Here is a 1,153,433-nt window from a genome sequence, read left to right on the forward strand (position 1 = left end):
ATTAAGATCATGAAGAGGAAGCTTACAAAATGGGAGAAAATCTTTACCAGCTACTCCTCTGACAGGGGATTAATATTCAGAATATATAAAGAACTCCAAAATGCACGTGCGCGCGCACACACACACACACACACACACACACACACACACACAACACTACCCCAATCCATGAATGAGCAAAAGAACTAAAACAGAGATTTCTCAAAATAAGAAATACAAATAGCCAACAAATATATGAAAATTTATTCAACATGCCTGACAATCAGGAAAATGCAAGTTAAAACTACATTGAGATTCCATCTCACTCCAGTTAGAATGGCAATCATCAAGAATACAAGTAACAATAAATGCTGATGAGGATATGAGGGAAAGGTAGACTCATAAATTGTTGGTAGAACTGCAAATTAGTACGATCACTTTGGAAAGCAGTATGGAGATTCCTAAAACTACTAGGAATAGCACTACCCTATGACCCAGGTATCACACTTCTTAGTATTTATACAAAAGAATTAAAATCAGCATTCTATGCTGATATAGGCACATCAATGTTTATAGCAGCACAATTCACAATAGTCAAGTTATGGAACAAGCCCAGGGGCTTATCAACATATGAATGAATAAAGAAAATGTGGTACAAATATACAATGGAGTTTTTCTCAGCAAAAAAGAAGAATGAGGTCTGGGTCTGTGGCTCAGTGGTAGTGCACTTGCTTGGCATGTGTGAGGCACTGGGTTTGATTCTCAGCACTGCATATAGATAAATAAAATAAAGGTCTATCAACAATTTAAAAAACTTAAAAAGGCTTAAAAAATCTTAAAAAACAAATGAAATTATGGCATTTGCCAATAAACGTATGAAACTGGAGAACACCATGCTAAGTGAAATAAACCAGACTCAGAAAGTCAAGGTTTGAATGTTTTCTGTCATATATAGAAACTAGAGTACAGTAAAGTTAATAAAAAAGAGTATGCGTGTGTGGGGGAAAATCTCATGAAAATAGAGGACAGATCAGTGGAACAGAGAAAGGAGATCAAGAGGGAGGGAGGAGGGACAGAAAAAGGGAGGAAATGTGGAATGAATTTGACAAACTTATGCTACATATATAGATGAATATGCCACAGTAAATTGCACTTTTATGTTTATCTATAGAGTACCAAGTTTATCAAAACAATAAATAAGTAGAAGGAAAATTAGTAGAATAGAGGAAAGGAAATAGAGGGAGGGAGATGAGGATAGAAAGAGGATGCACTGGGGACTGAAATGGAGCAAATTAATTCCATGCACGTATGATTCTATCAAAATGAACCCCACTATTATGTATAACTCTAATGTACTAATAGAAGCAGTTTTAAACAGTCAGGTGTACTTACATTTAATTTACATGCATTATATTTCTCCTTTTTTAAGCATACCAAGAGTTTTGACAAATGCAGACAGTTGTGTAACCACCACATTGCTCCAAACAGTAAACAATACTCATTTATAGTCAATTTCCTTTTTCCCCTATTGATTTCTATCCCTATAAATTTGCTTTTTCCACAATATCATGTGGATGGAATCACAGAGTCTAAGTAGACTTTTGTGTCTAGATTTTTTTTTCTCCTTAGCATAATCCTGTAAGTGTTTCTAAAAATTTTTGTGTCCTTGGCCACTTAGGCAGTCTGATCGAGCCCCAAAACTTTCTTCTTGGAATAATGTATAGATATGCATAAAATAAAAAATAAGATCATATAATAAAATTATGCTGAAATATAATTATTAGAATATTAAAATAACCAATTAGTGATATAGTGACCTATACTTTTTATTAACTGCTGTCATATCAAGTAGTATTGATAATACTAGTTAATAAGTCTGAATCTCAGGTACAAATCCTGGTCTTCTCATGCCAAATCCTATATGCTTTGTAGGATGTTTTTGGTTTCTCTTATGATGTCATGTGATTGAAGAAAGACTACAAAGATCTGCTTGCATGAAAAATGTTCTTCCTTTTCTATGGAGCCCCTGTGCTTGTGGTTTAATATTCTGTGGCTGCTGTCTTGAAACCTTTAACAATCAGTCTGATGGGACAATGTAGCATTTGCTGGTGATGTTGAGCCTTCATGCACACAAAATGTTACCTCCTACTGCCTCCCCATTTGCCCTTGTCAGGTGCACTAGGATTCTTCTTTCCATCCCCTGATGCTCTAGGCCCACCTTGCGTCTTCCTTGCTAGTCACTCTCATAACCACTGCCACTCTCTCCTGGGCCAGCTGCCAGATCACCTCAGCAGATGGAGGAAACCTTATTTCTCTTGTTGCCTTCTGCCCCTGCAGGAGTTCTGAGTGTGGGTTCAAGGAGGGTCAGAATCTGGTACATGTCCTGTAGTGTTTCAGGGAAGGACAAGGTGGCAGCTGTCTCCATCCTAGAGTGTTAGTTAGTACCATCGCCTGCCTGCCCGGTAACTAGGCTGGGGCCTTTTGAATACACATAATCTAGGTACTGAGCATATGGTAGCAAGGAGGTTACAATTCTTTGGGGTTGTCTCTCTCCCATGAATTGGGGTGCTTGGTATGGGGCCCTGTTTTGGCATTTTGCACTGGACCCTGCATATTTAATGACTGGCCCTGCCCAAGGATCCAAATAAAAGCTACTATACTGAATTAGACAACAGAGCATCATCATTGTTTCCAGAAGTTCTTTTTTTTTTGATACATGGATTTATCTAGAAGGTGTGGAAGGATGATGGGTAACTCCTTTATCTGTCTTCTACTACCACAAAGCATTAGTTTTGCTAATTTTGATCAAAGAAGTCATCTTAGAGAGTCTGACCCTGAAGAAATTCAGAACTTACAGATTTCTCCAAGTGAGCTCATATAAACCCTGAGTGGCAGAGGCAGGAAGGGCCAAACAGCAAGGCTCAGGCAGAATGACTAGAGGACCCAGAGGATGCTGGCAGTTGGGACATGGTACAGTGCCTCAGGCATGCTGTGCAAGGGGAGGAAGGGAAAGGACTAGCCAAAAAGGCACTTCTCCTTTGCGTCACAATTTTGCCTGGATTGAATTTGGTTTTGAAGATTGAGGGAAATGACATCAGGAAGCCAAGGTGTACATCAGCAGTGTTTATATGCTCAAATAAAAAAAAATTTGGCATTAAAGTTTGGCTGGAACTTTGCATATAATCTCATGACAAGTAGCCATATCTCTATTGATACTATATTTTCTTTCACAAAACCCACTCTGACCAACTTATGAATACTTAAAATTGTTCAAGACTTCTGGCATTTTTCTTCTTCAATACCAAGAAGAAAAATAAGCAGGACTAGAAACTGAAAGTAGAAGTCATACTTGCTATACACTTCAAAAGCACTATTTTACTTCCTTTCCCACAGTCATAATTTCACAGATGAAAAGCATTGTTAACTTTTAGCCAAAAGGTAAATGTTATGGGTTGAATTGTATTTCCTTGCTCAAAATTTATATTTTGAGGTCCTAACCCCTAGTATCCCAGAAAGTGACCTTATTTGGAAGTAGTGTCATTGTAGCATAATTACATACTTGAGATGAGGTCACACTGGAGTAGGGTGGGTCCCTAATGTAATATGACTAGTGTCCTTATAAAAAGGGGAATTTGGACACATGCACACACAGGAAGAACACCCTGTGAGGATTGGAGGAGCTGTTTCCACAAACCAAAGAAATAACAGCAGCCAGGAGAAAGGCCTGGAATAGATTCATTTCTAGTATCTTCAGAGGGTTTCGTACTTCTTGCTTCCAGATCTGAGACAACAAATTTTTCAAGTCATTCATTTTGCGATACTTTATAATGCTGCTCCTGAAAACTGATACAAAAAGTAAACATTTTGCTGAATCGGTAAGATAAGAAGTCATATTCCATGAAGATTCTTCATTTGATCAAGAAGTGAGTGATTTAGACTAGAGAAAAGAAACACAAAGTATGTGCTAGTAAAGTAAACAGAATAAACCAGAAATTGTAATCACACAATCAGACAGAAAACGACCCAAATAACCTTAAATTCTTCTACTTAAGTTACTATTCTTAATGAATCACAGACTCCTCTGTCTGCAAGGGATAAAGAAATCTAGTACGTTCAGTTCTACCTATTTCTGAGAGAAACAAATAATTTTTTTCTTTTTGAATATTTTGCATGAAAAGATTCTCCAACCCTTCTCTGGATTTTCTTCTTGCTGGTAATCCTGACTTATATATTCCATAATCTATAATTTATACCCAACCCTTCCCCAAATAATTTGAGGCAGTTGATGACTCTCTCCAGTCTGGAATATCAGACACATGTAGGTGGCTGGATTAATAATACAATGTTTATTAAACAATTCACATGTACCAATGTGATTCTAGTTTCTGTAAAGCCATGTGATAGTTACTGGAGATGTTTTGATATTGGACTTAATACAATGTTATTAAATCATTTATTAAAACAAATAAAATGGGAGGACTTAGGCAGAGAAGGCAAGATGCGTAAAGCTTCAGTACTTCAAATTCATGCCCCAGCAACTGGACTCCTATTCTGTTTGGCTTTTATTAGTTGGAGGCTGTAGAGGTCCAGACACAGCTGAGCAACCACATTACTTAAAGATAATCAATACATAGAGTGAGGATATAAAGGAGTTAGACTTTTAAGATCATTAAGCCACTGACCTAGGTCTTTATTTAAATTCTAGTATTGTGCTGCTAATTCCATAAATCTCCAGATTCCTTTTAGTGGTAAAAGATGAATTTAATGATATCTGGTACCATGGGGATGCATAAGGTAAGACTAGGTACATTCATTTGCACAGGATTTCAAAGAAAACCAGAAAGGCTTTTGCGTGTCTCTTGAGTTGGTACTGGGCCTCTTATAGTCAATTCTCTGCAGAGCAGTTGGAGTTTATAGAATCAAACACGATTATGTTACCTCCTACTTTGCTTAAGTCCTTTATAGTTAGCAACCATTAAAGCAACACATTTTAACCTGTCTCTTAAAATCATGAGTTTTGTTGTTTTCCACCTCTGAAGCCAAGCCTTGGGGCTTGCTATGTTGGGGATGAGAGGGTAATTACCTGATTCCATTAATCTTGAAATCAGGCTTGGGTTAGAGATGACTATCTAAATTTTTTCAGCATATAAAGAACCAAGCACACTCACCTGACATCATAGAGCCTGCTGGTGCACAGAGAAGGTGCACTTTCCACCTATGAAAGTCAGAGGAGGATCTGTAGACCATGGGTTCTAACCCTGTCAGACCAAAGTCCCAAGTTCATAAGTAAGGTCTTGTAATGCTTCCTTTATTATTTTGAAAAGAAAACATAAATTACCTCCACAAATAATTCCAAAAAATCAATTTAATAATCTAAGCCTAATATAGAAGAGAAAGAAAGGGTAAGTAATTTATTGGAAAATAAAAAGTCTTTCAATGTGTTAATGCCTAGGCATGTCTAGGCAAGAAGATGTAATGAAGGGGTCAGCTGCTTCTATCTTGTAATAATGAAAGTTTGAATGTAAGAGAAGAAACTTTTCTATCAGACATCTGAGAAAATGAAAGAGCAGAAGTATGAGTGAAAATGAAAACATAAAATAGAATTATGATATATAATCATAGATCAGGCTTATTTGCATATGATAAAAGAAAGGGGATAATCATAGTTGAAGTATTGAAAGAGCGGAGACAAATTACAGGCAGTTGAAAAGGAAAAAATAAGGAAATATGATATTCATACAAATGACTTTGGTCTTTTTGTTAGTATAATGTAAAATAAGTCCATCTCCTGCCTTAAAATTCTACTGTGTCCAGTCTTTGGTATTTAAAAAGACCATTGATAATATATCTTTAGCTAGGCAAAGAGAAAGAAGGTAGATTGGAAAAGAGAATAGTATCAGAAAAGGCTACCAAGAAATTCTGTGAACAAAATCAAAGTAAGATTGAAAAACAACAGAATATTAAAAATTATATAATTTTAATATGTAATTTTCACAACATGGATTTTTATACAACATTAAATATGTCAGTTGGGAGTGATAAAATATTTTTTAAAACAACACTTTTTTGGGGGGGCAGGTACGGGGATTGAATTCAGGGGCACTCAACCAGTGAGTCACATTCCCAGCCCTATTTTGTATTTTATTTACAGATAGGGTCTTACTGAGTTGCTTAGGGCCTCGCTTTTGCTAAGGCTGACTTTGAACAAGATCCTCTGCCTCCCAAGCCATAAAACAACTCTTATTGTTAATATTCAATGAGATCTCTGTGATTCTATAAAGGCTGAAAAGGGTATCATATCTATCTGAGACATTTACATGTCACAGGAACAAATGCAGACTGATTTTTAAAAAAGGCATATTGCACTAAGCAATTCAAGTACCACGAAGGCACTGCCACTGATGAAATGATGTTCTGAAATAATGAATAAATCTTCCAAATTAAACAAGGTATAACCTATGCTCAGTTTACATGGTAATTGCTTCCCTTGAATTCACTGGATATTACAACCAAAAAAAAAATGCTTCATGATTCTATATAAATTGGAGCTAAATTCTAGGCTCAGATAATGGTAAGGAATGTTTTTACTTTTATAAAAGGATAGTGGGATATTCCAAAGGCATGATATTTCTCCAGAGAAGATAACCAAATGACCAATAAACATATCAAAAGATGCTCAACTTCATTAGCCATCAGGGAAATGCAAATCAAGCCACAATGAGATACCACTTCTCATCAACTAGGATGCCTACGATAATAAAAAATACAACAAGCATTTATAAGGGTGGAGAGAAACTGGAACCTTCATATTTTGCTGGCAGGATAGTAAAATGGGGCAGAGACTTTGAAAAACAGTCTGGCTTTTCCTCAAGAGTTAAATGTAGAGTTACTGCATGACCCAGCAATTACACTCCTGGGCATATACCCAGGAAAAATAAGAACATATGTTCATGCAAAAACTTGTACCTGAATGTTCATAACAGTTTTATTCAAATATCCCAAAGTGGAAACAACTCAAATGTCTATCAGTGGATGAATGGACAAATAAAATGTGGAATAAATATTAACGCAACAGTATATTATTCAGCCACAGAAATGAGGTACTAATGCATTACACACACATGAACCTTGAAAACATTATGCCAAGTGAAAGGAGTCAGACACAAAAAGCCACATAATGGCATTATTCAATTCATATGAAATATAGATAATAGGTAAATCCATAGAGATAGGAAGCAGATTTCTGGTTGCTTAGGGATAGGGATTTGAGGAGAAGTGAAGATTGATTGCTAATAGGTACAGGATTTCTTTTAAAATATTCTAAGATCACTGTGGTGATGGTTGCACAATTCTGAATACACTCAAAACCTTTGATAGTGGGGAGGGACAGGGAGAGGTTGATCAATGGACACTAAGTTGCAGTTAGGTAGGAGCAAGAAGTTCTGGTGTGCTCTTGCATGGTAGGATGATTATAGATAATGATAAGTACTATATATTTAAAAAAGCTAGGAGAGAGGAATTTTGATTATCATAAAGAAATGATAAACATTGGAAGAGCTAGACTGTTTAATCTGATTTAAACATTGCACAATGTATACATGTATTGAAACATCATGTTTCCCAGTAAATATGTATGACTTTTATGTTTTCTGTATCAGTTAAAAATAAATTTAAAATTTAATATGTAAGTAATTTTTTTGAGGTTAGAACTTTTCATTTTTTATTTGTTTTTTTTTTAGTTACGCATGACAGTGGAGTCTATTTTGACATATTTGTACAAATATGGAGTACATCTTATTCTAATTAGGATTCCAGTCTTGTGGTTGTACATGATGTGGAGATTCACTCTGGTGTATTCATGTATGTACATAGGAAAGTTAAGTCAGAGTCATTCTACTAGTTATATTTTAAAATTGAAAAACCAAATGCTGAATGTTTTCTTTGAAATAAGGAGGCTGATTCATAGTGGGATGGGGTCAGGGAGCATGGGAGGAATAGATGAACTCTAGGTAGGGCAGAGGGGTTGGAGGGGGAGGGAGAGGACATGGGGTTATAAATGAAGGTGGAATGTGATGATCATTATTATCCAAAGTACATGTATGAAGACACGAATTGGTGTGAAGGTACTGTGTATACAACCAGAGATATGAAAAATTGTGCTCTATATGTTTAATAAGAATTATAATGCATTCTGCTGTCATATATAAATAAAAATAAAAAATGAAAGAAAGAAATAGATTCTAAAACCCTGTGTGTGTGTGTGTGTGTGTGTGTGTGTGTGTGTGTGTGTGTGTGTGTTGGGGAATCTGTTGCTTTTGGTGTTAAGAATCAGATTTATTTAGTTTTTCTGTCTTTTTACATTTTGTATACTGTTAATTTCTGAATTAACCAACTTAAGAGTGTTCTGATTTTAGGTTACTATATAGCCTAAAGCAAAGATTTTTCCTAGTTTTGGATTTAGACATTTCAAAATCTCACTGAAGAGAAGCAATATTAAAAAAAAAACAGAAAAATTAAATAATTATAATGTAAAATTAAGTGATTATAATGTAAAGTGTGGTTTGAAATGGATTCCCATGTACCTATGATTCAAGTTTTTGAAAAAAAAATCCTTTGGCACAAGTGTCACTGACTATTCAAATTATTTTTCTTGAGAGATTTTGCTTATGTGAATGTAGTTGGTTAAAATAAAAATATGACTACAGGTTACAGCAAGGGTGAAGTGTTCATGGTGCACTTTTGTTTAAAACTCAAATTTTGAAAAAAATTACTTCAATGGACATATATTATTGTACCTTATTCTACATGATTTACACGGATTGGGCCTTCATTCTTCCTTTATAACTTTCTCCTTTATCTCACTACTCATTCCTCTCTATAAATCCATGAAGAAGACTATATTTATCAGATAAAAAACACTTAAAAATTAAATTATGGAAACTATGAGTTAAAGTGGCAACAGATAAGAAAGACCATTGAAGTTAAATAGCAGGAGTAAGCCATAAAAATATAGACAATGGCAAATATAGCATAAATTTGAAATAAAGTTTGAGTTCTTTAGTTCTATGGGAATCTGAGAACAGAACTTTAAAATATACATCAGAAATAGCAATGAGAGGAAAATAAAAGCCCTCAAGCCATTTTAATATTGAACATCTATTGCCACATCTAGAATCATCATAGCTATGTTAAATTACTGCACATTCCATTTAATCTGAAGAAAATGCAGAAAATAAAAGACCCTCTGAATAATACTTTACATAGGTGACTTATACAGTATGTGTATCTCAGTAAAGCTGTTACTTAAAAAAATAGAGCTGGGCATGGTGCCGCATGCCTGTAATCCCAGTAGCTTTGGGAGGCTGAGGGAGAACTATTGTGGGTTCAAAGCCAGCCTCAGCAACTTAGCAAGGCACTTAGCAACTCAGTGAGACTCTGTGTCTAATAAAATATAAAAAAGGGCTGGGGAAGTGACTCAGGTGTTAAGCACCTCTGGGTCAATCCACAGTGCCAAAACAACAATATAAAAAAGTAGAGGCAGAATGGTTCTAAACACTGTGAAAAGCATCTAATGCCCTTGATCCTGTTCAATTAAGTGTCAGTTGCACCACCCCATCATTGTGACAATACTACCATCCCAGAATTCCAAACCATCCTCTAATGAGAATCACTAAATTACAGAAGAATTTATTTTAAAAATCCATCCATTTTGGTGCACTACAAGGGTGGAAACAGAAATGATGGTGGGAAGATTTTTGGTCAAGTTCTCAACTCTTTATTCTGAGCCTTGCAACTCAAGAGAGGAGTTGAGACATGCTGGCCTTCTCCTCATCTCCCCTATTGTGGACAAATACATCAGATAAATGGGGGAGAAACACTAGGAGAAGATGGGTTAATTCTCTATTAGCTGTTGGGATTCTGGGAGGAAACTGCAGGCAGGGTTATCTGGTATCCACTTGGGGAGGTCATATCATAGTTAAAAAGGTGGTGTGGGCAGAGAGAGGTATAGTTTGCATTCTTGTTTTTCCCTCAGTTCCCATGTGGACTGGATGCTGAGTTTAGTGTTGGCAGGTCTGCTATGGATAGTCTTGGCCAGGAGCTGGATGAAGTAAATGGCTAATGCACAGTTGCCAGCATGATCCTAGGAGAGGCTAATCTGGGACCAAGGGGACTCTATTGGGTCTAAGCAGAGTGAAGAACAGGCCAGAAGTTCATTTTCTATACATGTTCATAGTGGACACTAGCAGAACATCCCACAGACCCAGAAATTCCACTCATTGCTATACATCCAAGAAGAGTTCAATGGCAGAATCAATGAAATTAGGTGGAAGATGGGGAAAAAAAGGATCACTTTGAAGTTTATTTTAACCCTGGCATTGTAAAAGAACCAAATTTTCATGCCTCTGAACTCATGAAAATTACTTGACCTGTTAATGCCAGTGCTGGCATTAATAGGTCAAACAATTGGTTTATGTCTCAGGCATTCATAAACTGAGACATAAACCGATTACTTGACCTGTGAAAATAGCCAGAAATGAACGAACACATAATATATCCACTTATATTAAAAGTTCTGTATAGGCAAATCCATAGATGATAGAGAGCAGATTAGTGGCTTCCAGAGACTAGAGAGAGAAAGGAATAGAGAGTTAACTGATAATGGCTAGAGGATTTCACTTTGGGGTGGTTAAAAGTTTCTGGAATTAAATACGAAAGGTGATGGTTGTGCAATTCTGTAAATGAGGTAAATCCCATTGAATTGTTCATTTTAAAGGATGAATTCAAATATATGTCAATTATGTTGCAATTTAAAAATATACATATGGATATATGTACATATATTATAGACACACAAGTTTGTTCAAATTTGCTGTATTTCTACCTATATGAGTTCAGAGGCATGAAAATTTGGTTCTTTTATGATGCCAGGGTAGGAATAAATTTCAAAGTGATCCTTTCCCCCGCCATCTTCCACCTAAGTTCATTGATTCTGCCTCTTCAATATAGCTTTTCTTGGTAATGTTGAATCAACTAAATCAAATAAATTAATCTTGAAAGTTTTTTTCCTAGCTTCTAACCTAATCCTACTACCAAACTTTCAACTCATCTGCAAATTTAATTTTTATAGCAAATCAAGCTATGGGGATCTTTAAGATAAGAACTAGATGTAATAACTATGAATGCTTTTACTGATTTAGACAAGCACTATACATCTGAAGACTGTAAAGAGCCGCGCCTCCCCTCGCGTACTTTGCACAGTGGGCGCTTCATGGCAGGCGCTGGAGGAGCACCTGCCGCTGGCCCGACCCAGGCCCACTGCACGGACTGGAAATGATTTTTGATTATTCAAATGATTATGTTCTCTTAATGAATCAGATTCATGCAATTAATTTGTATCTATATGTTATTCATAGTGAAGACTGTTATGCATATTTGTACAAACTCCATAAGTGTAACTGGTAATGAATTTTTGGTAGAAATATGGTTTCTTGAATTATGTAAATTGGGTACTCCTAAGTTGATAATGTTGGTTTTTCTGATGAATGAGAGACAAAATTTTTTATTAGTTTGATGTTTTTAATCTGAAATTATTGAAAGCATGTGCATGAAAATAGTAGACTTAATTTCAACTGTGGGCAATTAGAGTAGACTAAAAACTCCATGAGGGTAGGGATCTAATTATCTGTCATTGTTTTTCACTGTTGTATCTCCCAACCTGTAGTACTCTGAGTGGCAAATAGTAGGTGCTCAATAAATACCTGTTACCTGAATGAATGACAGTACTCTACTGTCACATTTGATATTTATAAAGGCTAAAATAACAATGCCTCCTACCAGTGCTGGCATTAATAGGTCAAGTAATTGGTTTATGTCTCAGTTTATGAAAGTCTGAGACATAAACCAATTACTTGACCTATTAATAAGAACAACTAGTGAGTAAAAACAATATATTCTAACTTAATCAGCTTACTTTTTCTTGACCTTTTTAATTCAGGTCTCTTATTGTGTAGTTCATGTAAAAAATGTTTATTTATTTATTTTTCTGCCTGTATGAGTTCAGAGGCATAATGATTTGGTTCAATTACCTGTATATCCCTTTCATTTCTGCACAATTCCAGGGTATGAATCAACTTCAAAGTAAACCCCTTTCCCCAGCTTTCCATCTAAGTTTGAATTTCTTTTATAATATTTCTACCGAGGGACCAGCCAATGGTTCTAAGTGATGGGTAACTTACCACCTCCTGAGGCAATCCATTCAATTTTAGGACAGTTTGGTTAGACAGTTTTCTATTCCCTTGCATTGATATTGATCTGGCTATGCTCCTCATACTCTAGCAAGGATGGGTATGCAGAACACATATATTTTCTTTTCTATCTAATACCCCTATGTGTATTTGCAGTGTTTGCTAGCAAAGTGAAACCTCTCCACTTTGTACTTCCACGAAGGACTTAAATTTCATGTCCTCTATATCTAAGCACTCTCCAAGTGAATGTGTCTCCATTTGTTGATTTTTTTAAAAAACTAGTTTGTGGTATGTAGACAAATACTGGTTTCTAGAGAGTTAGATGTGTCCCAGACATTATTCCTCCCCACCCCTCACTCCTGGAGTATAGTAACAATCTTGTGAATTTTCTAATTTCTGCATCTCTCATGTATCAGATCTCAAGTATTTTAGTTTGGAGAAAAATGATTCTTTCCTAGGTCACAGAAAAAGTTAGTGGAGGGAATATGTATCACCTTTTATTTCTATGTTCAGAAGACACACGAAAGCTAAACTAAATCTGATTAATGGTTTTGCTTTGCTTATAGGAGGAATAATGAATCTAAAGTGGCCAGCTTAGTGTCGGGTATGAAGAAATGACTCAATAAACCTTAGCTAGCTTTTCCTTTCTTCTTGCTACCTCTTGATATATTTTTTATTGAATTATTTTCTGCCTCTTTTTAACACAAGGATAATGCAGGATTAACTAGTAGACAATGAAATATCTTCTTTAGACTTATTTTTAATTCCCAGAATCAGAATTTCTGTGTTTTCTTTAAGTAAAATCCTAAGGGACAGTTAGATAAAATGCAAACCCAAATATGCTCAAAATTTTCTAGCCTTTAGACTTTCATTTTATCTATCTAGTTGTGCATTATTTTCTATCTTCATTTACAAATAAATACAAATTCATTTGTATCTTCATTTATCTAGCTGGGTTGAGTATTTAAAATGAGAAAAAATTTTAAAAGTGAGGGGTTTTTATAATACCTTGGTTGTATTATAGTTCTCAGTTTATCACGTGATTAAGATAAAAGAACTAACATTGACGGGGGAATTTTAGAATATTCTATTATAGTTCCTTCCCCCCCCCCCCAAAAAAAAAACTTCTGAGAAATGTAAAGAAACTTTGTTCCCATAAGTGAAACTGCCATCACTCAGAGCTCTGGCATGCTATCTCTTCTAGCAATAAAAGCATTAAAAACACAATAGTGACTCACTTTTTTCCCAAAGGTTATTTATTTTAGAAAAGTGAGTGACAGTAGATTTAGGTATTCTCTCACAAAGTACCAAGAAGAAAGTGCCATTGTATGCCAATGAAAACAGCAAAGATGTGGACTCCAGTATCAAGCGGTCACTGGATGATTTAGTGTCCTCTGACATCACAGGTTTTGCTGAGATTCTGAACAATGGAATCAGTGGGGCTTTCTCCTACCTGGAAACTATTCTTCTTGCATAGAAGGAGTGAGTACTTCCCTGATGTCCCTTTCAAATTCCCTCACCAATCTAACCTTTTCTTTACTCTTTAGATGACAGTCATAACACTGAAATTGCTTTATCAACAGTCTGCTGACTGTCAATAGCTAATGATTTGTAACTAGAGCAAACACTCATCAAGTTTCCTGATCTCCTGTGAAATATTTTCTTATGTTGATTCTAGAGATTTCTCAGTTACTACTTGCATTTGAGAAAATGGGAGTTTGATTGAGAAAAATTAATGTCAACTTAAAAAGATAAAATATGTGATTATTATGTTCATTGGGGTGCCACTTTAGAAACCATTTTAAAATAAAAGAACTAAAAAACACATAGGCACCATCATCTAATTAGAATATTCTATTCATGCAGTGTTTAGCTGTAAGTTATGGTTTTGTTGATGATTTGTTCCACTGGTGCTAAGTCCTGAGACGCGAGTATGGATTGTGAACTTTTAGCTTGGTTCCCATAAACCAAAAGTGAACATCTTTTCTTATACTTTGTCATCAGATAGGAGGCATAATCTCACTGTTCCAGAGAAGATTTTGGATTTGGTAGTTTCAATCAAGATGCTAATGAAGTCAGACTGACAATTTCATGCATATAAAAGAGCTAACTTCATTGTGTCCCACAGTCTTGAGCTTTAGCCTTGTTTTTACCCCTTGTAGATAAACCTCTTTGCCCATGAGGAAAAGCAGTTGAAAGAATGAATGAAAAAGTCAAAATACCTTTTGATGATATGATTTCAAATACAAAGCTCTGTAGTGATTATCTATTCAAATTCAATCACATAGCATTTACAACTTGTGATTTAAGATGAATTACTATCCAAATATATAACAAAAGGTTACCTACTAGGTTCCTTGACAAAATAGGTCTTGGTAACATTATAATATTTACTTGGAAAAAGTGACATATTATTCATCATCTATTATTTCTCTTCCCTAAATTCAAGTGAGTTGAAAAACTGATGCTATTTATATTCTCCTGCCCCTGTCAAATTCTGCTGTTGTCTTCCTGACCTACTTCTTAGAAACCTGATAAGTTCTATGGCCATGGTCATCTCTCTTGTGCTTATCTTGTGTTCATCATCATGAAATAATACACATTTTATGTACTTCCCTTATTAGACTGGGAGCTCTTCAATAATTAGACTAGAAATTCCAGGAGTATAAGAACATCCTATCTTATTCATAACATCCTAGGACTTAGTACACGAACACTAAGATTAATGTTTTTATTAACTAAAGGGAAAAATCTTGTCTTATTCATTTGTATATTCATGGTTTCTCATGATGTTGGAATATAATAGTCGATAAATGTGATTTGAATGGATTTACTGACAATAAATCAGCATCAGGGATGATTATAAACTTTGTCTAATTTTGTATTGTATGAGAAATACCCCTCCCAAAGTTTCCAGTTACCTAACTGATCATTAGTTCATTAGTTTCTTATTATATTATTGACTCAATTAACAGTTAATCTTTTATTTCTTTTTTGACACTGATAACTTCTAAAAACTAAGTAGGATTATCAAGATCATTTAAAAAAGAAGCTTCTGTAATAAAACATTTGTTACCTCCACACAAATTACTTACTAAAAACAAAAGGAAAAATAGTAACTATACAGGGGAGAAACTAAATAACCCCTTAAACCAGTGATCAAGATTAATACCTAATGGATATCACATTGCCTCTGGAAGTGATATCCTGAGAAGATACCACATCCTTTACATGGCATTTTATTTAAAAATATCTAAACTCAACAGAAATAGAGTCAAATCCATACTGACTTATATGACAAAACACACTGTTTTTTACTATTCAAAATATCATTGTCAAGTAAGACAATGAAAGGCTCAAGAACCGTTTCAGAATAAAGGGGAGACATGACACCTAAATGCAATGTGATCCAGGACTGATCTCCTACTTAAGAGAAAATTCCATAAAAGGTATAATTAGGCTAACACAAGTATGGATTGTGAACTTTTAGCTTGGTTCCCATAAACCAAAGTGAACAACTTTTCTTATACCTTGTCATCAGATAAAATTATAACATGGACTTTAGATTAAATGACAGTTCCTGAATTTGTACTGTGATCATGTAAGAGACTAATAGCCCTCCTTTCAGAAACTACACACTGAAATAATAAGGGATAATAATAATGGGCATCATATATACAACCTACTTTTAGATGTTTCCAAAAATCATATATGTATATGGAATGGGGGTGGAGGTAATGGAGAAAAATAAAATAATCATGAGATAATATTACAAAATTGATGATTCTGGGTAGAGGGAGCTTGGGAATTATTTATTATCATTCTCACAATTCAATTAGAAACAAAATCACAGCCTTTACATGATGCTAGTAGTTTCAAATATCCAGTTATGGCATATATTCTATAGCATTTCTAATTCTATACCATAGGATATTCCAAATTGTCTTTTTATAGTTGTTCATTACATAAAATGAATGTCATATTAGACACAGGATCTAACTACATCAAAACACTAAAGTTGATTTTTTCCCCACTAAACTTTTTAAAGTATGCATATATTGAAAAAATGTTATTAGTACAATTTTAATAAAACAATATACCAATATAACCCACACCTCTATCATCTTCCTTTGAAACTCCTTTGTGTTCCACATTCTCTACCTGCCCCTTTAATTCTTTGCTTTGTTGGTTTCTGCAAAGGGTAAAAAGTCCAGTGTGTTCAGAGCATAGTTTATGTTGTTATAATAGTGCATATTGTGTACTGTGTTCTGGGTCCTTCTGTGGCTTTCTTCATTAATTATTCTCTCACAACCCTGAAAGTACTATACAGCTGAGACAACTGAGACTCAGGAGAGGTTCTCACTTGCTTAAAGTCACAAAAATTGTGACTTTTGTGAAAAACTTTGGATTCCAAAATACCTGCTCTTCTTAAAGCTCCTTGATAAAATTTGGCTTATTCATGTATGCAGCTGGCAGTCAAAAGGGATTTTTGAGTTAAGCAGTAACATCAGCTTTGTTTGGATTTTAAGTATCTTGATATTGTGGGATATTAGAGTGAAGGAGATTTAGGAGGTAGAGAGATTCTGGAAGTCATTACTTCAGTGGTTCAAAAATGAGGATTGAGACTATAAGATTGATAGTGTGTAGGGAGAGAGAAAACTGTTTTATTGGTGGAACCAATAGCTTCAAGTTCTAGTTTCAGTGACACGGATGAGTGAGAAAAGAAACCTTGGATACAGGTATCCAAGGTTGGACTGCATCTTTGCACGTGCTCCTCTTAACTCCAAAGCTTCTACTTTGAGCTCCTGAGCAGATAGCAACACTGTTATTAAAATATGGAAGAGGAGGAACAGGTTTGGTGAAAAGATAAATTCAGTTTTGGTCCTGCTTATTTTAAGATGCCTGAGGATATTCAGATGGTCTGTCTCATGGGTAGTTAGAAATATAACTTAGAGGCTCCAGGGAGAGATCTGAGCTGGAGATAAAATTTTAGGAATCATCAGAGTATATGTAACTTGCTGCACAGGTTCTGAACTCAGATCTAGGGTTAAATCCTAACTCAGACATGGTTTTCTTGTTTGTGAAATATAATACATCCAACCCAGGATCATCATATGAGTTTGATGAAAAATGCATAGTACTTAATATGTCTGAAATCAGTGACAGATTTATCATTAGCTAATATTAAATTACATTGCAGAATTACTTATGAAAAAACTCTACTATAAAAAGTAATTTTCTGTGGAATTCACTTAAATGCTTTATGAAATACATTAGAATGAAATACCGGTAAGGTATGGTTTGGTGCCCACAAAACAGCATGGAGCCTCCATGCATCATGTTGTCACCTGGCCAGCAGGACTTAAAGAGTACCTTTAGTACCATGAATGGAGTATACAGAGCCATTATCAAGGGGTTTCCAGTGGGCACTTTATCTCCAGGGCAGACACCCTGTTTTAGTCAATATTTAGCTGCTGTAACCAAAAGTCCTAACAAGAAAATTTTAGAGGACAAAAAGTTCATTTGAGGGCCCGTGGTTTTAGAGGTCTCTGTCCATATTAGATAGTGGATTCCATTGCTCTGGGACGGAGGAGAGAAAGACCATGATGGTGGAGGGTTTGGCAGAGAAAAGCAGCTGGGAATATTACACCAGGAAGCAGAGAGCAAGCTCTGCTCATCAGAGACAAAATATGGACCCCAAAGGCATACCCCTAATAACTCATCTCCTCCATTCACATCCTACCTGCCTACTTGCTGCCCAGTTAATCTCTGTCAGGGGGTTAATGCACTGATTAGGTTAATACTCTCAAAACCTCATCATTTCACTTCTGAACTTTTTTGTATTGTATCGCACATGAGCTTTTGGGTGACATGTCTAAACCAGAACATACCCAGTTATAACCTACTCTTTTTCTTCCTTAAAATAAGCATTTTGGGGAAAGTATTATCTTCTTTTTTCATCTTATTTGTACTTAGATGTTAAATTCTACATAACTAAAAGCATATTGACAGTTTAATATATGTTCTCCTACATCAATTTGTATATGGCTCTTTCTAAATGCTCAGTCTGTACTGTGGGCTGTGCTTAGATTTGTACCTAATTATAGATTTACTTATGTATTGTAAAGTGTCACTTTATAATCAAAGCTAGCAAGAGTATATAGATCCTGTAAGAACTATGATTGGTTCTCCTTGATGCTGGATTGTTATTCTGTTATAGTGGGATCTGTTTAGAACAGATGGGAAACTAAGAATGGATCTAAAAGAAAGTAAAGAAATGATGAGAAAAACAAGACCAGTAAGGAAAGTTAAAGAATCACCAAAGTTTATCTTCAGAAGGTCACTAAATTGACCCAATGTCAATCTAAAGAACATATTTGACTAGTATTTGTTTTGTTGTTCCTGAAGGCATACTGAACAAATCAGTTCTAATAAGTTATCATTCTTGAGGTAATTATATATTGTGATAAATTATATGCAAAGTTCATTACAATAGCTCCTTCCATTCCTGAATGTGTACTCCTTTGAATGTGACTTTGCTGCTTTTCTCATCAAGAGGGAGGAGTCTCTCTCTCCAGTTTCCAAATCTCTGGCTGTCTTTTTACTCCTTTGATGAAGAGCATGGGATGGACATGATGTCATGTAACTGCCAAGCTCAGAGCCTCAAGAGGTCTTGCAGCTTCCACTCTACTGGCTTGGCTTGCTGCCACATGAGGAAGCCCAGGCTATTCTCCTTGAAGATGAAAGGCTACAAAGGGAGAGTTCCAGTCAACAGTCAACACCAGCTGCCAGCCATGACTGTACCCAGTCAAGCTACCAGATGACTCCAGCAGCTGCGTGACTCCAGACAGGGCTAGTCCAAATTACTGATCTAAGAATTGAGAGCACATTCAAAGGCTTTAAATCACTAATTATGGGTGGTTTGTTATGCAGCAATTACATATACACACACAGATATATATGCATGAATGTGTATTGAGGATAGTGTTCTCTCACCTTGAGAATAAGAGGCAATTACTTTTTAAACTTAAAGTAGACTTAGGGTTAATCATTAGGAACTAATTCCAGACTTTTAAGGATCAAAAAGTAATGCTATAATAATGTGTTAATGTAGGTTACTGCAGTGAACAATGAACAAATGGGAAGGCAAGATTTTTCTGGGATGGTTTGTACACCTTCTCAGAGGCAGGGTGATAAGTCTAGATGATGTCCTAAGGCCCCTTAAACTCTAGAATCCATGAAATTCAACTGAATTCTTATGACTGAGCAACCCAATTTCTACTTCATGAGCTTGGCACATAGTATGTTAGTATATATTGCCTTTCACCATTGGCAGGCTCCACTGGTTTATCTTTCACATACAATGTAATCCCAAACAATCACTAATCATGGGTGATTTTTATGCAGCAATTATATACATACATATACATGTGTGTATACACACAGAGATACATATATATGCATATGAAACAGGTATGGTTTAGTAAAAGTAACACAGTGAAGGAATACAGCATAATGGTTAAGTTAGCAGGTTCCAAAGCCAAGATGCTCCAGTTCAATTGCTGGCTTAACAGCCTATCAGCCTTGATAAATTATCTAATCTCTTTGTATCAGTTTCCTCACCATAGAATGGAAGGATAACAAAAATGCATTGGATTTATAAAGTTAACTGAATTAAAACCAGAGCTTAAAACATATAAACTATTCAGTACACTTCAGATATTACTATTGTCATTACAGTAGAGCACTAACTAGGTCCCGAACCCAGTTCTGTTACTGACTTTCAGCACATCAATATATTCTCTGGGTCTGTTTTCTCAGCTTTAAAATGAGGGTTACTTGATAAGTTCCATCATTTGTTTTCATCTTTTAAATTCTTTGAATCAGTGTTTAATATTTGTTTCACCCACACGCACATTTCAATCTTGTCTCCAATTTTTAAGAGATTGTCCGAAAGTTATGTTAGCAAGCAATTCTGAGGACTTCTAGTAATGACCACTTTGAACTTTAATGTCATGTATGACACAGCATATATTTACATTACAAAAAAACCTCCAAATCCAGTCAGCAAACATTTATACCTCTTACATATCTGACATAAAGTCTTTTCAGGTTTATGCGAATATTCATTTTCCAAGTCCAAACTCCCATAAATTAGAAAATATTGATTTTCTAATCTGTAACAATATCCTTATGCAAAAGTAGGAAAAGATCTTCTGAAAATGATTATATGCCTCCAATTTTACCATTCAAATACCTCAAATATTAGTTTTGTTTCATTTCAGTTTTTATGGCATAGTGTCACTCATAATGTTTTGTTATTTTGGTTGTGCTTTATTATTCTATACTATTTCACAGTACAGCCTAATTGACTTTTAACTTTTTTTTTTGCTCAAGGTTTTTTTTTATGTTTAATTAGAAATTTTGCAAAGTATACAAAAGCATAAAGAAAATAAGTCACATGTAATTCCACTGTTAAGGTGTCACATTTCAAAAAATACTCATTTTTATAGCTAAGCATATTCTATTCAACTATTAGACAAAATGTTATAATGGCTGCATAAGACCATCACATAGAAATGACATAATTTATTGCAAATCACTTTATAATCTGTGACAGGTAATGGGTGATGCCTCTTGACCACGGGACAGATAAATATAGCATAAACAGTACTTATGTGGCTGGTTAGTGTGTATCTAGATTATTTTTCTACTCCTTTCTGGTACCCCCATAATCAAACTGCTACAATTCTGAAAGACACAAATGTTCCACCCGACATTTTTACAGCAGCAAATTCATCAATTTACAAGCTTTCTTTTGGATTTTGAAAACGTATTTTGGTCTTTTTTTCCTTTCTTTTTCTTCCCAGACACACAGAGCCTGTATACTAAACTTTAGTTTTTCAGGCCCCTGAAAACTGGCAGCTTAAGTTAGATAACTGCGAAGGTTTTAGTGATATTGGTAAGGGGGGTGATAAACTAGGCAGACGCTCTTTTTTCTCCTTAAAGTTTCCCGACAGTGGACACATATTTGCTCTAAGTTATCAAAGGCAAAAGTTTCCTTCTCAGAGTTGGGGAGGAGGCAGAGGGGCTTCCTTAGCTCCCCTGAAGCAGCCTTGGGTTTGCAGATTTGACAGACGGTGGCGATCTTCGGAGATTTTCCGAGCAGGATTTGGGCACCACTGAAGAGGAGGGAAAGTGAGTACTATCCACGTGACCCAACTTCACTTTGTGATTTTAACAACAGAGCGCTCCAGGAATAAATACCGATCTACTGCCGATAGATTGTTTCTCCCCTGATAACCTGATGAAGATTCTCCCCCTTCCCAAGTTCCAGGACGCAGAGTTTCAAAACTGTTGGCTAGAGAAAAAAACGCAAAGTTCGATTTTTGCCATTTATAGACGCACGAATAGCCTTTTTGGATCATCACCATCCACAGCTCACATTATCTGCCAACCCCTTTCCTAAAGTTTTCTTGTAGTGTTTTCCCAACCCTCTCGGGGTCGGTTCCTCTTAAAGAAGCTCGGCGAAAGCAACAGTTTGGCACAGCAGCCCAAACCCCAGCGCGGCGCGAACTGGCACCACGGGCCTCACACCTCCCGGTGCGCGCAAAGCGGGACTTCGGCTCTGGGTCCGCCGGCGGGATGATGCGTACGCGCGCGCGCGCGCGAGATGCCAGCCGGCCGGACATCCCGGCCGCTGCCCCAGCGCCACCCGCACGGCCTCCTCCCCGCAGCCGGGCCGGGGCGGGAGGCGCGACACCTCCCCACAGGCGGGGGCGCCGACCGGGCGCATGCGCGCGGCGCTGCCGGGCGTGCCGGCCACACTCCCCCCACCCACTCCGTGAGCTTGTCACTTCCTGCCCTCGCCCCATCTCCGTCCGGGGTCAGTCAGTCGCTCTCCGTTGCTGCCGGAGAGTCTCTGCTTCCCCCTCCAGCCCGCTCCGCGGCGGTAGTTCGGACTCTCCGGGGAGGGGGAAACAGAGAAAAAGAGGGACTAACTTAATAAAGTTTCCTGAAACAACTGCTACCAGAAAGACCCAAGGTGGGGGTAACCCCCGTCCTTCCCCGCCCCTCTCCAAAAGCCTGAGGGACCGTTGCAGGTGGAGCGGCGCTGAGGGGAGCCGGGCTGCGGCGGCAGCCGTTGCCCTGGCAAGGGGCGCTCCGGATCTTGCCCACTCCGGTTCCGGCTCCTTCGCTGGTGGCCGTGGCGCTGCTGCCGGGCGGTTCCTCCTGTCAACTGCCCGCGCCCGCGCGCCGCCAGTCCTTCGGCCCCACAGCGCGGAGGGACGCCGTGAGCCGCCGCCGCCGCCGCCGCCTCCTCGGCCAGCGGAGGGACGTGGTGAGCTGTGGCGCTTCCGCGTCAGCACCGGCGGGGACTCTTTGGGAGCGCGTCGGCCCGAACCCCGCTTCCCCTCGGCGTGGTCCGCGGCGACTGCGCCAGGTGGGGCCCGCAGCCGCCTCCCCGCCAGGCTGTCCCCGCAGCCGCCCGGCCTCCCTACCTTCTTTCCGCCTGGCCGCCGGCCCGCCCCAGGAGTTAAGTAAGTTGGGCGCACTTGGTTTGGGCACCGGGGCTGCGCCAGGGAGACCCCAATGCACGTGCGTGGCGGGAGGGGGCGGCGTGGACCGGCCTCCGGCGGGAGTCGTACCTCGGCAGCCTAGGAGCCCGGCAGCCTAGGAGCCCGGCAAGGTCCGCCGCGCCCCGCGCCACCCTCTCCGCGCGCGCCCGCCCGCCTGCCTAGGACTGCGAGGCCGCTGCCGCCCGCGCAGCCGGCCAGGCCTTCTCCTTGCGCCGCGCTGCGCGCGCGAGGCTGCGTTTCCGGGTAGGGTGATGAACCTGTGCCGATACTTCGGGCTGGAAACTGGTTCGTTTGTCGGTCCGCTTCCTTTTCGAGAAGAAGGTGTGGGTCATTGGAGGGCAAGCTGTGATGGGAACATAACTGGAAGTGCAGTCAGAGCCCCCAGGAAGTTCAGAGTGAGTGACGGGTTTGTGTCTCTTTCTACAGCCCAGCCGCAATGAAGAGCTTCTTGCAGTGAAAGGAAAGTAGGTCGCACCCACCGAAAATGCCTTTGAGGGACAAATACTGTCAAACTGACCACCATCATCACGGATGCTGTGAACCAGGTATGTCCCTTTTTTTTCCCCCAGTGACTTTGCCCTCCTTCAGAGTCACTTTGCCTTTTGGTTCCTTCTGGTTTTCTTTGCCTATTGCCCAAGAAATCATTCTTAAGTAAAATAGGCTATAAGTTTCCCCAGCAAAAAAACAGTTATGAAGCTAAAAGCTTGTACAAACAAGAGGTCACCCCTGCTTGATCTCTTAAAGAAAGTACTGCAAGTGTCACCTTCAATCATTTCCACAAGATCAATCACTCAGTTCTTTTTCTGCTCTTTGAAGGCAGTCTGCAGTCAGCAGAGTACCCCTATGCTCTGAGTGTTTAAAACTGAAGAGATAGGAAAAGATAGTAGTAGAATACTAGCATGTATCTTTGTGAAAATTGTTTCATTTAAACTTAAATGCATTCTCATGCATTTTGATTAAAGAATAGTCAAAAAATGAGTATGTTGGGTTAAAGATGGTTGAACTTGCTGAGAGAATCAGGTTTTGTTAGGACAAAACTAACTATTAGTTTAATTTATGAAATGAAAGGTTTTTGGAGTCTTGTGAAGATTTAACAAACTTTAATTTGATAGATGTGGTATAAAAACCATTGTCAGTTCTTATAGTTAGAACTTTGATGTGCTTTGTGACATTTAGAGGTGCAGCTTAAAAGGAAATCAAGTATATACTGTCACTAAACCAAATAAAGATGACTCTCTTCTAGTTCAAAGGCAGGTGTTATCATTTTGAACTTAGAAGTTACTAGATTTTTTTTTAACTTTTGTTTGCTTTTTTTATTGGAGTAATTGCACTTATGTACTGAGTGTCATCACAATAAATTCATTTTTAACTAATTTCCTGATGGGGAAAAATAGCAATGCTAAAGGGAAAGAGCTTCCATTTCCAAAAAAATGAGTACACATGAGAATAAAATTTGTACTGTGGCCTTATGTCTACTTCACTTTGTTGAGATCAGTAATAATTCACCTGTTAGAATATCTAAGTAGTCAATCCCATGATGTGATCCAGTTTCTGTTCAACTGTCCCTGACCTAACTTTCCATACCCTTTCACACTGCATGTTTTTTGTATTTGAGGCTACATTGCTTATGTTTTATGGAGTTGAATGGTGTTTGCTAGTTTTAAAGTTTAGAATGTGAATGCCTTTTATACTATATTCCACTGACCTTGTATTCTAGTTTGTTTCTGAGAACACTTCAATTCATTTGAGTTAAATTAATGAAATTATCTTATTTAGGAAGAAGTGTTTGCATGTTCAGTAGACCTTTATTTTTATTTACCTACCTTAATTAAATAAAGATAATTAAATAAATTATCTTTATCTGAGAATCAAACCCAGTGCCTCACACATGATAGGCAAGTACTCTACCACTGAGCTATACCCCAGCCTGGTGTTTGCTCATTTATTTTTTTAACCAGTTATTGTTGAACACCTATTAGGTGTCAGGTGCTTTCCAGTGCAATCAGGGTATAAATGGTGAATAAGTCATAAGGTCTTTCCTTCATAAATTTTTTTTTCTAGTACTGGGGATTGAAGCCAGGCCCTTGCATGCCAGAACTCTATCACTGAATCATATCCCAGACCTTTTTATTTTATTTTGAGACAGGATCTCAGTATGTTTTTTGCCCAGACTGGCTGGAACTTGTGATTGTCCTGCCTCAGCCTCCTGAGAGCTGGGATTACGGGCATATGCCACTGCTGGGCTCCTCATAGAACTTTTGCGTCGAAAGAGATGGATGTAAATAAGATAATTTGTTAACATGCTTTACTTAATATATTCTAGTAATTGATGTTTACTAGAAAATTTTAATTATAAAAATTTTTTAATGTTTTTTAAACATAAAAAATGTTTTCTGAAATAGAACTTTTAAATGTATACTGAACTATTTTTGCTCTTTTGTCTTCTGTTGACAGGAAATTAGAAAAATTGCACTACTTTAAAATTTTATTTTTCTTTTACCAGAAACTTTTCCGTGTAGGTTAATACTCAGACTTATGAGATTAAAAGTAGTTATTATTTCTTTGCTTTCTTAGCTAGAATCAAATACTTTTTGAGGATTTAGTTCAGTGGAAAGCTAGAAGTTTTTTTACTTAACAGAGTAGTTCATTATTATTTTTTTTCAGGGGAAAGTGTTTGCTAAATGGGAGGATGTTTCCAGGATTGAAAGAAATGTGTTATGGTGTGATAATGTTTAAAAGGATGTCCTTAGTTGGAGGAAAGTAGATGACATGATGTTTGAGAAATTCTTTAATTGGCTCTCTTGAGCAGTCTGTCCTCATTTGGATTATGAATACTGGGTAACTCCTCAGATGAGAGCAGTATTCCTGTGATCATTGTGCCTTGATGGGATGGGTCAATTTATAGTGAAGAGTGAGTGGTATTTTAAGCCTGTCAGTGTATGTGAAATATTTTCTTAGTTATGTTTTAAGAATTTTTTAAAATAGAAATTTAAAACCTTCAAAATAGAATGTTTTAAGGAGTCTGATGTAATAATTAACACAACTCCATCAATTATCAATACCCAGACAATCTCTTTTCTTCTATATTCACAATTCCTTTCTCTACCTTCCAACTACTTCCCCAAACCCTATTATTTGTAAGCAAATCCCAGACATCATAATTAGAATGATCTTTAAGGAACATTTTAATACAGAAGGCAAAAATGGATGCTATATTCTGGGGAGTTTGTTCTTGGCAAGCTGTCTGAAAAGATGGCTCTGAGAGTTTGTTTTTTGGTTGGAGGCAGTTTTTTTCTTTTTTCTTTTTTTTTCTTTTGTTTAAATGGTCATAACGTGGATGGGCCTGATCTTGGGAAGAATGATAGGACATTTAAGAGGAGATTTATAGAGTATTAATCTATAAAGTTTTCTAGAGTTGAGAGTGTTTTTTCAAATGAAGAAATAATTGTTCTTTATAGTGGGAACTCTACAGATATGGATACATTCAGGCAGAGCTAGGTTAACCCTAGCTTACTTTTAAATGTTGTCTCAGGATGAATATGTGTTCTGGTGGTATCAGTGATCTGAGGGAGATGGGTAGGAAACTTTGTTCTAGCTTTAAAATTAGGTATTGTCATGTGGAACTGAGAGTTGGTGTACTATAGGTGATTTTCTGGAGCATGTACCTGAATGAGGAAAGGGGGCTGCAGGGTAAAGTCTCTTGTCATCACCACTCCCCCTCCAATGTCCCTACCTTATTTATTTTTTCATTCTCTAATACTAGATTTCTTGAATCCTATAGAGCAGACCTAGAACTGATTTTTCTTTACATTGGAAGGGGTTTCACCCTTTCTTTTGTAGTTAATTATTCTATTTTATAAACAGTTATAAATTGCTATGATGAACAGACACTGAAAAGAGAACCACTGAATTCAAATAAACAGTATTATCAATCTGCTAATAGACTGTCTAAGAGATTGACTTCTACTTGGATTTTGTAAAAAGACTTCAGTTTTTGGTGTCAGGCAAGCTGTTGATTTGTACATCATGAAGATAATGGAATGTTTATTGAGCACTTACTATAATCCAGCAGTTTTCTTGCACTGGCTTATTTAATTTTGACACAATCCTGTGATTTAGATGCTTTTATTGTCCCCATTTTAGAGAAGTGAAAGAATTCAGAGAGTTTATTTGTTCCAGTTATATCTAATAAATAGAATGAAAATGAAAATGCAGGCAGTCCAGATGTGTAGTATTAGGTTCTTTATCATTGCAGTTTTGCCAGTGTCATATGTTCTCAAAATGAGTTAAGTGTGTATATATTTTTAATTCACTTAAAACACTCCTAAAGTTTCTCTTAAAATTGGGAAAATTTTGCTTAATGAAATGACTTGATCCTGCAACCATAGTTCCTTCTGTCTGTGTACACTGAGCACTTGATTTGATGCATCTAAGGCTGCTTCTATATGCATAGCACAGCAGGCATCAGTCCCTTTGTCAAAAGCTAATTGCTTATCCAAGCCAAAGCCCTGAAGCAGTGGCAGCATAAATTATTGAAGTTATCCTTTTTATTTTCCCATACCAAGCAATGATCTTGGGTTATGGTGGTAATACTTGAGTAGAACACTTTACCATGTTTTAAAAAGAGATAATTAAAATGGCTCACCTTTCTCTACCACAGCCTCTCTCTTTGTTTGATAACTGATGGAAAAAGTCAGTTTTCCTTTTCAGCGACCTTGATTGATATTACCATGAGTAATTATATATTTATACTACTAATCCAAGAATCTTAGAAAGTACAGGTAATATGTAAAAATGAGAATTTTTATCTTAAAATGGAAAAATTATATAAAAATTTTGTTGCTTCTAAAATGTATACTTCTAAAAGCCCAGGCTCTGAAGTAATAGTGATGTGTGAGGCAGAAAGTGAACATCATTCCTATAAGCCAACACTGTCAGGAGTTTTGCTAACTTTTGTTTTTCTATTTACATTAGCTTCTATATACACACAAATATATATTGAACTTATATTTTTCTGTATACTTAAATGTTTTAATGTAAGTGGGGTCATAGTCTATGTCATTTTTGTTGCTTAATAATTATTGATGTCCTTTGATGTCAATACATGTAGTTTAAGCTCATGCTTTCAATAGTTGTGAGAGATTCTGTTGTATGAATGTTTCATAGTTTCATCTGGTGCCTATTGAGAGACTTTTTAAAAAGTTGCTTGAAATTTCTCTTTATTTTATACAGTATTGTAGAGTACTTCAGGTGAAAACTTTCTTGTAAATCCATCATTTTGCACTTGTTCAGTTACTTCTTAGAAGGTTTTTAGTTTGCTCTTATAATTGTCCAGAGAGATATACCAGATTATCCAAAGGCTTTTGGAATGGCTGATTGGGTGTAGCTAGCTTTATAATTTTTACTAAACGTAGTGACTCTTCTTTAATGGGAATAAAAAGGCAAATGTATAGCATGTATACTAAATGATTCTGAAATAGTAAGAAACGTAATTTAAACCTAATGTCTAGCCTTTTGTAGCCTTAATTTAGCCTTTGAGAATTATTTGCTTTTTCTGTTCATTGTTTCATTTTGCCTTACAAAGATGATGGTGAATTATATATGTGTGTATGTATATATATATATAAAAATATATGCAAATGTGATTTTCATTAACATAATTGTAGCAAAACCATTGTTTTACTTCAATAGTAAATCACTTAAATAACCCTTTTTTTGTGGGGTTTGGGGTGGGTGTTTGTCTTCCATGTAGTTTATATCCTGGAACCTGGAGATCCTCCTTTGTTACAGCAACCACTACAGACATCCAAATCTGGTATTCAGCAAATAATTGAATGCTTTCGATCAGGTATGAATGTTTTAGGATGTATTTTTCAGTCTTTACACAGTAGTTAAAAACTATCTAGAAATCTTAGACATAATTTTAAAAAATTAAGATATATATATTAGTTTTTAAATAGAATATTTTAAATGTTAAAACAAATGAATAAATATTGACTTGATATAGAAAATGTTTTTCAATACTACATACTATATATTAATTTTCGAATAGATTTGTTTAAAGAAATGTATTATGTGGCGTATTTGCTGGTAAAAATGCTTCCTTTTAAAAATCCATTGTTATCTTTTGTCATGTTTATAAATTTGCAAAAGGCATTAAATTTTTGGGGGTCTTTAAAAGCTTTGGTATAGTAGATTACTCTGAATGTCTGAGATATCAATTTATTCTAGATTAATTACCTTATCATCTCTGTTTATGTGACTCACCTCCTACCAAATTCTGGAGTTTCTGTATTTTCAATATATTTAATAGAGCACAGGATAGGGGAAAAAAAGACATTCCAGTTTCCATTAGATTATTATAAGAACTGGCTGTAAAATAAAGATATTTTTACAGTTGCAACTCAATGCTTTAGAATAGATGTTACTACATATAAATGATTAAGAATGATTAGCACCCTTGTGATATCAGTAATGTCCTAGGTTGTTGTGATTCTTATAATCCCCTTGTCAACATTTTTATAAATTTGGTTTCTCTGACATTACAGACTGTTCAGTCAAACAAGAACAAGCAAATAGACACAACCGATGGGCAACCAACTAGTGGACACTTAAAGATTTAGAATATCTTGTCATCATTTAATTTATTTATTTTTCTTGACATTTTAAAGCTTACTATCTTCCTAAAAAAATTCTGAAATTGAAAGTAACAGATAATTTATGTGTAATTATTGATGAGAATTTTTTTGAGGTGCTTGTTTTTAATAATGTAAAGGGGAAACGCATATATTTGTTTTACTTGAGGATTCTAAGAAATAGGTTATCCCTTAATCAAATGAAATTGTTTTCTCTGACTTTCTAAGATACATTTCTTTTTCATCTATAGTCCTTATGATTTTTGCCTTTTTGCATTCTGTATCCACAAATTTTTGCTGAATTAAATGTTAGATGGTGTTATAACCTTTTTCAAAATTTTTTTAACTTTTGATTATTGTCCTTGGTTATCAAATAAATTACAAGTCATATTCTATAATAAATACAGTATGTTTAATGAATAAAATTTTTGTACGATATTTATATCTGCATAACAGAATAATGATTTATTTTTGCTAATTTTAAACAAATATAAAAGTTCTTTTTGTTCTTTCTCACACCATGGAAATGAGATAAATAACTTTTCCTATTTAGTAATATTTCTTACCAAATGTTTTTTCTTTTGGAATATTTATTATTAAAGGTTATTTTATACTGCTTTAGCTTATTATAGTGTTATTTGAGAAGTTAGACTAGATTAACTCATAAATGCTTTATCTTGTTTAAAAAAGCCTTTTCAACCATATTCTGTACTCAATCCATGTGTTTTTAATCTTAGAAGATAAATATTTAAAGGTGAACTTGTTTTTTCATTGTACTCTGGTTATACCTATTTTCTTTTTGCCAACACTTTACTATGCAAGCTAAATATCAGGGACTAAAATGGTGTCATTCCAAAGCCATTTATGTTTATCTTTTGAAATGTGTTCTTTAAAAGAAATGTCCCCTGCAAATTTTCCTTTTATTTTTTATGTAGGCAAATTCTGAAAATATTATAATTTTAAATCTATAAATAACCAATAGTTTAATTTATAGGTAATGCTTAAAGATAAAGGTAGAAATGCACTGAATGGCACAGAGAAACTAATTTGGGATTTAAAAAGGATTATTTCTTTATTGTGTACCATAACTAAGCAATTTTAATTTCCTCAAGGTAGTAAACTCTTGCATATCTGGATAACCTAAATTCTATTAAAGTACCTCTTATTTAGTACGAAGATATTTAAGTCAAGGCTGACTAAAACCTTAAAGTTTGGGCCACATGACTTAGGGACTAAAATCCCTCCCAGTCTTAGGAGTGTCAGTTCCTCCCTGTCCCAATCTACTTCCAAGCACATCCTCAGTCACCCATCTCTTTCTAGGCTCTTTCCATTATAACTAGGTTATACACATTGCATTTAAACAATTTTTCTGGTGTTGCTATATATCTTATGCAGATATTTGAAGATAGAACTTGCAACTCCATGTTTTTGTTCTTGTTAACCTTCAGAGGCCAAGTCAGGTTGGGCAGTAATAATGTGTTAGGATAGCTACCTTTGTCTTTAAGCTCATTCAGTTATCTTTGAGTGTCTCAACTTCTACTTACACTGGGCTGTCCATAAGCTGGTATTAATTCCTACTTAAGCTAGAAGTTCATAAAAGGTTTCTGTCTGGGGAGGGTGTTGACTCATTTTTAAAGTCCACCAAGCCCATATGTATTATACCATTTGACCAGTCTTAACCTTTTCTCTTTGCCTTAGTCTTTAGTTTTTGTTTTGGACTCTTTCCCTGCCTTTAAATTAGAAATTCTTCTTCATCCCTGATATAATTTTATTTTATTTGTAAATTAAATAGATATTTCTTTTGGAATAAGTATTATGTGCCTATAGGTGGGGGGAAAAAGGATATAGAGCAAAAAGTAAGTTTCTTCACTATTCTATCCCCCAATTCCTCTTTGCTCAAGTAACTACTGCTAGGGGGTTTATGTGTCTTCTGCCAGAGACCTTTTATACACATACAAGCACACATCCCTCATTTTCTTCCCAGTACAAATGGTAGCAGACTGCACACTCTTGTGTACCTTTGCTTTATTGACAGTAGATGTAGCCGTTTTTTGACATTAGTCCAGAGATAGATGCCTCATATTTTTAAAAGGTGGCCTATTTTGTCATTACAGATTCTGTACACTGAAATCCCTGATGGTTGTCTGACTTGAAATGTGTTGTTTGCTTTAACTCTTCGTTTTATGGACTTTTGCCTTAGTTTTTCTAGGATCACATCTGTGATTTGGTGTCTTCAAGTTTCTGCCCTTTCTGTAAATACTTTTAGTTTATTTTTCTTACTCTTTGACTTCTCTCAAAACGAAAACAAAACAAAAGGTTTACTACTTTTAGATACTTATATCTTTTAGGTATTTATTAAATTGTTATAAGTAAATTTAGTATTCTTAATTTCTTATTTGATAGAGGTGAAAGAGCTATGGGATGTCTTAAGATTAGACGTAGAAAAATGGGAAGAAAAGAAAGGGACTCATTTTGGTCTTTAATATGAAGTCGACATCTTCTATTTATATTCGTGAGATGTTTAATATTGAAAAGAGAAATAATATAGAACATTATAGAAAAAAGATTATACAGTATTATAGAATATTCTAGACTACAATGTGCAATGAACTCCCTCCTGGAACTTTACCTTTTTTGATACTTAGGAATAAATTGTAACTTTCATAGTATGGTAGTGAAAAGTAAGAATTAACTTTGTATGATACTTGCTAGTGCCACTGTTGTTGTCTAAGTGTCATGTCTGTTAATTTAGATTTTTAGTGTGAAGAGAGAGGTTTTCCTAGGTTTAATCATTTAACTTCTTTGAAGTGTTTTATTTTTATTTTTATTCTTCTGCTTAAAGCCATTTTAATTGCACTTAGTATAAGCTGTGACTGAATAATAATGCCTCAGTCCTGACTCTATACAGAAAAACTTGGGATGGAAATATGGTTTAGGAGAGTGTCATGTTCTATAACATGAGTTTTGACTGTTACATAGCAATTGTAATAAATTTAAAACGGGACTAGCTATTTTTCTGGTTTAGTAAGAAAAAAATATAGATTATTGTTCTGATAGTCATCTTCAGAGCATGTCTTTTGGGTCTTTGTTTCTAGGAAAGCAGCCGTTTATATTAGTCTGTGAATTTCTCAGGGTCAGACCATCTTCATGTTGATATTTCTGGTGAATATCATTGTATCTGGTATACTTTTATATATACCTATATACATATATTTATTATATAAGTATTTGTTAGATTAAACTATAAGATTCATCAAGTAGATACTGTCCTAAAATAATTTGTACTCTACTATAAATTTATTGTGTTATGGAAGTGGTATCTTCTAAGATAATCTTAAAACCTAAGGCAAGAAAGAGAACAGTATGAGAAAAGAAATAATTTGGAGGAATGCAGCTTGGCTGTTTATGTTCTAGGATCAAGAGACATGGAAAACTTTTTTGTTGCTGTCTATATGACTGTGTCTGTTGTTCTTGCAGGTGTCAGGGAATTTTGGCTATTGTCAGAGGTATAGTTGGTCGGCTATGAGTAATTGTGAGAAAAGCAATCAGAAAATGGTAACTGATTGTGACTAAAGTCATTATTCCTACCTTGGAATAGCATAACACTTTAATGGTGATTGAAACTAACTTAGGAAAAAAAATTTATTGTCTATATTAAGGGAATAAGACACATCTTATTTTTCACATTTGTAAAATGTGTAAGATATCATCTTTAAGCCCCCGCCCTTTGATACCTCCCTGTCCCAATCTACTTCCAAGCACATCCTCAGTGATGGCATTGTCAAATGAATTTCACAGATTTAAAAAAGAAGGTATTCCTAAACAGTACCTCCCTGTCCCAATCTACTTCCAAGCACATCCTCAGTGATGGCATTGTCAATGAATTTCACAGATTTAAAAAAGAAGGTATTCCTAAACAGAGTTCTCCATTGTCATTTGACAATGCCAATCAGACATTATTATCCTGAGGACTGGGAATACGTGGTGAGGATCAAAGTTGCCTTCTGTGTTCTTCTAGAACTTCTAGTTTAATGGGAATACCTAAAAGTGATTAATTACAAGATGGTGGGATAAGTTTATATAGATATATAAGTTGCTATAGGAGTACAGATGAATGATTATTAACAAAAACAGAGGGGTCAGAGAAGACTTCCTGAAGGAAATAACATTTGACCTGGGATCCAAAGGATTACTGGAAATGAACCGGACTAGAGAAGTAGGAGAATGTTAGGGTTGGAGAGAAAAAAAATGTAGGTGAAGGCCTGAAAAGTGAGGGAGAAAAAGAACATTTGGTATATCTGTGAACCTGAAAGAAATTTGATATGCCTATGTCAGCAGTATCTCTGTGTGCGCATGAGCGTGTGTGTGTGTGTGTGTGTTGGGGGAAGCCTTTGTAATTGATGATTAAGATTGATGTGTAAAATTAGAGGCAGATACTTTTTTGCATGTTTATTGGGAATAAATACATATTCTCTACTGATATATCTACTAGGACTAATTAAGAAATTGATAATGTTTTTATTTTTCTGTGATTGAGAGAACTTGGCAGACTAAGAGATATGTCTGATTTAGGGATAATCTTACATTTTTACACCCGTGTATGTATAACCTAATGTTGTTTACAAACTGATTATTTTATGTTTTTAAATCTGATACTATGTACTTTCCAGTTAAATCTTCTATTGAATTAAGTTAAAATCTAGTTAATGTTATTTCTGTGTTCCTCTTAAGTCTTTTTTTTTTTTTTTTTTTTTTTTTTTTACCATCTATGGTATGGCTCTTGCAGGTTGTTTAATTTAGAATTAATATACAGAATTTTTCTTTTTTTCTTCCAGTGGAACTTAGCTACTTTTTTACATGTAGAACAATTAGAGAGGCTTAGGCTCAGAGAGCCAAGGCATTTTTATCCTTGTCTACTTCTCATAGTTTATTAATCACTTGTGGGGTTAACTAGTAAAAAAACTAAACATTAACTCTTATTGTGAAATGGACAAGAGAATATAAACATGAGAATTTACTTTCATATAAATAATGTGCACACTTTTCTCTTAATCTTTAAAATTTGTTTTCAAGTTTTGTACTGATAGAGTCTAGTGAAATAGTAATAGATTTGGATTTGGGAAATGGTGGAAATTATTTTTTTCCAGTAGAAACTCATGTATGTAATTTACTTGCTTAAGTTTGTATTATTTTTTTAATTCTTCAAGATCGATTTGGTTTCATTTGTTCTGTTTTACAAGATGGGTAAACAAAGTGCAAAAATTATATTTTTAAGGTCTTATAACTAGATAATATCAGATTTGGAATGTCTTAAGACCTAGTAATGTTCTGATAACTTCATAATCAATCTTCTTTGCCATAGAATTTTGAGGGCTGATCATCATTTTCAAAATGATAAAATACATTTTAAAAATTAAATGTGAAAAGATTACAAAAGATTAAATCAGAAATATTTATAATACTAAAATATTTATAATACTATATATTATTAATATATATTAATAATACTAAGAAATATTTATAATACTATATATTATTAATATATATTAATAATACTAAGATAGTTTATATTCTTCAGTAGTCCTAGAACTTAATAGATAGTCAAATTCTTGTTCAATGACAGAACACCTTGTACCTAGATGGGTCTTAACGGTATTTTTCAGTGAGCTTTGTAAATATTGAGTGATAAAATGAAATCAGTATTTTCTCTATTATTTTCTCTATTTAATGAAACTGAAGGCACATTTATTTAGTAGAGGACTGGAAATCAGTTTTGACTGGAGATCATTTTTGTCACCTTACCTGCAGCAAAGACTTGTAAGAAGTAGCAACAAAAGGTTACTTCATTTGTGTTTTATTCCTAGAGGATATTTTTATTTTAAAGACTGGATGTGGTCATGCACAGTAGCAAATGCCTATAATCCCAGTAGCATGGCAGGCCGAGGCAGGAGGATCTTGTTCAAAGCCAGCCTCAGCAAAAGTGAGGCACTAAGCAGCTCAGTGAGACTCTGTTTCTAAATAAAATACAAAGTAGGGCTGAGGATGTGGCTCAGTGGTCGAGTGCTCCTGAGTTCAATCCCTGATATCTCTCACCCCCCAAAAAAGATTGGATGCTCATTACCATGTTTTTTTTCCCCTTATGCCTTTGATCTTCCATCATAATGCTTAGCTATCACAGATCAGTAGCATTTCTTCAACAAATACATATTGAGTATTATTCAAAATGAATACTTTGTAGTTATAAATGTGATAGACTTGCTCTTGGCTGTTTTCAGGGTTTATAATTAAGTGTAAAAGACAGATGTTGAACTGGTAATTATATTGATAATTAGTTAATTACAATTGGGGTAAGAGTTCTGAGAGAGAAAATCTTTGAATAGATTTAAGTACTATCAAGAGAACTAAGCACAAATTGAAAATTCTATCTCAGTATGGACAGAGATTCTGTACTGTCACACTAAATAGCCATAATCCCATGTTGGTCTAGAGCCTGAAATAATGTAAACTGAATTTAAAAGAAAAGTTTGCAGGCAGCCCTGTCATGAAGTTTTGACCTTCTTTAGGGAACTAGGAATTGAAAAACTCCTTGTTCACTTTCTAGTTCAGAAAAGGCTGAAAGATCCAGCCAAAAAGTTTAGCAGGAAGTGATGGGGAACATTTTCCTGCCCTACTCCAGACCTGTATAATCAGAATATCTAGGGAAGGGTTGCATGCGTTTTTTTTCCGCAGCTCATAATAATGATCAACCAGATGTCAGGACGATAGTCTTGGGATATCCCAAGAATTGACTGACTGCTGAAGTAGAAAAAGAGTATCCATCTTAGCTGTCCAGATTTCCAAACGATACTAGGATTTTGCTTAAAACTTAGTTTTATAACTTATTTATAAATATGCTGTGGTAGAAGTTAAAAGTGCCAATATTTTGTTTTCAAGGAGTAACTATACTTTGGGATTGTCAACAGTGGTGGCCTAGTTTAAAAGTGCATGTAAAGTGAACTTTTGTGTTAAATTTTTCCTTTTTTCTCCCCCTAGGAACTAAACAACTTAAGCATATTTTATTAAAAGATGTGGACACTATTTTTGAATGTAAATTATGCCGCAGTCTCTTCAGAGGATTACCAAATTTAATTACCCATAAGAAATTCTACTGCCCACCAAGTCTTCAGATGGATGATAGTAAGTTTTATTCATATATTCAGTTATGCATTTTACAGTTGTATTTTTAGACTGCCACTATACTTTTGTATTAAAATGGTATTGATATTTAATTATAGATGATTTAATGATGGAGAATAAAATTGAATCTATGACTCAATGTTATATTTGATTTCTTAGATAAATACTTTGATATCAATGCTTTCCATTTGGGTTTGTCTAGATATCACAGAAGTTAGATTTATGAGTATACTTATTTGTATTAAAATATTGGATATTTTGAATGGCTTTATAGTTTTATATTCAGAATATTTATAAGTTGATATTAAGATGTTAGGATATTTATGTTAGGATTGAAAGGAAAAATTTATTGGTGTTTTTTTCTTTTTACTTTAACACTTGTTACCATATTGGATGATCACTTAGTTACAGATTCCTGTTAAGTGAATGAGAACATTGGAAATAAAGAGCAATATTTTTTAGTTGTTGATATACCTTTTTTTAATTATATGTGGTGTTGAGGTAAACCCAGTGCCTCACACATGCTAGGCAAGTGCTCTACCACTGAGCTACAACCCTAGCCTTGTTGTGTTATTTTATCCATCCTGGGTCATGAGAACTTTGTCTTTGCTAGTCTAAAACTTTCAGACTAAAATATGTGATACTATTTTTATTTTTTAGATTATCCATATATTTATATATTTTATAATAAGGGCACTTAGAAGCAGAAATAACACTTCAGATTATATTTATCTTTAACATTGTATACCATGATGAAAATTAAAATTAAGAAAATTTTAGTTTAGCTAATACTATTTTTTATATCCATAAAATACTGAAAAATAGGTAATGCTCTTAAAAAGTAAATTTGAGCAATAAAGTAAATTTTTTTTTCTTGTAGGAAACAACATACCATTTATTTTTTAAGAAGAGTAGCTTTTTGAATTGAACCCTTGGGTCCTACAAGATGTATATAATACAGCATAGTTTGGAGAGTGTGTTTTTCCTTATCCTCCCTCCTCATCACCTAAAATATTAACATAGATAGGGATTTAGAATCAAGTTGTTATCTCTGCATTTTTCACTTGGTGATCATTATCATCCACTTGCGAGCTTGAAATCACAATTTCCTGTAGTTCTTCAGCTTGAATTCCTCATTCCCCACAAAGTAGGGCCTATGAGAGTAGGGCAGATTGGAAGGGGGCACTACTATGGGGAATGGGAGGTTGCATCAGAATACAAAAGCTGATGATAGGCACAGAAAAAGGTTAAGCCTGCTGCACAAAGGGCTACTATTTCCTCATCTTTTTTTTGCTTTTTAGCCTGATTCTTTTTTTTCCTTTTTTTTTATTGATTGTTCAAAACATTACATAGTTCTTGATATATCATATTTCACACTTTGATTCAAGTGGGTTATGAACTCCCATTTTTACCCCATATACAGATTGCAGAATCACATCAGTTACACTTCCACTGATTTACATATTGACATACTCATGTCTGTTGTATTCTGCTACCTTTCCTATCCTCTACTATCCCCCCTCCCCTCCTCTCCCCTCCCCACAATAAAGTAAATTTTAAGGTAGAGTTTTATAATATATTTTAAAATATTAGAGCAGGCCAGTTATTTCAGATTAAAATGTTGATTTTTCCTTAACAGACCTTCCTGATGTAAATGATAAACAAAGCCAAGCCATAAATGATCTCCTAGAAGCCATATATCCAAGCGTGGACAAGCGAGAATATATTATTAAGCTAGAACCCATAGAAACAAATCAGAATGCAGTGTTTCAATATATTTCAAGAACTGATAATTCTACTGAAGTCACAGAGTCAAGCAGTACTCCTGAACAAACTGAAGTTCAAATACAGGAAGCTAGCACTGAGCAATCTAAAACAGTACCAGTTACTGACACAGAGGAGGAAACTGTAGAGACCCCTCCTGTTGAGATTGTTGCAGATGAAGTTGTACCTACATCTGATGAACAACCCCAGGAATCACAGGCTGACTTGGAAACTTCTGACAATTCTGATTTTGGTCACCAGTTGATATGTTGTCTTTGTAGAAAAGAATTCAATTCTAGACGAGGTGTTCGCCGCCACATTCGAAAAGTGCACAAGAAAAAGATGGAAGAACTGAAAAAGTACATTGAAACACGAAAGAATCCAAACCAATCCTCTAAAGGACGCAGTAAGAATGTTCTAGTTTCATTAAGTAGGAGTTGTCCAGTATGTTGTAAATCATTTGCTACAAAAGCGAATGTAAGGAGGCATTTTGATGAAGTTCATAGAGGACTAAGGAGGGATTCAATTACTCCAGATATAGCAACAAAGCCCGGGCAACCTTTGTTCCTGGATTCTGTTTCTCCTAAAAAATCTTTTAAGACTCGAAAACAAAAGTCGTCTTCAAAGGCTGAATACAATTTAACTGCATGCAAATGCCTCCTTTGCAAGAGGAAATATAGTTCACAAATAATGCTTAAAAGACATATGCAAATTGTCCACAAGATAACTCTTTCGGGAACAAACTCTAAAAGAGAGAAAGGCCCTAATAATACTGCCAACAGTTCAGAAATAAAAGTTAAAGTTGAACCAGCAGATTCTGTAGAATCTTCACCCCCTTCCATTATCCATTCTCCACAGAATGAATTAAAGGGAACAAATCATTCAAATGAAAAAAAGAACACACCGGCAGCACAGAAAAATAAAGTTAAACAAGACGCTGAAAGCCCTAAATCAACTAGTCCCTCGGCTGCAGGTGGCCAGCAAAAAACTAGGAAACCAAAACTTTCAGCTGGCTTTGACTTTAAGCAGCTTTACTGTAAACTTTGTAAACGTCAGTTTACTTCCAAACAGAACTTGACTAAACACATCGAGTTGCACACAGACGGAAATAACATTTATGTTAAATTTTACAAGTGTCCTCTTTGCACTTACGAAACTCGTCGGAAACGTGATGTGATACGACACATAACTGTGGTTCATAAAAAGTCATCTCGATATCTTGGGAAAATAACAGCCAGTTTAGAGATCAGAGCTATAAAAAAGCCTATTGATTTTGTTCTAAATAAAGTGGCAAAAAGAGGCCCTTCGAGGGATGAAGCAAAACATAGTGATTCAAAACATGATGGCACTTCTAATTCTCCTAGTAAAAAATATGAAGTAGCTGACGTCGGTATTGAAGTAAAAGTCACAAAAAACTTTTCTCTTCACAGATGCAATAAGTGTGGAAAGGCATTTGCCAAAAAGACTTACCTTGAACATCATAAGAAAACTCATAAGGCAAATGCTTCCAATTCACCTGAAGGAAACAAAACCAAAGGCCGAAGTACAAGATCTAAGGCTCTTGTCTGGTGAGGAACAGTTACAGAGTTTTGCTTTTTTCCCCCCATCGAACTTAAAAAAAAAAAAAATCATTTGACCATAATTTATAGCTGGTTCCATTTTAACATGTATTTGCTTCCATATATACCTTATGGCAGTGGGAACTGCAAGAGTGATGTGCGTATTGCATTTACCTCTTCAGTGACCTTTATTCCAGTGTCTTGGGAACAAAAGTTTACTTCAGAACTTACCTTCCACAGGACAATGCAATGTAGTTATAGATAGATGGCACAGGGTCAGTGCTTTGCTTTTTAATGTTGTAAAATATACACATTTATTTTGACTTATGTTTACAATAGAAGTCTTCTGTTTAACTAACTTTGCACAGGTTTAATTTGATTCAGTGACTTAGTCTACTAATTAATGTAGGAAAGTTAAATATATTAGAATGCATTTATGAAGGTGAGAATTATAGGAAATAATCTTTTGAGGCACTGTAATTATTGTAAAAATTAATCTGTGACGGCTAAATAAAGTGCTGCACTCAGAAAAAAAAATCCCCAAATTGAATTTAGAATGATTAGCATTTATTATTTACTTAACCACAGTGCTTCCAGGCAAAGAGGGAAAGTTGGTAAACAAAAGTTTGGATATTTTTCCTTTTCCGTGGGAGTGCGTGTTAGTGAATGTTTTTTAGTTTTAATTCATAGAAAAAGATGATATTTAGGTTCATATTCTCTTTATTTTTCCCTTTCTGTTTAATAAACTTTTTGGTGATAATATTGACATAGTTCATTATTAAATAGGGATTTTTCTTTCTTTCTGTTTTTTTTTTTTTTTTTTTTTTTTGGTGGTGGTTATGCATTGCAAGAAAAGCAAAATCCCTGTTTGGAAGAAAGGAAAACATTACTTTTTAAAGAAGGTTTGGAACAAAAGTAGGTTTTAAAAATACAGTGTACAATAAGGACTAGACTTCCTATACTTGTTTTTTACAAGTCTGTATATTTTTATAGCTTACCTTCAATTACCTGTGTCCCTCATAATAAGGCATTTAATGTATTTAATAAATATTAAATTAGCTTCAGATATTAAATTCAGGTTCTAAAGCAAAATACTTAGTTTGAGTGCTGAGTAGGTTAAATTGTGGTTTGATTATCACATTTAAAAAAAAATGTGTGGAAAACTTGAGATGAAACCATCCTTTAGAAGTCATTTACTGTTGTGTAATTTTAAGACCAAAATTTTATTGGTAAACTCAAAAGTGTTCATTTATTCCCATTTCTCCTCAGATAACTTCAAGTGATGTACGAAAAGGTTTGGAGTTCATTTTTGTGGAAAGACTTTAAATTGGTGTTAGAACCACTTACGTCTTCACATGGTACTATGAGGAAAAAAACAAGAGAAAAACATTTTCATAAAATTTCAACTGTAATTCTGTTTTCTGACTAAAATAATAGCCATCTAACTACTTATTTCTAAGGCAATGCCTATTGCATCACTTTCAAGTAGCTATGACATTACATACCGTCATCACAGTCCATCAGCTAACCACCTTGACCTTGTGAATTTGGTCTACAGTTTCTACAAAAATGTTGCAAATTTTTGTTTTCCACATACTTTGTTGACTAAAGTGATCAACATCCTGAAAAAAACATTGGTTTTTAATTGACAGATTTTATATCTTAGTGATTTTAGTTTTGTTTCACTGTATTTGGCAATTTTTTTTTCTGGATTGTACAGATATGATTTTCTAGTAAGTGTATATTAGGAACAAAAGACAACTTAGTGTCAGCACATTATAAATATTTAGCCTACTAAATATTTGTAATCATTTTCACATCCATTTATTTCTAAATTGTTTTCTAGTACTTGAATGTTTGAAGTTTTATTCTAAAGTATATACTTCAGAAAGTTCCAGCTCATTTTCATGCATGGATCATCACATTTTTCATTTAAACATCTGAGGTTTTTATGAAAATTAAACATTCCCCTATTTAAATTTTATATAAAGCACTTTAATGATAGATGAAACCTTATTTTTCAGTTTCTATTTTTTTAAAGATCACACATTTACTAATGTTAATATGAAGGTAGTAAATAGCTTCCTGATGTTTTATGGATGCAGACAATCCATGCACAACCACTTCTATGATACTAGTTTATTTCTTTAAACATTGCTAAAAAGGAAGATGGGGATGTAAACCCTGATTTTTTTTCCTCCCAAGAAAAATTTAAAATGACCACTTTAGCTATTATTTGATTTCTACTGTAAAATTTAGAGAATAATGAATTCTTGTCCATTTTTGTAATCAAGATTTTAGAAAAAACAGAAGTACATCTATCTTTATGAAATTTTGGGCAGGTTTTTGTGTATCAATATTTTGTACTTTTTAGGGAATATTTTATTTTTTAGTAATTTGTGTCAAATTATAATTTTAAAGGGTACAGCAGAAAATATACCATGTTTTTATATAGGTTTACACCTGTACTTAGAAGGGACCCTGTCCACCAATATACTTTTTGTATAAAATTTTAAAATGTTGGAGATTCACAAGGTCATAATAAAATGCTCTATAGCTAGAAAAACATTTACCCTCTTAGTGCTTTGCACTAAAATATACTGTGAAAGGAAATTAGAAAGACTGTAATTGTTGCTGGAAATGTTCTATATTGAATGTACATGCAATTGTTGGAAAAATGTACTATATGTGATGAAAATAAACCAGACTCAAAGTTATTTCAGCTAAATGTGCTTCAACAAGGGTGCATTGGTTGAAACTTAAATGTTTTGTTATCAAATTTAAACTTTCAGTGACTATGAACAGCTACTTGAATTATATCTTGATAGTTTTATTTTTAAGAAGTAATGATTTCTTTTTAATTTAAAAACAGATTACTTTTCCACAGATGGAAAATTTTTATTTGTAGGTTTAACTTTAATGGCTCAGAGCATAATATATTTAGGGTAGGTGGTATTTCATTTATAAATCTTCTTCATTAGTTGCACATTATTAAACCTGTATGTTTTCCCTTTTGCAAGGTGTTATCTTTTATGCATTCCTACACATAAGACATATTCTAAAATATTTTCCAGACTTAAGTAGCAATAATCAGTAAAAAGAATTCTTAAAAGGCTTAGAATAGCTCTTTGCTGTTTGCATCTTCTCATTTCTGTATTAGCCTTTTCCACTCTACTAGTAAGTGTAGGGAAGGGAAAAAAATAGCCTGATGTTTCTGGTGGGGGTCAATTGCTGGAAGACTCTTAATCCACCTACCAGTTTCCATAGGACCATTCATAATATCTCTTCTCCTTAATAATTCACAACAGGACTTAAGGAGAAAATGAGGGTTCCAGGGACTGTTGAAAGATTTCATCTGGGTCATATAGAAAAAACAGCACTGTCAGGTCTTGTCTGAATTAGAAAGGCTTAGAGAGATTGGGAACATTTTATAGTAACCATGTTAATGGATCATGACAGATACACCCGAGGTTATGCTGGGACCAGTTTAGAAAGGTAAAACAAACAATTAGTATTCTTATTTCTTTCTGATAAAATTCATCCTCATTTTTTGTTATTATTTTGACTCTTGAGCTCTCTCATTTCAGAATTTCAGGTGTGAGGCTCTTGAGGACAAGAGGTCTAAGAAATTTCTGCCATAATCTTTTCTGCACATAGATGTGTAAAGGAAATGTTTGTGTGACTGCTTTGTTTTAGTGAGGAGTAATTAAGCATAGAAAGCACCATGAGAAACTGCTTATTTTATATTAAGATATGTCTCTGGCTGTAAATTATATCCACTGCTGTTACATCAATTAATACGTTTTCTGTAGAATTCATCTTATCTTCATAAGGAGGCTTTCCATTGTTAAGTGTTGTAGAAGAGAACAAATAATAACATGTATGTATAGTTTGTATTTCCTAAGTTTGAATAGTATAAATGAAAACTGGTTGAGGCCCAGCTAATAGTGGCAAAAGTTCATTAGAATTTGTGGATATCACTTGTTGAATCACTTTTGGTTCATGCATCTGTTTTCCCCTTCTCTAATACTTACTTGAAGAAAGAAAACTTTGAAAAAACATATAAATTACCTATCCTTAATTTTTTTAACTGAGTTTGGTACATATGAACCGAGTTTTTTGATTGAACACAAATTATTTTTTATTGCTGGAAAGTATATTCATTTTTTTTTCAGAGAAATAAACTTGGTGTAAGCTGTTCTACTCAGTTTGCTTTAAAACTATGGATGCAGTAGCAGAAAGTATTATGGTTTTGCTGTGGCTTAAAGTTATGGGTAGAGAAGGTGCTAAGGCAAAGATGTATGGAAGTAAGCACAAATGGATATCAATCACTGTTGTAAACTTGCAAAAGATCTTTTTGAATAGCATGACTACTGAGTTAGAAATGCTTCTAAAGTTTTAGAAATTATGTTTCTAGGCATCCTGTAGTGGCCCCAGGAAATAGTCTAGATCCTTATTTTGGAGTTATAGAAATTATTTTTCCAATGGAGTCCATGGTCTGCCCGGATTATGATTTAGTTATGGCATTTAGCTGTTCTGAAGACAATAGGGTATATGCAGCATGATATTGATTGTGCTCTTAGACAAAATCCTTCTGTACTCTATGATGTTCTTAACCGTCTCTCTGACTTTAAGAGCCAAAAGGACTATGCATCAGCAATCTTATAAGCAGATGTTAGTTTGGTTTCTTAGGCATTAGGCACATGGTAGAAATACAGAATAAAACCACATTTTACTTAAACTTACCTTATCTAGGCTTTCCCAGCTTTCCAAATTCATTTCTCTCCTCATAATTTATTTCTATAACCTTTTCCTTTGAGCTTCAGCTCTTATCTTGTCCTGTTCTCTTCTGTTTAATTAAAAGAGATTCTTGGTACTGAGATAGCTAAAATGTTTTTTGGAAGGAAGGTAAGAGCATGGAAAGTACAGCTCAGTTCCTCTTGAATCTTTGTTGCTCTACACTGGATTTGGGAGGAGGCATATTTTTAAGTGCTTTTATGTATTTTAATACTATTCCACCAGAAGTAGGGGTGTAGGAGTGTTTAACAAAGACCATAGATGTCTAGTTGGAAAAAAAGCCCAAAAGCTGGACATTTTGCTGTTTGTGCCAATTCAGAATAATTAATTTACTTGATTATGTGTTTTTCATATCGGGGACTGTCTTGATAATTTCATTCAGTGCCTAGTATATTTTCATGTATACCAGGCACTTTAAATAAATGTTTGATGATGGTATTAAATAGTAGCCTTTCCATTTCAAAATTATGCTGTCATATACTTTGAGATTTTGAGTCTTAATTTTTCATTATCCCAAAATTGATGGATCTTGTTTATTTTAGGACACACCACCACTACTAAGATGTGAGTTTATGAAAATAAAGATAATTCTTAGTAATAGCTGGTAAAAACACTTATGGAGTGTTTGTTGTATGCCAAGTTATCCACTCTTTACATGCACAATGCCCCTAATCCTACCAAAAGTCCTACAAAGTAAGACCTGTTTCTTCATTATCCTTATTTAATAGAAAGAAAATTAAAGCTTAGAGAAGTTCAGTGATGTACTCAGGCTTACATATCTAGTAGGAGAGTTGGTCTTAAATCTCACAACAAAGTCTGTGCCCTTAGAACAGCCTTACATTTGCACATTTAACTGATTGCAAAGAACATTCCGTATATTATTGGCAGCCTAATGTAATGATTGGGAACTAGATTAATTGGTGAAAATTTTGGATTCACAAATTTTTTTCATTGTGACTGAGGTTTACTCAGACATTCTGTGCCTTAGTGCTACCTCACCTATAAAACGGAGATAATATTCCCTATTTCAGGTTGATTTTGAGGATAAGATGAAAATTATTTGTAAAGCACTTAGAATAATGCCTGGCATGTTACAGTAAATGTTAGATGTTGTTATTATAAGTCACTGCTTAGCATGTTCAAATGTGGAATTTTATTATTACCTACTAAAATTTAGATGGAAAAATTTGTGCATTAGGACAGAGAACTTCATTGCACATCAGATTTTATCTGCAGCTTTTATGTTTCATTGGAATATTGAAGATGACCAACCGTGTTACTTGCTACTAAATTCTTAGTCAGGCATTAATAGTTTATCATTCTTAGAAATTTGTCTTGAAAAGGCATTAGGAAATTTTAAGCTTTGCTTTTATGACTTCTTCCCAGAATAAACCATCTGTCTCAAAATTCTCATTAGTATCTATCACCCAGATATTTTTGGTCATGTGGAAAATATTGACATGGGTCAAATTTTAATTGAAAAATGTTGCTGAAATATTTCAAAAGCAACTTGGAGATGTGTAGTACTATTTGAAAGAAAGCATTCAATTATGGCAAGAATAGATTCCTCAGGAGAGTACCATTTAGCTGAGTCAGAAATTTCTTTGGTGAATGTGTCATGAAGAGATAAAAAGAAATGGCATTCATCAAAAGCGCTACCTGTGGTAGTCATTAGTGGCAGTTCTCCAAATTTCAGCTAAGACCTTACTACTGTTAAATTATCTGCTGGGAGAGTTTCCCCATATACCCGACTGTTCTTGATCTTCCTTTTTAAAGGGTAAGGGGATGATTTTAGAATTTCTAGTCTTCTAGGACTAGTATAATTTACATTACCATAGAACCCTTGTCTCTAGGTTTAGATGAACCTTTATATTTTGAACTTCAGATCTGATGCTGGGGTTCCTACACCTGAATTGTGTGGCCTTTTATGTGGTTTTTTTTTTTTTTTTTGGTACTGGGGATTGAACTTAGGGGCACTAGACCACTAAGCCACATCCCCAGCCCTATTTTGTATCTTGTTTAGAGACAGAGTCTCAATGAGGTGCTTAATGCCTCACTTTTGCTTTGAACTTTCGATCCTCCTGCCTCAGCCTCCTGAACCAGGCTTTGTGTCTTTTTAATGGTTTAAGTGTTTCAGGTGTCTGAACATATTCCTGACACACAAGACATTGTAATGTTTAAATGATAGAAAGATGCAGTTGGAAAAACAGCTAAAGCAAAATAAGCCCCCCACCCCAAATACCTCAAAATCAAATAAGTTTAAAAACTCACCACACTTTGAATGCTTGAATAATAGTAACTTGCATCCTATTTGGGTGTCCTGCTATATATAATCTAGTAACACTTTGAATACAAGAGTATGTAATGATGTTATATCCAGATGAAAAATTTTTACATCAGAATGAACCTTAAGTGCATATAGTTTTTAGTACAATTTGGCTTTTGAATATTAAACTTTAATCCCTCTGTTTGTGGAATTATACTGAAAAAGAATTATCTCTAAGAAATAGAACTGAATCTTTTAGTCAGACTTTCTTTCTTGGCTTTGCAAACATGTTTTTAAAAAAACAATTCAGATTTCCTGAGTAAACAGATGCTTTTGGCATACCTGAACCTTAAAATACCTGCTAGTTGTGACAGATAGCTTTTATTTTGACTGGAAAGAAAAAGCAAGGACTACTTGTAAAGCTTTTATTTTGACTGGAAAGAAAAAGCAAGGACTACTTGTAAAGAAAAAATAGTGAAGCACTAGGAACACAATGTGAACAAGTGGTTGAAATACATGAAAAAAGACTTTTAGGGAAAGGATTTTTATGTAGTTTAATTTTTGACAGAGAAGTTGTGTTAGGAAGGTAAAAGCTTCATATAGGAGAGTCGTCATGTTATTTTAATGCCTTTTGCTTACTAGATACATTGAGTCCCTTGAGATGCAACCCATAGGGCATTTGCAGGTGTTGAATATTCGGAGCATTTTCCTTTGTATGGGCAGGTTTTGGGAAGCTAAGCCAAGCTAATGGACTCATAAAGATAAGCATGAACACATTTAGTGAAATTTATGAATGATTTTCAAGACTCAGATCCTCAAGTTACACTTTCTACAAAACATCTGCATGATTTTCCTATTTGTCCTTTCTTTGCCTGGCCATCTTGACTAGTCAGCTCTTGTTTCAGTGTGATTCTAAAAAGAACCAATTCACTTATTTGCCACAAAATGCCAACACAAACAGATGTATGCATACATAAGAGCAAGAAAAAAGGAGATGCTTTTGTTTTTCTGTAACTGCCCTAGATATCTTTTTAATCTTTAACTGTAAAATTATTATGACATAGATTGTTAATTTTTAAGGTTTAGGATACTGCTTTGAAGGCTCTTCCCTAGGTTTGACTGTGTTCAAACCACAGATGGCACAAAATGGAAGTTAGATCCACAATACTTGGATTGCCAGCCACCATCCATGTTGTCTAATGACAGGTGTGTGCATGTAAACCCTAAAATAAAAATATTGTGTTATTATGGTGGTTTTTTCTTTTTCTTTTGGTTATAAGCACAAATTTTTACTTGGTTTATAACTAGTAATGGGTTTGTTAGGAGGCTTTATGAGCAGAAATAGAAGTGGCCTGGCCTTATAAGAATAAAGGAGTAATTGTACAACTTGGCTTCACCATAGAGATTTGGGTTGCATTGACTTTTCCTAGTTTCTAGGTGTTACAGGAAAATTCAATGGCCTGAGTGTTACCCTCTTAGGGGCAGAAGTATTGCTTTTCTGTTGCTATTAGCCCTTTTTAGATTCTGCTTTTTCTTAAAACAATAACAGCAAACGAATAACTTCACTCATATCTTCTCAGTATGGTTATAACCACCTCATTGCTTTCTCCTACCTGCCTTCTCTGTGTCTTTGAGCTACTTTTTCTCTCCATATAGCTTGAGTTCCAACTCTTGTGAGGAAAAATTCTGGTTGGTTCAGGTAGTTAGATTGCCTAGTGGGCAGATCTCTTATGCCAGATCTCTTTGTAGGTTGCTGGCCAGTCTGTAGCCTGGCTGCTCTTAGGTCAGGTACTCTATGCTGGTCCTATCATTTGTGATCATAGTAGCAGAGTCAGTGGCATAAGACATGGCCCTAATCCCAGTAAAAAGAATCTTTTGGTGAGCACTTTTTAAAAGGGCAGTGCTAGAAGGTAATAAGCTTTCAACATATGTTCTTTTCTTCCTTTTGAAAGATGATAGAGTTAAAGGTGGCCTATGCTCTTGACAGTTATTTGAATGCAGAATCAAAAGTCCTTCCCATACAGAGAAAATGTGGGGAATATTCCTTTGATCTGCACCTGCAGTTCCTTTTCTGAACTGCTTGGTGTCATTTTCATCTTTGGCTTTGTAGATTCATAGGCAGCCTGAAGTTTTCAGAGAGAGAGCAATTATATTTTCTGAAGCAACATATTAGGCCATTCTGGCAGTTGTTGCTATTTTCCAAATATGCTGCACAGTTTGCCTTGGTAATTTAGTAAATCCTCCGAAGTATTGTTTCTGCTTTTCTACTTGCATTTGGGCTTAGTCTCCATTTGTAGCTATATAAACTGACATTTATTCCTCCAAAATAGACACTGTAAAGTGTCCATCATAAACCTGGAAACATTCTATTCTTTTTGGGGAAAAGAATCAGTGGTTAAAGCATAGATTTTTAAGTCATGCAGACCTGAGTTCAAGTCCTGGTTCCTGTACTTACTAGCTATGTAGTTTGGGCAAGTAACTTTTTGCTTGTCTGTAAAATGATGGCATTAGAAACTATAGGTAGATTTGTTGCAAAATTTATCAAAGTTGTATATAATATATTTAGCATAATGCTTCATTCAAATAAGAACTCAACAAATATTACTGTCGTAGTGATCACTGAAATTGTATCAATTTGCTGCTGAAATATTTTCCAACACTTAGTTTCTGGTTATCTTGCTTTACCATTTCATGTTCGTTGCCTCCTTCTTGATATTAATCCAACTGTTTAATGAAAAGTCAGATGTAACATCTGGATAAAGCCAAGATACACAGCAGTTTATTAAGTTAAAGCATATCATTATTTTATGGACCTTTCATCTGTGCTGTAGTTTCATGCCATTTTTGGTGGCAGTAGCTTTTAATTGTCCAAGAATTTGTTTACCTTTTTGATATTTTTTTATTTCCTTGTGATTGGTGTCTTATTGAACAATACATCATTTTGAGTAGAGAAACTCAGGGAGGGTGGGTGGGTGGGTTGGTTGGTTGGTTCCTGCCTTCATTTGTTTCTTCCTCCCTCCATCCTCCTCTTCCCTCTCTGCTTGCATCTTTCCTTCCCTCCCTCCTTCCTGCCTCCCCTTCCTCTTTTTTTTTCTTTTTTGGTAAGCATCAGGCTGTGGATATATGAATGTATTTTGAGTTTTCAAGCAAATTATGTCTTATGTACCAATTCTTTGCAGTATACCTGGCACATAACAGGTGCTAAGAGAATATTGAAGGAATAAAGAAGGAAGGCCAGAACATTACTTCCATTATCTTCAGGTCTATCAGTAGTCTATAGTCTGTCTTTACTTTTACTTCTTTTCCCATTACTTCATCTTCTAATATGTGAGTTCCTCTTCATTTCTGTTACTCATGGCCTCCATCACCTTCCTCCTTTGTGTGCACCTCCTAGCTTCTGCCATTGTTACTAGTTCAAGCTCATGAACTTGCCATAACAAGTTCAAGCTCATGGCAGTGCTCTTTGTACAAGGCTCTGTTGGCTCCGCTTGAAATGTCCCTTGTATCACTCACCCTTACTCTCTCAGCACTCATTTCTTCCCTGTCTCCAAGGCAGGAGTAGATGTGCCTTCAGTGTACTCATCTCACTCTTGACCATATTAATCCATAATTAATATGGGTATGCATTTAGTGATTTTGGGGTAATTCTTTTTATGATTTACCTTTGTGTCTGACTAATACAATGCTCTCTACAGTGCATCTCACCTTCTTGGGAAACCAAACCTATCTCTCCTACCAAATTTGTTACTCCCTTTCTTTTCCCTATCTCGATTATTCTTACCCTTATCTTCCCAATTACTTAAGCTGTTAGAATACTGGCAAATACTTTATTTCCCTCACACTCTACCCAATCAATGATCAGTATCTATCCATCCTGCCTCTGAATGTTGTTCACATTTGGATCCTCCTTGCCATCTCCACCTTTAGTTGGTTTAGTGTGGATTTTTATCTCTTACTTTCACTGTTGTAATAGTTTCTTAACTCTGCTCTTTCCTAATATTTCTTCCATGCTACTGCCAGAACAATCTTCCTAAACCACAGATCTGTTATTATGTCCTCATCGCTTGAGTAATTTATCATCCTTCAAGCCTCAGCTTAAATGTCACTCCTAAATAAAATTAATTTAAACTATGTCTCATCTGTAGTTCTGTGTCATCTTTTTCTTGTCATCTAATGTAATTTGTAAGTATATTTATATTTATGCATTAATTTGTTTGATGTCTGTCTTCCCACTGAAAAGATTTATGTAAGGGTCTGTGGTGATTGTGTAGACCCAGTGCCTAGCACAATGCTTGGAACATAGTAATGCCTAAAACCTATTTGTTAAGTGAGTGGACAGATGATAACTTATCAGCTCAGGCAAAAAAGATAGGATTACACAGCTGTAAAAGAGTCCTAGATTTTCCTTCATTCCCGTAGACCTTGGTCCGTAGGTCTAGCCTTTCTAAAATAGTAGTGGCCTTTCCTTCTGACTTTTGAATTTATTCCCCTAAGGATGAGAATCAACAATTATGTTACCCCGACACTTACACTTTAGTGAAGACACTGTGTACCCTTTCTAACCAGAAGATGGAACCTGGTTTGATCTTGATTCAGTTTAAATCAGTTTTAATGTCACCCATCTCATGGGAACAATTTGCATTTCAGGAGTTTCAATCAAGTAATAGATCACTAGACCTTTTTTCTGTGTAAATATTATTTCTGTGTATTTCCTCCAGAAAGCTTTTTGGAAAGGTGGCTCTTAAGCTGGGGTATAAAATAATTGTAGGAATTGTGCACTGCTTGATGTGAGAGACCTCTTATTATGTGGGGTGTTCAATGTGTAGTGTCTTGTTTATTGAAGATCTTGGGAGATAATCCGTTTAAATTGATATTTCAGGTGACAGCAGCTTCCCCTCAAATTCAAAGCTTAAAAACTATACTGTTGAATGGGGAATTTTCCAAAAGATACACTTTCCTTCTTTATAAACTGAATTAATTTATCCAGAGTCATCAAAAATAGGTTAGATTTGAAATGTATGGAAATGAATAAATACTAATCAATGCATGCATTAGTTCATTGCTAAAGTTAATTGGCCTTTTACATTTCTTTATCTTTCATTTACCCATTTATTCATCCATTTACACTTAAGCAATTATTTTATGCCAAGGTCTATACCGAGTATTTGGGATTTGAAGAAAAATAAGACCTGGCCACTCTTAAGAAGTGTTTAAACTTTTTTTATGACTTTCATCTGATTTATGTAATCAGCTGTCACTATTGTATGCTGATTTTAAGTCTTTTGGTTATAGACCAGGAGTAGGATAGCTGGGTCAAATGTGGTTCCGTTCCAAGTTTTCCAAGGACTCTCCATAATGCTTTCCAGATTGGTTGCACCAGTTTGCAGTCCTACCAGCAATGTATGAGTGTGCCTTTCTCTCCACATCCTTGCCAACACTTACTGTTGCTTGTATTCTTGATAACTAGTAGTTTTTGATTTGCATTTCTCTAATTACTGGAGATGTTGAACATTCTTTTCATATATTTGTTGATTGATTATATTTATTCTGAGAAGTGTCTGTTCAGCTCCTTAGCCCATTTATTGATTGGATTGTTTGTTTTTTTGGTTTTAAGTTTTTTGAGTTCTTTATGTATCCTGGAGATTAGCATCTATCTGACGTGGGTGTAGCAAAAATTTGTTCTATTGGATGTTTCCATGTGAATGTTTCTTAGTCACCATATCAAAAACAACATATCTTCCCTTTGTTGCAAATATGCTACCTAGAAATACAAGTTTTTCTTGGCTTCTTCCACCCGTAACGTACATTTCATCATTCTTGTAGTCTGCTGAGCCTTGCCTGTTTCTTAGTTTAATTCTTCATCTCATACCTTCACTAGCACCAAGGTAATGGCTAACTGATCTTTCTTCCACTTGGCTCTTTCTTGCTCCATTATGCCAAATTAAAGCCAGAGTGATTTTTCTTTTCTGTTCTGTTCTTTTTTTTTTTTTAAAGAGAGAGCAAGAGAGAGAGAGAATTTTTAATATTTATTTTTTAGTTTTCAGTGGACACAACATCTTTATTTGTATGTAGTTCTGAGGATCGAACCCGGGCCGCACGCATGCCAGGTGAGTGCACTACCGCTTGAGCCACATCCCCAGCCCCAGAGTGATTTTTCTAAAGTGCAAAATCTTGAGCTGTGCTCTTTGTACAAGGCTCTGTTGGCTCAGCTTGAAATATCCCTTGTTTCACTCACCCTTACTCTCTCAGCACTCATTTCTTCCCTGTCTCCAAGGCAGGAGTAGATGTCCCTTCAGTGTACTCATCTCACTCTCTACCTATTCCTTTAGAGAAATTATTGCCAGATACACAGATAATTTGTCATTTCCCTAAATAGACTGAAAAGGACCTTTGAAGTAGGGCTGCTTGCATCCTTAGTGCCCAGTACAGTATCTGGTATGTGGATATGTGCCCTGTAGGATTTGTGGAGGGAATGAGTTTTGGATGGAGAATATCAGTTAATTGACCTGCAAAACTCTTCCAGAAGAATGTGAAAATCTTTATTTTTGACTATTATTGACATAAGTATTGCTAGTTTGTCTTTATTCCTAATTTAATTTAGTCTCTAAACACACACTTGCATACTTGGATTACATGCTAATAGTGATAATCTGTGAAGTTGATAAGTAGTTTTTCATATTTTAGTTCTTATGTTTTTGACTTTGTTATTGATTGGATTAAGTATTTGAATTGCTATTAGCATGAATAAAGTTGCCCTCTTGGTTGACTCTTGTAATAAAAAAATCACAAGTTTATGATAGTAGTTCCTGGTGATTTTAATGTATTGTCTTTCAACATAGAACACAATTTGGGTCTTTTGGAGAAGGGCATACTTCTAGGTTAACCTCAATTTTTCTATAGAGATTGATTATTGGATCTCCTGTGAAGAACTTTATGTAAATACACAAAGTAACATTTGTCTTCTTTTATTAAATAGAGTGCCTGAAGTATTTTGAATACATAAAATCTAATTTTCAATGTTTGGTATTTAAAAGAGTTCTATATACTGGTAAAGCCAAAACTTCTTGGGTTACACTAGTGGTTGTTTAATCAGAATATGAATTCAAATTGCATATAAAAATTGCAAACATAAATATTTGGATTTCCTTTACATCTATCAGATTGCAATATCTGGTTATAGGGACTGAGCTTGTATATATACAGATTGTGTATAGTTCATATATACTTAAGGTTGAGACCAGAAGAGTTTCAGATATTTTTCAAATTTTGGAATATTTGCATATACATAATGAGATATCTTGGGTAGGGACCCAAGTCTGATCATGAAATTCATTTATGTTTCATATATAGCCTGAAGGTAATTTTATATAATATTTTAGTGTTCCTGCTTTTGACTGTGATCTGTCACATGAGGTCAGGTATGGAATTTTCCACTTGTGACATCATGTCAACACTCAAAAAGATTACAATCTTGAAGCATTTCTGATTTTGAATTTTTGGATTAGGGATGCTCGACCTATATTTTATACCAGTTATCTAGCTGATTTGATAGTGTAACCAGAACTACTTGACTATAAACTAAAGAATCTCAAACCTTAACATATATAAAGATTTGAATCTTATTAAAATACATATTCTGACTTAGTAGTACTGTCTGGGGTGGGACCTGAGATTTTTCCAGTTCAAATAGACTTTTCAAGGGATGTCCATGCCTCTGGCCTATGACCCACACTCTGAACTATAAACCTATACAAAATACCTGTATATTTTTAAAGACTTTTTTTTAAGTATGATATACTCATACCTATTCCTATTCACAAGATATGAGTTTCTTGGGCTTCAGAACCAGTTTAAAATACTTGTTTTAGATATTATCTTTCAGTAAGGTTTCAATACACAAAGGCTGTACCTTTGTCCTTCTTTTTTTCCTTGAGTATCAGTTGTATAATAAATGTGAATCTGAAAGTTATTTCTCATTTCTGACCCTCCTTACAATGGTGCTTTTAGGTCAAATAAAGACAAGTATAGATAGAGCAGGTTGTCTGTTCAGGGACCAGTTGCCCTTAAGAATAAAACTTGACCCTCTGAAGATGACATGCATTTTATTCTCAGTATGATATTGTTGGGGTAGGCGTGTTTATTGGTCTTCTGGTACTGATAGTTTTGGTTTTTGGAAATTTTCTTTAAATTTCTTTTAAAAATTTAAGAATGTTTTGCTTGTAGGTCCTCTTCATATAACTTTTAATTTCATATGCTCAGTATAGCACAGACCTTACTGGGGTTGGAAGGAAGCTGAAGGGATCTGAGACTATGATGAGTTGCTGCTATGACTACAGTTGTTTTGGGGCTGTGGAGTTGAGGTAGCAAGATTTGTTTATCTTGTTTTGATGAATAGGTGGTGCCCTAGGTATGCAGGTCAGCAGGTATTTACTAGGTTGAATTAACCCAGATTCCTTGTTAGCTCTTGAGTGATGCAAGCCTTTGTATCACTTGTTAATGAAAGAGTTTATTACTTGTACAGCTAGTTGTGTTTGAAATGAGGTATTTATTTACCTTTTAAAGACTGAAGATTTCAACTTAAACTTTATTGAAAAGATGATGAAATAAATTGCTTAAAATATCAGGGGATAGATTAGTACCAATCAGCAAATTAAAACTTTTTTTCCCATAGAGCTTATTCAGGTATCAAAGAGCAAAGCATTGCATGAGATTCTTCAGATTCCAATTCTCAAACATGCTTCATTTTGTTCCATAGGCACACTGTACTCCAACGTTGTGGCAGGTGGAGTCAGACTCTTGCCTGGGGTTTCTAAACTCTTTTTGAGTTTTGAAAGAGTTAGGCAAAAAAATTTACAGGTCAGTACAGAGACCTGAAACTGCATTGCAGATTGAGGGAAAGGATATGAGACAAAGCAGTGGCCAAATTTAAAAAGACCTTATGAACCAAGTAAGTAGGTTGAACTAAATTTTCAAAATTAGGAGTAGCTGTTGAAAGGACAGGGATATGTCATGATATCAAGGAGAGTGAAGAATTGTGGTAAGGAAATCACTTAGGAACCAGTGTCAAAATTCTAAATTACAGAGTGATGGGGCTTGAATTAAGGTAATGGCAGTGAGACTATAGAGGAGGGTACAGATGGAATAGTTATTTCAGAAGTTAAGAATTTTTCAGACAGCGGAGATGAAAACATTTGTATGGTTTCCAGTTTTCATCATTCCAATTGGGCAGGTGGGTGTTACCATTCTTCAAGGTAGGGAATACAGGAGGTGGAACAGGCACTTTTCTAAGGAAGATCTTGGAAATTTTAGACATGTTGGTTTAAGGTGCTTGTGGGACATCTAAGTAGAAATGCTTGATAGGGGCAGGATATGCAGGTTAGCTGCAAGGAAAGAAAGCCCAGGGACTTGAGATTACCAGGAAGAATAAATAGGATCAGTTTTATCTACTACTCCTTACATCCTTTTGGCTTGTTAGTTAATTTAGCAATATCTACTTTCTGTAAATTTCAGTTTTTCACTTTAGAAGTGGTGTTTGGCTAGCACCAATTCTCTCATCTCTATCCCCCAACCCTTGTATAAAAATATGTAACATGACTTGTATTTGATATTACTTTAAGGAGTGTAATTGTAATATTAGGAAATGTGATTTGATTTGTGTGTTGTATTCAGAGGGCTTTTGAGATAAAATCACTGAGGCCTATTTAAAAGATTATTTTTTTTAAAAAAAAGGAAGTATTTTTTAAAAATAAAACAATTTATTAGTGTTCTTGGCCTAGACAATATTTGAATCTCATAGCTTTGATTTGTTCAGGTTGCATGATGATTTAATCTCTGTGACTCTTGCCAAGGCAGGAACTGTATCTGTGTCTGTTCCAGTTTAGGCGTCAAAACCAGAGAGAGCCATCTGAGTGATAAGATCTAACAGAATCAGTCATGGTCCATGTGATAAATTTAAGTGATTTAGTCTCCCTAGGTAGAATCTAAGGGGAAAAGAGATGCTGTTTAAAGTTAAACAGGTGACTTGAAATGAATTAATTTTACTTGCAAAGGTGCACTTTTGGGGCTGGTGAATACTTAATATCACAAATAAAGGTAGGTCTTGCATTGTCATATATCCTCTGGCCCTCACTGGTTCTCCCCTCTTTATCTCCTTTCTGAAGGAAGAACCTACCAATAAAACTTTTCTTGATTTTACCATGTAGACAGCCAGTAGAGTTCAAATGGAAATTTTTGTTCCTTGAGGCATAAATGAAGCAGCCTGTTTATTCCCCAGGCTGGTAGTCTTTAGGAGGGTGTGCAGAATGACTTTTTAAGAGTAAGCCCTGCTTATGATTGAAACTTCTGAATTAATACAGAGGGTAATAAGTCTGTATGCCATTTAAATTAACAAGTTTTTTAATTGTGCCAATAGAAAGAATAGGTAACTATTATAAATATCTATTCTTTTTTACACCTTTTCTTGGCGAATTATAGCTGTACATAATTCATTGTTATATAATCATACATGCACACAATTCAACACTATAATTCAGCCAATATCATTCCCCAGTCTTTACCCTTGCCCTCCTCTCCTTCCTCCCTCTGGTTGATCAGCTTTTCAGATTAACTAATTATCTTTCAATAAAGGAAAGAATTCAGTAGAGTAAATTTAATGGGTGAGTTATGATCCCTAAAAACTGGAGTTAGTGATAGAAATGCTGAGACATTAGAGAAGGATAGCTATAGTAAAACAATTATTTTGTTATTCCTTTGCAATCTTTATATAATAAATGGAAAAGCTCCCTCAGCAAATTCCCATTGTAATGTTTGAAAATGGTTACTCTTTCTCATGTTGAACTTTAATCAATAGGTAACAGCCTAAAAGCCTAATATTCCCACCTATAACCCAAGGCACATTGCCGTAGCATAGAACCGCACTTTTATTCATGTCTGTTTCAAGTCTCTTTTTAATTAGTTTAAACACTCGATTTTTCCCTCCAACAAGTCTCTACATATCAATTCCCACCTCAGTAAATTCCTAATAGATTATTGATAAAGTTAATTTTGGTGTTTCAAGTATTGCAACAAAAATGAACAGTGAATAGAATTTTGGAATCTTTGCTTTCTGCATTGAAGATGTCATTCATTAAATAGCTGTTATATTTGTTATTTTTTCTTGTTCTATGCCGATATTTTAGAGGTAAATTTTGTTTATAAATTTCTTACAAAGCTTATCAGTATGTTACCAATAACAGCAATAACAACACACACATATTCTTTATCCATTTATGGTGTGTATTTTGTGGAAAGTTAAATAGTTATAACATTATTCCTTTAGGTTTGCAAGATCACTGGGCAGTAGGACAATTTTTTGTTTTATTTTGTTTTAATTGACTATTTTTCATGTAGTAAAAGTCACAGTACTCTATGTCATCAACCAGGCCCAATCCATAATCTTAATGGGAAAGTAAAACTGGCACCTCTTGATTTCCTGGTTTTGTGTTTTTTGGGTGGAACCGACTCCTGAGTATGAAGATTTGATAGGAAATAATATTAATACCTGCAAGAAAATACGGGAAGAGGTTGCTAAACATCCTGTGTAATTTTCTCATATCTTGGAGCCCTGCCCTATTAAAAAGTTGGGTTTAGATGCCTGCTAATCTCGGATTTCAGCCTAATTAGTCAATTTTGATATATTACTAGCATGTAATCATTCCTGTATAGTGTTCTATAAAGAAAATTTGGCAGCCCAACGTTTGAAAAATAATTTCTAACATTTTTGCTAGGTTACTGACTTAGAACCAAATGATGACTAAAGGTAATCATATTACTACTGACTACTACCATCGCTGCTGCCATCTAATAGAACTGCTTTCTCATGCTGATTTTTTTCACTTTGTCCTTGCTGTCACCATAATTTTTTTAAAAGAGAGAAAAGAGGGAGGGAGAGAGAGAGAGAGAGAGAGAACTTTTTAACATTTATTTTTCAGTTTTCGGTGGACACAACATCTTTATTTTATTTTTATGTGGTACTGAGGATCCAACCCAGCGCCCTGTGCATGCCAGGCGAGCGTGTACTGCTTGAGCCACATTCCCAGCCCCACCACCATAACTTTTTATCACAGACTTAAAAGTTCTATTTCTTCTGTAAATCTGTTATTGACATTTCTAATTTGTGGAGACCTCTTCCTTTAATTAAAGCACATCATCTACTTTATTATTTTTCATTTTCATCCTTTGTGCTATTATTGAATTATTCTTAATTACATTATCTATGTGATTAGACTCTAAGCCCTTGGAAACCCAACACTAGCAGTTTTACCCCACAGTATGAATGATATTAGGGTTATGAATGAATGGACCACTAGACCTATCCCCATTTTCCCTGTCCTGTAAGGTGTTACAGTTTCTTCTCAGTGTCTTCTTTCTGTGCTACTTTTCCTGGTCTAAGCCATCTATTGTTCTACTTTGGGCTACCTCTGATTGTCTTAGAACCTTCTGTTTAGGAATTTTACAGATGTTTTGGGGGGTATTCCTGGACTAATTTTATAGGGGTAATTTATCAGCTTTCCCATCAGGATCTCCCACATAAATCCTACCTATTATACTCATTTTTAATATTGATTCATTTATTAGAATGTTTGAAGCAATAGGTTGAGTATGTAAAAATCAAGGAATCAACCAGATTTTTACTTCTGATACAGAATAATAAGGAAGAAGAAAAACATTGTCAAGTTCACAAACATGAATTTTCTTTCCCAACTCTTTTGCTTACTATGCCATTTTTATAGTTGGATAGGAATGGAGCAGGCAGAAGTACAAATAATTATAATATCTTGTTATGTATGTCACTGCGAAGTAAGGCTTATACTTATTTTGCCACCTGGCATTTTGTATATTCTTTCTTTTGAGCCATAATTCTGTTGATGTGTACATGGAAAATCTAGAGATGTAGTATAACTTAATTTTAAATGGAAAAAATAGAGGTAAGTGCTTGTACAAGGTCACACTAATAATTAAATGACGAAGTCAGAATCCAGCTAGGTAATAATATGTACATACAAAAAAAAAGACAAAAAGTAAATAAATAAGAGGTGTACTGTGAAAGGTAAGTTTGCTCCTATCTCATCTCTCAGTTCTTCCATTCCTCTCCTACTGGAGGCAAGCAGTGTACTAGTTTCTAGGACTTTCAAGAACTGCTTTATGTCTGTAAACCCATATAAATATATACATTCTCCTTCACATAAGTGGTAGCACATTGTATACATTTATCTACACCTTGCTTTTTCACTTAATAATATATCTGAATATTGTAGAATGCAGGCATTCTTATTTCTTGATCCATGAACTTTCCATTTTAGTGTACTACATATTATTTGGATAAGTGGTTTTTGCTAACATGAACAGACTGTTAAATAATTCTTTATTACCGGCATATCGGTTGAGTTCCTTGTGTTTAACATAAGTATTATTTCACATTTCTTTTAGACAGATAATGGTCATTGATTTGTTTTATCATAAATCACACTGAAGTCAACAAATAATGAGGTTTATATAGTAGCTATTTCTGCTAGTTACTAATATAGCTAATTGGGATGTTTACTTTTCAGTTTAAAAAAGAAATGCAGAGATGTAGTTTTTAGGAAAATCATTTACATTGAGATTTGTATAAAAGTCTTTATGTGGACAAATGGTATGCATAACACAGTTTATCTTAGGGCCAATGAGAAACATTGTTATAAATATCAATCACAAATGTTTATTTTCTAAATTTTTGAATCTACAACCTCATATGAAAAATGATAAAGATAATTTTTCATTTGTTTCTAAAATAAGTTTGTAATGATATACTCTTGATATAATTCATGATTATCTTTATAAAATACACTCTTAATTTTGATCATTCTTGTTTTGGTCAGTTTATTACTGCAATTATTGCTTTATTTTTCAGAGATTAATGAGCTTGTTATACCTAGTTGATTTTTAGATCTTTGGGACCATCACAAAAGATGAATCCTAAATAAATGTGTCCCATGCCAAATGTCCATTATAGGATTCACAGAACTTAAGTACTTAACACTTTAATTTTATTTTAGATAATTAGTTTGTAGTCCTGTATTCTTCCTAAAGATTATAGTTCTTCTCTGTGTTACTTATGGTATTTATATTACTGGATAATTCTGTGTGAAAATACTGTAGTGTTTTTTACAATTTCAATCACTGGTTGGGAAAAAAAGTTAATCAGACTAAAAGTATATTGTCACACCACCATCACAATAGTTAAAATTCAGTAGTAGAACAAATATGATTATGTCTTGAAAATTTATAGCATTAGTGTTATCCTCAAACATTTAGGACACATGGTCCTAATGTTCTTATTGCATTCTGACTTTGGAATTCTTGGTGTAAGATAGTGAATTAAAGTCTTGTCAAGAATTGTGATAAGTCATGTTCGAACTCTGCTATATTCGTAGATCTCTTCTTTATGGGGATAACATAAAAAAACAAAAACTGACAAAATATCCTATACAGAAACAATCCCTGAGTAAGAATGTTTTGCATATATTTGAGGACATCTGAAACGTTTTGATATTTATATTTATTCTGTGATGAAAGTTTATATGTCTTAAGTTCTATTTTAATTTTTCCTTTTGCTTAGGTAGCTAATTAAAAAAATTTTTTTAGTTGTAGATAGACACAATATCTTTAATTATTTATGTGTGGTGCTGAGGATCAAACTCAGTGCCTCACAGATGCGAGGCAAGTGCTCTATCTCAGCCCTGCTAATTTTTTTTTAATGAGCAAAACAAATACTTATTGGTGCTATTTTTAAAGTGAATACTTTCAGCCTTCTCCAAAACTAAACTCTAAATTCACAAAGTGGTGCTCTGGAACATAAAAAAAACACTAGATTTTGTCTTTTCCATCATTTTCATTTCTAAAGAAATGACTTTCATTTTTATATGTGCATGGTGAATGCATGTGTAAAATCATATGGAATGGTAATTCAAAGAAATTGCATAATAGGATAGAGCAGGCTAGCCTGCCAGACCAGCCTCATAGATAACTTTGACATGGCCACTATTTTCTAAGGATGTCCCTGATTATTGGTTCATCTAGAGGTGACTGGGTGCCAAAGGACCATGTCACTTACCTCATAGTTACTGATGAATAAATTCCACCATGCCAGTTCTTTAATTTTCAGTGAGAAGTTTCAGGAACAATAGCTTCTCACGTTTGTGGGTCAGTTCATTTTTTCCCAATAGGCAAATCTACAGAAAAAATATATCTGGAAGATTGCATGATGAGCATTGAATCAGATCTCAATGTGATACATCCCGCTTCCCATAGAAATACAATTGCCACTTGGACCATATATTAAATTTTCAGAGCATTCTTTCTGCTAGATCAGGCTGCAGATAACTCACCATCTTTTGCTTTCCTGATTTCTAATGGAGGTGTAACTTATTGTTTTTAACACATTTTTTTCAGAGTTTTTAACAATTGATTTTATTTATAAGATAGATCTACTGTATGTAAAACATTTAGCCCAATGCCTAACATACAGCTAATAGATTATAATTCTTATTAAGTATAACTGGTACCTGAGTCTACCTCACGTTGTTACTTGTAATGTCAAAGACAGTCTTTTAGACCATATCTGTAGACATCCATCCATCTCATCTTTTGCATTTTGAATTATTTTTATGCTTTTAATTTTTATTTTTGTTTACTTTCTTAATTCATTTATCCTCAATGTTGAATCTGTGAGCTAATTGGGACCATATTTTTTGGCTCTGCATGATTTGAGGTCTATTTTATTTTATTTTTGGTCCTCTTTTACAGTATTTTCCATTTCCCATAGTTCTTCCATCTGCAGTGTGAGTCTGTTGTAGGATATGATCTTGAAGTTACTGCTTGCCTCCAGAAACATTTGATTTTGTATCTTTATTTGAGTAGATAATGTTAGTTGTGAGTTTTTCTGTCTCACTGTTTACCTTCTTTACAGGCTCTGCTGAAATTCTCAGGGTGGAAAGTTAGTTTGAGAATGGTAGCAGCATCTTAGAAAGTTTGCCATGGCATTGGAAGGTAATGATTGAAATTCCACGGGTGGAGGTAGTACAGTAACTGCAGATCTGATAAGTACATTATTGACAAATCAAAACTTTTTCCATGAAAATGATTCAGTCTAGTCATCTTGGCAACAATAGACAGTCTTCTCTCCATCCATCAGGAGAATGAGCTATCCTTTTAAGAGCAGCAAAATAGATTTGGGAAAACAGTGGACAAATTGACATCAGTTCTTTCTGTTGTTTGTGAAAATACAGATCATGGGGCATTTTTAAAGCTAGTGGTCTCAGAAACCATACTTTGAGAAAATCTAAGAAGAACCATTATAAACGTTCAGAAGAGGGATAGATTATTTCAGACTGCAGTAATCAGGGAAAATTAAAGAGACTAGCTTTGGTCTTGGTCTTGAGAGATGGACAACATTTGAATATATAAGAAAGGGAGAAAACATTTTTTAATGGGTGAAATGCCAAGAATGAAAGCATACAAATGAGAAATAGCATATGTCAGGGGAATGGAGGATCAAATAATTTATCCCAAAGTTCTTAAACGTGTTCTCTGAAAGAAAATTGAGTTAGGGCTCTTCATAACTTACCAGATGCCTCTTAGTACATAAAGCTTCATGTTTCTATGTGCTTTCTGATGTTATCAAATCTGTTTTTAAATACTTTTTGGAAGCTGAAGACTGTCAAAATTTCAAAGTACTCTCTCATTCTTGCTCTTACTGAAAATATTCAGGTGGGGGGTGATATTAGCACTCAGGGCAGATGGTACACCTGGAATGTCAGGTACACAGCATGGCTTTGCTGCTTAAAGAGGAACGGCCTGAGCATGTCATTGGGCCTCATTACTTTTTGTATCAGCAGATGTCACCATTCTTCCAAGAGGTATTGCCAGGAAATTGGAATAGAATATGATGTTTTCCTCTACTAGTCAGAAATTTGCTGACTTTCCAGAAGTCTTATTTGAACTTGAAGGCTGAGTTGATAAGTTGAAATTTTTGAAGGAATTTGGTGTTCCATTATACAAGGCTACTTTAATCTGGCAAAGGATTATATGGAATTCTGCTTTAGTTCATAGAACTAGATTACAGATTTACCTTTGTGAATTAAGGATTTCAACACTTGTTGCCTTGGGGAGAAAAGTCACAATTGATTATCAAAGATGAATTAAATGTTCCCTCTGTCAAAGGTTATATATATCACAGTTTTATCTCATTTTACCTATATCATTGAGATTTGGTACTGAGAAGTTAGAATTTTTTAAAATTATGTACTTTTTCCAAGAGGTAATTTTTCTTTCATAAAAAATAACAGTGTAAGGGAGGATTATGCCCAGCATAATTCCTTGTAAGTTTTGCTTTTTATATATTGGTTATGTTCAAGAAATTAGTTTCCAGAGCATTTCTGTACATGGTTTTGAAAGATAAAGGCCACATTTTAGTCAGAGTCTCAGGCTGGTCCTTGGTTCCCCTCAAAGCTTAACTAACAACAATTGATTTAGCTAGTGTGGAGTCAGTGGGATGCTCTGGGTGAATTTGAGCAAAGGAATGACAGGAAATGAGAAAATTCATCTGTATGGGAAGAAAAGCTTTGGTAGAATCACAGGGTGATATGGGGATTCAGGTTAGCTCCCAGGTGTGAGTCACCCTAATGATCTGAAAATAATATTCTAGGCAGTGCTTCTCAAAGGTAGGAACCTTGTGTTATCTTTTTTGTTCTTAGTGTTTGAGCTTAGTGTCAAAACAAGACAGGCATTCCAAAAATGTTGAATTAAGTTGGAATCACTGTATGATCATGAAAACAGAACTGTAGTACTGCTAATAAATGCTTCTTGGTTTTATCTATATTTAATCCTGTTTTAAAGTCATTTAGTGAATAGTAAGGTTTTTGAGAGAGAAGGCTTATAACAAACTCTTACAACCTTCATTTTTCTGGGAATAATTAATACAAACTATTGGTCTCTTAGGATTATTCTCTTTGTAAATTTTATTTCTGATAATTTTTATTAAAGTATTCCTCAGACATGATAATTCTATCTAGTACATTTAGAGGGAAAGAAACTTGCAGGTCATCATGATTAATTAGTTGATCATCTATTTAAGCAGCAAAGTAGCATTCCCATAAACATCTAATTTTTTATTTGCTCATCATTAAATAAATTAGTCTGACAATTTTGAGGTAACTTTGACTTAAAGTATCTTTGGAACTTATGTGTTTTCTATTAAACCCCCTATGTTGTTGTTATTCCCTTTAGGTGTTTTCCTGGAATAAAGTTTAGCGAAACAGATTCCCTAGGTTTTAATAACTTAAAATTTAAATTCATTATGATTGAAAGAGGAGAATATTAAGTTCAGGCCCAAGTTCATTGTAACATTTTACTATTGCTTCTATTGAATTCTTTCAAACAGAGTAAAGAGAAAATTATTGAATTACTATAAAACATTGGTATTATCTAAAACACGTTCCAAAATATGGTAAAATTTTCTCTTTTTAGTAAACTGTTTTCCCAAGTCTGTGGAAATTACAAATCAAATTACATCTTTCAAAAGTCCAGAAACTTTTTTTTTTTTTACAGAAAAATAAAGTAGAAAGTAATAGAGACAATAACAGAGTAAAAGTATGGCTTCATAAAAGATACTGGTTTAATTGTGTTAACTATTAAGGGATAAATTACTCTGTGATGTTGATTTATTAGGAACTTTTGAGGAAGGTACATGACTATTGTGGGTTTTTCTTTTTTCTTTTGGTACTGAGGATTGAATCCAGGGGTGCTTTACCACTAAGACACTTCCCCGGCCCTTTGTATTTTTATCTTGAGACAGGGTCTGGCTAAATTGCTTAGGGCCTCCCTAAGTTGCTAAGACTGTCTGGAACTGATCTTCCTGTCCCTGTCTTAGCCTCCGGAGTCGCTGGGATTACTGGGGTGTGCTACCATGCCCTGTGGACCATCCATTCTTGAAAATCTTTTACTGTCCACCATTTCTGTATACAACATAAAAATACTATTTTCAAAAATTTTAATTGGGATAAAGTCAATGGGTATATAAGAATGGAGAAAAATTCCTTATTTAGTATATAGATAAAATGAACCTATTGTATAAAATTTGGGAGACATAAATTAGAAGATCACCTGCGGCCTGGAGATGACTGTTTTAACATTTTGGTTTGTTTTTCTCCATTGTTTTATACATGTGTGTTGCATGTATAAACACATAAGTGCACACATCCACACACAACAGAGGGAGATGAAACGTTTTCCCGTCACGTTTAGTATGTTTCCCTGTATCACTGGGCATTATTTCACAGCATTAGTTTAACAGGTTAGTATCCACTCTATGAAGAAACTAAGGCCTTTTAGTTGGCTGAACACTTTGCATTTTTGATCCCAGTCCTCTCGGTTTCGCCTTCCTTTTGCTCTTGCAGCGAAGCCCAGGGCGCCTCGTTTGAACTCGTGCGCGCTCCCTGTTGACTCCCCAGGGGACGCTCGCACGGGACTTCCTGGGCCGAGGGCACAGCTCTCTAGGGGTCCGGATGAGTCCTCACACTCGGTGGGAGTGTCGTGGGAGACCCCGGGGTACCGCCCTCCACCGCTCCGTCACGTGGGCACACCTGAGGGCAACGGTTGCACCTCGCCGCCGGCCAGGGTTTCGGCTCCCGCTGAGCTGCGAGGCGCTGGCGGTTTCCTCCGCGTTTCTAACCGGCGTGTCTTTGTCTTTCCTCCCTGGGGTCCGCTGCTGCCCGTGCCCGCCGGCCGAAGCCTGGCGAAGCCGTCGCCCCGCAGCGCCGCAGCCCTGCGCCCGCCCGCGGGCGCCGTCACCACGCGCCAGGCCGCCGCCAGCTGCAGAGCCAAGCTCCGCGGCGGCGCCGCCCGGGAGCGCCAGCACGCGCGCGGCCTCGGCAGGCCCTCCGTCCCCTGAGCGCCGCCGACCCGCCGACGCCGCCCAGCGCAGCCGCCAGCCAGCCCGCGATCCCCAGCCTGCCTCGGACCTCGCGTCACCCCTCGCCCTGCCGGGTCTACCCCAGAGTCCTTTGCCCCAGCCCCTCAGGACAACGTGCCTTAGGGCCGGGCCGGGAGGGGCGGCCCCGGTGCTAGTCATCACCTTACTCCTTCCCGCTTGCCTGACAGAATCCAGCTCCTTGGAGAATCTCGTCACCGCACATTCCTTTTCCTTCCTGGTGGTAATTTATGTACTTCCTATTCATAGTCAGTTTCTTTCGTTATTAGTTCTGCAAGGTCATCTCCCCCACCCCACCTCAGTCTTCTCCACCTCAAGCCCTGTCATCAGCCAACCATCCCCCGCTCCTGCTGCAGTCCTCTAGAAGATTGTTTTAATAACGTTCTAAATCCCCAGCGACTGTGGGGTGTTTGACACAATTTGAACTCTAGCTTTCAGTCCTCCCCGCCACCTTCCTATAACTTCATCTCCCAAGACTATTTCTTCCCTTCAGAAACAGCCCTTGCCCCCATGATTCTAACTTTGTCATCGTTAGAAACTACATCTTCCTTAGAATTTTGTCTGTGGAGACCAAGGAAATGCACCTTTCAGGTCTCTTGCCCCAGGTAGCTTTCTTGATTGGTGGCTCCCCCTGCCTGTTCAGGGTTATCCACCGGGGTTGCCATGGAGGTGGTGCTTCTCCTGTGCTATTCCCTGTGATAGCATAATTAGAACGTTGGTCATGGCCCATTCATGTGAGATGCAGGACTCTTCTAATGAGCAGTTTTGGCTTGGGTACACCTCAACACCTGACTGGAACTTTCTTAGAACTGTGCTGCATGCAGTCTGAGGCTCTTCCTGCCCAATCCCCCTTTCTCCTTTCATAGATGGTTCAGACTGCCTTTTGGTATGAGCCCTTCTTCCCCTCACCCTCCTGCTTCTTTCCCTTTATCCTTCACAGGGTAACCCCTTAATAGAACTTTTGTACCTTGAACCCTGTTGTGGTGTCTGCTTCTATGACCTGAACTAACACATTGTCAGACATTCCACTCTAATCACCTATTTCCTATCCTGGATTCTTTGCTCACTGATAGCTGGTTCATTAACCTCACACGTTCCATTATTAATCAGCCCTTGCCTTAGGTGCATGTCCTGTCTAGCCTAGATTCCGTGGCCCATCATCATAACCACTCTCCTTGAAATGCAGTGGTCTCAGCACTATTGAACCTCAGTTTCCTCCAAGTTATTTTCCGGACAAAACCCAACCCCAGATGAACCTTACCATCTGCTTTGCCTGGACCTGACTAGGATGACTCAGCACTTTTTTTTTTTTAAAAGAAAATCACAAAACTCAGTGAACTAGTCTTATTTTCAATCCATTTTCTCAAACCTCAAATTGGTAGTGTTGTTCCCAACGTAGTCTGTTTCCCACTTCTGAAACTACTGTTTATATTTTCATCTCCTCAAAATGTTTTGATCTCCTCCTCCTCCCTGTTTTATCTTTTTCTGAGAAAATGGGAGCTATTACATACAAATTTCTTCATCGTCCCACCACAAGACCCTCCAACCCAGCTTTCTTGGGAACCAGTTCTTCCTTTTTATAACTCTGGAGGAAGCTTCAAAAGACAGCTCCTCCTCCTGTGCTTAGGATACCAGGATACCACTCCCTCTGGACTTTTCAAGAACTTGCTCTTTAGGTTTTCCCTTTCTCTGTTCTGCGTCATCAGTTCCCTCTCCTCAGTGGATCATCCTCATCAGCTTGCACACATGCTCCAGTGTCCTTCATTTTAAATAAATCTTTCCTTATGTACATCTTTATCATCTCTAGCCATTTCTCAGCTCTTCTTTATAACCACACTTCTTTGAGAGATTGTCATTATCTATTGTCTGTATTTCCTAATCTTCTATTTGCTTTTTAAATTTTTTTTTAGTTGTAGTTGGACACAATACCTTTATTTTATTTATTTAATTATTTATTTTTGTGGTGCTGAGGATCCAACCCAGGGCTTTGCATGTGCTAGGCAAGTGCTGTACCACTGAGTCACAACCCCCAGCCCTTCTATTTGCTCTTCAGTCCACAAGGATGCTGCCTTCCCAGTACTACTACTGACCATGCCCTTGTTAGGGTCACCCAAACAAAAGAGCTTCTGTGAATGTTCTTTTTTTTTTTTTTTCCATATCTAAGCCCTTATTCTCTCTTGGTTTTCCTTCTGTATCACTAATCACCCCCCAGTTTTCTGCTCCCATCTTCTAATTTTGAAAAGTTAGGGCTGACTCCTTTCTGGTTTCTCTCTTCTTCTTGTATTCTTTCCCAGGAATCTTACCAACTTTCATAGACTTAAGTACTGTCTTAATGCCAAGATGAGTTTCAAATTTATGTTTCCCACCTACACCTTTTATCTCTGTTCTAGACTCACATATCTAATTGGTAAACTTATCTACTTCTTTTCAAATTCAGTGCCATCTCTTAGTCCTGATCAATATTTTTTTCTCACCTAACTACTATAATAGCCAATCTTATGGGATCATTTACTCTTGACCCACTTCATTAGATTTTTATTAAGTCATAGCTTTGACCTTTATTTTAAATTGAATCAAGTAAATTGTTGCTTAAAGGATAAAATCAATCCCATATCATGGTTAACATAGCCCTACACAATCTGATCCATACCTATGTCTCCAATCCCATCTGTAATCTTCTCCTTATTGCTCATGATCATCCAGACTCGTTCCTTCAACATGCCAAGATCCTTTCTCCTTCTCAGTGGCTTCGTAAATGCTGATCTCTCTGCTCATGCTGTTCTTCACAGCCACTTTTCCCCCCACCAAAACATATCCTTCAGATGAATACTCATACAATATTTTAAGAAAGGCCTGACCGGAGCACTCTATTGAAAATAGTACCCACCTTTTTCTTTTCCCATTTGCTATTTTAGTTCTTTATTTGTAACCTTATTTATTTATTTACATTTTCTTGGGGGCAGGGTGTCTATTTTCCCTACTAGAATGTTTGAGGAAAGAGACTTGTGTGCAGATGTCTACATCTTTCAATATTGTTTTCTCATCCCCTAACACAATATTGTGCATGTATTAAATGTACAATAAATACCTGTTTAAGGAATGAATGAATGCATAAGCTAATTTTTTGGAAGGGTTTATTTTTTATTGATTAGTAAGAGCTCTTTTTATAATAAAACCACTAACCATTTGTTTCTTCTGTATGCTGCAGACATTTTGCTCCTTCTCAGATATATAAAATTTAATCCATGATGTATTTGATATACAGAAATACTGCATTTTTCCATTTAGATAAATCTTTTTAAAAATTCTTCTTTTGGTGATATGTGCCAATGTTATATAAATATATGTCTATGTTTCCTTTTAGTTTTTTAGATTCAAATCTTTATTCCAAATGGAATTTATTTTTGATATAGTTGTAATTAAGGGTCAAAATATTTATTTAGTTGTTACATTATCATTTATTGAAAACTCTTTTCTACTGTTTTGAATATTTCTCATTTGTCAAATATTAAATTCTTACATATACTTAGAGTGTTTTCTGGATTTATTGTTTATTTTTTGGTATCTCTATTCCTGAACTATATTATTCTAATGTTGCCATTTTGTCTTTGCTTTACTGTGATGTTTAACTTTTCATTGGGAGTAAATATTGCTCTTATTCTTCAAAATACTTTTGGCTGTATTTGTGCATTTATTCTTCCAGATAAGCTTTAGTTATAGTCTAGTCAAATTAAAAAAAAAGAATTCTATTGACTTTTTAAAAAATTGCTTTAACATTATAGTTTATTTGGGGGATAATTGCCAACTTTGTGATAGTGTTTCCTGTTTCGGAAGTTGTCACATGTCAAGTTTACTAAAGATATCTTTTGTGTTCTTCAGTAGTTTTTTTTAATGCCCTGTGTATTTCTTCTTATTAGTTATACTATTAGATATTTCATGTCTTTGTTGTTTAAGTGGGATCACCTCCCCGCCTTTATAACTAACCTGAGTACTCCTTTTGGAGTCAAGCAATTGATTTTTTGTATTTGGCTACTTTCCTCAACCCTTTCATTAATCTTTCTTCTTGATTCTCTTCTAAATAGCCAGTCATTTGTAATTAATGATACTTAATGATACATAAATGTAACTAATGATACTTTTCTCTCTTCCTTTACAATATTTATACCTCATACACTAAATAAATGATGGTGATAACTTTGTTCTTATTCCTTACTTTTTAGGAATGCCATTAATATTTCACCAGCTTTTGATATTAGCTGTTGGACTGAAATATAGGTCTTTATCATGTTAAGGAAGTGGTTTCCTAGCTTAAGAATACTAACTATTTTATTGGAAGTTGAATTATATTAAACCAGGCAAATAGAGATCATCATCTGGTTTTACTCTTATGGCCTATTATCATGATAAATTGTCTTGGATTTCTAAACATTGTTTTATTTCTGCATGAGCTATATCCTGATTAATCACGGTGGATTTTTTCCCTTTTTCAGTATATAATGTTGAATTCAACTCTTTACGTTTAATTTGAGATTATTGCATTTATACTCATGGAAACAATTGGACTATAATTGTACATTTTGTATTCTACTTTGTCAGCTTCAAAAAATGATTTTTCTAGTGTGTTCTATGTTCTAGATTAGTACATAGTTAGGAATTGCCTGTTCTTTGATGGTTTGGAGGAACTTACCCATAACACAATTTAGGCCTCAAGCTTTTTCATAGTGGGTGAGTGAAAGATAATTCTATGAAAACTTTAAAAACTTCTTCTATGCTTTTTTCCTAAGTAGGTTAACTACTACTTCTTGACTATCAATTTTAAAATTATATTTTAGAATCATGAATTTTTCATAGAATTTTAAAAGTTGATAGCAGATTTGTACATAAAATTATCTTAAAATTAAAAAATTTTCTCTATATCTGAGAGTATATCTTCTTTCTTATTCCTAATCCTTTTAGTTGCATTTTTCTTTCTTTTATCAGAATTCCAGTCTTTTTAAGAAACCAACACTTAGAAATTTCATTAATTCTATTTTTCCTATTGTATATAGCAATATAATTATTCATCTTTAATTCCTCACTTATTTTTCATAGGTGTATTTTGTTGTTTTATGAATGTTTCTTTGTAATTGATGGTTTAGTTCATTTATTTTTATTTCTTATTTAATAATAGGACACATAAGACTATAAATTTACCTCTGGGTACAGCTTTGACTACATCTCAAAAGTTTTGTTATGTAGTCTCTTATTGTTACTATTTTAAAATAATGTATTATAATTGCTGTTTCTATTTCATTTTTGACTGGTGTTACTTAGTATAGTGTTATGAGGCTTTTGTTATTGTTAATCTTGCTTTCTTTAATAAAAAGTGAGTTTATTAATATTTATGTTGATATTTTAATAAAGAGCTAATTTTGTTCCTAAAAGGTGAACTCATTTGAAGGCGTCTAATCCAGAGTAACGCACTACTGTACAGTCTACCAATAGCACCAGCTAGTGGTGATTATACTAATTACTGACAACAGGGAATTGAGACATTACTAATATTAATTTGCTTGAATAGTGATTTCCTTAATGTCCTGTTTACCCATGTACAGGTCAAGAAAGAGATTTAAATATGTTTATGGCATCAGTAATCCTCAAGTAATATGAAACTTAGATCATCCCATAATTAGAAAAATTCATAATTAGAAAAATTTAGGAAATCAGGAAGGATTTGAATATTGTGAACATGGACTTTGTCACAAAATTTTGCAAATTTTGTGAGAAAGTCCATTTAATTTAAACTCTCAAAGAAAAAAAAATCCTTTTAGACTTGGCAAAAGTAATTTTTAAATATTTGTTTTTTATAGTTACAGATGGAATTCATGCACATAAATAAAATAAAAATTACCTGTGACTTCATCACCCAGAGTAGAGACTGTTAACATTTTGTTTTAGTTCCTTTCAAGATCAAGATTGTTTCTACATGTCTCATTTGTTTTTGGTAGAACGGACTCAAATTATTTTGCATTGTCTTTTTTTTTTGTTGTTTTTTCATCTATTTTTGAGCATTTCCCTAGGACATGAGGAAGTAGATATTGTTGGGAGTTAATTTATCTCAGTAATAGCATTATAAGGACAGGGTCCTTTCTGCTATGGTTGATACCCTCCATGTTGCTCACTTTCCAAGCCTGACTTGTGGATTCTCTTATTATTCTTCTACTTAATTCCTCTGTTTCTTATATTGGCCATAAATAGTTCACTTACACCCAAGAACTCTGATTGATAAAAGTGGTTGCATTTTACTTTATAGATAGCACTTTTAGAATTCTAGTGCCAAAAGGTATATTATGCACATATGTACAGGCATGTGTACACACACACAAGCACGCGCGCGCGCGCACACACACACACACACACACACACACATGCTTGTGCGTATGCCCCATTCAAACTTGGGAAACAGTGAGTTGGTATGTTAGTTTAACAACATCCTGATGGCTGTTTAGCTTGATTTCCACACATCATATCCATTAAATTAGCATTGATAATTTAAACTCTCATTAGTTTAGCATGTAGCAAGAGTTTATTTTGGGGTATTCTTATTGTTGTGTACTGAGAAGTTGCCTTCAGACCAAGGTAAGAGAGGTTCCTGTATTGGACCCGTGTTTCACAGGGCCCTCTGGCCTTCATTTGGTCACTTATATTCTGCCAGCATGAAGAGACAAGGCAACGTGTCCACCTGGAACCCGAGCCCTCTTAGACTACATTCTGGTTCCTGGGACTCAAATTAAGAATTATTAATTTGAATTTGAACTTCTAATAAAATAAAAGATGTATTTATGACCATAGAATGAGAGAACACTTTTTATTTAACAGCTCATTGACTTGGTTTGTAACTTTGAAAATATTTGGATATATACTATATAAGCCTCCATTTTTCTCTTGTGGTGGCCTCTGCAAATGTTATGGGTAAAACTGGTGCTTGGAGGCTAAAGTAGAAGTTGCAATCCTGGGGCACTGGGAAGTATTAGAACCTCAGAGGAAAGTGGCTACAGAGAGCCACTTGGGAAAGAATTCTGGTTTTCATGACACCCAGCCTGAAGGATCCCTAAAGCTTGGTGTGAAGCAGCAGAGCCATCTGTTTTGGAATGAACCACAAACTGGATGATGAGAAGCTCAGCAGGAATTGTGGACCACAGTGAATTGAAGACCAGAGACCCTTATTCCAAATCTTAACATGACAGAATCTTCCAAAATTGTTCTGTGTTCTAACAGCTTGCCATAACATGACTGATTTTGATTTTTTTCCCTGCTGGTGAGATTTTGTTTAGAACATTAAAATAATAATGCATCTTTTACCCCTGTGTACAGTGGCAAAGAAGTCACACTAAATTATAATAAATACAAAATGATATTAAAAGGATAGCATGGAAAAGTAAAACAGACGAACCTCTCTTGGTCTGCAAATTCAGAGAAATTTCCTGGAAGCAGTAACATTTAACTAACAGGTACAGCAGGATTCCCAGGGACAGAGTACAAGGAAGAAAAGAGGAAGAACATAGTATATGAGAGAGAAGATCCCACAGAAGTTTGGAGGTAGGAAAGAACATGACATTATTAGCACTGAATGAAGGCCTACCTGGTCTCCAGGTGAAAGCAAGCTGGAGAATGTGGCTGGATAAGACAAAAAGGAATTCAGATGAGTCCCGAACTTCTCCAAGAAAGCAATCAGAATGCAGTCTTTACCTTCAGTGAACTCATGGTCTCTAGTAAGAAAATAATTCAAAAAATCAAAGAGGTAAGTGCTTCAATAAAACTGTGCTCACTGTTATCTGGCAACATGGAAATAGTAGCACTTAATATTGCTGAGTGATTCAGAAGGGTTTTCAAGACTGGGTTGAGTGGGAGTTTTCTAATAAACTGAAGGGGCACAGGAGAAAGAAGCAGCAGGGCAGAGGCTTGGGGAAGAAATAATTCAGTACGGGGGGAGGCTAGGAAATTATGTCCTGTAGAACAGTTTGGCTGTTTTACTCTGGGTAATGCCTGGTGTTTAAAGACTTTTTAAAGAAAGATCATTCCAAGAATACTGAGGGAGTTTGAGGGCCATGAAAACCATGCAGGAGAACATAATAAATTATATTGCCATTAATGTAGATGAGAGGTGGAGTTACTGATAGACCTGGTATTGGGAACTGGGGAGAAGATGGGCTCAAGAGATGTTTTGGAAATGGAAGGGCCTAGCAGTCTTCCTCCAGATTTTCATGCCTCACTCTCACCTGGGCTTTATATAATCAGTGAATCAGTAATTGGCAAATCTGTAAAAGAAAGAAATCTGATGACCTTCACACTTGTGTATCAGTGACTGATAATAGTTCAGTGTCCTTTCTCATATGAGAATTGAAAGAGTGTGCCTTTAGTGGGCAATGATTGTGTTGAGTGATGGAGTTTCAGATACTTTGAATATTGATTGTGGGGGAGGGAGGGCTGGAAGAAGAAACTACTTCCCCTGTATTTTACCACCAGTATACATTTGGCAATGTCTGGAGACAGTTTTGGTGGTTACACAATGGGGTTACAGCATTCCTCACTAGGTATTAGAGGTGAGGAATGCTGTCCAATATCCTACAATGAAGAGGACAGGGCAACCCCCTCACAGTATAGAAGTACCTAGCCTGATACTGACATAATACCTGCCTTAAAGCATTGCATGTGGCTGCTTAAGAAAGTATGACCTGTCTCTAAGAGTTATGTAAGTATCAGTAAGAACAATCACAACTTGAGGAATGAAGCCATAAAATAATTTCCATTCTGATCTTCAAATGTTCCTTTAAAATGGTTCTGTGGGACTTATTCTTGTATGAAAACTTAGGAAGACCTCACTTATTGTGCTATGCAAAGCAAAAGCCCTATGTTCATTTTAAACCACATAGCACATTCCCGATTCAATAATTTAAATGTCTAGTATTTTATAATCTTATAATAATGAAAACTCCAAACCTGACTTAAAAGTGAGCTGCTCACCCCTCCTTGGGGAAGGCTGCCCTGGGGGAGAAGGAACTGCAGTATCCTCTCCTTTCCAAAGCTGAGGGAGTGCGTTCCTTAATGGACTAAGGGTGTATGTAATGAGTTGGTGGGCCTCCGTGAGCCTAGCAGGTGTGTTTAGAGCTTATTCTGTCTTCTTGGATACTCTCAGGGGATCTTTTACCCCTTTTGTGAGTAACATAGGGCTTCCTCAAAAAATCAGCCAGGTGGGGCTGGGAATGTGGCTCAGGTGGTAGCGCGCTCACCTGGCATGCGTGCGGCCCGGGTTTGATCCTCAGCACCACATACCAACAAAGATGTTGTGTCCGCCGAGAACTAAGAAATAAATATTAAAAAAAAAAAATTCTCTCTCTCTCTCTCCTCTCTCACTCTCTCTTTAAAAAAAAAAATCAGCCAGGTGATGAACCCCACAGGTTTTTTGTTTTTGCTTTGTTTTGTTTTAATTTTCAATATGCCACAGATTAACACTTTTGAAAGACACAGTAAAAAATAATTACTGGGAAGATGAAGTGAAATAAAAGTTTCCAAAACAGAGACCCACATTTAAATGATAATATTCAATAGACATAAAATTAATCTGTCAAACTGCTATAAAATTTTCTAAAAGCTTACTTTTCATTTCTGTACTTTTTCAATCATAGATCAGCAGTAGCCCTCAGGCCCCCACATGAAGAGCTTGGATCTGGCTGTTGACTCCCTTCTTCCCTAGTGCCTGGGTGATAGTCACATTTGGTCTCTCTACTCTGAGGCCTGTCTCTCCCCTCAGGCTGAATGTCTGTCTCTCTGCTGTAAGACACTGAGGCATCCCTTGCCCTAACATGGCCTTGGAGTGCAGATTGCCCAGTGGGACATCTCCCCTGGTTTACATCCCAGCAGCTAGCCAGCAGATGCTCCTCAGGCATGGTTGGCAGAATAATTGCTCCCTGTCCGTAAAGATATTCACGTCTAATCTCTGGAACCTGTAAATATGTTACTTTACATAGAAAAATGAACTGTGTAAAAGGGATTTGATTAAGTTAAGGATACTCAATGGGGAGTATCTTGAATTCCCAGTGGACCCAATGTAATTGTAAGGATCCATAAAAGTGAAAGAGTAGGTAATGTGGTGATGGAAGCAGAGGCTCAAGTGAATATTTCAAGGAATGCTGGCAGCTCCAGAAGCTGGGAAAAGCAAAGGCGTGATTTTCCTCTAGATGATGAATTTGTCTTATTTTGAGTCACTAAGTTTGTGGTAGTTATAACAGCAGTGGGAAACTAAGAGACACATCATAATTAATTAATATAGGTAATTTTTTCAAAGTTCTTCTACTCCAACTTGTTATAAACCAGATTTTAGTTTCATTTTTAAACAGTATGGTGCTTGGCTCATTGGCATAATTCCCTTTTAAGCAGCTTCATTGCTTGTTTGTGAGAAAAGAAAAAAAACCCCACAAAATTAAAACTTCAATTGCCAGAGCTGAATTGAAAAAATTCTCAAAATTGCAAACCTTAAATTTGATTCCACGTTTTTCTTTACTATCCTAATTGTTTTCAACTAAAAAAGGAGATGCAATTGGCAATTTCATTTATTCCTTTAATAATTTTCTCTGACACTTTTATCCAAATATTGTGAAGTGCTGTATAAAAATCAGATTTCATGCAAATAATATCATTAATCCCCCATGTAAGTTTTTGTTTGTAGCACTAGGAGCAATCTGAAAATGATATATGCAAACACACATTTCTTAGGTTAAAACAATGCTTAAAAGGAAACACAGTTATTGTTTTACTTACCTCTCACTACTCCATGATATATTATTTGTATCATTGTGCATAATAAATCAAACACAGTAGTCTACTACTAATCTTCTGAAAGTACTTCAACTATTATTTGATTCCATTTTTTTTAAGTCAGTAGAAATTCTGTATTTAATAGAGAAAGGCTGAGTTTCCGAAAGAAAGAACAGTGAGGGCAAGACTTAAAGTTCACTGTGCTCAGAAGTATTTCCATTGACACTTCATAGTGTAGATATTTGTTGATGATTTAGTATGTATGACAATACATTAAATTCAATAGAATGTCAGAAATTATTTCTCTTGATTAATTGCTCAGGAAATATCTTGAAATAATTGGAGGATCATCCTTTTGAATATAACTATTGCCAGTAGTTCCTCACATCAGCACTATGTCATAGGCATAAAATCAAAGAGTCCAAATTAAGAACTAAAGCTGAGTAACCTGAGAAAACCTATTATGAAAGGACTGATTTTTTTGGGGGGGGGGGCTGAAGCAAGTGCTTTAGAATAATGAAACTTTTAAAAAAGTGTTACACTTTCATTATTTTTTTTTCTTTTGGACCTCTGAGTTCTCATGTAAGTTGAAAAAATGATAAAGGAACTAAAAGAAGAGAAATGGTTTGCATGGAGTCACTTTTCTGCAACTCCCATTAAAAAAAATCAGTTCATTTTGATTGAACAAGTTAATAAAAATGAAGAGAACTAAGCACAAGTGGAAAGAGTATGGTTTAATAGGATAAGCCAACTTTGGGCACATGGATCTGTGATCTAAATTTTTGACCATAGACACCAATATTATTTTTGCTGCCATCTTATTTATGAATAAAGTAGAATCCATGGAGCTCACTTAACTCAGTTTTCCTAGAAAACACAAGCTAATAAAAGTGAAACTCTCTTAAGACAAAAAGAGGCATAGGAAGTCCAACTACTCCGTTATGGTTAAAGCCTGAAAGAAAGCTGAAGTTCACAGTTAGGCATTCAGGTGGTTTATCTTCAGCTCTATTCTTATTAAGCTTTGAATTTGCTCCAGTTATTCCACACATAGTTATGCAGAAGAACAGAGAGGCATTAGCTCCAAATGTTAAACCTTTTTCTGTTCTAGCAGCAGCCTCAGGATGTGGCACAGAAAAGAGATTAAGACCAGGGACTTTGGAGCAGTTAGGCAAGCATGGGTGGTACCACTGACTTGACATGTGGTCTTGATGAAGTTACTGTCTGTGTCTCAATAGTGTCACCTGTAGAATGATAATAATACAGGAGTTCCCATACAATGGGGTTGTGTGTTTAACACAGTATCTGACATGTAAGTGCCCAGTGAATGATATCGTTAGTATTAAAGATAGATAAAAATCATTGTTTTGCTCCTCAAAATTATCAGAGGAAAATGGATGGGAAATTATATGAGTGAGTTTTAGTCACCAGAATTATAAAAGCTGGCAGCACCAAGTGTTGGTGACTATATGGAGAAATCAGAACTACATTTGTTGTAGATGGGGGTGCAAAGGTATAATCACTTTGGAATACTTCTAGCACTTTCTTATAAAATTCAACAGAATTCTACCTGATGATGCAGAAATTTTACACTTTACCTAAGGAAAATAGGCATATGTCTACCCAAAGATTTTCTAGTATGTTTATATATTTTTATTTATGATTGCTAAGTACTGGAAAGTTGTTATGGATGGCAATTCTTTGGGCCATGCAAATTCCTGTTCTTAGTAGACATTAACCATATAAACTTGAGTCTCTAGAATTCTGCCAGGGCTCCCTGCATGGGATGGTTCTTGTTCCACAGCACCCAGATGACACCTAAGATAGCAGGTAGAGGGAAGAACCAGGGGCTCACCTGGTGGCTTGGTCCCTCCAATGTGACTTCTTAATGGATATATTTATGTGTGCTTGATGATGTGCCTCATGGTGGCATTTTTTTCACTCTAGGAATTAGAATATGAGATTTATTCCACCAAGGATAAGGATAGTATCAAGTATACTAATCTAGAGGTCAAGAGACTTGACTTCTTGCCCCGCTCTTCCACTAATTCTAGCTATACATCCCTGGATTGAATCATTTGCACTCTAAGAGTTTGGATTAGAGATGATATAAAGGCTGTTTCAGTCCTAAAATTACAAGGCCAGGTGTTTATATTGGGACCCACTTTACCACTTTTTAATTATATGGGTCTCAGGCAAATTATTTAAATTTTTGAAGACAGTTTTCTTATCTCAAAATGGTAATAATAATAACACTCATAGTACAGTTGGCCTTCTGTGTCTGCAGGTTTTGCATCCATGGATTTAAAAACAACTCTGGATTTAAAATATTAGGAAAAAATTGTGTATGTTCTGAACAGGTACAGATATTTTTTTCTGTCATTTCCCAAACAATATGCCATACAACTACTTATTTAGCTTTTACATCGTATTGGGTATTGTAAGTAAGATAGGATGATTTAAAGTGTTTTGGAAGATGTGCAAAGGCTATATACAAATTGCTATATTTTGAATCTTGAAATTCCCTGAAGGCCCATGTGTTGAAGGTTTGGTCCCCAGCCCATAAGGAAATTATGTCATTGGGAGTGTGCCTTTGAGACCATAGACTGAAACCTCTGAATCTGTGAGCCAAAATAAACCTTTTCTCTTTATAACTGATTTATTTCAGGTATTTATTATAGTGACAGAGAGCTAACACACAAATATTAGACAATTTATGTAAGACTTGAACACCTACAGATTTTATTATTTAAGGAGGTCCTGAAACCAATCAAGTGAGTATACTGAAGGATGACTCTATAGGTGGTCTCCAATTTTCCATTGTTTAAATTGAGATTTTTCAATTTTACAATTATGTTATGATTTGTACCTTGAATGTCCTTTGAAAAACTTATGTTTTAAAAGCATGATTTCCAATATGGCAAAGTTCAGAGATGGCACTTTTAGGTAATGTTAGATCATGGAGGCAGTATGCCCATCAGTAGATTAATCCATTTGGTGGATTAATGATTTGATGGACTACTAGTGGTAACTATAGGCAGGTGGGGCATGGCTGGAGAAAGGAGTGCACTGGGGTTGTGCTTTGGGGATTATATTTAGTTCTCACTCTTTGCTTCTTCTCTCTCTACTTTGCAACTGCCAGAGTCTGAACCCCTTTCCTCCACCACACTCTTCCACCATGATGTCCTGCCACACTTCAGACCCAGAGCAATGAAATCAGCTGACCATGAACTGAACCTCTGAAATTGTCCACCTCCTCTAAGTTGTTATTGTCATATATTTGAGTCACAGTGACACAAAGTTGACTAAAATGAATGGTGTAAAAGCAGTCTTTGAATTTTGATCTTTCTGTGGCCTAGAGATAGGTGGCACTGTGCTCCCTCCTGATACTGGGCAGTGACAGTAAGCTGCTGCTCCCAGTTAGCCACGAGGGTGAACAACTGTTCCTCCCCAGTGAACTATGCTAAACTATGATGTTGTGTAGGTTGGGTATATTCAATACCTTTTGGGTTGTAACCCCATCGTAAGTGGAAGAACATCTGTATTTTCTCTTAGTGTTTTCCTGAGGATTAAAGGAAATGAGTACCTGAAGACCTCAGCACATAGCCTGGCAAGTGGTAAGCAAGCACCCCGATGTTAGCTGCCACCACTATTGCTACTAGGGCTACTGCAACTTCTCTTCTATTAGGATGAACTGGAAAGCTATCACAAATATATTTCACTGCAAAAGTCCTCTAAGACCTTCATGTTTCTTTCTCTTTCTTGGAAAGACCGTCATTGTTATTCTTTTTCAATTGAAATAAAGTTAACTTAAATGTATTTGCCCTGATTTAGAATTGCCAGATGTATTTGCAGTAACTTTAAGGGATGTGATTAAAAAAAATCCATATTGATTTTTCAGAAAGGATATCATATTAAAAATAAGGATCCATTTTAATTCCACATTCTTTTCATGATCTTTCATCTTCTGAAGGCAAAAATCTTCATATTCTTTCTTCTGTGAATCATAAGGTCTAAACTGAAAAATCAATTCTTCCTGAGAAAGGAGAAAAGAACTGTTATTAAGAAGTAAAGAATAGTCTGAGGATGGTGTGAGTGGAAGATCAATGGAACCATCGGAGATGTTGTTAGTTCCTTACTAAAAAGTAAAACATCACCTTGGCTGTGGATGATGAATGTTTGTCCTCATCAGAATCAACCTGTGGAAAATATAGGCAAATACTCATCAGCCTCAGCCCTCAGAGCTCAGCCTTTTACTTTTCACTCAAAACAAACAAACAAACAACAATAACAACAAACAACTTACACACAAATACTAGGAATATTAATCTAGTTAGATAAAGGCAGTGTATTTAAAAAATAATTTTAGCCTAAGATATGGGTGTTTTCAACTGTACAATATTCTATTCTAATTAGTAGCATTTAAATAGAGCTTTTAGAAGCCAGAGAATATAACTTTTACCCCAAAAGTTGAATTATATTTATAAGAAATAATAATAAATTATCCCAGTGTGCTAGGAATCTAGAATCATATGTGAAAGTAGCAGTATTTTATCAGAAGTTCCTGATACATATCACATTTTTCTTGAAGCAACTTGCCATCTCTTCAAGAGACTTGAAGGAAATATAGGCACAGAGTTAGAATCTCTTTTTAACAATGGCTGAAATCCTGAAGTAAAGCCTCAGAGGGGAGAATTCCTTTGACTGTCACAAGAAGCAGCTACGAAGCTTGTGCCAAGGCAGGCTAAAAAGAATATTCTTTTTCTTAAGCTCATTTCCAAGTCTCAGCTTCCATCACCAATAGCAAGGAAAGGTCTATTCAGAGAAGCTCCTGGGTCCTTTCCTTGGTCTTTTTCTGCTAGCACGAAGTTTACTGGCTGGGAGGAAGGTTATACTTCAACTTGAGAAATACCCAGACCCCAGTGCACTAGACATAATGGAAATATGGGGATGGGGTAGAGACAAGATGGTAGTCAAGAGGGCAATGGCTATGACTGGGTCCTGAATGAGACTTCCCTTCATAACCCAGTGGGTGAGAAGGTTACTGCTATTGCTGCTATGAACACACTTGCAGGTAATTCCTGAGCTTACAGGTGAAGACCACCAGTCAGTCAGTTGGCAGAAGAGGCAAGAGAGAAAATGAATCAGGGGCAAATCCATTCCAACTATCTCTTTGTTCTTTTTCATTTCCATGGCTCACCCAGGAACTTGAGAGTGATAGTGGCTATATTCCAAAAGATATCCCAAGAAAACCTCATAGAAGAAACTGTAGAACATCCCTGACAGTCTGGGCCAAAGTTCTTCTTTCTTCTTTTTGCCCTTTGGAAGGGCAAAAAGCCACCCATTTACATTACTGCTATGGCTGGGGACTCATTGGGAGTCCAATATTGGGAACATCATTATCTTTTCTGAGGAGACTGACACAGGTGCAAATACATAGATTTGCAAGTAATAGGTTTTTTCTTTTATAAAGTTTAAATATAGAGTAACTTTAAGAAATAAACTCCCCAAATGCAGTTGAAATTTGAGTTGGTTTATTACATGATTTTTCAGGAATAAATGTATATCAGAAATGGCAAGAAAATTATGTACATAAATGAATATACCACAGTGAATTTCACCTTTATATATATCTATAAAGCATCAATTTAAACAAGTTAATAATGAATAAAATAAGACCAGTAGAGTGAAGGAACAGGAGTAGGGGAGGGAGGAGTGGAGAGAAAGGGGAAGCGAGGACTGAAGTGGAGCAAATCATATTCCATGAGTGTATGTCAAAATGAATCCTAATGTTATGTATAACTATAATGCACCAATAAATTTTTAAAAAATATATGTCCATTTTGAAAGTAGAGTTAAGATCTTGATTTTGGTGGGGGAACCCCTCCCAGTATGTCAGATGTATTACTAGATGTTTCAGAGAGATCAAATCAAAGCTTTGGTTCTCATCACGTATATGTTATGTAGACCAATTTTCCTAGACACATAGTCCATCAGGAACCAGAATAATATGACCAGAATAGTAAGATTCATTTGCCAAACCATTTATAAAATCAGAAGGCTTGTTAGATCTACAAAAAGACTGGAGATGACAGAATTCCTATATTATTCCCACATTATTTCTATAGGCCAAGTCAAGTCAAAATCACTTATTCTGTCATAAGACTAGTTCCTGACATTGTAAATGTGACTTGGAATAATATAACAATAGATATTAGCAATCATTATTATCATGAAAATCCCACAGAGCATTATGTCAGTGCTAGATTATATAAAAGAACAAAGGTGATGTGAATTGTACTCAAGTAACAGCTTGGATAGAGCAAGGAGTTAAAGCTATTCATTTTCATAAAGAATATAAAGTTTGAATTTGTTGAGTATAGACCTGTAAAACAAAACATTTATCCTTTATTCCTCAAGTACGAACAGAAGACTGTATACTTAATGTGAATCACTCTCACTTGGAGAAGGACATTCAGTGGAGAATTTTGTCTTTCCATCATTAGGTCCCCAGGCTTTCAAGGCACAAAAGCACATGAACTGTTGTGAGATAAAGGTGTCCTCCATCACTTGCCTGCCGCTCCCTCGCTGTCATGTAGACCACGTGTCTCTGCTAAAGGGCAGAAGCACAACTTGGTTTCCAATCTCTCTAATTCCAGTTTCCTAAACAACCATGTTGTTTCTAAAAAAATTTTACCTCAAGTGATTCTAAGAGAATAGACAAGTTGAAAGGAGTGGGAAAGTTCACAGTTAAAAGCAAAAGGCTGCAGTTTTACCAAGTTCATGTTCCTCTTGGGGTTGACTATGAAGTCTGAATTTCTGGTCTGCAGCACAAAGAGGGGTGAGATGTGAGAGAAGATGTGAGAGAAATATAAAATGAATGTTTTATTTGTGACAAGACATGATATTAGCATACTTATAAGATTCAAGTGGCCAAAACATATAATGGTCTTTAATCTAGAACAAAATAAATATGGGGAAAGTTATTCCTGCCAATGCAAAGTAACTCAACCATTGTCAAATGCAGTCCTCCTTCTTCATTTCCTTTTCTACTTGATGTAATCTAAGTCCCTGAGGGACTTGTTCATCACCCTGGCCACTACAAGGGCACATGGGCTACCTTGCTCCTCGATGGGCATCTGCATCCAAATGGTTCATCATCTGTTCTCTTTTAAAAACAGGGCACACAAAATGAGCTTCTCTAGAAGCTCAGCATCTCTCTATCCATTTTTGGCCCCAACCATGGTTCTTGTTGGGACATACTATTCTGAAAGTGAGCAACATCCTCCTGGTTCCTATGGTCCATCTGATGCCTCAGATAGGAGTCAGCTTGCCTGGAACCACAGTAGCTTTGCTGACTTTCAATTCTCTGCTACATTCAGTGCTTCCCTGGATTTTTTGGAGATCTCAAGTTGGGACCTCTGACATATTAGCTGCCAGCTTCTATTCTACTACAGTTCCACGCTGATGGGGAATATGCTGAGGCAATATTCATCAGAGATCTGGGATGGCAAGTAGAGCACAGTCCCTTCTTGTCTTTGATCTCCAACCTATTGAAGAATTTTAACTCATTTCCCTCTGGCTTTTACCCACAGGGCACAGGCAGGGAAGAATGTGTCTGCTAGTCCCAATGTTTATGTACTGCACAACAATATCACATCCAAGTGATTCTGATTCACATCAAAGACATCATTGATTTATACATTTATTTTGATGATTGACTGGAAATAGAAGCTGTTATGTCTTGAGGAGGGAGTGCTTTTTAAAAATTTATACAAATACCCATGTAAATGGTAGTTCAGGTGTCCTGGTCAGTATGGAAATCCTCCCCCTCCACTCTCCAGTCCAGAATCTGCTCTTGTGCAGTAGAAAGTTGTCTAGTGTGTTACATCTGCATATCTGGTTTATTGTTTTAATGCCTTCAAGGGAACTCTAAGCCTTTATCTTGGCCTTCAAACTAAAGTCTTGAAATCCAACCCCTTGATCCCCTATCCCCTAAATATCTTATTGCAAAAATGCCAGGTTCTTAAAATGAAGAGCCACAGACACTTCTCTGAAGATGATATAAAATAAATCAACAAATATATGAAAAATGTTCAATTAGAGAAATGCTAGCAATTCAAAACTACTCTAAGATTTCATCTCACTCTAGTCAGAATGGCAGCTATTATTCATTCAAACAACAATAAGAGGATGTGGGGGAAAAAGTACACAGTATGAAGATTTCTTGGAAAATTGGGAATGGAACCACCATTTGAACCAGCTATCCCTCTCCTCAGTCTATACCCAAAGGACTTCAAAACAGCCTACTACAGGGACACAGCCACATCAATGTTTGTAACAGCACAATTCACAATAGTTAAATTGTGGAAGCAACCTAGATGCCCTTAAATGATGAATGGATAAAAAAATGTGGCATATATACACAATGGAATATTACTCAGCAATAAAAGAGAACAAAACCATGGCATTTGCAGGTAAATGGATGGAACCAGAGAAGATAATGCTAAATGAAGTTAGCCAATCCCAAAAAACCAAATGCCAAATGTTTTTTGCTGATATAAGGAGGCTGATTCATGGTAGGGTAGGGAGGGGAGCATGAGGGGAATAACTCTAGATAATGCAGAGGAGTGGGAGGGAAAGGGAGGGGGTATGGGGTTAAAAATGATGCTGGAACATTCTTATCCAAAGTACATGTATAAAAGACAAGAGTTGGTGTGAATATACTTTGTATACATCCAAAGATATGAAAAATTATGCTCTATATGTGGAATAAGAATTGTAATGTATCCTGCTGTCATATATTTATATATATATTAAACAACGAAAAGCCAGATTTCAAGGCTCTAGTTTGGAAGTCAAAGCTGTGAATTTGACTGTTGTTGAACATGATGTTTCAGCATGGACAAGAGACTGGATGATGAAAAGACTAGAAGCCACACTTGCCTTAGGATAGATAAAGAAACCATCATGATTCTCTGCAACTGTTGAGCTGCCAGAGCAAGGAGAGACATTGCCCAGTGACAAAGGCAAGGTGCCGCTGGCTGGTGGGCTGGTGGAAGGGGGTCTCATGTGCTCTGCTTCACCAGAGCTCATTGAGAATGTGATAGACTAGGACCAAGATATGAGACACAGTACAATGATTCCATTGCAGTTAAAGTCACTTTTAGTCCATCAGGTCTTGAGACATGACATTTTGCTTTTGGGAAACAGCTCTGTAGGTGGAATTTGACTATGAGAATCAGGCTGTTTTTGCACTTAGGTGTGAGATTCATGGAAAAGCCATAAATAGAAATAGATGGGGCTTGTTACAGCTCCCAAGGATAACTAAGGCACACACTGAATGTACCAACAATATAGCACAGGCAGCAGGCTACTTGTGACCTTTGATCTCCTTCTTACCTGTTGGGAAACCACATTGCCAGGTGTTTGTTTCTTAAAAAGGAGGATGACATAGTATAATCACCTCCCTGCAGTACCTCTGCAGAAGCACCCGAACTCCATTGCTACTTGGCTTGCAGCCTAGGTTTGTTTGAAAGCATGGTTCTGGTCCTGCTTTCTTCATCTTATTTTTCCTCTGCTTTGTTCATCCCCTCCTACCTTACCACCAAGAACTAAGCTGGCCATACCACCTCCACACAGCCAGAAAGGGAAGTGAGGTTTCAGAGCTCCATTATTACCTGTACTTCCAGAGAAATACAAAAGGAACCCTGTTGTGATACAGCTAAGCTTTGCTAAGAAGTCTAAGCTTACAAAGAAGTCTTTCTAAGAAGATAAAGATTTAAAAAGTAACACAAAGCTTGTACTGTTTTAACTATTGTGCTGAAATTTTATTTCTTCTAATAATGGAAACAAACTAATCATTAGACTTTAAGGGAATAGTTTTTTGGAGTAGCTAGAAGATCAAAATTAACCTTTTCTTGCACTTTATTTGAATGTTGAATGTGTAATGAATGTTTGCAAGGACAAATTTCCATATACCGCCATCCTCTAAATTCAGGTTAGTGAGTCTCTTATTGGGGAGATGCCCTCATTTGGCCTTATCTTTTTAATTCTGGCAACTGTTGTTGCTTGTGTGGGAAAGAGAGAAGAGAATAAATAGGTGTTTCATGATGCAGTGCTACGTGCTTCACATTTGTTATCTTATTCCTTTTAAATGCAATTTTATAAAGTATACATTAGTATGCCCATTTTATAGGTGGGGAAAAGGAAACTCTGAAATTATGAACTGAATCAAGAATAGTCAGTAGGATTTGTTTTTTTTTAATTCTTTTTTTATTATTAGATGTTCAAAACATTACAAAGCTCTTGACATATCATATTTCATACATTTGATTCAAGCAGATTATGAACTCCCATTTTTACCCTGTATATATATTGCAGATTCACATCGGTTCCACATCCACTTTTTTTAATACTGCCATACTAGTGTCTGTTGTATTCTGCTGCCCTTCCTATCCTCTCCTATCCCCCCTCCCCTCCCCTCCCCTCTCCTCCCATCTTCTCTCTCTACCCCATCTACTGTAATTCATTTCTCTCTCTTGTTTTTTTTCCCCTTTCCCCTCACTTCCTCTTATATGTAATTTTGTATAACAATTAGGGCCTCCTTCCTTTACCATGCAATTTCCCTTCTCTCTTTCCCTCCCCCTCTTGACCCTGTTTAATGGTGATCTTCTTCTCATGCTCTTCCTCCCTATTCTGTTCTTAGTTGCTCTCCTTATATCAAAGATGACATTTGGCATTTGTTTTTTGGGGATTGGCTAGCTTCACTTAGCAGAATCTGTTCTAGTGCCATCCATTTCCCTGCAAATTCCATGATTTTGTCATTTTTTAATGCAGAGTAATACTCCATTGTGTATAAATGCCACATTTTTTTAATCCATTAATATATTGAAGGGCATCTAGGTTGGGTCCACAGACTAGCTATTGTGAATTGTGCTGCTATTAACATCGATGTAGCAGTATCCCTATAGTACGCTCTTTTAAGGTCTTCAGGGAATAGTCCGAGAAGGGCAATAGCAGGGTCAAATGGTGGTTCCATTCCCAGCTTTCCCAAGAATCTCCATATTGCTTTCCAAATTGGCTGCACCAATTTGCAGTCCCACCAGCAATGTACAAGTGTACCCTTTTCCCCACATCCTCGCCAACACTTGTTGTTGTTTGACTTCATAATGGCTGCCAATCTTACTGGAGTGAGATGGTATCTTAGGGTGGTTTTGATTTGCATTTCTCTGACTGCTAGAGATGGTGAGCATTTTTTCATGTACTTGTTGATTGATTGTATGTCCTCCTCTGAGAAGTGTCTGTTCAGGTCCTTGGCCCATTTGTTGATTGGGTTATTTATTATCTTATTGTTTAATTTTTTGAGTTCTTTGTATACTCTGGATATTAGGGCTCTATCTGAAGTGTGAGGAGTAAAAATTTGTTCCCATGATGTAGGCACCCTATTTACCTCTCTTATTGTTTCTCTCCTGAGAAAAAACTTTTTAGTTTAAGTAAGTCCCATTTGTTGATTCTTGTTATTAACTCTTGTGCTATGGGTGTCCTATTAAGGAATTTGGAGCCCGATCCCACAATATGTAGATCGGAACCAACTTTTTCTTCTATCAGATGCGGAGTCTCTGATTTGATATCAAGCTCCTTGATCCATTTTGAGTTAACTTTTGTGCATGGTGAGAGAAGGGGATTCAGTTTCATTTTGTTGCATATAGATTTCCAGTTTTCCCAGCACTATTTGTTGAAGATGCTATCCTTCCTCCATTACATGCTTTTAGCCCCTTTATCAAATATAAGATAGTTGTAACTTTGTGGATTGGTCTCTGTGTCCTCTATTCTGTATCATTGGTCCGCCTGCCTGTTTTGGTACCAGTACCATTCTGTTTTTGTTACTATTGCTCTGTAATATAGTTTGAAATCTGACATCGCTATGCTGCCTGATTCACACTTCCTGCTTAGAGTTGCTTTTGCTATTCTGGGTCTTTTATTTTTCCATATGAATTTCATGATTCCTTTATCTATTTCTATAAGAAATGCCATTGGGATTTTGATTGGCATTGCATTAAACCTATAGAGAACTTTTGGTAATATCACCATTTTGATGATGTTAGTTCTGCCTATCCATGAACAGGGTATATTATTCCATCTTCTAAGATCTTCTTCTATTTCTCTCTTTAGGGTTCTGTAGTTTTCATTGTATAAATCTTTCACTTCTTTTGTTAGGTTGATTCCCAAGTATTTTATTTTTTTTGAGGATATTGTGAATGGAGTGTTTTTCCTCATTTCCGTTTCAGAAGTTTTGTCAGTGATATATACAGAAATGCCTTTGATTTATGGGTGTTGATTTTATATCCTGTCACTTTGCTGAATTCATTTATTAGTTCTAGTAGTTTCTTTTAGATACTTTTGGGTCTTCTAGGTATAGAATCATGTATAGAATACTGATAATTTATGTTCTTCTTTTCCTATTTTTATGCCTTTAATTTCTTTCGTCTGTCTAATTGCTCTGGCCAGTGTTTTGAGAACTATATTAAATAGAAGTGGTGATAGAGGGCATCCTTGTTTTGTTCCAGATTTTAGAGGGAATGCCTTCAATTTTTCTCCATTCAGAATAATGCTAGCCTGAGGCTTAGCATAGATAGCTTTTACAATGTTGAGGTAAGTTCCTGTTATCCCTAGTTTTTCTAATGTTTTGAACATAAAGGGATGCTGTACTTTGTCGAATGCTTTTTCCGCATCTATCGAAATGATCATATGGTTCTTATCTTTAAGTCTATTGATGTGGTGAATAACATTTATTGATTTCCGTATATTGAACCAGCCTTGCATCCTAGGGATGAATCCTACTTGATCATGGTGCACAATTTTTTGATGTGTTTTTGCATCCAATTCGCCAGAATTTTATTGAGGATTTTTGCATCTAGGTTCATTAGAGATATTGGTCTGTAGTTTTCTTTCTTTGAGGTGTCTTTGTCTGGTTTCAAAATCAGGGTGATGTTGGCCTCATAGAATGAATTTGGAAGAGCTCCCTCTTTTTCTACTTCTGGAATAACTTGAAAAGTATTGGTATTAATTCTTCTTTAAAGGTTTTGTAAAACTCCGCTGTATACCCATCTGGTCCTGGGCTTTTCTTGGTTGGTAGTCTTTTGATTGCTTCTTCTATTTCATCCATTGATATTAGTCTGTTCAAATTGTGTGTATCCTCCTGACTCAGTCTGGGAAAATCATATGACTTAAGAAATTTATCGATGTCTTCACTATCTTCTATTTTCTTGGAATATAGATTTTCAAAATAATTTCTAATTGTCTTCTGTATTTCTGTAGCATCTGTTGTGATATTTCCTTTTTCATCCCGTGTGTTTGTAATTTCAGTTCTCTCTCTTCTTCTCTTCATTAGCATGGCTAAGGGTCTATCTTATTTATTTTTTCGAAGAACTAACTTTTAGTTTTGTCAATTTTTTCAATAGTTTCTTTTGTTTCAATTACGTTGATTTCCGCTCTGATTTTAATTATTTCTTGCCTTCTGCTACATTTGCTATTGTTTTGCTCTTCCTTTTCTAGGGCTTTGAGATGAAGTGTGAGCTCATTTATTTGTTGGTTTTTCTTTTTTTGAGGAATGACCTCCAGGTGATGAATTTCCCTCTTAAAACTGCTTTCATTGTGTCCCATAGATTCTGATATGTTGTGTCTGTATTTTCATTTATCTCTAAGAATTTTTTGATTTCCTCCTTTATGTCTTCTGTAACCCATTGATCATTCAGTAACATATTGTTCATTTTCCATGTGATGTAGGATTTTTCCTTCCTTCTTTTATCATTGATTTTGAGTTTCATTCCATATGATCAGATAAAATGCATGGTATTATCTCCACCCCTTTATATTGACTGAGGGTTGCCCTATGACATAATATATGGTCTATTTTTGAGAAGGATCCATGTGCTACTGAGAAAAAAGTATATCCATTTGATGATGGTTGATATATTCTATATATGTCAGTTAAGTCTAGGTTATTGATTGTGATATTGAGTTCTATAGTTTCTTTATTCAACTTTTGTTTGGAGGATCTGTCCAATAGTGAGAGAGGTGTGTTGAAGTCACCCATAATTATTGTGTTGTGGTCTATTTGATTCTTGAACTTGAGGAGAGTTTGTTTTACGAACGTCACAGCACCCTTATTTGGTAAAATATTGATAATTGTTATGTCTTGTTGGTAAATGGTTCCTTTTAACAGTATATAATATCCTTCCTTATCCCTTTTGATTAACTTAGTCTTGAAGTCGATTGTATTCGGTATGAGGATGGCCACCCCTGCTTGCTTACAAGGACCGTGTGTGTGGTATATTTTTTCCCAACCTTTCACCTTCAGCCTGTGTATGTCTTTTCCAATCAGATGTGTCTCCTGGAGGCAGCATATTGTTGGATTTGTTTTTTTAATCCATGATACCAGCCTATGTCGCTTTATTGGAGAGTTTAAGCCATTAACGTTTAGAGTTACTATTGATATATAGTTTGTACTTCCAGCCATGTGTGATTATTTATCTTTTTTTTTAATTTGGTTTGTTTCTCCATGATTAGTGTTCCCCCCACCCTCTGTCTTTACTGAGGTACTTCCCACTGTTGGTTTTGGTTATTGTTTTTCATTTCTTCCTCGTGTAGCATTTTGCTCAAGATGCATTGCAATGCTGGTTTTCTGGCTGCAAATTCTTTTAACTTTTGTTTATCATGAAAGATTTTTATTTCATTGTCATACCTGAAGCTTAATTTTTCTGGATACAGAATTCTTGGTTGGCATCCATTGTCTTTCAGTGTTTGAAATACATTGTTCCATGACCTTCTTGCTTTCAGCGTCTGTGATGAAAAATCCGTTGTTAACCTTATTGGTTTACCCCTGAAAGTAATCTGCCTCTTTTCTCTTGTAGCTTTTAATATTTTCTCTTTGTTCTCTATATTGGATATCTTCATAACAATGTGTCTTGGCGTTGGTCTACTGTGATTCTGTGTGCTCGGTGTCCTGTATGCATCTTCAATTTGTATATCTGTTTCCTTTTTTATTTCTGGAAAGTTTTCTGTAATTATTTCATTTAGCAGGTTACTCATTCCCTTGGTTTGAATCTCTGTACCTTCTTCTATCCCGATGACTCGTAAGTTTGGTTTTTTATGTTATCCCATAACTCTTGGATGTTTTTCTCGTGATTTTTTACCAGCCTTTCTGAGTTGGCTAGACTCTTTTCAAGATGATATATTTTGTCTTCATTATCTGACGTTCTGGCTTCTACTTGCTCCACTCTGTTAGTGATACTCTCAATTGAGTTTTTAATTTGGTTTTCATTTCCTTCATTTCTAGAATTATTGTTTGATTGTTTTTTATAATCTCTATCTCCTGATAAAGATGCTTACCTTCTTCTTTTATCTGTTTATGTAATTCATTCTCAATGTGTTCTTTCACTGCTTGAATTTGCTGTCTCGTATCTTCTTTAAGGTTCCATTCCATCTGTCTAAGGTGTTCCTTGAGTTCCTTATATGACCATTTTTCTGATGACTCTAGGTCCTCCTGAATATTTAGGCTGTCCTGCATTGTTTGTACTTCTTTTCTTCCTTGCTTTTTCATGGTGCTCATGTTACTTCTTGTTCTGTTTGACTGCTGAGTTACTGTTTACTCCTGTCGCCACCGGTTTAAATGAAGTTATCTCCTCTGCCGCATTCTGGTGATGTCAGTTCTCTGCCATGGTGGTATCCCATGCAAATGGTGACAGTTCGTTTCCTTTGCCAAGTGACCAATGCAATGGGTGGGTCCTGACTGGCTCTCCCAAGCCCCGTCTCAATCCTGTGGCCACTGCCTATGAAGGCTCAGTTGGTATTAACCTCCGCAGGTTCAGAAAGGCCGACCAGTTGTTTCAGTGGGATCGTTTAGTGTTGAGTCATAGCGGTTTGTCTGCGAGACGCAGGCGAATGGGAGCTTGAATTCAGCCAATCTGGGCTTGGTGTGTGTTCTGAGAGGCCCAGACTGTTCACCCCAGATCCATGTCAGCTCAGTGTTGCCTAGTGATCCTGAGCAAACAGCATTTAGACGGTTTAAGACTCCCTATGCCCACACAGCTGAAGAGGTCAGAGACTTGATCTCTCCACGCCCGCCGCCATGTTGGATCTCCCAGTTAGTAGGATTTGAATCTAGGACTGTTTGACTCCAAAGCCTATGATATTTTATTATTGGTTCTAAGTGGTCCAAATGGTCCAGCCTTGTACCAGATTGAAGTACATAGAGATATTTTAACATAACTTTGGAAAAAACATTAATCCCTCTTAGTTGTTCTTGGTTCAAAAAATTCATGTTAATTCTGTTCTAGTAAAAGATGTTCTGCATTCATCCTCTTTAGAGCTACCCACCAACTCTTAGGCTTGGACCAAGATTTTTAAAAATACTAATCTAAATCCTACAGAAACCTATTATTCAATTAGGACACAGATGTTTTATACTAATTAATCCCTTACTTAAATAACACTTGTTACACAATAAAGTTGTATTTAGTTTCTTTTTTCTTTTGGAACTAGGGATTGAATCCAGGGGCACTTTACCACTGAGCTACATCCCCAGTCCTTTTTATTCTTTATTTTGAGACAGGGTCTTGCTAATTTCCTGAAGCTGGCCTTGAACTTGCTATCCTCCTGCCTCAGCCTCCTAAGGTGTTGAGATTACAGGCATGCTCCACCACACTTGGCTAAGACATATTTAGTTCCATTAGTCCAACATTTATAATGATTCCCCCACTATTCCTCTCAGTCCTATCAATTCTTATCATGAGAAAATGATTGGCTTTGAGACAGTACATCATAAAAGGCACATGTATATATATTACTCATGAGAAAAATGCTATCTATGTAAATGAACTTTGTTAACATTTTTTATTTTAACATGAATTATACCATTCATAAATGGTATAATTTGTTAACCAAAAGATATTTGTTAATGTGAATGGTAAATTCTATTTGTTAACATGAATGGCAAATTGTTAATACTATTTTGATGCACATTTTTAAGGTTTATTTGTTTATTCATTCTTTTATTTATTCAGGTATTTATTTTGTTTTCTAAAGACAATTATAGTCTGGAATACTGGTCAGAAATATAGTAGAAGCTTTACTTAAGTGAGTAGACTGTTAGGACTTTTCTATCAAGGGCTTTATCCATTCCGTGGTGGGTTCATCTGCCAGGAATGGAATGTTGCCAGCAGAGTGGCCATACTTCAGAGATGCCATACTCATCTGCCAACTCTGATTTCCATTTTTAGAATTGGAAAGATAAGGAACCTATTTAGCCATCTAGAGAGCCTATGTTTTATCAGTTCCTCTCAGAAATCAGTGGGTTTTACTTGTAGAAGCTACAGTATGGTCTAAGTTAGTAAGTTCCCAGCTGTGATGGACAAAATAATCACCTGGGTGCTCTTTGAACTCATAGATTCCTAGACCCTATCTACAGAATTCAGAAGTGGTCATGCTGGGGTGGGATCTAGGAATGTTTCATTCCAAGTGCTCCCTCTGCCTCATGATCCTGAAGCAAACATTGGACCAACTGTGAAATACACTATTTTATGCATTTATTCTCCAAAGTTGGAGAAGACAGGGGGTTTGGATTCTGAGGTCTAGGTGCTGGTTCTCCTGCATTCTTTTTTTTTTTTTTAGTACCAGGGATTGAACTCAAGGGTACTCAAACACTGAGCCACATTCCCAGTCCTATTTTGTGTTTTATTTAGAGACAGTATCTCACTGAGTTGTTTAGCACTTCACCATTGCTGAGGCTACTTTTGAACTTAAGATCCTCCTGCCTCAGCCTCCCAAGCCATTGGGATTACAGGTGTGCAGCACCACGCCCAGCTCTCCTGCATTCTTTTGACTTTCACCAATTATATAACCACTTTTGCTTTGGTTTCCCAAAGAAGGAAGGGTGAAACTAATTAAAGGAGTGGTTGTTAAATGTGTTAATCTATTTAAAGCATTTAGATGAATGCTTGGCTCATAGTTGATGCTCAGAAAATGTAATTATTGTTCAGAACCAATGGGAAAATTCATTACTCTGGAACTTCATTGCAATTTCTCATTCCAGAATAGACCAGCAATCAGGTTTGTTATGGTTTGGATATGAGGTGTCCCCCCAAAACATGTGTGAGACAATGCAAGAATGTTTAGAGGCATCATGATTAGATTATAAAAGCTGCAACATAGTGGATTAATCCACTTGAATGGATTAACTGTGTGGTTGCTGTAGGCAGATAGGGTGTGGCCAGAGGAAGTCAGTCACTGGGGTGTGTCTTTGGGGTTTATATTTTGTCCCTGATGAGTGCATCTGTCTTTGCTTTCTGGCTGCCATGAACTGAGCAGCTCTTGAGAACCAGAGATATAGAATTGACTGACCAGGGACTGAACCTCTGAAACTTGAGCCCAAATTAACTTTTCCTCCTTTAAGTTGTTCTCATTGGGAATATTGGTCACAGCAATGAAAAATTGACTGAAACAAGACCACTCAAGAGGCTTGTACCTTCCTGGGGGAATGACTCCACAACTAATCGTGTACTTTTAAAGTTTGTTTTCCTTTTTCATTTAAGATTATCAGAGGCAGATGCAAAAAGTGGTGGATTTGGCCATGGTGAAAACCAGTAAAGCTCTGGGCTGAGCTGTCTGACAAGGGAACATTCCTATAATGAAATTATTTGGGCAAAACTGAACAACATTATAAAACCAAGAATGAGGTGCTGTAAGGTTTAACCTTGAGACTATGTTGGTCTAACATCCTCTAAAGAAGCACATTTCATCTCTTCACCTTCAGTGTGTGTATTTTATGTATATTGTCTAGGTTTTTATATTACTTCCTGGAGGATGGGGAAAAGTGTGTCTACTCTATATCCTGGAAGCAGAAGTCTTTTAAAAATTATCTTAGAAACAAAAGATTATTATATGTTTAATGCATTAAACTGATTAACACATTTCTGAAACCATGTTGCTGAGAGTGAAAAGTTCTGTTTTCTGGTAAGAAGGCCAGCTCAGCTTTTCACAGCACAGAACTCTAGGAGATCCATAACAAATCATATCATTAAAAAAATGCTAAACGCTTACATTGTTTCTTGCTTAAACAACCAACATATGGCTATAGCTAGTCTTGAACACATTGATAGTAACTAATTTTCACATTATTATTCATGCTTTTTCCTTTATTGTAACAGAAGAAAATAGCTTCTGCTCTGAAGTATCATAAATGTGAAGCCCAAGAGCAGTGCAGAACTCCACACATGCTGGTCTCCACCTCTCTTCCCTACCCTATTCCTCAGTCTGACTCTGAAAGTCCCAGAGCATGGGGGTTGCCTCCTTAGCTCCCCCCCCCCCAGCAAGAAACAAGCACCTAAAAGGAAGCTTTTGTCGTTGGTTTTCCTCTCAGTCTGCATGGCTGTACATCATGCAATCCATAGATCCTGAATTTGCATTGTTCTGGGCAGAAACTTGTTCTTCTATCCCCATACCATTGTCTGTCTCTTAAAAAGTATGGAAGTTAGGGGGTATGCTTACATTTTTCTGGAAGCATCTCTGAATACAGGATAGAGCTGAGAACTCCTAAGGCACTTGTTAATTTATTTTAATATTTATGTTGAAATAGGATATTATGTCCAGTTTTCACCTCTATATTAACAGGTAAACCAAGTGGTTATGTAACAGATTGTATAATACAGTCCCAAACTGTATTATAAAGAAAGTTCATCCAATAATACAGTCTTTTAAGATTGTAAACTCCTGAATTCTTTTCTTTTAATCATTATACTAGTCATACACACACACACACACACACATACACACACACACACACACACACACACACACACACTTTTTTGTGGTGGTGCTAGAGATGAAACCCAGGGCTTCCCACATACCAGACAGCTGCTCTATCACTGAGCCACGTCCCCATCCCTGAACTCCTGAAGCCTTATAGTTCAATTTAATCCAATAAGCATTTATCTAATATCTATAATATGTTATAGCCTGAGGCAATGAAAGATGAACAGGGGTACATGATCTGGTAGCCTTCCAGGGGTACATATTCTGGTAGGCAAGAGAGGTATGAAACTAGTAAAATAATTCTGATATAAAGAAAGTTTTGATAAATGCCATAGAGGCAAATATTATAATACAAAGATTACATGGGATTTACTGTAAAAGCAAATGTTTCAAAATATTTCTGATTAATCCAAAATGTTTATCTTGTCAAAATTATAAAACTATAAGAATATTTGGAAGTCATCTAGTTCAAATCCTTTATATGACCAAGAGATGGCACTCGGTTTTACAATTAGTTTCCTAGCTTAGTGAGACACAAAAGCTCTGCTTTTTTGATGAGATGATTATTTGACCCTAAAACTATATACCACCCCTAATTTTAGAAAAAAGGCCTATCTAGCAGAGACAGCAGCTAAGGTAAATTGTGCTGCAATTGTAGCCCACATATATCTCCCTTCACTCAGAGAAGACATCCACTGAGAAAAGAGATAAATTGGAGTTGATTTTTTTTTCTATGTGTGTGTGTTGTATGTGTGTATGAGAGAGGTGTGGAGGAGAGTGAGAGAGAGAGGGAGATGGGGAGAAAAAAAGAGGCACACACACACATACACACACACACACACACACACACACACACTCTTGATTGTCTATTTTTTTGGTCTTGATTTTTCAGACCTGGTTCTCCTTATACCTTATATAAGTCAGTTGAATTAACTGATAATGTGCTTGGCTGTATGTGGAAAGAGTAGACATTTGCTGAGCACCTATGCTGTACTGGTCACTGTCTTAGGTGTTGGGTGATGGTTGGTTACATGAGTGTTTGCTTTATAATATTTACTGAACTATACATGTGGTTTTCTGTTTTATCTTACAATAAAGAGGCAAAAGAAATTATATTCAGCCCTTGCTTTCTAAAATCTAAGCCCCATGCCATTCAGCTTCACTGAGAGCCTCAACCTCAAAGTGTTATCTTTATCCTCAAATTCTATTTTTTATTTTTCAAGTTCTCAGCTTATGTATGAGCTGGGGCTACTTAGGGTGGCTATACACACTGGTTTGCCAAAGACAAGTCCCCCCATTTTGCCTGTGGTCCTGAAGTAATTATTAATAGTGCTCCCTTTCTTTCTCAAAAGTATCTCAGTTTGGGCAATAAAGTATATGGTCACCTGCTAGTAAATATTATTATCACATCTCTGTCCAGGTTCATACCTATTGAGTAGTAGTCCAGAAATCAGACTGACAGCAAATTTGAGCTTCCTAACTGATAAGGCTGTAGAGGAATGCAATTCCTGGCCTTGCTAATACCATACCCCAGAATTAAGAGATGAACTATGTGGCCACCAGTATCCCTGAGCACCACCCCACCATTACTCTCCCCATTCACCCATTGTGGGATATGATCATATCATGTAAAGTAAAGAGGTGGAAAGAAAGGCCAGCAATATTACTCTGGGGAGCTTCCTCAGCACAGGAACATGGAGCTGTGAAGAAGAGGTCTCCTCTGCAACTATCACACATGTAACATGAGGGCTGTTGTATGGTTTTCTGAAGCGCCATTCCTGGAAGTGGATAACTGTTTAACTTGGGTTGAGATTTTGGTAGTTGACTCTTAAGAGCCAATATCAACCAAATGTAATCTATGAAGTCACTTATATCAGACATGTCAACTATATAAAATTTAAATAAGTGAGGAATTGAATATTTGATATTAAAAATTGAATACTGATATAATTTTGCTTTCAAAGTGATAGTGGTAATTGTGGTTATCTTTAGAGATATATAAGGAAAGGAAATAGTTATGAATGAAATGGTGCTTTGTCTGGAGTTGCTCTGAAAACAATCTAGTGAAAATGTGATTAGATGAACAAGATGGTTCACGAGTTAATAAATATTGACACAGTTTTTAAGAAAAAGCAGATGCTCATATTGCCATATGCTGAAGCACACAATGAGAGTGAAAGCTAAGAAAGAGCTCTTGGGTTGAGTTGCTAGGGAGTCCCTGGCCATCTTTACAAAAGGAGTTACATAGACTAGTAAGGAGTCGATGGGATGGGAGTATAAGCCATATTTCAAGTCTTAAGGAGTGAGAAGTTAGGAAATTGAAAAGCAAGTGCTATCATGAGAATTTAAAGATAAAGGGACATTGAATTGACCACAAATGGGGAAAAATAATGTGCAGTACATTTTTTTCCCTTTACTTAAAAAATGTACACAAAATAAGTTTAAATTTAGAATTGTTTTGACAGTAAACTTAACATTATTATGGAGGTAAATATACAATTAGAAAAATGCATATTTTTCTTACGTACAGTTAGTAAAAGGGATCTTGAAGTATTAAAGGTATTTTCTTCTGAGTTTCTTGGGATTTGAAAAAATTGTTCATTTTTTAACTTTTCATTTTGAAATAACTTCACACAAAGAAGTTTTAAAACAGCACAAAGTATTTCTGCAAGCCCTTCATCCCAATTCTCAATAGTATATACCTTACTCTGTAGAGGTAAAAATATTAAAATCAGGAAGTTAACATTAATTTAGTATTATTATTTAATACATATCAAATTTCATCAACTGTTCCACTAACATCTTTTCTGGTCCAAGGTCTAATTCAGAATTATATATTGGATTTACTTATTATGTTTCCTACAGGTCTTTTGTTTTCTTTGTCTTTCAATGGTTTTGACGTGTTTGAAGAGTGTTGACCAGTTATTTTGAAGAATGTCTTTCAGTGGGCACTCTGGTCGTTTCTTATGATTCTATTTAAGTTATGAGCTATACTTTGGCAAGAATACCACAAAAGTGACATTCAGTGGGTCACTTTGAGAAGCACATGCTATCAATTTAGTTCATTGCTACTGATATTAACTTTAATCATTTGTTAAGGAGGCCTCCTCTAAAAAGTTACTCTTATCTCTCTTGTAATGCAGACAAGTCTTATGGAGTGATTATTTGGAACTCTGAACCTGTCTTGTCTCTAATCAAACTTCCACCCACAAATTTAAGCATTTATCAGTGATTTTTTTGTCTTAAACCACAATGTCTGTGGTGTTTGCCAGATTGATTTTCTAGTTTAACCATTCCTTCATCCAATATTTATTAGTTAGAAATCTACTGTAAGGAAGATTTATTTATTTATTCAATCATTATGGACTTTGGATTCTTATTTTAGTCCATGGGTTATAATCCATTCCTATCATTTTATTCTTGTTACTTAAATTGTCTCTGATATGAATATTGGGAACCCTTCCCATTTGGCTTCTGTGTCCTTTTGATGCATTTTTGAAGTAGTTCCTATTTGAAACAAGGACATAGTAAAATTATTGGCTCAGAACCTGAGAAGATAAAAATCCACAGACTTCTGGATGCTCTTTCTTCCTCTCTTAAAAGAGAGACTTAGAAAGAACCTGACTCCACCTAGGAGCAGGCTAGAACACAGCAAGAGGCTGAACACAGCAGAGGCTCCCTCTAAGACATCTCATGTCTCTTGAAGACCCACTGTCTCACATGTATTCCAATGCCTCTGTGTAAAGTGGCACAGGCTCTAGGGCCTTCCTCCAGAACTCTGGCCATTCAGGACCCCAGGTTGCCTCACTTCAGGACAGCAAGAAGACAGAGCACATAACCTCTGCTTGTTCCTTTGCTTGTAAGATTCTCCTAAAAATCTTACTTTGCACGTAAATGGTATCCATCACCTGTTTTCACAACAGATCACTAAATACAACCCTATCACTTAGATGATATTCATGTAATGATTTTAAAAACTATTAAACTTTACTACATGAGGAAATTAATCATTGTAAGTACCTTATCAGACTAATACATACACTTAAACAGTAAATTTTATCAATATTTTATGTAACATTCTATATTGACTTAAAGTATTTGTACATTTTTGTGGCATAAAAATGAAATGTTTCTAAAATGACATGAAGGAGAAAGTAAGTCCATAACTAGTCTAAGTATAATGGATAATAAAAAATTGCCCAATCCAAGTTAAGACTTCAAGTTACTTAACATGAGATTATTTTCAGAGGGAGCTACTAAGAGGCAAACATCAAGTGCAAATTTACCAGTTTTTATAACAAAATGTTTTGTTCAATTTAATTGCTTTTTAAAATTTCTCATTGCTTTATGTAATAGGGCTCCACTTTCTAAAAATGATTTTTAAGAATCGAGAAGCAAGGATTGCAATTTCTATTTGAAAATTCTGATATGTATTAGTTTAAAATAATAAATTTAACTTAAGAATGCTCCTATTTTGTAAGGTCTTGCCTTAACTATTTTTTCCCAGTGCTGGAATTAAATCCAGGGAAACAGGGTACTACACATATTAGGCAAGCACTGTGCCTCTGGGCTACATCCCCAGAGCTTGAGGCTCCAGGCATTTGAAAGGGATCAGAGATTTCCTAAGCTGAAAGGAGAAGAGACATGCTAAAAAAGGAAAGAAGGAAAGATGTCTCAAGGTGGAAGATATAACATTTATTGAGGGTCAAAACCATATTTGGTTTTGAATTTGGGTCTAAAAAGTAGAAGAGAATGCAGTGTCTTACTGTTTTATTTAATTAGGTGGTAAAGGTAGTGATATGGTCTGGTGGGTCAAGAGTTGAGGCTGGGATCCAGACATGTTTAAATTTAGTCCCAGCACTGCCACTCAGATGTTTTCCAAACCTTCCTGAGGCTTATGTAAAGTGACCATGTTGGTGTGCTGAGCACAGTGAGTAGACCATAATAAACCCTTGGTTAAGTGTGAGCTATTACCTCTATCTGAGGCCAAACAATTGGGCAGCAATTTAATTATACATTTAATATCAGTCTGAGACTATTAAAATGAAAGTGATGCCAATGAAAATGATCAATAGTTTTGTGGTTTTACAGAAACATGGAACTGGCTCCATTTACATACATAAATGCATTTGAGATTTTAAAAGCTCTCTGCCTGGGGCATTCTCAAGGATCCTGCCTCTCATATATCATAATTAACTCCACTGTAACCACTGAGCTGAAGCTGTGGATTCATTAGTACCTGAAAAGCTGACATTTAAAACACGTGTTTGGAGCAGGTCAGCGGGAGAATGAGTGTCATGTTGAGGTAGAGCAGGACCTTTGAGAACAAGGTGCCACCTTTCCTTACACAAAGTTTGACCACTCCAAGTTCAAATGAATGTGGGTCAATTTAAAATGCCTGGTGGTGTCATTCAGCTGTTTCTTAAAAAGGCTTTTGAAGACTTTAAGCTGAACTTTTAAGCCTGTGGAGCAAAACATGCTTTCAGGGACTGTGTGAGTAATGTTCTCCTGTACCCTGGGTCATAACTCATCAGATATTGCCCTAGTGGCCTGGAAGAGGCAATATATCTCTGAGTATCATGCCAGATGATGTGGTTCAGCCTGAAGTGAAAATCCCTATGGGAAATCCATGATTTAAATAAACTTCTCCAACTACCTATCAGTTCCCAAGGCATTATGCTCAGAACAGAACAAAACTCTTTTAAGAGCAGAATTACTACTAACTTTAACTTTTAAGTAAAAACATTAGCATTTTTGTTCAATAGCAGTGATGCAGCTGAGTCCTGGTGGTGTGAGTTGTTTTTGTGTTGCAGATGGCCATGATGCACATATTTTAGTGTATTTTTGCATTTCCCCACGAGTTGCCTCAAATTATTGCTTTAATGGGATATTGCTTTGGCTAGTGTTAAGCTGCTGTGATGATTTTAGGAAATATTTGAAGCATGAGACAGGTGTAGCTAGTGTAGCCACCTGCCTGCTCTTCTGCCCACAAATGATCAGTCTAGTGGTTCAGTTAAGAGAAAATGTGTCCTGAGAAACTATCAGCCTGCTTTGCTGAATGGGGTGCTGTTGCATAGAAGACAGGATCAGACCTTGGGGTATTTTAATTGAATTCACCTTCCTAATATTAAATAACTTCTTCACTACTCGCCATAGGAAGAACATAGGCAGAGAAAAGAAGGCCGAAGCAGAGAGAAGGTGTCAGAAACACACAAATAATATTCTCTACCCCCTGACTCAGGTACTATCAATTTTCTAAGTGGGGTTCTCAGTGAACTGCACCAGTTCTTCCTTCCCAAACTATTCTCTCTTTCTTCTGAAGGTTTCTGATGGTTTTGAAAAGAATAGAAGAAAAAAAGAAAAACTAAAGGGACAGAAACTTTATTTATTTATTTTCTGCATTAAAAAAAGAAGAAATGTTAACTTTTAAACTTACAGGTATATTCTATCATGGGGCTCAATGCTCATTACCTTAGGGGAGGGACAAATGAAGACAGATAATTTACTTTTAATTTTCACTAGTTCATTTCTTGATGTTCATGGCAGAGTCAAGGATTTAAATAGGAGAAGTTTAGGTTTTTTTTTTTTAAAGAGAAAAGGAATTTTGAGTTTCAAAAGGCAGTCTGAAGAATTCAGAATATAATGTTTATACAATAGACACTAGATTGGAAAGACAGCATGAGGCAACAGCTAATTCTTCCACTAAACGGCTGGGAGGTAAATGCTGATCTGGTTCTAGACGAAGTGGGGGGTGTCCCATCCTGAGCCTTCACCATGGACTAAAAGCAATAATACCCAACACAGGTTGTACTTACTATGTGTCGGGTCTTCATCTAAATGGGTTTCATATTCCATTTGCTCTTTTTAGTAGTCTTCTGAGATGGGTCTCATTTTGCAGATGAGAAACTGAGGCATAGAAGAGTCAGCAGGTTGGCTCACAGTCACATAGCTTGTAAGGGACAAAGCCAGTGTGTGTGCTCAGGCAGTCTGACTCTAGAGTCCTTGTTGAGTAGGAAGCAAGGTCTGGGTGAGGATGAAAGTTCAGATTTATTTGGAGGATCCTAAGAGCAGGGAAGACCTTGGCTTGGTTCTTGTGTGAAGCCTGAGAGAGAGTACAACAAACCTCATGCTTGTATCAAAGCAGTAGCAAAGTAGAGAGAGCAGCTGGGCAAGGCCAGATGAGAAGGGCTCTGGAGGTTCAAAGTTTCCTGCAGCTCAGAGGAGAGCCCACAAGAATTTTTAGTGTCCCTGAGAGGATTGTGGACATGTCTGAGAAAGTTTGTGACAAGGGTTCATTATCAGCAAAATATAGAAAAACCAGAGGCCAAGGTGGTCCATACACATAGGCAGGTGTCTTACCCTATTTTCTGTTGTTTAATTGAATATCACAGACTGGGTCATTTATAAAGAATAGAGATTTATTTAGCTCATAGATCAGAAGACTGGGAAGTCTAAAAGCATGGTGCTGGCATCTGGTGAGGGCCTTCTTATTGCATCATAACATAGTGGAGGACATCACATGGTGAGACAGAGCAATGTGCGACCTTGGATCTCCTTTTTTTCTTTTTTAATAAAACCACTAACACCGTCATGGATGTTAGGTGCAGGACAGGATGAATAAATTGTCTGCAGGGCATGCCAAACAAAGTTAGCTGCTGGATGACTTGGCCACTCAAACCTGGTTCTTTATCATCTGTTTGCTTCAAGACCAAACACCCAAGCCCCCACTCAAGGCTGAACACTTCGCCCCCCCTGCTCAAGGCCGAACACTTAACCCCCTTGTGTGCCAACAAGGCAGCTTGCAGACCCAGAGACCCCATTATATTTGGGCTATAAAAACTCCCTCCTGCTGGGCCTCTCTCTTGCTCTCTTGCTTTCTCTCTCTCTTGTGCACTCTCTCTCTCTCTCTCCCCCTGTCTCCCCTTCTCTTTCTCTCTTTTCTTCTTTATTGCACTGCTGCAATAAAGGTCTCTTGGTCACTCCGAGTGTTGTGGTCACTTTCCTTTCAATGGAGGCCTCACTCTGATGACCTTATCTAACCCTAATTACCTCTGAAAGGTCCCTGATCCTATTACCTCTTCAAATACTATCTGCACATGAATTCTGAGAAGACACCCAATCCATACCAGCAGGGGGAGCTGCGGAGAGGCAAATCATCAAACACCAGCAGAGGCAATCTCACTGGATGCCAATGGGTGCCCATCACCAGGGCACATTCAGACCCACAGAACTCTGCTGCCATCCTAAGAGAATGAAGCAGATAGCATGAAACTGAATTTGCTCAATTTTGTCCTTGAAATGACTGAAGAATGACTAATTTGAATTAATTTAAAGTGGAGAGATTAACTTCCCTGCTAGAGAGGGGAGTAAGAGCTTGAGATAGAAGTTCAATTATAGAAAAATTCAAGGTTGTATTTTTATACACCTATTATTGGCTTGTAAAAACTGTATTCAGTATATAATTCTACTGAAACTATATAAATCCAGCACAAGAAGCCACCATAGGAACTTTCTGTTACGTTTCCAAATAGCAAGCACTTGGTATTGAGCCTGGGAAAACGACATGAAGTTTTGATCCCTCTCCTCACACTTCTAGTGCAAACACAACTCTTTGAAAAGCAATTTCTACTCAATTGAATTTGCTTTTCCATGGGTTGTAAGCAGTTAAGGGAAATAAGGAAATTGTGTTACTGATGCTATATTTGTTCCTAATAGGGAATTATTTCTGGATTAGGAGCACTGTGGTCCATGCTGTAGCAGTAAAAGTGCTTTACATTCCATCTATGGACAAGGCTAATGTGTCATTTTATAGATCTTACATTCCCCAGGGTGCCCTATAAATCTGTGAGTTGTTTCCAAGTGCTCTATTTTGCCTTTTGATTCTTGAGAGAGCTGGAAAACCAAATGAATAAGCACACACATGCAAAGAGGTACCTGGTTAATTGTGCATTTCAGGAACTAGACTTGCTCCATTTCTTTTTTCTGGTTTCTTTCATAAAGTTTTCAAAATTTGGGGGAAGGAAACACATTCTGATGCAAAAGTAACTTCTATTTCTGAATACAGGTGAACAAAATGCCTCAGTAAGAGTTGTTTTTGGCCTTGTAAAGGGCCAAAGTGGGCCTGGGATAGGCTCCCAAGCAAAGAACAACCAGATTCTTATTGTTGTTTAGTGATTTAATAATCATTGAGACTCTATTTTGGACTTACTGCATCATTATTTCTTAATTTTGTTGCTAGTAAATAAGCATGTTTTAAGTATTTTCCATCAAAATGCTCTTCATAGAGCTTACATGCATGATCTTTTGCTAAATTAATGTTCTAACTGGGGGCCGGGGGAGGCTCCAAGTTGTTCTCTGACTTTATGCTTCAATTTCTTCCTTATTGCTAAAATGGAGATAATATCTTCTACAGACACATATCACAGAGATGTTAGGGTAATTTGTGAGTTATTACCTGAAAAGTACTTTAAGTGGCTTAGGAGAAATAAATTGTAAAATGGAGACGAGCATTACTTTCACATTGCCCATATGGAGAGATTTTACCATATAACAGATCTCCCCAGGAATAGGTAGTGGTAATTCACAGGTCTCTGAATGCATCTCACATTTTACAATATCTCATCCCAGCACATGGAGCTGCAGGACCCAAGGGTACAGGTCCTCAGCCTGTGACATAAGCTCAGCATCTTAGTTTTCTAGTCTCTCAACCCAGAAAATGTCATTCACAGGATTGCCATATGTAGCAAGCAACCAGAGTGATTGGGAAGCCCTTTGCAAATAGAAAGTGCTGTATGTGAATGAAGAATAACACTCAAGTGCATACATTTTGAGTGCAGAGAGATGAGTGTCTGTTCAACCCTTTATTTGCAGGAAATGAGTATGCTGGCTGAACTAAAGCTGTCTGTAGCTTTTAAGATGACAGCTGTGAGATACTTAAAAACATATGCTGCTTCACATTTTGTCTGCTTGACACTGACACATTGAAGATTTAAAAAGAGTTTCAAAGAGTTTTATAGAATTTCCATGGCATTGCATATTTTGAAAGCTTTTTTTAAAAAATAAAGAACATAGTGATTAACAGTCTATTTTATATTAAGCCACCTTTATAACATGTCTGCCATGGAAAATCCTACCAAAGGAACAGTATGTGTACTGGGTGATCTAGGTCTCTTTGGACATATAAGAATTCCTTCAGCCTACAGCAGGGGCTTACAAACATAGCTGAAGAAGAGCACCAGGCTCTTCTGTTCCAAAGTAGCATGAATCTGTTGGTTTGGCAGAGTATGGCTCGTTTTCCTTTGTGGTATTATAACAGTGATAGTTTCTCCATTATGTTTCTTAGAGTTGGGAGTACACATTGCATTCTGGACTCAGGGTGCCAATGTGACTATTAGGTTGTGATCATATGTGAGGATAGTGAGAAGGCTCTGGAAAGGAAGGGAAACTTGGGTACAGAGTAGGGGTATTCCAATAAAAGAAAAATGCATCTAGCATTAGCAGTGGGGAGAGAGGCAGTTGGAAAAGGAATAGGAGATAGGGGACAAAATTTCAAAATGAAATAAAAGAGATACTTTTCTGGGGCCAACGAAAGCAATGTGTACTATCCAGTACAATTACCCAGTCCTCTGCTCCTGAGGTTTACAACAAGAATGAAAACAACTGGATGAGAGGTTTTGGCCCCCTACATCCTCTGTCTATGCAGCTAGGAGTGTTCCCAGGATGGGGCTCTGACATTCTGAATTACCCTGAGGCACACAAGGCAGAAGCAATTTCTCTTGGACAATGTCTTACATGTTGCTTTAAATATTCTAAACCTAATACCCCACCCAAACTTAATACCCCATCAGGACTTGATCTACTAGATGCAACTCTGTAACTGAGCTAAATGGACCAAGTGCAAGGTTTATAATCAGAGTACTATTTCCATTATTTTGATGTTTTTAAGCAATGCCCTTTTGGAAACTACTGTAGATTTGGGAATAAAAGTAAAAGCCTCAATTAAAATACATAAAACCAGAAAGAAGAACACTGTTAAAAAGATCCCAAATGACAGGGAAAGGCCCACTGAATAACACCGATGCTAATATAATCAGCAGGAGAGAAATAATTCTTGAGTTAGGCAGAGAAGTGGGACCCTATTCTGCTGTCATTATGAGGATCTGAATCGTCTTCCTTCATTTTTAGTGTCTCCCAAGATACTTTCAGTACAATTTTATCCATCCTCTACTTTTTCCTCCCTTTCACCCATTCCTAATATTTCCTAGAACAGTTTGTACCAAGAACAGAGTTGGATAGGAGCCTGGGAATTAGAATAAAACCTGTTTTTTCTTGCTAAGTTCACTTATTTTTTCCCCCCATTTCTTTCCATTAAAAAAAAAAAAGCAATCAGTGAAATCCACGTAGGTGGCCCATGAACAACATTATCTTTTCTTACTTGTGTGATGGTCTTTCCATTTTCAAATATTGTTCCATGAAGAGTTGACATTTTAATACTAAGTGATATTTCCTCCCACTTCCTGCCATCCAACTGAGAAAAGGTATCCTTTTACAAGAAGTTTGATGTGTGAGATTTTGTGCAAGGAATTGTAGCTAAGACAGCTATAAATTTTAGGTATGTATGCACATTTTTTTAAGTTTGTGAGAAGCTAAATGTGGCAACATTTATGTCTGAAAATCATGATATCAAACATTTATATGTATAAACAATGATTCATAACAATTTCAGTCCTGGGAAGATGGAAATTGATGCTTCAAGCTTGAGAATCCCATCAGAACAGCTATGCTGTCCTCTTATCTGCAAGAGATATGTTCTAAAATCCCCATTTGATGTCTGAAATTGAGGACAGTACCAAACCCTATACATGCTATGTGTTTTTTCATGCTTCCATTCCTGTAGTAAAGTTTACTTTGTAAATTAGGCACAGTAAGAGATTAACAATAACTAAAAATAACATAGAACTATTACAACCAGATACTGGAATAAAAGTCACATGAATATGATTTTTTTCCTCTTAAAGTATCTTAGTATCTTGTACCATCCTTCTTTTCCTGATGCTGTGAAATGATACAATGCCTATGTGTTGAGATCATTGAGGTGATTGGAGTGATTGAGGTGATTGAGGTGATTGAGGTGGAGTTCCTTATAATACAAGTTCCTGTTACCTCTCCAGGCAATCTGATAACTGGGAAGGTTCTGGAGGGACTAAGGAGTGAGTAGTTATACAGAGAGATACATTGGACAAGGGGATGATTCAAGTCCCATGTGGGACAGAGCAGGATGGTACAGCATGAGATTTCAACATGCTACTCAGAACAGCCCACAATTTTGAACTAATAATTTATTGATTTCTGGAAATTTCCATTTAATATTTACAAACCAGAGTTGACCACAGGTAACTTAAACTGAAAAGCAACATTGCAGAAAAGGGGGCTACTGCGAGGAGACTTAATGGTGTTTGTATACGATGCTGACTTTCTTTGGAGAAATAAACAAAGTTATAATATATGACAGGCTCAGATGAGTTGTTCCAAATTTTTGTGCCTAATTTCGGTCATTTTTATCTTATTAAGCAGGAAGTAAAATTACTTGTTCCCCTGTTAAAATTTCTGATAAGGAATAAAAAATATGATTTTTGTATCATATATGAGAGAGGTTTTTTAGAGCTCATGGCAACTCTCTGATAGGAGCTGAAGGTGCCCTTCCTTCATTTCTATGTGAGGAGAGGAGCTGTTGGTGTGCGTCAGGAAGGTCAGACACAGATATGGATTAGTAAGGAATAATGTAGGCAACATAACCCAGATGTTCCAGGTCACATTTGTCACTGGGGAATAAGCTGTGGTGCCTTGGGTTCCCCACCTGTCTGACCTGGCCTCTCAAATCCATTTGTGTTGCCTTGAGGTGTTTTACTCATATCTTCCCAGGAGCTCAGCCATGGTGACCACTGAACCTCCCACTGGATCATCTCTAACTCTCAGGTGATAATATCACTTGGTGTCCCTTGTTGCTGCCATGCCCAGCACAAGAATTCCAGGACCTGTCCAGGCTGACTTTACACATTTCCAATGTTTCCAGGGCTTGGTGTGCCTGCCTTCTTTCAAAGACTTGGGGAATGGCCCCTATGACACTGTACTCTGTCTCCTGGGTCACCAAATTGTCCTGCTTGCCTGGAGGTGCACCAGGTTTCTCTTGAACTCATCAACCAGGTTCTGGCCTTTCTTCCTTCATAGCAGGCCAATGAGGTATGAGGGGCAAAGTTGGAATATATACCTTGCCCTTTGTTTCTTCTTCTTTTCTTATTCCTCTCACCCCACTTCCCAGTCTCTCCCAGGTAGAAGACACAAATATTATGCATAATACATGTGAGTGAAGGGACACAGGGTCTGGGGTTGAGAGACAGTGTAAGCTAAGAGAAAAGGCAGTTTAGGCTTGACTGCACTCAGGATTTGAGGACCCCTCAGCCAGGAGGAATATTGTTGCAAAGAACCTGTAGTTGGTGAGAAGTGCTGGATTCCACCATTCATTTTTTTTCTTTCTCTCATCTCTTTATTTTTGTTTCTGGTGACCTCTGTGCTATGATGAGATGCAGACTCCTCTTGCTTGGGTCCCCTTACATTTTTGAAGCTCAGGGAAACCAGGGGATAGTCTGGCTGGCAGATTGAATCATCTCCTCCTTGGATGGGAGAAAAGGTCTCATGGTACAGCATGAGATTTCAACATGCTACTCAGAACAGCACACAATTTTGAACTAATAATTTGACCATGCCTTGCTCAGGCCTGGAGAGAGGGTATGGTTTCTGAGACCTCACATGGTCCAGGATAGCTAAATAGGCTGCTGCAAAGGCTACAGATTTTGAGAAAACAGAGTGGACAGTTGTTTTGCTGGCCCTGGCAATAGTGTACCCAGAGTTCGTGGCTGCAAGGTGTTCAAGGCACATCAGTGAGATCTGGTAAGTCTAAATAATATTTCAGAGATCATGTTGTAGCTATTTAAATAAACTTCTCCAGCATCTAAGAAATGCTCATTTACAGAAAGTCAATAGGCTAATTATTCTTAGTTATTTATAGAAAAAAATCTTGCAAGGACAGAAAGCTACTTGACAACATTTTATTGGATTATTGCATATACTTAATGGTAAAAAACAAATTTCTTTTAAAAATACCTTAAGAGTTTAATTGTCCTCCCTCCAGCAAGAGAAAACTGGAATGGCTAGAAATAATAATTACATCTCAACCTCTATAGAAATGTAATGTTGGCAAGGCACTTTCTAATATACAGTCTTGTCTAATCTTTACAATAGTCCTACAAAACAGCGAGTAACAGGGCCACTGAGGGCTTTGCCCAGGGTCATACAGCCAGCAGGGAGCAGAGCAGGATCATCAGCTTTCAAATCTTATTTCATGGTTCTTAAGTGCATCTCAGAGTGAACTTGACCAAGGTGAATATAAAGTACTTAGCACTTCCAAGGATCCATGAGCCACTGCATGCACAAACTGCAGATGGTTAAGCATCTTTATAGTTCTTTCCTTTCTCTGGGAAACCCCTAAACACCTCACTCACTTCCCCTCTTAGTGTATGTATATATATATATATATATATATATATATATATATATATATATATATATGTAAAATTTTTTTCCTGTGAACATTTTCAGAAATTTTTGCAATTTTGCTTCTGAGTTATTTGGCTGTGAACACTCATTTCAGTTAAACGTTGGCTCTGGTGCTTTAGCAAGCATAGCCAATACTCGGGAATTCTTGCAAGTGAGAAAAATCTATCCTACAAGCTGTTTTCAGATGTAATAAAAATTTTAAGTATATTAGATTCAATAATAGATTCTATATAATATTTTATATGGTAGACTTTTTTAAGCATTTATTTTGATTTTATATTTTGCTTTTCATATCGTTTTAGAGATCATATTTTTTAAGGTGTTCAAGAAACACATTTTTAGTTTTCTTATCTATATATTGGATATAAGAATAGTAATCACCTCATGGGGTTGTTATGAAGATTAAATCAATTTCAATTAATAAGCTTGAAGCTGTCAAATCAGTACCTAGCACATAGAACTCAATAATAGTTGCTTGTTATTATTATTACCCCTGTTAGAAAAAAAAAGTGCCTTCATTTTCACCACAGAACAGATTTATAGGGAACCAGTAATTTGACAATTTGAATCTTAACACATGACTGCTAGTTTTGCTGAATATTCAAATAATTTTGGAATATAAGTGAAATGATTTAAGAGAAGAGTGTATATATTATAATTGTAGTATCCGGCTACTGATGGATTCCAACATGGCGGCTGGCGTGGAGAGATCAAGTCTCTGACCTCTTCAGCTGTGCGGGCATAGGGAGTCGTAAACAATCTAAATTCTGTTTGCTCAGGATCACTAGGCAATGCTTAGCTGACGTGGATCTGGGGCGATCAGTCTGGACCTCTCAGAACACACACTGAGCCCAGATCGGCAGAATTCAAGCTCCCGTTCGCCTGCTTCCCGCAGATAAACAGCTGTGACTCAGCACTAATCCATCTGGCTGAAACAACTGGTCAGCCCTTCTGATCCTACGGAGGTAAATGCCTACCGAGCCTTCATAGGTAGTGGCCACAGGTTTGAAACGGGGCTTGGAAGAGACAGTAAGGACCCACCTGTTGCATTGGTCACCCGGCAAAGGGAAACGAACTGTCGCCATTTGCAAGAGATACCACCATGGCAGAGAACTGACGTCACCAGACTGCGGCGGAGGAGATAACTTCATTGAAACCTGCGGCTACAGGTGTGTAATTCCCTAGCCTTCCCTCTCCGCACATCGGGAAACCTTAAGGGCCCCTCCCAGCTCTCCCGTGAGCGCAATAGCCAGACGGAGGGAATCAGACGTGGTGCGGGACCCGCAGCACGGAACTCCCAGCTACCACTCCCACCAGTGCTGACACCTGAGGTCTCTTGCACCAGCTACCGGGGGTGTGGCTACTGGAGGGCAAGTAAAATTCGCTGAGGATTCTCAGTCCCAAGCTCTACAAACCTAGCGTCTGAGGGAATGGCAGACAGGGAGAGTGTGCCAAGTCGTTCATGAAAACAGGGCTCCCGGGAGCAGCAGACCTGGTGTGTAGCCAGTATTGTGGTGAGCGGCACCCGGGAGAGGGGCCTGGCTAGAGGAAAAGTGGGGAAGTGACTAGACACAAAAGGAGGCCCTAGGCACTCAGGATTGGAGACTCACCCAGTCTGGGAGGAGGAGCGGCTGCACAGTGATTGGTTCCCGCGTATTGACAGGAGAAACTTGGCCTGGTGGGCACAGCGCCACCTACTGGAAGATAAGTTAATCAAACTCTAAGACTGCATTTATTAGTTTTTGTTTTGTTTTTTCTTTTTTTTTTGATTTGGGTTTTTTCTTTCATTTTCATTTTTCTTTCTTGTTTTTTAAATTTTTTTTCAATTTTTTTCTTCTAATTTTTATTTTTATTTTTATTATTATTATTATTTTTAATTTTTTTCTTTTTTGTTTTCTATTTTTTTCTTCTTTTGTCTTTTCAATTTTCTTATTCCCCCTTCCTTGAATTCTACCTGCTTACTCTCATTCTCTTTAGTGACTTCTTCTCTTCCCTTCTAATACCTTTTCTCCCAAGCATCAAATAAATTTATAGGAGTAAACAGTAACTCATCAGTCAAACAGAACAAGAAGTAACCTGAGCACCATGAAAAAGCAAGGAAGAAAAGGAGTACAAACAATGCAGGACAGCCTAAATAGTTAGGAGGACCAAGAGTCATCAAAAAAATGGTCATATAAAGAACTCAAGGAACACCTTAGACAGATGGAATGGAACCTTAAAGAGGATACGAGATAGCAAATTCAAGCAGCAAAAGAACACATTGAGAATGAATTACATAAATAGATAAAAGAAGAAGTTAAGCATCTTTATCAGGAGATAGAGATTATAAAAAACAATCAAACAATAATTCTAGAAATGAAGGAAACGATAAACCAAATTAAAAACTCAAATGAGAGTATCACTAACAGAGTGGAGCAAGTAGAAGCCAGAACGTCAGATAATGAAGACAAAATATATCATCTTGAAAAGAGTCTAGCCAACTCAGAAAGGCTGGTAAAAAATTACGAGAAAAACATCCAAGAGTTATGGGATAACATAAAAAAACCAAACTTACGAGTCATCATGATAGAAGAAGGTACAGAGATTCAAACCAAGGGAATGAGTAACCTGCTAAATGAAATAATTACAGAAAACTTTCCAGAAATAAAAAAGGAAACAGATATACAAATTGAAGATGCATACAGGACACCGAGCACACAGAATCACAGTAGACCAACGCCAAGACACATTGTTATGAAGATATCCAATATAGAGAACAAAGAGAAAATATTAAAAGCTACAAGAGAAAAGAGGCAGATTACTTTCAGGGGTAAACCAATAAGGTTAACAACGGATTTTTCATCACAGACGCTGAAAGCAAGAAGGTCATGGAACAATGTATTTCAAACACTGAAAGACAATGGATGCCAACCAAGAATTCTGTATCCAGCAAAATTAAGCTTCAGGTATGACAACAAAATAAAAATCTTTCATGATAAACAAAAGTTAAAAGAATTTTCAGCCAGAAAACCAGCATTGCAAAGCATTTTGAGCAAAACACTACACGAGGAAGAAATGAAAAACAATAACCAAAACCATCAGTGGGAAGTGCCTCGGTAAAGACAGAGGGCGAGGGGAAAGATACTCATGGAGAAACAAACTAAATTTAAAAAAAAAGGATAAATAGTCAAACATGGCTGGAAGTACAAACCATATATCAATAGTAACTCTAAATGTTAATGGCTTAAACTCTCCAATAAAGCGACATAGGCTGGTATCATGGATTAAAAAAACAAATCCCACAATATGCTGCCTCCAGGAGACACATCTGATTGGAAAAGACATACAGAGGATGAAGGTGAAAGGATGGGAAAAAATATACCACGCACACGGTCCTCGTAAGCAAGCAGGGGTGGCCATCCTCATACCGAATAAAATCGACTTCAAGACTAAGTTAATCAAAAGGGATAAGGAAGGACATTATATACTGTTAAAAGGAACCATTCACCAACAAGACATAACAATTATCAATATTTATGCACCAAATAATGGTGCTGCAACATTCATAAAACAAATCCTCCTCAAGTTCAAGAATCAAATAGACCACAACACAATAATTATGAGTGACTTCAACACACCTCTCTCACCATTGGACAGATCCTCCAAACAAAAGTTGAATAAAGAAACTACAGAACTCAATACCACAATCAATAACCTAGACTTAACTGACATATAGAATATATCAACCATCATCAAATGGGTATACTTTTTTCTCAGCAGCACATGGATCCTTCTCAAAAATAGACTATATATTATGCCATAGGGCAACTGTCAGTCAATATAAAGGGGTGGAGATAATACCATGCATTTTATCTGATCATAATGGAATGAAACTGGAAATCAATGATAAAAGAAGGAAGGAAAAATCCTACATCACATGGAAAATGAACAATATGTTACTGAATGATCAATGAATTACAGAAGACATAAAGGAGGAAATAAAAAAATTCTTAGAGATAAATTAAAATACAGACACAACATATCAGAATCTATGGGACACAATGAAAGCAGTTTTAAGAGGGAAATTCATCGCCTGGAGGTCATTCCTCAAAAAAAGAAAAACCAACAAATAAATGAGCTCACACTTCATCTCAAAGCCCTAGAAAAGGAAGAGCAAAACAACAGCAAATGTAGCAGAAGGCAAGAAATAATTAAAATCAGAGCGGAAATCAATGAAATTGAAACAAAAGAAACTATTGAAAAAATTAACAAAACTAAAAGTTGGTTCTTCAAAAAAATAAATAAGATCCACAGACCCTTAGCCATGCTAATGAAGAGAAGAAGAGAGAGAACTCAAATTACTAACATACGGGATGAAAAAGGCAATATCATAACAGATGCTACAGAAATACAGAAGACAATTAGAAATTATTTTGAAAATCTATATTCCAATAAAATAGAAGATAGTGAAGACATCGATAAATTTCTTAAGTCATATGATTTTCCCAGACTTAGTCAGGAGGACACACACAATTTGAACAGACTAATATCAGTGGATGAAATAGAAGAAGCAATCAAAAGACTACCAACCAAGAAAAGCCCAGGACCGGATGGGTATACAGTGGAGTTTTACAAAACCTTTAAAGAAGAATTAATACCAATACTTTTCAAGTTATTTCAGGAAATAGAAAAAGAGGGAGCTCTTCCAAATTCATTCTATGAGGCCAACATCACCCTGATTTTGAAACCAGACAAAGACACATCAAAGAAAGAAAACTACAGATCAATATCTCTAATGAACCTGGATGCAAAAATCCTCAATAAAATTCTGGCGAATCGGATTCAAAAACATATCAAAAAAATTGTTCACCATGATCAAGTAGAATTCATCCCTGGGATGCAAGGCTGGTTCAATATACGGAAATCAATAAATGTTATTCACCATCTCAATAGACTTAAAAATAAGAACCATATGATCATCTCGATAGATGCGGAAAAAGCATTCGACAAAGTACAGCATCCCTTTATGTTCAAAACTCTAGAAAAACTAGGGATAACAGGAACATACCTCAACATTGTAAAAGCAATCTATGCTAAGCTTCAGGCTAGCATTATTCTGAAAGGAGAAAAATTGAAGGCATTCCCTCTAAAATCTGGAACGAGACAGTGATGCCCTCTCTCACCACTTCTGTTCAACATAGTTCTCAAAACACTGGCCAGAGCAATTAGACAGACAAAAGAAATTAAAGACATAAAAATAGGAAAAGAAGAACTTAAATCATCACTATTCTATGCATGATTCTATACCTAGAAGACCCAAAATGGTCTACAAAGAAACTGCTAAAACTAATAAATGAATTCAGCAAAGTGGCAGGATATAAAATCAACACCCATAAATCAAAGGCATTTCTGTATATCAGCGACAAAACTTCTGAAATGGAAATGAGGAAAAACACTCCATTCACAATATCCTCAAAAAAAAAAAATAAAATACTTGGGAATCAACCTAACAAAAGAGGTGAAAGATTTATACAATGAAAACTACAGAACCCTAAGAGAGAAGTAGAAGAAGATCTTAGAAGATGGAAAACTATACCCTGTTTATGGATAGGCAGAACTAACATCATCAAAATGGTGATATTACCAAAAGTTCTCTATAGGTTTAATGCAATGCCAATCAAAATCCCAATGGCATTTCTTGTAGAAATAGATAAAGCAATCATGAAATTCATATGGAAAAATAAAAGACCCAGAATAGCAAAAGCAATTCTAAGCAGGAAGTGTGAATCAGGCGTTATAGCAATACCAGATTTCAAACTATATTACAGAGCAATAGTGACAAAAACAGCATGGTACTGGTACCAAAACAGGTGGTTGGACCAATGGTATAGAATAGAGGACACAGAGACTAATCTGCAAAGTTACAACTATCTTATATTTGATAAAGGGGCTAAAAGCATGCAATGGAGGAAGGATAGCATCTTCAACAAATGGTGTTGGGAAAACTGGAAATCCATATGCAACAAAATGAAACTGAATCCCTTTCTCTTGCCATGCACAAAAGTTAACTCAAAATGGATCAAGGAGCTTGATATCAAATCAGAGACACTGTGTCTGATAGAAGAAAAAGTTGGCTCTGATCTACATATTGTGGGGTCGGGCTCCAAATTCCTTAATAGGACACCCATAGCACAAGAGTTAATAACAAGAATCAACAAATGGGACTTACTTAAACTAAAAAGTTTTTTCTCAGGAGAGAAACAATAAGAGAGGTAAATAGGGAGCCTACATCATGGGAACAAATTTTTACTCCTCACACTTCAGATAGAGCCCTAATATCCAGAGTATACAAAGAACTCAAAAAATTAGACAATAAGATAACAAATAACCCAATCAACAAATGGGCCAAGGACCTGAACAGACACTTCTCAGAGGAGGATATACAATCAATCAACAAGTACATGAAAAAATGCTCACCATCTCTAGCAGTCAGAGAAATGCAAATCAAAACCACCCTAAGATACCATCTCACTCCAGTAAGATTGGCAGCCACTATGAAGTCAAACAACAGAAAGTGCTGGCGAGGATGTGGAGAAAAGGGTACACTTGTACATTGCTGGTGGGACTGCAAATTGGTGCGGCCAATTTGGAAAGCAGTATGGAGATTCCTGGGAAAGCTGGGAATGGAACCACCATTTGACCCAGCTATTGCCCTTCTCGGACTATTCCCTGAAGACCTTAAAAGAGCTTGCTACAGGGATACTGCCACATCGATGTTCATAGCAGCACAATTCACAATAGCTAGACTGTAGAACCAACCCAGATGCCCTTCAATAGATGAATGGATAAAAAAAATGTGGCATTTATACACCATGGAGTATTACTCTGCATTAAAAAATGACAAAATCATGGAATTTGCAGGGAAATGGATGGCACTAGAGCAGATTATGCTTAGTGAAGCTAGCCAATCCCTAAAAAACAAATACCAAATGTCTTCTTTGATATAATGAGAACAACTATGAACAGAACAAGTAGGAAGAGCAGGAAGAAAAGATTAACATTAAACAGAGACATGAGATGGGAGGGAAAGGGAGAGAAAAGGGAAATTGCATGGAAATGAAGGGAGACCCTCATTACTATACAAAATTACATATAAGAGGTTGTGAGGGGAATGGGAAAATAAACAAGGAGAGAAATGAATTACAGTAGATGGGGTAGAGAGAGAAGATGGGAGGGGAGGGGAGGGGGGATAGTTGAGGATAGGAAAGGTAGCAGAATACAACAATTATTAATAGGGCATTATGTAAAATTGTGGATGTGTATCCAACGTGATTCTGCAATCTGCATTTGGGGTAAAATTGGGAGTTCATCACCCACTTCAATCTAATGTATGAAATATGATATGTCAAGAGCTTTGTAATTTGTGAACAACCAATAAAAAAGAAAAAAAAAGAAAGAAAATCTGGCTAAGAACAATAAAAAAATTGTAGTATTTAAAAATACTAATGGAAACCTTTTAATAAGAGGCAAAAGTCTATTCTTTCTAGTACAGTAAAATCAAATAGTTAAGAGGAGGAATATCCTGTTTCAAACTTGACTTTGTGTTTACTCTCTGTGTGGCTTTGGGAAAGTTACTTGAGTGTTGGAAGCAGCTATTTCTTCATTCATAAAAAGGAAGTACTAATAGCATGTACATGGCAAAGGTGGGGAAGGATAAGGTGAGAGCAAGCCCAGTCCAATCCCTGGCACAAAGTGATGACTCCAAATCTCAGCTGATACAACTACGATTGTGAACAGAGGGCCAGAGCCCAGACAGAGAGTGGACCCTTCATTAGATCAAACAGCTTTGATATTCACTCACCATCTTTTTGTCTTTCATATGCCAATGTTTAGAAACTCTTGGAATTTCTTTTCTACAATTGATTTAAGAAAATCCACATCTTTTTTCTCCTTGTTTTACGATTTAATACCCCTATTCCAGGGATGAAACAGAATCACTATATATTCTGCATGTTTCTTCCAGCCAAGAAAGGGTTTATTTCTGTAGTTTTTACTATGAAAAAAAGTAGAATATATACACACACACATGTTTACATTTCTGACTACACATACACACACATATACACACATATGGTTAAATAACATAAAAACATACTATATAATAAATTTTAAAAACTGTACAGCTATATCTTCTCATTCCTTTATACAATTTGGCTAAGTCATAGCCTATCTGCAGTAGAAGATAAAATGAAAAGGACATTACTCAGTTCATTAGGTTAAAGCAATTTATTTTGTGTATCTATACACATTCATATGTAAATGCATACTTAATGTGGTCATATGTCACTTTTTGTCATACTTGTTGTCAAAGGTAATTTTTCCTTTAAAAGATATTGATAATTGGGGCTGAGGCTGTGGCTCAGTGGTAGCACATGTGCCTGGTATGTGTGAGGCACTGGGTTCGATTCTCAGTACCATGTATTAAAAAAAAATAAAGGTCTATCAGCAACTAAAAAATATTTTAAAAAATATTGATAATTAATTTCTACTAGATATTTTTCTTTTTTTTCTGTGTAACAACTTTATATTTCAACCCCAAACTTCTTTCACTTAAATGCAAAATTTGTGAGTCAAATATGACAAATGATATAAAATGCAAAATTATCTTTAATTCATTACTCTTCAATTTTATTTGTTTCCATAATAGGCTTTATGGTGGGAAAATACTGACCAAGTCAATTAATTTAGAAAGGATTTCTACTTCTAAGACATAATATTGACCCTAGGCAATTCTGTGATTCATTACTTTACAGCATGATTAAGCCTCAATGAGATTTTGTAAGAAATGAAAATGGGAATAAAATAAATATGTAGACATTGTGTTGGGTAGAAATGTGTATATCACTGCTGGGCAGAGATATAGAAAAATAAAGTGTTCTGGAAAGAAGGAAAAAGAGAAGTCATGGCTTCATGCACTTGAGCCGGTGGAAGATAAAGGAATAATAACATTAGAGGCCCCAAATCATAATTATATATGAATCATAGAGAACACTGAGTTTTTTAGCCCATGTGAGTCTTGCCAAAAATCAATTGAAGGACAAAAGTAAATAATTTGGTATAAGAAACCATCTATGCTTAAAAATTATTTTTTCATGCTGATGTCAAATGTAAAAATATCACAAAAGTCAACACAAGATATGTTCCTGAGCCCTTTTCTAATATATCCCAGACCATAGAAAGGTTATCTGCTCATGAACTTCTGTGTAGATTTTACATTATTTGCTTCATGCAACAAATAGTTTTCTGAAAAACAAATCACAAAATAAAAACTTTTATAAACAAAAAAAATTTAAACATTTGAGGTGCTCTCAATTGAAAAGAACTCAAGTAATTATTCTTTGATTTGATAGTTCTGTAAGCTCAACTATATCAGGTTTTGAAACTGGGCAAAAGACAAAGCAAAGATACAAGAGCTCTATATTTATTGGCAAATGCAAAGTATCTCTGGAGGATGTGCAAGACAGTGATAACATTAGTTGCTTTTAGGAGAACAGAATAGGTGGGGGATGGGATAAGATTTTTCACTGTACATCCTTTGTGTTACTTGAAGGTTGACCCTCATGCATGTTAATTCTTCCCTTCCTTCAAAAGGAGGTGCTAAACACTGTACAATTGTTTTGTTTGTTTGTTTGCTTTGTTTTTCTGGCCTTGTGGCTTTTTGGCTAGATACTGTTTGGCTCTGTGAGAAAACAGATGATTACGTTAGCTATCTCTAACTACTTATTGGGTATCTTTCATGTGCCAATTACTGTTCCAGACCCTAGATTGATCACAGGTGGCCTTTGTAGAGGAGGGAATATATTATTTGGAATGAACTATTTCCAGGCAGAGGAACCAAGTGCAGAACTCACAGGAGGGAGATAGGCAGGAGGACAAACAATTTTTGAATGAGTGGTCACTGTGTGTGAATGTGACTGGATGTATGTGTATGTTGATTTGTACATATCCCTCTAGTTCTAGTTCACTTCAACACTGATTTGCACCCCTGTGGAAAGGCAGGATCAGCATTTCTACAGGGTGCCAAAGAGCTGTAGATCTATAAGACCATGTTGGGATTCTATTCTTCATGTCTTCAGGGTTTGTCATTCTAGGTAGTTTCCATAACACCACAGGCAAGCATATTAAATCTTCTTTCACAGAGACAAATCCTAGAGATTCTTACCCAATAATCAGAGAAAATGTTCAGAAAGGAAGAGAAGAAATGAAAGTTTGGCCTCATGTTCACAATCACTTGTGTGGATGCTACCTTTGCAAAGAGGAGGGTATAGGCCCCATACTTTTGAGGATCTGAGAGATCCTCAGACTATGTGGTAAATAGGGAGCCTACATCCTGGGAACAAATTTTTACCTCTCACACTTCAGATAGAGCCCTAATCTCCAGAGTATACAAAGAACTCAAAAAATTAAACAACAAGAAAAACAAATAACCCAATCAACAAATGGGCCAAGGATCTGAATAGACACTTCTCAGAGGAGGATATACAACCAATCATCAAATACACACAAAAAATGCTCATCATCTCTAGCAATCAGAGAAATGCAAATTGAAACCACTCTAAGATACCATCTCACTCCAGTAAGATTGACAGCCATTATGAAGTCAAACAATAACAAGTGCTGGTGAGGATGTGGGGAAAGGGGTACACTTGCACTTGCTGGTGGGACTGCAAATTAGTGCAGCCAATTTGGAAAGCAGTATGGAGATTCCTTGGAAAGCTGGGAATGGAACCACCATTTGACCCTGCTATTGCCCTTCTCGGACTATACCCAAAAGACCTAAAAAGAGCATACTACAGGGATACAGCTACATCAATGTTCATAGCAGCACAATTCACAATAGCTAGACTGTGGAACCAACCTAGATGCCCTTCAATAGATGAATGGATAAAAAAAATGTGGCATTTATATACAATGGAATATTACTCAGCACTAAAAAATAACAAAATCATGGCATTTGCAGGGAAATGGATGGCATTAGAGCAGATTATGCTAAGTGAAGTTAGCCAATCCCTAACAAATGCCAAATGTCTTCTTTGATATAAGGGGGTTGACTCAAAACATAGCAGTGAGGAAGAGCATGAGAAGAAGATTACCATTAAACAGGGACAAGAGGTGGGAGGGAATGGGAGAGAGAAGGGGAATTGCATGGAAGATGGAAGGAGACCCTCATTGTTATACAAAATTACATATAAGATGGTGTGAGGGGGAAGAAAAAAAGAGAGAGAGAAATGTGTTACAGTAGTTGGAGTAGAGAGAGGTGATGGGAGAGGAGGGGAGGGGAGGTGGGGATAGGAAGGGCAGTAGAATACAACAGACACTAGTATGGCAGTATGTATAAACATGGCTGTATGACCAATGTGGTCCTGCAATCTGTACACATGGAAAAATAAGAATTCATACCCCATTTGAATCAAATGTATGATATGTCAAGATCTTTGTAATGTATTGAGCAACTAATAAAAAAAAGACCATGTGGGCTATGATAGTAAGTGGCAAAATAATGCTTGAGGTAGCAATTTTCTAATCTCCACCTCCCCCCCCAACACCAGTTCTTCTTTATAGTAGGTTGTAAAGGAAGTAATTTGATTTTAAATTTTTTTCCAGTTATTTAACAACATATCTCATATCTCATTCTAATCTAAGTGCTTTCCTATATTAATTCACTTTATCCTCTTAACATCGTTATTGTTATTGTCATTTCACTGATAATGACACTGAGTCACAGAGGTTAGTTATCTTACCTGGGCTCTTAAACCTGTGGGACAGGGCTAGGCTTCAAGTTGGGCAGAAGGTTCCAGGGCCCATGCTCATATCACCCGTAATGGCAAAGGAATACATTTGACCTTCCATATTTTCCATCTTAAAGGATATCAATTCACTTTGAATATTGATGTAAACACCCTTAGAAAATAATTTAAACACCCTTAGAGAATCATTTGACAACAGTGTCAGCATTCAGATCCCATGACATTACAAGGAAGATAGAGAAGAGAGTTTATTAGCTTGTATGCTTGATCAGAAGATTTGACTTGGCTTAATTCAATTTTCCAGATGAATAAAAATTAGCATAGGGTGATATTTTACTGCACTTGACTTTTATTACATAAACATGTTGATATAATGCAATTGTTCCTTTCTGCATATGAAGTTTTAATAGTTAAAGAACAGTGCTCACCATACAGGCACCATGTAGTAGCAAACCAAGGGTGGGGAGCTCATGGTCCCCATTCAGTAGCCTTGCATTTATCTGTTCCATTGGACATATTTTATCTTACTGTGTCATTACATTTTATTCAGGGAATATTAGCAAGTACAATAGACTGTAAAGAAAAATTAATTTACAATAAAGATATCAGGAATGAAGTAAAATATGAGAAGTTAATAGCTTTGCTGTTAGGCTCTTTAAAATGTCCCACAAAGTTCTGGTAGTAAAATTTCTTTGAAATACATAGCACTCATGACAGGGCTTCTGTGGAAAAATTATATGTGAAGAATACCCTTTTACCCTTGCTAGCTGCTTCCCAATGTTTTGAAGATGGTGTGTTTCCTCCTAAATACTTGCCCGTTTCCTTCGTGCACAAGATCTAACATTATATCATCTTTCATTTAACAATGAAGAATGGATAAAATGCATAATTTATAAATCCTTTACAGAATATCAAGTAACCTATGTGTTTCTAAAGCTGAATTTTCATTTCTTGCACAGGTATAATAGCCCATAGCTAGACGTTTAGGGATTATGGCTTCTTCCTCAGACCCTGCTCCACACCCAGGAACATGAATTTACACCCAGATATCAGAGGCGGGTGGTATTTGGCATGAGATCCAGGTAGGGTTACAGCATCATTCAGGTATTAACTTGGGAATGTGTGAGCAAGTATATACCACATACACACCATGCACATCTATCATCATATACGCTTAGACGCACACATACCACAGACATTCACACACATCACATAAGCAGTCACTCACACACCTAGACACATTCATACTCATAAACAGCACATGATGCATTTGCACATACTTAGACACATTCACACATATACCATGTATATGCTTTCATACGTGTATTTAGATACATGCCATACATATATATTCACATACATACTTAGACATATTCATATAAACACACAAATGACACACACACACAGAGCACTCTCCAGAGATGTCATATTTAAAGATGGTTATGCAAACATGTATAACCCTTTGGCAAATTGAGTCTTAAAGTCCTGTTGGGAAGAATGATCACTGTAAGCCCAAGCAGAATCCATTGCTCTTGTAAAGTACTCATCTATGAAAAACTTTCTTGGACTAAAGATGTGTAATTGTAGTGCATCATCTTTAATATCCAGAACCCCATGACTACTATCCAGTCACCCAGAGGAGAAGCACAGGTTCTCACAGTGGCTTCTAAGGCACCCGTCCTGCTCTCCCCACTTAGGGCCTTCCTTCCAGCTGTTCTCTGCCTGGATGCTCTTCCTCTGCCTGCTCTGCTCCAGTCAGCCTAATCTCACTCTCTGAAAAGAGCATACCTTGACCTACCTCCCACTATTCCTGTGCTGATCCAATTTGCCTACCCTTTCATGTTTTTTTTTTCTTTTAAATTGCATTCATCACTTTTAACCTGTGGTATAATTTCCTTATTTATTTATTGTTCACTATTTAGCTTCTTTTTCTAAAATTACAAGCTCCACGGGGACAGGAACCTTTGTTTCTCTCACCTATGGATCCTGAGGGCCCAGCCCAAGCCCTGAGAATGCAGTGGTGCTCAGTAAAGATTTTTTAAATTTATGATTGATACAATGAACAAGCACATTATAGAAATTATCTTTAATCCTCTTAAAATCCAGAATACTACTATTACTATTTTCTAGATGAAAAAACTGGAGCTCAAATAAATTAAGTATCTAACCTGTGCTTTCTCTGGTGCCAGCCTCCCATTCTTTGAAACAATATTGTGGTTGATGAAAGCAGAGTTATAGTTTGTCACAATATGATGGAGGCAAACCCGCACAAACTGAGATAAAACTCGTGTGTGTGTGTGTGTGTGTGTGTGTGTGTGTGTGTGTGTGTGTGTGTGTGAGAGAGAGAGAGAGAGAGAGAGAGAGAGAGAGAGAGAGAGAGAGTTGTCTAGGTTTGACTATGACCTTTCATGTAGTTTTGTAATTTTAGAATGAGGCCTTTAAGATCAGCAAGAGAATGCTATGGTCTGAATGTTTATGTCCTCCTAAAATTCACGTTGAAATTCTACTCCCCTCATCTGAAAGGTGATAGTATTAGGAGGTAGAATCTTTGGGAGGTGATGATCTCATGGGGGATGGAAACCTTGAGAATGGGATTAGTGTCCTTGTTAAAGAAGCCCCAGAAGAGCTCACTCACCCTTCTACCAGATGTGAGGACACAGCTACAAGACACCATCTATGAACCAGAAAGCACTCACCAGATACCAAATTTGCTGGCACCCTTAATCTTGGATTTCTTAGCCTCCAGAGTTCTGAGAAATAAATTTATATTGCTTATGACCTAGACAGTTGAGGACATTTTGTTTTAACAGCCTAAAGGAAATAAGAAGGGATGATTTCAGAGAACTGAATTACATAGTCTTGAATTTGCATGTAAAAGAAACTAATCTAGAGGAAATGAGAGAAAGATTATATCAATGTTGTAGGTCAAAAAGAATCTGTAGTAAGAAATATAACATTCAGCCTGGTTTTTATTTTTAGGTTCTATTCACCCAACATCTCTTAAGATAGTGTCTCTCAAACTCTCATGTGTTCAGAAATTTCCTGAGTGGCATATAAAAGATATAGAATCCTAGGCTTCACTCCAGAGTTACTGTTTTATAAGTCTGTGAACCAAGAAATGTACATTATCAATAAGCTCTTCACTGTTTTTTTTTTTTTTTTTGAAGCAGCTGGTTCAGAGGTGTCAGCAAGAAACCTGGTGAAAAATAAGTGATGTTGAGATGTATCAAGTCCTAACTGTGTTCAATATTTAAGTTTTTATCCTTTTCTCTAAAAAAATGGTGTCATATTAAGACATTGAGTTCCTCTGACTAGCAAACCCTCGCTGGAGCTCAGACCAGGCCCAGATCCACCTACATCAAAGGTAGGCCCAGATCCATCTTGCCACCGGCAGACACCCACTGGAACTCAGGCTCCAGCACAGGACTGACTCTGCTGACCTGCACGGGACCCAGGCCCAGGGTAGGTCTGAGTCCACCAATCCCCCCACCCCCTCCACACACACCTTGGGAGCCTGGTCTAACGCAATTCCATCTGGGGACCCTGCAGACATCACCATAGCCTTACCTTTTGACAACAGACAGGGCCTAGAAGCAGCTGCATCTCAGAGTAGGCATCCCAAAGACAATGTAAGGTCCATCCTTTCAGTCCCATCTCTGAAAGATGTTGCATCCATCTTGGGGCACCTCCCCTGCTATCTTGAGTTACCTCTGCTATTGCCACCACCACCTTTAGTTGCAGTAGAATACTTCGAGGGTCACTTGCAGAGTCTGGAAGCCCAACATCAAGGTGAGGTACAGATAATCTGCACGGATACTACAAGATTTTAGGGTAGAAACTATAATATCTCAGATCCACTACAAGAAAGGAAGACACATAGACAACATGAAAAAAACAAGGAAGGAAAGTATCCCCAAACAAACCAGGGTACTACAATAACACAACCCATGGACAGCAAAGTGGATGAAATGTCAGAGAAGGAGTTCAGAAGGTTCATAATTAAAATGATCTGTGAATTAAAGAATGACCTAAGTGAGCAAATGAAGGCTAACGTTAACCATTCCAACAAAGAGATATGAGAGCAAATACAGGTAGCAAAAGATTACTTCAAGAAAGAGATAGAGACTCTGAAAAAAACAAAAAACAATCAGAAATCCTTGAAGGAAACAATAAACCAAACAAACAAACTCAATAGGAAGTATCATGAACACACTAGATCACTTGGAAAACAGAAAGTCAGAAAATGAAGACAAAGTATACAATATGGAAAATAAAGTTGACCACACCGAAAAGATAGTAAGAAACCATGAACAGAACTTCCAAGAATTATGGAATAGCACCAAAGGACCAAATCTAAAAATTATTGGGATAGAGGAAGGCACAGAGTTTCAAACCAAAGGAATTGTACAACCTCAGAAAATTTCCAAGCATGAAAAATGAATTGGAAAATCAAATACAAGAGGCTTATAGGACACCAAATGTGCAAAATTACAACAGATCTACACCAAGGCACATTACAATGAAAATGCCTAGCATACAGAATAAGGATAGAATCTTAAAGGCCACAAGAGAGAGGAATCAGATCACATTCAAGGGGAGATCAATTCATATCTCAGCAGATTTTTCAACCCAGATCCTCAAAACCTGGAGATCATGAAACAACATATACCAAGCTCTGAAAGAAAATGGATGCCAACCAAGAAGCTTATATCCAGCAAAATTAAGCTTTAGATTTAATGATAAAATAAAAACTTTCTATGATAAACAAAAGTTAAAAAAATTTACAACTAGAAAGCCTGCACTATAGAACATCCTCAGCAAAATACTCCATGAAGAGGAGTTGAAAAACAGTGATGAAAATCAGCAGAGGGAGGTATTACGCTAAAGGAAAAACTAATCAAAGGAGAAACAAGTCAAGTTAAATACCAAAACTAAACAAAATGGCTAGGAATACAAATCAAGTCTCAATAATAACCCTGAATGTTAATGGCCTAAACTCACTAATCAAAAACATAAACTAGCAGATTGGATCAATAAAAAAGACCCAACAATATGCTGTCTCCAAGAGATTCATCTCATAGAAACAGACATCCACTGACTGAAGGTGAAAAGTTGCAGGGGTTTCCATCCTCATTTCAAATAAAGTAGACTTCAAGCTAAAGTTAATCAAAAGGGATAGAGAAGGACACTACATACTGCTCAAGGGAACTGTACACCAACAAGACATAACAATTATAAATATATATGCCCCAAGCATCTATGTCCATCAAACAAACTCTTCTCAAGTTCAAGAGTCAAATAGAGCACAACACAATAATCCTCGGTGATTTTATTTTTTATATCCTTAATCTTTTTTTAAACATATTTCTTTTTTAGTTGTCAATGGAATTTTATTTTTATTTATTTATATATGGTGCTGAGAATCAAACCCAGTGCCTCACACATGCTGGGCAAACACTCTACCACTGAGCTACAACCCCAACCCCTATATCCTTAATCTTTATTAATCACTAAATTACTTCAATGCTGCTTAGTAAACAGCCATTGCTTTTAACTCTGAATAACCCATCAATTTCATTAATCTGGTCCCTCCAGGAGATATCTCCTCCTCTATCCTGGGTGACTTTAACACACCTCTTTCACCACTGGATAGATCTTTCAAACAAAAGCTGAACAAAGAAACCATAGAACTCAATAATACAATCAATAACTTAGACTTAATTGGCATATATGGAATATTTTATCCTTCAACAAGTGAATACACATTGTTCTCAACAGCACATGGATCCTTCTCTAAAATAACTATATAGTATGCCACAAAGCTGCTCTTAATACAAAAAAGTAGAGATACTACTCTGCATTCTATCAAATCACAATGGAATGAAACTAGAAAACAATGATTAGATAAAAAATAAAAGCTACTTCAACACCTGGAGACTAAGCAATATGCTACTGAATGAACAATGGCTTGCAAAAGACATCAAGGAGGAGATTAAAAAATTCTTAGAGGTTAATGAAGACACTGATATAACATATTGAAATCTCTGGGACACTATGAAGGCAGTACTAAGAGGAAAGTTCATTGCATGGAGTTCATTCCTTAAAAGAAGAAAAAGTCAACAAATTAATGACCTAACATTACATCTCAAAGCCCTAGAAAAAGAAGAACAAACCAACAACAAAATTAGTAGAAGACAGGAAATAATTAAAATCAGAGCTGAAATCAATGAAATTGAAACAATTGAAAAAACTGACAAAACAAAAAGTTGTTTTTTTGAAAAAAAACTGACAAACCGTTAGTTATGCTAACGAAGAGAAGGAAAGTGATGAAAAAGGAAATATCACAACAGACACTACAGAAATACAGAAGATAATTAGAAATCATTTTGAAACTTGTACTCCAATAAAATAGAAAATATCAAAGGCATTGAAAAATTTCTAAAGTCATTTGATTTGCTCAAGTTGAATCAGGATGATATACACAGTTTAAACAGATCAATTTCAAGCGATGATGTAGAAGATGCCATCAGAAGCCTATCAACCAAGAAAAGCCCAGGACAGGATGGATACACAGCCGAGTTCTACAAGACCTTTAACAAAGATCTAATACAAATACTCCTCAAGTTACTTTGTGAAAAAAAAGAGGCAGCACTTCCAAACTCATTCTATGAGGCCAGTATCACCCTGATTCCAAACCCAGGCAAAGACACATAAAAGAAAGAAAACTTTAGACCAATATCTCTAATGAACATAGATGCAAAAATTCTCAATAAAATTCTAGCAAATTGAATACAAAAACATATCAAAAAGATAGTGCACCATGATCAAGTGGAGTTCATCTCAAGGATGGAAGGTTGGTTCAACATACAGAAATCAATAAATATAATTCATCACATCAGTAGACTTAAGATAATAATCATATGATCATCTCAATAGATGCAGAAAAAAACATTTGACAAATACAGTACCCTTTCATGTTCAAAACACTAGAAAAAACTAGGGATAACAGGAATATATCTCAACATTGGAAAGGCTATCTATTCTAAGCCCCAGGCCAACATCATTCTAAATGGAGAAAAATTGAAGGAATTCCCTCTAAAAACTGGAATGAGACAGGGATGCCCTCTTTCACCACTTCTATTTAACACAGTTCTTGGAAAAATGGCCAGAGCATTTAGACAGACAAAAGAAATTAAAGGGATACACATAGAAAAAGAAGAACTCAAATTAGCACTATTTGCTGATGATATGATTCTATACCTAAAAGACCCTTAAACTTCCACCAGGAAACTTCTAGAACTAGTAAACAAATTCAGCAAAGTATCAGGATATAAAATCAATACCCATAAATCAAAGGCATTTCTGTATATCAGTAATAAATCCTCAGAAATGGAAATGAGGAAAACTACCCTATTTACAATAGCCTCAGGGCAAACAAACAAACAAACAAAAACTTGGGAATCAACTTAATGAAAGAGCTGAAAGATCTATATAATAAAAATTACAGAACCTAAAGAAAGAAGTCAAAGAAGACCTTAGAAGATGGAAAGATCTATATTGCTCTTGGATAGGCAGAAATAATTTTCAAAATGACCATACTACCAAAAGTACTATACAGATTTAAGGCAATTCTAATCAAAATCCTAATGACATTCCTCATAGAAATAGAAAAAGAAGTCATTAAATTCATCTGGAAAAATAAGATACCCAGAATAGCTAAAGCAATTCTTAGCAAGAAGAATGAAGTAGGTGGCATCACTATACCAGACCTTAAACTATACTACAGAGCAATAGTAACAAAAACAGCAGGTGTTGTGGGCTGGGGTTGTGGCTCAGGCAGGGTTCAATCCTCAGCACTACAAAAAAATAAACAAAGGTATTGTGTCTATCTACAAGTAAAAACATACAACAGATTAGAGGACACAGACCAAACCCACATAACTCCAGTTATCTTATATTAGACAAGGCGCCAAAAACATGCATTGGAGAAAAGAGAGCCTCTTCAACAAATGGTGCTGGGAAAACTGGAAATCCATATGCAACAAAATGAAATTAAACCCCTCTCTCTCACCATGCAGAAAACTCAACCCAAAGTAGATCCAGGACCTAGGAATTAAACCAGAGACCTGTGCCTAATAGAAGAAAAAGTAGGCCCAAATATCCATCATGTCACATTAGGCCCCAATTTCCTTAATAAGACTCCTATATCGCAAGAATTAAAATCAAGAATCAATAAATGGGATGGATTCAAACTAAAAAGCTTCTTCTCAGCAAAAGAAACAATCAGTGAAGTGAATAGAGAGCTTACATTTTGGGAGAAAATTTTTACCACATGCACATCAGATACAGTACTAATCTCTAAGATATATAAAGAACTCAAAAATTTTTACACCAAAAAAAAGTCACCCTATCAATGAATGGGCCAAGGAATTGACACTTCCCAGAAGATGATATACAATCAACAAATATATGAAAAAATTTTCAACATTTCTAGCAATTAGAGAAATGCAAATCAAAACTAAGATTTTTATCTTACTCCAGTCAGAATGGAAGCTATTAAGAATACAAACAAACAATAAGTGTTGGTGAGGATGTGGGGAAAAAGGTACACTCATACATTGCTGGTGAAACTGCAAATTGGTGCAGCCAATATGGAAAGCAGTATGGAGATTTCTTGGAATATTGGGAATGGAACCACATTTGACCCAGCTAAACCACTCCTTGGTCTATACCCAAAAGGCTTAAAAACAGCATACTGCAGTGACGCAGCCACATCAATGTTTATAGCAACACAATTTACAATAACTAAACTATGGAACCAACCTAAATGCCCTTCAGTTGATGATTGGATAATGAAAATGTGGTATATGTATACAATGGAATACTGTTTAGCATTAAAATAGAATAAAATCATGGCATTTGCAGGTAAAGATGGAGTTGAAGAATATCATGCTAAGTGAAGTTTGCCAATCCCCCAAAATAAAATGCTGAATGTTTTCTCAGATATAAGGATGCTGGGGTGGGGAGCATGGAAGGATTAGATGAACTCTAGATAGAGCAAAGGGGAGGGGAGGGAAGGGAAGGGGCATGGGGGTAGGAAAGATGGTGGAATGAGATGGACATCATTACCCTAAGAACACATATGAAGACATGAATGGTGTGACTTAATTTTGTGTACAACCAGAGATATGAAAAATTATGGTCTATATGTGTAATGTGAATTGTAATGCATTCTGCTCATACATAACAAATTAGAATAATAATAATAATTTTTAAAAAGGTGGTACTAGAGAACCTTGAGGGTGTGGCATGCCTTGATGGTGGTCGCCAAGGAGTGGCAGTCTCCGAAGGTGAAAAGGAAGAGGTTCCACTTGAAGTTCATGCCACAGTCTTTGACACCGTACACCAGGTCCAGCTCTTCCAGGTAGATCAGGCCAGCCACCAGATCGCCCAGCTGATAGTGGTCCATGCTGGGCTCCTCCAACTTCCCCTAGCTGCCTGAGTGGTATGGCTTCTGGGTCTGTGGCGAGGCTGGGAGTTGCACAGGTGGAAGGATCTGAACTACAGGGATCCTGCAAACGTAGTTCCCACAGAGGGGCAGCAAGTCGAGGATGATGCTGGGATCCGTGGTACCTGGGATGAAGTGCTTCAGCAAATTCTCCAAGTGCCTCTCCAAGAACATGTGTTTCCAACTGCTGCCCTGCTTGGCCACGTGGAGCGCCAGCCAGCGCTGCCTGCAGCAGTACCGTCAACAGTTCTCATCCTCGATCAAGTTGGCGGTCACAGCCAGCAGCAGATCAGGGGACAGGTGGTTCAAGACCTTCTGCTGGTGCAGCTGCTTCAGGAGCAGCTGCTTCAGGATAGGGTTTTCTTGGGGAGTAGAGGAAGGAAAACAGGGGCCTCAGTGTTGGGGAAATGACAACATGGTTCCCTGGGTTTGGCTTTCCTGGGGACACTGAGGAAAGGAAAGACCCTCTTTGTCCTTTGGGAGTTCCACTCTGAGAGACAGCCTTTGCTCTAGGAGGCTCACTGGGAGGGGAGATGAGAAGACACAGCGGGAGAATATTCCCTGCCTGAAGCTGAACAGCTCTTATCTGGTCTCAGGGAACCCCTGGTCCAGGATAAATCTCCAGTCCAGTCCTCCATTATAACCTAGTCAGATGGAGGAGATAACCCTGACTCACAGTCTGATATGATTCATTTATTTGAAAACAAATATATTTGCTTTAACACCTAAGCCGGGAGGGAAAGACATTGAGATTGGCTTACCTGCTTTCTCTAAGAAGCCTTTGCCGTTTGGCTGGTTAGTGACTGGAATCCACTGACAGCAGGAGTGACTGGAATGCAGTCCTTGGGAGTAATACACTTTTTGGAACTATTCCTTGACTTAAAATGCAAGTGCTCTGCAACCCCTCTTGAAAATGAAATATAGCATTTTCTCACTACTGTAGTTAAATTTAAATGCTAACATCTTATGCATCTATACTGCTAAGCTGCTCTCCCAAGTGCCACCATTTATAAGGAGCCTGCAGAGGTGGGAGTGTTGAAGCAATGCTTTTTGCTGTACAAAACTTCCTTTTTTTGAAATCTTTTTATTGTCACCACATACTTGAGAAATGTGCCTCAACTAAGGCATAGTTAAAGGGAAGCCTGATCAATGAGTTTGCTAATTTTATTTCTCTGCTTACAACTAAGCAGGCAACTAATAGCCCTGCACATACATGCTCACTGCTGGTGAGGGTTTGACTGGCTGCCCTTTTAAGGTAGACCCTCATAGGTGGTAGTTTTAGAATGATCTCCCTAATCCACAGTGAGAGCCTGATTTTTCAGAGTCAGAAACTTGAATTTGTCACTTCATGAAGCTTTACTCATTGTAGGTTTGATTAAATCAAGATGAATTCACAGGATCTTTGTTAACAAATCGGCATCGAGGTTTAGCTGGTTTCAATGGAAGCACCCCTCTGCTAGCTGGTTGAATGAGCAGTTCATTCCTGACCATATGGCAGCATTGCTGAGAAGGCTGCTTGGTGAACACAGGAAATAGTGTGTTGCTCCCATGATACTGCATTCAGGCTAATATTATTTGCTTTGTTAGCTTTTTCTAGATTAGGGATGCTTTTGTCCAAATAGTTCTGAGTACTTCTTTCTTCTGAGCTGAAGTTTTATGTATTTATTTTGGTGATCTTGCTGTCTGACTCCTCTATCAGTTACCCCAAGTTTTATCTTTATTTATTTATTTTGAGGTGGGTTAACACAATATTTCCCAGGCTGGCCTTGAGCTCATAAACTCAAGCAAACTTCCCACATCAGCCTCCAGGAGCTAGGAGCACTGGTGTGTGCCATCACTCTTGGCCCCAAACATTATTATATCATCCCCCTCCCATTTTTTTGTGTGCCAAGACCTGGGATTGAATGTATTAATACTTCTTAACAACACTTAATAATTTATTTTATTGTTACATTTTATCAAGTAACTTTATCAGCAAACTTTAAATCAACTGTCTTAATAATGACTACACATGCCTTTATTAGGGACCTCATCTTGAGGATAATCCTGAGGATCAGAGTGGTTTGTGACTTTTCTAAGGGCATCTAGTCTATTATTTGTAGAATCCAGATTAAAATCCAGTCTTTCTGACTTCTACCTATTGACTCTTTCCTTTAATTCACAGTACCCCACAATCCTATGACTAATTGGAAATATAGGAACAGTGTTCAGTGGCAGAATTGACAACTAACTAGCTCAACTCAGAAGAAAACCCATCAATGCTAGCTCTAATACAGTATTGTAACTGAGCTAAGCAGTCCACACAGGTTATTCCACATCACCAGTTTTGTACATTGTTATTACTGAAAGTATGGTGGATCAATACTTGGTTTCTGTAGACCACAATCTAATTACTACAACTTGAGAATTTTTTCTAAGAATTAGCAAGTGTTTTCATTGCCTCTATTTTCTTGAAATATTCAAATATTGCCAATTAGGTTCTGAACTCGTTTTCCCTTTCAGTTTTCAAAAAGCATTGGCCTCTTTGAAGCCATATTTTCATTGTTATTACAGAATTTTAAAAGTGTGTTGCTTTCCAACAGAAAGGGAACTATTGAATTTATGTTTTTTTGTTTGTTTGTTTTTCCGATTAGTTAGAAAAAAATACTGCAATGGCTCTTCAGGTTCTTATAATATCAGAACAATTGATTTTTAAAAATAACATTTCCCCATACTTCTTAGTACAGAAATATATAATATAGGTATTCAATAACTATTATGAATGAATGGAAAGATATTTACTTAGATTATTAAAAAGAAGTGTGTGAAGTTATATTTATATTGCTTATCACTCCTCTGGGTAGCACTGGATGCAGCTAATAGGACTTTTATGAAGAGACATCAAGAGACTAGCCAAATGGTACTTGCATTGTGGCACCTGAGAACCCATAGAACTGTAGGTGAAAGTTGTAGTTCCCTAGTCACCCAATGTTTCCACAATGATGTATTCTGAAGATCCTTGAGGAGTTTTTTTGTAAAGAGAAAATCTTGAGCCAATAAAATAAGTATTTGTTGTAAGGATATGTAAGGCTATGGATATGTACAAGGCAGTGTTCCTCTGGTGAGCAAACTCCTAGAGGGTAAGAGGGGCCCTGTTTGGAATATTCTACAGTTTCTCCCCAGAATACATGCCCAATGCCTGGTTGCTATGGTAATGCCCTTCAAGAGGAGGCTCTGTGCTAGAGTCTTATCAGCCTCCAATTAAATTAATCTCTTAAACATTCAACTTCTGGGAATAAAGAAACTCCCTTAGACAACACTGATGTGTCACTGTGCCTAAACTTGCCCACATAACGGTAACTTTATACAATGAGCAGTATGCACTAATGATGTCAATGACCTAATGTAACCTATGGATTTAAATAAAGCTGGCAGCTCAGATGAGCAGCCCCATTTACTTTGCCCCTGCACCTAGCTTGCTTCTCTCTCATTGTTATTCTTTACAATTTGTCAACAATTTCATTCAATTCACCAACCAATAAGGGAACCAGTAATATATTAAAACTGGTTCAAAGAGCATTACCAATGTAATGTAATGTATATTACCTATATACGTTTATAGGTAATGTTGAAATAAGATTGTGGGATTAAATACAAAGTGATTAATATCCAACAGGTTATCTATTCTACCAAAGGAAAATCTATAAGTTAACCTCTGTTCCTGCACAGTTAAAAGTGGCCCAGACAATAAAAAGTCCAGTTCAAAGCTATACTGGTAAGAGTTATTTTTGCATATTTCCAAGTTTCACATAATTTCCTGACCCTCTGGCATGCCGAGTCCTGCTTACCACACCAGTATCTTTGTCCAGGTTACTTCTTGCACTGATCTCTTTCTTCATTTTGTTTCCCACTTTCTGTCTCCAATATACATTTTTCCTTTTGATTGAAACTCTATTTTTGTTTGGGTAAAACTGAATTGTGGAATTTAATCTGTAATTTCCTTTGAAGTCCACTGATACCCTCCTCTTTTATTTCTATCTATCTAATCATCTATTCATTCTTTCATTCACTTTTTAATCCATATTTTGGGGGGCTCCAAGGATCAAGCCCAGAGCCTTGCCCAGATTAGGCAAGTGCCTTTCTACCAAGTTTCACCCTCAGATCCATTTTCTTATCCATTTTATTCATTCATCCTCACGTTTATTCAGCAAATGTGAACTGAAATTTGACTACAGGTAAGTGCTCTCTGAAAGAATGTGCTCTAAATGAAGAGAGTTTTGATTTGGAAATTCTTAATTTTGCCAACTTAACCATATGTCAATTCAATTCAGCAAAAATTGGGAGCATATTGTGCTATGGGAACTGGATGGACACTTGATGTCCATCATTCCAGAACTCTGCTAAAAGGCACATTCTCCCTTAGGATGTGTATCTTTTTAAACTGTCAATAGTCATTTCAATTTTGGGGTAGGCTTGTTCATCTTTTGAGATTAAGTTTTTAAAAAATATTTTTAGTTATTGATGGACCTTTATTTTATTTGCTTATTTATATGTGATGCTGGGAATCAATCTCAATGCCTCACATGTCCTAGGCAAATGCTCTACCACTGAGGTACAACTCCAGCCCCAAGAGTAAGTTTTAATTGGGATAGAGAATGTGAGGGAATTTAAATATTCAGTGTGTAAAAAGAAGAATTCCTTTGAAGTAACAATAATAAGCGACTTAGAAACCATTCTTGAGAAACCAGGTAGCTCATCCCTAAATGAAGGAAAAATAAAGAAAATCATATTCCTTCTGCATCCAATTAATATGCACATGGCTGCTTTTTGCATTATGTTATTTGGGTTCACAGTTGAGTTATTTGAACCATCTTCATTAATGGAGAAATAGTTGGCATATTCTATGCATTAAGAGTTTCCATTATTGTTCCTAGTTAAAATGTTCATATTTTTGTTCCTGGTGGAGAAGGAAATGGGGGACTGGCAAGAAGAAGGCTGGGGACTAAGGTCAGGTTAGTTTAGGAAGATGAGTTTTATCAATCTTTGCCAGCTTCTCAGCAATGCCTGGAATTAATCCTTTTCTCCAGGAGTATAGGTTATTATAAGATCCATCCCTTTTATTTGTATGTCTTGATAATAATATTGGAGATAGAAAGCTCTAGCTAGAACAATGTTGTGTTCAAGAGCAGTTAATGTTAAATATGTGCTTTTGAAAAATATAAATAAATTGCAATATTCATTCCTGTTGCCTTCATTTGTACTCTTGGTTAAGACTTTGGTCAGGTGAATTTAGAAACCCATTAGATTTTAAAGCATGATTTAGTAGAATTATTTCCTTAATAGTAACATTATTTTCTTAATTTGAAAAGTAAATTGCGCAGAACAATCCAAGAACACTGAGAAAGAAATCTATAATATTTTAGCAATACATACCATATATATATATATATATATATATATATATATATATATATATATATATATCATATCCCTAATAATATTACTCTAAACTCTGTGTGTATGTGTGTGTATAGTTGAGCATTCCTTACCTGAACTGCTTTGTGAACAGGGTGCTTCATATTAGGAATTTTTCCCCCTGATTTTAGAATATTTGCATATATATGAAGAGATAATTTGGGGGTAAGACTCATATGTAAAGATGACATTTGTTCATCTGTTATATACGTCTGATGCATACAGCTTCAAGATAATTTTAAACAATATTTTAAATAATTTTGCTCATGAAGCAAAGTTTTATGCTGTGAAATTTTCCACTTGTGGCATTATGTTGGCCCTAAAAAATTTCAGATTTTGGAGCATTTGGGATTTTGGATATTCAGATTAGGGATGCTTAACCTGTGTATATGTTTTTTTTTTCTTTGTGTAAGATTTGACTCCTTGCCAGAACTCCCACCAAATATGTCTACATACAGTCATAGTTAATTCCAAGTTCAATCATCCCAACCTCTGAGTTCTGTGGTGGAATGTAAAGAACTGGCCCAGCATCAGGGGCCAGTTTTCTACCCTGCATCCCTTCCTTTAAGTCTCTGGGGGACAATGGGCATCAACACTTCCTTGCCTTGGGCAAGAGTTTTTCTCATCACGATATGAAGGGTTTTGATAAGATCATCTCAAGTTTTTTCTAGCTTGGCAATTCTAGATCTGACCAAATTTTAGAAATAATGGTTCTGTTTTCTGGTCACTTTAATTGTGTTCTTTCATTCTGGAGAAAACTTTTGCCTCCCCTTCCTGCCTTGTCTCTCTTTTCTCTTACCTTTTTGTTTTCTTCTCCTTTGTCTTTTTTCAAACTGCAGGTGGGAGATGTAGTCCTCATTGATAGAAGGAAGATTCAAATTTCCTACCTCCCAACAATTTCAGTTTTTTCTTATAAAAGAAAAGCTCAGACATTCTATTCTAATTTCAGCTTCAGAGACGAATGTGTGAGAATGTATTTGTCTGAAAACAATTCCTCAGAGGAAGCCACACTGGCAAAATGGCTGGTCTTGCCAGATGGTAAGACGGCTGCCTGTGGGCTCTGCTACTTGGGCTCAGTGTACTCCCTCATGGTAGGATAGTATTGTCTTCTGTTTAATAAGGAGTTTGCAAAAACTCACCTGATTTGGACTTGAACAGTGAATTATCTATGTGTCTTTATGGTAGGACACCGGGTTTGTCTGAAGTGCTTATTGACTGGGGGATGTTGTGGACTTGCTTGGGGGTGGGAAGGGGAGGCCCCTCTTTTCTTGTGGTGGAGGGAGCACCCTTCACTGACATCCAGGGGTCTCTGGGAGTTTTCCTAGTCAAGGCACTGCTCTGACACTGTCCTCCCTAAGCTGCAACAGTGACAGGATCACACCTCAAAGCATAGCAGCTGGAGACTCTGCACATGCTGCTAAAATAGTATCAAAATTGAGGTGAAAGGTTTAATTTTAGACTTTTAAGAAGGAGGCTTCTCATCTCCCACCAAGTTTGACATCAGATTGTTGTTTAGGGTCTTTTCCCTCCCGGCTTGCTGGCCATAAAGCCCTTGACTGTCATTAATCAGGACACAGTAATATATTTGCAATACAGACTACTTAAATAGGGTTAACACCAAAGTTTCCTTTTTTTACTGTCTTTATATTGTGAGAAATCTTCAATCCTTAGGTCATCTGCAGAGATTTTAAATTTAGTTCAAATTTGACAGGCCATTCTAGTTTCCATTTGGAAACTTTGTACCTTTTTTTGGAAAAATGATTCTTTCACCAAGGAAGGATTTACTAACAGGGGTTCTCTTTTATCCTGACAGCAGAGCCCAAAATATAAAGACTAAATCCCACTATTTAGCTCATAGCAGGGATATGGAAAACTGTTTTTTTTTTCCTATCAAGGGTCATAGGAGGGGGAAAAATCTAGTGCAGGTCACACAAATTAAAAATAACTTAATGGGATTAGAACTGTAAGAATTTATAGCAAGTAACCATCTGTGAAGGTTATTCTGTCAAGAACAGGGAACAAGAAATTCTATTTTGAAAGTGAAACATAATAAACACTCTGTTTTGATAAGGTTACTTAAGGAGGGAGGATGAAAAGAAGTAGAGAAGGAAAGATGGAAGAAAGGGAGGTGGACAGAGAGAGGGTAGAGAAGCTGCCGAAGTGGAGAGAGAGAAGTGAGAAGGTCTGGGATATAGGAAGGGGACTTTCCATGGACCAGTCCAAACCCCTCCTAGTTTTGATCATCTGGTAACCAGTTTGGGAGAAAGATGACTCTCTCCTTCAAGTTCTTGTTTATCCTAATCCCTTACCTGGATCTGGACTTCCTCTCCAGCTATAGTGCTGAGCACAGTTCCCTTTCTTGTCTTTAAAGTTCACTGCTCTGTGGCTTCACTTTTCCCATAGGGACAGCTCTCCCTCTCCACAGCCCCAGCCCTCCCGTCTGCCAGTACACCTGCCTGTACCTCTACTTTCTCATTCAAAAACTGTACCCAGGGGCTGGGGTTGTGGCTCAGTGGTAGAGTGCTCGCCTAGCACATGTGAGGCACTGGGTTCAATCCTCAGCAACACATAAAAAATAATAAATAAAATAAAGGTATTGTGTCTACCTACAACTAAAAAAATTAAACAAATAAAAACAAAAACTGCACCCAGAACTTTCCCTTGACAATTCTCCTGAGTTCTACTTTCTAGTTCAGAGAAAACAGCTGAGGATCCCTCCCTCACTTCTAATTTATGGCAATAAAACCAGAAATGGCTACAGCCTTGTTCAGAGCTTTCATTGTCTTTCCTCTGTCTCTACCTCCCTCTTTGATTCCTTTCCCTTTTCTCTTCCTCCTTCGTCTCTGACTGAAATGGGAGAAAAATTCAGAAGTACCATCAGTCTGCCAAATGATGATCTCTTTCAGTCTTCTTCCTTCCAATCGAATTATCACTACATATCTGGATTTGGAAGAATTGAGAAGGAAAAAGGAAGAGGAGAAGAGAGGGAAAATAAGCCTGGTATCAGCTATAGACAGGAAAGATCCTTTAGTGTGCTTTGTGATTACACATTAATAAAAGAATAAAATTAAAGTTGTTTAAAGCAATGGATTCCCCGCCCACTGTTGTTTCTCCATCTCTCACTTCTTTTTCCCTGACAAATGCAATTATGTGTCAACTCCTTGTTAATTGGAGTTCTCTATAAATGGTATGTGCTGTGTTGTGTGAAACAGTTGATTTGAATCTTTGATCCAACTGTTGACAGGTATGTTTAAAGTTTTGTAAGTCCCTCTTCCACCCACCAACCATAGACCCTCTTTTGGAATCAGACTTCTACAATGAGTTCCCATAATCCCTACGCTATGGTTTGGATCTTGGGGTGTCCCCTGAAAAGCTCCTGTGTTAGGCAATACAGCAATGTTCAAAGGAGAAAATACTGATTATGAGAGCTGTCATCTCATCAGTGGATTAACCCATTTGGTGGATCAATAATTTAAATGGACTACTGGGAGGTAATTGTGGCGTGTGTGTGTGTGTGTGTGTGTGTGTGTGTGTGTGTGTGTGTGTGTGTATGGAGGAAGTAGGTCATTGGGAGCATGCCTTTGGGCACTCTATGTTGTGTGTTCTCCCTCCATATTTCTCTTTCTCTCCCCACCCCCCTTCCTGGCTATCCTGAGCTGAGCAGCCTTCCTCTACCATGCCCTTCTGCCATGATGCCCTGCTTCACCTCAGGCAATAGAGTCATCCAACCATAGACTAAACTTCTGAAACTTTAAGCCCCAAATAAACTTTTCCTCCTCTCAGTTTTTCCCATCAGATATTTTGGACACAGTGATAAAAAGCTGGCTAACATATCCTGATACCTGGTAATCCATGCCCCATGTAATCTCTTCCTTTACCTTGAGTATGTCCTGGACCTAGAGATTCACTTCTAATGAATTGAATATAGTAAATGTGATGGGATGTCACTTCCAAGGTGAGGTTACAAAGGGCCATGATTTCCCTCTTGTTGGCCTTCTTTTGTTTTCTTTCTCACTTGCTCATTCTGATAAAGCCTGTTACAATGTTGTGATCTGCCTTATAGAGAGACCTATGTGGCAAAGAACTAGAAGTGACCTCTGGCCAACAGCCAGCAAGGATCTAAGGCTTCCAGACCCAGAGCCTTCTCAACACCACAGAGTAAGCTGAGAACAGAGCCTGTCCCAGCCTATGTTCGAGACTCATTTTGAAATGACTGAGAAGCCAGCAACACCTTGATTTCTGCCTTAGGAGATAGATAACTTCAGCAGAAGATCTGGGTAAGCCATATCTGGATTCCTAACCAATAGAAATTACAAGATTAAAAAAAATGTGTACAGTATAAAGCTGTTAGTTTGTGGGGCAAGGTTTTATATGGCAGTAGATAGTTTTAAGTGACCTCTTCTTTAACAGAATCTTTTTTGTATCTCAATATCCTCAGATGAGGTTCATGATTTGTTTACCTTAGGCCATATTTTGCATTTAGAAAGCATTACTTAATAAGAGTCTTCTGAACTACATAGAAAAGGGAAATTTTCTCACTAGCCCTAGAACACTTGTTCCTTTTCTTACCCATCCTTCCTAGACCAGCTTCATCTTATACTCCCAAAGTCTTTCCAAGCCCTCAGAGCACCCTAATCTGGCTCATATGATTTAGCCAGGGGTTGTTTATTTCCCTGTATTTTCTCTCTATTTTTGCATATCTGTCAGGCTGGATTGGAGTGTTTTATGGTGTAGTGGTTGTGACCTCATTTGGGGCTGTGAGCCAAATAGGTAATCTTGAGTCACTTGATTATTAATCTTGGAAAGAATCAAATAGTTTATCTGGACTCACTATTAAAGTTCATGCTCATTTATATACTTTGGTTATTATTAACACCTGGTCATGGAAAGATAAATAATTAAACAAGTCAAAATATTTGGCCACTGGAAATCTCAGGAAACTAATAATCACTTCTGACATCAAGATTATCACAAGAAGTTTTGATTTGAACTTAAACTCATATGAAGTAATATAGATTTTTTTGGGACAATGTAAGCTAGCAGCTACAATATATGTTCTTTCTATTTGCTAAGCATTGTTGCATGTGCTTTTCTTGACTCAGAATTCAGAGATTCAGATTTAAAATATAATGAACAATTTAAAAATAATGTAAAATCTAAACAATTTTTAAACCTAAAGAGTTGAAATACATGAATGAAAATCACATGAGAGATTGAATTACATCCAGCAATTTTCACAAAGTGATTTTAAAATGTAGTATGTATTAAACTTTCTCTAGTGTCACCTTTTAGCCTTGGAGGGAGCTAAATTGTGTGAGCAAGGTGATGGTAGTGGTGTTGGCTGTGGGAGAGATGGTGGTGGTGATGGTAGTGGTGTATCTATTTGATTCCAAGGTTAATAGGTAACTCATGGTTACCTACCCATCCATGATCAGTCCTTGATCTGTTGGGCCATTGCTTGTGGGGCTATGGTGAAGTAGCATATCTCTTCAGGGAAAAAGCAAAACTGCTCACCTCATGGCTGAAAAGCAAAGAGAGGAAGAAGAAGGTGCTGGGTTCCCATTATCCTCTTTGAAGCCATGTCCCCAACGACCCAAAGACCTCCCACTAGGCTCCAGCTCTTAAACTTTCTACCACCTCCCAAGGCTTTTCCATAAGGACCTAAAGACACTTAAGATACAAAAACTATAGCATCTGCCAATCCTAGGACCACAAAGTTATCTGCCTTTGGCTGTCAGAAAGGGAAAGAAAGGATGAGAAGGCATCTACTCTGAGACTTCCTTGGACCCAAAGTGACATGCATCATTTCTGTTCATTCCATAAGAAAGAATTAGATGTCGGACCCCACCTAGATGCAAGGGAGGAAGAGGAAATGCAGTCCCTGAGCGTGTGGGAGTAGTTTCTCTCTACCAGTAATTCCACACTATTGAAAGGGGAGCATGAGTCTTGGTTGGAGAAATGTCTTTGACATATGAACTTTATAGATAAGGAATTACAATGCAGAAATATTAAAAATGATGATATAAAGACGTTATGAGTTGTTAATGGCAAAGTTAGAGCAGGAACTTGACCTCTTTTTCTCCTCAGAAAACACCAGATGGAATATTACTCTATGTAAACAGAGAGTAATATAAATGAAAAGGGAGCATTTGTGGCCATGAGCAGGTGTGGATAGCATGGGTATATGCTCCCAGGGCTCCTGATTTTTTTTTGTATGAGTGTAGTGCTGGGGATCAAACTCAGGGCCTCACACATACTAGGCAAGCTCTCGATCACTGAACTAATCTCTGCCTCCTTAGGCTTTGCAAGCAAAATTTTTAAAAATGCACTGACTGACTGTAGGAGACTGATTTCCTGAATGTAGTAATTTTCAAATTTTAGTGAACATCACCAGAATCACCTGGAATGTTTGCAAAACATGCAGATTCCCAAGCCCTATTCCAGTGAATCTCATTCAAACTGTTCTGGGATAGGGTCCAAGAATCTGTGCTTATAACAAGCACCCCAGAAATTCTGAGGCAGGTGGTCCTTGAATCACACACGGGACAGTGCCTTGATTAGTGTGTGTTTTGTGAAGTTTGCCTGGGAACAGGTGTTGTAGATGCTAACCTTGACCTGACCATTCTTTCTCTGCTTTACCACTCAGTTACATGCTACCCGACTACTAATTGCTGGTGCCTAAACTTCTTTGCCAGTAGGACTTTATCTGGCCTCTGTAGGCTGCTTTGCCACCCATGTGGTAGATTGGAATTCCTGGAGAATTAACATCACTGGGGAACAGTTCATAACCAAGAGCTCATAGGTATCTGTGTATAGATACTTCACCTCCCTCACCCTCAGTTGGAGCAACTCTGTGGTGAGTTTTCTATACTGGCTTCCATAGTTCCCCATTGGGATTTTATTTTGGGTGCCCACAGTGGAACCTAGTTTGATAACACATTCTTTATTGGCTCACTTCCTCTCCTGTTTCTTGTGGTTTCCTTTGCCTCTTAAGTTGTCTTGAATCTTTGTCTCAGGTCATGCTTCTGGGGAAACCCAAAATGAAGCTGGTACAGATGCACACACAATCTACTACCTCACCATCTAGAGGAATTTCTCCCTTGACTCCTGTGTGCAGATAGGAACTGATTGCAGGAGTGAGGAGCACATTGCTCTTATGAACCTCATTGGCTCTGTATTACTGTTAGTCTAACATGTCTAATCTTGTTTCCAGCAGCCAGTGTCTTAATAAACTGAGCAAAGCCCACATGATATACTTACTGAAACTTGCAGATGGTCTAGCAAGGAAAATATCGTCTTAGTTTCCAAAAGAACAAATCCCATCTCCACTGTTTCCTGTCAGTTTTGCTCCATGTGGAAACTTCCTGCTGGGCCAATATGCCTCCTGGGTGAGTGTCCTGCAAAGATTCCAAGCTTTAATGGTTATCCAAAAGCAGGAATTGTGGCATAAATCTCCATGTGTAGAATACATATCACAGCTTGAGTTAAATGGACCCCAAACATATGGCATTGTTTTTTTGCATTTTCTAACACATGGGCAGTTTCTCACATTTTAAATCAACCGAAAATGAGAAGATTACAGGCAAATCTTCTTGGAGGATTAACTACCAGGAGATATATTTGGTTTGCATAAATATTTGGACTGAGATGGATGATGAGGTCAGACACTTTGCAAAGACGTATTTCACGCTGTAGAAAGTGTGAGCCCAAGGAGAGGACAGGTGACTCTGGAATCACCTACTTTCCCAGATTGAACTGCCTGGGCTTTAGTCACTTTCCCCTGACTTGGACTGCAGGAAAGGGCAAGCAGAGTTATGGTGTCTGGGCTTGATAAATAGGGCTTATGCAGCTGATATCCTTTTCATGTGACTGTTACTGACAGGGACCCATCACTCCTGGAAACAATCTCTCTTCTTATGTCCCAGTGTTGCTATCAGTCTTATAACCTGTGTATGAGCCTATGTTGCTTGCTTAGGAACTACTAGGTAAAGTCATTGAAAACACTCAAGATTATGTTGAAAAGCCCTATTCCCTGTTAACTAGATTTCATGTGGGATTTGATTGATGGCTACATTCTGAGTTATCAAGAGTTAAGGATGATACAAAGCTAAGCACCAAAATTATACTTTCTCTAAGAGAGATCAAGCCTTCTTATCTTGATGAAGATAAGAAGGGCGGCAGCAGAAAAGGCAGGGATGTGCCTGTACAACACCAGTTCTCTGCAGGTAAGATCAATAGGAAAGGAGGAAAGCAGCTCGTTAAGCATTTCTGTCTTTAGCAAATCACTCAGCCTTGTCAGGGCTCCAAAGCCACAATGGGCTGTGTTGTCCTCATTATGAAAATGGGCCCACCACAATTATATTATGAGCATGTATGAATGTCACAATGAATCCCACTATTATGTATAATTATAATGCACTAATAAAAACATAATTTTAAACAGTAAAAAAAAAAAAGAAAATTAAATGGGCAAACCAGAGCAGTCTGCTGGGCCCACAGCTTACCCAAGAAGATGCTGAAGGCCATTGTATGGTAAATGGCTCTGTGTACTCTGTGTACTTTTAGGCTTGCTCCACCTGCCCCCTCTTTTATGTCTCTTTCCTCCCTAAACGTAATAACATAACATAATAAAGGATTTATTAATATCCCTGTTTCCTAGGATAACTCTGCTCAGACAGAGATCAACAGTAGGGAGTTTGGGGTGGGGTGGGATAGGATGCCTGGGCTGGAAACCAGGCTCCTGAGTTTACTTCAGTACTTCTGAGGGAGGAAGCTCTTCCAATTCCTAATAAAGCCCCTCCCCCAAGCTTCCTAGTAAACACACAATGAATAGATCCACTGAGCCCCATTTCTGCATCGATTAGAGATTCTTTCCTCTTCTCACCTTCCTTGTCCCAGCACTGTACTGTATATTCCCAAAAGAACTCAGATTCCTTATACAGGAAGGTTTGGGGGCCAGAGAGCATATATCTCTCTAAGTCTGTCCTCTTCCCTCCAGGTGGTTGTGGCCATAAAAGATGACTCTACACACAGGTAATTTCTCCTATGGAGGTAGGAAAGGGAACCAACCAAGGGAGAAGTTTCCCTGGGCTGGAAACCTGTAGATTTTTCTAAGTGACACAGGGTGAGGTTAGCTTTAGGAAACCAGGAAAGACACAACTGTCTTCTCAACCAAAACTTTACATTCTAATCATGGTCTTGGAAAAAGCAACAGCGCCAGAGAAAAAGTTGTCTATGGGATTCTGAAACTGATTTCTGCCTCTAGTACTCTCTAGCCGCGTCCATAAGCTTAGCTTTCCTTCTTCATCTGTGGAGTAGGATTAATAATTTTGATCATCTCACAGAGTTGATGTGAAAATTAAAGAAGTTTGAACAGGATAATAACTACATACAGGAATTAATGAATGTTACTGTCCTGGTATTTATGAAGTTCACTATGCTTAGGAATTCCCAATGGGGAAAGAGGACCGTCCTGCTCCAGTCTGTTCTCCCGTCTGTCTCCACTCTCCCTTATCTCCCAGCTGTGCCACTTTCTCCCATCGCTGCCCCCTTTCGCAGGCTCCCGGCCTCGGGCTGGAGCTGCAGTTGCGCACGGACGCCTCTAGATGGAACTTTCTCACCAACACAAGGCTTGGCTGGCCGCAGGTCCTCGGGCGCCGGGCAGCTAAGGGGCTCTCTCACTCTTTCGCGCTTGCGGGTGCGGGTGGGGGTGGCTGAGCCATAACTAGAGGGGAGGGGAGCTGGACTGTGCACAGGAATCGCGGCGGGCTCCCATCGGCTTGGCGCAGGGAATCCCGAGGTTTCCCCGCACCCCGCGGTGTCTTCAGGAGTTTTCCTGCCGCGTCTGCGGCTCTTAGAATCATCTCAATAAAACGACAGTCGCCTGTACCGCCTGTGCCCCTTCTTGAGCAGTGCCCATAGTGAGACCATACGTATCCAACCTCGAGCTTCAGGGGCTCAATAGAATCTGTCCTGGTTCACTCGGGGACGGGGTGTGGGGGAGATGGTCGCGGGAGACACCGGGCGGGATAAATGGCGGAAAGCTAACGCGGCGGGGGGCAAACTTTGCGGGGGCGGGAAACCGCCTAGCTTGCGGGATCTACTTTGAGCTTCCCCACAAAGAAAGTGTGTGGCGGGACACTTGTCATCTGTGATGTATTCTTCAAAGTGACCCTGCTCGGAGCCGTGCTAGGCGGGCGGACCTTTGCACTGCTGGACCGACTGCGGTGCTCCGCGTCGGCGTCGTGCCGCTCCTTCCCGTGGGGGCCCCGGGCTCGCCAGGCAGTTGGAGGCGCTCCGCTCCTCCACAGCCACGTTCCTCCTACCGGCTCCCGCTCCCCTCTCCCCGCAATCTTTGGGCCCTCCCCCTTTTTTGATGGGGGCGGGGCAAGTAGGGGTGATTTTGTGAAAATCAAAACTATTGATATTTCTGGTCCCCGCGTCGCTTCTGGCTGAGGCGCAGAGGGGGTCCTGATGCACGAGTATCTTTGCCTCTGTCCGCGCCGGGGCTTCACGGTGACATCGAAATCCAGGGCTCCCGCCCTTCGGGGTTCCTCCTCCGGCTTCCCGAGGTGACTAGTTGGCGCGAAGCGATTGGCGATCCCGGGCGCGATCCCGGCCGCGGCTCCCCGCACCGCGCCGGGTGAATGGCCGCGGGCGGAGGATCGGGAGGCGCCGGGCGCAGACCAATCGCGGCCGCCGGTGGGAGTATTTGTTATTCACATGGAAGAGACTTGGAGGCGGCTCGGCCAGCTCAGCCCCCTCAGCCCCGAGATCAGCCACAAGTGCGGCCGCGGTGCTCGCCTCGCGCGGCGGCGGCGACGGCGGCGGCGCTGACATGGAGCTGCGGGCCCCCCGCGGGCTTCCACACCGCGCCCTCTGCGGGGAGCAGGGTAAGACTCCAAGCCGAGCAGCAGACAGAGGAAAAGAGGAAAGCAAGTGCAGAACCACAGGAAGAAAAAGCCCTCAGCCCCCCAACTCCCTCAAACGTGGAGCTTGCTGAAAAAGGAGCCCCCCTCCTATTTTGTTACCCTTTATAATTTTCTCCCTAAAACCGTTCAGCTGACAGCCAGGTGCACTGTTCCTTCTCAGATCACTTTAGTGATTTGCTCATCCTGGGCACAAATAGATGGCCTTGCATACCCGGAGTCTGGGAGAGATCTGGTGGGCGAAGAAATGAGAATGGGGAGAGAGGGAGAGTGGGCACCAGGGGGCGAGGGGCTGGCCGGGCATTGGAGCTTGATTGGGTGTCTGTTGATTTTACGTTGCAAATAACAAGGCAGCCACCCCTCTTGTCTTCCCATGATTACATTCCAGTGGAGAGGTTCAGAATAGAGGGAGGCTTAGCTTGGAACTCTTAGGGCTTGAAGATGTGATCCCCCAAAAGTTTAGTCGGCGAATGGGAGATTGAAGGGTGACGGGAAAGGGGCAGGCGCGCCTGGGATGCTCTGATGGGGCGTTCGGCGGCAGGATTTTAAATCGCTCTGCTTCAGATTGTCTGCCCTGGGTGACCTCCTGGACCTGCCCTGGCGGAATCCGGACTTGCCCCGCCGAGATGACGAGGTACCTTCATTTTGCCAATATAAAGCGAGGGATTTCCGAAGTTGGCGGCTTCTGGGATGAGTTGGGGTAATCCCCCCGCCTTCCTGAGCTTGGGCTAGATGGATGTCTAACCAGGGTCTAGGGAAGATGGGGGTCGCTGGGGATGCTGGGCGGTGGGGGTCCTCGAGACCCGCATCCCCGTGTGGCGCACGCTCTGCCTGGAGTTTGCGTTCTCTGAGTTACCACGCGAGGTTGGGATTTCCGTGTTTCCCCCGGTTCCCCGCCCCGTTTTATGGCTCTCGGGAAACACTGGAGCTCCGTGCCCCCTGTTGGGGGTGGGGGAAGAGGAAAGGTCTCTGGGATCTTGAGTTTCACAAGCAAACGCGCCCGACAGCTCCTCGGCAGATCTACAGCCAGAGCAGCCCGAGTTTCGCATGGACTAGCGCGGGGTGTGGGCGCTAGGGGCGGCCAGGTGTGGCGGGGGCGGGGGCAGGGGCGGAGGCGCTCCTGGCCGGGTTGCTATCAGAGGCAGGGTTCCTCCGGCGCACTGGGGGACAAGGACTGCCCCGGAGATGCATCAGGAAAGCAAGAAACACCAGGTACTTCCCCTCGGCCCTAGATTCTACCCAAACTGGGCTTCTATGGACCAAGGAACTGAGAAGAAAAAGGAAGATGCAGCGGGGAAGAGGGGACCCAGGGCGGGGTGAGTGGCTGCTGTCTGAGTCGGAGATAGAGAAGAGATAGACCTCTCAGCTTTGCAGATGAGCAAGTCCATTTGTTCTGTCAAACAGCTCAGAGATCCTTTGAGGTTCATACAGTTAGTGAAAAATATAATAGAACACACACACACACACACACACACACACACACACACACACACACACACGCACAAATCAACAAAGTCGCCCCTCCTCCGCACCCCCTGGTCTGGCTCGCTCCTTGGTGCAAATGAAATAAAGAGGAGCCTGCGAGTCACCCAATTGCGCAAGACAGCACCCCTTCGTTCCCCTGAAGAATTGCTTCCCCAGTGGCCCAAATCGGGCAACCCGGGGTCACATTAGTCTGCACACCCAGACTAATGTGATGAAAATAGATCCACTCACAGATTTCAAAAGCCCCAAACCCTCAGTTTCTCAAGGAAGTCCCACTCCAGGAGGGAATGTCTTGTTTGCCAATTGGGGGTGATCCTTTCCCACAGACCTGATGGTGTGGGAGTCTGGTGAATGTCCATTAATACACTAGAGTCTGGGCTACTATCACGATTGAATACAAATCTTGCCCATTGACACAACTGGAAGATATGGTTTGTGGTGGTATTTACAAGAAAAATTACAAGCAGGAGAAAAGCATTCTGATGATAGCTTGTATTTTGCTTGAAAGAAAAACAAAAAGAGAAAAAGAGACACCAGCAGGTAGATCGTGGATAAACAGCTTATTATACTTGACTATAATTTCCATTTTCCATTATAAAATTGTTCGTCAATAATTGCAAATGGCTACAGAAACCACTTTAGTTTACCTTGGTCACTTGCTTGTGAATAATATCTTGGAATATTTCTGTAGGAAACAGAATCACTGTGTGAAATTCATTCTCTGGTTCTTGAAAATATATGGGTTGATAATTTTGAAAAGAAAAGCTTTATTCATCAGGGAAATGATTTCTAATGCAATTTTCCTATTTCAGAGTCAACTACAGGTTGTACCATTTGTAAGATAAAGACAGAATTTTTACCTTTAAATATGGGATGTGGAAATAATTCGATGAGGGGAAGCTCTCTAGGAGATGTTTACCCAGAATAAAGAAAAAAAAAATGCTGAGAACACAACTCAATACTGTTATGTAGGCTCAATTTGTTTTATTTGGTTTGTGCTAGCTAGTTCTGCCCTATTATGTCCCCGTTAGCAAGTTATGGCTGCCTGAATAATTCTAAAGGCATCCAAGTCCAAAAGGAGTAGAAAAAAGAAAGAGCTAAGCTCCAATGAGTGCAGAAGAAAGTTAGAAGTCTGGAGAGATGTGCTCTTTTCAAACTTGGCTGGGCAGGTTGAAGCTGCTTTGGGGCTTATTTAATTGGTATTTATGCAGCAAATAACCCAGCTGACATTCACATTGGTAGCATCATGTGCCAATCTTTGTGTAAGAACGTTCCATTGTCTTCAGGGCATGATGCACAGAATGCTGTACACACACTCTTATGACAGTGATGATGTTTTTCCTTCCAAGTTTCTTTCCTGCTGCCTGCTGCCTGTAGTTAGAATGCCCAACATGAGGAGAACTTTGCTTTAGTCTGGGAGTAGCATTGCTCTGTCTCAATGTCTTAAAAGAAGATGCTGCATGGATGGAACCCACACACAGCCCAAAGCTGGCTGCCATGCCTGTTGAACAAGCTGGGTGGCAAAGGTTCTGAAAACTGCTGCCGTTTTCTTGATAGTACCTGATTGGGTATCACCAGATTCACACAAGTAATTTGCCCAGTAGGAAAGGTTACTCCATGTTGTTCCAGGACAGGCTGTGAGCAGACAGCCAGCTGGACAATATTGTTTCCATCTCCAGAGAGGATTTCTCTCGGCTTGAAATTTAGATTTGGGCTTTATTTTTCTCTTTTTTTTTCCCTTTCTTTTAAATTTTTTTCCTCAAAGATATTTTATTTTAGTTTCTTCTTGGTGATTTGACAAGTTATGACAAACCCATGCAATGATTTGAGTATAGTGTTATCTCATTCCAGGACCCACCTCATGAGTGGTGGGTACTGCTGTTGGAGTGATTTGAGGAGCATTGTTGAGAGAAGGTGCCTGACTCATTGCTCCCTTGCTTTGGTTTGTTACATTGCCAGTCTTAACTACTGTTAATGGTGATCTATCGTTGGTGAAGGAATTATGGCTTTCCTAGGAATCATCTTTAAACTGCAGATGTTCCAATCGGGAGGAACAGGAATGCATCTTCAAGTTTTGATGACTGCTGATGAATTCACTTCCTGGGGAGTACACAGGTAATGAGAGAGCAAGGTCTTGAGGTCATGAACCATGGGACATGCCAGCACTGTGGGAGGGAAGAGATTCAGCTCTGAGAAAGGCAGAGCAGGTGAGGGGAAGTGGGAAGATGTAGGAGAAGCCCCAGAGGAGTGTGTGGAGGTTGTTGAATAGGGTTGGCTAATTTCTTACTTTTCCTGGCAGGATTAGGCCTAAAGATAGAGATGGTTTATTGGCTGGCTCTTCTAGTGTAATAAACCCTAGTGGTAGAAGCATTACATTCTTCTTACACTTTAGAAAGGTTTCCTATTGTCCTGTTTTTTGCTACAAAGGCTACCTGATCACTAATTCCTTAAGAATAGTCCTTTGGATGCTCATAAGTGCCCATGACCTTCATTTCCCCAGATCAGATATTGTACTTCCATGCACCTTCCTTATATGTCCTTTCCTCTAGTTTTCCTTTGAGGTCTCTGCTCTCAGTATGGGCTCTCCAAGATTAATTCTTGACACATGACTGTCATTAATGTCTGACTGGCTATGCATGTGATGGAAAAGTGGTCTTCTCAGATCTTTCAAGTAATAATACACCAGAAAATACTTTATTTCTAGAGCTGATGGCTAAACTAATAGCATCCCTGTACATTCTTATAACACTTTTATAAAGTACTTTTACACACAGTATGTCATTTGGTTTCTCAGCCTGAAAGATGGTCGGAAATTATTCCCCATTTTAAAACAAAGAAACCAGGATAAGTGACTTGCCCAATGCAACACAGTTGTGGGGAGTGAGACTAGAATAAGGATCTTCTAGGACCCCGAATATCCTACTTACACCCCAAATGATCAAAGTAGGGTTAGCTCCATAACCATTAGGGTCTCCTGCACCTAGCAGGCATGGAGAGAGGCAAAGGTGAATACTGCATTTGAACCCAGCCCTGAGAATTTAGAAACAGACGTATAATCTGTTTCCAGGTCCTCATATTCAGACCCCAACCTCAGGTAGACTTTAGAAAGGAAATGAGATGATGTGTAAGGCTTCGGGCATACCATAGGCATTCAGTAAGTATTAGTCTCAACTCCTTTCTCTCTTCTTACCTGTTGTATACTATAAAAGTGGCTTCTCATTTCTTTAAATATGGTCTTTTCATGCAATAGTTGTTATTGGAAAAATAAAGGTGCAGATTAAATTCTACTACATCAGAATGCACTTCAAATACATGGGATTTAGCTATTTAAAGAAAACCTGTGGTGAATTCTTTTGTAATGCAAATAATCACCTTCTCATTTATCTGTTTAGTAAGTTGAGCTTCTTGCAGCTCAGATTTTCTTAATATGGGGACTGCTTGTCTAGAGGAGCTTTCACAGCCCTCTTTCACTGATGGGAAAAAAGTCATTCAGCTTGCAAATAAAATCAGTGATTGTATTCACTTGGAAAAGCCTTGCTCTGATGTTTGAGCACAATCTCATTGTCCCTTATCATTAAATAAGAGAATCTCAAAGTGGGAAGCTGGAAGACACCTTAGAAATTGTATGGTTTATCTCACTTATTTCACAGATGAGGAAATGGAAGCACCACAGAGATGAAGTGACATGTTCCGTGTCACCAGCCAGTGACTGCCAGACAAGGATTCAATTCCAGGCCTTGGTTGCCAGGGGAGAACTCTGTCTGCCCCACCAAGGGGCACACAGTAGCAGCCTGGGAGATGGTACAGAAATGTAATGCATTTTTCAACAACCAGAAAGAGCTGCAAGTGTGGGCAGTTTCACGTGAAACTTCTGGTTTAGCAATTTGATGAGTTGGTGACAACATTTAGCTTAACCTTTTTGTTAAAGAGCTGAATGGCATGCAGTGTAGGAATAATGCTTTGGCCTTTTTAATAAGAAAAAAATTATGATTCTAGGCTAATGACATTTCTCAGCAAGGATTTTACCGTGTCATACCTTAATTTGCTCTTGGAGGAATACACAAAGGCTGACCCCGATAGACCCTGTGTGTGGCTGTGGTCCTGTTCCCCTTGGCACCAACCTGGCCAGGAAGCCAGATTTGAAGTACAGGTATTTGGATAAACAGAACTGGTTATTTCCAACACTTTGAGAGATTAAAAAACCACTCTTTTGGAATGTCCCCAGATTCTCCCACATTGTTGTTCTTAAAGAGCTGATCACTGAAGATATATACAGTATTGAAATATTTCAGCAGAAGGGCAGGACTCTCACCTTCTCATACTGCCATGGCCAGTTTCTGCAGAACTGGGGGATTTCTCAAAGAATAGTACCCACCTTGGGGGCCTGAGGATTTTGAGGGTGCTATAACTTGCAAGTTCTAGACTTGGGGCTATAATAAACCTTTTGGAGCCTTCTTTTCTCATTTATATAAGAATTAATGATCAATGTTTGGAAATTCATTGAGATTCTATTTTAGGTCAGTATCTCAGACTTTGGAAAAGAAGATACAGAGAAAATAAAAAGAAGCAGAATTCAGGACTTTGGCTCACTTGAGCTCTCTTTACTGGTCTTTCAAGAAACAGCTAGAACACCATTAGGGAGCCACAGGCTCAAGTTCCATATGGGGTGTCTTCCCCCAAGGAGACCAGGCCCACAGGAACATCAGTGGAACGGCTGGTGATGTATAATGTATGGTGTACTTGGAGTGGATTGAAATGTGGTGAACGGGAAGGACTAGGAGGGATCAAGGGTAAGCTTGCCTGCAGGGTTGCACAGCCCCTCCCTGGGGGCCCAGGAGTAGTGCTGAGTATCCCTTCTTCTCCGAGGTCATTTTCAGAAGGACAGTCTTCAAACCCCCTTGATAAAGTCCATCAGCATAGGCCAGTTCCTTCCAGCCCCAGAAAAAGGTCAGTTACTTAAAATCAAACATGGAACATGAAGCAGAGCTATTTGGATCTATAGTGCAGAAAGGTCATTATTTCTTTAAAATTCATTGATTCCAACTGGGATGAGTTTGGATTAAAGCTCACAAGAGTGCTATAAGAGCAAGATTAGGCAATGTAAGATCGTACAGTGAAACCTCGGTTACAAGGTTTTTCATGAACTTTCATATATATATTTTTCCTTAGAATTTAAAAGGGAAACTAAAACTTCTAGCTATCAAGCCATCTGTGATTTTCATGGCAATGTATCAGACTCTGCAATAACTGCAGTATTCAAATATTTTGTAAGTAGCTCTGATTTTATTTTTAAAATGACAAGCAAAATTCAGCAAAAACCTTACCAACTGGACAAAACCACAAAAAGTTGCTCAGTTTTAGTAGAAAAGGAATTAGAAACCAGATTAGCAATGGTAAAGCTGCAGTTAACTGAGCATGTCCCCTGTCCAGGTTCTGTGTTTACCATGTGCTCCTTTATGGGCAAGAAAATCAAGTGCTAGAGAGCTTGCGTGCAATTAATTCTATGTTGCAGAGGAGGAAACTCAAGCAGAAACTGAAGTGAGCTGTCTAATAAACTTATAACCCAAACAGAACCTCTCGTTTTTCATTTCAATGCATTCACTCACTAAACCAAAAGATTCTTGCTTCATTGCTCTCCATTCCCCGACCTTTTCCTTAAATTAAACTTCCAAACAGACCTAGGAGATGCTAAAGAGACTAAACATTATTACAAACACCAATACATTTTAAAGAAATTCATATTTATTACTTTCAGGACTGCATCGTAGGTAAGGATGCTTTGTGATTAGAAGATAGATTGTTTATATGTTCATTTATAATTGAAAACCACTTATTCTCTTAAGTGTTTGAGGATGTGGGGGGTGAGGTGGCATAAGGAAGGAAAGCTGATCTTTGGAGAACAGATTCTATCTGTTCCCCTTCACCTTATTTGTTTATTCTTGATTCTATCAGAAAAGAATGTATGGGACATCATTCCAGCCATGGGGACTTGGTTTCATTTTCTAAATAAGTGGTCAGAGTTACTGAGGTTTTACCATCATAAAACTGATCTTCCCTGTGAAACTGTAAAACACAGTCTTACTTCTCTTGATGGGTTGTATATGGTCCATACCTTAAATGGACTCATCCAGAAAGCTGAGAAGACTTTCCAAGTGTTTCCTTTGGTGGAATACTTGAGGCCAGGTTCTTGTGGAATCAGATTTTTAGAGGGAGAATGGCTGCTAGGAGAACTGAGTGGTGAGAAAAAACAGAAGAGGACTAAGTTTTGGGGGGCAGTGTAGAGACATCCAAGGCTTACCATGTGCCAGGAGACAGCAATACTTGTGGCAGGCAGCATAGAACTAAGCAGAGTGGGCCCTGGTTGGCCAGGCTCCAGGTAGACACTCAGAAATACAGCTCAACAGGCCTACTAAGAACCCCTTTCAAATCTGAAAATGAAAAAAAAAAAAAAAGCCTTTCTCTGAAGGCATTTGGGCATCTGTTCAGTTGTCCCCTAGGGAGGCACCATCCTTCCTTTTGGGACAAGGAGGATGGAAAGAAAATTTTATGAACTGGAACCTGAACAAGTGAATGGAAAATACAACCAGATGTTGGTTAGCTAGGGTAGAGGGAAATGGGCCAAATTTCAGGTTTCAAACTCATATATAAAATAGGTTAGAAATGAGCATTAGATTAACCATCCTGCCAAAATAAATTGGTCCTGTTTATTCCCTTAATTATCTGTACATTTCAAATCTCCCATTCCCTATGTTAAGTCAGTTCTCATTTTTCAGTTAAACCTCTTCAAAAGACTTTTGAAAGAATTTCCTGGAATTCTTTAAGGACAAAGGCCCTAGAATAAACTTTTTCTATAGATTTGCCTGTAGACTTTTTCACTCTAGGTTATTTCTAGTCTTGATGAAATAACTGTTTCCCCTACTGAGTCAGACAAAATTAAGAAGGTTTTCAATTGATCTCCAGCTCTGAAGTGCTCCTCGTGATTCTAGGATCAAGGCGTATTTACTTCAGAACTGTAAGCATGCTCTGACAAATTAATTGGGAACTCTGACAATGGTAATAGGAAGATCTTCACATATAACCCTCCCTTTGTGTTTAATTTTCAAGTCTTTGTTTTGTTATGAGAAAATGATAAGATGGCTTACAGGAAAAAGCTGGTATTCTATGTTAAAATTTTCACAAGCTATAAAACTTACATATTTTGAGATCTTTGTAGGTTCTTTCTTTTTTTGTGATTGAATAATCACTTTTACCCACTGGGAAATCTGGGACACTAAAAAAAAAAATGTCATTAACAGATGACTGGCTTGTTGAATATACCACCTTTCATTATGATTTTGTGGACAGAATTTAAATGCTGACTTCAAATAGCTGTAAAAAGTAAAAATAAAATTGCAAAGAAATAATGCCATTCATCACAGGGTATTTAGCTGTGTGGAAATAGGATTTATTGAAATAAAATGATAAATAAAATACTTTCTGTCTTGAGAGAATCAACCTAGTTTCTGATACTTTTCAGTTTCTCTTGCTCTAAAAGTGTCATCAATCTCCCTGTTTAGATGCAGTGTGGCCAGGTGTTCAGAATCACAGGGGGACAAAAAGAATTAGTTTTTTACTGAATAGGGGAAATTAAAAAAAAAAAAAGAGGTTGGTTTAGACAGGGCTTAAATATACGAAAATCAGCTCCACTAAACTGAACACCCTTTCTTCCCTCCCCCTACCCTCAGGAATAATTCTGCTACAGGGCTGACTTCAAGGACGTGAATCGTTGACCTCATGCCAACATCAGAACCTCAGATGTTATTCTAATTTTCACATCATTCCAGGCAAGTTGACTTTCTATGGGGTAAAACTGAACCTTAAGAGTCTGATGGAATTTCACTGTGAAGTTCACATCAAGACAACTTGCTGAAACCCACAGAGCCTTTCCCCCATGGGACCTGATGGTAGCCTCCAGAAGGTGCAGCCTCAGGTGGTCCCCCGTCTTCTGTGGCAAGAATAAACTTTGGGTCTTGGATTGCAACACCACTTGTGGAGAAAATGGTATGCGAGGGAAAGCGATCAGCCTCTTGCCCTTGTTTCTTCCTCTTGACCGCCAAGTTCTACTGGATCCTCACAATGATGCAAAGAACTCACAGCCAAGAGTATGCCCATTCCATACGAGTGGATGGGGACATCATTTTGGGGGGTCTCTTCCCTGTACATGCAAAGGGAGAGAGAGGGGTGCCTTGTGGGGAGTTGAAGAAGGAAAAGGGGATCCACAGACTTGAGGCCATGCTTTATGCAATCGACCAGATTAACAAGGACCCTGATCTCCTCTCCAATATTACTCTGGGCGTCCGGATCCTTGATACGTGCTCCAGGGACACCTATGCTTTGGAGCAGTCACTAACCTTTGTGCAGGCATTAATAGAAAAAGACGCTTCTGACGTGAAGTGCGCTAATGGAGATCCACCCATTTTCACCAAGCCCGACAAGATTTCTGGAGTCATAGGTGCTGCCGCAAGCTCCGTGTCCATCATGGTTGCTAACATTTTAAGACTTTTTAAGGTAGGTAAAGGCATTGTCTTTCTGATCCTTGTGAAAGGACAGTAAATGGTTGACTCCAAGCGGAGGTTAAAGAAGAAAGTGAAGATGAGGATGCCTATAGGTAGACCCTTTCTGTGTCACCAGGTTCCTCAAAAGGGGGATTCTGTGTCTGGGTTTCTACGTATGTTTTAATTCTACTATTTACAATCAATTGGATCAATCGTAACTGTTTTCCCCAAATAAAGAGAAAAATGGTAAGTCTGTGACATATTGGGTCCTTTACCATCTTGGAATGATATCCTCAGTAAGGCTCATTTTTAATTAAAGCAAGTATTTTTAGAGAATAATGAATACTTAGCACATTGATCATACAGCATGTTTCATCGGTGTTTGAGGTATGTATGAGATAATTTACTTGGTGAGACTTCTCTAAGGTGAGATGCTCTGTTGTGACAAAAGTTCCTGTGTGAAGAAACAGTATTTATTACTAAAGCGTAGATGGGAGTGACACTCTGGGAGATAAGATGGCCATAAAATTGTCAGGCTTATTATAACTACAATAGAGCAGAACCTCATTAATTCAAACTGCTCCAATGCAGACTTGGAATAATTACATATAATTCTTATTGAGTTAATAGCTCAAATTTAACAGGATAAATCAAGACACTTTGATTTAAGTCTGATGATCTATTACTTATACACTGAATTTATATGTTGAATAAAATTGGCAATATGAAATACTATATGTAAAAACAGTTTGAAAAGTATAAAGTGCTATAAAAATAGTTATTGTAACTCACCATTTTCATTAACTTTCTCATCTTATTTATTAATATCCATTTTGTAGTCTTTTGTAACAGGCATATTTTTTTAAAATTGAAAATACTTTTCACTCTGATTTCTTACTCAGTGGGACTTGATTTTTTCCAACTTAACCTGAATTAATGAGGCTTCTTTTTTTATTGTGAGAAACGATTCCCATGCATATTAAATTTAAAGTTGGACAGATGACAGACATAGTGACAAAAATGAACAAGTGATAGAAAACTTCATAAAAAAAGATGAAAGAGATTGAATCAAAGGCTTTCTGGTTTGGAAGATATCTTGGGGGGCCCCATCTAGTTTGGTCCACATCTCATGCTGGATCCTCTCCAACATCCCCTGAGAGGCTGTGCAGCCGCTATATGAATTCCTTTAGTTTAGAGGAAAGAATGCTAAGAGGCAGCTTTCATCAATTTCAGTTTGATGAAATTTCCTCAAATGAGGAGGCTATTGAGTAGAAGCTCTCTGTGTCTGAGGCATACTGGAGAGGCACAAACAGGCCCCAGAGAGCACACAGACATTTGAGCAAGACATTAGGCTCAGTCTCCTGGTAGTGAGGACATTAGGCTCAGTCTCTTGGTAGTGAGAGGACACAGGATCAAATAAACAGCCAAAGGTGCCCTCATCCTCTGTCTTCTGAAACCCTCAAAGGAAGCTAAGCATTTGCCAATAATCTCTCTTGGGCTGATGGACTCCTTTCCTGGAGGCAAGGTGCCCAGCCAGGATTCTCCAGGGTTCTCTCACCTCCTGGAGTCTCAGATCCTTCCCAGAGGTTCCAATTCTGTGCTGGGTGGCCTTTTCTGCTGTGGGGTCTTGTCTAGCTCAGCCATTTCCCCAACTGTTCTCCCCATGCTGATTTGACCTTCCTCTTTGCCTGCTCCAAAGCATTCCTTTTCAGTTCTTAACTCAGTGACTATGACTCAGAAATACTTAGAGGAAAACTCTAATAACGATCTCCTCCTTTCTCTGACCTTCTTCTTATATGTTAATGTCCATTGCCATCAAATCCCACAGTAATACCTATGAATCTGTCCCCTACCTGTAGTGTCCAGCCAAAAGCAGGCAAGGATTTGAGGAGTGGGGTGGAAGAGATAATGAGCTTATCTGAGGTTTTCAAAGCTTGTTTACATTAATTTCTACCACAGTGTCGGCTTGTCTGTAAGATGGTGAGAATAATACTGTAATAATAGTAATACCATGTTAGGTTGTTAGGTATATTTGATTAAGAGAAAATGCAGTTAAAGGGTTTTGTCAGGACCTTTGGTTCCTTGGGCTGCTGAAGGAAACTTCAGGCCATCTGAAGGTGAGAGGGGAGTTTTGTTTTGCATAGGCTGGACCTGGCTTCCTTCTCCTCTGTTCTTTCCTTACTCACTGGCTGATTCTGTTACTGTTTTGAATAATTCTGGAGGGACTCCATCTGACCAGGGGATAGGATTACTATTGATCCTCTCAGTGCTTCTAGGCCAGCTCCTGAGCTACTGCTCAGCACTCCAGGAGGCTGCTCTGGCTACTCTTGACTGACCATAGGGAGTGGGTTATATTTGGCCAGTGGGGGGCGCTGGTAATGGCAGAAGTCATAACTAACACCATCAGTACACTGGTGGGAGCACACATTTAACCCTCAGGAAATAAACCTGTTTATTAACCAAGCTACTGAATTCAAAAAATTGATCTCATTCAAAAGTGAGTCAGTGAGAGGGTGTAGGTGCTCAGCCAGTCTTTCGGTTGAACCTGAAACCCGAATTAGATAATTCCAATTTATTGTGTGCCTCATTAATTCACTTTGATGATTGATATACGACCTCCAGCTAGCACTCCACAGTGATTTTAATTATGAAATAATGATAGTTGCTCTTGGGATAAAAAATGGTCCACTTTACAATATGGATAACTTCTGTTTATACCCCACATGCTAGGACTGACATGAAATATTAGTATAGTTATCAAAGAAATGATTAACAAAGCATTAGAGATTGGGATTCGTTCCATTTTGAAAAATAATCATCTTTTTAAGCCAAACGCTATGACTTGAATGAAAGGAAATTTTAGGAAAGTTTATGACCCCTGCAGGTCAGCAGCACAAGACTTACAGAATCTAAAAAGATGCACAGAAATCCATGTGCTGCCACTATTCCTGTCTTTTAGTCTGAGAATATACAAACAATTAACCTTGATCAGGGGAGATAAAAGAGCTCTCATCTTGTGAATTTACTTTCCTGCTCAGCAATAAACATGAACTAGATTTGAAGAACATGGCTGGAACCTGTTTAAAATTTTATAGAAAATATTTGGGCCAAAACTAGAACTTACCTCTGAATGTCTTAGTTCTCTTTTTTGGACAATTTTGGAAAAGTCTGTCTCTACCTGCCAGAACTTATCTGAACTGAATTCTGAAGGAGGCTGCATCCTTCAGGCGTCCCCTTCTACTTTTCTTCAGTCTTGTCTCTCCTCTGACAACCTGTTCTGTCCTATGCCCCTCTATGTTCTTCTAATCAAATCTCCTACAAAAGATCCATGTATTATCTGGCATCTGCATGTTAGTGCGTCTGTATTTAAGTCAGAAGGGGATTTCATTTGCACAGGATCAAATGGAATGAAATGATTCCTCTTTGTAAAGGAGATTCCAGCCTCAGCAGGGGAGGTTCACCACCTCTGCCTGGAGTATTGAAGGCCCGGCTCATTTGATCTAGAGGGAATTGGTGTTGTCCTTTTTGTTTTTCTTCTTAGAAAGAAAACTCAGAAGCAAATTTAAAAAAAAAAAAAAGGTCCCTTTAATTTCAGAGATGAATGCTCAAGGGGGATGTCAGACACTACCTGGGAGCAAGAAACACTGTGTGGCTTAGGCTTACAGGATACTGAATGCTCAATTAGAACCATAGTTCTCAACCCTGGGGGGGTGGGTTATTGGGGTGGAGGTGGGGGGGTTGGGGTGTGGGGGGTGGAGGCTTATGTCACTCTCTCTTCCCCATCAAGGGGTGTATGTCAGGTTATCAAAACTATCTGCCTCTCCAATGGCAGGACCCAGTGAGTGAATCTGTGACTCCTTCCTGCTCTCTCTGGGAGCTACTTTTCTCAGAGGAGTGGGAGTGTCCCATATCCCTCAGATGTGTTGAGAGTGGAAGCAAGTTTGCAGAATAGTTCCGCCCAATACAAAGGTGGCAGTGAATTTATTAAAAAAAAACAAAAAACAAAAAACAAAGGTCTGGTAGTGACCCCTCAGGACCTCCTGTATTGTAGCAAGCTCGGGAAAGAGGTGTCTAGCTCCCAGAATTTGAGTAGCTTGAAAAAGTTTTTTTTTTTTTTTTTAAATGAGGTGTCTTCTGGGAAGCCCGTAGATTAAAATTATTTATGTTTAATAAAGAGGTCCATTTTATTGCCATTTTTTTCTAGACATTTCTAGCCCTTTCCTTTACATCAGGTCTATTCCTCAAAAACACTAATCATATGTCTTAACTTTGGGCAAAGGATGAACATTCTGAGTTAAAAAGAGCACATTGATGCTGCACGTAATGCAGGAAAGATGTCCTCAAAGATGCATTGGGTTGTAAGAGGACAGGGTCAGATATAATTTCTCCCTCTTGTGTTTTTCTAGTTAACTTCACCTGGATTGTTAATTTTCTACTCTTGAAGGATAGGGGTTAGATAGCCTATAATGTATTTTTCCTTCCCAAGCAATCAAATGAGACTTTTCAATAGCAATCCATTTGTGGGTGGGATAGATAATTTCTCCTTGTGAGGAACTGTGCTGGTTATAAATGGCTAAAATTGATCTTCATGTGAAATAAATGAAATACAGCGAAGTATCCCACTTCCCTGGAAGTCTTTGCCTACTTTGCTGTGTTAACAAAGATATATTTTCTTTCAAGAGACTCTACCAAATGTAGCAATCACTAAAGCCAAGTGTTTTGCAAGTTATTTATTCCATACAATGGATTTTATTAACTGTAAACTATGAAGAGGTAAATCTGCCATATCCAGGCTCATCTAGTTAGATGGACAGATAAATGACCACAATCAATAAACTCAACAGGAGGTAAACATTTCATGTAAGACTTATTTAAGGGCAAATAGATAACAGAAAATTGAAAGATAGACTCCTTCAGTCATTCCTTTGGCTTTGTAGCAAGCTCTAATTTAACTATGAAAAGAGCTCATTTACTTTAGATCAGATACTCTTTCCAGTGGCCCAAAAGCAGTGACATTGGATGAGAATGGGCCCAGAGAGATCTGTCAAAAGCATGCACTTCTCTCTCTCTCTTAAAACTCTTTAATGATTACCATTCCGAACCCTTTATCCCACAAAGGTTCACCTCAACTTTGCCAAGGAAGTCTTTTCTCACTTTCTTCAACTAGATTAAGTTTCTTGTTACCTGTACAAAGAAGCCTCCTGTACTTCCTCTTTTTAACCTGTACTGCACACTATTGTAGTTGTCTGTACTCATGTGTATCCCCCATTAGACCATAAGCACCTGGGGCAGGATCCATGTATATCTCCTTTATACATGTCCAGGAAATCAGTAAATGTTGAATGGATGAGTGAACCAACCATATCTCTCCACTCACTCCCTTGTCCTACTCCCAAATATTGGAAATAATATTTGGGTAGATAGGACAGAAATTGAATTTTGTGTATTCTACTTTTATACTTTTTTTTTTTTTTTTTTTTTTAGAAAAAGGAACAGAAGGAGGAAGAAGTGTGGAGAAAAAAGGAAACATGGTGTATTTTGGGAGTTCTATTTTCACATGCTTCCTCGTTTTCCTACGCATTCATATTCTCTCTAAATAGATTTTTAAAGTTAAAATTTAAGTAAGTAGAGTACACGAGTGCATTCTCATTTTGAAAGATTTAAGCAATAAATAATTTAATAGTGTAAAATAGACGGGGTCTATATCCCAACACATCTATTAATAAAATTACACATGCACACATAATTTTATTAATAGCTATGTGTCTTATAACTTTCTTTTCTACTTAATAATAAATGTGGGAGAGATTTCCATGTTGGCTAATATAGGTCTGCTCGGTGATTGTTAACCCTGGCAGCACGTTAATGTGACCTGGGTAGCTTTTTAAAAAATCAAAAGCCGAATATTCTCTCTGATATGTGGATGCTAACACACAATAAGTGGGTAGGATGGGGAGGGAAGAATAGGAGTACTTTGGATTAGACAAAGGGAATGAAAGGAATGGGGGAATGGGAATAGGAAAAACATTAGAATGAATTGGCATGTGCTCACATATTTCACACGATCAGTGAAACTCCTCATCATGTACAACCACAAGAATGGGAAGTTATACTCCATGTATGCATAATATGTCAAAATACATCTTACTGTTATGTATAACCAAATAGAACAAATAAAAAAATAAAAAATATGGATGTTCAACCCTGTCCAAGATCAATGAAATTGGGGTAGAGCCCGGCCTTTATACATTTTAAATAATTACCAGGTGATTCTAATATTTGTCCAGGATTGAGAATCATTAGACATTAATGGCTGCTTGATTTTTAATTATATGAATAGACCATAATTTATTTTAAAAATCCCTGATAGAGAAGCATTCAAAGGTTATATTCCTTTGATTTCTTTCTTCTTCTTCTTCTTTTTTGGTCCTGAGGATTAAACCCAGAGGCATGTTACCACTGAGCTACATCCCCAGCCCTTTTTATTTATTTATTTTAAAATTTTGAGATAGGGTCTTGGTCAGTTGCTTAGGACCTTGCTAAGTTGCTGAGGCTGGCCTTGAACTTGCAATCTTCCTGCCTCAGCCTCCTAAATCACTGGGATTATAGGTGTGCACCACTGTGCCCAGCTTCCCTTTGAGTTCTTAAGATCTTTTATCATTTGAAAAATAGTCCTAACAATGTTAGAGCCTCATCCAAACACTGTGAGCTCTCGAATGAAATTTGGTATCAGAGGGTCATTTCTTGGACCATTGAAGGGGCTGAATCAATGAATAAATAACCACAACCATCTTGCTATAGGGCAGACTCCTGGGACACAGGCATACATCACAGGCTGTGGCCCTTCATAACTTGGAATGGGTGTAGTGGAGATGTGCTCAGACTGTGAAAGAAGCTCTGTGGCTCTGGCTGGGTGGAACAGATTTAAACATGGTGAATTTAAATCTTTCTTACTTTTTTCTTTTCTGTAGTCCCAAATGGTCTGAAAATCCTACAGCAAATACAAAGGACATTTTAAGAGCTTATTTAGTGATAAATGCCTATCTTTTGGGTACCTGAAACAATGAGTTTGTTTTAAAAGTAGTGAGAAATCTTTCCATGAGAATTGCTTGTGTTTGGATGCTATATATATATATATATATATTTAAGTTGTCTAGAAACCTTTCTAGGACAAGTCAATGTAGCTGTCAATAAATAAATAGATCTATATAAGGAAAGTACTGTTCTTTCTACTAAATGACCCTAAAGATAACAGTATTTAAAATTTTATTTTATAGGTTTTATTTTTTTAGAGCAGTTTTGCGTTTACAGAAAAACTAAAAATTCAGTGATTTCATTTGATTTTAGTACAGGTATCTGTTTCACAGGTCCCCCCCCCCCCCAGCCAAAGGTTATAACTTCTCAGAAGACAAAATTTGAAGGCTGTCTTATGGCTCCAGTTCAGTGGCTCTCAAACTTAGCATGCATCAGAATCACCCAGAGGGCTTGTTGAAACACAGATTGCTGAGCCCACCTTCAGAGTTTCTGATTCAGTAGGTCCAGGGTGGGCTCCGAGAATTGGCATTTCTAACAGTTCCCAGGTGATGCTGATGTTGCTGTTTTGCAGGCCACGATTTGAGAACCACTGCTCCATACAAATTGCTTGCTGGCTGACTTAGCAAGTCAAAGGATGCAAAGCAAAAACAAGATTTCACAATATTCTGTCTGACAGCAGCCTTTTTTCTTTCGACTCCTACCTGGTTAGACTTCAGTTCATGTTGGTCATAATCACAGCAGCTGCTGTATGCATCTATTTTTAATTGTGCGCTCTTTTGGAAGTTGTGTTCCTTATTAAATAATGCATCGCTGGGGAGTCGTGATTGGTGTAATGGTCACTGGGACACGATTCCTAAAGCAGGGTCACCCAGATCCTGCCACTTTTACTCATTTTTGACTACAGAAACAGTAGAGCAAACTAATGTAAGAAACTTAAACTGCAAGATACACATTAACTGGGAATTGAAACAGTAAGAGATGAGGGAGGCTATGATTTGTCTCAGCTCCCAGCAATTTGTTTTCAGAAACCATGACAGCTGCCTCCTGATTTCCATTATGCAATGAGATTGCAAATAACATTCCACAGCAATCTTAATCAATAGAGGGTCACAAGAGGCCCATCTTCCCCATGGTGGGGAAAGGGCCTATTTACCCATTTAATTGATACAACACACTTTCTGGCAAAAGACAGAGACATCTCTTTTAGCTATAATTGAGGACTCTTCCTATCTATCTTAACAACATCGAAGCATACATGTGATTTTCATGTAGTTTAAACATATAATGAACACCAGGATGGTAAGGTGGAGGAGTTTAGGAATAGTATTTATCCACAGCCACCTTTATCTGTTTCCAGGATGAGGCCAATCTCTGCAGCTTTCCTTCATTAAGCCCAGCAAAGCCCATCAACATGTGTTCTCAGTGTTGGTCTTTAGTCTCCCTCCAAGATTCTTCCGGGTACCTCCTGAGCAGAGGGAGGCTGGTTTCCTTGGTATAATCTAACCCTAAATCTGCTGGTTAATTCAGAGAAGTCATGGCTCAGCCTCTGTGTATCCCCCACAGCCCCACAAAGCCCTGGGACATGCGGATGGTAACGTATCCTTGTACTAGCATCTTACTCTTGCTTTCCTTCACACGGGTTGAGAGTGAACTCTAGCTTTCTTCAGTTCGTGGACTATTTCTTATACTTTAAGTATCTACATCGTGTTAATTCTATTTATTTGAGTTCTCAGAATGCTTGTATTTATATTGCTTATAGAGCAAATGCCATATCCTATGCATGCAGATTTGTTAGATATTTGTGGTGTCTTGTAGATATTGTCTTTGTTATCAGAAGCTGTGTTTTCAAACTATAGAATATTATGAAGTACTTATCTAGTGATGCTGATATTCTTAAGAGATGAATATGAATTATATGACATAGCTCCGGTTATATGGCCAGACTTGCTGGGTTTGAGTTCTGATATAATATATATTAACAGTGTGACTTTAAGCAAGGTCATTATTCTCTCTAAATATAGCTTTGTTATCTCTAAAAATGTAGACAATAGTCCCTCCTTTATAAGATTTCTAATGTAGGCTGGTAAAATGAAATGCATAGAGTCCTAAGCAAATCCCTGATACAGAGTAAGCACCATGCATATTGGTTATGATGCTGTTGAAGAGGAAGGTATTATGTCTCCCCATCAGCTGGACATGAATTTTGAGTTGTACTTCTCCAATTTCTCAACCATTTATACTGACTTACCCTATTTTATGAATAATGACAGATTAACATTAAAGGTGTAGTCACTGGTCAAGAAACCAGAACAAAATGATAGGTCCAAATGGGTTCTGGTATAGAGCAAGGCTGTAGTATTCTTTAAGGCCAAACTTGAGACTGAGACCTTATCAGCTCATGTGCTAGCCAGGTGAGCTAATAAGTAGGAAAGTAGGGAAGCTATTATAGTCCAAGTGTGTGTGTTCAGTAGTGAGAGTCAGTTTTATTTAAAAAACAACAAACTAAGGAAAAGACTGGGTAGAAAAGTTTTGCTAAAATTCAGTATCACTTCTGCACCTGAACAAAAGTGCCCTTAGGATTTAGTTATGCAAACAAAACAGAACCAAACAAAACAGTTCTGGCTTGACTCTGCAGGACCCCAGTTTTTGATGGTAGAATTGTGGTTGAAGGTGGGCAGCTAACTAATCCCAGGGTAAATGGCAGGGTTGGAAAGACAACACGCTCACAGTCAACTAAGACAGCTACCCTTTGTTCTGGGGATGTTATGGTTTATATATGAGGTGTCCTTAAAAGCTCATGTGTGAGACAATGCAAGAAAGTTTGGAGGTGAAATGATTGGGTTATGTGAGCCTAAGCCTAATCAGTGCATTAATCTCCTGATAAGGTTAATTGGGTGATAACTATAGGCAGTTAGAATGTGGCTACAGGAGGTGGGTCATTGTGGGTGTGCCTTTGGGGTAGATATTTTGTCCTTGGTGAGAGGAGAAGCCTCTCTCTGCTTCCTGGTGCCATATCCTGAGGCACTTTACTCCACCACACTCTTCTGCCATATTGTTCTGCTCACCTCAAGCCCTAGGACTGGAGCTTGCTGTCTGTAGACTGAGACCTTTAAAACCATGAGCCCCAAATGAACTTTTTCTACTCTAAAATTGCTCTTGTCAGGTCTTTTGATCACAACAGCAAAAAAGCTGACTAGAACAGGGAAGATTTTTTTTTTCTTTTTCTCCCAGGGACATCTATGTAATACCAATTTCTGTCACCTGATACAAATGTTTTCAACGAAAGCACTAGTCAGAAGTAATTGCTCTAGAAGTCACATACCTTTTATTAAGTCAAACATATCAATTCTGCCCTAGTAAATTTTCATTTTAATAAAATATGGATAATTTACTCAAAGGCAGAAGGACTTCATAGGGTAGAGAAATTATGTTTACACAATGCAGACTTACACAGGTCCTTCCTAACCAGACCACTCAAGACAGAATCTTATGGTAGACTCTGAAATAATGCCGAATAGTGCTTGGAATAGCTCTTTAAACTCAGTGCTAAATTCCTTTACTCCCCCCCCCCCCCGCCAAGAGAAGCAGAATAGTGCTAGCAGTTTACCCATTTTTTTTCCCTCCTTCTTTAACCTAATGGTGAAACAGATTAATGGACAATTTGCAGTCAACTCACTAATAGGTATTTATTCAGACCCCTGTAGGTATGTGTACCATGTTTGACACTGCAGCAGATAATAGGAAAGAAATATAAGATCCTAAGCTGTCATGTTGCTTGGGATCTAGTTGAAGATAAATTACTAACATGTAAAATAACAGTGAACCACGTGAGTTGATCTCATAAGGGCTATACCATTGGGCAGCCTTCCAGGTTCAGAGCAAAAGCTGACATCATGTGAGTGAGCTGCAGTTACCAGCCAATCTCTCTTGGTCATCTTGGGCTGCTAGAACAGGCACCATAGACTGGCTGGCTTAAACAGCACATCTTTCTCATTGTTCTGGAGGCTGGAAGTCTGAGATCAGGTACCAGGATGGGTAGGTTCTTGGTAAAGGCCTTCTTCCTGTATGGATGGATCTTTTCATTGTCTCATTGCATCCTAACATGGGAAAGGGAGAGAGAGGAAAAAGCTCTCCCTGTTTTTTTTCCCCCTATAAGATCTGTTCATATTAGTGCCTTATGAGGGAACTAGTTCATTCATGAACACGCCACCCTCATGAGTTAATCACTTCCAAAAGGTGCCACCACCATTACATTTCAACCTATGTTTCTGGAGGGACACACATTCAGTCCACAGCACAAGGCTTTGTACAGTGATGTGGAATTGTGTTGGGCTTAGAGGTTTGTGTAGGGGTTTATAAACTTAGAGTCTGGAGAGAAGAAAGAATCTTCTAAGCCCAGGAATTCCATGGACCTTTGACCTGAAACCAGATCACACTCAGCTATGATGGGGGTGGAAGTAAGTGGAAGCTTCTTTTTCTCCTCACAGCACCTGTCTGCTATGAGAAACTTTTCGAGGATTATTTTAGGAGTCTCTTAGGAAGACACAAAATGAGGAAGATTGGAAAGCTATGTCCCCAGATCCCCGTGAACACAAAGTTGGGGGCCTCCAGTTAAAATCCAAGCCGCTGGGCATGGAGTATTCAAAGGACAGAATCAGGGGTGCCTTTGTGATCAGAGGTGGAGGAATAGGTAAAGGGGTGCATTGCTGTAAGATTTAAGGAAGGAGCCCAGAAACCCCCTCCACTCCCCATCCTGGCCACTCCATTCTTTCTGTTTGAAAATCTGTATAACCTAAGATCAAAAATTATGCTTTTTCCCCTCATTTGTCCCATGGGTATCTTGACTGTTTATGCTATTATCATTAAGTATAGGTATATAATTGCCAAATGAGAAATTAAATGTATTTTCAATGAATTGATTCTAATAGCCTCATTTCCATAGGACAAACCTGTCTTTGAGGGGCTCACAGTTCCATCTTTCTGCCTTTCTGATCCTGAGTAAGCAGAGCAATCTACCTGTCCTGCTCTCTGTTTCACAAGATAGTAAACAGATCTCAGCAAGATACACATTTGGAGGAATTGACAATTATCTGAGCAGAAAGGGTTTTGAGTGATTGGGAATAGATTTTGTATTGAAAATGGCATAAATGATAATTTTTCTGCTTAATGCTGCAGTGCTTTAGCCTTGATTTCTACTCTCCTGTCCCTACCAATTGGAATGGGAGCTCAATGGGAGGTGTTTGTCTTTGAAACCACGGGAATGGATTTTTCTTCCCCTCTGCCGAAGGAAAGAAGATACTGGAAAGTTCTCTTATTTTTAAAGTCTGGATTCCTTTATTTCATTTGCATTCATGTAATTCATGCAGTTTAAGCAGCTAGTGAATTTGGCTGGGTTATAAATTAATATTTACAGGTAAAATTTGCTGAAGATAAAATAGATTAAGTGGAGAATATTTTTCCCACAGCTTCCTTCTCTAACGAAAATGAAATAACCCAGCATCACTCCTTTACTGAATGGCCCATCTGTCAGCTCCAGTCTGATCTGAATCTGTACTGTCTTGGCAGTTTTGGGACCCAGGGTCTCCACGTAAAGCAGGATGAGTTTAACACATGCTGGGAGAATTAGGAATTTAAGATTTAGTCTTATGTTTTCTTTTAAATATTTCTTTGAATTATACTGAACTAAAATGAAAACCTTTATTTTGGAACTGCAATTATAGTTAAATTTCAGCTTCTTATCAGTTTTATGCATAGTATGTGATAATTTTTTTAGCTATTAAATCAGTGCTCTCAAATTTCATGTTACAGGATTAATGAATAAATATTTGGCACATTATTTTAAATTTTTTCACAATGTTCAAACTAGTAGCATTGGTATTTCAATCTAGTAAACTATTGCAAGTTTAGATGTAAAATATGAAAACTATAAATTAGGCTTATCATATCTACTTGATGAATTACCTCTAAAGTATCTATGCCCATCTAAAAAATGGTTCTTATGAAGGAAAAGTACATAGTTTTGCATTGTATTTTGTCTTAAGCAACTCAGAACTAAGTTCAGTAGAATTCCACAGTTTTTAAATGGGATGGATCTTAATCAATTATGATCCATGGGCATTTGGACATTTTCAAGATGTTTTAAGAATCTTGGTACAAAATAGTTTTTATTTTTTTCAAAGTGATTGTTTTCCCTGGTTACAAGTCCTTGAAATCATGGTCTTAGAGTTGAAAGGAATTTTTGAGGTCTTCTTTTATAGCCTCCCATCCAAAGTCAAATCTATTAAGACCCTTGGCAGGAGTTATAGGTAGATAGGATCCTTTGATCTCTTTGTTAAACTTATTTCTCAACCCACTCCCTCTCCTCTTGTCATGGGGTAGTCCTTTAGATGTCTGAAGAACCTTCTTGTCCCCAAGCCTTAAGTTTTCCAGGCTAAGTATTCCTGTTGTTTCACCTGCTTCTCCTGGTAGTAACACCAGACTTAATGTTTGCAGGCCTCCTATATGCACTATGCTAAACACTTAGCTTGCCTAATCTTATTTAATCTTCATCACAATTGTCAGATAAGGCTCATTTCCTCTGCTGAAAACCATACTTCTCTAAGGTTACCCATAAAGTGAGTAGCCAATGTGTTTTCAAAACTAGGGTCTGATGGACTCAAAAGTCTGTTTTCAACCATTGCCTTGTGCTGCCTTTAAGATGGTACACTTTCAGATTTTCTGTATGGTTTCCTTTCTTTGAACACACTCCTGCTGTTAGTTTAACACCATTCGGAGTTAAATCCATTTTTTCTTTGCCATTCTGAAAGACTGAAAAAAGTTAAGCCTTCCACATGGAAGACTTCAGCTCTGTAAGCCTCATCTTCTCAGTGTGTAGGTGGTCAGAATGGCAGATGGCTGTTCAGCATATCTATGGTGGGGAGTAGCTTCACTACAAGGACGAGGTCTGACTGCCTATGATTCAGTGTGCCTTTCTTGCCACTGGAGTGGCCACACAGCTCCCAGGAAATGTTAGGAAACTTGCAAAATTTTTAGCAGCATTGACAAGAGCTTCCTATTGTTGCAGATGTTTTCTGAGGAGGATATCTGATGGGAAGAGTTTGTATTATTACAGATGGTCAGAGCAGTTTATAGATCAGGAAGTTCTCCATGGAAGGACTAATATATCCAGAATTCATTTTTGAAGTTTGACGACAGGATGTGGTGAAATTACTTGGACTTTAGGAAAACACTGAAAACATCAAAATAAATGCATGTGTTTTGCGCCTACTCCTTTCCCAAACTAAAATGTGACTTATGACAGCATTTCCTCAACATGTGGGATCAAGTTCTAGATAAAATGGAGAGAAGATAAAATAAACCTATTTATATTAAGGTTTTAAAAATTTACTTCTCATTTCCATTAGAGTCTAGCTTAGAATGATTGGATGCACATATTGGCACCAGGGATTGTATGGTTTTATCAATATCAGAAAAGCAAACCATTCATTTTCATATTTGTGGGAAGAGGGAAGAGCACTTGCCCTGTATCTTGGTAGAGGAAGAGAACTGAATTCTTTCAGCCACTTTTGTGGGGTGGTCTTGGCCAGTGGCCCACTGTCCCTGTGTCATTCCAACCAGAGAAGTGTTTTACACTGTGACCCAGAGGGCTCTTCCTCTATTAAGTGTGTCTTGGGCCTCAATTCCAAGGCTGCTTTAAGCTATTAATGTGTTTGGTTAGACCTTTACTTTGAAAACACTTTTGATCTTTTTAGAGTTCCTCTAGGTTTTCCAATTAGATAAAACCAGCTTTTTATACCTTTTGTTTCCATGGTAATGGATTCTGGGACTGCTTTAGAAAACCACTAGTTTCATGTGCCAGTGTAAAGTTAGGATTATGGATTATGCAGTAAATATCTACGTGTACGAGGAGTCTAGGGCTGATAGAAGTACTTGAGAACAGAGTCAAGAAGGGATATGAACCTCTTTTTTTTTTTTTAAGCCACATTTAGTGGAATTTGGAAAGTGAGTCCTGCATTGCAGGCAAATGACTTGGGAACATCAGCGTGAAATTTAGTGTTTGCTAATCAGCTCAAGGCAGAAAGAAATAACTAACTTGAGGCACTGATTTCAAATTTAACAATATATAAGAAGCCATGGAACCCCATTCCTGTTTTTTTCCACAATCTTCCTGCATTTTTGCAACTGTCAGTTCTGCACTTGGGAGTCAGATGTGGGAAGAGAGGCTACCTCTAGTTATTTGCCTTTTAGTGAAAAGTAGGTTGTTCAAAAAACTTGAGGAAATCTACCTGGCATTGTCTGCAAATTCACCTTTTAGGAATCTGGGGTACAGATCAGAACTCAATAGAAAAATCTAATTAAGAGAGTTGGCTAAAGGCAGTACAAACATAATAAGTAGAGATTTTCTTAGAAAAATAGAACTACTTTTGTAAAAATCTTTAGGTGCTGTGTATGTGGAAGGAGGAATAATCAGAACTTTTTTGATCAACCCTGATTTTGCCCCCTACCATCTTACTGTTTGTTATATCATGGGATTGGGGCAGGGTAGCGGGGTGATAGGCAAGAGAAAAGGCAGAGAGAAGGAGAGAGGATGAGAGATTAGACAGGAAGACTGGAAGAGTGTGCCACATGGTTTGTGCTTATTTGGAAGGGGACAATGAATCAAAGTCCCCCTTTCCACTCTAATATAGATTTTAATATTTTAAGTTACCAGTGCCATTATTAAGTATATTAAGAGGCTTTTTATGTGACCTGATTATAATTCTATTTGGAATAATAAATGACATATAATTGACAGGTACCCTCCCCAGGACCCCCCCTTTTAAACATAAAAGTTATAAAAAAATGTAATGAAAAGTTTTCAGAAGCATTCTTCCAAGAGATAGAAACACAAGGCCAGCACGTTGTATAAAGTGATTTCCAATAAGACCTGGGGCTCCTTGCCTGCCTGGAAAGGTTTAGTATTCCTATCCCTAAGACAGCAGAATACAACAGACACTAGTATGGCAGTATGTAAAAACGTGGATGTGTAATCGATGTGATTCTGCAATCTGTATACAGGGCAAAAATGGGAGTTCATAACCCACTTGAATCAAATGTATGAAATATGATATGTCAAGAGCTTTGTAATGTTTTGAACAACTAATAAAAAATAAAATTAAATTAAAGGAAGGTTCATTCATTTCAGTACTTAGTATTCATTTCTTCTTAATATTGCTAAGACTGAAAATACCTGTTAAAATAGGTCTTTCTAGCTGGTAGGGAGAGTGTATTAAGACTGATTGATTTTTGAACCCGTGATTTGAAGTGTTGGGATACTTCTCTAAACTTGCTCAAGCTCTAGCAGACCTTTTCAAAGTCATCTTAGCTCCATCCAGCAGTGCAGCTTGCACACGGAGCAGATGATCAGAATGTAAATGTACCTATCTCCCCAGGAGGTTGCATCCACCATGCGGAGGTTAGCTGAGACCCAAGCATGGCAAGGATCCCCTTTGGGTACACTGGCTGGTCAGTCTGTTGCATTGAGAAGAACCTTCTGTAGCTACCAGTACAAACATTCACTCAACCACACTAATGTCCAAGGCAAAGCTCTGTGGGAAAGCCTGGTGGGATCTCCCCCCACCCATTCTATTCCAAATGTACCCCCAGAGCAGCAGATGGACTGTGCTCTCCTATAAAAAGGCTCTAGTTAGTTGTAGAGGGACTCTGCCTAAGAGGTAGAGATGCTTCTACCCCACCTCCCCCCTCTTCAGTTTCTCCTTTGCTCCTTTCCTGCTTTCCTGTGGGTTACTGGAGCATTTTGTAGAATTCCAAGTTGATTTATCTGCAGTGTTTTAGAGACTACCCTTTATCTAGCTTTTTACCTACATCATTTATTACAGTCTACTGGTGGTGTTTAATACTTCACTGGAAGTATAGAACTTCCCTACCTTTACCTTTCCTCATAATCATAGGATTGTCTTAAATATTTCCGATGCACATCTTGAGAACCATTAGATAGTGTTATGATTTTTTTGTTTTATTCATCAACAAAATTTAGAAAATTTAAGAGGAGAAGCAAAGTCCATTGTATTTTTTATCCACTTTTTGCTCTCTGTTGTTCTTTCTTCCTTTCTAATGTTCCAAGGTTTTTTCTTTGACCTTTTTCTTTCTGCTTAGAGAACTTCTTTAGTTTCTTAGTCTTCCTTCCTGAGAATGCCATCCATGAAGAATATTTTTTCTGTATACAGAATTCTGATTAACAGTTCTTTTCTTCCAGCCGTTGAAAAATGTTATACCACTTCCTCTGAGCCTTCTTGATTTCTTTTGAGAAATTCTCTGTCATGGGATTGTTTTTCTTCTTGTAGGTAATGTGTTATTTTTCTCTAGCTACTTTGGAGGTTTTTTCTTTGTCTTTGGTGTGACAATGACGCACCTTGGCATGGACTTCTTTGGGTTTTTCTATTCGTTGTTCACTCAGATTCTTGATTCTGTCTTTTGCCAACTTCAGAAAGTTTTTAGTCTTTATTCTTCAAGAATTTGTTTTTCTCTCCCACCCCTTTTCCCCACTCCTTCTGAGAGTCAGCTGCTATAAGTCCTGTGAGTCTCCAGAGGTTGTATTCTTTTTCTTTTTCCCTCAATCTAATTAATCTTTAATTTAGCTTGGGTATTTCTATTGTTCTTTTGTCAAATGTACTGATACTCTGTCCTTTCTGTTCTTTGAAGCCCATCCACTGAGGTCCCTCCCTTTGTTAAAAAAATTTCAGCTAAGCTATATTTTATTTAAAAATTTTTCTACTTGATTCTACTTTCTATCTTTATTTTTTTCCTGATGTCCCATTGTTTTGCTAACTGTAGCTTTTCATTGTTTCAGCAATGTTTGTTCTTGCCCCCTGCGGCTGATACTACTCAGTGCAGGGGTACTAGTGCCACATTACTGCTCCCAGGTGACCTCACTGATACCGCTAGAGATCAGACCTGCACTGTCAGTGGTGGAAGCGGAGACTGGACTCTGTACTAACCTTCCCTGATGCCAACTGAGTGGGCATTGCCATATAGCTGAGGTGGAAGCCAGACTCCTCACTCAACCCTCTGAAATCAAGCTGGGGTGTTGAGTGTTGGGTCTGTATAGAGGCCCCACTAGGCCTTGGCCTGTGTAGGAGGGGGTTGACCACAGGGTGGTTTTGTTTTTTTCTTTTCTTTCTTTCTTTTTTTGATGGTGGCATTTGGCTGTAGTAGAGGAATTATTGTCTACATGTTTTCTTTTTGCCTAAAGGGGCTATCTGCCCCTTCCTTGGTTCTTCAGATACAAAAATTGTTTTGCTTGTTTTATTTGTTTTTGGTAGCTATTGGCATTTCCAGCTTGCTGGTTTCTCCACAATAGACAAGAAAACATAAATGCACTATATGGGGAAAAACTAAAATCTAAGAATTTACTACCATGTCATTCCTTGAATCCTGAGGTGCATAATCTGCTTGATTTCATCTCTCTTCCTGAGTCTTCTTGTGTTTCTCTTGGATATGATACCCACAGTTTTAGCTACACCTATAGGAGGGATAGGGTAGCCCACATTTGCTCTATCTTCTTCCAAAGCCCCTTTGGATCCTTATCTTTATCCATTACAAGTGCCTTTTGTATTGCTACACTCTTTCAAGGCACAATTTTGAGAGCATCTAGTAATTCTTGCAGGAGACTTGGAACAGGAATGGCTGCAGTGTAGAACTAGTCTCTGTGTAGCTCTGGAGCCATAAGCAGGACTGGTCAACTCTTTGTAGTTGGAAAAACCTGGGTTCAAATCTTGTTTCTACTATGTATGTGTTACTTAATCTTGATCAAGTTATTTAACTTTTTCATGTCTTATTTTCTCTACCAGTTATGAAGACAAGGGGTAACATATTTCGGGCACCTGGCATATATTAAATACTGTATAAGAAGAGTCATTATTGTTACAGTACCAGTTATAAACCCTCCAGACATTTTGTCAGTAATCTGACCTCTATCAGGAAAGAAACCTGTCTAAACCCATATTCTAGGGTCTTAGTTTAGGTAAGCAAGTTATTGTTAAGTAATAATCCCAGAAATGACAAATCACCTCTCCCAAATCCTGCCTCTGGAGAAGAACATTAGTTAGGATACACAGCAAGGATTGGTTCCTCTTAGAAAGTGGGTAGAGTGATTTCAGAAGTGAAGGGTAGCTTGTTGGTGATACTATGTTGTGATGAGCCCCCATAAAAAGATTTCATCCTATAAGAAGCAAATTAAAGGATGCTGAATATTTCTCTGTTCTCTAAGGAGAATTGCAAGAATGAGTATTTTAGGGAACATTCTTTTGCCAATGACAACATAATCATTCAGACTTAAGAAAATATCTTTCAACATCTAACTGTAAGCCAGGGGAGAGATAAGAGCTGAGAGGGTGAGAAAAAGGTGCTTGGTGCTTTTCCCAGGAGGAAGGGCAGCCTTCTAAGCTGGAAGGGAGAAGGGGACTATTTTTTTATCCAGTGACTGCATTCATTGTTGAGGGACTCTTGATAGAGAAAGTTGTGGAGGCCATTTCATTTGGTCACTATGGGGGCTAAGCCAACATGTCATCTTGGAGCACTCATAGAGTGTCAGGTCAGGTTTCCTAGAAGCAGAGCTGAAGACGGGGAATCTCATGCAACTGAGTTGTTGAAGAGCATCCTCAAGATAAAGGAAATAGTTTCAGGTGAAGTCTAGTCTTAGCCTGATCCTGTGGGATGCTCCAGAGCATCAGTTATATCAGAATCTGTTTTGCATTGAGGCAAGGAAGTGTTATCTTTGCATCAATCAGTCCTGAGCTATAGACACCCTCATCCTAAGTTAGAACTCCTTCCCAGACACCTGTGGACAAGGTGGCTCTGTCCAGGACCATTCTCTGGAGAAAGTATGAGGTTAACAATAGCACTAGGAGTTGCTTCAAGAGCGATCCCTGGAAAAATAGGTAGGGATTTGGCTTAATGCTCCAGGTTTTATCCGTGGAACCACGTGAAAGCCACTGGTCTGGGTAATGGAAATCTTGGTTTATACTTCCAATTTGCTGTGTGACCTTGAGCAGTACTTCAACCTCTCTGCCTTATAGGTGGAAAAAAAGTGGAATAGATGGACTTTTAAGGCTCTTTTGATTGATCTGAATTTACTGAAAATATTGGACTTAGTAGGATCAGGTCTTCCTGGCCTAAGGACCATAGAAGACCAAATGCGGCAAGTGAAAGTGAAAGGCTGCCACCACATGACCTGAGCCCAAGCAGGCACCTTATGGGCCCTGAAAGTAAAGAGGCTTCCTTATACCAGGGGTCCAGGAGTGGACGAGACTGGATAGCTTGGTGATCAAGGAGACAACAAGGAAGTTCACATCAAAAACTAAGTCCAGAAAGCAGATTCTGGGAAGAACCAAAACTCTTTGTCCCTTGTCTGAGTGGTTAGAATGGGAATCTGTTCTGGTTCAAAGTTGGATTTGATGTTTAGCATCTAAACTTCAGTTTCTTCTATTTTGTCAACATGTTCTTTATATTCATTTTATCCATCTTATAAGAACCTTTTTTTCTAATTTTATTGCATTATTAGCAATATTTTATAATAATTCTTTGGCTCCTTACTGCAGCTTGTGCCATTAGGGGAAGAGGCAGATATTTCCATATTTTGGCATGTGCCTGTGTGCAGGGACTAGAGATCTCCAGGGAATATTGGGAGCAGGTGAAGTTGTACAGATGGAGTAAACCTTATCAATGTCAGTTCTGGGGTTCTCTGAGGACAAATGCCTTCTGGAGGATGGAGGCTTCTCTTGAGAATACTTTGTTGTCATCTAACACAAGTGGTTAATGTTTTGCCCAGTTACTCTTACTGAAATCATGCCATCGATTCACTGCTAGTTCCTGAGACTTGTTTGTTTTTTCAGGACATTATAGGTCAACATCCATCAAAATAGACTCCCAGAGAGACTTCTCCTTTCATGAAGGGCTTTGGATTACAAAGCTCTTACTCTTCTCAAACTTCAGCTCCTCCTGGGTATTATCCCAGGCCAGAAACCCTGCCCTGAGAAGTCGAACCTTAGGTCAAATCAATGGGCTTCATAAGACATTATGAAAAAAATCACGAGTAGGCTTTTTCTTTGGGCATGGTTGCTTCTGTTGGCTTTCACCGAAAGCCAAACGTTTATTGTGTGGAGTTGGATGTTTCAAAGAAGTTTTCAGGATTGATTAATTTATTAATAAAAAGATTGAATTCTTATGGGACAGTTTTCCAAAGGGCTCTGTGTCTATCAAGGCTTCAGGGCATTAGAGAGGAAAGAAGATTCCAGCTTGCTGGAGCAAGAGGCAGTCTTGCCAAGGAGTGAGCTGCTTGTTTGCATGGGTTTTGCTGAGTTTGGGTGCTGCTTAGTGTGTTGAGCTTTCAAAGGGAAGAGTCAGTTTGTTGACTAGTCAGTAGATCAGTGGTCTGCTGGGGCTCGCACCACTCAGATGCTCATCCCCTGCTGGGTGAAGTTTTTAGGGAGGGTGAAGAAGCTTGTCTGCATTACTGGATTTAAATGAGGCCAATGTGGCAATGTCACTTTTCCTGCTGACTCTCCTTTTCCTGGGTTCTTGAAATATCTGAGGTCATGAATAGGGACTTACTTAAAGTTCTATTATGTTCACCTCTAACAATAGTTTTATTTAGAAAGATGAACTTAATACTTTAAATACCTCCTTAAGATTTAGTAGTGTGATGGAAAGCAGTATGGAGATTCCTTGGAAAATTGGGAATGGAAGAACCACCATTTGACCCAGCTATCCCTCTCCTTGGTCTTTAACCAAAGGACTTAGAAACAGGATACTACAGGGACATAGCCACATCAATGTTTATAGCAGCACAATTCACAATAGTTAAATTGTGGAACCAACCTAGATGCCCTTCAGTAGATAAATGGATAAAAAATGTGGCATTTATACACAATGGAATATTACTCAGCATTAAAAGAGAATAAAATCATGGCATTTGTAGGTAAATGGATGGAGTTGGAGGAGATAATGCTCAGTGAAGTTAGCCAGTTCCCACACACCAAATGCCTAATGTTTTCTCTGATATAAGGAGGCTGATTCATAGTAGGGTAGGACGGGGGAACATGGGAGGAATAGATGAACCTAGATAGGGCAGAAGGGTGGGAGAAGAATGGAGGGGGCATGGGGTTAGAAATGATGGTGGAATGTGATGGTCATCATTATCCAAAGTACATGTATGAAGACACAAATAAATAAATAAAATTAAATAAACAAAATGAAAAAAAAAGATTTAGTAGTGTGACTGATGAAATAATTTTGGTCATGGAAGTAAAAAAGTTCTTTACTGAATTTCTGTATCTCAGTCTTGAGGTAGCAGCTGACATTCTCAGGATGTGGCTTCCTTCCTTGGCTGAGATGTCAGCAGGACAGATATCGCCATTTGCTGCTAATGATGATTGATGTTAGTCAAAAAAGTTCTTCTGTGTCAAGAGGGCACTTGGAAGCTGGCTGTAAAGAGCAGTTCTCAGCATCGGAAAGCATTTGTTATCACTCACGCTTTGATGCGGCAACACATTGCAGTTCTTGGCATAATGAGAGGCAGGTTTCAGGAATTACTGCCGCAACCACACTCATACCTGCCAAACTATAAAGACAAACTGTATTGAGGATTAAAGGATGGAATCCCTTTGTGCTTTGTTGCGGCAGAACTGAAAGGTTCATAATGACAGACGGAACCATTAGGAGGCATGAAAGGAAAAGCAGCAGCAAGGCAGAAAGTCTTCTGGGCTATAAAGGAGTTGACGCCCTTTGAACATTTAGGTTCAAATAATGTGCCGTCCTGTCCTTTATCTCCAAAGACAACACTACTGACCCACTGTCAGTAGAGCGCGTGCTGTGGGTTGTTTTCCAGCAGAGGAGATGGATTTCCTTCAGGTCCGTGTTCTCATGCTTGCCAGGGATCCCCTTTGGGAACAGTGACAGGCCCTGAGGAATCTGAAGCCTGGAGAAGAGGAAGGCTATTGCTTGTTGGGTCCCCTTCTCGACACTTTACTGAATCACCTTGATTATTTTTGTTGGATCCCCTTCTCGACACTTTACTGAGTCACCTTGATTATTCTTCATTGCCAGCCTGCCCTAGGATATGAACGCTTCTTATCCCCACCTACAGATCCCACTGAAGAGGGCGAAGAACTTGCCCGAGGTCATGCAGATCTAAATGGCGCAGTCAGGATTTGAACTCATTGAGTCTGATGGCAGATCTGAAGCTCTAAAGCCCTACATCCTATAGCAGTCTAGTTGGCTGCTGAGAATATAGACTCTGGAGTCAGAGAAATAGGGGCTCCTGAGTCCCCCAGCTGACTGTAGTGTGAACTTGGGCAAGTTTCTTAGCACTGTAAGAGCAATAAAGGAAGTCAGAGAGGCCACTGTTATTAGGGTTTTGTTGATTATTCTCTTTTTGTCCCAGGAGTGAAGCCAAGAAGTGGTAGTTCTTGAGGGTATGTTAGAAAGAGCTATCTGAGTGCTAATAGTTTTAACAGTGCAGTTTTACGGGCCCCACTGAAGAAAGATTTTAATTCAGTGGCTCTGGGGGAGTGGTGGCTAAATAGATCCAGGAACCTGCATTTTAAGCAAGAGCTTTATGTGATGCACAGGAAGTAATCATCAGGTACCACATGGAGAAGCCCTCATGTATTGGAGTCATAGTTCTGAGTTGCCCTCTCCTGCCCTAGTCCAACCTACAAAACTGACTGGCCACAGGTGGCATGCATGAGGTTTTAGAATTTACCAGAATTCAGAATTGCATTTCATTATTGGCTTGTGCATTTAGCCATAATTGAGCAACAGAGTGGCACACAGATATTCTGCAGATTCTCTTAATCTTAAAAAAAAAAATCCAAAAGGGGGAAAAAAACCCCAAACACCAAAAAGAATTGGTAAATTTCAGTGCTAGCTGGTTCAGAATAAGTGATGGAGCAAATCCAAGGGTTCCTAGGGGACTCCTACAGCTGGAGGGGACTTAACAGACCCTTCATTCACACTGTGGTTTTACAGATGTTGAGCCAGAGGGCTAGGGAGCGAAAGGATCTACTTTTTAAAAGAAATCACACAATTAGGTGGAGGCAGAGTCTGCAACTAATTTTATGTTTGACCACTTGGCCACCCCTAAACAAAAGGCCAAAACTGAACTCTGGGAAATTCTGCGTTCTCCAAATTCAGGTGATGGTGTTAAGGAAGGAGGAATCTCATACCTCCTTGTGGCTGCATGAGCTGTTTTTCTGGATGCCTTTCTCTACCACGTCCAGCCAGTAATGGCAGCTCATTCTTTAGGGCCTTTAGCTGCCTTTTCTGGAAAAGTCCTTTCCCTAGCTCCTGCACTTGCTCCCAATAGAGTTCATTACTTCTTCTTTGGCCACTATGGAACCTGATGGCATTTATTGCACTTCCTTGAAATTTTTGTTGCTGTCTTCTTTCCTGGGATGAACTAGGTGATATAAGTAGAGCCACTGTCCCTTTTTGGACACTTGTAGACATTATTTACCATTTATTTATTTATTTATTTATTTATTTATTTATTTATTTATTTATTTACATATATATGAATAGACCTCTAGGTACATTTAGAGAAAATGGAGAAAAGCAAAATATGGATATGATAAATGGGAAAATATGAAAATAATTAGATAATTTAAGAAACTGATATGGACAATGAAAAAAGTAAAACAAGATGGTGTGATAAATGATATGGTCAGGGGAGCTCCTTTTGGCTGAGGATGAGATGTGGGATTCATGTACATATCTGAGAGAAGAGTATTCTAGATAGGAGGAAGAGCGTGTGCCAAAGAACTGAGATGAGGATGACTAGGAGACCAGTGTGGATAGGCTGAGATAGTAGGGGAAGGCGGCCTCATCTCCATGGGCCCATCTGTAGACCCTAGCTTACAGTATAGGGGTATTGGGAAGCTTGTAATAGTAGATGCTTAAGTGGGGGAGTGGTATTTTTTACAGATCACTTTTATTTATTGAGCCTGGACTTGTCTCAGATTCTTAGCAAAATGCCCCAGGCATACTCTACTTGTCAGTTAGTTAGATTTTTATAGGCATTCTTGCTATATTCTTTGAAGGCCAAATCCGTATTTTAATCACTTTTATATGCTTATTAGTTTGAATTTGGCAAAGAGCAGGTTCTTGGTGAATATTTGGTGCATAAATGAATGATTTCTGGACTATTTTGTCCTTTGGAATAGAGAATAGGCAAGGCTGTCTCTGTTGGGAATTTTTTTTTTTTGTAAGTTCCCTAAATGGTAGGTAATAGCATATTGTGAATGGGTTGACTGAAACCCCAGCTTACCTCAGTTCATGTCAATTTTTTTAAATAGAATATATGGGTATGGGTAAGCTGGGAGTTAACAGAGTAGGGTCTCTCCAAAGCCCCTGAAGTTACAGCAATATTCTCACCAGCCTTTAAGCAGCAGTTAGAGAAGCGCTGGTGATGTCTGCCTCTGGCATCATAACAGACTGAATAATGAGAAATTCTTCCAGTAGCACACACACACAGAAATGTCAGGTATCATACAAACATCAACCTTTTAAATGCATATCTAAGCTCATAAAATAGAAAATAAATCCACAAGGGCTAAAAATGAAGAGGGAGCTGACACCAGGTGGTGAGTAAGCCACCAAGCAGTGGGCTGTTTTGGGGGTGTGTGCAGATTGCAAAAACCCAGGGCCATGTTTTCTAACTGCCACACAACAGGGGCAAGCAGGGGAGTCTTGTGGATTGGGAGACAAAGTCTTGGATTCTACAAAGTGGGCAGAACTGATTAAGAACCTGCAAAAGCCAGAGATCTTGAAGATGTGAACTCTCACGAAAAAGACGGACTAGAAAAATCCATCTAGCAGAGAATGTTGTTATGAAAAAATTGTTCCAGGGGATATGGGAATAAAAGAGTCTCTCCTGAGAATTCTGGCCTCATGAGAGATTCGGGCTCAACTTTTCATGGCCTGTGTATACAGTTCCAGAAACAGCAAGTAGAGGAGTTAAGTTGATTGCTGTGTGTGAGAGAATCAGAAGGCCTGGGCAGAATCTGAAAAGAATCCTCTATAGAGGCAGGCAGCCACAGCTTTTTGATTTTAACCTCTGAGAATCCTCTTCAGGATTCTCAGAGGTTAAAATCAGCCACCTAGGAGTTCACAGTGGAAAGTTGCCAATTACACAGGGTAAACAAACCCTAGGTGGAAACAACAAAAGATAGAACTAGACTTCCCAAGAACTCCCATGGAAGAATGATCAGAGTCAGAATATAAACTATATCCTTAAAATGTTTACTGAAATAAAAAATGGAATTGAAAATATGAGTAAGGAACAAAAGGCAATTAAAAGGGAGGAGGCAGTATTTGAAAAAGAACCAAAGCAAAATTCTAAAAATAGAGTATTATGTTGGAAATTAAAAGCTCAAAAGGGAAGGAAAAAAAGGTTTTAACCTCCAAATGTTGTTTTGAAAAATCACTGATTGGTAAGAGTCTGAGTGTACAATATGGCTAAAAAAATCATAATCCCAGAAAAGTGTAAAATTATTAGTGTACCATGATGGATTTCCACAAATTAATGTAGCATGTAACTAGTATCCAGGTCAAGAAATAGAACACAATTGGCATCTCAAAAGCCTCTTGCATGTTTCCTTCCAGACCATCTCCCTCTGAGGGGAACCACTGTCCTGAACCCTATTGTTGTATTACTTTTACCTGTTTTTAAATAAAATATAAAAAAATTTATATAGTATATGCTATTTTATGCATGAAATTTGTCTCAATGTAAGAAAATGATAAAAGTATGAAATTCATTCAGTTTTTTCAAAATATAGATATAGTTTTCTTCTTTTTTAAGGTAGGATTCCTTTGTCTAAGTATACCCCAATTTATTCCATCTTGCAATTGATGCACACTTGGGTCATTTCCAGTTTTGGGCTATTATTTATCTATATCAAGTCTTGGTTAAAGATAGCACCATGTTATAGGTTTATTTCTAGGAGTGGAATTGCTGGTCACAGAATATGCATGTGTTCAGCATTAGTAGAATTTGTCTAAACAGGTTCCACAATTTTTATAACCCAGATGAAATCTGTGTGGAAATTCAAGAAATTAAACCATTCTTAACATGCCAAAACTCACATATAAAACCTAACACGATGGATAGATTATCAATAGATTAGACCCCGTGAAGAATCAGTGATTTGGAAGATAAATATGAGAAAATTCCCAGGATGCAGCACAGAAAGACAACAGAAACAGAAGAGTTAGGTTAAGAAAAAGGTTAAAATTAGAAGACTCAATATGTTTCTAATTGAAGAAGACTCAGTGTAACTGAGTCAGAGAGCCTAAAATTATCAACTAGGTATTATCCAACAAGATACAATATGAACCACACATGTCATTTTAAAATTTCCAATGCTTTATTTAACCTAATATATACAAAATATTTGAACATGAAAAAATTTTTAAGTATTTTTACATTCTTTTTTTTTTTTCATATTAACTCTTCAAAATCCAGCAAGCAATTTTACAATGAGGTTTAGAACAGCCTCATTTCAAGAGCACAAAAGCCACATGTGGCTAGTGGCCACCATATTAGATAGCGTAGATCTAACAAAGGAAGGTATGTGAAGGTGGAGTTCATTAGGTATTAGGAGAAGTGAACCAACTGAAGTAGAGGGCAGGAGGAATGTGGGTTAGTGTAATGCCACTGTGGCAGCACAGAGCTTTGAGTTTCTACACTCTTGTGTCCTTTTACACATTTATTATATCCTTCAACATCCAGTGAATGGTAGAATTACAGCTGCTGAGTAGTTCCAAGACATAGTAAACAATGGCCTAGTACAAGAAGAGAAATATGTCCTATCTGTTGAATTCACAGAAGGGATTTGGAAACTGAAAATTTAATTATCCCCATGCAAATTTGACCAGAAGCCTAAAGTGAACATGTCTGACATTTACATCAAAGTTCACTGTGGGTATTAATAGAACCAGGCAGGTTGGAAGTGGTTTTCATTTCTTTGGCTCTAATAATGCGAAAACTTGACAATGAGTACAAGTAGGTCGTTACTTTAGTTTTTATGTCTCAGTTAAAAGATAGCACCATGTCCTAGTGTGCTCACACAACACAAAAGCTTTATTATTGGGATCTAGATCAAATACCATATAAATTTGACCTAAGTAACCCCAGGCTTCCTGGGAAATTCTATGTTTGGGTAAAATACGTGACTGTAGGCAGTTGGTTCACTTTTGCAACAACTTCAAAAGCCGGGAAGCAAGGCACTTAGAATCTGTCTAGCCTCTGCTGTTTGAAAAGTAGTAATAGAATTGAAAATGTATTTTTGTCCTTAAAAACACCTCTAAAATCTGTGCTTATTTGTGTAATAATGCTTTTTATGCTGGCTCTGCCAGTCCAAAAATAGGGGTGTGACCATTATGTAAGGTTGTGATCTTTAGAATGGAAAAAAAAAATCTTTCTCACACCCCAAGTAAGAAACAGATTCAGCCAAATCATTGCTGCCATTTTGTGTTTGATTGTGGGGTTAATAATGAAATTATTAGTTGAACCCAATTATCCCTGGTACTTGGATATAGCATTGTATTAGTCTAATCCCACTGCTAAAACAGAATACTTTGGGTTGAGTAATTGATAAACAATAGAAACTCATTTCTCACAGTTCTGGAGGTCGGGACATTCAAGACCAAGGCATTATTAGCATGTTTGGTGAGACCTTGTTGTCTGATCGTCACATGTTGAAGGGGCCTTGTTGCTGCATCCTCATGTTGGGAGGAGCCAAAGATGATTGGGCATGAGTCCCACCTAAAGTCCTCACCTCTTAATGCTATCACCTTGGGGATTAAGTTCCAATCTATGAATTTTGGATGGACCCAAACATTCATACCATGCAAACATTCCAGAAGGTTCTGCCATACCAAATCTGAGATCCTTTTTATATTGGCTCTTCAAAATTTTATGAAACAGCCTCAGTCTGATAATACAAAGTTGGTTATCTTACAAAATATGTGGAATCAAGTCTGTCTGATGTTGAGCCTTTTATTTGGGTTCATTATCTGTGAAACCAAAAGGAGCTTTATATAGCCAATGCCAGTGTTCCCTGGGGTCTTGGGATTGAGTTTATTGGTGGTGTGAAAGATCATTCAGTGGAAGGAGTACTAGACTAGAAGTGTAGTGCCTGATTGTGAGACTTGGGCTAAGTCATTGATCACTTTCTGTTTGAATGATTTTGATGTAATAAAGATTTATCATCTACACTAGGATTAGAAGAAATCTTAGGGATTATTTATTCTCATCTCAACTCAAAAAGCTAGAACTCCTTAAAGCATCTACAGCACATAATCACTCTGTTTTGGCTTGAATAGGCCAAAGTCACTCTTTTACAATAACATTAACTCTGTTGTTCATTTTTCCAGGGTTAGAATCTTCTTCTTCTTCTCCTTCTCCTTCTCCTTCTTTTTCTTCTTCATTGGAATGTTCTTCTTTGCATTAAGCCAGAACTTTTTTAGCTACTAACCAATTCATAAGGGGCTTAACAGGTAAAATATCATAAATATGAAATGTTTTTTAAAACAAAGTAAAAAATGTATATATCTATATCAGTCTAGTTTACTGACGTGGACCTACGTATATGGATCATAGCCTAAATTGTAAATGTCAGAATTCTTGTTTTTCAAAAACTTCAGCAACTCTCCAAATTGAAAGTATCAATATCTTTGTGGTTTTGACTTATAAACTAGAGTTTTGTGTGTCTGCCTTAAAAGTAGGGGAAAGAATTATGTCTTTTTTGACTAACAAGGAACACTCATGGTTTTAAAAGCTGGTTTCATTCATAATTACCCTCAGTTTTTAACACTGAAAGTCTTTGCATGGTTAGGAATTCTCTCACTTCTAAGGGCTTGCTTTCCTAGACACTAGAGCCTTTTAGCTTTCTCTAGTGCAGGATAGTGGGTGAATCACAGTCGTGGGGGTTCCACTGGTTCATAGGCAGTTCTAGAACTACATGCTGCCCCTGATTTGTTGCCTGTCAATAGAGAATATTCACTCATATTATTAATTCGTTCAGCTAATAATTGCTGAAAATTCAGCACTGTCTTGTTAATGCTCAGCACTTTCTTGACTCAGGAAACTCTAAATATCCTCTTCAACATGATGTATCCTTTCCAGAAGATCTTCAATCAAGATGGAGCTAGTCCAGGCCAGCTGTGGTGCCAGGGGACTGTGTGTACCCAGGAGACTTGAACATAGATCTCTATGATTTCCCCTTGGGTGAATTTGAATCTATCTAAAGCATCTCCCCTCTTTACCCTGCCAGGCTTTGTCCCTGGAAGGAATTTTATGGAGGATATGGGGAATCCCCATGGTTCACAGTCCTCTGGCTACTCTGGAAACTCTGGTCCTAGCCCTAAAGGTTTGGGATTTGGGCTCAGGCAGGGAAGGGTGTGCTAAGTCACTGAGCAGCAGACCTGGCAGACTGGAGTCCCAGGATTTGTGGGGTGAGAGCCCCTCGCTCACCTCAGCATTTCTCTTTCTCTGTACAGCAAACAGCTGAAATCTTGGCAGGCTGATGTATTCTTGGCTTCGAAAAATGTGGTGGGGTGTTAACCAGTTTCTTTTCTAACTTAGCACTTGGCTAATTTCTTTCTAACAGCTGCTGTATCTCCCTGTGCCTCATTGACTGAGTTTTCCAGGTGAATTTACCTCCTCAGCAATCTCCACGTGCAAATTGAAGGTGTAGTGTCTTGTTCTAGGTGCTAAACCTTATTGAGGCAGAAAGAAGAAATTGAACTATATTTAAGCAAACACGGTAGGTAAGTCCCTCAGCTCACAGCTGGCGAGCCCTTGCTGGCTCCCAGAAGTACAACAGCAGCAAACGGAATCTCCATTTTAGGTATTTTCTAAGACATTGAAACAAACACACAGTAGACATTCCAGAGTAAAACTTCTGTGGGAAATGGAACAGGAAACAATGTGTCCCCAAGGACAAGCCAAGCATTCAAGGCAAAAAAAAAAAAAAAAAAAAAAAGAAAGAAAATCAAGTATCAGGAAAAAAATTTGGGCTGCTCACATGCTAGGAAACTTGATGTTGTACTGTAATGAAATGTCTGAAAACAAATAGCTTCTATGATTACAGGCAAAATGAGGTGGAGTAGAAGCTGCTAATGCTAGAGGTGTCTAGTGCACTGAAGCAAGTGGTTGGGGTGGAGAAAGGGGCAGATTTGTGAGATTTGAGACCCTCAAGCTAGGTTGTAACTATAAAAGCTTTCTAATGATTCATTTATGGATCTGCCTCCCCAGGGAATCTTGAGTTCCTTGAGATGGAATAGCAGAGACTGGCTCTGGAGTCTCTGGATCTGTTACAAATCTTGGTTTCCTACTCATTAGCCAAGTGACTCAACACATTGCTATATCAGTTTCATCATCTATGAAGTAGCCATTGAAGTGACAATTTCCTTGTGGTTTGTGGTGGGGACTGTCAATGATAAGTTGTGTTCTTAGCATGGAAGCTGGTATTCCTTACATGTTAGGTTTTGTGATTGCTTTCTCTACTTCTGTGGTCTGTATTTGGCTTAGTATGTGGTTGATGTCCAACAAATGTTTGTTCAATAAGTGAGCGTATTTGATTAGCAGTTTAACAAAAATTTTATCTTCATTGGTGGTTGATATTATTCAGTGTACCAATAAGACAGGAAACTTTGAAATAAAGGATTCTAAAAATAATGACCAAATGCATAGATATAGATACAAAGATAAATATTTTCTCTTAAGAATATAGTAAGCACTTTTCTAAAAATCAGGGCTATATTCCCTACCATATGTCTCATCATTTTGCAAGTAATAAACCAGTGTGCAATTAGTCATATATCTTCCCAGGTCTGTTCCTATTAGTTTTAATAAAAATGGCTGTCTCTACAATCTGTCAGTAATCTTAGTGTCATTGCTGCTTCCTATTTTCCCCATATGCACTCCTAAGTTTGTGGACATTCAAGCCCTGTTCATTTCATCACCTGATTGTGTCTTGTGTGTCTTTCCTTACTTCCACTGCCTTAGTCCAGCTACTGTCAACTCTTGTCTACATTAATGTCATAGTGCTCGGACTGATAATTAAAGAAAAGTCTTCTAGGAATGTCCAAGGCAACCAGTGATTAAACTTCCTGCTGGCAGGCTCTCTGGTGTTCATGCTCATAGAACTTATGAATGATTTAAGTGGCTTGGGTTTCCATGGGTTTGCAGAATGTTGGAGGTGCTTGCTTTCTCTCCTACAGAATTGTGCATGGGGAGAGGGCTACTGAAGCTAGTTGGATGTGCATCTGAAGTGCACATAACTTGAGATTGTTCTTGAAGTTTGTTGTTATCATGGAGCTATGTTAATTGTAAGGAAGATCATGATTTAGGTGTTGAGAAATCTGACATAAGAAGATAGGAAAACTACACACACACACACACACACACACACACACACACACACACACACAACTTAATCCAAATTTATTTAGCAAAGTCTGCATGTATATGTAGAACAACTGTTGGTGAAGAAAAGTCTCATAGGACTAAGGAATCAATCACTCAGGATTCAGATGCTGAAAGTTTCTAGATTGATTAGGAAAACCCAAGTAAATGGATTAATAGACTCAAATCAGCAGTTCTAGAGGACTTTACCACATTTGGGCACACTTATTGACTGGCTTACCAGAATGGTTAGGGAATCTGACTTGGCAAGGAATCATAAAGCATGCTGGTGGAGTGGCATGACTCCCTGTCACCCACAAGGTCCAGTTATTCTAACTCATAGGTAGAGGTTGGGGAAAATGCTCAGTTGCAGTGGTTGGGTGGAGAAATACATTCATCAGGAAATAAAACTGAATGGTTTAAAGACTGGTCCTGGGACTGAAATTCTGGATGCCAGTGGCTCTCAATGTTCTCATCTATCTCCACCTGGGCTTCTTAATGGAGTCCAAAATGGATCGGCCTTTTAGAACATGAGGTTAGTCAATCTGTGGTGATATAATTGCATGAAATGATGCTTATAAGCATTCCTGTTTCTGAAGGAAAAAGAGGGACCTATTTTGTGCCTAGGAACCTGGAGAGATGGGTGGATAAGAGAAGAGGATGAAGAGGAATACATGGTGTCCAGTTGGAGAAATAGGTGAGGGTCAGAGGAAAAGAAGTAGTGTTTATAAAAAGACCGTGTGAAAGTTTGAGCATACACAGAACTGTAGGACTCAGGGGATCAACTGTGATCCTAGCAAGTGAGTGCTCCTCCAGCTATCTCTCCCCAACCTGCCACAGACCCCAGGCAAAGTGCAGCACACTGGACCCTCCTAGTGGACCCAGCAGAGTGCAGTGGAGAGCTGCAGAACAGCAGTGGGGATGATAACTCCCAAGTCAGGGACCTCATGGTGGCCCTGGAGACATCGTGGCAGTGTGCCAGGTCTTGTACTTGACTCAAGAGGCTACAACAAGCAAGAAGGGCAAAGTGGAGGAATGTGACTGGCTGGTTTTGTGCTTATTGGATGTGACAGCTGATGACATTCTCAAATGGATTGGAGAAGGCTTCAGAGCAAGCCTGAGACCTAGTAATTCAGGCATTAATGGAAATGCGACTCCATTTATATTCATGGGCTGGTGAAACTTGGAATATTTGGAAGTATATGCAGTACCTTAGTTCTAAAATGCTATGCTTATGCTATACTTACTAGCATTCACACATGGTGAGACAAAAAACTACTTAGCACTAATTTACAAGTGAGTCACAGAATTTTTAGCCCAGGAAGGAACTTTAGGAATCATCTACTTCAACCCCCACATTTTAGAAATTAGAGTCAGAGAGCAAAAGATGGGAAGTGACTAAGCTCTGTGATATTGGGCACGTTAGTGACAGAATTAGGACTGTATCCAGATCTCTTGGGCCCTAAATTTGGCCACTTGAGGACAAAAGGGAGGAAGAAGTGAAGTTTAAGAGAATTCATAAAAACATATCAAGTATAACTTGGTTTCACATAAGGTTAGAATTCTAAAAAAATTTCGTATTTACTGTAGTTATGTATCAAACCTGCCAGTAGTTCTCTAAGTAATAGTATATATGTAAAGAGAAAGTTCTGAAGCTTTAGTTCTATCAGTAGGCTCCAACATAAATTGTGTCTTTGGCTATTTCTGGGCAGCTCCTCCCTCTAGGTTGATTTCACTGCAAAAGGGAACACAGGCTCACATGCTGCTCATATAGGGTCACATGTCCATTGAACCCTGCTTGAGCTATCTCCTCTCTCTCAGACACTCTTTCTCTAAATCATCCTATAACTGTCTCCTTCTCATCTTTCATGTAAGAGTCACTTCTCATAGGACTGCCATTCCTTACCCTCCCCTTCCCAGACTGGTAACACTCTCTCTGTGACCTTCAGCTTTGGGTGCTTTTACCCCACAAGGAACATTTGGTAACATCTCAAGACATTTTGATTGTCACAAGTGGGATTCTAGTAGAGAGAAGCCAGGAATGGTGCTAAATAGCCTATAACCCACAGGACAGCTCCCCACCACAAGAAATTAGCTGGTCATATGTGTCAATAACATCAAGATTGAGAAACTCCACTCTAATCCATTGCTTTAGCTCCCCCCCCCAAGACTGTATTACAATATTATTTATTTGTTTACACATACATAGTTGTTTTGGTCTATTTCCCCCCATTCCCCCTACCTCAAATGAAAGCTCTGTAAGACCAGGAGATTTCTTTTGTTTATTGTTGGATAAACTTCTGGAACAGAAGCTTATATGGCACCTGGTAGGTGCTATATAAATATGTATTGAATTGATTGAATGAATAAATGTCAACACTACTAGAAAAACAAATTATAGGACTAGCTGTGCTATGGTGTGTTCTTCTAGCTCATGAAAGAAACTAAGGCAAAAGTACCAGGTAAAAGAGAATGCCTGAACTTTGTTGTGGTTATTTCCATATGTGTCAGCTTTTTGTTGCTGTGATTAAAATACCTAGGAAGAGCGACTTAGGAAGAACAGTATATTTTGGCTAATGGTTTCAGAGGTTCAGTCCATGATCAGCCAACTACATTGCTCTAGGCCTGAGGTGAGGCAGAACATGGTGGAAGGTGGAAGGATGTGGTGGAGAGAAGATCCTTGGTTCATAGCAGCTAGGAAGCAGAGAGAGTGAATGAAATGGGACAGGGACATGATATAGTCCCCAAGGGCATGCATTAGTGACCTCCTTCCTCAAGCTATGCCCCACCTGCCCACAGTTACCACCCACTAGTCCATTCAAATTATTAATCTATTAAATGGATTGATTCACCCATGAGGTTATAGTTCTCACAATCCAATCTCTTCACCTCTGAACATTGCTTAACACATTAGCTCTTGGGGGGATATTTTTAGATCCAAATCATATTTTCCTATAATCTGAATCAGCTCAATTCTGTCATTCAGAAAAATCAACAAAAGAAAAAGGTGAAGTTTATTGAAAACAAGTGGGTGACAGCTGTCGGTCGGTATAATCCCATGGCTCCCATAACTGTAGTTATCTCAGCTCCCATTGAGAAGGGGAATGAAAAGGAAGCCATTTGTACAGAAGCTACAATTGGCAAAGGGTAACAGCTTATTGATTCCTGCTGTCCAGGAAGGCCATGTTTCTTCTCCATGACTTTTCATTCCTAGTCTGTGTTGAATTGAAAACACAGATTCTACTAAAATGTAATAACAACTTCCTAATGTAAGCTATTGCTCATGAGGAAATGAAAAGAATTATTTAAAACACTAGAGAAGGCCAGAGTTTCAAGTTGGTTTATTTTATCTGGTGAGTTATAGTTAAAAAAAAAAATAAAGAGCAACCCTGTACTGGAGTCAGATTGAGATCCTCTCGGTATTGTTTTCTCAGTAGAACAAAATAATATATTAGTGAGCACATCTAACTAGCAAATGTGATCAGGAGTATTGTGGAAATAAAGACGGAAAAGTGCCTTAACAGCTTTAAAATTCACAGATGGCAAATCAAGTAAAAGATCTGTTTATCACCCTCTGAGCACTTGGTAAAATGTACATCGGAGGGCTGGGATGTTTCTAATGGCAACTGCTGCACTTTTTGAAACCTCAGTGGAACCCTTGACTCTCTGATATTTAGCTCTTCCAGTGTCTTGCGGCAGAACGGAGAAGCCACTTTCCTGACCACATGGCTCGGTGCAATCCAGTTGTACAGCCATTCTGCTTTGCCAGGAGTGTCTGAAGTAAAAAAATTAGAGAGTCAAATATGTATAATAATGCAATGGAGAGTGTTGTGCCATGTGCTATGTTTCATAATGTCTTGCACAAACAGCTTGATATAGAGCATTATGGAGTATTAAAATCTGCTTTCAAGTGTTGGGAGCTCTTTCTGTCGACAGTCCAGTGACTGTTACATACATTAACTGTGTGGCTGGGGTACCACTTCTTTTTTAATGGCATGAAAAAGAAAATTAATTAATGAATGTGACAGCCACCTAGAACTCTAATGCATTTGACCACAGCTCTTATATTTAGCCTATTTTATATTTTAAAAATACCTCAGCACCATCTTTCTTTATTCACATGACATATATTTAAGCATGCTATAAAATTTTAAAAAGTTGTGTAGAAGCCTTTTAATTTGAGGCCATCCCATTTGATGATTCTTTTATTTCTTGAGTTTTAAGAGTCAAGGATGTTATTGTCTTTTCCAATTTATTGCAGTGTTGACCCTTTGTTTTCTTCTAGCAGATGCAGTGTTTCTGATCTAGTTCTTAGGTCTTTAATTCACTTTGAGTTGATTTTTATGTAGCATCAGAGGGATCTAGTTTTATTTTTCTTCATATGGATATCCTGTTTTCCTACACCGTTTATTAACAAAGTTTTATTTTCTCTAAAGTATGTTTTTTGGCACCTTTGTTGAGAATCAGATGACTATCTATGTGAATTTGTCTCTGTGTCTTCTGTTCCATTGGTCTTCATGTATGTTTTTTTTTAATATATTTTTTGGTTGTAGATGGACACAATGCCTTTATTTTTATTTTTATGTGGTGCTGAAGATAGAACCCAGTGCTTTCCACATGCAAGGCAAGCAAGCACTCTACCACTGAGCTACAACCCCAGCCCTTCATATCTGTTTTTATACTAATACCACACTGTTTTTGTTACTAAAGTTCTGTGGTATAATTTGGGTATTGTGATATTCCCAGAATCACTCTTATTGCTCAGTGTTGCTTTGGCTATTCTAGGGTCTTTTATTCTTCCATATGATTTTAAGACTATTTATTTTATAGTTTTGTGAAGAATGTCTTTGATTTTTGGGTGGGAATTTCATTGAATCCATAAATTGCTTTTGGTAATATATTCATTTTTACAATATTAATTCTGCTTATCCAAGAATATGGGAGGTATTTCCATCTTCTAAGGTCTTCAATTTCTTTTTTCAGTTTTCTATAGTTTTCATTGTGGAGCTTTCCCTGGTTAGATTTATTCTCATGTGTTTTATTTGTTTAAGCTTCTGTGAATGAAATAGTTTTTCAGATTTCTTTCTCAGCAGATTCAGTATAGGAGTATAGAAAACCTATTCAGAGCCTGAAGATAAGACCTCCAGATTGGGAGAAAATCTTTTGTCAGCTACTTTTATGCAGGGATATCTAAAGAACATAAAAAACTTAACCTCAAGAAAACAAATAATATAATCAATAAACAGGTAATTGATCCAAGCAGGCACTTCTCAAAAGAGGAAATACAAATAAATGGCTGACAAATATATGAAAAAATGTTCAATATCCTTAATAATTTGGGAAGTGCAAATCAAAACCAAACTGAGCTTTCATCTTATTCCAGTTAAAATATCAATTATCAAGAATACAAATAACAATAATTGCTGGTGAGGATATGGGGAAAAATGTAACTAATGTATTGTTGGCAGGATTGCAAACTAACACAGCCACGTTGGAAAGCAGTATGGAGATTTCTTAAAATACTAGGATTGGAACCACCATATGACTCAGATATCCCACTCCTTGATATTTATCCAAGAGAACTAAAATTAACACACTATAGTGATACATGCACACCACTATATATAGTTCTGCAATTCACAATAGCCAAGTTATGGAACCAGCGTAGGTGCCCATCAACAGATGAATGGATAAAGAAAACATGGTATACATAAAAAATGGAGTTCTACTTAGCCATAAAGAAGGAAGGATGAATTATGGAGTTTGCTGGTAAGTCCATGGAAGTGGAGAACACTTTGCTAAGTGAAATAACCCAGATTCAGAAAAACAAGGGTTGAATGTTTTCTCTTATGCAGAGGCTAGTGAGAAATAAAGATTTTTTTTAAAGAGGGAAGATCCTATGAAAATAGAAGGGAGAACAGTGGAGTAGAGGAGGGGGACCAAGGTAGAGGGAGGAGGAATGGCAAAGGGAAAGAACTGTGGAATGAAATTTACCAAATTATGGGATGTGCGTGTATGAAGAAATCACAATGCATTCTACTTTTATGTATAACTATGATGCACCAATCAAAAAAAAAATGGAAGGAAGTCCAGAAGAGTAGAGGAAGGACATCAAGAGGAAAGAGGGGAGGAAAAGAGAATGAACAGGGGATTGAAATATTGTGAAACACATGTTTTTTTTAATATGCATCTATGGAAATGTCAAAACTCTACTGTTATGTGAATGTAGAAATAACAAATTTTAAAAAAAAGCTATCAAGGCATGAAAAAAACATGGAGGAGCCTTAATTTATATTGCTAAGTGAAAGAAACTCATTTGAAAAGCAGCATTCTATATGATCTTAAATATATGTTATCTGCAAAAGGCAAAATTATGGAGACAGTACAAAGATTAGTGTTTGTAGGGGTTAAGAAAGAAGGATGAGTAGGGAGAGCACAAAAAACTTATGGTAGTGAAACTATTCTGTATGATACTGCAATTGAGGATGTATGACCTTATCCATTTGTCAAAACCAGAGGTGTATACAACACTAAGAGTGAATCCTAACGTAAAAAGTGATCTTTAGTTAATAACAGTGTATCAACAGTGGTTCAAACAAATGTGCCAACAAATGAAAGCTGTTAATAATTTGGGAGAAGGGATACAGAAGAGGGGACAGATGGGAACTCTGTACTTTCTGCATAATTTTTCTTTAACCCTAAAACTGCTTTAAAAAGTAGTCAATTTTTATTGGAATCTAAAATATATTTGTAATTCTATATTTTATAAATATTACATTAAATATTTATAAAATTTAAAAAACACTATTATGTGTAACTATAATACACTAACAAAAAACATAAAAAGTAGTAAAATTAGGAAAACTGTTTTATAGTTATAGAAGGTTTCTTCTCTCTCTCTCTCCTTTCTTTGCCTTGTCAACTTCCCCTTTCTTCTTCCTTAAAACAGTTCATGCAAGTTCAGCCTTTAAAACTTCAAATTTAATCACCACCTTTAAAAAATACTTGTTGTCAGATACAAAAATGTGAAATTTACTTGTTAAAATTTACCTATCCATAACATAAATATGATAATTCCATTTATATCCTATATTTGATGCCCAATTATAATATGGATCAACTCATGTTCTTCTGAAACATAATTTATGGTGATTACCTGACATAGCCTTTGGATTCTAAGAAAGGTCTTAGGTCTGTTTCCTCACCAAACATGAAGAAATTGTCTGAATGGTAGAGATCCCAGGGCTCTTGCTTCATTGAGCTAAAAAAGATGAATTTATTCTGAAGATGAAGATTCTTACCTCTATAAAATACCTTTAGGTCATTGTAACCCTAACCCTAACCCTAACCCTAACCCTAGGTATCTTAGAAGACAAGAATGGCTGATTGAGTAAAAAGAAAATAAATGGCATATTTGAAGATGTTTATGATCTTATAAATCAATGAGTGAATATTTTTCTTGTGTGGAGGGGGGGGCTTCATAGTTACAGAAACTTGAGTCCAAATTCTGGCATATCCATTTATTAGGTCCTAAATGACTTCTTAGAGGAATGTGATACTCTGGTATCTTTCGCACACGATAAATTTTGTGTATTCTTTTGCCTGTCGAGAAAATAAAGCAAACTTTTTGAAGTCGATATGGTAAAATGGGGACTAGTAATAAGTACCTTGTAGGATTATTATAAAAATTAGTAATATGTATGGAAAATGCTTCTTTATCTGATACCCAGGAGGCATTCTATAGATGGTAATTATCAGGAATATTAATTTGTAAATAAGCAAAGTAGAATACCTTGAGAATCTGGAAAGAAAGTTCTGTTTTGTGGTGATGTTTATAAGACAAGATAGAACTTGGGGTGTTACCTCTGAACATCACTGCACTGGGAACCCAGCCTTCCCCACAGGAGACTTGGGGGCACAATCCAGATGCAATCCTAAGGGACATCAGTGTTGTCAAAACATTTCTTCTGTATCTATTGGGATTCTTATATATTTTTTTCTTTATCCTGTTGATATGGAATTGCATTGCTTGATTTTTGTGTGTTGAACACCTTTAATTCCTATAATAAATACCACTTGGACCTGAAAAAAAAAATAAGAACTTAGGGTGTTAAATATGTACACACCACACACACTCACACACAACACACACACACACACAAATGTGCATATACATATACATTCTAAACCAGAGCCTGTCCTGAAACATCAGATGCAAGAGGGCATCTTTCAGCTATGAATTTTAGCTTCTCAGTGAAACTGCAACTCCTAAAAGTCAGGATCAGAATTGTCGGTTCTCTCCAGGGCCTTGTCAGGAACACGGAAAGGTTTAGCAAGGATTAGTTGATCAGGACAGTGGTTCTTCCTACTTTTATTTCCTTACTGATATGACAACTTATTTTTCTTTCTTCCTTAGGATTTGGGGTACAAAAAGAGATGAGTCTTGGTCACTCTTTGTGCACAAAATGATAGCCATTTCCTGACTTCACTTCCTTGGCCTCACAAAAAAGAAAGCAAGCAAGTCCTACAGGGATGGCTGTGTTTGAGGCTATTCAAATAGTTCTTGAGCACCTTTTGGGATTTCCTTACTGCCATCATGCTTTTTATATTTTCAAAGTTAGGAAAGTATATGCATTTCATTGCAATATCAAGAATAACAACAACACGCCTGTAATCCCAGTGGTTCGGGAAGCTGAGGCAGGAGGATCTTGAGCTCAAAGCCAAGACCCTGTCTTTGAATACAATACCAAATAGGACTGAGGATGTGGCTCAGTGTTTGAGTGCCCCTGAGTTTAATCCCTGGTACCAACCCCAAGAAAGCTACAAAAAGTAATAAAATCACCATCCCCTCTATGTGTCTTGGTGAGTGTCCCTGGATCCCTCTGGGTAGATCCTTTTGTCAGAACACTGAGTCTCTACCTTGACTGTCATCATTAACATATTTTAGCAAATCCTGACCTGAATAAGGCTACAGACTTATTAGGAAGCATGCTTAATTGAGAAGGAAAAATGGAAACATCAGGAACAGATGAACTTGAGTTGTCATCCCAAATCTACTGCTTATTAGCTGTGACCCTGATAAGTGCTACTTTATTCATCTTTAGAAGAGGATTTATGCAACTTACCCTTACCTTTTGGTTTTTATATGGATCAAATGAGAACTCAAGAAGCACTAAGGACAGTATATAGCACAGAATAGGTATTTGATAAATGTCAATCTTCCATCCTTCTCCCTAGACAGGCCTGTAGGCCTATCTGAGGATATTTTTATTTGTGGGTATGTGTTTTGGAGTGTCAGATGAGACAATATGAAAGCACTCTGCAAACCTAGAGCACAATATCCACATAAATGATGAAAATGACAGATTTTATGATCCCAGATATGACAAAGCTGTGCATCTGTTGAGAAGTTGGCAAAGATTCTAAATTAACTTTGACTCCCCTAGAAATTCCTTGATAATAGATGAATAGTTTTGCACCCCATATATATTGGAATGAAAATATTTCCCCGAATTCATGTCCACCTGTAATCTTAGCATGGAATTTTACATTTGGAAATATCATCTTTACATATTAATTAAGTAAAAGTGGAATCATACTGGCTTAAGGTGGGCCCTAGTTCAATGACTCATGGAAGAAGAATGACTTGTAAGAAAAGGAGGACACAGAAAGACACATGCAGGGGAGAAATCCTTGTGAAGTTTGAAGAGAGATTGGAGTGATACATCTAAGAACCAAGGAATTCTATGGATTGGCAGCAATCACGAGAAGCTGGCAGAAGCAAGGAAGCATTCTTCCCTAGAGCCTTCAGAGAGAGAACATGGTCTTGCTGACACCTTGATTTCAGACTTAGCTTCCAGAACAAAGAGAACAGATTTCTATTCCTGTAAGCCACTCAGTTTGTGGTGTTTTGTTAGGGCAGCCTTAGGAAACTAATACACCCTCTAGGTGGCCCTGACTTGCCATGATTCAACTTAAGATTTTCTGGTTTGATGATGTACCCATGCAACCAGTTCCCTTTTCACTTTGCAGTATTCAGTTAATTGCATGAGATATTTGACACTTTATTTTAAAATAGGCTTTGTGTTAGATGACTTTGCCCAACTATAGGCTAATGTAAGTGTTCTGAACACAGGCAAGGGAGGCTAGGCCAAGCTTTGATGTTTGAGAAGTAAGGTGTATTAAGTGCATTTTTTTGGGGGGGGAGGGTACTGGGGATTGAACTCAGGAGTACACAACCACTGAGCTGCATCCCCAGCCTCATTTTGTATTTTATTTAGAGACAGGGTCTCACTGAGTTGCTTAGTGCCTCGAATTTTCTGAGGCTGGCTTTAAACTCTAGATCCTCCTGCCTCAGCCTCCAGAGCCACTGGGATTATAGGTATGCACCATCACGCCCAGCTATTAACTACATTTTTGACTGGTATTTTCAATTTATCAGCATGTAACTGCAGCATGAGTCAATAAGCATCTGTATTTCCCCTCTTTTTATTAGTCAGAATTTTTCATTGTTTAAAATTAAATCACAATGTTATTTTAACTTGAAAATAAAGATTAGTAAGAGGTCAAAGAAATCCTGCTAAGTAGAAATCAAATCTGATATAATCCACATGCAAAAGTTCCCAAAGTATTGGCATTTTGGTTTTGTTTTTCTTAGAAATCCACCGAAGAATGTGGGATGAAATCAAAGCTGGGGGAAAACTTTGAGTTTCTAATTAGTCCCATTTATTTTCAAAACAGGTAAATTATCTAGACCAGAAAAGGTGTGTGTGTGTGTGTGTGTCGGGGGAGAGGTGCTAAGAATGAAATTCAATAGAATTTTTATAATGGAACTCTTTTTAATACTAAAATCATGTTGGGTGTCTTGACTATGGTCAAGATATGATCTAAAAGTTCTATTTTACCTACCTCCTAAATAATTTTGGGCTATGATGTAGTCTGCAGAAGGCAAGGAAATTAATCTAGTTTGTCCTATGGTTGGGTTTGTTCCTCCAGGGAGGGATCTTGTTTTCTTCTTGATACCACCCCAAATCAAATAAATGTAGATCCTCCTTCAGGCTTATGGTAGACGTCTGTTGAATCAATATGTGGTTGAATAAAGGAAATGGCCACTGAATTGAGTTGATACTTTCTGTGGGAGTAGAACTGCACATTCACAGCTTCTCAGTTACTGCTGAATGTTAGCTTGCTGTAGAAGCACAAAGAAATACACAGGGTTGGGTGAGGTTTCCATCTTCCCATCTTTCCCCACACTCAGCCTCATTGCTTTATTGTTAGCATATACAAAAGCAGTTTATTTCTCTTCTCTAAGAAAAGCGTATGAATGATAGTACTTCTACATATAATGTACAGTATTCCTGGTCATTGGACATATCCCCACTCAGCACCCCCATCCCCCCCAAAATCACTACCAATAAAAAAGCATATCTGAAGTTAAGTATTCTAAAGATGAATAGTATAAAGTACTGAATAGTGTTTTGTCTGAAGCCTTTTTGTTTTGTTTTGTTTTTTGTTTTTCCCTTTAAAAGATCTTTCAGCTTAAAACAGGTACTGCCATCGTTATTGTGTTCCCCTGGTTAATTAGGATCCTATGCAGTGCTTGGACTGGGGGAAAACAGGAATGGCTTGTGCTTTTTTAGGAGGTTCAATCTGTTAAAAATGAGCATCCTTTATAACAATAGGTGGTGCCGTTAGAGACAAGGCTGCTGAAAGATGAAATGAAAAGAAATCCTATCCTTACATGATCTCAGGATTTACCAAAAACCAGTGCCTGGAACTAGGTGTGGTGTCATCCTGAGGGTGATCCACATCCAAACCAGAAGAACCCAACTTACCACGTGCCATCTCTGCAAAAACCCACAAAGGCCTTGCTTCTTTGTTGCAGAGTTGTGCCTCTGTAATGGAAGGAACTATCTAATCAGTGATGGTCCTTTAAAGGCACATCATTGTATTTGTAAATCTGCCATAGGACCTTCGTCTGTGATATATGGTCTCATTTTATTTGAAACAATTATAATTTCTTCTTGATAGACATTCACAGGTTCTTTAACAGAGTTGAGGTGAAAATCCATCATGTACTATGAAATGAACCGGTCAATATAAGCTAGAGGTCAAGTCCTAGACTAGGAAAACAAGCAAAAAACCCTTCACACGGTATCTCAGTAAGAAACTAGAAATGACAACAACTAGTATTTATAGTGGCTCACGGTGCCCCAGGTGTTTCAAAAGAATCAGCTCATTTGGCCTTCCTAACAGTTACACCAGACTTTTGTCTAGTTTGTACACATCAAGTTGTTATCTATGCCTGAAATAGCATAACTATTAAACAAGTTAATTATTTGGTACTCAAGAATCAAGGAAAGCCTTATTAGGCCCATATAAAAGTTGCTTCCATGTACAGAATCAAAAGATGCAATATGTGCACATGATTTAGAGTTTCATTTTCAAATGCATTTTGATAAAGAAATGACACAGGGAGGGCCTATGTGTATTATTGCCCACAGGAAGTGATTCTGTAGAATGTAATTTTCTGTCCACTTTCTGAGCCCCACATCTCATCTTAATATAGAAGCACCTGAAATAAGAATAAGGAAGAATAATGTTCTTCCATTTACCTTTGTCAAATATAAATTCAGTTTTCTGCATTTAATATTTTGTTCTCGTGAATAAACAGGCAATATCAGAGAATTTTCTGGCATGTTTTATTGTCTTCCTTTCTATTGTCCCCTCTTTTCTCTGAGGATATTTTATTCCTTTTCTATTTTTCACTTTTTCTAATAGATTTCCTTTCTCACTGAAAATGAGAGAAACTTTTTTGTTTAATGACATCAAAACATAACATAACAAAATACACATATAAATCAATGAATTTTGAATTGAAAAGCCTACAAGGAAAAAGTATCCTTTCTTCTATAGCAACCTTCTCCATCTTGTTACCTGGGCATAGAGACGGTTAATAAGCAACTCCTTTGAGATGAAAAGTTTGAAGTAAATTCCAAAGTTTTGTTTCCTTCTAATTTCTTTGATGATTACCTTTCTGCATAGGTTGTTGTGGTTTTGTGAAAATATCTTCTTAAAAGTAGATAAAAATTAGATAATTTTACATGTGAGCTAAAATTGTGATTTTGAGGTGGGAAGTGATCTTGGATTATCTATGGGTCAAACCTACTCATTCAAGCCCTTAAACACAAAGTGGTTCTTTTTTTTTTTTTTTGTGTGTGTGTGTTAAGAGACTGAAGACAGAAAAAGAAGGGAAGCAATGTTGTTGGCTTTAAAAATGGAGGAAGGGGACTGGGTGCTGAGGAATATGGTTGGCCTCTAGGTGTCAAAGCAAAGAAATAGGTTTTCTTTTATAGCCTCCAGAAAGAAATGCAGCCCTGTGAGCACCTTGATTTTAGTCCCTTGAGACCCACTCTGACTTCTGATTTCTAGAACTGTAAGACAGTTTTTTTTTAATTCTTAAACTACTAAGTTTGTGATCATCTGTTATGGCAATACATATACTGAAAAACTATAATGATATTACAAAGATATTTTTCCAATCTTCTGTGCTTAAGGGAGGTACCCTATTGATTACCATTGTAAGTATTTCACCATTTACAGTTAATTTTATCAAAGAAGTAAATAAAAGTTTCTATTCTCATACCTTAAGAATTAATTGTAAAGTTACCATTTTGTCTTTTAACTTACATATAAAGAGGAAATCTGAACTGTGCATTATTAAGGGACTATTATTAATAAAATATAATTTAAAAAATTAGCTAGATTTTGTTTTTGTTTTCGTTTTTCCTGTTTGTACTAGGGATTGAACCCAGGGTTCTTAACCATTGAGCCACATCCCCAGCCCACCTTTTTAAAATTTTTTGTTTTGAGACAGGGTCTCACTAAGTTGCTTAGGGCCTTGCTAAGTTGCTGAGGCTGGCTTCAGACCTGAGATCCTCTTGCCTCAGCCTCCCAAGCCATTGGGATTATAGGCATAAGCATGTGCCACATTGTCCAGCCAATTTTCTAGTTTTTAAGTGAAGAAATTATACACTACCAATTTGGATGAGGTAAAATATAATTTTAAAAGTTAGTCATCCCTTTTATTCATTTACAGGCCTACATAAAACTATTTTTTTTTCTTTTTAAAAATTGACTTTCTTTTCCTTTAAGGAGTTTGCTTGCTTAGAAGTTATTTGCTTTCAGATCTATCTCAATGCATTGACTATTTCAATTTTGAGGGTAGTTACCAAGAACTTAAAACAGCATCTGCCTTTAAAGGGTACATCTTTCTTGATGCAGGCACCTTGGGTACCATATGGTCTGTGGTGTTGGTTTTAGGACCCACTGCATCCCAGAGCCCCAGATCTCTCTCTGAAGGCCTGGGTGGTCAAGATGAAAGGGAAGCGTTGGGGTATGATACATGGTAGACTACTTTTGAGAGTCAATCAATGTAGCATGTGGACAATCATACTTGAGTTTTCCTGGAAACACTCATTAATGGAGTCTGATCTACTACAGGCCAGAATGTACCTTTGTTCAAAATAACTACACATGCTAGTATTGCAGTAGATCACAGTCGTGGTACAAGGCAGACATGGATCCTGAACCCTGGTGTTAGTGCCTTAAGGGGCTTCCTTTGATTCTTTTTTTACCCAGAGACAATTATTTTCCTGGTTTGTTTTAGTTATTTCGTGTTTTTTTTTTATTTTGTTAGTATTGTATGCTGAGAATAGTCATGGTTTTGGGGTTTGACACGCAAAATTCACAAAATGTGAATTGCAAAATTGATATTTTGGGGGAGAATTGTTGTCATTATAACATCATAATAATTGTCCATTATAAAGAAGAAAAAAGTCCTCTCATTGGATTAGTTAACATTGCTTGCTTTATTTAAGAAGAACTCAAAGGAATGTTCAAAGCATTGTAGAGGTTTCAAAGAAGCATATATATATTTTTTTATTCTGTAGAAGGCACAGTTCTATTTGGAGGAAAAACTCACATTCTAATGAAAGATAAAGGACAGATGTCTTTTAACTTACATAAAGTCAGTGAGGGAAAATTTCACTATTGTGAATGGGAATTGGGTGTCTGGGACAGCAGTAAAGCAGTGAGCTGGTTGGGCAGAGTCAGCAAGAAAAACAAGATTTTAGGAGGGAAAGGCCTTGTGGCAGGGCCTAAACAAGTGATGAACACGAATGAGTAGATCATGCATTAAAACTCTCATTGTGGGAAGGGGAGCAGAGAGATATAGGTAAGGACCACGGTTGATGGGTCTGTGAGCCAAAGAAAAAACTTGAAACAAGAAGACCACTGTTGGATCCCATTAAATGGAAAAACTTAAAATTATGGAAGTCCAGGTAAAGCATTATTTTTACATTTTTATATTCTATCTGTTGTTTCAAGTAAGTTCTTATGTGGGGAAGGGGAAGCATACAAACCACAATCCTACCTGGAAGTCCCTGCAAAACATGGCTTGGCTTGTGTTTATCAATCATTTTGATATAAAGACTTTTTAAATGGTTTTCCTTGTGTAAGTGTGACTCAGGAGTAATTTATGCTGATTTCTCTGGATGTCTTGCCAAAATCAGTCTCATTACTTGGTATTCACATTTTCTATATCCTATATAATTAGTCTATCAGAAAAGCTAGTAAAATGAGGGAGTTAATATCATTTCTGACAGATTAACCATCAAGTTTTGTTGAAATGGGGCCATTATCAAGTATAAAGTTCCTAATTTTTTAAAAATGCATTTGATGCTTAAACAGAAAATCCCAGAGTCACAAGTGGTGCAGGAGCAAATTAATCTCTAGAATAATGAATGTCGAAGGTCAAATGAAGATTTTCTTCCAAGTCTTCTGTTGTTATTTCATAGACCCTTAAGTATGGGATGAATATTTAAAAGATAACATAATTCAACTTCTTTATAGTAACAATACTGATAATGGTGATAATGGCTACTATGTATTGCCTATCATTTATTAGCTCACTTAATTTTCATGGTATTACCATGAGTGTTCTCCTTTTATAAATGAAGAAACCAAACTTAATTAACTTGTCCAAGTCAAGGTCAGACATGGTGTTTGAATCTAGGTTTGCTCCAACTCTAAAGCCCATTATGAGGGGAAAAAAACTCTAACTCCAAAGCCCTTTATTGCTACATTATGAGGAAACTGAGGCAAAGAAAAGCTAATTAAGTTATTGAAAGCCTAGAACTTATTATTTACAGAGTGGGGGGTAGAAGCTACATCTTTGGACTCAGAGTCATTGAAAGAATCTGGAGCCAGTTCAGCTGGTGGTAAGAGTGTGTCTTGACCTTCTCTAGATAACCTCTGTCACCAAATGGGGCTGCTTGTCTTTGAGTTGGGGCCTCATATGATTTGCTCATGCTTCAGGTATAATTCATGTTATAACAGGAATTGGATGTTAATTCTCTTGGAATATTAAATTGAATTATTTTTTTTTCTGCTTTTGTTTTCTGATGCTTGGAACAACAGGTGAAACTTTTTCTGAAAAGAGATGTTGCAGAAAGATCTTGGATGGGTTGGGCTCTACCTTTTAGAGATACCCAAACTTATGGGGGCAGCTCCCTAAATTATGATAGTATTTTTTTCATTCCATTTTTCCTCTGAAAGTTGCAAGACTAATATTTCAGAAAGTGATCTAAGACTATGATCCATACCACTGTTCTTTGTCCATAGTATTAACAGTCACTCTGGAGAAGCTGATCTTTCATTCTTTAAGCCTTGGGAGGACTTGGAGCCACCTGAAATGCCCTAGGAGGTTGCTTCAAATTGGAATTGGGAATCAATCCATCTCAAATTCACTTTGAAGTTCAACTATGGAGTTGACTCACTCAGGGATCCACTCTGATAAGGAAAAGTAGGTTTTGATTAAATTTGGTCTTCTAATAAATGATACAGAAACTTCAAAACCAGAACTCAAAACACCTGCCTGGGTCTTCTTCCATTGACTAGCACTTTGATTGGACCTTGGTGGGATTTATAAATTTTACATTCTCGTTTATGCTCAAAGTCTGTTTGTATGATGATTTTTTTTAAGACAAAATCGTTAAAATAGAAATTCAAAAACATGAAAAGCTGGGCTGGGGATGTGGCTCAAGGGGTTGCGTGCTTGCATGGCATGTGCAGGGCGCTGGGTTGGATCCTCAGCACCACATAAAAATAAAATAAAGATGTTGTGTCCAACGAAAACTGAAAAATAAATATTAAAAAAACATGAAAAGCATAAAAAACAAATTTGTGTTTTGTATTTACTTTGAATATGGTTCAATGGTCATCATTTAGGGGCATACTTAAACATTTTTGTTTCTGTAGGACACACAATTTATTAGGGAAGACAATGATGGAATATATATTTTATATATATATTATATATAATATATACACACACACACACACACACACACATATACATTCACATACACATACACACACGCACACATGCACACACTTAAATAGTGATAAATATTAAGGAGGTGAAAGAAATAGAGCAGAAAATACTTGAACATTTTTAATATGGTTTTGTCCTTACAAAATTTAACCTGCTAGGGAAACAGTGAATGCTTATGTAAGGCATATGGTAGATATGGATGGGAGAGAAAATTAACAATTATAATTCCTGCACAGAGATAGCACTGACTTTGTATTGAAATACTTCAGGAAGGTGAGAAGGTGGGAAATGAGTCGAATCTTAAAATATAGGTATGGGGAAACTTGAAGGTGAGAAACATGAGATGCATATACGGGGTATGTAAGTCAGTTTGGCCCAGTGGGGATCAGAGTGTCAAATATTCCTAGGGGGATGGAGCAAAAGCAGGAAATGTGCACTGGCCATGTCCAGCCTGGTACCTCCTCTCAACACAAGGCTTTAGGAAGCTTCAAGTATGATTACACATTTTATTTTAATACCACAAAGAATGTGAAGATGGCAGCTCAGTCCCTGTACTTGTTTAGAACATGACCTTCATTCTCAGCAGTTCCAGGGGTTCCTGTGCTGTATACAATATAAAATGCTCCCTGGCTGGGAGACAAGTATTTTTTATGTCTCTCAGACTTCCTTTCCTTTGTGAGCCCTGATGGGCTCCTTGAGACTCATGATAAAGCGCAAACCTAGCTGTTGAAAGCAGAGAAGCCATAAATTAATGTATAGGAGCTGAGAGAGACTTCTTTGGAACAGTCTGGAATCTGAGACCACAGTTTGCAGTATCTCCCAGAAACAGATTTGAGAGTTCAGCTCCCTAGAGAAGCTACTTCCTCCACCCCCATCACGGCCTCAGGAATTTGAAATCAAAAACTGCAAATGGACTAAAATTTAAGTGTAGCTTTAGTATCTATGACACACTTCGGTTAGCTATTCAAAATAACGATGCATAATTTGGTAGCATAAAACATATGTTACACTTTTATACATTTGTTCTATTTACTTCCTCCAAGTTTTTATTTGAAAAGGTACTTCACATATATTCTGTGCCCCAGGTATCATTTCCTGATCAGAATATTGGGCAGATATTTCCATGTGGAGTTTACTTATGATGTGGTGATACGTTAATGGGAACAGCAGTTGTTAAACACCATTTTACAAAAAGAGGGGGGAAGATGTGTTTCATCAGTTTGCTGCCACAAATTGAAACATACATGCAAAACCATGAGTTTTAATAAATGTGACATAAGTTAACAGAGCATGGAAGACAGAAGAATGGAGAATGGTGTCCCTAAATCAATTTAATGTAGTAAGAACCCCAAATAAACAACAGATTGGTCCTCTTCAGCAAAATATACTAGAAAAACGAAGGCTGTCAGAAATTGTTCACAGTATATTCTTCATCAAATTGCAGTGGAGATGATCTGACAGAATTGAGTACAAAGTCATTTATGAGAAATTTGTCTTCTTGGTAGCTAATGTTGAGAATGTTATTTATATTAACAGATAAAATAGGATGGTAGTACACAAGCAATTATCTAAATTTTGTGGATGTGGCTCTGCCTATAAATCTGGGTAATGAAGACATATCTCTTCTGGGACTACATTAACTTATGGGCTATCATAATTGTATTGAATGAAGGGAATGTCCACTTGAAGATTAAGACATCATAGTGCTAACCCCTAGCTGATTGATAGACAGATGACAAGGTCCTGGTCTTCAACCACAAAAGAAACTTTCTAATTAACTATAAGTGAATATAATTTTGACACTAACCCCTTTTATATTTATTATATTCCCCTATAACTGTCTCATTGCTGGAAGGTTAAAGGATGTGGAATTAAAATACTCTGCTTCTTCATATAGTAAAAATAATGCAGGTAGTTAAACTGTCAAATGCATTGAACCCAGAAATAGAGATTCTGATTTCTGCAGAGATGTAATTTCATTTCAACATACTTTCAATCTGAGGCTGCTTCTGATATTGCAGTGACTTGGCCTCGACCCTGATGTGACTTGAGTTGGTGTTTCCAAAATATAAACATATACCTGAATCAGATGAGAAATAAAAATATAGAAATCAGAGTGCACTACCTTTTTGTTTTTATTTTGTTAAAACTTACAATAAAAGCAATTACTAAATTTGAAATCATGAAACAAAATTTTAATCTGTTTAGAATCTTTGTTATAGCAGATAGGATATTTTAATTTTTCCTTTTAAACATTAGAAAATTGACTCTTGTCCTAGACTTAGGAAAAAGTTTAAAACTTTTATTAATGAATACAAGTGTTTTACCAAGCCACTTCAGTTGACTGAAGGATACTCAGAGAGAAATCAGTTCACTCTCAGTATAAATGTTATTTACTTCAAGCTCATATTTAACTAATTATAGTAAATTCAAGACTGAAGTTTAAAAAGTAATGTCTGAGCTAGACGTTTATTAGAGGTGGGACAAAAACCACCTTTTTTTCTGTTCAGTTAACCTAGTTTAGTACCTGCAACTATGCCTGGGCTCTATCTCTGTAATGCAAACTATTGTGGATTTTTTTGTTGTTGTAAATGTACAGTGGATGTGATGCATCATTGGCCTTAATTCTCCATCTGTCCCTGTGCCATGCTCTCTACAATTTAACTTTACAGTCCATTTCCACTGAGGGTGGGAGATAATTCCCTGTCCCTGAGTGCAGACACATGACTTGCACTGGCCAATAGAATGAGGTGGAAGGGAGGGTATGTCAGCTCTGTGCTGAGGCCTCAAGAGCCTGGGTGTACACTGATGTCCAGCTCCTCTTCAGTTGACATGACAATGGTCTGAATAGCCTGCTGGAGGGTAAGAGGCCTGTGGAACAGAGCTGAGTCATCCCAGTTGTCCTCAGCAAGGCCATCTGACGGTGAACATGTGAGCCAATCTGGCCAAGGTGAGCTGAGCATTGAACTGATCCCCACCTGACCCAGCATAAAGTCAAATGCCTCTTACTGAATGCCATGAGGTGTGTGTGTGGCTGTTTGTTATGTGGTACTGTTCTGGAAGTAACTCTTGGGTACGTTACTCCTGCTGACTATCCTCAGAGGTCAAAACATGTTGATTTGTATTTTTCTAGCAATGGGGATGAGTTGCTATAAGTTGGTTGCTATCTTTCAAAAGGTTCTCCTTAGAGTGTAATTTTAAGAGGGGTCTAATTGGCTGTTGGGTCATGGAATGGTGTTTAACCTGAGAGGCTCCATGGGTCATGAACCAGAGAGATGCAGTCTTTAATCTTGACTTCTTTTCCCCTGCAGTTACCTATTACCTCCCTTGATTTCTTGCTTCTGTTTTTTTCTTGTTCTTTTATTGTTCAGCACATGTTAACTAAATGTTTATTTAGTCCTTCCTATGGGTCAGATGGCCAGTATGGGACCACATGAAGCAGACCAGAATGCACTTTATTTCAACCAATTAAGAAGAAATTATTTAGGTAAAACATCAGTTTGGGGTATTTGATGAATATTTAGGAGTACAATTCTTACCTTAGGAGAAAGAAAAAGGTAGAAACTAGGGCAAATAAGGAATTCTGCAGATCCTCTTTCAAAGTGAATATAATAATGCCCCTCCCCCTCTGGCCAATTCTAAATAAAGCTGCTTCTCTGCACTGGAGATGAATCATTGCATTCATGGCAAGGCACTTGAGAATTACTGTTGTTTACAGAGAGCATCACCAGCAGCAGGGGTTAAGAATACCCCACAGTTAAAACACAAACACATTTGCAAGATGAGTGAAGGAAAAATAGCTGAAACCCACTTAGGTCTGTAGCTCTTCCTAACATACTGCATGTGCCCCTGTTAGGTAGTAGGGGAGGAAATGTTGTCACTGGAAAGAGAGCGCTCAGGGTAGATGTTTGACTAACATCCAAATTCCTACAAAGGCATTTTTGAAGCATCTAACTTTTATGGCAGTTTTGGATTTACAATGGCAATATAAAAACCTGGGCGATGGAAATCACGAGACAGTAAAAGTTCCTTTCACTACTTTGGAGGCTCAGTGTTTATATTAGCACTTAACACAAGATAAAAGCCCTAGGTTAGGAGTGTGGAGAGCTGATTGGAGGAGAATTGCTGTCAAGTCAGCCCTGGTGTATTGACAGGGGAGACTCTGCTTGTTCAAGGTGAGTGAGTGTCCTCAGACAATTTGATAGTTTAGATTTGACTCTCTGGATAAAGTGAATTACTTGATTTATTAACAAACCTTGCTTGCTATTTGATAAACACTCTATCAGGCTTGGCTGGAGGTGCCCTTGATAGATTGGTTGGGAAGATTAAACATGGCATGAAAGCAAGTTAGAAAAAAAAATGATGTCAGATATAGTATATAAACAAAGTAACAATTGTAACAGGTACAAATAATAAAGCACAGATAGCAGTTGATTCATTAAAGGTGGTTTTGTCAAGGTGTTCATCCTTAGTGCAATGTTTGAGATGACCTGGTTGAACTGTGACAGATGCTCCAGATGGGGTCAGGATGTCAGTGTTGGAAGGGGGTGGAAAGTATCTTGGAGCTCAGGTAGCCCCTTACCCTGGAAATCTTAGCAGAGCTAAGGTCTGCCTTTCGAGCATTTTGTTAATATCTTTAAGTTTTCACTGTTATTCATTAAGAGGCATTATCATTTTGAGCCAATGATTCTTGGCTCAGCCACTTACTAGTTGAATGACATGTGGCAAGTTAGTGGCCTCAGGGTCTCTGTTTTCTCACTTATGAAATAGAGTCAACATTAATGCCTGTGTCATAAAGTTCTTGTGAGAATGCAGTGATCCCTGCCTAAATATCCCATGTGGACGTGCTCAGAAATGACAACTGTTACTACGCATGAAGGATAAGGACAATGCTTTGTACTCCTAGGTGGATGTGTGAAGAGTGACTGATGCCAAGGGGCCAACTCTGCAGAGATTATTACATGAGATCAGAAGAGCTCAGTGGAGGAATGATAAAATCAGAGCTAAAAGAGATCTTTGATATTGCCGAGTACCATTCTCTTGTCATTTTTACAGATGAGAAAACAGGTCTGAGTACATTCAAGTTAACCTGAGCCGTGGAAGCCGGGTGGATGGGAGAATAGTGTGAAAATATTATATTGGAGAATAGTTGTACTTAGATGGAAAGATAAAAGGAGTCAAGGAACGGAGAGCAGGAGCCATGGGCTCTGAGGTTTATCACAGGGAGATTCGCACAGAGGGGGCTCCGGGAGAGGGCTGTGCCCAAGGAGTACACAGAGGAAAGGCCAGAAGTTCATGCTTCTGAGGAGAAATGATGAAAAGACCAAAGGTGGATATGTGACAAAGGAGTTTGAGCCAGTTTTTGGATGATTTGCTGGTGGCTTTGGAGGCCATTTGGGTACACTGCCATTTCCCATTTGCAGGGAAGCCCCCCAGTTTAATGGGAGTTGGAGGCTAACTTTGATTATACAGAAGGACATGCAGTTCCTCTTTGAAACTGGATGTTAAAAAAAAGTTTCTGCTTGTTTCAACTGGAATATTCTTTAAAGAAAAAAAGAATCCTCTCAAAATAGTTTGGTGTTGGCAATGGGGAAAGCAGAAGCATACATATATGATTCTAACATCTCCAGGTACACAGTGTTTGGGTGATAATAACCTAGATGTTTTGATATTAAAGAATATCCTTTTAAGTAGCTTGTACTTGTCTTTGTCAAGAAGTACACTTGGAAGGCAGTACTGGGTTTGTTAATAAACTCCGAATATGCTCTTATTGGTGTATTCTCCACTGGAGTGGAAGATCAACATGTGTTTATTGTGCAATGGCTAGATCTAAGAATAAAGAAATGATGAAAATTTCCCTCTTTATCTCACTGTTTGACGAAACAGATTTATTATGGTACAAAGGGCCTCGAAGAATTGCAAAGCTCTTGATATCTCTTGATTGTGCACAACTTGAGAGCCAATCATAGTTGCCCAATTTGATATACCCCTAACTTTCAGACTTCTATTTCCTGTACTTGACAGATCCCTCACTTCATGAAACTCTTCCCAAATGGATCCCTTTATCTAAGTTCTTTCATATCAACCTCATGATATTTACATACTATCTATAAAGAGCAAGGAGAACAAAGAAGAAGCTATAGCGAACTGTACACTACTTTTGTGTAAGATCATTTCATTCAAATTGAAAACTCTTGTCATCAAATTAATACATTTTATATTCTTTCTATGAACAGACAAGAAGAAATAAACAAAGGGGGATAATTTAAAAAATGCAAGGAGGGTCAAGGGAAGGCAACAAGGTTTGGTGCAAGAGGGTGATATCACCCTTATGGCTGAAGGTACCTGGGGCTGGGCTTTAAGTGGTGGCTCTCTTCCAGGGGCTCTGGCTTTGAGAGAAGAATGTAGCCATTGTTTACCCAAAGGACAGCAAGCAGGGAGCTAGAAAAATAAATACTCTCATCTCCTGTCTTCTGACCTCCTGCTACTTGACCTTCATGGGCAGTTAAAGTGAAGGAATCCCTTAATGGGGACCACAAGGACCAGACCCCTGGAGGTCTCTGGTGAAGAAGGTCCAAGGGTTCTCTGGAGAGGCAATGGAGAATATCTAGCACTATGTCTGTTGCAATTCTTGGTTTGAACCTTCATAGTTTGTCATGCATAATGAAGACACAGGGTCATTTCCCCCCATTCCCTCCAAGACAAACATAGTTTAATCATAAATTTTAATGATTTATGATTGGTGATGATGATGATGATGATGACTTTTGCCTCCTGGATATCTGTCCTGGTTATCTCTTTAGCTATGGTTTATGCAATTTCTGTGTCTCTATTTTTCACATCTCCTCTTTTATCTGTCTGGTCCAGAGGTGAGTTTTTGTTTTAAGGTCTCAAATTGGTGAACATTCTTAATTATGACTTAAAATACCCTAGAGAGGTACATAATAGTGCACACATAATGAGAAAGATAAGATACAGAAATTTATTAAGATGATTAAGAGTGGGAAAAAATTTTATGTGAGAAGGGGTGAAAGATCAATTTATATGTGCAGGTGTGAAAGACCATACACATTTTGTATAATAGATATTTGTTGGAATCATCTACTCCTGAGATAATATATTGCCAGAGATCTTGGATCCCCTTCTTGGTCCTACAAATACAGCAAGTTCTCTTGAACAACTTGGTACCTGAATCGATGAACTTGGATGAGCCCAGTGATTGGGTGGCCATTTGGATAAGGGAATATGATAGGAGGATGGACTTGATTAAGGCTAATTCATCATTTTTTTTCACAGATTGTGCTTTTGGTATTGTACCTAAAAATTAATTGGCATGCCCAAGGCCACTTAGATTTTGCTCCTGTTTTATTCTAGAAAGTTAATAATTTTGCATTTAGATCTATGGTCCATTTGGAATTAATTTTTGTTAAATATAAACCTATGCCTAGTTTTTTCCCTTTGTTTGTTTTCATATACCATCTAAATATTCCAGTGTCATTTTTTTTGGAAAGACTATCTTTGCTCCTTTGGCAAAAATCAGATAATTATATTTGTGTAGGTCTATTTCTGAGTTCTTTATTCTATTCCATTTATTATGGTCTTTTGCCTTTCCATTTAAGCTTTAACATCAGTTTATATTGCAAAATTGCTTGCTGGGATTTTGATTGGGTTTGCTTTGTATCTATAGACCTATGGGGAGAACTGGCATCTTAATACTAGTGAGGCTTCTTGCCCAGGAACATGGAATTTTCTCCATTTATTTATTTCTCTGATTTCTTTAATCAAGTTTATAGTTTTCTTCATATACATATTGTATGTATTTTGTTACATTTATACTTAGCTATTTCATTTTGGGGGTGCTATTGCAATTTTTTAAATAATTTCAAGTGCTACGTGGTGATTGTTAGTATGTAGGAAATCAATTCATTTCTGTATATTATTATTATATCTGTATAATGATCTTGCTATACTCATTTATTAATTCCAGAACTCTGCCCTCCACACTATTTTTTTTATTTCCTACATAGATAATGATGTCATCTGTAAACAAAAAAATTTAATATTTTCCTTCCAACTCTGTATGCCTTTTATTTTCTTTGTTGTCTTATTTCTTCAATTAGGATGATGTGCATATGGAATGGAAAGAGGCGATATCATTGTCTTGTTCATGATCTTAGAAAAAGTGACCAGTTTATCACCATTAAGCATTATGTTAAGTATAGGTTTTTGTTTGTGTTTTGGTAGATGTTCTTTATCAAATTGGGTAAGTTTCCTTGTATTCCTAGTTTGTTGGGAGCTTTTTTTTTTTTTTTTAAAATATATATATAAGTGGGTGTTGAATTTTGCCAAATACCTATTCTGCACCAATTAATATAGTCATGCAGTTTTTCTTTAGCCTGTCAATGTGTTGGATCACATTGATTATCAAACTGTAAAGCAGCCTTACATGCCTGGAATAAATCCCACTTAGGCAAAACTGTGGTTTGAATGTCCCCACCAGAATTTATATCGAAATTTAATTCCCTTTGCAAGGTATTTAAAGAGTAGGAACTTAATCCAACTATATATTTGCAACCACTGGGAGATATCTAAGGTCAAATGAGGCCATAAGAGTGGGTCTCTAATCCAATGGGACTGTGACTGTATAGGAAATGGAGCTAGGATGCTTAATGCCTTTCACCATGTGGAGGCTTTCACTGCCTTGGGACTCTGCAGAGTCCCCACCAGCAAGGAGGACATTGCCACATGTGGCTGCCTGATAGTGGAATTCCCAATCTTCAGAACCATTAATCAAAGATTTTTTTTTCTTACAAATTACCCAGGTTCATGCATTTGGTTTTAGAAGCATAAAACTAAGACATTCTTTGTTGTCTTATTTCTTCAACTAGGATGATGTGCATGTGGAGTGGAAAGAGGCGATATCATTGTCTTGTTCATGATCTTAGAGAAAGTGACCTGTTTATCACCATTAAGCATTGTGTTAAGTATAGGTGTTGGTTTTTGTTTTGTATAATTATTTTTATACATTGTTGTATTTGATTTGCTGATGTGTTGTTGAAGATTTTTAGATTTATGTTCATGGGAGATATTGATCTGTAGTTTCCCCATCTTGTAACGTTGTTATCTGTTTTTGGCAAATTATTAAGGTAATTATGCACTTACAGATTAAACTAGGTAGTTGTTCCCTGTGCTTCTATTTTCTGAAAAAAAATTGTGAAGAAATGTATCATTTCTTCCTTAAATGTTTAGTGGAATTCCAATGAAACTATGAAGGCATGTTGCTTTCTTTTCTGGGTGGCTATTAATTATTGATTAAATTTTATTAGTAGGTAAAAGTCTTAATCAAATTATCTCTTTACTTTTGTGAATTTTGGTAGTTTTTGGTCTTCAAAGAATTGGTTAATTTCATATAATTTGTCAAATTTGTGTGCAGAGTTGTTTGTAGTATTTATTATCCTTTTAGTTTCCTTATGATTGACAGTGATAATCTTTCATTTCTGATATTGATAATTTGCATTTTCTATTTTTATTGATTAGTCTGGCCAGGGATTTATAAATTTAATTGATCTTTTGGAAGAATCAGCTTTTGATTTTATTGATTTTTTTGGGGGGGGGATGGAGGGGGTACCAGGGATTGAATTCAGGAACATTTGACCACTGAGCCACATCCTCAACCCTATTTTGTATTTTATTTCAAGACAGAGTCTCACTGAGTTGCTTAGCACCTTGCTGTTACTGAGGTTGGCTTTGAACTTGCAATCCTCCTGTCTCAGCCTCCTGACCACTGGGATTACAGGCATGTGCCACCATGCCCAGCTCATTGACTTTTTAAAAAATATTGTTTTCCTGTTTTTGATATCGTTGGTTTCTATTCTTATTTTTATTGTTTTTCCTTTTTTGCTTCAGGCTTTAAATTGTTCTTTTTCTCTAGTTTTTTTGTGGTAGGAACTTAGACTATTGATTTTGGCTTTCTTCTTTTCTAATGTACTAATTTAATGCTGTAAATTTCCCTGTAGAACTGTTTTATTCATCCCACAAATTTTGATAGTTGCATTTTTATTTCCATTTAGTTAAAAATATTTTTATTTTCTCTTGAGACTTTTACTTTGAGCTACATGTTATTTAGAAGTGTGTTACTTAATCTCTAAATATTTGTCAGATTTTCCAAATCTCTTTCTGTTACTGATCTCTATTCAATGCCATTGTGATCATACTTACATGATTTCTATTCCTTTACTTTTGTTAAAGTGTTTTTGTTTTTTGTTTTTTGGTCAAGAACATGTTATGTTTTGGAGAATAATCCAGGCAACATGTAATTGGGCCTCATTTTTAAATCCACTCTGACAACCTTAGTCTTTTACTTTGCATATCAAAATCACTCATTAAAGTAATTATCGATATAGTTGTATGAATGTGTACTATGTTTCTAACAATTTTCTAATAGCTGCACTTGTTCTTTTTCCTTTGTTCTAACATTTTCTGCCTTCTCTGATTTTAATTGCTTTTTTATGTGGTTTTTATTGTATTTCCTCTCTTGGCAATTATACTTTTAAGATATTTTAATGGTGTCCTAGAGTTTGTAGTTTATATTTGAAATTAACTTCACCCTAATGACACTATACCACTTCATGTGCATCTCAGGGACTTATTCTAGAAGTATTCTTATTTCCTTCCTCCTCTGTCTTCTCACATCACTGTTGTGTTCATTTCACTTACTCCTATGCTACAACCACCCAATATACTGTTATGATGATTCAGTGTTTGATTTCTAGCACTTTCTTTTCATTATTTCTCAGTTTCCATATATGGCTTACATTACCCATCCACTCTTGCATGTCATCCAATTTTTGCATTATAGCCCTTAATATACTAATCACATATTCAAATTTGCTGTCTAAAAGTTCCAAAATCTGTGCCATATTGGAGTATGATCATAATACTTCCTTTATCTATTTAGACTAGTTTTTCTTGAATGTTAGTATAATATGCTTTTGTTGAAAGCCAGTCGTAGTGTGTCAAGAAATAGAAAATGTGTAAATACACTTCACACTTCAGTATGAAGTTTTAATGTTAATATGCCTAGAAATTGGGCTGGTTTTTGCATCTGTTGCAGGAATAGATACTAGATATTTAGAGATGGGTGGATCAGGAAAGCACCAGGAAGCATTGTTGTCTTTTTGTAACTTGGGTAGGTTTTGACCTGTTAAGTAAGGGTTAGACAATCTCAAGTAAAGTATTATAGTGAAGGTCTGGAATTAAGAAAGGAGGAGGCTAGAATTCCCTCAAATGATGCTGTTTGAAAGTCACAAATGGACTTGGCTGGGGGGAGGCAGTAGAAGTGTCAGAGCAAAGCAGCAGAGTACCAGGAGTTAAGGATGGGGTCATAGTAGATATGGCTCCTTGTATAAAAAGCTCAGGCCTCTGTATGCTTTACTTTTGTTTCTTTGACCATTTACAAATGTGAATCTTATGCTTGGGTAATTGAAAATTAAAAAATCTGGGATTGGTCTAATGACAGAGAACATAGTCAGTGACAACAAGGAAAACTGAAGGGGTCTCTTCCATTGCTATGGTCCCTGCATTTCCGTTCTCCACGGTTGATATGCACTGAATAACCATTGCCTTATGTTCTTTCTCAGTGAATTTTTTCACCATTTAAGTTTTTTATTGTTAAAGAATTACACTTCTGATTTCTAAATGGAAATTGGATTTGGGTTTTTTTGGGGGGGAGCAATAATGAGAAATTTTTAATGTAGTTGTTGCTCTAGGAATGTCCCATCCTTTTGAGAGTTTGGAGGGGATGAGATGGAGGGGAGTATTCTGGAATTTAAGTGCTGGTTGTGGTGACAGAGGGCATCCTCAGGAGGTATCCTCAGGATGGTTGCTCTCTGTTTAACCTTTCCTTATGGGCTTTAGGCCACTAGGAGCATGAGATCTTGCCTTCTGACATTCCTCTCTTTCAGAAATCTCTATCTCCTGGGTGCTTTCTACTCTGGTCCACAGAAACCTGATATAGTGAGGAAATATGACACGGGTCATTTATACCTTAATATGTATTAGTTCTGTTCTGTGGAATATTTGCAATTACCTAAGAGTCATCTGTTATCTTTGTTCTCTTCGCAAGATGTCAGAACATCATTGTTTAAATGGGTAATCTTTGTAGATGACAGAGTCAAGAAAAACTTCCTAGTGCAAGTAAAGTTATATCAAATAGGGAGTTTCCATGTTCTCATGAGACTCATTGGGTGCAAACTGTCATGTATGGAAAAAAGGGAAATCTACTACAGTCACCACAAAGTGCCCTGTGTGCCCATATCTTACTGTTTGAAGAGAAGGAAGGCAGGTATAATAGAAGTATTCAAATGTGGGCTTCAGAAGTATAGGTTGACAAATTTACCAGCTCGGAGCTGTGAGCACTGGCAAGTACTTGGTGTTAGCAAACATCAGAGAAAACTTTAAACAGCTTTTTCCACCTTTTTAGGAAATAGTCATTCTTTATTTGTTTTCTAGCTTCACATTCAACCTTTAGAGGGAAGTGTGGGTAAAAACTGGTCCACTTGAATTCATTTCATCTTGCTTTTGATAGTGCTTCTCTTGGAAGAGATTTTAAAAAACAGTTGAAGTTAAAAGCTTTCCATTGTGACACATAAACTTTCAGAATTTCATTGAAAAAATTTAAATAGAATGAATTAATTTAGTCTTAAAAAAAAGATTTTGAGGACTTAGAAGACCAATTGGGCTACCCCAAAACAGCCTTTGTCAACTCTCCTGCAGAATGAAGGTCAGAGGCCCAGGGCAGAGCCTTTCTGTTCAGACAGTGGGTTGGTCTGAGGTATAGGCTGGCCTTGTTCAAACTTTAGGTAGACAAGCCTTCCTAAGGAGGCTTGCCTCTGCATTTCCTACTTCATAGTGTGGCTGCCATGTCATCTTCTGGGATTGCCCTTCCTTTTATCCTGCCCACCAGTCATTCCTTTTTAGTACTAAAATACTAAGGGCAACACGAGTAGAAAAGTCAGATGTCAGGGCACTACGAGCATCTTATGTTTAGACCTGTTAGCATTGTATTCAAATGGGTGTAGAATACATGTGAATAATGAATATCTAAATATTGATGTGTGTGTGTGTGAGTATGTGTGTATATTGCTATGCTTGTTTCTGTCTTTATTCTTGCCTAATTACAGTTACCTGGTTACTTGTGAGTTAGCAAGGGATAAGTTATATCAAAAGTTCATTTTCATAGGTTAAACATCCAGGTACCGTTTTTAGTTTTATAGATGGCTCTTGGTGATACTCAGTGCAAAATCATGAATCTCAGAGGATGAAATTTTAGCATCTGTTAGTACTTCTTGACCTCTACCTGAAGAATGTGTCTCCTGAATCTAGGAGAGTCGGTCAAGTTGCACCTGCAGGAGGGCAGTTGGGCCTCCTGACTAGTCAAATGGGATTTTTATCTTCATGGTGAACTCAGGCACAGGTGTCTTCACCCTGTGCATCACCCCACACTCCTCTGGGCAGCCAAGAGGAATTTCAAGGTGGTATCTCCACTTACACTAAGGATATTCTTCAAAATCATAACTTGCATCATGTTGCTCCTCTGCTTAACGTCCTGCCAGGGTGTCCTGTTTTATCCTGAGTAAAACACATAGTCCTTTAAAAGGCTTAATAAAAGTCTGTACCATCTGACCCTCCTGACCTCTCTGGCCTCACCTACTCTTTCCCTCTGACTCTGCTCCATGTCCTCCTTGCTCTTCCTGGAACAATCCAGACATGTTCTCTCTTTTCTCAGATGTCCACAAGGCTCATTCTCACTTTCTTCAAGTAATCAAAAGTCATCTTCCCAAGGACCCATAACCACCTTATTTAAAAATGCATCTCCTGGCACTCATTTACTTCACTGGATTTATTATTTTATCTGTAACACTTATTATTTTCTGAAATACTATATAATTTACCTGTTCATTATTTTATTACTTATTGTCTGTTTTTTAACTATAGTGAAAACATTAGAGGGCATGAAACAGCCATATTCTTAGTCCCTACATCATGGCTTGGCACAATACTGGATGTCACTGGTCATGAATAAAGGGGTGAATGTATGAAATGAGTGAGCTAACAAATGAATGAATGTATGTGTTACTTACTTTCCATTTGTTCCTTTTCTTTCTAGGAATTTCCCCCCTATCTTCCCTATAATACACCACCCTATGCCAATACACAATCTTGGTGCAAACTTGTGTTAGACCTGAGAGGTAGGCAAAAGGTTAAAATCAAAAGGAACCTAAGAAAACTCCAGAAGGCAAGTGATGTGTAAAATATTTGCACTCAAAGAACATGATCATTTTTAACCCTCCTATCCTTTAAGTGACAGTTATCTTCAAAATGATTTCATATGAAATAAAATGGTTGGTAATAGTGGCCATAAAAGAAAGGCAGATTGTGGAAAAAAAATTGTATTGGGCGTCATTCTTAATTATACCAGTAAAATGCAAAAAAGAAAATGTATTACATACAAAAAAATAAAAAGTAATGGATTATTACTTTTTTAAAATATATGACTTTAAATATTTTTATATTCTCTGATAATTTGTAAGATTTGAAGAATATCTTAACTTCACTAAAGTTTTAAATTATAGATTGCTAAATGTCAATAACAATAGCAACAAAATTACAGTCTCTTATACTCCCACTATGTAAGATATGAAAGACTTTCACCTCTTATTATGTTTTCCCCTATACTTTCATGTTTTTAGTTAATATAATATATGGGCTTAATAAATTTTCAATGAAGTCATTATGTTCACATTATCTATAGGACTGGATTAATATTTTTAAATTATACTAATGTAAATTTTTTTAAAAGGAGAAACTATTTATTGGCCAGTGACAGCAATGAATAACATTACAGTTTAATATCAGTTAAGTAAAATTATACAAAAATAACAGATGTATATCAATTTAAAAATATTGAAATTCAGTAAGATAATTTATGTATAAATTAAAATTTGTACTTACATAGAAATATTACATCTTGCATTCTGCACTCCATTTCCTTATTTATATATTTTTTTACCCAAATAAAAATTTCAGTGGTCATAATGGAATGATGAATTAACTCAAATTAGTTTCTTTCTTACAATTAATATCCTATCATTGTTCGAGTCTACTGTTGTATATATTTATTTTGATTAAAACAAAATTAAATTGCAATTTTAGGCTCATGTTTAAATTCCTTCCCACAAATTCATCAGAATATCATATACTTTAAAGTATTCCATATAAAAGTAGTATAGAATAGCCTTAGAAATTCTAGAACAATAAGTCAAATATGACATGGATTATAATGTTTTATGTCTTTAGCGCCAAGTTTGTATTATATGGTAACTTCAAAATTTCAACACGGAAGAAAAACAGTATCTCTTAATGAACACACACTAACAAATACAGGCAAATCCAAATACGCTAACCAGGCTTCAGTTGAATCTATTGCATTGAATTTGCTCTTCAAATGTGAGGATATGGAGTCCCATAAGAGTTTCCAAAGTAGACTGGAATGACTCCTGAATGTTCACACCCTTTACTTATAGAACAACTCTGTGTCTGTGATGGGACGTCCCTGGAGTCCACCGTGTCCCTGGGAGCGGTCTGAATTAATTTACTTGTAAACAACAGTGTATATTAAAGAATGCATAATAAGAATGTGTTAAAGTTTGCATGTACATTATTAACATCTACCGTAACCCAGCAATTATTAGAACTTACACAACAACAACAACAACAACAACAAAAATTGGAGGGGGGGAACAGGCAGTATTTTCTCACATGATTTAGAATCGTTGACACATGGTGATAAGAATAGATAGTCTCATATTTAGAAGGTTTTATTTTTAAAACATTATTATTATTCATATAGAACACTAATGATATTTTTGAATTCTCTACAGATAGCACACTGTTTTGCCTGTGTTCCTGTCAGATTGTCCTCCCCTGTCTGCCTTTGGCATGCCACTGGAGATACTACTCTTTGTAGACCTTCATTCCCCAGATCTATTAATTGATCTATGTAGATGGACACAATATTTGTACAGATTTATGAGATACAGGGATGTTTTGATTCATGTATGCATTGGGTATTGATCAACTCATCTTAAACTTTTGCCACTTTTTTACATTTAAAGTTCTCTCTGCTGACTATTTTGAGTTATATAACGCCAGTCCCCAGATTTTAAAAGGATGTTTTAGAGTTAGTGATTTCCCTCCTTTAGTAGAGAAACTTTCAATTTTGTTTAACTCATGCTTGCAGCTCATAATTTTAAATCCAAATACAAAAGGAGAATAAAAACCCTTTCCTTTGATCAGAATAAAGAATTGCCTAGAAGTTTAAGATAAGTCATACCAGAGGCCACAAGAAGGTGAACCAATGATAATTTAAACATGTTATTTAAGAAGAAAAATTCAAAAATTCCTTTAAAAATATTTAAAACTAGGACATTGAAGGATGTTTTTTATGATAGGTATCTCTGTGAAAGGATGTGAGAGCGAGAGCCTAGAATTCTCAGGTATTTCTTCTCTCTGATATTTTAACTTGTGAGATAATGAAATGGGATTTTTATTATTTTGAGAAGAAAGATATTTTCTTCCTGTTAATTCCTCTTTTCACATTTGAAAGCTTTGGTGTTACCATAAAGCAAGGGCCTTCCTGTGCAGTTCTATTTGTCCTTGGAAACTGGACCACTCTATGCATGGGCCAGTTTTTGGATGGTGGCTCCATCCCAGCTCTCACTGGGGACATGGAACAAGATGAGGACCTGACCAATTCTATCACAACTTCAGAAAGAAATCTCATGAATCTGAGTTGGTTGAGATCCTGGACAAGAAGGGCTTTCAATTCATGTGATCTTAAGTGAGTTTCTTAGAAGTTGATCTTAAGGATTTTATTTCTAAGCCTTTTAACTTTTCTAATCTTGAGTGACTTTGGGCCCTGAGTATAAAAAAAAAGGATAAAAAAAAAATCCTCAGAGTGAGGGAGCAGAAGATCAAGCAGAATGTTCAGCTGGCCAAGATAGTTGATTGTTTAGTGCTTTATGTGGGGAGAAGTCCAGGGGCTCAGGATTAAATGATCCCATGATTTTATATTGCTAGAAATTGTGTGTGTGTGTGTGTGTGTGTGTGTGTGTGTCTGTGTCTGTGTTTTCTCAATACATTCCATTAATTCACTTCCCAAGAGCTCATTGGGTAATAATTTTCATTACTAGAATTCTTTTCCCCCATGGTGGAAATAAGCACAGAATTTATCTTTCTTTCTGAATCTCCTGACACTTTCTAAGGTAAATCCTTATTTTGTTAATTCTCAGATTGTGAAATGGTCAGAAGACTGATAGCAGGGCTGTCGGATCATGTTCCTTCTGTCCCATGCCTAATAATTTCTCATTCCTCCCCTCCACCCATACAGCTTCTCACCCCCTCCCTCCAAGCTCACCTCTCCCAGGGGTGACAGCTCCCTTTGGAGTCTCCCCTCACCTTGGCTATAAATGGGAGTGAAGATGAGAGCTGAAGGAGCAGGAAAGAATTCTTCAGTGGTGATTCTGATATAAAAGGAAAGCAGGTGAGCAGGAGCACACAGCAGTTTAGAGGTGTAATTCAGATGGCAGGCGATGTCTGAGGAAACAATTAAGGGTGAAGAAGAAATCAAAAGGCCAAGTCTGTGAAATGGTAGAAGAACCTGTCAACAGTGTGAAGGAGCTGTGATGACAAAGCAGTGTTTGTAAAATTAGGTCAGTGTGAACTAGACAATATGGGGAAGGCAGAACATTTAGACAGGCAGTGTAATACAGCTTCAGCATGGACACTGAAGGTTTAAAATGTGACCTTATCCATGGCCAAGTCCACCAGTCCTGGTTAAGATTCTAGATTATCATGGGCTACATTTTTTGGGGAAAACATATAATTCCCAAATATTTGAAAGTTTTAATATCGAAGAGTTTTTCATAGGAACTATAATTGGTTTAAAAACTAATTTCAATATGTATGTTGTCATCAAAATATTACCTACTTAAGCCATCCCAGGCCACTTTATCAAAAATAATATATTTCACTGTTTTTACTTTGTTTTAGGTTCTTCATAACACTTTGCAGTATTTGAAACCCATCCATCTGTATGTGTGTATGTATGTGTCTATGTGTACATGTCTATTTGTGTGTTTACTATCTGCCTCTCCTGTTGGAAGGAAACCTGAATGAGGTCAAGGGCTTTGTTACTGTTGTATTCTCAGAACTTAGAACAATCTAGACATATAGAGAATCTCAGCTCATGTTTCTTGCATAAACAGAAATAGTCGTAGCTAGCATTTATCAAATGCTTAGTGTCAGCCAATCTCAGATAAACTCACTTTGTATTTATATAAATCTAAAAAAAATGCATACAGTTTTATTAAACCTTATTTTACAGATGATAAAATCAAGGCCCTGAGAGGTTAGGTACCATCCCAAAGTCATAAGGGATTGGTGGAACTGAGATACCAGTTCCTAAGGAGAGCCATTTTGGGTCAATATGGCAAAGAAACAATTTGCGAGGTAAACAAGCTGAGTTTCAGATTGAGTGAATTTTGATATGGAGAGGGAAGGCTAGATATCCCACCATAGGATGAAGGAAAGACAGAGAGGAAGTTTTTTTATAAAGATTTACAAAAGGATAAAAAAAGAGGTTTGCAAAAAGGTGTACTGTAAGATAAGATTAGAGAGTGCACAAAGGCCAGTCTGAGCTAGAAGGTGAATAAATTGTTCAAAAAATTAAGATATCATTTGTAATGTACATATTGCCTGAAACAAATTAAATTGTTCTTCTAATTAAGGTGAATTAGGTTTTACTCTCTAGTCCCAGTTTAGAAAGGACCACAAATTCATTATTTGCCACCTTTGTCTTTTAAAAAACATATTTTAAATTGATACATAATAATGGTATACAGGGGTTGTGGTTATGGCTCAGTGGTGGGGTACTTGCCTAGCATGTGTGAATCACTGGGTTTGATTCTCAGCACTGCACATAAATAAATAAAATAAAGATCCAATGACAACTATAATATAAAAAAAGGTACATTTTTACGAGATAGAGTGTGTTATTTCAATACATGTATACAATGTATAATCATCAGAGCAGGGAAATTGGTATGCCTATCACCTAAAACATTTATCATATGTTTGTGCTGGGAACATTCAAAATCCTCTCTACTAGCTATTTTAAAAATATACAATTAAGCGTTTTCAACCATAGTTACCTTACTGTGCTATGGAACACTAGAAGCTATTCCTCCTCTCTGAGTGCACCCCTGAAGCCCTTGCCTCTTGAGGTAGTTCCAGGCAAAATTATGGAGCGGGCCATGTTCATTCTGTTGGTGTTCTCTACTCATTTTTTCTCTATTCCTGTTTCAATTCTGGTTCCCAGGGGAAACGGATAACATCTCCAAAAGGAATGTTTTTCCATTAAAAAAATAAATAAAAATTAAAACCTTTTTAATAAAGGAAAATTTTCAATATGTGCAAAAGTAGAAAATTATAAAGATTGCCCTGTATCCATTAACAGGTCTCTTAGCTTGGATAATTATCCGCTCATGGCCAAACATATTTCATCTATTATTATTTTACCTCTAAATATTTTAGGCTGTATTTTAAAAGAAAAGAACCACTTGAAAAAGTGACCACAGTATCCTCGTCACACCTGGGAAAATAATAATGAAGAATGTTGTTATTGAAGCGTTTTATTTATAAAGGGCTAAGGGTTGAGGGACTTCAACAAGGGATGGTGAAGCTCCCAAGGGTAAGCCACAGAGGGAAGCTACCATAACTTTTAACTAGGCTTGAAGAGGTTGCCACAACCTATGGGGACTTGCAAGTGTTGGAGAGCTCTGCCTGGCAGAAGCTGTGCCCATCAGCTGCCAACCAGTGGGAGAAAGGGAGTGCTGTAAGTATCAGAAGTGTTCTGTCCTTCTACCTTCTTCTCCCTGCATTGACTAGGCTCAACAGGAAACCAGAGGAAAGGTCAGGCTGATGGGGTTCACAGAAGTCATCCCCCAGGCACACAGAGGACGGAGAAAGGTAGAGAATGAATTTGAAGCTGTAACTCATGCAGACGCCAGGCTTTCTTGTTAGGATGTATTTTGAAGCACTTGTTCACCTCACTGTACCTCAGACCCTTAATCTATCACTTTGGGTCCACATAACATCATCCACATAACAAAAGAAAATAATCTCCTCTGGTCAACAGTGATGAGCCAGTGGAGTTAGATATTTTGGTTACAAAAGCCTTTTCCCTTCCAAAGGCAATCCTATTTTCAGCTGATCTTGATGCTACCAAGTAAGAACTATGCTTCAATATACTCGCATCTGTCATTGATAAATCAAGGCACGAGGAAGCTACTCTAACTGCTTTTCAAACTTGCTTTGCTTTGCCGTGTTCCAATTAGGTTTAAAATATTTAGACGAGAAAAAAAGTAGTTCTGGTTCATTTAAGACAAGCCTCCAGTAAGAGGCAGTTTGGAATTTGCTGTTAGAAGCCAGCAGGGGTTATAAAATCCAGAGTCTAGTTAAATAAATCCTTCTTCTATTAACTCTCTGGTAAGACAGGAAGGAGGAACTAGAAGAATGGTTAGTCTAGCAAAAGGAGAGAATAGGAGTTACCTGCAGTTTATCCTTGGTTACCTAGGCAACCATCCCCCAACTGCTGGAAAGCCATGCCAGAGGCTTGATTAGGTGGAAGAAAAAGACTTCCCGTCTTCCTTTCCACATCATTCTCTTCTGGTCTAGGAGAAAAGGGACAAAAAGAAAAAATGGGAATAAAGGAGAAAACAAGTGTGGAAAATCCCTGGAAGATAAAGTTGGAGAGAGAGGGGCAGCCGCTGGAGGAGGAGGGCTGCCTGGTCACTGGTACCTTCCCCTTGGGGTGAAGCAGGGGTGCAGAAAAGGCTCAGCACCCCTGAAGACCTCCCAAAAAACAGAACCTATCTGCTGCTACTGCCTCAGGCTCCAGAATATCTTAGTTATGGAGGAAAACCAGAGACCTGGACCCACAGAATTTTTAGAACATACAGGAATTTTACAAATCATATGCAGTCTAGTACTATATATCCAGGAGAATGGAGGGACCTTCCAAGGACAATCCGTCTAATAATGGTGTGATAGTGATGAGTAATTCAGCTCGAGTATCCCTGATCTGAAAATCTGAAATCAGAATGCTCCAAAAATCCTAAACCTTTTGAACATCAACGTGATGCCACAAGTTGAAAATTCCACACTTGACCTCATGTGACAGACAAGTCACAACACAGATCCACTAACCATTTTATAAAATTACCTTCAGGCTGTGTGGATAAGGTGTATGTGAAACATAAATGAGTTTCACATTAGACTTGGGTTCCATCCTCAAGATCTCATTTTGCTTATGCATGCTTTCCAAAATCCAAAAAGTTCTGAAATCCAAAACACTTCTGTTTCCAAGCATTTCAGATAAGGGACACTGAACCTCAGTTGTATTCCATCTACTCTGACATTCCTGTGATCAGAATGTGTCTTACAGTTGTAGAGGTAAGGAGATAACTGAGCTAGAGTTTATTTAGCTTATATTTCTTTTCCTTTCATGGTAGTACAGAAAATGGGACATTGCATAATGTTTGCCAGGAAGATTAAGGTCTAGAGTTCAATAGCACAGCAGAACAGCAATTTATTGTATATTTCAAAATAACTAGAAAGTGAAGATTTTGAATATTTCCAACACAAAGAAAGTGTTTGAGATGATAGATATGCTAATTATACTGATTTGATCATTGCACATTATATACACATGTTGAAATATCTTCTTGCACACCTTGGATATGTATAATTATTATGTTTTAATTATAAATAAAAAATAAATGAACCATCCAAAAGATAATGATCCATTGTATCACGAGTGATCTTTAGATCCACTGAAATAGGTGAATAGAATAGTGCATCTTCTGCTGGTGTGCCCTTTAAATCCTACTTGTTGTAGTGGTTTTGTTGATTCATGACTTAGAGAGATTATTTATAGATTTTTTTTGATAGAAAAAATTTAGTCAAGTAGAGAAATGTGTATTTTATTTCATATAGCTGCTGTTCATGGTTGTTTGTTTGGTACTGGGGATCTAACCTAGGGATGCTTTACCACTGAGCTACATCCCCAACCCTTTTTATTTTATTTTTTTAAATTTGAGACAGGGTCTCACTAAGTGGCTGAGGGTCTTGCTAAGTTGCTAAGGCTGGCCTCGAACTTTCAATCCTCCTGTCTCAGCCTCCTGAGCCACTGGGATTACAGGTATGCACTACTGTATATAGCTGTTCATGTTTGGGATAAATCTGTGTGTTCTACTTAGGTAGCTCTACTACTACTATTACTACTACTACTACTACTACTACTACTACTACTACTACTACTACTACACACACACACACAAAACACACACATGCATAGAAACACATGCATTATAGTAACCTATTTTCACTTAAGTCCTCTTTAGATGCCTCTGTGTCTGCAGTTGGCTGAGACTGGGTGTCAGAGTTTGGTGGTAATTGGGTAATTGAAGAGCTGGAGTGTGAGTTAGGCATAGGGGGAAGCTAGGACCAGAAGACAGAGTCCATCTCTCTTCTATTCCAGTGTTCCTGGACCTCCAGGTCTCACAAGTGGGTCTCCTTCTTTGCACTTCTTATTTTTTTTTTAACTCAGTTTCAATATTTTCCTTTTCTCCTCCTCTTTCCCTCCTTCTCTCTTCTCCCTCTCCTCTTCTTCCTCTTCTTTTTCCTCCTCTTTCCAAGGTCCAAGTGTCAAGAAGATTGGATTTATTTGATGAAGATGGGAACATTTATTTGGTTCATTATCTTCTTACTCTGGATCATGGTTCTTAAAAATCTGTGTCATCACATTTCTTTCAATAAATATATATTTTTTTGTTATTTAAAAACAAAATTTCAAGTTTATGGCAAAGAATATTTAAGCAAATCAGAAAAGTATAGGGATAAAGTAAAATGATAACCTTTAAACCTAATATCCAGGAGTAACCCCTCTAGAAGTAACCCCTGGTCTTAACTTTCTTTCCCCTCAAACCTGAAACCTGCTTATTTTTACTAAGAAAAGACAGCTCTGGCTGTTTCTCTGTGTTTGATCGTCTTTCCTACTTCCTGAGAAAATGACCTGGAGCTGGAGGGCTCAGCCGAGGTGGGCGCAGTTGTAGTTTGGACTCACCTCTGAGTGAGGTGATGCTAGGTGTCCACCTGTGGGGCATGGCCCGCATCCCCTGAGGGGTCCTCAGTGCTGCTCATCCTCCCTCAATTCATTCTGTAGCCCCGAGGCTTCTCTGTGGCTGGAAAACTACTATTTCACTCCTGCCAGCCTTCTACAGCTCCCAGAGGAGGGGGAAAGGGCTAGGCCACTAAATTTGCCTTTCTCCTGATTTATTTTGATGTGAAGGCTTGGGATTTTGCAGTTCCCCAGTGTGACTTGTGAGGGCCCTGTGGGAGTGTGTGTGTGTGTGTGTGTGTGTGTGTGTGTGTGTGTGTGTGTGTGTGTGTTCAGTTGACAAACCTCCTTACACAGTGCAACTGTGCTGCACTCTGGAATGTTCTCTCCTATTTTCTTAAATAATGAATTTAGGTTGTGGATTTTTCTTTGTTTTCCATTTTTTTTAGTGGATCTTTGTTTAATTGCTTTTAAAAAAACTAGCATTTGTTTCAGTAAATGTGGGTAAAGGGACATGACAGGAGTCAGTTTATTCTTTCCTCCAAGACTGGAAGTCCCTTTGGCAGGTTTCCAGGTCTAGTACAGTTGAATTTGGAAAAACTCACCAATCACCCATCTATCTTCCTGCAATGGAAGCCCTCAGTGTCTGAGAATGTAGACTGCAGGCTGGGGTTTTGTCCAAGGAGGTGTATATATGCTACCTCTCTTTTGCTATATCTTATTAGATTAGTGTTTTCTTGGAAGAGATGCATGTTAATAATCTTCAAAATACTATTTTCTAGTTTTCTCATGTTTAGGCAATGCTTTTTATAAACCTCTCTATTAGATACGTTCTTTTACTTTCCATTAGAGTACTTATTTGTTAGTTTTGCTTTCCAAACTGTGGAAGTAAAGTTAATTTTCAGAATCATCTTTTATTCGAGAAAATAACAAAGTAGTTGGCTTTTGAGCAGGCTTTATTTGCACTTTATATCAGATCTTTAGGGGGAAATCTAGCATTTGGATTATTTTGCTTATATTTTAGAATAGCCTAACTTAATAAGAAGACAAATCTTCTTTATCTTTGGTCTAGTTGCCATTTAAATAACATCAACCCTCATGAAAAACAGCACTGTGCTCCATAGCTCTGTACACAAGTACAGTCGGGGTAAAAAATGCCTGTGGCAAAATGGATACGAAGCTGATTTACCAAATGAGAAGTATGCTAAGGATTTACAAATTACTAAGAAATCTTCTGAGGTCACTTTTCAATTCCTTTCTTCTTTTTCTCCCACAGATTTAAGTGGGTTTTCATCCTCATGCATTCACTCTGACACATCTGACAACTGTCCTCAGATCATGCCTTAAGCCTCTGCAGAATGGCTTCAGTGGTGTCCTATGTTTAAAGTTAGTAGTGGGTTTGTCTAAAACCTTTGCGGGTGTTTCTTTTTCCCCCGTCCTCTCTGTAACAATTAATTAGGTCATCTTTAAAAATAGATGCTGGTGGCTAAGCTCAGCATACACTCGGTATTTCCTGTCTGTTAATTTACTGTGCTCACAAGCACTTTCTCTTGCATCTTATTATCAAACAGTGACTAAACGGCTTTTCTTAGGTAAGTTATTTTTTGCCAAGAGGACCTGTATATACATCAAATCTGTTATTATTAGTTCACAAAAAATGACTTGAAGAATATCCAGGATAGCTGAAAACAAAGCTTTCACCATACAGACCTTTCTCCTGGGGAGTAGGTTTTATGGCATATTTGGGGACCAGGAAAACTTGTTGGGAGAGTTTTTATACTGTTGCTCTAGATTTTTGGCTAGGGTCCTTCAGACAACAGACACAGAGAGACAGAAGAGGGAACAATGAGTTGTTTATTGCTGCTACCTATAGCTAGGAGGTGGTGTAAAGACCAGGAGAGTATATTCAGCCATTTTTTTTTTTGGTACAGATGAGGTTATGGTGAATTTTGCAGTCACCCCCCACCACACACACACACCCTAATCTACATGTTGGAGTCTAATACCCAACATTATGATATTAATAAATGGGGCCCTTGGGAAATGAGTCATGAGTGCTTCATGCTCATGAATGGGAGTAGTGCCCTTATAAAAGAAAGTCAAGCCGAGTGTGGTGGCTCATACCTGTAATCCCAGCAGCTCCAGAGGCTGAGGCAGGAGGATCTCCCGTCTCTAAATAAAACACAAAAAAGGGCTGGGGATGTGGCTCAGTGGTTGAGTGTCCGTGTGTTCAATTCCAGGTACCCCCCAAAAAAGATGGGTTAAGCAAGCTTCCTTGCTCCTTTCCCACTATGTGAGGCCACAGCATCAAGGCATCATCTTTGAAGCAGAGCCTGAGTTCTTAACAGATCATGAATCTATTGGTATTTTGATCTTGAAAGTCAGAGCTTCAGAACTCTGGGAAATAAATTTGTTGTTCATAAATTATTACACCTAAGGTATTTTTTTTTGTTATAACAGCAGAAACTAAGACAGATGGGATGCCATGACTGTGTCTAAATGTCTGGATGACCATTGGATTACTGAGTTTGTGCTGGCTTCTCTGACAAGAGAGTGAGCAGTGAGAGTGTCCTTTGTCTAAACCAGGAAAAACATTCCTGAAGAGCCTTTCAGAGCAGGACATTTCTGGGTGCTATCCCATGCTTCCTCTGTCTAGGCTGTGAGGCTCTTATCACTGATATGGTCTCAATGGTGGACTCTGCTGAGATGGAGTAAATAGCAATTTGGGGGCTATTAGACCTGACCAAGTTTGTGTTTATTTGTGCAATTTTTTAGTTGCTATCTTATAATTCTTTTTTTTTTCTATCTATTCTAACACATGCCAATCACTTCTGACACTCAGCTTCCAATCATCTGTAGTGGTGTGGTTTGTTTCTTTTAATTAGATCTCAGGTACTAAGAGTTGAGTTAATCATTCTTAGTTCAGAGAACACTGCCATCATTGATTGGTGCAAAACCCTCTCCTGGTTTTATTTTATTTCTCTTTCATCTTGCCTGATCACTGTTCTAAATTCCCTTCTCTCCCTTAGCATTCACTCTGATGTCTTTGATGTATTGTTTTAAATATGTGCAAACCCTTGTTAAGTATAGGGCTATTTTTCTGGCATGTGAAGGTGTCTTTAATTTACATTAGTAGTATTATATTATAAATCTTGCTCTGTTCTCTACTTTTATCCCTTAGCTCTAAGTTGGATGTGTCACAAGTGCTCAGTTAGGCTGCACTTAGAACCAACCCCTTACATTTCAACATCAGCAGCTGCTTCAGTTTTCTCACTCATGCTGTGTGCTTTTTGTGGGTTGCCCATGGCTCTTCAAAATGACAGGAGTTATTAGACCTTCCATTAGATTTGGTGTAATTCATTGATAAAGGCGAAGGGTGTATATTACTATATCAGAAATTTGTTTTCATATATTTCGGTAACTATATTTTCACATAAGTGGTTTTCTTTTTCTAATGGATTGTGTTTTATGCATTAAAAACGGTATTTTAGAATGAGTCCATAGAATTTACTGGAGCCACTGCCACAAGGTTCCTGGCACCAAAAGGTGAAGAGGCTCCATTCTAGAATATTTGTCCTTAGTATTTTATGTTTGGCTTCTTTTTTCCTAGGCCTTTTCCTTCTTTCCTCCTTCGCTTACCCCTCTTCTTTCTTTGCTTTCTCCCCTATTTTTATATTCTTTGCCCTTCTTTCCTTACTTCCTCCATTTTGTTGTTCCTTTGTCCTCTCCTCCTTTAGGACCTTATCTATGACCTTTCACTTTTTTTTAATCTTTGGAAATTTTCAGTAATTATTTCTTCTACTATTTCCTTTTCTCTAAGACCCTTTTAAAAATATGTGGACACATGCATATTCCACATATCATAAATATTATCTTCATATCCTTTTCCTTTCCCAGCACCTTATGACCTTGTGGGAGAATTGCTGGATTTGCTCTTTAGTTCACACCATTGTTTTTTGACCACATTCACTCTGTTATTTATTCCAATTTTGTTTTTCATATCTGGTATATCTATTAGATCTTTTTGAGAATTCTTTCCTCCTGCTTTATGTTACAATACCCTCTCCTTGATGATATTTATTCTGATTGTTTTTACTTTTAATCATAATTGGTGCATTGTAGTTGTACATATTGGTGGGATTTGTTTTTACCTATTTGTACACACACAATATATAAAAACATAATTTGGCCAATATCATTCTTCAGTATTTACCTTTTCCTCCCCTTTTCACTATTCAAAAGTGTTTTTATCACCGCATTATAGTTATATATAATATTGGGATTAATTTTGGCAAAATCTTGGATACATGGGATGTAATTTGCTCCATTTCAGTCCCCAGTACTTCCTCTTTATTGCCCCTTCTCTCTCTATCTGTTCTCCTTCCAATGCTTTGCTGGACTTCCTTCTTCTATTTATTTTCTCTCTTTCTCTCTTTCTGTATGTATGTGTGTGTATACACACACACACACACATATGTATATATACACACACACGGAATTCACTGTGGCTTATTCATATATGTACATACCTTAATTTTGTCAATTTCATTCACAGTTTCTCCTCCTTCCTCCTCTATCCCTTTTGTCTACTCCACTGATCTTTCTTTTTTTCATGCGATCACTCCACCTTTTTTCTCCTTATTTTTCTCTAGCTTCCACACATGAGTGAAAAAATTCAACCCTTGATTTTCTGAGTCTGACTTATTTCACTTAGCATGATGTTCTTCATTTCCATGCACTTACCAGCACCTATCATAATTTCATTCTTCTTTTGGCTGAGTAAAACTCCATTGTGTTGTAGACCACATTTTCTCCATCTAGTCATTTATTAAGAGACATTTGAACTGGTGTCTCTTTTCCCTTAGCTCTGTTTTATTGAGTATAGGTTATTTGGTGAATTGTCTTTCATTAAAACTGACAGCTCACTTCTGTCTGGAGTCCTACATACCTCACCTCTGCTGCTTTTGCTAGTAGTCGTGAAAGGTAAGAGCCAAAGCTAGATCCTAGCCCCTGTCATCCTAGAGGCTGGAAGGAGAGGAGGGTGTTGGAGTGCCCCTTGATAGAGTTCACTGCACCAAAACCTACATTGACACTTTGCATTTGATGCTTCTTTACTAAGGATCTCTGCCTCAGCGGGGTAGGGAACTCTCAAAGCCTCTCTTCTGAGCCTGTTCATTTTTGTCTCTTCTACTTGGCTGTTAAGTCTCAAATTTGGGCTGTGGATGGGGATGAGGAGCTGCAGGGACCACTCAGGGACAGGCTAATCTTCTCCAACGCAGGTCACGTTCCTCTGCTCCAGAGTTACCTTGTGACTGCTACCGCGTGGTCTGGTGCTGCTTATTCTGTCCCAGTGGTAAGAGGACAGGTAGATTTCTATGGAGTGAGAAGAACACGACTCTTGCAACCCCCAACCTGTATACTCACATATTGCCCTTCCTGCTTTATACTGACTTCCAATTTTCTTCTACGTTTGGTAACTACCAATCTCTTTCTTCCCAGGATTTTTTTTACAGCCTTTATATTAGTCCTTCAAATTCATGTTATTCTTCCTTTCCTTTATGGCTTCTCTATGGTTGGGCTAAAGAAGGATTTTGATAAATTCTGTATGCTGGAAGAAACATGGTTCATTTTTGGATGTGATAATCATTATATATAAACAAATATTTCAGAGAATTCCTAGAGTGTGCCAATCCTTGATTTTGTCAATGAGAGGTAAAGGATCATATCAAACAGTTCTTTTTTTTTTTCTCAGAAATTCCTTGTATGGCATGAAAAATACTATAAACATAAGTAGTTAATCCCATCTTAAATGATGGATACCAGGATTAAACATTAGCCACTCTTGTCTGGAGTGTCTCAGTCCCCAGTTTTTCACCATCCTCCTGTTCTGTACCAGACAGTAGGTCAGCTTTCATTGTGTCCTATGTTATCAAGCTAGGAGACGCCTCGATAGTCTTCAAAGGGCACAGATCCCTCTAGACATTAAATCAAAATGAACATAAGGAGGGTAAGAATAATTTCATTGTCTTTCTTTTTTCTTTTGTAATGGGGATTGAACCCAGGGGCACTTAACTGCTGAGCCATATCCCAGTCCTTTTTTATATTTTATTTAGAGACAGGGTTGCACTGAGTTTCTTAGGGCCTCACTAAGTTGCTGAGGCTGGTTTTGAACTCAACAATTCTCTGTCTCAGCCTCCTGAGCTGCTGGGATTACAGGTATGCACCATTGTACCTGGCTTCATTCTTTCTTGACTTCCTTAGATAAGGAATGGGATTCCAGATTGTTTGGTATGCACATAAACATGACATTTACTGAGTGGAATTTTGAGCTGTCTCTGTGACAAGACTTGTGAATAAAACTTTTGTGAACCAAACTTGACTTTTGGTTCCATATAACTTCTTAATGCTTTTCTGTGATTCAGTGTTGGCTCGTCATATAACAAATCTACTTCAGTTCAATTGGTAACTCCGCTTTTTCCTTCCCAAACATGGGTGATTGAGAAGGACATTCATTAAGTTCATGGCTGGAGTATCTTCCCCTTTGACCACCCTTATGTACTTTTTCAGTGAAGTAAGTACTTTGGAAGATATTTTATTTTAAATGATCAATGACAGTTAGGTAGGATAAAAGAACTGCATCCTGTTTCAAGAAAATAAATTTCCCCAAACGACAAAACTGATTTTACAGGTTATAAAAGCTCCAGAAATGCCATGCTGAGTTAGATCAGACCAAACTGGATATCTCCTGCTCAGTGCTACAGCCATGACAAAGAAGTAAGTGGCACTTTGTGGGTAAGTGTGGGGTGGATGCGCCCTGCTGACAAGGTAAATAGCTCTAATTTCTACTCAATGACATGTTGGAACTATCATCCTAGATTATAGTTAAGTCCTTCTGGGAACCTACTTATATTTTCAAGTCTGTATCAATTCTCAGAATAAAGAGTTTCGTGTTTGCCTCCTGCTGTGTAAAGTGGCACTCCCTTTTATTTATTCCAAAGCCACCTTCTTCAGGCTTCGAGGGGTGCCTCTAATTCTAATATTCCCATATTTGGAGGAACACAGTCTTATTTCTGTAACTCCCATGTCTTTTGCAATATGTTAGACCTCTTTAAATCAATATCAATCCTAATGTTTCTAGACTGTTTCAGTCAAAAAACTGATTGAACAAAGCAATCCACATTCATTTAAATTATCTCTCTTTCAGAAATTTTACTCAAACTCCATAGGATGTAGTCCTGAAGTCAGTAAAAAAAAAATTAGTCCATGAGTTGGAAAAAGCACATGTCAAAATGAATTCATACCTAAGAAATAGTATTTATCTGCAAGGTAGAGGAACAGTAACATTCAATTCAGTAGTGAGTATCTATGATGTGCCAATCACTTTTCAAAAGATTGAACTAAGTGTGGCTTCTTCCATACCTAATGGTACACTGAAGGACACAGTAAGGGTGGGGTTTAAGACTTTAGGAAAGGGGCAGACCAGACTTTGTAAATAAGGAGATAATCTGAGGAGGAGTAGGGGGAGTTTGTAATGGATGGGATGGGGGGAGAAAGACCATCCCCTTCAGAGCTTGGAACTTAAAGTGACACATAGTGCTTTAAGGCAGGAAGTAATTGGAATAGCTGGAGCACCAGGTGCTGAGATGGAAGCAGCAAGAAGGGCTAGAGAGAGCTGTGGGTTGGGGTGGGAGCTGGATCCTGAGAAGGAGAGGGAGGCATGCTCTATTATTTTTCTGCCTCAGTTCCAGTGCTCTTTGCAAAACTGGAAAGTGGGATCAGCAGGGCAACGGGGTTCCTGTAAAGCATTTCCCCAAATTCCAGGCTACCAAGCACAGTTTCCTTACAGAAACAGTGACACTATTTCTGCTGCTGATTCCCTTGATCTTATTTCTGGATCTCTGCTGCCCTCAAGGTGCTGTCCACAGAGGAGATGGGCAGCTTTGTGGTCTTCATCACCCGTGCTCCCCAGGTCCCCTGAAGTTGTATCTGTCCTCACCTGTCCTCCCCTCTGCCACTGCCCCACCTCAAATACATAGTCCAGGCCTCAGGTTTTCCTTTGTGCATATGTTGGACTTAACTGTCAAATCAATTGTGTTTTGAAAAAATAGTATAAATATTTATATATGTTCAGATAATTTAGATAATTGCTCTTTCTAATTGAGTTCAAATAACATTTATGAGCATCTACTTTGTGCTAAGTATTAATGACACAAAATGAATTAGGCCCCTCAGGATTCCAATATAGTAGGAGAAATGAACAGAACTGGGTTGAGAAGTTTGATACTTCTCTAAATTTACAGTCACCAACTTCAAATTGTCCAACAGTCCTCTATTTCCCAACCAACTTGCTCTAACACATGCAAAGTGACTCTTTCAAATCACCCCACTCCCCACCTCTTTCTCTCTCAAAAATCTATTATGTACCAGAGAAAATGGAAGATACCTAACTTGAGATGCATAGACTTGTAAACCCAGAAACTCAGGAGGGAGGCTGAGGCAGGAGGATCTTAAGTTCAAGGCCAGCCTGGGAAATATAGCAATATAGTGAGATCCTACCTCAAAAAAAAAAATGCTGGGGTGTAGCTCCGTGGTAGAGTGCTTACCTAGCATGTGCAAGGCCCTGAGTTCAATCCATAATACCCCCCATTCACCCCCCCAAAAAGAAAAGATACCTGACCCAACCATCTCGATTTCTACTCAACTTTCAGCCAGCCTATAGCCAGACTCATCAGGTGTTCCTCATATCAAGGCTGCAGCTGTGGTCAGGGTGTAATATTATCCCCCATTCTCGCAGTCTCTATGCTACCAATTTTCAAAAAAAAAAAAAAGAATTTCTCTCTTCTTTATAATATTTCTGACTATGGGGACATCAGGATTGGCCTCACACTAGCTTTGCATAGCCCTTGGATTAGCTGCAACTTCTTGCCTGCGGAAGTGCTTCTAATAGCCGTGAAATATGTCTTTCCCATGGACTATAGATAAAACGAGCCTCGCACTTCATTAATGAATCCTTCCTCTCAATGTCCCAAGTGATCCAAATGCTAAAGATACAGTATTTCACAGCACGTTGTACGACCTTTTATGTAATATACCCTTTAAGTAAGTGGGTTATGGTCTTGTGATTAATGTGGCCTGATGTTCACATTGAGAAAACGGAAGGGTGTTAACTGCCTTAAGAAACCCAAGAGTTTAAGGAGAATTTTGTGATCCATGCAAATAAGATTGACTAATTTGTTATTCCACAAATGCAATGCCTATAATTTAATTTTGACTGACAAATGGTCCCAAACTGTCAAGAACATAAGTAGCACGCAGCAGTTGAACTCTAGATCTGTGAAACATGTCTGAAAAGTAATTTTATTCATGATTTTCCTTTTGGGTAAATTTCCTTGGGGATCTTTTAATTGTTTTCTCCAAGTGTCATCTGATGTGCTTCCAATTGAAAGAAATAATTTCTGGCTCGTAATACCTGCATTCATTTATTTTTTTTTTTTTAAAAAAAGCTCAAAGCAGATCTGCAAAGGAAAAGCCACCTAAGGACAATTTAGGCTGACTTTTCCCTGGGAGCAGGTATTGACTACTGTGGAGTTTGAATGTGGAGATAAACTGGAGTGAGAATGGGAATCCACATGGAATTTACAATCCAGTTCAAGTGTCTTTCCAATCAGTATGGAGTTATTAATTAGCGTGGTAGAGTGTTTCCTTTGTCCTGATCATATTTTGGATTTGAAGGTAAACTCTGTCCAGTGCTTTTTCTAGTTTTGTGACTTCACCCTCTCTATCCTGTCTCTACTTTCACCTGTCATCGCTGCCACCAGCATCAACATTATATATTTGGATTTTTCCACTGTGCAAGGGCTTTCCCTGTGTTGTTTCTTACTTACCCTTCGACCAGCCCCCACAGGTGAGCATTACTTTTCAATTAGTTTATTTTCCACTCAGTAAGTGGTAAAACCCTCATGGGAACCTAGGCCTAAATGACAGAACATCAATTCTCTTCACCCTCAGCGTGTCCTGCCACTCTATCCTGTCCCTGTAGTTTTTACATTCTGTGCACTTTTCCAGGTGACAGGAAGTAGAGGAGAGATAGCAGCTCCCCTGCTTTCAAGATCAAAAATAAACTTGAAAATTCAACAATTAGTAAGTGAGAAATAGTAAGGGTAATTTTAAAGTACCCTAGGAACATCTAATATTTAAAAAAAAATTGTTTTTGGATCTCCAGAATTTAAAAGACTTGGAATGTAAAAGAGAAACCTGTAAAGTTTCATAATATAAAATATAATCTATATTTAATACTGCCAAGAGAAGAAAAGTATAGCATCCGGCTTTCTAAAGACCTCTCCAGGTGCATAATATCCCTTCTTTAGATTTGCAATCTGTAAGCTAAATGGAAGCAGCTTTCTTCCCTATGTGCTTCCTAGGCCTCAGATCACACTGAAGAGATTTTGCTCAGAGGTTCTCTATAAATATATATGCTCAACTTTTGGCAAGTCTCTGTGCGTCTTTATTAAAATCTCAATAGAGAGCCATAAACTCAGGGACTCAAGGGCTACATGATCACAGTAATGAAGGGCAGATGTTGCAATGTGACTGAACACCTCTCAGAAGATCACCTGATGTGTTTATTGTTCAAAATGTCTTTGATGATCCCCTGAGTTTGATGTGACTTTTCACAACCTCCAACAATTAGCTTTTGGGGTATTTTTTCTTTTATGACACAAGTGGATCTTTGGAAGAGGTGAAGAAGATCCTTAGGGAAGAGAGAAAACTGCTCCTTACTTCTTACTTGCAAGTAGGAGACTTGCTGGAGATGGTTGATACACATACTCAGGGGCAATCAGACCCCTTAGGTAGTTGACTTTATTGTAAAAGTGTGTAAGATGTGATTTTCTCTAAGAATGCCAAGGCTAGAAGGCCCTAGGATAGCCCAGCTTCTGAGGACTGAAGTCAACCCGTCAGATCATGTTAAGAGCCCTTTAGAATGTAGAATTGCCACTGCTGTCCTAAGGAGACTTGACCTCTCACAAAGTCCTTGTGTACCAAGAAGCCAGGTGGCTGCACACTTCGAGATGCCAGCATATGCTATTCCCCAAGGAGTGAAAAGTGCTTTATATTTGCTAAAATTTGATGCTTGTAAGGGATAGTACATTCAAACTTGGAAAAACCATACTTTGTTAAGACAGCATTTCATGGTACCAGCTTCCTTAGACTCACTGTGGCACCATCTTGTTTTTGAGGCAGTGTCTGCCTGATTCAGACATGAGTGTGCAGTGGCATCTGGAGGGCTTCTTCAATTCTGAACTTTATGAAGCTACCCAAAGGGTTAGCTGGGAATGACTGAGTCCTCACCATGTGATGAAACCCACACATACTTGGACTCTTCCTAGGAGAAGAAGTAGAGCAGAGAGGCTAAAGGACAGGTCTGAGGGCTGGGTTGGTTTTAAATTCTGCAACATCACTTTTGATGGTGTGTTTTGGATATGAGTTTCATAATCTGTTTTCTTCAGCTACTCCAATTGGAAAATGGGAATAATACTACTTATTGTCTATTGTAGTTGTCATTAAATGAAAGAGGTGGAGAGCCAAGTCTATCCATGGCACACCAATTTTGGGGGTAAGAGAGCAGGTAGGACTCTGACTTTAATTTCCAGTTCTTTCCTATCAAGATGTTGGGCATCCTATTGTCATGGTATTCTTTTCTGTCTGGTTCTGGTGACTCCAGTCTCTGCTGAGCACTCCTGTATGCCCATGCTCTCCTGTTTCACCATCTGAGGATGCTCCCCAGCCTCAGAGACCTTTGCAGTCCCTTCGATTAAAATGCCTCCAGTGTTAAGTACCAGTTCTTTAGCAAATGGAGAGATGATCCATTTTCTCTCAGCTGAGCCTTCCATACTATGTCTGTCATCTTTATGTTCTACTGAGGGAATGAAAAGTGAATTTTATTAATTTTAATATATTTATTTTTGAATGCATTTATGGTTTAAGATATGCAACATGATGTTAAGGTATATGTGTAGATAGTAAAAAGAATATTTACTATAGTGAAGCAAATTAACATATCCAACATTTCACATGGTTACCTAGGTGAGAGCCCCTAAAATATACTGATTTAGCAGGAATCCCATACACAGCACCAAATTTTGACCCCCAGGTGTCTTGCTGTATTTAGGTCTGTACACTTGCTGATCCTACATATCTGCTACTTTTTGTCCTTAGACCTACATCCCTCTGTCCACCTCCTGTGCCCTTGATAATTTCTGTTTTGTTATCTGTATATTTGAATTTTTAAGGTTTCACATAAATGAGATAATGCAATATGTGTCTTTTTGTGTCTGGCATAGTGCACTTAGCATGATGTCCTCCAGGCTCATCTCTGTGTTGTGGCAAATGGAAAAATCTCGGGTTTTTTTGGGCTGAGTAATATTTCATTGTATATATGTACTACAGTTTCATTATCCATTTATCTGTTAATGTACACTTAGGATGTTTCCCTATCTTAGCTGTTATGCATAATGCTGTGATGAACATGAGAGTGCATTGACCCTTACTAGGTGGTGATTTCATTTCCTTTGGGTATATGCTGGATCATATGGTAGTTCTATTTTTAATTTATTTAGAAACCTCCATGCTGTTTTCCATAATGACTCTATCAATCTACATTCCCACTAGCAGTGCACTAGGGTTCCCTTTTCTCCACATCATTGGATATTTCCTTATTAATTTCCTGTCTGGTTGATCTATCCATTCTTGAGTGAGGTCTCCTCTGCTATTGTATTGCTATCTCCCTTCATGTCCATTAACATTCACCTTATGCATTTAAGAGCTCCAACTTTGGGTGCATATATATTTATAGTGATTATGTCCTCTTGATGAATTGATATCTTCAGCTCTTTTATAGAGAAAGATTCTTTCTCATGGGTAGGTTTGATTGTGCAGAATTGACTCTTGTGTTGCAGCCATTAAAGAAATATTTCTTATAGATTATTTCATACCTGGGGGAAAGTTCCAGGTTTTGCAAAATTTATTGGACATTCAGATCACTTGGAGAATGTTGTTAAAGTGAAGACTGATTTGGTAGGTCTGTTATGAGTCCCAAGTCTTTGCATCTTCAACAAGTGTCATATGAGGCTAGCCCTCAAAGCATACTTCATATAGCAGGGGGATGGGCCTCAATGAGGTGTTGGAGTTGAGTTCCATGAAGGTCAATGATAGACGCATGATGCCTTTGAGCAACAGAATATTCTGTATTCCTCTACACTAATTTTCATTAAAGCTACATTTGGGGAACCAATAATATGTAAACCTCTGATTTTTTTTGGAGTAAATAACATAAAACTGAATGCTAAAGTCTTGATACATAAGTATATGAGGACTCAGGTGTTACAGATAAAAGGAAAAACCAGTAAAAATGTGTTGCATTAGTCAATACATATGAACTTCTTAAAAGAGGTGATCTAAATCCTTGCAGATGGGAGGAAATTAGTGCCCTTGTAAGGGGGAGGGGGCATTGGGGCAGAGGGAACTTGTCTAAAGCATAGACCTCCCCCTCAGAAAAAACCACACACCTCATTTTAGTTAACGAAGAAGCTAGGGATCATCTTTTAGGCCATGGAAAGTCCTCTGAAGAGATTTAGGACTGTAGAAGTGGGATGGCATTGGGAGTTCCTATAAAATGAGTGACCTACAAATTTTAATGGGAGTTTTGAGTAAAACTACAGGTGGACAGAGGGATGCTTTTGAAAGGGAGGGGACCAGTAGCTCTAGATCTGTTCCACTGGAGCAGAGGCTTCTTTTTGGTGAACTATCTGGATAACTGAATGAGAATTTCAGCTTTAATTCCACAGATTAAAAGATTGATTTCAAGAAGAACATATGTCCTGCTTATCGCATCCCTCAGAACTCTCAGCTAGGAAGAAACACTTCCAATTCCAACAGTTGGAATTTGTCCTCCCTCTCCCTTCTCTTATCCCTCTGTCTCCTGGTTCTTTACCTCCCTGAACCCTGAGATCCCCACTCTTCCATCTGAGGCTGCCTTTGCCATAGAGAACGCTGTCTTTTCAAGCTGTGTCTCTGAGGACTGCTCTGTCTGCAGAGCCACAAATCTCTCCAGCACCATCTCTGGGTGACGTGATGCCACCCTCTTGTTGCTTGTTAGGTTTCCCAAGGGGCTGCGTGCCTGTTCTGTTTCATTCTGAAAGGTAAAACATTACTGAGAGACTCGCTGTCCTCTGAGACCTATCTGTTACAATTAAAAAACAATTAAATCAGAACAGATTAAACAACAGATCAATAACTTTTTAAACTCCAGATATGACTTACTAAATAGAGTGTTTGTCCTCTGAACATGCTCTCCTGCTGCTGGCTACAGACCCATCCTAGCACCCTCCGGGGGCCCTGGAGAGGCCCAGAGCACTGAGGGCCATCACATTCCTCCTTTCTGCTGTAGCTCACCCTGCACCAGAGACCTCGAAATGTTCTCAAGGTCGTAGATAAAATATAGAGTACTAGTTAAATTTCAATTTCTGATAAACAGTGAGTAGTATTTTAGTATAAGTATGTTCCCTGCAATATGAGAAAAAATCCACAATTTTTAAAGCACAGATATCTCTTGGGTGTGTTTATTTCGCTAGATCTGATAACCCCAGCACAGGGCTTTTGGTAGTCTTTATTTTTTTGTTTGTTTGCTTTGACAACTCAGTGATCGGTAATATATTAGGCACTATTTTTCATTCTTTCACACCTCTTGGCTTCAAAGTATTGAATGGCCAATATTTGATTTCAAAAATAAAATGAATTCTATCTAATTTTGTTTTGAGAAATTGTTAATGCCACTTGACACAATTAAGTGCTCTTGGTGTTTTGCAAAATCAGACAGGAATTATTGACCTCTGGTAATATGAAAAACTGGATGCCATGACTGGGTTGCTCAGCTTGGCAAAATGCTTGTTTGGATTTCTTGACCAAACATGAGTCCCTAATTGTAGAATTTGGCCTTTAAATATTTTAGTACTATGTTTTTGCACAAGTATATACAGGCACCTTGAAACATAGGTATTACACAACTACACTATTGCTTGCATACTACATGAATTGAATCAGATTCTTAACACTGAGAAACACTTGGAAAACTTATTTACAGATAAGACATTGTAAATACATACATAAGAGGAAAATATTTTTGATCATGGGTAATTTGAGTCACTGTTTTTGCAAGGAGAAATATTTAACTCGAATCAGATTTAGCAATAATTTGCATCAGGCTAATTTACAGTTGAGAAAATTAATGAAAATGTCATCTGTTTAATTACTGTTTGTTACCCTTAATTAAAATGTTAATTGAGTACATTTGTGTGTGCAACATACTTAATGTGTTTACTTTTTGACAAAGGGAATGACAGTGTTTTGTACCTTCTATATTCAAATGTTTAATTGTTCACTTAAATATTTTGAAAGAAAGATGAATATATTTGAGGAACATTGGAGCAAACCTTGAAAAATCATTTTTCTGCTAGCTGTTGATAGTAGATATGTAGAAAATCAGCACTTTAATCAGCAGAGAGGAAATCTACCACAAGCGTGCATTTTTGTCTTATATTTGCATGTGAGGAAAAGGGACAAAATTAATCAGCTGTAAAATGTCCATTTAGAATGACATTTGTAAGATTTGTAAGTAAAGAAATTGATTATAGGGAGATGTTCTTTAAATATACTCTTGCCTCACTAGCAGTCAGAATGCACGAAAGGATAATGAGAACCTTTATGTTCTCTTATATTGATGTACACTTGACCTTTTCATTTGACCAACATTTGAAATAGTTGTTTCAAATAACACGTAGACCTGTGCTGCAAAATTGGTTTGAATTCTCAACAATGGTCATGATTTCTCTTCTCCACTCACACCGACCTCTGTTCAGTAAACAAACATATGCTGGATGTGTTTTGAAAAGCAAAATACCTCATATATCAGCATAAAAACAAAATGGTTCCTTTTCAAATAATTTATGAAGTGTAATGCCTTCCAAAAACAGCGTCAGTTAGGCAATAGCATCCACAGTGCAGAATCTATCAGCAAGCCAAGCAGTTGGGGAATGGGGGACAGATGATGAAATAGATGTACTTATGAAGCTTCAAAGTTTAAAGGTTTCTCTTCCCCCACCTCGAACTTACACTTTTGTTTTTCTTCATGATAAACACTAAGACTTTAAAATCTAGTAGGAAGAGATAAGCTGGTGCTTAGAAAGTAATAATCATGAGAAAAACAAAAACATAGTTTTATTTAGTGCCCATACTGTTATAGTATCTCATTTTATCATCAGGACAATCCTGTATGTAAACACCAATTATTATTATTATTCCTGTTAAACTGAGGTATAGCTTCCCAAGACCATGCAGTTGCGATGTGTCTAGGAGTTGAGATCAGACATTCTGGTCCCAGAGTTTGTCCTCTTATCTCCCCATTATTCCTACAAGAGGTATGAGCTATTTGGAATGACTGCACACCTAAGCCTTCTACAACAAACCTAGGAGGAAGTACTTGTGTTATCGTTTCAGTTTTAAACTCAATGATTTGTTTATTTAAGGACTTTTAATGACCTTTTAAATATTAAAAATGATTAAGAGCAAATGGGGAAGCATAGGCTTGTAAAATAAGTTTTCTGAGAATAGTTTATCATGTTTTTTTCATAAATAATAATAAACCTTTCGCCCCTAATGGGGCTTCAATTCAGTGACTTTGTGGAGCTACATGGCCTTTGTTAAAATTTCATCTTACCAGCTGAGTGATCATGAGCAAATTATTGAACCTCTGTAAGTGTTGGCGTCTTCTTTTTACAAAAAGCAGATAATAATTCCTCCCTCACAGGGTCGTTGTGAAGATTAAAGCACAAAGCACAATGTTGGGCTCATTCTAGAGGGCCATGAAATGTGATCTACAGCTGCTACAAATTAAATAAGCAAATCATTATGTTGAGAAGCATCAAAATAGACATTAGTTAATACCTATTAGGATATCTCCAAAGAGATTTAGGGACAATATATGTGGACATGTAGCTTAACTTGCCTCAGAGAATAGGCTAGCGTGATTTCAAGCTTGCCCATTACTAACAGTGAATATTTATTATAAATTACAATGGAACTTCTCCATCTGTTACACTACTCGAAAGTATTCACCAAGAGCTGGTTCATTCTGCTTTTCTTCTTCCGTTCCAACAGCCTGTCTATTAGTTCTGGGGCAAAGAGCCAAAATTAGAGGGGAAGCTTAAAACAGAGGCCAGACAGGAAGGCTTTAATGAGCCGGGCTTAATCTTGAAGGTGAACGTGGAAGAGAAGGGAATGACTTGGAATATTCTTTTCACTTTACCCCTGTCTGGGGCTTTCTGCTGTGGCAGGGCAATTATTGGTCAAGTTCTCTCCTTGATGGAGTGGTAGAGTAAATGAGTGGGTGTTTCTTTACTCTAAACATTGGCTTATTTGCTTATTTATTTATTTTGGTACTGGGGATTGAACCCAGGGGTGTTTTACCACTGAACCACATTCCCAGCCTTTCTTACCTTTTATTTTGAGATAGGTTCTCACTAAGTTGTTGAGGAGTGACTGCCTTGCCTCAGCCTCCTGAGTTGCTGGGATCTGGGGAGAGCATGACAGCACCCGGCTCTAACTATTTTTTAAAAATGTGATTTATGCTAAGAAATACATTTTAGATAGCTGTCTAGTCTGTTAAGTATTATGAGTGTAGGAACTTCTATATGTTGCATTCATTGATGTGTCCAAGTATCTAGAAAAGTACCTGGCAACTGATAGGTGTTCAGTAAATAGCTGTGTGTGTATGTATGCATATATCTGAATAATAGCTGAATGTATATATTTGGATAAGAGTTTCATCACACATTCTTTTTGGGGGGGGCGGTGTACCAGGGATTGAACTGAGGGGCACTCCACCACTGAGCCATATCCCCAGCCCAATTTTGTATTTTATTTAGAGACAGGGTCTCACTGAGTTGCTTAGTGTCTCACCGTTGCTGAGGCTGGCTTTGAACTCATGATCCACCTGCTTCAGCCTCCCTAGCTGCTGGGATCATAGGCATGCACCACGATGCTAGGCTCATCACATGTTTTAAAATTTACCATTTGCTTGCAATGCATTCTGGAAAATTACTATTTCATCCCATAAAAAGAAAAAAAAATCTCAGTCCAGACTTACTAAATTATTTTCTGTACACTCACTGGGGAGAGAACCTTAATATGTCATTCTTTCCCATCCTCTGGATTATGATCTGCAATTTGAAAAGCACTGCTTCTCACTGGGAGCTGGTAGTATTGTGTGTAAATTGTCTTGTGTTATCTTGTGTCATTGGGACTTATCTTTCTTGCTGCCTCAGTGCCTGGGTAGGCTGTGTAGTCGCCAGTCCATGTGCTGCCTGGGAACTCACACTACCATAACCATGCTGCATGGTTAGAATAAGTCAGTTTATCCTGGGGCTTCTGAAAACATGAACTGCACTTGGGTGAGTCTTGTTTTTGTGAAGTCCCAGTGCCAATGGTAATTGTTGGGTAGTACCCTAGTCTAAGAAGCATCTATGCCTGACTACAATAGTTTGGGTACAGTCTTCCATGAAGGCAGAGGACTGGAAAAGCATGACTTATTAAAGTTCTTCACACATTTGCTTTTGGCCCATTCAGATAATGAATTTAAAATTAATTACAAATGGATTTTGAGAACTTAAAAGACTTTTCTGATTCTGATTTCCTTCTGAGTTATTTGTATTTAAATTGCATATTCACTGTAGGTAGGAAGAAGGAAGATGAGGTAGGGAAATTGATGCAATTAAGTGTTTTGATAGGTATGAGAACTGCAAGTCTTTAATTTCCTAAGAAAATATGTGGGAGTAGAAAGAATAACATATTCAAATATTACATTTTTTGGTGAAGAAGAACTAGAGGTCCTATTTCTGTTTGTTTCCTAATCTTTATCCGTTTGGATCATCTAACTAGAAAAAAAGCAATACTTAGGTTTAAGCTTTGTGTGTAATATCTAGAAGGGTTAATTGAATATTAATTCCAACATTGAGTCTAGGTCAGAGGGCCATAGCCTAGTTCAGGTAACTATGATGTTGTGAGCAAAAAGACCTGTATCTGGAAACCCCTTAACTACACGGGTGAGATGAGCACTCCAGGAGGGGGCAGGGTTACAGAATGAGATTGGCTGGCTATTGATAGCAGCCTGAGGGCTGGGGAGGAGGCAGGTGGTAGCAGCCTAATATAGCCATTGGCTTCACACAGGTGCAAAAATGCTAATGAACAAACGTTGACAGGTTGTGGAAGCTCAGTGATGGCCAACTCAGAAGCAGGTGATATCTGAAGTTCCATGAAGCAGAAAAGTAACAGTTGACTAATAATTCCACCCCTATGCAGGCAATCACAGACTCTGTCTGACTTAGTACCAAACTGATTCATGGGAGAAGTTTCCAGATAACTTATAATCAAGAAATTAGGAGAACACTTAGTTTCCCTACTTATCAACAACATTTCCCTACTTATCTGAGTTGGGACTGGTAGAATGATTTAGGGTCCTAACCCTAGAAGACCATGATATCATGGGGCCCATTATTAAAGTATAGGAATAAGAAATCAGTTATCTCTGAGTGATAAGTTGAGGTTGTCTTCAACTCATGGAACACATCTGGTTTTCAAACAGGGTCACAAAGATGTGGTTTAATGACAAATGGCAAGATATTTGACATTGACTTTCACAGCATGGGAATAGTGTACTCCCTTGCCAAATCAATATCAGCCCTTGAGCAAAGACAAGGGTGAAGTATAAAGCTGAGTTGAGTTCAAGGGCCCCAGGTGCTCAAAAGGAAGATGGAGAGATGGAAACTGTCAGAGCCTGGAATAGAAGACCTCACAGTTCATCAGGGTGTTTGAAGTACCATAATAGCTGAATAAGAAAGGCAGAGCACTTGAAACCAGAGAAAGCATCAAGGTATGACATACCTTTAAATGATTACACTCTAGTGCAGAAGTCTTATGTTTGCCTTTTCTTTATGATAGTTTTGCTTTTGTGGTTCCATTATTCAAGATGGTGCCACATTAATGTGACTATAGAATTGACCCATAAAGTTTGCCTCAAGGCCTGATGTGCTCAGGTTACTTTTGTAACCTTTCTATTGTGGAAGGAAGAAATAGACAGCCTTAATAGGTGTGTGAGATGCTCAAGGTACTGTCTGACTTAGTACCAAACTGATTCATGGGAGAAGTTTCCAGATAACTTATAATCAAGAAATTAGGAGAACACTTAGTTTCCCTACTTATCAACAAATCTGGGCTCATAAGCTGGAAGTCAGCACAGCAAAGTAATTAGAATTTGTGGGCTTGAACATCAGACACAACAAAATTGGAGTCCCATCTCTACCACCTAGTATTATGTAAGACTTGAGGCATATTTCTTAGCAACCTAGAGCCTCTGTTTCCTTATATTGAAGAGCCTTTGTCACTAGGATTAGATAATATACGTGACTCATTTGACAAAGTGCTGGTGTCACTAAGGACAAAATAAATGCTGATTATTTTTGTTGTCATCACTCTTCTTGTTAATTGCATCAAACTATTTATATTCTCTGTTCTTATCTTCTTGTTAAAGATACAGAGGGTGAGCTAAAAGTTGAATTTCAGGCAGGTATGGTGATTGATTGGGCTCTCTTTCATGCTTTTCCTACTAAAGGGAGAGATTTTTGCCTTGGTGTGTATGCATTATAAATAAAATTTTAGAATTTATAGTGATGTAGGCCAAATTCCAAGAGGCAAATGCTTTATTCACTCAAATATTAGTTATTATGAAATGGAAATGGGTGATTCCTTTCAGTGCCCTCTTTAAACATTAAGTCATTTAAATTTGGGTTCCAGGACCAGTCAGACGACTGGGAACCTTTAGAATGTTTATAAAACTGAAGAAAAGAAGCATTGAAGAAAATCTGTGCTCCATAGTGAAGACCAGGAGCAGTGGAATGCTTGGGAAGACACAGGTGTCTGGGCCCCGTGCAGGCCATATAAAGGTTCCACAGGTTGCCAACTGATTAGTTTCCAATACATTTGTGAGGAGGATATATAAGTCTCTGAATATATGGACCTAGTTATATAATAACTGAAACAAACTCAATGTAAAAAAAAAGGGGGGACTATTTCAGAAAGAATGAAATGGGTGGAGAGGAAGATTAGATGACATGATTTGTTTGGAAAAGTTAAATGGAAGAAAGGGCTTTGTAGCTCTGCACTGAAGGCATCGGGAAAGTTAAAATTAACAGTGGTGCAGTCTCATCCACGCCACCTGTTTTTGTCACACTTCATGGAAAAGGCTCTGAATGTGCTGTTTATAGGTTGTCTCCATTATCCAGACTGCTTGGGAAAGAAGGGTTTCATGCTGGGTGTGGTGACTCACAGCTATAATCCCAGAGGTTCCGGAGGCTGAGGCAGGAGTATCACAAGTTCAAAGCCAGCTTCAGCAACTTAGTGAGGTCCTGTCTCAAAAAATGAAAAGGGCTAGAGATGTGGCTGGGTGGTGAAGTGCCCCTGAGTTCAATCTCCAGTACAAAAAAAAAAAAAAAAAAAAAAAAGCTTCAGATATTGGGGGATTTTGTAATATTTGCATATAGACATAACTAGATATTTCGGGGATGGGACCTGAGTCTAAATGTTAAATTCATTTATGTTTCCTATCTACCTTATCTGCATAGCCTGAAAGTAATTTTGTGCAGTAGTTAGTGCATCTGTGTTTTGATTCCAACCCATTACATGAGATCAGGTGTTGAATTTTCCAATTGTGGTGTCACGTGAGCACTCAAAAATTTTTGTATTTTGGAGCAATTCAGAGTTCAGATCTTTGGACTAAAGATGCTCAACCTGTACTTTTGATTGGGATTAGAGGACCAGTTTGGGGGTGAGGAGGGAAGAAGAAGGAATGGAAATAGATTATTTCCAGTTGTGTGAGTTGTGTCAAACAGGTTGCTGTACCCTTGGAGAAATTTTTGTTTGTTTGTTTGTTTGTTTTGGTACTTGGGATTGAACCCAGAGATGCTTAACCGTGGATTGACATCCCCAGCCCTTTTTATTTTTTATTTTGAGAAAGGATCTCCCTAAATTGCTTAGGGCTTCACTAAGTTGCTGAGGCTGGCCTTGAACTTGCAATCCTCTTGCCTCAGTCTCCTTAGCTGCTAGGATTATAGGCATGTACCACTGTTCCTGACTTGGCAAATTTTTAAAAATCCGGATCCCCTTTTTCAAAAGGAAATGAGGAAGTAATGTTAAATTCTAACTTGAAACCTTCCTCTGGGTTTACAATCTGGCACAAATATTTTCATTTCTTTACTTTTTTAACAAGAATTGGAAATGGGAAAGATTTTCCTATAGGCAAAACTCAGTTATTTGAATTTTTACTCAGAAAATTATTGCATTTTGAATTAGAAAATAAACTCACCTGATTTTTAGGGCCTACAATTCTGTAATTCAAAAAAAAAGTCAAAAGCAAATTAAAATTTGGAAAGATGCCCAGACAAACCCAAAGATAGTAAAACATTGGGGGAATTTTAAATTTCAAACCTTAGGTAGAGAAACAACAGCTGATTGTCATAGCTAAACAAGTCTCCACCTACATAAGTTTAAACAGGGGAAAATTTAATAGTTGAACAATAAATATTCTCCATTTTTTCTTTGATTTACTTGATAAAATACATTCACATATAGCGGAGCCAAGTGCTCTTACCAAATGTAAGTTGTAATTGATACATTTCTCCTATATCCCAGGCATTGTGCTGGATCCTGGTGTTAAAGAATTGAGTATGGCATAGCTCCTTCCTGTAATGACCCTCATGTAAGAAGGATATATAAGAGCAGATAACATGTATATGAGGTGGGAATTTGGGCTATAGAGAGGCCCACATGTTATTAAGCCTTTATAACTTACATTTCATAGCATGCCTAACCTGGGATATTGTGCTAGAGACTTAACTATGTGGTGTGTGTTTATGAACACTAACTCTTATGACAGAGCTACTTTTCTCTTCATTTTATAGATGAGAGAATCAAGGCTTAGAAAGCTTATTATCTAAGATCACACAGCTGTTGTTTTTTTTTTTTTTTTTAAATCAAACCTGAGATGGAGCTTGGAAGTCTGAATGACCTTGAAACCTATGTTCTTTACATTACAGGGCTGTAACTTTTACCCTCTGTCTAGTTCTTGTCTATATTCCATCAACCTAATTATGCCAGTATTCATTTTTTTTTCCAGGAAGAAAATTTCTTTAAATTGGAAGTATTTTAGAAATTGCTTACATGTGATGGGGAATTTCCTCTGGAGTCAAATACTAAAAAGAAAGCTAGAGCTCACGGCAGTCTCCATGTGAACGTTACTGCTTGGTGCACGTTGTTCTGGTAGAACGAAGTGTGATGTCCAATTCATTCTCAAATGCTGACATGTCTGCCATGTGAAATGAACAATAAATCTGCTGTTTGTAGGGATGTCCATTGCCTGTGCACACCCACATTCGTGAAAATAGTGAGTTGAGTCTCAAAGTACACAGTAGAGATTGACACATTTTTCTAGTCCTGGGTAAGTTTTGTAACTGAACTTGGGTACTAGAGTTTGAAAGATTTTGAATAAAAAATATATCCCTTTGGTGGGGAGAGAGAAATATCTGGTCTACCACAGCTTACTAAATTTACGTTTGAAATACATTCACATTTCACGTAATAGAAGTTCTGCTGGTTTGTGCTTTATAACACACTAGTTGAAAGGTACTATTATGGATGTTAGCTTCCTTCCTGAACAGAGAATAAATATGACATAATCCATTCTGCCATAAGATGAGCTGTTAGAAATGATGCTTCTGGCTTTTAGGGGTAAATCATATCTATGGAATGAATTAAGAGTTGGGTTGTTTGCAGTATATTGGATTTGCCAGTTTTACAACTGCATTCATTAAATCCAAATTTGATGAAAGCTATTCATATTAAATTTGATATCCCCAATTCAAGAAAGTTACGTATAATATAAAACTCCTTTGAAAATTCTGTGGCATTTCTGTTCTTTAATTATTGTCCTTTAATAGTTAAGCCTTTTTTTTTAACTTAGTTACCCATGCTTATTCGTATATTAGTGAAGTACTTCATAATTTATGACTTTTATTGAATTAATTCAGAGTTCAGTGTTCTTGTTTGATTTTATCTTAATGATTTGGCATTGAAGAATCTAAGATTAGGGAATGATCTTCATCTTTCAATTAAATTTGATGAACTTTTGAAGAACTCCTACAATGAATGCAGCATTGTACAAGAGGTAGTTGGTTTGAAAAGAAAAATAAGAAATCCTCAATTTCTGGGAAATTACTGTGTATTGAAATAATAACAGGCAACATCTCTGTACTGGGTATCTCCCCTATTATTTGCCAGAGAGGGACAACCTCTTTAGATGAGACCAAATGGGGAAAATGACCTGTCTTATCATATTTAAATTCTCCTTGAGTCTAAGAACAATAATTCTAGATGAACATAAGTGTTGTCTCTCTGTCCAACTGCTTCTAATAGTTTCATTTTAAAAATTACTTGAGCTGGGGATGTGGCTCAAACGGTAGCATGCTCGCCTGGCATGTGTGCGGCCCAGGTTCGATCCTCAGCACCACATACAAACAAAGATGTTGTGTCTGCCGAAAACTAAAAAATAAATATTAAAATTCTCTCTCTCTCTCTCTTTAAAACAATTACTCATAAAAAAATTACTCATTAGTTTTTAATCTCTCAACTCTGACTCTCTAAATGATTTCTTCTCATCTGTACCCCTGGACCATTCCCATCTGAATAGCAGAACAAATTTCATATGGAGGAAAAGGTAGGGAGAGAGCAACTGGAATTAGTAAAATTGTTTTTATTATGAATAATTAAAATTTTAGCTTTATTATTTTCAAACTTTTATAATAACTCAAATAGTGCCTAAAAGGTATTACATGGAATATTTTTGGTTAGAGGATTTTATAGATGTGCTTAAATAAATACTAAAAAATAATTTGTATTGTTTTATATAATGTTCACTTTTATTTATAAGAAAAATGGATATTTTTATATGTCTCAAAAAAGCTTTTTCTCTTCTTGAATGGTTTAAATATAATTTTCTGAAAATGTTTCCATTTTATTGTTTTACTGAGTAAAGTTTTATTTTTAATATTTTTTTTGGTTTTAAACAATTTATTTCTACTGTACTTTGTTTTTTTGATTGGTTCTTTTTTTAAAAAAAAAAGAGAGTGAGAGAGGAGAGAGAGAGAGAATTTTTAATATTTATTTTTTAGTTCTCGGTGGACACAACATCTTTGTTGGTATGTGGTGCTGAGAATCGAACCCAGGCCGCACGCATGCCAGGCGAGCGCGCTACCACTTGAGCCACATCCCCAGCCCATGACTGGTTCTTTTTAGTTATACATGACAATAGAATCCATGTTGACATACTTATAAAAAGCATGGAAAATATCTTCTTCTAATTCAGTTCCCAATACTTCCCCTGACAATAGAATCCATGTTGACATACTTATAAAAAGCTTGGAAAATATCTTCTTCTAATTCAGTTCCCAATACTTCCCCTTCCCCTCCTTTTCTCCCACACTGTTCCCTTCCCTCTACTCCACTGATCTTCGTGACATTTACCCATAATTATTTTTAAAAATAAATTTCTTGTAGATGTACACAATGGTGAGATTCACTGTGATATATTCATATATGTACATAGGAAAATTATGTCAGATTCATTCCACTCTCTTTTCTTCTCCCTCTCTTGCTTTCATTCCCCTTTGTCTAATCCACTAAACTTCTAATCTCCCCCACCCCACTTGTTGTGGGCTAGCTTGCAGGTATCAGAGAGAACATTCAACCTTTTTGGGTTGGGGATTGGCTTATTTCACTTAGCATAATAGTTTCTAGTTCCATCCATTTACAGGCAAATGTCATAAAGTCATTCTTCTTTATGGCTTATACCCCATTGTGTATTATGCCATATTTTCCTTTATCTATTCATCTGTTGAAGGATGCCTAGGTTGGGTCCATGGTTTCTCTAATATGAATTGAGCTGCTATAAACATTGATGTGGCTGTGTCACTATACTATGCTGATTTTAAATCCTTTGGATATATACCAAGGAGTGGGATAACTGAGTCAAATGGGTCCCATTCCTCGATTTTTGAGGAAACACCTTACTTGCTTTTTCAGAGTAGTTGCTCCAATTTGCAGTTTCACCAACAATGTATGAGTTTACTCTCTTCCCCACATCCTTTCGAATATTTATTTTTACTTATATTATTGATCATTGCCGTTCTGAATGTAGTAAGATGAAATCTCAGTGTAGTTTTAATTTGCATTTCTTTAATTGCTAGAGATGGTAAACATTTTTATATATTTGTTTACCATTTTTATATCTTCTTTTGAGAAGTGTCTGTTTTGTTCCTTTCTTTTAAAAATTTATGATACATAAACAAATGCTGATTTAACCCAACATGTCTAATTCCAGGTTAATGAAGTCCAAATCAGTGACAAAATTCAGTACAACAGATAGGAACAATGATCTGTTAAATATACAATTCTCCTGTATTAAATTTCATTATGCTAAATGTTAGCCACAAATTTGGTATATTTTTTAAAATTGATGAATTTTACAGAAAAGTCAACCTGGTAAAAGATCTTTGTGAAAGTTCTAGACCCATTTTTTTTTTAAATTTATTTTCTAGTTGCAGTTGGACACAATACCTTTATTTATTTATTTTTATGTGGTGCTGAGAATTGAACCCAGGGCCTTGCATGTGCTAGGCAAGAACTTCACCACTGAGCCACAACCCGGTTCAGCTTTCTTTTTTGCTGCTGTGATAAAAAGACTTGACAAGAACAATTAGAGAAGGAAAAGTTTATTTTGGAGCTCACAGTTTCAGAGATCTCACTCCATAGATACCTGACTCCATTCTTTGGAGTCCCCGGATGAGGCAGGACAGGGTGGCAGAAGACTGTGGTGAAGGAAAGCAGAAAGCAGCTCAAGCCATGGCAACAGGAAGGAGGGGGGGCGGTTGGCAGGCACGGGGGAGGGGGAGGAGGAGTGCTCCTGTCAACTAGGACAAAATATATACCTTAAAGGCAGGCCCCCAGTACCCACCTCTTCCAGCTGCACCCTCCCTCAATAGTCACCACTCAGTTAATCCCTATGGAGATTAGTACACTGATGAGGTTAAACCTTTCATAAGCCAATCATTTCATCTCTAAATTTCTTGCATTGTCTTGCACATCGGCTTTTGGGAGACACCACATGTTTACACCATAACACCCATGTTTACCATCTCAAAGAAAGGCCAGCTGAAATTTGGATGGATACCTCACTCAGCTGAAATATGTTATATGTTCAGAAGATTTAAGTCTTGCCTACATTTTATAGTTAAGAGCTTAATTTATTTTCATATATAAGAACATGCCTATTAGTAAGCTGGTCAGGAATTTCACAAACATTGCTTTGATATTTATAACATTTTAAAATATCATAGTAGCAGCAGGCTGAAAAATATTATTTTAATTTAATTTTTATCTTCAGAATAGTTTGACTTTCCTACAATTCAAATTCCATCTTGGTCACATTTACCTTTGATAGCAAAAATGTTTTAGTTCATGCTTGAAATAACCCCATTTGGTTCTCACATTTTCTTTATTGAATCATAGCAGTTTTTAAGAGTAAATCAGCCCCACTGGAATTTATATAATGGTGGTTTATCAAGTTGAGGTGATATTTTCAGGAGGTGAGATCTGTAGCAAGTTGTGACTATGTTTAAAATTGATCTTTGAAGTGTTGAACAACTTTATTGCAGCCTTGTAGATATTTCTCACCCCTCCTTTTTATTTCACTAATCTCTATCTTTTTTTCCCTCAAGGAAGAAAACTTTCTGAGCACAAATGTACTCAGAAATGAGTTAGTGATTTTCTCACAAGTTTAATTATTAATAGAGTATATGATAATAAAATAATAACTGTAGTTGCTGATGCCTGATTAGCACTTTTATGTACCAGGCTCTCTATTAAATTCTTTTCATGTATAATTTCATTTAATCTTCCTACTTCAGCATACCTTTTAGATGGGGAAATTTAGGGGGTAATCCTGTGAGGATGCATGGAGATAAATATTCAAGTCACACAGGTAATCTAAGGTGGAAGGAGGTTGCAGAATTTGCTGGATGCCAAAGTCCATGTACCTAATGAATGTTATCCACCTCCATCAAACTATGTGTCTTAGCTAGCTAGAACTTTTAGCAAGCCCTATGTCTAATAAGTTCCCTGGTACAGATGGCAAAATGGCTTGACTTTTTAATGTATTAGAAGGTAATGCTTAATTTTTTGACAATTTATTTATTAGTGTGCAGATGAATAAAACAAGAAGTATAAAACCACAATCCCAGTTTATTTTGTTATTTGCTTCTTAAAAAGTTGATAGCAATTTATGGATTTAGTTCCATTAAAAAAAATCCCAGCTATTACTCTAACAAGGGCTTTCCTTAGGAAATGTGGGGCAGGGGACAAGTCTGGAACAGAGCATCTGCAGCTCATCTTTCCCATCCATCCACCCAGTCATAGCACTGTCCTGGAGGATTCAGCTCCTGCTGGTGCTTAGAACCCTCTTTGTCTGCTACTTACAAAATAAGATACCTTCCTGTCCCTCAGAACCCATCTGGAGTGCCATCTCTCTAGAAAGTCCCTCACTAGCCCTGCAGCCTTAGCCAGATTCCTCTCTTAATTTCTAGCATAAGTCTCCGACCAGCTGTTGTTGGTTATTGTCTGTCACCCACCTCTACTTGTTTCTGAGCACCTTGACTCACAGGGTTTCAGGTACTGCCATGCAACAGGTTCTCAGCACATACTTCAAGAGTGAATGATAGAAAGAATGAATAGGAGAGTTTTAAGAAGGAAAAGAAATAGTTGGAATGAACAGAATGCAGTAAAAGTTTACATTTATAGCCTGAGCAGAGCTAATGGGATGAATAGCAGCAGGAGGCAGAGGAGGGCATTTTCCTCAAGCACGGGAATCCAAGACCTGCCTAACCACTTTGAAATGGAACAAGAGTGTCCCAATTTCATTCCCTGAGAAACTGTGTCCCTTGTCACTGCTTTGAATATGGCAAGACCCTGATCCAAACTCCAGGCCTCAGATTTGCTGTGTCCCAGAGAAGGCAATTGCACCATGCCAGAGATAATGAAGACTGGTCGGTGGTGTATAATGGCTTCTAGTTTGTCCCTATTTTTCTTTTCAAGACAGCAGAATTCAAAATAAATGACGTGCTTTAAAGTAATGTTCTTTATTTTGAAAAATGTTATTATTAGAGTTAAAAATTAAGTTCACACTGTTCGGATTACTCTTTTGCATTTAAGAGTTCAGAGCTGCTTAGGTTTAGGGAGGGAAACATAATTAAACATAAGTAACAGATGCCAGGAAACAAAGGATAAAGGGAGGAAGTGCTAAATTATCACAGTAATGTGGCAAGACATGCAACAAATCTCCTTCCACCACAGACTCAACATTGGATGGGATCAATCAATTCTGTCTTTAAAACCTGGGGTGGGAAAACACAGAAATGAGAATTATGGAAAATCATTTGTCTAAAAGTATGTGATGTTATGATTTAAAAGAAATTAGGAACTTGTGGTGAGGAGATACCTTTGACTAATGTCCTCATTGAAAGTTAGAGACAGGTAATAACTGAGAAATTGGCATATGAATGAAGCCCTTCCACTTTACTTAAAATGGGAACAACATTTTCAAGGTAAATAGTAAAAAAAAAAAAAAAAAGCCCCTTTTTTTTTTTAAAAAAAGAAATACCCATTTATCTTAAGAAATAAAAATAAAATTATGAAGCTACTTTCTTCCAAAAGCTTTGTGTTTTCTATAGTTGCAACTTGATCTAACCATTCCGAAGATCATGTGTACATACATGGCTTTGTATGTGATTCTGGCAGGTCACCAGTACACATTTTATGACTTTATACAATGCTGACTTTTACAAGTTTCCAAGATTTTCATTTTTTTGGATACTATGGATTGAATTCAGAGACACTCACTGAACCACATCTCCAGCCCTATTTTGCATTTTTCTGAGTTGCTTAGCACCTCACTTTTGCTGAAGCTGGCTTTGAACTCGCAATCCTCTTGCCTCTTCCTCCCAAGCTGCTGGGATTACAGGTATGTGATATCCCACCAGCATCCATCAAGGTTTTTGAGTGGAACAAAACTGAGTGTTGGGGATGGACTACTTTTCAGAGGCAAGGGGATTTGTGAATATATTTAATTATGGCAACTTGCTTTTCCATGCAACCCCCTTACTGAGAGAACTTGGCTAACACATGCTCAGACAATTAAGGATTCTTATCATCTTGCTTCCAAACAAAAACCTCTTGTGTTGCCACAAATCTTCCTACTGAGAAATGACTGGGAGATATGGGTTCCTCAAATTATCTTTATTGGTTACAACAGAGGCTCAAATTTAGAAAATTACTGTTTGATACATGTATCAGTTTGCTGGGGCAAGCTAAACTAGGAGGAGAAAAGACTACCAATATTCCGGCAGTGGGAAAAATAACTACATTCATAGGGTGGGCTCCGAGAGCGATCTTTCAGATTGTTTCTCTCATTGGTTTAGTTTCCTGTGGCCTGGGAATTAAATTCCCTACTGTGTGCAATTTAGATTTATTGAGAGGTTGGGTTATTTTGTTGTTGTTGTTTCTTTCTTTCTTTCTTTTTGAAAGCTGTTCTGTGGCGTGTCTGGATGAGAAGGAGCAATGACATTTTCAGCACTTTAGCACAAGGATTTGGGAATTTGAGTTTTGGTTATTTTGAATATTTAATTTACATGAGTATATATTTTTTTCAGAGTATAATGAAATGAAGGTTAAAATTATACTAAAGAACAGGGAGTTTGGTTTTGTGCCCAGCACTTTAGTTTTTCAAAGATATTGAATAATTTTGCCTTGATGTGGGGAAAACATTTCAAAGGAAATGAATATCTTTTCATAAAAGAAAGCTATTACTTAATAGCTGCTGCAGGGAGTGGTAAATAAAAGTGTTAATTCTTGTTTATGCCTTGACTGAAAGGATAATAACTTTTTGCTTTATACCTTTGATTCTACAGATTTATTAAAAATGTCAGAATATGAAAATGTTAACTGGGTTCTTTCTATGAAATGTATAAAATCCTGACATACTTATAGACATCCAAATACATTATTTATAAGAAATAATTTCAATTTATCAGTGAAGGAGTTCTTTTGAAGTCACAGGATTAATATTGATAATACAATTATCATAGGACCTTAATTCATTTTTAATTTTCATTCTTGTTATACTTGGATATTAGCTATTTAGCTATTGTTCCATGCTTTGATGGCTTTCTGCTGTGATAGTTGCCGTCTACAGCTGATGGGGGTGTATGTCTGGGTGGTGTTTTATCAGTTTTTTAGCTGCTATGACTAAAGGAGCTGACCAGCACCATTGTAGAGGAGAAAAAGTTTATTTGAGGACTCAGGGTTTCAGAGGTTTCAGTCCACAGAAGTCTGGCACCATACCTCAGTGCTCCAGGTGAGGCTGAGGACAGAAGAATGTGGCAGAGGGAAGCAGATCACCTGATGATCAGGAAGCAGGGAGAGAGAGACTCCACTGGCCAGACACAAATATATGCCCTAAAGCCACACCCCCGATGCCCCACCTCCTCCAGTTACCACTCAGTTAATCCCACTCATTTAGTTTACTAGGGAGAAGGGGAACGACAACACACAGATTCTGAATGTAGGTGCAAAGGAATCTATGTGTGTGGTAGGGGACAGTTTTTCCTGCTTATTCCCAGGGATGCTATTTTAGGAAGAAGGTGGTCTCTGGAATCTGACAGATTCTGATTTAAGCCTTACCCCTTCATCAAGAGTTTGCTGGGCTTCAGTTTTCTTATTTGTGAAGTACAGAGAAGGATGCAGATATTTTACAAGATTTTTAGGAAAAAAGTTAGAGGTAATGTGCCTGAAAGTGCTTAGAAAGTTTTCCATAAATAGTAAAGATTAGAACTCCTACATTGTAGTCACATTGAAAGTTGCCTTCAGATTCAGGTGGACAGGTTGGTCAGTGTGAGTGGTCTACCTTAGGTTTGATGGGCAGGTTTCCTGGTTATATCTGCCAGCATGTGTAGGTGCAGTGATATCAACAAAAAGATTCAGCTCCAAGTGGGACTGGCCCTCGCCAACTTCTGTGATTCTCAGACCTGGATGATTATCAGGACAGTTGAGGAGCTCTTTGGTTGCATCCCAAAACTGGATTAAAATCTCCAGGTCCATGGCTATACTAAAGTATATGAAATTGTAAAGGCTGCCCAGGTGATTCTGATAATCACTCAGGTCTGGGAATGACCAACTTTAGGCATCACTGGGTGAGTACTAACAGGTTATTTCAAGATGTTTTATAATTTTTTGAAAGGGGGTAATTATTATATTTTAATATTCTGAATAAATTTAACATAATCCTTAGTATTACTTCAGTGTGATACTACATCGAATATAACCATAGAAATGAAAAGTTGTGCTGCAATTGTGTACAATGAATCAAAATGCATTCTCCTAAAAAAATAAAATAAATAAATAAAATTTAATTAAAAAAACAATTCTTCATATTTATTTTGCCTAAATGGTCTCAAAGTTTTCTATTTATAGTTGTTCATATTGATATTGAAAAGAGGTCCACACATCACATTTGCTATATACTTTAATTCTTTTTTCTCTTATAAATATCATTGATTTGTTAGCCATACTGTAGGATTTAAACTGTAGAGTGTTCTGAAACATTCTACAGTGTAAATTTTGGATTTAAAAAAACATTTTACTGGTTCTTTTAGTTATACATGACAGTAGGGTCCATTTTTATATAATTATGCAAGCATGGAATATAGCATATTCAAATTAGAATACCAGTCTATGGATGTACATGATGGTGAGATTCACTGTGGTGTATTCATAAATGTACATAGGAAAGTTACGTCAGATCCATTCCACTGTCTTTCCTTTTCCCATTCCCTCTCCATTCCCTTCATTCCCCTTTGTCTAATCCATTGAACTTCTATTCTTCCCCTATCTCCCTTATTTTGAGTTAACTTCCACACATCAGAGAAAACATTCAACCTTCAGTTTTTTGGGGAATTACCTTTTTTTAACTTAGCATGATAGTCTCCAGTTCCATCAATTTACTGGAACATACCATAAAGTCATTCTTTATGACTGAGTAATACTTTACTATGTATATATATCATGTTTTCTTTATCTATTCATCTAGGGTACCTAGGTTGGTTCCATTGCTTAGCTATTGTGAATTGAGCAGCCATAATATTGATGTGACTGTGTCAGTGTACTATGCTGATTTTAAATCCTTTGGATATAGGTCAAGGAGTGGGATAACTGGGTCAAATGGTGGTTCCATTCCTAGTTTTTTAAGGAATATCCATACTTGCTTTCCAGAGTGGTTGCACAAATTTGCAGTCCCACCAACAATGAATGAGTGTACTCTCTTCCCACATCCTTGTGGACATTAGGGCAGAAGAGTGTGGCAGGGGAAGCAACTCACCTGATCAGAAAGAAGAGAGACTCCACTGGCCACATATAAATATATGCCCTAAAGACATGCCTCCAATTCCCCACTTCCTCCAGTTTCAGTTTTATTTTTACTCTCTTTTTTTTTTTTTTTTTTGGTGGTTCGGGGGATTGAACCCAGGGCCTTATGCCTGTGAGGCAAGCACTCTACCCCAGCCCTTTACTTGAATTTTTCCAGTTTTAATTTTACTTGTATTCTTGATAATTTCCATTATGACTGTAGTCAGATGAAATATCAGTGTAGTTTTAATTTGGATTTCTCTAATTGCTAGAGATGATAAACATTTTTTATGTATTTGTTGACCATTTTTTATGTATTCTTTGAGAAATGTCTGTTCGGTTTTTTTTTCCCATTTATTGACTAAGTTATTTACTTTTGGTGTTAAGCTGTTTTATTCAGCTTTTTTGCTGCTGTGACTAAAAGACCCAATAAGAACAATTTTAGGGGAGAAAAAGTTTATTTATAGGCTCATGGATTCAGAGGTCTCAGTCCATAGAAGGTTGGCTCAATTCCTTGGGGCTCAAGATAGGCAGGACCTCATGGTGGGTGAGTGTGGCAGAGGGAAGAGGCTCACATGATGATCAGATAGCAGAGACTCCACGTGGTGCTAGATACAATACATATACCCCAAAGGCACATCCCCAGTGACCCACCTCCTCCAGCCACATTCTGATTGCCTTCAGTTACTACTCGGTTAATCCTATGAGGGGATCAATCCACTCTCATAACCTAATCATTTCTGCTCTAAACCATCTTGCATTGTCTCACACATGAGCTTTTGGGGGATACCTCCCATCCAAACCATAACATAAACTTTTTGAGTTCTTTGTATATCCTAGATATTAACACCCTGTTTGAGGTGCAGGTGGCAAAGATTTTCTCTCATTCTGTAGGCTTTCTCTTTCTCTTGATTGCTTCCTTTGCTGTGAAGAAGTTTGTAGTTTTATGCCATCCCATTTATTGATTATTAATTTTACTTCTTGCACTTTAGGAGTCTGTTAAGGAAGTCAGTTCCTGAGCTGACATTTGGAATGTTGGGCTGACATTTTCTCCTAGTAGGTGCAGGTTTGGGTATAATTCCTAGGTTTTTGACTTCTTTGAGTTGAGTTTTGTTCAGGGTGAGAGATGGGGGTTCAATTTTATTCAACTACATATTCAATTTTCCCAGCACCATTTGTTGAAGAAGCTATCTTTTCTCCAGTGTATGTTTATGGTTGCCTTTCTCTAGGCTGAGATGACTGTATTTATGTGTGTTTGTCTCTGACTTCTATTTTATTCCATTGGTTTTCCTGCCTGTTTTGGTGCCAGTGCCATGCTGTTTTTGTTACTGTAACTCTGTAGCATAATTTAAGGTCAGGTATTGTGATGCTTCCTGCTTTATTTATCTTGCTAAGGATTGCTTTGGCTATTCTGGGCCTCTTACTTTTCCAGATGAATTTCATAACTGTTTTTTCCATTTCTATGAAAAATGTCATTGGAATTTTAATGGAAACTGCATTGAATCTGTATAGCACTTTTGGTAGTATGATCATTTAGGCAATATTAATTCTGCCTATTCAAGAACATAAGAGATCTTTTCATTTTCTAAGATCTTTTTCAATTTGTTTCTTTAGTGTTCTGTAGTTTTTATTGTAGATGTCCTTCATTTCTTTTGTTAGATTGCCTCTCAAGAATTTCTTTTGAGGCTACTGTAAATGGAATAATTTTCTTAATTTTTTCAGCTGAACACAATTGATTTATGGATGTTAATTTTTGTTTCCTGCTACTTTGCTGAATTCATTTATGAGCTCTAGAAGTTTTCTGGTGGATTTCTTTGATATTCTAAATATGGGATCATGTCCTCTGCAAACAGAGGTAGTTTGAGCTCTTCTTTTCTTATTATAGTCCTTTATTTCTTTCATTTGCCCAGTTGCTCTAGCTAGAGTTTTAAGGACTATGTTGAATCAAGTGGTGAAAGTGGGAATTTCTGTCATTTTCCTGTTTTTAAAGGGAATGCTTTCAGTTTTTCTCCTTTTAGAATGATGTTGGCCTTGGGTTTTCATATATAGCTTTTAGAATGTTGAGGTATTTTCCTTCTATCCCTAGTTTTTCTAGTGTTTTAAACATGAATTGGGGCTGTATTTTGTCAAATGCTTTTTCTGCATTGACTGAGATAATCATGCGATTCTTGTCTTTAAGTCTATTTGTGTGATGAATTACATTTATTGATTTCTGTATGTTGAACCAACCTTGTATTCTTGAGGTTAAACCTACTTGATCATGGTGCACTACATTTTTAATGTGTTTTTGTATGAAATTTGACAGTATTTTATTAAGAATTTTTGCATGTATGTTCATCAAGGATATTGGTCTGAAGTTTTCTTTCCTTGATGTGTCTTTGGTTTTGTTATCAGGTTGATACTAGCTTCATAGAATGAGGTTAGAAGGGTTCCCTTCTTTTCTATTTCATTGGATAATTTGAGGAGGATTGGTGTCAGTTCCTTAAAGTTCTTGTAGAATTCAGCAGAGAATCCATCAAATCCTGAGCTTTTCTTTCTTGGTAGGCTTTTGATGGCATCATTAATTTCATTATTTGAAATAGATCTGCTTAAATTTTCTATATGCTCCTGGTTCAATTTGGGTAGGTCCTATGTCTCTAGGAATCTTTCAATGTCTTCAAGATTTTCTAGCTTATTAGAGCATAAATTTTCACAATAGTTTCTGATAATCCTTTCTAATTTACTAGTATCTATGGTGATATTTCCTTTTTTATCATGGATTTTAATAACTTGAATTTTTTCTCTTTCTTTTGGTTAGCTTGGCTGAGGGTTTATCAATTTTGTTTCTTCTTTCAAAGAATCAGTATTTGTTTTGTTGATTTTTTTCAAATTGGTTTTTAAATCTCACTTTCAGTCTGGGGTTGTGGCTCAGAGGTAGAGCACTCACCTAGCATGCGTGAGGCACCAGGTTGGATCCTCAGCAACACATACACATAACATAAAGATATTGTGTCCACCTATAACTAAAAAAATAAATATTAAAAACTCAGTTTCATTCATTTCAGCTCTGATTTTAATTATTTCCTGTCTTCTACTTCTTTTGGTGTTAATGTGTTCTCCTTTCTGCCCCTGGGCCTTGAGATGTAATGTTAGATTATTTATTTGGTATCTTTCTATTCTTTTATTGTATGAGCTCAATGTTATGAACTTTTCTCTTACAGTTGCCTTAATAGTGTTCCAGAGATTTTGATAGGTTATATCACTATTCTCATTTGCCTCAAAGTATTTTCTTTTATTTCACCCCTGATTTCTTCTGCTATCCATTCTTTATTCAGCAGTATATTATAAAGTGTCCAGGTATTAGAGGAGCTCCTATTTTTATCTTATCATTAATTATTAATTTCAGCCCATTATGATATGACAGAATTAAATGGATTATCTCTATTTTTTTTTGTATTTGCTAGGAGTTTCCTTGTGGCCTAAGATTTCATCTATTTTAGAGAAGAATCCACATATTACTGAGAAGAAAATGTACTCAGTCCTTGATGAATGAAATATTTTCTGTATGTCTGTTAAGTCTGAATTTCTTATTGTACTTTTTAGTTGCAGAGATTTTTGATGTAGTTTTTGTTTTGCAGCTCTATCCAGTGATAAGCATGTTAAAGTCACTTGGTATTAGTGTGTTGTGATCTATCTGATTCTTGATATTGAGAAGGTTTTGTTTGATGTATGTAGGTGCTCCACTTTTGGGGGCAAAACATTTACAATTGTCATTTCTTGTTTGAATCCCTTAAGAAGTATGAAATGATCTTGTCTCTTCTGATTAACTTTGGATTAAAGTTCACTTTATCTGGTATGAGAATAGTAACCCCTTTGTTTATGAGATGTATGTGAATGATATATTTTTTGCTCATCTTTTTACCTTCAGTTTGTGAATGTCTTGGCCCATGAAGTGAGTCTCTTAGAGACAGCATAATGTTGGGTCTTGTTTTTAAATCCAACCTGTCAGCCTGTGTCTTTTGATTGATGAATTTAGACCATTTACATTCAATGTTATTATTGAAAGAAGATTTTTACTCTGTCATTTTGATTTATTTCTTGTTTTTAAGTTTAATTAGATTCTGTTTTGATAGACTATTCCTCTAGTGTAGTCCCTCATTTATGATTTTCCTTTTTATTTTTCATTTCTTCTTCATGGAATATTTTATTTAGTGTTTTGTAGTACAGGCTTGCTAGTTGTGGATTTTTTAAACTTTTGTTTATTGTGGAAGTTTTTATTTCATTTTCAAATGTGAAGCTTAATTTTGCTGCGTATAGTATTCTTGGTTGGCTTCCATTTTATTTCAGAGTTTGATATATATTATTCCCAAGACATTCTACCTTTTAGGGTCTGGGTTGAGAAATCATCTGAGATTTTAATTGGTTTACCTCAAATTTGACCAATCATTTCTCTTTACCAGCTTTTAAAAATCTATCCTAATTCTTTATATTAGGTATTAATGTGCCTTGGAGTGGGTCTATTTCAGTGTTTTATATTTGGAATCCTATATGCCTCCTGTATTTAATTTTCCATTTTATTCTTAAGGTTTGAAAATTTTTCTGATATTATATCATTAAAAAGATTGTGTATTCCTTTAGTTTGTATTTCAGAGCTTTCATGTATCCCAATGAATGTTAAATTTGTCCTTTTAATGTTATCCCATATTTCTTGAAAATTCTGTTCATGGTCTCTTGACATCTTTTCTGCATTGTCAACTTTATTGTCCAGATTCATCTTCTTTGCCTGAAACTTTATCTTCCAAGTGGTCTAGTCTATTGTTGATGATTTCCATTGGATTTTTATCTAGGATTATTGATTCCTTTATTTTGAGGATTTCTGCAATCAGAAATCTTTTTTAGACTTTCTATATCCTTATTTTTTATTGGTTGTTCACAACATTACAAAGCTCTTGACATATCATATTTCATAAATTAGATTGAAGTGGGTTATGAACTCCCAATTTTTACCCCAAATGCAGATTGCAGAATCATATCGGTTATACATCCACACTTTTACATAATGCCCTATTAGTAACTGTTGTATTCTGCTTCTATATCCTTATTGAAGTGATCTTTCACTTGTATTTTCTCTGATTTCTCTCCTTAGAAGTCTTTTACTTTATAGATCAGGTTAACTATGAACTTTCTAAATTCCTTGTGATGTTTCCTACAATTTGATGGCAATGGATTCTGTTTTGAAGTATTTTCGTTTGTTTGGGATGGATTGTTCCCTTGCTTTTTCATATTGTTTGTTTATCCATCTATCTCTATGGATCTGCAGCAGGAAAGTTTCTGCCCTATGAATTTATAGTATCCTTATAGGTTTTTATTTCCTCACAGAGAAAGGAGATAAATAATAACAATAACTGATGCAAGCAATATACAGCATTAAACTAAATACTTAGTTCCTACTGTGAAATCTACAGTGTGAATTGGCACAATAAACAGAAATGGTAAGATCAGCAATTGCCATCAGTAAAAATAGTAAGTAATATATTATTTTTGACATAAAATCAAAGAACTGGTGTCATCTAGGACTTCCACAGCATTAAAAATTGCTACAGCATTAGTGTTAAAGGAAGGCGTTATGTAAGTCAATCACTGCTAAGAAATGTCAAGAATGCAGTTCATTAACAGGAAAGAATAATAGATACAGGGGTATAAAAGGGTTTGCAATTTCAAAAGGTGAACAGGGAATTCAGAAGAGATGTAGGATATGATGGATATAAGGGATGAGGAGAAAAATAGAAGTACAACATTAAAGGTAGAGTGAAAGAGAAAACAATAAAATTTGTCTGTTAGCAAAAGAAGAGAGAGAATGAGAAACAAGTGATACAGACAAGTGAAAAACAATACAAAATCAAACCAAAATATACTAATCCAAAACCCTAATCCTCAACAGAGCAAGGAAAAATAACTACCTTTAAAAATGTTAGAAATTTGAAAAAAGAAACAAATATGTATATGTGTAAATATCCATGAACCATTCAGCATGCACACACATACACACAGGGAAAAAAGATAGATTATTGATGAAAAATTAAGTGATCATTTCCATTATGGTGATCAAAATTGTCAATAAGAATATATGTTTGCTGTTTCTGCCCAACTATCTTTCTTTCACATTCTTCTTGAGGTATGTACCAAGCATGAGAGTGGTGGTCACAGGCTGTCAAGCCCTTCCTCTTTTTTCTGTAGCACCCCAAGTTGCCATTTGGAGTTCAAAAATTTTCAGCTTCTCTTCTCAGCAGGATGGGGTGGAAAGTACTGTCTGCTGGTGTTTTGTCTGTGTAGAGCAGATTGGTGTGCACCCATAGTAGAGTTGCTGCAGAGTTCTGTGAGAGGTGTTCCCATAGGTGGCATTCCTGAAGGCGGGGCTTAGATGTAGTCAGGCCCCAGGTGCTTTTTTGAGTGGCATCTCTAGGGGCTGGCAGTTGCCTACCTGCACCAGGAGACTGTACCCAAGGAGTCGTCCCAATGTTCCACTCATGAGGCAGAGGAGCCAATTCTTCACCCTTTCTGCTACCCAAGGACCCTGCCTTTCCCAGCTTCTCAAGCTTAGTCCCTGAAAACAGGGACTAAACCTGCCTATTTAAATACCCATCCTATTGTTTCGATTTCATTAATTTCAGCTCTGATTTTAATTATTTCTTGCCTTCTACTTCTTTTGCTGTTGTTTTGCTCTTCTTTTTCTAGGATTTTGAGATGAAGTATGAGATCGTTTATTTGTTGGTTTTTTCTTTTTTTAAGGAATGAACTCCAGGCAATGAATTTTCCTCTTAGAACTGCTTTCAATGTGTCCCATAGATTCCGATGTGTTGTGTCTGTGTTTTCATTTAACTCTAATAAGTTTTTAATTTCCTCCTTGATGTCTTCTAAAACCCATTGATCATTTAGTAACCTATTGTTCATTCTCCAAGTGATACTTGATTTTTCCTTCCTTCTTTTATCATTGATTTTCAGTTTCATTCCATTATGATCAGATAAGATGCATGGTATTATCTCTACTCCTTTATATTGTCTAAGAGTTGCCCTGTGACATAGTATATGGTCTATTTTTGAGAAGGTTCCATGTGCTGCTGAGAAAAAAGTGTAGCTACTTGATGTTGGATGGTATAGTGTATATATGTCAATTAAGTCTAGGTTATTAATTGTGTTATTGAGTTCTATAGTTTCCTTATTTAACTTTTGTTTGGAAGATTTGTCCGGTGGTGAGAGAGGTGTGTTGAAGTCTCCCATGATTATTGTATGGTGGTCTATTAGACTCTTGAACTTGAGAAGAGTTTGCTTGATGAACATAGCTGCACCATTATTTGGAGCATATATATTTATGATTGTTATGTCTTGTTGGTGTATGGTTCACTTGAGCAGTATGTAGTGTCCTTCTTTATCCCTTTTGATTAACTTTGGCTTGAAATCTATTTAATTAGATATGAGTATGGACACTCCTGCTTGTTTCCACAGTCCATATGAATGGTATGATTTTTCCCAACCTTTCACTTTCAGTCTATGTATATCTTTTTCTACCAGATGTGTCTCCTGTAGGCAGCATATTGTTGGGTCTTGTTTTGTGGTCCATTCTACTAGCCTGTGTCTCTTAATTGGTGAGTTTAAGCCATTAACATTTAGAGTTATTATTGAGATATGGTTTGTTCTTCCAGCCATATTTGTTTATTAATGTTACTAAACCTGTTTTGTTTTCCTCTTTGATTACTTTCCCCCTTTTACTGTCCTACCTCCCGCTGTTGGTTTTCAATGTTATTTTCCATTTCCTCTTCCTGTAGTGTTTTGCCAAGGATTTTTTGAAGAGATGGTTTTCTAGCTGCAAATTCTTTTAACTTTTGTTTATTGTGGAAGGTTTTAATTTCATCTTCCATCCTGAAGCTTAATTTCGCCGGATACACGATTCTTGGTTGGAACCCATTTTCTTTCAGTGTTTGAAATATGTTATTCCAGGATCTTCTAGCTTTCAGAGTCTGTGTTGAGAGATCAGCTGTTATCCTGATTGGTTTACCCCTAAATGTAATCTGCTTCCTTTCTCTTGTAGCTTTTAAAATTCTCTCCTTATAATGTATGTTGGACATCTTCATTATAATGTGTCTAGGTGTGGATCTCTTATGATTTTGCACATTCGGCGTCCTGTAGGCTTCTAGGATTTGGGATTCTGTCTCATTCTTCAAGTCTGGGAAGTTTTCTCGTATTATTTCACTGAATACATTGTTTATTCCTTTGGTTTGGAGCTCTGTGCCTTCCTGTATCCCAATGACTCTTAAGTTTGGTCTTTTAACGTTATCCCATAATTCCTGGATGTTCTGCTCATGGTTTCTTAGCAGTCTTGCTGAGCTGTCTATGTTCTTTTCCAATTGAAATACTTTGTCTTCATTGTCTGATGTTCTCTCTTCTAAGTGATCTACTCTGCTGGTAGTATTCTCAATTGAGTTTTTAAGTTGGTTCATTGTTGGTGGGACTGCAAATTGGTGCAGCCAATTTGCAAAGCAGTATGGAGATTTCTTGGAAAGCTGGGAATGGAACCACCATTTGACCCAGCTATTCCCCTTCTCGGTCTATTCCCCAAAGACCTAATAAGAGCATGCTACAGGGACACTGCTACATCGATGTTCATAGCAGCACAATTCACGATAGCAAGATTGTGGAACCAACCTACATGCCCTTCAATAGATGAATGGATAAAAAAATGTGGCATTTATACACAATGGAGTATTACTCTGCATTAAGAAACGACAAAATCATAGAATTCGGAGGGAAATGGATGGCATTAGAGCAGATTATGCTAAGTGAAGCTAGCTAATCCTTAAAAAACAAATGCCAAATGACTTCTTTGATATAAGGGGAGTAACTAAGGACAGAGTAGGGACGAAGAGCAGGAGAAGAAGATCAACATTAATAGAGATGAGAGGGGGGAGGGAAAGGGAGAGAGAAGGGAAATTGCATGGAAAGGGATGGTGATCCTCAGGGTTATACAAAATTACATACAAGAGGAAGTGAGGGGTAAGGAAAGAATAATACAAGTGGAAGAAGTGTTTTACAGTAGAGGGGGTTGAGTGAGAAGAGGGGAGGGGAGGGGAGGGGAGCGGGGATAGTAGAGAATAGGATAGAGAGCAGAATTCATCAGACACTAGAATGGCAATATGTAAATCAATGGAAATGTAATTGATGTAACTGATGTGATTCAGCAATCTGTATACGGGGTAAAAATGGGAGTTCATAACCCTTTTGAATCAAACTGTGAAATATATCAAATTAGATATAATGTTTTGAACGACCAACAATAAAAAAAAAAAAAAGAAAAAAAAAATACCCATCCTACCCCAGCTGGTCCTTGGATCCACCAGACTCAAAGTGGGTTAGAGGCCAGGTTCTCCCCAGCCTCTCTGACCTGTATTCCCCTAGGTAGAAATACTCTCTGTGCTTGTTTTTCTCTCAGTTTGTTACACACAGTTTAGGTCATGCGGCAGGTGTCTGTCAGGACCCTGTATTGGACCCAGCTCAGATTTCCTGGATTCTGTTCCCAGTTCCTGTAGCTACTGGATCATGTGGTGCAATCACCTCAGCATGGCTTGCTCCTGTCCCAGCTCTCTGGGGACTTTGGGAAACACGAAGCATCTTTCATGCACAGGTATATTGTACAGTACAGCTTCTGGAGCAGCCTATTGTCCCCTTTCCTTTTTTTAATGTAAGTTTTTGAGTCTCTAAGGCACTTTGGCTGTCTAATGACTTTAATGAAATTTCTCTTCATCCCATCTCGCAGAGAAGCAGTGTTACTTAATATAATATAGCTTTCCTCTAGTCCACCATCTTGTGGTCTGTATTTGGGATTTGATTGATTGCTTTCTCATGGTGTCATTTAATGTGTTGCTTTATTTTTATTTTTAATGTAAACTGGTAATTTGATGTAGAGGCATACTTAGATACAAAGTTTATTTCATTTTCAGATTATTATATTTCTAATGTTTTCCAATTAATTGTGAATATTCTTTTTGCAAATTGTCCGATCTTAGTTAAGTAGAAACTCCTTCATATTGGCTCTGAGGTCCTTTGACACAACTTAGTGTCTTTGATAGTGTCCTTGCTTTCCAACATAGGATGTCCCAGCTCATTTCGTTTGCTATCTAAGAGAGGTTCCCAGAAGGAGACTTGCTTCATTTTTGTGTATGGGGAGTGGTATTTAGAGACCATAATCTGAATGGTAGGAGAGCTCATTGGTTGTGCATGTAAATCTCATTTAACTTTTTCAGAAGAATTAGAAGATACATATATAAGAGTAAAAGAAATTGTGAGTTTGAGATTTCCAATTCAAAGGTAAGATTAGGAAATTTTTTCTTGCTTCATTTTATACTTGTATCTCTCTCTCTTTTGAGGGGTGGGTGGGGAATACTGGGATTTGAACCTAGGGTTGTTCTACTAAGCTACATGCCAACACTTTTTATTTTTTAGTTTGAGATAGATCTCACTAAGTTGCCCAGGCTGGCCTAAAATTTGCAATACTCCTGCCTCAATCTCCCAAGTCTCAGGGATTATAGGCAAACACTTTCTGGTATCTCTTAAGTCTTAATACTGAAAATTTGAAGCCTTTCATCCTAACTCTTATAGTCATGCTGGCTATTGGACTAATTGCTCTCATATTTGTTTTCTTCTCATCCCTTGATTTGTCCTGTATTGCAGGGGGAATGACCCTTGAAGTTTGCACTTTTCTGGCTTCCAGTTGGTCCTTGTCAACGGGGGACACTGTTAGAGATTGGAATATGGGAAGGAGAGAGATTTCAAGTTATTTCTTTTTTTTTCATCTTTTTTTTCATCTTTTTTTTCGTCATTGTTATCATTATCACAAATCATTTATTGATCATCACAGTAAGGATATAATTCCATACATTTATGCATTTCCACTTTAATTTTTACTGTTATCCTTTGTCTAATTATACTTCCTCTTTGGCTTCTGAAGCTGCCATTCCCACTGCTATCACCTCACTTTGGACCATTATGACAGTTCCTTAAATATTGCAATAACTTCACAACTCTTTCCCCACCTCCAGTCCCTCTGATCCACAGTCTATTTTAATGTATGTTGCCAGATTTATTTTTACAAAGTATAGCTCTGGTAATGTAACACCACCACTAAGAAAAAAAAAGTCTGTGGCTCTCCACCATCTACCAAACTGAGCACAAACTCTTTATGCTGGCCTTCAGCATTCTCCACAGAATATCCCCAGACTTGCCACTGGGTTAAATCTCTCTTCATACAACCACATTTTAGCCTTTTGATACATTTACATGGAAAATTTTTGTAAGTCAGAAATATTTCCCTAAGTTGGACATAGAGGATATGTTGTTTGAAAAGTTTTGTGGAAAGACCAAATCAAACTAGACTTAAATGTAGTAAGCAAATTTCAGTGTTACTATCATATAAATGATTCTGCATTTATTAGAGGACTCCTTCTGTAAAAAAACTTTTTTTTCACTTACTATTTGATTTCTCTGAATCACTGAAAAGGTGTGATAAATATTTAGTTTTCCCCTCTTTGTTATCAATCTCAGGGTAACAGATTGACACCTAAGCAGTTTCCAGTGGTGACCAATGAGTTTTTAGTATTGCTAGGAATAAATAAATCATTTTATATTTTATTTATTTATATTCATTGAAGTTATTATTCTTTTAGATATGCATCATCCCATTGCAGCTAATGAATCTATTTTAGATTTGAAACATAGAGATTACAGTGAATAAGTCCTTAAAGATAAAATGACATTCACATTTTATAGGCTTGTTTATTCAACTTTGAGTTCTAGGTCCCTCTGGACTCATTTTAGAAGTAAAATGTCAGTGATTAAAGGAGCTACTTACTCTCAGAGAAGGTCACTGTTGACACTTTATTTTATGGTCACTGTGAGATCATGTGAGATCACTTCATTCTTTGTCGTAGGCTATATTAATTCATTTATTCATGTTTGTTGAACCTTTTAGTAATAGATACTGGGGATATTGCTGATGACTAAGATAGACAGGGCTACTATTCTCATGAAGCTTAAATCCAATAGAAGATGTAGACATTAAACAATAAATTACACAAATAATGGAGTTGTATTACGAGAGCCTGTGTGAGGGGCTCCAACTTGTGGGAGTCATGGGATGGGGAAAGTTTCCCTGATGAAGTCTTACTCAGAGATCTGAAGGATGAGCAAGGACTTAGGTGAGGTGGGTATATGGGCAGAGAACACAGAAAGTGAGAAGGACTTACAGAGGGAAGAAGAGACTCCTCAGGTACTGAACAAACACACTCTGGCTGGTGTGTGGAGACCTAGAAGATGATGGGGATGGACTGGAGAGGTATACAGAGGCCAGGCCATACCAAGCCTTCCTGATGATGCAAAAGACTGAACAGTGTTTAGAGGGTTGTCATAATCAAACATAGAAAATTTATTGTGGGGTGGGCACAAGAGTACCTGGTGAGATGTCACAGGAAATGTGGGTGAGAAATGATGGGTTGCAGGATGAGAGAGGTGACAGTGAAGATATGAGAGAGGTGACAGTGAAGACACCAAGACATTTTGAAGGGAAACACAACATAGTGATTATTTGAATGAGTGTGGAGGGATAAGGATGTGGAAAAGCATGATACCAAGCTTTCACATAACTTGAAAGATTTGATTTTAGAGAGTATAGGCTGGAGTAGAAGGAGAGATGAGACATCAATTATTTTAAAAATTAATTTGTTAAAGAATAACTTACATATAATCATAAGTACCTATTATAAGTATGTAGTTTGATGAGTTCTGACAAATGTATAAACCTGTATACCACCAGCAATATCAGGGTACAGTATTTCTCATCATCTAAAGTTTCTTTGTGCCCTTTGCTGTCCCTGCATCCTGCCCTGGTCTTAGAGAATCACTGATTTGTTATCTCACTAGAGATAAGAGTTGCCTTTTCTGGAATGTAAATAAATAGAATGAAACTCTGTAGATTTTGGGGATCAACTCCTTTTCTCAGTATAATAATTTTGATATTCATTCAAATTATCGTGTATATTAGTAATTGTTATGATTTAGCTGTGGGGTCTCCCAAAAGCTCAAATGTGAGACAATGCAAGAAGGGTCAGAGGAGAAATGATTAGATTGTCAGAGTCTTAACCCAATCAGTGACTTAATCCCTTGATAAGGATTAACTGAGTGGTAACAGAAGTGGTAGGGTGTGGCTGGAGGCCTGGGAATTAGGGGGTGTGGTTTGGTGCATATATATTTGTATCTGGAGAGTGGAGTCTCTCTCTGTTCTTGATCACCAAGATGTGAGCTGTTTCCCTCTGCCTCATCTCAAGCCCTGAGAAATGGAGCCAGCCTTCTATGGACTAAGACCTCTGAAACCATGAGCCTTCAAATAAACTCTTTCCCCTCCATAATTGTGCTGGTCAGATCCTTTAGTCACAGCATCGAAAAAACCTGACTAAAAGAGTAGTTTGTTTCTTTTTGGTGTGAGGTCATACTTCATTCTATTGATATGCCAAAAAACCTGACTAAAACAGTAATTTGTTTCTTTTTTGTGTGAAGTCATATTTCATTCTATTGCTATTCCACAATTTATTTATCCATTTACCTGTTGATGATATTTAGGCTGGTTTCAATTTGGGACCATTACAAATAATCTACAGTGAACATTTGAGCATAGATTTTTGGACCTAGAGTTTTATATCTCTAGAGTAAATATACCTAGTGGTGGAACTTTTATGAATTTCCTTTTTCTGTCTTTCTCTCTCTTCCCTCATCCTATGTATAGTATACAATTGTATGTGTATAAAAACTGTCAAATTATTATCAGAGGTGATTGTACCAATTTACACTCTGGCCAGCAGCATATGAGAGCTTCAATTGTTTTACATCACCATCCACACTTGGTATAGTCAATTTCTAACTTTGGCCATTCTGGTGGGTTTGATTGATTGGTTGGGTTTGATTGTTTGATGGTATTTTAATGTTTATTTCCTTGAAGATTAATGTGTTTGAGCATCTTTTCATTTATTCATTTGTATATCTTTTCTGAACTTCCTTTCAAATCTTATGCCATTTTAATATTTGTAGTATTATTGAGTTGTAAGAGTTCTTTAAAAATTCTGGGTAAATGTCTTTTGTCAGTTATATGTTGTAAATAGAAACCCCCTCCATCTGTGGCTTGCCTCATATTTTATTAATGAAGTTTTTTGAAGAGTAGAGGTTTATAATTTTGGTGATGTCCAATTTATTTGATTTTTTAAGAACTGTGCTTTTGTATCCTAGCTAAAAACTTTGTTTATCCTAATTTTATGACTGTTTTCTATCTTTTCTTCTGGTAGTCTTAAAGTTTTATCATTTACTTATGGCCAACTATACACTTTGAGTTAACTTTTAAGAACATTATTCATTGTTTTTCCCGTATATATATTCAATGGTTCATGTTCCATTTGTTGAGATAATTATCCTTTCCTTGTGAATTGTTTAGGTACCTTTATGGAAAGTCACCTATTTCTGAACTCTTTATTCCATTGAGCTGTATGTTTAGTTTTATGCAATATTTTGTTTTTCTCTCCACTGTAAGTTTTATAATAAGTTGACATCAGATTGTAAGTTTTACAATTTTGTTCTTATTTTTCAAAATAATTTAGCTTTCATAAATCCATTTAATTTCCATAAAAAATTTACAATCAGATTGTCCATTCCTGAACCCCCCCCCCAAAAAAAAACAACAAAAAAATTAATATTCTGGAATTTTGATTGTGATTGTATTAAATCTGTATTGATGTGGGAATAATTGATATCACAATATTAAGTTCCCTGATCAATGAACATATCGTATCTCTTTATTAATTTATATCTTCTTTAAATTTTCTGAACAATATTTTGTATTTTTAATGTACATTTTTGTATGTATTTTGTTCAATCCATCCCTAAGCAGTTATTTTTTAATGCTACCAGAAGTGACATTTTAAAAAATATAATTTAAATATTACCATTTGTTGATAGCATATAGAAATATAATTAATTTTCTTCTAATGACTTTATATCTGTGACACTGGTAAACTTACTGCCTTATTTTAGTAGCTTTGTTATAGATTCTTTATGACTTCTCTGTAGAAGATTATGTCATCTATAAGTAAATGCAAGTTTAACTTCTTTCTTTCCAATATATGTGTCACTTATTGATTAATTAGCTGATCAATTCATCTATTTATCTACCTACCTACCTCTCTAACTATATATTTATTGATTTTTTTGCTTGCCCTATTGCACTGACTAAACGGTCTATTTAACAGTCTAGTTAAATAAACAAATAGAAATGGTGAGATATATCCTTGACTTGTACCTGCTCAGGGGAAAGCATTGAGCCCTTCTCTACTAGGTATGATTTAAGATACTGTTTCAGTCAATTTTTCGTCACTGTAACCACAGTGTCTGATAAGAAAAATGTAGAGGAAGTTTATTTGGGCTCGTAGTTTCAGGTTCCCAGTTCATAGCAGCTAACTCCACAGCTCTGGGCCCAAGGTGAGGCAGAACATCATGACAGAAGGGTGTGGCAGAGGAACGCAGCTCAGGACATGGAAGAGGAAGCCGAGAGAGCTGCTCACCTGCTCACCAGGGACAAAATATAAATCTCATAGGCACATCCTCAGTGACCTATTTTCTCCAGTCACACCCTATCTACCTATAGTTACCACTCAGTCAATCCATATCAGTTGATTAAACAATTGATTAGGTTACAACTCATAATCCAGTGATTTTACCTCGGAACATTCTTACATTGCATTTTCTCATCTGTGAACTTTTGGGGGACACCACGTATCTAAACTTTTGGCACCATGTATCTAAACTATAACAGATACATTTTTCTAAGACTACTTCATTATATTAATGAGGTTCCTGCATAGCCCTAATCTGCTGGGAATTTGTTTATTTAATCAATAAATATTTAAATTTTTAAATTACTTCCTTTACATCATTTGAGATGATTATATGGTTTTGTATGAATCTTGTTAAATATAGTGAATTGATTGAATTTCTATAATAAACCCTGTTTATCATTATTTATTATCCATTTTACAAACTTCTAAATTTAATTTGCATATATAATAGGGATATACCTGATCACAGTTATTTCATTATAGCCAGAAGCACAAGTCTAAACATTCATTTGGTTATGTTGAATTTAAAGAAACATTGAAATTTCTAAGTGAAGGTTTATTATCCAGATTTTCACTTTAGGAAGAAATTTAGGGTAAAAAGAGAAATTTGGGAATTATATGAATGGTTTAGTCATTAGCATGATTGGATGTTATTATCTTGCAAGAATGAAAGAATATCAAGAAAATTGAGCCATTGGTCAGGCCTTAAGGAACTTAAATTTTTTAATTTGTTCTAATTAGTAATATATGATAGCAGAATGTATTTCAATTCATTGTACACAAATGGAGCACAACTTTTTCATTTCTCTGGTTATATATGATGTAGAGTTGTATCACATGAGCAATCATATATGTACCTAGGGTAATGATGTTTATCTTATTCTGCCATCATTCCTGTCCCCAGCCCCCCTCCACTACTCTCACTCCCCTTTGCCCAATCAAAGTTCCTCCATTCTCCCCATGCCCTACCCCCCATCATGGATCATCATCTACATATCAGAGAGAACATTTGGCCTTTGGTTTTTTGGGATTGACTTACTTTGTTTAGCATGATATTCTCTGACTCCATCCACTTACCTGCAAATGCAATAATTTTATTCTCTTTTAATGCTGAGTAATATTCCATTGTGTATCTATATACCACAGTTTCTTTATCCATTCATCCATTGAAAGGCATCTAGGGTTCTACAGTTTAGTTATTGTTAATTGAGCTGCTGTGAACATTGATGTGACTGTGTGACTATAGTATGCTGATTTTTAAGTCCTTTGGATATAAACTGAGAAGTGGGAGAGCTGGGTCAAATGGTGGTTCCATTCCAAGTTTTTTGATGACTCTCCATACTGCTTTCAACAGTGGTTGCCCCAATTTTCAGTGCCTTAAGAAATGTCTTTTCTCCACATCCTTGTCAACACTTATTATTGCTTGTATTATTGATAATTGCCATCTGACTGGAGTGAGTTGAATATTTTTTCATATATTTGTTGATTGATTGTATATCTTCTTCTGAGAAGTGTCTGTTCAGTTCCTTAGCCCATTTATTGATTGGGTTATTTATTTATTTATTTATTGGTATTATTATTATTATTATTATTATTATTTTGCTTTTTGCGTTCTTTATATATCCTGGAGATTAGAGCTCTATCTGATGTGCATGTAGTGAAGATGGAACTTAAATTTTTTAATTTTAAATTCCAGACATAGAAAGAATAATTAAAGGAGGGGATAAAGAAGGAACATCTAGAAAGCTAGGAGCAAAACAGGAGAATGTGTATAGAAGTCAGAGCAGATATTTTTAGGATTTTAATTCTGCTTACTCAAGTGAATTGAGGAGTAGAAATTGGCCCATTGGATCTTGGGACATTTGAAGTTTTAGTGACTTCACTGAGCAATTTAAGTAGACCACTGGGACAGACACCAGATCTAGTGTGAGGAGTATGTGGGAGTTGAGACAACAGAAGGATAAATTTAGATAATTAAAAAAAATTGGTTGCAAAGGGGAAGATAAAAGTAAGCCTGAGAGCTGGCTTGATAAGGGTTTGAGTTATGGTTTCTTTTATTGTTCTTAAAAATATTTTCTTGCAGGGAGCCATGACTCAAGTTATAATCCCAGCTACTCTAGAGTCCGAGATAGGAGGATGAGAAATTCAAGATCAACTTGGGAAACTTAGACCCTGTCTCAAAAATAAAAGATGAAAATGGCTGGGGGCAGGTAGCTGTCTCCCTAATACTGCCAAAAAATATAAATATAATTTTTCTTTATAAATATGAGATACTTGGATATATAGAAGTACCAAAATTAAGACTCAGTTAAGAGTAGAAGGTTAATGATCTATGAGAGAGGGGGAATAAGCTATAGAGTCTTCTCTACAAAGGCTGCTACACATGTAAATTTAGAGCACCGAATGGGGCTTGACCCATAATAAAGCAGCATTTCTTTTTTCAATGGAAGGAAGAGATAAAAGTGCCCAAGAAGTTAGGTTTGCTGGCTAGAAATTTAGAACTATCATTAACTGATGGCTTCTAGTTCTTTTGGGGAAGAAAAAGATATATTCTGCAAAATGTCAAAAAAAATTTGACCTATATTGAAATAGATTCAAAGAATTTTTAAAGACTATTACATAATGGTTTATAAGAAACCATAGAGGAGATAGTTCAACTAGGGCTGCATGAGCACAGACCTGTTTGAGTACATCTGGTTGGCTCTGCCAATCCAGCAAGATGGCAGACAGATGATTAGCACAGTGTCAGCCCCTTAGCAAGGATGGAACACAGAAAGGAAACAGTGGCTTCTCTGTCTTCTCCAACTCCTACAAATGGGAATTAAAAGCCTTCCTCTCTCTAGAGTCTCCTTTCCCTGCTCCTGATGTTCCATCTGGACTCAAACTGTGCTGCTTTCTCCACTTCTCCTCTACTCAGTCTCCAAACTTATTTCTCTAATTCTGTGTATTTATCTACCTCTACCTATTGAAAATCTTTTCCAAATTTTTCAGTATTTCCATTTCCTCCTCTTCTCATGTATTTGTCCTCCTTTATTTTTTAGTTACCTTGAATTAAGTTCAATCCTAATTTGTGGTAGATTATCTCTTGAATGCCATCTGAAGTGGCTTTACATTTTCTCAAATTCTTATTCCTTAAAATTAAAAGCACTAAAGGGTATTTAAAATGTAGTATGTACACGTCTTCAAGTTTGAGATTAAAATAGTATTTTTTCCAAAGACAGAAATGCCTGAAAATTTTTTTGCTTTTTTTTTTGTTTTTTGTTTTTTTTTTTTTAAAGGATAGAGAATCCAATGATGTTTACATTCAGTCTCTGGCAAACCATTATGAAGACATTTACATATTTAGATTATTTAGAAAATTAGAGAGAATTGGAAAGACGATAAGTGTCTTCATATATCTAAGTTATGGTCTGTGAAAAATGAGTCAGCTACTCATAAAAGCAGAAAAGTGTATTTTCACTTAAGCACCCAAAATGTGGGAAGCTTTTAAGTAGCAGTTTTACTCGGTGGATGGTAAAAACTAAAAATCAGGAATCCTGAGTTGTTTTACTGTTATTAGTAGATAGTTAATCACCAACACATGTATTATCAACTATGTATGAGGTACTTTCCTAGAATCTAAGGAAGAATACAGTATATCCCAGCATCTCTGCTCACATGCCTACTTGCTGAAGAGAGTTGGAATAAGGAATGAATTTGTTCTTCAAAACTCATGTACAAGAGACTTTTTTCTTATGGAATAATTCTGGCACTGAGTCATGTACACTTGGGTGTTATGAAATTCAATTGTAGCCGTGTTTGAGGACCCAGGCAGCAGTATTCAAAGTTACAAAGATGTTCATTGCGGAGATGCTCACTGTACCCTTAGTGGGTTATTGAATGGAGGGTGATTCCATTTGTTCCATGGCAGGCACAGGAAATGGGCTGCTTTGATGAGTGAGGATCTCCATCACTCCCATGTCCATGGTGAAGCACCTTTCTACCCTTCTACTTCTAATTCTTCCTTCTCAATCTTTGGGAGATACTTCTAGTAATTTAGCTCTACAACCTATAGGCCATGATTTCTGAAAATCAGCTAATTCTCCAGGGCTTATAGGCTTGACTTTTTTTGTGCTCAGTACAAAGGAAAAGTCTTTCATGCATCTCCTAAAGCAGCAAGAACCAGACAGAAGTGAATGCCACTAAATTATCCTGCTGCATGTGAATGCTTTGGAAAAGTTATTGGTGACAAGCTATATTGCATCTTGTATGTGACATTGAATCATGCAGCCTTTGTTAAATTTTTATTTTTTTCAGAAACTCATCTGTTAGTTTCAAATAAGTAAGAAATATATTTTAAAACCTCTTACTGACTCAACACTTCATTTGATATATTCACTAGTCTATAGATTTGCCATGACACTAAAAATAAACTCCATGCCAGCATTCAATGCAAGAATTGAAACATAATGCTCTTAAAAATATAACTTTGGAAGCAGGATATTTCTAAAAAGAAATGTCTAGTTATCAGGAGGTGTTGTTCACCATAGGGGAAGTGAACATCATGTTCAAGGCATCAGTTCCCTCATAAAGTGAAACAGAGGGAGCTTTTATATCTCCTCATGATGATACCATCCAGAGATACCAAAATAATCCTCGAAATGAATGCATTTAAATCCCTTTTAGCATGATAGGGAAAATTTTCAAAAGAAGATATGGAGCTCTTGAGTATGCATTCATATTTTTTTCCTTTATACGGCAGCAATGCTTCTCCAACTTTATTGTGTATATGAATCACCTGGAAATCTTGTTAGAATGCAGATTCTCATTCAGTAGGTCTGGGATGAGGCCTGAGATTCTGCATTTATAACCAGCTTCCAGGTGATGCTGATACTGTGGTTTTGCTGATAGCTCTGAGCAGCAAAGTTATAGAGAAAACTGAAGTCAGTGCTACAGCTACCATAGTTAATGTGGTAAGTTGATCTTTGCAATGTAATACACCTTTCATACCCAAACATTAGTATATATTTTCCTCTTAAGGAAACATGGACCTAAATTTTATTTTTAAAAAGTCTTTATTTCTGAGGTCTACACTATAGTCATGGTTTGCATGATATAGGAGGAAAACACGGGACAGCTGCATAGTTGGAATATTCATGTATTTTAGAGCATGTGGTCCTCATATTGATTTGGAACCAGACTGGTTGGCAGTTATTACTTGAGGCCTGGGTGCACCAGCTGACCTCCAGTTCCTACAGGGGCTGGATATGCTGTTTTGAGCTACCTGGTGAACACTCAAGAGGAGATGTCACATGAGTAGGATATGGGTCTGCAATTTAGTAAAGAGAAGTAGACTGGATGTATAGAATGTGTGAAGTGAAAAGAGAAATGTTAAAGGATACTAGCATTTAAATAAGAAACGAAGGAAGAATAGCCCACAAAGGAGACAGAGACTTAAGAGGAAATTGGAGAGTTATCATAGAAGCCAAGTAAGAAAGTGTTGGTATACAGTAAGTACTTAAAACAAGAAGAAGGATGGACTGGTTTCAAGATGGCAGAATAGAGAAAGTCACTTTCTGGCTGCTCCATGGCATGAAACCAAGAAAATAGGCAGCTTCCTAGCAAGGTGGGTGAACAACAAAAACAAGAACAACAAAAATAAGGGGGTGACTTTACTGGAATTTAATACTGGACACTCAAAGCAGATAGGGGGTTCACAAGGTTAAATATAATAAGGAAAAAATCTGTAGTGCTACAGCTGCTGCTGTGGTGGGAAACACCAGCCAAAGCGTCCCCCTGTGAGCAAAGTGTAGGGAAAAGGGAATTAAAGGAACCCACATTTTTAAGAGGATTGAGGTATCTCTGGGTACAGAGAGTTTAGAGATCAAAGAAACTGCCTGACTAAACTGAATGGGGGTACAGCACAATATCCTTATGTGGGAAAGAAACCACATCTTTCCTGGTGGCAGACAAAGGAAGGAACCATTTTGCAGCTGCAGCATGGGGGCTGACAGCCACGAGAGCCAATTCCTGGCAAACTCACACTGCACGACATAAAGTGTGCCTAAGTGACGAGGGGAAAATCAAACGTGGAGAGAGGTTTACACAGGGGAGTAATGGTCATGGAAACCCACCCAACTCTCCCCATCCCCCTCCAATTTGGCAGTTTGCAGGACTGGCTGGGAGAGACTAGCCAAGCCAGGAATTCAAAAGAGTGGGGGCAGGAGAGATTGAGTTTGGAGACTAAACCCAAGACCAGGAAATGTGGTGACCTAGTGGACTAAGAATTGGCTTCTCTACTACATGAGTGGAACCCAGGAGAGATCCCTGGGATGTAGTCTTCCAGCATGGACTGGCAATTGCTGGGCTCTGGAAATGCACTGATTTGAAATCTCCAGACCAAATGGCATTCAGCAAAGAGCCTGGAACCTATCTAACCTAAACCCCACCTCCAGGAGTTCCTTCTATGGAATTACCTCTCTCACTCTAGGAACCCTACCATGAGAGTGGAGCAAGTATCACCCTCCAGACCACCCCACCTGACACTGCTGAAAAGGGAAGCTGGGAATCTTTTGAACACCAATGGAAAATAATTCAACTTTTCATCAAGATCTTTTTTCTTTACTCTGTTTAATTGTGACCCTAATGATTTCATGCATATTTAAGTAATGTACGTTCATATTTGTTTTTTCTCATTTCTAGTATTTTAGAAACCAGTTATTTTTCAGGGATCATTTCTTTTGAGGACTAAGATGCTAAGATGATTAACTAGTAAGTTTCAATCCTGTTTGGTATTATTTTATTTTTAATTTTTAAAATTTTTACTTCACATATATTTTTTCTTTCACTTCTCTCTTTCCCTTGATTCTCTTTCTTTCTTTCGCTAACAGCCAATCTCTATTATTCTCTCTTTCACTCTTCCTTTAATTTTTTATCTCCTCCTCCCTCATAATCACTACATCCTACATAACTTCTGTTCTCTCCTTGTTTACCATTTGAAATTATAAATCCCTTTGCAAACTCACTGTTCTTATTGTAGGCAGTAACTGATCATATCATTTCTGTTTATTGTGACAACATTGTAGACATCGAAGTAGGAACTATTTGGTTTAATTCTGTATGTTTTTTTGCATTGGTTGTTGTTGTTACTTGTCTCCCCTAAATGGTGAGGTACTGGAAACTTTAGTTTGTCTACAGGGTAGAAATTCTACTCCCTCAGATTCATATTATTATATGGGTAGACTCTCTCCACGTTTGAAAATCAAGGGAAAATTTGCTCCAGACAAACCAAGATACTTTAATAACAGAATCCATTGACTGCACAGTGGAAGAAATGTCAGCGAAAGAGTTTAGAATATATATAGTTAAACTGATCTGTAAGGTAAAGATGATGTAAGGAGTGAAATCAGAGAAAAAATGTAAGAAGTGAAAGATCACTTCAGTAAGGATATAGAGATTCTGAAAAACAAGGTCAAACTGAAATCCTCAAAATGAAGGAATCAATAAACCAAATTAAAAATTCAATGGAAAGCATCACTAACAGACTAGACCACTTGCAGTACAGAGGCTTAGGCAATGAAGATAAAATATATAATCTCAAAAATAAAGTTGACCATGGAAAAAGGATGTTAAAAGACCATTAACAGAACTTCCAAGAAAAATGGGATAACCTGAAAAGATGCAGGATCAAATATTACAAATCAAAGCAATGCACTATCCTTTCAATGAAATAATATCAGAAAATTTCCCAAATCTAAAGAATGTAATGGAAAATCATATATAGGAAGCTTACAGGACCTCAAATATACAAAATTACAACAGACCCACACCAAGGCACATTATTATGAAAATACCTAACTTAAAAATAAGGATAGAAGTTTAAAGGCTGCCAGAGAAAACAAAAAGGTTGCATTCAGAAGGAAATCAATCAGGATCTCAGTGGATTTCTCAACCCAGACCCTCACAGCTAGGAGGTCTTAAAATTATATATACAAAGCTCCAAAAGAATATGGATGCCAGCCAAGAATTCTATATCCAGTAAAATTAAACTTCAGATTTGAGGATGAAATAAAAAACTTCTCTGATAAACAAAAGTTAAAGGAAGTCACTACTAGAAAGCCTGTACTACAAAACATAATAAAATATTTTATGAAGAAGAAATGAAAAATGAAAGTGAAAACCAGCAAATGGAGGAATTACAGTAGAAGAATATTCAGTTAAAGGAGAAACTAATTCAAAGTAAAAACCAGACATAAATCAAAATGTCAAGAAATAAAAATCATTTCTCATAATAACATTGAATGTAAATGGCCTAAACTTACTCACCAAAAGACATAAACTTGCAGATTATAACTTAAGACCCAACAATATGCTGTCTCCAAGAGACTGACCTCATAAGCACAGACATCCACAGACTGAAGGCAAAAGGACAGGAAAAAGCATCATTCACATGGATCTCATAACCCAGCAGATAAAGTGGATTTCAAACCAAAGTTAATCAGAAAGGATAAAGAAAGACATTTTATACTACTTAAGGAAATTATACATCAACAAGACATAATAAGCAGCCTGGCATGATGGCATGCACCTGTAATCCCAGAGGCTTGGGAGGCTGAGATAGGAGGATCACAATTTCAAAGCCAGCCTCACCAACAGCAAGGTACTAAGCAACTCAATGAGATCCCATCTCTAAATAAAAATACAAAATAGGGCTGGTGATGTGGCTCAGTGGTTGAGTGTCCCTAAATTCAATCCACAGTACCCCTGCTAAAAAAGAGACATAACAATCATAAATATTTATTCACAAACAATGGAGCATCTACATACATCAAACAAACCCTTCTCAATTTCAAGAATCAAGTAGACACATAATAACACTGGGTGACTTTAACACAATTCTCTCACCACTGATTTTGTTTGATTCCCTCAAACAAAACTAAATAAAGAGCTATAGAACTTAAAAATAAAATTAATATGGGCTGAGGTTGTGGCTCAGTGGTAGAGCATTTGCCTAGCACATTCGAAATCCTGGGTTTGATCCTCAGCACCACATAAAAATAAATAAATAAAATAAAAGTATTGTGTCCAACTACAACTAAAAAATAAATGTTTAAAAAATAAAGATAAAATTAATAATTTAGACTTAACACATATATGTAGAATATTTCATTCATTAATGATTGAATACACGTTCTTCTCAGCAGCCTACCTATCCTTCTCTCAAATAGACCATATCTTTGACCACAAAGCAACTCTTAGCAAATTCAAAAAAATTAGAGATAATACTTTGTATTCTATAAGATCACAATGAAATAAAATTAGAAATCAAGATAAAATAAAAAATAGAAGGTACTCTAATACCTGGAGACTAAATAATATGCTAATGAATGATCAAAGGATGCAGGAGAAATTGGATGAAATAAAAAACAGGAATAAGTGAAAATAGTGATACAACATATCAAAATCTCTGGTACACTATGAAGGCAGTTCTAAGAGGAAAGTTCATTGTTTTGAACTCATTTATTAAAAGAATACAAGGTTACCAAAGAAATAACCAAACTTTACATCTCAAAGCCCTAAAAATAGAAGAACAAACCAACACCAAAAGCAGAAGACATAAAATAATTAAAATCGGAGCTGGAATCAATGAATTTGAATGAAAAAAAGCCCAAACATCATTTAATTTTATCTTTCAATTCTTGAAACAGACCATCTTCGAGAGTGTCCAATCAATTGCCACATACTTATGGATTTTTGAACTTCCTTTCCACTTTTGACTTCTAATTTTATTCTATGATGTTTATAAAATAATTTTAATATTTTCATATCTATGAACATTTTTTTTCATTCTCTACGAGTTGGTATATCCAGTATCATATACGTTTTGCTATTTTAGATTATTGAGTTTATATCTAATTGGTTTAAAGTATTTTTCAAAGTTTTCTGTTTTGAGATTACCATTTTGTATGACTTTATTTTTCTTTATAGTAAGTGGGGATTGGCATCTCTTAGAATGGAAGTGCTGCTTTCTATTTCTTTATTCAATTTTCTCCATTTTACCTTTTTATATCTTGGAAATATGATGTGAGTTGCAAGTGTACCTACTCTTGTTGCAGGATCCTAGGGAAAGGTCTCTTTTATCTTTATATAATATTCTATGTTTCCTCTTTTCAAAGTGTTTTTTTTTCTATTCAGAAACTTTTTTGTTTTATCTGTTCAGAAACATTTTTGTTTTAAAATGTAATTTAAAATTTTAATTTTTCCACCCCAGGTTTCTTTGCTGACTTTTGTATGTAACATTCTTACGTACTTTTGCTTTCAGTTTACTTGTGTCCTTAGTTTTAGAGTCACCTGTGGATTATATACAGTTGTATTTTTTTTTAGACTTAATTCTGTTAAACTTTATTTTTTGTTTTGATTGATGTTTTATAATAATACATTTATAACAAAATAGATTCCTAGAAGTGAAATAAAAAGAAAAAACAAAAACAAGTAAACAGAAAACAGACTAAACTGGGTTCATAACCTTGTGCCTAACTCACTGAGTTGTTTGCTTTGACTAAACAATACACATTCTTTCTTATGTGTGTTTCAATCAAATGCTGTCTCCTCTGACTGAAATAATATCTTTCTGTTTTTCTCCCACCTTTTCCTAATTTCTGCCTCTATTTCTCATCCTTGTGTTTATATTTGCTCTCTGGGCTTTGAACCTTTGGTATCCCTTTTTACAGCAGGCTTTTTCTGTAGACTGGCTTTGGTGCACTATCTTGCCCAGGCTCATCTCTGGCCATTTTGCAGGTACCCAGTTGGGCCAGGAAGTCTCCTTTCACATAATGAAGAACTCTAGCTATTACAGTTGATAGAAACCAAAGGAGGCAGGTCCTACCTGGGTGTGGTAGATGTTAGTATCTCCTCTTCACTGTGATTCCAGATGTGTTGAGGGTTGGTAATGTCCAAACTCATTAAGCTATGACCTGTAGCACTGAGGGAGTCATGTATGTGACCAGAAAAATTAGGAACAGGGAATGGTGGTTACTTCCTCAGGAACCTGAGTATACGTGGAAAGCAAAGCTATTGAGGAATGGAACAGCAGACTTTAAAATGGAACGGTGAGGGCTGGGGTTGTGACTCAGCGGTAGAGCGCTTGCCTAGCATGTGCGAGGCCCTAGGTTTGATCCTCAGCACCATAAAAAAAATTTAAAAATAAATAGTAAATAAATAAAATAAAGGTATTGTGTTCAACTACAACTAAAAAATAAGTATTTTTTTAAAAAATGGAGTGGAGATATTGGAGGATAAGCTGTTCAAGAGCTGAATCTAGAGTCAGAAGGCCTAGGTTTCAATGCCACTTTGCCAATTGCATATTATTTACTCTTAGAAAAATTACTTCTCCAGATCTCAGGTTTCTTCTCTATAAAATGAAAATAGAACACCCAGCACAATTCTTGGCCAATAAAACATATTAAATAAATGTTGGTGAAACCAGCATGTGTGTCTGTCTGTGTGTGCATGTGTATCCACAAGTACATATACACCATTTCATGAATTAGGTATACAGATGGAATGTGATGTATAAAAGTGGGTTATAAAGAAGAGTAAGACATTCTTCTCAAAAAGAGATTGTAGATGTGCATAAAGGGTGAATCCGTTCACTCTGGGGACACTTAATATGCTGCCCTTTAGATACTATTGATGTTTGTCAGAGGAACCTGTCTTTGGAGCGTTCTCCAGTACATCGTAGAATAATGGAATCTGAATCTTCCACTCTTTGATCTGCTTATTCCATCATTCCATGATGGCCTTTATTAAATCAACTATTCATTCTTTGAAGATGGAGAAGGTTTTCCCTGTGTAAGTAGAGCGCTAATTAAGACCTTCAACCTCATATGGACCTCCTTCTAATTACAGAGTTTGGCCAACATGGGTAACATAAAGCAAATGAAAATTTCCAGTGGTATTAAGGTGTTAAGAACAGTACCTGAATACCAGCTGGAAGATAAATAATGACTTGAAGACCAGGATATCAGTGAATGTGAATAATCACTGAAAATCCAAGAAATTGTCAATCAGGAAACTTATTTGCATAGACAAATGTCCTTATCAACATTCTTCCTTATTTGCAGGATTCAAATCATGTATTATTGAGTGTCAATAATGCCAGGCTAAATGGAATATTTGCCAGCTTAAAGCTTATTGACTCCAATTTGTTGGTTATAATGACTAACTTTTTATGTTTAAATGTTCTAGTGCTGACATGCTTGGGGGAAAATTGAACCACAGCAGTGATTGCACAGCAAGGAAATCAGCAGAAGAGGAAAATTAAATGCTAGGTGATGGTTTGAAGTCAGCAGTGATGGGAATGAGTGGGTGGAAGAGTTAAATTTTTAAGTGATTTAGCAAATGATGCTAAGAAAGTGCCACAACATCACTTTGGTTTTTTCTATTATAACAAATTATAATTGATCATTTTGGGGGACTCATGTACAAAAACCACTTTATAGAAAATTTTCTCTGCCTTAAGCAACTCATACAAAAAAAATTCTCTACCTTTGGTTTAAAATAATATTCATAAACAGATTTAATTTTGAAATTCCAAACCACTCTTCAAATTTGTCAAGAAGTTATTGAAGAAGTGTCTCTTACTCTGGGATGCACTAGAATCCTGGCAGTAATAGTTAGAAATAATGAAACCAGGGAATGACCTTTTCTTTGCCTCTCTAGGATGTTAGGTCACTGAACAAAGTGTTCAGAGGAGAACAGATTCATTTATTTCTCTTGCCTTTTTCTGAGAAAATGTGTATTATCCTGTTTAAAAAAAAAAGAAAAAAGAATGGCAGATTATCTTCTAGGATTGGTTCTAACCTTATTCTCATGCATTTTGAAATCCTGTCACAAAGTCTTCCTTATCTGAGCAAAATGAAGAGAGCCTTTCCTTCCAATTCTTTTTACTTTCCCAAGGAATCCAGTATTAGAGCTTTTAAGTAACATAAATGTACATTTTCCCTCTGTGTTCTCCTCTTAAAGTTCTTTCTCATTTATGGGCTTAGTTTCTGCTCTATTCTTTCTTCTGTTCACATTCCATCTCTCCATCCATTTGTTCCTTGATTTCTCGCCCATACAAGCCTCAAAACTCAAGAGATCTACATGGATCCAAGTTGGTTCCTAGTGATAATTTTACACTTATTTTCTTTATAGTTTTGGTATAAACCCCAAATTAAGCGCATGCTAATTGAAAATATATATTTCAGGGTGATTATAGTTAATAATAATGTATATTTCCAAATACCTGAAAGAGAAGATTTTAAATGCTCTCACTACAAAGAAACGATACATGTTCAAGGTGAAAGATAGGCTAATTACTCAGATTGGAACCTTACACAATGTACTAAATACATTACAGATGTACTAAATCATCATGCTGTACCCCATATATGTATCATTATTATATGTCAGTCAAAAAATCTAAAAGAAAAAGAATAAATTTGTAAGAAGCATAGTGGTCTTTGGTTTAATATTATTTGGCCTGGGGCAAGTTTTCTAAAATTAAGTGCCTATCAGCCATCAGCCTCTCCTCTTTGCTTCTGCAAACTGGATGGTTTATACATGTGAAAGAAGTCTGAAGTGAGAAGTCATCTATGGTTGGTGTTTAGTGTGCCTTTCTTTTGCCCCCTCATTTTTCATGTGTCAGCTTAATGTCACTTCACCCAGAAAGCCTGCCTTGTCTCCCACACCAGGTGAGTGACCCCAAACTCTTGGCAGTCTGTGTACTACTTTTATAGCATTTATTACAAATGCTGCTAAGTGTCTATTTGGCTCATTGTTTATGTAATACCTGTCTTTCCCATTTCACCACAGGCTCTGTGGGGGTGGGAGGACCATGTGTTGTTTACTGTCCTATTTCTAGGGCCTGTCACAGTGGCTGGCACCTAGTGTGAGCAAATTTGTTGAATAAATTATTAAAACATTTGAAGTCACCATTCAAAAGACATTGAATTTAATTTAATCACTGATCAGAAAAAGGGCGTGTATTGAATTAACCTTTTAAATTGTGTGTAATATTACATATGCAATGGTTATAATTTTCTAGAAATCACAGAGTAGTGAAATGGAGAGAAATTAGGGGAAAAAAACCTCACAATGTTCATTTCTTTTTAAAGGAAAATTGAAGATCAGGAGAAGCTTTAAACTAGAGAAGCTCTAAAATTAATTGGAATAGTAAAGTCCTTTTCAATAGTGAAGATTTTAATCCAACTTGCTATTCAAACTTTTGGTGAATATACACATGGAGTAGTAGGCTTAAAACTCAAACTAATAGTGGCTTGATAGATCATAGCAACTCTTTCCCTTAGGAGCAGTTGTGGCTTCTCGTTGTAAAATGTAATTAGCAGATGTAAAAAAAAAAAAAAAGATTTATTAATCTTATAGGGTATAATTGTGGTTGTTTATATGTAAATACTTTCACGTTCATGGATTGCTCATCTTTCATATTAAGTAAACAGGTTAGCTGTCAAATGCCAATACCAATTTGATTAAAATCATTACACTTAAAAAAAAAAAAAACAGGCACTATTTTATTTTCCAAAAGAAATTCCAACGTAATTGGCTTCATTTTGGGATTTTCAAAACCAAACTAAAATGTCTTAGTGTAGCTTCTCTGCCAAAAGTGTTTGGAAGCATCAAGTTATAAAAAAAGCAATGTAGCATAACAACCCCAGATCTGCACAGCCTTCATACATTTATTTAAAGTGTACAATGACTGAAGTCCAGCAATACCTGGGCCAATGGCTTCCGCTTGCCATATCCTCATTCTCTCTTTCCTTCAGCTCACTGTCTCTTGCCCCAGGGCTTCCAGCGGGTTCTATTGAAGACTGGTAGGAGGTTTAAGTGGGGAGGTCAGGATGTAATTTCCTGGTGGGCCGTGCTGTGTCCCTCCAGGAAGATTGCTGCTTCTGTCATGATGGCTCCTGTGTTCACGACTCCTATTCTCTCCAACTGCTTCCTCCCATCCTTAGGGCTCATGTGCAGCACCTGCTGTACTCCCACTCCTAATGGACTGTGGCTTTCCACTGCCCCTGCCTTGAAAATAGTAGTGCCTTTATTTAGACTCGTATTACTCTAATTCTAGTGCGCAGTATATTTCCCTCACTTCTCTCATACAGTACCCTAGAAAAAGAGGTAAGGACTCTATTTCAATAGACCATCTAAGTAGATTATCAGAAACCAACAAATGCCATTTAATGTGTAATATATATTTAAAATTTCAGGCACACATAGAAGCAAGAATGCACTCTGTTTTAAAGAAAGCATGCCTCCTATGACTTGATCTTCATGTTCATTGCTGACATTTCAGGTTCACCATCTGTGAGTTATTTATTCATTGAGGCTGGATTGGACTTGTCTATGCCCTCTCTGGTTGACTTTCTTGGTGATGCTATACATATGTTAAGAGGTTAAAGTTCTGGTGAGGGGTATAGTCTGTATCCAGGTTCATAATGGAAACAAACTGGTGCCCTTAAACCTCCTAACACCATGTTATACTTGGCTGTGTTAACTAACATAGGTCTGTTCGGTGTGAGTGTGTATATAAAGCTTTGCTGGGTCTGAGACAGTACAATGACTAGATCTCTCTCACTGTTCTTAACTTCCACAGTTTCCCTTTTCAGTAGTCATCCCCTTCTAAGATCCATCATGCATCAAAAATCAAAGGCTTAGCTGGGCGCAGTGGCTCACGCCTGTAATCCCAGTGACTTGAGAGGCTGAGGCAGGAGGACCACAAGTTCAAACCAGCCTCAGCAACTTAGTGGAGTCCTAAGCAACTTAGCAAGAAGACCCTGTCTCAAAATAAAAAATGAGAAGGGCTGGAGATGTGACTCAGTGGTTAAGCACCCCTGGGTTCAATCCTTAGTACCAAGAGAACAAAAACCAAAAAACAAAGGCTCAAATCTTCTTCTGAGTCAACTGACTCAACTGAGGAGAAAAGCAGGGATGGATATGTCACATTTAGCATGAATTTGTACAATGGGAAGGTGAATAATTTTCCACTGTGTGGCAGGGTTGTTTAGAGCAGGAAAGGGAATCACACTTCTTCATGTGTTAGGGTTTAAAGGTTGGGCAGGCATATTCTTCTTTATCTCTTAAGCTCTACATTTTGGTCTCCTTTTTCCTCTCTTTATTCTGTTTTCATGAAGTTGAGAAGAGCCTGAAAGCTGTAGGCAATGTTGGCAGAGAAGGGCCAGTGCTGGGTATTAACTTCTAGCCTGTGTCCTCATTTTTATCTAATTTCTTTTTTATGTTCTCATATTTTGCTACAAGCAACTAGTAGTTCTAATACTACAGAGCAGTGAAGTCTGAAGAGACAAAGTTAATGGCTATAATCATTATGCTTTTCTGGTCCTGTGTTTTGTAGCCATAACAAATCCATCCCAAGTCTGGATGGCAGGATGCAATTGTGATGGCTGCTGTTGCTAAGACCATCATCACTGGAGAAGGGCTCAGGCAAGGACTGCCTCTGGAAGGAGGAGCATAGTTTCACGCTGATCTTTCCTTGGAGAAAACCAATGAGCAGCACAAAGAACCCACCTGGCCAATCTGCCCCACCAAGTTCAATAATGAATGAACAAAGTTGTTTATAGAGAAAAAGAACAAAAGTCATTTTTTGGTAGGAACTGATCATGAAAATGTATGTGACTCAGGTCTTCTGTCTGAAAACCTGTATTCAAATGTGCAAGTTTCTTGTGGGAAGACAAATTTACTACAATTTCAAGGGCTGTGCTTCAGGTGGCTTATTGCTAGGCTTGTCAGGGGTATCTTGGGATCTCTGGCAAATCAGAAATTGTGGAGAACAGTTGTAGAACTCATGCCATTCTGAGCAGGCAAGGTGAATTTTAGCCTTGCCACAATATTTTGATATGCAAAACAGTGGGAAACCTTTTAAAAAAAGCAGCTTAAGCAGAATTGTAACTTTCTTGGACCACAAAAGAGCCCCTTTGAGTCTTAGTAACCCCCAGTCTCACCCCTCAGTTATGTACAGTTAGACTCAGGGAAGGCAATATGGAGAGACACAGTTAAAAGGAGATGTTAGTACTTCTCCCTGTCTAGAATAATCAGTCTACAGATAAAGATAAGCAAGAAGGGACAAATCGTTAATTCATCTATGACTTTGACCTTTGATTAGAATATAATTTTAATTCTTCTTCAAGGATAAATTGATATTCACGGGCTTTCAACGTGTTTGCCAAAGTCGTTCTGAAGTTTTCATGGCCAGTTTTAGAATTCCAGAGAGCTTTCTGGCAATTGGTCTGCTCCCTGTGATGAGTCTGTACAACTGAAATGGCCCTTGGTTGATTTACATTGGAATTCTGTCACCTCAGTTTAGCAAATACAGATTCACTAATAAGAAGCTTTGGGAGCTAAGTAGATAGTTCCTAAATAATATGGGAAATGAACAATCAGATGGTTGTAGAGCCTGGCTATCACAAAGGCTTTGACTAGAGTGTGGCTGTCTACTCCATCTTGGCAAAGGTATTGCCTGAGATGGCTCCTGGAGATCTAGACATTATGTCCAAATTCTAGTCATCAAGAAAGAGGGAGGTACATGAGAAAGGCATATGCATTCTTCAAGGACCCTTTAGAAGTTATGCTTACCAAAGCAAGGAAGTGCTGAGAAATGTAATCTAGTGGTGAGTGGCCAAAAGCTTAGGTAAAAGTGAGAGCTTCTATCTAGAAGTGGAGAACAGTCACCAGAGGATAAGAGTCTCTGCTAACTTCTATTAAAAAATAATATGTGTACAATTATATGTGTATGCATATGTATATACATATATGCATATATAAATTTCTTTTGAAATAGAACTTTAACTTGAGCTCTGAGTCCAATTTTTGAATCCCTTCTTAGAGTTTGTAAGTCCAAGATTCACAGAATAGCTAGTTAAGTGTAGACCCAGTAATTAGCTTCATAACAGCTAGGCAAACAAGCACCAAATAGCTCCCTAGATACACAGCTGTCTGTGAAGAACTGGATTGGAGGGAATTCAGCTTGGACCTGAGGACAAAATAGTACCTCCTCCTGCTATACCACATCTCAACCTTGGGACGCTCTTCTGCCTGCCTAGAATACTTGAAGTCCTCTTATTCAACCAGCAGCCTGGGCTTCAGTCCTCTCATGTTCTTTGTTGCCACAGGAACATGGAGCAAAGGACAGTGGGCTTCTACTTCAAGAAGAGGGGTCCTGGCTATGTAAGGAAAAGAAGTCTGGGATGTGTGTAGGCAGGTCAGAGAATAAAGGGAAAGCTTGTATATACTCTCACTTAATATATGTAGAACTCTGGCTTCTGTTTTGGGTTTAGTTTCTTCTCCCTATTAGGAAGAATAAGTAGGGGTGGAAAGCTAGCTAGAGAATTTTGTTCTGGAATGACCCAAGAAGGATAGGGCTGGGGGCAGAAACCTCTTCTTCTGTGGACAAAAGTGAGAATGTAACGGGAAAAATAACTATCAGAAAAATGGAAGCAAAAGCACTATTTTAGGGAGGGCATGATGAGTGTCCTGAGTTCTGTAATTAATTGCCTCAAATATGCTTTATTTGGGTATTGGAAATATGGCCTCATTTTAAGCACACATCGTATTCTTATGAAACCTCAGAACAAAGAAAATGAGAAACAAAGAAAAGCAAAATGACAGTTGTTTTCAAATAGGCAATTTGATGTCTTTGGGAACTGAAAGAGAAGAAAAAAGAAAAGTCATGCAAGGACAGTGGTAGACAATGCTGGAATGGAAAGTGGATGGAGGAGAACTAAGAGGTTAGGGGCAGGACACAGAGGTCTGTTATAGGGGTGTGCATTGGTCAGGCTGCTGGCACCCTCAGGCATCATGGAAAAGAGGCTAACAAAAGGATTTTATAAGGTGTGGGTGCAGTTAAAGGAGCCACCACAGGAAGCTGAAGTACTCAGGAATCAGCAACAGTGCAAGGGTAGAGGGTGGTCACTATAGCCTGGCAAGAGCTTTAACCATGGTGAAGGCTCAGACAGAGAAACACCTCACCAGTGGGGGAGGAAGCTGGAGAACTCAGTTCTAACTTCTGTCTTCTCTTTCCCTGCCATGCTCTGTTGGTGTTTCCCATTGTCCAAACTCAACTGCAAGCCAGAAGCAAGAAAGCTTGGTGGTACAGCAGTAAGGAGCAACCCCGAGGACATACAGCAGGGTGGAGGGGCCAGTGGAGAAGTCCGTGACCCATATTTTAATGGAATGCAGGGAAGGCAACAGGATCACATTTCCTGCCATGGTTTAATTGGCGAATTGCCTCCAAACATTCACTGAGCGCTTGCTGTCAGGTATTGGGGATACAAAATAAGTTAACAGAGGGTCATAAGCAGGCAGTAAAGATTCTAATATCAGAGGCAGGGCTATAGAAGTGAGGAATAGCAAAAGACAATTCTACCTGATAGAGCTGGGGGAAGCTTCTCAGGGAAGTATGCAGAAGATCACCAGGTAGAGAGTGGAGTCTCCCTGTACTGGGAACAGTGTAGGTAAGGGTACTGGTGCTGTCAGAGTATGGAGAGAAAACACCAGGCAGGGAGAGAGGATGGCACAGTGTGCTGATCATTCCAAGCAGACTGGAGAGTTTGCATTTTATTCTTAAAATTGGCAAGTGGGGATTCACAGAGGCTTATAAAGGATTTTACTTTAAAAGGATAGGAGAAAAGTTGAAGGCTGCTTTCTCTAATACCTTCTTTTGTTTCTTTTTTCCCTCTTTTTTTTTTTATCTCATTTCCCTTTCCACCTCTCTCCCACACCCACCACCTTTTTATTATTGCTGCTTCTGGTAGATGAATCCTCCAGGGTTGGAGGGTAGTTAGGATGGATTGGATGTAGAGAAAAGAAAAAGAAGCATTCCATGACTTTAATAAATTCTCACTTCAGTTGCCAGTAGGGGTTTAACTTGAGGATAGTGGAAATATTGGGGATGCTGGCACCGAAATTAAAGTGCTTAATGAGCCAATGCTTAGTGGTCTACTGCAATAAAGTAAAAATGAGATGTGACCACATGATAACTGGAAAAGTTGTCTTAAATACTAACCCTATACCATGATGTATATTATAATAAACTGTAACAGCAAAAACTAAGTGAAAATACAAACACATACTTGCACGTTACTTTTTCACACATTGATCTGTAAAGAGAAAACTTTTCAAGACTTTGGGGAGAAAGTCCATTACTGAATTAATAAAGCAACCATCTTCTATCTACACTTTTATTTTATATACTCTTTACACCTGTTTAATTAATCCTAAACATGATGCTGACTGCTAATTAAACAGCCCTAGAAGTGACTGACTGAAGGTAGTAATTTGAGATAATTAGTTTTGGTTTCAAACACTCAATTTTCACACTTTGTGCTCATTTTTAGAAAGGGGTGGCTCATTATTATAGAGAGGGTGGGGATTGTATAAGGCATTTTACTGCTGGACTCTTGAGTAGATGGAGAAGTGGGAGGATTATGTATCCAAATAGGACAAAGAAATGGTACAGTGCTATGGAAGATGCTATAGAATACTGTTCCCCAACGTGTGTGTGTGTGTGTGTGTGTGTGTGAATATGCATGTGTGCACATGTATGTGTGCATACACACACAGACTCACTGTGCTTCCCAATGTCAGACTGCTGAATCTCTTTCTTTAGAACACAGAAACACACATGGTTTTGATCTTTGGAAAAATGTTTCCTAGTAAAGGGCAGATCACACCAAGTCATTCATGATTTCTTCCTCAGGTTCTCTAGAAGGAATCAAGAAAAGCCACAAAAGTTTGGTGTGTGGTTGGAGACTTAGAGGCATGCCTTTCTCAGTAGTCATGTATTTCAAAGGCACAAAGCCTAGTGAAATCAACCACCTGTCTAACAAGCCAGAGAAAGCAAATGGCAGGAAGAGGGAGGTCAGATGTTTTATTTGATCCCACAGTCTTGGTGAGTTTATATGCCCTCACCAAGAGGACAAAACCAGGAAGAATTTAGGGTTAAATAGGCTGAGTGGCCATTGTTATAGTTAGTATGAGAAAATAGGTTGATACCCGTTAAAACAGAATCCTGCAGCACCCTGGTGAGCTCCAGGCACCTGGTTCTGCTTGTGTACCAGGGTGAGGCGCAGCAAACAAACTCCTTCATCAAAACAGACAACTTAAAAAAAATTTATTTATATCTTGGGAAGTTCAGAGTTACTTCACTGGCCACCAATATGGAATAGGACTACTTGATCTAGACTTAGAAAGGCTGTTCATGTGTTCAGTGCTTTTCAAAGATGTCAAGAGAGGAGTCAAAACCTCCATGTGAATTGGAATTCATCAAGCTAGAGGGTGGTGGGTAACCAGTGGATCCCAGGATGTATACATTGGCATGGGAAGACAGAACCACAACCTCTTTGACATTGTCTTTGAGCACTGACATTAGCTACAATATCTGATGGAGAATAAAGTTGTTTTATGTATTAAGTCATGCCTTCATCTTCAAACAAGCCACCTGTTAGGACATGCTTGACTTCTGAACTTTCATCCACATCCCAGAATAGCAGCCAAAGAGTGATAAGACACCTAGCTGTACAGCTCACCCTCCAAAATTATTGAGAAATGACATAGAATTCCTAGTTTTGAAAAATCTTTTAAAAAATTTGCCCTGTTCATGTCAGAAAATAATCTCTTAAAAGAAGTTATGGTCTGGATTTCTTTTCCTTGTGACTTTTAGGGGGAACTAGAAAGATGTTTTTATTAGAGGATACATGGTTGGTTATTTCCAAACCTTTATAAGGTATTCATGATTACACCAATAAGTGATGAATAGGCTTTCAAAACTATATACTTAAAATTATTTACTGAAATTCAATATTAAGACTTAAAAAATCATCAAGTGTCAAAATATCTTACATTTAATTTCCTGTTTGTCATTTTTTATAGCCTTTGTGTCCTAAAGCCAAAGGATAATTTCAGAGGTGACCTTTTCTGATGTATATATGTACTATGCCTTCATTTCTTTCTCATTTTTATGCTAGAACAATCAGGTACAGAATAAAAAAGCACAGACGTTTTCCTTTGGCTTATGAAACAATGGAAACTGAAGCAAGACTAAATTCTTTCTCACTATTTATAAGTATGTGCATTGAAAGAAAGCAAACCCATGGATCATTAGAAAATATTTTATAATTGGTATTTTGAAACCTTATTTTGGCTTTGAGCTGGTATGTCTAGGTTTTTGTTATAGCTTTGACCGTTTGGTCTCCTGGGACAGTCCATCATTCTACAAGATTCCTCATGGGTTGAAATTAACTGTCATTTGTTTTACAGATACCTCAAATTAGCTATGCATCCACAGCCCCAGAGCTAAGTGATAACACCAGGTATGACTTCTTCTCTCGGGTGGTCCCGCCTGACTCCTACCAAGCTCAAGCCATGGTGGACATTGTGACGGCTCTGGGATGGAATTATGTGTCGACACTGGCTTCTGAGGGGAACTATGGAGAGAGTGGTGTGGAGGCCTTCACCCAGATCTCAAGGGAGATTGGTGAGCATATACTTATCATATGATTGTATTTGGAGGTGACAGGTTGTTGAAGTCTGAACAACTCCAAGTATATGAAATAATTAGAGCTCCTACAGATGTGTGGTCTCAGCTGTCCACTGTAGAGGAAAGCTGGATGTATTATAAATGACTTTATTTGTTCACAGGTCATTCAAGGTGACACTTTGGTGCTAATTTAGGAAATAGAGCTCCTGACTCAGGTGAACTTTTTTTTTTTTTAAGTGTCTGTTTTGATGAGGGAGTTTGCTGACATAGTAGAGACACTGCAAATTTGAATAAATACTATTTGATTGTTCTAGATGGAAGTTTACATTAGCAAGTCATTAAATTAAAAAAACAACAATGGAATTTAACATCCAGCACCAGAGGGATTAAAACTAGTAGTCATCACAAAGCAATTCCAAAGTAACCCCCAACGCTGTATTTAAGAGATACTCATTGTCATATTTGACTTTTTAAAATTCTTACCTAAAACTTTGAAGCTTACATTGAGGTGAAAGGCAAAATGTGAAAACTTGGTTGAAACATAGTGCTGAGAAGCTCTGTCCTGGACTTTCTTCAAAGTACTTATTCAAATCTCTGGAGACCTTTCACCAATGTGTGTGTTTACCCATGAGGTTGTAAATCCATTACAAAACAGAACAAAACAACAACTGGGCTCATAAATCTGAATGCTGATTAGTCTATAATGTATCTTTGTGGATAAAAAGGAGACATATTATTGTTACTTAAATACTATTATTATGAATGAATGCGTTTTTTTTATGTAGGTAATAGCAACATCTCATGGAAAGATTACAGTTTCCCTTGGCTGTTTTTCAGTAATTATGAACTTAAAGGAAGAAATTCTTTCTTGTAGAAAGGAAAAGACCATGGGCTTGATTCAGAGTTAACAATAATTACCAAGGACAAACAGTCTAAATTTATTAAAAATAAGATTTTCATTTGAAAAATTTGTAGATGTTCAGGTCTGTTCTTCTGTATAAGATGCCTTACATTGTCAACTGAGAAGAAGTATAAATTGGAAATTTATTATGCACAGGATTTGGCATATTTCACATTTGTTCAATGGCTGTGCTGTTGCAGAAACTGTAGAAAGGTCTGGTCTTGTTGGACAGATTAGGTTAATTTATTTAATTGGACAACCATTCACACCTGCTCTAAGTGTCCATGATGCCATAATCTTTGCTCTTTGGAATTTTAAATTATATCACTATTGCCATAAAAATGATTCAAAACATTCGATTGAACTTTGTATTATCTTCTTGGGTAAAAAGCCCAAGTTTATCCTTAGAGGAAATGCCTACTCAGATGAAAACAATAGCTGCTGGAAGCAGGGTTAATGCATTATTTAAGCAGCTGATGTCAATCCTTACCAGAGTGATAATTCGACATGAGACGGAAACTAATAGAGTATGTATTGAAATAAGTTTTCTGCAGTGATCCTGGGCATTCCTCAATGCCAGGAAACATTTTTGTGTGCTTGAAACAGATTACTATGAAAAATTCAATACAGGACATAATTTGCCAATTGTTGTGGAATCTGATAAAATTCATTGTTCCAAAAGTTAAGTGGTAGTACAATTTTCTTCTTTTGACTAAAATAAGAAATATTTAGTTTTTACTTTTTCAGGAGCATTGCTATACTCTGGTAATACTGTCACATAAATGGTTTCAGATGGTGCCATTCATTATTGCTGTTTCTATCTTAGTCATTAGTATGGGAGAAAATAATTTTAGTGCCTTGTGTATGCTTCTGATTAGAGCAACACATTTTTTTTCTATGTTGATGCTTTCAGTTTTCTTTGACTTGATTGGCTGTCCATTCTATTTCAGTTCTCACTTATCTGGGGAATGGAGGAGGGATGGGTTGTCAATTAATATGCAGAATACTGAAAAGGCCAAATTAGTACCACACTAGAGTATGCCATAGAATATATTAAATATCAAAATCATCCCTCATTTTAATGACAAAGATTTTATCTAGAACAAAAATAGCTGAAAATTAAACCTTTTACATGACAATGATATTAATGGGAATGGCAAATGGTAGCAACTTAACCCATTCTGTAATTATCTGATGATTCTAATGAAAATTCATTAGTTCTGTAACATTTGCTGCTCTTAACTACAACATTGATGACATCTCTGTCATGATGTTAGTAGTGTGTTTTTAAAAAATCTTACTATCTTGACTAAGAAGGAAATGTATAAATGCATTTTTGGAGTGTCTGCCTATTAATAAAATTATGTATTTTCCCAATTCTTATAAATAAAAGTTCCCCTACTTGATTCTGAAATCCTCTTTAGCAACATCAACTGCTATGAAATTTCAGTCTAAATTGAGGCATACTATGTCTTATATCTGAGTAATTCAGACATGTCATAATAGGATGATACTGAAATGAAAATCATCTTAGTACTAAATTGCTTGTACAGTTTAATTAGAATGTTTTTTTATTTTAACAAAATTTGAGACCGAGGGAAGTTTTTCTTGTGAATCTGGGGGAAGGAAGTGTATGAGTAAATGGTGGCTGTGAGCATGTCAGTGGTGGCCTCTCCCTAGGTGATATCCTTCTGAAGGAGAGTGATAGGAGATACTTGATAAAATAAAGACAAATAGCTCCTTGATATCCCAGCTGTTTTAGTCTCAGCCCAAGGCATTTTTGGCTAAAAGATTTTACTGGAGAAGCCAAAAAAATATTTGGGAATCAACAAATCGCACAATTTGACTGGAGCAGAGTTTGTATAGTGATGTATAGGATATAAAATTGTTACTCTTGACATTGACGCGTAGTTATGCAATCATGGGGTGTTTCGGATCATAGGCTGTTTTTTTTATTCTTAATTTTCTAGACAATGAGGAAACTGCTAAAGTCTGAGGGAGTCTATCAGGATGTGTACTTAAGTGGAAGATGGAGAGACCAGTTAAGGAGTCAATGTGATATCAGTGTTGGCCTGATAAACAGAAGGAGACAGGCAACAGACACATCTGAGGTGGAGTCTATGGAAATTACGTAGAGCTGAGGCCAAAAAAAGAAACTAAAGGTGACTTTAGAATTCCATATCTGATTGAGTAGGAGAAAACTAGGGCCATCCACAGGAAAGAATAAAGTAGAAGTTGGTTAGGACTGGGAAGCATGAGTTTGGTTAGGAACATACTAAGCTTTGGGTACCAATATACATATTTTTGGAGAAGAGCCGCAAGGAACACTGATCTGAAACTAAGCAGGAGCTAAGATGTAGTTCTGAAGCCGTTTCCCCCAAATTGAAAGGGAGGGAGCCGTGGTCGCTGAGGTAGAATATGTACAGGGAAAAGCAAAGAGGGTCAAGGGTGGATTCTGGGCCATAGCTCTGGCATAAGGGGTGGGGTAACGGTCGACATGCAGCAATGGGAAGCTAAAAATAGGGCAGAGTGTTCTCCTCTCTTGGTGGTTTTGTGTTCATCAAGGGCTCTCTTTGCCTAGGAAGGTTTCCACTGCAGGAGGTGGTAGAAAGAGTTCCTTAGGAAAAATTCAAAGGCTTTGTGCAATCTTTCATAAGAGAACAGGAACTTTTGCCAGAGGGCATAGCTGAAAGTATGTTGTATCATTACAGAGAACCAAGTAGTGTTCTTGAGAGGTGTTTTTCATTCCCAAGGCTACCAGAGCAAAGTAGCACACTTTGGGTGGCTTCAAACAACAGTAGATTTTTAGCTTTCAGTTCTGGAGGCTAGAAATAAGACATCAAGGTATCAGCAGACCATGCTACCTCTGAAACTGTAGAGGAAAATCCTTCCTTGCCCTTGAGGCTTCCGGTGTCGTCACATGGCCATCATCTACTTTCTTGTGTCTGTCTCCATGTCTTCTCTTCTTATAAGGGTGCAGGATGAATGAAGGATCCTCCTTCCTCCTCTATCATCTCATTTTAACATTTGCCATCCTATTTCCAAATACATTCTGAGGCACTGAGGTTAGGATTTCAACATGTCTTTTTGGGGAGACAGTTCAACTCATAACACGATAATGGTGAAGCAATCAGAGAGAGAGCTTCCAGGGACAGAAGAGGCAGTCCCGGAAGACAGCAGGGTGGCAATAAGGACAAGAGGGATGCTGAGAAGACAGAATTTGGTTAATGGAGAAACCACTGTGGAAGTTCTTTTGGAGTGTTATGGAATTCTACTACTTCTACTGGTGTAGGTGGTGGGGTTCCCAGGGTGTGGCTTCCCAGGCCTCAAGGTAGTGAAGAGCTTCCAGTGGGATCACTGTGGGTGCTGCTGATATGAACAGGTACTTACTTGCTCTTCAACTGGCCTTGGTTTGTGTAATTTTCCATGACATCTGGAAAGGTCTGAACATCCAGAGAATCCCTTCTGTCTTAATTTTTTTTTCTTTCCCTCTTTTGGCTTGAGGGAAGGGAATAGTTTAGTTGCTGCAGGCTGTCTTACACGTTACCCATGTTACATACCCTCAGTTCTAGGACCACTGTCCTCTCTTTGTCTTGTTTTAATTATTGCATGTGATGTTTCATTGATATTGTATTAAAAGGGTGGATGATATTCTCTTATGCTTTTCCATCATCAGCTCTGGGGCTTGTAGCTTGTGACTCAATAAATGACTTCCTTGGGTCTTTAGACAGGCTCTTTCACTTCTTTGTTTTACCTTATTATACTACTTTTAAAAGAAGACAGGATAATAAATGTTAATGCTGCTACTATCATTCTAAGGGGCCAGGAAGCTAAAGCTTTATCTTTGAAGATAAAAGGGATTTGTGAAAGCCTGATGTCTTTTCGGTGTGGATTTGCACAGTGTGGCGACATACCTCCTTTAATCAGTCATCGTGTTTGTGATCCGCTTATGGAAGCCGACAGGCCTTCAAGTCGTCATCGCATACATTATGGGGGGCAGAATAGACCTGAATCTGTCAAATCTATATGTGACATTTTTTCCTAATTTGCAAATGCTGGAAGCTTCTGCACATTGTCTGACACGTGCTCAGAATCTCAAAATCTCAGTGTTGGAAGGGACCACAGAGGTCATTGGATTGGCAGAGTCTGTTTCAGATGTTCATGTAATAAACAATTTGATTAATTCATTTTTGTATATAAAATAACTCACACTTGCCAAAAATTAATAGTGATTTATTTTTGGTGAGGGTCAAGCAATAAAGTAAGGGACATATCATTCCATTGAGAAGTGCCCTCTGATCATGTTCTTTTAACTTTGTATGGTTTTAAAAGAAAGCATTTTCCCCCCTTGGGTTATAAACAAGAACTAAATTTCTATTAACTGAAATGGATTCACTTTAAGATTAAAACAAAATATTTTCAATGACAGAAAAGAATGCATAAAGAGCAACTTTTCCCCTCAGATGTTCATTGCTTTGGAAAAATGACTTCCAGCAGGCAAAAATCAATTTGACAAAAGTATTAATGTTGTAAAATACTGTGAATGAAAGGAAACATTTTAATTCAATTGAAAATTTTACTTTATATTCCTACAGCTGAGTTCCATTGATAACACCACATTTCAAGTTGCAAATCATATTTAATTAATATTAACACCAGGTAATTGGCAAGAATAACTTCAAAGGAGGGCTGAGGAAATTGCAAATTGGAACTGCAGGTGCAGCAATACTGCAGAAGCTTTAGAGGGTTCCAAAGAAAGTGTATGTGATTTTAACAATCACCGCAGAACCTGATCAAATAGAGTGTCATTTCAAAGCTTTTCTTCGCTCTGGCCCTTCCTGATATTTAGGGCTTAGTAACTTCCGACCAGCAACTGCAGGTATTAATGTGAACTAGCAAGCAGCATTCAAATAAGTGCTTTAAAACCTACGATTCAAATGCTGTAGTTAAGTTTTTTTTTGTAAACAATGGCAGTTTGATACAGTGGAACCCATCTTTGAGTCACAACTTCCTTAAATCTCCTCAATTATGAGACTTCGTTAATGATCTTCTCTGAGGATTAATTTCCTTGTCTGTAAGATGGGGGGCTTCTGCTCAGTGATCCTCAAGTGATGTAATATTTGTGAATTTTTTTGGTTTTTATAAACTCCAATGTGCTGTTTAATATCAGGTTTTACTTGTGAAAAGAATGGGGGTAATACAGATTTCCCCCCAAGGTGTGACAAAGCTGTATATTATTATAGGGATGGCAGGTAGGTATGGTATACATTATTATAGGCAGGTAGGTACTGGACTAGAAGAAAGATCTCTGCTTGCTTTGTTAATTACCTTCAAACTTAGCTATCTATGGCACTTTTGCCTGAAAGGACAGAGAGTATTTTAAGGCACTCCTCACTCCACTGTCTTTTGTCTTTACTAGTTCTCTACAGCATCTGAGGCTGGAGTAGGTGGTGGGGGTCCCAGCAAGTATTCTTCTACCCAGTCTTTTTTTTGAATATTACTTATCATGTCACCTGACCATTGTCTTTGCTTGGGTCTGACCATTCAGTTGCCATTGTAACAGGGCTGAGGTGTTAGTACAATGCTAGGAGCCACAGCCAAGTAATATGATGCATGGCACTTTTGGTTGTAAGGTGACCCCAGCTAGCCATTGAGATGATATGATTATGTTAAGATTTACAGTCATATGGATGTTGGACTCCTGCTGTTCACCTTTGCCTGCTACGGGACTCCTGGAGAGTTCCCATTGGTGGAAGGACAATAAGAGGGAATTCCGGGGGAGGTCCTTGTCCCCGGTTCTAGTAGAACACAACCGCATGTGTGGACCGGCTGGCTTCCCGGACATGTACGGGGTATTGGCGGCATTTTCAAAAATACAGTTTTGTTCCTGCTTGAGTCGCTCGTGATTCTGTGCCCAGCCAGACTGCAGCAGTACAAGTTGGGGTCTCTCACCTCATCCTTAGTATTGTGTCCCGTGAGTTCTGTGCTTAACCCTATAGTACCACTCACCACTCTGATCATAATGCTGATTTCACTGGGTATCTCTTCCACTTGAATAAAGGACCCAGGGATGCCCAGCAGAGTGCTTGGTTTGAGGCAGGTGCTTCACGAATGCCTACTGAATAGTTACTGTCCCCACTTTAATGCTGTGTCGGTCACGTGATCCCAGAGGTTAGGCTTGCTCAGACTCTGGGAACTGAAAAGCAGAGATGTTTCCAACAATGGCTTATACATTTTCTTGGCTAATGTGTAACCTCTAAGGGAATTTTCTGGGGCTTCTATCAAGTAGAACTTGACTTTTTTTTGTTTCTGGAAAATACCAAAGTTATAAAGTAGAATTTAGCCCAATTGTAATTCTTTAGCCAAACATCATCGAGGCTTCTTACTGGCTAGGCTTGAGTTCCAGATCTGTCAGTGGGATGATAACTTAACCAGTTTCCTCATCCGTCAAATGGTGATAACAATTGTGTAAGAATTGAGTAAGATCATATCTAATAGTGGGTGGCTCTGATAAGTGGTCAACAACTGTTGATTTATATTATGTTAGGAGTCCACATTCTCATGAGTAGGTGACCTAGAAGGGGGTCTTACATTTTGCCCAAGGAATGGAAGGAAGTGCACCTAGGAGTAAACAATACTATTATTACTATTATTATTATTATTATTATTATTATTATTATTACCTAGCAGGACTAATATGTTCCCTTGGATAGCGCTGGTGTGTCATTGAACACATGCATTAAGTACCGTCAGCATGGGCTCACTGAATCCACCTGCTCCTCTTCCCTTCTGAATCTTCCAAATATTAATTGATTTTTCCAGCATTTATATTTCACTCACCACGTGTCAAGCCACAGTATTTAAGCTGAGGATACAGAGATCAGTCGCAGCCTCTGCTTTCTGGCAGGTCACTGTGTGTCAGAGGAAGCCCGGGTGCAAACAATTACAGATTAATGTGGCCATTGCCTTAGTGGAGCCATTATTTGAAGACTTTACTCACAAACATCAGGCCCAAGGGAGGGCATCCTTCAGTTCAGGTAACCAAAAGGCCTGGTATGAGGCAGAGGAGGATGGTAGTTGGATCCCAAGGTCAAAGGGAGTACACGATGTGTTGGGAATTAAACTAATTTCAATAACTTCAGCAAAAACATATCTTTTTTTTCTGAGGGAAAAAAAGCGCAAAAATCGAATGTAAAATATGTTTTTATCAACTTGGTGGCATCTATATTTGTGAAATGTTTAACGTGTATAAAATATATATGTGTTTCATGATTATTTATTAATTTACTGATGATTACTCAGAGGTTTTTACTTACAATCAGCACAAGATGTGCCCTGACATCAGACTATTTTTCAAGATCACTGCTACCCACCACCTCCTGTGCCCTGGCCCACAGTTTTGGTTTAACTCAGCTCCTGAGTCTCAGCCAGAGCTAACCACTCGCACCCAGTCTCAGCCCACAAGTTGGCAGGGTGTGGAAGGATTTTCGTCCTGATAGACTCTGTCATCAGGGATGAGTCCTGGAGTCCCTCTCTATTACTGCAAACTTGCAGTGCTGTTCTACACATGACTTACACTCCAGATCCTTGGGAATGGAGTTGTGCCTGGACTCTGACCTCCTAGGACTGGACCATGACACCCACCTGTTCCCTGTCAACTTCCACCTGATTGGTGTAAGCATCCATCAGCCGCCTGCATTCTCAGAGTCACTAAGGTCTGACTTTGCATGGAGCCTTTGAGCAGAATGCTGGCTGTGTACTGGCCCTTACTTGGTGCTAGGGTCCTAACCCTCTCAAGCCTGTTGTCTTTACACTTCTGAGGTCCATTGAATATTATTTTGATAGTAGACTATGAATGAGTAGATATGAATTTCCTAGAATAAAAGAATTCGGCCTCAGGGGAGTAGTTTGAGTTTCTCTCTCTCAGAGATTCCTATACAAATGCTTAGAAAGGGCTCGAATCTGTCACATCAAAAGTGCAGTTCCTGTTTCAAGTTATTTTTTTCCTGCTACCTAACTCCCACTGCCAACTGCATTAGTTTCCTAGGGCTGCCGTAACAAAGTACCACAAATTGGGTAGCTTAAACAACATGAATATATCAGGATACGGTTCTGGAGGTTTGAAGTCTAAGATCAAGGTGTCAGCAGGGTTGGTTCCTTTCTGAGGACCGTAAGGAAGAATCTGTTTCATTCATCTCTCCTAGCGGTATTTTGCCGGTATCTTTGCCACTCCTTGGTGTATGGAAGCATCACTGTGATCTCTGCCTTCATCTTCACATGATTTTCTCTGTGTGCATATCTGTGTGTGTCTCTCTGTGTGTCTGTGTCTAGATTTCTCTCGACATATTAGGACACCAGTCATGTTGAATTAGGGGCCCATTTAGTTAGTTAAATCTGCAAAGACCCTGTTTCCAAATAAGGTCACATTCTGAAGAACTTACTAGGGGTTAAGATTTCAACATATCAATTTTGGGGGTCACAATTCAATCCATAACACCAACCATGGCTTCTGGATTGAGCTCTGATTAATGGAATTCTGCCTGAAGTGAGCCCACATTTGTACTGGTCCTTGAGATGAATTTTGGGCCTCCCTGTTTCCTCTGAATGATCTCGCTAATCCGGGGAACCAGTGACTTTCCCCCTGACTCCTGCCAGATGGTCACTTGAATATCTCACAACTTAATGCCCAAGTCACAATAAGAATTATACTTCCCCCCGTCTTATCCCCAAAGAAATCACATTCTTTTATTTTCTTTTCCAAAGACATTTCCTTGTTAAAGGCATTCTGTTTGGAAACTCCAGCACTAGATGAGAACTTTAAGGTGCAATCTGTACTTTACTGTGTTGATAGAAGCACATAATATAAAAACACCCTTCTGCAGAAATGAAGCAACATCAGAATCCATTTATGTTATTTTTATAGGCCTTGAAGGAGTTGGCCAGAGAATTAGGAGTGTGTTTTCCCAGTTTACTTCATAACTTCTCAACTAAGCAACAATTATAGTTTCCTTAAAAATAAATGGCTCAAGAATAATAAAATCAGAAGGCTGTAAGATGAATAGTTGTTTGAAATAGGGGCCAATTATTTCAAGGGTTATGTCCCCTGGCAAAGCTGTGCAGAGTGGACCCTGTTCTCCAGCATCTGCGTGTGTGACAGATGCTGGGCTCCATCCTTTGCTGCTTTCACTGCTACCTGACCAAAGCCATTTCATGATTCAGTGGTGGCTCCAGGAGGGATGGAGAGGGGAAAGAGAGAGTGAACCTCAAGTCAGTACATTTGTTTCTTGTTAACAGCTCTGGGAAGAGGTTTGGTCAGGAAAGAAATTTCAAGTAATGATTTAAACATATCTTCTGGCAGTTGTAGCAGTGAGGAAAAAAAAATAATGCTTCTTGTAACAGCTCAGACACACTTCCAAGGCAGTGGTACGCATAGCCATGTGACTCTGGAGTCACATTTGCATCATGTATCACAGCTGGCATGCACATAATGGGCTGTTAAGGGAAAGAGGGATGTTCAGGGTACATTGCTAGTCTTTTGTATTTGATATCATGGAGGGCAGTCACTATGGCCTCCTTCAAAATGTTGCTAGATGTCATTGCCAGAGGGAATCCTATGCTATAATAGAACTATTTCTTATAGCTGGTGCAACATTGCTCTCAGTAAATATTTGAGCCCCTACTATGTGTCAGGGCCTTGTTTGAGGTAGCAGGAATATGGTGCTGATGAGACAGACCTGATTCCTGACCTCATGGGGTTCCCATTCTAGCTTACTGTCTTTCTATGTCTTGTGTCCTTTTAGTCTCCTATCTCTCCATGGTATGGGAATTTAGATTAAGCCTACAGAGTGGGATGCCTCCAACTGAGTTCATTAAAAGGCTGAGAAAGGGCTTGCATCTCTCATACCCATGGCTTGATCCTTTGTGTGTTCGGGAGATGCTGAAGCTCAGCTGAAGTATCCATATGTGTAAGTGTTTGCTCACCAGGTGCAGTTGCTTAGGGGCAATGCCAATTGCAGGGAGAGTAAAGAATGACATGAAGGGCATATCAGAGATTATGGACCTGGTCATGGCCTGAACCTACGGCCTCATGGCATGATATTCATACTTGCCATCTCTCAGCCTGAATGTCTGCCTGTCCTCCATGTTGGTCTGATTTACATTTCCTTGTCTTTCTTGGTTATTTCCATGAAGCCTCCACTTTTTTTAATTCCCACCTCCCCTAAGTCAAGATATTTGTGTTCTGTCAAATGAAAACTAATCCCTACTTAGATAAGAGAAAACTTTATTCAGAAAAAAAGACTATTGCAATAGAAAGAATGGCCCAATCTCAGACATCTAGGAGCATCAGAAAATCAAAGAGACAAAGCTTTTCTTTTATAGGGTAGGGAGGGAGGGATAAACAAAGTTCAATAGAATCTATTAAAGGGAAGTTGGGGCATGACCAGTGAGATCTGAAAGGATAGTTTCGTGCTGTGTTCAGCTGATTCTCAGGAGAAGCAAAGGGAACCTGCTTCAATTTTTAGTGCTTTCTTAGATTTGGGTGAAAGCAGAGTTCAGGGTCCCATAGGAAGGAGAGAATCCTCCTGTCCAGACCACATAGTGGGTAAAAAGCAGGTCACTGTGAACTCCTTTATGGTTCTATACAGATATATCACTGTTTTAATTACTTCTATCTCTTCTTTCAGAAGTGGAGAGTATCTTTTTTCTTTGTTTAGTAAGTAGTTGCAAGATCTAGGAGATTCTGTCAAAATGTTTGTTGGATGAGTGAATAAATGACTACATGGCAGGGGGGTGTAATCTGGAGACATGACATCAGGAAGCAGAGACTTGGAGAAAGGCATATGGGACAGGCTAGGAACTCACATGAAAGAATTGTGTGGCAGAGATGGGACCCTGATCCTGGGCTTAGCATCACATCCTGCCTGGGGCTATGGCTGGGTCTACAACAAGAAGGTACATGGGAAGGAGAAAGCCAGGAAACAAGAATTTAGTGTCAGGGTTAAGTCCATAATACAGAAAGAGTATCTAAGGTAGATGACAGCAAGGTCAGTGGCCAGATTGCTAAACTTGATTCTGAGAATTCAAGCAAGGTGGTAGATCTATAGTTCTGGTGGGGAAAAAAAGGCAGATTAAGAACCAAAGAGCTCCTCTACAGCTGACAAAGGAGTAGATGCAGAAATCAGAAAGTAGATTAATGTGTTAAACCTATCACTTCTATTTCAACTGGCTTTGAGTCTTCAAGGTATATGAACATGATGTGATGTGATTCCTGGCTGCAAGATATCCTAAAGATCCAGAACTTCTGCTATGTAGGATGACTCCAGGTCCTAGAGCTTGCTTATTCATCATGCATTCCATACGTGCTTGGTGCTTATGGGAAGTTCAAAGATCTGTGCTAGGTGCTGGGAATTCACCCTTGGCCTCCAGGGTCTTAGCGCCTAGTGAGTGAGAAGATGTATTTATTTTTTCCCCTATTTTTTTCATTGGTACATAATAGTGGGATTTGTTATTACATATTCATATATGCATGAGAAGATTGATTTTAAAAAGTAAACAAGATAATAATTATAAATTGTGTCTTATTAAGAAAGAAAAAAAATGAATGCTTATGGTTCTTTGAGAGACAGCTGGGAAACCATTGTGGGTGGAATGCAGAAAGGGTAGCAGGCCTGAAGATGAGTAGTCAAGGGCTACTGTAGGACAGCCATGACTGGCAGTGTAGGCTTTATTCTCAGCAGTAGGAAGCCTTTGAGGGGGCTTGGAGAATGGCATGGTGTTATTGAGGCTTTAAGAAGATCATGTACAGAAATTGGATTGCAGAGGCAAGATGAAAGCAGGAGGCAAGTTAGACATTTACTCCAGCTCTCCAGGCAAGGTCTGGGTTGGCTGAATTTAGCACGACCCTGGGGGAAGGAAGTATGAGTGTGTAATTTGGCATTGGCACAAGTAGAGATAAGGTCTTGGGCCTGGAGGACTGAGGTCACTTGATACTATGAGGATCAATGCCCTTGAAATAAAACTCCCTGAATCCATCTTGGCCAATAGCAGAGGATGTGCTGGAGCTCTTAGATTAGGGTGGGTATGTCCAGAATGACTATGTAGCTCTTTTGAATGAATGAATCAGGGCTGGGACATCAGATAAACTATTTTCTGGCAAAATTACTCTGATGCTTTAGTGAAAAAGAGCTAAAAATGTAAATGCCCCCCAAGTTGTTGTTACTTTTTTATTTTAATAACATCAATTTATAGTTCTTTATTGCTATTTTTTTTGTTAGTGTTAGGAGAACATGGAATTTAGAGTGTTCTTAATATTTTAAACATTTTCCCCTTAACTCATATTTCTTGTTGCTTTTTTATCCTCTCATGTTACTGATTCATTTTGAGTCTCATTAATCATTATGTAGTCTTCTGGACATTTTTGTTTTCTCATAACAGTGGCTATTCTGGAAACATGCCTGGGTCCATGTAGTCAATGATCACAGGAATGGGTGATTTGACATTTTTGTCTCTAGCAATGAGGTTTAGTATATCTGTCATTTAAAGGATATGAAATTGTAATTTATTCTACTTTTGATTTATAAATTCCAACATGGACCATATTTTTATTAATTGTGAATTATTGTCTTACCAAAGGCCTAATAAACCCTCTGTGGAAGAGGGAAACTCTTTTGGGTCTCTTTCTCTGTCCTATGGTCCCTGAATCTAATATCCTTCTTACATAATTCAATGAAAGGAGAGAGAACTAATATTTATTAGTGCTTGCTTTACATGTACCATTGAAGTTTTGCTATGCTATGAAACAGATATACAGATATTATTCATATTTTACAGGTGGGAAACCAAGGCTCAAAAAAAGGGGGGGGGAATGTAGCAGCCCAAGACAACTAGTGAGGAAGTTATAGGGTGGGATCCAAGCCCACAGCTCTTTGACACTAATGTGCGCTCTTTCACTTCCTCTTGCTATTTCACTTTGGAATTTAAGCATTTTGGTTTCTGCAGTCCTGTTTCCCATTCTTCCCTTCTCAAGCTGCAGAGAGAACAAAAGGACAATGCTCCGCATGTCTTGCTTTTCTTTTCTTTTCTCCTTGCCCCTTGTGATCTTGGCTTGGCCCATATGACCTGAGCATTTTCTGGTATGCCTGTGCTGCCCCTCGTCCATCTGCTGCAAATGCTGTATCCACAGCACCCACCTGGAGAGGCCTTCCTTCCTGAGGACCCTGCAGAAGTGATGCTTCCCAGTGAAGCCTACCTGTATTTCCTTAAGTAGTTTGGGTTGAGCTCAACCCAAATTTGTGCATGCCTTGAGGAAAGAAAGCAGTTATTTCACTCAGGACTCAAACTCAATCCAATGAGGAAATTTAGGGTTCAGAAACTGAAGAAAGTGCAAATGTCAATCTGACTTCCAGAGGCTTAGCTCCACATTTTTAAGTGAAGTTGACAGGGACCTGTCTTGTTGCAGTTCTGGGTCTGCTTCCTTGTGCACTGGCTCCATTCTGTTTGGATCACGTGGTGGGAGGCGGCTGCTGGCTGCTGTAGGCCTGCATGCTGCCAGCCTAGCAACTGTATTAGTTTCCTAGAGCTGCCTTAACAAATCACCACATGCTGGGTGGTTTAAAACAACAGAAATTCATTCTCTTACAATTGTAGAGCTGGAAGTCTGAAATCAAGGTGTTGGCAGGGCTGGCTCCTTTTGGAGGCTGGGAAGGAGAATCTGTTTTGAGCCTCTCTGGCTTTTGGTGGCTGCCAGCAATTCTTGGCATTCCTTGGCTGGCAGCTGCCGATTCTGCTCTGTCTCCATTGTTACACCACCTCTCTGTGTACTTGTGTCTTCTCCTTTTCTGTCTCTCATAAGGACACTTGTCATTGGACTTAGGGCTCCCTCTAATCTAAGATGATCTGATTTTCAATTCCCTTCTTTAATTTCATCAGCAGACACGCTTATTTCAAATTAAGTCACATCCCGAGGTTCCAGGTGTGTCTATCCTATGGTGGGACACTACTGACTCTCTAGAGAAACTTCAGTGGAAAAGCTGTGCTTTCCTTTCATTTGTTCCAGCAAAAGTCCTGGGCCTGGCCCCCACTGTGCACCAGGTGATGCTTTGTCACTCAAGCACTCACTGTGATCTGCAGAAGGCACTACTCACCTTGGCCCCACTTGGGCCATATGCCCACTTCTGGGGCTGGGGAGGGTAGGGTAGAGCAAACTGCACTTGAAACACATGGTCAAAGCCACAGGGAGCGGTCATTCCTTAAAGCTGATTTGAAGTGTTCTCCTAGAACAGGGAGAACAGGCTGCCTAGCAGGAGAACCACGCAGACGTCTGCTGCACATACTGCAGTGTCAGTCTGTTGACATCTCTGCCTTCATCTAGACTGTGACCTTCTCAGGGGTATCAGCAACCTGGTCTTACTCATCAGTGCCTGGGGCATGATAAAAGCTCTATCAACATATGTTAAATTCCAGAGACCAAAATTTCCCTGAAAAAAAGATCTAAATGTAACCATGAATCATAATATTTGTCAAAAATAGTTTTGGCCTCCATCTGAATGACAATAAGCAAAGCAGCTTCAAGGACAAGAAAAGGCTTCTGTTGGGACACAGGCCCTTACTTTGAAAGGCTCTGCATTCTCAGCCCAGGCATGTTGGGAACCAAAGGAATGAACCCAGGGCTTCATGCTCATCCACTGGAGCTCTGCCTACTTACCCATTGTTATCCGTAGCAGGATGCAGACTCTGCCCACCACTTTTTCCAATTAATTGAGTTCAATCAGTGGAAACAGCACTAATCACATAGCAGTCAAGGAGCTGCCCTTGTAGGATTTTTCAGCAATGGGTCAGTTCTGACCACTAGCTAATTGGGTGGCAATCAGAGGAGCCCAGAGCAAAACAATCTAGGTATTTATTTGGTTGTGGTAAGCATGGCTGAATACTTTATTTTCAAAGAAGAAATTTTAGTTCTTTTTGTGGTTTCTATATCAACGATGTTTGAATTTTTCTATTTAAAATGGAGCTGTCCTTGTGACTGGTCAGGAAACATGGAAACCTTATACATTCTGTGAGTCTTGAAGGGAAAGACATTCTGGAGAAGTCCTCTTATTATTAGTAGTAGTAGTAGTACTAGTAGTAGTAGCGATACTGAGGATTAAACTCAGGGGTACTTAACCACTGAGCCACATCCTCAACCTTTTAAAAAATATTATTTTGAGACAGGGTCTTGGTAAGTTGCTGAGGCTGGCCTTGAACTTGTGATCCTCCTGCTTCAGCCTTCCAAGCTGCTGGGATTACAGGCATGTACCACTGGACCTGGTGGAAAGTCCTATTATTGAGACCTGACTTAAAAAAATCTAAATGTAACTGAATAGGGGTGACTCCATTGGGCTGCTTCTCTATTGCAACTACTACTACTACTACTACTACTACTACTACTACTACTACTACTACTTCTACTTCTTCTTCTTCTTCTCCTCCTCCTCCTCCTCCTTCTTCTTCTTCTTCTTCTCTTTTTTTAAATGTTACATCGTTTTTGTTTTGTGGTAAGAATTCTAAACAGGAGATCTACCCTCAATAGATTTTCAATTGTGCAGTACATTATGGCTAAAGGTGCAGTGTTGTACAGCAGATCTCCAGAGCTTATTTACCTTGCTGGACTGAAACTTCATGCCTGTTGATTAATAACTCCTGGATTCCTCCTGCCCAAAGTCACTGGTAACTACTGTTCTACATTGTGATGCTAGGACTTTAACTCTGTTTAACATATCATTTAAGTGGCATAAAACAGTTTTTGTCTTTCTGTGACTGGCTTATTTCACTTAGCATAATGTCCTCAAGGTTCAACTTCTTTGTTTTCAATAACTGTAATTTTCTTCTTCCTAAAGAGTCTACATATGTGGTGGTTGAGGTTCCCCTCATCTCCACCTAGAAGATCTTGGTCTCAGACTTAGTCTTCTAACTACTTCTAAATATGAAGACTCCTTTCAGTTATTAAAATGTCCATTACTATATCATAAAATTTTGCAATTCAGACACACTGAAAATTTCTCCCCTCCTGCAGCTTGGAACTGTTAGGGGTGGAATCCTGCGGTGGAAAATGGACAGATACTGAGTTTGGATTCTTTTCTTCTGCTCCTTTGTGCTCTCTCTCTTCCTGCCCCAGCTGGTGGTCCTCTAATAGTAGCCTGTCCCAGCTAAGGAAGCACCAGATGACAGAGGCATTTCTGGTATGGGTATAGTACCTGCCTTTCACAGAAGTTTTTTTCGCCTCTCCACCTCTATTTATTTTTTCCTTGGAGGAACGATGGTTTTCTCCCTGGCGTTTGACATCAGGACTTCCATGTGGGCCAACATATGCTTCAGGTCTTGGTCTCAGCAGCATGAAGTGGTGAGTTCAGCTTTTCTCTTCCTTGCTTGTAAATAACAAGCTGGGGGTAGGACTTGATTAATGAAGGTGGAACAAGAGCTGAACCTAGTTTCTTTTATTTATGTTACAACAGGCAATGTCCCTTGCTCACACTCAGTAAGATGTATTGCACACCAGCTGTGGGCAAGGCACTGTGATAGGCACTGGAGAGGGACATGGATATGGATATGATATGACTGTTATCCTTAATGAGCTTGGAACCAAGACGAGAAAGTAATTGCTAGACGGAGGTACAGGCCCTGAGCTGGGCAAGTGCAGAGGATGAGGTGACTGATCCCAGCCAGGGACATTGTGAGAGGGCTTTTTGGAGAGGAAGCATTGGGCTAGGTACCAAAAACAGAAAAGATACACATAGATGGAGCCTGAGCATGCAGATAAAAGCATTTAAAACAATGTGCGCTTCATTGAGTTAAAGATGTTCATTGAGGAACACTGAAGATTGCTGTGGAATTCGAATGCTTACCTTTCTCAATTATAAAAATAAAAATTAGTTTGCTGCTTCTGACACAAATGCCTTTGTTTTCTTCCTCCCTTCAATTTTATGATCCAGAAGGACCTGATCCATCTACAGAATTGATGGTACATTCTTGGTAAACATGGCTTCACTCCATAGCCCTTTCCCTATTCATGGTGATAGAGATGTGTTACTCTATTCTCACCCTGAGACACCTAGTGGTCCGAATGTCATTGTCATTGGAACTGTGGCCTTTGTGGGCCTTTGGTAGCAGCAACCCATAAACAGAGACCAGGAAGGTGTGGGTAAGTTAACAATAGGACTGATATGCTGCTAAATGTCCTCCCATGTGGCCAGGGTAGGTGAGGCCTGGGTACCCTCTCTCCTTAATCATACCCTTTCTTCCTTTCTGCAGCTGGGAAACAATTATTTCCTGGCTTTATTTTAATGACTTGTAGAATCCAAGGCTTATTATGGCATCCTGTCTGCATATTATCCATGGTCTTGTGTTTACAGAGAACTGTAATGCTGATCTTCTTTATGATGAAGGTGACCCTGGGTTCCATGCATTGTATTTCATGCACTTCATAACAGTTGTAGTCCCGTGTGCACCTAGATTCCCCTGGGCAGGTCTCACAGTTCAAGTACTCAGATGCTCAGCTGCATTTTAGCTCTTTTCCTTAGGAATTCAACCTCTAACCTGTTTTGTGTCTGAAGACTGTAGTGTTCACAAGTATCTTGAAGGGATAACCTAGTCTAGCTCTGTTTTTTCTCAATGTTCTACCAATTCTTTCTTCCTTGGTTACCAACTTTCCTTGAAGGTTGGAAAATTTATCATTTCAACTTCTAAAAGAAAAAAAATATATGTTATAATCTTTCTTGAGGAAAAATAGATTAGCTTTTTATTTGCAGGTACCTCCAGTGATTTTTAAGACCTGTATTACATTGTGTGATACTAAGGAAAAGTAACATGTAGGGAGGCGACAATCTGGTTTTCTTTTTCTTTTTTTCCACTGAGTAAGGGGAAAAACCAACAAATGTATAAATATATTTTATTTCCTTCCTTCTTTCCCTCCCTCCTTGCTTTCTTTCTTTTCTTTTTTCTTTTTTTGGTACCAGGGATTGAATCCAGGAGCTCTTAACACTGAGCCATATCCCCAGAGTCTCCAGACTTTTTTATTTTTTATTTTGAAACAGGGTCTCTTTAAGTTGTTGAGGTTGGCCTTGAACTTGAGATCCTCCTTTCTTAGCCTCCTGCGATGTGATTACAGGTGTGTACCACTGTGCCTGATAACAAATGTATTTTCTAAAAGATTGTCTCTGCTAAGTTTTCCAGGATGAGTAGAAAGTACTTGGTCTCATACATCCAAGGTACCATGTTATTAGGTGTTCTGACTTCCAAGATTAACAGGACATAGCACTATCTCCCAGGAATTTCCTGTCTCAAGAAGGAGTTGTTTCTAGTGGTTGAAAATTTTTGTGTTGAGGCACTGTCAGGACAGTCATGAGAGTATTTATTTTGTCCAGAGATATCAGGAAGCACTTCTAAAAAATAAATGGGGCTGGGGATGTGGCTCAAGCGGTAGCTCGCTCGCCTGGCATGTGTGCAGCCCGGGTTCGATCCTCAGCACCACATACAAACAAAGATGTTGTGTCTGCCGAGAACTAAAAAATAAATATTAAAATTCTCTCTCTCTCTCTCTCTTTCTCTCTCCTCTCTCATTCTCTCTTTAAAAAAAAACAATGACATTTCAGCTGATTGGGGGAAAATGAGGCTGGTATTGAGGCAGAGTAGTAACAGCATTTGCAAAAATTTGAATCATGATAGGATACGGCAATTTCAAGGGAGTACAGAATCTTTTGTAAAGTGGGGGGTGCAAAGAATATAGGATTTATAGGGGGGTGATGTGAGATGAGAAAGGAAAATGAATGAAGACAGGATCATACAGGATCTTTCCACCAAACTAAGGAGATAGGGGTATTGAAGGATTTAAAAACACAGGACAGCAGCATGACCAGATTTGTGTTTTTGGGAGGTTCCTCTGATGGTAGGTTGAAAGATGGATGGAGAGACTCAATCCATCTGTAGATGAGTTAGTAGGTCATTGCGATAGTCCCAGCAACAAATGACAAGACCTTAAATAAAGCTGTGGTCATGGGGATGGAGGTGAGGTGACAAATAGGCACACAGTTAGGAAATAGATTCAATAGGTCTTTGCAAGCAATTGGGTATACAGAGTGAAGGAGAAGGAAGAGTCATAATTCTCAAACTTTTGGCTTGGGAACATATGTGGATAATTATGTTATTAACCAAAATGAAATATTTGGAAATGAGTATTTTAAATTATTATTGAATACCTATTTCTGTTAAGTGTATAGCTATGATGGATCATTTTATTTTCCAGCTTAACTAGGCCATGTTGCCTAGGTATATTGTTGAACATTATTCTGGATGTTATTGTGAGTATATTTTGTATGAGATTGACATTTAAAACATCGAGCTTTGAATAATGCACATTGCCTTCTGTAATGTGGGTGGGTCTCATACAACCCGTTGCAGGTCTGAATAAGACAAAAGATTAACTTCTTCTGAGCAAGAATATATTGGTTTTGCTGGGTGTGGTGTGGCGGCTCAGGAGGCTGAGGCAGGAGGATTGTGAGTTCAAAGCCAGCCTCAGCAAATTAGTGAGGCCCTAAGTAACACAGTGAGACCCTGTCTCTCAATAAAATAGAAAAAAAGGCCTGGGGATGTGGCTCGGTGGTTAAGTGTCCCTGAAGTCAATTTCCAGTACCAAAAAAAAAAAAAAAGGATATATTGTTTTTTTTTTTTTTTCCTTGGAGAACCCTGAATAGTTTAACGGGCTTTGGGTCATTGCTTCCTGTGTATAATTCTGCTCTGGAACCTGCCCCATGGTACCATTAAATGATGATTTTGGACAAATGACTTCTCCAAGCCCCATCTATAAACTGAGCAAAACAGTGTTCTTCACCTCATGTCTTTTGTGACAATTAAAAGGAGCAAACCCATGTAAAGTTCAAAGTTTAGTGTCTAGTGTGCTCGTGAGAAATGTTTGCCATTATTATTTAGCCAAGGAAACATTCACACATTAATGTTAATGACTAATAAATGCTTACATTGTTACCTTTCCCAGGAGAGGTTTATGTGATAATAGGGATCAGAGTTTTCTGTTAGAAGAATTAGCCTCTTAGCTTAATTCTTTGCAGATTGAACTATTAGGTAAATATTCATTGAATGGTTAAATTGTTTCCTGGTATCAGTGAGTGGGATCAGAGAATCACGGCAGGTTAGAAAGGGAGAAACTGAGGTCCAGAGAGATGAGCGATTTAGTACATGGAGTGGGCTATAGGAAAGCCTAGTGCCAAAACTTGGATCTCTTGACTTCTGGTCCACATTTACCCTTGGAACAAAGGGGCTGCTCCTGAGTCTACGCCACACTGCCAGTCTCCAGTCTGCCAAGCCGGCCCTGGAAGAAGGGGCTGTATTATATATCCTCTTTGGTAAAATCCTTAAAGGGCATATTCCTGAATAGATCAAAATATGTAAGGGCATTTTTTATTAATTAAAAATGTCTTCAAGATATCAGCCTATATCCGTGTGGAATGGAAGAAAGCAGAGTCATGTGCTTTATTCTTTTCCTTTTTGGGTGAGGGCCTGAAGAGCAGGGTGTGTTCAGTGTGTGTCCACTGACTCTCTTGCCTGTCTTCTTTATCCCCTGCCATTTCCCCTCTTCTCTGCTCATTATAGTGAAGTTACTTCCTTGGAGATAATCTCACAGAGGCCAAGACCAAGGCACCTCTCGGAGGCCAAGTTCAAAACCTTTCCCTGGCCCCCTTCTTTCTTGATCACTCAACATCCTCCTGCACTGTTGAAAGCCTTCTAAAACCATCTCCTTGAACAGCAGGAAGAATTCCTTCCTCTGTATCTCTCTCTGGACACCTATGCCTTCTCCCATCCCTGATGGTAAATGTTTTTGAAGGAGCCGTTCCTGGTAATCAGTTGTGACTCTCCCGTTTGCTCAATGGCTCCCCAAATGGTGTCTTCAGTCCGTATGCTTCATCCAGGCTTCAGACTCATGCTCTGTCATATTTGTCTTCCCTTTCTTTCTTTTCCCCCATCCTCCTCTCCTGGGGCCAGGCACAGAACTAGGCGTGGAGTTTATCCATGAAGTTTCTACCTTTGAGGACTAGGTTAGTGGTGAATGGGGCAAGGGAAGACTGATGATGTCTCCTGTAATCACAGCAATTCTAACAATTTGAAATGTGCGGAATGACCACGGGTCTAAGGTTATGTCGGAACACAGGAGAAGTGAGGTTATTAACAATTAATTCTCTTTGGGGTGAGGGGATGCCTTCTTTGGCTCCTTGAAGCCAGTGTTTGAGTTGCACTGTGAAGAATGAGGAGGTGCTAACCCAGTAAAAAGGCTCCTCATACATCCTGCTTCTTCGCTCAGAGATGGAGAAAGCAAGAAATGTGCTTGCAATAGCAGTTGTTCACTGTGGCAGGTATAGGACATGGAATTCAGGATAGGGCCTGGGTGGGGGGAATGGGATTAGTAGAAGAGAAGAGGTTCTGTAGGCAAAGGCCAGCTCAGAAAGAACCTTTAGTGCTATTCTGGGGACTTTTAATTCTTTCTTCCCATCTTTAATTAGAATCTCATTCTTATAGCTTCTCAGACTAAAATGATTGAATGTCCCTGTTCACCCTACTAAATTTCAGCTAATGAGGGGATGTCTCATGGTGAGGGGGTTGTTTATAGAATGAGTTCATTTCAGGTAAAGGGGATAAAGACTGCCTTTGATGGAGAGCTGTAGAAGACCATCCCTAATCTGGCTAAAATCAGAGCATTTTTCTTCCTGTAAATCTGGAAGTCTGGAGGAATGGCAGCTCCTGCGTGGTTATGTCAGTGCTCAGGAAAGATACGACTTCTTCCTATGCCTTTGTCCTGCTGTCCTTGGCAGGTGGCTTTCTCTTCATCTGTCTGCCTCATGGTCTCACTGAAGCAGGTCCAGGGATCATATATAGATGGTACCATCTGTGGAGAAGCAAGAGAAGTTTCTCTTTACCTCTCTATTCTTTCTCTTTTTCTTTTAAATATTTTAAAGTTGTTGATGGACCTTTATTTTATTTATTTGTATGTGGAGCTAAGAATTGAACCCAGTGCCTCATGCATGCCAGGCAAGCGCGCTACCACTGAGCCACAACCCCAGCCCCTCTTTTTCTCTTTTTTAAAGCAGAAAGAAAATAACAAAACAAACAACATTTCCCAGAAACTTCCAGAAGACCCCCATCATGTTTCCCTGGCCAGAATTCTATCACATGCCTGTTTCTAAATCAGCACTTGGAAAAGAGAGTAGACTTCTGGTGACTTGAGTTAGACAATGCATTCTCCATGGTGGCAAAATCACCACAATGGGGACAAGATTTGGTTCTTGGAAATGGAGGATATGTTAATTTCCTATGTGGCTATTATAGATTCCCACAAATTTGGTGGCTTCAAAGAAAACAAATTTATTATCTTAGAGTCTGAATGTCAGAAGCCCAAATTAGGTCTCGCTGGCCTCTAATAAGGTTGTGATCGAGGTGTACCCATTATATGGTAAAGCTGTGTGTTCCTTTCTGAATCCAATTATGTAACTTTTCAGCTTCTTGAAGCTGCCTACATTCCAGGGCTCATGCCCCCTTTCCATTGTCAATGCCAACAATGACCAGTTCGTCTTTTCCATCATGACCTCTGCTTCAGATGCTTCTGCCTCCCTCTTCCCCATGTAAAGACCCTGTTGTTACATTGGCCCTACCAGAATACTCCAGGATAGTCTCTGATGAGCAACCTTAATTTCAGCTGCATTCACCTTAATGCCTCATTGCCATGTAACCTACCATTTTCAAAGGCCTCGGAGGCAATATGAAAAGCCTGACAACATGAACGTGAAGGTGTTATTCTGCCTACCAGAAGGACAAGACAAATCTTAGATGTTACAATGATTCCTGGTCTTTCAAACGATAATACATCATATGGAATGAAAATTTCACAGGAGTGGGAGGAAGTTTGGGGAGTGCTTGAAGAAAATAATATCTACAAAGGCCCCATGGGGGTTCAAAGAAATATAGACCACCCTTCACATCTTGGGTTCCATATCCACAGATTCAGTAAACTGTGGTTTGCTAATAATAATTTTTTAAAAATGCATCTATACTGAACATGAACAGGCTTTTTTTCCTTGTCATTATTCCTTAAACAATGCAATATAACAACTATTTACATAACATTTACATTGCTTTAGGTTTATAAGTAATCCAGAAATGATTTAAAGTACATGGGGGAGATGTTCATGTGTTATATGTAAATACTGCACCAGTTTATACAAGGGACTTGAACAGCTGGAGATTTTGGTATCCATGGGGATGTTGGAACCAATACCTCATGGATCCCAGGGATGGGATGACTGCTAAACTAAGTAAACCAATGTTCACCAGTACGACCCGTGAGGGGCCAATGTACTTTAAAACAAATAGACACTGCTACCTGAAATCCACTAGCAAGGAGGAAGGGGAAATAGCTTTTGGGTCTACAGTAGGCATGATGCACTCCAGGGGAGTTGTTTGAAGCTGAGGCAAAAGAAAGAACAATCAGTTGGCATGAATTTTTATAGAGGTGAAGTCACACAGAACCCATATGGTTTCTGTCACTGTTTTCTCTTTCCCCTGCTATTTTTAATTTGTTTTTATTTTATCTTTAAATGAACAAAACAATGAAGTATCTATTTTTAAGAAGCATCACAGTTTGATTGTCATTGACTTTTTAAAGAAAATATGTCAGGGACATTGCCTAATGCTTCAATTGTGCTTATATATGTCATGGTTGGATGGCTTGATGCAACAGTATCTGGAAGATGAGACCACATGGTTAGTTAGAAATGTTATAACCAAATTTCCTGTTTCTTTAATACATCCTTTTCCATATATACGGGCATCATTTCCCCCCCCCCACTAACTGATTGTTTATCCAGAAGTTACCATTTGAAATTCCATTACTTCATGAACTGCTCACAATGCTTTGGAAAATTACTGCTAATTCTAAAATAATTGTACCACTTATCATTGCTCAGTCAAGAAAAATGGGCATTTATGTGTGCTTTAGCAATATTTAGATAGGCTGTTACACCTCTTCTTTTAAAATAGTTCTGATTGCAATGCAAATTGCAAGCTGTGATGCCATCACTGAAAATTGGAATGACAACGATCTCGGCTGGTTGATATCTTCTATTGACAGTGGGAGCCTCTGAGAGCTGTGTCAGTCATTTCTGGATCTCTTCCCTGAAAGGACCAGTGCATGGTCCTCTCAACAAGGCTGGACCTTGTATCATCTTGTAGTCATCCCCCTGACAATGCATGGCTTCCCTGTCTAATAGGAATTACCATTGTCCTCAACTGGACCTCATCTCCACTATTCTGCTAGGCGTCTTAATGCTGAGATAGAGGAAGCTACTCTAGGAACATTCAATTAATTCCACAAATGTTATTAAATGCCAGTTCTATGCCAGCGACTTCGCCAAGGGAGCTGAAAGGGAATTATCTATGCTGCTAAGCAACTGTGGCCTAACAAGGTGGATGAATGATCCAATGGTGTTTTGTGTAAAAAATGCCATGAAAGCCCAGATGGAGAAGTGGAAAGAAGACTATGGAAGGCTGCAGGGGGAGATGACATTGACCTGGATTTTTTGAGGTACAATTGAAATTACAGAACGCTATTTGAAAAAAGTGAGTTTCTAAGAAGGGTGGAAAGAATTTGTGTAAGTCTAGAGCTAGCTGCTGCTAAATTGCTCCAGATCAGAGTTTCTCAAAACTCCCATCTTTTCAATCCCATGACATTTTGGGTTAGGAAATTCATTGTTGTGGGTGTCTGTTCTCTGTATTTAGGATGGTTGGCTGTATTCCTGGCTTACAAGATGTACCCCCCCACCCTTGTTTGTGACTATCAAAAATGTCTGGCAATAATGTTAAATGTACCCTGAGAGGAACCCACTTCCAGCTGGGAGTCATTGTTCTAAATAGTAAAATGAGAATTCAGAATCCCAAGGTTTCCTGAAAGGAGAGGTGAAGAGGAACAGGAAGATGGGAAAGAAGAGTAAAAAGGAGAGAAAGAGATGAAGAAAAGTTGGGTTACCAAGAGAGGGACCTGGCCAGTTAAATAATCCCTGGAGGAAGCACTTTTAAAAAATCCCAGCATGTCTTCTGGCCAATTTGAATGGTTTGCATTGTTTTAATGTAAACTCCCTTTTCAACCTCATCCTCTCATACAGATAGCAGGCATTTGTGTGGGGTTTTGGATTTTGGTGGGATCTTTGCAAGGGGTTTGAGTTCCACGTGTACTGTAGAACGAACAATGTCACAGGTATTCTAGTAGTCAAGCCATAACTGGAACCATGTGTGTTAGAAAATAAATTGGAGCCACAGGTAACCACAAGGTCAGAAAAAATGGGGTAAATCCATTTTCAGTGAGAAGGAGAGTAAGATGGAGGTTTGGGTGAACATAATTTGGGTCCCAAATTGGTTGAGATGTGGACTAAATGGGAAAAGAGCAGAACCAGCTAGAGGAGTATTCCTTATTAAAAGCACTGGCATTTGCCTGATGGACTATCAGAGGGCCAGTGTGAGCACAGGGACACTCCCAAGACATCTTTAACCTCTTACCATAGAATAGTTTCCCTGCAATCACAGGAATACATGTATCTACACAGCCACACCCACACATGTTCCATTAAAGGTCTGAAGAGAAAATAGTGCAGTAATACAGAATAACAAAGGACAGCCAAAGGGAGACCAGCATGTGCACATGATGTGCAGACGGGGTCGGGGCACTGGACATGGGGTCAGGAGACAGGCCTTCTCTCTTGGCTCACACTCTAACATCTGTGTGAACCTCAAAGTCATTTCACTTCTCTGAACTTTGGTTTCTTCCTCATGAAAGGCTTCTGTCGGTCCACTGGTAACCACAGACCTTTCCAGCTCTAACATCCTGTGACTCCCTCTGAAACAAGGTATAGCTGACCTGGCTCCTGTTCTCCCTTTTGGGAGGCCCTGCTTATAAAAGGTCACTGGCTGGTAGGGCCTGAGCCAGACTAGCTAAATAGTTATGATTTAGATATGAGGTATCCCCCCCTAAAAAAAAATCATGTGTGAGTCAATGCAAGGAAGTTCAGAGGTGAAATAATTGGGTTATGAGAGCTTTAACCTAATCAGTGCATTAACCCACTTGAATGGATTAACTGGGCGGTAACTGTAGTCAGGTATGGCATAGCTGCAGAAGGTGGGTCACTGCAGGAGGTACCTTTGGGTTATATATTTTGTTCCTGGTGAGTAACGGCTCTCTTTCTTTCTCTGCTTCCTGGTGGCCATCTCCTGAGTTGCTTTCCTCCATCACATTCTCTCACTTTGATGTTCTGCCTCACTTTAGGACCAGAGCAACAGAATTGGCTGCCTATGGAGATCTCTGAATCCATGAGCCCCAAATAAACGATTTCTCCTCCAAAATTATTCTTGTCAGGTCTTTTGATCACAGTGGTTAAAAAAAAAACCTGACTAAAACATCTAAAACATGAGTTAAGCCAAATCTTTTTTTGGAATGGATATGGTGGTGAGCATGGAGGCTGTAGTCAGTACCCGATCTCTGGGGGAACCCTGCCAGATCTTGCTTTTCAGGGATGCCTTAAAGGGCATTATGGTGGACCTAGGTGTTGTCTTTAGAGTAAGCAGGAGGAGCAAAACAGAAGTTTGGAAGCTACCTCTACAGCAGGCGCTGCACCCTAGGCAGGTGTCCCGGGAGCTTCCTGTCTCATCTCAACTTGTGGATTACCTCTGTTCTTTCTGTTTTTTTTTTGTTTTTTTTTAATTTTGTTTTGTTTTGTTTTTACTGGGCTCCAAACTTCACCTCTTTTAGTAGTTCATTCATTGTTAATAACAAAAGCTCAAAAACCAGATCTTTTCAGAACCTGTATTCTCAGTTTGTTGGGCTCTTTAGATGGATCTGAACACGAAGCAAAAACACAGGGCTTCCCTCCCTGTTGCATATTAAAGCATTAAAAATCTATTTGCTTCCTTTTATTGTTTTTCTTTTTCTTTTGCTGTTTCATCCCTATTTGGGACTCAGGGCTGCCTTAATGAATCTTTTACTATACTATGGCAAGTTGTTTACTGACTTCTGCTTCTAATGCAGCTGTCAGACACTCAAAATGTCTATTAGGCAAACTGGCTCTCTATCAACCATGTTTTCCAAGCTTCCGTCTGTTAAACACAATGTTTTTGACTAGTCTAAGCATTTCAGTCTTTTAACACTTTCAAAGCATGGTATATCTACTATACAATTCAATTCAAGAAACATCTTAGCACTTTCTCTGTGTAAAGCCTTCGACCAGGTGCCACTGGGTTGTATAAAGATAAATAAGGCTATGCTGTTCTTTTCAATTCAAACTCCAGTGGGAGCTTTGGAGGCAGGTAGGGTGAGTGGATTGTGTATTGTAAAAAAAAAAATTATTATTATTATATTTGTACATCTAGATAATTCAGTCTATATAAATGTATATTAAACAAACCAGGATAAGAAGTATTTCCGTCTCTTCAACCATTAATCATTTTTGTTATCTTTTCTAGTTATTTCAAAATATATCATGAGTTATTTTGCCCATTAGTTACTCTGCTGAGATAAAGAACTCAGAGTGATTCTTGGATTCTGTGTTTTGGTGCTTCTTACTGAATTTCTTTCTGTCTTTCCTCCTTTTTATCCTTCCCAGTTCCCAGTGATCACTCTTCCATTTGGTGGGAATAATACAAGGTTAACTTATTGGTTTCCACAAACAAATGAGAATGTGTGGTACTTGTCTTTCTGTTTCTGGCTTGTTTTGAATAAACTAATGGTCTTCAGTTCCCTCTTTCATGATAATAGTATGTACTGGCCCAACTGGTTGGCTGGTGGTAGCTGTTTGTATGTCTCCTCCCTACTTCCAGAATAATGGGAAGAGTCTCCTTGGTAACTGGCTCACGGTAGGACTGAACTATAGTCACAGATTAGAATCAGCAAATTCTTGGCAAGTCACGCAACGCCCTCCACACTGTCCAATCCAAACCCAAAGAATGTAGATTTATCTCAGGGATAGAGACAAATGCCCTTACTTATTTTTGATTTCTCTGTTAGTATTCTTTCCTCTCTATCCTGCATACTACTTTCTCCCCTCAAAATGTTTAAAATTCCAACTAAGACAATTTATTAACACATTTATCAAGTAAATACTGGTAGATTTACTATATTTCTACCAATTTTATTTTAATCAATTTTCAATTTCATTTTAGTGAACTACCAGTGCAGCCACATCTTCTAGAGTATGGTCCATTAGATAAGTAATTTGGGGGAATATCTAATTATAATGGACTTAAGGCTTAATTCTAAATAATGACACATTTTATGGTGGAAAGTGCCATTTGTCATCTGTGATGAGCTGGGTAACCTGTAGATTTTGCTGAACGCCTTGCGTGGCGAAACTATAAATTGCTAGCTGCCAACATCCCGTCTCCCACCCCTATCACTGAGGTCTTTACTAGGAAGTTGACTATAAAGATTTCTTATCTCAGAAATCTTTGGGGGAAATAAAATAAGCTTTCATATGGCATGAGTAGAGACTCCTATGTTAAGTGTGGCTGCCAGGCAGAGGAAACATACCTGTAATGCTCAGAGTGAAATATGTTTGAAGAATATACAAAGGATGGCACAGGCCCTCTGATGGAACACCCTACCACCTTGGAGAGCACTTGTAAGTGGGACACTGACAAATGCCTGAGGAGTGAGTACCTAAAGTTCCAACATCTCTAATCAAAAGAGCAGGGTGTAATCCTAGACAGAACTTGACTATGGAATTAAAACTGTGGCAAAGATAAGGTGCCAACATATCTAAAAGAAGAATGTGCCAATAGAAGATATAACATTTAAAAGGGAAGGGAAGATACAGAAGGCATGCCATTCATGTACAGCCACACTGTCAGGAGAAAAGGCCACTTGACTGAATGCAATCTTATGGCCCCATGGGCAAGGCAACTTGTATAATTGGGAGGGAGGCTTTATGTTATTTCTGGAGGCATGTCTCAAAATCAACTTCTTATTTCCAATGATGGTGAAATATTGTGAAGACTGATTTGTGTGAACCAGTTCCCAGGTGTCTAAGAAAATTGAGTTTGCTGCATGTACAAAGCTGAGGATCATCTCTCAGAGTAGGGCAAGTAGGGACATCCCAGAAGCTCTGTCTCCAGAGGAAGAACAACACCCTGCCTCATTCCCTTCCAATACACACATCTGTGACCTTCTGCTGTCCTTGTCCTTTGCCTATATTACACAATTTCATGCTCAGATGCGATGTGTGAATGAAAAATTAGAAATATAAAAAATGGACTGTGGAGAATTAAATTTTTATAACTGGCAAAAAGGCTGAATGTTATATCAAAGTCCCAAAAGTCTTCCTCCACCCCACTAATGGAACCCACACTCTCGATTATTAATTAATCAGAATATGATTTTATCACTACCTTCTATTATTTAAAAAGTCCAGTATTGTTTGGAATATCAGATTAATTCAGCATACTATTGTGTTGCCATCTGGGCTTATCAGTAGCAACTATTTCCATTTCCAAGTCCTATTAAGCCAAACACATCACAGCAATTTGTATGTGAAACATCCCAGCATTACTAAAACTCCTATCCTAAGGAAAATAAAAGTTAAAATAAAGCATACTCCTTATATTAGATAAGATTTCACTAATATTACAGTCCTGTCTGGAGAAGAAAAATTCTTTTCAAGGACAAAAAAATTCTTACAGAAACTTCAAAATTACTAAGACACACAGTGACTCACACTGGACAAATTTTCTGTCAAGTTAGAGGATTGCAGTCTTATTACAGACATAGAAAATGCCTTAGGAAGCCTAGTTGCACCGAAGAGATTCCTTGGGGGCTGGGTCTTTCTTCAAGTCTCTGATCTAGTGGGTGGTTCCTCTTCATAACTCCTGGAGGCCTGCGTAACTTATAAAGTGTGAACTAAAAATGCTCTCATGCTGTTTTTACTAAAACTAACCTTTGCTGGGTTAGTCTTAGTTTCACAGAGTCTAAGAAAACCGAGTCATCCATCCATCCCATGGAATCAGACAAAATAAGGTCCCCTGGCTCATACTTTCTTTTCTTCTCTTAGTGAAAGCTTCTAAGTTGACAACCCCCAAACCCCTGAAAGTGTAACTCTTCTCAAAAACCATAGCCATCTTAAACATCCTGAAAAAACATCTTTGGGGAATTTATTGACAGGACATGGACTGTGTCTCTCTGTACCCATCTTCCCCCTTTGTAGTCACGGTTGATTTCCCTCTCTTCCTGTTTGTATGGTCAGACTGATCCAGAAGCATTTGGGCTGCCATCTTTGAGGTTTTTTGTGTGGCTACCCCTCTTCAGCTGTTAAATGATTTTTTCCTCCTAATAGGTCCCTCCAGTCCATAGAAGTTTTATCCCTTGCAAAAGTCTGATCAGTGGCTTGGAATGGAGTGATATTTGTTCCTGCCTTCTGGGCAGAGGAAGGCTGCCATCCTCCAGCTGTGCCAGTGATGAATGACTGACTCTTTCTCCTTCTTATTCCCCCTTCACCTTCCCTGCCCTCCTCCAGGAGTTGCCTCTGGAGTTGCCTTTTTCTTTTTGAAGCAAAAAGAAAAAGGAAAGAGGATGGCTTATTTGCAAACAATGGGTGGGCTATTTTCACCTCCCCTGGTCCCTTGCCAGAATAAAAGAGGAGAATAAGAACAGTAACTGACCTTATTTTACCCTTCCTTAGGGTAAAATAAAACCTAAAATGTTGAAAATTTATCATGTGGGCTAGAAAATTCTTTCTCTAAATTGCACTTTACAACTGTGGACCCTCTTCTTTGTGAAGGATTTCTTCAACATTCCTTGCATTTATTTATATTTCAAGGTAGCATTATGTTCATTCATTTATTCCTGCTGAATTACTAAATATTTTTTTTGCATCTGTGATTTGTGTGGTGATGAACTAGATGCTACAAATTCTGTAATTTGAGTTTTCAGCATTCACTTGTTGATAGGACAAAAAAATACACACGAAGCCCTGTGTAGCAGTAGAAAGAAGCATAATTCAGTTTGAGAGTGATTGATACAAATATAAATGTGAAAAGGTTACAGAGAAGATCAATATAATATGTAGTGATTGGGGAAAAAATCCACTTATATAGTGAGGCCTTGGGGAGTCTTAAATGACAGGCTTTCCAGATTGTGTTTTATTCTATAGATAATGGGAAGCTTTGGAAATATGTTGGTCCTCTTGAGACCAGAGATGATACTGGTGTTGAGAATCAGATTCTGCATCCCTGTTCCCTTAGAGTTGAAGACTGAACACCTGAGAAATGCCAAGGCAAGAGCAAAATGTTTTATTTAAAGGATAGAACAGTGAGAGAGATAGAGACAGAGACTCCTTCACAGAGGAGAGGGTCCAAAGCTGGTGCCCAAGGCAGTGGGGGTGTCCTGCCCCTTTTATAGATTTCAGATTTCCTTTGTTTACATTCCCCTCCTCCATCCAGCCTACATGACCCAAAAGATGGAGTAATCCAAGGACAGGAAAAGAGCTGAGCTGGGGTACAGGCAGGAAGGGAGCCACTCAGGAGCTACTCATTACAACTTCTTGTAGGGAAGAACAATTTCCTGGAGGCAGGTAACCTTGGCAACACATTGGAAGATGGGGTAGTGCTCTGGGGGTATTAGCACTTTCTGTCCTTTTGAATCATCCCCCATCTTCCTGTCCCAATCATTCTTACCTATACTAATTGTCCTTTTGTCTTGCCCTCAATCCCCCTTCTGATAACAAAACCCTTACTGCTGTGAGGGGAAATGGATGATGATGCACTCTGGCTGCTTTGTGCTGAGAGGGGGCAATGTGGGACAATCAGTTTGAGTTTCCCTTTTAGGAATGTTTTGTGTCAGTTGAGGGGTCATTGGCAAAAATCTGATTTGGAAGAAACACATTGTAAATTCTTCTGGGAGGTGGGTGCTTCTATGACAGAAACAAGAAGATATAAGTACTGGAATAAGATTAATACAACAATTAATACCGTAGCATCTGAACATGCCAATGAGCATGATGACAAGAGAAACCAGTAATCTTTCACCAGGAGGTTGTTCCCATAACAAGGACAGTGAGGACATGGCCTCTATTTAGTAATGTAAATCTTTAATGATATTAGTTACATTGTCAACGTTATCAGGAATGTAAACATAACCCTTTGTTTTTATAATGACATAGATGCCCTTATAATATGTAGTTAATTTATATAATGCCATCTGATTATATCTCTCTATTGGTATAACCTTTGTCTTTAGTAGAGATACTTTTATCTCTGTTACTTAGGGATAGATAATCATATTAGCAAACACAAATCAAGCCTATCTGTGTAGGAGGGTAGGAAGATTTGTAGGCCTTATGCTGACTAAAAATATCTGACTTCGATAGTCTCTTTTGATAGTTATCGGGCACTTCTATCACTCCTAAGAATTTTCTTTTGTAGACTCTTGGCTTACTTACTCTTGGTGGGGCTGATACAAGTGTACATCTTAATTTACACTAAAAAAAGAATATTGACCTTCCTTTTAAATGCCCAGGTATGTCTGTACTTTGGCTATAACTTGCTTTGCTAGGTGTTTAAGACCAAGGCGGTCAATTTGAACTTGTTCCTATCTATTGTTAAGAGTCAGCTGAGTTCCCTCGGGGGGTCACTTGTAGGAACTTGAGGGGTCACTAGTGGGCATTTGAGAACAGCCTCTTAGCTTGTTTAATGCTATCTGCCAGGATGGGTCAGGATCTCGTTGACTACATGGCTTCCCTTGGAAGCATCAGGGACATCACCCTCCCCAATGACTCTCTTTTTTACTGTATGTGCACTAGTTGGCTTTCTGTTCTCCAGGGTCTCATTGATCCCCCGATCTGGAGGTATGTGGTCCGGAGTTGCCAAGCCCTTAGAGAAGTCCCCTTGTTCCCTGGGTTTAAGCTGATCTCAGAGGACAAGAGCCAAACACTGACTATTTTCTTTCTTGGTATTTGTATTTCTTTAACTTTAGTCTCCAAGTTTTAGTCTTAAGCATCCAGCAATTCAGTTTCATCAGTCTTAAAGTAAGAGTACCGGGATTTAAATTTAATGTCCATAACTTTACACTTATTTACCCCTTCCATTTAATTGGGATCAGTATTAGTACCCAAAGTTAGTCTTACAAACTGTGTGTCCTAGAGATGATGGCCTATTATTTCAAATTGGGTTGTTATATTAGAAGTTATACTTCTGTAAGGCACTAACAGATAACAGTTATAGAGTTTACAAGGAAAATACAAAATGAAATTAACAAGTGTAAAAACATATTGAGTTTGTATAATATCTGTGAACCAAGGAGCATAATTTTTTATAATTCCAAATTTTACTTTAAACTTTAGTTTGAAGAATATCAGCTTGGTAAAATGTTCTTTTAAACCTTATATTTAAAAGATTTTCATTCTTGGAAGATGTGAATACATCTATTATACCAATAATCCAGTAATAGTACCACAATTATACTGACTTCTTATATTAACCAAGTTTTAGCTTTTAAAGAAAAATTCAGCATCTGTAGTGTAGTGTAATACTCTAAAATAACAATAGTTGTCTAACCAGAGTTGTAAAAACCCTAATTCATTTAAGACTAATTCCTTTAAAACATAAAACTTAACAAACAGAAGAAATTATCTTGATAGATAAAAGAAGATTAATGTTTTAAGAAATCTTTGTTACTTCCACCCATAGAGAATTAAGTACATTCAGTACTTTAATATTTGACATATGAGAAAAACCTTAACTGATGTGCTACTTAAATATAATCAATTTAGTTACACAAATGTTTTGAAATTTACCCTCCACAAACCTTCTGTAACTTACACATTTTGAAACTTTTTACTCTACCACACAAAAGACTTTCTCTTCCAGAAACATTTTTCTTCTCTTCTACTTTTCATACTAAGATATATTTCCATGCCTGTAACCTTCTTATATTTCTTTCTTACCTGTTGATACTTTTAAAATTCACACTATGAAACAATCATTATGAAATTTCATAATTTAGTCAAATTACTCCAATTTAATAAGATAAAACACTTTTATGTTTTTATAATACTTTAATTAAAACCCAAAAGAAACCTCTTATATTCTGTACATATAAACTATACCTGATAGAATCTTAATTCTTAGTAACCTTGTTTTTAGTGAAGACAGAGACAAAGTAATCTCAAACTTTTGTCATTTACCCATTTATGAAAACATACAATGTTTAAATATGTTGTGGAATTTAAGGAGTACTTGATTTTCTATTTAGTATTTGATACTTTAGCACTTCAACTTTGTAAATTAATCAGATGTCTCCTTACCAAACACATTTATGATTAGCCCCATTGATTAAAACCTAATTTACTAATTTTTAGCTGTAAAAACAAGATATCAGACAAGTGTGGTTAATGGTATTGGCCATCTCTTCACTGTTGAAGAAAATTCTGAAAAGCAATGGGTATTACATTCTCGACATTTTATAGAAACCCACACTTTGTTAATTGTCTGACTACCTAGAAAAAATTGTAAGTAATTTTAAAAACATGTTTACTCTCTCATCTGTTTATCTAATTTTAAATTGAAATTTTTAGATCCATTTCTCATTTAAATTTCAATTTATGAGTGCTCATCTATCTATATGCCACTTTTGATACCATATACATGATATATGGACACCAGTACGTATGTAGACACAACAATAAGTGTGCACACATACATAAAACAGATAGGAAACAGAGATCTTGTAGCTTTTTAATTTGTTTTATTATTTTAAAAACTTTTCAAACAGGGTCTCACCAAACTACTCTGGGCCTCACAAAGTTGCTGAGGCTGGCTTTGAACTTGTGATCCTCCTGCTGCAACCTCCCAAGCTACTGGGATTATAGGTGTATACAACTGGGCCTAGTGATCTTGTAGCTTTTCATAAGTAGATATCCACAGATTGGAGCACCACTACAGATGTTTATTAAAGCCTCTATTAGATCTAATCTGTTAGAGATTAAAATAGGGCCTGACATTTACATTATGACTTAAACATAAGGCATGCCTGTAGAATTGGAAATGCTAGGTGTAAAGTCTGATAACCATGGTGGACACTGAAATCAAAGATTCAGATGGCCACTTGTCCCCTATATATTTGAGAGATAACCTTTGAAAATTAGCCTCTGAACAAAAACAGTATAAAAGTATAAAATCCTTTGTAGTTAGATAAATAAGGCTGATCAGAAAAATATATTAATTTTGGGGCACAGGATCAAATGCAAATTCACCATAAAACCATGAGCTCAAAATATAGAAATTTTAAAATTAAGAGTTCTAAAAATGACACAGCCATAATTATTCTGGTAAAGGAGCATGCAGAACATTATCAGATCACTGTGCACTTTTGGCTAGAGTTAGTCCAGGTATCTAAAGAATGTGAGGGTCTTGAAGTTCTCAGGTAAAGATTGTCAAAGAAAAGACTTGTATATATCAGATCATTCCATTTTCCCTTCCTGTGCTGTAGTGTTTAGGGAGGAACTCATTAAGCAAGCAAAGTGGTTGAGTACTAGAGCAGATAAGATAGCCAGCTATTTAGGTCTCACAGTAGCTTGAATTTAAAAATGACACTTTTTTTTCCTTTGGTCTCAAGTTGATTCTCTGTAAGCCTTGTAAGTCTTGCAAGCTCTGCAAGCCCCCACAATTTGCATTTCAAATGCAAACCTTGGAGAGATAGAGATATATGACAGAAGCTAAGAAGTAAGGGAAGCTGCTGTTTTGAGCAAAACTTAATGCATATGGCATTTTAACCATTTTTTTTCATTTCCCCAGTTAGTAATCAGGCCAGGTTTAGATGCAGAAAATTATGAGATGTCATCTCCCATTACTTTTGAGGACAAGGCTCCCCTCTGAACAACAACATGAAACAAATGAGTGAAAGAGATAAGAACCCATAGGTTCTTGTGTCGAGGAACTGTCTCTTTGGCTAGAGTACATCTCCCAAGTGCTGGAGCCTCTAGCTCCTGGAGCCTCTAGCAGCCAGCAGTTTCTTCCCTTCCTTTTATGCATGACCTCTGGATTTAACTACTACCTTGCCAGTGTGGTTATAACCTGTGTGACTTGTAATCCCTGGGAGAACATAGGATCCTTTTTTGTAATGAATCTTGATCTGTCTTGTGTTGAGTTGAGCCTACCATTAATGAGCTTTTGTGGGGAGAATTGGGCCTCACTTAGAATGGAGAATCATAGCTGAGTCTAATTTACATTATTAGTGCAATTTGGGTTTTTTGAAACAAGGTCCGAGCAGTCCTTAGGCTTGCACATAGGAACCTCGGACTATTCCCTTCCTTTTCATGGGCCAGGCTAAGCTGTAGAATGGTATTAAAATTTATACTTCCCTCTGATGGCCATGGTTCTCTACCAGATGGAGAGTTGGTATTGAGATGATGTTTAACAGCAGAAGAACACTAGGAGAAAAGGTGGAATAAAGAGCTTATGCTCACTGTGGGCCAAAGGAATCTTCACAGGGATGAGGGTATAAATTTCCCTTTCTGCAGCCAAAGAAGCTTGCAGAGCACACAGGAGCACAGAAACAACAATGGGAAGCCCTACAAGCTTGTAAAGGCTGTGAACAAAGGGAACCCAGACATTTTATCACAAACCACTTTGTCCCTCTCTGAAACCTAGACTCTGAACAGCTAGAGTCTGATCAGGAAGGGGAGGAAAATACTCAGGAGGACCGAGTGCAGAAGAGTGCAGTAGGGCTCATTCAAAGGTGCATATGTTATTGAGGCTCTCACCAGTGTGGCTTGATCAACAGTCATCACAGGATACTCCATAAGGGCAGTCTGGAGAGGAGTTTGGGGAGAAACCTTTAAGATTCGCTGGGGATTGGCCTCAGCCAGACTCTTGTAGATGTTTCAACCCTTTGTCTGGCCGCATGCATCCAAAGGCAGACTTGGATTAGAGACACTGTGTACTCAGCACAAATGCATTCCAAGCCTGGATAGGATACTGAGAAACGGCTTTGGCAGAACCCAACTTACCTGACCCACAAGACTGGTGATTAGGAGACGTCTAGACCATGAATCCTTTCACCTGAGTCTTGTAGAATGGTGGCTTGAACTCACTAACTGCATTTAATTAGCTGACAGGTGTCCATTATTGTCCTCCAGAAAGAAAGGAAAACAGAGAGATGCACCTCAGAAATATGTGGGTTGTGTGTGAAGCAGCTGACCTTGGTGCTGTGCCCGTATCTGAGACCAGAGATGATACCAGTATCAAGAAACAGATTCTGGGTTCCTGTTCCCCTGGTGTTAAAGACTGAATACCTGAGAAATGCTGAGGCAGGAGCAAAGAAGTTTTATGTAAAGGGTAGAACAGAGAGAGAGAGAGAGAGAGAGACACACAGAGACTCCTTCACAGAGGAGGGGACCCAAAGCTGGTGCTAGAGGGAGTAGGGGTGTCCTGCCCCTTTTATAGATTTCAGATTTCCTCAGTTTTTATGCCCCTCCTCCCATCCTGCCCTTGTGACCCAAAAGGTGAAGTGATCCAAGGGTGGGAAAGGAGCTGTCCAAGGGTACAGGCAGGAAGGGAGCTGCCCAGGGGATACTCACTAATAACTCCTTGCAGGGAGGAACAATTCCCTGGAGGCCGCTAACCTTGGCAACAGGTTAGAGGAGGAGGAGGTGTTCTGGAGGTATTAGCATTTTATTTCCCTTTGAATCAGCCCCATTTCCTGACCCAGTCATTCATTACCTACACTGACTATTCTTGGCTTGTTGCAAAGGTGAGTACACAAGGACTCTCTGTGGCTATGAAGGAAGTGGGCAGGAGAAACTTTCTTTTCTTTTTCTTTTTAAAAATATTTACAGTTTTTATACTTAAAATGGATTTTCTTCATCTTTTTTTAGTTATACATGACAGTAGAACCTATTTTGATATAATCATACAAGCATGGAATGTATCTTATTCTAATTCGAACCTCATTCTTGTGGATGTACATAATGGTGAGATTCACTGCTATGTAATCATGTAATTTCACCGTCTTTCCTTTTCCTGGCCCCTCACTTCCTTTTCTTTTTTGTACTAGGGAATGAATCCAGGGACACATACCCAGCAATTTTTATATTTTATTTAGGGACAGGGTCTCACCAAGTTGCTGAGGGCCTTACTATGTTGCTGAGGCTGGCTTTAAACTTGCTATCCTCCTATCCTCCTGCCTTAGCCTCCCGAGCCACTGGGATTACAGGCTTAGACACCATATCCCCAGCCCCTTCCTTTCACTCCCCTTTGACTAATCCACTAAACTTCTATCCCCACCCACACCCCCACTATTGTGGGTTAGCTTCCACAAAGTCGAGAAAACACCTGACCTTTGATTGGGGAGCATTATATTATTCTGTTTAGAATGATAGTCTCTAGATCTATCTATTTGCTGGCAAATGTCATGTAGTCATACCACAATTTCTTTATCCATTTATCTTGTGAAGGGCACACAAGAGACTTTCTAGACATTCAAATGCAAGTGTGATGAAAATGAAGGAAGGGGAAGAGATTGCTGAAGTAAGTCTAGAAGGTGGTTAGATTGCATAGAGTAAAGTTTCCATAAACCAGGTATTGAGCAGGTGACCTGTAGGCAGGGAGACATGATACCTCAGACTGGCAAAAGCAAGGTGAAAACCCTGGCAACAGCACAAACCTTCTGCTTCTCAGAGGGCAGAATAGCAGCCCAGCACAGCTTGAGTAAGGATCGAGCCATCCAGGGGAGCAGAGAGAATCAATGGGTTCAGGAGATAGTCATCAGCAGTATTAGCAATGTGGCAAAGCTGGGCATGTGGGAATAGAGAGGGAAAACCCAGAAAGATAAATATTTCTGATTTTACCCGATGTAAATTCAAACTGTGGATCTGAAATTCAGTTTAAAATATCTTGGATAGAGAGGAGTGTGCTTTGATTTATTTCTAGCTAAAATAAAGCACAGAAATAAAGTCAACTCTGAAACTCAACCATCATCGTATTTTTAATCTATTATTTGATACACTCTCAGATATATCCTCTTTTAAGTTATAATGTTTCCCATTATCTCTGAACTGACCTCCACAAATACAAAGAGGAGTAGGAAAAACATCTGGGTTGCCAGGCAGGGTTAGTTCCACCTAGCTTTTGATCTGGCCCAACTAATGAAGGCCCTGTCAGAGGCTAATATAGGAGGCTTGTTGTGGGTAATGCAGAGAACCTAGCTCTAAATGGCTTTAAATTAATATCTGTTCACCTTCATGCTTGACTTTGAGCCTAATGACATCAACACAGAAAGGCAGGATGAGGTGATCTTAAATCATTATCTGAAAACCAAGTGTGTAGGGAAAAAAGTCCAGTTTTAAGCTCATTAAGGGCTGCCGTTGAATACTGTGGGATATCAAATTAACCATTAGAAACCTTTGAAAGTTGAGTTGAAAAACTAGGACTTTTTTTTCACGTCGTTTGAGATTCTGTTTTTGAACTGAATGAAATGTAGAGCTTTTTAGGCCCTCCACCCCACCAGCCATGATGAAGAGAACATTAAAGGACATTTGCTTAAACTACTTATATCAATTCTAAGAAGCTACTCTGGAAAAAGAATTGCTATGGCAGTGACATTATTTTCTGTAAGATAATAAGAGTGATCTAAGCCTGAGACTCACAAAATGTAGTCTGCAGCCACTGTATGTGGACTTGCTCAACTATTCGAGGGTAAAATCAAGGTACCTCATTTAATGCTGTTAGAGATAAGATGAAATGAACTGTTCTGAAACTTTTCTTAGGTGGAATTATAATGTTACTGAAAAGAAGAAGAATTCCCTTTGTTCTCTTACACAGCTTAATGGCTAAAGAGAATAGGCTGTGAAATCAGAAAGACACACAGGTTCAAGTCTTACTTCTGCTGTCACCAGTTCTAGGATACTGGGATATTTTCCAAGTCTTAGTTTCATCATCTGTAACACAGATAATCATAGTCCCTTTAGTAAAGAATTATTATGAGAATTAAACCAATTTATCTAATTCATATAATAAGCTTGGGACAATCCCTGGCATTTGGTAATAGCTCTTAATTTTCACCAGTAATAAAAATCAAAATTGAGGAAAATAATCCCTGTCTTGCTCACTATTCTCCTGGTTTATAGTGCAGGGTGACTTGAAGGGTCTTTCCATGCCCAATGTGTCAGAAGAGTTATTGGCTATACTGACTTTTTTGCATTATTTTGGAAAGAACTGGTTTTTTTTTTTTGTTCACATTTAACTATTACTAAAAAATGGTGGCAAACTGTGTCATCTTCCATTTGATGATTGTGCTTGTGATATAAGTAAAAATCAACCTCGGAGATTTGTAAAGAGTAGTATTCACCTCTCTACCTGGAAATCATGATTTTACTTAGAGCATAATCAAATACAATGAAGTCCCAGAATGGGGCTTGTTATATATAATGATCCCTATCTAGAAACAAGCTTTCTTGTAGATAGACACATACAAAGGAAGTAGGCGAATTGATTGTTCAAGTGCATTTTAGAACTTTTCAAGTACAAATATCAGGTTTTCTCTACCAGATACCCACTTGTTCTGATGAATGGCATTTTTAAAAACTATTTATATTTTGATGGATCAGATAAATGTAAAAGACAAAGAAAGTAAACTGCATTAGTGCTCACTAGGCTGGTACTGAGATTGGTAATAAATGTTGATAATGAACAATTTCCCAAATTTGAGAGTGACCTATTTGTTCATTTGCAGACAGAATGTTATCAGAGAGAAAGGAAAGGAAAAGATCTAACATTTTTTGAACAGCTGTTAGTGTTAAACATGGCATTCAACTTTTGCTATCCTATGAAGTTCTCATAAAATCCTGGAAATTGTCAATTTCACTTCTCAGACTTTCAAAAGGAGGATGGTTCATCTCTGAGAAGCTACAGAACTAAGATTATACATTGTAACAGATAAATACATGGAATGTCTTAATTATAATGCCATACTGCTGCTCCGTTTGTAAGGCCATCTCCATTAGTAAAATAAAACCACTGCTTTGAGCATCATTAATGTCTCGTTCTGAGAAAGAAATCTTCTGATAGGCAAAGGTGGATGTTGACAGCTCTGTTTTCTCTTGGCTTACCCTAACTCTATGACCACTGCTTTGACAGTAAGTCACATTCATAGGTTCCTATCTTACCAACAAAAAGAATTTTCTAAGCAGAAAGGGGAGAGTTCTCTCTTCTAAAAAAATTACATATTAGTTATATTAGAAGCAGCAATGTACACTGGCTGTCTGTGAGAAGTGAAAGGGAACTTTGGTTGCCTTCCAAAGTACTTCAGTCTAGCAGAAGCTCAAACCAAATTCCATATATATCACATTTTTAATAGCTCATAAAGATTTTCTCTCAGAAAAGCAGGGAAGCCCTGTAATTCTGGTGGCATCTTTATCTCCTAATGTCAGTATTGAAGTGGGAGCCCGGCTTTACCTGCACATGCTCAGGTTTAAAGCAATGTGTCCTGGTTTAATTGAAAGCAAGAGAACAATGGACTCATCAGCTAACAGGTAACACTAAGAGAAATCCACCCAGGAGGAAGAGATCTTCCACAGATCTCATCCCCGCCTTGTTCTTGCTTTGTCATCTTTCTGTACCCCACCTGCAGATTCAGCCTGTCCTGCTCTGGGGCAATCTTGCCTTCGTTTGGTGTCAGTTGAAGGCTTTAATTGAACACTGCTGTGACACAGCATCAGTACCTCCAGTCCAGTTCCCACCTTGTGTTTGGGGGCTCCTGTTGCACAGCCTTTTCCTGTTCCCAGGAGCAGGTCCTCCTCCATGTTGCCCAGTTTGCAGTTGAAGTTTGTTTTCTTAACTTGAATCTAGAGTTAGTGCAGTTTTGTCCAGGATGAGCATAGGTAACTGTGGACATCCCACACACCAACCTGATTTGTCTAGCACTGTCCTGCTTTTAGTCCTAAAAATCTCATGTTCTAGAAAATCTGGGCCATCCAGTGTGTCCCAGAGTGGTCAGTCACCTGACGATGAGCTCCATCTTGATAATGTGGCTGGAATCACCTTTGTACCAGGTCTGATGCTCTAATGGTCTCTTGCTGTTTGAATCCTCAGACAGACTTGCTAAAATTCTCTGGTTATTGCTGAGTATGTAATAAATTGAATTTTGGATGTTGGCTGCAAGTTTCCCTAAATGATGTAATTTTTATTATCAGGTCACCTACCACACTTTTGAGCATGAATTCTAATGATTAGAATTTCAATTCATTCCAGAGTTCTGTTAGTACCAGAGATTTGGGGATGTTAAAATAAGGAAGAAGAAGGAATAGTGAAAGCTTGAGGTTGACCATAAGAGGATAGATGTTTTATTGAGCAGGAAAGCATTCTACTCTGTTATTTGCTTTCACTGGTCTGAAGGGACCAGTCATAGTCGGTTACCTAAATAAGTGCAATTATAAACCATACATATTCTTGTTGTTCTCTCTAAATCACAAATCCCCTTGGAGGAGCTTTGTCTAAAAGCATGTTTTACATGGTCCTTGGAGTGCTATTGTGAGTAAAATATTCAAATAATAATACTAACAATTGAGATGAAAATAAAGATTATTGTAACAAAATGATTCATCTAACTCTTGAAGACGGGAACTGGCATGCTATTCTAAATTGAATAGAATCACTTTTTGCTATGAATGTCAGTTTTATCTAATGACACTTTTAATTGCTTGCATCTAGTGCAGGATAATATCCTTTAAAACAAAGGGGAGACATTTAAGCATAATAAGCAACTCCCAGGAGCAGACTGTAGAACTGAAGCATTGCTTTTTCCCATCATAGGCAGTCAGAGTGGGGGACGGGAAGGTGGGGAAAGAGAGAGAGGGAGAGTGGAGAGAGCAAGTGATCACACTAATAAAGAATATTCCAGAGAGTTTCTCAAATCAAGCTAAATATTGAATGGGAAAAACAAACTTTCACAAAATTAGCTTACATGGAGTAAAGTCTCCTTTAAGAATTTTAAATAAAGTGTAATTCTTGATTGGGTAGAATTCTGTGTGGACTGTCACATGACAGGAATCATTTAAACAAGAATACAGCACCTGCTTCTACCAGATGTGTGGCTTCCTTTGCCATAGGATGATGGGTATGCATAGCAGAAATACTCACAGGAGGTTTGAGTCATAAGAAAAGTAGCAGTTTGGCTCTAGAAATGGTATCTTAAGATACCTCTTTGGGGAGGGGCTGTCAGGAGAAACCTTGGTCACCAGAAGAAGGTGGCCAACAAAGTAAGGGAAGTGAGGTCATCACAGATGGGCTGTTGGAGCTATGGGAAAGGACAGAACCTGTTTAAAAAGGCTGTTGGCATCAGTTTTTATCACACCATAGAGATCCTGATGCAGGAGAGAGCCCAGACCTTTGGGGCAGAATCTCAGCTTTACCATTTTATAGTTAAGCAGCTTTAGGCAAATCACTTAGCCTTTCTGAGTCTTGTTCTCACCTGAGAGAAATAAAACCTCTCTCACAGGGTTGATTTGGGCAAGAGATGAGATAATGTCTGAGAAAGTACTTTGTATACTCTTAAATGCTACACAAAGGTTAACTATTTTCCCATAATGTGGTTTATAATTGCATGTGTTTAGGTATTCCATGAGTCACAATGTTACCTCCAAAACCCAAGGCCTGATATAAGTTATTCGGTGACACAGATATTAGCCCTCTCCCCAGGTACCAGCATTATAAAAGGTTAGCACTATATTAAGTAATAGATCTATTGCTCTGCTAAATTATTCATGATATGTGTTCAGTGAATGATTGGTTTGATTGAAATAATCATCAGGTGTTCTCAGGACTCTGGAGAGGAAGCTGATAAATGACATAAGCTTTCTTCAATGTGATGACTATGCTCCCATTAAACATTAAGAAAAGCCAATTAATGGATTCACTGTGAAAAAAAAATGTCATCGAGTTCCTGACTGGAGTTTTAAACATAGCATCTCTTCTTTGAAGTCATTGTTCTTTTAACAAATCAAAGCTTTTCAGAAAAATTTTGAGTAGTGAGCTAATTCAAACATTTTCTAAAGATCAGTTTTTGATTGGAAGGAGAAAAACCCATTTCTTAGCCACAAAAAAGATACAATAAATTTTTATTGGTGTTGCTCAATGAATGAATGAATGAATGAGTGGGTTTGGTTTTGTTGAGCGAGGGATTTTAGTAGTTGCTGAAAAGGTTTGTGCTGAACTTCTTTTGGGGAAATAGGAATCCCCTCCATTCTATCTGTGACTTCACCAGTGAGCTCTGGAACCATGCCAGTCACAACAACATGAGAATTCCACTTGGGTGCCATGTTACTATCTCAAATTGCTCATCTAAAGTTAAAATAGTTTCCTCCCTCTCCACATCTACCACCTTAACCATCCCCATCTCTGCCATTCTTCCCATCTCTCGTGTTCAGTTATTCTGGATTCATATTTGTTTTTTAGCATCCAATAATTTTTATACAATATGTTCACAAGTTTGGACTTTTATTCCTCTGAAAATATCTCTCGTTGAATTCTCACTTCCTCTGTATCCCCCTGCCACAACCTGCCTGCTTTCCCTAGCAGCTCTTACTGTCTGTGCTCTACACTTGGCTTTTCCCTGTGAGAAATTTAGGAAAGTTAAGAATCAAGTATGGCAAGAAGCTGCTTCAAAAACTGAAACTTGCTTGCTTCAAAACTCCATTTCGGGTATTTTCTTTAGTTTCTCTCAGTCTCAGGTGCCGCAGTCTGGCTGGACACAATTCAGGAGCCCCTTGTCAAAAGAAACAAACTTTATTTTTAGAACCACACACCAAACCACACAGATCCTCAGGAAAAACCTTCAGAGCCTAACTGCCACCACCAGCTTCCCACAAGCCTCTCAACCTCCCCCACTTCTCTTGAGGCTGATTGGCTGGGTCGCGTAGGCGGAGCCAAAAATAGTCCCCCAATGAGCAGCTCTGTGGTCTAAAAGGGCGGGGAAGCAGCCCAATGAGCATCACCGCAGAGGAGCCAATCAGTTGGCAGCTAGAAGTTGCTGGGGCCGCTGTGAGTCAATCATCAGCTGGCAGCTGGAAGAGGGAGACATTGGGCTAATGAATGCCGTTCTCAAACCACCATAGAGGGTACTCCATTATCAAAAAATGAACAAGGACCAGGTGTTTATCCAGGATATCATGGAGAAAGGCATCGGGCTCCATTGCCAAAAAATGGACAGGGGGGCCCAATGCTCCGGGGCCCAAAACCACAAATATACGGAGCACTGGAGGAACCCAGCAATCCTATCAGGGTAGTGCCCAGGACACATTGTCCATCAGATCCCTCATCAGACAAACCAGAGGGAGCGCAGGGTTGGACATCTGCACCTCTGCCAGAACAGTACTAACTCCAGAGATGGGAGTTCAAATCATTCCCACAGGGGTAAAAGGACCTCTTCCCAAAGGAATATTAGGCTTATTATTGGGACGCAGTTCTTCTACTCTAAAAGGACTTATGATAAGTCCTGGGGTAATTGATCCTGATTATGAAGGTGAAATAAAAATTATAGCCAGTTCTCCAAAGGGTATATCAGTAATTTCACCAGGAGATAGAATAGCACAGTTACTAATAATACCCAGCCTACATGATAAATTTTCCAGTCGTACTGTAGAAAGAGGTTCCATGGGATTAGGCTCCATAGGTGTAGATTGGGCTATGCTTTATTTAAATTTAGATTCTTGCCCCATGCTAAAACTAAATATTCAAGGACATGAATTTAATGGGCTACTGGATACAGGTGCAGACCTTAGCATCATCTCTCATCAAGAATGGCCAAAACATTGGCCATTACAACAAGCCACTCAAACGCTTCGAGGCCTAGGAGTGGCGACTAATCCCCATAGAAGTGCAATGATATTAGATTGGAAGGATCCTGAAGGATGTGAAGGAACTTTTCAACCATATGTATTGGATCATCTCCCTGTAAATTTATGGGGACGAGATGTCCTAGATCAATTAGGATTGACATTAACAAATAACATCAATCAAAATGCACCCACTATTATGGCTAGACAAGGTTTTAGGAAAGGAAAAAGATTAGAAAAACAAGAACAAGGTATAGCAGCACCAATACAAATAGATCAAGGAACAGACAGATATGGGTTGGATTTTCAGAAAGGGCCACTGAGACAATAAAAATTACTTGGAAATCAGAAAGACCAGTATGGGTTCCTCAGTGGCCCCTGACTAAAGAAAAGATACAAGCAGCCCATGACCTGGTCAAACAACAATTAGCGGAAGGACATACACAACCTTCTGTATCTCCTCATAATACTCCCATTTTTTGTCATCAAAAAGAAATCTGGTAAATAGGGATTATTGCAAGATTTAAGAGTCATTAATAATGAGATGGTTATTATGGGACCTGCTCAATCGGGGATTCCTCAATTGTCTGCTTTGCCAAAAACCTGGTATGTTTTAGTTATAGATATTAAAGATTGTTTTTTTTCAATTCCAATTCATCCTGAGGATAGTCCACGTTTTGCATTTACTATCCCTGCACTGAATCATGAAGGTCCTGATCAGAGATATGAATGGAAAGTACTCCCTCAAGGGATGGCTAACAGCCCAACTATGTGTCAAATTTATGTTAACAAAGTAATCCAGCCACTTAGAAATCAAAATCCTGAACTACAAATATTTCACTATATGGATGATGTATTATTAGCACACAAAGATAAAAACACATTGCTAGAATATTATGCCACACTTACAAACTTATTAAAAAATTATAATCTAGAGATAGCAATAGATAAAGTACAATTAAAATTTCCAATTAATAAGAGTTCTATTATCCTCAACCATGGTCCGTCCACCAAAAATTCAAATACGAGTAGATCAACTCAAATCACTTAATGACTTTCAAAAGTTATTAGGAGATATAAGTTGGATAAGGCCTTATCTAGGCACACCAACAGGAGAGTTGGAAGCTTTATTTGATATCCTAAAAGGTCCATCAGATCCAAATTCACCCCGACTGTTAATGCCTGAAGCAAGAAAGGCATTAAAAATCATTGAAACATATATGGAAAATATGCATTTGGATAGAATTGATATAAGCTTGTCTTTATTATTTATTGTACTACCAACAAAAAATATTCCTACAGGAGTATTTTGTCAAGAAGGTCCATTATTATGGATACATTTATCTTATTCTCCTAACACTATTCTTACTAGGTATCCTGAGGCTGTAGGACAATTAATACTCAAAGGAATAAAAGCAACAAAGGGAGTGTTTGGAATTTCTCCCAATAAAATTATTACTCCATATACTATGAATCAAATTGATGAGTTAGCTAATGAGTTAAATACTTGGGCAATAATCATGTGCAAATCTAATGTTTCATTTGGTAATCACTTACCATCTAATCCTTTATTGTCTTTTTGGTCATTGCATCCTATAATTTTTCCAAAAATGACAAGAAAAACACCTATCATCAATGCTCCAAATATATTCACTGATGGGTCAAATAATGGTACAGCAGCAATAGTTACACCTGATCAAACTTTTACATTTTTAATACCCAAACAATCAGCTCAAAAGGTAGAGCTTAATGCAGTATTACAAGCTTTTGCGATGTTTAAAGATTCTGTATTTAATTTATTTTCCGATAGTCAGTATATAGTTAATGCTATAGTATCCCTTGAAGATGCTGGCAGCTGGAAGTTTGCTGGGGCCCCTTTAGCTGTGGCTGTCAACACTCAGGCCTCCCTTTTCTTTTGTGAAAAAGCAAGTACACCCTGTTGGAATGCAGTGAGCCATTTTCATCCTCAGATTTAGTGCCTGCAACCCTGAGTCTCTAGGGAGAGGGCAGAGAGAAGCTTGGGTGGCATTAATAAAGCCCATGTCAGCAGGATGGACAGGGAAGAATTGGCAGCTTTCTCAGGAGGTCTGTGAGACAAAGTAAAATGTGAGTATCCACATGCATTAGCAGCAGGAGGAAGAATATGAGGAGAAGATGGAGTTGGGACTGAATAGTCCACTAGACAGGCCCCAAAACCAGAAATTATTCATCACACTGGTAATTTGATCTGTTGCTCCTCACCTAGAAACTCCAAGAAAATGGTAGGTTGAATGAATTTCAAATCAACAGTGCTCAGCTCGAAGACACACTCAAAAATGTTAATGTATTTATTCTAAAAAATGATGAGTTCGCAGATTAATTCAAACAGCTGAACTTTGTAGTTTGTATTGGTTAATAAGTCTGTTCTTCTTCAATTAAATCATTAGATGTAACTGAACGAAATGTAATAACATGGAAAGCACCTAGCACAATTTCTTTTGAGCTAGGAGGTCCTTAAGAAATGGGAATATACTTCCCTTTTCCTGAACTCAGCAATTCAAAGAAAAATATTCTCATAAGTAAATAAAATTTAAAGATTCTCTGTGAAGTGAAGTTGAAGGGGAAAGGCCAAGTCTAGAGCACATGAACTCAAGTTCATATGATTCTGAAAAGTACTCAATAAGTTAAAGAAAAAAGAAGTAAAAGAATAAGGTCAGGTGTTCATTGCCCTTGACTGAGGTATACAGGGTAGGTGTGGAATATGGAAGCAGACACGGTTCCATGTGAACACTTTAAGCCCTCACTCACAAATCCACCCCATCGTTACTATAGAATGATATATTTGCACAAATGAGTCCCTATTCTAGAAGGGCAGCCTGTGGAACTCCAAACTTACAAAATAGGCAAATTATTGGTGATTATTCTACCACAAAAGATTGTTTGCTCTCCAAAATACAAATTAAGTTTAAAAAGTCCCTCAACATGCATCTGTTGCATGAGCTGAATTATATCTAGATGAAAAGAACATTAATATATCACTGGGTAAATCTGCAAAAACCAGGAATTTCTGGTGTTGCTATTCTTGTTTTTCTTCAGGATTTGAGATTTTTTTAAAAAGAGATGTAATTCTTAATGAAATTCAACTTAAGAACTTTGCTAACTCTCCAGCTTATAGTTGCATAGCACTTGGTTCCCATTTCTGTGGATCTTACTCTCTGCTTCCTATACAGATGGTCCTCAACTTTCAGTGCTGTGACTTATGATTCTTCAGCTTTCTGATGGTTGCACAAAAGTAACAGCAGTAGAAACCATACTTTGAATGTTGATCTTTGGCTGTCCTTGATCTGGGCTAGCCATATGGTAAGGTAGTTTCAGGTGACACTGGGCAGTGAAGACTCCCAGTCTGCTACATGATCACAGGGGGAAACAAAACTCTACAGTGTACTGTGCTGCTAAGCTAAGATGCTAAATATATGAGGTGTATCTGATGCATTTTTCAACTTATAATATTTTCAATTTTAGATGGGTTTAAGGATGTAATCCCATCATGACTTGAAGTGCACCCATGTTTTGTTTTCTAAAATATCACTTATTCAAGCAAATTTCCCATTCATCTTATTTTGTTACTATCCTATTAATGATAAAATTTGGTATATTTTATATGTGGGAAAGAGAGAGTATTTTGAAATTTCTCTTTATCTAACCAGTTGTTATTTATTGCATGCCTTTGGGAGTCTAGGTGCTAACACTATTGTTTAATCACTTTATAAAATGTGTGTGTGTGTGTGTGTGTGTGTGTGTGTGAGAGAGAGAGAGAGAGAGAGAGAGAGAGAGAGAGAGAGAGAGAGAGAGAGAGAGAGAGATATTTGGCCTATCTTAAAAATCATACCTTAAAAATCATATAAAATTTTCATCAAGTTGTAATTAAGTAGTTGCTCACCTAAAATCTAAAAGGATATGTGTATTTCTGGCTTAGGAATGACATTTTAGAAACTTGTTTGAAAATTTGCCTCTCAACATTTTGCAATTCTCAGAAAGATGAAGACAAGTCTTTGGGGGCTGAAATCCCCTAGAGTTCCTATTCTCTTGTCAGGTCTAGTTTTTAAACACCTCTTTAGGATTATGGTAGCAGAAGAAAATATCTAGCGGTGGCTTTCATCTGGGGTAAAATGTCAGAATATAAAACCTCTTACTGTTGACTGGGCTGAGGTGTTTCTTGTACTGTACGTTAAAAGAAAATACTATTTAATGACAATCTTAAAAAGGGATCATCAGGGATCTTTCTAACCCATCTTTATATATATGTCAGAAAGGAAGTTACCAAGATCTTTGTGGCTAGTCAGATGCTTTCAAGTAAATACAAGTGGCTTTGATTTCCAATTGTATTTGGTTATGAAGAGAGAAGGGACATATTTAGCTTCATGGGTAGAAAACTCTCTTAACAAATAACCATACTTTATAGAAAGAGTGCATTATGAATCATCTAGAGCTGTTTGTAATTTCAATGAGGATTATGGTAATACATGTGTGAGTCAGTACCCTCCAAACAGCATTTATATTGAACAGATGTCTTCAGAAAACATCTACAAAAGGTTGAATTTAGTCTAATTCTTTGGGTCTCCTATATGTCCAGATCTTTTCCCCCTTCTGTTCATTTTTCAAGAAATGAACAAAATATTATCTTTCCTGTGAGATGTTTTTGGATTATTCTTTTCCTTTCTGAGTCCCCAGAACACTCCATCTTCTCATCATTAGAACCCTAAGCAGATAGTCTTGGAATCTGTTGCTCACCTGTCTCCCTATTGCTTAGTGAGTTCCTCAGAGTGATCCTGCTGCTTCTGCTTGCTCTGAATCTTTCTACCTAGAACAGTTCCTGGCACATAGCCACTAGATGAATGAGAGGTTACATACACATGGGTTGGTATGCACAATCCACCCCATGTGTTTAATGAATTGGTAACTCCATCTTTTTGGAAGAATTCAAAAGCTAATTCAGAAAACCTTCAGATAAGTGTCTCATCCAAATGCCTAGGTTTTATCATAGTGGTTGCAAACATGGAGACTCAGCTTTTCACCTTTTGCTGTGATGGCAAAAGTTCCTCATTCACAGATTTCAAAATCCCTCCCAACTAGTATAAATGTCTCCAGTCAAAATATTGACTTCTTCTGCTTCTTGCCTTCCCTGTTTTGCTGTTTCAGAATTTTATAGAACAGGAATGCCCAAAGAAAAGAATTGTCAGAACGTAGATAACGAGGACAAGAAAGGAGGTGCAGAAGAATTAACTTTTTTTTTTCTTCCCACCAGCCTAAGCACTATCCTCTCTTAGGCCTGAGTAGGTGCGAGGAGCTAACATCTGTAAATATTTATCTTTAAAATGGAGTTCAAGTGTCATGGGGCAAAGTGAGTAACAATCTGTGAAAAGGTGTGCCCATGATAACCAAGCCCTCAAACTCTCGGTTAACTTTCAAATCCTTCTAGTTTGAGAACTGGGAAGTTTTAAGAGGCCAGCAAAGGATTTCTCCAGATCCTGTTCTCTCCTACCACCGGGGAGCGTGGCCAAGAGCAAGCAAAACACTTTTAATGATTCTTGCTCTTCCTGGGGTCAGCCTGAGGGAGTGCTGCAGAGCTTAATTTGATGCTATTATGCCATGACATTGTGTCAGTATGCGATGATGTGTTGCGATGGCACAGCGTCATCACGTGGTGACGCAACATCATGACGTAAGACGTCACATCGCCAGTCAAAGACGTGGCTCCAGAGGGACTTAGAATTGAGCAACACACCTGCACTGTCATTAAGGCTTGAGGTCTAAGGCGGGGGTGACAGCGGAACTGTAAGCTACAGGTTAGAAAATGCTTCTTTGTGTGAATTACGACTCTTTTTTATTTGTATATGGCCCCTCTCTCCTTGAAAAGTAGGTTTAGAAATCAAGATATTATTTATTTAATTGACTGCTGTCACAGGTTGTCCCTATGTCCGTCTTTTTTGTCTTTGGACTATGAACTGGTGCTAAATGTAAATACAATTTCACAAGGTTTAGAAAATATAATCTATTCTTAATTTGCATATTTGTTAAAATAGCACCCCATAGAGCTCCATGTGAAGTGATTTATAATTAAAATTACCTTGTTAGTAATATCTTTTGTATGCATACATTTCATAATAATTGTACACTAAGATCCTAATGATATGAAAATGTTAAAAAAGGGGAAAGAGAGAGAGAGATTAATTGATTATCCTGGGAAAGTGTTATGTCTGTTTTGTGCCTCAGTTTCACTATCTTGAAAATGAATATAATGCATTTTTTTCTGATTTGATAGGGATATTGTATGGACAAAGTATATGAATTCCTTTGTGTTCTTTGAAACAAAGTGTTATATAATTTTAGGGCATTATTAAGTACTTTCTTCAGGTACATAGATCACTTATGAATTTAACATCAGATGGAATGTTTTAATCAGCTTTTTTGTCACCGTGATCAAGAGGCCCCACAAGAACAGTTAGAGGAGTAAAAGTTCTTTTGGCTCATGGTTTCTGAGGTTTGAGTCCATAGGTGGCAGACTCCACAGTTCTGTGCTCAAGATGAAGCCAAAATCCTGTCAGAAGGGTATGGTAGAGGAAAGCATGTCAGGACATGGCAATCAGGAAAGAGAGACAGAGAGCAGAGAGACGGAGACACGGGGTGGGCGGGAGGGAGAGAGAGAGGGAGAGGAGAAAGAGAGAGAGAGAGAGTTATGGAAGTGGATATAAAGGTGCATGTTTTCAATTAGTGAAAGGAACTTTGCAACTCATATTAGGGACAACATAGTTTGAGCAAAAGTTCATAGTTTCCTAATCACAAGTAGCTTAGGCAATTCACAATTGAGAGAATTTTGAAAAAGGCTGAAGTGCTATAAGGGCTTTTCTTACTGATTTTCCATGGTGAAGTGAAGCGATTGCTTTGTTGTCTTAAAATTCACATTTTGCCTCATTACTCTTCCTGTAACTCCAGTAAAAATGGACCAAAATTTTGTGCCTTCTGAAAGCGACACATGACTTTTTGATGGAGTTTGAAATGGTGGCTGATTACTTTTGAATACCAAAGCTCCACTGGTTGGCAGCTCACATCTGCAGCAGAGAAAAACAATTAGCAAATTTGTGAATTATCTTTGGTTTACACATTAAACAAGCAAAGTAATTCTTTATAACTTTAACCAATGGACTGTGCCTTGATTACAGGATATTGTTCATTATTAATAAATGGAGCCATTTTTAGGTTTTGCCCAAGGCCTCTGCATCTCACTGGCTTGCCTTTTTAAATCTCAGTCACATCATGTGTCTTTGTAGGGCCCAGTATTCAAAACTTGTTAAGATCTTTAAACATTGACAACAGAACATCAAACTAAGTACATAGCCCTTCTGGTCATAGTGCCCTGTGCAGGTGTGGAGGTTACACACCCATGAGGCCCTGCCAGGCATCATCTGGCAACACTGGATCCTATGTGTTGTCTCATAGTTCCTATAATTTAATACCAGTTTTTGTGATCTCTAGCTTTGGCTGGATTCATTATGGTAAATTTTGCTCTATTTATAATACTTTTATTTTTTAATCTGCAGATCTCTTAAATAACTTGAAATAATGGGATTTAATTTAAGATTGAAGAATGCCTAGTTCAGATGAAAGATGAATTTCTTAAATTAAAAGAATTTTTTTTTCCAATTTGTACAGTATTCAGAATAAGTGCTGCTAACCAGTACCTGACCTGAGGTAAAGAGTGGATCACTAAGAAATTGAGAGGCTTAGTTTGAACAGAAATCATAATCTAATTATTTTTAATGATGTTTTCTTGAGTCTAGATATGAGACCAGCCTTTCTTTCCATTATCTTGTTGATACTAACAATCACTTTGCAAACATTTTTTTTTCTCGGATATTGCAAACTTTGATCCTGTTCCCCTCTGAATTGTTACAAATTTCAAATGGTAGAATCTGAACTAATGAGGTTTTGGTGTTGGTGTACATTCTACCAGACAAGAACTTGTGTTTGTGTGTGTGTACATATTTGGAGTGGTCAGATATCAGTCTGAACTTCAAAACCACACTTTGCTGAGGCCATTATTAACATGAATGAGTCTTTTGAAATCACCTTTCTTTTAGACAACTTCTTGGTTATGGTTTTGTCTTATTTCAGGCTTCCAAAGGAACTCAAAATTCACTGAGACAAAATTTCCACTGATGCCTTAATCCCCTCTATAGTATCCCAGTATCTATTGGGTTGTTTAGACTGTTTTTCCCTACCCAACATGTGGAAACTCGGTCTTGTATGCCAATAATGTACATTCACTGATCATGCCAACTCATTCTTATTTGACTTCTTTTTATCCTTTAGAGTATATCTGTTTTTATTTTATAGGCCACTTTAAAAATATTTAAAGATAGATGTTCCATTTGTCTTTAGTTTTCCTTTCTCCAAACTAAACACATCATTTTTAAAAAATGTCCTTTCAGTTGACAGAGTAAGCTTGAATTTTCTTACCCTTCTAGTGTGAGATATTAAATGTCTCTTTGTCTATTTCTTTAAGGTTCAACACCCGTTCACATCTTTAAAGTTCAGCACCAAACCCATTTGCAATGTGTCGTTAAATTACCACTGTCAAGAAGAGCAGGCCTGTGGCCTCATTTCTCCAAGATACTTTTCTTATTTCTATTGTTGCACCTAAAGGGGATACCAGCTTTGGGATTCAAATTGATAATTTATTGTTAACCAAAACTACAACATCTCCTTCAAAGTAGCTGCCAAACCTGGCTCTTTTTTTTTTTAATATTCTGTACATGAGATGGTTTCTTTTTGGATCCTAAACTTATTTCTGTTGCATTTCAATTTGTTCAAATTGACCCATCTATTCACCCTGTCAGATCTATTTTGGTTTATATAGCATATTTATCACTGCACTCAACTTTTTGTCATCTTCACATTTTAGGACCTTGCTGTCTATTTATCTACGCTGTGAACAATGTCTGGAAACAGGAGAGAGTCAAGGACAGAGTCCTGTGGTTCAGTTCTTTGTCCAAGCTGAGATCCTTCACTTCTTCATCACTAGCCTTTGGGTAGAGCTGCTCAACTAGTAACTAGTTGTCCTAGAATCCACTCTACATTGTTTTCCATTTTCCCTGTTTGGATGTGAAAGTCCCTGACTTTTAGTTGAATCCAAGATACATTATTGACTGTATTTCCTGATAAAACAGACAAGTAGCTCCTTTAAAGTAAGTGATGAAGTCGATGTACATAACATAATATATCAAGGAGTTTGGTGAAGATAAAAAGATACAACAAGTAATTCACAAGATCAGTCATCCACAGTAGTAAGACCACTGCATCTATCTAAATGGGAAGAAGGTCTGGATGAGGAGCATATCATCATAACAGAAAAGGTCTCAGGGAGACTTGGCTAAGAAGTATGATATTGTAAGGTAAGTATTGAATAGAGACCAGAAGTTGGTAGAGTGATAGTATCAAGGTAAAGTGCTCCAAAAGTTAATTTTCAAAGCACTTGTCTGTCTTTGAGTATTAGTATTGTTACAGAAATGGGCCAATACAGACTTAGAATCTGGCTGGGGTTTTATAGTGATGTGATCCAGTACCAGGTAGGGACAGGATACCTACTTTTCAGGGTGACTATGAGAATTAAATAAGAAGTGGTTATAAGTACCTAGCATAGTCCAAGACATTATATGAGCTTAATAATTAATGTTGCTAATTAATTAAGCAAGCATTAGCTGTATGCTATTATGGCAGATAATAGTAATTTTTGGTATAATAACTGAGAAACAATGTGAATTTTTCTTCTATTAAAAGGCACACAAACACAGACACATAAAATTAATATAAATAAACACATATCTCCCTGAATCTAGCTTGGAGCTACATGTCTCATTAATATATTTATTGTTTTTCAATCAAAAGTATTGAAACTTTAGACTGAGACTATATACACAAGGCCAGAACAGTTGGCTTTGGTTATATAGAACCAAAAGATTTCAGAGATGGGTGGAACTTCATAAATAATAAAGTCCACTTTGCACATAGCCTAGATTAGGAAACTGAAGCCAAGAGATGTTGAATGGTTTTATAAAACCACTTAGCACATCTTAGAGCTAAAAGCAAATTTGCTTGTTTTTTTCAACTCATATTCCTAGCTAGTCAATATCAGATATATTTCCTACAACATCACACTTACCAAATGCCTATAAAGGTGCCTTGAATCCTCAGTGTTACAAAAACCATAAGGAGGAAAATACTACCCTAACCTGACTTGCTGATTTTAAGTATGCAAATTAGTCAAACATAAAAGGATATGATAAATCTCAGTGATGGGTATACTTTATGTGCATTTGAAATATCTTATAATAAATAATAAATTAGTCAAAATTTGTAGTCATAGTGATGTTTATGTTGAAATAACAAGTGACATTCAGAGATAGAATCTATAAACCAGTCTATTTTGAATGGGAGTTTCTGGTGTAAGGCATAACTGAGGAAAGATCAAACAAACCAAGTCCTAAAATGAGAAGCCAAGTTTTATTTTCATGAAAAAAAATCAGCTAGTTAGCTGGGTAGAATCATTTCTGATAAGGAGGTGGAGGTGATGCCCAAAGAATAGGAATAAAGAAATGAATACTGCTGTAACGTTGATTTGAAATTCTCTTCCACTTGGTGAAATGCACTGCTAAAGGAAAAGATTCTCCTTCAAGGAAAGATTACTTACAAATTCAAGGTCATTTTCTAAATCCCACATAGCTTGTCTATGTGCCAAATTTTTCTGGTTGTATTTTTGTTCTTTTTGTCTTAAAATATATCTTAGAACACAAGTATCTGTTTCCTGCTTTGTGATATGTTATTAGTCCCTGTCCCATTTGCTGGGGCCATTGTAAACAAGGGGGCTATTAGGGCGGACAGCTGGACAAGGAGCAGCCTCAGAGGAGACTGCAGTCCATGCATGGAGAAGAAAACGAGAAGGGACTGGGGATCTTTCTGAGTACCAAAAGAGATTGTAGAGATTCAAGAGGCAAAGAACTTCAGAGTCACTGAACTTAACCTCCTCTATTTTGCAAATCAGGAAACTGAGGCACAGGGAGAGAAAATAGTCTGCACCCCACCAAAGAGCTAAGAGCAAATTTGGGCTTCAAATTTAGGTAATTTGATAGCAAATTTCAACTATTTATTTCCTTTCTAAAAAATTTAATGAGATAATGCAGCTATACAGAAAATAAACCAATGTAAGAAACAACTCTGTGTCCATCCCTGCCTTCCCCAGGCTAAACCTCAACCTATTCAGAGGTTTAGATTTAGATTTTTAAATAAATAAAATTGATGAAGCCACAGTAATACACGTGCTTGTCCCCCTTCCTTCCCTTTTCCCAGATCTAACAATACCTACTTAGTATCCTTATCAGGTCTTTATGATTTTACTACATGTTGGCATGCCACAAACATAATTGTCAATCTATACATATTCTTCTATGGCCTGCTTCATTTGCTCAGTATTATATTTCTGAGATTTCTCTGTGTTGATACATGTAGTTCTAATTCATTCAGTTTAACTGTAAGTTATGTTTCAATGCACAAGTATGTCACAATTTATCTGTTCTTCTCTGTTGATAGGTACTCAGGTGATTTTTCATTATTAGAGACAGTGCCGCAGTGAACATTCATGTACATTTCCATTTGGACTGGTGTGAGTTTCTCGCTATGGAAAGGATTATAGGGAGCTGCTCAGGTCAGCAGGACCTAGGGTGTCTGGAGCCTCTGGGCTTTTAGCTTCGGGCTTCTGAAAGTTTCAAGTGCTTAACATGGAATATTGCACAAACACTTGACATTTTCCTTTTTTGCCAAGATGTAAAAAGATTAGGAAACACTGTTCTAAAGCAGTGGTTCTCAGACTTTAACATGCATCAGCATCACCTGGTGGGCTTGTTAAAAAGATTGATGAGCCCCACCCCTAGAATTTATGATTTGTACATCTAGACTGGGGCCCAAGTATTTGCATTCTAATAAAGTTCCAAGTGATGTTAATGTTCCTGGTTAGGGGAACCACTTTTGAGACCCAGTAGAGTATATATCTAGGAGTTGAACGGTGAGTTCCAATTAGTGATTCAAATGCATTTGTGTTTTTGCAAAGCATTTTATTAGTAGTATTACACATCATCTAGAATATAATTTTAAAATGGAAATGGTATGATTCTATAATAGCTTAGAATTTGAAAGCTTTTGTGTGAAAGAAAGAGGGAGAGCATTTAATCATGCTCAGAAACAACTTCCCCATAATAGTAAATACTGCATTCCATTTCATGTGCAAACCAGAAAGAGGATTTTAAAAAGACAATTAAATGAGAAAAGCAGTGCTCCCTTCCTTCCCCTGTTATCTTTATGGAGTAATCAATAGGTCTAACACCCACTCACCAAGGAAGGAAAAGCAAAAAGGGAGATGTTACAATTAAAGCCTTGATAACCCTAAGCAAAGTTGCAAAGTAATCAGAGTGTGCTGTGATGCACTCTTCTTTGGGGGTCAGCTGAGTCTCTTTCTGTTGAGGTCCATGCTCATCCCTGTCTGCTATGTTTTGTCCTGGAGCCTGGTCCCTAATGTAATGGTATTGAGAGGTGGTGGGTCTTGAAGAGGCTGGACTGTGAAAGGTGATCAGATCATGGAGCCACCACCCTGAAAAGTGATTAATTCTGGGTCCAAGGAGCTGGGTGGATGTTGCAGCAGTGGGATCAGTTCTTGTCAGAGCAGTTTGTTGTGAAAAAGCAAACCTGGCTTCTCCCCTGTCTCTTCTTTCCTCTCTTCCTATGTGACCTCTCTCTCAAACTTGCTCCTGTATGCTATGCTGTGACTCAGCATTGCAACCATCCCTAGAGGCCTCCAGATGTGGTTGCCCCATTTTGGACTTCCAGCCTCCAAATTGTGAGCTAAATGAACCTCTTTTCTTTACACAGTAACCAGCATCACACATTTGGTTATAGCAACAGAAAACTGATTGAAACACTGTTCCTGCTGTTGTATAAGCCTGGGTCAGTGTGCCTGGTTTAAAAATCTAACACCAATAGTTTACGGATCAAATTCGTATGACCTATTTTTATGCTGTTTAACCTGGAATCACCCAATTGTCACTATTGGGTAAGTGGAAATATTTCATTAGCAAAATTTTCTATATATAGGTATCCTGTGTTTCTTACCAGTAATATTACTCTATGAGAAAGAGAAAGAGCAAGGGCAAGGAGACTGTTTATCTTGAACAAGCAAAATTCTGATGGAAGACAGCATTTCCAGTATGAAAGATGGGCTAGAACTTGGGAAATATACCTTATAGTTCACAGATTTTTAAAAAAAGACTCAATAATCAAGTGGTAAAATGACTTTTAAAGAATACAGTCTCAGACTCTAGGAGAGCAGGAATATACTGTTGAGCTCCTAATTTCAAGGGCTAGATAAAATAAATCCCCAGGTTTGTAGATTTATTTTAAACAAACCTCATATTTGAACACCTGGGTTTAAAATTATTTTTTTAAGTGATTCAGAAATGAAACCCAGAAAGTCTGGATCTATACTATTCAAACCATTTTTATTTTAAATATAGGATTTGTGTAAAAGTCTATAAAGTATAAAACATGATTAAGATGAAATCATGAAATTTTTTAAAGTATAATATCATGTGTTAAATATAGAGATTTTGTGAAGCCACTTTCACAAGGTGAAATCCATATTGGTCTCATTCTGTTTACCACTCTTTGACCTTGGACAGGCTCTGGCTTTGAAACCAGCTGTACTTTATGTTGTCAAATTATTTATTCTTTCTTAGCTTCCTCATCTGGAATAAAAGCATAGTAACAGCATCTGTCCAGCTGCTGGGAGACTACAGGACATGAGCTGTCCCTTAGGATGGCAATGGCTTCCTCACTGTCCTTGCAGCTTCTACAGCCTGTCCTTTACAGAGGTCCTTTACAAATATGCCAGGTCACCTTATTCCCCTGCTCAAAACTCTTCAGTGGCTCTTCATTTTGGTCAAGAATAAAAGCCACCAGGACCATCATAATCTGACCCCTGTACCTCCCTGATGTCACTTCCTTTTCTCTGCTTCATCATCTAGCATCCCCGGCCCCCGGCCTCCTTGCTGCTCCCTGGATACACCAGAAATGCTCTTCCCATGGGTCCTGGTGCTCATTACCTCACCTCCTTCAAGTCTTCATTCAGAAAGACCTTCTCAGTAAGACCGAGAGCATTCTTCACAAACTTCGCATCCGCCCCTCGCCTCTGCTCTCCGTACCCTTTTCTATATCTTCTTTTTTTCAATTATTTGCTTTTCTTTTTTTGGTACTGGGGATTGAACTCAGGACACTTTGTCACTGAGGAACACCCTCAGCCCTTTTTTTTAATTTTGAAACAGGATCTCAATAAATTGGGGAGGCTGGCCTTGAACTCAAGATCCTCTTGCCTCCGTCTGCCACATTGCAGGGATTATAGGTGTGCACCATCATACCTGGCACTATTTCTCCATTTTTAATTGTTTGTTTCCCCTTATATGAGTTTCATGAGGTCAGGAATCATTGTTTTATATACTGATTATTTTAAGGACCTAGAACAATACCTAACTAACAGCGTTCAATATATGCTTGTTGAGAAAATGAACTTTGAATAAAGTCATTTAGTAGAGCAGCCTGTATATAGTATGCATTGAAAAAAAACATGACCAGTTATGTAATCAAAGATTTTGCTTTGTTTGTTTTTTAAAGAAATACAGAATGATAAGAAAAAGAGAATATCAGAAAGTATAAAAAAAGTGAAGAAAACTACAAACGAGAGAAAGTAGAAGGAAAAAACACTAGGGCAAGTTAAAACTTACAAAAAGGGAAAAAAATCCTCCTTGACTACTTCCTTGCTTGTTCCTCAACTTGCCTTACCCTCAAAGTAGAGAGAAAGTTGTAAGAAGAGGGATTTAATGTGTGTAGATCAGGGTGGACAGACTTTCTGTAAAGAGCCAAATGGTGAATACTTTTTAGGCTTTGTGGGCTCTTGGGTCTTTGTGTCAACTACTCAGCTCTGATATGATTGCTTGAAAAGCAGCTATGTAAACTATGCAATGAATAGCATTGCTGTGCTTCAGGAACCTGGTAACTCTTTTTTTTTTTTAAATAAAACTTCCTTTTTAAAAATTAGTGTGTGTAAATTGTACAGAACACATTTCGTTGTAGCATATTTATACATGAGAATAATGTGCTCTTATCACACCCATCTTCCCATGACACTCCTCTCCCACTATTCCTGATTCTCTCCCTCTTCCATAATGATCTCTCTGTTACTTTCTGTTCATCTTTTAACAATTTTTCCTTGATTTCACATATGAGAGGAAACATGTGATACTTGTTTTTCTGAGTCTTAACTTATTTCAGTTAACACTATGATCTCCAATTCTATCCATTTCCCTGCAAATGACAGAATTTTATTCAACTTTATGACTGAAAGCTACATTATGTTTATATACCACATTTTCATTACCCATTCATTTGTGAATGGGCACCACAAATTGAATGCATAACTAGGCTATTGTGAATTATGCTGTGATAAACATGGATATGTAGGTATTTCTATAGTTCTATAGTATGCTGATTCTAATTCCTTCAAGGTATATACCCAGCAGTGGTATAGCTGGATCATATGATATTCCTATTTTTAGTTTTTTGACCATACCGATTTCCACAGTGGTTGAACTAATTTACTTCCTGCCAACAGTGTATAAAGTTTCCTTTATCTCTTACATTTCACCAGCATTTATTGTTTTTTATATTGTCGATGATAGCCATTCTGACTGGAGTGAGATGGAAACTCAATAAAGCTTTGATTTGTATTTATCTGATGGCTAAAGATGTTGAATGTTTTTTTCATATAATTGTGCATGGCTGTGTTCCAATAACCCTTTTTAAAAAACAACAGGCTGTGTAGACTGTAGCTTGCTGACCCCTGGCCCAATGAACATTTTTGCTAAATGGTATTCAGTATAGACTACCGCCTAGAGGATAACTTAATGAAAATCTCCTCTATTCACCAAGACTATTCATGACAAAAACTTACACTAAATTAGGAATGCAGTGGACCTTCCTGATGTAGAGTATTGACCAAAAGACTCTGGAAACATAAAGAAAAGTGCATATTGTGAATATCTTCCTTTAATAAGATTAAGTCAGAAATATTGCTCTGCTCCATTTATCATGGTATTGTTAGTCTTGGATGTTTTAATAGCACAAGAAAGAAAACTATTTACAGGTAGAAGGAAGAAGGAGGAAGAAATTAAATCTGTTCCTCCTTGTAGATTACATCATTATTAAAAAGAAAATCCAAGATAATCCATAAATTATTTGAACAAACAAGAGAGTTTATAAACCCCTTAGATACCAAGACAATTATGTAAATTAATAGCATTCTTTTAATAAAAGCTAACATTTACATTTGATTATTCCGGTGCCAGGCACTTTGCATATGTTAACTTAGTTTGTCTCTTAAGAACTTTGTGAAGTAGCACTGTTGTATTTGAGAAAACTGAGGCACAGAGAGGTTAAGGAGCTTGTCCAACAGTGACACACCTAGTAAATAAGGAAATCAGGCTGAACTTACTCCAAAATTAGGGTTAATGCTTCTCTTCCTCTTATGTATCAGAAGTAGTTCATTACAAACATAATAGAAAAAAATACTTCCCTTAACATAAACTCAAAACTATAGTCCTTAGGAATAAATGTAGAGAAAATGTATAAAACCATTACAGAGTAAATATAAATATTATTGAAATACAGAGAAGTCCTGCATACTTAGTGAGATAATATTATACTTATGTAACTTCATATACTTTTATATTAAGAGTTGTATAGTCCTAATTAGCTTATAAATTCAATGAAATTTTAATGCCAACTGATAGTAATGTATGTGAAAGACTTGACAGATTCTAAAATTCATATGGAAACATAAAACTATAAGAATAGGCAATTTTGAAACAAAAACAAAAACAAAAAAATAAGGACAAAACAAGTATTTACTTACATATTGATTTACCAGAAAGCTTCAGTACCATAACACAGTGTGAAGTTAGTACAGGAATCAATAAATATATCAAATAAAGCAGGTGGCTTGAAAGGTTACTCATACACTTATGAGACCTTGAAATATGGAGATTTGATTGCTTACCAGTGCAGAAAGAAGAACTCTACAATGAAAACTATAGAACACTTAAGCATCACACTTTAGAGAGAGCCCTAATATCCAGAGTATACAAAGAACTCAAAAAATTAAACAATAAGAAAACAAATAACCCAATCAACAAATGGGCCAAAGACCTGAACAGACACTTCTCAGAGGAGGACATACAATCAATCAACAAGTACATGAAAAAATGTTCACCATCTCTAGCAGTCAGAGAAATGCAAATCAAACCACCCTAAGATACCATCTCACTCCAGTAAGATTGGCAGCCATTATGAAGTCAAACAACAACAAGTGCTGGCGAGGATGTGGGGAAAAGGGTACTCTTGTACATTGCTGGTGGGACTGCCAATTGGTGCGGCCAATTTGGAATGCAGTATGGAGATTCCTGGGAAAGCTGGGAATGGAACCACCACTTGACCCAGCTTTGCCCTTCTCGGACTATTCCCTGAAGACCTTAAAAGAGCATACCACAGGGATACTGCCACATCGATGTTCATAGCAGCACAATTCACAATAGCTAGACTGTGTAACCAACCCTGATGCCCCTCAATAGATGAATGGATAAAAAAATGTGGCATTTATACACAATGGAGTACTATGCAGCACTAAAAAATGACAAAAATCATGAAATTTGCAGGGAAATGGATGGCATTAGAGCAGATTATGCTAAGTGAAGCTAGCCAATCCCTAAAAAACAAATGCCAAATGTCTTCTTTGATATAATGAGAGCAACCAAGAACAGAGCAGGGAGGAAGAGCAGGAGGAAAAGATTAACATTAAATAGAGTCATGAGGTGGGAGGGAAAGGGAGAGAAAAGGGAAATTGCATGGAAATGGAAGGAGACCCTCATTGTTATACAAAATTACATATAAGAGGTTGTGAGGGAAATGGGAAAAAAATAAGGAGATAAATGAATTACAGTAGATGGGGTAGAGAGAGAAGATGGGAGGGGAGGGGAGGGGGGATAGTAGAGGATAGGAAAGGTAGCAGAATACAACAGTTACTATTATGGCATTATGTAAAAATGTGGATGTGTAACTGATGTGATTCTGCAATCTTTGTAATGTTTTGAATAACCAATAAATAAATAAATAAATAAATATAAATAAAACATATCAAAATTTGGGTAAAGCAGTAAAAAAAAAAAAGAAAATGAAAAAGACCTTAGAAGATGGGAAGACCTATCTTCTTGGATAGGCAGAATCAATATTATGAAAGTGGCCATACTACCAAAAGCATAATACAGATTTAATGCAATTCCTATTAAAATTCCAATGATGTTCTTCACAGAAATAGAAAAAGCAGTCATGAAATTTATTTGGAAAAATGAAAAGTCCAGAATAGCCAAAGTACTCCTTAGTGAGAAAGTGATGCTGGAGGCATCATAATACCAGGCCTTAAATTATACTGCAGAGATACAGTAACAGTTACATCATGGTATTAGTAGCAAAACGGACATGAAGACCAAATGGAACAGAATGAAAGACACAGAGACAAACCCACATAAAGACAGTTATCACATACTAGACAGAGTCACCATAAATATACATTGGAAAAAAGATAGCCTTTTCAAAAAATGGTGCTGGGAAAACCAGAAATCCATATGTAACAGAATGAAATTTAACCCTGTCTTTCACCGTGGAAAAATACAAGACTCAAAGTGGATGAACGAACGAGGCAGAAGACCAGGAACCCTACATCTCCTAGAAGAAAATGTAGCCCAACACTCCATCATGTCAGCTGAGCACCTGACTTCCTCAACAAGACTCCTAAAGCACAAGAAGTCAGATCAAGAATCAATAAATGTGATGGTATCAAACTGAAACAATACATCCCAAAGCAGTGAAATTCCACATCATGTACAACTGCAAGCCTGGGATCCTAATTAGAATAAGATGTACTCCATGTTTGTATAAATATGTTAAAATATACTATACTGTCATGCGTAACTAAAAAGAGCAACAACAAAAGGAATGGATCATTCATTAATCTTTTTGTTAGAATATAAATTTTCAAAATACTTTCTGATCATCCTCTGGATTTCAGTAGTGTCTGTGGTGATATTTCCTTTTTCAGCTCAAATTTTGTTGATTTTTTTTTCTCTTTCTTTTGGTTAGTTTGGGTAAGGTTTTATCAATTTTGTTTATACTTTCAAAAAACCAACTCTTTGTTTTGTTGATCTTTTGTACTGTTTTCTTATTTTCAACTTCATTAATTTTGGCTTTGATTTTAATTATTTCCTTCCTGTCTTCTAGTAATTTTGGTGTTGGTTTGGTCTTCTTTTTCTAGGACCTTGGGATGTATTGTTTGATTATTTATTTGATATCTTTCTATTGTATACACTTGATGCAATGAACTTTCCTCTTAGAGCTGCCTTCATAGTATTCCAGAGATTTTGATATGTTATATCACTATTCTCTTTACTTCTAAGAATTTTTAAGATTTCTCCCCTGATTTCTGCTACCCACTGAAAGTGTATTATTTATTAATTTAATTGTATTAAATTAATTGTATTGAAAGTGTATTATTTGATCTCCAGGTGTTAGTGGCACTACATTGCACTGAATTAGAGACCAAATATGGAAATGGAAACTTTGTAACTGCATGTAGAAAATACAGTTATAGGGTAGATAGGTAGGTAGGTAGATATAGAAGTATATCTTTATGACATCAAGATAAGGAAAAATTTAATGGAATAGATTACATGAAATTAGAAGCATCCTAAGTGACTAATGACCCAAAACAAAGATAAAGTTAGTATATATAAAGTTGGTGTACACAGAAGACCAATGATTCCTACAGTTTATTAAGAAATGGGTAAATAACCAAACATAAAAATGCACAAAATATATGAAGAGGCCACACATAAAGAGGATGCTCAGAGAGCTGGAACTGATTTGAAATCATGCTTAATCTCACTGTTGAGTAATCAGGAAAATGTAAGTTAATAGAAAAACTTGAGATGCATTTTACTCTTAATTCGAAAAAAATATTCTGATAATGCCAAATATCAATGAGCATGTGAGAAAGCAGGTGAGAGTGACAGCTGGTAAACCTCCATGGAAAGCAATTGATAATATCTAGTAAAGTTTGCATACATCCAATGACCTAGTGTTTCTGCTCTAGAAAAATGTTCCAAAGGGACTTCTACATATGTATATAAAGATGTCTTATAAAACTACTTATAATGTGTAATTATTATATTATTCAAATAAACTTTATTACAGAAATGGGTAAATTCTTAACCATGCATGAAATAGAACATTCTGGAAGATAAATGAATTCAATAAAAGTATATTGATCATCCAACAAAATATTTTCTAAGCATATACTATATGATAGGCACTGTTTATGAGCTGACTATACATTATTGAATAAGACAGAAAAAATTCTTTCATATTGTAATGAGGAGAAGGCAACATATAATAAATAAAATCAACCAGTAATAAACTTAAAAGTTGTTCATGCTGATAAGTACAATGGAAGAGGTTTATCAACCATGGTAAATTTTGAAGTCATGTGTTTGAGTTGATTAAAGAAGATTTCAGAGAATAAAACAAAAATCAAAAATACACACAATTAGGAAAGAAGGAAGTCAAATTATTTCTGTTTTCAGATGATATGATTCTGTACATTGAAAATATCTAATGACTCCACTAAAAGACTATTAACACTAACAAACAAAATCAGCAAAGTAGCAGGATACTAAAATCAACACACAAAAATCAGTAGCTTTTTCTATACACCAATAATAAACTCATTGAGTAAGAAATCAGGGAAGTAAAACCATCATAATAGCCAGAAAAAGTTAAATACCTAAGAAAGAGTAAACCTAATAAAGAATGTGAAAGATCTTTATAATGAAAACTACAAAACAGTGAAGAAAGAAATTAAAGAAGAAACTAAAAGGTGGAAATACCTCCCATGTTTATGGATTGGAGAATTAATATTGTTAAATGGACATACTACCAGAAAGGGTCTACATGTTCAATTAAATCCCCATCCAGATACCATAGTATTTGAAAACTATGATATCACAGTTTTCATAGAACTAGAAAAAAATTTCTAGAAAAAATTTCTAAAATTCACATGGAAGCACAAAAGACCATGAAGAGCCAAAGCAATCCTGAACAAAATGAGCAATGCATCACAACACCTGATTTCAAAATATATGCAGAGCCATATTAATAAAACCAAGAGGGTATTGGTATAAAAATAGACACATGGACCAATGGAAGAAAATAGAGGACCCAGAAATATATCCACACATCTGCAGCCAAATGGTTCTTGATAAAGGTGCCTAAAATATACATTGCCTCATCAAGAAATGGTTCCGGGAAAACTGGAGATCCAACACAGGAGACTGAAACTAGACCTCTGTCTTTCATCCTGTAAAAAATTCAAAAAGAGTCAAAGACCTTAATGTGAGATCTGAAACTCTGGAACTAGTGGGGGAAACCAGAGGGAACACATCAAGATATGTTGTACAGGCAACAGTTTCCTGGACAGGACTCCAAAAGATTAAAACAAGAATTGACAAATTCAAACCTGTACAGCAAAAGGAAACATTAACAAACCAAAGAGACAACCTACAGAATGGGAGAACATCTTTGCCAACTGCTCACCTGACAGAGGATTAATATCCAGATTATAAAAAGAACTAGAAAAACAACAAAGCTCCTAAAAAATCCAGCCCCAAATGGACAAAGAATATAAACATACTCTTCTCTAAAGAAGAAAGACAGGGGCTGGGGTTATAGCTTAGCGGTAGAGCATTTGCCTAGCATGTGCTCTAAGATATGGAATCAGCCTAGGTGCCCATCAACAGATAAATGGATAAAGAAAATATAGTATATATGCATAGTGGAATATTATTTAGCATTTAAGAAGAATGAATCCTGTCATTTGCAGGAAAATGGATGGAACTGGAGAGCATGTTAAGTGAAATAAGACAGGTATGGAAAAGACAATATCACGCTTTCTTGCGTATGTGGAAACTAAACAAACAAACAAAAGATGGCCTGAAAGCTGAGGGACTATTAGTATGAGGTACTGGGAATCGTGTATGGGTGTCGGGTGGAAGAAGGGTGAGCAGACATGATCAGTGCATAATACATGCATGTATGGAAATGTCACAGTGGATCCCATTAATTTGTACAATTCATGTGTTAACAATTATAATAAAAATGATTCCAGAAAATAAGTAAAAATTCTAAAATAATCTATATTTACAGGAAATATCAGATAAATGTAAATATTATTGAGGTGATGGATATGCTAGTCACCCTTCTTTGCTCATTTCGTGTTATAGACATGCATTGAAAAATCACTCTGCATTCCATAAATATGTATGATTATTGTGTGTAAATAAAAAGTAAAATAAGACAAAACAAGAATTTTGTCTGAATGAACACCATACTGATGGTGTAATGGCTGTCTCTGAGGAAAGAGGAAATATGATTAGTGTTGTAGTCAGCCTTTTCACTGCTATGACCAAAAGACCTGACCAGCACAATTGTGGAGGAGGAAGAGTTGATTTGGGCGCTCATGGCTTCAGAAGTCTCAGTCCACGGACAACAGGCTCCATTCATTGGGATTTGAGGTGAGGCAGAACAACATGGCAGAAGAGTATGGTGGAGGGAAGCAGCTCACAGAAGAGAGAGAGGTCTCCACTTTCCAGATACAAATATGTACCCCAAAGCCACAACCAAGTTCTCACCTCCTCAGCCACATCCTACCGCTTCAGTTACTGGTTAATCCCTATTGGAGGATTAGTTAACTGACTGGGTTAAGACTCTCACAACCCAATTATTTCTCCTCTGAACCTTCTTGCATTGTCTCACATGAGAGCTTTTGGAGGACACCTCACATCCAAACCATAATAATTGGAGGATAGAAATTACTTTAATAATAGAGTTTAATAAAAGTTTAATAAAAGAATCTGAAGTAAATATTAATAAATATTACTCATTAATTTGGTGGTGGCAGTTACATAGTTGTTACAGTATTTTCCTTTGTACTTTTTTTGTCCTTAAAAGAAAAAAAGAGAGGACGAAATTGAGTAAGAATTGAACATAAAGCACTTAGCAGGGCCTGCCTCAACCCCCTGAAGTGGTCAGCTGTTGCTGCTGTCATTGCTGTGAAAATTGTTCTATTTAATTCTCTCCCCTCTCTCCCCTCACTCCTTGCAGCATCCTTACAAAGCCCTCAGCCTGCCTGACTCCATCTCTGGGTAGACTTTCCCACCAAATTAGTCCTGCTTGCTCCTACTTGACAGGGAAGGATTGGGGATTTTGATCCAAATTTTGTTACTTAAATTAAATACCATGGAGATTGCCTGATTTTTAGTGAAACTATTTCTAAAGAGCACCTACTGAGAGATACCTCATATATAATTTAGGTAAATTGCTAGTAAAAGATTTATTTTAATTACTTTTAATATCTAAATTGTGCTGGAACTTTTAAATAGACTGCACTTGGAAGTCCCACATGGAGACGTAATTCATCTTTCCAAGCTTGATTTCTCCAGGGCAAGATACAGGAGCCATCTAGATTGATCTTCCTTCAATTCCCGCAGACAGGTGGGGTTGAGAGAGGCAGCTACCCCTGTGCAGAATAGGGAATCTCCAGTGCTTCAGCTCATTTCTGCTGGAGAGGGGTGTGTGTGTGTGTGTTTGTACATGCATGTTCATGTATGTGCATACCTGTCCCCAAACCAGAGCATGGCATTCCTGGGGGTGATTTCAGAGTTCATTTAATGATTCCCTGGAACATCAGCTTCCTCTCAGACCTGCTCCTAGGCATCTGCTGTTGGTGTCTGGAGGGTTCTGTTTCCCCTTCCCACAGGTGCCCCGCAGCCTCAGGGTGAGCTCAGTGGTACTTGGGGGAGGAGGGTCCCTTCCGTTGCTTACCTTTCCCCTCTGAGCCAGGATTAGGCAGGGCTTAAGATAGTGCAGTCCTAAGAAGAGTTTTTTTTTTTTTGTTGTTGTTGTTTTATATCTTTAACTTTTATGTGGTTCATGTGGAAAGGAAAAAATAAGAAAGAAAAAAAATCAAGTGTGTCTTTGATATTCTTCAACTGCCCTGAAGTACCCCTGTGTCTCTCATCTCTTGCAACCTCTTGGCCACTGTTGTTCTAGAAGCTCCTTGCCTTACCTAGTCCCTGCTACTGAGCCTCTCCTTCAGGTGACTTCCTACCCACCTGTCTGCAAGGCTTTTTATCTTTGGACCTATTTCTTTTTTTTCTTTCCTTTCCACAACCTGATTGCCTGCTGTACTTCCTTGTTTCAGCTCAGTCAAAACTGAGCCTTTGCACCTGCCATTTCTCTGTTCTTCTGTATGGATGGAACCCATATACCTTTGCTCTGTGCACCACTTGGCCCAGTTCAAATGCCAACCTGATAGAATCACATTGCTTACCCTGCAGCCACTTTGATGCCCTGCCTTTGCTCTGGAAGCTCTTTGTATGTAACCTCTATTATCACATCTTATGGATTGTACTATAATTGCCTGTTGACCCACTTATCTTCCTCTTACCAATGATAGAAAATATATTTTATTAACTTGTGCTTCCTTAGCATATAGGATTGAGTTTGATCAGGGTAATTGAATGACTGAATGAGTTAATAGAAACTTTTATTTTGTCAGTATCAGGAAAACACTGATAAATTTGAACTGTGGTGATGCTGGTTTGAGGAAGCCCTTATGTCATATATTTTAGTTCCTCTGTGCCTAAGCTTTACAGTATACTGGCATGATAAAGAGAAGTAAAATAAAACTACAAAATCTCTTCTCTCCTACAGATGCAAACCTGCCCTAAAATTTCTCTATCCCAACCCATTATCTGCACCTTAGTTTGCTCTCCTGCATTCATGGTTGACTCCAAATTCAGGGGACTTTAGTAGAGTCCCATTGCCACATTCTGCTGTGGGCAGTTTACCTCCTGCGTACCTGACCACAGACATGCTAATTAGTCATTTACAGGAACTACTTCCATTTATTATTAAATAGCTATGAAACTTAATGATTTAATATGTGTACCATTACTTATTCCTCAAATATGAATTGAACACCTCCTATTAATCACTGCGCTAGGCAATAGATGGAGACACACAGATTTAGTTTGCCTGTCAGATTAATGTAGTTAGATTTTCATTTTGATTGGAATCTGGCAAATTCTCTACTCTGCTTGTTTTTCACATTCTCTTCTACTCATATCTTTAAAACAGCAAGCATTCTGATTCCCCATCCAGAATAAAGAAGGCACGCTCAAAGGAAAGAGACTAAGTGAGTTTATGTGGGACTTTGGGGCCAACAGCCCAATGCTACCTTTGATTTTTTTCAAAGATGGGAGCCAGAAAAATGGATTTTACCACCCATAGCTCCCTGATTTAGAAGTTCCTCAGTAGGGTGATCACTATCTTTACATTTTTAATTTGGGTAGTCTGCCTCTCATTTCACAAGGATGCAGAAGTAATTTGCAGGACAGGAATCTTCTGTGTGGCAAGAAGTCTTTGGTCAGTGAGGAGTGACTACATTGGTTTTTAACTCATCCAGAGAAGTAGTGCTTGAGGGAAAAAGAATATTCTGTACTTTCATAGTGATAACAGAGGTGATATCTGAGATAAGATCTTACTAGAGATTGTGTTGTGTTGTTGGCTATTGTATTCTCACATGAGAGGATTTCAAGTCAGACACGAGACTTATCAAGTATAGCAAAGTTTATTGGAAAAGAAAGAAGGGGGAGAAGACACAAGGGAGAGAGTGGGTCCTCTCAGAGAGGAATGACAGTTCTCTTCTTAGTAAGCTCAGTTTTACTGGGGTAGGAGTGGAATTTTCTGGAGACTCTCGCCAAGCACTACCTTTTAATTTTTGACTGACAGCAAGATTGTATCAGAGTTTTAAGGCCCTACTGTGCATGTTTCTACTTAAGGACAACTCTACTTAAAAAAAAAAACAAAAAAAACAAAAAAAAACAACAACAACAAAAAAAAACCTCTCATTTTGTTTGTGTAAAGGTCTCCAAGGCCTTGGTCTGGCCTGGATCAGGGTAACTTGTGTTCTTTTCATCTGTGGAGGAGTTTTGAAATTGCATTCCTCAAACCTAAGAAGGAAGAGCAACCCTGAAATAAAACAACCTTGTTAGTCAAGGATTGTAACATACTGTAATCTTTTTAAATTAGAACAAGGTCAGGATGGCCTTGTGGGTTGCTTCAAAGAAAAACATGCTGAGAGTTAGCACACAGGCTCAGTCTATAGAATTAACACTTTAAATTCCCTGTTCCCCTGCTCACGTTTACCTGACAACATCAGTAACCAAAACAGAAAAAGTAGTTCATTCAGTGGAGATCTGGATAAGCATTTGGGATGTCTGAATAAAGTTCTTCCTGGTCACCTCCAGAGCTGTAGAGGTCTTCTAGTATGGCAGCCATGAGAATGAGCCTCTCAGATTTCTGAATCTAAAAATTTCTGCTGTGTTCTGAAATCCATCACTGGTACTGCCCATGAGCTGTTCTCAGCCATTGACTGAACATGGCAGGCAGATCGGCAACCCCTTCCTGGGAGGTACAGGACTCTGATACGGCCTTGCCAAATTCATCTTAGACCTGCACTGTAGTTCATACCACCCTAACTGTCTGCCTGCCTGCCTTTTCTTTTTTACTCAGGGCAGACCAACACTGGGGACTCAGGCTCTCCCAACCAAAACATATTCCCTTCTCAGTTCCTCTCAAAGGAGTTTTCCCTAGTGTGTTGGTCTGATAGGACTGGCGCTGCAGGTCCCAGTGGTGGCTTAAACAACAGAAATGTATTTCTCCCATTTCTGGAGACTACAAATCTGATATCCAGGTGTTGGCAGTGTTGCTTTTCCCAAGGCCTCTCTCCTCGACCTCCAGCAGTGAGTTTGCTAACCCTTGGGAACACCACGGTGAGTGGAAGGAGAGCTCTCCTTGGCCTCCTGCTTTTTTTATGGGTTCTCAAAATCTTTAGCTGTGACTCAGACTTTCAGACATTTCCCTTCCTTTCACCATTTATGAAGCATTAAGTTTTGTTATGGTTTTCATGATTGTATCAAAATACTATCCAGGATCATTATTTTAATAGGCCCAACTAAGAAAATGAAGAAAAATACCTCCCCTTAACCTACCTTCTCATTGAAGCAGGGATTACAGAGTTTGGTGTGTCATACACTGTTGGTGTTTTATTATTCCATTTGTATGATATATTATTATTTAATTTTTATAGGAGCTTTCTGCTTCTGGAATTTTTTAGGTGACAAATCAAGATATGAATATGTATTTCTGTGGGTAAATAAATTAAAATTTAATATTTTTAAGTTCTTTATATAAGTTTATTCAAAGTCTTATTTCATTATCAGTAGTGGGTGCATTAAGATGAAATGAAGAGTTCTTTAAAATTTTGAATATCCTGTATATCATAGAAAATAATTTTTCTGCCTGGTCTGGAATGCCCTTCCAACAAATTCATATCCTAGATTTTCTTTAAGGCTATTCAAAACTTATAGTCCTCATGTAAGTGTCTTACTTTGTCCCATTACTGAAAATCCTTCCATTCCCCCATTTTCCTGTAAATTTTCTATGAATTATATGTTCTATAACTTTTTTACCTATTGTTTTTTGTTTTGTTTTACTTTAATGGTTTCAGGTATATATGCAAACTCTGGTACCCACAGCTAGATTATCTATTTCTAGGCTCTCTTGCTGTGTTATTTAGATGCTAAGGGAAAAGCAGAAGGAGAATAAGATATTGTTCCTGTCAATGTCTCCCTTAACATTGGAAATTGTGAGCAGCAAATCTTGAGGCTGGATTGACAGAAAACAACTTTTAGCATGCAAATCAAATGCAATTTATGATAAAATTAATAATATATGTACACTGCTATACCAGTTATTTTGCATCTGGTTATTAGTCATAAATGGTAAATGTATTTCATGTGTAACTGTGATTGGCATTTCTTTTACATTGTCAAACCCTGTTTCTAGTTTTTCTTTTCTTCATTAATTTTTAGGTGTATATTAAAAGCATCAGAGTTGGCAGGTTTTTGCTGGTGCTAAATATAGTGCTACTTTAATACACACACACAAACCTGGATTTCAGCATCTGACTAGCCAAGCTTCCTTGTTATTCTTGTGTTTTTCAGGGCTGAGGTAGCTTTTGCTTTGGTCCTAGGTTTTGCAGCCTCCTCAGTTCACACCTCTCTGTCTTCTCATTTTCAAGAAGTCCCTGATCCTTGCTCCTTTCTGCCCCCTTTTGAAGTTGTGAAAGAGCAAAACTTGGTACCATAGCCCTGGGCTGATGGACCCAGAAGGATGGTCATACTTTGAGAGTAAGGAGGCAGATGGAGTTAAGGATGTTAGCTAAGGTTGTGTCATAAAGTAGGGGTAAGGTTACAGCAAGAGAGACCAGCATTTCACAGTCTTCAGGCCGAGAGGGAAGAAGTGGGGGAGGCAGAAACCCAGATAGGAAGGAAGTCTAGAATCTGCCTTAGTGACAGTGGCTTGGAAAATTCTCTGATCTCTACTTTGCTGGGCTTTCAGCAAGTCCTGAGAGGGGACTCCTGAAGTCTTGTTTATTCACCTCAAGCTAGGAGTCCATTGACTGGGTTCCAGCCTCAGAGATCTAAGAGCTCCTGGCTATGTGCTGAGGGATGGATAGGGGTATATGTTTATCATAGTGAGAAGATCTGTGCCATTAGCAAAAGAATCTGTGACTTTAAAAAATCAGTTAAAAAAAACATTTTAGTATCATGTGAAACAATTTTAAGGCCAGTGTTTGAACAGATGACATGGGATGAACTATGGGCTCAGACACCTAGGCAACTGGAGAAGTGAGGGATAAGTGGTATTCCCTCTCCTCTGACTGTTTGCTTATCCCTTTGTTTGTCTACATTAAATTAAAAGCAGGGACAAACTAAAAGGAAAAGAAATGTGAGTCATTAAATAGAATCAGGAACAAGATTAAGATGACTATAAAACCTGTTTACTTGGGGTAGATCACACATTTGGCTGTATCCTAAAAGAGAAATGTAGTTAGTTACAAATGCCTTAAGGTCTATGAGAAAAGACAGAACTTTTGCTTTCGGAAAGTTTTGTCCTTGTTGCTAATATCAGGCAGGATTCTCTCCCAATGAGGAGGACTCTCTGCAATGTTACAGTGTACTCATTTTCCTGACTGTGGATCCATGGTCAAATCCCACTTGCAACTTTCCAAGTAGCAATTTAATACAACTCTATAAAGATCACTGCTGTGGGTGACCAAGTGACCTGTCGTCTGCTGCTCTTTTTGCACAGGAGACAGTGGATTTTGTGTCTATGAAGAATATATGTGCTCTAGGCAGGCTTTCAGGGTTTCTTCTGCCTAATTAATAATACAGATTGGGTATGTATTAAGTATGCATTAAGATTATTGGGTTGCTGTTGGCTCAGTGGCAGAGGCTTGGCTAGCATGTGTGAGGCACTGGGTTTGATCCTCAGCACCACATATAAATAAATAAAATAAAGATATACAAATACAGTAACTATTCAAAAAGATTATAGATTCAACATTGGGACTCTTATGCCTTAACAATAATGATGGAATGAAAGAAATATCTAAGAAAACTGGGAAGTCTTTGTTAGGGTATATGTCTGAACAAACAGATACTCCTCTTACACTAAGAAGGAATTTAAGGGAGATAGTTGTGTCATTGGCAGGTTCCTTAACTTCTCTGTGCCTCCGTTTTCTAATACATTTATTAGATGCAGGCATTAGAACTGCCCTCATTTCAACTGAAGAACTGACAGTTATCATTTACTATTTAATTCATTACAAAAAACCAGGTGGACATAGTTCAACAGATGTACTGGTTCAAATCTCAAAGAGCTTAACAATCTGTTGTGGGTTATAAATATGTACTGATTACAGAGAGAGCCAGTAGTTTGTAATTAAATGCTCAAGTGGGAAAAGCAGAAGAGGGAGTCAGAAGAAAGAAATATCTGTCAGCTTGTCAAAGAATGCTTTTGTAGAAGGTGTGGCAAATGAAATTGGAGGGTAAAGCTCAAGTGGAGAGAGCAGTGAAGACAGCCATTGGATTGGGGTAACAGTACGGAGATGGGAACCTGTGCTGTGCCTTTGGGGGGAAGGCAGGTAGCCCACCTGTGTTTATAGAGCCCTCTAGCCACGAAGAAATAACAGGTAGGGATTAAGAAACGTGAGGAAGAATTCCTGTCACGAAGAAGGGCAGCTTGTCAATAGCCTTACCATTGACTGATTTCCCAGAGTGCAAGGATGCTGATGCTGTCCCAGGTGCTGATAGTAAGCTGCACTGCCATCCCTGCCCTTGGAAGAGTTCAGTGTTTAGTGAGGAAGATAGTTTTGTAACAGGTAATGACCCTCTATAGTGAAGAAATGGGCGGTGAGTGCTGTGGATGACAGCTTCCAGTGGCTGAAGGGCGCTTGGTGGAGAGCAGTCAGGAGCCAACTGACTGTCCAGTCCATAGGATAAGCCAGTCCCTCACTTAGTTAACTTAGGCACACAGCACTGGCTTGAGTAAATGTTTAACTGCATTGACTGGTCAAGTGACTCAACCTAATCAGGTATTCGCTGGCATCATATAGACACAGCCTTAGCAAGGCAAATAGCATCATAGTCCCCAACCTTTGAAATGATTCTGTGGAACTTTCCTGCTACTGTTGTGGGCTAACCAGGGTGTTTTGACTTTCTGCCAAATTATGGGAAGAGGGTTATTTTTTAATGGGATATCATTCATTGTCTCAAATACATTTCTGTATACATTTCCAATATTGACCTTATTTCTATGATTAAAAATATATATTTAAAATCTCTTTTTGAAGACTAATTTTTTCCTGTCTGTTCACTGGCAACTGATCTAAACTGAGCTGACTTGGTTTATGACCATAACCACTTTCCTAGATTTTAAAAATACCTGCTTTTAAAGTTCTGCAGATATATTTTTCCATGCTCACCCTAACCAAACACTTTTAAAATGATGAGTGAAAGTTCACAGTTTTATGGGCTTTCCTGTAGTAGTGCTATTTTTAGGAAAGAAAACAGGATATTTTTTCCTAAAAAAAAATAAAAACCCAAAACAGTTTTGTCTCCGTGGTCCACTGTACAGCAATGCTCAAAGTTATTCAAGGGATAGAGTGAGTACAATTCTGCTTTGATCCCCAGGAGCTTGTACCAATAAAAACACTGGATTTGTGAAGGTCAGGGATACACCTCTGACGTAGGTTGTGTGGCCAGTTTGTATTCTGACTCTGGAGCATCCAGGTCTGATCGTGAGTCAGTCACAAGCACAGCTATAAACCATTGAGAACTGAGTGTGGGAATAAAAGTTGAAGGAGCTGGAGAGAATAAGGGTTAGGATAGCCAAGAGAGACACTGTCGGTTGATTGTTCAGTGGAATAACTGCTTTCTCAAATTTATTTTCAGCCAGTGTACCTATAGTAGGCTTAGATTATAAGACCTGTAATATGGGCTTTTGTCCTAGTGTAGTGGTAATCATACAACCTATTCAAGGGTCATAAATTCAAATCCCGACAGAGATTAGACAAGGTCATATAAATGTATCATGCCAGGCCAGTGATGCAATAAGGAGTAGTACTGCCAATAGAAAATTGGAGAAAGCTTATGCATTTGTGTGGGACAGTTAAGGCTTTTCCATAGGCTGAATTTGGACATTGAACATTACCAATTTGCCACTCTTGAATTAAACTCCTGAATTAAAGTGCATGAGAAGGAAATATATTTGTATGTAGCTGAAGAAGAGAGATGTGAATTAATTATGTGGTGGTGTCCCTGTGTAGTTTTCCTTTGTGTCTGTCTCCAAGTTGATTAATGAGACGAGGAAACAGTGGATAGTGACCTTCCATCTTGGAGATTCAGAATTTTCATTCTTTCAGAAAACGATTCCATTAGACCATGGCAATGAATCTTCCCAGCTCTAGATTTCGTGGTATGTCTTCCAGACAGCATAATTTGTGATGTACTGTTAGTGCTTATGGGGAAATAATTGAATAGATTAAAAGCAATGTGTTTACACATGTGATTTTAGCTTTCATTATTAATGGAGTCTATTTTTTTAATGTATGTGTCCGGAATTTATAAGAGGGTGGATTGTTCTGTGTGTCATCAGTCCTATACCTCCTAAAACTTGGTGTTTGTGGTTAAATGTTTAGGAAAGTCTCTCTCTCTAGAGTTTTGTAAGAGAATGTGCATAGTATTTTTCATAATCAATAAAATGATATGTATAAATGAATTGTGGAGATAGAAAACCCAAGCTCTCAGGTTTGTATTTTGATTGTAACTTTTATGGCTTGAACAACCTTAAGCAAACCATTTAATCCCTTGAATCATCAGTTTCATCATCTATAAAAGGAAGTTTCATAAAGCATAAATTAGATGGGACAAGTAGGTAGACTGATAGACCATGGGACATAATAGGTGCTTAATAAACATTTAAATATTTGTATTATAATATTCCTAATGAATATTATTTCTAGAAATATAGGTGTTCAAATATGATATAGGGACCATTCTCAAGACTGATATAAGGCTTAGAATACAGAATATTTGGAAAAACTAAAATAATAATAGTTTGAAACTTTTACACCAGAAAAGTGAAGCTGAAGAAAGAGACTATTACTATTCAATCTAATTGAGGATGTTACTTAGTTCTAGAGATTAAAAAAATTAGAAGTTGACATAAAAGAATAGTTTTATAATTTTTATTTGTGGGGAAGATATTGTAAATAAAGTGAAAGTATAAGCAACAGACCAGGAGATGAAAATCATGACATTTATGCCAAACAGAGGATTGCTAGATATAGGTAAATTATGTCTGTATCTAGTTAAAAATCAATATCCAACTGATAAAAGTATAAAAATATGAAAATAATTCACTGAGGGGAGGGGGGATAGTAGGGGATAGGAAAGGTAGCAGAATACAACAATTACTAATTGGGCATTATGTAAAATTGTGGATGTATAACCGACGTGATTCTGCAATCTGCATTTGGGGTAAAAGTGGGAGTTCATAACCCACTTCAATCTAATGTATGAAATATGATATGTCAAGAGCTTTGTAATGTTGTGAACAACCAATAAAAAAAATAAAAAATTAAAAAAAAATGAAAATAATTCACATGTGAAAAATTCTTAACTTACAGGGATTAAAGAGTTGTAATTAAAATCAGATACCACATTGCAAAATAAAGTAAAACAAGAAAGAAAGGCCTCAAATAATTTCAAGAGACCTACTGATTAAAGATATTTAGTATGGCCTTTGAGAGAACTTTTAGATAAAACTCTTTTCTCTCCAAATTGTATAGCAAAAGATTTTTCCCAATTCAGTCTTTAGCTAAAAAAACAAACAAAAAAATAGCCTAAAGCAAACATCAAAATTTAAAAATAGAAAACCCTTATCTTCCTTACCTTATGGGGAAAAAAAAAAACCACAGACTTTCTCTCATCCCCTCTCATACTGAAATCTGGAAGCCATCCAGATTGGGAAGAGTAGAGTTCTGAGAAGGGAATGGATAATTTGAAGGCCAAATGGTCCTTTTATATTTTCTTAAATTTCCTATGTTCATGCATAGTTAAAGATTTGGGCTATTTATCTCTGGTGGGAATTAAGATTGCTATTGATTTTTTTAAGTAGCCCAAATTGAGGCAGTAAATGAACCTTTACAAAGTACAGGGCTTCAATTTTCTTTAAGGAGAATTGCTAGAAAGAGGGAGGAACAGTTTTCTTCCCTGAAAGGTTGCACAGCCTGGGTGACCCAGAGACCAAGTCCTGAGCAGGTGATGGGCAGGGTGGGGCACTGTCCTCTGAAATACTGCAGCTGGCCAATCAGCCACCAGTGAAAGGGAGTCGAATGCCACTGTTGGTGGGACAGGAGTCCTGAGGGAAAGACTGTTGCACATACAGAGGAAGTGATAAAGCAGAAAGCAGGAAAGCTGCGGGGGGGGGGGGACATTAGTGAGGACTGTGTTCCTGGGGTGGGCATAATGGTGTCAGCAAGACCCCCCAAACAGAATAAACTGGAACTCTGAGGAATGCTAGATCATAAAGTGCACTTTGAGTCTACATTTGGAATAAAAGGAATAATGAAATAATAGGCTCACCACTTGGAGCTGATGGTGCAGTGAGGATAGATTATAGAGAAAAGGAACCACAATTCAGACCTAAGTCGTTGTCTTCTTTTTTTATAGTTTCCAGCAGAACAAATCATCTTCAAATTAGGAAAGTGCAGGAAAAGCCATATGAGTAACATGACCAACTCATTAATTTCTAAGATGAATGAGGAGATAGTAGGATCTCTAGCCACAGCTAGTGTTCTAGGTGCAGGAGTGGAACTGTCCAGGTACCCAAGGAATGTGAAGATTAGGCCCTGGGAAAGGTAAGATTGTGTGGGCTTTTGCAGAGCTTTATTAATGGTGTCTGAAGAGGGACAGATAACCAGATAATTCAACAAAGTTGCAATGATTTCTGGAAAAGTTTAGAACAATATTGATGTTAGGATCATTGGGGGTGCTTTAGGAGATAATTTAATATGTTTTTTAATGGGGAAAATAAACTAACTAACTAACTAACTTTATATATATATAACATACCTTCAAGGATCAAGTGATTTTTTTTTGATAGATCATAAGTTAGTTGTAGATATACCATCATTTTCATTTCATCAAAGTCTTTCTTCAAAGTTCCAGAGGGGTGTGTGTTTGTGTGTGTGGGTGTGTGCGCGCACGTGCACACATACACACGGAGACAGAAAGAGAAGGAATGTAGACTGTGTGAACATGACTAGAACTATTTATGTAGATTTGCAGTAGGGTGAGCAGCCATACCCCAAAATTGCCAATCCAGATGGAAATCTCTAGAACATTCCAGGTTTCTGACTTGGCTCTATTATCTGTAGATCACTGGAAACATATAAAATAGTTGTTTAGGTTTGGAGATGAGGCTCTGTGGTAGAGTACTTGCCTAACACATGTGAGGCCCTGGATTCAATGCCCAGTACTGATTTTTTTTTTTTTTTTGCTTAGAGAAAAATATGTTGTCAAATGTGTAGATAATGACAAATGTCATATCAAACAGCCTCTAGAGACTAGACCATTAGGGAAAGTACAAAAGGAAGAACTGTATTGGAATTAAATGTAAGATTCAACATTTGTATTTGAAAAAGTTGCTAGAACTAAGAGAAGAGGGATGTCTGACAGTCCATACACTGAAAAGTCTGGGCTGAGTGTTTATGGCACAGAGGGCTGGGTGTGAGCCAACTGTGTGGTTTCACTGCTGAGCAAAATCAACCCCATGTAACATATTCCCTACACCTAATGCAAGTATAAGCTGCATTAACAGAAAAGGTGTGCCTGGCTCTCAGGAAATGATAATTTGACTGTTCTCCACCGGTAGACCGCATCTTAAAAGTAATATTAATGCTTCAAAGAGGGCCAGCTAAGATGGTCAGTGGGTCCAGAAACCATGCAACATGAGGAACCTGGAGAAGCTAGGGCCATATACCTGAGAATTTAAAAGAAATCTCATGTAGGGGGAAAAATAAGTTTTTCTGCTGTATCGAGCAGGAGTAGGCAAAATAGATGCACATTTTAGCTAAATGAGTCTTTTGATATTTGAACCACTAGGGCTATTCAACACATTATGGGTTTCATTCTGATGTAGATAACTCTGTGTTTTAAAGGTGTTCAGAACAGGATTCATTTAATGAATCTTTAAGGATCATCTATTTTGTGAAACTGTTCTAGGTGCTGAGATAGAAGTGGTAGAAATTAAGAAAGAAATGAGTTGACACTGACAGAGAGCAAACCAATATGTGGCAATGATATTTTCCCTTTTTGTCTGGGAATTAGAGTTTCAGCTACAGGTTGAGAACCAGAGAAGCCAAGTATCCCTAAGTTTAAGATGCTGCTGGAGAGTGGAAGGACCTCCTTCAGTAACTACTGGGAGACACTGGTAACAACCAGTCTCACCACTAAACCTATCTTCACCAGTCAATGGAAGAAGTTGAGAGGGGTTGGCCTTTTGGGGAGTGGGTATTCAGGGCCTTGCCATTTCCTTCCCTTCCCATGAGTGAGAAGGTCCTTGCTTCTGCTTAGAGCCAAGTGAGGAAGGCTCTGAGGGAGCCAATATTGGGGGTGTTGTCAAAATGGTGGATGGGCCTGGCATTCTCTACCAGAATCTGTGGGGCTACTGGGAGAAGAGTTTGGGAGAGTATTCTTGGGGCCTAGAAGTAGGCATGCTGTTCTTTTCTATCCAAGGCTTTGCTATAAATAGAATGAAAAGTGAGTATTTGACTTGTGCTCTTGAAGATTAGGGAAAGTATGTCTAATACCATGCAGATCCTGGGGCAGAGCCCAGGACAAGGTGTGTGGTTTGACTGGAATGAAGAAGGGTTAGGTCTTACTTCATCCAGAATACTGGTAGCTCTCCAGGTTGTACAAGGGAACCCCAGTTGTTAACATGGCTCCGCTGCATGGGAGTAGCCAAGGTGTAAGAGGCAGATCAAGTTTTGGAGCTCTTAACGTGGGAAAGCCAAAGGTGTCATGGCTGCTCCCCTAGGATAGGCGACGGGTGCCGTCCTCTGAAAACCCAGTCTTCACCTCAGCATATTCCTCTGGCAGGAAAACTCTGAATCAGAATAAAACATTGAGCCCCTTTTATCACCAGGCACATAATCAGAGTCTCTTTAATATTATAGTGGGAGAGGTTGTATGCATGCATGTGGGGGTGGGCAGAGGCTATATAAGAACTCTCTGTACTTTTCACTCAGTTTTACTGTGAATCTGAAATGTCTCTAAAAAAGTCTATTAAAAATGCTAGCTTATCTAATAAGGAACATCTCTACCTCTCAGAATCATTTAGAGTTGATATGATTTTAATTGTTAAATGAAAGCAGCTCCAGCTACTTCTACCAAGAGCAAGGTTAGCCCTTTTGTTTTCCAGAATGATAAAGATTTTGCTAAATTGCCAAAAAAAAAAAAAAGACCACAACTACATATCAAAGATATGGTAGATTCTCAGAAATGTTGACAGGAGTGCCTACCACACCCAAAGCATGTTTGTTTGTATGAATGAGTGAATGGATCAATTAATGGACTAAAGAAGATCTTGATCCCAAACCAGTGAGTGCATCGTAGAGCTAAACTCTACATCTCCACAGAGAAGAGGATAGAGGAAAACCCTAAAAGTCCCCCCCCCAAAAAAAGAGCAAACTGAAAAGAGTCTCTTCCTTCATGAAGCTCTTCTCCTGGGTGTGGTGAGCTGAGGTTCCCCGAGGCTTCTGGATCCAAGGGAAGAGGAATGAGGAAATTTAGAAAGAGAATAAAAAATTGTCTCAAATGAAATTGTGGATTGGCCTGGGCTGGGGGGTCAAGAATAGCTTTGAATTGACCTCAAGCCAGGTATTCTTAAAAGAGGGCCAAGTCTCAAATTCAAATAAGACTGCTGTCAGGCACAAGTGGCCAAAAAGCTATGGAATTTAGCCAGGATTCTATAAGGGACCTGCCTCCTCTGGAGAAGGAGAGAATGACATGGTACAGCCAGAGGCAGTGGTTTCATATGTGTATTCCCAATAGGCAGAATTTTATCCATAAATGGGTTACACAGATAAGCAGACAAAAAAATCATGAGTAAGAGTATGATGAAGAGAGCCATGGAGGGGGAAGAGAGGTTTTTCTTGGTAGTGTATAGTGGGGGTCATCCTGAGGAGCAAACTTTGAGCCTAAATTTGCTTGAAAAGAAGATTCCAGCTCCTGTAGCTGGGAGCAGTGAGGTCTATAGACAGAGGCAATAGCTAGTGCAAAGGCCCTGAGGTGGGAAAGCCTTGGCCAAAACAAGGAACATAAAAAAGGCCGTGATAGCAAAAGGCAGGAAGACATGGTACAAGAGGAGGTCAGAGATCAGTTGCTGGAGGCCTTAAAAAGCCATAGAGCAAAGGTCAGATTTTATTCTTAGTATGAAGTTAAGTCTTTGGAGGGTTTCTCTGGGGAGGGGGGAAGGATGTGGTCTGATGTATATATTAAATGATTTTTTAAAATATATGTTTTGGTTGTTAGTGGACCTTTATTTTCTTTCTTTATTTATATGTGGTGCTAAGAATTGAACTCAGTACCTTACATGCTCTACCATTGAGCCACAATCCCAGCCCTGTGTTAAATGATTTTGAATGCTGTGTGCAGAATAATGAGGATGGAGGCAAGAGAGGGAATGGAGGCCAATTCTGTAGCAATCATCTCTGTTTTCTGATTAATGCATTAATATCTCAATTGTTGATGTCATCATTAATGATGAATACAAAGAACTCCAGAAAACAGTGGAAATCCTCAATTGCAAATGCTGGGCAAGTCACTTCTCTCCCCCTGCCTGCTGCAAAATAATTACTATTCAGATATTAGCAGCTACCATGTACTGAGAGCTTATTGAAGTGTCATACTGTGTGCCAAGCGTGTGAATGACTCTTACCTTATTTAATCCTCATAAGAATATGCACCAGCAATGCTGAAGAAGAGGTGGCAGCTGTTAATAGCCAAATATAAGATTTGACAAGCTATCAATTTAGTCAAGCAAATGATTAGCAGTGTAGAGATTTAAAATCAATTCCAAATTTGACTAAATTACATTTTTTTAAAAAATGACTTTATCTACAGGACTAGCCTTGGGAGAAAAGACTTTCATATCAAAAGGAATACTTGAACTAGTCTTCTCGAGAAGCAGAGATATTTTGAAATCACACGCATTGTCAGGAATACATCCCAGAAAAATTACCAAGTCATTTTCTAAAATATCCTGCACATGTTATGGTTTTTAATATTCTGAAATTTTATGTAACATAGAAAACCCACATTGGAAGACACTATTTATTGAGGGCTTCACTTTAAGGAGCAAACAAGATTCCATGGAGATTTGCATCATGGAATGAAGGGTGACCATGGATTTAAAATTGGAAATTTTGTCAGCCAAGGAGATTTTTTTGGTCTGTCTCCATGAATTCAATTTTACAGTTTTTACTTCATGAAATGATCAAAGCCTTTTGCTTCTAAGCTCACATTCCTTTGAAATGTAAAATTAATAGTTCAAAACTTAAAGGAGAAATTATCATGGTTTTAGATTTTTAAATAGGACTTCTTGTTGTGAATATTTAGAAAGAGAAATTTCCTCTTTAAAAACAAATGTTCAGATTTGGAAATTAAAACTACTTATTTTCTATAGAAGTAGAAAATAGTCTCAGTGTTTGTCTCCTTTGCATAGATTCTGTGTGTTTCTGTGAACAGCATGAAGGTTGTTGACATCATCTGGTAACAAAGACAGGTTTGCCATAATCGGAAACCATACACGATGGGTAAATAAATAAAAATTTATAAATATTTAAATTTTATTCTAAAAAAGAAAAAGAAAAAACTCATACGGGAAAGCTGAGAAAACCTATTAAGAACAAAACAGGAAGGAAAGGCAAGATATCAGAAGCTGTGTTCTTCCTGAGAATTAGAGAGGAATACTACCCCAGAGTGGGCATATGCAAAAATAAGAAACCCAGGCAAGCTTCTAGTTAATCAGCTAATATTTTTATAACTAATATATTATGATTGTAAATTGAGCATTTTGCTAGGCATTTAAAATATATCATCCAAACATAGATATCATTCCCATTTTATGCATGGGTAAGTTGAGGTTTAGAGAAATAAGTGAGAATGTTAGGTTTTGAACTCAGGTCACAGTATTATCCTTTAGGATTTGGAAAAAGCTATAAAACTCAGCTAATCAGTGAAATAAAATGTATGCAAAAATATAATAGTCTTGCATTAAAATCAGTGGGATTTTATTGATTAGTAAAAGTTCTCTGCCAATCACTGATATCTTTCTTTCCTGGTTTACATGCTCTTCCTAGAAGATGTGGACATGACCTATTCTTATTTGCTTCTTTGACTGTGACTGAATGTCTGTTCTTCCCTCTTTCCTCTCCTCCACCCCATGCCTCTTCATTGTTCTCTCTCTGCCAAGAGTGAGTGGGGGCAGCAATCTGCCCTTTAGATTGGCTACAGTCATTATGAGATTTAAAATATCTTTTTAAATATAGTTAACTTGCTGGAAAAGATATTTTATGTTATGGCAGAAAATCATCTCTCTCTCTCTCTCTCTCTCTCTCTGTGTGTGTGTGTGTGTGTGTGTGTGTGTGTGTGTGTGTGTGTGTATTCATGTTTAAATGCATTAAGTTTTGGATGAATCCTCCAAATACTTAGAAGAGCCTTAAAGACTACAATGGAAGTATGATTGAAGACGGCTGCTTCCAAGATTACTTAGAATTCAGATATTTATCATGCAGTGACCTATGCAGCCATCATTAACATTTATGTTATGAAAAAAAACACCATCAATGCAGAGGAAGACAATAAGAAGTATTATTGTAAGAAAATTCAAATGCAGCCTTATCCATGACCTACTATCATGGTTGGGCCATAAGCCAGTTAATTCCTAGGCAGGAAAGTTAGAACTGGTAAGTAAAATTGTAATATTGCTGCCAAATATCAATTACCCCAAACATAAGACTTAGTTTGGATGATACATTGTTTTATCAGCATTCAATTATAAAGTTGAAAGTAAACAATAATTTCAATATCCCCCCAAAGTCCAAGAGGTAAAATTTGCTCCCATCTTCTTATTGCATTTTATTGTATCCTTTCTAATCTGACTCTAATATTGTAAGTACTTGGTGCCTTAAAATATGGTTGAATTTGATCCAACAAACTTAATAATTGGCAGCTATCAATTATTGACTAATCTTTTTTCTAAAAGTGTTTTTGTGTCAATAGCGAATGTCCCTGTTAAAATGCCAACAAATACAGTTTCCAGTGACAATATTAGGCTTATGTTTTTTTTCTAAGATCTACTTAGGGATCTTTAAGTATAATTTCACAGACTTAGAAGGGCTACCACTTTGACTCCTTGACTGAACTATCTAAACAACTGGATTGATTCACTTTTTCTTCTATACCACCTATAGTTCCATAGCTATATGGACTGAATTGACCAAGAATCTATAGTTAACTTGCTGGAAATTAGTATCATTCATTTGCCACCTTTATTATTAGAAGAATAAAAGTTATCAAAGAGAAGATAATTTAATAGCTTTGGTTTACGCTTATTATATTTCTTTGAAGTTCATTTCCTTAAAACACTCTCCCTGTGCAGTTTTTGGACTGGAGTTCCTTCATGGAAGCAGCTGGGGACAGGGAGGGCCCAGAGCCCAGTGGAGAGTGCAGGTTTTAATGAAAAATATATCTGGCCCTGGTGCCATACAATGTGGAAGCCAGCACTTTGGATTCTCTGTTTCTCTTCATATTCATATTCTCTCTCTCTCTCCCCGCCCTCTCATATTTAAATAATAATGGCTGTATTTGCAATACCTGCAAATGTGAGTGTAAGTGGCAGCATTTTGAAAAATGTGAAGATGTTATTCCTTGTAAGCATTTAGAACTGAAGTTGAAAGACTAGAAATTGTTGGCAACATCACAGGATCGCTTATCTCCTTTTCAGTAATGTACTGTTCAGCACACGGTACATTCCCTTAGGAAGCTCAGTGGAATCACCCTTTCTTCCACTTAGAGAGCTTTAATTTCCTTCCTGTGTCTATTCTGAATGGTAATTTTACGTTGAGATTCTTGTTTCCTGATTTATGATGATGATTAGGGCAACAGAGGAATAATACAAATTTGGCCACTCTAACATAAAATAAAACGGAACGTTCCCTGAATAATTACAAAGCTAGAGAATGTTGGTTCTCTCGCTCAGCCACCTTCCTAGGAGGGAGCCACCAAGGTGACACACTTGTATTAACAAATGGACTGACATTTTTTTGAGACTGGCCAAGAAAATGTTACCATTCATAGTTCCTGCAGGAAAAATACAGATTCTAGGTATCCATAAATATTACCACTGTTTAATCACTAGGGTCCTACTTACAAATGTTTTGTTCTCACTACCCCTTGCCTGCCAGACTGCCCTAAAGGAAGTGAGTGAATAGTCAGAGACACTCAGGAGGGAGGTGATGCTTGGTGAAAGGCAGCCCCCTGTGCTCCTAAGAGAGACATTTGCTTGGTTGTTGTGCTATTTCAAGGTGACAGGGGCAGAGAGCTGTGGGGCAGACAGCTGTGGATGTAAGGAAGACAAGAGGAAGAGGAGAACAGGGCAGATGCATCCAGAAGCATCACTCCATCCTTAACCCTTCTTTGCTCAGGCTGCACCCAGGCATATCTCCTGCCCCTGCCTGTAACACAAGGGGTTATAGATATAACACAACAAGTATAAGGGGTTCCTCAAAATTCTTTTCTGAGATTGCTTAATATTGACATGTTTTCCTTTGGAAAATGGAAACCATCCTTAAAATACTCTTTTTGAGTTCTGCATGATTTTTCCAAAAATGGGTGCAATTGATTTTTACTACCCCACCTCAGTTTCTGGATGTTCATAATCTTTGCCTCAGAATTTAAGCAGAAAACCCCTTTTCATCTTGCACTTAATTAGGTTAAGATCCATCCTGTATGAACAGATTTTTACCAGCTCTTAGTTCTGCTTCCTTTAATGAAAATTCCTCAAATGCAGTTCAGTGTAGAGAAAGGGCAAAGAAGAAAGGAGATAATGTTTGCAGAGAGCTTACAGTAGTGTAGGTAGGCCTTTATGCTCACTGTGTTTGTTTATAAAGGATCTCATTTAATACTCAGAAAATGTAGGTATTCAGGAAACCAAAGCTTAGACAGATTGGGTAACTTGCTTCAGGTAACACAATTAGCATTTGATAGAGATACAATTCACATCCTAAGGTTTTTGGCTTCTGAGCTGTATTGGACTGAACACACCTTACAGTGAAATTCATGCTACAGTGGACAGCGTTAGAGAATGCACAGTGTAATGAGTCTCGGTGTTTACAATGCATGTCCAAGCTCGCCAGGGCTGATTTTACATACTCTGAAAAATGGCAATGACATGACAAATCAATGTGTATAATTAGAAAAAGGAAAATGTTGGAAATCTATTTATGCTTTAAGAACTGAAAAGGTACTGGTCTCCTGCCAAATTGACATATATTTTTAGAGTCAGAGACTCTAAGACACTCCTTTACATGATTCTTGTGATAAATAATGCCACTTAAATGTCCAGCTACCTGCTGCAGCACACAGCTGAGCTCTCAGAAGAATCCTCCTATTCCTTCCTCAGAGGATCTGGGTTGAGGATGTACAACAATGGAGAAAGTTTCTTGGAATGTAATGGAGAAAATGTTGTGAACGTAATGACTAGATGTTTTTAAATACACCAGTTTTCTGTGGTTTGAAAGCTCAACAGCTTCCGAAGGATGACATTTACAGTTCCAAAGCATTTTCCTAAACAAGGTAACACATTTTATTATATTGCTGTATCATTCCATGTATTTGTAGAGTGACAGTGTCTCTGTTGGGAAGGAGGCCTCAGAATGCTTTTCTACTCCTATTTCTGTCTGTGTCATCATGACTTTGATCGTTCCCTTCACTATAACTCCTCTTTCAACAGCATATGACCTGGTGTCAGTTAGGGATGTATTTGACTGCAGGTAACAGGAATGGGTCTGCATTGGCTCAACCAAATAGAAGCCTGCTTTTTCTCAACTAACAAGAAGCCCACAGGTAGACAGTCTGGAACTGATTCAGGGACTCCAGGATGTCATCAGAATTTCAGATCCCTAGGTTTTCCAGTTGTGTCTTCCTTAGTATGTGACTTTTATTCTGATTATAACTTCACATGATAAGATAACAGCTCCATTTCCAGCCTTTCAGTGTCATTTAGGGTTGGTGACATCCTCTTTTATATGGGTCCCCATGGAGCATGTATCACCATTGTACTTATTGGTGTCTGTGGGCGTGGATTATTTGTACAAGGTCTTGCTCTCTTCTCTCTTAGACTATAGATTCTAGGAGACTGAAGGCTGTGTTTATTTTGGATACCCCTGCCCACCCCAGGGTGGAACACAATACCTAGTATACAGTAGATCTTTAGCTTATTGAATGAATTAGTAATTAAAAATTTTTTTGGTTGGCTTTCCTTTCATCTGCTTTTCTTCCTTTTCTATATTTCTTTTTGTTCTCTTTCTCCCTTCCCACGTTTGACGTTTAAGCACTCTCATTCATATTTGCTCATTCATTTGTATTTCTTTTTCTATTCTTGCCTCTCACTGAATTGTTTTCCTCTTTCTCAGTCACATATTATTTGGTTCACAGTTGTACAATTTCCACTCCAGTTCTCTTACTCTGGTTTCAAATCACATGTCCTACTGCCCACTGCTTTTTTCCTGCAATGCCTCTCTATCACCCCATACTCAGCAAGTTCCAAATGACACTTATCAGGTCTCCATCTCAATTTTCTGGTCCCTGAAAATGATGCCACTTTCTTCTAGTTACTTACATTTGAAAACTTGGTGCTATTTGTGTCATCATTTATTTATATCATTGACTGTTGTTTTCTTAACTTAGTGAAATCTCTAGCTGTTCTCCATGCTCATCCTAGTACCTGGTGTATTGGTTTGTGGGTGCTAGTACATGTGGAGGGCTGGATCAGAGGTATCAGGAGTCAACTCCAGTGTTCCCCGTCAAGCAGGGGGCAGAGGCTGTGCCAGTTCACCCCTCTGGTAGATTCATTGAAACACCATCATTGTGTGCTCATGATTCATGGAACCATCTATTCAGATAACTTGTGATTACTCTGCAGTAAAATTTAAGAGAATTTGGCTCCTTGAAATGGGTGGGGCATTTTATGATGGTAAGTTTGGACATCTTTTACACTATTGATAAAAAGATCACAAAATGTTATTAAAAACTATAGAAGTATAGTTGCAGTAATAAAGGGTTTTTCTAAAGACAGATTAGATGTTCCCACTCAATCAACTTCATAATACAGAAATTAGTGGAAATTTATTGCAATTAATAGGTATTAAATTTAGAAAAGTTAGTACAATTGCTTCACAGATTATCTCATTAATCAAGATGTACATTTTTCTTTTAGAGAAAAGTAGTGAATCACGTGAATAGATTGGATGAATAAATGAATAAGGCAGTGTCTCTGTGATGCCAACATGATTGGTTGGAAAGTGAAAAATTTCAATAAACTTCCTAGTTAGCATTTGTAATCAGAAACTCTACCAACTAAAAAAATTAGTGTTTGAAAAAAATAAACATGCGCCAATGAAACCACATTTTAAAATGAAGCTTTAAAGGGCTGGGGATGTGGCTCAAGTGGTAGCATGCTCGCCTGGCTTTCGTGCGGCCCGGGTTCGATCCTCAACACCACATACAAACAAAGATGTTGTGTCCGCCAATAACTTAAAAAATAATAATAAATATTAAAAAAAATTCTCAAAAAAATGAAGCTTTAAAAAGAGCATAATGTGAATGGCTAGCTTTGCATGACTTTACATTCATCACTCATGTAGTAGTTCAGAAATTTAGGGAACGCCTTCCACATTCTCTTTTATGCTATAGAGAACAAAATTTCTTTTAGTTTTTTTTTTTCTGTTTAGATTGAGAGTGAGCAATGGTTTATAATACAGTTTATTTTTTAGTTCACTGCATTTGTCAAATAAAAATTCACCTCTGTCATCATCTTGTTCTTTGAGACAGATTTTTGGATAGATGGATATTTAGAAACAGAGCACAGAGGAAAAGAAACATAGTTGGTATCAATAACACGGTTTCATCACTTTGTAATTTCCCTAATTTTATACCTTTTCCTTGTTGTGTCATTCAAGTATCCTTTTGATATGGGGATTATATACAGATAAAACTGTTGTATATGGGATCCATGAAGTGTTTGTTTCCTTTTAAATTTACTTCAGTTAACTCTGGCCCTTTCAGTGTATCTAGCATTGGAATATAGGCCATGCTTAGGTTTCTGCCGCAGCATGACTCCCTTGGGACGATTAGTACCTCAAAAAGGAGAACAGGAACCTAGAATCTATTCCCCTTACTGGTGCATGTATTTCATTTATTATTTTTAGAGCTGCTTCTCCTCTGGACATTTCCATATTTTTTTCAATAAGATAAAATAAATATGATTTAGGTGTTCATCAATCATAATAATAGCAAGCCACTGTCATAAGGAGAAAGCTAAGGCTTAAAAACTAGGGCAATTAAATAAAAGGCCTAAGCTTATTTGTATGACAAAAACAGTGAGTGAAAGGTGTGCAGGAGATGTGAAAAATATGTGCCTAGTCTTTTTCTTTGGATCTTATCTTCAGGGATGTCTCAGAACAGGTGACTATAGTTCACATGGTCAGTTCAACTAAAGTCATTAGAGATGGTTGTCATTATTCACTATTAAAAATAAGTCCTTCCCTTTTCAACTGGTTGGGCTTTATACATACACACACACACATACACATTCTCTCTCTCTCTCTCTCTCTCTCTCTCTCTCTCTCTCTCCCTCTCTCTCTCTCTCTCTCTCTCTCTCTCTCACACACACACACACACACACACACACAAAACCAACCTTCTGTACCATGAATATATGTCATTCTAGTGAAAAAGGAAAATCACACATACACAAAACCAATAACAACCAATGCTGGGATTTGTAAACTATTCTGTTTATAAGAAACTTTCTTTTCTTCTATCATTTTTATAGAGTCAAAAAAATAGATATATAGTCAAAGTAAGATTGGATAGTAGCCAGCCTTGTGTTTTAAATGTAATGGGGCAGTGAGCAGAATTGCAAACAGTGAAAGTTCAAATCAAGCATGCTACTGAGTTGCCTGTACCTTAAGGTTCAAGGTCAATAGTACAGAAACGGCTCTGAAACTATAGGGGGTTACCTGCTGAGTAACCATCCTCCCATCTTTTCCTGTTTCTTCCTGGTCCTCTAGTTTTCTAAACACTCTAGCCATTTTAAGTTAGTATATTTCAACTTTCTAGACTTATGAATTGGTCTCAGGATGATCATGTGACCTAATAGGACACTTGTGTTGGAAGTTGGGAAGATTCTTCTTTCTTATCCGTGTGTGTGTGTGTGTGTGTGTGTGTGTGTGTGTGTGTATCTATCTGTCTGTGTCCCTTCTCCCTTCCCATGTTGGATGCATGTAAACTATTCTGCAGTTTTCTGGCTTCCCTGTCAACTGACTTTCATTTCACAAGACTTAGGGGTAAATTGACACTCTAAGTGGCAAAAAGAAAGTATCCTAGATGATGTAGAACCATCCTATTTAAAAGCAAGTGGAAAAAACTAATTTAGTTGCCTACAGTATCTTTACCATGTATTTTAAAGTTTTAAGACAAATTTTGTGAAATTGATACTTTTAGCATGAATAATAATAACATCTATCAAATATAGAGTTTTTAATATATTCTGGGCATTGTGCTAGATAATTTATATTCCTTGGTTTGCTTAACCTGCAAAACTTTTGAACCAAATTTTACCACTCTTCATTTATAGATGAGGAAACTGAGGCAAAGAGAGTTTAAGTTACTTGCATAAGGAATAACATAGCTAGCAAGTGGTAGAGTCAGAATTCAGTCTTTAAGGCCATGCTCCTAATACAGTAAGCTATGACCAGACCTTGAATTTGGAAAGGGCTATTCTCAAGGTCATGGAGGTCTTTATCCTGAATATCCTTTAAGTAGCCCTTTGAGGGCAGTTTTGCAGAAGGATGGATCCTTTGAGCATTAATGACTTGAAAATCTTTGTCATGATTGTATAATAAATGGGATGAATAAAGCAGGGTGAGACGGTAGGAAATCATTTGGCTCTGTGGATGCAATTCACTCTGTTGCCTTTGAGGCCAGTGGGCTCTGTTTGCTGTTCTGTCTTCCCCGTATCTCCAGGCATCCTGCTTTTCCATCTTTGACCTTGTCATCGTCAATTACCATGTTCTAGGAACCCAGATGCTGCCTTGTCTGATTAGCCTGATGCACTCTAAGAGAAATGATCCTTTACATTTTCATAGTAGCCTGTAACTCACCAAGAGTTTTCCCATCTTTGATCTTATTTGGGCCTTTCCACTGCGCTACAAGATAGGCTGATGCGCTCATTTTTCTTGTCTTAGGTGATTACATGTCAATTTGCCCTGAGTTAATTTGTACTTTTAAGTATGTCGCCTTAGAAGTTACTTTTGGTTCTGTCTTACATGTTGCTGCCCTTGTAGCTAGACTATAAACTCCACAAAGACAGGAATTTGTTTTAGGTTTTTGGTGCTTGACATTCCTTCAACAGTGTTCTCTCGATAGACAGTGTTTTCCCAAAATAACAAAGCCCAAAACAAAAATCCCAGATTTATGAAATTAATATGCAAAACAAGGAAATGTATAGTTCCTTCTAGTGATATGAAAATGGCACTAGATTTCCAGAATCAACTGTTAGGTATTCAGGAATGTATATGGTTAGCAGGAGAGTAATCTATTGGCAGCTTGACATCTAAGGTGGAATTATTTATACCATAATAAATGAAAAAGACTACATTTCAGGGTTATTCTTTATCACAGCCTCCCCCAACAACCAATTTACCAGGACACTCTGGGTTACAATGTTTCCTATGGTCCACAGACAGCTGTCCTTCTTTCTCCTTTGTGGATTAACTAATGGCCTTGGCCCAAGTGTTCACATTAGGGGAGAAGGTGAAAGTGAGGTCACTCTATTAGTTTCCATGTCTTTTCTGTCCTGAGGCTCTGTGTAGAGAATGACAGTTTATGTTCACTGTAGAAAACCAAACTACAGAAAACTGTTCAGAGCAAATTGGGTTGGGAGGCCCAGGAGGAATATCACCAGAAGCCTGCCTCCTTCCCTACTCCATCCTGAGTGTTTATTCCCATCTTTGTTAGAACTTGTAAACTGATTAAGGAATCTCAGAGATTGTAACACAACATTTTGGGTTGCAGATAAATGCATTTCTGATTAAGAGTGGTCAAAATCAGAACATAAAGTCTGGGAATAATAGGTTCAGAGTTGATTCACTGTCTTAGCAATGACCTTGATGACTCCAAGCTCTTTCTTGACCCTTCTCTGCTACCTCAGTTTACTAGTGTTTCCCCTTCTGGCTGTGATAGATCTAAATGAAGGAAACAAACACACTACCCAAACCCTGAAGAATATCCTGGATTTGTGATAGAAAAGTTAAAGAGCTTGTTTTTGCCTCTTTCCTGAAGTTATGATGTTATTTTTTCCTTAAATAAAGAGTACATGAAGTGAAAGGAAAATGACACATCTTATAGTATTAAAGATAGCTTTATGGTAAAAATAATTTTGAGTTATTCATTTCCAATTATCAGGGAACTCCAGTGATTCTATGTGATGAGAAATTAATTAAGGAATCCAACAATCCAAGACAGTCATAGAAGCTATAGTATAAAGAAAAAAAAAAACACTGTGAGAAGAACAAGCAAAAGCTTTCATTATAACTTTGGAGGCAGTAAAATGCTATTTAAGTGGGATTGAAGGCCCAAATGGCTGCAATTATAGAGTATTGAAAAATTTTTCACATTAAGGAAAAAATAATAGTTTTACTTTTATGGGAAGCAAAATTAGATGAAGCTGCCACAGGAGGCTATCCAAAATCATAGGAATGAGTGAGCCCCACTGCTCTGAAGGATTTGCTCTCCTCTCTTTCCATTGCTAACACAGTGCCTGGCACACCAAGTGTGTTCTGAAAGAGAAGCAAAGACAGTTAAGGATTTGCAAAGAGAACTCTGGTACCAGATGGAGATTCATCATGGCAGGAGGGGACCCAGGTCCAGGTTGGTGGAACACAGGGAGATTGGCTCCAGGCAGAGTTGTGGAGTTGCTGGTGTTTAGATGATGTATTTCCCTCATTTGCTGCAGAGGAGACAGGGTTAGTCCCAGAGGCTACGCAAAATGACTGTGAAGGGCAGAGAGCCACAGGGTTGGGATTACTACACCCTTATACCCTTGGAAGTCCTGTTTTCTGGTTCAATCTCTTTGATATCTGATATTAACTTCCTTTCATACTGTTGGTTAAAATTAAGTAGTGAAGTGATTAGAGTTGATTCACAGGTTACTGGTACTCATGTTTACTAGCTCAATAATTAGTTTATAATCCCTTTTTGTGGGGGAGGGGTGGGAAGTGGGCAGTGAATCCACATGTGAGGCTGGATTAGAAGGCAGCAATAGCAGTCATGCCAATTGCATTACTAGCTTAAAATGCATAGGGAAAGCTTGAACACTAAGAAGGTCAGAAAACACTGTAGCACAGCTTAGGACATGAAAGAAGACTTGTCATTCTTCTTTAAGATTTTTATTTTTAAAAATGGTGATGTGTGAGTGTGTATGGTATAAAACTTGTTGGACATCTGTATTCACTAAATCACAAATGAAAAATTTTCTGAAGTGTTGAACATCAAAATCCATTTTCATATTTAAAAACCTATCAATCCATCCTTAGAACACAATGGATTCAGAGAAAGAACACAATGAATTGTCTTTTTCTGGAGAAGTCCTCATTAGGTTTCAGATACAAAGCAAAAGGACAGACTGTAAATGCAGGTAGTTTAATAAACATGATATCACAGCATCACAATTCCACATCCTAAGCAAGATGTATAAATTTAGTAAAAATTGGAAGCATTATATTTGCAAAATATAGCAGTTTCTTTCCAACAATTTTAATATATGTTATTAAATCTCAAATCATTCTGTACTCTGAATTTTCATATTATATACATATATTTAAGTTAACACTGGGACTTTATTGAATTTTGAGTTCTTTCTGGGATAGCATTACCCCTTTTAACAAAGAATGTGTGAAAGACCAAGGCTATAAAAGTCTATAAACATTACTTTGGATTTAAGGTTGTATTATTTTGTATTCTGTGAATTCGTTATTGAGTTTTATAGAATCTGACATTCAAAGGAAATCCCTCTTAAATATTACCTCTGATTGAATAATACAGAGAATTCTTAGAAAAGACAATATGTAAGAAAATGAAGTAAAATTCAAGGGCAATAATAAGTAATAATGAACTAGATGGTAATCTCTGTGAGTTCATTTTCCTTTTTTAATAATTACCTTCCTTTTCCTCTCTGCTCTTTCCCCTTATCCCTTTCCTCAATCTTCCTTTAATTAAATTCTACACAGCAAGTGACTTTGAATATCATGGCTACTCATAAAATATCTTTTGAATTAAAGAGTGAATACATGAGTCTTTTCATTCCTTCTCAAACCAGGCCCACTATGTTGAGTGTACTGAGTGATTGATAAGCATTTTTTTGAATGAAGTTTCTGAATTACAGGTATTTTTCCTCTTAGAGGTTCAATTTGATAACTTTCGAGCTTGAATTGCAATGAATGAAAAACTTGTGTTCCAAAAATTGTTGAATAAAGATTTAAATGGATCCATATTAATACATAAAAGGATGCATTTATAATTAACCATGATGATATACAAATAAATTGCCAGAAAGAGATTAATTTGGTCACCCAAGAAGATGGTTTTCCTCTTACAGTTTTGTATGTGAGTTTTTATGCATTGGCTTTATTTATTTATTTGTTTGTTTATCTGTTTTGGGTACCAGGAATTGAACCCAGGGGTGCTTAACTATTGAGCAACATCTCCAAGCTCTTTTTATTTTTTATTTGAGATGGGGTGTTGCAAAGTTGCTTAGGGCCTTGCTAAACTGCTTAGGCTGGCTTTGAACTCATGATCCTTCTGCCTCAGCCTCCTGAGCTGCTGAGATTACAGGAATACATCACCGTGCCTGGCTTAATACCTTGGTTTTATATGTAGTTACTTCCTGACATGGAGCCATTTTTACTACTTTTGTGTGTTTTGACATGTTTTCCACCTTTACAGTTATTACTCAATATTTTATTTAAATTGATTTACTTTGTAATATAAATTTATTCAAAGAGAACTTTATATTAGTATTGCAAATAGAAACCACTATCTTCTGCTACAAACAGAAGGAAACTGTAAAAATAAATATAATGTGATGAAAATTACATTATTAAATTTTGGCCTAGTAGTTTTGCTTGAAGGAAGACTGATCCTGGTATAATTTTTTTTTAAAGAGCATCTGGCAAACATTAGAAAAGTATAAATGATATAAAAGATGCTAAACTGGGCTTTGTGTCTGCCCATGTTATAAGGGTTGAAAAAGAAATAAAAAATAACAAAACCATGGCATTTTCAGGGAAATGGATGGCATTAGAGCAGATTATGCTAAGTGAAGTTAGCCAATCCCTAAAAAACAAATGCCAAATATCTTCTCTGATATAAGGGAAGTGACTCAAAACAGAGTAGGGAGGAAGAGCATGAGAAGAAGATTGCCATAAAACAAGGAAAAGAGGTGGGAGGGAAAGAGAGGGAGCAGGGAATTACATGGAAGATGGAAGGAGACCCTTGTGGTTACACAAAATACATATACAATGGTGTGAGGGGGAAGGGAAGAAAAAAAGAGAGAGAGAGATAAGTGTCACAGTAGAATGGGTAGAGAGAGGTGATGGGAGGAGAAGGGAGGGGAGGGGGGATAGGGAGGGTAGCAGAGCACAACTGACACTAGGATTGCTGTATGTATACATATGGATGTATAAGCAATGTGATCCTGCAATCTGTACATGTGGAAAAATGAGAATTCATAGACCTATTTGAATCAAATGTATGATATGTCAAGATCATTGTATTGTCTTGAGCAACTAATAAAAAAAAAACCCAAAGATAATAACTTCTCTCTATACTAAATCAAGTCTAAGCTTCAACAAAGAAAAAAAAAACCTAGATTTTTCACAATTCCAAATTAGTAGGGCTTGAAATTTCAAAATTTCAGTACTCTATGATTTTTGGTCAAGTAAATTTTTTTTCATTTAAATTTTTTAAAAACACACTCTAAATGAAGAATACAGTTTATAATGAGGCTTCCATTTTTAGTTTATGACCCATCCAATGGGTCATTTAAGCAATATTGAGGTTTTTCTGTTCTGGCACCAAATACAGAGTCAGTTTTATATTTTATGTATCATCAATACTTGGTAGAGAAAGTCATTCCAGGTAGTGCTCATGACATTGTCATATATATATGAATAGACACCTATTAATTCCTTAGTGTCTTATGAAACTAATTCAGCAGAGAATGGGTTTAAATTACAAAAATTCCAAATTTATGTAGTCATAGATAATGAGATTTAGTATATCAGTGTTGAAGTATTTTACTCTTTAGACTGATAACCTCAACACTGAAAAATATCATTTTAGGTCATATCTGAAACATAATCAGTTTGACCCTTTAGATTGAAAGAATTGGTTTCTTAACAAGTAAAGTAATAGTCTGTCAATTTAGTTAAATCCCCAGTGGTCAGTCACTTTAATCAAAGTCAAACTGATTTTGTTCAGAGACGGGAAAGAAAACCTATAAGTTCTACATCATTGGTCTCTCCTGTCATTTCAGGAAAAGCTATGTGGCTCAAAACTCAGCCTGGTAAATTTAAACAAGAAAGAAGTCAAATGAAAGGTATAATTTAGAATTTTTAGATGAGATAGTGGCATGTGTTATATAATGCTTCCTAATGAGAGTTTTATAAATGATTTATTGCACTGATGCAGGTAGAAATATTTAAAAGACTAAAAAGTCAAAGCAGGCAATCTTCAATGAACAGTGCATATATTTTTGCTCACACCATATAGGAGACAGCCTGAAAATAGAAGGAAATGCCCTCATGTCCAATGATTGATGCTTCATAATCATTGGGAACAGAGGCTGTTTTTAAAATGTTCACCGAATTTTTGTATATATTTTTGTAGTACTAATTGGCTTAAAAATAAGAACTTTAAATTAAATAAAGAAGAAGTGCTTTTACAAGACAAAAAACAAGGCTCAGGTAAATGTTTTTACTTTTAATAGTTTATCTGAACAAACACTGAGAGATTAAATTGCAGCATAAAATGTAAATAGTTTTAAATTATTTAGAGAACAGCACATACTTTTCACAAATGCATTGCAAATAATTTAGTACCCAGGTGTTGAGTCATGAGATATAATTTTAATAGTGCTGTATTTATAAGCATGAATGTGCTTTAAAATATAGATGGTTGAGATTTTGGCCTGTTTTTCTTCTCTTTCATGTCCTTATGTCCAAATGTTTCTAAGATCTTCTAAAAGGAAGCTAATTACTTGAATCAGTCAGATGCAAAGTAGAGCATCTTGAGGGTTATTGTTAAAGGTCTTTCTATCTATTATGTTAATGTTGAAAAGATTATGTTTAACCCTAGTTAGATGTTTAGATCTACATGAGAAATTCCAGCAAAAATCATTTACTCTTTATAACATACAATCAAACACATCTTTAAAGTCTCTCCCGAAAGATAATAATGAAAATGACTGGGAAGGACTCTATACCTCTTAGTTTGTTTTCTTTGCTTGCTTATCTTTCCTTTGCTTCATTGTCTTTATACTTTCAGAACAAAGCCAAAGATATAATTAATCCTGACAAGCAGTGTGGGTGATCTCCAAGAACTTGGCGCCTATTACAATTTGAAAAGAATTAGGCAAAGTGACTCCTTTAAGTTCAAATGCAATGTGTTATGGCAGTGTAGATGCTTGGCAGTGTTCTTTGTTAAATCTACAGAAGCTACTGTGAGTTAGGGTCTTTAACAGTAGCTCTTGTTACAAAGACATCTAGATTGGGACACCTTTTGACATCCGAGTTCTATAATCTTGTTGGGGTCCTTTTATCAATCTGTATATGGATTTAAGTTAAAGAGGTACTTTATACCATATTTTAAGATAGGGGTTCATTTGGTGTCTTTATAAAAGCCACGGAAATGCTTTTTCCTAACTCTAATTATAAGAAAATTATCTTGGCCCTGAACTTTCTAAGAATGCAAAAAAGTTATTCTCCTTTATTAAGATGTTAATCCTTGCCATATTACTCTATAGTAGTTTGAAAGAATTCACTAGTGATAAAACATTGCTAGAAGTCAGAAGTTAATAGTAAAATTAATGAAAAAAGTTATTAATATAAAGTAAAGCAGAGTGATGGGAAGAATCTATGATTCTTCCCTAAGGGAGAAAATGTTTTCTTATGGGAAGATTAACATTTTTGAAGAAATAGAGCATAAAATGGCACTAGAAACTCTCATATTTTTACTACCCATATTAAGATAAAAATATGTCCCATAGTCAGGAACAATCAATGTATTCTCTATTTTAAAACAGGCACGAAAGATAATTAAACAAAACAGGCATCTCATTCCCAGAAGTGAAAACACCTACTATCTCCACCATTTTACCCACTATTTTTATTAATTTTACAAATATTGCTGAAATCATCTTAGAAAATAATGATCTTGAAAAGAAAGGGATTAAGGATTTGCAAAGTGTTTCCTCTCTTAGAAGGAAGAACTGGAAATAATCTCAGAGAAAATAGGAGTCTGCTGCATAAAGAATGGGTCCCAACTTAACAGTTCAACTTACAATGGAGTGAAAGTGATACACGTGGAGTAGAAACCATGTTTTAAAGTTTGAAATTTGGTCTTTTCCTGGGCTAATGCTATGTGGTGGCACACTCTCTCATGATGCTGGGCAGTGGCAGTGAGCTGTAGCTCCAGTCAGCCTTGCAGGGATGCCTGGACTGTGTAGCAGAGTTATGATGCTCAGAAGATCAAGTGTATTACATGTATTGTCAACTTACTGTATCTTCAAATTAATTAATTAATTAAAAGAAAAAAAACCACAAAACAACAACAAAAAAAACCTACTGTACCTTCAGTTTACAACAGGTTTATCAAGATGTAACCCAATTGAATTTGGGGAGCATCTGTACAAAGGATCTCAGTTTCTGCCCCTACTCTAATTGATAAGACTTATATGGACCAAAAAAAATGAAGGTCTTTTACTAAAAAAAAGGAAATAATTGACACTAGTGAGGTATATCCCACACTGAGAGAATTTATTCTAGATCTTCTTAGGAAGAAAATAAGAAAGGTTGTTGTATTAGTCAGGGTTTCCTAGAGAAACAGAACGAATAGGGTATACACAAATTGTGTGTGTGTGTGTGTGGGGGGATTAATTTATTTGATTAAAGAGTATAATGCATTAGTAAGTTTTCTGTTGCAGTGACAAAATACCTGATAAAATCAACTTCAAGCCAAAAGGTTTATTTTGGGTCATGGATTCAGAGGCTTCAGTCTGTGGTCAGCTGACTCCATTGCTTTTAGATCTGTGGTAAGGCAGAAACATCATGGTAGAAGGATATGGTGGAGGAAGCTTTCTACCTCACAACAACCAGAAAGTAGAGAGTGGGATAGGGACTGGAGACAAGATATACCCATTTAGGACACATCCCTAGGGACTTACTTCCTTCAACTAGCCCCAATTTCCTACAATTTCCACCATCTCCTAATAGTCCATTGAATTATGTACCCATCAATGTATTAATCCATTAATGAGACTAGAGCTCTCATGATCCAGTCACTTCCCCAAAGCCCTACCTCTGCACTGAGGATCAATCTTTCAACTCATGAACCTTTAGGGGACATTTCAGATCCAAATTACAATAGATAAGCAGTCCCAAGAGAAGCAGGAAAACTGATGGTATAATTTCCAGCCTGAATTTGAATACAGGAGAAGACTGATGTTCAATCTCAAGACATTTAGACAAAAAGAGAATTCTCTCTTGCTCTGCCTTTGTTCCATTCAGACCTCAGTGGATTGGGTGAGGCCCACATACACTGGGAAGGAAAATCTGCTTTACTCATTCTTCTCATTCAAATGTTAAACTCATTCAGAAACATCCTCAGAATAATGTTTAACCAAATATCTGGGCAACTCATTACTTGGTCAAATTGACATAAAATTAACATTACTGCTATGCTTCCATATTTATTTAAAACCATCATAAAGATTTTTAGCACTCAATATGATGTTGGAACTCTCCTTCAAAGGGTAAAGGGGGATATGAAGTTGGGCAAACTGAATTGATAGGGTATAGAAACAGCCACATTTCAGAAACTATGCACTGTGCTAACATGCCATTATAATGCACTTACTTTCATGGAGAAGATGCTCTAGAGGAGGCACAGGCCTTGGGAATGGTCATGCATACATGGAGAGCTATAGGACAGCATGAACATGCTGGATGCTTGTGGTGAGAGAGAAGAGACACTAGAAAATACCAAAATAACCGAGATGAACATTGCCTGTATGGAAATATCACTTGGTTTACCCTGTGCCATATAGAAAACAGATTAATTATCATGAAATAGTGTCAAAAAGTCTATTTTTCCATGGCAACAGATAGGTTGCTTTAGTATTCATTCATTTGTTCATTCAGGAAATATCTCTTGAACACTTTCCGTGGGCTGTGGCATTTTGACATTTGCAGTAAATACAGCAAAGTCCCTAATCAAAGGGTTAAAACATAGGATTACATATGTTGGCAAAAGTAACCAATAAGCAGGTAAACAAAGAAAAACTAAATATCTAAACTTTGACATTATAAAGTATCATGAAGGGAAAAAAAGCAGAATAAAGTACAGAAGAATATTAGTAGGATACAGCGGGAATGCTTTGCCTAAGCTGGTCAGATAATTCTTTGTTATCAGTGATATTGGAGAATGTATTTGAATGCCACAAGAATGGCATTTGTGTAAAGATACTATGGGATAAAACTCTAGGCAAAAGCATGTGGAAATGTCCTGAGTGGAGGAAATTTGGTTTCTTTAAGGGAGCAAAAAGATCTGTGTATCTGGAAAGGAGTGAGCAGGAGATGAGGTTGAGTGGAAAGGTAAAAGTTTGTCATGTGGAGCCTTGTGGGCCATGAAGGAGTTAAGTTTCATCCAGTTAGTGGGTCCCTATTATAGTTTTCAGCAGATCCACCCTAATCTATGTTTTTAAACATTCAACTTGACTGTTTAATGAATAGATTATAGGGAGACAAGAATGGAAGATGAGTGACTCATAATTAGGCTATTGCAGCTGTCTAAGTGAGAGACAATGCAGTTTGGACTAAGGTGACAGCATTGGAAATTGTTACATATGTTGGGTTTAGCATATTTTGAGGGCAAAAATGACAAGATTTATTGACGGTTTTGATCAGGGTTGAGAGAAAAGGAATAATCAAAGATTATTTACTAACCAAAGATTATAAGTAATCAAAGATTACACTTAGATGTTTGGTTTGCAAGACAGTGATTGATGGTGCTGGTAACTGTGATGGAAGTCATTGAAGGAGGTTCAAATGTGTTGAGATAGAACTGAGTTTTTCTTTGGCCATTAGCTTAAGATGCCTTTAACATTCAAATGGAGATGTTAGATAGGGGTGGTAGGACATTAAGAATTTCTAGCTTAAATACAGGGTTTGGAAATAGAATATATAGAATAGAATATGGAACTACAGTGAATAGAATATGGACTACAGTGAATATGTGTGACCAGGGAACCATCAGCATATTGGCCATTACAGAATACTTTGGAACTCTATGGGATTATCTAGGGAGGAATAAATATGAACAAGAAGAGACAACCAAGGACCAAGCTCTGGAGAAAGTTAACCTTGAAAGGAGAAGGAGCCAGCAACAGAAAATGAAAAGAAAAAAGCCAAAGAATTAGGAGGAGAACTATCTAGTAAAGTGCCTTTCACTGGAAGCCAAGGAAGCATGTAATTTGAGAACAAAGTTATTGTTTATTAAGTTAACACTTTTGAGAAGTTCAGTGATTTAGAGATGGATGTGGCAAATTGGAGGCTGTTAATGACCTTGGTTTGAACAGCTACTTGGGTTGGTGGTGACAGAAGCTTGATTTAGTCAACAATGTGTTGAGGGAGTAGAGAAGCAGGAAAATGGGGCAGAACCTGGAAGGACAAATGAGATAGAAGAAGTGTGTTTGCTTTTCAAAGTGAGATGCTTTTTACGAGCTGGTGGAAATGATTCAGTCAAAAGGGGAAATCTCAAGAGGGATCAGAAAAGGAGAAGAATTTAAGTAGCAGAGTTCTAAATATATGAGAAGGGATGGGATGAGTGCACTGTGAAGGGTTGATTTCCACGGACCAGAAAATTACTTCCATCATATCAGTAGAAAAGGGAGAGTGGATGGGTTAGATAAAAAACTAGGTTAGAGGATTTGGTGATGGGAAAATGAGGACATTTTCTTCTGCTTTTATATTTTTAGGGAAATAGAAGTTAAGGTCATCAGCCCAGAGGGGCAGAAGGATGAGGGGGAAATCAAGGATTTGAGATGAGAGAAAAATTTGTAAAGTTAAATTTGAGAGAGACAGAAAATGAGTTTGTATTGAAACACAGAAAGATGCTGTTGGTGGTGAAGTTTTTCTTAAGAGTGTGGTTGGATTCATAAGTTTCTTATGACAATGAAATACCTGAGGCAATTAACTCAGGAAGAGAAAGATTTATTTCATGGTTCTGGAGGTTTCAGTCCAAGATCAAGTGTCTCCACTTTGATCCTCTGTTGAAAGCAGCATATCATAGCAGGAGCATTTGACAGAGCTAACTAACTGTATGCCATGAACCAGGAAACAGAGACAGAAGGAGAGGGGGGTCCCATAGTACCCTTCCAGGTTATTCCTCCAATGACCAAAGGACCTTCCACTATGCCTCTTCTCTCAAAGGATCTACCACCACCCAATAGCACCACCTGGGACCAACCCTTTAACACATGGACTTTGGGGTATACTCATCCAAACATAGTAGTGATCATAAATTTATTTTAAGAAAATGAATTTTATTAAAAATTGTTTTTTAAAAGTTTATACAAGATTAGAAAACTTAAGTGACTATTTTTCTTCAGACACTTTCAGCTACAGGGGTATAGTTAGGGAATAGATAGGAAGTTGAATTTTAACTGAGTTTGAATTTGGGAAGTAAGCACAGAAGAGAAAAAGAGTACAAGGAATATAGGAACTACTAGAAATAGTGCAGGGAGTAGGGGTGGAGAAGTAGAGTGAACCAGTTACTAAGCCCTAAATGAAATGCAAGGGAGTGATTGGGAAGATCACAGATAACTGTATTTGTAAAATGAGATCATAGGTACTCGTTGCTGGTGGGGCTTGGCAGAGTTACTATGATCTGCAACATAGTGCAAATTATCCATGGTTAAGAAAGCTTATAACCTGGCCTTTGGGGGATTAAACAATGTCATCATAGCCATCACGTGGCTGAAAAACTTGTTCTTTATTTTTCGTGCTTCCACATATAAAGTCAGACAATATCCAGGACAAAATGAAAGCACCGCCTGTGTCTCTGGGGAGTTAACATTCTACCAGACTTGGTGGAAAGGCTAATTAGATGTACAAAAGGATGCACAATTGTTTTCTGGAGTAGAGCCTGTTCAAGTGGGAAAGCAACAGGCACCTCAAGTTGTTTCTCTGCTCTTGTAGAGCAGAATGTAAATATTTATGGAATACAGACCTCTTTTAATCAGTCACACAGTTGGGTCTCTACAAATATAGAGTTCTTTTTCAGATACTTCAAATTAGAGATGAATATCAGGGCAAATTACTGACAGTAAGATTCTAATATGTCAGATATAAGCAGAAATTCCTGGTAAATCACATAGATGATTTGCAGTCAACACAAAATGAGTGATGGCCCCTTACACCTTCTCCTCTCTGTTCTCCTCCTTCTCCCCTCCCTTTTCTTCCTTCATCCTTTGTAATGGTTGGTAACTAGGAAAGTGATAAAATAAATTCTTAGCAAATTAGTAGTCTTTTTCCTTCATTTCCTTTTTTTGAAAATATTAATAATTATTTATCTCTTTGATAAGAGTAATACACATTCATTATAAATATATAAGCAATAGAGGAAAGTACAAAAATGGTAATAACTCACATCAAATTCTACTCCCAGAAATAATCATTGTAAATTTGATGGTTCTTATTCTGGAATTCTGTTTATATGGGTAGGTAGAAGACATACGGATAGCAGGAATTGATAGCTAAGTCATTTTTCTTTATCCTTGGAATTGGGTGTTTTAGTCATTTTTTTTTGTCACTATAACAAAATTCCTGAGACAATAAACTTATGAAGAGATAAGATTTATTTTGAGCTCAAGGTCTCAGAAGTTCCAGTCTATGACTGAGAGGATACGTTGCTTTTTTAGTCCTTTGGCCAGGAGTTCTGGAAGGCAGGAAGTGTGTGTCAGAGCAAATTGCTTACTTCATGGCCAGGACGCAAATGAAGAAAAGGAAGAAGCTGTGGCCCCACAGTCTTCTAAGGTCACACCTCCAATGACCTCATGACCTCCTACCAGCCCCATTTCCTAAAGGTTCCACTGCCTCCCCAATAGCACCACCCTGGTGACCAAGCCTCCAACTCAAGAACCTGCTAAAGACACTTATCCAAAATATAGTGTTGGGGAAAATAACTTAGCCAAAATTCTTTCTTACTTATGATCACTGTTCTTCAATTTTCCTGGAATTTCATGTGTCCTTTCATCTATACATTTGTTTTTCCCTTAAAAATCAGAAAAACTTTGTACTATGTCTTTTAATCCTTTTTATATTGTATTTATTTATCCTTTTTGTCTTTTGTGTGTGTGTATGTATGTGTGTGTGTGTGTGTGTGTATATATATATATATATAAATAGATAGATATATCTCTATATATATATCTCACATTTTAACAATTGTTCTTGTCTCTGTATTTTTAACTGCTTTGGCTGTAATTTTCTCAGGTTTTTTTTTTCTGCCAATAATTCTGTCTTCAACCTTGTCTATTCTGTTCTTTGATTTTACCAATTTTTTACTTTATTGATGGTATTTTTATGACCCTCTCTTATGACCCTCACTTTCCTTCTTTTTGCAATCTTTCTTTTTAATTTTATTATTTAAACATCTTGATCCTGACCTTATTTAATCAAATTGGTATTCATATAATTTATTAGAATAAAGCATTAATAGTGCATTTCTTTAAAAAATTTTGAAGAACCATTAGTAAAAAGAGGTGTTTATATCTGATCATAATTATAATTGTTGATTAATTCACCTAGTGTGAATACATTTTTAAAAATAATGCATGTGCTTATAAAGTCCTTAAAGAATTTATTGCAAATGAGCTCCACTGGCCCCTCCTAGTAAAATAAATGCTCCATTTGAACTAAATTGTTAATTAACTTAGGTCTATATAAAGAAGACTATAAATAAATCAATATGGACATATGTAAATATTGTTCTTGGATTAACTTTCAAAACATTGCTGAGACCCTTGACCATAAGAGGATACTAGTGTTTCTCTGGCTGGTCACAGTTGGATCCTCTCTCTGTTGGGGTCCTCATTCTCTTTCATTTACCAATCTTTGTCTGTATCCCAGGCTGATTCATGCTGGCTCAGGTTGGATTGCTCATTTTTAAGATCAAAAGCAGATATAAGGATGAAAATTATCAATCTTTCTACCATTGTTTGAAATATAGACTTTGACAGATTACTTCTCCAACAAGTCAATTTCTGTAGTTTAGTTATTTTTTTCTATTTGACACTACACATTTACACATAATATGGAGTGCTCCAAAAAGTTGCCATACTCTTCCAATGCACAAATTGCAAAATTCCTTGGCTCAAATTGCCCTTCCTTTCTTCTGGTGTTGTGGAAGAGGTTTTATAGACTTTCTTCATGTGGGTGGAGAAGGAGTAATTCTCCATCTGGATGCCACCTGTAAGAGTTCACACTTATTCTCAGAAGAAATTTCATCTATAGTGACAAACTATTTCACGTTTTTTTTAAGCAATCCTTGTCACCATTCTGTAGGAGTCGAGTATAAAGTTTCTTGTTTTCCTAGGATGTTGCTATTTGTAGAATCAGTGTCACTTGCATTTAACACTTGTTTAACAAAAACAAAGGTCAGCCATCAGTTATGTATTGGTCCATGCAAAAATTATGCTATGTTTTCATGAGAGACAATTTGTAGAAAATGTGTGGTGACTCATTTGATTTTGATTATATATTTGGTATGATCTAGCCTGTCAGTCACATAACTCCAACCCAAATTGGATGACTAAAATGTTAAGTGTCTCTGGCAGAGCAATGAAACAGTGAGCCATCAGAACAGCATTTGTCCAAAGTTTGAAGGCCTCTATGTGCATCAGAATCACAAAGGAGGTGTTAAAATACAGATTTTAGACCTTGGTTCTAGTCTCCTTACAGATTATGTTGATTTGAATTAAGAACATGCAATGCTTGAGAGTCATGGTATTAGTTAGTAGTTGCCTATAAGATCACAAGAGAAAATGAATTTTATTAAGAAATATAGAAAAACTGCAGGATGAATTTATATTGGAATACAGAAGAATACATAGAGCACCACTTTAGTTATGTTGACAGATTCTTAAGAGAACACCTTGGAGGTGGGGCCCTGAGAATTAGAGGGCTGTCCTTCTTCAGGAGGCCCCAAAGGTGATGAGAGTGCATGGATGTTTTTATAAAGTGGTTACCGAGAATATGCTTCTGGAGAGCTGGATATAGCAGCAGTTTTCTAAGTCCTGTCTCTGGAACTTCTTGCCAAGAGTGGTTGATTTCTTTCAGGAGGAAGATGCCACATAGTCTTTCTCAACTGTTTAGCCTGGGTCATGTATATTGCCAGTAGAAAAGAATGTGGAGGTTTCCTGGCTGGGCATGAAGGAGAGATGCGCCTTAGTGTGGCCCTTTACTGGGAATTCTGCTTATCCTCAATTCACACCCCACTTTGGCTTATCTGGGGGTAAGCTGGGCTGTGTTACTTTGATGATTTATTTTGCTGTCACCCCAATGAGTACATAATACATAGATTCAGTAATGGCTGCATAGATTTATTACCATTTATACTTTAAAAAATTTTTCTATGACTTTATTTATTTACTTTTTATGTGGTGCTGAGGATTGAACCCAGTGGCTCACCCGTGCTAGGCAAGGGCTCTATCACTGAGCTACAGCCCCAGCCCCAGCCCCTTTATTTCCACTTTTAAAACCTTCTTTATTCTGCAATCTGTATACTGGGTAAAAATGGGAGTTCATAACCCACTTGAATCTAATGTATGAAATATGATATGTCAAGAGCTTTGTAATGTTTTGAACAACCAATAAAAAACCTTCTTTATTGAGACATGATATGCACTTAAAATATGCCTGTTCTAAGTCATAGAGTTTGATGAATTTTGACAAATGTGTGTACATACATCTCTGTAACTATTACCACTATCAAGTTATAGAACATTTCCAATCACCCAAAAATGTGCTTGTGTCACTTTGTAGAAACCTATCAGCCACAACCCCAGGCAATCACTGACTGATCTGTTACTACAGATTAGTTTTGTCTGTTTTTAGAATTTCATATAAATGGAATGATATATTGTTTATTTCTTCCTTTGCTCAGAAAAAAAAATGTGTATGAAATTCATTCATCTCAAGAGTACAAGAATATAAGAGTAATGATACTCTATTCTTTTGTATTGCTGAGTAGTACTTCATTAAATGGATGTTTGACGTTGTGGTTATTAGTTCACATGTTGATGGATAATTTCTTCCGTGTTTTTGACTATCATCAATAAATCTGTTGCAATATTCTTGTGGGATAGGCACATAATGTCATTACACTTGGGATTGTTAGGGCATGCGGCAGAAATGTGATTAACTGTGTAAGAATCTACCAAACTCCTTTACAAAGTCTTTGTGCCATTTTATTTTTTTCTACCAGCATTTTATGAGATTTCCACCTGTTCTAGTCTTTTTATTTTTAGCTACTCTAATGCGTTTGTAATGGTATCTAAATGTTCTTTAAATTCGCATTTTCCTGATGACTCATGTAATTGTACATTTTTTGATATACTTAGTGGACCTTTGTATTTCTTTGGTGAAGTGTTTGTTAAAATCTTTTGACAATTTTTTAAAATGTGTTTTTGTCTTGTTATTAAGCTGAAGGTCATTAAGCCCTGGATACAATTTATTTGTCTCATGTATGTTGCAATTGGTATAGTGATACAATTCACCAACTTGGGCTTTGCAAAATCTTCTCCTTTTAGTAGATTCTAGTTCTAGTTTCTACTTTTAGGCCTATGCTCCATTTTGAGTTACTATTGTATATGATATGAGGGAAGGTCAGAGTTCATTGATTCATGTGCATATCCAGCTGTTCCATAGTATTCATTGAAAAGACTCTTCTTCCTATTGAATCACTTTGGTACTTTGTCAAAAACTAATTGACAGTATATGTGTCTACTTCTCGATGTTCTTTTCTCTTCTATTGATCTATATATCTACTTTTACACAAGTACTGTACTATATTGATTATTGTAATATTTTAGTAAGTTTTCAGATCAGGTATTGTAAACCCTTCAAATTCATTCATTTTTTTTTCCAAAATGGTTTGGATTAGTCTAGGTCCTTCATACTTTTATTTATAATTTATGGTCAACTTGTAGATTTCTATGAAAAAGCCTCCTAGGATCTTGCTTTGTAAATACAGTTTTAAAAATTATTATAATTGTATTTACCATTTTAACCACTTTTGGTATAGAAATTGGTTGCCTTAATTACGTTTTCAGTATCACCACTACTTCCAAATTTTTCCAGTGCCCCAAACAAATCTCTGTGCCTTTACTAAGCAATAAATTCTTTTCTTTGGCCTTTAGTAATCTCTAATTTACTTTTTCTCTATGATTTGCCTACTCTAAATAAGTGAAATAGTACAGTATTTTCCTTTGTGTTGGACTTATTTCACACTTAGCAAAATGTTTTCAAGATTCATCCATACTGTAGTATGAATCAGAACTTCATTCCCTCTTATTACCAAATAATATTCCTTTTTTGCATCTATATACCACATTTATTTATCCATTTATCTGCTTATGGTCACTTGGATTGTTTACAGCTTTGAGCTTTGTGATTCGGTGATCCAATGTCTTTTGAGCCCCTATTTTCAATGATTTGGGGTCTACACCTAGGAGTGAAGTGCCTGCATCATATGGAACTGCTGGGATTTAGTTGGGATTAAACTGGATTCATAAAACAGTTTGGATTGAATTTATATCTAACTCTTAACAATGCTGAGTATTCTGATCTGTGAATATGATGTATCTCTTAATTATCCAAGGCTTCCATAGACTAGGTGATTTAAACAAGAAGTTTGTTTTCTCACAGTTCTAGTGGATGAGGAGTCCAAGATCAAGATTCTGGTAGAGTAAGTTTTATTCTGAAGCCTTTTATTGGCTTGCCTTGTAATGGCTACCATCTTACTGTATATTCACCTGACCTCTATGCACATCTGGAGAAAAAGAGCATGTGAGTGAATGCACAAGCATGTACCAGTTTTTGTGTCTTTCTGTGAGAGCACTCATCCCTAATGAGACTTCCATTCTCATGGCCTCACCTAAGTCTAATTAACTGTCAAAGTTCCCATCTCCAATACCATCACGTTGGACATTAGGGTTTTACTACATGAATTAAAGAAGAACATAAATCTGAAAGTTATTCTCAGTATTATTTTATAGAGTTGGTGCTCTTGTCTATACACACATTTTGTTAAATTCATTCCTTTGTATTTCAGGCTTTTTGATGCCATTGTGAATGTTTTATTTCTAGTTGCCTATTGTTAATATATAGAAATACAAGTAATGTGTACACATTAATCTTATATCCATCTTATATCCTGCAGCTTTGCTCAGTTAACTTATTTTTCTAGTGACTTTTTTTCAGATTCTTTTTTTTTAATTGAACATGAACATATTACCTTTGTTTTACTAATTTATTTATTTTATGTGGTGCTGAGGATGGAACCCAGTGTCTCACATGTGCAAGGCAAGTGCTCTACCACTGAGACCCAGCCCCAGCCCCTTTTTTTCTCAGATTCTTAAGATATTCTAGTTGTGTCGTGTTGTCTGCAAATAAATATATTTTTACTTCCTCCTTTCATATCTGTGTGCCATACCTTTTTTCTCCTTACTTTATTGCACTGACTGGGACCTCTAATACAGTGCTCAATAGAAGTGATGGGAGAAGACATCCTTGCCTCACCCCATTCATATGAGGAGAGCACAAGAGCTGGAGGGTGTTTTATTTGCATTTTTTATATTCTTAACTAAATAAGACCATATGATAAGTTCATTGGCTACACAGTTATTTTCCTTACCCAGTTTCTCTAATCAGTGGTTATAGTAACTTCAGGCCTTTTAACTCTGCTTTAATCAGAGAATTTCTTATTTATCTATTTTATATTTTGAGATACTACATAAGATTTTTTCCAGGTTTCATAGCTAAAAATAATTTTAAAATTGCTGGTCTATTGTCACGCTCTTGATTCTTACTGAAGTTCAAAGCAGCCACTGAATGTCACTGACAAAAACATTGTATCATGAAACTTGATTTTTCTTGAAGAAAGGACCATGAGATATTCCTATTGGAATTTAATATCAAGACCATACTTAGTATATACAAGTGATATAGACATTTTCTATAAAATAATAAGAATTGCTTAATCGATTGTATTTCCATTTTTGCTGTAGTCTAGTGGAACCTCAGAGCTAGTTTTTGCATGATCTTAACTATGATGAATTTTATATTTATATCCTCTTTTTCAGTGCTTTTGTATGTTTTGACTTATTTTAATAATCTTAATCTATTTATGTCTTATTGTAATTCAACTCAATTCCTTTTAAACAGGATTTAGAAGTATAAATTATAATCTCTTTTTGAATTAATAAAAAGATATTTCATAAAAGAGCCTCCCTTTTAAATATTTAATTGGTATAAATACCTACCTTTAATAGGCTTAATGGAAAGCTATAAATGGAAAATCTTTAGTCTTGGGAACACAGCCTTTTACTGGCCTTGTAGGATAAGCTTCCAAAGAGAAACATTTGGAATAATAATCTTGTTGAAGTGAAGCTAAAATGTTTCTGACTAAAACAACACACACACACAAAAAAACAGAAATCTGCTGTTTCCTCCAGTGATCCAAGAGAGTGGTAGAATGTCCTGAAAATAACCTAATAGCTAAAACACTAAGATTCTAAGTGTCTTGGGTTTTGAGGTGGGATGGTGATACTTTGGGGGTCTTGCCAGACATTTAAGTCTATCCTAGTGCTGGAAGAAATGCTTCTTATTCTGTTACCATAATTAAGACCATATAAAAAGATAAACCATGCAGCTAATTATTAGTTAATATTGTACCATCTAATTTAATCACATGAATATATCTGTACTTTTTAATGCTGACTGTACATTGCTTGGACCTACAACATGTATATCCACACTGTCACATACACATATATAAAACAGGAATTATTTTATATAAAGAATTTAATTCAATATCATACAAAATACTTAATTTTATGTTTGTTTTGGTACCAGGGATTGAATTTATGAGTATTTAACAACTGATTCACATCCCAGCCCTTTATTATTATTATTATTTTTTGAGACAGGGTCTCATTAAGTTGCATAGGGCCTCACTAAATTGCTGAGAATGGCCTCAAACTTGCAATTCTTCTGTCTCAGCCTCCAACCTTCTAGAATTACAGGTGTGTGCCAACCTGGCCCAAAATGTTTAATTTTTATATACAATTATTTGGGGGAGGAGAAGTAACATTTACCTTAAATATTTCTTAATATTTTTGTATTAAAGTGTCTTTTTCCCTGTGTATAGTTCTGGGGATCAAACCCAGGGCCTTGTGCAAGCTCTCTACTGTATGCTGCATCCCTAGCCCTAGAAGTGTGTCATCATGGTTGAGAATAATACTGTGTGTCAAATCCAATACTAGGTACTTTACGTACATCAATTTATATCTCTCATAATAATTCTATGGTAGTAATTGTGCTTACACCCGTTTTAAAGATGAGAAACTAAAGCTTAGAGAAGTTTCATAGCTTGCCCAAGGTCACACAGTAAAAGGCAGAACCAGGATTCAATACCATATTAAATGTTTACTAAATGACCATCTGAGCCAGCATCTCAGTTGGAAGCTTAAAACAATAACTTAAATAAACAAAATGTCTTTTTAAATTTCTCACATTAGCTTTCTGCAGGCAAGGAACTGGAATTGCTCATGCTGGTTTAGTTGCTTGAACATTGAATTTTAACCTTGGTTCCACTGTCCCCATTGAGTTGGCATTTCATTTTAATTCTTGTTGCTTTGTGGCTATAAAATGCATGATGCAGGGCTGAGTATCATATTCAGGACAGAAAGAAGCAGGGGAGTGGCAATGCCAGTCATATTTCTTTTTTTTTTTAAGTCAAGACAACAAAATCTTTTTGAGAAACCCTCTGCTGGATTTTGCATATATATATATCACCAGCCAGATGGTTTCAGATCTATCCTCAACTGCAAGAGAAGCAAGGGATAAGCATTTAGTGGTTCTAACCACAGAGGAATGTGGCTAGGCCAGCAAGTGGCTCTTTGGTTGGCAAACAAGTGTCTGACATATGAATATTACATAATGCCCATCTTATCAGGTAGGCACTCATGAAATTTATGCATAATTTAATGACAGTGATTGAGATGGGGAGAGGAAAGAAGAATAATTTACTTCCCACGGGCGCTTTAATTCAAATTTCCAGCAGAGGGCTTTGGATGCTCTTCTCTGCCCTCCTATCCCTCATTTTTGCAGAAGTTTATTGTCTTTACTGAACATGTCCCTGGAGTGGGCGCAGTAGTGTGCAACTTGTCAGGTCGTAAGGATGGCAAGACAGAAAGATAGTAACCTCATCATCCCTGTTCTCTCTGGGGGCTTAGTTGGGAAATATGACAAGCATAAAGAGTAGAAGGCCTCGGAGGCATTGATTTCATCTTATTATCAAAGTTAAAAAAAGGGAGCTAGGTTTGAATAATTGTGCAGAGTTTTAATTTATTATCTTGTTAACCTCTAGCTTAATACTAAGAATAATCTGAAAGATAATAAAAAAGTAGAAAAACCACTAGTACCAGAACCATGATTAAAGGTGAGGAGAATTAAGGAAATGTAACTGAAACTAATAGTTATTGATAAAGTTGTAGCTTGTGTCATTATTGTGCCTTAAGAGTTTTCGTTTGATCTCTGCATTTAGCAAGGATTAATATGGTAAGAGTAATGACCAAGTGACCATCTTCATGTCTGGTACTTCTGGAAATTTTTATAGATAGAACGTAGTTTTATGTGTTGGAACTAGGTTAAGTGGTGTCATCCATCTATTCAAACAATTGCAAAATGATGCACAATCTGCCCAGAAATACATCAAGCCTCAGGGATACAAAAGTCAAGGTTCTTATCCATGGGAGCTTATGGTTTAGGAGGGAACTGGTCTTCCAACAACAATTCATCTCTCTCGTTATGAACCTACTGGCTCTTTTAAGTGCCAAAGCCAATTTTAACTATTTGAGTGAATTGATAGCCAAATTAGAAAATAAAACCCAGTTAATAAGAATATAGACTACATAGGTATAACCTGACACATACCTATGCGTGTTCTTGGCATCCCAGATGAAATAAATAATTATTTATGTCAACTAAAATTCTGCTAAGAAGTCACTGTTTTTGCCACTGAATTTAACAAAAATCTGGGAATTATTAACCCAATTAAAAAACATGGCTTTGCTGGCAGAAAAATTATTCATATAAATATACCCATTAGCATACCTGCACAAAATGGGCATGTAATTAACAATTTGACAAGTGGATATTGCTGAATGAAAGCGAATAAATCACGATTTCTCTGCAGAATTTTATTTTCCAGGAATTAGTAGGACATTTATAATGGAAGTCTTCCACTTATCAAAACAGGATATATTTTAGAAAAATTATAGTTTGTGTTGGCGAATAAGTCTAGTTAGGTTTAAATTATTGTTCCTTGAGGGCTTTTAGATCAGTTTTGCTGGGAATGCTTAAAGTGGTGTGTGAAAGGTTTCTCATGGTGTATCTAAATCCTCTGTTAAACTGACAAGTTGTTTTGATATTCTTTTCACAAAGTGCCATGACATAATTTCTTGTGGAGAGCAGTGTGCTAGTTGGCTGTGAGAGGATGCTATGAGGTTTGGCTGCAAGTGTTCTGCTGTGGTACATATTCCTTGATTTTCAACTTGAAATATTCAGTACACCTGTGCGGGCACTTCTTCAAATAAGGGACTTTTGGGATTTTTGTGTCTTAAGTTCAAAATTCCCCAAAGTTTGAAAGCTCCATGCCAACATGGGGTAGGCTAGTCATTATTGTATTTTCCTGCAATATCATTGCCTTTAAGTCACACAATTATTTATAGACACTTGCTAATTTTAAAATCGAAACCAGTGCCCATTCCTATGGGTAAAAAGAAGAAAAATATCTATTTATTTATTTTTATTTTTGGGTACCTGGGGGTTGATCCCAGGGGCACTGAGCCACTGAGCCACATCTCCAGCCCTTTTAAATATTTTATTTAGGGGGCTGGGGATGTGGCTCAAATGGTAATGCGCTCGCCTGGCATGCGGGTTCGATCCTCAGCACCACATAAAAATAAAATAAAGATGTTGTGTCCGCCGAAAACTGAAAAATAAATATTAAAAAATTCTCTCTCTCTCTCTCTTAAAAAAAATTCATTTAGAGACAGGGTCTTGCTGGGTTGCTTAGGGTCTCACTAAGTTGCTCAGGTTGGCTTTGAACTCATGATCCTCCTGCTTCAGCCTCCCAAGTAGCAGGGATTACAGATGTGTGCCACTATGCCCTGCAAAATCTATTTAAGTGTTTAAATTAATAAGAAATCAATTTAACTCTTTGGCTGCTGGGCAATTTATAACCATGTTTTATCTGTTCAGGTTCAGGTTTTAGAGATACAACTATGGAAAAGATATGTTCCCTGCCCCTAAAGAACTTAATGTTTAATGTGCAAAAATCATAGTAGGTATTGCTATAGGAAAGCACAGAGTTAGGGGAATGCACAGCCAGAGATTACATGAGTCAATGGGATGAGGATCGGAAGACCTTGGCTGTCTGTGTGAGGGAGCCACAAAGTGGTCTCTGATCTCGAAGTTGTATTTTTCCCCCTTAGTTGTGGTGATTGAACCCAGTGCTTTGCACATGCCGGGCAAGACCTCTACCATTGAGCTCCAAACCCAAACCTCAAAGGGATAATTTTTCACATGACTAAAATCTCTAACACCCTTATGTTTCATTTTTGTATTCTAAATACAAAAATAATTTTGAATATTACAGGTGACCTACTAGAGTGCTTAAGAGCTCAGACTCTGAAACCAAACTCTCAAATTCAACTCTGCCTTTGCCGTTTACTGGTTCTAGGGACTTGGGCAAGACACCAGAGTTTTCTTTGTGCAGTATTCCCATTCATAAACTTGGGATAATGATACTGCCTAACTCAAAGGATTGTTTGGAGAACTGAATGAATTTGATATTTATAAAATGCTTAGAGCAATACCCAGTATAGCCAGTGCTATATTACTCTTTGTTAAATAAATATTGTCATACAAATGCAGAATCATTTTAACACAAATAAATACATTCCTGCTTCCTGTGATGTAACTTATGCTTGTGTACATTTCTAAGTCAACAAGATAATTCTGATGACCTGAAGTTTCAGTAAAATGGCACTGGGAAATGGGCTAAATGTTGATTATGGTCTAGTCTTATCTAGAAGAGGGAAATTGCTTATGTATATACATATCTTATATACATACATGTATATTGATATACGTATATTTTCTATACATATGTGTATATTTCTAATTTTGAGCATTTTTAAAGGAATCTGAGTAACAAATATAGAACTTTGCATAGCCTCTCAGAGGGCCAGTACATTCAAGATAATAGAAACAGTTGTTATGAGGAAAAGTAAAAACAGTATGGACTTTGGTAACTTTAGGCATCAGTTAACTTCTATATTTGTATTTAGGGCATATTGTGACTACAGGAATTAATTTAACTGTGATATAATATGTCAGAAAGCTGAAGTAAACCTCCTTTCCTTTGATTACTAGAGAAGATATAATAACAATAAAAGGTCCTTGAATTTTCTTTCATATATTTAACCCTCATGAGAAAGGAATTAGTTGATTTTTAAAAGGTGATTAGAGCATTCTAACAAAGGATATTTTAAGAGTTCTGTCCTAAGTACTAATAAATTCAAATTAGAGTTTTACAATTTGGACCTTTAAACCAGGAGAAATAAATCTAGTTTTATAACACAATAACAAAATGGTTTTTCTCTTTTAATTTTTTATCATTTTTGCCAGTGGTAAAGCTACTTGAGTTCCCTTGACCAAAAGTTAGGCTGCTTTTAGTTTGTGGATGTCAGCCTGGAAGCTGCCAGCTGGAAGCCATTCTGTGACTAATCCAGGCTGTTGAGCTTCAGAACCTATGGAGAACGTCGTAACATGGATTTCCTGTGGGTGAGGCAGAAATGGGAACAGTATGTGAAATTGGCCAAAATATGCTAAAATAGTTTGCTTGTACTTCTTAAAACACCCATTTGAGTCAGTGAACTCAGTAAATTATCTCTAAAAGCTTTTCTTCCTCTTTATTTATTTTTGTGTGTATTTATAAGAGTAAAACTGAGTGGAGACCATGGGAAAAAAGTGATTAGGAAAGTTTTTAACAAGATAAAATGAGGAAATATGTGCAGGTATATAATGTTACCTGAGCCTTTCCTGAGGAATTAAAATAATTTTCAGAGATCAAAGAGGTTCTGATTCTTATTCCTAAATGAAATGGTCATATTAATAACAAAAGTATAAGTTCATAAGAAAGGAACTTGATTCCACAGATAACAAGGAGGCATGATGGATTCCTGGATAGGGATAAGAACATGAACTTTTTCTTATTAATACAATCATTATCTTCCCTCTGTGCCAACTACTTTCCCCAGGCTGCCTGCAATGGTATAGGGAGGGGAACATAGAGGGCAGATGAGACACAGGGATACCAACTGTGAGAGGTGGGCATGGCTATTGCACATTAGGAGAGGTTGAGAAAGGCAACCATCAGGCAGAGGAACTCATGACTTCTAAGAGAGCAAACTCAGAATGGCACAGAAGAGCTGTTGCTTCATAGAAGGCTTCCTAGCATCACCAATGGTGGGGTTCCCCCAAACAGTCCCAATACCAGCCCCAGCGTTGGCCACCCCAACCATGACAGCCCTAGCTCCAATGAACTTGGCTATGTGTTGATGTTCCTTGATATGATGCTGGTTTGGAAGCTGTGACTGCAGATAGGTAAGGTCAGAGGATATGGGGCTGCGAGGCTTCATCTGTTGTGTCTCCCATGGTTTCAGCACCCTTGTAGAAAGTGGTTGGCTAGCCACCCAATAATTACCTCTGACAAGGGAGAGGGGTAGAGGTGAACTTGGCACTATTTTCAGGAAGTAAAGGATTCTGGCAGGAGAGTTTCTCCCCTGCAGAGAAGGCTGAGAGGGGCAATGAGAAACTATTTTAAGATTAATCATGATTCAAGTGCATGATCAGTTGTAAGGGAGAGAAAGTGAGACATTAATCCTTTTGAGGAGGTTGTTTAGTAATTCAGGTATGAGAAATGACAGCTTAGATTGTATGGCCTAACGGGAAAGGAAGAACCGTAAAAGTTCAAGAGAGATTCTGAAAATCTAATGGCAAGATTCAGGAGCTGGTGGGGTGGGATCTTTCCAAAGGCAATGTTTATTGATTGGTTGTAGTGTTTGGGAATATAAATAGCTAAGAGTCACATTTAAAACTGCAATAATCAAAACCATAAATTCTAGAGAAACTTTTAAGAGGGGATCAAGGGCAGGAAAGAATTAAACTGTGAGCAAAAGTTCTAAACAATCAAAGGCAGAAGAAAGACTAAACTCAAGTAAAACCTAAAGCCTTCAGTGACTTCCATTGCAGAACATGAAGAGAAATAGGCCAGCTGCTGTGGGCTTGGCCTTGCCTGCATGAAACAAGCATCTTGTCATAATAAGCCTAAAAGGGAGATAAACTAGCATTGAAGTTCACAATTGAAATAATCTTTCCCAACAGCTGTTGACCTGCTTATTCTTGGTTTTCCCACTAGAATGCAGGCTTGGTGATATGAGGTACTATTATCTGTTTTGCCCATGGTTTTATGTTCAATAGCCATACAAGGAATTGATACATGTTTGACAAATGAATACATTGTTAAATATTAGCACACCCTGATCTTCAGGGGAAATGAAGTCTGCCAAACTCTTAAAGGTAGAATTTGCCTGGACAAGAACAAAAGGGAGCCAGGTGCAGTGATGCACATCTGTAAACCCAGCATCTTGGGAGGCTAAGGCAGGAGGATGGCAAGTTCAAGGCCAGCCTCAGCAACTTAGCAAGGTCCTAACTAAGCAACTCAGCAAGTCCCTGTCTCTAAATAAAATATTAAAAAAGGCTGAGGATGTGGCTGAATAATGAAGTGCCCCTGGTTACAAAAAAAAAAAAAAAAAAAGAACAAAAGGGAATCCTAGAGTAGAGTAGTATTATCCCATGGAATGTGTACACCATGGCTACCAAGCAACTGAAATGTAGCTAGCACAATGGAGAAAATGGACTTTTAATTTTATTTAATTTTAATTAAAGTAATTTTTATTTTAATTCAATAGCCTCATGTGACTAGCATCTACTGTATTAGACGGAACAGGTAGATAGCACAACTTTATCGGTTAGGAAAACCTGCCTCTTCTGGGCAGATGTTACCTGTGCCAGGGCAATGACTCTGTTAGGGCCAAAATCAGAGTGGAGCTTGCAAAATAAATAAAAAAATTGCTACTGAGGCTGTTTTTAAATTAATCTTGAAACCAAGGAGCAGGAACCAGATGTCAGGCTCACATGAGGTCCAGGCCATGTCACCAGGGAAAGAGACCAGAGAGGCATTTGGACCCAAAGCCCTAGGTAGCAATGAAATTGGATTTACCCTGAGGGTCTTTGTGAACATATCGATTAGGAATCTGCAAGTGTACAGGAGAGGCCTTTGTAGATGACTGGAAGTAATTCAAGATTCATGGATTATGCTCACTTTCATTTTGTACCAACATTAATAATAATTACATCCAATGATTAAAAGATGGGCTAGTCACATATTCTCTTAACAAAAACTCCAAACATCCATGAATTCACAGTTTGGAAAGCAACATCTTTGAATATTGTAAATATACTGGATACTCAAAATATTTATATATATAATCTTAAATTATTAAATTAGATATACACATCACACTTTAGTCTGTACATCTAATTGATATTAAACTGGAAGTTTACTACTCCTACTACTAGTGCATTTTTTATTTTAGCAAATTCTCCTGCTTCTTAGGCAAGTATTAGAATTATTATGACCCCCTTAAGTTTCCTGTAGCTGGGCTTAGGGGAGGAGGGAGTTGTCTAGTAGCATGCTAAATTGGCCTTGTATTCAGAATTCACCCAGCAATAATACATATCAATATCATGTATTGAACTGTGTGCAGGAACAGATGTTTGGCATGTTTCAGGCTGCTTTTGGGAATAGTCTCTATTGAAAGTAAAGTATGCTTCAGATCTATTCACATAATTTATGAAAGTGAATAGGGATTTCTCAGAAAGGAAGAATGCAGGACAAACTATTTTATTCAGCAAGATAAAGTGAGCTGTGCGCAAATTCCCAAAGTTGGTCAGCCTAGCAAAGAACAAAGAGATATTAGTACATTCCTGGAAGGAGATTAGTTCTCTAAAGAGCAAACAAGCAAGAAAGAAAAGAAGTCTCTTAGGGTTTCCTAAAGACTTGCTTCACCTCCCTGAGGCTATTTGTTTTCATTGTCTTTATAAGAGAAAAATATTTTGCAAGAATCTAATTTTCACCACAGGAAAATGCTTGAATATTGAATCTTGAGGTTTGGAGGAATTTTCAAAGATTATCTAGTCCTAACACCTGTTTTATGGTTGAATTAGTTTTGTGAGTCTTGCCAAGGATCTTCCAATCAGGACTTCAGCATCTGGAAAGTGTTGTCAGAGCTCCCAGGCTGGGCCATTTTGTCCTTGGAGAACTTTGACAAGGAAGTGTTGCAGCCTTCCATTTGTCTATCCACCGTGTAACCACTGAGGTCAAAACCAATGCTTGCAATTCTTTTTCCTATTTAAAGTTCTTATGATATTTGAACATGATGATCAGATCTCCACGTTAGATGTGCTCAATAACTTTGAGAAGTTCTTGGATATTACTGATCTGACTTTTTGTACTTCTTGAGTCCATCCTGAATGTGATCGGTGTATTCAGACTTGTGCTACAATCCTTCAAGGGTGGTCTGGGCTAACGTAGACACAGTGGGCTTTTGCATCTCCTTATGATATTTTCCTCTCTTCTTCCTCTCCTCCCCTGTCTTTTCCTTTCCTTTGTTCCTTCTATTCCCCTACTTCCCTTCCACCCTTCCCTCTCACCTCCCATTGATACTGCACTACATTTATTCATTCAGTCATTCAACAATTATTCCATTTACTGTTGATTCAAATTAACCTTTCTGAAGACTAAAATCCCTAAGCCTTAGTTTTCTGTATTGCTTTGAAGCTACCTTGTTCCCATTCTGTACAAAATAACTTCATTTGGACTTATTTTGGGCTTATTTACTTCATTTTAAGTTTATTTCAATTTCTTTTTATCAGAAATAGCTCTGGCTTCCAACTACTTGATTCAGTCATCTAATACATCTGTTCTCCCTTTTACAAATTTTTCTATATCCTCTCTATATTCTGATGCACAACATTGAATAAAACATTGAAACAGAACCCAGAGTAGAGTCCTTATGATGCTGGATTCTAAATCTGTGTTGACGTTGATCCATTAATTAGAACCTTCTGGGTGTAGCTTTTGAAAATGTTCTTGTACTTGACGTACTTACACCACCCTGAGGATTCACTGGAAGAGCTAATGGTCAAGTTGGGGGTGATGGGTACCAGATCATCTTCACTTTCTCTAATTTTAGGAATTATATCAAAGAAGGAAAGGACACTTGACTACTTTATTTCCTCCTGGAGACACTGTGTCATCTTATCTCTAGTATATATCTTCAGAGGCAAACAATACCCCTTGATTCCCTAATAGACACATAAGACTCAAAGAGGAATATTGACAACAAATCAAACAATCAGGTAATTATTGGAAACAATGATGACATTTATGGGATTATAAAACAGAAAAACAAATTACTTTGATATATCAAGTGAGAGCTACTACGTCCTCATCAGTACAGGATTTGAAATAATTGATGTTTTGATTAAAACAATCAGAATCTCTGAACTGCTGCTAATGCTTATTTATTAAGGGTTTTCTTTTATTTTCCAAGTAACTGAAAATATTTAAAACCATTACTGTATCAATGTCATAAAACTTCAGGAGATTTATACACATTTTGGTCAAAATAGAACAGGTGCATAAAGAATCTCTTAGTAAAGATAAAAGCCTTATGGATGTATGGTAAAGTGCCATTTGGGTACAAAAGTGATGAACTGAATTGAAGAATTTCTAGACTAAACTTTGCCTTCTTATACAGAAAGTGGGGATGAATTCATTTTTCAACTAACTCTCTTAAGACAGAATCAGTAAAAACACACACAAAAGCCCCCAAAGCTTTGTCATTTCTAATATCATAAAATAGAAATTAGTTTTCTATAAAATTGTGGCTATTTCCTTCTCTTTCAAGTTAAAAGATATTCTCTATAACCAGTGTGACTACTTCTAAGTTGTCATTATTCGGGTTATGAAGTTTTATATTAACTATCTTCTATGTGTGCAAGCATTTAAATTAGAAACATTTTTATAAAATCAGTGTTCTGTCTTCTTTTTGGAAATCTTTGTCCATTTTTTATATTAATTTTTCTGATATCTTGGATTCCCTATTCTATAATTATAAACATGAAAATTTGAAACATCATAGTTATAAAAATAGTATTATAATAAATCTTTAATATATAGTTATTTAAAGTAATTTAATATTTAATATGATTGGAACAAAGAGACTTTTCAAGGTACAAAAATATAGTTTTGGAAATGTAGATTTTTCTTGATAGAGTACATATGTTTTCAATACAGTGAGAAAAAAGAAAATCATCCATGCTCATGTATTTTTTTTAGCTTTAATTATGTTTGCTATGATTTGTCACTATCTGGACCTTACAGAACTGTCCTTGTACTCCCTGTCTTAGCATCTTAGGTTATTTTGTTCATCTGGTTTGAATACCAATTAGAAAATGTTACTCAGCTTTTCATTCCTGTAGCCAAAATATCTGAGAACAACTTAGAGTCAGAAAAGTTTATGTCGGGCTCACAGTTTCAGAGGTTCACTCCATGATTCGAGACTCCATTCCTCTGGGCCTGAGGTGAGGCATAACATGATGGAAGAGCATGGCAGAGGAATATTATAAGACTCTTGGCATCCTTAAAGCAAAGAGCATGAGGAAGGGGCTAGGGATTAATATAGTCCAAGGCCATATTCATAGTGACCTTCTTCCTCTAGCCATCCTCCACCTGCCTACAGTTACCAACCAGAATTTCATTCAGTTATCAATGGATTAATCCATTTGCTGTAAAGCTACTAATTTGTCATTGGCAGAGGACTTGAAATAATTGATATTTTGGTTAAAACAATCAAAACCACTGAACTGCAGCTAATGCTTATTTATTGTTTTATTTTATTTTCCAAATAAGTGTAAATATTTAAAATCATTAGCTACATCAATGTCATGAAACTTCAGGAGATATATACATTGTGGTCAAATCTAGAAAATGGACTAATCTATTGATGGGTGCAGAGCCAAATCATTGTCTAAAACCCCACTTGATGCATTGGGGATCATGCTTTCAAAACATGGTCTTTTGGGAGGATATTCCAGGTTAAAATCATAACAGACTGGATAGTAATGAGATAGATTGAGAGTAGTTATGAAATTAGTTCAACATTTCATTAGAGGTTTACAACTTAGAATTTAGAAGTTAACATGAATATTATTTTTTTCTTGGTATAATTATTTCATGTGCATGTAGACAACCAGAGACTGTTTGTCAAAGTTATTAGAAATTCTGAACTCCCAAATAAAAGTGTCAGAAGATATTGCCTTGTTCTGTGTTGCATAACAGAACAAATGTATTTCCTGTGGGTGGGGGCTGTAACATCCAATTAAGGTTGGGCCAATTGCCTCCCCTGTCTTCATCCAGGTATCCCAAAGTGAAGGGAAATCGTGGTACCTATAAACTTGATGGAACAATCAGATTATGCAAAAGCAGTTTTCTTTGTTTTGCAGCAATTTACAAATATAATTTAAATATCAAGATAGAAAATAAAAATCTTATAGGTCTAAATCCTGGTAGATGTGGTTAAGCTTCACCATCCTCCTTTCTCCCTAGAATATAAGTCATGTTTGCCTTCCTTGAAATATCCCCCCAACAATCCTCAAACTTTAAGATTGAAATTCATGTTCATGTGGGGGAAAACACACACACACACAAACTATCATGGCCCAACACCTGGACATATTTTTGCTGACTGCACTGTACTGATCTGATAGCCACATCAGTGGACTGACTTGTTCTCATTGTGTGGGTAAGTGCTACTCAGTGGGGAAGTCCTCTTCCAAGTTTAGAGGTTGGATGCTTTTATACCAAGAGGGAATATTTTTGTTTCATTAACAGTCTATGGAATTATGTGGTAGATTATGATATTGGGCTATTTTCAGTTCTGAGAATGGGGCTTCCATCTATGGACTCTCTTGACATTAAGGCATTTGAAATTTGAGTCCCCTTGGCAGCTTCCACATTGATGAGGTTAGTGGATTTGAATCAGAATTGTACATATCATAAAAAGGGAAGCAAGCTCCAATTCACATCCTTACTATATTTTACAAACTGTAGGATGTACCTTTTTTCACATTTCTTAATTCTGGATATGCTTTCTTTTAGTCTTATTGTGATATTTAAGAAATAAATTGTGTGTATTTGAGGTTTACCTGAGGGGTGTGTGTGTGTGTGTGTGTTTGTGTGTTTGTGTGTGTGTGGTAAAACAGTGGGTATAGTGAAGGAAATTAACATGTATATCATTAAACATACTTTTTTGTGATAAGAGAAGTTAAAATTTATTTAATCTTTAGAAGAATTTCTAAGGCCATTTTATTAACTGTAGTCCTCATGTTGTAATGAGATCTCTAGACATCCATCTTACATAGCTTTTCTTTATGCCTTTGACTTATATCTCTCTATTTTCTGTTCCCTATCTGCCTTTAGTAATTCTTTACTTCTGTATGTTTCACTTTCTTTAAAAAAATATTTCATATATAAGCAAGGTTATGTAGTACTTTTCTTTCCATGTCTGGCTCATGTCACTTAGCATGATCATGGTTTAATTGTAGCATTTTCTTTCTTGTTGATATGTAAGACTGTGATGCATATTACAGTTGATCAATGAAATACTGATCATATCAGAATCTCTGAGGGGATTTGTGTGAATTTTACCAAAGCTCTTCAGGTGAGTCTGTTGCATACTATTGGTTATTAATACTTTGAACTGGATGGTCTCAGTTAACAATGATAATAAACTGACCACTTCCCTTAACTGAGTTTTCCCTTGCCAGGAATGACTATAAGCCCTTTCCATACTTTAATCTCACTTAATTCTCACAATATACCTATTGGATGGGTATTTTTTTTAATGTTCTCTATATAGATTAAAAACCTGAGGCTTACAGTGGTAAAGGAACTTGCACCAAAACATCCACTTAGTAGGACAGAGCCAGAAAACAAATACAGGTGGGTTTGACTCCAGGGCTTTAACTACCATGTGATATATAATGAGTCTTAAAATGTGATCTCAGACTAGCAGCATCAGCATCCCCTGGGACACACTAGAAATGCAAATTTTAAGACCCTACCCTAGACCTAGGGAATGAGAAACTCTGGGAATGGAACTCAGTAATGTGTTTTAACAAGCTTTCCAGGTAATTTGGGAGCTTGCTAAAGTTTGAGGTCCACTGTCATAGAGAATACAAATCTCCTACAATAAGAAATGGGAGGCATGGCTAATAAAGATAGGACCTAATAAAGTTTATTGGATAGTTGACTGGCTCATATTGTAATCTTAAGATAATGCCATATTTGCAAGGTTGACTAAGCTTTTAGTTGCTTAATAACAAATAAAATTGCATTTGCTCAAATGTGCTTTAATTATAGTTCCCAGTAGGCAGAACTATGGTAACAAAATATACTAGGCGCTAATGTTTTTTGCATAATGAGCGTAGTCAAAGCATTTAGCATGAATGGATTACAATTCCCCATACTAGATGGGAAAGCTTTAGAAGGGCCACATGCTTTTCTTTGGTGTGACATCCTCTTGTCCTCAATCTCGGTCTAATCCTATTATTTCTTTCTTCAAAAGTACAAAATATGGTATCTTTGTTCCTAAAAGGAAAGGATGAACTGACAAGATCCCTCCTTGTATTATCCTGGGTTGAGATTAGTTAAATCTAGCATTTGTAATGCAGATAGAAATAAACAATTCTGAACAAAAGCTGATTAAAGAATTGAGTTGAAAAAACACAGAACCTGCTTACTTAGTGAATAAAAATTGATTGACATTGAGGAATTAAGTATCCCAAGAGGATAAATAAATTTGATTCCAAGAGGAAAAAGCAGTATAAAAAATAATAATATACAAAAGCGACATAGTGTAAGGAAGCCTGGTGAATATGATTATGTCTACCTAACATCACTACAACTATTTGAAAAGCACAGCATTCGAATAGTAATTTTTTTGCTCTGCATGATGCAAAATAAGCAATTTGATTTTTCCTTTTCCACTAAATTGACTGTTCTCAAATGCATTATTTGACCCATAGTACTGTATTATCCACAGCATTTCCCAGATGACTGAACTAAGTAGATGTCTTATTGTTGTTTTTTTTCTAATAGACATGTATGGGAATGAAGATAGTGATAATTGGAAAAGAGGAAAGCATAGCATTTGGAACTTAGAAGTGGAGATTTTAGAATCTTGAGCACTTCTCAGCCCAGAGTCCTGGCATTCAGCTGCAGTGCCCTATAGACCCTGTCTCCACCTCTATGGGCTTGGAAACACACTAATTAATGCAGATTGGTATCTCACAAATCTTACAAATAGGGCAAAGGGATTGGAGCCTTGTTGCAGATCCCGAATTAAATTGCTCATTTTTTGATACATTTTTTAAACTCTTCTCTAATATGTGGCTTGAGCCTCAAAATGTTATGTGACTTATACCTGAGTGATATTTTGTCCTGAATCTTTCTGCCTTGAAGGAATCTTTGAACTCTGTTCTATATACCCTGTTTCTATTGCTGTCTATGTCTCCTGCCCAACTTGAATCTCAGAACTGGGAACCCAAACCACCTGTCCAAGTCTTGAATCCAGACTGCAATTTCCAGTTTGTATAGTGTCTGGAAACATATGTTAGTCTTCCATAGTCTCATTGAAAAGAGTGTTTGGGTGTGTTGGGGTGCATTGTTGTGAATTGGTTAAGTGCATTTACTGAGACTGGACTGAATTTGAGGTCCCCTGATGGTAATTCAGTAATTGTGAAATCTAAAGTAACTCTCTGTGCCTTAGTTTCCTTATATGCTTTATATCCAGTGAGTAAATACAATGCTGATGCAAATAAAGTAGGATGATATGTTTAAGGTACATAGTGAAGCCTACACATAAATTAGGTGTTGGCCACATTTCCCATTGTTATAATGGGTCTTTCTTTATTCTGTTTGGTTATTTATTTGCTTTTAGCATTGTTACCACTCAGTCCCTGTATATACAAACTAGTTTCTGAGTATGACCTCTATTGGTTGGCTATTCTGAGAACTGCCATTGACAAGGTCAGACACATGTAGCATGAATCACATTATTTATTGAGGAAAGTTTATGGGTTTTTTTTTCACTAAAGACTATTAGCATTGTACCATGGAATCAAATGGCTTCCTTCATCTGAGCAATAAGAAAACCGTTTTAGGATTTTTTTCCCAAAAATTCTGTGAGAATTCTATGAGAATGTTTGTAGAAGAAAATGCAACATAGTACAAATGTTGTAATTCCTTGGTTCTGGCTTCTTGGATTGAGTAAATGACAGACCTCAGGAACACTATAGCTTAACCCTTTAATTCTTAGACTTGCCTGCTTGTTAATTAGGGTGGCTCTACAGATAAAATCCTTGGATTTGATTTCAAGTTGGCTTTTGCTTTGTATTGCACTAACAATCAGTGTATCTAAGTAATTTGTCATTCTTATAACAAGGATGAAGAAGAAGACTCCAAAATGGTAAATGAGTTTAGAAGTCATTGCAGTTGAAACTTGATAAGCTTTGGAGGATTAGATTATTTCTGACACAGGAATGTTTTATTGACCACAAGTAAATGGCTTCACAATATTCTTTTCATTTTTGGATCCTTTACAAACTTCTGAATTGTCTAATAGATAACTTAGACAATGGCATCATACCATGATGATGACACAGTGATAAACTCATATATTACATCTAATGGAAATCAAAGTGGTTGCTTCTCTAAGACTAATGTGTGTCTAGAAGACATTTCATAAGCTGAAGTCGTAAAACACATTCATGCCTACATATGCATCCTTTACATTTACAGGTATACATTTAACTCTGCATGAATATTTATATAGTTATACACATGAATTGGGATTTATTATGAGTGCTGAATTTAGAATTGTAAAATCATGGGGGCTTAAGGCACTTTCCTCACGACCCACATTTGCCTGATTATGATTTATTAGTTTAAACATAACCAGTTGTATATTAGTAGTCCTGCTAACTTTGAAGAGAGACCTATTATTTTCAAGGTTTATAGGGACTATATATGAATTTCAGACCTATATAAGACTTGACAAATTGGATAAGGAAATATGAAGTACTGTAAGTTTCTAAGCATGAAGGCTGCTTTCTGTTTTAGGTGATTGAATACTTTAAGACATATTTGAAGAAGCCATTGTGTTTGGGGGATCAAGTGAACGGATGATTTCCTAATGAAAGACAAAAGTGAAGAAGCAGAATCAAGGTCCTTATGATACATCTGACAGTGCTGTATTATTTTCTTCCTAGTGCGGATAGGATTAAGAGGCTTGCAGAGGATCTTAGCTTGTGGGTTCTTATCCCAGCATAGATTACTCTTCTCCATTAAACTTTATAGATATGTCTATATTATTTTCTCTTTGATGATATGAGCCATAGAAGTTAGCTTTAATAATTCAGTGATATCCCTGAATTGAAATGAACACAGTAAAAAGTAGAAGAAGAATTCCAACATGCATTGCTCCTGGATGGATTCTGAATTGCTTTAAGTCAAATTTATAGGTCAAATTTTCTATCTGTATCTTTTCTGACCTAACTATATATTTGATTGAGTCCAATAGTAATCTTTACATGGTATATAAGGAGAAAAAGATACATATAGCCATGAACCATATAACAGCATTTTGGTCAACAATGGACTGCATATATGATGATAGTCCTATAAGAGTATACTGCTTAGTGACATCATAGTCATCTTAGTTTTGTGTAAGTACACACTATGATATTTGCACAATGATGAAATTATCTGACAAACATAGTGAATATCCCCATCATTAAGTGATTCATGACTCATGTGTATGTGCGTGTGTGTGTGTGTGTGTGTGTGTGTGTGTGTGTGTGTGTGTAAGCTGTTAAATCAAAATTTAGAGATTGGATCAAAGTATTGTGAATAAATAAGGCAACAATGACAGCTAACAGAAATCCACCTGTCACTCATGGCCCCAGTAAATGATATGCTGTGGTATAAGCATTCTGTCTCTAGGATGAATGAGTCCAACAACAAATGTACAATGTGAATGATGGGTGCTTCTCACCTTCCCTGACTTGTTGTGCCCCATGCTCTTGTCTTGCTCTTGTCCATCAGATCAGACTAGAATTACACTGGTCCATCTCCTCCAAAGCAATTCTAGTTTTCACTGACTTTTTCTAAACATCTAGGGAGAACTTAGGGAAGCAGATTACTATTTTTAATGACCAACTTGCTTTGTTTTATTAAGAGGACAAGTTTAGTAAATCAAAAGTTTTCTGGCTGGGTCACACTGACCAGTACAACAGTATTTCCAATTATTTTGCTATTAGAACAAAACATGTTTACTCCCTAAACCCTAAGTGTAGAAATCATGGTATATATGTTTCACTCTTTCCTGGGGAGGTAATCATTATTTCTTAGGAAAATTTCCAGTTCACAAGGTAACACCTGCTATGTTTTTTTAATAAGGTGAAATGATCACAAATTACTTTTAAAAAATCTCTGTGCATCATTACTTGTGCATAAATCCTTCTTTTATTTTGTAGACATACATTTTGATTTTTCCTTTGCTTCTACAAAGGGCAATTTTCTGTTTTTATCTAATTGGAATGACATTTTTGAGTACTTAATGTGTGCCACACATTGTGTTGGGGACTGGAGATAGAAAGATGAAAAGAAACAAACTTGCCTTCAGGTTGTTCACAGTTTTGCAAGAAAAAAAATAAAATCAGTTATCTGTTTCTTTGATTATGTACTTCAGTTTAATGGACATTTTCCCCACAGTGTACCAGGTGATGAGGATCAGTGTGTGTATGAGTATTGGGGGTGTCAGGGAAAACTTCATTGAGGAGGAGCATTTGAAACTAACTCATTTTTTGAGGAAAAAAAAAGGAATCAAAGATAAATTTAAGAAAATCTTTGGGAAGATGTGGAAAGCATTTTGTACAACTATATTCAGAAGTCACTCATATTTATCACACACTGAAATGATAGCATTTCAGATATATTGAATCAAATAAAATTAATTTGAATATATTAAGTTTTAATGAATAAAAATTAAAAATTTAACTCAATCTGTTTCTTTTTACCTTTTGAAAATGTGATTAATAGAAAATCTAAAAGAGCCCATTAAAAATTTAGAATCACAGATGTGATTTACATTATGTTTTTACTGAAGAGCACTAATATAGATAAGTTTCTATATAGAAGGGTCAGAGATGTTCAATTAACCAAACAAATGCTTAATATATGCCTTGGGACAAGTTAATTGAGCGCCTATGCTTTGTGCAATGCTTGGCACATACGATTCTTCTTCCTTGCTATCCATATTTAAAACAATAGATCCAATTAATATTTGTTGATTGTATAAGTTGTGAAAAATACTATTCTAAGAGAATACTATTCTAAGAGAATGCTTCTGATATAAATAGAAATAACCCAGGTATTGTATGGTATCAGATATTTTGTAGCAAGATAAGTTATTGGAAATGAAGTCACCTGAAACTGACCAAAATAAAGGGAAATTGAGAATATAGAGTGTCATTTTGTCATTCCTATTTCGTTATAGGATAAATACAAATCATCTTCCTAGATTAGTGACTATCTTTGCTAAAAAACAAAACAAGTAAAAACCCCAGTGGATTATTTGGTTAGAAGAAACAGATTAATTCATATAAGCATATGTAAACATATATGTATGCTCACAGATTTGAAAGTGAAAAAAGGAAGAGAAGGTAAGGGCAAAGATGTCTGAGATTTCCACAAGTGGAGATATAACTATATAGAAGACTTGAGAACATAAGCATCTTTAATTCTGAACATAAAACTTAGTTTTAGAGAAGTGGACCCAGAAATAGTCTGACCTATAAGGTAAACCTCTGGGCAGAGCAAATATGTGGGCAGTAGTAGTGAAACATTTACTGCAGGCTGAGTTGATCTTGTTATCATGGTGGGCAACATTTGCTCTAACCACAGGTATTCGAAGAAAACGATGTTAAATGTTTTGAGCAAGCTCTTATTGAAGGGGATTGGTTAAAATTGGAAATTGCTAACTGTGAGGTATTAAGAGACACAGTATCCATAAATCAATTAAGGTGCATTATATTCTATTCCATTGCCAACATTTATTTAAACATAAACTACTGTATATTCTATCACAGTAGTATAAATCAAAGGTTTAGGCTACTTGAACTTATTCTACAATGTTTGTCTTTTGTTGAAATAAATGAAACACTTCTTTTCTAATAAGCTGGAAGTGAAACACGTTTGTATTCAACAAATTCCTGGTGTTATAATCTTATTTTTGCTTTGCTTCTCATATTCTGATCTTATGAAACAGTTGGGGCATTGGGAAAAGCTGGGATTTGGCATCTCAACAGACCTCGTTTGAATATTGTTTCCATCACTCACTATATTCAACCTTGGCCAGGTCACTTAATGTACCTCAACTTCAATTTTCTTGACCCTTGCCTACTTCGGAAGGCAGTTCAGGGTAAGAAATGTACAAGGCACTGCTTGGCACATAGTATCCATAGATATTGTTCTATTATTACAAGGTTGAAAAGCATTTTGAATACGAAAGTTAGTTTTTGTGCAGTAAAAAATTCTAATTAAGATGAGTATTTTATGTATGAAGAGTATTATTATTGCTTTTAGTCCCCAGCATATGGAAGGAAGGGAGAAGGGGTGTAGGGTACAAAGGCTGGAGAAGAGAGAAAGAGGGCACATGGCATCAGTGAAGAAAGATACCCCATCTCTTGGGGAGTCCTTGGGGAGGTGAATGTCCTCTCTGGAGGATGCAGAAAATTACTTAGAACCAGAACAGATGAGTGAGGAGGTGTAGCAGAGCTGGGTGAGCTGCCTCTGACTGAGTTGCAGGGCTCAGCCATGCCAGACTAGCAGATGTCTAAGCAAAAAGGCCTGCAGAAGGAAACACTTCTCTCTCCCCTCCCCTAAACCTCGTGCTGAGGACAAATGCTTTCATTCAGGCTCTTGCGATTCTACTCATGTGCCTGATAGTGTGTGAACAGAACATGAACAAAACATCCATTCCTAGGTTTTGCTTAGTCTGGAACATGTCAGAGAGCACCTGCACTGGGGTGTTCAGAGGCTAGGGTAGAGCAGCCCCAGCCGGCTTAACCAGAAAGTGGCACAGAGTAGGGATGCCTAATGTTGATAGGATCCAAGCAAATCCCCGTGTCCTGCAGTTTTCAAGCCCCATGAGTATCAGCAGCATGAACAATTCAAGCTTTGTTCCAGAAAAAGCTTGTTATATTCCCTTACACATGGTGATGGTATAAGAGAAGAAAAGAGAATGGAAATCAATGATAAATTAAGCAAAGGGTATTAACTTCCAAAAGACAAGCACTTTAAATACCTCTCAAAATTCTGCATTTGCTTGTTTTACAAAATACTTTGATCAATGAAATGCAGGAGGTGAGGAGTTTCACACTTACTGATTCGTTCTCCAAAGCCTGTTTAGAATGAACCAGAAAATCTTTCACTTTTTTTCCTAAGCTTAACCTTTTTATATACAGAAAGGATTTCTGTTATCTTCATTTAAAGTAAGACTTTGATAACTAAGATCAATTAAATTTGAGAGCTATATACTTTATCCTGTAGCTATGATAATATGGTCAGAAGTGTCTTTATGAAAATGAGGAAAAAGAATTGTTTGATGCGTGAATATTTGCAGAATCTGACCAGATTCCGTTTCTGGGCATCACATTTGTTTATATGTCAGTCATCCATAATGATGAAGGAAAAGTATTTCCTGGAGGTGGCAATGTTCTTTGCTGAATTTCAAGTGTTGCTAAACCATTTAGCAAGGGGATTTGGGATATCACTCAATTCATATAAGAAGTGAGACTAGCAGGGAAAGAATAAATTTAAATGGCACTCTTTTCAACATAGGAATAGTCTGGATTTTAAAATTTATCTATTGGGAAATGATATAGTCTAATGTCATTTACACATTTGAATTCAATTCCTTTTTTTTTCATGTGGATCTTGGAAATAGCATGCAAAAGTAATTTTTCCAGGTTTACAACAAAGTCAAACCTGGGTCCCAATCTAAGACCCAATATTGTTTCCTTGGGTCCACCTAAAACAAATTAAGGTGATTTCTCTCCTGATAGCATCTCCTTAAACATACAACTTTATAAACTATAAAATAATTTCTTCTTTAAGTCTCAACCAGCATCCTAAGAATCGTGTAGCCTTTGGGCATAATATTTGTTTATTTTTTTTGTTCTTGTTCTAATAAAACATTATCTATTTTTTGATAACTAATGCTACTTTTTCGTTTTCTACATTTATTCAAAAGGCAAGATATATGAATTGCTTTTAGAAGGAATATTTTTGTCTTTTTAAAGTTTTTATTGGATCTTTGAAGAAGATTCACTAAATCAAATGGCATTATATTAGAAAATTATCTTCATAAATACTTATTGTGGTTTTCTCTCAAATATAATTGTGATATCACCTGATTTTTTTGATGACAAAGATGATACATCTTTGAGCAGATTTTTTTCCTCACTACTCATTGCCAGGATCTTGTCAGAGTAGAAAAATTGGAAGATTGATTGGTGTCCTTTTCTTTTTCATTGATCTGCCTGGGTTTCTCACTGGCTGATGAATGTGTAGCATCAGGTATCATGGACTATGTTTGTAAGAAGGAAAACTAAAGAGCTCAATATTACAAATAATAAAGACTACCATTTGTTAATGCTTACAGTTTCCTAGATATTGTGGGAAGTACTTCATGCACATTTTCCCTTTTAATCTCTTTTCATAACTGGATCTTATAGGTGAGGAAGCTGAGTTTAGAGAGGATAATTAATTTATTCAATGCCACACCACTAATAAATGAGGAAGCTGATTCCACCCAAGGTTTATCTAACTTCAGAATCCAGACCAGATGGCTTATGATCAAATAACATTCAAAATATAGGAGCCAACCATTTTACTAGACATAGAGAATGAAAGACCCATATGGAATCCCTTGGAGGAAAAAGGACACATATACCATGAATTAAATGATAATTGTAAGCACATTTTACAGGCGGGCTTTAGGTTTTCCCCTCAGGGGTAATCCTTTGGCTTAAAATCTTTGCTTCTATCAATCCTGGAAAATAGAAGCTTTCTCTACAAAATCTGGGTCCCATGACCAATGATTCAACCTACATATAATGGAGATAAAGCTCTCTATGGCTTTCTTCCATTCCTAGTACAATGTTATCTTCATTCAATAATAAATCAAAAACAGCCTTTAACTAAATGATCTCTTTTATGCCTCAAGCCCACTTTTTCTAAATTTTGCCTCTAGACCCTGTCTTGCCCTCTCTTCCAGGCCTCTGACATGGCTTTGGCTTAGTAAGTTTCCATCTCTGATACAATTGATTATAGTTTTTTTCTTCCAGCAGTTTCCTCCTCTCTCTGTAGACTGTCTTACTGCCTCTTATCATTGTGGTGTTTTTCTCTCAATTAAAGATTACATCAAGCCAGTCCTTAAAACTCTATGGATTCACAAGACCCTATGAATTAGAGCTAACAGCCTCCACTCTCTGCTTCAAAGTTTTTTTCCCAGGGTGACTCTTACATGATCACTGGCCTCATCTCCTTTTATCTTCCAGCTCTCCCTTTCCATCTGCCCACATTAAATTTCACCCTATTTCTAAAGCTTGTTAGGGAGTCAGCAAAATAACTTCTGAATCTAAGTATGTCCTCCATGCTGGTTACTGCCTCATAGTTTTAGACATTAGACAACTTTACTGAATGGACTTACTTATTTGTGAACTAAACTGGGTGAAATGTTGATTAGCTGGTATTTTATTTAGCACACAGGGTTGAGGTGGGGAAAAGTAGGAAAAAAAACTTTCTTTTTTTAATTCATTTTAATTAGTTATACATGACAGTAAGATGCACTTTGATAGATCATATATATGGAGTATAATTTCTCATTCTTCTGGTTATACACAATGTAGAATCCCACTGGTTTATAGTTATATATGTACATAGGTTAATAATGTCTGATTAATTCTACTAGCCTTCCTACTCCCATAGCCCCTGCCCTCCCTTCACTCCCCTCTACCTAATCTATTCTTCCATAGCACCCCCTTATTGTGAATTAGCATTCACACATCAGAGTAGACATTCAGCCTTAGTTTTTTGGGAGGATTGGCTTGTAGGAAAAACCTTTAGTATAAAATTCATGTTTTTTTTCCCCTGTAGATTCTTCTTTAAGAGAGGACACCCCATGGTTCATGATCCTGTCAGGTTAATCAGGAAAGTATCAGGAAGTAAAAAGAAATCAAATTGTGGCCTCTTCAATTATATTTTCATAGGAATGCTAAAGAAGAGTACACTGGCATTAGCATTTCTTGAATACCTACTGTCAGACAGTATTCTTAGAGTTATATATAACATTACATTTAATTGAACCATCTCTTAGGTAGATTACAGATGAGGTGAGGGTCAGAGAGACAAAATAATAATAAGTAATAGAGGGAGATCCTTCTAGCTGTATAATACAGGTTTTCTCTCATTTGTCTTTGAAGATTTGCAAACCTCAAAGTTGACAATATATGCATATTTCTTTTACTTTTTCTTAAAGTAAAACTTATAATACTCTAATTTTAGAGTGCCAAAGTTAGATTTTATAGAATATTTTCATATTCATATTTTTTTGGTTCCCAAAGCTTTTAAGTTCCATTTATTTTTAGATAGTTGATAATATATCAAAACTCACTGTCAGGCATGGTGACCTATACCCCCAGCTGTAGCATGAGCATTACAAGTTTGAGGCCATCCTGGGGGACTTAGCAAAATTATCTCAAAATACAATTTAAAAATAGAACTGGGAATGTAGTACCGTGATAGGGCACTGGGCTGACACAGAACAAAACCCTGGGTTCAATCCCCAGTACCAATAAATAAATAAATAAATAAACAAATAAAATTCCTGATTTTGGCTCTTTTTATAAACATGTCACATGGACACAAGAAAAGGCTTCCATTTAAATTAACTCAGCTCTCCATGTGAGCTCTCAAGTAACCAAGTCCTCTCCTTTCTTTCTTTCTTTCTTTCTTTCTTTCTTTCTTTCTTTCTTTCTTTCTTTCTTTCTTTCTTTCTTTCTTTCTTTTTTTTTGAAATTAAATGTGAATGTGATGTTTAGGATGAAATTCCTATAATCTTTGGGAAAATTCCCCACAGCAAAACATAAGTGTGTATTCAAGAAATTGACAAGGTTGTCAGATTTTTTCTCTCATTAAAGAAATTAGAAAGAAATGGAAGGTCTTACAGAGATGCACCTATTCTTTACACACCGTGCAGTTAACCAGCAATAATGCAAAAAAAAATTTTATTAAAATGTCGGAATCTGAAGTTTATATGCTTGTATAAGGGAAAAGGTCCATTGGGGTTTGCTAACAGGAAGAAGACAGACCTGGATTGACAGGAATAATTAATCTCTTGAGATCTGATAAAGAAAAAGAGCTCATGTGAGTGTATGGAATACCCTCAAATACCTATGAATATCAGCTATAAAAAATGAATCTTTTATGCACATCTGACTCCTAGGAAAGAAGAAATGGCCTTTGGACAGCGCTCGTGTAACTGTGAAGACTTGAATCCCCTTATTTATTTATTTTTTTACCCTTCAAGTCAGCAGGAAGAATGAGTTGATAGTGATTCAAACAATTTTCATTGAGAACCTTTCTGCAGTTCTGGTTTTTGCATCCAGCCAAGAGGAAAATGTTATTTTACAGCCTTTGTGTTGATGCTGATGGGTTCTTGGGCGGCTTCTGAGGAAGTGAAGGTGGAGGAGGTAGATAGGACACTTCTGAGAGAAGGGCTTAAGTGCTGGCTGTTATCCAGGCACAGGTAATCTTGGAAGGGACTGTCAACCAGCCACTCCACAGAAATATTTTACTAGAGGTCACTGTCAATTCTTTTTCATTTTTTAAGGGCCAGTAATGAGTATGTTTTTAATTTACATATATACCTTTTCCTCATTTTTGTTTGGGCTTATCTTGGTTGTTTCACTCTAATTCTTTTGCCTTTTATTCTCAATTGAAATGAAAAATGAAATGTATGAAACATTGCAAGGAAATTCTGTAAGCTTTCCTCATTCTGAAGCCTGACAGTAATTATTATTAAGGGATTACAGGAAAATCTTGCAGCATAATTTAGGGACTCTCAATTTATTCACAGACTCTTCTACCTTAGAGCAAAGACACTTTCTGTCTTCCTGATAAAATCTAAACTTGCTTATTAACTTATTTGTTCTTGCAACAAATGTTAATTAAATGCAAACAGTAACAATAAAGTAATAAATAATAATAATAATAAGAGCAAGCATGTGTTGAATACATCATCATTTTGGGTTTTGTGATTGGCACTAAATAGATTATTAGATTTGTTCCTCAACACAGCCCTGTGTCGAAGCTATTATTATGATCCTCCCATTTGACAGATAAGGAAATGGAGAGTGATGGACATTAAGTCACTTGAGCAGCACAGACAGGAAGTAACAGGTCTCTACCAAAAATCTAAATCTGGACAAGTTGAATTGTAGTGTTGCTTTTTCATTTCTAAGAGGGGGAAGAGGAGTTACTAGATAAAATAAGTACAGGGCACCCAGTTGACTTAGAATTTTAGACAAACAATGAATAAATTTTGTGTACATATATCCTAAATATTGCATGGGAAAAGGAAATCCTGTACTGTTATTTGCTAGATCTGGCAACCCTATGAATAACTGATTATTTCCAGAATCAAATTTGACCCAGAGTTCTTTGGAAGCTGGCTATCTAGCCCCACTGTCTAAGAATACAGTAGAAGAAAGGCTCCGGAGTCTTAGATTTTCATGTTCCCCTGACAGGCAACACAGCCAGTTCTAGGATCTTGCTGTGCTGCCTCTCTTAACCCCTCAGCAGTTCTTCATTTGACTACCAAGGAAGTTTTCCCCTGTGGTCTTCTAAGAGTGTTCATCTTCTCTGTATTCTCAAAATTGTTGCATGAAGAGACAATCCTGGCAAATACTTTACCAATGATACTGTGAGGAAAAGTAGAGGTAGGGAAAGAGGAAACCACAAGTTAGAAGTTACTGGCTGCTTCTGTGTGCCAGCAATGCCAAATATTCTTTCCATGTGACATCTCACTTTGGTAGAACAAGAGGCACAAGTTTAATGGCATATATTTAATATCCACTTGTCCCAGTCAAGTTTCTTTTAGACCTTAGCTGGGGGGTCCAATTTGAATGACTCCTAGTGTTAGAATGAATAAATAGTAATGCATTTTATAAAGTAGTCATCCTTTTAGCAGATAGTAAATTAAAATGTTGTATAATCCACAGAGTTCAATAGTGGGTCATTTTCTTCAAAGAAAAGAGAGGTATTAATTAGTCTGTTGCTTGGAGGCTTCATTATATATGCTTCATTCCCTTTGCTGTTGTAACAAACAGTTCCTGTGCGCTTGGGCCCTGACTGATTAACTTGCAGAGCTTCCTCTTGATAGCTCTCCATCTGACAGACACTGTTAAATAGGAGAGAATGGGGTGGAGGGGCAGAAAATACAAAAGACAAAACCTGGCTGTATTCATGATGTGAGGAAGCAAATAAATGCAGCACCTGGACCGACTGAAGTGAAACACGCTGCCCAGATTGTCCATCACAGAGTCGGGACTCTGTCAGGCCCAAAGCAAATGCTTTGTGCACTTGGGGGTTGCAAACAAAGAGATCACAAAAGCTTCTTAGAAGGATCTTGTCTTTGGAAAAGAGAAAGATGGCTCTCCATATAAATTAGAAAATCAAGGTTGATTATGGCTGAGGAATAGAAATTCATTAGTAGTTGAGTAGAAGGGATAGACTTGTTGATTAGATTCTTAAGTTAGAACTGTCAAAACTGGAACTTTTTAACCAAATTTTGTTTCCCTTGTATTATTTTCACATTAGTGACCCCCCCCAAAAAAAAAAATCTGGTCTTCCTAGATCTAAGAAATTAACATTGGCGCAATACTAGTAATTAAACAAACTAAATCTCTTATTCAAATCTCACTGTTGTTGGTTTTTTTTTTTTTTTTTTTTATCAATGGCTTGTTGTCTTGCCTGGGTTCCATTCAGGACTTCACATTGTGTTTTGTTTGTATCCTGAAATCCGTCATAGTTCCTCAACTTTCCTGAACCTTTATGACCCATACACATTGGAAGAGCATAGAACAGTTATTTTGCCAAATATCCCTCAGTGTGGGTGTCTGGTGTTTTCTCATAATTGGATTGAGGTGATGTACTTTTTGGCAAGATTCCCACAGAAATGATGCTGTGCCCTTCTGTGTGCATCATATAATAGGGGTCACGATGTCAATATGTTCTGTTAGTGGCGGAATTGACTGTGATCACTTGGTTAAGGTGGTTTCTGTTGAATTTCTGTGCTTTACAGTTACTACGTTTTTCCCTAATTGCCAACAAATATCTTGGGGTAAATACTTTGAGACTGTGCAATTCCTGTTTGTTTTCAGACTTGAACCTACCGATTTTTGCCTACATAAGTGGGTCTTGGTTTTAGTAATGATTACTATGTTGTTGGCTTAATGGTGAATCTTCATTTCCCTCTTTCTTTTAACATTTATTAATTTGGAATTCTACAGTGAGGAAGAACTTTCTTTCTCTCCTGTTTATCTACATAATTGATTCTTTACATCCATCAGTATGGACTCATGGATATTTATTTGATTCTATGGGTCATAATCCAGTATAGTCATTATTTAATTTGTTGCTCAGCTTGTTTTAGCCTTTGCTGTTAGAAGCAGCTTCAGTTTGTTGCTTGTCTTGTTAAGCCCTTATCTAATTCTTTTCTTTTTTTAATTTTTTTGAGAATGGCCTTATTTTTTTGCTTCACGCTATGTTCCAGATTAATTTGTATTTTTTCCACCCTAGCCCTGAAATCAATCACTTGTCCAGGTTTTATTTTATTGGAGAATAGTATTTAGGAACCTAGATCTTGGTGCCAGGATTGTTATTGCTCTAAGGGATGTTCTCTCCGTGGACAGAGGCAGGAAGTATATGCATTTACATCAGCCTGTGCCTCTATCCATTGCCACATATGTACATCTGTATTTCCATACTATTGGTCTGTATGTGCATTTAACCCCGTGCCTTAAATATAAATATATATAAATATATTGTAACCTCAGGATTTATTTTTTTCTTCTTCCTTTCTATATCTGTAACTTCTTTCTTAAATAGAAATCTGGGTCTTATTTTTCATGGCGTATTTACTTATTTGTTTAATTCTATCATATGCACTTTCAGAACTGTTAAACCATCAGCTAGTGAGAAACATTTACTGCCTAAATTACAGCATTTATGTAGTTACATTTTTATATGTGGTTTTAGAGTATCCAGATAAGATACTCTTTTCTGCAGGTATTTAGGTAGGTTTATTATTCCCATTCCTTCAGTGTGGTTTTGTGATATTTTTGTAATAAGCAGATCATTTGTAAATTTTGGTATTGTAATTTGGATCCTTATCATTTTTATTTTTGCTTATTCCTTAGATATATATGAAAATTATGAACTGTAACTGGTTCTAAGAGTCACAAAGAAGTGTCAACTCCATCCTCGTCCTGGTACCTCAAACCCATTTTTACTTTTGTTCCATTGCCCATGGTTAAAAAAATCTTTTTAGGGCTGGGATGTGGCTCAAGTGGTAGCACGCTCACCTGGCATGTGCAGGGTGCTGGGTTCGATCCTCAGCACCACATAAAAAAATAAAATAAAGATGTTGTATCCACCAGAAACTAAAAAAAAAATAAATATTAAAAATTCTCTCTCTCTCTAAAAAAAATCTTTTTAGTTTCTGATGAATTCTTCCCACATTTCCTTTATTAAAAAGAATACTTATAGTTGTTTTCTTATAATTACTCTTTTCTTACATGAAGAATATCATGCTAGATATTCTTTATCACTTTGCTGATGCATGTCCTGGAAGTCCTTCCATGATGGTTTATAGAGCTCTTCCTTAATCATTCCATTGCATGCATGTATGTACGACAATATTCCATTGCATACATGTATGACAATATCTTTTTAATGTACAACTTTCCCAGGGTAGAAAAATCATGTCACTTATCAGACTAAGGAAGTTTAATATTATTCCAAGAAGAGAGAGTAGAAAGCTTTAAAAATATAACTAAAACAGGATAAAGGTTGGCACATGTAGCTGCTATATTTAATGTCAGTCTAGGTGGAATAAAACAGAAGTCAGTCCCAGTACTTTATATTTTTGAGGATAAGTCTTTGCCCACGTCTGATTTTTTTTTTTGAAACATCTTAGCATGATGGGTAAGAGCAGTTTCTGCCATTAGTTGGTTTGGATCATCAAAAATTCTGTTCTTTCCAGGCACAGTGCATATACCTATAATTCCAGTGACTAGGGAGGCTGAGGCAGGAGGATCTCAAGTTCAAGTCCAAGTTCAAGCCCAGCCTTGAGCCCAACCTCAGCACCTAAGCAAGGCCCTGTCTCAAAGCATAAAAGGGACTGGGGATGTAACTCCATGATAAAGCATCCCTGGGTTCAATCACTAGTACTACACTCCCACCCCTACCCCCCCCAAAAAAATGAAATATCTGTACAATTTGCTGCTAATATACATTTCAGCAAGTTATTTAATATCACCCATGCCTCAGTTTCTCTTACATATAAAATAGGAATAATAAGAATATCTACCATATAGTTTTATACGTAAGACATGGAAAACATTAGGGACCGTGTATGTAACTTTGTAAGCTAAAAGATGATTATGAAATTCATTATTGTGTTGCCAGTTGCTCTTAAATGTTACACTAATGTATAATCTCAACTGAAATTTTGATGGTTTGGTTTGTATACACAATTGACAAAACTTGGCATTTAAAAAAATATATTGTTGCTTTTATATCAATGCTGAGAGAGAAGAAATGGATAAAAACAAAATGAAAATTATCATTAATTTACTAACCAGAGAAAGTCACTGCTAGTCTATTAGTAAAACCCTTCCAGATAATTTTATATACTTATGTACAAAATATGTTTTTTAACAAGAGACATATAATTTAACCAAACTATTACTATATTCCATATGTACACATCATTCATTTAAAATTTTATTGTGAATATTCCACAGTATTATTCTTCCTGCCAAAAAGCCTGATCAGATCATTTGGTTATTTCAATTTTAGGTATGATCAATCAAATGTGAAACAATTTGAACAAGCAAACTACCAAAAAGCACAGTAAACTTGGGTGATGGAATGACCTGGGTCATGAACTCTACCAGCTGTTATAAGTGTAGCATTTTTCTAGCAGTTACCTAGAAAAGATATAGTTGTATCCAAGGAATCTATATTCTGCTATTGGAACTTGGATTTGTGATGTTCATTTTGGTGGCATTGTTAAGTGAGGGAATTAACCTCAACTTGAAACCCATGTCTTTGATCAAAAAATTCTCATCAGAGGCCTCCAGGCTTCTTCTAAGATGGTGGTTCTAAAGGAGGTATTTTCATCACAACTATGGCTTTACAAATTGTAAGTCAAGTTTTATAGTTTTTTAAATAATTTTTTATTTGTTTTAATTAGTTTCACATGACAGTATAATGTATTATGCACTTTGTTATATCATACTTAAATGGGATATAATTTCTCATTTTTCTGATTGTACATGTTGTAGAACCACATTGGTCATGTAGTCAAATACGTGCATAAGGTAATAACGTCTGTTTCATTCTACTATCCTTCTTTATCCCCATATTCCTTCCCCTCCCTTCATTCCCTTCTACCTAATAAAAAGTAACTTTATTCTTCCCTAGCACCCCCCGCATTGTGAACTAGCAAACACTTATCTGAGAAAACATTTGGTCTTTAGTTTTTTAGAAATTGACTTAGTTTGCTTATGATGTTCTCCAAATCCATCCATTTACCAGCAAATGCCATAATCTCATTCTTCTTTAAAGCTGAGTTATATTTCATTGGAATATATCTCTCATATTTTCTTTATCCACTTATCTATTAAAGGGCACCTAGGTTGGTTTCATAGTTTAGGTATTGTGAATTGAGTGGCTATAAACATTGATGTGGCTGCATCACTGTGGTTTGCTGATTTTAAGTCCTCTGGCTGTACACTGAAGAGTAGGAAAAGAAGATTTAATTAGGTAAAAGCTCTGGAAAGGTCTTCTCTTTTCCCTTCTTCCTTTCCTACTTTTTTCATTTCTCCAGCTCTATCATGCAAGAACTGCTGGTCTTTTAATATTGCCAAAATTTTAGGTGGTGCTGAGACATGAAAATTTCCACCCATGTGGTTGATTGAGCTTTATCCTCGTTTTTCTTTTCATTTGTGAGTGTAGTGAGTGAGTGGATGAAAATCTAGTGAAGTTTTCCCATCTGAAAGGGCACTCTTAATCTCAAGTTTTAGCTTACAAAGCCACTGTGAGTTTGGGGGAATAGAGTTATAGGCCTTCTTGCTGTATTTTCCATTTGAAACTTAAACCTGTAACACATATTTTGATCCTAATACTCTTTACACCTTTAAAAATCAGGCCTTCTCAAGGCTATTCCAAGAGTAGATATGATCCTTTATTGATCTTGGCTTAAATAAGAATGTAAGAAAGGCTTCTCTAGAGAAAGGATGAGACCCTTCAAATGCAGTATTTGTCTCTGAGGTCTCTGAAAGGGGACAGATGAGGGTTAAAATATTGAGGAGGGTTCTTCTAGAACCATGTCTCAGGTTCTAGGCTTCTTCAGGAATAAGCAAGGTGCTTGATTGTATGATGCTAAGTGTAAGTAATCATAATTATATAATTATGGAGTGTTTACCACAAGCCAGGATTTGTGCCAAATGTTTCACATGCATCATTTCATTTAGTATATTCATGATGTGAAATATGTGTAATTGTTATCTCCATTTTTTAGAGGTAAGGATCCTGAGCTTGGAAAAGTGAAGTACACTCCCTCACACTTTCATTATATTAGAAACCACCTGCTAAGATTCATTGCAGGTCTGTTTAACTCTTACTATCTCAGTGTCAATTTTGGTTAAGTCTTACAGGTCTCTGGGATTCCTAAGACCATGCTTCTTTAGGAATGGCACATTATCTCAGAGAGCCACTGGGAGCAGCAGTGGGCTGTGGTTCTAGGTCCTGGACTCCCAAGCATCTTCAGTGTTTTCTTTGAGGATTGGGTCATGGTGAGTGGAACTGTGAGGCTAGAGAGAATGAAATCCAGCAGAGTCTAGATGAAAGAGCAGTAGTCAGGGGCCAGCCTCCCACTGCTCCCATTCCTTTCCCAATCAATTTTTTTTTTTTCTAAATCACTGAGTTTTCTTGTCTCCTCTTCTTTAGGAGAGTGTTCTTTGTTGAAAGCAAGGATAATCATGCCTCTTATCTGCTTATGGTCTTTTAGTAGCTAATTCCTTAGGCAAAAATCAAAACTCCTTTCCATGGCATGATCTATTTTTGCCTATTTCTTCCTTTATGTCTTATGAGATTTTCAACTTGCATCTCAGGTTTAAAATTACCCAGCTGTTTATAGTCTCTCTCTCCCTCTGTCTCTCTGTCTCTTTCTCTCTCTAGCATGTGTGTGTATTTAAATGCCTTTGCAAATGCTGTGTTCTCTGCCAATTGCTACCATGCTCTATATATCTTACAAACTTCTTATTTTTCTAAATACAGCTAAATCTTCTCCTTTATGAAGCTTTCTCTATCTGTTTGAACAGAGCAAGATATTCAGTCCTCTGGGGTCTTGAAGATCACATGCCTTAACATGTGTGGCAGGGTTTAACACCTGTGTCCTCATCCTTCTCTTGTACCTTGAGCTCCCTGAAGGTAAAGAGTTGGTTTTAGTACTCCTGGCATCCCTAGCGCCTAGCATAGTGTCTAGTGAATGACTGATAATTCTTGCTTGAGTGCATGAACAGGCACACCAGGAACCAGCAAACATAAAGTGGAACCCTACCCTGAGAAGATGCTGCTGATGGTCAGTGAATTACAGGATCTCTCAAGCCTTAGTTTCCTCATGCATGAGATGATCTTGATCTCAGATAAGATAATGTCTCTGCCTTGGAGGACATTTAGACAGTTATTATAATAATGAGTTATTAAGGACCTTCTGATGGCCACTATTTTTAGTTTGCTTTTTGGATAAAATCTTTATTTAAGTCCAAGTTTTTCAAATGAGTGATTTGGACTGAGGAAAAAAAAACAAAACTAAAATCTATGGAGACTGAGTGGAATGAAAAGGTTGTTTTTATAATGGGAAGACCTCAGGGCTTATTTAACTGTTGCAGGATCTTGGAATGTTTAAATTGGAAGGAATCTAAGAGATAAGTTACTGAATCTCTTTAATTCAAGTTGGCGGGGAAGAGGGAGGGAAGAAAGGAGGGAGGGGGAGGGGGAGAGAGAGAGACAGAGAGAGAGAGAGAGAGAGAAACAGACATAGACACAAATGGATAGATATAGGCAGACAGACATCTGGAAAGCTTAAGTAACTTGATCAAAGTCATGGCACTAGTTTGTAGTAAAATGCAGCCTCGGAATTCTTAGTTTGTGCCTTTCTGCCACAGCCAGCATTTGATCTCTGTAACTAAATTAAGATGTTGAATGGATTGTCTGCTAAGATGTATGAGGGGCAAAGTATTAATATTAATCTCTAAGCTACTGTTTCATGGTCAACTCAGTTTGGAATAGACAATGATGTGTTATTTTGGTTTGCCTTTATATTCATTTGGCATGGGCTCTATTGCCAAATGCAACACAGGCTAATGAAAGTTTGTTGCTTTTTTTTAAGCATCAGTTAGAGAAGTCTCACTGAGGGTAAATGAAACATCATAAAGGGTGCTTTTTTAGCATGACATAATCTTGCTAAAAATTCCATTGAGCCTCTGTTAGTGGGGTCCCCGCTTCATGGAAGACTAAATAAACATCTTCTAGATAAGAAATCAGACAATATATAGAAAAAATAGAGCAAGTTCTAATGCCAAAGACTAATGATGACATTGATCATGGAGGCTTGGAATGTTATATGTAGCTGTGAACCAGCAGGTCACCTTTTCTACAATGGATGGATCATTTGTCCAGTCTTAAAAACTTCATGTATGAGGAGTATATGTATTGGTTAACTATTGAAGCATAAGGAAACCATCTCAAAACTCAGTGGCTTAACACAATAAGCATTCAGTGTTGTATATGAGCTTGTGGTCAGCTGGACATTTCCTTTGGTCCCAGTGAAGTCTCTGCAGTCTCTGTGGGACAGGTGGGTAGCTCTGCTGATCTTGACAGGGTTAACTCTGTAAGGTTTGTGTACAATAGCTTTTACTGGGATAGCTAACCTCTCCTCCAGATGGTTTACCATTCTCCAACAGACTAGCATAGCTTTTTAAATATTTTTTTCCATGAATGTTTAAGTTCAAGTCTGCAAGAGAGGGGCAAAATACCAGCCTCTTGTGACCTAATCTAGTCATTGGCACACCCTCATTTCATTTGCATTCTGTTGGCCAAACCAAGTTACAGCACTATACTACATAGTTATAGAGCAAAGGGTATAGATGTAGAAAGGACATTAATTGGGGCATTGATGAAATCAATTCACTATGACATATAAATATATGTGAGCATTATAGAATTAGGTAGAGAAAGGGAAAAATTCCCCCTTCATCTTCTTACATTCTACTTTCTTCCAAAATTCACACTATTAATAATTATCTGTATTTTTTCAGGCCTTTGTATATGTAAGTATACATAGGAATAGGGATATATATGCATAGATCTGGATAGATTCTATAATATATTTTTACTTCAATGTTAATGCAAAGAACTTTAAAATACGTACACACAGAAAATAAAATGAAAACTTATATAACCATCAGCCAGATTAATAGGAACATTTGTAACTAATTGGATCAAATATTTTTCCTTTATGAAGAAATGAAATACTATAAATGGAATATGCTAACGTTTATTACTTGTTCCTTTCTTATGAGCATTGGGTTTTCTATTTTTTTAGCATTACAAACATTTCTTCAGGGTATATCCTTGTACACATGTATACAAACATGTGTCTCCCTGGACACATGGTTCAGTGATTGTCTAGATGAATACCTACATGTATAATTTCTGGGACTCAGAGCCTGTGCATCTTAACCTTTATAGGATAGTGCTAATTTGCTCCCCAAAAGATTGCTTCTCAACTTCCTATCCTACTAGTAGGGTATAAAAGTTTCCCCGTATTTTTCAACTGACGATTTGTATCAAACTTTTTATTATTTATTCGACTTGATATATGTGAAGTGATATCATATTGTTAATCATTTCATTTTTCTGTAATTATAGATGAAGTAAACTAACTTCTTATATTCCTTTCCTTTAGAATCTATTATGCAATAAATTCTCAATTATTTTCCTTCTTTTCCTATTGGATTGTTTGGCTTTTCCTTATTGATCCTTATAAGTTCTTTATATATTTTATTACTAATTCTTTGTGTCTTATCTATATGATAATGAGTCTGTAGTTTGTCTTTTAGCTTTTTTGTTGTTGTTGTTGTTGTTAAGAGAGATTGAACCCAGGGGCACTCAACCCCTGGACCACATCCCTAGTCTTTTTTTAAAAAATATTTTATTTGAGGCAGGGTCTCACTAAGTTGGTTAGGACATCCTTAAGATTCTGAGACTGGTTTTGAACGTGTGATTCTTCTACCTCAGTGTCCTGAGACACTAGGATTACAAGTGTGTACCACTGAGTCCTGCTGTGGTTTGTCTTTTAGCTTATTTTATATTATATTTTGGGTATCATGATCATAGTAAAAACTCTGGCTAATTTTCTTTTTCTTTTTCTATTTTCTGTAACAGTTTGAATCTAAGATGGAATGAGGGAAAAATTTCACTTCTAAATTTCTATTTATTACACTTTTAGCACCTTTAATAATTTTTGCATTTTGGGTGAAAACCAAGCTTTGCTTCAGCCCCCCTGAGAAGGAGTATTTTTATTCCAATTTTCTCTTCAAGGACTGGGCAACTCTGAGGGACTATATATCTAGTTCTAGTTCTCCCTGGGCAAAGACAGGGCTCTAGGCCCAACCCCCAGGGCCTATATTCTTGAATAATACATCTTTAGGATGCTACATACAGTCCTAGAACACATCCCTGAGTTTTACTTCTCTACTTATTTATGGCTTCTGAGAACCTCCTCTCTCTCTTTCAAGTTCAGAGTACATTAAAATATTTATTTTGGTTATCGTCAATCCAATTTCTAATGTTGGTCAGAGGAATGTCAACTAGCCTTTCCTATTGCTGAGACCTCTCTGGGGAGGCTTAGCATCTACATTGGTGATTCCAGTGAGGACTGTTAGTGTCTCTTGAATGTATTGCTGATCTAAGGACCTGAGCTTCATTGGCATGTTAATAGATAGAACCCAGGGGTCAGTTGAGCTATACAGAAAGTATTATTGATAAACATTTTCAGATCAGGCATTTCACATTTGAATGTTTACCAAACTCATGAGTAAAATGAGTCCTTTAGAAAGGAAAATGTTCAGCTTTGCTTTCCCCAAACAAGTTAGAAGCTCTTTTGGCAAATATTTGATAAAATTTTAAATCCATATATGCAGGTAAATTTGTCCATCTGTTTACTCTTACTGAGCTCCTTGCTGATCCACACCCTTCTGCATTATCCGTTCAGTGAACATAACTCTGTAGGCCTGTTTTTAGCTGCCTTACTACCTTAAACATATGCAGCCTAATCACCTAAACATACACTATCCTAATACACAGCCTCAACCAGAGGGAAGAGAAAAAATGGATCAGGTTTCATCTTGAATTATCTCAAGAGTTCTTCACTCTGTGAAAGTCAAATGGAGTCTGGGTGATGATGCAAGGTATTTGAGAAAGAGAGGACTACCTACAATGCCCCAAACATCTACCAGCTTTTGTGTAAGTGATTTATAAATCGTGCCAGTTTTGATCTTACCCCTATAGTAGGGATCTGAGATCTGTGTACCTTTTTCTTTCTTGTGTTCTATCCGTGACCCCACACCTGACTCTTTGGTGCCATCTGCAGCCACTTCTCTGTGATAATGCCCATGGATCAGGCCTTTGCCCTGTGTTCCACAGTCCTTGTCTACTTGACTTGGAAGCCTAGAGTATGGCTGAGACTGAGTTTTGGCCTGTCCTCCTGAGTGAATGAGACCAATTTGATCTCTGGATTCCTGAAAACTTGGTTTTCTAATCCAGTGCTTGTCAGTTTCTTCAAACTTTTCTGATCATCTAGACTCATGATATCCAGGATTGTATGTACATGTCCCTCTGAGAAACTCCAGAATCTTACTGCTTAAAGTGAGGTCAAGGACTCAGAAACTTTGGCATGGTTTGAGAGTTTATTAGAAATGCATAATCTCAGATCTTACCTAAGAGCTATCAAATTGTAATCTGCATTTTAATAAGGTCCCATGTGATTCATATATAAATTTCAACTCATTCCTAGATATCAATATAAGATAGGGTCCTTTCTTCAAATAATGTGTGTCATAACATACGAGGTTAGCCTTCCTCACCCGCCCAAGGAGAGCATATTCTCTGAAGACCAGTACCTATGAATCTGTTAGAGTAGAACCAGGGCTCTCACTTGGGTGTGTCAGAGAAAGAAACAAAGGTGAGAACTAGTGAGTTCACTAGGCCTGCTTCAGATCTGAACCACAGTCTGATTTTTTTTTTTTTTTTGATAAACATTTGCTTGTAGCTCCCCAATCCTGGTTGTGTTGGGAACTTGCTCCAGAATATTCACATATGCTCAAAGTCTGCCTCTCCCCACTGCACCCTGAATGAGCTGCCGCACAGTCCAGGTATCTGGCTTATTGTTGTGGAGCAGAGCAAACATCCATCCGTGCCTTGTTCAGGACCTTGGCCTTATTAGCACTGACCTCCAAACTGAGCTTGTTATTGCAATGGTTGTTGTTGGGAAATGAGTATTTAAGCACCCACTGCTTCCAATTATAATGAATTATTGGCAGTATGGTCTTAGCCCTCAAGCAACTGCGCAATCTAAACTGGGAAAATGATATAAAGAAGGAAGAACAAAAGACATGCAGAATGGAAAAAATATAGTATGTAGGTCTGCAAGGTGGTTCTTTGGACCACATGGCAACTACTTCATTTTCCGGAAGTTTTGGCATTTTAAAAACAGATACATTCATAGTACAGTACAGATGGGCTTCCATGCTATTTCTTTATTGCAAATGGAGGTGCTTGGCTGTTTGTTTGCACATATAATCAAACTATCCAGAAAGTAGTTTTCCAGTTTGAAATTTTTAAATGTCCAGAGAAATGATCTCCTTGAGTTCATTATCCAGAGCACAACTCATGGTGTTAACAGGCTTTATTGATTTTCCTCAAATTTTTATTGTTGCTCATATGAGAAAAAGTATTGCAGAAAGATGCTTAAGTACACTTTAATTATAAAGTAAATTTCATCTTTATTTTCACTACTATTTTAATCATCTTTAATTTTATTTATTTATTTATTTTTGTGGTGCTGGGGTTGAACCAAAGGCCTCCTGCATGCAAAGCAGGCTCTCTACCACTGAGCTCCATCCAGCCCTAAATTTCATTTATTAAAGAAAGGGAAAGATTTTGTTAGTCCTATATATTTGGAAGAAGCTATTTATCCCTTACTTGATATAAGAGTGGGGGGACTAGCTGACAGATTTTGATTTAAAAAAATATTTTTAGATAAACTTGATTTTTGTTTTTAATGTAGATTATTTGTAAATCTATCAAACTTTTGCATTTATAGCTTTTGTAACTACTGTCACATTTGAATGTTGTTTGCTATTTTAATGGAAGTAAAAATGAACCATTTAAAAATCATAGGAATTTGTCTTGCTAATGGAACAGATTCAAATACATTTAATTTCTTAGGTCTCTAGGAAAGACTTTAATTTGCTTGCTTTGGTTGCAGCAAGATTTCATTTCAGAAAGTGAAGAATTGGAATTTGTTTGTACTCAGATTGGAGAGATCCACTGGATATGTGTGTCCTTTGGCCATTTCCCTCTAAGCGCATGGCAAATGTGTTGTGGGGTCCCAGAAAATCTCTGTGGATGAAGTGGGCATGGAGACTGTTATCCAAGAGCTATGACCAAGTAGAGAAGAAAAAAACATGATGTAAACCATTATAATATGTGATTGGAAATCACTGTAACAGGAGAGTTAAAGAGTAGTGGTGTGGATGTTTGGAGAAAGTCTCAGAGGAACAGGGAACAAATGAGCTCCATTTGAATGGGGAGTTAAAATGTGAACATGGGTCACAGCCTCATATAAAACCCTTCAGTAGAGAAGATGAACTAAAATGTTAAAATTTTTGCCCCATTATCATTTTCTTTGTCTCAAGGTAGATCAAAACAAATGGAAAATTGGTCAAGCAAGCAAATAATGGTATGCAGAATACCCTTTCCATAATGTAATCTGTGTGATTATACCATAGGCTCTGGGCTCTTAGCTGGGACAGTCACAGCCAGCCATGCAGTAAATAGTCCAATTGGACAAAGTTGAAAACATCTTCAAAGGAAGAGAAAGGAAAAAACAAACCAAACAAAAAATAAACTCAAAATGACAATCATAGAAGACAGCCAAAACACTATAAGGGAATAAATATTCATAGCCAGGAGTCCTGCAATAAGACCCTGCATACCAGGAGAAACCCAGTGGAAAACTTCAGTTCTTCTTTAATTTCATTTTTGATTTAAAGAGGATCAAGGACCCTTGTCTGTATGGTGACAACACAGATAACAGATCTGGTCTTGATTCTGCAACCACAGAGCAGTGTCACCTGAGTCTGTATACTCCTCCTCTGGGGCCTCCATGAGGAAGGCCACTTTTTTTCATGAAGTGTCCAGAGTGCCCACCAGATGCAGCCAAGATGGTTCCAGGGCTTGTGGCATTAGGGAGTGGAAGCAGATGAAGTGTGAAGCCACCCAGCAGGCAGCTCCACAGCTGAGAAAAATCAGCTTAGAAAATTGTGTCAGACTGGGGTGGTGACTATAATCAGAAACCTGCAAGGAGAAGCCATATAAACATGTTAGCCTGGGAAAAATCAATGGTTTCAAAAAATAAAGATGAAACAATGAAGTAACACTAAACATCTTTTGCCCTGATAGAAATGGGCTGAGGAATTAGAATTACAGATGGAGAAGGAAAGGTTCCATTTTAATCCAGAAAAGAAAAGGCTCATTTCCCCCTTCAGTTTTAAGCATGTTGTTTAGTTTTAGGTTCATCTCCATTTTGGGGGGTGAAAAAGAAAGCTTGCTGATCCACCCCAGATGTTGAGTTAGCCAATGACACTAATTGTCCCAATCAGCTCCCTGAAGGCTAAGAGGGCAGTTTTCTTCCTACCAATTTAATTTTAGTTTTGTGAAATCATTGTCTTGGAAGATGCTAGACCACACTCACTGTTGTAATTGCTACTTAGCCAAGCCTCAAGTGGATAGAACATGGCACTAATAAGACAAAACACCATTGACAGTTTCATGGAAGCCATTTAGACTCACTAAAAATCTGTCTTGCAATCATTCCATCCCTAGACAACAGGCACTCAAAAACAGTGTTTTGGTATTAATGAAGAGTGGGAGAGAATTGCTTGGATGGTCAGTGGGGTCCATCATCATGGCGAGAAAAATAGCAGAAAATGTGAACCTTACAACCAATGGGTTTCAAACTCATGAGGGTACTATTATATTTTTATTCTAGACCATGGGAAGAGGGAAGAGAGAGAGAAGGTTAAGGACAAGCAATTTTCTTTTATAAATATATACTCCATTGGTCAATAGCCACAACTCTTTTGGCAAAATCTGGTCATGTGGCTATGTTCAGTCAGCTTCAAGAGATACTGGAAATGTAGGCTTTGGCTGAGGGCATCAAGCTATCTAGGAGTTCCTTAAAAAAAAACAAGAGGAAAATTGACCCTGGGGTTAATTTACAGTCACATTTCACCCCTGGAGCATCCAAGCATCTATTCCCAATTCTCATACCACACACAGGGCATATTCATTTTCTTCCTAACAGAGACAAACCAAAGTCCTTCCATTTGCTGCACCCAGCTGAGAGTCCAGGATGTCTGTGAGATGTTCAATTCTTTTTCAGGCCATATATGTTCCCAATGACCTGTGCACTAAACACAATGTTGTCTGTTGCAAAATGCACATTTGAAAAGGGATACAATGGGAAGCACCTTGCAGAGGCTGGTCAGGAGCAGTTATCACATTTTGTTGGCAGGAATTGTGTGGCAGCCCTGATTAGGCCCTCTTTTCCATTCTGGACTTACTCTCTGGCTGTAACTCCCTTGTGCATTGTTCTTGGTAGTCCTTGTACTTTGTGGCCACATCTGTGGTGGGTTGGAGGATATGGTCTCCTTGGGAACTGCCCCCTTTGATAGCCTATTTTCTGTTGGTGCAGGTGCAGGGAGCTGAGATTTGGCTCAGTAACTGAGCAGTCACTGGATTTGTCACCCAGGTTTTTGTTTTCTTTGGCAATGTAATTCCTTTAAAAATTCCAGTCTATTCCATATGAAAGTAACCTTTGGCTATAGTTCTTAAGTCTACCCTTTTGTTTATCGGCTTCAGTACATATCCATTCCTAACCCTGCCCTCAGTTTCGGGGCTTCTACCTTAAGGACATTGGAGGCAGTAGTTTTGAATGGAAAAGCTGTGGCTGCCCTGTCTGAATATCTGCAGCTGTACCTGAATCGGCTCCTGTTATGTGGCCCTGGGCAAAAATGCCTCCCTGGGAACTTCTTGAAACAGGGTCTGAGCCAAAATCTTATCTTACTTGGGGAACAGAGCAGTGGCTTTTCTAGTTGGGGTCACCACTTTTCTACCCTGTAGGAGCTATGTCCTTACCACCTGTGACCTAGTTTCTCAGCCGGTGCCAAATATTTTCAGTTTTGTTATGGCAAAGCCCCGTATTTAGGCAGCAAGTCTACATTAGCATACAGAGTAAACTGCTACACGGAAGAGACTTAAGTAGCTTAGACAGGAGAGGAGTTTACTCTTACCTAATGGCCTCCAGATGGGCAGGTAGATCAGCCTGGGTTGGTGCCTCTCCTTTATAATACCTACTAGAGACCAGGTTCCTTCTGTTTCTTACTGTGTTAAGTCCCCTGGGGTGGCTCTCAGCTGCAGCACGGAAGCTGGGTCACACAACTGTGCCATTTTTCAGTCTGCAGGAGCTGGGAGAGTGAGTGCATAAACAATATTCTTATGAAAATATGAAATGGAGGGTGCACGCACCCCTCTTAATTATACTCATTGTAAAGACAGTCCTTTACCCATACCAGGGTGCTAGGTATGCTGCAGGGAATGGGGAGGTGTAGTGGGATAGCTATATGCTAAAAAATTCAGAGGATTCTACAACTAAAAAGAGTAGAGAGTAGACACTGGGGGATCAGATAGTCTGTACCACAATCCTGTTGACTGACTATAAAATGAGGTTAAAACATGATTGGACTCCTGGTAGGCTTTAAATACTTTCTCCTTCATAAGGAGCCCATCCATCATGAAAAGCAATAGGGAAGAAAAATGTCCCCTCAGTCCTGTTACTTATTCAGCTCTTTCCCAGTGTTCTTACAAATACAATGTGAATTGAGTTTTCAGAAAAAAAACTATCATAGGACAAGCGATCAACTGTGTTAAATCCAAATATTCATCATTTTTTAGTTCCTTTCAGCCAACCACATTGTAATTCCTTCACAGAAACTTATTTGTGTGTATAGAAAGGTGTGCTTATAACAACTCCAAACAATATGATTTAGACAGTTTTCATCTTTCCTTAACACAGACATTGTTGCCGCCCCAGATGGAATAATTTGGGCTTGGTAGTGACGTGTACTATGGACAGTTAATGTGTTCTAATGTGAAAGCAAGTGTGTTACACTGGTGAGCAAAGATGTCAAAATAAAGAGATTGTGGGATCTGAACCTCGTTTACCCCTGCAAACAGTGAAACTGTGGACACAACTGCTTTCCAAATTTATAGTGGCAAGTGAGGGTTATTTAAGGTGAGGAAAGAAGGTAGCACAGGAGATGAATCACACCTGGAGAAGTGAATTGGGCTGGGAAATGTAGTTTGGAACCTCTACTTGTGTATTGTTTAATTCGGTTATAAATTCTTCTGGATATTCATAAGCAATTTCCTCTTTATTGTGTTTGAACTCTGTTACCATCCCTAACACACAGTTGTTGAAATTCATCTCTGAGGCTATGTGAGTGGTGTGTGTGCCGCTCTGCCTCTTCCATTTGCTGAGTCCACACATAGCTGCAATTCTGATGCTCTGGCCCTTGCCCCCTCCTGACCTTGAGATTGTCTCTCTTCTCCCCATTGCCTTAGAGCATCCTTTTGACTCCGGTGATGCACTTTGTCAATTTTCGGTGCTGCCTTACTGCTTGGGCATTGGGGATTGCAGGTTCTGGTACATTTGGATTTCCCTCTAGTCTTTACCACCTTTGGTGATTATCCCTTGCTTCTGAGCAAGGCTGTCTCTGCCACATTGTGAACTCTGCCTTCAGGCCCTCCTCTTTATTTCCCTTTTCTTTACGAATCTCTACCATTGAAGTCTCCTTTAGCCTAAACCCAGGGTGACTTAAAGTCATCTACCACAAGCATGATGTTTCTTTGTAATTACTTGTTTTGTTTTTTTAAAATACATACAAGTCTAGAATCCTATAGGACCCAATTGTTTAAATAAATGAATGATTTAAATTACTCCCAGTTAAAACACTCATCTCCTTCTCCTTCCAATCTTCCAGAAAACTTAATTTGCAAGAAAATAAGCCATATTTATCTCACGACTTGGCACAATCTTTTAGCACATAACTCTAAACCTCCAAGGAATCAAAGTATCCAGTTTGAGAACATGTATTTTTTTTAGCCAAAGAAATTGAGCTCTAACTGTGGGATTTGTGCTAAAGGATACTGTTTTTGAAGGGCAAGTTTCTCTCAAAAACCTAAAAATGATATCATAGAGAAGATTATTCCTCATAGCTTAAGGAGATCTAGTTTCTGTCCACATCCTTTTGACCCACGTACATGTATATTGCATCTCTCCTGACCTTAACTGCAGGCACAAAGAACTCGAGAATTCTATCCTGGGTCCTTAGAGTAACATGCTGCTTAGTGGTCTTTTGACTTTGACATCTCCAGTTATTTATCTGAAGATACATTTTATTCATTTGCCTTTCAATTTTTTTGTATTGCTGCTTTTTCTGGCCTAGAAATTACTGGTATGTTCATTTTTAACTCTGTGGTTTAACCTCTGTGTACCATTATTGATGTCAATTTTTAAAAAGTCATAAGCATGCTGTGGAGAGCCATCACCAATGTTTTTATGAATGATTTAGAGTGGGGCTAAGTAATTACATTTTGTGGCTAGAAGACTCAGTTGATAAAGTTAGAGGAATAAACTGTCTCTCTGCCTTTTTAAAATATATGCTAGAATTACGTATTTTAAAAATAAAATTTATAATGTAAAAGCATTTTGATAGCATAGTTGAAGATTCGGAGGATTTTGTCTCCACCCACATTTCTCTAAATTTGCCTCCTTAAGAAATTGAAAAACTGTCTGGTTAAGTTTAAATATTATCATGATGAGCAGCTGTACAGGGCATGAAGGAGGAGGAGTGGTGTCTTGCCCCTAGTTGCCCGAGAGCAAGAGTCAGAGTGATCATGTCTTCACACATGTATCAAGGGCTTTCAGGGTAACAAAGTGCAGAGCAATGACATACTCCTTACTCCACGTGTTCTCTGAGCTCTCCTACTTCCTCAGTGCTGGGCTATGTCCCTGAGGGACAGTGGGTCCCTGCTGTCATGGATCCAGTAAGTATACCTCCTATTTATCGTGCACTTTCATAGGTCAGGTATTTTTCTGCATTCTTCACTATTTTAGTTAGTTTTTTTGCCACTGTGAATGAAAGACCTGACCAGAACAATTGTAGAGAGAGAAAAGTTTATTTGAGGGTTTCATGGTTTCAGAGATCTCAATCCATAGACAGCAGGCTCCATTCCTTAAGGCTTGAGGTGAGGCTGAACATCATGATGGAAGAGTGTGGTAGAGGGAGGCAGCTCACATGATGATCAGGCAGGAGAGAGAGAGAGAGAGAGAGAGAGAGAGAGAGAGAGAGAGAGAGAGAGAGATCTACTTACCAGATATAAATATATACCCCAAAGCTATGTCCCCAATGACCCACCTCCTCAAGTTACACCCTTCCCACCTTCAGTTTCATTAGGTGATTCACTGATTGGGTTAAGGCTCTCATAACCCAATCATTTTGTCTCTCAACCTTCTTGCATTGAATCACACATGAGCTTTTGGAGGTATACCTCACATCCAAACCATAACATTCACCTATATTTGTGGTGAGCCGCCTCTGCCGTTTATGCAGACTATGGTCGCCATTACAAGATGGCGCTGACTCCGCTGTGGTATGTGACAAACAACTCCTTATTTGGGAGAGTTGGCGCATGGTTTTTCAGCACCCTATGAGAAAGTTCTACGTGGCAGCTTCGCATTGGGGCTTGAGATGTTATATTAAGGCTGGGAGGGGCATCTGAGGGATTATTAGAAGAAATATCAAGGGCCTGAATAAACAGCTGAAAGAAGATTCCCGAGTCACGTCTTCCTTGCGGGCAAGGAGTCGCGACATATATTAACTCTTGATCTTTACAATAACATTATGAAGTATGGAATATGTTTGTTTATAACTAGGAAATGTTGGAACCAAGATTTGAATCCTGTTATCTCTTTCCATAGCCCAGAGCCTTAACTCCCATACTGTCCTGTTATGTAATCAACCAATATATGCAGTGGTACCAACCTCTAAACTGTTATGGGCTAAGAAGAATATTGGATGCTATGAGAAACCAATGGGGTGTACAAGGGATGTGGGTTCGGTGAAAGACAGTTGGAGTCAATGAAGTGGGAACTGGGCTGAGCCTAGTCTTTCATGGAGCCCTCTGCTTTCTTTTATTGAACTTTAGAGCCCATCTCTTTTAAGCTGCTATCTTGAGAGGAGGGAGGGAAGTATTCATTCATTGTGTCCTGCTGAGGACAAATCCATGTTGCATCTGTGCCCCAAGCTTAGGTGTGATTCTGAGATCTTCATTTTTCTGACTAAGTTTTTTTTCCAAGAGGTCACAACGTAACTTCTTAGTGAAACAATCTAGAGATTTTACTAGGAGAGTCATCCCCTTCCTGGGTTTCACATTTCCTGGATAAGGATAGGGATTTCTAGGACTCTGACAGACCTCTTAGTTTATTCCTCCTTTATACTGGATAACCCCACAACCGAACTCTCTTTCTCTACTTCATTTCAGAGCCAATCTGGTCTTCATTCAAGCATTGTCAGGACTCTATCTCTGCCTCTCCTTCTTACTTCCCCAACCTGAACTGTATGGATTCATTTCTGATATTTCTTTTGAATCCCTGTATTTCATGTAACCTAATAATATTCTCTCCTGCCTAGACATATTATTCTTTTTTTTCACATATTCTAATTTGTAAAACCTACACTTCAAGAAAGTCTTTTCTTTTTTGCTGAATTCAGTTCATTAGACAGTATTCCAAATATCTAGGCATGTTTTTATGTTATTGACATGATATCTTTTGAACTCAATAATATACCTTTATGTGTGTGCCTGTTTATTTCCTCTGGCTAGGTCCTATAATCTTATTCAAAGATTTAAGCTTTGCCTTTTCTCTATGATTCTTCCACAAAGTTCTGTATGTGAACCACCTGTGAATACTCAAAAAGATTTCTTAAATAACTAGTAGTACTGTGTTTATTCTTTATTCAGTTGTTTGCAAAATTTTCTGTGTGGTGCCAATCTCAATTGTAGTTTGTCAACTAAAAATATATCCTTTATTTGATTAGCTAAGGATAAACATTATGATTAGCTAAGGATAAACATTATGTTCAGGAATGGGACTTTTCTTATTTTCTTTCTTTTGGCATCAAGAATGTTAGCCTGTGTATTATGGATTTCTACTATATTTCAAGAACTGTCCAGGTTGGGCAGGATCTTAACATTGCCTGTAGTCTCAGTCATTTGAGAGTCCGAGACAGAAAGATTACCTGAGCCCAGGACTTTGAGACCAGACTGGGCAATATAGTGAGAGTCCATCTTAAAAATAAATAAATAAATAGATAGATAAATAAATAAATATTCAAATACTACAAAGAACATTAAAGAAGACTCACAGAAAGTTAAACTAAATAAAGTAGTTGGGAAGGTTCATCTCTAAATTAGTTCCTAACTAAGATGCTATTTTAAAATTTAGAGGAGAAATTATAGATTGTTAAAAGAAATATTAGCAAAGTGAGTATAAAAATGGTCCTTAGGATTTATTGTGAGGTCAGTAATTATTTTCTCTTGAGTTAGATGCAAAATGTTGTGTGATGCTCTTAAAACAACCATAATAAATTATTAAGTATTTATAATTTATTGCACACATCAGAGAATAAAGTATTGTAATGTGAGCTGATGTCATTTAAGCAGCACCTGCTGAAGCATTTGCGTAGATGCTGTGTGAGATTGAGGAAGCCATGAACTCATTAGTAACTCAGATGGTTACAGGAGACTGTTTTTCTTCTTATGGGGTTTTTCTTTTTTCAATTTCAAATTAGAAAATAAAAAATTGTGAATACCTATTGACATCATTCAGATGTCCTGGTGAGACTTTTTCCCTCTGATATTATTGGAACAATTATCAGTATTTTCTAAAAAATAAATGTCTAGAATTTGGCTCCTTCTATTTAAAGCAAATGTTTTATGAATTCTTGATAAATATATTTTTGGGCTTTCGACTTTTTAGTTATTTCTGGCTGACATGAAGTGCTATTAATCTATTGCTTGTTTTCCTAGTTACAAGCTACATTTCCTATTATGCTCAGTGTTATTTTATGGAGAATAATTCACATTTGGCATGCAAAAGCATGCCCCAGGTAAGGATTAATTCATAAAGCCTTAGAGATTATGATTTTTCATAGCATCTTCACAAACTGAGTGTTTTCTTCTACTGATTCAAAGCACATCATTGAATTTATATTTTGAGGGGAGTTAAAAAATATTCTTGCATTTTCTTTCCTAGCAATTATTGGAGCTCTTGCCACGTGCCCTGGCTTGTTAGCTCTGTAACAGCTTAAAAATCTTAAATTTATTTCATATTACTCATAAAAATGATTTTTTTATCCTCTCTATTTTAACTAATGCTTTTCTTTTTGGGTATTCTGGATTTCATCTCCATTCCAATGCATTCAGAATCAGCTCTGCTTACAAATGATTTTACTGCCCTTGAGAGTTTTCCCTAAAAACTTTCAAAGCTCTATCTACCTGCACCAAGTATTGAGCTGGCTAGAGAGGGGGAAGGAGAGATGAGGATGAGGGGCATATGAGGACCAAATGGAAGGGCACAGTGGAGGCTGGAAAAGCAGAGAGAGAGAGAGTTCAGGAGCAGGCCAGGGTGGAACCCCCCACCAGCATGGATTATGAATACAAAGAACATCCCAGTTGCAAACTATGAAGGAGGAGGGCTTCAGGAATTCTATGGCTACTATTCACATTGCTGGGCTCCATGAAGGCATGTAATAATCAGTAGAAATCATCAGCTCATAATCTTTTGTTTCTGACCCATTAGAAGTTGGAAGGAAAAGTAACCACCACGCAGACACAGTAGAATTGAATTTGTCTGGTAGGATGATGGAATTGGATTATCAGAGGAAGTGGAGACTTGCTTCAAGACCCTTTTTTATCTTTTGTTCCATATTATGTTTTCTCTTGTCTGGGACCTTGCCTGAGACCTCATCTAACATTCATGGGCTAAGACATATCACAGTACAAAGGGAATTTGTCATGATCAGAGAAGTGTACCTTCCCAAAAGAGGCTGCTTTGTGCATTTGTAGGACTGCTGTTCTTGCGGTTAGTTACCAACCATGTTGAGCGATTTACTATGTCTGCCAGGTACTGCTCTAACTATTTTGCATGTGTTAACTCATATCAACCCTATGAGTTTAACATTACTACTATTCCCATTGAAATGAGGAAGAAGCTGAGGCTCAGAGAAGCTAAGTAACTTGACTAAGGTCACCCAGCTAGTAAATCAGAAATGTATTCTGAGCACAGGCAGTCTGGCTCTGGAGTCTGCATCACTGTTGTCCCCTGACTTTTCAGTATGACTCAGTGAGCTCCTTGCTCCACAGAATTGCATTCTAATTAGGTGAGAAGACAAGGGACCCTCATTTCTTTGTTATTGCCTCTGTTGATGGAGAGTCCACATTCCTCTTTAATTTTTATCCTCTTGTTAAATAAAAGACATGAAAGTACATTATAAATGTGCAGACCATGAAACTATAATTTCCTATCCCCCAAACAGGTAAACTTGTTCTTTAAGTCATCCAATTCCTTTAGTTTGTTTCACTATTTAAAAAATCTTGTAGAATTTTAAATCAAATAAAAATTAAAAATTTAGTTTGTAATTACTCTAGCCACATTTCATATGTCCAGTAGTCATATGTTGCTTGTGGCCACAGTATGGACAGGGAAGCCATAGAACATGGCTATTATCACAAAAAGTTCTACTGGGCAGCACTGGATAGATTATAAGAACTTATATTCCCTTTCAAATGAGGCAACAGAGTGATTCAGTTCTTTTAGTGTTTGGACTATTTTATTTTTAAATATTTTTATGCTTATAAATGTATGTCATCTTCCCTAATCCTCCTGCTTACTTATTATTTCCATTACTTTAAACAAACGCACTTACTCCTTTTCCTCTCCCTTTCTTTTGCTTCAACTCATTCCTCCATTCTGCATAAATGTGAAAGCAGCTGCCAGAGCCTATTAAATGCATCAACACCTTTGCCTCTGGGCAGCCTGCTTCCAGACTTGCTTCTTTCAGATGGCCTTTTCCGAGGGACAGGAGGGTTTTCTGAGACAACCTATTTGGACTTGAGGTCCTGCATCACGTATGAGTATGATTTTTGCTTAGAAATATCCACACTTTCTTTTCTCTTCTTCTCTTCTATCCTTTCTTTTTCCTCCCTTCCTCCCTCCCTCCCTCCCTCTTTCTCGTTTGGTTTTATAATTCTCCCCACTCTGTTATTTGTTTCTTAGTAAAGAAGACCTCACTTTTAATGCATATATCTGAGATGGTATCCAGTATTCTATTTAGTAAGTCACTCAAGAGGACCAATTTCATGTGTCTTCCAGGCCAACAAATACTTTTAAGAGTGTCTTGCACATTTCAGCAGATTGCGTGCCCAGTCAGAGGTTGCAGAAGTTTAAAAGCAGCTCTTTAGTTTTTGAAGATCAGAAAAATCAGGATGGAAGGTTTGATGAGATACTGTCACCAGAAGGCATTTACTAGAGGCTGAATTATTTCTTCATCTAACAAGCAAGTGTTTATCTACACGAAGAGCATATACTTTGCAGGGCTTTGAAAACCCAGAGTTGGAGGCACATCTTTAACCTTAAGGAGACAAGAGGCTGGTTAGGAAGATAAGCAGTTATATAAGCAGCCACAGTGGAGTAAATGCTCCATGGGAGGTTTCTCATTCCTGCTGATGGGCTCATAGATGACCTGCCCACCCCAGGAGGATATGGAGTCAGGAAAGTCCTCTGGAGGATTACATTCTGACATGAGTCTCAGGACATGTCCAGATGAAGGCTTGAACGTGCACACCTTTTGTGGGTGTTCACTGGGTGTTTAATTAGTGGTGCAAAGTGAGACTAAAAGCTGAAGTATTTTATAAGATGCTTTATTTGCTCTGCCATGAATTTCAGATTTTGTCCTAAACAAAATGGCCTGCTATTGAAATACTTAAGGAGAGGAATATTATTCACCATTAGATTGATGTTTTAGACCATGTACAGTGCAGTATCATGCACTAAACTAGAGGCAGACGTGTTGGAGAAAAGTTTATTATGGTAATCCAAGTGTAAGGATGATGGGGGCTTGAACTAAGGCCATGGCAGGGGGCCAGAGAGGGGTGGGGCAAATCATGAGGGGTTTTGGGCTTGAAACAGCAGGACTTAGTAATGCATTAGACAAAGGCAATTAAGCACAGCAGCAGTCTAGGGTGATTGCCAGGTGTCCATCAAAGATATTGCTATAAAAATTTCTCCATGGGTGACAGACTAGGTTAAATATTATCTATAGTCCTTTCACAAGTCTATGAGTCATAATTTAAAATTTTATTAACTTTCAGGTCTCCTTACAGCTTCTGCTAATTATTACAAAATATAGTAAACCTAAAATTTAACATCTATATGTTAAAGTGTGGCAGGATATCTTTTTTTAGATATTAGATTAGGAAAACATTAAAAATATAGCATTTGATATTGACAAGGCTGCTTAATAATCATAGATTGTTCCTAAAGGTATATATATATATATATATATATATATACACACACACACACACACACACACACACACACACACACACACGTACGTGTGTGTGTGTGTGTGTGTGTGTGTGTGTGTGTATTTTTTTTTTTTTTTTGGTCCTGGGAATTGAACTCAGGGGCACTCCACTACCGAGCCACATCTCCAACCCTATTTTGTACCCTTTATTTAGAAATGAAGTTTCACTCAGTTGCTTAGCCTTTTTTTTTTTTTTTGCTAAGGCTGGTTTTGAATTCTTGATCCTCCTACCTCCACCTCCAGAGCCACTGGGATTATATTTGTGAGTATAATCTGGCCTAAATTGTTATAAATCTTTTGAAAACTAATTTGGTACTGTTTACCAAAAGCTGTAAGTATTTTCATCTTGTCCTGAAGATTTTTCAGAAATATAGAAAAAGGAACATAAGAAAAGAGTTATATAAAGGAAGTGTACATTGCAGTGGTATTTAGACCTGTGACATATTGGTCAAGACCTATATGCCTAAGAATAAAAAGAATAAGTAACATTTGCTATATCAAGCCAGCAAAGAGGGGGTATCTAAGAAAATGGTGACTCCCAACAACACAAGGAACAATCTTGTGTTAACACTTAATTTTATCATCTTGCTCCAATGTGAATATTATTTTTGTGGTTTCTCTTGTAATTTTATGAAAGAATACTAACGATAACATGCTCAGTTGCAAACCAAACTTGAAAAAGTATACACATATCCATAATATCTGCTAATTGTGGGTTTATGTGAATAAAGACTAAAATTAATCATAATGTTTTAATGCTAAAATAACAATATTTATTTCTGTTTTCCTTTAGAAGTTTTTCTTTAAGATTCTATGCTCTGATGCCACAATGATATTTTAACAATTATAAATGTAAAAAAATAACACCAGTTTTATTTTGGTTTTAGAATTGTACTGTTTAGGTCTTCAGCTTTCCACAAGATTGCTTGTTATTATCCTTCCCAATTTAGAAGGGTTAGATATTTAATAATAGAACACATGTGCAGCAATTCTTGTACTGCATTCTAAAAATTAATTCAGCACAAATTCCAGAGAAGCCACCTACACTTTTTGAGCTATTTAATTTTTTACAGTTTTATGCCCATGTTGTGCTGTGGCACCCATGCAAAAATAAATTGAATCCTAAACATCCAGCAGAAAAAATAGAAGAAGTGTATATTATGAGCTCTAAAAAGGATGATGCAGGTGTTATTTTGGATAGTTTTTTTATGCTTACTGATAAAAGAAAAAAGGAAGGAAAAGCCCCTGTTGTTGAAGTCTTACCCCCTTGGGCATTCCTCCTGGAGCTACTAAGGACTGTTTTCTTTCCCTCCAGATGCAAGGCCTCTTGCCTTTCTTTCTCTATCCTATTTGCCTCCTTTTCTCCTTTGCTTTGACTGACTGACTTTCACATTCACTGGAGATTTATTTTGCTGGAGTGCTGTGAAGTGGCATTTATTTGGCTATGGATTTGGTCCTTATAAAAGGCCGGGACCTCTTTCTCTCTCTTTCTCCTCATTAAACATCTTAAACTCTCCAGAGGTTCCCAAGTCCATTTATTTCCTTTGTACCTTGCTATGTCCAATTAGGACCTGATTCTTATTGATAGCATCAACATCCAAGAAGATTGGTAATCTTGTTTCTAAAACAGAAAGAAGTAAGGGAGGGAGAGAATCAGGATTATCCTTATGAAGATTGTGGATATGAGTTGATGGAGCGTGAAAAAAAAATCTAGTTATTAGCAGACAATGTGACAACCTGATTTCAAATAAGTCACTGCTATCTCTGGGATACCCATGAGACCCAGGGGATTATGCAGTTTAATCCTGGTTGTAGAGTGACATAGTGCAGGAAAAGAACCTGACATATTTTAAGTTACATGATTGTTTTAAATTTTATGCCCAAGTGGTGTGACAAAATCCCAGAGATTTAAAATGAATATTTATTATTTGATATTAAAATGAAGGAACACTATAGGAGTCTTATTAAGGAAGTTGGGGCCTAGCCCCACATGATGGAGATTAGGGCCTACTTTTTCTTATATTAGATGCAGAATCTCTGGTCTAATTCCTAGGTCCTTGATCCATTTTAAGTTTTGTGTGTGGTGAGAGAGAGGGGTTTAATTTTATTTTGTTGCATATGGATTTCCAGTGTTTCCAGCACCATTTGTTAAAGATGCTATCTTTGCTCCAGTGCATGTTTTTGGCACCTTTGTCTAATATAAGATAATTATAATTTTGTGGGTGTGTCTTGTAAAGGTCCGGTGAAGCGTCAGAGGAAGAGACCACACAAGAGACTGGCTTCATGCAATTGGCAAAAGGGATTTATTGATTCAGCATGCTGAGGTTCCAGGCTCACTCAGGAAGATAGAGCAGCCCAGAGCCCAGAGCAGAGGTCAAGCAGAGCTTAAGTACACTTTTAGAGGAGGGCGGGGGGGGGGGGGCTTTGCATATATCAGAACAAATCATCATGAGGCATGGGAAAATTGAACAACAACTCTGAGACATGATTAGTACATTCATTGGCAGGAACAGACTGGGCAGGGGTGATTGGTCACTCCTAAGTGGGGTACACATTCAAACTGGTTTTAGGGCCTCAAGGATGACATGACATGCTACACAGAGTCCCAGGTTATTAGACAACCAGTGGAAACAGTGGAAATATTTACTGGGCAGTTCCTGTATTGTTCTAACAGCTACAGGGATTACAGGTTCTGGGGATAGCAGAGGAATTTTAACAATACCTAGTCCTTCACTTTTTAACTCAGGCCCTGCAGCTTGGAAACTTTACAATGCCCAGTGTTTTACACTTTAACTCAGGTTTTACGGCTTAGAAACAGCTTAGAAATTTTACCTTCACAGTCTCTGTGTTCTCTATTCTGTACCATTGGTCTACCAGTCTGTTTTTGTTACTATTGCTCTGTAGTATAGTTAAAGGTCTGGTATAGCGATGCCACCTGCTTCACTCTTCCTGCTAAGGATTGCTTTAGCTATTCTGGATCTATTATTTTTCCGGATGTATTGCATGATTGCTTTTTCTATTTCTATGAGGAATGCCATTGGGATTTTAATTGGAATTGCACTAAATTTGCATAGTGCTTTTGGTAGTATGGTCATTTTGATAATATTAATTCTACCTATCCAAGAGCAAGGTAGATCTTTCCATCTTCTAAGGACTTCTTTTGATTTCTCTCTTTAGGGCTCTGTAGTTTTCATTGTATAGATCTTTTACCTCTTTTGTTAAGTTTATTCCCAAGTATCTTATTTTTTTTGAGGTTATTATGAATGAGGTAGTTTTCCTCATTTCCTTTTCAGAGGCTTTGTCACTGATATACAGAAATGCCTTTGATTTATGGGTGTTGATTTTATATCCTGCTACTTTGCTGAATTCATTTATTAGTTCTAGAAGTTTTCTGGTGGAGTTTTTTGGGTCTTCTAGATATAGAATCATATTGTCAGCAAATAGTGCTAATTTAAGTTCTTCTTTTCCTATACATATCCCTTAATTTCTTTCATTTGTCTAATTGCTCTGTCTAGTGTTTTAAGAACTATGTTGAATAGAAGTGGTGAAAGAGAGCACCCTGTCTTGTTCCAGTTTTTAGAGGGAATGCCTTCAGTTTTTCTCCATTTAGAATGATGTTGGCCTGAGGCTTAGCGTAGATAGCCTTTACGATGTTGAGATGTGTTTCTGTTATTCCTAGTTTTTCTAGTGTTTTGAACATAAAGGGGTGCTATATTTTGTCAAACCAAGAATCAATAAATAGGATGGAATCAAACTAAAAAGTCTCTTCTCAGTAAAAGAAACAATTTGTGAGGTAAATAGAGAGCCTACATCTTGGGAGCAAATTTTTACCCCTCACACATTAGATAGAGCACTAATCTCTAGGGTATATAAAGAACTTAAAAAGCTAAGCACCAAAAAAAAAAAAAACCCAAACAAACAAACAAACAAAAACACAAATAAACAAAATAGCCAATCAACAAATGGGCCAACGACCTGAACAGACACTTCTCAGAAGAGGATATACAATCAGTCAACAAATATATGAAAAAATGCTCATCATCTCTAGCAATCAGAGAAATGCAAATCAAAACTACTCTAAGATATCATCTTACTTCAGTCAGAATGGCAGCTATAATGAAGACAAACAACAATAAATGTTGGTGAGGATATGGGGAAATAGGTACACTCATACATTTCTGGTGGGACTGTAAATTGATACAGCCAATATAGAAAGCAGTATGGAGATTCCTTGGAAATCTGGGAATGGAACCACCATTTGACCCAGCTATCCCTCTCCTCGGACTATACCCAAAGGACTTAAAAACAGCATACTATAGGGACATAGCCACATCAGTGTCTATAGCAGGACAATTCACAATAGCTAAACTGTGGAGCCAACCTTCAGTAGATGAATGGATTAAAAAAAATGGAATGGAATTTTACTCAGCATTAAAAAAGAATAAAATCATGGCATTTGCAGGTAAATGGATGGCATTGGAGAAGATAATGCTAAGTGAAGTTAGCCAACCTCCCAAAAACAAATGCTGAATGTTTTCTCTGATATAAGGAGGCTTACTCATAGTGGGGTAGGGAGGGGGAACATGGGAGGATTAGATGAATTCTAGATAGGGAAGAGGGGTGGGAGAGAAAGGGAGGAAACAGGGATTAGCAAGGGTGGTTGAATGTGATGGACATCATTATCCAAAGTACATGTTTGAAGACTCAGATTGGGTGTCAACATATTTTATATATAAACAGATATAAAAAATTGTGGCATATATGAGTAATAAGAATTGTAATGCAAAAAAATACACAACAAAGCACATGTATAAAGGCATGAATTGATGTGAACATACTCTATATATAAAGATATAAAAAATTGTACTCTATATATGTAATAAGAACTGTAATGTATTCCGCTGTCATGTATTTTAAAGAAAATAAAATCAATAAAACAAAAATAAATAAATAAACACACAAACAAATAAATAAAATGAAGGGACACCTTATGAATCACATGAATCCCAGCTTGTTTGAAAAGCAGGATCTGGCCTTGAAAAACTGCTGCCTGTTAGTGCTCTGTGTGAAACACTCCTCCTATTGCTGCTGTCTGATACTTCCATCTCCTTGTTAGTGCTGCAGGACACAGGGCCTCTTCATTTGCCTTGTAGTCTAGAGGCAGGTGGCCCATTTGCTGTTGGAAAAGAAATCACTGCAAATCTTTCCTTGAGATGTGTGAGGTAATCTCCATTTCCTTAATGTATACCATTTGTTTTATATAATATACACCATATATATTATATGTAGATATATTCAAATCATATTCATTAAATCTGTGGTTTATTTTTCACATGGGACTCATGAAGTTTTGATCTGGATGAGTTAGCTAAAATTTTGCCAAAAAGCTCTTTTGAGCCTTCTCATCTCTTCCTAAAGCACCTATACCAGGGTTTCAGTTTCTATCTTGAGGGGTTTGGATTATAGCCATTGGTATATATCCCTCCACTTCTTTCTCTCTTAAAATAACCTCTGAACACCTATCAAACTATGACCCAGTGTACCTCATAGCTAGAATCCCAAAGTGACCTCCACTAGTACAAAGATACCCATCTGGTTCCTCCTGTGTTCACCAAAACTCTGAAGTCATTCTGCCCATTGAGATTCATTCCTTTGTGGTCCTTGAATTGCTTACAAAAGATTGAGTGATAATTGAGAGAACTCTTATTTTCACTATTCTAACAACAAATGTAATATTATATTGCAAATAGGATCCAGATAATGGGTAAGTGTGGTTTTGTTTCCATGATAGGTCTTTTATGTTGCTAAAGTCAACTACTGATACTTCTGAAAAGAATCTTTGGAATTTGGGTACAAAACAACAGGGACAGGTTAGCGCTGATTAACATAAAAAGCTGATGTTTTAAACCGTGGCAATGGGGATTGTCATGTGGTTCTTATTTTATTCAATATGTTATTGCCTGGACTGTGTTCCTAAGAAGATTAAACAAGCATCTATTATACCCCTGAAACAAATTGGTGTAAGATAACATGGCGCAGGTGTAAAAGTGCAGACAAGTTTTAAAGACACCTGACTTGTAGAAGATGCTTGCCTAACTCATAGGATTAAAAACATTTTTGCCATCTTGAAACTCTTATCATTTAAAAAGAAGAGCCCCAAATATGTTTTTTTATCTAAGTGATATTGTATATGATGCAACCAGGCTTAAGAAAAATCCCACCCCACACTACCTTAGGATTTTGAACTCCAAATATAATTGTTTTCAAACCTGTTACCCACTTTTGTTATTTGTTTCCATATTTCCATATGATGTATTTTATACTGTTATTTCTTGATTTTTAAACCTAGGTTTTGGGTACTGGGGATTGAACTCAGGGGCACTCTACTACTGAGCCACATCCCCAGTGGCTATTTTAATTTTTTATTAGAGATAGGATCTCACTGAGTGGTTCAGCACATTGCACATTGCTGCTGCTGAGGCTGGCTTTGAACTCATGATCCTCCTGCCTCAGCCTCCAGAGTTGTTGGGATTATAAATGTGCGTCACCTCACCCTGCAATTGTTTTACCCTTTATCTTATTGTTTAACCTTTTATCTTATTATTTTCTTACTTTGATGACTCAGCTCCCTGCAATACAGATTGCATGTGCATACAAATACACATATACTCATTCTTCTCCAATGCTTGCAATGAGATTTTGTCACAATTTTGGTTTAATTAATAGTCAATGTTTATTTTTTTATGATTATGCATGTGATGTTACAGTTGATCTAGATAATGTACTAAAATAACATTTCTTCACAACATTTTTTATTTCTTATAATTTTTTCTTGTCTTGTCATATTCTTGGTTTTCTATCTATTATTAATTCATCCTCCAACTCTGACAGAGATGTACATATTCTATCAGAACATCTAAATACATTTAAAAACCCCTCATTAATTCTTTTTTCCCTGGAGACATTTCCAGAGGCTTCCATCTTCTTGCTCTGATATGGATTGAATGACCTGTAGACTAGTTGCATGGTTGTTAACTCTGACCTCCCCTCATCCCGAGGTTGAGAGACCTTTTAACCTCTCCCGTGTTGGATTACGTGTTACCTGGACTCTGAGTCTTCCTAGTTCTCATTTCCTTTCGTGTTTGAATGACATACAACTTCAGAAGCTTCCTAAGAAAAGTGCATGGGAAGTCAATATTATTTTGCCATTTCTGCATGTCTGAAATAGACTTCATTCTACCCACACACCACATGATTTATAGTTTATCTGGCTTTCTGTTCATCTAGAATAAAGCTCATCTTTCTTCTTAATTTTGAAAGTATTGCTCCGTTTTCTTCTGACTAGCAGTGTTTCTGTTGAGAATACTGGAACCATACTGAGCCCTAATTCTGTTTCTGTAATCGGCTTTCACTCTCAAGGTTTTGAAATGTTATGCTTCATTTCCTTTATGTGGGTCTTTCTGCTTATTCTTCCTCTCTTTTCTTTCCACTAGTATTTTTAAATGTATATTTTTAGTTGTAGATGGACTGAATGCCTTTATTTTATTTATTTATTTTATGTGGTGCTGAGACTCGACCCCAGTGCCTCACACGTGCTAGGCAAGGGCTCTACCACTGAGCCATTACCTCAGCCCCTTTTTGCTACTATTTTTAAAAGCAATTCAAGTCTAAAAATTTATGTTCTCAGAAATATATATCTATATATTATTTCTTTGGTAATGGTCTCCCTTTATTTTCTCCTTTGGGACTTCAGAATTTGAATGTTGAACCTCCTGAATGAATCATGTAATTCTAGGATCATTTTTCATTTCTTTAGCTTTCTGAAATATTCCCCCAACTTTCTCTTACATCTTATTTATTGAGATATTCCTGTCTTTCATCCTTTGCAATTTCTGGGAGCTCTTTCTCATTGTCTGAATGTTCCCATTTTGTTTTGTTTTCTCTCTCCTCATATTCTTGTTGCATGGAATCAGTGTCTTCTCTCTGAGGATATTAATATTCTTGAAGTTATCTTCAACTTACATCTTGTTTCTGTGTTCTCTGAATTCATCTCTTCTGTTTGTTTTGTTTTTTTGGATTTTCACAGTAGAGTCTCTTTTCAAGTAGAGGCCTTGATGTTAAGAGTGTGGTGCTGACCTACTGCTCATTTAAGTGAGGGCATTTAAAGAGTGGACAAATTAATCAGCCTGTGGACTTGAGTTTAGCATGGAACCAGTAGACCTGGTCATGTACTTGGGAGACATCTGCTGGGGTATCAATGTGTCATTATCTTTGGGTAAGTTTCTAGAGAAGACAATTACAAGTTGTGGGTGCAGTTTAAGGTGCTGCAATCTGGGTGCTAAGTGAGGAAAGGGCACCTGGGATTTCCCTTTCCGTGTGTAGAATACCCTTTATGGAACCTTGCTGAATCATCAGCATGTGTAGTGTACTTGTGTCTGTCTTCAGGAAATGAACCTCTGATCATCCATGCCCAGGGAGTAGAGTTAGGAGAAGGACAGTACAAAGGTTTTCAACCAAATATATTTTCAACTCCACCTAGTAGAGTCTCTGGCCCTCCTCTTTTGGGGCTATCCTGGTGTGAATTAGAATGATTGTTTTGTTTCTGTTCTATGCATCACACTCCTTCTGGGCTCTTCTGTCATTTTTTTTTCCTACTCTGGTAAGTCAGTTACAACTTAGTCACCATCTGATTTTAAGATTTCAATGATGTTTCATATTTTGATGACATTTCTCTCCTGTTTTCCTCATTTTCTTTGTACTTGACCATTTAGTTGGGTATTCGGAGGAAGTAGAGTGTCTCAGGTAGCTTGGGCTGCTAAAACAAAATATCATAAACTGTTTGGCATAAACAAGAAACATTTCTCACAGTTCTTGAGGCTGGGAAGTCTGTCATAAGGGCCCCAGCAAGGTCAGGTTCTTGCTGATGGCATTCCTCCTGGCTTGCAGACGCCTGTCTTTTTACTGTGCTGGTACATAGGAGAGAAACAGAGATCTTATGTCTTCTTACAAGGACACTAATCCTATCCTGGAGGTCCCATCCTTATGACTTCATCTAAACCTAGTTATCTATTAAAATTCTCATGCAAATACTGTCATATTGGGGTTATCAACATATGTATCTTAACAGGACATAAACATTCAATCTTTAAGGTTGAAATAAACAGATATATTCTATTTTACACACTTAACCAGAGGCCAGGGCGTGTTTTTTGTTTGTTTGTTTTTCTGTTACTACTGTCTTATTAATGAGTCACAGGGTAACAGAACAGATATAATTGAAAAGGTACTATGTCAGGTGACTTAGTGCATTTTTAAATTGGGGTAAGAAGGTGGAGTAGGATAAAGAAACATGAGAGGGAAATGAAAAGATAGGAGAAGGAGAAGACTCTGGAATAACAAAATGACAGCCATTGATGGACAACCATCTTCAGCCTATTCCCCACCTCATTTCATGTTTATAAAACTGACAATGGTCTATGGTCACCAGACCCTTACACCTGACTGAGTTTCTAATATTCTTATGAAAATTATTTGTTCAGTTACCTAGTCATGCTCTGACTCATGAAGCTAGGATTCATAATTTTGAGTTGGACAAGCTTTCATATGTTTCCTCTCGTTCTTTATGGGCTTTTAGGAAAGTGATATAGTATAGTTTTCATGGTGTTTTATTCCCACATTAGAACTGATATAGTTCACAGTACTCATGGGAGGCAGAGCATGTGTTGTATTCATAGAACACAAAATGTTGAAATTCAAAGGAATTTTGAGGTCATTCTGTCAAGCACCTTCCCCCTCCAAAAAGAAGAAACTGATAGAGAGGTTATGTGTCTTGCTCAGGGTCAAGTGAAGGGAGTGCAGGCACACTCCAGGGTAGGGATGAAAAAGAAATGTCCTGATGTCCTGTCATGGGTGAATTTGTTACTGTGGCAGAACTCGTGCTCCTGTTACACCATTTATATTCCAGGGCATTTCCCACAGCTGAACTGCTTTTCATTAATAGATTTTTCTCATGATATATGTAGCCAAGCTATAATGCCCTCATAATAATGAGTTTTATCTGGGAATCACTACATGAAAGGAAACTGTAGAAATCATATCACAGAACCTCATGAGGTAACAAGTTGTCCTTTTATTTGTAGTTCTGATCAGTTTTTGTTTTTTGTGCTCGGAGATGTAGGGGTTGTTAAAAACTTCATGTTCTTTTCTAGGAATGCCACTGTTGGATTGGTTGTGGTTTACGTTTATTGAACCCAACTGAAATCCTTGGTTCTTAGGATTCTTGCTTTGCTATTTCTTCTCCAAGTGGCCATTTTAATTTTTATGTTAAATTTTTTCCTCTCTGTTTCTTCTACTTCAAGGTGAGCTGCTATTTCTTATTGTAGAAAAGTGAGATTAAATCCCTTTTCATACATAAATGTAGGGTGTTTAGTACAACATATTTTCATGGGAAATGGCAGTACGTGTCTGTTAACCAGCTGCGTACCTTAGAAATAGATTTTGCTAGTTTCTGGGTAGCTAAATCAATAATAACCTCAATTATGAAATGTTTTCTGACTTGTTGATCCTGGTGTGTATCAACCATACAACTGCTTTTAAAATGCTTTTCTAACCATGTGTTTCCAAGGTCACTGACAGGAGGCAGTGAATCTTCCTTAGTTACCAGGTTCAATTTTCTCAGTTCCTGGTCCTTCACCTGCCCTGCATTATAGTATTTAATACCAAATTGTAATACTGTACTTATCTGCATATTGAGTTGTTCATTAAAAGCTCCTAAAGAATAGGGGCTGTGTCTTCTTATTCATTTTGTAACTTCAGATTCCAGCAGAGTACTCGGCATGGAGTAAGAACATGCTCTGTGAGTAATGGCAGTCATGACTGGGTTTATGGGGAAAAGCAGCCTGCAGGATACTCTTTTGGGAGGATAGTAGTGAATGAAATTTCTACACAACCTGAACCAGACCTAAAAGCATTTTTTCTAAACTATTTAGCCTTCATGGTATAAAATTCTGAAATTCACATTTTGATTTTACTACATTTCCTGTTGATTCTCTATTTAATTATGTATTATTGTATCCTTAAATCAAGATTTTTAAGACTTGAAGAGACTTAATGACCAAGGAGACAATTATTGAGAGATAATTACAAAGTACGGGGAATATGGTTAGCTATAAGAATTAGGTCCACGGGTCTCATTTGATTCCTTACTAACTCTGTGATCTTGAGGAGAGTTACTTCAATGATTTATATATATATATATATATATATATATATATATATATATATATATATAATGTCTGTCCTACTTGTCCATTAGCACTGGGGCATTAGACTGAAATAAGATGCAAAAACATTGTGAACTAGCATTTTCTATCCAAATATGTTGTTATTTTCTGCTTATTCTAAAACTGGGTATTTATTAAGTAAAAAGTAGTAGTTAATTTCACTTGTGTTGGAGAGGGGTGTTTTGCACTCATACTACTAATTGTACACTAATTTGAATAAAATCTTGTCCAAACTTTATTTTAGCAAGGTTCCTTTAAAGAATGCAAATGTAAGAACTATTCACTCTTCTCTTTTTATAGTATTTGAACTCAAGAAATTAGATACAGAATTGTACTTTTTAACCTGTTTATATCACAAACACATAGATCAAGTTCTGCTGTGAAAAATAGTCTTGATGTTACCTAGAGAAACACTTCAAGGTACTTGTATTGCTTGAAAGACTAGATTTTCAAGTGCTTTTGGGGCCCTTTTTTTCCCCTCTGGCATTCACTTCTTAGTTAGGTCAGTACTTAGATTGGTCATGGAGTGAGCCTTGCTCTAACAGATTATTGGGCTAAAATAATAATGATCTTTCTGCTCTCATTTCTTCCTTCTTGGGATTGAGAATACCAGTTCCTTTTGTTTTGTTTTGTATTGTTATTTTGGCACCAGGGATTGAACCTAGGGATGCTTAACCACTGAACCACATCCCCAGCCCTTTTAAATATTTTATATAGAGACAGGTTCTCGCTAAATTGCTAAGTGCCTTGCTAATCTACTGAGGCTGGCCTTGAACTCTCAATCCTCCTGCCTCAGGCTACTGAGTTGCTGGGATTACAGGCGTGTGCCACTGCACCTGGCTTGCCAGTTCCTTTTGAGTATCTGTTGAAATGCTACTTTGAACAAAGACCACGGATTGAAAGCCAGTACCTAGACCATAGTAGAATAAGATATTACTTGGTACTGAATATGGTATTACTTAGTACTCAGGGTTTACAAACTCTGATGACTGCTGTTAAGATAATAGAGTGGCTTATCTGCATTAAGCATTAGAAATGACTTTATGTTCTACACACACATAACATAGCTGCAGGATGCTTTGCCTTTTCCTGAATGATGGTGATATTAAGGTTGGGTATGCTTATCTCTTTATTGTATCATTCCATGATATCACGAAGGAGGAGCTTCTCATTTATTTATTTATTATCACATATCCAATGAATACCCATAGTTCAAGCTTCACTGGACACTAGAGATAAGCTGAGATGTGAGCTCTGAAGTCAGGAGCCTTTTGTAAGTTGTTCACTGATGTCACCCCTTTTCTAAAAGTTTATTTTATGTCATAACTGCACACACCAAAAAACATGTCAAATAATTGGAGAAGGATAAATATGATGAATGAATCTCTTCCCTTCTCCCTGACCGTGTTGATGTAATTCTGTGGTGGATCCTATACTGAATTACTGATTCTGGAATGGGTTTAATTTAAAGTTCAGTACTTTTTTTTTAAAGTCCAAAATGGATGAGAAGTTTAAACAAGACTCACTTTGATCTAGCACTGTCTTTGTCATAATAATTTTTCCAAGCAATGCACTGGAAAGTATGAATTTTCTTTTCTCTCAGAGTCTGTTCCTATTGGGCATTTGAGCGTGTAGAGGACATTTGAGATCTTCCTGTCCTATTATTGATCTGAGTGTCTGGGAACCAACTTAAAAAATGTCAAAAACAGAGAAAACAAAATAAGAATCTTAAAACACTTTTCAAAAGTCATTGATATAAATGCAAATGTATAACACATTAATGAAATTTATTTAAACCTAGTGAAGCCCTTCTTGTTGCTTTGATCTCACAGACAATCCACTTGGTGCCCAGTTCTCTAGATAATTCTGCATTGGGTAGTCTGTTCTCTTATCTCCTATCTTTCTACTCTTGTTTTCTTTTCTCATCTCATTCTTTCCTCAGGCCATTTCTCATCTTATTCTCTCTTTTCTTGGTTTCTTCATCTATATTTCTTGCTTTCTTTCTTTCCCTGAATCTTTCCCACCTCCTGTGCCCATGTCTCTCCAGACATTTCTAGTTCATAGGAGTGGGAAGAGGCAGCATCTCAGAAATACAGGTTCAGCCTGTGGACATGCATTTCCCTTGTGGCTGTAGACCTTATGCAGAAAACTCAACATCCCCACTAACCAGAAATTCTAGCAAGAGTTATCATCCCATGTACATCTGGGGAATGAAATTTGAGTGCTCCTAACTTAATGATGTAGGTGAATAAAAATTGGTCAAAGGGAGTTATTGTTGCTCAATTTTAATTTTAAATAAGTTACAATTAATGTATTTTATGAGGGGAAAAAACATTGAGTGCTTTTTAACTCCTTTGCAATAACCCATTTGGGCAGCATCCATTAATTTTCAGATGAGTTACGGAGGTACAAGGAAGTCATATAACTTATGCAGTGTCACAGAGCTAGTAAAAGAAGAGTTAGGATTTGGAGCCAAGAAGTTTGACCCCAAAGAAGAGAGCTGTAACCATGTACCACTCTGTTCCTCTGAGCAGACCTTTGGCTCTGTGATGAGCTGCTGCTCTTAGAGAGCCCATGGTGAACCCTGCCCCTGTGAGCTGGAACCATCCAATCTGCCTTCAGAACACCAGCATCTCTCTGAGAGTAGCCCAGAGGCAGGCAGTATGGAGGCCCTCTGTGCCAGTGCTTTCCATAGTGGATTGACCCTATTAGCAGAAGGTGTGGGTGATTTTAGGAATGCAGCTCTCTGCAGAAGGAGTTTCATTCCCCCATTGCACTTCTTAGAGTCCCTTTAAGGGTCTATGTGGCATTTGATAGAAGAAAACCATAAAATGTTTGAGATGGAGAGTGAAGAGAGAAAATGAACACAGATTCTAAGTGTGATTTCCCTCCTTTAATCCATGTTGGTAAAGATAACACTTTTTCTTTACAGTGATGTGCAAGATAAATCTTCTCTTTCGCAAAGTGTACTTTGAGCTGACAAACACACGGTTTCATCATACTGTGCATTTTCCTGCTAAGTCCCAGTTGTGCATCACATGAGGAGGTGAAAATATTGTTACAGGAAGTGTGATTACACTTATTTGAACCGTAGAATAAATTTCACCCAACTATCACTAAAGGACCAATTACATTAGGTCAAATTGCTGTTTTACTTATGTCTCCAGAAAAATGAAAAGAAATGATGCCAAGGGTATTTAGGGTGGAGAGTTCATGTGCTTCTATTATCTTTTAAAAAAAAACTAAACCTGGTTATTTTGTTTTGCACATTGCTGTCATCTGAAGGTATGTTCATAAAAATAAACTAAATAATAGTTTTTATTAGATCAAAATGGGCAATTATAGGCAATGTCTTATGGCTAGCCTAAAATTTTATCTATGCATTTTTAACCAATAGTCTAGTTATTATTTTTAACAATTGGTAAAATGGTAATTTTGTTTGCGTATTTGTTTGTGTACTAAAACCAAAAAGTCTGTCACGTAGATCAAATGACTTACACAAAGACTTGATCAGATTTATGTAAGACTTAATTTGATAGAAATCATGAAGCAACTTGAAATACTGATAATTGTCATGTTATTTTTCTAAAAATGTATTTGATATTCTACACATAGTTTTGTGAGTGATTTCTTCCTAATAAGTTAATCCTTGATTTCCATCACAGTTGGAACTTTGTGCTGTGGCATTGTTCCTTATTTTATTTTTCCTCCTACAACATTATTAACTGAGATTTTTGTCTTAAAAATAAACAACAACTGAAACACAGTTCTTTATCCTTTTAGACTGTTTTAACAAAGCTTCTCTATGAAGTACCAAGGAGTTTTAAGGTCTTGATTCCCTTCTCTGCTGGATATAATTCCAGTTTTGTGCTGTTTGTGGAGATTGCCTTTCTTTGTGTAGTAGGTCTTCTTGGAAGAAGTGTTTTCATGTTAAATAATAAAATTCTATTATTTATTAGGCTTATGTTATCATCTCAGAGATACAGTATCTTCATTTCTGTATAAATTTCAATTTGTATGTATGGTGATTCCCCCCTTCAAGATCCTTGGTGAGCTACCTGATTTCCCTGCTTCTTGGACTGTTGTAGGCAGACAGCCTATAACTCTCAAACCCCTGAGGGATTGCCCTGGCTGTGAAGATCTGCCTTGCCCACATTACCTTCCCCTCCTCCAGGATGGCCCACATCCAATGACTGACTGTATTGATCAGGGTTCTCCAGAGAAATGGATCAAGTGTGTGTGTGTGTGTGTGTGTGTGTGTGTGTGTGTGTGTGTGTGTGTATGTGGAATAGGAATTGAGGATCAGGAAGAAAATGTTGGTAACTTTTCCATTCTTTCACCTTGAAATTGCCCTGCTCAAATATAATCATTTTATTTATTGATGTAGATAAATGAGCAAGTATCACTTTTCAGAATTTAGGATATTTGATAGTATTATACAAAGAATAGTGAAGGGTTCAAGGATGGGGTTTTTTAAATCCCATATTTTGGGTCTGAACATTAATGTGGGCAATGATGCTTATCTGGCTAAATTTATTATTATTAACACTGATAATAATGTGCCACATCTGTACAGAAACTTTATCATTTTTAGTGAGATCCTCACAACATCCCTGGAAAATTATGAACTTTTTCATAGAGATAAAACTGAGAAAGCAGAGATTTGTTCAAGGTCAACTGAGGGCCTACCTTCGATTCCTTTAACAACAAATCTGCTTTCTTCCCCACTCTACTCTGTCCCTGCACTAGCAGATCAGTATGTACAAAACTTCCATTTCCCAGGCCAGAGATACTAGACCACTCACCCATGAGCCTGAACTTTCTAAAGAGGTAAAAATTCTGAATTAGCATTGTTTGCAAATCAGTAAGAACAAATTATAATGCCACCCCACAGATGAATAAACTAAGGCCTGGGTAGGATTCTTACTCATGGCATCCTGATAAAACTATTTTGGGAGGCAGAGTCCATTTTATGGTAATTTCCTTTGAATCATTATGGTTCACAATTTCTTTTTAATTACATTCATTTTTAAACACATATGCAACCAATTGTTTCTCAACTGAGAGTTCTGTGAAAGCCAGACTGTCTCTCGTTTCTACTTCTCTCTCCCAGTAGTGCCCATCTCAAGTCTTGCATTTATTCCATTCAACAAATATTTGTTGAAGTATCTATGTACCAAGCAAGGTATTAGGTATGGGACGGGCATGATAGTCAATGTGAAAGACAAGGTTCAGTAGTTATGGAGTTCTAATCGAGGAAGAGAGAAGGAAAAGATAATAAAATGAATAATATACTTATTGAGCTTGCTGTGGTATAAAAGTGAAGTCGAAGACAAGGGGCCTCAGTAAAGTCTTCTGAGGACATGCATTTACAGAAATGATTAGAAAGTTTTGAAGTTAGACTGGTTGTATGCTGGATAATTTGTCAGTTCTATAACCTGCATGAGTCATAAGCATTTTAATTAAGTTCTTAATACTTAATAGAAATACTGTATTTATGTATCTGTCAATTAGATTTATATGGGACAACCTACTGGGTTTTTCAAATGAGTCTTTAAATTTGCTTTATATTATTCATCAATCATTTGTTGCCACTTAACCATTAAGCTACGGGTACAATCAGATATGAATGGGCTACGTGATGGGAAAAGTCTAGACTTAGAATCAGATAGCTCTGACTTAGAATAGACTGTGACTCCAATAGCTCCCGCCGGTGGTTGAGGCCATCTTTCTCCTCATGAGAAAGATGGTGACAGTGCCAAACTTTACATTGCTGCCATTAGACACAGCAGTGGTACAGGGGAGGATGGGACTGGAAAGAAGCCAGGATTTGTGTTGTAGAGCAGACAAAGTATTCAGTTCAACAAATGATCTTTAATTATTGTTAATAATCAAAAGGAGAAAAATTGCACAGTCTCCAAGCCTCCAAGGAAACCATGCAACAAATTCTGGAAAACGACCAATTATAAATTCCTCCATACTAAATTTTTTTCCTAAGTGCTAAGCTATAAAAACAGCTCCCCTCACCCTCCGCCCCAGAACTGGCCACACCTTCAGAATAGTAAAGGCAGTGTCTCTTGAATTATTCACAGTCAGTAATCTTTCAGAGTGAGATATGCAGATATGGGTGCAATATACAAATTGCCCCTTTGATGAAGGGCAACTTCTCTTTCTCTTACCCATCCCAGGAAATTAAATCATGATAGAGTTTCTTTATTAGATAGAAAATGTATCTTTGATTAGGACTGAATGTGTGGCTGAATTTCACTGTATTTTTAAAATAAATTCTAACAGTATATAATATGACTCCTTATTTGTATTAAGTCATGGGACTATTTTGAGGGATATCTTGTCTGTCATTTATTACTGGATTTCTGTGAATCTTACCCTGTTATTTTGCGTTGTTATCTAATTTAACACTCTGGTCTGACCCTTCTTATGCGCATGTATTGTCCTTCAGTTATCTGCCTGGGACTGGTGATCTTTTGAATGCCTGTAGCTTCTGAAACACAGTAGACCAGAGTGCTTGTGAATGGATTAACTGCCTGGCTTTTGACTGATATAAAGATAGAAAGCATGAATGAGTTGCAGGGATAAAGAAAGTACCCTAATCTACAAACTCCAATCGCTTGAGAAGTAATCAGTCTAAACCCAATAAAATATCCATGAGGCACCCAACAGCAGCATGCTGTGTGCCAAAGGTTCACTGTAATTATTTGTTCAGCTGATATAAATTAATTGTGCAGTGTCCTTTTTCAGGAAAATACAAACCGACCAGTCTTAACAAATATAAGGTGAAGAAAATGAATGGAAAACAGTGAAATGGATTTAAACTAAGTATAAATTCAATCTAACTAATTCAGCTTTCTGCAAACAAAAAAATGGCCAATAAATAGGTCCTTAGTGAATAAATCAATCAGTGAGTTCAGACAAAACTACAGGTCTGGATTGCCTGTTTGCCTCATCTAAAATAGTCATAATAAAATTTTTCCAATTTTCATTTCTTCTGGCTCTGGAGTCAGAATAGCCATAGAATGATACTCAGGATATCATATGTCTTTAATGCGGCACTTCAGTAAATATGGCAATTTAATTAAAAGGGAAATCATATTTTGAAACAGCTATTGTTCTTCAGAGAGCACTAAAGTTTTGGTGTTGCATTTCTGCAGTTACTTACTGTTTCCACTCACCCTATTTGTGTGTGGATTTTTACAGTCACATGATATATCAGATTTCCCTTTTCTTCCCTTAGCTCCATTCCCATTTTTCCAGTTTGCTCTTCCATAGGTACTTCCATAGGTATGACCTGTCTTGAATCAAAGTGCTGCTTTTCTCCTCTGTGTACCATTCATCTTCCATATACCATTCATCCTGTTTGTTTAATGATGTCATCACATAACTGGTCACAAAGGCCAAATACTTGGAGTCATACTTGGTAGTTTCTCATTGCTTCACTACTTACATCAAAGCAATTCAAAACCCATTGATTCTAAGTCAGGAATTATCCCTGAGCTCCATCTGCTCTTCTCCGGCTCCAGTAGCCAGGGTTGCCTGTCACCATTGCCCCTCTACCTAATCTAATCACCTCCTCATTGCCTCCTGCTCTTTTCACTTTGGGTTTCCATTTACATCAGCAGTCTTCATCCATTTTTCTGCCATGAAATGCAATGTTCATATATGATGTTCTTATAGGGGCTATCCAGGGTTGAGCTAGAGTAACAGTCAGTGAGGAAGTGACACACTTCACTCATGCAATTCCAGAGACTTATAGAGCCACGCATACTTTGGCCTCTGTCTTCTTTTTACCTTTTTCTTATACTTCTCTCCTCTCCATTCATTAATTCTGCTGGATCTAACTTTCTTTCCTGACCTTTCCAATTCTGTTCTCTACCATTCTTCTATCCTTTCGACCTCAGCTAAATTACATCACTTTTGGGTAACTTTTCCTGAATATTTTTCAATCTAAATTAAGTTTCCTTGCTTCTTCTTATTGGGCTTTTCTTAATTCATAACCATGTAATAATTGTTACAGTTTTGTTTGCAGTAAGCCTGATTTACACAATATTTCTAAGCTTTATGAAGGTAGACACCAAGTCCATTTTATTCACCATTGCATGCATAGCTCTCATGCAGTCCCAGGCAGATACTGGATACTCAATAAATATTTACTGAAGGAATGAATTAATCATCCCAACTATTAATGGTATGCTAGTTCACTACAGCATGGCTCAATCTGTGGGTTATGAGCAATTCCTATGCCTAAAGAGCAATATTGTAAGTAAGAGTAGTTCCATTATAGAAATACTTTTGAATGCTCTCAAACTTATTTTAAGAAATAAGCTTTTAGTAATGTAGCACTGGAAGTCATATATTACTGCCATATACATTAAGTCTGATCATGCACGCTGGGGATCCAATGTCAGCTGCCAGACTCTTCTTGTATATAGCCAACTCAGTTTCTCTCTAAAGCATGAAGTCCAGTATGTAATTCTCTTGCTTATGACCTTTTAATAGTTTCTTTCTCTCTTTCTCTTTCCCTCTCTCTCTCTCTCTCTCTCTCTCTCTCTCTCTCTCTCTCTCTCTCTCTCTTCTCGTACTAAAGATTGAACTCAGGGACACTCAACTGCTGAGCCACATCCCAGCCCTATTTTTTGTATTTTATTTAGAGACAGGGTCTCACTGAGTTGCTAAGATCCTTGTTTTTGCTGAGGCTGGCTTTGAACTCAAAATCCTCCTGCTTCAGCCTCCCTAGCCACTGGGATTACAGGTTTGCACCACCAAGCCTGGCTATTATTGTTATTATTGTTTTTAAAATAAAGCCTATATTATTTAATGTCTTAGTTCATTCAGGACACTGTAACAAATGATCATGGAGTGGGTGGCATATAACAACAGGAATTTATCTCTCCTGGTTCTGGAGGCTGGAAGTCCATAATTAGGTGCCAGTGCGGTTGGATTCTGATAGAGATTTGTTTTCTTGTTCATGGAGAGCTGCCTTTTTGCTGTGTCCTCACATGCCAGCCAGTGCAAGGGAGCTTTCTGGGCTCTTTTTGATAGGGAACCGATCCCATTCATGAGGATTTTACTCTTATGACCCAATTCCCTCCCAGTCACAGTGAAGATTAAGTTTCAACATATGAATATTCAATCTATAGCATCTGGCATGACTAAAAAGTCATTCTTAATCTGGAGCTGATTATTCTTTCTAACCTCAACTCCAACCAGTTTCTACCACAGGTTGTAATCAGGTTTTTGCCTACCTTGGGCTCTACCATGAGTGTCCTGTTTTTATATGGATGTGTGTTTCCTTTTTAAAATCTAGCTTATTCAGACTTTTTTTTTTTTGTAATTCCTTCTGGTGTTCCCATTGCATAGCATACTCTGTTAATTCTATGCTTTACCACATATCCAAGATTACTTATGAAACACTTATCTCCCAGACTGGATGGCATCTCCTGGTCTGGACTGGACTGGACTGTTCAGTGTTAAGTCCAATTCATTGTGTAATGGCATTCAGCAATGTTGGGTGACTAAATATACTGTCAATTGTTTGGAAGTAAAAATATCTTTGCCCACTGAAACAATGATATAAATGGTGATTTAATTCTTGACTGACTAAAAAAAAAATCCTATTTAAACCATAATGCAGTAGAAACCTATGCTAGTATTGCTTTCTTTTCTAATATCAGAGTATGCTTTCTCTCTGTTCCATGGTAGTTGGAGAAACCTCTTTCCCTCCAGAGGAAGAGAGGTCTTCAAAAGTTTTCTCTTTGGCTTCTCATTGCCTTAGAAAAAAGACCCAAAGAAAAGTTCCTTCTTTTTCTTCCCTTCCTTTTTTCTCTTCCTCTTTCTCTCTTCCTTCCTCCCTCCCTTTCTTTCAGTTTGGATGGGATGTCTGCCACTTTGATTCTCTGGTGTTGTCTCTGGTGTTGGCAGACAAGATGCCACTTGTCTGTGTCTCAGAGAGCCTTGGAGACTAGTTGTCTCATAACACATCATAACACTGATGCATGAGAATCTTGCTGCAATACTATTAGCAGTAAAATGAAATTAACTTTCAGTGAGGTCTACTAATAAAGAAAAGTAGCAAAAGGACCTTGATACTTAATAGGGGTCTCACCTATAAAACATACTCAGACTTTTTATTAATTCAGTCACCTGTCCTTTGACTTTCTGTTGAGTAAACATAAACAACCCTCTCCCTTCCACTCCTTGACTCTTATCATGCATCATAAACACCTTGGTTTTCTTATGTACATCCACAAAAATAATGTTTACATTTGGAGAAAAAACTCAAATTCATATATGATTAAGTAATTAATACTCCTTATTTGATGCACATATTATAATACAAGCATAATTACTTTTAATAGGTAAATGATTTGTGTTTTGAGAAACAGCATCTTATACTGAATCATATGCTTTTATAAAGTAGTTGGCATCATTAAGGTTTAATTAAACACACACTCTTTCTGAATTACCTCTTTTTTTCCCCATTAGGCGGTGTTTGCATTGCTCAGTCACAGAAAATTCCACGTGAACCAAGACCTGGAGAATTTGAAAAAATTATCAAACGCCTGCTAGAAACACCTAATGCTCGAGCAGTGATTATGTTTGCCAATGAGGATGACATCAGGTGCTGGTTACTTTTCTTTTGTATGAAGAATCAGATTTATGCTCCATATTTTTTTCATATTTGGATTTGGGGATGCCATATTTTATGTTCAGTGTCAAAACTGGGATTTCACAGGAATTGTCAAGTTCTCTTTTAATTACAGGCTGCCTTTTGCTACAGACAACAAGCTTCTAGTTTCTTTTTTTTTTTTTTTTAACTCTTAATTTTTTTATTGTTGGTCTTTCAAAACATTACATCTTTCTTAATATATCAACCATCTCACTCCAGTAAGATTGGCAGCCATCATGAAGTCCAACAACAACAAGTGCTGGAGAGGATGTGGGGAAAAGGGTACACTTGTTCATTGTTGGTGGGACTGCAAAATGGTGCAGCCAATTTGGAAAGCAGTATGGAGATTTCTTGGAAAGTTGGGAATGGAACCACCATTTGACCCAGCTATTCCCCTTCTCGGTCTATTCCCTAAAGACTTAAAAAGAGCATGCTACAGGGACACTGCTGCATCGATGTTCATAGCAGCACAATTCACGATAGCAAGATTGTGGAACCAACCTAGATGCCCTTCAATAGATGAATGGATAAAAAAAATGTGGCATTTATACACAATGGAGTATTACTCTGCATTAAGAAACGACAAAATCATAGTTTCTACATCTTAAATTCCCATAGAGTAAAGCCTGGAACTGAATGAGATGAGATAAATAAGGATGATAAGAGCAATGGGAATGGGGTTGAAGATAAGGCTAATTAACACATGTGCTGGAGTTAAAGTCTCTGCTATATTTTCTTTAGGAGATGATAAGACTCACACAATTAGAATGATTGACTAATTGTTTAACATTGACCTCCTGAGCGTATTTAGCTTCATCAGACTGGTTTTCTTAACTTTCTGTTGCTATTTCTGCATACCACAGATTGGGTAGTTTATAAAGAAAAGAGGTTTATTTAGCTCTTGGTTCTGGAAGTCTAAGAGAATGACACAAGCATCTGTGTGAAATCTGCTGTGGGCCTTCCTGTTGGGTCATAACATGGGGGAGGCCATTATGTAGCAAGACAAAGAAGCTTCTTGTTTGACTCTCTCTTCTTTTCCTTATAAATCCCATAATGCCATCTTACGAGCCATACCATCATGACCTCATATAACTCTGATTACCTCCCACAAACCCTACCTTCAAATCATTAGCTTCCAATGCCTGAAATTTGGGGGACACATTCAAACTATAATACTAGTCTTGTAATCTCCATAATTGTAGTGTTTCTTGATAAAAGTGGTATATTTATTTCCTTGTATTCCTACAGGAGGATATTGGAAGCGGCCAAAAAATTAAACCAAAGTGGGCATTTTCTGTGGATTGGCTCAGATAGCTGGGGATCCAAAATAGCACCTGTTTATCAGCAGGAGGAGATCGCAGAAGGGGCTGTGACAATTTTGCCCAAAAGAGCATCAATTGATGGTAAGGATGCACCACAGAGCATTCCTTTTATTCCAATTGAATCAAAACACAAAGACAAAGCAGAGCATTAGAATACAGTGAAATGTGCCCATTATTGATGACTCTGAGTAGAATGTTTAGCTCTTAGAGCAGAATTGTCGATACAGTAGCTTCACAGTTACTGTAGCTGTTAGATTGGTTTCTAATGGATAACATTAACCACTAGGTATTTTTCTTTGAACAAAACAGTACCCATTATATTTTATTTTTATCTTCTTTTTTTTAAGAAGCAGAACCAGTTATCCTTAGATGATTCCATGCTAGTGATTACACTTTTAAGTTTGCATATTTTCATGGGAATATATGAGGGTTATAGTATGTTGAGGGAAAGTGTTTGATTCATTAAAAGAAAAAAAAAAGATACAAATTGCTAGTTAGACTCTATGGATAAATAAATCCAACAGGAATGATTTTGAGCATCCTTGAAATAGAGTCTGTCTCCCAAATATCTTTCCAAATGGCCTTGATGACTGTGACTAAAATTCCTACTCTCATCATGATCCTTGGGAGGGAAGCATTATTTACAGGTGGTCTGCCTTCCGTGAGGTGGTCACCTGACCAAACTAACACTTCAGCACACTTTCCTGTGACTCCATAAGATCCCATTAGCACTGATTGCTTTACTCAATTGACTGAACATGGACCATGTAGGAGAGATATATTTTGAAATGGGTAGAGACATAGGAAACTCTGGAACATCGATCCATGCTAGGAGAGGGTGAGGAGAGAGGAGAAAGAATTTTAAAAGTCTAAGTTGGGTCTGGAACATTCATGATCCACTGGTTGTGGCCCCAGGAAATGTAGAGTAGTGGGAGAGGTGATAAGGATGACAACAGCAGCAGGCTTTCCTGTTGTACTGATACTTGGAGCCAGCTGCTAAGGGTAGGGATGAAAATACTGCCCACTGATCCTCCTTGGCCTTTGCCATAGGGAATCCTTTACAACTGGGCTACTAGCTCTCCCTTATGTGTTATATTCAGATAAAAATTTTTCATGCATCAATCCCAATCTAATTTATTTAAACATCCTGACAGTATCTAGTTTTGATTTGGAAAGAATATTAAAAACATACCTTTTTTTCTTTCAAACAGGATTTGATCGATATTTTAGAAGCCGAACACTTGCCAATAATCGAAGAAATGTGTGGTTTGCAGAATTTTGGGAGGAGAATTTTGGATGCAAGTTAGGATCCCATGGAAAAAGGAACAGTCATATAAAGAAATGCACAGGTAGCCTCTTCAATATTTTCCTCAGTACATTTGTTTTAGCATTACCTGGAGAATGAAATTTTTTTCTAGTATGAATGATGAAGAGAGTGTCTTCTGCTCCCTTGTGCCCTCTCATAATCGTTTCCCAGCAAAGCAGAGTGTGAGCTGGTGGTTCAGCAAGCTCAGATTTTCTTACTGGTTCTCACTGTTATCAACAAGTGTTTACTGAACATACTCCACATGTGCAGCTCTGGAGTATTTCAGTTCTATTCGAGTAGCATTATTAAGTGTTGACTTTGGAGAAAGAACTCTGTTAGGTTTGATGGGCTATAAACACATAAATAAGATGTGGTATTGCTCTCTAGGAGTTCAAAATGTAGTGAGGATGATGGACCATAAGTTGCTATAGAACAGTGGTTTCCACTGTTTTTATCCACACCCCCTCTGATGTAAGGCTGTTATTTTCTATCCAAGCATAGCAGCAATCCTAGAGCAGCTATGAAATTTTGATACTTTAATTTTCTATTGCTCCTGCTTAAAAATAATAATGACACTGTCCATTTTTAATGTTACAATGAAACTGTATTTATTTGCAGAGAACATGATTGTGTACATAGAAAGCAACTATGAGATTTTAAGAATTACTTAGCAATCAGAAGTAAATTTAGCCAGGTTATGGATGTGAGATCAATGTAAACATCTATCTATAATATATGTGTTAGAACTTAACACATTGAAAATGATAAAGAATATTATTTATAGTAGGATAAAAAAGCATGAAACTAAAGGGAAAATTGTAAAAAAGAAGCGTGTTTCAATGTGGTTTTTCACTGCTACAACGTAAAGGACTGACAAGAACAATTAAAGGAGGAAGTTTATTTTGGGGGCTCATGATTTCAGAGATCTTAGTCGACAGATATCACGCCACTAGGAACCCATCTCCTCCCCACCTACCTGCCCAGAGTTACCATCTAGTGTGGATTAACACATTGATTGCATTAAGGTTCTCATAACCCAGTCAGTTCACCTCTAAGCTTTCTTGCATTGTCTCACGCATGAGCTTTTGGGGGACACCTCACATCTAAACCATAGCAACACATAAATTCTCTACACAAAAAACTGCAAAACCTGAACATGTGTTTTATTAAACCATTCTCTCCTTCACCTCGCCACTCTCCTGCATGTTTTGATATGTCCATTTCCTCTACCTCACTCCTTTTAGAAATAGCTGTTCAAATGAAAGAGGTCATAGCTAAATGCTAGAGGAGACATGTAATCAGAGAGAAGATGAAGATGTGAAAATTGGTGTCAAACAGAGAAGGAATCTGACTTCAGGCTTCCTGTGTGCCAGGTTCTGTTCAGGGGTAGAGGTGAGTGAAGAGAAACAAGTTTTGTGCTCATGGGGATTGCGTTTGAATGTGAGGAGACAGACACTAAATATGTAAACGTACACTTCCAGATGCTGAGATGTGCTTAGGAGAAATAAAATAAACATGAAAAGAGACTAGATAGAACTGGGAGAGAGGGTGGTATCATTTTCTGCACTCCAAAGGTGGTCTAAGAGGTGATAGTTGAGTCCTTGTTACCATGTGAAGACATGAGAGCAGCACATTCCAGGATCCAGAGCCAGAAGGAGTCTCGTGTTCAAAGAAAAGTGATAAAACAGTTCTGAAAGCTAGAGTGAGTCCTGATTGAAAGGGAGATTAATGACAGGTAAAGCTAAAGAAATAGGTCATGAATGGTCTTGAAGGCTTTTTGTTTGTTTGTTTTCCCTAGAAGTTCTAGAGTGAAGGTGTTTGGGCTTTATCCTACCTGTAAGAAAGAATAACTTGGGGCTTTTCATCCAGAGAAATACTCAGATACCTGAGCAATATATAAATATTTCAAAAATAATTTTAAGAAGCTGTTTCTGGCAGAAGTGTGAGGAAGATTTGGGGGGTGGGAAGGAGCAGATCAGGAAGGACTCACCCAGGAGTCCTGCAATGGGTGATCTCTGCCCAGGAGAGTGGGTGTGGGATAGGACACCCAGAATATATGCTCTAGTAGGTGATCTTTATGGTACATCGTGGGTGATTAGCCCTAGGGTGGGAATGGTAAGTGCTGGTGGTTCTGAACATTAGACTTCTATCAGGGAAGTCTAGAAAAATGGTGATGTGATTAGTTAGCAGAGAAAACAGCTGAATGAATTGTAGATGTTTGGAAACTGGTTTGAATTTAGTTCTCCCTGTGGAACTGCCCAGCAGGTGGCAGCAGAAAGTCTGGGACCTTACAGAGAGTTCACTAAAAATTCAAATTAGGGAGTCATAAGCAAGAAGTTTGGAGATTAGAGATGAAAACAGAGATGTCATTTTCATAGGAGACTGAGAAAAGGCAGGGAATGATGGCAGAAGCCTCAAAGGAAGGAGTCAGGAAAAACAAAAAACAAAACTAAACAAAACAGAATAGTGGGGCTGGGGAGGGTGATATTACCTCTAAAGGATGGAATTTGGTGAGGGAAAAGATACATGCAAATATATACTTAACCAGAGGGAAGATTCCATGATCAAATGCTAAATTTGGACTTGGGTATTAAGGAAGTTCAGAAAACATATAACTGTAAATTCAAGTGGTAAAATCCAAAGCTTTGTGGAAGAGGTATTTGATAATAAGAAAGATGTGGGAAAATGCATCCAAGTTGAAGAAGAAAGTGTGTCTGCAGGTCACAGGCATGGAGGTGTGCAAACACCAAAGAGGTTCAGATGTTGGAGAAGAGGATGAAAACTAGGGAATAATGGAACATAAAGAGAGGTGAGTTGGTAGAAGATTTGTGATGAGAGTTTACCAAAGAGGAACATGTATTTTTCATTGAGACATATTTTTACACGGTGCTTCTGAGTTCTGACTAGTATTGTTTGGCCCCTACAAGTTCAAATGCTGCAGTTTACACTGTAGTAATGAAACCATACCAGATCGTGAAGTGGATGAACTACCATGTATATGTATGAATGAACTCATATATGTGTATATGTAACTGTAGGAAGTTAGCTATAAACAATCACCTAACTTTTTAATAGACTATTTGCAGAATAATCAGTTTCTTCAAACTAATATTTTCCAAGAAAATGAGGTATATAACTATACCAGTAGCATCTACAAATGGCATTGACTGGACATTTATTTAAGGTGTAAATATTGAACTGGTTGTTGTAGGATTCGGACTTGGTGGCAGGTCCACGTTAGATTCCTTTGATTTATTTGGGTGCTGCTGTAATTGTAACAATTTGTCCAATTAGAACTGTTTCCAGTGCAATGAAAATGGTGTTTGCAGCAAGTGCTAAAGCAAAGGCACCCTTAGGGAACTGGGTCAGTAAACAGATTTTCATGCAAATTCCATTGTGGAAGAGCCCAAAATAACTTGTTTCTGGGTGGAAAACAAAAGAATAATGGGAAATTCTAACAATTTCTCCTCCTCCTCCTCCTCCTGGTCCTTGTCCTCCTTTCTTCCTCCTCCTCCTCCTCCTCCTCCTCCTCCTCCTCCTCCTCCTCCTCCTCCTCCTCCTCCTCCTCTTCTCCTCCTCCTCCTTTTCCTTCTCATCCTCTTCTTCTTCTTTTAAGAAACACACTTAACTTTCATCTCTGTTTGGGGGAAGGAGGGAAAGTGATGTAGCATGTTGGTGGTTAAACATACACACTTAAGAGAAAAAATAGGCTATTTATTAGAAGAGGTGTCCTGAGGTTGATATAATTGTGAATTTATCTGGAAAAGTCCATGCTTAACCACTTATACTCAGGAAAAGGAGCTCTCTGGGAACAAGATGTCTACAAGGCCCTTTTCCTCTGCATTTGGAACATCATTTATAGTTTTATTTGTTGAGTAGGATTTTACATTAGGCCATTGTAATCTGTGATTGTACTTATTTGCTTCCACTGGGGGCAATGCTGGCAGTATATTTACATGGATAAGAGAGTGCTTCCCAGCAGGGTAGGGCTTCTGTCTTATTAATTTTCGGGAGACAGAACATCTTCAAGCAGTGAGGAGCATCCTCTTCCTAACATTAATTCCGTTCAGACAGTTTTCTAAGATGACTTCCCCCCCTAGAATCTCAGGAAAGCTTTCAGAAAGATGTGATTGTAGTGCTAACTTTTGATATGCTGGCCAAATTCCAAGTGAGGTAATTCCTACCATCCACTTAGCTATTTATGTAGTTATTATTGCTTCTGAGAGCTGCTGCGTTCTGAAAGCTACCAGGACTTAATCCTACTTAAAATTCTCTTTGTCTTTCTCAAGAAGAGAAAATGGGCTCTTTTGTACTTGTTATCTGTGGTGGGGGTTTTGTTTCATAGATGTTTATCTGACCTATCCCTCCCTCCTCATCCCTCATTCTACCCTCAGCTTTAATGCCTCTCCATTCCCCAGAACTGACATCCTCAGGATGCCTTGCATTCACACATTTTTCAAACACCTGTTTCCCCCACAGGCCTCTGCCTCAGCTCCTCTTGCGCTGTCCCCTCCTTTTATTTAAAATTTATTTTTCCCTCCTCCTTCCTGTTTTTTTTCTCATGGTCCCTTATCTGACATTGTTTTGTCCAGCAAGACTCTTGTTGGTAGTGGAGAGTTTTTCTTCAGAGGTGTCACTTGACTCTTATTGTCAATCACATTTCTTCTCTAATAGCAGCAGCTAGAGAATATTGCAGGGATCTGAGTATGTGATCTGAGTGTGAGCTCCCTCTGGGCTCACACCAGGTCTCTACCTTCCTTTCTCTGCCATGAATTGTAAAAAGCTCTGCCCTTATCCAAACATCACCCCACCCCCACAAACCCAATCAGTCCTACATATGACCTTAGAACCTCTATTTGTTTTTGCCAGTTCAGGACATTGCCTAGCACAGGGCAGGCTGTTTAAATGAATCAACAAGTGATTCATTTATCATCCAATCACTTGTTGATTCATTTAAACAGCTTGCCCTGTGCCAGGCAATGTGCTGAAACTATTAGAGACAAACAACAGGCCCCTTTTGCTCTCAAGGAGCTCACAAAGATGTACATACTGTCTTATTGAAATTGAATTGTTTTCCTGATCCATTGGGTTTTCATCCTCAGCCGGGGCACTGCAGCTTAGCCTGTATATAGCTGACACTCAGATACTAAATGGTGGTGAGCATATGCTACATGAAATGGCCTATTGATTCTTATTTATGATGATAGAAATAGTGGTAATGGAAAAAGCAATGCACAAATATGTTTCTTCCCTCAAACAAGCGATTTTGTCAGTGAACCAAATAGCAGACTCAATAATTAGCTCCTAGAAAGGCCTGTCAGTTTATTTTCTAGTGCCAGAGTAACTAGATACCTTTTCAGGTATAACTTTCTCTCAGCAAACCTCTGTTTGCTTTGGAAAGCTGTGAAAGGTAGAACTTGTCTCCCATTTACCCAGGACTCATGGCAAACCTTGAATGAATTGAACAATGGGGATAGATTTCCACAATTTGATTTGGTGATTCAGAAAGAAAGGAAATCAAGATAATCTTCCTAAATTAAAATATGTTCTGGCATTCCATTTGTTTCCTTGCCTAGAGTAAAACTGTTGGGGGAATTGTCTTTATATTAGCACTATGAGGTAGTCATTGGCCCACATGCTCCTGATCTTGGCAAATAAAATAGCAAAAAAAAAAAAAAAAAAAAAAAAAAAAAAAAAAAAACCACCCCAAATGACTTATTTATGCCATTTCTGGGATTCCATTTTGAATTTCAGTAGGTGCATCTGAGATGACAAAACAGGCATTGATTTCAGGCACACTAGATTTAGAGCTGGGATGTAAAATCAAAATCATTCTCTAATCTTCTAGATGAAGAAACTAGAAACCAGAGAAGTGAATTATTGGGGAAAAAAAAGGCACTATTAGTCTCAGAGATGCAACTAGAATCCTGGTTTCTTTGATCTGAATTCATCCTTGGCATTTATATCCTCAATTTATTTTTATCATTTACATATTTCGGAATTTTTGTCACCTAGTTTAAAAGTGATTTTTTATTTGCTCTTTATGCTGCTTTATATAGGACACAATGTGTTGCAAGATTTGAAAAGCACCAGCTATAAAGCAAAACAAAAACAACATATTGGTTGGTAGTTACCTAATCCTACAGAAAATAGTAAATATTTTAATGTTCTTCATATTGATTTTCAATTATATATGTGTTTTCTTGGAACAGCATAAACTTTTAATCCATTTATGGGTAGATGTAGGACTACATTAAGGAAAAAAAATAGAGAAGCTATCAACTTTAAGCTTCTAAGCTCTTAGTGGCACTGAATTATAGTGATTCACTTTGCTAAATTTTAGTTAGTTCACTCATTTATTCAATACCTTAAAGAAAAAAATCCCATCTTATTTTAAAATACAGTTTGGCAAAATCTATAATGTATAACAGCATTTCTAAAACTTCAGTGAACACACAAATCACGCAAGTACCTTGTCAAAATGCAGATTTTAATTTTGTTGGTCTGGGTAAAGCTTTCCATATTTCTGACCAGTTCCTAGGTTACCTGGATATCAATGAATATCAATGAACTTTAGACAACACTTTCAATAAAAAGGGATTTGAGAGTTAGCTTACCATGATAGCAATAACACCCAAAACTTAATTAGCAGAATAAATATTCACCTGTGCTAAGGATTACTAATAAATTCAAGGTGTCTTACATAGGATCATCTAAATAAGACTTTAAATATAAGTCATCAAATGTAAAACTCTGCAATCAGTAGCCTGTGTTTTATATACTATTTTCAATAAGTATTTAGACCAGTAAAGTGCGCAGACATAGTAATTTGTGCTGGTGTATATGCATTGTGTGTGTATGTGTTTTCTCATTAGGAAATTTTGCAGTGGGAAGCTTAGTTACTAAATTTAAAGAAATGTGCACAGATGCACCTGTATCTCCCAAATCTGCAAAGTAGATTGCAAAGTTTGTCAGGTCAAGAACCAAAAATATTCTGAAAACTTAAGATTTCAGTCATAAATACACATAGATTAAATGAGTTAGAGGCCTATAAAGATCATTTAGCTCAATTCTTCGTTTTGCAGAAGAATAAATTGAGTCCCATTTGGCCTAGGTGAGTTGTCTAAAGCCTTCAGCCATCTGAAGGTGATGGTAGAACTGAAATCTGATTTGATGTTTGAGTGTTTCCTTGTTCTTTCTTGCTTGGAAGACCCTCCCCAGCATGAGGCTGAGTACTAACTTGTTCCACTCTTTACCTGGCATAGTGGCCCGAATGGCTCCTAATGGCCATCCAAGATTGTTTTTCCTCCTTGTGAATCTCCTTGACTGCTAAGGGAGTCATATTGATGCCCTTAGTGTAGGAACACTGGTCTTGCTACAATTGAGGAGGCAATAGAGTAAGCATCAAGGTTACACAAACTTTCACATTTCTCAGATATAACTTAAAATAGAAAAATGCCCATCCTTCAGAATAAAAAAAGTGAATTTAGAAATCTTGAAATTCCTTTCTGCAAAGCCCACAGTAGACTCTGGCATTAGCATGGTTGAGTGGGAGTTGACTGCACTTGGATGATCTCTGGAATATTACACTGAAGGTCTCAGAAATGGAAGAGAACATAGGCAACCACATGCCAGTTAGGCATTTCTCAGAATCAGTTATTTGAATAAACAAAACAAAACAACATAGTGAGGCTCAGACCAGTGAGGATTACAGAAGGGATTAGAAAAGAACAGAAATTTAAAAATTGTCTTTCTGTCAGTGGTTCAACTATGAATCGATTTATTAAAACCAAGCCAAAGCAAACACATGAAAAGAGAATGTAAAGTTGGTTCAATATTAGGATAATTTGATGTGTCTCCCTCTCCCCATGAAGTACAAAGCAGATAAATACAAGGTGCTAATCATTTATACTACACAAGAAGTACTTATTTTTAGTATTTTTAAACCCCAGTGAAATGTGGCAATCCCATAGATACTATGATGAACTAAAAGAATTACTTCAAACTCTTAGAAACATATCTAAACAAAAGAATTCTCTGGTTGAACAAAGAATTATATATATTAAGACCAAGGATACCAAAAATAAAGTATGATCTCAGTTTAGTAAGACTAATTGAGAAAACCTACTAGAGTGTCTTGATTAATTTTTGGTTACTTATGACATTTGCTAAATTCTATATTGCACTAAATATCTCCTCTCAAGGAGAGTATGCTTTATGAAGGCAACATTTAGAGAAATGAAGCAATTAGTCCATAGATTTCTAGCAGGCAGGGCCTGTTTCTTCAGAACTTTGTATATGCTTAGCATTATGTCTTAAATTAATTGGTTAATAATGATGGCCAAATAGTCCTCCTGCTCTATCTACATTGCAGTTTTGTAGATCAGGTGTGTGGAACCTAATTTGGCAGGTATTTGGTGAGTATTTTATTTGTTGGAAGGACACAATTTTAAAAGAAAGAAAAGCTCAATACAAACGATTATAAAAGGCTTTTATTGTAATTTAAGAAGAAAGTGGACCCTTATGGTAGTTTATCTGGAAAGTCCTTACCACATTGATATTATAGATGGAAATATGGTTTTAGAAACTCATATAGACTTATATTCTCAGGTCAGATTCTAATTGGAATGTTCAGTTTCACGATTATAAATGCCCTGACTTTGTAGTGTGTATTTTTTTAATTGCATTTATTTTATTTGAGAGGATAGCACTTTATTTCCACACTATCTCTAATGAAGTAACAGAATAATGAAAGGATGACTTTGGTAAACATCAGTTAAGAATGTGTTTGTTTATTCAACTTAAGCAAGTATTTTTTTTTTAAATCTCGTTATCGCTCCTGTCCCCAAGAACATAAGTTTTATGAGGCAGAGATTTATTTTTTTCTTCACTGTTATCTAGTGCCTTGGGTGGTATTTGGCATAGATAGGTTTTCTTAAAATATTTGTGAAATGAATGAATGAATTCAATTCATCCGATTTATTAACTACTTTTTTTGTCAAGCACTTTGTACTAGATGTAAATGACATGTGGATGAACAAAGCAGAAATAAATGGTTCTTACCCTCATGGGGCTTATAGTCTAATGGGTAAGATGAATCATTGAGCCAAGACTTTGCAAGGAAATGTGTTATGGAAGAATAGGAGCATCTTGCAGGGAAAACTAATGTAGATGAAGGGAAAGGAGAGGTGCCATATAAGTCGAGATTAAAACATGAACAGAATTTAGAAAAAAGCAAAAAGGTCATCAGTAGAATTATTATTTCAAGTAAAGGAAAGAACAAAGACCAGCAGACAAGAGAGAGGATAGTAGTCCAAGAAGCTGAACAAGTTCAATATGGCTGAAACTGAATGTAGATAGGGGAATAATAAGTAAGGATAGAACATGCAAGATTTTGCATGCCTCATGAGGGAGTTGAGATTTGTTTTGAAAGGCAATGAACAGGCACTAAAAGGTTTTAAGCAGATCAGTGACATAATCGGTTTTTCATTTTAGAAAGATAATTCTGGCTGTAGTATGGAGAATATATTGGTAAGACATAACACTGGAGGAGAGTGACCTGGGTGATAATGTCTTATGTTTCCAGGATGGACAGAAGTAGATGGAATGAAAGACATTTTAAGAGATATGTTAGAACGTTTCAATTAATCGAGTGTTTAAGGAGATGACAAGTGAGGAATGACACCTTGATTCATGGACTAGGAATTTGGATCACTGAGAGAGCATTCCTGACATAATGGGTGATTGGGGAAGGGATGGAGAAATGAAGATAGAAAATTCTGTTTGGGATACATTGAATATGAGGAGTCTGTGAGAAACACAGTTTTGGATGTCTGGGAAGCAGTTAGTTGGTTATGAAGCTGAGAAAAAGAGATCTTTCTGTTGTTGGTCATCACTAAACTACAAGTGGGAATATGTGAGACCCAGAAAGTCTGTAGAGAACAAATTGAAGGGCCTCTGAGAGCCTCAGTGGACTCAATCTTGGGAATGTATTGAAGGAGAAGACCCTGGAATTCTGATTTCTCTAGTAATTTTCATCAGTATCCGTGGAGAGACTGGCTATAGTCCTATCTATAATCTACAACAATCTCCTCCTCCTTTCACCTACAGACTGATTGGTTTGAAGTTGGATGTTCGACCAACACTGGACCATCAGAGCCCCTATAAGCAATATTTACAACTGGAATGGGAGGAGTGAGATTACTCTTTCTTGGGGAAAGAGGAGTTAGTGGTTCGGAATTATGAGTTGTGAGGAGAAAACTGGCCTGAAAGAATAATGTTGATATGCAGGCAGAATAGAGAAGACAGACAGGGCTATGTGATCAAGACTTTAATTATGCCCTTCCTTGTAGGTATGTGAGGAATGTGAGATTGTTCAAGATCCTTCTAATTACATTTTCTTATCCTCAGCTAGCAACCTGGAGTCCAGACTAACACATAACAGTGCTTGCCTCACAGGGCTTTGGGGAAGATTGAAGGAGATAATATGCATGGAGCTTATTGTCTGCTACATGGGGAATGCCATAGACACTCTTGCTTACTGATTCAATGGCAATTTACCTTTAGAAGTCTTCTAGAGTGTCTAATAGAACTTTCTGTGATGAGGAAAATTCTGTGTGTCTACATTATTGAATTGAGTAGCCACTAGCTACATGTGGCAGTTGATGACTTGAAATATGGCTAGTTCAAATAGAGAAACTAAATTTTAAGTTTTGTTTAATTGTAAGAACCTCACAGTTAAATGTAAATAGCCACATGTCTAGGCTCACAGACTTGTCAAACAATTTTGTTTCACCCAATGTGACACCCAGCATAACTCAGTTAATTATGATTGCTCTGGTCCAATGGTAGTGGTATGATCCTGCTTCCAATGTTGGATGATAGAGTAGTCGGTAAAACAGTTCTAGTCAATGAAGTAGATGGAAAGTCTTTCAGACCCTTTGGAAGGGGTGTATTTTTGTTCTTAGGGACATTGTTACATCTGGAATTGATGACTGAACCTGCAGTAGAGAAATCAGGCTGAGCACAACACAATGGACAAGTAGAAGGAGACTCAGTCACTGCCAACATCTTTGAACCTCTGAATTAGCCAGCCTTGGAACACCCTCGCTGGGATGTCCTCCTATTCCCATTATGTAGGATGACAATAGATTCTCTCAATTTTAAAACCATTTTGCATTGTATTTTTCCATTATTTGCAGCTGAAAGCATCCTGACTAAAATGATTTATTAAAAATAAGTGGAAATGATTTATTTAACATGACATAAACATGACTCATTTTAAGAAGATATGAGAAAAATTGTAAATAAAATTGTTTATTTTTATACAAACACCATGCTTCTAAAAATGAATCCAAAGGTGAGTAAATACTATATTAAATGGATTCAATTCCGATATCTCAAATTTGTCCTCCCAGTGAATATAAGATGTGTTTGATTTATTAAAATTAAAAAGATATACAGCTTGTCAGTAGTGTTTTACTGAGACACATTTCTATGTAAGTTGTGGAATTATAAAACACACGTATTAGAGAATATTCCTTAATTTATCAAGATAATTGACTCTTGGGTTTCCTTAAACAACATGCCCTTTATCCTACCAAAATATTTTACAGATTGTGGTAGTGTGTCACCACCCAGTTAGACAGTAATTCAGCTAAGCATTTTTCTTTGCAGTATAAGTGAAAACCTGTTTAAAGTGCTGGCAATTTTATCAACTAGATCATAAGACCTAAGACGAAATAGTTGTTTCCATTGCATTTTCTGTGTCTAGTAAAATTCAACTCTGTTGGTAGCTGTATTATAGCTGGGTGGTTTTGTGCTGGTAACTTAACCTCCAAGAATCCTTGCTAAATCCTATTTTTTCCCTATTTTTAGCTTTTAGTGGTAATAATAGTGGTTTTCAGTGTGTTTATTTTTCATAAAAGCCACTCAGATTGCTCTATTTCTCCATAAGTTACCAGGAAATTATATGGGCAAAACAATGGGCATAACTGTATAACTTACATTTCTTTTAAAAATGGTACTTTCCTCTTTGTGCATCTCTCTAGTACACAAGGTGGATGACATGGCATGTGGCTATTTGTTGGGAGAAAAGATAGTATTCTTACAAATTGGTGATGTTATTCTACCTATGTACACTTTCCACTTAAGTACATTGACCCATACCTAACCTTGTAGTTGTAGGTTTATCTGCTTACATCCCTGTGGTCAAATGGTTAGAACAATAGAATTTTGTTTAAGGAAATGATTGATATCTTTCATTAAGGACATTAACACTGGTTTAAATTCCCCCTTTGCTCAAGGTTCAGGAACACCGAAGCTTACCCTAGCTTTTCTGTGAGAGGTGAGAGTATGCTCTATGAGTGTACCTACCCAGATTACTTTCAGAAAGAAAATAGTCAGTGTTAGCTAAACTGTTGGAAATATTCAATTCTTTGCCAAGAGAGATCTGAGACTCCAAATATGCCGATTCAGCAGACCACAGTGAGATTATCTAAAACCAAAAAGGGCTCAGGATCCCATCAGAATATGAGATAATTTAAATAAAATTCAAATCCCACCAGCCATCAGAGAATCAGGACATTAGAGAAGGAAGGAAACTTAGAGGTCATTGTGCCTGATGTTTTGCTGAGCCTCACCTCTCAGGCTGATGTAAAATGAGGACAGGGAGTATACAGAAACATTTCAGTTTTACTGATTCAGTAGAATTCTTGAAGCCTTTTATTGGTGCAAAATGAGGCTTTCTCATTGACTCTAAATAGGCTTATTAGCAGCACACAGAAGGATTTCCACTGTGATCTTTTCTTTGTCCCTCGTCAGAGGGAAGGCTTAGGTCTGAAACTGGCTGATAGCAGTGGAAGTGAAAAGTACCCACAGACTGGAGGGCAGAGAACTGGCTGGCTGCCAGGGTCAGGTTCGACACCCTGAGGAGAGTCATTTGTCTGAGCCACTTTTATGAAACAGAAGCCCTCTTTTGTGTATTTGTACCTGTGAAAGGGAACAGCAGTGTAGCAGATCCAAAGTAGCAGAAAAACAAATAAATCATATTGATTTAGGATGCCCACCTAATCCCTTCTTTTTCAAGAGTGTTCGTTTACATTTCAATACATGACCAACATCCTGGGAATTCTGGTATGATGTGTTGCATTGGGGTTTCATTAATTAGGGTGAAGATTTAGTTCAGCATAGTGCAGGACACTGTCTAACTTTTTCTCCTCTAATGACAGAAAGTGTCCCTGTTCCTGATTTCTTCCTGGACTGGGTCTGCATCCTCCCTGAGCCGGACACAAAGCGCGGCTTCTGCATGCTGTGTGAATTGCGTGATGCACATTCTCCCCCAAGGGCCTTGGGTTTGATTAAATGTTTAAATGACCTTTCAGGAGAGATGATTATGAGGATGGGCAAACAATTTGTTCTTCCTGTTCTTAATAACTTCAGTGTGTATTTGGGATATGTGTAGACAGAGTTGAACAAGAGACTTGGGTAATCATTGGAGATGAGGGTGATGGTGAGCATGATGATAATTTTGATATAGAGAGTGAGACTTGACAAAAGAGGGGCAAACACAACACAGTTCCTCATCATGAGCTCCCTCCTCTGACTCTCCTACTCAGATGCACATTGCAGATTCTGCTGCTGGTCACTTCCTAACCACACAGGAGTCATAGTGCTTCTCAAGGACCACACCCTATGGCCACCGAGCTTTTGCCCTTGACTCTCTCAGGGCAGTCCTGTAGTATCTTTAACATGGCAAGTGTAATTTAAGAGTAGATTTACTTTAACAACATCCCTAGAAAAATACTGCATGCATTCGTAAATTGCACACAATCTCATCATTAATCTGTCTTCACAGAATCATAAATTGGCTACTGATTGCCCAGGCAGTCTGAGTAAGACTGCCTGTGTCTTGTGTATCTATTATCAGTTGATTCTTTCTCTCTTGCCCTAGTTGCTCAATTAGCAGTTTCTCTTGGTTTGTCTTGCACACCTATCCATCCTCCTCTTGGATTCCATATTGACAACTTCCTTACTGAGACAGCTGGATGGACCCTGCCTTAGTCTACCTGGCTGTTAACATCCACACCTTGTCTGGACAATTTTTAGAACAGTGTTTCTCTGCCTTTTCAAAATGCAGCCTCCCTTCTTTTGTCTCTTTATTTTGATCTAAAATATGAATTCATAGCCACCCAGGATAAATACTAGACAAACATCTAAGGTTCTATTTTACATCTTACATATTTTATTATAAAGGTTGCTTTTACAACTATACTACTTAAGAATGAGGAGTATTACTCATGAGAAATCTCAATACACATACAATTCAGATAATGAAATCTGGACTGCGTAAGATGAATTAGCTACAGCTTTTTTTTTCCCTAGGAAAAATGCATATTCAGTGACTTTCATTTACATGACCATGTCATTAATCTGTGGGCATTAATGCATTTGTGCAGCCTGCTCAGAAATTAATGAAGCCCGTTTATCCCATGGATTTTCTCATTAGTTCTTTCCCCTTCTCTTGTCTTCTTGGCATCACAAAAGATGTTGTAAATCCCATGGCTGCATCCCTTGCAAGTTGTATTTTTTTTTTTTTTGGTGATTATTACACACTTAGGGACCTGAATACTTCTGGATCTCTGGCCAAATTATTTTGAAATTTCAACAGAAAATGCACAGGAGAAAATGAAAATGTGCAGAAGTAGGCAAACTTTTCTTTGTAAAAACTGCAATTTAAATAGAATGAGAGGTATAAAACGTGTCAGGAATTTTACTGCCCCGATTTCTTCATCTGTGGCCTTATGTACTTAAATGGTTGGTCTCAAGGTGTGTTAAGATGACACTAAGGGTATATGTAATTGTGGGGAAACTCAGACTTCATTTTGCAGTGCATATTAGTGTGGAATGCCCTGGTCATTGGGGTCTCTATGCTCTAATACCTGCTTTAGCATCACAATAGAGCCTTGTTTGCAACAATACCACTTAAGTAAAGCAAAACATCATTGTACCTGCATGGAGTTATTAGTTATACAGCATGGATTAAAATGACACCACTGTAAGAACCTGAGGCTATTTATAAGGCATCTTCACAGAAATGGTACCATGCCAAGAGCCACAGAGAATATGAAATTGCAGTCCCCTGCCCTTCAGGAGCTTCTGTTTCTAGGCTTAAAAATGAGCTTGCCTTTGCATTCAGATAAGAACCTTTTTTTGGTGTATACAGTTTGGCTTTCCTCCTTTTATGTCAGGAAAGTTGTACTTGAAGATACAGGATGGGTAGAATATCCCTCTCTTTCACCTTCTAATGTTTTGAAACCACTCTTGATTTAGTCAGTGATTCAAAAGTTAAAAATGAATTCAAATGGTGGTGCATGCCTATATTCCCAGTGGCTTGGGAGGCTGAGGCAGGAGGACCAAGAGTTCAGCAAAAGCAAAGTGCTAAGTAATTCAGACCCTGTCACTAAATAAAATACAAAATAGGGCTTGGCATTTGGTTCAGTAGTCATGTGCCACTGAGTTCAATCCATGGTCCAAAAAAAAAAAATCATGTTTACTATATGAAATCATCTAAACCTAATTTCTCAGTTATTTTAAGTTCATTCTCTGTTGTTTTTTGTTTTGTGTTTTAGGCTTCACCATACCATGATCTTTTCTTCCATAGAAAAGATCAATAGATTTTCCTGCTGCAAAAAGATTAAGGCTCTTTTTTATTTCTCAAACCAATAGAAAACATTCGAATATGAGTTACACAGGTATGGCTAGGGCAGGGCACACCCTTGTCTACTGTAAGAGCCCAGATGATGGGGAAGAGAAGATGAGCCTGTCAGGTAACTTTAGGTTTGCTTTGTGCCTCTTTTTGATATCAATAGCCATTTCTTGTTAGGAGCTTCTATTTTTAAGTTAGGACTTGGTTCATGGTTGGATGTGTACTTCTTACCTGTGGGAAGTTCTGAGTGTATCCAGTCTTCTCCTAGAGAACCCCTAAACTTATAGCACATCACAGTGGAAATACCCGGGAGGTCTTGCCTGGATCCCCCATCCATTTTGCTTTAGCCATACCATGGATAAGCTGGAGGATGAGCTGCTCTGGTTTGAAGAAGGTTATAAAGCCCTGATGTACTGGGCTGTCAACAAGACTAGTGAAAAGTAGAGTTTGCTTTTTCTTCTGATGGAGAGGTACAGACCTTAGCATTGTCAAGAAGGGCAAGGTATTCTTACCAAGACATCCCTCACTTGTTTATGGATGAACAAGTCTCTAGCAATAGAATTTAAAGTCTCCAACTCATCTTATCTTTCTGATTATGTCAGATCTTCTGTTAGAACTCCCTGATGTCCACAGGACATGTGCCCAATTTAGCTCTTATTATGGTTGTACATTTATTTATAGGATTTTTTTGATTGATATTTATCCTCTATTAAATTTTAAGCTTCATGGGGACAAGGAGTGTGTCTTGGCTCATCTTTGAGTCCTCTGTGCCTCACCCATAGAAGATAGTGGATAAATATTTTTGAATGAATAACTGGGCCCCAAAATACTTTGAGGTGGGACAATACATTTATTAAGTATACACTACAATGAAAGACAGTTCTCCCTAATAGAACTTAATATCTATTTTTCCCTCCTATGTTATTTCTAGTTGCTAAGTTGACTCTGAGGTTGAGAAATTGGTTTGTGACTCAGTACATGCACAAACTCTTCGACAAATAATGTGCTTCATTTTCTTTTATAAAGCCAGGATGAGGGTGAAAAAGAGAAAGGAAAAAAAAATGAAAGATTTATTGAAGCTTTTGATATAGTTGATTTAGAAAGTATTTGGGTTCTCAGTTTGGTTGGTCATGAAACTTTTATATAAATATTTCTATCTGGCTTATTTAATTAATCTGGCTGCTCATATTTTCTCCTTGGATCACCTTTGCTTCAGCCACAGGTGAATGACATTCAGTTCTTGTTGAAAATATTCCTATGACCCTGTTAAGGAGGTGTTCCTGTGACTTGGTCATTCCTAATACAGTTTTTTGCTTTACCTTTTGTTTTTAATTTATAGAATCAATAGATGATTTACACCACATTGTTAACCAGTGCTTATGAGAATGCTGATTTGAAGTATCCTAGGGAGCTCAGAGGAAAAAAAAATCATAACCCATTTTTGTACTTTGTAAGATGTTATGACATATTTTCATACCATTATTCACTCAGTTTTTTTTCTTGTTAAACCATTGCCTCTAGTCTGATTTTTACTTTTCTTTTACTATACATATTTTTATATGTATGATATTTTGGAACATGCTATCTCTTCATCTTTATTGATTATTTATTATCTATCCTTAAACCCAGTAGTTTGATACATATCCAACAAATGGGTATGGAATGTACTAACAACATAATTGTGGATGTAGTAGTCTTGGTTAAAGGCTTTGGTCTGTCTCTGTGAATTGGATTCTTCAATTTTCTATGATTCTGGCTGAATCCTTATTTAATCTGGTGTTAGAGAGTTTTTGAATATACGTCTGACTGCTTCAGATCTGCCCAAAATGCAGCCTCATGGGAACATTGGTCTGCAATTCACAAAATTATATTTCGATCCTTCTTGATATGTAAAGCAGTGGCTATTTTGTGGTTTGGAAGAAATTGTGGAGTTTATTTATACTGTATCCCTTTTTGACAAATTGGAAATCTGCAATCAATTGGAATAACTTTTCTAAGGGCCAGAGAAAGGAACCAGGACCAGAAATCCCATGTATCTCCTTATCTTACAGTGAATTGCTCCTAATTTGTTCTATGAGTCTGAATGATTTATGTGTGCTGTTCTATTTGACTTTCTGGCATCAAAATAAAAGAAGACCCAATTTGTTTTACTTTCTTCTTCTACCAATTACATAGCTCAAGTGATACTCAACATTCTCTTATAAATTCAAAATGTTTATCTAATTTAGAAAAATCAGGCCTAAGCAGATGAAGTGGACTTTGAATGATTTAACCTAATCCAAACACCTAAATTAGCTGTGTAATTATGTGTCCGAGGAACTTTTTGAGTTTTGTTGTGCTACTGTCTGGACGGAGGCCAATCAGAGATGACCCAGGAGTTTCCGACTCAATCTAGGCAGTATCCCCTTGACCAAGGGGAACATTTGGGCATGAATTGTGGTTTTCATTGTCCAATGATTGACTCACATGACAAATAGCTACCTGAGACCAGCCTTTAGCCTTTGGTTTTCTTTTGATCAAATTATCTCAGAGGCACAGCCTTTAGTGTTTTCTTTGACCTTTGAAAACTGCCCCAGGGCACAGGGAAATTACAAATACTATTGAGGCTGATAGTGTCTCAGTAATGAGGATACTACTTTATATGCTTAGAGATAGGTGCTTTTTCTCTGTGGGATGCCTGAGTAGGAAATTTTGATGGCCCCAAATGTGAATACAACAAACATCAGCAGTCTTCTATTTTAGAAATTCCCCTGACATTGAACTCTGGAGGATAAATCTGTTTTCAGTGCAAAGCCTTGACCCTTATAAGAATGAAGCTTTACTTACATGTGGATGTATATGTGTGTGTAAGCACGTATTTATTTTTACTCTCATAGCAGAAATCAGTGTAGAATCTCATTCCTTGCCAGTGAATGCAACATAACAATTTTTATAAATGCTCTTCATCAGCTTTGGGTTCCTTTTTCTAGATGAATCAGATTACCCACAGATTTTTATAGGTCATCCCTGGAATTTTTGTTTCTTGTTTAAAATATTCAAATGTTAGCATCTCGTAATATGAGGAAGCTTAAAAAGAACAGAAAACCTCTTCCTTGCACTCGCAGTGATATGGACAGCTAGAATATTTTTTTAATGTTTCTTTTACTTTTTTTTTTTGGTTCTGTTTTCTTTTAAATTGAAGAGGTTGAATTAGAAACATAGAGCAAAATAAGCAAAAACCTGAAGCTATAAATTTCTGGGTCACTCCAAATACATAAAGCATTAAAAAATGTCAGATGCGAAGCTAAATGCAAACTGACAGGGAGAAAAAAAAATCTGTTTGTGTACTTTAAGCCCCAAACCAAAAGCAAAATTAAAATTTGTGCTGGCCCTTCTCCCTTGGGGCTGCAGATGTCACTGCTGTCCAGGACACCTTCTGTTACTGAGAGGAAGGAAGAGGGATGGCATCCAAGTCACTAGTGTAAATAAAATACTCTGCCTGCCAAGTCCTGAAGATGGTCTGCCATGTGTTTTAAGGCCAGGGGATGGGGGGTAGAGGAGAATAAAAAAGGTGACCACTAACACTCATTGATTCTAGTCTTTGACGATTCATTCTTTTTTATTATGAGATGTTTTTTAGGAGGCTGTCTGTGTGTTTATACACACATATGTACATATACACATATGCACATATGTATATAATTTTCGTTCAGTCTGTAACAACAGTAGCTATCATTTAGAGTTTATTTGGCTCGACAAATTATACACATTTTTTTTCATTTTATGTTCAGAGCAATTCTGTAAACAGTATTATTCTTATTAAAGATAAAGAAACTGAGCCTTTATCTAAGCAAATTTCTCAAAGTGACACACGGAGGTCTGCAGCTGTTCTCTGACTCCAAAAGCAGTTGCCACCCTCCAGAAGGCTACAGCTTAGCTTGGGACTAAGCCATCCTCCATCCATTCTCTCCCATTCTGTGTCCTCCCTGGGTCCTGGGCAGCTGACCTTTGTCAATTATAGGACCAGGACTCTTTTTGTTTTCATCTTGGTTTGGATCAGTCTAGAGCTCTAGGTTGATTTTGGAGGGTGGGTAGAGAAAGAGGTGAGGATATTTCTTCTTTAGCTCCTCCTTTGACCCTGTGTGCTGCCCTTGGCAGTGCCTTTTCTGATTTTGATTCCCTTTAGCCTGCCCTCCTTCAGACCTCCATTTAAACTGGGCTATTAAGAACACACACCTGTTACTGTCATCCCCAGAGATGGTATCATCTTCTCACTACTGCTGTTCTTTGGGTGCCTCCCCGTCTCATTTGCTATCTCTCTATTTATTTGAACCATCTGGGATACATTCTCTTTTCCTTCTGGGACCCTGACTGATAAAGAGGCCAATAATACACCCATATGAAGAAATGTCAAAGACAATTTGTAAGTCATGTTTGAAAGCTCTAAATTAGGATCACCAACATGCCAAAAGCTTCTGATAAAAAATAAGACAAGAAAATATAGCGCCTAGTGGAAAATTGTTTCTTACTAATAGAGAATCTGCCTCAGGGAGCAAGTAGGGTAGTAAGACAGGAAAAGACTTTAAGAGCCTGCTACACACCAAGCATTAGAGACCTGTGCTAGGTTTTGAGCTTGTGATAAAAGCAGTCTTGGGGGAAAATTTTTCTGGCAGTCATTTGTAGAAAGAGTAAAAGTAGAAGAAAGGTTCGCAGTGGAGAGGACAGGCTGAATGCTTTCAAAATAAGCCAGTTGGATTGGGGACAGGCTCACAACTGGCTGCAGGTATGAAAAATAAGGAATGAAAGTAGGAAAAAATTGCTACTTCTGGAGTTTTCATTTTGCTCATGTGATGTATTTGCTTTAAATTGGTATAAGCTCCTCACATGTGGAGGGCCATATGCCTTGATATAACATTAGATCAAATGGCAGAAGTTAAATTAGGAAATGAGGCAATATTTGGTTGTAAGAAGCATCATTTTTGTTTCTATCTCTTGGACTTTATGTTGCAGCTCTTAAAGTCCTAAGAGGCTAATTTCAGTTCAATCTATTTATTTAACAATATTTCAGATCCTTAATTTTCTGTTTCCAGATGATCAAATGCTTCAGTTTGAAATTCAAGGGCATTATAGACTTCTAGAAAATTGCATGTGCATTAAGACTGTTGAACTTGGGAAGAACAATCCTATAAAAGCCACATCATTGCTAGAACATTTTCCTAATCAGGTATTCCTCCTCAAATGTTTATTTGAAATTTTTTTTTTTTTTTGGTGGGGGAGGTAAATGAACTAATGTGTATTGAGTTGCAACCACCAATTTGTTTACTTATTTATTCATCTAATAAACATTTTAGTGAAGAGGTTTCAGGCACATTTATGTTTTACCCACGAGGCATTTCATTGAATACTCAGCCCTTCAACCATTTATTCCTTCATAGTGAAAAGGTCATAAGTTTTAGAACAAAGTGGGCCTGGGTTTGAAACATACCTTTGCCACTTACTTGTGGAGTTGTCTTGAGCAGATTATTTTTCAGACTCCCTTAGAGGTTTAGGCCAAAAAGACACTCAAAAGAGATGAATCTAGTTCTTACTCTTACCTAACAAACCTTATATACATGCAAAAATACAGCAAATTCCAAGTTTAATGCAAAATATATGGAAGTATGATAATCATCCTTAAATGCAATTGCAGATACAAGACAATACACAACTCAGTTTAAGGATATGAGAAAATTAATATGCTAAAAACACAGTATGACATTTTCTTCTTGTATTTAATTGGTATAAAATCAATTCCTTAAATCTCACTTTTTGTCAACAAATATGATTATGTATGTAGTGATGTATTGTTATGCCTTGAGAAGGAAAGTGTAATTATAGTCATAAAATATTTAAGGAAATTCTGGAAAATGAGAGTGATGGAATTTTTTTTCCAAATATTTTCCAAACATGTTTCAAATGGCTTTCCTAAAGGAGAGAGAGGGAGGGAGAAGAAAAGAAGAAGAACAACATTCAAATTCAATTACAGATAAGATTCATGAATATTATTAGTAGACAAAAATAATAATGCATATTCAAAGATAATTTGCTCTTTACAGAATTTTGTTTAACATAAGCAGGTTATCTTAATAGCATTAGGAAAAAAACAATATGATATATATGTAAAGCCACATATTTAGAAAAACAAAAGATCTAAATATATGGCTTTTTAATCAGCACTGAAAACTTGAGGAACTTTCTTTTCTCCCTCCCATAGGTGTAAAAAATTAAGTCTCATTATCATGAATTTTAAACATGGAGAAAGCAAGTAAAGACAATATATTGAGATATAACCCTTTGATATTTTATTGATTTTCAATTAATTTCAAACATCAGTGGACTTGAAAGAAAGGCTGATGGAACTTGAGGGCAGAAGACATGGGCTAAAGTCCTACCTTGTCACTAAATGCTGAGCAGTATAAACTTCAGGGGGCCTCTGAACTTCTCAGCCTCTGGAAAATGCATTTCCTGTGGAGCTGCCTCAGACCATCTGGGGAATAATTAGGAGATAAATTATAGCTTTCAACAAGTGTTATAAACCATAAATTTTCCAGCACATATAAGGCATTAGTCATCTATTCACACATTCATCAGGGGAATGGTGCCTGGTATTATGAGGCTGGTAGGGTGGGTTTATGGTGGATGAAATGTGGATCCTTTGGGTCTCTGTGGTTAAGGGCATGGGCTTATGGAGTTAGACTCCCCAGGAGTGATCCAGGACTTACACCTCACTGTGACCCTGGGTGATTGCCTCCTGTCTTGAGACTTTTATTTGATCAGTCACTTCATCATTTCAAATCCAGTTTCTTTAATGTTAATGTAAATACTGTATGTTTCATAGGGGGTGGGGTATGAGGATGTGAGAACTATCACCAAGCACTTAACTTAGCAAATAGAAAGCACTGATGAGAGTTGACAACTATCAACTCTTCAGAGACTTTCTGTTCAGGAGAGGAGCACTCACACCAAGAGGGACAGAACAAAGCAATATGGATAAAAGTGTCATAAAGAACTTAAGAATTCAGAGTAGAGCTATGACCTTTTCAACAAGAATGATGAGTAAAGACTTTGGAGAGATGTAAATATTTAGGATGAAACTTGGAAAAGGATCAGATTTCAATAGAAATGGTGGTTAGCATTCCAGGTAGAGGGAATGGAATGAGCTAAAGTTTAGAGGTGAGAGATGTGAGTGGTTCAGCTTTTTAGACTGTCAGTGCCCAATAGAAAGTTTTGCCATGATGGCAACATTCTGTAAATGTGGTAGCCACCAATCCCATGTGGCTGTTGAGTACTTGATGTAGATAGTGTGACTCGGCATTTGGATTCTGAATTTCATTTAATTTTAATTACTGCAACTTCTAAAAGTCACATGTGATGAATGGTAATCTGCACAATAGGATATACATGGAGAAGAGGTCATTGTATTAAGAGCTAAACATCTGGTAAATTGAGAAGAACTTAATTGCTAGACTAATACATTTAGATTACAAAAATGGAGCCAAACATACTTAGGAACAAGAAAAAAAAAAGAAGATGAAGAAATTTGTGAGGAGACTAAAAAGCAGCAGCAAGAGAAATAAGAAGCCAAAGAATGAGTATTAATGAAAGACTTTCCTTGTGCTGTTAGTTCAGAAGACAATGGGTATAGAAAAATGTGTTAGCTTTGGCTATTGAGAGATTATTAGAGACCTGCAAAATTAGTTTCCTTCCAATGGTGGAGGTACAAAGATTATTTGTAAAGATCAAGGAGTGAGGTATGTTGAGTAGGAGCAACGTGGAACACAGTCTTCTTTATGAACAAGTTTCTGTTCCTAGAGTTATACAATAAAACACTACACACTAAGTTAGTTTCAGCAAGTACTGTATAATCGCCAAGTAAGTGGAGTTCTTGCAGGCAAACTAGGTAGTTTCAATGCCAGGTGTGAAATTATAGTGGTTTAGATAAAATTTTGAAGCAGTTCTACAAATAACTACTCTGAGTCATGACATTTTTAGGCCACATTGAAAACAGTAGCTGAAAAGAATACAAACAATGTTCAAATTATAACCAAGCCCCTTGCTGAGTTTATATTCTGAGCTAAGGATAGATTTTCCTCATGCCCGTATTTTTATGTGGCAAAAGACTATGTTTCCTTGCACAGCACAGGTAGATACCAGATAAAGGAAGAGGGACATTGCCATGGATACCTCGAAGAGAGCTAACCCATGGACAGAGAGATTTTGTATAAAGACAGATTTTCCTAGCTCTCCTGATTAAATGACCTCAATATTTCTCTGTCCTCATTATAAAAATCACTTGAAAAACTTGATAAACACACAGAATCTTTTGCCCACATTCAAAATGGCCAATTGTTTTAGTCAGCTTTGTTTGCTGTGATCAGTATATCTGTCAAGAACAAAACATAGAGAAGGAAGAGTTTACTTTAGCTCATAGTTTCCAAGGTTCAGTCCATGGTTGGCTGACTCCATGGCTCTGGACGTAGGTGAGGCAAAGCATCATGGTGGAAACACATAGCATCATGGTAGAAAGGCATGGTAGAGGAAAGTAACTCAGGACATGGTGACTGGAAGCAGAGAAAAAACTCTGCTCCAGGGACAAAATATAAAACCCAAAGGCCCATCCCTAGTGACCTGCTTCCTCCAGCTATAATCAGCCTGCTTATAGTTACCACCCAGTTAATCCTTATCAGTGGATTAATCCACTAATTGCAACTCTCACAATCATCTTACCTTTGAACATTCTTGCATTGTCTTATACATGATTTTTTGGGGGACACTTCATATCTAAACCATAATGCCAGTCTATAATAATCTTCAGAGTGTTCTCATAGGGATGTGCATTTTTAATTAGCAGTAATTTTTAATATCATTTTTGTTTATTTCATTTATGCATCCTTTCAACAAACATCAATTGAGCCTTTTCCATGTTCCAGCTAGATACTGGGGAATAAAGATGACTAAGATTATCTATGACCTTAAGAAATTGTTCTGGTTGAGAAAAACAGTACATGCCATTGTGGAATAAATGGTTTGTTGATGTTACAAAGAGATTACAGAGGAGGAACAGTTCAGCCTTGGGGAGGGCATGGAGGGCTTTCCTGGGGGAAGGTGAAGCTTGATTGTCCATGGATAGTAAACCAGAGGAGAGAGGAAAGAGAAGCCCTCTGTTCAAGGAAAACATCACATCAAAAAGAAAGAAATTATGTTTGGTATGGGAATAGTATTAAATTCAGCACCACTGAGCAGCAAGTTTTCCAAAAAAGAGTAGCTCATGTGGCAAAAGAGGAGGGCACTGGCCAGAGCACCAAAAGAAGTTTCTAGTTATTCCCAAGGTGCTGTGAAGTCATAAAAGGATAATATGGAGTTGGTGAGATTAGAGAGAGGGAGAATGATCAAAAGCCTAATATGATAATTGAGGTGAGAAGTGTTAGTGTCAAACCTTAAACAATAGCTATAAAAGTAGAATGGAAAGGACATTTTTGAGAAATAGTTGATGATTTATTAAGCATGACACAATCAGATGATAGTTCCCTTGATTCTTTTATTAAGGTTGTCATAATGAGATGAATTAGATTTCTGAATAATTGATTGTGTAGATGGATCACATGACGCATTTGGGGCATGACAAGAAATATAAGTGTTTGCTTTTTCATAAATGTAGTCGCTGCTTAAGAACACTGTTGCCATTGGACAAAGTTTCCACTATTATCCTGCTAATTCAGAGAGACTCAAAGTGGAAGATGGTCTAGAAGTTATCATAGTTGCTTCCATTTATATCTCAAACTCTTTGAGTTTATGTAGTTGTGGAAGTGTATACAGCTTCTGGCCCTTTAATAATTTGTACTTTTTGTTTATCCATTTTTCATTACTTAAAGTTATAAAACTATTTAAAAACTTATTTATATCCTTTCCTTAACCTATTCCCAATTCAAACTAATAATATATATGAAATGTAATTTCCAAAAGATAAGTGCTCTAAAGGAATTATATTTGAGATTTATTGGCACTATCTAAAATATTTAAGATGTCTTGAGTTGACATGAAACTAAATTGGAAAGGTGCTTATTTATAGGGACAATATTTTTGGTGAAGCAAGAGAAGACCCACTGGAAATTTCAATAAAGCTAAAGAGAATCAAACTACCTGACCTCCAAATAGAATAAAACCTCATAATAGAATACAAAGCATCATAATATGCTTGGCTGTTTTGTGATTCACAGATAAATTTTATAAGTTGGAAAAAACCTGTGGTTTCATAAATATGTGTAAAATATGTGGTTGTTAATCATAACATTTGTATAAAATATGTGGTCATTAACATATTTTAGTACCTTGATTCTATTCTGAAACAACCTATGGCATAAAGTTTTTACAAGTTAAAAATGGTCAAAAGAGTTCTATGTTTATATGGCTTATAGGAAAGAAGTGGAAAATACAGAAGGAACATTGGCGTAGAGTAGCTGATGAAAGCCAGGAGTTTGGAGTGATTCTGACTCTTTCAGGGTATGAACATGGATGAATGGGTTCACCAGAGCTTTGCTTTCCTCAGTTGTAATGTGGGATAATAATGCTTACCTTATAGGGTTGTGCCGAGGATTAAATGGGATAATGCATGCAAACATTCAGTATAATGGCTGACTCATAGCACACCAAGGGTAAAAATAATAGAAATTACAAAAAAGATTCAAGATTCTATTTGTAGTGTGGCTACAAATTTCATGATGATTTTGAAAACATCATCATTTCTCTCAGGGCTTGAGCCTCCTTATCAGTAAAATGAAGCAGAAGAATTGGATGAATTCTAAATTTGATGACTGGGATCAGCAGTCAATGACTCATATGAATCAAATCTGAATTTGTTCCAGAAATTTATCATTTAAAAAATTTTATTGTATCCCAAGCACATGAGCTTCTTAGCATTAAGAGTGAAATGCATTCAATCTAAACAGATTTAGAGAGTCAAAAATAGAGAGAGAGAGAGAGAGAGAGAGAGAGAGAGAGAGAGAGAGAGAGAGAGAGAGAATAAATGGTGGCATGCTGATTTTGGAAATATGGTGGATAGAAGTGAAGAATTCTATCAGGATACACACTTGTGATCTCTGCTACTTGGGAGGCAGAGGCTGGAGGATTGCAGATTCAAGGCCAGCCTGGGCAATCTAGCCAGACCTGTGTCAACATAAAATTTTTAAAAGGAGGATGGGATAAGAGATGTGTTTCAGTGGTAGAGCACTTGCCTAGCATATGAATGGCCTTGGTTTCAATCTCCAGTAAAACACACACACACACGCACGCACGCACGCACGCACGCACGCACGCACACACACGCACGCACCTCTTCTATCAGACAGCTAAAGATGAAACTCAGAAAAGAGGTAGAACTTAGAAAACAAAAGACTTTGAAAACACAAGTGATATGTAAAAGATGGAAGTGACTGATAGTTTCTTAGAAACAAGCAAACAAAAATATATAACAGGCAAATTTCACATTTTAAATTTTTTCAGTAATCCCAGCAGGGGTAACCCATTAAGAAACCAATGTTCATTTAAGACTATTAATTGCAAAATTTTCACAAAACATTGACTTAGAGGAATAGACTCCTGTGAAACAATTCCAATTTTCATGTATTGTTGTGATGATAGTTGGAAAATGTTTGACATATTTGAAATAGGTGAGAGCAATTATTTTCCGAGATCATGGATGAAATTTTATGTGTCACAGTGAGTCCATGTTGTAACTTGAACACAGACTGTTGCTCAGAACGAAAGAAAACTCTGGAAAAGGTGAGACCAGGGACAGAGATTCGTGATTTTAGCATATTTATCTTCAGTTAATTACCAGTTAACTTGAACCAATAATATTTCTCTGCTGATCCTTCTATAGATGCATTCTTACTTAGAGAAGTTGTATAGTGTAGTGGTTGAGAATTTGAGTTTGGAGGTAGGTTTCCTAGGTTAAGGTAACTTACATAGCTCTATATCTTTAAGAAAGTTATTTTACTCTCTGAATGTTGGTTTCCCTAGATAGGAAATTAATTAATTGTACCTATCTTGTAAGAGTTTGCAAGAGTTAAATTAGATAATATATACGAAACAGGCCCCAAACTAATATGTAGTTTTTAAGGATCAGCTGTATTTCCCCCTCAGTTATTAAAATAAGCTTTGTTTTTATGAAGCTAAAATAAAGATAGTTCTCTATTTTAAAGAAAACTAATATGCTTAGTGAATTGGGTCATGTACACAAGAAAAAAATTGTAATGAATATGGTTGTTTTTGAATTGACCTGTCAGTTTCATCAGAAAGCCAAATTGAGTACACTGTGCAGATACAATTGAGATTGGAAAGTGTTCCTCAATTGAAAGTTATAAAAAATGAAGCAATAGTGATACATGCTAAAAGAGGGAAAATACACTAGTAGAACTGTGCTTGCATGTGCATGCGTATGTGTTTATGTGTGTGTTTTAAACTGCAAGAGGAAGTCTAAATATCTCCCATAATTCTGGGAACTTGGTAATTACATGGTAGATTCTTTATATTAATATAAAATGAATTTGCACTTATTTATAATGAGTGCTTTGTAATTCTGTAGGCAGGGGAAAAAAGGTATTCACAAAAGTTATCTCAGTTTTCCCCTCTGAAGCTATGACATATGGCTGATGGGTATAGATTTTCATTTTAAAAATTAAAGAAGGGCTCAAATGAGTTTAGTTTTTTTTCTTCGATGATGAAATGCTCCCGAGAGGTGGACCAAGAAGAGTGATAAATCTTTGATGCACCCGTGTAATATATGCAGTACACTGCTGAGAATATCTGGTTTTGAGGTTTCAGTGGCAGAGAACCAACTGCAGGGAATCTGGATATTCTAGTACAGTTTTGACCTTAAATGTTTTATCCACTGAAATGCAGAGTTTCAAAAATGTTATCTCAATCCTCCCAAAAGGTGAGGGCTTTTTCTTTTTCTTCCATGCAACTTTAACAACACTGAACTAAATGGTTAAAGTACATGTATTCCCTGGTTTAGATTGCTTCTAGTTAGTGTGCCCTGAAGAACATCTTAGCACCTTTGACTCTGGAAATGGCCTATATGTAAGACAAAGCCTGTTTAGACTGAAGAAGCAAAGGAGTAGGAATGGCTTGTTGTCCCAACCTCCTTAGCATTTCATAATGAAAAGGAGAAATGGGAGAGATCAGGAAAGAAGAGAGAGGGCAGCACAACACTTAAGAGAATTTGCTCATCCTCAAAAGCAAAGATGGAGAATTGAAGTTCCCTGAAGAAAGCTTTCCTTTCATCCATCCTGTGCAGGCACAAAGAGCAAGGACAGAAGCATATTTCTGTGCCAAGCCCCAGAGCAGGCACCCAGGTCACTTGCTCACATATGCAAGTTTTCTCTACACTTATCCTTGGATGTGAGCTGCCAATGTTGGAATACACTTTATGCAAATGATAAAAATGGATAAATGATTATCTGGACCTATGAATGTAGAACATCTTATGTATCATATCTACTAAAAATATTTTAGTTTATTGTGATCAGCCACAACATTATCTCTTCTACTTAAACTTCCTTATTTAACACTTCTCGTGTTTTCTGTATGCATAAGTATCTGTGATGTTAGAGACTGGTTTAGTTGTGCTTCTACAAACACAAAATTATTTTTGAGCTCTACTTTCATACATTGACATCCTCTTTGACATCTAGAAAGACTGACATTGTAAAATTAGGACTCATTTCTATTCTATTCAATTGTGTACGTTTATATACCAAGCAAAGTAAAGTAAAGTGCATGGAACATACAGGACTTTAGTATAAAACATCTGACAGGAAGCCTTTGCACATTCTTCTCCTTCATTCCTGGAGCCAGTACACACACATGCACAGTATGTGCAGCTCAGAGAGGTAGCTTAGTCATTCCATGGCCAAAAATCAAATTCCATATGAATTTTAGTAAAAGGATAGTTACAAAATGTACTTTCTCACTATTCCTACTTTAAACATGTCAGATCCTTTGAATATCTGAAAAGATACTTCATGAAAGTATTTTGCCTCATTAACTATCTTGCAGTTGTGAAGAGTGCACATACAGAATAATGTGTATAATATGAAATGTCTTCTAAATATGAGCATTCTGGTCAGGCACAGTGAACCATTCTATTCTTCCTTATGTCCTTTTGTTCCATATCCTCTAAAACCCAATGAACAAACAGGGACCTCCTTTTTGCAGCTCCTGAAATTGCTTCAGGAAATGGACTAACAATTTCATTTCCAAAATATTTTCAGAAGATATTTTTTAAATTTTAATTTATTTAGTTTTTTCAGTACTAGGGGTTGAACACAGAAGCATTGTATCAATGAGTCACAACCCCAACTCTTTTTATTTTATTCTGAGTCAGGGTCTTGCTATATTGCTGAGGCTGGCTTTGAACTTAGGATCTTCCTGCCTTAGCCTTCCAAGCAGCTGGGATTACAAGTGTGCACCACCATTCCCCACCAGAAGACATTCCTCTCCTGTGATTTCTTCATTCAAAAGGGCATTTATAAAACGAGGGATTTATTAGCACAGCAGAATGTCTTCATATCTAAATGGCCCATATGTAGCAAAATAAGTTTTCTTTTTAAAGAGATGGAGAAAATTTGAGAGCAGTTGTTACATATTATATACATAGGTCTTCTGTTAATGGCCAGTAAATATTTCCTTAAAGTGGTAGGCACTTCCTGCTGGCCAATTGTTCTATTATTTCTGCTATATTAAGGTATAGTAGAAGGAAGGCTGCCCTCAGGAAGGATATTGACTACTCCAACCAAGATTTCTTGTCTCCCATCATTTTCTGGGCTCGGGGGCCTTCTTCACTAACATGATCCCAAGTCCAGGATCTGTGGGGCTCCATGGCCTGAGGCTGAGGTGGCCAAGCTCCTATCCACATGGGCCACCATTTTGGGATCCAGATGTTGTTCTTGGTGTGTGGAAGGTCACCATTCTCCTCAGCCCACCATGCTCTCAGTTCAACAGTGCAACATCCTCAGGGCCTTGTAGAGGCTCACTTGCAGCCTGCAGAGCTGGGACATAGATTAAGAGATTCAAAGAAGTTGCAGGCAGGACAGAAATTGAAGATCCCCTGGCACTTGAGCCTATCCTTGGCCCGGTCATCCTGGGACCTTCGGTTCACCTGTCTGCTGGAGGTACGGGCCATGTTCTACTTCTTACTGTGCACTGTTAGCCTCACTCCTTAATTTTCCTATTTTATTTTTCCTCTAATTAATGGTTTATGATGGATAAGTACCCTTAGGTCCTGATTATATGATTTTTCTCCTGTAAATGGTTGCTAATATTGAAATATTTTATAAATACTTGCATTAATTGTTGATTGATTACTTCTCTTGAATTCCTTGTAAGATTTTGGCCCAGGTTCAGCACAGCAGACTTTTCATTACAGGTAGATGACAGAATCCTGTCTTGCTCAGGTCTCTGGCTCTCCTCTCTTCCTTTTACTCCTCTCAGTTCTCTGTTAGCATTCTTATTATTCTTTGTTCCTACTGACACTTTTGATATGATCTGTTTTTCAGTTTCCTGTTTAATCTCTCATTTTTCTGATATTGCAATACACAGAGAAATGTAGTCAAGCATCCTTTACTGGGATTTTCCATATCATAAGGAATTTCTATACTTTCTTCTTTGCCAATGATTCATTACTTGAAAATATTGACATTGATTTCAAGAAATTTATAGGTCCCTAGTCAATACATCTAAATTTCAAATAAACCTCCAGTGGTTTTAGTAAGAAAGTGTCCAGTTTATTACTTTCCTTTATATTTTGTAAACCACAACAGTGAATGTTTGGAACAAGACTATATCAGGATACAATATGAAATCAGCCTATGTAAATTAATTTTTCTATTTCCTTAGGCCTTAACATAATAGTGGCTCAGGTTGGTTAGAAACTCCTGAACTGTTTAGTTCCTGGAACTGAAGTATTGCCTCCTTTTTTATATCAAGATTACAATGATAATGGCTTCTAGTTCTGTGAACTGTGGAAAAGCACACATACCTGGACATATGTAAGAGAACCAGTGTCTCTGAAGTAAGATTTTGCAATTCCACTCTCTTAAGAAAGATAAAGGTATCAAGAAGGCTGATGTCTCATATCCTCTACTGTTGTTGTGATAGCAATTATGTATAATATATCCACAATCGTGTCATTTTCTTGTCAGATATGTAATACTTAGACTTTCTAGGTGGTAACTGCTTTAAAAATTACCACTGTGCTCATATCACATGATATATTAAATCAAAATGGATCAAAGCTCTAAAATTATTAAAAACCTTAGAAAAATAAGAGTAAATCTTTGTGACCATGGATTGGGCAATGATTTCTTAGATATGACACCAAAACATATTAAAAAAAGGAAAAAGTAATAATTAGGCCATCATCAAAATTAAAAACTTTAATATTATTTCTAAGGATACCATGAAGAAAGTGAAAAAACAAGCTGAGTACAGTGGCACATGCCTGGAATCCCAGCAGCTAGGGAGGCTGAGGCAGGAGGATTGGGAGTTCAAAGCCAGCTTCAGCAAAAGTGAGGCACTAAGCAACTCAGTGACATCCAGTCTCTAAATAAAATACAAAAAAAATGGGCTGGAGATGTGGCTCAGTGGTCAAGTGTCCCTGAGTTCTTTTCCTGGTACCCACCCCCCCCAAAAAAAAAATAGAAAGTTAAAAAATAACCCACAAAATGGGGAAAATATTTGTAAGTCACATATATGATTAGGGATTTGTGGCCACAATAAAAAAGAAATTTATAACATAATTAAAAAAGACAACTCAATTAAAAAATTGACAAAGGATCAGAATAGACATTTTGTGCAAGATATAATAATATGGCCCATAAGAATATGAAAAGATGCTTAACACCATTAGTCATTAGGAAATTCAAATCAAGACCATAATTAGATACCAGTTATACCCACATGGGATGACTGTAATATAAAAAGACAACAAGTATTGACAAGAATGTGGGGAAATAGGAATTCCCATACATTACTGGTGGGAATGTAAGATAGTGTGCCCACTGTGGAAAGCAATTTGGCAATTTTTCAAGCAATTAAATAAAATTACCACACTTCTTTCTACTCCTAGCTACTTCCCCAAGCAAAATGAAACTATTTGCCAACAAGAAAACTTGACGGTAGTGTCATTATTCATAGTAGCTAAAAACAACTCAAATGTCCATTAACTAATGAATAGTTAAATACAGTATGGCATATCCATGGAATACTGTTTGGCAATAAAAGGAAATGAATTACTGATAGAGAAAACAACAACTGTGAAGCTTGAAACCATCTTACTTAGTAACAGAAGCCAATCACAGAGAATCACATATTATATGAGTCCATGTTCGTGTAATGTCCAGAATAGGCAAATTTGCAGAGGCAGAAAGTAGGTTAGTAGTTGCCTAGGGCTGGGGATTGGAGGGAAAGAAGCAGGATAATTGGAGACCAGTGGATAATGACAGTAGGGATTATTTTGCAGGTAATAAAAGTGTTTCAAAATCGAATTTGCTGATAGATTGATGTTGTGAATGAATTAAAAGCCATTAAATTGTATGCTTTAAATGGGTGGATTGTATGATATGAATTTTATCTCAATGAAATTGTTACCAAAGAAAAATACACACACACAAAATTCCATTGTGGTGAGAAAGCTTTTTCTTGAGAGGAATGTAAGCCTAAGGAGGCACCCCTACAGGGAGAGGAATCAAGAAATATCTTTGGAAACAACCAGGGAATATATGAAGGAGTTAGGTAACATAGAGGGCTCTTTCATACTAAAATCATATAGACACTGGAAAAAGTATAGTAAAAATAATCCCAGAAAAGCTTCAAACTAAGATAAGTCTCCAAGTTCCATAAATAAAGAAGAAACAGTGAAGAGAGCTCAGGGAGTATCAAAACTGGATATAGGAAATCAATACTGGATGTGGAAGCTGGGCTTGGAATTGAAATCAAGCTCTCTGAACAAATCCTGGAGCCAGGAGTCTGCTTAGTTTATAAACATTGTACTGGCAGTCTCCACAAACAGTCTCCACAAACTCTAGGAAGCAGAAAGTAGAGTCAGCTATTAGTTCAGGACTTGGGTTGGAAAGATGGCATCTATGTCACACACTGGATTAGAGTTGAATTCCCACTACTATTATAGTATAGGAATACCAAACTGAGGAAATATTGCAATTATCGGCTCTGACAGAATATGTAAAGGTCCCTACGGAAGGAATCACTATCTTACAGAGGTAATTTCATATAGGGATGGTTTCATGTAAAACAACTGCCAAAATATCAAAAAATTAATACAGCTCACAGTAAAAAAAATCAAGAACAATGATTGTAAGGTAGAATCAGCAAAAGAGCCTAGAAATATAGAATAACTGAACATAATAAAAGTTAAATATAAAATCTTAAAAGGTATAAATGAAGGAACCAAACTATAAGGCAGCAATGAAAAGGAACTAACATAGAAAATTATCAGTAGATTGGATGAACAATGTTAGACACAGCAAATAAGGTAATTAGTGGATTTGAAGATAAAGGAAATAACCTATTATTGGAACACATGGGGACAAAAATATGGAAAATACAAAAGAGTTATGGAGGATAAAATAGATAATCTAAAGCAGGAATTCCAGAATAAGAGAATAGGAAGAATGAAGGGGAGACAATAGTCAAATAGATAGCAATGAAGGATATAGAAAGAAATGGATCCCCAGACTGAACCAGGCCCACCGAGAACCATAACAGTGGAAGTGTGAAATATACGGCCAAAAGGGACTCCTTAAAGATACCATAGAGGAAAGTCATACTATCCAAAAAGATACATCAATAAGAAGCATGACAAAATTCTAATTAGCTTGATAGGTGCTAGGAAGTACTACAAACATAGTTTTTAAATATTGAGGAAAAATAACAATAGTTCTCTCTATATAAATCTATCATTTAAGAATTCTGTTCTGAAAGACTGGAATTAAAGCCTGCTAAGCTGCTTAATAGTTCAGAAGAAAGATAAACTAATAAAAGTATAAGCTCTAGCTTAGAGATCACTAGAAGAAATAAAAATAGGTTGTATTGAAAAACTGATCATTCTGATGGGTGAAAGAAAAATAGAAGCAGCCAAATGGATGACAAATAAATAATAAAAATAAATTTGTAAAATAGGTACAAAATGTCATTAGTTTCAGTAAGACTCAACTGTTGAAATGCAGACTTTCTCAGATTGGATAAAATCCAAGTGAAAATGAGGGTATAACACACATACTTGAATGTTTACCATGTATATATGTATATATAATTTAAAATGAAAAATAATATAGCAGGCAAATTTGAACCAAGATGTAAAAAGATTTTATAGTAAATTGATATGAGAAGGAATAGATATTTCTTATATGGCATTGCCAGAGATAAAGAACAATGTTAAAAAAAATCATTCATTAAAACATAGGATAATTGTGAATTGAAATGAATTTGAAAAGCAAAATGGTAACAACAATAATATGAAATTAACAAAATAATAATTCAAATGGAAGATATTAATACACATCCCAGAGATTAATAACCAGATAAAATACTTAGATTAATAAATTAATCAAACAAAAATACTTAGAAAAGATATAGAAGACTTCAACAACTTGATTATCAAAGTTGATCTGACAGTTGTATGTACAGCTGCACACCCCACTGATGAGCTGTTCTGTTCCTGTCAGGCACACAGAATTCAGAAGGGGTCTGTTGTGGAGGTAACAACTGCACACTCTGTAGACTGTGTTCCTTAGTTAAGTTACTTTAGGTTGCTGTAGCTCAGATTGCTCATTTGTAAATTACAGGTAATAATAGTAAATGGGGCTTTTGTGAGTCTTAACAAGTTAAAATATGTGAACCATAAAGTGCCTAACTCATGGTAAATACTTGACAAATGTGAGTTGGTATGATTGTTATATAAGACTGCAAAAGAAGTATCACACAATTTCATGAACAAAATTGAATAAAATGAGACACCTATTTTAAAAGTAACCTGACACTTCCACATAGCTTGAAACTGAAAATCAACTTCTAAATAATTCATGATTTAATGAAGAAAGTAAAATAGATATCATACGATATTTATAATTGAGTCAGTGAACCTACAAAAACTCATGGGATGCAGGAATCACTTAAATAGAAGTTTCTAATTATAAGTGTATACATTTATAGTCTATATGACTAGTAAATATACATTTCTAAGACACATATTAGAAAAGAATTTATTTGAAAATAAATGAATGGCTGCGCACGGTGATGCATGCCTGTAATCCAGCAGCTCAGGAGGCTGAGGCAGGAGGATCCTGAGTTCAAAGCCAGCCTCGGGAACAATGAGGCACTAAGCAACTCAGTGAGATCCTGTCTATAAATAAAATAAGAAATAGGGTTGAGGATGTGGCTCAGTGGTTGAGGGCACTCCTGAGTTCAATCCCCGGTACCACCGGCCCCCACCACAAAAAAAAAAAAAAAGGAAAAGAAAATAAATGAATGAAGGCACAATGAAAGCAATTAGAAAACAAACAGCAGAGAATCTCCCAAGAAAGTGGAAATAGTGAACATTTACAAAAATGGGCACAAATTAATAAAACAACAAACAAAAAGAATGGAAAATGTTACTAACAAGATATAAAAGATGTGTTTTTCAAAAAGATGTTAAATGGACAAGCCCAAGGCAAGATTAATGGATGAAAGAAGCATATGTGAACAAAGATAGGCAATGCAAGGAATAAAAAATGATCTGGTCTGGTGAATATTTTTGAGAATAATGTAATATGCCAAATGACTTGCAATATTAGATTAAATGGACAACTTTCTAAATATGAATTTCCAGTAACAACACAAGAAAAAAACTTAAATACAATAATTAAAAACATTGAATTGATTGTAAAGCTGCTGCTTTCTTCCTTGAAGAGGAGTACTGTCAGTATTTATCGTAGCTTTAATCCTAGACCTGTGCAATAAGATGAGAAGAGGATAGAGGGATCATAAAAAAGAGTAACAACTGCACACTCTAGTGTGCAGTTCAGTTGAAGATAAATAAAAATCCAGGCACATCTACAGACAGATTTCAGAAGCAATAGTTTTATTTTGTATAAGAATTATTTAAGAATCTTCTTATAATACAGAAACAAATATCATTACACTGAGAAAAATCAAAATAGTGGTTATGGCTATGAGATGCCCATAAGACACCTAGTTGTTAATTTTTATTTTACCTTTATTACAAAAAAGGATAAAGCTCTTGGAAACTGACCATATGGGCAGTCAACTTAATGAGGTGGTTCAAAAATCAGTGAGAAGACGATAGAGTATTGATGGTATTGAAGTGATTTGTTTTATAAATGGGAAACAAAATTGAGTTCATAGCATGCATTTAAAACAAAATAAAATCTATACAAATTTTAAAATATGTGGAAAACATTTTTTTTAAAAAAATGTAGTGAATGTGAGGGAACACATACAAATATATCCTATCTTATGTAGCAAGTGATTTATTTAAAAACATATAAACACTGAGCATAAGAAAATTCTAAAAGTAAATGGTAGAAAGTTCAGTAGAGGGAAGGGAATGTGGGAATGGGAGAGGGGAAAAAACGGGAAAAAATTGGAGACTGAATTAGAGCAAATTATATCCTATGCTTTTATAATTATGTCAAAATGAATCCTAATGTTATTTATAACTAAAAAGAACTAATAAAAACATACAAAAAATCCTAAACCAAAATGAAAACTATAAAGGTTGCTCAATTTTATTACACCAAAACTACTTACAAACTGTAGATTCTTAAAAGAAGTTAAAACCCAGCTGCAGGTCAAGAAATGATTGTTATGTATGGTTTGGTCTTCTTATGCAACAAACAAAGCCAAAAATAATGATAAGCTCCAGGCTCTATAAGTAACCTGGACAAATTAGTGAGAAATGAAAACCAACTCACTGTGTAGAGTTAAAAACTAAGAATGAGAACACATCATAGAGAAAGTAGATAAGAATATGACCAATAAATATTAAAACAAATATAATATTCTAAAAAAAAGAATATGACCAACAAACATGAAAATGTTCAAGCTCACAAGGAATTAAGATATCACAAATTTCGAAAAAAAATCAAGGTAGTATAATTTTATATCTATTAGACAAGGAAACAATTAAATTATCTGACATTAGCAAATATTGGGGAGGTTGTAAGAAACCAGAGACTCAAATACTTTAGGTAGCAGAATAGATTGTCAAAACCACCTGAGAGGGTGATTTAGAAATATCCAGCGATGTTGAAAATTTGCATTCTATACTAGTCATTGCACTGTTAAGCATGCACTAGAGGGAGAGTCTCTTGTATGTGCCATGGGTGTTCATTGCTGCCTTGAAGTTAATATGGAGAATTTGGAAACAACCCAAATGGCCATTTGTAAAGAACCTGGTAAATAAATTGTAACATATGAGTTAAAATAAATGAACTAGATTGGCATGTATCAACGTTGGCGGAATTTTGAAGACATAATAGTGATGTTGAAAAGAATAAAGGGATAGTGTGATATTTGATTTCTTTATGAATGGATATAGATGAAGGGAAATAAAAATAAGGGTAGGAAAGGATGCCTAGTGATTTCAGTGTTATGTCTGGGAGGAAGTAAGGGGAATAGGATTCTTAATTCTTGGTGGTGAGTATTTCATAAAACCTTCATTCTATATTTTTGTGCATTAGAAATGTTAGCTAAATTTCAGACAGCATGCAATCCTTATGAACTATTAAGAACATATAACAGAATAGCTGTCTGGTATGAAATGAGAAAGATATGTCTGAGCGTGGCTAAAGGGCACAGAGGAAAATCACCAGTAAAGGGTTTATAATAATTGTGGCAGTCACAAACCATGGAACAATCTTTTTCTTTTTCTTTTCTTTTTTGTTTTGAGAGAGAGAGAGAGAGAGAGAGAGAGAGAGAGAGAGAGAGAATTTTTTAATATTTATTTTTTAGTTTTTCGGTGGACACAACATCTTTATTTTTATTTTTTATTTTTATGTGGTGCTGAGGATCAAACCCAGCGCCCTGCGCATGCCAGGTGAGGGTGATACCGCTTGAGCCATGTACCCAGCCCATAGAACAATCTTAATATTAAGTTCACCATATTAAGTGGATTCATCATTATTTATATGTCTTCTCACATGATTATAATTTTATTTACTGAAAAGTGAAAGAACATCTATATATAAATTATATATTGTGAAAAGTGTATGTATGTGTGTGGGTGTGTGTGGGTGTTTTTCCAATATTCCCAATGTAGAAATATATTTCGGTCATCAGATGTGTTATGTAGAATGAAGCAGGATATTTGAACCTAGTATTCTCAGATTATCCACAAATCAATCTGCTGCTATTTAAAAGAGATGTGGCTGATATCTACAAATTGGGTAAAACATTAGCCACTTTTTAATGAGGTTTTGTTTATGTTTTTATTATAAAATAATTTGTTCTTCTATCACTTTAATTCGTAATTCTTTCTCCATAAATGTAATATTCTTTGATTTCACAAGTCTATCTATATTGCAAGTATCTTGATAGAGATAATCATCTAGATAATATTATTAGCAAAATAAATTTCTTAAGAAGGCATAGATACTCATATGTATAAATAATTGTGTTTCATGGTTGTGTTACCAAGAGTCTACAAATCACTTTCATAGCTGATTTTTCCTTAAGGATCTTCATGTGAGAAACTGGTGAGGAAGCTGGTGTGGCTCAGAGGAGGTAAACGCAGGGGAGAGTAACTGAAAGTAAAGTCAGAGTTAAAGGGGAGTGCCCATTGATTAAAAGAAGAATGAATGTCCCACTTTTAAAATATAACTATACAGTCCAACATAGAGAACATGGATTTATATTCTGTGTAAGAACCTTGGTTTCATTATAGGCTTCTTATATGTAACTTATTTGATGTGACTTTTCCTCAGTTTTCCAGTATGAAAAAAAGAAAGCACCTCAGAAGACTCTTTTGGTAATTATATGTGAGAATTTAATTCTGTAATGAATAAATAGGAAAATGAAATTCAATTCCATGAAATTGTGTCAGACACTAATGTTTATTGGACACTATTTACGTATTCTTTCTCTTCAATCTATTAGGACAAAGGTGAGTTCAAATTGCTTTAGCGAAACGAGGCACCCAGGATTTACCATGGGAGAAAGTGGTATCTTGTTGCTCACGTAATAAAATGAAAGGGTCATTTATTTAGGCTCTAGCCTTCAGAGTGCATAGTGAATAGGATTTAGAGGTTCCAGGCAACACTCAAATTGTATGTAAATTTTTTGTGCAGTGCACTTCATTTCATATTTCAGTCCAGATTTGCATCAGACTCTCAAAGTATTATGGGATTCTCACACAGAGAAACGAGATACCAAGGCTTTCAGCAGGAACTGGCATTTGTGCCGGCACTGGCCCCGTAGATTACTTAGTATCTAAAGGCTGAGAGCCCTGAACACAGGGGGGCATTGCCTTGTATACCCTCTGTTAGTCCCCCTGTTATGTTAGCCCTTTTCCCCCCCCTAAATGGTAACAAATTCTGATCCGGTATTGTATACTATGGAGCTGCAACAGAGTTGGGCCTTCCCTTTGTTCCCAGAGGGTTCTTATTGCAAAAGTACCCATGATTTCTCCAAATACTAAAATGTCTTGATTCTTCAGTGAGTGGAATACCCTTTATACAGCAATGTTGCTGAGGGTCATCTGGGATACCTTTTCACATTTGGGTGAACATTTTGGCTCCAATTCTAACATGTTAATTGCACTTATACAAACAAAAATTAGTTCCTCTCCCCCTTCCATTCAATTAAAGTACAAATAGCCTGGGAGGTGTGATTTATCTAGGTTATTCATGGTCTCAGTATAAGTTGATTAACTGGGAGTCTGAGCGGGTGGTGAAGACATGTCTTTCCCATTTCATACCAGACAACTATTCTGTTATTTGTTCTTTGTAGTTCATAAGGATTGCATGCTGTCTGAAACTTAGCTAACATTTCTAATGCACAACTCACATCGAGTTGGCCTCATGTGGTTGTATTTGGTCATGGTCCAGCTTTGTTTCACTGTTATGTCAAAATCTGTGCCAAGCCCTGGTGCTGCTGTGGTGAACCAGAAAAAGAAGGTAGCAAATGAAACCCAAGAGATTCTAAATCACAGTGGCAGGGTCTGGGAAGGGGATAGAAGCGTGTTGAGAGAAGTTTGTGTGCCCCATGAAAAACAATTGAGCTACTGCTGTAAGGGAGGTTATGATATGGTAGTCTGGGAATCTGCTCTCTGATTAGGGATATGGGGACACTAGACTGAGCCATGAAGAAAACTGGGAAGACCATCCAAGGCAGAGGCCTTGAGTACACGGAAAAGGACAGAAAAGAGCAAATATGGCTTGAGCATCCTGGTTGAGAGGGAGGCGGGTGGGAGGGGCAGGCAAGAGTCCAATCATGCAAATGCTTGCAGGTCAGGATTAGGAATGAAGGTTTTGCTGTCAGAGGAATGTATATAAATTAAAGAATTCTGAGATGGAGAGTAATCTGATTTAAGTGTTTAAACTGATTCCTGGTGCTTCTTGGAAAAAGGATTGTAGGAGCCAATAATAGATGCAGGGAGATGGACCTCCAAATCACCAAGATAAGTTTTATCAATTCCAAAAATGTGCATCATATTCAGCCTCTTCACTGGCCATGGGGATTGAAGGAAAGGGTTAATTACTAAGTTTTTGACTTGATTAACTAGGTGAATGGGGGTATTATTTTCTTTGATGGAGACTTGGAAGGTCCAGATTTGACTGGGTAGAGAATGGGAACTTCTATTTTGAACATAATAAATTGTAAGTGCTGAGAAAACTTGCAGTTGTAGAATTGCATGGGGGATTCAAAAGTACAGAGGAAATGTATGACCTTGGATGAAAATTGAGAATCAGCTGTACACAAATGATATTTAAACCACGGGACTGATAAGAGAAGCAGAGAGGACTTGCATAGGTAGCAATCTCGCTTGATAAATTTTGCTCTAAAGGTGTTATGGTTTAGATAACAGGTGTCCCCCAAAAACTTATGTTTGAGACAATGCAAGAAGGTTTAGAGGAAAAATGATTAGGTTATAGCCTTAACCCAATCAGTGAATTAATCCCTGATGGGATTAACTGAGTAGTGACTAAAGGTGGGTAGAGTGTGGCTGGAGGAGGTAGATCATTGGGGCTGTGCCTTTGGGGTATATGTTTTATATCTGGTGCATGGAGTCTCTCTCTGCTTTCTGATCACCATGAGAGCTGCTTCCCTCTGCCACACTCTTCCACTATGATGTTCTGCTTCACCTTGAGCCCCCAAGGAATGGGGTCTACTGTCTATGTATAGACACCTCTGAAATTTGAGCTTCAAATAAACTCTTTCTACTCTAAAATTCTTCTTGTCAGGTCTTTTAGCTAAAACAGCAAAAAGCTGACGAAAACAAAAGGAAAACACAGAAATGATTTTGTAGGTAGAGGTGAATTTTGAGACAAACCTGGGAGGTTTATTTTTTTTTCTTCTACCTTTTTCTTAAGATGAACTGTTTCAGAAGACATTTGCATATGGATAGAAATCATTCAGTTTTAGGGAGTAGTTGATAATGCCAAAAGAAGATGGCTCACCACTGTTTTGAGAGTTGAGGGCTAAGGCATTTCCTCTCTCAGTGGGTCCCATATTCAACTACTTTTCTTTACCTGGGTAATTCAGTGGGAAATGGTTATAAATGCAACCATCACCTCTGCTTGTAGAAGCACAGGCAATAGCACCATTTAGTTCAGTGCTTTACAAAGCTTACAGAGACTTCTCTAGGCACCAATAAAAAACAAAGATACCATCTCATGCAGTTGTTGTGATAACATGCAGAATTTTCCTTATTATTTTTATTTCTCCCTTGTCCCTTCTAGAATAGGTACAGTTTCTTTTTGGTGAGTAATTAGGTCAATTTTCAAGATCCTTTGAGTAAAGATTTTCTTCCTCATGGAAAGAAAGTTTATTCTGCTTTTGCCATACAGTAAATGTTCTATGTAATTACAAAGAACTTCTTTATTATTAAGTTCTTTGAATCAGGAATGTAGTAGCAGAGAACTTTCTCAAAGGACTGGAGGAAACACATGCTAATTAACCACATACCATAGGGCAGTAGTGGTAATAGACCCAGCCAAGAAGACTTCCTTCTACAGGGCAGAATGAAAGAATGAGTGAATCTTATAGTGGATAGAATGTCACATTTGATGGTTATTCTCACAACAATAATTAAACAGCAGTATGGGACTAAATAAAGGCTTTGAAGTTTCACTGTTTGGTGTAGGTAATAGCTTAGCAGTGTTACATTTTTGTTCTCATTTTCAAACCCTTGTATTAAGAAGTCACCCCTAAATGAGATAGATAAAATGTTTCCAAGTTCATCTGCATCATATTATGAATTTATTCAGTGGTCTGATTGATCTCTAAACTGAGCTGACTCGAGGAAGATATCAACATGGAACAGAACTCAACCCTGAAGCTACCCTAGACAAAATCAGGAGAATAACAAATAAATGCAAATGAAATGTAAATAGAAATAGTACCATTTCTTCTATAAGTTTTAATCACCCAAGTTCCAAGCCCATATTTCAATTGCATCTACTCAGATCCTTCAGAATAGATTGCTGGGGAAAAAAAATGGTTGCAATGTTATTTTCGTTGATTTTTTAATTTACAGGCATTCCCTGCAGATATCACAGTGACAGGAAATTTATAGAGTGTTAATAAAAAGGATGCACTGGCTGGAAATATTTTAAGATATGATATTTCTTAAAGTAATTACTCGAACCAGTTATGTCCATAGCTCTAAAATTCTGCATATAAGCCTGATCTTTCATTAATTATTTGAATTTAGGAAAAAAAACTTTAGAGAGAATTTTCTATTGGAAAAAATGTAGATTTTAGCAATACTTGTGAAAAAATAACAAAAGCTGTGAAAGTCCATGCTTTTTAATCATTGAGGCCTTTTTTTTCCTTTAAAGAAAGACATTTCATTCTCTTTTTCCAAGGGTTTCAAATTTCTCAAGGGCATAGTCTACATATTTAATTTAATTAAAATTTGAATTAAATATCCTTGAAACTATGGATGGTGCAAAGATAAGTAAATCATTGTCTTTACTTGTAAGGAACATTCATTTACAAATCTAGTCTCATGAAAGGTAGGTAGTGGTTCAAGAGACATTCATATAGCTACAGAAGTGCAGAAGGAAGAGAAATTATTTTTGACTTAACAACTAGGTAAGATTTGGAATAAAACAGTATTTGAAAAAGTGTTTGTGGGTTTCATGAAAATAGAAGGGACATCAATATTGTAGAGGTAGGAGATCTAGAGGTGTGGTGGAAGGAAGGGTAGGGGGAAGTAATGGGAGCAAAATCTACCAAATTATGCTTTGCCCATGTATGAACATATTTCTACAGTTAATCCTTGTTTTATCTATAGTTATATTGCACTAATTAAAATAGTAATGATACTAATATTAGAAGGGAGATCTATAGAACAAGCAGATCAGGGGGAAAGAGGAGGGAAGGAAAAGTGAAGGTACTGAGGAATAAAATTGATCAAATTATGTATGAATATGACATAATGAATACCACGATTATGTATGATGGTAATGCACCAATAAAAAAAGAATCAAGTGAAGTTAGTATTTACATAGTGTAGGTGGGTAGAGTAGTCTTCTTGAGAAATTAAACTAGTGATTTTTCAAGTGTGATTCCAGGACCAGCTGCAAACTCCTCATCATCTTGGAGTTTATTAGAAATGTAAAATCTTGGGTTCCACCCCAGACCTCCCAAATAGGAAATGATGGAGATGACTCCAGTGATGTGTGGTTTAACAAGCCTTCCAGGTGATTCTGATGCACACTAAAACTGAGGACCACTGGTTTAAACTATTCGAGTGAAAGTAAGAGGTGGGAAAGGAAGACATTTCAGGAATGGAAGATAATTTTTCTAGACTTTATGTTATAAAAGAGGCAATAGTGAGACGTAAAAGTTGGGTAGGTGTAATCCTGGAGAATTTTCATGCTATGCTTAAACTAGATTAAGGAATTTTGGCTTTATTGCATTGGCAGAGGGGGACAATTGAAAGCTGTTGAGTAGGAGAGTGACACTATTAAGCGTGATTTCAAGAAGTATTCCTCTGGCAGCAGAGTGCAGGGTGAGGAGCAAAATTTTCCATTGTTCTTGTAGGACATTATCTCAGTTCAGCTGAGAGTGAGAATCTAGAGCTGCTCTGTCCAGGCTGCTGAGCATTTAAAATGTGGCTGGATTGAACTGAGGTGTGTTATACATATAAAATGCTCACTGAATTTTGAAGATGGAGCACAAAAACATAAAATATCTCAATCACATTATTTCTTGAAATTACAATATTTCAGACATGTTGGGTTAAATAAGGTGTATTATTAAAATCAATTTTACCTTGTATCTTTTTACATTTTTCTAATGTGCCTATTAGAAAATTAAAAGTGGCAGATACTTGGTCCCATTATAATTCTATTATGCAGTCGGTGTATAGGTGAGAAAGCATACAGCATACATAGGTACTTTACCTGTATGCTGTGCTTCAAAGCATGGGCTTAGATGGCATCTCAAAGGCAGAGAATGTAGAGGGAAAGAGGAGGAGCTGAGGAGAGAAGTTCAGGGAATGCTTACAATTAGAAGTAGGAATGTGGCTTCATCTGTCATGTTTACTGTTAGGATTTGTTCCATTATGTGAATACTTTCTGAAAGAATAAGTACATGGAAAATGATAGATGAGTTGACATCTGCTCCTTCAAGTGGACTCTTCATGCTGCTCACCAATCATACTTTATTTCCCTCAATCATTTGCTTTCATCCTCCTAGATACTTTCCCTCTGTCTCCTCAAACCTTTAACTTCCAATCTTTCCTCCACCATCCTCCCTTGCAACTATGAGCTGCTGATCTAGCTACCCCCTTTCACTGAGAACTAGAAGCAATCAGAAGAGGAGTTACTTTCCCAGCTCTGTCCCCACTTATCTCATTTGGCCTGCATGCCCACAGATCCATCTTTCCTCCCTTCCACTTGTACATAAGGTCCATTCAACACAGGACAGGGCTCCAGCAGGTTTTTCTCTCCTGTATAAGAATTTCCTCTTCTTGACTGGATAGTTCCAATCAGTATAGAAAAATTGTTCCTTCTTTTATCTTAATGAAACCCTTTCTTGATCCTACTTCATTCTCCCATGGTTACTTCCCTTCACATCAAAATATCTTGAAAGGGTTGCCTACACAGGCTGCCTTCAATTTCTCTTCCTTATTCACTCCTGGGTCTACATCACTTGTAATTTTCAATGTTCACCTGTTATTTTCAAAGCCACTAAAAACTTCTAAGTTTCCAAATCATTTCTTGGTCCTAATTTGATTGCTCAAAACCACTTGACATAGTTGTCCATTATGGTCCGTCCTTGGCTTCCAGGGAAGGATTACTCCTGGTCTACCTTCCACTTCTTGGGCTATTCTCAGTATGCTTTATTGCCCCTTTTTACCTCCCTGATCTTGACCTGTTAGGGTGCTCCAGGGTCCAGCCTTTAGCATTGTTCTATTGTTTGATCATGGCAGTGATCTCCAGCCAAATACTTCCAGAATACACCTGTGATTGAACAAGTTGAATTTATTACTCACTACAACAGGAAAAATACATTAGAAAGTTGTTTTTTTTTAATAGGATTTGGGATTTGTTTGTGTGATTCAGGGGAGGGTCCAAGGAAGTGAAAGCTCACTCTGGATTGGGCACTATAAGATAGTGTATGATTGAGCATCTCAAATCTCATCTATAGAGAAGGGCACACTAGGGCAAGGCTAACGCTCTAACAGGTACAGAAGCACAGCCACTAGATGCCATAGGAGAGTTACTCTTTTAATTTGAACAATGTTCATGCTTTGTCTGTGTTCAGAGCTGACTGTGGAATGGTCATTTTTTATTTTTTTGTATCCCCCATAGCAAAGTGTGGCCTTTTCTGATATCAGTGTTCTGTGAAATTGTTTATGGTTAACAGGTGAACACCAGAGGCTACCTGATAGCCACATCAGCCTGTCAGAACAAGAAGGCCTAGCTAGTAGGAGGAGGCTGGCATGGGGATGTTAGGGACTGCTTTGTTTCTGCTCACATCTAATCACATGACTTTAAATGTGATTAACATTTTCATTAACATCCTGCCTATTCTCAAGTTTATATCCATAGTTCATAGTCATGAATTGACATGACAACCAAAAAGCCTTCCCCTAGAAGTCTTTTCATACTGAACATACCTGAATCTGGGATCCTAATAATCCCTTCCAAGTCTGTGTCTTGTGGTATACTTCCTCATCTTTGTTTAGATAATTTCATCCTTTCTACTTGTTCACATGTCAAAACACTCCTTTCTTTTCTTTGATATACCTTATCTTTCTTTTTTCCTCATATCTTATGTTTAGCAAATCTCTTTGGCTGCACTTATAGAATATACCCAGAATCTGACCACTTGTCACCTTTCCAGGGCTATCCCTCTGTTCCAGGTCACCATTGTCCCCCTCCTGGATTATGGACTAGCTCCTGACTATTCTCCCTATTGCTGACCTTTCTATACTTCAGACAGCTCTCAACTTGGCAACCAGAGTTATTCTGTCAGAAAATAAGTCAGATCATAGCATTCATCAGCAGAAAGGAATTCCATGGCTTCCCATGAATAGCTTCCCATCTCAGAGTGAAAGCCAGATTTTTTTGTGATGTATTAGATCTGGATATTCTTCTGACCTCATCTTTTGCTACCTCCACTCTTCTACACCCTATTCTCCTATACTGACTTCCTTGCTGTCCTTTGAACATGTAGAAAATCACTAACTTTTTGTTCAGGGACTTTATAATAGTCTCCTCTGCCTAAAATGCTCTCTCCTTCATTATCTCCATGTATTATTTCCTCACTTTCCTTGGGTTTTTACTCCAATGTCATCTTCTGTGTTTCTCCCTAACTTTTCTCTCTAAAATTATAACCTCCTACACCTGACATTTCCTCTCCACATTTCTTGTCTTATGCTTTTTTTCTTTAGCCCTCTCACTCTCTAATATACTATATATTACACTTACTGGTTTTAAGTTAATGTTTGGCTCCTCATTTTTTAACTGCTGCAAGAAGAATGCTCAAGAAGTAGTTGTTCTGAGTACCATAGTGTGGCAACTGAGGAGTCAGAGGAAGGTGGCAGACTGAAAGAGCTAGCTGGTCCATGTCTTCAGAGACCAGTGGGGTTGATGCTAGTACTCAGGAGTGGAGTGCAGGTGGCACTATGCCCCCTTTCTGGTGTCCTCCTCATATGTGGACGGAGATGTCTAGCTCTGGTGTATGTGCAGGCCAGTGGGGCTGTATCTGTCTGAATCACCCTCTGTGCTCCAGGCACTTTATGGTCTTGTTTCCACGTATCCCAGATCCTAGGCAGCATGCTAGGCAGCTCAGCTTGACCTACAATACTTTTTTTAAAAAAATTTTTGACTAGACATCAGTGCATGGTATATTGTTTTCCTATTTTAGATATAATTATGCAAAGTTTAGCTAGAGAGTTGGCAGAGTATATTACTGAAAAAATAAACTAAGACAGTAGCAGTTGCTCTGTCAGCAGCTTGCAGGGCCACAGTTGCCCAGGGCAGGGTGGCAATGAGTAAACATTACTTGTATCTTTTATCCCCAATTAAATTATCCCAGTTCTCCCTAATGAAGGATAAAAATAAAAAGAAAGAGCTTACAGTAAATTGTTTTGTAGAACTGAACTAGAAACAATAGAACTTGCTTTTGTACTAAATTGTAACATTTAATAAACCTTCTGAGAAATCTTGAAGTGTGTTGAGAGTATTTTCGTTGAAACAATTTTCGAGTACTATTTTTTCAAAATCTAGAAACACATGCATTACTCAGTACATAGTCCCCCCTGTATTGTTAATCTTTGAATTTTTTATGTGTGTGTTTTATATAATTATGCTTAAATATATTTGTGCTTACATATTTTAAAATATGTGCATTTATGAAAGATTAAAGTTCTACTTTGTTGAACACATATTTGAGTTGACTCCAATAATGACTGACCAACAATTTTTAATTTAACTTCGACCTAATATTGCCTCTAGTTTAGAAGTAAACTGATTGACTTTACTAGCACCTGCATATGGTGTTTTTCCAAGTTGAGATATTAGAGAACATATTTTTCTGATGGATGGGATGTTCTGTAAATTTAGACCTTTTTGAAAAAGGATGTACCACATGTAGGAATTCTAGTACTATTTACCTCCTCTGTTTCTGGGGCTGAAAGAATCAGATCACTAGAGACAGACCACTTTGGATTTGATATTAGCTTTTCTCTTCATCAGTGTCTGGTGGTTTTTTTTTTTTTGTAAATCTATCATATGTAATAACAGATGAGGGAAGGATTATTTTCTTACTCCTAGTTCCCTTTACTTTACTGTGTTAAAATGTGCCCGCCTGATTTCTACTTACTTTAAGAGTATCCAGGTCATAGAAAAAAAAAAAAAGGTGAGATTGGAGGGTGAGGCTTGAAGAGCCCCCTTCTAGACACAGGAAATCTATCAATCTGTTAGGATCTTTTCTGGACCCAGAAAAACTTAAAAAGATAACCAATGCCTTCCATACATGGTTCATCCTATATAATTAATCTCTGATATAAGATTATGTGTATATGTAGATTTGTAAGGTTATATGCATATACATGTGTAAATTTGAACTTATTATGCTTTGATGAGTAACAAGTTGCTTAAGCAATAATAGAGGCACTTTATTAAGGATATAGTGGTAAATTGAACCTAAGGATGGAGCAGGCCCCAGGGACAGACAGGAACCAGAGCCTATAAACCTGCAGGTGGCACTCCTGTTCACTTTGTTCCCTTCTCTTCACTTATTCTTGGACTTCTCCATTATCTGCCTTTTCCCATCTCCTTCTTTTCTTTCCCTTCTTTATAAATGCTCTCTTTCCCTATTATTGTAAAAAACACAATGGATTTTTCCTGGCTCCATTGAGTCAGGTACCCAGGCTTGACCATTAACTGAGGCTGCAGCCAACTGGGCAAACAGCTGTCAGGAGGCTTACAATTAAGAAGATGTGTGAACATTAGAGTGAGAGAACTATGGGTGGAGTGTGGAAGATTCCCAGAGAAGGGAACTGGGAAACAAGTTTAATATGGCCACTAAAATTCCTTTCTGGTTCCATGGGCTTCTTGGCTGACAGAAAATGGGATGTTCCGATATGAAATTAATGCTTTTGTACCTGTTCCCTGCTGACTTGATAAAAGGACATCTGTGCAGATTATAGTTTCAAAAATGGATCCAACAATATATGTCTCTCACATACTCTCTTCATAAAATGCCTGTCGAAACTTCTCCACATAGAGGTAAGTTCCATGTTCTCTCCCTTTGAATCTGGAAAGACTTGTAACCAAAACAGAAGCAGTGTTGCATTACCCTTAGCCAGGTCATAAAAAGCAACATGGCTTCTACCTTGTTGTCTCTTTGAAGCACAAGTCTTGAGCCTTGAGAGTCCTGAGCTAACATATAAAATGTCTCTTTATCCTGAAAGTGTTATGCAGGAGAGATCATTTGGAAAAGCCACATAGACACAGATGTCCAAGGATCCCCAGCTATTTCAGCCTTGGTGTTTTGAGGCTTCGGATGCCTCTGGTTCACACACCTGAATGTCCCAGTTAATGCTGAGTGGAAAAGGGATGAACTATCTCATTTCTAACCAGGTGGTGGACTCTTAAAAATATATATTTTGCTGCTGCATTTAACCATGAAGGTTGGAATGTTTTGTTAATATTTTTTTTTTATCAAGCAGAATCTCTTATTGAATTTTTGAATCTCAACTATGTAAGAATGGTCCCTACTATTCAATTCCAGGATTATAAAGAATTTTGCTTACTAGAGCACTCATTACGGAAAATCATTGTTATTTCCTTGGAATAATGTAGCCCGTTATGCTGTTTCTTTCAGGAATCAAAATTTCCCTTCTACAATGTTGCTTAGACACAACTTTTAAAAGATAAAATGCCTTTACACTGAAGTTTACACTATGTGATTATTTGAGGGAAAGAAATGATTTAGTCACTTCAAGTGATAGTTTACAATGGAAAAGAAACTTACCTTTTTCCTACCTTAGGTTTTATTAATAAATGTCCTTGCTTCTGAGTTACTGCTTATGTAGTTAAATTTTTGAAAGAAGGAACTTCATTTTGAGTTTGAGTTTTAATAGCATATTTCCAAAGTTTCCTTGAAAAACTCCCAAACATAGAATATCATACCCTGCTTTTCCAGATTTTTTGGTAATTCCTGGTTCCACATTTAACATTTATATGGCTTGGGCAGCTTAACTGATCTTCCTCACCAATTATCTACACAATACTCAGGATTTTCATGATGGACACACACACATGCACACATACTCATATACACTATATGTAAAATATGCCACATCTATTTTTATACCTACATTTTTATAATATTATATATGAAGTTTTATAGTTTGGGGAATAAGTTAGAAGATTGAATTAATAACAATAATTTTCATTTTTTCCATAAGGGGAAGAGTAGAATCAGTGATGATACTCTGCATTTCCTTCCCCTCTCCCTCCCAACAGTACGTTAAGGGCTTTCCCCTCTTCAACGCATACATAACTTTAAATGACATCTAGACATTAACACAGAAGCAGAAAAACTGAGTTCTTTCTTTTAATGAAATTTCCTCCTATTAATTATTATATGTGAATAATACAATCTTTATAATACATGCTAAATATTTTTTGGTATACAAATTTCCAACAAAATACAAATATTCATTCAATTGTAATAAGTGATTCTTTAAATACATTTTCATTTATCTTGCTTGGATGTTGATATAAGACTGTAAAAATGTGTTTTTATATTTTTTCTTTAATTCTTACTTGTTTCCTCACCAGACTATGGTGTGTGAAGGAAGTTGAGATGTGAACGACTCTTTTATATATAGATTGTGAATTGAAAAAATGCTGACTTTTTCTACTTTGTTTTCACCAATTTGGGATAAGAAGAAGTATAAGACAGAATATTAATTTCAAGCTAAGGCTTCTGGCTTTGGAAGAGAAGATGGATGTGAAATTCAAAGGCAAACACAACCACCTCAACCTTTCCTGACATCCTCTCTTAAACTGCTGAAAACCCCTGTATTGAGATCTTTTGAACCATGGTTCTCCATGAACACAAATACTTCACTAGTCATAAAGTTGCAGGAATAAAGTAGTCATAGCCCTCAAAGTTTAATTAAGAAACTTGGACTATATTAAAGTCTATTCTTAGTTAATGGGAGACTGATGATTCTTCCCGGCAAACCTCTATGTCCCAGTCATCGGGTGACCAATCACTATTCCTTTCCAATGGTCCAGAATAGAGGGTAAGAGTGAGGGAAGGCAGAAATGGTTAAGTTCTGGAATCAGACTAATTTGGGTGCAGATCCTGGGTACCACTTACTCACTGTAATAGACAAGTGCTATAGACTGAGCTGTGTTCCCCCTCCTTCAGATTAAAGTGTTGAAGTCCTAACTCCTGATGTGGCTATATTTGGAGGTAAGGCTTTTAGGAGGTGATTAAGAGTAAATGACATCCTAAGAGTGGGATGCTAATCCAATGGGATTGGTAACCTTCTGAGAAGAAGAGAAAGATCTTTTCACACACACACACACACACACACACACACACACACACACACACACACACACACACACACACACACACTGACTGGATACCGTTGAGCACACAGCAAGGAGGCAGCCACCTGCAAGTCAGGAAGAGGGCCCAGAATCTGACCACCCTGACTTGCTCATCTCAGCCTCCTCAGCATCCAGAACCACAAGAAATAAATATCGCCCTCTCTTTTTTTTTTTTTTTTTTTAAGCCTCTAGTCTATGGTATTTTGGTTTGGCAGCCTGAGTTACTTGCAAGTGATGTAATCCTTTGTCTCTCTGTCAAATGGAGATAATAATGATACCTGCCTCACCAGGTGATTGTGAAGACTGTTTAGATCATGTGTACAAGGACTTACAGATTTAAAGAAAAGAAGAAAAGGGTTTGAAGGACAGTATTGTCCAGGATAATACATGACTGCAAAACCACTCTGGTTACATATCCTTGACCCTATGATCCGAGTCTCCCAGAGAATTTGTTGAAAATATGGATTTTTATGCTCTACATAGACCTAAAGAATTGGTTTCTCTAAGCTGACTTTTACAAATTTCAGATGATCTTCAGTACACTAAATTTAGGGACACTACCTTGAAGGATTAGTAAACTAATCAGTGTCTCAAAATGTTGTTTTACAAATGCTTAATATCAGCAACTCAGATTAAAGCAATTTGTGTCAGTAGATGCCCATTGACAAGGAGAAGATTAACAAAAGTCTCTCTGAAAGCTGTTATCAGAGTCTGCCTTGGCTAGTGTTAATTTGTGCATAAATACTTTAGATGTACCACAAATGACAGTGGGAGAGTGCTGGTTGTAAAATTAATTAAGATAACATAATAAGACTACTGTAAGATTTCATAAACTGCCACCCTTTTAAACTATCAGTTTCTGATCAATAATATATGAGAACATAGTGTGTTTAGGAAAAAAATGGTCTGAAGGAAGTTTTTACTCATGATTCCATATCTCTGCTATCTTGAACAAGTAACTAACAGGTGAAATTGTCTTTCTGTAGGCACATGTCACAGCTAAACAGAAGGAAAACATCCGTGATGTTCCCTCCCTGGCTCACAGAAATATTGACTTCTTTTTTAGTGATACTAAGTCTCATCTAAATGATTAAATCTTTAAAAAGAATGCCAAATACCCAGCAAATGGTAATTACAATGCCTAATCCACCTCCTCACATCTTCGTGCAAGACAATATTTACTCTGGGTTATGTGTTTGCCAGAACAATCATAGCCCAGCTTCAGCTGGTGGGTGTTCAGCTGTATCTTTGCCATGCATTTTTTGCAAGATGTTATGAAGACTCAGCTGAAACTCGGAAGCTCTGTCAATGGTTAAAAATGTCTCACTAGAAATGCATTTGCATTTTTACTTGGATCCAATTTGATATCTTTTTTTATTCCAAATAATTTTAGCTCCCTTCTCTCTTCTTTCCTTTGCTAAGGTACCTAATCTAACAAGCCATATGTGATAATGAGTTTGTTATTTCATAGCCGTGTTTAGCTTACTTATATAATGGATTCATTTCTTCTTGAGCTAGTTCCTGATGTCCATAGCCATCAAATCAGTATTAAACTAAACAGGAAGCTGATTTTTCAAACACTATATGAAGCACATTTGTTATGAACCCAATAGGACTGTCCAGCATTGGGTTTTATGGAGACTTTCCTTCTTTCAAGCAGTTATCTTCTTTTGTAATGCATTTATTAGCCTCAGTATCATTTTTATCATCCTTGAACAACTGTTTGCAAATGCACATGTGTTTAAATGCTTTTGGTTTTCCCCTTCAAGTTCCCCATACATTTTTCACAATTTCTATTGCTGCTGTCATGAATTATCACAAGTAGTGCCTTAAAATGGACATGTATTATCCTATAATTCTGAAAATCAGAAGCTTGAAATGGGTCTCATTGGACTAAAATCAGGGTGCTAGCTGGCTGCAGTCCTTTCTGGAGACTTTAGGGGAGAGTCTCTCTCTCTCTCTCTCTCTCTCTCTCTCTCTCTCTCTCTCTCTCTCTCTCTCTCTCACACACACACACACACACTGCTTGTGTTCCTTGGTTTATGTCACCTTTTATCTTCACAACCAGCAATATTCCCTTGAGCCTTTCATTATGTCATCTTTCTGGATCTGGCTCATCCTCCTTCTGCATTTAAGGATCCTTATGATTATCCCAGACAATCTAAGATGATCTCCTGATTTAAAATTCACTTGTTCTGCAACATTAATTCCTTCATGTAACATATCCATAGGTTTCAGTAGTAGAACATGAACATCTATCTGCCTATTATTCTGCCTACCACAAATACATTGCATTCTCCCTTGCACCCTCTCTTGCTCTCAATCACCTAGCAAAGCCTAAATAAACCTTATTTACTAAGACTTCTTATTACATTGTTTTTGGTGGCAGTATTTCTTTTTTTTCCAGTAACTTGTGACTTAGAAAACACCTGCTTGTGGTTAAAAAGAATATAAGGCTATCCTGCATTTCAGTACCTTATAACCTCTTAAACCTTTTCAGTGACTCTGATTCTTTTTCTGTTCTGGTTTCCTTCTGCACACAGCTGCCCTGGTCTGCTACTGGCTGCCTCGCTGTAGTCTCCTTCCCATTTAGAGCCTTTTGTTCTCTTCAGAGTATTCTCTTTTCTTCCTTCTCAATATAGACAGATAAACTGTTTTAAAGTTTTCCCAATTATTGTGTCATTTCTTTTTAGCACTGAGTCACAAAATGGTTAAACAATGTGTTGATCATAGTTAACTTTTTTACATTTACCCTTATAGGTAGGTGTATGAGCTTCCCCTTTATTTCATATTAATGATCTCATTTATTCTACCCAGAAATAAGAAGTGTACATTCTTTTCTTTCTTTCTTTTCTTTTTTTTTTTTTTAAAAAAAACCTAAAAACCACATTTCAATTCAACCTTCTTTGGTTTTACTTAATATCCTGGGATCCATATTCTACTTAGTTAACAAATGTAGTAGAAGTGACATTTTAGGATTTCTGAAACAAATGCAGAAGAAACCTTATACCTTCTGTCTGGGTTTCTTGGAACATTTCCTTTGGGAGCCCTGAGCTGCCAAATCAAATACCCAGTCCTCTGAGGCCACTGCATCAGAGAGGCCACAGGTGGTACAGCAGTCTGCTTCCAGCTGAGCCCACTCTTCTCACCATTCCCATCATGATTACAGAAACATAAATGAAGCTGGCTCTCTGGAGCAGCTCAGCCACCAACTCTTGCTGAAGACAACCAAGTGACTTCTGTCAGTGCCACCTGACATGGAAAAGTTGCTCAATTATTCCTTTCCTGAATGTTTTTTTTTTCTTTTCTCTGGCTTCAAGTTTGTGATCTTCTTGCCTCAGCCCCTCAAAATGCTGAGATTGCAGGTGTGCACCACAGTGCCCAGCCTTCTTGATTCTTGACCCACACAATTACAATAAATGATCAAATGTTTGTTGTGATAAGCCACAAAACTTGAGGGTAATTTGTTAGTAGCAACAGATGACCAGAATATTACTCATAGCTTTCAGGGCCTGATAGTGAATCATGTAATCCATGTTCAAGCTCCTTATATGAGATTTTAAAGCTGTCACAATGCTAATGCATGCATTATTCTAGCACAAAAAATAAAAGACTTCATTTTTAGACACTGCCAGAGCCTTTAATCTTCACATGCATAACTACATTCACAAAATGAAATATATCTTCTTTATTAAATTTTCAGTTCTTCCTTGGATAGGGTCCAGAGTAATCTAACAAATATTGATTAAAAAATCTAAAACTCTCATCCTATCTGTGAAATAATATTAGTTTATACCTTCCTCTATTAAAGTCAAAGTTTGAAGGAAAATTGTCATCTTTCTTTCAAAAGTGAGTGGTTTTCTATTCTCTTTCATTTAATTTAGAAATGTGAACAAAGCTCATTTATTTTCTTGGTATAAATGAATTCATTGGCCAGTCATGCTAAGGCCTGGAACTTGGAAGTTTTCACAGTGAAAAACACATGACCAAAGATTGATTTTAAAATTGGAACTCAAAGTCATAGATATTGACATAACATGGTTATCTACTTGGGCTACATGGTTATATAAAACAATAAAAACCAAAATTTTTAAAAACAATGCTAACTTTTCCTCCAAGAAAATATGGAAATAATATCTCATTAAAGTGTTGAAAAATTTTTTAGAGTAAAAAGTCATTTGCTAAAATTTTCAAAAAGAAGATGAAGTCGTATCCAACTAGTTTTTAACAAAAAGGTAAAAATCTTAACCTAATTAATTTTGACAACTTGAATAATAAATAGATAACCTGAAGTTTTCCTTTCTGTTCTGGGATCAAGAAGATTAACCTGGGGAATATAATAGTGTTAAGACTACAGCAAAAAATTATTTAACCAAACTTAAGGGATTTTTTTTTAATCAGGCACTAATTTGCATTAAAATAACACATTTTAATGATCAGGCTTGAATACCATCGGTACAGATCTCAAATGGACACTTGGTTGGTTAATATAGTTTGATTTACTATATGTAGTAGAAAAAAACTCTGATTTTTAAAAAGTTTCACCCAAAGAGGTATTTCTATTTATCAGACTTAGTGAAATAGTTGTGATTTCTGGAAGTCTCAATATTGAGCTGATTGTCTGATAAAAGAACCTGAAGATTAAGTATGTTTATTCAGCAAAGGAATATCCCAGGTCCTTAATCAAGGGATAAGGCATGCTTAATTTATGAGGTGAAATTGCCATAATTCAATTAAGCACTCTTGAGCTTCTCTGTAAGATTATCTGATATCAAGACCACTTCTACTGAGCTGGAACTGTCATCCCTTAGTCCTGGGCCAAACTGAAATGGACAAATAGTGTTTTCAGTCCAATTTCCTCTCCAAGGCTTCGCTCCTACTTCCCAACCAGACATGTATTTCCTCTGTGACTCTCAGGCCACTCTTTTGTTCCCTAAAATGTAAAATTCTCAGTCTTAGATTTTGTCAGCTGAAGAAAAAATTGTGCCTAGGTGTAAATGTACTCTGTGTTTTTCATTCTTTAGGTGTCACTGCATCATCAAGAAGAGCTCTTGCTATTTTCATGTCTGAATCTTTGAGCTAGAGACATACAAGTTGGAATCTGAGTTATTCTGTTTACCTGGAGCAGCACTTCTCAATATTCATGTACATATAAGTCACCTGAATAGCCTATTAAAATGCAGATGATTCTTTAGTCATCTGGAGGTTGGCCCTGGGCTTCTGTTTCTAATAAGTTCCCGGGTGATGCATAGCTACTATTCCATGAACCATACTTTGTGTAGCAAAAATCTAAAACATGTTACCTGGTTCTGTTTTCTCACCTGACAATTGAAAATAATAATGCCAGTCCCATACAGGTGTTACAGGTGTTGTTGCAGTTGTTATATGAATTGCCCTACATTAAATACCAAGTATAAAAATCAAGTGTTAGTAGAAGTGGACATGATGGTGGTGGTATGATAGCGACAAGAGATTTAGTTATATGTTGGAGAATTTGTAGGCAAAGACCTTGAAATAATTTTTATATGTTGCAGTTTACTGAGCTACTAGATGTCATCCTTCAGACACAGCCCACCCAGCTACCTTGGGTTTTCTCCAAAGGGCAAAGCATGTACCTGGATAGTCCTTCAGTTGTCTTCCAGTAACTTAAGAATACAGAGGCTTTTGTGAGCCCATGGTAGTGTCTTAGGGTCTGTGGACCTGTTGCCACAAAGTACCAGCTGTGAGTTACCATTTTTCTCTTACAGCCTGACTTAGATGTTTTAAGAAGTAAATTCAGGAAGGGGAGACATGGGAAAGAGTCTTGGTTTTGTTTTATTTTAGTTGTTAGTATCTACACATTTGGAGGAGTCTTCAAGGAATGTTCAGGAAGAGGAGAATTCAAAGGGAACTTACAATGCCTCTTAGAAATAATAAAATATTACCTGGAATATAGAAGTAAAGCATGAAGCTCATCTTACTTTATCTCTGGGGAGATAAGGAAATTGAAGTAGAATAGTTTCTTTCCCCTTAGTAATGGATAGTAGCTGGAGAAGGTTATAAACCAATTCTTTAGTGTCTTTGGTTGCTTAAATTACTCTGTAATTCTAGAAAACTCTTCATATAATTGCAAAAAATCTGGAATTTCAGTACTTCAATGCTGAGCAAGCACAGCAGAGAAACAAAAGAAGAAAGGAGATATCTTCAATACTTGGCTAGTCACTGAAATCTTACTGCCCAGGTTTTATTGGCTGGATTTTCAGGAAAATACCTTTTTCTCCTGAGATTATTTTTTCTCCCTTAAGATGATTTTTCTAAAATCAAATACTCAGTTATTTGTCTTATTACTATGACTGCATATTAAAATGTAGACTGCATCAACTTAGAATAGGCTAAAAATACTCCAGCAGTTATCCTACTATATATTTTAATGGTGTTATTTTTAAGTTTAATGTGTTTAAAGAAACAGGTAGTATTTACAATTATATATCAAGATTTTCACTTTTGAGGCAATGGTCATCTTTCATAATCCATTTGAAATATCCTTCATGGTCTCTTTAACTTTAAGAGGATATGGCTTCCTTCACAGATTTTTTTAAGGGAAGCACCACAAGTCTTTGATTTTCTGCAGTACTGCTTGAAAGATGAAGATGTCAAGATGGATGACAGCTAATGAACTGAATGCTCAATAGTTCATCACCTTGGTTTTTCCTGAAACCATTTCTTGTCCTTGCCTGGTAAATTGAAATCACTTGACTTTGTTGCAATACCTGACAGGAGTCAAATCCCTAAAATATCCAGGCAGGAGTAAATTCTTGTAGCATTATAAATCTCCTGCTGTCTGGGCCCATTAGGCCAGTAGGTTAAGGTGAGAAGAGATGAGGCCACGGTCATGTTCCATCTGGCACTTGTTGGTTCCCTTCACTCTGATAAAAAGTAATGTGGACATAGATCCTCTCACCTGGCCATTGGAAGAGAGAATGATGTAAGTGTTGTACACAGATCAGTGTAGTGGATCTCCACTAACATAATTAGTAAGTGCCAGAATTTAACATTATTGACTTAGTTTTTAGTAAATGCTAGTTATCACATAAGCTTTCCGAAATCTTATGGTCAAGTGTGGGAAAGAGAACTTAAATAAATAATTTTACATGTATATAATTGTACACATTGATAAATGTTTCAGAGGAAGAGTAGAACATGAGAAAGCAAATAGGGCACTCAATTCAACAGGTGGGTTAGGAGAGGACTAAATTTAAGTAGACTGGGGTCAGTAGGATGAAGTTTGGTGTATCTGAGGACTTCAAAGGAGACCAGTGTGATCTTGGAGGGGACAATGAGTGATGAGGCTGAGGAGCAGCCCACACAAGAAACTGGAGAGAAAGGCATAAGACAACTCATGTAGGGTGTAGTGGGCCATGTCATGGACTTTAAATTTCATGTAAATACAGTGATAAAATTGGAGGTGGGAGATTACATGATCTGACTTAAACCAGGTCTTCTGCTTCCTATTTTAGTGACTGTTGCCAGGATATTTCATTCTTCAGTTTGTACTCATGTGGAATTCTTCTTTTAATACCTTTGTTTATTTACTTACGTTTAAATATACCACTTGTCTTATATTTAGTGAGTATATGGGTGTTTCATCTATTGGCTATTATAATTGACTGTGACTTTTGCAAAGATTTTTAGTTTTGTATTTTTTTTTCTTCTATCTTTTGGGAGGATATAATTCTGGCCAGGAAATTAATATGAGGTTCTAGGGAAATTGTGTTTAATTCTCTGTGAACTTCATCAAAATGAAGTTCAATTTGGATTTTGACATACTTTCTTCATTATGTTCAACAAGTGGTTGCATGGTGCTTTTGATCAAACATAAAATATTTTAAAATTTTATATATACATAAAATGAGATGACCAAAGTAGGAATTTTTTTGAAGATAGGGGATGCTGCCCTTGACTGCCAACTGTTTCCTTGCCCTGCTCTCATCCATCAGTCTTTGCAGCGTACATCTAGATGTTGAATGAGTATTCTGCCCTTGAAGATAACCTATCCCTTTCAGAGGTGAGCATATCTATGTGTTTTAAAGCAGGGAAATATATTCACTTTGAAGTTTTCTTTAAAATAACCTACATCTGTCCTTTGAATTAATGTCCTGAATTTTTCAGAAGCAGTTAGGACATATAAATGGGATTATTCACATAATTTCTGTTTTCCTGGGGATATCAGTATATTAAATGACATTTTGAGACCAGTACTTACCAATCATCTGAGAGCAAAATCAATTAATAAACTTTAATCTTTAGAAAACTTCATGTTTTCAAAGAAATTAAATGGATTTTAAAGATAGAAGTATTCAGTGTAATTTAACAGTAGTTAATCCTCTATCACTGCAACATTTTTTATGCTTATCTAGCTGCTCCACAGTATGCAAGTGATAAAAGTTCCTAGGCACTTGGAAGTTGGCCTAAGAGATTTTTTATATTTCCTGAGGCTCATGTTTATCCAGGAACATTTCACCAGATTCATCAATAGAGCAATTTCACTTAGTGCACAGAGACCCTTATCTTTAAAGAGAATTGCTCTGTAGGAGTTATACTTCATTTTCACTTGCTTTTTCCTTTAGTAACACATAGCCTATGTAAATCCACTATATAAATAATTTAATAACAAATAGCACTATGAGGGCACTCATTTTTCCTTTGCTAGAAACAGCAATGGTCTCATGCATCTGTATTTAAAGGACAGCTTGAACTTGTGTAGGGAACTATATAATACACTAAAAGTAATTCTCAGTTTTTCAGAATCATAATTCTCTTTCTTTTGCTGCTTTTGTTTTATGCATATAAACAATAATATTTTTTAAAATCATCATTATATGTGTGTTGCAAAATACTTTGAAGCTGCAAAATACTTTTAAAGCTTATGATTTCAGATTTGAAAAATAAGCCCCAGTGGTTAATTCTATTAAAGCCTCCCTATTCAGGGGTTTTAATCTGACTATACTGCTTTATTTGTCAGAACAATTATCACTTCTTGTGACATGTTCTGTTATTGTTGTTTTGTTTATTTGAACTATTCATGATCATAGCCCATAAGACAAAATAGACTCAATACATTGAAAAATATTATGTGTAATTAGACATAATCCTCACAGGTTTGTTGTTGTCTTCCTCAAGAGACTTTTCTTTGTAAAGAGAGATGACTTATTGCTCAAGATGAGCTCTCCTTGGCCAGACCTACCCCACCAGGCTTAGAGCTGTATCCCACCAAGGGACAGCCAGTTTTCATCTACTATCCCTCCTAAATCAATCTTAAAAATTCATTTTGAGATTGAGTAGGAGGATACTCGTCAGATTTTCTTTTCTCACTATTCAAAGATAGATTTCTAAGATCCTTTGAAGTGGAAATGGGGGTGGAAATAGGATAGTGCTTGCATATACATTACTCAGCTCAACCACTAGATGACTGACCCTAAGATACATGTGCCTATGGTGGCATCTCCTGGTTCTCTCCGATATCATTCATAGAACAGCCTGATTTCCAGACTCGTCTCTCTGACTTCTCCTGGAATAGTATATTTGTTTGCAATCCCTTCTTCTCAAAGCTAATTTCAGCTCAGGACAGGATCTCTAACAATGAGGTCTGTGGACTCTTACCTCAGAATTCCCAGACTGGTTTTGAAAGTATTTTCTGCTACCTCCTAGATGGAATGAATCAGAATCAGAAGGGTGCAGGGTTGATGATCTGAAGTTTTCTATGCCTCCAAAAAATGTTCCTAGGTATACTGACGACTAATAACCAGTTATGGACTGAAGGCTTGTGTCCCCCAAATTCATGCATTAAAGTCATCATCGCCAAAGTAACCATGTTAGGAGGTGAGGACCTTTGGGAAGTGATTAGATTTAGTTTAGGTTATGACAGTGTCAGCTGCATGGTAGGATTATTGTCTTTATAAGAAGAGAAAGAAATACCAAGCCTTCCTCTCTCCATCATGGGGTACAGCAGGAAGGCAGCTGTCAGCCAGGAAGACAACCCTCACCAGAACCTGACCATACTGGCACCTTGATCTTAGGCTTTCCAGCATCCAGAACTATGAGAAATAAATGACTCTTGTTTAAGCCATCTATTCTTTGTTATTTTGTTATTGCTGCCTAAACTGACAAAGACAACCAGCATCCTAAGGGAATCTCCCTCTATGTGGACATAGAAATAGTTTTATCCTTTAGTTTGAGAATGAATACCAAAGAAAGATTACTCAAAGATTATTAGTTCTTGTGCATAGTAGTCTTGAATTTTTTTTTAAATTTGCTGACTATTGACTATTAATATATATCTCTAAAGCCCTCGTTTCTTACCCTTTTCGGCTTTCCTTCCACCAGCTGTATTTGGTATAAAAAAGGTTTTCAAAGCACAACTCAGGTGTTTAAACTCTAAGTCCTCATCCCTAATCCTTGGCTAGCCAAAAGACTGATTGTGCAGGACTCCTTATGTTTCTGCAGAGTTAACTGAATTTTCTTTAGCATTAAATTTGAGAATAGCATGTGACCTCCTAGCACACATTAATATAGACAATATCCCTTTAGTCTTCAACATAAGATCATGTCATCTTTTGAGGTTCTGCAAAATTTATGAACTGTCATTGAATTTTCTTAAATTAAAACAGCATGTTAACAAATGGCAGTAAATATGATTTATGGGGTGCTGCAGCTATTCAACATATGCTATAGCTTTCAATTTTGGGTTATTACTATTAGCTAGAGAATCACTCCAAAATGCTGTGAAAAGGAACTAACAGAAAAGTGTTTTATATAATATAGAAGTGCCCAAATTGCCCGTTTCTTCCTTAATTTTGCTGGGAAGAATAGTCACATGGTTTAGAAAATTGAAAGTCTTAAAAGCTACTGTCTGATCCTTTCTTATAATAGAATTTTCAAATTGAGATTATATAATAGCCAGGTTTAATGGCCTAACATATCAGTCTAGATTTAAAAAATGAAAATTTTAGGTAAATGAATTATTATAAGTGAAGAAAAAGTAACTCGCTGTTCCAACTCAACTTTTTAGTTTTTGATTATATATATATGTTTCTTTTTTGCCTTAACTGAATGGAAAAGTTTAGGCACTGAATATACAAATAGATTTATATATGACTTACATGAATTCAATGAAAAGAGATTAACTACATTATTAAGATAATTGGATGCACATTCCCAGCTTTATAAACTTATATCATAAAACAGTCATTGCTTCATGATTAAATACATGCCTAAGTGGACCAGGGATCTGGTTCACTGGGGTTCACTGGGCTGTGGCACATGATAGGTATAAAAAAGATGTTTGAGCATAGATTCGTAAAGTTAAGTCTGTGCTTAATTATTGAGATGGCTTTCACATTTGAAAAGAAAAACAGAATATGTTCTACCAAATTTCTGGAGATGTAAATTTAATTTTTAGTTAATTTTTAAAATTTATATATGATAGAAGAATGCATTACAATTCACGTTACACATATAGAACACATTTTTTCACATATCTTGTTGTATACAAAGTATATTCACACCAATTCATGTCTTCATGCATGTACTTTGGATAATAATGTCCATCACATTCCACCATCATTTCTAACCCCATGCCTTCTCCCTTGCACTCCTCTGCCCTATCTAGAGTTCATCTATTCCTCCCATGTTCCTCCTCCCTATTTATCCCACTGTGAATCAGCCTCCTTATATCAGAGCAAACATTCAGCATTTGGTTTTTGGGGATTGGCTAACGTCACTTAGCATTATATTCTCCAACTCCATCCATTTACCTGCAAGTGCCCTGATTTTATTCTCTTTTATTGCTGATTAATGTTCTATTGTGTTTATATGCCACTTTTTTAATCCATTCATCTATTGAAGGACATATAGGTTAGTTCCACAGTTTATCTGTTGTGAATTGTGCTGCTATAAACATTGATGTGGCTGTGTCCCTGTAGTCTGCTGTTTTTAAGTCCTTTGGGTATAGAACGAGGAGAAGGATAGCTGGGTCAAATGATGGTTCCATTCCCAATTTTCCAAGAAATACTGGAGATGTAAATTTAAATGAAAGAGAAAGAAAATTCAACAACTTAAATGTTTAAGATTCAAGAAATTATTTTACCTATGAACATGTCATTTGTGTGTAACAATTTCAAAGTTTTTAGATCAATGTTTAGGTTTCCATTAATTTAAGTTACAAATTCAGAATTTGTTCTTGGTGTGATCATATTGTTTAAAGAGTTACAAAAGTCTGGAAGCATACTTTCAAAATATAACCTAAATCTGGGTAATTGCACTTATTAATTTCGACCATAAATGAGTCATTTAATGCCTCGAAACCTTAGGTTTCCTAACTTGTTAGTGAGACATAGCAATACTAATAAATAATACCATTGAATTTATGTATGTTTTAGGAATCTCATATTTGGGAAATTGCATTATCAAATCGGATGCAACAGCAGACATGAAGGGTTACCCTAAGTGGTCTTTCCAAATTCTGCTGTTTCTCAACTACTTTCCCGAGGAAGAGGATCCCTCCTTCTGAGAGTGTGGTAGCATGGAGGCTTTCATGACTTTTTGTTCTTAATGCTCATTTGACCAACTTTTTTTTTTTTTTAAAGTTTGCTACATATGGGTTAGGGAGGAAGGAGGTAATATAATGGAATTGTTAAGACTTCACACAGGTTGAGAGATTTCAAAACATTTCTTAGTTGCTAACCAATAAGGTAAGGAAATAATCAAACATCATATACTCTTATTTTTGCTTATCAAGATACTCCCATTGATATACTTCTCTTCATGAAGAATCATATATATTTTGGACAGGTGCCATTAGCGGTCATAATTATGACCTGACAAATAGAAAGAGTGGATGACCCCACATCTTGGAGACTGTCAGGGGTTAAGCCACAGTCTGTGGCCTAGATATCCCCTTCTAAGGATAACATGCATTCCTGCATAGGATCCTTTATGTGGCATGTCCTCTCCTCCACTCACAAGACACCCTTTTTCCTCCAGTCAACAGGAAGAAGGCAATGGGAGGGAAAGCTAACACCCATTTGACACTCATGAATTCCTGGGAAGTGGGTCAACAAATTTTCAGAGTAGATTGTTTGCAATTTATTGGTTTGTTCTTAACCATTGACTCTGACTCCTTTCGTTTCTCGTGAGCACTTGTGACATACATAAAATAATCCGAGGCAGAGATTGACATAAACTCAGCAACACCCCCTGACTGTTGTCACACCTGGATTGTCTGCACCTGGAGAAAGATTAAAGGAGGGATGGACAATGACTATCCAAAAATAACAGTACCAGTGATGATGATAGTTTAATATGAATAATAGTTTCTTCAGTTTTATATAAAATATTTAATAAGAGCATTTCCAAATGTACTACATTTACATTCTAAACAAAAAATGAAGTTCTTTTTATACATGTAGATTTAAGATGGATTCCTTTGTATATCTCCATGTATTTCCCCCTCCTGCTACACACACACACACACACACACACACACACACACATACACACACACACACACACACACACACACACGATATACTATGGGAATCCACCATTCACTGATGATGAGAAACCTGGAAAATCTTGGTTGATCTCCCTCCTACTGCTGTCATGATAGTGACCCAATAGCTTAGCCACTATCACATGTCCTCAAGCCATTGGATGGTACAGCATGACACAGGGAACACCATTGAGGAGTTCTATGAATGAACTCCTTAATAAGTGGGACAAGATGCACAGAAATGTCAAGAGACAAGCTGGAGACACTGTAAGCCAAACAAATGTCTCCTTACTTCTCAACCTTATGACAGGGCAGTTCGAAGAACTATGTGGTAAATGCAAAAAGAGTGAAGACTTGTAACTAGGACAGTCTTGAGAAATTGCACCAGAGGGCTGCTGACTAATGGACCACCACACAGACATATATGTCTCCAGAATTGTATGGCAGAGCTCATGCTTTCTTTCTTCCTCTCCTCTCCTCTCCTCTCCTCTCCTCTCCTCTCCTCTCCTCCTCTCTCCTCCCCTCTTCTCTCTCTCTCTCTCTCTTTCTTGACTATATTTGGATCCTTTGTTTTAGATGAAGATAAAGAAGACATGCTTATCAACATACAGATGGGAGGGAATGCAGACTTCAGGCCCTGAGTGGGGTTGCTTATTCAACTCTTAGGTTTTTTAGGTACAGGTTTAAACTGCAATACCAGAGACTCCAAAATGTAAGTAGTTTTCTTATAAGTAAATGACGTATAAGTTGCAAGTGTAACTAGCTTCTAGTTTCCACTGGCAAGAACAACTTACTGGGAAATGCAAACTCTGTACCTCTAAACTATCCATTACAGTAACCACTGGACAAATAAGGCTATTGAGCCCTTGAAACTTGTCTGTTCTGTATGAAGATGTGCTCTAAGTATAACATATTATAACATATGCATTTATTTCAAAGACTTAGAATGATATGAAAAGGCACAATATCTCATTAATTTTTTATCTCAATTACATTTTGAAAAGATAATATTTTGTTGGGATAAACAAGAAATGCACCTAAATTATTTTCAATTCTTTTAAATTTATTCAACGTGGTACCAAAAAACTAGTTTCATATGAGGCTCCCATTATATTTCTGTCAGATAGTGTCGCATCTCTCTGGTGAACAGGAACCAAATAAAACTGTGATACTATGGAAGAAGAAAAGAAAGGATTGAGGGGACAATCATTTTTCTACCCCACTACTCTCTCTCCAGCACTTCACAAAGAGCTGCATACCTAGTACTTGCTCAGTGTATCTTGATTTAATGACTAATTTAATTACTGCACTTGGATCCCAAAATGTATCAGACTGCAATGTTTTAACAGAGTGTAAATTTAACAGAGTGGAAGGTGTGGACTAAATTTTATCTGTTCAATTATAGGATTGTGTAAACAACTAGAGCAATATAGATTGAAAATTGAGAGATTATTCTTTCATAGTTCAATAAGTGTTAATTATGACATGGTCACCACAAAAATCTAATGCAATCTGAGACTATATTAATAAAATTTATTACAAAGAACACATGACATTGTGAACTACTTTTTGAACTATCCTACTTTGGTGGGTTCACATATAGGTTGGATTAGTAGGGTTAGGGGGTGCTCCGTACTTGTAATCAGAGTCACAGGGCTAACCATGAGGGTTTTATTGTTGGTTGAGGGGTATGTTTGGTTTATGATTCTTCTAATGTGCACCACAGAGATGTTGGGAATACAGTTGTATGTATGAGTTAAGGATTAGCAAAGGAAAATATGTTGAAGATATCAATGTGGGAATTTTCCTTATAAGGATGGCAAGTAAAACCTGAGATGTAGATGATTTTGTTCAGAAATATTGTGTGGTTAGAAATAAGTACTCTGACATGTAGAGGTAATGTATCACTAAAGGAGCCAGAGAAGGGCTGAGACTGAAGAGAAGAAAGTTAGTGATAAGTAGGAAAGGGTGTGGCATTGTGGCAGCTGAGTCCCGGTGTAAGAATTATGAGAGTTCTCAGCAGTGTCAAGGCTACCATGTGGCCCAGGAGTAAAGAGTCAAGATGTTTATTTTATGTTGAATAACCAGAGAGGTCATGATGTTCTTTACAAGAGCAGTTCTAATGGGCTGATAGGAACGGAAGCCAGTGAACAGTGGATTAAAAAACAGAAGGGAAGAGATAAAGGGGAGTCAGTCAGAGGAGATAATTCTTAGAAAAAGTTTTGCCTGACATATTGATATCATGAATCTCTTGATATGATCCTCTCAGAAGGACACAATATCATTTCTGTGGTATTCTAGATAAAACTCAAGAATTTTTTGAATTTCAATCATGAAAAAATATGAGACAAAGCCAAACTGAAGGACATTCTACAAAATAAATGATTCTCTTCAAAAGTGTTGATCATGCCTTGGAAAGGCAAAGGAACTATTATAGATCACTAAGAGAAAATAGCAACTGATTACAATGTGGAATTCTGTACTGGACCCTGGAATAGAAAATGGGATTAGTGGAAATTGGTGAAATATGAAAAAGTTTCCTAGTTTTGATAATTGTTCCAGTATTATGTCATGTGATAACTTTAGTGGAAGTTGAGAAGGGGTATAAGGGAACTCGGAACTGCTTCGAAACTTCTGTGAGTCTAAAATTGGTTCCCAAAACACTTTGATTAAAGGGGAAGGGGTGAGACGGGGGATGGTTGGAAAGAATAGAAAGCTGTAGGAAATTTAAAATGAACTGTAGCAATAAAATGATTGACAGTATTTCTGGTTATTATATGTTAGGTAAAATGTTCAGTACTTTGTGGAAGTTTTTCATTCTGTGTTCATGACCATACTCTGGAGGAAACATTTTCTTTTTGCCAGTTCCACTCTACATGTAAGGTAGTCATGTACGAAGCTAAACACAATCGCATAATAGTAAATACAGAACTAGTGTTTTGAAGCTGACTTTTTAAGTCACTATTACATTTTCTTTCAAAATGGGAAAGAATTAGGCATATTTAAATGTTGGACGGATGGGTGCTCTTAAATGAGGAGAAATAGAAAATACAAGGGGGAGAGGCTAGAAAATCCAGGGTGAAACCCAATATGTGGGTGGAGTAAATGTAGTTAGACCCAGCTGTGAGACGCAGAAACCACAGAGATAGTAGGGAAAGCTTAAGAACTAAGTGGGAAGGTAGTCGAGAGTTCTTCCCAGATGGTCTTTAATTTCTTTGTGAAGTAGGATCTAGGACTACCAGCTGATGGTCAGTTGGAAGACAGCAGAGATAGAAATTTGAGAGAGTAGAAAGGTTATGAGTAGCTAATGTGGAGAAAGAGCTAGCAAAGAACAGAGAGGGTGGCCAGGCTGTGCTGAGAGTCAGTGGTGAGACTGTATCTGCCAGTGGTTCTGCCCCTGCAGTCGCATGGCTTTCTGTGGAACATTCTGTTGTCCATGTTGTGCGCTGTTGAATTTATCCAGGGAGGTCAGACTTTTGCCACGTGGGCACCAGACAGTTATTCATCAAGAAAAGAAAGATGTTGTTAAGAAAGCTCTGACAGGAGTAAAGTGAAGGAAGGAGGGGGTGATAAAGAAGAACTAGAGCAGTCTCTATGTTTCGTTTGCACTTCTTTTGATTACTGTAAGCAGTAAATGTTTTTCATATATTTGTTGCCCATTTATATTTCTGCTTTTCTTATATCACCTGTGATTTTTTTTCCCAAAAGAGAGCATTACTAATTTGTAAGAAATAGAGCAATTTCATTTTAAGAATATGATGAATTTATCAACAGTTTTATTTCAAATGTTTTATTCTCAATGTGTTTTGTATTTTTACTTTCTTACAGAAGATTTTTTAAAAATGTTTTACTTGTCAATGGACCTTTATTTTATTTATTTGTATGTGCTGCTAAAAATTGAACCCAGTGTCTCACTCATGGTAGGCAAGTGCTCTACCCCTGAGCCACAACCCCAGCCCCCTCTTATGGAAGATTTTACTTGGGTCTCTAGAACTTATAGAACTATCTGTTTAAAACATCAGTCATTAACTACAAGTGGCTATAAAGTTTAAGTATAATTTGAATTATAAATTGATTGATATTAAATAGAAGTAAAAATACAATTCTATAGTTTCATTAACTAAGTTTCAAGTTCCCAGTAGCTATGTGTAGTTAGTGGATACTGTGTGAGACAGTGTAACTATGAAATATATTGATCATGGATAAAAGTTATATTAGAAAGCAAAGCTATAGAATATTTTTCAAAATTAGAAAAGTCAGTGCTACTTTCCTTCCTTATTGACATTTGCCTTTGTATTTATGCTCAGAAAGGTCTTTTCCATCTTCCAACATGATATAATTTTTTAAAATTCTAATATTTCTATAGTTATTTTTTTAAAAAGTTATTTACCTATAGATTCATTGGTACTATATCTGATTAAATGAGCTAAGGTCTTGTTCTTTTTTCAAATTTTTGATTACAAATCCCCCAAAAGTTAAATGAAGTTGATATGACATGTAATGAGTATTTAAATATTCATAGTTTATTTATTGGATATTCATTACATTACATTGGTTTGTCTGTTAGAATTAATTTCGCTTTGATGAATATTTATCAAAGAGATTAATTTTAAAAACTAAGATATGATTTACTCTCACATGAAATTTGTTGTTTAGCAGGAAGGAAATAGAACAGATATTTATAATACTGTGTGAATATATTCATATGAGGCTGACAAAGTCTGGTGTGGTTTTTAAGGTTGTTAAAATGGGCTCTGTGTTTTGGAAGTTGTGGAGAGATTAGGGTTCATGCAGTGTATGCAGGTGTGTGTTTGTGTGTGTGTCCAGTCAGTTGTGGGGAGAGGACAACAAGTGAGGGGAGAAAACATGGTCAAATGTGGTGGAGTTAAATTGTGCAACGTTTTGTGAGTGACACTCTGTCTTGTGATCCATTCTAAGATTTATCCTCTGGGAATATAGATCTCTTGTCTGTTCAGTTAAGCTTCAGTTACTGAGTGGGTAGATGTGGAATCAGGGCAGGCTCTCAGATGGCCACTCCCATTTACCATTCAGGTGAGAGCTACAAAGGATCTGAATGAACTGAGGCATCAGCAGTGGGGTGAACTGGGGAGACTCTTGGAAGGTAGAACTGACAGGAGTTGGTTATTACTGGGTTTGGGGGGAATTGCTGATTGATATGCAAATGTATACTGTGCACTGATGTATGTCCCAGGTTTGGCCAAGAATGCCCAGTACCACTGACATGTGGCAGTATGCCCTTACCATATTAATACCATTTGCTTGTCAGAGTTCTAAATAACTAGGTTTGATTTTCTAGGTTTGGATAAAGTTGAAATTTAGCTTAGAAGAGTATCTTAATACTGAGGAAATATGTACTTACCAAGGTTTACCAGAGTGCCAAGATGAATTCTGGTAAGATGATATAGTAGAAAGAAAGATGGCCACCACACTTTAATTGAACAAAGGATTCCATAGAACAGTCCATAGAAAATGTCCTGTTCTTATAATGTGTTGGTTTCTGGAAACAGATAGATCTCATTTTGATTGTGATTGTGTCTGGACTGAGTTACAAGAGCTTCAACTTTTTCTGTACTTAAAAAGAAATAATTTACAGTGTATGTATTTGAAAATATTCTCAAATATAAAAAATGCTATGGTTACAAATTTTAAAAAATATTGAGGGTATGACAGAGCATTTTAAAGAAATTATTTGAGGCAGACTGAATCAGCCAAGAATTGAATTATTACAGTTGAGAGATTTGACATTTGATATTTTCCAATGGCACTAAGGATCTGAATGTTAGTTTAATGACAGTGAGCAAGAAGAGATTATCTTTGTGTCCTGCAATTATGTCCTCTGTTTTTTCTTCTTGGAAAAGTATTTAACAGAGCAGTTGATGTTATTCACTTAAAGAACATAATCAAGCCCTAAGCCAATCCACAGAAATTAGATTTAGATTTCACTGGTTTTAGAGCATGCTCCCTCTAATGACTTCGAGTTATATTTAATATTCATAAAAGGCAAACATCTCATTCATGTCAATTTTATTATTTGACAGGTGAAAATTAAACATTTCTGTTACTGTTGCATCTGACCAATTCATTTACTATTAAAATGTAAAGATGATATACTTAGATAATTCTTTTCCCTTTACCATCCTTAATTTTTTCATCTGGAAAAAATGCCTCTTAAGGATTTCTTATTTTATTTAGCTGTTGTTTCTATTCTCTGGAAAGACATAAAGAATATGAAGTTTAAGACTTTTGTGCAGTAACTCATTAGTTGAATTACCTTTGATTCTAAATGTTGTTTTTCCATAAAACTTAAGAAAATTTTGATTGGCATGGGTGCAGGGGTGCACACTTGTCACCCCAGCTACTTGGGAGGCTGAAGCACCAGGATTGAGGCCAGAGCTGGCAATTTAGTGGAACCCTGTCTCAAAATAAAATTTAAAAAGACTTGGAAAGTAGCTCAGTGGTAGTGTTTGTTCAATACTGCAAAACAGAAAAAAACAAGAGAAGGTTTGTTATAGTACATATTAGAGTTTGGGAAAGTAAGTGTGTTATGAGGAAAGAAAAGAAATTAAATGATAAATTATTTAGAATGAATCTAAGGTATTTTCTATTTATCCTTTTAAAGGGATAGTTTGCTACCCTCAGTAAAATTAAATCTTTTTCATTGAAGTGAGTTATGGATGCATAAAAACAGAAACATTTCGAATGACCTCCCCCTTATCTTTTCCCCTCAAATGTCTGCTTCTAAAAATCAATTGCTCAAAACTGATGATGGCAAAAGTGGTCAGGATATATTTACAGATGATGAATGACAGGGAAGGACTTTTCGTAAATATGCAACCCACAGGATATTTTCTAAATTTACTGGTAACTGTGCGTCAATAATCCTCAGTAAATAAACCGAACCTTACAAATGTATCAGACAAGCAAAAACTTATCATCTCGTAAGTAAATTATTTCTGATGGTACTGGCAAATATTTTGAAAATATTTGAAAAGATATTTATGGCATGAAGTGAAGCCTCATGCAAAGTCTCCATGTTATCATTTCATTGTAATTCTCTTTACTGTACTAAAGTGAATTAAATAGCAAATATTACATAGACCACTCTAGGTTGGTTGTAATTAAAATAACAAGAAATTGTAAAGGAAACTCACAAGAGGTAGTAAAGATAGATATTTATAGAGACAAATTCAGTTCTATTCCAAATTCTTCTTCTTAACAAAAATATATAAGTGATTCAATTAGTAACCATTAATTTTTATGAAAACCATTTAAAAGAAAAGTAAAAATGAAAAAAGGAGCCATAAATGTGTGGAAACAATAGAAATATGTAAAAATCAGCATTGAACTTCTTACCATATTTTAGATTCATAGCACAAGCAATTGGGTAGATAATGTTAAGGAATTTTAAGGAGTGATAATGATATTATGGTTATATTTTACAAAAGAGTTCTTATTTTAAAAATGTATATAAAATGAAATATCACTAATGAAATGAGAATGATGCTTGGAATTTTCTTCAAATAAAATGAAGTAGAAGAGAGAATTGGGGAATTATGGATAAAAAATATTGTCTGAATTGATAATTGGTGAAACTGTGTGATGAATATATCAAGGTTCATAATACTATGTACCTCTGTATATGCATGAATTTCATAGATGTATGAAATACACACACACACACACACACACACCCTCTGTTGGTCATAGATGCAACTTGTCAGTATCACTGTGAGATAGCAAATAGTGATATAATTGCCATTCAGATTGTAGAACAAAGCAACTGTGAGAAATTATCATCACTACTACCACCATTATCATCATGACTGTCATTGTTATTGCTTATTTACCACCTATGTTCCAGACAATAGGATAAGTATGTTCCATGTTTTATCATAATTAATCATTAAATCACATTTAATCTTTGTACCCTAAGTGACATTATTATCCTGATTTGTCAGAAGAAGAAACGGAGACTTAGAGATATTAACTATTCCAAGATTAGACATACACTGAATGGCAGAATTAGTAATAACTAAGTTCATATTGCCTTTTCTACACTGTCAGTATGCTCAGTAGAGGTCAGTGTGCAGTGTTGCCTGTAGGCAGTATATGAATGTGTGAAAATAAATGAAGTTCAACAAAATGAGAAGAAACCATTTATTCAGAACTTGTTACAGCTCCAGCCATAATCACGTATATCTATCTGAGACTCAAAGACAAACAAAAGAGTGAGAAAATATTAGACTGAAGAAAAAAAGAAAAGACTGGAGATGCTATGATTGGACATCATAGGCATAGGGAAGCTGAAGGTAGGCTAACTAGAAGGCGTGAGCCTTATGTGATTGGTCTAGGGAGCCTATTTGGCTTTTTCTGATTTGTCCCGAGTTGTAAGTGGGAAGAAGAATAGGGAATCTGGCTGTAGCTTAATACAGCAGCAGTGAGTCAGTGCTCTGTTGTCATTAACTCTGGCCACTGTCTATTTGTAGATTCAGACTCTCAGTTCAACCTTTAAGTTTTTCTCTCATTGTGACAAGTTAGCAAATTCACAGATGGCTAGAGATCTAGACCTTTACCTTTCAGGTAAAGATTGTTCAGTTGCTGGCATAGTCTCTGTATTCCTGACCTTTTGATTATTATATTACCATGGCTATCATATTATGAGCAAATGACTGCACAGAAGCATTCAGGACTCTAGATAGAGTGCAACAGATTAGCATCTTGATCAGGATTACAGAAACAAGTATAATTAACAGTCTCTATAAGATGCTTTGTGACCAGGAACCTCAGCCAGGAACAACAATGATCCACCTCAGGTCACGAGAACAAATTCCACAGAGCATAAGGCTCACCACAGGAAACCAGGTAGTCTTCTCTTAAGGCAGCATATTACCTGGTGTGCATTGCCTGCTTCATTGATCCATGTACAACAAGCAGTATTAGCAACAGCACAGATGCCACCATAGTTAGCCAACAAGAAGCTTAGAGCATGTAGAATTTTCTTTACTACTGCCAGTGAATTGATACTGATGTGTATACATCTAGGTCGGATACTGTTAATGACGTCTATTAGAATTAGTGGTAAATTTCTTACAGTTGTTTCTATATTGATGATTCCTATTATTGGGAACACTGTTCACATAAACAATGAATCAGTAGTTCTCCCAGGTAGAATATCTGCATAATCAAGGGCTGCCTCATTTTGCACTGCGTTTGAGTCAGAATTTCCAGCCTTGCTGATGGACAGAGTCAAGGTCTCTTTGTATAGGAAAGTCTTGAAACATTACTCCTAACATACATGAGGTATCAATCTGAGGCAAAGGGGACCAGGCATCCTGGTCACAGAGGAAGTAGTAACCAATGGAGCACGTGTTTGTCTGCTTTTCATCACAGTGACAAATACCTGAGAGAAAAAAAAAAGGAAGAATTTATTTTGGCTCATGATTTCAGAGGTTTCAGTCCATGGTTGGTTGCCTCCATGACTTTGGGCCCAAGGTGAGCAGAACATCATGACATAAGGGCATGGTGGAGGAGAGTTGCTTACCTCATGGCAGCAGAAGCAGATGGGGAAGGAATGGGCCAGGGACAAGATACACCTTCCAATAATGCCACCAAATTATTAATCCATCAATGGATTAGTTTACTAAAGAAGTTGGAACCCTCATGATCCAGCACTTCCCAAGAGCCCCACCTCTGACTGTAGCACTGGGACAAATCCTTAACTCATGAATCTTTGGGGGTGATTCCAGATCAGACAATAAAAGGGCATATGGAGAGTCATGAAAATGAGCAAAGGATCTTTATGGCACGAGGTTGGAACCATTGTCTTATATTAGCTGGGTTTAATATTTGAAACTTTATTTCTGTCTTCCAAGTAGCAAGTAATCTACTCATCATCCAGTTATGACTTTAGAATTCAAGTCTAGAATTATCTAATGAATGGATGATAATAATTGGTTCTCCTCCTGGGTTGGAGGAGCAGTAGAAAAGTCACAGGATGATTTGTGTAAGGTCTCTCATCCATGGAGTTACAAATGGAAATGCCATCAGCTATAATTCTCTGTGGTATCATTTGAAATGATATTAGGATTGCTCAGAAGTTTTTATCAGGGCATGATTATTGATGACATATAGAGCAGTCAATAAGATTGAGGGCAATAGCTACTGTTTCAGAGAATTTTAGTATGGCAACAGAATGAGTAGGTTCTGACTTAGTTATAATAAAGAGAAGAGATGAGTTGATGACAAACATCTCTATGAAGACATGAGAATAGGAATTAGATGGGTTTTGGTCAGAAGCATAGAGCAGAATGTGTTTACTATCCATGATTTCTCCTTTTTCTGAAGGTTTCATATCAGCTATCTGATTATGAAGACTGGCGACAGCTTCTCTAGTATCTCTGAGAATCCTCAGTGTGAGACCCCTGTTGGGCTGTCTTCCAATTGTGTGGAACAATAAATTAATTTTTTCAGTTGTTCAACACAGACTCAAGGATTGACTTCCTGGAGTTTTGTGTCTGTTTTTATTGTAACTCCTTTCAATAAGGGTTCTGAATTTCTTTTAATTTTATTCTGATTTCACCCCCCCTAATAGTTGGAATCTCTTGGTTTGAAGATACAAAGAGGCAGTTGAGGAAGATGCATTGAACAAGTTAACCTTGTTCGTGATGAAACTGGATACATTGCATGAATCCTGGTGATATTTTGTCAACTTTGTGTATCAGGAAAGAGCCTAGTATTGGAGGGGAGACCCTGAATGAATGGGCCTTCCAATTACCATATCATAGGTAGGTAACTGCTCAGTCATTGAGGGAGGGGACAATGTAGTCAAAATGGCTAGTGGAAATAACTTTGGTCTTACCTTTTCATAGACTTCTGAAATGTTTGCTAATTTTAATTTAAGGATGCCATTGGTTCTTCCAGACTTTTAATGTGATGGTGGGTGGTCACTCCTGATTCTGTATACAAAGTCAATTAAATCAGTATGTTCAAGAGAAAACTGTACTCCCATATTAGACTATTCACTGTAGCCAAGAAGTAGAAACAACCAATTTTCCATTGATTGATGAAAGGATAGAGAAAAGGTGAAACATATACACAATGGAATTCTATTCAGCCATGAAAAAGACATCCTGTCATTTCTGACAATGTGGGTGAAACTGCAGATCATTATGTGAAGTAAAATAAGCCAGGCACAGATACTAATACATGCTCTCACTCATAGGTGGAATCTAAAAACGTTGATCTCATAGAATTTGAGAGTAAAACATGGTAGTTACAGAGAATGGGCAGAATAGGAGGAAGGGAGGGAGGGAGGGAGGGAGAAGAAAGTTGATTAATGGGTATTAAGTTGTAGTTATATAGGAACAAGCCCTTATGGTATACTATTACACAGGAGGGTGAATATAGATGACAATAATGTACTATACATTTCAAAAATCTAGAAAAAAGGATTTTGAAAGTTTTTACCATAATTAAATACTAAATGTTTGAGAAGATAGATATGGATAACCTCACTTATGCATTATGCAATGTATATGTGTATCAAAACATTACATATTAACCCCTTAATATGTGCAATTTTTATGTTTTTATGTTTCACTTTTAATTAAGCAATAACTAAGGTTGTAGGTGTTGAAGTATAATTTTTTGAGTACAGCATGCCTTACATCTAGAATTTATTTTATACTGTTTCCCATTAAGTACATGCTTTGATTACTTGTGGGTAAAGCCGTATGCACCATGTTAGAAACATATAATAATAACAAGGAGTATTTTTAGTGACTATGAAAGCTATAGCTAGGGGCAGTTTCAACCCACCCTATAAACACCTACAATAACTAAAATGAATTAAAATCTCATGGATATGAGAAGCTGGATAAAATCCATCTGAAGATGTTTAGAAGGTTCTTGAGGTTCCTGGCCATATCCCATCTTTATTTTTTTCCAGGATTATGTTATTGATTATGTCATTTCAGGTTGGATGACACATGACCTGAAAATAACCTCAGCTTTCTGTAGAATTTTCCAAACCAGGTAGACTTGGGATTGTAACCAATTTGTACAGATGATGTGGAGCAACTTCATAAAGAAGTTTAGCTAATAAACATTTGAAGATGATTTTGTGCCTTCATGCATTCTTATTGAGAATGCCAGAGACTATCTGAGAGAAATGGAATGACTAACATTTTTTTTTCCAATTCTTCCTTTTCAGGGACTTAATATTGGCATTTCTCAATGGCCTTTTTTGAATCCCCTTAGAGAGTCAAACCCTTTGAGTTTTCATTATGATCATAATCTCTAGAGAAGGCTACTTATTTAGCAGAATTATCTGCTATAGTGTTTCTTATAGGTTCTATATTCTCTCTCTCTCTCTCTCTCTCTCTCTCTCTCTCTCTCTCTCTCTCTCTCTTTCTCTCTCTCTCTCTTTTTATAGAGTGGACAGGACTCAATCTTTATAATATCCAGCTCTTTAGGAGACATTGAAAAGTTTAACTTATTGTCAATTTTGGTGGACCTTTCATTAAAGGAAAGAATCTGGTTTCAGAGTATTCTAAAATCATGTACTACCCCAAAGCAATCTGCTCTCTGTACATTTAGCTTCTTGCCTTTTGCTAAATTATAGTCTCTAGTAAGAATAATAAATTCTACCACCTGAATTGATATTACTTCAGTTAGAAGACAACATTCAAAGGAAGAGCTTGAATTGTTGATGACACACTGCTTGATAACCTCCCTTTTCTGCCTTGAGATTTGATCTAATAGTAAATAATATTAGATCAGGTTTGCACTGGGGATCTCCAGTAACCCTGAGTAAAATACAGAAGGTTCTCTGACTCAGGTAAGATGTTTGTAAAGTATCCCTTCTTCTGGTAGCAGTGGGAGAGTGGAGTAGAGTACTGAGTGAAGTTAGTAATATGAGGAGAATAAAAGACTTATAAGAGGTTGACTGACTAAAAAAGTCTTGTTTGCTCTTAATCCGTAGTACTATCATTGTGTGAGGAACCATGAAATCAGATGGGAAGCTGAGAACTAATTCTGAAACACTGATAAATTTTGTAGCTGTAGCTTCTGCCTGAGACAAGGATACTGGTGATTACTGTTTAGCTAAAAACCAGAGATGAAATGTACATTACAGATGTTAGATTGCTTTTGGAGTAGTACATGACTTTGGAAAGCTCTTCAGCCAAAGGAGTTTCTTACCTCTACTGAAACTTCAATTAAAGTAGATGGTAAGTTAAGAAACCTTTTGGTGTCTCCTTGCAGCCATGCAAGGGTGAGGCTGTAGTAAGCAATGGATTTTTGATGTTTCTCTTGAAGTTGAGTTCAAACCTCACCATGTGCAGATCACTTAGGCACAGCAAAAGACTTCTTAGAATCAAGGATACCTAGAGAAGGAAGCTTTTAAAGAGCATTCTTGGACTGGATATGTGACTCAATGATAGAGTACTTGTCTTGCCTAGCATGCAAGAGGACCTGAGTGTTATCCCCAGCTCTGGAGGGATGGAGGTGGGGAAGGAGGAGAAGTCATCTTTGGGTTCAGGAGAGCTGCTCATGATTGGTGTCTCAGAGGAGAGCATTACTTCCTGAGCCTTAGTCAATTCATAATGAGATATTTCAGATCATCCATATAGTTTACAAAACTGAATCAGAAGGAAAGCATCTTTTTAGCCTTATATGATCATTTCAGAAAAACAGGGGAGGGTTTTCGTGACTAAGGCATGACTGTCCAGGTGTACTGGTGTCCTCCCCAGGTCTCACCTGGTGCAAAGGTGTTGACTTCACTGGTCTAGAGACACACTAAAAAATGCAGAGCAGAGATCCACTAGAGTTCAGCAAGCAGCTTAATTTGGATTGAGTCAATGGTATTTGGGCTGGGTGTTGTGGGGGAGTGAAGTTTAATAATCTTGTTGGTGTCTCCAAAGTCTTGAAAAATCAATATCCTTACTTGTTTGATTCCTTTACTGGAAGGTCAGGAATGTGGTAGACACTAGTGCAGGATATGAGAGGGCTTTGGATATTAGGCTTTCCTCATAGAATCAAGTTCTTCCTTTGTTTCTGGCTTCAAGGGATATTACAGAAAATTGGTAAGAATTTGGTAGATAAATCTATCTGAATTTTATTATGTTCTTTCTCTGTGACTTCCTATGTCGGTGAAAATTTTAGTCCACAGAATGTCAGGAATCATGTTATGGTAAACAAAATCAATAGTTCCCCCCTCTCTCTTCCCAAGAGCCCATATCTCACTCTACAGAAACTGGCTGTGTTGTGCTCTGTAGGAAGGGGAGTTAAGTCTGTCTGTAGAATGAAAGTTACTTATCAGGTAACTTAGAGAAGGGGAGATAATGCAAGATTGTCCAGGTGTGCTCAGTGTAATCACATGGGTCCTTAAGGGGATAAGAAGAAGGTCAGAGTTAGAGATTTCAAGATATCCCACTGCTCAATTTCAAGGTGGAAAAAAGAGGCCATGAGCCAAGGAATTTAAATGGCCCCTAAAGCTGAAAAATAGAGCCAGTGGCTTCTCCCTTTGAGTCTGCATTTTATCCCAGTAAGACCCATTTTGCACTATGACCTCTAGAACTGTAAAGCAATAGATGTGCATTGTTTTAAGCCACTAAATTTGTGACAGTTTGGGAACTGATCCATATGTCCAGATCTCTCTCTGGGATGTGCTTGAGACTCAGTGAAGGAGTAAAGATACCTGGGCAGACACAAATACAACTAAAGCGGTTCTCTGGAACTTCAAGAATACTCCAACTGGTTTGCATTTAATATTGCAATTTCATTTGCAAAGTCTCTTTCTAGTCAATTTTCAAGGTGGCATCGTAGGATAGGGACTTTCTTTATTCAAGGGCTAAGAGTTACAGTTTTACTGAGAGGGAAAATCTGAGCATTATTTGAAAGACCTGCTACCTATGTGACATAATTACTTCAAGGAAGAATCCAAAGTTGGCAGAGTTCAGTGAAGAGAGAAGAGCTTTTGTACCTGCCTGGAGGTTGGCCACCTATACTGCAGTGAATTCATCTTGAGGATTTAAGGCAGGATATTGGATGCATTCTTCTTCCTCAGAACTTACTCACCAATATGCATTGAGGGATTTTTTTTTTAGTTGGTATTTCTTTTGTAAGATCTTTTTATGTTGTTTTTTTTTCCAGTGTCTTTTCTGCTACTGTGCACAAGTGTCCTTGTCGGTTGGTGATCAGTTAGAAAGAGAGATACCTGGTTGTTTGATCTGCAGAATTATAAGTTTATTCTGGGTCCTGTCTTGTTTTTTGTTCTAAAACCCTTTTGTTCTCTGGGATGCGGTAACTCAGGTAAAGGGGCTACTTTCCATTCTAATTTCTGTCTCTAAATTGAGTCTCTAATTTCAGGTATAACGTCATTGACAAAATTAGATGGAAGGGTTGGTGTTACATCAACACCTTCTTAATTCTCAAATGTTGCCAAAAGGAATTTTCTATTTTCTCCTGAAAACATTGTATAGTTTCATCTATTCCCTGTTTGCATGATTGAATTACAGTCCAATCAATTTTTGTTGGAAATGTTTCAAGAACAGGACTACTTTTTTAGTCCTATTTCAATCCTTAGTTTTATGGTGAAAAGAGGAATCCTATAGGTCTCTTTCTGGATTGGTCTAATCAGCATTTGCCATCAAGGATTTAGCATCTGAGATTCCACCAAAGTGTCTAAGTTAACATAGGTCAAGTATGCACTCAAATGATTATAAATTCTTCTGAGTACCTGGTGGTCCTTTCTGGGTTTAGGGAAATCTTTGATTGTAATTCAGCTCAAATAAGAAGTTTAAATTCTCATGTTGCCTGTATACCTGAGTCTGGGAAAAATGGGCCCTTAGAGGCAAATAACATTCTGGGGTTTTAGGAGAGTCATTTGGAAAAGGTCTAGACAAGGCCAAGAGGAGAGAGGATAAGACAGAGAAGAGAGTAAGGAAGGGGCCTAGCAAAATCTGGATGTATGAAGGGAATTGAAGGATAAAGAAGGAGAGAATTTACTAGGGAAATGAACTTTACTTGCTTAAGTCTGTTAAGTTTTTCATTAGTTTTGGCCAAAGGATCTTTTAGTAAAGCAATTTTTTAATGAGAATTTCATTTGGAGCCCTCTGCACATCAATAGAAAAATACTGCCGATTGGGTCTGAGAAATCATTCGCTTTTTTCCTGAGGCCCCTCTCAAGTGGAATAGTCCAGTGTTCCACAGAGTAACCTTTGAAGACTCAAATTTTGGTCAGCTAGCACTATTCAAAAATATATGCTCAAGAATTGGGATTTTAATGAATGTGCATAGAAGAATCAGGAGTTTTTCTTGGAGGAGAAGACAGACTTAATGACCCATGAGGCCTGACAATGATTGGTGGAAAGTGACATTTGGCTGGTTGTGATGGTGCCTGCGTGTAATCCCAGCTGAGGCAGGAGGATGGCAAGTTTGAGGCCAGCCTCAGCAATTTAGTGAAACCCTGTCTCAAAAAAAAAAAAAAAAAGGGCCGTGGATGTAACTCTCAGTGGCAGAGGGGTTTGCCTAGTATGTTACAAGGCCCTGGATTAAATCCTCAGTACCAGAAAAAAAAAATAAGTTGTGTTTATATAGATATTTCATGTCTCAGGTCCCCATACAGTCAGCTTCCTATAAATGCAGAGTTGACATTGTGTACCCCTTGGTAGGCAGAAAAGCAGAGAGAACCCTCTCTGCATCAAAACCAAACTCTCAGCACACACAAAAAAAACAAAACAACAACAAAAAAAACAAACAAAACTGAATTGGAAGTAAGAAGTCATTCAGTTTTATTAGTGGCCCACAGCAAAGTTTGTACAAATGGAAACTGGTCTGGTGAGAACCCAAATCTCAGCAGTCTGTGAGGCTGGCATGAAGTATTACAGCACCCATGCCTGTGTTCCTGTGATTCTCCTCTTCATGATAAACAACACTTTTAAATAGTGTAATACAAACAGAATCACAAAATAAAGCAAAAGGGAAGGATAGGAATGGCCAGGCAACAAGGTCAAACAAATGGTAACTTATAATAAGACTTATTTAACAAACCAGGAACAAATAGCCAGGGGACTCAAAAGAGAGCAGAGTTCAGACCTTTGCTGATTTACCACATTTTTGTGGACTCAACAAACCACAAGCAGCAAGGCATGGATAATGCACCTGATTGAAACCTAATAGCAGGAGAGATACATAATGCAAATCCTATCTCAGGAACTTCCAGAAGTACTGTGGAAGTAACAAAGACTAAGCAGGTGAGATCAAGCAGAGGTATTTGTTTAGAGCTTATCACAGCAAGGCACTCAGCAGCTACTACTTGCAGAGACTGAAAGGCAGGAGAGTGGGAAAACTTTATAGAGAGATAAATAGATCCAGATATGCTCTGATTGGACACTGAGGAAGCTGTAGGCAGGCTAAACAGGAGGGGCATTTGGGGAGCACATTTGGCTTTCTTTGTTTGGTCCTGAGTTAGAAAGAGAGCAGGGAGAAAAAAAAATAGTGAAACTGGCAGTCATTGACTTGGCCAAGTCCTGAACTTTCTTTGCTGATTCTTGCAGAAGTTTATGATTTGGATTCCTAGGCTGATTACTGGGAGGATTGTGAGCTAGAATTCTACTGCCATTTATGGTGTGGCCATTACTGCTTGGAAACTCAGGCTCTTAAGTGGAAGCTGAATATTGGAATGAGTTTTTGTTGGATAGCAAGTGGTGAAGGGACCATTTTGTAGGCAAGGAACTCCCTCTTACCATTTACTTATTTGTTAAGTAAGGGGTCAGGATTCCTAGCAGAATAGAATAGAACTGGTTAGGATTCTAAAAGACGTGCAAATTATTAACCAGCTTCAGTATAGATAGGGTAGATCTTAATGGAAACTAGATGCAGGCAGTGTCATTTCATCTCCCTTATAGAGGCAATTTGGCTCCCAGAGCTGAGTTGCTGAACTGAGGCTCTAAAGAAAGGGTCATTCTTCCTAGTTATGCTGCAATGTTTTCAGCTTATAAAACTGAACAACTCATCCACAGTGAGAACAAAATGCAGGTGTCTTTGTTGAATGGATTTTGAAGTGGAATTTTAAACTAGGGTCCCTGTAAGCTGTGACTGTGAGATAAAGGCTGGGGAGGGAGAAAGAGAGAACAGAAGAGGGAGGAGGCAGGGAGATCATCACCTAGGTTTATCATGCAGAATGTTCTGAGGTTAGTAGGTTAATGGCATAATGTTTACTGCAACTGGCTTGCAAATTTGGCCAGTTATGACAAGAGAATAAAGTAAGGAAAGAGAAAAATGAAATGTAGAGTTGGAGGGAATTTGTAGAAAATAAAATGATGAAGCCCGTCATTTCAATAAATCTTTCTCATGTTCTGAACATATTTGGAAAGAAAACTAAAAGAAGTGACCTTTCCAAGTAAGAGATTTCTTTAAAATAGTAGATATGGAGGAAAGAGAGAAAACAAACAAACAAAACCCAACCTTCCATACAGCTATAGAAAAAGCCACAGGGCTGGTAAGCAAGACTATGGAATACAACACGGATGAGCTCTTTCTCTGCAAAGATGCAACCTGAGAAGACATGAGAGGAGATTGAAGTCAGGTATAAAAGGAAAACCTAGTCACCCTGCCAATATGTTGGCCTTGTCCTTCTTTTGTGATTAAGGTAGGAAGCTATGGTGAGTTAGCTACTTCCATTTTATTTATTTTTTCCTAATCTGACCATATAAAAAGACAAAACAGTGCCCAATCAAGGACATGTTATAAGGATTAATAGCACGAATGAGACAGGCCCCAAATAACTTTAAATTTAGCACCTTAAATACAAGTTCTCTTATTTAATTTTGTGAGATAGGTATATTGTTAACACTATTTTACTTAGGCTTAACAAGTAATGGGTGAACAATTTAAGCCCATAGCTCTTTTGACACCAGGACCAAGAGCTCTTGACCACTGTAGTCAGCATCCTTGCTGAGAGATGATTAAAGATATCAGTTTACTTGAGTGTGAGGGTCATACAGCAATGCTAAAATCTCACTATAACTAGAATATGCAGGACTTGAAGAAAGGCAACTAAAGCCACTTGTGAGGATGCAGAAAAATATAAAGTCTTATTGTAGAATTTACCAAAAAAAAAATCAATTGGTAACATTAGCTATGAAATTCAAAATACCCATAGATCAAAATTTCAAAATTTGAAAAAGAAAATGCATTCCTTATAACCTTTTAAAAATACTTACATACACTTAGTGGTATTAGGGGTCCTTAATTTCCACTAATTCCAAAGTCTTCATAATTTATTTTCTTTTCTCTTTTCTTTCTTTCCTTCTTTCTTTCTTTCTTTCTTTCTTTCTTTCTTTCTTTCTTTCTTTCTTTCTTTCTTTCTTTCTTTCTTTCTTTCTTTCTTTCTCTCTTTCCTTCTTTCTCTCTTTCTTTCTTTCTTTCTTTCTTTCTTTCTTTTTTTTTTTTTTTAAGAAAAAGTTAAACTAGACATTGTAGGGAGAATCTCTAGGGGGTTGGTCACAGCCCTGCCTGGAGACTGAGTCCTGTGACATAACTCAATAAGCCAATGTTGCCATCTGCTGGTTACTTCTCTAAACTGCAGGCACAAGGTTCCAGGGTCCTTCCTATTTAAGGGCCTGTACCTTAGAGATGGAAACTTAAAGACAAAGGAATCAATTGGGAATTTTTGTTTTGTTTTGCTTTGTTTTGGTGTTAAGTTTTTTGAGTTCTTTACATATCCTGGAAATTAATGCTCTATCTGGCAAAGAATTTCTCCTATTCTGTAGGCTCTCTCTTCACACTCTTGATTATTTCCTTTGCTGTGAATAAAGAAGCTTTTTAGTTTGATGCTATTTATTGAGTGTTAATTTTACTTCTTGTGCTTTAGGACTCTTGGTAAAGAAGTCATTTCCTGAGCCATTATGTTGGAGAGTTGCGCCTACATTTTCATTTAGTAGGTGCAGAGTTTCTGGTAAAAAACTGGGCTAAGGAACTGAACAGACACTTCACAGAACTATAGGTGGTCAACAAATATATGAAAAAATGTTCATCATCTCTAGCAATTAGAGAAATGCAAATTAAAACTACACTGAGATTTCATCTCAGTCAGAATGACAATTATAGAGAATACAAGTAACAATAAATGTTGGTGAAGATGTGGACAAAAAGGCACACTCATACATTGCTGTTGGGACTGCAAACTGGTGCAACCACACTAGAAAGCAGTATGGAGATTCTTCAAAAAAACTAGGACTGAAACCACCCAGTTATTTCACTCCTTGGTATATATTACAAAGGATTCAAAATCAGCATACTACAGTGACACAGCTATGTCAATGTTTATAGCAGCTCAAATCATAATAGTTAAGCTATGGAACCAACCTGGGTGCCCTTCAACCAATGAATAAATGAAGAAAATGTAGTATACAGACACAATGGAGTATTACTCAGCCATAAATAAGAAGGAATTTGTAACATTTCCAAATAAAGGGATGGGTCTAGAGACTATCATGCTAAGTGAAATAAGCCAATCCTCAAAAGCCAAAGGACAAATGTTTTCTCTGATATGTGGAAGCTAACCCACTCACAATAAAGATCCAGGGAAAGAATAGAAGTTCAGTGAATTAGACAATGAAGATTGGAGGGAAGGGAGTGGGGATAAGAAAAGGAAAGACATTTGAATGAATTTGACATAATTTTCCTTTGCACAAATATGAAAACATCACAGTGAATCCCACCGACATGTACATTCACAAGAATGGGGTCCCAACTAGAATAAGATATATTCCACGTTTGTATACTTATGTAAAAATGGGTTCTAAAGTCATGTGTAAATAAAAAGAACCAATAAATAAATAAGACAAAGAAATTATGACACTCTAAACATTTTAAATGAAAACCAAAATAATATTGAGCCCCTTGAGCACCAAGAAAACTACCAATTCATTCGGAGAGGATTCTCATTTAACCGATCCTTTGGAAACCTGCCTCTTTGATCTGCTTCTATAAAAGGTGCCAGAATATTTTGTGTCCTGCTTCTTACTCTCCTTCCTCCCCAATAAACCCTGCTAAGAGCTACCTGAAAATTTATGGCAGGTCCAGGTCCATGCCCACAATCTATTAGTTCACTCACATGATGCTGTTGTAATTATGCAAATGAACATCCTTCTTCCTTGAAGCAGGTAGTCCTGGTCTTCAGTATAGTCTCTGCTCATTTTGATCTTTTTGATTTTCAAATGATGAAGGCTTTTATTTTCTAACTTAAAATTTTAATTTTACATTTTTTTTCTGGTTTGTAGCACATGTTGGTAATACTGTTATTATACTTAAACTCGAAATAGGCATGGTTAGGATAGGCATTCTGAAAAGGCCAATGTAAAGGGTGGCCAGAAAAAAATGACCAGTATGGGGCACACTCAAAAGTTCTTTTAGCTTATTTTGTTTATATAATGTCTGCTAGGCTCCTTGTGGTTCCAAATGACAGAGTCTTTTTTTCCTTTTTATGGCTTGATAGCATTCCATTGTATATACATCACATTTTTTTTAATCTGTTCATTTGTTGATGCACCTTTAGGTTGGTTAAATAAGCCAGGCACAGAAAGACAAATACTGCCTGATCTTTCTCATCTGGGGAATCCCAAAAGTTGCACTGAGAAGTAGAAAGCAAATGGTGACTACTAGAAGATGGGGTAACAGGGAGACATTGGTCCAAGGATGTAAAATTAGGAGAAATAAATTTAAGAAATCTGTTTTTAAACTTCAAAATTGCCAATCCACTGGATTTAAGTGTTCTAACCTTTAAAACATATGTGAAATGAAAGCATATGTTAGCTTGATTTATCCATTCCACAATAGCTGTACATGTCAAAACGTCATGTTGTACACCATAGATAGGTACAATTTTTATTTGTCAATTAAAAAGTTCTAACATAATGAAAGAAACATAGAACTAGCACAGTTCTTTCAAATCTTTCATAAATAATAGATTGACATACATTGCCAATGTTAGCTAAATAAACCATTAGGAAACTCTCAGTTGCTTGAAGTCCAATATAACCCATGTTGATGTTTAAATTTCCTTAAATAGTTAAGAAAGTGGACCAAGCAATGGAATCCTCCTCAGAGCAAAGGAGACAGCAGTACTGCAGTTCATTTTTCTTCCCCCTATAATGAGCCACTGTGAAAGAACGGGGCTCTATTTTGATTTTTACTAAGAGAAAGCCCATTCTTCTGAATATTTTGTGTACTGGCTCTCACCTGCTTTCCTCACTTCCAAATTGTAAATATTTATATATTTTTAATTATAATCAGCATATAGTAGAATAACTACTCTACAAATAAGATAGAAAATTATATAAAATGTAGTAAAAAATCTTTTGTATTTTTGTGCCCTACACAAACAGATGCACATCATCATTTCAGTTTACACAAAGTAAATAAGAAAAGTTATCATGTAGAAACCTGTTTTATCCCCTGAGATAGCAATATATCATGAACAACCTTTAAGTTAACAATTACAGAGCTAAATCATTAATTTTCATGGCTGCAGTTGTATTCCTTTTTATCTATATCCTCCATTGTTGGTTGCTTTAATAACCAATAACTTTGCATTTAATTAAGATATATTTCTAAAAGTGGCATTTCTGGGTGAAACATAACACAGTTTTAAATGTCAGCAAATTACTATCTAGAAAATGTGGGTCTACCAAAAGTACTACTATCAGTAAATGGGTGTTAATAGGTGAAAAATGCAGTGCTATAAGCATGACTTTGATTTGTATTTGTTTGACACAAAGAAGATTAAATACTTTTCATATGCATATCGACTGATTATATTCCTTATTTTCCCAAATATTCTTTTTACAACTTTTATCATTAAACATTAAAATATTTTTTTCAAGTGTGTCTCTCTCTCTCTTTTATACTGGAGATTGAACTTAGAGCACTCAACCACTGAGCCACATCTTCAGCCCTATTTTGTATTTTATTTAGAGACAGGTTCTCAATGAGTTGCTTAGTGCCTCACAGTTGCTGAGGCTGGTTTTGAGCTTGCGATTCTTCTGTCTCAGCCTCCCAAGCTGCTGGGATTACAGGTGTGTGCTACCACACCCTTTATTTATTTTAAACAGCTTTATCCACATTCAATGTTAATGTTACAAGTTTTTACCCCAGATATTTATTTGCAATTTAACATTACTAACAATATATTACTATTTTGCATTTCACAGGTTTTGTATTTTCATTCAGTTAAATATTCATTGTCTTTAAGGTTTCTGATGGTTTAAAAAGTTCTCAAGTCAGGATAATATCAGCACTCTGTCGTCTTTTAAGTACTTTATTTGTAAAAATGTAAATTGTTGCCTTCATCAGAGTTTATTTTGGTGTAGATTTGAAAAAAAGATTTAACATATTTTTCCCCCAAACCTTTGGCTGGGACATCACATAGAAAAATCACAGGAAGCTGGGCATTCCAAGAAGCTTCACGCCTTCCAAATATTGACTCAGTGTCAGAGTGGGGATGATGTGGGCTGCAGGCTCAGGGGCTGGTCCAAGAAAGAAATCTGTACATAGCAAGAGAGATGGAAACATTAGCTCAGTATGTAGTGTTTCACATTTCTCCATCATTAAATATAAGAAGAATTACTATTGATGAACTGGAGCATAACTGCATTAGACTTATAAATATTTAAATGAGAAAAACAGTAGCAAAAATCTACTAAGGGCAGAAATGTGAGAAGGTAGCCTGACCAGTGTGCAGATGAGGGACTTTGAAAAGGAAACCCAGACTGCATTAGAAAGGATGCCTGATGAATGATGAAGGCGAGTCTCCTTCCTGGGTTGTACAGAGCAATGCATTAGGATGGGATAAGATTTGTAGAGCTTATGGTTTTAAGGTACCACAGAGTAATTTGCCAGGGTAGAATATTTTCAGCAGCATTAGTCATCATTATCGTCATTGTCATCATCTCAAAAAAAAGACAATTTATTTGAAAGTTAGAGATGTGTTTTATGATAATTGTATTATTGAACTTAAGCAAAGAGGATGCCTGTATTTTCTAATTTTGTAAAGTGAGATGATTGAACTACATCTTTTAAACAGACATTAAGACTCATTCATTGGCTCCTTTCCCTGGATTTACTTTCCTTGGATGGGGAAGGAGATGGCTGGATTCTGCAATTTGCCACTGGTTTGCCTCAAGTCCAGGTCTGTCTCACTCAAGTTCTTGAAAATCCCAAAGAGCTAAGAAAACGCAACCTGGAGGGAGCAGATTGGATAGGTCAGAGGCACAGTCAGTAACAATTCTTAGTAGTAATTGTTCTTATTATAACAACAACAGTAACCACACTTGTGGAATTCCTGCTATCCTCCAGGGTTCGGAGTATTCCTCATATAGAGCTCTGTTTTACTAGTGGCCAAATATCCCAGCCAGGGACTCTGCTTCCTGTAGTCCAGGGATGGAGGAAGAAGGGATGGAGCTACTTTTGGAATGAATTTCCTAGGTGCAGCCACACATTACTTTGCATAAACATGTTTTGAGGAATGCATTGTTAGGTGATGTTGTTATTGTGTGTCCTTACATAAACCCAGATAGTGTAGGTCAGTCACTCAAGGTACCCTCTTGAAGTAATCAAGAGAGGACGTAAACAAGATGTATGAGGCTGGTGCATAAAGCAACATGCTATTTTATGTTAAGTACCTTTTTGAGTATAGGGAATACATTCTAATATATTGATTTAATGTGATATTAGACACATAAACTATTAACATAGTCACTTATTAATATTATCAAGTGTTATGTCCTGTACATAGTTGTATGTGCTGTACTTTTATGTGAGTGGCACTGCAGTACGTTTGACACCAACATTTCCACAAATTCATGAGTAATGCATGTGCTTTGATGCTCTGCTGCTAATGATGATGTCACTAGGGACTTTTTCAGCTTTATTATAATTTTATGAGATCACTGCCATGTGTGGTCAGCTGTTGACTAAAATGTCATTATGCAGTGTGTGACTGCACAAGGAGAGTTTCTTTTTTTTTCTGGTTGATTTTTTTTTTTTGTACAGGGGATTGAACTTGGGGGTACTAAACCACTGAACCACATCCTGAACCCTATTTTGTATTTTATCTAGAGACAGGGTCTCACTGAGTTGCTCAGTACCTTGCTTTTGCCGAGGCTGGCTTTGAACTCTCAATACTCCTGCCTTAGCCTTCTGAGTTGCTGGGATTACAGGTGTGCGCCACTGTGCCCAGCTTTCTGGTTAATTTTTACAAATTTTTATTGGTGCATTAAAACTATGTATATTACTAGGATTCATTGATATATATATATATATATATATATATATATATATATATATAGTCATACATGCACAAGCATAATTTGGTTAATTTCATTCCTCAGGACTTCCCCATTCCTCTCACTCCTTCCTTTACCAGTTCACTTCCTCTACAGGTCTTCCTTATATTTCTTATATTTTTTTTCTTGTATTATTTTTTTATTATTAGTTGTTCAAAACATTACAAAGCTCTTGACAAATCATATTTCATACATTAGATTCAAGTGGGTTATGAACTCCCATTTTTACCCCATATACAGATTGCAGAATCACATTGGTTACACATCCACGTTTATACATACTGCCATACTAGTGTCTGTTGTATTCTGCTGCCTTTCCTATCCTTATATTTTCATGAGACTCCTGTACCCCCTATTTTCCTAACCTTTTTTAAACTTCCACATATGAGAGAAAACATATGGTCTTTGACTTTCTGAGTTTGCCTTGTTTCACTTATTTCTCAAGGTCTATATATTTTCCTGCAAAGGACATAATTCTGTTCTTAGGGCTGAATAAAACTCCATTGTGTGTGTGTGTGTGTGTGTGTGTGTGTGTGTGTGTGTATTTTTCTCTATCCATTCATCTACTGACATGTATCTCAGTTGGTTCCATAATTTGGCTATTGTGAATTGTGCTGCTATAATCGTGGCAATGCCTATATCTCTATAGTTTGCTGACTTCAATTCTTCTGGATAAATGCTAAGGGGTGGTGTAGCTGGGGTCATATTGTGGTTCCATTCCTAGTCTTTTTAAGAACTTTAAGGAGAGATTCTTGATGCTTAATACATCCTTTGTTTCTTCATGTCAAACTGAGATTCAAAGAGATTGTTTAAAGTCATGTCTACATTTATTGTTACTATCTTTCAAGTGATTGAAGTTCATTCCTTTTCTCTTACATCCATCCTATTCATCTTCTTCAGGTTAATGTCTCTATTAACTATTGCTTGGAGTTTTCTATTCTTTTGTATAATTTGGTATGTTTCTTTCAAAGATATTTCAGAGCTTACCTTCAGCTTTAGTAACTGGGGATTCGACCAAATACTGGGTGTTATGGTTTGGATGTGAGGTGTCTCCCCAAAGCTCACGTATATGAAATGAAAGAAGGTTTGGTGGAGAAATGATTGGGTTGTAGCCTTAATCAGTGAATTGATCCCTGATGGGATTAATTGAGTTGTAACTGGATGCAGGGGGATGTGGCTGGAGGAAGTGCATGGCTATGGGGTATATATTTTGTATCTGGAGAGTGGAGTCTCTCTGCTTTCTGATCATCATCCGAGCTGGTTCCCTCTGCCACATTTCCTGCGATAATGTTCTGCCTCACCTTAGGCCCTGAGGAATGGAGCCAGCCTTTTGTGGACTAAGACCTCTGAAACTATGAGTTCTCAAATAAACTTCCTCTTCTACAGTTGTTCTGGTTGGGTCTTTTAGTCACAGCAGAGAAAAAACTGAGTAAAACACTGGGGCAGTGCTTTTCCAACATCAATGTACATAAGACTCCTATGGCTATCTTGTCAAAATGCACAATTGATTCAAAAGGTCTGTTGAATCAAGTATACAGATGATGTTGATGCTGCTGGTCCATATATCAGAGTTCAAGTAGCAAGGGTCTAGGGTGTCTAATCTAGTTATTATGGCATTTTAGTCTTGTGTTTCTGGCTTCTTTCAACTTTCCATTGACTCTGCTAAGCTCCCTACATAACATCTCTGAAGCAGTTCAGTTTCTGGAGTGTTCTTCTATAGTGCCACATAAGTCTTTTCTCCAAACTTTTGCTCCCAGTTATCATCATTGTAGTCCTTCCAATTCCTGTGTCACCTCCTAGGTGAGCCTTTTTCCCATAGCCCCAGCCTTCTAAAGCTCCCTCCTCTCTGGCTTCCTGTAAGAATGCCAATCATCTGCCCTTGGTAATATGTCAGGGGCAGCAAACCCTGCAACTTCACCATGCAGGGTAACAAGTTCAGTGAAGTAAAACCAGTCTTGTTGAAGTAAGCCTTCTTCTTTTGTCTTCTTTAATTTTCTATTAGGCAGGAGCCAAGGCTTACTTGGAGACTGCATGACCCTATTTCAAAAGCCAGAGCTTGCTTTACTATCCCTGTTTATGCACAGGATGTGGTGTCTGGTCCATTTCTGTAGTTATCTCTAACTTTTACTGATCATTCAGAATAACCCTAGATGTAGCCATGGGAACATGTCAAGGTGGGAATAACTGTATATTCTTTTCCCGTGAAGTAAAGGAAAATGTTCATAGTTTTACCCAGCTTTCCTTTGCTTTACAAATTTCCAGACTAACTTATCAGAAGCCACATTTTCCCCATCAGGACTTTCCTTGATGTCTTTGTTATACTTGGTAAAATGGAAACACCAAAGCCCTTTCCCTTAATACTTAGTTATATGTTTTGAATATGCCTGGGTCATTTTCTTTGCTGATATGAAGGTGATAACACACTGCATTGTAAGGGTTCGGCGAAACGTCGGAGGAAGAGACCACAAGAGACTGGCTTCATGCAATGAGCAGGAGGAAGTTTTATTGAAGAGGATCCTAATTCAGTGCGCTGAGGCTCTAGGCTCACTCAGGAAGGGAAAACAGCCCAGAGCCCTGAGCAGAGGTCAAGCAGAGCTTAAGTACACTTTTTGGGGAGGGCGGGGGGCTTTGCATACATCAGAACAAATCATCATGAGGCATGGGAAAATTGAACAACAACTCTGAGACATGATTAGTACATTCATTGGTGGGAACAGATTGGACGGAGGTGATTAGTCACTCCTAAGCGGGGTACACATTCAAACTGATTGGTTTTAGGGCCTAAATAACTACGTGACAAACTACACAGAGTCCCAGGTTATTAGACAGCCAGGGAGTCAGTGGAAATATTTACTGGGCAGTTTGGGTATTGTCCTAACAGAGGATTTTAACAATACCTGGTCCTTCACTTTTTAACCCAGGCCTTGCAGCTTGGAAACTTTACAGTGCCCGGTCTTTTACACTTTAACTCAGGCTTTGCAGTTTAGAAACAGCTTAGAAATTTTACCTTTACAGCATAATGGGAAAAATGTTCTAAAATATTAATCCCAATATAATGTATAACAAGTTGAAAACTCTGGACTTGTTTCTATATAAATCTGAAAAAAATCTGAGATTTTGTTTAATGAAGAATGTAGGGTACCATGATGTCATCTACTTCTTCTCAGGGGCATTTTCTTCATGTACTGTTTCTGGGATATACATTTATCCCCAAAGGAGGTAATCTTGAATCTTTTCCAAGTGCTTTGGTGGTTAGATATATTTCTATAATAGACTTGTCCAATATTTGTGGTCTCCTTAATCCTACTTTTAATGGGGACATAAAAATGTACCTTTAGATAGTATTAGGTCTAGCCAGAAAAAAGTTCATGTTGCTATTTAAAGGGAAAGGAAGGGGACAGCAACTTTTGAATGTCTTTATTGTTTTATACCATCAGTGCTGGCTATGGATTTTAGAATAATATTTCATGTTCTATGAGCAGTTTTTATCCAATAATTAGACCTTTCCATTTTTAGTGTTTTTCCCCTAAATCTCTTAAGGTCAAAAATCATGAATAAATCCATGCTTGATAGACTGAAAGGTTTTAGCTTCAGAGAGTTGTCAGTAGACTTCAAATTGGGGCGATCTTTCAGTTCTGTTACTTGCAAGTTATTGATAAATTTGCACACCACTGGCTGTGGTCCTGATGAATATATTCATAGACCATGGAGCATGGCTTGATATTTAGAGGAATCCAAATGTGATTTTTATAAAAATTTAAATAGAGTTGGAATACTGGTGGTCAAATATTTTTTAAAAATAACTTAAAATTAAGAATATGTGACATTATACTTTTAGTTCTAGATTACATGTAAATAATGTAAATAATTGATGATAAACCACAGATAATGTTGTTAGGCTATTCAATTTAAGCTATTCACTAATGCTAATCATAATGCAGATAAAGTATTTGTAAAAATTAAGAGGTCTAAGTGATTAAATCTTTATACTGACAGAAAAGAGAATTATAGACTGTGGATATCTCAAGAATTAATGAACTGCAAATCTGATAATAACTCATAGGGTTGGGGTAGGAAACTTGAGTTTTAATGACCATTTATGTAGTCTACAGTACAGTAGAACTCTTTGTTTTCAGCCAATGAATTATAACTTTAAAATGTCCAATTAGGTTTTTCTGTTTAGGAGAGAATGAAGCACCTCTGTATAGTTCCTGAAATTTAAACGTAACTGGGATTCTTGTATTTTTATTTGTGAAATCTGGCAACTCAGATTTAATTGATCTGAAGAGAGACAAGATAGTGAGATAAGAAGACTTGGTTTTATAATGCCTAGAGTAGAGGTAAACCCCGATGGGTCCTTCAAAAGTGTTTCTAGAAATGATGATCTTTATTTGCTAATAATAAATATAGTATTCCTGGTGAGAGTATTGTTCTCATGGAAGGGTGCTTTAACAGGAGAGTCAATGACTTGCATTCATAGAGGGTCTGTGCCCTCCTGGACCTGCAGGGAGACATGGGCACACTGAACCTAAAGTAAAGTAGCCTCTTTTTACATGGTTTATTTTCAACTAATAGGAATTTGGGGTACAAAGAGTAAATCAGTAGGTTTCTTTATCTAGTCATGAAATAACTTACTGGGACCATGATAATTGGTCATTAGGATTGCCCTGTTAAGTTCTACCAAATCCTGTGCGATATGTGAGTCACTATGATAGTTTACTTACATTATCATCATGGACCCAACTCAGTGAAGATCATTTAAATCACTCACTGATCATTTATCTTTCCCTCTTTAGGAAAATGCCATATCTTGAAGAAATGGGTTAATTATCCCCAAATCTGGAGCTATACTAATAGATATCAGGATAACTTTAAAATCCCATTTTTGTTTTGCGAAGCAAGAATATGGCTTCCCGATGTGTTTGATATGATCTGGTGTGTTGATAGGATACTGAGAGCATGGAGACAGAGATGAGAAAGATGAGAAAGAGAGCTGCAATGGGCTTGCGCCTTTCCATATTGATCAATTTGTGCTCTTTCTTCATTTACAAAATTGCATTACAAAGGTATATCTTGCTAAAATTTATTTAGTAATCTTCTCAATCACTTATCTGTTTAGAATTCAGCTTTGTTTAAATTCTGGACTTCAAAATCCTAATGGATTTATGTTGAGGACTCTTGCAAGCTGACATTCTTTTTAAGAAAATATTACCTAAAGGCTATATTGATTTTTATTTTCTTGTAAATTATTATCATCTATTGATTAGGTTGATATGTAAATATAGGGTAATATAGTAGTGGGGGAAGTTGACCTTTTCAAGAAATTTTAGGGTGGAGCTGTGGTTGTGGCTCAATGGTAGAGTGCTTACCTAGCATGTGTCAGTGTCAGATGCTAGGTTCAATCCTCAGCACCATATAAAAATAAATAAATAAGATAAAGGTATTGTGTCCAACCAAAACTATATATATATAAATTGTGTCCAACTAAAACTAAATATATATATATATATGTTTAGAAATGTTAGGATTGTTATTTGTTAATCTTACTGTTTTAACTTCAGTGGCTATAGCAACATATATTTAGTAACCTGAATCTTCTCCCTTGTTGTGCAAACCTGTGAATGATTTTTTTTGTGCCCATGATTATTCTACCTGAATCCCTATTCATTGGACAATTGCCAAATTCCTATTAGTAGAAAATAAACCATGTAAAAAGAGGCTACCTTACTTTAGGTTCAGTGTTCCTATTTCTCCTTGCAGGTCCAGGAGGGCACAGACCCTCTGTGAATGCATGTCATCAACTCTCCTGTTAAAGCACTCTTCCATGAGAACAACATTCTTACCCTGACTACTGTACTCATTATTAGCAAATAACCATCATCATTCCCAGAGACACTTTTGAAGAACCCACTGAGAAAAAAACACCAATATAATGAATTCTCAAAGGCAAAGAATGAATGTCACTGAAAGAGAGAGGGCTTTGACTTTGCTTCTCTCCTGCTGGAAATCCCAGAAATTCAGAGAGGGGTTTGTGAATGTAGAAACCAATGTATAAATTATGAAAAAACTATTAGCTGATTATGGAACAAATATTTTGGAGGTACTCATTTCAGTTAGTATTTTCTCAGAGGCTATTTTATTTTAAAAATATTATTCTAATTAAGCTTCTGTGCAATAATAGGGTAACGATAGCCTACAACAATTTACGATGTATTTCAAAATGAATAGAAGAGCATGAAGGTTCCAAACATACAGCAATGATATATGTATAAGGAGATAGAAATGCCGGTTGCCCTTATTGGGTCATTATATAGCACATAGATGAATTATTATACTGTCCTTCATAAATACATACAAGTATTATGCTTCAATTTAAAAAATATTATTCCACAAATAAAGCTTAAGTCTCACGTTGATGTTTCTCAGTTATTATATACTTAATTTAAAATCAGTCCCACTCCTATAATTTTTTTAAAACAAATCATGAAATCGTCAAGGAGGGATGAGAACTTCACTATATTTGCCTTTGCCTTCTTCTGAACTAGATTATCTCAACTCTACCTGCACTGCCTGAGTGTTTCTGAAGAGGGTTATGTTCCCAGCTCTTTAGAGCCTGGGTTTAGAATCAGTAATTCTCAATCCCAAATGCTCAGTTAATGCAAAGAAGGAAGCTTTATAAAACTCATGTGCCTAGGCCCCAGATCTTGGGTTGGCAGATTTAATAAATAAAAATATAGGATGCCCAATTAAATTTAGACTTCAGACAAATAATATTTTAGTGTCAGTAAGTTAAAAAAAAGTATGACCTATGATTTTTCTGGTAATATTGCTTCTGATGTAATTGGTCTAGGGTGTGGTCTGGCCACTAGTGGTTTCATAAATTCCCCAAGTGAGTACAATGGATTTGGGAACCCCAGGCTAGTTTGACACAATGGTGCACTGTACATAGGAGTCCCCAGCAGTCTGTGAAGTGCTGCTTCCAGCATCCCTCCCATCTAATTCACTAGAATGGGGTTGAAGAACTTTGACAAACATCATGGTTAATTCTGGTTGCAGGAGGTCTGTGGAGCACACTTTGACAACCACTGTTTCAGGGCAAATTAGCAAGCACTTTCTCTCTCTCTCTCTCTCTCTCTCTCTCTCTCTCTCTCTCATTAGCCTTATGCTGCTTTTATGTTATTATTTTAAAAAATATCACAGAATAGTAAAATCCCAGAACATAGCCTAATACACTGGTTAGGAATGAACATTTATTTTCATATATTAGAACAAATAAGTTGGATTGGTAAAATATTTTTCAGAATATTAAAAATCAATATGGATTGTGTTCTGTAGTTTGCTATCATTTCTCATGCAGTGAATAAAAGGAGTATATCTTCTGAATTGGAAAGTGGGATCTTTGTAGTGACAATGTTAACTTTAAAGGCTACACTTTTTTAAGGACTCTAATCTTCAGTAACTGGAGGAAGTGACCTTTGAAGACACAGAGCCTGGGGAATTGACACAATTTGGGACTGGTTGTAAACTCATGCTGAGCAAAATATCTATGAAAACACACTCTACAAGGTTAATAGTCTGATTTTTTTTTTCAAGTTTGTATACCAGGAAAAAGAATGTAGATAATTAACACTGCTGGTGTCGAGGGCTGGTTTTTTTTTTTTTCTTCTCATTTCTTATGTGGTTTTGGTAATAAAGAGAGCAAAGACATTCTGTCTTATTTTAGCCTTTTAGTTTTGGTGGTTTCTAAGTTCCAAATTGATATTTTTCCTAAGACTTGAAAAAAAGCCAGAGAAGTAAATATTGTGCTTTATTTTCAAGGGTCATTTAAATTGATGGAAATCTATACTGCTATTAATGATCCAAAGTAATTCCTTGTGGGTATAACTATTTCTCATAATTTATCATGGTATTGTTGATTAGCCCCAAAGCCCATTTTTTATGAGTAAGCATTTTCATACGTGATCATTGATCCCCCAAGAACCCCTTTCATGGTTCTTTTTGGTAGTGTGGTCTTTGAAATATTTACTCCTTTTGTTTCAATTTTTCTTCAATCTGGAAATAATTTAGGCCATATTTTCTAAGTATCTCTGTTTAGAATTTTGTTTTAGCAAAACAGAACAATTTACTATTGTTTTTATTACTAACATTTACTAGCTAGTGAATTGGATCAACTGGTCTAAATTGTGGCATTGTACCTGTACACCAAATGGCTACTGTCACAAAACTTGTGATCCCTTTCAGGTCTTAAGTTCTATTTATGTAATTCTGAGCCTAGTAAACTCTCTCACCTACATGAGTAGCTCAAGTTTATGCAGATTTTTACTACAGTACAAATAGCTTTACATAGTTTTTAAGTTTGATTTCAAGAGTTGTTATGGGGTATGCAGGGCAGGGGTAATTATCAACCCCATTTTCCAGCTCAGGAGTTCTGGCTCAGTGTTCAAAGTGGCATGTGCTGATGAATTTGTAAGCACTGGGACTGTCCGTTGACTACAAACCCACTGACTCACACCCTTCTCACACCATCCTAACCAGCTCTCATTAGAACAGACCAAACCAGGCAAAATAATATAAAAGCACAGTGGGTGGGTTACTCTTACAGAGAAAACTTTTACTTTATTTTAAAAGTATTGATCAGAAAGAAAGTAGTAAAAGAGGACACTTTTTATGTCAATCAGAAAAAAAATAATATTGGAAAGCAAGCTGATAGGAAAACTCATGAAAAAAAGGTCACATAGCAGCACAATCATATTCAATATATTCTTCCACCTTCTGTTTCTGGGAGGGAAAAGAAGGTACAAAGGGATTGGCACAGATGTGAAAGTGTGTTCTGTGGTTTAAATTATGTTTTAGAAGAAGATGTGAATTCTGTAGTGTGGACTTCAGTAGGGAAGATGAGAGAAGGATTAAGAAGGACATCGTATCTCTTATGGAGGAAGGGCAGTGCAGAATGGGCATTCACTGTAGCCTGTCTTCCTGCTGATGGGTGGGGCACAAATCTTGTCCAAAGGGTGTAGAAAGTCCAGGTTGTTTGATTCCCCATGACCACTGAGACAGTTTAAACAATGACAAAAGCTCCTGATAACCTATGTAGAAGACTTTTTGGTTTCAATTGGAAAAATGGCTGTTTTCCAGAACGGTAGATGTATTGCAGACTGAAACTATTTGAATTGAAGGGGCTGTGGTAGTAACATCAGGGAAGACAATCAGGTTCAGATGAATCAATGATTAAAGCTGAGAGTCATTTAGGATAACTGCACCTAATTGTTTACCTTGAAGCCACTGGCCTTCAAACTTAAGGGTGCATCAGAATCATTTTGCTAAAAATCCAGATTGCTGGACCTTAGCCAAGAGTTTCTAATTTAGTAGAGCTGGTGTAAGGCCTGAGTTTTTCCTAAAGTTCCCTGTCAGGATGCTGCCACTATTTTGGTACAAGGACCATACATTGCTGACTACTGTTTAAATATAGTTCTGATGACTGGATTTCCAGGAGCAATGGATATTGGTTAAAAGAAACACAACCATTCACTCTGAAGCTCTTTGAATTCCCATCAAGAAAACAGATGCTGACCCAGAACCAGCACAAAGTATAATCCTCCTGCTGACCTCCCATAGTCTTTGTTCCTTAGGGGCATCCTGAGGCTATGAACCTTACTCTCTAGAGTACTGTCTGCCAGATACTGGAATAAGAACAGCATTTTGCATGTACCATGAATCTTTTAAATCACCCCTCTGGAATTTTTTACTTAAAAATCTATGGGTTTTCATTGAAAGAATATTTATAAATACCGGGCACTCCTGATTTCTGAGGCAAACTCGGCATCAGCAAGCTTTCACCTTTGATGAGAAGGAGCAGAGAATACACAGGTGTACCTATTCAGCCTCTGTTTCTATCTCTCCATCTTTCCAGAAGAACCCTGTTTATTTGCAATTACATGTTAATTTCAGGATAGTGATTAATAGCCTGATTAAAACAGATGCTTATCTGTTTTAGAGTTGCATTTTTATTTCCATGGAATTCAGTTAACCAACCCTATCATTCTTTTACCCACAAGCTGTGCCCCAAAGACGATTTTTCACTTGATGGAGACAAATTATAATCGTGGGCAAAACACTTGGGAAGATCATTAAAGGCTTGTGCTGTTGAGCCCAGGCCTGTGTGCTGTATTACCACTCTGAACTCCTGAGCAAGGAGAAAGGAGAGCTCTGCTGCTTCTGTGCCTGAATGTATGCAGAGCTCAAAGGGTGAGTCACCACCTCAAGTTGGCAACCTTCCAGGACTTCAAAAAAACCGATCTGGGAAAGCTGCCTCGTGTGAAACAATACAGACAATGCTTTGCATTTCAGGACTGAATACAGTGCGGAAGGTAGAAAGATAATAGTAACTCTGAAAGAAGTCATAAAGTACATGTGGGCAAAGAAAGGTGGTGGCAAGCCAAGATGTTTAATTTTCTAAGCATGCCATCTTCATGTAAGGTTATTGTTTTTTTTTTTAAGTAAAAATGTAGTCATGTAATATTCTGAAGAACCATGTGCCATATCTGAATAGGTCTTTTTCTTGCTTTCTGTCCATTTAGTGCACTAACTGCATATATCAGATGTAGAAGTCATTGTTTCACATTGTTCAGGTGGGTAACAGTGTATATTAGTAAGATGAGCACTTTAGCATGAATGGTTCATTTCAACAGATGCTTAGATTCCACATAGAAGTCCAGCACTGTTGTTTATCAAATCGCACCCTAGAGGCCTCAGAGTTAATGAGTTAATGAGAATCTCACATTTCCTCCCTCACAGGAAAGGCATCTGACACAATTGCAGTCTAGCAAAGCAGCGGGCACCCCCTGACATTCATAGCAAGTTATTCTACTCCAAGCCCCAGATTCTCACCAACTGAGCCACCAGGCATTGGTGTCTGTATACACACTTTATGGGACCTTGCTGCTGCTCTTTCTCATTCACCTTCACTTGTTTGGAATCTAGTCTGTTCTCACCATATGTTCCTGCCACCATTAGTGCAGTCCTGAGTCCAAGGATGGTCTTGGATTTGGCAAATACCTCTTCTCTGACTCTTTTAGCACAGCCATATGAAAGTAGCTATTTACCTCTAGGACTTAGTCCTTAAGGAAACAGTAAACTTTTAAATAAAATGCTAATATAATAGTTTAAAACAATGGCTAATACAGCAATATGAATAATTACTAATGCAAAACTGTATTTCCAACATACAATTTAAATTTTTGGTGTGAATGGTTGTGTTGTCTATCATAAACATATCATTTATGTTTATGTCACTTCATAAGGATATTTCTCCTTAGGAAATAGAATACATCCACTTAAGAATATATCTTAAGTAAGAGGTCTTAATATATACTTATCATGCTAATAATATCCATTTTTGTTTGCTTTTTTAAAAATGTAGTCTATCATTATAATGACTTTCAATGTTGTTCTCATACAGACCAGTTTTGGAATTAAACAAATAAAATATTTGGATTTCCTATTACAAAGTGCCAGCTGGGAAGCAGTTTAGTGATTCAAGTCTTTGAATCACTTCATCTTCTTCCTTTTGCAGAGATATTGATCTGATCTATATGATGTAACCCACATAGCAAACTTGGTCTCCAAAGTCACAGGGTAGAAGAAGTAACTGGCTGGCATAGCAGAGGCGACCTGTAGTTCCTGTTCCACTAGAATGACATAATTTTAACAAGTCATGATATTGGATAATATCCATCTATTTTAGGGAGAGCATTTTTCATATTTCTTCAAGCTTGTTATTTGTCACCAACAAATAAGGAACTACTTTCTCCTGATGCTCAGTTTTAGTTATTTATATTTTAAACCTGTGTTATTTGTCATGCTCTATGGGTTTTCAACATTTTTTAAAAATAAATTAACTTCTGTGGAACATTAACCTGTACAACTGGATGTTGGTCCTGATGAAGAGAGCAGCCGCCTAAGAACTACAGAGTTTCCATCATCTGTCAGGGCCGTGAAGATAAAAAGCTCGAAGCTGCCATAAATTTATAACATTGAAGCTGACTAGGAGTTTCTTGCTGTTTCTTTATGTGTTGCCTTGTTTGCAGGGCCATAATTATAAACTGATTACAGCTGGAGAAAATCCCTCTGTTGTTCTCCCCACTGAATAGTAATTATACTGTTTTTGTGTATCATTGTGATTTTTTTTTTTGGTCTTTTGAATATTATTAGGCTATTTTAGATTTCAGTATGGCTTCTGGCAAGGAAGAAATGCAAAATAAGTGTAATATATGTAAGATGTTTATAGCAATTATCCTACTACATGCTATAAATCATATTGTAGAGACATGACACATATACTTGAAACAAAATGTTTGGTTTCTCCATCTGTAGTCATTCGTAATCTGTTTGCTCTTTGTTCTACTTTTCTCTCTTACCTGATAATATGTAGATAGCTCAGAAAAACTCTGTTTCAAAGTTAGAATGCCATATATTACGAGTTTCACATATATTCTGGACAATAGGAAAAATCTATTTCTGTGTGAAGAAATAGCTTGTCTTTCACTAAGGCTGCATTTACATTGCTTAGGTTGCTTACAAAACAAAGCTACAGAGTGTTTTTTTTTCCTCTCTCTCAATTGATGCTTTAAAAATTGACCTAACCAAACTGATTGCCTTCTCAAAGGCATAATCTGTGGATAGTCTACTACAGTATATGTCAGGTGAGTCCAAATGCTTTCTTGGTATGCTAGTAATTATATGTTTACCTGCAGAGTTATGGTAAAGCCCTTGGTAGGGTAAAAGATAATTGATTTTCTATGTCTTTTAATATAATAGTACTTTTTTGATCATTGTAATAGGTGGGGGGGGGAATGAATTCTGTCTACATTCTAGGACATAAGAGCTAATCAAATGAGACTAAAATAAGGTAAATACTAAGAAGATGGTGGAGAATAAGTAAAATAAATGCAAAGGATATTTGAAAAAGAGGTTTGTTGTTGTTGTTGTTGTTGTTGTTGTTGTTGTTGTTACTTGGAATTGAACTCAGGGACACTCGACCACTGATCATATTCCCAGCCCTATTTTGTATTTATTTAGAGACAAGATTTCGCTGAGTTACTTAGCACTTCAGTTTTTGCTGAAGCTGGTTTTGAATTTGTGATCCTCTTGCCTCATCCTCCTGAGCCACTAGGATTTGAGGTGTATGCCACTGTGCCTGGCTGAAGGAGATTTTTTAAATGTTACAATGTTCAGGCAACTTGCTGTTTTTGTTGGATTTGACTGAAGTTTCATGGCAGAAAGTAAGAAGCAAGTCCATTTTCAAGGCTGATACTTTCAGATAGAAAGAATTAGGTGGAGGGATTTCCCTTGTCATTAGGTATTTGTGGTATGTTTAATTTTTTTCAGGTGATATCCTTTGTCTAAGAGAATAAAACTGATCACAAACAAAAAATTTTAGAAATTTCTCTGAATACTAATGAAATTAACTAAAAATTGAATTCCAGTGGAATTTTCCTTAGTTGCACAAGTTGTATAATTGAGACACAGTGATATATATATTATACACACACACATACACACACATATATATATGTAAAAAAATCAAGTATCCAAAAATAGAAATAAAGGTTTATATTAAATTGAGGCATGTAAGTTGATGTTACAGTAAGTCAAAACAAGAAAGCTTATAAAGAAGTTAAAATGGAGCAAAACCTTAATAAATACCAATTTAATTAATAAATTTCTCAGCCAGAATAGCAACTATTATTTTGTAAGTATTTTATAAGTGCAATGTGAATAGAGGAATCTTGGGGGACATTTTTTCTTAGTTTGGGAGGGAAAAGTAATTCATTTCATAATATTTTTTTCATGTAAAATTTTATTTTTGAAGAAAGATACTTTCCATTAGCAGAGTAGAACATAACAAATTGCTTAAAAGTTAAATGTGCTCACTTAACTTAAAATGACTGGTATCCAATTATTAAGAGAACACTGTACAATCATTTTCTTTCCTCTTCCTGTTGACTCCTAGCAATCTGGGAAGAGGGTCATCTTCAGCATAGTTAAATTACATGCCCATATATTTTTGGTTGTTCTTTCCTATATATGTACAACTTCTGGACCTGATGGTGTAGAGTCTAGAAGTGAATAAGTGTTAACAGAATACTTTCTGGTTGGTACCCTGGGGCAGCATCTATCATTAAAACTTCTATGTGAAGCAGTTTGCTTTGCTGGTGTGGGACACTTGTTGGGCAAGAATGAGAGTATCTGAATGATGATTCTTCAGAAGAGAAAAATGAGCTAGAATTGCAAAAGCAAGAGGCACTGGTGACCAACTTTGTTTCCTCTGGGTGAGACATGTACTAAATACGGGGTCAGGGAAGAGCCAATATTGTGTCAAAAAGTAACATTTACAAATTGAAAAAAAATATGGCACTGAAAATTACCATATGAAGTTAATTGAGAAAAGAGTGGAAAATAGTCACACAGTTCAGAAACCTTTGTCAACTCATCTGATCTACTTCTAAATTAGGGTATCACATCCAACAAATCGACTGAAATTCCACACATGCCCACTATAACCACTTTGGAGAACTTTGAGTCTTATTTATTTATTTACTGTATTTATTATGAGATTATAAGAGTGTGAAATAGAATAACTACTTGACGCTTTAGGATTATAGTTGGAAAATAAAAGACAAAAGGTTGCCATGAGGTGGCCTATAAAGGTAAGACCTAACTCTATCTGTCGCTTTCCATTATGTAGCAATGGGAAGGACCCTTTGCCACTGGAATTATTAACATGGAGGTTTGGAGAGGGGGCACTAACATTTGGTGAGATGTTACTGTGTGCACTGGAGATGAAATAAATTAAAATAACCTGTCCTTGCGGACCTTTAAAGGCATTGCTTTGAATTAAATAGGATGCAAAGATAACTTTTGAAAAAAACAAACAAAAGGGAGGGTGTCTTTAAAGGTTTGCATTTTCTTTCTTCCTTATATATTTATTTATTAACATATACAAAAATATAAAGATAGTACATCTTAATGGGGTATCATGTTTCAATTCAAGTAACATTGTGAAATGTTTAAATCAAATTAAGCATATTTATGTCCTCAAACATTTACTATTTCATTATGATGAAACATTTCAAAACACTTTCTTCTAGCTTCTTGCTTTATATAGTACATTTTTGTAATCTATAGACACTCTACTGTGCAATAGCACCCCAAAACTTCTGGTTCCCATCTAACTGTAACTCAGTACCATAAATCAATACTTCCTGTCCCTCCCTCCCTCCTCCTCTCCCTGGATTCTGGTAATCAGCATTTGATTCTCAATTTCTATAAGATTAATGTTTTTAGATTCCAAATATAAGTAAGATCATGTCGTACTTGTCTTTCTGTGCCTGGCTTATTTCGCTTAATGTAATGATCTCCAGTTCCATCCATGTTGCCTCAAATGACATGATCTTATATTCTTTTTAAGGCTGAATAGTATTCGAGTGTGTATGTGCACCACATTTTCTTTATTCATTCATCAGTTGAACAGTAATTGGTTTATTTGAAGGCACTCAGAATGTTCATTGATTCAGTGAGGAGGCAAAATTATAGAGGTACTCAGGTTAAAAGGCATTTAAAGTTAAATGTCTTAAATGACTTTTATGAAAATAGGTCAAGAATACTTTAGAAATCATAGTTTTTGCATTTTGAAGTAGGGGGTCATTATCTCCTCATTCACAGATGACACTGAAACTATGAGAGGTTACATTATTTGTCAGACATAACAGAGATATCAGAGGAATTTTTATGATAAATTTAAAGTTTTTCCTACTGTACTAGGCAACCTCAAAAGACTAGTAGAATTAAAAGTCAAAATGTGGGGATGAACATGTCACTGTCCTTGGGCTTAAATGAAGAAAGTGCTTGGCTTTACATCATTTAGGGTTATGCCCAGCTATAGGTAACAGAGAGTGGAAATGACACCTGTTTCAACAAGATAGAACTTAATTTTTTTGTCTGGTACAATTCAGAGGAAGCTGTCCAGGAATGACGGGGTGGTTCTGCCTTACACAGGCCTCAGGGACCACAGCTCCTTCTAGTTCATTGCTTTGCCATCTCTAGGGTCCAGTGCTAATTGCTCTTGGTTCTAGACATCAGGTGAGTTTCTAGTGATCACATCAGGATTTTAGGTGGCGGAATGGAGGAAAGGATGAAAAAGGATAAAGAGGCAAATGCTATATAACTGTGTCTTTCAAGAAAGGCTCATAAAATTTGCCACATTATACATTGGCCTATGTCCTATTGGCAGCTAAAATTAGCTGCAAAGGAGGCTGGAAAATGAAGTCCTTGATCTGGTCAGCACTGTGTCCTGCTAAAGACCTGCTATATGGTGTCCTAATGCATTGTAAGAAGTGGTGGATTGGTATTAAGGTACAACCAATGATCTCCACCCAGGTAGCCATGGGCTCAAGTCAGGTTGCAGGAGTCAGGATGTGTACTGCAATGATGTAGTAGGGTCACAAATGGTCTTCTAAGAAGCCTGGCTCTGAAGCAGTGAGTGGTTTACCAGATGTTTCCAATACCTGAGGATGTCTCATTCCTAAAAGCATTTGACTATTGGAAAACTCACAAATTTAAAACAAAATACCACTTTATATGGAACTCTGAATACACAAGACTATAATAGAATGTTAAAGGCAAATGCTTAAAGGACTGGTGTTAAATGAGATGTGTCTATTCAGAACATTATCTGTAGGCTTATTCTTTATATAGACATTAGTTGTAATAAGAAAAAAAAAGAACAATTGAAGTAGAGCTACACACAATATGGACACTTGACTGTGTATCTTCTAAGTCTGTGGTAACGGGCAGGTTGTTTTTTTCTGAGACTGTTTTCTTATACAAAAATGGGAATAATAAATCTTGCCTCCCAGACTTATTTCAAGTTATGCAACAACATTTCCAACGTGTCTAGTATGGTGGGTGGCTTATGCAGATTCCTATAAATCTTAGGTCTTCTTTCAGCTTCTAAGAAGAAGGCTATTTCTGAACATTTATACCCTTGAACCTTAATATCTAAATGTAATTTTATCAAGCCTTCTCTATTTTCTATCTAGTCCTTGGTGCCAGTAACATAATTTCAGTATCAAAAATGAATCACTGAGGAAAACAGATTTGTTAGAAATAAATTTAAAGTGTATCTAGGGCTATGATTTTCACATTAATTCTAAATTTATCAAATTTCTATTTATAATTTTTCTCACAAAATATGTTTTGATTTTCAAAGCATGTGATGAAAGTTAAAAGATGAAAATATTTTCAATTTTTTTCTCCATATTTGCATATAAGGGTAATAATGAGAGAGTCTCATAGGTCTTGTTCCATCTCTCAAAGTGAAACCAGAGTTTGTTGTTAGAATAGATTATGGGTTGTTCATTCATATTTTTCTGGGCCAGAATTCTACTTCTGTTTTGGAATGTTTTCTAGGTCCTTATGGAACCTAGAGGTAAACCAAGGGCTGTAATTTAGTTCATATGTACTGTGGAAGAATATCACATTTTATATTAGTTAGGAAAGACTCATCAAATTAATTCACTCCATTTTCATTGTTAGTTTTTAGTCAAAAGCCTCACTTTGTGATCACAGGTAATGCTATGTATGTATTCTGCTTAATGAATACTGATGTTTTATTGATTATTTGGAAAGTGTTGAAATACAACCACAGGTTGCTGATTTATGAGCGTTTGCAATGAGCTGTCATGTGAGCACTCACCTCATCTTGGATCTGTTGTTTCAACACTGTCTAAGGCGGTTAGTCTTAGATGATCTATTTCTTCTATTATGGAAATTGTCCTGCTAGTCCATTTGAAGAGGAACACCCGCCACCCCCCTACCCCCCGCAAAAGAACAAACAAAAATAAATACTCCTTCTGACTACCTTTTATGAACATAAAAATAGAAGGTATAGATTTATCTTCTTTGACCAATGTTTTATAGTTGTACTTTAATATGTCTTATAATAGCTTCCTAGCATGGTAGTTCATAGAATATTGGAAGTGAACAAGAGCCTATGGAAAGATAATTAGGACTATCTTATTTATATATACTTCTTTATCAAGAAACTCAGTTCAGGTCAGTTTACAAACATTGACATTAGTCTAAGATGTATTAGGGTGCTGTACCAGGACCAGCAAGAGCTCAGAGGAGTTAGATCCAGCCCCTGTCCTCCATGGGGTTTAGATTATTAGGGAACTAATACTTAGAAACAAGCTATAAATCAAAAAATTATAACTGCAAGATGAATCCTGCTTATCCACTAAACAGTCTGCAGCCTCTGCGTTGACTGATCCCTGTTGAGGAGTTGGAGTGAGGGTTCAGTTTGCATCCTCCCTGAAGATGTCTGATAGAAGCAGAGGGCACCTGGATTAATTGGAAGGCAACAAGAAAGGTCATCTTGTCTGGTCCCTGTCCCTGTGAAGGATGGCACTGAAACTCTCCCAGACAGATTGCGACCCGCTTTAATCAGGCGCTGGCATTATACCTATGCCTGTGCAGTGACCCCTAAAATTGGGAAGAAAAGTGAAAGACCTAGTCAGTCATCCAGAGGATTTGACTGTGCTCTACGTTCAACAGTTGTTTTCCTGTTTCATCTGAGTGCTCCAGTACTACACACAGATACTATCAAATTTTTATTTAAAGTATATGCATCTTATAGTTAATCTATTTTTAGTCTATGTTCTTTTAAAATTTAAGTATTTATTACAAAATTCTTTGATTTTTGCCATGTCAACCAAAAAACATGGTTCTCTGCTGTTGGTTTTCCCTGATACAGTTTCCCATTGGATTGAGACAACTTTCACATAACTTATACCTTCCTGTTATTCATCTCTCCATAATTCACTTATTCCTTCAAGGTTTTTAATTCCTCATGGGAAATCTCATTTAGAGACTCCTTTGAATTTTACTTATCATTGATGTAATGTAATTAAAACAAGAAAGAAAGTGTGGCCAAAAAGAAACACCATGTCATAAAGGGAAAGTCATGGTATTAAGTAACTCGGGGGTCCTTTTCTGGCTCTGCCATGATCTGCTGGAACTGGGAAACTCACTTAGTCTCTTGGTCCAAGTTTCAGCATTTGTAAAATAAGAGAATTAAAACCAGTTAGTGAGTTTCAAATGTTTTAAAACTACCTTCTAGATTAATAATTTATGATGTATGACAACACAGAACACCTATCTCAATACAGAAACCTTGCTTCCTGTTACTATTTGTGATGTGCTTGATTTCACTTAATTTTGAAAATGTATTATACAATGATTTCAAGAAACACTCATAGGGTATGTCACGAAGTATAGAGAAAGCAGATGGGGATGGTTTTCTAAGTCATTTTTTATGGGCATTCCTATTTTATGAATTACCAGTTCTAGGGTCTGGTAACATGTCTTCTGCAGTGATATTCCTTCATTGTTGACAACATTTGAAAACCAACAACAGTGTAGAGGAATCAGAAGGTAGAATCAGAGAGGAGAGGAGAAGAGTTATATTTTTCTGCTTATATTAAAGGCAGACTATCATATTTAGTAAGAGACTGATACTAGGAATGTGCAAATGAGATGATTGAAGTCAGTTTTGTTTTGTTTCTCTCTCTCTCTCTCTCTGTGTGTGTGTGTGTGTGTGTGTGTGTGTGTGTGTGTCATTGGGGATTGGACTCAGGGCCTCATGCATGGTAGGCAAGTGCTGTATCCCTGAGCTGCCTCCCCACCCTGAAGTCAGCCATGGAACCATGTCTGTCATGGAAACAACTCTTATGCCACCTCCTTCCCCAGTTCCTGCACCATACCCTATATCCAAGAAGTTTGTTAATAATTGACTAAGGACAACCCAATGTTGGATCCTTAAATCTGAACATACAAATGCTACAAGTCAGACAGAGTAGTCTCATAGTGTCAAGAGCACACCCAGAGTTTTAGGAAGAGAAGGCTAGTAGAAGTTCATTGACCTGTCTCAATAGGAAGAGACACACTGTGTTGATTGCCCATTAGGCCAGTGTGAAGTTCTTACTGGGACACCACGTTTCTGGTGTAGACAGTCTTGCCTAGCTCACTGAACAGCATCAGGACCGATGCAAATATAGAAACCAGGAACCTAGAAGTCACTTTTAGCACCACTCTTTGCTTCAGCTCCCATATCCAAATCCTGTTAATTTTGTCTTCTAATAGTCTCAAGTGCTTTCATGTTTCTCCTTCTTCATCACCACCTGAGCCCATGCCACTGTACACTCCTGTCCAACCTATGAAATTACCTCCCGAATGACCTTCCCATCTATGCTTTCCTCCTTCTTACTTGGTCTCCAGACCTAGTGCTATTTCTGAATAGGGAATCAGGTTATGCCACCTTTCTATGGCTTCCATTGTTCTTAGGAAGAAGATAAATTGTGTATCTGGCAGGGTCTCTGTCTGGCCTCCTCTTGGCCCTCCTCTGAGAGAGCCTGCTGCCTCAGTCTAGCCTCCTTGGCCTTGTTTTGACCCTTTGTGCTTTTCTGGTCCCCATTACTGGGCTTTTGCCATTGCTGTCACCTGCTTTAGTACTCTTTCTATGTACCTTGCTTACTTAATTCACTCCCATTTATCCTCCAGATCTTAGCTCTGGTGTCACTCTATGACCCAAGGGACAGATCAGTTTTTGTTTACTATTGTATCCCACTCGGTACTTAGTATATCACAAAGCTTAATGAGTGATGATAGTAAGATGATTATAAGAAAAATGGCATCCTCTTATGTAGTGTCTGTAGCTTTTCACATCTTCTTTAGACTGTCATATACATTGACTCATTCATTATGACAGCCACCCTATGGGGGAGATACCACTATTATCCCCATTTTACAGTTAATCAAACTGAAACATAGCAGGTTAAGGGACTTACTCAAAGACCCATAACTAATAAATGGTGAAGCTAAGATCTGAACCCAGGAAGATGGGATACAGTGTGGGTGTTCCTAATCACTAAACTAAATTACCTTTTTTTCGTCTTTATTGAATGAATATACAAATCTGAATACCTGGTTTCACTTTCTGTTGCAATTTTTTACAATTGTGTGGTTGAAAAAATGTTGCACATTATAGAAGTTAAATATAACACTTTATATTGGTTACTATTTACTACATAATGCCCTGGATATCCTATATTATCTCATTTAATTCTCACAACCATCACACACACAAATGGTAGAAATTCTCATTTTATGAGTGAAGAATATAAGATTCCAAAGCAGGGAATCTTGATCAGTCTCATTCTGGAACCCTTACTCTTTTGCATTTTTCCTTTGTTATATAGAAGAAACACAACCTAATCTGTGCCTTCTGGGAGGCATGGAATTTAAAGAATAGGAGAATAAAGTTTTGAGCATTAAAAGTGAATCAAAATTTATGAATTATGCCAAGAATAACCAATTACAAATCAAATCAAATATTCTTCTTTTGTAGAGATACAAAATATGAAATATCAAGACATTAACTTAAAAACAAATAATGTGGGTGATATATTGTTACTGAGGATTCCAAAAAGATTTGAATATATTCAGCAGATAATTCATGTTCTCAAATGGGAATTCAATACTGTAAGTTTGTCAAATCTCCTTCAATTAATTTTATAAATGGATACAATCCTAATGAAAGATACAATTTCTTGAAGTAGTAAGACTTGTCCAGAAATATTTTAAAATAAGAGTATGATAGAACTAATGAACCAATGATGTGATCTAACATCATAAAATCACAGTGTTGACATACCAAGAGACAAATGGGTAGAGCAGGGACTCCAGATATATATCCCAGAATTTATAAGAGTTTGATATGTATTAAAAGTGACTTTACATACATTAATGGGACAAAGTATACATTCAACAAATAGTCCTGGGAGAATTAGCTTACTATTTGGAAAAATATTTGGGACCTCTTCCCTGCCCCAAGAATCAAGAAAGAATTAAATGAAAAGATCTACGTCCATTAAATAACTAAAGGTTATATGAGCATCTTAAAGATTAAAGACAATATTAAAAATTATAGTTTTCCTACAGGAAAATATAGGTAAGTTCTTACCATCAGTGAAGTGAATACAACATTTAAAAAAGAGCGTATCACAATGTTTAAAGAGGCAGAGAAAGAAATGTAGGAAGGCACCAGAGCGATGTGCATGTGGTGGCTAAGATGGGAGCTAATGCATGTTCTTTACTTTCTTTTTTATAAAATTTTATTTTCTAGTCAAACCATGTGTTACTTTTATAATTAGGAAAAAAGAGATTTATTTTTGAAAGGCAAATCCTAAGCCAAGCCATAGGGTCTGTAACATATTGGATAGGGAAACATTAGGAGTCTCATCTGACAGGAGATTCTGATAGGAAAATTTGAATTCATCTGTAGAAGGGTGTTATGATACAGATATGAGCTGTCCCTCAAAAGCTCCTGTGTTAATGTAGGAATGTTCAGAGGTGAAACGATTACTGTGAGAGCTGAAATCTCATGTATCCATCTAGTTTGAATGGACTAACTGGGTGGTAGCTGTAGGTGGATGGAGCATGGCCTGAGGAGGTGGGTTACTGAGGGCATCCCCTGAGGGGGGTCTTGTCTTTCCTGTTGCCCCTTCCTGCTCTCTTTCCCTCTCCCTCTGCTTACTGGTCACTGGGCTTTCCTCTGCCATGCCCTTCTGGCATGATGAGCTGCCTCACCTTGGGCCCGGAGCAATGGCATGTGCTGTATATGGACTGAGACTACTGAAACTCTGAGCCCCAAATAAACTTTCCCTCCTCTAAGTTGTCCTTGTCAGGTATTTTGGTCACAGTGATTCAAAACTGACTAACTCAAGAGGGATGTCTTTAATATGCTTTAAAGAGAGAAACTTCACCATCCGCAATAGTTTTATTCATTGTTTGAATCATACTTTGTCTCTTATATGCACCATCTAAGATGATTATGTAGAAAAATGCAAATGACCGGATTTAATCAAACAGCCTTTTCTTTCTTTAGGGACTTAGAGATCTATCTGTGAAATAACTTGCTCTCCTGTAAAGTCTTTCTTTTAAACTGGTTGTTTTGCCTGAAGATAAGCTCTTAATCTTATTTGCCACTTACTTTAGGTTTCTCAGTGTTTTAGAAACCCTAGGGCATTTTATGGATATTTTAACACCTGAAGGGGACACCTGGCACCTGCCTAAAGCACTTTCCACTTCCTGCCAGGCACAAAGGAGAGAAATTATTGTGAGCTGATCTAGAGCTCTTCAGTGGTTGATTTACAAGTGTTGCCTGATGTGTCCTCAAGCAGTTGAGAGCCTTTAGTTCTTGCTACTGCATTTAAATTACAGAAGAAGGTAGAGAGCAGGTGATTTTCAGCAAAGGACCCTTACCTTCCAATTTCCTCTGCCCTTTGTAAATAGGTAAGGCAGAGGCTCAAATGAATTCATTAGCCCAAAACACCTGTCTCTACAGGTCCTTGACAAAGCCTACATAGAATCCAAGAAGCAAAACTATAGGTGTGGAATTCTCCTTTGAACTTGTTATTTTCATAGAGAAATTCTTTAGAGACATAAACACACATACCTCCAAGGCTAAAATACACTATTATCATTTTGTAAGTATGAATTTATAAACTTTATTATCTTTGTCTTTCATCATAAATACCCAATCATCTTGCTTGTGAATTTCAGCCCTGTTATGCCGATTTTATCACAAATGTATGGCCAAAATTCACAAGCAAGATGAATTTTTTTTGTAGTTTGGAAAATTGCTCAAATTTTTTTTGCAATGTACTAAAATACATTGTATTGAAATACATTTATTAGCATTTCTGTAAAAGCTTACATTATTTTTATACTTTTATACTTTTGATACTTGTGCTGGTATACTCTTTAAATATTAACAAACATGTATATCTGAAATATGTTTTCTCTTACTCCTGTACTTTTAATTTCTGCTATCTCATCCTATTTCCATTTTTTATGTGGTCTGCCTAATTTGCATCTCTACCTTCAACTTATGCTTACTTCAATTCACTTTGCAGTTCATTCTCAGCAATAATCTTAGGTGTTGACGATGGCTCTCTGTTTCAAGTGAATAGTATTCAATATTTGTGCCTGGCATTTAGAGACACTCCATGATCTAATCTAAGTTGTTAAACTGAAAAACAAAATTGGTGACTTGAGACTTGAAAGCTGGGAAGGAAGCATCTGAACCAGAGTGAAGAGTCACAGAGTGGACAGCTGATTGAGGTCGTGTGGTTTGGAGACCTCATGCTAAAGTTAAGAACCTTTTGGTGGCACAGATAGGTGGTTGGCACCAGTGGACAAGGCTGATAGAGGGAGAACCCCATCATGGAGGCCTGGGTAGGCTATGTTCCCAGGTGAAACCGGGTAGAGTAAGGTTCAGGAATGTGTCTGGTGCTACACATGTTTCAAGTTGTCCAGTGGGGATCCAACAGGACCCCAACTGGTCTACTGTCAGTTCAGTCCTCTGTCAGGGCCAGCTGCTTCCATCAATTTATCTTTCTTCTTTATCTCAGGGTCCATGATTTCATGCCCCTGCAGTGTGTGGGGTACATATTTATGTGGGTAGCCTGGTGCTCAGGAGACATTCCTGTGTAATTGAGCATGCTGCTCAAGTTCCTTCCCCAAGATCCATTTATTATATCTTTGAACTTAAATCAGATTGCATTCAGTAAAAATGAGCTATGTTTGCTTACTTGATGGCAATTACTCTTTAGTTCACAGTACAGTTTTTTGGCAAGATTCTCACTGATTTAAGTGTCACTGTGCTGTGCAATTACAACATATATGTGCAGTATTGGGAAAGCACAGATGAAGCATGAAAGCCTTATTCTTGGTTATCACTAGTTAGTCATGGAACTCTTGCAGAATTCAGAATGGCTTTTAAATCCAGTCCTACATATTAATGTATTTATTCATGTAAATTTCACAAATTTTCTTCTTCCACTTACCATTGTCCCCACAGCAACTCCAAGAAAATGATGTAATTGTTTAAAACAATTGCTCCATACTCAAGAAAAAGTCAGAAGTTAAGAAAAGAAAAAATATTTTCTAACCTACAGTTGTAACTTAGAGTCTGAGATTATTTATACCCCAAACAGAGTCAGTAATAAAACAATGCAATCAACTAGATGTTTGATTTCATGTGAATTAAGCAACTGACAAGACTATTTCTCCTCCTCCTCCTCCTCTTTCTCCTCTTCCTCCTCCTCCTCTTTCGGCCCTGAATTGACTGCTGTTTATTAGACCATCACCACATTAATATTGGAAATTTTGTATGATTAATTTCAGGAAAATGAAAACAGCCATCTGACATTTCAGTTTAGAAAACTGAATACCAGCCCAAGAAATCGGAAATTCTTAGAAAGCAGAGCTCTGCAACAATAATGTGTGCATCAAAGAGTTTAAAATTCCTGTTGAGCTCTTCTTTTTTTTTTTTAAGAGAGAGTGAGAGAGGAGAGAGAGAGAGAGAGAGAGAGAGAGAGAGAGAGAGAGAGAGAGAGAGAGAGAGAGAGAGAATTTTTAATATTTTTATTTTTTAGTTCTCGGCAGACACAACATCTTTGTTGGTATGTGGTGCTAAGGATCGAACCTGGGCCGCACGCATGCCAGGCGAGCACGCTACCGCTTGAGCCACAATCCCAGCCCCCTGTTGAGCTCTTCTTAGGCACTCACATTTTACTGTATACAAAGCTTTGCAATCTTGAGCTGGTTTGACTTTATATAGACCTAACAAAAGCCAAGAAGATGCACCATGGCATGGGAAAACCTAAACTGAAGTACATGTGGTATTTCTTGGACTAATAAGAATTTCCCATATTTCCTGGGAACATGAAGTAGAGTGAGAAGTTTGAGATTTAATTAATGTAAGCATCAAGCAGTCTTGCTGTAAAATTTATGAGGCTGACTCCATCTCCCATGGTGCAAATGCTTTGCTATATGTTGTTAATTTTAAGCTATACACTAAAACACATCACAACTTTACAATCAGTGATGTTTTAAATGGATGGCTGACCTACAGCCTTTGACAATATTTAGCACTTTATAGCAATACATTAATGCTAACTTTAAAAGCTATGGCATAATGAAAGTTTACAGCAAATTAAGTTGATAAGTTCCTGTCCGCTTCCTAAACCCCTCTTTTGGATGAATAAGGGAATCAGATATAGGAAGTGAAGATCCACCTCTAGCTGCAGTAAAATCTTAAGTATTATCATGAGGCTCATGTTTAGTGAACAAATACCTCATCTTTAGATGAATCTGAAGAGAAATATACTATATTTCTATTTTAATTTAAAAAGTCTCTTTCAGTCTTTATCACACCTGAGGAGTTCTCCCCAAATGGCGGTGAACCTCAACTCAGTGAGGTTCCTTGATGTCCTTTCAGAAAGGAACTTAAGGATGGGTCAAAGTGAGGTGCAGATTAAATTTACTAAGTGAAAGAAAGAAGTGCACACATCTGAGAGGCAGAAGGAGTACAGACTTTGGAGAGGAATGAATCAGCTGCCTGTTAGCCACACTTACATGTGTAAAATCACCTAAGGGTACTTTTAGTTCTCCTTTCATAGGTAACTGGACATGTCGACCATTACTGGGCTGGGGTTTCTTTTCTTCTTTGATATATTAGTGCACCTGTGGATAAGATCTAATAAATGATTTAATGGTGTTTTCATTCTGGTCAAGGTATGTGAAAGTGACTTTTAAATTGAGACTTTAAGTCCATACAAAAGTGGACTTTAAATCTAGAATTTAAATTGTTGCCACTCTAGTGTTGCCCCGCATTCCTGCTTCCTACCTGTCCTGTCTTCTGTCCTACCTCATTTCCATTTGTTTCCATGTGCTTACATTGGCTTATATAAAATGATTCATGGTGTCTATGGATTCATATGTGATACCAGTCACTAGAAAGACTTCTGAATTTTTACTTTAGAAACTGCACAATTTGGATATAGTGAATCTTCACTCAAACAAGTTGGATTTTATAAATAAATGGTATGAATAGGGAAAATTAAATAATTCCCTTTAATAAAGTGGTGTGGAATTTAAGAATGCATATAAATCCATTATATATGAAATTGAAACTTTTTTTTAAAGAAGAGCTGAAGAAGAGTATTATGTCTATTATGTTGAAGGTGCTTTATTACAATTAATCAGGAAAGGGTTGTATATAAATTTATCTTCATTATTAAATGATAAGGAATATATTTATAGATCAACAGAGAGATTATAATAGCATTAAAATAAAATTATAATATATTAAATACAGGACATTTTGGGGATACAGAAAATTTAAAAATATAAAATATTTGTATTTTTCTAGCTCTGATGTGTGTCCCATGGATGTTGTGAAATTTCCAAATTCCTTCATGTTCTCAAGGTCACTGCTTCCTTTGAAACAGTTTGGCTCAGATGTTTTCTGCCAGTTCTGTGCTTGTTGTCCACACTTCACTCTTTAGAAATGGAAACATAGACATCCTTCACCCTCCCTTTTCTTTAAAGCCAACAGAAGAAAGCAAAATTAGATTAAACAGCAATATTTACAAAGGAGGAGAGAGAGAGAGAGAGAGAGAGAGAGAGAGAGTGAGTGTGTGTGTGTGTGTGTGTGTGTATAGTGGAGAGATTGACAGAGCAGTGATCTAATTAGCTTTAACCTGGAATGTTAGACATCTCTGTTTAAAAAAGTCCCTGCACAGGTGTTTTTTTTTTTTTTTTCCCTCCTTGTGCTTAAGCTTTTCCCTATGTTCTCCACTGACCCATCTCTTCATTTTCTATTCCTTTCCTTAGAATTTTTTTTAAATTTATAGATCATTCATATCTTTCTAGCATCTATTTGAAACCAGCTCCAGGCTTCCATGTGTGTCTAAGGACATGATAGAAGTTTTGAAATATATAGATACTGGGAATTATACCATTACCTTTCTTATCCACATGTTTTACATCTGGAGATTGAATTAACCATGGATCAGAAATATATTTTTTTTAAAGAGAGAGAGAATTTTTTAATATTTATTTTTTAGTTTTCGGTGGACACAACATCTTTATTTTATATTTATGTGGTGCTGGGGATCAAACCCAGTGCCCCGCATATGCCAGGCGAGCGCACTACCACTTGAGCCACATCCCCAGCCCCCAAAATATTTTTTAAAAATTCATCTGTATAAAATATAAACAGGTTAGATTTTCTTGTCTTTATCCCCCAAATACTGTAGTATAACTGTTCATATAGCATTTATATTGTATTAGATATCACAAGTAATCTACAGACAATATAAAGGATGGGTATTTACAAATACTACACCATTTTATAAGAGGGACTTGGGCATCCCTGAACAATGTATCTGCTGGGGTTCTGGAACCAATTTCCCAGAGAAACTGAGGGACAGCTGCATGGTCTTTTTCTAAAAGTGGGAGGGGTTTGATGAGGTTTTCTTCTAGTTGCACATACCATGAAAAAAATTATTTTTATTTTGATACTCTAATTAATAAAAGTAATCTCTAAACAGTAAATTTATATTGCTATTTTAAAGTATAGGATATTGAAGGGTAGTGGTTTCCAAAAGCTATTCCTCAGACTAGTCTGTGGCAGTGTGTGAAATGACAGATTCTCCTCATGCTCAAGTCAGGAAGTTCTGATGTGGCCAATCTAGGGTGGTGGCACTCAGGAATCTGTATGTAGATGACTTAGCATGGGAACAAATGCTCTGGGCTTCACTGTCTTCCTTTTTAGTCATTGGGTTCAGTGATGCAATGTCAATGACACCCAGGGATATCCATCTAGACTCAGGGACCTATCTTACAAGTACTTATAATTTTTTTTTTAATAAGTAACCATCCTGGCTTTTTCAGGACTGTTTAGGTTTCAGTGCCATGTCCTGAGAAACTGCTCAGTCCTGAAATTTACCAGAGCAGTTGGTAATAGATAAGTGTCTATTAAAAATAGCTGGATCTATTTAGTATCTGTAACTATTCTTAAATATTTACTTATGAGTAGTCTATTTTAAGGTTAAAATTGTGGGAGTAAAATTTTAAGCAAGAGCTGAAAGGGGTGAAAGGGTCAGAACAGCATTCCTATTTCTGCATGGATGTGAGCTAAGATTATGCAACTAGGGTAAACTGAAAGAGAGAACATGCCTTTTGAAACTTTGTGTGAACTGATCATCTTTGTCTTCAAACCTACAAAAATCTCAATAGGAAGTTTCAGGGAAATAATAATGCAGTTCCCTACAATGATTGCCTGTGTTTGGACATTGAGTGTGACTTAGAATCAGACTACCTAGACATGTGATAGGTGATTGAAAATGTGAGCCTGGCAATTAGGTGATAAGAAAGGCGTAGAAAACTAAACTTCCAAAGAACTAATTTCCAAAATGAATTAAATTGATTACCATAAATTGATTCTATTGTTTTGGACTCATAACAACATTTTGGATTCCAATTTATATTTCTAGACCATAGAAATAGGAATAGTTGACAGTGTTGATAATGAATAGATTCTAAGGTTAGAAATAGCCTTGCAGAATGGGTAGTTGAGACATGAGAAAAATCAGAAAATCCATGTTAAAGGGGAGGAGTATTATGATGGACTGTGGAGACTAGTCAGCAGCACTGAAAGGAACAGAGTGTCAAAGGTGATTGATTGAGATGGGGCATCATGGGTGGGGTAGGGGGGTATACCCAATGATTGGCTGGATGAATAAAAATGAATAACTGAAGAAAGTAACTGGTTTTATGAGAATATGAATACCAAATATTAAAACAGCCATTTGAATTCAACTCTAAATTTAGCAGATCTTTGCATTATTAAAATAACAAATATTTGTTGGATTTATTGTAGATTAGGAACTAACATCCATTGGAAAGTTTAGAGTACTTGATTTTTCTTTCTCCAAATGTTACTGATGCATAAGTTTTGGGGAGGATGTGGAAGAAGCTCTGTTTTTTTTCCCTTAGTGAACCCTTTAGGTCTTATTGTAATTCTTTCTTGAATGCCTCCCAATTCTTCTCGCCCACTAATGTTTTTTCCCCTAGGGAAGGTGAAAATATTGTGTTTTCAGTCTGATACCTGGGGATGTTTCACAAATCTTTATGTAACCCATAGAACTATAAGTATAATCTCCATGTGTCTCAGTTTCCTCATCTTCAAAATAAGAACATTGAACCATAGTTGAGCTCTAATTTACCTTCCATTTAAAAAAAAAAATCTCTGCTTCCAGACCAGCCTAAAAGTATTATCCAATGACAATTCTCAGCCCTAAATTTGCCTAAACGTAGGCACAATTACTTTGACATTCATTTTGAGAGATCTACATCTTTTTAATAGAAAATTTAAATAGAAAATTGAGATCAAAGAGAAAATAAATTGAATGATTTTTTTAAAGATAACTGGAGTCATTTAACAATACATTGTCATATAATAGTTATAAAAAGCTCCCAAATACAGCTTATTCAAAACAAGAACAGATCTGAAGGGGGAAGAACTTACTTTTTTAAAAAAATAAATTTAGTTATGGGTGGACATAATATTTTTATTTATTTTTTTACTTATTTTTATGTGATGCTGAGGATTGAACCCAGTGCCTCACATGCGTGAAGCAAGTGCTGAGCTACAACCCCAGCCACCCCCCTCCAAGAACTTAGTTACTTAGCCGCTAATCAAATATGATGCTCTTGGAGCTCAGAGAGATGACATTCTCTACCTTTTACTTAAAAGATCTAGTCACTATCAAAATGTTATATAATTACTACAATGTACAATATAATGGAATTTAATAAGGTGGAAATACAGATAATGAAACTATACTTCTCTATATTTTATCTTTTTGTTACTAATGCAATAATTTCCGCTCTTTCTAAAGAAACAAATTCAAACCCAATTTATCAACCTAAATGGGATGCTGGGTGCAGTGGTGCCCACCTATATATAATCCCAGTGGTTTGGGAGGCAGAGGCAGGTGGACTGCAAAGTTCAAAGTCAGCCTTTGCAACTTAGGAAAACCCTGTCTCAAAATAAAAAGTACTGGGGATTTGGTTCAGTAGTTAAGGGCCATTGGGTTCAATCCCTGGCACTAAAACCAATAAAACAAAACAAACCACCTGGCTGGGAGGCTGGGGATACAACCCCATGGTAGAGTTCTTGTTTAGCATGTGCAGGTCCCTGGATTTGATCTCCAGCACTGAAACAAAACAAAACAAACAAAACTCAATAATGTGGAATTAATCAGAAGTAAAATCTAATGGTTTGTATTTCAGTAAATATACTAAGTACCTCCAAAGATGGAAATGTTTGTGCTAATGCCATCTTTTATTGAAATCTGTCAATGTCAAGTGATGGTTTTTCCTTTTGTTTTGCAGGACTAGAGCGAATTGCTCGGGATTCATCTTATGAACAGGAAGGGAAAGTCCAATTTGTGATCGATGCAGTGTATTCCATGGCTTATGCCCTGCACAATATGCACAAAGATCTCTGTCCTGGATACATTGGCCTTTGCCCACGGATGAGCACCATTGATGGGAAGGAGCTACTTGGTTATATTAGGGCTGTAAATTTTAATGGTAAGTTGCAACTTTTTTTGTGTGGTCTCTAAATGCTTTAGAAGTGACAGGATGTTTTTGTCCCCCCTATATATAGAAGATACTCAGGCAGAGTGGAAAGCACAGGATTAGAAACAGTTCTCCTTTTTAATCAGAAGTGTGAGTTTTTCCACCTGCTTTTAAATCTTGACATATTTTTTTATGTTACCATTAATCTGCTTCTGAAAGAAGCAAAAGTTAAAAATAAGCCTCTATCAATCAAAATATTCTACTTAAATATTGCTATTTCAGAAACAACTTAGAAGGCTCATTCAAAACCATTGACGACAGATTAGATTTATTTGAAAATGTTTGTGCCATTATTAGAGAAAAGATTATAGACGTTTTGTTTTGAAACTCATTTTAAGGTTTTTAAACAGTAAATTGACTTGAAGAAAATGGATGATCTGGAGTGGCTCTATATTTATATTCTTAAGAGTATTGAGTTTCTGTGACTTCTTTTCTTTCCTTGTGTTTCTCTCAATGATTTAGTCAGTTGGAAGCAAAGAGCTGCATACAATGCTGTGTAGATAGGATTTTTCTACTGTAGAAGAAGAAATCTTGCTTCTGTGACTGTCACAAGAAGCTGTTATAGAATGTCCTGGTTTCATAGTATTAGGTAGAGAAGAGCCAAACTGCCCTGTCTGAAGTGATGGAATTATTGAATGCTGCTGTTCTTTCATGAGAGTTGTAATGGTTGCTGCCCATGACTTTGACCATTATTTTCAAATGAAATGATAGAATGCTCTGAGCTGTCTAATTCTTTCAGTTTGGCTGTAATCCGCACAATGGACATGCCTCCAAGCCATGCACAGCGCGGCACTGTCCATCACAATGCACTCCAGTGACCTCTGCTGCCAGCCTTTTTCAAAACAGCACAAGGTCATCTTCAATTTAGAACTCAAGTGGAAACTTCTTATTTTGCTTTTTCTCAGGCAACATAAGGCAGAATTTGGTTTCCATTCAACACAGAATATTCTCCTTTCTAGCAGAAATATTTGAGAATCATTACATGGCATTAATTCTTTGGTTAATATAAACACTAAGGAAAACGTTTGAAAATAATTTTCATGCAGTTATCAGACTGAGCAAGAGGATTGTTACAGTGTAAAGTTATTTACCCTAATGTGAGGTTGGGAACACTTCACTTATCCATTAGTGTTAGGAAGTAGGAAGTAGAATGCAAATGAGGAAATTTTCTCAATTAGTGAGGCTCACCTTCAGAAAGGGAAATCTTTTCAAGAAGCACTGATGAAAGCATTTTAAAGGTGAATTACTAATTTCCCTTTTATCTTAACCATAGATCAAAACCTAACCCTTCCTTGATGACTCCAATTATTACACCATACTATAATATAATTGTGCTATTATGGACTATTAAAGAATGTCTGCATGTCTAATGGCTATTAACAGAATTTGCCTCTAGACACCAATGATCTCTGAGTTCTCCTGTCCACTTTGCACAGGTTTTATTTTCCCTGCTAGATTATCAGAGCTTGGCTGCTGTTCTTGCCTTTAGGCATGATTCCTTCCATAATCTGCTTTCTTTCAATCCACTATGGACAGAGAAGCAAATATAACACTTCATTAATTCAGTCAAGATGTTTAATTGAGCACATATGCTTTGCTCAGCAATATGATAGGTGCTAAACATATATTACTGGTGAGTCATGGGGATTCAGAGTTTTTTTTTGTGTGTGTGAACTTAGATAACCAGTCAAGTAAATACCCCCAAACTATAATTATATTACCTACAATGAATGCTGCAAAGGGAGAGGTGCTGGAATTAGTATTTATAGTGAGGGAAATTTCTCTGATTTAGGAAGTTATAAACAGGTGAAATCTTAAGGAGCTTCATGTCTAAGGTGGAGCCATAGACAGAGTGATATGAGACCATGTGAGGTCTTTTAGGCAATTCCTAATGTTTGCTTTTATCTGAAAAATAATAGGAACCTACTGAAGTACAACAGTACTCTGTCTGATGCAATATTAAGTACACTATGGAGAAGAGTCATGGAAAATACTTGAATTTTACTGTATGAACTTGAATTTCTTTGAGCTCCTTAGAGATTTATTTTGCAAGGCTTTAGATTTGCCTGTATTCCAATAGCTGATAATAAAGGGAGAGAGGCCTGAACACAGGCAAATTATCATGGACTATATAATTCTCTTGATTTTCCTCAATTTTCAGGATGTTCATCATTGTTTTATTTCATTATTGGTTTATCTATTAATGTTCATTCATCATTAATATTTTGCCTGTTTAAAAATAAAAGAGAATAGGAATATACCATCATCAAAACTATACAGGAGGAAGAAATGAATATTGTAACCCAAATAAGGGCCTGTGTTAGTTCTGAGCTTCCTACGCAGTCAAAGCACAAAGGGACCTGCAATGAAAATTATGTGATAAGAACAAGTCTATCTGTTTTTCAAAAGAGAATAAATTTTCTTGGAAATTATTTCTACAAGAAAAAGTATCATATGGGGTTTTGACAGTCAAGTGAGCAATGCTATTTAACAAAATCATACAGAAAAAGTCAAAACCTTCTCTTCAGCTATTTTGCACCTGTACCCACAATCAAAACTAAGAAATGTAATGTTTGGAAAACCAAAGCTACTTCATTAAAGGTGTTTTCAAGGAGGAGGAAGACCTTTTCTTGATCTAGATTTGTAACTCTTTTGCACTCTGCTGATGTGAGATGAACCGTACTCTGAGAAGAATAAATGAGGAACATCTTCCTTATACTCTTTTTTTAAAAAAATTAACTTCCTACTCATAAACCTGACATTTTGATCAGTTGAAGTAAGAGCTGCTGGGTTGAAGGGATTGGCGTAACCCTGGCCAATACACTTCTCAGTTTTACTCACTGGACTTGGTGTTACCTTGAAGGGTCCCAGTAGCTGTATAAGGAACTTACTTCTGTCCCGCAGACTTACATATCATTGCTCTTTGCAGGAATTGTACTGTAAGTAGATGTTTGGAATTTGTTTTTGGAAATCTAGCAAACAACTGTTGCATTGTTCACTGGATCATTGTGGAGTGGGTTGTGTTGGTGACAACAATTGTTCTCATCTGGGGGACAGCCAGCCTATTTCCTAAAGATTGGAAATGCAGGGGCTTTTGGCCACACCACATATTCCTCAGGACCAGTTTTAATTTCCTGAAGAGCCCAGATGTGCTCAGCTAGACCCAGCGCTGCTTACCATACATAATACAAAAAATATACTATACACTGGAAAGGTCTTAGCATACTGTTATCGGTTGTCAAACAATGGGCTTCCCAGGGCTACTTCCAGTGTTGTACAATGTGGCTTCCAGTTCCTATCAGGATCAGTGAGCTACATGATGTTCTCTCAAAAGAAAAAAACAAAACAAAACAAAACAAACTTAACCCATTGCATGAAATTATTTAGCAGTGCCCAGTTAAATATTGAATAGTGACTGTGCTGAAGTGCTATTCCTGTGTGGATGATGTTAAACTATTTCACATTAATATGAGGGCTTTAAACTGTTTCTTTTTGACATTAATATGGACATATATCGCTTTTTGTGGTCCCTTCTAGTCAAGATAGTAAAACTATGTCATGTTTCGAGGAAGACTATAAGAGCAGGAGATAAAGCAGTACAAGCTGCTGAATGCTGCACAGGCCATTGGTGTAAAAGGGAATCATGTTTAAAATTTAGTCTTGCTGAGATTGTAAGCAGGGATGTGGTATGCCTACTTAAGCAGTGGTTTCAAGACACTCCGTTTAAAAAATCATGTTTCTTCCAGAGTATTTGACAATGTGAAGAGCGTAAGAGAACTATAATGATAAAACATTAGTATTTCAGTTCAAAATTTGTCTCTCAGAAATTACTAAAGGTGAAATATTTAGTCAGATTACTAAACTAAAAAACTTAAGTTACTTTTGGCCACAAAAACATAAGCTACAATGGAGGTTTGATTGATTTTTAATACTCAAACTGTTTTTTTATCATTGCTGGAAAATTTTACTTTCCCATCTCCTGAATCTGTATTGCAAGCACATTCAGAATCATGACAGGCTTAGAATCACTCGCGTTTTCCTTACAAGTTTTCTCAACCTCTCTTCTCTACTTGGGAAGCCAGAGGAAAACAACGACTTGACTTTTTAGGATTACTTTTATTGCTACTATTTGAACAAAATGCTATTTCTATAAATTTTTTAAATCCTAAGACCTATCAAAAGAAAAACATAAAGAAAAGGAGTTCAGATTTTTTTTTTTTAGTAACTTAAGCAACTATGTCAACTCCTTACTCCAAGGCAATAAAATATTAATACTGTACATCTTGTACGGAATCAAAGATTCTTCTGTTGCTATGAAAACCTTATTTATCATAAAGAAAATGTGTTGGGCAGAATTCCTGAGATATCTCTCCATTCCTTTTACCTATAGTTGAGCTCATCTCAGGAGTGAGTCAAGCCTAATGGCATATTAATTTGGTTTGTTTGATTGCAGGTAACAAAAAGCAATTTAAGCTTGCTTAATTATGCTGATAGAATTTATGAGCACGTGTCAAGAAAAACCATAGCAAAATATAAAAGGATCTAAGAAAAGAACTGGTTCTAGGAAAGGTAAACCTGACAGAAACTCAAACATCTTTCTGTATGTGTCTCTGCACCATCTGGTTCTCTTTGTACTGATTGTCTCAACTTTTAGCTCTCTGGTGGCACACAGAGCCATCCTACACTGCTAGAATTTAGCCATTCTTGGTTCAGGACACCTATTGACACTAAGGACTTTTTTCAAACTCTCAATTCCAACTATGTGGAAGCTTGAATCTCATTAATAAACTTTGGTTGGGTATCAGTTCTGCTCCAAATTATCAGTGTCCAGGAGCAAGTAGTACAAATTTGGTTGTCATGAGTCCTGCCTTGAGGATGAAGAGGCTATTTTGGAAGTTCCTCTAAGCAATTTATGGGGAAAGTTATAACAGATGGAGCAGAGAGATGGAAAACTAAGAGGACTGGTACCTACCTACCAGAAGCAAGGAGGGTCAGAGGCCCTATGAGCTTCATAAGATTAATGAAAACCCCTTTAAGAATCAGAATATCTGTGAGAACACCAGAAAGCGATCAGCTTTGTGGGTTTGTGAGGTCAGCCTCACATGCGTTGAATTTCCTGACACCAAGTGAGGTGAGGTAGCCCCTAAATCTTACTGTCCCACCATTTCAATGCTCAATCTTCTAGACCTCAGGGACTGGTACAAAGATGGCATTTATCAACATTTGCTTTTCTTGTTTCTTAAGAAACCTTTTTGATTTTAAAAACTTAGTTCAAAATGTTGAGTTATACAATTTTGAGAATCCTCTGAACACTTTAGTTGGATTCTCAAGGAAATACATTTGCATAAAATACACTTAAGCTATCTAAAGAAATAGTATAGCTTCATATTGGGAAATGTACTACAACCATGCTAATAGGTCAAATAAGATAATTAGCATTTCATAATATGATTTAAAGTCATTTGATTAAAATATAACCCTCATTTCTATTATAAGTACAAAACAAACTAGGAAGGGAATAAAAGTTTAATATGATAAAGTATAACTGCATCTATAATTATATACTCATAGCTGTTTCTATTAAATAGATGGATTAGAACTATAACCCTATTATTAATATTCTATATATTTTAACCAATATAATAAAGCATGAAACAAAAATAACAAAAATTACCACTAAAAAGGAAAATTAGTATCATTATTATATTCAAATAATCTGCTTTAAGGATAATAAATTTTTTAAAAATAAAAATTACTTATTTTAGAAAGATAATCCAATCCATATTAAAATTAATATGAAAATATTAAGAACTTTCTATGTACCAGTAAGAAGTCATTGACTTAACTTATATGTAACTGAGCTCTGTTTCCTTTGCAGAAAATATTTAAAGTATTTTGCAACAAATTGAATGAAATATATGAAAGACCTATATGAAGACAGCTTTGTTGACAGATGTGCAACACATTTGAAAAATGGAGAGTCCTTGTTGATGGATGCAGAGCTAATTATATAAAAAATGTTAATCCTTTCTGAGTAAATTTGTATTTGTGCTTAGTGCAATTAAAAAAAATTAAAAAGGAGTATGTTGTGGAATTTTAGATAAATATTATTTTAAATTTTAATGATGAGAATAAGTGCATAAAAAGATGAATTTGAAGAAAACACTATTCCTACCAAACATTTACATTTAAGCAACATGTTAAGTTATAATAATTATAACAATTAATCTAGTATTTAACTAGTACCAGAATAGACATAAAAATTAAACCAGAGGGTTGGGGGTATAGCTTATTTGGTAGAGTGCTTTCCTTGCATGCATGAGGCCCTGAGTTCAATCCCCAGTACACACCCCCCCACACACACACACAACATCCAACAACAGAAATAGCCCAAAGTATATAATGACACTAAATAATTTTACACATGCATGTGCATCTACATATGAATTTATCATGTTATAGCTTTAGAAGTAAGTGGGAAAAGCTGGGCCCAGTGGTGTACTCCTATATTCTCAGTGGCTCAGAAGGATCATGATACAAAGCCAACCTCAGCAAAAGTGAGGTACTAAGCAACTCAGTGAGACCCTATCTCTAAATAAAATACAGAATAGGGATAGGGATGTGGCTTAGTGGTCAAGTTTCCATGACCCAAGAAAAAAGAGATAGTGAGAAAATCTAGGGAGGGGAAGTACAGAAGTTCATTGTATTAGACAAAGGGGAATGAAGGGAAGGGACAGGGGAGGGGAATAGGAAAGATAGTAGAAGGAATCAGACATAACTTTCCCATGCTCTGATATGAATATATGACCAGTGTAACTTCACATTTTGTTCAACCACAAGAATGGATCAAAATTGTAATGGGTTGCACCCATATATGTATAATATGTAAAAATATACCCTAATGTCATATATATCTAAAAACAACAAATAAAAAAGAAAAAAGTGAGAAAGGACATTTTTTTCTATTATTTAACTCAGTGAAACTGAGAGAGACAATTTCTTCACATAAGATGGAGTTTATTTTAGGTTTAGTTAAAAAACAAAAAGAAAAAAGGTAGGAAAGTTTATCTGATTTAAATGGATAAGCTTAAAATTAGTAAAATATCGAGGTGCTAAATGAGTATTAAAAATTATCATAAGCATTGTTTTAAAACAAAGTAGGGATGATGTATTGAAGGCATGTCAAATAATTACTATATCAAATATAAAACAGATGCATATATTGATATAAATTATGACATCTCCAAGGTACCAATTGTCAAAACTTATAAATGTTAATAAATATTTGAAAAGGTTAAGCCTCATGAATAATCAAAGAAAAATCAATTAATCAGCAAAGAAACAGTTTTCCATATATCAAATTTGCAAAGACTTAATAATAATTTTCATTGTAGAGGGCATTCTGTCTTTATATATATCTTATAAAGCAACAATTTTTAAAAGCCAGTCAATAGAGGAGAGGAATGGGAGCAGAGGGAAGCAGGAGGAGAGTGCAAGAGGAAGTACTGGGGACAGAAATGGAGCAAATTATATTCCCTGACTGCACAACTATTGTCAAAATGAACCCACTGTTATATATAACTATAATACACTAATAAAAACATTTTTAAAAGATTAAGAAACAATCAACTAACAGGGAAACATGTTCATTACCCTGGAGTTAGCCAAGAGCACAGATGCCTGACACCCAGCCTTCAAATTTAATCACTAGATGTTAATTAACAGAGAGAACAATAGGTGTCTTATTCAATCATCAATGATAAAACAGGTGATAGCTGGTATTTAATGCTAATTATCAGTTGAATTCCAGTTTCCAAGGGTGAGCAGGCATGTGAAAGGTATAATACAGTGTTTCTAATACATATGGTGGTGCTAACTCTTTGTTATGGCATCTTACTATAATAAATGGGACTTGAGTATAAAAATAGTAGTAATAATAAATTGTAATTATTAAAAGGTGAATATCCTGGGTATTCCAAATATGCTTGGTAAGAGTAAGCATTAGTGTGATTTTTTTTCAATGATCATTTGATCATAGTGTATTAAATCTTTATTTTCTTAATTCTAGGAATATATTCTAAGGAAATTATTTGAAATAGGTATATTTTAAGATGCTTATTGAAGAAACAAGGAAGCCAAACATATTTTTGTTTTGTGTTTAATTAAAACCTACAAATGATATGTTGTACTGTGGCACTGCACTTTGACTGGGTACTGGGATCCTGGACTTCCTAGCTCTGCCACCCTCTTCCTATGGTGTGAGCCCATCCCAACCTCTCAGCTTCATCTTTTAAAAAGAAGCATTATATAAAATGATTGAATCTGAGCTTAGAGCTCTCTTCCAGCTCTAAATTGTCTACATATTCCTTTTTATGATAAAGATTATTTTTATAAGGTGAAGGCATATTTTAAAAACGTATATGTTTATCAATTTATTTATTGTTGTCTTTCCTGTTTATGTTCACTTTTAACTCTTATGAATCATTTATCCCACATACATTTTATTGGGAATCTTATAAGGAACCTAATGAAAGAGCTCTGAGCTAAGCATCAAGAGCACAAAGATTAATAAAATGTGGACCTGTGAATTGTCAAATTTCATAGCTTAACAGAGAGGTACAGAAACATTTCACTAACAATAATTCAAGTGATTAGTGATATGATAGAGACATGGATGTTCACAAACAACAGAATGCTGAGATTTAGGAAACAATATAAAAGAGGTATAAAGAATACAACACAGAGAGTAAAGGATATCTGATTTGAGTTACAAATGGAAAGTAACATTTCATCAGGTGGGTGAGATGAGGATAAGAAATTCTTGGCAGACAAGGCAGTTTAAATAATCATTGAAAGACAGGGAAGAACACACACAGCACAAGAAAGTAAAGCTTCCATAATGGAAGAATGCAAGATAATAGGTTGCAGAGATGAGGGGAGAGGGGTGCATGCTGGAAGATGAGCTAGGAAGGTAAGCTTGGGCCCATTTGAAGTCTTGCCAAGCTCTGTTGTTTGAATGCAACCAACCAGCAAAAAGAAACCAGGGAGGCTTTTTGAGCAGGATGATGAAGTGCTAAGTAGGTGCTGAGAAAGTGTTTTAGAAAAATAACTATGGCAGTAATTGAAAGATGGGAGGGAGTGAGATTGAAGGCAGGAGATGGTAAGTTAAGAGTGGGCTCCAACAGTCCTGGTGAGAGAATAGCATCTGAAATGGGAAAATGAAAGTACACAGGAAATGGAGATAAGTGAATTACAGAGAAAGGGGTTCAGAACTGTTTGAAAGCTGGCTCTGTACTACCACAGTGCTCTGCCAGAAACCAAGAGATGTTGAGAAATAGCTTAACTTCCTCAAGTGATCTTTCTTTGTAACTGTGATTACTGATTCATTATTTTAGTGTATATACCACTGATGAAATTGACACTGCCTTTGTTTCATCTACTTCTGGTAAGTAGAAAATTAGATCGGTATGTGGAAAAATTGATGAAATGTCACTGCTTGAGGTTATGATGCATAATTTCCTCATAATTAATTTTTATCTAACAAACATAGGTAAAGCAAAGTTAAACTTGCTGAAGTGATTATCGATTGAATCTCTTAAAAAATATTAAAAATTATAAGATCCTAAAAATAATATCTTTTTTGATAATCACCTCATTTGAAATAAAATGGAGGAAGTCAACGATAATTTGAAGGTATTTTATATAATTAATTTTTCAAAGCTAAGAGCTTACATGTATTTCCTAGAAATATATATAAATTTAAGAAAAGTTAACAGAGTATATATTAATATTGAATACATAAAGATAAATAAGCAGTCTGGTTTGAAATTAGGTAGTTTTTTAGCTTTTGATTAAGAACTTCAAGTTGGTTATAAAGTATTGAACTTATAAATTAAGTCATCATGAAAGTTAGGAGTGGAATTATACTTCTTCTGTTTTCTAACTGAGTAGGGTGATAGACTATAAGGGAATTAAAGTCTAATATCTTTCATAGTCATGAAGGATGAAGTTTACTATTTTATCATTTCTTTCCTTAAAATAGAGACACATGCCAAGATTTTCCCAGCCTTAAAGAAAAGCTTGAAACAAATCAGTGGATATATTCTGGTTGTTTTTTTGGAATTGCTCAATTTCACCCATTAGGTTGGATTTCTTTTACCCATCATTTATTCTTATTATTTATGATCTTCATGATATACTAAAAACAAAGGAATAAATGATAAGAAAATCCCAGACACAGATAGGATGCCATGATTGCAGTATTAAGGACTGAGGGCTGAACCATGGGTCTAAATAGAGATGCTGTGGTGAGCCTTGAGTGAAGGATGAGGACCCTTCAGTGAATGAATGGATAAAATAATGTGGCATATATCACAATGGAATTTTACTCAGTAATAAAAGAGAATAAAATCATGGCATTTGCAGGTAAATGGATAGTGTTGGAGAAGATAATGCTAAGTGAAGTTAGCTAATCCCCCCCAAAAAAAATGTCGAATGTTTTCTCTAATATAAGGAAGCTGACTCATTGCGGGTAGGGAGGGGGAGCATGGGAAGAATAGATGAATTCTAGATAGGGCAAAGGGGTGGGAGGGAAAGGAAGGGGGCAGGGGTTTAGCAAGGACGGTGGAATGTGATGGACATTATTATACAAAGTACATGTATGAAGACACGAATTGGGTGTCAAAATACTTTATATACAAACAGAGATATGAAAAATTGTGGTATATATGTGTAATAAAAATTGCAAAAAAAGTACATGTATAAGACATGAATTGGTGTGAGCATATTTTATATACAAAGATATGAAAAACTGTGCTCTGTATGTGAAATAAGAATTACAATGTATTCCGCTGTCATGTATTTAAAAAGAATAAATCAATTATACTGAAAAAAAAAGGATGAGGAAACAGATAAAGGAGCTGAGAGGATCTGAAGTGATGGGAAAAATTTCTGAATGAGTGTGCATGTAATGGCTTGTACTTTTCACAATGATCAGAAACACAGGCTTTATATTCAGAGTTTGAATGCAGTTTTACTACTTACTATATCATGATCTTGGCCAAGGAAACAAATCTCCCTAAATCTATATTTCCTCATCTCTGATGAAAATAATAGTGATAATAGTATATGTACTCTGTGTGTGTGTGTGTGTGTGTGTGTGTGTGTGTGTGTGTGTGTAACCTTGGGGGAGGAATATATATATATTCAGGGTTCCTATAAGTTTAAGATGATTAATACTTAGTACTTAAAAAGAGATAGACAAATTGTACAATACATGGAGAATATTTCATCAATAGACCTACAATGAAGTAAGTCTTTGATGACATGGGTAGTCTGAGATTGAGGACTTGAACATCTTAAGAAAGATACAGACTTAAAAAGCATCGCATAGAAAGACCAATAGTGGAAGTGAAAACAGGGCAGACTTTGGAAAGGATGCCTCTGCTATGGCTCCAATCAGCAAGTTTTTTCCAGCAGTGCCAGCCTCTTGGATATAGGAACAGGAGTGTGAATGTTTTTCCACTTTCAAAGCAAATGGAAAAACGCATTACCATTGAGATGGGCATGTGATGAGTCTGGAGTAGACCAAATGGGGCTCATTCTTTCATTATTTCCTCTGTTTTCTTAAAAAATTACATACCTTTCTTTGAAATGAAGAAAGGTATTTAATGGAATAGCTCCCATGTTATTAGGGGTAATTATTTTCTGGTGATATTTCACTTCAGAAAGAATCTACCTGAAAATTAAAATGGAGCCTTGATTATTTTTCTCTTTAAGATTATTAACTCTTATAATTACATTAGGTTTAATCACAAAGTTAGTTTGAAAATGAGGGATATGAATGAAAAAATTCATGTTAATGCTGGTGGTTAAATCATTACAGTTTGGGGACTTTGCTTTCTTAGTCTTTTGGATGTGTTTAAAAACCATGACTATCAAATAACTTTGCTTTTGAACTACCTTTGTCTCTAGCTAAGTGAACAATTAACAAATTTTGTTGTAGAAAAATCATGAGTGCATATTTATGGAATTTATATGAATATGTCAAACATGTTCATTTAACAGATATTTATCAAAGTTTATTATGTGTCTAAATTATGCCATTGGTATTTTGTATTCCCTTCCGTTTCTCACTTCTTTTCCTTTTTATCCTTTATATCTTAACCTTCTTTTTCTTTCCTCTTTTATTCCTTCTCCCAATATTTATCCACTTGCTTTGTGATCCTTCAGTAACCAAGACGGTGACAAGTAGCCAATGGGATGAGCTTGGGAAAGATAGACATGAAGGCAAATCCTGACTCTTCCATTTAGGCCATGACATTTTGGTTCAGTCAGTTAGATTTTACAAGCCTGTGTGTTCCCTTCATTGGGAAGCAATAGTAATCATAACTGCTGTATAGTGTTACATAAGCATTTAATGAGCTAATTCTTCCTTAAGGGCTTAGCACAATGCCTGTATGTAGTGAATAATCAATAAATGGTAATAGTAATGATTACTTTTTTTTCCTGCCCCTGAGAGGCATAAACCTCTGAATATATTTACAGAATTTCAAACAGACACACATAAACAATTCCCAAATATGCGCCCATTTGCATAAATTTTTCAACATAGATTTCAGAATGTGATAAATCTCCTTCATCAGTATTATTGTGGTCTAATATTAACTTATTATTTCTTCAAGGTTTCATTCATTTGTTCTCAAGACTACATAGGCATTTTAGTTTTCCCTTTCCCTTTTTTCTTGCAGTGGCTGTCAGAACTCTTCATTTATTATTAGAACCTTAAGATGAGATATGGGAAAAAGAAGGCATAAAACTCATACTACTCAATTTTTCCTAGAGTTCAGTAACCAGGCAGGTAAGGAGGTAGAAACTGTTGCTTGAAGGAGAGATCAGGGAATTTCCTAGAGTGAACCACACTTCCCATGTTCAGAATATCCTTGGAAACTCATTTATTCATGGACTGAACAGAAATGAATGACCTCTATAACTGGAGGTCTTCGATCTTATCCACTTCAACAGAGAAAACTTGCATCAGTGCATGATCCTGTCTATACTCACAGAGCAATGAAAACTGAACTCTCGGGATAAGATTGGTTAAAAGTCATAAGCTCTGTTTGTTTTGTAAAATCATTCAAATAGAAATGAATATATATGTATATATAGGCAGGTAAAGGGGTTGTAGTGCAAGTCTCTCAACAAGGCATTAATTTCTAACTTAATCTTTATCCTACTGAAGAAGCTCTACTTTTCCCCAGATCTTATGCTTTTCTTTGCTGGCTGTGGTGGTTATACAGATGACCCTGTGGTTTATATTAGTTCATGAGTAACCCCAAGAAATTCTGACCTTCATGGAAATAATTTCAAAAGAGCTTTCTTTTCACCTTCTTGAAGCCCTCTTGGCGTCTTTATGTTCCTGTCTATTCTTATGTTAACCTGAGGATTGTGTGAAATTTTATATACCTTTATCTCTATTTTCTCTTTGCTTTAATCAATACTTAATAAAACAACGAATCATGCTTACTGGCTTTTTTTTTTTTTACTTTATAAGGAGTAAACCTTACATACAGAAATGCACATGTTGAGTCTACAGCTCAGTGCATTTTCATAATAAGCTGAAAACCTCCAGGTCTTAATTCAGAACACACCCAACCAGCATCCAGAACACTGAAGCAAACTCCCAAACTTAAGACTTCTTCTGTGTTCCCTTCCCATCATTACACCCCTCTCTGGGAAGTCCCTCTCCTGACGTTGAACAGCATAGACTGAGGTTGTCTGCCTTTATACTTATATAGATGAAATTGCTTTTATGTCTGGCTTCATTTCACTTCAATTTTTACTATAGAGGAAGTAAAGCACATTTCCATTATTATGTCTATCTATTATTATTAGATTCAATTATTCAAATTGACTGTTGGATATTCAATATTTAAAGTTTTAAAGTCCAATAAATTAGTTTATGAAATAATAACATTTGGTATGTCTTAATGAGGTTTGAATATATGAAGACTTAAATTTTTAGTGTAATACCTATAATTTCTGTGAAATCAGTAAAGAAAATATTACTGTCAAGAGCCTTCTCATCTTGGGCATGTTATCATCATCTTTTAAAATAATAGACTTTGTTTCTTAGAGAAATTTTAAGTTCACAGCAAAATCTAGTGGAAAGTACAGGAGTGTCCATAGTTTACATCAGAGTTCATTATGGATGTATTTTCTATGGGTTTGGCAAATGTAAAATGACATGAAGCCAAAATGCACTACTATAATATGGAGTAGTTTCACTGCCCTAAAAATCCTCTATCCCCTTGTTCATCACTTCCTCTCTACTAACCTTTGACAGTCACTTATCTTTTTATTATCTCCATATTTTGACTTTTCTAGTTTGTCATATAGTTGAAATTATACAATGTGTAGCCTTTTCAGATTGGCTACTTTCACTTAGTAATGTATATTTAGATATTCTCCAAGTCTTGAAATGGCATGGTAGTTCTTTTTTTTTTTTAACATAGAATATTATTCTGTTTTCTGGATGTGCTCCAGTTCATCAGTTAACCTACTAAAGGACACTTTGATTGCTTCTAAGTTTTGGCTATTATGACTAAAGCCTCTATAAAGATCCAGGGATAGTTTTTTGTGTGGAGACAAATTTTCAACTTCTTTGGGTAAGTACTAAGAGCTTAATTGCTGGATAATACAGAAAAAGGATGTTTAGTTTTGTAATAAATTGCCAAACTATCTTCCAAAGGGGCCTTATCATTTTGTCTTTCTTCTAGTAATGAATTAGAGTTCTGTTGCTTTACGTGCTTGATGGGATTTGGTGTTGCCAATGCTTCAGATTCTGGCCATTGTAGTAAGTACATTACAGTGTGATATTTCATAAGTAGTATGTCATTTTCATTTCAACTTGGAGTTCCCTAGTGATATCTGATAAGCATTTTTAATATAGTTATTTCATTGATAAAGCCAATAGGCCCACCCTTCATATCCTCCATTTAGAGTTAATTTGTATGAAGGGTGTAAAGTTTATGTCCAAATTCATTCCTTTTTTTTTTTTGGCTTGGGAATATTTACTTGTTCTACCACTATATTAGTCAGTTTTTTGTTGCTGTGACCAAAATACCTGATAAGATCAATTCAGAGGAGGAAAAGTTTATTTGGAGTTCACAGTTTCAGAGATCTCAACCCATGGTTGGCTGATTCCATTGCTCTGGGCCCTAGGTCAGTGGGAACATCATGGCAAAGGGTGAGGCTGAGGAAAGCTGCTCAGATTATGACTGTGGGGAAAGAGGGAGTATGGGGGGAAGAGAGAGAGAGAGAGAGAGAGAGAGAGAGAGAGAGAGAGAGAGGTGAGGGGGGGGGAGGGAGGCAGGCAATGCATAGGGAACCAGGGATAAAATATAAACCCCCAAAACACACCCGGGTAGCCTACTTTCTTTAGCCATACCTGCCTTTCTACAGTTATCAGGCAGCACAATAGTCATTTCAAATTATTACTCTATCAACTGTATTAATCCACCTTTGAACATTCCTGCATTATCTACGTTCGAACTTTCAGGGTTACCTCATATTCAAACCAGAACAACCACTTTGTGAATTTATCATTTGCCCATCATTTCTTTTTTGGGGTGGGTGGGTATTGGGGATTGAACTCAGGGGCTCTCAACCACTGAGCCACGGCCTCAGCCTTATTTTGTATTTTATCTAGAGACAGGGTCTCACTGAGTTGCTTAGTGTCACTTTTGCTAAGTCTGGCTTTGAACTTAGGAGCCTCCTGTCTCAGCTGCCTAAACTACTGGGATTATTAGGCATGTGCCACCTTGCCCAGCCACCCATCATTTCTTGACAAAGTTAGCGATTTTCTCTCAGAATTGGCATAAGTAAAACTTGAGGTCCTATAATATTCGTCTTATTTTTCATGAATCTGAGAAAAATGTTTCTAGAAATTAGTTTCATATAGCTCCTTAAATTATTTTAATCATACTCAATTGTTCATATGTCACTAGAAGTGAACTCATTCTTTGCAGCCAGTATATCATTACATGTGTGAATATGAGTGTGTGTCATCATTGTGGTTGTTTTTGTGATTGTTGGAACTGAAGGGGCATGCATATAATATTATGTAAACAGTGATAAAAGATAAAAAATAATAAATTTGAGCTTAAAAACTGTCCAGTGAAAATACTGCTTTGTAGGACATACACAAACCATAACAAGGGCACCTGATTAATGCATATGGACATTTAGTGTGACTCTTGAAATACATTCCATCTTGTAGGAAACAGCATTTCATGACTATTTCAGTTTTAATCAGCATCATAAAAAAATGCTTCTTGATTGCCTAGTTCCATCAGTCTTTGTTCTAGGCATTGAAGAGACGGAAATTAGACTGTTCCAGCTAATTTGCTAGGATATTTGCAAACAAATACACCAGTGTACGATTTGACAACAGTTTTTCTTTTTTCTCCTCGATAGTTTGTAATACTTTCATTTTACCAGGGAGGAAAACACATTTGCTTTCCTTAACTTAGCTGTTAATGACAATATGTCAGAATTGTCATCAATTCTGGAGTCCATAATTCTAGAGTGCTAAAAAAGTGTTTGAGGAAACTGTGGTGTTCTTGATTGTGAATTGCTCCCATTTCCACGTACATTAAAAAATTAAATGTGGTTTCATTTTTCTGTTTTCATGTTTTCTCCAGAAATGACATTTGTTTTCCATATGTAAAACAATGTCAGATTGACACTTCAGGAAATTTTTTCCAGATAGTATTTAAATAGAATTGATTTGGCATATCTTTTTGTTAAACTTCAGTCAAAACCATAAACAGAAGTGACATATATAGAACTACCTTAGGGTGGGGGAGAAAAAAGTTATCTTCACTGCTAAAGCCTGTAATGAACTAGTAGATCTGGATGATCGAGTTTTTCTTTTCTTCTTAAACATGGTCTATCTACATGGACACAAACTTTCAGATATTGTTAAAAAAGTAATGAGATTTTTATTGCAATATTTGCATAATACTCTCTTTATATGCTTTTACAGGTTGAGTGCTTCATCAGTTTTGTACCATCTGAGACTTTAAAGTGGGCTTCAGAAGCAAAATTTAAATGACAGTACTTTGGACAATGATGTGCTAATATAGGAATAAACAAATAGCATTTCATGATGGATTTTTTTTCTTTTTAGCATTACTTGAAGCCATCTTTTAGTTTTTGAACATGATAGCAATGTGCTTCATTGGTACTGAGGCAGAAAATAACCGGTCCATAAATTTTCTAGCAGCCTCCACACACAAAATGTTTATGAAAATAAAATAACACAGCACTCTCAAAGATGGTTTCAGCAGAGTAGCTTTAATTTCTGAAACAGGTCTGTACAGAAAGTGAAATTCTAATAATAACTTTTATATATTTATATAATGGAATGTGCATATGGATGTACACACACACACACTCACACACATATACACACACCTCTATATAGAAATAGAGGAATAAAATAATATGTAGAAAGAAAGGGTGTGTCTCCTTGACAGTGTCAGGATAAATTTTTCTAACTTTATAGAGATATTGTATATTTTTCTAACTTTATAGAGATATTGTCTATTTTTAAAGCTCCATATCTTTGAATAGTGATTTGATAAACCAAATGATATTTGAGCTTCTGTTAACTTTTGGTTGGCATTTACAGAAAATGTTTCCAGAGTCACTACCTATATTATTATTACATTCTTAATCTAAAGAATTGAACAAAAACAGGAATCATGAATGTTTGGAGGGTTGTAAACAATATCCGCCTTCTTTAGTACATTTTTAGAGCATCATAATACAGGTGTGACATGATTGCAGGGCAATGGAATGCATTATTTTAAAATGATAGTGCTGTAGTGCAGGGTTTTATTTCTTTTTATTTTTTTGTGGTACTGGGGAGTGAACCCAGGGACACTCTATCACCACACTACATCCCCAGCCTTTTTTTTTTTTTTTGAGAGAGAGAGAGAGAGAGAGAGAGAGAGAGAATTTTTTTAATATTTATTTTTTAGCTTTCGGCGGACACAACGTCTTTGTATGTGGTGCTGAGGATCGAACCTGGCCGCACGCATGCCAGGCGAGCACGCTACCATTGAGCCACATCCCCAGCCTCCATCTTCAGCCTTTTTAAATTTTTTATTTTGAGACAGGGTGGCCTGAAACTCACTATCCTCCTGTTTTTCTTTAAAATGTTGTAATATTTTATCAATGAAATATTGTAGATATTTAATTCTTGATAACCAGGAAACCTGTGTTTGATTGACATATGCAAGCTTAGGTGATCCTATATGATATCATAAGGGAATAGGCTTACAGATGTAGCTTAACATGAAAAATTAACTCTGTATTTCAAGAGTTCATGGAAATAATATACCTGGTTCACCTACCCATCTCTATCATTTGATTTGAATTAGGAATAAACTGTTAAATGCTATGTCATTATCTAGTGAGATATCTCTAAGATTTCAAATACTTCCCTTTATGGACAAGTGCATATGATTACTTAATCACTATGTTTAAAAAGACTTTTCAGAGTTCCTGGCAAAGATGATAGTGTCACAAGTACATAAAATTGATGGGTTCAAATCACTTGAAATGTATATTAGAAAAGGTTACATAAAATTAGGTAGTGTTTAGGAAAAAAGTTAAATCACTTTAAACTATATGGCATATATTTTTTCTGTACCCATCATAGACTTTAATTTACAACCATTCTATTAGTATTTGAGTTGAAAAATAATCTTGTTATTTGGAATTTATATTCAAACAAATGTGTGTGTTCAATGGTAGACAACCCTAAAAAATGCCCCATGTTTTTTTACTTTGCACCTCCGTGCAAGATTTCTTTTGATGATAATTTCAAAACTCATCAATGATGAATATTATTGATTTCTAATTACCCTGAATTTCAGCATACAATAATAATAATAATTCCAGCCATGTTAATGCTTTTCTTTTTAAAGTATATATATATGCATATATATATATGCATATATATATATATATATATATATATATATATAATCTTTGCACATGTGTTTACATATGTGTATTCTCCTTAACCCCAACAGTCCCATGTGGTAGGGTATATAAGTGAGTATTGTTATGTTATTTGACAACAGAGGCATATAAAAGTCAAGTAATATATTTAAGACTCATTCATAGAAAGTGAAGAATTTGGACTAGATCTAGAATTTTAGTTCTATATTCAATAAATCAGATATCAAAAAAGACAAAATAGGATATTGCTCTGAAGGTAGCCAGTAATGTCTATATTCATTTACCAAGTTATTTATTCAATAGATTATTGATAAATGCCTGCAATGAATCAGTCTTTGTTAGGAATGAGCATAACACAGTCCTTGCCCTCAGAAGAATACTGTTGAATAAAGCCAGCAGTTTGTTAAAAAGCAAATAACAGCATGAGAAGTATTACCATAATTAAATATAGAAGGTTGTGAGAAGAGGACGGAAGAGCTGAGTAGGTATGAATATCACTAGAATTAATTGAGTCCTGTTTTTCTTTAAAGTGTTGTAATATTTTATGAAATAATAACACTACAGTTGCTTTGTTACAACTATCCCCACCGATGTAGTCAGAAAAGTTAGAACAGAAAAGCCTAATTAGATTTGGGGAACATATGTGTTTTCCAAAATATTGATTTTCACTTGCAAGATCAAATTTTAAAAATGTCAAAAAATATCCCACCAGTTTTTCTTGAATCACAAAAACAATAAGAGCCTAGGAATAACAAAATGATGGGAGGGGGTGGGAAAAAACTTTTATAGATAGAAAAGATTTGTTCAAACATCATGATAAATTCTTCTGTCATGGTAATCAAATTCCTTTTTTGTTAAAATGTATGTTATTTCCTGAAATTCTCAGTATATGACTGTTCTTTCAAGGTCAAGATGGCGTATCATCTAGTAAACACAGTGGAAACCCGTAGAAACCTGTGAGCTGATGTCATAGTGGTCAGCGTTCAGGCATGTCTTCCATATGAGCTTGTGCTACATCCTACTGTTTGGGGAAGTACTAATTTTAATAAGTAAGCATTTTTGTTGAAGTTCACACTGTGAACATGATACTACTGAAGACTGAGGAAGTGTAGGAAGTGTTTTGTCTTGCAAATGCTTTCCGGATTATAATTGTAGCTGGTGGTAAGTATAGAACAGCAAACTACATCAGATAATAGCTAGTTGTGTTTAATGGCTGTCATGGGCTTCTAGGGCAAGTAAACTCTCCTATTCATTGATTTCCCTCCTCCTTCTCCTAAAGGAGAAAGGGAGTGGTTTGCTTGGGTCACATTCAAGGTTTGACCCCTCTGTTTCTTGGTGGAACCATCTTCTGGCTGAAAGCACAAGAACAAGTCTCTTAATTAGAAGATTCCCAGAAGGAAAAGCAATAATCAAATACTGCCATGTCTGGAAGCAGGCTGGGCTATCCTAGTTTTTTTTTTTTTTCCCCTGTGGATGTGTTTTTTTTCTGTTTGGCCACTGACCAAACATTGCTGTCCTGGCCTGAGAAGCCATGACACAGGTTTGTCTGGTTCAACTCAGAATTAGGCCCTTGCTTGTGTTTATTGGTTCATTTTTCTATCTGACATAGGGACAAGGAGCCCTCCATATTGTCTCCTTTAGTTAATGAATTTCCACCATGGAATTTGAAGCCAAAGTCATAGATGATTAAAGTACAATTATGCCTTTCTCCACCACCTCCAGAAGTATGTTTCCTTGGAGATCACCGTAAGAAGGGCATTGCCTAACCCAAGACTGGACTCAGATGTCTCTGGCTCTTCCGTCCAATAATGCTGTCTTCTATAGGGGCTCAAATGAATGTAAATCCTTGAAAGGTACCCAAAATAAAGTGAGATTGAGGTAAAATATTTATACAATGAAAACCCATATACAGGATATAGAAAGTTATAACAGGTAAAAGAAGTCTATTCCCAAGACATAATGTTTACTTGTTCTCTTTATTATGATATAACCAGAAACTTAAGAATATAACTATAACACAATATAAAAGATTAAAAAATGAAGAGGTCATGCAGAGCTAAAAATTACATTTGTACATTTTATAGTAACTGAATGAATATTTAAAAACTATGGACACAATCAACTATGGAGATGTTAATATTTTCATGCTATTTTGTTTTTCTTGTCATGTTTTAAATGAATGTATGTTAACTCCAAATGAGTGATATATAGATAGCACTCATACATAAACACACATATATATGCATGTGTATATATACACACACACACACATACACACACACACACATATGTATGTATATATATATATGTTGTTTTTTTCTTTGTTGTTGTTTTTATGAATTGACTAAATAGTTCTAAGATTGATATATAGACACAAAAGTCAGAATAAAAAAGCAATTTTTAAAGAGAAAACCCTGGGTAATTTATGTTACTTGTTTTGAATTCCTAATGTAACACAATAGTAAAAAAAAGACAATATAGCATATATATATATACACATCTTTGGAGCAAGACAGTGACTCCAGAAATAGACTCATAGATATGTGTTTAACTAATTCTCCCCCCAAAAATGACATAAAAATAATTCAATGAGAAATGGTAATCTTTCCACAAAGTGGTGGTCGAAAATTGGATATCTATATTTTAAATTGAACTTCAACCCTCTCCTTATGCCATATTAAAAAAAATACCTTTCTTGGGACCACAGATTTAAATGTAAGACCTGAAACCTTAAGACTTTCAGAAGAAAACATTAGATAAAATCTTGTACTATTGGGTTAGACATATATTTGCTAGCTATGAAAGAAAAAATAAGAAAAATTAAGATTCCTAAAAGAAAAAGTTGATGAATTGGCTTCATCAAAGTTAAAAGTATTTGTCAAAAGACATAATTATGAAAAAAGTAATTATTTTTCTATATATATATATAAAAGAATTATTACATATTTGTGTATAAAAAACATTCTATACAATCATCCACATAATCAATAAAGGACTTGTTTGAATTAAGATCTTTTTAAATTCAATAATAAGAAATAAATGATTCCATCTTTAAAAAATGTGTGAAAGTTTTGAAGGGACAAAGAAGATATAACAATGGCAAATAAGCATATAGAAAGATATGCAGAAGAACTATTGATAAGAGAAATGCAAATTAAGGCCACAATGACAAATCACTGTGTATTCTGGGAATGTTGGAGAGGAGTAAAGTAACTCGGACTATTATATGTTCCTGTTAGGGATGCAAACTGATAGAGCTATTTTGGAAAATAGCTTGAGAGAGTCTCACAAGATTAAGTACATTTTTACAATATAATCCAGAAATTCTACTCCCAGGTATTTACCCAAGCAAAACAAGAGCATGTTTTTACAAAGAATTGTACTTGAGTCTTCACAGAAGCCTTAGTCATAATGGAAAAAGACAGAACGACCTTTAGAACAACCCAAAGGTCCATCCACTAGTGAATGGCTTAATTTTTATATATTAATGACCATAAAAAGGGCAATGAATGAACTAATAGATACAACAACACAAATGAATTTTGTGCTAAACAGAACAAACCAGACACAAAATTTGAAAAAAAAATGTATGCTTTCATTCATATTAATTTTTTTAAGTGAAAATCTGTGGATAGAAGGCAAATTAGGTGTTTCCCAAGAAAGGGATCTGGTGGAAGATGGTGGAATAGAGGAGATTGTGTTCCTGCCTGCTCTATAGCATAAAACCAAGAAAGCAGACAGGCAGCTTCTCTGCAAGCTGGGTGATCAAAAAGGTGTGTGTGGGGGGAACTTTATTGGAATTTAAAACTGGATATTCAAAATAGACTGGGGATACAGGAGGTTGGATATAATAAAATAAGGGAAAAATCGTCAGTGGCTTAGCCACTGCCACATCTGGGCCAGAAAGAAGCACCAGCAAGAAAGTTCCCTCTGTGAGCATAGTAGAGGCATAAGAGAATTAAGGAACCCACATTGGAAGGAACAGGTGTCTAGATACAGAGCACCTAGAGACCAAGGATGTTGCCCAACAAACCTGAAAGATGTGCTGTGTGTGGGAAAAGAAGCTGTCATCTCTCTAGGCAGCATGTGGGACCCAAAGGAAGGAACTATTTTGCAGCCTTGGTGAGGGGGCTGGCAGCTGAGGAAGCTGATTCCCAGCAAACCAGAATTTGGCCTGAAATACAGGTCAGACATACACTGCAGGACATAGGTTTGCTTAAGTGATCAGGAGAAAAATCAAACATGGAGAGAGGTTTACACAGGGGACAGTTGGTTGCAGAAACCCACCTGAGCTCTATCCTCTTCCTCCAATCTGCTACTTGCAGGACCAGAGAGATGCATCTGGCCAGGAGCTCAGAAGGGCCAGAGTGAGACAGTTTGTTTGGAGACTGAACCTGAGACCAGGAAACATGGGGTACTTAGGTGATGTAGGGGACTAACAATTGGCTCCCATACCACATGAGTGGAACCTGGGGAGATCTTTGGGTTAGAGTCTTCCAGCATGGACCAGCAAGTACTAGGTGCTGGATGTGCACTGATTTAAAATCTCCAGACCAGTTGGCATTCATTGAAGAGCATGGAGCCTACCTAAGCCTAAATTTTGTCTATGGGATTACCTCTCTCATTCTAGCAATACAGAGGGTGGAGCATCATGCTCCTGACAACCCACTTAAAATTGCTGAGAAGGGATGCTGAGAATAATTTGAGCTCCAAAGGAAAGAATTCTTTAACTTTTTATCAGGTTTTTTTCTTCTCTTTTTTTTTTTAAATTATTATTCTCTTTTGAACTGTGACTTTGAATGTACATGGACATTTTATACATTTTCATGGTTTTTTTTTCAATTCTACCACTTTTGAAGCCAGTTATTTTTCATGGATTAGTTTTTTTGTGAACTAGGATATTTGATTTGTATATTTTAATTTTGTTTTGTTTTCATTTTTATTTAAAAAATTTTTACATTATATATATATTTTTCTCCTGTTTCCCTTGATTCTTTCTCTTCTTCTGATAATACCCAATCTCTATTATTCTCTCTTTTACTCTTCCTTTAATCTTTTACTTATGTCTTCTCTCCATTTATGTATGATGTGTCAAAATGCATTCTACCTTCATGTATAACTAATTAGAACAAATTTAAAGAATAAAGAAAATGTTCAAAGTTATGCTTATAATGGTGGCCATAATATCGGTATAAAACACATCAAGTTTTCTTCTTAAAATGGGTGGATTTTATTCTCTGTATATTCCACTGCTGTATACAATCACACATACAATAATTTTACCCTAGTAAAACTAAGAAAAAATGATTGAGCTGAAAGGAACCTAATGCCCCCTCCTCACCCTTTAGAAGGTCATGGATATTAGCGTTCAGGGTCCTATATGACTGTAATAAGCTTTGAAAGGATTTACTTTGACTCCACATTTGTTTTTTCCATTGCCTTCCCTCTCTTGAGAACAATTCTGGGATTTTGATGCTCAGCCTCATTCCCACTTTGTTTCATAGGAGCTACATAGTTAAACAGAACTAATCTGAATCCATTAGTCCCAGAGTTGTCTACATTATAAAGGTTCTTTGTTTTCTCCTTTAGACGCATAGTTCTTCACTACAAGTTTTCCCTGCTTCTCCAATAGTGTTATCATTAGAGGTGATAAACCTTAATTATTGTAGTAATTACCATAATCACCACAGTAATTAGGACTGCAGCTATGATCTAAGTAATTCTTAAAGGCCTCAAATCCTGGCTCCATCACTTAATCAGGTAAGTGAACTAGGTATGTGTTGCAGCTTCCTCATCTGTAGACACAGGAATAAAAATTATCCCAACCTCATTATGTTATTTTGAAAACTAAATAAGATAATGTACAAATGGTGCTTAGAAATTGACCTGGCACATTAGAAGGACTCAATAAATATTGGAATTAGTGTCTCATTTTTTCCAGTTAAGGATGATTTAGATTATGGATACCTTGTAGGAAAGATGATGACCAAGTTATTTACCAGGGTTTCTTGAATAACTTTAGATGTCATAAGTTTAAATTTAGTTTTCTGTGACTAATTATATATTTTTAAATTTTAGGGTAGTATATGAAGGTGGTTTCAATAGAACAATAATAAGGTCTAATATAGAAAATTTTATTTTTATATTCTAGATAACAGTGAATAAATTTCCTTGTTACTCCTAAGTCTCAAGCCTTCCATTATGAAAGATTCATAATAGTGGATAATATTCAATGACTCTCATGATTTATTAACATGATTTCAGTAATATGAATATTATGGTATATTATGTAAGAATTTCCTTGACTATGGCTATACTTCCAAGTTTTGTTGTCATGCTTTACTGATTCACATGGAGTCTGGTATTTAAATAAATGTGTCTCAATTTTTTTAGTGTTTTCCATACTGAGTTTAAAAATGATATGTTTTAAATCACCTCATTACAATCTGATTGTAGTATTCTGTAATAAATCCCCTTTTCCATTTTAATAAGTAGTACTCCGTTAGCCTTCTTTGGGGCAAATTAATATATGCTAATCAATAAGAGAATTTAAAAAATGTAAATTTCTTATGTATCTATTTCTGAGTTAGTTTTGAGTAACTGAGAGAAGCATTAAGTGGAATGCACACACATACTCAATGTGATTCTGAATCTTTTTATTGTGAGGATCACATATGCTATTTGGAAGGAAAGAAATACTGAACGAAAGAAACAATTTTGTGAAAATCCAGTGTACAAGAAATTGAATAATCATGAGTTAGGGAGAATCAGTTTATAAGCAGAGTTCATATTGTAGAACTGAATAAAAAAAGAAGGAAGTTCACAGTTATGACTTATTATAAAAGAAAAATGTATTCATATTTTATGCCTAGTCTTAACATTAGGAAAGATCTCCTCAGAACACAGAGAGGGAAATTCCAATTAAGTGAGCACATGTACAATTCAGTGGTTTGTTTTATGTCTATTAGAGTTCTCAGTGGGCATACTTCCAGGAAGAAGAAAGGTGAGATGGGGATACATTTATGAATATGTCCTTATATGATTAACAGTGGGAAGTGTAAGTACTCTGTCAGGACCTGAATCTTATTTTTTGGTTTCTTCCACTGTTTGTGGCCTATGAAGAAGTAGGACTGAGAAATGGTTGTTGAGTAAATGTTATATAAATAATTGGTCCTGTATAGATAAAGAACCAAACTCAACAATATAAAAAACAGCATTGCCAGAGAATGACTTTTTTTGTGGGAAATCCTAACATATTTTCTAAGTCAGCAATTCTCAAACATTTTCATCCCAGTAGACTTTTACAGTTAAAAATTATTAAGGACTCAAAAAAGCTTTTGTTTTTGTGCATTTTATCTATTATTTACATTCCAAATTAAAGTTGAGGAAAATTTAAAATAATTAGTTGATTGAAATAATAATTCTAAATCAATTATATGTTAAGACAAATAGCATTGTAATAAAAATATTCCAAAAGAAAAAATGTGAGAAGAAAGATATTGCATTACATATTTTACAATCTTTTAAAGTCTGGATTAGTGGGAGAAAGCTTATTCTCATATATTCTACATATGCAATCTGTTCTATTAATTTCTACCTGAAGAATACAGAGAAAATCTGGGCTCAAATATATATGCAGTTGTAAAATAAAAGAATATTTTAACACCTTTTCAGATAATCTGTAATGCTATATCCAAACCTTACAAATATTGTTTTATAAAGTTCCAAGATAGAATGAGACTGTTTCTTCTATAAACTTGGATTCCATTTATCTATGATGTGCTTTGAATAGATCCTTTAACCATAGATGTTTTTGAAATGTTTGTAAATAATTGGTTCATTGAGTTATATATCTCTTTAAAATGTCATAATATTTTATCTAATAATATCAAGGCAGTTCTATTTTTTAATATCCCCCCAATGTAACCAGAAAAGTCTGACCAGAGAAGCCTTGGACTTGAGGAAAACAGGAATTTTCCAAAATATTTACTTTCACTTGGAGTTCAAATTTTATCATGATTAAAAGAAAAAAAAATGCTGTCAGTTTTTCTTGAGCTAACAGGTTCGCTTGGTTCATTTTTTAGAAAAATATTCCAAACACTCAAGTCTTAATAATCATGGTTTATCAGTCATTTTTTTTTCAGTAAAAGTATTGTGCCATTAACAGGGTGGCTAGCTCAGCTTTTAACTCAGTCATGAATTCTCCTGCCATCTTCCAAGTCAACTGTCATCCTTTGGTCTGTAACAGAAATGTTTTATATGTACTGACATTTAATCATGCAGGATATTAAGAAGTTTTTAATTTTAAGGATTTTAAAATCAATACATGTTGCTGTTTTATCACAATCATTTTTAAGTGAAACTAGGTTTTTTTTTTCACTGCAAGTATGTAATACTGAGAAATATAAAGAATACTAGTATAGTTTGGTACTACTATCTGCCTTTGTTGTGAAATATGCTAATATCAACACAATGGAAGAGGCAAATCTAATTTTAATATTACGATAAAAATGGTTTTCATCCTCCAGGTTACTTGAAAGGATTTGGGGGGCTTCTTGGGGCTTGTGGAATAGATTGAGAAATACTATTTTAGATAATATCTCTCCAAAAGTACTTTTGTATGAAGGAGGAAGAAAATAAAACTATATTATAAAAACATGGGTAGACTATATTGTTGAAGAAGTTGCTTAAATATTATATTTGAAAATTTCAGTGCCCTCATTTGGCATAATTTCTTTAAGGAATATGAAGACAAAGTCATATGGCTATCCATGACTGCATTTCCATTTCAGGTGAATATTCTCTTCTTTTTTTATGAGTTGATTGAAATCTAATTTAGTATATATTTTTTAAATGTCACATGGGTCAGTATAGGGTGGGATATAAAAAGTGCATAATTTTAATTGCACAAACACTTAAAATCTGTCCTAGGACATTAGCATGCATGCCTTCAAATATCTAAAAATGAAAAACAGAGGTTTTATTGGATCTGCATTATAGTACATTAAACTATAATATCTTTATGTGGGAGAATTACTTTTTAAACCACCAATTAGTTGCATCCTTTCACTGAAATCTTTTTAACAACACATGTCCAAAGTTCAGTTATGTACTAGGCTATTTTTCAGACATTAAAGGCTTTATGCTTTACTTTTCAGAGTACACTTTGATTTAACATGTACCATACACCAAATTAAAGGCATCATGATATGTACCAAATGGTCAAGATGAGTTTTTCCTTGGGCTCCTTTTGTGGCCATGGCATCCTCCAGGGCACAAATATTATTTCAATTAATTTGTGTTGAATATCTACACAGGCCAGCTTCTGTGGGGAAAATATAGGTATGTTAGATACACTGTCTTTCCCCAGGAGAATTGAAAGCTAGAGGAAATCCAGTGCCATAAAAGGCAATTATTAAAATCTATCAGAATAAATTATTGACTAGAATTAACAATGGAGGTTTATACATCTGAATGTTTTATGGGAGGCCAGTGAAAGGGATGGTGCATTCCAACTGAGAAACTTAGAGACAAAAGAAGTAGCATTTGGTCAGTCTGTCAGGAGTGAGATAGGTTTTGGTGGTGATGTACTCTGTGGGTTATATTCCAGGCAGAAGGAAGTGTTGGGATCCAGGCACTGAAGAGAAGATGCTCAGCATGGTAGCATGGTAGTATGGTCGTTGGCAGTGAGATACAGTGGGCTGGGAAGGCTGGTCTTGTGAGGAGTGATGTGTATGTTAGGAAGGGGCCCTTACCATAAGCAGGGGTTAACCCTTGAAATGCTCCCAAATCAAGAGAAGCAGGACACTGTTTTGGTTTTACAATCCAAAAACGTGTCCTTGAACTGTTTTCCCTCTCTGATTTTTCACTTTCTCTGCTGGTTGATGCTCTCTCGTGGAGCATATGTAGTGTGGATGTTTTTTTTCTGCTGTTCCCCCTGGATATGAGGTTAAAAATATGAAAAACTAGATTTAAAAATAATTTATTGACCAATTTCATCACAAAGGATTGCTGCAGCAATCATAATATATGTATTACTACTACTAATGTATCCTAATATATGTATTACTACTACTACTACATATATTATCTCACTTAATCCTTCTCATCAATTTCTGAGGTGGGCACTCTTGGAATCTCCTTTTTATGGAGGAAGAACTTAATCTTTGAGAAGTAGGTATAGAGCTCTGATTTGAATCTAATCTTGAGAAGCATGCTGTACTGTCTCCTAAACTTTGTGTAAGTGGCTCCTATTCTTTCATTTTATATGTAAGAAACTTAAGATGTAGGAGGATTAAATAAGTTTTCTATATCCTTACCCTTTTTCAAAAAGGGCCAAGCTAGGATTTTAACCCTCATTTGCTTTGCCCCTCAAAACTTTTGTTCTTCTTTTGACACTATGCTGTCAGTTTGTGTTGCACTGGTCCTCCTGAGGACATTTTATTTCTTCTCCCACAATCAGTTGCAAGAAAAAAAAATCATTTTCTGTTCCAAGAGAAAGCAGAAAGGAGAGCAACTGATGCTTACATAATTCTGCCATTCTTACGGGCATATTACCTGCATCCCTGAATTAAGCAAAGCAATTACACGTTATCTTCCCAACAGAAGGGCAAATGTTTGGATCATAAAATGATGTCTTTCTTAGAGTAGTAAATAGAGTTTTTATTTGAATTTTTAGCAGGTGGTCTAGGTTAATAATTTCCATCCTTTGGAAATAGCCTCATTAGGATCAACATGAGAACATTGAATGTGCGTGCACACACACACACACACACACACATACACACTGTTATGTGTACACACATATTCTTGGTATTCTGATTTTAAAGCTCAGGTGGTGATGATGTAATGCCCAGCAGTCTCTTTCCTAAAAGTTTTGTGGTTAAGACAGCATAGTGCTGCCATGGTGAAATGGCCTATAAAGCCAGAGCTCATTGGTTTTATTTTTAACTATTTTAGCTTGGTCAGTTCAATAGCCTTTTTGTGCATCAATTTATCATCAATCTGTATGTGAATTTCCTGTGAATTCCACATATACTATGGCTATCTTATGCATTCTGACTTGAGACTTACTGGACTAGAGGAAATAATAACTTAGGAAAGTCTAAGGAACAAGTGAGAAAATCCCCCATGACATGTAATCCACTTATATCTGTGGCACCAAGGTTAAAAGGCAAAACTATTCAAATAAAAACAGTTATAATAACTAGTTAAGAGTTCAGCAATATAAAAATATGTGCCATAAAAAATTAAAAACCTAGGCAGATGGAAAAAAAAAAAAGAAAATCCCGTGAATCCAAGGAACTGTTTTTGTACGTAGGGGCAAGGAAAGAAAACTGTATATCTAGGACAATTAAATTGTGGGTCCCACTTATATGTTTCCCACAATATGTGTTTTTCAAACTTTATAGCAAAACAGCATTAGTTTGGACCTCATTAAATGGAAATCTGGATGACTTAGATGTGGACTAAACAAATATTTCTTCTTAAACTACTTATAGCACTAGTGCTTTGTTAAGCACATTAATTTTGTAATCTAATTGCCTGAGGGGCATTTGATCTAATTAAATAAAAATACCCACATAATCTCTTATTACTCTGTAGTATATACTTGTACACCATTCATACACAGATTTTCCTAGAAGTGACTCTATTTAGAAATGCTTTTACAGAGTCTTAGGACCTTGAAATTTGTTAAAACCTGACAACTTGTTCATTTTCATTGATGAAGAAATTGAATAATATAAAAGTTAACATGACTAAAACCTCATAACTGTATAATTTCCAAAATGAGACTAGGGGTGCACTTTTTATTTGTATTGATCAAAGATATAGAAAAGATTATTTATATTAAAGAAACTGAATTCTGACCACTTACTGTGTCATATAGGCTGAGAGATCCTATGTTGAAAAAGTAAGAACACAGGATTTAAAGCCTTTAGACCTCAGTTGACAGGCTTCCTCCTTCTCTGCATATGTAACTAGAGTAGACTGCTGAGTTTTACGAAGCTTCAGTCTCCTTTTTCTTTGAATATAGATACAATAACACTGACCCTTGCATTCATGGTCTAGTATTCACATGTTTGTATATTTGAGAACAACTTTAAGAGTTCCATGATATGTAGCAAAGTGAGTGCTTCAGAGTAATTGATTCCCTTAGCTAGTGAGTAGGCTTAATCAACTATGCAGATTTTCTCTTGAAGATTAAAAACCTCTATATCTCGAAGATTAAAAATCTCTCTCTCTCTCTCTCTCTCTCTCTCTCTCTCTCTCTCTATATATATATATATATATATATATATATAAAAGACTGAAAAGAAATGCAACTGTTGGTGATGGTGGTGGAAAAGAAAAGAGATGGTAGTTATCTAATAAAAGTGATGGTCCTTAGGAAATAGAAGTTAGAGTGTCAAATTCCACTTGGTTCGGATCCAAGATATAACTTGTACTTTTTCATAAGTTCCACGTGTAGAAACTAAAGAAAGTGATTCCTGAAACTGTTTCAGTAAATGCAAAAAACCAAACCAAGTGAAACAAAATATCCCCCAAACAAAAACCCAAAGAAAATCAAGCTTTAATGCAAATTGAACTGCAGATTACACCAAAGGTATGTATCTCGATCATGTATATGATATATATAATCTCTATATGGTTATAGATATATATCTATTCATATATATGTAGATGTCATATCATGTATATGAATAGATATAGATACATATCTTTCATATAGATATAGATATATGGGACATAATTGATTTAAACATGGTTTTAAAGACTAGAAACATTCACCAAAATTTCCATGTTTGAAAATTTAGCAGTGGGGATATATATTCCTAACAAATGCAAGATTCTACTGTAGCCACTTGATAGTTATAAGGATCATGAGATAAAAACAATAATACATTTAGCATATGATGTCCTTAATAGCTATTATTTCTTTATTTGATCTGTATAAACAAAGGTTTACCATATAAGAGAGTATAGGTTTTCTACTTGCTATCATTTCCTATGTAAAGCATTAGTCATTTACTGTTATTGATATTATTTATAGCTGATTCCTAAGTTTTACCACTTGTCATTTTTACAATAAAATCAATTTTGAACAAGAGGATATATTTTGGACAATTATGTTAATAACATCTATGTGTTGTACTGAAGGGAATATATATGTAAATGTGCACATACACATACATATGTAGACATTTATACATATATATAGAAATATATGGGAATATAATATATATAAAATCTATATATCTATCTATCTATATATTTTTAATTTGACATTTAAGTTCTAAATATTGAACACAGGGTCCCACCTATGCTAAACACATTCTCTACTATAGACTATATCCTAAATCCCTGAAGAAAGTTATTAACCAGGGTTTCTCTGGTGGTGAATGTCTATCCTTTGATATTTTTTTTGAAATTCTAAGTTACTATTATGATTGTTTGACATAATGTTTGAAATAATTGAGGCTTTAGAACAGGACTTCACTACACAATCATCTGTGGCTAGAGGAATCTTTTGACATACTTTCATGATCCTTCAAATCAAGAATTGTAGAGTTCAAGTCAGAAATAATAGAATTTTCTTTCCAATCTTGTGAAACTAAAGTAGGCAGTGTAAATGATTTGTTCAAGGTCAGGGAAGGAGTGCTTATTGGAGTCTCAGTTTGCGAACTGGGAACCATTTTGTGTGTGTGTGTGTGTGTGTGTGTGTGTGTGTGTGTGTTTGTGTGTATGTCAATGATTAGTACAGAATTCCCTGTTGAGCAGTAAAAGTTAGTTGAAGAACGAATTATGCTTTTGTAAAAAGTATTCATAAAGTACCTGTGTTTATTAAAGACTTTTTTAAAGGCCATTGATCTTTTTGAAAAAAACGGATTCAATTTGACTTGATACGAGTTATATCCTAGAGAATAAAAATGGCCTCATGTTAGTAATGGGAGGTGATATCAATTCATTAGGTGTTCTTCAGTGGAGCATCTCCTGTGATAGATGATGATTTGAGTCTTGTGAAGCATCTTTTCAGGAACCAAGTAAACAGCATGTTTATTGTGGGCCTGGTTGTTTCCATAGTTCTTAACACTGCATGGCATTTATTGAGATAATAAATGTAGAGCTTGGGAAGGTGTTTGGGATCCCTCAGGTTGAACAATGCTGCAGAAATGTAAATCATCACAATTATTAATAATTTAAAGGTGATGTTCAATTAGATATAGATACAACCATATGGAATAACTAAAAATAACTATACAAAGGGGTAGTGGGAGGATTGCCAAACTCCATGTAATAATAGAGAATTTTGCATTAGGAAAATTGAGAGCAAAGATTTCAACCTCTGGTGAAGAAATCTCTAGGAAGAAAAGGTGGCATGTCACCTTCAATATAAAACACTGGCATTAAATATCAGGTGATTAACAGAGAGGTCTTAAAAGAAACATAAGATGCAATGAAGTGAACATTATGGGTTTATTTGTACTCATAGGATAAATTATGTTTTTGTGCTATGATGTATGTACATACAAACACAATTTTGAGTACCTTTGGAAGGAAGTTCAAGGTGATTCATTCTAATTCCCAGCTGCTGCTCCTGATATTGCTGCCATTTTATTGGGATTTTGGCATCAGAATTCAAAGGAAAACATTATTTCCTATTCCATTAAAACTATTTCCAAAAGACTTCATTTATAGTTGAATGTTACCAAACTATGTATTGTGGAAAAACTGGTTGTGATAATAGTTCATGTAAAACTGGTAGCTGATCAGGAGCACATCTGTATCCTTTTCTTTGGTAAGTTATTAAGAAAACTGACCTACACTATATCCTATTATCCTACTAAGCCTTCTGGAATCTGGTCCTTTCCCCTTCCCTTTCTTCTACCACTATTTCCTTCAGGTCTGATTTTCTCATTGCTAAAGTCTCTGAACAGCAGTCTTGCTCATCCATAGTGATTTCTCTGTAGCATCTGAGACTCTTACCTTTGTTGGAGCTCTTCATTAACTTCTGTAAATGATAATGACAATAAGCTCTCTTCTTCTCCCTCCATTCAGAGTTTAATAGGGTTCTATGTTGGTTTCTCCATTCTTCTTTCTGCATCTTCTCTCTCCACCCTGGAAACCTTGACCACTGTCATAACTTCAGCTACAACTTCTATAGCACATGATTCCCATACTTCTGAAGTAGACATACCAACTGTATTCTGTACTGATCCACTTGGATGTTGAACTCATCAAGTTCAAAACTAAGCTTACCAACTCCACATCTATTCATTCACTTGAATTTCTTATCTTACTTCATTATTAGCATCTACCTGGTCCTCCAAGTCAGCAGTCAAAACCAGTTTAGACTACTATTTTTATTTATAGTATGTCATCAATAATGAAATATATTGCAAATCTGTTCTGTACCATAAATTGCTCCTATCTCAACTGAAGTTAATACAATTTCTTTCTTGGATTATTGCAGGGATATTCCATTTCCCTTTCTATAGTTGGCTCTTTTTTTTCAATGTACCCTTCAATAACAATCAGAGGACTTGTTTTCAAAATGCTTGTATCATCATATTTTCCTCTGCTTAAAGTCCTGAAATGACTTCTATGGCTTTCGTCATCATGACCCAACTCCTTGGCTTAATCACACCTGTCCTGAAAATGCTTTGATTTTCTGTCTTTCTATTGCATGTGCCTTATTCTCTGGCAATGCTGGACTTGTCATAATGCAAATGGATCATGCTACATCATACCTTTCTGATAATGCACATTCTATTTCTTTTCCTGGCTAATTTTCCCTGCTGTCTTTGACATGCCACCTTTTCTTCCTCCTCTTTCAAATCTCAGTTCAAGGGTCCCCTCTAGAAAGTCTTCCCTGACATGAGATCATCCTCATTAGTGTTAATCTGATTTCCACCCTCCACCTGCATGGCCCTTCATCAGTAAGTAGTGCTAACTGTAATGCAATTAAATTGCTAATTTACTGGTATACTCCTACTGAGACTATAATTTTCTTGAGGTCAGGAGTCATGACTTATATAACATTATATTCTCAGGGTTTGTGCAGTATTTAGCTAAGTAGTGTTCAATAAATGTTTTCTGAATAAAAAATTAATTAGTGGACTTTTGAAATGACTCTCTGTAAGTATGGCCATTGGTCAGGAAGGGACAGGAAAAAATATATGCTGTGAATTTTTTGTCTAGTGTTATATTTAATGTCATCTGAGAGGTTATTTTTAGGGGGAAAGGAGAAAGTCTGTATGATATTAAAAGGATAGTGAGTTAAACCTAATTCTGAATCTTTAAGAAACCTGACAGCATTGCCTTAATGCTGCAAACATTGACTGAAAATTTTTCCAATAAGATAAATCTTTGGGTATTCAGAAATATAAGCATATTTGGCCTCTTATAGAATAGCTATTTTGAGTAGTGATTGAAGGCATTTTCCCATCTCTATTAAAGATATTCTGGCACTATATAGCCTTAGAGGATAAATAGTGGCAAAGGTTAGAAATATTTAAAGCACCCCATAAATATAATGAAAGGCACACAAAAAATCTAGATTGCAATTATAGACTCATAATATTGACACAACTAATTAACGAATGACCTTGTCCAAATTACAGGGTAACCTGAATGTATCAAGTATGAGAAATGGAAATGTTTTTGCTTGGTTCAGCAGGTTATGTTTACAACTTCTAGGACATTTTTTGATCCCTATTTGGGGGGGTTATGTTTATACTTAGTTGAAGATATTGAAAATTGGCTAGAATTTCAATTGGTTCATAGTCATTAAAGGTGTTGCCCATTTCCAATTAGTGAAAAGAGATTGACACATGAACACAAGTTGTAAGCTAGACTGTTTCTGATTTATTACAGCACATTTTGTTGAAGGATTTCCTGGCCTCTCGTTCCCAAATACATCACAGAATTGCTGTTGATGTTATCTATACTAAGCAGAGAGGTGCTTGATATTTGAAAATGTTCAATTTGTGTGGAGCCACGAGTCTTTTGTACCCAGAGTTTATGCCAGCCTTCTGGAAGAACTTTACATTAACAATCTGTGCACTTCTGTTTGTATACAAGTACTGGGCTCTTCTGGTTCTTGAATCGAATGTAGCATTATCAAGGCTTAATTCTCATCTAGGGAAAGAAAGATGGTTAGTGCCCAGGTGTCCCTGTTTCTGCTTACGGCTTTTTAATGTTCCAGAAAACTTCTTCCCCACAGGTGCACAAATGGGACTCACATTGTCTCCATCTGCCTCTTTTATTCTTGTGCCTCTCTTTGTTCTTGTGATTAGAGCTTTTGAATTGTGGGTGCCATCTAAAAAATCTTTGTGTGTACTTGATTTTAATGTACTGTGAGGACAGGGTCTTTAAAATCTGAAATAGCTTTTCATTCTGGAAAAATAAATAATTCATCAGAATCTTGGTAATAACATGGTATCCTTTGTATATGAAGGAGATGATAATTATCTGTTTAGTTAAGTTCAATTATTTCCTTTAGTAAAAATTCTTGGGTTGATAATTGCTGTCTTTAAGTTCTTGAGAGATATTATCAAGCCCATCATAGTTACATATTAGTGGTAGGTAAATTTACCTATTTTTCTATACATTCATCAAAACTGAGTTTTATTATTTTTACCTTTATTGATATCAAAAGTAAAATTTATTTTATTATTATTTATTTCTAATGATCTTGAAATTATTTAAATACTAATTAGGCAACCATATTTTTTATTTTGTAAATAACTTGTTCATCATTTTGCTCATTTTCTTGTGGGGTATTCCTGTTGCCTATAGATTTGTATGAAACTCTTATAGACTGAATATGCCAACCCTCTGTCTCTCAAATATTATACACATTATTTCTGTAAATCATTCTTTCATATTTGGTGTTACTTGTCCTAGATCAGTTTAGACAAATTATGAGGGCACATCCATCCATCTTTTCCCTTGTATTTTATGTCAATGTATTATGCCTAGAAACATGAGTTAACAGTTCCATGGAAAATCCCCTGTGAGGGGCTGGATTTGCCAAAAACATTACCTTTGAATAAGGCACTATGTTTTCATACCCCAAACTCACCACTTAATTATTTGGAATTTAAAAGTCAAATGATGCCAATTTATTCTAGTACAATTAAGGTTAATGCTACATTTGAATTCCAAGAATATAGTTAGATTTCAGTGATGCATTCAGGGGATTTGTGCATCTTTGTTCTTTCGTGGGTCACACTGTGCATGTATGATCCCTCTTAGGAGGTGTGGCCACTCTAAGTTAACTCTAGCAGATGGGGGAGCAGTCCTCTGCTCTTGTCTCTGGACAGAGACACAGGCAGGCATGCATGCAAGCACACAAAAATGCATTGCTTCCTATCAGCTGGATTCAGCTGATGGAATGCTCTTTCTCCTCTGATCAAGTGAGGTGGTTGGTCCCAGCTTTGGTCCTAGACCATCCCATTTCATGTCCCCAAGCACTCCCTAGCAAGTATACAACAATTCTGCCTTGAGAACTGAAAACCACATATACTTCTATTTCCTGAAGTCCCTTCTCATTTCCCACCCCTGCTTCTAGGGATGCAGGTATCAATAAATCCTTTTGTAAAATCATATATAATGCATTTATGTTCTTCATCATGTCCTGTTCACATTTTGATCATTGAAATAGAAATTGGTTTTAAACTAGACTAAAACAGATATAATACACTTTCAGAATTATTAAAAATATATATTTTCTTGTAGTTTTTTCATGATTTAATTTTTTACAATTACTTTTCACCTTTTTATAAGATTGGAAATTGATGTCTAACTTTTAAATTTCTAAATAGGCAGCATCTATTGTTATTTATTGAAAAGCCATTAATTTTTCGTTACTAATTTGAAATGCCACTTTAATGATGTACTATTTATTATATTTTTTGGATCTGCTTTTTGAATTTACTCTTCTATGAACAGTGCTAGTAGAACACTGTTTTAAATGTTGTAATTCTACAACATGTTAATATCTACCAAGATAAGTCACTACCTTTAGTATGTATTTCAAAAATTTCCTGCGTATTTAGGAACATTTTGTAAAATCCCCCATCTCCCCAATGAATTGGGACTATTGTTTTTAGAAATAGCCTCCATTTTCAGATCAACTTGGAAAGAATACTGCATCTATACAGGACAGTAATATATGTATGTTCTTTATTCAACATGTATGGCTCAGTAATAAGTTATAATTATTAATATAGTTTTGAAAAATTTTCTTTAGGTTTATTTATGAGCATTTTATATTAGCTAATGTTATTTTTTTAAAAAGAGAGAGAGAGAGAGAGAGAGAGAGAGAGAGAGAGAGAGAGAGAATTTTAATATTTATTTATTTTTTAGTTTTCGGCGGACACATCTTTGTTTGGATGTGGTGCTGAGGATCCAACCTGAGCCACACACATGCCAGGCGAGTGCGCTACGGCTCCAGCCACATTCCCAGCCCAAGCTAATGTTATTATTAATGGAATCTCTCCCATAATATTTTAAGTTAATTATTGTAGTTATGCTGAAAAATTATCAATAATTTTAAAATAAGAATTTTAAATAGCACTTTTATTTACTAACTACTTCTAATGAAATTTTGGATGATTCAATTATTTTTTTTTCTATGTAACCAGTCATATTTAAAGGATAATCTTGTCTGTTCCTTCATATATTCATCTCTTATTTCTTTTACTTGTCTTATTTCCAATGGTTGGGACATCACAAATGACATGGAATATGATGATTATACCGGACACCCTTGATGTAACGTTAATGACAATATTTTTGTATAATGCTGTTGTTGATTTCTAATAGTTACTGTTGACAATGCTAAAAACTACATCTAATTGTGAGTGCTTCTAAAAATGTGATTCAATCTGAATTTTGTCAGTTGCTCTTTTTTCACCTATTGCTATATTTTTTCTCTAATTTATTAATACACTTATTTCTTAATGTCCTAACTTTTCTTAATATCTTAACATTCTATCTGTGGACTAAATGATTCTTTAATATGTTATATTGTTCTTTTAATATAATGGTAGATTTAATAATCCTTAATATTTAATATTTTATCAAGGATTTTTTCATTCATATTAATAAATGAGACTTAGTTACAGGCCTTTTTTCTTTTAATCTTTTTCCTAGCAAGTAATTTTTTAATTAGGAAAAGACATAATACATTATTATGTTATCAATTTTATATATAAAGTAAAAATATAATGAAGTAAAAGCAAAAAAATTTACATTTTGCTAATCTTTCTTTTATTGCAATTTCCAGTTGATGTAAAAATGTCCTTTAATATTTCTTAATGATTTTGTTTCCATTTACTAGAAAGGACATTGCCCTTTTTAAAGTGAATTAGTGAAAAAGAAAAAGATTGTCAGTAAGATGAACTAAACATAATGGATTTTGCTTAAATATGCATTCAAAATAAACTGGATGATTCTTTAAGTTATTGATTCAGAATACAGTGATTCAATGGAAAGTATTACTCATTTAAAAAATTAACAACAATAAAGCAAAAGGAAAATATTTCCTTATATCCCTATTTTCCATAAGTAGATATGCTATAATATATTTTATCAGGTCTTCATATGTCTTTCAATGTCAACTAAGTGAAATTCTTAATCTGCTTTATGAAGTTCTCTGCATGCTATTTAATATTCTTGATGAAACACACAAAATTTTCTTTTTTCTTTCATGCTCTAGGTGATCATTGCTAAATAGGATGACTTCACTAAAATGTCTTTCATTAAGTTAGCAATAGATTTTACTAATAATTCTCAAAGGACATTCACATGAGATGTAAAATTCAAAAGAATAAAAAAAAATTTGTTAATTGGAAACTGAATTTTTCTTAGATGATTTGGAGACATTTGCTGTTGCTATGAGTGGATATAGAAGACTTAATTACATAATTTCTTAGATTTCCTAATGTGCATTTTAGTTTTTACAACAGATGTTCTTTTATAACTGGTCTTTTATCATCCTTAATAACCTGCCTGCAGTTTTTCAGTTTCATAGTTTAAATTAGTTTATTTGAAATTATATTAAGCATCTAATATGGGAAAGGAACATATGATCATATTTGTTCTGGCTATGGACTAAATTTGGTTAATGACTGTGTACAAGGAATAGCTGCTGGCACATTTAACTAATTAGGGTTTTGGTGGTACTTTCATACTGAGTACTAGTTATTATGGTCTTTCCTAGCTGCTTTATGCCCCATGGCAGTTCTAATATCAAAGGAGGTTAGATCTCCCAAATATGAAATGTATAACATCTCTTATTTAGCAGAAGCTTTCACAACATTACACTAAAAAAACTTTATTTTTTAAAATACAAGTAATATGCCTGATTTCTTAATAATACAAGTCATATACCTGATTACTTTAATCAGTTATTTTCTACTTATAGATAGACATTCTAGAAAATAATAAAATAAGATTTCCTCATTGTCTTTTGGGGAATGTTTATATCCACAATTTATATGAAAACATATGTGAATTTATTAATATTTATTTCAATAATAGTGAGTATATTATTAAAAATATTCTAATCTGAATTTGAGCATTTGCTTCTAGTGATGCAGTGGAATATTAGTATATATTACACAGTGGAGTCACGAGTGTAAGATTTGGGATGTCTAAAATTGGGCTTTATTATTAATAAAATGTCAGAGAATGAGTTAGAATGAACAGTTTATTGAAGGGGTCTTGTTTCTCCTCTTTTTACTATCTTTGGGAATATTCAGTCAATATTTCTTTAATCTCTTCTTATGGAAAATTATAAAACTAAGGGTCAAAGAAATAAACTGAGCAGGTAGAAATGGAAATGAGAAAATCATAAAATGATTCTTCAAACTTTGAAATGATTTAAGCACTAGGGTAAGTATTTAGGTTGAATTTGGGTCTTGACTTAACTTAGTTATACAAAAATTCTCAGAACATCTAGTGACTTTTTTCTATCTCCTGAGAGTGGCCAGAGAATGAGATTTAGTAACAGCTTCTCTGTGTGTGCTCATTCTAGTTCATCAAAGTGAAACCTTCTGAAGAGCCTCTTTCTCCATGTTGAGTGTCACATTTAAGCAATTACCAACTATTTTTCATTTTTGCTGTCACACTATTTTCTCCATTTTACCTTTTCTCTTTTTAAATCTTTTATATATTTATGCCTCTTTTTTTCATGAGTGCAAAGATTAATACCTCTTAGCTACTTACTGTCTTTTATGTTAAAAATATTTGACAATTCAGTTTCATTCACACACACACACACACACACACACACACACACAAAATTCTAAATTTCCTGGATTGAAATCTGTTGTCCACCTACCATGGCCCACCTCAAACTTATTTTTCCAAATTTCCCTTTGATCTCTCTTTTTAATTAATTAGTTAGGTTTTTAAAATTTGGGTATTATTTATTTTTGGTGGTCTGGGAATTGAACCCAGGGCCTCACATATGGTAGGCAAATGCTCTTCCATTGAAAGCTATATCCTCTTTAACTAAGGGCTTCTTTTTTTTTTTTTCCTGTTGCCTCTAAACTTGAGAGATATTTACTTTCTCATTTCTCATCCTTATAAATCCAAAATAATTGCCAGGGTATTTTTGGTGCATGTTGTGAGGGATTCAAGGTATTTCAGGGCTTGAGGTTTTCTCTGTGAGACCTTGGAAGAGAAAAACATCATATAAGAAACATGGTGATTATGTGCAGCACAATAAAGTGATGTTCCACTTTATTCAGGGATAGTCTGGGCACTTCGTACCTGCCGAACACGACGGGACTGTAACCTGAAAAACACAACTTATGCCGTGGGGCTTAGTGAATTTGCCTGTTTACTGTGCCTTGGTGCGGGAGGCTGGAGTTTACATGCCCACTCACCACACAGGTGTTGGCAGCTGCCCCAGAGGGCCAAGCCCCGTGAATCTCATACTACATGGAGGTAGAAAATGACAATCTGGGGATTCCTTTCTTGTAAAGCACAGGAGACAATCTTTTCTTCTCATGAGGAAATTGTGGACAGAAAATGTCCTCTGTTCACAGAGATGATGTTGGCTTTTCTCTAGAGAGCTCTGAAGAGGATGAAGAAAGTAGAAATAACTCTTTAATAGGTTTTCTCATTTTTTTTTCTTACAAATACTTAGAAATGTAGATCTGCCTACTTGGCCCCAACTTATTTTTTAATATTAAATCTATTCATCCATTCCTATAAAGCTTATAGTCTGTGAGCAACTGGACTGCTGCAGACTCTGATGTAGAATTGGCCTCAGTTGTTGCATCGAGGTGTGAGGAAGATATTTAGCATCAAACTCTCATCAGAGTGTGAAGACCGTTCTCTAGAGTGTAAACTTGGCACTCTGGCCTGCCTTGCACAGAGGCTGAGCATGTTCCCAGGGCCAGAGGACCATTTATAGCTGTAGAGTGCAGGTGCTTATGATGTGTAGCCATTGGAGGGCACAGGAATAGTGAGTGCTGAGATGGGGAGGCATCAATAATGTTGGCTACAGCTGGTGCCAAATGAGAAAAGTGAAGCAGAGTGGGTAAATAATCTGCTCAAAGTTGCACAGCCAGGAGGGATGGAATCAGGCCCTCACTGTAACAGACAGCCATGGCACTCAAGCGCTATGAAGATTTATGGCAGACTAAGGCAAGAAAAGTGAAGGAAGTTATTGTGTAAGCAGGTGGAAAGGGAAAGGCCCTTCTGCAGAGGATGTGTATGAAGAGAGGCCCAAAGAAGTAAGAAGGTGAAGTTCGGGATTGTGTCTCAGGAAAGTGCCCACTGTGTTAAAGGTACAGCTGGAGTGGGGTAAGAATGGGAAGGACAGGTGGCTGGGGCCACATCACACAGGTCCAGTGAGCTTTCTTGTGTCCCTCGATTATTGATGCTGTTTCCTCTTGTCACCTGTGGAGTTTATTGATTTTTCTAAGGTGTTCACCTAGCTACCCAATTGAGACTTTTCCAAATATCTTTCTATAACTTTTCAGAATTGAGTCTTTCCCCTTGATTTGAGGTGTTTTCCAAAGGCACTCTGGAGTTACAGTTTTTGTGCATTTGTGTAGAATGGGCAATCTCTCCTGAGTCAGAGGGTGTATTGCTTCTCTGTGATTCTTTCTTTCTGTGTTTGGCTTTTCACAGATTGAGAAGGCCACAGGGAATGCATACAGCGTTGTTCCGAGTACCTAGGAGATTTTTCTTGCCCACAGTATCACTGGTTTTCAGTGGGATCTTTTCTCCTGCTCCCACTGCCAGCCAGCCAGCTGGGGTCCATCTTTCTTCAGGAAGCAGACGGGAATGTGGTTACACACAGACAGCAGCCTGAGCAGTGCTTCAGGCTAGGGCAGGGGCAGGAGGGGCACAGCACTATGAGAATGGCTTTAGACCATATACTTCTCCCCTCCTTCATTTGCTGTCACATGCTGCAGTGCCAGGCTGGCTCTGTGAAGAGGCACGCTAATGGCAGTGGGGGGCGGGAGTGCAGGGTAGGGAGTGGCAGACATAGATTACTTGTGCTGCCTCAAAGAGCAATGGCTGGGGAATACATAGGTTCTCCATGACGATTTTCTTCTTTGGCATTTCTTAAAGGGATGTTCCCATGCTTGCTCCCCCCACCCCAGCGCTTTGCATCTACAGGGGTTTGTGCAATTCCTGATGTACTAGAGTCACGTAGCATACCATCCATTTCTTTTCCAATGAATAAATGGTATCATAATGCAAGCCCTAAAATGGGATCTCAGACATAACTGTGCTCAAGTGTACATGGCAGTCACATTACCAAGAAGCTACATACTGCAAACCTCACAGCTGGCCCCAGTACTCAGCTACTCATTTTTTGCCTGTTGTCAAAAAATCTGTGTCTGAAAGGTTGTAGGGTGGGGGACAGAGATGGAGTGTGGGGAGGCAAACAGCATGGGAGAACCTGTGGTGTTTTGTTTTTGTTTTTTTTGTTTTGCATCATTTAGGTGAGCAGGTGTTCTTTCTGTTGGGCGCACCACTGGGTATGCTTTTAAATCCACTTTAAGTCATTTTAAAATTCTTTCATCCTGGAATACTATTAGTATTTGCTTTAGATGATATATTTCTTTTCTCTTTGTTTTTCTTAATATTTATAGCTGTCTTAGTGGGAAATTGGAAAAGTCTATGTAAAAGACATCACCTGAATGATGATTTATTTCATTGAGGGTTTTGAACTCATTGTATCAATTCAGTGGCATAATGAATTTAAATTGCTTCAAATTTCAACACTGTATTTAAAAATCTATATTTTTCTGAGGCAGTAAAACTTGAAATCATTTTTTCTACATTTAACAGATCTCATACATTAATTTATGAATATGAATGATTCGAGTTTTAAAAGTAATTTCTTATTAATGCACTCTCATGTCTCATACCATCCCCACAGAAGTATATAGGACATTCTAAATCCAGTCTTATTGAATTTATATATTGATACAAATTAACATATAAATATATTCCACATATATCATTCTGAATTTAATAATTTTATTTTCATAGATTTAGATATTCTTTGAATTGAAAAAAATATGATTAATTAGTGTACATATGTATATCTTTATATAGTTATATGAGGAGTTTATTTTACATGGTAATTGTGATATAGCTAATCAAGTACTCTGATATACTTGGGATCTTATTAAAGAGGAGAATAATAATGAATACATGTGTATGTATTTGTATTTTTAAGTGCTTGATAGTATATTTATGAGTGGTGGCACATTACTCATGCTAATTAGAAACTAGTTACTTCTAAACCTCTTGGTACAGATCTTACATAGTTTGTCATAGTTTTATCAGAATTTTCTTGGAATGGGAGTTTTTTTAGGTTTGTATTTACAAATATTTTAAACAATTTATTTTATTTTTTTATAACTCTGGAGTGAAACTCACATTAAAGTCTGAAGATTTTTCTGGGAGGTAGGGACAAATACTTTCAGCTCCTCTTTTGTGTTCTAAATTAGAATGGACTCAGAATCAGTAGCAAGACAAGGTCATCAACTCCTGAAAGGAGTTTTAGGAAGGTCAGGGCAATAGAACCAGGACTTGCCCTTGTCCTGGGGCAGGACTGTAAGTGACAGGAATAGGTAGGCACTTGGAGGATTGGGAGCAACTTGCCTGAGTGGAGCCCTGTAGCTCAAATCAGAGGCCAGAGTAGAGAACCAGTCATCCCTATAGGCACAGAGATGTGACATATCCTTCAGAGTATGGATCCATATGCCTATAAAATGGTCTAGATTAGGGTATCAAAGTTGACTCTGAATATCTTGGCCAGTGCAATAGCAAGCAACTGCTGCAGGAGCCTGCTTACACTCAAAGACTCATAGAGCAAGGTATCTGTGCTTGTCACTGAAGTAGGGGACAGGCTTCCCCTATTTTCCCCCATGATTCATAATTAATAATGATGATAGATGTTGACAAAGTTTACTACAGGGGTATAACATGTATTAATTATATTCTCACAAAATGCTATGGGAAAGTATTATTATTTCCATTTAACAGAAGAATAAAATAAGGCACAGTGAGTCTTCCTAATTGTGCCACCTGGAAATTGATTGAGTGTGCCTTATTAGCTCATTTCTAGGTCATGTCTGTCTGTGTTAGAAACTAGTGGACCTTCTATTGCAGACAGTGCGTTAAGCTTGGAGGGGTTCAGATTAGCTATTTCTGTATTTCTCCCACTTCCAGTCTCACTGTTAAGCAACACAGGCACTGATGACCTTTGACTAGTGTAGAATAAGACTTAGAAGGGATAGACAGGAACTCCTGCTGGTGGAAATTTGGGCCTCACAGTCTGAGGTCTGAGCATCACAAGGCGGGGCATATATTTTTGTGTTCCATAAAGAGGAATGTCATAGATTGAAATACACATGCATCATATGTATTTATGCAGATGATCCTCAAGAATCTAAGTTAAGGGTGTAATGGAAAGCAGGTCACTTTCCTTCATTATTGAGTGTAGTAAGATTACCCTTGGAGAGGCCAGCTTTGCCTGAAGATGCAGATCTAAAGGCTGGCATAGCCAACCTGCCTGTTGATAACTTGTAGACTCAGTGTTTTGATGCTTTCAGACTTATCTTCAGTCATCTAGAGCAAACATGTGTTCTTGTCATTTACTTTGCAATTCTCTTTCACAGCATGTACCTCATCTGAAAGAACCCACATACTGTAAAAGCTGACATGAGGTCTCATCCATTTCTACACACAAGAATGTGCATCAATTTAAGTAACTTTGGAAAGCTCTTTTGTTTCACTTCTTTCTGTTCCCTAAACCAATGTTTTCATTTCTTTTAAAAAGTGTTACTTAAAATCAGGTTTGAAGATAATTACAGGAGACATGTGTTAACATTATCAAAATCTCAAATGGATTTTTTATGAAATAGAAGTTAATTATACATATATACAATATTTTCAGCTGTCTCTTGACAGACAAGTTTTTGAAGTATTCTTTACATCATATATTTTCACAACCAAAAAGGAGGCAACAGAAAGGGAACTCCATGAACCATCTTTATGATACCTGTGTTATGTTCAGGATAACCAATTGTTGTACTAAGCAGTGCTAGAGTCTCAATGGATCAACATGAGAAAGGTTGATTTCTTTATAAACATCACAGTCCAATGCAGGTTGATAAGGCTGGGGGAGAGCACTTTCCTGTAAGTGCAGTTCTTTAGGGACTCAGGTTTGTTTCACAGGATCCTAGAGCTTCAAGGTTCTGGATCTTTGCATGTGGCTAGTCAATGAGGGAAGAGTGAAGGCAGGTGAGATACAGCAGGAAGTCTTTGAGAGCCAGGCCTGTGGAAGTGTCACGCTCACTTCCAATCCCATTTCATTGACCAGAACCCAGTAAGGGTTGTACCTAGCTGCAAGGGATGCTGGGAAAAGACCTACCTTCCCTTTTGGTGACATATTTTGGTGAATAATCTTATACTTCTGACTGCAGAGACCTCAGAGCTTCTGACTGCATAGTTGTTGAGTTAGCTCTCTTCTTGAAGCCTTGATAACAGGTCTCTAGTGAATGAAGGTATCTCCATGTAGAGAAAACATGAGAACATATTCTCTTAATGACCTCAGTTTCCTGTTTAAACATGCACGCCTTTGATGTAAATGTGCCCCTGGAGGCTAGGGGTGGTATCTCATATATAGGCCCTGACTTTAGTAAAATGGTTTAGTAAAATGAACCATTTCCTTTTTCTTTCTTCTTCTTCTTGTTATTTCTGATCATTTCTGTTTTGACCATAACCCCAAATTCTTCAATGCTCTGTCTTTTCACTCTTTGCTCATAGTGGATGAATTTAGGTAGAGGTAAGCAGAATACTAATTTGTTTAGATGGATAATTCACATTAAGATATAGTTATTTGTAAAAAGCACCTAAATGTCAAAATGGCAATATCCCTTGACATTAACATTTTTACTTCTCACTTACACATATTCAGAGCACCTCTATAGACTGTTGGTTTCAGCATAACTATAATTTCACTTGCACATATCTGAGTCCAAGGCTGCCCCAAGTGTTGCTGTTGATATGAACTCTGCTTCCCTTGATCTCTTGGGTCTGTTGTTATCCTCTTGCCTAAAGTGAGGCTGGTTTAGTTTACCCCTAAGCCTTAGTAACCACAAGTTTCTGAGACATCATTCCTTTTCCATGGTATGCAATTTCCTAGCATCATGGCAGTCTTTATTGTTTGGCTGATTTGCTCTTCAACCTAGATAAGTTTTGGGGTCCCTGTTTCCCATATGTGTTCTCCTGTCTGCAGGAATAACATTTCAAGCAAAGACTCCACTTAATAGCAAAAGGAAACCATCAATTGAAAGAATTTCTAAAATAGGTAAAGTGTTGTTGTAGATGCATTTTGGATTGAACTTGATTGATTCAGTGAGAAAAGGCAGGAAGATTAGCTGGGATCAAAAGATCAGCAATACTAAAGTATTTGAAAATTATCTCGAAGACTATAGGAGAGAGCAAAGACTTTTAGAGAATAGAGTGATGTGAATAGTTAGTCTTTGAGAATGATCATCCTCATAGCCCCAAGAGGGAATGATGATGAGATAATCTTGGAAGCAGAAAGGTCCTAAAAGCTGTGGCCAACAACCAATGGGTGTCGATGATTATGGGTGGCAGGTGAAGAGGCTGGTGCTGATTTCATGGCTATATAGGAGACAGGCTTTACAAACTTGGTAACACTTACTTAGATGGAAGGACAAACAAAATGGAGTTTAGGATAACCCATTTTCTTTGGGCAATGGAAGGATTATTGATTAAATAAATATAAAAGGAGTAGCAGATCAGTGGAGAGAAAATGCATTTTGCTTTGGACATGTTGTGTTGAATTCCCCATTCTGGTTAAGTCCAGTTGAAAATATGATAAACAAGTATGAAGTTTAGAAGAGGAGTTAGGGAAATATAGTTTAAATACAGATTTGATGCTCTAGTGCCTTCTGATTGTCAGAATACCCAGTCAGGGTCATAACTGTATCAGATACACATGTGTCAGTGAGCTACCTCCTGATATCCTTCTCTTAAAATGCCCGTAACTACAATTCCACCCTTCAAATTCTAGGGTCAGGAGGTCTGGTCCTAACTTGATGTCAAAAATCAAATAACAACAACCACAAAATAATAGCAATAATATTTACAAAATGTGGTAAAAAGAGGCTCCTTGGTCAGGGAAGCACTGTTCATAGACAGAACTTGGCTTTCAATGAATGATATTACATGAAAGTGAATCAGCTAGCAGTAGAGTGCAGGAGGGTTCAGGTCTAACTAGAGGGAGGTGAAGAAAGAGCATGGGAGAAAGAGACTAGATTAGGCAAATTGAATGTCTTAGGAAAATAAATTAATGATGTTGATTTTCTGATGAACCTGGGAAACTATCTTTGAATTTGTTTCCAAAGAGGATTTAAAACATAAATGTTTTATACAATAGCCATACCATCAAGAAAGTATTTGATCTGCAAAGGGGTCAAAGATGAACATTTCTTTAGATGCATACATCATAGTACTGGCAAAATATATCTGTTTCCTTTCTTTATAACATCATTATGTTCATTTCTAAAATGCTTAAAGGAGAATGTGCTTTAGTGATGGCTGCTCTTCACTATTGAGGACAAAGTGCAGGGTTTGAGTCTGAACTGAGAAGATTTTTGATTGGGTAGATTTAGATCAAACCCCAAATTGTGTGCCTTTGAGTCTGATCACCATTCAAGTCGAGCTCTGAGGCATTTGACATTGTGAGGAAACAGTGACAGATCAAAGGATAAAAAGAAAAATCACTGCAGATAAAATTCGGTTCACACATTTTAAAGACAGGTATATGCTATATACCGTTTGGGGCATGGGGTCAAACTGTTAGTGCTGATGAGAAGCAGCTCAAGAGAGCAGAAAGCATTTTATGTTGTGATGACAGTGGATGACCAACACACTGATCTTTAATCCCTGTGTTTGCTAGAGGGAAAAAGCAAAGGAAGGCAGCAAAATAAACACTCACTCACACACACACACACACACACACACACACACACACACACAAAAAAAAAAAAAAGCTTTCTATAAAACTATTGCCCAGACTCTCAAGGATGCTAATGAAAATCCCAACACCATCCAGGGAAAATGTCCTTTATTTTTTTCTTATTTGTAACAACAATGGAATAACTTTGTTCAAGGAATATTTGTTGCATTATATTAAATTAAGTTTTACATAAAAGATATATAATGTACTTCTCCTAATTTATTTATAACTGCTAAAGCTTATTTTTGTCAGCATGTTTCTTAGAATTAGAATTATGAAATATTGGAATTTTAAAGACAGTATGTGTGTTGGGGGTGAGGATCCAAAAAATCGTTTATTTATCCTTTCTGTCATTTCCTTCAAGTGAATGTATAGGAATGGTTCTGGGTAAACATCAATATTTGCTTGCTTTGTATTTATATACAGTACCATATCAAGAAGATAACATCATAAGAATGATTACTTCTTTTAATAACTGCCTATTCATTTAAAAGGTCACTTTTGAGAGTCACATGAGTTAATATTTCTAAAAAAGGAAACAAAGGAGAGAGAGAAGGAAAGAGGCAGGGAGAGAAGAAGAGACAGGAGAAAGTAACAAGGGGTATGTTTATGATATATTGATATAACAACTGCCGCAGTCCGGCTGGCTGGGCAAAATAACCGGGGGGTGATGAGCAACTTGTGTACATTGATACAGCAGGAGTGGGAGGCGTTTATTGTAGGACAGGAGGGGTATATATACATTCCACACAACTTATCTTAATTAACATAAACTAGATACAGCAGTCAACCAATAAGGAATCTCCACACTTAATGGCTAGCTGGCGTTACTTCACAAACCACTCCCTCTGCAAAATGCCAGGCGCCATCCTGACTTGTTTACAGACCCTAACAAACAACTACTCAGTTTTATTAGGGGCATTATAAATTAAAGATCTGCGTAAAAATTGTGACTGTTGCTTTAAAAAAACAACATTGGGATTAGACGGGAAGAGAAAAAATAGAACTTGATATAGAAATCAGTAAACACCTTGTATTTCTTGATTTTTTTTTTTCTTTTAAGACTCAAGATTGCCTTTTATCCTAACAGCTGCTGCTTTGAAGAAAAAAAAATCCGCCCACTCCTCAAATCTCTGTCTACTTGTAATTTCCCAGTTCCCTGGAGACTTGGGGAATTGTGTGGCATTTTTCAAGAGAAAGATTGCCTAGCTAATAACTACAGCATGTTTTAGCCTGGGTGCGCCTCAGCTTCCCAATACCACACAACTATAAGGTATCTGGGTGATTCCAATGCCCATTTTATCATGTCACACAGGTTGATTGTCACAGGTCATGATAGCATACATGGAAATGGATGGAAAATTTGACAAAAATCCTCCACAACCTCTTTTATGATTTCTTTTAATTCAACTCCTGAAACATTCCTTCTTATTTTCTGGTTATAGTAGATTATAGTAGAATTCCTATGAGTTTAAAATATTTATACCAGTCAGAGCTTTATTGAGTAAATATTTTATTTTGATTATTTAATATAAGCTAGAAAACGAAATCTACATTTATGTTAAAAACAAGTGCTTTCAAAAATAACTATACTGAAAGAAGTCAGCCGGTTTTAAAAATGAGTAATATATCGTGACAATTTATGTTCCCACAATTTTGCAAAATATTTTAATAAATTATTTATTAATTTATTCTGTCCTTAACTTTGTTAAGTATATCTTATTATTAATAATTACCATGTTTTAGGTCACAGATTTGGGGTTTACAGAGGTAAAATAACTTTCTTAAATCCTCCTGCCTTTTAGGAAGCTAATTTAGGTTGAACTCACATCTAATTGACTTTACAACCTGAGCATTTCCATTCTCTCACAATGTACAATATTGATTACACATTAAGGATTTTTTGAAGTAGATAAAAGTACATGAAAGATGACCATAGAGAGCCTAAGATTTTTCCTTAATGAAGTAGGGGACGAGGCTTTTTGATTGGAAGGGTTGGCAGATTATATAAGACTTGGGGTCACCTTCATGAAAAATGTGTGGGGCATCCATAAGGAGTTAGTGATTTTGGTTAAAGGCCAAGGAAATGCACTTGTACAAATGTGTAATGATGAACTCACTGGAGCTCTGTGGTCTTCAAGGAGTTTTGAAAAGGAAAGAGAAAGAAAGCATAGGTAACAGAGCTGACCCCAGAGGCAAATGGTCCTGAAGTGTTGGACATAGAAAGTAACTGAAGAATCTAAAGCTCACTTCTGGTTACATCTGCTGTGACTCTTACCTTGGCCATGAACCTTGCAAAGTAGCCAATGGAGGTAAGTGCTGACCTCTACCGTACATCAGAAAAGCAGCTCACCAGCATAGAGGCAAAGCCCATGAGTACATCCTATAACTCTGACTCATCCCAGGTTGAATCAAACCTTAAACTTCTGTGAATCAAGTATTTTCCCCTGTTCTAGAACTTGAGCCTGAAATAATCAGGTATAAACACAATTGGTTACTGAAGAATACATTTTTTTAGCCTCACAATATGGAACAAGCTTACCCTTCCCTGTGGAAAACTGAGTAATAACACAAAAAAACTAAGGTTATGACAGTCATCATTGATCCAATTAAAGAACACACCTAACTATGTTCTTTTGAGTTACATCCAGAAAAAGTAAATAGTTTGATCTTAAATTTATGTTCTTTGTGTTTTTCTATAAAATTCTTTAGATATTAACCAAAAGAGCTGGTCACTTAAGTTTTGTTGTAATTTTGATTAAATAAATAATTTTGCCAATTTTATTTAAATATTTTGTAAATTTTATTTACAAAATGTAGTATGTAATCACAAGTAATACATATTTTCAAATATTAGATCCCACGGTTGTTTGAAGGAGAAACACAGATTATGTTAAGAGATGTAAGTTCTTTCAACTGTACATAGAAAGCATAGTTATTGACCTCAACTGTTTTTCCTAATTGTCTCTTTTTGTGGAATTTTGTTCATAATGATATGTCCCAGTCAAATCTGACCTCTTTCAGCATAGAGAGGGCAATGGAGTCTGTGTCTGCTATGCTCTGTCACTCCCATCTCTCCTGATCCTGGATTGCTCACACTCATATGCAGGCCCTGCAAGCTCCTCTTTCACCCCCCCATTCTCTTCTCTCTCCTCTATCCTCCATGCCTGACCCTTCTAGTCAGCCATGCCAATGCCTTCCATTTCCATCACTCCAGAATTATTTGCCCCCATGATTGGTGCCATTGTCTGTGCTTTGTACCCCTTTTCTGTCCAGATTTTCCCCAGAGTCATGTAGTTCCAGTGACTACAACATTATAGATCTGTGCCAGTAACTTTCACATGGCTCTCACTGCAGCTATTAACTTCTTATAAGTACCCGATTACATTTCTGAGGAAGGAGTCTTTTTCATACTCCACTGCCCCTTGCAAGCAAGTGATCTTTTTTTAATATATGAATTCTAATCTTATTTTATTTTTATTTTTTAATTTGTTTTTTATTTAATTTGTTATATATGACCACAGAATGCATTACAATTCATAATGCAAATATAGAGCACAATTTTTCATATCTCTGGTTGTATACAAAGTATATTCCCATCATTCGTATCTTCATACATGTACTTAGGATAATGATGTCCATCTCACTCCACCATCTTTTCTACTCCCATGACCCCTTCCTCTCCCAGTCCCCTGCCCTATCTATAATTCATCTAATCCTCCCATGTTTCCCCTCCCTACCCCACCATGAATCAGCCTCCTTATATCATAGAAAACATTTGGCATTTGGTTTTTTGGGATTGGCCAACTTCACTTAGCATTATATTCTCCAACTCCAACCATTTACCTGAAAATGCCCTGATTTTATTCTCATTTATTGCTGAGTAATATTCCACTGTGTATATTTACCTCATTTTCTTTATACATTCATCTACTGAAGGGCATCTAGGTTGGTTCTACAGTTTAGCTTTTGTGAATTGTGCTGCTATAAACATTGATGTGGCTGTGCCCTGTATTATGCTGTTTTTAAGGTTTTTGTGTATAGATTGAGGAGTGGGATAGCTGGGTCAAATGGTGGTTCCATTCCCAGTTTTCCAAGGATTCTCAATACTGCTTTCCAAATTGGCTGCACCAATTTGCAGTCCCACCAGCAATGTATGAGTGTACCTTTTTCTCCACATCCTCACCAACACTTACTGTTGTTGGTATTGTTAATAGCTGCCATTCTGACTGGAGTTAGATGAAATCTTAAGAGTAGTTTTGATTTGCATTTCTCTAATTGCTAGAGATGCTGAAAATTTTCTCATATACTTGTTGATTGGTTGTATATTATCTTCTGAGAAATGTCTGTTCAGTTCCTTGCCCCACTTATTGATCAGGTTTTTTTTTTTGTGTGTGTGTGTGTTTAGCTTTTTGAGTTCTTTATATACCCTAGAGATTAATGTTCTGATGTGTGAGTGGTAAAAATTTGCTCCCAGGATATAGGCTTTCTATTCAACTCACTGATTATTTCTTTTGTTGATAAGAAGCTTTTTAGTTTGAATTCATCCCATTTATTGATTCTTGATTTTAATTTTTGTGCTATAGGAGTCTTAGTAAGGAAGTTGGGGCCTAATCCCACATTTGAGCCTACTTTTTCTTCTATTAAACTCAGGATCCTTAGTTTAATTCCTATATCCTTGATCCACTTTGAGTTGAGTTTTGTGCATGGTGAGAGGTAGGGGTTTAATTTCATTTTGTTGCATATGGATTTCCAGTTTTCTCAGAACCATTTGTTGAGGAGGCTATCTTTTCTCCAATGTATGTTTTTGATGCCTTTAGGTGGAGAAAAATTGAAAGCATTTCATCTAAAAACTGGAACAAGACAGGGATGCTCTCTTTCACTACTTCTTTTTAAAATAGTTCTTGAAACACTGGTCAGAACAACTAGACGAAAGAAATTAAAGGGATATAAATAGGAAAAGAAGAACTCAAATTAGCACTATTTGCTTAGGATATGATTCTATACCTAGAAGACCCAAAAATTTCCATCAGAAAACTTCTAGAACTAGTAAATGAATTCAACAAAGTAGTAGGGCACAAAAATCAACACCCATAAATCAAAGACATTTCTATATTTCAGGGACAAATCCTCTGAAAGGGAAACAAGGAAAACTATCCCATTTACAATAGCATAAAAAATACTTGGGAATTAACCTAACAAAAGAGATGAAAGACGGGTTGGGGATGTGGCTCAAGCGGTAGCATGCTCGCCTGGCATGCATGCGGCCCGGGTTCGATCCTCAGCACCACATACAAACAACGATGTTGTGTCCGCCAAAAAATAAAAAATAAATATTAAAATTCTCTCTCTCTCTCTCTCTCTCTCTCTCTCTCTCTCTCTCTCTCAAAAAATGTGTTCCTTCCTTTCTCTCTTCTCTAAAAAAAAAAAGAGGTGAAAGACCTCTATAACAAACATTATAGAATACTAAAGAAAGAAATTAAAGAAGACCTTTAAAGATGGAAAGATCTTCCTTGTTCTTGGATAGGCAGAATTAATATTGTCAAAATGACCATATTACCAAAACACTATACAGATTTAATGCAATTGTAATCAAAATCCCAATGAAATTCCTCATAGAAATAGAAAAAGCTGTCATGAAATTCATCTGGAAAAATAAGAGACCCAGAATAGCTAAAGCAATTCTTAGCAAGAAAAGTGAAGCAGGTGGCATCACTATAACAGGCCTTAAACTGTACTACAGAGTAATACTATCAAAAACAGCATGGTATTGGCACCAAAATAGACTAGTAGACCAATGGTACAGAATAGAGGACACAGAGACTAACCCACATAATAACAGTTATCTTATATTAGACAAACACGCCAAGGAAGTGATCTTACTCCCAATTTCTTTTAAGGAAAAATGTTAGGTTATCTATGGCCATTTTTTAATGTAGCTTCTTTTCTCCACCTCAAAAAATTTAAGAAATCACTATCCTGTTTCTGCTCTCTTTTATACCTCAATTATCCCTTCTTACTCATGTCATAAGAATTCTCTGGTTTCTTTTATAAGATCCTTCCACTCATGTCCATGATCCTTCCTCTTCTCTCTCATGCTCCTCTTTTTCAATTACTCTCATTTTCTGCATCTCTCCATTATCACTGATAATTCATTCTGCAAATATTCTAAACAATTCTTGGTGTGCATGAGAACAGAGTAATTCTTACAAACATCCTCAGGGAGGATGAAAGTTCTTGGCTTTTGAAGATTTGGACACAGGCACAGATGGACTAGACAATGGTATAAATTTTTGAATAAAGTGGGGCTGTGAGACAAGAGGGTGGAAGTGAGAATCAGCACTCCATAGAGACATTTTACAAAGGATTATTGAAATATTAGGTATGATGTATCATGAGATACTTTATAGAAGTGTCTGTGTTTGGGATCCCAGGGGAATGATACAGGCTGACACCATGGGGAGCAAAGGGTATTAGAAAAAAACAGTAAAAATTACAAGACTAACTGAGCCCTTTTCAAATTTCAGTGCATTTTTGGAAAGAAATAATTCAGGTGTCAAATACACTTCTCTGGCTAACTGCTTCATAACTCTTGATAGTTACAGAAATTGTTGCTGCCAACATGATTTTTAAATTAGACCAATTAGACTGCAAAGTCAGAAGTCTTAAACTCTAACTATATGTAAGGAAGGAAAAAAATACCATTTTGAAAAAGAATCCAGGTTAGACATTTAGAGAGAAAGAATTCATGTGATTATTCAATTTGTATGCCTAAATTTAACTGTTCCTTAATTTAATCCTATGGAATAATTTATTGTTAAACATCTACTGTAAGTCTAGATATTCTGGAGTATGCAAATGCATTTCTGACAAGATGATATAAAATTTGTTTCAGGTGAAGGGATTTATGCATATGAAAAAATTAGAGAATAGAGTTGGATTTTAAGCAACTATGAAAATATATGCTTAGTTAATTACCCATAAGTGGTTCAAAAAGAGAAGTTCAGTGTTGGAAGGAATTATCTGAAAAGGAAGTAGAAAAGAAAAGCCATTGGAAAGGATAGAAAAATATTTTGAGAGAGAAACAAGGGTATTTCAGTCTAGAAGAGAAAAATGTAGGATATAGGGACATGGATAGGAGCCTAGCCTACTTATTGCAGTATTTGAATATTGGCCTTGGAGAAATAAGGATAGAGACAAGAAGATAAATAAAAAAGAGGGGAGTTACCTTTTAATGATGTTAATTCCTATGACACTCTTCATTTGGACTCTCATTCACTTCTGGACAAACCTTCTTTAGTACATTTCATAGTAGAATTTGATGGTTATAGGCTCTGGAGCTGGAGTGTGCTTGCAAAGCCTGGTTACAAATTATTCAAGTATTCTATTGTTTAGGTTTTTCATGCATAAACTAGAGACCATAGAGAAACTACTTGAGAGGGTGATTGTCAAAATTAAATGACAACTATGAAAAATGCTAAGCACAAAAATTGGCATAAAGTAAGTGCTCTGTAAGTAGATACTCTCATTAAGTTACTTTCTGCTAGTTTCTGAGCTCCATGAAATGAGTGATTGGGCATTGTTTATTTAATTTAAAAATATTTGTCAAGGGCCTAGGGGTGTAGCTCAGTTGGAAGAGTGCTTGATTTGCATGCAAAAGGCCCTGGGTTCAATCCGCAGCACCAAAACAAACAAATAAATAAATAAAATTAAAAATAAATAAGTAAATAAAAATATTTGTCAAATAAATGTTCAATGTGTAAAAGATATGCATGTTATGTTACTATGACAAAATGCTCCAGGTTTAGTAACTTATAAAGAAATTTATTTGGCTCATAGTTTTAGAGTTTAGGAAGTCAAAACAGTATGGCACCATTTTTGGCAAGGGCTTCCCTGGCTATGTCTCATGTGGTGGATGGAATCATGACAGTAGTGTGTATGAGAAAGAGAGATCAGGTGGAGTTATGGTTTGGATATGAGGTGTCTCCCAAAAATCCTGTGCTAATGCAGGAATATTTAAAGGTGAAACGACTAGATTTTGAGAGCAATAACTGGTCCATCCTACTTTGAATGGACTGACTGGGTAGTAACTATAGGGTGCCTTTAGGCAGGTGGGACAGGACTGGAGGAGATGGATCACTAAGTGCCATGCCCTGAAAGGGTTCAGCTTCTCTCTATGTTTGTAACTATTTATATTCATTTTTTTTCTTTGGTATGAAGTTTAAGTAAAGACAAAAGATCCTGAACTTGAAAGAAGAATGTTGAACTACTTGATGGCCAATTTTGGTGTCAATGTGACTGGGCTATAGGGTGCCTAGTTAAAATATTTTTCTGACTTTTATCCTAAAATAACTTGACCTAGTATAGAAGATGTTCTCTAGAACCTCATCTATTCTCTATTTTAGACTCTTGTCACTACTTTCTCCTGGGCATATTTCTTTGGATGATCAGTTGGCATCTCAAATACGACTTATACAAAACAACAAATAAAATAACAAAACAAAACAAAAAAATGATCCCATTTCTGTGAACTATACCACATCTACCTTTTGATCCAGCTGAAAGCTGAGGACTTATCTTGAATTCCTCTTTTCCTTTACCCTATCTTTTTTACTAACATAACGCATAACTAATCTTTTTTTCCTCAATTCTTTGTTCACAAGGTGTCCAGAATAACATTCTTAAAACCATATCATGCCTAATTGAATTCCCAATTTACTTAGGATAAAGTTTGAATTTGTCTGTCATGGACATAACCTTGATCTGCCTCCTACAATGTCTCTTCCTTCCCATTCCCATATCTTAGCTCTGCTCCAGCAAAAATATCTTTCCTTTATTTCTTGAATATGTCAAGACCTTTTGCAATCTCAAGAATCTTTGCACCTGTCTAGAATTCTTTTCCCTGATTTATCTCATTTTTCCTCTTCATTTTTCAGCTCTTTATCACTTTGTGAGAAATAACAGAAAGTGCTCCATTTTTAGTATAGATATTTACCAAATTAGTGATGATGATGATAATGATGATGATGATTGGTAAGGGCTCAAGAATAGCTGCAGATCAGAGCTTTGAGACTGACTCCAAGAACAACCTCAGAACTGATCCACCAGATCTGCCTCACCAAGAAATTGGGAAGTTGGGAAACCACTATCCCATCTTCTGGCTTCAGTGCTGTACCACCATAACCATGGGCAGCAGAATAAGAGGTTGGGTCAGGGTTGTTAGCTGCAGGAATGCAATACCTTATGTGCTACCTGATAGGAGGCCAGGCGTCTACACAAGCAAAGTGAAAATGTTCATATGCCAATGCCTTCTCCTCCCTCAATTCATTGATGCCTCACACAGGTATATCTGGTTGGCAAGGAGTAATTATGGAACCCTTTCTATTAAGGAGGATGAGAAAGACAACTTTCAGTTTTCTATAGGGTACAAGAAGTTTTATAAAAAGAGGTTGAGGCAGATGATGGTCTTCTAGAAGTCATCCCCCATCTTACCTGTTCTTCTGATAAAATGGTATCATACATATCACCCTGGTTTTACCTGTAAAAATTTTTATTGTAATCTCTAATTATCTTTTTGTTTGTTTTTCATTTAAATATTATGAATATCCTACTACTAGCCTAATAAGCCCTATAAGGAAATAAGCTCTCTTTGTTTATGCATGACGTGGCATCTGTAAAAACTGGCACAAATACATTGCTGTATTGAATGAATGAATGAGTGGAAGATAGAGCCTACCTGTTATTGATCTGCCCCCAGCTCACTAGAGGATATTCATTGGTCTCTGATAGGATTTCTGTATGGTGAGCAAGACCATATAACTAATTGCCCAAATAAGGACACTTAAGAGAGGAGCAGATAACACAACTAATAATTATAATAAGACATCAGGCATGGAATAGGACTGTCCAAACAGACTGAGACAGTCAGCCTGCTTGTTATTATCACTGTTTTCTGCCAGTCTGGTCTTCCTAGGTTGCCTCAGAGGGATCCAGATGTCTCTACCTGGTATATTCTTTTAGTTATCTTCCCGTGATTGGTCAGGTGTTTTGGTTACAGGGACAATGATAGCAATTTTCTACCTCTTATAGTATTTCTGACTGCAATAAAATCTCACAAAACCTTATATGGACTCTTTGGACTTGATTCTAGATCTTATAATAATGAAAATAAAAATCAGGGTTATACTGGAAGGTCTTCCAATATCATTTTATGCAAAATTACTGGGAGAGTATACTAGAAACAAATAAAAAAAATCTTCTTGGATATACTGATTTCCTTGGGGGAACTAAAGAATCCATTTCTTTATAAAAATTACTAATGATTCTAGTGCATGGTGAGGTTTAACAACTATAAGACTAGACAGCTCTGAGATCCCTTCCATATTTGGCACAATAATAAATAAACTTATCATATAATAATCACTGACATTAAGTAAGATAATAGCTACAAATGAGCCAGCAGTATTAATTAATAAGGTCACTGTATTCCCACCATCTGCATTGGGTGTAATTGCAATATAAGGCAGCCCACCTCCAACATTCTGGGCTTGTGGCTGGGATCAGCTGTGACAAACTTGATTCCAAATCTAGCTGACTTATTTTATTGTTTCTGGGTTCTCTTATTATATCTTGAAATATTTGCAATGGAGAGCCCAGCACTGCCCCCTGTGCTGGAAATGTAATTCCAGGATACACACACACACACACACACACACACACACACACACACACACACAGAGAGACAGACACAGGAAAGGAAGGAAGGAATGGGAAGGAGAAGGAGGAATCAAGCTATGAGATGTTGTAGGAAAAATAGCAGAAAAAAGAATTAACTATTCTTAGGAAGCAATTTTGATTTAAGAACATAAAACTAAATCTCCACTTGGGGAAATGACAACATTATGTCCTCCTTTGTTTTGTATGACTAGTTCAAAAATGAAATTTTGAAATTTTGTTAGACTGGATTTCAGGTGTCTGAAAGCTAGAGTAATTGCATTTTTGGCTGAACATTAAAAATAAATGTAATTGACAATTTCATTTCATTAGATGATATAACAGGTTGATGTAAGAAAGGCTTTCAGCAGGATGAACTAAATTAGGACTGAAGTTTAAGAGGCCTCTCCACCACCTTTATTAAATTATATGTTTAATTTCTTTCAACTTTTTAAATTCTAATATGTAAATTATAAACTTTTTAAAGTTTTAGCATTATTAGAATATGAGAATCAACTCACTTAATGAATGTGAATCATTGTTATGAAAATAAAGTTTACTAATGAATGAGAAAGTACTTGGAAATATTAAAATTGAGATATAAAGAAAGATTACTTAACATTCTTACAGAAAGAGGGTTTCTTAAAAATCAATTATTAATAGAATGCAGAGGCATGCTATATTCAATTCTGGTAGTCTTTAGCCTTTTTTTTTTTTCATTATACTAAATTCTTGATGTCCTGGTTGTCTTTAGGTCCAGCATGCTCTCTGTTAGATAATGGCACATGAAACAGCTTTTCCTGTTCATTAGTTGTCTAGAAATTGTGGAATTCCAGTTGTTCCATCTGTGCTATGCCAACCTCCTACTTAATATAATCACTGTGCAAAGCTGGATGATTAAGATAACTCTATTAATGATCTGAACAATATGTGCTCTGGTTCTGAATTTCTTCTATAACACTATGGCACCGATAGCAGTTCAGTTAACATCCTCCATTTCCCTAGAAGGCAGTGCTTACCCCCTTGCCCTGAATAGATGGCAGTGCCTGGCAAAAAGAAAAACAAACAAAAACATGTAAGTTTATCTATCAGTAGACCTGTGTCTTAGTTTACTTTCTGTTCTTATAACAAAATACCATCAGGATAGATACTTTAAAAAGGAAAGAAACTTATTGAGCTCACAATTCTAGAGACTAAAAGTCCAAGATGAGGCTTTCACATCTGTTTGCCTCTGCTGAGGGCTTCATGGCAGATGATATGATATAACAATGGTGGGTGTACTTGTGGAAAGAGATCACATGTGAAAGAGGAAGCCACAGAGATTCTGGGGCCAGGCTTTTTTTTTTATATATATAACAACTACATTAATCCCTTCTAGGGTGCCACTCCCTAGTGTCCTAGCTACTTCCCACTGGGCCCTATCTCTGAAATGTTCTGTAATGTTCCAACACCAGCACACCAGGGACTAAACTCCTACTATATGGACCTTGGTGGGACAGACTCAAACCATATTCAAACCATAGAAACCTAGATCTTATATCACAGAGAAATGCACTTTTTATTGTTGTCCTGAAAAAAAATGTATTGCAACTAGAGAGATGTAGCTGGCTCTGGCCAGCAAACCCTTAGTGGGCTTCAGGCATATCTGGACCACTCTGGGTCTTTGTCTGGAACCCAGAAACAACAGACACCAAAGGGAAAACCTCATCAGAGACTGAAAATGGCACCTCAGAGCCTGAAAAATATCTTTTGATTTCTTCAGGGATTGGCGGGGGGGGGGGGGGGAAGCAAAGAAACATAAATGTCAGATTCAAAGTGTAACAGAAAAATGAAAGTGAAAATAAAAAAGGAAGAAGGTGATAAAAATAAATGTATGAATTGCTTTTTTATTTATCTGTCTAATCAAAATTATGGGGTATGTGTTTTGTCTACCAGAGTCAAAATTCCTTGGGTATCAAATAAAAACATCATGAATTTTCAAAGTGCTTTCCATTTTACATTTTTAAAGCAAGTGGGTTTTACATTTAGTATCAGCCCAGCAGGTACGAACCAGCACCACAAAACTCTTAGAAGCTTATTTTTATTGAATTCACTCTTCATAAAAGCAGTACAGTTACAATCGAGGGAAAGAATGGGAAGTGGCTTTGCCATGAATTCTGATAGCTTTGTCAGATCTTTAAATCCACCCTCATTCCATCATTAGTCTTTTCCTTTCGAATCCTTTGATGGCAATCCTGTTTTACAGATGAACCCATTAATTCCCTGAGAGGTTAAGTGATGAGCGCTGCCTGGCAGTCAGGTGCAGGATTAAGATTAGATAAAGTCCCTCAGGTTCTAGTGATTGCTAAACCTAGACAGCAACCCTCCTTATTATACAGACATTCAGAAATTTATCTACTGATTCCTCCCTCCACATTCAAAAGAAATTTGTAAATTTTTACAGAGGAAGTATGAAATTTTCAAATATCAGGTGCTAGACCATGTTCTTTCTCCTTCGAAACTAACATAATTTAGAATTTTGTGAGGAAATATATTCCACTTATGCAAGGCATGTGTAATTAATAGTTTGGTGAGTATTTATTTGGCCTGCTAATAGTTCAGGTTCTATAGCAGGCTCTATTTGAGATTGCAAAGAAACCCATCATTCATCTATTTATGGTAGTCACTAATGGTTGTTAAGTTTTTGAAAAGAAAAGTAGCTTGATTGGAAACATTTTTTTATGGTGTAGGTGGCATCAGATGAATGAAGTGTTAACAGTAACAGAAGTCTGGATACTTGCAGGTATCCAACATAATATGACACACTCTCTCTACCCAGGACATCCCAGAGAATCAACGAATTGCAGTGATTAGCACAGAGCATACACACTGAAATGCCTGGATTGTTCTGTGATCTAAGTGTGACTGAGAAACAACTTTAATGTAGTTAATATTTGTAAAACACTTTACGTTATCAAAGAAAAGCATTCTTTTTCTTGGCTTTCCGTTATTCTTATTTTTGCTGCAATTTTATGATTTGGTTTTGTTATATTCCAGTCTTTCCACAACACTCTAAATAAAGTATAACAAAATAGCAAGCCACTACATACACTTTAAAAAATTCGTTTTCCACTTACTTTAGGAGAAAAGAAACTCCTATTTTAATTGTAAGGTTTTCACCAGAGGGTTGCCTAATTAAAGATGACCAAAAAAAGCGGCAGCCTCGGAGACTCCTTTAATTTGACAGGCTGGTTACTTAGCATGTTTGAGAGGTAGTTCTCAGGGGCACTTCTGCAATCTATTCCATTATTATAGACCTCTGCAACTTCACTCAAACAATAGCAAAGCACAAAGGAAAACAGGTTTCCACGAATAACAAACATTCACTGCATTTGTTTGCATTGTTTCTCACCATTTGGGTAGGTATTTTATTGCTGAAATGAAAAGAAGTGTTTTATGGAAAAATCGCTCCAAGGTGTAGACTTGAGTGAACTTGGATATCCAGCTATGGCGGCCTGGAGTATAATTTCCACCTGACAGTTGGATAAGAATATTTTGGAAGTGATGTGAGCAGCACTTAAACACCACTTCTTTTATTTTCAGCAAACAGTGTTTTTAATGTTGCTTTGTTCTTCCCTTGTTACAGCTTCACATTAGTAAATGCTGACTGATGTTCAAAAGAGAGGATTGCAGGAAGATAAGCATTGCATACTAATTCCTCTAAATTTGGGGATGGGGAGAAATGCGGAAAGAAGTGAGTAAATGTTATAAACCGTTCAGAAGAAAGAGAAAAATGACCCACAGGAGGGAACTGTGCTGATGTTATTCACAAAACAAAGGCCTCTCTCTCTCTACCTGCCCTTCTCTCTCTAGCTCATTTTCTTTCCTTTCTCTTCCCTTCCTTTCTTCCTTTTCTCTTCTGGTTTCTTTGCTCCTTCCTTCCTTTCTTTCTTTTTCCTTTCCTGTTTTAGACAGCTCTTTTGCTGCTATGACTAAAAGATCTGACCAGAATAATTTTAGGGAAGAAAAGTTTATTTGAGGGCTCCATTTCAGAGGTCTCAGTCCATAGAAGGCTGGTTCCTTTCCTCAGGGCTCAAGATGAGGCAGAACATCAGGGAGGAAAAGTGTGGCAGAGGAAACCAGCTCAAATCATGATCAAGAAGCACAGAGAGAGGTCTCCACTTGCCAGGTACAAATATATACCCCAAAGCCACACGCCCAATTCCTACCTCCTCCAGCCATACCCTACCATTTCAGTTAATCCCTATCAGGGAATTAATTCACTGGTTAAGACTCTCACAACCCAATAATTTCTTCACTGATCCTTCTTGTAGCCTTTCACACGTGAGTTTTGGGGGGACACCTCCCATCCAAACCATAACACTTCTTTCCTTCTCTTTCACTGTATTTCAAATGTGCAACATGGTGTTACACTACACTTTTTCATATATATAATGAAATGATTATTATAGTCCAGCAAATTAACATATCCATATCCACAGACTTTTTTGGGGGGAGGCAAGGGCACCTAATTTTATTCTCAGCAAGTTTCCAGCATATAATACAATATTATTAACTGTAATTCCTCATGCTGTATATCTCTAGACTTGCTCTAACATTACTGCAACTTCATACATGTTGCTTAAGCCAAGTTCATCTGCTTGTTGCTTGAACAGGCCAGGGACATGAGGACAAAGTTTTTGGACAAGGAGGAAGATTCATTCAGAAGGCCAGCAAACCAAATTAGATTGAGGAGATGCCTGTTGCCAACAAAGGCCATCTTATGGAAATGGGGTTAGTGGGTTTTTGTAGGAAGGGAGTGGAGAAGCAGGGAGGCCATGAACATGGAAACCCATGACTAGAAGTTTCTAGGTGCTGCTCCAGGGGCCTGTTTTGTTGCTATTACCTTGTTGTCTTCAGCCTTGGAAGGGGAGGAAAGAAATGAGGTAAGTTTAGGTCAAATCAACCTTGTATTATAGTTCTAGACTAGTCATTTCTTAATGAGTAATATGTCCACATGCAGGGTTGAGCAGAAATCTGACCTAAGGGTTAAGATTGCAAAGGAGACAGATATGATGTGAAGGTAGAGATGCAGATGCCAGGCTCCTTCATCCTCTTTTACTCACTCATCAGACATGTGGAGGCCCAAGTGAAGAATCAGTGCTTTCAGAAAAGCCAAATTAAAGTCCCTGAAAAATATCCTAGGTGGCCATTATCATCATGACCCATGGTGTCAGAGGTATTATCTACAGCACAGTTGGTGAGAGACTAATAACGTGTTGCTTCTCTGCATGACCTCCAGAATTAGTGATTTTTAAAGTCAACTAAAATCAGGTGAAACTACAAGGGTTTATTTAGGTTTTGTCTTGATTCCATACATGCATCTCTCCATTAAAATTTGTTCATTACAGTAGTATTTGCTACTGAGATTTTTGGCTTATTTATTTTAGCTGTTGTTCATTTTGGGTTCTTTTATTCCTTAAATTTTGCACCCAATGAAATGCAGCACTCATGTCACTAGTTGTACCTTTTTCCTGGCCCTGCATATCTTCTTGTACTTTTCACAGTAAATGGAGCTAATTATGTCTACCTTCAATTCCATCTTTCTTCCTGAAGTTGCTCCTGGTTCACCATGTTGCTGAGCAAGAAGTCTGGGGCATCTCAGACATACCCCCCGATCTTCCCAACAAAATAATCAACTGTCATATTTTACTTCTTTTAGCTCTTTTATAACTTTCTTCAGAAACACTGTCTTTACTTAACATCCCTCATCAATTCTTTCCTGAATGTCTAACTCAGATTTTATGCTAATGTGTCCCCCATCCTTCTCCAATCTTTTATTCATGCAGTTGCAGTCACAGAAATCTTTCAAAAATGCAAATCTGATCATACCCCCTGACTTGGTTAAATCCTTCAATACCTACTTATTGGCTTAGAACAGAATCCACAATCTTTAGCACACCACGTAAGAACCTTAACCACTGGGTCTTGGTAAGCCTTTCATTTTCATTTCTTTCTCCTGACCAATTACTTTTGCTCAGATACTTGCAGGACAGTAAATTGGCTATTTTCCTCACAGCTTTGGTCCTCTAATCTTCAATTCATGCTGCTTGAAATTTTCTTCCTTTAGAACTCAGTTTAGAGGGCACATGCCTTAGCAATTTTTGCAGATGTTAATATCTGAGATGAGCATCCATAAGATCTGCTCCCTGGCATTTAGGACTTCCTCTGTATAACTCTGACAGTATTTCTTAGACAGCCGGCTCACCATGCTATGAGTTACTTGGGAGCAGGGACTATATCTTCTGGCCCTGTGCTGCTAGTGCATGATAGTTTTTGGCAGAAAAGTGGTATTTCTCAAATTATAGAAGACATTGGTCTGGATAACATTTTTTCTCCTTTATAAAGAAAATAGTATTCCCTTTAAAAACATCTTTACATATTACTAACCTAGTATTTGAATGTGTCATGATTTATCTGCCTAAAGACTGTTATTCTCGAGTATGCACATCTCAATCTTTCCTCTTCTTGTTCATCCTTATTGGAAAGCCCATCCCATTCTGTTAACCCTAGTAAGAACAAAGATTCTGAAAAATCACGGGCATTTTTAGCAGGAGACCCATGAGGCAAGAGGGAGGGTGCAAGGAAAGGACCACACAAATTCTGTTTCTCCAAACTTAAGCCCAGACCACCAGGTACATGGTATTATCAAGACAAGAAGCCATTGTTGGCCAGATGAGATGCCTCTGGTTAGAATATAGAGCTGAACAAGAACTGCCCAGACTTTTCAAGGAGCCTAGAGGGACAAACATATTTCAAAGGTGTGACTGACCCAAACTATTATAGTTTAAAAGCAGATACACAAAGGCATTATTAAATCTAACTCATTTTTCCTAAGCAGAACCCAGATGAGAAACGAGATCTAAAATAAGCTTTCAACACTCAAAAGCTTTCTTGATCACTCTGAGACATGCTAACAATTTTCCACAGATATGACAGTTATGAGGCAATTAATGGAATACTTTGCAAATCAATTGCAAAAAAAAAAAGAATGAAAACCTAGGAAAAACTGAGTAACAGCTGAAGTAAAAAATGAAACTGCTATAAATATAGATAATAGCTTCCATTAAAAATGTCTTCCAACATTGGAAAGTTTAATCACAGTTATATTCAAATCATTGGTTACACTCTATTTCACAGTTATCCAGCTTGAGAAAATCTATACACCATTAAACATGAACAGTTCCATGTTTTTTAAAATATCTGGTCAGCAGTGGAAAATTTTGTTAGCTAATTTCATTAACAAGTTTTAGTTTCATTTAATTCTGACAATAATAATTAAAGAGCATTTTTTTAAAAGATAGTGGTCTAATCTGTAGGAGGAGAGGATTTATTTTTAATTATGGAAAGTTAAAAAACAATTACACAGGGAACTATAAATGGATTTAACCAAGTAAAAAGCTTACACATCATGATTGAATTCAGAAAAAAAGTAGAAGGGTGAAATATTTATTTCAAATATAAGAGAGACGTTTCATATATTGAATATTCACAATGATGACATATATTTGTAACAACTTCCTTTAATCTCCCTAAGTCTTAAAATATCAATCTACAAGAGCATATTCCAACAATTCACAAAAGTAACTACTTTTGAGTGAGCCATTTTCAACAGTGTAATCAACAAAGTACTATAACTTGAGGCACATTTTTCACCTTCTGAATCAGAAAATATTTTCAGAAAATGTACTTTGGGTGTATAAGAGGGACAGAATCAGAGTATTCTTCTCTGTGTTTAGAAAAAGATTAAGCAAAATATAAAATCATTTGGCAGTTATTCTCTTAATGCCCTTCGCTTCAGAAACATTACTTCTAAGAATTTTACTCTAAGAACTAATGTTATATTAAAAATAAAAAGTATTCATGCTTAAGGATTTTTAAAAAATTTTTAATGTTAGAAAAAACATACATAAATTTTAATGAAATTGAATATAATGGGCATCAAGATTGATGATTATCACAATTTAACAAAATTAAAACATATAAATATCAAATTCATAGCACATACTTGGTATGATGTATGCTACTTACATATAACCACAAGACTAACAGGAATGCTAATCCACTATAATGAATATCTGTGGTTGGCAGTCTTATTATTATTATTGTTTACTTGTACTTTTTCCTCTCTCCTTGCTTTTCCAAAAGGAGAACTGGTTACTTCATAATCAGGAAGGAAACATTGTTAATAAAAGAAATTCCATTGGAAGTGATTCACAAGGGAATAATATTAATATAACACTGTCTATTATCCACTAACCTCCAGTAAATTTATAGCTTCTTTTACCCATGTTGACAGTTTGGTTTTCTGCCTTGTCATTTGTTATTTTAGTAAATGAGGACTGCAATCTTTAGGGGAAGTGGCATCACCAATTAATTTTTGTCAAGTTTCAGGTGATTATGATGTCTCTCTTACCTATTGAGTGTTTGTGTAATGGGATGGGGTGGCACCATTCTTGTTGAAGAGATAATTTAATATGGATAGTTAAATAAACAAAGCATTAGGTTTTGAAAAGAAATTTCCCATAAAGTATGACCTACTAATTTTCTGATTTTACATTTGTTTCATAAGACTGATATTTGAAAGGTGTTTAAAAAAAAAACTTTTTCAGGAATTAAGTTTGATAGGAATTTACTCCTGAAGGAGTAGTTCAGTTAAAGTTAAAATAACCTTTCTATAATTCAAAGTTAGCAAGGAACTCATCTATAATAGGGAAGAGAAAATAGCAGTGTTTGTGTGTGTGTGTGTGTGTGTGTGTGTGTGTGTGTGTGTGGTGTTGGTCTTATTTTTATTTATTTATTTTTTCATTCAGAAGAGCATAAAATTCTATATTTTACCTTTAAGAGAGGTGATGCTAGATGCAGTCTCTGGGATCCTGCTATATTCTCAGTTTATTGCTGAGAGCCCTGGTATGTTTCTGTTACGTGCTGCTGGTCTTCCCAGGATGACCTCTGTGATAGAAGACGTAGTTTCAAGATTGTAGTTCAGTGTTACTCAGCTCTGTCACTTCTACCTTAGTCAAAGCCCTTGTCACAGGGAAAGCCAACTCACTATTAGACAACCTTGTCTTTTCCAGGTCTATCTTTCACTTCTAATTCTCTAATTCTCTTTTCTCATAGCCTGTTGCTCTTCCCCTCAGAGTTCCAGAGCTCTGGTCTTTCTATCATGCTATCCTATAACTGCCATTGAGAGAAAAAAAAAAAATCCTAAAAGTCAGACCTAAAAGTCACTTAATTTATAAGATTTTTAATCACTCTTGGTTCTACCTACATTTAAAAGGACCCATATATCGGAGTCCTCTACATAAGTAAATTCGGATTGAATAAAATTTGAATTCCTTGAGCTATCAAATCTGCCCTGTGTTTAGGAGTCAGAGCCTCTTCCTCCTATCCAGCCAGCTCTGGTCTCAGTGGCGGGAAGCTCATGTAGATGTTGAGCTGTCCATTTTTACTTTCCTACTTCTGTTTAACTTCTCTCCTTCCTGAGCCTCAGTCCTACCTCTTCAGGTGGCCCCAAGTGGAGTCTCATTACTCCAAAATTGTCTTAACTCATTTCTCAAATTTTAGTCCTCTGACTGGCTTGAGAAGTGGTAGCAATAAATGCAGAAGCAATTCCCCGCAGCAATGCAAGAAGGTTAGCACTAGAATTTCCTATTGCTTTGACTATTTTATTTGCACGATTAGAGCTTATCTTTTATGTTTTCATCTGTCCAGCTTCTTTAAAACCTGCTCTACAGAGAATCTCTTCCTACCTCACAGTTCTGACAAAGGAAAACAGACCTTCCAAAGAGTATTTATTTAATCCAACAATTGTTAAAGACACTCACAATCCTCTGATTCTTGTCACATAAGCACAAATCCACTGACCATCATGCAGAGACTTTTGGACATGTATTTGGTATATACATAAATTGTATATATATCCACTAACAAAATAGCCACTGGATCATTATTATAAGTGAAAATACAATCTCTGATTGTTAATGGGATACATTTGCAGAGTACATCTACTTCCACCTAGTTCACTTTTTGCAGATCTCCTTTCTAGCTCTACCCAGCACCTCCCCTCATACTCCAGAGAGTCATTTTGTTGAAGTCAGCACTGTGGCATTATCATTCAATTGAGAAATTGAGACTTCCTGGCTTTAATTATTTTAGCCTAGTGTTGAGTATCTTAAAACACATTAATCTGGCTCACCCTGCACAACAACTCATTTTTGTAGTTGGTGTGATTCCTGTCTTATGGAGGAGGATACCAAGGCTAAGAATAGTTGTTATCTGCCCAGGCCACTGTTTGGCAACATGGTTCAAGGTGAATTCCACAGGATCACATGGTTAAGGGAGATGATTTATTAGTGAAACTACCAAGATAGGGTCAGTGAAGGAGGCATGCCGCTCTCCATCCCACACTGAGGTGGGCCAGGCCAGGCTATTTCTGGAGACACAACATGTTTATGTTCTACTAAAGGGACAGTGCTCTTCATTGCTTACCTTGTCGTTACAGTGCCTGTAAAGACACTGCGGGTTATTTGGTTGATAGGCAAAGTGGTTTCTAGTAGCTGTTCTGTACCTGGTCTCTGAGGAAGTCAGCTGCTCTGAATCTGGGGACTTTGGAACTCAGGGAGAGGATGATGTTCTTCTTCTAAGAGTGAGGAGAACATGGTAGCACCATCTCTTGGCAAAGCGAGAGCTCTCACCGCCTGCTCATTTATTGTCCAGCAAACTACGAGGAAACGTTTCCGGTCACTTTTAGAAGGTTCTACTTTATATACTATAGTCACATTGTTGTGGGAGTACAGAAAGAGTTGTTAAAGCCACATCTCCTGGACTTCAAGTTTGATAAAATTATCTATCGCTTACAGTGCCTGCCTCACTGTTGTCTTCTGTCTGCAACTCCCAACGCTCCCTCTCACTGTCATCAAGCTCAGCTCTGCACCCCAGGACAACCGTACTTCCCTTCTGTTCACCCATTTTCTTACACCATTGGGAATATTTATTTAAAGTGAAACTATGCTTCTAAATCTTAGAGATGTCTTTTATCTCTCCTTATTTATACTTAGGGCTCTATTTATCACTGAAGTTCTTTGAAATTTTCTCTAGTCAAGAATACTGCTCTCTCACTGAGTTGCATGAATAAGGCAAGAGGAGTCAGAGGCTCTTTGCATTGAAATTCTGCTCCCTTAATTTCTTGGAAAATATGAATATGTTTGCAAGTCATCTTACCTTTCTAAGACATTTTTTGAGTTCTCATCCTTTTTGGGTTTAATTGGAAATTCCTTTTGTGTACTTCACAATGCCTTGAAAATTTGTTTATCAGAGAACTTGCCACAATGATTTTGTTTAAAATGCATCTTCTTTTAAATGGAAATGTTCAGAGAGTGGAAAGGGAAGCCCTAGTATGGAACAGGATATTTATAATATATGTAATGATTGAAGTGTTTATGGATATTCCGGAAAACCTATCTGATAATAACATACGTACAAAATGGTGAGAAGAAGAAAGACAACCCAAAAGAAGATATGAGTATTGATTGATTTGAATATGCACTTCACTAATACAAAAAAGAAAATTTAAAATGGTTCTAAACCCCATTAATATCTAGGAAATTCGATTTTAAACCACAATAAGATAGCAATATCTACCTTAAACAATAGTTAAATTTAAAGAAAACTAGAATAACAGGTCTCAATAAAGATCTGAAGTTATGAGGATTCTTAGACTCTCTAGGAGGAGTGGAATTGGCAGTGCTTGATGATTGATGGGTACCAACTGATCCACTAATTACATTCTTAGTTATATATTTGATGGAAATACACATTAATCTGAACAAAAGGATATATAAAAGAATTTTGATAATTCTAATGTAAATAATAGTAAGCAGTAGAAACAATCCATATGTACATTAACACAAATAGGTGCATAAATTATAGTATATTTGTTCAATGGAATCCTATTCAGCAATGAAGATAAGTGAATTACAGAGAACTCTAACAATGAACATAATTCTCACAAGCAAAGTCAAAAGTAGCCATATAGATGAACAGATTCTATAATATATAGAGTTCAAGCAGAAAAAAATTTGATTTATTTTATATAAATTAAAAAAAACTAGTAAAACTAAACTAAAAGCTGAGGGATGCACAGTTGGGCCAAAATGATAACCAAAGTAAATCAAGAAAGCAATTACTTTAAAAGTCAGAGTGGCCATCTTTAGACAAGAGGCAGCCTCCGTGATTGGGACAGGTAGAGCAGAGCAGGCACATGGGCAAAAGGGGCCATCTGAAAGTGCTAGCAGTGCGTCATCTTTGTGCTTGGTATCTACACAGATGTCAATTTATGGTAATTCATTAAGGTGTATACTTTAGTTTTGTTCAGTTTTCTCTATGCATATCTCATGTCACATTTTTGAAAAAATATAAAACAATTAAATAACAAGTGGAAGTGAGCTTCTAGAATTGGGAGGTGACAGGCACACTGAGAGGGATGAGATAGGTCAATAATTCCATGCCTGTTTTTGAACATATCTCTGAGTGGAAGGAAATGGTAACCCAGATATTGGTGCAGTATTTTCCTCTGAGATGAATCAGTATGGAAAGACAACCAAGGGTACAAAACTGTTAGTCTTTCATAATCTGTAACTAAAAAAACCATGGATAACAAAATATACCAAAAAGAAGGTGCATGGCTCCTCATTTGTGAAATAGTAGAAAACCCAGGCTTTACTGGGATATCCTTACCAACATAATCCTGAGAATCTATAATGTTGTTGGTCACATTTAACCACATTTAACCCTCTTGCCCTACATCTGTTTCCCTGTGCTGTTGAGCAGAGGCCCCTTCAAGCTATACTGTACAGAAACTGTCCTGAGGCAGGCCACTTACTGCCACTGATGGTGTCCCACTGCTGTGTGAGTTTGGCAGGCCTACAATATGGTAGACAAATAACCTCTCCCCCCACCTGCTGCTAATTTCAGTGCACTTCTGGACACTGCTGTACCAAGTGCAGAGATACTCTCCCTTAACACTTAGCCCGTCAAGGTACAAGGAAGGATATTCTCTTATGCAATTTTCAGAAAGAAAAAGTTATCACCAAAGTCACTAGGAACCAAGTATAATAATACACAAGGAGGCCATTTCCCCAAGCTGATCCCTTGGATTTCAACATCAGCCTTCCCTGCCAACAACCAGGTGCTTGGTTCAGAACATCAGCTGTACCACCCACTCCATTAGGGTGAGTGTGTCCAAAGAACTCCTATTGGTTTCTGTTATGGTTTGGATGTGAGGTGTCCCCCCAGAATTCATGTGAGACTATGCAAGAAGGTTCAAAGAAGAAATGGTTGGGTTACAAGAGCCTTAATCCAATCAATCATCGAATTAATCACCAGATGGGGTTAATTGAGTGGTAACTGAAAGCAGGTGGTGTGTGCCTAGAGGAGGTGGGGCATTGGAGGCGTGGCATTGGGGTGTATATTTGTATCTGGCAAGTGGATTCTTTTACACTCTGCTTCCTGATAGTGACATGAACTGCTTTACTCTACCACATTCTGTCTCCATGATATTCATCCAAACATCAAGCCCCAAAGAATGGAGCCAACCTTCTGTGGACTAAGACCCCTGAAACTGTGAGCCTTCAAATAAAGTTTCCTCCTCTACAATTGTTCTGGTTGGGTTGTTAAGTCACAGCAGCAAAAAATCTGACTAAAACCGTTTCCTTTCTGATCTTCCTTCCATCCACCTATTCTTTCTCCTCTCATTCTCCTACCTTCCCTCCCTCTTATTACCTTTTTAAATCCACAAATATAATACGTACATGCCAGGGACCATTAGGCAATATAGAATGCAGTATTACAAAATTTGACTTTTTTTTTTTTTTTGGTGGAGGTTGCAATTTCCTGTCTTCTGGCTTTAGTTTGCCTTATCTAAGAACCTCAGAAATGTTTTAATAACTATTTCACAGAAAGGGAATGCAGTCCAAATTTATTTTCTCCCAGGAGGCCTTTAATCTAATATTTACTCATCCCTCATGGATGAAGAGAGCAGTGGGTTAGAAAGTCCTGCCCATCATCAGAGACCATGCCTTTGCAACAAAAGCAACTTATCTCCAGGCACCTGTCTGGGAAAAACATCTTGTTTAGGTAACATGTATCATATGTGACATATTTCAATACTTGATTGAGGGGAGCATTGGATTCTACTTAATTAATACTACCAATACTTGACATCCAATAAGGTCTATATATGAGCGGTTAGGTGGAGATATGAGGGGAGGAAGGGAAGAGAGAAGAAATACCTAAGAAATAAGAGTAGTCAGGAAAGGATAAAGGCTTACTAGTTTTTTAGTCATACTGGGAGCAGAATAATGTGATCACTTATGTCTACCCTTTGAAAGACTAATTAATCATGTAATAAGAAGTTCAGCTCTTTAGCTGCTCCCAGATTGAACTATCAGAGAACTCACTAGGAATGAGTTAGCCATGGCACCAAACGGGGGAAAAATTAAATAAGGCAGCAGCACAGACAAGACCAGTGTTAATCTAAGACTGGTCAGATTTTAAGTTAGGGACTTGCCTGGGTGTTTTTTCCCATAATAACATCATCTTGTTTGATTCAATGTAGGATAAAATTTTGGATTCAGCAAACATGGAGCCCAAACTACTCGGGGGGTGGGGGGGATTTCCTGCTTCTTCACTGCTCCTCTCCCCTCTGCTCCTTCAGTATATCCAACGTCAAGGATCACATGTTTTTTCTGTAAAGCACCATATAATAAATATTTTAAGCTTTGTAGAACAGATTACCTTGGTTGCATCTATTCAACTTTTCTTTTGTAGCCCCAAAGCAGCCATAGACAATCTGTAAACACAAGGTGAGTTTGTGTTGCCATTAAACTGTGTTTGCTAAAACAGTGGCAGGCAAAAGCAGTACATACCATACTTTGTTGACCCTTGTCTTAGTGAATAAGAGTACAGGTATTAAAGAGGACAGCACTGGGTTTAGATTAAAACTGTCATTTACAAGATTTATAACCTTTTCCATGCCACTTAACCTCTCTAAGTAGTTGTTTTCTCATCTGTAAATTTGGGATTATAATGCCTGCCTTACAATAGCATGAAAAATAATTAATTCATGAAAATTGCCCTATATAGCCCCTAGTATGAATTATGTTTTTAATAAAGTGCAGCTATCATTGATCTCTAATTTTCCATTCACTCATTCATTCACTCATTCAACCAACATTTAATAAATGTTAATTGTGCATCAGACATTTGGTAGGGTGGTGATGAAATGCTATATAATATTTACTCCTAATTTAAGGGAAAACATAGTCAAGGAAGGTGAAAAATGAACATATGTATAAGCATTTATAGGGCAAAGGGTTAGTTTAAGAAAGATATTGTGCTTTACAAATATCCATTTTGGTTTTGAAGTTTCCTGGCTTTGAATAATGCTCTTTATATTTAGAACAGTTGCTAATTTATTAATGTATATTGGGTTGGGGTCCCTCTTAAAAACAAGTAAAACACATTCATAAAAGGGGAGAGGATTATCATGAGAATTAGTCAGAAATAATAAATACAGTGAATAAATTAGGAAGGGAAAAATGATGTCCAGTGTTAGAAAAATGAATTTTTCTGTGTCGAATACTTATCTGATACATACTCATTTTCAATTAAAAATAGATTTGGAGAAAGGGAGACCATTCAAGCTACGAGACCCTTGAACATACTCACTAAGAAGGATCTGCTAGAGTTTGGGCCTTAAACCCTCTCCAAAGGTTCATATGTTAAAGGCTTGGTCCCTGGTGTGATGCTGCTGGGAAGGGGGTCCAGTAGGAGGTCTTTGGGTCACTGGGGGCTGCTGCCATTGAAGGGAATTGTGGTCCTTTCCTCCACCTCTCATTTTTGCTTCCTGGCTATGAGGTGAGTGGTTTTGCTCCATCTTGAGCTCCACCATGATGTGCTGCTGCCTCAGGCCCAAAGCAATGGGGCCAACTGATCATGGACCAAAGCCTGTAAAACTGTGAGCCAAAATAAGCCTTTCCTCCTCATAAATTAACTATGTCAGGTATTTATTATAGTAATAGAAATGTGACTAACACAGGCTCCTTCATATATCTGCCTTTAAAAATAGGTACCTAGCAATTGAAGGTAAATATGTATCAATGTGATGCTTGGATGTCTGTAAAACTGGAAAAATACAAATTTCCTGCTCTGCCACAGGTGACTGACTCAGTTTGGAGAAACCCATCACATCTCTAAACCTTTAAGTTTCACCCTAACTTTTCCTTGATAAGGAATAGGTACTGGGGTGAAGGTATGTGCAGAACTTTCTGGCTGGTTTGCGATCTTATATTAACAGTGAATATGTCACTGTCAGAGGAGGTCCTCCCGAAGCACCCTCAATAGGTGCAGCTCTCTGATGAGTACCAGGGCCTGGCAGAGGGAACCAGCTATGAGGGAGTTGGGGGCAGGGGATGGACTGCTTTCTAAAGGGGACCTGAGGTGGTGAGAAGATGCTGCTGACACAGAGCAATAGAAACTTTTGTTAAATAATGAGATACTTGTGGAGAATCCTAAAATAATAGGGGGTCCTAGATGTTGTACATTCGTATGAAGACAAGACCCTATAGAAAATAAGACATAATAAATACTGGGATTAAGGAGTCAAAGAACTGACTGCCAAGCCATTTATTTTCTCTACCTGCTTTCTGTTTCTCAATATTTCTAAAAATTTGAAGTTCCAGAATCACTTCTCATTAAACTCTAAAAATAAATGTTTTTTTTTTCTTATCTTAAGCAGCCATGCAGTAGAAAGAAAGAAGGAAAATCTGTAGTGTAACTCAGTATGAACACATTCACACACACACACCACACACACACACACACACACACACACACACACACACACGTGTGTGGGGGGGTATTAATATTGAGGGATTTGCATATTAACACAAATTATACCTGCATATTGCAAAAAAGTTGGAAGTAACAAATATTTCTGGGAAAACAGTACAGAGTTAGTTATCCTTACATCCTCCTAAGCAAAGCAACTGCTAATAATGTTAGCCAACAGTATACCAGGGCAGAAAGACAATGATAAAGTGTGTCTATTAGTGATAAATAGGTTACTTACAAGAGTTATAAATCTAAAACTCTTCTTTCTTACTTTGCATTATTAAGTAGAATGTATAGTATGTCACTGAGGGGCAAAATTTAACTATCAGAAAGAAATAATTAGAACACATACATACAGTTAATATATATTAATATACTGCATTTTCTCAATTCTAATATCATCAATTATAAAACAAAAATTGTTAAAAATAATTTGCCTTGGACCTAAAAGACGTTAAAGATATATAAAAGCTAAAAAAGCAAATCCTAGTTATTTGGAAACTTCAACAAGTATAATACACGTTCCTGATCAAAGAAACGTGGGTTGTATATATTGTCAACACTTTTACTGAATGACAAGTAAACTGGACAGGAGGCACAGGAGGTGAGCTTATAAACTAGGTAGACGGTCTTCTACTGACAATCTCATTGCTGCTGCACCATAAATAACCACCAGTTGGGAACTTGCCATAGCAGAGAGCAAGCCTATAGTGCCTTAAGAAACCTTGGCTCCTTGGCTGGCTCCTTAGCTTAGCTATTGTGAATTGAGGGGATACGAAAGGAAAGACAGTAGAATGAATCTGATGTCATCGTATGCTATCCTTTGGCTGCCAGCACCCGGCCAAGGTAGTTTTCTGTTTAGAAGGTTATGAGCCACCAGAGAAAATGAAAGTCTGAGATAATTAGTAAAGAAATAAGAGCCAGAGCCAGAAATTAGGTTCAAAGAGGAGCGCCTAATAGTTTCTCCAGTTCACATAGAAGTTGGAACAGAACTACTAGAAAATGGCTCAGGTCCTTTATTTAAGGAAGAGTAGTACATCAAAGGCAGGGATAGGGTTTCAGTGGGTGGAGTCTTGGTTCAGGGTGTCTGGCAGTCAACAGGTTGAATGGCATCTTGGCAAGCCACACCCATTTCTGAGAGGTTGTGCAGCTAGGTGGCTCCAGCAGGTCACTCCAACTCCAGTGCAGTGCTGAACCTGGCAGAACTACGTAGGATATCTCATGTATTGAGCCGTCTCAAACCAGCAGGAGTGTGGCTGGGATTTCCTAGATACCCTATTTTCCTACCCAGTGGCTTTCATGCCCATTGGGTTCATGCACATTTCATGGATGGTCCTGGCAATATACATCCACAAGAATGGGGTTTTAACTAGAATAAGATAAATTCCATGCTTGTATATTCATATCAGAATGGATTCTACTGTCATGTATAACTAAGAACCAATTTAAAATAAAAGAAAAAGAATCCTTGGCTCACTGCTGTTGTGCATCTCACTAGTTAATGCAGTCTGGGACAAGCCTCTTATTCATTAAGTTGGCCTTATGTGAGACCCTCTGAGAAAAGTTGTTTTTGAATGTACAAATTGGGTTTCACCAGTCTATTATACTCTTTCAGCAACCCATGCTTTTCATGTCCCCAGATTCTACAATTATAATTTAATTATTTGTTAATTACAGCAGAGTAGTATAGGTCCCATTCATCACTGTGATTCCAGCTTCTACCTTACAGCCTGGCATATGGTTGATGCTCCAATCATATTTGATGAAAAAAGTTATTTCACTCTCTTGGTGTCAGTTACCATCAGTAAGATGAGAACATTCCGCTAACAGATCTCTACAGAGTCCTTCCCTCCCTAAAATTCAGTATTAATTTCCTTTTAGTGTATCCCTCTTTTAAAATTGCATGTCACAGGAAATTCTAGCTTTTAATCATAAATTGTTCATTCATGCATCTAAAAAATAATAGAATGTAAAATATTCATTTGGGAAAGATTTCCTGCAGTATATACATTTTTATGTAATAATTTTTGTGGTATAAAAATGAGCTATTGAACTTATTTTAAAATGAACTAATAGACTAGAAGCTCCTTGATGGGAAGGACCCTGCTGACTCTTGTTTTTAATTCTAGTTCTACCCCAGATCTCAGAAGATGGCACATGCTCTTTACTGAATTAATAAGAGAGGTTAAATGAATGAAACAGGAAGAAACATTGTCAAGGAAAGCTCTGCCAGCAGACACTTTAGGAATTTGAAGGAAAAGTAGGAGTAGATACAGGTATTTAGATGGGAAGTTTTGATTTCTTATTAATGATTTACAGACTCTCAGATAAATATTTTTCTGAATTTGAAAACAGTTTTCAAATGACTAGTTAGAATAGTGCTTTTTATAATGTAAACTTTAAACAATGGAGAGAAACTAGTGCTGGATTGGACCCTCGCCTCCCCAGGTCCCTGTTTTAATCAATTTTGAAAAACTGTCTCTTCCTGAAAGTGAGATATGCATTCTTGATCTGCAACTATCTCTATGACCTGGGCATTCATTAAAAGGGAGGCAGCCGCACTCTCAGATGCATCAAGTTCTCCAGACAGCCGAGTCCCTCTTAATGAAAGATCCTTTACACAATAAACTTATTATTTTTGGATGGAGGACTTCTAAGGAGTGCTTTTAGTTTATCAGAGAGAGCTGATGCTTTGAAAATGCTTTAAGTAGCTCAGATAAAGATGTATCCCTTTTATTGTCATTTTTCTCCTCTTGCCCAAAGAATCTTAAAACTTAAAACCAACACATTTTCCTTCCAACTTTATATAAAGATGACACTCTGTGGCTCTTAATGGATAGAAACTTGAGCTACTTAGCAGCTGCAACATAACCAGACACTTCAGAATCAGATTGCTCTGTGGCATTATTTGATTATTTCTCTTGAACTCAGAACAATAGTCTGTATCCACTTATCAGATATTAAACATATAACATGCATACCCTTAATAATAAAAAATAAAACATAAAGAAATCAGTATCTATTTTTAGATCTATATAAATCCTAATCCTTAGAAGCAGCTTCTAAAGATAATGATCAAATCACAGCATTGTTTTTGGTCCCAAAGTATTAAATCCTAATGTTGCTAACATTTGGGTTCCATTAATACTGTTGCTTCAAACAAAAGACAGTCACTAATATCTTGATTTATGTACTTCTCAAACGTCTTTCTTGCTCATACCATCCATTCAGGCTTAAGATTCCAACATATGAATTTGGGGAGAACACAAATATTTATTACGTAACAAACTATTTCAGGCTTTGTCTCACTTCACTCCCTAAAGACTGAAGGATCAATAACTTGGCCCATATTAATTCTTGCATTTGTGACATATGTATGTACTTTAGCTCTCCACCTAGAAATGTGACCAGAATTCTGATTTACTTATTTATTTGCAATTACTTTTCCATACTTAGGATTGTGTGCTTAATTTTTGTTTTGTACAAACCCAGTGGCAATTGCTAGATGGCTTTCACCTATGAATCAGGCTAAACTGGGCAGCAGCCTTTCTTGTTGCAATAGTCACTTACTCTACACAAATTTTTTTCCCCACTTGTCTAGGGCCATGTGGTTCTCATGGATTAGCCAGTTGTACTTTTTTTCCTTTATTATACTTATGGTATTATATTACAGCTATTCTTTATTTTCACATTTTGAGTTCTTGGAGGTCAGGAATTTTATATGATTATTTCTCCAGTATCTTTCATAGCTCATTGGAAATGGTAAGTTTCCTAGAAACCTTACGTTTGATCCATTCAACAGTCTGACTGAACATAACAACTCACATGAACCTGTCGTTATGGAGGTGTCTTGAGTATAGATACAAACTTAGCATTTCTATAGATACAGATTTGGGGATATGAGTGCCCACTTCAGGAAGACATGTGCCATCTTATTTAGGGGATAAAGAATCCTAAATAGATCACAGAAAATGTTGTCACCTGCATTTAAAGATTATGACTAGGGAAAAACACGATGCCTTTTATATTCCTTAGTCGAATGATACAGACAGCTATAAATCTATTCTGTTGCTACTTGGGGATTATTAAATCTCTGGCAAACAGTGCAGAAGAGCTGGAGTATGGATTTTTGTTGAGTCTGCTGCATAGGAAGAAAAGGAAATAAATGGTAAGAGGCCAGCAGGTTGAGAGATGGAATAAGAATCAGAAGAGATTGAATTGTAGTGTTTGAGTTAGGTAGAAATGATGTGCAACTGGAGTGCAGTTTATATTGCTCTGAATCAGTTAATAGAATTGAGGACAAAGGTCTATATTGATACATTTAAGGTCTCTATTCACTTTGCAGCATCAGTGAAGAAGGCTAATAGAATGCCAACTAAAATTAGGGGAAATATTAATAATATCTAATATTTTCCAAAGTGTTTCATAAACCAAAGCCTCTGATGTGGAAAGTCTCTTAGAGGTCATACAGTCTACTTTTTCCTGTAATGTCTTCTTAAACTTTTTTGTTGAAGACATACTTCTGAATGTTAGAATTTGGAGCTGCATAATTAGAGAGATTATGATACTCAAAATAATAATTAGTAAATTAATGGTTATTAAAACTCGCCATCCACCATGACAAATTTGATAAGCACGAACATGCTTAAAAAGAAAAAAAATATGTATAGCAACCCACACTGTATCTAGTAACTTCTTCAGGCTCCACCCATCTCTCTATGATGATGTGGGAGAATGGCAACCTGCATGCTCTCCTTGTTGAACCTCTCTTTGTACCTTTCCCCTTTTTCCAGTGAAGTCCACTTCTTGTGTGATATCATAGAATTTGTCACATACCCTGGTGTATAACATAGCTACCTTTAGGGGACCCACCTAGTAGGACACCTCTGTGTATCCCATAAGTCCATAAATCTCCTACTTGAGGTCTTTTCCCTAAATTGTCCAAGAATGTTGGGGATGTACTCTGGTATATACAGAGTGTGGGTTCTTCCAACAACAGGTGAAGAGGATGCCAAAGTCTCACAGTCTACTCATGGCCACATACTGCTCTCCTCTTCTATCCTCTGATATAATGATGCCCTTGGTGGTCCAGTATGCTGTGACACCACAGTGGACCCTAGCCTCACTCAGATGGGCTCCTCTGTTGTGCCGCAAAATATCCCCACAGTATCTTTCATCCAGAATACCTGTTAGCATGAATCAGAAGCTGCGCCTAAGAACCTTGACCTAAGATTCCTGTCTGGGGCCTGAGTCACCAGCCTATACCAGCTCTTTCCTTTATAATTAGGATTAGGGTGTACTTTCCTTCCATTATCTCTTTACTTTGGTTCCTGGAGGTCAGTTGTCATTCTCCTCTTGAAGCTCCAGTTTTGCATTATAGCAGCTATCGGAAGTTGTGGTTTGATCAAAACAGAAAATAATAAATTTTTCTTCTCCCTGAACAATTGGCAGCCACCTTTTTTTTTCTTTTTGCCCTAAATTGCAAAGAGAGATCATTCAAGTTAAAAATATCTACTTCCAGATATATTTCTGAAAGCTGGAGAAAATTTTAAGAACATTCTATACTGGTATCCCAAACAAGCTCTACCTTTGTAGGTTTCCCTATTAATAATTAATAGGGATTAATTAATTATCTTTCACCCTGAATATTAACTATCAACTGTCGTATTCCCATTCAATCTCATATTCCCAAGATGAAGATTTGCACTTATTACTATGTGGTTTTGGGAAAAAAATCTCTGCTTCAGACTACTTCATTTTGAAGTGTGGATAATAATAATAATACATATGTCCAAGGTTAGTGATAGGCACATAGTGCTTTCTGTTAATTTTTATCATTATTGTTATTATTACCATTAAATTTAGCTAACAATACTTTCCTCCAAACACTTGACATCCGATTTGTTTTGAAATTCCTTTTAGTGTCTTTTTAATGCACAGGGCAGAACTCCATAATCAAGTAATTTAATATTTCTACAAACAGCCCTAAGAATAAATTGGAATAGATAAACTATGGACACCTTCTCTTCTCTTAGTTTAGGTCTGAATTCAGCAACAATTGAATTTAAAATCTTCTGGTATTCAAACATTTTGAATTTCAGAACTGCACATGAAAGATGGCAAATCAGCATTATTGTTTATTTCTTTTAAAAAATGACTTAACAATTTGCTCTTCTGATTATTCTCTACATGGCTCCAGTTTGCCTTTGTCTTGCTTAATGTTGAGATTCACAGAATGAAACATGTTATTTTGCATTTAACGTGTTGAGTTCAGTAGGATTTATCTGTCAACCTCTTACTGTTGATATTAATGATTTTGTGGCCAGCTTACCACCTTATGATTTTTACATCAACAAAATCTTTATTTCTTTTTCATATGTACTACTTAATGTTTAATATCATATCTTTTATTGTTGTGCTACTTCTTTCAGGGAAATAAGTTTGTCCCTATGAAATTGTTTTTCCCCATGAAATTTAATTTTTTAGGCTTGGCATATTTTTCCAATCTGATGAGATAATTTTGGATCCTGACTCTGTCATCTATTTGCTATTGCCATGCATCAGATGTAACTTTGATCAGCATATCTTAATCCAATTTGGTGAGAAAAATATTGAAAAGGACAGTGCCAAGGGCAGAAATAACATTGCCCATTGACAAACATTAGTCAACACTATTTGAAATGGTCATTAAATTTATTAAAATACATCAAAGTGTATGCCAACACATGTATCCATCTTTGTCTATAAGAATATATAGAGTATCTTTGCCTGGGGTCTTATTAAAATCCACTTTTGATTATGTATAGAAATGGCATGCACTGTAGTAGCCCTGCTGTAGAAGCAATTAAGACAGACATCACCTAATTTAGTTTTATAAACCCATGTTTCCTTCTAGTGCTTGCTTCCTCTCAAAATCATCACAGAAACCCATATGACTGTCTGTTCCTCAGATTATCAAGACTTTATCTTTTAGTCTAGATATACCAACATAGTTCTTCTTTGCATTTAGGAAAATTAGAAGTCCTGTTCATTTCCTATTACAACACCACTTTTATTCTCTATGTAGTATCAAAGATAGTTGCAAACAATATAATGTGCTATATTTTAGTAGGCAGATATAATGTTAAAGATGAGCATATATTTTATTATCCAAATAAAGATAGTTTTAAAAGGGAAAGGAGGTCTGATAATAATTATACTAAAAAGGCAGGCATAAACCAGAACTGTCTTGGGCAAACCAGGGCATATGGTTACCTATAAATGAACTGGCCTGCAGTCTTCAATTCATTCAGAGTCCCTTTTAGAATTGCCTCACTGCAGCTTGGGAGGCTGAGGCAGTTGGATTGAGAGTTCAAAGCAGCTTCAGCAACAGTGAAGTGCTAAGCCACTCAGTGAGACCCTGTCTCTAAATTAATACAAAATAGGGATGGGATGTGACTCAGTGGTCCAGTGCCCCTGAGTTCAATCCCTGGTACCAAAACAAAACAAAACAGAATTGAAGAATTGCCTCACCTGCCAGCTTTATGCCAGCATTGTCCCCAGCCATCTTTAATTGATAGCTGTCCTCTGTGACAGAAGAGAATGAAAATGAGCACTGCATTCATTCACCAATCCCCAGATTCATTGACTCTTCCATGGGGATCAGAAGATGCTTGCCTCTGTGATTCTTCTTGCATTGAGTGGCACTTTACAAAAATAGGAGGGGTAGGCAAGGGGAAATGTTTTTTCTTCTGTGTATATTTTTTTTCAAGCCTTAGCTCACTATGGGCTTTCGCTTTCTTGACTATATTTTACTAACATTCTCCTCTTTACTATTTGTCCTTCTATCATTTGCACAAATCCTCATGATATTTGAGGTCATCAGAGATTTCTGTTGATCTCTTTAGATATGCCTTCCCGCCCTTTTCTTTGTTTTCTGAATTATTTGCAGAGAAAAAATGGAAATTTCCTTCTGCCTACTGTAATAACCCTCCAGAGCTTTCTTCCATTTCAGAATCTCAGCTGTGGGTTCTTTCTTCCCTTTATGGGGACTTTTTGAAGTTTCCCTTCCTGGCTTCCCTACATCTGATGCAACTTTAACATTCCTCTCACCAGCTCTCAAGAGGCTTGAGATGTCAGAGACACTTTTTTCCTGTGGTTTCTGTCATTTTCTCACTTCCAATCTACCTGACGGTTAGAATTAATTTGAAAAATAGACATTTTTCTCATTACTTACTCTATTATCTTCTTCATAATTTACAAGTTTCTATTAAGAGGTCCCTTTCCAGTTTTATTTTCCTTTAAGCTTCCCAATCCCTGGAGAAAGTAAAAATAAAACCCCCCAAAAAACTGTTACCAAGTGGAAATTTAGAGCAATTCAGAGAATCTGAAGATATTTATTATGAAATAAGAACTGAGCGGTATAGGAATGTGGGCATGGCATTTTAACAGTTAATTTCAATGCCTTTCCAGGAATCTAACAAAGCCTGCTTTGCACACAGAGTCTTAGAATCATTAAATATAAGACAGGACAGAAATCAGGCCACTGTGAAGACATGGGAACCATCTCTCATTAAAATGGCATATATTGATCTGAAACAAGTTGCTAAGGAGCTTCTTTTTTCTTTTATTTTTGTGAGGGGATTTCAAATCTACTCTCTTGGAAGGAGCAGTACAGCAGTACACGTATGGTACTTCTGTCTTTCTATTTTATCTTCCTACTCAACAGAAGGAGGGAGCACTGACTGAGAGGTAAAAGCCCCACAGCTCATTTCTATGGGGCAGAGGCATTGCAGGAAGAGTTGGCCCTTGGGCTCTCTATTCTCAGACTTTGTAGGTGTTTGATTTCTTCTTCCTTATGGTAACTGGGTCTGAGTCTGCTCAGCCTGAGCACTATCCTGATAAGTCAAGGTCCTGAGAGTTCTTAGTATTGGGTTCAGGGAGCAGGTTAGGAGGTACAATATATTCTCCAATTTGATCTTTAATTGCATTACAAGGATGCATTTTAAAACCTGATTTTCAAAATTTTTTGATAGCAAGGGCCAACATTATACTCTACATCGTACATTTACAATCTAGTGGACAGAATTTAGGGAGGGATTAGGGGTGTGGCAGGATTCTGGCAGAAAATTTCACCTTAGACTTTCCCTAAAATAGAGTAGGGAGTGCTCTGTAGAGGAGTGATGTTTTCACATACTTTTGTTAATTCCCTCTTGGAACTTTAACCAGGAGTTTTGGCAGCCTGATTAGTCAAGGGTATTTTCTGAAAAAAAGAATAATTATGGAAGGATAATTGCACTAAAAGTAATTAAACCATTATTCAGCCATACTGATTTTAATATTGTAGCGGTATTACACTACTAGCCAGGCAGATCAATGGGCTTCAATAAAAAGTCTAGAAACATATCCAAACACCTGTAATCATTTAGTGTGTAATGGAGCTGGTATTTCAAATTACTGGGATACAATAATATTATTTAAAATATAGTGTTAGAACGAATTTGGAAGAAGTCTAAATTTAGATTATTTTTATGTAGTGAGGAGTTAAATAATCACTAATGTTTAATCAAATATTTATTATGTGCTAGACATTATGCCCTATGCTTTCAATGGATTATTACATTTATTACTTTTTAACTGTCCCATAAGGTAGATACTAATATTAATCACATTTTACGATGAAGAAATTAAAGCACCAAATAGGTTAAAAGTCATGAAGCAAAAAGTTATGAAGGAAAATATTCAACTACATAAAAATTTAAAGCTTTTTTGATTGAAGAAAAGTGTCATAAAGGAAATAAGACAAATCAATGTCATTTTAAATATGTATGGCAGAGGATGGATTAATGTACTTAACATATTGAGGGCTCTTAGAAAAGCTTAATAGCTTGGAAGAAAAGTAGACAGAAATTAGGGCTATTCACAAAAAAGTATAGATGACTCAAAACATGAAAAATGATCAGTCTTGCCAGGTGCTGTGGTGCACACCTGTAATTTCAATGACCTGGGAGGCTGAGGCAGGATGATCACAGGTTTCAGGCCAACTTCAGCAACTTAACAAGGCTCTTTCTCAAAAATAAAAAATTAAAAGGACTGGGGATGTAGCTCATTTACCAAGTGCCCCTGAGTTCCATCCCAGAACTACAAAACAAAACAAAACAACAACAAAAGACAGTCTTACTAGTAAAAAAGTAAGTGCAAAACAACAACAACAAAATAAAAACAAATAATTCACAATTTTATTTAAAATAGTGGAAATTAGAGACCTAAGTTTTTAACTTTAGGAAATCGATTAAAAGCAGTAGAATTTAATATCGATTTTAAAAGGACATTTTCAGAATATAATGAAATTGCAAATTACACAATGTATTACCAAGTAAAATGAAACTATCCGGGTTCCAATTTGTTTTATAAACAAGGCATAGATGTGCAGATGAATAAAAACTGTTGTGTAATATACCAAACCATGAACAATGATCATTTCTAAGTGGAAAGTTTAAGGTTGGATATTTCTCATTTTTTAAAAATCTTTCCTCCCTCTTTTCCAAATATTCTATAATGCCCAGGTTATCAGTAAAACATATTAGTATGTAGGTAAAATAAACCTTCAAATCAAAGCCACTTCAGAGTATTATTTACCTTTTCTAGTTATTTTTAGTTTACAAAGCTCAATCTTATACACTTCCTCTTGGCAGAATCACAATCTCAGGTAGGTTTCTGCTGCCACTTGTTGTAACCTAATTTTCCTTTTTCAATTTCAATTTAATTTTAACTGGTACATATAAAAACATGAAACAGCTGAGTTTTCTATTTCTTGAATTTGGATATTAAAGAAGTCTTTTCCAAAGAATCTATTTTGGGGATTCTGGTGTTCCTTTGTTCCAGTTCCACAGAGCATGCCATCCATAGTTCCCCCTGGAACTCATGGATCAACCCCTCAGGGAATCTGCAATTCAGCCTTCATACAAAGAAGCTCAGCAACCCAGTGCCACATTATTTGCCTTGGCCCAGGTTTGCAGTGTGGTGTGGACTTGGCAGGACTAACAGGTGGTAGTGCCTCAGTGATCACCCCTACTTTTAGGACTGGATACTCTCAGGTCCCTTCAGACGTTTTGGTCTTGTTCTCTGCTCACTTGGTCCTGCTCCTTGGTTCCAGTCACTAGTTCCTGTCCCTTGCAATTCATTTTACTACCTCCCTCCAGTCTAACAAACAGGCCATTTTCTTTATGTTCTCTTAGGTCCCTGAAGGAGCTTGCTCTTATCCTTTCTGGAATCTGAGTTCACCATGTTTAGCTTCTGTGTGGACCTGCCTCCTGTAACCTCCTGAGTCATAGCTCAGCCCATGGCTCCTGGACTGGGCTCAGAGATTCTGTGATCTCAGCACACATAATGCCACAAGCCTCACTCAGTGCAATCTCACCTGTTCTTTCTCTGTGCTTCTCCCTATTTAATTTTCTCCTGTTTCTCCTTAGAGCTCCTAAATCTCTTAAAACTTTGCTTCCTTACATTTGTTCTCAGACAATGCAGGCTATTCTAGCCTCCAGGTCATTTGTTTCAAGCTATTGGTTTTCTTTAAAAAATAATATAACATTTGTATCTCTTCACTTAATTTCAGTTTGCTTCTGGCTTCAGAGGTGAAAGAACTATAATGAAGACCAGACTCCTTTCCCATAGGCTACAAGCCTTCCCTACAAGCACCCTATAAATTACTGGTGAAGGTACCTCCTCTGATGGTTTTCTAGGTTCCCCCAACCCCAACTGGACAACCCACTGAATAAAGGACTGAATTTAAGGATTCAGGTGCACTCCCAGCTCACACCCTGTGACATGATGTTTGCAACAAGGATCAATTTTACTGCATTGTATTTTTTAACTATTAAGTTGAGGCAAATATTTCCCCTATAGCTAGTATTCCAGCAGTTTGTGGACAGATTCTTTTTTAAATTCTAATTTGTTATGTATGACAGCAGAATGCATTAAAATTCATATTACACAAACAGAGCACAATATTTTTTTATATCTCTGATCATACAAAAGATACACCATTCATGTCTTCATACGTGTACTTAGGGTAATAATGTCCATCTCATTCCAGGGTTTTTCCTACCTGCATGCTCCTCCTTTCCCCTTCCTTCCCTTTTGCTCTACCTACAGTTGGTCTAATCCTCCCATGCTCCCTTCCCCCAACCCCCTTATGAATCAGCATCCTTATATCAGAGAAAACATTTGGCACTTGTTTTTTTTGGGGGGGGGATTGGTCACTTCACGTAGAATTATATTCTCTAACTCTATCCATTTACCTGCAAATGTGCTGATTTTATTCTCTTTTATTGCTGAGTAATATTCCATTGTGTATATATGCCACATTTTCTTTATCCATTCATCTACTGAAGGGCATCTGGGTTGGTTCCACAGTTTAGCTATTGTGAATTGTGCTGCTATAAACATTGATGTGACTGTTTCCCTGTAGTATGCTGTTTTTAAGTCCTTTGGGTATGGACCGAGGAGTAGGATAGCTGGGTCAAATGGTGGTTCCATTCCTAGTTTTCCAAGGAATCTCTATACAACTGACTGTACCAACTTGCAGTCCCACCAGCAATGTATGAGTGTGCCTTTTCCCACACATGCTCACAACACTTACTATTGTTTGTATTCTTGAAAGCTGCAATGCTGACTGGAGTGAGATGAAATCTTAGAGTAGTTTTGATTTGCATTTCTCTAAGTGCTAGAGATGTTGAACATTTTGTTCATATATTTGTCGATTAATTGTATATCACCTTCTGAGAAGTGTTTGTTCAGTTCCTTGGCAGATTTAATGCAATTTCAATCAAAATCCCAATTCCTCATAGAAATAGAAAAAGAATTCATTAAATATATCTGGAAAAATAAGAGATCCATAATAGATAAAGCAATCCTTAGGAAGAAGAATGAAGTAGGTGGCATCAGTATACCAGATCTTAAACTATATTACAGAACAATAGTAACAAAACCAGAATGGTATTGGCCCCAAAATAGACTTGTAGATCAATGGTACAGAATAGAGGACACAGAGACAAACCCATATAACTACAGTCATCTTATAATAGACAAAGGTGCCAAAAACATGGACTAAAGATAGTCTCTTCAATGAATGGTGCTGAGAAAACTGGAAATCCATATGTAACAAAATGAAATTAAAACCCTATCCCTCACCATGCACAAATTTTAACTCAAAGTGGATGAAGAACTTAAGAATTATACCAGAGACACTGTGCCTAATAGAAGAAAAAGTAGGCCTAAATCTCCATCGTGTCAGATTAGGCCCCAGCTTCCTTAATGAGACTCCTGTGGTGCAAGAATTAAAATCAAGAATCAATAAATGGGATGGATTCAAACTAAAAAACTTCTTCTCAGCAAAAGAAACAATCAGTGAGGTGAATAGAGAGCCTACATTTTGGTAGCAAATTTTTACCACATGCACATCAGATAGAGTACTAATCTCTAGGATATATAAAGAACTCAAAATTTTAACACCAAAAAAACCCCAAATAACCAAATTAATAAATGGGCCAAGAAATCCACAGATTCTGAAAGTGACACACACCTGGAACTATTATCCATGCCCACTCTCTGATTCAAATGTTTATATCCACATTAATGTGTGTTTACACATTAATTGCCCTAAGTAAATATCACACATTTACATTTATAATTTCTACCAATATAATTTATCTTCTTTATGAATTAGAATTGATATATTTTTTAGGAGTATAAACATTTACTTTAAGAAAATATTTCAATGCACCTTTTCTATTTAATGTCAAGCAGCATCTTAGGCTCAGTTTTCCTTTCCAAAAGGTGGTTTTTTGCATATTCGGTTATAACCTGTCTCAATCTCTGTGACTCTGTATTAACCCCTTGTGCCTTGCTTTTCTCACCTGAAAAACCATAAAATGGATGTAATATCTCATAGATTTTCCTCCAAGAATAAATCACAGGAACCATTGTAGCACTCAGTAACTATAAATTGCTGTGTGAACATTACTAAATCATAGCCACCATGCTGTGTGCATAAGTACTTTGCATTTGGGTTCCTGGTTAATGCATTAATTTGTTGCCAGAGGTTAGACTCTGAAACCCATGACAGAAGCAGATGAATTTGTTTCCCTGGGTACTCAGAGCCTTCAAAGACAATGCTCCTTCCAATGAGAGGCAGCACATTTAAATTTTTTTTATTAATACCGAACATTTTTTTTTTTTTGTGAAAGCAAACATCTCCAAAATAGAGAGTTATCTACCCCAGTGCCAGCTGTTAACTCTAATCCCCTTATAGTAGTTGCAGTTGTGTTCTGCTTCTTAGGTGTTGCTTCCAAAATGATGACAAGAGGAGGGGCTCTCACCAGTTCCCATGTCAGTCAATCTAAGAGGGCCTTAGGCAACATTCCTCTTTCATATTGCCACTGTTCTGATCACTAGAAAAGGACAGGATGGTGCCACAGTCCCTTAGTAACTCACTGACCCTTCTCTCCAAATCCCAAAGCTCTAGCATTTAATGCCCCATTATTTTTATTTTATAATTTGCATCATTTCTTACGATCTTCCAAAAGCCAATACGAAAAGTTCAGTGGGAAGTTCTTTGAATTTGAGAATTGGTAGATTCTTTAAGATGGATTTTGTTATTGATGTTTCATTGTCAACTGCAAGGAAATGGCTAATCACATTACCTATTTTCCAGTAGGAGAGAGTGCCAAAGTTAGCCAATTTTTTCTGTGTATTTATTTCTATAAATACTGTTACCCTGAAAAATTATTTTAATGCTCTATTTTTTCCCACATATCTATCTTGGAAACATATCTATCTTGGGAACTGGTTACATTACATGTGGATGGGTGAATAATTCCTTTTGTAATTAAGCAAGATAAATAACCATTAGATTTGGACCAGCTATTTTGGTTTCTATCATTTATACATTCTGGACATTACTATTTGGTTTCTATCATTTATACATTCTGGACATTATCTGATAAATTGATACCATAATACTAAATCAAATGTCCAATATATGTCTGCAATAAAATATCCAAGAAAATGTCATCTTGTGTTCATTTGTAGTAGTCTCTCTCAGTCAGAGATGAGCCTGGTTCAAGTAGAATAACCAGTATTTGTGATGAAGAAGAAGGAGATATTTTAAATTTTCTATTTTACTTCATAAGATTATGTGATTCACTTGGGACCTATTCTCATTCTTGTAGGATAGGAAGATAGAGAAGATGGAGATATAGAACTTAAGAGGATCTGATAGACTGAGTTCTGAATCTGATGTTGAATGAATGATTGAAGGATGGAATAGTGAGTGAACATGAAGAGCTAAGGATATCATGATTATTTTTAAGGTGATATGAAATTTACAAAAAGCAGATTTAATAGGGTTACTAATCTGTGTGAAAAATCAAATATGTGTTTCACCTTCCATTTTCTTTATCTCCCTTATGTTTCTGGCCATATTTCCTCAGTAATGTTTCTTCAGGTCACTCCCTGCATTTGCCAGAGCCAGTGCCTCCAATCAATGATAATTAGCATCCATTCCCTGTGGCTTTCCCGGGATTTTTTTCAATGGTGTACTATTTTTTTTTCTTTAACATATCCTACTGCTTTAATTTTCACTCTTGTTTTAAATTCTTCATTAACTTTAATTAAGCTTTCCCAAGGCTTAAATACCTGTAAAACTTTTTAAACTTAATCATTTGATTTGCCTGCTCAGCTTCCCTAGTCTTACCCAGTTTTAAGATCACTAAACCTAAAATTGTGCCTTGGAGATGGTGTGATTACATAGGGGAAAAGAAATGATGGTGTTGTTCGTGATGTTAATGGTGAATTTTGCTGCAAAAATTCCACACTTCAGGGTTCCTTGTGTTTCATGCTGATAAGCAGCTAATAATTTTAAATGCTTTCATTTTATATTTATTGAAAGCATATATGATTTTCAAGTCCATATAAATACTCAGTACAATTTACCCAGTCTAGAAGAAAATGTACCTTACATTGTTCTTTGCATATTTTGTTGCTTATTTCAGCAAGTCTCTTTGATTTCAGTTCTGTAGACCATTAATTATCTTCTTAAACCTGTCATAATTTTTCTGATTAAGAATTTGGAAATGAAATTTGATCTTAAAGATGAAGTATCCTATTTCCATTCAGTGTACAGAGGAAGGAACTGAAGCCCAGGCAGGTGAAGTTTGCAGAGCTGGATACCAGCAGAACCTGAGGAAAACCCAGCAGCCTGGCTGGTTTGGGATCTGTCCACACTCTGGTCACCAGAGGTATTCACTCTGACCATAAGCCATGTGACCCTGCCAGGTCATCTAGAAAACCAGTCTTATTATTCTCTCCCCAACATAGGTCGAGATGTGCAGGAAGGATAAACACACACACACACACAAACAAAAACAAAAACAAAAAAAACATCATTTACTATCACCTGCTGAGGGCTCTGGTTCTTTCTAGAAATGATCCTGGAGAGAATTCACTTTAATTCTAATGGATGACATTTTCTCCTGGCTCGAGGGAAAGTTCTACCCTCTTATGCTCAGTTATGAACACTAGGACTAGCCTTTCTGAATTTTAAACTGCAGTTGTTTACAATCTGTGTGGTAAGATCTATCACTGATTATCAAAGGATACAATTGCATTGTCTGAGGTCGTCCTGGGTCCAATTATTTCCTCTTCTTACTACAATATATATTATCAGAATTGTCTCTTTTGCTACTTTTGAGGGAAATAAATAGAATAATAGATGCTCTTCAATTATAAAGAAAACAACCCTTTTGAATCGAATGGTATTAAAATAAATAGAATATTCATGAATATCCTTCTTACAAATGATTTTTCTGGGATACCATTTTTACTTGTGTTTTGTTTCTTTTGAGATTTCCATATGTGATATAATCCCTTTTTCAACTGTAAGCCATAGAGGCAGCTGAAAAGTGAACCAGTTTGTGATTGGTGAGGTTTATGTGCTTTCAGAAGCTGTCACTCTTGTCTGTAGAATCAATGTCATTGTCTCCTTATTTCTGCTGGATTTCCCTTATTTAATATGATTTGAGGGAAAACTAGGTGTTTTGACACAATTGGAAATAGTTTCATCTTCAGGAAGTCTGTAAGAATCAGGTCAGTGTTCCTGGTCTTGGTCACTAACTGAGATGCATGTATCCCTTAGGAAAACTGTCCTTCAAAGCTACAGGGATTCTTGATCTTGGGGAAAAGGTGGCACACAGAGAATGTAAGCCTGCTTAAGCTTTGTCTCTTCCTTCCTCTCTGCCATCACATATGAATATTCACATTTGGGATCCACATTTTTAGACATAGATGAACACAATATGATTTACTTGAAAGAAATGTGCTGAGCTAACAGGACTTCTATAATCCAGAGTCTTTGAGCTCAAGGGTGTCTTCCCATATCCCTCTCCTCAGTGATTTGCAATCGAAATCCACCAGTCATGGTGTCTCTATAACACTCCTCTAACTCTTGTGGGTATATGGTGTCTGCCTATGCTCTCCTCCTGAGGATCGCCTGGTTCTGTTAGGTCTTAAACATCAGGGTCACTGTTCAGCATTGGTTAACTTAAAGATGACTTTTAATCATATTATATTTTTCTGTTTGAGATTATATGTATGCTTGAGGTAATAGAATTTCTGCATTCCCAACTTATTGGTAAAAAACCAGAAATATTTATTCCTGAACCAGAGTCATAATTACATCTAGTCATATGCAAAAACAGCCAGATTTGGCTTTTGGTATGGGGCGTTCAGCTATGGAACTTCTCCTGTGTGACAGTGCTATCTTTCCTACTCTTCTATTTAGAACTAAGACAGGAACCAAACCAAACTAATCACCACATACTGCAGAGCAATCAAGGGGGTTACCATGGAAGATGTTTAATTCAAACACTGGGCAGATATTTTCGAACAGCGATTCAGAGTGCCTGACACTACATTAGGCATAGAATATCAGAAATAAACAAAAGACATTACTTGTCATCCTTATCAAAATCACACAGTTAGGGAAGATAGTTAATAAATAATCCCATCAAGAATAGGTCATTTCCAACTAAGTGTGATAGCATGGCTCAAGAGAGTTTAAGAGCACTGAACTGGCAGGATGAAAAGCTCTCTTTGAAATTCAAACTGAGGTCATATTGGGCAGAGCCTTCCTTGCAGAGAGATAGCATGTGTGCAGGTTCTGAAACAGAAAAGCCCATCTTTTAAGGGGGTGAAACAAAGCAGGGTACTGGTGAACTCAAGGGGGAAATGGGCGTGGGATGCAGCTGGAGAGGTAGCCAGAATCCAAATTGTTCTTTCTTCTGGAAGTGATAGTAAGGCTTTTAAATTTTTCCGGTGTGCAATAAGACACCACTAAGAAATTTTGAGTGGAGTGATAATAAAATTCTTATTTCTAGAAGTTTATTTTGCCATGGAAAAGCATTGGAAGGGATCAAAATGAAAAAAGATTGAGGAATTATAGAAGCAGTTGTTTTGCTTCCATTTGTGGGATAATTGTGATTTTGTTTAGTGCTAACAAATGGAGATAAAACAAGTTGACAAATTCAAGGTAAATTGTGAAGACAAAAACTGTCAGAAAATATTAAAGAGAGCATCCAGTAATGGTTCCAGTTTCTTCATGTAAGCAATGTAGGCGGAGTTACCAGATTGGGATTGGGGGAGGAGGAGATCTGTATGTTGTGTCCATATGAGTTAAGTTTAGAATGGCTATGAAATATCTGAATGGGGATGTCAAGGGCAGAATTGAATATGTGAATCTGAAATGTGAAGAGATATAAACTGATTTATTAGGATGCATTCTCAGGAATTTTAGTTGCAAGTATTAAAAGCCAAATATGGCTAATTCACCCTAAAATCAGATTTATTCAAGGATATCAATAAATGTTATGGGCCTTGTATTTAAGGTTCAAAAAAGGTCCATGAAAATGAGGTGTATCTCTTGACTTGGCAACATCGATACAATTACAATCTTTGCAAGTTTGGAAATCAGCTTTGCATTCACTGGGACAAAATGCCTGGGTTAATTAGCTTTAAAATGGGAAAAGATTGATTTTTTTTCCTCATGGTTTTCCAAATTTCAGACCATAGTGTGTTGGTGCCAATGCTTTTAGACCTATGGTGAAGCAGTACATGATGGCAAGAACATGCGTGGAGGAGGATGTTAATCTTATAGAGGCAGGGAAGCAAAGATAGATAAAGGGAACCCCTCCCTAAATACCTTCAAGGGCTTGCCTCCAGTCACCTAACTTCCTTTTCATAGGCTCCACCTCTTAAAGATCCCACCACCTCCCAATCGCACTAAGCCTTTAACTCATGGGCCTTTGGGAGACATTCAGTGTCTAAACTATAGCACAAGGTAAGCTTCAGCACTGAGGGAGACCAGAGATTATGGGCAGTTGCAGACTAAAGGAAGCAAGGTTGGTGAGTGGAGAGAGACTTTTTTAAGGTAACTTTTCAAGATTTTTTGAGAAAAGCCACAAAAGATAAGATGGTCCTTAAAGAATTATCAAGTAACAAGGACGTTTTTACTTCGCTCCTCTCATTCTCCCTCCCTATACTCATCTCTTTCTTCTCCTAGTCCTAAAATAAGCTAGTATATACTTGAATACAGCTAGCCAAGCATTAGTGGAGAATCAGAGGTGAAGGGAGCAATGTGAGAGCCCCTGAGCATGTGGATGGAGAGATGGCCAAGGTACATGGGGGAGGCTGACTTTTCAAGGACTACTTTCTCTGTTTTAGCTGGGAAGAGACAGGCAGGGAGGGATAAGCAAATGGTTTTGAAATTCAGCTGAGGAATACATTAGGGGCTATGCTTCATCACTTCTATTTTTTTTTCCAGTGAATTGTAGAGATAAGAATATATGCTGTGGCAAGAGGAAGGTGGGGATAGCTGGAGATTTAGTAGAAGAATGCTGGGCAATATTTGTTGATCAGAATGAGAGAAAGCCAGCTTATTGAGAAACATAGTGAGATTTCTAAGCTGTGTTTAAGTATTTCCTATGTTAATGATCATGAAATAGAAGTGATACTAACAGGGCAAGTCCTGTGGCTTATTTCTCCTTCTCTCTCTCCACAAGAAAAGCACGTTCAAACCTTAATATTGGGTGGAGTGTAGAGAACAGATTGGAGAATGAATAAGGCTCAAAGCAGAGAGACATTAGCATCCTCATTGAGAATGGTCTTTCCCTTTGGGATAATGGCTACAGGGCTGTGATCATATGGAAACTGGTCATGGCTAACATTCCAGAGAATTGATGTCCTAGGCACTGAGATAACTAAAGACAAAAACATACAGAGGCATTTATAGTGCAATAAACTAGGTGTGTCTTGCTAAAAAAGACCCAGTGAACTTTTTTTTTCTGAAATTCTCCCCTTGTTTATCTCATTATCTATTTTCCAATATATACCAATCATCCAATCTAATTTCTTCATCACTTTGAGAAATTAATTTATGTCAAGTGTATGCAGGTGTATTTAAACATAGATCCAGTAGCCAGTACTCAATGTAATGGAAACATTATGGCAAATAAATAGAGGAGATAAAAATGTAAAAAATAAGTAAATATTTCCATTACGTTACATTTTTTCCTTTTGTGAAGATAATTAAGCAAGACATTCTGCTTTAACTGTTCACTGTCAGGAAGTATCACTGTTCACTGTCTATAAAGTTTCTATGAAAATGACAATAGGTGTGAATTTTTATTTATTAAGAATAGGTATCAATCTAGAAGGTTTGCCTTTAACAACTAGTTGTTTGTCCTGAAAACTGAATATTAAACTGAAATCATAGACTGGATTGTCAATTGTTCTTTCCCTGCTGTAGGAGTTAGAAGGCATTTGGATATTGGTCATAGCATGTAATACTTGGTGGTAGGTTTGGCCTCCCAGAATAGGGAAGACTCAGATAACAGTTTGCTCCAACTGAAGTGTGAGCTACACAGAGGAAACTAACCACTGTTTTCATGGGATTTTGATTGAATAGACTAATATTCAAAAGGGGGAAAAAACATCTTTTGCAGCATGACTTAGGTGCTTGGGGAGATATCGTTTCTGTCCGTAGAAACACTGCCATATGGCCATAATATCAGACATTTTTAATCCTTGAAAATTAGATCTTAAAGTAGAAAATCCATGGGAGGATGCAAATTCTCACACTGGCTATGTTACTTTCAAAAACCAACCAAATTATGATGATAAAGGGAGGATTTAGGGCTGGGATTGTGGCTCATTGGTAGAGCGCTTGCTTAACATGTGTGAGGCACTGGGTTAGATCCTCAGCACCACATTAAAATAAACACATAAAGGTATTGTGTCCATCTACAACTAAACAAACATTTTTTAAAAAGAGGGGTAACATTTATTGGTCAAGTATGAGGCTGCTGTTGATGTGAGGGACTTAGGATTAGAACTTTCAATTCACACATAAAATATGTTAACATTGAACTTCATTCTAAAGGTAAAGTTTGAATTTGTCCATTTGCAGTTAGCTTTTATGGAAAAATTTTGGAATTGTAACATTGTTCCAAGATACCATCTAATGTAAAATTCACTATTAATAAACATATTTCTGGAAAAGAAGAGACAATATATTGAATTTACATTTTTTTCAAACACATCTTTCTGTATATCTGTTCCAATGATTTTATTTCACAATCAAAAGTTCTGAGCCTTCATCGTTTTCACAGGCTGCACATTTGATGTCACCTTTGGCCTTTGCCTGCACAATGATGTGCCACCTCCCAAAGCCTGTTTTCATGATCTCGACCTCTTCACTTGCCTTGGATTTGACAGAATAATTTTTGAAACATATCAAAGAGCACCAGGTTTTGTTTGCATTTGCTGTTTGGTTGAATTTTCAGTTTCAATTTTTCCACAATAGAAGTATCTTTTGCTGGATATTAAACTCCTCCTGAATATTGGCCAGAATTATTTGACAGTGACTGAGTTTTAGTCTCATATAACTCTGGAACTTCTCTTTGCTTTTTAAAATCCTATAATCTATTCCAAGGTAGTTGACAATTTCTATTGCCTTTAATGATCCTTTCACATGTGTTTTAGGTGATTTTATTATTTGAACAACTACACATGTACATAGATATTCCAAAAACACACATATACATACACAGAATTTTAATTGCATATGCACATATTCTTTCTTAAAAATTGGATGATTTTTTTCCTTAAAAGATACTATGAAGTGCATTTATTTTCTTATAGTGACACATTGTTTCAAAAAGATTGATAATCATGATATCTAACATACATGAAATGCTTCCTGTTTCAGGAATTTGTATGACTATTACTATTAGCTCATATTAGTCCTCCCACTGACCCTATTGTCACCTTCATTTTACAGATGATCCACAGGAGTTAAAGTGACATCCATCCCTATGGTCACACAACTACTAAGTGGTAGAACCAGAAGAAGCATTCTGATTCCAACAGTATTCTTGACCACTAGCAATACTACCTCTTAGAAAATGTTTGCTTCCTTTACCTCTCTCTGTTCTGTTTGGTATACAATCCTTTGCTTGATAGTTGCATCATTGCACCAACTTTTTAAATGCCATTTTCAATTACAGGTAGAATTAAAAATGTAAAGTCCAAGCACGTGTGGTACTACCAGTGACAACACTGTGGTGAGACACAATGTAGCATCAAATACCTTCACTGGGAAGCCAAATTGTGCAAGGTTGCCCTAACCTCTATTTTAAAGTGTACACTGACTGAAGAAATTTTAGTATGTGAAAATGTGTTTCTAAGACTCAATGATATGTAGTAGCAATAATTCAGAATATTTAGAGTTACCTTTTTCAATGCCTCCTATGTGACTAGCGAAGCATGACAGATGATGCAAGTGCCCACCCATATACACTCAATGTGTTCAGTTTCAGTCAATCCCATCTACCTTTGGGGTAACAAGGTGGTTACCTAACTTCCAGGTAGAGATGGCCCTCTCTGTTATAGTTCTGGCTGATGAAGTGTAACTGGAAGAAGGTCAGTTTTGTCATGAGAGGGACAGATCCTAGTTCCTTGAAGGTGCCATGGATTCTCTTTCTTTTAAGCCTGAACTTATGCTCAGCTAATGCTGTGCAGTCCATGCAGTTCACCTCTGCACATCCCCTGCCACCTTCCAGTCTGGATGCAGTATCTCATGTAGGAGTAGAGAGCAGCCTGTGGATTAATGGACATGGGTACTTTTTATTTTTTAGTTAAATTGGTGAATCTTGCTGAGCTTCATTTTTATCACTGCAAAATAACAAAACTACCTACTTATTAGCGGTACGAGGGTTAAGGACAAGAATGTGAAAGTTGCCTTATCTGGTACTGGGAAAAAAGCGTAGCTCCTCAGAGGTTTGTTACGTGCTCAGCAGAAATAGTCTTGCCCTTCCTCCCCTGAGGAAACTCTGTACCATGCTTACTCCATGTCACATACTATTTTTTTTCTTTATTTTGATTAATAATATCTTTATCTTTATTACCAAAGAAAGGAAAGCTCCTTGAGGCCACTGACCTTCCTCATAGTTAGTGTTTGTAGTTAGTAATAAAATAGTTAGTAATAAAAATTGGACTAGAAATGTATCTACAGCTTAAGCCAACCTGAATTTATTCCACAGGTTTGCAGACTTTTTCTTTGTTTTAGGTTCAGAACAGTAGACTGTCAGTTTAAAAGGTTTTATTGAATAGTTACAGGTCATTGCACCAGGGACAAAGAGAGCAAGTAAATAGTCTATGCTAGAGAAACTCTGAAAAAGTAAGGTATTTCCATTCTAACAGAACACTTGAAGGGTATGTTGCAAAATGAAATATAAAAAAGTAAAGTATTTCCATTTTAACAGAAAACTTGAAGGGTATGATGCAAGATGAAATATAAGTTGATATTGATAATAAAGTCTTTTGGCAGAGACCAAAAGATATAGAGAAAGAAGCAGTTGATAGACCTTTTCTCTTTCCTTCCTTCCTTCTCTCTCTCTCTCTCTCTCTCTCTCTCTCTCTCTCTCTCTCTCTCTCGTTCGTTCCTGGGATTCACACAGGTATGCAGGGACCCAGGGGGCTTAACCACTGAGCCCATTAAAAAAAAAGTTATTTTGCGACAGGATCTCACTAAGTTGCTTAGAGCATTGCTAAGTTGTTGAGGCTGGCTTTGAACTTGTAATCCTCCTGCCCTAGCCTCCTGAACCACTGGGATTACAGGCATGTGCTACCACACTGGGCTTGATAGAAATTTTAAGGGACATTCATATTGGTTCTATAAGAATTGCTAAAAAAAAAATAGGATTAGAATATGTTGATCTGCACTAAAGAATGAAAAACCCTCTTGGTTAGAAGTAATTACACTTGAAATTGCCATATTATCATATACCTGAGGCCAGCTGATTTATGAAGAACAGAGCTGTATTTTGCTCATGATTCAGGAGACTGGAAGTCTAAACTCAAGCAGCTGCATCTGGCAGGGGCCTCATCCTGAGACCCAGCATGATGGAGACCTAGCAAACAGAGGAGCGGCCTCCTTTATAACAATCTGCTCTTGCAGTGGCTAATCCATTCCTGTGTGAGAGAGAACCCACTAACTACCTACCAAATTAACCCAGTTAATAATAGAGTCTTTTGGCAGAGACCAATGATATAGAGAATGAAGCAGTTGATAGACCTTCCTTCCTTCCTTTCTTTCTTTCTTTCTTTCTTTCTTTCTTTCTTTCTTTCTTTCTTTCTTTCTTTCTTTCTTCCTTCCTTTCTTTCTTTCTTTATTTTTCATTCATTTATTTTTTTGGTACCTGGGATTCACACAGGTACCCAGGAACCCAGGAGGCTTAACCACTGAGCAACATCTCCAGCCCTTTTTTTGTTTAAAAAAAATTATTTTGCAACAGGATCTCTCTCTTTCCTTGAGGAAGACATTAATCTCTCTAACCATCCAATGAACTCTTCTTAAAGACCTCACCACCCAACATCAACACAATGACAATGACATTCCCACATAATTTAGAGGGGACAACCCTATTCAAACAATAGCATGTGGAAAGAAGGATCTAAATAATAATTCAAACAGAGCCTCCTTTCTCATGAGCTGTTTGCACCTGTGTATACCTGAAGCCAGCAGGATGGGAACAGGAGGGAGGGGAGAGGAAAGAGAAAGGGGAAAGTGTATAGAAGGGTAGCCCAGAACAGTTTCTCCACTTTCAGAAAATGACAGGGATAGAAGCAGTTCCAGGAGACACCTATTGGTGAGAAATCAAGTCAGAATTCCTGAATTCCTCTAGATTCCCAAAGTGCAGAATATATATGTATATATACCTTAGGATATATTTGTGTGTGTGTGTGTGTGTGTGTGTGTGTGTGTGTGTGTGTGTGTGAGAGAGAGAGAGAGAGAGAGAGAGAGAGAGAGAGAGAGAGAGAGATTGGTAATATATTCACTTTTATACATAATTAATATGTATGATTATTCAAGTTGTTTCCTCTCAAACATCAGTCTAGTCCATTGATAGTATTCTAAAAATCAAACAAGCTTGTTTTTCCTCCCAGTTTAAATAATATTTTCTCTTCAGTTACTCTCATTTATCCTCACAAAATACTGCCTTCCTACCCCAACATGTGGTAGAATGAATTCAATGCCAATCATAAATATATTGGCCTCTCCAACATTCTGCCAAGTAAAACTCTAACCATCAGTTGCAAAATACCTGCATAGATTCGTATTAATTGTATTGATGTGTTATGAAAGATTGTTTTCTCTCTCTCTCTCTCTCTCTCTCTCTCTCTCTCTCTCTCTCTTCTCTCTCTCTCTGTAAAATGTGTTCTTCTGATGAGTTGGGCTCTAAGTGTGACTGTTGGAAAGATTTCATATCCCACATTCTTCAACTGCTCTATTATGGCTCCTGTGCTCTGGTTATGTGTTAATAGTTTTCTGACATCTGAAATAACAGCCCCATTTGAGCCACATGGAGTGCTTTTATCTCAAAGGGATTCAGCCTTAAATACAGATGGGCTTGTCAGCATGGTCTAGATGACATTTTTATAACCTGTAATGTTCTTCAGCAAGATGTGGTTAATGATCCTTCACATCATCCAGCCCAGAGAGCGCTTAGTTCCTGGTGGAAGGCTTCATTCACACCCCAGTTTCTGAGCCTACTGAACACAAAGTTATTACCATGGGAATTGGCTAATGACAATTTAGACATTGCTGCATAGTTCATTTTATCATAATTGGTATTAATCCCTATAGTGTGACTCTTGTCATACTGTTTTAGCTTAGCCTAATTTGACCTTTTGCTTTTTGAACAACACATAGCAACTTCCTATGCTAGAAAGGAAAGGAATCTTTCCTTGTCTGTGCCCCTCTTGCTTTGGATGACTTCAGGATGACTCGGTTCTGCTGGATACTGACTTCTAGAAGTTTTTTGGACCCCTTACTAATGTAGTGAGACTATTCAGAAAATTATCATGATGGGTACAAAGAAGTGAGAGCTAAATCTACAGAATACCTGAGACACATCGTCTCTATGGCCCTTCTTTTCCCCTTTTACACACTCAGGGTACTTCTCTTTGGAATTTTGGACTCTCTAATGTTGGAAATAAATTCAATAAGTGGTCATTGAGCATCTGCTTTGGCTAAGGCAGTGTGCCACATGATGGGAAGATACATTACCTCATGCAGTTCATAGAGAAAGGTAATGGACTACAGGATTGGTATATGAACTTTTGTGCAAAATGAGATAGATGCTATAAGAGAGACACAGCAAAGTGTTAAAGTTATTTCCAAATGGCAGGAAAAGAAAATGAACCCCAGAGTTGGCCTCTGAACAGGAATTTGAAAGTTTGTTAGCAGGAGAAAAGATGGACATGCTTTTGGGGTTGTTTGAAGAGCTTTAGGAGTTTTGGCTAGTGGACCTGGGGAATCTTGTGTGTAGCTCAAGTGGAATATGTGGATAAATGAGACTGCACAGTTAGTAGCAAGTGAGGTAAACAGACATTGAGGCCAGAGTAGAGCATAGGACAGGGGATGACTATGTCTGGATGCCAGCTGAACAAGACTGGCTTTTACCCTGTTGGCACAGGGAGGTAACAGAGGTTTTCAGCAATATAATTTCATGAGTGCTTCAGAACCATTACTAGGGTTGGTGGAGGACTACAGATTTTTATTCCAAAGCTTGTGTATTATATCAGGTTACAAGAACTAAAGACATAGAATAAAGGAAATATTCTATGGGAAATCATTCAGAAGTTGAAGGCTGTACATGGTGAAGAATCTGATATAAATATTCAGGTAAAGAGTGATCTTGGGGTCTAGACTGGCATTCTGCTGACTTGTTCTTCAGTGTTCTAGCACCTATACAGCAGAGAAGCAAAATGGGCTCAGTGATGAGGCAGGAAAATGCTATCTTAGGCACACAGCAGTCATCTGCACTTGGCTATTGCTATCTGACCTTGACAACAGGTATGGTGTCTCTTCTCATTCTTTCTGTTACCTGCTGGCTGTCTTAAAACTGCCTACCCAGGATTCTTTTCCAATACTCTGAGCTTCCTTTCTAAAATACCTATTTGTCTATTTACCCCCACACCACCAGAATTCTGTGCTAGGTTGATGAACAGATAAGATTGTCTATGTTACTATATTAGTGTGTTCCAGGAAAACCTCTAGGAGCAATTCTGTTGCATGTTATACCTAAAATCCTACTTGATCCCAATGGTCACGTGAATACTGGGACTTCTGCTTCATCCAGAGAAGTAGGAAGATATCTGATGGCCTTTATTTCATACAAGGTACCTTCCTTCTGTTTATTAAAGGAATTCTTTTTTTCTAGAGATCTAACAGGAAAGGAACATATTTTAAAGGTCAGTTAGTGATACTCAAGCAACATAGGATTACAAAACAAAAGGAATATATTTTAATACATGACAAAAGTTTAGTTTCAGAATGAAGATGCATGCTTTCTTAAAAAATGTCATGTGATATTTTCTCAAGTTAAAGGAAAGTATGTTATATAGTGTTTTGATTTATTTTACTTTAAAAAAAAATCGACGTCCTTCCTGAAAAACTGTTGATGAAAACAAACTTCAAGAGATAGAAGAAGCAGGAGGTCATCACTGCTAACAATAACCTGCTTTTATAAAGATTCTAGTTCCTTCCACTGATGTTATCAGGTAGATTCACATCATCAAACTTCAGGGGTAAAATTGTTCATGTTGAAAACTTGTGCAGTACAGGAATTGTGTTCCCTCCTGCTGAAATGCAGCCACCTCAGGGGCAGATGGTAATGACCACTTGAAAGAGCATAGACTGCTGTAAACAGATTAAGTTTAGAAGTGACACAGATTATCAGAGACTTCCAGGGACTTCCAGGCAGCTAGAACATAATTACCCAAATTAAATTTGGCCTAAACAACAGGCTAATGCTTCTTTTCTAGCCACATGTTTTGGGGACACATTAATGTTCTACATTGTAATTTTCTGTGCAAGGAGAAACAGGCATTTTTGAGCACAGCAACAGTTTATAAACCATTTTTGCATTTGCCCCTTAGTTGTTTGCTATCTGGAGATGTCTGGAGCCCTTGCTTACATATGAGTTTGTTTTGGTACTGAATTTATTTCTTTGTTTTTACATTTTGGTAAAATAGACCTTACAAAAGGTATCATTTTAATCATTTTTAAAAGTTGTCCACACCACTCATCTCCAGAGCAAGTGTCCTTATTTTTGTTTCCTAGTCACTTTCATTTATATGATTCTGTATACTCAAAGAAACATGGTTTTATTTTTATTTTACTTTTATCCTTTTGTGACTATCACAACCTTCTCCCTTTGCCCATATTTTATGACTATTTTCAAAATAAGTATTCAATTTTTAATGTGTTTTCTCTCAGGAAGATAAATCACACATTCCACTAATCAGAATGGCATCCCAATTTAAAAATGAAAGGGGTTAGGGGATTCCTGGCTTCTCCAGAACTGAGTGGCTGCTGCTTCAGTTGTGAGTCTCTTATGCCCAAGGCAATTCCTAGTCAACAGCATTGAGTCTAGGAACTCTTGCTTTCCAGCAGTGTCAGTAGGGCTGCATTAAAATTATTGATATTCTTCCTTACTGGAAAAGTAAAACCATAACTTCCAATTTTAATCCTTTATTAGGTGAATATATAAATACCTCCCTTTAGATTATCTGTGTCCTTCCACACAAATGCACTTAGAGAAAACTTAATATGCTTACCTATGTGAGCCAGGTCTCCACCAGTGAATAAAGGGAGAGGGTGTTCTCTGGGAAAAACTTTTGGAGGAGACGGAAGAATGTAGATGGGAAAATGGAGCTCCACTTGGTCAGTTTTGCTATTCATTCCATAGAGCAAATTAAAATAGTAATCAATGAGCTTTTCAGTATCTTGATCCCTTTGAGTTTTGAATTAAAGTAATTGTGGTCTCTAGAATAATGAGTTCTCATATTAAGATGCACAGCAACTTAGGTGTAGAATTTTGTCTCACAAATCCAAAAGAGACCCACGGACAATGGAGGGTAGAGTGACAGAATTTATTTCTTTTCTTAGAGAGGAAGAGCAAATACCACAAAGGGAGGAGCCCCCCTAATAGTACTGTCTAGGTGCTTCTCCGAAGTAGCTGGCAGTGACCTTTAAAGATATTGGCTGAAGACTTTGGGGGAGGAGAGTTTCTTTATCCAGTCAGAATGATACATTGGGTGATCATGACTCCCCCCATCAGGATATTGATGATGTGCTATTCATGTGTTTGTTCCCATGATTGACCAGGAGGGGTCTGGCACATCAGACACTTTGTATACAGAATTGTTGCAATCCAGGTCCTGACTGTCTGCCTATCATGATTATAGATCCTGTTCTCAATGTGCACACTGTTTTCTGTTAGAGGTGGTGTACAAATTTCATAAAACTCATTTATGAATCCTCCAGGAGTCAATAGAATGTATGTTCTCTATCAGTTTTTTCAGTGGTCTTGTAATGATATAATTTCAGACATGTATGTTCTTGTTCAAATAATGCTCTGCAGATAAACAACATTTTCATCACCTGGGAGTTTATTAGAAATGCACATACTTGGGCTTCATGATGATCCCACTAGACAGAATTAACCCTTTAAAAAATTTCCAGATTTGTCAGATACAGTGGCACATGTCTGTAATCCTAGCTACTTGGGAGGCTGCAGTAGGAGGATCACAAGTTCAAGGTCAGCCTCCATAACTTAAAGAGACTCTGTCTCAATATAAGAAGGCTGGGAATATAGTTCAGTGGTAAAGTGACCCTGGGTTCAATGGCTAGTACAGAAAAAAAAAATTTAAGATCCACAATGAGAGTTTTACTCAGCCATAAAGAAGAAAAAAATTGATGTCATTTATAGGAAAATGATGGAACTTGAGAGAGTTACGTTAAGCAAAAAAAGCCAGACTCAGAAAGTCTGGAGAATGAAATTTACCATAGTATGTCATGTGAATGTATGAGTGTCACAATGAATCCTACTGTTATCTGTACTTATAATGCATCAATAAAAAAATTAAAATTTGGATTGAATTTTTTTAAATGCATAATCTCAATTCAATTGGGAACAAACATCAAATAAACTCCATATTTATGTGTGTGTATGTGTGTGTGTGTGTGTGTTTAATTTACATCCTGAAATAATTCTTAAATCTTTTTCACATTATTTTAATATCTGTACTTTCACATAGCTGCTACTATTTAGATAAAGAATTCCCAAAAGTAAATTATCTACATCAGGATTTGCTCTTAACTCAACAAATCCAGCTGAAGAAATAAAAATAAACCAGACTACTAGATAAAGAAACAGCCATGAAATGAACATTACATGTCCAATATTTACTTGGACCTTCTTGAATATTTTTCATCAGTATTTTGTATATAAACATGTACATATACAGATCTATAGATGTTTTGTTAGATATGTATCAAAGTTTTTAATTTTTTGGAGTATTAAAAATCATGTTTAAAATTCCTATGAGATTTTGTGGCGTTATTTTTATATAATTAAATAATTGGCAATCTCAGAAGAATACACCATTATGAGATTGGTGCAGTAAATTATGATATATTCATACAAGAAATAATGTGTAGTCAATTAAGTTACAGTAATGATCTTCATGTATTGACATATAGAGTTTTATATAGAGAGTAACGTTGTTAATTGAAAACGGAAGGATTAAAAATTGTATGAATTATATGATCCTGTTTTTAAAAACTATATTTACTCTACACCAGAGTAAGTTTTTGGGAAAGGAGGTTTCTAATGGATAACAGGTAGGATCCTATTAGGAAAATTTATTCAGTTATACATGTATGTAAATATATGTCATTTGTAGGCTTGTGAATTGGTCCAAAAGTATACACAACAAATAGTTAGCTGAATACCTCTGGAGAATATGGAAGATGTTACAAAAGGGGAGGACTAAAAGTGTATTTTACCTACTATACACTTTTATATACTTCTACATTATAATTTTTTTAAAATAAAGGAAAAAATCATGAATAAGTAAAAGAAACTACATAGCTCTAGATACAATGAGAAAGAATGTAGATCAAACAATAAAAATGGTTATCGTTAAACAATGATAGGAGAAATAGCCATTGAAATGTATAATGAACAAATACAAATAAAAAGATTTAAACATTTAAAAATAATGAGATGGTAGACGAATATTTTCTTTGTCCTTTTATTCTCCTTTCTTTTGCTTATCTCTACATTTAAATTTATAATATGAATATCTCTAATGATATTTTAAGTTAAAATAAGAACAGCATTGTACTCTAAATCTAAAACATTCAACTCCTTTCTTCTATTATCTGATGATATTCTCTTTCCTCCTATTTTCAATGATAAAGATGGGCATTAAATCAGTTTGGCTTTAAAGGGTAACACAGATAGAACATATCTTTTTTTTTGATAGAACATATATTAATTGGATGTCCTTGGATATAGTTTTCTTCTCCTGATACACAGTGGACTAGTTGGATTGAGAAAGACTTTTAATGTTTCCCTCTTCCCTAATGAGATAATCTGATTATTGGTTGTTGCAAGGTAACATTGCAACCTACCCTTTAGATATGATATGACTATTTCAATAACATCATTACTATTGAGATGATGAACTTTATAAACTAGTGCTATCAAAGTTAAAGGTAATGAAAAATGAATAAACAGAAATATAGTTACAAAAGTATCATGTAACCAAAAGATTAAAAAGCCATAAGGCATCCCAATTATTAAAGTTGCTTTCAGTATTGCACTTCTGTTATTTTTCTCTAATTTCCCATCTTCTGTTTGAATTTAAAGTATAAGAACAAATTAATTAAGAAGGTAGCTAATATAATAAATATAATTCCTATAAGCTTTATATGAAAGTAAAACAAACACACAATTTTGGCTTTTGATTTTGTTTTGGCTTCTGGTTAAAGGGCCATGCAGGATGTTGTTCTTTAGCAATTATTTAAATATACCTTTCTCCTAGGCTATTCTCAGGATTTAAAAACACAAGAAGTATCTTTTACATGAGTTTCTAAGGGTGTTTTAGTCATAAAAATAATGCATCAGTCAACTTCCAAGAACTCAATTTTAGAAGGCATTTAAATCAGAAACCATAAAACATTTAGCTATTTCAAAGGAAGAAAAGGAGAGAGAGCTTGATAAACATTCCCAATAATAATTTTGTTATTCTTTTCAGACAATTGTTTTGGGACATATAGGATATCACCTTCTGAATTAAAAAAAAATAAAATAAAAGTGTTTGGAGTATCATCTTCATTAATCTGAGTTAACTGTCTTCATTAACCTGAGTTAACTTTCTAAGAGGAAGGTTTCTGGTTTCATTAGTGTATTTATGACATGTAAATGCTTGTATGTATTCAGGTGATTATTATTCATTATTTTACCATCTTACTATTATAGTGAGTGATCAACTGGTTAAACTGAATTACATTTGTCTAGGGCTCTAACAGGAATCTGTGAGCCAAGTGGCTGTTAAGCAATGCAAGAGACAAGATTTCCTCTCTATAGGATAACAAACAGGCAGGCCATTCATGCATGCTATGCTACTTTGCCTACAAAGTGCCAGAGTTCTTTGGTAGAGGTAGATTAAAAATTGTGAGACATTTAACAGAAAAAAAAAGCCCTGAGGACCTGGTTTTTAAAAATTATTTCTATTTGAAAGAATATATTCCATGGTATGCCCAAATTTTAGTTTTATTCACAGGAGTAAATAATTACATTGAAACTTCATTAAACTTGGGCCTCAGCAGAAGTCAACAAAGCTCAAAGTAGAGGGTCATGAGGGTTAATGCTTTTGATTATTATGTTTTCAGAAACTTGTTTGAATTCAGCAGATCAATTTCTCAATTAGCTAAAGAGAGAAATATTGGTAGTTGACATTAATCACCAAAAATGAACATAAATAGCTATAGGGCATTAATGCTTTTCAAATGGGAATTCATGTTGACAAAAATGAAATATCAACTTGGTTGAATTTTTTTACATCCTTGATCAAATCAATGGACACAAAAAAGATAAAATTGGTTTTTTGAGTTAATTATTCAGCTGAACAAAATTATTGATTTAAAAAGTTACTGATTTATTCTACTTTCATGGACATAGATAGCACTGAAGAATGAAGAAGATAACAACCATGGACAGCATACCACTTTATAAAGTGTTGTATCATTTAATACATCAGTCACTCTATGATATGGTGGATATTTTCCCCAATCAGAAAGGAGAACCGGCACAATGAGAGCCTCTCAGAGCTCTCACAGGTATGGCGGGTTTGAGTCTGAAGCCTCTGCTCTCTCTACCACTAACCCCTTTACCCTTCTGAGGGTTGTCTGGTCATAACTTTCAGAGCATCCTTTAACATTCATTTGCTTTAACATCACTGCTTAAAGATAAAGTCACTAACATTTCTGCATGATCTTAAGTATAAGATGCACTTATATCTCTGTATATCCACAATGTTCAGCAAATAATAGGGACTCAATAATGGTTTGGTAATATTAGTGATAGTATTAGTGGAGGTGATGATAATGTACAACTCTAAGACAGGAAGTCTGGTGGAGAAGGCTGACTAGGGGCTAATTCTAGGGGTTCAGGAGGTTAGTGCTAATACTGATTTTGAGTTTTCAGCCAGTAGCAAATATAAGAAGTAGATCCCTAAAGGGGTTTAAGTCAACACTGAGATTAAACAGTCTAAAAGTAAATTGTGAAATGCAAAGGAAACAAGGAAAATGAGAAACCAGGATTCTCAACCCGGGGAGTCAAGAAACCCATTCTGTTGATGAATGAGAAGAGGTGACTAGCCATGGCCTAGATACATTTCCACATGGCTGGTAGATATTCCTTGTGACTTTGTTGTGCTGTGGACTGGGATATGAGAATGCTAGGAAAAATCAACAATGGATGCCTGATGATAGCTTAGGCATAGAGCTTTTAAAATATTTCTTTTTTCAGATACATTTATAAACTGCTTTAAAACTACTTCTAATTATTCCCAATTCCTTGGTTTTAAGACTTGATGTTTTCATAATTTTAAAATCACAAGTTATTTACTTTAATAATCATGGGCAAAATACCCCCTTCTCTTTCTAAAAGAAACCAGTAACTTTATTTCTAATTGAATGGAATTTCTATATAGTATTACAAAGTAAACAGTAATAAAAGTCTGAAAACTCATATAAATGTAGATTTAAAATAGAACTGTTTTAACATAAAATACACATTCTCTTATATACTGTGATAAACATACTAGAAAATATGACAAAATATTTGTTCTGTTTTAAAGAACACAAAAGGTAAACTTAACTAATTGATTGCATGAACACTTCTATATACCATATAGTTATTGAAAAGAAGAAGGCATTTTTACACACAAAGAATTTTTATTTTTGAATATGGATTTAAAAATTACTGATGCTTTCTCAAAAGACTGATACATTTTTAACCATTTAAAGGTCTTCAAAATGTAATATTAAATTATACAAGAATATTTTGAAATGAAAACTATTTCAATCACTTGTTTTATTACAAAAGTTATTTTAATTTTAATCAAAAAGTTTTTCTCATCCAGATGTTCCACTTAGTTTATATTTACAGATACAAACTCAGATTGCATAATATCTAGACCAATCTTCAGAAATATCAGTACTAGCTAGCAACAATAACTGAACACACATCTTTCTCTCTTTCTTTTCTAGATGCTAGGATCTTTTAGACAAAAATACAGGCATACTTTTGGGGGATTTATCAATGAGCTACCTGTTTGACCTGAACAGACCTCATTGATGAATTGAAATTCTTTTTACAGAAGTAGAATAAGGGAGGTAGGCTCTCCCTGCTGATACTGAAGTTAGCAGCTTTAAGAGCTACTTCTTCTATCTGCTAAATCTGTGTATAGTAGCCATCGATATGATATGTATTGTTTACCAGAAGATCCCAGGTGTATGCCCAGGAGAACTGAAAACACATGTTCACACAAAAACATCTGCACAGATGGCTATATTTTACGTTTTGTGGAAAAGGCAAACCTTTTGCCACAGTGACTCTACAATTTCATACTCTCACTAGCAATGTATATGGGTCCCAATTTCTCCATTTCTTCACTAACACATCATTTCCACATTTTAAAATATAGCTACCCTTGTGGGTGTATATGATCCTTTGGAAAGTAAAACTATTCCATGAAGTATTCCATATTAATAATATGTATTTATAGCATAATTTAATGGCTCCATTGCATTCTATTGTATGATATTTCACAGTTGATCCATGCACCCATTGATACTTTTATATTGTTTCTATTTTCTCGTTCTCAGCAAAATGGGATTATGTTTGTATCCCACATAGATTTTCAACCTTTTTTTTCATTACAGTGGTTGAGTGTACATCTTTGTACCTGTCATAGTCCTCTGCCCATTTTTAGAACATAAATATTCATTATTAAATCAAAGAATAAGCATGTTTTAAATGAGAATTGATACATCTTGAAAATTTGCCTCAAGAATGGTGGTATGAATTTAACTTATAACAACAGAGAATGGAAGTGTCATTTTACCCCCTTTCTCTTATAACATTTAATCCTGGTTTGAATTTGAACATTCTCAACTCATTGATGTTATATTATTATTTATTGCAAACATTTTCTGTATACTTACTGTAAATTCTTATATTTTCTTCATAGAATTTTCTCTTCATGTTCACCAAATATGTTGGAGGTTTAAATTTTTAAGATTTAGAAGAGCTCCGTGTATGTTAGGAATATTGATTCCTTGATGCATTTTTTTAGAAATCAATTCTTATTTCAATTGATTTTATAAAATTCTGAAATTTTACATATTTATGCCATTCACTTATTATTTCCCTCATATCTTTGATTTGGTGTCATGCTTTAAAAACATTTTTTATTTCAATATTTTTTGTGAGTCCATGTATGTGTATACACATTTGTTTAACCATTTAAAAAAAAACATTTATATCCTTAAATTTTTCTCTGAGAATAGCATTGGCCCAGTCCTTTAGGGTTTTTTGTTTTTGTTTTTGGCCTTTATTTTATTTGTTTAGTTTTTTCATGTGGTGTGAAGGATCGAACCCAGTGTCTTGCGTAAACCAGGCAAGCACTCTGCCACTGAGCTTCAGCCCCAGCCCCGCATCCTTTAGGTTTTGAAATATACTGTTAAGTAGTAATCTATAATAATTGTAGTTTTAAATTTTCCCTTTGATTAAATAATTAACTTAAATAAATGTTTATTTTTTTAAATTCTCAGGCATTGTTGATTTTTTAAGCATTTTTAAAATAAAAATTTTTAATATTTTTAAGGTTTTTGTTAAAAATTTAAAGTTGTGAGTCCTAGTGCTCAGAAAATATGAATTAGATGTCTAATTTATGATGTTGGCCAACATTTTATTTTTGGCAGAAAACAGTTACATTAAATGATTAAATTAAAAATAATTGGTAAATTCTTCATGTATATTTGAAAATAAAATGTTATTCAATAATTATTATTGTCACTTGACAGGTCATATTCTGAAATGCATATGTGAAAGTCACACTATATTTTTATTTTTTAATGTATAGTAACTTTTTTTCATATTTTCTGTTTCCTTTAATTATATTCCTTATTATTAGGCATTTACTGTTGAATCTAAAATCACCATAGTAACATAGATAATTTACATTTATCACAGTGGCCTAATATGCATTGACAGTTCATATAATTACAGAAAATCAAGTCTATTATAAGAAAATGATTTATATCTTTTTAAAATTCAATCCATAAATTATTGTCAGAAATGGGTCATCCTCTGCTAGTTTGATATTTTATTCATTTCTTTAGACACTTTGGCATCTATTCCTTAAGATTATTTGTATTTGATAGCTTTACAGTAATTCTGCAAATATTAACAAAATATTAATTCTGAAATATGCTGAAAGACTATACATTGGTGATATTTCAAACAATGAATTATTACAGAGTCATTCCTAACCCGTGATAAAAGAACAATTTGAAACTCAGCAGGAGTGAAATAATGAATCAACTGGGAAGAAGTAAATTTTAGCCTTATTATACTCATTTAAAAATCTTCATAATGAAAAAAATGGGCTTTGTAGCTTAAAATTATATTGTGATTTTAATCCCAGACAGTTATAGTTCATAAACTAGATATTCTGACAGAAGGTTTGACAAATGTAAAATCTAAAAATATATAAAATAGCTGCTTTGGAGAACTGGGTGAAGGAAATTCTGTATGTGACCTATTTTGTTTGGGTTCATAGACCTGCAGGGAAGATTCACATTCTCCAATGCCATAGTAATAGGCCTATAAGGCTAGCATTCAGTCAATCCATGGAATTATACAAATGTTAAAGCACTGTCTCTAATATCCCTTTTCTTTTCCATAGTGGATTTCTCTCTTTTCAATTTTTTATTATTTTATAATGAATTAAAAAATTGATTATTTCTATCTTTCTTCCTTTTCTCTAACTTATTCCACTTTTCCCCGCCCTCCCCCATTTTAAAACCCTCCCTCTTTTCTCCTTCTCTGCCTCTTCCTCCTCCTCCTTCTTTATTTTCTACTTTATCTTTCTCTCTCTCCCCTGCCCCTTCTTGGCTTATCACACATACTCATCATTCATCCATGCAAACTTCACTTTATTTAGTTATTTGGTTATTTTAAGGAACAAAATGAAAACATTCCTAATGCCAAAATATAGAATTTTTTATAACTTTATTTATTTATTTGTTTGTTTGTTTGTTTGTCCTGAGGATTGAACCAAGTACCTCACACGTGCTAGGCAAGCACTCTATCACGGAGCCACAATAACAGCCCCCAAATCTAGAATTTTGAAAAGCTATATCCATCACCAGCTCATGATTGTTCCTGCTGAACAATCAACAACATTATTTCACCTTTTAGAACACATTGTGTTTCATATGTATATATTTCCATAAGAATAAAATAAAAAATGTTTGCTTATACTTTTATAAATTATATTTTGTGTACTTCCTTTTCTCACTCAATACTGCAATGCTAAGATTTTCTCACTCAATACTGCAATGCTAAGGCTCATCTACATTTGTGGCTATCTCTGTGGTTCATATTTTTAAAAAAATATGAACCACAGAGATAGTTACACATGACAGTAGAATGTATGTCTAATTAGTTACACATGACAGTAGAATGCATCTTGTGTACACATTGTACACAAATGAAGCACAACTTCTCATTCCTCTGGCTGTACATGCGTAGAGTAATACCAGTAGGGTAGTCATTCATGTATATAGGGTAAAAATGTCCATCTCATTCCATCATCTTTCCCATCTCTACACCCCCTCCTCTCCCCTCACTTCCCTCTGCACAATCTAAAGTTCTTTCATTCTCCCTGCCCTCATTCCCCTCATTATGGATCAACAACTGCTTATCAGAGAAAACATTCATCCTTTGGTTTTTTGAGTTTGGCTTATTTCACTTAGCATGATTTTCTCAAGCTCCATTCATTTACCTGAAAATGCTATAATTTCATTCTTCTTTAGGACTGAGTAATATCCCATTGTGTATATGTACCTTGTTCTCTTCACCAATTCTTCTGTGGAAGGACATCTAGGCTAGTTCCATATTTAGCTATTGTGAATTGAACTGCTATAAACATTGATGTGGCTACATCATTGTAGTATGCTGATTTTTAAGTCCTTTGGATATAAACCAAAGAGTGAGATAAATGAGTCAAATGGTGGTTCCATTTCAAGTTTTCTGCTTTCCATAGTGATTGCATCAATTTGCAGTCCCAGAAATCCTACGCCTAATAGAAGAAAATGTAGGCCCACATATTCATCATCTTGTTTTAGGAACTAACTTCCTTAACAAGACTCCTAAAGCACAAGAAGTAAAATTAAGAATCAATAAATGAAATGGATTCAAACTAAAAAGCTTCTTCTCAGCAAAGGAAACAATCACTAACATGAAGAGAGAGCCTACAGAATGGGAGAAAATCTTTTCCCCACACAGTTCAGATAGATTACTAATCTTCAGGATATATAAAGAACTCATAAAACTCAACACCAGAAAAACAAATAACCCAATCAATAAGTGGGTTAAGAAACTGAACAGATACTTCACAGAAAAAATACAATCAATAAACATGAAAAAATATTCATCATCTTTAGCAATTAGACCAAGACTACTCTAAGATTTCATCACACTCCAGTCAGAATGGCAATTATCATGACTACATGTAATAGTAACTGTTGGTAAGGATATGGGGAAAAAGGTACACCCATACATTGCTGGTGGAACTGCAAATTGGTGCAAACACTATGGAAAGCAGTTCATTCATTTTGATTATAATGTAATACTTCATTGTATGAATATGCCATATGCCAAAATTGATTTATTCAGTCTCCTCTGGGCATTTGATAGGATCCCAGATGTATTCTATAAAACTTTCAGGGAATATGTTTTCATAATTTTATGTAGAATTCTGCGGGAAATAGAAAAGAGGAGATATTTTCTAAATCATTATTTGAGGTAAATATAACCCTAAAAAAGTCCATTATAAGAAAAAATATTATAGATCGATATTACTCTCTTTTTTTTTTTTTTGGTGCCAGGGATTGAACCCAGGGATGTTTAAACACTGAGCCACATCCCCAGCCTTTTTAAATATTTTATTTAGAGATAGAGACTTGCTGAGTTGCTAAGTGCCTCACTAATCTGCTGAAGCTGGCTTTGAACTCTCGATCCTCTTGCCTCAGCCTCCTAAGTTGCTGGGACTACAGACATGTGCCACCATGCCCAGTCCTATTACTTTTGAGTATGATAAATTACTAAGTGTATTAGCACAGTAATTCAGGGGTTTCTTAACCTTGAAGTTATTGATGTTTGTACTGAATGAATTCTTGTTGTAGGGAGCTGTCCTGTATTTTGTAGGATGCTCAATAGCACTCCTGGGCTCTTCCACTATTTGCCAGTAGCATCACTTCACCACTTGTAACTATTAGAAATATCTCCAGGTATTGCCAGATATCTTCTGGGGGACAAGAATCACTTCTAGTAGAAAACCAATGGGTTAGATATAAGACTCACAGAAATGAGTCAGATGCGTTTTAAATAATAGCAGAAAAGTAGTAGATAGTGCAATTTAAGACACACACACACACACACACACATATATACATAAGAGTTATTTACTTATAACTATATATAATGATATCAGATAATCAGATAATAATAATGATCAGATAATACTGAGAACCTAGGAATAAATCCACATATAAAAAATGATAAAGTGCTGTGGAAAAAAGATTTTAAAACTGGAGCCTGGAGTGCAGCTTAGTGATTGATTGTGCTTAGCATATGTGTGTCCCATGGTTCAATTCCCAGCATCAAACAACAAGAACTCTCTCCTCCCCCTGCAAAAACAGAAGAAATAAAATAAAATAAAATTATAAAATAGTTTAAGACCTCTGAATGAAAATCTAAATCACTGAGAAGCAAACTGTGCTACTGGATAGGAAGATAATACAAAGGTAACAAAATTTTCCCAATTAATTTGAAGATTTTATTTTTCCAATCATCATCCAAACAAGATTGTTGACAGAACTTAATAAAATGGCTCTAAATTTCATGTAGGAAAGAATAAACCAAAGAGAAGGCAGAACAATTAGATTAAAGAATAGGGCATTTGTCATACCAGTTTCAGTCTTCTTGTGAATTTTAGTAATTTCTATAATATGACATTGGGTCAAGGGTGGACAAGGAGCTATTGGAACAGGAAAAAACAGGTAGTCTCACTTCTCTACAGTTCTTAAGTATAAAGCAAGAGCATCTGTGCAGTCAGTACTGAAAGGGAAATTATTTAATAAAAAATTGAAAAATGATTATCAGTTTATAGAAAAGTGGTATTGCATCCCTAAGTCACACCATACGTCAACTGCAGGTGAACTAAAAATGCATTTATTAAAAGCAAACATTTTAAAATTCTTAGTAAAAGTATAAACTTTCAATTTTTAGACATTTGAATAAAAAGATTCTTACACATACCGGAAAGCATTCATTGTAAAAATTGATAAATTTGAGTATTTTTAAATAGCAAGAACATCTTTTGCTAGAAACACAGTGAACTGTTTTCAAGCATCACAGTGGACACTCCTCCTAATATAGCAAATTTGAAAGGCTGGAATATATGTGTGTATGTGCATTTGTGTACGGTCATGCATGCTCATGCTGCGTGCACACGCACGCGCACACACACACACACACACACACCTCTTATGTATGTACTCATCACTATTAGAAATACAGTGATTCATGAAGCATAGTCCTTCTTATAATGGAAGTAATGTATTAAAATTCTCATGTAAAAAGTGTTTAATGCCCTCAAAAGTAATAATAAGGGGCTTCAGTTGCACGAGATAAAGGAAGGATTTCTGTTAGGAAATAAAGATATATTGAATTCAGGGAATTGTAAGATACTTTGGTTTGTTCCCCAACTCCTTTTAAGATAAAATGTATTACTAAAATTTGCCTAATTGCAATATGTTCTTTCCCATTTCTTTTCTTTATTCAATCATTTGATATTTTAATAGTCTCTTTGGTCACTATTCTTACAAGAGATTTTATTTAAGCTTCTTAATTCATCTGCTTCCTTGAGATGTGTATCACTATGTAATGGATTTTTTTTTCTTATTTTGAAAGTTCAATCAGCTTATGTGAGTACTATAAATGCAATTATAGATTGTATTTCTATTTCTCAACTGGTGCTATTCATTAATGATGATGACTCTTGGCAATCATAAAGCACCTTTAATCCCTAAATCATAGAGAGACTTCCACAAGAGGAAATAGTGCTTTCAGCTCAATTTCTGAATGGAAAAAAATCAAGAAGTGTTATCTCAGGGAATTAGAAATGCCATTCAACTAAATACCTCATTCTGTTTTTCTTTCATTACATACCCAAATTGTCAAATAAAGTCATTTCAAACTAAAATTTGACACATATTTTAAATATCTGTATATGTAGTTTTTATGAAAACATTCAATTGTGTGAGTGCTTTAGCCATGGTTAATAAACATGGATACTTTTTACCTGAAACTGTGGAATATGACTGCAAATTCTTCATTCCACCTTGTAGTGTGTGTGTGTGTGTGTGTGTGTGTGTGTCTCTACATTGCAGTAATCTGTCTTAATTCTTAAGGAGAATCAGAAGCCAATTACTCATCCATTCCTGTGTTTTTGTTGGCCAGTTATAAAACTCTGCAGAGTTCTTAAAACTTTATAATGTGTCCATAAGTGAAGCATTCATTTCCAGACTTAGTATAATTATACTGATTTATTTAGTAGTTATTAATTAAAGTTCTACTTTACTAGATACTCAGAGGTTATGGCTGTCTGCTGTAAGAAGATTCCTGACCTATAATGACTCAAACAGAAGTTTGTTTTGAACTCACATAATAGCAATGGGTAAATGGTGGATGAACTAGTAGCACAGACCTTCTGCACATACTCTGGGATGCAGGCTAATGCAAAGCTCTGCCATTTGACCAGGTAGACCAGATTTCTAGGTTATCCTGCATGCCATTTTCATTCTAGCCACCCAGAAGGAGAAATGAACACAGAGGACCACTTAGAGGGCTTTTAAAGATCCTTCTAAGTAGTACATATCACCTCTCATATTTGATTGACTATAACTAATCATTTGGCCATATCTAAGTACAATGACTGGCCATATAGCCTAACTCTGTTCCCAGGAGAGACTGTAGATTGAGATGCTCATCCAGTAGCCTTTGGTACACATATGATGGTCAACATGTCTCCACAGTCATAGCATATAATTGAATAATATTTAATAATCAGTTAAATCCATGATATATTTTGGATACCCACAAATACTATGAAAGAAATAGATAATGTGGGTAATAGTGAGTGACAGGCTTTATTACTTATAATTATTTGACAGGTCCTCTCTTTGTGATATTTGAGTTGGAATATAATCATGAGAAGTAGCCAGTGAGGTGATCCACGGGAGAAGAACACTGGAACATAGAGCAGAAAATGCAAAATCCCTGAGACAGAGCAAGCTTTACATGTTTGCAGAACAGGTATGGATACAATACAAAAAATCAAAGAATGAGAGGGCCTTAAAGGCTATCATAAGTCTTTTGTATTTTATTATAAGTGAAATGGCAATCCGGCAAATGGTTTTTAAGAAGAGGAGTGACATGATTTGATTTGTTTCATAGTATCACTTGGGCTCCAGGGTAGAGAGTAACTACCTTGCTGTTGATAAGTGTGAATGCAGGGTACTGGCTAGGGCAGGGAGAGATGGCATGGTAGTCTGGACTGAGCTAGTGGGAAAGGAAATGGAATGGGAAAATTGTGGATGTTTTGGAGACAGAATCTGTTTATACCAGATATGGCATGTGTTTGTTTGCCTTTTTAAAATTTTCACTCCTGCGATCTGGCATCCCCTGAGTCCTAGGTCAGACTTGGGAGAACCCATATACTTTTAGGGGAAAAACTAGTGAAGAGGGTTCAGTACAATTGGAGTAGAGGCCAGTTGAATTGCCCTGTAGACAGTATTATAGTGCTGTTTTAATATGGTCACCAGTAACCATGGGTGGCAACTGAGCACTTGAAATGAGGCTCATTCAAATTGTGATATGCTGTAAGCATAAAATATGCCTAGGATTTTGGAGACTTAGGAGAAAAGGTGAAAGCTACCTCTTTAATACTCATATATTATTTATAGTTTGACATGATATTTTGCGTATATTGGTTTTCATACAAAATATATTGTAATAATTGATTTCTCCTTTTTTGTTTTACTTTTAAAGATATTTTAAGAGAAATTAAATTTATAGAAAAACTGAGTGGATAAAATATACAGTATAATATATACCCTCTTACATAGTTTCTGCAGTTAACATCTTGCATGAGTGTGGTAAAGAACCAATTTGGATATATTGTTACAAACTGAAGTCCAGAGTTCACAACACTTCACCTCAAATGTGGTACTGTAAGTCGTGGGGTATAGATTTATGTTCTGACTTGATTGAATGAATGGCCAATAGGTGCTGACTAAGAGGAGACAGATTACATGACTCTTCATGTTTGGAAATGTGTAAATATCAAGTATGGTATCTGAGTAAGAAGATTGCAATGTGAAGTTTAAGATAATTATAAAACAACACAGTGGAAATGCAGATAGTTGGAATAGTGCACTCAGAAATGGACATTCCAATTCAAAACTCAATGGAGGTAGGAGGTTAAATTTGGAATTAAAATGGGTTGAAGAGTTAGAAATAAGAAAATAGTAAGCACCGGTTTGTTCTGAAGGAGGTGGAAATGAAGGCAGTAGCTAGCTGGGACTGGGATTAGAGTAATGGGATTTGTTTGCTTGCATTCATAAAAAGAGGAGAACTATTAGAACTCATTTCCAAATTTAAGGGTATACTTCTACAGAAATTCTAAATTTGTTGATGTAAAATAAAGAGCTAGCTATGGACCTAAGGGTGCAGAGGGTGAGAGCGGATGAGGCCGGACACCAGGGAAGGAATGTGCCTTTGATTGGATCAGGAAGGTGTGTTGCAACAGCAGGGAAAACAGGGTACCAATGTGGATGCAGGTGGGGCTGGGGATGTGGCTCAAGCGGTAGCGTGCTCGCCTGGCATGCGTGCGGCCCGGGTTCGATCCTCAGCACCACATACCAACAAAGATGTTGTGTCTGCCGAGAACTAAAAAATAAATATTAAAAATTCTCTCTTTCTCTCTCCTCTCTCACTCTCTCTTTAAAGAAAAATGTGGATGCAGGTTTTCTAGTGGAGTGACAGGGGAATTTCTGTCTTATTGCTGTTTTTTTCTCAGTAAGAATGTGTGAAACAAGATAAAATGACAGGGAATGGAATGTGTTGAACATGTAAGGAGTGAGAATAAGATGCTAAATAGTCAAATATCCAGAAAGAAGAGGTCTGACTGGCAAAGTATGATAGGACTACAAAGCCATGTTGATTGCACATGTGAAATCTGATGTTGCAAATTTAAGGTAAGATCAGATAGCAGCTTCCTCATTAGATAAAGCATACAAGTTACCTGCATGTAAAATTTAGGGAGACAGACACCCTCTGTCATGTCCTGGGTACAACACTTGCCTCAGCAGAGTCTGGTCCTTCCGGACAGTAGAGTTTTTGTTTCTTTAACAACATTCAGCTACTTGAGTACAATTTAGTTTAACCATGACTGTGATTGGTAGAAGAATAAAACTGAACAGAGAGAAGTACATGAAAACAAAAGGTATAGGCAAGGAAGATCATGGAACTCATGTAGTAAAAGAAGAGGAGAGAAAGTATCATGGTGGGGGGGTGAGATATGGTGACAAAAAGGGTGATCTGTGAATTGGTAAGTTTAGGGGCACATAGAATTTCTGTAGTAGAGGTAAAAAGTGTTGTCCAGAAGGAAAAGTTTGTAAATGACATCATTATTGTATGGGGCAATTTTAAGAGTGATCATGATCATAGATTATAAGACATTATAAAAAAAGAAAAGAAAATTCTAAGTGAAATCAGTTAATGCAGAGGCCAGGATGTTGAGTCACTCAGGTGAGTAGTAAGAATTCCAGAAAGAACAGCAGGAATGTGGATGAAGAATACGGTGAGTCAGAAACTCAAGTCTTCAATGAATGGGGCTGCATCCTGGATGTGAGTCAGAGTAATCAGACTGATTCCTAAATAAGTAAACTATGAAGTGAGTTTTTCAAATACACAGTAATGATTATTGGTTGCAATAAATACTTGACAAAATGAAGAAGATAAGGAAAAGAAGAACATGAATAACTGAGGTTCTGTTGAAAATTGCTCTTTTCCATTGCATTTTAGTCAATGCCTTAAATTTCATACAGTCATTCTTTATCTAAGGTTGCTAAAAATGCTAAATTAACTGATCTCACAATTCTTATATTTTCTTACATTTTCCTGCTTGTCTAATGTTGGAGGTGGTGATGGGCTAATGGATGAAGTTTGGGTAGCAAAGAGAAGGGGGAACGAAAGTAGTAAATTTGAAAATAAATAGAGAAGCTTACATTTATAAATATATAAAAGTGTAATTTTTGCACAGGGAGGTGAATGAATTATTCTTGTATTGCTTTTTGCATTGTGGAAAGAAGAAAATGTAGACCAAGGGAACATACATGTAATGGCAAAGGAAAGGATAACGATGATGATAGTTTTCATTCATTGCTATTTATTGCATGCAAGCTCACAATAAATGCTTTACAAGTGTCATCTCATGTATTCCTTGAAATAGCCCAGAGAGGTTGGGGTCATCATGCAAACTTGACAGATGAAAAATGAGGCCTAATGAGGGTAACTTGCCAAGATCACATAGGTAATTGGCAGATCCAGAAATCAAACTTTAGTACCTGAATCCCAAACCCATAATCTCTCCCCACATAAAACTCAAAAGACCCAGCATTTTCAAATAAAATCTTTATAATTTTTCCTATACAACCACATTGCAAGTTCTTGAGATGCCTAGTAATAAAAATATAATTTTCCCATACATTTCTTATTGTACAGAAAATATTCCAGGAGATGTGTGGACCCTGAGGGCAGTACCTGACTAGTGAAAATTACTTCACAACTTCATGAGTTTATTTTCATTTCTTACTAGCATACATGGATGAAAAAGTATTTTAAAAATTTAATGCACTTAAAAATGAGATTCCTAAAGTGTAGAAAGGAAAGGAGTAAAACAAGAAAATTTGATGGAGCATGATTTATAGTATTATATGTATATAATTCTATATATTATATACTATATATATATGATTATTCCTGTTCAAATTTATTTTTTATATTTACTTAAGTAATTTAGTTATGATAAATTAATAAATATATTCAGAGTCATTTACCATTTGATTTTGTCCTAGACAAAATCTTCCTTAATTATTTTTCACAGAGTGGCTAATTTCAGTAAAAAAGATCATCTTTTTAAAAGACAACAAACATGTATAAAGTAGTAAACCATCAATGAGTCCTTCATGTCTATTCAAGGGTGAACAAAGTATATTATTTGCATGTCTTTATTACATAGACCAGAGTACCAGGGCAATAGTTTGAGATACATCAATATGTAACAGAGTCAGTTCTCTATGTGAGAGGCTTGATGTAATTCAACTGCAAGTCTAGCCCATGACCAAAAAACATATTCTAAAAAAAACAAGATGCTAAAGCAATCAGCAATGAAAACTTCTTCAGCTACCAGAAATTAATTCAGGGCTCATTTAGAGATATGCCAAAGTTTTGCTTTGGTTTCTAATGTCACATTGATAACAATGAGTAAAGGACTGATTTGATCTCTTCATTTGTGAATATAAAAGAAGAGAGATGATACAAATGAAGCTCACACTATTATTTATTTATTTATGGTACCAAAGATTGAATGCAGGGACACTTAAGTACTGAGCCATATCCCCAGCCCTATTTATATATTTATTATTTTGAAGTTCATAATATTATGAAGAGGTTGAGCATGGCTTTGATTGAGAGCATGAGGGAGTGCTCCTTTTATGCTTGCCTGTAATTTATTGATTGATTGCTCAATATTGAACACTGTCTTTGGTGCAGTGCTTACAAAGATAATAGATACATTCCACCTTTACTAAGGAGACCGTGGCTTTGTGAGGAAGGCAGAATCAACTCAGTGTTGAGCACCAGGTAGGCTCTCAATAAATATCTGTTGAATGGATGTTAGTTATCTATGTAATCAATAATAAAAATATGCAGAGTAAAGTGAATGGAAGTGGTACTTGAGTCTTGGCTTCAGGTCTGGAAGATCATGCTCTACAAGAGCTTGACCCTTGAGCCACATCTCAGAGGAATGGAATGAACAAGAATGATTAGGAAGAAGCAGGAAGGGGATTTAGAACTGCACATGCAAAGGCAGTATGGCAAGTAGAGCATGGTGATGCAGGGAATGGGATTTTAGGTTATGTGGCATTTTGTTAAAACAGTATAAAGATTAATAAGAGAGATATTGTGAAAACCGTATTTGCTCCCTGAGAAGTTCAAGTATTCTTACATCAATAAGGGTGTGTGGGGGGGTTCAAATAGCATTGGTGTGGGAAAAAAAAGAATAATATTTACTATAGGGGTAGTACTAGGCAATGAAATTAAACAAAGTGTATTATTTGCATGTCTGAATATGTAACAGTGAATTGTACTATTATGTATAATTATAATGTACCAACAAAATGAAAAGATACAGTTAAAGTATTTATATAATATTTATATAAATATTTATATAAAATATTTATATAATATTCTTTACATAGAGTGGTTCATTTAATACTTACATATTCCTCTGAGATGGGAATTACTATTAGCCCATATTTGAAGTGCAATATAATGAAATTAAGAACTTAAAATAGTTACATATGGCAGAACTGGGGCTTTGAACCCCACAATCTGATTCCAGAACTCATACTCCTAATTATATATTTCCCCTAAATTCCATGTCAAATTTAGTGTAACTTGATGCTACAAATGATATGTAAAGTAGCAAAGTTGGGAATTATATTTTTGTGATAATGTAGCCTTTGTTCACTTGCTTTCCAGTAGGCTTTCTTGAACTGGAGAAAAGAGTTATAGAAACATCTGTTCCACTAGAAATTTTGTAGAACCCAGAGTATATTCATGGGAGTGTGTTACACAAGTGACTTTCTTCCATCTTGAGTATCATTGTGGCATAATGATTAGAAACTGCTATTGTAGGAGATGAGGAATCATTTGGTCAAGGAGGTGACAACGTTGGGAATTCTACTTAGAGAAAATTAAATATCATTTTATTCAGTAGAGAATGTGACATTCAAAATTTTCAAAGTGATATATAAATGTCAGGAATTGATGATAGTGTGAAATTCATAATGTGTGTTTTTCTAGTCAGATCTTCACCATTGGAAATTCAATAATTTTTTGTTGAGGCATCATTTAAAGATGCCTCTGTTCTTTTTATCTACATGCACTGGTGTTTACTGAATCTAAATCTAAATATTTACTGAATCAAAATATTTAATTATCTCATGCATTAGTTTAAACACTTCATAAGAATTGATTCTTTTAATTCTCACAACATTTCTAAGAGAAAAGTGCTCTTACTCCCACTTTGTAGATGAAGAAACTTAGGATTTAAGAGGTTAACCACCTCAATGTCACACTAGAAGTTGGTAAAGGTGTTGGTTAAGAAAAGCAAATGGGTTTCCACTTGAGTATCTAGAAGTGGTAAGATGATACTGGTTGATTAGAGAGCTCCTGCTTCCCCCCTAATTCCTCAGTCTTCCATTGATTCATAAAGTCAATTCCTCCATGAATTAATAAAAAGAATGATGATGTGCATGAGTACTGTTCTCTAGCAACTTCAAAAATATATTATATTCATTGTTAAGTTCCTACTATAAATGAAAAAAGAGACATACACAAATTGTGAATGTAAATGGGGAATGGAGTTAGCCCTCAGATCAGTGACCTTTCCTCTAGGCTGTGCTACCTCTTGTTGGCTAAGCAGTATTTAAGAATATCAGGGATCTGTGGTTTCATTAGTGACTTCATCTTCTAATTTTAGAAAAAAATCAAGAAAACAGATATTAAACATTTTCATTAAATATTCTAATTGCTGTTGTGATGGTAATTATTTGCAAAGTTACAATCTTTTTTGATAATTTTACCTATTTAGCCTGATAAATGTTTCAGAATTTTGTAATTATTGATCATTAGGTAAACAACAACTGTACATATAAAATAAACTCATTATCAGATGGAAATATATAAGTTGGTGTATTTAGAATAATATATGATTTTGGAGAATATAATATGAAAAAGAGATAGCAAGGAGAGGAAAGTTTCTTTCTAGAACAAAAGAGAAATTAAATCCAATATCTTCAAAGGAGAAATTCAGGGAAGGGAGCCTGTAGAGAGAAGATAGGCAGCAAGAAAAAGGATGGGTGTCAGGTGAATTTGTTGAGATAGGAAAGAATAATTCATGAAGATGAAGGGGTCTAAAGGCTGTTAAAAGAACAGAAAGTCTGTGTAGAGTGAGGCTGGATGGAGCAAGACAACACTGGGGTGGTGATCCCTTTCCACTAAGACACCTGGAATTATAGAAGAGTCAATAAGATGGAAAGTAAAAGTGAGCCGAAGCTATTAAGAGGAAAGATGAAAGCTTCAGAGAGAAATGGAGTTTAGGAAAGACTGCATCTTTTGCATCCTGTGCTGCTCTAATACTGTCACACTTATCCCTGTGAATCAAGGGACTTTTGTGATCTGAGCAGAGATGGAATTTCCCACCGCTTGCTGCCTCACCCATTGAGTAGTTCCCAGTAGCAGCCCATGGTGATATTCTCCTGGGCAGAGGTAGCAGAGGCAGAGGAATTAGAAAGGGCAACAGCTTGTGTGTGGATTTGAAGTTGAGATGAAATCAAACTCCAAGGATTTTGGCTGGAATCTCCTCCTGCCAATTTGGAATTGCTGTTTGTAGTTCGTATTGTACAATAGCTGTCATGCTTCAAGACATTTACATTTTTCTCTATTAACTACTGTTCTTGTAGCAAGCAATGAATATTCAGTCTATCATCTTATATTTATTTAGCTGCTCTGTACATTGCCTAACTTGGATGCTCATCATTTACTTTCTAATGTGCATAATAAAGCACATCTGATTCCTATTCGTACATCTGGCTTATTTTCATTTAAAATATATTATTGCTATCAAGAATGACCTTGTATGGATTACAATCTTCGTATCACTTAAAACACATAATATATTTTATCTACCATTCTTCTTTAGAGAAAATATAATCCCAATGAACTATATTATTTAAACTTTATTAACACTGTTTTCTAAACGTTTATAGGCAGTGCTGGTACGCCTGTCACTTTTAATGAAAACGGAGATGCTCCCGGACGTTATGATATCTTCCAGTATCAAATAACCAATAAAAGTACAGAGTACAAAGTCATCGGGCACTGGACCAATCAGCTTCATCTAAAAGCAAGTATCAATGTAAACGTGCATTAATACATATGGTTCTCAATGAGGGATGCTTTCTTTTAAAATACATAACTTCAACCTCTGTAGAAAAAAAAAACTCCTAATATCTATAAAGATTTAGTGAATCTTTTCTTTGGCTATACGCTTAGAGAAATTTGCCCTTTTCTGAACTTGCTAGTTCATGTCTTTTGCACACTTTGTGTGTGTGTGTGTGTGTGTGTGTGTGTGTGTGTGTGTATGAGAGAGAGAAAGAAAGAGAGAGAGCTAGAGAGAGAGAAAAAAGAGTGTGTGTGTGTGTGTGTGTGTGTGTGTGAGAGAGAGAGAGAGAGAGAGAGAGAGAGAGAGAGAGATGGGGTGGGAGTGGCAAAATGTGTAGTGAATTTGTCAAGTCTGGACTTTAACAAATGTGTACATTACCTTTGCCACATCATAAGGTGACACCTACCTAATGGCTATACCTGATGGATGGAAGTAAATCATACTCAATATTTATATTACCTTTTTGAGTTACAACACTAGGGGAAACTGATGTGTGCAGGGTGATCTTCAGATTATCATGCATCCCTTACTGCTGCCTGGTACCTTTGTGTACCTTAGACATCTCAGTCCAAGCACCACGGATTTTATAGCTTTGTAAGTAGCCATATGAGGATAACTTGGAGAACCCTGGCCTAAGCTTCCTAAGCAGGATTCCAGGGCCTTTGGGTGTTGTGAAAGGTAGCTGGACATTTGCGTGCTAGAGAACCATGCTCCTCCTGAGGCTACAGATCTTTCTGCAGGTGTCTGGCAGGGACCCAGTGAGGATGACATAAGTGGATGGCAGAAGAGAGGAGTTTTAGCAGGTGTGCCTGGCTAGTGGGCAGCCCAAAAGTACTCCTAGAGGCATTTATCTTTAGGGACTTGGGCAAGAACCATCAGGTACTTGTACCAACCAATTCTAAAGTGCTCTGGATAAAGAACTTTATGGATAAGGGAGGCTCCGGAAATCGCAGGGAGCAGAGCACTGGATTGGGCATGGCAGGGTAGGGAAGGTTTAAGGTAGAGGGAAATATTGGAGCAGCATCTGTTTACCAATGGGTTAAGAGTTATTTCACATTTTAACAGCTCTTGCTATATCAGGGCATGTGGCTTCTTTGGGTATAGAGAGTGTGCCCAGAGGTGTTGGTTAAGAATGGGAACTCATTCATACAGCCTCTTTTCCTCAGAAACATAGGACTGTTTTGAGACATTTAAGTGGCCAAGGAATCACTACAACAGCAGCAATGCTTCCTCTGTAGATATTAAGATGCTTTTAAAATGCTTCTACTAAACTAGGAACATCTTCCATTGTTCTGTTGTTCAAATGTATAAATAATTCACCCTTTCTTCTAATGAAAAGTGTCTCCCCTTCTTGATTCTCTAAGCTATGGCAATCCTGTTGGGAGGTGCATAGGCTTTCTTGTGTTTGAACCCATTCAAAAGACATCAGTTAGTATTTTACAAATTTCTATTTCTGTAGGTCCAAATATGTCTCCTGAAGTAATACGTTTTGGCAGCATCTGTCATGGTATTCTCAGCAAAGAAGTAGATAATGAGAAAAAAATAAAACTAGAGTATGATTTATAGTTTCTTTGAAATGATTTCTTGATAATTATCATAGCTCTGCATTCAGCCATGCAGAGACAGCTCATGTTTCCAACTATTGCAGTATGTAAGACAATGTGTCTACAATTTACTGCATGTAAGTGCTTCATGAAACATACATTGTTCTGAATCCAAATTGATTTACTGAAACATGCATAGAAAATTCCATAAGTTGTTAATTACATGAAAATTATTAACTTTTTGTCAAATGTTCATTTGGAAGTAGATTTATGTGAAGTAAAATTATTCAACATGACAAAATTTGACAAGGGATTAAAGAGGGAAGCTACATTTCTCTGACTTTTATTAAAGCCAAAATTGCCTATTACATTCTTATGATTAAGGATTCCCATAACAAAATTCAGTGTTTAAGAAATACATGCACTAGTATATAGTAATAAGACACCTAAAATGGTTATTCACAAAGTGCCCACACACACATCTATATGGGTATAATGTATTTATTATAAAACTTCATATTGAATCTCAAGCTGCTCTTTTATGTACATTTAATGATGCATGAAAGTTTTATGTTTACGATCATGTTATCGTTCATAAAATATATCAAAACAATTTGTAAGAATTATTTCTCGTGCATGATTATGATCATTTGTAACTATACCGTAGTGCTACTTTCACTGAAACTGTGAAAATGCAACTCTCAGAAGAGAACAGTGAATGAGGCTGTGGAGAGAGTTATAAATCATGGATTGAATTTTGGGGACTATTGTTGCAAACAAACTATCCTTGGAAGATGGATCAGATACCTGCCTGGAAAGCTACTGGTTTTTAAAAGTTATGCTTAGATCTTAGGCAAGGCACCAATTTCTTTGCCTGAGTTGCATCATCAGTAAAATGGAAATAGTAATTGCAACTACCTTATATGGTTATAATAAGAATTAAAACAAATAACATAATAAGTGCCTGGCACACAATTACTCCATATCTCATGATTTTATGGGATCAGTGAGAGATGTGACAATAAGTGCTTTGAGTAGGGAAGTGAAGGTCCTTTTAGAAGAAGTACTTGAGTTTGCTTTATAAAATTCCAAGAATCTTCCACTTAAATGCTAATCTTTTGTCCCCACAGTTAGTTGTTTCTGCCTATCTTTGATAGTTGATATTTACCTTAAAAAGTAAACTTTACATAATGTAAACACATTGTTTATTCTATAGTATTTTGTGAATAGAAATTATCACGTAGGCAGTTATGTGTATGTGTGTGTGTGTGTGTGTTATTTTTCAAGTTTTTATGTTTAAACCATGCAATACTTTCTTAAAACACATTTAAAATTTTATTTTTATTTGACTAATATTATATATAGTACAATGTGGTATTTTGATATATTTTTACAATGTGGAATGATTTTAAAGGAGGCTAATGAACAAATCCATCCTCTCTCATACTATTCATTTGTGTGTGTGTGTGTGTGTGTGTGTGTGGTGAAAACACTTAAAATCTATTCTTTCAGCAAATTTTAAGTACACAATGAAGCATTATTTATTGCAGCCACCAGTCTGTGATCAAAGAGTACAACGTTTCAAGCAGACAAGAGGCACAGGCAGCTATTTTTAACAGGCTTGTTAAATTCATTCTGTGCTTGTACAAGTTGCTAGGGATTGAAACTAGAGGCTGTGGGTCTTTGCTCACAGGGCAGTCCCAGATTAGAAGGGGAGACAGACCCTCAAACCAATAGTTCTCCTGTAGCGAGAAAGGTGTGCTGATGAAGGTGTGGACATAGTTTTGCAGTGGAAGCCTAGGGACAAGTTCCTATGTGGCCTGATGGGAATTGTGGTAGGGAGCAAATCGAGGTACTGAGAGGAGAATTTATTTCCATATACATTATTTCTTCTTATTCTATTAAACCAGAATTACAATTGGTTTTATACTCTCAATGTTAGCATTTGCTAACATTTTGTGTTAATTTATTTATTATAAAACTTTTTGTGTATAATGTATTTATTATAAAATTATTTAAAATTATTATTTAACTTCAGTAAATGGCTGTATTTACTAAACTGAATTCTGCTTGTTTTTAAAGCCAGGGTTTTTGTTGTTGTTGTTTGTTTGTTTTTTGAGGAGGTGGTGCTGAATTTAAACATGATTTTACACAAGAGACTATATGGTTAAGCATACTTGAATGCAGCAAATTTGGACTGAATATATTTTAGTAAGCTGAATAAATTTTTAAAACCAGCAGATTATTCTTTTTCTCTGGAAAATGTCTAAGGCATTTCATATCCTCCAAAGCATAGCCTTTATTGTTCCAAATATTATTGTCTCTTTTTTCTTTTTATATAAAGGACATATGTTTTTAATTTAGCAATTATAATCAGTTAGTATAATTTATTTTCATTTAGGTATTCTATTCAGTAATCTTGGTCCACACACGAAGTACGTATTGTCTATCTGAGAATGAATTTGAACAATTAGGTCTCTATTTTTATATGGTGGAATCTCTCAAGAGACAGGTGGTCCTTATTAGTGATTACAAAACATATTGTAACCTAGAGGTTCAGAATAAACAGAGGAGCCTGAACCGTGAGAAGCACAGCCATATGCTGCTGAGTCCACAGGGAGAAGTTGTATTGAGGTGACTGGATGGGCCCAAAATAACTCAGGGCTCACTTTTTTATACTTTTCAACCAGAGCCGATTTTTCTGGATTATTGTAGGAATGAGACATGCATAAAATGTTATTAGTTATATTTTTTTTTCTTTTTCTTTAGCAAATAATTTTGAGATAAATAAAAATAGTGAAGAAGAGTAATTCCACACTTGTGTCTCAACCACAATTAGTTGGCACAATGTTAATTGGAAGAGTGACAAGTAGGAAAGGGGCTTCCTTGAATTTGATTTAACTTTTTCTTGGGTCATTCCATAGAAAAGTAACTTTTGATGAAGTCTAGAATGCTAAGCCTCAATTTTCCCATCTGCTAAGTAGAATAGTGGGCTTATTATAAATATTAAATGCATCATAATATAATGGCCAAGAACAAGATCTCAAAGTCCAAAAGATGAATTCTGACCTTCCTTTCATGTGTTGTGTGGCCCCAATCATGTTGTTTTTACCTTTATTGGTCTCAAATTCTTTATCTACATAGAAACTGTCATATCTGCTTCGTAGTGTTCTTGATATAAATGAATTGCATCTATAAAGGTCCTGTAACATAGCCTGACACATATTAAGTGTAAAACAAGTATGACAATCATAATTTGGTTCGAATCAGGATATTATTCACGATATGCTCAGTTAGTGCTTATCGAGGGTCTACTTAGGACTTGGCAAGAATGTGGTTAAAATTTAATCATCTTAATGTTTATTCAAAATGTCTGCTAGCTCATAAACAGAAATATAAATAATGACACCAAAATGACTTTTTGAAAAGAATAAATTAGCATCTAATAAACAAAAATACAGCTTTGAAGATTAATCGTCTTCTTACTGGAAAGGAAGGCAAACAAAAGATTTTCAGGATAGAGTACAAAGGCAGGCTAGCTTAGTATTTAAAGTTCTAACAGAATGTAGAGAAAGAACTCAGGGAACCGACTTTCATACTTGTAGGAAAGGGAGATATTTTTATAATTATTATTTCACACAGTGGACTTTTATACACAGATAGATGATAAATATATAGATAGATATAGATATAAATATATATTTAGAGATAGAGATAGAGATAGATAGATAGAGAGATAGATAGATAGAAAGATAATATAAGAAAGTATTTTCAAATGCAAGCAAATCTGCAAACAGGGACATAGAGGCAAAAAGAAAGTGCATGACTCCTAAGCAAACAGGTCTTCCCTCAAACAGTTTCAACTCCATTCAATCAATCACTACTTCAGGACTATGTTGTTATCCTTCATCATATAAAAGCTGTTCCTTTATTAAATTAGTGAATCTAATAATTTTGGTTTAAAATGGTTGACTTTATCCAGAACAGAAATTCCTAAAAAAAAAAAATGGAAAAATGGGAAACCTGGGGAATTATTTCTTTCTGCATTCCAAGCAAGTCAAGGAAGTCCCAATATAATATATATGTATTTGATTGATCCTTTACTGCAAAAGCCAAATGTGTAATCAGAATTCCACGTGGTAGATACTATATTACAGGTATGGGGTAAAGACTGATTTAATGAAATGAAATGCTGCTGAAAAGTTTGATCAAATTTCTGTTTTTTTTTTTTTTCCAAATCATATAAGTCATAGAGCAAACATTTTAAAATATAAAAACATATTTTGGGTTTACCGAATGGGCACCGAAAAGTTATCCTGGTGCAGTCATCTCTTTTTACAGATATTCTCTATTCAGAACATCAGAGTAAAGACCAAACTTTTCAAATACTGCTTCCACTTGATTTAATAGTGATCTATTGGAGGTCCTCTGTGACATGATGGTTACATTATAAAGATATCCAAGGACCAGGCCTATGTAATCTAGGCAGATGAAAAACCTAGGGAAGTTCAAAATCATACATGGGAGCAGGGAAATAGATGTATGGGGCCAGGTAAGATTCTATAGGAGTTGGTGTACTGTAACCACTGGTTCTTCTTCCTATCCACACCATTTGCAGAACTTCCTGTTCTCCAGAGGGCCTTAGAGTTTCTGAGTAGCCTCTTATGATTGAGGAACAGTACCATTGGATGGGCAGAACTATCCTGCCTATTCAAGGACTTCATAATGCAAATGTAAGTGCGATGATGTGGTTGAACACTGTTTTCTATGCTTTCCATAGGGAGGTGAAAAAAGATGCCATTTCTTTTGTGAACTAAGGGATCCTGAGATGCTCCAGAGCAGAGGATAACCTGATCAGAGGACATGTGAGACATGAAGGGAAATGACTCCAAGTTAAATTTTACAGGGTCTCAAAAACCAGGAGAACATGTTTAGTATGTTTTAAGATACAATGAGTTTTTCAAGAGAGAGCCCTATCTTCAAACTTTAGGAGTATGTTTCTGGCAGCATAGTTAATATTGGCTGGAGAAAAAGTGGATCCATGAATTTGGTAACTAAGAATTAGCTATAATTAAGAATTAGACTGTAATTAACTTCATTTCTATTTTATCTAATTGTCTGATTCTTTCTCCTTCAACTAGTCATTTTCTTTGTTCTAGACTTCTTCCATAACTTATTTAAAGGGATTTACTATGGAACATTTATCATAATAGGAAAAAAAAATAAGTGAACAAACAAGTGAGAAAGTGGGGAAGAAGAAATAGATTTAGTGAATTTCAGTTAATAGATTTGATTTTTCTCATCAAGAATAATAACCAATAGATTCTTCCAGACTGTTCATTAGAGTAAGTAAAATAATTGCTTTACTATTTTAAAAACATACATAATTATGTCACATCAGATCTGAATCCAATTAGTAATTGAGAAGCTAAATTTGGTTATCTAGATCCAGATGGAGGGAGTTTCCTGGGGTAATCTACTAGTATTGAGGGACTTTGATGGTTTATTAAGGAAAAATGGGATATTAAAAATTGTTAGTAGTACAAAAATGAGAAAAGAGCTTAATTGGATAAGTAATAATGAAAATAACTCAGAAAGAAAAAGAAACCTGAAAAAAAAAAGATGATAGAGGTCAAATTGGAAAAGACAAATGAAAGAATATAAGGTATCTTAAAGAAGAAAATAATATAAATTAGAAAATGTCTCTTTACATGAATATCAAAGAAGGATAAAGGAAGATGGTCCTTCTAGACTTTTATGAGAATAATAAAGTAATAAAATAAGCATAAATGGTATGTTAATCCTAATTTTAACCTTGTGAGGAGCAAAGTGAGTACAATTGTGCCATGATGAGTAGACTAAGTAGGTTAAATAAGGTCATAAACATAAAATGATACTCTAGAATAGAAAAATAATGGGTAAAGAATATTTTTTTTAATGGCAGATTTACTAAAATAAATGTGCACTCTATATGCTAGGGTACTTTTAAAAGCTCAGAGGGCTCTTCAGTGTTATATAAAATATACAAAATACAAAAGAATTATAACTAAGAACTGAAATATTATCTGAATAAAGCATGTAGCCCCCAGCTGTAGGTTGAGGTCCTTTACTACTAGTTAGAGCATGAAATTACACAAAACAAAGTTGCTCTACCTCTCAACTGAGCCAAAACTCTAATGGGACATGTGACATCTTTCCTCAAGACTGAGGGAAGGGAAACAGCCAGAAGCTGGTATAGTTTCCTATACTATTTCACTGAGGTTAGAGATCCCTTGGCTCCAGGTGAAGTTGCAGAAATTTGCAATCCTTTCTTTTTTCTAAAACATATTCTACATTAAATATAAGAGTTAAACATCCCTTCCTAAAGCTTTGTTCAGTTTGGAATCAATACCTCACTCTTCAGAGAGAGATCCTGGGGAGCTCTATGATAAATGTGGAAGGTAAAATGGAGAATTAGAAGACTAAGCCTCAGATGGGTTCATACTCTGTTACTCAATATTTAGAGCTTCAATTTTCATGTTTATAAAATCAGGAATTTGCTATAGTTATTCACTAAAATTTCTTCCAGATCCATTTCTTTTCCTAATTGGATATTTTAGATATCAAGAGTTAGGTTAGAATGTAATTCTCTGCTTATTTTTTTGTTCAGAATTAAAAGGGATCCTAATATGTTTATGACCTCATTTATCTATGTAGATGGTGCTACACCTCATGATGTTTAAGGATTCAGAGGTCTTCCATTTATGGTTGATAAAATTTGGGGTATTTATTATAAAGAAATATGACTACTTCCAGCCTAAGAAAACTGAAATAAAATGGAAGAAAATAATAATGACTTAATAATTTAGCTGACAGTTGTTTTTAAAAAAAATATAAAAATTGTTGCAAGGACTTTGACATTACTTTTGCTCTCACAAAAGCATGATTTCATAACACATTTTTTTTAAATAGGGGTCTGTCATAGGAAAGCTTGATGTCCTATTAGGTATATTAATTTCAAATGAGGATAAGTAGAAATGACTAATGTGATTTGTGAAATACTAATTTATTGGAAAAATACTATTCCGTGAAAATAAAAGGAGAGTTAAGGTCTATATTTGTGAGGAATTAGGGGATGTGATAGCTTAGAGAAGAGCCAGCCACAAATGGGCAATAAAGGTAAGCTCAGCTTATTTTTGTTCCCATAAAAAGTAAAATAAAATAAAGTGAATTCAGAATTCCCACTGTACCCTCACAGATTTGGTTGCATTCAGCTTATGACACTGAGACAATCAGTGCACAAGTGTTTATTGCCCTTTTACCTTGAATACTGTAAAGAAGTAAAGAATTTGATTTTTGGAGATGGATGTAGTAGAACACAGGTTTAGTGACCACATCCCAGTTCTGCCTCCTTCATGAACTACCAGCTATGCTTACCCATTTCTAGAGACTCTTGAGAATTTCTGCCCACTCTTTGTACATTTTCACATATTTGTGTGTTGAACTTGTCTCCTGAGATGATGTTTCACATCTGCTACTGGCTGGACAAGCAATTGTTGAATCATCACATGAAAAACAGAACATTTTCATAACCTTAAAGTTGTTGAGTTATTGTTAAGAAATAATGAGCCTTGGAAAGTCAGTACTATTCTGCTAACCTCATAGCATAGCTACCCAAGAGATAAAATTTGGTTCATTTTCAGGGTTTGTGATGACTCTGAACGTTTGGAGATGGTCTCTTTAACCAAAAAAACAAACAAACAAAAAAAAAACCCAACACACACACACAAACAAAAACTAAAACTGTTAGAAACCTGAGTCTGAAATATTTTCCAAGATGAAAACTATAGTTCTTGTCCAAGTCAGCATTTTCTCAAAACTTTCCTTAGAACACCAATTTGGCTGGCTTTTAAATAGCTATTATATATGCACACAAAAGCTTTGTGAACAAATAAGTTTAGGGGATGGTAGGACAATTTTTTTTTTTTGCTTTGTTTTCCTGTGAGACAGTTTAGAGCCTGAAAAGTGCTAATGTACATTGCAACCAACTGAGATGGGTACATTAGATGTACTGGATTCAATTTAATGTATTAACTTCAAACTCCCTTTTATTCAAGCAATGTTTTGCAGAACTCATATCCCTTGAAATCTACTTTGAGAAATGCTGGCTTAAGTTGAAGTTTCCACCTACCTTGACTTTTATACTTATTAACTCATTTGATCCTAATCATAACCCTGGGAATTAAGGACTCTCAGAAAGGCCATTTTATAAAAAACTAAAATTACCAATAACTTACTTATTGTGTTTCACTTGACTAGTGGAAACACAGGTGAAATTCAAGAACATATATAAATATGTATGTGACTCCTGTGTGCATGCTTTTAGGAATATCAGAGAATTAGAATCAAGGAAAAGTTCATGACTGTTTGGACAGTAGAAGGTGGTGAACACAATGAATTTCAAATAGGTAAGAATACTAGAGGAATGGAGTTTAGAAGAAAGGAAAGGTTCAAGGAAGTCAGATTTGTTTTGATGGCTCTAGAATGTTCTAGATAAGGTATAGGAAGGCAGGACATACCAGGGGGGTAGGGAGTAGATTGCACCAAGGCAGAAAGAGGGAATGTCAGAATTTCCCTGAGGAATAGAGAGCACGGGAACCAAAATCTTAGAAGGTTTCTATAAGAAGCAAATTTTAGAATTTTATCTCAATTTTAAGTGTGGATTTTACATTGTAACTGGTCTCAGTCACTGTAAAGAAATGACCTAATGACAACTGCACATTAATAAGATTAAGTGTATCAGTCTATTAGAAAAGATGACCCTCAGAGACAACCACAATTTAACAGTAGTATTGAATCATTCAAAATATGAGTGAACAGGCATGCCTTAACTTATAGCTTATTTACTGGAAAAAAAGAAAAGGAAACAAACAAACAAACAAATAAACAAAAAACCCTCATCTTTTATCCTAACCATAGTCTTTTCTTTAGTTTTTTATTTGGAATAAGCTAGTATTTGTTTTACAAAACACCTTAATATGTGTTGTGATATTTTCTTGAACTAATATTGAGCTGATCTTATTTTAAGAAATTTAGGGACCTTTGAGGCAAGGATAGCAACATTAAAATTTTATTTAGTTATTAGTTCTGTAACAATGATTCATAGCAGAGTACCAAATAATTATCTCGTTGTTTAAGTTAGTAATCTTCACTAATCATTTCAATGCCACAGTTTAAAATTCATAAGTGAATGATTTAGTGGGTGAATTCAGGAGACAGAGGCTGAGCTTCAGTTTGGTTGATGGATGGTGGGTACTCTCAGGCACTCCGTAAGACAGGCAATGGGATTTTTTTTTTTTCCTGGAGTAATGAATACTTCTGCCCTTTCCATAAGACAGTTGGACAGTGGTCCTACCAGCATTAGAACAAAGCCTAGTTGTAATGTCTGTTGCCAGCTGTAGGATTATGAACATGTTGCTTCTCCAGTATGGAAGCCAACTCCAGCCAGTACACTACTGCTCTGAAATCTTTCCTCATCTATGAATTGAAGTTTTCTATTATATAGTGGTTCTTATTTTATTAAAAAAAAATTAAAGGTCAAGAGTTTTGTGTGTGAAAATAGTTGTTGAACTTTAAAATGCCATGGAATTATAAGCTATTATTTGTGAGGGCTGTAATAATTTTGAATAGAAAATACCAGCCACACAAAACCACATTAAAAACAAATGAACAAAAAGTCTGAAACTCAATTCTGTCCCTTTCTTTGGGAGAATTTCTGACATATTTTGAAATGAGTAAAAATTTGGTCAGAATTGGATTGGCATCCATTTAAACAGAAATGAACATCTAGTGTTTTGTTTCCTGGGTCTTTTTTTTTTTTAAATGAGATCTTTCACCCCTTACTTGGAAAAAAGACTTTCATCTTCTTCACATAAGATAATGCCCATGGAAAATTCTGGTCTTCTCACTGGCACATGGTCTAAGTTCACAGTCATTGTGGATTGAATATGAAAAATTCCCTCATAAACTTTGTCACTTGATTATTTACCCCTGCTTCAAATATGTAAGACCTGGATGAGAAGTCAAAAAATATTTTTAAATTTTTATTTTTCTTTAATATTAATAACTGTACTATGGCTGATATATAATATAAAATTGCTACTAAAATTAGAGAGCTAAATTAAAAATTCCAATTAAAATTATAATTTTCCATGAATGTGTCTCTTTTCAGCCTTCTCATAGATTATACTTAAGGCATATAAATATTGCTGCGTTTTGTAACTGGAGCCCTCACCATTCAAGAGTACACCTCCAGAGCATGGCAGCCATCTGCTGCTGCTCCCTCGTGGCTGCCCCCAAACTGCCCAGACTCTCAAATGTTGAGTGGAAGGAGAGAATGGAGCAGCTGTTCTGGAGCTCAGTGGCCGCCTCTGCCCTCCTCACCACCTGGCAAATACACAGTTCAGCTCATGAAGCAAGCAGACACACTAAGCCCCGCTGTTCCTCTCTGTACCCTTACTCCTCTCCCAAACTGCTAATTTCCTTCTTGTCATCCTTAGCCTTCTCCTTTCCCCTACTCCTTTCTGACTTCAAGGTGTTAAGTGGGAATGCAATAGGGAGATTGAGAGGTTGCACCCAGAAGAGTGCAGGATTCTTGCCTAATGGTATCCTACTTCCCATCTCACTACTATTATTTCTTTAAGCAAAAACTCTTAAAAACCTGTGTCCAGGATATGCATAAATATATCTTTTCCTGTAGTTTACAACCAATCTTTTATGATGAGTATTATTATTCATATGTAATAAGAGAAATAGGAATATCAAACTCTCAAGGGAATCAGGCCGATGAATGAGAAAAGAATCAGGCATCATTGAAATTATTTTGACTGATTTAGAGTGAAAAGAGCAGAGCAAGAAGCAATGTGTCTAGGACAAGAGAAAGCAGGAAATAGGGAAAGGAGCATGGGTTGGGTTTGGGGGGAGGCTTTGAGAGTTATAAGAGACAGGCTTTGGGGCAGCTACAGAATGGAAAAGATACATGTACAGAGAGGGAGAAGAAAGGGAGAGAGAAATCAGTGTTTGAAATTGAGAGAACTTCCATGAGAGTAAGCATGCTCAAAAGGGATGGGAAAAGGATTCAATAATTGTACTGGCTTACATGGGTTTCATAAGGATTCATGTTTTGACATTGCTGAGAAATTTCGATGAATATTTAAGTTTCTTACAATTTTTGTTGTTGTTGTTATATAGGCTTTATACTAAGTTCCATGAGGTAGCTGAAGTTTTCTGTTGTTGTAGTAGTAGAATGTAAAATGTCATGTCTAGTGTCTTTTGGAGTAGATCATCATCTAGAACATAGAGTAGAATTTCACAGTATTTATGGTTTGGAAATTTCATAGAAATTTAGAAGATTGTTATCAGTATTGTCCCTGGAATACTATCCTAAACTTGGAGGGAAACGTTGCCTCTCCCCTGAGATTAGAATAATGTCTTACTATTATTTGGTTTGGATTACTTCTTTTTACTTCTTTTGGATTACTTTTAAAAATTCAGAAAATTGACACTCAGTTTAACACAGTAAATTAGACTACATAGGAAATTCTCTTGGTAACTGCATATCGGTAAATAGCTTTTTAACTTTACCTCCCAAGATATCAAGTATCTTATGAAATGAGAGGGATGAATGGCTTCCATGGCTGGACGAGCTTTGAGTTGAAATTCTACTTCTAAATGTTAAACTGGGAAACCAGTGCTGCAGGAAGTTAAGGAATTGATGAAGAAGGGCTAAGACACAGGGGTCTAAATTTTGAATAGAGTTATCTGCTGGAACAGGACAGCTGTGCAAAGATGTGGAGGCCTTACTGTCAGCAGTTAAGTGAATGATCACAGGATTTGGTTCTAGGATATTTTCCTGGAGTCAAGGACTGCTCATTCTGTGCTCCTGGAAAGGACAGACCCTGATCTAGAAAGGAAGCAGCAGAATGGAGGGAGGCTGGGAGTATATGTTTATTTTATAATTAGACTTTGATAATAAAGGAAGGAATATCCACTTCTACATTCAGACTGGAGGGAATTCACACCCTGGGCATGTGAGGTTGGAATCTGTGTTGAGTTATGACGGGATAAAAAAGGAAATTCTTAAAAATATCATCGGGAGGGGCAGAAAAAGTAACAGGAGAATTTGGGATGATTTTGGAGAAATTTCTGTAGACTTATAAAGGAAGGAAGAGACGGGTGTAGTTGTAAGTATCAGAAATATTAAAAGATGGGGGAATGACTTTCATAATTTTTGCTTTGTGCTATGAATTGAATCTTTTTTTGGTATTTGTGAATAATGTCAAGAAATATTCATGTCACAAAATATTGACATAGCATGGAAAATTGTTTTTTGTAAATATTACACTATTTGGGGCTAGGTCCACATGACATACTGGCTTTGCGAATGTTAAGCATAATTACAGATGAAGAGACTGAACTACTTCATAACAAAGAAGTAGTTCTCCCTGGGTTTCTAGCTGCAGTTCTTGGGAAAGGCTCAGAGCATGTAGCATTCTACAGTGGCTGCCTCCTATCAGCTTCTGTCATATTTCTTAAATATATACTATGCTGGGAGAATAGTAGAGAGGGTCATTTGTTGGGTGATGACAGATATTTGGGCAAAAACCCTAAAATCTGGGGCTGGGGGTGTGGTTCAGTAGTAGAGTGCTTGCCTACCATGTGTATTGCAATGTGTTTGATGCTCAGCACCACATAAAAATAAATAAATAAAATAAAGGTGTAAAAAAAAATCCTTAAAATCACACTTGGAAATTAAGTTACCTGAGTAAGATACATAGTAGCCCCTTAGGAAAGAGAATGTTGTTTTAAGGAGTTGGTGCTTCATTAATGTGAGTACCATAGGCTTACACTATCAAGAAATATGTTGTCTATTAACAAGTATAATTTCCTGAGTCCTGTATTGATAGCTGATTATTCAGTTGTGGTGATTTGCTTAATATTTTCTTTCTTCCCTCAGACTTGAAGACAAAATTCATGGGTCAAGTAGCAGATTTTTAGCTCATTTCCTAAAGCCTCTGTTACCTACCTTTACAGGGTATAGCAGAACAAAGTTAACTGGGGAATAGGAACCACCTGAGAATTTAAGGGGTTAGCCAGCCAGGTTTGTGACAGAGCTTGGAATTCAATAGGGCTGACAGAAGATTGTGAGTCATGTTATGTCATCCTTGCCTAATACAGTCAGCATTCATCAGGGATCCTCTTCTCAGGAAGTGTTGGTTCCACACCCCGACATCCTGGTCGATCAATAGCATCAGACAATAGATGTAGTCTCTGTGTCAGTTTGCAGAACAGTCTCCCCTCCCCCAAAAAATAAAAAAAAATAAAGTGTTAAAAAAAGAAAAAGAAAAGGACACTGCACTTTGTGAGTATCTAATTAAAAAAGAAAGAAAGGAAGGAAAGAAATGGAACTCAGATTGCCTTGAGGGATTTTAGATCATGCAGCACTTAAAAGACAGCTTTGTAGAAAAAAAGGAAAGTGAAAACAGAGCTGGAAAACACATCCAAAGATTCAGGTAGTTGTGATTTCAAACAAAGGTCTGTCCTGTCAGAAGAGCTTCACCTCTGACAGTGTAATATGTGGGGAAAATCACTGGCTTCTGTAAAAAGACACTTTCACATCCAGGTTTGGAATATGTTCCTGAATAGGTGATTTTCCATGTCCCTCACATCTTTTTCTTATTTGTCCTTCAGTCTTTATTCACAGACTGACCTGACTGTATATCATGCTTTCTGTCCATCAAGCTAAAGAGCTGATATATTCCAGAAATCAACACATTGCCAAAATTAGTGGGTTTGTTTATGTTCAGTGTTCTGCCAGTAACAATAGTAATGTTTTTAAGGTAATAGTTTATTATACCAGTAGCTGGCACACTGAACAAGGCATTTGATGAGCCTAGAAAAAGGTATTGAGTCCCTACAGTGCTTAATGATGATATCAATGTCACTTGAACACTTATAATTTTTCTTGAAGTTTTTATTTTAGAAAATAAAATAGAAATAGAAATAAAATTGAAATAGAAATCAAAAAATAAAATTGAAATAGAAATCAAGACTCTCTGATCTCCTTTCCAGACTCCCAAGAAGCAACATCCTTTAAGTTTTTAAATAATTATTTGTTTTAACTGCAGATATTATTTTTATATTTCAAATTTTTCACTTGAGACGAAAGCTAAGAATTCGTTTGCTTTTGCTATCCTTCCCATTCTCATCTCTTCCCAGTGCTTGCTTTGAGATTGTTTTGAGATTCTGGGTTTTCTTCAGGAAAATTTTATGAGCCCCTGAAAAATAGACCTCTATTTCTGATCCCAACCTTTCAACATATACCCTATGATATATATCTCAACTATATATTTTAAGAAAAATATATGAAAACATACTATCTTTGTTCTTTCATCCCAGGTGAACACACACCTCCATTTTTTTTTTCTTTTTGATCCACATTTTCACTTCTATAATGTTAGGTTAACATTGACATTGTATCCTAGAAGGACAACCAATCATTTCCTTTCTTTGTCCCTGGTGGACTCTCAAAATGGAAAGCAAACAAACATTTACATTGTTCTGATTATATAAACATTAATTTCTGGGCTGACTCCATTTTTTACTCCAAAGGATCTGATGCCACAAACCTGGGGCCACCCAGAGGAAAATATTGCTGGCATCAAGATCAGATGGATTCTTTTTTCTTATTCTCAGTCTGTTGGTTAACATTCCCGAGCCTATTTCTTTCTTCATATTTAGATGAAACCTGCACCCCCCCCCCGCCCCGCCTATTTTATCCTGATGTTTCCAGTCATTGTTCAGCTTGTTTTTCCTTGCACATCCGTGGTGTCCTGTCCTCTCTTCTCTGTCTTCATTGCCCTCAGGAGTCTTCCTTCAACCCCCTATGGAGATTCTCTTTCTGAACCTATCTCCAAGCTTGGCTGATTGCTCTCTGAGTTTGCTGCACAAAAACTGCCCCTTGATTTCCCTTTGCTATCCTGCTGGGATGGAATTTCATCTCATGGATTCATGTTTTCCTCCGTCCTAGTTTCCTTACTACAGTTTGGAAGGCATCCTCAAATGAGTTCCTATGATAGGATAGAAGAAGAGAGGAAAACCATCTCAGAAAATATCTGAAAAATACCTTTCACCTGACTTACAATTACATGGATAGTTTGGTTGGATATGGAAGCATAGATAGAAAATGTTCTAGCAGAATTTAAAAGAAATTACTTTGTTGTTTTTAATATCCAGGACTTTTGATAAGAAATCAAATAGCTTTGAAAGAAATTACACATGGGTGACTCAGCATCATTTTGTTGTTCCTTGTACAGAGGACCCAGTGGTCCCTGTCAATGTGAAGATTCATGTTCTTTAGCCCTGGAAAATGTCTTTGTATTATTTATGAGGTATTATGCCACTCCTCAGTCTTCTCCAATCTTTTTTGAAATTCTATTAACAACTATGCTATGTGGGCTGATTCTTTATCTTATGTTTTTTTCCTCATATTCATCTTTTAGCTGTATGCATTCTACATGTTCCAGTTTTATTTTACAATCTTTTCAACTTTTTAATTTCCCCAGCTATATCATTAATCTCACTCAGTAGCACTCCAATCCCTCATGTTGACTTTTAACAATATCTTATATCAGTAGGTGTATTTTCCTCTTGAATCTCTATAGTATTTACCATTTTTAAAAAATGGAGTACTTTTGTTCTGTGGAATACCTCAGTTTCCTCCAAGACATGAGTTTTTGGTTTGTTTTCTTATGGTCTCTCTTTCTTGCTGATTGGTCCTACTTGGTTTTAGACATTTCTGGAGAGCTGAAGTAGTTTTCCTCTGCTGTTATGAAAGATAATGGACCTTTTCCTCACTGGATTCCTGAACAGAAAGGGAAACCAGGCCAGGAATGCTGTGCAGGTGAAGGGAGGGTGGGACACACCTGATGACAGACGAAGAGAATCTTTCCCTAATATGAAGGAATAGTATACATATTAGAAATCAATATTTCCAGAATTTTGTTCAGTTTCTTTTAAGAGAAGTCCTGTGCTTTCTTATCCAGGGGTGAATGCCAGTTGAAAAAGATGGGTGTCCATCCTGGTCTTAGAAATAGACTATCATTGGTTCTGTATGTAGACTGTTTTCAGTACAGTTTTAATCTCATAAAATTCAAATTAACTACTGCCTCCATGTGCTCTGTCTCTATGGGGTTTCCTTTGGGAAAAACACATTCTTTTGAAGCCTTCTTATACTATAGTTTAGATTGTGGATTTTGTACTTATTCTTATCTATCAAATTAAGAACTACTTCTCATATTCAGAGCATTTATTAAAAATATACTCTAGCTTGGTAATATTTCCACTATGTTTTGTGTAATTCGATAGCCTATAAGCACTTTATTCTCTCCTGCACCTCCCAACTTTTATGGTGGAGAGGTCTTGGAGTAATGGATAGCAAATTCATGAGCCAGGGTGTAATTTGGACTGGCCATATGAATGTGCATTTGAAAGCAATCTCATGAAGTGTTTCACTTATGAAGAGGGTGGTTGCCTGTTGCAGATAGATTTAGGAAAAATTGACAAGCATCATAAGAATGGTATTTGAATCTGGCCACAACTGATGCTATTGAAAATCTGAATGTCATTCAAAGCCAAGATCTGGAGATCCCAGAATGTTGGGATATTTATGAAAGAACATGTAAATTAACTGGACATCTATTTTCCAGAATGGGCTTGCCTCTTCCCCATGTCTAGCTTTCCTAGAATGGGGTAGTCAGAGGAGGTGTTGTCATGGTAACTTATGGGAGGGGGCACTGAAGAGAATGAGTGAATATTCCTGAACTTATTAATAGTTTTATAATTTAGTGTCAGCAGCATTCAGGTAAAGAAAGATGTTTTTCAAGAGTTCTTCAACTTTCCAATACATGGATAATAGGAATAGTGTTAAACTAAAATAGTGTTAAACTAAATTCATCATTACACTTCTCAAATTTTCTTTAGATATTTCTAGCCCTTATGAGTGGGAGAGCTACTACTAAGGAGTATAGGAGATACTTCAAATTTCTAATTTCTAGTTTTTATTATATTCATACAATATCGTTGGCTATTGCAGCTGGAGAGGCTTAATGCTTGGAACTCTAAAATTATAATTTAAGAAATATCCTGCCTGATAGATGTCTAGGACCCATATTGTACTTCCTGCTCACTGATGCAAAGATCTTTCGTCCAATGCTATTCTATACTGTCTCCCAGTTGGAGAGTGCAGGTGAACTGAAATCAAATATAAACTAACTGAGGGCCAAAAAATATTAATATGTGATGTTGAGAGAGGCTTGTGGCAAAGTACTGATGGAGAAAAAATGAGATAAGAAAGAAAAAGCTAGGGAAAAGAAAAGACAGTAGACACTAAAAGAAACTACCAAGTTAGCCTTAGGAATCAAGGAGATTGGGACGAGGTAATGTAGTCTGGAGAAGAGCTAAGAGGGAGATAAAAATGTCCTGGGGATATGAAATACACGTGAATAAACAATGAATTCCTATTTCAGGTAACTTTTGAGGGCAAATTTTTTTCTTACGTGGACAAATTGTTCTTTAAGCCCTCATAGATAACTCCAAGCATTTTTAAGGACCAGGATTTTAAAAGGAGAATTTCTAAGACTGATATTCTTTGATTTGAAAAACTGGCAGACCTAAGTTGGACTTAGGTGCCTGTAATTTGCCTTCCTCTGTTCAACTTGGTATGCTAACACCTTGCAGCTGATGATAGAGTAGATTTACCTAAGTGGATGAGACTGCATTTTGCAAGATTTATGTTGTCAGATGATATGGGAGAAGCCACAATATTACCACATATTACTGGGAGAAGCCCCTTGTCCCCATTCATCATCACAGCAAAACTGGTGACAGTGGCTGTAGAAGGCTTCCCTGAGAGTTCTCCACGCAATTTCATTCCAATGTTAGTGACAGCATGCCAACACTGCCTGAAAAGTACTGGACTGTCAGTCTTTGACTGGCAGCTCTGATCTGAATACAAAGTGTCCTAGTCTCTCTGTGTCAGAATTAAATTAAAAATAAAATTCAGTTTCAGCATTTTTGTTTCTTTTTAAAAGAATTCAGTATTTCTTTGGAGAACAAAAATCCTAGTACATGGAGCCTATGGTGACTGTTAAATACCCAGGTTGGAAAGTACCTTTTTGCGAACAATAGTTACTTGGCACTTTTGCCAACTTCATTGTATGAGGCAAATTAGAGAAATGTTGGCTTGTGGCTACATTATGTAAAACACAAAACAAAGCCAGATTCAGAAACTACCCAGTCTTTAGATGGCCCACTGTTTTGAGAAGAGAAATAAAATGTTCCTTGTTAGTTAATTGTGGATCTTTTGTGTGTTCATTTGGAGCAACTAAACTTTAGGGCATATATTTTAAAAATAATAATTTTAAGAGGGACAATAGAAGGGAATTTTGAAGAATCATCAGAATATTAGATTGAATCATTGCTATTTAGCAATTAATTTACAAAGGCATTGTTCTTCTCTGGTTTATTTTTCAGGGATTACATGTCCCAATTTGGTCTTTCTTCTCTTTGAACTCCCTCAGAATACTGTAAACCTTAATGGTGATTTTACATTTGCTTAGTATGTTTCTTCCTAGCTGGATCTCAAATCCCTTTGTAATGATTTTCAACTCATCAGAGAGCTGCAAACAATTGTCACAATTCTGAAGCTGCCAAATAGGTTCTACCAGCTTCCTTTAATTTTAATATTATAAAAATCTTATGAACGAAGAGTTCCATTTATTTTCTAACCTGATGGCATTTTTAACTTCAGTACAGCCATTTATAACTAAAATGAAGGAAGGTGTTGTACGTGTTTATAGTACTTTTTTTTTTTTTTTTAGCAGACAACAGATTGAAGTTAAAATAATAGTATACCAAGGAGAGTGAGAGAGGGGAGGAGAAAGGATTAGAGAGGGAGGGAAGAAAGAAGGGAAGGAGAAGGAGGGAGAGAGCCCTGAGCACTAAACAGTTTTTTTAGGAAATACATAGATAGTTGTTTTGTATGCTAAACAGATAATTTAAGTTATTTAAAGATTTACATCAATACTGATTTACCAGTGTTAATAGAGGAGATGTGCAGTTTTGAAGCTTCCCTCCTATTTTGCCATTTTATTCACCCCTGCTCCAGTCTTCATTCCAATTTTGAAAGTCTCAAATTGACATAAAATAGCAATTATATTTCTTCCTTTTTGAGTAAACCAGTTACAGTTGCTACTGTAACTGGTTTACTCAATTTGGATCTATTGGGATATTACAAGAAATTGTTTATTTCTTTTTTCCTGCCTTTCAGAAAAGCTGAGTACAGATTACAGTTTTCTGATAATTTTTGACAATTACAAATAATATAGCAACACTTAGGAATGCAATCTCATTTCATATCTAAAACTTACCCAGTACATCCCCTGATAAAGTCTAGACCTATTATTTTGGCCTGTGAATGTATAAGTGAGGGCTTTTGAGCAAGGATGGTACTGGGTCCAACCTGTGGGGTTCTCATTTAGTCCCATCTTAATAGCTGATTGGGGTTAGGGAGGAGCCATTGAGAGACCCAGTTCTTCTTACCTAAGAGGAGGCTTACCTGTAGTGGGGAAATATTTCTCTCTCACTTTTTTTTTTCCCCCAGTAGAGTGCTAACTTATTGACATTTAGAAATCTACATAGTTTTTAAAAAAATGTATTTTTTCTTCTGGTGGTAAGAATACTCATTGCATCCTTTTAACATGAGATCTACTCTCAGTCAATGCATATTGTTGACCATAGTTGTGTGGTAGATCTCTAGAGCCTATTTGTCTTGTTTAATTGAAGCTTTATGCCCACTGATTAAGCATCTCCCATTTCCCTGCCTCCCTGCCCCTACAGCAACCATTCTACTCTTGATTATCTAATTTTGACTATTTTAGATAACTTCTAAAAGTGGAATCATAATATTTATCTTTTTGTGACTGGCTTATTTCATTTAGCATAATATCAAGCAAGGTTCATACATATTGTTATAGATTACAGAATGTCTTTTTATTTATAAAAAGATAAAAAAAGAGAGTACATATATAATGGCATAATTTGGCGTGAACATACTTTATTTACAGAGTTACGAAAACTTGTGCTGTAAATGGGTAATAATGAGTGTAATGCATTCCACTATTGTCATGTACGTAAAAAATAAATTTAAAAAAAGATAAATGGTATTCATAGCATATATGTACCATATTTTCTTGTCCATTCACCTTTCAATGACACAGATGTCTTTTCCATTTGTTTGTGTCTTATTTAATTTCTTTCATATATGTTTTATAGTTTTCAATATATGTCCTTTACCTTCTTAGTCAAGTCTATTCCTAGGTATTTAATTCTTTTTTGTGCTATTGTAAATGAAATTTCTTTTCTTACTTTTCAGCTACCTTTTCGTGAATGTCTAGAAATATTTATTTTAGACTTGGAAATAAATATCAATTGATTTTTGTATGTTGACTCTGTGTCCTGTAACTTTATTTCATTTTTAATATTAATTTAATATTTCTTCTAGGGAGTCTTGAGGATATTCTGTAGGAATCATGTTGTCTGTTAACAAACAGTTATACTTCCTTTCCTGGACAAATTTTAGTTTTTTTCTCTTGCCTAATTGTTCTGGCTAGGATTTTTAATACCTGTTGAATAAAAAATGGTAAGAGTGGGTACCCTTATTTCTCCTGGTCTTTCAACATTTTACCATCCAGTATGATGCTTGTTAGCTGTTTTTTTTTTAATTCTGTTAATGAGATACATTATATTAATTGATTGTCATATCTTGAGCCCTCATTACATTCAAAGGATAAATTCCACATGGTCACAGTATATGATCCTTTTAATGTGCTGTTGTATTTGGTTTGCTAGTATTTAGTTAGGAATGTTCCTCCTTTGTTTATGAGAGATTGGGTAATACTTTTCCCTTCCTTTTTTTCTTATGTCACATTTATCTGGCTTTACTACAGAGTAATATTGGCCTTGTAAAATGAGTTTGGAAGTACCGTCTCCTATTCAATGTTTAGAAGAGTTTGAGAAGGATTGGCTTTAATTCTTTTTAAAGTTTTTTTTTTTTTTTTTTTTTTTTTTTTTTGGTAGAATTCACCAGTGGAACTATCTTGAACTGTGCTTTTCTTTTCTGGGAGATTTTTGATGACTGGTTCACCTCCCTACTAATTATGGTACTTCTCAGAACTTATATTTCTTCCTGATTCCATCTTTGTAGGTTATATGTTTCTCATGATTTTTCCATTTCTTTTAGATTATTCAGTTTACTAATCTATAATCATTCATAAATGGTCTCTTATGATCCTATTTGTGGCATAAATTGTAATGGAGATATTTCTTTGACTTCATTCTGGTTCCATCTGCTGCTGACCTTGGGCTAACATGGTTTCTAAATCAGTTGTATGTATGGTTTCTTAGAATAAAATTTGGTCTCAATCCACGTCTTCTTAGATGAGGATCCCTTCACATAACAGCAGCATATAATTCCTTAGCGCATGCTATTGAACAAGTCACCAATGAAATCTCTCACTAGGAGAGAGGTCTTATTTCTTATCTCAGTGATGCTGAGAAAGCCTATTGGGGATACCCGTTATCTGAATTCTGTTTGGCTTCACATGGTGGTAGAGGTACTCAAACTGCTAGTCTTCTTCCCCATCTCCAAAGTCCTGGAACCCATATGCTACACCTAAAAATAGCGATAGCCTTTATTCCAACTTTTTGCTGTTTATTGGATGAGACACTCTGTTATATTTTATTTCCACCATGCTCAGGATTCCTTGGCAATAAGCTTCCTCCCATGGACATAATTCAAGAGATTCTGAAAAGCTTTCTCACCAAATTTCTCTGTAGTGGTAGCCTCAGGTATACCTGTGGATTCTATTGCTCAGAAAATATTTATCTAGAACATCATTTTATGCAGGTACTAGCAGTTTCCACAAGAGGTTCAGTGGAAAACCCTCCTGTGGAAGGAGACAATTATCTCTGCCATGAAATACCCCTTCCCTTGAGGCTAATCCTAGATTGTTATTCTCTGAGCACTTTCCCCACCAATGCTCTCCCTGTAAAGTGAGAGGAAGGGTAGAGTGGGGAATCAAAGAAGGAGAGTGGCTTCTGGAGCATCTTCAGGATAGTTCTTTGGCTCCTCTTTAGCAAGGAATTAAAGGTAGCTTTTGGGCAGCTTTTCTCATACCTTTCACTTTAGGGCTTACTTGGGCTTCTGGATAAAGGAAAATCCTCACTAAACAATCTGTTACACCGTGGTTTCTTAGTATTTTCACTGGTGGCATGTGATGTAATGAACATTGTTGGTTAAGTACGCTTCTTTTAACTTCACAGAGGAAGCAAAAGTTAAATATTATGAACAGAGAAGTATTTAAAATACAGTCATTGTAATTATTAGCTGAATGTTGAATGCAATGTCCATGTATTCTACAAGGCCAAAGGCCCCACTGAATGCAAGATGACACAGAGAAGTGCACCTGAGTGGCATGGTGACCATACAATGACCATGTCCATTATAAAGGCGTTTATACTTTTAAAACATCATATCCACATACTGAGCAACAGGAAATAGTGAAATACTTCAGCAACATTTATGAGCTACTTAGTTAACCATACATTATTTTAGTAATTCTTTGTTTAGTCATTTTTTAAAAATATTTACAGATCACTTATTTAAGGATTTTGCTTATTTTTAAGATGTTACACTTGAGTTTTATTTCTTAATTTTGATTTTTAAGTTATATACCATATCAAAAATTCTTATTTAATTTACATTAACTGAGCATTTCTTCAACAGTAAATACTAAAGATTGTATTTCTCTGAAAGAATGAAATTTAACATAATAAACATTCCTAATGCCAGGACTCCTTCCTCAGTGAAGCTAGGGGTAAATTTGGAGTGCGTATTCCTTTTACCACAAAGAAGTTATAAAATCTTGGTGATGCCTTTCACACCAATGGAATCTATTCTCACTTCTATTTTTCCAGAGTTTTCCTCAAATTTTCCTTGAGAAAGAGGAAAATCATCTTAGCAAGATAATTTACCTCTCAATGTTGGTCCACACTTTATTTATTTACTTTTGGTCTTGGGGATTGAATTCAGGGGCACTTGACCACTGAGCCACATCCCCAGCCCTATTTTGTATTTTATTTAGAGACAAGGTCTCACTGAGTTGCTTAGTGCCTCGACTTTGCTGAGGCTGGGTTTGAACTCAGGATCCTCCTGCCTCAGCCTGGGTCACAGGGATTACAAAATGTATGCTACCATGCCTGGCTGGTTCACTCTTTTTAACAATCTATCCAGATTGACAGTTTGCTATTTTATTATCTCTTTTCTATATTTTCCCTCTGATTTGGAAATACAAAACTTGTAAGGCTGAGTCAATCAGATATTATTTATAAAGCTCAAAAGAAACTTCTTTATACATCACACACCAATTTTAAAATTAAAGAAATGAGTTAATGAATTTTGAAGTAAATAAAGTGAAAGATAATTCATGGATAGATGAGGAAGAATCCATCTATAGACATTGCTATTGTGCAGACTATTATCATTTTGGTAACATTATGTGTAACATCTTAAATTGTCTTTTGTTTTCTTACTTTTGTAGATTTTTTTTCTTCTAAAGAGGTACAAGATGGAAGGTGCCAATAATAATTGTGATAGGTATAGGGTATTAAAGAATTGGTAGAAATGTATATTTCAGTGTATGGACATAGGAGAGTCATAGATCATGTAGCATGTCTGTCACAGGGAGGAAGAGTCAACTAATAAAATCTTACATAAAAGAGCTGATTCCTACTATTGAAGTTCCATTTTCTTACAATTGGATCAAATTAAGAAGAAGATTTGAAAAAAACTCATATGGTTTCTTAGGCTGCTATAATAACATTAATTACAAAACTTTTAGTTAGATGTGTACTTTATTAGCATTCCTAGTTAACCAACTTGGTAAATATACATTTGATTCATTTTTATTAAATAGCAATATTATCCTTATTCCATTTCTTCAATGGCAAAATTGCTTAATCCTATTTTGAAACTGGAATGTGAATATTCCATAATGGTGTCTTGTGAATGTTTGCCATGCTCCTTTATAGCATTTTGGGTCTTGGAGAAACCCACTATGGAAAGTAATCTATTTATTGTATCAGGCCTAACAACTTATCACACTGTGTTCTTATCCAAAAAAGACATATTTTGACCAATGAATCTTATCTATGGTGTTATTTTGCTTTTTTATATTGTACTCATTGGTATTTTGCTGGCTCATTTCATCTCTATGCAGAGATTCCTACTTATTTATAGACTCATTTATAAGTAACAATAGAAAGCTGACTTAACTTCTCTGGCTGTTTAAAATCTCAAAAGGTAAACAAATATTTTTCTAGAATTTCTGAATTCAGGAAACAGTAATTTTATGGATTTTTCTTTATCCCATTCTGTCTTTCCGTGAAATAGTTCAATGTTGTTCTTAAAAAAAAAAAAAACAGATGAAATACTGATAATTAGTTACATTCAGAAGCCTTGCTACTAACTCAACTTTCAGTTAAAAAATCAATGACTTCATATAATTACTAATATAGACTAAAAATTGTGTGGGTTTAAAAAACTTACTGCTCTACATTTTTAAGTTCTTTCAGCTGAAGTAGGAATTCAGTCACGCCTTTAAAAGATGCAACTAAGTCAGCACAGGATGGAAGCATTCATTGCTGCTGGTTTGTGAGTACAGATTAGCCTTCACTCTAACAATGCAGCTTTCTATCTTTGGGCTAGATTTCAAGTGGCAAAGCATTTGTTGCTTCAGCTTTCTCAGATCATAAACTGATCATGTCTGTTGACACAATTACAGATGCTGCTATTCAAGACTGGAGAGTGATTGAAGAGAATTTCAAAGAGAAAATATAATATACCTAGTTGCAAGGAGAGACACATGTCCCTTCACAGGCAGTAAACTCACTACTGTTACTCTGAGCCTACACAGCAGAAAAATAAGATTGAAAATTTCACTTCCAATTTAAAATAATGGTTTACATTCAGACCATGTGGGGTTTGGGAAGTTCCAATTTATACTCATATGTTCCTATACAGTTCGGAAGACTCACTGAATCAACTGAGAATTTTTCTTTCTGATTTTAAACACATTTTACCCTACTCTTGTCTCAGTGTAAGTTGTTAAGCCATTTCAATGGCATTTTAGAAGGCACTGGGGCACCACAAGATAATGTGATCCGTTCAAGAATTATCCAGTATGACAGTAATTGAGATGGGGTCTGAACCTTGTTCAAGTTGCTGAGCTCCTGCAGCTCTTTACCTGGTGCTGAAATTACCAAGAGCTGACACTTCCTTCAATATCAGTACTGGACTTGTTCTGACTTTGCTGCTATCTGCAGCTTATTTCCTTGTGTAGATAGATTACTTGCACCATTTACTGGCTGTGATCTTGTCTGGCAAAATACATGGAAAGGCGCCTTGCCTCAGTATCTGTACCTCTTTACAAATTATTGATGCTTCCTCTCTACTTGCCTCAGTTCTTGACTTCCTTATTCCTAATCTATTCCTAGTTTCTGTGTTCATCACTTTGAACTTTACAGCATCTCTCTCTGTTTTGTTGATTTCTTATCATTTTTCCATATTGAAAAAGATTGGCTGCTCTGTGTTAAGATCATTGAGGTTCTTTCAACATCACTTATTTGAAAGATGCTGCTTGGAAAACAACATTCAGAGGTGAGAGGGTAGCTTTGTGATGAAGCTACTGGGCTTTAAACTCAGTTTTGCCATTTTGTCATTTCCTATGAATTTTCTGCATATATGCTTTGCCATAATTTTAGGCATGCATCAGATATGGCAGTGAGTCAATCAGGGATTCTTACTGAGAAAACTCCTAGAACTTTATTTAAATCAACTCATTATACTAGTGCTAGTTAGAATTTCATATTTTAATTCTTGATTCCCAGTGAGTTCTGCAATGTTGGGAGATAGTATCCCTATGAACATCTTAGGAAAAGGCGCCAAACCTCTTCTTTAGGGGAGAAGTCCCCTGATAGGATGCTTACTTTTCAGAGCAAGAATAGAGTTCATCTTGTGTTTTCCTTTGTGTTTCTTCCTCTGTCCTCTGTTCCATCCAGTTAAAACAATACTTGTTACTATGTCTATATTTTTTTCAAGTAGTTTATGGATCCTAAATAATCCTAAAAACACCAGTGAAGAAATCTTAACATCTGTATTTGATTAGGGAAAGAAACTGAGGATGGAAGAGAACAACATTCTCTATATAAAATATTCTTTTGTTTACATTTTTTTTTTAGTAATCTCAACAAGGGATGGCATTTGCAATGCTGGAGGTTCCCTCTATAAAAGAAGACAGGTTTCTAACTTATAAAAACATGTTCATTTTTAATTTTTATTTTCGAAAGAGAAAGTCTTCTCCGTTTTAACTCTAGCTACAGTGTCACCCTGGCCCTGGTTTGAGGCTTTCCCATATAGGTGCCAATCTGGAAAACACAAAACAATAATTGGCTTAACTGCTTGCCTTGCTTTGAATTTAAAATTATTCAAACCTGCATCTACTCTCATGAGCCATTTCATTTATGAATGCAAAGTATTTTGTCTCTCATTCAAGTAACTAGAAACAAAGGATTAACTCTCCAACTGCAGGTATCATACTCCAAAACAATTATTTGGAGAAGTAAGAGTAAGAAGGAACTCAAACTGGGTTTCTGACATTTCAGGGACATCGTACTCCTATGTTTACTTTTCAACTCAGGTTTTTGGTGCTTTATATATACTGCACTTCATTTTGTATGCTGAGATATGAGTTTTCCTTGGCATAGTCTTTTCACAGTGAATCAAATTGCTTTTCATGGGCATTACCAAATTTTAAGTAGGGAGGATTCAAATATAATGTTTGAAGTGGAATTTATTCTAAGAGCATTCATTCTATACTTACTTTATTATAAGAAGAACAAAATATCCGGACATTTACATCTATACAAGTAAACAATCACCAAATATAAAACCAAACAAAGATATAAACTGAGCATCTGGTCTAGGGATGTAGCTCAGTGGTAGAGCAATTGCCTAGCTTGTATGAGGTCCTAGGTTCAATCTCTAATACCATGCACAAAAAACTATAAAACTGAAGAATAGTCACTAAATGCTCATAGGACCATCACTGAATACACAGTGACAAATATCAGAAGTCCTTTGAATAAATTATTTTGCCTTCAAATTGACATAATAATTAATTATAGTTTTAAATCAAAAGCAATTATAATTACAAACAATACATTAACAATTTGAACAACTAAGAATATAGAATACAACTAATACAGTGAACGTAGGTATTTGTGATAATTGTTCATTTCTGATAATTAATAGATGGGCCTACAGCCTGATTTATGTATGGCCAGGTAGGGATTCTAGCTAATGGCTATTTCCAACCTTATCTGGACTGGTGGTGATGAGCCATATAAATTTCACCAGCTCCTGTTGGAGTCTGCCTAGCTCTTAGCCAAGGATGTGAAGATAATTCCTCAGCCTGAGTGATTCATCAGAAGCTCCTTTCATCCTTTGCTACCTTGTCTCTTCACATTCAGCTATGGGCGCTTTTTGTAGCCTAGTTTGGCACTGTGTCATGGGATCAGGCTGTAATTTGTACCTTACTCTCCTGTATTCACATAGATCAGATTAAGCGTCCCATGAATCTTTCAAAAGGATAAATTGCATCTGTTTTGTTCTATTAGTGTTTCTGTTCTAAATAATATAATTTGTGTTCTTTGTATTTGTTTTGTGTTAAAGTGTTTTCCTTGGTTCTGACATCATAATTTATTCTAAGTGCTCTTCCCCCTTCATTTTTCATTGTAAGGAACACATTAATCGTTTCCATGATGTTCTGAAAATAAGGATTCTCTGTACCACCAGTTGGAAGCTCAAATTCCATCTTGTATCTATTCTATTAATTGCCAAATGGAAAATAAGGACTTTAACAATGATAAACATTAGCCATGTCATGTTCTTTAAGGTATTCAAATCAGTTATTATAATTGTTATAGAAAATAACAATAAAAGGAAGGCTGAATATAAAAAAAGTACTTCTAAAAACTTTTAGACAAATAATTGTATTTAACTGTGCTTTCTGTCATGACTCCTTAAAAACAGAAAACTATTTCTAGGGTTTGTTTTATAATGTGCTTTCATTTCACATAGCTCTCTTTGGTTGACTTATTTTCTTGTTGACTAGTCCAACACTTATCTTTATGTTTTGATTTTTAGCTAAAATTTCTTATATTATTATGTCTACATTCACCCATTTATTGATTATAGATTATGTGACTTTTCATTTTTCCCAACTGAAACCATAAACTTTTACCATTTTTGAGATCTCTAATTTAACTCATTTAAATCTTATTTCTTTGAGAAATGATTGAATATATAGAATATTTCCACAGATATAAAGCATGATCAGGTTATTATATGTGATCATACAGAAGATAAGATTTGGAATTAAAGGGAAAAAAAATCAAGTACAAAAGAGTACCATAGGCACTGAGAAAGAGAAGAAATTATTTCACATCATTTGTGGTTTGGTGAGTAATGAATCTAACTGTCCTGCCACTGGAAATCCAAAATGCATTCAACTTTCATCTTGATTAAACATGTATTCTTTTAGTTTGATTGATAAGCTGTCATTGATTTACTTTCCAGCTATATCCATAGTTACATGTGTGCAATTTTCACAAACATTATAACCTACCAATTCTCTGGGGATAGGAAAAAGAGCTCATATACTTAAATACAACGGAGTCATAGTTTATAAACAATCAATACAATTGGGTTAACCTCTAAAAGCTTAATGTCTGAGTCTGAGTTCAGATTACTAGGTTGGACCAGATGTATTAGACTTCAAGTCATGCATTGGAAATAAAAACACATTACAATCCATGGAAAGCAACATATTTCATGATTTTATTCATCCATGTGATAAATTTACTTTTCAGAACTCTTGGTCAAACAAAATATTGTCTCAGTGAACTCAAGTTAACAAAACTGACATTTTAATGTTCTGTTTCCATCTTTAAAGTGATAAAGATAATTTCAGTGGTGCATCACTGTACATATCTAATTAAAATAACAAAAAAAGAATACAACACAAAGGAAATGTCAGTCACATAGCAATGAAACTATACCAATGATGCACCAGGGCTGTATCAGAGAAATACATATAGTTAGTTGCATTACAGAGACTTAAATCCTGATCTGATATCAAACCCTGATGAAAACAGAGATTTTCAAAATGCCTAAGTTAAAATGACTTTTAAGTTATGGAGTATGATTTTTTTAATTGGAAGCTAGAAAATTAAAATGATGTAAAAAGGCTGAATAGATTTTTATATTTAAAGATAAACCAAACTAACAACATAAACAACCATTTTAAATATATGCAGTCAGCTAAAATGCTTTGAATAATACCTGACATAATAAATACTCATAAATCCTATCATTTTACATTTTGTTTTATATTTTAGAGTAAGGTTAACTGGAGATTCAAGCCTGGAAATCATGTATAATGAAGAGAAAGTGTACAGAAATGGATTTTAGAGTATTAGTTTGTATTATATAATTCTCAAAAATGCACAAAGGGTGATGGTGCATATTTACTTGAGGACACTTTACTATTATTTCCTAATGCCTATAAAATTGTGAGTTAGATTATCTCAAGATTGTACATTAAAAATATCATTAACACCTTTTTTTATGGAATGCTAGGTTAAATAACCTGATATAGATCTCAAATATAAGGCATTTTTAAGGCACATATTAGACACCGTCCCTGACTCTGAAAGAGATTAAAAGCTAATAAAATAGTTAATTATAATGTGGGAGCATAATGAAATTATCATATAAATGATACAAACAAAATTGCATGAGGCTAGAGGAGAAATTGGCCACTTATAGTTCAAGTAATCAGACTCGATTAATGGAAGAAGCATTTGAAATAACTCTTGAGGAAATAGTATTGTTTTGATAGGACTGGAAGAGCTGGATGTGGTGGTGCTTGCCTATAATCCCAGTAACTCCAGAGCTGAGGCAATAGGATAGCTAGTTCAAAGCCAACCTCAGTAATTTAGAGAGACCCTGTCTCAAAATAAAAAGGGCTAGAAGTATAACTTAATGGAAGAGTGCCTCTGATTCAATCTCCAGTACAAGAAGGAAAGAAGGAAGGAAAGAAAGGAAAAATGGAGGGAGGAAGAGAATGAAAGAATGATTTTCAAGACAGAGATGAGATAGGTTTAAATAGCCATAGAAATGAAGCAGATATCTCTGTAAGAAGATATTAATACAAACATTTTTGAACCATATAATTCATGTAGGGGCATTTTATATGATGTTGAAGATATATATTGGGGCAGACTGAGGACTTGAAATCATGTTATAAATTTTAAATTTTATTTTGAGAATAAGTGAGAATCAGTGAGAAGTCATTGTACTTCTCCATCACAGAAGTATAGTAGCAAAAGGGGATGTGTAGAGCAAAAGAAAAGTGACACAGGACTGATCACACACACACCTGGGATAGGAAGTGGGCTTATTGTCAAGAGCCTGACAAGGTTGTTCTGCATAAAGAGAGGGACAGCAGCAGCAAGCTGGGAGAGCAGCAGCAACTCCCCCTTTAAGTTTACCTTTTATAGGCTAGAATCATGGCCACGCCCTAGGGGCGGGATTAGTCTTGACTGACATAGTAAGCATCCCCTGATCTTATGCAAGGCAAGTTTGTTTCTTGGGAACTGAGACAGGCAGTTTTCCTATCTCTCAGAAAGGGGAACAGAGAAACTGGCATGTCCCTTTATCTTCCCAAGGAGTGAACAAGGAAACCAGTAAGTCTCCATCCAGGGGCCCGTAAATTGTCTCCTATCTCTCAATGAGAGAACAGGGAGAGACGGGCATGTCTTCAGGCCAGTAGGTTTTATCTTGGGCTAGTTTCTGTTTCTTGGGGATAAGAACAGTATTCATCAAGTGAGAGTAGGGAAAAGGAAGATGGCTGCATTATGCTAACATAGAGTATCGTTTTTATCTGACTCTGACTTACATCTGCAGGATGTAGTGAAAGAGAAAGAAAGGCTGGTGCCATTTCTTTATGGTATTCAAGGAATGGCAATATGATGAGTGATTCCAGGAGGCCTGGACAGAATTGTGGATGGATAAAAGAAAAGATATATGTGGTGGCTGATATAGAGTATGAAATTGATTAAAAAAAAAAAACCCTAACAAAATCAAGAAGAAAATGCTATATAGGTCAGATGATGAATCATTCACAAATGTTAAGCTTTATATCACATATTATGTCTGCTTCACAGTGCCTGGTCAGAGAGCCACTGGAAATGTTCTAGTTTGTACGTTATAGAGCAGGATTGAAATCAGCAATGATGTTTTAAGCCAGGGACTTGTTGGGATCTATGATAGAGAAAGATAAGTCAGAAAATATTAAGGGAAAAATCATGGGCAGAACTAGGGAACCAAGAAAGAAAAGTGAGAAGCAGCATCTATGACAAGAGGAGAGGAAACAGTAGTGATGGTGTTCAGATGTCAAGAAAGTAGGACTTCAAATATGAGGTGGATTGAGAATAGGTCATTTCATTTGGATGCTGATGCCTTTCACCTGAGTGTTGAAGATGAATAGACAGCAAAAGCTAGTTTGCATGGGCATGGTGGTGCAGAGGGTATATATGATTGTTTCCAAGTGGCAGGTCAAGTAAAAACAAGGAGAAAGAATGCAGCCTCTAAAGTCATAATCATATCACAGTATTTTTTAGGTCTAGGAGTTCAGATTATATTTAAAGAGCAATATAGCAATATTTTTTTTATTATTATGTTACATAGCAAATATATCATTTTCTTACTATTTTTTATATATTCTTACTATTTTTCCCCTTTTTATCTCTATGATTATAATCTCAGAACTGAGGGTGCGTATATCTCTTTTTTCCTCAATTACATTTGCTAGCTATGTGCAATTTTAATGGCTACTAACTAATTCATTATTATTCTCTCTTCTATGTCTTATATTATTAATTTTTCTTCTACTTTTTTAGCTTTATGCATTATTTTGCCTTGCTTCTAAAATTGAACACTAAATTAATTTGTTTTCATCACTTCATATTCTATACTAAATACATTGAAGGACACAAATATTTTTTAAGTAAGATTTGTCCTTATCACTTAAGTTTTGTATGCAGTCTCCTCATTGTATTTTATTTCTAAATGGTTGTGATTATAGTTTTGAACTGAATTATTGAAGAAAGTAACTGTTTAATTTCCAGGTCATTGTGTTTTATGTATGTGATCTTAATTTATTTCTAGTTTTACTAAAAGCTGTCATCAGAAAATGTGGCCTAAACAATTTATTTTTAAAAAAAAACTGTGAAGCATTTCCTTATGATCCGTTTTTTTGATACATTTCCACAGAACTCTGGAATTTATTGATTTATTATTTTTCTGACATTTTTTCCTTGTTTGTTTGATTACCCCCAAAGGACATGCAAATTAAATTTTCATTGAGGTCTGAGGTTTGGGATCCACATTATAATTTCGTCCTTTGGATTTATAGATCCTATAAAATTATTTTTGATAGTTTTTATGGTTTGAATATTAGGTGTCCCACAAGAGCTCATGTGTGAGACAATGCAAGAACATTCAGATGTGAAATGATTGGGTTAAGGGAGTCTTAACCCAATCAGTGAATTAATACCCTCCTTGGGATTAACTGAGTGGTAACTGAAAGCAGGTAGGGTAAGGCAGGAGGAGGTGAGCAGTGGGGACTCCTGCTTGTATCTGGCCAGTGGAGTCTCTCCTTCCCGGTATAATGCCTTGAACTGCTTTTCTCCACCACATTCTTCCACCAAGATTTTCTGCCTTACCTCAAAGACCCAAGGAATGAAATTGTCCATTTGTGGACTGAGACTTCTGAAACCAGGAGCCCCAAAGTAAACTTTTCCTCCTCTAAACTTGTTTTTGTCAAGTCTTTTGGTCAGAGCAGCAAAAAAGCTGACTAAAAGAATAGTTGAGTCCAGTTTTGTAATTAGGTTTGCTCACAGTATCATAGATTTCTCACATGCTTCAGTGATCACAGTCTTATTATGGCTCCGTGTCTGAATTTTTCAAGTTTGCCTTAATTTTTGGCAGACTGCATTACATATTCAAGCAAACTTTAACAATAAAATGTTTTTTTATATCTTATGTTTTCTTAGTGATTGCATATGTTTTTCTTCTAGTCCTCAAATGTGTAAAGTAGCTTGACATGTTAATTATGCAATCATAAGAGTTTCTTCTAAAATATAGTTTTGCTTCTCTTTAGTCTGCATTTGTGTTGAGATGTTTGAGGGTAGCATTTAATTTTTTTCCCCTAGATAACCATTTTTGGTCAAGTTTGAATTTTATAAGGATATTCTCTAACTTATAAAACCCTACCCAAAACAGATTATGTTTTTGCAAATGTCTCCTATTGCTTAAGTGTTCTTTCTTCATACCTTATTTTCCTTAACAATTGTGTTGGTTTCTCCTTGAGAAATGTTAATTATCTTTTTTTAAAATTTTCTCAATAGTCTCTGTCTTACTTTTTTTCATATTTTCTAACTTTTTTCTCTCTGTGCTTTTCTTCCTCCATTGTTTGAGATTCATGAAATAGTTGTCCTCTACATTAGTAATCTGATTTTATGCAAATTCTATTCTGTACTACAATGTTTGTTGTGTGGATTTTTATTTGACATTTCATGTCCAGCTCCCTGAACTTTTCTGTTTTTTTGTTTGTATTGTTTTTCCATTGGCTTTTTATCCTTTGTTTCAACTCATTCTTGTTTAAAAAAATGTTAAACTTTTTGTAAATATGATTTAAAATTCATTGGTCCCACGAGGCTTATCTGGAAAATCTGAGCCCCCCTCCCAAATTTCTGCTTTTCTTTCCAAATGTCCAAGGCAATTACATTCAATTATTTATTTCTTTATGTGTTTATCCTTGTTTCTAAATAACTGGCTTACACTTTCTTTTTACTTATTTTTCTGTGATGTCAGTTTATATTGACTTCATACTATGAAATATCAGGAATTATTCCCTATACCCATTCTCTACGGCCATTTATACTTCCTATCCTATCATATTCCCAATGAAGTTACACCATAAATTACATAATTATGGTCAGGAAGATGCTGTTCAAAAATGTGCCATTGAGTATACTTTATTTTTGCTTTTCTGGAATTTTTTCCCTGTACCTAATAATCATTACTTTAAAAATAATTTGTTTGGTTGCTCAGTGGATTTAATATAATATAATATAATATTATATATATATAAACAATTAACTCCCAAATTTTTCCAGAGGACAACTGGTTAACTAGCAAGATTATGTTTCCAGAAACTCTTTCCCCAGCACAGCTTGCCTCTCAAGATCTTCCTTTTCATCATTCTGGGGATGTTTTTCACATTTCTCTTGTGGTGAGCCTCCTGTTTTCTATAGCCAACCTCTGTCACTTTCTTTTACTTTCTCTTATTTAGGCTTTTTGAGACTGAAGAATGGAGGATATTGTTTTTTAAATATTTCTTCTTTTAGAACTGAGCATATAAAAAACATCTCATTTTAATCTCATTATTATTTTGCTTAAGAAATAGGTTGCTGATATCGAGATTGGAAATAATTTTATTTCCAAATGGAAAGGGTCTCTCTAATTGCATCCTGATTCTCAGGTTTCAAGTACCCTGTTCTTCAAAACCTTATTTGGGAATGGAGGAAGTGCTCCAAAATATATAAAGGTCTTCTATTTATTCCAGGTATTCTGAAATCTTAGACTATATATCCTGATGTTTGTACATTTTTATGTATCTTTAGTATGAGCTTTTAATCTAGAATTTCATGCTTTCATTATGGAAGTATTTGTTTGATAATCCCAATGTTCCTGATTTCTAATTTCTGAATGCTTATTATAGATCTTGAGTCTTTTGGACTCACCCTTTAATTATTTTTTTCTCTTTTTTTTTTTTTTGCTCTAATTTCTGAGAGATTATTTCAAATTTACATTCTAATTTGTCAAGTTTCTGGAATTATAATTATGATATCTATAATTATAACTAATAATTACTATTAATAATATAACTAAACACATTACTAACAATAATAATTACAATTATAATTAACTTTCAAGTTTTTTATGCTCTCTGAGTATTCTTTTATACAGCTTTTCTTGATTCATGGTTTGTATTTAAAAATATCTCTGAAGTTTTGAACAATTTTTAGATGCTTTCCTTGACACACATCACCTCTCTTTCTCTAAATTGCTTTTTGTTGTTGTTGTTGTTATTTGTATGATTTAACGTTTGTTTTCATGGTAGAAAATTTCTTCAATTAAAAATCCTTGACTTCTACTCATGTTTAATGATATATTTTTTTTAACTCATTTAAAATTCTCTAAACATGGATTTGTTTCTTGACAGTGAGCTTCCCTGAGAAATCACTTAATGTCCAAGTACTTTCCTTTAAGGTTGCTGAATCTAAGCATTTCCAAAATTGAATTTTCAAATACCCAGCTAATAATATTCTATGACCCAACAGGATAAGAGAGTTGAAAAATCTCAAAATATAGTATGTTGTTTTCACTTGGTACAACTAATTTCAGTGCAACACCCCAATTCCAAGAGTGCCCGTTGTTCTGCATCCGAGAAACCCATTGTTTACCTTTAGAAAGAGTATCATTTAGTGCATTTTTAAATAACATGATAAATGTATGCAGTAACCTTTATGATTCTCCTACATGGAATGATATAGCTAGAACTGTCTTAGGCAGAAACACTGTTGTGGAATCACAAGGGTTCTATTAGTGAGCTTTTTGTCAGTGTGACCAAAATATCTGACATAAAAAAAACTTAGAGGAGGAAAGTTTTATTTTGGCTCATGTTTCAGTTCATGGTCAGTTGGCTTCATGACAGAAACATCATGGCAGAAGTATATGGCAAAGGGTAAAGGAAAACTGTTTCAGTCATGGCAGTGTGGAAACAGAAAGATAGAGATAGAGATAGAGAGACATGCAGGGGACAAAGACAAGATAAGGTCCCCCAGAGCATGCCTTCAGTGACCTATTTACTCCATCCATGCCCCACCTGACTAGTTTTCACCTCCTGCCAGTAGCCCTTTCAAATTTTAATCCTCAAATAGATTAATCCACTGATGAGGCTAAAGTCCTCATGATCCAGTCACTTTCCAAAAGCACTACCCCTGGACATTGCTGCTTTGGGGACAAATACTTCAACACAGGAGCTTATGAGGACATTCCAGATCTGGATTATAACAAGGATACAATATTTTCAAACCATAAAACATAATTGTATTTTATTGTGAGTGTCTTAGGTTAGTCAGTTCTGTTACTGTGAAATACCTGAGATAATTAACCTATAATGGAGAAGACTCATTTTGGCCCATGGTTTTTAGAGGTTCCAGCCCATGATCAGGTGAACTCTTTGCTTTTAGACCTCTGGTGGGGGTGCCAGATGGCAATGGTGGAAAGGACATGGCAGAGCAAATCTGTTCACCTCATGGCCTGGAAGTAAAAGAGAGGAAGGGCCCAGGTCCTTCTAATCCCCTTCCAAGGTACACCCTCCCATTATCTAGAGACCTGCCACTCCACCTCTTAAAATTTCTACCACTTCCTAATAGTGCCATGCAGGGGACCAACCTTGTGTGAGTGATACACAAGATCCAAACTATTACATGTCCTGTATGAATGAACTTTTAAAATAAATGATCAACATATTGATTCTTCTCCCTTCATCTATTTTAGATTCACCCTACTTTTTCATTCCCAATGAACTGACCCTCCTGATATGACTGTCTAGAGTTTGTCTGTTACTGTATGTTACTGTCTAGAGTTTCTTCTGTCTGGGGCCACTTTTCTTTCACCTAGACTACTATTTTAAGTCCTTATGCCTCCTGCACTGCCTCCTATCTTCCTGTTCCCTATTATGGATGTTCCTTATACAATTTTCAAAAATAGTTAGCAACTTAACTACTATGTGTCATGCACTACCCTGGGAGCAAGTGGATCTCACAATAAAAATGTGAACTGGTATGTGTTAAACTATTAAACAGCTGTGTGATGTGAGACGTGTTACCTAACTCCCTCCAACACCTTAAACAAAATTCCCTGAGAAGTGGGGGAACAGATTCCTAACTTACTGGGTTGCTATAGCATTTAAAGTTAAGTTTTTAGAACACTTTCTGACACACATTATGCCATCAATAAATGTTAGTTGCTTTTATAATTGTTGTTGTTATGTTTACAGTGTTTGTTTAGCAATATTTGTGACTTGCAACTGAAAATATTCTTTCCAGAACCCTTATAGCACTCTGAAGGCATTTGCTTCTTGCATCCTTCTATGAATAAAGTCCATTGAGTCATATGGACTAAGATTGAAATGGAGAAGTGTTTTTCACTGAGCAAAACATGTACCATGTTGTTCAAAATATATTTTATAATGAACTAACTCAGTCTCTGCATGCATTAATAGATTAGTGCAGGAAAAATAAGAAATATGAATAATTAAGTGGAATAATCTGAAAGTTTTCACACTTGCCATTGGAGAATTTTAGTCCTGAACTGACTTTTATACTATTAACTTCTACTTACCTTTAGAAATGAAGAATCCATTTATTTAAATTTAGCTACCATAAAGCATTGATATCACTACTTAATATAGCTATTTATATATGACATGTAAGTTATATTTTAAGATTTAGCTCAATTTTAAGTTCAAAAATATAAATATTGTGAATATGTTTAAATAATATTCAGAAAAAACAGTCACACACTAATACCATTCTGAGAAATTAGATTATTTGTTTACATCAAATACATTTAGATGAATTATTCCTACATGAAAAGTTTATTGAAGAAAATTATTTAAAACTAATTTTGGCCATCTAAAATACAATAGTAATTCAACTGTACCTCAATGGCTTATGATTTAAAATTATCATCCTATAGTATTCAAGTTAGAATTACCATAAATTTATAAAGTCAGGTAATGATTCTGTTTTAGTAGTCTCAGGATAAATACCACACATTCGCATATCCGCTGTGTTGGGAGGAAACTTTGTTTTAGGATTGCTGTATCCCATGAATCAAAAATACTGCAGGACAGACATTCTGCACTCTTCCCTTAGGCCACTCATCCCACCACTCACACTTTAATGTCTCCATCCCCAAACTTGACTCTGGTCAAGGTGCAAGAGCACATTGCTATATGGCTTTCTCTGTATATAACTAGAGTGAAAGATGGCACATCTGGTGTGGCAATTATCAAAACCAGTATTAAGAGCTGAGATTCCGGGAAAACAAAAGCAAAAAAGAGCAGATCTGGATGAAATCCAGAGACAGTGGCTTTTTACTTGTTGTTGCTGACAATGTTCAGATAGACCAGCTGTATTTAATTATAGGCAGAGATGAGTACCTTCTTTCTAGTGCTTCCTCTCAGTCCCAAATCAAGGGATATGAAGAGTTTCTGCCTGTCATTTACATTTTCTGTTGGCATACCTCTTTCAAAGATCTTAACATGTTGGATCTTTCCAACATCCCCCAAAGGTATGTGTCGGGATGCTTTGTCTCCTCAAAATCAGTTTCTCTGACGCTATGGATGAAATAACCTACAAACCTTAGATATTTAAGAAAGAACAAGTTTAGTACTCAGATCTGCCTATTGCCTGAAGCCAGGCTCCTCAAACACCAAGATGAGAGCAGTAGTAAATGTATCATTATAGACATGTCTCCAGTGTATTCTATTTCCTAATCAATTTATATATTTGTCAAATATGAAATTCCTGCCGAGTCCTCTTTATTAATATAGGTGATGGAAGGTAAAAGTAAATAAGATGTCCCTGAGATGAATGTATTCCCCATCTGAAGGGAAAATAAATACATCAGTAGAAAATCAGAGTATACCAGAGCTACAATAAAAGTATGTTTTGGAGGCTGTTGAAACATTGTGGAGGAACAGATCTACCTGTGGAAAGTAATGTAGATCAGAGAGGAATTCACAGAAAAAGGTACATTTTATTTCATAAAGGTAACCAGGACTCTAGATGTTCACATCTTTTCCTCATGAAATGTGGCTGTTCTAGACATTGCTAGCCACTACCTCATTTATGAAATTAACTGTTTCAGTGCAATTATTTCTTGGACTTTGATCTGGATTCTTCCCTACTTTCCATCTGGCTTTATTTATTTATTATCCATCCTCAGTGATCTTCCTAAATCTGCTTTTCACATTCTTAAATGTCCAAGGTTCTACTTGTAGCATCTTCCCTTTGTACTTTCTTTGATTTCCATGAGTGAATATTCCCTTAAGAAGATTTGTAGCCTCAACTTCTTTGTGTATAACTGTGTTTTTATTATCTTCCTCCAGGCGATTCTGACTCATAGGCATGATCTGCTTTTCAAAACCAGTCATTCTTTTCTACTTACTCACTTTCATTCCTTCTCTATGTGTTCAACAAATATTTATTGATACCTATTAGGTCTTAGTCACTATTAGGCTGTCTGATACAATGGTGGAAAATTAGATCTGGCCCCTACTCTGAAGAAATAAACTAACTAAATTATTGCTTACTAAAGTATGGCTCAGAATTACTGTGTAAGAATCACTAGAAGGAGGAGGAGTTCTTTTTGAAATTTCAACTTAGTGTTCCTTCCAAGAACCTACTGAGCTGTAAGCTCTAAGAAAATCAGGAATATGTATTTTAAGTAAACCCTATAAGTGATTCTTAGAGACATAAACTAAAATTTTAAGCAAATATTTCTTTAAGTTAAAAAAAGCAAACAAATACATAAGTACATACTATAAAAGTGCCATGGAAGTACACTACAATAACTAAGAAGTTTCAATAAACAAATGTCATCCAGTACCTGGGAGTTACACAGGAATAAGATTACGTATGACCAGATAGGTTAGTGATGAATCAGGAGAAGTAGAAGTTAGTGAATGCTAAGGATGAATGACCGATCAGAAATCTCAAAGCCATCTTTTGATTCCTCTCCTGCCCTCACTTCTGTTATCTTTATTATATCTAAACTCATCTCATCTTCCTCGTTACCACCCCTCTCACCTGCCCCACTAGCCCTTGTCTTGCTTGGTATCATGGTAGCATTCCCCTAATTCTTACTCTAGCTGCTGTATCGCTGTCTTCTCTGATCTGTCACCCCAGTGAGCTCACCAAAACCTTAAAACAAAAACAAAAACACAACATTATCATGTCACATATTTGCTTAAAATCTTTCAATCCCTTCCCATAACCTTGAGAATAATGCCTGAGAACCTCACATTCCTTATGAACCCTTTCCTCATTTGGTCCCTGGCTGTCCTTCTTCCTTCTGTGTGTACACACCACATTCCAATCATGCCAGGTTGCTTACAGTCATTACCCTCTGTCTTTGCTCATGGGATCTTTCCTACCTAAAATGCATCTCCTTATCTTCCCAGCAACCTTGTATCTTCCATGACAGCCCTCACCCCTCCCAAGAACCCTCCTTCTGCCCCCTGTGTCAATGCTGCAGTGCCCTTGCTCTGCATTTCCCTGGTGTCTTATGCCTGCCTCTTTGATATTACTTATAATTTCATCATCGTCGTTGGTGGTTAATAGTCTTAGGATCATATTGACCGTGGCTTTATGATGTGAAAAATCTATCTGATTCTTTTCTGCATGTGGAATCCCAAGTACAAAGCCATGTAATACACAGATGGGCTAATAAAGCTGACGGGTGAGGGACCTTATGACCATGCCTCATCATGAGAAGGCCCCACCTAGAGTCTGTGCTAGTTTTGTAGGGCTGCCAGAAGAAAGTGCCACAGACTGAGCCACTTAAACAACAGAAATGAATTTTCTCACAGTTCTGGAGTCGTGAAATTCAAGATCATGGTGATGGTGGAGTTGTTTTTCTGAGGCCTTCCTTCATTCATGGATGTGGTTTTCTCCCTGTGTCTTCTTATGGTCTTCCCTCCATTCATATTTGTATACTAATTCCCTGTTTTTATATATAAAAAAAAAACAAACAAAACCAACAACAACAAAAAAGCCAAAAACAACGACAACAACATTATTATGTCATCCTAGTGGGTGACTGGACTAGTGGTCTACACTGGTGACTTCATTTACATTAATGATATCTGTAAAGACCCTTTCTCCAAATAGTTTCATTCTGTGGCATTGAAGGATAGACATGGGGGCAGCAAGACTCAGCTTAGGGCAGAGCCCCTTAGCACACTGAGGTATTTAGTGGTGGGAGTTCCATGATCCCAACTGCCTCTTCGCTTCAAGAATTCCTTCCTACTAATTAACCTTGAGCCTGAAACTTGCTATCTACCAAATTTGGTGATGGCTTTTAAAGCGGCAGCTGGCAGAATCCTCACTACCCCACCCCCATGGCCACAGCCATTTTTCAGATTCCCATTGTCATTACCTCTCAGGTGGAATTCTGCATCAGCCTCAAATTATTTGATATTTATCTTTATCCAGTCTTGGACTTGTTTTCCATCTACCCTGCAGTCCAGAGAGTCTTTCTAAAGCAAGAATTATCATCCTTGTTCTGGCTAGAACCCTATCTTCAAGGTGACGTCCCAACTCCTTTTCGTGTCTTCCAGGGCCCTTCATGACCTAATGCCCATGCTGTCCCCTACCCTCTCTTGCCACTCCATCCACTCCTTATACCACACTCCTCATGTTCTTACTACCTTTAGTTTCTCCAGTTTTTCATGGCTGTTGCTGACAATATCTTTGTATTTGCGTGGTGAGCTCTTGAGACTTCTTTCATGTCTTCTACATATTCTTCAAACTACATCCATGAACCCTGAACTTGGACTAGGTGGCCCTGCCATATGCTCTTCTGGCAGCAATATTGTCTGTTTTTCTTTTCCTTCCTACTACTTCTCTTCCTCTTCCTTCTTTTCCTCTTCCCTCTCTTCCTCATCCTTTTCCTTCTTCCTCTTCCTATTCTTCTCCTTCTCCTTTTCATATTACTGGGGATAAAACCCAGGGCCTTGTACATGTCAGGCAAGTGCTTCACCACTGAGTGACACCCACAGGCCAGTACCATTGTCTAACACTCTCCCAGGAGCCTAAAGCTAAACTGTGGCTCCTTTGTTTATCTCTGTCTTCCCTCACACCATGTCTGGAGAGTAGAAACCATGTCTTGATCACTGTTGAATGCTCACACTCAACTTTGTGGCTTGATCCAAATAGCAAAATGAGCATGGATTATATATTTTTTGTATAATAATAAAGAACTGAGTGTTAAAACTGCCTGAATGTATCATATCAAATAGTCTCTGTATTTTAAAGATAACAGTTTAATTGAGATAAATCATGCTATGCTTTGAATATGTACCCCCCCAATTTATGCATTAAAAATTTAATCTTAAAATCATGTTAATGGTACTTGGAGGTGGGCCTTTAGGAGTTAGATTTAGATGAGGTCATGAAGTTTAAGTCCCCATGATGGCAAGGGTGGCTTTATAAGAAGAGGAAGAGACCCAAGGTAATATACTTGCTTTGTTTCATTGTAAAATGCCCTCTGCCATGTTATGATGCAGAAAGAAGGCCCTCACTGGATGCCAGTGCCATGGTTTTGGGCTCCCCAGGCTTAGAATTGTGTGATTAAGAAACCTCTATTATTCATGCATTATCTAGTTTCAACTATTTGTTTTAGCAATAGAAAACAGACTTAAGACAATTTGTACCATGAAATTCTCCCTTGTAAAGTACACAATTCAGTGTTTTTTCATATATTCAGTGTTATTTATCTGTTACTAATATCCCCCTTTAGGCCATTTTCATCACTATCCAAGAAAGCCCATTTGTTTTAGCTACCATTCTCTATTTTCTTTTTCCCTAACCCCAATAGTCACTAAGCTACTTCCTGTCTCTATAGATTTGCCTGCACTGGACATTGGTTATAAAATAAAAGCATACAACATAAAATCTTTTGTGATAGACTTCTTTGGCTTAGTATAATGTTTCTAAGGTTCATCCATTTTGTTGTATACATCAGTACTTTATCCCTTTTTTATTGCTGAATAATGTTTCATTTTATGTATATGCCACATTTTGTTTATCCATCCATCAGTTAATGGACATTTGGATTGTTTCTGGGTTTCTTTTTTTGTATTATAAATAGTGTTCTATGAGCATTTATGCATGAATTTTTCTGTTGATATATATTTTAAGTTATTTCTGATATACACCTAGGAGTCAATTTGCTAAATCATACTGCAACTCTGAGTTTTCAAGGAACTTCCAAATCATTTTACAAAGCTACAGTATCATTTTACATTGCCATCAGCCATGTGAAGGGTTCCAGTTTCTCCACATCCTCTTTGATATTTGTAATTATCTTAATTTTTATTATAATCATCCTAGTGGGTGCTGGTATTTAGATTTGTATTTCTCTGATGGTTAATGATGTTGGATATGTTTGCATGTGCTACTGGCAATTTCTGTATCTTCCTGGAGTAAAAACTATTCAATTTGTTAACTTATTTTAAATTGTATTATTTATGTTTTAGCTGCTGAATTTTAGAAGTTTTCTTTAAAGTATATATTCTAGATACAAAGATCAGATCTATCAGATCTATGATTTGAAAATTTTTTGCCCATTCTGGGGGCTATCTTTTCACATTTATGTTATCTGTTGAAACACAAAGGTATTTAACATTGATAGTCCAATTTATTTGTTTGTCTTTTTGTTGCTTATACTCTTGTTGTTATATCTGACAAACTATTAGTGCACTCCAGGTCACAGTGATTTCCTTTTCCTTGTTTTCTTCTAAGAGTTTTTTTGTTTTATTTTAGGTTTCAGCTTTCACATTAAGTCTTTGATTAATTTTGAGTTAATTTTTGTGTAATGTGAGTGTGAAGTAGGAATCTCACTATATACATATATATATATATATATCCAATTGTCTTAGCACCATTTAAAAAGACTGTTCAGTCTCATTGAATTTTCTTGCTATACTTGTCAATAATCAGTGGCCACATATGTAAAGGTTTTGGCATTCTCAATTTTATTTTATTAACTCATCTCTATGCCAGTGGTATAGTTCTGGATCCCTTAATTTTTCTAAATAAATTTTAGGATGACCTTGTCAATTTTTGTAAAGAAGCCAGCTTGATTTTGATAGGGATTGTGTTGAATCGGTAGATAAGTTTGGGGAATATTACTATCTTAACAATAGTACCTCTTCTGATTTGTGAACATGGGATTTCTTCTCATTTATTTGAGCCTTGTTTTATTTTTCTCAATAATGTTTCATAATTTCCAGTTAAATCTTGTACTTCTTTTACTAAGCTTTTTTAAAAATATTTTATTTTTCAATGCTATTATAAATGAAATAGTTTTATTCAATTTCATCTTAAATTGTCCTTTAAAATAAGAAATTTGTGTTTTTAAATGTTATATTGGGCTGGGATTGTGGCTCAGTGGTAGAGCGCTCACCTAGCATGGGTAGGACCCGGGTTCGATCCTCAGTACCACATAAAAATAAAGGCATTGTGTTGTGTCCATCTACAAAAAAGATTCATTCTCTCTCTCTCTCTCTCTCTCTCTCTCTCTCTCTCTCTCTCTCTCTCTCAAAAAAAAAAAAAAAAAAGTTTATATAGATTTGGAACATCACATAAAACCAGGACCTCAATCTGGTAATCACCTCAACCATATTCAATTTTCAAAGGGTGAAAAAAGTTACCTGTGTTATGATTAGATATCAGTCTTTTGTATTGTATGTTTAAAATATACTCACTTTATGTAATCACATTAATGAAGATAGCACTTAATATATTTGAATCATCTCTAACAAGGTAAATTTTGAGTAAATTTGTAATAAATACTAGAAATTATTAATTACAATGGAGCTTTTAATTGTGAAACATTCTTGTAAAGTTTTTTCAGAAATTCTTTGTTACAGAACAAAATTATTCTCTAAAAATGATGTTCTTTTTAAGAGTATATGTAACATTACTCTGATATGACTGTTCTGGAGAGATTAAAAGTTTTAAAATGCAAAGCATAGTCACCCAGAAATTTTTTTTAATGTATGATTGCTGGTGTAGTTTTCTGCAGAAATAACAGGATTTTGCAACAGAAACAAGCCAGTGGCTTACATGTTCTGAAATGCACTGGATTGAAACCTACTAAATGAATCATTGTTGGTAAATAATGTCAAGATAGGAATGGGCTATCATTTTGTCTGTGGAAAGTCTATCTATATAACAATCATCCATTTGTTAGACTACATGTTTTAGACAGAAACATTGCAATATCTGAATAATACCAATGGTAGGGAGATCAATTTTAAAAATACTTGGATAAGCCTTCTCTTCATACTTATTATGAAAGATGGAATAATTTGTTAATATAGCAATCAAACCGATTCAATGATCCTTGTTAATTTTTTAATAAGGAAGTTATAGAAATGAGGCAGTTTAATTTATATTCAAATAGTATTGTTTAAAATCATCATTTAGAAACTATATAAAATATGTCATTAGTTTCAAATATCAATGTATTTATAAGATCCTCATTCAAGCATAGGCCATTTATCTTTCCTTGAGATGGATAGTGAGTAGTTGGTCTCCAGACCTTAATTATAATACCAATTCATAATATAGTCATACATTAATAGATTTCTTGATGAAAATGGAGACACATATACTAAGCTTGTTTTCTAAAACAAACTTAATCTCCATTTATTAAAAAGTATTGCATGTATGATTTAAATATATCTTTATTTAAAAGAAACCCTCACAGCTATTGAAATGCTGCATTTTCCACAGTTTTATAACTTTATTTTACATTTACAAAAAAACATTTATCCATTAATTCTATACACAGAAAACTTATCAAGGAAAATTTCATATTTAGGTTATAATGGCACATATTCATCCTATGTATTGAGACTTATCTAACATGGTTATATTTCTTTGTTAATGCATCATATTTCCTTTCACAAAATAAGGCATGTGGAGATTTAAAACATCTGACATGTCACCAGAGATAACTGTGTTACTCAGCTTTTTGTCCTTATGACAAAAATACTTGACAACTTAGAGGAGAAAAAATTATTTTGACCAGGACAACTTAGATGAGGAAAAAATTATTTTGTCTCTTGGTTTTAGAGATTCAGCACATGGTGGGCCCATTTCTCTGGGCCCAAGACAAGGCAGAACATGGCAGAAGGGCATGGTGGAAGACTGCTTTTCTGTTCATGGCAGCCAAGAAGCAGGAAAAGGAAGGGGAGGGGCCATAGAGAAATGCACCCTTCCAGGGCACACCCCCAATGAACCACTTCCTCCAGCCAAGCTCCACCTACCTACAGTTACCACCTAGTTAGTTCATTCAAACTAGGATGGACTGATTATGTATGGTTCTCATAATCTGATCATTTCATCTTTGAATATTTGTGCATTAACACAGGAGCACTGTGGGGGACACCTCATATTCAAACCATAATAGTATCCTTTAAATTTCCATCAAGTTTGATGTTTAACATTTCTGAGATTTTTTTTTTTTTTTGCTAACTCTTTTGGACTATAATATTATGAATACATAAAAGTCCCAGGAAAAAAAATGCAATTTTGGTTTTATGATAATTAGTTTTGAACCATAAAGTTTACCTTCAGAAAGTATTTTATTATCTTATGAGTCCATTATGGTATAAAATCGATATTTCAGCTACTCAGTAGAACATTTCATTTTTTTCTCAAAAAAATTTTTTTTAGAAAAGCTACTATGTGCTTCCAATTTAACATTATTTTCTTTCTTACCATAATCTTGTAAGTAAATAAAATCTTAAAGTTATTAAAACTTAATGGAGAATTAGTAGTTATGATAGATTAATTTACCTTTGTGTTATGCTCATAGAATAGATTTAATAGTCTTGTATGAACTTATGACACATGAAGTAGCATCTCCTTTCCCAAGGGAAGATGTTTGAAATGAATTCTTTACTCTACCTTGGAGGGGGTTAGATAGCCCTCTGCAAAAATTGAGTTTAAGAATTATGATTCTCTGCCCTCAGCTATTCAAAGAAGTTTTCAAGAAGGAAAAGCATTTTAAGTAATAAAAGCATTTGTCACCTGGTTGCCAAAGAGAGGGGGCAGCCTTAAAAGTGATGAAGGAATATTTCTGAGACTGCACGCTTGATATGTTAAAGATGTATGGTAGCTGTGCCTGGGTGCGGCTTCTCAATACATTACTAATGTTAAAATGATAGTGGAAACAGAATGAGTAAGTTTCCAAGCTGCATTAATTTTCTTTTGCTATAAAAATAAAATCCAAAATTTAGCATTTTAAAACAAAAAACATTTATAATCTCACATGCTTTCTGTAAATGAGAAATTCAGGAGAAGCTTAGCTGGGCTGCTCCACCTCAGGACTCTCCAGAGTTTGTAGCCAAGATGTCAGTCAGAGATGCATCATTCAAAGTCTTGACTCGGACCAGATGATGCTTTTGTGGGTGGCTCCATCTCAGGCACCACAAGTTGGTGATTGTGATTGGCCCAGGCCTCTCTTCCTTTCCATAGGGAATTGACACTGTGGTGCTTCCCCTGGAGTGAAAGATCCAAGAAAAAGCAAAGCATAGGCCAAAATGTCTTTTATGACCTAGCTTCAGAAATCATATACCATCATTTTTGGAATATACTCTTGTTTATGTAGATCATCTCTTATTCAAAGTGAGAGAGGACCAGGTGAGTGGATGCATTTCATGAGAGGTTATCAGGGACCAATCTTGGAAAGTGACCAGCACAGAGTATCATAATTCTTAAGGATTGTTAATAAAGCTGTGTCTTGGAAAAATAAGGGGTTTCTCCCTTTCACACATTCCTTCATTTCCCTTTTCCATGCTTCTCAAATTGGCCTTTATTTCTGAGGTCTCTGTGTGCTACCTTTTCTACCCTTTCTTCCTCAAGAATTAAGTAAATATCTGTTGAAGACAAGATTGTGTGTCAGTCACTGTTGGTTCACACCAGTAAGCAGATCATTCCTTTCATAGACCTGACCTATTATATAGCAGCTGGTTTTCATAACAAATGGCCTCTTATCTATAGGAGTTTTTAACTACTAACATTCTGTTAAAATTATTGTATATCTAAAAAGGAAGAAATTCAAGGTAAGGGACTGGCACTACAATTGCCACTGTCCCCTTCAAAATTATTTGTATTTCAATAAAATATTCTGTGATTTATAAGGTAGAACTTTAAAGCTGTAAGGCAAATATTCTGCACAGTAGGGAAACTCCCTCATTTTTAGTTAATGTCACTGTTTTAAATCACCTGTTGGATGACTTTTGTTCAGTGGAAAACATTACCATTAAGCTATCTCAATCAGCATGGTCTTTTGCATAATGTGGAAATGCACTACTGAAGAAAAAGTGGATTCAAACCTAAACAGGAACAAAGCACATAAGTGTTCTTATCTCCATGAACACATAAGGAGACAAAGATTAAAGTTAACTTGTTTTGCCATTTTCTTTCAAAATTGCCACAGTGTGAACTGAATTTCCCCCAGTATAGTAGAAAGACATAGATCATCTTTTAAATGTGTTTATATCATAATCCAGTGTTTCAGAGAATCTGGCATTTATACTTGTGATTAGCTCTAAAATATCCTATGGACCTTTTTATTTATTTTTTCTTTTCGTGTTAAAACTGTTTGGGCCAATAAATCTTTCTGCAAATGTCAGATTGGTCAGCAATGAAGAGGTAAATGGAAACTAATGACACTTATCAAGTTGATGATGTGAATGATTTATTGGACCCAATCATTTAACACTTTCATAAAGTCAATATCGGGGAAAGAGATTGGGCTCTTATTATGGTAAACTGTATTTGTACTGTCAGCATTCAGTGATTTATTACAAACCTGTGGCTAGGATTAGGATATTATAAATGGGGGAAAAATGGAAGGCTCATTAATTTTTTATACCCACAGGTGGAAGACATGCAGTGGGCTAATAGAGAACACACTCAGCCAGCATCTGTCTGCAGCCTGCCCTGCAAGCCTGGGGAAAGGAAGAAAACCGTCAAAGGGGTCCCTTGCTGCTGGCACTGTGAGCGCTGTGAAGGTTACAACTACCAGGTAGATGAGCTCTCCTGTGAACTTTGCCCTTTGGATCAGAGACCAAACATCAACCGTACAGGCTGCCAGCGTATCCCCATCATCAAACTGGAGTGGCATTCTCCCTGGGCCGTGGTGCCTGTGTTTGTTGCAATACTGGGGATCATCGCCACCACCTTTGTGATTGTGACCTTTGTCCGCTATAATGACACACCTATTGTGAGGGCTTCAGGACGAGAACTTAGTTATGTGCTCCTAACAGGGATTTTTCTCTGTTATTCCATCACCTTTTTAATGATTGCAGCACCAGATACAATTATATGCTCCTTCCGACGGATCTTCTTGGGACTTGGTATGTGTTTCAGCTATGCAGCCCTTCTGACCAAAACAAACCGTATCCACCGAATATTTGAGCAGGGGAAGAAATCTGTCACAGCACCCAAGTTTATTAGTCCAGCATCCCAGCTGGTGATCACCTTCAGCCTCATCTCCATACAGCTCCTTGGGGTGTTTGTCTGGTTTGTTGTGGACCCACCACACACCATCATCGACTATGGAGAACAACGGACACTGGATCCGGAAAACGCCCGAGGAGTGCTCAAGTGTGACATTTCTGATCTCTCGCTCATTTGTTCCCTTGGATACAGTATCCTCTTGATGGTCACTTGTACTGTTTATGCCATTAAGACGAGAGGTGTTCCAGAGACTTTCAATGAAGCCAAACCAATCGGATTTACCATGTATACCACCTGCATCATTTGGTTAGCTTTCATTCCCATCTTTTTTGGTACAGCTCAGTCAGCAGAAAAGGTAAGTGGCAGGAAATGCATTTGACAACCCTTTTTCTGGATTTAACTTCTTCATTTAGGATGCTTTTCCTCTTCCTGGTTCATTTACATTCTCTCAAGATGCTTCAGTCTGTGCTATTCTTATTTAGACATATATAGCTCAAGGTCACATTGCTTTGAGTATGTGTTGACTAGAGCTGATTTTCCAAGAAAAACACTCTCTTGTATCCTCCTTGGCAAGGGAGAAGATTGACAGAACACACATCACTTTCCTGGTCTCTTTTAACAGCTTTGTTATCTACTAACATTGAAGTTCTTTTTCCAAATGTTAATTAAAAGTGGGAGGAAAAAAGGGCAGATGTGGCTCACAGGAGTGAGCTGTCCCAGAATATCCTACTGCATGACAAATACCTCCTTCCCTGTTCTACTGTAACTCTGGGGGGTTTCGGGGGAGGGAAGCCATCCCTTCATCATTATGATGATTTTAGTCATGGAAGTAGAGTTTACAATAAAACAACTAAAACAAAGAAAAACTGAAATGATTAAGTACAATCTGAACCCTCTTATTATTTCTGAGCCCCTATTCTCATGACCTTTCCATATGTGAAAGATGATAGTGAAGAATAAAGAAGACAGCAATGGAAAATTATATAAAACAGTTTATAACTTTAAGTAATTTCCTTTGTCATTAATCTCCCATTAACTTTTCCTACATAAAACATTGCTAATAAAGAACATCTGCATATGAGAGGGAACATGTGTTGAACTAGATGAATGTAGTTCTATATACAGTAAGACAGAAAAGTAAGGTTAACCCCAAATTATAAGATTTGGGTAGTGGGATAGTAATAAACCAATCTGTTGAACAAAGACCAGTGCCTAAGAATCAGAACACATATTTTTGTATATGTCAATGGGAATTTATTAGGATCAAACATGTAAATCTAAATTATGAAAGAATGTGGAAACAAATCTCTCAAAGTCTATTTTTTAATATGATTTATTGGACTAGTCAAAGAAAAATAATGTTTTTCAGCATTTGGAAATGTCTAAGCTGTATGAATTATTAGTAAAGAAAACTTAAGCAGTTCTTATATTTGTATTTTAACTGTTTCTTTGTAGATTGATTTACCTGGAGAGGGCCATGATAAGTTCACTCTGCTTTCTGGTGGACAATAAATATTAGAACTAAACAAAATCTCCTGAGATAACATTTCACTTTTTTTTCTATTTTCTCTTCCTTTATACTTTATGAAGTATAACCTATTCTTATTTTTCATATAATGATATCCATAGATGGAACAGGGCAAACACCAATGCAAATAAGATGTTTTTCTCTATTCAGACAATTCTTTCAGTGTCTCAGGTTTTTTAGACTAAATAAAAACATGCTCCTACAACAAGATGTTGTACATCATCTTAGTAGTTCAAGTATAAATCCTATTAGCAGTTTTTTAAGGTAATAAAAGGATAACTACTTATTTTCTCTCAGAGCATTAAAGTTTCAGAGCTGTAGCTGCCTGCTGAGAATAGTGATGGAGACAAAAATTTGGGGGTGAAAAGGACACCCCAATATGCCAGAGGGTGGAGGGTGCTTTGTGCTGTTGTCCTGAGAGATGCACATCCCCTGAAAACCTGTGCATTCTGTTTATTTATGAGTGTGGAATATCCACACCTTTAGAGATAGAATGTGGTTAGCAAAATTTCTTTTTCCATCTAAACTTTGTGGAATAAAGAAAGTCTAAGAGACAAATTAAAAACAAATAATAATATAAGTTTGTTGGAATTCATTTCATATTTTATTTATTATTGAATATGAAACTTGCATTCAAGAGAAGAATTTAGTGGGGAACACTAACTCTTGGAATTTTCAGTTAATTGTAGAGTCCTCCAATTATTTAGCTTTGGAGTTGTTGAATTTAGACCAGCTCTGTATGAAGAACTATAATATTATAAATAACTAAGATCTGGCCTCTAAGGTACTTTATATAATAGAAGTATGTGTTATTATAAAACTTATCTTCAAATTTGCTTCCTGCTCCTTCCTGTCAGTATATATTTTATATTTGAAACCATACATAAAATGTTTGAGTATATTTATTTTTCCACATTGCCAAAACTACTGACATGAATATTAAAAATGAATAAAAGTCTTGTATCTCTAGAAGAAATTTTTAAATCAGTTGTATTGACTTTGGAGAAGCAAAGAGCTAGGCAGCCCTCCGTTTTCATTTATAATGCTCAGCCAATTAGCCCCACATTATCAACCTGAAGCCTTTACAACAGCGAGGCGGCACGCACATCCATTAAGTCAGCAGATCCTTATTGAGCACTGTGTCCAGCATTGTGCTAGTTATTGAATCCATGTCAGTCTGCTTCCCTGAGCCTTCACTGTAAGGCTCAGTCTGGCTCCCAGCCCATGCTTTCCTGACGCCTGCCAGACCCTGTGAGGTGCCAGGCTCAAGGACAGGGGAAGATGGTGAGAGGTCAGATCTGAGACGAGAAAGCAAAGAACTGTTCATCCTCCAACTTTACATTAGTGATTCAGAATTTACAACATGGGAAATAGCAGAAGAACAAAATTTCTTCCTGTACGTATTTGATTATACTGTACCAGAGTAATGTCTATAGCAGAAAATTCATCTACATGGTCGCTTTGAAATTACAAGAAATGTGAGAAAAAGTAAAATTAGTTGAATAATTTAGACAGATATTTTGGAAAACATGAATAACATCATAATACTTGTCACAGAGTCATGAAGACTGACAGGTCTCTGAAGTGTGCCTTCATTCATTGATAAAACATCATTTATTTTAATTTATTTTTTTTTTCAGATTTTTTAAATGGAGATCAATCTTGTTCTTTTCCAGTAGATTTTCATCACATCATATGTGTCTACTGCTGGATTTTACTAAATTGCGTGCAAATGTATTTTCTCTTTGTAGAGAAGTAGTGTAAAGGAAGGGTGGACACATAGAGGCATAGCCATAGATGAATAGAAATGCATGTAATTGTCAGGAAAAGACAAAAATATTAAAAAGTAATTAACTTTATAGTCAGGAAAAGAGTCTTTAGGGATGATTAGGGGCTGTTAGGATGGCAGCAATCTCTTAAAGACATATTTTATCCTCCCTAATTGGGCTCAGAAAATGGAAATAAGCAGAGAAAGGTTATGACACGGCCAAGCTTCAGGGAGCACAGAGCTCTGACCAGAGCATCAAATGGAAACCAAATAAAAACAACCTCAAAATGGAAGAGAAAAATTAAAGCTTAAGAAAGAAAACAATAAATCCTGAACCAGCTTATTTTTCTTTGCCCTCTAGTTCTACAGTGTAGCATCTATCTAGTAGCTCAAGTAAGAAACCCAGGGTTCATTTTCAACTCCTCCCTTTTCTTATTCCCACCCCATTATTTCCTCCTCTCTCTTTTCAGTGTTTTCTGTGTAAATCTGTGTCTATCTGATGTATATCTGAATGCATCCATTGCAACACAAACCCCTTCACACACTACAGCTTCAATAAATGCCTGTGGAAAGAGTGGAGTGCCTTGTACAACAATGGCATAATGTGATACCATAAATGCTTATTTAGGTGAGAATATAACATAATAAGAATCTTCTATATGTATCTTACTGTGATCCTCATTACAATAACTATATTTTTTTCTGAAAAATTTTTCCCATTCCACCAGGGACTACATTCATTTCTTAAAAAAAAAAAAAACAAAAAAAAAACAAAAACCATTGACACTATCACTGATTCTGAAATATGGCTACTAAACATTTAGGGAGAAGGACAAGAAAGCATCTACAATTCTCAAAGCAAAGGAGAATTGATGTGACTGATATTTTCCCCCTGCCTGCCCTCCCTGCTGCTTCCACTGTCTCTCTCTGTGCAGAGGCAGAGTGCAGGCGTGGTAAGGGAGTGGGTCCAGTGAGGAAGAGCATGAGCTCTGCAGCCTGAGGACTTGATTCCTGGATCTGCTAAGCTAGCTGAGAACACGTAGGCAAGAGGCTATACTTTGGCAGATAGAAGTTAAGATCTCCCAGAGGATGAGGATTAGACTACGGAGCCCTGTAAAGATGTTACCTGCTGCGTGTGCCCAGGCCTTTTTGCAATCTAGAGCAAACTTGAGTTCATATATTCTGGAAAAAGCAGGAAGATGGTGGAGTTAAAAGCAAAAACTCCTTTTGTATCATTATGATATGATTCTTATAGATACCTTATACTAGTTGGCAGAAACTTACACAACCTATGAGTCAGGAAAGGTGCTTAGCACATAATAAGCAGGAATTAATGTTGGGGATTATTACTTAATGTCAGGCTGTTAGCCATGAGGGCGGGAACCTTAATTGGTTTTGCTCACCTAGCAGAATACCAGGTATGAAAGAGGTTCTCAAAAAGAGATTAAATGACTTGGGATATATTTAAATAAGTTGGGAGATCAGATATTTGATTTATCCAGATAATTGTCTCAATTTCTCCAGCCATTTGTTCCATGGCTGTGCAGCTTCCCAACTGGAAGTATGTTCTGGGAAGCTTGCCTGAGAGTATAGATCATGAGATCACAGCAGTGAAAGAGGGCTGTGAGGGAGACAGCCATCTGAAGGATCAGAAAAAAGAGAGGTGCTCTTGAGGCAATATGTAAGTGCCTTCAAATATTTAGCGGCAAGTGTCCTCAGAAAGCAGTTGCTGAAATCTTGATGTTACAGTTCGAAATGTGAGTGAGAAGCCTTAATGAATTGGGAAAGGTAAGTCTGAGATTAGAGATTATTCATAAAACTCCTGCTGTAGGTGTAGCCCAGTTGAGACAAGAAAAACCTGGGGTAAAGAGTCCATATGACAAGGAAAACCACAGAAGAAATTTGCAGGATAGATCAGATCAGAGGTCATTCTCCAGCCACACCTATTTTCCAAATATTTCTCCTTTCCTTAGGAAGGAGGGAAGAAGAAGCAATGACCAGTGTCCACTTTGCATGTGTGTCATTGATGCTTATGACTGTGTCATGCCATTTGTTGGCAAACTGTAAGCATTTTCATTCATCATCTTACATCCTTTTGAAGACTTCAGTGATGTCCCAAGTTGAAGATTATGTTTCAGGTTGTGTTATACTGTTTCTGAAAGGTGCCAGTTATACCAGAATATTGCAATGCACTCTGGAATGGGAAAAATAAATTCAACAAAAATACAAAAGAAACTGTATGATCTCATTTATATAGTTACTTTAAAATGAAGTGCTTGTAAACTTTTAGAAGAGAAAGTTGAGATAGATTCTGGGACACACATGGGCAGGGCTGGTAAGTATCTTTCCTTGGGAATTCTGCCTTATCCATATTTTTTTGTTTCTTTTTCTGACTGTGCTATGTATTATTGCTAGAGAAAATTTTTATCTTTATACATTAAAGGCAATTCTTTTGGGGATGCTCATCTGATTTGACAGCACAAAGAATATTTGCTCAATGAACTTTATTTAAGATTCCAAAATCTTATGTTTGTGGGCTCTGAGGGAACTGTGGGGACTAGGTCTACTTAATGTAAGCATTTATTTATCAGTGAGATTCTAGTATTTTCTCATATTTTTTCAAACTGAAATTGCATTTCCATAAAGTTGAATTTCCTATGCCCAAATTACACTAATTTAATTAGCTAGACCATTAGTTAGTCAACCTGGGAACTTGGTTCTAAAGCTAGTGCATCTCATGAAAACAGTTTTGTTTACTTTGTATGACTGAAAATGCTGTGATACTAGATTTCATTAAGACTGAAATTTATTTTTAAAGTCACAGTGACCATGGTTTTATTTCAAAATGTTTAGAGAAATGTCATATAAATAGACTTATTTCTATACAGGCAGAAACTTAATGACATCCAGGCTGGATAATATAGAATGTAGTGACTAATTTACTTATTTTAACTCCAAATTGCATTTTCCATGATTCACTAGATTCTAATATCTTATGCACACAGGGTGCCAGAAAGAGCAGATTGCAAGCAAATAGTTTCTTTGGGCTGAAACCATATATACATTTTTATATTGGGAAATTAAAAAAAATATATCTAAATGTAGTATCATGTGGGTTAGTCCCAACTACCTTAAAGTATAAAAAATATTTAACTAAGTATTAATATAAATACCAGGCTAGCTAAAATAACTGCAAAACAGATGTATTTGAATGTTAAAATACCATAAAATGGAAACAATCTGGTTTCTGGCTCAAAATAAATGCTGATTTTAAAAATACCCTCCCCCTGATAATGGAATGAAAAAAAAAATAAGGCAGAGAGGAGGAAGAGAAGCAGTGGGGATGGGGCAGGGGAGAGAGAGAGAGAGAGAGAGAGAGAGAGAGAGAGAGAGAGAGAGAGAGAGGTAGATAGGTAGGTAGGTGGTGGGGAGACATAATATTGTTAGCACTAAATTAGATGAAAAACATTTTGGAAAAAATATTGAAAAAATAAGTCAATTGGGTTTAATTTATGGAAAAACTAAAAGAATGGAAGCACACTCCAAGAGGCACGAGTGGGTCTTACTATGGAATTTCCAAATAATTCCCAAACTAAAAGCTCAACAAAAATCCTAAGTAAACATTGCTGTGAGCATTAGGGAAATACTTGAAGAATCACACTGGAGAATAGCTGTGCCAGTTAGACCCCTCATTCCCCCTTTTGGCCCCAACTTCACATAGGAAGGGTGAAGATTAAAATTATGAAGTCTAAAGAATGAGAATAATCTGATGGAGGACTTCTAGTGTGGATATGTGCCACTGAAAGAGAAGGACAAGAATTTGAAGTAATTTTATTTTAAACATGGATGGCGGGGGGATAGGAAATATAAGTCTGTCCAGGATAGATAAATTTCTTAACTCTATTCCTTCTGGGGTGGGTCCATACTCTGCTTGCCAATATGAAGATATTTTAAAGAGAGGCCAGTCAGGTTAAATGATCATTAACTCCAAGTCCATGGTCAGTCCTGTCAAACAGAGAAAATGGGCTCAACCAGTAATCTTTATCAGTCAGCCTTGGTTGTCAATCATAATTTTCATTAGCAGTCATAGATACTAGGATGAAGAAAACTAAGAATATATACTTAAAAGTCTAAAAAACAAACAAAACAAAATAACTGACTCAATGAAAAAATCCTAGAAAACATGAAATTTTTTTTTTAAAAATCAGCATTCTAAGAACCAAGAGAAGAATATTGAACACACATACACATATACATATGTGAAGGTTGCTATGGAAAAGATCAACCAGGGAATAAGAAAATGACTGGAAATTAAAATTATGAATGTGAAAATAAAATAAAAAGCTAAACGGATAGAAACTGGGAACCAGCATGGAGATGTGGAGGGTAAAAGGCAGAAGCAAAGAGAAAAAAGTTAAAAGAAATAAGGATAATATGAAGAAAAGTTAAAATATGCTGAGATAGATCCCAAGGTGTATCTAATAAACAGCAGAGAAGAGGAAATGACAAAGAAGGTGAAGAAATAATATTTAAAAAGGAGACAAGTTTCAAAAGCTAATTTTTTAAATTAAAAAGAATTTTTTATTTAATTTTAGTAAAACTTCATTAAGTGATAGAAAATTTTAAGAACTTTCAGAGTTGAAAAAAGTTATCTACAAGGCATGAAAATCAGACCTCATCTGCCTCCCTGAATTCTGCATGGCAATGAGCAAAGACTTTCTTGAGGGAAAAGTATTTTAAACTTAAAATTTTATAGCCAGCCAAACTATCAGTCAGTGTGAGGCTAAAGACATAAATGGCTTAGAAAGACTGTGCCTTACGTATCTTATATATGGATTATTCTTGATGTAACTCAGCTATTAAAAGAGACATCATCAGATATGAGATGGATAACAGTGACAACTGCACATAATCTAAAAGTAATGAGGAAATTGGAAAAGGAATTACATACCGATCTATAGATCATCAGGGCTAATTATTTTTTAAAATCCAGGTGTATTGGTGCATATTTGTAATCCCAGCAGCTCAGGAAGCTGTAACAAGAGGATTTCATGTACAAAGCCATCCTCAGCAACCTAGTGAGGCTGTAAGCAACCTAGTGAGACCTTGTTTCAAAAAAAAAATTAAAAAGGGGGCTGGAGATATGTTTCAGTGGTTAAATGCCCTAGGGTTCAATCCCTGGTAACAATACATACATACATACATACATACATACATACATACATACATACATACAAAACTTCAGAATTTTAATAATTATTCTTATTCCTCTGCCAGTCCAGTTATGCTGCTTAAATATTTACCAGACATACATAGAAATTGCTTTTTGTATTGGTTTTACCTTGTTAGAAAGAACCTGGGGAAAAAAAACACAGAAATAATAATTTATCTGCTAAGATGAATGTAAATGTTATTAACCCTGTACTTTAAAAACATTAATGTGACTTTAAAAAATTAGAAGGTCTGTGAGGATATGCAGGAGAAGGGAGTTGTCCCAGAATACCAAATCACTTACCTTCTCCTGTGAGTAGACAACAGTTATGATCTAAAATTGTTGAGTCAAGAGATACTATTACATTATTTGAATAGCAAAAATTAAACAGAACAAAAGTTTTAATATTGAGAATTCTATAGAGTAGCACCAAGAATGCATAGATAAATAAAGGACAGTTTTATCTAATAAATACTTAAATTTTATTTAATAAATATATTTATATGATACAAATGTGAATAATTGCATACTGAAGTATTTAAATGAAGATCTCCAACATGAATGTACATTCTCATAAACTTTTAGTGTATACTATTTTGAGAGATTCTTTCAGATGCAAAGTGGATGAATGATTTTGAATTTGTAAAAATGATCAACATATTTGGTGGTTACAAATGATCTATAAATTTCCTCATCTTTAGGGTTAATTCAATTGCTTAAATAAGTACTTTTCAGAGACCATAATTTAAGTATCAGTTTATATCTGGTAATGGCATTACATAAAAATATTTATTAAATATTTTCTATAAACAAAGACCTTTGATGAGTGTTTTTTAAAATGCATAAGTAAATAAGAAGTTTTAATCAGGAATTTTTTTTATTAGCATTAAGTAGTGGCTATACCAAGCATAAAATTGGCTAGTACAAGGCAGAGTAAGATAGTGGAAATCTTGGGGCAAGGGATTACTGAAAGGAAAAGAATACCATGTCTTTTGGGGGGATAAAGAAAGTCTCCATGAAGGAGGCAGAAATCAAAATAGGTCTAGAAGACAGAATAGAAAATATTCCTATTTTGCCTTCTGGAAAATAGGAATAATGGGTTTAAATAGTCAGAAAAGGAGGGATCAGGTATTATTTGAAAAACCTGTGAGTTAAAAACTGTTCTAACTTAAAGATAACCATAGAGAGTAGGGTGATCATATATCCCTATTTCTTCTACTAATAGAACCTTTTTTACTGTGAAAACTGTTTCCTAATGTGGGCCCTAAATTGCATTATTACCCATAAAATAAGGCTGGGCAGATAATTGGGAAGCATTCTATGGAGGGACTGATGCCAAGTTTGTACTTCTTTGCTAGGAATTTGAGTGTATTTGAGTCATTCTAAGAATGGATGTGTTCTCAATAAAATTATGCTTTGTGAGATTTCTTTGCCAGTGGTAAGTTGGACAAATTGTTGTGCACAGTGAAAACAAAAAGGAGAAAATCAAGTTTATTTAAGAAATGCAGGCAAGAAATATTGGGGACTCATTTTAAATTGAATTGGGAGTAGAAGATAAAACAGGAGGGGAAGTGATTGCATTTTATATTCTGTAATTTTTCTTGTGATGGCAAAATTTTTCTTTGTTTGCTGTGGGGGTTCCACTCAGTTGAGCTTCAAAAAGAGGTCTACCATAAAAATTGTTGTGCATGTATCAGTATAGTTTGCTGACTTTGGATAAATACCAATAGTTTTTTTGGCCAAAAACCAGAGTGGGATTGCTTGGTAATACAGTGGTTCCTATCCAAGTCTTTTGAGAAATCTTCATACTGCTGTCCATAGTGGTTATACCAACTTGCAGTCCTACCAGTAATGTATTAGTGGTCTTTTCCCCGCATCTTCACAGTTGTTTTTTGTATTCTTGTTTTTTTTTCTTTTTTTCTTGGTACATTATAATTATACATCTCTGTGTAATTAGTTATGATAAGTTCATACATGCATGCAATAAAACAGTATAATTTGATTAATTTTATTCCCTAGTACCTCCCTTTCCTTCCTCTTGATCTCCTTCCTCTAGTCTACTGGTGTCCCTTCTATTTTTTTTTAAATTTGTTCTAAGCAGTTACATTTTGACACATTGTACACAAATGGAGCACAGCTTTTCATTCCTCTGGCTGTACATGGTGCAAAGTCACATAAATAGTGTAATCATATATGTATATCAGCTAATAATGTCTGTCTTGCAGTCCCACCAGCAATGTATGAGTGTACATTTTCCCCATATCTTCCCCAACAGTTATTATTGCTTGTATTCTTCTTTTTTTTTTCTTACTGGGGATTGAACTCAGGGCCACTTGACCACTGAATCACATCCCCAGCCCTATTTTGTATTTTATTTAGAGACAGGGTCTCACTGAGCTGCTTAGTACCTTGTCATTGCTGAGGTTGGCTTTGAACTCATGATCTTCCTGTCTCAGCCTCCTGATATTGCATGTATTCTTGATGACTGCCATTCTAACTGGAGTGAGATGAAGTCTTGATGTAGTTTTGATTTGCTTTTCCATGATTATAAGGATGTTGAATATTTTTCATATATTTGTTGGCCATTTTTATTTCTTCTTTTGAGAAATTTTGTTTATGGCAGCACAACTCTCAATAGCCAAGTAATGGAATCAGTCTAGGTGCCTGTTAATGGATAAAAAAATGATTTATTTGAAGAGTGGAGTTTTATTCAGCCGTGAAAAGAACAAAATTATGTCATTTGCTGATAAATGGATGGAACTAGAGAATATCATTTTAAGTGAAATAAGCCAGATGCAGAAAGTCAAGGGTTGAAATTTTTGTTCTCATATATGGAAACTAGAGAGTAATAAGGAATTTTTAAAAGGTGGTATCTCATGAAAATAGAAGAGAGAATAATGGAATATAAGGAGGGGATTGAGGGGGTGAGAGGAGGGATGGTGAATGGGAGGAGCTACAGAAGGAAAGTGACAAAACTATACTATTGTTATGTATAAATAATTGCAATGAATTTCACTTTTATGTGTAATTATAAGGCACAATTTAAAAAGCAATAAATAATTGAAGGAAGTCCAGTAGTGTAGAAGAAAGAGAACTGGGGAAGAAAGGAGGAGAGAGAAAGAGGAAGCATCATGAATGAAATGAAGCAAATTATGTTATCTACATCTATAAATATGTCAAAATGAATCATATTATGTACAACTGTAATGTATGAATAAAAACATTAGGAGCCCCACTTTTCTCTCTGATGTGAGCTAAGGAAGAGAAAGAAATTCTTTTTGTGTAGAGGTAAAACCCAGGGCCTCTCACATGCTGGGCAAGTGCTCTACCACTGAACTACATTCCAAGCCTCTGTGTGTGTGTGTGTGTGTGTGTGTGTGTGTGTGTGTGTGTGTGTGTTGCTGAGAAGCAAGTCTTTTTAATTGATGACTAAAACTAGCCAAGAATGAAGAAGCATACTCAGGCCCACAGTAGGAAAAAAAGTCAATGTGTCTGTGGATGAAACCAAGAATAACTGGTAGATTATGATTTTGAGTAAAGAAATCTGCTGAATAATATTGAAATCCATTTTGATAGTTGAAATAAAGCAAACACTTTAGAAATAAGATTAAAGGAACTTATAAATGATTCATTACATTTAACTATATAACCACCATTTTAATGTGTAAATTTAAAAATTAAATGGATTTTAGTTTCTAATGAATTTGGGCAAAGTTTAGAATAATCTCAATTTTCTCTAATTGCTATGTAGGGATAAATTTACTCAGTTTTTTCTTCATTTTATCTCATTTTTTTTGTAATTTTGTGTACCTGGCATATAAAACCAAAAAAATTCTTTCCAATTATGATCACTGTTTGAAAGTCGTAAACTATTTAAGGTAATCCACAAGATTCTGCATTTTGGCCATGTTCTAAATCCTATGAATAATCAATAATGTTAACACTAATTGTAAATTTTGAGTTTTGTTTGTTTAAAGATGAGTTAGGTTATCCCAATTTGAAAAAAAACAATGTTTAATTCAAAAATTGTGGCTGGACGTGGTAGCACACATTGAAAATCCCAGTGACTTCGGAGGCTGAGGCAGGAGAATTGCAAATTGGGAGCCAGCCTGTGCAATTTAGTGAGGACCTGTTAAAAACAAATAAAGATTGAGGGTGTAGAGTTCAGTACCACACTCCCCCCCCCAAATTTAATTAATTTAACACTTTCATCTTGGAATTTTAGATTCACTGAGTTATTTGTTCAGTTAAGTGTATTTTGGGAGAGTACCAATAAATGTAATATGTTCTGCTGTCTGTTGGTCCAAACCCTATAGAGGACAGATCCCTATGCAGTCTTTGTGAGTGTATGCAAAATCACTCACATTGATCACACATTTATGCATATAGTTTCTGTAGATTTCAGGTTCCTAGGCAAGATTAAATGTCATACATTTCTCCTGCCAGCTGTTTCCTCTAAAATTCTTATTTTACTCAAATTGAATTGAATTGAAAATATTACTGGTAGATTGTAAACCTGCCATAAAACCTTCAAGTGTTTCTATCAGCAGGCAGCTTATCATTGTTAGCACTGCCCTTTCTTCAACAAAGCACTTTCCGCATGCTGAAATGTCCAATCAAACCACAATTTATTGCATACTTTGTTATACTGCATACTTATGGCTAAGAACTGACAATGTTAAGCATGAAATAATTAAATTCTGAGTGCAAACACATATGTATAGAAGGTGGCAACAAAAATGGCAATAAGCAGAGGCAGTCAGTTCTTCAGGATTATAAAGGACATGTCTTCCAATAAGGCTCTTTAGTTTCTTTTTTCTGACTTGCTTATCATTTATAGTGTTTTTATATACAGTACGTGCATACATTTATGGTTGCTAATGATGCCCTCCATTTTATATGGTCCCTTCCTCTATGCTCTGGGAAACCACATTGCCTTGAATCTGTTTTTGTTTCTTGTCTCTTTTATCTCATCTTCCTTCTGCTCAAGTTGCCCCTGATTTTGGCATTTCTCCCAGATGCCATTCCCTTGAAGTGCTCATCATTCACACAGTTTCTGTTAGAAAGGCTGCAATTCATGCTTTTCTAGCTGTGTTCTTAATCTCTGCCCTTTCACATGCTCAAAGATGTAGACTGTAACAATCCAAAACTGAAATCTGAAAGCAATCTAAAACCCAGATTGCAAAATTAAGCTACCTAAGAAACAAAATCTATCATATTTTAAATGGTTGTTTCTTATTAGATGTGCTGAAAAACATCTAAATTCTTCATATTTAAACCATCTTCTTCCATCTCTAAGAGATGAATCCTCAGAGATTAAGCCTCTGAAGAAATTTTTACAGATGCTGGAAAGTTGAGAATTTCTGCCTTCTACTGTTAATAGACCTCAGGTTTAATTTACTCCAGTTGTGCACAGACTCAGACTTTTAACTTCAACTTTATATTTCTTCATTATGTTAAATCTCTATTTCATTTCCCCCTTTCTTTAAAGATTATCTCTATTTACCAAGATCTAAATTTGCATGTTGGCATTAACTTCTCTTTCCCTTTTACCCCTGTTTAACTTTTGTCAACAAATTATAGTGTTCATTTCAAATTTTTTCTATATCCATACTTCCCGACCCCCCAACATCCATGGTCAAATCCCTAGTCCACTCTCAGCTTTTATAACCCAGGCTACTACTATTTGGATATAAGAACTAGTTTCATAGACTTGCTGTTTGACAATGATTTCAAGATTTCTGTTATAAAGTTATTCTATAGCACTTCTACTTTGGCACTTTTTAAAATAGTTCTACTTAATGAGCCACTTTTTAGTTAACACCTTTGCTCTGTTGAATACTGATGGCATTGTTTGAACCAAAGATGGCTTGTCTTCATGGAACTTAAATTATAATAGAGGATGAGACTGATTTCACTAGATAATTATAGAATCAGGTATTAGTAAAAATTGTTCTAAGTGCTATCAGTGGTCCTATGAAAGCTTTTTTAAAAACTAAAATTATTTTCTATTTAGCATTAGTTGAAACCTAAACTTTCTAAACTGTCTTTCCATGATCATCTTTCATTTTCATGAAATCAGTTTTCCTACCAAATGAACTAATCCACGACATCTTCTCTAACTTATTAAATATTAACAATTCAGAACAAATAGATGCTTTCTGTGGATGTCTATTATTTTGCATTTTGAGATTTGTTTCTGTGTGGTTTGTTTCAGTAATTCTTCAGGAAAAGATGATAATTATAATTCCTTTATATTTATTCCCAACTGAACTCTTACTTCTTAGTCACAAAATGACTCTCAACATGCTTTGCAGATAGTTTCAGGTGACAGTATTTTATTGTTGTTGTTGTTGTTGAACTGGATATAAAGGAAAGTGGTCAACATTTTCAAGCCAATTGAGTCAATGTATTAAGTTAAAGACAAAAGTGGAGAAAATATTTGAACTGAGAGGCAAGAAATTGAGGTTCTTCTCTCATTAACATCCCTGTGGCTTTGATCAGCAAGTTATCTTCCCTGAATCTTAGTCTGCTCACCTCAGGTAAAATGAGGACTTATAGTCTCTAAGGCTATAATTCCAATGCTCTTATTGTAAAGAAAATTTACCAGTTACATAAGAAATGGTCCAACCACTCACAGACATGACCTAATTTTTAAGCAAATGTGCCTGGAGATTACTGTGCATATGCAGTGAAGAATGCAAATGAGAGCACAAAGCATTTTATTTTATTTTATTTTTTTTTTATTGATTGTTCAAAACATTACAGAGCTCAAGACATATCATCTTTCATACATTTGACTCAATTGGGTTTTGAACTCCCCAAATACATAATACAGAGCACAAAGCATTTTAAAAGATGAATGTACTTAAGGCAGATTATCAGTCTCATAAACCCTAATCAAGGCATTCACATCAACATAGCATGATGCAGACATGGGATCCAGAGTCTGAATGACTTTTCCAAAGAGTCCTATGGGGTATCTCCTCAAACCATATGTTTCCTTCACTTTTATGAGCTATCTTAGGCAGAAAAGTGCAAAAGGTTCTCAGTACATTAATTTATAAACTTTCTCGCTTTCTAGTTAAAAAAGGAAGGAAAGAAGGATGGAAGATAGAAAATGGTATAGCTGACAGCAGATATTTCCCAATTCATCAGATTTTGCTAGTTTAACATTACCTAACTTTCTTTTGACACATTTTACTCATCATTTTCCTTGTTTATCATTCAAATCACTTTTCCTCTGCTAGGAATACATGAACCACTGGCTAGAAGACTTTGATGTGACCCCAGAGAAGTTAATGTCTAAAGTAATCTCTTGCTAAAAATTGATTTTTATTGCACTTCACATTAGTGAGTTCCTTATCCCCTTCTACCACATTTTCCTTGTACTTCCAGTTAATGCAGTATCATAAATCGCTCCACCACTATGCCTAAGGAAGACTGAGGGAATTATTTCTACTAACCAATCCTCTCATGACAAATTATAGTGTGTTGATAACAAGAACCAGTTAAGTTTCTTGTATACCTTTGATTTTTCTCTTTTTTGATTTTTTTTTTCCTTTCAGATGTTACTCAACCTATAGACACTGGGAAAAGCTGATGTTTGAAAGTCCCTTTGTAACTGGGAACAAGAAAGCTATTATTTTCTTGAAAATCTATTATTATAATTTAAGGTTTAATCCAAGTGTACATGTCTTGTGTGGATATACACACACACACACACACACATATATATATATAATATTTATGTCTACATATAGAGACACACAAAATTATGTGTCTGCATCCACATACACACACAAACATAAACACACACACACACAAACACAGGGTTTTTTTTTTCCCTTAGACTTGAAACCTTTCAAAAGCAGTTGCTTTTTCCAAAACGGTAATTCCTCAAAAATTTTTTCTTATACAAATGTTCTATGCAGATGTTAGGGAAATTGTATATGCATTTTCATTCATTTAAAAAAATAATGGCCATATTTTCAACATAAAATAGTTCAGAGTCAATTCTAATTGAATACAGCATGTGATAGTTAAAACTACTGTATTTTAAATAACACTCCAAGCAATGAAATTGCATTCAGTTTAATTGCATGGAGGCAGCATGGTACAGCATTTACAGAAATGGATAGAGGGGCTGGATACTTGGTAGAAACCCTGCTTTCATCCTGTGCTCAGTGATGCTGCCTGGGATGACTCTAAGCCTCAGCTTTCATCTGTAAAATTGGGGTGAAAGCCCTGTTCAACACACAGAACTGGCTTGAGCATTGAGTAAGACTACTGACCCTTCTTATCCCAGTGTTGGTGATGACAATAATGGTGAGCTGGTGGCCTTTCAATTTCCAATGCCCAAATAACATGAAGCCCTCCAGCTTATCCAGCAAATTCTCTTCCAGTTCTCCAAAGGAGCAATGTTCAAAGTTTTCTATACTTGTGCATGTTTTAGTGAAGATTAGCAAAGGAACTTAATTCCTCATTTTTCTTAATTGCTTAAAATGCCTTTTTTAATGTTTTATACCTCAATTGCAGTATCTCTACTTAGGAACAGTTGGTCTGTTTCAAGTTATATCTCACTGAAATGTAATACAACATGCATCATAAGGTCAAAAGATGAGGTATATAGCTGTATCTTAAAATGAAATGTCTTCATAGCATCTTCAAATATTTAATATTTAGTGCCCTTAAATATTAAAGCAAATTGCAAATTGTTAATATGCATAGAAGAAAAATTATAAATATTTATAATAATAAAATATTCTATTTCAATATTATATACCATTAAAAGATATCTATTCCATTTGGCATCTCAACTCAGTATATATTATCAATATTTTAAAAACTTACTTTAAAAAAATACTAGGTGAAAGTTGTCTTTGCTGTTGTTAAAAAAAATCATCACAATCTTAGTCATTGAAAATAAAGCAAATGTGTTTCCTTGTAATTCTAGAGGTCAAAATTATAAATGGGTCTCACTAGGCAAAACTCAAGGTCCACAACAGAGCTACATTCCTTTTGGAGGCTCAGGAACCACTCAGATCCTTATTTCAAGGTCAGGTGATTAGCAATCCTGATTCCACCCTGCTACCTTGATTCTCCTTTGCCAGGTAGCATAACACATTCACAGGTTTTAGTGGACTAGAATATTTACATCTTTGGGAGGTCTTAATCTGCTCACTACAACTACTAACCACTGAATTTTATGCCATCTAGTAATGAAATATTGATCTAGTTTACACTTTTCTAGTTTAAATTTTTTCTTGTAATATGAGCTTATTTATATTTGCACTGTTAATGTTTTTGTTCCCTAGACATATACATAAAGCATTATTAAATTCTTATAGCAAGTAATTTGAGGATTCACATCAAGGTAGCAGGGTGGAATCAGGATTGCTAATCACCTGACCTTGAAATAAGGATCTGAGTGGTTCCTGAGCCTCCAAAAGGAATGTAGCTCTGTTGTGGACCTTGAGTTTTGCCTAGTGAGACCCATTTATAATTTTTGACCTCTAGAATTACAAGGAAACACATTTGCTTTATTTTCAATGACTAAGATTGTGATGATTTTTTTAACAACAGCAAAGACAACTTTCACTTAGTATTTTTTTAAAGTTAAGTTTTAAAAATATTGGTAATATATACTGAGTTGAGATGTCAAATGGAATAGATATCTTTTAGATTAGATAAATATCATAATATATTATTGCTTTGGGTGATTCCCTATCTAATTTTCTACCATTTTTAGACATGACATGCAATTCCTTTAAATCTTGTTTCTTGTAAATATATTTAACATTAAAAATACTTTTTTTCAAAAAATATGTCTGCAGATTTCAAACAATGTACTAAGCTAATATGCAATATACTAAGCATCTTAATTCACTTTTAATCATATGTGCATATTAAATCAAACTACAGAACATTGAGGGGAAATTTTAATTGTGATATATGGTCAAATAAGAGAGAGTTATTATAAAAAAAAGAACAAATTCAAATACAAATAAAATGAATGTGTGTGTGTATTGCATTTAGAGAATTATCAAGGGAGACATCCATGTAATAGTTATGAAAAGGCAAGTAAAATTATAATGTAATTGTAGTTATAATAATTTAATTTTACCAATGCAGTATAAATTGAGTTTGCTTGCTTGTTTCTAAACCTATTTTAAAATAGATTTACTAGCAAATATTTAATGTCATACTTAACCAATTTTTAGAACCTGGTTGAAACAGAAATTTTATTATCTTTTCCAAATAATATGTAGAATTTTTACCATTTCAATGAAAATTATAAGATACAATGGGTAAACATACAAATTTCTTTAGAATTTATCATCTATATACAAATCTCATTCATGTCTTTATTTTTTAAGATTTAATTTTATAGGAATTGATCTTTGCTCAGGTCTCAAGCATTCTTTTTGTCTTACATCATTGTTTCAGGGCCCTGGTTTCATATAACTTTGCATTTTCCATTTTAAAGGTTTTGAGTAGAAGCCTAGAATGGAGAAGAATAATTGTGCTAACATTTATTGAGTGAGTTCCTATTTCGCTGAGCTGAGGACTCAGTGCCCTACATAGTTTAATTGACCACAGTTATGCAAAAGTCATAAATGTTACCCCATTTTCCCTACAGCCAAACTTGGTTTCATGGGACTTTGTGAGTTTGAACCTTGGATTTAAACTCCAATTTGGCTTTGAAGTCTAAAGTTTTTTTTTTTAATATTCAAATCATCAAAGCATTTTAAACATCCACTATAGCTTTATTGAACTGGGCTAATATAATATCACATAGAATTGAAACACGTTTTCATCCATGTGGGTTGACATCAGATTGCTTGCTGGTATCCCAATTGCAAGTCACTGGAAGAAACGAAAACAGATGGGCCACAACTCTAGCATCTGCTGTGCTGGCTGGGACTAAGTCACTGATGCTGAGCTTTCAGAGGCTTGGGATACTTGTTTTCTTCAGCTTTGTTTACTGTACCCAGCACAGTGCTTCATATATAATGGGCATCCAAGAAGGGTTTTTGCAGGAATGAACCAATGCACGAGAGCAGGAAAAAGGCCAACTCTTCTCTCCCACATTGTTTCCCTTTAGAACTTTTTGGTTAAAACTGTGTTCTTTCAACACTCAAAGAGAAATCTGGAAAAAACTATATGAGGACAGTTTAAATTTATAAGAGTATCTGAATGCTTTCTATCATGCACCTTTGAGTGCAACCAATCTGGGATCCATACTTCATCTATTCAGGTTGATGGAGAGTGAAGGTGAGCCAACAGGTCTCTCTCTCTATCTCATCCTCCCTCCCTCCCTCCCTCCCTCCCTCCCTCCCTCCCTCCCTCCCTCCCTCCCTCCCTCCCTTCTCTCACACCCATGTTCTCAGCATTCCTACCCTTTATCTTTCTTTTATAACCCCTCAAATCAGCTTCACTGGAATTTAGTTCCATTTATCTAAAGATAAAAGTAAGGAGAGGAAAAGAGAGGTTACAGTGAAGGGAAAATCAGGGTGTGACAAGGTGACAGGAACAGTCAGTAGAAGAACTTGGGGTGGAGAATAAAAAGCACAGTGTGTGGACAGTGTTAGGTCAGGTGGGACTGTGGCCTGGTAGCAAGCTGCTCTTGGTTCATGTGATTCCGATTTGTTAGTACCCCACTGAACTTCCCTAGGAAGCCCTGGATCAAGTAATATTGATACTAGCTTCTAAGTCCGTGGGACCAGTGACAGAACTTAGAGATATTGAGTTTGGCTACCCTGAGTTTTATCAGCTGATGCACAGACTGGTGCTGGGGCTGTTAAAATAGAAATTTACCCATTGTTTGACATTCTAAACAATTTGATCTTATAGTGACCAACATGGGTTTTGAAGCCTAAGACTGCCTTTTTAAATGAGAAGCTTATTTATTTATTGAGAAACTTAGACATGGTTATATCAAATTATACCAGTTTTTAAAAGCCTAAAAAGAAGGAGAAAAGATCATTTCATTGTCTAAAACACATAAGAAACAGAAAACTGGTAACTATAGGAAAACACTAAGCTCTTTATAATTGACCTTTTGAAACAAAATGGCATATTAGCTCTTCCATTTGTAACTTTTGGAGGAGTTGTTGTGCATAGGAATAATGGTGTTTTTTTGTTTGTTTGTTTTTTTGTTTTTACTGCTTAAGAGATGCCAGCTGCAATGGTCCCTATATCCTGGGCAGTTTCCTTCTTGGTGTGATAAAACACCTTGTAGTGGAAGAGCCTCCAATGAGTATAGCACTTCAGAGTTGGCCATTTCTGCATTATTCCTTAATATTTTCAGTCAAGTTCAAATAAACAATTTGGTTGACCAGAATACACATTTTCAAATTCTTTTATTATGCTCCTAAGGAATGCTGAAACAGCATGGAATTGCCCAAAACCTCCTATACCTGAATCTCAGCTGTAGATTATGGTGTCAGCATAGTGTCACAAGCTGTGGGCATCAGACAGATTGGATTTAAACTCCAATTTGGCTTTGAAATCTAAAGTTTTTTTTAATATTCAAATTGTCAAAGCATTTTAAATATCCACTATAGCTCCTTGCTATACCCCATGAGTATGAGCAGATACTGTAAGATTAAGTTCTACACAGTAGTGGGAATGATGAATACAAGCAATCATAGGAGACCACAGAGACTGGAGTGGCCTGTGGTAAGACCAGCTGTTAATATGGCCCAGATGGGCATGGGGACACTTTGTTAATCTTGCTCTCTTACATTGCTGTCAGTGGCTATGAGTTCTCATTTGAACCAACCTGTTAAGAGGATACTATAGAGTCTGTACTAAGCCCATAGGGCCACCTGCATAAATCAGGCACAAATAGATGAGAACAGAGTTAAGTGGGAGCCAGCTGTGTATGAATTTGTCTTTACATTTTTTGAATTAAATTTATTTTTAGCTGATATACAAAAAACCACAAAATTGTACATATCAATAGGGCACCATGTGACGTTTCAGTACATACACACACTGTGTGATCATATTGAACATTTATCACTTCTTTATTGTAAAAACATTCTAAATATTTTCTTCTAGTTTTTTTTGAGATATATAGTACAAACATCACCATTTCTAGTTATGTTGTTATGCAATAACATAGGAGAATTTATTCCTACCTTCCTACAAATTAGTAGACATTGACCAACCTTTTCCCTTCCCTCTTTCCCTCACTGCTTTCCTAGGCTCTGGTAACTACCATCTCTCCTCTCAATTTCCATGAGATCAAGGTTTTATACTCTACACATAAGTGAGATCATGCAGTACTTGATTTCTGTGTCAATCTGTTTATTCCTGCTCTCTAACTTCCTCTGAGGAGAAGTGCAGTGCTGTAGAGATCAAATGAGCCCATTCTTTTTCTCTCTGCTGTGGAAGAAGAGGAACAGATGGATGTGAATCCTTTGCATTTCTCATCCTCCAATACACATTATCAACCAATATGAAGAAAATCCCTTCCTTAACTTCTAATTTCTGTGGAATTATAAAGAATTTTTAAAAAATATTTGGCTTCTTCTGTTAGCTAATTCTCTTCTTTCTTAAGACCTTAAATTTTTATTTTAACTCCGTTTTTCTTCTGTGCATTCAACTTTCCACTGCACCCATCCTAAATATGATTTTGCCTCTGAATTATTTTACCTTTGTTTCTTGGCCTTTTTGACATTCTTAGGTATTTTATAACTCATAGCCAAAGCCTGGAATGTTCCCACTGGAACATCCCACTGCAGGTGGCCCTATGGGCTTACTGTAGACTATAGTATCCTCTTAATAGGTTGGTTCAAATGTAAGAGGGCAAGATTAACAAAGTGTCCCCATGCCCATCTGGGCCATATTAACAGCTGGCCTTACCACAGGCCACTGCAATCTCTGTGGTCTCCTGTGATTGCTTGTATTCATCATTCCCACTACTGTGTAGAACTCAATCTGACAGTATCTGCTCATGCTCATGGGGTATAGCAAGGGGCTATAGTGGATATTCCCACTGGAATATCAGAAATACCTTTCTTAGCCTTATATTCTAATATTAACACTTAGAGTTCTACAAATTGACTGAAAAATTCTTTCTAGCTTTAATCGTATACATTTTCCTTACAGTTTTCTAAATTCACATTAGTGCATTCCTTATCCTTTGCCCCACATTTACATTTTCAACTCTTCCCAGAATTTGATCCTAAGAACACACAGTTACCACAGTCATTTATTGAGGCACATCTTTTTGATGATCTTTGTGGTGTCCTTGTGAGAACTTCCCTCAATAGGATAAGACAGAACTCATAGCTTCATTCTCATCACAATCTCATTTGGGGGTCAATGATTCAAAAACACAGGAGGTATGTAAAATTGCCTAGTAGTCCATAGTTTTGTCCAAGATGTTTCCAAGATTGTTAAGGACATGTGTTGGTGGAGATGACAGAATAAAAATTAACTTGCCCTCAGTCAGGCCTAAGTTTATGATATTCATCAGTTGGCATCCTCAGCTATTAGAATGTAACAAATGTAAACTGGGAAATGGCAGGGGAACATGCCATAGCAGAATTGAGCAGACAGCACAGCCCTGAAGTACTCAGCACTTCCCTGAGCTTCCTCAGACTCCTTTGTACATGGGGACCATGAGGCAGCTTTTACTGCTTTTTTACCTCATTACTCCCCACACCCCATTTGTAGGTACCTCCTTAGGAAGGAAAAATCTGTTTCCTCAATATATTAATGAGTGTGAATTCTATCTCCATATGGCTTTTTAAAAATTTTGTTCTTTTTAGTTATACATGACATTAGATGTATTTTTGGCAAATTATATATAGAGTATAACTGATTCTATTTAGGATTCCACTCTTGTGGTTGCACATGATGTAATTGTGTAGTCAAATAAAAGGCTAAGAAAGTTATTTCTGATTAATTTTGCTATCTTTCCTATTCCCCTCCCTGCTTCCTTCTCTTTGTTTCTCTTTGTTCCAATCGACTTGTGTTATTCCCCTCCGCACCCTACCTGGTTTGGGGTTAGCGTATTTCTTTTATTCTTTACCAACATCCTGATCAGGACTCTGTAAAAGCCAGATTTGAAGGATCTGAACCCAGAATCACAGGTTACAACTCCACGTAGACTCTAAAGCAAACCCTCAAGACATACCCTTGAGGTAAAACTAAAGACTGTTTTCTTATTTTTTATCAAAATATTTTACAATTATCTACCAATATGAGAAGGGGGACTGTAAAGCAATCTGATCAGATCACAGTTTCAGCATTCAGATGTACCTTAAAGGACCCTCCAGTTACCCCAACAATTGATGCTAAACCCTGTATATCCAGATGATGCCTGAGCACCTGCAGTAATTAGGAGCTCTTGTCTCTCAAGCTAACCCATAGCATAGTTGCCAGAATTAAGTCTGAGTTGTTCCTTCAGTTAATATTTATCTTTTTAAGAAACTTATACTGATGAGACCATAAAGGGATGGGGAGGCAGGCATGGCTAACCTTCTACCCTACAAGCATTCAATCCTTTATATACATGGGGACAGCCACCATGGTCTTTTTAATTTTGTTCTTAAATATGTTAATTTCTTTCATAATTCATTAAAATATTTTGTTTATTAAATTCTTAAATGTTCAATGTTTCCCTCTTGAGGTCTTGGGTAAGAATGAAGGAGCTAAGTGTGCCCACAAGGGATTGGAATAACCGAGGTCAGTTCTAGGAAAGAATCAGATTCTATAGCTAATGAATACTAAGATCATATCACCTTTTGTCTGCAAGCCAAATCCACTCTTGAATCATATTCAGTGTATTTTCAACAAAAACTCATATCTTTTTAAGGCATTTATTTTATGAGTCACAAAATGCCATTTGCATACCCCATTGGAGCTTACAAAGGCTGCTGCAGGGCTTAGGGAAGAAGAGTACCTGCCTTGTGCTGAATGAGACATGCAACAATAAATAAGTAAATATGTGTTTCTGTGCCAGCTTCAGATTGTATCAGGAGCACCTTGTATGGGTCCTTCTGTCTCTGGAGAATTCAGTATTGCTGTAGGTGCATATGGTCACATAGAGATGATTCCACCTTTCTTCTAACAGACAGGGTGTGTGTGTGTGTGTGTGTGTGTGTGTGTGTGTGTGTGTGTGTGTGTGAGAGAGAGAGAGAGAGAGAGAGAGAGAGAGAGAGAGAGAGAGAGAGAGAGAGATTGTTTTTATTTACAGTCCTGGTGATGGAACCCAAGTCCCTATGCATGCTAGGCAAGTTTCTGAGCCACTGAGTCACATCTCCAGCCCTGTGCATTTGTTTTAAAGCTTTCTGTCCTAATATTACGCTACTGGCAAAGTGTGAATAATTGTTCCATTTTTCCAAGTCGTTTTTGTTCCTGTGATGTTCTATTTCTCACCTGTATCTTCTTCACAATTTCATTATGTTTAGTACCTGTGTCCTATGAATAGAAGTGTCTGAAGTCATGTAGAGTTTATGTCCCCTTTTTTTCCCCACTGTTTTCTCCTTAAATCTTTAGAGACCATGGGGAAATGTGTAGTTATATAATCCTGATTTCACATGAGATCTCTACTAGTTGCTAGCCCTGAGATTTATAGTAAGGTTTAAATCAATGAAATCCCATTTTAAAAAATCTGTGTAATAGACATAATAATTACCTACATCAAAGGGATATTGAAGCATGGAATCAGACATCTTTCAAGTGCCAGAGAAATAGTCAGCATTCAATGAATGGTAATAATATTTATTTTATTATTAATTTGTTATATTGTAGTTTCTACACTGCATTCATCTTCATAATATATGCAATTTGCAATGATTTCACAACTTGATGTGGGTTTTTTCCATCTTCCCATGTCAGTTTAAATTAATCGTAAGCACATCAACTATTCTTTGAATAAGTATATACTTTCTGAATCCCATGGAATAATGTACTTTGTCCCCTCAAGGGTCCATCTTTCTGGTATCAGAAGCCACATTGCCAAAATCAAAATGCCATTATATGACCTTATCTATGCACACAACTATTCCCTCACAGGGATTACCTATTCCAATATTTAAGCATAGATTCAAACAAAAGATCCTGAAAAACTTTTATTCCAAAATATGAATTTTCCCATCACTGTTAAGAGTTCTGAATATGTTTCCATAATCTATGATCCTCATTTGTCCCCTAGCCCCCTAAAATAATTAGGAATTCAGTAGCATTTAATAGGTTTAAGTTCTCACATCCTGGTGTGTTACAGAGAGATATTCCACACTTGGTCAGGTCTGTGTAGGGCCCCTTCATTGATGCCCTCCTTATATTATCATGTTGGTTCTGGCCAATACAATTATCATCTGATGTGTATTTGCCAACTGTCTTGATTTGTGCAGTGGGACAGAGCTTCATATATTTTATGTCATTCTAGGGTTGTAAATGTCTTTTAAGCTATTCTTTATATACATCATCCATTCTTCAGAATACATATTGGATCATTTGTTTGAGAGGCAATCCACTTGACTTAACCAACTTACCTGTCAACTCTTAGTTAATGGCTGCACTTGATAATCGTGAGTCTAAATTGTTCAGAAGGATCATTAATAACACATTTATTGCATCCATTGAAACAAACTTCTGCCTAAACATTACTGAAAACTGTAATTAAAGTAATTTAATTGTAGTAAAACTAATCTCATTCATTTTTAATTGCTATGATTTGAATGTTTATCTCTTCAAAAACTCATGTCAAAATTTAATTGTCAACATAATGGTATTGAGAGGTGGGGCCAAATGGAAGATGTAGAGGTCATGATGACTCCATTCTCATTAATGGGTTAATATTATTATGCAAAAGTATTTGGGACATGGTTTTCTCTCCTCTTCTGCCTTCTGCCTTCTGTGATGTTGTAAGAGGGTCTTCACAAAATGTTGGCACCTTGATCTTAGAACCACTCAGTCTCTAGAACTCTGATAAGCAAAAATATGTTCTTAATAAATCACCTTAAATTTTTAGGGACACATGGGGAACTGTGTAGTGAGTTGATTTTGTAGATCTTTCTGGTATTCTTTCATATTAGCACAAAATGTCTAAGAGAATTACAAAGACTTTAAAAAATCTAGTTCAGAAGATGAAGTTGAAAGTATAGTTTCTTTCTGGTTCATAACTAATGAACACTCTGATGAATGTTCATGTTTTCCTCCTCTGTCTCATAGTGCAGGTTCTTCCAATGTAACTATGGATTTAAAAAAAAAATGGCAACAGGGAGGTGTCAAACTGAAGAGAGGGGTTTGAAAGAAAGAAAAATCAGACACCAGAAAAGATATATGGATTGATAGATACAAGGTTTTTGTTGAACAAGCTGAATTGTAGAAAACTTGTGGAAGAATCTTACAGGGAAGTAGTGTTGAGATGAAATATGGTGGGGAGTACTGAAAGCGATTGTTGAAAAGAAAGGACAAGCCCCAAGCAGAAGGAAATGCTGAGAGTAGCAGATGTCATTAAGCCCTTGGCATCATTCTGATTGGTCCAAGGGCAGTTGGTACTTATGTGTTGCCAACAGTGGTAGACAAATGCAAAAAAAAAAAAAAAAAGAGAGAGAGAGAGAGAGATTTCAAAACTAGAGAGGAATCCAGAAGTCTAGATAGATTAAAAAAAAACTTTCTGATCTAGAAGCAGTTATTGAGTTCCTGCTATTTGCATTTAGGCAATATAGAGAAGTTCCCCAAAGTAAATAATGATTTATTAAATCTTAAGGTTATACTAATAAAAGATCTCTGATAGTAGAAGACAAAAATGATGTATTTATAGCCAATATTTATTTAATAATTACTAAGTACCACACACTGTTGTGACAATATTCTAAATGTATAAATCCAATGAATCTTCACATTAACAACATAAAACATATAATATTTATTCAAATTTAGAGATGAGATAGATGAAGAAACTGATGTACAGTGGGAAGGGGACTAGGATGAAATTCTAAATATGAGTGATTAACAGAGCTAGAGTTATGATTAACAGAACTAGATGTCATGTTGTCTGGCTTCAGAGTTAATTTCTTAAACATAATACCACTGTCACAAAGAAATCTATGTGGGGAAAGAAGACAGAGGGGGGACTTATTTGGCTATGAGGGATGAATAAGTTATGTATGATGAATAAGTTCTAGAGCTCTAATAGACAGCATGGTGACTATGGTTAACAAACTCTATTGTAATTTTAAATATACTAAGTGTAGATCATAAATGTTTTCACCATGAAAATAGTAACTGTGTGAGGTGATGGATTTATTAATTAACTTGATTATGGTGATCATTTTATGATGTCAGTATATATCAAAGCATCAATTGCCCATTTAAAATATGTAAAATTTTTATTTGTCAACTAAACACCAGTAAGTTGTTTAACATGACAGATTAAAACCTAAAGAAAAAAAATGAAGTGAAGCAGGTGACAGATAGATGAAACCTTAGCTTTGCTTTCTTAATTTTTCCTTGTTTGACTTTATCAATATCATTTATGTATGGATTCAATCAGTTTGCAGAGATAGAAATTAGCCTTTTCCTGCTCAACAGTTTGGGCAACACTTTTTCCTCTCCCACATACAGTGGGGTTTCCAGGCTATCACCTGTCTGAATTGGACATGTTTAGGTTGTATGATTAGGAAAAACTATCTATCTATACATTCTGTACAAATCCCATGAAAGACCTGAGGTCTGACTGTGTATTCAAGCAGATGCTGAAGGTATTAAATTTGAACCACTCTTATCAATATTCCTGTTAACTGACATGTAGATTAATTATTAACCTACCACAATTAATAAGGAGTACACTAAGGGAAATTTGGTGAGTAGAGGAGGAGAGCAGAATGGTCGTGGGTTCATACATCTGTGCAGTCTGCTCACACAACACATCATTTCAGTCATGGCACAGGTTTGCTTGCATCCATCAACCCACAGCCTAATTGGTGACGAGTTGCTTCTCCTGTTCATTACTCCTTTGTGGACACTGAAACTGAAAAATGACTCCACCTGCACAACTGAAGACCTTCATTTTTTTCTTCTTGGTATGAAAGAAGCTTATAATTGACTCCACTACTAGTTATCACTGCTTAATAGCTTGTGAATTTTATATTTATTTTGCACTATAGTTTGTAATAAAGACTTGATTATTTGGAAATTAGTGGGCAAGAAGCCCTTTCCATATTCCTTTTTAAAAAATATTTGTATAAGTGTATTATAGTCAAACCTAATAGTGGAGTTTATTTTCATTTATTCTTAAATGCATATAACATAATTTGCTTCATTTCAACCCCCAGTACTTCCTCTTCCTCTCACTCTTCCCTCTCCTTGATAACATCCTATATTTTATAGGTTTTTGTTTTATTATTATTTTTTGTCATTGGGTACCTTATACCTACACATAAAAATAGTTTTTTTGTGATATGTTCACACACACGTGGTGTAATCTGGTCAATTTCTTTCTTTAGCTCTTCTCCTATTGCATCCCTCCTTGTCCTCCTCAAGCCCCATCCTCTACTCCATTGCTTTCCCTTCTATATGCATGACATCCCTTTTTTTGTTTGTGAAATTTCTATCACACAACCATTTCTCTTGAAAATATTTGGATTAGAAAATATTTGGATAAAATTAAATCAGGGACAATCAATTGACTCCATAGATTATTTTTATTACTAACATGTGATTTCAACATAATAATTGGAAAAGAATTGACAAACTGATTAAATATGTAATGTTTTATATGTTTATTGAGACATAAAAATCTGAGACAGTCAACTGCAAATTCATCAGTACACTGATACTATACATATATATCATCGTTACAAATGTAGTGAATAGGAAAAATAAGTTAAAAAGTGAAGGAAGAAGAATTTTGATTTATACTACCAAATTAATGTGAGATTCAGAAACTTAGAATTTTATTTTAAATTTAATAAAGCTGTATCTCATTAATATATAATATTCATAGTTTGATGATTAATTAATTGTGAAACATTTGATAATTATAAGGAGCTATATGATTCCTTGAAAATAGAATTCTCACAAATCACATTTGTATATCCAAAATGTTACTCATATGAAAAGTTTAGGGACTTTATTTTTTGAAAATTACTTACTCAAATGTCACCAAACTAAGCTTTGTGAAAAAAATGAAAAGAAAAATAAAAAGGGAAATACGAGTGAAGGCAGAGACTATGATATTGTGTTGACAAAATAACCCTTTAATCTCTTGTGTCTCATGAGACCAGATGATTATTTTCCATGTATGCAAAGCTTTCATTGGGTTAGGTGCCCTCCAGAGCCACTGTCATTTATGTGGTCACACAGCAACCAAAAATGTTTCCACCTAGAAGATGATAGCTTAGAGCTGGAGCATCAAGCACTGGCTCCTGAATGCTTCAGACCAGTGGGGACGATGCCACTCATGTGCACATATCCCTTGTCTGATCTGGTCACATGTCTCCCTCCTACATTGGTCCTGGGGATGGTGGCCCTATCACACACACTGCATGTTGAGTGGAACTCTGCCATGATGGTTAACTTTACAACAGTTTCTAAATACTTATGCTCTTTTAAAATTTTTCCCAATAGAATACATTCTACATATTTCTGAAATATCCCTTAAGGTAAAATATTTTAAACCCTAGTGTGAAAATATGCCAGAATTTGAATATTTATTGACAAATTATCACCATATCTACCTGCTAAAAAAATTCTTCTCTAACTAAAAATGGTAAATATCATGATTTGGTAACTGCTCTCTATGCCCATGTTCATATTCTAAACTACCACTTGTAAAACACATGTAATTTGGTTGACATCTTTGCTTTCTTTCTTTTTAAAAAAATTTTATATCTTTATTATTTTTTTAAATTTATTGCATATATGACAATAGTAGAATGCATTACATCTATAATTATCTATGTTTTCTTAAATTTTAGTTTCTATTCAGGTTTTTCCAGAGATGCTCACCCTCATCTTCCCTTGTGGGCTCTGACTGTTCTCTTTCTTGAATTCCTACTTTCTTTATCCTTATTCACCTTCCTTCAGATACAGATGTGCTTCTTTGTGAAAGGGGAGGATGAAGGTTTATAATCCCACACCACGTTCTCTCAGTTTAGCAACCCCAGCAGAAAGAGAAATTAAATGATGCCTCCATTTCTGGGAATTCCTCTGATTCATCCTACTTCAGTTTCCTTCCCTAAATTTTAACCAATCCTAATTTCCATAAGAATGCAAGTTATGGGGCTGGAGTTGTAACTCAGTGGTAGAGCACTTGCCTGGCATGCGTGAGGCCCTGGGTTCAATCCTCAGCACTGCATATAAATAAATAAATAAAGTGAAAGACCCACTTACAACTAAAAACAAACAAAAAAGAATGCAAGTTATGAAAGCTTTGCACAGTGGTTCATGTCTGAAATCCCAGCTGCTTGGGAAGATGAGGCAGAAGGATCACGAGTTCAAAGCCACCCTTCAACTTAGTGAAACACTAAACGACTCAGTGAGACCCTGTCTCTAATAAAAATACAAAAATAGGACTGGGGATGTGGCTCAGAGGGTTTTGGGCCTGAGTTCAACCCCTGGTACCAAATCAATAAACAACATACACACACAAGAATGAAAGGTATGGAATCTAAGATCATTGCTGTGTCTAATGATTGGAAAGGTTTTTGCTTGACAGTAACACTGGAAATTTCCAGAATGTGAGGCCAGAGACTGTTCCCAGAGCAACAGATAGATAGATTGCATCCATATGTTCTCTGTGTTGTGTTTAGCAATTTCGCCTACTCTTCTAACTCTATGCCCATGTTAGATAGGCCAAATTACCTTTTATATGCAGTCAGTCAGCAGCATTTTTATGTCTCTTAATATTTAAAATGTATTAACTAAGCAGTAAGCTGGAGATAAAAGCACTCTCAAATCATTTACAAAGAGTAACTCATAAAGCATAAGAATCCAAAGCTCTATTTTGGATTACTATAATCATTTTAAAACACAAGGAATTTCAAAGAGTTTTACTAAAGCGGTGTTAGTACCCAAATCAATGTTTTCTTTTTCCATCAATGTTTCACCAAATTTTCTTTTCAAGGCAAGAACAAATATTTACTTTTAAAAATTGCTATTTTTTTGCATATGCTATTATATTCATTTGTGTATTAAACAGAAACATTTGGGCTATCTCTCATGCTTTCAGCAGATACTTTTGGATACTTCTCTCTCCTCCTCCTCTGCAAACAGATCTTGTAAGAAGGCTCCTAAACTCCACTGGGTTTGATTGCACTTCCTTGGCAGACTTTCACATATGCAACAGAACTTGGTCATTACTTGATTTGTTGCTGTAGGGATAGCCTATGCCTCTCACTGCAATAGCATAAGGACAGGTAGCTGTTTTCCATTTTCTCCCATTCCCAAGTAATCATCAAATCATAAATACATTTTATTTTTTCATTCTTGGAAGAAACAGTCCTAGCCCCTGCTGCCGAAATATGTACAGGCACTCTTCTAATAGCAGGTTCTTCTCCATTAAGACAAAGAGATCACAACTAATCCCAACAGGTCAAATGGTAACTAATCAATCCAGCCTAGCTGCTGGTCTTGCTCTAAAAGTAAATCAAATCTAGTCATCAACCCCTGTAAACACTTTATGAGCACCTGGATCTGCCAGGCATTGATCCTTCCTGTAACAGGCACCCTGCTGCTGCACCCAAGTCCTCCTGGCTGATTAAAATCCATACTTCTGACAGTCTCAAGCCTGCTCAAGCCTGCTATCAGCTCTTCTGGACACCACTGACACACATTCTCCTTTCATTGATTGTCATATTCTCAGACACCAACTGCAGCTTGCCTGAACCTGATCTCTGACTTGGGATTTGGGTCTCCTGATGAGTTTACTGGATCTTTTGAACTTGTCCAACCTGATTTAACCTGGTCCAAAGTTATCCAAGTCCCCGGATGACAAGCACTTAGTCTCTTATAAATCTTTACTTCTTGTTGTTTCTAATAAATGTCTTCTCTACCACTGCTGTTTCTTTGTCAGCATTCCCCCCTTTTCCTTATTGCTGTGCTCCCTACCATCTGACTGCCACTCGCTCACACTTATTAGGCTCCACATGTTTAACAAATCCTAGTGCAGCAAGTGTTAATTTGGAGTTTCAGTTCTGCTCCACTGCGATCATATGGGCAGTCTGATATGTGACGAATACTTTTGCTTCCTCCACAATTTCTTTGTCTGAACATTCTGGAAATATGATGGCTGTGGAAAGTAGATTCCTGGATAGCTAATGTTTCAGCACTCTTCCATAATGAAGCCATGCTCCTTCAGCTCTTCTATGAGTTTTCAAAAACCATTTTCCAACTCTGTACTCATTTTTATTTATTTTTACTTTTCAATGTTTTTGGTGTTGCTGGGTATTGAATGTATGCAAGACATATGTCCTGTCTCTGGGCTGTACTCACAGAACCCATTTCAAAAAATCTGCAGAAGGGAAATGCTAGCATTTAGTTTTGTAACTGTCCTTTCAGTCAAAAGTAATTGATCCATGTAGAACTTTTGGATAGTCATTCATAAAGTATGTGATGTAAGTACAAACTCTCACCATTATTCAAAAAATGTGTATTATTACTAGTTAGGTATAAACACAATAGAAGGCACTTAAAAAAATAAAAATAAAGTATGGTACTATATGATTTATTATTTATTCATTCATTCATCCATTCATTTTTGTGGTGCTAGGGATTGAACCCAGGGCCTTGTGCATTTGAGGCAAGCACTCTACCAACTGAACTATATCCCCAGCCCATATGTGATTTATTTTTAAAGGGCCAGAAAAACTAAATATTATGATTTGACCAACAAAGACTAGCAGAGCATAACAGACAAAACAGAGCTGAATGGTTTACAAAATATGCCATCATTTATACAATGGTAATTTGCTGTAGTGCAAATAAAATTAAGTTGAATCCCTTTTGGGTTGATACAGCAGCTCATGAGTCATATTTATAATGCATTAATAGCTATATAAGGAAGATATCAGATACCAGCAGAGGCTATGTGTGTGCTTATAATAATTGGTTATGTTTATTTACACTTATTTTGTGCCAAAAATTATTCTATTCTTTTACACATTAACTTGCTGAGTACTTGAACTGAATGTTTTTCATTCATTATATTTCTCCTTACTGTTGTTTCTCAAACATATCATTTATTCATTTCCTTTCCTCCTCGCTTCCTTCCTTGTTTTTTGAGATGAAGAGGGTCTCACTATGTTGCCCAGGCTGGCCTTTGACCTTTCATCTAAGCACAAGGCTCTAGTTAGTACTGAACATTCAGCTCTTTTATCTGGAAGGTATCTCAAGGTATTTAACCTGGTCCAAAGTTATCCAAGATCCAAGGAGAACAAGTCAGAAATGAAAACCATGGCTTTTTCTTCAGATTCTAGTCCCTGATAACCATGCCCCCAATGGGGTTTTGATTTCTCTCATTTCCCATGTGTGTTCTGTCTCCAAAATCTCTAAGTTCCAAAATTCTCTAGAACCCTCATCAAACTTCCCTTATTTCTTCAATGCAATCACCTCCAAGTAGTTCAAGGGTTCAATTTCTCTCACTTAAATTTGCAAAAATTTTGTATCAGTCTCCTAACTGCTAACTGTCTCTGCCTCTAAAGTCTGTCAGTCTTTCCATTCAGTGATTTTTCCTAAAGAGAAAAGAGAAGGAGATAAGTAGATAGATAGATAGATAGATAGATAGATAGATAGAAGAAAAGTAGGAAAGGTAATTTTTTCATTTAATTTAATTTAATTTTTTTGTGGTGCTGGGGATTGAACTTGGGGCCTTATATATACAAGGCAAGTACTCTACCAACTGAGCTAGAGGGGTGGCAGGGAAAGGGAGGGCATATGGGGTTATAAATAATGGTGGAATGTGATGAACATTATTATCCAAAGTACATGTATGAAGACATGAATTGGTGTGAATATACTATGTATACAACCAGTGATATGAAACATTGTGCTCTATATGTGTAAAAAGAATTATAATGCATTCTGCTGTCATATATAAATTAAATTTTTTTTAAAGTAGGAAAGGAAGAAGGAGAGGAAGAAAAGGGGATCTTTAAGATTAAAAACCTTCATGGACTTCTGGAGAGCCCAAATTCTTAGGACATACCATTTTTCTTCAGACACACCCTCCTTAGGCTTCAGACAACCTAAACTTTTACTGCTTTTCAGTGTGCTTTCTCTGAAAGACATATTCTCTATTATTTTTACCTGGAAAACACTGTACCTGTATCCCCAGAAATTCTTTGTTCCTTTTCTTTTTCTTCTTATCCTGACCAAAGTTACTTTCCACTGCCCTTTATGTGTATGTATTTCCTACTCCACTGAAGTCATATTCAGTTTAAGGATTGTGCTAGATTCATCTTGATATACTTAATATTTAGCATGGTACTTGGCTCAAAAGAGGAATTTTATGTCTGTCCTAAATAAACGAATGTGTGTTATTTCATGCTTTCCCCTAATAACACATTTTAGTGTACCTAAATACCGGGGCTATAAAAAAAAGAACAAAATTGTTTAACTTAATGAGAGGATAGAAAATCAGCAATGCCTGTTAATTTTAATTAAAAATGATGCAAATATTAACCTTATATTGACACCAAATATCAGATGCTCTTCCATGGACATTAACATGAATTTTTTCTCTTCTTTGCCTCCAAAGAACCATCTGCTGTTGAGGATTCTTATGAAATATGAAGGTTCTAGTGTTGAAAATAAGCTATATCTTGATCTACATGTGTACATATTTAATAATGTGCTATAAACCCAAGATTAATGCATGTTTTGGTGTTTATTTTCCACTTCAATAAAAAAAGTTCAAAATGAGAAATGAAAGACATGGAGTTCAGATGCCAGAGTTCCTAGATGTAAAGAAGCCTGTTTTTAAAGATAGCAACTTCAGGGATATGTTCCATTCCATTTAAAGAAACAAACCAAAAATACTCGTAGATATGGAATAAGGCAAAGTTAATTTGGCCCATTGTTTTGTCAGATTATTATACAAAGGGTTTTTTACACATGCATACTGTGTTCAGTTTGATTTAGGAAAATAGTAGATATTAAATTTTTGCAGTAGATATTAGATAAAATTTTAAAATGAGAATGGGATAAGAAAGTGTTGCAACAATAAAAAGTAAAAGAGAAGTAATGCAGTAGTAAATTCATGAAGCAGAGTCTTATTCACAGGGACAGGGGAAATTAAGGGGAAACACTGGGCCTATCAGAACCTTGAAGATGGGAGAAGAGGCCGTGAGGATTTAGGATGAGACTTCATGTGCAGGGGTGGAAAGGTATTGCTGTGCTGCAGGATTCTTTTTAATGCTGGGACTCAGGGCTACTAGGGGGTAGGGGATCTAGCTGCTGATGATACTGGAGGAGCTTGGAGAGGGTGTACCAGACTGAGAGCTCAGTCCTCTGAAGAGGACTGATGATGTCTTATTCTTATCAGGGGCTACATGATGCTCCTCTAAAAGTAACAACAGGAATGGGAGACCAAAACCACGTTGTTGTGGTTGGGGAAAGTGTCATTGCTGGGCGACTTTCAGGAAAGAGTGTCCCTTTTCTTCTCTTCTTGTCCTCCACCTCCCTGTAGTAGGTTCTATTCATAGAACAAATTAGAAATCCAACTAAACAAGAATTATATTTGTAGAATCTGAAAAAGTGGAACTGGTAGTGGAATTCATAGAATGGCAGTTACGGGAAGATGGGAGTAGTGAGTGGATAGACAGAGGGAAGGTATAGGTCAAAGGCTACAAGGTTTCAGCCAGATGAGAGGAGTAGATTCTGGTGTTCTATTGAACAAGGTGACTATACTTAATAATATGATACTATATGTTTCAAAATAGATGAGTGGATTTTAAATGTTCTCATCAGAAAAAAAAATATAGATTTGAGGTGATAAGCATGCTAATTAGCCCGATTTGATCATACTTGTATAGAAATATCACATTGCAGCTAGTACACGTATAAAATTATCATCATTCAATTAAAAATAAAATAAAACACGAAATAAAAATTTTAAAGAAGAAACATTGCTTGTAGGGATCCTGCCCCAGCATCACAAACCAGAGCACATAGAAGGGTGGATTTCAAGAGATCCAAATTTGGACAGGGTGGTTGAGAGAAAATAGCTTCATAACCTGAAAAGATAACAAATCTCAATTCTGAATAAATCTCTTATGAATTTTCCCAGGGAGGAAAGATCTACATTTGTTTTCCCAGGGACTTTCAAAAGATGATGTATGTCTAGTCACAAGATAGATATGCATTGGTATTCATGTCATGATATTCTACTTTATGTCAACAGTGAAGAGATTCACTATAGGTCAATAACTTTGATTTTTTTCTAATTAACATGTTACTTTCATCAGTTAATGTAAGATAAATACATAATTTATGATCCATAATCAGATGTCATATAACAAAAGACCTAATTTGACACCGTGCCTACCTTGTGTCCATAAAAGCTGTTTTTTTACAGGTAGTGCCAATAAAACTCCTGCACATTGGTATAGAACAGGGCACAGAAGAAGGTGAAAAAAGTGAAGTAAATTATGCTATAAAATATTTAATACCAATTTCCAGCTCATTAATCAGACAAAAACATCAGATACAGCCAGCAGTGCCATTTCCCTGGCTTCTCTGGAGACACAGTGTCTGCTGGGTTGGATCAGTGTTTTCAGCAGAGCTCTTCTCAGTTATCCTCTGTGCCAGAAAGGGGCTCCCCACACCAAGGTCAGTGAGAATGGGGTCTTGGACACCAGGCAGTCCTGCTAGAAGTCAAATCTCCTGAGGCCCCACCAGTGCTCCGGGGTCAAATGACGAATAGCCCAGCTCTCTCCTGGGGTAAATTCTGAGAATCTTTATGGACTCAGAGCCCAATTCTCATTATGAAATCCTCTAACCCTTGGAGACGTGTGCCTGACTTACTTAAATTTCCAGAATCTATCTCCCGTCCTCTTTGGCAAACCTTTCAGGGTCAAGGGATTTCCTTGTCTTATCCTTGATTTCCTGGTTCTTATCGGGAAATCTGTTGCTTTTGCACTGTGACCATTGACTTGACATTTGCATGCTACCCAGGAACAGGAAGCACTCACCTACACTATACTGAAGAATGCCCTGGATGCTTTACTTTCATGTCTGCTCCATTGATTATCCCTTCATCCCTCCATCAGCACAATCTCAGGTTCATAAGTTACAGTGGTCTATCATTTCAGACTCCTATTGATCTGTCAGTGCATATGGCATTAGCCCAACACTGTGGAGGAAATCCTTCAGTTTTAGACCTACCAATTTTAGAAAGATTATAATCCATTCAGAGATAATAAAAAGCATTTTACCCAGAAAAACAAACAAATAAATAAATAAATAGGTTAAACCAACTCCTGAGTTGTTAAAATAATAAAAATGGGGCAATAGCATCAACAGGCCAAAGAGAATGCCCAGGCTAGGCAATTCCTACTGGGACTGTCTAATATCTACACACACAGCTGGTCATTTGGTTAGAATAGCTGCTTAATCCCTGTTTATATGAGTAAATTCAGGCAGATGCAGCTTAAAATGCCAAGTTAGATGTCAGCATGCTAATGAAAGGAGCCTGGATTTTGGAGACAGATATACCCAGGTTTGAAGGACAACTCCTATATGCACTATTTTACTTTAATCATCTTGTTTAAATTTACAGCACCCAAATTTCTTCATTTCATCTTTTTAAGGTTCTTTGAAAAATAAACAAAATAGCAGATGTAAAGTTAAAAACATAGCATGTAATTATGTAATAATTAGTCACATCTCCCAAAATGGGCCTCTACCTTCCTTCTATATGCTGCTATATCTTTTTTGGGGGAAGGAATGTGGACCCTATCGATGTTCCTGCTCTGTCCATATACTGAAACTGGCCTGCAACCACTGTGCCCAATACTTCTTAAATTCTACTATGTATATAGTACTAATTAGAACCCAATTTCATGCTTCTCAATGGAGGTATACTTCCTCTAGGGGGATGAAATTGATTATAGGGTCAGTGGGGGAAAATCTTACTCTATGAATAATGCATAGGTGTACAGGTGTGCATTTAGTATATAAGGAGAGTCACATAATATCTATGGTATTGAAATTTCATTGGGGTGGAGATTAGGAAAACATGCCTAAAAAGACTTTTAAAGGGCAGAGTGTGAAAAAGCAGTTGATAAATTCTGCTCTATTTAATTGCAGTACCCAAATTGCTCCTGCCACTATCCTACTAAGCATACCACAGAAAGGTTAGTGGTGAATGAATCCTTCACAGCTGCAGAGGCAGTGAGTGATAATCACATGATATAAATAAAAAAGACCTCTGGGTGGTTTTAATTTTAGAGGGAGAAGTGGGAAAATTATACATGATATAGTAAAACGCCATTGCAAGACAATTAGTCCCACCAAACCTTCCTTAATTCACAAAAGTTTGCCAACCTCTGATTGAATAAAACAGAAGTACTTTGGTTTCACAGTAGGAGAACCATTGACATCTTCAGATCAAAAACCCTAGAATTCTTCTTTTTTAAAAGTACTGATGTACCTATGGATAGTTCTTGCTCAAAAGAATTGTGAAGCCTGAGATTTAGTTCTGACTGTGTTAGGAAAGTATGAAATACCAGTTAACATGTCTAGAACTCATTTGCCTAATCTGTAAAATATGTGTATTCTGCCCCCTTCCTTCCCTCCACCTTTAGTTCCTTCCTTCCTTTCCCTTTCTTTTTAGTAACAAAAATTTCTTTTCAAAATAATATCTCTTATTAGACCTCAAGTATAAAATAGAAGATACAGGTTCTGAGTCTTCCTTGTTCCTCCTCTCAAGTCCTTGACTTTGACTGGTAGAATTGACTCAGGTTTGCTGAACAGACACTAATCCAAATTTGTGTTCTAGAGCCTTAGACCACAACCTCTGCTGCAGTGCTGTAGCAAAATTTGCAAGTGTTTCTATTAATATTATTTATTTTATTTTATTAGTGTATTTATTTTTAACTTTAACTTTTCAAGTCATATCCACTTGAAAAATTAAAGTTAATAACATAAAGTTTGCATTTCTTGTTTATGTAGTTGACTTTCAATGTTTTTTATTATAAAATGGCCAGCTGTAAATGCTCATAAGAAAATTATTTATGCTGTGAACTTAGGCATATTTTTCATCAACAATCATCTACTTTAACCAAATATATAATATTTCCCAATATTCAGTTTTCTTCAAAAGAAATGCATTTGGGATATCTTCAAAGATTTTGTTTTATGATTTTAGTAACCTGAGTCAGCAGAATAACAATATGTTTTCAATAAAAGCACAATTCAAAATTCTGTATTATTATCAATGATAGTGGCATTCAAATGTAAAAAGTTTTATGTTGAATGACTTGGAGTATTTTTTTTTTTTACTTTTTTTGAAATTAAAAGAAAACAATGTAGAGTATCATGAATGCATTGGCTTTCCAAGTGTTCATCTAAGTAAGCCCTGGCAGCAATTACCACGCTGCTTTCTTGTACCATGGGTTTATATTTTACTTGTTTAAAAAGGTAAAAATATAATCACAGATGCAAAGACTTGAGATTTTATGATGTGATCAATGACAAGGCTATTAATGTTGGCCTAAAAAGTCATTGAAATCAAGTGTTTGACAGTGACTATTAAGCTAGCTGCATGTGGTTTGCAAATGTTCCCTAAGATTGTTTGAGATGTAGCTTAGTTTACATAATTACAAGTAGTGTGTCCTCCTATTTGAACAAATGGTGAGACTACCTCTTTAAAAATGATGACATCTTATACTACTTATATCAAAAGATTTGTTAGTGCATGGGAATCACAGTAATCTCTTCTCTCCCTGTAGATTCTAAACTGATTACAAAATTAATAGGGTTATAAATAAAAAAAAGAAAATCACCATCTTCATTACTAGTAAATATGTGTTGGAAAAACCAATTTGGATCTGAGAACTAAACTTTCGCTTCCCAATGCATCACCCTTTCCCTAATAGCCAGAGTCTAGTTCTTGAGACTCATTATGAATGGGGGATAGGGGATACAGCTCTGCAGAGCTGAAACTTCCCCTGCCAGTCATGCCATCAGAAGCCATTTCATATGACAGCAGCAGCAGGGAGAAGAACTTGTCTCCTACAGCAGCTGGTTCCAAACAGAGAGCCTGGAAGGAGCTGAGTGGTACTCCCTTTGTGTCTTCACCTCATTTTAGTGATCAGCTAAATCACTCCCTCTTCCATTGGGAAACAAACAAGAGATGTCTGGGCAGGAAATAGATTAGGTGAACATCTGTATAGAGTTGGTAGTAGAAAACTCTAAGGCAGCCATTCATTTTCCCAACTTAGAAAAAGAAGAAGCAACCTGGTAGAGGTCAGGGAGTCAATCAAGGTCGTGGGTCTGGTAACTGATGGAGCAAAGTCTCAGATGTCCTCAGTAAAGCTGCCTCAGTAAAAGGTAGCAGCAGGCTGTGAGCCTGTGCAACTGCACATCTGCTAATTTACTTCTCACAGAGAGTCTGCCACAGGAGTTTCCAACAGCTCGGACCCATCTTGTGCTAAAGTCTGTTCTTTAGGGAAAGATGATAATTACTCTCTTAGCACATTCCTGCTAACCTTTGGTATGTGCTACTTTCTTTGGGAGAAACTTTACTCAATTTCTTTGAGCCCAGATATTCTTTGCCTCATGATCCTCCCATCCCTGCACTCCTACCCCACCCTGCCCCTTCCTCAGCTCTGCTTCCCCCCCTCTAGTTCTGTTATCTCTCACACTGTGGGACACTCTGCTCTGTATCTGGACATTGCTCTCTGTCTCTTCTGCTGTGAGCTCTGCATCTGCATTTTGAACATCATTCCTGGTGGCTTAAGGTTAGTTCCTTTTTAACCTCCATTTTCTTCCTGAAGCATATTAAAATTAATTAAGATCATTAACCCAAAAAGAGGGAAAGGAAATTTCCTAGAACAGTTTTACTATGAGAATATTTTATCTACTCTACTCTCTAATAAAAACAAATAAGCACTACTCAGCAGGCTGGGACAGGAGGCTTGCAAGTTCAAGGCCACCCAGAGCAACTTAGCAAGACCCTGTCTCAAAATAAAACTATACAACAGGGACTGGGTTAGAGCTTGGTGGTCAAGTGCTTGCATGGCATGAAGGAGGCCTGACTTCGATTCCAGCACCTCACCCCACCTACCAAAAGAAAGAGAAATGAAACTAAACAAACAAAATGTCTTCAATAATCATTTCCAGGAAATTCAATAAACAACCCACCACCCCGATGCCATTTTTCTCTCCACACATATTGGTGCCCATTCTATGTTTGCCATTTATCTTAGCAAAAAATAATTTAATGAACTTGGAGAAGCTCTCCAGGAAATATTCAAATGGGTTTATCATGTATTCATTTGTGAACTCTGCTTATATTACTTCTTTGATTGTATATCAGCTTTACCAAGAAAAACAGGTCCACTGGACAGGATTAATTTTGAACTTTATGTGTAAAGAATACCTTTTTAAATAAAGCTATCTATACCTTTATCTATAAAGGCAGTGTTTTCAACATAATAAAATATAATTATGTGTTGTCTAATTTTATAAAAATAAATCTATTTATTTCTATATTACAATATAGTTGATATGACCAAATCATATCAATAAAGAACTGGTATGAGATGGAGGATCAGGAACAGAGCTTCAGGGGGCAGGAATCCTAGGATAGGGACCAGTTGTAACATTTACTGTGTGACTAGCCTTGAGCATGTTAGATACTCCCTTTATATCTCAAATTTTCTCACTAATAAATTATGTGAATAATAAGACCCAACTCACAATTATCTAGGATGAAATTAAAATAAGATAATGAATATATGGTTTTTAGCACAATTCCTGGTACATAAAAAATTCTTCATAAATGCTAAATATATAATTATGGGATTGTTAAGACTTGTGGAAACTCAGTATAATTAATACTATACAATGAGAGGAATGTTTGCTCCTTTCATTATTCTTCTCTGAAGTCAAATTCCCAATTTTGACATTGATACTAAAAGACAAACAAACTAATAAAGAATAAATCTTGCAGAAACCTATAAAATCTGTAGGAATTATTAATGTCTTCTGAAATTTATTGAAGGCTAGACTGGAAATAGTGAGATCCTGTCCACACCTACAAATTTATTATTTTCTTATATTGTTAAAGTTATGTCCAACTATGATCTCATTTTATTCTTTCAAAAGCTTTTCTATTGTTAACCTTATTTTACAAATAAGAAACCTGGCTAAGGTGGCTAAGAAAACATAATTTGGTTGAAGGTTCACAGAAGTTATAGGAAAGGAGTAAAGGAAAATTCATATGCTTTTCTTTTTAGTTCATCATTGTTTGTACGAGGCACCATGACTTCTAACAGGATGAAACTTTGATGAAGTTCTGTACATTTATATTTAAAATACTTATAAAATGAAAGCACTCTAAATTTGTGAGTAATCCTTTTCTTAAACTGAAGTTACTTGAAGAAGCACATAAACTTTTTATGAAAATGTAAATGACAAACAAAAATATCCATTTCATTGTAAATGCCAGTAAAATGAAGATAATAGAAACATACTGTTTTAGTTTTTGAACATTTGTAACAATGTTGGACTAAATTTCATTAAAATAAAAGAAGATAGGCTATGTTGAGTAAATTGTCTAGGGCTACATTGTGTAAATTGTCTAGGGTCTATAAGAGGGAGATTGTGTTTCTGTGAAATAGTATAACTTTGTGAAATTCTTAAGATGATACTACTTTTTGTGGAATAGTGCTTGCTTTTGAAATCTCAAGATAAGCCAGTTTGGTGAGAAACTTCAACCTCAGAAGTTTCTCAGGAACCTCCTCAAATGATTTGAAATATTATTTCCAAAGACAAAGCATAGAGGAGATATTCAACTCTTGTTTGCAATTATTGAAATAATTATCATGGCATAAAGGTAGAAATAGTATAATATTGGAGTGGAGTAGTTCAAAATTGACTCATATCTTAAACTAGGTATTTGGTCTTGGACACATTAGTTACTTCTCTAAATTACCCTTCCCTTATTCCTAAAATGGAGATCCAGCAGGATTATTCTAGAACCATAGATTATCTATTCAAAGAGTCTACATTATGTCGTGAGTGCTCCATAAAAAGTGGTAATTGTCTGAGTTTGAGTTTTTCTGAAATCTAGAAGTCTGAGATGAAGACTTGAGTGCCAGTTGTGTGTTTGGGTGAGGATTCTAGAAGGAAGAGGGAGGGAGCATAACTGAGTAATTACAGGAAGTATGTAAGGGTAGACTGTAGTCCTCAGAGACTTCACTCTTCTAAGGTATCTGAAAATGTACCGACTACTTCCCCTATTATTCATATATTGAATAATAGGAGGCTACAGGATTTGTCCACAGCGCATATCTAGTATTCTGTAAAGATTTCTTTCTTCTAATTCCTTTTTAAGTATATATATATATATATATATATATATATATATATATATATATATATATATATTCCTTTTTTGTAAAGATGTTGTAATTTTTGACTGCCAAAGACCTCTCAGACTTTATTCAACAGAATCCTGCTACTATTTTCAAGAGAGTCATGGTTAACATGTGGGACAGTGCCATTACACAGGAATTTGGCTGAAGTAAAGATGGTGGTCACGTTAGGGAACTTGAACAGGGGAGAAAGAGGAATTAAACAGGATGCACATATTGGTAAGGGTGATATATTAGCTTCCCACAGAAACAGATATAATAGGACATATCTGCATCAATATCAATATATCTATGTCTACATGTATCTATTTGAATAATCAGTACATATCAAAGATGTGCTTAGATTTGATAAAGACTATCAATTTATAAAGCAATGTACAATTTTCAGCATATGCAAACTACAGTTATGTAAAATGGAAAGAAAACTAGGAGATACAAAATCTACATTCAAGTCTCCACATAGTGTGTGCTTAGAGAACCAAATGGATTTAAAGCAGCCACAAAACTAATCTGAGTCTTCATACCTATAATAGCAAAATGCTCCCTTGGTGTGATATTTAAATAAGGAATCTTTTAAGAAATTTAAAAAAAATTAAAAATCAGCCTTTTACCAAAAAAAAAAAAAAAACAATGCTCAATTGCAGTAATTTACTATAACTATTGCCCTGAGACTTTACACACTAAACCAACATCAGTTTTAAGATGACAACAGCAGCATAAACTTAGGGGGACTTTAGACACACAGTTGAGGCATCTTTGAGAATTCAATTCAAATAACCAGAACACAATACTTAGAGAATGACTTGCATATAGGTAAATATCCTGTGCATGTATTTCATATGTAACCATTTTACACAAAGAGACATTATGATCCAGAATTAGCAGTTTGACTCTGAAAACCTAGCAAATAATATGACTCTGCAGAGATGCTATGAATTTATAAGAGCACCACACTGAAAGACCTCATAAAAATCTGAAGACTTCTCTTTCTCCTTTTTTAAAGTTTTATCTTCAAACAGTGCCTCCTTCATTTTCTAAAAGTTACATATGTGTCAATTTGACTGGACTAAGAGATGCCTACATGGCTGGGAAACATGACTTCTGAGTGTTTTTGTGAAGGTGCTTCTAAAACAGCCAGCATTTGAATCCTTAGATGGAATAAAGTCCATTGCCCTCACCAATTTGGCAAACAAAGGGCAAATTCTCTCTTTGTTTCTTCTTGATCTAGAACAACCTTTTCTCCTGCCCTCACAAATGACCTCTCCAGACTCAAGGGACTTTGGTATATGCTAGTCTCACCCATCAGTGTTTCACCCCAGCACCCAATTCTCAGGTGTTTGGCCTCAGACTGAGAATTCCTCCATTGTCTGTGGCTTTCTGCATTCCCCAGTTTCCAGATGGCACATAGTGGGTATTCTCAGCCTTTACAATTGTGTGAGCCATTTCTATATAAATATCAATATTACAAAATGATTTGTTAGATTAAAATGTTTTCTCTATAAAGGTATTTACATACATAGAAGCATGGTGTATGATGTGACCTACTCCAAAAATACTAACATTTATAAAATTCAAGTTAGTATTAATAATCATCATTATTAGATGCTAAACTCTGAAAAACATTACAGTAAGACCAGAAGAACTATAAGACAATCCTTTTCCATGAAGACCTGACAATCTAATTTTTAGAAACAATTCTAATTTCCAAAGTAAAATCATAAATAGTATATAATCAGTTGCCTAATTCAATAATATAGTAAACATTTCAGAGATGTGGAATGGTGATAAAACTGGATATCTAGGGATACTCAAAGACATTTTAGGGAACTGTAAAGTAAAAAATATTTTTCTAATTATACTAAGATATCATTTGTCTTTTCCACTGAATTGACGTTTACACTATTGGTATAAATGTTGTTTTGGAAAATTGCTGGTATGTTAACATGAATCGAAACACTTAACACCAAAATTGTGCTGTTAGTCATTGTATTTTTCACTACCATGCAATTAGAGTGTTTTAAACAATCCAGTTTCACTTGAGTGCTATTGATAAAGCAGTCAGAATTATTAACATTACTAAGTCTAATTTATCAGATTTCTATGTGAAAAAGAAGCATTTTTCCTTCTTACCCAAACGTGATGGTTGTTTCAAGGGAAATCTCTTGAGTGTGAGCTGTAAACCAGTTGCTTTTTTTTCAGGATGACATTTTTAGGAATGACTGACAGATAAATTAGGGTTATTCAAACTTGAGTATATGGCAGATATTTCCTTGGAAATGAATGGAGTCACTTTCAGGAAAATAACTGATGGCATTTGTTGCCAATGATGAAACTTGAGCTTTCAAATAATAAGTAGATTTTTGGAAAACTTACATCACTACCCTGCCCATGATAGCCTTTCATTTGTTAAAGGCTTATCTGATGAGATCAGTGGAGATATTAACAAATATAATATTTTTGATATTATATAATGAAATATGTTAACATAAAAACATATAGCTCAGTGAATCAGTATTTACCAGATGATAAATGCATGATGTTGCAAAATTATCATGAATACATAGATGCCTAGATGATATCTGTCCCAAGTACAAAACGGCTTGTAATCTAACAGTGTATGGAAAGGTCATTTATATTGTTTTGAATTTAGTATTGCATCTAAACTTTAAGGGCTATTACAGTATAATAATGGGATAGTATCAAGAATACAATTATCAGAAAAGGTTATTAAAATACTCTCCCATATTCCAACCACATTAATTATGTGAAGCTTGGTTTTCATTATATACTTCAACCAAAATGAATTGCATATTGAATCTGGAAGAAAGAATCCAGTTATCCTCTATTAAACCAGGAATGGAAAACTATTTCCAAAAATGTAAAAAAAAAAAAAACCCAAACAAAAAACCTCTTCTTAATAATATTATCTTAAATGAATTCATTAATAAGTTCATTTAAATTCTTCAGGGTTAATTTCAAATATGAGAAGTATCAGCAGACCTCACTCACATGAACAGAAATTTGACAGATGGCAAAGTGTTCTTGAGGCCAAAATTTAACTGTAGATCTGGCCAAGGGTATAACCACTGAGAATTTCTGAGTCTTCAATGTTAAATCCCTTTTACCCACTCTGTACTGTTATAGGCTAGGTTTTACTTTCTGCTTGAATTCCCTTGAAAACAAAGCACTTTAACATTCTTGGACATTTCATACACAGTCCTATGTAGTTTCCCTGGCTTTCTTTCCCAGATAGCTCTCATCCTTTCACATATCAGAGTTACTCTTGGCGGCCGGGCGATCCTCAGCACCACATACAAACAAAGATGTTGTGTCCGCTGAAAACTAAAATAAAAATAAATAAATATTAAAATTCTCTCTCTCTCTCTCTTTAAAAAAATGCTTATTTAATTTTGCTTTCTTAATACCTAATATAACAAAAATACAAATTAGAAGAATTAGGTAACCACCTTCAAAGTGATTTCAAGTTGAAAAGATCATCAAGACAACTTTAGAATAATTTTTGACAAACAAAGCTCTGTATGAATCAAATTTACTTTTTTTCTTTATTGACATGAAGATCAAATCACAATAAAATTTTCAACAATAGCATTCAACAATAGATCCATGTAATCACAGCCTTAGTTTTCCAAAAACGTACAGATTATTTAATGTTTTTTATTGCGCATTTGTTTCAAAAAGGCTCAATTTAGTATCTTAAGGTCATTCCTTCAAATTGGATGTCATGGAAATCTGTGCAAGAGATTTTAAGGGAAAAAAAACACATTTTTTTTGTTATAATTATCTCGCCTAACTTTTTAAAAAATCACTATGTTAATTGAATGAATAAGTTGAATGAATAAGTTGAGTAAGTTGAGCTTAATTTCTTGTTTGGCCTGTAAGTAATAGCTACACTGAACAGTAAGGGCACTTTCTTACTAATGTGCTCATTGCCCCATTGTGATACTAACTTTATCTGGACATAAGAAATGCATTTGACCACAGGAATGAAAAATAAGTACTTATTTTTAATATTTGTTCATATTAATTTGTTGAAATTCATGCTAAGGGCTATAAGCACTTGTTTGATTGTTTACATCCTTAGATGTCATTCCATTGCAGCTATTTCCTTAGTCATAATGGAAGTCTATTAGCATACCAAGTAGGCTGAGTTTGCACAGCTGTCCTTGCCAAGGGCTTCCCTGCAGTTGCTCCATCATTGGGGTAACCAGCTGTTACTTATTTAAAGCCTCCATCATTTTGTATGACAGAGTAACTTAATTATGCCCTGCTTTAGAGATGTTAAATGAAATTATCTTCAAAACAAGTGCACTTCATTTAATATTTTTCTCCATCAAGTACTTGAACTGTGACATTTACGTCATGAGCACTAAGTAACTAAATGCTTTATAAATTGAAGCTTTCTGATGGGGTAATTATTATTGAAGCAGAGCTCTACTCTAAAGTACCTGTAATAAAAATTGTGGTATCTGATGTTCAATCTGGATAGAAGGGTTTTGAGGAAATGAAAATTTTATAAAACAGGTCACAAGTTGTAGATGTTGACCCTCTGGATGAGTCAAATTTTGTCTTTCAATTTTTGGATAGAGATACATTAGTGGTTTTAGGAAGCCCTTCAGTAGATCATGAAATCTCTTCATTGGGTCGTTAATAGCATTGCAAGGAAAGGAGGAAGGGAGGATAGGAGAAATTAAGAGAAATAGGACACATGGAAGAGAAAAGCAGGGAGGGAACCAAGGAAAGAAAAATGATAATTTAAAAGTGGATAATAAGGTCAAGTTTTGTTTTATGGAATTTTAATTTTAGTTACACACACACATACACACATACATATACATCTTGGATCAAATATAAATGTTTTTCCTACACACATACATGTACATATTGGATCAAATATAAATATTTTTTCTACTATACAACCTCTGTCAGAAAGTTTGGAAACCAGTTAACCACACAACTATATAAATATTTTATGGAAGTTAACAGTTTAAACTTCTAAATACACCTGTAATCTGATTCACAAATATCTACCCTTCTTCATAATTTTTCCCTTAACATTCTTTTCCAATTACTTTTATAGTGCTAAAATGCACATAATATCAAATTTTTAATCTTAATAATTTTAAGCATACATTTCAGTTGTGCTAAGCACATTCATATTGTAGTGCAATTTGCACTATCTTCCATCTCCAGAGCTCTTCTTCCTGTGTAACTGAAACTTCTCGGTGCCAATTAAACATCTCTCCTCATTCCATCTGCTCCCACTCTGTCAACCACCATTCCACTTTCTCTATGATTTTGTCTCCTCTAAGAACCTCAGATAAGTGAAATCATGTTTATTCTCTTTTTGGATTGCTTATTGCACTTAGCATAATGTTCTCCAGGTTTGTTCATGGTGTTGCATGTGTTAGAATTCCCCTTCTAGTTAAGACTGAAAATACCCCATGGTACTTATTACCATATTTTGCTTATCCATTCATCTACCAATGAACACACACACACACATACATATATATATGTATGTGTGTGTGTGTATATATATAGAGAGAAAATGTATATATATTGAATATATATATATACTATATGTGTGTGTATATATAGTGTATAAATACATATATAGTGTGTGTGCACATATATATATGCAATGGATATATATAATCCATTGAGCCATGTCCTCAGCTCTTTTCATTTTTTATTTTGAGAAAGGTTTTCACCAAGTTGTTTAAGGCTTCACTAACTTGGTGAGGCTTGCTTTGAACTTACAATCCTCCTGCTTTAGCCTCCTGAGCCACTTGGATTACAGGTGTCCAACTCCATGCCCAGCTATCTTTCAGTGTTTTGAGTGCATAGCCATGAGTGGAATTTCTGGATAATATAGAATTCTATTTTAATTTTTTAAATCTACCCTATTTTCCACAGCAACTTTACTATTCTACATTCCCAACCATAGTGTGCCTAAGGTTCACTGTTTCTATACATCCTTGCCAACATGTCTTATTTGCTGTTTTTGTTTTTGATTTTTTCTTTTTTGAGCCCTGGGTGGGGCCACTGAGAATTGAGTTCCGGGGCTCATACATGCTAGGCATGTGTTCTACCACTAAGCTACATCTCCAGCCCCACTGATTTTGTTTTGTTTTGTTTTGTTGTTTTTGTATTGTTTTAAAATAGTAGCTATCTTTGGTTTCTTATGATATAAGTGTTATTTATATGATATAAAGGAAATATGTTTATTTAACTCATAGTTTTGGAAGTCCAAGATCCTGGAACCAGCATCTGCTTGACATCTGTTGAGGCTCTACTGCTGGGCCACAAGGGGCTTAACACATCACAGGCAAGCCAAAGAGAACTTGCTTTGACATCAAAGCCTCTCCTGTGATAGAAAACCCATTGATCTGCTAATCTGTTAGTGCTAGATTCCATTAGTCCATTCAGGAAAGAAGAGCCCCAGACATGACCCAATCACCTTCTAATGGGCCTCCCTGGTCCCACTAGAGATTTAATATCTCATAATGGATATTCAATTTCAAGACCAGATTGGTGCAGACATTCCAACCACAGCAGTACCCATGTGGATGGGTATAGGGTGTATCTCATTGTAGTTTGGATTTGTGCATTCCTAACAGTCATTTTTCATGTGCTCATTAGCTATTCACATATTTTCTTTGGAGAAATGTCTATTTCAATTCTTTGATAGTTTTGAATGCAGTTGTTTGTTCTTTTGTTGTTTCCTCTAATGTGTTTTTAATTTGAGATAAATTTAGACATATAGAAACATTGTAAAAATAGCACAGAAAACTCCCAGAGGCCTTCCCCCATCTTCCTCTAATGTTCATACCCAATAAAACCATTGTGAGTAAAATGACCAAAACTAGTAAATTAACATCAAGTCAACTACTGACCTTCAGACCTCCACAGCTTTCCCTCTTGTGTCCTTTCTGCACCCCAGTGTCAATTCCAGATCCCACATTGCCTTTAGTTCTCATGCTCCCTATAGTTTCTTTAATCTGAGACAGTTATTCACACTCTCTTCAGCTTTTACCACTTTAAAGATTTGAATGGTGATGGTCAGTTATTTTGTGAAGTATTACTCACTTTTCTCTTGATAAATTATGCAATTTTGGAAAGATCATGCACCCGATAATATGCTATTATCATTGCACCATACCAGGAATATGTGTCTTATATGTATGTAGTGATATGCAGAAATATGTCTTAGTACTTGTGAGTTAACCTTGCTCCTTTGGTTGATATGGTTTATTCTAGTTTTCTCCACTGTAAAGTTATCATTGTTCCCTGTATAACTGATCCATATTTACTTAGCAAGAGATACGTTGAAATTGTGCACATAAAACTGATAAATAAATAATTTTAGGAGAAAGAAACTGTGACAGTGTACAGATAGAAGTTTCTTCTTAACATTTATCCATTAATTTTAGCATCAATAACAGAATATTGTCTGAAATAATCATTACTGTGCTGTTCTAATAGTGATTTCCTACTTTCCTCATTCCTTCTCCTTTTATTAACTGGAATTTTTCTTCAAGGTAGAGTTATCTTTTCTCCTCCCTTTTTTTTTAACTCAGATATTTATTCAGTTTGGACACAGGATAATAATATCAATTTGAACATTTTAAAACTTAGGTAATAATCCAGCCTTATCAACATTTATTTTGCTGCTCAAAATTTTCTCATTTGGCCAGTGGGAGCTCTTTCAAGATGGATCCTGTTCAGATTTGATATTGCTTATATTTTATTTTTTTAATATTCCCTTATAATTTTGTAATCCAAGATTTTCTAAGCTAATCTCATATTTTTTTCTGCTAGAACCCCAGAACCAATGATTTCTGTAAGGAGACCATTTCCTTTTTTTGGAGAATAATGTATAGAAATCACAATCTGGATACAAAGTATGTTCATTACTACTGGGGTACCACTGTTACAAATATGAATGACATGAAAATGACACAAAACAAATTTTGACAAGGATAAAAAAGGAAATTTCTTACTTTGTAGGAAGTTTCTCAAAATGTTAAACATACAGTTACTATGTAACCCAGGAATGATATATATATATATATATATATATATATATATATATATATATATATATTCATGCACACACAGATATGTATGTATATAAATATATTCATATAGATAGATGTTTTATATCTATATACAAAATAAAATTTAAGTTCAGACAAAGCTTTTACATGAATGTTCATGGTGCCATTATTAATAATTGGTAAAAAGTAGAAGCAATCCAATGAACATCATCTGACAAATGGATAACAAATTTAGCTTATCCATACAATGAAGTATTATTTGGCAACAAAGAAGGAATGAGTAATGATACATGCTATTACATGAGTAAATCTTGAAAACATTATGCTACATGAAAGAGGGGAAATCACAAAAGATTGCATATTGCATGACTGTAGTTTTATGAAATGTCCAGATTAGGCAAATACATAGAAACAAATAGATTAGTGGTCACCCAGGGCTAAAGGAAGGGTCATGGAGATTTATTGCTAATTGGTACAGGGGGATGAAAATATTCTCTGTTGAACAGAACTATCTTTAGTTGACATTCTGTCTTTTTCCTGAACTTTTAGCTTTTCACCATTGAGTATGATGCTATCGGCTTTTTACATGTCCTTTATTAATTTAAGTAGCTTTATATACCTACTTTGATAAGTAATATCAAAGTAGGTATATAATTATATCAAATTAGGTATTCATGATTTTGAATTTTGTCAGATACTTTTTTCTGCATCCGCTGAGATGCTCATAGTATTGTAATCCTTCATTCTGTTAATTCAGTGTATCACATTCACTGATTTGTGGATGTGGAACTATCCTTGCATTGAGGGTAATTACTGCTTGGTTATGTTGCATGGTTCTTTTAATGGACTATTGGATTCTTATGTACCAGTCTCACATGAAGGGAGAAACCCTCCTCTACAAGGTTTAACCTGTAGAAACCTGTAGCACTGCAGTAGTTTTGTGCAAGAAAGTTCTGTACTCAATATCTGGCCTCTCTTTAGCCTCTTTTAAACAAATCCTTCTGAGGTTGAAGATGGGCACTCACATAAGAATTGAATATATATATATAGAACATCTCTTTCTATTTTCTGAACATTGGTAATAGAAGGAAATAGAGAAAAGAAAGTGCCAGGTATTTGCAGAGCAATGCTTTTAATGATAGGCAATGAAATCTAAAGCAAAGAAGAATGGAGTGGATGAATAGGAAAAGGTTTGTGTCTTGGTTTGTTCGAGGACATTATAAAGTTGAAGGATTGTTGTTGTGCCAGAAGGAATAAATTTGAAAGGTGGAGTGTTAGTCAAGAGTTTAGGATGCTTGAATCTGAAACTTTGGAAGGTGTACAGTTATTATTAAAATAAATGGGATACATGACATGAGTATTTTAAGTGAGAAATGCAATGAATTGAGAGGTCTAAGAGATAGCTCATAGATGTAGATGTTGATACCAGGAAGAAGAGAGGAGGGAAGAGAGCTATATTTATCCAGACATTAAGCCTTCAATAATATGTCAACACTACATTACAGCATTTTATTTCTCTTTTCTTTTTCATCTCTTAGATTGTAGGCAAATCACAAAGGCATATATTGAAATTTTATGGTCAATACCAGATATCCAAAGCATCTTGCAGCACTTTATGGTCTTAGTGGTTTATGAAGCAATTTCACATGCATTATCTTATTTCATTTTCATAGTTATCTAGTGAGACAATTAGAGATAGTATTGTTATAAAAGGTTTATAGATGAGGAAATTGAAGCTTGATCATATTAAATCAGTTGCCAGTCTATGACTAAGAAATGATAACATTTTCCATGGGAACAAATTCCACATGTATAGAATTTTGAGAATGGTAAATATAAAACGTTTGTAAGGTATCAAATCCATATCTATTGTCCTAACTTTTGAAGTTTTTATAAAAGCCTTATCTTTAGTTGAACATTTTTTATGCAATAGAAATTTATATAAAGAAAATATAATATTTTAAAATTCTGAGATGCATTTTAAGAGATTTATGATCTATCAACTGGGCTAGCTAGGCACCTCTGAAACATATTTTATATTGGTTTCAGAATACATAATATTTTTGTGCCCTCAGCATTAAGCATTCTGCCCTAAGTATCAAACACTCTGCCTTAAGCACTAAGTACTTCAAAAAAGCATAAATAATAATTCAGAACATACCTTAGTTATTGCAAGACAATATATCATTAAGATTATATACTATATTTAGAGGAAGCTAGAAAACCATAATTATGAATATAAATATGAAAGTATAAATAAAATATTGGCAACAACAATAATTCAATACAACATTGAAGTCCTATAATAGTGGAAAGGTAATAAATATGCAAGAATCCAAATTAATTTATCTAATCACAAAAGGGTTAAGAAACTATCAATGGATTAGGTGGAAAAAGCATAAAAACTTTCAATATGTATTCTTTTGGGGGGGCGGGTAATGGTGATTGAACATAGGATTGCTTTACCCCTGAGCTCCATCCCAGTCCATTGTGTGTGTGTGTGTATATAATTATATATATATATATATATATATATATATATTATATATATAAAATTATATATAAAATTTTGAAACAGGGTCTGACTAAGTTGCTGAGGGACTTGCTCAGTTGCCCAGGCTGGCCTTGAACTTGGGATCCTCCTGCCATAGTCTCCATATTATAAAAAGAATTTATAAAATTCTTTTCATAATATAATATTATATACTATTAGAATTAACAAATATAGATATATTATTATACTATATATAGATATAGTATATCTATATACAAATATATATATACCATTAGAATTAACAAATAAGTTTGGAAAATTTTTTAAAATCAACATCAACATACAACATTAATTATATTTCCATATAGAAGCAATGAAAACATAAAAGTGAAACTTTAAAAACATACCATTTATAATAACTAGCAAATGGCTAGAAATATGACGAGCAAGAGAAATGCAAGGCCTCTACTACAAAATAATAAGAAAAGTAAGTTAAATAGGACCTAAATAAATGAAAGTATGTAAAATATTTGTCAACTGGAAGATCCACTTTCATAAGGATCAAATTCTCAAATTGATGTAAATCATAATACAACCACAATCAAAATCCTAGTAGAAAGATAAGCATATGAATGATTGGGTATGTTTATATTGATAATTGGCATGCTGAGTATAAAATATACATGGAATTTTAAAGTCCACATATATCCAAGGCATTCTTGCAATATAAAATAGGATTAAATAAAGCTAGAGAACTTCTATTATTGATGTGTATTATCAAATTACTATAATAATAAATTAGTAGATATTGGTACAAGATGAAAAAATAGGCCATTGGAACACAACAGAGTCTAGAACAGACCTATACACATTTGATGTATGATAAAGGAGATAGTAAACTACTTTGGAAATTATTTGGGAATATCTACTAAAGTTAAGTAAAAGTTATTAAGTAGTAAAAGTTATTAACTGTGAGTTGTAGACTATTTAAACAAATCATATGGAGTCAATTTTATATGCAAATAAAATATTGATTCATCCCTTTTATGACATAGAAAAAACATTCATTTTTGACCATAGATCTAAGATAATATGTAAAGTAATAAATATTTTCAAAGGAAACCATAAGAAAGTTCTGTAGGCAGGGGTTAGGCATAAATTTCTTAAACATAACATATACATACATAAGCACACACATGAATCTTATAGCAATTAAAAAATTATAACAGAGAATCTCTCATTGTTCTGGTTTTGATGAGGTGTCCCTCAAAAGATCCTATGTTAATGCAGAAATGTTTGGATGTGAAGTGATTGGATTATGACAGCTGTAACCTAATAAGTCCATCCTAGTTTGGATGAACTGACTGGATGGTAAGTGTAAATAGATAGGGCACAGCTGAAGGAGACTGACCACAGGCATGTCCTAGAAGAGTTCATCTTCCCTATGGTGCCTTTCTGGTTTCTCTAACTCTCTGCTTCCTGATCCCATGAATGGAGCTGTCCTTCTTCACCACATCCTTCTGCCATGATCTGCTGTCTTACCTTAGTCCCAAAGAAATGGACTTGCCTGACCATGGACAAAACCTCTGGAACTGTTAGCCAAAATAAACATTTCCTTCTCTAAAATGTTCTAGTCAGGTATTTGGGTCATAGTAATGAAAAGCTGACTAACATACTGCAATTCAAAAATTACTGATAGGGGAGCAATGAGGCAAGCCACACAGTAGTAGATACTTACAACACACATGCAAGGAACTTGAATGCAGAATATGTTAAGGAGTAGTAAAAGTTATTAAGAAAGACACCAACTACTCCAAAGAAAATGGGAAAAAAAATTTATAACTTTATAGAAGAGGACACGCATACTCAAACAGAAAATAAATATGAAAAGGTGTTCAACAACATTGATTATAAAATCTTCAAATTACCACTATAAGTAGATAACACTACAAATGTATCAGAAAAGCTAAAATGAAAAAGTCTAGAGAATCTGTTCATGAGGATGTACTGTATTAGAATTATCGTAGTCTGCTGGAGGGAGTGTAAGTTAACTACTTTAGAAAACTCTTTGGAAATATCTACTAAAGTTAAGCATAAGTATTCTCTGTATTCCAGAAATTTCAATTGAGTCAACCTCTGCCCCCTCCCCCACCAAAAAAAAGGTACTGTAATGTTCATGGTAGTGCTATAGGTACAGAATTTTTTTTTCAATAAAATGACAAAGATGAATTTTAGAAACTAAATGATAAACAAAAGAAGCATAAAAGTACATATCATTTGGTTTCTTTGTACAAAATAGGGAAAGCTGTTTAGTTTGTTGTGGGATAAAAAAAGGATGAGGTTGTATTTTGAAGTATCAGAAATATTACATTTCTTAATTTGTGGGCTGGTCATACAAGTGTGCTCAGTTTGTGGTCATTTATAGAGATGTGTACTTTTGACTCAAATGATATTAAAAACAGGGAATTTATAATGGTTGCAAATTAAAACTAACATGGAATAAAGAAAAAATGGAAATATGTACATAATTACATGGGGATACTGCTTGTATAAAAATTTGCTACTATCTCACTGGAGAAGTCACATGACCAATTTCAGAATCAGAGTAAGAAATTAAAGAGTTATAGGCAGAAGATATGCAGACAAAAAGGTCATTAGATAAAATTAGGATACACGAAGATATATACATATACCTAGGAAATGGTTCTGCTTTCTGATTGAATCTAATATAATTGATAAATATTTTTGGCCAAATAAATCCATTCTTGGGAATAGTTGTAAATAAATATTTGCTAAAGCAAAAATATCTGGGAAAAAGATATTCATGGACAATGAAGGGAAGTATAAGGTATATAAGGAGGAGAGGATAAAAGCCTAAAGTTTGGGTATTAACGTGAGATTTATTTACCCTGTGCCTAATTCCAACCATATAAAGATGATGGGAAGAATAAATGAGGTAATGAATGTAAGTTGTTTAAAAGTTGTTTAATCTGTTCTTGGCATTTAATGGACTCAGTAAGTGTTAATTATGATACATTGTTACTCTCATTTTTTAATAACCACAGAAAATTGTTGAGTGGGTAGTATATGAAGATATCATTATAGGCACTAAACAGACAACAGTAAGGAAAGTAGAAAAAGACTTGTCTTTACAAACCTCACAATAAAAAAATAGATATAAATTTAAAAATATGATAATGATGAGTGATGAGAAAAGTAAAGAAGAAAAGGAGAATGGAGAGTAATGAAGGGTGTAATTTTAGATAATGTGGCCTCAGATTAGAAAGAAAAAGCTAAATGTATAACATCAGCATGTTATTTTAATATGTTATTACTTGGATTGAAATTATGCATATATTGAAAATAACTTCCCTTTGGTTTTGATTTTGAGTTCACTAACTAGGTTATTTTATAAAATTCTGTGATTGTAATGTCCAGAAAATAGTTCAAGTTTATCAAGACCCTTTAGTGATAATGTATTTATGGAGACTAATCTGATCCTCAATTTAAGCATAATTTTTATGTTTTAATAATTAAATATATTATATATATAAAAGCTAAAAGCAATTTTAATAAGAAAACACAGAAGTAAATTTTACTTTTTCAGATTTAAACAAGTATATTAATAAACATGGAAGACATCTAATATGAACCTTTAAAAGTCTATGATCAAATACTTAATGTTCACACTATCCTCATTATTTAAAATATGTGATCTTTCCAATACAACATGTTAACGTACAACATTTATCATATAAAATAAACCAACTGAAAAATTTTGCAAATAGTTAGCCAATGTTCCCAAAAGGAAATTTTTCTCATGAAAGGATCATAATTTCTTCAAAATAAAAAGAAAATACATGGCAACATGTTCTGTATCTTTTGGCACAAAAAAAAAAATCAAAGAGTGAGCACAATAAAACTCTCAATTCATGTTGCCCAGTCTTGCAATAAATGTAAATAAGCATAAAAATAGGTCACATACATATTAATGGACAGAATGAATGTAATGTGTATTGCTTTTGTTGAAATAAGATACATTTTCATGAAGAATTATTCTATTAACTTGTGAAAACCTATTGGCAGAGGTAAACTAGTATTCAAAAGGATTGAAAAATTAACAACAAATAAATATATATCCATAGGTATATATTTGCAAAGAGTTATTCAATTAGTGCATCCCTATGTGAAAACCCACAACTATTTTAAAATTTGTTTTATAACTTTGTAGGATAATGCCTATATTAAAGACAGAAGTAATTCCTAATATAGGCAGTTAGTTTTAATCTCAGTAATGTTTAAAGAATCACCTCAACCCTCCCACAATAATATTCCTCTTTATTTGGCAAAATGATGAAGAATTTTTCTTGTTTTGTTCGAAGAATTGAGCCCAGGGCCCCTTGTATGCTAAGCAACACCCTTAGCCCAATGAGGGCTGAAGAATGACTATGGCTTGCTTAGTTGACTTGATCCTTGGTAGAGGGAGCTATTAAAAGGTGATCTCATTTATATTCTTTCACTAGTTGTTGTTGCTATATTTAAACTTAAGCACACACATACATGTATCTGAAAAACAAAGAAAACATCTCTTTGTTTAGATTCAACTATTTTTGTACTTATAGAAAATTAGATCAAAAACAATTAAACATGGCCCATGATTCTACCACACATAAACAGCCAGGGGTAATAATTCAGTTTATTTCCTTCCAACATTGATTTTAGAAATAAATATCAGTTTTAGGATTATACTGTAGTTGAAGTTCTGGTCTATTTTAAAAAATTGTATTGTTTCCCATGTTGCTAAAATCTTTTCACATATGCAAATCATTGATATGCCATTATTTACCTGCTTTTTAATTTTTGGAAGTGGATTTTGCCATTTTAAAGTTTTTTACGAACAATTTCTAGTAAACATATTCATAAATATTGTTTACATATCTGATTTGTATGTATTTCAAGTAGAATAAATTACCAATAGGAAATTACTGGCTCAAATAACAATAATTTATCAAGTTAACATTTTCCGTTTCCCTTCATCTTTTATGAGCGTCAATAAAAAAGGTTTTTTTTTCCTTTCTTTTTTTTTTCTTTTTGGTATTAGGATTGAATCTAAGGGGGTGCTTTGAGTCACTGAGCCACACCCCCAGCCATTTTTATTTTTTATTTTAAAACTGGGTCTCACTAAATTGCTGAAGCTGACCTTGAGTCCCTGGGATTACAGGTGTGCACCAGTAAGTTTTCTTAACAAGAAATAGACAGTTTTACATTAATTTATTATCAATTTTTCTTTTATTATTATGAAGTCAAGAGGTTTTACAATTTGACATCTACTTAGCATTTTTCAAGAATGCAATACATTTTTAACTATAAGTCACTGTGTTATACATTACATCTCTTGAATTGAAATTTTGTACTCTTGATTAATAACCCCCCAACCTACCCTATTCTATCCCAGACTCTGGTAACCACCATTGTATTCTCTGCTTCTATGAGGTTAACTTTTTTAGATTGCACAACCAAGTGGGCTCCTAAAGCATTTGTCTTTCTGTCCCTGGCTCATTTCTCTTAACATGATGTCCTCTAGTTTTATTCATGCAGTTACAAATAATGGAATTTCCTGCTGATTGCATTTAAATATTTATATTATGAAAATGAAATCTTTGCAAATTACTCTCAGGACAATGTTTATGTGTGTGTTTTTTTTTTCATGAATCAAGAATACAATATGTTGCTATTAAGTGTAGTCATCATGTTGTACATTTGATCTCTGAACTTTTTCCTCCTATTTAACTGAAATTTTGTACCCCTTCACCAAAACCTTCCTTACCTTCCACATTTATCTACTTGTGTCCCTGATAAAACTCTTTTCTACTTTTTGCTTCTATTATGTGATCAGTGTTTTAGAATCTACATATGAGTGAGATCATGGAGTACTTGCCTTTCTATGCCTGGCTTATTTCACTTAATGTTTTTCATTTCCATCTATGTTGTTGCACATGATGGGATTTCCCTATTTTTACAACCGTAGAGAATTCTATTGTGTATATTACCACATATTATTGACTTATTCATCCATTTGGGAACATTCAGCTTGATTCCATACCTTGGTTACTGTGAATAATGCTACAAAAAGCAGTAGGGCCATGCACTTACTGTTTCAGTCTAAAGACTACAGACTCTAGCCATATTATTTGGGCTGGAAGCCCAGTTCTGTTCCTTCCTTGCCTTATGACCTTGAACAAGCAGCCTAATATTTCTGTGCCTCAATTTCTTCTTCAAAATGGGTATAAACAGAGAATAACCCTCAAAGAGTTGTGTGAATTTGCATAAAGTAGTAGAAATGCATGTAAAATGCTTATAAAGGGCCTGTTATATAATAAATTATTGCAAATACAGCTTCTTATTATCCTGGTTTTTAAGTGTTGTCCTCCTTTCTGATATTCTGTATCTTAGGTTTTGCTATAGTGGATAAAGCAGAAAAGTCTCATTTTTACTACCCTAATTAGGGTTTTCTGAGTTTCTAACTGGATCCTGGACTTAGCCAGGTGACCTTATTATTGCCTTTATCTAGCTTGGTTGTGTCTGTTACAGCCTTCTTACCCCTGATCAACATATAGTGAAATCAAGGAGTTTCTGAATCCTTTATATTTGACATAAAAGCTAAAGGCAGAAATGCTTAAGGGAAGATATTGATACTGAATAACATTAACACCAACAGTTGTGTGTTATTTCAGTACATTCAAAACACATTTTTATTCATTATTCACACCTAACCCTGTGAATTTATCAGGTCAGGAATAATTTTCCTGTTTTACATATGAAGGACAAGACTCACAGAAGTTAACTTTTTGGCCTGGGTTTGCCATATTCAGGGATGGCAAAATTTAGCATGCAACTTTGGTTTCTGGTTCTCTCAGTAGAATGATCTTTCAGCTGCACCAAATGGAGTCTCTAGAATATATTAATCAGCTTTTGCTAGTGTGTGCTGTTTAATAAATAACCTGATAATCAGTAGTTTGCAAAAGAACAATGTATCATTTGTCACCTGCATTGCATGTCAGGACTTACAGTTTGACTGCTAAAAGTCAGTTCTCATCTGAACTGTACCTTCTTTAGACAAAAGTAAACAGCAAGGACCAGTCATTCAGAGATGCTTAAAGATTCTCCCCCATGCTATGTAAGCTATATTTGCTCTCAACTCATTTTCTAAAACATCACATGATACCAAGGAAGTATTAACATTCAAAGAAAGGAAATAAGTAGTTCCAGAGTTTGGAAAAAGTTTAATGCAAAGAGAAGATTAAGCAATAGTTTTCTTTTTTCTTAGCTATTCAAAAATTTGAAGTGATTCTTCCTTGAAAATTTAATAGGAAATATATCTCAGTACTTTCCCTAACCAAAGACTAAGGTCACTGAACTTAGGAATAAACTTAATGGCCTGGGATTATGTTTGATAGAATGGACACTTTGTTAGAACATGGTAATAATGTGAACAAGGTCAATCATTACAATGCATCTGAGAATACTGGAACTTCATTTTTCTACCACAGCCATAGAAACAATTCTTTATCCTGCTCATTCATCTCACACTAGTCAGAGGGGCTGACTAACCATTTATTTGATGCATTCTTCCACTTGTAGAAAAACAATTTAATATGCATTCAGGGCCATTTCTTTCTCCCTTTGTTTTGGCATCTTCTAATGCCTAATTTTCTTAAATATAGAGTCAGTGAAAGAAGAGCAAAGAATATAGTGAGAGTTCACACATTCTTAGTATATTGCTTTGAATTCTATAATAAAACACTAGTGACATTTATCATTTTGTTCCATTTTGTTTATATTGGTTTAAAATTTATCAATGAGACCATGTTACAAGTGGTCAGAGTACTCCACCACTGATCAGGTCCTCCACAAAATTAAATCTACACACATTTTGGTGGACTGCTAGCTTCCTGTGCCACACTCCTTTTTCCTACTAACAATTTTCTCCTTGATCAGCTGCTACATTTTAAAAATTCTGAATAAAAGTAATAAAAGGGTGAAAAGTATACAACCATTTTTCTATAACATTGAAAGAAAGAATACTCAATATTCCCTGTGTAGAAATTAAAGATTTCACTTGATTGCAGTTATTCTGTAAATGAAAGAAGCATCAGTACTTTGAACGTAGTTGTATCTCAGTCTATCATATTTACCAATTGAATAACTTATTCACATAATTCTTTATCCCAACTCCTTGGAATACAGTTTTATTAGCATTACACCATCAGAAATGCCCAGTTTGTTCTCCAGCTTAAAAATAGCTTATGTTTCAAAATTCTATTTATTTAAATAGAATTGGTTTGTGGAATTTGTGTGTTATTTTATATATATTGCATGTGATGGTTGTCTTTATGCCATCCGCAAAAGTCTGTTTAACTATTGACTTTTACTGAAATATGGGACTTTTGCAATGAAAATTTCATAAACACTGTTGGGATGTTGGTCACACCATAAAAATCCTAGAGATGAAAAGTCTGGTTTTGAATATAAAACATTTAAATAAATTTGATGCTATTATGTATAAACCAACTATGATAACTGAACATTATCCAATAATAGCTGAGTTTACTTTTTATTATCTGGAAAAACAAAAGTAACACTATTTAATACTTGTAGTTTCACACTTGAAAAAAATCCTGATCCTATCATAATGAAGTTTGGTCCAGCAGCCACAATTTTCAAATACTTGGACAAGTTTTATTGAAAAAGATCCCTATAAACATTTATATTAATTCTGGTACCCTAGTAGACTACAAGGCATTTATACATAGAATATGCATTATGAGACATGAGGAGCACCCATCCCTCCTATGCACGAGCTACTTATCATTCCTGGGCAATGGTGCTCAGACCATTGAAGTCTGTGAACATAACTCTTTATATTTATTTGAAGTGAAAAATGGAATGACTTATGGAAAATACAATATAATATAAATAATCTCTTACAAAAAATAATATGTTTAAAAAGGCATATTTTACAGAATTTATAACTAGATAATGAACATGTGTTAAAATACAGACCATGATCATGAGACTAAGGACTGACACCGGGTAAAGAACAACATCACTGGAAATGAGGAGGTTGAGGAGGTGAGAGGTCCGACGGCTAGAACTCCCATGTACATGGATGTGAAGTTCATCTACATCATGAAGGACAGAGAACAAGACTGTGTGCCAGCGCCAGGATCTCAAATGAATGAGGACAAATGATTGCAGGTTCAGAAAGAAGCTTGAAAGGGGGTATACAGTATATGATATGATAGTTTAAAAGGCAAAATATTTAAGAAAAACCCTGAGTTAATAATCCGGAGATAGCAAAAGATCATAAGAAATGCCCTACTGTATCATCTTCCCTGAAAGATATGGATTAAAAGAATAAAAACAACCATTACTTGAAAGGCTGCAGGGGAAATAATACTCTTCAGAAAAGCAGAGTTTCAGTTCAGACCACAGGGCAGAGGCAGGGAGAAGAGGCTGGGGATATGGAGGAGTTTGTTGTAAAAGAGAATTTATAGGTGAGGGAAGTGTAAGGAACCAGGTTAGTTTCAAGAAAATTCAGATAACTCTGATCCATGGCTCAACAGACTACCAGGGTAATTTTGGGAGCTCATTGATGACCCCAGCAGTAATCCTCTGTGTTTGCTCTGAACAGAATTGCAACATGAGTGAGGAAAGACTTAGTTGAATAGCCAATGGGTGACACCTTCAGGGCCTAAGCATGGTGCCACTGTGTGTGGATGCCTGAATCCTTGGCAACCAGGATATTGGTGAAGCCTATCATGGTGCTATTCTCATTGAAAGGAGGGAAGTCTGGGCTCACCCTCCCAGATTTAGTTGCTTGCAATTTCTGATTAATTTATGGTCCTAGATTATTCTTGTTTCTTGGTTCTAGCTTATATTTCACAAGTCTTATAATATGAAAGACATGTAGGATAATATGAAGGTTATTAAATGACTTTTGTGACTGACTTGAACTTTTGTGGGAAGGACTTTGGGCCAATTTCTCATTGAAGATTTTACAGAAGACTCCTCTCTCCCTCTTTTGTAGTTGGCTCTTTCAGGTGCCCGGTCACAGCAATCTTCAAGTCCTGCTAGGTGCTCTGTTCAGAGTATATTCCCCTGTGAAAGATGGATGAAACTCTTCAGATTTAAATAGGATTTATTTAATGGAGGAACCAGGCCCTCTTTCATGTCATTGAGTTTATAGAAGAATGTGTCAGAAGAGGACTCTTAACTGAGACCTAGAAGTGTGAGCACTGGGCAAGGCATTCTGTACCTTTCACTGGTTGCTATTTGAGACCTACAACTTCTATAGGCTGAGATATCTGGGTCTTTCCAGATGTTTGGACCCATAATAATTTTGTCTTTTCTTAAAAGAAGCTGCAATTACTATAATGACTAGATCTCCAACATAAGGATATTAGTGACCTTTGTGTGATAAATATATACTGGAGCAGATTGTTGGTCTGATATGAGCAGCATGGCTTCACCGTGGATAGGTACAACGACTTACAGAGGTCACCATGTTTACGGATGAAGTTTTAACTTCCCTGAATACTTCAGCCATGACTGGTATCCAGGCAGGGAGAAGATAAAGCCTTTCATGGTGTGTCCCAGTGACCTACTTCCTCCAATTAGGACTCACCTCCCAGTAGTTCATTCAGTTACCAAGAGGATATTCGCTTTTGAGGCCAGAGCCTTCATGATCTAGTCATTTGCCTGGAAGCACCACCTGTGAACCTTGCTTCATTGGGGAACCACAGTTTCAACATAGGAGCCTTTTGGGGAATATTCCAGATTCAATCCATAACATTCTGTCTACAGATTTCTGCATTCTGATTTTCATATACAGAATCAGCACAATTCCTCTGAAATTATAGCAGTAGGGAATACCTGGCTCATATCTATATATATGTATTTTTTTTCTTTCCTAGAACCTTGGCCCCCCTGAATCCTGGCTGTCTTGACTCTTCTCTGAGACTTCCAAAATGCTCTCCTTTAAATAATTTTTTTAAAAAATTAGAAAAAAAGCTTTATGTTTTTCTCAGTTATTCTTAAGGGTTGCTTAGGACTAGTCTTTCAGACCCAGAATTGCAAGTCCTTTATCTATTGAGATTTTAAATTTAATGACAAAAATAATGGTTTTCATGATAATTTTTGCTACTTTTTATAATGCATTATTCTTTCAGAATATTTATATATAGTTTGATCTATCTGTCTATCTATCAATCATCTACTGTAAGGATTTTTTTTCCATTAGCTGTATTGTATCTACTCAGATTTTTTAATTTTTATTTTTTTATTGCATTTGAAATGGTTTCATGATTGTCTTTAAGTATTTGCTAAGTCCTGGTGGTTCATTCACCTGTATTTGTGAATCCCAGTGTAGCTGCCAACTATGCTGCCTCTTCTTGTCTCTAGCATCTGAGGAGATGGAATGGTGCCCATGAGGAAACCATGTGCTGCTGGCTATTTGTCTTCCCAGTGTAGACAGTATTTGTCCTTTTGCTTGTCAGCGGTTCCCTCAGGTACTTTACTGCCCCAGCCTTGTATAAACTTTGTGATGAACTCCTTCACTCAAAAGGTTACCTTATTTATTTAGCTCTTTGGGCCCATGTTTTCACCATGATTATCCTGCCAAGTTCAAATGTACAGTTCTAAGAAAGTTTGAACTGCTCTGGGACCTATAGGGAAGTTTGTAATGAAGAAAAGAGTTGATTATTAATAGCAAAACCTCTCCAAATTCTTAAAGTTTCAGTGCTTTATCTGAGTCTGTGTTATTTTTAAGACAGTTGGCCCAACTCTACTTGAAAGAGGATGATCTTCTATTTTGTGGATGCCTCACATCACGCTGATCCTGATGTTTCACATCTCTCTGTATCTATGTGGTATGCAATAACGTTTGACAGTTTATAGAACAACTCAGTGCCACACAAGTACCTGCCCTAAGTTACTGATGTAATTATTTTCCCTTCTAGAAAGTAGCATCTGTTTGAACAGTGATTTAGAGCCTATTATAAAGTTATCATTGAATCCATTTTCAAAATGTTACATTTCATTAATAAAATCTAAATAATAATTTTTTCTTAAAACTTAAATTTCAGCAAAGTTTCCATCTCTAAACAATGATAAAATCCCCAAAATGTTTTCTTTTTCCCTTGTTGCCAGAACATACACTCTTTCTATTTCTACACACACACACAAACACACACACACATATTATATATAATTTAATTACAAGACAAATTTTTTACTTGTGATAATTTTCTTTCCCTTGCTTATTGCTAAAGCAAATTAAAATTTTATTTGTTCTGTTGTTTTAAATATTCTCTCATATTTTATATCTGTTCAAAACATGATAAATATTTCTATTATTTTTATTCTTAGTACTCACCATGCTGCTGCAACATGACAAAGGGCTAGAAGTTGATAGGGAAGCATGAATCCATCGAGAGAAACACAGAGGAAAACACCTGTAAAGGAGAAATGAATAAACAGTTGAAAACTAGATGCTTTGTATTATTTGCATATACTCCAGTAGAAAATGCAACACAATTGTTCAATAAATTATTTTTATTATGTTTCTATAAAAAATTCTCATATAGAATAATTGAAAGTTAAATACTACATTTTATTTAATAATGCTATGCTTTAAAGCACTTTGTTTATAATATTCCTTTCAGGCTTTAATAAAAATAAATTAGTAATGCAAATATTAACTATCACATTTAATTATAAATAGAGATTGTAAATCTAAAATCTGTTTTTATTCCTCTAGAAGATCTTGGGTTTCCTTAAAATTGTTCTTTCCTATCCTTAGAAAAATTGCTTTTCTACTTGTTGGTTGATGCTACTATGTCTCTGCAGCTATTATCACCATTACCAATAACCAGAGGTCAAAGATTCAGAGTTCATGTGTGAACCAGCCCAGTGCTGAAGACACAGTCTTCATTCATAATTTTGCAGTTGTAATCTTTGCTTTAACCCTTCATTTTGCAAACATGTCTTCAGAGTGAAAGGGGATGTGATGAGAGTCAGCAAAAACATCAGAGCAAACTGATCTCCATAGTCAGTAATGAGAACACAATGTACTTTCTCTAACCTGTTGATGGGTCTTCAACACTACGATTTCCCTGACAGAAGAAAAACAATACTCAGGCTAGTGATTCTTTCCAGGCAACTATGATTTTATAAATGTGATGAACCTAGAGTTTCCACAAACATAAAGTTTATTTCTTTACAAATACATATTTTTGTCTGTGTATTCTTATGAATAAGGCTAAACTGTTGAAGCTGGTTTTGAGAGGGTAGCGCTGTTCAGGATTCATGGCATGAAGAATGAAGGAAGATGAATAAAGAACAGGATCAAGTTTAAATGACAATAAGAGTCACCGCTTATTGGTCACTATAGGCCAGGTTCTGTGACAATGTGTTATGTAGGTTGTCTCATTACACGCTTTGAGTTAGGGCTGCAGAAGCTTAAGAACAGTGTTGAGTGCATTACCCTCAGTTATAAGTTAAGTGGGAAAGGGGATCTCCCAAAGTGGAGCTCCCAAAGCTCTCATTTTCCCAAAGTAGAGACCAATGACTTTTAATTAATACTGACCTTTGCTACATTGGAAGCAGAATGTCCCATTGTCGAATTTACAGTATAAAAGAGCATCATGTTTTTCTATTCTTCTTTGCTAGCCTAGAGATTGATTTGAGAGGAAATAGGGCCCCCAATTTTCTAAGCTTTAGTCTCTCTCTGATTTATTGTTTCCTTTTTGAAACTGCATGGGTTATTTCCTTTAAATGCCTAACTTAAGAGTAAGAACCCATAGCAGCTCAAAGAAAATAGAAAATTTATGTCATCTAGACAGTGTTTGATGTGCTGAGTTTGGAGCACTGAAAAGCACTGGGAAAAATATTTGTATGTGTGGAAACTTTATTCCAGTTAGGAAAAGTAGATAATATAGAAATTAAATAAGAAAAATACACAGACTTTTGATAAAAATGTTAAATGCTAAGAAGTAAAATAAAGATAAGAAATGCTGGTGGAGAGGCAATGGTGGCAATTTTATGGTACATTCAGAAAAACTCTCTTGGAGAAAGAACGTTCTAGTAAAGACCTGAAGGAAGTGAAAGAGCAAGCCATCAATTATGAATAAATATAAAAGCCTGAAATCAGAAGCATGATTGGTCTTTTCCAGAACCAGCCACAGGCCAATATGACTGAAAGAGGACAATTAAAGGACAGAATAAAAGCCAGATGAGTTCAGAGCTCCTGTGGTCACTGTAAGGACACCATCAATGGGAAGTCATTGCAGAGTTTTAGCATAAGAGTGATAATCTAACCTGATTTATGAATAATGGGATTATTCTAGCTTCTTAATCAGCTAGAACCACTGAAAGAGAGCACAGGTAGAAGAAATCCCCAGAACAGCAGTACTGATGATCCAATGAGAGATGACCATGACTCAAGCAATGTAAAATCTGTGGAAATAACAGACAATGACCTAAGAAAGTTTTAAAAATAGAATCAATAGAATTTGGTAACCGATAGAGTGGGGTTTGAAAGTAGAGTTGAGAACAGTTTCAATTTTTTTGGTCCCAAGCAGTAGAAAGGTAGAATTGACAATATGGGGGAGATCATTGAAAAAGTAAGTTTAAGGGTGGAAGGTGAGAATCAGAGCTTGTTAATTGTTAGAGGCTGTCGGACATCCAGGGCAATGGAATTTCCTGAAAGAAGCCTGGAACATGTGGACATACACATGATTTTTTTTTCCAAAGGGCAAACTATATAATTTGTGTGGTCTAGTGAAAAATGAAAATGTAGGCCTTTCCATTCAGAAATTATTTAAAATTTAAAACATGGACAATAGAGCATAAGTCCAGAAATAGGGCCTTTCTTGAGTATGAGACCCTGTGTATAGTTACAGTGCTCACCCAAGAAGCTGATTCTTGGGATCAGGGGATTGGCGGGAGGCGGGGGCGGGGGGGGAAGGAGCAGGGAGAGAATGAATATGATGAATGCAGATGGAGGTGGGTGAATGGATGGAGGGATGTGTGGATAGATGAGATGGAGAATGGTTGAACAAAAGTTCAAATACTGAGATCTGGGTACTTCAAGGCGAACATGTTCAAACATACAAGGAGAATATCTTAGAATTGACTGAAAGGAAGAAGCCAGGAAGGAATTTTAACTAAACAAATCAGAAACAATGGTAAAAGACTTGATATGGGCTTGTTGACAGATCTTTAGTGTCCAGCTCAGCCAGAAAATTTGAGTGTTTACCCCTCTTTTTGCTGCTTCTCATTTTCCACAGCTGTTTGGTTAGTCTGGCTTGTGGCACAATGGGTTCCTATAGGGCTTTACCATCCACAAGGCATTACTTGAGTGTTTCGGTAAATTTGGCATGAACATTGGAGTCAGTTCTAATAATAAATGAGATTTTGAAGTTCACTGGCAAAGACTTGCTAAAAAGTAGAAGAAAATCCATTTTTCTAGGCAGGTGTCACTTTGGCAAACAGATGAGGAAATAGATAAAAGAGACAGAGCAAGTCAGGCTGTGTTAATGTAGCTTTCTAACTGCTCAGGCTTTGTGCAAAGCAGCCAAATAGAATCTGGCTGACTGTAGTAAAGAAGTGAGATTAAACCGTCTAGGGCAAGGCAGAAATGCTCTGGAATAAGTAATGAATGTGTTTATCACATGGCACAAAGCTGCTTTGTGTCTCAAGATTCATAATAGGCTACTATAGCTACTGACATGTTGACATTGTACCAGGTAAAATATCAGTCTATGGAGTCTATGCGTTCATGCGGCTCAGAGAAAGTAAAGACTGACCTTTATCCTAGACAAATAGCATCTCTTCACTCCTTGCTCTTCTGGGAGCCTTTAATGATTTCAGGTCACGACCCATATTCAGTATACCCTGGATGTGTGCAAATGACCCCTTTATGGAATGAAGAGGGAGCTGTAATAGGTCCCAGAAAAGATGTCAGGTTTGTATGCTCCATTGTGCCAACTCCTCTCTGTCTTATCTAAAGATTTCTTAAATCTGCTTCAGTGCATCTGACTGCTTCAAAATGTCCATGGGGCATGAAGGCAGAAGAAATGACAGGCCACAAAGGATGTGATAGAACAGATATTCCTCTTTCTCTGCATATGAGTATTTTGGAGTTATAGGGCAGGAGGAGGCTCATAAAGAAGAATGGAATAGAGGAACTCTAGATAGGGCAGAGGGAGTGGAGGGGAAGGAAGGTGGTATGGGGTTATTAATGAGTGGAATGTGATGATCATTATTATCCAAAGTACAGGTATAAAGACATGAATTGGTGTGAATATACTGTGTATACAACCAGAGATATGAAAACTTGTTTTCTATCTGTATAATAAGAATTGTAATGCATTCCACTGTCATATATAAAAAAAATAAAATATATATTTAAAAAAAGAGAAGATTTCTTCCTCAGTGTGTCTTAATGAATTTATGTGAGTTAGAAGAGTTGATATGATCCCCTCCTCTGCATCCTGCTGGCCTGTAATTCTGAGACAGAATAATTGTATAATTGTATAATTCTAGGAATATAGCCTCTACTGAATATGGCATTGTCATCAGCAAATAGAGTTGGCATTTGGACAAAATTTTATTCCGTCAACTTTGAAGTGAGATTACAAAGGTCTTTCCTAGACATCAGTTAGAAATTAGCTATCAGCTCTACATTAAACAAACCTGTCTGGTTTGGATCATTGGCTAATTGGTCCCGCTTTTGGCCTACACACCTGGAAGAATGTTTTGTTACTGTGTTTTCAGATTCAGGGTTAAAGGAGTAAGTAGTCTTTGTCGAGCTACTATTTTGTGCTTATAAGAGATTTTAGAAAGATTCTGTCATCCCACCATGTAAATCCTCTATAAGTAAAGTATTACCCTACCCCATTTTATAGATATTAAATTAAACGCCAGAGAGGAAAATAAAATCACAGATTTGTCCAATTACCAGGAAAGCTTTATTAGAGTTTGTATGATAGCTTGGTTGGTAGGCTTAGGCTTTTATCATCTGCAAGTCAATGTGAGAGTTTATCTGTAAACTTCTTTATCTTTAAAATTTTTGTAAGGGATGGTGCTGGGATTTAAACCCAGGCAAGTCTGTTGGAATATGCTATTTCACTTTATGATTCAAGTAATTAGAATTTTTTAAAAGGTATACAATTTTCTGGGAGTTTTTTTTTTTTTTAGTCAGTGCTTATTTTAAATTTTTTAAAATATAATCCCTCCATTCTTCAATATGGAAGACCATCAGAATCCTATCACTCATGCTAGGAAGGATTTAGTCTGTCTAGCATGATGATAGGAGGCACTTTTATTGTGTTGTTAGTTTTGATGTTGTTGCTTTCATTGGACTTACAAAATATGTGAGTTTTTCATTTCATTAAGTATTTAATGATGAAGTTCAAAAACTCACTCTGTTCATGGTTCAAGGCCTTATGACAAAGGCAGGGACACCATAATGTTTTAGAGTTTAGGGTATGATTTTGAATAGATGACTTTCTTGTATTAAACTTACATTAAAAAGTTTTAGAGTTTAATCACATAATTAAGGTCAGCATTTTGGTGTAATTTATAAGTATAGTGTTTAATGGAGAGCTTGGTATAGTTAGCATAGTACTGCTTGATTCTCATGTCAATGTTTATTGCTTTTTTTTTTTTAGAGTTGGCTTGCCAAAAAAGTAGACTGCAGTAATGCATTTAATGAGGAAGCTAGCATTCCAGAATCTTTTTCATTCCCAATACTTAGCAAGATTAAAGTTTACCATATATTCCCAAAATTATTCTGAATATGGAAAATTTATAAGATTTTAAAAATATGAAGGTGTTTATGTACTATTTGGACTAGTACTACATATTTTTAGGAAGACTAACCAATTAAGATATAAAAAAAATTCATATGACTTTTCCCTTCACTTCATCACCATTTCACCTGTAGATTTTGTTTATTGTTGTTTTTAGGCTAAATTGATGTGGCAGGGTCTGATGGGACAAAACTAATGTCTACCCATTCAAGGGGCTTTGGGATATTTATGTGTGTGGGTTCAGCACTTTTTCCTTATTTTCATGCCTTCCCTCTGCATAGATTTTTTTTACAGCACTGCTGCCTTGAAGTTCAAAGAAGATTAATGAGCACACGAGAAACTTAGGAATACTCATTTTAATAGGTTACTTAATCGTAGACAGTGAACCTTAGGGAGACTGATGTGGTTTAAAGGCACACATCTGCATTCCATTTGACCTTTTCGATTGACACGAATTTGATATGGGATTTCACTTATTGGCAGGTAGCATGAGATGTCATAACTTAGAAATTTTCCACTTGGTGAGGAATGTATTTGAATCAGGTCTCTCCTGGGGCTGGTATCTGTGAGCCTACCCTAGAGTCTGGGATTTACACCTTATAACTTTGTTTCTTCCTCAAAATGTCACAAATCTCTATGGTAACCGTTAATGATGTCCACATGATGGAGAGGGACATTATAGGAAGCCTATTTTCTATAATTTGTGTATATCAAGGGACTCTTATAAAGATTTTCATATACCTAAAATTAGTGAGAAATTTCAGAACAACTACTTATTCTAGAATCTTGCATAGTTTCTTGGGGATATAGAAGGAAAAATACAGGCTACCTGTATTAAAGAATTTTATATTTTGATTATACATTTCATATAAATTAATAACGAAGTTCATATAAACAAATATAATTATAAAGTTACACATTAGAAAGTGTTCCATTATTTTTACTTTAATGTATTAGTGCTTAGGAATAAAATGGAATATTGTAATTGAGATACAACTTATCATGGAATACTTCCTGGAGTAGGTGAATTTTGAAACAGTCCAATCAGAATCACCTTATGGTAAGGTATTCCCATCCTCACAGAGGAGAGCATTGCTGGTAGATAATTGATGAGCAAACTCAGAGATATGCATAATATAATTTCACAGACAAGGATAGTATTTTTACTATTGCAGGAATTTTTCCTCATAGTTTAGATAGTTTTTACCTCAAGGCCACATCTGTTAAGAGAAACCATCTCCTCTAGGTAAAAAGGAAATACTAATATTGATTCAGATAGCTATCCTTAGGAGTAAATTTTTAAAATACTTTATTAAAAAGGAAACAATTAGGTTGGCTTTTAAGATGGCCAGATGAAAATTGGCTACTTTTCATTTTTGAAGGTATTCAAGTGAGTGAATCTATTAATAAGGATTGTAGACATGAGAAAAGGGGGGTCTTTTTCACTGACTTAGGACCTGGTTTCTCTGTTGACTCAGTGTCCTAAGTTTTTTGGGGTAATTTATATTTTGAGCTCAGGAAAGAAAAATGAATGCGGAATAAAGATTTTCTGTTTTAGTTTTTAAAGATGAAAATATTGTCATGTTTCTTTCCATACCAGAGAGAAAAACCCAAAGCAGTGATTTTAAGCTTGTTTCAGCTTCTTAACCTCCAGGCTATACAAAGAAAAAAATTTCCAGAGACTTCTTGTGGGCATGAGAGCAGGTGATTTCCATGGGAATGAATGTAGAGAGAGATTTTCAAACACCATAACCAAGACCCTATCCCCAGAGTACATGTCAAATCTTAGAGGAAGAAGGTCTTATATACTTTGTAAAAACACCTGCATTTATTTTTATATGATGTGATCATTGAGAAACCTCTGAAGTGTTCTGTGCTCTTTAGAGGGGCTGTTACAGTATCAGGTCCTAACAGCTTACCTGTGATTTATCAGGTTTGCTGGTTGGAATTAAGTAATGATGTGAAAATGAAACACAAATGTTTTTTTTTTAAGCAAGGGTTTACAGTGATGATATTCTAGAACTCTCCACTCCCAGTCTCTATTTTCATTCTATACAATTTACCCTTTGGGGTAAGTACTGCTACAAGAATAGGGATTTGACTCACTGGTATCTCCTGAGGAAAACCATGTGGAATAAAGTGCTAGTGTTATATCAGACTGATTTTGCCTCTTTCCTTAGGTAGCTTATTTGTGATTCCAAAAGGAAATAAAGCTCCAGAGTCTTAGTTGTTGGTCTATTTGTTTTAAGGAATTGGGCTTAATAAACTTTACACACATACTTACTCACACACTTGCGGGTTGGGATATAGATATGCAATTTCAATAAGTAGTTTCTAGAGCACCTTTAATAAAGAAGCTGGAGTAATTTTTAGAAAATGGTATGCTATAGGCTTTATCTCCTATTAGTCAAATTTAACTACAGTGATTCTCTCTCTCTCTCTCTCTCTCTTTTTTTTCTCCCCTCAGATGTACATCCAGACAACAACACTTACTGTTTCCATGAGCTTAAGTGCTTCTGTGTCTCTGGGGATGCTCTATATGCCCAAGGTTTATATTATAATTTTTCATCCAGAGCAGAATGTTCAAAAACGCAAGAGGAGCTTCAAGGCCGTGGTGACAGCTGCCACCATGCAAAGCAAACTGATCCAAAAAGGAAATGACAGACCAAATGGCGAGGTGAAAAGCGAACTCTGTGAGAGTCTTGAAACCAACAGTAAGTCATCCGTAGACTTTCAGATGGTCAAGAGCGGGAGCACTCCTTGATAGATGTACGTTGAATATTCTTTTACTAGTCTTGGGGACTATGCTACGTGGTTCTGGGGGCGTGGAGGTAGCCACACACCATGAGACCTCCACAGCGGTCAGAACCATTTGAGAAATGAATTATTGCCAGCAGATTGGCTGTCACCAGAATGCAAACATCCTTCTGTAAAGCATGGTAATCAGATGTTTCTTTTGAGGAGTTACAGAGCCTGATGTTTGGAACTATCTTCCATTTTTAAATGATCTTTTGACATTTAGGAATATTTTACCCTTTTGAGGGGTTTCAATATTGGCTGCTCTTTACATTTTGAAAGGAGCATACTCCTGCAGACCTTCCATAAATAAATGATGTCATCTGGATCCTTAGGGATATGAGAAAACTAGTTAGTCAATATGTTTAATTAAATCACAGTTAGTACTTGTCTCGCCTCTTTTAGCATCCCTCAGTTTCCTTTCTTGGATAGGTTTTGAGAATTAGAGCTCTTCTCTGAAAGTCAATGACCATGAAAAATGAATCCTTGCTACAACCACACCCTCTCCTCCTTTCCTTCTGCTTCTCCTTCCTTATACCACCCTAGAAGGAGCACATGATGACAATATACTGATTTTCAGGCTGATCTAGTAGGATTTAACTCATCCATGAAAGTCCACCTTCATATCTGTGGGAGAGTAGCAAATAGATTGAAGATCTGTATTGCAAAAAGTAGAGTATAGTAAAAATTGTAAACTTTATATTACTAGGTTCTATAGGTGTCCGCCCCAACAAAAAAGGAAAGCTGAGGTCTTTACATTAGAGTGGCCACCAGTCTTTTGAGAACACAACATCAGTATTTAATATGCAAAAATACTCTATTCCTCTCAGTTTCCTTCAGCAGGCTGTATCCCCTGCTCACTGTACTGTTAACACTGAATATAGAAGACTAAGAGTTGGTTTTATTTGGCTTAATTACTCTAGCAACTCATGATCTTCAATGATCTTCCTCCCCTTGTATAAAGATTTGCAGGTGAGCATTGCTCACTCCAATGTACCATACATAAAACTAGCATCAGATTATTAGCATTGCTTAATTAAACTCATTGACCTGGAATTATTGGCCAGATTGGCTCTAGGAAGATTACCTATGGATCACTAATACCAAATTCAGTCACTTTTAGAGAAACGAAACTTATAAGAATTCCACAAATACTCCCCCAGGACTCCATTGTCAACATGCAACCTTGAGAAACTGGGAGAGAAGGTGCAATGAGGATGGATTTTAGTGACAAATTGTTATAATCATCTCTCATTAGAGCTAGGCAATTTGCTAATAATGGGCTTCTTTTGGCTCTTAGCAAAAAATGTATTATAACTACTATTATGACTACTATTAAAGGCATCAGAGTAGAATGCTTGTGATTTGAGGGCAGAATTTTATCTGTTTTTCTACCTGGAAAGCGACAGTGTAGGAAGTTAAAACCTATTGCAGGATGCCAATAAACTGCTGTTGGCAAAGACACACTAGAACACTGGCACCTCTCAGTGGGACTTCTCAGAGTCCATTGTACCTGTATTTCAATAACAACCCAGAGACTGATGCAACATAGTTTTAAATAGGTACGATCAAACTTCCAGTGAAGTAAATACTAATCATCCCAGACTCACCTATGGAAAATGATGAAAATAAAAAGAATAAATAGATTCTTAAAAAGAAAAATAAATCTCCAACATTTCCTGTTTTCTTTGTGTTATTTTCTCTTTATGTTGAAATGGAAATAACAGCCTGCAATCATTTCTCCACTTTTTCTAAAATAAATGTGGAAGATTTCAAACATGAGGCCTGTTTGGAGGGTAAGCCTGTAATGAGCTGGAAGGTAAGAAAAAGGGGAAAGGATAGATCAAGACACAGTCAGTGACTGCCTGGACAAAGGCAAATGGTATTTTGAAGATTTTAGCATGATCTTTTTTTTTTTTTTTATAGGAGTGGTTTAGGTTGAAGTAAATTGGGTTAAAGTGATAGTAATTTGAACATTCAGGAGATACAATATATGAAACCTTCACATCTTCCCATAGTCCCACCTCAGGTCATCATGGTCTACCTTTGTGTACTTACATGACCATCCTATGATAAAAGGGTGGATTAGTGTGTTTTAAAACCAAGCTTGTAACTCAGTATATGGAAATCCACACGAGAAACCCGACATGGGTATCATGGGTTCCTTGAATCTCAATTACCCTTAGTCCATGTACCTTGTATTAGTGAGAAATCTTCTAATTCCCAAACCCACTGAAAAGTATTTGTGTGATTAATAACTTGCATGTAATGTTTTCTTCTAAAAATATGTGCTGTTTTTAGAAGTATAACTGAATATCAGAGAAGCCTTTGCCATTGGATTATGGGTAACAAGCCCCTTACCTCCTCACATTTAGAATACCTCCTCTCAAAACAAGTAGAGTTTGTTCTTGATGATCCGCAGAACCATATCCATGTTGCTGTGTCCTCACACTTTCTGCTGCCAAACTTCTGTTAAGGCATCAATACTACAATGAAATCACGATATACAAAATATGGTTTTGTAAACTATAAAGCAACCAGAGGATAAATGTATCCGTATCACTGCTGTGTTAAAACTGTACATTGTTCTGTACTTAATAGGAAAGAGTATCTTGGAATTCAATAACTATTTTTTGGCAGTCCTTTTTCTTTGGTAAATATGTGGAAGATTTTTATGATTATGGCTACAATTCCATTGTTGGGTTTTTTTTCTTTCTGACCAAATAGTTGTGTTTTTAGACATATAAAAAATACTTTTCTTTCATGGTCACAGAGCCATATAAGTCCTCAAATTTCAAAAACTCATCTTAAATGTGACTTGTTCATGTCTGAAATTCTGGTCACATGTTCAAGATTTCAGTTTTCAAAATTCATGGAATAAACATAAGTAATACGAAACTGGAAAGAAAATCAATTTGCTGAATTTGCAATCTACTATACTTTATGTTAAAAAAAAAGCACATGTTGTTTCAGAACAGGGTGTGAAGTGAGTTAGAAACCAAGTTGGTAAATATGAATTTTTCCAATTCTACCCAATTAACCAATGCTCTATGTGATATTCCTTAAGCTGTGTTCATGAATAAGTTATGAAAACAGCTGCTACTGGAGGTAGATTTTGCTTTCTCCAGCATTTGAACACAGTGTGGTACACATAAGGAGAGCTATCATTGATGTACTGAGAAATTGATTTTCACATACGCATATTTGTTGCCACTGTAAAAGTCTCCTTATTAATTCATCTGTGCATCTTTAATCCATTTTGTTTTTTTAAAACATCTGAAATAAAGATGCATGCAGGAATTTGCTAATCATAGTTGGTTCCTTGTCATTGCTTTCATGTTGACAAAAATTTGACAAAATTTTTTCCAGAACTTAATTTTTAGAGCCAATGGAAAAATTAACACCAATTTCCTATGAATTATAATCTCATTCTCAATAGAATTATACCATGTTTCTTTTTTAAAATTACTTTGGATGTTCAAAAAATAAAGAATGAATCAATGATTAGCTACAGAACTTCCAAATTAGAATTATTCTTAAAGATGGTGTGACCCACAACATCATAGGTTGAATGACATCTTCACATATCATCCTTTTCAAGGTCTTTCTGGTTCTTGTTCCTCTGCTTTAATCATGATTTTTTCCTTTCTGTCTTCTACAAATTGTATAATTATGTGTTCTTCATTTTCAGATATTGTTGATGATACTGAATAGTAGAGAAGATGAGGAATACTTTTAGTGATTATTTTTTCTAATATATGATCATTATTCTTCACTTTGTCTACAAAGGTTATATGAAAGTCCTTCATAACAGAGCTCAAGGAAATTTGGAGGCACATGAGAGCATTATATAAATTTAAAAAATTTAAAAAGTCAACAAATATAAAAATTATTTCGCTTCTCTTCATGTCAAACAAGTCTAATAGATCCTACCTTTTGGGGAGGGTGAGTTGAAAAATAGGACTCCACATTGGTTCTTCTAAACTACTTCTGTTCCTCTTTAGACACCATTTTCCTTCGTACTCACAAACACCCAATGCGTTATTCATTTTGTAGAAAATAGAAGATAACATAAAATCAGGTTTATGTCTTCTTCATTTCTATAGCATCACAATAACAACCTTGAGGTATGAGCAATGTAGATAATTATGGCTGTTTTTGTTGTATAACTCACAATATTCAATGACAAAAATCAGTGAGAATGTCTACGATTTGCACTCCTTGGGCTCTATGTGTTAATTTCAGTGACTGTGGACATTGTAGGACCTTGATGTCTATAAGAACTTGTCAGGTCAATCACTGGTGAAGAAATGAGGAGTGATTATCCATTATTTCAGAGGATTAGCTATGTGATTTCTAATCATTTTCATTGTTCAGGAACTAAATTATTTTCTAAAACTCTATTTCCCCCTGGATTGGATTTATATATTGAAATACAAACATGTTTTACTTTTTTATACAATAATTCATTCCTAAATTTCATTGAAAAAAAAGGACATCATGTTTGAATTTTAGGATCCAGATTTATTTCATTATAGCATTCAAAAATACAAAAGAATTTATGTATGTAGATTTATTTTCACTGGTGATTTAAACATGAGTACAAATTTGATACAGGATATTTTGTTATCAATATCTAATGGTCTTATAATAATGAGTTTTACTTCAGAGAAAGTCAGTAATAGAACAATTAAATATTAATGTCCTTCTTTGAGTCTTTATTTATTTTCTAAACATCTCCATTTGTATACTTTGGAAAACCAAAACAAAACAAAATTATGTACTGCCAAAGCACATACTTATTTCAAAGTTTACAAATACTGTATGTACTTGACATTTTATCACATTCACCTCTAGAGTATAAAATTATTTGTTTATTTTTAAATGGAAGATATATTCATGATCAAGGCACAGTTAGTTAATCTGTGTGTGTGTGTGTGTGTGTGTGTGTATGTGTGTTACAACAAAGCAGCTTATTTGTGATCTGTGTTAGAGATTCTATACATCCTTCACAAATTTAATTTTACATAATCTGATACTCTATTAAAACTTAAACTTTGAACTGCTAGAAATTGTATTTCCATAGAACAGATGGGCAGATATAAAGTATTTTCCAGAAATGAGGTACAATTTCACAAACTGGTTTCTCTTTTTTTTGTTTGTTTTCAAGTTTTAAGAAACTAAATTTGTATTTGTTAAAATTTAAAAAGTAGGAAAGATGTTCTTTACAAATAATTGTGACTGAATGTGTATTCCAAGCAGAAAAGCAGGATAAAAAGGCTTTTCCTCTAACATTCCATATCGTACTATATTTGTGTTCAATAGGAATGAGCTTCTGTTATTTAATAACAGAGTGAATTGTGGGTGGGGCTGCGGTTGTAGCTCAGTGTTAGAATGTTTGCCTAGCCCATGTGAAGCATTGGTTTCGATCCTCAGAACTACATAAAAATAAATAAAAAATTAAATAAAGGTATTATGTCCATCTACAACTAAAAAATATTTTAAAATTAAAAAAGAATTAGTAGTGGGGAATAGATATATTAGGAATTTCATATTGGGTTATTTTTATTTAACCTTTACTTGGTTATCAGATCAGACCCAAGGAATTGAGGTCTTTGGTGTAGACTATAAAAACTTTTTTTTTAATTTGGTAGGACAGATAAGTTATCTGTTCTTTTATTTTACATACATGTAAATCTTTGTTAGTCAAAATTTACAGTTAAATATAATTTTACCTAAATTTATTAAAAATTACCATTTTACATTTTTACTTTTCTGCTAATTCTTCAGGAAAGGAGAAATGAAACTAGTAGTTTTTACAGACTAAAATTTCTGCTTGTCTTTTTATCTCGATGATCATTGAATTCCTAGTAGGTAGTTTAAAAATAATGAATAATATGATTTAAGAACTGGATATCACAAAACTATCATCACAGATTTGCATTTTAAAATTATATCATAAAATAATTTATTAGTATGCTATTAATTTGTCCTAATTTATCCCAACAGCTTCCTCTACCAAGACAACATATATCAGCTACAGTAATCATTCAATCTGAAACAGGGAAATGACAATCTGAAGAAATATGGTATGTGATCGTAAACAATGAACATGAGACCACAAAAACTAACTCCTGGAGATCTCCATAGACTACAACCAATCAAATCAATATTCAGTCTAGTAAGGAACAAAAATTAGCCATGAGCCAAAAGTATCAATAACGGGGAATGAAGAACCCCGCTTTATAAAACACAACCAATGAGTGTCAAACTAAAGTATTGCTTCCTCATGAGAAGTTAAAAAAAAATCACAAAAGGAAAACTAATGTTAGCTTGTGAAAAAAAAAATATGCTGTTGAAATAAACCATGTCTGATGTTATTCTTGTAAGTATTTTTCTGTGATTGTGAGAACTCCCGTTCCTGTCCCTCATTGTTCAACTTGTATAAGATGAGTCTGTTTCTTGTAATGGCTGACCGGATTGAAGCCCTGGGTTGTGCTAAAAATAAATGCAATGATTGACGCATGCAATTTTTTATACAAATAATTTATTTCTAATAATAAAGGAATGTTTTGCAAATGTTGAGAGTTGTTTCGTTCCAGTTTTAAAGCTAAGGCAAGCTCTTCTTTCCAGTTGGCACTTCTATTGGTATTTAGCCCCTTCCTGGTGTACAAGGAATTGCCATTTCCTGAAGGAATGTGTTTTTGTATGTTTGTATATATATATAGGGAAAATTGTCTTTTATTTCTAGATGAAAAGAAATTGCTTGTGTAAGATTTTGTGAATATTTCCAGATTTCTGTGATAGCTTTTCATAGTAACTGCTTCTTTTATGAAGAATCAAGTAATAGCTTGAGGTAAATTGCTTCAAGTTATTATAATTAACAAATGATGAGTTAAATTTTCCTTCACAGAATCTGATATGAAAAATTCCCACGTAGAAGTATATCAAAGCATCACGGAAATTTTACATTACATTTCTAATTCAAAGCTTCTGCATAGTGAAATGCTCCCTGGTATGTGGTGTTAACCTTTTCTCACCTGGGCTTGGTAGTTGCTGAAATCAGTGAAGTAATGGGCCTTACCCAGTGCATTTTCTGAAGCACGGAATTAGCATATTTATTCCCTTAGCATCACTAAAGAAACCACAGTTCAAGTAACATGTCAATGCTTTCTTATTTTCCAAATGAAAACATTCATTGGTTCATAGAACAGTATCATTAAAGAGAGAGAAAACAGGGAGCCTGTCTCATATTAATAAACCGTGCCAGGATAGATAAAAGGAGCCTGTTAATGGCTCTCAAATCTGTTACCATTTTTGTCATGGGCTCCTCTATTCCATACAATCCCAGTCATCCATCAAATCAATGGGTCTCTACAATCATTTTGTTAGTAAATGTTCTCTCTGCTGAGTTAGCTTGGATGGCTCATTGCACCTCTTATAGATATAAAGAGCTATCTGTGCTCTGTAGCTTCAACCCAGATATTAACAGTCACTTTATTTAATAGAGATGGTTGAAGTAGCGTAGCACAGGCGCCTTCCACATATAACCACATGTCCTAGATACCTAGGAAGACATACTGCAACAGGTAGAAGGAAATGAGTATTAATTGACCTTTTATTGAGTTTCTCCTAATAGTATTTATTCTTTTAGATAATATTTAAATCAAAGAGTAGAGGTGTCATTTTCATGTCCTCAGATAATCTGAATTACTGATAATACAATCTTGTAATCAGAATCCTAAACCCACCTCTAGGTGTGCCTTTCTAAAAAAGACCTAGACTAAGCAAAATAAACTGCATATTTATTGTACCATGTAGTTCAGTACCAATAGCCATACCAAGAAATAATTAAAATCATAATTTTAACTTTTAAATTGACAGTTTTCTTCTTATTAGATATTATTGGTAGTTTATAAAATATTTTGACCTGATTTTAAGTATCCATGTGTTTGGGTGATAAAACTGTTTGAATTTTACAAGCCTTGCATTTCATTCTGAAAACAAAACTCAAGTATATTTTTATGTATTAATTGACTCTAATCAGGATAAGTAGGTGTAACAGGGTTAATATGAGAGCAAAGCTAGCTCTCAGGCCAATTGTGGGTTATTATTATTATTATTAATTTTTTTTAAATTTAAGATTTTAGGAAGAAGAATAAAATACCAAGCATGATTTGTGACATTTCAAACTTGTTCTTCCTATTACAAACTTACCAATGTGTTGTTTTTCCCAAATATTTTTTATAAATAAATTGAACTTGTTTGGTGTTATACAAAATCTTATTTAACTCATATAACAGAATTGAATGATAGCTCTTGTGGATTTGCATAAGTCAATCATCCTTTATAATATTGTCTCAGAGGGAAACTCTGCTGATGAAACTATCACCCTCCCCAGGAAGTGGGAGGAATCTTCCTCAACCTCTTTATAGCAGGAGCTGAAGAATTCTCTCCTCCACTGTGGCTATTTTCTCAGGGATTTTGCTGAGGGCTCAGGGAGGTAGTCAGATAGGCTGGGACAATGGTGGCATCCTGTGAGAAGGATTTTAGCAAATGCTGGGTGGTGGTTCATAAGTCCTGTGCTTTAAAATGAACTGCCTGTGTTGTATAGATAAGCAAATGCAAAGTTGCACAAAAAATATAATATTATATTCTGTAGTATTGACCTTGTGTTTTATTCTGGACAAGAAATGTCACATCTAATCTCAGCATGCCAGAGGGAATGCTAAAAATGTAGCCTAAGGTAATATTCAGCAAATGTCACTTGTAGACAATGAGAGATGTATTAGTGTGACCTTGGGCCAAATCAGATCTCAGTGTTTAAAAAAAAATTAGCTGATAATTGTTAATACTTAAAGTTGTCTACATTGATGATTGTTGATCTTTAAAATACTATTTTTTTAAAATTTTTAAGCAAAACTACTCATAAATTTAAACTTGAGGATGATCATTGGAATATGAATAGAAACTGAAAGATTAATTAAATTATTTTTAGTACTTAACAGAATTTTTTATGGAGAATTTGAAACATCTTACTTTTAAAATTTAAATTATATTAAAAAGAATCTAGGAACAAAAGTATTGTCATTTATTTCTTTCCCTTTTAAACCAATATTCTACATTATTTACCAATACTTCTTAACAATCTAGAAATAATATTGCTAATTTTCTAAACTGTATTAATCAGCATTGATATTTAATTCAGCCAGCAAGTAGAAGAAATGGTACTTTTACAATTATGTAATCACACCAATTTGTATAATTTTGTTGTTTTTATTATCAATATATTCATCTGTCTTTTAAAAAGAAGTAGTCAAAAGGATTAACTGCATGAAAAGAGTGAAAAAATACCAAATTTTGTAAAAACACACCTCATAATCACTAGAAATGTTTCTTTTTGATTTTATGGTTCTCATTTAATGAATATAAGACTAATGAAGAAAAATTGGACCACAGTTCTTAGAAAAGACTTTTCTTAAGGAGAAATTATTATGTCAATGAATTATCAGAAACTTACTGACTGCTTGATAGTGTCATATTTCAGGAGTAGTGAGAAAAACAGTACATAATTTGATTTTCTACGGTGTTCTAAAAATGTTTTTATAGCATAATCACTAATGGTATTGTAACTTTCAGGCCCATTATTTTCTCTTTAACTAACCTTCGTAGGATTTTCATAGTGCCCTTTTCTCTCTGTTAAACTCAGTTTATCAGTGTAAAGTCCCAGATCACATTTAGACATGAGAATCTGCATTCAAACTGATAAAGGATGGAGAAAAACCAATTTTTCCTATTAAATTTTTTCCTATTTGCCTGCTATTTAAGTGAATTAGATATAGCTAACTTTGACAAATAACTTGTTACAAAGTTATAATGTACCAAGTGTGGACTGAGACCTATGAAAAGCTAGGAATGAAGCATGAAAAGACGCAGAAGGGAGGTGGAGATGTTGTGATTTTGAAAAACTGGAGAGCTAGTGAACAGTGTAAGGATTCAGATTGTGAAGGCGTAAGTATCTAATGAATTAAGTCCCATTAAGTAGATTTACCAGATCATGGCATGGTTTTGAGGGTCGATGAAAAATACTAGAGTATTAAAGTATAATTTCAAAAACGATAAAAATAACTTTCATAACAAAGGTAAAATGAACAATTTGAAGATTTCACTCAACTCAGTAACAAGGGAACTAAAAAATGTTAGAACTAGTTTGAAGAACATTCGAGATGTAGTAATTTATATGCATTGTATATAAATAAATATTGGTATAGATCACAGGATTAGATTCAAGATTGCTTTTGTGTCTCGCAATATGAAAAATCATAACCATTAAGGTTATCCCACTGGACAGACCTTATTCAAATTTCTACTGGATAAAACTATATGAATTAACCCATATCTTTTGAGTTACATAGTAGCTGCACTGAGAAAAATTCATATTCAGCCATATCCTAAAAGAACACCATTGGTATAATTTGCCTGTTTCATATTTTGGCTAATTTCTCTGATAACAGTGATATTTCAGGGGCTAGGGTTATGGCTCAGCAGTAGAGTGCTTGCCTTGCACGTGCAAGGCCCTAGGTTCAATCCTTAGCACCACATAAAAATAAATAAAATTATTAAAAAAGTGAAATTTCATTATTTTTCTCTCATAATTATAAGCATTAATTAGAAATATCTGAAATAAAGATCATAAACACACCTGAAAATTCTATGAAGATATCCCAGGTTAATAATGGAGAGGCTCTGGGATGTGACTATTTTAATTATTCTTTTCCAACTCAACTCCATTTTCATGTCAAAAGCAGAATTGCATAAGATGATGTGAAGAGTAAAATGCATAGTTGCCTTCAGATTACAGATTGCTATCTGGCAGTTTCACAAATAATCTGTGGAAGAAAATGTGACTTCTTTCTTTTGTCCCCAGAGTACTATCATTTATAGGGACATTTTTCCTCTCCCTTTTTGTAGTCTGTCACCCTAAAGGGGGAATCAGCTTTTCAAGAGTGTTCCTGAAGATGATGAACACTGGATGTTTTATCCTGTGCCCATGAGTTCTTTCTATTGACTGTTAACCCTCCCCTTCCCACAAAGCCTTCTCTGGGATCTTGCCTCTTGTCACCTTGCAGGCAGAGGAAGAGAGAATGAAGGAAGCCTTCCAAAGCAAAGGTGGGAGGAGAAACAGGTATGGTAAAAAGGCTCAGCTTTTCCACAAACATTCTGGAATTTAATAAGCCCTTGTATCCCTCACTTCTGTCTGGTGACTTTGGTCCTGCAGAGCAGGGGAATTGTGAGTGTAGGCTTATGTGCTCTCTTCTTACATGGAACCCATATTTTAAACGGAGCACTAGCAACTCTGGAGCTCAATGGTCCCTTGGAGGATCTTTACTATTGTCCTGGAAGAAGGAATGAGAAGAAGCCTGATGTGACAAAAGTATAAAGAAGACAAAATCTGGTTTTTTACTTATTTCTGTTTTTTTTTTCTCATGATGCTCTCCAACTTCATCATACCTCTTGCCTATGTCACCCAAGTGACCAATATTCTCAGTGTACTCAGAGATCCCCTTTCCTACCTTCCATCTTCTGACTCACTAGTACTTTCCTCTGTTCCAATAACTCAACCACAGATAACTTTCCTATGCCAAACATTTTTTCTTCCCAAGATACACATATATCATGCATAGGCATATCAAAGGCCCCTAGGGAAGCTGCTGCAGCTGGATTTTAAGTAATAATCCAAATAATTGAACTAGTTTCATCATCATTTTATTCAGAAACCATTGAGTTGCAGACATTATACAGGTGCTGAGACTTAACAATAAGCAAATAAAGAGTCTCTGCCATGTAGTATTTATATTTCTGTAGAAGAAAAAAGCAAATTAGATAAATATATACATATAAGAGGTGGTAGATGGGGAAAAGTGCTGAGGAAAAAAAAATAGGGAAAGTGGATAGGAAATATGTTAAGAAATTGTGACATGAAGGGAGTTGAAATTTTGGATAAGATGGCCAAGGAAGATGACATGTGAGTAAAGCTTTAAAAATATGAGGGGTTGATTTGTGTAATGCCAGAGGAAGAGAATTTCAGGCAGGGAGAAAAGCAAGGAGACATGTACTGAGACAAGAGCTTGTCTAGACCAGGGGAAGGGGAATGGGAGAGGATTAGATTTTGTAGGGGCTCTTAGGTCATTGAAAGACCTTTAACTTTTACCCTTAGGGATGAAGACCTGTTACAAGGATTTAAGCTAGGAAATGATGTGATGATTCTTGAATTTTCTTTCCTATTTCTATAACAAGATGAGTTTATCCTCAAGGAGGCAATGGCAGAAGCACAGGCTTCCAGTCGAAAACTCGTCAGTGGTCTAAGTTGGAAATGATTCTGACTTGAACTAAGTAAGCCAGTGGCAATGAGTGAAGTGATTGAACTGTGTAAATTTTGGCCAAAGATCCTACTGATTTGCTGATGGATTAGAAATGCACTGAGAGAGAAGGAAGATTTCAGGACTTTTGATCTGAGTAACTGGGGTGGACTATAAGTAGAATGAATTCAGGGCAATAGAATTCATACTAAAGGATGAATGTCTAATATATTTTCCCACTTATGCTCTTTTCATATGTATTTTTTAAGATAAATCATTCATTTGAATTTATTCTGAAATCCTGGGACAAATTTTGGGGCAAATAAAACCAAAAAAAACAAAAAAAACCCATGAGGGCAAGCATTTGTTCCCTCTGAGATATTTTTATCAGGATCTTGGATCACATTCTAGTGACTAGACCATTCCCTCTATGCTCAACCCTCACTCTCTCTCAGGCTTAATTCTGAGCTGATTTTTTTTTCTTTCTCTTAACTTCTGTCTGTAACATTTATCTACCTCCTAATTCCTATCTCCATTCTTTTGTGATTATCCATATACTTGTTTTATTACTGTTGTAGTTGTTATTATCATTGTGCCATTGTTTTTTCTGAAGTGCCTGAGTCTTTGGATCAAATTTAATTTCAAAAGTGAATGGTGCTCCTCAGAATCTACCCTGGGAAAATTATCCCTTATCCTCAATCCTTTATTCTAATCAAGATTCTTTCTTTGTCATCTACTGGAAAGGTCAACTGATTTTCAAGGAGCAGCTCTGCTTGTAACATAGAATAAATAAGTAAAGGGGAGATTGCCTGAGGTCCCAAATATTCAGAGGCAACAGGAATATACTATTTTAGTTACTACGTTGTCTTCTTGTATAAAAGTTTTCTATATTTCAAGGGCTTACTTTTTAAAAAAAATCTATATTTCATTCATTTAATCATTCACTTTTTCTTTCTTACAAAACGAGCAATGTGAAAGATTATGTACTAATTCTTTCATTTGAATAAGGATACAAAGAGCTTACTAATTGGAAAGGATGATAAGACACCTGATAATAACATTTGCATATTAATGATATAGATGACTATGATAGCTAAGATCATAAGACACTTATTATATTCAGACACCTTGTTAAGTACTATAGTGGAGTAAATCTTACAGGACCCTTGTGGAGAAGGTGCTATTCTTTACCTTTTTCATAGATGATGAGATGGAGACAAAGATTGGTTAGCTAACTTGATTGGAGTTCAGAGAGCATATAGGCACAGAGCTGCAGTATGAGACAGCATGTGTCAACCAAGAGTCAGGACAAAATGTTATGAGAACCAGATCACACTCAGCTAGGAAAATTATGCACAAATATGTGAAAGAAGTTCCTGGAATTCTTTGATTTTATTTTTGATATCCATGTGCCACACATTACAATCTGTTTCTAGAAGAGTAATTCAACTTTTCTTAGCTTTGGGAAATATTTTAATTTTTATTCCATTGTCCCTAATGTGAAGGTTTTAAGAGGTGCCAAGCACATCGAAAGATGAGATCACATGCAGACCTTTTCCCTTATAGTTATAATTTTTTTATACCACATTTGAAGTTTTCCAAGTAATCAAAGAAATCAGAAAAACTGACAAGGCTACTTGAAGCACCTGAGGGTCATATTTACAACTTAGTCTTAAGTACATAAAAGTTAAGCTTGTTATATTGTTTGCTATATTTAGGGTAACTTTATTCAGAAGTTCAACCAACTTATTTGTAAATGTGCTATTACCATGCCGTAGGATGGCAAGCTATGATTATTTTACACAAGAGTATTTTGGCATGCAACTTTTGCATGAACTCTTTCATGAGATACAGCTCATTATTATGATGATGTTTTCCACACAGAAAGATCGGGTCCAATGATTATTAAGTTCAATATTAAATCATCCACTAGAATAGAACCTACAATCCACCAGGCAAAGCTAATACCCTTCTTCTAGATCACATTGACTTCATCCATTGCCCTTTAGTCTTGAACAGTTATTCCCTAATGAATATTTGTTGGACTCACAACCTTAATATTGTTCTTTATAAAAGCTGTCTGCATTGCTGAAGTATATCACAATGTAAACACGTGGAAGAGAGTAAAAAGAAAATAAAAACAAGAAGAATTGGCAGTGATCTTGTGGCATTTTTCTGGCACTTAAAAATCGTCTAGGCTACAAGGGAGGGAAAGGTGTTTAGATATACTCTACTGACACTCACCTTTATTGCTACTATACTGGATCCAGCTATCAACTGGTGAAAAGATTTTCAAGATGCTTTAAAGTTGTGTAAGTCTGGGTCCTATCCAGTCATCTCCCCTCTACACACACACACACACACACACACACACACACACACACACATGATTTTTAAGGAGGAAAAACTAGACTCAGATTTTCATTTTGTTATAAACCATTCATATCTTGTAGTTGGGATTTTAGAACATGCATCAGCAAAGATTGTGGATCTGAAATAGATGTTTATGGGGCCCTGAGGCTCCTGGACAATCATAATAGTCCATAATGATTTTATGGACTGGGTTAGTGAACCAGAACACAGAAAGGTTTATGTGTTAGGCCTTAACAATTATGAAGAAGAAATAATAACTTATTGTAGCAAAAACCACTTTTCAGAAAATACCTGAATACTAATTTACACAGTAGGGATTTTTAACTAACAGCAGTAGCTGTCTCCCATTGAGGAGTTTACCAATAAGCAAAGAATTTGGCTGCTTCAATGTATTTAATTTCTAAATATATTTATTGTATAGCATTCAAATACAATTATCATATTTATGGGTTTCATTCTGCATACATAACATAAAAGCAGTACATTTAATATGAATAATAAAGAGAAAATGTCCTCTTAGTGTATTCCTTATTGCTGTCAGCTTTAGAAATTTGCAAGTATGTTAAAATATATTTTAACTTAATTTTCCCCATTGATACATGATAATGATTCTTTCTTTCAGTCATTATATGTTCTGAGGTTAGCATTAAAATCAAGGATGAAATGACTCATGCTGAATTAAGCTAAATAAATATTTAAAATCACTTTTGAACATGCAGTAATGACAAAGTTCAGCCATACCATGGAATTGGAATATTTAATGGAGGCATTTTGTTTAAAGGTTGTGCACAGGTCACCTGCATCTCTACATACTAATTTTGTAAAACTTTTCATATGTGGATAATATTCATTTACAATTGCAGAGATTACAGATACTTCTTTTCAATGGAACATTTAGCAGCAAATATTCATGGTATGTTCTATAATTGTCCAATTTTTAAGGTTTAATTTTGCCACAAGTATGGTATAGCCTCTTCACCTACTTAGCTGACTAGCACCATATTTTGAAGCATAAAATACGCAGTCAATAAATATCAATATGTGGTGATGATTATCTGAAGTATGAGAAACCAATGTAAATATAAGAGAGCAAGTCAATTTACAAGACAGGTAAAAAGCAGGCAGCTTAGTTCTCTTGCTTCTCGACTAAACAAATATGGTTTCATTTCACCTTGCTCACTGTCATAGAAGGACCAAAACAATTAGACCATTTCAATAATTTATAAATCCGTTAAGTCTAAAATTAGTTCAAAATAGAAAGTCTTTAAAATAATCTGTAAATTTACTTCTTGTCTTCTATGATTAGTACACTCTGATCCCAACAGGTTGCCATGAGCATAAAATAGGACACACACATGTCATAAACTACATAAAATGGAACACTTTAAAGATGTTTTACATTCTGTATTTGTCCAAGAGTCCTCTGAACATCAGGAACAATATCAAGAACAATAAGCATATAGGTTTTAAATGTAGATCATGAAGTCCTACCAAGTTTGACCTAATGAATTAGAATTTCATCGTGTAGGATTTGGGAATCTGCATTCTTTATGTTAGTTCCTGTGTGAGTCTGGTACTCCAGAAGTTTAAGAACAGCTGTTTTGGAAGAATGAGTTGGAGGAACTTGATCCTAAAAATATGTTCCATGAAATAGAGCACCCATGATATTGAGTATTCATGCTCAGTATTCACGACTTGAGCATTCTGAGTGTCAAATTGTGCTGTTTTCCAGACCTACTTCCATCAGTTCTTTTTACTGCATTATAATTACTTATAAGTATGTGAATACTTTATCTGATTGAAATTAAAGAGTTTTAGATGGCTAACACCATTTATAGTTCCTATATGAAGACTCTATATTGCTTCTCCCTTAATCTAAATGAAAAGTCTTTATCATGTATTAGGAATTTGCCTTTCTTTATTTAATAAATTGTAAGGTGAACATTACTACTCCATAGTTTGGTAAACTTGTAAAGACTTCCTCTATGCTACTGTCCTCCCTCCTTTCCTCACTCCCTATCAGTAAAATTTTATTTAAATATGTTGGTCATGTCATTGAAACAAGGGACAAAAATTTAATATGGGAATAAACAAGGGAATAATAATAACAAGGGAAAAAATTTAAATGTTGTTCATGCCATTGAAACAAGGGACAAAAATGAAGTCATCATTTACCATGTCATGGTTCCTCAGGAGTAAGGCTAGCATGCAAAATCTTTGAAATTCTAATATAAAGTAAGTCTACTTTATGAAAAATATATGCACACCTAGGCTTAATGTCATGTCTCTTCTTGGTCCATATTCTTTACTCCTGTTAACAAGATTTTTTTCTCTTTCTTCTTCTTCTTTTTTTAATAGTCTATGGAATGCATCTTTGCATAAATAAAAAAAATACTTACATATTCATGATGTGTGTTTTTTCAGCACTTTGCCTCTGCCATGGACTGAAGGTTATTGAGGCAACATAATATCTATTGAGGAGTAAGACTCAATAAACCCTCTTTTAATTTAGGATGGCATGATTGAATAATACACTTTGAAGATAATGGAACTCGTTCAGCATTAAAATAAGTATAGTGCATAGACATGAGAGCAATAATGTGTCACCTTCTATAGTTATCCAGCTAAATCTTGTGTTTTTTATACTTGGCATCATATTTGAAGAGAGACAATGACAAATTGGAATATAATCAGATGAGCATGAACTGCAATGATTAAACAGTAAGAACTTTTATTGAAAAAAATAATGAAGTGCAATAAAATAGAAAACTCAAGTAACAAAATCATGATAACTGATTCCATATCATGATAAATGGGCTGTGTTAAAGTTTTATGGGGAAAAATAACTAAGGGTATTAAGATAGAAGAGAAGACTTAAGAGAAAAGGCAGGGTCTTGAATCCAGATAGGGGATAGATGGGCTGCTTAGAAGAAGGATTGCATTTGGTCAAGTTATAAGGCAGAATTAAACTGCTTTGCATTATAGAAAGGTTTCAGATGGACAGTATGTGAGAATCTCTCAGAAATGTGCAGAAGTGTCTTGCTTTAAACCTAAGGTAGGATTAGATGACCTCTTAGTCTTTTTCCAGAAAGTATGTACTGAGTACCTACAATATGCCAATCACCCTGCTGTGGACTGCAAGGAGAACAGAGGAGCAAAGACACCATCTGTGTTTTCTACTGTGATAGACATTAGAAGAAAATCTAAAAACCACTCTGGGCTTTCAAAGTAGGGATATATTTCATCTCTAGGACTATTTGATTTGAGTATGTCTTTTGAGATTCATCATGCAGTTATTAATGTTGCACTAACATTCAAAACCTCTGAATGGAACCTCAATCGTCTTGGATCGCAGAGAAGTCCTTGTGACTCTAACAAATTATGACACAGAGGTGACAATGGGTATATGTGGTTGACTATAGGGTGTGTCTAAAGAACAATTTTTAAAAATTGCTAAGAATGTCTAGTCACATAGCAACATGAAGCAGGTCTTTCAGGTATGGATCTGTATAATCAATATTTATCAATGAATACAAATAAACATTGTGGAAATGCAAACATGAGCACATTAGAATTTATTTTAAAAACTATAGTCTCACCTATCTTTATTTTAACAGCAAAACCTATTAATCACTTTAAATAGCTTTCTCATATTCAGCCTAATAAATATTTTAGTTGTCTGAAAATGTCATTTAAATGATTTTTAATTTATTTGTTTTCTTCTCTTTTCCTTTTCTTAAATTCATGGTTTTCATTTCTGTACTCAATTTCATGAAATGCTTTTGAACACTGTGATGAGATTTCTGATACATGGTAACACTAACCATGGCAAACCCAAGGAAATACTTAGAGGAATACCTATCCCAATTGTAATCTGCCTCTGCCCTCAAATCCCCTGGAATGCCTTCTCCTAGCTGAAGGAAGCATCTTGATGGCTTCCATTTGTCAGTCTACTTGGCACAGAGCATGCCTTACAAAGACAGGGAGAGAGGCAAATGGGATATATCAGGCACACACACTTATAACATGTAAGGCTGCCTTCTATGTATTTGGAATACAGTGATAAAGAGAATAATTTTTGGTGTGGGGAAGCAACTCAGTGACAGATTGCTTGCCCAGCATGCATAAGACTTTGGGTTCAATTCCCAGCTCTGAAAAAGAAAAAAAAAAGTAATAAAAGAGAGACGTTCCCTCCTTCCAGAAACTCAGACAAGTGAATAGTTAACTTCAGAATTATCTGATGAGCATAACGCTAGAAGTCAGCATGGAAACCTCTAGGGGAAACCTACCTGTGGCTGTTCCTCTCCTATGGACTCTCTGTATTTACATAAACCAAGTGGCCACAAAGACACTACAGGATAAAGATGAAGTAAATGGAGTAGTATGGAGTTTCTAAGTCCTGTCTCTGTTTTGACAAAGCTCCAGATATAGAAAGGTTTGTCTGAACGCTGATAATTGTTTATGCAAAATAAAAATATTGGTTAAAGTTTTAAAAAGTTGATGTTTAATATAATTACAACTAAACTGCTAAAATTCAATAGCAAAAAAATATGAGGTGAGAAAGAAAAAAATCCTTTGTTGCTTCCTAAATAAAGTGTACGTTTGAAGAATTTACCAGAAAGAGAACTCTTCTCCCTTTTAGGTAAGAGATGACAAGGCAGATATTTCACACAGCAGGATTTTGTTTTTGTTTTTATTTCTGGATCTTAGGTCCCTGACCCCAGAAACACAAGCGTTTTGGAGTCTGTGAGGCTAGAAAAACAATCATTTAGCCTTTGGGCCTTGACTGCTTTATCTGTAAAATGGAAGTAATAAGACTTTCTATTTCCTGCAGAAGACCTCAATTTTGATAACTAATAAGAAACTAATAATAAAATGTCTTGAGCTCCCTGGAGGTCAGCTACTAGCCAGGATAAAGTGGATTATTATAACAGCACTTCTTGAGCTATTGGTACTTACAGCAACCAAAAACAAAATATATCATATCCTGTTGAAACTGCCCTTGGATAGGAAGAATGCAATCATCCAAGGTTAAAATTGATTGCAGAGTGTCTGTGAACATCTGGACTTTTATAAAGTGTGTCTTTGGTGCCCCAAGATACGTGGACTATTTGGAGAAGTAGACTGTTTCTCGGAGAACAGGTAAGCATAATACACCCTTCTGTTTTTGAACTTTTTAGCATTGTGGTAGGGGCAGCATGGGATAAAATTCCATTTCCCTCCAGTTTTTGCCACAAGTTGCCATGTTTTTATTTTGTTTTGCTTTGCATTTTTGTGCCTGTATGGTACTGGGATTGAACCCAGGTGTATTCTGGTTCTGAGCTATATCCCACCCCCTCATAAACTCTTTATTTTGCAATGGGATCTTCTTATTCATTTCCCCAGTGTGGCCATGAATTTGCTACTGTCCTGCCTCAGTCTTCTGAGTAGCTTGGATTACAGGAGTGCACCACCATACTCAGCTTCATGCTGCTACTTTTAAGTGAAGAGTTGAAGTATTTTTCTATTTATTGGGAGAATCATCAACAAAACCTTTGAAGTGGAACCAATACAGGTTGTTTCAGGCAACTGAATTTCAAACCCAACTATGTAGAATGTAATGATAGCAAATACATCTCCCCAGATCCTTCATTTATGAAATGAGACCCACTGAACCAGACCCTGGTATATGCTGAAAAAGCCCCATAGGGGACTCTGATGAGAAGTCCATTCATAGAAGAGCTCTATTGGAGCAAGTGAAACTCACAGAATAATTTCATAAATTATTCTGCTTATCAAATGGTACCACACAGTCACACGTCCTTTCTCTAAAACCTCTTAACATTTCCACTTCAAACTTAACTCCTCCATTCCAAAAAAAAAGGAAGTATGCGTTATAAAGACGTATCCTAGGCATAGCAACCCCCATCTCATGCTCTGCCTTTCCCATGGGCACAGAATGGCATAAAAAAAATGGTGATGGAAGCCATTAGTAAGCCAGTTCCTATTTAGGACAATATTCTTGACTTTGAAATACATATCAGGAAAAATGAGGGGATCACCAAGATAAAGTGAGGTGAATGAAAAATGGCAACACAGAAAGGAGAGCAGAGACTAGAAGGAATATTTGGGTCTAGCATTTGGGTAGCATTCAGAGTATTTTAAAGGTGAAATTTGTTCAGGGGAATTCAAAGTGCTGAGTCTTGCCCTCAGCTGCCACTGCTCCTCTGAATTCTGTGTAAGCACGCGCACGCGCGCGCACACACACACACACACACACACACACACACACACACACGAGTTGCAAAGGAGGAATTATAACTATTGCCAGATATAATTCAGAGCCAGAATTCCAAAGCAAGACATAAAATATTCATTCTTAATGTATAGTCATAAAACCAGCACCCTAAGTATCACCTGGACACTTCTTAGAAACACTCGGTCACTTGCCCCACCCTCGACCTACTAAATCTGATGTTATGGTTTGGATGTGAGATGTCTCCCAAAAGTTCACGTGTGAGACAATGCAAGAAGGTTTGGAGGAGAAATGATTGGGTTACAGCTTTAAACCAATCAGTGAATTAATCCCTAATGGGATTAACTAGGAGGTAATGGAGGCAGGTGGGGTGTGGCTGGAGGAAGTGGTTCTTGTGGGTGTGGCTATGGGTACATATTTTGTTTCTGGAGAGTGGAGTTTCTTTCTGTCTCTGATCACCACGTGAGCTTCTTCCCTCTGCCACACCCTCTGCCACATTGTTCTGCCTCACTTCCAGCTCAGAGGAATGAAGCCAGCCTTCTGTCGACTGAGACTTCTGAAACTGTGAGCCTCAAATAAACTTTTCCTCCTCTACAGTTGTTTTGATCAAGCCCTTTTAGTCCTAGCAGCAAAAAGAAAAAAAAAAAAACCTGACTAAAACAGATAAGGATGTGGTGGTGACTTAACATTAACAAGAATAAATCATAGACTAGGAAAGCAACACTGAAAGGGATTCCAATTAATGTCTCAGAACACAGAGTGAGTGCTTCTTAGGAGAAATCCACTTAGAAGGAAATACTATACCTCATGCTAGGCCATTGAGTATGCTGGGCACACAGCTTTGTAATCAGTCTTAATCAGTCTCTCTATGACCAAGTCTTTCCCTATGCTGCTGGGTTCTGTCCTATCATCACATAAGAGAACCATTGACTCTCTTTCCCCACCAACCTACTCCTCATGCAACTATCTGTAGTTATCCTCTTCTTAACAAACTCAAATAAGCCAATATGAAGCAACAGCCTGAAATCCCTATTTACTCCACCTTGGTTGTATTTATGGTATTCTTTGTTTCCCCAAACATCTCTTCAAATTGTTTTGTACAGCAAGAGCCTTGTGCTTGATTGACATGTATGCTAGTCAGCTTTTCATCACTGTGACAAAATACTTGAGAAACATAAAGGAGTAAAGGTGTACTTTGGTTCATGGTTTCAGAGATCCCTGTGGGCCTGTGGTACGATAAAGCCTGGATGGATTAATCTGTTGATGAAGTCAGAGCCCCCATGATCCAATCACTTCCACAATCCCCATCTCTGAACACTGCTGTACTGGGGACCAAGGCTTCAACATATAAACCTGTAGGGAATATTTTAGATCCAAATTATACAGCATTTCTTACAAGTTTCTTTCACAAACCTCTTTGGGATCAGAGTGATTAGATCACAGTGGACAATAGGACTCATGGTGCCAGCAGCAGGGTACTCCCCCAACCCTACTTCCTACTTTTATGTGAGAGTAATGTTTATCATCTAGAACAATTGCCATTTTTTCAGTAACCATTGTTGCAAGGTAATAAATTATAAAAAGAGGATAAGCATAAAAGATGTGCATTTCTAAATTTCTACTTGTCACTGTCTTTTTTAAAATGTCCTTATTAGTGTGTTATATAGTTACACATAATATTGGGGTTTTATTTTTATATCATCCTATATGGAATATAATTTGCTTCACTTCAGTCTCTGATGCTTCCTCTTTCCTTTTCTTTCTTCCCTGCCCACACTCTCCTTCTTTACTGGCCTTCCTTCTATTCATTTAGAGTTATTTTTTTTAATTGCTACTTTAAAGTCAACAGATGAATGAATAAAGAAAATGTGATATTTATATGTCATATATATGTGATATGCATATATATAGATATATATGCATGTATCTATATATATCTATATGTATGCATTCACATACAATGGAGCTTTACCTAGTCGTAAAGAAGAATAAAATTATGGCATTTTCTGGTAAATGGATGGCACTAGAGAACCTCATGCTAAGTGACATAAGTCAAACTCAGAAAATCAAGGGTTGAATGTTTTCTCTCATATGTGAAAGCTGGGCCAAAGGAAGTAGGGGGAAGGCTGGGGGAAATTCTGTGAAAATGGAGGGGTGATCAGAGGAGAAGAGAAATGGGATAGAGGGAGAGGGAGGAAAGGACAGGAAAAGGGGGGAACACGAATGAAATTGACCAAATTATGTTATGTATACCTATGACTATTTTACAGTGAATTCCCCTTTGATGTATAACTAGCCTTTGTGTTTTCTATGATTGAGGGATAGATGATGGTTGTTTTCTCTAATTATCCAATGAGCACAATAGAGGAGAAGTGACTGAGTAATGGGACCAATTTTATATGTAAAATAGCAAGTGACATAGTATTTGGAAAGTGTCCTTAGCTCCCCTGGGGAGCTGTGTGCTTTGTTTTTACCCTCTGCCAGGGCCTCTTGATGGACTTCTGTGAGTTCTACAAATTCAGCTCAATTTACAGTATTTTCTTCTGGAATAAGATGGTAGTGAAGCATTATGTAGTGCTATATTTATGAATTTATTTGTCAGAAACTCTGTTTTTGAAAACATTGAAGGATGGTTTTCCTTGTAAATATTAACTTCCTTGAGAAAAAGTAAATGTATAATCATTTCAAGGGTGGTTATAAAATCATAAAACTGAGTTCCCAAGTCACACACCCAATTCTTATTAAAAATAGTTGTATCTTATAAATAACAGGTATATTCCTTGTCAGAATTATATTACCTGTCATTCATATGGAGTATAAAGTATTTTAACTGCATGGTCCCTGAATATATGAGATGAAAATTAAAATACCTTGATCATTTATAAAGTCAAAATTTGTGCAATTTTTAATGCAATAGACAAAGTATAGCAATGATGAATTATACCAGTTAAAGTCTAATTGTGTATGCAAAAATTGAGTAAAAGCAGGTACATATATAGAAAGACCTCCAAATTTAACTAATTGTGAGATGGGATAATCAAATCTGGGAGGAAATCCAAATTCTAGAATATGTTATGGTAAGAAGGCAATCTTGCTGTAGCTAGAGAAACAACAATGACGGCAGCAGAACTAATTGCTCACAAAATATTTCCAGCTACTGGCTGACCTTTTTTTAATCAACATATTTTATTGCAAGATGAATAGAGGAGAATTTCATTGGTTAGGAGTCAGGGAGCTAAATCAGATAAATTTTCAGAATCTTCCCAGAGCATGACCTGTGATTTCAAGGTCTCTAAGTAGCAGCACCTAGTTATATCTAACTAATTAATGTGATAAAGCAGTTAAACACATTTCTTTCAAATACCTTACACATATTTTCTGTACCATTCTTTACAGTTTGCTTTTAGAGAGATAACATAACACTGAACTACATACAGAGCAGGCCAAATGATGTCACATGTCACCATAATGGAATCTGAATTAATAACATTCTTGTCTTTGAGAATCACTCCCATTTGGATACTTGAGAACAAAGACATGGTTGAGTCCCAGCTTCCAGGGACTGCTTAAAAACCTCTCTGACCCCAGTAAGCTTAAAGCCTGTTGTATCTTAGCATCCTTCCTGGTCTGCCTTGAGTTGTTCAATTTACTGTTTTAGTTTACTCACAATCTCTATGACACATGACTTTAATCCAAAGGAATTTAGGGATCCGAGTTTATTTATTTTTTTAATAAATTGAGCTGCTTTTGCTTTAGACCCCAAAGACAGCAAACTTGTCTGCAAAATTCTTGAGCTTTTTTTTTTTTCCCCTATCATTGTAGTGACTGAAAAATCTGATTTTTTTTTTTTATCTACTCTGAAAAGTGCTTTCATTTTGGTCTTTCAATTGTGTACTTCATGAAAATAGCACACAAAAAGACTCTGGGATGCTCTCATTGCTAATTGACCAGACACAGTGTGTGGCAAGAACAAAACCAGAAGCCAAGGATCTTTCAGTAGGCCACTGGAGAGATGAATGCTAAATGTACATGTCCCGGGAAAACCTAATGACAGATTTGGTGGCCCTTGTCATACCTGTCCTAATGTTGAGCTTTTCAGCATCAGTGGGAGGTTGTCTTAGTTGGCTATGGATGCTTATAACCAGTACCAGAAACCAGGGCTTAATCAGCGTTTATTTCTTAGGTCTGGATTTAGAAATTCCAAGATCAAGATGTTGGCTGATTTGGCTCCTAGGGAATGCTGTCTTTAGTCTTGATGTACACTCACACCATCGGGGGAGAAACAAAACTTCAGTTATCTGGTTTCTTCTCATAAAGACACTAATTCCAATATGAGGGCCCTGGCATTGTAATCACATCTAAACGTATTTATTTCTAAAGGTCCCATTTCCAAATACCATCACATAGGGGGTTAGGGCTCAACATATGAATTAAGGGAAACACAATTACATCCAAATTAAATAGAATATTTGTGGTGCTCAATAAAAAGAAAAAACTCACAAAATCAGATAACAAAATATAGCATCTTGGCTATTGCCTAAATCCAGTTGACTTCTCTAGAGAATAAGAATGCTTAAGTTTTTTTCTTTTGCTCCATATCACAAAACAAACAAAAATCCTAAATATATTCTTAGAATGATACTTTAAATACTAAAATTGAAAGAGTTATTTATCCCATGTATATCCTAAAAGTCAGGTGATTGCTTTTTTGAGGACAAAGAAACAGGAAGAAGAGTAAATAAATTCGTTTTAGGTAAAAGTATAAAGCATATTCATTGTCTGTTAATTTTTCTGCAACCATGTGTCACTTACCTGCCAGATTTGGGAAACAACTGGATCCAATTCACAAAGGGTAACTGAATACCAGCTGGTCAGTCCTGTCAGATTAATCAAAAATCCACTTAAATTATATTTTTAGATCCAGGATATGGTCCTCAAAATGCAAGCTACTATTTTCAGTGATATTATGACCCGTTATTTGACATTCATCATTCTAGGACACTTGAGGGCATCCTATTATCATGACTTTGAAAAACTCTGGGAATCTTGACTTAATTTCAGCTGAGAAATGTAAAACTTGTTTTATTTGGAAAGTTTGAAAATGGTATCAACTATGTGCAGGGAGTTCCCCCATGATCAATAACTTGTTTCACTAGGGTGTCTCTTCTCTGATGAGCTTATCCTTTTTATAGTAGGTCTGACCCTCAACCTTGTCAAGGTGTATGTGTAACTGGGTCAGTAAAGGAAGCTTGCCACATTGAAACACAGGGAAGAAAAAAATGACAACATGGCTTTGAGGATGAACAAATATATCCTATTGAAATTCAGCTATGGCTTCTGAAAATGCTCACAGGATGTTTGGAAATTGCATTTCTAAATGTTATGGGCTTCGAGTCTTTCAACCATGTAATGAATATATATTTTTTCTCCATTTATTTATTATTGGTGGAAATTGAGTGATGGACTTTTCCACTGATGCTCCTGTCCATGTTTATTTTTCCATTGCTCCAGTCAGCATTGTTATCTGACAATGCAAAACAAGTTACGTTTGGGTTGATATACAGAGGCAATCCTTCTTCCAAGGAATTTTCATCTGTCACCATCATCTCCACTAAGATGCAGAACAGGGAATGACAGAATGATTGGTTTTATCTATATTTGGGTATATTTTTCTTTGAATCGCAGTCCCAGAGAACACAATTTTCAAGATAAAATAACAAAACTGTGATTATTTCAAATGGCAGGGTCTGATGGAGGGATTATAAATTATTGCCTAAAAGTGCCAAATACTTTAGACCAGAAGCTGAAAATTGTGTTTTGGAGATTGTTTGGAATGACTGCTTCTCTGAATCTCTTTCTTCATTTAAGAAAATGAACTGTTTCTTGAAAATGGCAGAAGGCCAAAGAAGAAGGAAGAGAAAGAGAGAGAGAGAGAGAGAGAGAGAGAGAGAGAGAGAGAGAGAGAGAGAGACCCTACAAAACACACGGCAAGGTCAAAACAAATTCAAGTAAAATTGACTGTATATTTCTCTTCACATTAGTAGCAAATGCCAATAATACTTTTCAAAGCTATAATACCTAGTGTTCAAAGAGGAAAAAGAATTTCTAAAGCCCATTTTAGCTTCAGTTTTTCAAGGGATACAAATCTAAACACAATGACATAAATCTAATTCATTCAACATGTATTTATCTTCAACTTCTAACTGCTGGTTTATGACAATATTAAATACTTATGTTTTCAAAGTGGAACTGTGTGGAAGATGCTAACAAAGTTGAGTTCCGGCTACTCTGCTTATGGTCTCACCAGACAAGATACCTGCTTCTCGGGCTTGAGGTCACATGGAACAGTGACAACAGGAGACAGTTTTGGTAATAGATGGTCACAGTGACTCCAGTATTTTTGTCCAAATTCCTCTTTGGCTCTCACAGCAGAACATCTTCAAATGCAAATGAAAACACTACTTGCTGAATCATCTTTCTGTTAAAAGGTAGCAGTGGGTTATCTGACCCTTTTCCTAAGTGAGTTTGTAGATTAAGAAAGGAGCCTGGAAGGTTGAAGCCAGCTCTGTCTCCATAATCCATAAAATCTGATCTAATAAGGTCAACCACCTGTGTCACTTTATTCCCTGTTGGTCTATGCTAGAGGAAGACATCCAAGGAAATTGGTGTGGCTGAGTTCAGACTAAATCTTTATTTCACAGAAAATGATTTGGCAATCTGAACCAGCATATAATTACAGACTTCACTGATCTCCCAGTCCTCTTGCCCCCTGCCAAATTAAAACATCTTAAGACTATCAGTAATACTAACACTTGTCAATATTACTCTGTCAAAATAGAAAGCAGTCCAATTTTTTAGCCACTCCCAAGCTATGGATACAGCCAATCTAGATGGCCCAGGAAAAACAAAACAAGTCTCGGATCAAAGATACATAAATTAACGAATTGAATTATTGTGAATTTGATAGATTTCATTTTGCTTTTTGAGTGAAAGGCAAAACCTTACATTGCTTTTCGGAACAGTAATATAATTCCTTAAGCCGTCAGCAGAGAAGAGGTTGCTGTGCAAATTAATTATGAATGAATGTTGGATAGTAGGTGGTCCCTGTATTGGGTAGCATATCATTAAGATATAAACAGATAAATGAGTAGTTTACAAAGCAATTCTAAAATTGATAGGCAGTCACAGACATGACTGCTTTGTGGGGAGTTAGATAAGAGAAAAAGAAAAATTTCTCCTCTGATTAACCTTTAAGCATACCCGACTCTTTATTTTATATTGTATGTGGAGGGTGACCAGCTGGAAGGCAAGGAAAAAGAAAAGAAAGAAAAATTGCTATGAGAAAAATAGATCAGACAAGAGGATAAACCAAAGTGTGGGGCACCTGTGAATGATTTTATTCAACCTGAAGAAATTAAAACTTTACAGTAAGGAATACTCTCCATTTTTTAACCCTATCTTGAAATACATGTGCAGCTCAGAAACAACAATCAAGAAAGATGTCCTGTCAACTATTTTGATTATTTCAATGACACATTGAAACATCATGAAAAGTAACAATGATTTAAAGGTGTTCTAAAGTTTGTTAGAGCTATGGTGATAAAATTATTATTATTTTTTTTACTCTTTATTTAAAAAGTGACCTAGACCTAAGTGTGTCCTTGCCATCATGTGGGATACCCTGGGTTCAATCTCCAGCACAGCAAATAAAAGGAAAACAAACAAACAAACAAAAACAAAAGAAAGAAAAAAATTATAAATGTTAAAAGGAAAAGTAAGCTATTACTATAGATGTTAGTGCTGTATAAACTTGCTAAATTTTGTCAGTAGAATAATCTTAGAAGAACTAGTTTTTATCAAAATGGAACAATATATGTAATATTTTGTCTAAAAAAGTCACTTGAATACAAAAAATTAGATGTAGCAAACACTGTGCATTTGAGTAGTTCTTATTCTACAGAAAACTTTTTGTTCTTAATTTTTTAAAGAAAAGTTGCAAGTTTGTTTACTCCTACCCAACATGAGATAAATGACAGCAGAGAATGTAGCTAGAGACATGTTGTCCTATTTTCTTTAAAAACGTGTTGAAAGAAGAAAAGAGTTATTGCAGAGCTGAAGGCTAAGAAATGAGATTTAGTATTACTACCTGTGTCTATCAAAATGCACAGAGAAAAACAGCATTCCGAAGGCCTTTGAAGTTCTTACATTGGTTTTTAAATTTATTTTAATTCACAATTAAAATGTACATATTTATGGTGTACATCATAATGTTTTAATAGATGTATATATTATAAAGGGACTGTCAAGCTAATTAATAAACACATTACTTTATATATACACACTTTTTTTTTTTTTTGTACTGGGGATTGAACTCAGGGACAATTAACCACTGACCCACATTCCCGTCCCTATTTTGGATTTTATTTCGAGACAGGATCACTGAATTGCTTTGAATTTGTGATCCTTGTGTCTCACCTTTCCTGAGCTGCTGGGATTACAGGCATGCGCCACCTCACTGGGCATATGCATACTTTTTATGATTAGAACAACTATCTTCTTAGAAATTTTCAATTATATAATATATAAGCATTCTTTGGTAAAATGGGGGTTCTTCTACTAAATAAAATAAGTAATAGAATTGAGACTAACTTCTCTGGACTATCTCTAAAAAGCCAAAACTGTGATTATGATTAGTAACACAGAAGTTAAAGTTCAAATGTTTCAGATGCAATAAAAACAAACCATTTTACAATAATCAGGCAACAATTTTGGATGTGCAATATAATTTTAGGCACAAAAATATTTTCTCAAGGCAAAGATTTTCATTCGTTTTAGACACAGATAAATTATGAAGGATTAGAATAGTTAAATACATGGTAGGTAATTATGTACTTAAATATGATCGAATAAGTGAATAAATACTTAAGAAATAACAGAGAATGTGATAGGAATAAAACATTCAAAATTATCATAAGAATTTATATGGATTATCTCCATTTATATACTAATCCTATAACATCTTTATTTAGATGTGAAGAAACTGAGGCTAATAATGTTGCTAAGGTTAGAACAGTTCTCTAACTTAAAGCTCACTCTCTGAACTATTAACCACCCCATAGTGTTTATGTTACTTCCGTTTACCTAAAACTCCTTTTTCAGAACAATTAAATGTAAGTCATTTGATGGTTAAAAATCCTCTCTGTACATATGTCAAAGCTCAATGATGAATGTGTCACCATCATCTGCCATTAATGATTAGGCTTAATTCCTGCTGCTGGTAGCGTGTAAGTTTTCTGACATTCATACAAACCAGCATTGAAGCTGATATGGTTATTATTGGTTGATCTAATTTCTCAGTTTTCTTCACTTTAAAAAAGATTTGGGCCCTTAAATATTATATTTGCAATTCTGACAAAAAGAAGTGTAATCATCTCTCTAGGGCAGCCTTGTTGATCCACCTTTCTATTCTAAGTGTTGATCCACCTTTCTATTTGTCACTCAAGTGAAAGCCTTGTTTATACTTACAAAATTCAACAGTTTTAGAAGAAACAAACATAGTAAAGTAACGGGAATGACAATTTCTCACATAGTGGGTTTCAGGCAATCTGATTCATCTTTTGATGACATTCATTCCCTGTTCCAGCCAACCTCTCATTCCAGCTGCAACCTGAGGCCAAGTCTACTGGATGCCAACCAGCCTAATCCTCCCCTGGAACTAGAAAGAGCTCAGCATATGATTAAACAGGGCAAATTTTCTGATAATGTTTAGTTCCTCGTCTGAGTGAAAAATGTCAGCAATCCCTTGGGCACTATTTAAGCACCAAGTGATACCCAACCAGTACCAATAAAGATGAGATAAGGCAATTTCCTACTCTTTCTCTCCAATGCCCTAATAACTTTGGCCTGAGGTTTTTAGTGTAAACGTGTACTTGCCCAAAAATTCAATCCAGCTCCACTTTCCAACTCTGTCATTCATTTATCTTCCATAACTTTCAACGTTTGGGGAAAGGGACTGTGCTCTTCCACTTGAGTAGCTTTATTGCATTTTATTTGAATCAATAGCTAATATATCACCTGAAATTTACCAGAGTTGAGTCAGAAATTGATCCCAAACCATGCACACAGCAGAGGCACCCACAAGAAATCAAGGGTGATTTACCAAACTCAAATGTAGACTATTGCAGTAAGCATCTAATTAAGAGGGAGGCAGACAAAGGGTTGGCATTAAATATTAAAGCATGCAGAAAGGGCTTGGGAACCTTCAGCACCCAGACACATTAGCTATGGCACTTCTCTGCCAGATTTTGATGGAAAGGAAAATTTGCCAAACTGCTGACTCATACTTTTGGGTTTTGTAATGCTAGCTGTTTGTGAAGACTTCCAATTGTCCCTGAATACTCATTATTCTCTTCTTATGTGTAATAGAAAATTCAGATTTTTAGCTGAATGCTTGCTTACCTGTAATAAAGATGCTGTTTCCAAGTCAGATGCTGTGGTGAATACCTGTAATCCTAGCCACTCAAAAGGCTGAGGCAGGAAAAGCAAATTCAAGGCTGGCCTCAGCAAGTTAGAGAGACCCACAGCAACTTTGTGAGATCCTGTCTCAAAAGATAAAAAGAATTGGGGATGTAGCTCAGTGGTAAAGTGTCTCTGGGTTCAACCTCTGTAGTACCAAACAAAAATCAATTTTTTTTCCTTGAAATCAGAATGTGGAGAAGAATCTGTAAATCTGTACTCATATGTTTATCACAGCACTAGTCACAACAGCCAAGAGGTGGAGATGAACAAAGTGCCCATCAACTTGTGAATGGATATATATCACATTGTCTGTATTCACATATATATATACACATATATACACTACAGAGTATTACTTGGCCAGAAAAATTAATTAAATTCTGGCATTCATAACAACTTGGAGGAACTAGAGATCATTATGTTAAGGGAAATAAGCCAGGTACCCATGATCTCACTCATATGTGGAATCTGAAAAGTTGATCTGGTAGAAGTTGAGAGTAGAGAGATGGCTATCAGAGCTTGGGGCAGTGGGAGGAGGAAGATATGGGTAAGATTAATCAGATAGGAGCAAGAAGTTCTGGTGAAGTATTGAATAGTTGGGTGATCATAAATAACAATAATATACATTTCCAAAAGCTAAAAGCAAGGAGTTTGAAAGTTTTTGCCAAAATTAAATAATACATTTTTGAAGAAATAGGTATGTTTAACCTGATTTAAGTATTATACAGTGTATATAATCACTAAAAGGTGTCCCATTAATGTGTATAATACTCATGCTTTTATCTATCGGTTAAGAACAAATTTAGAGAATTTTTTGTTTTTCATTTGACTGGTATGACATAAAATTTATCTTTTTTTTCATTTTTATGCTGGTTAATACACAAAAGTACACATAAATGCCTAGCTGATTTCTGAAAAAGGAACAAATCCAATTCAATGAGAGTCTTTTGAAAAACAAAACGGTGCTGGAATAATTTCTATCAATTTCCAACACAAAAAAGCAAACCAAATTTTACACAAAATATCTCAAAATGGATAATAAACATATATTTTAAAATAAAACTATGAAACTTAAAAAATAGAAAACATTCACTACCTAGGTTTAGGCAACAGGTTTTTAGATAAGAAACCAAAGTTGAATTTTATGAGAAAAATTCAATTATTGGCCTCCATTAGAATTAAATACTTTCCTCTGTGAAAGACTACGTTAAAAAATGAGAAGATATTCATTTATGGAACTATTGGAAATCACTTATCAGACATCTTATTCATATTCAAAATTCTGTACTCATATGCAGAATACATATAGAACTCTAGACTATAATGTAAGCAAACTGACAATCCAATCAGAAAATTAGCAATTTCATCCAAGAAAACATACAACTGATAAATAAACATAGAAAGGATATTTAACAATATTAGCTATTAGGAAATCCAAATTAACACCTCCATAAGAAATACAACTATTATCTATTAAAGTGGATGAAAATAAAGTTAATACTGTTTAGTGCTGGGAAAACTATAAAAGCAAACAACAACAACAAAAAAAAACTGTACCTGTCATATATTGCTGGTGAAAATGTAAATGATATGACCACTTGGGAAATGAGTCTAGCAGTTTCCACCGCTGAACTTTTACTTCCTATATGACCCAGCATTTAAGAATCCTGGCATTTGTCCTAGAGAAAGAAAAACTTTTGTTTATACAAAAATCTGAACATGAATATTCATAGAAGCTTTATTTATGCAGCAAAAATTTGGAAATGACCCAAGCATCCTTCTACATGAATGGGTAAACCAACAGTGTTGCATCCAGACAATGAAATACTATGGGTAATAGAAAGGAATACATGATTGATAAATGTGGTGACTTGGTTTAATCTGAAGGGTATTGTGCTTTGAGAAAAATATCCAGAATCAAAAGACTCTATACTGTATGATTCCATTAATCTAGCATTCTTAAAATGGCAGAGCTCCAGATATAGAGAATATATTAGTGGTTACCACGAGTTATGGAAGAGGAAGCAGGGTGTAAATATACTGGTGTAACATGAAAGAAGAACCTTGTGATGATGGAACAAATCTATAACAGCTTTTAATGATGGTTCTGGAATGTGATAATTGTCAAGAGAATCAACCACAAAACCCTGTGCAAAACAAGTGAATACAAAAAAAAATTTTTGACTAATAATCTGCTGTCTACATAATTGTGCTGTTACAATTCATTCCCTGAATTTGATAGTGCTCTAAAGACATTAAAAGTCATTAGATACTATTTTTGCAACTTTTCTGAATCTGAGTCTATACTTATTTCAAAATAAAAAGTTTAAGTAAGACACTCTTATTAAAAGGATGGGAAATAGTCAAACACACAATTATATTAATTCCCTTATCACACAAGTACTTGTGATGCTACTGTCTTCAATTATGCAGATGATATTATTAATAAAATAGAAATTCATTTCTAAAGGAAAAAAAAACAGGCAAAATCCAGATGCAATGCCAGAGTTAGACATGGCTTCTTGGACTAGAAGTTGAAAGCTTCCTTCAGAGGAAGTGACAAGACAGAAAGCGTGTGTCTCTGATAATTGTGGGGCCATCATAGTAGCCCCTGAGGTCCTGTGTGTGTACAAGTGATCTTCTTCATACACATCTTGCTGGTATCATATTTATTTTGAACTTAATCATAACTGATCTAAAAATAACAAAGATTAATTGTTTGTTAATATGTAAGAAAAAAATGAAATGCAATTATGTGTGATATGTAATATTATATCAAATATAATTGTATTAACAGATTAATAAAATAAATAACATTTATGGTCAAGGCTATGCTGAATTAAACAACCATACGTAGGATCTGGTTTTACATATTTATTTGCTTTGGGCTTTCACTTTTGGTCTTCCTTTCTTCTGAACATAGCACCATTGAAACTTCTTTGGCATTGAAGACCACGACCTCATAGATTTTTATCTACCCTATGTGAATCTAACTCCACTTGAGGCTGAGTAACTACTTGGCTCTAGAAGAAGGCAATATTTTATGTCATATATGTTAATGCACCCAAACCCAGAACATCATCTTTCATACACTTAATAAGTTTACTATTTTATCACTTTTTTTTTGGTACCAGGAATTGAACTAGGAGCACTTAACCACCAAGCTACATCCCCAGTCCTTTTTAATATTTTTTTTTATTTATTTTTAAATTTTGAGACAGAGTCTTACAAAGTTGCTTAGGACCTCACTAATTTGCTGAGGCTGGCTTTGAATTTGTGATCCTCCTGCCCTAGCCTCCAGAGCCTCTAGAATTATAGGCATGTGCAACGGCACTAGCAATATTTTATCATTTAAAAATAGGTACTCAATCATTTTTTTTAGTAGAACGTAATTAAGACAACTGACCTCATTCCAAAGAATATCATATCTCCATGATGGCATTTAGGATAAATTGCTCAGTGTCTGTCTTTCAAACAAGGTGGCCAATATCAGCAAGTGCTATTGGTCCCTGGAAAACTTCCCCATAGCATCCTCATCTGAGTGACCCACACCATCTTTTTCATCTGTGACAAATATCCCTCATTTGTGATTTTGATCATTTCACGACAAGACTTACATCTCAACCTCTATTTTAACATTTCACTCTTCTAATTAGAAATAGATATTACTCCTAACTTAAGGTTTTATATTGTTAGGACCTCTAATGATAGGTTTTCAATATTCTCTGTCTAATTAATACATAATAAATTAAAAATTGAGGCCCTTAATAATCCTTCAGTAAATGATGACCACTATCTAGTAGATTTGGGTATGTTCTTTTCATGTTCATTTTCTGAGTGCAGAAAACAAGCTAAACAGTGTTATTGTTTCCATTCATTGAACTTTTGTTGACTGAATAAATAAATGTATACATCAAGAAAGTGAATGGCAGAGACAGAAACTCCCTCTCTATTGCCAAGCATATTGCAATTACAGTGTGTTTTATAATAGAATAAACCCTTTATCATGGTACAGGGTTGGATAATTATTTTCCAGGGAAATTGGGATTTAAGGAGATAAAAGGACTCTCCATAGAGAAAACCATTGTAAATTAGTCATCCATTGTAAATTCATCATCAGTTTACCACAGGTAGTTAAAGGAGAAAAGTTTGAGTTAGGCTATGTCTAAAAACAAACTAGTTTATGGGGGAGAATCATTTAAAACAAACTACTAGATATTTAGAAAAAAAATCCTTTTGTATTTAGCAAATAAGAAAGTAGTTTTTAACTCTTCACTATTGAAATAAATTGCTCTTTGTACAATTTCTCTCTTGTTATTAGTATCTTTGTCTCTTCATTTCGAAATCTGATTTATAAGAAATCCCTTTTAATAATGATGGTGAGAACAAGTGCTTTATAAACTGTTCTATTATTTTTGCACAATACCTATTTAGGTCTCTTAGGAATCATGAGTATTTTCATAGTTTTAGTGGCTTGACCATCATATCATCTGCTAATTGTAAAGGAGTTTTGAACCAAATATTACTTCCAAATTTAGGATTAGAACCTAATTACAATGTAGTTTTTGCCCAATGAATTACCCATACTTCATTTTCATGCAAATTAGAAATTTTGAATTGTATGGAATGGGTGTTATTTCTAGGAAACAAGACAATATATTTGGCTTTTTTTCCAAAAATATTCAAGGTTTTAGAAGAATTGTGCTCTTCTATCTTATATGAAAAGTTATGGATGACTTTTTCCTTTTTAGGGGAAAGTATGGATTAAATAAACAATACCGTGTGTATATAGTGATGATTTTGCTTCTTTCAAATAATTAAGATCTTCTACATAATTCCAACCTGGTATTTTACAGGTGAGATAATAGATAATTTGACATAGCTCCATATAGTCCAGCAACATTGAACTAAAACCAATTCAGGTAACCTGTGTTTTTCAGATTTCAAACTTGTAGCAACTAAGAAAGGGCACTTTGAAACATCAATAAGCTCATAAGTACTGAATTCCACATGTAAATTGGCTTAGAAATTCTCTGCTAATTTCATTTGCACAATTACTAAGTTTAGGAATAACTAGGTAACTAGCTAGACAAAATCCAAGAAGTTATTGAAGCATAAATCATTAGTATTAAGGGAGAAAACACAGTTTCAGGGTAGTTGATTGTTCTTCCATGTCCTTTAGAATATGACATTTGAAATGAATTTTAGAGCAGATTGCACCTTAAATTTGGAGAGAAGCAGAATGGATTTTGTTTTTAATTTTCTAATGTAAAGGTCAATATCTTAGTCCAAAAGGAAACATTTGGAGGTAATGAGAAGCCAAATATTGGTACATAATAATAAAAGGTTTGCTTGCTTTTAGTTGCATCTTTGAGGTGGTTTACTTTCAGGACAATAAACAATGGTAGAACACAAAACAGTAGGAGACAGCTTTTGACTCTTTGCTAGAAACTTCAGAAAGGGTGAGGGTCTGACCTTTAGGTAGTCTGATGGGGGGGGGGTGTCTCCTATGTGGTTGGTGAGCTAGAAGGCAAGAGTTGTAGCCATTGCTACCCAGTAAGGAGATCCTGTGGCATGACTGGGAGGATTCATTTTTCTTTTTTTGGTAACCTACTGTTCTATCTGCATTTTTAAAAAATTCTGTTTTCTACAAGCTTTTGATGATTTTTTGCTAGAAGTAATATCCAGGTCTGAGAATATCTTTGGACAACTAAGAGAAGGATTTGTGTTGGCTTTAGGATGTAACAGTATGAGAAAGAGGCACTAGATTAAACTAGACTTGAGAGTTGAGGAGAGGGCGATAGGAGAGCAGGGGACCAAGTGACCACCAGGTGTAATAATCACAGATTATTGAGGCTTCTCAAAAATAGGAAAGAGCAAAACTTGGCTTCCTCTGACCAAATATGATGGACAACTTGGATATGAAAAGATGATTCCTAAAGGCTGGAGAACTTACGTATGGGTTACTCAGGAATATCTGGTTAAACAGACAAATTATTTACATTAAACTAAACTATTAATTTCTGAAAAAGGTCAAGAACTAATACATAGTTAGTAGGTGCTTAATAAACATGTCATTTTGTATCAAGCTATTTTTGAAAAATAATAATCTTAAGTTTTAGTAAACTTATTTATGCAAAAAAATGCATTTTAATCACAAATGATACTATTTGTGAGACAGAGCTACATGGAGCACATTAATAAGCATTGTATGATTAATTGATTCAAAGATTCAGTTTAAAAAGGACGAGATTAAAATATGCCCCACAGGGCTCAAGGCTTTAGGACATCAAAGCAGTGCTGATAAAAACAAAGCTAAGAGATTCATCAATCTAATGAATTAGATTAATGCAACCAGTCAACCTGGATAATCTGGGGGAAATATTTTAATTTTCCTCAATAGCAAATATTTTTGTATGTAATTATTTTTAATCATTCGAATAATTGAATTAACTGTTGTACTCTGCTTGTGTGAATCAATTTTCTTGACTTAATTTGTCTCCGTAAGTTAAGGATTTCAGTTTTGAAGATTTTTTATCATGTGATCTGCCTTTGTTTGTGGTCATCCAAAAATTGTCCCTGTGATGTGATTCCCCCCCCAATAAAATATTTATCATTTCAATTATCTGATGTTTTTACTTTCTTCATCTTATTAGTATAAATAATTTTGATCACCACACATAGATCATGACCTTGATTTCCTGTTTAAATCCCACTTTATCTTGTCCATAAAATTTTCATTTACTTTGTCTATACATTTATCTTAATTAGCCTGCAGTTTCTTCAATTAAATATATCTCTATCAATGTTTGCTGTGACCAGGACAAGTGGTGGATAACAGTGCTATTTTAAGTAAGTATGAGTCAGATAACTGCAGCCCCGGGAAAGCTTTTGTCTTTTTATCCTCCTTGAAAGTCCAAGGACCAAAAGAAGGACAAATAGAATTATTAGAATGAAAACCATGCTTCCTGGTAGAAGCAAGATTCAGAGTTGTTTCTCATTTGAATGGCCATCAAGAAACCATACTTTGTTGTGGCTAAGTCAAATATTTATATAACATTAAATGAAAATCATATATTTGCAGAAGAATCCTTTAGATTTTGTGAAATATGTCACTTATTTTGTATAGATGAGGAGGCAGACTTATGCCAATCCAATCATGCGGAAATTTAAGAAAAATGAGAGTTGCTGCTCTAGCTAAGGAAATGTATTAGACTGGGGGAAAACAACCCAATACTGAATAGTATTTGATTTTCCTATTTCTCTTGTTTTCATGGAAATAGAGTAATTTTAAGAAAAGGTAGAAACCCATTTCTTTCCTATGGTCAGAAAGCTCTTGAGAAATAAATTTTCCCCCAAATGGAAAGAAGATGTAGTTTATAGTGGGAAACCATTACTGATGGTAAGACATAAACATGTTTAGACATGCACATTTTTCTTAATCTATATAATTTTTACTCAGATCCTATTTTATTTCTCTGCAACCTATGTGATTTGTTGACCCATCTCTACTTTTATACTTTATAAGACTCTTGAAGAAATGTTGTTTGCTTTATTACTATGTGATTCTGTAAGTTTCATAAATCTTTCCTTTCTTACAAAATGAAACTACAGTTCAGTATATGCAGCTAACTTCCATTGTTTGTTAAAAGGTATGTACAAGGGGATGGCAGAAAAAGAAACATGGGTGTAGCAGAAATAGTTCTTTGAATAGCATTCTAAGGCCACAAAATTTTTTTTTCAACTTCATAGTCATGATTTTATTTGCTCCTTATTACAACTCTATGGGTTAGGAGGAATAGTAAATGCTAATCCATTTTACAGATGAAGATATGCAGTCAATAGATGAACAAGTGGAGGACATTTGAAGAGAGGAATTGAATGACTGTCCTCCAGTTAACAACAGATGTCAAATAGTAGGGACCTCAGAAGTGATGGGTTGACCATCATAGATTTTTAATTCCTTGAGGCCTTGTCTCTACTTTTCTTCCTTTTTAAACTTTATTCTCTTTTTGTTTGGATTCCCTCCATTTCAGACCTTTCGAGGACTGGAGGCTCATTTGGAACCACCTGCTGGTTCTCTCACTAAGATACAGCTTGCTTTAACTCTGGATCCTTCACTCCTTACACCTGAACTTAGGGCAAGAGACACATGGTGCTTGGTTGTCTGCAACTTGAATGACTCTTGATTTCTTTCCATTTGCATCAAGAGAGACTCCAACAAAATTAGTTGCTCAACTCAGAATATTTTTTAATGTAAAGACATTATCAGACTTTAAAGTTGCAAAAGATATTAACGAGGATTCCCCCATGTTCTTATTTTACCAGAGTAAAAGGTACCAGATATGGGAATAGGGTCAAGTGTCCTCTTCTTTCCCCAGTTACTTAATCCTTACATCTGCCTATTCAAGCCAAAGCCAGATGCCCAGATGCATGTGATAGGCCTATATTCTCCCCTGTTCCTCTTCAGTCCCCTCTGTACTGTGTCTGAGGGCCAGGGAAATGATAGGCTGCTTTATCTTTTATTTTCCTGCCTTTTACATACTCATTAGGCTCCTCTTCCATTTGATTAGCAGGCCACCTGACTTCATGGTCCCAACCCACATCTTCATTACTAGAGGATTCTGTGAACAGACTTAACCCTTAATATATTAAACACAAGAAAAGGAACTGGAAAGTTTTCTCCCCAGAGCATTGTTCTTTCTTCAGGTCCATTGTCTCACTGCAAAATCCTATTTTGAATGTCCATGGCAAAATACTACTTCATTTCTTACTTCTAGCATTCTTAGGGAAACATAAGGAAGTCCCCTCAAATAGGAACATAGTAAATAAAACACATTAACAAACTTCAAAATAGATTTCTGGTCACATTATTTCATAAGTAGCAAATAATCCAGGAAGAAATCAACAAGGAGAGGTCAATATGTCATGCCACCTTGCTCATCATTACTAAATTACAAGAGTCATGCACTAAAAGCCATCAATCAGAAGTTACAGTATCCTCACTGAGGATGTGCTTGCACCTCGAATGATTTGCCTCTAGACTTATGGGTATGAGACATCAGAAAAAGTGAGATTCTTTTTCTTTAAGTTTTTTTTTTTTTTTAGATTTTGACGGAACTTTATTTTATTCATTTATTTATATGAGGTGCTGAGAATCAAACCCAGGGCCTCACACATACTGGGCAAGTGCTTTTACCACTGAAGCCCCCAAATTGAGATTCTAATAGATTTGAAACATAGGTTAGGCACCTGGGGAGGTTGAGGAGCAGCTTTCTGTCCCATAAGATGCACAACCTGATACAGTCAGCTGAAAATTCCTAAATGGATCAGTCATCCAGTGGAACGTGAATGGTTCTTCACAGTTCCATCTGTGAGTCTGTCATTTATACATTACTTATTGCAAGAAAAATCCACTTAAAATCAAAGTCTAGCAACTATTTAAGGTCACAGTCTTATCCTCAGCTTTTGCAGGACTTTTTTATATTTATTTTTATTTTTGGGGCAACTATAAGTCATCCAGGTCACTTTAAGGCTTTTTATGTATGTTTTAATTATGTTCTTGTGCTGTGTGCTCTTCACTGTAGAGAGTAAAATTTATGTACCTGATATGTGGACTAACACGGTAGCCTATATCTAAATACAAATGAACCTTTGGAAGAATAAGAGAAAGCTTACCTCGTGAGGATCACTCAGACTCTAGAGGTTTACTTTACTCCTCAGATCCTCTCTTCCCCCCAGGATATCATCTACCATAATTGTTTTTTGAACAGCTCTAGTGATTTTAAAAACCTTGCCTGTAACTTCTTGTTTTGTTGTTCCTTTTTTTCCCCCTAATCTTTTAAGACAAGATGTTTTTGACATTCGCTTTTTTTTTCATGTAACTTTCATTTATGCCCTTGTTTCATTATTTGTAAAAAGTGGGAAATTGAAACTTTGTATATGATAGAAGCTACTAGTGAGTGCTTCATTTGAAATCTCTTATTTTTTTCTGAGTCTAGATTTCAGTGTGGGCAACTAAAGGAATAAAGTTTATATTTATCAGAGTATTTATTTCATATTTTACCATTTGTTTTTATTTTCTTTGTGTGTGTGTGTGTGGTGCTGGGAACTGAATCCAGGGACATGCTACCACTGAGCTATATCCCCAGCTCCCAGGCCCTACTTTTAATTTTATTTATTTTTTGGTACCAGGAATTGAAACCAGGTGTGTTCAACCACTGAGCCACATTCCCAGTCCTTTTTTTTTTTTTTTTTTTTGAGGCAGGGTCTCACAAAGTTTCTTCCTCACTAAATTTCTCAGACTGGCTTTGAACTCCTGATCCTCTGCTCAGCCTCTTGAGATGCTGGGATTACAGGCATACACCACCACACCTGGATCCTTCCTTTATATTTTGAGACAGGGTCTTATTAAGTTGCTGAGACTGTCCTTGAACTTGTGATCCTCCTGCCTTAGTCTATCAAATTCCTAGGATTGTATATCACTGTACCAGGCATCTGCCTATCTTGTATTCTTTCTCTCCATATAAGTAACTACTTTCTTTTAGTAATCACCTTTTCCCATTTCTTTATAAGTAGTCCAGTTAGCTAGAATAGACTCTTGAAAAAACAGCAGTGACTCAATTAACCTCTGACATGGGTTGTCATTAATAATGCATTCTAGTTTATATTCAATTTTGCTCATTTGTGACTTTCAGACATTTCTTATTTTTTGGTGAATTTTGGATGTGTCTCTTAGATCACTATTATAGTGTATTTCTCCATCCATTAGTTTTTATTATAATTTATTCATTGAACAAGTGGGTTTATTTGACCTGAAATTTTGATTATTTCTCTGTCTTCTGTGATTCCCACAATTTGGCAGCTCAAGCAGAAATTTGAGGAGACTCAGTCGAAGCCCCTTTGGCAACATTGCAAATTGTATTGTGTTATTGTATTTGTAGGAATGTATTGCTTGGTTGTCCTTCTCTTCATGGTATTGGTCACTGTGGACACTATGACAAGATCCATGGATTCAGAGGGTGCTCTAAAATGCTGGTACTGTACTGCTGTCAATTGTTTTTCATTTATTGGCTACAATAATTCTATAAAAATGGCACTCCTCCAAATAGAAATTTGATACCCAATAATATTGGCAAGGTAATATAAACATTTCATTCTTTTATCTTATACTTCTCACAATAATAAATTTGTCCCCAGTCACCTTCTGAGTCACCAATCAGTTCTTTTCTTTTTTGCAGCATTCTGAACAAATGGATTTAAACATGCTTGATGGGTTTTAATCTCTTGCTATCATTATCTTTACTAGAATTCAAATTACCCCATAGGAGGCTAGTGGGAGTGTCATTTATGCATCTGGATCTTGGTGCATTGACTGGGGTGATATCAAGGACTGACTCAGGGGCCTATCATCTCTGGCAGACTGGCCCAGATATCATCAGAGTGGTTAGAACATTCCAAAGAGCAATAAGATATGGCAAGTCTCAATGGGCAGGTATTCATTAAGTCTCTGCTTGAGTCCCATTTGCTTTTCTCTTCTTAGCCAAAGCAAGTCATATGGCTGAGCTCAGTTAAAGTTCCATTCCAATAAAACATGAAAAGCAAACATGAAGACCAAGAGAGGACAAGATAAGAACTTTATATTTGGGTTAGGGTTATGAATTGGTTTTTCATGGAGACTTTTATTCTTTCTCCCTTTCATGGAGGTGAGAGTAAACTAAAGGACGTAAAGTTTTGTCTGGTTCTCTTTGGGACCAGTGATGATTGTTTGTAATAAAAAGCTGGAGTTAGGCATGTTTACTGAGACCACAGAGTAAGGAGGAACTGGTTCATTTTTGGTACCTGACTCTGAAGCACACCATCATCCATCCAACTGAACTTATTGAAATACAAACAACTTTTAGAAGAATAATCACTATGTTTTCTTTAATGCAAGAACTAAGTTGCCAAAGTCATGTTTATTCATTTAAGAGTAAGTGACACATTTCTACATGCACTAGGAGAAAGTAGTCCATGTTGAATTCAAATGAAGTACTGCAAGCCTCATGTTTATAGATACTTTCTTAATTACAAAAATTGCCAGGAACCAGTCTTTGATCTAAAACCTGTCAGGCTGCATTGAATTACAATGTTATTTGCTTCCCCTGTCCCCAAATGACAAGTTTTTGCTATAGCATGATCTCTTAATAACGTGATCTGAAGTTCCTGATTGAACATACAAAAATAGTACAGCAATACTCTTGTCATGGAAGAAGACTCAAAATGTCTTTTAGCTGACAAAGTTGCCTTAGATATACCTACATTTATAGTTCCAGATTAAAACAGTTGGTGATAGTGAGAAATAAAGATCCCCTAAATCATTACTAACCATGATAATGTTTTTACAAGAAGCAAAATTCAAACAAAGTCACCAGGTACTTTGGACTTCACTTGAAACATGCATTGGTAAAGTATTTTTAAGTCACTATTTGTTTACCTCAATGCAACGATAACACTAAAGCTTTTTCTTGGTAACATTAGTGGTAGGTGCATGTGTAGGAGAAGAAAGATGTGTTACAGGGGCTTTTTGGGGAAACTAAGGCAGTGTGAAGTCCTTCCCTGCCCTTAACACCAGATTCTTGGGATCAGGTCAGAAAGATTTCAGACGTGTCTCGGAGTTACAGACATGAATTTATTAGAATGGGTAGGAAATGGGGAAAGGGGACACTCTCAAGAGAGAAAAATGGGTCTTCTCAGAGAGTAGAGAGAGGGACTGTGCTCCCATCTGGCCTTCCAGTTTTATTGGGAGTCCCAGGGAAGCTTCCAGAGTCCCATTCCCCAGTCAGAAGGTAGACTGGGACTTTCTGACTTTTGACTCATATCCTAGGAGCTGCATGGATCATCTGCAAGAGAGAATGGGGTAGTGTTCAGAGTTGGAGTTTTTTAAGGAAATTGAGTCCTTCCTGTTTTTGTCTCAATTTCTGGTTCCTTTAATGGGCTTATTATCAAGTTTTGCTTTGATTTCCTGCCCCCTTAGTAGATCTATGTTTCAGTCACTTTGCCAAAGGCCAATGTCTCGGCTTGGCACCAGAATCACAAGCCACCACACACCTTCGTAGGTTCAAACAGCAATTCTTTATTCCAGCTCTCACACCGCCTCCACACAGGTCCAGGGACAATCGTGTTCTCCGTCTCCCGCACAATTCACCTACTCCACGAGGCTATCTCCAAATCTCATTTTAATCTCACGAGAACTCAACGGGAACAAGCAGCAGGAACACCCTAATCCCAGCAATAATCTTCAATCTCTAACTTCCCTAAAACCCATTATCTTAAACTGGCAACGCCCTAAACTCAAGGAGCCGGTTACTTCCTCAAACCTGATCAGCTCTAAACCCGGATCTGCCTTGGTCCTTGAGCAAGGTCACCTTATTAAAGCATGCATGCAATGTCCCATCGAATGTCCTCTAAGCAGCATGGGGTACGCTTGGCAAGGAAATTTCGATGCGTCATTCCTACTTGATAATGGCCCTCAGCACACTTTTTGTTTATTTATCTATTTATTTATTTATTTTTGCGACTGTGACTGAAAGACATGACAAGAACAATTAGGGGAAGAACAGTTTATTGGGGGCTGATCGTTTTGGAGTTCTTAGTCCATAGATGACTGATTCCATAGCTCTGGGTCTGGGGTTGGTCAGGACAGCATGTTGGAAAGGTGGGGTGGAAGAAAGTAGCTTGGGTCATGAAAGAGGAAGCAAAGAGAAAGAGACACTCCATCTTCCAGATACAAAATATACACTCTGAAGACATGCCCCCAATGGCCACCTCTTCTAATCACACCATATCTGCCTTCAGTTACCCCCTAATTAATTCCTATCTGGGTATTAATTCACTGGTTGGATTAGAGCTTTCATAACCCAATCATTTTACCCACCTCTAAACTTTCTTGCATGAGCTTTTGGGGGATCCTAACACATGACTTTTGGGGAACTCCTCACACCTGCACCATAATAATTTATTACACTTTGAATGCCCCCATCAAGTTTTCTTTGTGAAGGTCTAGATGGTTTGGCTATTGGGGTTATGACTTAGTTTTGGTAATATGGGAGGGTCCTAGAGACTTGATTACAAGAGATGTGGATCTCAACTGGACACTCTGATGATAACAAATTCACACTGTTAATAATCTTCTCTTGTTAAATTCATTTTTTTCAACAAATTTTTGAGTGCCCTCCTGTGATGAATATGATTCTGGGCATGATTGATAAAGTGTAGACCAAACAAAAAAATTATCAGCCCTCAGAATGCTTGAAGTCTAAGAAGACAAGGGGAAAAAACCCTTCATAATAAAATATCAGGTATTAATAAGTGCTCTGGGAAAAAAGTCATGCAAAACAAAGGGAGAGGCTATAGATGGTATTCTGAGGGGAGGATTCTAGATTATTCTGATCAAGGACATGAATTATTTGGAAATGAGTGGTATGACTACTTGGAGGAAGATATTTTTAGGCAATAGTACCAACAATAGTAATAGGAATGTATATTTTGGGAAGCTAGTTATACAGGTCTGAGAGAGTGGTTGAAATTAGATTTGGATTTTATAGGGCTGTTTGCATTAGCTTTTCATCTCTGTGACCAAAATCCCTGACAACAACCACTGAGAGGAGGTAAAGTTTATTTTGCTCATGGTTTTAATGGTTTAGTCCATGACTGGCAGACTCCATAGCTCTGGGTCCAAGATGAAGCAGAACATCATGGTGGAAAGGCTGGACAGACGAAAGCAGCTCAGGACATGTCAACAGGAAGCAGAGACAGTTCTGTTCTCAAGGACAAAATATAAACCCAAAGGAATGCCCCTAGTGACCTACTTCCTCCAGCCACTCCCCACCTGCCTACAGTTATCACCAGTTAATCCATATCAGTGGATCAAAGACCATGAGGCCATAGTAAGTTTTTATTTCAACATGAAATCCTATGGGAAGCTTTTTTCTTTTTTAATCTAGGAAGAGTTATGGTTTTCAGAAGAAACATTAAGAGAAATGTCATTGGCTGCTATGTGCATCTGCATGTAAGTGTGTGTGTGTGTGTGTGTGTGCAGTTAATGTCGCAAGACTAGAAGCTGGAAAACCAGGTAGAATATGATATCACTAATCCAACTTAGTTATTGTGGTGGCCTAGACTAGGATATGTGCAACAGGTGTGGTTAGGAAGATCAGATTTAAAAATATGCTTTAATGGAGTAAATGAAGAATGTGAAAAAGAGACAACAATGTTATTTCAATACCTTTGCCCTGAGCAACTTGGTAAATGTGGGTGACATCCGCTCACATACAAAATGTGAGTTAGCAACAGGATTGGCTTTGTGTATAGAGTGGGGGAGAATAAAGAACTTAGTTTCAGATACATTTGAGTTGTTTTGAATGACAAGTGGAGATATGAAATGGGATGTTGAATAAAAGTGTTGCATTATGGGAAGACTCAGGTCTGTAATTGTAACTGTGGGAGTATTCAGTTTATAAATAATATTTAAAGATCTGGAGGGAATAACGAGAGACTGAGGATAGATAAAGAAGAGAGAAAAGAGTTATCTAAACTAAATACTGGTTGGCAAAAGGAGAATATAGCAAATGCTATTGAAAACAGAGGTTAATAGAGGATAAAAACAACAGAACAATAAAAGAGTCCCTGCTAGAGGCCAGGCAAAGAAAGTTTGCCAGTGAACGGTATGAAGTGCTTCAGAAGGTAAAAAAGATGAACACTTATAATTCACCTTTGAATTTGGCAATATGCAGTCATCCGTGACCTTGACAAGTATAGTTTTGATTAAATGTTGGAAACAAAAGCAAAGCTTGCTCAGTGTGGTTTCACAGAGACAATGATCAGTGCGGAATGAATGACAGTATAAAGGAGAGAAATGAGGTGTAAATATTACACTGAAGAAGGAGCTGCTGTTAGGGGAAGACGGAGCTAAATTCTTGAAGGAAATCAGGGAGGCAGTCCATGCTGCTGATGCAGTAAGGTAAACCTCCACCAAACCTTTGTAGATTATGTTTGGAACATCTAGACTAGATCTATAGGGAAAGAGGATAGAAATGAGAGTAAGATCGAATCAATCAAGAAGTCATTTAGGGTTTTTGATTGAAATATTTCTATAGTTCTGGGACTCACATTCATTGTTTGAAAGGTTTATGAAACACTGATAGAATGTTAGCTTGGAAATAGTATCAGGAATGATACTCTTTTACTTTTTTATTGGATTATTGTCCAAAAAGTTCTCATCTACTATCATAGACTTTAATGTTGAATCTATAATAAATTTTCTTAAATTTAAAACCATGTTCCTAAATCATTTCCCAAACAACAAACCTCAGAGTATTAGCCAGGTTCTCTTGAGGAACAGAAACAGTTGGAAGCATCCAATTAGTTATCACAACATTAAGTTATTCTTATCACATGCAGAATCATAACAATTTCTATCTTCTGGAATCTCCTTGAATATTGTTATATAAGGAAAACAACTCAAGGTGTTCAGACATTTGGCTTCATTCTGATTTTGAAGATAAATAGTTTTCTGGAAGTTTGGACATCTGGGTAGTAGAAAATGGAAAAAAATAGTCATGCAAGGCAAGCACTGAGTTTGCTTTTTCCAAAGAAAAGAATATGGTCTTGTTGATGTTAGGTTGAGCATGAGGTAAGAAAGCCCAGCTGTCTGCAATTTTTTCTCTTGAAAGTATAATTGAATGCATTTCTCCTGAAACTGATGAGAATCCTAATTATCAAAGTCCTAGAATACAGCAGAAAATATTTCTGCAATCCAAAAAGATACTAGCTTTCTTGGACAGATCATGGGCTGTTGAATATCACGCCCCCTCGTCACACCTCAGAGACAATAAGTGACGTGCCAGGAGGGAAATAGAGCTACTGTCAAGATAGTCTCTATTCTTTGCTTAATATAAAACTTAAGATAGTAAAAATAATAGCTTAATCTAAATTTATTATGAGTTTGTTCTTTTCTCATGCCCATTGTCCATCCTGAGAAGCCATACCCTTCCTGCTTCATCTTAGTATATACCCTTGGTATCAGATCCCTTTTGTCATACTGTGTCATTCTTCCATATTTGTTCATGTTGTTGGTTCCACTTTGCTCATCCTTCTCTTCTTTTTGCATACAAAATTCTCTTAAATTTTAAGGTCCATTTAAATGCTACTTTTAGTATACAGCCTTCTTTCTGCAGCACTTTGGTTTTGTCTCAGTGCCTGGAATTATTTTGTTTCTATGTGCAGAAGTTAACTGATTACATGTCTGAAGCTAACTACATGTACATTTCTGCACCCTCACAGCAACTGTCATAGGCTGTCTAACTCTAGGCAATTGACTAGTTGCTATTTGCAATGGGCTAATTTAATAGACTATTTATTATACATCAGGAACCTTCATGCTGATAGTGTTCTTTTAGAGAGGTATACCTTCCAAAGACTATGAGAATGCATTTCAGGGAGATTCTAATTGAGTAGATAGGACTTTAAAACACAAACATTTTAAAGTGTTCAATTTGGTATTATTTATATATTGCAATATTGTGAAATCCTCACCAGTATCTAAATCCAGAACCTTTCTGATACCTTTCCCCAAATACTGACCCTCACAATCAATCTCTCACCCCCTTTTCTGGTGTTGACTAATCTACTTTCTGTCTGTTCATATATATCTATTGTGTATAGTTCACATAAGTGGAATCGTATAATATGTGGTCTTTTGTGTATGGTTCTTTTGTTTAGAATAGGTTTCTTCAAGTTTCATCCCTAATGGCATACTTATATCAGTTCTTCCTTCATTCCTTTTTATGTATTAATAACATTCCACTATATGGATATACCACATTTTACTAATCTATTTAACAAAATTTTGATGGTATATTTAAAAATGGTTGCCTGATCCAAATTTATGATGATCTATTTAATGTTTCCTTCTAATGTTTTATAGCCGTTATGGTTTAGATATTAGGTGTATGCCAAAAACTCACATGTGAGAGAATGCAAGAAAGTTTAGAGGTGAAATGATTGAGTTATGAGAGCTTTAATCTAATGAGTGCATTTATCCCCTGGTAGGGATTAACTGGGTGGTAGCTGTAGGTCCGTAGGGTATGGACTGGAAGAGTAGGTAATTGAGGCCATGCCTTTGTGGTGTATATTTTGTCCCTGGAGAATGGAGCTGTCTTTCTTTATTTCCCTGAAGCCATGTCTTGAGCCACTTTTCTCTATCACACTCTTGTGTCATAATAATCTAACATGTCTAGGGCATAGCAATGTAGTTGGCTGTCTATGGACTGAAACCACGAGACCCAAATTAACTTTTCCTCCTCTAAAATTATTCTTGTCAAGTCATTTGGTCACAGCAATGAAAAGGATTAAACAAGTAGCTTTGAATCTTATATTGAAGTCTTTAATTCATTATGAGTTAATTTTTATATGTAGTGTGAGGTAGGGGTCCAAATCTATAATTTTAAATTTGATTTTCCAGTTGACTCATTTGTTAAAAATGAATATTCTTTTTTCATTGAAGTGGCTTTTCAAGATCTAAAATCAATTGAGTATAGCTGGGTTATTTCTGATATGTTAATTTTATTCCATTGATCCAAACATCTGTGCTTATGTAAGTACTTTGATGCTTTTACTACTATTGTGTTATGTTTGAAATATGGAAATGTGAGTCTTCCAACTTTGTTCTATTTCAAGATAATTTAAGGTATTTTGCTTCCCCTATATTTCCATATGAAGTTTAGAACCAACTTCCCCCATTATGAATAAAAAGACAGATCAATATAGGGAACACTGGCTTCTTGGCAATATTAAGCTTCTCAATCCATAAACATGGGGGTATCTTTCTATTTATTTAGTTCTTTCATGTTTTTTTCAATGATGTTTTGTATTTACATTTCATTAATCTTTCACTTCCTTAGTTGAATTTATTTAATTCTTTAACTATTCTATTAAAAATTGAATAGTTTTATTAATTTTGATTTGGGGCCATTCACGTTTACTATATGGAAATATAACTCATATTCTATGTTAACCTGAATCTTCCAATTTTGATGAATTTTTCCATTAACAATACATTTTTTTAGTGAGTTCTTCAGAATTTTCTTTACATAAAATAATGTCTTCTGGAAATTGTTTGTTATTCCTTTTCAATATGGATGTTCTTATTTTATTTTTCTTGTATATATTTTCTAGCTAGACTTCCAATACAATGTTGAATAGAAGTGCTGACCACAGACATTTGACTTTCCTCTATTTTAAGAGGAACATTCTAAGTCATTCACATTAGGTATGATGTTAGCTATGGACTTTTCTTAAGTGCCCTTCATCACATCAAGGAAGTTCTCATCTATTCTTAGTGTTATTTTTTAATTTTCCATCGTAAATTCATGTTGGATTTTTGTCAGGAAGTTATTTCTGAGTCCATGGAGAAGATCCTGTATTCCCCTTTTTTCTATCAATATATTGATTGATTTTCATCTGTTGAATCACTCTCATTCCTTGTGTAAAATCCACTTCATCATGGTGGGTAACCCTGTTAATAGTATTCTAAATTAAGTTCTCTATTATTTTGTTGGAAGTGTTTGATACTGTTCTATATTTTGGAATTATTTGAGAAAGACTGGTGTTAATTTATCTTTAAACTTTAAACAATTTTAAATTCACCAGTGAAGCCCTCTAGACCTGTACTTCTCATTCTGCATGGCTTTCGTTGTTATTTGCTTTTTAAAAACAAAACTCCAAAATCTTATTAACTCAATTTCTTTATTTGCTATAGGTTTGCTTAGGTTTTCTATTGTTTTTTCTTTTTAGTGAGTGTCAGTAATTTGTATGTTTCAGGAATTCATTCACTTTTGTAAATTACATAATTTGTTAGGATTCTGTTGTACATTGTATCATTTTATTATCCTTTCAATTTCATTATGGTCGATAATAATGTCCTCATTTTCATTTTTGGTTTTAGTAACTTTAGTATTTTTACTTTCCTTTGCCAAAGATTGCTAATTTTTTAAATCTTTCCAAGGATCAACTTTTGGTTTGTTCAAATTCTTTGTTTTTCTATTCTCTATTTCATTTATTTTTCCAGTTATCTTTGTTTTTCTATCTTTCTTCTTGCTTTGGGTTACATCTGATATTTTTTGCTTGGTTTCTGAAAGTGAAAAATTAAATTGTAGATATATAATCTTTCTTCTTTTCTAATGTAGGTAATTAAATCTATAAATTTTCCTTTGAGCATAACTGTAGCTGCACTCCATAAAACTTTGGTATATTCTATTATCATTCATCTCAAGTTACTTTTAAAAATGTCATGGTATCTTCTTTGAGTTATTGGTTTAAGTGTATATTATTTAAATTGCACATAAGTGTGAATTTTTCATATTTTCTTCTGGAATATTCTTTATGAATTGATACATTTATCATTATATAATGTTTTTTGGTCTCTAGTAACATTTCTTTTTAAATTTCTGAAGCCTGTATTATTTTATAATTGTGTAGTACCCCAACTCTTTTTTAAAATCTTATTTATTCTAATTAGTCATATATGACAGTAGAATGCAGCTCAATTCATATTACACAAATAAAGCAGAATTTTTCATGTCTCTGGTTGAACACAATGTATAGTCACACCATTCATGTTTCCATACATGTACTTAGAGTAATGATGTCCATCTCATTCTACCATCTTTCCTACCCTGATACCTACCCCCTTCCCCTCTCTCAACTTTGCCCTATCTAAAGTTCTTCCATTCCTCCCATGCTCCCCCTATCCCCATTATGAATCAGCATCCTTATAACAGAGAAGACACTTGGCAGTTGTTCTTTTGGGATTGGCTTACTTCACTTAACATTATATTCTCCAACTCCATCCATTTGTCTGCAAATGCCATGATTTTATTCTCTTTTAATGCTGAGTAATATTCCATTGTGTATATATACTACATTTTTTAATCCATTCATCTACTGAAGGGCATCTAGGTTGGATCCACAATTTAGCTATTGTGAATTGTGCTGCTATAAACATGGATGTGGCTGTGTCCCTATAGTATGCTGTTTTTAAGTCCATTGGATATAAACCAAGGAGTGGGATAACTGGGTCAAATGATGGTTCCATTCACAATTTTCCAAGGAATCTCCACACTGCTTTCCAGATTGGTTGCTCTAATTTGCAGTCCCATTAGCATTGTGAGAGTGTGCCCTTATCCCCACATCCTCTCCAACATTCATTGTTGTTTGTATTCTTAATAGCTGACATTCTGACTGGAGTGAGAGGAAATCTTAGAGTACTTTTAATTTGCATTTCTATTATTGCTAGAGATATTGAACATTTTTTATATATTTGTTGATTGATTTTATATCATCTTCTGAGAATTGTCTGTTTAGTTCCTTGGCCCATTTATTTCTTGAATTATTTGTGGTTGGTTTTTTTTTTTTTTTTGGTGTTAAGATTTTTGAGTAGAACCCCACCTCTTGACAACTGTTTACATAGAACAGAATTTTCTGTTCCTTTTACTTTCAATGTACTTTTATCTCTAAACTTAGAGTAAGTTATTTGTAGTCAACACATGACAAGATGATTAACTTACTTCTGTTTGTTTCATTTTGAACAATCTGCCTTTCCATTTGAGATGTTAATTCATTTACCTTTGAAGTAATTACTGATAAGGCAGAATTTACTTTTGTCACTTTAATATTTGTTCTCCATCAAATCTATTATTGAATTTCATCCCTCCACTGCTGCCTTATTGTGGCAAACAGATATTTATCATTTATCAATTTAAAATTCTCCATTTCTTCTTTAATATTGCATATTTTGAGTTAATTTCTCATTGATTGCCTTGGAAATTATAGTCACTGCCTTAACCTTAAAAAATCTAATTTGGATCAGTTTCACCTTGATTTCAGTAGTGTAAATAACTGTTTATAGGTAGCTTGTGTATCTACCTTAGTGATCAGTGTCCTTTCACTTTAGTCTATAGAAGTCCCTTTTGCATTTCCTGCAGGGTATGTCTAGTATTCCTACAGGTTTTTTGTTTGTTTGTTTGTTTGTTTACTCTCTTATTATTTTTATCTGAAAACATCTAATTCTCATGTGAAGGACCTAGGACTAATTCTTGAATGTTTAAAGGGTAGTTGTGCTGGATATAGAATTCTCCCTTAACAGTTTTATATATGCCAACCCACTGCCTTCAGTCCTTTGTTGTTTCTAATGAGAAAGCAACTGTTGTTCTTTATCATGGATCCCCTCTACTTCTCCCTTGGTATTTTTCAAGATTGTTTTTGAGTTTCATCAGTTTTATTGTCATATGTGTAGATGTCTTTGAGTTTTTCCTGCTTGAAATTCATTGCGTTTCTTGGTTATACATATTGATGAATATTCATAAAATATGGCCATTTTTTCAATTATTATTTCTGATGGGTTCTCTTTCTTCCTTCCTTTTGGAACTTCCTTTCCTTCCATTATGTCTATGCTTGATGGTGTTCTACAGATCTCTTGGGTTCTGCTCAATTTTATTCTTTTTACTTTCTATTTTTCACACTAGATCATCAAAATTGGCCTATCTTCAAGTTGTTGTATACTTTTTTCCACATGATATATTTGTGATTGAGACTTTCTAAATATTTTTCTTTTCTTACTTTAGTTTCAACTCCAGAATTAAAATTTGTTTTTTTTTTCATAATTTCTATCTCTTTACTAACATTCTGCTTAATTGTGAGGCATCATTAATGTGCTTTAATTTAACTCTTTAAATATCACCTTTCTTAGCTTCTTTCAGAAATTTAAAATAACCAGTTTAGTATCATTTCATGTCTTTCCTGAGCATGTAAACAGTTCAGTACATTTGCTTTCTAAATTCCCAGGGCAGGGCAAAGATTTTCAGAGTCCTTATTTTCAAACCATCCACTTCCTCAAACTTTCATGTAAGGATTTTGGTTAGTCTAGTGTTTTCCCAGCTGTTATCCTTTGCTTCAGGCATCAGTACTAAAATACTTGCCTGTAAATGTTTGTAACAAATGCTGCCTGGGTAGTGGGTTTAGTGCTGGGTGAATTCTGAGCTACATAAGATAAAGCAAGCCTTTTTAGTGGGTCTTCTAAGTACCACCCTAGAGATCAAAACAAATCATTGCAATTTTTGGTAAGTAAGATCTTTTTACCTTCCTGTAGTAATACAACTAAGAATAAGGGCTACTATTTTCAAGACTGCCACTGTGCTGCAGGTGGGGGGAATGAAATAACACAAAACTTGCTGTTGTTACTGAGATTCAGTTGTTTTTCCTAAATGAATGCTCCCCGGGTTGCTGCAAGCTTTTGGTTAGTTTCCTTAGCTGTGAAGAAGTTCTTTCTGACCACATTTACCAGTGTTTAATTTTATGAAGAGAGAGACTTCTGAAGAATCTTAACTCTTTCATTATATTTCATCTCACTCTTGATTGTTTTTGATTAGAAATCTTTTATTGTTCTGTTCTGCCCTGTGGCAATCCAGGGTCTCTTCAGTGAAGTTATGTATAAATATATGTTAAATATTAAAAAGCTTTAGCTTGCTTCCTATACCCCATGTGTTAGTCAGCTTTTCATTGCTGTGATCAAAATATCTGATGAGGCAACTCACAGGAAGAAAAGCTTATTTTGGCTCATGGTTTCAGAGGTTCAGTCCATAGTGAGCTCACTCCATTGCTCTGGGTCGAAGGTGAGGTAGAACATCATGGCAGAAAGATGTGGTATTCCATTCACAGTGCCCAGGAACAGAGAGAGAAAGGGAAAAGGGCCTCAGGGAAGATTAATCTTTTCAAGGCATGCTTTCAGTGACCAACCTCTTCCGGGGGGCCATGCCCCACCTGTTTGTAGTTACCACTTACTTCATTCAAAGTAGGATGATTGATTCCGTTATAGCTCTCACAATCCAATTGTTTTACTTCTAAACATTCCTACATTAGCACAAGAGCTTGGGGTAGAGGCACTTCATATCCAAACCATACATTCTCTGACAAATCTTTGAGAATAAAAGAATGGAGAACAAAGACACACCATGGTTTGAAGCTCTTACAAGAAAAATTTAATGTAAATTTTCCTTAACCACAAAGGAAATGTTAGTTTTTATCTGTTTCTCACATTTTAATGTGCATAACAATCACCTGAGGATCTTGTTGAAATATAGATGATAATTCATTAATTCTTAAGGTCATTTAAGAATAGAATAGGAAAGGACTACAGTGATTTGAGTGAAAGAATAGAATAAGAGATTGTGAAAAGGTTGACAGTATTAATTTCCAGTGCCCAATAAAACTTGCAGATAGCATTATATAGTTTTAACAAAGTCATTATCAAAAAATAGAAATGTGACCTAAAAGATCCCTAAAAGGAAAATATATCCTTTAAAATTAATATTATAAGAATGAGCAAAAATGAAAATGGCAGACCTGGAATTTCTGCTTCTTATATGTACATTCATTATTCATAGTACCAGGCTAAAATAATCATAAACTTGTTTGATATGATAGTATGTTTCTCCTGAACTTTGGAATTTATTGAAAACATTTGTTGCATGGATTTGCATTTGTAATTCTTAAAATAACCAGCACCTGGAGCAACTATTTTAACTTTAGATATTAACTATTATGACATACGTTTTAAAATAATCATCCAAAACAAGAAGAAAAATGACAATAGTTTCAGTGTTTTTATTTTTTTGAGAATAATGCTCAACATATTACATTATCAAATGCACCTAATTCAAATATAATGGCAATTACTAAGAAGGCTTTTTTTGGAGAATATTAGTCTTAAAAGGCAACAATCAGATATTATTGGAGAAATACTTATTAATCTTTTCACAGTAAAACTTGCTAAGGTAATAGAGGAAAAACAATAATACTACCACAAGCCAAAATTTATTCTTATCAGAAATTATTGCTATTAGCAAAGTACACATGGAAAATATTGCTGAAGATTTAAAATACCAACTAATAGATGAACTTAGTTAATGTGAATACTGTTGGATGAAAATAATTTTTTTTTAAATTTTGCCTTAAGAAATTTGATAAATAATGAAATACTCAAGTTGATTCTCAATGAACCACTCAAAATAAGAGGCACTGGATTCAATTATGAAAGCAGGGATTCTTTTAATTAAAAAAAACAAAGCTTTAAAAGATTATGTAAATGTAACCACAGTGAATTACCTTGATTCCATTTTTTACAAAATTATACTCCGTTTTATAAGTTTCAGAAAATAGCATTAAATGTGGGCTGCACTTTTTGCATTATTTTTAGGAAAGCTATTATAGCAAGACAAATTAAGCTAACAGTGCACAAAATGCTTTACTCTATGATACAATTAAGTTAAAAATTAAAATCTTTATAAATAATATTTAAAATGCATCACAATGAAAAGAGATATGACTTTGAGGATACATTATTTAGAACTGTGCCTCCAATTATCAGTGAAAGTCTTAAGATTTGGATTTAAAAATGATCAACACACTTTTTATTTTAGAAGAAAAAATTCTAAATACAAGGAAATTTTCTCATATGGTTTCAGGCAAGTGTTGAGGTAAACAATTTGACCCTTCAAAGTAGAATAGCACTTTAACAGTAATTGGAGATGTTACTGAGTTTTTGAAAGAAACTTTAACTATTGAATGAAAATTTTTGATGACTTCTCAGCAATGTTTCACTATTTCACAATGATTTTGGTGGCTAAACAAAATACATACCACCTAAAAATAATTCACATTTTCAAAAATAGGAACCAAGCTTTCTAACATATTTATTAATCTTCTTTATGAATAATATTTCCATGGTAGTTAAATCTCTTTGTTAAAAATATTAAAAAGCAGCATCATCTGATTAGTTTAAAGAAGTAATAGGCATTCAGAAAAGTGGAATTTTGCCAGATCATTTCAATAAAATCTTTCAGGGAATTTTTTAATGTGACTGAAATATTAACATCAGAATCTAACAAGTATAGTTGACAGTATATTTGTTTGGACATAATATCATCATGAGATGTCTTTTTCACTTATGATGGTTACTAAAAACTATTATTTAATAAAGTGAACTTTGAATCAAACCTTTAATTTTGGAATATAAAGTGTTCTTACTAGAGTTTCAAAATTTTAAAAAGCATTTTCTATCAGCGTCTATGAGGGAAAATGCCCTTTGCACCATTAATAATTACAATTCAGTTTAAGATATTTTATCTTTTCCTTTTTTTTTAAATTTTTTATTTTTTTTATTGGTTGTTCACAACATTACAAAGCTCTTGACATATCAGATTTCATACATTAGATTGAAGTGGGTTATGAACTCCCAATTTTACCCCAAATGCAGATTGCAGAATCACGTCGGTTACACATCCACAATTTTACATAATGCCCTATCAGTAACTGTTGTATTCTGCTACCTTTCCTATCCCCTACTATCCCCCCTCCCCTCCCCTCCCATCTTGTCTCTCTACCCCATCTACTGTAATTCATTACTCTCCTTGTTTATTTTCCCATTCCCCTCACAACCTCTTATATGTAATTTTGTATAGCAATGAGGGTCTCCCTTCATTTCCATGCAATTTCCCTTTTCTCTCCCTTTCCCTCCCATCTCATGACTCTGTTAAATGTTAGTCTTTTCTTCCTGCTCTTCCTCCTTGCTCTGTTCATAGTTGCTCTCATTATATCAAAGAAGACATTTGGTATTTGTTTTCTAGGGATTGACTAGCTTCACTAAGCATAATCTGCTCTAGTGCCATCCATTTCCCTGCAAATTCTATGATTTTGTCATTTTTTTATTGCTGCATAGTACTCCATTGTGTATAGATGCCACATTTTTTTTATCCATTCATCTATTGAAGGGCATCTGGGTTGGTTCCACAGTCTAGCTATTGTGAATTGTGCTGCTATGAACATCGATATGGCAGCATCCCTGTAGCATGCTATTTTAAGGTCTTCAGGGAATAGTCCGAGAAGGGCAATAGCAGGGTCAAATGGTGGTTCCATTCCTAGCTTTCCCAGGAATCTCCAAACTGCTTTCCAAATCGGCCACACCAATTTGCAGTCACACCAGCAAAGTACAAGAGTACCCTTTTCTCCACATCCTCGCCAGCACTTGTTGTTTGACTTCATAGTGGCTGCCAATCTTACTGGAGTGAGATGGTATCTTAGGGTGGTTTTGATTTGCATTTCTCTGACTGCTAGAGATGGTGAGCATTTTTTCATGTACTTGTTGATTGATTGTATATCCTCCTCTGAGAAGTGTCTGTTCAGATCCTTGGCCCATTTGTTGATTGGGTTATTTGTTATCTTATTGTCTAATTTTTTGAGTTCTTTGTATACTCTGGATATTAGGGCTCTATCTGAAGTGTGAGGAGTAAAAATTTGTTCCCAGGATGTAGGCTCCCTATTTACCTCTCTTATTGTTTCTCTTGCTGAGAAAAAACTTTTTAGTTTAAATAAGTCCCATTTGTTGATTCTTCTTATTAACTCTTGTGCTATGGGTGTCCTATTAAGGAATTTGGAGCCCGACCCCACAATATGTAGATCGGAGCCAAGTTTTTCTTCTATCAGATGCAGAGTCTCTGATTTGATATCAAGCTCCTTGATCCATTTAGAGTTAACTTTTGTGCATGGCGAGAGGAAGGGATTCAGTTTCATTTTTTGCATATGGATTTCCAGTTTTCCCAACACCATTTGTTGAAGATGCTATCCTTCCTCCATTGCATGCTTTTAGCCCCTTTATCAAATATAAGATAGTTGTAACTTTGTGGATTAGTCTCTGTGTCCTCTATTCTATACCATTGGTCCACTCGCCTGTTTTGGTACCAGTACCATGCTGTTTTTTTCACTATTGCTCTGTAATATAGTTTGAAATCTGGTATCGCTATACCACCTGATTCACACTTCCTGCTTAAAATTGCTTTTGCTATTCTGGGTCTTTTATTTTTCCATATGAATTTCATGATTGCTTTATCTATTTCTTCAAGAAATGCCCTTGGGATTTTGATTGGCATTGCATTAAACCTATAGAGAACTTTTGGTAATATCGCCATTTTGATAATGTTAGTTCTGCCTATCCATGAACAGGGTATATTTTTCCATCTTCTAAGATCTTCTTCTACTTCTCTTTTTAGGGTTCTGTAGTTTTCATTGTATAAATCTTTCACCTCTTTTGTTAGGTTGATTCCCAAGTATTTTATTTTTTTGGAGGATATTGTGAATGGAGTGTTTTTCCTCATTTCCGTTTCAGAAGTTTTGTCGCTGATATACAGAAATGCCTTTGATTTATGCGTGTTGATTTTATATCCTGCCACTTTGCTGAATTCATTTATTAGTTCTAGTAGTTTCTTTGTAGACCCTTTTGGGTCTTCTAAGTATAGAATCATATCATCTGCAAATAGTGATAATTTAAGTTCTTCTTTTCCTATTTTTATGCCTTTAATTTCTTTCGTCTGTCTAATTGCTCTGGCCAGTGTTTCGAGAACTATATTGAATAGAAGTGGTGATAGAGGGCATCCCTGTCTTGTTCCAGATTTTAGAGGGAATGCCTTCAACTTTTGTCCATTCAGAATGATGCTAGCCTGAGGCTTAGCATAGATAGCTTTTACAATGTCAAGGTACGTTCCTGTTATCCCTAGTTTTTCAAGTGTTTTGAACATAAAGGGATGCTGTACTTTGTCGAATGCTTTCTCTGCGTCTATTGAGATGATCATATGGTTCTTATCTTTAAGTTTATTGATGTGGTGAATAACATTTATTGATTTCCGTATATTGAACCAGCCTTGCATACCAGGGATGAATCCTACTTGATCATGGTGCACAATTTTTTTGATGTGTTTTTGTATTCGATTCGCCAGAATTTTATTGAGGATTTTTGCATCTAGGTTCATTAGAGATATTGGTCTGTAGTTTTCTTTCTTTGAGGTGTCTTTGTCTGGTTTTGGAATCAGGGTGATGTTGGCCTCATAGAATGAATTTGGAAGAGCTCCCTCTTTTTCTATTTCCTGAAATAACTTGAAAAGTATTGGTATTAATTCTTCTTTAAAGGTTTTGTAAAACTCCGCTGTATACCCATCCGGTCCTGGGCTTTTCTTGGTTGGAAGTCTTTTGATGGCTTCTTCAATTTCATCCATTGATATTGGTCTGTTCAAATTGTGTGTATCCTCCTGACTCAGTCTGGGCAAATCATATGACTTAAGAAATTTATCGATGTCTTCACTATCTTCTATTTTATTGGAATATAGGTTTTCAAAATAATTTCTAATTGTCTTCTGTATTTCTGTAGCATCTGTTGTGATATTGCCTTTTTCATCCCGTATGTTAGTAATTTGAGTTCTCTCTCTTCTTCTCTTTGTTAGCATGGCTAAAGGTCTGTCGATCTTATTTATTTTTTCAAAGAACCAACTTTTAGTTTTGTTAATTTTCTCAATAGTTTGTTTCAATTTCATTAATTTCCGCTCTGATTTTAATTATTTCTTGTCTTCTGCTACATTTGCTGTTGTTTTGCTCTTCCTTTTCTAGGGCTTTGAGATGAAGTGTGAGCTCATTTATTTTTTGGTTTTTTCTTTTTTTGAGGAATGACCACCAAGCGATGAATTTTCCTCTTAAAACTGCTTTCATTGTGTCCCATAGATTCTGATATGTTGTGTCTGTATTTTCATTTATCTCTAAGAATTTTTTGATTTCCTCCTTTATGTCTTCTGTAACCCATTGATCATTCAGTAACATATTGTTCATTTTCCATGTGATGTAGGATTTTTTCTTCCTTCTTTAATCATTGATTTCCAGTTTCATTCCATTATGATCAGATAAAATGCATGGTATTATCTCCACCCCTTTATATTTACTGAGGGTTGCCCTGTGGCATAATATATGGTCTATTTTTGAGAAGGATCCATGTGCTGCTGAGAAAAAAGTATATCCATTTGATGATGGTTGATATATTCTATATATGTCAGTTAAGTCTGGGTTATTGATTGTGGTATTGAGTTCTATAGTTTCCTTATTCAACTTTTGTTTGGAGGATCTGTCCAATGATGAGAGAGGTGTGTTGAAGTCACCCATAATTATTGTGTTGTGATCTATTTGATTCTTGAACTTGAGGAGAATTTGTTTTATGAATGTCGCAGTGCCATTATTTGGTGCATAAATATTGATAATTGTTATGTCTTGTTGGTGAATGGTTCCTTTTAACAGTATATAATGTCCTTGTCTATCCCTTTTGATTAACTTAGTCTTGAAGTCGATTTTATTCGATAAGAGGATGGCCACCCCTGCTTGCTTACGAGGACCGTGTGCGTGGCATATTTTTTCCCATCCTTTCACCTTCAGCCTGTGTATGTCTTTTCCAATCAGATGTGTCTCCTGGAGGCAGCATATTGTTGGATTTGTTTTTTTAATCCATGATATCAGCCTATGTCGTTTTATTGGAGAGTTTAAGCCATTAACATTCAGAGTTACTATTGATATATGGTTTGTACTTCCATCCATGGTTGATTATTTATACTTTTTTTTAAAAAAAAATTTAGTTTGTTTCTTCATGATTATTTTTCCCCTCGCCCTCTGTCTTTACCGAGGCACTTCCCTCTGATGGTTTTGGTTATTGTTTTTCATTTCTTCCTCGTTTAGTGTTTTGCTCAAAATGCTTTGCAATGCTGGTTTTCTGGCTGCAAATTCTTTTAGCTTTTGTTTATCATGAAAGATTTTTATTTCGTTGTCATACCTGAAGCTTAATTTTGCTGGATACAGAATTCTTGGTTGGCATCCATTGTCTTTCAGTGTTTGAAATACATTGTTCCATGACCTTCTTGCTTTCAGTGTCTGTGATGAAAAATCCGTTGTTAACCTTATTGGTTTACCCCTGAATGTAATCTGTCTCCTTTCTCTTGTCACTTTTAATATTTTCTCTTTGTTCTGTATATTGGATATCTTCATAACAATGTGTCTTGGCGTTGGTCTACTGTGATTTTGTGTGCTCGGTGTCCTGTATGCATCTTCAATTTGTATATCTGTTTCCTTTTTTATTTCTGGAAAGTTTTCTGTAATTATTTCATTCAGCAGGTTACTCATTCCCTTGGTTTGAATCTCTGTACCTTCTTCTATCCCGATGACTCGTGAGTTTGGCTTTTTTATGTTATCCCATAACTCTTGGATGTTTTTCTCGTGATTTTTTACCAGCCTTTCTGAGTTGGCTAGACTCTTTTCAAGATGAAATAATTTGTCTTCATTATCTGACGTTCTGGCTTCTACTTGCTCCACTCTGTTAGTGATACTCTCAATTGAGTTTTTAATTTGGTTTATAGTTTCCTTCATTTCTAAGATTATGGTTTGATTCATTTCTAAGATTATGGTTTGATTCTATCTCCTGATAAAGGTGCTTAACTTCTTCTTTTATCTGTTTGTGTAATACATTCTCAATGTGTTCTTTCGCTGCTTGAATTTGCTGTCTCGTATCCTCTTTAAGGTTCCATTCCATCTGTCTAAGGTGTTCCTTGAGTTCTTTATATGACCATTTTTCTGATGACTCTAGGTCCTCCTGAATATTTAGGCTGTCCTGCATTGTTTGTACTCCTTTTCTTCCTTGCTTTTTGAAGCTGCTCATGTTACTTCTTGTTCTGTTTGACTGCTGAGTTACTGTTTACTCCTATAAATTTATTTGATGCTTGGGAGGAAAGGTATTAGAAGGGAAGGGAAAAAGTCACTAAAGAGAATGAGAGTAAGCAGGTAGAATTCAAGAAAGGGGGGATAAGATAATTGAAAAGAAATGAAAAGACAAAAGAAGAAAAAAATAGGAAATAAAAAAGAAAAAAAAATTTTTTTTAAATAATAAAAAAAAATTAAAATTGGAAGAAAAAAAATTTTTTTAAAAATTGTAAAAAAAAATAAAAAAAACAAGAAAGAAAAATGAAAATGAAAGAAAACCCCAAATCAAAATTAAAACAACAACAACAGCAACAACAACAAAACAACAACAACAACAACAAAAAAAAACTAATAAATGCAGTCTTAGAGTTTGATTAACTTCTCTTCCAGTAGGTGGCGCTGTGCCCACCAGGCCAAGTTTCTCCTATCAATACGTGGAAACCAATCACTGTGCAGCAGCTCCTCCTCCCAGACTGGGCGAGTCTCCAATCCTGGGTGCCTAGGGCGTCCTCTTGTTTCTAGTCACTTCCCCACTTTTCCTCTAGCCAGGCCCCTCTCATGGGTGCCGCTCACCACAATACTGGGTACACGCCAGGTCTGCTGCTCCCGGGAGCCCTGTTGTCATGAATGACTGGGCACACTCTTCCAGTTTGCCATTCCCTCAGACCCTAGGTTTGTAGAGCTTGGGGCTGAGAATCCTCAGCGAATTTTACTGCCCCTCTGGTAGCCACACCCCCGGTAGCTGGTGCAAGAGACCTCAGCTGTCTGCATTGGTGAGAGCGGTAGTCCCGCGCTGCGGGTCCCGCGCCACCTCTAATTCCCTCGGTCTGGCTACCGTGCTCACGGGAGAGCTGGGAGGGGCCCTTACAGGAGAGCTGAGATTGGCCCTTAAGGTTTCCCCGATGTGTGGAGAGGGAAGGCTAGGGAATTACACACCTGTAGCCGCAGGTTTCAATGAAGTTATCTCCTCCGCCGCAGTCTGATGATGTCAGTTGTCTGCCATGGTGGTATCTCTTGCAAATGGCGACAGTTCGTTTCCCTTTGCCAGGTGACCAATGCAATGGGTGGGTCCTTACTGTCTCTCCCAAGCCCCGTTTCAGACCTGTGGCCACTACCTATGAAGGCTCGGTTGGCATTTGCCTCCGTAGGATCAGAAGGGCTGACTGGTTGTTTCAGCCGGATGGATTAGTGCTGAGTCACAGCTGTTTGTCTGCGGGAAGCAGGCGAACGGGAGCTTGAATTCAGCCGATCCGGGCTCATTGTGTGTTCTGAGAGGCCCAGACTGCTCGTTCCAGATTCACGTCAGCTCAGCATTGCCTAGTGATCCTGAGCAAACAGAATTAGGCTGTTTACGACTCCCTATGCCTGCACAGCTGAAGAGGTCAGAGACTTGATCTCTCTGCGCCCGCCGCCATGTTGGGACTCCCTTATCTTTTCCTTTTTAAGTTTATTTTTGTGCATATTGAAATCTTCTCCATTTTAAGGTATCCAGAGTTTGTCCTTCTATAAATGGAGCTATGTTCTGAACTATGGTGAAAATAAAGATATGGACAGTCTAAAATAAATTGTGTGTATACTGAATAAAAACTTTGATATGTCACTGTAAGGAGATAAAAGCTGAGATACATTTTACTAGCTAGGATAATTTCTTCTTAAAATGGAACTTTATTTGCATTTAGAGCAAGTGGCAAATTATTTCTTAAATACAAGTTGGTGTCAGAGTGGAGAATTAGCATATATATCAACTTCAACAAATTCTACTGTATTCTATTAAATATAATGGTTATGATAATAGTCATAGTAGTATTGATAGAAATACCAGTAACAGTGGTAGTTAGGTTGGTGGTGATGGTCGTGATAAGTAATAATACTTATTTGAATATAACTATATGCTCCTTACATCTTATTACTCATTTAGTCCTTGTGACAACCCCATGAGATTGACATTATAATTGCTCTAATTAACTTGATGAGGAAAATGAAGCTTATAGTTTTAAATAACTGACTTTCAAATGCCCATCTAGTTGTGGAATAATGAAGATTTAAAAATCAGAAATTGTGGCCCAAGTCACAGCATTCTTCAGTTGTTCAACGAGACAGAGTACCTGACTCAGAATCAAACAAATGAAAGGACTCACAAGACATTATAGTTTCTCTTCATGGAATGCAGTAATAAAAGGATGGGAAAAGAAAGTATTTCAACAAACTATGGAGTCATAGCTAGGTAATCATGTGGGAAGAAATAACGTCTTAGCACTATTTCATACTATCCAATAAAGCACAATAGGGAGAAAGCACAGACAACCACATAGAAATCTGAAAACCCACAGGTGCAATTCCTTAGGTGCTTTGTTTCTTTGTGTCGTGAACCACAAAGATATGCATAAGGTAGCTCAGTGTCAGGAAAGTCCAGGCCTAAGCTTCTTTTAGAGTCATAGAGTTAACTGACTAGTAACTAAAGCTAGGTGAGGTCACTGATTAAACCAGGGGAATGTCACCAGATATCTGTGAACAACAGACAAGCTAGTACCTGGTGTCTCCAGAGGTGTTTCCAAGTTTGAATAGCACATCATAACTCACTCACTAGTATCTCATCCTTACCTCGACCACATGTCACTACCATACTTTTAGACATACTAGATAGAAGCATAAAAGTGCTCTGTCCAGCTACGAGATAACCCAACTCATACACAGTCAAGATAGCCATGTCTGTCTTTAGAAATTTACATCCAGTCAAGTTCAGTATATTCACTCTTTTTATAGTTAGCATTTTTCTTTTAACTCTCCCAGAAATCCAGTGCTACTCCAATGTTGTGAAGATAATGCCTAATATTTCTTCTCCTTATCATTCTAGAAGCTTACAATTGAGCATTGAAGACTAGATCTATTGTCCATAGAGAATTTACAATTTGAGATGGTTTGAAATAGGGGCCAAAGGTCAATTTTTCCATATGGTTAACTGGTAACAACTTCTATTGAAAATCTTTTACTTTCCCTTTAATTAATTGGGCTACTTTGATGAGAATCAATTGCCAGTACAGGCATGGTTATTTCTAGGTTTTTATATCATATTGTCTACTTTTGCACTACCTTCACCAAGTAGAACAGGTCTGGAAATGACTTGATATAAGTTCTCAAACTCCACTCTTTTTCAGGGTTGTTTTAGTTGCTCTAGATTCTTTGTACTTATTTAGAAACTTCACAATAAGCTTTTCAGTTCTTCCCTTGTCAAAGACAGTCTGCTGGGACCACAGTGAAAATATAGAATGATTTTTTTTGAAGAAAGAACATCATAACATATCAAATCTTCTTCATCTAAGAACAAGTTGACTTACCATTTATGTAGTTTTTGTTTTTATCATTTCTTTCAACAATATTTTTGGAGTTAAGGCCTTGTATATTTCTGTTTATCCATAATATTTTGATGAAACTTCAAATGACATATTTATATTTTAATTTTTCCAATTATTTGTTGCTAGTTTATAAAGTTACAATTATTCATCTTACCAAAGAATAGAATAGTGAGTAGTTGCCAGGGTGTAGAGTATCGGAGAAATGGTGAGTCATTCTTCAATTGATATAAAGTTTCATTTACGCTAGAGAAATTAGTTCCAGAACTTCATTCAACAAGATATCGTCAAGCACGTAAACATCTTTAAAACTGTGGATCTCATAATAAATATTCTTACTACAAAAAGAAAAAAAAATGACATACAAGAAACATTCTGGGTATGATGGATATGGCTATTATTTTGATTGGTATGTGCAGTAAATATACCTGGGTAAAGCTGTTAAGAAAAGAAACAAAAAATGAAGAAGCAATTGACTTTTGTGTATTAACCTTATGCTTTGCAAATGATAAAATTGCTTATACTTTCTAATAGTGTATTGATAGAATCCTTAGGAGTTCTACCTACAAGATCTGGGTATAAAAGCATTTTATTTCTTTTGTCTGTAATTATAAAATATATAATGGATTTTAATCTGATATCACCTTGTTTTCCAAAATGGAAATATCATGGCAGAAATAAGGTACTCTAGTTACTTTTCTAAAACATGATGTCTATGTGGAGTGCTGGTTGTACAAGGGGCCTGGAAGAGGTGTAGCGAGGCTAAAATCTGGTGAGTGCTGTGGTTCCTGAGCCATGAAGCTTAGAAAATATTCAGAGTGGGGCTGGATTACCTAGTGGAACAGAAATATTTTCTAATTCATACAAATCGCCTCATGAGCCAATAGTCACCATGTACCCGGAAGAAAGCTTTAGTGAAAATAGGGAACTTATGAAGAAATAGAAAGTTGTGCACAAAGCCCTGCACCAAAAAAAATAGGGAAGTGGCATTCAGAAAACAAAACAGAAAAATTTGTTGAATACAAGTTCTCAGTTTTATTGGTATAATCTCAGTGGTAATGGTTATTAACTTTTTTTATTTCTTGTATAATTTAAACTGATACTATAATATTAAAGGTAAAAGACCACACAGTTCTTCTGTCTTTCATATTTTTGTTGAGTATCTATGAACACCAGTTAGTGAGATGTAAAAATGACTAATATGTAGTCCCTGTAGTCGAATCACCTTTGTGAAACCTGGGCTCCATTCTAAGTCATGACTTTATGGTGAAATTGACCCCAATCATCCCCATTCTCTGTTCCTGAGAGTGACTAATTAGATATAGCCAAACACAGTCACAATCACAGCAAATGGTTAATAAATAAACATGTGATTCTGTTTAAGTAAAATAAACTAAGTATGTTATTTGGATATTTGTCTAATGTAAGATTATTTCCTTTTGGAGGAGATGTTTTCCTACTGAATGTTAGGTTACAATGTTACCATGAGTTAAGTAAGTTTAGTTGAAATTAAGAAGGGTATGGGTCTGTCTCTGTGGTGGTTTGGGAGGAAATAAGGCTAGGGAGAAACATTTGAGCTGAAAAAATTAATAATTGTGAATTTACTGAAGTTTTGGTCTTTATCCTCTAAGCATTTTGGAGAGATATATGATTTTTTTATGTGAGGAACAATTTTTTTATGACAAATGTCAAATTATGCACTTCTGCAGTTGGAGATAAAAGAGACCTAAATTTTGAATTGCTAACATCCTGAAAATTATAATATGTGAAATAGTCTCTGTATAATCATAATGAAAGGTGTAATTAATTGTACATTGTCAAGATTAGCTGCAATCTGAATGGTCCAGGATGCCATACTTCATGTCAAACTTCATTTGAATCTTTTTTACAAGGTAAGTCTGGCTTTTAGTTGGTTTGAAGTCTTCCCCCAAAGCTTGCCTTTCCGACTGACATTTTTTGTTCACTCTGAACAGAAATAAAGTGATGTGCTTGACATGGGCAGATGAAACACATCACCATTGTACCTGACAGTTAAGAAATTTAAACTGACAAGAGCCTCTTTAAAAAGTCATAGCAAGAGTGGACTTTGAACTAGGAGTGCAACCAGGAGACAATGGTGTGGACCTGGGCACAATGCGGGAAGATTCCCCTTTTTGCACATCTTCTTTCCCATATATATATATTTAAGAAATCAGGATTTTTCTTCTTAGAGAGTATTAGATATCCAAGCTGCTGAATGCAGATATAATAAACTGAAAATGTGTATGTAGCTGCATAACCCATTATTTTAGTTTTACTTTCTAGAATTATAAATGAATCTGATGCTCCCTTTACCTCAATGGGGGAAAAAAGAATATAAAATAGATACAGGATTATATCACACATTATTGGAACTCTATTTGCTATATTTAGAGATGAATCTTTTTCTTGCCTTGATGTTGAGAATGAATTTTGTTTCTCATGACTTGGGTTCCTCAGATTTATACTTCTGTGACAAAATACTACTTGAGATAAACAATTTAAAGGAAGGCAAACTTTATTTTGACTCGGGGTTTCAGAGGTTTCAGTCATGGTCACTTTGCCCTGTTGCTTTTGGTCCGGGGTGATGCAGAACATCAAAACTGTCCATCTCAGGGCAGCCAAGAAACACAGAGAAAAGTAGGAATCTCAATATCCCCTATGAAGACATGCCCATATGACCTAACTTCCTTCCAGTAGGGTCCACCTCCTAAAATTTCTACCACCTCCCAATAGCACTACAGGCTGGTGATCTAGCACCTTCAATACACAACCTTTGGGGGACAGTTAAGATCCATACAGTGAAATCACATCCACATTACCATGATTGACACTATCCCTCACTCAGCCGGTCATGAGGGAATAGTCACTTATCTCATTATCTAATCACTCAGCAGATTCTGTTGCTTATATGTGCAAACATATTAAAATTCACCTTGACCATCTCTGCCATGTCAGTCTCTACAATCATTTCATAACTAATATACTCATTCATAGTTATGTGCCTTAAATATTTTGAACTTTGTAATTCTAGAAGCATGTCAAGATTGTATCTGCTACCTTCTATTTGGCATGGACAGGTGGATTTCATAGCCAATAAAGTGTGAATAGAAATGATGTACATTATTTCCAGGTAGAAACTTTATTAGTCAATATAAAATTGGCATCCCTTTTCATTTTTGTTTCTTCTCAACAAAGTTTAGAGATGGAATTTTGTTCTGCCTTGTCCAGAAAGAATGACATGGGACTGCACTCTAATTGATCCTCATTGTCCACTTGATGTGTTCTGGCAATGAAATACAAGGAGAAATGGCATAAGTTCCTTTCATGCTGATAAGAGTGAGCCTTCTGTATCCCTCTCTACTACCTTTTAAAGGAATGACAGTAAAGCTTATATTCAGAATCATCACTAACATATTATAGAATCTGGATCTCTGAGTTAACTATCCACACAAGTTTGTGGCCCAACGTGCAATGAACTTTGTACAACATTCAACTCAGTGGATATATTCTAAACTTGAAGTCAACTAACAAAATCAAAATATATAAAGCTAAAACTGAGCAAACTCCAAAGAGAAATTGCTAAATCAATTGTCATCATCCTAACAAGAACTGCCTTTCAATTAGTAGCACAAATTAATGAAACTGAATGATGGGACAGGAAAACCAGTAAGTAGGACTTAGTGGACCTATGCAGAACATTGCATGTATACAGAGAGCCCATATTCTCATGAGCTTTTAATAAATATAAAAAAAAATGGTAATGTGCATGATCATAAAGCAAGCAAGAAATCTAGGCAGTGAGTATTATATAGATTATTCTGGAGAAGGGAACACAGAAGAAACATTCCTCTACTCAGTATGTGATTCAGATCACATACTTGAAAATAGGCAAGGATGAGATACAAAAACTAAAAAAAACAGAACACATTATTTTGTGTCTTCAACTCCTTAGCAAAACATGAAGACAATTAATCCAGGAATTTACAGAAAACAAGATCAAGTGTCTTGACTTGACTGGGTAAATTCCTGGAATATAAGGACAATTAGGTTTTTTTTCTCTCTAAATACAAAAATAGAAATTTTAATAATTTGAATTAAATTTATTTTTTGGTTCAGATATGAATTTTTATTTTTTTTTTTGTTTTTGTATTTTTTTATTAGTTGTTCAAAACATTACATAGTTTTTGACATATCATATTTCATACTTTAGATTCAAGTGAGTTATGAACTCCCTTTTTTACCCCAAATACAGATTGCAGAATCACATCGGTTACACATCCACATTTTTACATAATGCCATATTAGTAACTGTTGTATTCTGCTACCTTTCCTTTCCTCTACTATCCCCCCTCCCCTCCCCTCCCATCTTCTCTCTCTATCCCATCTGCTGTAATTTAATTCTCTCCCTTGTTTTTTTTTCCTTTCCCCTCACAACCTCTTATATGTAATTTTGTATAACAATGAGGGTCTCCTTCCATTTCCATGCAATTTCCCTTTTCTCTCCTTTTCCCTCCCACCTCATGTCTCTGTTTTTTTTTTATTATTGGTTGTTCAAAACATTACATAGTTCTTGATATATCATATTTCACACTTTGATTCAAGTGGGTTATGAACTCCCATTTTTACCCCGTATACAGATTGGACAATTATTTTTTAAAAAACTATTATTTCTAGCCATCATAATAACATATAACAGATAAGAGAAAAACACTCTGATACTTCAAAAGGTGCAGATAAATTTTTGATAAATTTCAACACCTGTTCATGATGAAAATGTTAGTAATTAGGAAGACAAAAATGTCATGTTGTTAATTGTTGAATTAACTACAATATTCTACAGCAAAAAAATATGCTTTCTGTTGAAATCTTTCTCATTCAATCAGGAACAATCAACAGTGCCCACTATCGCTACATCTACTTCATATCTTACTGGCAACATTAGCAAACAGCAGCAACTTAAGTTAAAGAAACAAACAAACAAACAAAAAAACCTTTCAAACTGTAATTATCATGTTTGATTGAATTATTTTAATAGACAACAAAAGATCAGTTAGAGAACATTATCAGAATTATCATGTTTGGGGGCTAGGGATGTTGGCTCAGTGGTACAGAGCTTACCTGGTATGTGTGATTCTTACTATTACATAAAAGTAAATAAATTAAACAAAGGTATTATGTTCATTTATAACTAAAAACTTAAAAAAAAATTAGCATTTTTGGCTAGATTAGTGATTATATGAGCAAAATCCAAAAATAAATTTGCATTTATCCCTAGAAGTGACAATGATTATCTTATACTTTCTGCCAAATCTTGGACTTGATGTCTGGTGTCTGTTGACAGTTGACTCATCTTGCAATTTTATGTTGAGTTATTCATTGTTTCTCTGACTCTTAGATCATGACAAGTATTTAAAAAACCAATAATATTTGTTTAGCAACTTAGGGTAAGTGGGCAAGGCTGCTTCTGACCAGTGCAAAACAGCCTAGACTCATTCATGGCATATGCTCTTTACACTGTTAAACCAACTTGAAATTTAGAAAGCTTGTAGACCTTTGATGTAGCAAGTAGAAATGTGAAGTCATCTCCAATGTATCCATTTTTTAATAGACCTGATTAAAATAGTGATTAGGTGTGTATAGTTTATATATATATATATATATATATATATATATATATATATATATGCAGTCAATTGATAGATTCTTCTGGCAACACAGAATATTTAGAACTGATTGAAAAATCTTACAGCTTATTTCTGTTGTAATATTGAATTAAGTCTTAAAACCAACCATTTGCCTCCCTCAATATCTTTATTTTCACCAAGTATAAGTAAGACAATGTTCAGGCCAGGTATAGTGGTTAGTTCATCATAAATCAGAATTAAAATTCTGTTAATCTCAGAACCTGTAAGATAAGATTTCTAAAATCAGTATTTGGCTAACATAAGCAGTTTTAAGGAGTGGGAAAAGCGTTAACAATTGCCAATTATTTTGGAAACTTTGCCCTAACACTTAAAAAAAAAAAATCTGAGTAAATGATTTCTCTTTCACACCTGATTTTATCCACTAGTTTCTAAATTTAAACATTCTTCATGTAAAAAACCACATGGTTTGTATTGTAATTTCACTTCATCCAGAACTTTATTCAGCAGTATATAGATAAAATATTAATGTGGAAACAATATGCACACTCAGGATTCAAATGCATGAAGTTTGTAAATTAATGTCCTCCATGTTTCCTGCTCCCACCCTATTTCTCTCTATCCAAAGGACTTCAACCCATGTCAGAACTTTTTGTCATCTATTAGGAGCTTACTGACTCTGGTTTGCTTGCTTCATTTACCTGCTTATTTTTGGTCTCCATTTATCATTATTTTTAACAGTTGTCAGCATTAAATGTGATTTGCCACATCAGCCAACTTACACAGCAAATGCAAATCCTTCTGAATTTCACTTGCAGTTTCTGAACTTCCCCAGTCCTTTCAGTCTTGCTTTGTCAGCAGCATCTGATTTTTTTTTCCCATTAAGGACAGTGATCCTGGTGATTTTCATTGTTTTAAAAGCAACAGAAACTAAAATAAACATGTTCAATTAGATGTAGTTCTTCAGTTATACAAACTAGAACATTTATTTCAACAGCCACAATTTAGATCAATGGAAGGAATTCACTGTCTTGTGACAGATAATGCAAAGCAATTAGAAATCTCTGTATCTATCTATCTATGTATCTCTATCTCTATCTTCACTTCTCCTGTGTACACACACACACACACACACACACACACACACACACACACATACACATACATATAAAAATATATGTGCTTTTTAGATTTTCCTTAGACTGCCCCATTGTAACTTTGAGTTCAGCTTTTAGTTTTTGATTGCTTGATTTTATTTCTGAAAGTGACAATTAAGATCACATTTCTTTGTAAATATTCAAACTTTGTATCGTTCTTTAGAAATTCATCTTTCTGTTTAGGCAGTATTTAACTTTTTTAGTATTATCTTAGATTCTTGTAAGATTTGTAAGAGTTGATTTTTAAAAAGTTCTTTGAGCACCCAAGTCAAATTTCCTTACCTTTTCTTTCATAGATCACAGTTGGATGTGTTCATGTAGATATACATTGTTCTTATAGGCAGAGATTGCACCATTGTACTATATACCACAAACTGGGTGATTTTTGGAAATGTGTAAATGTTTAAAATCACAGATATACAGTTTTTTTCCCCTCACTATTACTGTAGCAAACATATCTATTTAAAGTCAAAGCAGACTCTTCCAGCTAAATGTAAAGGAGGTGTAAAACTAAAGTCATAGTGTCTTAATTCAAATAAAACTGGGATGATTTAGAAAAAAAAAAGCAAAATGAATTCATTGGCAGTAAGTTGATTATATGCCCCTGAACCATAATCTTAAAATGTTAACCAGTGAAGATGTGACTTCAGATCCTCCTGCTTTGCCTACCTCTTACCTTTCCTCTCCACATGTGAGAGCTGGAAGCTACTCTTAGGAAAGTGCTACCCTTTTCTGAAGTGACCATCACAGGCTGCCTTGTGTTGGTGGTCAATGTGGCTGCATGAGGTCTGGGAAAGGTGGAGGGTGGCAGTACCTCACTTGGCTTAGACAAATCATGATCAGTTTCTGGGACCAGGTCCATCATATCTAGAAACCAACTGGGATCCCTTTAGCAAAGAATGGAGATGGTTGCACATCATGTATGTGACTCTGTATCTCCTTACTGGAGAAAAAAGAGGAAGGTGGAACTTCTTACTTTTCCCTCTTAACCTACAGGAAATAGGAGTAACTATTGAGGAAAGAAGAGTGAAATGAGAGCAATAATTAAGATTTTACTTCAGAAACCCGGGACTTACAGTTTCACATAAAATTGGGGGACAATGTACATCTTGGTGGTGAACTGAAAAAAATTCCCTTCTGCCCCTAAATGGTATCCATATCCTAATCTCTAGAACCTTACATGTTAAAAAAGAAAAAGGATACTTGTACATGAGGTTAAAAATCTTGAGATGGGTATGCTGCATCCTTAAAAGAGCAAGACATCAATGACTTGCATCCTTAGAAGAGTGAAGTGGAGAGAAATCACACACACACACACACACACACACACACACACACACACGAGAGAGAGAGAGAGAGAGAGAGAGAGAGAGAGAGAGAAAACATGGAACTATGATGAGATGATAATTATAGTAAGACAAATAAAAGGAAGAAAACTTTTAAAAATACAAATACTTTCATAGCTGAGCAAATAATTACTATGCTAGTAAGATGTTTAATTCAGGTAAATAATGCCTTGTTGCCATTTATGTATCATGGAACCATAAATTTATTTATAAAATATTTACAACAACAGAATACATACTTTTTTTTTTCACCATTGTGGATTGAACCTGAGATGTTGTACCACTAAGCCATACCCCAGTGCCCTTTTTTGAGATAGGGTCTCTTTAAATTGCCCAGACTGGCCTCAAACTTGCAAACCTCCTACCTCAGCCACCTGAGTTGCTGGTATTACAGAAATATGCTGCCATCCTCAACCAGAATACATATACTATACATATATGTTTATCATCATTTCACAAATGAAAACATATGATGTGAAATTGAGATATTTTAAATCCTTGACATGGTTTAATGAGCAATATCTTTTCATGAGATTAAAAATAGGTTTGGAGTGAAATAATTTCCTTCAGGTATTATCATAAAACAGTGTTTGATTCAATGATTCTAGGATTAAGATTGACTTTAGGTACATATGTAGCAGGATTCCTTATTCTAAAGATGGGAGATATTCCTCTGCTTATTACTCTTTCCTCAAATCTTTTAAAACTTGAGATTTCTCTCTTAAAATGACCTTATTCTAGGTGAAGTCCTTAGTCATTTTTGTAAGTTCTATATTTTATATTAGGTAAAACATTGAGTATTATCAGCATGACAAAGAGCACTTAAAACTTCTCCAATTATAGATTTGAATTGAAAAATATGTATGAGATGTTCTTGAGGAAGGCATAAGAGAAAGAGCAGGTAATGATAGGACCACATGAAAGGAGCAAACAGACTGTGACCACAGTGATGCTATAAGCCATCTTCAATTCTACTCACAGTGCAACTAAAGGACGAGGTATAACTATGGGCTGTCCTGAACTGGGTTGACAAATATCTTTAAGGAGACCACCAAAAGATCACATATAACTGAATTCCTCTTAATAAACAAGAAATATATACGTGGACCTTAAACTACATACAAGACCAAACAAAAGCATTTATATTCCTGTTCTTTTGCAGAAAAACATCTGTATTTTGGAGACTTTCCCTTGCCTCCCCAACACATGATCCACATGTCTGTATGGACCTTTTGATAAACTTCACATTGTTGGAAGTTAGGAAACCATCAAGAATACTAGAGAGACACTTGAGAAAGATTTCAGTCATCAAGGTAGATCCTCAGAGAGAAGTGATTCAGGTGCATGTGATGTAAACAGTAATTATTATTTTAAAAACAAGCATCTTGTTCATTTTGAATGTTATGTTATTGTTTTAACACGTGGTTACTTTTAAATATATTTGATAGCTTTAGTACTGTGTATTCTCTGTGTATGTCAAAGAACAAATAGGGGTTTTATAGTCATGTATAAATTTGTAGAATCACATTTCAGTGTAAATATATGAGAAAGCATTTGGAAGTTGATATTTCAAACTGAGCACATGGTTTGCCTAAAATGTGGAGAACACATTAGACTGTCAATTACCTGCAAACGATAGAATTAGAATTATTCACTGTAAACCAGTGAAATGGTTTGAATGTTTTAATTTTTTCCTTGAAAATCTGTTCCTGAAACTCTGTTCATAGAAACTAATGCCCCTCTCAGGAGGGGAGGAAGAAGGATAAAATAATTGACATGGATTGACAAATAAAATTTAATAAAATCTCATGTCGGAAAACATTGAGTAAAATGGCTACTGAGAATATATTTGGCCTGATTATGTACTAAATGAGAAGGGCAATAGCTAGAGAGGATGTATATACTAAATAATTATACTGAGTACCACAATGTTAATGATGTTGGCTTCTTAACTACTTCTGAACAAATCCTTTGCTGATATGTTTTTCAATGAGTGTGAATTACATTGTGTTTCTCCACAAGAAGGATTTATATCATGTCTCTGATATTGCAGTGGATTTATTGTTATTAATGGTCTGAACAGAAATAGAGTTCATTTGAACTCCCATTTTGCTACTAAGTGAGACAGTCAATCTATTTAAAACTATATTATGATTGAGTGGTCATAGTCGAAAGAACTGATTAGGAACTACTTCAACATGGAAAATGAAGAACTCATTAGCTTAATTTTCTGCCAACAGGTCTTTTGAGCCCTTTTAACCAGCACTAAGTTGTCATGGTGATGGCAAAAGTTAATAGTGGACTGGGTGAGAATTCTGACCTGACTCTCTCAAGCAGCTAACAAGGTTATTCTGCCACAGAATTGAATCCACAGACTTCTAGAGCTTGCAAGGACAGGAATAATTTTTAATATTATAGGCTAAAAATGGAAGCATCTCCTTGGCCTTTCTGACCACTCTGACTTGTCTTTCAATGATCTTTGGTGCTTGGGTCTTTTGATCATTTGAGCAATTTCCTATGTTTTCTTTGGTGAGGGTTGTGCTATGGCTCAGTTTTAGACAAAGTCATTTATTTTAATGCTTCATTATGTCATAGCCAAAACTTCAGCAAATACTGTTTCTTTTGGGTCTTAGACCCCAACATTATTCTGCATTTTGCATACAAATGACATAAGCAAGCTTCAGATTAAAATTTTAAATTTTTTTTCTCTCCCTTCTCTGTCTTGTAGAATTGTGTAGAAAATATCATGGAGTAAGATCAAATTTGAATATGGGAGATTAAACATTCTTATTTGTTTGACTGGAATCTATGCCATCAGATTATTAACCTTCAAAAATAAATTGGTACGGTGACAGATTAAGATGTGTGCTTAGTGTGATTCATACATCCTGTAACTGGTCCTACACGTAAATGTAGTTTATGTAACTCACCAGGAATGCTTCAAAGAGAGTGATTTTTTTCCCCCCACAAGATCACTAAAGCAAAGCAGATCAAGAGGACTAAAGTAAAATCTCTGAGGATTTTTCCTAGGAGATGGACATTAGTGTTTACTTAAGGAAAATGAAAAATTACATCCCAATATAAGTAATCTCTCTGTCCCACTGTCTCCGGCTAAGCAGCATGTCACTGGATCAGTTTTATATATACAAAATATATATTTCCTTTATTGCAAATCTATCACTGCGTTTATGATACTTGACTCATATCCCCAACACAATTAAAAGGCTTTACTGTAATATAGGAAAGGTAGTAGAATACAACAGTTACTAATAGGGCATTATGTAAAAATGTGGATGTGTAACCGATGTGATTCTGCAATCTGTATTTGGAGTAAAATTGGGGGTTCATAACCAACTTGATTATAATGTATGAAATATGATATGTCAAGAGCTTTGTAATGTTTTGAACAACCAATAAAAAAATTAATTCCTAGGTTATTGTGTTGCAAGTTGCTGCATCTGAAACTTGGATAGGAAATGAGCATGAACATGTATGTTCACATACAAAGAAATGTAAAACCCAAGATCTAAAGAGGTCATTAGGGCTCATTAATTTCAATGCCTCTGGTAATGGTCAGTCTCCCAAGGATTGTCAAAGAGATCATCATTTCTCTTTCCCAGGCCTGTATCCTTCACAGTTTTTTTATGATGATCTTATTGGAGTCCTTGTAATCAGGTTTCTTAGGGCTGGGCCTCGAGAGCCTCCACTTACTGATTTGCTTCATCCGTACACTCTCTCTCACTCTAAATTGTCCAGCAGGACTCACTGATGTTCTTTCCCTGTTCTCGGCTCGTTTTTGCCTCTTATAATCTTCAACAGTATTCTCCATACCTTGTCTTTTTATTTTCTGCTAAAATATATCTGAATGATATTTTACTCATCTAAAAATCAGAGCTAGCCTAGCCAGCAATAGCTAACATAATGGGCCATAAATACAACAGTTTATTCAAGACTAGCAATAGGTACATTCACTGAAGCTTGAGTGCATGATACCATTGCATTCTGCTGAACTAAAACCTGTGATTTTTTCCTATTATTCTGATTTCTTTTTTATAAAGTCTATATAACCACACCACTGCTTATGTATTATTATTTTAGAAGTGTTTCCTTAGTACTTCATTGACATAGATCCAAAAGTTATTTAACAAAATGTGTTTTAAAACTCATTCAACTATAAAAAATGGGATCATTACCATTGATGGCACCTATTAAAATTTCATCTCCCAGACTGAAAGGAGGCCATTAAACTTTAACAATGATCTATGATTTTGAAACATATGCAGTATACATTTTCTTTCAAATTGTACATTTAAAGTGCAATTTTAACAATAAACACTTGGTTTTCACATTACTGATTATCACTGTGTTTCAAAAATCTTCATACTGCAAGGATGTATGTGATTTTAGAGTCTAACAAACTGTAGAAAATAAAAATTACCTGTACTACTATAATCCATTAGAAACCCTCTTAACATTTTGATAAATACACTTATTCAGCTTAATTCTATCATGTATCCCTTCAGAAAGATAGATAAATTTAGCTAAACATTTCTATGAAATTATAAGTATCAAGTACATTTTATATGATATTATACATGCAGACTGTTTGATAATTATTTTCCAACTTAGTAATGATGAATACCTTCACATACTAACACACATAAATTTAAAGTCTTAACAACTTCTTTGCATTTAGTTTTATTAACATGCCATTATTAATTTAATATCTCCTTTATTGGGGCATATTTACTTTTATTGTATTTTAAACAAGTTGAAATATGTGTGTTCATATTTTTGTGATATTCATTTCTGCATCACATAACTTACACAAAAACATTATTTTGTAAAATCTATGTTAGAATTCTCCAATCAACTTAGCAATCCAGATTAACTATTATGATAAGTAAACTCATATGTATTCCCAAGAATATCATCCACAAAAATTTCCTATGTACACTCCCAACCTCTCAACAAATGGTGCATAAGTGTTCTTATCATATATTTAATAATACAATTTTTGCCCATGAGGTCAGCTTAAAACCAGATTTCATATAATTTCAAATGTAATCAATACAAAAATTGACTTTTTTAAGAGTTCTGTTATCAAACCAAGGACCTTGTGCTTACTAGGAAAGCATATTATCACTGAGCTATACCTCCAGTATCAAATTTAACTCATTTATATTCAGTATGCATTTTATATATATTCACTGTTGAAAAAACTTGATTCATGTCTAGATTTGATTAAAATCAGTAAAGTTACAATTTAAAAGTGTAGTCACATATCCAGGATACTTGAAACATACTAAAAGTTCCCCAATAACCAAATCAAGTGTCAATTTTAAAATTTAAATTTAAGTCAATTTAAATTAAATTAAATTAAAAATTTAGTCATTCTAGCCACATTTCAAGTGATCAATAGCTACATTTGGCCAGTGGGCATGGTATCCATGCAGCACAGGTATAAAGCTCAAGATATAATCAGCAAGGTCTTACATGATCGGCTCCCCACAAATTCTGTGACCTCATGTTTTTTCCACCATTATTCTGCTCATGTACTCTCAGCCCTGTAACTTTCTTCTCTTTTTGGAACAGAGAAGTCTTCCCAGGACCTTGCTATTAGGTGTTCTGTCTACTCAGGATGGTTTTTTTGTTGTTGTTGTTTTTGGGTTTTTTTGCCTCAAATATCCTCCTGGGTTGGCCTTGCTATTTCATCTTTGTTTACATGTGTGCTTAGCAATGAGAACTTCCCTGACTATTGCTACTCCATTCTTCCTTCTTGTTCTTATCCTGTTTTATTTTTCCCATTAGCATCGTTCTCCTGGCACTAGAATGCAAACACTATAATAAGAGTATGTGCTCACTGTGATGTTTAAAACTTTTAAATATAAAGAGGCCCCGTATGTATGTGGGTTATGTGTGTGTATGTGAGTGTGTGTTCATTCATGAACACTACTCTTTTCCCTCTTCCTCTTCCTTTTTTTTCTTATTCATTCTGATTCTGAATCTACAAACAACTTTTCATTATCCATAATTTTTACTTTTACCCTAATTCACTTTCTCTACCAATTTCCTGTCATTGCTAAACCTGGGAGTGAGAAACTTCCACTTCAAATATGGGCAATGACAGACTTAGAGATTCACATAAATATACCTAGGAATTAAAAATTCTTGGTAAGAACTATTTAGCACTAGGACTGAACAATGGTGCAGCTCAAATATAAGTTTTACCATGTATGTGAGGATAAGTGATTTAAACAATTAATTATCTCTCATCTCTCCTGTTAAATAAAAATCAGTTATTCCCAAAATAGAGCTTATCTATGATTCTGCAATAGATTATAATTACAGCTTCATGCATATATGTATTTTAGAACTCTTTGCATAATGAATACTTGGCTCTGAAGAGATCACATAAACTTAGAAAATTATATCATAGTATTAAAGTAAGGATCAAATTATCAATAGAAGTATCAGCCACTTACCAATCAGAAAACTTGGATTACATTTATAAATATTTATTATAAACACTGATGATTTAATATAATGCAAATTCTTCATGATAAAAAACTACCCATAATTATGGAAGGAGGTGTCTCCATTTTCAGAGAGCTCTCCTTTGTTCTACTATATCCACTATAATCTTTCTGATGTATTTCCATAGATAATGCAGAAATCATTAAAGGTTTAAATGAATGAAACTACTTTAAAAAAAATTATCATCTTCTGGTAAGTTTACACATTCCAATACTTTTTGTGATGTTGCAAAAAAATGCCCTCAGAGGTATCTTTCTCCTTTGCCCATTTACTTAATATTACCTGCAGTGAATCCTGCAAGTTCTCAACAGGGCAATGTCTTCCTACGGCTACCACTGCCTTTGTTATTTCAGGATGGGTTTTCCTAATGCTTTCTAATTAAATCTCTATTTGAAGACTCTCAAGGGAGTCAGGTCGTAAAGCTGCTCATTTGTAGTGAAATTGAGCATATGGAATGTGTAATGTTAGACTTGGTGTCCCTGGAATAGCTCACTATTTGAATTCAAGACAGCTAAACCCCATTTTAACATAGCGCAGGAATAATCAGATTAAACAGAAAATTAGAATTGCAGAGGGAACTGGTACTTTGCATCCTGGTCCTTGGCATTATCCACTGGTTCCACATTCATTATTCTTACACTTTTTGCCTAGAAGCTTCGGGTAACATTTTGAGACCTAAGTAAATGTCCGTTTCTTTTGTGAAGACTTCTGCAGGTTTCACAGGCAGTTTCTTAGTCCAACATGCCACATTCTTTTGTTCAAGGCTAGATGCACAGCATTTTAGACATGTATAATAGCCCACTTACTTATTCTTATCAGCTACAAACCTAGAACTTGTCCATGACTCCCGTTTTCTCTTTCCTCATCTAACCTGTCATCAGATTCTTAGCATTTTTATCCTACATACAATAGGCAGAATAAGTGGGTCTAAAGATGTCCACATTCTAATACTTACTATTTAACCTTGGGCAAACTCCATGACCTTTTGTGCTTCAAATTCTTCATGTGTAAATTGAGGATTATAGAAGTAGTATCTACTGAATATGGTCATGAGGATTAAATGGATATATACACACAGAGAAGGGCTGGCAGGAAGTAAGCACTCCAAAATATAATTACTGTGGGCTATAATTCTTAACCTGTATTTTCTAATATGAGCCATGTAAAACTCTGAAGTAAGTATTAACATTATTTTTCACTTGCAGATAAGGGAATTGAGGCTTGGAGTGCATAAATAACTGTGTGAGAGGAAGCTCAGTGGTTAAAAACTCTGCATTCTGACTCTAAGATAGCATTGGTTTCCAATATTTATTCTAATGATGCATTATATTTGTATAATCAATACAGACTTTTTATAAAATTTGATCTAATTTTCCATATCAAACTGTTAAACCTTTATATATGTAACAAATACAAATCTGTTGGCAAATTGATGGGGTTAGAAGGACTGTCCTAAATTTCCCATAATATTAATGACAATAAGCTATTGCATTTAAGGAGAAATAGATCCAGATCAAAACATTCTCTTAAATCTGGGCTTAAAGTGAAATATTGTGAGAGTAAAGTATGGTATTCATCTTTAAGCTTTTCTTTGATTTATAGCATGAAAGAATCATATACGTTAAGAAATCAGTATGTTAAGTAAATTTTATAAGAATTGGTCAAATGTATTTCTATTAAATAAGAAGTAATTGGATGGGCTTTTAGACAAGAAGCTTTATTAAAGTAAAATTATTCCAAGAAAGGAAGAAAGGAAGAAAGGAAGGAAGGAAGGAAGGAAGGAAGGAAGGAAGGAAGGAAGAAAGAAAGAAAGAAAGAAAGAAAGAAAGAAAGAAAGAAAGAAAGAAAGAAAGAAAGTTGGCTTAAGTACCTCGGTATGGGAGAGACTGGCATTCTGACAGAGTAGGTTCGTGCTCAGGAGGTGTGAGCTGCCTGGGAAATAAAGTCTGAAATAATCAGTAATAATCTGAAATAATCATGTGTAACTAATTAAGACAAATAAAAAGAAAAAAGAAAAAAAGAAAGAAGATAGAGCTAGAAATTAGATTCAATAAGGAGTGACTGCTGGGTCTTCCAGTCCTGATAAGAGCTGGAATTGAACAACTGAAAAAAGGCTCCCATTCTTTATTTAAGGGAAAGTACATCAAAGGCAGGGATAAGGTTTCAGTGGGAAGAATCTTGGTTCAGGGCTTGCTTCTCAGTGTGGCAGGAGTCTTGCTGCAAAATGGGTCACTGGCTTTAGGAAAGCCACACCCATCTCCAAGAGGCTGTGTGGCTCCAGCAGATCACACCATCTCTGGTGCTGTGCTCAACTTGAGATGGAGTTAGGCAGGATTCTACATGAACCAGGCATTCTCAAACCAGCAGGGTTGCTACTGGGAGTTCCAGATACCAGGCTTTCCTGACAAATGGCTTCAACATCACTTTAGTTCACGGATGGCTCCCTGCATATTGGGTCTCTTATTTGTTAGGATTTGAATTTGTTCTTACCTAGCATGTTTTACAATGTCTTTATGAAACTTAATTTGAATACATTTACATAAAATATTCTAAATTAGAATTTAAGAATTAGTGTTAATATGAGACCCAACAGGTCAAGAACTGTAATCCATGTTTATATCCCCAGTATCCTGTGGGCTTATTTATTCTTTCTACAAATATTTATTCTTTCTACAAATATTCAGTGCTCACTGTGGTCCACAAACTATTTTTAGGTCTTAGGATACCAAAAAAACCAAAAAAACAAAAAAACAAGACTTTAGAGTATAAATTTTAGTCAGGGAAGATAAGCACTACAAAAGTAAATCAACACATATGCACATAATGTCACTTAGATATACTTCAATAAATGATTGTTGAGACACTATTGAGGAAAGAGTCATTGCTAGACCAAATTTTAGTTAGGCTTCTGAATCTTCTGACAGATCTACCCATGGCCTTTCTAAAATGACTTTAAGCAAAGAATCCTGCTAAGCCAGTTTGGCAAGAACACCCCCCAACCCCTGCCCCGTGTACCATTCTCTGTATCTGATTATCCTTGAAGTCTAACAAGGTTCCTTGGCCTTCATCATCTGTCTTCCAGGTGATGCCCAATCACCTAGCCTGTCTACCCCAAGAATCCTGTTAGGTCTGTGTAGTCAGAATAACCTGTATCCATGATGGCTCTTTCCTCTTAGTAATTTCCCATCCACTGACCCCATGCTATTCTTTAGCTATAAATTCCTACTTTTCATGCAGTGTTTAGAAAGTGTCCCTGTACCTATTGTCATGTCCCTGAATAAAATCTGCTATAATGAGCACTAACAAGTACCACTGAACAACTATTTTTTTACTTTGTGTATGTGTAATCACAATTTTGGAAAATAATTTCAGGAGATGTTTTTATTTTTCTGTGGGGGAAATTGAGAAATTTATATATGATAAACCAGAACAAAAACATGTATCTTCAAATTATTCAGTATAAGTTACATGCAGTTTTTATGATAATCTTTTAAATTAAATTTACATATCAAACCTACTACCGTACTACTATATACCAATGACTTCATTGGGTTATATTTTTGTCTATGGCATAGAACTCTAAAAGTCATTCGTTCTTCCAGCCAGATCGCACATCCTACACCAGGTTCAAAAGCTACTCTTCTATGATAAGTAACAATTTTTGGAGCCAAATACAATTTAAATAAAAGTGGCTGACAGCAAGGGAAAGAAACAGATATACATTTTTATTTGCTTCTTTAAACAAATACTTTGTTTTCATGAAAGAATTTCAGTTAAATTCCTTTTTACAATGATTTCCAGTTAACAACTTCAACTTCAGTTTTAAAAATTTCTCATTTTTGTTTGGACTTCAAGATGAATGAAAAGAAAATTAAGTATCAACTAACTGTGGAAGCTAACCAAATGCCTACAATTTCGGAGGAATTTTACTAACCCTAAATAATGAATGTCTAGAGCAAAATAATCTGTGTTCTGCCTATTCTCCACCCATCTATGAGGAATATAAAAAAGACAACTTAGCCTTCTCTACTTTCTTCCCAGTGCAATTCAGAGGAAAAGATTGGTACCAATGAGCAATCTGTTTAGTCATCCATCTATTAAGTGGGATATATTTCCATGTTCCCTTCTTCTACTTCTATATCTTCTCAAGACTTGGATGTTGAAGATCCCTGAATTTGTTTCTCTGGTTTTCTGTAACACGGTGGAGAAAAACATCTCTGAGAAAGACTTTGTTGAAGTCCAGCAAAGGTGTAAGAGATGAACTGGTTTAGCATGGCTATGAACCCAAGAACAGGATTTCATCAACCTCAAGTGGAAAAAGAGCAGGACCACAGGCAATCCACATTTCATCTCAGCTGGTAAATTTTGAGTATCATAAATTTCTCTTTTGAAGAAAAGTAGACATGAAGCAAAAAAATCAGCAACAGCAACAACCACAAAGAGAAAATTAAAGAAATTGAAATTCATCAAGAATGAAAGAAGAAAATAATAAGAAGGACAAATTTTATTTTGAAGGACAGATAATATAGATAAAACTAAGAATAATATATTTTCCAGAGGAAGAAAGACAAAGGTTTAGATAAAAGCAATAATCAAGTTATTAGAACAATCTTATTGCAAATCACAAAGGGTTCAAACCAAAATGACTAAAATACTTAAAAAAAAATCTCTTCTTTGGTTTCAGTATAAAATCAATAGAAAAAACTCATATATCACCATCATTCCCAGACTCTGATCCCAAAGATTATTTTCCTTGGGACGGGAAAATAAAAGTTGTGAAACTTAGGTCACAGGATTAGATTAAGAGAGGAGGTCTTTCCACCTTGGAGGTAATATGTGGGCTCCTATGTATGTGTGTGCATCCATGAAGTAAAAGTGTGATTGGTGTGATTGTGTACAGAGAACATAATTAAGTAACATCATCAGCCACCCCCAGAACTGCAGTGCAGGAGCTTCTAGATCAATCCAAAGTGATGCATTAGAAAATTAAAAAATTATGTGATACTACCCTATAGTCTTATTTGGTGCTATTTCCATCCTTTTAGGTCACTTGTGAGGGCATTCCTTATTAAACATTTTACCCTATCATATGACTCCACTCACCTGTTGTGTTTAGTTTGGGTCAGTGATCCCTGCCTGTCTCCAGCATTGGCCATTTACAGGCTGTTGGAGGACAGGAGGTGACTCCCTGCTGGATATCGATTGACAGTTCTAGTTGACCTTTATGAGGCTTATGAAGGAAACAGGCAGAAGAGGATAGAAGTTAAATACAGGCAAAGAAAATGTTAAGCAGAAAGCATGCAAGTCAGAAAGATACAAACTAGTAGAAATAATGAGATAGAGAAGAGAATCAAGGGAATCCTTTGGTTACAAGGGTAGACATTTCAGACCTGAAGGGCAGGGAGGTAGTGACTGTCAGAACCTAAAGGTAGGAGCTGTCTGAGGAGGGGGCCTGCCCAGAGCCATGTGCTGAGTGGGAGAGGCAACCAGCCTTTAGCAACACAGCTTCCAGGCCTGAGGAATGAACTCCTGGAGTCATTTTTTCCCTTTGCCTTCCAATCTTCTACCGTCTCCTTCATTAGATAGAATACAACTAAAGCCAGAGAGGACAAGAGAGCTATTAACATAGTTCTTGTAAGTTACGTCAGCCTTCTGGGCTGGAGAAGTGAAATACAAACCAAAGTGCAGCTTCAGCTCTTCATAAGTAAGGTAAAAGTCTGAATTATTGTGATGCAGGAAAACTTTTTAAAAAACTGGCAAATACATATGTAAGGATATAAAGTATAGGGCCTATAAGAACTGGAAGATTAGTTTTGTATGTCCCTTAGAAAATGTCTTTCTAGAGATTCTTAACTTGAAGATTGATGTGTGGGTTTTAGGCAGTGCTTGAATGTAAAAGTCCAGACAAAACTTTGTGATTATTTTGAAAGGAAAAATGCTTGTTTTCCGTGTAGAGGCCCACACCTTTTACTGAATTCTTTCAGATGTTTAAGGCCAAAAAATGTTCAGAACTATGGATCAGTATAAATTCAAGATGAAAAGGAATTTTATACCCTTGCAGATTTTTTTCATGTAAGATTGAGAAGATAATCATGGGCATGAATGTTTCAGAGATATATGCTTGCAGTGACCTTAGAAAAACTTACTTCAGCCAATGCAAACGTAAACTAAGATTAAAAGCACAAGAATTGAAACATTGTGAGATAAATGGCAGATGGAGGACATTATAACTGATTAAACATAAGATTGAAATAATTGTCATAATTATTGTTACGAAATGGGATAATTAAAAAGAAATACAAAATTTAGCATAATTTGATAGTAATTATTTGTGTAAAATAGATTATTCTATCATATGCAAGACTAATTTTGTTTGACAGAGGGAGAAAAGTAGAAGATGGAAAGTAATGGATAAGAATAAAGGATTCTAATTTTTTAGACTTGTATGAAGATTAGGCAAAAGATGACTTGTTATTGATTTTAAAATTACACATTGAGTAATGTTTTTTAGGTAATTTAAGGGAGATCATTTGAAGATTACAAGTACATGAATTCCAAATCATTATGGAATCAAACCACAGTAAAATAGAAAAACAAATTAAAGAGGAAATAGCAATAAATAAAAATAGAAGATAGAATTTTTTAGGTTATGGAAATCTCTATAAAAATGCAATGTATGCTGGTGTTTTAAAATATCCAACTATATTGGCTGCTCATAAGAAAGACACTTAGAATAGTTAGATGGAAATTAAAGGGTATACAAAGATTATTCAGGAACCTATAAGCCAAATGCATACATGATGATTATAATTTATGAAAAAGTTGAATTCAGGGCAAAATGCTTTAAAACAGATTTTTTTCCAACACAATTAAAAATCAATTAATTTAATGAACTTTCTTGCATAGTAAAATTGAATTATAGAAATCAGTAGAAATAAATATACAAAAATGTAATATGAAAAAGAAAGATTAGCATGTCCTTAGTCTTTGATAGATGCAAAACAATTCATAGTAAATTTTAATGTTTTAGTAAAGTTAAAAAAGAGTTATCAAGCATTTTTATGAAAAACTATAGAATTTTGCTACATTATATTATATTCACACGTTTTAATAGGTATAGGTAATTGGATTTTTTTTTTCTGACATTGGGGATTGAATTCAGGGGCACTCAGCCACTGAGCCACATCCCCAGCTCTATTTTGTATTTTATTTAGAGTCAGGGTTTCATTAAGTTGCTCAGCACCTCCCCATTGCTGAGGCTAGCTTTGAACTTGCAATTACTGCCTCACCCTCCTAAACCACTGGGATTACAGGTGTGTGCCACCACTCCCAGCTAATCTTAAAATATCATATGTATTTCCTCAAATTATATGAATATTTATGGGGAAGACCCAGAAGAAGGACTTTCCTTTGTGAATTTTCATCTATTATAATAGTAATAATAATAAATATTTAATGTGATGATAAAAATGTAGTGCACAGCATGCATGTTTTAAAACATTATGCATTTGTGTAATACATTATGCATTATTACTGTGTTATAATTTTAAAAATGATATGGTGCCAGTACTGTAATCAAAAAGTGAATCAGTAATATCCTAAAATATTCTTTTGTATAGTAATAAAAAATCTTTTTCTAGAATTAATATCAACAAATGCAATCAACGTTTGAGAAAAATGCACTTGACTATCTTGAATAAACTACCTCCAATAGAAATTTGCCTAATTTTCTGTTCAATTATATTATCTTCTTAAAGAATAAATTATTTCCCATCCTCCCTTGCAGGTAGGCATCGTGATGTTGTAGTTCTATCTAATAATGCCAGCAGCAGTAGTGTGTTGAGATTTCTTTGGAACATACATAAAGGAAAACACATTAATGGCTTTCTCCTCTTTCCCTTCTATTAAATGGCTAAAGTTACTATAAATGTAATGACTGGTAGTGGTCAAAAAGTAGAAGCCAAATGTAAGAGTAGTAGAAAAAGAAAAAAAAATCCAGAAGGAGCTTAGTCTCATAATGATTATGGACTCACCATTTTTGCCATTATGTTTCTTCGGTGACGTATGAGAAACCTAAACTGCTTTCTTCTCTTTGTTATGTTACCATGTTGTACATTTTCTCTCACTCAAGATGAACTATATCTCAGTATCTTTATTTTTGTTGTGAAATAATTGTGTTTGATCCCACAGATTTTTACTAAAGTCAGAATGTGAGACAAATATTGATATAAAAATAGAAGGCTTGGTATTTTTTTAAAATTTAAGACTATTTTAGATAATAATAAGGAAAATAATAATAATATAACAAATATCCAATACCATCGTACTTAGGAAACAAGACTATTTTAAAATTTCTCACTATATCCCTTATGAATTTGTTGTTCTTTTCCCATCTTCCATGACCCGATTGCCAAGAAGCGTTAACTACTGAATTTTGTGTTCATTATTCTCAAATTCATAATTTTACTTCAAAGATTGATGGTATTTTTTTTTAGATTTTTAAACTTAATACCTAGGGCACCTGACTGTATGTATTCTGATGGTTACTTTTTTTCTAATTATCATAGTTTGTCAGATTAATCCATGATCATATTCATTCCCCTAGTTCATTTGTTTTCACTGTGATATCACACTCCTTAGTATAATATAATTCATTTATCTATTTTTTCTTTGATGATCATTTGCATTGCTTCTATTATTTTCACCTGAAAATCAATGCTTCTATGAAAAGTTTTATGTCTTTTTGTGAGAAAGTGACAGTTTCATTAGGGTAGAGCTGGTGGTGTAATTTTTATGTCATTTTGTGAGTGCGTGTGCGTGTTCACCTTTAGCAGTTTTTGCAAAATTGCATTGCAAAATTAAAGGTTCTCCAAATCTATGTTGACACATAGCATTGGCAATTTTAAAAATTATCAATGGGTGAAGTGATAGTCCTTTTTACTTTAATTTGTGTATAATTTTCACTAACATTGTGTGTCTAAGCCATTTTTATGTGTGTCTAAGCCATTTAGGTTTTCACATTTCTTAATTTCTAATTGGTGTATCTGCCTAAATGACTATTTTAGTTGTCATTTTTAATTTTTTTAGTTGTAGATGAATATCATACCTTCATTTTATTTATTTTTATGTGGTGCTGAGGATTGGATCCAGTGCTTCACATGTGCTAGGTGAGTGCTCTACCACTGAACTAGAACTCCAGCCCTTAATTGTTATTTTCTTAATTAGTTCTTGCATGAGACTGCATCCACTGTTTTAAAAATATCTCCAATTTATTTAACTAATTTCTACAAAAAGAATTTTCGCTTATATGTCAGTGGTATTTAGCCTTCCATATAAAAGTCTGTGTCCTCATGTCACGGTGTTATGTATGAAAACTTGAGTGATAACTTTTCTAATTTTACCTCTGTGACCCATCTTTCATGATTAGAGAATCTATCAGCTTGGAGGATTTTCTCCCAGGCCTCCAGAAAGGACTCTTACCCTGGCCACATCTAGAGTTACCTCAGAGAAGCTCTTGTAAAGCATCTGGCCATAGAACTATAAGATGACAAGTCTGTTATTTGCATTTTCTTTTTTTTAAAGAGTAATTCAATATTCGTACATAAAGGACTCAAGCTTTTTCTTAAATTTTACTTTTCATAGCTATATAGTATCCTACTTTACCATCAAACCATAATCACAATTACAATAGCCTAAATGTTTGTGCCTTCCCCAAATTCTTATGTTGAACCTTAATCACCAGTGTGCAGAGATTTGGAAGTAGAGCCTTTGGAACTTGACTGTGTCATATGGACAGAACTCTCATGAATGGGACAGTCTCCTTTTAAAAGAGCTCTGAGTGACCCCTGGACTCTGGATGAGGTTACAGAGCAAGGAAAGGAACCACTAAAAACGGAATATGGGTGACCTCGAGAAACTGGAAAGGGCAAGGAAATGGATTTCCTTTTTTGGGCTTCAGAAAGAAATGGAAGTTTTCTTCCCTTTTTCCTTCCTTCCTTCCTTCCTTCCTTCTTTCCAAATGTTTGGCCATATTTATTTCTCCAGGGTTGGTGAACAATTTTTTTAAAATTGATAAGTCAATTCTTTGTATCTATAAGAAAAAGAAACATTTTTACTTTTGGCATTGATTTTAGAATCTTGTCAATACAGATTTTTTTAAAAAGGCAAATTTAACTCATATATATATTTATATATTATATTACATATATGCCATATATATATAATTTTTAAACATATATGTTTTATATAAGCTATTTAGTACTTTAAAGCTTTCAACATGTATCTTTAGTTCTCTATTAGTCATCTTTCTCTTATTGTAATAAATGCCTAAGATAATAAAATTATAAAGAGACACGTTTTATTTAAGCTCACAGTTTTTTAGAGGTCTCAGGGAAGGATTGACCCCATTGCTTTGTGCCTATGGCAGGCAGCATGTCATGGTGGGAAGGCATGGCAGAGCAAAGCCACTTATTTCATGACCAGGAAGCTTAAGAGAGGAAGAGAAAGGGCTGGGTCTCACTGTCACCTTCAAGGGCCCACCTCCACTGACTGCAAGTCCTCTTCGTAGCCCCTTAAATTTCCACCACCCCCCAAGAGAGCCTCCTTGGGGACTGAACTTCGGCCTCAGGAATCTTTGTGGGAATCTTAGGATTCAAACTATAGAAGATTACTTATCTCCTATTGAAAGCTATAAATACACTTCATTTTTTACTTCTTCCCAGAAGACAACCTGGTTGTTGTAACAGTATTCACTGACTATTCCACATATATATTTTTAGCAGTATATTAAAAAACAATTTCCTTTAAATTCAAAGTCTATAAATGATTTAATAATGGACATATTGCACATATCTAAAAGTGGCTAGCTTCAATTTACATTAATTGCACTAAAATACATTAAGATCGTCTAAAGGACTAATATATATATATATATATATATATATATATATATATATATTCTGTGTTTTTATAGAAGTATAGATAGTTTAATATAATTGCTTGGCAGGAGATGTGATAGACCCCAGTTGGATTGACTATAGAGCACACACCCATTTATCCAGTGCCCGTACCTGTCCTACAGGCCTTTCTTTTGGGGGACATTCTTCTGTCCCCTGTCCTGACATGTGTGTGATTATTCCATGTCTGGGATAATACACCACCCAAATACAGTGTTGAAAATATAGTTTACTCTGGCCCAGTCAGGGAGAGTAATTCAGCCTGGCAAGCCATCACTAAGCGTGTCCCTGTTTGCTTGTTCCTGTGTTTGTTTATTCATTCAAACTTTGCTAGAGGAAAAGAACCTTTTGCACACTGATTATGGTACCCAGAAAATATGATGGTGGAATGCCAGGGAGGCTTGTTTTCAGTTGGCTGAAAGATGTGGCCTGAGGGAAGAAAGTCGACTGACACACAAGATGAGGCAAGAAAATGTCCTGGATGATGTTGAATCTGGGGTTTGCATCTCTGTGGTCCAGATCCTTGTCCTGTACAAATCTTATGTGTTGTTTTTCATTCTGTTATGTGTATTAGTATCTCATCAGAACCAAATCTCCATGCTCCTTTTTTTGTTTAATTTTTAAAAATTGTAGTATTGGTGTGTTATAATTATATATGGTAGTGGGATTTGTGGTTATGTTTGTTTTACATGAACACAACATAATTTGGTCAATTTCATTTTTTTCATTTTTTGTGGTGCTGGGATTACCCCAGAGCCTTGTGCATGCTAGGCAAGTGCTCTGTCACTGAGTCAGATTCCCAGCCCTTGTTGCCTTAATACTGATTGATCTGAGTGCTTAGCATTTATGTAGCCATGACTAAAATAAGAACACTGCTTTGAAAAGTAAAACGTTATCTTTCCTAGCAGTTGTTCTTGAAAAGAGCTTTGTCATTAATAAAACATACATAGTCCATTCAAGCACTTCAATTGTAATATATTATACCTAATAAGCGATAAAATTTTGCAAGCTGCGTAGGTGAGGCATCTGGTTCCATTTTGGAAGTCTTTAGACTTAAGCAAAAAGGTAGGCAAATGATTATCAGTTACTAAAAAAGTAGACTGACACCATGTTGCTTTCTAAATTCCAATGTTTATCATTCAGATGCCAAGTGATTTTTTAATAGTTTTATTTATCAAATAGAAAGCACACGTAAAATACACAGGGCTTTGCCTGGCACAATAAAATCGTGATTATTCTATAGACCTTAAGTGATAATGTCAGGCTCATTATAGTGATCTCAGATATCCTACACTTTTTCAATGTCTCATTAAGTCTTACTAGTGTCTGCCTAGAATGGTACTTGGAACATATTGGGAATGCAAAGTATTTTTGTTGAATACTTGATAGATATTTCTGAAATAGTTATGACTGCCTTTCTTATTCATCCCTGAGACAGCTGCCTAGCTCATTCCTTGACACATCTAACAGCAGCTCCACTCAACAATCTTCTTACTTATTCCACTACCTACATCTGCCATTTCAAATTTTCTGGAATGTTTTGATTTGGATTTTAGGTGTCCAGCGCATAGCTCATGTGTGAGAAGATGCAAGAAAGTTTAGAAGTGAAAGGATTGGGTTGTGAGAGCCCAAACCTAATCAGGATATTAATCCCCAGATAGGAATTAACTGGGTGGTAACTCTAGGTAGGTAGGGTGTGGATGGAGGAGGGGTCATTGGGGGTGTGCCTTTGGTATAGATAGATAGATATAGATAGATAATTTGTCCATAGTGAGGGATATTCTCTCTCTCTCTCTCTCTCTCTCTCTCTCTCTCTCTCTCTCTCTCTCTCTCTTTCTTGGTGTTGTGCTCCCAGCTGCTTTCCTCTGCCACACTCTTCCATCATGACATCCTGCTCACCTTGAACCCTGAGAAATGGAGTTGGCCACCACCTACCGACTGAGACATCTGAACCCACAAGTCCCCAAATAAACTTTTCTTCTTCTAATTGTTCTTGTCAGGTCCTTTGGTCACAGCAGTGAAACAGATGACTAAAACATGAAATGATATTTAAAACAAAACTCTGAACAATCTACTACTTGTCAATGGTTTCCCAATTCTAAAAGGGTAAAGTGCTACCTATGCAGTATTGCTTCAGTGGGACAAAATACTCTTAATATGACATTTGTTGTATCATATGCCTTGCTGTGCCTGTTATTTATGTCTTCAGCTGGAACCTGCTAAAATTTGGATAGTGTTGTCAGGCATTAAGCAGAAATTATTTTCCATAAAATTATTGTAATAATAAACATGATGGGAATTAAGGGTTCCTATTTTCTAATAGAGGTGGATACAAAGTAAATGGTTGGACAAACACAAAGAATAATTGAGTCATTATAAAACCAAAGAGTTAGAAGGTTTATGAATTAAATCCTCTGAAGCAGATCCCTGATTGAACAGCTATTTTTTTTTCCAACTGTGAATGTCAAAGAATGAGCCCAAAGTGGGAGAAATAACCATTACATGATGTCTCACAAATAACTCTAAGACTTACACATCATTTTTACTAAATATATGTTAGTAGTATTTATTTTCAATTTGAGCAGCCTATAGGATTTTTATAATAGATAACAGAAAATATTATCATGACTCTTAAAACATGACCTACTAGTATGATTCTCCTTTTACGAGATGCAGTTGATCAACTAAAATTTCTCTTATTCAAAATTTATTTGATTATAATTTATAAGTAGTGTTGTCTTTATAAATTACATTTGTTTTAGCTAACCATATAATTGAAAACCTAGACTCCAGAAATTTGTGAACCTCCTGGTACCTCAAGTGTACAGACTCACTGTTATGAACTGAAATATATTTCCCCCAAATCAATATCTTAAAGCCCTACCCTCAATGTGACTGTATCTGGAGATAGAACCTGTGAGGTGCTGATAAAGGTTCAATTAAGTTGTAAGGGTGGGGCCATAGTCAGATGGTATTAATGCCTTTCTTTCTTCCCTCCCTCCCTTTCTTCCTCCCTTCCTTCCTTCCTTCCTTCCTTCCTTCCTTCCTTCCTTTCTTTCTTTTTTTCTTTCTTTCTTACCAATTGTATAATAGAGTGAGGTGACTTTCAAGAAAACACTAATGTTGGAGATATGTTTATATCCCACAGGTGTCCACTCCTTCATTACTTTTGGCTGATTCCTTTTCTACTCAATTTGGCTGTAAGAGATAGGTTCAAAACTACATCTTTTTATCCAGGGCTTGTGTATCTCCTTGCCTGGAACCACTTTCTTGGGGTGTTCAGGAACCGAGCCATGGCCAGGACAGTATTTCCACTGTTTTGATTGGATAACCTGTGAGTGAGGCCATTGTTAGCCTGGGGAATCATTCTCTTCCCTACCACCTTGTGACTGAGCACTTATGCATTTGGAACCCATAGTGCTCTTTTCAGTCCAGTGAACCCAGCTTCTCCTGGGATTCCTGCCAGACTCTGATCTCTCGGAGGGATTGAACACAAACATTTGGAAATCTAGGACCCTAGTTTCTTTCCCTTGCCACCTCTTCACTGCATATCATTAGGGGAAAGGGAAAAAAAAAACAACAATACACAAACAAACAAAAAAAAAATACAAACAAAAACTGTACCTTTCTTCCATAATATGGCTTTTTCCCTACCTTTAATTAGGTTTGGTGATTCATGAACAGACCTCATCTCCAATTATAAGCAACAGAAAGATTTGCCTGTCATGGTTCAGATAAATGGTGTGCCCCAAAAGCTCATGTGTGAGACAATGAAAGATGATTCAAAGGTGAAATGGTTAGCTTATGAAAGCCTTGATCTAATTTTTGGATTAAATCACTGAAAGGGATTAACTGGGTGGTAACTATAAGCAAGTAGGGTGTGGCTGGAAGAATTATATCACTTGGGGGGTTGCCTTCTGGTTTTATATTTTGTCCCTGGTGAGCAGAGCTCTCTTGGCCTCCTGTTGCCATGTCCGGAGCCACAGCCTTCCATTGTGATGTTCTGCTTCACTTCTTTCCCAGAGCAGTGGAGTTGGCCATTCGTGGACTGAACCTTTGAAATTGTGAGCTGAAATAAACTTTTCCTCCTCTAAGTTGTTCTGGTCAGATCTTTTGGTCACAGGGATGCACAAGCTGACTAAAACTTGGCCTTTCATCCTGGATGGGAGTGAACATTATTTTATTACTTCTTGGTATGTTTCCTACCTCCAGAAATGGGCAGAAGAGCTCCTGTTTTGAGTAATAATAAACAAAATGTGATCAATTAGCAGCAATTCAAATCTGGCTATGCTCAATTTGTTCAAAGATTTTTTTTTATTGTTGTTGTTCTTGGTTTTTCTTTCACCCTTTAAGATTACCTTCTCTGAACAACAGGTGGACTAATAAATTTTGCATTGTAGACCTAGTGCAAGTACAGAGAAGATGCTTAGGAAATGTTTGGTTAACGAATGAATGTACAAATAGCTCCTGGATGGAAATGTTTCTTCTGGGAGAAGCTACCAGAGACTCCTGGTACCTTTTGCTTATGTAATTGTTGAAACCATTTCTTTCCAATTAGCAGTACATCCTTGGAGATTTCAGCCATGTGGCTGTCCTTGTGATAATTCAGTGCCTTCTTCCACATGGTATTCTCTCTCCATTGCTCAATGCACCCATCGCCATCTTTGACCATGTCGGAAGCTATTCTGGGCCTCTTTAATTGGAAAAAATGGTTTCAGGACAAAGAGTACCAGACTAATCAAGGGAGCAGAATATGTCACCCCCAAATGTATTACTTTAGCTTGAGCATTATTTTGAGCTGAAATTGCTTGAAAAATACTCTGACCATTTCCTTTAGAGCAAGAGATATAGTTCCCATGTGGAAGATGTCCTCTTTGTTCCAAAGGAAAGTAACATTCTTATCATCAATGACCAGGAGTTGAAATTTGGAGAATTCTGTACAAACAGTCCTTGTTAAAACCATTTCTATCTTCCTTTAATCTCTCTACATAGTTTACTTTTTCATTCTTGCCTGTCTTCTCTGAACCAGCTATATAATCGTTCAAGTTTCACCACTTCTTTGTATCTTAGACTTCTTTTAAGGGCTCCATGTCATTAAAATTTGTATACTTTTTCCTGTCAGTCTGTCCTATATCAATTTAATTCTCAGGTCCAGCTGAAACCCCCAAGAGGGCAGAGGGAAAGTTCTGGCTCCTCTACACAAGGATTTTTCTGATCTCTCAGAACTTTACCTAAGGAAATAATCTAAAGTCTCCTAAAAAAAAAAAAAAAAGGTTTGGTTCATGGTCAGCTGACTTCATAGTTCAGGGCTCAAAGTGAAGCACAGCATCGTGGCAGAATTGTGTGGCAGAGGAAAGAAGCTCAGGACCTGGTAGCCAGAGAGCAGAGAGAGAGTTACAACGAACGAACCAGGGATAATATAATCCCCAAGTACATGACCTTGTGACCTGCTTCCTCTAGCTATGCCCTATCTGCATCCATTAGTCCATTCAAATTATGCATCCATCATATTGATTACTCTACCGATTAGGTCAGTACTCTCATTTTTTTTTTTTAAAGAGAGAGTGAGAGAGGAGAGGAGAGAGAGAGAGAGAGAGAGAGAGAGAGAGAGAGAGAGAGAGAGAGAGAATTTTTAATATTTATTTTTTAGTTCTCGGCGGACCCAACATCTTTGTCTGTATGTGGTGCTGAGGATCGAACCCGGGCCGCACGCATGCCAGGCAAGCATGCTACCGCTTGAGCCACATCCCCAGCCCAAGTACTCTCATAATCTAATAATTTTATCTCTGAGATTTCCTTTGTCTCACACATAGCTTTGGAGGACACCTCATATCCAAACTGTAAGGATTAAGTAAGTAAAAATTTGGCCCTGCCCTCTCCTCAGTGGTAACAGAAATAAGTTTCTTAATTTACACACAAGCACTAAACAATGATGAGACAAGTAAGACCTTCCAAATTTCCTGTCCTGTCTCTAATTTAAATATGCACTGCCTGGAGAGCTGCTTTTAGCATTATTTATGAACAGGGTTATTGGAAGGATGAAACTTAGATGCCTCCCTAGACCTGAAGTCTTTAGCTAGACCAGCAGCTATTTCAAATGACAACTATCATGGTCCTAAATAAATCTGTGGAATTGCTTTAGGTTCATTCATTGCATTTTGAAAACTTCTCATGTGATTCCCATGTATATGCTTGGTTAAGTCTTATTCCTGGGTGCCAATCAAAACTAACCAAACATTCCTTACTTCAATCATTAGCTTTTAGACCAATAAGTTTCCTATCCATAGGCAGCTCCCTTGACATTTATCACCCTCATAAACTGCAAAAATAATGCCTCTTTGTTCAAATGTGTGTGATAATTAAATAATATAATGCATCTACATTATTATTAAATAATATAGTGCATGGATATCTGATAAATGAAATTATTATTATGAAGCTAAGTAGGGTGAACCTATTCCTAAGAAGTAAATGAAAAATGTAACTATTCATTATGATAGTGAACAGGAATAAACAGCTTTTAGAGAAAGGTAGAGCTGACAGTCCTTTGAAATATTTTGTTTTGGAAAAGCTCATTTGGTCAAAAGATGGTCTTAGAATGAAATCCAATAAAATATAGGCTAAGTCTATGGAAAGAGCTATCACAGAACCCAATGGAATTCAATTTAATTCTTTTCCTAAGCTTATAAATAAGTGCTGGAGTTGCCTTTCTCCATTTAAAGTGCTTTCAGCCAAGACAAACAGCTCAAATCCTTTTATTTTCTTTTAGTCGCCCTTAAATGAACACCTTAGTTATTTCTGACATCTCTAATCCAACCTGGGGTTCTCCATACTTTCTACAGCTACTATTTATTTCCTCAGAGTCTAATGGTTCCTGTCCTTCTGGAAGATGAATTCAGAAGCCACTCCCGGATTTCTTACTCATGGTTGCTTCCCAGTTGGGGAATTTAGTTCAAAACCCATCATATAGCAAGTAGTAGACCAAAGCCTCTTCATTCATGGAAGAGATATGAGGCTGGAAAGCAAGCTTGCCTTGCTATTTCCAACTAAAAGATGAAGCAACAATTATGAAATTTGTACCTGCTGATTCATAGCAAAATTTTGGGCTACAACACAGAAGGTTTCTTTTCACACAGGAAACACTATGAAAGCAAAACTTTAGGGGGATTCGGGTTTTAGAAATCCGTCAGTTTCCCAAGTCAGGGAAATCAATTTTTCCTATCCCACTGCTATATCTCCCAATGGAAATTAAGTTGGCTAAAGATGGCATTCACAGATAAAACTGTAGCCTAGAAAGAGAGAGATTCTTCTAACAGGGCTGCTTGTATCTTTTCTTTAGTCAGGGGCCACCAAAGGTTCCCTTCCTTTTGGAAGGCTCATGATACTTGTAGGGTACTGCATTAATTCATGGGTAAAAATTCAATACAGAGACAGAGTGACAAACATACAATCAATAAAGACCATAAATATGATCTTCAAATAATGAGAGATAGGAAACAGACACTTATCTGACTTAATGGAAAGTTCTAACTCAATGAAGCTATCTTGTGGATTAAATGGTACATCAAAAATATGGCACAGGGGATGGGGGTTGTGGCTCAGCGGTAGAGTGCTCGCCTTGCACATGCGAGGCCCTGGGTTCCATCCTCTGCACCACATAAAAATAAATAAATAAATAAATATGGTACATAGCTGAAGAAGAAAATAGTATGAGTTGTTGTAGTCACTTTGGGTTTCATATTTTAATAATCCTCCAAATAATGAAAAATGTAATAGTTAATGTATAATAGCTCCAAGTTTATTATATAGAGGTATGTATATGGTACACATACACTAATGCTCAATTTTTCATCAAAATCTGTAGTTTGAGTTCAGATGTTAATTACCATGTAAATTTTGTTGCTTAAAAAGTCCCCTCTAGCCAGATGTGGTGGTGTGTACCTGTAATCCCAGCAGCTCAGGAGGCTGAGGCAGGAGGATAAGGAGTTCAAATCAGCTTCAGCAACTTAGTGACACCCTAAGCAATTTACCCTGTCTCTAAGTAAATATAAAAAAGGGCTGGGGATGTTGCGGTGTGCTCCAAGCCCCCTCTACCACCCAAAATAACTTCCTCCACTATAGATATATTTTAAATATTGACTGGATTTCTATCTTAACTTTAAAATAACACATATTCTAACTTGAGAATACAAATTATATGTTGTCTATAGCAACATGTTTTTTAATCTTTTAATTTATTCTTTTCTTAAAGATATCTTTTAAAAATCAAAGTAAGACATCACGTAAACATGGTGAATTTATTTCATCCTATGAGTTCCTACTACAAGTCAGGAATTTTTCTAGATACTGGAGAATTCAATAATAAGCAAAATGAAAACCCTTATTTTGATGAAGGTTCTATTCTAGTTGGGGCTTAGATGCTGAAGTTATAAGATCTAAAGAGAAAACCAAAGTGAGGGAAGGAGGTAATGACTGTGGGACATGAGAGGAGTAGATAATAACCAAAATTTAAATAGGATTGCCAAAAAAGGCTGAGAAATGTGACATTTCCACCAATACCTGAAGGAGGCAGAAGCAGCACTAGAACACCTGGGCAGGGCCTTCTTGGCTGAGGTCTGAGAGACAGCATGAGGCCCCCAGGAAGGAGTGCTTCTGGGCTGTTTTGAAGATGGCAGCTGGACTAGTGCAGTTGGAGAGAGGGGAGAATAATGAACAGTGTAGGAGACCAGGAGGCCAGGAGGCCATGGCTGGGGGCAAGGCTGAGAGAATCCTGCAAGGCCTTGTCCAGGCTTGTGCAGACTTGAGTTTTCACAGGGAATGATCTGGGGAACCCCAGAGGGAGCCAAGCTGTGCAATTTGTGTTTATAATGGAATCTGGCTTTTTCACTGAGAGTAAGGGAAGCGTGGCGAGCAAGAGTTAGTTTGGAGGCTAATGTAAAAATAACTGTTCTGTACAGTACTAAAATAACTCAAATTTAAAAACTTTTTGTTTTTCTCATTCTCTAATTCTTCTTCCCCCAAAGGACCTTCCTCTATACTTCAGGTTCATTGCCCTTAGTAATCATCTCTCAGTGATATTCCATTCCTCAACTGACAAAGGCTTGGTGTTATTTATTCACCTCCTATTTTGGGAGAGGATTTAGGTCTCTCACATCATGATTTTCCATCAGGGACCCTCACTTTATCAGTGTTCACAGGTCTTCATTTTTTTTTCTTCTTCTCTTTGAACAGTTTTGTTTTTTCTTGGCAAAGACTTCTTCTTAATGGCTCTTAAGGTTCTGGGGACCAGTGTGGTTTAGAAAGAAGAACTCCCACAATCCAGAAAACAGATTTGAAGGCTGGTGATTTTATCCCTGAGTTCTACCTTGCATGTCTGATATCCCTGCGTATGGAGTGCTTGATGCCTCCATGGAATAAATACATTGTCTGGTTTGTCTGGGGAGAGAATGTGGGGCATCAACTTCCTTATATAAGCATTTGTATGAGTTAATTTGCCTGAAGTTCTGCAGGGGTGAATTTCTTTTTAATACCCATGCAGGGACTTCAGATTTCAATATTCTTTATTCTGTTGAGTCAATCACACTACCATTTCTCTTTTCTTGGTTTCATTTACTTTCTAGTCCCATTTTTTTTATATTTAAACATTTTAATCTCAATTTACTCTGACTTAAGTGGGGCTTCTGAAGGAAAAAGAAGTAAAGGGTTATGACCAATCGTGAAGGTTAATTTTAGGTGTCAAGTTGGCTAGGTCATGTTGCCCAGGTGTTTGATGAAACATCATTCTTCAGGTTTCTTTGAAGGTATGCTTTAGATGAGATTTTCATTTAAACCAGTAGAACTGAGTGAAGCCAATTACCCTCCATTATGTGGGTGGGCCTTGTCCAATCAGTTGAAAGTTTTAATAGAACTCAAATGCATCTATCCTGAATACAACAGACTTCTGAAAACACATGGCTTCAGATTCAAGCTGCAGTTCTTCCCTGGCTCTCCAGCCTCCTGGCCTGCCCTGAAGATTTCGGATTTATCAGCTTCCATAATTGTGTGGGCCAATTGCTTAAAACATATTTCTCTTCCTCTTTCTCTGTGTTCCTCTATTCCTGATGGAATTACATCCTCATAAATACCTTTTTAGTAGAAAACATAGTGAGTAAAGACTGCATTCAATACACCTAACTTGCCAAATGTCCTATCTATCAACACAATACAGGGCAAAATATCGTTCATTTCCTCCCATGATCTCACAACTATCTGTAAGCACCTCCGTTTTAGTGTTGGGAAGCATGCACACACACCACTCTCTTTCTCTCTCTCTCTCTCTCTCTCTCTCTCTCACACACACACACACACACACACACACATACACACACACACACACACACACTATCTCTCTCTCTCTCCCTGATGGTTTGGTTTCTCTGGAGATCCCTAATACCTCAATCCATTGTTTAAAATATAAGTCAAATAATATCTCCTTTCTTCCCATTCACTGCCCGTACAGATTTATCTGCAACTCTCTTATAAATGCCAATTTCAGATATTTTTTGATATGTATATGAACACAGGAAAGCCCAAAATGATAATTTGAGTATCTTAGTAAGGGTGACTAACATATTGCAGGCTAATGAAAGCTTGAAAATCCAGTATCTTTTGTTTCTTCATCCATTAGAAATAGAGTTACAGTTACCTTGTGCTAATTTAATTAATTATATCTTTATCTAAAAGACCCAAGACCACAAGTGCATTTTCTTTGAAGCTCCATTTGCATGTGGATTTTCCCCTCAAAAATATCAATCCTGGTTTGGTTTTTTTTTTTTTGTTTTTGTTTTTTTTTATACTTTGACCTCTAAATAAAGTCCCCATACTATCTGATGAAGAATTAGTAAATATCTCAAAATAAAATTATGTTTCACTTTCTGATGTATCAGACCTACTTTACATCTTTTCATTTAAGCACTTAAACCAAAGGAGAACAGCAACACTTAAAGTTAATGGACTTTAATTCACAGTAAAACCACCTGTACACGTCAGACACTAGGCTGAGGTGTGGTGAGTCAGGCCATTGAAAACCTGCTGGCATAACTGGGAAAACGCAGTGCAGTGTGATATGAACCATAATAGAAGCGTACCATTCTATCAACGTCAATGCTGAGAGTGACTTATTAACAGGGAGAATCCGGGAAACCAATAATGTTTTAGAGAAGAGGGGAAATCTAAATTCTCAGGAGTGATGAATCGTTTTCCAGGCCGGGGATCAGAGGAAGACACTCTCATATTTATCAAGTTAAAAAAAAAAAAACATGGGAGCAATTAATTTGATGAAGACGTTAGAAAAATTCCAGCCATCCGATTTGGAATTTGAAACAAATGGTGTATGAAAGTCAAGAATTCGTTGGAAGAGAAGCTGACTACCAAGGGAGAAATATCTTAAACACCTATTTCCACGACCTGACTCTAATAGCAGATGTGGTTGGCATGATGCCTGTATCCTCTGCCTTGTTCACTAAAAAGGAGGCAGCTGAAGTACCTGTGTTTCTTTGTTGGAGGACTTTAATCTCATCTCAGAATACCACTTTGCTAGTGAGCACAGTAAGTCACAAAGCCTGGGGAATGGTAGCTTGTGAGGTCCATCCTTTAACCATTGCACTACGGACCTGGTGTTTAAAAAAATCCTGCTTTCTTTTCCATGTAGTGGGACAATTTTGAAGAACATATTCTATACTGGCTCCTAGAATTCATGTAGCTAGTTGAAGTGCTGGTTCCCCATAATCAGAACCTCAAAATGAGATACCCTCACTGACAATGGCAAATGGACATGCCATGATGTCATAATTAGTAAGATACCTACCCCTGATGAAGTGTGTTGGAACACAGATTGAAGGCCATGCATTACTTATATAATATATCTAGTGTTTTAGAGATCAGTGGCAGTGTTAAGACTTGTGCATTTAGCTTCTTTTTGTTAAATGTCATTGAAACACTGAAGGAAAAATCAAATGAGAGGCTCAGGTCAGTTAACTGCCTACTTGAGGTATAGTGTGAAAGCCAAAAGGTCTTTGGGCAGAATTCAAAGAGACATTTATCTTTCTAAACAAAGGGCAGAATGGGATAAAAACCTGGGTTTCAGGTAGGATCAGGGGAATTAATGGATTTGGAAACAAGCCATTGTTAGTTTTTGTGCTAAGATCAATGCCCTGAGATCTGGGGTGGGGACACTAGAGAGATGAGATTCAGAAAAGGTGACCATCTTATGTTTAGGTACTGAGGACCTTTTACTGTGTTCCCTGGAAGAAACATTCTCATCTCTGAATTTCTGATAAAAATTGAACTTTGGGGAAAATCAAGACAAAATCTTCCAAGAAAATCGTTAATGAGATTTCCTCTTACTTCCACCCTTGATTTCCAGACACATCTTGTTTAGTAATCAGAGACACAGCATCTCATAATGTTATGGGCCAGGCTATAGGGGCAATGACCAAACAGACTCCATTTTACCCTGAGACTCCAGATCATGTAAGAAATTCTTCTCCCGTGGAACAGCCCCACCTCTGTACCCATGAATAGTTGCCTAGCATAACATACTTGTCAACACAAAATAGCAATTCTTATACAATGTAAAATTGTTCTCTTTGGTTTCCAGTTTTATTGGACAATATACCTTGTCAGAGATTGATTGTCTAGACGTTAGTAACTATTCCCTAACGGGTACTGAACTAGGGTCATTTTGACCCCTTCCCTCTGTTCGCTGCTATGCCAACCTGCATTGTCTCACTAACTGCCCAATTCAGCTTCTGTTCCTGCTTGCTTGCAGCTATGTCAACCCAGATGTGGTTTTTACCTTTAAATATCCTAAAATGCTCAGGCTCCGGGACTGTTCCTTGAAGAGACAGTTATGGGTCCTGTGGGGAGTAGTCACCGGCCAGCTAAATAAAGACTGTTCAATTTGGACAAAACTGGGACTTGGTATGTTTTCTGAGTAACCTGCCCCAGAACAATATATGTGCCACATCTTTATTGATTTTATACAGTGCTCATGCTAGCATTTCTGCTGTGCTTTTAAGGGACAATTTCAATGGTACACTTGGCTAAAAGCTTCTGAGAGTTAGAATGTGTGGTAGGACTATAGACATCTGGTCATGTACTCATTGTCATACACCTCCACCCCCAACTGCAAAGTATGTTTCTTAGGGCATTATAATAGATAAAATATAACAAAATAGTCAGGAGTCATACAGTCTATGAGCCCTGAAACAGTGATGATGACTTAAGTCCCGAGTACAGAGAAGATAAACCCCTGCACCACTCACAATGCACACCCTCTTTTATATTATTGGGAATTGAACCCAGGGGTACTTTGGCACTGAGCTATATCTCCAACCCTTCTTTAATTTTTTTTTTTATTTTTTTGTTTTGAGACAAGCTTTTGCTGCTAGGCTGAGGCTGCTCTTGAATTTGGAATCTTCCTGCCTCCACCTCCTGAGTTGTTGGGATTACAGGCTGGTGCTACTGTACCTGGCTCACATCCACTTTGACCCATGTCAAATTGGATCTGTCCTGTCAATTGTTCTTTTTTTTGGATCTTTATTATTTATTGAATATATGTATTGATTGTGGATACTAATAGGGTTCAGTATGGCATTTGGTCACTATATATAGATGCACTGATAATATCCAGCCCCTCTTTATCTACTCTCTCTCCAATTCTTCCCAACTTCTAGTAATCACTATTCTGCATTCTGATCAACTTTTTTAGCTTCTACATATGAAAAAGAATATGCAGTGTTTGTCTTTCTGTGCTGGTTTATTTCACTTAAGCTGGTGAGCTTAAAGAAAGGCTTGATATTATCAGTGCATCTATATGTATGCATAATTTCCAGAAAAGCAAGAAGGAAGAAATAAATAAAGAAAGAAAAACAAGGGAAGGGAAAGGGAAGGGAAAAATAAAAGAAAGAATAAAAATGAAAGAAGGAAGATGGAAGGAGGGAAGAGCTGTGGTAGGTATGATATTATACATGCCACCATAATCTCTTCTGAAGAATTGATATTTATCATTGTCTTAGTTCATTTTCTGCTGCTATAACAAAATGTCACATATTAATTTATGAAGAAAATATTTGAATCAGAGTTCTGGAGACTGGGAGTTCAAGAGCATGGCACTGGCACTTGACAAGGGACTACATGCTCTGGTGTAACATGGTGGAAACGCAAGCAAGCATGTGTGAGAAAGAGAGAAATTGGGCAAACTCATCCTTTTAGGTTTTTATTTTAACTGATACATTAAAACTGAAAAACGTGCACTTTTATGGTGTACCATGTGATGCTTCGATACATACACACACACACACACACACACACACACACACACACACATATATATATATATATATCATGCAATGTTCAAATAGGGTACATATATCTATGTCTTCAAACATTTATCATATTTTTATGATGAAAACACTCAAAGATTCTTTACTAAAGTTTTTTTTAAAAAAAACATCATTATCTACAGTCACAATACTGTGCAATAGAATACCTGAACTTCTTATTCTTATCAAACTATAACTTAATATCCATTCATCAATGTCTCCACCCTCTCAGGAAAGATTTCCATGATATCTCTAATTATGCACCCACTCCCATGATAATAGAATAAATCCACCAGTGAGAGAGATGCCCTCATGACACATTCCCCTCTTAGATATCTCACCCCTTTATATGATTTTAATCACTATTAAATAGCAGCATAACATTTGGGAGGCATTCAAATGATATCAACCTTCTTTTTGTCTAACAATCATTGTTAAATTCCCCTCAATTTTTCTTAGTTCTCAGATCTTTATCCCTGAGATATCAGAACCCTTTTTGAGCTGTTCCTGTAATTGGCCCATTATGTTTACCAACAGATTTGAAAGCACCAGGAAGCTCACAGCGAATGAATGCTTGACTTTTGTGTACCATATTGCTTTCACTAGGTAGTTGTAAGTCTAATGCCCCATGAAGATTAGGTTCAGGTCCTACTGTCAGTAATCCCTTTCTTCCTCTGCTGGCTTGTTGACATGATGAACCCATGAGGATACAAATTTAAGGTGGCTTTCCTTCATGTATCTCTGCTATTGTGCTATGGTTTTATAGTCTAACTTTAAGAGTATGTTAGTCAGCTTTGTGTTTGTGGAACCAAAAAACCTAACAAGAACAACTTAGAGGTGGAAAAGTTTATTTGGCTCATGGTTTGAGTGGTGCTCTGGGGCCAGAGGTGAAGCAGAACATCATGGCTCAAGGTGAGAAGAAAGCAGCTCATCTCATGGCAGCCCAGATACAGAGAAAAATACTGGAAGGGGCCAGGGATAGATATAGTTCGCAATGCCAATGCCCTCAGCAACTTTTTCCTCCAACCATACCCACCTACCTACAGTTACTACCCCCAGAAGTCCATTCAAATTATTGATTCATTCAAATTATTGATTATTAAATGGATCAACCCAATAATGAAATCATACCTCTCATGATCCAATGATTTTTCACCTCTGAACACTGCTGCATGGCCTTTAACACATTAGCTTTTGGAGGATATTCCAGATGCAAACCATAGCAGAGAAGATAATTTTGCTTTATTTACTTTTTTATCTCCAGTAGTTTAAGAAGTGCCTTGCTGTCGCCCCTCTGTGCAAACTACAATGCAATACTGCTGGAGGTTAGCATGTATGAGTAAATTTGGGAAGGAAGTAATTGTGAAGGTTATTAGAGATCAATTTGTGAAGAAGTTTAGTTGACAGTAGGCAATGGGATGTCCTTGAAGGATTTTTCAGGAAAGAAATGATGGACCCAGATATATGATTTTGACAAGCAATTAAAATGGCTTGGAAAATTGAGACTGGAGGATGATAAAATGGTTAAAACAATCCCTGTGATCCATCTGAAGACCTGAAGAAGGGCAATCACAGTTGGATAAAAGATGGTAGGACAGATTTGAGAAATATATTCCAGGAAGAGAAGTTGAACTTTGGTATAACGAAATGGACATAAGGGCTGAATAAAAAGAGAGAGTTCTAACTGAATTAAGTTTGTTCTTATCACTCAGCTTTTAGTTGAGCCTTATCTCTCAGTCTTATCTCTTAGCCTCTGCTTTCTGTCACTTAGTGAGGATTAAGGAGTCAGAGAAGGCCTAAGATACAAAAAAAAAAAAAAGAAAAATTTGGCTTTGTAGTTTGCATCATGGAAGAATGTAAAGGGAAATGTTGAGGGAGCAAGGTACAAGAGAAAGAATTTTCTAAAAAAAAAAAAGAGTCAAAATCCATTATTTCCAAATGGACATGTTTAGTACCTGATTGTGCTGACGATCCCATGGAACACACATATGTTCAAGTTCATAAAACTCTATTATTAAATATGTACAAGATATTGTATATCAATTACATCTCAAAAAAAAGTTTTAAAAAGTACCAAAGTCATATATTTTAAGGTTTTTTCTAAATAGATCTTCATGGTAATTGAGCACCTTTCTCAAGTTCAGGTATAAAAGCTCCAGACATTATTGTAAATGAGGATTTTGAGGAAGATTTTTGAAATGTATTATACCTTGCTCCCCATCACTAATGTTAAGAAGAGGCAGGTGCTATATGTGGAGGGTTCTAGCTCTTTATTTCAAGTCAGTTGAGGTGTGGTTCCTAAAGGGGGTAGACCCAACAGTCTTATAAGAGTCTTAGCCAAACCTGTTTTTATTACTAATTATTTATCATATGAAATATATTTATTTTTCATATATATTAAGTCACACACTATGTAGCTCATATATTTATATTTACATTTGGTTAACATATTCCATAATTTTATATTATTCTATAATATGTAACAAACTGGGTAACTGGAACAAACAGGACAAAGGAAAAATTGCTAAGCTGACAATGAATCATCATCCCACTCCCAGGATTTGCCAGGACACATGATTTGAGTGTTTTCAGAGGACCCCACAAAAGAAAGAGAGCCAGTGTGAGATTGCCTTGAGAGAGCTTGTTAAATTTGAAGGACTTGTAAGACTTTTGTGTTTAGAGGAAAAGAGACAGCTGGAATTAAGTGTATAATTAAGTATATGAATTCATTGAAGCAATCAGAATGAGTGAAATCAGGCATGAAGAGTCTGCACATGTACTGGAGAGCACCAGCAATGCAGTGACAATAGAAGGCAACTTGAATAGGGTTAGGAGGACCACAAAGACCTAACTCTGAGGGTACGTTAGTGATGACACAGCTCACTCTGGTTACTGACCTGTTTTCTCTTTGCAGAGATGCATCTTGAAAGGTAAGGGCTGAGGTATCGTTCAGGGGTAGAGCACTTGCCTAACATGTGTGAGGCTCTGATTTTGATCCCCAGTACCACAATAAATAAATAAATAATTCCTATAGCTGCTGCCCCTTCTTATTTATCAAGAGATCCTTCCTCTACCCACTCTGAATACTGTCCTTTGTACCACTACACTGATACTAACAAAAGCCACTAAGGTATGTACAGTTGGCTCTCTATATCTGTGAGTTCTGTATCTGCAGTTCCTGTATCTATGGATTTGATCAACCATGGATCAAAAACAAAAATTGAGTTTGTATTTAATATACAGATTTTTTAAAATTTCTTTACATTATTTTCTAAACAATGCAATATAACAGCTATTTACTTAGCATTTATACTGTGTTAGGTATTATAAGTAATCTAGAGATAGTTTAAAGAATCTTGGAATATGTGAATAAGATCTATGCAAATATTGTGCCATTTTATATAAGGGACTTAAGCATTTATAGATTTTGGTGCCTGAGGCATCCTGGAACCAGTCTTCCTTAGATACTGAGGGACAAGTGTATTAATTAAGGGTGATGTCGAAGCTAAAGGCTATTTTTCTGCTTTCTCTTATTTGAACTAGCATTGGCCTTTGATTACAAGGGTCTGCTTCCTTCTTTGCTTTAGCCTCTGTGACCCTTGATTTCTTCTCCTGCCTCATTGGCTGGTCTTTCTGACTCATTTTAGTGAATTGCCTTCATCATATGAAATGTAAATATTGGAATATACCCAGAATCTAGTCTGGGCTCCTTTCTCACTTCTATTTATTCTTTATTCCTGGTTAATGTTCATCCCTAGGTAATGTCCCTAAATTATGGGTGTTAAGTGTCCTTAACATGCTGATGAGTACTAAATTCTGTCTCCATCATCTCTCCTTTTCCTTCCTCCCTTCTTTATTCATGTTTTCTTCATTTTACAACTGCTGTTGTAATACTTTTATAGTATCAGGTGCTGTACGATAGACACAGGGATTTAATTTGAATAAAAAAAAAGAGAGATCTGACAAGATACAAGAGGGAAGAGAAATTGTGTTTATGCCAAGTAAATCAGCAGCAGCATCCCTAATGGGTTTATTACAGCTACTCTATTAGTCACAAACAGCCAACAGAGCTCTGATTGTCTTAAAGAGTGAAAAAAAAAGTGCTTTGGAAATGTGGAGTATGTCTCACAGAAATATACAGAAAGGCCAGATGCAGGGTGTGACAAGAGCTAAACAAGGCAGGGCCAAAGCAACCCGTACATCACCAATGGCCACACCAACACTGGACTCTCCACTCCACTGCAGGGATCATTAAAACAATCTTCTCTGAACCTTCCCTTCACTTCACTTGCAATAATCAAACCGGGTCTTCTTAATGGCAAGGCTAAGATCATATAGCAGAAGAGGAAAGGTGTATCTAACCTCTTTTTAGTTTCTATGTAGGGAAGTGAAATGTCCTGTTGTCTTTCACTGGACTCCCTCAAAACATGTGCATGAATACCAAACATCCCCCATGTCAAATATTCACTAGAGACTATTACAGAAGAGGGAAGCTTTCTGGTGTGGTGCAGGCAGAAGTGACTCTAGATCCCTGTGCTCTTGTTCACCACTCTGTCTTCAATTATCATGTGAGTTTATGCAGATTTTTCATCCTCTCTGGACCATTTTTTGCTTACTTCTCTATAAAATGAGGCTGTTTTTCCACATGTTTTCTGGCCCATTCCAGTGCTAAGATTCTCTAGGTAACATCTTACAGCTAAAGAAATATATCAGTAGACCAAGTCATAACATAACGCAAGTTGACAGCACTTTATCATTTATGATCTTTCTTACAAGCCCTTAGCTGGTAGCATAGTTGACAATATCTTCACCAGGCATTATAAAATAATGTTTAGAATACAAATGAGAAATACTAAGGGTTAGTTTCTATACACTTGCCAATTGAATTGAAGTGAGACAGAAAGAGATAATTTTCCAACAGTGTGGTTAGGTTGATGCTCTTGATAAAAGAAAAAAAGTGCTAAGGGAGCCAGATTTCTCCCTTAGCAAACAGTTCAACAAAAACATGGAAAACACCACAGTGTAAAAGCAGGATATGTCAAGTCAAACCCAAAATCAGCTGGAGGTAACAGGCTAAATACAATTGAGGTTTCTGTTCCACAGAGATGTCTGCAGAGCCAGGAGGTTTTGTAAAGATGAACACAGACTACAAATGATATGGGACTCATCTTCTATGATATTATCATAGGCCACAGAGAAAAGCACCAGCAATAATTAAAGCTGAAATACCTGGTATGTTTTCAAATAGTATGTACTGGAAAAGTAGAACAAGAACATATGCCAGTTACTTTTAAGTGTTTTGATGGGCTGATAAATACACAAGAGAACAAAATGAAGTTAACCCTGAAAAGCAGAAGATGGCCATTTAAAATTGTATTTGTTCACGTTACCTGAAAATGTAATCACTCACTTTAGCCAAGAAACAAATCAGGGAAATTCAAAATACATCCTTGGACTTCTTTGAGAATGTATCGATGTTTTGCAACATAATGGATGCTGATATCCAGGGGGAGAATATTTTTTTATCCTAACACCAATTATTTAAGGTAGGTTATTCAGCTGAAGAATCAATGCCTACTAAGAGAACAAACTAGGTAAAGACATGTCAAGATATATCTTTTAGAGAAACACCTACAACCTTAATTTTTGTAAAAAATACTTGATTTACAATCTGACAAGATGGCTTTATTTTATGTGTGAAGTGAAAAATCTTATTAAAATCAGAGGGGCAAGTATCTATGGCAGTGTATATTTTTAAGGCCTCTACCTAGTCTTGTTTATTTTCTTTTATGATTGAGGAATACCTAATACATGTTTTTACTAATTAATACTTGCTATGATACTGAATAATTCTAGAAGCTGCAAAGAAACAAATTCTCTTTTTTTCTGATAAAATGTATGGCTAGATTAAGGCAATTGAAACTAGGGGAAATAGCCTATTATTAAAAAGCATATAGAGAATAAAAATAAAGAAATAAATGCCTTCATGGTGCTTTGGCCTTCCTGCTGGCATCTAAAGATACACATGCCCACATGTATCTTTCAATCATAATATCATAACAGAAAAGACCAAAGGGCATCTAAAAACCATGGGAAGTACTATGAAGAGGATCATCTTTAGGCAAGGTGTCTTAACACTAGCATGAAAGAAGGACCTACTACAGTGGAAACGGTCAACACCATTTTCCTAAAGAAGTCAATCTTTTAGAATCTTAACACAGAAATGTAAAAAGAGGGCAATGGTTACCATATTGTAATTGACATTGAATGATCAATTTCAGGGATCAATACCTTTTACAGTTATGAATTCTGCCTACCTTTCCAGCCAGGTACCTTGCTGGGACCAGAATTAGATCGTTAACACATATAGAATCCCTCTAGAGGGGATTGGTAAGTATTTGTGTGAGTTAAGTGAAAAGATGAAAAAGGAATTGTGGAATAGTGGGTAAAATCATGTACTCTGATGTCACACTGCTGAAATTATACTCCTCTAATTCTCTGAATAATATTGAGCAAGTTGTGGAACCTCTCTCTGTGATTTAGTTTTACAATGTTTGATAGGATTTCCGTGAGGATTAAAGGGGATAACACATATATATTTCTTAGAGCAGCATCAGACATATGCCAATCATAACTGCTAGTCTTTTAAACCTTAAAAATTCAATATGTAGATATGTGTGGCAGAGGCAGTAATTATTACATGTGTTTGTCCAAGTATCCTGGTACCTTTATGATTAGGCAGAATAAATGTTATCTTCTAACACTAGACTATAACTAAAGAGCTGATGGTTAATTTCTTCATGTTCCTAGTTGCCCTGCCATGAAGATGATTCAGGCATATGTTAAGACAGAAGAGTCATGAAATTCAAACAATCTAAATAAACTTTATGTTCTCTAGCAACTGGATTTTGGAGGTTATTGTTACTACAGCATAAGTGTACCTATCCTAATTTAGGATTGTCCCAAAGTTATACCATAGAAACAAATTACTTCACTTTATATAATTACCTTTGATGAAATAAACAAATAGGTGGAAGTATAAAGAAGTAATAGCTACAATGATTAGAATGAAAACAATATCCTATGTAACTAAAATTCACTAATAAAAACATTAATGTTTTTAATATGAAGATTTTCCCAGGGGAAAGCAAATGAAGGAGTCCACATAAACATAGTTTCAAGTGTTCCTAAACCACAAATTATAAAAATTTGTGTTGTGTGTTTCTTTTTCTAGCCCTAATTTGAACTATTCAGAATACTCTGGGAAGAAATTTTTTTAATAATTTTCATATATCAATGGGGCAACAAAAGTTACTAATAGCATCAGCACTAGATGGTATCTAATGCACTGTGAAAACTCAAATTAGTACAAAGATTGTGAAGGAAAAGTAGTCAATATTCACGAAACTGAGAAACAGTCACACTCTTTAATCTGGGAATTCTATGGATAAGAATAATCCCCACAGGTACATGTACAAGATTGTGTCTAATATGTGTTCAAGGATCTTAACTGTTTGTTCTTCATTTGTCCCAGAAAAGATATGTGGGAATCATTACCACTGAAAGGAAACTGAAAAAACATTTTAGCATATTTTTACAATATAATACTCTTCAACCATTAATGAGAATGAAGTCAAAGTGTTATATTCTGATATGGAAGATGAATTGTTTATTTAAATCACAAAACAACTGTGTGCATTAAACAGTGGGTTTTTTTTTTTGCAAATTATGTGTGTGTGTGTGTGTGTGTTTGTATATGTGTATTCTGAAAGACTATGTCAGATACTATTAAAAAATATTTACCTTTGGTGAGTCCTATGTCCATATATGACCCATAGGGGCATTCAATAAATACATCTGCATATATTTGTTATTCATTGATCTCGTGATTCTTCTATGTTCAACACTGTTTTCTAAATATTGGAAACACAATGAATGTAGAAGCCTGTTATTACATTAAACTTTAATCTGTTTCAATAACAAAAATAGACATTTCAAATAATTCTAAGAAATGTAAAGGACAATATATGAAGAATTGCAAATTCAAAGTAAAGCAGCATAATGAGTGCTGAATAGTATGTTGTACAATTTGTAAGAAACTATTTTATAAAACAAAACAATGTCACCTGATCAACTGAGGCAAATATATAAATTGTGTGTATGTGTGTATATGTGTGTAGTTTGTCGAAAACATGTGAATCATATAGTTTATATAGGAATAAATCAGGAAAACCCCAACTTTAATTCCAACATGTTCAATTATAGCAATATCACAACTTCTTTTTCACACTTTGGTTAACTGAAGGTTGAACAAACTCTGAAAAATACTTAGATCTTATTTATCAAGAATCACATGAGAAAACAGCAAGTGTAAATTAATATACCATTGCTATTCCTCTAATCATTTCTTGACATGTATCACAAATCCTCTTCACCTTCAACTTCTCAAACTCCAGCAAGCTATATTTGGCAATGTTGACAGCTTTATGAAGATAGCTCTTAGTGATGCTAAGAAAGTATGCTAGTCTTCGTCTGAGCCTGACAACATTTGATACATAGGCCATGTCCACAATTGCACCAGCTGGATCCTTACAGGAGACAAATCCGTCAAAAAAGTCAGCCAGTCAGTGTGTGTATCTGCACATTCACAAGCGTGACTGACATTTTTTCACTGATGTTGGAATCAAATCCTTATGGGAGAGAATACTGATGTTTACAGCTGACTTTAAAAAATGCGCTGATCAATAGATCTTAAAACTCAATAATATTTATGTGAAAAAATGTGCAGTCAAATTGTTAAAAAATCTAAAAAATAATAATAATAAATTGCTATTTCAATTGAGATACATTTGTTTAAAAATATACTCCCTTTTATATGTTAATGTTACATTATGGTCAACTTGGTACCAATTGTTACATGGTGTCCTAAAATGATTCCTTTAGTAAAAGAAAAGCTCTAAGTAGCATTGTGAGGTTAGTTGGACAGAACTGAATGGCACAGACTTGGATACTCAGCATGAGTCTCTTGTCTTCCCAAATGCACAGTCCTTATGCAAGATGGCATTGTGGACTCTTGGTGACATCCAAACAGGAAGTTCATATTTACATATGCAGAGTTCTCCAGGCCTCCTGTGGTCATACAAAAATCCTGCCTCTGTAAAATTCCTTCCATGGATTCATTTGCTGGACTGATTGGAATATAAATCTGACTGGGAAGTAAAGACAGAAAAAATGGTGCTGTATTCATCAGACTTTCTCAGAAAGTCCAAGAGGAATTTGTGATGTTTAAGTTGCTTGCTTTAGTTACTCCGGGAATGGTCTTGCTCTTTGTCTTAAATTTGAAAGCCTCACATTTATAGCATTCATTGCCATCCTTTATCATAGAAAGCAAAGAACTGTGATATAGGTTTTTAATTTAAGTGAGGAATTTTCAGAGTTCCTAAAAATGTATAACTTTTAAAAAATATTTATTTAGTTATTCTAATTAGATATATTTGACATCAGAATGCATTTTGATTCATCATACACAATTTCAGCGCAACTTTTCATTTCTCTGGTGTACACTATGTAGTGTCACACCTATGTGAAGTCATACATGTCCCTAGGGTAATGATGTCCATCTCATTCCACCATCTTTCCTGTCTCCATACCCCCTCCCCTTTCCTCCTTTCCATCCCCTTTGACCAGTCACAGTTCTCACATTTTTCCCATTATGAACACTGTGCGTCTTGGAAAGAATTATAACCAAAAGAGACTGAAAATTTAAAAGACAAAATTTATTTTATGCAAATTCTGGTGGATTCCCTATGATATTCCTCTTCTAAGATGAAGTAGAAGCTCCTCTGGAAGTTACACAGACAAACCAATCTGTGAACTTCAGGTTGCCCAAGAGCAAAAACGTGCCTCATGGCAAAAGGGAAACAGGACTCTTTGTTCCTGCACCTGGAGAGGTCCATTAATAGTCATCACCGAGATGTTGCTAATACATAATTTTAAAATAGGAATACAAATTACTGGGTTAGGTAGGTCTCCTGCAGAAATCAGCAGGTGATGTAAAAGAAAAGAGTTTTATTAAATACAAATTCTTAGTGCCTATCCACTGAAGGGTAAAATTGACATGACTCAAGGATTAATTAAGCCATTCCTGAAGTTCTTTTTTAGTTGCTAAATGCAGAAGAAAAAAAAATCTACTTATCATAGGCAGCTAATCTAAGGAATAGAATTATCATATGCTACTTTACCTCTCTCACTTAACATCCTGCTAACACCTAGCAGCTGCCAAACATGTGCGCTGGACGATGGCTTCTGCTCTAAGCCAAAAACTGTGTTTTTCCTAAGTCTCTTAAAGAATATCAGAAATAATTGGGAAAATTGTGAATTACAAGTTCAAGCTGTGTGAGTACCCAAAGCTTTGAGGTGGGACCAGAATACCAAGAGGGTCCTGAGACTTGAACAAGCTTTTTGAGGTCAAGATTCAGTTATTATTTAGAGGTAGTGACAGATGCTACAGGATCAACTTTTGACATAGCCTCATTAGGGAATAAAGCCTCATCTTAAACTAAATTGTGCAAGATGCCTTGGAATCAGAAAAGCACTGAAGGACAGATATGATATTGACTCCATGAAGTAAAACAAGGTGAAAGAATCATATAATAAGGTCATAATAACATCATTAACTATAATTGATACATACTGTTAACTTGCATTTGAAATCAATCATCTCATTATACCTGATAGCACTCCAGTGGTATTATTGACACTGTTTATTCATTTCATTATTATTTGTTCACTTTAATTGGGGAAACTGAGGCTTTGCACAAAACCTCAAATTAAGAAAAATGCTTCAGATCACTTGGCATTTAAATATCCAGGCTCTTAACAACCATGTTATCTTGAGCTCTCTAGCTTTTCAAAGTGTCCAACTTTTCAAAGTGGTAAGAGACATCAGAAACATGACTGGAAAAGCCTATAGTAGGGTCCACTGCAGGGAGACCAACCTGTGGAGAACCATACATGACAGAAGTCCCCTGGTGGGAGTCATTGTTTCTGGGATATATTCAAAACATTACTCAGAAATTATATTAACACCTTATATCCCATGTCTTATATACAGGACACTTATAAGAACCTATAATTTTTTAGGACACCTATAAAATTGCTAGTTCAGGTCTTTACAGGTATTCTATATATAGGATGATGGGACACAATGGGTAATTACAAAGCCTCTAAATACTTGCTATTCAGAATGGGGTCTCTGAACTCACACCATGCGTGCTATAAATGTGGGATTTGGGGGCCCACCCCTCTGCCACTGAATCTATATCATAATGGATGTTATTAACTGGATCAAAATCAGTAGGTAATTAACCAAGTAGTTTGAGATCACTGCCAACACATCACCCATAAGAGTCCAGTAGGATATCACACTAAGGCAGTGTTGCAGCTTAATAAGAGGGCATGTGGTGGAATTGTGCAGATGGGGGTTTGTTCTTTGTAGAGATGCTATTCTGTTGATAAGAAGATAAAACACTCGATTTTGGGACAGGGAAGTTATTGCCACTCTCTTCAACAGGAATTGACAGGATTGTATGTGTACTGCATGTGTGGTATTACCCAGGAGTCCATAAGGTTCTATTCTGTTTATAGGAAAGTTTCGCAGAGGAATCTGATAGCACAGTGCCATTTTTAGACAATTTAGATGCATCTCTAAGCAGCCAACCTAAACTGTAATCAATGAAAAATAACCTGTTCGCTTGGGAATTGCAGGTTGAAATGTGGAAAAGATAAGGTCATGATAACAAATGCAAACTGAAAGTTGATGGTTCCCAAGGGGTCTAGAAAAAATGAAAGTTAGAAAGTAACAATTTGTCATTGTCTCTTTAGCATCCATCAGAAGATAAGATGTCCTTACTACTCACAAAACCCATTTCTCCACTGGGCAGCTAGATCTATTTAGAACAGACACTGCCTCACCAAACCTCAACTCAGGGGCTGAATGGTTTCTTAAGGCCACTCAGCTACCCATGTTCTAATTGCAGACTCATGAAGCAAACTTTTCTTATTTTAATTCACCTTCTTGGATCAGTTGCACAACAGGTAAGGAGGTGTATTTAACAGATGGTACATAAATCCAGTCCTTGGTATAAATTATTTAAATGACTTCCTATTACAGATTTCTTTTGGCAAATGTAGGTGGTATTAACCTCTTTGAAGCTGACCTAAAGAATTGAAATTGCTAATATGAGATGCTAGACCTTGGATGAGAAGAAGTTGTGATTAAATTACACATTCTAGAAGGACTGGCCTACAAATAATCTGCTGACATTCATTGCTTAATATATTCAAATTTTTCATCTGTGTTAGTATAAAATTTTGCATTAATAACTATTGGTGTACATCTGTGTAGTCTTTAGGAGATAAAATGTGTTGTGCCCGCTCTAAGGACCGCATGCTCCCTTTGTGGCTTCCACTCTGCCCTGGGCTGAGTGCTTTGGGTATTGTAGGATGTTTTAGTCCATTTTCTTTGCTAGAACTGAATCCTATAGACTGGGTAATATATAAACCATAAAAGTTTCTTCAACCCAGTTCTGGACTCTGGGAAGTCTAGGAGCCTGGCATCAGCATCAAGGGTGGAACTTCATGCTGTGTTAAACAAAGCAGAAGGGCAAATGTCTATGGGAGACAGAGAATCTGGTTCAACTTGTGCTTTTTATATAGAATTTACTCCAGTGACTACTTAGCTATTCCCATGTTGCTTTGGTCAACATGAAGTCTAAGGTTTCATGACCTAATAATCATCTCTTAAATTTTCCATCTTTTAGTACTATTAAAATAAAAATAAAACTCCAGCATTAGTTTTGGTGGTGAACATTTAAACTACGGGACTGGGGAAGCCTCTTTTATTATGTCTATGGTGTAGTAAAGAAGTCTTTGTGCTCTTGGATTAAAAATGGATTCACGCAGTCCTTGGTTCTTCAGATGAAGCTGTCCTAACACTGGCCTTCATAACACTGGTAGAAGATTGGAGGGTGTAGCAGTGTTTCCCCATCATCACCCATATCACTGAATCTCAAGGTGGGGTAGATGTCCTCTTTGCTCCCATTCTAGTTTGCCTGGGACTGAGGGGTTTTCTGGGACATGAAATTTTCAGTGCTAAAACTAAGAAAGTCAGAGGCAAACTAGAATTAGTTGGTTGTCAATTTTGGACTATCAACTATTCTTTCTTTATGTAAACCACTAGCTTTCTTGAGTCATGTTAGAAAATTACCCTCAACCCCCACTTGTAGCCGTCAAATTCAGCAATGCTTATCAAACTACTTGGGGAGAAAGATTGATCTTTTCTTTGCCCCAATTTTTGATTGATCAATAACAAATAAATAAATACAAGAAGCGAGCACAGAAGTTGAATCTCTAAAATATTAGATGAAGTATAAAAGCATCCTCTATGGAATTGTAATAAAAGTGTGGGAAAAGTTTACTTTCCATTTCTATATTTCCTGCAGATGAGTAACAAAAATTTGTGGGTCACATTTGAAAGAATAATTTTTCACAGAACCCAAGATTGTTCTTCATCATCCTTTATAGGTTTTACCTCCTGGTTCTTTGTATTTCTTCCAAAAATTTCTCCTGTCATGATTCTTGGTGGTTTCAGTATCTGTATGGGTGGTTCTCCCAACAACCTGGTTGCTCAGATATTTAAGCTGTAATGATCTTGTTTTTCGCTCATCCTGACACTTCCATATATCTGTGGACACATTCTCAAACTTATCATTGCCCATTTCGTAATTACTCCCTTCTGGGTCTAGCCATGTTCTCTTTTGTCAAATCAATCCCTCCACAACTTTACTGAAACAATTTTCATTCTCACTTGGATCTGAAATTTACTGATCCTGCCACCTTTTGAGATTGTCATTAAGTTTATTTTTATTATGAAATACAATACATGGAATCAGCTTCTCAATTCTATAAATGAAATTTGGATTTTTCTTAAAACTGAAGTGAATCTATTGATCAGGTTTGAGAAGAATTGTGTCTCCAAAAATCAAAGCTATCTGGCCTGAAATACCATATTTTCTATTCATTCCAGCTTTACAAATCCCTGATATACTATGTATTTACTTGTTTATTTTTATTGACTGGCTTTATCTACAGCAGTGTAACCCTATGAAGGCAGGTATTTCATCTACCACTGTATAAGCAGCACCTCCAACTGAGTGCCTGGCCCATACTAGTCTTTAATAATATTTGATTTTCCCATTCACTCATCACAAAAAAGTTCTAAGATAAGCAAGAGATAATATTTTCAAAACTTTTATGTTTTTGGTTGATAATTGTTTAAGCAATAACTGTAATACAAAGTGTAATATAAAGTGAGATAAGTTTATATACTAAGAGTAATATAAAGTGAGATAAGTTTATACACCGGGTATCAGGAGAGTAATGAGATAATGTATACAGTTCAGTCTGAAGCTGTAAGAACTTTGAAGCTTATTCTAGAGGGATAATTCAAGACATTCATGTGAAGGGTGAGATCATTCTGGGTCCATGCTGTGAAGATATGAGATGATAGGAAGTTCAAAGTACAGAGACAGAAACTTCAGGGAGCCTGGTTGAGCAATTATGAAGTATGAAATGTGAATTAGAGAGAAGCAAGATAAGGTTTGAGAGGCCCTGTTGCAAGTTTAAGAAACCTAGAGGGTTTTTTTTTTTAATTTGTACATTCTAGAAACCACTGAGGAGTTTTAAATGCAAAGATAAAATGTACAGATTCCTACTTTAATAAAGGATGAAACTGAGCATGATTTAGTTCAGGGAATATGTGATAACAAGTTTGAATTTGGCTATAATGTATAGCATTAAAGAGAAGAGAACAGATTTTAATATTATTTATATTTTTTAATTTATGAGATGACTGAGAAATATATGGATTTGTGAGATAAGAGAAAGAATGGAATTAATGAGAATCATTAGCCAGAATCAATCAGTCCTGTGACCTGGTCAAATTGAGGATTAGCTGAAAAAATAAATTCCTGTATATGAAGATACTTTTTTAAGGCTAGTAACCACCAAATACCTAGAAATAAACCTAAGAGAAAATTTGCAAGATATTTATAAAAATTAAAATTTTATTGAGATAAAGAACAAAACTTTAGTAACTAGAATATGGTATTTTGTGTGCTTACATTGAAATTGAGATGTCAACTCATTTAAATTCACATATAAATGCAATGTTTAAATGAAAGTACCATCACAATTTTCTGTACTTCTCTGTGTCATCCCCCTCTATCTCTTTATTTAGATCTTGGGGGAAAAAAAACTTACATGAGTATAAGTAAATAAGCTTAGAAGAAGGAGGAGGAGGAGGAGGAGGAGGAGGAGGAGGAGGAGGAGGAGGAGGAAGAGGAGAAGAAGAAGAATTGTTGAAGGGTAGTGAGTTATTCCTGTTAAGTTTGTTAAGCTCTATGTATCAAAACCATATAATGGCTTAGGGGCTGAAAAATCAGTGGAAGAGAACAGAGTACAAAATTATACGCATTTATATGTGATATTTAGTTCATAATATATATAAATCTTCAAAATTAGTGATGGAAAATAAGATCAGATTAAGATGAAGAGCTACATTTTGACATAAGAAAGCTTGATGCTGCTTCTTAACAAATTCTCATAATTGTTTTTAAATCAGTAAACTCTGGTAAGTGTTCAATACCTGTGACAAAAATATAAATTCCTTAATTTATAAATAAATATTAATAATTTATTAAGAAAACAATGAACAGTTGTATAAAATGTGCAAGGAACTGGAAAACCAGGTATTTTTCCCTCTCTTTCTCAAATACACACAAAACATATAAATGACCAGAAAGGGTCACATACCTAATTAAAATATGCCAATTGAAGCAAAATCTAGCTGCTTTTTCACTCACTACACTGACAAATACTGGGATCCTTTATAAAATCTCATGTTATTTCAAACACAGGAAAATTAGTATCATCTTCTCCCTTGGGTAGAGATTGCAAGAACTTCCTAACGATGTTGTAAGAAGACATTAAAATTTTAGAAGTATGAAATTTATATGTCTTTTGGAATGATATCTCCAATAAAATTTACTCAATAATCGCTCATTAAATACAGGGGCTTTTATTGTGATAGGAGTGACAAATATAAGTGCCCATTTAAGGTGCAAGAATTTGCATTGCAATAAGGATGGTATGGGATTGGATGCATCAGGTTCCAGTTTTACAACTCAATACTGTAGAGGAAAAAAAAAAGAATATATATATATATATATATATATATATATATATATATATATATATATTCAAGATCAAGACTGTGGTGAGGGCCTCGGGGTACATAATAATAATTTTATGTGGAAGCAGTAAGTTAGAGATCATTATAAATTGTCTGATTACATTAAAAAGAACATATGCACACATGCTTTTATATTTGTATATGCATGCAAAAAAGGGCTGGAAAAATACCCCCCAAACTACTAACAATACTTATCATGAGATGAGGAATAGGCATTTGTAAGGCAAAGAAAAAAAGATTTCATTATTTACTTCAAAGATCTTAGTATTTTCTGAATTTTTAAATTATGATTATAAATTCCTTTTTAATAAAGACTACTTAATGTATAGTGGTGAATTAAATACTGTAATGCTCTCTGAATCCTACATAGATTTCCTAGCAATATAAAATCTGGAGTAAAATTAGACAAATTTTTCTCCAGAAAAGACTGTGTGTCAGTTTGCAATAGAACAGACTTTTTCAGGAGGCGTAGGCAAACAGGATTGAGTAAGATCACTATTAATGTAACCCATCCAAATCACTGCCCAAGAAACCCCGCCATTTGACTCACCTACAAACTCAATACTCTGTTAATGTTGTTAGGAATTTGTTTATTCTGGAGATGGAAGTAAGTGATTAACATAGCCTATGTCAAATATTTAATAATAATTTGATTTATTTTCTATTTTTTTAACTTAGTTTAAGCTGGTACATAAAAACATAAACACTGTACATTTTCATGGGGGACCATGAGGTGTTTTGATACATATATACCTTGTGAAATGTTTAACTCAAGTAGACATCTATCTCCTCAAACAGTTATTATTTCCTAGGGTGAAAACTCTCAAACTCTTTTTCTTAGCTTTTTGAAATGTATAGTACTTTATTATTACCTAAAGTTCCCTTTGTTTATATTCTTTAGTGGTTGAAGACATTTATTTGTACCCATGAAATAAATGCTTGTTTAATGAATTTAAGTATATTATACTGCTTTACTTAGCCCTAATACTTAGTGTCATGATTTTAAGAAAGTATACCTCCTCTACTAGAGTGTTAAATGAACAGACAGCTGCACAAAATTACAGGAGTTCTTAATAGTTAAATTTTTGAATTATAGTGATTCAGGAATACTTTTAGATAATTCTTAGATTTGCTTTGAAGAGGAATGGAAAAATCCCAGTGTGATTTGGAGAGCAAGTTCACTTTCAAGAGTGGAGGCTGGTAATGTAACTCAATAGTGGACTGCTTGCCCAGCATGCCAAGGCCCTGGGGTCAATCTCCAGCACTGAATGAATGAATGAATAAATAGATAGATAGATCAATAAATGAATAGTACTAAGGAGGAGGAAAGGATGAAGCATTCACCTACGAAGTGATCAGCTGTACAAAAAGTATTTTATTTACCAGCTCTTTCTTTCTGTTGAAGGGCAAAGAAAAATGTTCTGTGAGCTGATACATCCTTTTTTATATATTTGAAAAACTGCATTAGGTTTTGTTAGCTTACTTAACTATTTTGACCCCCAAACAACTTAGTCTTGCCTGCAATATCAGTCAGATCTGGAACAGAGCAGAGAATGCTTTATGGAAACAATACCCCCTAAAGACTCTGTCTAGTGTTGTGACTTTGTGGCATTTAATCACCTTGCTTTATGGAGTATGGCTATCACTGGCCACATACTAAGCAGGTTATGTAAGTATAAAACTGATGGCATTGAACCAGAATAAAGAAAATATTCTTACTGTAAGTGTAGATCAGTTACTTCTAAACTCTACTTAGGAAATTAGTTCTCACATTTATTTCCACTTACCTTGAGGATATTAATTATCAGAGCTCTAATGTGTCAATAAAGCTTACATTTCCTGTCTGTTTGCATTTATGACTTCTGTAATCTGAATCATATTCTTTGGCTTTATAGTAAGTGGCTAATATGAAAACCCCAGAGTTATTAATAAGGTGAAAACATTTTTTTTTCCTAAAGTTTGATTTTGTCAGAGACTTTTTATTAGGAAGAGTAAGAAAGACTTTTCTTAAGAAAAACAAATATAGAGTAAATTGGGCAGTTGGGAGTATTTGGAACTAAGGCTACCTCCTAAGTGTATTGCCTGTGTATTCTGCAAAGGACACCACTCTGAGGAATCTTCTGTTCATTGTTTGAATATTTATCAAATGTTATGGTTTAGATATTAGGTGTTCACCCAAAAGCTCATGTGTGAGACAAAGTAAGAAGGCTTAGAAGTGAAATGATAGGTTTAGGAGACCCTTAACCCAATCAGTGACTTAATTCCTTGAAAAGGATTAACTAAGTGCTTAAAGTAGGGTGTGGCTGGAGGTATTTTGTGAGCTGAGCTGAGCTGTCTCTGCTTCTTGGCACCATGCTCCCAGCTGATCTCCTCAGTCACACTCTTCCACCTTGATGTTCTGCTACAACAAATGGAACCAGTCTTCTGTGGACTGGTTCCTCTGAAACCATGAACCCTAAAATAAATGTTTCCTCCTTTAATTGTTCTTGTCTGTTTTTTTTTTTTTTTTGTCACAGCAACAATGAAAAAGCTGACTAAAACACCAACATAATGTGAGCAAATTTGAACATTCCTGGATTTCAGGCTTATGTCATTTAAGAAGAAATCTCTTCTATATAAGTCTATCCTTGCATGCTTGGCTGTGCACACATAACATATTCTGGTCCTCTACTGTGGTTGCTTCCTTCACCTACCTGATGCTCTCAAATGCTCTATAATTTCCACTCTGCATCTTTCTCCCAATAGAACTCACCCTGGCATAATTGGCTAATTTTATCACCTTGGGCCAGAAGTGGATGTGGTCTCAGATTTGCTTGTTGTGTGTTGGGGTCCATTGTACTAATGGGCGGTCCAATTAGAATTGGTATAAGAAATTCAAATGCATCCATTCATTCTCCAATTATACTTGTGTAAATTTTGGTGGATTGCATGAATAAATGGTTTTAATCCTTCCAAATATATAAAAACCTACCTACAAATAAATACCTGAAATTCAGAAGAGGTGTCTTACATTGTACCAAATGATTGATTTGGCCAGTTTAGTAAAGGAATAAAACAGCCCAGTGATTTGGCTTCATCAAAATGTCAAATCTGAAGCCTTGAAGTCCTATTAAACTTTTCTCATCCCGGCCTGTTACTTTCAATCTGTTTCCGTGCCCCATAAATTCTACCTTCTAAGTACTTCTTCAGTCTATTCATGCTTCTCCAATCATACAACTAGAAGTTGATTTCAGACTCTCATCTTGCAGAACTCCTTGAAAAATATGACTAACTACAGTATTCTCTAGATTATTTTGTTTATCACCTTTCTTTGTTTACAGTATTCTCTAGATTATTTTGTTTATCACCTTTCTTTGTTTACTCTTAGTCACTAACATTTCTCAATAATTTCCATGACAGAGAGGGAAAGCGAAAGAGAAAAAAAGAAGAGAGAGAAGAGAGAAAACAAATGCTTGTTTTGTTTTTTGTTATACCTCTGTCCTGTATTAAATTTACCTACATGTAGTAGATGATCAAAACATATGTTTTAAATCCACAAGTAAATGAAAGCACAAAGGGTTGCATATATGATTGAAAAGATGTATTTAGATGTATTTATACTATGTGCTATGGTCATAGTGATTTTTATGAAAGTAAATTTCAACTGAATTTTTCTCCCAATATATGTTACTTAGTGCAATTATATTTGTTCAAATTATCTTACTCAAAAGGTACTGCTAACAGTTACAGCTGTATACTCAAACTACAGATGATCTAGCTGTGTAAGGACATAGGAACTTTTGGCAACTCTAGTGTTTTTCATTTTATCTGTGTGAAACTAAACCAGTTAATTAGCTTCTCAGAATTCAGATTACCTTGACTATAAACTAGTGATGACAATGTCTAATTCACAAGATCAATGATGATGATGGTGATGGCAATGATGATGTTGATATCATTTACAAAGCACTTAAATGGGCCAGCTTCTACAATAAGTACTTGGTGTAACCTATTCAACCCCCAGCTTATCTGAATGAATTCATCTTCTTCCTCATGTGTGTATAAAATGATATTTGTCTAAAATTTTATAGGAAGTGAGTGCTAGGATTGAAACATGAGTTAGTTTTTTTTTCCAAAGTTATGCACTTCACTACCACATCATGACCGATCATCCTATGATCAAACCTTCCATTCTCAATATGCCTAATTTCTAAGTGATTGTGCCTATTCAAAAGAAAGTATTGATTTTTAAATAATAGTCTCTCCTGAGAATCTAATAAATAGGATTCACTAATGGATTGTATAACTGCTTTAATCTCTTCTTCCTAGAAGAGGGTCATTACACTGGTTTCCTTCTTAATTCACCATACGGAGTTAGCATTCTATTATTTATTCAGTTCAGGTACCACAATAATGTAATACTATAAAAAGAAATTGAAGTATTCAGGGTAGAAAGCAAGTAATTAACATTGTTTCAGTTGTGTTCTACTGAGAGAAGGCATGCCTTTCAAGTCTATTTATTCGCTGAATAGTCTTATACACAAATTTGCTCTGCTTCTGTTTTTCTTGTAGAACCTTTAAATTGGTTATATTTCTGCCCCAAATCAGGAAAATCATTATGCAATGTTTTTCAGGAGTAGGACTAATACCTCCCTAGAATCTTTCTGAGGTATACTCAAACTAATCATTTGAATTTCTTTTAAGTGAACATACATTTATGAATCATCACCACCGTCTTTTGCCTTTTAATGGTTTATATTGGTATAGCTTTTGAGATTGCATGAACTTCATTTTAGTGTTCCACCTACACATATACTTGGACAAAGAGCTGTGGAGAGAGCCCACTGCCTCATGATGCATGAGCATGTTCCCTCTGTGTCCTTTTATGTTCAGATGGTATAGGGAGAGAAAAGGAGGAAATGAATGAAGACAAAAAAAAGAACCAGCAGTATTAGTGAAAACAAATGATGACAACTGCTGATGTTGCTGTTTTCCTTTCTCATGCATAGAGACATGTGAATTTACTTCCTTTCCAAATGTACTGTGTATAGTTCATGGATTTCTACATTTCACATAAATCATTTTGTTATACTCCAGTATTCTAATATTTCCTTAATTTTGATTATTTTTTGTGGTCATGGCATTATCCCAAATGTTACATGTAGCTCAGATTTGTTTATTTTTATTTTTATGGACAAATTTAATTTGTCCAGTTAACTATTGGTGGTTATTTGGTATATTTCCATCTCCCCATCCCTTTTTTTTAATTGTCACAAAAATTTGTCTGTAAACTTCTTCCAAGTACATAATTAAAAATGATATGTTTCTATCTCAGAACATACTCAATTACTAAAACATGCAATATCAGTAAATAAGACCAAATTGTATTTTAATCCACTAAGAATTGATTTTTACATATTTTATGAAATAGGGATTGAATTTTAAAAGCATACACAGGGACCTCCAATTACCTAAAGCATTTATTTCACAGTTTGTTCTCTCCCTACCAATGCGATGTCATCTCTCTCACATAGCAAATTTACCTACAGTTCTCTTTTCAAGATCTCTCTTTTATCCATTGTACTGTAGACCTTTGTCTCCATCAAAGCCACACTGCCTTCTAAACAAGTATATAATACGTTTTAATACCTGGTTGTACAAATATTCCTACTTTGTTCCACTTACTTAATACTGCCTTCTTGATTATTTGTTCTTTGCTGTGACCATTAAAAAAAAAGTAGAACGAGCATGTTAAATTTCACAAATAGACTATCAAACTTTTGATTGTGATTCAACTGAATTCATGTAGTAATTTGCATGAATTTTTTTTTTACAATATTGAATTTACTTATCAATACTAGCAGATAAAGGGCTGGTGGAATGGTTCAGAGGTAGAGAACTTGCCTAGCATGAGTCTTGCTCTGGGTTCTATCCAACACCACAGGAGAGAAAAAATAGTCACTTTTAAATTCACATATTTCAAACTTTTTGATATCTTTTAATTATACTTAAATTTTTTATAAACCATTTAAATATCTTTTGATATAATTATTAACTACCTTATATTTGCTGTTGTTTACTACTATTCATTATATGATAGTTTGGGTTGGTTTGTTACTGACCTATAAGAATGATCTTGATTTTAATTTATCAACCATGTATCAAGAGAGACTGCTTTCACAACTCTACTGATTCATTTGTAGAATTTCTTAGATTTACTACATAGATAATCATATAATTTTTCAATATTGGGATTTATTTTCTTCCTTTCTCTTTCTTATAACTGTTCCTTGTTTTTTATTGTCATACTCCACTGGTTAAAAACACCTGTATAGTGTCAGATAGAGACAATGAGAGTGGTCATCCTTAAATTTCTCTAGAATTTTTGTTCAAAGTTTTAATTTTTTGAGGTGTTGGCAGGTGAGTATTTATAGATCCTTTTAAAAAGCACTTTAACAAGTTACTTTCTATTTCAAATATTTTAAGATTTCATTTTAATTTTCTTTCTTGGTGGTTTGTGAACTGTAGTTTTCTTTAAAAAATGTGAAATATAACCCTAAGTTAAAGGTAGATGATTAAAAATTTCAGGGAAAATTCTCCACCTTCCCCAAGACTTTATAACAAAACAACAGTTTCTCTTTGCCCCTGTGGAATAGCAGATTTTTAAAGCTTTATTTCTTGCTTGCTTCCTGGCCTACCCCTTTATGTGAGATTATTACTTTTTGAGAGTCCAGGTTTATGTAAGCAACTCATCCCAATTCCCAGCTTGAATCATTCCAAAGACTTGTTGCTTGCCCCTTAGGTAAAACCAAATTTCCTTTTTATCAAGATTTGCAAGTAATTGACTGAAATAGCATTTCTTCCTTACTATGCTTACTTTCTGCTTTCTATTCATTTTTGCTCACCTTGATATATGTGTTACTTTACTATTAGCTCTGGTATATCTTTAAAAGATATGCTATATTGCATTCACAGTTTTTTAATACTTCATGATGAAATTTTGAAATGATCTTAATATAGTAAATTAGTTTTATAAAACAGTCTTTGACATCACCAGGATGAAATTACCATACTACTACATCGTTTGAATAATGGATTAATTATTGAGAAAGAGAGGAAGAGGGAAAAAGAAAAACTACGAGTAAGTCCCTTGTTGTCATCTATTCATCTATTGATTATGCAAATACGAATTGAGGTTTGGCCATAAAGTTATAATTTCAGATGAGGATTCCTGGATTTAAATTTGAACTGATATGTTGTAAAGAAGTAGGAGTTAATTACAAAACTAAGAAAGAAAAGTTATAGGTAAAGAGAATGAAAGTGTGCTAGAATTCTAGAGATTTTGAAGTTTACATTCCTATAATATGGCATTTGCATTACAAAGCATATTTATATTATTTTAAAAATTTATTTTTTCTCAAGAAATTCAGAAATCACTGCTAATCTTGTTAAACCAGGCACTTTATAAGATATTGAAATTTGGGTCCCTCTCTTTGAGGTTTTACTGACTCAGAGATTTAGTTAAGTATCTTTGATTTGTGTTAAGTATCTTTATTTTTTTCCTTCTGTTTACAATTCACAATTTTTATCATTTTACTTTTAAAGGTATTAATGTTGAATATAAACTTATGTCCAGTACCTGAGTTTCAATTCTTTCACTGTCTTTAAGTTTTGATTACCTTTGTTAATTTCCTAATATATTGACATGTGTATGTTTTTCCCCTTCAAACCCAATCTTCACATCTTTTGTACAGATGCATGCAGGCATGCAGCATTCTGGGTTTTGTTTTTGTTTTTAATCGACTACTATATCTGCTTTTCATTTGGTAATAAAGTATTCATCCAAAGTAAAGTCTAGATGCAACTTTCAAAAGCAATGAAAGCTGACAGTATGAGTGAGAGTTTCAAGGTACCTGGTTTATGTCTCAGAGCTTGTACTGAAATGCTTTTTGAGCTTAGCCTATGCAGTAAGTGAGGCCTTAAAATCATTATTCAAAGAATGTTCTAAGTTTGTTTGGACTAATAATTATACCAACAGTGTGCAGGAGTTTGGAAGCAAAGTTAAAGGTGACAGAAAATGTATTTTCATATTAAAATATTCAATTCTAAATATTTGTAGATAACACCCAAAGAATTATCTTAACAGAGAATGAGGGAAAATTTCAAATTATAATAAAGTACACAGCAGATGAGATGAACAAATCGAGGGCCAACCTGTGATCTTAAAGGTTGCAATTCAATTTTATAAAGATGTCAAATTTTCATGATATTAATTTGCAAAGTATTGTTTCATTGTTTTTTTGAATTTGATATACATATAATAAAATGTACATGAAAGAATAAAGATGCACAAATAGCTGAATAGAAACTAAAGCAGGAGGGTTTATTTAGTGCTGATGGAAAGTGGCTCAGTAAACATTCCTGGATCCTGCCTAACATGGTAACAGAAAGTGACTTGACAGGCCAAGGAAAAAACATAAGGTTAACAGAGGGAAGGTAAGAATATGAACAAATATTACATTGATTAAAAATTAAAAAGGCTGAATCCAGTTGCAATGCCAATCTTGCCTGATTATTGATGAGTTTAATAAGGTGTTTAGGAGTGTTAATGTGACACTGAAGGGTCCATCTAGAATTCATGAATGCCTACAGTTTTGTTTAAGACCTGGTTTTTGATTTATTTATTTTAATTGTTGTGTATTTATTACTTTATGCAATTGGGTTGTTTATCCAAAATAAAGGGGATCTATCTCATCATGAGTTTAGGTACATAAAAACTTGGGTAAAAAAATGCATTTAGTGTCAATGTGTAGATGACTCTGTTTATTCTGAAGTCTTGAGTTATTTTTCCAGTACTAGAAAGCTCCCTATGAGCCATAAAAAATTGCAATCAGAAACCATAAATAGAGTGAAATAAAACTTGTCCTCAAAGGAATAGACCTGTGACTTTGGCCTCCTTCATTGTGTAGTATGTTCTGAGTTAACAAGTTGTAGCCTAAACAAGTCAGAATTGCATTCACATACTGGAAATATTCTGAGGTTGTTCTTATGTATTTTTTTTTCCTTTTTTAATTTACTTTTTTTCCACATCAGGAAAAAAACACCTTCTCATTATTCTGTCTCAAGAGGTGTTTATTGCCATTCTTGTGTGAAGGAAGGCCTTAGCTCCTTGATCTCAACCCCAACCTGCCTCCTTCTTTTGAGTCTCCAGGAGCTTAACTTGGATTATTCAGCCTTACATGCTTTGGTCAGAGAGAGAGAGAGATCAGGCTGTTGACTCTTGAAATTTCAAACTCTGATGGAAATATCTTCATCACAGGGTAGTCTATAGCAGTGCTGACAGGTGGTGGCCTGTCAGTGACAAACCAAGCCAGGTTGGTACTGAAGCTATGAGCCACCGATGACTGTTCAGTCAGCAACTATCTGAGGGTTGAAGCATGGAAAACTCTATTAGCAGCTAAGAAGGCAGTGCTCAGGGCTCTGTATTCAGACCACATCTTTTATATCCTTTCTTCATTTAAGAAAGGCATGGGAGAGAGACTAGGAGTTTAAGATCCATCCTATTAAGAACTTTCTGTGCCCTATGTAAGTCATATAACCTCTCTGAATCTCAAGTTCTATAACTGTAAAATTAAAAGGTTGGGCTAGGTGACCTTGAAATTGCTTCAAGCTCTTACATTTATGATTTCAAATTCAGGGGAAAATTTCACTAATATCCTTATAAAAGAAAATTTTGTTCAGGAACTCTGTCAGAGTTAGATGGGGTGGAATAAAAAAAATAATAAAAAAAGAGAAACTTCAAGACCCATTGCAGTGGTTGCTAAGGAGACCAGCAGCAGAGTGGTTCAGGTTATTAATCAGTAACATCTTCCCAAGTAGTCAGCATTGGTGTCAGAAATACCACCATAAGAGCAAAATTGCCTTTAATTGAATTGTATATACAATGGTGCCTGATTAAAACTCAAATATCAATATATAACTATTAATCTTTGTTAGCTACTAACAAATTATGACACCCATTTTCAAGGGTCAGGACAATCCAGATACATTTCCTAAAGAGGAAAGGAAGATCTGAAATATGTAAAGATACCTGAAGGGGAAACACTAGGATACTTCATAGGAAGCAACCTCAGATTAGGGAGCTTTGAAAATATTTCAGGGGAAGGAGGCAACAAGATGAGGAAAGAGGGAAAATCAGAGGAGGTGAATTCTAAAGGCAGCTAGTTTGACAGTGGTGCCCAGAATGAACATACATCACACATGGGGTGAATAGGTAAGAAGAATAACAATGATCATTATCTAAAAAATCCTTTAATCTCTTCCTCTAATTCAAGTTTTCACAGAGCATGTTTTAGATATACTATGATTCTTGTTATTAAAATAAAAACGCAGCAAATTTCTTTGTATAAGTATAAAGATATGCCTCTGTGTGCCTCTGCGTTATTTCCTAAAGAAATCACCAGAGTTTAATATGATTGACCCTAAAAGAGCTCTATTTTTAATTTTTGAGGCAGAAAATTAAAAATGGATAGCTTTAAAGTAGTCATACTCATCAGCCAAAATGGTTTTATCCTGTTCGTTTGTTTCTAAATCTTAAGTTAAATGGTTCTGATGAAAATTATTATACATATTCAGGTAGCTCAGGCAAAATTTGGGGGTTCATGTTTTCCAAGATCACTGTCATAGATATTTGAATTTTTTTGCTTTTGTGACATATTTGAGCAAGTGTTTTTACTATATTCAGTAAGTTCTTGAATATTCCTTGGTTGTGTAAATAAATAAAGTTGAATTTTTTTGCAGGGAAGATTACTAGGGCTTGAATTCAAGGGCACTTGACCCACTGAGCCACATCCCCAAACATATTTTGTATTTTATTCAGAGACAAGGTCTCACTGAGTTGCTTGGTACCTTGCTTTTACTGAGATTGACTTTGAACACATGATGCTCTTGTCTCAGCCTCCTGAGCTGCTGGGATTATAGTCATGCACCATGGCACCCAGCCCCAAGTTGAATTTTTAAAATGGAATATTATATCAAATAATAAAGCTATCCAGTACATGTTAATTCTTATGTCATACCTGTATTACCCTAATCATAGGATGCTTTATGATCTAATCAATTTAGAATGTATAAATAAAACTGGGACTGGGTGATTCACTACTGACATTTTGCTAGAAATTACCCAGCTCTATAGACAAGGGAAATTAGGAAGTGATAGCTTTCCAGTGAAAGACTGACTCATGATAAAAAATTTGGGGAACAAGAAAAAGTAGGAGAGATAGGAAGAGAGTTATGTTAGCTGATATGAAAAGTCATTCGATGGTTTCTCAAACAATTAAAACTAGAATTTAAACAAGATTGATTCAGCAACTGTACTTCTGGGTATTTCTCTGAAAGAACTGAAATCAGGATCTTTGAGAGAGATCAGCACCTCCATGTACACTGAAGCATTATTTTCAATAGCCAAGACAGGGAAGCAAATAAGTATCTATTGATAGATGAATGAATAAAGAAAATGTGGCATGTACATACAACAGACTGTTGTTGAGTTTAAAAAGAAAGGTAATTCTGCAACATATGGCAACCTTGAGTACCAAGAGCAATATACCAGAGAAACGCAAATACTGCATAGTTCCATTTGTTTGGTAAGTCTACAACAATCAAAAATCTACAATAATCAGACTCATAGGAGAGAGCAAAATGGTGGTCCCAGGGACAGCAGAGAGGAGGACAAGAGGAGTTATTAATCAAAAGGAATAAAGTTTCAGTTATTCATCATGAATAAGTCCTTAAGATCTGCTGTGCCTACAATTAAAAATGTGGTAGTGTACACTTAAAACTCTGTTAACAGGGTTGTGTTTGTGTTAGGTGTTCTTACCACAATTTTAAAAAAATGATAGAGGAAAGAATGCTATGTGGTTCAGGAGCATTTTTGCATAACCCAATGCAAAAGTTATTACAGGAAATATTACTTGGGTCTCTGAAAAGAAGTAGACCAGTGGTAGACAGCAAGAAACTGTTTATCATCAGATATATAGTCCAAGCAAAAGAAAAAGGAGCCCTTCCTGGGAGCTGAGAGCAAGAACTGTGTGCAGGGAAGGAGACCATCACCACAGGGTACATTTGGAGATAACAGTACAGAAAGAAGGACTTCTGAGTAGTTTTAAGCAGCTTAAGTAGGGGACAAACTCTTGGAGAGGGAGACAAGACTGAAGAGGAATTTCTTTCAAGGTTTGAATATTAACATCATTCTTCAAAAATTGTTAAGGATTCTAGCAAAGTCAATAAACTCTTGTTTCATTGTTGCAAAACTAGAACATTCTGCCCCAGGAGGGAACTGGATATCTCAGTTTTGTTCACACTTACAATCACAAACTACCAGAGCTTCCCTTTCTCCTTTCTCTGATCAGGATTTTCCCAATGGTATTTATCCTCTCTGAAATGGGTAAGCTAGACATTCACCCTGAGAGCAGTGAGGAGTAGGGAGGAAGATATTCAATGACTTGAGAAAAGTAGCTAACAAAAATGATATTTTATAGCACAGCAGAAGATATCAAAACTTGCATACATATAAAGCATGTCCTGATCTATTTGATTTAAAATTTAACTCATATTATCCACTTACCTAGATTCTCTGATTTTGATTGAGAGCATTATTTACTATTATTCAATAAATTTAGTCGGTGTTACCACGATCTTTGGAGAGCAATGTGCCCAAGTGAGAACATCTCATCTGCAACTCAGTTATGTCATTTAGAGGACCATCCACTGAGGCATCTAATCTGCAGTTTATAGTTGAAAATGCTGTTAGAATTCTTTGGTTTTGACGTCATGACTTATATGGATGTTGCTCTAAGGTAGGAGGCACAATTCATTCACACATTTTCTCTTCTGAAAAAAAAAATGACTGCTTATTTCTCCATGGTGACTGCCAGGATAACTTGAAATAGAATTAGGCGCTCCCTATACATCTTGTTATATAAACATCCCATGAAATTTGATTATTATCCATCCAGATGTTGTAAGTTGAAATAGACAGAAATTTGATTTTGATTTTGCATTTGGGATATATTTCATTACACTTGAAATCCCAAAAATGCTGCAAATAATTTTTTTAGAATTCCATTCCAGTTTGTATTGTTCTCAGAAAAACTCCAGAGTGATACACAGGCATGATCCTTACAAACATACATACACACATACCTTATTTTATGCTTAGTACAAACATACATACACCCATACATTATTTTATGCTTAGTGCATACATTTTACGTGTGTGTTGTGTATGCATTCATAAATGCATTATCTTGTTCATTTGTTCAATTCATTAATCTGCATAAAGCACTCATTTCTGACAGATGGATTTGAGGACAGCAAGAACCATCTGTCCATGTTGGAGATCCAGATCATAGAGACCATGGGTTGGGGTATTCCCAAGATCATGGAGGATTGGGCTGGGGATGTGGCTCAAGCGGTAGTGCGCTCGCCTGGCATGCGTGCGGCCCGGGTTCGATCCTCAGCACCACATACAAACAAAGATGTTGTGTCCGCTGAATACTAAAAAATAAATATTAAAAAAATTCTCTCTCTCTCGCTCTCTCTCTCTCAAAAAAAAATCCTGGAGGATCAGGTGAGCCTGTGATTTTCAACAAGGAGGGTATGACTAATGGAGCAGCTTAGTGAGCCATTTTCATCATGAAATTTCACAGGAGGGTCTTCATTCATATCTAGTTCTCTGTCTGCCAGCTCATAATTGTCTGGTGTTCAGCAATCCCCACTGAAACCTCTCTTTCTCCATCATTAGCAGAGAGCAGCTGTAGAATCTTTATTCTTCCTTCTGCCTCCCTCCTCTTTCATCTTTCTTCTTTTATTTATTTATTTTTTTGGAGTGGGGGGTTGGGGTGAGGAGGGCAGGGTGAGAAAGAACAAATGATAGTGACACATTAAAGGAGCCATGACACTTTGATCTTGGGTCATTGTAATATCTTAATTGATCCTTGCCGTCAAACTGTCTGACCTGAAGAAGTCACTAAAAAACAAACAAAAAAAAAACAAAACGCATTTATGACTTTGAAATTCATATCCAGAAAAACATGGCACAAAAGATTCATAGTCAATGGTAGTTTTCATTCCATAGCAAACATAATTTGAAAGGTAATGTGAAATAGTGGAAACATAGTTTTCGACGCATGAAATCCCTGAGCTTGAGTACTTGCTGGTCTTCCTATTCTCTGTGATCGTTTAGAACTTTCCTGAGCCTTTTTGCTTAATCAGTTTCTTCATCCGAATTGAGGAACTAATGAATTCTGAATATAGAGGAGGGGGGTGGTATCTAACTACACGATGGCTTCTCAATACTTATTTGTTCCTTCCCATTAAACAGATATGAGCATGATCTTTAAGCTTACATTTTTTAAACTGAGAAATGAATAACAATATTATTGAATATTTAATATATTCCAGGCACTGGGCTAAGTGCTTTCATACATGAACCCATTTAATTTTTGTAACAATTTTATAAATAGGAACTATTATGATCTCTATTTTATAATCAAAGAAAATGAGGTACCTAGAGTTGCAGTGATCTGCCTGAGGTGCACACCAACAGCCTGCTTTTCCCATTTTATTTTTGCTATAGTCCATTGGGCTACAAATCTCTTCACTAAAGTTTCAAATACAAAAATTTCTTTTAAATCAATATTATTAGAATTTTTAAGGGAACTATTTCCATCCAAAACAATGCAACAGTTTACTAAAATATTCTCAACCAGCTCATTTATTTTTTCTTGAATGGACCATTATTAATAGGGTAAGGAACAAATTTAATCCAGGAGATAGATGAAAAATCCTGATTTCAGATGATATGTCTAGAACTCTATGGATCCCGAGACTATCCAGCGGCTTCTCCTCCTCTCCTCTCCCCTTGCCTGCAGAATAGGCAATGGCATGGATTTTTCTGAAATGAGAGAGATGTTTGACTAGTGAATTCAATCTCAATATTCCCAAATTATCTCCATATGAACAAGAAAGAAATTTCATTTATTTATTTATTTATAGATAATGATGCAGTCACTTTTATTTATTTATATTAGTTGCTCAAGACAATACAATGATCTTGACATATCATACATTTGATTCAAATAGGGTATGAATTCTCATTTTTCCACGTGTACAGATTGCAAGATCACATTGGTTATCCATCCATGTGTATACATACAGCCATCCTATTGTCAGTTGTATTCTGCTGCCCTCCCTAAACACCCCAGACTTAAAAAGGCTTATTTCTTCTTTTAGATAAAAGAACACTATTCTTAATAACAAGATATTAAAGATATAGGAGAAAATAACTAAAGGAGGATGATAGTGGTTCAAGGAGGTGCCAGTGGAGAGGATTATTTTCTCTCAATGTTTTCCCCTTCCTCCTCCCCACGTTTGTCAGTGAGCATGCGTGTGTGGGATTGCTAGACTTAGGGGCTGGTCTTGAAGCTCTTAAACTGATGGGTCTGGTGATTCCCTCAAGCTTCTTGACTCATTGGCGGGAACAAATTTTCTGTTTGACCTGAGGCTGATGAATCCGGTGACTGATTATACTTCTGTTCATTAAGCTGCTAGAGGTAAGAGAGATGCATCTCCCCAAATCCCTTATCATCTTATACCCTGTAGCTTTCCTTTATTTTTGGCACCATCGTTGTACTGAGACCCTTCAATCACCTCTTCCACTTTCAAGTTCAAAGCTCTTACTGAAGGGTTCCAAAAATGTCACAAAGATAAGAAACATGGATGTATGAAAGAAATGGAGAACCCTCAGTTCTATTTGTATTCATTCTAATTCTGCCTGTAAGAAGACATTGACACATATTGCTTTCTGACTCACAAACTACAGGAAAAGGGTATTTTGCCCCAGGAACGCTTATATTCCCCCTAGGAAAAAAAACTAGTTTAAGCTCTTGGGAAACACCTTATTTGCCTTTGTGTGTGTACACGCACACCGGTGCATAATGAATCTTAACTGAAACAGCATATTGGGTTGCTGATGGACTATTTTATTTACCAAAAGTTTCTTAACATACTCTACCTAGAAAAAAATATTATTTTTAACACAGCAGCTGATTTCTTTCTACTATAGCACAAGCATTTCAGTATAGGATGTATTTTCTAACTTTATCATCAAAGAGATGCTCATCAACAAGTTTGAAATGTATAAAAAATAGTTTTACTTTTCCAGGCTCCCTGCATCTTTGCATACTTGTGCAATCAAAAGAAGAAAATTCAGAGGCTGGTCTGGTTTTCCCATCATCCCTCATGGAAGTAATAGTGTTTCTTCTTCTCCTGGAGTGGTCATGGCTTTATTTATTTATTTATTTGTTTGTTTGTTTGTTTGTTTGTTTGTTTATTTGAGCCAGTCATCCTTAAAGAATACTTGCAGTGTGATCTAGGGTCCTTGTAGAATGTTAAATCCCTTAAGGAGGAGTGCTTCCATTTTGACAGACTCTCCCATGTCTGACTCTATTTCCTTCCCTTCCCTCCTGATCCAGCACCTTTAGAATTCTGTACCACACACACTTTCATCATTCCTGTCCTGAGGGTTGGTTGGGAATGGCAACTCCTTCAGCATCTGGTATCATTTCTCTTTTAGCCAATTCCTCTCCCCTCTGGATGCCATACATGATTTCTCAATCATCTAAGACATTTTAGTCACCTGTTTTTTGCATTTCATTACTGTTCCATCCCAGTATACAGTTAGTGAAAAATGCTGAGAGTTACACAGTTACCTGGTTCCAGGATGTATCCCTGCTCCATCCAGCACCAGCACAGAGCTTTTGTTAGTAGGTAGGCTCTAGCTCAAAATTAGGGTTTGCTTTCCTAATAATTTCTGCTACCAGCTACTACTATAACTTCGGTTTCAAGGAAAAGAGATTGCAAGACACATTACCATGCAGGAGGTTTATCAGTGAGTGCTCTTTGAATCAATGAACAAAAAGGAAGAGACTAGGAAGAAGGACCTAGAAATTGGCCCCTGGTTGCCATCTTAGTGCCTCAACTGATCTATGGGAACCATGAAGCTGAATTGGTGGTTTAGAGTTTTTCCCATGATAGAGCAATTAGGCTGAATCTTTATACCTTACACCAAGCAGTCATGGATACAGACTGTCCCTACCAAGAACATGTTTCTTTGAGGAAATTGACTCCTTTCAGTAGAGGGCAATTAGCTCAGAGGACTGACATCTAGGATCTATTAGTCTGCAGCTGGGAGGATGTGTACTTTGGAAAAAGGAGGATCTGGGTGGCACAGCACAGCATCTACCAATCCATACAGTTTAAGTAGAGATTTTTGCTTCTATAAAGAGTCTTCTTCTTTTTATTCTCATTTTGCAAACTCTGGATTATCTTCACATTTGCCATGTATTCCTTGCTTTGAAAACTAATAAATACTTACCCCACTTTAGTCATCTCACAAATCTATGCCTAGGTTCAGGGAAGGCTCAGGTCTGCGGGAGCATACAGTGGAGAACTGGGGGTATATTTCATATTTGGAGCACAGAGCAGTGCACCATTGTACAATTCTCTTTATAGAAATTAGTGTTCTAGACATTTTGACTACTGGAGTGGCTTTAGTTAGAACTCAGGGAGTTCTTTTATACACCCTAATTAAACAGAAATCCAGATTCAGCTCTTCTTTTGTAGGCATTTCTCCTATAGTTTTCTCCTATATTAGGTTATGCTATTTAGCTCATAACATGCTCATTAAAATTTATGGTCTTTGTTTCATACACAATTTTAGCTTCTCTCTTTCTCTATTCTGATTCTAGTTTATGTAATTTGGACAGTCATCTTTTTTGTGATTGCCAGATATGTGAAAGATCCCAGGGACATATCCTTTGTGCCAGGAGATATTGATGAAAGCTTCAAGTACAAAAGCTAAAACAATACAAAACAAAAACAAAAGCAAATGATTGGAGTTTAGTCACAAAGACTGTGTCTCTATTACATGCAACACACAAACACAAACACAGAACTGTCTGCATCCATATAGGCTTATTGATTGAAAGCTAGCCTGGTAGTTAGAATTTTGAATTATCTAAGCATAATTAGAAGTAACAGTTTTTTAATTTCTGGGTTTATTTATTTTAATGACTATTTTTGGTTTTTATTTTTTCTAATTATAATTATTGATATACAGTTGTTATTTATTAATTCATCAGTTAAAACCTAAACTACCATACACTTCAAATGTGTATTTTGGGCCAAGGTAATGAATAATGTTAATTTCTCCATTTTACTTCAAATTAAATGACATTAAGAATATATTAAATATATAATTATAATATAATTAAATATATAATTTATATATAATTAAATATTTATATATTGATATATATATATATAATTTGACTACAATTTGGGGTTCATTTTTATGATTGTTATTTTATTATTATAATTATATTATTATAACAATTATTTTTATTACTTTTTTTTAAATTAACATGATTAAATACTGACAAAAAGTCAAATGGAGAGATGTTTATAAGACTCATTTTAAAATTTTTGAAAAGGCAACATTTAAACATTATTGTATTCACTAATTAGCATTCACTAATGAAATGTATAAGTCCTTTTTGTAAAATATAAAAGTGATAAGTTTGCGAGGTAATGTCCTGAATAAAGTATGAGCCAAAGGAAAAAATAATTAAAAAAAAAATTTTGAGATATTGTTTCTCAAATGTTAACATGTTATATTTCCTTCTCTCTCCATCCCGTCCCCCTCCCCCCTCCCCCCCCCTCTCTCTCTCTCTCTCTCTCTCTCTCTCTCTCTCTCTCTCTCTCGTGTGTGTGTGTGTGTGTGTGTGTGTGTGTGTGTGTTTATTATTTTAATGAACTTTTTGGTAGTAGGTTGCAGACATGACACCCTCTTGTACCTAAATATTTGAGAATTTTCCTACAAGCTTACATTCTTTCATATAACTGTAGTGTAATTATCAATGTGAGGAAATTATTATTGATACACCTGTAGCATATAGCAGTAGTTCATTTACATGACAATCACACACATGAATTCATCTGGTCCCACTGTGTCTGGGGTACCTTGAACATACTAATTGTAAACATGGTGGGGATACAGTTGAGCAAATGAAAGATATGTGTCTCATTCAGTGCACTTGACAAACTACAAGTGCTCAATCAATTTCAGTTGAAGAAATAATATCAGTATTGTTGCTTTTCACATAAGTTTTTACTTGGTTCAAAAAGCATTTACATTTCAATACTAACACTCCTTTTTATGTTAAAATATTTTGTGTTAAAATATTTGAGGTGATAAGCAATTGTAATTACATTAATGGAAACATAAAATGTCAAAGTAATATTATGGAGTCAACCTCAATAACTTTGTTTAGGAAAAAAATAAAACCTTCAAAAGAATGGATGGCTTTTTTTCCACTTATTTGTGCTAATTTCCTTTTATCAACAGAAACTTTATTGTTGATTTTGTCACAACTTACATTTCAGTGAAAATACACATTTTGAGTCTGTGATCTGCATGCAAATATAGACTTCTTTCAGATTTTGTGAATATTTTCCAGCTGCTTTGTGTTAGGAAGCCAATTATGTACAATATATCATACAGAGGAAGCAATTACATTCATTTTCTTGGGCACTGAGAAATTTGATAAGGTTGACACTTGGCACATTGAGCTGTGATAACAGTTAATTTTTTAAAAAGCATAAAATATAGGCCAGTTGAATTGAAGTCATTTGTTTTTAAATTGTTGGAGATTTTGTCACCTTAGATGCTTTCAGATGACACAAGGGAGTAAAAAAATTAATTTAGAAATTTCTTCTAAATGCAGAATAAGTACTACGCTCTTTTAATTAGAACAAAATACTTCATTCCAAAAACAAACTGATTTCTGGGACCTTACAATTGGCTTCAGATGAAACTGAACCTTTGAGAAACTGTGAAGAAGGGAAGTCTTATTGGGCTTAATGTTTTCCTGAATTCTTTTCTGTTTTCAAATAATGCTTCTTTTCCCTTCTCCTGCATGTCACCTAGTACCCACATTGCTTATCCATCTCTTCATTAAAATAATCTTCTAAGAAGACAAGATACATTCATTAATACTTTGAAATAGATGACCCACAATTCTAAATGGATGAGGTGTGTTTTCATCTTTTATTTATTAAGCATCTCTCCTGAGACAAATGATATGCTGTACAGGTGTTGACCATCCTGGGTTCATGTTGAGAAACTGGGCACAGAGTGGCATATATAAAGGGATTCATTTGAACCAGGATTGAATCATTTTGCTACATGAGTGTGTCCAAACTGGAGTGCAATTATAGATATGGAACTAGCTTAATGTATTTGGAGATTTATAAGTGATTTTTGAAGTCTGGAAGAAAACGTGATGATGATACATTGTGGTATTTCTGGAACTAATCTTGTTTGTACCTCTTATAAACTAATTAATAATGATATTCACTTTACCTCTCAGAGGTCCAGGTTTGGGCAATATATTGTACAATCACTTTGAGCATAGAAATAAATGTGAGCAAGATGGACAGTGAGGTTAAAAAGCGAGACAGGGACTGAATTGTGGGTATATCAGATGTCAAAGCAAGGCATGAAAACTTTATTTGAATGCAGCAGGCAGCTTGTATTTCATTCAAACTATAAGAGAAGCAAAATGTACAGGTCTCATTCTTTAGAGTTAGGCATTAATAAAAGGGGAATGTATTTAATTGCAGGATCACTTCCTGGCCACATTAGTTTATGCAACATTAATAACCTCTCAATAAAAACATGGGCTTCTCTGTACTTACACCTCTCTCTACATAGAAAGGTAAAAATAAAACCTTGAAACGTGGTTACTGACTGTATTAGCTTAAACATCAAGTAAGTGTTTAAAGATGTCTTGGAAATCTATTAAATAAAAATAATTTTCTTGTGTGTTGTTTTTGGGTATTTTATGGAATGGACTATATCAGGGAAGTATTAAAGACCCTAAGCAATTGATTGAAATAGACATGGAGTATGATATATAATCTGCCTTAAGGAAAATATCCAAAATAATAGGGAAAAAATGCAAACTGATTCTCAAAGTTTTCTTTCCTTCCTCTAAAGGGAAGTTCCACAGGTAACCTGTCATGTAATCCCGCAGGTCCCCTGAGATTAGGCATATTTTGTCATCTCTGCAGAGGTTCATCCTTTCCTAGATTTCATTAAGGCTCTACCATGAAAAATGTCTCCTTTGCAGTGACTCCAGAGAGTTTAGTGCAGGCTGTAGAAAATGAATAGGATAAATACCACGTAACACTGGCCATTTTATAACCACAACCCTGGCGATGCCTCACTGACTACACTTTAAGGTACTGTAAACACTGTTTACTGATCCGTGCCAGGAATTTTGCTGCAACAACAATAGCAAATTACACAAGTGTGTACAGGTAGCCAAATACAAGTGTGCAGAATATAAAGCCACACACACATATACCCATGGGGAAAAATTTGGAGCTCACAGATAAAACAGTAGGACTGATCTTTTTCCCCCCATTTGGGTATTATACCTTTTTTTCATAAAATACTGCTGTCATGTATTTTCAACATAAAATTTTGCAATGAGATAAGGAAGGATGTTATTTTGAGAGAATCCCTTGTTCTTTGAGTAAAAGACTTGAGATAAAGAAGAAACGGGATAACAATGTCATGAAGTGTAAGTTGGAGATCTAAATTCATCCAGTTCATATTTCTTCGCAGTAGTTGGAACTGTGTGTACCCTCCAATTAGCTGGTCCATTGCCAAACATTCACCCATGTGCATCAATGTAGAAACACTTTTTGCTGTCATAAATTTAGGTCTACACTGAAAGTAGTTTGTGTGATATAGATTTCATAGAACACAAACACGTAGATAAATATATAAGAGCTGAATAAAAAAAAAGCTAAGGACAATGCCAATTAATTCTCACAAAATAACATTGAAACTAACACAGTTCCATACTCCTTGAAAAGAATGAATGAACACCTCCCCCCGCCACCTCCGTCACACACACACACACACACACACACACACACACACACACACACACAGATGACCAACATTACTCAACATTACTCATTCTGCAATGTTTGGATGCAATGAAGATAGCTTTCCTTCTTTGGGATATTCCATATAAATTTTTAACATTCCTAACAAACTTTTTGTAACCTTTAAAACTGAAAAATGGAAGTTAAATTTATATAATAAAATATATTCTCTTTTATTTATTTTTAAACTATTATTAACACATATTAATTTTGCGAAAGAATGGAATTCACTAGATTGAAATAGACATGGATGGATCATGTTCATCCCCTCTTCTTCTGCCCTTGCTGCCCTACTCTCTAGCCAGCACCCATCCCAGTCCCTTGTAATCCCTCTTCTACTTTTAGATCAACTTTTTGCACCACCTAGTTTTCACAATAAGAGGGAGAACAGGAAATACTTTCTGTGTCTGAATTATTTCACTTAACACAATGTACTCCAGTTCCATCCTTTTGCTGCAAATGACAGGATTCCATTCTTCTTTCTGGCTGAATAACACTTTATCATATATATGTACCGTATTTTCTTTATCCACTAGTTTCTTGGTGAACACCTAGGCTAAACCCATACCTTAGTTATTGTAAATATTACCAAAATAAACATGGGCATGTAGACATCTATTTTCTATGGTGACATAACTTCCTTCTGATATTTATGCAGGAGTGGTTTAGCTGGATCATGTGTTGATTCTAATTTTAGTTTCTGGAAGTAACTTCTATACTAAGTGTTTATTAGCAGCTGTACTGATTTACATTTTCACCAACAATGTATAAGGGTTCTATTTTATTCACATCCTCACACACATTTATTACTTTTTACTTTTTTTTTATACTAATCCTTCTAAATTGGGTGATGGTATCTCATTGCAGTTTTGCATTCCCCCAGTGGCTAATGATTGAGCATTTTTGCATATATTTATTGGTCATTTGTACTTCTTCTTTTGAGAAGTATCTATTCAAATCATTTTTTAAAATTTTTATTTGGATTAATTTTTGTTGTTGATAACAACAAAATTTTTGTGTGTTTATTATTTATTCTGGATGTTAACCCTGTGTCAGATGAATAGCTGGGAAGTATTTTCTCTCATTTGGTAGGTTTCTCTTCACTCAGTAGATGATTTCCTTCATTGTGGCAGAAGCTTTTAAGTCTCACACTATCCCAGTTGCCAATTTTTGCTGTCCCCCCCCTTCTAGATAATTGCTTCTACTAATATTTTAAGTGTTTCACCTGTATTTTCTTCTAGTAGATTCAGAGTTTTATATCTTATAGTATTGTCTTTGACCCATTTTGAGATGATTTTTTATATGGAGTGAGAGATAGGGGCTAAGTTTTAATTTTCTGCATGTGGATAAAGCATCAATTTTCAAAGAGGCTCTCTTCTTCACTCTATATTTTTGATAACTTTGTCCAGAATCAGTTGGCTGTATATGTATGGATTTATTTCTGAGTTCTCTGTGTTGTTCCATTGGTCTGTGTATCAATTCTTACTCTTAAAGCTATGCTATTTTTGTTATTAGAACCCAGTAGTGTGTTGGAATTAGGTGTTGTGATACCTCCTGTTTTCTCTTTTAGCTCAAGATTGCTTTGACTATTTGGAGTTTTTTATGATTCCATATGAATTTTAGGATTGTTTGTTCTAGTTCCACTCACAATATTTTGGCATTTTGATGGGGATTTCATCGTAGTTCAGTTTTGGTAATATGGACATTTCTACTACATTACTTGTTCATATCCATGAACCTGGGAGGTCTTCCCAATGGTCAGTGTCTTCCTCAATAACTTTTTTCAATGTTTTAAATTGTTACTTATTTTATTTTGTGTGTGTGGTGAGTGGGTCTATTGTGAATGGAATTGTTTTCTTGATTTACATCTCATCATACTTGTTATTGGTGTATAGAAAAGCCATTGATTTTTGCTTCTTGGTTTTATATCTTGCTACTTTATCAGTCTAGTAGTTGTTTGGTGGAGTCTGTGTTTTCCTATGTAAAGTATCACATCATCTGCAAACAGGGATAATTTGTCTTACTCTTTTTCTGTTCTGATGACATGTCTTTCTTTCTCTTGCCTAATTGCTCTGGCTATTTCTAGTCCTATGTTGAATAAGAGAAGTGAGAATAGACACCCTTATTTTTTTCTTGAACTTAGAGGAAACTTTCAATTTTTTTCCAGTCAGCATGATATTGGCCTTGGGTTTGTCATATGCAGCCTTAATTATGTTAAAGTATGATCATTCCATAACTTATTTGTTGAGAACATTTATCATCAAGTGATGTTGCATTTTATTAATTTTTTTCTGCTTCTACTGAGATGATTGTGTATTTTATCTCTGATTCTATTCATGTCCTGTCTTATATTTATTGATTTTCATATGTTGAGCCATCTCTAAATGAAAATGACTTGATTATGGTGTGTGATTTTTTTTTTGTTTTGAAAGACCTTTCTTCAGTTTCCAATATTATCATTCCACTTGATCTGCTTTGTTGTTGAGGCTTTCAACTGAATTTTTTATCTGACTGAGCTCTTCATTTCCAAGATTCCTGATTAGATTCATTTTCAAAATCTTGTCTCTTTCTGAATTTTTCACTCGTATCTGGTATTGTCTGCAAATTTCATTGAATTATCTCTATAATCTTGAATTTAATCAAGGTTTTTCAAAATAATTCTTTTGAATTTCTGACATCCAACTTTATATCTTTGCAATCTGTTACTAGAGAATTATCATCTTTAGAAGAAGGTATCATATTACCTTGGTCTTTCATATTTCTTAGGTTCCTATGTTCATATTTCTGAATCTGGTGGAACAGATAACTCTAACACTTTTATGGAATGTCCTTCTTCATAAGCAGTTTTCTGTTGAAGATGTTCCTTGGGGTGTCAGTTTGCTATGCAATGTTGAGTTTGTTTCTAGGTGGGCATTGTTGAATAATCTCCCAGTAACTTCTTTGGCTGGAATTAGCATTTTCTGGCACAGTGCTTTTTATATTAGAATCAGAAAGACTCAGTCTCTCTTCAGTTTGTGTAACAGTGGGGACACTGGCAGCTCAGTCAGGTGGGGTATAGACAGCAGAGTGTGTGGGGTACACTCAATGTGGTTACTTCTACAATGGGTGTGGTGGACCCTATTGGGGGATGGGGATTTCCTTGGGTACTGTTGATATTGGCTTTGTTACTTGAAGGAGTTTCTGGTATAAGCTGTGATTAGCCTAAAGCCCTTGTTCTCTAGTGAGACCTGGTGTGGATCTCTATTAGACACAGGTGCTTCAGAAAAGAGTAAGGACAGGAATCACAGCCATCTTGTTATCAGTGAGTTATCCAATTAGCTTGTTTCGCTACCATTGCAGGGAACCCATGTAACTGGAGTGGCAGCAAAAATTGTGTCGCTCCTCTTTGCTGCTAATGTGGGCATGTCTGTCTAAGAGCAAGATCTCAGAACCACCCTACCTGTGACTGCCTTGGGACAGGACAATGCTGGCACCTTTTCTCCCCAACACCTTTCAGTTGAAATGCCCGCCAGGGATCAGGTGGGAGTGAGTCACAGCTGGAGCCTGGCAAAATTCCTCTTAGCTGAAGTGTTCTCAGGAGTGAGCAAGAATGGAATGCAGCTAGTGCCAGTTAAAACTTCTTTGCAGACCTTCTTAGGTTATGTTCCCCATGGATGGAACAACAGCCAGAGCTGCAGTAGCACTGCTTAAGACCAACCCAGCATGTCTCTTTGGTCAGGGGGACAATGCACCACAGAATGCTTTTTTTTTTTTTTCACCTTATTAATGACAGGTGCCAAAGTGTGGGAGAGGGATGGCTAGAACCATATGGGCAGCTAACATTAGTTCTAGCATCCATGTGAAACCACATGTAACTTACAGTCCTGCAGTTCTGGAAGGCAATTCCCTCTCCGTCTTCTGGTTCTAGAGGGCAGAGAGCTCCACTTTCAATAAGTATTGAAACATTTATCCTCAACAGTAAAGCTTTGTCAAGTGAGTCTGTGTCCACATCACTCTATTGAGCCAAGGTTGATTTGTGAGGCAGCTGCCTATTGGTCTAGTGAAATGGAATCACTACGGGGACCCAGAAAGGGGAACATGCATGGCTTTCTGAATCCCAGACCAGGCTGTTCTAGCTATAGTTTCTTTCTTAAGAAGGTTCCTGGCTACAGCACTTTGGGTATTTGCTGGGGAATGAAGTAGGAACCTTTTTCAAAGCCAAGCTACTGTGAAGATTTTAGATTTCTTATCTATTTAAGCCTATAAAGGTTAGAACCTTACTGAGACTTTCTCTTTCAACTTTATCCTCTGGATGTGGAGCCAGGGTACAATTGCTGGGATATTTTATTTCTATTTCTGTGCTTCTGTCCAAGGTCTATGGAATTTATAAGGTTTCTGTTTTTCAGCTGTTGAAGTCTAATGTTCTCCCATGCTTACTCACCTAATTGTGCAGCTACACACCCACTGTGTTGGTTTTTCCTTGTGAAGGAGCACATAGAACTGAATGTCTTAATTCAAACCATCTTGCCAATCCCCTCTTTTAGAACATGAAGCATGAGGGGCTGGGAATGTGGCTCAAGTGGTAGCCTGCGGCCCAGGTTCGATCCTCAGCACCACATACAAAGATGTTGTGTCCGCCGAAAACTAAAAAATAAATATTAAAATTCTCTCTCTCTCTCTCTCTGTCTCTCTAAAGAAAAAAAAAAGAACATGAAGCATGAATAAGTAGAACACTAACACTTTAGGAGAACAAAAGTCTTGGTTGAAATGAGAAGAAAATTTTAATAAACACCTAAAATACAGTAAATATAAAAAATGAAAAGCAGTAAAAGACCCATTTTCATCTATGAAGTCAGAATATTGAAAAAACAAAAAAAGCAAGTAATACTGCAGATGAACTGGACATTTTCATATACATTATATGAAATAATATAACTTTCATAAGATGATTAAAAAACAGAATTTCTAAAAATGTGCATTTTTAAATCCCAGCAGTTATATCTGTATAATAGTGCTTAAACAGTAATCTAAGATATGTTAAAAAGATGGATGTAGAAATATGACCACTGAATTATGAGCTAAAGATATGAATTTCTGCTCACACAAAATACCCAGCAATAATAAAATGCTAGAAAAATGGTCTTTACATTCAGTGAGAAGCTGATATTGGCATGTATGCATTTTGTTGTTGAAGATTTTTAGCTTGGAAAAATCACTCAGAATATAATGTTAAAATGAAAAATTACATACTATTATAGTGAAGGATAACTAACTTAAATATACAAGAGAGGAAATATATCAAAAGTTTGAAGTTGTTTTATATTGGTTAAAGAAATATGCATGGCTTAAGTCTGCTTGAAATATAATTTTTTTTCAGTTTAGACAATGGGTATGTATTGCCTTTCATAAAAGGAAAAAAATGTTGGTTAAATTAGAAAATACAATCTTGACAATGGAAATATAAAGTAGTTGAAGTTGATGACTAGAAGAAATAGTTGAGAGGACTGTTGTGGAGAATAAATAGGGTTATTTATAGATGCTCCTGGAAGCCCATTGGCTTAAGAAAAGTTATCTAGATTTAAAAGGAAGAAAATTAATGGTAATCTTTTCAATGCAACTTAACTTTATCCTCCCATGTTTTTTTTTCTTTCATTCCTCTTCCTAGACCACATGCTCTCAATGTCATGGATGCTTCAAAATTTGACTTGAGCTTTTAAATCATAATGAACTATTGTCATCATCATCATCATCATCATTATTATTGTCATTATTATCATTCCTGTAGTACTGGGGATTGACCCCAGGACCTTTACCATGCTAGGTAAGTATTCTGTCACTGTGCTACATTCCTAGCCCTCTTTATATTATTAATTAGTTCTGGTAAATAGAATTTTCTACATTTCTTATTCTTCTTATAGTTATACATTTCTATAATTTCTGTTAACTTTTGAGGTAAGTTTAGAGGCTGTGAGTCATTAGTAGATGCTTAGTTTGATATTTCAGGAAAATTTTTTAATGTTCTTCAGATTCAGTATTTTCTGAATTTCATTCAGAAATAGGGTTACATTGATTTTCTAAGTATGAAAGAGAATGACTTGAGTTTTTCTATTCTATAAAAAGTAAAGTCAAGGTGACTATAGTTAATGCAGATATAGCTTATTGTTTAAAGATTCAACAATAAGTGGAGTGGATGTTAGTGTTTTCACCAGAGAATAGTAACAATGTGAAGCAATACACTTGTTAATGTGCTAGTTTTAACCATTTTGTGTTGCATATGTACCTCAACATCATATTGCACATTATAAATAAGTATACTTTTATTCATTATTTTAGGACAAAAATTTTAAAAAATAATACTTAACATTATTATTAATAAAAATTAGTGGTCATGTTGCCATAAGTGGGAAGCACTTAAACAAGAAAAAAATATATATTAATCATTAGGTTAAAGGAAGTCAGAAGCAATAAATGCATTACTGTAAGGGGGAAATATGATATTATAAAAGGACATCATCCAAAAATAACTGTGAATGAATAATGCTATGTCTTTAAAAAATACCCCAAGTAATTGCCTATTTATCATACTATTATTAGAATGATAAATATATTTTAACAATATTAAGCCTCTATTGTTCTTTTTATATTCACATAACAGTTATGATTCCACCATAAGTTACTTTTCATACTCTCTGAAAACGTGTGTACTGATACAGTCCAGTGCAGTGTCCTGATTGACAACTCAGGCCCTTGACTCTAATTTTCTCTGTTAATAGTCTATGTGACCTTAGGATAATTAGGACAATTTCTTTTTTTGGGACACAGGGATGATAATATATACCTCAAGAGACCGTAGCAAAACAACAGAAGAAATAAGTATTCGAAAATTCTTAGGAAGTGACTGGCACATGATAAGTGTATAACTACTGCTGCTTTTTATTCATGCTACTATTACCATCTCAATTTGCCTATCTACTTATTACCATCTCAATTTGCCTATCTACTTACTACACCAGAACACCAAAGCTTTGATGATGCTCACCTTAATAGCCTGTTAGTGTTCCCAATACATAAATTAGTGATATTTTGGGTAGAATGGTATCTATGCTTTAATAAAACCAGTATGTGTGGTTTTGCTGTTCAGGCAGTTAGTAAGTGGCTGGCAAGGCCCATGTTCAAACAATTCCATATAGACAGCCACATTATATCTCCTTCTGTTATTTAATTGTGTAGTGATACATGTTTTTGGTTCCATAATCTAAGCTTTCTTCTTTGGCATCCTCCCTTATGCACTGTACTTTTTTCCCTGCAATTAGAATAACAGAGAACAAGTGAATGATCATTGTATCACTCTGGGGCCACTTCCATGAGATTGGCATTGGCTGAGTATTTTGTCACAATAAAATTCAGAAAATTTGCTTTAATTTTTGGCAATTAAGAGGGAATTCTATATTTCAAGTTTTAATTGAGAGTGTTTATCTCAATAAATGCCAAAAAATGCATTTCAGTCCTTTGCAAATTTAACACATTTCTTCCCCTAAGTGATAGAATTTAAGTCAAAATGTTTCTGTTTTAGTGTCCTAATTATTGGCATATTTCTGCTCTAAAAATACCAGGGAAAGTTGCATGGATAAGTCTTTTACAATATGAACACCCCAGCGTCCGAGAGGTGGTTTGTCACAGTCACAATCCCAGGAGACCCCTTCCATCCCACAAAGCCTCCTAATCAGATGGATATCTCTTTTTCTCACATTTCTTGATAATTGCATTGAAATATTACTCACTTGTAGTGTGAGGTTGTGAAGAAAAAAAGTAATTGCACAGTAATGTAATGAGACTAAAATTGGAGCTTGCAATATGAACCTTAAGAGAAGTTCTCCATTGCTTCATGCACAATGAAATAGTTAAAAAGGAAAACTTCAGGCAGACATTTTCAAAACTTAAACAATTAACAATTTTATTTTAAACAGAGAATAGATTCATTCGTTCCTTCCTTCATTCATTCTTTCATTCAGCACATATTTGTTTTACTTCCAGGCATAAAGATCAACAGTTGTAAGATCTAATGAGAAACATGAGAACCTAAGTAAAATTAAGGAAGTGGCCAATTGCCTGAACATGGGAAGATTTGGGGGCCAGGTTAAAGTCATAATGGTATTGGAGAACTATTGAGCACTCTGAAGTAGGAAAGAAACTTGACTAGCTCAGTTTGTTTTATAATATATGAAGAAAGAATTTTTTTAAAAAAGAATTTTTAATAATGAGTTCAATATAAAAATTCCCTTCATTAATTTCCAAACCTGAGTTACTTACAAAGTTAACTTCTTTCATAAAAGAATCAATGGCATATAATTCATTTTGAGACCTCAAAATTGGAATGCATGCACCAATGTCAGCATATTTCTTTTTTATTTGTTTTTATTAAAATTTACCAAGCTTCTGTTAGATGCCTGGCACTGTACTAGTGTCTTAAAAAGTTGGTAAAATACATGGTCAAGAGAGTGGTGCAGATTTGTAATCCCAGGTATTTGGGATGCTAAGGCAGGATGGCAAGGGGCAAGTTGGAGGCCAGCTTCAGAAACTTAGTGAGACTAAGTTTCTCAAAATAAAATAAAATAAAATAAAATAAAAAGAAACAGGCTATTGGTAGCGCACCCTTGGGTTCAATCTCCAGCACTTACACACACACACATACTAAAGAAAAGACATGAAGATATCTGACTTTCTGAATCTTCCTGATTCTCAGTATCCATGGTGGTATAAGTTGAGCTTTGGGAGAACCTGAGTACCATGGCCTTCTGGGTTACATAAAAAATGATTATTGTTACACTTTTCCCAAAATGGAATTTCCTTGCAGAGCCTAAGTCAGTTGACCAAATCTAAATGTCTATCTTCTTTATTGACAGCAAATGATTTTTTCAACTTATATTTATTCTTGATTCTAAACTCAGTTTTACATTTTAAAATATTTTACATTTCTTTCCTACCAATGTGATAGTAGGTTAACCATTAGCATAAAAAGATTAAAAATAAACTAACTTTGTTTTCATACATTTCTCCTAATGTATAGACTCATATCTGATATGTATGTATGATAGGAAGTATTTTGGTTAGGTCATTAAAACACTACAAAAGAGAGAAATTTAATGTACTATCAATTACTTTGTTTTGGCTTACACAAGCTATTCAATAACGGGTCTCTCATTGGGTTGGACTTAGTTCCTAGACACATTCAAGATTCTGAAAAGATTATCAACTATTTCTGACTCCTAACAATGAAGAAAATTTTCCCCAAAAGTTGTCAGTACAAAATTTATAAAAAGATTGTCAGCTCTGTCATACTAATAAGAATCATAGCTATCATCACTTTATAATAAAAACTGGTGATGGTAGAGCAATTACTAAATGCCAGGCATTTCCTGACTTTCATTTTTTTTATATACATTTGTAAATTCAGTAGAGGAAAAATGTTTCTAAATATTTTAGTAATTTTAGTTCTCTCTAACCTAGGATTTTAAGACACAGGGCTCATTGTTGTTATTATTATTGTCATTCCAGCTGTCAGTGTTTTCTCATTTATTCATTTCCTTTAAACTATAATTATGTTGTCGATTTCTAGTTTCCTTACATGGAAACCAAGTAATGCCATTTAATACTATTTCTACTTTGATTAATTGAGGATTAATTCACTCACAACTTCATATAACATTGATTTTTATGAATGTTTTCGTATCCTGGAATATAAGCATTACAAAGTTATTGTAGATGATCCATTTACTATAATAAGTTTTATATATTTATGCATGTATTTTCCCCCAAGTTATCCCTTGGTATGATTCCCAAATGTGTGGTACCGGTTCTTGCCATCACTCTGTTTAAAAGGCTCACCCTTTTATTTTTAGTCTTTTTGATTAATTTGGCCATAGATGTGTTTGAGGGGAGATTCTTCTTGAATCTGCCCTCCCCAGTGTTAGGTTGCACTGGGGTTCTGTACTCTACTGCCAGGATCCCTGAGTTTTCACAGAGAGGCACTTCTGTCTGAATGGATGCCATACTTCCACTGAGGGTTTAGATGAGCAAGGGACTTCCTCTTAGGATGCTACTGTCTGTCTTCTGTAGTGATTTGTTTTCCTCCCCCTTCTCTCTCCCCTTTCTTCTTTCTTCCCACACAAGATGGCATTTGTTTTATATTGTTCCTTGGGCTCCTTCAGACAATTTTAGTTTGTCTTTTTTTGTGGCTAACTCTATAATGACAACATTATAGTGTATAATTATTTCTTGAGAGTATGTATTGATTCTTCATTTTAGATAATAACACCATTAGTATACTTTCACTCCCTGCCACCCCCATCTCCTCTTCCAGATACTAATTTGTTATATTCTCAGATAGTTCTGTTTTTAGTCCCCTACTGGTTTTCTGTAGAGTGAAAATACGTGTTTATGTTGCTAATGTCCAATATATCAATTCTTAATATTATATTTACTACTCAATTCTTACTTCATCCCTGTCACCCTTTCTATACTTTTAGAGCATAAGCTATAAATAGCCTGTAAATCTACACATTACAAATTTGATTTTTTTGCCATTTAAGAAAAACTTTTCTGTTATTTAGGCTTAAACCGTATTTAAACAGATTCAATGCTCAATACCAACTTTTTGGCCCATATAATATGCTATTGAATGACCAATGGATAGTAGAAGAAATCAGGGATGAAGTACAAATATACTTAGATTTCCTCATTCTTCAAAGCACTGCATCTTTATTATTTTTATCTTAACTTAATTTCTCAGTGTCACTTTCTTTGGACATGTTACAATCTTTCAATTTGCTAGAGGTAAATTCAGGAAAATTTTATTTAATTGGATTTTGGAATATTATTCCTTTATTTGTTTAGATTTCTTCAGTAGGGACACCTGCTGTAAGTTGGCTATCTAAAATCTGTTGACTCTAATAACTGATATGAAAATAGCCTTTTTAACCATTGCATTCTTTTTTATTTCATTTCTCTGGAGCTTGCTTTCCTTGTTCTTGTGATTTTTAGCATTGCTTGTTTTCTGTAATTTCCTATAAGGTATTAATTACTGTGTTGATTTTCTTTTCTCTTTGCCTATTTCTTAAATTCTACTGGTTCTTTTTTGGTTACTTATTATTTTTCCCTTGAGTTTTATAGCTCTTTGTTGTAAACCTCTGCACAGGCATGCTTCCTCTTATCAGAGAAATATTCCTAAAATAAAATAAGAAAATCAAGAATCTTAGTGGGAACAAATTTAAGTGTATTTAACATATTAGGAAAATTTAAGTATTTAAAATTTAATAATGTAAAATATGCTTATATGTATGTACTCAGAGGAGACTTTTTTTCTGACAAAGAAGCAACTAAGATTATGCCATGTTTATTATTTTAGTAGTAGGAAAAGCTACATTTTTTAGTTCATAATATATAAAAAGTCTGTGGGAATATTTTTATCAATTAAAAGTGTTTGAATTCCACCTCTGTTTTAATAGCAGATTTCTATGAGATTTTTGGAACTGGCTTATTTTCTATTTCTTGGATTTCATTGTCAAGGACAAAAATAAGAGTTTCTATTAAACTATTTTGGTTTTAATTTTGCATACTTGTAAAAATAAGAGTCATTTTTCAAGGACCTAGAACATGTACTTTTAATTGATAATTTAATGTGTATGAAACTTTAAGGGTTTGGAATATAGATATATAGCAGAGGATGCACAAAATATCTAATGGTCCTCGAAAAACAACAAAGATTATTTAAGGACCAATTTAAGGACATATGAGGAGCTGCTGAATATTATCACAGAACACAATTATTAATTTGAAGTCAAGTAGTCTATTTTAATTATCGGTTGAGGTGGTGTAAGACCAGAATATTATTATTTTTCCCTCCTCATTCACTGTCAGTAACATATGTCAGGGTCTGTGAAATCTACATCAAGATTTCAAAACATGCAAAATGATGGCTTTTTATGAGGGAGCATGTTATGTGCAACCCATCATGTAATCATATTCTATTCTGAAAATTTCACTATTTGAAGTTACTGGGGGTGGGGCACATTTTGAAAAGATCAAAGTCAATTTGAGCTATAATTAGTTTCTTTTTCATATGGATTTTGAGATGTACCTCTTAATTTAATTATGGTGTAGCTCTGCTTTGGCCTTAAGTAGTAAATAGTATCCTGGCTAACAACTTTAGGAACAAACAGAAAAACAAAGGACTATAAAAGAGATGCAGCCTATACAGTCAATAATTCTCAGGGTGGGTTTTTATGAGTAGAACCAAGAATGAGGTAAGCATAATGTACTCTTACTCCATATTGACATGAGCAGTCAATTGCCTTAGTTTACCTGTAGATAAATGTTCCTCATCTAATTTGTCTTATTTTCTATAGCTTTCCTTAACACAATTATGCTAAATGTCAACTTCATGCTAACCAACATGCCACCTGGTGCTGAGTACATGTTCAATTAATTCATACCCCAAGTTTTAGAGCTTAGTCCTAAAACTAAGAGTTTGTGGGTTTTCCAACCTGAAGTTTCTTGTCCATGCAAAAGAATATTCTGTTAAAATATATTCTTATGATTTAAGGAGATTTTCATTTCTCCATCTATTAAGTAATTTTTAACTCATTTTTTTTTAGAATTAACTCCACTAAAGTCCTTATTGGAAAAGCATGTTGAATTTGTGGTTATTGTTATTGTTGGAGGTCCTGGGGATCAAACCTATAACCTTATGCATGCTATTCATGCTCTCTGCCACTGAATTATACCTCAAGCACTAGTGTCTTTATTTTTAAATCCCTTTCAAAACGTCTCTGTTTTGACATACATTTTTGCATCTGTTATCAGGTGAACAAATACCATTAATTTCCTATAAGTTTCTTAGAATATGCTACAGTCATATTTCCAGTGTTCACTTGACTTTGGTCCATTGTAGACTGGTACTAAAACTACAACAAACCACAGGAAATGAGATTCAAATCATCATTGGTTATATGCCCAGCATCACACATAAACTGGGTGATTTTGAAAAAAATTAGTTGTTTAATCTACTATTGTGCCCCCTTCCTTACAAAATGACTAACCATGTCTATCAGGGTTGTTATAAAAATCAAAAGAGTAATGAATGTAAAATCTTTACAACAAAATGTTACATAGTATATACAAAATTTTTAAAAATACTAAATATTTGGTGCAATTATGTCAAGCAAGCCAGAAAATTGCTACAGAAAGGAGGACAAATTAGCAAACGGGACATTTATCTACATGTAAACCAAGGCATTTGACTACTCATGATAAAATGATGTCATACAGTTGTAGGGTCAGGTTTTGAGGGCACAAGACAGTGTCTAGTGAGGCTACAGCATTTCTAGAATAATTATGCACACTTAATAAGGGCTTACAAAGGGTATTTTTCAAATAAATTTTATTTGGCAGATAACTTGGCAGTTTTATTGGTATAAAGTTTTGCTTGTATGATTGACAGCTTTATATTGCTGTTGCTATTCTATGAATAACAATTTGCTCTGTTGATTTGTAGTCTCACACTGAATGGAACTTTGTTTCATTCTTTCAATTGCATACAGGGGCAGAGGGCAAAATGGAGCAAGTTTTAGGCTTTTTGTTTATTTTTAAATTTGATTGGTTGAATGATTGACTGCAGTACTGGCGATTGAGCTCAGAGGCACTATACCAATGAGCTACCTCCCTAGCCCTTTACTATTTTTGTGTTTTAAGACAGAATCACCTTCAGTTGTGGAGACTGTCCTTGCACTTGATGATCTTCCTGCCACAGCTTCCTAAGTTGCTGGAATTACAGGTGTGAGCCACTGTGCCTGGTTGTTTGTTTGCTTTAAGTTTGTAAACAAAAATTACTCTTATGAAGTATTAGGCAGATTGTCACTGTGACAAATACCTGAGAATAACAACTTAAAAGGAGGAAAGATTTATTTTGAGCTTTTCTGTCCATCGTCAACTAGTGTGAGTGCTTTGGGCTTAAGTGAGGCAGAACATCATGATGGAAGGGGATGGTAGATGAAAGCTGCTCAACTCTTGGCATCAGCGAATCTGTAGGGGATGGGGAGAAAGAAAGAGACAAGGATAAATATAGACTCCAAGGACACATCCCCTGTAATCTACTTCCTCCAACCATGCCCTGCCTACCTAGTTTCCATCACTTCCCAGTAAGCAGTTTATTCAAATGATTTGTAGAATCCCATTTCTTTAAATGATTTGTAGAATCCCATTCATTACAATTTGACAGAGCATACAATAACAGCCCTCCTTCAGGAACAAAAGATGGGAAACATTCTTCTTTTCCTACAGACTTTACAAAAATTCAATTAGTAAGAAAACTTAATAATTTATATAAAATTATTAGAATTATTGATGTTTTTGAATCAGATTAAGTACTCCCCAACCCATGAAAAATGCATGGCTGTATGGATTTCCTGTGGTGCTGGGAGGAGACAAAGGCATCCTTCCCCGCCTTAGCAGAACACTTTCATTGAATGTGGCACAGTGATTACAACTGCTTTCACTTTACCCCAAAAGAGAAGGCCATGGTCAGGAGTGAGTGCTGATCAGTCAGTTTGTGCATTTTAATGCCGTTAATGAGATGATTTTGCCTGGGGCAGTCCTGGCCTCTGATGATATGTTAGGAGTCTCTTCTCAGCCACACTGTGAGAAATGAGATGAGACAGACATGGCAGCATCTCCTTGACTCTCTTTTACTCCCAAAGCCTCATTTTCTCACTTTCTGCGGAGCATGAAGGGGAGAAATTATTGGTTGGAAAAAATAAGTGATACTAAAACTAACTTCAGACTCTGTGGTCTCATTCTTCTTCATCCAGAATCTAATACATAAATATATGTATTTTATATTTGACATTGATAAAGAATAATTTCCACAAAGACTTATGATCTATGTTAATTGGCACAGAGCACAGTCTGACCATAATTATGTCTGTGCAATACAGAAATGTATCAGGCATCTCCCTTGGAATGGCAGACTTCAGGCAACCATCTTGTTGACTGAAATAGCAAACTGGTTTCTGTCTGTGATCTGTCAGTTTCATGGATTCAAACATTGCCTTGAAGACAAGTAAACAGAAATAAATGCTACATCAAATTGCTCAGCTATTGTTGACCTGCTCACATAGACTAAAGAGATGAATCCATAAAATCTCTGAAAAGATTCTATAACGTCTGTGCAACCATAAAATATGCCCTGGCTTTTAAACATGTGAAATTTACCATTAAGTGTCTATTTCCTTCCTTCTGTATCTTCTTTTGCTGCTCTCTATTCTCTCTGCCTGATAAGCCTTGTGAAGTTGTCCTTAAATATTTGGCCTTCATGGCTACAGTGCCTAAAGATGCTATTCCACTACACCTTGAATCTACTTCCACTTATGCCTCTGTATAATTTTACCTACTCCTGTCAGGCAGGAGGGCATACACTCATAATCCCAGAAACTCTGGAGGCTGAGGCAGGAGGACCCCAAGTTCAAAGCCAGCTTCATCAACTTAATGACATCCTATCTCAAAGTAGAAATAAAATAAAATAAAATAAAAAAGGACTTGGGATGTGGTTCAGTGGTTATGGCACAAGGATTTGGGTTCAATCCCTGACACCCAAAGACAAAACAAAAGAACAAAATTTATGCTTACTAAGAGTCATTCTCTAAGGCCCTGCCAAGATTTTAATTGATATAATAACCTATGGCTAAAAAATTACACTAATTTTTTATTTATATTCTTCAGATAACATTTATATTGCAAATAAAGGATCCCCATTCTTTCCATTATTGTTATTTTGATTGTACATATTCATAGGGTGCAGTGGGATAATTTGGTACACGTATCCAATGAGTGGTGATCCAATTAGGTGGTTAATATTTCCTTCTCCTTAAACATCTTTAATAATAATCGTACATATTTATGAGGTTCAGAAAGATATTTCAGTACATGTATACAGTGCGTATTGAGAAAAACAGATGATTAACTCATTCCTTAGCTGAATATGTGCATAGCTTCTGCATTGCTACTCTGCAGGCAGAGGCAGTGGGGTAGGGGTTTATCTGGGCTACCTTCTCTGAGCAATTTGGATGACATCACATGTGAAGCTACTGATTTTGATTGTATGTGCTCAGGGTCTTGTACCTGGATGACCACTTAGAGTTCATTAAGCCTATCCAAATGTATTTTCATTATCAAATCTTAAGCAGTTTTACTGAAGAAATGTATGCAAATGAGAACTGAAGTTAATTACACCTATGAAAGTGCTCTTAATATCTTCCTAATGAAGCTGAACTGTTGTAGAGCATAGCTATCCATATAAACTGATGCTGTGCCACTATTTACAAGAAATACATTTTAGTAAATTTTGAATTTTTATAAATCCTAAACAACTACATTGTTTTAAGCCACTATTATGCTTTAATTTGATGTGCCTTAAGTAATACCTATATCTAATGTCTGTACTATCTTACTGATAATCCAGTACTTTTCAGAGACACTGTAATACAAAATTGTGTTCATGGTGAATTTATAAATTGCTCATAATTTTTTTATGATGAACTATGAAATTCATCAAATTATGAGGATGGGATTGTTTGAAAATATATATGAAGCTATATTTCAGTACCAAATTTTATAAAACTGGATAGAGAACAATGTTTTGTAGAACTACTTTATTTAGAGAACATTAAACATTTACACTGCACACACGCACATATGTGTGTATATGTAAATCTTCCTATAGATTAGATATAATTTTATAAGAACTGATTCCTGTAACCTAATAGTAAACCTAATAGAGAACTGAATAGTAAATGAAATTTTGAAAGAGATAAGAAAACTAAGCCTAGAATTCTCAAATATGAACTGAAAATCTTAAATCCAAAGAAGTAACATTCTAAGGATTTTTCACATCTCACATCCTTCTAGGGATATTAGTTGTTTAAATCAACAAATATCAATTAGCTCTTATACTGGACCAGGTACTATTCTAGGTCCTGGAGGAAAAGCATGAAGTAAAGTACATACTTTCTCCCCTAATGGAACTTTTATTTTAGTCAGTGGTGACTGACAGTAATTCATGAAAGTAATTAGATCTAATATAATAGATGTTGAGAAGTATAAATAAAAGTAAAACAGTCTAAAGGCAATAAGGAAAATGAGAGGGTTGCTGTTTTATATGATGGTTAAGGAAAGTGCTTCTGCTAAATTGATACTTAAGCAGAAATCTCCAGAAAAGAAGAGATTGAGCAAGCTGAGTGTGTAGAAGAAGGAAATAACAGGTAGAGATCAGAAAGCATAAATGACCTGAAGCAATATGTGTTGAGAAATATCAAGAAAAGGAAGGTAACTAACATAGAAAAGAATATTTAACTTTGTATATTTTCTATTTGTTATATTTTTAAGATTATACAATTGATTATATGCAGTTTTAAAATTTTTAATTCCTATCAAATAGTTACTATCTAAAGTAATTTTCTTGACCTAAAACCAACTTTTAAAATGCTATAGAGTATACCATTCTTCTCTGATTAGTTTTTATCATCTTTGTAATTTTTCATTGTTTTATTTCCAACATTTCAGATTTCATACATTTCAATTACTTTTCTTACAGGCAGCATATGGCTTGAACTTCCAAAATTAAAGAGAATCTGTAAAAAACCTACAGTTATAATCTTACTTGATATTTCTACAAGCAAGGCAGGGATGTCATCAGCGATGTTTAAACTTCATGCATCTCTTCAATATTGTGATGGGCAGTCCTGCCAATGTGATAAGGCATGGAAATATAATAAAACATATACATTTGCAGAGATGCACCATTTAGAAAGACTGTTTGTGTTGCCATACAACATGCTCATGCACATAGAAAACTAAAAGTACCTACAAAAATGTATAGAACAAATAAATGAAAATATAGACCAACAGGAAATAGAAAATTTAAAAATTTCATTTAAAACAGCAACAATAAGCATGAGCTTCTTAAGGCAAATCTAACAAAATGTGCAAATTTATACATTAAACTATTGATTCTGTCTCAGAAAAAATATTTTAAAATAAAACTAAAGATATATTCATGAGTAGGAAGATTTGATACTTTTATGATATCTATTATTCCCACTTAATTCATGGATTCCACGAAATGCCAGTCAAAAATCTCAGCAAATTTATTTGTAGAATTGATAAGCTCGTTCTAAATTTATATGGAAACATTATGATCTTAGAAAAGTCAAAAAAACTTTGGGGGGAAAGAGAAAAAAATTAGAAGAATTATATTACTTTATTTCAAGACTAACTATAAAGTTATAGCTATTAAGATAGAATATTATTATGTAAGGACAAATAAGTAGAAAAGAATACAGAATACATTAACACACTCACACATATACAGACATTAATTTCCAACAAGATACCTAAGTAATTCAATGAAGAGAGTACAGTCTTTTCTTCTTTATTAAATTTATCTTTAATTGACACATAATAATTATATATACATATTTCTAGGGGAGATGATGATAATTTTATGCATGTGTACAACATCTAATGGACAAATCAGGATTTTAAAAATTTATGTCTTAAACATTTATCATTTCTTTGTGTTTGGAGTTCACAGACTCCTTTCTTCCAGTTCTTTATACAATTTATCGTAAGATGTTGTAAACTATATTCACCCTCCTGTGCTATAGAACATTGGAATTTATTCCTCCTGTCTGTGTTGGTACCATTATCCAACTTCCTCTTTCCTCCTTTCTTCTTATTCTTTCTAGACCCTAGTAATTACTATTTTATTCTCTTTTCCATTCAATGGAATGGATATTCTTTTCAACACAGTGTTTAAGAACAATATGCAACTGAAAGCACATATTTTTAAGCATGCTCTTGACTCTTAACCCATTAAGTTCCAAGTTTTCAATTATGTGATTATCTCAGTGAAATTGATACAGGTGTACTAAGATAGGTTGGAAATAATAATCTAGAGATTATATATCCCTTATATAGTTTTCATATATATATTTCAAATATTTCAAGTACTGTAATCACTTACCTGTTACTTTTCTCAAAAGACTAAACTTCTAAAACATGATAATTATTTTGAAGTTACTGTAAGTTATCATTAGTGGTATGTTTGTTGCTCTGTTAAAATTTTTATAGGTTTATCACTCTAGAGTGATGGGTCACAATGGGTTAATATCACAAGTAAAAATTAACATAAAACTGATGATAGACCTAAACCTAAAAATGAAAACACTAACCCTTCTAAAAGAAAAGATGGAGAAAAATATATTCATAACTTTGGATAGGTAGGCTAAGATTCCTTGAATAAACAAGTAGACAAAAAATACCTTAAATAAATCATATTAAAAATCCAAATTTTTAATATGATTTAATATGATTTATTATTATAAATTTCACTAGTAAATATGAAAATTGTTCTTTGAAATACATTTTTTAAGAAAACTTTTAAAACAGGAACGTCGACTAGGAGAAAATTTTTGTGTAATACATAAACCTTACATGCATTAATTATATGTAAAGAACAATAATAATAATATGTAATTCAACACAATTTTCAACATAGCTTTCCCATAAAGGATATAAATGGCCAATTAGCACTTGAAAGGATGCTTCTGATAGCATCAGGGAAGTGTAAAATCAACCAGAAGAAATACTGCTGCAGAAGTCTCATGAATATCTGTTGAAATGAAAATGGTGCAAATAGTGTCAAAATATTTTGAAAAATTATTTAAAGTTAAATAAAGTCAAATCCTGAAATTCTACTCTTAATTATTTATCCAAGTATTATAAAACATATGTGTATTTAAAACATGTAAATGTTCATAGCAGTTTTATTCTTAAAAGTCCAAAGCTGGAAAGAACTCAACTATCAATCATAAGGTTAACATACCATAGTATATCTATCTATACTACTAAACAAACCATGGTGTATCTATCTATACTACTAAGCATTAAAAAGGAAATCCTTATTAATACTCAAAATATAAATTAAACTTTAAAACATGCAGAATGAAAGAAATTACATAAAACAGAGTACATAGTATATAATACCATTTACATGATATTTTGTAAAAAACAAATTGTATCTATAGTTATCTGAAACAGATCATATTTCTCCAGAAACTATTCTTGAGGTGGAGTATAACTGCAAAGGACTTCATTGGAATTTTTGGAATGATGGGAAAACATGATTGTAGAATAGTTATACATTTATCAAAATTCATCAGACTATACCCATTAAATAGGTTATTAAAGAAATCATAAAGTTTGATTAAACAACAAAACAGGAACCACAGAAACACACACACATACACATATACATTTATATCTATACCATGTGTTAATAATCCCAATGTATTTATTTTAAAATCTTAAAATCAAGACCTATATTATTGCTAATAGGATAAGTTTTAATTGCTTATTTCTCAATATTTGTGAATGCCTTAGTACAAATTATTTTTACATAATGATATCACTTTAAACACTGGGGACTTGACTTTTTCTTGTTAGAAAAGGCATAGATGACTCAATATTGGAAATTTGTTAGTGTTTAGGCCTTTAGTGTAGTTTGTACAAAACCTTATCTTTCTACACAGTGAATGATATTTATGTTAATTTAAAGATATAGATATCATTAAATTGTTTATTATTTTTATTAGAGATGAGTCAAACCATTCTCATATGACCAAGAATCCATGTGTCCATTATGCAAAACTTTGAAGGTGACTACCCACCTGTTTTTTCTTGTTTTATGCAGTTTTCTGCCATGATAGACATGTTTCGTATCTATGCTGTCCAATATGATACCTACTAATCACATGTGGCTACTTAAAATGAGAATGAAGAACTGACAACATTATTTAGATTTTCATTTAAACAGACATATGTGGCTATCAGTTACTGTAATGGAAAGCCAAGCTTAACACATGGCATTATTCTAGTTGGACATTCTTTGCACATTTATCAATGGACTGTGTGGCATTGTGGATGTTCTCTCTACCCCTTCTCGCTTTCACTTTTTTAGGATGAAATGCTCACCTGATTTAGTTATTTTCTTAGTGCTTGTTTGATCAACTTTTCGGTTGCTTTGAATGATACCATGTATGAACAATGGTGCCCTCAGGTTCTTTCTGCTCATTGACATGGTCTATTGAAAGAGCTGAGTTCAAATTTGTCTCACTGGGCATAGTTAGAAATAGCTTATTTTGTTTCTTCTTTCATAAAATTTGTTAGATTCTTCATTCCTAGTATTAAGAATTAAATTTGAGAAATGTTCGAAGCCCATTGACTACTCTCTAAACCATTTGTTTCAGTTGAGATTATCAGTGAAAATAACAGGCACTGACTAATGATGAATGGTTTTTTATTTTCTATTTTTTCTATCAGTTTTATGGATGCCAAAGTATTTTATGCCAAATATTTATTTTTCCATATAATTGTGAGTTAGTTTCTGAAACTAAGTCTGAAACTAACTCATCATTCTCATGAGTTTTAGATCACCAAGTAGAGTTGATATATCTTGTCCCTGGGTGTTTTAAAATAAGGTGCTGTCATATTCTTGATTTATTTGTACTTTGCCTTCCGGAATGGTTCCTGCTGTGGAATATTTCACTCTGTGGGTATGATGTAATATCTGTCATGCCTCTAAACATTTTCTTTTTTATGTTGCCTCTTCTTTATGTCTATTAAAATCACATCCTCTCTGATTTTGTACACGTTGGAGAGGACAGGGTTAAGTGCCTTTATAGCAATAGAGTATCAGCACTTCCCTAGTAAACAGGGCATGGAGAACCTGGACAGATTACTCTACTGGTAAAAATGATAGGGATGTCTCTCAAGGCATTAAAAACATTAGGGGTGCTCAACTTGATTCTAAGGAAATGAATATGTCTAATGATGGGTATTAATTTTGTTCCAAATCAAATATTTATACCTCATTTATTCCTACAAAATTAAAGGAAGAAACAGTCGAGTTTTCTACTAATAAACAATTAAAATGATGATTTTTGGTGCCAAACCTAGTAGTTCAGAGAATTTATTTGCAAAAATCTTTCCATGTTAACCTACTTCCTATGCAAACAAGACTATCAGATCTAACATCTGAAGGTGCAAATCAGAAAAGGATGGCAGGTGGTATTATTACTGGGCTCTTTCTTACTCTAGCAATGAATGATATTAATAATGGCATGCTGATTAATTATAAAAGAAAATTCAGGTATTAACATTACTTTTAATAAGATTACTATTTTATGTTATATTTATATAGTTTAATTATGTTTTATCAATAATGCACTAATCTTTGTTGTAATTACAACTCTGCCTTTAAGAAAATTTTTCACAACCTTAGGACCTAATGAAAATAAATTTTACTTGTTACACTTTTTCCCCCAAGATTTAATTAAGAATATATATATTTTGTGAATAACATCTCCTGAAGTTGAGTAACACAGAGGTGTGAGAAGGAAGTTAATTTTTAAAAGCAAAAAATAAAAATATATGACATTAATACAGTGAATTGATATCAATTCTATGAATAAAGTAGAATGGACATATGAATTCAAGGAGAAGAAGAAATGATGTGAAATTTCTGAATGTTATATATGTATATATATATATGTATATCTGTATCTATGTCTATATCTATATTTACATCTATATGTTGTATATATATTCAGCTCCATTGAAGTATAATTGACAAAAATTACCTATATGTTTTCAGGTATTAAAACAATCTGATGTTTTAATATACATATATCTTGTGAAGTGATGGTATATCCAAACTAATGAGTATATTCATCTCACATATTTACCTGTATTTTTGTGTGTGTAGTAATATTTAAGATCTATTATCTTAGCAGATTTCCAGTATATAGTACATTAACTATATTCCCCATGGTGTACATTAAGTCTCAAGGAGTTATTTATCTTACAACTCTAAGTTTGTGCCCTCTGACCAACATTGCCTCATTTCCTCCACTCCTCAACCCCTGCCAACCCCTTCAACTCTATAAGTTTAACTTTTTCTGACTTTACATATAAGTGAGATCATGAAGTACTTGCCTTTCTATATCTGACTTACTTCACTTAGCATAATGTCCTTCAAGTTCATGTATGTTTTTGAATGTTGGATTGTGGGTTCCCGGTCTCTGTAGCAGATAAGAACCATTGAAAACATTAAGAATTCTACAGAAACTGCACTTCAGCTTCTATTTAACCATGTGGTAACCATGTGATTGGGGACTCAAAATTAAGATTATTTTAGCATACCTAAAAGAAAAAAATTATTTTGCAGGAATTGAAGAATTTAGAAGTCTTTCAAAGTAGATAAATGAACAGAACTTTGAACATCAAATGACTTAGACCAAAATGTCTAACAAGACCTCAGTGTCCACTGATGGTATTTGTAAGTTCAGTTTGTGTTGAGAAGATTGAAGTTTCTTCTCAGACTTTACCTAGAGGATAAATGGAAAGTGTTTGATCTAAAACCATTAAAATTTGATACTTATTTTAAGTATTTAACTATAAAAATGATTAGTGGCTGGAAGAATATATAGAGATATATGTTGTCCAGATATATGTTGTCCAGGCAATCTAGTATTCCCCAACACCTGATCCACACATTGATTCATAAATGGAAACCACTGTTATATACTAGTGCTTGGCTAGTACATGTGGGCATGCAATAACTAACTCAATAAATAATTCTGGACCGCTGATACGAAATTTGTCAGTTTTTAAAATGTATATTAAAAAGCCCTTATTTTACATGCTGTGAGACATACACACAAGAACTTATGTGTGTGCCCACAAAGTTATACAAGTTTGGTGAAGGACTGACTGGGTTTTTGCAAATTGAACTAATTTTTAAATTTGCAGAGAGTCAGAATAATTTTGTTTTTAATTTTTGAAAATATATTAGATAGATAGCTCTTTTTTTCTTAGCCTCGAAACCTATTATTATCCTTATTATTTCTACATCTACTTTGTTGGAGAAAGTGCTTTTGAATAATACTTTTGCCTTGAGGATTTCCTAAAGTTTTAATATTCTAATAATAGGGACATTTTGCTTCTTTGTGTGAAACTGTTTTAATGAAACTTGTCTGTCTTTGAGATCACATTGTCTTTGCAAATTTAGGTTTAAAAAATATTTAAATACTGATAACTACTAAATTCCATAATTTGATGCATCTGGAGTTAATTTTTAATTTTGCTAGCTTAATACTTTGTTATAGTATTTTGTTTCTTAGTGACTAAATTTTTAATTAGATAGTGTTTAAAAACACTATAAGAAACCATGATATCCATTATAGCAGGAATTTACTTAAGACAGAGCTCTCACCATGTAACAATTAATTTTTCTACATCTTACAGATGAATCCCAAGCATTCCCACATGGTTAACGCCATCTGTCGTAACTATCGAGATGCTGCGGGCTGCTTCTTTCTCAGTCTTTATTTACAATCCAAAATGAACATTTGTAAATGTGTAAAATTTATAAACAGAAGCATGAAATTTTATGCAGGATGTGCAGAAAAGGAAATTTCTTTCTCTTTGACACAATCTGCTTATTGTGTAATATTCAGGATCTTGCAGATCTCAGTGGTTTCATTGCTTTTTGCAATTCAGCAATAGGATAATGAAGCTCATCATAATAACCCTGAACAATTAAGTCTGTTGATTCAACAAAGACAAATTATATTATGTTGGTGATAGGCTTAATGTCAAAGGTATTTACTTGAATTCTAACGTTTGGAAATTCAATTATCTGCAAAATTGATATAGCCCCTATTAATAAGAATACTTGATTAAGTAGAACTCTAATTAGTCACTTTAATATCATACCTGATGAAGGAAATAACGCAAACATAGGTGTGATAAAAGACTCACAGATGGCTTGTGTTCATGAATCAATATCCGGAACTCACAATGAGAATACTTGCAAAGATCACTGAGAACCACATATTCATATATACATGATTGTACTTACCATTTTATTTTTCACTGAATTTACATAAAAATACATGTTCTATTGCAGTCAATTCCATAACCTGCTGGCAGTCACTGGGGTTCATGTTATGCTTTTGGATACCTTCTGTATTTGTCAGCTTTGTGTTCAGGTGATCAAAACATCTGACATGAACAACTTAAAGGAGGAAAAGTGTTTTGGTTTATGGCTTCAGAGAATCAGTCTATGGTTGGCTTACTCCATAGCTTTGGACCTATGATGAGGTAGAAAATCACATTGGAAGTACATTGTGGAGGAAAGTTGATCAAGTCCTGGTAGCTAGGAGCTGAGTTTGAGAGAGAGATAGGGGATGGGAGCAGGAAAAAGATATGTACCACCTGCCTAAAATTTTCACCACCACTCACTAGTCCATTCAGCTCTCAGTGGGCTAATCCAGTGAAGAGCTCAGAGCCCTCATGATCTAATCACTTCCTATGAGCTCCACCCCTGGATATTACTGCATTTGGGACCAAGCCTTCAACTCATGAGTTTGGGCGAGGGACATAACACTCTCCAAAGTTTTCTTCGTTTCACATGAATTATTTCTTCTCTTGTTTCAAAGAAGAAGAAGTGTCAGGGAATCAGGAGTTTGGGAACATGAAGGAGGAATCCTAGCCTGACCCAATAACTAACTCCATTACCTTCAGGAAATGATTCATCTTACATCCAGTTTCCTTATGTAACAGTATAACACTGTGTTTGACTAGACCACTGTGTGGCATAGCTTTATTAAAAGCACTGTATCCTTAAATAACCTTATCTTCAAAACAAACAAAACTGCACTAAACTCTGTGTGTCAGGCAGAAACAAGAGACTTGCTTGGTGTTAAATGAGATCAGAGGTCTAGATCCCTGCCCTCTCAGGAACTTATAGGGTATATCTGCAAAACCCTAAACAAACAGTTTCAAGATAATTGTACTCAGTTTTCTCCAAGAAGTTTTTCAATATACGGTGATTTAGGATATAAGACATATCAGTTATTAAAGACTTGGAAAGTGGTTTATCTTAATGATGAAAATTGAATTTTATATTACCTTAGTTTTTATTTTTCTTTCTTTCCTTTTAACTCACACTCTGGTATTACTTCTCAGAATTTATAATTGAGAGTTGCTTGATCTCTATTTCCTCAGGATCTAGAATCCATTGCATTATGATAAATGTTCTGTAATTGTGGGTCAAAAACATCATTTATATGTATGACTGAACGATACATTCTGTTTCTTTATTTGTTAAGTAAGGAGACTGATATAGATGGAGTGAAAACTTTTTCAAAGACTAATATGTGATACTTCTCTGAATTTATGACCAACCTGACCAAATTTAAATACTGATAATTGACTAAGAAAGAGTCAATTAAAATGTATTTGAATTGAATTCATATTTAAGTTTAATTCAATTACAATTAATTTTAGTGAGAATTTCTATAATCAATAATTTACACAATCTTGTATATTATTTCTCCTTTTCCAACTACCATTTCTGTACTAATTCAATGTTGGTGTACTAGTTTACCCAATTCTTGTATTTCATTAATCTCCACATGTTTGGCTCTCTTTCCACTGATTCGATTTATCTATTCTTGACAGACCATCCATTTTACACTGAGCCCCACTCTAAAATCTCAAGAGACTCTCTCTATCACCACAGTGGCTAATAGTGAATATGGACACAGTTCTCTTCTCTGTGATGCTTCTTATAACAATTCTCATCAGGAAGTTACTGTATATTTACTGACCCCTCAATTCTGGGCTGACCTTGTGACATCTTTGTATTTATAGAATGTAGCAGATATGATCTTGCAGATCCAAACTTAGGCTTCAAATTCCTTTTTTTCTCTTCCCTCTGAATACTCTGTCATCTCCATACGATCAAACCTGGGCTAGACTGGTGGATAATGAATGCACTTTGTACCTGTTACCTTCATTTCCCCAGTTGACAGGGAGTCAATACATGAGGATGAAGCCATCTTTAATCATTGAGGCCCCCAGGCTACCTACCAGCAAATCACAAAGTGACTGAGTCAAGGTAAGATCAGCTTAGTTTGGCCCAGTTAAACAGAACAGTCCAGCTAACCCATGAATAGCAAATGGGTATTATTTTAAGCCAATAAATTTGGTAGTGATTTGTTAGGCATCAAAAACTGAAATCCAATTCCATTGTCCTATTTCATTCCTAAAATAGTTTTTGCTTGGATCAATGTAAAAATATTCTGTTGATCTCTTTGTCTCTTGTCTTTATATTTTCTAACTAATTGTCCTCAGCAGTTTTAAAAATGCTAAATTTATATCCCTGGGAGTGGCAAATATTTGCTTGACATACTGGGATCATAAAGCTTCAAGGAAATCTATTTCCAGATCTTCCATTCTCAAGGAAACTCTTCAACAGTCCTATTTAGGATGTATGTTCCTGTGATCAAGGTTCCGTGCCGATTTGCTTTCCTACTTTCTCTTCACATGATCCTAATTAAAAATGTTTATTTTAGAAAACATTTTTACAATGAGTTGTTATGGTTTTCTCCCAAAATATGTTTAGGTGATGTGGAAGCAAAAATGTTTAAGAACCACCACATAATTGCCAATTGCATTTCTAAGCATACAGATTTTGTTACTTTTCTGTCTAGTTTAAAATATTTCAACAACATTTTCGTTATTCATTAGATAAAAGTCAGAATTCTTGGCATGATGCTTAAGATCCACTTAAACAGAGATTGCTTAATTTTCTGTTTTTATTTCCTTTAGAAAAGCTTTGTTTTAGTTGCATTGCATTACTCCCAAGTCTCAGGTGTCTTCCTGCTCTATCTGTCCTCTTGCCTTTGCCTTGAAGTCACCTGCTCACACATCTTCTCTGGTTACCTAGAGCACACGCTTCCTGTCCTGCCCAAGGCCCAACCCAAAGATTGTTCTTCCATCTCCTCTCACCAGTTTTAATCCTTCAGAGTGCTATTTTTTTTAAATCAATTTTGAAATTTCTTCTTTTTTTTTAACTTTCATTTCTGTGTTATATCTTCTGACTATGACCTTATCAAAGTTTACTCATCTAGGTGTCTCCTTAGCACCTTCTCGAGGAAATCTTAAGGATGAATTCTAAGTAGGTGAATACATAACATGAACTTCATTTTATGAAGAGAAGGAACAAAAGCTAGAAAGTTGTTAAGATCTGGGGTAGAGGAGGTCTTAGGGCATCTTTCTTTGCTGATTGACCCTCAAGGAAAGTCAACTTTCTTCTATCTTCATGAAAAGAGGTAATTACAACTTGGACCAAGGATTAGGCTCCTATAAAGTTAGGAGCTGGACTTCTGCCCACTCCCAAGCACTGTGCCTTTAATTGTTGTATTTTGATAAAAATGGCTACAGGTCTGTGAAAAAACAGTTCTGTATTATAAAACTGGCAGAGGTTTTGAAAAGGTTTATATTTATTTTGAAAGGGTTTATATTTATATTAAGCAGAATTTATATTAACTAGTTTTCTAAAGTGAACCTCTAAGAAAAGGGAAGGCAGTAGTCTGGAATCAAGAAGAAAACTGTCTAAACTTTGGTCAATCTGGGGAAAATCTTCAGCCATCTTGGTCAGTATTTTGAAGTATAATGGCAAACCAAAGTACTGATAAAGTTTTAGAACTATTTCTTCTATTTAGAGCTATTTGTTAGACTTTTAGGAAAGTTTATGAATTTTGAATATCATCAGTTCCATCTTTCTTTAAGTGTAGGAATCCCCTCCTGGTTGACTCTGAGAGTTTGCTATTTGCAAAACTCTTTATCAATTGTATTGACACATAAAGTCATTATTTCACAAAGTGACAGAAATAAATTCTGCACAGTGTCTCAAACTAAGAAAACCAGTAACTAGCCATTTATATTTTATATATATGTATCTATCTATCTATATATTTTTTTCTTTTTGTGGGGGTGGTATCAGGGACTGAACTCAGGGGCACTTAACCAATGAGCCACATCCCCAGCCATATTTTGTATTTTATTAGAGACAGGGTCTCACTGAGTGTTTAGCACCTCACAGTTGCTGAGGCTGCATTTGAACTCATAATCCTCCTGCCTCAGCCTCTCAAGCTGCTAGGTTTACAGGCATGCACCATGCTCAGTCATCAATATATATTTTATCTATAATAAATTCTTAATTGAAAAAAAATCCATATTTCTTCTCTATAATACAAAGGCTTCTGAATAGAGCCATTCTATCCTCAGTATATAAAATAAAAATCTAGACTTTTAATTTGCAGGAAAACAGATGAAAATTCTGAACAATATGTTAAGTAAAATAAGCCAGACACAGAAAGTCGAGGTTCATATGTTTTCTCTTATATGTATAAGTTAGAAAAGAAGGGTGTGCAAAAGGGGAGGGATCTTGGGAAAAAAAAAAGGAAACCAGGAGAGTAGACGAAGGGGAGTACGGGGAGGAGGAAAGAAGGGAAATGGGAAACACTGGGAAATAAAACCCACCAAATTATGTTACATGCATGTATGAATATGTCACAATGAATCCCATTATGATGTACAAATATAATACATGAACCAAAATTAATTTTAAAATCTAAGATTATAGTTTCAGAATAAAATAATATGTTACTAGTTACTGGTTTTCTTAGTTTAGGATTATATGAACAGAATTTGATTTTGTCAGAAGACAGTCTGGTGATGCACATCTTAGAGGTATATGAAGCAACCTCCAGAAAAACTTCAACAATGCTTAAAATATTTGACTAATTCTTTTTTTCCCCTAGACTGTGGATAATATATGAAACCCAAGAAATTATCAGGGAAGTGTCAAAAAACTTGATCAATATGCTGGATCATTACAGTAATAGGTAAAGTACCCTGCTGGTGTTTGTTAAGCTTTCCAGTAAATTTCCTTCATATATTTTAGGCAGCAGGCAAAGGCATCTAGGGAAATGTACCAGCTATCAAAATAGGTTGCCATTTTAGTTTGTGTGAAACTTCTGTTGTAAATGCAGTTAAATTTGCTTTCCTATAGAGAATTTTTCCCCTTACTATCTGAGTTCTTACAAAAACTTAGTAGTGATTTTAAGTATTAAGATGCCAGCTCTTTCCCTGAGGCCAAATAACTGCAAGTTCATGCTTGCTGCCTTCCTGAGCTTCACTGACCACACTAGACAGTATGTTGAACCCCAATGCCTTACATTTTAGTATGCAGTTTGGGGCTCTAAACCCCAAATACATTATTTGTTGACAAATGTTCAACAAATAAAAATTATGGATAGGCAGATTATGTTTAAAAATCCTCTAAATCTTCTAGGATTGTATATATTGCCATTTCTTCATTTGAACACCAGATGCCTCTCTTTGTGTGTAGAAATCACATTAAATAGGTGAATCATATGTTTAGCCCATAAGACTAACCTAGCTGATGGTTTATCAGAATCACATTTTGCATTTGAGAACGCTCAAGAGTAATTAAAGGAATATTGGCTGTCCAACATTAAGTTAGTTATATTTTTCTCTTAGTTTTCCATTCTCTTTCTCTCCCCTCTCCTCATACACACATGCATGTGTGCTTTCGCGAGCACACACACACACACACACACACACACACACACACACGCAAACACACACACACACACACACACACACACGCATGCCTGTGTATGTCCCACTATTGCAATTCAGTTTTTTTGGGTTATGGTAACTGGAAACAAAATAATTCCCTATCCTTGTATTAAACTATGCTAGAACCAAGCAAAAATAATTTGGCTGCTTGCTCCAGGAAATACCTGCTTCTACAAGATAAGAGAATGAACTAACTAAAAGGATTGCTTATAAGGGCTAACTACTTCCTGATCAAGACTTGCTTCAAGACCCTTAGCTCTGTGTGCCCAGGAATTCAAAGTTATGACATCTAAAATGGTACTGTTTTCTAACTCATTTCTAGTCTTGCAAAACACCCTGAAAATCACTTGTTTCAGGCCCTAAAACCCTACAAATATCTTCCTTAATTTCCCATTTTGAGGCTATGAAGACTGTAAAGGTTATGTTCTCCTTTACCCTTTCTGGGATAAATCTATTTTGAAGAGCAAGTTTTCCTGCTGAACTTTTTGGAGAATCAACATTGAGAGCTAAGTGCCTGTATGATATATCTCTACTGATTAGTATATCTGAAATCCTGTATGCTTTCATTTCTCAGATGTTTGGACTTTAAGCATGTGAAATACCTTCTCTTAGCTCTCAATAATAAGCTTTTCTACAATCTGGCTTGTAATTTTTTTTTTCAGTTGACATCAAGGTAGGCTGAAACCTATGCTGAGCCCCAGCCTGGTGAGGTCCAGACCCTCAGTTACTCATCCTTCCTGCTTCTTACCATTCCCCATGATGCTGTCACTCAACTATACTTTCCCAAAACATTTCTTAGAAATTACAGTGTTTTTTTTCTATTTATTAGACCAGGTGTAAGGGGACAGATAGATGAGGGTAGTGGGAACACAAGTTTGAGGTTAAGAGAATAATTCTATAAAGTGAGCCCACTGTACTGACTTCTCACATGCTTTCTTTGCCAAAAATGCAATCTGCCTGCAGCACCAACTGGCCCAAGGGGACAGGAAATATCACATTCCTCAACAAACTGAGGCAGGGATTGGAAGGCCTGGCACTCAGTGTAGATAATGAATGATGGAGGTCCAGAGAGCATGAGGGCTGGGTATCACTGGATTGCTAACACCTAACCCTGAGGATCACACTTCCCGGCTCAAGGGGTTGCTAACACCTATCTCTGAGGAACACATTTCCCAATATCCCCTATGCTGCTTCTTCCTGCTCTTAGGGGAGTACCTGGAGAAGATGAGGGTCTATAAAAGAGCAAGACACACCCACTCCCAGCATCCATCTCTGGGCCCCACTTCTCTCCAGACAAGCCTGTCTCTGTCCCTTTCTTAAATAAAACTTACTTTCTACATTGGCTCAGCATTTCTCCTGTGTTTAATCTTCAACACCCTGGGAACAAGGACTAGATCCTGATCTCCAAGACCTCTCACAGGTCCAAGAATTTCAGCCCATTTTCCAATGCAATTGTGTGGCTGGTGCTCTTAACCCTCAACTTACTGATCTCCAATCCTTATCCTGTTGCCCACCATCTCAATTATTGAAGACCAAACCTTCACCATTGCTATTATATGTTTACTATGAATAGTCTATTTATAAACAATTAGTATAAATTTAGTTTAAAAAGGATGTTTGAATCAATAACCTGATACATTCTAGCTGTATAAGATTTAGAACTGTGGAGTTTTACCTGGCATAATGATGCACATGTGTATTCCCAGGAATTGGGGAGGATGAAAGAGGAAGATTGTAAGTTTAAGGCCAGCTCTTGGGAATTGGATTAGACCCTTTCGCCAGCGGTGCTGTTAATAATTACTGGAGGCGGATTGTCTTTAATGCAAGCATATATTTGATCACACCAATCATCAAACATACATAATTAATGCAAAGAGTGTTGGAGCACCCAAATTAATGAACATTAATTAACACTTCAAGCAAATCACGTAATCCTAGGTTGACCATGAACCCTAAAATACCTCCCATACTGAACAGCAAATGTTGTCACTTCCCAGTGATTCTCTCCAGATGATGGTGGGACATCAGAGAATGGTGGAGTTTATCTTGGGATGAACAGCAAGGCGGCCAGTCTCACTGATGTCCTTGGAGCAGCCTTGTTTATGTGGCAGGACAAGTGATTTAAATATGTTTCCAAGTTGGTGGTGTATGATGATGATCAGTTATACCCAGTGAAAGTCAATGTCCATTGGTTATGTCCAGTGAGAGGATGTAATTGCAACTGGGCATGTTCTTTTCACACATTCATGGAACTGTTCTCCCTATAGATTGCAACCAGTCATTATTAAGTATGCCTATGGTTAGTGCAACTTATAGCTCTTTATCAATTGCAACCAGACATGACTAAACATGCCTATGGCTGCTGTTCCTTATGGCCAGCAACTTAGTCCCAGAATGTCCCACCATGTCTATGGCAGATGCTCCTTAAAAACCCTATATCAAAAGGAAAAAAGTCTGTGTGTGGGGAGGGCTGGGGATGTAATTCAGTGGTACAGGTGGCAGAATACTCCTGAGTTCAATTGCTGATCCTGCAAAAAAATTAAAGAAGCAATCCTGCTTCTACAATGATAACAGAAAAAAATGCAAAATAGATGAAATAATGTTCTATAGATGAATGTATCTTACAAATACAAAGTATCAGAAATACAGTACTTAGTAATCTATCAATGAGTTAGAATGCTTTGCATACTACAAAAACACACAAGAAGCTTGAGAAACTTATGGATTTGAATTTATACATTATCTCCTTAAATCAAGCTGCATTTTTCTCTTGCAGACAGAATATGGGTTATAGCAACCTAAAATCTCAGCTCAAGTATTCAAGAAGACTCGTTTAAGCATTTCCTTCTCTCAGCTTCTTGTTCTGGCTTTGCTGCTGACCTTCTGGCCATCTGCAGTGTTCATTAACATCAGGGTACAAGTCTGAGCAAGGGATGTGAGCTGAGATAAAACTCTATTCTGTGTGTGACTTCTTGTTAGCAGCCCTATGAAATATTTGTGAGAGAAAGGCTTTCCTTTTGCATGTATCCTCTCCTTATTTAGGGAGTGAGTAAGCAAGACATTGGCTATAAATAGTAAAGTTTATGGTCTGTGCACTATGACATGAAATGGCTTCAAAGGGATGGCTATGCCCAAATGCATTACAACATCATTAATCCTTGCCACTCAGGGATATGATTTTTGCTGTTAAATAGTTAGTGTTGCATATATTTACTGCTTATACATAGGCATAAGTATATTTATATACATTTCAAAATAATGAATATTTTATATTAATTGTACTATGTGAATTTTTCTTTGAGTGTGTTAACAGACACAAAGATACTCAGCATATGATGGGTTTTTTTAATTGAGATAAATATGTAGACCTTTATTTTCAAACTGACATGACCCTGATTTTCAAACCGAAATAAATAAAAGTTGAAAAATGGAAAAGCCCCATATATGACAGGGCCTTCTAAAAATGTTTAAAAATTCTCCACCTTTATATGACTGGAAGAGGATTTTCAGTAAATAAGTTTTGACTCAGCCATTAATATCAAATGAAACACCTTGGGAGGTTGACATGACTGGAGGCATTGTTCAGAGAAGGAACTTCTCCCTGTTCCCCCAGGGCACAGGTTGTTAGCAATCAGAGGCAGTTAACAAGCTCTCTGCTGTGTTCTCCCCTGGTTGTAACTCTGGAAACTTAAGAGTGGTTCTTCAAGAAACCCTTGATTAGAATTCCTCACAGTAGTCCAGTTTGGAGGGCAGTAAGGGCAAATCCAGCTGTGACCAGTGCTATGTATAAGAAAAAAAGGTTGGTGATTAAGAAGGAGAACTCACTCCTATAGCTGCTGAAGCTAATCTCACAGAAACACAATAACTTATCATCGTGCACCTAAACAGCCCTTTATGCTTTTTAGTTATTGAGAAAAATAACAATAAGCCTATTGAAAACAAAGTTCTATATGAATTGATTTACATCTGATAACATACAATGCATGATAATAATAAGTCTTTCATGCCAAATATCTCAAATTCATAACTGACGTTTTAAAACCACTAAGTTAATTTCAGTCATTCAACAGTGAGAAAATATATTCACATTTCTCAGTCATGTTGAGGGCCTCCTGGGCAATTCTAGCAGGTCAGCACTTACTTCAAGGCCATGGTAACTCGAATGTAGGTGATTCTGTATCTCCAGGATCAATCAGGAGTTAAACCCATGCTTGAGATGCCCTCACCTGCCCTTCCGGGCTTTTTTTTTTTTTTTTTTTTTTTTTTTTTGAGAAACTGGAAAGATCTTTGCACTATGGAATACTCTAAGGGAGGAATCTAACCCAGCTTTCAGAGATAAAGCAAGCAATTGGATTAAAAGACACCATTAAGAAAATAAACAGACAAGTTACAAACACTGGAAAAAAAATATCTTCGCATTACATTTGTCTGGCAAAAGATTTGTATCTAGTCTGTATAATGAACTCCTACAGAAGACAATCTGAAGGAAAAGTATTCAATAAAAATGGACCTAAAATTTGTATGTTTCCAAAAAGAGATATGCAAAAAGCCAATAGCACCTGAAAATGTGTGCATTGTTATCAGTTTTTAGAGAAATTAAATTAAAAGTTAAAATTAAAGACTGTCAGTAACAAATATTGAAAAAAAAATGTGGAGCAGGTAAAACACTCATGCTCTGCAAAGAATGTAAAGTGCTGTCCCATTTTGGAAAACTGGTAACTTCTTGCAAGTGAAATGTGCTCCTATACTATGATTGCCCTTACATATCCACCCAATTGCACTTCTATATTTTTATGCAAGAGAGATGATAATGTAAGTCCTCAAAGAGTCTGCACAAGAATGCTCACACTAGCCTTCTGTGGACTTGCCAAATATTAGACATGACACAATTTCCATCCATTTGAAAAATTCATCAACCATTTGTGATATATTCATGCAATTATATAATTTTAGTATTGAGGAAAAACAAATTGCTCATGCATACAACAACATGGATAAATATCAGTAACACCAAGTTCAACAAAATGCATAGTTTTATCTCAAAAACTTTATGCTAAGTGATATTTTAAAGTGGTTGCTTTTGGAAGGAGGTAACTTTTCCAGAAAGGTGCATGAAAAGAAAGCTCATGAGAGACGGGAATGTCAATATTATATACTGTGTAATGGTATATAATTTTTAAAAGTATTGAACAAATATTTATGATATGTATGTTTTACTTAACAAGAGTTACTTTGCTAAAACAGACTAAGTAAAAAATATATAAAGTGATGGAAAAACCTAAACAATATCAGGAAAAAATATTCTTCTACCCATTATTTCTTTTTCTGTGAATTTAACATAGATACCTCCAGTCATGCAAAACACATTCACACGTTTACAGTGTGTTTCTCATTGGGTACATATGGGAAAAATCTAAATACCTATACAAATGTGGTTGATTATCTGAGAATGGTAGTGCACTTTTATAATCCCAGCTGCTTGGGAGGCTGAGGCAGAAGCATGAAAATTTCAAGGCCAGCCTCAGCAACTTAGTGAGACCCTGTCTCAAAAATAAAATTGAAAAAAAGGACTGGGAACATAGCTCAGTGATACGGTGCTTACCTTACATGCATGAAACCCTAGGTTCCATCTCTAGTATCAAACATTTAAAAAATCTATGCGAATAATATGATGCAGATAATTTTTAAATTGGTGAGTATTATAGTTTGGGTATGAAATGTCCCCCAAAAGCTCATGTGTTGAAGGCTTGGTTCCCAATGAAGCAAAGTTCAGAAGTAAGGTTTTTAAAAAATGATTGTATAATGAGAGATCTAACCTTATCAGTAAATTTATCCATTGATGGATTCATAATTTGTATAACTATAAGGAGGTGAGGGTAGAAATTGTAAGAAGTAGGACCTGAAGGGATTGTCTTTGGGGGAATGCCTTATTCCTGCCCACACCCCTTTGCTTCCTGGCTGTCCTGAAGTGAGCAGCTAACCTCCACCAAGCCATTCTGCCTTAGTGTTCTGCCTCACCAGAGGTCCAAAGTAATGGAGCCCTCTATGAATTAAAACCATGGAGTGATACTAGATTATCAGGTATGTAATTTCAAAATAATTCATTAGAGTGTTATAGATCTATAGTGTTACTAAAAATGCTATATACCTGTACATATATAATTAAGTGGAGGAAGGAGAAAATCTCTTACAGTAAAACTAAAAGATGAGAAAGATGGAAGGAAAAAAAGTAAGGAAATCATCATTTTTATTAGTAATAAATTCAAGTAAAAATCCCATATAGTTGAATTTCTTTGCATCTTTGTGTGGATTTTGATTCTAATTAAAAATTTATTTAATGTTCTTTATATTACTAAACAGTTTATACTCAGTGATAATCCTACTTATATTTGAGAAATTTCTCAGATTCTACATAGATTATTACATATGAAAGAGTTTTAAAAAAAAAGAGGCATCTTGTCCATCAATTTTGCTTTATTAAAACAATTGGAGCTTTCATATAAAAATTATATTAAATTCAGTGTTTCATAAAACTTTTCACCTTATTTATATTAATATCCCTGTTTTATCATTTTAAATGATTAAACAGTTTAGAAATGGAATTTATTTATTTTAATCATGAGATTTTTATATAATCATTGATAACTGCTACAACTGAGATATCAAACCTCTCATTCTACCTATCCTACAGTTGATCTCTTTCTGCATGACTAATCATTAACAACCATTTGTGAGCTTTTCTGTCTCTGTTTTGGGGTATTTTCTAGAATTTCATATGAATAATGTCATGAAATATGTACTCTTTAATTTTTTTTGCCTAGAAAATTACTATCACAGTAGTACTGAGCCTTCTTATCCATGAATGATGTTTCTTGCTATTTATTAAGTTCCTTAACTTCTCCATGCATAGTTTCTCCATTTTCAGGGAACAGTTCATTCATCTCTCTCAGTAAGTGTATTCCTGAGTATCTTTGGTGATGGTTGTGATGCTAAATAGAAGTAGTGAGAGGAGGTACTCTTGCCATGTCTCTTAGGTACAGAACATTTATTCTTTCACTATTGGGTATGATGCTAGTTTTAGGCTTAATCAAGAGAACCCAAATAATGACAAAGAACTTTCCTTCCAACCAAATTGGTTGGTATTAAGTTACAGAGATTCTAGATTCTGTTATTTTTCTCTAAAAAGTGTTCTACCTTTGACATAAAAATTTTAATCTTCCTTTAAGTCAATTTAAGTCCAAGTATTTAAATTGAATATAATGATAAAATATACATAATATAAATAAGTTGGTATAAATAATATGGATTCTAGTAGAGAGATTCTTGAACCATTAAAGAATGTACATCTACAACTTAACCAAATTGTTAATCCTTAGAGAAAACTTACTTTATCTTGACCTTGCTCTGTGTGTGTGTGTGTATGTGTGTATGTGTATATGGATTTGAGAAAGTGAGTGTATGGAGGAAGAGAACAGTATTATTTTGATTGTTGCAATAATTTAATATCAACAATAAAATAAAAAAGCATTTTAATGTATGCACATGTGTTAATATATACTTACATCTACTATCTATGTAATTTATTTTTCATGTTCTTATACACACATACTTACAATACATTCATGATATACACTTATAAAATATGGAATCATCATTTTTATAATGTGCATACTTTAAATGTTAATACATAGAAACTTTTAGAGTAGATTAATATGACATATTTAAAAGTATAATGAAATATGTATCTGATTTTAGCTGTTTTATTATGTAAATATTAGAGATATTGGCACAATTAAAAGTCTAAAATGTGTTGGTGTTTGCAAGGGGTCCAATAAATGTGAGTGACACTTTGAGAGACAAGATTAAGTCTTTCGGCTAGTATTGCTGGCTCTGGCGATATTATATGACCATCTCCATGCTCTCTCATGACTAAATGCTTACAGAAGCTCTTAAATATATTTGAAGCAATTGTCACTCTGTGAATAAATGTAATATGTATAAACAAGATAAAGAAAAGATAAAGTACCTGGGATTGTGTAAAGCAGGACAGGAGAGCCAAAAGATCACTACCTTGTTTGCCTGAGACCTGGTGACCCAGGAAAAGAAATTCATCTAATTTTATAGTTTCTTCATGATACATAATAACACTTAAAAGAAATCTCCTAAAGGTATGAAAATTAAATAAGCTTATAGTAATGCCATTTCATATTTAATAAATGGTGTCTTTTTTATGATTAGAGTAAGGGCAATCTAACATTGATAGAAGAAAATGATAAAGCACATTAATAGAAGGAATTATATTGTGAATGTTAGAAACAATAGAAAGCAGATAATTTTGAGCTAGATGAAATGGGATTTTTATTTAAATTAGGCTAGCTCAATTGAGGCTTTGCTAAAAGCGTAGACTTATCCTTTAAAGGACTTAAAGATTTAATTGACAATAAAATAAGTGTAATATTAATTTCATTATATTATTATACAAATAATAACAGTAAATATCCATGTTATTAATTGGGGATTTAGTTATTAATTGTTTTATTAATATATCATTGGGTAATTATTTTTATAATAAGCATTTTAACATAATATAAATGATTTATAGTTAGCAATAGCCAACTGTCTCTTTGCATAAAATTTGTTAAATCACTAATTTCATGTTCAGTCCAAATGCGTTCTTCTTATGACTGATGTCAGCAGACAAGTATTAAGCATGAAGTGCCTAGGGAATTCATAACAATGCAACTCCATCAGGGAGAAGGGTGAATCTGCCTTTAGAAACAGACCAGGGATAGAGAAGGGTATTTGGTATCTATAGGAAAATTAGGTACCCTGAGAAATATGCTTAAAGTTAAACATACTAATCTATGTGCTTAGGGCCAAAATAAGATTGAGTATAAGAAGTGTTAAAATTCAAGAATATGCATGCTTAATGCTTCTGTAGGCAAAGTGTACACCCCTTTTTTAGGGGTGGCACTTGTGTTAGCTGACCCCAGTTAGGAAACACAGCAAAGAACAAAACTGAGAGGGTCAGCACAAAGGGACCTGTGATGTGCAAAGACTGAGCAGTCAGGATTTAGTAGCCAACCTGAGTAACAGTGCAAAGTTGGAGACGTATGTAGGTAATAATTTCCTTGCATGGATTTTTCACCAAGATTTCTCCACCCATGTAGAGTCAGTCTGGGGAGTATACAGATAGCACATTTAAGTCAAAATACATATCTTGGAGAAGGAAAATGATAGGAGGCAGTTTTAAGTCTGTATTTTAGTCAAATAAACAGGTGATTGTCATACCAGTACATTTTAGATACTTGAGAAGGGAACTTGGTATCTATAGGAAAATTAGGTACCCTGAGAAATATGCTTAAAGTTAGACATACTAATCTATATGCTTAGGGCCAAAATAAGGTTGAGTATAAGAAGTGTTAAAATTCAGGAATATGCATGCTTAATGCTTCTGTAGGCAAAAGTGTACACGCCCTTTTTTAGGGGTGGTACTTGTGTTAAGCGTGAGAACACTTTCACAAGAAATCTGTAGTTCTATGGATATAGCAGGAGCATTTTCTGCTGAAGCTAGACACTCTGTCCAGTAGATGTGCAGTAGCCATATCATTGTAACTGCCTTCATTAGGTTTTGGAAAAATGACAAAATGGTAGCATAAAAAAACTCACTGCAAATAGTTTCATTAATCGTGATTTATAGGTAAAGAGAAAGAATATCTAGTAGTTCCCTAGAAATGTTTTAAGGGAAAAAAAACACATTCTCACATTAATTAAAGTTAACTGACAGAACATTGCCATAATTAATCAAACTATAGAATCACTATTTTTTTGAAGCTACATGTCCATCACGTGTATATAGGTGGCTACTCTTAAGGAAGAAATAGAATATGTATATCACAGCTGAGAAATTCCGGTCTAGGTTTCAAGGGTAGAAACTATTTTACATTGATGAGGTGTATAGAATTGCTTTAGATTTTATAAAGAGCAGCAGATAAGCTTTCATTCATCTGATGACAAAACAAGACAAGGAGATATATTTGAGTATTCTAACTTTGCATAAAGAATGTGCTCAACTCTTTCCAGTGGAGCACATCATTTAAAAATGATTACAATCACAGCTGCTACAATGATAAAAGGGGTTCCTAAGAGTTTTTTCCCCAGGTATATAGCATGTTATGACATTTTGTGGAATAGGTTTTTACTTGCTTTTTCATCTTTAAAATTTAGATTACTCATCTATATCCCATTATACCACCGAAGATGGAGATTTATGTCTCAGAGCAACGTATATATTTTGTGGCAACAGACTGGTTAGTGACAGCAGGCTAGTACACACTTTTATGGAAATGGTAACACAGGAATGGATTGCAAAGCAATTCTCAATCATATGCAAAAAGCAATCTCAGGAAGCTTGCAAACAAGACAAAACTACAAATTCTACCATTACATATAAAAATAACAAGTCATGATAGAAATCACAGCTGTGTTTCATAGCTGCAATTTTAAAAATATCTTGCTAAATATAAAAAAAGCCTTAACTTTGATTTTATCCATTTTTGTTTCTATAAATTACAAGTGAAGAGACATGTTGTGCTAAGTCCCACTGTTGATTCAAATCAAAGAAAATATCTCCTGTCCACATACTGCTATAAATTATAGTCATATAACATTATAAGAGTGACCTATTTAAGTCCTATTCTGAGCTTTGTGATTTTGAAAAATCATGCAACAACACATAATAAATTGTAATTTTAGAATGCAATTTTTACAGTTTATAATGTAAGCAAAATACAGCAAAATTTAAGTGTGGAAGAGTCAGAAATTTTCTCTGTTTTCTTTCTTTCCTTTTTTTTTTTTTCTTTCTTTTTTTTTCAGAAACCAAGCTGTGCACTTTGTCTACAATGAGTGTAATTCCTGGATAGAGTAAACCTGGAAGAACTCTCCACTTGTAAAAGCAAATTCCTGTAAAACTCACCCATTGCCCTTGCAGTGTTCAGCAAGCATCAATTAAAGAGAAAATGTGGATATAGTAGTAATGAATTCTGAATAATAATGAGAGTCGACAATCATGGAGCACTTAGAATGTTTCCAGCTTTGTTCTAAGCATTTCACATATGTAATTAACATTTGCATTAGCTCTAAGAGCTGGGTATTATTTGTTTTGTTATTTTTTGGTTGTGGTAAAAACTATAAAATTCACAATCTTAACCGTTTCTAAGCGTACAGTCCAGTAGTGTTAAACATATTTACATTTTTCTCCAGAACTTTTTGTCTTGCAAAACTGAAATTCTGTACCTATTAAGTAACTCTTCATTTCCCTTTTTTCCTGGCCTCTGGCAACCACCTTTCTAGTGTGGTAAACAGTCAATAAGGATCAGTGCAATTTGCCTTCAGTAAAAAATAAATCACATGTAAAAACCTTCCATAGATTATGTAAAATCCCTCAAGTATTTTCCTGGATATTTCACTGAATTTAAACAAGAGAATTTGTGCAGATGGGAGATGATATAGTTCCTATGCATTTGACTACTTTATCTTGTATAAATGGAATAGTAAAATGTATGTCTTTGTGCGACTGATTCACTTCATTTGGCATAATATCCTCAAGGTTCATCCATGTCGTAGCATGAGGCAGAATTTATTTCCTCTTTAAGACTGCATGATATTATATTGTATATATATTTAACACATTTTGTTTACCCATTCATCCACTGATGGACACCTGGGTTGATTCTGCCTCATGGTATAACATGGGTTTTTGGGAACAGTGTTTCATGAATATGAATGAGCTTGTAAATATTTTTGAGATCCTGCTTTCAATTCTCTTTGTTACACATTCATAAATGGGTGGACTGGATCATATGGTAATGTGATTTTTTTATTTTTATTTTTTGAGGATCTACTAAGCTCCTTTACATATTGGCAGCATCATTTTATGTTCTCCCTACTATATCCAGAATTCCAGTTTCTTTACATTGTTGCCAATACTTGTTCTGTTCTTTCTTTGATAGTAGCCATCCTTAAGGGGTTGAGGTGATAGCTCATTGTGGTTTTGACTTGCACTTCCTATTTTATTCGTATTTTTCAGGTGGAGAAATTAAGCTACACAGAGATTATGAAACCTGTGCATAACATCCCATTCAGAGTAAAGCCTAAAATCCTAGTTCTCTGCCTCCTGTGTTAGAGTTTCTGACCACTGCTTTGCAGCCAGCAATTGCAAACATATTGAGAAAGAGAAGACTTCTCCATAACAGCAATCAGGACAGAGTAGCTTGTTGATGGGCACTCAGCACTGGGCTATGAAGGGAGAGAATAATAGAGAGACAAATAATTCATCTTCATTGATTTTAATACTGATGGACAGGAATGACTGTGTTGTACCAGATTGCATGAATCAGAGCGAGCGGGTGAACAAAACAATAATAGTGATGAAAGAAGAAGTAAACAGAAGCTAAATCAGAAGACAGCATTTTCCTGAGTCACAATGTGATAGATTTCCTAGAGTTCAAAATATGGAAATTGGTAATATGGTCATCATGGAAATGTGATAAATCATATTAAGAAACTGATGTAACTCCATTTTTGAGAAACCAGCCTCTACCTCAGGGCAAAGCCTGTCCAAGGAGGGGGAATGACCCTTGTTCTTGGAAAAACCCACAGAGCATTACTAGGCACATAGCCACCCGGCTGAGTTGTCTGTTTGTAAATAACAAGAGAGATCTGTGGCACCAGGTGTTCCTGACTCAGTTAGGCTAGGTGAGGACCCATAGCAACCCCCTAGCAACCACCAATCAGCATGAGACAAGGAAAATACCTGGGATGCCAGATGACCCCTCAGTAGTCTCGGTGATGGATAACATGTTAGGAAACCAGATAGTTAAGCCCTCACAGCTTAAACCAATCAGTTCAAACGAATCCCCCTCTTGTACTAACCAATCATCCTTAACCAAACTGTTCCCGCCAGTGAATGTGCTAATCAATGTTAAGAGTTGTTTGATTTTCCCACTTTATGAAATGATTTGCTGTGTGATGTTGTGACACATAGAGTATCCCCCAAAACCTATAAAATCTCACTGAACAAAGGATCGGGACTCACTCCTTGGGACCGCTGCATCAGAAATGTTTGTGAGTCTAGGCTCCAGCTTGCAATAGAGACTCTAGTGTTATTGCATCGGATTCGGCTCCTGGAGGTCTATTGGGGTCCCAAGAATCTGGCATTACAATACTAGCATCACACCCTGTATTAGTTAGGATACATGTAAAGAATTGCTTATAACAACTTAATTGACATTATATTTAGTAATTTAGGTTTATCTATTCTGTTTTTACCTCATTTGCTATCTTTGCTGGGTCCAAAGTTAAAATATATTCAGAATATTTTATATTTTCATTGGATCAGGTGACTCATCTAAAAGGTCTATTAAGATGGTAGAATATCTTTGGGGAAGTTGAGTGAGTGGAATATATCTTAAAAATAAGAATGCCTGTAGTCACAGTGATTTGGGAGGCAGAGGTAGGAAGATTGCAGGTTCTAAGCCAGTCTCAGCAACTTAGTGAGGCTCTAAATAACATAGTAAGACCCTGTTTCAAAATAAAAAATTAAAAGGGTTGGGATGTGGCTCAGTGGTAAAGTGCCCTTCAGTTAAGTCAAGTCCCTGGTACCAAAATAAATGAATAGATAAATAAATAGATATGCCTACTGGATAATGACCACTGGGATATGCCAAGCTTTCTGCTAAATCTTTCATGTGTGATAATCTCTTGTAATCCACACCAGAGCTACTTACTTAGGATATTAATGATGCAGTTGACAATTTTAAAGGTATACGTGATTATTGCCCAAAGTTCAAATTTCACTTTTGGAAGATAGAAAATTCAGATCAGTTCTATTCTAGAGCAACATTAATGTGCCATACAAATAAGCCACCAAGTCAGTTATTTCTCTATACAGTCATTCAATAATTTGTCATGATTTAGTAAACACTTCCTCTATGTAAATTTTAGAAGATGACTAAAACACTCTGTGATTTCAAAGAGAAAAATGTCAACATACTGTGTACAAGAAGTGCATAAACAAAGGATGACAACACCTTTTCTGGGGCCATCGTACTTCTGGCGGAACAACTAGCTAGTTAAATTATAAAGGTGATATTTTTAAATACATTAGAGAGTTATGGAAACAATGATCACAATGAATTGAAATTTCAGGGAAGGGGGCATTAGATGAGCAGATAGTCACAAGCTTTAATTGAGTTTTAAACCCTAAATTTCGGCTTGACAGAGAGAGGCTCATTAAGTGACAGATATTAAGACGTGAGGAGGAAGAGAAGAGGAGGAAGAACATGATAATCTCTGTTGCATATGCATATTATTTCTCTTTCTGAAACAGTGAATCTGATTTTAGTTCACTCACAGGACCATTTTAAAAGATTTACTGAGATCAATGAATAATTACCTCCTTCTGTGATACAATGTCACTTTCTCCATTTTTCTTTTCTTTTTTCTTTTTTCCATACATCTCATTCAGAAGGAGCCTCATTCAGGATTTTCTAGCTATATGTTTTAATCAGCAATGCATACTACAGCTCCAATAATCTTACTCAAAGCATTCATCCATGAGTAAAAGTGAGGCTTGCCTTGACAACATCTCCAAAATTTCATAGAAACAATTCTTCTTCCTCCTTTTTAATTACCTCTGCACCATTCAAATTATTTCAAAAATTGTCATCAATTGCACTTTAGTAAGTATACAAAGACAAATGTTAGTTTCATCTCCCATCTGCACAAATTCTCTTGTTAAAATTCAACAAAATAATCTCATGAAAATCCTCAAGGGAGAGTGGAAGAGGGACAGGTTTTATACAGGATTTATTTTTCCTACAGGCATATTGCACTGAACCTTATTAGATTTTTTACTACACTAGAGGATTTTACCTTTGTAACTTTGCTACTAAAAGCATTATAATGTTTTTGTCAGGTATGGTTTCTAATTGTCTTAAATGAGGACTGATCCTTCTTCCTTAGAGGAGTGGCTGACAACAGAAACAGCACAATAACCCCCAATAAATTGTATTTTTAGTAAAATATTCTTTTTGTTCTTCAAAAGTGTTCTGAAGTCATAATGTCTGTAAGGAAAGCATGCTTGAGCTTCCTTTCATGATAAGAATAAATTAATGTAGATGAGTAGAGGAGATATTAATGAAACTTTAATACCAGAGGTATGAAAACATTTTAGTTCTGCCTCTTCTATCTTACATTAAAAATGACATGTATAAGACCTCTGTCTTCCTTTTGTAGGAAAATATTTATGCTTATTTACTTCTTTCTTTTAAAGTTTTCATATATCACCATTTCTTTCTAAAAATATCTTTAGTCTGACTGCAAAGGAATGAGTGAGAATAGCATGTGTCTAGGCTTTCTCATATTTTTCCACAAGCAACACCTTTTTGGATACTGTAACATCAATACCTTTCAGCTGTTAAGACTGAACAGTTTTGTGAATGGTTTTTCTGGCAGCCATGTTAGCTCTAGTGGTCCCAGCAGCCCCTTCGGAAAAGTTAAAAGGCACCCTCAGGCTGCTATGGTGGAGAGGAAGAAGAAAGATTTTGACTAACTACCTGAATTGCTTTAAGCATTTTTTTTTTTTTTTTGCAAAGTCATCCATTCAAGGGGATGATCAAATTTCAGGATCCTCAGACATGACCTTGGGTTCCTTGAAAATATTTTTATGCCTCTCTTTTTATGTGATTGGCATAAAGTGCTGATTCTACATTGGGTATGGCTCCAGTTCTGAGGATGACAACAAAGTTCTGATTAGAAATATAATTTTTCTTAATTTCGCCTTCTCTATTTGCATTATAATTCGATTTCCATAAGTCTTTTAATTTTGTGCCTTCTAACCACTAGCAAAAAAAAATGTATCTTGAGTAATATAAAAATCTTTCCAGTCATCTGATTTGTGTAATACTCTTTGTGATTGTGAAGTCCATTTTAACAAAATACCCAAAGAAATCTATATTATGAAAAAATGATATTTGTTGTATCTAAGGCTTAATTTAAGACAGATAAAAGAATATTGTACTTTCAGCTGCAAAGTCTAGACTCATCAATTCAAGGAATTATAGAAGGTCATTTGTTGTACACCTTTTGCCAAAAAGGTTAAAATTTACTTTCCAAAGTATTTTATTATTTCCTTGAGTGATACCTCCATCTATATTTATTTCTGAAAAGTGTTCTCTTGGCGACTCCCTGGGTTAGTGAAAAGAGAGTACTTGGGATCCCTTTGGTATTCAGATAACTTTTTAAGCAACTGAATTTTTTTAACTCTCTTAATTAAGTCCCTGGGTAAATTGATAAAAGAAAAGATGTTTTAAGTGATTTTTCTCTAATGTAACATAAATTTTCCCAGTCACCACTAGCTTGCAGGTAACTATGAGGTTACTTTTACACTAATACCATTTCCTTTTTTAATTCATTCTCCCATCCTTCTAGGAGTTTAGCCACCAGAAAAAGTTTCATAGGTATTTTTGAGCATTCTCACACATTCTTTTGAACAAGGTCACTTTTTATGGAAACTTTTGATGTTCAACTAGAGACAGCAGCTACCATTCAGTAGGCATCCTGCCCCCACCCAGGCTCAGGATGGCTGTGCTTCCCTTGGTGCATTAAATCCTTTCTGTTTCTTTACATAAATACAGAATTATCCATTGTATTATTTCCTCTAACTTCCTGTCTCTCCCAGTCCCATAGATGAGAAATGCTTTCTTCCTAGGTGGCCCTTTCAGCATACAAAGAACCCCTAGCAAGGAGCCATGTTCCACATACAAAGATGTGCAGTTGAACCCTGCTTTTTTAGCTCATGGGTTCTTTCAATTTTTTTTTTCTTTTAAGAATTCTAGGGAAAGATGGGAACTCTGAATTTAGAATGTAAGTCCTCAAGAAGAGTAGAAATAAATAATAACACGGTACTACTTCATATAAATAATTAAGGTTATGTGGTTCTATTGACATCACAGTATGGAACTCTGTGTATCTCTTATTATAAAATCTCACACATTTCATTTGTAGATCAGCCCTGCACTATCTAAGTTAGCCTTTGCTGCCTTATATTTTAATCTACTTGTTCTTGTCCATACAAAGTTCTTTGATTTTTTGGGCTGTACTTTCCTCCTCCTCCTCCTCCTCTTCCTCCTCCTCCTCCTCCTTCTCCTCCTCTTCCTCCTCCTCCTTCTCTGAAAAGTATATAACTTGTAGCTTAACTGAGTTTTCACTTGAGACATAATTTTAATATTAAAAAATCAAGGCATTTGGTGACATTAAGTTGGGTATATTAGTTCTAATTTTTCCCCATTTTTTATATCAGGAATTGTTTAATACTGTTACAAATAGAAGTGTTGCAATTTTAAAATAATTCTTGACTTTTCTATCCTATTATATCAGTAAGTGCATGTTTACTAAGGGGACCCCCCCTCTACCAGGATCTGTACTGCATGATCTAGAGTTTTATAAATTTATAATACAAGAGACCCTGTGGTCAGAATGACTGTTTCTTAAATACTAGAGATGACTATTTTCAGCTCACTTTTAGTCATATATTCTTATCATCATAAGAGAAAAACAGAGGAAAAATTTCCCTGTCCTATTGAAAAATGACCTTGAGAGGACATCATATTATTCACATTGGGAAGAAAGTGCTTCTTTTCTGTTTCAAAGGAGCTTAGGATGCTTGCTTTAAAGGTCTGCCTTTGTTTGGTTCATGCAAGAGCTGTGCAGCTGTTTCAACTGTATCATAGAGTTTTCCAGAAAAAAAAAATCCATTTGCTAAATCAAGGCAGGGAGATATTATTCCTCTACAATTATGTAACAATTAGAGTTACAGAGATGTCTGTCAGCTTCAGAAGAACTGGCTCTGATGCAGTAAAAAACCCATGAGACGGTTCAGCAAGATTTTTGCAGGATGCTAACCTACAAAGACATTTGTCCTACATCTTGCCTTCCCATATCCTCCCATCCTGGATCTCATCCCAGCTTTTCGGATTTAAGCTACCAAAATGTTCAGTATCTTAAGGGAGATATACTAAGTACAATGGATAATCTCTTCCACTGATGTATTAAACTTGATTTTAATGTGTCTTGAGACAAAGAAAATTTCTCTGTGCCAAATTTGATATATACTCCACAGAAAAACTTACAGGAGTACATTTGATCGACTTGATGAATTCATGTGCAAAAGGCAAGCATATGCAGATTTTATTTTTTAGAATTAATAATTGTCCAAACTTTTCCAACAGGGCTTTTGGATATGTGGTTATTTATCCTGTAACTTTTCTCTTTTATTCATAATTATGTATATATTTACTATAAAATCTGAATGTATTTTATGAAAATAAGTCTCTTTCAAGTCTATACTCCAAAATGCACAAAGAGGGGCAAATGAGTTAGCAACATACATGTTTATGAATTTAGGAAAATACTAACAAAATAGGTACTTTCTGACATTATTTTAAAATTCAATTCATCTTTTTATGTTAGATATCCTTTTTAAAGGCAATTATTTTTTAAATAGCAAATTGTCATAAATGAAATTTGCCAGACACAGAAAGACAATTGCCACACGATCTTACTCATACATGGAATATCAAAAAGTTGAATTCATAGTAGTTGCTCTGGTTTTAATATTAGGTATCTCCCCAAAACTCATATGTGAGACAATGCAAGAAAATTTAGAGGTGAAAAGATTGCATTATGAGAGGTGTATTATTAATACACCTAATCAGTGTATTAATCCCCTAGTAAGGATTAATTGGGGGGTAACTGTAGGCAGGTAGGGTGTGGCTGGAGGAGGTGTGTCATTGGGAGCATGCCTTTGAGGCACATATTTTGTCCATGGTGAGCTGAACTTTGTCTTTTTCTGCTTCCTGATTTTCTGGTTTTTACCTGTTTTCCTCTTCCACAGTCTTCTGCTGTAATGCTCTGCCTCACTCAGGCACAGAACAATGGAGCCAGATGTCTATGGACTGAGACCTCTAAAACTGTGAGCCCCCAAATAAGCTTTTTCTCCTTTAGTTGTTCTTGTTAGGTCTTTTGGGTCACAGCAGGGAAGCAGCTGACTAAAACAGCAGTAGAGAGTAGAATGGTGGTTACTGGAAATTGGGAATGGGAAGGGTTGAGGAGATATTGATCAAAGACTATAAAATTTCAGTTTGGAGAAATATGATCAAAGAGAACTGTTGGACAACATGGTGACTAGAGTTAATAATGTATATTTGTAAAACTTGGTAGAGAGTGGATACAAAGTTATCATAATACTTTTATTAATCAGCAAGCTTTAGCCATTCTACAGTATAGACATACTTCTGAACAACTGGTGCACACTGTAAGGACACACAATTTTCTCTGTCAATTACAAAATCAAAGAAAAAATAAACAGAAAATCACAAATAAGAGAGGAAATAGACATGTATCTTTCTTTCCTCCCCATCCCATGCCCTATCACTGAGGGACTCTATATTGTCTTTCACAAAGTTCTATCCTACGGAAGTCAAACCTTTGAAAGTTATTTAGGATTAATTCTGAATTACTTTAAAAAATAAATGTCTGTATCTACTGGAACAATGTGCTTGATGTTGTGTTTTACTTAGCCAGAGAGAACCATTTCAAACCAAAGTTGGTAGTTCCTTCTCCAGTCTTATGCTATTGCTGTGTCCAATTAGATACTTGTGGGAAAATCTTGAAACTGATAGTTGTCTTGTTACCTGAGAAATATGGAAGATTAGGTTAGAGAGGGGAATATGATTAATAGGGAGGTTTAAAGTCCAGAAAAGAATGTCTAGTTAATTTTATCCTAAAAGACTTTTTAAAAAATTTTTCATTTGTAATCAGATAAAACCTTTGTTCTTGACATTATATGCATAATTATTTTATTCATATTAGAAATACCAGATAGGAGAACACACCTAAATTATGCATTTAATTGTGTGCATATTTGTTATTAGGTGAAGCTTGTTATAGGTAATATTTTTGTGATATTTTAAGGGGACAAATAGATGAGAATGATGGGAACATAAGGTTAAGAGGATAATTGTATAAAGTGGCTCCACAGTTTAGCTATTGTGAATTGTGCTGCTATAAACATTGATGTGGCTGAGTTCCTGTAGTATGCTGTTTTTAAGTCCTTTGGATATAGTCCGAGGAGAGGGATAGCTGGGTCAAATGGTGGTTTCATTCCAGGATTTCCAAGGAATCACCATTCTGCTTTTCATATTGGCTGTGCCAATGGAATTTTACTCAGCAATAAAGGAGAATAAAATCATGATATTTGCAGGTAAATGGATGTCACTGGAGAAGAGAATGCTAAGTGATGTTAGCCGATCCCAAAAAAACAAATGCCAAATGTTTTCTCTAATATAAGGAGGCTGACTCATAGTAGGGTAGGGAGGGGGAACATGAGGAATACATGAATTCTAGATAGGGAAGAGGGTAGGGAGGGATAGGGAAGAGGCAGGGGATTAGCAAGGATGGTGGAATGTGATGGACATCATTATTCAAAGTACATGTTTGAAGACACGATTTGGGTGTCAACCTACTTTATATACAAAGAGAGAGATATATAAAAAATTGTGGTATATATGTGTAATAAGAATTGTAATGCAAAATAAACCAAGTACATTTATAAAGACATGGATTGGCATGAACATACTTTATACAAAGATATGAAAAATTGTGCTCTATATGTGTAGTAAGAATTGTAATACATTCTGCTGTTATGTATTTAAAAAATAAAATCAATAAAGTAAAATAAAATAAAACATCAAAAAAAATTCTATAAAGTGGGCCTACTGTGCAGACCCTCCAACATGATTTCTTTGCCCAAAAGCAATCTGCATGTAGTCCCTCCTGGTCTAAAAGGCAGGTTATGTCACGTTTCTCAGCAGACTAAGGCAGGGGCAAAGGTCTGGCAGTCAGTATAGATAATGAATGATGGGGGTCCAAAGAGGATGATGACAGTTATCAAAGACAAAACAATGGGTTGTTAACTTCTGTGAGCATGCTCCTGGGCACTCTGGGTTGCTAACAATTAACCTCTACATGCCTGCTCTCAGGCATGTACATGGGAAAGAGAAAGAAGCCAATAATTAAAGAAAGGAGTTCTGGCATATATAAAAGAGCAAGACTCACGCCCTCCCACAGGCTCTGGGCTCTGAGGCTCCATTTCTCTTCAGAGAAGTCTGTGTCTGTCCCTTTCTTAAATAAAACTTGCTTTCTATGCTTGCCTAGGCATTTTTTGGGTGTTTATCCTTCAACACTGGGGAACAAGGACCAGTTCCTGATCTCCAAGACTGGTATACATACTATTTGAGGAAAACACCATTTTTTCCCACATGGATCTAGAATACAACTTATGCAACTAGCATAAGATTGAAACTTTTGATAGTGTCATTTTCTTCTTCATCTTTCTCCAATGTATATACAGTTTATAAAAATTTGGGATATATTTTAAGCAGTTTAATTTTCAAATTATCATTTATCTGACTGTTGAAGACAAATGGTTGGGGGAAGTTCAGCATTCCACAGACTAATGAATGACAAATAATTTTTCCTGAAGAATTGTGGAGACATCCTCGAGGATACTGGAGAACACACTTCAAGTGCAACTATCTTGGACATACTGAGTTTATTGCAAGAAAAAGACATTTTTTTTTATATTAGGATTTTTAGCATCTGTGTACTTGTGCTTATCTTACTTTATTTGCAGTAACTGCAATATGTGTAGAGGGGTTCTTTTAAAATAACATTTCTCTGTGAATCAGGCTTTTACAATCCTTAAACTACAGAGTCTCTCAGACTTCTAGATTATGGTCCATGGGTTTTATATCCAAAAAGGTTTCAAGTTTAATAACTCTCAATAGAAATATTTTATATATTTAAATGACTATTTAGAATATGGATGACAACGATAGTTTATTATTTGTAATTATTATCTACACCCATGCAAAACCAAACACATTTTGTGTCTATCCTATAACCAAGAATGATATTTTTCTTAGTGATGTAATATTGTGTTTTGACAGTAAAACTAATGTTTCATATATGCCTTGTTTATGTGGATTATAAAAATGTAATGTCACAACAGCATGTACATTATAATAGTTTATTCCATTGATGACACATAAAAAGAAAATCTTTTAGAATAAAAAGTTCACAGTCTATAATTTTCATTGTTGAGACTCAATAAGTAAACACTGCACAATTATTTATCTAACTTGTGAACACAAGTGGTTATATTAAATCCACATTTATAGTATTCATAATTATATGAAACTTCTGGTTCTTAATTGGATTCCAAAAGATATTAATTTTTCAATGATAATTAACACAACCTAGTTATTAGAGTCAAAATGGATGAGTTGTAAAGGCATATAGCAATGATAGAATGTGTTAACTCTTACACAAAGACATCTTAAGTTTGCCATACATTTAATCCAATGCTAAATAAAATTAATTAAAAAATAGAAGATAGGAAAAAGAACACATGGCTACTATTGCCCAAACAGTGATGGCGACTATTTCACCGAGGCTGTGCAGCAAATGATATAGGCAGTTCTTTAAATCACTCAACCATCGATCTTCCTAAACACAATAAGTCTGTGATTGTTTCTTATAAAATCCTACAGAGAATATTTCTGCATAACATCAGCTATTCTATTACACAACCATAAATATAATGTATATCTGACCTTGAAAATAAAGTTGGAATTCAAAGTTATTATATTTCAATTTCCTGAAAGAATGCCATGAAAATATATAGCCTCTTGTTACTGCCTGATTGTTAAATTTGATAGATCAGTCGTGAAAATAAATGCTGTCTTGCATCACTAGCGTTTAAATGGATCTGCGTGGATCTAAAATGAACCACTCAGAAGCCAAAATGAGAGACATACAATAAATGAATTGAGAAATCTAATTTAGTTGGCTTTTGATTTTTATTTGTTTTCACAATAATATGTTTGTGGTCCAGGTTCTGAAAATTTTTCATGTACTGCACTGTTAGTGTTTGCTTAGAACTGAAGTTAATGAAACAAAAGAATAAAGAGTGTTGAGAAAGAAAGTATGTGTTCCCTACTCAGTTTCAATTAATTGTGTGCTGTGTGCCAACATGTATGCATATTGTGATGATTTTTGACAAAAGATACTGGATGGATCTATGTGTCTTTATCTGAGCAGACTATTAGGAAAATATCATCATGTATGAGATTATTGTTTGTTATCCCCACACACACTGTCAATAGTGTGACCATATGGTCTCATCAGATCATTAGGCAAATGAAGAGTCCTATTCTCAAAAATCTTTGGATCAAGGCTGGGGCCATAACTCAAGGCTGGGTTTGATCCTCAGCACAATATAAAAATAAATAAATAAAATAAAGATATCATTTTCATCTACAAATAAAAATATTTTTAAAAAATCTTTGGAGGAGCCGGCCCCACCCCCAGTGCCTGCAAAGTAGGAGAACCGGCGACCCACAGGCAGGTCAGGCCCAGAAATCTGCGAAGAGACAGAGCTGACACACGCGCCTGCAGGGAACAGGGTCCTGCGACCCACCAGCGGCCTTCTGTGGGGCAGGCCCGTCCCCTCCCCCAGTGCCTGCAAGGTAGGAGGGACTGTGACCACCGGCAGAGCAGGCCCAGCGGCTGGTTGGGGCCAGAGCCGGCCCCACCCCCAGTGCCTGCAAGGTAGGAGAACCGGCGACCTACGGGTAGGCCAGACCCAGCAATCTGCGGACAGACAGAGCTGACACACGCGCCTGAAAGGAACAGGGTCCTGCGACCCACCAGCGGCCTTCTGTGGGGCAGGCCCGTCCCCTCCCCCAGAGCCTGCAAGGTAGGCGGGACTGTCACCTCTAGCAGATCAGGCTTAGTGGCCTGCTGAGGGGCAGGACAGTCCCCTCCCCCAGTGCCTGCAAGGTAGGCGGGACTGCGACCAGCGGCAGATCAGGCCCAGCGGCTGGTTGCGGGCCGGAGCCGGCCCCACCCCCAGTGCCTGCAAAGTAGAACCGGCGACCCACAGGCAGGTCAGGCCCAGCAATCTGCGAAGAGACAGAGCTGACACACGCGCCTGCAGGGAACAGGGTCCTGCGACCCACCAGCGGCCTTCTGTGGGGCAGGCCCGTCCCCTCCCCCAGTGCCTGCAAGGTAGGCGGGACTGCGACCAGCGGCAGATCAGGCCCAGCGGCTTGTTGCGGCCGGAGCCAGCGCCACCCCCAGTGCCTGCAAGGTAGGCATACCAGGGACCCATCGGGAGGTTAGGCTCAGCAACCTACGGAGAGACAGAGGTGCCCCTCGCGCCTGCTGGGTAGGCGGACCTTCGACCGGCCAGCAGAGCAGACCTAGAGCCCGCCAGCGTGGTAGACAGATCGCACCAATTGGTGGAGGATCACAGCCACCATCTGTCCTGCAAGGGAGGCTTTTCAACTATACAAGAGCAATATAAATAAATAGAGGGAAAATCTCAAAAACACAACAGCTTCACCAAGCAGAAAGAAACGCCAGCAGTATGAAAAGACAAGGAAAGAAAGGACCACAGGCAATGCAGGTCAACTCAACTCTAGAAGAGGTAATAGCTGCAACAGATGGAATGTCAGACAGAGAGGTCAGGATATACATGCTTCAGATGATCTGGAGTCTCAAGGAAGACATGAGACAGCAAAATCAGACAATGAAAGATCACATTGACAAGGAACTTCATAAACAAATCCAGGAAGTAAAAGATAAATTTCACAGGGAGATAGAGGAAATAAAAAACAAACAAATACAAATCCTAGAAATGCAGGAAGCAATAAACCAACTTAAAAACTCAATTGAGAAAACTACCAGCAGAGTGGATCACTTAGAAGATAGAACATCAGACAATGAAGACAGAGTATTTCAACTTGAAAAGAGCATAGACAGCTCAGCAAGTCTGCTAAGAAACCATGAGCAGAACATCCAAGAAATATGGGATAATATCAAAAGACCAAACTTAAGAGTCATTGGGATACAGGAAGGCACAGAGCTCCAAACCAAAGGAATAGACAACTTATTCAGTGAAATAATACGAGAAAACTTCCCAGACTTGAAGAATGAGACAGAACCCCAAATCCTAGAAGCCTACAGGACGCCGAATGTGCAAAATCATAAGAGATCCACACCTAGACACATTATAATGAAGATGTCCAACATACAGAATAAGGAGAGAATTTTAAAAGCTACAAGAGAAAGGAAGCAGATTACATTTAGGGGTAAACCAATCAGGATAACAGCTGATCTCTCAACACAGACTCTAAAAGCTAGAAGATCCTGGAATAACATATTTCAAACGCTAAAAGAAAATGGGTTCCAACCAAGAATCGTGTATCCAGCAAAATTAAGCTTCAGGATGGAAGATGAAATTAAAACATTCCATGATAAACAAAAGTTAAAAGAATTTGCAGCTAGAAAACCATCTCTTCAAAAAATCCTTGGCAAAACACTACAGGAAGAGGAAATGGAAAACAACAATGAAAACCAACAGTGGGAGGTAGGACAGTAAAGGGGGGGAAAAATCAAAGAGAAAAACAAATCAGGTTTAACAGCATTAATAAACAAATATGGCTGGAACAACAAACCATATCTCAATAATAACTCTAAATGTTAATGGCTTAAACTCACCAATTAAGAGACACAGGCTAGTTGAATGGATCACAAAACAAGATCCAACAATATGCTGCCTTCAGGAGACGCATTTGATAGGAAAGGATATACATAGACTGAAGGTGAAAGGTTGGGAAAAATCATATCACTCATATGGACTGCGGAAACAAGCAGGAGTGTCCATACTCATATCAAATAAAATAGATTTCAAACCAAAGTTAATCAAAAGGGATAAAGAAGGACACTACATACTGCTCAAGGGAACCATACACCAACAAGACATAACAATCATAAATATATATGCCCCAAACAACGGTGCTGCTGCGTTCATCAAGCAAACTCTTCTCAAGTTCAAGAGTCTAATAGACCACCATACAATAATCATGGGAGACTTCAACACACCTCTCTCACCACTGGACAGATCTTCCAAACAAAAGTTGAATAAGGAAACTATAGAACTCAATAACACAATTAACAACCTAGACTTAATTGACATATATAGAATATACCACCCAACATCAAGCAGCTACACTTTTTTCTCAGCAGCACATGGATCCTTCTCAAAAATAGATCATATATTATGTCACAGGGCAACTCTTAGACAATATAAAGGAGCGGAGATAATACCATGCATCTTATCTGATCATAATGGAATGAAACTAAAAATCAACCATAAAAGAAGCAAGGAAAAATCATGCATCACTTGGAGAATGAACAATAGGTTACTGAATGATCAATGGGTTTTAGAAGACATCAAGGAGGAAATTAAAAAATTCTTAGAGTATAATGAAAACACAGACACAACATATCGGAATCTATGGGACACATTGAAAGCAGTTCTAAGAGGAAAATTCATTGCTTGGAGTTCATTCCTTAAAAAAAGAAAAAACCAACAAATAAATGATCTCATACTTCATCTCAAAATTCTAGAAAAAGAAGAGCAAAACAACAGCAAAAGAAGTAGAAGGCAAGAAATAATTAAAATCAGAGCTGAAATTAATGAAATCGAAACAAAAGAAACAATTGAAAAAATTGACAAAACGAAAAGTTGGTTCTTCGAAAAGATAAATAAAATTGACAGACCCTTAGCCATGCTAGTGAAGAGAAGAAGAGAGAGAACTCAAATTACTAGCATAAGGAATGAAAAAGGCAAGATCACGACAGACACTTCAGAAATACAGAAGATAATCAGAAATTATTTTGAATCCTTATACTCCAATAAAATAGAAGATAGTGAAGGCATCGATAAATTTCTTAAGTCATATAATCTGCCCAGATTGAGTCAGGAGGATATAGACAACCTAAACAGACCAATATCAATTGAGGAAATAGAAGAAACCATCAAAAGATTACCATCTAAGAAAAGCCCAGGACCTGATGGGTTTACAGCAGAGTTTTACAAAACCTTTAAAGAGGAACTAATACCAATACTTTTCAAGCTATTCCAGGAAATAGAAAAAGAGGGAGAACTTCCAAATTCATTCTACGAGGCCAACATCACCCTGATTCCGAAACCAGACAAAGACACTTCAAAGAAAGAAAACTACAGACCAATATCTCTAATGAACCTAGATGCAAAAATCCTCAATAAAATTCTGGCAAATCGGATACAAAAACATATCAAAAAAATTGTGCACCATGATCAAGTAGGATTCATCCCTGGTATGCAAGGGTGGTTCAATATACGGAAATCAATAAATGTTATTCACCACATCAATAGACTTAAAAATAAGAACCATATGATCATCTCGATAGATGCAGAAAAAGCATTCGACAAAGTACAGCATCCGTTTATGTTCAAAACTCTCGAAAAACTAGGGATAACAGGAACATACCTCAACATTGTAAAAGCAATTTATGCTAAGCCTCAGGCTAGCATCATTCTGAATGGAGAAAAATTGAAGGCATTCCCTCTAAAATCTGGAACAAGACAGGGATGCCCTCTCTCACCACTCCTGTTCAACATAGTTCTCGAAACACTGGCCAGAGCAATTAGACAGACGAAAGAAATTAAAGGCATAAAAATAGGAAAAGAAGAACTTAAGTTATCACTATTTGCAGATGACATGATTCTATACCTAGCAGACCCAATATGGTCTACAAAGAAACTGTTAGAGCTAATAAATGAATTCAGCAAAGTGGCAGGTTATAAAATCAACACGCATAAATCAAAGGCATTTCTGTATATCAGCGACAAATCCTCTGAAATGGACACGAGGACAACCACCCCGTTCACAATATCCTCAAAAAGAATAAAATACTTGGGAATCAACCTAACAAAAGAGGTGAAAGACTTATACAATGAAAACTACAGAACCCTAAAGAGAGAAATTGAAGAAGACCTTAGAAGATGGAAAAATATACCCTGTTCATGGATAGGCAGAACTAACATCATCAAAATGGCGATATTACCAAAAGTTCTCTATAGGTTTAATGCAATGCCAATCAAAATCCCAACGGCATTTCTTATAGAAATGGAGAAAGCAATCATGAAATTCATATGGAAGAATAAAAGACCCAGAATTGCAAAAACAATACTAAGCAGGAAAGGTGAATCAGGTGGTATAACGATTCCAGATTTCAAACTATACTACAGAGCAATAGTAACAAAAACAGCATGGTACTGGTACCAAAACAGGCGGGTGGACCAATGGTACAGAATAGAGGACACAGAAACCAACCCACAAAACTACAACTTTCTTATATTTGATAAAGGGGCTAAAAGCATGCAATGGAGGAAGGATAGCATCTTCAACAAATGGTGCTGGGAAAATTGGAAATCCATATGCAACAAGATGAAATTGAATCCCTTTCTCTCGCCATGCACAAAAGTTAACTCAAAATGGATCAAGGAGCTTGATATCAAATCAGAGACACGGCATCTGATAGAAGAGAAAGTTGGCTACGACCTACATGCTGTGGGATCGGGCTCCAAATTCCTCAATAGGACACCCATAGCACAAGAGTTAACATCTAGAATCAACAAATGGGACTTACTCAAACTAAAAAGTTTTTTCTCAGCAAAAGAAACAATAAGAGAGGTAAATAGGGAGCCTACATCATGGGAACAAATCTTTACTCCTCACACTTCAGATAGAGCCCTAATATCCAGAGTATATAAAGAACTCAGAAAATTAGACAATAAGATAACAGATAATCCCATCAACAAATGGGCCAAGGACTTGAACAGACACTTCTCAGAGGAGGACATACAATCAATCAACAAGTACATGAAAAAATGCTCACCATCTCTAGCAGTCAGAGAAATGCAAATCAAAACCACCCTAAGATACCATCTCACTCCAGTAAGATTGGCAGCCATCACGAAGTCAAACAACAATAAGTGCTGGCGAGGATGTGGGGAAAAGGGTACACTTGTACATTGTTGGTGGGACTGCAAATTGGTGCAGCCAATTTGGAAAGCAGTATGGAGATTTCTTGGAAAGCTGGGAATGGAACCACCATTTGACCCAGCTATCCCCCTTCTGGGTCTATTCCCTAAAGACCTAAAAAGAGCATGCTACAGGGACACTGCTACATCGATGTTCATAGCAGCACAATTCACAATAGGAAGACTGTGGAACCAACCTAGATGCCCTTCAATAGACGAATGGATAAAAAAAATGTGGCATTTATACACAATGGAGTATTACTCTGCATTAAGAAATGACAAAATCATAGAATTTGGAGGGAAATGGATGGCATTAGAGCAGATTATGCTCAGTGAAGCTAGCCAAGCCCTAAAAAACAAATGCCAAATGTCTTCTTTGATATAAGGAGAGTAATTAAGAACAGACTAGGGAAGAAGAGCACAAGAAGAAGACCATCATTAAACAGGGTTGAGAGGTGGGAGGGAAAGGGAGAGAGAAGGGAAATAGCATGGAAATGGAACGAGACCCTCAGGTTTATACAAAATTACATACAAGAGGAAGTGAGGGGAAAGGGAAAAATAATACAAGGGGGAGGAATGAATTGCAGTAGTGGGGGTAGAGAGAGAAGAGGGGAGGGGAGGGGAGGGGAGGGGGGATAGTAGAGGATAGGAAAGGCAGCAGAATACAACAGACACTAGGATGGCAATATGTAAAGCAATGGAAGTGAAACTGATATGAATCTGCAATCTGTATAAGGGGCAATATGGGAGTGCATAACCCACTTGAATCAAAATGTGAAATATGATATATCAAGAAATATGTAATGGAGGGGTAAGACAAGATAATACAAATGGAAGAAATGATTTACAGTAGAAGGGGTAAAGAGAAAAGGGGAGGGGAGGGGAGGGGAGGGGGGATAGTAGAAAATAGGACTGACAGCAGAATACATCAGACACTAGAAAGGCAATATGTGAATCAATGGAAGGGTAACTGATGTGATACAGCAATCTGTATACGGGGTAAAGTTGGGAGTTCAGAACCCGCTTGAATCAAACTGTGAAATATGATGTATTAAGAACTGTGTAAGGTTTTGAACGACCAACAATAAAAAAAAAAAAAAAAAAATCTTTGGAAATAGATCCTGGAAGCAGACAACTCAGAATATCAGGCCTAATCAGTATTACATAATTCTATTGTTAACTCTATAACATACATAGATAACACACATAATATGTACAAATGTTATATATTAATTATGAATCAAAATCATAACTAATAGTAAAACAAATACCAACATTAGATTTAAAACAATATTCTTTGTTGAAGGTACAATGCTTAATTCCACAATTCCATCTCCATGCCCCTTCCCCTCAGAGATAAACATGATTTTGAACTATTTCCTTCTCATTTATGGGCTGCAGTTATTATTCACCTCTTCTTACCTATATCCCCAAACTGTTTTACTCATGTTTGCCTATTTTTAGCCCTTTAAAAATATTATATTACATAATATATTTTCTTCAGCAAATAATTTTTGCTCAATCAGCATTAGTTTCTGAAAAACTAGACATGTTATTTGCATATTTTATTTAATCTTTTAAGCATTGTATATCTATGTTCCATTGTGTGACTGAATAAGCTACTATTTATTTATACATTATTTTCTGATGGATATTGGAAGGTTTGTAAGTACAAACAGTTACAATCAGATTCTTGTTGGAAGATTTGTAAGTACAAACAGTTACAATCAGATTCTTGTAATTACAAACAATACTGCTATTAAAACATTTATACTTGTGTGTTGATCCATAGGGATGGAAATTCCCCTAAGGTATATATATGTGCATCTGTTAAAGGTAACATCAAGTTGTTTCCATTGTGTGTTTCACTTTTTTCTCTCACCAGCAATGTTTATCAATATTGGTCAAAGTTTGGTATTTCCTGCATGGGTAATAGAATCATTCAGAGTAAAATGTAAGAGTACAAAAAGCTGACTTATGTATTCCAATTCACACTTAAGAAACTACCAGTTGAAAAGACCACAAAATATTTGTCATTGTGGATATTATGTAAGAATTATCTAAATTTTCCTCATAAACAAAACATATTAAATACAGAAATAGATAAGATCCAGCCATCTCCTATTAAGTCAGGCAATAAGAGTTGAAAAAAATATAAGCAATGTTATTCTCTACTGAATTAATTAGTTTTGAAAACAATAGTTTTGTCATAAAATACATCGTATGTCTAAGTAGAACTTTTTTAGTAAAACATAGAAGTTTTTATTTATTTAATGCTTCTAACATATATATATATATACAAGTATATATACACATACATATATGTACATTTATTTCACATTACATATTATGTATACACTATATAGCATAAATTGACTTTAGAGCAATTTTAAATTATCTGAAGAATTTATTCTTTAATGAATGAAGGAACACATATATTAATTTTTATAGTATTGATTTATACATATCAAGTATCAATTGATATAACCCATAAAACCAAAAGACATTTTAGGTCCCCAATAATTTTTGGTTTTTGACAGTTTTATTATGATATAATTTATAAATCTAAAATTTACCAATTTTAAGCATTAAATGCAATGATTTTGCTGATGCATACTGTTATGTAGTCATCACCACAGTCATGATATAGAACATTCTGTCACCTGAAAAGTTCCTCCCAGATCCATCCTAGCAAACAGGAATCTGCTTTGTATCCCTAGAACTTTGCCTTTTCCAGGATTTCAGTTACATGGAATATATATTTCCAGTCTTTGCATTTGGCTCCTTTTACTTTGAATACCTATGTACTTTGAATACCTATCTGTTTTCTTTCAGTTGTCAGTAGTTTGTTCATTTTCCTGAGAAGCGTGTCCTGTTGTTTAGCTACACTACAACTTGTTTTACACATGTGTCCGTTGACAGGCATTTGACTTTTTTATAGTTTTTTTAATATTAAGAATTATGTTTCTCTTAGCACTTATTTTCATATTTTTGTATAAAAATTTATTTTGGGGGGTAGTTCAAACCCTAGGAGTGAAATTTCTGGGACATATGGTGACTATTTTTTTTAATGTTCTATTGACCTATGTTTTCTTTACATCAGCCCACATTTTCTTGATTACCATAGCTTTAAAGTAAGTTTAAAGTCTTATAGTATAAATCATTCTACTCTATTGTTGTTTCTCAGAATTATTTTTTATATTGTGAATTCATTGCATTTACTCTTTAAATGTTAATTATTTTGTAAGTTTCTACAAGGAGCAGTTTGAACTGGTAAATGTTGAGTCTATAGTTTATTTTGGGAGGCACTATTACTTTGATAGTATTGTATTTTTGATCCAGGTTTATTATATCTTCACATTTACTTATGTCCTTAAATTTTTTTCTCAGAAATATTTTGTATTTTTACTGCAATGATTTTAACCATATTTTGTTAAAATAATCCCTAAAATATTCTTTTTAATGCCATTTAATTTTAAAATGTTTTAATTGGTTCGTTCTGATTGTACTTAATAGTGCAATTCGTTGTACAAGAGAGTGTAATTCATTGTGATATATTCATATGTGCATATAACATTAGTTGGTTGATTTCCTTCCCCAGTACCTTCAGTTATTTTTTATCGCTAGAATAGAATAGAATTGGTGAACCTGAATTCTGTACAATTGTTCAATTTGTGGTTGAGATCTTATAAAATTTTGTAGGTGACTCAGAATTTTTTATAGAGACCTTCATGTAGTACAGACTGCTACCTATACCTTTCCAATTAGGAATGCCTTTCATGTCTTTTCCTCTCATTATTTACAGAGCTGAGAATTTCAATGCAATGTTGAGGAGCTGGTGAGAGTAAATTAAATATCCTTGCTTTGTTTTCTGATCTTCAGGAAAAACTGTTATGTAGTCATCACCACAGTCATGATGTAGAATATTCTGTCACCTGAAAAGTCCTTACCAGTGATTATGAGGCCACCTGTAGACTGTTGTAGACCCAGGAAGGGGAAGGAGTCTATCTGAGTAGCTCTGTGATGCTCAGTATTTGGCTGGTAGTAGACTAAGGAAAGTATAACACTTTCAAGCACTATTAAGGTGATGTAATTCAGAGGAGGTAGCAGGGGCCATTGGCAGTCAGTGATACTCTCTGCCATTGGAGATTGGACAGTCTGTTTCCCTGGATGCCTCACATGGAACTATTTTGGAAGGTACTAAATGCAGCAATCTATGATCTAATTTATATTTGAAAATTAGGACTGTGGACTGTGTGTGGAGAATTTCCCAAAACAGGCTCCTGAGAGTGAGGGTATAGGTTATTCTTGCAGTATGCAGGTGAGAGATGGTGATACCTTGGATTTAAAACTTAAAATGGATTTTGTGAGATTTGGGATACATTTTGAAGGTAAGGTTGAAAGGATTTATTGATGGATTGGATGTAGGACAATAGAGTTTAAAGTCAAAGGATCGTATTTTTAAATTCGGGTGCAGGGCCTGGGGGTGGGGGATGTTTTTGGGAAGTAAATCAGCGGTTAAGTCTTAAACATGCAAAGTTTGAAATGCTATTAGAGCTCTAAGTGGGATGTGTAAAGGAAATTGTGCATATTAGAGAGACCACACATATTATGCCTACCTCCCAGCTTAGAAAATAGAATTTCTAACAGAAATGAGCCTAGTTTAACTTTGTCTATTGTCATATGATATTGTTTTCATAATACCATTGTGTTGATAAAAATCTCACTATAAAGGTGATATTCAAATAATGTACAAAATTATAATAACCAAAGTATGAGGAATGTGGCAGGAAAATAAAAAGAAATAAGTTTTTGTTCTCCTTATTACAGTTATAGATAATAATGAAAAGTCTTATATTTGTAAAGATATCTTATTCTGAGATTTAAAATCAGAAAAAAAAATCCAGGAAATCTGAGTCTTACCCTGACTACATTATCTAGACATTTCAGCTGTTAAATTCAACAATGTAAGAATCACTTTGTAGAAGACTACAGAGTATATTGTGCAATGCACTCTCTTCTTCAGAATAGCCACAACAATGTTTGGTTGTATCAAGTTCATAATAATAAATTAAGGCTCAGCTATAGTTTCATCTTAAAGCATGGCAGGACTGAATCAATTTCCTCACAAAGAAAGGCACTGATATAAACATGGCCACTATTTAGTGAGGTTGAAAAATTAAATTGATGTCCAACTAATTTATTTAATGACATCTCACTTAGTATATTGTGCAAATTTCCATGTAGCAGGTAAGAATACTAAGTGCTTATTTTTGAAGTGAATTATTAGAGCTCAGGATGCTAAGTGTTCTAAAATATTATGTGTCAGATCCTGTGGGAGCACAGAGCATGACCGCCTGCAATAAAAATTCAAATCCTCTTAAGTTAGTTTTAGCCTAAAATAAAATGCCCCTCTGCTTTCCCTATGTGTTTTCTACTTAGAGTTCATGTAGTTGGTGCTATTGAATAAAATGTAGATGATTATATACACACACAAACACACATACACACACAAATTTATTAGTTACCATGTACTTTAAAAACCATTATTTTTTTTGAGACACTAGAGTTCTTCATATTTGATGAATCCAGACAATGGTAAAGCTCTATCACCCTGATCTTGTCTGGGAGATCCAATTGAGTATCTGCTTGATTTTAGGAAGAATGATAGCCACTTTCATGTCTGTTATATTATTTTCATTGTATAATAAACCTGTATGTTAAAATTACTAAAATCTATTCTCATATGAAATAGAAAAAGAAGACCCAAGTAGTTAAAGTAATTTCTGAGACCATACTACTATCAAAGAATAAATGTCAAAAAAAAAAAGAGATTGTGATTTCAAACTTCTTATTCTGCTGTATCACTTCCCATATTGCTATAGGTAAATGTTTCTATTTTTATCATAGTATAATTTATGTATAGTAGAATTCACCTTTTTTAGTGTGCTGTTCTGCAACTTTTGACACACAAAAGGAATACTGTTTTCAGCGCCTTTGTTAAGATATAGAACAGTTTCCTCATGCTCCTAAATGTCCCCTTGTCCTTAATTTCCTATCCCTGCACTTTTGCCTTTGTGGCTATCATATAAGTGAAATCATGTAGCATATAGCCCTTACGGCTGATATGTTTCACTGATATGTTTCACTGATATGTTTCACCATTTGATTTTCATTCTTATTGGTGGTATACTATGAATGTATTCCTTGTCATTACTGGTAGTATTTCATCATTCAGTGTTTATAAATGTATTTATCCCTGACTAATTTGAGTTACTATGATATAACCATCTACATAATTTGCTTTTGTGGGGAAACTTTTAAATCTGCAAAACATATTGGAATAAGATTTATAGGTGACATGATAAGAAAATATTTGGCTTTGTAAAAGACTGAACACCTGTTTCTATATGGCTTCTCAACTTTACATTTCTATCAAAGATGTATAAGCATTCTAGTTGCTTTGAATCTTCACCAGCACTTGATATGGCCATTTTAATTTTGTTTAAAGCCATCCTAATAGGTATATGTTGGTATCTCTTTGTGGTTTTCATTAATTACATTACAATTTTAATTGTCATCCTGAAAGAGGCTGTAAATAACCCACATATGAAAATTTTATATCAACATCTTTCATTTTAGTTTTGGAACAATCAGTTTACTGCTGTTAATTAATAAATAAATAATATGATTAAATTGTATTTCATTTCTTTACTTCTTCATTGCTTTGGAAATGTCATATGTAAAATGGTCTGAAGAAGAAGAAAATCAGAGTAGGGTTTTCTAATAAATGACTTACATAGTTGCATTTTGAACATTTGAAAAATTGTCAAATAGACTAGATTTCCATTATATTCTTGACACTTGTAAACATAACTTATTAAGGTAAGAATATATTTTCCTGACAATGAGGAACAAAAGAACTTGGGACAAACTTTGTAAACACATACAATAGTAACGATAAAAAGTTTCCTCTTTTGTGAATTTTTTTTTAAAAGAGCATTTTATTTACATTAAAAAACTACTAAGTTCTACTATTTAGGGATGAATTATCCAAATTTATGGTTACATAAAAGGCTAGCAAATCCTCAGAGACATCTTAATGAAAGTATAACTCATCATAAACTCTCTAGAAGAAAATGCAAGGAACAAAATGCTTTTAAAATTATCTTATAAAGATTTTTTTCTAGGATCCATGCAGAAACTTTTACAGAATATGCAGGACAAGTGCTGTCAAGCACCTATTGAATTTTTTGTCTTACATTTGTTTTGGAGAGACATCAGTGTAAGTACAACCACATTCAGTACACTCAAGTAGTACATTTAAAGAGTAAATGCATGTAAATTATATTCAGGTTGACTGTCTTTGACATGTTTATGTATGGGATGGAATGCAAAGCTACCAGAATAATGTAGGCAAAAGGAAGGAAATCAGATTTTAAAAACATTTGCTTTATTAAAATGTTTAGTATGAGAGTTAATTCAGGAGCAATTTTATTGCGACTTGATAAAATGAGCACCCTCCTATAACTAACTAAAAGCTACAGGGGTGGTTGAAGACAGTATGCCCCTCCTTTTGTTTTTACAAGTGCAAGAGTGTGCATCTATATACATATTAGTGGCATTACTTCCAAATCAAGTTCTAAAAGGTAAATTCTGACTTTGCTTTTCATCTTCATTAGTAATAGCTGTGAAATGATGTGTACTTATTTATTTCTATTTAAATTAAAATCAATACATTTTGGTTGTATAAAATGCTTGTCTGTAAGAAATTAAAATAACCTCCCCTATGACTTAGTGGTACATCACCGACAGTACAATACAGGATTTATTTTCAACACTAGCATCTTTTCAAGTTATGTTAAAATCTAAATGACATTGTAGGATTTTTAGGATGTAATTATGGATTTTATTATTTCAAAGAATAAGTTCTTTTTATGTGCTCAATATGAGCACATAACAGAGAATTTAAGTTTACACAGTTATTCCATTTTATACTTATGGATTGAAATTACATGAATGTGATAAAATTTATTGCAATATGCTTTTACAACCTCAAAAGATGACTAGATGAGTAAAGAGCAAATTTAAGAAATAAAGAATGTCTTACAGTATAATATACTATTGATGTTATATTTTATGAAGATAAAACTATATTTGACACATTCTTGGAGACTGAGGAAAATCTATTTTGTTTGATTTGATTTGATTACTTTTGTTTAATTTTATTAATTTAAAGATATTCCTTATGTTATGCATATTTAAAATTGTTATTCCTGTAATTTAAATGTAAATATATATCTTTCCAGGTATGATCATGGGCAATTTTAATTATTTTTATTAAGTGTAGCATTTTTTTAAATAAACCTTATATTTTAAAAAGAACTTCAAAATTTCTGAGACCTTTAGTAATCATTTTCTTTCAAACTGCCACATAAAAGCTAGAACTGTTAAGGGTAGAAAAGATCATGAACAAACATCAAAACATCCCTGGGATGACCTGATTTTAATGCCTTAATAAATAGTTGAGTGTAACATAGTATCTTTCAAATTTTACTTAGCACCACACTTCTAGTGCCATAGCTCCATTTGACCCTATAAAAGTGCTCTTAATGGCTCTGTTTACTAGAATTTATTGCGACCAAGATGGAAAGCCACAATGCTATGAAACTAGTAATGTAGCAATATGCAACCCCAAGCCCTGTAATGTCTCTATATTTTGAAATCATTAAAATGCAGATGAGGACTAAGCTAAAGGCTGATTTTGTGATTGCTTTGAAGATATTGCATCGTTCTTAAAATATATATATGGGTGAGTGTGTATAAATAACTTGCATAGAGCGTATTTTTAAATTGTTTTGATATGAAGGGTATTTTCTTTGACCAGCAATTTCTCTTTATTTTTTAAATGTTCTGCGATTCATCAAGTAATAAGATAAATTTTGGGTTTTCACCATGTAAATGTAGAGCTTTCGATGTTTTTTTAAAAAAATAATTTCCAGGTGTTACCTGTATGTGATATTTAAAAATGTTTTAAATAAAGAAATGTTCCCTTTATAACTTTTTTGCATATATCATGTATTTGATGCACATTATTCAGGGCATGGCAAAGAACATTCCATGGAAAACCTTTGATATTCCCTGATATAAATAAGCAAGCATGGGCTCCATTTTGCTCATTTCAGTGTGCAAGCTCGATCCCTAAGATTGGCCAGTCTGTCCTGCTCCTGCTGTCTAAAAATATTTCCTGTGTTCTGTGTCCCACACGCACACACACAGCTCAACATTTCTTAGCCTTAAATTTGAGCCAGCGTATTCCACCAAGAAGAACCCCATTCCCATCACCTGTGCAGAACGTGGGCGGGAGTCTCAGTATCAACAGAACAGCTGTAGTACCTTCAGAGAAAGCTCAGCCTTCTTTTATTAATTTCTACAGACATTCATGGTGAATTGTGTTAAAACATGATTCAGAGGGGAATCAATTTTTAAGATGGATGTTTCATACCCTTCATATTTGATGGCTAACCTGTCTGTTTAAAAAGGTTTGAGACTTTATTCACTTTTTTGAGCTTCCTGATTTTACTTACCTCACGGCACATTAGTGGCACTAAATGGACAAAAGAGGGCACTTCACAGACCACTTAGTTCTCCTCCATTGCTCGGTGCCCATTGATCCATATGTGGTGTTTTTACAAAATGTTATAGAGAAGTTTATTACTTGATTTTTTTCACAAGTTAGGATTGAGGCTATAATTCTGGGAACATCTTGACATTATATTTTTCTTTTCACTCTAAACTGGCCCAGCCACACTGATGACTTCAGACTCTTATTTATATTCACCAATAGCTTTCAAAAATAGATATTTCTTTCTATTATTTTTCAGCTACAGACTCTCTACAATGCAAGTCCACATGGGAACCCATTAAATGTGGTAATTTTCAAACTCATGACCTCCCCTCCTCCGCCTAGTGTGCTCCTAACCACGTTAGTGGTATCACTGCAGCACCTGAGCCCCATCTCTTTTCCATACACAGCAGAAGTCTTCTAGATGGCTTCTCTGGTTCCAGTCTTACTTCCTTCAGTTTCATTATTCATACTCCAGTTGGACTGTGATCTACTTAAAACAAATCTTAACCTTCCATTTAGTATCTTAGGAAAATTAATACATTCTCAAACATCTGTAGATAAAGGTCAAGCTCTTTAGAGAAAAATTCAAATTTCTGCCTTGGGTATGTAGAAAGATAATCCTATATATTCCTTTCCCTGTTTCTTTTACCAGCTCACTTCTGCTTCTGGGCAGGGTCAGTCTTTGGGAGACATTTGTGGAGAATGGAGGCAAAAATTCAAAAAACCACTGGACCGGGAGAGGAGCCATATTTTTGTTTGTTTGTATGACATTCTGGAGATCAAACTCTGAGCCTAGCTTATGCTAGGTAAGGGATCTACCACTGAGCCACAAAGGCAGCCCCATACTGTTTAATTACTATAATTTTATGACATATTTTAATATATTTATGTATACTTTTATTATTTGATCACAGAATTACTTTGGCTATTGGGGGAGTATTTTTTGTAGTATCATATGAATTATTTGATTATTTTTCCTCAATTTCTGTGAGATTTATCATTGGCATTTTAATGGAGATTTCCTTGGATCTATAGATCATTATTAGTATATGAATATTTTAACAATATGAAACTCCTTTTATTCATGGACAGAGGATATCTTGACATTTATTTGTGTCTTTTTAAATTTCTTTCTTCAATGTTTGTAAAGAATCAATGGAAAAATATCAATCTGTTGAACTGAAGAAAACGTGCAATATATCTGATTAAAGGTTAGTATTCAAAATTTGTAAGAAATTTATATAATTCAATAACAAAAATACTGACACCTGATTATACAATGGACAGAGTGCTTCAATAGCAAATTTTTCAATGGAAACATACAAATGATAACAGATATTTGAAAATATGTGCAAAATCACTGATCATCTGGGTAATACAAATTAAAACCCCAATGAAGTATTTTTCTCACACCTATTAGAATGAGCAACACAAAAAACAAGATCAAATTGTGTTGGCAAGGGTGTGGGGAAATTGGACCTCTAATACACAGTTGATGGGAATGAGAAATGGTGTAGGTGTGATGAAAAACACTATGAAGATTCCTCAGAGAATTAAAAATAGAGCTGCCATGTGACCCAGCAATCCCACTTATGGATATATATATATATATATAAATTGGAAACAGGGTTTTGATGAGATATCTGCATGCTTTTTGCTATACTATTTACAATAACTATAGTATGGAAACAACCTAAATGTCCATGGAGAGATAAATGGATTTAAAAAATGGCATTTGCATGCAATTGAATACTATTCAGGATTCAAAAGGAAGGAAATTCTATTATATGTGACAATATGGCTTAGCCTTGAGATTATGCTAAGTGAATACACCAGTTACAAAAAGACAAATATGATATGATTCTAGTTATATGAGGTGTGTCTAAAAAAGTCACTCTCACAGAGACAGAGAGTAGAACGGTGATTACTTGGGTCTGGGACAAGAAAAAAAAGGAGTTCATGTTTAAAAGGCACAAAATATCAGTGTAAGATTAAAAAAAAGTTCTAGCAAACTGATCTACCATATCATGCCCACCCTCCACTTATAAATGCATTTTCCTACAGTTGATGACAAATCCTTTTTTCCCTAGATATTTATATTTTGATTGACATATAGCAATCTTCTGATAACTATTTGCTTACAATGAATAAGCAGCATGACTGAGAACTGGGCCCTTATAAAATGCTGAAAGGTGCCTTTTCTAAATAAATCATCTTAATAACCCACTTCTTTGAAAATGATTAATCAACCCAATCCTGTACCTTGATGAAAGAATCATATGAAATTCTTTGCTAAAATTTGAATATACTATTTTTATGTATTAATCTAGAACTACTTCCCCCATAGTAAAGTAATACTATACCTCTCCTGAAGTTACTTGTTCCTAATGAATTTATTCTTTGGTCTTTATGGACACTGTTTTGAAGTACTCATGACATCTTAATGCCAAATCTTGTTGATATGTTGTTTTCAAAATTCATCTTTTAATTATTTGGTTTTAAAAATTAAAATTGTGTTTCTCTGACTTCTTGAGAATGTTTGTGATGTCTCTTCATCTGTGTACACCAAAATTCCCTGGAATAAATTTCTTTTGTCAGTGAAACTTAAGTTCCAAGGAAGTGATCTTACAAAACTTCTTCATCTCTTGGATTTCAATTATTTTTGATCAATATTGATTTATACTTTAGTTCAAAGTTAAATTTTTAGCAGGAAGATTGATTCTAATTATTGTAGAAAAGATGAATTCTGGGCTGGGGGTGTGGCTCAAGCGGTAGCGCGCTCGCCTGGCATGCGTGCAGCCCAGGTTCGATCCTCAGCACCACATACCAACAAAGATGTTGTGTCCGCCGAGAACTAAAAAATAAATATTAAAAATTCTCTCTCTCTCTCTCCTCTCTCACTCTCTCTTAAAAAAAAAGAAAAGATGAATTCTGACTTCTATCACTGAAGGGAATACACACACACACACACACAACACACACACATTTTATTGGAAGAAAGAGGAGTAGTGGAAGACAACTTTCTCTGGTATCCTTCCATATTAATGGCAATTTAAAAATTATCAGAGAAGTTGTATAACTGGGTCAAATAGTTGTTCCATTCTAAGTTTTCTAAGGACTCTCCATACTGCTTTCTAGAGTGATTACATCAATTTGTAGTCACAGCAGCAATATATGAGTGAACCTTTTCCCTACATCTTCATCCAACATTTATTATTATTTATATTCTTGATAATTTTCATTCTGACTGGAATGAGATGGAATCTCATGTAGTTCTAATTTGCATTTCTCTAATTGCTGGAGATGTTAAACATTTTTTCATATATTTTTTGACCTTTCATACTTCTTCTTTTATGAAATACATGTGCATGTTCAGTATGTTTGCCCATTTGTTGATTGGGTTATTTGGGTTTTTGGTGTTAAGTTTTTTGAGTTCTCTGTATATTCCATAGATTAATCTGTAGACTATCTGTTCACGATCTTGATTATTTCCTTTGCTGTAAAGAAGCTTTTTAGTTTGATGTCATTCCATTTATTGATTATTGATTTTACTTCTTTGTCTTTAGAAGACTTATTGAGAAAGTCTGTTCCTGAGCCAACCCAATGGAGATTTGGGCCTACATCTTCTTCTGGTATGCACAGAGCAGGGTCTCTGGTCTAATGCCAAGGTCCTTGATCCACACTGAGTTGAGTTTTGTGCAGGGTGAGATATGGGTGTTCAATTTTAATCTACTACATATGAATTTTCAGTTTTCCCAGCACCATTTGTTGAAAAGGCTATCTTTTCTCCAATGTATGTTAATGACACCTTTGTCTAGTATGAGATAACTTTATTTCATACTACAGTGATGCAGCCACATCAATATCTATAGCAGCTCAACTCACAATAACCAAGCTACAGAAACTACCTAGCTGTCCTTCAAGGGATGGATGAATAAAGAAAATACTCAGCCATAAAAAATGAAATAATGACATTTGCCCCTAAATATCTGGAACTGGAAAATATCATGCTAAGTGAAATAAGCCAATCCTAAAAAACCAAAGGCCGAATGTCTTCCCTGGTTTGTGGATGCTAACCCAAAACAAAGGAAGTCAGGGAGAGAATAATAGAAATTCATTGGATTAGACAAAGGGAAATGAAGGAATGGGAGAGGAAGGGGAATAGGAACAATGTAGAATTAATCAGACATAACTTTCTTAGCCTTGTATTTGAATACATGACCATGATAAATCTGCATCATGTACAACCACAAGAGTGGATCCTAAATATAATACAGTATATTCTATGTATGTATAATTTGCCAAAATATATTCTACTGTCATATATAACTTAAAAGAAAGAATTAAAGAAAAAGAATTTCTATGCATCTGTGGACTTAAAATATTTGCAAAGTAATTTTTTTATACATGGTGGGAGAAACAAATTTAGCATTAGGTATTTGAAACTCCATTGCTTTTTGTGTTCTTGAAATTATTGAGAGAGAGAGAAAGAGAGAGAGTATGAATTGAATAACCGAAAAATCTCATCTCCTTCCTAAGGTTACATGCCTAAGAGAAAGAAGATGTGAAGGAATTCCAAAAAAATAAATATGGACATCCCTATTGTTCATCACACTTCCGACTACGGCAAAAATTTGGTTACTCCATAAATTTTGTTAACTGAGAATAGAGAGAAATTCTATCAATCATTGGCAACATGATCCATTTTTCATATTTTATTTACTGAGCTATATGTAGGTTATATTTAAATAATTCTTGTGATAATGTTTTGTTACTTTGATATTTAAGCCACACAACATTTCTATAAATGTTCTTTTTCAGGGGAAAATAACCAGCTGTGTTTACTTTCTATTAAAGATAAATAAAACAAAAATTCTAATTAAAATAAAGAGTAATTAAGTAAAATTTTAATGGGCTAAGTCTTGAATTATGTTATATTGAATGATTTCCTCCTTCCTAGCATTTTTGCACAGGAGAATTTTAGATGTCCTGTAATTTCAGTACTGAGTAGAATTGGTTTTAGTTTTATAGTGGTACTAATTCTTCATGAGTGTGTCCAGTTTAAGATGAAAATTTTATTCTGTGTTATTATGCTAATAGCAATGTCAGATAAATTACATTAAATTCATGTTGGTATTTTTTTTTACTTTTTATTTCAGAAATATTTACTCACTGTAGAAAAGCAAGCTTGCTGAAAGAAATATTTAAAAATAAAATATCTAAAAATCAAAATCACCATAAATCCCATCTCTCGAAAATAATTGATTTTATCAGTTTATAATATCTATATATAAACAAATATTTATTATATTTATAATAAACATTTAATATATTTATTATATTTATAATAAATATTTATTATAATTATAAAGCTTTTCTTAGTACTTCCATGTTTTAAAGTTTTCATGGTTCTCACATGCATGTTTATGATTTATTTTACTAATAGCTTATTGAGTGAAAATTAGGTACTTTTATCTAACAGTTGATTGAAAAGATATCAAAGGTTACAAATTTAAAATATGTCTAAGGTCATTTTTTGTAATGTTATAGGGATAAATATGGCAGAAGTTCTTCATAGAAAAACTTCTCAGAGACATTATTGCATTCTCCAATGCGTTGTAATTTCCAAAGGTGATAAAATGCAGTGTTTTCCAACTTACTTTATCGTGTAATCAGGCTCTTTCTCCCCAGGAGACAGTTACGTGAATACAGTTCCTTCAAACCGCAATTTGACAAATGGTGATTCACACTTCTGTCCAGATTTTCAGAGGATGGATTCTAAGGGTGAACTCTCTCCATAATTTATTTTAGCCTTCGTCTGAGCCCAGAAATCCCTTAACATGAGGATTTTTTGTAGGATCAACTCACTTTTAAAATATTAATTCATTTATTCTAGCAAATAATCTTTCATAATTTTTAGTCCACATGGTTGCTATTAACTGGCAGTTTGAGTCTTCACCCTGCTCTCACACACCTTGGGATTTTGATAATGATGCTAACTATATTCTTGTATAACTGCATCTTCTTTCTGGCATGGTGCCTGGCTTTGGCCATGACTCGGATTCCAAGACTCTTCCTATCAGGGTTCAACAGATTCATTTATAAAGTGTAATATGGAGGATATTTTTTGAGAATGTTATTTTACAACTAGTGTCGGTGTTTTCTTATAACCTCTCTTCTGTAAGTTTGACCACTTTATAATTACTTGCCTCAATAACTTTGCACAGAGCTAAAAAGGTCTGCGTTTCATGAAAGCCAAGTCCCAAGAAGAGAGAATTTAATACAGTCCTTGTAAACACGTGGTAGGTGGCAATTATGTGAAGCAAGAAGAAAAATAATGGCTCTTTCCCTCAAGGTGAGGGAAATGAGATACAACATTATTTTATTATATTTCAGAGGAATTAGGCAGTAAGGAAATCAGGCTTCATGATTATATGCTGTATTTCAGTTGATTGAACATGAAGTTCTGGGGTTTCCTCAATAAATATTCCTTTATCCAAAGGAAGCACACTGCCAAAGAATGACAAGGTATCACCGTGGGTTAGAGTGGGGAAAAATAAAACTCTATATCAGAGTCATGATTTCAGAACTATGGGTCATAAACTTTTAATAGGCCACTTGCATTGTATATATGGATCATAGGTTGAATTTTTATTTAATAAAATAAAATATTTAATAAAATTATAAAACTTTATAGCTTTAACATGCTTACATTATTTACATTATTACTTTATATTATCACTAAGACGAATACCTGGGAAAATCAACTTAAAGAGGAAAGATTCATTTTTGATCACAGTTTTAGAGGTTTCATCAGAACCTATTGTTTGGGCATTTGTAAAAGCAGAAAATCATGGTAGAGAGCATATGATGTAACCAAGTTTTATTCTTTAAGGTAGATGGGAGATAGAGGAAGACAGAGAGACAGTGGCCAGGGTCTCTGACTAGGGGCAAGAAAAAAAAATAGACCTTTAAAGCCATACCTCCAATGATCCAACTTCTTCCACTTGGGTCTCACCTCCTAAATTCTCTACCAATTCCCAATATCATAATCAGCTGGCAACCAAGCCTTCAACAAGTGAGCCTTTGAGAGACATTTCAGAGCCCGAATATGACAATTACTTAAACAACTTCTACAAAAGTTGATTTCCATAATGATGATGCTAACACACACTTGGATTATTAGTTGCTAAGCTGGTAATATTTCTAAGATGTTTAGATGTATTAACTCATTCAATTCATACAATTATCCAGAAAGGAAAAAAAGAACATATTTTTAGATGAGGAAACTCAATACTCAGAGGATTTTGTGAATTAAAGGTTACACATATGTTAAGTATATCACAGGCAGCCTAGCTCTAGCACCTGTGCAGATACCCACTAGCATTATACTGCTTAAGTTTATTGTAATTCTTAATACTAGAAAATCTACAGTATTAATAGAGTCTAACAAATGTTTTTTTTTTCTGCATGCTAATTTTTTTATTAATTGTTTTATGAAGCAATACATGTTTCCAGTGAAACATGTATTGCTTCATAAAACAATTTGTTTCACTTTTGGTCAAAACATTTGAAAACGTTTATATTACTTGTTTGTCTCTATTTTCTAGAACCATGTGATCCTCATAACTATAGCAAGTTAGAGATGACATTTCCATCTGAAGGTGATGGGAGCTAGACATTCAAATATGAATGAGATCCACAATGCCCACTGTAGTCAGTTTTATATGAGTTGAAGTAAGTTGTTTTCCATTTCTATCATCACTGGCTTGTTTATTTTTAAATTAATTAAAAATTCAACTCATGTCCTTTTCCCCCTTAAAATCCTATGCAGGTAAGATAAAGTCATCACTCTGAAGTGTTAATTCTTATTTATATTTAAACTGCTCAAATTCACTCAGTGTTTCTTAATATTGTTTTCTACTAGAACTCTTACAGATTTTGAATTAGATTACTCCATTTCTACAATTAAGTAATATCTATAGTATAAACCCTCTTGTAATTAGGTATTTCATTCCCTGGAACTTCTTTAGGCAATATAAGAAAAATATGCTTCAAATTAAGGGAACGTATACTGGTTCATAAAAGCATTAATATTCTATTAAAATTAGAAAGTTAACCTAGACTATTGAAATCATAAAACTTAAACTATGATAATAAAAATATTTGAGAATGTGTCCTTTCCTTTCTTCCCAAAATGCATGTGTTATGGTTTAGATATGAGGTGTCACCAAGGTTCATGTGTGAGAAATCTTGAACATTAAGAGGTAAAATAGTTGAGCTATAAAAGCCTTCACCTAATCAGCATATAAAACCACTGATAGGATTAACTGGGTGGTAGGTGTAGGTAGGTGAGGTGTGGCTGGAGGAAATGCGTCTCTGGGGTTGTGTCTTTGGGGTTTATATTTTGTCTCTGGTGAGAAGTCTCTCTCTGCTTTCTGATTGTCATGTCTGACCTGCTTTCCTCTTCCACACCTTTCCACCATATTCTTCTGTCTCACTTTGGGCAGCAGAGCAGTGGACTTGGCCATCTATGGAGTGATACCTCTAAGACCAGGTGCTCTAAATAACTTTTCCTCCTCCAAAATTGTTCTTGGCAGGTCTTTTGTCCACAGTGGCAAAAAAGCTGACTAAAACAGTATGATTATCATTCTTTTGAAGATGATTATTTTATCATATATTTTCTAACCTTTTCACATCCCCAGAGAACTCAGTAATATTTCTTTAGAATGTTATTTTTTGATATTAATGGCAAAATGAAAAAATAAGATGCTTTTGTATCTTGAGAACATTGCATAGAATATCTATGCTGAAATAAAATTAGCATGCAGAAAAAAAAACATTACTATTCAACCCTTGTTTTTTAATGTATCAGCACAAAAGTACAAATGAAGGATAAGTGGCTATTGTTTTTAGATTTTTAATAAGCATAGACTTTTATGTATGTGCATAGTATAATAATTTGTATTTTAAAAATCACCTAGAAGATGCAAATAGCAATTATATGCTATATTTTAATGTGAGAGTTAGCCCATAGGCATTTCTCTGTTCGTTAACTATTTTATTGATTAATAGATATAACAATATCATCATTTATTATTTAATCATTATTTATTGTTTGCCACAATTTTAGTACTTACTGTGTACTGGAATGATGTCCTTTAATACATAATTATTGAATATAACTTCCATAAATTTTCTAGTTTTTACTGAAATTATTTATGTTATAGGCAGTATAGCAATCTAAAAATATGTTTCTAGAGAGACACTAATTCACTGGAAATACACAGGGAATGAGCATCAGCACTATATATTTGAAATGAGAGAAGATTTTTATGTTCAGTCAAAAATTGTCCTCTAGAGAAGGATGACACTAAAAACAGCTGCAGAACACTCGGTCAACATTGAGAAACATAAAGGAGACGGTTAAGTGCTGGGATCCAGAGTCAGACAACAAAAATTCAAATCCCAACTCAACCATGTACTTGTTTTATAATTCTGGCAAGTTTTCAAATCCTCTAGGCCAGAGATTCCTCATCTGTAAAATATGAACCTTCCTTATAAGGTTAAAATGAAAATTAAATGAGCAGATACAGCAAAAATGCTGCGAGGAGTGCTAAATAGTAAAACTCTATTTTAACCATTAGGACCCAAAGACCATAATTTTGCTTCTGGAGTTCATTTTAATCTTTCTTCCTCCCTCTCTCCCTTATGCTTTTTTTTTTATCTTTTGTTTATGAAGATGTACCATATCTTGTTTTATTGATTGTTTATAAAACTAATATATATTCTTTAAGAATCCTCTTGCCTATAAATTATTTCACATGATTTTTAGTAAACAACTAACATTTTAATTACAGATTAAACAAATCAACTATCTTCTAGTCTCCATTGGCAATCTTTACTAGAATGTAATTACTTTAAACATGATTGCAATAAATATTTCTATATGTGCATCATTCCTAATTTTGTTAGTGTAATATATGATGTGAAATTACCACATCAAAATGTACACATGTTTTTAAAGACTTTCAATATAAAATGCCAAATTGTCTTCTGGCAATTTTATTGATCTATTCATGACCTCATGAATAGATGTGTGTGTGTCCTATTCATGACCTCATGACCAACTGTGTTTCACTCTGCAACTAATGAAACAAATAATATATACTGTGTAAAGACATATATATATATATATATATATATATAGACATTATATATGTCTTTTATCTATCTATCTATCTATCTATCTATCTATATATATATATATATATATATATATATATCCATCTATATCTAAATCTCCAATGAACTGCAGCAACCAGCCTGGAAACCAACCTCCCATCTGTAATTTAGACAGGTCACCAGGTCAGACCACTATTTCTAGCAACCAGTCCAGTAAACCCAACAAATGCTCTTAGCCACTTGGTCCCGAATAACCTAGACTTGCTAAATAATCAAGAGCCTCTATAATTTTTGACCCTATTTGAGACAAAGAAAGCTAACTATGTACCATATAAGAAATCCTGCTTCTAGTTAAACCCACCTATAATGCCCTTCCCCTGACAACATCCTCCAATCGTGGTATACTTGAGTCTTCCCTTTGTCCACAATAAAATTTTCCATGCCCCCAATTATCCTTGTGCTTTGGCCAAAAGCAAGAGAAGGTTACTGACTCCTCTGCTGTTGCAAACTCGAAACAAGTAGCCTTTGCTTGTTCTTATTTGTGTGGTCTTTGTTTATTTCCACTGTGTATAATTATTTTTGTTTTTATTCTCCAAACTAAATAATAGTATTTCTTTGATGAAGCTGACTTGTTTGAGTATGTCTGTTTTTTATTTTGGCATTTATTGTTTCCTTACAGATTTTTATTTCAGGTGCATTAAATTATACTTATAATTTTAACCTATATTTGCATCTCTTTTCACTAATAAAATGGCAACTATTATATGCTATTTGTTCCTTTTTAATATGTATTATATTTTTATTAATATTCTTGGGATTTCTGAGCAGAAAATTCCATTACCTGCAAATAGTTGTAAATTTATCATCCCCTTTAGTGAATATTAGTTTCTTGTTTTTGTTTTTTTTTATATCATTGCTCGATTTTTCCAGAAAAAAAATGTGTTTTGAAAGTGGTATTAACATTTTTTATCTTGTTCATCATCTGTTAGAAATGCCATCAGAAAAAGCACCAGTGACTTTGTTTACAGTCACTTGGAGATAAATTCTGATGCAATACCCTTCTATTTTTAGTTTATCAGGAGCTGTTAGAAATTGTTCTGGATGTGTATTGACTATTTTTGTATCTCTGGATATAACTAATTTATCCTTTGACTGATGTTATGAAATAATTTCTTAATTTAGGCATCATTGGATTCTTAAAGTAAACCCAACTTGGTGATTATTGATTAATATAATGCTACATTACAAGTGTAAAGCTTTGGAATTTTTTTTACACATTTCTTTTTCTCTAAAAGTTAAATATACAATGTGTAAATGCCAGCTGTGATATTAGGTACCTCCTACTCTTAATATTCTCTTCCAAATCTAGTCTCTGTTTCCACTTCAACTCGTAAAACTTCAAGAAAGAGTGAATCAACTTAGACAAAGTCTCAGAAGATGTGGGGTTTTTACTGTTTACATTTTATCCAACAAAATGATGGATATTCCCAAACAAATGGGGAGAGTGTGGCAGACAGTCTAAAAGGTGATTCAGGAAATAGGAGAATATGTAAGTAAACTAGAATTGTGTTTTGTATGTCCTGGGATTGGAATAAGGATTAAAGGTTTTCAGGATGTATAATCTAAAAGAAAAGTGCTGCAAGATGTACTTGAAAGAATTGATTAGCTTCATACTGAGCAGAATCTTTAAATACTGGAAGTCTGCCTTGTGTTAAGCAAGGAGTTTCTGAGCAGGGTTTGCTATGCAAAGTGACATTTTACAAATATAACTTCTGTAATTGTATATGGGCTGAGTCATAGTAATATCAATTAGAAGAAGAAGAAACTAGTAAGATTTTTTTTTAATTGTTTTATTTGGTAGAAGGGATTGAACCCAGGTTTCACCACTGAGCCACATCCCCAGCCTTTTTTATTTTGAGACTGGATCTCACTAAGTTGCTTGGGACCTTGCTAAATTGCTGAGACTGTTATCAAAATTGTGATCCTCCTGAGTCAGCTTCACAAATTGCTGGGGTTACAGGCGTGCACACCTGTACCCAGACATTACAATACTTTAAGGGTGATTTTTTATCTTTGTTGTGTAGGAAAATCTGATTTAAAAAATTATCTAGTTTCCCCAATTTTTTTTTATAATGACAGTTTGTGCATTTTAGCCAGTGGTTTTCTAATTTTACCCTTGAGTTCCCTCAAACTCTTGGGTAGATGTCAATTGGCTTGTAGATTTTTCTACATGAACGGATGTTCCTAACAGAAATCTTTAATTTTTAATTGGAATGTGTGATGCCACAAAAATAATGTATTTGCTGCAGAAGAACTATTTGTGGCAGCTTAATTTTATTTAAAGACCTTTCATATCATAATAGTGCCAGCATTTGTATTTTATGGGCAAAATGTAATAAATGAGATTGTTTTGATAATGTGATTTCATGCTAAATATCTAGATAGAAGGAGATCAAACCTGATTTTAGTTAACATCCTCTGAACACTTGCATTGTGCAGTGTTTATTAGCAGGTATAAAGCAATTTCTAAAGAGAATAATAGACCTTAGGGCAATTTTCTCATCAGAAGCATGTGGGTTTTTTTGTTTTTGTTTTTGTTTTTGTTTTTGTTTTTTGGTGGTGACATTGCTATTAGAGATGGTTTCTTGTAATTTGAGAATAAATTTTTTATACAGAACTTAGGATGAACCTGTAGGCAATCCTAGATAAGAATCTCTTTCTTATGCTTCCAATAAACAATCAAATAGAACACCTTTGATTATGCAAGGAAGGAAAATGAACCCCATGTTTCATGTCAAATAGTGTTTACAGCATGAAAGTGACAACCAAAGAATTTTTAACATGTAAGGACTCATTACCTATTGTTCCCATTGGCCCTTCTTTAAGAAACAACTAGGTGATAAACCTCAGCCAAGCAAAAAACCACTGAGGGAAATCTACACAGAATGCCTAAGTATATTTAACTGTAAATTGAAGAAAAAAATGGTGGTAAAGGTAAGGGTAACTAAATAGAATACTATAGATGTGGGCAAGTGTAGAAACAGCCAAAATAGTAAGAAAGAGATTTTGGGCAAGGAACAGGAGGAAAAGGATGAGCAGTGGAATAATCTCATTGACTGTCTCTTATGTGACAGTTGACAAAACAAACTGTAGAGACATAAGCACAAAAATAAATGAGAAAAAATGATACTATTGATTAAATTAGACATAAAGGAAAGGAAAGGGCAGAAAAAGAATAAGTCAATAATACTTTACATAGTAGTCCAAAAAAAGAGTAATTAAAGAGAAATGTCTCAGAATATTTCATTAAAGCAACAACTCAGACAAAAATACAACATTTCCACTGTATTTGAACCTTTATATGAAAAAAAAATATTTTCTTTTGAAAGAGAACAGACTTTTAATGATAATTTCCATAGAATAGTTCAGGCTGGTGGAGCAAAAAAGGGATGTGATTACAGTCATTTGCACAATTAAACAATCCTCTTGCCTTAATACACACTAGGTTTTAATGGCAAACAATGACATCACAGCACAACCAGCATGTGAAGACTGTCATGCTCACACCTGAGAAGGTTCTATACAGTGATGAGGTGCTGAGACCTGGACCATAGACAATGCAACACACTCCTTGTTAGACCAGGGGCATTGTCCTATGGCCACATCCTGGACACAGGGAACCCACACCCTGTCTGTGAGAAAAGGCCTTGCTATGAGCCTTTCTAGGTCCCAAGTGCAGCAGCAGAGGGTCCATGAGAGAGTTTAGGGGATGGTAGAAGTCATAATGGGATAAATATGTCTTGATGTTTTATGTACACCAAAACAGCACTGCCTGTCCAAAGACCACTTCCTCCAATGAAGGAGAGGTTTGGCTTTAAGGAATAAATATGTTCCCCCCCAGAAATCATGCTGTTGAGTAGGTTCTACAAGCGAGACACACATTTAACACTTAACCAGACCCAGCATGCTTGACTGGTTTAATTGTGTTTTATCTGACATCACTCTACACTGAGTAGAACACAGTGGATAAGCAAAGGTTTCTCCACCGTGGAGAGATTTGTGTTGCCACAAACTGTTTCTATTCCCTGCATAGGAGGACTTGTGAGAATTTCCTGTTCCATGGAGCCACATGACATGAGGCCCTGCCTCAGCATAAAATCTGAGCAAGAAGCCACATTTGGGCTAGAGACAACATGGCACAGGAAGGCCATGAAGAGCAAAGAAAGATCCGTTAACCGTGGTGTGATAAGGCTACAGCTTATCATGAAAATACAACATGAAAATACAAATAGGCATATTTACATCATGGGTGTCCGGATGCACAATTCAAATAGATCCTACCACTTTCTGAGATTCTTCATGATAACACTGTCAACATTTTTGCTTAAATCGAGCAATAAAAATGCTACAAAAATTCAAAGAGGAGGTGTGTTCTTCACAGAAATCAACAGCCCTGCCTGTCTGAAGACCACTTTCTCCAACAAAGTAGTCTAGCCTGCCACTAAGTTCCACTTAGTATGAAAAGATAGCTTTTTTTTTTTTTTGAAAGATATCTATTTCTTTATTCTACAGTAGTGAGAGTAACATACCAAACAACATCTCAGCAAATCATCTTGCCATTCTTGGAATAATGAAGGTTTAAAGGCCCAGATGCCTTTACAAAGGCAAACAAGGGACTTAATCCTGGTACAGCCCAAAGATAGTTCTTTATCAGTATGGATTCTGCCAGCCACAAGCAAAACAATGACAAAAAATAATGCCACAAATAACAACAAGAAAGTTACTAATAATACTAATGAAGGCAGGTGCTTAACTTATCAGTCGAAGAAAATAAAGCTATATTTAAAGGTGATCACAAAGAAAAGCTTAAATCAAAGTGACTCACAAAGTTGGAAATAGGAAGGTAGGTGAAAGCAACAATTAATAATTATAATCCATAGACAAGGATTTTAATCCTGAATAAGCATGGGGAAAAAAACTCTGATATCATTTCATGTACTTTTTAGCTCTAGAAATTGGATGATAATTTGTGATGGCAACAGGTGGTGTCTCCCTCAGAAAGTGCCACAAGAGTTTACAAAATCTTGACATTTGATGTTTGACAGCAGCTTCCTAAGCATATTAAGAATTCAATAAATCTTATGGAACAATGTTCTTTAAACGATATGCTTATTGAAGAAAATTTAGGAAATACAGACATTTAGAAAGAAGAATATGGAATGCTACATAGTTGCCTTAACCACCCATAAATACCACTAAATTTTAAAGAATCGTTTTTGAGATAGTTCTTTTGTAGATTATTAAAAATATATGCACAAAGCATATTTATGTAGCCTGTATGTTCTTGAAAACAAAGTTAGATATTACTGAATATATAGCTCTATCTAATCTTAGGGAACTGAATTGTGTCTCCTAAAATTCAAATGTCAAAATCCTAATCCCAATTGTATAAGACAGTACATTTCATGAGGTAATTATGTATAGGTGAGGTCATTAAAGTGGGGCCCTAATCTGATATAGATAGGTTCTTACAAGAGGAAGAGATGCAGTGAGGAACTCAATCTTTCTGTCTCTGTCTCTCTCTCTTTTTATGAATGCAGAACAAAGTCTATGCATGTGAGGACATAATGAAGGGATCCTCTGTCAATCTCTAGAGAGGGCTCTAGAGAAAATCTGTCAACACCTTCAACATGGTCTTCTAGTCTCTTGGGTTGTGAGAAATAAATTTCTGTTGTTAGAGTCCCCAGTCTCTGGTACTTCATTATGGCAGTCCTAGCAGACTAATACCGTGTTAGAGTAGAAATTGTTCATTCATAAACATTCTTTGCCTCTTAAGAAAGACACCCCTTTATTTCATTCAATGCATATTCAAAGTTATTGTCAATCTAGTTTTAATTTTTGCTTTGTAGTTTCACTCATAGTGTTTTAAAATGCCTCGCCATTGTAACTGCCATGGGATATTGTTCTGTTCTTTTATTTCTTCTTTAATTGCTGTTGTCCTTTAATGTACATATGTATCCTAAGAGTAAATAAATAGTCCTCTTTATTATTTTCTATTTAGTTTGATTTACTTTTTGTTCTGTCTTGTATTTGATCTGGATTTAGTCATCGTAAGGTATGAGATAGGAATAATTTAACACGTGATCCCAGCAACTTTTATCAACACGTTTGCCACACAATTTATGAAGCTGCAGTATCTCCTGTGCATTCATTTTCTATCGCTGCCATAGTAAATTACCACAAATTTAATGGATTGGATCAGCCCACATTTATTACCTTACTATTCTATAAGCAACGTCCAACATGGTTCTCATTGGGCTAACATCAAAGTATCTGCCAAGTTGCATGCATTTCTGAATTCTCTGGGGGAAAAAATCAGTTTCCTGTCCTTTTCCAGTTTCTGACAGTGGCTGCCTTCCTTCATCTTCCAGATCAGCATCGATGGGTCAAGCCCTTCTCAATTTGCATTGATCATATCCTTCTATCTTTGTATCTCTTGATCTACAGATCCAGAAAAGGTTCTCTGCTTCTGAGGACTCATGTGATGACTGGGCCCATTTGGATAATCCAGGATGATTTTCCCATCTCAGGTTTCCTAATGTTAATTATATCTGCAAAATCTCTTTTGTGATGTGAGAATGAACTTATTAATTCCCTCCAGGGATGAGGTCATACACATTTTTGGGAGCAGAGGCATTGATAAACTTTCTGCAGGCCATGATCTATCATTGAAGCTTTCGTTCTATTCTATTGCTTATCATGCCTACTTCTGTTATGGTTTTCTTAATTTTGATAATTTACTTAATAATTTCTAATAGACTTAGTGTTTCCTAGTAGCTTTAGTATTTCAAAACATTCTCTGTGCTTATTTACTTTAGAAGGCACCTTACAACTAATGATTATATTCAGGAAACAGTATTTAAATATTTCATTTGAATTCACATATTATACAAATTAGACCAAGAATTAATATTCCATATACAGTCAATATTTATAAGATCGTGGCAACAAAATTTTAAATTTCCATGAACTATTTTCCTTGTAATTCTTTGAGTTTATCCCAGTTATTTGTTTTGTTCTTCTTGGTATCATTGCTGTTGTTGCACATTATAGTTTGAGTATCAGGTGTCTCCCCAAAGCTCCTAAGTTAATGCAGGAATATTCAGAAGTAAAATGATTGAATGGTGAGTGCTAGAACCTAATCAGTCCATCCTAGTTTGAATGGACTGATGGTGTTACTATAGGCAGATGAGGAGTGACTAGAGATGGTCACTGGGGGCTTGACCTGGAAAGGTTGTTCTTTCCTGTGGCCCCTTCTCTCTTCTCTTGCTTTCTGATTTCTGACCCTGCCTTGAGCTGAGCAACTTTCACTCCTCCACAGTGGACTGCTTCCTGTTGGGCCCAAAGCAATGGAGGTGGCTGTCTGTGGACAGAGATCTCTGAAACCCTGAGACCCAAATAAACTTTTCCTCCTCTAAGTTGTTCTTGTTGGGTGTTCTGCTGACAGCAATATGAAAGCTGACTAAAACACTGCATATGAGAATATAGTACTAATTTTTTATCTCCTTTGTGTTTAGAATACTGATTTTTTGAATATTGGCTTTTTGCTTAGTTAATCCTTTGAATTATCTTGTTAATTTTAGTAAATCCCAAAAATTCTACTGAATTTTTAGAATTATTACATATTTGTTTAGCAAATTTTATGAATATTTTTAGTTATATATAATACATAATAATAAGTTTTTTTTCTAATTCTAAGTAAGATTTGTGGTTGAACACAAATTTTTACTGTGTGTCATGTATCTCACAAAACAAATCTATATAAAAGTAATGGAGTCAATTCTCAACCAAAATTGGTAAACTGTACAATGGATACTTTTATAATCTTAGCATCCTCAAAAATATTATAAGAAGATAGCAAGAATATCATTAAATAATAAATTTGATGTCAGTACATTGATAAATGAAAATGTCTCTTTGGTGATTTTATTCTGTTAATGTTTTCTAGCTAAGGATTAGAAATTAAGCAAGTTTGTGCTTATTAATCTCTAGGAGGAAGAATTCTACGGTGAAATAGAAGGTGTCTCCATAAGAGGATGCAAAAGAGGAGTCATTATAGAATTTTGGCCTATGATGATGATTTTAGGGAAGATTTAAGAAAGTGAAACTTTGCTCCAAAATAAATATTACCTGAAAGATTGCATAAGTCTGTGACTTACTTTATAAATACTATTCAGGGGAGGAAACACTAGAGTGATGTTAAAGCTATTATTGTTAAAACTATGGCCTTTCAGGTCATACCCCCAGTGACCCACCTACTCCAGCCACAAAGAAGAAACATCTTTATTCATTCATTCATCCATTTAGGGATGAATTTTCACAATTTTCCTGTTGTAAATGGTGCTGCAGAGTATGTGGGGATACCGACATCTCTTTTATTTCTTTTTGGTAGCAATCCAGAAGTGAAATCACTGGATTGTATGGTAACTCAATCCTGAGTTTTTGAGGAACCACCATTACTTTCCTATTATGGCTACACTAATTTACATTCCCCCCAACTGCATGCAAGGGTTCTGTTTTCTCCACATTCTTGACAAAACATAGTATTTTTACCTTCTGAAAAAAGACATGCTAATGTTTGATTTACATTTGTTCTATCATGTATATATAAAAAATCATGCTGTACCCCATAAATATATATAATAGAGATAAACTTAAAAGTTAAGACATGTGTTTCTAAAAAAAAAAGAAGCTGAAATTATTACTTAAATTTGTCATGAAGGGAGAATATTTGGTATTTTTAGTGGGATGATCACTGCATAGGCTGTGTGTGTGTGTTGGAAGAAGGTGTGTGTGTGTGTGTGTGTGTGTGTGTGTATGTGTATGTGTGTGTGTGTGTGTGTATGTTCAAACATAATTTCTAAATTCTCCATGCTATGGTTTGGATCTCTAATGTCCCCTCCAAAAACTCATATGTTGAAAACATGTTTCCTAATAAAGCAAGATTCAAAGATGGGCTTTTAGGCAAGATTAGGGCTCTGACCTCAACAGGGGATTAAGTCATTTGATGGATTACTGGGATTTGATAGCTGAATGAACTAAGGGGTGGTAACTGTAGGCAGGTAGGATACAGCTGGAAAAGGTATGTCACTGGGGACATGCCCTCAGGGACTGCATTTCGCTCTTTCTGGACCCTTCCTTTCTCTTTTTCTGCCTCCTGAAATCCATAATCAAAACAGATTTCCTCTTACGTATCCTTTCACCATGAAGTCTCTGCAGTAAAGTTGGCTGACCATGGACTAAATCCTCTGAAAACCATAAGCCCAAATAGATCTTTCATACTCTAATTTGTTCCTCTGTGGTATTTTGGTCATAACGATTAAAAAAAAAAACTAACACAATCTTGATCTACTGTGGTCATAGATTGACTTTGTCTAATGTTGATGGTTTGTAGAGTCATTTCTGTTTCACCAGGAGGTCTTCAAAGTCTCGCTCTGAGAGACAGGCCAGCATCTTGGTGTTAGAAGCTAATTTTCTCTTTTAGTAACATTATAGGCTAAGCCAAAAGAGTACTACCCAGAAAGATTTGGTATAACTTATATGTGAAAGTATTATGCTTCAGTGGTATGGTGTGCATGTATGTCTATCCATGTTAATTTTTATTATTTTATACTGTTGATAATTATGGTGAATATTTCACTGAGTTCTTTTTGTTTAATTTAACAATCAAAGATTTTGAATATCACACATTATTTTTTCTTTTGTACTGCCATCAGGATCAACTATTTGTAAGCTCACCTTTGAAGTCCTGAAATTCTAGGTTCAGAAATGTATTCTGAGTTTCACACCAATGTGCATGTGTGTGTGTATGGATATAGTTTGGGAGTGTGCTCATATTCATTACTAACTAAAGATGATAATTTATGTTGCTGACAGCTAAACCTCTTGACTTATAATTATAAGTATTTACTCTGTTAAGTGAATCACATACAAGTTTGTATAAAATGCTACATATGTGCATATACATATATATTACTCATCATATTGTGAATTTAACATGGTTAATAAGAAACTGTTTTTAATCTAAGAAACATGTATCCCAAGATAGAATAAGAAGTCATCTCCATGGGGTTGGGGTAGAGCACTTGCCTCACACTGTGAAGCACTGGGTTAATCCTCAGCATCACATAAAAATATATAAAAATATTGTGTCCATCTACAACTAAAAAAATTTTAAAGTTTTAAGAGCCATCTATTCTCTTTTTAAGAGATTATGATCCTTATGTAAATTATGTAAGGAAATTTTAAATAATCCCTTCACAATTACAACAGAAAAAGTTATAATAATTTTTCTGAATAGTGACTATATATCCACATAGATTTATTCATTAAGTAAGTTGATTTAAAATGAAAGATTGATATAGCTAAAATACAATAATATTTACAGAATTATTGAATTTAATGTCATGTTATTTCTCTGTTCACAAAGGTCATGAACTAATTTCAAATTTCCTAGGTCAATAATGTACATTCAATTTTGATATTAAGGATATTAAACTATGATAAATAATATATATTCTATTTGGGTTTATGTTTACAGTGAATAAAATATAAAAATAAGTTTTTCTACTATTACTCTGACAAAGAAATAAGGTTACCTATAAATAAGACATTAAATCTAGGAAATTTTTATCTTTAACAATGAAGTAATAGGGAAAATTTTATTTCAAATAGTACACTTAAAACTCAAGAATTACTTCTAAGGAACATCTTTAGAACATTGTTAACTCATTGCAATTTTATACAAAACAAAGTTTTGAGTGCTGCAATTAAGGAGCTCAAGTAGAAAAAAATAACTGAAAGAAATAAATGGATAAAAATTTACAAAGGCATGATTATTAAGTTGAGCAATTGCAATCTTATAACAATTCTTTTTATGTGTTTTGTTAGGTTATATATATATATATATATGCATATGCAAAAGATATTATCACAGACTTGAAAGTATTTTCGTTTTACACTGGCAAAGTGTATTTCAAAAGTGTCAATGTTAAACATGGGAGATGCTTAGGATGACAAATGCAAATGTAATTGCCTATATACTGAATTATGCATGTGCAGGTTTTCATTCATTTTGAGTGAATTTAATAAAAATTTTAGAAAGCAAATCATTTTATTTCACTTCAGATTGCAATTTGAATATTATTTTTTCCCTAACACCTTTTATATATATGTTCACTCACAACTGGTCATTTGCTATAGCCCAGCAAATTGGACTGGTTTTATCATTCTTGATGTTTGTTTTTTCGTATTAGTTTTTTTGTTCTAAGTAATGTTTTCCTCCATACATGATGATATACATTTGTTCTGATGACATGATACATATATACTTAAATCTTACACTACCCATACAAAAGAAAAGCCTCCTCAGAACTGTTTCATTTTTTATGTAAATATATCCATGATTTTGAACTCCTGCCCATTAGTTATTTATTAACTTAAATAAATTACCTAAACCAAAATAAAAAGCAAGTTTATATTTTATGGGTTTTTCTTTAGTGTTACCTAGCAAAAGTACCATGTAAAATAATACTAACAATGTGTTAAAGAAAAAGTTAATGAAGGTTTATGTTTTTAATTAGAATTGTACTGGTTCCATCCTGATCATTTCAAGTTCATAAACTTGCTCAGGGGAAGCACTATCTTTAGAATAAATTTGGGTGCAGAATGTGGAAAATTTGAGTCTTCTTTTTCACTTTCATTGTATTTTTATCAGAACATATAGACTTTATGTGCATAATGAGATAACTAAAAAACTAAGGTTTCAAAGTGATTACATGATTATAAGAATACTATTAGCAGCTAGATCTGTTCTCATCTTCAAACTATTTCTACACAGGTGTACTTGAAACAATTATGGTTTTTCCACTTGTGGGAGTGATAGTGCATACACACTGCTAACACTAACACAAGTGCACCTCCTTATCCTTCTTCCTTAGAATATCTATTCTGTTCTGCCAAAGTGCCCCATTCCTCAGATGTGTGGATTCTGGTAGATGTGAGTTCAAACAACTTAAATTCTCCTATAAACAAATGTAGGGGAAGAGAGAAAAAGAGGTGAGAGTTGTGAGAGGAGAGAGAGAGAGAGAAACTACATAAAATTTAGAAATATCAAAGTTAGAATTAAACCTATACCAAGTTTAGAATTTAGAAAATGTCTTCTCTTCCCTTTGGTTGCAAGCCAAAAATGTGGACATTCTGTGATAAAATATGAAATTGTATAGGGAAGATTAAATATGAATATCTGATCAGCATAAAAACTTTCAGAGAGAATTTGAATGTTTTCAAGTATGTTGAAATTTACTCTTTGGCTACTTTAAGCATCTTAAAGTATGTTTAATATTAGACTAAGTGATTTTCTGCTATGATTTTCTCTTAGTTTATTTGTAGATTTATATAATGGTAGAATTCATCTTCACTCAATCTTCAAGAGATACTACTTTTTCTTACCATTGTACGAGTTCTCTGATAGTCTGAAAGTTTTCAGTCTGAGATATTCTGTTGGTCATGTTGTTTATTCATTGTAACAGCACCAAAATAATTTGTTAATATTATTATATATAGTGATAGTGATGGAAAAACTATCATTAATTGTGTACCTTGTGGTTTACAAAAAAGTTTACATTTTCCCATGTACAGAATGTAAAACACAACATTAGTTAATATTTACTCTTTATTTTCACTTAATTTTGTTTAGTTGAAAACTTTATATAAATATAATATGATTAATTAAAAGAAGTTTAATATATAGAATTTTATGGGAAAAATAAAACACTATATTTTTGTTTTTAGACTTTTTCTAGGATTAGCTGTTTTTTACACAATTGCAATCATATGGCATATACATTTGATTGTCACTTTATAAAAATGCCGTCCTAAAATCTAGACCCTTCATAAGAAATTCTCATGATTGTTAAGGACATTAAAAATAATTTCCAATAATCACCATTCAAGAACAATAAACTAATGCATGATTTGGGAACATTACTTGCTTATCAATGTAGAAAAGTAGTTGTTAAGAACATTTCCTGACTCTGGGAAAAATGCAGAGAAACAAACTTTCTCACAAATTAATAAGGAGAAAGAAAATGAATGGTCACAGCAGTGTTGGAAAGCACTGTGGAAGTGTGTCACAATACTGTAAACACTCATATTGCTTAGCCCAATAATTCTACTCCTGGGATACAATCTCAAGAAAGCAATTATTACAAAGAAAATGAAGACAAAATACACATTTTAGAATCATTTTATACAGAATAATTTAGTAATAGTGTAAATGCTATATAACATGGAAATGATTAAATGACTTGTGACATATTGCCTCAATTCAATGTTATGCACTGGTTTAAAGTGTTTACCAATAATTTGATAAAAATATTTTCTATGCTTCTCTTGCACTGGTCTCTTCTGTGATTTTGCTTTATATTCAAGTTAGTTTAGCTCATGATAGCAACATCTAGAAGTATACAGGTTCTTTAATCCTTTAATTGTTAAATGAAAGTCAAGACCTTTAATCAGAACAATTCAACTTGTTTCTTCCTGAACTAGTCTACTGTGTCAAGAAGGGATGAGGTAGTAATCCCTGGAGCTCATGACAGATCAATATCCCCACAACTCAAGGCTGCTGTGTAGCAGGGACAGTCTAATGGAGGCTAGAGAGACTACAACCATGGTTTCAGAAGAAAACTTGTCAATGGAGGAATTCAGTTGTCATAGCAGATATTAACCAAAGACAAAAGAATAAAAATATGATAATATTTCTTAAACATTTTAAACTTAATCAATTTTTCATCTTACCACAGTCTGGATAAACTGGTATCATTATCAACGTTCTACAAATGAGAATACTGAAGCTTATTAGGCTGAATTAATTAATTTGTTGAAAGTTACAGTCATCAGTGTTTGAAACCAGTTTTAACTGTAAGTTTTATGTCCATCCTATGGCTCATATTACTTCCTCTCTAAGGATAGCACTAAGTAATCATAAAGTGTGATTTGTTTTAAACACATCTCAAATAACTGATGTTTTCTAATTTTTAAAATAAGCCACTTTTCTACTTTATAGGAAATGGGAAGACATACAAATTATGTGCTTTTTAATGAAATTGTAAAATTTATTGAAAATAATAGGCCTAGAGGATGATGTAAGGTCCCTAAAACGACTTTGGGAATACTTGTATAATAAAATAACTTATATAGCAGTCATAGGTCCTTGACTGGGTATATTGGCATCTTATAAATGCATAGCTGCAAATTGCTTCCCATCATCTGGAGAGAAGCAATCAACAGAAGAGTACATGAGAACCCTATGAAATTGCTGACATGGAAATATAACTAATGCATATTCCAGAAAATCTTGTAAATGTTCTTATGAACCACATATTTTCGGTCTAAAAAAATTCCAAATTGATATGGAGAACTCATGTTTAGAAAAAAAGTAGAAACACTTTATTATATGGAGGTAAATCATACATAAGATATATGGTTATGTATGTGCATGTGTCAATGTATATGCACATATGTAGTGTCTGAATTTTTAGAAGCCACTAGATTCAAAACTTAAATATGTGCTCATGCAAAAATAACTTACTTCTTAGAGAATATATGAAAAACTGTAGCCCTGTCCTGTAGTCATTGTCTTACATCCAGAAATTGATTTATTGCATCAAGTCCTTCCTTTTTTATAGGTAAACTGATAAAACAGTTCCTTATAGTGTCTAAAATTTATGAATTATTGTTATTTAATAATTGAAGCAAATAGCTCTTCCAATAGATTGTGCACTTTTTATTTCAAATTGTATATTCATCTATATGCATGGTAATTGATCTAGTAAATATTTAGTTTCTACACAGCTGGAGCACTAGCAATGCAGTAGGAAATAAGAAATATGTACTCTTTTTATTTATTGAAGCAAACTATTTGTTGCATAAACCAACAGCAAATTTATTTTATCTCTAAACTCCATCATTATCCTCAGAAGATGGAGAAGAATTATTCTATTTTCTTTCCTTGGTGTATGTGTGTGTACTCATATAGTACATATATATGTAATATTATACATTAATTGTACATTATATGTAACATATACTATACATATATTTTATGTATTATATAACATATACACATAGAATGTATATATCTATATATTTTCCATTTCCCAGTTTCTCCATGTATGGTGTATATGTGTGTGTTTGTGTGTGTATGTGTGTGTGTATATATGTAGATACACAGTGTATTTTTATAAAATATTATAGATATGACATTATACTTTAATAGTGTATATATAACAATATATATTATATGTCTTGTGAAATATGTAATATATAATAGAATACACATGTCTATATATTCTAGTAATTCCTTATATTTTATATATTACATATACATATATTGTGAGTATGTGAATATATGTGTATGTGTATGTGTGTGTATATTTCCATTTTCCAATCTCTCAGAAAGAAAAAGGGAAACTTCTCGGGATTTGTATTCTTGTCACTTTTATATTTTCACATTTAAAACAATTTGGTATGATCCAGATATGTCATTTTCTTGTCTAAAACTATCCAGATTGATCTGCATAAAAATTTCAGTTTGTCTTCTAATATAAAGTTTATCCTTCTCCAACCCCTTAATTGTGTCTGATTTTTTACTCTCCTTTGTCCCGTTTTCCCCACTTTCACTGCCTGCTGCTCATAGATAGGGTGGTGGCAGAAAATCCTTCTTGGAGAAGAGGTTATTACAGCTGAACATCCCAGAGAAAATGAGCAGCGTGAGAGATCATATTAAGTGCGTAAACTGGAAGCCCACTGGTCCAAGACAGAATATAGACAGGTTTTCTCTGATGTCAATGATTTTAGACATGTTTATTAATTGCCCGTACTTATAAAGTTGTGTGATTTTAAGCAATAGAATGGATATCAATTCTTTTGTAAGTTAGAAGACCCACTCTCCCTAGGCCAGTGGATTTGCACCTCCAGTATGTAGCGCTGACCATAGCTGTCCTCTTTAAGCCTCATCATCATATGCCCTACAGTCACAAATGGGCTATATCAGCCTCACTTTGCTTAAAGATCTGCTGTTCACTGACATTTGGAATTTGAATACTAGCCTACCAGCATGTGAAGCTGCAAGTTCTTTATTCTATATTTTAGTTACAATTCTTATATGGCAACATAGTATAGCAAACTTAGATGAGAAATAAATTTGTTAAAGGATAATTGATAATTTACAGAAGCTCTAGGAGGAACAGAGAAACTGGCTTGGAAGCCACCTAGTTAAGAACACTCAAGTCAACTGTGTGCTAACCATTCATCTCTGCTAGAGATGAATAGTGGATACCATGTCATGATGCCTTGTGTGGGTCAAGTGGCTTCTGCCACTATTACCTGAAAGACCTCCATTTCTCTACAGCTTTCCTCTACCCTCCGGTTATGCCCCATGCCCCCAGTCTCATTCTATTTTCTTCTAAGTCATCCTAGAAAGCGATCAATGTCCACGTGTCTGTATTGTATCTCTAAGCAAGGCTGGAGAAACAAGTATGCCTTCTACCTTGGTGAAGTGAAACTCTTAAAATGAAAAATCAACAAAATATCCTGTGTTCAAAAGACATATGGCATTTATAAGAATGATGATTTCTGTGGCTTGGGAAAAGACATACAGTGAGCTGCTCAGGAAGGATGAAATTTCAAGCAACTATTCTCTGTCCCAATCTGCTACTTTTTGCTTGCCTCTGAATCTATATTTATTCATTTACTATTTTAAAAAAATAGATTTTATTACATGGAGAAAGCTCATATTCATAATTTCTGTGCATATTTGTTTTCAATAAAACATGATGCTATATAATACTGTGTCATACTTAATAAAATGGAAGACAGTGTACTACCAAGTCCTTGAAATGCCCCTTTCTGTTGTTGGGTAGACCTAACCAAGTAAAGAGAAAAATAAGAAGGGATCAGACCAGAATATCCAAATAAATACTACCTTGATGAACATTGACTCTGTTTCCCATGTACAATGCAATAGGACAGACTAATTGCATGAACTTTCTTGCACACACCAGGACAGCTGCTCCTTGGAATGCTGGTCATACATGGAAAAAAAGTAGATTAAACCAACTAACAATGTCACTGCTGCTGTTACCTAACTTATAAGCCCCTCTCCCTGTGGTAGTTGGTGTGAATTGAAGGCACTGTAGAGAAGACTAGGGCCATACACCTAGCAGGTCATGACTGAAGTAAGCTTTAGAGTAACATAGACACTCTTTTCTGGAGCAACATCATGAGGGATAAGGTGTTTCTTGACAAAACACCAGGAGGCATGGAAGTGTTGTATGTCCATGTCTGTTGCCAAGCATTTTCAATAAACCTTATGTCTCTCATGCTGCCTCTGTGTTTTCTTTGGTCTTCCAGCAAGCAATACTCCTGTCCTAGTGAACTGGGATGAGGGCAAAACAGATATTTATATATGGTAACTATGGTGAACATATCTATCTCTTACACAGTTGTTGATATGGTTTGGATGTGAGGTATCCCACAAAAGCTCCCGAGTGAGACAATGCAAGAAGGTTCAAAAGAGAATTGATTGGGTTGTAAAAGGCTTAACCCAATCATTGCATTGATTCCTCGGATAGGGATTAGCTAAGTGGTAACTAAAGGCAGGTAAGGTATGGCTAAAGGAGGGGGGCACTGAGGGCATGGCCTTGGGGTATATATTTTATAGCTGGCCAGTGGAGTCTCTCTCTCTCTCTCTCTCTCTCTCTCTCTCTCTCTCTCTCTCTCTCTCTCTCTCTCTCTCTACTTTCTGATCATCATGTTAGCTGCTTCCCAATGCCACACTCTTCTGCCATGATGTTCTACCTCTCCTTTAGCCCAGAGGAATGGAATTGGCTTTCTATGGACTGATACCTCTGAAACTGTGAGACTTCTAAATAAAATTTTATTCCCTTAAAACTGTTTGTGTCAGGTTTTTTAATCACAGTAGTAAAAATGTTGACTAAAACATTTTTTTTCTTTTATTATGGCAAAGGCAGATAAAGAGCCACCTATCTGACAAATACAAAAATACAGTACAATCTTACTAACTATAGTTTTCATGTTATACATTAGATTTACAGGTTGCTCATGCTACATATCTGCGGCTTTATATCCTCTGACCTATATGTTCCCACATTCTTCTCTGTCTCCCACTCTTGGTAACCACTGATATATTTGACTAATTTGTTTATTTACCACATATGAAGGAGATCATGCAATATTTGTCTCTCTGTGGTTCTCTTATTTCACCTAGCATAACTTTCACTCTGTATTTAAAGAAAAGGATAGAAAGCTCTAGTGCTAATTAAATGATCTGAAATGGTACGACTTTTAGGAACTAGTTTTATATTTTTAATTTTAAAATATCTGCAATTTTTTGGTATATTTTAAAATTTAGAGTCAGGGTCTAACTGAGTGTCTTAGCACCTCGCATTTACTGAGGCTGGCTTTGAACTATTGATCCTTCTGACTCAATATCCCTACCTGCTTTGATTACCAGCATATGCTGTCATGCCTGGCTTAAAATATCTGCAATTAAAAACACTCACTAACTATCCAATGCTTCCTTCATATAAGTTTGGGTATAATCAGAAAATATTTAACATTGATGTATAAATAGGTACCTAATGTTCTACTGTTAGTTCAGAAAGACATGCAACGTTAACAGGGTACCTTTCTTGCTAGCACTGATATCTTATTCTAGGATTACTACTTCATATTGCCCCAATATCTACCTCATAAGTACCACAATGGATTATTTCATCTCACATTGAGGTTTTAGCTTTTCCATTAGAAATTGAATGACACTAAGTAATAATGTGTTTTGGCTTTCTGTATATATGATGACCAGGTAGATTGTATGGGATATAAAATTGTTGAAATAATGAGTGTATGTGTGTGGGTGTGTGTGTTGAAAGAGTGCATTCTCTTAATAAGAGGCTTTCAGATCATCAGAATGGTTACAGGGAGCTGAGATGAGAGAGTTTCCATATCCTCAATCATACTACATTTTTTTTCACATTGTAATGAGATAAATAAAATGTCCTCCTTCCTTTGCCAAGATAAGTAGAGGTATCAATTATCTGAAATGTAATTTAATTTCTTTTGTGTGTCAGGCCAATATAAAAGAAGAGACACAGACACAGAAAAATAGCCTTAATCAAGAAATCATAAATAATTACATTCACAAGTCCAGTGGAAGTTGCTTTTCCAGACTTTTGTTTGTTATCCAATTATGTAACTTACAAAAGTGGTGATTAGATGAATGAATAAATGATCTTTTCAAAAGAAAGAAGACCTGTGGTTGACTGTCTGACTACTGATCCTGCTCAGAGAGGGCCAGGGAACCACGGGGAGGAGGGAGAGTAGCTCAGATCAGGAGTCTGAAATGACAATCAGGCCAGAAAAAAAGCACCCAGGAGGGCAAATGAAGTGCCCAGACCATCCACCTCCTTTGCTTTATTTTATTACAAAGTGTGGTGAAGGAAAGAAATGACAGAAAATGAATAGTCTTCCCTCTGAGAATATTAAAGCAAATAGCCCCTGGTAGTGTTTCTTTATTGTTTAATGCAATAAACTTAGCAAAGATGAGAATACTTTTTATCACGGGTCTAATTGTCAGAGCTATGTATGCCATTTTGAAATAAGCAATGGAGATAATATTAGTATGAACTACTCTCTCTCTCTCTCTCTCTCTCTCTCTCTCTCTCTCTCTCCTCCCCCCTCTCTCTCTCCCTCTCCCTCTCTCTCTCTCTCTCTCTCTCTCTCTCTCTCTCTCTCTCTCACACACACACACACACACACACACACATTATTGCAAGCATACACCTGCACGCAATCAGCACTGTATACCAATAAAAAGTAGCCCTGAGATTTAGGCAGGAATAAAAGAATGAAAAAGAAAGAAAGAAAGGAGAAAAGGAGGGAGGAAGGAAGGGAAGATGGAAGGAAGGATGGAAGGAAGGAAGAAGCACACTTAAATGCTTAAAAGTACTAGAGTACTTTGCAATGTCTACTACTGTTGTTCATTATGAATTTGACTATATAGCTAAGTTTAAAAGAACAAATAAAAATTTAAAAAATAAGATTCTAAGGTTTACAGCTATTTTAAAAGCTATTTCTATCTTTTCCTAACTTGAATATTTTTCTTTGAATTTCCAATTAATCCTTCATCATATATTCTATTATTTAGCACACGAGTCTGTGTTGATCTGACAATATAATAACAGCACTGGATTAAGAAAGCCAGCATAGACCACTTGGATAAGAAATTGGAAATTATTCCTTTAAAGTATTTGGAATATACCCACATTCAGAGAAAAATATGTATACTTAGACTCTCTTGCCTGGTTTAAAAACCTGGTATCATCATCTCCAGAATATTGGTGTTCAGGGGATGAAAGCTAGAGAAGAGACAGGAACAAGAAAAATACTTGCAGGAAAAGACAGTGAATTTGGCTCAGAGAGAACACAGCTTCCTGGGGCAAGGCAGGGAGTTCACCAGCAGAGCTGCACCTTTTCTTATCTTTGCAATAGTTCACAGTAGACACTAGGTCGCCCTTGAAAGCACCATTTTTATTTTTTAACCAGCACCAGAATAGCTGGGTTCTTTTTATACCTCTGATTTCTTTGTCTTCTTCTAACCTGCCAAGCTACTCTTTCTTACCTCTACTGAGGTTGTTTTCTTACTCCGTGGGCATTTGGTTGATGTAATTGCCCCTGAGTTAGTTTAGCTAACATTTCTTTTTTAATTTTCTAAATCAGCATCTTCTTTAACAAGCTTTTTCCCAAGCTCAAGGCACGTTGTGCTCCAAACTGTCTATTGGATATGGAGTACTGCTGTTTGGATTTCAGTTGCAAAGTGACTCCTTGACATCTAACATTATTGCTTCTGAAAGCTCAAATGATTTGTGAACTATTCCTTCATTCATTGATTTAAATCTTAAATCCAGTGAGTTTTCAATCTGGCTACATTGTTTATTTTTTTTAAATGTATATGCCACACCTACTTCTATGCTTTGCATCCACCTGACTTGGGATTCCTTTTGTCATCACTCTAGTTTACTCTCCCTTTCCCCAACAAGTGTTCCCTTATCTTCTGTCCATTCTACTGATTAGTACAAGAAATTACTTCAAGAAATTACTACATATGCCAAGCGAAGTGGTGCATGTCTGTAATCCCAGCGGCTCAAGAGGCTGAGACAGGAGGATCCTGAGTCTAAAGCCAGCTTCAGCAATTTAGCAAGGCCCTAAGCAACTCAGTGAGACCCTGTCTCTAAATAAAATACAAAATAGGGCTGGGGATGTGGTGCAGTGGTTGAGTGGCCCTGAGTTCAATCCTTGGTACTCTTCCCCCTGCCAAAAAAAAAAAAAAAAAAAAAAGAAAAGAAATTACTACATATATCTTTCTAAATTACCATTAATTACATACCCCAATTCCCTTTATAAATGTTCAGTGATTTCTTGTTTTATAGTACATGCTAGCTAAATTTATTCAAGCTCTTGAAAATTTTGTACTCATTTGTTATGATATTTAAGGATCCATTTAATGTATTCTGTACCAAAATTATATTACTTGGTTTTCCCTGAACAAGTTTGATGCTTTGTTTTATGCTGTATCCTCTGTTAGACATAGTCTTGATCTTTATGTATTAAAATTATACACATCTTTTAAATACCATGAAGCATTGTGAGTACTTATTTTTTTTAACTCTTGCAGCCATGTGGTCATAACTTCTATCTGCATTGCTGTTGTCTTTTTCTAAGGGTAGATCCATGACACTTTTTTTTAGGATAATAACTATACTACCAGATATAACCTTTCTTATAGTAAATATTGATAAGTATTCAATGAGAATATCAATAAGATATATTACCAAAGTAATTTATAAACACAATGAGCTATCATCTTAAAGTGGGGGTTTTACCAGATCATCTCTTCAATCTCTAAAATTGTACTAAGACTCAACAAAAGCAAGAAACTTAAATACAATGCCTTCACATGTCCTAGTATAAATAACAAAATACACGTATTTAATATTTTTGTTATTGTTGTATTTTCTTTTCTTTTTTATTAGTTGCTCAAGACAATACAATATTTAATATTTTTAATAAATACTGCATTGCAAAATAACTCTAATAATTATCATGAAATAATGTTGCACAGTAGAATACAAGTACATCAATTGGTAACATCTCAGGAGTGTCCCTGGCTGCCCTGAACAGGCAAACTGCTAACTCCTATTCACTCACTCCTGCATTTCATTATTTTTTCATTCTATTGCTTAGTAATTTGGGATAAGATAATCTCCTTAGGATTTTCAATTAAAATTATGAAATGGATTAGTCTTAATTTTATTTTGGCACTTATGATGTTATGGTTTGTATACACTACATCCATTTTACCTCACCCCAAGACTTATTCGTGTTAGTACCCTATACCTCTGAGTCTCACTGGAGATGTTTCATTGTTTAGAAAACACTTTAAGATCCTAAGCCTAATAATTATCCATTAAGGACCTTCTGCATATGAATCAGGTGAGAATGAGAAATTGCACAATAGAATGACAAAGTGTCTAGACAGTGATATTCCCAGGTACATTGATGTTTTCCGGGTTCACACTAGCAGAAGCTTCACAAAGAAAGAGCATGGGCTTCCTTTATGCCAGCTATACTTCTTATTCTCAGTATAACCTGGGATACATTGCCAAGCTCTCAGATCAAACATTTTTAGTGTTTTGGTGTTAGGGATTAAATCAGGAGTGTCACACACATTGATCACTCACTTTACCACTGAACTACACACCCCAGCTCTCAGATTTTTAAATCCCATAATTGAGGATAATAATGACAACCTCATGATTTCGTTATAATGAATAATAGACATAAGTAAAGTACTCAAAATCATTATGGCTAAACTTCTTTAATGTGTGAAATCAAAGAGATTAAAACTTTCAGATGCATTTTTAAAATAAAATATTTTACCAGATAATTTTGTTTGTTATTTAAGAAAGTATATTTCTAGTAACTATACCATCCAATGACAGGAATCAATAATCCTACTACATATTTGAAACTGCTTGACTGGAAAGACCTTGCTCATTTCCAATTTTGTATGTATCATAAGCATATGTGGAATCAGGCTAGTACTTAAGATAAAATCACTGAATGAAAGTGAAGAGGACAACTGGGAGATATTAGCTCCAAATTGTTTTTAATGGTTTTATTAAAACAGAATACAACTAAATAGACACAGCTTTCTCTAAAACTTCACATGGGTAAGAAATGTTTAAGAACTTGTGAAAAATAACTTTATTTGATAATAAAATTTGATTCAAAATAAAGGAAGCAAGAGATGAATTTGAAAAGACGGATTTAGGTAATGCTCTATAATGAATTGCAAAACAATAACAAAAATGTAAGTCTTTTGTTATCTTTAGAGCTCTTAGAATGAGCATAGCCTACACTTATGTTCTGTATAATCTTTCTTTTTTGAAGACTGTCTTCTATAATTTGAAGCAATGGTTTTTCTGAATGGAGTATTTCTTGAAAAATTATAGAGCATTTGCTCAAAGAATCTGTATGTAGAAACTTTCCTCTTTATCCAGAGGACTGTCATCTGTGGCTCTTTAGCTATTGTCTCAGTGCTACCCTGGGCTGTGAGCTTTGTCTTCTTCCTTTTACCTAATCTATTAGAGCAATTTCATATCTTGATTCTGGCTGAGACATGGCAATTAACTTATAATGATCTATGTATGTATGTTATGAACCTTGTAAGTATGACCTAAACTGTATCTCCCAATTTCAAAAATTACCTTTCTGGATTCTAAGGAGAAAAATACCCCTCACTTCTCTGCATCAATTCTATGCCAAAATCTCATGTATTATTTGATTTTATGTTTTCACTGTTAAATACTAATTTTATGTTTTCACTGTTGAATATTGTTTCCCAAGATGGTTTTTCCTGAATGATTAAGACAGTCAAGTAGAATGTTACCAAATAAGTTGGTTGAGTTAATTTATTTCATTAACAAATTAACTGTTTGATGTCTTCTAGTATATATGATCATGCATGTTGAATTCAACTGAAATATTAATACTTAAATAATACTAAGAATTCCAAACTAAATATGAGGCTATATTCTTCCTTTTAACAAAATTTGTTTAAGATTTTTATGAAATTCTTTCAGGAGAGTTAGGAGGACATCCTTGAATATCCTTGAGGCGATGATTCAGGAAAAGCTATAAGTGAACAACTCTGAGAAACACAATTCACAAAGTGTTTACTTTGGAGAGGCATCACACAGATTCTGAGCCAAAAAGAGATAGCTATCAACAGCAGGTTTTTATGAGCAGCCTGAATCAGTAAAATTTGTACTCAGTATGGAACAAACCTTAGGTCACCCATTCTTATTTTCAGCCATCTTTCTTACATTTATAAGTAAGTAATACCAGCTGTAGCACCATCCTTAATTAGAAAAAAAATATGATTTCTCTATGTGGCTCATTGCAGCCTCATCATCATCTCCATCTCATTCAACTGCAGATATGTTTTAGTCTAAATACTCTAGGAATGTTCCAGCAATAGTATCAAGCCCAACTGGAAGGATTCTCAATCGTGTACATTAGTTCTGATTGTCATTTCTGTCTAAATCAATTCCATCATTATGAAGTCTGTTTTATACTTATTTATCTCCTTCTATCTTTAACATTAAATATCACTTTACATAGTAATCTCTCAACTAAATAAATGTGGTTTTTTTTTTTAGAAATAAGGCATTTCTTCCTATTTTAAGAATTATTATTTCTTCTTCTTATAATAAGATCATTATTTTTATTTTCCATGCTGTTTGACTTAAACACATATTTTCTACCTCTTTCTATTATTTGTTTTGATATTTCACATTTTAAGATTTACCCGTGTCCAGATAGCATCATGAACTATATTCTTTAGCTTTGGGGATAACAAAGAAAAATGCCATTACTTTTTCTGGGAGTGAAGTTTGTCTCCAGGTTCTAGAAAAAACAGGTGGATAACATGATAGCAGCTGGACCACTACCTATTGATGTCAGAACTCAGGACACTTATGCTTTTCAGGTGTGTTTCCGAGTCTTGCATGTACCTCTTTTAGATGGTCTGAATAAAATATAAAATGGAGCAAAGACATGGTCATAGTCCTACCGGGAGAGGTAATAACCTGGAATAATGGATAAAGAAATTTAGAGCAAATATCAGGATTTTAGAAATATGAATCATTGGGAGATTGAAAACTGCTCAGGTACCTCCTGGGCCCAAGCAGAATTACCTCCTAAAGATTACAAATTAACAGGTAATCACATTAAAATAGTAGCAATGCTGCAAAAGGCTGGTAATGCTGATAGGGGACAGACAGGTGCAAGTGCTGGGGACATAAGGTTAAGGGAATAATTCTATAAAATGGGTCAACTGTGCTGAACCCAAGAAGCAATGTACCTGCAGCCACTCCTGGTTTAAATGGACTGGATATGTCACATTTCTCAGCAAACTACCTGTTGTCTGCATGAGAAAGGCAGGCCCCAAATGATGTCAACAATAGGAATCCAAGTTACTATGAAGGGGAAATCTTTTGTGACCCTTTTCCCAGAGCAAGTTCCAAAACTCAGGAAGACAAGGATAATTTCTCCTAACCATAAAATCTGTAAGAATTGAGATTTGGAGGGAAGTCTTCAGGCTGCTTCAGTTTTCCAGAAGGCTCCAACCCTGGAACAATGAAAGCATATACACACCAAAGGAAAGGAGGTAAGGAATGCATTGGGGTAGAAAGGGTAGACATAAATGTGATAAGAAAGAAAAGAATTTTATCATAACAATTAAGCTCAAGGCCTTTCTCCATGGTGGTTCTGTGTGTATTATTTACTGCTACATAATGTAATAGAGGGAAAATCAAATTGTTTAGCAATTGAAATAAAAGAGAAGAGTTATAATTAAATGTAGGTTTGGAACTTTTTTAAGAAGGCAAGATGACATTCTACTTTTTCTGATTGAGTACAGTTACTTTCCAAGGAATCAGTTTCATTAATATAAAAAATTCTACCTCTAATAATAGGTGGGTGATACTATCATTTTTTAAATTATGGCTTTGTATTACTGATTTTTACAATTTTATGATAAGTCAGCACGAGGTCTAACCTATCTAGATAATAGGGAGGAATGAAAAAGTGACTGAGTTCTAGGGATCAATCTATAAGAAACATTTGGGTAAAAATAACTGTAAAATCTTGTTTTTTTGAAGGGCAGGTACCAGGGATTGAGCCTAAGGTGTTAACCACTGAGACACTTACCCAGTCCTTTTTATTTTTTATTTTGAGACAGGGTCTCACTAAGTTGATAAGGGTATCACTAAGTTGCTTAGGGTCTCACTAAGTTGATAAGGGCCTCACTGAGTTGCTTAGGGCCTCACTGAGTTGCTGAGGATGGCTTTGAAATTGTGATCCTCCGCCTCAGTTTCCGGAGCTACTGGAATTACAGATGTGCACAATTGTGCCCAGCTGCAAAATCATTTTAAATGATAAAAATACAATCTACTTTAGAAGCATGTAGACTCTTTATTGTTCCTAAATCTTGTAGGAAAATTCAATTGGATGGGAGCCAGGAAATGAGTGGAACACATATTTGTGTAAACTAGACTTGATGTGTGGTACCATGTTATGATTTGGAAATGTGTTGTTCCCCCAAAAGCTCATGTGTGAGACAATGTAAGAAAACTTTGGGGTGAAATGATGGCAGACCATCTACTCCTAAAATTATTTAAGAATATTTGTTAGGTATCTTTATGACAAAATCTACCTTAGACGTTAGTCTGCTAACAAGAAAAAACATGCTGCCTGCTCATTGGGAACATATGTTCTGGTAAATAAAGGAGAATAACACAGTCTACTAGTTTAGTACACAATGTCTCATGGAGTTATGATATTTCATAAATAGATGACAGGGGCCTTATTTTCGGGTCTTATTTGATATGAGAGAACATGGGAGGAATAACTCAGTTTGCCTTATGGGTTGTCAAAGACCTTAAAGAGAAAGGAATATTTAGGTTGAAACTTACAAGGACAAATATATATATTTCAGCTAGTGTAAAAGGTAAATCATTTCCTAAGAGGAAGTTTAAGGTTGGCTTTGCTGTAAAGCAGAGTTTCTAACAAAGACAAGCTTGAAGAACATTTATTAAAGAGTACTGTTACTATCAAGCCCCATGGAAGCAGTGGAAGGGAGCAGAATAGGGTAGAGGGAGAAGTTTAGCATGGTGGAGGGCTCTTCTGTGGGGAGGTCTAGAACTACAAGGGACTTTCAGGATTGTTCTGAGGTGGGCTGAGCTAACCAGGCCTTCACATCTCCCACATTAGTCATTCAAATGTGTGTCACTCCAATACAGTCATGCCTGAACCAGGGATTGGTACCTGAATGTCATCTGTTGACCACTCTCTCCACTGCTGGGCCACAATTCCTTCACTGAGGAGGGATCTGGGTGCCATACCACAATAATCATGACAGAGGAATAGAAACTGGAGCTTGGTGAAGAAGGTTTGGAGTAGGCACTGTGGATAATGGGAAAACTTGTTGGATGAAATGCTCATTAGAGAAGTGTTGAGGGAATCAGGAGTTCAGCAGGGGCTGGTTACCATACTAGGAAGATAAAGTCCTACTTCCACTCTGAGAGGGTGATATGAAGAGTTCCAAGCAGCAGATCTTGCATAGAAGGAGAGTGAGGAGAAGGAAATTCATCAGTAGGTAGAGGAGACAGTTGTGAAAACCTGTGTTTAGTTGAAAGACACCAACACAGCCCTAGAGAGGCAAGACAGGACACAATTTCTACAGCAACTATTTTTTGCCAGAAACATATGATGGAAGTGTTGGTAGTCAGAATAATGGGTCCTGAAGTGATCCATGTCTTCATTCCCAGAATCTGTGAATATGTCAATTTATGTGGCAAGGTGACTGTGTAAATGTGATTAAGAGTAAAGACCTTGAAATGGGAAGGTGACTGTTGATTATCCATGTGAACCCAATATAATTACAATGGTTCTTAAAAGTAGAAAAAAGGTACAGAAAAAATCAGAGAGATAATAGTTATAAAAGACTCAAACTGCTTGGCTGGCTTTGAAGTTGCTAAAGGAGCAACAAGCCATGGAATGTGGGCAACCTCGAGAAGCTGGAAAGAGCACAGGAAAGAAAAGTAGTCTTGCCAATAGTTTTATTTATGAGACCCATATCAGAATTCTGCCAAACAGAATTTCAAGACAGATATTGCCTTTTTAAAATTCATTAATTTTGTAATTATCTTGTTACAGCAACCATAGAAAACTAACACAGAAGACATAGTTTCGGTTCTAAATTCAGAACACAAGGCAAAATTCATTTGGTCAACATGGACTTGATAATATCTTTTATGACATCCTGGCTTATATGGACCTATATATTAAGCTGTATACGGTATACATAATGTAGAGGATAATACACACAGCACTTACATGACTGAAAAAAAATATATATATATACCTCACATACACATAAGAGTAATGCTACTTTTGAAATCATATACATAATGAAAATTGCATGGAATAGTTGCATATGTGATGTTCTCAAGTAAAGGGAGACAAGAAAGACAAAACCCTATTGGAAATCACATTTTAGTAGTTCTCTTCAAAGCAAGTGAATGAAGTAACAAATCATTTATTAGAATGGAATTCAAATATCAGAAAGGAAAAAACAATTCTGACTTACAATTCTTCATATCTAGGAGCAGGATTGCTTCCAGAACTTAGGGCAGGTCCAAAATCCTGGGACATATGAACTACTCCATGGGATTCAGAGTCATGGAGCTAAGTAGATCAATGCAGAGCTTGACTATTCATTAACAAATATTTAATGTCAACTGCCATCAGTTTTTATTAGGTAAAATAATAATAAAATTATAATGTAACAATATTTCTGGCTAAAAACAATAAATTTAAAATTAAGTGCTATTACAAAGTTGTATTCTTATAAATTGGATCCTATAATTTTGGAAATAAACTTAATTCCTATCTAAAAACATTGATTTACAGTAGCTAAAAAATGAATCACCCTTAAGTAAGTTGGCCCATGTAGTTTAGTTAAAAACAAACAAACAACAAAAAACACATGGTTTTCCTCCTGTTCTTATCCCAAGAGGTTGAAATTAATCCAGAGGTTTGATTAACACACATTTCTCCTGCTGCCATATCATAAGTTGAAATATATCCAAAGTGTATTTTAACATGGAGTATGCAGTCAATAGGAAACTTGTGCTACAGAACTACAAGAAAAAAAAAAGTTCTGATTTTTTTTCCCTTATGGGAAATAGATCCATTTCATTCTATGCAATTTTCAGTGATGCAGAAAATGCAAAGAAAAAAAAAAAGCCCACATCCTCTTGTCTTTGCAAATTTAATGCCAAATTTACAAGGGTGGGAGAGAAGGAAGGAAGAAGAACACGACACAACATTAGTATCTTTGGATTTCATTAAATTTTAACATCATTAGAGACTAAGCAAGAGCTCCTGGAGGTTGAATTTATAACTCAATTTGGAGAACTTCATGACTTAGCAGAGGTAGCCATCAAAAAGCTCCCACTTTATAGCTGAAAAGGCAGAAACAGTAAAACAGAAGTCCTTGGAATAAAGGAAGGGATTTGGGGTCAATTCTGGTGTGAAACTATGGGCCCAAATCCTTTGGGATCCTTAAAGTCCACATGCCTGTAGGAAGTGCCCATTCCATCTTTGGCATCTCTGATGCTTCCTTCATGTCTGATGAGCAGGTTAAAGTGTTTATTGGTGACTGAAACTAAAGGCACCACTACTGGACAGTCAATAAATGTTTACTCAGTGTAATGGAGTAAACTCAGCCTTCCTCAGTATAGAGGAAAGTATGCTCCATTTGCTCTTCCTCTGTGGTGATTGATATGTCTGTGTTCTGAGGTTCATGTCCAGTAGTAATTAAGCATACTCTACCTTTAAGTGATAATTTTTCAAAAACTGATTATTTTTCTTGACTTATGGAACAGCCCACTTAAGTCTTCTAAATTGGTTTGCTGAGGAAATGCCCTGACCTACTTGCCCTTTATAATGAGGTTATAGGTTTCTTAAACTAAAGCTATGCTCACATCAGAGCAATTAACTGAGTAACTGACCGAATGGGATTTTCACCTTCACTTTCAGTTAATTCCATGATTGCTGCAGTGTGAACATATGCTAATAGATCCTCAAGAAGAATTTAGCCTTTACCTTCCCAAACCAAAATCTACCATGCTGTCTCATCACTGAATTTTCCCCATTAGAGATATAATAAATGTTAAAAATAAAATTATTGAAATAGAAATGTTAGAAATAAATTCCCCACTAATGATATTGCAGGGATATTTACTATTAAAAAGCTTTCTAGAATTTCTTCTCTCTCTTTGTTCCTCTCTCTCTCACTATATACACATGTATGCATACAAACATAAATACTTGTAAATATATATAAATGTAGACACACATATGCACAAGTATTGCATACATATTCAATAAAGATCTTTCAAAGGACAATTTCATCCAAAATGAGATGGTGAAGTTTTAATGTAACTGTTTAGCTAAAACCAAGGTAAAATCCAAGTATCATTACTATAGAATGTCAAAAGATATGAAAAATTTTCAAGCAGAACTTTTAAAGAACAAAATTTTATATCCTAAATTGCAATAACTGGATATTAAATACAGTTTATGAGAGTTAATTTGTTTAATAAAAAAATTTATGTAAACATAAAAGATTTCAACAAAATGAAATTATTATATCTAAGATCTATTTTTCAAACTTGTCAGTTAAACAATTAGAATAGGTTTATTGACTTTAAAGAAGTGTTGTGTTCTTTCTAAAGTTATCTGCTTTTGTAACATTCATATCAGCAGTGACATTATTGTTCTGTTATTTTAAATTTATTAATGGTATCATTTTATACAAATTGTTGTCATAATGATTATTAAATTAATTCAATTACTATTAAATTAATTTACCCATATGGATATCATATATTTTGATAATTTTTCCTCTGATGAGCATATAATTTGTTTGCAATTTTTAAGTATTACAATCCATGGAGCCAAGAAAATTTAATGAACATTGTTGTTTTACACACTAAATATTCACTCCCTTATCTTCCTTCCTAAAGGTATCATTTGCTCAGGTATCTAGCCATTTATTGGAAGACCCGTGTGTCCCAGGTAGAAGAAACTATACTCATGGCCAGAAGTTGATATGATTAGTCCAAACATAGTCTTACCCACACTTTGAGGACATACTACCCCAAAATATGGCACCTTAATATTAAAAAAAAAAACAGTAGGAGGAAGGTCCTTCTCACCCTCCCCTCTTTTTTGTGCCTGCAGCAGGTCACAAGACCTAGGAAGGCCATTCCCTGGCTCCTTCCCTCACTTCTCCTCTCACAGTCCAAGATTGTCATTCAAATGGTTGCTTTCCCTATAACTAGGAAAAAGGAATATCCTCCTCTGTAAAGACTCACTGAGACAAGAAGAATCTGATGAGGCAGAACTGGCTAAGTTCCCTCTGATTTATTGCCATTAGATGTATCCACTTCCTTCATCACACTTCTCCACAACTATCCACTTCTGTCAAAACTGGCATAAAAAATACACAGATTTACCTGTTTCTTTGGATCATTCCCTCATGAACTCTTCTAAAATGTGTATCCTTTGAATGTTTTTCTCTTGGTACTCTTCTTTACTTGCAGGTCCTCAGCCAAGAACCTAAGATTGGAAAAAGTAGATTTCTTTCTCCTACACCATTTTCCTGGCGATTGGCTAAGAAACAATTCATCTTGTAATTGCATTAAAATAGTAGCAATGCTGTGAAGACTGGTAATGCCAATAGGGGACAGACAGATGCAAGTGCTGGGAACATGAGGTTAAGGGAATTTTTTGAGAAAGTTCTTGGACATCCTTTGGGAATACTTTCGGAAGCCACTTTCTCTTTCTTTTTAGACTTTTCTTGTTATTGATCTGAGAGCCACATTTGCTGCAGCCACTTGTGGAAGAGGACAGAACCAGAGTCAACTCAAGCTGGAACACCAGGATCTGTAAAGGGGAACTTTGTACTTTGTCTCCTTTACATTTAAACCAGTATGACTGGAGTGTTCTATTACTAGTGGATGAAAACAGTGACACTTTGATTAACTATATAATATGTAAAAATAAGAAAACTTGACAATAGGGAATTCATTTTTTTTTCCTTCACTGCTGTTATACCTAGTGCATACAATGACACCTGGTGCATAGTGATTACATAATAAATGAATGCTTAAATTTCTACTTGTAAACATTTTAACTCAAAGCTCACATAAATGTAAAAATAAACCTTATATCTCCTTCAAATTTTCATTTTTAAATGGGTTTGGGTAAAGAATTGATTATGTATATGCACATCTCAGTATACAAGTAAACATTTATCTTGGGAGTTTACACTTAACAGTTTCTTTGCTGTTTTTACACAATATAAATGATGTGTTTCAAGAAGAAATACCATGTCAACAGATGGGAGGATTTGGTGATGAAAAAGACATGTGCCAACAGTAAATCTGTCATGGAAAGCTGTCAATGTCATATGTTCTTCTGAAGCAAACAACAACAACAACAAAAATGAATCCTTGACTATTTTTGTCCCAGATATTTTATTTGGCTATAAAATTGTCCCACAAAATTTCCTAATTTACTAGGATATAGAGTTAAAATCATTTATTTATATTTAAAAAAAATGTTATCACTTAAATCCTTTCTCAATGATAGAGAAATAATCATATTCTCAGTGTTTGCATGATGACTATTTCTGTATTGTCACACAGGCCCCATTAACTTCTGCTAGTCACCTACTGTCTTTTGGAACTTCACCACTGGAGAGAGAAGTACAATTCCTCAAAATTGTACTTTATGTTCACTATTCCTGCAACCATTCTCCTGGTATGAGGAAAAGTTTGATTGTTTCCCCTGGCTACTAACCTCTAAAGCCGACATTACAGTGATTTAGGTTCTAGGCTAATAGTTCTAGGCTTCATTGTTGCTTTTTATGTTTTTCATGATTGAGAGTGAATGACAATTTAATTGAAAGGGTTTTTTATTTTATTGTGGCATAACATGATGAAGCATCTTACAATCTTTAATATGTCAATTCCTGTGAAATTTAATAGATATGTTTTACAATGATTTTTTTACAATATTTCAACTTCTAAGCATAGTAGGTTCTTTTCATTTCAATACTCAATATTGTAAGGCCCTTTGGTATAGTTAATTGCTAATAGATTTCTGTTACTAAAATAGGTTTTTTTTTTATTTCTTTGTTGCAAATAATCCTGTGTTCAAAAACTCTTTTTCTTTCAGGTCACAAACCATTCCAACTCACATCATATGATTGATTTTAATTGGTATTATTTGAAATATATAAATAAACACATATTTTCAGCAAGTGTTCTTGAATTTTATTGCATAGTAGAATCATCTGACAAGTTTAAGAAAGTGTTTTAATGTTTTCAACTTAAAGAAATGGTAACTAAGGAGACACATATGTTTAAATTCATTAAATATTACACAGTACATATATACATTGAAAAATCATGAGGTACCCAATAAATACATAAAATGTAATTTTATGTTCTTATGTATCAGTTAAAATATCTTTATTTTTTTTAAGATTGTTGTAATTTTTATACCTTTATTTATTTATTTTTATGTGGTGCTGAGGATCAAACCCAGTGCCTCGCGCATGCTATGCAAGCACTGAGCCCCAGCCCCAGTTTAAATTTTTTAAAAGTCCATACAGCCAGGCTACTCCCCTATCATCTTGGTAGGAATATTTGGAGCAGATCCTGAGCTAGCTGTTTTTAGAAGTCCCCACTGATTCCCAAGTGAGGGCATGTTTGAGAACTAGAGTTCATCTGTTGCCTGTTGAGGGCTTCACTTGTGAGCATTCCTTCATTTCTTACCCAAATCAAAGCACTGAAATGATCTTTAACCAATCTCAAGATGCATGTATTAAATGAGTTAGCTCCCAATTAAAACTTCTAAAGCTTCTAGTAATCAAACTTTTTCTGAAGCAATGAAAGATATTTCTTTATTTTTCTTGTTAAAATGTCTTATCACACTTTAGTTCATTGCATACATATTAGGCATAATCTCTGTTTTGTTTCCTGAAATGATACAGGGGAAAAATGTTTAAAATGATAAACAAAAATTGATGGAACTGTGGATTACAATGGGATTTTTGACCTATAATTTTGTCAGGCTCAAATTGAAAACAAAAGATAATCTAAGATACCTGCTTCTCTGGCATCCTGCACTCCCTTTCTGCTGTCATCCTAATTGGGTCTTCCTGTCTGAACGTTAGTTTTGATCAAAACTGACCTGTCCTATCTTCCTTAGTTCAGCTCTTTTTCTGAGTCTGCAGAGGCAATTGGCCCTGTCCTGTGAGACCTGGGAAGATTTCAAATAATTAGTTGTAGGTTCTTTTTAAGTTTTTGTCTCTGGGTGATAAAGTGGAGGGCAGAGGCATTCTCTCTGAGCGGATCTGTCTGAGCAGGAGTCCTAGATAACCGAGAATGACAGCAGCTGTGTTACTGCTCTAATGGTGTGGATTCAAGCATTAACACTAACAAGATGCACAGGCAATAGGGAAAAATGATCACAGGAGAATGTGGAGGTTTACAAATGCTGCTCCAATCATGCTCAGAACTTGTCACTTCAAAATGGGGATCCCATAGTGCAAACGTGTCCCTAGAAGAGTTGAGTATATTTAAAATGTTTGGGGGATATCAGGGTGTACCACTTGGTGATGGTAGCAAACCTAGCAATTCACAATTTGAATAATAGGGCTCAGAAAGCAGTGGCAAGGTAATGTTCACAAGATAAGTTTATTCTGTGTATGTATAAATATATACACATGTTGACCGAATGTATCATCCAAAACCCCTTAAAAGATAATTGCCATTATAACAGTATCAAAAGGTGAGATATTGAAGAGGTGAGTAAATGAATAAATTAATTAAGTGGTGGCAGTGAGATGTGCTATTGAGGTTTCTCATAGCTGTTAGAATTTTCATTTAAATAAGTCCAGAGTGCTGGGGGAGTCATTGTGATGTTCATCACTTTTCTTCCCATGATTCTAAAAAATTGGAAATTTGTAACTAGCATTTTGCTATTTTCTTTTCTCCCCATGAAATGGTAACAATAAGTGATTCATAATAATAGTGACAGCAGTTGAGAGACCTGTTGGAGCTTTAAGTACCCCACAAGCTGCCTTGGTTTTTCTCTCCTTTATATGATGTGATCATTCCCAAAGAATGTTCACATGAACACTGACATTTTCTCAATTTCATATAAATTGCTCAGCAAACAGGATCTGAAATTGGTTTCAACTGCCTACAAAGAAATTATCATCCTTGAGCTTTCGTGTTTTGAAATGAGGCCCTACCATTGAATATAATAGCAGTAGCTTTAAGTTTTAATCTGTTCCAGATGTAGATTATCACATGTTACTATGACCCTATAAAACTCAACTATCATTATTTTCCCACTTTATAGAATAGGAAATTGTGGTTTAGAAATGTTAAGAAAATCAAAACGACATTGAAACCATACTAGTAAAGATTCAGAATTTGAACTCAGTCTTCCTCTTAGCCAGCATTTATACTGACACTAGCATTTACTGTCCCTTCAACATTTTCTCAATTGTGCTTTGTAGAGATAGGCCCCCCAAAATTGAACTTCCATTGAAAGTAGGCACATGTGAAATATTCATTTATTATAAGTCATTATGAAATATTATAATTATGACATGTAGTTTCTGTTCTAAAACATCTTATTCAACTCTGTGCCCTTGAACCTAATGCAGTGCTTAATATACACTAGATATTTTACAACTGCTTATTGCTAAACTATTGTGTTGGTTAGCTTTTTGTTTCTGTGATAAATATCTAGAAGAAGAACTTGGAGGAGGAATTATTTATCTGGGCTCATGATTTCAGAGATCCTTGTTCATAGTTGGCTGGCTCCATTGCTTTGAGCATGAGATGAGGCAGACTATCATGGTGGGAAGTGGTGGAGGAAGGTGCTTAGATTACTGCATCCAACAAACTGAGGAAGAGAGGAGAGAAGAGAGGTGGAGAAAGAGAGAGAGAGAGATGGGGGAGAGGGGTCAGAAGACAAGCAATACCTTTCCAGAGCATACTCTTAGTCTAGTGACCTGCTTCCTCCTGCCCTGACCTACTACCACTGACTCCCCATAGTCCATTAAGTTATCCACAGATTAGTTCACTCATCAGTTCAAAGCCCTCAGGATCCAATTTTTCCCAAAAGTCCCACCTCTGACTGCTGCTTTGAGGACGTTCCACATCTCAATCATGACAACGATGGAGCTTAGACTAAGGTTCTTGGACAATATGTTTTCATCCATTTTTTAAAAATCATAAACATTTATCAATAATTTTATACTGCATTTGTAGTGGGAAATGGGCTTAGCATATTCATGAGAAGACAGATCACAGTTTAACCTTACCAAGAACAGAGAAGAGGTATTTTATTTTTCTAGGTATTTCATAATTGCTTAGTATAATCTGCATCAACTTGTTGAGAGCCACAGACAAGTCAAGATGGTGCCTGGCACTTTGCCAAGAGGAGTGGCTTGTGAAGTAACGCCAGCGAGCCATTAAGTGTGGAGATTCCTTAATGACTGACTGCTGTGTCTAGATTATGTCAATTAAGTTAAGCTGTGTGTAATTAGTTAAGTATATATACCTCTCTGTCCGGTAATAAGGCGGCTCCTGCTCATGTTGTATCAATCTTCACAAGTTGCTCATCACCCCCCTCCCCCTTAGTTTGCCCAGCCAGACTGCGGCATCAACTAGACAGGAGAACAGACATTCCCAGAAGATCTACCCTAAATGGATATTGACCTCAACATACTGAGTCGTCACCCAACTCCTTTCAGTTTGTTACAGGTTTTAGAGCTAGAAGGGTGAGTGTTCCCCTGATAACTGTTTACTTTGGAAGTTTAAAGATTATTGTGAGTTTATAGATAATTAGCAGTTCTTTCTTGGCCAAACACACTCTCTAAGGTTGTATTTAAAGAACAAGAAACTAGTACTAGAAAATTTGCTAATATACTCTACCACATCCCTCACTGTAGTGTATTCTGGAAATTATGCAGCTAATGAATTTGAAATACAGATCATAATAAAACAATTTTACGTATCTTAAAAGGATGGTTATAAACTAAGATGTATATATTTATGGGTTCTGTTCTCATGTATGATCAGCTTTTGAGAACGTAGGTTCATTTAGCACCTCTGTAAACTGTTCATTCAATGATATTTATTTCTTTAAGAAAAGACTATAGAAACCAAGAAATTTCTGGATTAAAACAGTGTGGTAAATGCATAGAATCAAACATCATACTTGTAAAGGTTTGTGAAACTACTTAGAATTCTCATTTTGCTTAAATTTGAATGTCAGCATAAATCTCTCCTTCTGCTTTAATGCTAATCGTCTTGGAGAACTTGGGACTTCATTTCCTTAGACTTTATAATTGCTTGGTGAGTCCTGGCATCTAGTATTTGAAGTGCTTTAATTATCTTCCTCATTGAACTATAATTTTACATTTAGGAACACGATGATGTCAGAGTCATCAGTATTTAACCTACATAATACCTGAGGAATGTGCTCTAATCCTTAAGATTGAAAATTGTATATTGTCCCTTTTCCTCGCCCAGGTTCTTTTCTTGGTTGAACAACATGAGATCTAATAGACTTTTTTTCTTCATTTCAAAGTCAATCAGAAACATGCCTTTATCTACTTCACCTAACTGTATCAAGAAACACACACACACACACACACATACACACACACACACACACACACACTTGGGAGATTAGATACAAATATTTTGAAGGTCACTCCTCAAGGTATAAGCTCTCCCAGAGCATTTTTGTCTAGGTTTTGTGTGTTCTTTGGGGGTTTTTCTTTTTGCTTTTGTAATTTTACCTTTTATTTTTAAATCAAGATTTGCTCAGGTTTAATTAGTGTCAGCCAAGATCCTATATATATTTTCTATTCAAGCAGCCTCTCTTCCAATGAGGTTAAGGTTTGTGGGTGTTTAAATTTTACTGGACTGGCTCTCAGTCCAATGTACCCTAGAATACACTAGAATTGCCTGGGGGATCTGAGCAGCTCCTGATGCCTGTGCACTGCCTACCCAGAGATCCAATGTAACTGGATTTATTCAGGGTCCAGGCATTGGCAATCTTAGAAGCTTCAAAGAGGATGCTAACATGCATGCAGGGTGCAGATGCTCTCTGTTTATTCTGAACTGTTCTGATTTCTTGGAACTTTGAATGAAGAGTAGAGATTCAGTGAAGTTTCCTGACATTTTATTAATGACAGGTTGAGCAGGTACACAAGTTCAACCTGCTTAATTTCTTAAAATTCTCTAGAAAGCAAACTTTAGTTGTATCTTGGATATACTACACATCCTCCTTGTTCTCACATGACCAATTTTCATGACCCCTGTTTTTTTTCAGCAAGTATTGTAGGCAGAACCTCTCCGGAGGGCACCTGGAAACTTAGAAAAATTTCCAAGGTGCCACAGCTCCTTCTAGTCTGAAATAGTTTAATAAGGTCTAGTCTCCTGTGCACTCATTGAGATGCAAAATTCTTTTAGCATCTAAAATAAATTTCCTCTGACATATAACACAATATGAATAATTTTTACCCTTCAAAAATTGGACATGCATCAACAATGGCATGTCCAATGGCATCAACAACAATGCCTAGTGGTGTTTAATGTGCTTATGCATGAATTGAACTCTTGCTACATGAATGAACAATGCATTTTCAGTTTGGACACTATGAAAAGCTGTACTTGACCACTCATGAACTTTGACTCAAACCTCTGGTCAAAGATTCAGGAATTGGGACCAGGAAAGTTTCAATAAATTCCCAAGGTGCAAAACCTTATCTTCATAATTATACCAGTCTGAAACACACAGCTGCTCCCCAACAAAAGAGCAAACCAACCAACCCACTACTTAAAAAAAAAAAAAAGATTGGGAAAAAAAAGCAAGATATATGAGGCAACTCTTTCTCTATGTCAGCTTTCCCAGTAGCTTGCTTTGAAAATAAGTTTGTCATATCAGAATTGCATTTAATCATATAATATGTAGTGTTTTGGTTTGTATACTGCTTGGTGAGCTTGGACACTACATGCTATCCCACATCTTTATAAGACAGAGGCCAAAGGAGGGTTCATGCAAGCAGAAGAGAAAAAGGTTGAAATGGAGGTAGAAACTGGAGTGATTTGGAGTAAGTCATAGAATGCCAGCAACTACCTGAAACTGGAAAACAAGAAATGCATTCTCCCTAGAGCTTTGATGTTTGATAAAATTTGATAATGTCACAAATATGGAACCATTTCAATGAAAAATAATACTTAAGAATCCACTGGTTAACCCAAGGAAGAAGAACTGAGAAAAAAAATGCTACTAACAATGGTGTTGCTGACACCTGGATTTTAGTTAAGGGACACTTGATTAAGACTTGGCCTTCAAACCTGTGACAAAATTAATTTCCTTTCTTTTTAGCCATCAACTTTGTGATAGTTTGTTACAGTAGCCAAATGAAATGAACTAAAGCAGTTTTAAAGGTCTCCGACTTTTGTCACCTGGCCTCTATGGCTTAGGGAAACCAGTGAATTTAAGGAGTTGAGGTGAATTGCTAATCTCTGTTCCACATCAAAACTATTTTTTTTCTAAGTTCACATCTATTGCTTATATTCTTTCTCTTTCTTATTTTATGGCTTTATATTATTATTATGATTATTATTAGGTATAGAATACTTAACCACTGAGCCACATCTCAGCCCAGCCCAGATCTTTATATGTATATATATTTTAATTTAGAGACAGGGTCTTGCTAAGTTGCTTAGGACCACACTAAGTTCTGAGGCTGGCTTTGAACTCTCGATTCTCCTGCCCCAGCCTCCAGAGCCACTAAATTTTATATTAATTCAAGCCCCTGAATTTTAGATATTCCTTTTATATAAATGCCCACTGGGTTACATTATTATTTATGGACACAGGTGAAAGGGATTTGATACTTTCCAAGAGCAAGTGCCATTCTGGAGAAAAAATGAGCCTATAGTGTTGATTGCAGTGCTGGTAGCTTCTTCAGTACACACAGCTTGTTTCAGTGCTGCTCTAAGCACAGTGTGGCTATTTCTTTGTAATCATGGTCAACATCAATCACTGGCCAGATTCTAAGTCCTGGTATTAAAAGTTGTCGAAAGTAATTTTAGAGAGTCTTAGCTGCCATGTAATAGTAATAGTAATATTTTAGAAACAGTGTCCGTAAGACATGGCCTCAGAGTCACACAATCATTTAATTCTGTCAAGGATGGAGAATACAGTGTGAGCAAAGTAACCTCAGCAAGGTCAAGCTTCATCTCTACAAAATACCTCCCTTGGAAATAAAGATTTAGGGCCATGACTCCACCAAGCCTCTGAGTCCTGTGCTGGAGAGCCTGTGCTTGCAAGCAGTGCTCTGGAAGGCCTGGCTCCTTGCAGGCTCCCAGGCAGAGGCAGCTTCCTGAGGACCAGGATGACACCTCCAGCTTCACAGAACCTTCCTGCTGGCTTTGAGTGCTCTGTGCTCCTGAGCACCTGGATTGACTAAAAGTGGCAATTCTTGTTTCTTCTCCTGAAATTGTGTATCTGGAATGAAAACCATGTAATTAATCTAGAGTAGGACATTTCTCAAGACTTGGAATGGCTTTGGGCAGCACCAGGAAGCCTGAAAGGACTATTTGAGGATAGAGAGAACAATTTGCGAGCTGAAGGACTAATTGTAAAATATCAATCAGAAATACCATAAGGAAAACCTTTTGAATTCTTCAGGTGGCTGATTCTTGGTTCAAATCCAGTCTAATCTGCAGTGAAGAAAAATCAAAGTCTCAAATATGAAAAATATGCCATTGAACATCATAATGTAAATTTAGAAAAAAACAAATGAAATGGCAGATATTTTGATTTTTTTTTATCAATGATAAAATATTTGTGAAACTCTCAAGACTCGCCTCTAAGAATTGTCATGATTCTAATGTCTCAAATATGGAACCATTTCAGTGAAAAATAATACTTAAGAATCTATTGGTTAACCCAAGGAAGAAGAACTGAGAGGAGAAACAATGCTACTAACAAATTATTTTACATATTTTTTGGTAACATCATAGTCACTCAGGTTAAAGTGCAGTCTTTGAAACTGCTATATTGAATGCAGTAAATGTTAGATTTCATTCATACATGCAACAGAACCTAGTAACTTTCTTTCACTTAAAGATTCTGCAAACCATTGCCAAGTTCCAGCTCTCCTGATGTTCCACTGTCAGGGTCCTTGAGGCATGGAGTCTACACAGGTAGATGGACTGTCGCCCAGTGAATGCTACTTACACAGCAACATGAGCACTGTTTTCTTTTGTGACAATGAGGTAAAATCAAGTCATTTTGGAAGAGAAGCCACATTGCGTCTCTGCTTTAAAAGATTGCTCTGTTGTTGTCTTTGAGACTCTCATACTCCCTTCTCAGTTATCAATTTGTATTGCCTTAACTCACCTAGTTCTATAAGGAAGATGTGTCTCTCAATGCCTCTCCTCTTAATTTTATCTTTTTCTTTGTTGAATTAGGGAAAGTATGTAGGTATCCCTGTCATTCCAGGGAGAGAAAAAGCTGTGAGGTTCCAAATACTTATTTAGCTTGTCAAGCAACCACCAGGCTGGGCTTTGCCAGTGGCAACTTTCTGAGAGTGTAAGACTAAGTACTTCTATCATGAAGCTTTACCGATTACAGTCTCAAATACAAATAAAATTTGCTCAAAGCTTCTAGAACATTGTAGTAGCTTTTGATTTCAAAATGCTTTTCCCAATTCAATAAAGTTTTCCCCTTTCTTTTTTTGGTTGTCGAAAATCAAATTAATTATAAATAAGGAGGAGAAATATGCAACACTGAATTTAAAGGAGAAAATGAAGAATTGATCCCTTACAAGTGTAATAGATTAAATTGGAATTAGTAAATCAATGTTTTATGGCAATGAAAAGAATCAGAAAATAATTTTGGACTCTGTACTGAATCAAGACATGGTACTAGTAGGAGCTGAGAAGAGAAAAGGCAACAAGATTGAAATATGTCAATGTAGATGTTGCGGGCTTCATGTGGTACTAACAGAAATACTCAGCTGTTCTCTCTGTTGGAGGCATGAAACTTCAGGCTGCTGCAGAGAAATTTGCACAATGTTTTGGTGAACAGACTTCAAAGCAAGCATTGGGTGACTTTTTAGATTTCAAAATAGGCATGCAATTGGGGACTTAAATGTATGTGAAGAACAGGTCCTAAGTTCAACTTCAGAAAATCCTGAGCCATTTAGACAAAAACTGTCTATGATAATCAAAGAGAAGAAACTGCATCTAGCTTCAGGATGAGACTAATCTCTTTTGGAAGTCAATGTCAGAAAACACTCAGGCAAGTAGAAAAGATATCAGCGTGCCAAGGAGAAAAATAAACAAAGAACAGTTGTCTGCTCTTTTATTTGCAAATGCAGATGGAAGTCAAGCTAAAATCAATTATTATTGGCAAATTAAAGCTGCCAAAAAGTGTGAAAAGGGACACAAGTATATTACCTGGGATATATAAACCTAGTAAAGATGTTTGTTTCACCAGAGAAGTGTTTCAGAATGATTCATTCAAATCTTTGCTCCAGAAGTCCAGCGTTTTCAAATTAATGTTCTAAGATTTCAACTTCTGGACAATCCCTGGCCCACCTCCTGCTGAATCACTAAGCAGTGACGGCCAAATAAAATGCAGGTTCTTTACCCATAATGTTTCAATTTTGATTTAACCAGTGAATCAAGGTGTGATCTTAAGCTGCAAACAACTTCATAGAGAGTCTTGTAAGTCTTGAATAAAGTGAAGATAAAGAAGGAGAAAGAATTTTCAAGATCAAAGTCTACAAAATACAAAATGTGATTTTTAACAGGGAAAAAGGTTGGGATGAAGTAAAACAAATAATCAGAGCAAATGCTTTAGAAAATCTTTACACAAAGGAACCTGATGGAATATTCTTGGAAAATGTGAGAGTCAGAAACTAAGCTGGAAACTATGGTGTCATTAAATGGATTTGATGAGGAAAAGGGTTGTCCCTCCAAAAAACAAAAGATGGGATTGCAAAAATGAAGTTGTCCAAAGAGAGGGAGTTGAGAAGCAGGCTGTTGAATTTAAGTTATCTAGTGTGTGAGAGAGAGTCTGGACTTTCTTGACTTTGTGGATAACATACCGGAATATCAATGGTTTCATCTCACACTGAGATGCAACAAGAAATAGTCAAAAACCGGTTCCAGAGTAGAATTCATTTGAGAAAAATTGATAGTTTTTTGAGATCCAGACTTCATAATATTAAGGATGCCTTTAATATGTGTTCAAATTCTGATTCTACCAATTAGATTTTGAGTTTAAAGATCAGACAATGTGAGTTGATTGGCAAATGGTTAATAAATTTATGTCATGTTTTTCATTTATCCTTGGTGCTAAAGTTACTACCATTATTATTAAGTTACTACCATTCTTCCTATGTGAGACAAATGTTTTCTATCAGCTTTTTTCACAGGGGTCAAGCTAAGAAGTTGAAAGTCCTAGAGATATATAGTCAATACTTTCATTATTTGAGATTAACTAGTTCTGAATATGTCTTTTAGTTTAATAAAATTTATAAATGGTGCTCTAGTGGCCTAGAGGAGATATAACATGCTATCAAATGACAATTTATTACACTATCTCGAACTTAGTGCTAGTTGATGGATTATTGCTATAAAGTACATTTTTCTACTTTATCTTCAAAATCCCTTTGATTAATCATAGATACTTTTATTTAACAATTTGATATATTATTACCCTCATACTTTTTTTCCTGAAAGTATATGTTAAAATTATCTTGTTAAACAGATGTTTTAACTCCTTTCAGGGAATGTGATGAAGTTAGCTCTGAAGAAACTAGAAAGTTAGCCACATCCACTTACCCAGAGGAGTACTAGACCCAATAGAATTTAATTCTAGTGTTCATTTGAAAGTCTCTCCATCACTGTAATTTGATAATAATAACATCAAACACTGATATAAAAGCATTCTGTATAACACAATTCTGTTTTAAGTCAGGCCACTTGCAGAAAAAAATTACTCTTTGTGTGTTCTCAAAATGAAGAAAAGGGAAACCAAAGCTGCTTATGGATTTGATCAGCGCTTTCAACAGAAGAAAAGATTTGAGCTTTTGTTGAATTGTATCTCAATTGTGAAAAATATGTCTAGACTTATGTTAATTAACACTAAAAGCTTACTTTTATTTTAATTATAGTAAGGGAAAATAAGAATTCAAAAAGTTCTTTCATGACCAAAACTTTTCTCTAGGAAGTTTCTCTACAAAAGAATGAAAATCACTCAATTGAATGTATTTTTGAATAAGTTTTATAGTTTGCTTTTCTGAAAGTCACTCCAGAAAAATTCTATATAATGAATATTGGGTTACTATTTCAATCTCTGTTCTTAAATATCTGTTTGATTAAAAAATAAAAGTTTATTTTTTGGAATGTTGCCTTCTTTTTCTTATTTAAGTTGAAAATATTTTTTGTAACTGTGGAGTTACAAAAGTGTTTAATGTGAATAAAAGTAGATAGCATAAAGCAAGGTATCAAACATTAAAAACAGACAAAAAGACTAGACAGGGAAGAAATGCAGATTATGCCGTTGAGATATCACATGGAGCTGGAATTGAGGCTGACATGTGCATGCCATGACCACTTAATATGTACTAATGCTATTAGACCGTATAAACCTTAAGTTTCCTTTTAGCAATGCTGAGAAAGAAAGGCAGTCAGCTATAAAATTACACTATTCCAAAAAATAAAAGAAATTAATTAATTGGAAAAGCACAAATATTCTTGATGTTAAGATCATAAAGGTATTTTCCCAAGGATTTTTCAAAAGGAAAATATGGTTTGCACAATTCAAATTCAAAGCCTTAAAAAAATAATTCTAGCAACAAGATTTACTCTAATCCTCAATGTAATCTACTATATTTATATCAATGCAAAATCAGTAAAAAAAAAAAATTCAATGCATGCAGCATCTGCATATCAGTGTTTGTATTTGGTGCATGAACTAGAATGTATGTGTTTGGCTAGGGTATGATGAATATGGCATATGGCAATGTGAGGTTAATCAAACAATGCTGGAGTACAATACCTAACCTGGTATTCAAATTTATTGGTGATGGTAAGAATGTAGGAAAATGGATGGATGAAGTATCCTTCAAAATATTTCCCTCAAATCAAGTTTCTTTAACCTAAGTTTTACCAGATATGTGATGGTACAGTATTCTAAATTATTTTCTCTGTAAAGTTCAAATTCTAAAATAAGATTTAAATTTCATCTTCATGATATTCAAATATTGAAAATTACTCTTTTGCAGCATTGCTGTAAGATTTTTTTTCTGCCTCGTTCTCTCTCTTTAAGAGTCCATGTTGCAAAATCATATATCCAGCCTAGTGAGCAATGTGTCCTTTCCAAAGCATTGCTCATTCATGTTATGATGGGTTGAGGCTTCTCTTTAGCAAGCAGTTAAGTTGGAGTTGTGACATATGTATTTTCCATAAAGATAATTCATGAAAAAATCAAAATAATGAAGAGTAAATAGGGTTCTGATTATTGGGACAGACACAGGACTTGATCAAATATTTCTCTTTCTACCATGATATATTTAATTTATGAAACCTGAGACTCTCACAAGAGCAGTCTTCTTTTGTTTAATCAATTTTGAATTCATCATTAAGAAATGAATACTAATAAATCACAGGGCTTTCTTTATTCTAATAACTAAGATCTAAGATTAATCTCTGAAAGGTAAGTAGCATCTAACGGGAGGTTAAACTTGTTGACCTCTAAGTTCCCAATTCACACTGATAAGCTATTACCCTATGGCTTTTCATTGCACCTATCACCCTACTTCCTATTCAGGAAATTATAATGAGTAGCTTTGTTAAAGCCTGGAGAGCAAAGCTTTGCCCTGATCCTTAATTTGAGTTTCCTTTCTTAGTAGGGAGATCAATATGCCCCCTTAGCATTTTGTCATCGCACATATGGTTCATGCTTGTCAACCTTTCCCTCTGAAAACTCAAACCTTACCTCTTCTTTTTCTTCCACTTTCTCCATCTCTGTTCCTTCTTGTCTCCCTCTTTCTCGTTTCCTTCTCCATCACTTCTTCTACTTCTTGAAATTCAGGAACATAACCTTTGTTACTGTGTGTCCAGTAATTTATATATAATGAAATCCTGCTACTTGTCCATCATTCTGTTTCTCTGGCTACCTATGAGCCTTTAGGTTTTGAACTTGAGAAGCTAGATTCTTATAAAAGAAAAAAAAATCTTTTTGTCCTAATTCCTTTACATCTTTGAGGCCAAGACAGGAGTAACATGAGAAGACCTGATTTCACCCAGAGGCATCTTGCTCAAAGGAAATAAAATGATTCAGCAGGACGAAGGCACTTAGGCTGATTAGCTTCAGAAGATGACAGTGGAAGATCTCAAATTATTTGCTATGCCTTTTGAGAAACCTGAGTTCAGTCTATTTTTATGGTTGGCTGATTAGACCACAAAGTTATTGGGAGCCTAATTCAGGCTGCCAGCATCTTTGAAGAGGAAAATTCCTCCCTGTTTATACTTCATGTGGGTTCTATCTACTACTGCTGATACCCGAGGGTGCATATGCCAGTTGAACATCAAGAGCTCTCTGTTGCCTTTGAAACTTGCCATTCATGAGGTTACTAAAACAATTCTTTCTTTGTCAGTGCTGATTTTGTTATGGTCCCTGAAACTTTCTTGTTTAATCTCAATGGTCCTCCATAGCCACTCAAATATCTCTTCAAAATCCTTATGAAGACTACAAATGATTTCATGCAATTTTTCAAAATATTCTGAAGCAGCAGACTTTGTGGCTCTTACCTGAGGTCACACTGTATATTATGACATGTTGATACTACCTCAGAACTCATTGATCACATATTTTTTATTTTTTTTGAGGTGAAAACACATGGACATATTTTGTATTCATAGTATTTATGAAGATGTTCCTTACATGGTAACTTGACTGTTTAATTTTTCTCTAATTTCTTCTGGTGTTTGACAATTCCATCACATTCTTTCTAGCTTGCTAAAGATCACTGCCAAACAGAATTGTCCAAAAGAAGATGTGATCTTCCTCTTCACACTCCTAGGCTGGAATCCTGGTTCCTGAATTACTATTATATATACTTTCTTTTCATTAGTTGTTTTATTCTGATTCCTGAAAACTCCTTGATTTTCATAGCATTTTTCATTTAATACAAGAATACTCCAAAGAAATGTATATTCTGTTATCGTGTATCATAGTCAACTAAAAGCAGTTTTGGAATCAAATATGGACATTCTAAATTTTATTGATTAAAAAAGAGACAAATATCAATAAAAAGGAAATGGTGTATACCAGCAGTTGATAGAGACTGAGAATAATTTTTAACAACTATGCATTTTTCTATAATATCATGTTTGCTTATATATTTTTTAAAATATGAATTTTCAAATTTGAAAATTACAAATTTCTTGAAGACTTCCTTGATTTTCTTACCTTATTTTAACAAGAATCAGTAAATTTTGTTTTATTATTTTCCTGGATTATATTGAAACAAGCAAAGCAAGGTACTCATCCACTATAAGTTCTGTTTAGTCATATCAACTTACAAATTTATAATCCCAGAAATGTAAAAATTGATATTTAGAAAAATCAACCTTCAATGATGTAAAAACCTTATATACTACAAAAAATTGTTTTTCTTGCATCTTCTTGTAATAATTTCTAGTGTTCTACAATACAGTGGGGTGACTAATTCATAATAACCTATTATATACTTCATGAATAACTAGGAAGATCTTGAAGGCCCTAAGCATTAGTTTCCCTGATTGGACTGGAATGCTTTGTATACATATATTGGAATATCACCTTGTACCTCATAAATATGTAGGATTATTATGTGCTAATTAAAATTTTAAAGAAAAATATTTAAGGAGATGAAAATGCTTACTACCCTGATTAAATAATTACATATTATATACATGTGTCAAATAGTTACATCATACCCCATAAACATGTAATATTAAAATAATAATAATTCAAATATGTATCTACAAAATAAAGAAAAGCATTCTGATTAAGGTTTTACTTTGTGTGGGGCATATACATGTTAGTGTGCATATGTAATATTAAGCATGTAATGCATGTATGACAAGAACTTAGAGACTTAAAATACTTCTATAAACTTTGTAAATGACTGTTATACAACTTCCAGCCTCAAGGTAAAATGTAAAATAAGAGATGTTTTCTAATGCTTGTGGTTTCTGTTTTGTAAAAGAAAAAAACATTGTTAAGTAGTGACAACATTGATGTTTGTTCCTTATATACACCTTTCTCAAAATGCTGAAAGAAGTAGTACTTCAAAAAACAATTTGAAAAATGCTCCTATGTATTTTTTTTGTGATTGTTGAGAATATTTTTCTGTGTATTCACTATTTTCTTCCTTCATATTTTCTTCCTGCACATGCTCACTAAACTTAGTCAGTCCACTCTGATAAATGGTCACTCACAGAAGTTGTTGCTTTCTATAAATGTTATCATCTGATTCAATTTTGTCAACTTATCCAACTTTTCAAAACTATTTTATTTCTTATCAGATCTTTAGTCATCTTGGATCTTGAGTAACGAACAATGTCAAGATATCAAATCATCCCTTTCCTCCATTTTTATTTTTATTCTCTGGTGGTTTCTAGTAAATGAAGTGATTGGTTTTGCTAGGTGAGGTCAGCTTGCTTGGAAAATGAGCACTTTTGTGCAGATAATATATTCAATTTTTTTCTTTGAAAGAGCATCATTTGAACCATTGGGTACCACATTGGAGTATAAGATGATAGAAATGTTACATTATATGAAAACAATTCATTTGGAAAGGTAGAACCCATTCACCCAAGTCATGGTCTCAACAAAATAATATCACAAACACAGCTTAATTGCTGGTGCCCTGGTCAGCATTTTAAGCTGTTCCAGTACCATAGCTATGCAAAATTGTGAAGGCTAAGGATCCATCTTAGACACATCACAGTAGCTAAGTGAATGATAGGGTCCTAGAACCTTTATTACACTTGCCCTACTTTCATTTTCCTCATTGCAGCAGAAGATTTCACATTTCAGACAATACCTAAACTGAGCAGAAGGTGAGTAGGCCAAGTGTTTAACAGATTCTGAATAAAGACTTGCACATGGTTTAACGGTAAAGGAAGTATCCTCCTGCTTCTGCATGTGATTGGGGTATTATACATATGTCACACACATGCACACACTGAAAGAATTAAGTAATTCAGCACAAGGAATCATATTAAGTGGCAATTAAAATCTCAGATTAAAGGCTGCCATTTTATCATTGTTTAATAAATATGGCTGCTTCCCCCTTCCTTTTTCCCATATATAGTCTTTAAATAAAAGGAACTATGGTTAAATTAAAGGTTTTTTTAATATTTATTTTTTAGGTGTAGATGGACACAACACAACTCCTTTATATTTATGTGGTGCTGAGGATCCAACCGGGGTCCCTCTAGGCGAGCGCTCTATCACTGAGCCACAATCCTAGCCCTAAATTAAAGTTTTAAATAAGAAAAATACTGAAATGGTTTAAGATTTTATTTTGATTTTTTTTTTGTCATTTATTCTTAAATGTAGTGTATTGTGTCTCTCCAAAACTACTTTGTTTTGACCCATTGCCTGGTCTTTGACTTTTGACAAGTTGACAAATTAGTCATTATTTTTCATAGTAAGTACTTCAAGTGATGGTTAGCAGATCAATACATTTCCATATCCTCTGTTGTAAAAAGAAGTTGTAACATACACTACTATCAATAGTAATGTTTATAGTAACAAAAAAATATTCCTCAGAAAACTTAGTCAAATTCTTTAATATTTTTAGGAATCAACTTAATTGTATTATGATAAGAAAAAATTTCTCACATAGGATGCAGCATCAAGGAAGAACCCAGTACTCTATATGTGTAATAAGAATTGTAATGCATTCCGCTGTCATGTATTTAAAAAAATAAAATCAATAAAACTTAAAAGGAAGAACCCAGGAGTGAAAATAGTAACAAAATCGGTTTAGTCTTTTAATTGTGTTTTATGTTCAGGAAAACCATTTCATCACAAAAGTATACTTTCTCTGGAAAGCTAAGAATAGATTTTTTTCCCCAGCTTTATTGAGGTATCTTAAAACTGAAAGTGATCTTCCCCACCTTCCCTTTCCTAATCTATGAGTCAAGAACCTGGATAGATATTACTACAAAGAACATATATCTATTGCCAACAATTACCTTAAAAGGAGTTTACATCACGGAATCATCAGAGAATTACAAATCAAACCCACAGTAAGATGTCACCTCACAGCTGTTAGGCTGTTATAAAACAAAAGAAAAAAAAACCAAGATATATAAAAGAGTTGGCAAGAGTACAGAGAAAAGGGAAACCTTGTACAAAACTATTAGTAGGATTATCAGTATAAAACAATAGAAGTTTCTCAAGTGATTAAATAGAACAATTATAAGATTTATCAATGACACTTGTGGGTATATAACCAGAGGAAATGAAATCAGCATCTTGGAGAGATCTGCACTTCCATGTTCATGCAGCATTATTCATAGTCACCAAGATATAGAAGTAACTTCACAATGGATTTAGATGAAAAATTCAAAATATTAAATCATTTATTATATGAAAAATTTTATATATTTATATATCATTACATAAACATTTGATGAATATGAATAAAGCAAATACATTGCAATGAGTTTTAACCAGTGGGAAAAACTTATAATTTCTTGCTACTTTTCTGGTACTTATACTTTTTTCCTACTGTAGCTAAATCCTTAAAACATTTTATATTTCTATAAACTACACCATGACATATATTAATGTTTTCATTGTAATTATTGATTTCTGTACTTATACTTGTCCATGTTTTCTTCATTTATATTTGTATCCAATCATATACATACATTTTTTTTATATTTATACTGAAAATTAATTGACAATTTTAATTCATGTTAATGTTTAACCTCTATGCTATGCGTTTTACTTTTATTTTTAATTGAATATCACATTTACACTTATTTATAAAGTAGGTTATCATAATTTGATACATGTTTATAATGTAAAATAATCAAATCAGCATAATCAGCATTTGCATCTCTTCAGATATCATTTCTCTGTGTTGGGAATTTTCAGTCTCTTTTCTTTAGCTATTTTGAAATATATAATTAATTGTTGTGGAATAAATTAAGAGACAAAAAGGCATGATGATATATATTGATCTCTCATGTCATTAGTCTTTGTTTTCTTCCTTTTCATTACCTACATTTCTAAGTCTTCCCTAGATATCCTCCTCCTACCCACTTGAGATATACTTAGTGCCTCAGATTAATTGGTATATATTTTTCACTTATGTTTTCAAAGATATTTTACATTATGGCCCCAATTTGTAATTGTGATCCAGTCCTCTGCAGTTATATATTCTGGTCCAGGTAGAATTCAGAGAGCTACCAGAATAATAATAAGAATCTTAGGATGAAAGGACATTATAGGATTGGTAAGTGGGAGGCAAAAAATGGATTGCTTTAGAGATCAGTTTATTCTAAGTCAGTGTCATGATTTGAATGTCATTCTTGTCTTCAGACTCATCTGTGCTCCTAAGTTGACTCATAGTTTTACATCTTGAATGCTGATATCCAGACAGCACTAGTCCTGTTGTATTTATGTTGACATCTGACACTACTTCAACCTTAACCACACATTCCCCTATCCAGGTATCATGAGGCTGGTCATTGCTGACTTGACTCCTTTGGTCCTGCCTGTGTCAAGTGCATGTGTGCTATAATCTTATTCTCTGAGAGAGTCAAAGTTAGACCTGTTCCTTATTACTGAAACTGCTCTTGCTAAGGTGAAATTCCACTGATACCATTGATAATTTGATTTGGTTCATTTCTAATCTGACACTATTATTATTATTCTCTTTTTAATGAATTTCCACCCTCTTGGTTTCTATGCTAGTATGATATTTTTCTTAACTCTTTCCTGTTTTCTTTGTGTTTTCTCTGTGTTAATCTTCTTGCTCTTTTAATATTAGTTTCTTAGCTTTCTAAAATCTGTTCCATTTGCTTCACTTTCAATTTTTTAATGAGTTAATAAAATTCCACGGATTCAAACATCACCCGTGTGTTTAAATCATCCACGACTACTGGAACCTCAAGACATCTAGATCCTACCTCTCCCTTCAAATAGCTGAAATGGCTCTTGTCATGTTTGCTAATTACTTCAATGTTGCCAGATGGGACCACTCATCTTCTATCCTCAACTTTCTGGGTCTCATTGTAGCTTTTCCACTCAGTGGATTTGACCTTTATATTTGACGCACATTTCCCCTGGCCGCCTTTTGGCTTTCCATTCTTTTCAATTGATGGCTACAACATAGTTTCCTTTTATGTTTGTTTCTTTTATAACTTATGTCATTGTAGATGTTTTAAGATTTTCTTCCTAAGCTGACTTCTGTTGATGAACTGGCTTCTTCACTCATATCCAGTCTCATAGCCTTAAACCTTATAGTTTAATTAATATATCTATATCTGTATCTAGATCGATTTCTCTTCAGTCCTGATTGCTTCCTCAGTGCCCCACTAATAACTGAGTTTCTATCTAACATTTCTAGTTCTGAGTCCTGTGAACATCTGGAGTCCAACTCACATTTTCAGATCTCCCTTACTTTATCCTCCCTCGTTCTTTCCAATTTCAGTAATGGACCAACTCTCATTGACATAAGGTATTCAAGCCATGAAATGTGTCCTCGATTCCGAACATTTGTCCTGCCTCCCTGTTCAATTCACCAAGTCATATTCATTTGAACCCATAATATATTTTATGACTATTTCCACTCTACTCTCATGACCTTGGCCAAAGTCACCACTCGTTACCTCTTGCTAGGTGCAGTAGATAGTGCATTCATTAATGTCCATGTCCTTTACCTGTAGAAGAATTACACATCCCTGTCATACACTGAAGTCAGGTTTGGACATACATCTGCTCCAACAAATGAACTGTGAGCAGAGCTGAGACATGTCACTTGATAGCAAATCTTTAAGAGATGACTATGCTTTGCTCAGGTTTTATTCCCCTCTGGGATAATCAGTGACAGTGTTTCAGATAATGAATGCTTCATCAGCCTTGATTTCAGCCCAAGGATGGTGACAACATACAGCAGAGACCTTTGTCCTTGGCAGGCACTGAGATGTCGGTGGTATTTCTTATCATAGGATAAGCCATGCTGCCTTGACCAGAATAAGCAGATTAAAGACTATATGACTTGAGCTATTTTCTCTGCTCTCATGCTTCTCCCAGAATGCAATCCCTCACTACAAGATGCTTTTCAAAGAATTGTAAATTTTAACCTCTTTTTCTCCCATTGACTGTCCATTGCACTCAGAATAATATCCAAACCCCTTTCTCATGGACTCCAAGACCCTGCAGACCCTGGCTCCTGCCTGCTCTTAGATCTCTCATTCTACTCCCAGTT

At 36.0% G+C, this 1,153,433-nt stretch overlaps 2 protein-coding genes across 17 annotated transcripts; both read left to right on the top strand.

Moving 5' to 3' along the window:
- The first annotated feature begins 22,131 nt into the window (after positions 1–22,131).
- On the top strand, positions 22,132–70,129 carry Znf800 (zinc finger protein 800). Of its 6 annotated transcripts, none has more exons than XM_078040282.1 (6): positions 22,132–22,269; positions 23,231–23,349; positions 28,557–28,652; positions 36,472–36,615; positions 38,255–39,947; positions 66,811–67,112. In XM_078040282.1, the coding sequence occupies exons 2-6, from the start codon at positions 23,289–23,291 to the stop codon at positions 66,968–66,970; spliced, it is 2,154 nt and encodes a 717-aa protein (XP_077896408.1). In that variant the 5' UTR covers positions 22,132–22,269; positions 23,231–23,288; the 3' UTR covers positions 66,971–67,112. The 6 variants fall into 6 exon arrangements, with proteins under 6 accessions (XP_077896408.1, XP_077896409.1, XP_077896410.1 ...); XM_078040283.1 differs by lacking the exon at positions 22,132–22,269 and adding an exon at positions 22,423–22,566; XM_078040284.1 differs by lacking the exon at positions 22,132–22,269 and adding an exon at positions 22,625–22,765 and having other exon boundaries at positions 39,810–39,947; positions 66,811–70,129.
- A 79,302-nt stretch (positions 70,130–149,431) lies between these two features.
- On the top strand, positions 149,432–881,753 carry Grm8 (glutamate metabotropic receptor 8). 11 transcript variants are annotated; one of them, XM_040291623.2, is made up of 13 exons: positions 149,432–149,865; positions 150,466–150,535; positions 153,402–153,501; positions 159,111–159,933; positions 304,709–304,925; positions 493,908–494,043; positions 495,340–495,494; positions 496,625–496,762; positions 619,546–619,746; positions 748,446–748,582; positions 799,265–800,200; positions 874,842–875,143; positions 881,180–881,753. In XM_040291623.2, exons 4-12 carry the CDS (start codon positions 159,424–159,426, stop codon positions 875,136–875,138), a joined length of 2,727 nt encoding a protein of 908 aa, XP_040147557.1. In that variant the 5' UTR covers positions 149,432–149,865; positions 150,466–150,535; positions 153,402–153,501; positions 159,111–159,423; the 3' UTR covers positions 875,139–875,143; positions 881,180–881,753. The 11 variants fall into 11 exon arrangements, with proteins under 11 accessions (XP_040147557.1, XP_021578074.1, XP_077896413.1 ...); XM_021722399.3 differs by lacking the exon at positions 153,402–153,501; XM_078040287.1 differs by lacking the exon at positions 150,466–150,535.
- The last annotated feature ends 271,680 nt before the right edge of the window (positions 881,754–1,153,433 follow it).

This window comes from Ictidomys tridecemlineatus, chromosome 2 (assembly GCF_052094955.1).
Source record: "Ictidomys tridecemlineatus isolate mIctTri1 chromosome 2, mIctTri1.hap1, whole genome shotgun sequence".
Lineage (NCBI taxonomy): Eukaryota > Metazoa > Chordata > Mammalia > Rodentia > Sciuridae > Ictidomys > Ictidomys tridecemlineatus.

Coding starts and splice junctions, on each gene's coding strand:
- Znf800 (XM_078040282.1), top strand. CDS start 23,289: ATGCCTTTGAGGGACAAATACTGTCAAACTGACCACCATCATCACGGA. Junction 23,350..28,556: donor TCACGGATGCTGTGAACCAG/GTATGTCCCTTT, acceptor TCTTCCATGTAG/TTTATATCCTGGAACCTGGA. Junction 36,616..38,254: donor AAGTCTTCAGATGGATGATA/GTAAGTTTTATT, acceptor TTTCCTTAACAG/ACCTTCCTGATGTAAATGAT.
- Grm8 (XM_040291623.2), top strand. CDS start 159,424: ATGGTATGCGAGGGAAAGCGATCAGCCTCTTGCCCTTGTTTCTTCCTC. Junction 304,926..493,907: donor CCAGATCTCAAGGGAGATTG/GTGAGCATATAC, acceptor TTTCCCCATTAG/GCGGTGTTTGCATTGCTCAG. Junction 495,495..496,624: donor CAAAAGAGCATCAATTGATG/GTAAGGATGCAC, acceptor TCTTTCAAACAG/GATTTGATCGATATTTTAGA.